Source organism: Triturus cristatus, chromosome 6 (genome assembly GCF_964204655.1).
Source record: "Triturus cristatus chromosome 6, aTriCri1.1, whole genome shotgun sequence".
Classification (NCBI taxonomy): domain Eukaryota; kingdom Metazoa; phylum Chordata; class Amphibia; order Caudata; family Salamandridae; genus Triturus; species Triturus cristatus.
In genome coordinates, this window is record NC_140589.1 from 531,230,193 (window position 1) to 532,383,625 (window position 1,153,433).

Here is a 1,153,433-nt window from a genome sequence, read left to right on the forward strand (position 1 = left end):
GTTCCCTCACGTAATACATACTTCATGTGTGGAAATAAGGCTTACACTTCTCTACCTGGTAATTGGAGAGGCACTTGTTATATCGCTTGGTTGTTGCCCCCTACATATATAGCAGATGCCAAGCATCATTTACAGAAAAGAGGGGTGGCGTCTGGCCAGGATACGTCAGGACAAGAAGTCGGGGATGTCTTGAAAGGACTCCTTCCATTCTGGGGCTCAATAGCCAACAGTAGAGACATAAGACAACTAATTCGAGTTGTAGAAGCCACTGTCAATGAAACAGCTGGAGCTTTGAGTAACATCACTGCAGAACTCGCTGCTGACCGCCTTGTCACGCTTCAGAACAGGACGGTATTAGATATCATCCTTGCTGACCGTGGGGGCGTATGCAGATTGTTCGGATCTAGCTGTTGCATTTTTATTCCAAACAACGCCCCTACAGTATACCAAGCCATCTCTAAGCTACATAAGATCGCTGAGTCCGTTCACCAGGATGAAGGGAATTGGTCTCTGATGGGATGGTTTGGGGGACTACTGTCTACATGGGGATGGAAGACTCTTACCTTTGTCGGAGCGACTTTGGCTATTCTCTTCTCATGTTGCCTTTGCCTACAATGTGGTCCAGCTACATGCGGGCTCTGCGCCACCCTGTGTGTTCCAAATCCGGTGGCACAGAAAGCAGCGGAAACAAAGGTAATGCTGCAACAACAGCTTGTAGATTTCATGGCTATTGAAGTCGATTCAGATTAACAACAGCCTCTGGCTTCTTTGCCTGAGTAATGTCAAAAGGAGGGTCTGAGGAAATTCAAATACGGCCCCATCTTTGATTATAACACCATTACGCTGTTGCCCTCACTCAGGCCCCTTCAACCTTCATAGCGTTTCTTTCACGTTCTATACTGTTGCACATATTACACGACCTTTCCTGTTTCCCTGAGCTAAGTCCATTCTGAGACCCGGCTCGAAGCAACTAATCCCCCAGATAACCATCTATTGACCCTTGGTGACCGTTCTCGGCCTCTCCAGTTGTTTTCCGAATCACCATTTTCAACACGCAAACACGTCCTGTCGAAAATTAATTTAACCAAGGAATGGCTATGCCACCTGACCTATAGGGTCGGGTAGAGAACACGACCTTAGGGAAGGAATTTCTATTACCCATTATCCTGTATCTTGTACAAAGAATGTTTTCCTGTGGATGATTTGTATTTTTATTGCACATTGTGGGGGTTGTTGCTTTAGGGGATTCAAGCACTACAAAAGGCTGTGAGCCACGGATTGAAGTGGCAGTCTCCTGAGAACCCACCACGGATGTACTTCTAGGACAACTGTACCTAGCTGCAGCTAATAAATTGAAGTTCCTATGCCAGACAGAGTGTTCCGTGTCTCTGAAATTTGGAAGGCGAACTCAGAAGATTTCAGGCGTACCCTGCGCCGCCAGGCTTAATGAGCCCGGTTCTTCAGAGAGGATATATATCGGAAGAGGTGTGGCGCCACGGCCAGGTCGACTGACACTGGAATCTGGGGATCACGGTTCGATCCCCAGTGCCGGCGGCAGATTAGCCCAGCACTATGAGACTCTGGGCAATAGCTTGCTTAATCTTCCTCACGGCCCCCAGCGCCTAGAGACCCGTACGGGTGATTGTTCGCGCTTTACAAATGTGGATATTATTACTATTATTATACTCTCTCAATAGTTCTTTTAGCTTAAATAACTAACACTGTGCTCAGTTAATATGTACTGCATTCCAGGCTCTGTCATGTGGAATGCTAATGGTTGCCTGGATACACTGTCACTGGGTTCTAGGTTTTGAATTGGTCAGAGAGAGCAGTTGGGACCCAGCTGTTTGCCATCGATTTTGCTGTCTCTGCTGTGTAGCTGTTCTACAATAAACTCAAGACAATATTCTGGCTGCCTGCTTAGAGTTTATTACTACAAGGATAATTCACACGCTGAGGCGGTGTTGCAAGTGCTGATCCCGCTGACAGGAATACGCAGGACACATCTTTATGATGTGACACACGCAGCCGCCTCTATCCTCTGCCATACAATACTGCGTAGCCGTCTCTCTCCTCAGCCGGTTAGGTCAAGCGCAGCCGCTTCTAACTCCTCCTGACGAAGAAGACGCTGGCACACAAGGAAAAACATGTAGCCACCTCCCTCTTCAGCTGCTCTTGTCAAGCACAGCCGCATCTCCCCTAAGACGAAGTAGACGACGCTGGAACCGAAAACTGCACGCACAGCTGCGAGTACAGACTCCCGAAAGCATACAGTAGTGCTGAGAGAAAATAAATGGAAGAAAATCAGCTTAACCGCTATTGCAAGTAGCATACCAGTAGATTGTCACATCGAAATACACAGGGCAGCAGTTTCAGTACAGCAGAGGGTAGACTATGATGGACAGGCAGAAGTTAACAGGGGTGGGAATCCTAGCTGCCCCCTGCGCAATCGTCGCCAACTGAAATGAATAATAACCAAGATGATTTACGAGGTTCAAACATGGGTTTCTTTCATCAGAAAGATTCCCATCAGCCATATCCAACTTGTCTCCGCCTCACTGTCGAACATTCTAAGGCACACTCCCTGGGGTTCTAAGGAAGAACCAAAGTCCCAAACCAGCAAGGAGGGCAGAGTATACCATTGGACATGACATAGAAGAAAAACACTTAGGTGTATATGTTACATACATTAAACTGTAATTCTGTGTATATTCCTTTAAGTATGAATCCTAGGTCGCTTGCTACTGCTGGTGACATGTTATGTGTTGTACCTTAATTCCCTTAAGTGCATTTCCCTCTTAGCTGCTCAGCCAGAATGAATGTGATGGATGCGTGGAATGTTGGAATGCCTGATGAGAGAGAGAGTGGAATGTTGGTGTGCCTGCTTGCGTGGGGAGAGTGACAGTTGGAGAGAGTGGGCTGAGCAGCAAATCACATTCATTCTGGCTGAGCAGCTAAGAGGGAAATGCACTTAAGGGAATTAAGGTACAACATATCCCCTTCCCTTGGCAACAATAAATAACAACAATTGCGACATTGCAGCAAAAATAAGAATAAGTATGCATGTAACATCGCACACAATAAATAAGAAGAATAAATATGGAAATGCAGTGAGATAGAAGTAACGGATGAGTAAATAGCAAAAAGCAACAAGAATGAAAGAAGAGTGGTAGTAAGCAAGAATTCAAGTTCAAAGGATACAAATAGCACTTCCCCTTCCCTTGGGAAAAACAATAGAACAGGTTGGAACCTTGCATGTAAAACATTCAAGTGTGATTAAAGTAAAGAGAAAAACAGAATGTAAGGAGATAATAACAGAGATTAGAGAAGGCAGAACAAGTAAAGTGGGTAAAAAGGTGCAAAGCAGTAGCGTAACTGACAGCTGGGGAAAAGGAAACCAAAAGGTCTGACCCCCAACTACATTTCTACACACAGCACAATGGAGAAAATAGTGCAGAACTGGAAGAGTGAAGAACCCCGGGAGATGTTTTGCACACCTCATATACTAATATATTAAATAAGAACCCCGGGAGATGTAAATACCTATACACTCATCCTCTTTTGTTCACCTCATGTACTAATATACTAAAGCCCCACTGAGTATAATGATCACAAGAGTGGGTACGTGCCCATTGCTTATTACAAGAAAAGATGGGTACACCGCCCATTGCGCATTTTAAATAAAGATGGGTACACTGCCCATTGCGCGTTTTAACTAAATTAAAGATGGGTACACTGCCCATTGCGTGTTTCAACTAAACTACAGATGAGTACACCGCCTGTTACATATTACTTAATAAAATGTGGGTACACTGCCCACTGCGCATTTTAACTAAAGATGGGTACACCGCCCACTGCGCAAGTAACCACTGATGGATAACAATCTAAAGGGTAATGCAAGCGTAACACTGCTGCTAGGCACCAAAGACTGTGTAGGGTGAAATCAGTGTGAAGGGTGTGCGCACTACCCCCACTGAAGAATGAAACTAGTGTAAGGAGACCAGCTCCTAACAACAAATACCCTACAAAAAAAATGCCAGATACCCTGAAAGTATCCAAGTCAGGAAACAAATAAGGCGAAGCGTAACTCTCGATGAAGTGTCAACAGAAATCATAATGTAAATATTATGAAGGATGAACATCTCCCAACTGTGAGATGTCACTAACATTGTAATATAACTAATAAAGCATGCATAACACATAAGAAAAGCATGAAAACATATGAAGTAACCACAGTGCAAAACACGTCATGAAACACTGTCCATTGAAACACAATAAACTAAAACAAATAAAGTTGTCATTCAAAAGAAAGCATGAAAACATATGAAGTAACCACAGTGCAAAACACATGTCATGAAACACTGTCCATTGAAACACAATAAACTAAAACAAATAAAGTTGTCACCGTAGTTCCACTTTTAAGGATACTTCACTGCAATGATACCAAATCAATCATTCAGACTGGAAACATTCGGCATTGTGTGCTTCAATTGTTGGCTCTCTGCTTTCTCATTGAAAAATAATTAGGTCAGTTCAGAAGATTTTTTTTCTTTTTACCAAAGCGACTGTTCATTAATCCGCACTACTCGATTTCCGCCGAACATCTGAGCTTACAGGCATTAGGAGAATTAACAGGATACGATGTCCTGGTGCTTTCCCAGGAAGAAAAAAAAACGTTATTGTCCTCCAAACGTGGTTGGCAGAAGGAGCACCGCTGAATGAACCGCAGGAGACAGCGTGGCTAAGGTAAACAGCACTGGTGGAAACGCAATATGGCGGCACGCTGCATGACGCAGTGCCGGATGGCTCACTGTACGTCCGTTCACACAAGCGTCAAGGAGCAGCTCTGACAGGCATGGAAGCAGAGACGCTTTACGAGGAAATGCAGGTGAGCTCGAGCGCGCTGAGGAAGCCACGCGCAACATTTTCAAACGGCAACACGCATTACTAACGGCTCACCCCCTCAACAAGGCTCAAAGTTTAGAAACTAACACGGACAAAAACTCACCTAAGACATAGGTAGAGCGCCATACTTGCCCATGCCTCAAGACACGTAACACTTGTCCAGTAGCTGTAAATCTGGTTGAAGACAAAAGCTGTTAAGACAGTTGAATTACACAACTAGTAGACGGAGCCCATCGTGTCAGTCAAGGAGCGCGTGTGGCGATTTGTACCATCTGGTAACCAACCAATAAACCTACATGAAATATACCTCAAGGCTACGTCTGGAATTTACTACCATTTATCTTTTCTTCATTATGCTTTCAATGAGGTTCTACATTCTATGTAGAGCTTCACTTGGAGAGATAGGCAGTTAAGAGAGTATTCAACTGGAATTGGGAGCAGGAGAGGATGTATTGAATATGCTGCCAATAAAGGACTTAACAATATCTCATTCATCTTGGATTATATTAACTTTTAATAGTATGTACAACAAAGGTGGGTGATTATAATAGTTTACTCAAAAGTAACGGCTGGAAGGAGGATGAAGGGCGCTCAGGCTATTTAACAGTAATCTTCATTATCTTTAGTCCTACTCGTTCTTGTAATAGTCTTACAACCTGCTCACCCACCCAATATACTGTCCTTCATGGGCTTAGAACTTAGAACTTCCATTACAGTCAAAGACATCTTAAAATGGCAACAGCTAATATTTTTTGATATTGTATTAAACTAGCTGGAGTGTTTGCATATATATAATTATAATTTCTGTTATCTAAACATTCCCAAATTCAACCGGTGTGTTGACATTTTTTGTTCATTTGGACAAGAAAACGTATTCCATATTTCTGTCCGTCGTGCTTTAATAGAACAACCATCGAGGTATCTGTGACAGCAGTTCACCCTCATACAGTACGTGCAAACATTTTAGAAGAGGAAAGTGGAAGATGTTATCAAAATAATCGGGCCAATTTTTTTTGCAAGCGGGAGACAGCCTAAACAAGAATTTTTACGCGTCTGGGGAGCACTACAGACTTCGTGCCTGTGAGAACACTTCTGACAACATTCTATTTACCTGCGAGTGCGAGGCAGTCTGCCATAACAAGTAAGGCCTCTCCTGCAGGGGCGGGGTGTCAGCAAGCACCTCCCCGCACTAACGCACCAGGTCTAGGTTGTTCTGTGGCCACGGCGTTCATAGGCCGGATCTCGTCACTGGCTGCTGCCGGAGGAGGCGGGTCTCGGCGCTGGGTCTGGTGGGCCGGCCATGGAGTAAGGAAGATGGCCGGCGGCAGCAGAGGCCAGAGCCGGTTTTTGGATGGTAAGGACCGTTCTCTGACTGCACCCGTAACGGAACAGCTCTGTGTGCCTTTTGAAGCACTGGGTTGCTGAAACACATCCCCGGGCGTCGCTTGGAACCTGAGGAAGCTATGGTCTCCCTCACTGCAGCCACCGATCACAGCTCGCAATGGCGGCCTGGACTCTGCTGAGCCCCAGCTGCTGAGGGTGGTGAAGGGAGCAGTGTCCCTTTTGCGGAATAGACTAAAGAGGTGGCCCTGCGGTTGTTTCGCGGGTAGTGGTGCTCTGTTCCTGCCGTTGGAGTGGGTATGGGGATGCTGTGTTACCCCTGCCCAAGAGTATTTAATGTGCCCAAAGCTGTTTTGTTGATCGGTTGGGTGATGTACCTTTGCAGCTGGATAAGTGGTGTTTTGTGCCGTTTTTGCTTGTGAGGAGGTGGGGGTTATGCTGTCTGTTACTGGACAGTGAAGGAAAGCTTTGCTCCTTCAAAGGGGTTCTGGTGCGGTGAGGGAAGTCCGTCACCCTGCACCTGGTGCTGGGAATCAGCTTCTTTACTGTTAATCGGGTAGGATAATCGGGAAGAATTCCCAGTTTTTTTCTTGCACCTGGAAGTGAGAGCCTGGCTGTAACCCACTTACTCCTTTTATAGGGCTTAACCCCCGAAGGAGCCTGATCACTACTGTTCCACCTAGTTCTCTCCCTTGCACGATTGTTGTTAGTGGCTCGTTTGAGCACCTATTGGTGTATTATGCTGATTTCTCTTTAATTGCACCCTAAATAATTAAGTTACAGATATGTATTTTACACTCATTAATGTGTATTCTAATGGCCATTTGGAGAGCCTCCACTGCTTCCGCGAGCAATTAAAATCGATTCCATCGATCTCATCTTCTCCCAATAATAAAATTTCGTTATATATGTTTGTAAGCAAGGTAAGATTCAAAAGATGGTATAAAACGTGTTTGTGCTACTTTCGTGCTACAGTTTAATCGTTAACCCAAATTCCACAGATTTATACGGTCTATGGAAGTGTCAACAAAGTCTAAAATAGTGTTTTGATCACAAAGATCTGTGCAAATTTGTTCTGTAGCAAATGTACATAGTGTACATGTTATGTAGAATTAAAACCAACCACTGTATAGTAAGCATGTGGGAACATTATAAAACAACTGGTGGGATGGAATGGAGTGACACAGAGTAGTACAGTTGTGAGTGTAAGTAACTGAAGCATCAATAGAGGCTGCAGATATGCAAACAATCCTTAGCACACGTACTCGTATCACATAGTAAAAATTATTTCGTGTTTTCACAGTACAATTCAATCCAATTTGCAGAAGAAATAATTTAGTCTTCTCTTCTAGATGGTTCTTTATTCATTAGTTGTCTTCTCTGTGGTACATAACAGCCAGCCAACACGTGATTCGTCGCAACAAGGGAATGTAGTCCCGCGACTTTTTCAAGGCTGTGTTTACAAAAGAAATTAAAGATCTATAGTGTATATAACTTGAAAACATGTTTTGCTTAATGATAATGTCATAGCAACACGGTAGTGAGAATCCAGAACCAACGTAAAACGGGTGAAAATTGTAGTCAATTAAAATAACGTGTATGTACATTGACCATATCACCATGAGTCGTGAATTCATATGATATCCAAAATTATTTCTATGATTCTAATAACGATGGAGAGAGCTACTTATAACGTGCTTGGGTGGGGAAACACGCCGAAAATTAAGCGTATCCTATTTGTGAACGGCATACCCACGTGAAGATTGTCGTGGTGTGATAATGCGGGTGTGATTCGCTATCACACCACGACAATCTTCACGTGGGTATGCCGTTCACAAATAGGATCCGCTTAATTTTCGGCGTGTTTCCCCACCCAAGCACGTTATAAGTAGCTGTCTCCATCGTTATTAGAATCATAGAAATAATTTTGGATATCATATGAATTCACGACTCATGGTGATATGGTCAATGTACATACACGTTGTTATTTTAATTGACTACAGTTTTCACCCGTTTTACGTTGGTTCTGGATTCTCACTACCGTGTTGCTATGACATTATCATTAAGCAAAACATGTTTTCAAGTTATATACAATATAGATCTTTAATTTCTTTTGTAAACACAGCCTTGAAAAAGTCGCGGGACTACATTCCCTTGTTGCGACGAAACACGTGTTGGCTGGCTGTTATGTACCACAGAGAAGACAACTAATGAATAAAGAACCATCTAGAAGAGAAGACTAAATTATTTCTTCTGCAAATTGGATTGAATTGTACTGTGAAAACACGAAATAATTTTTACTATGTGATACGAGTACGTGTGCTAAGGATTGTTTGCATAACTGTATTGAGCAGAGGCTCTTAATTCTGGGAAGTCAGGCGGTACTTCCCACCTTATAGCACCGTCAATCTATTTAGTCAGAAACCTGATAACATATGTGAAGTTTCCTTGTGGCGCCTTTACCTAAACCCAAAACCCCAGTGACAGCATTTCAGAGGCTGCAGATAGGTTGAAAATATAAATAGGAAAACACATTGTACATCCAGGAATAATACTAAAGTACTCATAAAATGAAAAAAGTGTGCCTTACTAAACAACGAGGAAGAGCACCTGTTCTTGGTCCATGCTCCAGGGAGGAGCTAGCACATGAAAGAAAGGGAAACCTACAGGAGCTAAGCAATCGAAAAATTGCAAATTAAATTGACAACAAACTAACTAATGGTATGCTATGGGTGGATTGTAAGCCAACTAATTTGTAAACAATATGTCTTACAGCACCGTATGTACTCTGTTAAGGCTAAATCTGAAAAGGACAGTCTCCAAAGTAGCTGGGACAAGGGGACCAGGAGATTTGATCTGCATTGCTTCCTATCTAAGCAGTATATAACTCATTATTGTTAAGCACTTCTCTGCATTCTTGCACAAGAATCTTGATTATAGCTTATTATTGTGATTTACTTATTGCAGGTGTCTGTGTGGTGTGTCGAAGCTCCAGTGTTTGTACCTAATACATTGTGTGTGGTTCTTCTTGGTTGTGGGCCGTGATTCCTAGGATTTGTTCTAGGAGCCCCTGGATGGCTATGCACTCCTAGTAGGCTTTGCTTGTGCTCTAAGAACTGTTAGCTTGTGTCTGGGTGGGTCAGAGATTAGTCTGAAGATTGTACTGACCTGTGGCAGTACCTTTATTTTTTGCCAGTTCGTACATTACTGGCCCTTTTGGATAAGGAAGGTAAAGATTTCCTCTTCTTTTGGCAGATTGATTAGGTGCATGCATCCACTTGATCTGCTATCCCGATGTCTGCTATCCCGATGTCTGCTATCTGTGAGCAGGATCATCAAAGCAGCTGTTTAAACAAAATAAAAGATACTGACTTTATCAGGTTGGAAAATGGATTAGAAACAGTCACAGCCTAAGAGCTTTCTAGCAGATGAGTTTTTTTTATAGACTAATGACTGCTATTACTGAGCAATGGTAATCTAGACTGAAAGCATCTAGATTGTTCCTGGCTATTGAGTTTAGGGTTTCACAATGCATTCAACAACAGCATGTAGTTTGTTTTATTTTTTTTAAATGGACTGTCATGATTGAAATGTCTATGGCAGAGGCAATGTTTGGTACCTGTGTTGCAGCTTCAACATTGGAAGCCTGTGTTAGAGTTGTTTCCCACACATGCACATCTCTTAAAGAGGCATTCTTTGTGCAGAGATAAGTACAGGTCCAAGAGAACAGCAGCTTTAATCTGAGGCAAAACACAAGCAAACATCCCTTGAATCACCCTTAAATACTGACCTGTAATGAAGATTAGGAGACCCACCTTGGGAAAAGGGTTTGGGCTTATAGAGTTGCAACAAATGAATCCACCGGTGTTTCGCAATTTGTTATGATGAGAGGGCGGAACCCAAGGTCTAAATTTAACCCTGGATGGCTCTTTCATTCTCGTGTTGAGAGTTGGTATGTTGAAGATGTGAGAGGGAACGCAAGGAACTGCAAAGAAAAAGGTTAAATATATTATGACTCCAAAAGTGGTACTAAGAAGTGAAGATTATAGTTGGGGATTAGTTCAGAAACCTGGTTTTGTTAAAAAGAGTCAAAGTAAATTTTGATTCTGAGGAAGTCATTGAAATGTTAGATAATTCTGGGAGACTCAACAGTGCTAAGGTATGAAACCTCAAAAGAATAGCTTTTGGCAATTCTGATGCTTGGAAGGAGATGTGTAGTGAAAATCCTACAAATGTTAACGATCCATTGATTGATGTCCTGGAACATTTTAGAGACCATGTTCACTATCACAAGAGCATTTCAGATTCCATGGGACTGAATGAAAATCAATGTAATGCCAACAAAACAATCACTGGGGAAGGGGTGGTATCTTCGCATGTGGTGTCTTATGATGTTTCAGATGAAGAAATTGTTGCGCAGGACAATCTGGAGGAAAAATGTGTATAGATGCATGTTACTTGTGTTGGGGAAGCTTGCGCTGCTTCTTTACTTACTCTCCCTGTGCTGTGTGGTACTGAAGCTTGACAAATTCCTTTTTACTGTACAAGGACTAAAGCGATTTATGTAGAAATAACTTTGAAGTTCTACAGTGACCGCACTTAAAGAGGAATAGGAAGATGTACAGACTCCTTCATAAAAGTGCATGGAAAAAGGGGACCAGTTTAGGGCCAGTAACAAGAGGAGACAAACATCTTCTTTAAAAACTTTTTATTTTTATTTATTAAACGTTACATACTGAAGTTTTTGAGGAAAGTAGTGACTAGTTCTAATAATAAGAAAGGAGTGAATGTATTTGCTTGCAGTGTAATGTGTATACCACTAAACAAAGAAAATCACAGTGAAGAACACACAGAGAACTTGGAATGCAGTATGTCTAAATATTGTATTTCTGTAGAAAGAACCTAGCCAAAAGGCAGCTCAGTGTTATTTAAGTTCACAGCGTATATTTGCCTGTCCTACCACAGACATGAACAGGCTCAATACTAGAAAATGCTCGCCTTCATCAAAGTTGACATTATCATACATACTAAAGAACTGCTGCAACTTCTAACTAATGTACCATACAGAAACATCTGCACAGAAACATTTGAAGACACATTGCAGTGATCTCTATGGTGACCCATATGCATGACTTGTTGCTTGCTGTCCTGCCACACAAGGAGTTTTGTACAACTCTAAATTAAATAGTAAATGATGTGGTACAATTTGAAGCACAACACTTAACACAATTAGAGACTTGATCAAACTGCAGCAATCGGATGTGGCCTGCTAAAGCTGACATATATACGAGAATGATAATTGTAGATGTATGAATTTTTTTTTTGTAAATCTTTTTATTAAAACCAATTCGACAACATGGCCTAGTATCACTGAATCATACAATAGGCGGCAGCAAGACAGAAGTTCATAAGCATACGGATGTATGAATTTGAAAGCTGTCTTCATGTGACACTGAGATATATCTGAAGTAATGGTATAGTGGAGTGATACTCTCCTGCACACTTTTTTGGTTCACGCACATGTTCTGCTGTTGAAGCACATATATAATCTGGAATGAAGTGTATAGCCCAAACCGGAAAAATAGCTGCTTCTTGGCCGTGCCCCAACCCTAGAGTGATTCTCACTGTTGTCTGGCTACTGGCAACCCTGAAGATGAGGGTAGCATTCTCAGAATTGTATTTCATTCTCTATCGTTGTCAAATTTACAAGCATGGTATCAGCCATCTTGGAATAGTACAACAGCCAATTGGAATGATAAAACTATTATGAAGTATAGAAATGCTTTTCATAGTGGACTGCCCGCAGAAGCAGTGCCCTTTTGGCATTGATGAACTGCTAGCCATAAATCGGCAAGCAAGCTTCCCTGTGGCAGTGTTTAATTGATCTGCAGAGTTTTTCAAATCTAAGAGTTAGTAGATAAAAAAAATAAATTAAAGAAAGGATTTCAGAACGAATTTTTTTTTCTACCAGCTCAGGTACTGAAGTCTACTACTTTTTAGGCAAAAAAGCAACTGTGTGGTAACGCAAAATGCTGGCAGTCGCAGTGCAAGTGGGCTTCTGACTGAAGTGGTCTGACCCTATTGCTCGATGTCATATGACAAGCCGCTTAACTGAGTGACAGGTAAACAATTGTCATATTTATGTGTGATTTCTGTATTACATTATTCAAACTAGACAGATGAACAAGGTGTCTTTGGCCAGACCTAAAAACAGCAATTGCTACTTGAATATTTGTCATGCAGCAACATGGAAACCGGGGCACATGTTTTCAAACATAGGATTCGAAAAGTAACAAATAAATATAAAACTATCTATCACAAAGGGAATGAGAAGAAACCAAATACTTTTTTTTGTTTGCAACTGCCAAAATGTTGTTTCAACCTAAACAAGGGTTCACTAAGTGTTCGCTTGCAGAGCTTGCAGGTTTGGTGAAAATACTACATCATACTGGACTCCCTTTTAGTCCAGATAGTGTGTTGATTAAAGGCAGTTACAACTGCTAAACTGAGTTTGCAGTTTGTTTTGACGTACACCTGTGGATTAAGATATGTGGGAAGCACAAAGCTCCAGGTGCACGTCAGAATCTTACAGCACCTCAGAGCCATCGTTAATAACAATTGCACGTATCCGATGGCTCGTCATTTTAAATAAATTCATAATAATAATCTCAGTTGTTTAAAATATTTTGTTGTGGCAGCTGTTCCCCAAACCCCGGCGAGGAGGTGATAGGGAAAGGTCATTGAGGAAGTTGGAATCTAAAATATTAGAATTAGATAGTAAGATGCCCAATGGCCTCAATAATACGGAGGACCTTTATCATTTTCTATAAGCTGACCGTAGGGGACATTAGACAAATGTAAGACCAAATGAAATTAAATGAATTTCTATTTGCTTTTTATATACTTTTATGAACTGCATTAGTATGTACAGTCCACAATGGGTTATTTTTGTCTAGTTTTATCCTTTATTTTTAATGATTCTAGATATGGGTTTAAAACTATGATATTTTTGGTGTTTTTTAGATATGTATATGATAATGTGTTTTTGGAAGTTGGTTGCACTTGCACTTTACATTTTTGGGAAATTTTGATATTAGAATGGCACTTTAATATGCACCTGGCACTTTTATTGCAAGATTTTCTTGTTGGTATTAGGCACTATAGTTTATCCTCCATGCATTTAAGCAGATATTTGTTGAAGAAAATAATGTGAGAAGTATCGGGATAAGTAGAACTCGGAATTATAAGATGTTTCTTCTGCACAGTTAATAAGCTTAGAATATATTATATAATATTTGTAAATAATAATATATATGTTTAGAGATGCAATATATATGTATTTTAGCTATTTATAAATATTTATGTTAAGCGTGAAATATTTAACTGTGTTGTGCCTTACCCTAACAAACATAAGTTGAAATTACATTTTTTAACTTCTAATTTATTTAAGTTTTTTTCTTTACTTGAGTTTATTGGGAGGTTCAATTTAAATGAATTACAATGCATTTATGCAGTTATATTATACCTCTTTTGCCTGAGAATTCACGGCAGATCTATGGTGCAGACACAACATGTGTGAAAAACAAGACTGTTTTGTTGCAAGAGAAAAGAGAGGCCAGTTTTTCTTCGTCTATTTATCACGTGGTAATAGCAAAAAAAGCACTAACATATTTAAAAAATGGCGAACGAAATTCAAACTGACCTGTGAGAAAGGGCACTTTGTGTCGGAAACGCGTCAGGCTTGACGGTTTTCAATAAAGTATATCTGCCTCATATTACCGGGTTCGAGTCTCTATTTGCCGGACTGGAAATGCGGAGAACGTCGTTGAAATATTTTTTATATATGAGCATCAGTATATCTCACACTGATGGATTAAAGGCTAAGTACTTTTAGCTAAAAAATCTATTGAAATGTATGAACATAATCGGATGATTTTAGATATGATATACTGGTGTCTACATAACGTATTTTTATTTGACAAAACACTGTTTCAACAATTAAGGGGCATCGCCATGGGGTCGTTTCCCCCCCAGCTATGCATGCTTGTATGTTGGTTGGTGGCAGGAACATGTCCTCATGGAAACCCACAAGGAAGAATGGTCTGGGCATATTGTTAAGTGGTGGAGATACATCGATGATGTGTTTGTTATCTGGAGGGGGAGTATCACACAGGCTGAACAATTTGTTGACAACATTAACAATAATAACCTTAACCTTCATTTTACAGCTATCATTAATGCTACTACTATCAATTTTCTTGATGTCACGATATATGGGGAGCAAGGGAAGGTAGAGACATGCCTTTTTAGAAAACCCACTGTTGGCAATTCTGTGCTGCATGCCTCCAGCCTTCATCCTCAGCATACGATCACCAGTATCCTGTATGGGGAATTTTTAAGAATACGTAGAGCCTGCAGCACAGAAAAATACGTCCGGCTTCATCAAGCTGAAGCAAAACAAAGATTCATTGAAAGAGGTTACAAAAGTAAACAACTTGAGAATGCCCTCAAAAAAGCTAACAGCAAGGATAGAGTTAAATTGCTCAGCCCTAACATAGAAGGGGACATCACACAAACTGTTTCTAATGCTCTCACAACATCGACCACTGAAAAGAGTTGTATTAGACTAGTTACTACGTACAGTAGACAGGTCACCAAGATAAAGGCCATCATTAACCAACGTTGGCCCATTATTCTCACCGATGGAACCCTTAAACATGTACTTCCTGCTAAACCTACGTTTGCGTTCTGCAAGGCTTTCTCTATGAGAAATGATTTGGTTAGAACTAGCCCGGAAACTGACAAAACCAGCAGTTGGCTTAATCCCAGAAAAGGCTTTTTAAAGTGTAAAACATGCAGGACATGTACATTTGGGGTTAACACCACCACTTTTGCTCAGGACAAACTCAACCTAACAGATCATTACACTTGCAGAACAGATCATGCTGTGTATGTGCTTAAGTGCAAGTGTGAGTTGCTCTATTTAGGGAGCACTAAGCTGCAGGTATATGTCTGCATCCTGCAGCATTTACGTGCTATTGTCAACTCGGATCCTACATATCTGTAAGCCCGAAATTTTTTAACCTGTCCATAATAATGACCTGAATTGCATAGAATATTTCGCCATCGATGCAGTCCTTATTCCCAGTAGAGTGGGTAATCATGAGAAAGCCTTGAGGCAGTTAGAATCTAAATACTTCATGTTACTTGACACCAAGGCCCCAATGGGGTTTAACACAGGTGAGGAATTATACAATTTGTTAAAATCCCCAATCTTTTATAATCCCCTTTGTTTGAGTTTTTTCAATCTACCCACAGTATAAGAATACTTAATGGACCCCTGAATATTTATACAGCTATAGTTTAGAACACAGCAAGCAGATTATAGGCTTGTTTTTAATATGGATATTTTGGACCTTTTTACACATTTTTATATCTTCTTTTTTGCACTAAGTTCTAGTTTTATGACGTATCCATACATTACATTTACATTATTTTTTTTTTGATTTTCCAAACAAGAAGATAATGCGATACAATACAAAAAACAAAATAGAGCGGTGGCATGCAATCGACCATGTACATAGTTGGAACATGAGGCATATACAATTGTCTAAATCATTTATGTGGTATAATCAGTGATGGCTTATAGATTCGACGAGACCCCGCCCAACCTCCATAGTTGCTCAATTAGGTACATCTCAACTTAACAATCAGGCAATACAGAAACCCCATCTGGAACATGTCATTACGTGCGGGTAGCATTTCCCCTTGACCCCGACTAGACCACACATTTCTACATTTTATTCTACAGACCCAATCGGCAATGCAGTATCCCCGGCATTTTCGTCAGAATCGGAGTCCCGAGAGTGTGCCCGAACCCAGACAATAAATGGCTCCCATATTTCCTTAGGCCTGGAGGTAGGTGGCATGATCCCCCAGTACGTCGCTAACTGAGTCTGTCCATAAGTGACTTCCCATATCCAGTCTTTAACTGTGGGTTTCCTCCTTTTACCCCAAGCTATCTGTCTCCATGCAAACAACAGAAGCAATGCGTGCAACTTACGCTTTTTGATGTGCGTGTTTTTGACATATCCTAATAGCCCCAACAGAGGGGAGGGAGGCCCCTCCCCCCCCCCCCCCCCCCCCCCCCCCAAAACCCAGGATCTGATTTATGGAGTCAAAGATCTGGGACCAATACTCATTAATGACCGGACATTCCCCCGCCATGTGGAGGAATGAGGCAGCAGCTCTCCCACAGCGCCAGCAACTATCAGTTTCTCTCAACCCCATCCTATGCAGGCCAATTGGTGTTCTATAATAGCGATGTAAAAATTTAAAGTCGATGAGTCTAAGTGTCTAAGTTTGTAATTCGGTGAGATTTCAGTCATTTGAGCACAACAATATGACCACTCGTCGTCTGTCAGCGGGAGGGGTAATTCGGCATCCCATTTAAATCGTGCACTAGAGGTTGCCCCCGGAGCATCAGTCTGCATGCATGTGTAAAGTCTGGTAATCAACTTGCGCGGCGACGGTGTAGTCAATACATTTTCCAGGGCATTGAGAGTTGGGTGGCTGGGATGGGAAATCTGAATGCAGCTTCCGGCAGGCCGCCCTCAGTTTGATACAGAAACACCTCTCCGAACGATACCCTCTCTCCCTCTGCCACTCTCGGATATTCCCTGAACTTCCCTTTAGGGTACAAGTCTGCAAAAGTATGGAGTTTCAGCGCCTGTGCCACTTTGCTACTTATCTCGTCTCGGACGTTAGGTAAAAGAGGATTTTGTGCAATAGGAATCGAGGGGGCATACAATAATTGCATCCCCGCTCTTCTCCGTAAACCCTCCCAGGCCCATCTGAGCGTTTCAGTAGTATCAATTCCATCCGTGGGTCGTTTGTAACTTTGATATATTGCCACCCGTAGCGGAACAGGCGCCACCGCATCTCTCTCTCCACTGCTACATGTGGTTGAAACGGCGTCTGATGAACCCAATATTGTAAAAATTGCGCCTGTGCACAATAAGCATACAATTTCATGTCCGGGGCCCCCAGCCCGCCCTGTTTAGTTGGCAACGACAATAGTTCCCACAAAATCCTGGCCTGGCCACCTGACCATACCAGCGAGGTCAACAGCGATCTCAAAGTCTTAAAAAAGGACTGCGTGAGTATGAGTGGCAAGTTCACAAACAAGTATAGAAATTTAGGTAGAATTATAATTTTGGCAAACGTGATTTTACCAGCCAACGACAATGGGAGCCTGCCCCACAAAGCTACCTTTTCTTCCCACCAGGTAACCGCCCTCCCATAATTTAAGTTCCAGAGTTCTTGTACATCTCGGCTTATCCAAACCCCCAAATATTTCACTGCATCACTTTCTCACTTTAGCGGGTATTCCGAGGTTACTGCCCTGGTTTTATCTGGTGAGAAGAAATATCACCGACTTTTTCCAATTTATAGCTATGCCTGACAAGCCACCAAATTTGATCAATTCCCTCAAGACTGCATCTAGGTTGTGCTCCGGGTTCAAGACATACAGAGTGACGTCATCCGCGTACAGTGATATTAAAAGACTGTGAGCACTAAATCCTATCCCCTTGTCAGTGTGATGTTGTCTGATGCGAGCGACCAAGGGTTCCATCGCTATAGCGAACAGCAATGGGGACAGCGGGCACCCCTGACGTGTACCTCGCGTTATCTGAAAAGGGTCTGAAATAAGATTATTTACTTGCACCCGGGCTGTTGGCTTGATGTACAAAAGTTTGATCCATCTGAGAGAGAGCAGGGCAAATCCCGTTCTTTCCAGGATTCGGAATAAGTAAGGCCATTCGAGCGAGTTGAAGGCCTTAGTGGCATCCAAGAATACCACCGCGGCTTGCACGTCAGGATGGAGATAATGTAGAACTGAAAAGACCGTACGGAGGTTATGGGAGGTAGATCTGCCGGGTATAAAACCCGATTGGTCCGGCAAGGCAATCATGGGAAGCAGCGGCTGTAGCCTATTAGCAATTAGCTTAGCCAGAATTTTCACATCTACATTTATTACGGACAGAGGCCTATACTAGTCCAGTTCGTTTCCAGGTTTCCTCGGCTTCAGTAATGTAATAATAATAATAGATTCCCGCATGGATGGAGGCAAAATACTTGTGTCATGAGCCTCCCCAAATACCACCAACAGCCTAGGCGCCAGCTCCTCAATGTACGTTTTATAAAAGGCAGTCGTCGGACCATCCGACCCAGGGGCCTTGTCCAAGGGCAGACTGATGACAACCCCCTTTACGTCTTCGAGTGTAATGGGCAGGTGCACGTATTCTCCATTTCTATCGTTAAACCAGGCCAGCGTCACTGAATCCAAAAATTCCTGCATACCTTCAGGGCAGTCCGTCTGTGTGGCTGTATATAACTGCGCATAAAATGAAGAGAACTCATCCAGAATAGCCGGGGAGCCCCTAATTGTGGCACCCCATTCGTTAATGATTTCGGGAACAAAGGTCGTGGAGCGTGGGACTCTAAGCATACCTGCAAGTGTGCGCCCCGTTCTATCCCCTTCCCCATATCTGTGCGCTTCCGCATATTTCCCTAAAAACTTTACTTCCCTTTGTGCTTCCCCTTCGTATTGCAATAATAGGTCCTTCAAATCCGCTAGTAGGGTATAATCGCCCCCGTTGCACATGCGAGTCTCCAGGTCTTTTATCTGAGATTCAACGTTAACCAAATTGGTTCTAATGGCCTTCAGGACTCCAGCTTGCCTAGAAATGCATTGCCCCCTGATGACCACCTTAAATGCCTCCCACAGCGAGGCCTCCGAATCCACAGACCCAGTATTTAACGTAAAGTACTCAGTTATGTCAGTGCAAATTTCTTCCCTAAATGCCTCGTCTAGGAGCGCCTGTGAGGGAAGCCTCCAGGTGAACTGCCCACGCATGGTGTTGGGTAAAAAAAGCATCAGCAAACACGGGGAATGGTCTGATATGGTTCTCGACATATGTTTCACCCCTGTCACCGAGCTGGCCATATCCCGGGACATCAGGCAATAGTCCAGGCGAGACCAGGAACGGCGGTGGTCTGAGAAACACGTGCCTTCCTTGGTCAGTGGATTCCGAAGTTGCCAGATGTCCACCATATCCCCATCATCCAGCAAGCCATTGAGGACCTTACTTGCCGCAGGGTGGTGCGCCCTTGTTGTACCCTGCCTATCTAAGTCATCATGATGAATTGCGTTGAAATCCCCACCCCAAAGTGTTGTTAAATCCAGTGGCCTTCACCCTTGCCCATACATCCTGAAAAAATCCAGGTGAGTCTACATTGGGGCCATATAGCGCCACCAGCGTCAGCAAATTGCCACCTAGGGATCCCAATAAAACAATGTATCGTCCGTCAGGGTCTGTGTAAACCTCCCGTTCCCTCCAGTCAAGTCCCCGTCTTACCAGCACTGCTACCCCCTTGGAGTAGTTAGAATATATGTAAGTGTATGATGTACCCCATCTTGTGTGTCTGAGTCTCGTGGATGTTGAGGAGCGGAGATGAGTCTCCTGCAGCATGCACAGATCTATATTATGTCTCTCGATATGCATGGACCATGCGAGATTTCCTATTATCATTGAGCCCGCGTATGTTCCAAGTCAAACAATTTACTGTAGTCTCGTGTGTATCATAGCAGTTGCGTGGGCCTCATCACCATTACCCACCAGAGATTGAAAGGCTCCTTGTTCCACGCATCATTCCAACCACAGCATGTCCACACACCACCCACCCAAATTGAAACTAACCACATTCCCCAACCCCCCCACCCACATCAACCCCCCAACATGGTTGAAGCATAGCCCCCCATTCTATACCACAAAGAAAATCAGGGAAATTTCCCATGGGGACGTGTGAGTACCGAACAACATCTCCTACCGAAGTAGGGTGGCCAAGAAACTGCAAGGGACAGAATTTGCAATGTGTCTAAATAGGAACAGCCCCGCGGCCCAAGCGATCCCCTCTCATCACAACCCCACTTGTAGTTACAATCAAACTCCTCCCTCTCCTGGCCAACCCGGCACACAAGGAACAATTACAATAATAAAAGAACATAAGAGTATAAGCAAACAGTCGGTACATTTGACATACTTCTGTCAACAAGAGCCATATATCGCATAGGCAAATCAGAGGACCCGTCAGACCAGAGTCTTATAACCCACACCCCAGCCTAAACAATAATAAAAACCCCTAGCGCGGGCCCAGGCAAGAAGAGACCAGTACGCTGGAACACAAGGCACACATATCAGTCATTGTCACTTAGCTGGTTTCCAGTAACATCGCCAGGTCTAGGGCTAGATTTCTTTGGCTTGCCTCCCACATGTTTAGCAAATTTCAGGGCGGATTTAGCGTCCGTGAAGAAATGAGCGGATCCATCATAGGACACTTTTAGTTTGGCCGGGTAGAGCAGGGAGTAAGGAATTTGTGACTGCAAGAGGAGCCTCTTCGCTGGCAAAAATTCCCGTCTAGCAGCCTGAACCGCCGGAGTGAAATCTGGATAAAAGCAACTTGATTTCCTTGGTGTGTGATATTCCCCATGCTGCGAGCTTGATGTAGCACCGCGTCGCGGTCCTGATAGTTCAATAGTCTGGCCAAAATAGGACGCGGCGGGGCCCCCACCGGCGGCCGAGCTCCCAAAGTGTGGTGTGCTCTTTCTACAGCGAACACAGGCGCCAAGTGCGCAGCGTACAGGTCCCGCAAAAGGTCAGTCACGTACACCTCCATCTTCATGATTGCCGTCGTCTCCGGAATCCCCGTGATGCGTAGGTTGCTCCGACGCGATCTGGCCTCCAAATCCTCATTCTTCGCACGGATCACGCCCAAGAGTCTATCCATTTGCGACAACTGTCTTTGGTCTCAACCTGGAACTCATGGAAGTCTGACTGTTTATTTTCAAGAACGTCCAGTCTGTGTTCATGCACACCAACCTGGGTCCTCACGGATTCCATCTGGGTAGTCACGGTATCTAGTTTCGCGTCAATAGTGCGCAAGCTGGAGCTCATTTCCAACATGAGGGTGCGCATGTCCTCACCGTGGTCATCTTGTTGCGTCTTCGCTGATCCTCCAGACGCCCCCTCTGCATCCGGTTCCATTTGTCTGGTCAGGCGTCGCTGCTCAAAACTAAGCTTGGGCTGCTTGGCATCATGTTTGCCCATGATGGCGTGACAGGTAGGTCGCTCCCAAGATACAATGTATGCCAGGCACCCTGAATTTCGCAATGTGGGCCCAAGCAGTGTTGTTTCCTATATGCGTCAGCTCACGGTCGCACCACACGTGATGCAGGAGTGTGTCCAGTTTTCCCCTGGTACCATCTGCCAACAACGCCCACAAAGTCAAATATCAGCCACCAGGCCCCTGCGTTTACCGGCCTGAAGTAGCTCCCACAGGTAAGGTGATCAGGCGTCCCGAGGCTGCCAGGACATTGTCCGTGTCTTATCAGCTGTCTGGACAGATTTGGAGAGATTTAGCACAGTTCCCGGGTGTTGGAGAGGGTCGACCAAAAACTGGGGGGAGGTGCTCTTTATGTCCACAAAGCAGGGATAGTTAGCAGTTGGTTCAAGAAAGCAATTTAGTTCATATGCAGGCTACTGGATTGACAATAGTGCATCATGTGTATGTATACGCTGCCCCTTCCGCAACCTGCTTCTGAAAAGTGCTGCCAGTCTGTGTGCTCACATGTCTTAAAGGGAGATTCTTTACATTCTTTTATTAAGTGCCCCTGTGTTCACCATGAAGACTGGTCCCTCAGCTGCCAAGTCGTGTGCCTTAGCTGAAGAGCCGCCACCCACCTCACCAGGCCCCTCGCTGCCTCGCTGATGCTGGGGCCGGGCAGCACGTGATGTCCTCAATATGTGCCTATCCCCGGGGTCGCCAGCAGGCACCAGCACCCTCGTCGTCCTCTCCCCCCCCCCCCCCCCCAACGAAGGAGCTCCTTACCGCGTGCCTACATGCAGCCGGCCTCGTCTTCCAGGGACGTCCTTGCCACACAGCTCGGGGGGGCCAATCCCGACGTCCGCCACCTCACCGCATCCCTCCTCGGTCGCGACAGGCCTCCAGACTTATCCGACCGCTGCTCCGCCCAGGGAAACTGAAATCTTCCACAGGCCTGAGGCGAGACCACGGTCTCGAGTATCAGGGGTGGCCGCGACCCGGTACCACAGCAAGCTCCGCCTCGTACCGCGCTCAGTTCTACTGGGCTCCGGAGAAGTCACAGAGACTGCAGGATTGGCAAGAAAGAACACCGCATGTGGCCACAGGTGTTCCTACGTTTATTTAGCCATCTGGAGCAGAAATTCAACCCTGATGATGATCGGATTTATTCCGGATAAAATCTCGGCCGGCGGAGCACTCTCAGGGAGCAGCCATCCCGCAGTCCAGTAAGCCCCCCACCCCTGCCCAGAAGAAACCAAATACTTAATTTTCAGGCTCTGACATATCCTCCAAAGGTACTATAATAAAAAGTATAGGTAAGAGGAAAGATATTTCGCAAACCCTCTCAGTCAAATAAGCAAAATACCAACATTCCAAAAAGTGTTGTGTAGTATCTTCATGTTATGTTTATAATGTTAGTGGTATGCTGTTCCTTCTAAATGATACAGGTAAATGTGTATGTAGAGAGTAATAATGTGCTCACTTAAGGCAGGAGAACATGTCCTCCTTTCGGAAAAAGACCCTCACACACCCAGTCAGCTAGGTGTCTTGCTTCATCATTGGGTCTGCTCCTCGTCGGGTCAGTGCTGCAATACCCGATCGACACCCATGATGGGGCCTTTTAGTGGAGATCTTTTTTCCTGGCCGTTGGGTGCAATGCGTGTGAGGGCCCTAGTAAGTGTAGATGTGAAAATTGTGTGGCTAAAACAGGAATTAGAGCTTTACTCAAAAATATTTAATGAACGTGGCCACTATCCTGATTAAGAACAATAATGTGCGCGAACCTATACTAAAGTTACGGGGTATTGCGCTTTGAAATCAGGCCAACATGTTTCTTGATAGCAATTATTGTATGAATAAATCTGAAGAAAAACTAAAGAAACAGGCGTACACAATAGAATTTAGAATAAGCTTCATCAATTCAATAAAACGTAAGCTGGTGGTCTGTCCTCTGTGTGACAACACAAAGGATAGCACCAGCTTCTTTTTGAATGAATCGTTGGAGCGTTCTCCATAAATTCATCCCATCACTGTCCAGTGGTTGTTCTTCAGGTTATCTCCGATTTATAGCACCAGCTTCTTTTCGATTGAATCGCTGGAGCTTTTTCTATAATTTCATCACATTAGTGTCCTCTGGTGGTTCTTAAGGTTACCTCCGATTAATTCATACATTACATTACATTTCATACATTGCACTGTAAAATTAGAAGGTTATAATTTACTGCCTAATTCCATGTGGGGTCTTTTTTATATTTCCATTTAATTGTCTCCGTCCTGAGGATGGTCTTGTGTACTACAGAGAATGGAGACCGAAATATCTATGCCAAGTCCACTCCTTCCCATAGATTCATTGGTTCTTCACCTGCAAATCATTCAGTCTTCGTGGTGGTCAGACATTGATTTAAATGAGTGGACTCTACATACATTGACATATTGGTTTACGATATTGATGTTCAATTGGATTTAGATTGCCATGGGTGTTGTGTGATTGGATTGTTTCTGTTGTGCACCCCTTCATTGTATGTGTGGTTAAAAAAAACCAACATATATATAGTTTTTATTAATAAAACATACAGCATGGATACACGATTTGTGAGGAACAATATTTAGCATTTCAAAATTACAAATGTTACGGAGTGAAGCAGCCTTGACTCCAACTGTAGTCACATTTTGTTTGATTATTATGAAATCACCATCAATGAGGATAGGTATCTTAGTTTGGAGGCCGGTCAGGAAGGGTCTGAAAAAGAAGGGGGGGGGGGAGGTTCGACTTCTGCCGGCCCCTGTGTCCCGCCATGTTGTCTCTGTTGTGTCCTCCCCAGCACCCACTTCCAGCCCATAATAGTTCATCCAGGGAGACAAGGTCTTTTTGAACTTTTGAGGGCAGCCTCTTGTCTTGTAGGTCACTCTTTCTGCCACCATATACATATCCATGCTGGCTTTCCACTCTGTGAGAGTGGGGAAGTTCGGGGCTCCCCAATGACGGGCTATGTGTAGTCTTTAAAGTGGCTACATTCCGAGAGTATGTGTATGTATGTGCCCTGGGGAGCTTTACAGCGCAAGCAGTTGGGTGTGTCTGCTCTTCCCATGTTGTTGTGAAGACTTGCTTTATCATAGTAAACCCTGTGGAGGTTTTTAAATTGTATTAGTCCGTCTCCAATTTATGGCCACCTCCCTTGGGTGCATCAGGGCCGCCTCCCAGTTAATATTCTGCAGTGGCCCTGTAGTATCCTCCCATTTGGTTCTCAGTGGTCCCAGTTTATCTGGGATGATGTTCAGTAATGTTTTTTATGTTCAGGAGATTGCTTTATTGGAGATCTCCTCTTGTAGGAGCCTGCCCTCGAGGGGGGCAAATTCTGGGATGTTTACCACCTGTAATCCCTCTGCCCTCCATGCGTGTTTCAGTCTGATGTATGCATAGGGCTGATTGTTATGTAGTTGGTATGTAGTCTGTAATGTAGCGAAGGAGGCAAGGGTGTCTCCTTCTAGGAGATCTCCCAGTTTGGAAATTCCAATCATGTCCCATTGTCTGAAACCCTGGAGTTTACTCATTTCCTGTAGCCTAGTCCTTTCCCACAGGGGAGTCTCCCTTGAAATTTTTGCATCCCACTTCATTTGTCTTTCCGCCATCTTCCAGGCTTCTCTGGGTGGCTGGCAGCATTTAGCGGACTCCCTTACCTCCGTATAGGTAGTGTAGGTAGGTGTGATTTCTAAATTGAAGCCGTTCCAATGCATATGTGGGGTGGTCTCCTGCAACGTTTCCCCATTCATTATGGACTATTAGGTGCGACGCCCTGTAGTAAGCTGGTATGTCTGGTAGTGCGAGGCTGCCGTTGTATTGAGTACGCTGTAGTGTTTGCAATGCTTGGATGCGCCCTGTCCTATAGGAGTGTGCGCAATTCACTATTTAGTGTTGTAAAGATTTTCTCGGGTATCTTACTATACGTATTTTATAATATATACAGCAGCTTTGGAAGCGTGACCATTTTATACATGGCCGTTCTAACCATTATTGTCAGTTGAAGTCGTCTCCATCTTCATACATCTTCCTGAAATTTCTTTAGGACCCTTTTAATGTTCTGCGCTAGGCTCGCTACCTTGTTGATGGTGATGTAAAGGCTTAGATAGCGGAATCCTCCTTGAACCACCTGTAAACACCCCGTGATGTCTTGACTCTCATTGGGTCCCCCCACCGGGTATAAACTAGACCCATCCCAGTTAATGCAGTATCCAGCGTGACGACCATGTTCTCTGACTATAGCTAAGATCGTTGGGAGTGTCCTGGCTGGGTCAGTGACCTATAGCAGGATGTTGTGCGCATAAAGCAAAATCTGTTCATCTCCCAAGACCTCTCTGTCATCTTGAAAGCCACTTATATCTGGTTGGGACCTAATCACACAGGCCAATGTTTCTAGCACCAGTGCGAACAGTAATGGGGACATGGGACATCCCTGTCTAGTGCCCCTCTGCACCAGCCAGTTTGCCAAAGTCGCCCTATCAACTCGAACTCTGGCCTCTGGGTTTGTGTACAGCAATGTTACCCAGGCTGTAAAGACCGTCCTGAATCCGAATTTCGATAATGTATGTTTCAGGAATGGCCAGTGGATGTATCGAATGCCTTCTCGGCATCTAGGGAGAGGAGCACATGAGGGGTGTCTCTTCTTCACCGTGTCTATCCAGTTTGCAAGCCTGCGTAGATTAAAGCGTGTGGCTCTTTTAGGCATGCAGTCAGATTGGTCCTAGTGTATACGAGATGTGATGACCGTCAGAAGGCGCGTGGAAAGAATGGTGGTCATGATCTTTGTTTCTATATTAAGCAGCGAAATTGGTCTGTAAGAGTCACATTGTGTTGGGGGTTTCCCAGTTTTGTGGATCGCTACCATCATGGCTGTACACAGGTCAGGCGGAAGGGTCCCCTCTTCTTGCGCTTCCAGAAACATATTTAAAAGGTGGAGGCCCAGTAGACTTGCATTCTGTTTACAGAATTCTGCTGGTAGTCTATTGGGGGACCATGATTTTTCCTGTTTTCTGCTTGCCAGTGGCATCAATCACTTCTTCCAGGGTCAACTCCTTCTCTAACAAGTCCCTGTCTTCCCGGGAAAGTATGGGCGTGTCTATTGCTTCTAAATACTTGTGAATTTGGGTGCTATCTGCCCATTTCTGTATAGTTTTGTATAGTATTGGGCAAAAGAATCTGCTATGTCCTGGTGGGTTTTGAGTGTATCTTGTCCTGATCGTTTGACGGCTACCCACCTTGTCTCTCTCTCTTTTTGGCTTAGCCAGGCCAAGAACTTTCCCGCTTTATCTCCCTCCTCATATAGTTTGTGTTGGGTGGCCTGGATTTGGGCTTTCACTTCTTGATTAACCAGGTCCCTATATTCCCCCGTGTTATCTCTTTCTAGTACAGTGGGTGCTGGTCGGCCTCTGGGCCTGTGTCCCTCTCAAGCTCCAATAGCCTACGCTCCATGGTTTGAACCTCTCAGGTCTCTTCTCTCTCTATATTTGCCACAATATTTTGTGCATGGCTCATATCACCGTCTTTGGAAGCTTCCCACCGCATGATTGCCAATGCCACTGATCCCTTATTCTCATTAAAGTACAGTTCTGTGGCAGACCTGATTTCGTTTGTAATCTCTGTCCCTTAGGGCCCATGTACCGAGTCTCCATCCCTGTCGTCCATTGCCCGCTCTACCTCTTACTGTCAGACAAAGTGGTCAGATATGCCCCTTGCCAAATACTCCACTCTATCTACTGCCTCCACTTCTCCTGCCGGGGCGAAGAGGTAGTCCAATATAGAGAACACCCGATGGGCCCATGAGAAGTAGGAGTATGTTCGGTCAGTCGGATGGTGTCTACGCCATAGGTCAGTTAGGCCAAGCATCTCCTGGAATTGGGTTAAGTGGGTATGGCTGCGTATCTCTAGATTGACAAGTGTGTGATCCATAAGTGGATTTACAACATCGTTAGAGTCCCCACCTATAATATGTGTGGAGGATCTCGATTCTAAGAGTATCCCGCTACTTTGTCCAATGTGTGTTGTTGCAACCTTTGGGGTGCGTATATGCTCATCAGCATAAAGTCTTCATGTCCCTTTAACCGCCGCAAATGTACCATTAGGATCTATCCATGTTTTGTTAACCTGGAAGGGGGGTGTCTTCCTGATTAATATGGCCACTCCTCTTGATCCTGTGGAATATCCTGCATGTGTGGTATAGGGGCCCCTTCCCAGGAATGAGCAATGCGTGCCCATCCGGTGTGTCTCCTGTAAGAAGTCAATATCTGGTTTGAGTCGTTTGAGGTATCTAGTTACCAATCCCCTTTGATTTTGTTGCCCAACCCGTTGATGTTACACGTCATTACTGTGTAGTTCCCTTCGCCCATTGTTAATGTGTATTTTTTCTATGACTCCTCTGGTGTGATCTAGTACAGTAATGGCCACTTCTGTCCCTTCTTTCGGTATCTTTTCGATCTCTTCCAGAAATCATCTTCATTTGGCCCCAATTTATCCCTTGATAACTCTCAACGTGTAACATGAACCCCCCCACCCTACTCTCTTCCATTACCCCCAAATCGTCAACATCATAACTGCGGCACAGGTAAAGTATGAACAATGAACAATAAATCATTCTATTCTTCCACTATCGGCTCCACAGCCTCTTGGGCAGAGTATTATATTATCTAGTGGGTCTTTATAAGTGGCTTACTGTCTCTTGGTGGCTGTCTCACCCTTGTATCTCAGCGTTCGTCACCACCTTTGTCTTGTTGCTGCTGTTGGACTTTTTGGGCTGCAGAGTCTGGGCCTGAGTCTTCTATTTGGTGAATGTCCTTGAGAAGCGGGTGGTCGCTATGTACATCCGCCGCGTATTCTCTTTGACGGTTCGGAGGCTGCTCTCTCTGTTTGACTGTAGTGTTCTCCTAGTGTTTCTTCTTGAGGTTTCTTTGTCCGATTCAGAGTTTTGCATCTTTTCGCTTGAGATTTGTTTGGCACAATATGGAGTGTGGGTCTCTCATGTAAAGCTGTCCGGTGCCGCCAACTTTTCCCTTTGGGTCTACTGGAGCTCCAACTTCCCGGTTTATCTGTTTGAGGTGTCCTGCTCTTGCCCATATGGCGTCTCATTGGGGGGGGGGGGGGGCGTTCCTTGATCTAGGCCCACGCCTCTTCTGGGCTTTGGAAGAATTGTGTGGTGCCCTCGAAGATTACCTTAAGTTTTGCTGGAAAGAGGAGCATTTACTGGATCGCAAGTGCTCTCAGTTTTGACTTTACTTTAAACTTCGTCGCTGTTTTTGTACTTCTCGGGAATAATCAGGGAAGACCATTATTCGTGTATTTGCATGTTGGATTTCTCCTCTTTGTCTCCGCTCTCGAAGTATTAAATCACGGCCTTGAAAGTTTAGAATGCGGGCAATCGGGAGTCTCATGGGGGGGGTGACACCCGGCGGCTCGTTCTAGTATAAATCAAGGTGAGAACTGTGCGTTTGGGAGGGTATCCTTAAGCCATATCAGCAAGAACCGTCCTGGGTCTGGCCCCTCTACCCCCTCCGGAAATCAAATGAAGCTGAGGTTATTCAGACAGGGCCTATTTTCTGCGTCATCCATCCTCCATGTCACTTCTTTCATTGCTGCTGACACCCCTGTGACTTCCTTTCGCATCGTGTCAGACGCATTGTCCACTTCAGCAATGCGAGTTTCTGCCAGTCGCCCTCTCCGAGACCTTACGCAGGTCCTGGCGCAGCAGGGACACCTCTGAGCGCACATCCGCCATCTTTCCCTCCAGGGCCTCTCTAGAGGCCCGATTCGCTTGTAGTATGGCTGCATTGTCCGGCCCGGGTGTGTCATCTGCCTCTGCTCCTGTAGTTGAAGGTATCGCTTTCGTGTAGCGATCCATCTTCCCCTGCTTTGTTGGTTTGGGGTCTTTGGCTTTCGCAATCACTGTAGCTATTGGCCAGGTCTCTGTTCAGACTCAGTGTTTTTTTATGAGTTGTTTCGCCTCCGAGTGAGGGTACTTCTGCCCTGTCACACTGTTAAGTTGCCTTGTGTACTCTGGCTTGCGTGTTTCTCTCACTTCTCGATGGGGATTATTTTTCTGTTGTCCCTTAGCCGTGGCCTGATGCCAGCCCTCTCTGTGTGTTACAGGTTCAGGGTAGGAGGAGGGGGGGACCTGCTGGAAGCCTATTAAACGCTACCATTCCTTGGGGGCTTAATTTGTGACCACTTGTCCTTGTCACCTGACTATCCCCCTTGTTAGCTTTCTCCTACCTCCTCTTCACAGTGTTCAGCGACCGGGGCCTTCGCCGTCAGAGACTCAGCCACAGCCAGCGGCCTCCCGTCGTCCAACCTCGGCGGTACTGAGGCACATCTCTGTTGTGGGTGCTCAGGCAGTGCCTCTCTTTGCTGGTCGCTTTGTTGGTGACTCACCGTGGCTCCCGGGCGACTGTCTCAGTCTAATACATTTTCCGTTCTTGGGGCCCCGCCTCTCCACCGGCCTCTATAGATCTAGGGAACTGGCTGATTAGGATCCCTGCTCTGAATTTTGGCGGTCCGCCATCCAGGCAGGCGGGCACGCTCCTCTTTTCCCGGACTTTCTAATGGGTGTTATTTTACCCCAGGCCACTGGTCGCATTAGCGGTGACTCACTGTGGTTCCCGGGACTGCTGTCGTCTAGCGCACCTCCAACTCTCGGGTCTTCGAGTCACCGCTGGCCACCATGGACCTTTGGCCCTTGCTTGCTCAGAGTCTTTGCTCTGTTTCTAGTGTCCACCGTCCTCTTTTCCCAGTCCCTCTAAGAAATTGTGTTTCGTGTCTGTCTCTTCAAGTTCCCTCTTTCGCTGGAAGGGCACTCGCACAGTCTCGCCGTCTCCCTCTAGGTTTGTTGGGGTTTCTGTCTTAGTCTCATTTCTTTCTGCTTGTCCCTTTCCTGCGCAGGCCACTCCTTGTCGATCCCGTTGCGGGACGGTCGCCACTGGGTGCACCGCACACGTATCAGTCGTGGAGAGTACCTCTGGCTCTGCTTCTCACATGCCGACATCTAAATTCTGGAGGGCTGACTGTATCTGTATATCAGAGCTCTTTTCTCCTCAGTCTCATCAGCCGGGTTCAGTGTTCGTGTCCCGCCTCTATCTTGGGCCGCTAAGGTTGTTCTCGGCCCAGCAGTTTTTGGGGGCTTTCTTATGGTGAAACTTTCTTCTCAGCCCTTCTGATGCAGCCGTTATATGGTAGGGTACATATAGCCCCCTCTCTGGGTCGGTTGCTGGTTTCACGAATGCAGGATTATTGTCACGGATTGGTTTGGGGCTGACGGAGTTGTCGAACGATGCAGCTACTAGGCCATGTTGCTAGCCACGCCCCCCTTGATTGTATATATTGAATACAAAGTACCTCTCTCATTTGAATATTGTGAACACCTGTTTCTTCAGTTTTTCTTTAGATTTACTCCTAGAATAATTGGATGTATGTTTAAATGTTTTGTTCAATCATGTTGCCTTTTGGACAGGTAATTCATTTGAGATTTTAGAAAATATATTTAGAAATGATTCCCTTGTTGGCCATTTATCGTTATACTTTTTGAAGAGTGTGGTCATCATCTTTCCAACCTTCACCCTCAGTTTAACATGCAGAAATTCCACTTCAACTGCACTTGTGAATGTGAGGTTTAAGTTGTTCTTATTAATCTTCCCCGGAAAGGCTTCAGCTTCATTCATCCATCCTTCCTTGCCATATAAAAAAATGGTTGTGAAGATGCTCTTTTTGGAAAGAGATCAAAAGTCTGATAAATTTGACAAACTCAGTATATTTATAACCATTTAACACAAAGAGCACCCAGCAGTCGGAACAATACTCAGCAAACATTGGCATCAAATTAGAGGTGACCCTGTAATAGCGATGAAAATATTTAGAAAACCCCAGATAACATGTAGAAGAGCCTTATCTCTAGGGGACTGCTTAGTTAGAAGCAATATCAAGGACGAAAAAGAAATCTGGTTGAAGCCAAGGGATGGCTTCACTAAGTGCAAAAAAATATAAGGCATGCTAACGAGTGTAACCATCATACACACCCCTTTTAAGAAATTCATTACTATTGGAGGAAACTTCACGTTCAAAAGGGAATAGGTAGTATATATATATATATGTTAAAATGCCCATGTTTTAAAATCAGTATAGTGCCATCTTGCCTTCCTATAAGAGAATATTACAAAAATTGAGGGGTGTTAGAATCTGTGACAGCAGTTACCCCGTAGCAAGACATATTTTCAAAAGGCGCGTAAGGAGATAAGGGGGATGCCAATCTGATGAGATTCAGTGTAAAGATAACTTCCCACTAGAGGAGGAAAAGGAGAAAGGGAACTTTGTAGGCCAGGCAACATACATCTTGGAATCGGACTCAAGGGAACCGCGATAATGTACGTTCCTGTATAAATGCTGCTACTGCTCTATCCTTGATGAGGGCAGAGGATGTTGGTAGTTATCACAAATGTTTTTTTTTTAGTGCAGATTCTTTTGTATATTTTGTTTTAGATTTCTTTCTGTCTGTGTTTCAAAATTTGGTACAGATATGCCCACTAGGGCAAGCCACAAGAAGATCAAGTTGTCATCTGAGCCCTCCCAATCGCTCAATACATCTTGCTCACTCGCGTAAGTTGAATAGTTCAGGAAGCCCACTAGGATAGTATGATCATGAAAAGACGTATGTGCTTATTTAATTGCTATTGCCCTATATTTTTTATCAAATTATAATACACGTGTATTTGGACCCTTGCCAAAAATGATGGATTGAGCTAAGTGATTTGACGAAAGGATGCAGCAAGCAATATATTGTATGGCCAATACTTTTAAGATGGCTGCGTGGTAAGAATACCATGTGAAACAAATAATGAAAATCTTAATGGAGCAATTGAATTGGGTCCTAAATAAATGATTATGTAGGCAATAATATTATTAGATTGTTACCTTTTTGCTTTGAGCAGAAATGTATTGATGTACCGGGCAGTATGTTGTTGATGTTTAATTCATCACTTTACCTATATTTCACAGCAAAAATGGTTTCTAACACTGTGACCAAGGCTAGTTAAAGCCAAAACGTGTTGATGTTGTATTTTGATACACATAATACATTTAAAAAAAATAGTCAAACTCTTTCTGGAGTTTCTTACTTAGTTGAATGAGAGGGTTTGCAAAATTAAAGGCATTTGAGGCAATCGCGCCAATCACCTAGCACCACTGGCAACCCCAACTGTGTTTGGATGAAGCGAAAAGATATCCGAACCATCAGAGAAAATTTCCGTATGTGCCTTGCCTTAGCCTTGAAGACAACCACAGTCTGATGCGTTGTAAGTCAAGGACCTGATCACTTAGTACCTCCACCAGATTGAAAGAGGCTCTCATCAAAGATCTTTCCATTTATTATTTACTAGGTTGTGCCACCTAAAGGCTAGCATAGCTGGGTTGTCTAAACATCCCAAGTCCTTTTAGCTCTTCTCCTCGAGATAAGAGTAGCAAGCAGTCCTTTTCAAGATACTACTAAATTAATTTGGAATTTTTATATAGCTTTCTACTCTGGGTCATCAGTAGAATGGAAGGTGGAACTTTGTCAGATGTTGTTAATCACAACCCCTTCTTATGTACAGTTCAGTTGTAGGAGCATTTGAAGAGATCAGTTTTTTGTTGTATGGTGGCTCACATGGCAGTTATGTATGCATGAATCCTAAACATTACCCTGCAGACAGGTGCAGTCACTCAGTGAACCTGCCTACCCAGTTATCTCTTTTCCCCGATGAAATGGAAGCCAATTGCTGCCTGCAGAGTGAAAGAAGGACTAGCCGCTTCAAACAGCTCTATCCTTGGCGAGGGAAGAGGATGCTGAATATTAACAAAAAATAATTTTTTTATGCAGATCCTTTTGGTATTCTTTACAATTTCTTCTTCCTGTGTTTCAAAATGTGGTTGAGATGTCCACCTGGTACAGGTATGCCCACCTTTTAACTAAGGCACTGCTGCAGGGCAGGCATAACTTAGCGTCTTTGCTTGATGCAGCACATTCATTGTAATGGGATGCAATGATTTGGTCGCTGCCTGGCGCACCCAATTAAAGGTATCCAGCAGCGTTGACCTGGCTCCCTATCTGTGATAGGAGCCCAGGTGTATAAAGAGACATGTCCAATGAAGAAGTACAATGAGACCTAAGAACACCAAGGTATTGCTGAATTGGTAAGTAGTGGAGAAATGAGAGAGAGGAACCTTAGTGAAAGCCTTTGCAATCTGCAGTGTTGCCAAGTATTTTCACTTTCTGGGGCTTCGTTGGCTGGCACTTCTGCATTTGGCCCAGAAGTGTTTCCTGGTGTTGCAAATTGCTGTGGATTATGTACTTGGGACTCTTGCTGGATCTGGCATGTAGACTCCATGTTTATGTGGCATGCCGGATGATGCGCCATACTCACCTGCCGTTCTTTCTTTTTCACAAATGCAAGTATATTCTATTGCTCCATTACTACATGCCAGGACCGTCTTCCTTGGAAAGGTCTGAGTGCAAGCTGACAGCTTGTGGTGCACGGACCTGACCCACATTTAGACCAGAAGGAACCCCAGGCAAATGATAAATGCAATGCTTTGATATAATATTCTCAGATTTTCAAATGATTAGGGAGATGAGATGCCCGTTAGCCTAAGGACTTACATTTTGTATGTTAGGAAATGGAATGTTTTGGTGCCATGTGGCTGTGGCTTTCTAATTTGAAAGCAACAGAAAGGTCAGATGCTATTACAAACCCTTTGTTCGCTCAAGAGTTAATATCGATGGCAGATTAATGTGTATCAAAATGCTACTGTGTCCAATCAGTTTCCTTGTTGGAAACTATTTTTTTTTTTTTAATTCCGCGTTAACCAAGTCTACATCCACTTGATTTCAGAGACAGTTACACATCTGGGTAATAGGGTATCCATGCAGATAATTTATATGTTTCCTGTATACTATTGTGCATTGCCAATTTGAATATGAGAGGCTGGAACTTATTTTCTTGTTTTCTTCCCATCAGCAGCATAGGAGCTCATATTGTGATGCACAGGGTGATTATGTTTGAAATATGGTTGTGGAACACAGGAAGGATGTCCGTGCTGCCTTGTTTCAAATTTCTTAAAATAATTTTTCCTTTTTCTGCTGTTGTCTACAAAAAATACAGCTTTTTCGAAATGTATGCATATTTTAACAGAGTCCTAATAGGTGTTGCACAAATGAGTTATTTTCCTTTCTCTTTGTACTTGTGTAAACTATGCAACTGCAGCAGTTGAATTTATGTGATGGCTAGGCTATGAAAGCTTTTATTTTTATTTATACTGTTAGAGTGGTGACTCAATCACCCCTAGCTGCCTTGCCATTCGAAAATCATCCAGGTCCATACCGGCCAAGCACTATAATTTCCCCATTTACAGTTAAAATGAATCTCGTCCTGCAGCACCTTGTTACAGGGTTACTACCTAGGTTCCAGACTACTGCTTACCGTCGTGAATACAGTTCCTCGCGGTGTAGCACAACGCGAGGGTAGGGGGGGAAGTCGCGCTGTCCTGATGCTCTCCTGCCCTTGGAAACCACGTACAAATACGGATCCTGCGGGGATTACCATCCGCGTTGAACTCCAGGAAGGATTGTCAAGCCCTGATCCCTGGGAAGGGAGGGGCTTTATCGTGGCAAATCAGGCGGCGAAGCCGTATTCGGCTTCCGGTTCGGCCGCCATAGGTATGCTGGGAAGTGTAGTGCCTTGTGGTTACGTACTCCCCGGCGTCCCCTTACGCGCCAAGCATTCCGCAATTCACACTGTTTCTTGGGGGCACATAGGAGGCATTGCTTGTTACACGCCACACCCTGGCATTGATGCGCGCTAATCGTGACAATTTCATAAACATTCAATATACCACAACATTGGTACACTTTTAAATAATGCATAGAACAAAGTGACCAATGGATGCCTAAAATGCATAGAGCTAATGTATCAGATAAATAGTAAAGTGCAAAGTGCGGAATCCTAACGGGGTGAGAACGAAATAACCTGTATTATACAAATAAGTCAAGTGCATAGAGCTATTAAAGATAAAAGAACAGGGTATGTAACAGGCTACATTTAATAATCAAGGTTTTCATATTGCAGAGCGTCCAAGAATGCATAGGCTTTTCTTCCCCTTATTGCCAATAGTATAAACAGGATAACCGCATTAATAACTTTTTCATTGCCCAAGCTACATATAAAGTTAAAAGCATATTTGTAATGAAAAAGCATATTAGATAAGAACTGAGGTTTTAAAATTGATTTTCGCATGTCTTTATAAAAATTACAAAAGAGAATAAAATGCATCGTGGATTGAGGGGTTTTACCATCACATGGGCAATTCGGCAGTTTATGGCATCACTTTACCCTTTTGCGGAAGGCTGTTAAGTAGTGGAGCGTGCCTAATCTAGGTCGTGTTAGATAGAATCTGTGTTGTAAATTTCTAACCTGTATTAAGTACATTTGTGGACCCCTTACAGGTATAATTTCAAAGTAAGAAATAACACTATGCATTTGGCTAACTTCAACCTCCCTTTCGCATTCCGCAGAATTCATATATCTTTAGTCTCTTTTACTAAAATCCTGGATAGCTACAGGGTTCTTTCTATCAGTATCTGTCTTACAAAATTTCAAAAGGGTATATATATGCTCCAACCAAGGGAGTTTCTTGCTGTAGTCAAGAGCTAAACAGTCAATAATTAAATCCTTGGTGAATTTGGTCTCTTCTTTGCACCATATTCCTTGCCAGAAAGTGAAAGCTTTCCTATTTATTAGGTCGCTAAGAAAAGGTACTGATAATTCTCTATGTACTATGTAAATTGCGGTAGAGCTAGGCACTGCTAACAAGCTTTTCAGGAATTTATTTTCTTGTATTTGAAGGGAGGCGATGTTAGCTCTCCCCCCATAGTGCGGCCCCATAGCAAACTCCTGTAACACACTTACTTTGATATTAAGCTAAGATTTCCCGCATAGGTTTATTACCTATTTTTGTAGCAAATCTAAAAATCCCCTCCGTAATGCTTAAAATTTTCAAGTTACACAATTCTATGAGGGAGTTCCAGGTACTATTCCTATTGAATAACAAACCTAGATAAGAAGAAGTTGCTACTCTGTTTATAACTACCCCTCCCACGTGATTTTGTCTGTTCTTAGATCTAATACTCCCACAAGTCATAGCAAAGGTTTTTTTTTTTAATGTACCTGTAGGTCTTTTTCAGACCATTTGCTGTCCTTGAAATCAGTACAGCGTCGTCTGCATGCAAGAGTACAGGGGTCAGACGCATCCCGACTTTTGGTGCGTCTGCAATTTGATTTTGTAAAAAGGCATCCATGTTATTAATATATAGCAAAAATAAAAGAGGAGCCAGTACGCATCCTTGTCGGATACCTCGTGTTACTTTAAAATCCGGGGTTCATTCCCCAGATGGGCCAAATCGAACTCTGGAGGTTAAAAGGGTATACATCTGGGATAAATATACAATTATGTCATCGGGGGCCCCTAGCGCCCTCAAGGTCTGCCATAATTTGGCATGGTTAACAAGATCGAAGGTGCTAGTGAGATCGACAAAACAGAGATGTAAGAGCCCTTCCTTTGCTAAAGTATATTTGCCTATCAATAACTCCAGGTTCACACATTGTTCCACTGTCCCAATACCCCTTCTGAATCCGTACTGGGCCTCAGTTAAGATGTTATTTTCGTTGGCCCATTTTTCTAATCTCCCCAACATTATTCTTCCCAATAGTTTGGAAGTAGAATCCAGAAGGGATATAGGGTGGTAGCAATTGGCCTTTCCTCTTATCGCCTTTTTTAAAAAAATTGGTACAATAACACTTTCTACCCAGGATGCAGGCAATACTTCCCCTAATGTATCAGTAAAAACTTTTAATAAAATTGGGGTCCATTCATTTGAGTGACTTGTTAAGGAAAGTTTGCTTCAATTGAAATTACACTCTTAATAAGGAACATGGACGTAAAAACACACACAAGGACTGTGAAAAATTAGAGTAATTGTTTTGATACATAGGCTCATTTTATGAAAAAATTATGAATTTATTTTCTGTGTTTTAGTTATTAATTGTTCATGAAAGGAAGCGGTTTTGACATACATCGGTCGAACACATGATTGAGATGACAAAATAAGGAAGTAATGTCATATATTTTGGATATTTTCCCTTTCGGTATAATGCTGGCATGTTAATTCAATTTGATCTTTCGCCTTAAAAGTACTGCACACAAATATCCAAGTGTTAGACATGGATTAACAGACCTGTGAAGCAGGATTTGACACTGTGCTGTCAGAAGGAGGCCCACCGGGTCCACCCAGCATTTTGGGTTGAGCTCCGAGAAGTCCTCTCTGCCCATTCAGGTCAGCCTATTGTTTGGGAGGCATTTCACACCTAATCAAGGCTGAGCACTGGTTGAGAACTTGTAGAGGCGTATGCTAATTAGCCTTAAGGCCGTTCAGGCAGGTAAAGGGTAATTTAAAAAAAGTTACTTTTGCAGAATATTTATTTTGAATTTTTAAAAACTATTAAATATAGTGGTTTAATGATTTTTGTAGCTGGCCCCTTCCTGAGATCAGTATTTGTATTTTAATCTGTACTTTGGTTTCCTACATAGGCCACTTAGGCCTGTAACTCTGAAAATAACTTTCAGGGCCTTTTCACTGCAGGGACGTGGTAACATAAATTTTCTACATGCCCCACTTTTAAATACCATGCACCCCACCTTGTGAGCTACAAGACTTACATAGGATGACTTGCTAATATTGAATCAAGGTTTGTACCTGTCAAAGGTTTATTTTAACGGGTTGTACTGTTGATTTAAACTACAGCAGTAAGGCTACAGTGGTAGGCCTTAAGCCATTGTTTCCTTGTGACCCTAGTGGATGGCATTTACAGGCGACATTTACTTCCAGGCCGTGGGTGCACTTTTTACACTGTATACTTGTGACTTGCATGCAAGTTAAATATACTTATTGGGAGTAGGCCAATTCAACCATAATTAAAGAGGGATCACAGGCACCTTAGTATTGTTTAGCAAGGGTAAAGAGCACAGAATTCTAAAGCCAGCAAACAAAAGTAGGGTCCAGCAAAGGCACACATTCTGGGTGACCATGCAGAAAAGGCAGATTTCCTACAGTCCGTGACTGGCATTTATAAGTTACATTTACAGCACTAGACAGAGTTATGTCAAATATAACACTTCGCAGTCAGCTTCCTGTGTTCCCTGGAGCTTTGCCTGCGATACTGGCTAAACATTTCTGCCAAGCATGCCACTCTGACAAATATTAGATAGCTTCTCTCGACTGCAAGTAACGCCCGCACCTCTCAATTTTTTATCTAACATTTCTTTCATCATGATGCCCATTGTCTACCAAATGTGTGTTGCAGGCCATAGTCCTATTCTTTGTGCCCTTGCCTGTTTCCTATGATTAAAGTGGGTCACTCATTCAGATCCTTTTTTTTTTTTTTTTTTTGAAACCGTTTATTACAAAACTCAAAAAATATACAAAGATGGGCCTACAACCTTCCGGCCGGCCGCTAGCAGACAAAAGGAGCATATGATACACATTGTAGAGCGTGTATTGCGGCTGAGGAAGATGCACAGGAGTTAGCAGCGTTTATAGCCACACCATCCGGACCCCACTGTACGGTTTCATTTTAAACTGAAAGAACAACCAGAAAAACAAACCCACAAGGCAATCCACAATCAGAAATAGCAGCATGTGCTCCCCTGAGAGGGGGACCCTACCAGTCCATAGGAGTATCCAGAAGGGGAAGAGATCAGGACTAGTGCTGGGTAAACTCAATGCCCGGAACAAGGAAGATGGGTCGGCTAAGGGGATGGGGCCGGCGACTGATCGGGCAATAACGGCGGAGCACAGATTCCCCCGCGGTAGGCATTCCAGGGGCCCCATACTTTCACCCATGTCCCAGGCTTACCTCTCGCCACATACACCACCTTTTCCCGAAACATGCACCAATCCATATGTTCCTTCCAGGCCGAGACAGTCGGGGACCTCTGGGATCCCCACAGTTGAGCAATATCACGCTTAGCCACCATATATCCCAGAGTCACCCACCACGTCTGTGGCGCCGAGTAGTCGGTAGGTTCCCACACATTCAACAGGCATCTCCTCGCTTCGGGTAGCAGCACCACATGCGTAACCACACGCAGGACCTCATGCACACCACGCCAGAATCGCTCCACCTCCGGGCATTAACACAATATATGCAAAAAGGTCCCCAAAGCGCCACACCCACGCTTACACAACCCGTCCACAGCATAGCCCATACGCAGGAGCCTTGGCCCCGTCACGTAGACTCTGTGGAGTATCTTGAGCTGGACGAAGCGAAGGCGGGCCGGTATGGCCACCTCTTTCGGGGAGGCCACCGCAGAGGCCCAGTCCTCGTCGTCCAGCTCCAGTCCATCGGCAACCCAAGCCTCACGAAGGGCCGTCAGCAATCCCGAGCGGTCATTGATCAGTTTTTTGTAGATCAGTGAGATCGTGCTGTCCGGAACGTGTCCATCCAGCACTCTATCCTCCAGGGGGGAATGCTCCGGGATGGATGCAACGTCTGGGAAGACGGAGCCCAGTGCATGACGGATCTGCAAATACCGAAAGTACTCCCGGTCATGCAACTGGAATTCCGTCTGCAGCATCTCGAACGTTTTAAATCCTCCCCTCGTCCAGAGATCCCCCACTTTGCTGATGCCTATCATGTCCCACTTCTCGAAGCCCTTCGAGGTCCACAGGGAGCCCAACTGCTCGGACGCGTATAGTGGTGATGCCCGGGTCAGACGGTCCTTCCACCCCATCGCCACATTAGCCGCGTGCCACACTCGCACCATGACACGCGTGGGGCTGGTCAGCCGAGCGTCGGGCGCGCGGGAGTAGAGCGCTCGATTATAGTCCCCACCCGGGAGTAGTATCTTATCAATTTCGAATGCCGGGTTTAAGGCGGGCCCGTACAGGCCGTGATTAATCGCAGCCAGCTGGGAGGCCCAATAGTACCGTTTGATATCCGGGAGGGCAATCCCTCCGTCATACCATGGGAGCATCAGCTTCGCCAGGGCGATACGCGGCCTCCCGTCCCAGAACAGGCGGCGCTGCAAACTCTCCACCTCACGGAAGTAGCGCGCTGGAACGAGGTCCATAGTATTCTGCAAAGCGTACAGGAAACGCGGCAGAGACATCATCTTAAACAATGCCGCCCGGCCGAGCGGCGAAAGCGGCAAGCGCCGCCAGCGCGCGACATCTTCCTTCAGGCGCTGGAGGGGGGGGAAGCAAGTTCCGATCATACCGGGCCTCCGGGTCCAGAGTAATGAAGACACCCAGGTACCGAAATCCCTGCGGGGCGACCTGGATCGGACAGCCCCGCGGGAGAATAGGAGCCTCCCCAGAGAGAACATACACGCACGATTTAGCCCAGTTGATGACAAGGCCGGAGTTACGACCAAATGAATGCAAAACATCAACCAGTACTATCAGTGATTTACGTGGGGAAGCTAGGTACAAGAGGATGTCATCAGCGTATAGGGATACGCGGTCCTCATACTCGGGGGTCCAACGGAGACCACGGATGGAAGGTTCCCACCGCAGCCACTCCGCCAGGGGCTCCAAGGCAAGCGCAAAAAAGGAGCGGCGATAAGGGGCAGCCCTGCCGCGTGCCCCGGCCAAGCTCGAACGGGGCCGATACTCTACCGTTCACCACCACCTGCGCCAATGGGCCCGAGTACAGCAATTTGACCCAACTGATGAACCCTGCGCCAAAGCCAAACTTCGCAAGCATCGCCCAGATGTATGGCCATTCAAGCGTGTCAAACGCCATGGTGGCGTCCAAGGACGCCAAAATGGCCGGCTCCCGTATGTACTGAACACGTGCGAGCACCCCATGCAAACGCCGCAAGTTAAGGGCCGTGTTACGATGGGGAATAAAGCCGGACTGGTCCTGGTGAACCAGGTCGCCCACCACGCCGACCAGCCGATTGGCCAGGACCATAGCGAGAATTTTAGGCTCCGCGTTCAGTAGCGAAATGGGCCGATAGGATGTAACCCGGTCCCGAGGTCTCCCCTCCTTGTGGATAACCACGATTGTAGCCAGACGCTGGTCCAGCGGGAGGGAGCCCACCGAGTGAGCCTCCAGGAACATCGATCGGAGATGTGGTGCCAGCGTATCCGGTCGCAACTTGTACAACTCGATGGGGAGACCATTAGGACCCATGGCCTTGCCGAAAGCGACCGAACGTATGGCAAGGGCGATTTCGTCGGAGGTTGGAGCGGCGTCCAACGACACTCTGTCCTCCTCCGAAAGGGAAGGCAGCGCGATATCCCTGAGCAGGGCACGGGAATCCTCTTCAGAGCGGGAAGACACCGGGGAATACACCCCACGGAAATAATCCGCGAAGCAGGAGACAATTTCTTCCGGCTCAGTAACACACACACCGTCCGTTTTCTCAATCAGCGGGACTACACGACTCGCTCTCTCCTTTTTGTCCAACCACGCAATCAATTTACCAGCCTTATCACCCACATCATACAATCTCCCCTGTTGCTCTCTACTGAGGCCCCTGGCCGCCTCCGTGACGAGGGCCCTATAGGCCGCTTGCTTGAGTTGGAGAACATGTAATACGGCATCCGTCACCCCACATTCTAGATTACCCTCCAACTCGGCTATCTCAGCTTCCACCCGGGTCACCTCCTCCCGCTCGCGCCTCCGGGTGTGGGAAATAAGGGACAGGGCCTCTCCTCGTAGTACTGTCTTGAATGCCTCCCACAGTGAGACAGCCGAAGGCACGGACCCCACATTCTCGTCAAAATAGCGCTGGAGGGATTTAATCAATTCAGCGCGAATGGTGGGGTCACGCAGGTACCAGGGATTGATCGGGACCACCCTACCCTCACCCCTCGGAAAAAGATCCAGGTGTAACAGAAGCGGGGAATGGTCCGAGATACCCCGTGCCAAATGGCGCACCTCTCCCACCCTCCCAACATGGGCCGCCGGGACCAGGACATAATCTAGTCGTGAGAGACTACCATGGGCCCCCGAATGGAAGGTATACTGTAGCTGCGTGGGATGTTTTAAACGCCAGCAATCCACCAATCCCAAAGTGTCCAATAGGCCGGATAGCCACGCTTGGGCCCGGGGGAGGTCCCTAGGGGGGTGACGATCCACAGTCCCGGAAACCACCGCATTGAAATCCCCCCCCACCACCAGAATCCCCCCCCCGGAAGGCCAAGGAGGAGGCGCCCCAGGTCCGCAAAGGTAGTCGACTGCAGCCCCGGCGGGACGTATACTGACACAAAAACGACCACTTTGCCCTCCATCCTTCCCACTAAGACCGTGTAACGTCCCCTGTCGTCATGGAGCACCTCATCAATCTCCAACGGGAGCGAGTTCTTAACCATGATGCCCACACCCCTTGAGCCAGACGTGAAGCCCGAATGGGCCACTAGGCGATAGCCACGCCGATTCATGGCGCAGAAGGAGTTGCCAATGAGGTGTGTCTCCTGCAGAAAAACTACATCGGGCGAGAGTCGCATCAAGAACTGCAGGACCACACCACGTTTAATCCTGTCCCCCAGTCCATTCACGTTCCAGGACAACAGAGTTAGTTCCCTACCCCCCATCATAGACAGAAGCCACCATTTGTCCCCCCGAGAGCACTATAGAGCTAACACAATGATACTTTTGCCTTGTGGTAAGAACGAACAACACCCCCCCCCCATCCCTGCCCACCCGCCCCAACAAAACTCCCCCCTCCCTGCACCCCTGCATGAGCCCGAACAGCCCCCCAACGTGCAGTGTGCCTGTCGCCCCATATATATAGTAAAAACTAGCTTAACCCCCCAGAGGAGGAAGGAGAACCCCCAGTAGACCCCACACAACCTCCATAGGAGGGGAAATTATACAGGCAGACGCTTAATCGAGAGTGGCATCATTTTTGTCCAGAGTGAAGCTCAATATTACCCCCTCAGTCCCGATCCAGTGTGCCGTCTCCCCCCGCCGCCCCCCCCCCCGCCCCCTCGATCACGATCCCCAGACAGAGTGTCCAGCCAGTCTCCGGCAGCTTCGGAACGATCAAAAAAGTGCGTGCGACCCTCTACCTCCACTCGCAGCTTGGCTGGGAAGAGCATAGCGTATTTGAGGTTCAGGTCCCGAAGACGGCGCTTGACGCCTAGGAAGCTCAGTCTCTGCTTCTGGACCGCTGGGGTGAAATCAGGGTAAAAGTTCACCTCCATATTGTCAAGCTTAACCGGCCCATGCAGTCTGGAGGCTTGCAGGATAGCGTCTCTGTCCCGAAATTTGAAAATCCGGGCAATGAGAGGTCGCGGAGGGGCTCCGACCTTCGGCCTTCCCCCGGGAACCCTGTGGGCCCGCTCCACCGCGAAGAATTTACTCAGCCCCTGTGGCTGGAGATGGGTAGCGATCAGGTCCTCCACAAATAGGTCCGCCGCCGCTTCCTCCCGTCCCTCGGGCACCCCGATGATGCGGATGTTGTACCTCCGGGCCCGACTCTCGGAGTCCTCCAGGCGCCGATCCATAAGCGCGCTCGCCTGACTAAGCCGGCGCACCTCTGTCTGTAGTGCCGCCACCTCAGTAGTAAGGCCCGATGCGGTGTGGGCCAAAGAATCAACTCGGTCGTTGGTCTTGGAAAGATCGGCCCTCACCAGGCCAACATCCACGAGGACCGAGTCGATCTTCTGTGCCAGTGTGTCGAACCGCTGGCCCACCGAGGCCTTCATCTCGGCAATGGCGCCCATGACATCCCGCAGGGTCAGATCCGTGGGCAGGTCCGGGGCATCAGGAGGGTCTTCAGGGGATTTGTGCGGTCCGCCGGGAGATCCCTTCTGGAGGGTATAGCGGTCCATACTGTTGGCCTGATGGGTGGTGCCACGCCGGGTTGACTTGGTCTTTGCCCGGTCTCCATCTTGTTTCGTGGCCATGGCCACCAGTCCCCCGGTCGCACCAGCCACGTCGTGAAGGGCAGGCAATCAGGGCCACAAGCTCCGGGGGGGGGCACCCCCGATCGGCGGGGTGGGTTACAGCCGGCGGGCAGGCCGAGTCTCCCAGCGAGACCACACCAACACAAAGAGCCCCGCGACCCAACCCTGCAGAGACGGCAAGGGGGTGCGAAAGCGAAAGCGCGGGATACGCGACTCGCCAGGCCCGGCCCGCCGCTGTTGTTCACTTTGTCACTGGGTTACCCCTCAGCGCAAATCCGGGGTCTGGCGAGGAGAAGGCCGCAGACTTCAATCGGTGCTCACTCCGGTGTCCGAGGTCCGATTTGACAACGGGAAACGGGTGCCACCTCAGCTCAGGCTCACCAACACAGTCCCCACATCCGAGACAGGATAAATTAAGGATAGTCGTAGGAGGTTGCGGAGGTCCTCGGGAGCATCGCACCTACGCGGCCATCTTGGTTGCGCGCTAGGCTCCTCCCCCACTCATTCAGATCCTTAATCCATTTTTAGGTCTCGCTGAGCCCAGCGCATGCGCTGGCTCGGAGAGACATTTTGCATGTGTGTTAAGTGCTGCTGGCTGGCCTAGCGTTTGCGTGCACGCGCGCAGCCGCCATGCGCTAGGCCAGCCAGCAGCACTGCGTCATCGCGATCACTTTCGCTTTCACAGCGATTGTGATCCCGATGTCATTCGTGGCCAATGCTTGTTTTTATTATCTCTGCCGATTTATCTCCAGAGAAAGCAGTCCTGAAAGCGCAGTAAGTAATTATATGCTGGTGTCAAATCCAATTTGAATCCTGCCTGCACAGAACAAACCCTGCCTTAATTTGAATCCCACCTGCTATTCCAGCACCTCGGTCCTGCCAGGTATTCGAGGCCCGTCCATATGGACAGCGCTTATTCGGAACAGAAACATTCTGTTTAGCGTGCGCCTGGTTTACTCCGAGGCTTTCCAGAGTTTCTTTCGTGGCGCGCTGCACTACATCTGACGAAGGAAAGATAAGACGAGCAGAGCCGAGCCGCCCCCGCTGCAGGCCCGCGACCTCCTTTAAACAAACCCTGGTGCTGCCACTCCTGTGGAACATGCCACTCCTGTGGAACGTGCCCCCCCCCTGCCACTTCTGTGGAACATGCCACTTCTGTGTGCAGCCATGCTGGTAGGCATTTGTGTACATCCGATGCGCTCTCCCTGATGCATTTTACATAAGCAGGTTGGCCAGTTGGGATGTCCTCAATATTTGAAGGGAGAAATCTTAGATGTGGCCCATTTCAAACCTACAACTTTCAGATTGATTCTTACAACTGTTGCGTCGACCATATTTAATATCCACATTAAGTAAAAAACTGTTGCCGTATAGAATCTAAAATGCAGACCTTCTCAGTCGTAGTAGTAGTAGAAAGCTTTATTCGATTTTTCAAGAAAATGACAAAAGTATACACAACAAAAAAACCAGCATTGGCATGCCAATAGGTCTCGCTTTTTGGACCTTATATGTATTTAGTTATGCAGCAGAATACCCTTGGTGCAACAATATCAACTGTTGCATGGCTAAACACTTATAAGTTCCCAAATGCGAGACTTATTGGCTATGCCAATGCTTGTTCTATTTTCAAGTCCCTCTGCCTTAGCCAGTCAGTAACTGTTCGCCTCTTAACTAGAAAAGTCCACAATACTGCTAATCTTCTTGCCATTTTTAGGAGGAAACGTCCTTCACAACAAAGTTTGAAAAATGACTGACCTGAAAAATGAATCCTAAACAACGATCAATCATTTAACCACGACTTCTTTTAACTACGACTTACACGAACAACGACTTTCCTAAACCACGAAAAAAATTCTTGTGACTGGCCAAAAGATGGCACTATTTTAATTACAATGAAAAGCCTGGGTCCCAAGACTGCTAAGGACCTCATTTCCTATAAGTTAAAAGATTTACTAAAGAAATCACAACTTTTAAAAACAATCATGGGCAAATTTTAATGTGAAACACTTTGGGAAGGATTTCTGCCTTTTCATTTTAAGCTTCTGGGTACTTTATTGGAAAAAGAAACGTGTACGAAGAGTTATTATTTACATCAAAATCAAAGGACTACATGATAAAATAAAATGCATTTAAGCCTGTTCTTTATTCACTAAACTTAAATGAAATGATCGGGCTCAGACTGAGGAATTGTTTTATATGATTGGGAAGCCTTTAGCCTTTTTAAAATCTTTGTTTAAGTATAATGGTTTAGAACTTACAGGCACATTGTGAAAGTACTACTGGCCCGGACGTGCACTCCCCACCATCCTCATCAACATATAATCCCTAGGTCGAGCATTAGTACCAAATTCTAGTCAGGTTATTGCAGTGTATTCTGGGACTCATAGTCTTGTTTCTAACACTCTAAACTGAGGGTGAGGAGTCCCAGCATCCAAAGCTAAACCCTTGGCTGGGTGAAGTGCTCATGCTCGGATCTGGGCCCGGGTTCGATTCCCAGTCAGGGAAGGGGACTTTTTTCAACTAGATACTTCTATTTTTATTGGGTATCTAAAAACATTTATTGAAGTTTTATATTGCAAGTCTTTTATTACATACATTTTAGCTTTACTCAACTTGCTACCTGGTAGTAACGTGACCTTTCAGGGACGCAGACAAAGCACTGAGAGAAAAGTGAATGCTGGTTCTCAAAGCTTATTCTTCACAACGGAAGCATTACCACTTGGCGGAAGCATTGGGAAATCCAGGAGGCCTGTTTCTATTCATTTGTGGGCTATGCTTAGAGAAACACCACACTGATGGGCACTTTATTGTAAATCAGGCAAACATGGAGATGTGCAGCCAGAGCAAGACAAACAGTCCTCCTTGAACACACACATCAGCAGCCTTCAGAGCACACGCCCCAAAACACAGTACCAGTGCGAGGATGCCTATGCTTCTGTCAGTCTTTGTTTATTAACTAAAACAGGTAGTATAAAAAACACATCAACCTAACACTCGCAAGCTAGTCTTTCCTACACTTTGGAAAACATCGACCGGCACAGAAAACACACTCATTTCAGGCACACCCCTAACAAAGCAATTTACTGAACCTTAAATAGACTCAAATCTCTGGAGACTTTCCATCCGTGGAAAACGTGCAGATTTTAAAGAACATAGTGGTGGAAACGGGTAATGAGCAAATTGAATATTTTTCGTGGTTTAGGTACTCGTTGTTAAAAATGTAGTGGTTTAGCATTGCTCGTGGTTTAGCCTTCAAGGTTAAGGAATTTGTTGTTTAGGCAGTAGTTGTTTAATCCTATATCCATTTTTAGGTTGAGTCCAGGCAGTGCTTGCACTTTGCATGGCATGTAATATAGACTTTGTGGGCTTTCAGCCAACCCAATTGTTTTTTATTTGTTACTTTGAGTGTCTTTAAAAAAAATGCTTGTTTGCTAGTGGCTAAGCTTCCCTCTTTGTCCCTCCTTTTGTTTTGTTTCCTCCCACGGAGCACGGTGAATTACTGGTATGTTTACACTTTGGTACTTATGTGTTTGTGCACTATTTTTTCTTTGTTTTCTGCTCGTGTTTGTTGAAGCTTCCCTTTTTTGGGTTCCTCATTGTCTTAGTTTTCTTGGTTTCCTTCGACTCGGCGGTGCAGTGATCGGAGACGGGAGAGCTCACAGGTGTGACTGAGGTGCCTGAGGCGCAGGCCGCGACTTCTGGAGCGGCTGAGAGGCGGGGCACAGTACTCGAGGGCCGCGGCTTTCTGCAGAGTGAGTGGGCCGTCGCGTGCTGTGAAACGCCTGGTGACTGATCCCTGCAGTGAGGAGACGTCGGGGCACTGGCACGATTGACAGCGCTGACAGCCGGTGAGGGGAGGCGTGCAGCGGGGGAGCCGGGCTGATCAGGGAAGAATCTTGAACGCCGGCTGAATGAAAAGGGCATACGCGCGCTGATCGGAAGAGCGCAGTGCTGTATGCCACGCATCTCGCGGGGCGCTGCGTCCCGCGTGTGTGAGCGGCAACAGGGCCCCAGCATATGCCTTGGTCCAGTATCTTGGCGCCCGCTGTTGATTACCCGCAGATAGTCGGCGATGCCAGTGAGGAAAACTCGCAGACACAGGTGACTGCTTCTGAATCTGTGGCAGGACTCGGAGCGGAGTAAGGATTCTGCTGGGTGCAGGAGCTCTCCTGTTGTCTCGGAGCCCCAGGCTGTGCGCCAAAGCAGGTGAACGGAGAACACGGTGCAAAACGGGATTTATCTAAGTAAAGGGTGCCATAATCGCCAGATCCGCTAATATTAGGGGAGCCTGCAGTGAAAATAGACATAACGGGTGAAAGCGAGTACTGGGTAGAGCACTCCGTGGGCCTGCTGGTGGAAGCTGCTCCATGGCTGTTAGATGATGTAGTGCATCTTGCGGAACACGGACTAAGGGGCGGCAGCGTTATGAGGCACTAAACTGTGGATTAAGGGATTCTTGTGTCCGCCGCTGCTCTCCCCCCTCCCCCCTACAGACAGTTGCAGTTCATGGATGTGTTATGAATGTGGGCCTGTGTTTCTCGACTGTGGAACGGCGGACAACAGCTACACGCAGTATTGTGAAGGAGAGGAGGAGGTGGTATTGCACGTCGCCTGCTTCCTTATCGGGGTGAGCATAGTGCCCACATTAGAGGTGATAGACGTCGTGGGTGGCAGAGCCAAGATGGGGAAGACGGATGCTCGCCAGTCCCGATTGATCTTCGAAGGCAGGAAGTCCGCGAAACAGCACTCGCCAGAACAGGATGTGGCGACGGAAGCATTACAGTCGGATCCTCAGCTGACATCGGGGGTGGACCTAAATTAAATTCTGCTGGAAATGCGGCAAGGATTTGCGACCATCGCGGACAAAATGGACACAATGTGTACTCGCATGGATGGGATAGCCCATAAGTTAGAGGGACACGAAACACGTCTCAAGGAAGCGGAGCACCGCATTTCAGATGTAGAGGACACTGCCGCTCAGGTACAAAAAACGGCGGCGCAACTAGATAAACTGCTCAAAGTAATAGCGGCTAAGAACGAGGACATTGAAGCGCGCAGTAGGCGGAATAACATACGCGTGTTAGGTATACCAGAGAGTACAAATACGGGTAAGATGGAAGAATATATTGAGAGATTGCTGGTGGCGGTGGTGGGGTCCGAACTCCTATCTCCCCATTTTATAGTAGAAAGAGCTCATCGGTCCCTTGGTCCGCGGCCGTCCCCTGGTAGCACACCCAGGCCCATAATTGCTCACATGTTGAACTATAGGGACAGGGATACTGCATTGCGGGTGGCCAGAGAGAAACAACAGCTGACCTATGATGGAGTATCATTCACCATGTACCCAGACTTCACGTTGCATGTGCAGGAAGAACGCTGCAAGTTTATGGCTGTGAAGCATAAGCTAACGCAAGCCCAGATTGACTACGCCTTATTATACCCGGCTCGTCTGCGCATTACGCATCAGGGAACCCAAACTTTTTTCACAAAGCCTCAACAGGTCGAAGAGTTTCTGAAGCGACTCCAAAAACCAAGACGGAATACAGAGACGCAGGGGGACTCCCCCTGATCTCCTTCCACGGCAATAAATTAACTGACGCCGTTGCTTGCAGACCATCACTGCCACGACACACCTTATGGTAGATGGACATAGTTAAGAGCGATGGTCACTGCAGAACGATCACGTAATCAAAGAGAGAATGCGGGAGAGAGGATATTTGAGTGAAGACGCGCACTCCGCAGTGAATACCACACTACTTTGTAGCCGGACACCCTCGAACTCTTTCCAGGGACAGGCAGGGCGCCTTCTTATTCGGACTGAGAAGAGGTTTTCTTGAGTCACCCAGATGTCTCCTCCAATTGGGAGGTCCCCCTTGTTGTTTTTCTTAATGTTTTTGTTTCTTCTAAACTGCTTCTTAAGTTCTCAGTGGGAAGCCACAGGTTTTGATGTTATGATACAGAAGCAGAGGGGTGTAGGGAAGGGGGTGGGTTAATTATGGCTGGCATGTTTGGACTGTTTCAGTGGGAGGGGGTGGGCTGGGAGGGGGAACTCAACATTCGCAGTGAGGTAGTAGTGCGATTGCATGATGGTAAAATTATCTCTTTATATGCTGGATTGCCAATGTACACGTATACTCAATGTGTTGGTCAAATGATAACGCATGGCCACAATGGCACGGGAGGATAGAACCAAACTGAAAGTGTTGTCGTGGAATGTTAGGAGCCGAGGGAACCCAAGGAAGCGGAGACAAGTCCTAGCCTATCTAGATCGGCAACAAATACAGATAGCCTTACTGCAAGGAACACATATAAATCTGAAAGTGGCAAACACCTTCGCCAGTAAATGGGCAATCTGTCGATTATTTTCATCATACTCCTCATATGGTCGTGGCACTGCCATTTTGTTTAAAAAGCAAACTCCTTTTGAAATGGCGGGGTGGTGGTGGATCCGTAGGGCCGGTTTGTCATCTCATGGGGGAAGCAAGGCGGGGAGTCGGTTACGATTGCAAATTGTTATGGACCAAACACGGACAGTCCTGAATTCTTCACTATTCTCTGGGGCTAAATATTGAATGTTGGCTCCACACATCATTTGGGGCGGAGATTTCAATGTGGCTTTGAACCCGCTCTGGGACAGATCGAATGTGGCTGCACATCATTACACTAATGCACAGGAGGCTCTGAGCGGGATCATTGAAGAGGGCGAGTTGATAAACAGTTGGAGGTATACGCATCCGCAGGGACAGGAAGGCACACACTATACATCCCTTAGAGGGACATGGGCGAGGATAGATTATTGTCTGCTGTCTAAAGGATTGGTGCCTTCCATAAGTAGTGTATCACATTTAGCTCGGATGTTTTCAGACCATTGTCTGGTTAAGCTGTCGCTCACTCCTCTGGGGTATGATAGACCTAGGCCGAGCTGGAAATTGCAGCCCACAGCGTTGTTGCATATGGTCTTTCAGACAGAATTGGGCGAGGAGATAAGGATTTCTTTGTCATGAATAAAGGGAAGGTGGATTGCGTCGCAGTGATATGGGAAGCTTTCAAAGTGACGATCAGGGGATTTTGCATGTCCAAAAGTTTTGGGGTGTTGAAAGACTAAAGACTTACTTTACTTTACAGAATACAGATGACTGGCAGAGAAATGTAGAGAGACCCTTTAATGGCACTCTTAGGATACATGGCACAGATACCTAGCGCTCATAGAACATTTCTTGCTATATCACTGTTGCTAGCCAAACGGAGAGTGGCATGTAGGTGGGGAAGGGGCCAAGCCCCGAAATTCAAAGACTGGTTGACAGACCTAACATATTGCCAAGAACAGACCACTATCTATGCCGAGACGGTGCCAATTACCTCCAGGCCCAATGATATATGGAAACCGCTTCAGGGGTACTTACTGTTACAAAACTCCGCAGACGAAACTCCTTCCCCGAATACAACTGCATAAACACTGTCAGGGGGTGTTTCATTGGGTATTTCTTTATTGACTATTTCAGTTCACTAAGACTGTCGGTGTTGGAAGCTACACACGTATTGAACATTGTTGCCAGAGGATAGGCTCACCTGCCCCTGGGTCTTGCATGATTGGTAAAGCCCTCCTTGTCCACGCATAATGCTACAGTTCTATGTGTTATATATGCATTTTGATTGTACTGAATGGTTAAAAGACTGGCTCTATAGCATCTGTTACAAATGTGGTACTTGGCTGTAGAGAACTTTTGTGATTGTACTGTGACTCACTGCTCATTGTATTGCTATACATCGTCATGTAATGTGTTAAAACTACAAATAAATACAAAAAAAAAAAAGATGTACCTCCCATCCCCCAAAGCCGGTTAGCATCGATAACTGGGGTAGGAGACCGTTATGCCACAGGGGGGTCTCTTTCGTCAGTCGGCCCAACCATCCCACCTGGCTCAGCGACTGCTTCCATACCACAAATACCGTCCTCGTTGCTGGCGGTAGAGCTCCGAGTGCCGGGTCAGAGTACAAAATCTGATGCACAGTCGTATCACCCATTAGCCAGTGTTCGACTGCGTATGCTCGGTCTCGACCATCCCCATACCACCAGTCATTGATAACACGGAGGTGGGGCACCACTTGATATGCCTGGACATCCGGAGTCGCTATACCCCCAAAATATGAGGATTGAAAGCAGGTTCTCAGGGCCACCTTGGCGAAACCCCACCCCAAAGGATTGGACCCAGGATTGCTTTTATTTCTCGGAACCAGGTGGGCGGTATTGGGAAGGGGTGATTTTGGAGTTGGTACAAAAGGCGGGGTAAAGAAGCCATCTTGAGAATTGCTGATGTGCCAAATAGGGATAATGGTAGATGTGACCTGGAGCGCACCTGCTCCTTAATTTGCACCCATAATGGGGCCTGATTTTTGTCCCAAGAAGCGGGCTGGGAAGCCGACCGGAACACCCCCAGCTATCTGAACCCATCCGGAACCACTGTCACTTCGCTGGACCATGTACCCAGATAACACCCGCTCCTATTGGCCACAGGAATGACTTACGAGCGTTCATGTATAGACTGGAAGTCCCATCAAAAATCTGCATTATCCGGAGCAGCCTTGGACCTGTCCAGTTGCGGTATGTAAGAAAAAACAATAAATCATCCACATATGCGGTCCGAGACTTCCCAGGACCATTCGAAGCCACAGACTTGTGCATCCATCCTGACCCAGGCTGCTAGCGGCTCCATAGCGAACTCGAACCCCGCCCAATAGGAAAGGTCTATGAGGCAGAGTCAGCCACTTTAATCGAGGCGGTGATGTCCGTATATAGAAGTTGGATATATGAAAGTAGGCGAGGGCCAAAATGTAGTTGATTCAAGAGCGCAAAAAGGTAAGACCAGCTAAACGATTCAAAGGCCTTGTCGATGTCTACGAGGAAAAGTGCTGCAGCCCATCAAGATGGTCCACTGCCGCAATGGTGGCGTGCGCGCGGCGTATATTATCTCGTGGCACGGCCAGGCATGAAGTCTGCCTGATCGGGGTGAACCAGGTATGCGATATGTGGTAAAAATACAGTTAGCAATGACCTTGACCAGTAGTTTAGCCTCCATGTTTAGTAGGGATATTGGGCGATATGACGTATAATGTTCGGGAGGTCTACACGATTTTAGAAGTACAACTACCTTGCTATGCCTCCAATCTTTTGGGAAGTGGACTCGATATTGCGGTTGGAACGTCGGATGAATTAATATCACCGCGCCGGATGCTTGGAGATCCTTAGACTCTTTGGCGAACAACTTTAAACATAAAGAAAATGTGAGCATGAACACACTGCAAACTACATACATGTTGCATTCGGCTACTTGATTCACCGGCTGGTGAATGAGATTGAAGTCTGATCTATAGAGATTGAGCTTGGTGTTCTACGTCCTGAGGAGAACCCAATAATTAACCTCCGTGGGTTCGAAACGCTTCGACTGATCTCATTCTTGACCAAATAGGTGAGCACTAGGATTGGATGACCACTTGTTGCTTACTAGAGATTTGGTGTATATAATATTTGAAATATTAAATGAGCACAGTAGGTCCACCATTTGGCCTCTGGATTATAAGAAAAATAGTTTCATTAAAAAAATAATGATCAGAGGCACTGTACTTGTATAAAAGTGAGGTCTATAAACCTGATGGAACCATAGCTACAAATGTACTGTATTTGTCTAACTGTATAGTGATACGCACTGTATATTTGTCACATTTGTTTGTTAAATGTAGTAGTGTCTTCAGTTTATGTTTATCATTGTATTTGTATATATTGTAATTTAAAAAAAGGAGTTTTTCTTTAAAACAAAAGTATAAAATACTTGAAATAAAAATAAAAAACAATTCTTCAGCCCAGACTGTTTAGATCTTCTTGACTCTGGCACAAATGTGATGTTTGAATGAGTATTAGTACTGGCATTTGTTGTGTTTGCTCTCCAAACTTGTGGGAGGCACCCCATATCTATGGTAGCGTTGATCACGGCGAGGTAGTGGGCCCCAAGTTGAAATTGATACATTTTATAAAACTCACACAGAAAACTGTTCGGACCTGGTGCCTTACTTGGACGCAGATCAGATAGAGCACTCTCAAGCTCTTCTATTGTTAATAGGGCGTCCAGCTCTTTCTTCACTGTATCGGACAGGGCTCGCAGGAGCAAGTCTTCTAAGAATTGATGGACCATGGCCTCCGGCAAGATATCCCTGGGGTATAAAGATCTGCAAAGTAATCCGCAAAGCTCACCGCAATTTGTGCTGGATCCGAAAGTATCTCCCCATCAGGGCCTTGGATGCCCTGAATGGTATGTGGGCATAGTGTCTGCTGACAGACGGTGCACCAAGGCGCCAGATTTATCTCCCCATTGATATATCCTGCTGCGGGTGGACAGCCATGTCGCTCTAGCGTCGTCCATCAATTCTCCGGCATACAGTTGTTGCGTAAGCAGTAATTGCTGGCATGCCAATTTCCCGTTCTCTCTCCTACTCTCACTCCCTAGGTCTATGAGTTGGACCTCCGTCTTGGTCAACTTCTCCCCAACGCTTTGTGCGTTGTGCTGTGCAGAGTGCAATATCCATGACCCTAAGGGTTGGTTTCATGGCCTCCCACAATATTTCTCAGGACTTAACAGTCACATAATTATGTGAAAATAATCTGCGATGGCTGTATACGGGCGCTCAGGGCCCAGCCGCATCTCTAGCACTACGGGGGAATGGTCAGAGACCCCATGGCAGAATTTCTGCTGTCGCAATTCTATGGAGGTGGTTTGAGTGTACGAACATATAGCCTAGGCGGGAGGAAGGACTCGTGAACGCTGGAGTAAAATGTAAATTCCTGATCTGTGGGATGGAGTCTCCTCCAGGCGTCTATCTCGAAGGTGATGTGAGGAGCCCAAAGGTGATGTGAAGCCAGAAACATCGCCAAATCTCCCTCAACAGTGGCGTGAAGGACGCGGAGCCATTAGAGGCTACACTGGCGACTTGCTGTGGGGGTAAGGGCTCTCTCTGAGCCTCCTTGGTGAGCCGTTAATTCCGCCGCGGAGCTGCACAAAATGGCGGCCCCTATGTCCTGAGGGCTGAAAAGACGCAGATCCTTAAGCGCCCCCTCGGTTTCGACCGTAGCAGATCTGATGTACTGACACCCCCTTCAAGGCTTCTGAATACCAGATTTACTCACCCGCTTGAACGATCGTCTGGAGTCCTGGCGTGCCTTCGCCTTTCTTTGCCTCCTCTCCTTGCTGCTCTCCTCCGCTATCGAGCACTCGAGGTGTTCAGGGCCTGCTGCCGGAGCATCGACCTGCGCCGGCACATGGAACGAGGACTCAGAGGGTTCTCCTATGCGTTGGGACTGCTTGCCAGAGTTGAAGACAGCCGTGGCTGCAGGCACGACTACACCGTTACTCATGACGGTTCGGACCCCCCCAGTCCTCTGGTGAGACATTAGACCGGGAGTGTGTGAGGGGGCTGAACGGACTTGCCTTGGAACACGCTGCGGGGCTCGAGGTCGTCGCTGAGCGTGTTCCGGGCCCACGTGGAGAGGGGTGTTGAGAGGCGTCCCATGGGCCACCATTTACTCGAGGCTGATGGGTGCCTGACCCTAACATGGCCCCCAGTGGTGACTTTCTTTTTCCCCGAGCAGAACTTTTCCTTACATAACTTTACCAGGACTGTGCCTGACCTCAAGATGGCATCTGGAATTAATTCGGACCATGTTTTCTCACCCCCCCACACTAATCTGACAATCTGAGTACTCCTGATCACTATCCTGACAGCGTGGTCCGAGCATTATGCCCGCCGCCCGGTGGAGCTGCTATGTTCAGCTTTTGAGGAGATCTGCCTTGGTTCATCCCCTGACAGTCACCTACCCAACCGGACTTTGCACAGTTTCTCCCCGTCTCGCCCATCCCCCCCATCGTATTTCTGTAACTTTTTCCTTGTCTTCCATCACTCTATCCATCTCTCTATCCATCTCTCTATCTGATGACCGATGGAGCTATATGGGAGACTGGCTGTGGATTCTCTCCTAGGCCGTCACCTACCCATTCGGTCTTTGGGCAGACTTTCCCTTCGTCTCTCATACTGTCTTCCCCCCTCTTCCTCTCCCTTCTCACTCCCCCTCTCCCCCTTTCCGCTCTATTTGTCTCTCCTTCTCGCTCTTTAATGTGTCACATGTATTTGATGTAACATGTAATTGTTATCATTGTTGTAACATTTTTTTAACCTTATGTAAAGCGCTCGGATACCTATGGGTGTAGCCGGCGCCATATAAAACTCATTAAATAAAATAAATATCCATTCTATCCCTTGGACCAGATATTTTAACCGTGACTCCCGGGTTCCCATCCGTCTCCTAGCAGTACGCCATCTGTCTCGGTGTGGGCACAGTACGTCATCCAGTCACCCTCAACCACCGTCGAGCTAGTGGGAATCTCCGTCCAGACTGTCAGCAAGTGTTCCACAACGTTCCAGGGTAGAGTTTCGCCCCATATAGTGTGCCTGACACTAATATATCTAGCCTGTGGATCCGACCATGCCCTGTCATGCATGTATGGGATTTTCCGGTGAATTAAAATCGCTACACCTCTGGAGCCCCTAGTGATCTCGCAGTGAAAGATCTGAACAAATCCAGAGCGGTAGAGGTATGGTCCCTTGGTGCCCAACAGGTGGGTTTCTTGTAATAGCAGAACGTCAGCTTTGGAATGGTTAGCCTTCCGGAGTATGGCTCCCCGTTTGATCTTGTTGAGGATGCCTCGGACATTTGAACTAAGTATACGTAGCCCCCTCCCCGGGGTCTCAGTCATGACTGATGGCATGTTTTGCGGTGGATTGTGTGTGGGGTGGGTCATGTATGGTATGATTAGAGGGGGACCGGCGTATGTGATAGAGAGATATGGCACTGAGAACAACAAACAAGTGCCCAAATACCCCCCCACCTTCCCCCAACCCAATACCTCATAACGGTTGAAGTATCTGTCGCGGCTTGGTGAGAGTCCCACCTCCAACGGGGGCAGAATCTACTCCATGCCAATGGATCCCCAGTAAACATCCCTTGTACATGAGAATGTCTTTTCAATCAAATGATGCTGTCGGCTAAAAGGTATCCCATATGTTCTTTGCCGCTTGTGCTAGTACTATTGCAGTTCATGACCCCTCAAGAAGTGGTTATGAAGTGGTCTGCTCCTGCTGGCACCCGCCGACCGCATGCAGGACTTGCTGTGTGTCTCGGATCTGCTTTTCGACTGCGACCGATGGCTTTGTTTGTCTGTGATCTTGGGGAGTTTGTGACTTATGCCCCCAGAATCAGCCTGTCCTTGGCGAGGTGTGAGGTTTTAGGTTCATAACCTCATCTGTCCAATTGAATACCTCCTCCGGAGTTTCAAATAAGAGTGTCTGCGATTGTAAGGACACCCTTTGACGGGCCGGGAACAATGGGGAGTACAGGATCATGAGATTTCGCAGGCGGGCTTTGGCTTCAACAAAGGACTGTCGACGTTGCTGGAATATCATTATTCAGTGACAGGCATAGAAAAGCGTATCGTTCAGTCTGGCTTGTTGCAGGATGATGTCTCTATCCTTGGAGTTTAGAAATCTGGCAATAACCGGCCTTGGTTAGACTCCGGGCGGAGGCTTTTGTAGGAGAGCCTGATGTGTTTGCTCAATTATGAAACATGGAGAGATAGTTAGGTGGGACTCAGTCCATAAGCCATTAAGTGAGGACTTTTTCCAAGCTGTTCCCTTTAACGCTCTCCGGAAACCCCACAAAACAGATTATTTCTGCAGGCTCACCCCTCAGCATCCTCCACCCGTGTTGACCGGCCTTTTGTAAGTGATTCCAGGGTGGAGACCTTCTTTTGAAGGGTATTCACCATATCTTCTACTGTCTGAATCTGCATTTTTGTTTGGTGATTCGTTCAACAACATAGCGGAGATCCTGCGTAAGGAGCACAACATCCAAGTCTACTGCCCCAATTTTGGCCTCAAGCATGTCTCTGGATTGCATGATTGCGGCCAGTAAGGTTGCATTGTCCAGCATGGCTGATGTCTGATCTCCTGGGTCTGATGCCTGGGCCCCTAAACCTGTATATCTGTCCATTGTGCTTCGTTGGCTTCGGCGCTGGGTAGTTTATCCTTCGTCATTGTGCGACGGGAGGGGGCCCACCAAGGGAGCCCTCACCGTGTGCTGCAGTGCTAAAGCCGCTGTGCCACCGGTAGGTCTTCTCAAGACCTGGTCAGCAAAGAGCTGGGAGATGGTATCTGGGGGTGGGAAAGCTTCACCTGCAAGCCACAACTGGTCCTAGCCCGGCCGCCTCCAAAAATGGGCGCCCCTCTCCCTAGTGGGTATCACAGACAGCCTCACATTCAATCCCACTTGTGGTATGCTGGTGATTTTGATGGTCTTGGACCCCGGTCCAACTCAATCTGCGCCACCGGTCTGGCAACCCCAGGCCTCTCGCCTTTGTGTAAGTGGACAGTGCTCTGGCAAGAACACCCCCTGGCGCCCAAGTTTGTGGTGTCGCTGCCTTGTCAGTTGTGATGTTTCCTGCCCCCACCGACCTCAGCCGCAGCCCAATGCCCGCTCAACCAGCTGTCACTACTCCGGGGGCATCTCGGATTTAATATGGTGGGTCACTGTTGCTCCACCACTGCCCGGCCGTATACGGCAGTGTGCACTATGGTCTGATCCGGCCGCTGAGGCCCAAGATGGTCGTGGACGGCGTCATCTGTCGTTGCTATCCACAGTGTTAGAAATGGGGGTCTCTAATTGGCAGAAGTAGGTACCTTTGTCCAAATAGGTGCCTTTGCTCCTAGGGGGATACACTTCGAAAATAACCGCTGCTCACTCCCTTGATAGTTTTGCACGAGCAGACAGGCTTATCTCAGAGGCAGTGTGTAAAGCGTTTGTGAGCACACACAGTAATACAGTGAAAACGCTACAAATGGACACAGCACCAGTTTAGAAAAATAGTAAATCTTTATCTAAACCAACTAGACCAAATACGTTAAAAATCCAACATATAATACTCTCGAAAAATAGTACTTGTGCAAAATAACCTTTAAATTGCAGGAAAATCAATAAAACACAGTTCCTCCGACTTGGTAGCTTTTCCTAGGGCTACCGCGATACTGAGTACGACAGAGTAACAATTCCAGCCGACTGCGTCGATACAGGCCAGCTAAAGCGTCGACAGACTCGGTCAAAGTATGATTCTTGTTGCGACCAACATGTCCGTGCGAGTGAGTCGGGGCAAATGTCGCAGTCGCGTTGTGAAACGGAGCTTTGCGGCAGACGATGTCCTCACGGATCAGTGCAGGCAGCGGCTCGTTGACGCAGTCAGTGAGACCAGGGCTTGCGGTGAAGGGTGAGACGGTGCTCGCTGCGTTGCAGCATGTAGCGAAGCGTTTCGGAGTGCGGTTCCCACAGGACGCGGTGCAAGCAGCGGCTCATTGACGGAGTCGGTGAGACCAGGGTTGTGTTGCGAAGTGAGGCGTTTCTCTTAGCGGTTCTTTAAGGACCCTTGAATCCTGCAACGGACTTGTTGATGGAGTCGTAAAACTTTTTCTTCTGTGGAGACTATTGGAGACGGTGCCCACAGACACGGCGAGGTCTTTGCTGTTCCTGAGACCTCTAGAACGGGGGGCAAGCTCAGCTCAAGCTCTTGGAGATCTTTTCTTCAAGCAGGGGGACAAAGCAAGCAGCCAAGTCATTTCTCCTGTCCTTGACAGCAAGTAGCCACTGCAGGCCAACCCCAGCCAACAAACCGCACAGGGGCAGTGTTCCTCCTCAGTTTCTTCTCTTTGGCAAAGGTTCCTCTTCATTTCTTACAAGGGATCTAAAAGTCTGGGGTCTGGGCCCCTATTTTTATACCCATAAATCCTTTTTTCTTTGAGGGAGAGAGTCTGTACCCAGCCAAAAACAGTTCTGTGGGGCACTTTGAAAGTGCCCAACAACCTCCATGGTCAGTGTGAGCCCTGGCTCCAGACACACCACAGGGGGGCGGAGCTATCATTGTGGAAGGCAGGCACAGTCCTATTCAGGTGCAGGTGCTACTCCTCCGACCACTCCAAATGCAGACCAGGTCTATTCAGCCCAGCCCTGACTCTTCAGGCTCTCTGGCGCCACTGCTCCACCCCAGCCCCTGACACTCCAAAGCCAGACATGCAATACACAAACCTTTCAGAGGCATACTGGATGGCTAAGCAAGAAAGTACCTGTTTTCTAAAAGTGGTATTTTCCAAAGTTGACAGGGTATGCTCAGACGTGAGTCCCTTGCTCACTTTGCCACTGGATTCAAGCTAGCCTGGCTGAAGACGGCTGAAATGCCAGAAACCGGTCCTAGGAAGCTTGTTTCCGGTCCAGGGAAGGTATGGCTTGGCAATTCGGGCTGGACTGTTCCCATGAGGCACAGGGTCAGACTGATTTGCATATGGCCATGTCTGAACTGGGGTGGCAGAGTGGGCTAAGGAACGGTGATGGATCAAACCCAGATCTGTTGACTGGGTGTGAGTATTTGATTGGTTCTGATGCTCCGTCCATCACCACCCCCTTTTGTACCGCTTTGTTCGCCATAAGTTGGCAGGGTATGCTCAGACGTGAGTCCCTTGCTCACTTTGCCACTGGATTCAAGCAAGCCTGGCTGAAGACGGCTGAAATGCCAGAAACCGGTCCTAGGAAGCTTGTTTCCGGTCCAGGGAAGGCATGGCTTGGCAATTCGGGCTGGACTGTTCCCATGAGGCACAGGGTCAGACTGATTTGCATATGGCCATGTCTGAACTGGGGTGGCAGAGTGGGCTAAAGAACGGTGATGGATCAAACCCAGATCTGTTGACTGGGTGTGAGTATTTGATTGGTTCTGATGCTCCGTCCATCACCACCCCCTTTTGTACCGCTTTTTATGAAAGACAGCACGCAATTGGCCAAAGGCGGGAGCATAGCTCCGCCCATGGCCTATTGGTGTCTATTACGCGCACCAAAGTCCATGTGATTTAAATTATCGTGCCCAGACACTGGCGCGATAATTGAAACCACCTGTTTTGCTGTGGCGCGCGCACAGCTCGTTCCATTAGTCAGTCCTTGGATTGCCTCCATCAGTTCTTCTCTTGGATTGGGAATTCTAGTTTCATTCTGTTCTACTGTTCGGTAACACGAACACCTCCAGGAATTTTCTAGCCTTCGTAGTTGTTTATAAGTCTCTTTGTAGTGCACTTGGCACTCCTCATTTATCCCATTATGTGTGATCATCTGTTCTCCCCTTCACATGGAGAATGCATTTCTCAGGTCTTTCCTTTTTAAGCATCCGCACCAAAAGGCGGCTCATTTTATCCTCCTCCTTGTGGAAGTGCTTTTTGTAGGAGGTGTGTGAGAACATATTGAGCACAGACCCCGTGTTCTCCAATTGGTGTCTACTATTTAGGTGGTCTCAGGATCTGTTATTACTTCCTTTACTAGTTTTTGTAAGGTATTCTCCTTTTCTATCCATGCTATGCGATTTAGCCTTGCATCATCCCCACAGTAACACTTTGAAATATAACTGCCCTGCTTCCTGTTAATTCAAGTTAGGCCAAAATGGTGCCTGCCCAGGTGAACCACATTTTTTAACCCATCCTGATCTTCCATTCTAGTCCATATATAGTCCAGCCTACTGTGTGTGCCATGGATCGATGCATTCAAAAGAAACAATTGATGGACGGAATGCTGAACAATGCAAACGTTCAACCCCAGTCATAAGGATCTGGGTTTAATGGGCATCCACCGGTTCCAGGATGCTTGTTTCTGGTCTAGGGGAGAATCTGACTTGGCAGTTCTGGCTAGGCTCTTCCCATGAGGCACGGGGTCAAGACTGATTTGCAAATGGCTGGGTCTATACTGGGTTGGCATAGTAGCATAAGAACGATAGATTTAACCCAGATCTCTTGACTGGGGTGAATGTTTGATATGCTCTGCATTCCGCCCATCATATGTGTCTCTTTTGCATGTATAGATGAATAGCAAGAGAATATCTTGGGCATAGGCTTCTGGACTCTATAAATGAATCGGCCACATTTTATTCATGCCCTTTTAAGTCAGTCTGCCATGTCCAGATTGGTGCCATTTTTTTAGTGGGTGTTTGTCCATCTGACCATTGATGGCACAGTTTAGGGCTCCTGTAGGAGAGTAGGGTCTGCTATCCTATGGTCACCCCAAATGTTTGCTTTTTGCTTCACTGGTTTTTGACATATTGAGGCTGTGGGCCTGCCAATCAGACCCCCAGCCTGCTGTTCTCTCTACTAACTTAAAACTATGCACCCTAGGTGCATAACCAATTGGAAGTGGATCACCCTGTCAGCCCCTGTACCAGTGTACACTAGGTACCCAGGGCATTGGTGTACCCAAGGCCTGCCAGGGGCTGAAGCATGTATTATGCCACCCCAGGCTTGGCCTAACAAATCTGACACAACTGGCTGATCACTCAGCTGGGGTAAGTTGGTGTAACCACCTCTTACTTAGGTGTAGTATACCTATACCTAACCTTAAATGGGACACCTGGTAACCTATAAGTCACTCCTATGGCAGGCCTTAACAATCCTGAAGGCAGAGGGCTTGGTTCCATGTGAGATGGTGCTCTGGCATGAGCTGAGCCTGTCTGCAGTGGTCGGAACAACTTCCTTCTACTGTTTCCAGATATTGTCATACCATATACTCTTAAGTGCATTATGAACCTCGTGGTTAAATGCTATCTTTGGTTTGGCTTTATCAAAACATGTCGAGTAAGGTGTCATACGAATTGGAATACTAACCCCTCGCCAATTCTGGCGACGGGGTTAGCATTCCACCCTTCTAGAGGGACACGACATGTACAGTACCTGAAACCCGGGTAAAATCAGACATAGCCTCAGCTCCACAAAATGGATGCTGCCACCACAGACACAAGTCTGCCCTCCTGCTTCTGGGAGTCCTTCCAGCTTGGGAGGTGTGGACAAAGGGTTTCCTGCCAGGGGAGGTGCGTGCACCACCCCAGACAGGATTTTGTGTATTGGTCAGGTAGGGCTTGAAAGAAACCAGACAAGCCTGAGGCTCACAAGGAGCCTCGGTGCATATGCCAGTTCAATCCGGTCCTGGGGCACACCAGTCCCGGGCCTGGGGCGAGCTGGACAAAGGATTGGGGGTGTAACCACCCCCCTTCCTGGTCCCACCCTTAGGGAGGGACCTAGCAGGTAGTCCGGCCCCTAGAATCCGCTTAAAGGTAGGAGCTGTGTCCTAAGACTTCAGACATCCTGGAATCAACTTGAAACTAAGAAGAAGACGGGAACTTCGACGCTCTGCCGCACAGGTGACTGAAGCCAATCTCCCCTGTGGTCAGGGAGTGACCACCTTGCTAACGCAAGCACCATCCAGCGAATCAATGTCTGCTTTGCCGCCGCCTCCCGCCGGAGCCCGAGCCCAGAGACTGACAAGACCTGGACCTCCAGACCTCTCACCGCCCGATCCACAGTCCCTGAGAAGAGGAGACCCGTGGAGGCACCGAGACACGTGGAGCCAGCCATCTTGAAAAGACCACGACAAGCTGCAAGCGCAACAACCGAGGCTCCCTCCAAGTTGTGCTTTGGGATCTGAGAAGCCCAACACCCGAGCAGCATCTGCACCAAAGGTGAGCCCTCCAGCATCTCCACGATCTGCGTGGGGCCCTTCTGCATTTTGCCACTCGACGCGCCTAACCGGTTGCTGGCCCGCTGGCTAGTGGCCATCTTGGCGACGAACTTCAAGAAATACACTGCTGGTCTGGTTGCTCCAGACTGGCCCTTGCTCCCCTCCAAAGGAGCAGTCCCTCTGACCTTGCTGGTCAGAGCCATCAGCTTATTTCGTTTTCCACAACAATTGCTTTTGCCAAGGCTTGTTTGCTTCGACCAAGTCGCCGACACCGCCGACAGCGAGAGCCTGCGTGGGACAGCTCGTGAACCGACTCCTGGACGTCATCGACCTTCAGGGACCACGTGGCTGCAGAGACAAGCTACACCTTTCTTCCTGTTTGCACCCGACATCGCCTGGTACCCACCTGGTGCCACGCTGGTCACTGGCTAGTGACTGTGAACACTGTCCCCTCTGCTTACAGGTCTTCAACATCTCCGATCCACTCTTGGATCCACCGCATCTCTCCCGGACCGACCGCCTGCAGCATCTTTGTCTACAGGCTCCATTGAACAGATAGAAGAAACCCGACGCACTTCGACGCCTATGCACCCGCTTCCTGTGGGTGAGGTAAAGCTGGCACTCCAGTGCCCAAGTGTAGAGTATCATCTCTAGTGTCTGTGTTTCCAATCTTGAGTTCATAGTCCATCCGGAAGATTCCTTTTGCAGTAACTTTGTACTTTTTACGCACCCATTGAAAACCTATGGGAGCTCGCGTGTGACTATTTGCTCTGCACACACAACCCGTGGACCTCCTGGTCACTAACTGAAGTTAGCTCCTTGTAGGCCCAGCGATTCTAGAGGCCCTAGGCCTTTTCCCTTTCCTGTTCGTGGTACTTATACCACTATTTTAGTATATGGTTTGAGCGGCCACCAGGGCCTATCCATATAAAGTGCAACTTCTGTGTATTCTACTGTAATCTTGTTTGACGATTTGTGCTCCTGTGCTCATAAAGAGACTAGGGGTTACTTTGAGAAATAAATACATATATATTTTGAATATATATCTGTGTGGTGTCCTTTCATTGGTATAAAAGGGGGTTACATTTGGTAAAACAGCCTGCTTAACACGCTTCACGAGTTTAGCCTCAAAGACTGCTTAGCCTACGCTACCACTAGGCCAGCTAGTCCGAAAAGGTTGACTTACAACCACACCATAAGGGTTGCTTGGCATGGTACAAGGTGGTCACTTTAACTAGTGAACATCATATACCAGGCCAACTTCTCACAGCTCCCTCCAACCCTGTCGATACTCTCAGATACGGGGTCACTACCCAAAAGAATTATTTAACATCTGTATTTGGTGCATGTATCCTTACAAATCGTACTTCCTCTCTGTCCAGCAACTCGTAGACCCCTACATACCTGCCAGCCTGATCTGCTGTCCACTTGCACATCTTGAATGGTACTCCAGCTGCCACCATGCCATAACTCCTCTTGCATAATTCCAATAAGCAGCCTTGTACAGCTGTCTGCACCATTTCCTTCACACTTTATTTACTTCTGGTGTCAAGTGTGTCTCTTGCAGCATTGCCTCAGCAGTGTCATGCCTCTTTAAGCAGTGCATTCTGGATCAAGGGCCACTGGAATTATGTGATTGTGTGGCTATTTCCGCATAATTAGAGATTTGCCACATAATCCATCATTTGCCGCACAATCCGCTGATTTTAGCAATAAAAATGTCTCCAGCTCAAATGGTTCACAAGTTACAAAACACACAGCAACACGTTGCAACTCAGTAGGGCCTTTTGCAAAGGTTGACAGGTCAAATGTGTGTTGCTTATTGCTATATTAGGGTGTTAAACCAGTACTAATGAGGTACAAAAAATGGTCAAATGGTGTTTACAAGTGTAAAAATTGAAAAATAATAGTAATACTGTCAGAAAATCTGCTGCATTACACCGCATACTTAGCCTTTTCTTGCTGTATACTTTCCTCAACCCTGCCACATAATCTGGCCCTTCCCTGCCATATAGTCCCAGTGGCCTTGTCTACCTACACCTCTTGGCGTCTTATTTTCCAGGTTAATATTTTCATTGCTCCTCCCATCTTAATGTCTTCAGCCGGTCAACCTCCTCACCCAGTTTCTGGCCACCCGTATATTCTGAATTGACAAGGTTTCATCCCTCCAACCTTCAAAGTTATCTTCCATGTGTGTCCACTGCCCCTGTAGCCACAGACTAGTCGATTATTGAAGTGCTCAAACTTTACTTTCTACTACGCTATGGCAGATATCAAAACCTATCATTCACAACATTTCAAACAGGAGAGCTACCCACAGACTTCTATTGCACCGACACTGATGGCACCTAGGTTTTCGCCTGGTCCCAGGTCTCATCTTTAGCAACCCAACCTGTAAAATCCTGTTATCTGACTTGAGAAAACTAGATTAAAACAAATGTTCACAAATTCTCTCCCTTCTTTTGAGTAATGCAAACAGTCCCTACTGTCGACTTTTTCATCCCCTTCATGCTACAAACTCTTATGACCTCCATTTAAGAGTCACAGGGGGGGTTGCTTCGAGCCCACAACTGCAAACCAACTAGGAAAGGTCACTCTAGGCTGTGAAACAGACCACCCAGCTGCCTATAGAGTGGCAGTGTTTCATATCCCTATGTCCACAATCCTCCATATGCTTTACTTCCCCTATCCCTCTGGTGTCGTCTCTAGTTACTTCTCAATTAGTGGTGTCGTCATCTGTTTCCCGCATGTCTGCAGTACTAGGCTCATCGTTGAGCACAGAGGCAATCATCCATATTCAATTTCTTTGTATCACTGTCCGGCACCTGTTTCTGGCACTGCTCTGTGCCCTTGATGCCATTGCACTTCTTGTAAAAATGCTTAGCCATAAGTCCTCCCAGTGTCTCAGCAGGAAACAGATTTGCACCTTCTAGCGGGAGCCTTATCCTACATCTCGAGCCACTCCCACGCTCTTTGAGGGGTTATGAACAAAAATGACTTGCAACCCTGAATGAGACTGAAGTTTGCTGCATACATTAGTCTGTACTTCATATCCATTGCCTTAATGTTCTGCTTTAATTCTAAGGACCAATTCTGTAAATTGACATATTCCTGAATTATACGAGGGAAGTGCACAATGTTGTGATTTTTATAGCGAAGCATTCCTTCCTTCTGGTGGGTTGCGGAATATTATCACTATCCCAACAATTGAACACTCTGATAATCCTCACCCGAGCAAGTGTTGTGGGGGGTGGTCTCAGTGCCCAGTGCATCCTTTCTCTATTAAAAAAAACCTTTAGGTTTTAGATAATTCAATATCCAGTTCTCCAGAAATAGTTTGGCAGGCTGTCCCTCAGTTTGTTTGGGAAAGTCAAGGATATGGAGGTTATTTCATTTGGCACACCTCTCTGCTTCTTCAGCCCTTCATTCCAGCACATGTGTAGGGTTGAGCAGTGCGGCTACTGTCGTTTTCAGTGTGTTCACCTATTGTTGCAGCATCTCCATGCTTTCCTCAGCCGTTTTTACCCTGTCCACCATTTTTCTTATAGTCATCAGATTGACCTTAATGATCATGAAGGCCGTTTTAGAGTCTAGCACAGTTCTGGAGCTCTGATTCTCCACCCTGATGTCCTTTATGTTCATTTTGCAGCTGCAGTGCCCTGGCGCTTTTTTATCAATGTTGTGATTTGCCTTATCTCCTTATAGTGCCTCTGCATATTGAAGAGTTTTGTTAGACTGCATAGTTGTGCTAGTTTTGTCTTTCCAAATAAAGGTATAATGTGTAGGTAGTCCTCTGCATTTTTCACATTAGGTATGTTCTATTTTTCACAATAGGTATGTTCTATCCAAGTGTGCCTTGTGTGCTGCAGTCTCTTCATGGGTTTCACCAGTCTTTCACCTACTCCACGAAGTTCAACAGCATTTAGGATTTCAGCTTAGTTGTCATCCCCCCTGTCGCCCTCTCGGACCCCATAAACTCATACCACACCAATTTCACATTTAAGGAACAATGGAGGCCGCAGATTCTTATGCAGTTTTCTAGCTTGCAAGCAATCCTTCAACCACCCTTTCTGACCAGTCTGCCCAGGTCACCTATCACCTAGGGTACAACCATTCACTCACATTCTGGGCATGCGTCTGCTTCCAGCCCCAAGTGTATGACCCACCACTTTCGGCGTAACCGTACCTTTCCCTTCGGGCAAGCATCTGCTTCCAGCCCAGCCGAATCCCCAGTAGAAAGGGATACCCTTGCCATGCGCCTGTCGTTAAATACTCTCCACCCCTAAGGCCAAATTCCTATTGGTAAATTTAGGACGAGGCTGAACACAGTCCCACTCCACTGCCCAGTAACGTCCCTGACGTTCTTTGTCCCTTTCAATACCCCTGCACAGATTCTGCTCCGTGGGGGTGGCTTCAATTAAGGTGCATGGTCCAGTCATAACTCCCACCCCTTCTGGAAGGGGAGGCCGAACCAAGGGGCATTATCTATTTTGTTAGGATCAATTGACACTTTTCTCCTTTTTGGGGTGCAGGTCTTACCCAGCTATTCTTTGTCACCGCACATGGATGGAGTTTTCCCTCTAAAGGGGTCCACACTCATTACATACAAATTGGCCCAATCACCAACACATACATTGAGTTGGCCCACCTTTCTACTATGCTATCAGTGCTCATCACTTTGCGCGTTCTTGGTGTATCAGCATTACTAATGCCTGCTTCAGTCAGCGCATACCAAAAGGCACCCCTTTCCATGCTTTATCGTGTTGTTTTACAAAGGTACTATGACTTTTTCTTGCAGTTAGTATTTGCTCAGGGTATCTTAGGCCTGCCAGGATTTGCCCTTTCGAATTGGCGAGCAGCCGATTAACTTCCTAAGTACCCTCTCACCTCACCAGGCCATAGCTTGTTTCTACCTGGTGGCGTGTCACTTGTGCCACAATTCCTGCAGCCCGCACTTCTGTTCTCTAGCTCCACTGCACACCAGATTTAGTCTGTTTTGTACAAGGGTTCAGGTTTCTCCTTCAGCAGCGATCACCACTCTCTGTCCTAGGAAACCACAGTGGCGTCTACGTTTCTTCATCAGGCTCTCTTACCACTGCTCTGTGTCTGGTCCTTTATGCGCTCCACTGCTATCACTGAATCCCCCCTACCACTCCCTAACACCCCCACATTACTGGCCCTTATACTCTTTCAGTGGGGAAAGGTCAGCCCTAGCAAAGAGCTGACACCTTGGAGTCATCTTGCCTTTCTACACTACCATTGGCTGCAGCATGGCCTTCCCTTCTTGTGGCTCTTCCTGCGCCCAGTGGGAGTCCATGCCCTTTTTCCCTTAACAGACAGAATTAGATATTTCTCACTGCCAGTGCTCCCACCTTTGGTTCCTCAGTGTGTCTGGAATCGGTATTGCTTGCTATCTTCAGAGGTTTGTAGGCTTGCTAGAAGGACCCTCTGGAGCATCTCTTAAGATGCGACTAGTCCACCTTTCCAGCTCATAAGCAAACAGCTATTTCCAACCCCCCAAAAACACCTCCAAAGTTATTTTAAGCTGTGAATGTCTTTCCTGTGATGATGTGCTATAAGAAACCATTTAAGAAGTGCTTTCAAAATATTGATATTAAAACTCCTGTTGTGGTCCTACAGGTAAGTTAGTGCTTAAACAAGTTAAGTCTGGCATTCCCCTGTAATAACCTGGACAAAACTACTGAACCTTCAAATTTTTCATTGTTACTATATTTTTAGCGTGTTCTTTTGATCAGAAGATTTACGTAAATCTATTTTCATTCCAGCTTTGACTAAAACTCAGGCCAAGAAAGATGGCGGTTTTACAAATAATTGGAGCTTTGCACAGTCAGAAGACAGTGAAGGGGATGCAGAGAGAGAGTAAGGGTGATTTTATTACTATAGCAAACAGCATGGTGTATATTGTTTATTGTATTTAAAGCTGATCCTGTGCAGTGTAGACTGACACACTTTAGTGTGTGTTTCTTTTAAAGAGAAAGTTATTTAGTTGACTGGAAGCATGTCAAATGGTAATACTCCATTACTGTTGTTGGTGAACACTTCAGTTAATTCTGTTTATTTTGGGGAAAACCCATAACATGATGGCATTTGCTGCATACCTTGTAAACACTAACTATTGAGAAGATAAGTATGTCTATTCTTACCAGTTAGTCTATACAATGTTACGACAGATTGTGGTGTTTTAATCAACACATTTTGTGCGAGATGTCACTGTTTTTATGGTAAGTATGTCAGTTTATTGATGGGCCCTATACTATGTGTCTCCTGCTGCTTAGGAACTCCTAATTCTACCACACCTTTCCACTCTATCCTGCTAATTTCCACATACTGTAAAAAATCTTTGTTTTTGATGGAGGTCTAGCCTTAATATGGGCTGATCATGCTTCCAGGAAGCCTCCACTTTTTTAGGAAAACTCAGCCGTTCGCCCTTTACAGGTTTCTCCAAAGCCTGCCCTGGAGGGCCGGATAAATGACAGATATTGAAGATAACTACATTTATCTAAATATGGATATGCTAAAAATCTGGCATGGATCCGGCCCTCCAGGACCGACTTTGAAAAACCCTACTCTATTATTTTATCAGACCACACAAAGACCCCAGTGACTGTTCTTTATTTATTGATATTTTTATTTTTAGAGCTATCCTAGGTGTGCTCATTAAGAAGAGTACATACGTTTTGCTTTCTGTCGGTGGTTAGAAGGTGGCTCTGTTTCCTTCTCAGCAGGCCTTGATGGACCGCTGTATCTTAATCTGCTGCTATTCAACCTGAAGAGAAACAAACTGCTAATAATGGTTAATTACTTCTTCCACGCTGAATCAGAAGGGGAACAGATAAATTAACCATTCCTTATTTCTTGGTTCCCTGAACATGCTTGATGGGATTGTGGATTCCCAATCCTGTGTACCCAGATTTCTACCCTTCTATGTATTTATTTGTCTGAAAATGTATTTGTTCAGACAGAAAAATTGAGTACTAAACTACTTATTTAGGTTTGTTCTGTTCAAATTCACCAATGTTTCATCCTCTTAAATGGTGTGTGAAATCAGTCTGTGGTTTCAAGAGTAGTGAGTAATATTATTTAAATCATTCCCTCTGCATAGTCCATGAGTACATTGGTGCGATTTAAATGTGGTTAAAACCATATTTGGTTTTGTTCTTACAGGCTAATATAAAAGAAAGGAGCTTATTCAAGCAAAAGAGTGAGGTAGAGATTGTAAATGAATGCTTCCTTAGTTGAGCAAAGAGGGCATGGTAGGGGTGCAAAAAAGGGTAAAGTACAAGGAAGGACAAATAATTTCAATAAAAGTAAATGGAAGGTCTATGGAAACTCAGTTACCTCTAGAGAAGTACTTTTCCAATGTCGTTGCTAGGAAATGCTTTAAGTAGTTTTGCTTTGGAGGCCAGTCTATCTTCTCATGAAGTGGTCCTTACAGTAAATCGAGATCTAAAACCTGGAATGCTTCCAGTGTCCATGAGTCACTCATGATATGGCAGGGTTAGTGTGCTTTTTGATAGGTGCTTCACTGTGCTTCCTGATTTGTGTCAATGGCCATCTAAGGAACTTTTCCCTTTTCCTCTTGGTCAGGACTCCAGACTTAATGTCTCCGCTTCCAAAGATTATATAGCCCATTATGATTCAACCCATGACATTAATTAGTTAATCAATTGGATATGGTAATCTGTTATGTTATGTAGATTTGTATAGCCCCACTTATCACCCGTGAGGATATCCAGGCGCTGGAGCAGGAGCAGAGGCTCAACAGTGCTTCTAGATGAACAGCCAGGTCTTTCGTTTCTTGTGGAAGTTGAGGAGTAGCGTGGCAGTTCTGATGAGTAGAGGGAGATCCTTCCAGTTTTTGGTGACGATGAAGCAGAAAGCGCATCCTCCGTCTTGCTTCTGTGGATGCGGGGGATCTGTGTAAGGGAGAGTGAGGTGGGGCGTAGTTGTCTGGAGGGTTGATAGTTGGAGTCGGTCATTGAGGTACGCCGGTCTTGTGTTGTGAAGGGCTTTTTAGGCATCAGTGAGCTGCTTGAATTTGCTAAGCTTCAGGATGGGTAGGCAGCGTAGTTCATTGAGGTAGAGAGTGATGTGCGCTATTCTGGGGATGTCTAGGATGAGTCTGGCAGCGGTATTTTGGATGGTCTGGAGTCTTTACATGAATTGGTTGGAGATGCCGACATAGAGTGCGTTGCCATAGTAAAGTCGGCTGATGATGAGGGCCTGGGTTACCATGTTTCTTGGAGCGTTGGGAATGATTTCAAAATCTTGAGAAACATTCTAAGGATGTAGCAGCAGTATGCGATCACAGCATTGACCTGTTTGTCCACTGAGAGTTTGTCATCAAGGATGATGCTGAGGTTTTTGGCATGGTCTGTGGGTGTAGGACCTAGGTTGGGTGGCCACCAAGATGAGCCCCAGGGGGAGCTCTTACATCCGAAGATAATGATCTCCATTTTGTCTGAGTTTGAGGCAGTTTTTTTGCATCCAGTTGGCCTTGTTTGGACTAGTAGGTGGTGAAATGGGTCCTTGTGGTAGTGTTCGAGTCGGTGAGAATGACTTGAGTGTTATCGAGGGGAACCCGTGGGTTCTAATGATGAGGGCGAAAGGTGTATTGTACACGTTTAACAGTGTTGAACTGAGGTAGGGGCCCTGGGGACTCAGTAGATGAGTATCTTATGTTCGGATCTGATAGTGGAGCGTCTAACTTGTTGTGTCATGTTGGAGAGGAAGGAGGCTATCCACCCAGGATGTGCTCTTGGGTACGTGAGTCCTGGAATCTGGTGGCGAGGGTTCAATGGGAGACTGTGTTGAACGCTGCTGAGAGGTCGAGTAGGATGAGTCTGGCCTTTTCTCCTCTGTCCATGATTGACCACATGTTGTCTGCTGCTGCCAGGAGGGCTGTTTCCGTGCTCTGGTTGTTCTCGAACCCTGACTGGGTGGAGTCAAGTAGTTTGTGCTGTTCGATGTGGGCAGATAGTTGCTTGTTGATCTCTATCTCCAGGACTTTGGCTAAGAAGAGCAGGAGTGGGCTAGACCTGTGGGTGCTGAAGTCAATCAGGTTGGCCCGGGGTTTCTTCAGGAAAGCTGTGATCTGTGCATGTTTCCAACTGTTTGGAAGGATACTGCGGAGGATGGTGGAATGCATCATGATGATGGTGGTGAGGTTGGCGCTGTACGGTGTTCTTACCAGGTTGAGCATGTTTTAAGTGAGTTGGGGGTGCACCAGGGGAATGAAGTCCAGAGATCAAGTAAATGTCAATAAAGTTCTTTATTTTCAGTTTGTACAAAGTGCACTCAGTGTATCAAGACACAGCCAGTCTTGATACACTTGGTGCATTTTGTACAAATTGAAAATAAAGAACTTTATTGACATTTACTTGATCTCTGGACTTCATTCCCCTGGTGCATCCCCAACTCACTTAAACAAGCTTGGATTTGGAAACAGGGGCGTCATGCAGCGGTTGGCGCAGGGTTGTTTTGCACAGGAAACTAATACATTGATACTGGTGTGAGGTGCACTACCTGGGGTCTGCCATTGTGAGTCTTTGACCAGGTTGAGCATGTGGTGACAGCAGGTATCTATGGGGGACCCTGAGTGGATGGCCTGCATTATTCTGGCAGTGTCTTCTGTGGTGAAGGGGCTCCTGTTCATTAGGCAGGGTGGGTGCCACTGGAGGTGGTGGAGGGGGGGGGTTCTTGATGATATCATTTGTTGGGGTTAGGGTGCGAAGTTGGTGTAGATCTTGAGCATTTTGTTATGGAAAAAGTCAGAAAGGTCATCTCAGATTAACGAGGGTTCCTAAGATTGGCATGGCGTGGTTGAGATGTAGTTGGAACTGCAGGTGTTTCATGAGAATGGTTGGTTTGCCCGTTGGGGTAGTGCAGGGGCAGCAGTTATGTCTGCATCTCATATCACCTATTTAGATCTTTCCTACAAGACTGCTTGTTGTCGAAAGCTCTGTTGTGGACCACAGAAAAAAAAGTACAATGGGTTTTACCCCCCTCCTCCGCAACATTGTTGGACTTTTTTGTCTGTCCTATTTGCTTGCTGCTTATTTGATGACTCCTTCTTTTTTAGGTTTCGCCTGACCCAGCGCATGCGCTGGTCTGGCGAGACTTATTGAAAGGGCTCCAAAAAGTGCTACCAGGCCGGCATAGAGCTACAGTGCATTTGCGCGGGCGCGCGCGCTGTGCTTTACCGCGATTACTTTCACTTTCGCGGCCTCACGGCCGCTTTGATGTTTCATCGTGATCGCGATCACTTTAACTTTCCATAGCCAATAGGTCTCGCTTTTGGGACCTTATAAGTATTTAGTTATGCCACTGTTGCATAGCTAAACACTTATAAAGTCCCAAAGGCGAGACCTATTGGCTATGCCAATGCTTGTTTGTATTTGTCCCGCTGATGAAGCATAGCTTCTTTGCTATCCTTTTGATTGAATGACTTGTATCCTTCCACTGCTTAAATTCAGAAAACTACTTTTCCTTTCGATCTCAGTGCTCTATGCAAGTGCATTTGGGTAAACAGCCATTAATTAGTACACGACTTTTACTCCGCATACCATTACAGCCTTTAGTACACATGTTATTACATCGCATGCACTGTTATAACGCAAGTGTTGTAATGCGATCCACATCGTTGTGAGGAAACTGAGGCTCTTCTGTTTCCTCACAACGATGTGCACCGAGCACCGCCCCTCTGACGACACAGGGAAGGAGTAGAGAGGAGCCACGAGAGGAGAGAGGTAAGAGGGGCCGTGTAGTTTTAAAGGGTTTAGGGTAGGGGGTGGGTCATGCAGGGGGTAGTCTTTTAGGATTAAGGGTAGTGTTGTTGTGTTTGAGGAGTAGTGTTTTTGGGTTTAGGGTAATGTCGTGGGTCGTGCAGAGTAGTGTTTGTGTGTAGGGAGCGGACTGGGGAAGGGGAAGGGTCGTGCACGGGGTAGTGTTTTAGTGTTTAGTGTAGTGGTGTTTGAGTAGTGTAGGGTAGTGATTTAGGGGATTATGGTAATGTCGGGGGGGTTCATGCAGGGTAGTGTTAGCATGTAGGGACAGGTCTGGGGGAAGGGGTAGTGTCGTGGTGGGGGTAGTGTTTGAGGGATTAGGGTAGTGTTGAGGTTGTGTAGGGTAGTGTATTTTGATGTAGAATTTTGCATAGTGTAGGGGTGCTTTTTAATAAAAAAATGCGTGGGAAAAGAATGCGGAGTAAAGGGATCCATTATAATGACATTTTAAAAGCATTTCCAGGAACTTGCTATCTAATGGTATGAGTAGAAAAAAATTGCGTTGTAATGGTACTTGCAAACTAATAACTTTGTGGTAAAAGTATGCATTGTTTTTCATTGTGGTTTATCGACATATATTTGTACATTAGTGTTCAATCGCTCTCATCTGATTGGTTTCCTCTCACATTTCTGTATTGCTCCACCCCCCCACCTTTTTTATTGCTCTATCCATTCATCTGATTTTAAATGCCCATCTCCAAGTTTCTCATTGCTCTTGTACCACTGCACATTTCCCACGCCTCTTCCTTTTCTGCCTCCGAAACTGCTGCCATTTGGCGGCTTTCATTTTTTAACCTGCTTGCACTACCGTTGCTCTCCCACCCCTTTGCATTTGTTTTTTTCTTTCTGTTGACTTTTTTCTCACATTTTAGGTGGGTCTGGCAGTGGCAATGTGCTGCCAGGCCATTCCATTTTTGAAAAGTATTTTTAATACACATTTAACATACTTGTCATATTTTTGTAATTTTGCCATTCCAAGGGAATTCTGAAAGCATTGTAAATAGTCTCAAATTATTAAATATTTCAAGCATCGTGCACATTTTTATAATGGAACCTCTGTCCGTATTTTAAGCTGAGCTCACAGATCACACTGCATGTCCTTAGATCATGTGCCCTATTAGGAAAAGCTTTGCATTAATAAATCGTATCTAAAAGTTTGATAAACTTATACCTATTAAAACAAGCCCTGCCTTAGTAGCAAACCCTCATGTTTCTCAGATGTATACTTCAGTACTGTATTTTGGAAGCCAAAGGGTTTGTGCTGCAGATGACTGGACCTTTGGACAATCTAATGAAAACTTGTTGCCCTGGTCCCCAATCAATATGCCCTGTGTGTAGAGTGATAGGAATTCCACACTCTTGCATCATGAGTTGCATCATGGTTGTGATACTGTAATATATTAAGAGGACAGTCCATAAATGGCAAATATTTTTTTCATATCCGACGAGGACTCCCAACCTTATTTCTAAAATTCCCAAAGCAGAGTAACTACATCTTATCTATATATGTAAGTGCTATTTCTATGGTGCAAACCTAGCTGAAATTTTACAATTCAAGGTCAAAGGAAAGGAAACTGATACAGTCCATGGGTGAATGGAGGGGTAGCTGTGTTCAGACAGTGGAACGAGACTGTTACTACGTCATAATGTAGTGTTCTTTATAGAGGTTTTTCTTCGACTTGTCCCTAAATTATAACAAGGTCGGGCAGTTGTTAAACCTGACAGCCTCAGCGTGGACTTCTGCCCAACATTTTGCCTGCCTCCTCCACTTTTCTGACCTCATTTTTGCTGGTATTAGGACTCTGTTCACTTAACCACTGGTAACCAGTGCTAAAGCGCTGTGCTCACTCCCTTAAACATAGTAATATCGGTTCATCGCAAATTGACATGTTTAATTTACTTATAAGTCTCTAGTAAAGTGGTACTCTCCCTGTACCCAGGGCCTGTAAATGAAATGCTATTAGTGGTCTTGCTGCAGTGATTGTGTGCCCCCCCGCCCCAACTTAAGTTGCCCTTTAGCCATGTCTCAGGCCTGCCATTGCACAGCCTGTGTGTGCAGTCTTCACTGCCATGTCGACCTGGCAAAATAAACCCAGAGGGCTGGGTGCAATGTATTTAAAAGGCAGGACGTGTACTAAGTTTTACTTATCCTGTTATTGAAAACTCTCAGACATTTTTCACTACAGCAAGTCCTATTTCTTCCATAGGATAACACTGGGTTTACCTTATTACATTGTATACGTGTAATCTCAAATTGGGAGGAGATACAACCCCCATGTCTGGAGTCTCAGGAATCCTAATTTAAAATTCCTAATTTATGGTGAAGTTGGATTTTAAATTGCAGTTCAGGAAATGCTACTTTTAGAAAGCTGGCATTTTCTTACTTTAGCCATTTGGTGCCTGCTGCCTGTCTCTGATCAATCTGAGGTGGGTGACAGTTGGGGTTTTGGTATCTGCCCTAGACAGCCACACACAATGGGAGCGTAAGTGTGACTAATTTGGCAGGATGGAAGGGAGGAGCTGGACCCAGCCTCTCTTACATCTCAATAAGCTGTGTCTTGTCCACACACACAGGGCCGCATACCCCCCTGTAGCGAGTCAGGGCAGGAAGAGCAGGACCTCTGTGCACTTCAAAGGCCTGTCTCTGAAGTCTCCCCCACTTCAAAGGCCCAACTGGGTATATGTACTGGACCTCTGATTCCATCAGTTCAGTACACCTCTGGATCTGTGAAGACTCTGCCATGAAGGACTGTTGTGCTGCTGAAAGGGCTGTCACAATGCTGGATTTCTGTTTTGTTTAACTCTTGCCTTGTTGTGCTGCCCTACTGCTCGGGTGAGGAGGACTGGACCTGCATTACTTGGACCCAGAGTGACTCCAGGGGCTAGCTGGTTGGCCTCCTGATCTGAAGTCTCAGGGACATACAAGACTATCATCCAACCTGCTTCTGCACCTGGACTCTGCCTTCTGTGAGTCTACCTTGCCAAGTGGTGCCACCCTGCTCTTGGACCCTTGGAAGTGAGCCTAAGGTACTTTGCGAGCAGAACTTATCCATTCTCTACTGAGCGACAGAACACTAACCAGAATCGGCACATCTTCTCGGCTGAGCAGTGCGTTGGTTCTGCTAAAAAATGCATCACCGCTGTTGCATGGATTGGACCCATCACAAAAAACACTCATCACTGCTGCATCTTCGGTTCGACTCCTTGCCTTCGGAATCGCAACTCAAAAACACCAAAGAGCCAGTACTGATATTCAATTCTAACATTGACAGCGCATTGAATTGAAACAATGCAACCAACGACCTCTTTTTACGTATGAATTATTCAAAATGTATTCAGAACATCACATGTATGAAACAAAATTTAAACAAAATCTGTTTAAAACTTCAGCCACCTCATTCCCCACTCACACAATGAACAATTTTGAAGCATCTTTCACCCACAACCTCGTCTTTCATACACAAATCTCTCGAACACTCTCAAAAAAACTGACGCCCCTCAATTCAACTTCACACACATTCCAGCATCCCAAACCCCTACCCACAATTCAATATTATATAATCAAAGAGCATCTATTCATAAAACAAAAGCCAACCAAGAAACAATTGACAATTTAGACAAATCAACACAATTCTTTTTAATGTCTTGAATATTAGATTGGCCATAGAAGGTCGACGCGTTTCAAACCCCTCCAAATATGGGGTTCTCCTCAGGACCAGAAAGCTGGAAGAAATACACAGAAGACTTAGTCTTACTAACTATCCACACTTTCTCACAATGCCCCATTTTTACCTCAGCCAAAGGAGTCTGCTTACCTAAATCCATGCTGCAAGATCAGCCGATCTCTGCGTAAAAATCTTCAAAAAGACTTGCCAAGCAACCCTGCAGAAAAAATCATCAGGTTTTAACCTCTAATGTCCAAAACATTAGTACTGTGTCTGTCAACATCTCTATCCTGTCCAAAAATAGAAAAAGTCTTACTTTTTGTGGTGGCCGATCGACGACCGACCGCCGTTGTGTCATGGGTCTGTGGTGAGTCCTAAATTGCACTGGGGGGCAAACCAATTAGAAGCCATTAGTCTCACTTCTTCATATCAGGTTAACCCAAATAAAGGCCCAAAGGTTATGATTAAATACCTTCTCTATTTTTCTGCCCACAAGCAACTGGTAATTAGATGTCGAGGTTCGTATGCTCCTTCGTTCACAATTTCTGAAAGGAAAAGGTAATGTGTCTGTTTCAATGCTATTAACAATGAAAAAGTGCGCATTTTTCAATGTCACCAACAAATCTGAAGTGGAGCGTGCTTATTAATCCTAGATGGCGGGAGGGCGACTACCTGTATACCACTCGGGACGCGCTTAGCCACTTGTTCAGCGGCAACCAAGGTACAAAGTTAATGCTTTACAGAAGCCTTAGCGCATTCGTTCAAAAGAAAGGAGAGAGGCAGAGCGCTTCGCTAAATCCCCGCTCGACCTAACGAGGGTCCATACCTAAATGACAAATCTTTTCTTCCTCAGTATGCATCTCTCAGTGGGCCGCTGGGGAACGTAGCGGTGTTCGCTAACCAACGCGGAAGTGTTTGAACTGATGACGCGATCACGTGTCGTCTCTTTGCATTCTGGGACTTATGGTGTGGACTGGAATGGCCAAGAGTTATTTCCATTTTTTGCCACGGGGGATTACAATATGCCAAAGCGTGTATATCCGCGCTTGTCTATTTCATAAAAAGGTGGTATTCCTGAGTGATAACCAAAATAACTTGAAAAGATACCTGGGTATATTCAAAAAACGGACCGGAATTTTAGCCAGAACATGAAATCTACAAGCTAGAGATTGAAACTGGACTTGTAGATGATTTTGATTGATTGATTTGTCTAATTTGTCAATTTTTTCTTGGTTGGGTTTTGTTTTATGAATAGATGCTTTTTGATTATATAATATTGAATTGTAGGTAGGGATTTGGGATGCTGGAATGTGTGTGAAGTTGAATTGAGGGGTGTCAGTATTTTTGAGAGTGTTCGAGAGATTGGTGTATGAAAGACAAGAGGTTGTGGGTGAAGGATGCTTCAAAATTGTTCGTTGTGTGAGTAGGGAATGAGGTGGCTGGTGAAGTTTTAAAACAGTGATTTTGTTTAAATTTTGTTTCAAACGTGATGTTCTGAATAAATTTTGATTAATTCATACGTAAAAAGAGGTTGTTGTTTGCACTGTTTTATGTAATAATGTTAGAATTGTGTATCAGTAGTGGCTCTTTGGTGTTTTTAATTTGAATAGGGCTCACCCTTACTGATTTGGAGCTTAATCCCCCTTTGTTTCTTGGTTTGTGTAGCGGGTGCATACCCGCGAGGTTGTTCTGACAGTTAAAGCTGTCAAGAAAAAGTGCTATAAGTGCAGATTGAGCGGGATTAAATACTGCGCTGGTGCTCTGAGTGGTGGTATTTGTTGGAGTGTAGTTTGATAGGTGCTTGTTGTTTTTATTTTCATTTTTTTGTGACGATGACAGAACGTGATACGTAGCTTACAGTAAGGATCATATTCAAAAACTAATTAATGCGCCCTCACTTTTTGCCTCGGCCCCTTTAAGTGCCTCAGCAAAAATCCAAAATTAGTCTGAAAAACTTCTTAGGTTAAAGAACAAGCATTTACAATGCAATGGGTCTCACACTGACATTATTTTGTGCTATTCATATTGTGTAAATGACATTGTATTTTTGTTTTTCTTTTGTAAAACATAAATAAAAGGCATTTGCTATTGACATTGCAAATGACAATGCCTTTTATTTGTGTTTTCTTTTTTAAAACCTAAATAAAAGGCATTGGTATTAACAATGGCAATAGCTTAAAGTAAACATTTAGCTATTGGCATTATAAATTACAATGCCTTTTATTTATGTTTTCCAAAAGAAAAACAAAAAGAAATGTCATTTACAATGTCAATAGATCAAAATAATGTTGGTGCGAGACCTATTGCATTGTAAATGCTTGTTCTAAAGTGCCTCGAATAGATTGTTGTTTTAACATCTCTTCTACCTGTGTTAGCTAGATCTACAAACCACTGATATTGAAGGCCAGCTTTCAATCATAATGACATGTTTTAACTTGGCACTTTATACACATCTGGTGTTTCAAAGCACTGCACATAACAAGTTCAAGTTTCAAAGCTTTATTCAACAGCGTGTCATAAAAGCAGGTAGACATCCTAACAATACTATAAATACTATATTAAAATACAATTTATAAATTTAAAAATACATTAAATCATGTTTGCTGGCGAATAATTTTGAAAAATAAACATCATCAGTAATTTAAATCAATTTAAAAAGATAAAGTCATAATTATTTAAAATTGATCATACGTCATTTGGTGTCAAGAGTTCACTGGCCAGCTTCTAAAGATTTTAGGGTGCGAAAGCGTATTATCCAGGCCCACCCTAAGAATTTAGCAACAGCAATAGCCAAACAGGGAGAGCAATCGGTTTCAAGTATTCTTAGGGCCTCCTTATACCTACGTGTTCCCAAATTTGAACATACTGGTTTTAACCACCTATGACGTGGAGCGATGTACAACGGACACACAAACAGCAAATGACCTATGTCCTCAATCAAATCTAAGCAACAGGGGCATTTATTATCTCGGGTAGATTACGATCTATGGGTAAACGCTTTTACAGGAAGGGACCCAATTCTGAACTGAAAGTACAACTTTCTGTCAGTGGGCCTTTCTATAATATCCCAAAATGCCTCGCAAGATGGTATAGATTTGATGTCAAAAAAGCGACCCGTTAGGTTAGCATTTTGACCAGAGCTAAAGGCAGATGTCACGGTCATATCCCAGTACAATTTTTTAAGGATTGACTTAGATGGGAAACTTGAACCATCTGAGTCATTCCATAAATGTATAGGTTGCTGTATGGGTGGAAAGTTCTGGACTTGCGACGCTGCAGTTGTTAGGGCCCAATTTTATATGTGGCACAGTCCTTGTAAATGGCTACACCCAAGAGCCATTGAAAAGTTTAGGTTAAGAAAACGATGGAGGGTAGTGCCTTCTTAATTGGTCCACGTCAGTGGATAATCAATATCAGAGACATTGCTCGAATGAAGATCATTTGTGTTGTTTTTATTTATCTTTTTATCAAAGGAGCGCAAACATTTCAAATTGTGAAGAGAAAAACAAAAGCCGACACGTGTTTCGCCCTAGTGGCCCATTGGCCGTGGGCTTTTTCAAGGCGGTGAATATTAATCAACACAGTCTTCCTGTGAGAGTAGAAAAGACGTCTCTGCGGTCCTCGGGAAAGTCGACTAGTGAAAGGAGCTGTGACAGCTCCTTTCACTAGTCGACTTTCCCGAGGACCGCAGAGACGTCTTTTCTACTCTCACAGGAAGACTGTGTTGATTAATATTCACCGCCTTGAAAAAGCCCACGGCCAATGGGCCACTAGGGCGAAACACGTGTCGGCTTTTGTTTTTCTCTTCACAATTTGAAATTTTTGCGCTCCTTTGATAAAAAGATAAATAAAAACAACACAAATGATCTTCATTCGAGCAATGTCTCTGATATTGATTATCCACTGACGTGGACCAATTAAGAAGGCACTACCCTCCATCGTTTTCTTAATCATTCCATAAATGCCCTAGTTCCAATTTTATTAGCAGATCTCTGATTTCCTTAAGCCATGAAATGGAATGAAAACGATCAGCCCTAATAATGTCCTTCAAGGGGATGGCATAATGGACTAGTTCAGGAGTTACCATAATCTGTCGCCAATAAAGGAGTGGGCGTAATCGTTCCAAATCCTCAACTTTTTTCCTGCCTAGGTCATATGTAAACGGAATCATTGGGGTACTTTGGGGAACTCCTGTTAGGCAGCGTAAAAACGTATTTTCTGCCAATCTTAATTGGTTCAAATTAGCAAAGCCCCATAATTCCGAACCATACAAGGAAGCACTAACGACTTTCATATTATAAATTTCTAGGGCAGGAGTAATGGGCTTGGTCAGAGAAGATTTATATTTGGAAACAATTGCACCTGCTAGCTGATGGAATTTTAGAGCAGCCATATCAATGTGGTTTGTCCATTTCATATTGTTCTGAAGGGATATTCCTAAGTATGTAAATGCCTCAACCTGTTCCAACGGAATGCCATTAAAATTAAACACCTTTAAAGTTTTTCCGCTGGTTTAGGCACATAAACTTAGTTTTGGAGGTATTTATCTCAAGACCACGTTCTTGACAAAAGTCACCGAATATATTTAATGCCTTCTGTAGCCCGCTTGGTGTCCGTGAGACTATCAGCGTGTCGTCCGCGAACATGAGGACTGGCACAGGAGACCCTGCCAATACAGGGGCATCTGTGGGGGAGCATCTAAGATGATCAACTATGCCATTGATGTACAAGGAGAATAACGTAGGTGCCAGGACACATCCCTGCTGAACACCACTTTCAACAGGAAATGGGTCAGTCACCTCCCCCTGGGTTCCCCACCTGATACGTGCATAATTGTTCTCATGCAAGCGGACAAGTAGCGTTAACAGTTCTGGGGCCATCCCTGCGTCATGGAGAACCCTCCAAAGTTTAGAGCGGGGCACTAGGTCAAAAGCTGATTTCAAGTCTATAAAGACCGCATAAAGGGTCCCATTAGTCAGCTTCACATTCCTCCAGTAGAGTGCTAGAAAATAAAAAACCTGGTCAACAGAGCTGGTACAGGGTCTAAACCCAGCTTGATACGGGGATAAAATGTTATTTTCTTTTACCTAAGATTGTAATTTATTTTGCACTAATCGGCCTATTATTTTTTGAGCTGAGTCTATAAGACTAATAGGTCTATAGTTACTTGGTAGTGATTTATCACCTTTTTTAAAGACCGGGATTATTTCCGCGCCTTTCCATGAAGGGGGAATGGGTGCACCCATAGCAACAGAATTAGCTAGCCATTGGAAATATTGACACCAGGATAATCTATCAGTTAAAAATACGTCCGCAGGTATCCCATCCATTCCTGGGGCTCTGCCCCCAGTTACACAATCTAGAGCTAGGTTAACATCTTTAATCGAAAACACCTGTGTTTGAAAATAAATAGTTGGGGGAGTGAATGCCCTCCTTCAGATAAGATAGAAGCATATTGCGGTCTGAAGAAGTCAACCCACTGATTTTTTGCAACATTGTTTTGGGGTGATGGAGCAATCCCACCTCTGTCCCACTTAACTATAGCCCAAAATTGTTTTTGGTCTTTGGCTAGGCAGGAGAGTTTCAAATCTTGCCAATGCTCCTCGTCCCACTCTTTCTTAGCCACTAACTGTGCTTGCCTATATAGCTTCCTAGCGGATCTCACGCCTTCAATATTTCTTGATCTGAGGGCTACACTCAAATTCTGTCGAGCTACTTTACAAGCATTGTTAAACCATCCCACCTCCGGAGGATTTCTCTTATTATCTTTTCCAGTCTTACAGGGCTTTGAAAAAAACCCTTGAAGTTTTGCGAAAAAGATGGTATGAGCCTCAAGCATAATTGAGGGGAAATTTTTGTTGGCCGATTGGATGTTTAAATTGGCCACTTCGTTAATGACCACTTTTTTAAGGTCCTCTACTGTCTCTGGCTTCTCTATGAATCTATCCCATTTAACATGTCGCATATTATTTGATACGACAATATCCAGAGTAGTTTTCTCCCCTCCAATTTTAAGTTCTCTAAGCCCATTAGGAGCTTTTTTTTTTTTTTTTTTTTTTTTTTTTTGGGAAAAAGTTTTTATTGAACAATAATTCGGTTACAAGTATGGGCCTACAACCACCCGGGCCGGCCGCTAGGTACATAAGGAAATATACACATATCAAAGCTGCAATCCGTTCCCAGGGCACTGCCCCGCAGTGGCTCAAGATAGTCCTCGAAGAACAGCAAGCGTCAGTCCAACAATAACAGAAACAAAAAAAAAAAACAATAAAAACAAAAGGCGAGTTACGAGGGATACCAGTGCGGTTCAGGCTCCCCCCGGGAGACTCCAGTCAGAACATTTGAGCAATCCGCTAAAGAGAGGAGTACCGGGAGGCCGGGGACGGAGGGGGGGGGGGAAGGGGGTCAAGGGAGATGAACGTCCATATGTGGTTGTTACAAAAAGCGCCAGGAGCCGTCAAGGGTCAGGGGGACATGGCGATATCAGTGTCTACCAGGGGGGGCGTACAGATGCCTCCGCGATACGCATTCCATTGACCACAAATTCTACCCCATGCCCCCGGCTTGCCACGGGCCACATACACTGTCTTCTCCCGAAACATACACCAGTCCATATTCTCCTTCCATACTGACACGGTGGGCGGCCGTTGAGCGCCCCAATGTTGCGCTATATCCCTCTTGGCAATCATGTTCCCTAGGGCCGCCCACCGAGTCTGAGCCGCGTTGTAGTCATTGGGCTCCCACACATTCAGGACACAGCGACGCACCTCCGGCAGCAGCACAACCCCGGTGACCTGTCCCATAACCGTGTGGACCCGGCGCCAGTAGTCCGCCACCTCGCGACACTCCCAAAGGATATGAAGAAAGGTGGCGCTGAGCCCGCAGCCTCGTTTACAGAGTCCGTCGTCGGAGAATCCCATCGCGACCAAGCGCGGACCCGTAACATACACCCGGTGGAGAATCTTGAGCTGTACCAACCGGAGACGAGCCGGAATGGCAACCTCCTTGGGGGACGACAGTGCAGACTGCCAGTCTTCGTCGTCCAATTCAACCCCATCCCCAGTCCAAGCCTCCCGAAGGCGCACCAGGAGATCCGCCCGGTGATTAATCAATTTTTTATAAATTAAAGAAATAGTACTATCAGGGACATGTCCGTCAAGTACGCGGTCCTCGAGGGGCAAGGAAACAGGGATCTTGGTCCCCTCCCCGAAGACCGAGAGCAGGGCGTGTCGAACCTGGGCGTAGCGGAAGAACTCCCTGTCGGTCAGCTCGTATTCGGCCTGGAGCACCGCGAAAGTCTTGACCGCGCCCTTGTGCCACAGGTCTCCCACTTTGCTGATACCAATCGTGTCCCACTGGTCAAACCCCTTGGTGGTCCACAAGCTGCCCAGGCGGTCGGAGGCAAACAAGGGAGTAGCACATGTCATTCGCTCACTCCAGCCCGTGGCCGCAGTGGCAGCCCTCCAGGTCCGCACAGCAATCTTAGTAGGACCCGCAAGGGTCCGGTCAGCCAGGCGGGAATAAAGTGCCCTGTTGTAGTTCCCGCCGGGAAGCAGGAACTTGTCCATCTCATACGCCGGATTCAAGCCGGGCGCATACGTGGCGTGGTTAATGGCAGATAGCTGCGAGGCCCAATAGTACCTGCGAATGTCAGGAAGCGCGATGCCCCCGTCATACCAGGGGAGAGTGAGCTTGGCAAGAGCAATACGCGCCCGGCCGTTCCACACCAGTCTCCTCTGCAGGCTCTCCACCTCCCGAAAGTAGGCCACTGGGATAACGTCAAAGGAGTTCTGGAGTGCATAGAGGAACCTGGGAAGGGACATCATTTTAAACAGCGCGGCCCGACCCAGCGGGGACAGGGGCAGCCTGCACCACCGGGCCGTGTCCTCCCGCAGCCGCCGAAGTGGACGCAGAAGATTCTGCTCGTAGCGAGCCACCGGGTCCAGCGAAACGTATATCCCCAGGTACTTAAAGCCGCTCAGAGATATTTGAATCGGGAGCCGAGGCGGCAGGAGAGGAGGACCACCAGCGATGGGATAAACGCAGGATTTAGACCAATTGATCGTGAGACCCGAATTGTTCCCAAAGGAGGTCAGAACGTCAAAGAGGACGTTGAGTGACTGCCGCGGTGAGGTGAGGTACAGGAGAATGTCGTCCGCATACAGCGAGACCCGATCTTCAAAGCCCGGGCCCCACCGGATCCCTCTAAGCGAGGGCTCCCAACGGAGCCAGGCAGCGAGTGGCTCCAGGGCGAGAGCAAAAAGCAACGGGGACAACGGGCACCCCTGCCTCGTGCCCCTGCCAAGGGCAAAGGGCCGAGAGACCCGCCCATTCACCACCACTTGAGCCATGGGTCCCGTGTAAAGGAGCCTCACCCAGCCAATAAATCCCTCTCCAAAGCCGAATTTATCCAAGACGGCCCAGAGGAATGGCCACTCAATAGTGTCAAATGCCATCGTGGCATCCAAAGAAACCAGCACGGCCGGTTCGGAGAGAAACTCCGCCCTGGCGAGGACCCCGTGCAGACGCCGCAAGTTAAGAGCGGTGTTGCGGTGCGGGATAAAGCCGCATTGGTCCGGATGAATAAGGTCGCACACTACACTCAACAATCGATTGGCCAGGACTTTCGCCAGGATTTTAGGCTCCGCATTGAGCAGTGAAATAGGCCGGTAAGAGGTACAGCGGTCACGAGGCTTGCCCTCCTTGGGAATAACGACTATAGTGGCCAAGCGCTGGTCGGCAGGAAGGGAACCCGCCGCAAGAGAGTCGCGGAACATGCGGCCGAGGAAGGGCGCAAGCTTATCAGGACGCAATTTGTATAGTTCAATGGGCAGACCGTTAGGACCCATAGCCTTGCCCGAGCGAAGGGAACGAATCGCGGTCGCTATTTCATCCGACGATAAGGGGGCGTCCAACCGCTCCCGGTCCTCAACGGACAGGCCGGGCAGAGCAATATCTCTCAGTAGGAGGCGAGAGTCATCCTCGTCCCTGTCAGTCACCGGGGAGTACACCGCCCGGAGGTGATCAGCGAAGCATTCCACAATCTCATCCGGCTCAGTCACACACACACCATCCGTAGCACGCAACTCGGGGACCACACGATTCACTCTCTCTTTTTTGTCCAGCCACGCAATCAACTTACCCGCCTTGTCCCCCGCGTCATACAATCGGCCCTGCCGCTCCCTATACATCGTTTTGGCCGCGTCAGTGACCAGGGACCTATATTCGAACTGTTTCAGGCTAAGGGCATGTAGTCCGTCCGGAGTAACATTCGCCTCCAGGGCCGACTCCAGCCCCGAGATGTCAGTCTCCAGCTTTACCACCGCCTCGCTCCTAACCTTCTTGGCCACCACTATCTGGGCGAGGGCGTGTCCGCGTAGCACAGTTTTAAAGGCTTCCCAAAGGGACAACGCAGACGACACCGACCCCTCGTTTTCACTGAAGTATTGGTCCATGGCCTTAACCAGGCTGTCACGAGTCACAGGGTCCCGCAGGTACCAGGGGTTAATGGGAGCTATCCGACCTGCGGACCGCGACCCGGTGTCAAAGAGAAGCCACAGCGGAGAATGGTCGGAGATACCACGCGCCAGGTGTCTGACCTCTAGAATCCGACCAGTCTGCGCCGCGGGCATAAGAAAGTAGTCTAACCTGGAGAGACTCCCATGCGCCCCCGAATGAAAGGTGAACTGACACTGGGTCGGATGCAATAGTCTCCAACTATCCACCAAGCCGAAGGTCTCCAACATCCCACCCAGCCATGACTGGGCAGCGGGGAGGGTCCTAGGTGGGTGACGATCCAGTTCACCCGAAACCACAGAATTAAAGTCCCCGCCCATGAGCAGGAGGCCGTCCGGAAGGTCAAGCAGCATTCGACCCAAGTCAGTGAAGGTGGAGTTCTGGAGGCCCGGGGGGACGTAGACTGAAACCAGGGTAAGGGGCTGCCCCTCCCACCTCCCAGTCAAACACACATAGCGCCCCCTGTCATCAGAGACTATCCTCGTGATCTCCACCGGAAGGGAGGTTCGCAGGAGAATGCCCACCCCCCTGGAGCCAGTTGTGAAACCAGAATGGGCTACGAGGCGGTATCCCCCCCTGTTCATCGCATGGCAGACATTGCCGACCAAATGCGTCTCCTGGAGAAACACCACATCAGGAGTCAAACGACGCAAATATTGCAGTACAACACCCCGCTTAATACGGTCCCCCAACCCATTGACGTTCCATGACATAATCCTCAACCCGTCTCCCCCCATCCCATCCAATAGCTCAAGAGGCCCCCAGCCCGCAGCACCGCTCCCAAATATGGATAAAAATCAATACCTCGCCCTGTAAACAAAAAACACACAACTAAACAACCCCTCTTCCCCCCCAACCCCACCCCAAGTCCAACGCCCCCCACCCTGCACCCCTGCGGGCCAAAGACCCCCCCAACTTGCAGTGTGCCTGTCGCCCCATTAACCGCATTCTACAAAAAGACCCCGGAGGAGGAAAGGGACCCGTACCCGCCCGCACCCCTCACGGGTCCTGGTAAAGCACAGTATGCAAAAGAAGTAAGACCCAACTGTACAGTGCCAAGCCGCAAAAAGTAAGGACCAAAGGTCAGTCTAAGGGGACCCGTCACCTGCGGTGCCCCCAGAGGGCCCGGGCCGGCCACCCCCGTCCGGCAGCGAGTCCAGCCAGTTACTTGCGGCCACAGGAGAGTCAAAAAAGGCTGTCCGCTCTCCATGCTCCACTCGAAGTTTCGCCGGGTAGATCATTGAGTACTTCAGGCCTAGCTCGCGGAGACGGCGCTTCACCCCTTGGAATCCCATCCGCTGTTTCTGGACCAGTTGCGTGAAGTCCGGATAAAAGTTGATGGTCGAGTTCTCGTAGCGGACCGGGCCACGGGTCCGTGAAGCCTGCAGAATAGCATCGCGGTCCCTGTAGTGGAACAGTTTAGCCACGATAGGCCTCGGGGGGGCCCCCGGCCGCGGCCGGCCGCCCGGAACTCGATGGGCCCGCTCCACAGCGAAGAATTTGCTTAGGCCAACCGGGGACAGCTGTTGCAGGATAAGTTCCTCGACCACGAGGTCCACCGGGCGGCTGTCGGAGGACTCCGGTACCCCAATGATGCGGATATTGTTGCGTCGGGCCCGTCCCTCGAAGTCCTCAAGCCGCCGGGCCATATGGTCGTTGACCACTCTAATGTCCCCAAGCGCGGCCCGCAGATCCGACACCTCCGCACCCAGGGTGGAGGTCCGTGCATCAAGGGCCTGGACCTTCTCGTTGGTTTTAGAGAGGTCGGCCCGAATCAAGGTGACGTCGATCGCGACAGTGTCGATCTTACGGGCCAGGGCCTCATATTGCGTCGCGATAGTTTCCCTGATGCCCTCGATGGCGCCCATAATGTCCTGCAGGGAAGGTTCCGCAGCGACGGTCGTGCCTCCCCCTGCAGCATCCGGGGAGAGGCCAGCAGCGCCAGGGGACCTCCTGCCCTGGGTATAGCGGTCCATGTTGTTGCTCTGGACCGCTCCCCCGCGCAGTGAAGCCTTGGTCTTGCGCCCCTCCGGACCCCCTTTGCCCGCCATGTGAGCGCAGTCACTCAATGGGACCTCCGATCAAGGGGTGCGCGGGTGCCAGCGAAAGGACCACAAACCGTCGGTGTAGGGGCCGGAGGCGTCAGACCCGCCAGTAGCAGATGAAAGCAAACCTCGGGCAGAGGCCCAGGAGGCACCTCGCCACCTTGAGCACGCACGCCAGCTGATCTCCTGAAGGCCAAAACCGAAACCGAAAGTGCTGAATCGGTAACTGGCACCGCGCTGAGGCCGCTGTTGTTCAATTGCAGCCCGGCCCCACGGGTCACCTTCACCCCGGCCACCTCCGTCGGGTGGGTCCCAAAAGTTCCGGCGACGATAACTCAGGAGTCCCAGGTCCGATTAGAGTTTTGAAAAGAGATATATGATCAGCTGGTCTTCATTTCCCAGATTCCATACACCAAATCAGGATAGTCTCAGGATATATTCCGAGGAGCAGAAAGGGTCCGGGGAGCCCTGTGCTCACGCGACCATCTTGGATGCGCGCTAAGCTCCTCCTCCCCATTAGGAGCTTTTAATTCCATACACAGGGGATTGTGATCGCTTTCCTCCCGTGGAATTATAATCATATCGTTCAGTCTATACCAAACTCTAATATCCACCAGGAAGTAATCTATGCGACTAAGGGACCTACCATTGTCGAATGTACTTGCACCCTGGCGATCTGACTGAGTGCGCCCATTGGCTGCTCTGAGCCCTCTCTCTAAGCAAAGTGCTTTAAGTTGAATGGCTACTGCTGACCATCTCTTAACTGCGGGAAGGTCCAGCTGAGGAACACCCCACCTACTATCCTCCTCAACAGCAAGAAACTGGTCCTCAGGGCCAAGGGGCTCAAATGTTGTATTGAAATCTCCTCCTACAATCATAAGCATCTTAGATGGAAGTGCTGAAAGATGATAATCGAGGGCAGAAATCACGTCAGATAGGGATCCTCCAACCATCCCTCTGGCATAAATGTTAAAGATTGCCATTCCCTGGCCATTAGGCCAAGTAATGTTTAGTGACAGAATATCATTCAATGGAAGGCACTGTTGATTAATTTTACAACATAATGATTGGCGGATCCAAATTATTAAGCCACCTGAAGGACGGCCTTTGGGTTTTTTAGTGGCAGGTATATAAAAATTGAGGAATCCCATACGAAAAACTGGAACCAATGACCATGATTCCTGAAAAAGGATTATGTCAAACTGGTCAACAAAGCTGCACCATTCAGTAGAATGTAGCTTGTTGCCAATTCCTGCAAGATTCCAAGATAGAAAAGTCAGCCGTGACTCGGCTTCAGGGAAACAGAAGGGCTCTTTTGTTGTTTGTGGGCCTTGGATCTCACCTGCTATCCTAATCACGTGTTCAACGTTAATGCCTAAAGTACCTGGTGGTTCGTGTGCTAATACCTTGGATTCTAAGCTTTCACATTCTGAAAGGCTGGAGGATGTTAACGTGTGCAATTCAATTACCTCTTCCTGGATTTCTGTGGAGTTACATACTACCCTCTTTTCTTGGCAGCTGGCAGGAGCTATAGGGGCGGTCAACCCATCAGACAATATTACGTTCTTATTCATTGATCTAGGTTTCCCATCAAGTCAATCACAATCATTTAAATCTGACAAGACCCCATACCTGTTTTTTAAGCTAATGTTCCACTTACTAATTGAGTCACTCCTACCCCCTCTGCTAGGGGCCGGAATCCACCCTGACCTCAGTAACGCTCGGTTAGCTTTCCAGCTTTTCATGCAATAAAAATATTTTAGGGTTAGTGGAATAATAGCACCATACCTTTGTTGAGGGGGGAGTATATTGCTCAGGACATTAGGGAGGAGGTCTGGGTTTGAAAAGTTAAGAACTACACAGTCTCCCTCAAATATTTTGGTGTTATGCCCAAGCCATGATACTCTTCTTGCCATAATGATTTCCCCTGCTAGTTGTTGCTCGCCCCAGGGGGACATCCTCATATTATTTGTCATCCAATGCAAAGATTTGCGGATCAAAGAGGATGTAGATTCTACTTTGCCAGGCGACAAGGTAGGTACATTAGCAAGAACCAATGTAAGGGGGTTGGCCTCAACAATACATTGAAATTGGTCACTCTCTGGGTGCGAGGCAATATGGCTGAATAAGGGACCTGCTTTAGGTGCCTTCTGAAGATTCTTGTCAGTAATAGGATGCAAAGGTGGGGGATGCACTACCTCTTTTTCTGCAGCCTTTTCTCCACCCCTGGAAGGCACCGCATTCAATGTAGATTTACTTTGTACCGTGGACTATTCCCTAGCCGCTTCTCCCACTGGCTTATTTATCAGAGCACTCAATCTTGCAACCTCTGCCATAAGCTGATCGATTTTAGTTACCAAGGGTATAATAATACTCTCTATTTTGGTATCTATCATACTAACGATTTTTGTGGATATCTCATTCTCAGGGTCTTTACTGTCATGTAACCCTAATGCCTCTGCCTTATTCGAGCTTTTAGTTTCAACTGGTAGTTTTTTCCTTCCTAAGCGAGACCCATTATTTTTAGTCTGGGGTTTCCTACATGCTCTTAATGCCCTGATTCTAGGAGGAGGGGCAGGGGACTGGAGATCTGCTGCATCAATATCCAAGACTAGATCTAAATCAGGATTAGATAGCGGGTTAGTGGCTGGTGGCACACTCTGTTCAAGAATATCACAGTCTGAGACCTCTAAATCAGTTGGAGTACTGCTATTAACCTGTGAAGGAGAGACCAACAATGATTCTGACAGAGGAATTGTCAATGGGAGATTAAGGGAACAATTTAGCCCTAATGACGCCCTCCTGTCGTTGTTAATTTTACTGACAATCTGCACCAAATAGTTGTTCATAGTGTTCGACATCGAGGGTTTTTTTTGTTTAGACATGCTACCACGGTGTTTATGGCAATACCTACAATAAGTCAATTATCAATGGTGCAATCCGTAGTTATGCTCAAGACACAACAGTACCTGAACAGGCTGAGACTCAGTAGTGGAAGCACAATGTAACAGATGACAATAGTGTGGCCCGTCCCGTCCTCGGTCGCCCTTTGCCCGGCCCGCCCTTTGCCCGGGCTTAGCCCCGGCGCTAGCCCGCGCGCGTCCCGCGTCGCGGGGGACGTCCTCGGATTTAAACGCCTCCTGGCGCGCTGGTGACGAAGGCGGGCTTCCGCTGCTAGGGAGCTTGGGGGCTATGGTCCTCGCTGGGCCCCGCGACTGAAAGCGAATGGCTGCGGCGGCGGCGGTGGAAAGGGAACGAGGTGAGTCCCCCGTTACTTGCTCCGCTAAAATCACACAATGCTGATTTCAAACAATGATGCTGTAGTTTGGCCCGGGATACTGCAGGAAAAACCCCTTGCACCTCTCACCTTCGCGTCTCCTCGGCTGTCCTCGGCTGTCCTCTGCCGCCCTCGGCTGCCCTCTGCTGCCAACAGTCCAGTTTCTGGTTTCTCCGGCGGTACAGTCCGGTACAGTCCGATTCAGTGGCAGGGACCAGCGGGATCAACAGCGGGTCAGGTCAGGCCGGGTGAACAGCAGCTCTCCGTGAGCAGCTGTGAGCGGGTCCGAGCGGTTCCGAGCAGGTAGGAAAAGCCGGCCGGAGCTTTTCCGATGAAATTTGGCGAAGGCGGCTGCGGTTGTGGGTGAAATGACCGCAGGCAGCAGGAAAGGCAGGTAAGGCAGGAAAGACAAACAGCAAGCCGCAAGCGAGCTGGGCAGCAGCACCAGTAGCGTGACTCCACATAACATTTTTACTACTGCCCTGCTTAACTGCAGTCAGTTTACCAACTGGCCTCAGAGGGATGAAAGCATGAGGTAATCGTGCTGGAATCTAAACTTGTGACCTTCAGAACAACATATTTGTCAGGCACGATCCTTTAGCTTAGTCAGCTGTTACTGTTCACAACATAACTTAGCAACTATTGATTGCTATAAAAATTTAAAAACGTGTGAGGGCCTAATTTTCATTTAGGAGCCCGTCACCGGCACCGTTGAATGCTGGAGTTGATGAATACCATGGCTCCACCACACTATGCTTCTTCACTCTGACAAGTTCTTTTTCTTTGCTTTCTTGTTTGGTCACTGTTTACCTCTCTTTCGCTTCCTCCTTTGCTCTCTCTTCCTCTTTCTCTTTCAGGCCTTTGGCCAAAATGTGATAATGAAAAATAAACCTGGTTCCTTCAATAAAGGCAACGGGACTCACCACGTGCATCCGCAGGCCTAAATATGACATTATAAAGATTTAAAATAAAATCTTGTCTTTTCTCAGCAGAGAGTTTATTTTACTAGAGTGATGCTCACTAAAGAAATGCTTCATTCTGTTGCCCTGCCGGTCTTGGATCAGCACATACTGGGGCACTTGCATGCCATGTAGAACTGCTCAAATCCCAGAAACCAAAAATGTTTATATTTCCATCTGCATGGGCGCCTTTCTCTGGCCCGAAATGGTTGGAAGACCTGGCTATCGCTTGTGTTTTCATGAACCGCCTTGAGGATGCGGCAATAATGAACTGACTTACAGTCCCAGGTGAATGGTGTTCATGCAATCGATGGATAAAACACACATTCCAAGTGATAACACACACTGCCATCGGCCATGCATCAAATAACAAAGCAGCAGTGGTTAGTTTAGCAAGAAATCACATAGTTTTTTTTCTTCTCGATACATATAGGAAGAAGACCGATTGCTAAGACTTGTGTCTTTTGCAACCACGCAATGGCCTCTCAGTGAGGAACCTTTAGTTTCCACATCTTGGAGATTAATCTTTAGTGCCAGCTCGCAGTATTCTCAAATATTACAGATTCACGCGGCCGACTGACTGCCACGTGCCTTGTCGGTGCCATTAAACTAATACTGAGGGGAACGCCGAGGCTGTTAATTTATGACACCAACTGGACTCGCTGCACTGCGCCTGTGGCTTCGTGCCCCGTATGTCAAACTGGGGGTAGCTGCGCATTCCACGGAAAGGCGAGCCTCTCCCTGCATCCGCACAAATCACAAACTGCTCTGCAGCCCGGCTCCCCTCATTACAGTAAGACGCCACTGCGCGCCATATGTTTTCAATTCTCCCCCCGTGTCTGGGCACGATAATTGAAACCACATTGCCTTTGGTGCGCGTAATAGACACCAATAGGCCTGGGGCGGAGCAATGCGCCCGCCTTTGGCCTATTGCGTGCTCTCTTTGGAAAAAACACGCACGCAAAGGCCAATAGCGGGGCACAAAAGGAAAAGCACACGCACAAGCGTGTGCCATTCCTGGCTCCGTTTTGGAACCCCGGACAAAAGGACTCTTGCTGCGCGAGCAGGTCTGCGCACTGCATCGGTAGGCCCGAGACCTGAAAAACAGATCAGGAGGATGGATCAGTTCACAACCTCCGAGAGGGGGGGCGGGCTCGACCGAGGTGGCGGCCTAGGCTCCCAACACGAATCTTGCAGCCATTTTGCAGGCCATCAACGCATCCTGCTCCTCCCTGGAGGGTATGGTTGGGGAGGTCAAGGTCGATGTTGCCCTTCTCCGGCAGGACCTGCGTAATGCCACCGCCCGCATCACCGTAACAGAGTCAAGAATCTCGACAGCCGAGGACGACATCCGTCAGTTACAGGACCAAGTGCGAGAACTGACCACCCATTCTAAGGAACTGCAACGCCGGGCTGAAGATGCAGAAAACCAGGCCCGGCGTAGTAACCTCCGCCTGGTGGGATTTCCGGAGGGAGCTGAATCGGGCCGTGCGGATGACTTCCTGGAACGCTGGTAGGATGCTGGCAGACAGCCTGTCGACTTGATTTGTAGTGGAGAGAGCCCATCGTTCGCTGGCTCCTTAGCCTCCGGGAGCGCCCCCATCCTTTCATCTTAAAGATCCTTAATTTCAGAGACAGGGACGTGATTCTACGTGAGGCCAGGCGCAAAGGGACTCTCACATACCAAAATCACACTATAATTATCTTCCCGGACTACACCCGTGAATGTTCAGGAGCTAAGGCGATCCTACATGGAGGTGAAGCAGAAGATGCGGGTTATGGGCCTCCAGTACCAGCTTCAGTTCCCGGCCCGCCTCCGCGTCATTTTTCAGCACAAAACACTATTTTTTGACACACCACGAGCAGCCTGGACCTGGCTGACGGAGGAGCGTCCTCTTCACCGATCTGGACGGGGATCGCCGGCGGCTGGGCATCGGGAGCAGGAAGTGTCCCGGCCATCAAGAACCCGTCGACTGCGACGCATACAGCCCCAAGGGCGTGCAGAAGGAGAGGCGGTAGTCACACGCTTCATGAGCCGGCCGCGCTGGGCATCTGGGGACTCCTCTGCCTCTTCGGCTGCACCTACAGGTCCCGCTGCTACTGGAAGACACGCTGGGTCCCCCCCGCGGGTGGGCTCTGTGGCCCAGCCGGACACACAAATGGACCTAATGGATCTTTCCCGCAGTCCTGTCATTTGATCTCCCTCATACTGCATGTGGATTTGTGGTGGAAGGAGGGGATTTGCTTTACCAGGCTTACGATACGAGGGATTAGGCTTCAGTGTTCCACTATAATCGCAGCTCTCGGCCAGGGCAGGAGAATTTGTCCTATTTCGCTCTACTGAGGGGTCCACTATGTGCTCAAGCCCGAGCGTTGTAGCTTGGTTGTTGTTACATACTGTTAGGGCGACAGATGCTCCTGTTTTCGAAGCATAGGGTGGGGGTTGGGGTTGGTTTGGGGTTGTTTCTTCATCCTAGGGGGGATTTTGTTGGTGGGGGATGAATTCCTCGCTGTTGTTTTATGGCATCTCGACACTGTTGACCTGGTCTCCTGCCCGCTCTCCCGATATCTCTCCCTCCGGGGAGGCCATGCGCCTGCGTCCCCCTCAGTTTTGGTGTGGGTGCCGGACCCAACGGGTGGCCCCTTTCTGCGCGCCCCCGGCCCCCATTGTGATTGACTCCGGGGCCATCCGCTCCTCACAAGGGATTTGCTCCTTACAGTGGCGCCCGTTCACATCTCATGCAAGGGTGGCGTCGTATTCTGCTCCCTGCTCCAGGTTCGCGCCCCTTAGCTTGTGGAGTTCCCTACGGACTGAGGGATACATTCCCCCAACTCCGGAAGTCGAGAACTCTTGTTAGGCCTACCCCCGACTATAATTATGGCTGACACACCTGTTCCTAGGGCCGTCATGCGCGTACTGTCCTGGAATGTAAATGGTCTTTGGGATTGTTTCAAATGCATGGCAGTCCTCAAATATGCACAGCGTTTGGGGATCGACGTGCTTCTCCTTCAGGAGACCCACCTCCTCGGTAATAATTGTCCCTTTCTCGCCCGCTACGGATATGATAGAGTGTGGCACTCAGGCTTTGCGAGGGGCTCCCGGGGAGTGGCTATCCTGATCAGACGGTCCTTTCCCTTTGTATTAGCCCAGGTGCACTTAGACCCCCAGGGTATGGCTGTTGCAGTTTGTGGCACTCTTGAGGGGCGACCACTCACCTTGCTGTCCCTATACGCGGCACCATCCCTGCTGCAGGCAGTCCTTTCCTACACCGCAGAGTTGTTGCCGGCGCTTCTGGCGGGCTCGGTCGTTCTAGGGGGGGAATTCAATGCAGTCTACATGCCCCGTATGGACTCGATGGGCCCGATCTCCCTCGCCAGAGCCGCCCGCGCGAAGCAGTTGTCGAGTTGAGCTGAGGCCCAGGGCCTGTGCGACGTCTGGAGGGTTTGGCACCCACCTACTCGTCAGTATACGCACACCTCGGCGGCGCATCATTCACACGCCCGGATTGACTTAATTTTTGTCCCATCTATGGAGTGTGCGGGTGTTCAGGACGCCCGCATTCCTCCAAGGGGCCTTTCAGACCACTCACCTCTGCTTATCGCTCTCGGCCCGCCTCCTTTCTCCGCCTGCCCGATGTGGCGCCTGAATGCCTGGTTCCTTCAGGACAAAGATTTTCGGAAAACAGTGGGAGACGAGATTACCAATTATTATCTTCATAATGTTGGCTCTGTCTCTTCCTCGGCCATCCTTTGGGAGGCCGGCAAGGCGACTATTAGGGGGCACGTACAACAGCAACGCCGGGCACAGCTCAGCGACTCACGGCCTGCGAAGCACAAGCCTTGGAACTTAAACGGGACCAGGTGGCGTTGGGTGACGCCACGCGGGCGCGGCGGCTGGCCTTTCTGAGGGAAGAGATACTAATGCAATCTATGGAGGCGGCTAAGACTCTTTGGCGCTCCTCGGTGGCCCGGGTGTATGGATGGGGGGACAAGAACGGTACACTCCTCCACCGGCTGGCTACTTACCCTCGGGCAAACCGGATTATTCCTGCCATTGTGGACTCCACTGGCGTGACTCACACAGTCTCCGTGGCTGTGGCACAGACCTTTGCAGATTATTAGTCCCAACTATACTGGGCTCGGGCATCTCTCTCGCGGAGATCATGGGGACGAGCGGGGCTGATCTTGGGCGGCTGGGGCGGGAGGTTGGTAAGACTTTAGATCTGCCCATCACGCTGCAGGACTTCCCACAGGAATATTATGCCCACTACCGTGAAACCATTGCCGCGAGGCTTCTAGATTTCTATGCCGAAGTGGTGGAGAAGGGATCGTTCCCGCTGGAAACGGACACGGCCACGATAGTAGTCCTTCCCAAGACACAACCCCCATCACAGTCTTGCTCGGATTACCGGCCTATTTCTCTCATTAATACTGAACTTAAGATATACGCTACCATCCTGGCGCAACGGCTTCGCCTGCATCTTATCTCACTGGTCCACCCGGACCAGTTTGGATTTATGGCGGCTCGAGGGACTAGGCACTGCTTACGGCGCCTACATCTGGTTTTGGCCCACCGGGAGCGTTTATCTCCATATCTGGCCCTTCTACTGGTCGACTTTGAAAAGGCCTTCGACTCGGTGGGGTGGGTCTACCTCGGAGAGGTCTTGGAGCGTATGGGTTTCGGCCCCCAGTTTCGTGCCTTGTTCCGGGTCCTGTACGCAGCTCCGCAAGCCCGAGCGTTGGTGAACGGAGCTCTCTCTCACACGTTTTCCATAGGGCGGGGAACGTGGCAGGGCTGTGCCCGCTCCCGCCCCTCCTCTTCGCCCTGGCAATGGAGCCTCTGGCCGTTCTGGTTCGGTCGAACCCTGTTCTCGGGGGGTGGGATTGGCCTGGTATGGTCTCTGATAAGATTGCCCTATACGCGGACGACGTCCTTCTCTATCTCAGACCTGGCGGTTTCGGGCCCTCGGGTTCGCCAGATTCTTCGCCGTTTCGGTCAGGCGTCCGGTCTCCACCTAAACCCCCATAAATCTGTCCTGGTCCTGTTGCACCCATCTAGGGAATATTTCGATTGGCAGTCTGATACTCCCCTCCGGAGACTCTCCTTTAAATATTTGGGGATCTGGATCACCCTTCTTCCGGAGCTCTGCTGGGCCCTCAACGTAGCTCCCGTGGTTAATAAGACCAGATCGGACATGGTGAAGTGGCAATCGCTCCCACTGAACCCACTGGGGAGGATCGCACTCTATAAGATGATGATTCTCCCAAAGTTCCTGTACATGCTACAGAACACGCCTTGCTCCTTCTCCCGCTCCTGGTTCCGGGAGATGGACAAGTTTGTGACCAAGTTTCTCTGGGGGGCGGGAGGCCCCGTCTGGCCCTGGACCGTTGTTGGATTCCCTCATGTGACGGAGGCTTGAGCATGACCAACCTTTATCTGTAATATCTTGCAACTCGGCTTCTGGTGGTTCATGATTGGTTCTCGGGCGGGTGGGACGATCCGGCCTATAGGTTAGAGGTACAAATTGTGGGGTTCTCCTCTATTCAAAACATGCTCTACGGGGCGGTGATCCCTCTGTCGCTCTCGGATGTTACGCGGGCCCCCTTTTTGGCATGGCGTGCCGCTCTACGGCATACCTGCTGGTCAAGGACACTGACCCTAGTTACACCACTTTGGCATGGTACTTGGCTGCGGCAGGTGGCGGAATTAGAGGGGTTTCGTGCATGGGACCTTCTTGGGATCTCTCGTTTGGGTGACTTGTGGCGGGGTAGCCGCATGTGTTCCTTTCAGGAGCTTCAGGGTCGATTTGCGTTGCACCCTTCGCAATTCTATAAATACCTCCAGCTGCGCCATGCGGTCCAGACTCGCGTCCCTCTGGATTCACGGATTCCCGACCACAGCCCGCCTGAGGCTCAGGTGATGCTGGGGTAGGGAGGAATTTCCCGTATTTATTGTTCCCTGGTTAATAACACCCCGGTGAACTGGGATGGACTGAGGCAGCGCTGGGAGACGTGGGTGGGTCCATTGGATGAAGCTGACTAGAGGGACGCCCTTATGGCCCCCAGGACGATTACCACATCGGCTAGACTGCGGCTCATCCAGCTTTATTACCTGCACGCTGCCTACCTGACCCCGGCGCGCCTCTATCATGCAGGCCTTTCCCCGGATGCTTCATGCGCCCTCTGTGGGGTAGACCCAGAGGACTTCTTCCATATGGTCTGGAATTGTCCGCGCTTGGGGAGCTACTGGGGTGAGATTGAACTTGAATTAACAGAGGTCCTGGGGTGGGAGGTCCCCCATGACCCCAAAATGGCTTTGCTGGGGATAACAGGTGGTTTGGATGGCTCCCGCAATGAAAAATATTTCCTAACTACTGCTCTGGTAGTGGCTAAAAGGGATATCGCATCCGCCTGGAAACCGACTGATCCACCCAAATGTGCTAAATGGAGAAGGGGCGTGGACTGGTGTGCCGCACAAGAACAGACGTTGTCTGCTGCACGGGGATGTCCCAAAAAGTTCTGTGGGGGAAATGGTTAGGGGGCTTATTCTAGGGAGGGGGGTACGGGTAAGGGGAGCGGGAGGCCAAGGGAGGGGATGGGGGGGTCTTGCTATTGACTGTCCTTGATTCCATGATTTGTCACTTTGATGCCAGTTCAATCGGATTGTTGTATGTGTTCTTTGAGTTTGTTTTTCACAAGAAAATAAAAATTCGAGTATCAAAAAAAACAAAACGGATCAGGACTGATCTTCATGGCCATTTTCTGGTTGAAAATTTAAAAGCAGGGACTATCCCCGGTGTTTTACAATTACGTAACGTCCCTGTGATTTTCACAGATGATCCCCTCTTTAAAAAAAGTTTATAGTTACATAGAAACAAAATGCAGTAGAGACCTGATGGTCCTTACAGTTGAAACTGCCCAGAGGATTTTGAAACAACAATTAGAGGAGGTAGCTTCATTAGGATCCGAAATTAAAGGAAATCAAACAATAACGGATTCCAAAGCTCTATTGGAGAAAGTAGAAAACGATATTTTGGAATTCAAAGACTATACTATAAATCAAAAAGGGACCAAATTCGAAAAGGATAAAAAGAACTTTTCCTTGGAAAACGTTTATCTCTATTTACAATCAGATTTTTATTCAAGAGCTGAAGCACGCAGGTTCCTTCCAGAATACCAAGGAAGATCAAAAAATAATTTCATTTCATTTTCAGAAACATTCTCATCCTCGAGTTGGAGTGAGACAGAGGAACCACGAAGGGCGCTCTAATTTAAATAGATGTGGCAATTTCCAACAACAACAACCTTCTTTTTTTAGGAAGAGGACAACAGAAGCCAAGAGGCAGGACAATATTCAATGATCAACCATGGGAGATGTCGACTAGGCGACAATTACAAAAACTAGAAGTTTCCCCCATTCAGAAAGAATCTTGGCTAAAGCTGAGCAAAGCATTCTAGAAAAAGGATTATCAAGGAATATTGACTTTGTTAAAATGAAATCAGAGGTCATTGAATTTAACCTTTTTTTTTTTATTGAAAACCCATTTCTGAATTGCATGGAGGCAACAGGACTAAAGAAAAAATCTACCTTTTGTCCACCATCTACAAAAGTCCCTAAGGAAGTAGTCACTTTTGAAAGAACTGTCCTTTTTGTTATTGTCGAGATGGAGAAAAATAAATAATTTGTAAAACAGAATATATCAAAGTCACAAAAAGAAGCCCTCCTCAATCTCAAAAACGATCCGAATATAATAAGCAGGCAGACAAAGGGGGTTCCATTGTGGTATGGGGCACCCCTAATTACACAGTTGAAGTAATGAGTCAGCTCAGTGATCAAAGTTGTTACAGAAAAGTAGGGAAAGTTCCCACTTGGGAGCTACAAGGGGAACTTTTTAGCATCTTAAAGGCTGGCCATGAACAAGGCTTTTTGGGCAAGAAGGAATATGAAATTCTACAGAATAAACATCCTAGGATCCCTGTGTTCTATGTACTACCTAAAGTGCATAAAAATGAAACCCATCCGCCAGGAAGGCCAATAGTCTCGGGATGCGAGTCCTTATTAGAACCCATATCGAAATTTGTAGATCATGTCTTAAAACCTTTTATGAAGAAGTTCCATCTTTTCTTCAAGATACGACGGATTTCATTAACAAACTTGACTCCATGAGATTCGATGAGAAAGTAAACTACCTAGTAACATTGGACGTGGTGGCATTATACACCCACATACCCCAGGACGAAGGGATAGCAGTCCTAACTTCCTTTTTGGACAATAGAACAAAACCAGTTCGAGTACCCACAGAATTCATAGTGGAACTGGCTAGTTTAGATTTAAAGAAAAATTATTTTTATTTCAATGGATTTTTTTTACTTCCAAATTAAGGGAGTAGCTATGGGGTGTCCCTTCGCCCCAGAGCTGGCGGTGCTCTACATGTCACAATACGAGGATAAATTCATTTACAACAACCCCTTTGTGCAGTACATTGGTAGTTTGGTCCGCTTCTTAGATTACATTTTTATAGTGTGGACGGGAGATAAGAACAACTGCTCTCATTCCACGACTGGTTGAATAACAGGACAGCTGACATTAAATTCTCTATTAATCATTCCCAACAAATAATGGCATTTCTTGATGTAGAAGTGTATGCGGCAGACTGTGGGCTGGTAAATACCCTATTGAAAAAACCAACAGACAGGAATAAGGCATTGCATTTTAGCAGCAATCATCCAAGAAGCCTCAAAGAAAGTTTGCCTTTTGGTCAGTTTTTACAAATAAGGCGTAATTGCTCTTTTAAAGACGAATATACTTTGCATGCTAACAATTTATTGGGTAGACTCATGGATAGAGGTTACCCTAAGAAACTGCTTTAAAAAGCGATGAAAAGAGCTTGGTGAACTCCACGAGAGGCACTACTAGAGCGAAGACCCAAATACCATTAGAAAGAATAGTGTGTATCAACGTTTAGCCCTAACTCGAACTGGCTGAAAAAGGTCATTTATCAAAATTGGCACTTAAAAAACTTGGACCAATCTCTGGCCTCAGCTCCTTTGTTTGCTTTTAAAAAAGATAGAAGCCTTTCAAATCAAGTTGTGAGAGGGGAATTACCGAAACCTAAAAGGAGCACACTACGGGACTTTGTTGGCTTGCCTCCAGTTTCTGGACACCATAAGTGTGGGACATGTGCTTGTTGTGAATCCACTATAGAAGGACAACATTTCTCCCATCACTCATTCCATTGTAAACATGACACATTTTCAAATTGCAAAACCAAAATTGTGGTCTATGGGATATTTTGCCCCTTCAAGGAACTTTACATAGGCAAAACAAACCAGGAAGTCCGCTACAGAATTTCACAACACAAATCAAGGATCCGAAAAAACATCCAAACAGCACCACTGGTGAACCATTGGAGGTTAAATGCACATAATGAGAAGGATCTTAAATGGACAGTGATTTCGAAGTTAGAACATGAATATGGAGGAGGAAATTTGGACTTAAAATTAACACAAAGAGAAGCCATACTGATTGTGAAATTCAATACAGCAGTGGATTGTGAAATTCAATACAGCAGTGGATGGTCTGAACGAACTTTCAGAAATCTATAAATTATGAGGTAATTGCCTACTACAGTATATGAGCTGTTTCGGTTGTACAGTAGCCCGTGCCTGTTCATTCATTTTTTCAAAATCATCTACAAGTCCAACTTCAATCTCAAGCTTGTAGATTTCATGTTCTGGTTAAAATTTTGGTCTTTTTTTAATATACCCAGGTATCTTTTCAAGTTACTTTGGCTATCACTCAAGAATACCCCCTTCTTATTAAATAGACAAGTGCGGTATACAGGCGTTTGGCATATTGTAATCCCCTGTGGCAAAAAATGGAAATAACTCTTGGCCATTCCAGTCCACACCAGAAGTCCCAGAATGCAAAGAGACGACGCGTGATTGCGTCATCAGTTCAAACACTTCCGCGTTGGTTAGCGAACACCGCTACGTTCCCTAGCGGCCTGCTGAGATATGCATACTGAGGAAGAAAAGATTTGTTGTTAAGGTATGGACCCTCGTTAGGTCGAGTGGAGATTTAGCAAAGCGCTCTGCCTCTCTCCTTTCTTTTGAACGAACGTGCTAAGGCTTCTGTAAAGCATTAACTTTGTACCTTGATTGCCGCTGAACGAGTGGCTAAGCGCGTCCTGAGTGGTATACGGGTAGTCGCCCTTCCCGCCATATAGGATTAATAAGCACGCTTCTCAGATTTGTTGAAGACATTGACAATTGCGCACTTTTCCATTGCTAATAGCATTGAAACGGACACATTACCTTTTCCTTTCAGAAATTGTGAACAAAGGAGCATACGAAACTTGACATCGAATTACCAGTTGCTTGTGGGCAGAAAAATAGAGAAGGTATTTAATCACAACCTTTGGGCCTTAATTTGGGTTAACCTGATGTGAAAAAAGTGAGACTAATGGCTTCTAATTGGTTTGCCCCCCAGTGCAACTTAGGATTCACCACAGACCCATGACACAACGGCTGTCGGTCGTCGACCGGCCAGCACAAAAAGTAGGAATTCTTCTATTTTTGGACAGGATAGAGATGTTGACAGACACAGTACTAATGTTTTGGACAGTAGATGTTAAAACCTGGTCATTTTTAAGCAGAGATTGGCTGATCTCGCAGCATGGATTTAGGTAAGCAGATTCCTTTGGCTTGGTTAACAAGCATTTTCAATGCAATAGGCCTCGCATTATTAAAGTTTGAGCTGTTGGCATTGCTAATAATAATGCAACACCAATAACATTCAGTAATGTGAGACCTATTGCATTGCAATTTTTTTTTTATATATATCACGAACTTGAGTGAAAGGTGTGTATTTATGTTGCATTGAGTACAGTGTAATTATGTGTTGTGTTATTTTGTGGCACAGAGTGGTATTGTGTGGAGTGTATTTATCTTGCATTAAGTAGAGAGTAAATATGTGAAGTGCAATTATGTAGCACTGAGTGTCATGTGGAGTGTGTTTATGTTGTATTGAATACAGTGTAATTATGTGATGTGTAATCACACAACCACACGTTACAACACTGTCGAAGATTACACTAATCTCTGATAATGAAGAACCCCCTGCAAAAGGGTTATGTGAGGGCATCAAATGTGTCTAGGTATAACCGTGCATTTGGTTGTCACTAGCGAAACGACTTTCGCCACAGGTGATTGTCAACACACCGGAGAGAACTTCAATTGTGAAGTTTGTGGGGGAACAAGAGAGGTTTCATAAATTCTTCATATAAATGATAGGAGAATATACATATAGCAGAGGACTCTTGAGAAAATAACAATTTGAAGAAAAGAAGAACTACATTTAAGTGGCTTCACAAATTCACCAAACACTGTCATGTGTGGAGACGGTTTGCACAACTGCAGCAAGAGATGCACAGCTTCAAGCACTGTGAGTCGGCATGTGTTCCAACAAGGTGCTATCAGACCCTGCCCCGTCCGAAACGACCCACGCCCACTACTCACCCTCGCCCCCCAGCTGCATGCTGCTGTGAGTTCCAGTCATGCTGCTCCTTCCTGTCTGAATCTGCTGCTGCGGCTCTGTCTCCCGTTGTGATCCCAAAAAAGGAAGAGGAAACCGCTCGCCTGGCTGCCTTTTCCTCTCCTTCCAGGTGCACTTCCCCATTAGATGAGGCTGCAATGGGGAGAGCGCATGCCACTGAGGGCTAGGCTGTGCTGGCGGGTTGCGTTTCGGTGCACGACAGTACAGCAGCAGCTTGTGCGTCCGGCTCCCAGTCCAGGTTTCTTGCGCACAGCTCCCACCGCTGCTCACAGACCCATCAGCAGCACACGGAATAACTTAAAAAAAATACATATTGGCAACAAATTCTACTTTCAAAAACCTGACCGGGGGGGGGGGGGCGGGGTAATTTGCTGTGTTCCCTGCCAAACGGCACAGTAGGCGTACCTCCAGAAAACACTTCACAAACATCAAATGGCTTCCCGCCTAAACAAGCTTCACAGAACACTGATACGTAAGCACGGTCAACAACCGCAGCAAGGAACGCACGAAAGATGAGGATTCTCCACAAATAAATACAATTGGTACTAGCTGTGCGGAAAACGACCTTCATATATATTTAAACTAAACACTGTTTTCCGAAACATATGCCACAATGTACAGAGCATATTTACGAGTGCCGCGATTATACCGAAACTAAAGACAAACAAATGGCGCGCTCCTCACGCCTATGCCTGGGCACGATCATAGCTCCACCCACGGCCTGTTGCTGTCTACTACGCACTTGGTGCGCGTAATAGACACCAGTAGGCCATGGGAGGAGCTATGCGCACGCCTTAGGCCAATTGCGTGCAGTCTTTTGGAAGAAGACGCCCGCAAAGGGCAATGGGAGACCTGAAAAGGAATCGCACAAGCGTGTGCAATTCCAAAGTAGATTTCTGAAACCCACACAAAAGGGCTCTCGCCTGCGCGAGCACTGCTGCGCAGTGCAACGCAGGTCGTGAGACCTAAAAATGGGGCATTGTGAAAAAGTGTGGATAGTTAGTAAGTATAAGTCTTTTGTGTGTTTCTTCCAGCTTTCTGGTCCTTTGGAGAACCCCATATTTGGAGGGCTTCGAAATGCGTCGACCTTTTGTGTGGCCAATCTAATTTTCAAGTCATTAAAAAGAATTGTGTTGATTTGTCTAATTTGTCAATTGTTTCTTGATTGGCTTTTGTTTTATGAATAGATGCTTTTTGATTATATAATATTTAATTGTAGGTAGGGGTTTGGGATGCTGGAATGTGTGTGAAGTTGAATTGAGGGGTGTCTGAGTTTTATTTTTTAGAGTGTTCGAGAGATTGGTGTATGAAAGACAAAAGGTTGTGGGGGAAGGATGCTTCAAAATTGTTCATTGTGTGAGTGGGGCATGAGGTGGCTGAATAAGTTTTAAACAGATTGATTTTGTTTAAATTTTGTTTCATACATGCGATGTTCTGAATACATTTTGATTAATTCATACGTAAAAAGAGGTCTTTGGTTGCATTGTTTCGATTCAATGCGCGGTCAATAATGTTAGAATTGTGTATCAGTACTGGCTGATGGTGATTTTGATTTGAATAGGGCTCATCCTTACTGATTTAGAGCCTAAACCCCCTTTTGTTTCTTGGTTCCGAATCGCAACAGCACACCGCTTTTCTTGGCGCAAGGTCCTCGCATCCCTCGTCGACAGCAGCCCTGATGATGATGATGCCGAACCCCTGCATCCCAGCTTCACTGCTCATCGGAATCGACGCATTGCCTCAACTGCGCTTTCCATCCTTGACCCTGGCCTTCGCATTGCAAACCCCAGCGACTGGATCCTCAACGTCAGCGCATCAGAACCTCGCACTGCAGCCTCAACGTTCCTCGGAATTGCCTCTGCTGTGCAACACATTTTCGAAGCGCATCCACACAACGATCCTCAGCCAGGATTTAGGGTACTTTGTTAAGCGGGCCAAACTAGTCCCTGTAGCCAGCCAGCGATCCTATCCCGGTCGGCTTGAATTAGTGACTTTGTTCCAGTCTGACGTGACCAGATATCGCTAATAGCTGTTTGTGCTTTTTGGCACTATTTTCCAACATAAACTTTAAAAATCATTATCTCAAGTTTGACTCATTTTATTTTTGTCGTTTTGGTCTTCTTGTATTCATTAAAATCTAAGCTATTTTTCTAAACTGGTGTGGAATCATTTTGTGTGGTGGTTCCACTGTTTTACTGTTTTGAAGTATTACACAAATACTTCACACAGTAATAATTTAAGCCTTACTGCTCTGTGCCAAGCTACCAGAGGATGAGAACAGGTTAATTTGGCTTTTGACTGCCTCATAGCCTGACTATGAATGTGGTTGGTGCTTGACCAATGTTTATACCCCAGTGCATTAGTAATAATGTTATTGTCTGTATTGTGGACCCAGAATACATTTGTGATAAATGGAATGTTGTATTGCACTAAATGCAATCTTGTCTTACAGTTCAAAGGTTCTTTTAAGTTATAGTTGATTGCAGGAGATCAGAGTTGAAATTAAGTATATGTGTAGGTGATCTTTATGCACAAGTACATCCTGTTGTGAACCTTGTTCTCCAGTATCTTTCAAAGCATGTAATCCAAGACTGCATTTACTGTGCCACACACATGGTGCACTTTGCAACCGTTTCTAATAAGGTTCTAGTCTTTTTCTCTAAGGTTGCTAGAAACATATACATATTGGATTCAGTGCAGGTTATGCCCACAATTAGATGATGTATAAACCATTAGACAATTTACCTCAATCTAATTTTGCTATGAACAGATGAGATTTCTAATCCCATATTTTTCTAACCTAGTCAAAGCTAAAGGAGGGGGAGTAATTTAATTGATAATACACCATGGATCAATTTCCACACGACAGGTGCATAAACATATCATTCAGATTGCGCAAGTGTGCTTTTTTTTTTAGCTTTAGGTACTTACAGAAGCACTTGCTTTAGTATCTACCACATTTTCTGTACAAATCAAAGAAGCATACACACTTGTGAATTATCTTAAATTAGTGATGCTCAAATACGCCATCTGGTGAATAGGATTTTTATAACATGACGACACGAATCCTTCCTCAATTTAAACCCCCTCCTTACAGTAGCATACTTTTGCACAGGATTCCCATAAATAATACATATTATTTTTGTAATTGCAGACATAATTAAGACTTGTATTGCCCAGCCTTCTGGGTTATAATTGAAGTATTATAAGGAACACTATAAAAATATACACAATGGGTAAAATCAAAGCATCCCGCAAACAGTGGCTGACAATTGAAGAAGACTTTGAAATATTCTTTTCCAGGTTAAGACAGACAGCAAATTTTGTAACTGAAAGGATTTTATCAGTGTAGACACATGATCTATATTAATGCTGTCTACTAAAATACATGTTGGCCAAACAAGAATTGAGGAATTTTTGCCAGCAAAAGATGAGGTGCATCATCATATTCCGAGACTTCCTAGAAAATTCATACCTGATGAAAATTGGTTTAGTGTTGTCGTTGACCCCTCCACCCCACTTTTCTGTGTATGGTCATGTCATCCCCAGTGCTTAGTTTAGGAAACACCAGTTTTAGCTGTATACTTAACAGATATTGCAGAGCACTTCCATTAACTTCAAGACATTTTTGCTCAAGAGGAACAGCGGTTCATCTGCATTCATAAACCCCTTTAATACCAGGACTATCAACCAGTATTCTGTAAAAGGTTCAATAAATATAGTTAACAGAAGTTGAGGGACTTGATATACTTTTTTGGGGGGGAGGGGGGCTCCCTTCCCTCTCTATTCCACATGAAGTTGCCGAAAAAACCTAAAGCGCAAGACTTGCTTAAGTTATTAAATTAATGACCTGAATTAACAGATTCAGGACTCCTAGTACCCCATGACAAATGTCCTAGTCACCAGCTCAAAAAACCTCTCCATCCAATGTAATTAACTTCCAAGGAGGCTTCAGATACATCACCATAATCAAGGGCTTCCATCAGATAAATATTAGTAGCTGTAATCTTCCTGGGATGAATTGTCTGATTGCAGGACCAATTGGAGGTTGACCTCAAGGTGCCGATTCTTAACGTTTTTATAAGCATTTTAGGAAAATGCATTAGGATGCTATATTATATACAGTGTCTTTTAATTTTTCTCCAATGTAAAAAACAAAAAAACAAATATACCACAGTGTCTTCAAGCAAACAGCGGAGGCGTGAATTCCATCAAGATTTTATTAACAGTTTTATTCAACCAATAAGCACATTCCCAAAAATGTTATTTATTTTTTAAGGCAAACAATCCACCTCGGTCTTTTTTGCCAAGAAGTGAAATGATTGTACCCTGTTTATATTTTCTTTCTACAAAGTTGTCCTTTGCAATCTTCGATTCAGATGGAGTGAAGCTGCTTTTTTTTATTTATTTTTTTAAGACATAAATAGCTGGATTATCAATTCAATTCAAATGATCTTTATTCGGATATATTTAAAAACATCCATAAAAGTACATACAAGTTGCTTCATACATTCCAAGTGAGTACAAAATCAGTGTGCAAATAATGCAGAGACACTTCTGAATCTAACAGGCCATATCCATTTTGTTCACATCAAAAAGTTCAATAAAATGCATCCGTTAAAATATATAAAAATCATCCCAATGAACAATAAAAACGGGTCTTATTAGTCAGCACATCTGAGGATACACCCAATGTACAAAAATACAATGTACAAGTAATAAATTGTCAGGCCAGATTCATTATAACATATGAACACCCATTGTGCAAAAGTGCAATGTTTAGAGTGTGCAGGATAATAGACATGCTTCAGGTCGTATTCATTGAGGCACGGGAACGGACAGCGATTTGGAGAAAGTGACTAACTCTGTAAATTACATCGTCAGTACTTAGCATCCGTAAGACTCTAAGAGCCTCGTTAAAATCCGTCCGGGCATTGGCTCTAAAATAGGGAATCAGAAAGTGTTTGGTATATTTTACATAAAAGCCGCTAAACAGTGTGAAATGCAGCAAGCTCTGCTTTCCACCCTGGTTACATGGACAAGGTAAGTTTCCCAAATTGTGGATGTAACCTAAGGGGAAACAGAGTAAATTAACCACACTCCCATCCCTAAATCTAAACAGCAAACTCCTGTTCCATCTGCCCAGTTTCTTGCGCAGATAGCCTTGGGGCATGTTAGGTGGCCTAGTACAGGGTTCTTGTATGGGTATATACCCAAGAATTACTGGCTTTGTAAATTCAATATTTTCTCTGTTCACACGATACAGATCAAATGAGGCCCTTTTCACTGTAATCTTATGTGATGAATCTATTGTTTCGGGTGCTAAAAAAAGGTGCCCCATTTCTACGCTTACTAGGCTCATCTGTACCGCTTTAAGCCAAGGAATATAATTTGCCCGCTCACTTTATAGGCAATCTGAAATTATGTCGCGAGTCAGTGAAGCAGCTGGATTACGCCAGATTTTTAACCAAAACAAAGCGGGTCTTGATTTTATAAAATCCTCTATATAGGGGAGATTCAGTTCTCTATGGCACACGTATGACGGTGCCGAGATTACCCCCCCCAGGACCTTCCTACAGAATTTATTTTCTTCTATCTGAATATTGGTGCAACTCGAATATCCCCACACCATAAGTTCCTGTAGGGACGCACTGGGTTTTATAAATTTGTAGAAGTGATGAAATGACCTCGGTGTGCTTTGGTTGGCGTAAAGTAATTATAGAATTAATGGCTTTGCCCAGTTTGTTCCTCCCTCTGGCAACATGAGGTTGCCAGTATCCAAAATCGGAAAACAGCAGGCCTAAATAGGGGAAAGTGCAAGTGCTGTTTAAAACATTGTTCCCAGACATAATATGGCGAATTTTATGTTTCTTACGCCCACAAGACATTATATAAGATTTTTTAAAATTTGTGCATAGGTCAAGGTCAGCCATATAGGAAACAAAGCCTGAAATTAAAGTGCGGAGTGCATTAGGTGTACGACCTATAAGTAAAGTACCGCATCGTCGGCATAGAGAAGTACGGGGAGGGGGTTGCCATTGACGAGCGGGACATCGGTAGCTAATTTACCCAACGATGAGCTTAATTCATTTATGTATAGGATAAAAAGCAGGGGAGCCAGGACACAACCCTGTCTTACACCCCTGCCAATTAAAATCTCGCCCGAAACCTCACCATCGTTATTAATACGAACACAGGCTTTTAAATCACTGTGTAGATGGGCCAGGAATTGGACCAGGGGTTCATCCAGACCATATCTCAGCAAAGCTCTCCATAGGCGTGATCGGTTGACAAAATCGAATGCAGAGCTTAAATCCATAAAACCTAAGTAAAGTGGGGATTTTTTTGCTACGATATATTTATCTAAAACTAAGTTTAGGTTTAAGCACTGCTCAACCGTCCCTACATTATTTCTAAAACCTAACTGACATGGGTGTAAAATTTTGTTTTCTGCGGCCCAAGTATTGATCTTATTAAAAATGACCCTTCCCAAAATCTTCAATGTGTTATCAATTAGTGATATTGGGCGATAACTGCCAGGGTCAAGTCTATTGCCTTTTTTAAAAATAGGTACGATGGTGCTATTAGACCAGGAATCGGGCAATGAGGTAGTAGATAAATTATTAAAAACATTGCACAGTAGTGGGGACCATAGGTCAGGCTCTGATTTTATTAAATCAATGGATACTCCATGAGGCCCTGGCGCTTTGTTTCCTGCGCTTTGGAGAATTGCATCCTCCACTTCTGTTATAGAAATGTTCGGAAACTTAAATGGTTGGCAGTTTTCAATAGGAAGAGTCGATGCCGTATAAATATTTGTAAAGTGCTTCACCCATACATCCCCTGATATGCTGCAGTTTATGGGAGTGATGTTGGAGCCAAGTGATTTCAGGTTCTTGACCTCGCTCCAGAACCCAGCAACATCCTTCGTCGCTGCAGTACGTACAAGTGATTCCCAGTGAGTTTTTAGAAGCTCTTCGGATCGTATTCTTAAGGTGCATTTATAACTAGACCTCAGGGACCTCACCGGGGCTTGATCGGGTGGATCAGCTTTTAGGGCAGCTCTCAAATCTCTATTTGCTCTAGAGCAGGAATTATCAAACCATCTAGGGTTAGTATTACTATTAATTAGGGCTGGCTTAGATATCTCCTTTTTTATGGTCTTACACAGCTCCGTGAATGCTTCGACGATCGCATGGTCAGGGCACTCGGAAGATAAGCAGGTAAATACTATCTGGGATGGGATTTTATAACTCGAGCTAACACCCCCTTGTTATCGATCCCCTTCCAGATCACCTTGAGTTTGTCCGTCGAGGCGACTAAATTTTTTGCCCCTATTTCTGTCCGCTTCACCTTTTTGTAAGTAAGTTTGAGAGTGGATAAAATCGGGTGATGGTCGCTGTGTACAGACCTAGCTACTGTGGCCTCTAATAAAAGATCCGCAAGCGCAGAGGTCATGAATACATAATCAATTGTAGATGCACTCCCATGCCCGACATAAGTAGCCACAGGACAATTATTTTCCATAGTGTTTGCCTTTTCCATAACGTTGGTTAAGTCCCTTGTGGCCAAATGGTTGGATAATTCTTTGCCTCTTTTACAGGGAGGAGTTTGACGGTGAATGTGTGCATTGAAATCTCCTGCTACACATATCCCATCAAGTTTACCGCACTTTTGTCCTTCTATAATATCATCAATAAAATTAAACAGCCTTATAAAATTCATATTGGGATGTGTTTTAAAATCATTATTATAAAAATGTATTAAACATATTCTAACACCACTAATATAGAGCAGTGCCTGGAAGTTCCTATCGTATGTCTCCAACGGTTCAATTTTAACATCTGCACCTATTTTAACCCATATGGATAGTACCCCACTGGGTCTGCCCAAAACAGGAATTGGTACGATTTGGCTAAAACAACTGTATCCATCAAAGAGTAAAGGAGTGGTGCACCAAGTTTCTAGAAACATCAAAATGTCAATTTTGGAGACCCAATCCACCCAGTCCCCATTTGTTACTTTAGCATTTAGACCTGCTATATTCCAACTCAGGATTGTCAAATTATTAATGGATGTTACCGGGGTGCAAACATAACTATTGCCCTTTGGCACCTTGACGACATTATCAATCACTATGGTTGGGTCCAGAAATGGGTCCCCTGCTAGGCCAGATGTATTAAAGTAATTCCTGCTCACTGGATCTGGGGAGATGGTTGATGGTCAGTCCAAAGTACCCAGGTCGGACAGTGCACTGTACCTATTATGTAAGGGGAAAGGTGGTAAAATAGGGCTGGGTAATCTATGATGGGGTCTATAGAAGTAACCCAATGGCAGAGAAGTTATGTCAGTAGGGGGGGAAAAACACATGTTAGTGCTACCAAGGATAAATTTGACTGTGGAGGGGTTTCTAAAATTGATGACAATGCAATCCCCTTCTATGTTCTTGGGTAATAACCCAACCCAGCTCACCCGTCGAGTGGTCAAAATTTCTCTCATAATGTTAGGGCCTACCCCTTTGTGTTTGGATAGCCAGTCTATACACTTGTTGTTTAACTGCATCCATGACTCGCTCTGTCCCTCCCTTAACTGAGGTACGCCTGCCAAAATTATTACATAAGGGCAGGCGTCTGGGGGCAGATGGAGGACAGGCCCTGAGTGCATTTTTGGCCTTGTAGTAGTTGTTTGGCCCTTGTCTGATCCGATGTTAATAGGTTCCTTCCTCCCTGTGGCTGGCAGGGTGGGAGCATCCCTTAACATATTGCTGGCCGAACTGATGGGGCATGTTGGTTCTGTAACTGCTGTCAGGGTGTGCTGGATTATCATTTTTTGCCAAGTATTTTAATTAACTTTTTCTTATGAAAAACACATTGCATGGTATCACATGTACATTTGTGCTGTTTCGTGTGTTACTGATTTGCGGATACACAGTCGCATCTCAGGGTTGAGCATTATCTAATGCATAGTATGGTCGCTGCCATGAGCGGTATCACCCAACTGTGCATGTCCTTTAACATAATGATACATATCCTTCCCTTGGGTTGCCAGCGTGTGAATTACTGGTTATAATGTTTAATTATTAACTGGGGATTCTAACTGGGGTAGTGTTCATAAATTCTGAGGTGTATGTGTCAGACAAGGTAACAAGGCTTTCGTGTGTTCCACGTACGCTTACGTGTAAAGTCGACAGGTTGGGATCAATAGCTGGATTATCAAGTACTCTTTTCTACTAACTTCTTTTTTTCCCAAGCCACCATATCCCATTATGGCAATGGTCTTGCAAAACGTTTGCATATTTTTTAACGTCAAGTCTTCTTAAACCAAAGAAATTAATTTGTATATGAGAAACTGTTTTCTTGCATACTTTCTTGGGATGGTTTTTCTTCTGACCAATGCGGAATGTTTTTCTCCAAAATGTATAACTAATGGTACATTAAGTCGCTTTTGTCATCAGTCCACTTTTGTTTAGGCCTTACGGTATCTGTTTATGGCCAGTGTTTGCCTAGTGATTTTGTTTGAAATTAGTCATTTTCCTTGTCCTAGGACATTTTCATTTATTACAGGGGTCCCAATTGTTTGCACTATTTCTCCAAAATGTAACCTTGGACATCCGCATCTTAGTGGAAGTAGTGTTTGCTTTTGCAGGCATGTGATTCTCCCTTGATTATTTTCTTTGCCTTGCTAAGTGTATTTGGTAGTCCCTTGCTCTTCATTTTGCATTTCATGCTGTGGAATGTGTTTTTAGTGTTTCCCTTTTTTTTTATTTTTCAAAAACCATTTTATTTGTATTTTCAGCCATATACAGCTCGTGGGGCCTGATACATGTATATACATATTGATGCATATGAATATGGCATTTTCTACGTTAGTATGACTCGGGAACAAAACAGTAACCACCAAAACAACTAAGTGTGCAATGTCTATCATTCTCCCCTGAAGCCACCGTCCTGCACTCCGATGTCTTCTGACACATGTAGATCATATAGCAGTGTAGTAGGCCAGTATCCTTATCTGGGTTCATCTCCTGGGTTTGATGCCACGGAGGCCAGGGGCTCCAGCAGAATACCACCGTATTCGACCCACTGCTTCCATATCTTGGGATGTTTTTGTAGTCACCCTAAGGCTATGAATATTGGTAGTTTCAGACCAATGCAAAAGTCCATGCCTTGTTTCCAAATGCCTAGCAGAGGAGGGGACGCATTCTTCCCCAGCCAGGCTACATCTCGTTCTTTCAGGTTAAGGCTCAAAAACAAGTGTTTGTACCTGTTGCCCCCATTTTCGTCGACATGTAGAATAATCAATTTTGGTGACATTCCAGGCCAAAACCTATGATAGGCATGCCTTAACCCCCTACCAGAAACTTGTGAGCGCACCACAGAACCATATCTTGTGAAGGAAGGTACCCTCATTGTTGCCACATCGCAGGCATGTGGGGAAGGCCACTAGGCCAGCCCTCCAGAGCGTATGTCGTATAAAGTATGCACAATGTAGATATTTGAATTGAATGAGACCTAAACATGTGGAGATGGCCGTGCCTCACGGGGATTCTCGGGCCTCGGTCCAATTGTCGTCCTCTATTGGTCCTATGTCTCTCTGCCAGGTCGCACGGAGATCATCTAGTGTGGTAGGGCTGTTGGTAATTAGAGTCTGATATATCTTAGTAATTTTGTGATCTCCCAATTCTCTCATGAGTAATTTACCTTCCAGTAGATTGAACTCCGGAAGCACCTCCAAGTTCTTAATAATGGGCACCAGGGCATGGCGGAATTGTATATATTTGTAAAATTGGTTGGGTGGCATAGTGAATTCGCTTTAAAGCTCCTGTAAGGATTTAAGAGTGCCCGTGCATGACCACCCCCAATGATATGCTATTGTCCAAGCTTCGGAACCCAGGCAAGGTGGCCATCTGAGGGAGGAGACTGTTATGCTACTGATGGTTTTCTCGTGTTAAGTGACCACACGATTGTCCGCGAGCTCAGCGATTGTCTCCAGACCGGAACACCACTCCTTTCGCATGCATCAAGGCTCAAGACTTCACCTGGCTATATATATCTGGATAGAGGTGTCGCCCATTGCCCGCTGTTACACTGGATATGCAGGATTGTCGCTGTTGCTGTACCACCATTCTTTAAGCACCTGCAGATGAGATTCTGCATAATAGAATTGAATGTCCGCTGCTGCAACGCCACCACAATAAGTGGACTGAAAGCAAGGTCGTAGGGCAATTCGGAGCCCCCATAGGAATTGGCCCGGAAGTGCATTGATTTGCCAAAACTGGGCGGCAGGAATCTGATATGGGTGGTTCTGCAATTGGTATAGGAGACGGGAAAGGGATACCATCTTGAAGATGGCAGATCGGCTGTATAATTTGAGGGGCATGTGGGACCAAGATTTCACCTCTGCCTTAACGTTTTCCATCAATGGAGCAAGGCTATGTTCCCACACAGTGGATTGAGTGGCTGAAAAGAAGACGCCAAGGTATATTACTGCCTTTTTACATTTATATCCATATTTACTGAGGAAATGATTCTTGTAGCTACGTTGATGCTCTTATTGTTTGTTTTGACTGCTGTAGTTACCCTCATCACAGCTCTTGCAGCCCTTTCAGTTTGCAGGACACTATTTGGGGCATCATTTAATGTACTGATGTTGGCTACATATCTCTCCAGCATACTTTGTGTTTGGGATGCAGTTAAATTTTCCTCCTGAATGTTCGAGCTTTCTACCATCTGCAACACTACAAGATGGTTGGCAAACACACCCTCCTGTGTACTAAAGGGTCATATTCCACCTCATTGATGTTGCCCTAAACTGAGTTACACTTTGCAGCGATTCCCGAATCCACAGTTTTTCTGGAACTTCCATCAGTGAGCACATTTTCTTATTTTCAAAACAATGGATAATCAGGGTAGGATAAAGATACTGCTGAGAAAAGCTATCGGTGGAGCACCAAATTCTCCAACGTGTGCCTTCCTCAGACACCTTAATGAAGTGCTCCACAGCTATAATGGTACTTCATCATTTTAAAAGCATTACATTGGGTGACAAAAATACCCTTAAATATTCCACTAACATCTCATTGGCTTTGTCAAAGTCATCTGTTAGGACACCTGTGCCTTACCAGTAGTCATGTAACCAATTTGTTCAAGTGCATCTATAATTACAATAGGCAATCTAGCAATCAAATCCCAACTCTGTGACCAACTCTACATTTGAGAAAAGCACTTTGATTGATCAAGTATTCTATATAGTAGAGTTATCCAGTTGCAGCTATAAAATGTGCCTTTCAACGTTTGCCCCATTTTTTTTAACCGTACCTACATTTTTAACCCAAGAGAAGGAGCATCTAGTAGTTGAATACAAAATATAAAAGGACTAATGAGGTTGATGAGAAAATGTTTCTCTTTATTGAATCTAAGGAATGTCTAATTCTTTCATTTTCCACGGGGTGCACAAAACTACACACATCACCTTAGTGATGTCTGATATATCATTAATATCATGATTCCAGCAGAGTGCAGGTTGCCTACCTCGTGAAAGTCTTCAGACTCAACAAGGAACCAAATGGGAGCTATTAGAAAAGGGTACAGACGGAGGCACTCGCATTCTTCCAAACTAATGTAGGTAGGCTTTCATCTGTAGTAAGACCTTGTGTTCACAATACAATAATGAGCTTCAGTTAGGCTGACTTAATTTGCATTCATGCCTGCCACTCATTAAATGTTGGCTTGTTTGCAGATCCATACAAATCTTAGAATTTTAAAATCACTGCTATGACACTTCCGTAAGTGTAAAGCCTTTGGCTTGCTGCCATCTCCTCTTCTGAGAGCATTAACATTCTTAAATATTCTACTGTGCAATCAATGAATTGTGCTTCCTACATGTTAGAGTATATGGATTAAGGAATTGCTTTTGCAAGTCAAAATTACACAAATTCTGCCATCGGGACCCACAAACACTTATTTTTTTCAAAGGTAAGTTACATATGTCAGAGCAGTCATGCATTTAGAGGCCTGTTTTCTATTAATGTACTGCTCTGGTTGCATGATTGAAAGAAAGATTACCGGTAATCGTATACTTGATATCAACTCATTAAAAAAAATCTAGATTTTAATTCCAATAATATTTCTAAATGGAATCACATAATAGTACATGCCAGCGTTTATGTTCCTTAATATACCACTATGATTGGAGTATTGTGTAATGAGGCATGTATAAGTTCTGTCATTCTTCCCCATTGCAACATCTGATTCGGATTTCCTTGAGGTAATGTCTCTGGTCGGCTTTCTTTGTACCTGATATTGCTTAGAAAGAGAGTAGCCCTAATTTCAAAATCTGTCATCATATCATCTGCCGCTCCCATGTAATCTTGACTAGTGGCACCAGTTTCTAGTAGTGTGATAACATTGTGATGAAATTCACTCTAAGAGGAAGCAATTATAATGTCCTGGATAGCCACTTTGGGCAAGTATATGGAGTTGGTGGATGTCTTTTTCCTGCAAAAGGACAGTCATATTGACTCAAAACCAGACACTCCACTGTATTCAATAAAATAGTACATGTAAAGTATAATCCCAATGGGCTGTGGTTAATTTTGTTGATGTATTGAAACATCCTTTCCTATGTTGAGCTCTGGACAATAGCAAGATTGTCAGTGTAACAGAGCCAGATCTATTCTTATTAATTTTAATTTTCCATTTCTGAGCCTCCAGCATAGAGTTTTATTTGATGTCCTGAGATTAGATTGGCATAAAACGAGTTCCATGTCTAGCTCATTGCTGTGCCACGTGAGTGCAATTAATTCTCCTGCTTTAAAAGGAGATGGTTTTGTTCAAGGACAATTTGGCTTTGCCAGTGAGGCATCCTTTATGGTAGTGAGCAGGTGCTTTTCCCATCATCTGATCCAGTCACCAGTATTTATTTTTTTTACTTAGCATGTCAATGGTGTAACATAATCCATTAAATGTTTGTCACAATATTTAGACATGTCTCATTCACACAAACCATACTACCTGCTATTGGCCTTCCAGGAGGAGCTATTGGTGATTTGTGGATTTTGGGGCGAAAGTAAATGGTAGGAAACCATTAGAAATGGCTCCTTCCTATCGATATTACCAGTTGTGAGGAAGGATTCAGTCAAGGTCTCTTCATTTAACTTAATATAGCATTTAGTATGCCTCAAAGATATGGCTCCCTAGACATTATCAAAACATTACCACCTTTGTCAGAAGGCATAATATTAATAAAGATATCCATACAAAGAAATTGACTGCTTTAAACACCGGATGTGTAAGACAAGTATGGTTATGTCTCGTAATCCTATCAGTAAATACATTGGAACATTCCTCTCACACTAATGTTTATAAATGTAGAAGTGAATGAATCTTCAATCTGAGAACGAAAGGTACATTTTGATTTGACACCACTGCCAGTTCAAACAGGTGAAATGCCTGTTGAGTACATTATCTCATTTAATTGCATATCTAATTTCATCTCTCCAGGTCATCTAAATTAGCTAAAGGTTCTAAATCATTGAGGAGCAGATTACTGCTAAACGGGGTAATAGTTCTACTTTCATGGGAGTGTGGCTTCAAGTCAAAATAGTCTGCGAGTGAATTTAGATTGTATGTGAAGAAGAAAATAAAGTATCTCAAGCTAATACATTGGTTCCAGATTTTTCAGCCTGTCATTCTTGGGATTCTTTAACTGGATCTGGTTCTTGTCGATGTATGCCCTTTTCTCCTTTCTTTTCCTTCACCCCTCTGCTACCTGATTTCCTTTTGGTTTAACTCAACCGGATTATCATTTTGCCTAAAAAACAAACCAAATAAAACCTGTTTTTTAGTGTTGACAGTATAAACCGACTCCAGTGCTTCTCCTCGATTAATCACTCTTCTTACTACTATACTGTAGGCCTAGAGGAGTTGCCACATACTCAGATCGCTTCCTTTATTTCCCAGGTCTTACCTTGCTCACAGTTAGCAACATCACTCCTGTGCCCAATTTTTCTTTGTACCTATACGGTCACCACCATAGATGAGATTGAGCACGTCTTTGGGAGGGGAATCTCGTTTTTGTCCTCCCCATCTTATGGATCTTCTGCTCACTGCATTGATCAAGAAGATTAAGTTTTCCTTTGCTAACTCTGGGAATGATTTTATACAACTCAGATCGCTCAGAGTGACTTTCTTTCAGAGCAGACCACCTGAAACTGCGACTTGTTTCTACCACTTGCTGCTGTATCAGAATCTGTTCCAGATCTGTACTTTACCCTATTTTTCAATATAAATTATGGCAACATAGGCTTTTGCATTAGTTTTGCTCTCCAGAGAGATGCACAATTCATCCTCACTGGCCATTAACAGTGCATTTTTTCACAGACTTGCGGTGTCTTTGGAAGTGCATCCAAAAATATGTAAAATACATTGTTTCTTTTATTTTAGTGAGGCAAATTTGCTGAGTATAGAAGAAAGCAGTGGGTCCGACAGCCCACGTGATGAACCAAAGGTAAGTACAAAATGTGACTATTGCTATGTTTAACTCAATATGTTGTAATAATGTTTAGTTTCTTAATGTATTATTATTGAAATGTATTCACACAAATTGACACAAACATTGGTTGCAGTACAAATCTTAAAGCAAATGGTGTTATTCCACTGCACTTACTCTTCATGCAAACTGTGTGCCCTTGTTGTTTTTCTTTGTGAGTTTTTTTTTTTTTTTTTTTAAAACCTTTATTTGCAAAAGTCTGGACACAGCTATTCAGCCGACAACCCGGAGGTTCGGCAGCTTCGATAAAGAGGAGCAGAGACGCGTCCGCAATACAGTGAAGGAGGAGTGCAAAGATTCCATTTTTAAATAAACACAAAACACACAACAACCCCCAGCAAGGCAAGAACACTGAATGCCCATGGTGATAGCCCCCCCGGGGAGGCAGGACCCCAATCATCTACCATTTACAGTACTGTGAAAAGAGGAAGAAGGGGGACAGCAGAGGCCAAAGGAGTCCATAACCATACTGAGCTGGAAAGGAGGTTAGGAGGAAAGCTGTTCCTCGGGGGGATCCAAATCAGGGGCAAGACAAATTCCCCCCCTGTATTGATTCCACCGCCCCCAGATGGCGTGCCACTTCCGAGGGCGGCCTCTAGCGCAATATACCGTCTTCTCCCTTAGCATACTCCAGTCCATATTTTCTTTCCACGCAGTCAATGTGGGGGGCCCCACGGATCCCCACAATCGCGCTATATCTCTCTTAGTGACCATGTTACCCAGAGTCACCCATTGGGTCTGCGCCGCATTATGATCAGTGGGCCCCCAGACATTCAGGAGACAACACCGCGCTTCCGGCTGCATAGCAATGCCCGTCACCTCCCCCATCACTGCATGGACTCTCCTCCAGAATTCCGTGATGACACCACATTCCCAAATGATATGCAGGAAAGTACCCACCATACCACATCCCCTCCTGCATAGGCCGTCCTCCGAGAATCCCATGTGAACCAGCCTTGGCCCCGTCACATAAACTCTATGCAGTATTTTAAGCTGCACCAGCCTCAGACGCGCCGGGATCGCAACCTCCTTAGGAGAGGAAACAGCAGACTGCCAATCCTCGTCATCCAGCTCGAGGCCATCCCTAGCCCACTGGTCCCTCAACCCCAGAAGCATATCCGCCCGGACGTTGATCAGTTTCTTATAGATGAGCGAGATCGTGCTCTCGGGCATATGGCCATCAAGGACCCGGTCCTCCAAAGGAGAGGACTCAGGCACCCTCTCACCCTCTATGAGGACTGATCGGAGGGCGTGACGCACCTGAATATAGCGGAAAAACTCAGATGGCCCCAGCTCATACTCCTTCTGCAACTCTTCAAAGGACTTCACCCTCCCCTTAATCAGGACATCACCGACCCTGGAAATGCCGATCAAGTCCCATTTGTCAAAGCCTTTTGTGTGCCAAAGCCTACCCAGTCTCTCAGACTCAAACAGCGGGGTAGTGAGGGTGAGCCTATCCTTCCAGCCCAGCGAGTCAGTTGCCATCTTCCACACAGGCACCGCCACACCAGTGGGCCCCGTGAGGGACGAATCCAGGGACCACGAATACAACGCCCTGTAATAGTTACCACCACGCAGCAACCACCGGTCCATGGCATACCCAGGGCTGAGGGCAGGGCCATAAAACCCATGATTAATCGCACTCAGTTGGGTGGCCCAATAGTACCGTCGGATGTCTGGAAGCGCAATACCCCCGTCGTACCATGGAAGCGTCAACTTTGCAATAGCTATTCGCGGCCGCCCGTCCCACAGCAACGTTCGTTGGAGGCCTTCGACCTCCCGAAAGTAGTTGGCCGGTACCCAATCCAAAGTATTCTGCAGTGCGTAGAGGAACCGGGGAAGAGACATCATTTTGAACAGGGCCGCGCGCCCAACCAGGGAGAGCGGCAGCCTCCGCCAGCCCTCCACATCCCGCCTCAGGCGGGCCAGGGGGGGGAGCAGGTTCCTCTCATATCGCACGGCAGAGTCCATGGAGATAAAGATCCCCAGATACACGAAGCCCTGCTGAGCAACCTGGATGGAACAAGTTTGAGGGATCGGTGGAACCTCGCCACTAAGAACATATAAATACGATTTACTCCAGTTGATAACGAGACCCGAGTTCCTACCGAAAGATGTGAGTACGTCACAGACCACTATGAGTGATTTCTTGGGTGAGGCAAGATACAACAGGATGTCATCAGCATAGAGCGATATACGGTCCTCATGTTCAGGCGACCATCTAAGTCCCCGTATATCCGGGTGCCAGCGTATCCACGCAGCCAGCGGCTCAAGGGCGAGGGCAAACAACAATGGCGACAGGGGACAACCTTGCCGAGTACCCCTCCCAAGCTGAAACGGAGTCGACGCCCGGCCATTTACCACCACACTCGCGAGAGGGCCCTCATACAGCAACCTCACCCAGCTCACAAAACCGTGGCCAAAGCCGAACTTGATCAACACGGCCCACAAATATGCCCATTCCACCATGTCAAAGGCCATCGTGGCATCGAGAGACGCCACAATAGCTGGTTCACGCAGCGTGCCCGCCCTGGCGATTACACCATGAAGGCGCCGAAGATTTAACGCTGTGTTACGGTGCGGGATGAATCCGGATTGATCCGGGTGGACCAAGTCACCGAGTACCCTAATCAACCGGGCCGCCAGGATTTTAGCCAGAATTTTCGGCTCTGCGTTAAGGAGTGAGATAGGCCTATATGAGGCGCACTTATCCCGGGGTTTGCCCTCTTTGTGTATAACCACAATCGTCGCCAGTCGCTGATCCAACGGGAGGGCCCCACTCCCCCGCGCCTCCACGAACATGGCGCGCAGGTGAGGGGCAACCCTATCCGGAAACAGCTTGTACAGGTCGACCGGCAAGCCGTTCGGGCCCGAGGCCTTGCCCGAGTTCAACGCGCGGATAGCCCCCGCCACCTCATCGACCGTTATGTCACCATCTAGTTCGTCCCTATCTATATCAGAGAGACAGGGCAATGCGATATCACGCAGGAGGTCACACGAGTCCTCGGGCGGCCTGTCCGACACTGAGGCATAAACCATACGGAAATAGTCCGAGAAACAATGCACAATCCTCTCAGGTTCCACAATCACCTCTCCCCCCTCTCCTGTCAACTCCGGCACTACTCTATTGACCCGTTCTTTTTTTGTCCAGCCAAGCCAGGAGTTTCCCGGCCTTGTCCCCAACATCATACAGACGGCCCTGCTGTTCCCTACCGAGGGTCTTGGCGGCATTCGTCACCAGGTCCTTATACTCGGATTGCTTCAAGCACAGCTCATGCAGTGAGGCCTCTGTAACCTCCTCCTCCAGCGCTCCCTCCAAAGCCGCGATCTCCTCCTCAACCTGCAAAACCTCGCCATCTCTCCGCCGCTTGGCCGCCACTACAAGGGAGAGGGCTTCCCCTCGCAGCACGGTCTTAAATGCTTCCCACAGCGACACTGCCGAGGCCACGGATCCCTGATTGTCCTTGAAAAAATTATCTACTGTCTTTACCAGCGCGCTGCACATCTTGGGGTCTCGGAAATACCAAGGGTTGATCGGGGCCACCCTTCCCCCTCCCTCTCGACCCAGATCCAGCCTGACCCACACCGGCGAATGGTCAGATATACCACGCGCCATGTGCCTGGCCTCAGACACCAATGAGGCATGCGCAGCCAGTGTGAGTAGGTAGTCAATCCTGGAAAGGCTACCATGCGCCCCGGAGTGGAAAGTGTATTGACTCTGTGTGGGGTGCCGGAGCCTCCAGCAGTCTATCAGGCCAAGCGTATCTAGAAAGTCTGGAAGCCACTTCTGAGCCCCCCCAGTGTCTCTGGGCGGGTATCTATCCAGCAGTCCGGAGCCAACAGCGTTGAAATCACCTCCCACTACAAGCATACCCCCCGGGAGATCCAGCAGGGCCCCACCCAGATCTGTGAACGTGGAGGCCTGCAGGGCCGGCGGGACATAAACCGAAACTAAAACCAAAGTTCTTCCTTCCCACCGCCCCGCCACCGCCACAGACCTCCCCCTATCATCAACAATGGTGGAGTCCACCTCAAATGGTAGTGAGGCTCTGACTAGGATGCCCACACCCCTGGACCCAGAGGAGAATCCCGAATGAGCTATGTATTTATAACCCTTCCTATTCAGGGCAGAGCACGTATTACCTATAAGATGCGTCTCCTGCAGCAGGGCAACATCCGGCAATGACCGTTTCAAGAATTGCAAAACAATCCCACGCTTAATGCGATCCCCCAAACCATTAACATTCCAGCTTATAACACTTAAACCCCTACCCCCCATCCCCAAACGTAAAGAGGCCCACCCCACCCCCGAAGAGCCACCATGGAACAGTCCTGGAAATAGTCACTATGCCTTGCAGAAACAACCCCCCCAACAACAAACCCAAAATCCCGGAAACCCCCCCCACCCTGCACCCCTGCTGCAGCTTACAAAGCCCCCCCCAACTTGCAGTGTGCCTGTCGCCCTACCAAACCCAAAATCTACAAAAAGTACCCTAAGGGAGGAAAGAGCTCCCCTCGTCCTCCCACCACCTCCGTAGTTACTGCAAGTCATTATCTAAAGTCAGTCCGAGTCAGTCCGGTTCCGAAGACATCAACCTTGTTCATCCCGGCCACTGTCCCCGTCTACAGCAGTGTCCTCTTCCGTGCGTCGTCGAGGCAGAGCGTCCAGCCATTCATCCGCCATGGCAGGCGACTCAAAGAAGAATGTTCGGTCTTCAAACACCACTCGTAGTCTGGCAGGGAAGAGCATGGCGTATTTCAGTTCCCTCTCCCAAAGCCTCCTCTTCACCCCCAGGAAGCCCTGCCGCTGCCTCTGCACCTGCTGGGTGAAGTCAGGATAGAAATTCACCGACGCGTTCTGGAAGGGGACCGGGCCCGTTACCCTCGAGGCCTGCAGGATAGCGTCCCGGTCTCGAAAATGAAAGAGCCGGGCGACGATCGGCCTCGGTGTGGCTCCCACCTTGGGCCGCCCACCCGGCACTCTATGGGCCCGCTCAACTGCGAAGAACTTCCCTAGCCCCTTAGGCTGCAGATGATTGAGCACCAAGTCCTCCACGAGCAGGTCCACTGAAGTCTCGTCCGAGGACTCCGGGACCCCGATAACGCGCACGTTGTTGCGCCTGGCCCGGCTCTCGAAGTCCTCTAGCCGACGGGCGGCGAGATCACTCTCGGTCCGCAACTTACGGACCTCGGTCTGCAGGTCCGAGACATCATCGGCGAGGCCCGTGGTCTTGATGTCCAGGGATTTGACCCGTTCATTTGTTTTGCCCAAATCCGCGCGGATCAGATTAACATCCACCAAGATGGTATCCACTTTGTGCGCCAGGGCATCAAACTGTCTCCCAATCGAAGTCTGCAGCCTGTCGAGTGCACCCATGACATCCTGCAGTGAGAGCTCCGGGGCCAAGGGTGAGGCAGTCGTCTGTGTGTCCGGGGACTGGCTCGGTGCACCCGGTGACCCCTTGTGCTGGGCATAGCGGTCCATGTTATTGGCTTGAGTGTAGGCTCCCCGCCTGGTGGCCTTGGGCTTCGGCCGTTCCACCTCCGCTTTGCCCGACATGGTGGGCTCAAGCAAGTCGGTTCAAACAGGACTGCCCTCTCTCAGCGAGAGAGATCAGGAGTGCTCCGTCTTACGATGGGTTGCCAGTGTGGCATGCAGAGCGTCCAAATGATAATAAAGCAGACGCGAGCACTCCCTGGGCTGGGCAGACAAAGGGCGAGAAAGTGAAAGTGAAAGGAGAGGGACCTCCGTCCGGCAGTTCACACCTCGCCTGGCCGCTGTTGTTCAATTAGAGGTCGGGCATCCTGCCAACTCGAGCCCCTGGCATCCCTCGGAGATGGGCCTCAATCTTCCGCCAAGCATAACTCCGGTTCCCGGTGGGCGATTCGACCTCGGGTGGCATCGATCGCCTCCCTGACAAGTCAGCTACACGATGCCATGCATACAAACAGGATTATATACAGGATAGACGACGGAGGGCACGAGGGTCTCGGGAGCTCAAAGCTCACGCGGCCATCTTGGTCAAGCGCTAGGCTCCTCCCCTTGTGAGTTTTTTTTAATTTATTTTTTAAGTTCCCAGTTGATCTATATGTTGGGCGTTGGTGGCTTAACAGCTAAATTCATTATGAACAAATATAACAAAGTCAACATTTTAAGCTCACAAACTCTGTTCTCATCTTAGACCTCATTTTACTTTTTTCATAAGGTTTTGAGATCAATGTTTGCTTCTGTCTTGCACTCCATCTAAGAGCATGTGGACTGGGTCGTCCGGTTATTATCAGCTTGCAAGGGATGGAGACATTCGGAAGGAACCAAGCTGTACCTTACAAATGAGCCCTAAAAAGGACGAAACCAGCCTTGGGTTGCTTCTCTTCGGGTTGGGGAGGAGCTAGCTTGGCAGTTCGGTCTGGACTATTCCTATTGGAACAGGGTCCAGGATGATTTGGTTCCAGACTGAGGTGGGATGGTGTGCAAAATAGGGATCAACTGATGTGCTCCCCGAGTAATTACCAGTGGCTGAGATGAACTAGACCATTTCTTCTATCACTTTTTGAAACACTCAAGTAGAATTTCTGATGGGAACCGCCTTTGCATGCTTCCGTCTAGCACTCCATCCAAGAGCATGGTATTATTATTATTTTTTTTTACTTTGACTTTTTCGTCCAGTAAGAAGAAAAATCTGAAACAAATAAACAGCGTGCATACCTTATAAACATTGCCATTATTGTTTATTATTTCCCATGCTATCCACACGCCTCTTGTGAGCATGCATAAAGCAATTCAATTCCAACACATTACAGTTCTGGGTTATATGTCCCACCTCACTGCGTGGCATTATTTGGACGATATGTGATATCTGAGTGTGCAAATCAGAACCCGTATTCCACTGCAATATTTCTATATGATCTGGTGTTTCACAACTCAATAATAAAGAAATGGATATAGAGATGTTCTCTTATTTAGAGGACCAGTCCGACCATTCTCGCCCTCTGTCTCTTACACCCAACAGGTAGTTATGCAACAGATCCCAAATGTCTCTGGGTTTAGATCGGTGAGGTAACAGTTTAGCATATTTGGTCAGTTAGTCCTTTCAATAAATGAAGTCTGTCACCCATTTCTTAAATTTGGCAACAATCTCCTGTCCCCACCTGTAGGCATTTTTAGGTCTCGCCTGAGCCAGCGCAAGCGTTCACATGAGCGTGCACGTGCGCTGCCTCCATCTGCCTCCCTTCCAGTGCGATCACTGCTGCGCGCGCACCACTCGCGTGCTTACCACAGAGCGTGTCCCCGCTTTGATCGCGATCACTTTCGCTTTCATTGTGATTACTTTTGCGGCCGTTACTTTCACAGCCGCGCTGCCAATGCTTGTTTTCTTTGCAAGTTAGGAAAGGCCTCACAGCAAGAAGAGAATAAACCTCATGACTACTAAAACATTTGCTCAAATCTCATCAAATGTTGTCATTTCATGGTCTGAATTCAGATGGGCACTTGCACTGAGTTGTGTTGTAGAGGTACTGTCACATCCTGCCGTTCATTTGTGAAAGGGGAGAAGGAAGCAGAGTTTGCCAGCACGCAGACACACTCAAACTTTTTTTTTTTTTTTAAAGAGGCACTCTTTTCTATTTGCAAACTAGCCCATGCCCTTTAAAGTGAGTGGTGTGATTAGACTGTAACATCACTTCTGGTAACGTCACGCCACATGAGGGCATTGCATACTGCCTTTGTTCATTATTACTTCCACTATGTAGTTTAGGACTTGTGCCGTGTGGGCATAAAGTCATTCTAAAGTCCGGTGGAGCATAGAATTTCTTTGCCCTGCTGCCAGTAGCCAGATCCCATGTGCAGCTTCAGGTACTGTGAGTTCCCTGCAGCCAGACCTAAAAGAATAAAATCCAGTAATTACCTGACAAGAGAGACAAAAGAAAGCAGACCTTTTTCTAATAGTCCTGCTGCTTGACAGTGGTTGTTGATCAGTGTAGGTATGGATGTATTAACACACAGTACCCAGTATGAAGCCTGGTTTTGTGTGCAATGCCAGGGCTGAGTAGCCATATCAAATACATTCCAGGAAATACACTGCTGCCCCTTTATTAGTTCTCAGTTATCTGTTCTAGCAGTGTTCTGTACGAGGGGATGTAGCTCTGGGTTCGATCCCCAGCATCCTCACTCTGTTTTGAGTGCTCGCAGTAAACCTTTTTTGACCCCGCAAGTTCATGATGAGAATTACTTGTCTGTCGTCTCCATCTAACCATGCACGTGCGCACACGCGATATGACCCATAAAATGCAAAAACTGCCCTCAAACTTGTTTTGCACTCAGTCATTTACACCCAGAGGTGCAGCTGATCGCCAAGACTAAAGACATTAGTTACACCTGGAGCTGTAGAGGTGAAGCTGATGGGCAAGGCTCAGGTAGGCTCAGAGTAGCCTGGTCAGTAAGATTGGAAGAGGGAGGGGTGGCTGACCTTCAGATTTTCCGACAATGAGGCTGGCATATAATGTTTAACAAGCATTGGCATTGCCAATAGGTCTCACCTTTGGGACCTTATAAGTGTTTAGCCATGCAACAGTTGATGCTGTTGTACCAATGATATTGTGCTGCATAACTAAATACTTATAAGGTTCCAAAGGCGAGACCTATTGGCTATGCCACTGCTTGTTAAGTTTGCCAGAAGGCAGCCCAGTGCTTCTTTCCTGAAGCCTGCTTCAACCTTCCCCGTGTGTCCCAAGAGGGCCATAAGTGGAGCGAGTGGCAGTTCCAGACCTATCATGGCAGCAGGAGCCGTGGAACTGTCTCTCCAGTATGTTTGTATAGGGTCACATGTCCAAGCGAGATGAAGGGAATCTGCTCCTGCCATTCCGCACCGAGAGCCAGTGACGGCTCGCCGAGGGAGTGCGGTGGGGCGGGGTAGGGGCAGGGTAGGGGGTAGTAAACTCTGGCATACCGTGGAATGGAGTTAAGTAAATAAATAAAACGATTTACATTGCGTGCGCTGCATCGCCGAGGGCAATGCAGCGCGCGCAATGTAATTTTTAAAATTTATTTATTTACTCAACTCCGTTCTGCCGTACGCTGGAGTTAACTACTGACCCCCCACCCTGGCCCTTCACCCCGCAGCACTTCCTCGGCGAGCCGCCACTGCCGAGAGCAGTTATCATTGGGGCAAAGATGATAGCGGTGAAGTCTGATTGGAGTATAATACATTCTGATGAGGAATTTATAATTAATTATGCAAAGTTTACTGCTAGATGCAGTCAGTCCTGTCTGGATACATCAAAATTGCCATCGGTCATCTGGGAGAAAAGCTCCTATATTTTTATCACCGGGTGCTACCTGTCCTGACATGCAAGATGCCTCCAGCTGAGCCATATGATACAAGAGGGAAACATTAATGATACCCGATATGAACACTGGGGAACAGGGGCCATATAGCCTTGCTCGATTGCCAGATGTGGTAGCAAAGGAGTGGGGTTGTACCAGTGGATAACATAGTGCGCTTGGGTGCACAGGTAGCACAATTCCATTTCTGGCGCTTCAGAGAATGGCAGTGTGAGGGTGTCCCACTAGATACGCAATTGTTTACCAGCCCAAGCTAGTTGCATCATCTGCTTTTTAAGTGATTTGAAGAAGTGTTGTCCCTGCAGTAGAGGGATATTGAGGAATAAATATAATTTTGTTTGCCAGCATTACCATTTTCATAAGCGCAAGGCGTCCCTCCAATGACCAAGGCAGAAAAATCCAGCGCGTGCTACTATCAGTGATGTTGGATAGTGCAGTACCCTAATTTACTTTAATAATCTCCTCTCAACACTACTACCCCTATATGTGTGTTCAGAGTTGCACCATTTCAAGGGAAAGTCTGGGATGAATGGTTATGTGGGTGGTGCAAGGGGGGAGTAGATTGGATATTTTCCGATTCATTTAGATACCAGATAGCCCTTTAAACCGGATGATTTCGCGGAGCACCCCATTCTGTAGATCTTTCAAATAGAGGGCGATGTCATCTGCATATAGTGCGACTAATATATGTCTAGAGAGGTAGGGGATTGCATGTTCTTGGTGGGGTTGGCAGAGTTTTGCAGCCAGGGGCTCCATTGCCAAGGAAAAAAGTAACAGTGATAGTGGGCAACCCTGCTGGGCTCGTCTAGTGATGTTGAATGGAGCTGAGAGTGAACCATTAATCCTAACCCTTGCATTAGTGAGTTTAGGAGAGGTATTCATGTAAAAAAAGATTGCGGGATTCCCATCTGATGGTGGACGGTAATTAAAAATCCCATTCCAGAGAATCAAAGGCTTTGGTGGCCTCAAGGAAAGCTCCCACAGTAGCTAGGTCGGGATTGATACTGTGTAACAGAGCAAATGTATGTAAATTGTGAGACTTGGCTTGATCAGGTTCAAAGTACGATTGGACTGGTCTAACTAGGAACCTCATGAGGAGGGCAAGTCGGGTGGCAAGTATTTTTGTAAAACATTCAACATCGCAATTGATAAGAGACAATGTACTGTAAGAATCACACCTAGTAGAGCAATAATCATAGCTTCTCTCATGGATGGGGGGAGTAGGCCATTCGTCTTAACTTGTTTTTTGTAAATCTTTTTTTATTAAACAGCCTCGACATAAAGGTACAAATTCACAGTCAATTGAGGGTTACAGTGAAATCAGGTTACATACAATACAACAACATAATTACATTGAAAGTCTCGGGGATGAGGGATCATCATCAGCCTCAAGGGGAGGGGTACATATCTCGCCCCGGTATGTATTCCAGGGGGCCCAAACCTTGGACCATTTGAGGGGGCAACCCCGGGCCAAATAGACTGTTTTCTCTCTTAGCATACACCAGTCAAGATCTCGCTCCCAAGCTATGACCATAGGCAGGTGCGGGGCTCCCCAGAGCTGGGCAATATTTCTCTTGGCGATCATGCAGCCATGTGTGACCCATTTCGTAGTATAAGTGGTGAGAGCGGTAGGTTCCCAGATGTTAAGGAGGCACCTGGGCGCTTCCGGTCTGATTTCCACCCCCAACACTTCTCTCATGACCGTGTGGATGTTGCGCCAGTATTCCTGGATTTGCTCACAGTGCCATAGTATGTGTATGAATGTGCCCAATTGTGTGCATCCCCTCCTACAAGAGCCATCTGTCAGTCCACCCATATGCACCAGTTGGGGACCAGTTACGTAAATTCTATGAAGGATCTTTAGCTGCACCAGTCGCGCTGGGATAGCAACCGTTTTAGGAGAGGAGACCGCTTCCTGCCAGGTTTCATCATCTAATTCTATCCTGTCCTCAGTCCATTTGTCTCGCAGTTTCAATAGGGGGTTGTCGATATTGTTAATGAGTTTGCGATATGTTAGGGAAATAGCCCTGTCAGGCTGGTGGCCATAGATTAATCTGTCCTCTAGTGGGGAGTTGTCTGGTGGAGTCAAGTCATCGGGAATTGCTGTTTGCAGCGAGTGTCTGATTTGGAGGTATCGATAATATTCTGAGTCTGCCAGGGCATACTGAGTTTGTAGAGTGTCTAAGGGTTTTACACCCCCAGCACACTAATGGTCTTTGACATGGGAAATGCCTATTAAAGCCCCTTGAGTTTCTCATATAGCCAAGTTTCTGTGAGTCCCACAGAGGTGTGGCAAGAGTCAGCTTGTTTTGCCAGCCTAGTGATTTAGTAGCAGTGCCAAATTTTAACTGTGTGGTCAGTGGGGCAGGTGAGTGGGTATTTGGTTGGTGTTGAATATAGCGCCATCAAAAAGGTCCCGGTGGGTAAAACCCAGCGATCCATAAGGAACCCCGGGTTATCAGGGCGGCCACATGTACAATGGTTGATAGCTGTTAGATGAGCAGCCCAATAATATTTTTTAATATCGGGCAAGCCGATTCCTCCATCATACCAGCTAAGTGCCAGCTTTTTTATAGCAATACGTGGTCTCCCTCCCCATAGGAGGTCTCTCAAGAGCACTTCTTTAAAATGAGTTTGGGATAAGGTCGGCCGAATTCTGCGGTGCGTACAGAAAACGGGGCAGGGACATCATTTTAAATAATGCAATTTTGCCCAATAGTGAGAGCAGGAGTGACTTCCAGTGTTTTATGTCGCTTTTGAGCCGCTGTAATGGGGGGAGCAGATTGTGGGCGTATCGGACTGAGGGGTCTAGAGAGATAAATATGCCTAAGTATTTGAAGCCTTCTGAGACTACTGGAATCGGGCATTTTCGGGGTAGAGGGGGAGATGTCCCCCATAGGACATACAGAAGTGATTTTTGCCAATTGACGCGAAACCCAGAATACCTGCCAAATATATCCAATATGTCAAAAGCTGCTATTCGGGATCTCTTCGGGGATGTAAGATAAAGGAGAATATCGTCCACGTATAGGGATTTCTGGTCCTCCTAGTCCGCCGACCAAAGCATGCCGCGGATCATTACATCTTTTCGGATCCACGCTGCAAGTGGTTCAAGGGCCAAAGCCAACAGTAAGGGAGAAAGGGGGTACCCCTGACGGGTCCCTCGGCTGAGTATAAAGGGCTCTGACTTCCTGTTGTTCACAACTATCTGAGCCATCGGCGCGCTGTACAACAGTCGTACCCAGCGGCAGAAATTCGGCCCAAATCCTAGTTTGACAAGTACTGCAAAAAGATAAGGCCACTCCATTGTACCGAAAGCCATAGTGGCATCTAGGGAAACTATAATGGCATCCTCACGTATCGTCGGTACTCTGCCCAGGACTCCGTGCAGTCTTCGCAGGTTGAGAGCAGTGTTTCTTTTGGGCATGAACCCCGACTGATCTGGATGGACTAGATCACCTATCACCTTTATCAGCCTAGTGGCTAGTACTTTAGCTAGAATTTTGGGTTCCGCTTTCAGCAGCGATATAGGTCGATAGGAGGTGCACTCCATTTTGGGTCTCCCTTCCTTGTGGATTGTGACTATAGTGGCAATCCTCTGGTCATATGGCATTGAGCCCTGCTTAAGGCTGTCCTCGAACATAGATTTGAGATCGGGGGCCAAGTTATCTGGCCGAAGTTTGTAAAGCTCAATTGGAATGCCTGTGGGGCCCAGAGCTTTCCCGGAGCGTAACGTTCTTATAGCTGTTCTCATCAGCAGTTAGTGCACTGTCCATAAATGTATGGTCTGAGTCTGATAGCTTCGGGAGAGAGATGTCTTCAATAAGATCAGTAAAGTCTGATTCAGGGTATGGTGCCACCGAGCTATATACAGTTTGGAAGTGAGCTGCAAAGTGGTTAGTTTTAACTTGGGGGTCCGTCACTGGGAACCCATCAGTTCCCTTAATTTCTGGCACGAGCCTGCTGGCCTGCTCCCTCTTGTCTAACCACGCGAGCAATTTGCCAGCCTTATCACCCCAGTCATATATCCGTCCCAGCTAATCCTGTCACAGTAGTTTGGCACGGTCGGTGTCTGACGCCCGGTATTTATCCTGGCGCAGACGGAGGGAGTGAAGGGCTTCAGGTGTGGCGTCAGGGTTAACATCCTGTTCTAGTCGGTAAAGCTCCTGTTCTATGTCGGAGATTTCTTTCATCCTATTTTTTTTGGAACCTGCCACCAAGGAAAGGGCCTGCCCTCTGACCAGCGTTTTGATAGCTTCCCACAATATTTGAGGGGGCTAAACTGTGTGTTAGTTCTCCAAAAAATAGTCATCAATGGTTTTGATTAGGCCTTTCCGTATTTTGTGGTTCTTTTGGTACCAGGGTTTTTTTGGGGCAACCCGTCCCACCTGTGTATGGTCTAGAACTATATGACCCCACAGAGGGGAATGATCGGAAATACCTCTGGCCAGGTGGCGGATTTCATGAATATCAGTGATTTGTGAAGCCGGGACAAGTATGTAATCAAGGCGGGATAGGCTGTTATGCGCCCCTGAATGGAAGGTGTGCTGTATCTTATCTGGATTGTATGTCCTCCAGCCATCTGTTGGCCCCATCGCTTCTAAGAAATTGGAGAATGCATGCGCGACTTGGGGGGTTGTGCGAGGGGGGTACCTATCTAGAGCACCTGACACTATTGAATTAAAGTCACCTCCGAGCACCAGGTGTCCGTCAGGCAACTTCAAGAGTTCAGCACTTAAGTCAGTGAATGTTATGCCCTTCATCCCCGGAGGAGCGTATATTGACATAAAGGTGATTAGCCTGCCCTCCCAAGAGCCTGTGATTCCAACAGATTTGCCCCGGTCATCTACATGTGTGGAGGTGAGTGAGAAAGGAAATGACTTTTTTTGCATGATGCCTACTCCCCTAGAGCTAGAAGTGAAGCCCGCGTGGGTCACCATGGAGTATCCCCATCTGTGCATTGCTTTGCATGTGTTACCAATGAGGTGTGTTATTTGGAATAACACAATGTCCGGTGATAGTCTCCCAATATACTGCAACACAACACTTCTCTTGATCTTGTCCCCCAGTTCGTTAACATTCCAACTTAAAATTTTGACTTCCTTGTTACACTGTACTCCCATTGATAGTTAGGCAGGTCCCCACTAGCGGGGTTACGTTTATATATCATACCGTCGAGATAATACAAAGAAACAACAAACAAAATATAAAACGGTCCCTCCCAACACCCCCCCCCCCCACCATGCTCCCCTGCACTCTGGGCTCAGAACTGCCCATGTTACTTAAATGCGGAGTGCCTGTCGCCCAACTATTCTACTGAAAGAAAAAAAAACACTGGGGAGGCCTCAGAGCCCTGTTGGCCCCCCCCCCCCTCCTACAGTCACAGGTTATCGATGCAGAACATGCCAGATATTCAGGTCATCAAGTATGAAAGTTCCCAAGACGTCGGTATAGAGTTCAACATCAGCATGGCCGAGTGTTGGTGGCTCGAGTTGCATCAACGGTGAAAGCAAAATGATCGAAGTCAGCAAAGGCCCCTCCATGTGAGTTCGTTGCGCAAGTCAATTGTCAGTGGATTTCTTTTCCGGTGAAGTTCTAAGGCTGTCCAGCCAGTCAGATGTCACCTCCGGGAGGTCAAAGAAGCGAGTTTTTCCATCAAGTTCAACTCGTAAGTGTGCTGGGAAGTCATGGCGTGCTTGAGACCTTTGTCCCTCAACCTGCGCTTAACATTAAGGAAGGATCGTCTCCGCATCTGCACTGCTCGGGTGAAGTCGGGGAAGAAAGTGATTTCCGAGTTGTCTAGGTGGATCGGAGAAGCGACCCTCGCCGCCTTAGTCTTTACTTCTTGAAATACAGATTTTAGGATAGAGAGCAATGTGCCGGTGTATGATTTGTAAAAATCTGCAGGCAGACCATGAGGCTCAGAGGCCTTGCCGGACTCCATCTACAAGATCTCCTTACTAATCTCATCTCCTTAAATATTTGCTGCAAGGAAGTTTCTGTGAATGTTACTTAGCTAGGCCAGCGTCACGTCATCCAGATAAGCATCAGCATCTGCGTGTTTCAGACTGCTTGTCATGTACAGGGAGCCATAAAATCGGGAGAATGTATGTAGGATTCTGTGGTGATGTCATGTAATTAAAGAGTTGCAAGAACTCTCATATGTCATTTAGAGTGTACGGGACCACATGGTTCCAGGTGTTCCAAGATTGACAGTTTCGACCTGTGCCTTGGCTGTAACGGGGGCGGCTCTCTGTATCACCGATTAAACTACATTTCAAGTGTACCTGTTTCATCCCACTTCATTTCATTTGGCGACAGACGATGGGATACGACTTCACAGCGAGCTCACTACAGATCAAATTTGATGCGAGTGTTTTCAAGTCACCTAAGCATCGCATCAATTGACTTTCTTGTATTCATCGCTTCCATTGAACAAGAGGTATTTCTGAAGTACTATTGCCGAAGCCAACTGTGAGTAATTTTTTTTTTAACTTCAAGGCACACGCACACATCGTAAACGTATACAGAGAGCCGCCGTGCCCTTTCATCACTTAAAAAAAGCTGATCACTTCGAGTTCTGGGCTTTATTCATTCACTGTATACGCTGGTACTGCGAGGATTAACATCATATCACGGGAGCGTTTTCCGGACATAATTGGGTCATACACGCGCGTTTTACCTCGTAGTCAAACGAAGCGTTTACCGGACATAATTGAATTATATGCACGCGCCACTCCGCGCGCTTTACCTCGAGCTTCAGTGAAGCGGAAAAGCGTCTCTTCGTGTCTCGCTCGCTCCTGGAATTATTGATGTGCGTTCATTGCAGTTTTCCTTTTCCTCTATGACGTGACGCGCTATCTGTACGCATCATCACGTGGTTGCCCTGGGAAACGCAGCGTTCGTGTCAAAAGGAGTCTTCAAAGCTTTATCAATTGAATAAATGAATCTACGCTGACACACTCAGCTTTCGTGTGTCAAATTCAAATATTACTGCATCGCTGACACACTCAGCACATACATTCAAATCTAATCCTGCTGTCAATTTTGTTTCATCGCTGACACACTCAGCATTTGCGTGTCAATCTTATCTTTAAATTCAATTTTAACGCTGACACGCTCAGCTTTGAACATATTTCCAATTTTTGTCATATAACTTCACTGGCACGCACAGCATTTTGTGGATTTATAAACAGATAACATTGGAAACCATAATTTGATTATAACTCAATACTACCATCTGGTGGCCAAATTGATTATTGCATTATTGTTCGTTTTTAACAGAGGCATTCTTTATTGGAATTTTAAGGTCCACTCATTTTCATTATTGTTCTTTATTCTCTTTTATTCACGTATTTTTCTCTTGTTAATTTTTTTTTTTTTTTTTTTTTTAGTTTTTCTCTATTCTTAACATTAACATGCAGAGTGTTACACCTCCTGCACCGTTCTTACAAGAACCTGGGGAGCCTCAATTGGAATGGAAACTGTGGATTAGATCTTTTAAGGCATATCTAGGTGCAATCGATGGCCAACGGTACAGACCGGAAAGAAAAAAAAAACCTTATGTACTATCATCTAGGAGTTGAAGGTCAAAATGTTTTTGACCATTTGCCTCCTCTCGATCCACCTGAAGGTGAAGATCCAGACGAATTCGAATCGGCAGTAATGGGAATAGATAAATACTTTACTAAAACAAAAAACATAGTAGTACATCGATACAACTTTTTCACTAGAACACAGAAACCCAACGAAAGTATTAACACTTTTATTACTGCATTAAAAGTTCTTGCCGCTAAGTGTGAGTTTGACAATTTTACTTCTCAACTTGTTAGAGATCAACTTGTGGCACGCTGTTTCTGTAAAAAAGTACAACAAAAGTTACTTACTTGCAAAAATCCTACACTTGATGAGGCGGTAGACATTGCCAAGAGCATTGAAAGGTCAATGGAGGATGCAAAGCAACTTGAATCTGCCTTATCAAACTCCACTATTTCTGGTGCTGTTAGTGTCAAACCTTCTCCTTCTCAAAATATTCCTGCAAGATTTTCCACGTTTAGAGGTGGAAGAAATTTTACACCAAACAGAGGTGGGAAAACATTTTTATCCAATAGACAATTTAATCACGGAATAAGTTGTTACAGATGTGGATCATCTACACATGTTTCCTCTTTTAAAAATTGTCCTGCTATTCACCAGCAATGTAGCAAATGTGGTAAATGGGACCATTTTGGAAATTTTTGTATGGGAGGTTAAAGAGGAAATGTAAGATGTGTACTTAATGATTCTGGGGAGCAGTTTGATGAAGATGTCACCCATCAGGAATATGTTGTGGTAGTTAAGAACTGTCAAGAGAAGTGTACCACACAACACATTCCTGATCCGGAAATTGAGGTCATCATTGATAATAGTCCTATTCAACTTCTTGTCGACACAGGTGCTCGTATTACTATTGTATCTCAAGACAAATATGTAAAATTTTGGTCAAACAAATGTTTGCTACCTCCCGATATACTCACGGTAGCCTTTGAAGGTAGCAGGATTGATTTATTGGGCTATTTTTGGGGTATGATCAATGTTTTTGATGCAACTATTAATGGCAAGGTTTATATAGCCAAACGTGGTATCAATGTCCTTGGTCTCATTCATCAAGCAGAATTTGGTCTTACCATCAAACCTGGCTCACCAAACCCTGTATTCATCGATCATCACTCCACAAATAATAATTCTAATTTTATTAAAAACATCAACTACATCTAACATCCAATCATCCAATTTTTGGGAACATAAGTACACTAAACTTTTCGAAGATCGTTTAGGTAAAATTACTGAATTTCAGCATTTTATCAAATTCAAAGATGGTTCTATACCAGTTAAGCACAGACTTCGGAATGTACCTTTGAGTATTAGAAGTGATCTTTCTAAACATTTGCAATCCCTTTGTGACCAAGGTATAATAGAAAAGGTGGAGTCCACGCTTTGGCTTTCACCCATTGTTTTAGCAAAAAAAAGATCTGGGGACTTGAGGATGTGTGTTGACCTAAGGAGCCTTAACGAGGCCATCTGGGTCCCCTCCCGCGTATAGAAGACCTCATAGCGAAAGTAGGCTCCTCTTCTTGGTTTACCAAACTTGATCTTAAGGCTGCATACCATCAGGTTGAATTACATCCTCAGTCACGTCATCTCACAGCCTTTGTCACTCCGGATGGTGTTTTTCAGTTTTGTCGTCTTCCCTTTGGTCTTGCTTCAGCTGCGGCAATATTCCAAAGACTAATGACGGAAATGTTAAAAAATAACTCATGTAGTCGTTTTTCAGGATGACATTCTAATTTTCACTCAAACTGAAGAAGAGCATGATTCTGTAATTGATCAAGTGTTCACTATTCTAATAAACAGAGGTGTTACTTTACAGAAAAATAAATGTATTTTAAAAAAAAGAGAAATTGAGTATTTAGGCCACGTTATCTCTGAGCATGGTATAAAACCGAGACCAGGTCTCATTGAAAGCATAGTAAGTGCTCCTCCTCCTCAGAACACGGAACAATTGTTATCCTTCTTGGGACTCTGTGAGTTTTATTCAAAATTTATGAAAGATTTTGCCAAAACTACAGAGTGTTTTAGAGGACTGCTTAAGAAAGGTGCGAATTATGTATGGTCTGAGGAGTGTGAGAAAGGATTCAAAACAATTAAAGATCACATAATTCAAGCTCCTGCCCTGCAAGCATTTGTTGAAGGAAAGCAAACTATTATCACTGTTGATGCTTCTGACTACGGTCTAGGGGCTGTGCTGTCACAATGTGCCAGTGGGAAGGAGTACACGATTGGCTTTGCATCCAGGACTCTTCGTCCTGTAGAAAGAAAATATTCTGTAATAGAAAAAGAACTTTTAGCCTGTGTCTGGAGCATTGAAAAGTTCAAACCGTATGTATGGGGTAGATCTTTTATCCTTAAAACTGACCATCGTCCCCTTGTAGATATTCTCTCTGGGAAAAATGTTAAGCATACTACTGCACGCATAGCACGTTTATCCACAAAACCTTTAGAATATACTTTCAGCGTAGAATACATTCCTGGAGGGAAAAATTGTAGAGCAGACTGCTTGTCAAGACTTCCCATACATGATACAGATGATCAGGACTGGGAAGTTGAAGTTGAGGAGTGTTTTGTAGCACTCATTGGTCAAGAGAATTTGTCCTTTGCAGAAGAGGATTGGATCAATCAAATTGAGAAAGATCCTATTCTCAAAGAGGTTGTGTCTCTAATAAAAAAAGGTTGGCCTAAAGAAAAATGTTTATCACCAGAACTTCAGATGTTCTGGAAGGTCAATGACTAACTATCTTTAGAAAGTGGAAAGATATTAAGAAGTGATAAGCTTTTGCCTCCTTCTCACTATCGCGAAAAGATCATTTTGGCCGCACATTCTGGTCATCTTGGGTCAACCATCAGAAAAAGAAAAGTTAGAAATTATTTCTGGTGGCCAAGAATGGATATTCAGATTGATGATACAGTCAAGCATTGTTCACGTTGCAACACCAGCGACAAAGTTTTAGTGCTTGAAGGCTCTGTTGAATCTTCAGTTCCTCCTCCTAGTAGGACTTGGCAGAAACTTGGTATGGACTTTCTTGGACCTTTCCATGTTCTTCCTTCTTGTTCAAAATATTTTTTGGTTTTAGTTGACCATCTTTCTAGATGGGTTGAAGTCGAACCCATTTCTGTACCTGATTCTAAAAGCGCCATAAATTGTTTGAATAACATTTTTCTGAGAGAAGGGTATCCAGAAGAGATTCTCACTGATAACGGGGTTCAATTCGTGTCACATGAAATGACTTCATTTCTACTTTCTTGTGGCATAAAGCACACCAGGACTCCATTGTACCATCCACAAAGTAATGGTAAAACTGAGAGATTTAACAGAGTTGTGGTGGAATGTGTGCAAGCAGCATTTAGATCAACATTTTGTGTTTTACAAGCTGTTAAAGATCTTGTTTGGTCGTACCGCACTTCACCTCATGTTGCAACCAATTTTTCTCCTTTCGAGCTTATGAGAGGTAGAAAAGCGTCATCAGAATTATATCCATTCTGGATGGTAAAATAGTTTCATTCTGGTTGTGACATGAGGTGCATGTGGGAATCTGCAAGGGAAACTTCTAGTGGTGTTTGCTCAAAGTCTCATAAATTTACCAACATGAAAGAAACCAACAGACTCAGAATTGGAGATTGGGTCAGAGTTAAAAATCCTGTTACAGTGAGAAAAGGTTTTTCTAAGTTTCTTGAGTCACAACAAATTGTGGAGATGCGGAAGAATGCTGTAAAATTGTCAAATGGTAACTGGTGGAGCACTTCACGTGTCGCCAAGGATCCCTCCAGTTCTTTTAATACTATTAAGCCAAACCTAAATGTTTCAGAGGGGGATGGTGTTGGGAAAAGCTCCAGGATTACTGTTAAACCTCGCAAATTACGAGATTATGTTTAATTCTGTTTAATTGTCTTTTAGCGTTAAAAAAAGGGAAAACCACAAGATAATGTCTAGTTTTCATTACTAGTGTTTCAGCTACTACTGGTGTTTCAGCTACTTTCTTGTTTTCTGGTATTTCTTTTTCTTTTCTAATTTTCTCACTTTTCATTTCCTGTTGTACCTAGTGTTATTTTATTGAAAAGGGGGAAATGTGGTGATGTCATGTAATTAAAGAGTTGCAAGAACTCTCATATGTCATTTAGAGTGTACGGGACCACATGGTTCCAGGTGTTCCAAGATTGACAGTTTCGACCTGTGCCTTGGCTGTAACGGGGGCGGCTCTCTGTATCACCTATTAAACTACATTTCAAGTGTACCTGTTTCATCCCACTTCATTTCATATTCCTGATGTGTTTCTATACAATGTCCCTTCCTCGTGACGCACAACAAGGACAACATTGACTTAGTGTTGACTTAGTGTTGCTTCTGGGCTGGGCCAAGTAGCCGATTGGGACCCTCGTGGATTGCTGAGCATCAAATTGTAGTTTGTCCATGGTGTTGTGGTAATATAGAGCACCTATGGTGAGGGCCTTGAGGTGTCTTCCAGGAGCAATGTACTTGTGTGCAGTGAGATTGTGAGGGGCAGAGAGTACCCACGTGTCGCCCCAAGGGCAGCAGTTATGATGTGCAGAGTAACCCAAGTATCAGCAAGGGTTTGTGGTAGAAGGTAGTGGTAGTGGCAGTGGTAGGAGAGCTTGGCACCTCCCTGTGAGAAAGAGCCAGCAGGAGTAGTGTAGAAATTACCCCAGGCGCCTCAGCAACCCAGTCCCAACTCACTCCAGCAATCCTGATGGCGGTTGGGGACTTGAGCAGATTCGGGTCTCTGCCGTGGTAACCAGGCCTCCAGCTGTGCCAAGATTGCGCACCAGTTAGTAGAGAGTAGTTCAGTCGTGGGACAGTTACAGATTTGCAACCAGATTGGTACTGGGCGGGCCAGTGCCATGCACTTCTCAAAATTCAGATAGTTGTAGACCTCGACTTCACAAGCAGGAGTTTTCAATATTGTCATCAGTGAGGAGCAGCTGCCACAATTAGCCCACACACGTTGAAGGATCAGTGTTGACTCATCCTAGCCCCCGAGGGAAGCTAAGTCAAAAACTACGTAGATTGCAGTGGCAATGTAAAGCTCAGCCAACGGTTGTTCTTGCCAGGTGCGTGGGAGGGGTTCAACGTATGCCAGCGACTGGCGTGTTTTTACCTCATTACCGCTTGCGATGTGGCGATCCGGGGCTCCAAGACAGCCCACTGACACCTGTCAGAGAAAATTAGCGCGCGGGTTCCCTCAGCGACTGAAGCAGCCCATGAAACCCAGCGAGCGGAGTGCGCTGTCCCAGAAGCCCATAGTCTTTGCCGGAGTCCAACACCGCATCCAGTCGATAGCAGGCCTCTCTGGCCTAAGGCCCCACCAGCCAGCGACCCACCTCCCCTGGAATTGCAATGAGGCTGGAGTATCTCCCAGTTGCTCCTTACTCCAGCACTCGCCACAATCAAGCAGCAGCACCAAGGGTGCTCGTTGTTCAGGCAGCCACTCACTGTTCTGGGACTAAAGTACGTTTCTTTAGTTTTTTCTGCACGGTTTCTCTTTGAAATTGCACAGGCAGGTAAACGCAAAAGTTTACATTGTGGGCTGCTTGGAATTTACTTGCGATGGGGCTAGTTAAGGCCAGATTGCGACTATGGACTTCAGGAGCCTCTGGTTAATGCGGTCATCTTGTGCGTGCCGGTTCTCTGGCGCCCCATCCTGGAGCATCTTAAAGGGTTAATCTGATATTCTCAGCTTGCAATTGATAAAGACATTATGAAGTTTCATTACACTTTGAGACCTCTGTACGGTGCAATCAAAAGATAGCTCATTTTTCTTATCGGTAAAATGCACTGTAGTGTTTAGTCTGTCTTAACAAACCTGTTAAATGAATCTATATTGAGGTGGGTACCTTATTATGTGTTATTTTAGACGCCATTTTTCTAGACTTGGGCTTTTGTGGTACACACATTTTGGGTGTTTATTCTTCGTTTGGTTCCATTGAACTCATTAAACTAACACGTCAGGGCTGTTGCCATGTTAATACCCAATTACAGGAGTTTTGTCCACCCATGAAAATATATGAAATCATTGTGTGCTCTAGATTTGCTTCTCCTAGTGTGCGTGATTTAGGATTTTAGATTATGCAGCATTGACCGTGACCTTTTACAAACTCCTCAGTTCACTTTAGTGGACTCTTAAACATCTCCTATCTCACCTAAAATCCCAGATAAAAGTCAAAAGTAACCAGTCCAAACATGAAACAGGTAACGCTTATGAACCGGATACCCCTACTCCATTTTAATGTACACAGTTGCTTAATTTTCCAGATTTTGTCTGCATGAGTTTCCGAGCAGCAAGGAAAATTGACACTTGTTTTGTTGTAAATGTGTGCAGATGGAGAGACGTCAATAAATCACGATCTGCATCTTGTGTTTCAGATGTATTTTTTTAGAAAGTCCTCTTAACAGGTTGTTAGACTTACTACCTTTCTTGTCAATGCTAGCTTTAAGCTCTAGTTCCAAATATACTCTGTTTTTGCTAGCTGTTTCTGCGGAGGAGAAGGATTAAGAGAAATTATAGCAATATTTATGCTTATTTTTATAAAAGTTCATTCTATACTGTTGCTTATCGTTTCACCTTAGTTTAGAAAGTGGGAACATACGTTATCCGTTACATGTAAAGAGCTGCTGATACCAAAGTGGCAGTTAGTTGCAAAGAGCTTCGCTTCCGTGATTCTGTTTAATGTTCACATGTTTCAGCTTTCCTTGCAAACGGTTGTTCTCTGGATGTTCCCCTGATGAGAGCTGGTCATATGATCTATCCAAGCTCCTTCACCTGCCGGACATGCCAACTCATTAGCAGTCGACCAAAAGGATGGGCAATATGCTGCAGAGCAAAAGTGACCTCTAGCGAATCTTAGCAGCTCAGCAGGAGTAAAGCGTGAGTGGGCAGGGAAACAGGTAGCTCAATAGAGCACAGGTGTGCACATTTGCAAACCTGTAGCAGCCACCTCAGGCAGGGCAACGTAAATGATTTTGTTAAGGTGACTACTACAATATGAATATCACTACTGGGTGATAAAGGGAAAAGATATCAAGCACCTTTTTCCAAGTAACCATGTTGTCTCCCAACCTGGAGGGCACTCACCAGGGCTGTCATTTTTGTAGCTCAGTATTTGTTCGATGTGGCCTCACAATTCCAACAGAGGCTATTGAGGAATAGCTTAATACCATTGCGTTACGGCTCCAGTCAGTCACTCACACAGCTTTATTCGATCCTTGTAAACAGACCATAAAAGCACAAAGGTACATATAACATTTCTAAATCAATAAATATACATATATACATTGGTTAAAATGAGTACTAAACAAGTTTGCTGTGATCCAAATAAGACCTTTAAAATCATTTATGTAAAAAGAACAATTCATAATTAAAATTACAGAATACTACTAAAATGTGTGGCCACCTTTTTGCTCTTCCTGAAACAGGCCCATAAATATAAAGCGAGACCGAAACATACAAATGGGTCCAATAAGGCTTTAAGAAAATGCCTTGCGACCCCACATTGCCTAAATTTATGGTACCTCAGAATTGGGAGTATACATACATTCCTTTCCTCTGAATAATTTTTACAAAATAATAGGATATGCAGATCTGACTGCACGGCTCCAGTCACCACACCGTGGCAGCACTCTTACTTAGCTTCTCAGCGACATTTGATCCAAACCACCTCCCCATGTTGTCAGTCACACTAAAAGACCATGGAATACACTGAATAGTATCGGAATGGCTATCTTCTTTCTCTACTGAGAACCAGGTGCTCAAATCTTTTTAGGAGGGCACAACCACTTCCCCCGACTCCACCTACTTCCTCCACTGGCCTCATCCTCTGTCAACTGACACTGCTAAAAGCCAGAAGTAATACCACTGCACAGATACAGTGGGTCCCAGCGCCTTAAGGCGCATGTAGTGCTTCAACGCCAGTCTGCCTGATGAACAGTAAGTAACAGTTCACAACACTCTAAACACACTTTTACCCAGTGGGACCCTGCATCACAAGGGAGACCTTTTATCCAAATTAACACTTATCACATGGAAGGAACCATTAATCACACAAGACATTTTTAATACACTGTACTCGGCTGTTTAACACACAATCACGACACAGGATCATCTTAACCCAGTGACTTACTTTACCACACTGACATTTGCCACATGTCAGCCTCTTTGCCACACGTACGGAACTGAATCCTTCCACTGGGATCTTTACCACACTGGTATTTGTCAGCTTGTCCCACATGACCTTTACCAGAAGAATTAATCACACAGTCATTGGCTCTGTGGGACTTTGATCATACACACCATGTAACATTCATTTTTTTTTTTTTTAAAACCTAATTTTATTGTTTTTCGCAACATAGGTCAATGCCGCGACTACACATTCCCAATATATTTTATCGGTTATATTCCAGAACAGACAGAAAACCAAACTTCCCAACATTACCTCCCCCTCCACTCCCGGTCCAATCAAATATTGCATGTACCATAGAAAGATACAGTGTCTGGTCAGTCCTGGCCTTGTGTGGCCTATACACTGGTACGTAGGATACAGAAACGTTTGTGAAACAGTGTCGTTCGGTATGTGCTCCGCAAAGCACACAATTTACTGCGTGCCTGCAGGGGTGTCATATTGCTCCACCTCTACTGCCCTAAGAGCCTCTAACATAATATCCCACTCCAGCGCTAAAGGAACTCTACGTAATCCCCTCAGTTCCTCCCTGCACAAAGCGGCGCTCTCCGCACCACCCCATCTAAGCAGTTCAGTATGCCATGCGTGTCCCGTGGGTGGCCTGCGTGACTTTCAGCGCATTGTTATGGCGCGTATTGCTAATATAAGCGCTAGATCCACAAACCGATGTTGTACTTTGTGTTTCGACACTTTCGGATGTAAACCTAATATACATTCTTCTACTGTAGGTTGCAGTTCCCGCTGTGCAGTCTCAAGGATTATGTACCGAACTGTATCCCAAAACCCGGTATTTTAGGGCAAGCCCACAACATATGTCCCAACATAGCAGTCCCGCTCCTTCAAGGGACATCTCGGGCAATGGTGGTGTGACTGTGGAAACATTTTATCCAATTTATGGGGGGTAAGATATGCCCTGTGAAGGACCATGTTGTAAATTTAAATTTTGCATTTCGCGATATCTTTTTGGTGCGTTCAACCATGACCTCTGATTCCTTGTCTGTCGGGTCTCGCCCGGCATCCCCTGCCTATGCCGCCTGCAATTAGTCTAGGCTAACCTCCGTGTGGGAGGGAATCCCTGCATACAGACACTTAACAAGGTGTCTACCACTTCCCATATAATAAAGCAACTTAACCAGTTAATGTGGAGGGGGTTCCTGCCTTTGCGGGGCCCACTGTAGTTTCACATATTGAAATAGTGCAGCATGTAGCAAATATAAGTGCGCTGGTGCTCCCTTTTCATGTACAAAGGTATCGTGGTCTAAGAGTGTCCCATCTCCAAACAAGTCAGCCACAGTGCTGATCCCCACATACAGCCATGGTGTTATCCTACGTTTAGTCACTTGGCCGTCCAGCAGAGGAATTCCCAGCAATGGGATGTTACCAGCGTAAGCAATGTGGGTGCCAGTGTAGTGTAGCGCAGCTTTCCAGCTACTAAGCGCGATGTGCAGTAGAGTGGGGAAGACGCCTTGGGGGGCCTACTATTTGGAAGCAACAGGACATGCAGTGTGCTGCAGTCTGTCATGGTTCGTAAACCCTATCTCTTGCAGGGTACGCCCGGCAGTCCAATAAGACAGCCACTGCAGTTGGCACGCGTAATAATATGCTCTCAAGTCGGGTACGCCCAGGCCCCCCCCCCTTTCCGTGCGCAGTTGTAGCTTCTTAAGACTGATGCGACGCCTCCCCGATCCCCACACGAGATCTCTGGGCAGGGAATTCAACACCGTGAACGTAGTATGTGGTACCAAAAGGGGTAGATTAGTAAAATAATAGAGCAAATGGGGGAGTACCACCATTTTCACCAGGGCCGCTCTCCTCACAGCCGACAATGGTAGTGTAGTCAAGAAAGCCACACTGGAGCGCAGGGCCCTTATTGCCTTATTCAAGTTACCATCTAGCATATCGGCATGGGTCCGATATATCTGGATACCCAAATATTTGAAGGTGTGTTGTGCGACCTGCAGACTGACATCCCCGAACTCTGTAAAATAAAAAAAACGTGCAACTTCGCCGCATTAATGGCAAGACCTGAGATTGCTTCAAACCGCCGAAACACCTCATTTAGAGGGTCTAGGGGTAGGCGGAGGTCCCGAAGATAAAGAATAATATCGTCCGCATACGCAGAAAAAAGATGGGTCGCACCCCTTAATGGAATGCCCATATTGCTCAGGTCCTTACGCATCTTAATTGCCTGGGGCTCTAGGGCCAATATGAATATAAGAGGCGACAGTGGGCATCCCTGTCGAGTCCCTCGGTATATTGGGTATTCAGCCGAGATATTGCCACCAGTACGAGCACACACAGTAGGAGCAGAATATAAAAGACGCAGCCAGGCTATATAATCCACTGGGATCCCAAATTGCTCCTGTGCACGGAACATGTAGTCCCAGTGAATAGAATCAAACGCCTGACGCAGGTCCAAGGAAATACAGCCTGCATGTTCATAGTGGCTCGGGACTTCCGACACGAGGTAGTGGAGCCTCCTAATATTCAGGGACGTGCTGCGGGCAGGAAGGACACCAGTCTGGTCCGTGTGGATCAGCGTAGTCCGTGAGGAAAGCAACCTATTGGCCAAAACCTTGCTTAAAATCTTATACTCTGTCATCAATAAGGATAACGGACGATAACTGGCCATATCTGCAGGGTCCCTGCCTGCCTTCGGGAGTGAAACCACCAACGCTTGTGCCGCCGTGAGGGGTAAAGATCCTTTCTCTAATTCCTTGTTGTATAATATTTCCAATTGAGGCACCAGTGCGTCCGCATATGTAGCATAAAATTCCACTGGCAGGCCATCCAGACCTGGTGTTTTGTTTCGTGGGAGTCCTCTCATAGCTGCCCTAATCTCAGACTGTGTAATAGGTCCCACCATGGCTCTCTGGGCCTCCGCTGGTAACTGTGGGCACGTGAGGGAGGAGGAAAAAAACCTCCATTTGAACTGCCTCCCTCCTATCCGGTTTGCTATACAATGAGGCATAATATTGACGGAATGCATCGTTAATTTCCCCCTGGGTAGTGACACTGTCCCCACTCACAGTAACAACCTCATTTATAACGATCGAGGGGGGAGTGTCCCTAATAAGTCTAACAAGCAATGTCCCAGATTTATCCGTATCAGTGTGACTGGGCTGCGAGTACCTATTATAGTCTATCACTCTGAGGTCTTCTAGCAGTTCCGCATGTCTGATTCTAGCATCCTGTAGCGCTGCGCCCTTGGCAGTGTTGGTTAAGGCCTCCTGCTCCAACCTACTCATTTTATTCTCTACATCTGTAAGCGATTTATGGAGTTCCTGTCGGGCACCAACTGCCGCATTAATCGCCTGCCCTCTTATCACTGCCTTAAAGGCATCCCATTCAATTAATCTATTTTTTGCGGTGTTACTATTTTCAACAAAGTAGTGTTCAATTATGTCTGACAGGGTTACCTTGAACTCCGAGTCCTCTAACATCTGCGCTAGGTGAGTACTGGGGTAGGTATTCTCCCCCAGCTAAGAATAATTTCCAGTGGATTATGGTCTGAAAAGGTCTTTGCCAGAAATGTCGCCTGGGACACCTGCATTGCTATCCGGTTAGAACAATATATTCTGTCTATTCGCGTGTGCAACACGTGTACAGGGGAATAGAATGAGTACTCCCTATGCGTGGGATGACGCATCCTCCAAACATCACACAACTCCCATCACACCACCCATCTACCCAACGCTACCACCTGCTTGAGCACTCCTGCCCCACGTACAGGAAGGTGGGCCCTGTCCAATGCAACATCCATCACTGTATTACAGTCCCCTCCTATAATCCATGGGTGTTGCTCCCAGCTCAACAATGCATTATTCAATATACCCCAGTATTTATCTTGTTCAGTGTTAGGTGCGTATATGTTGTCAAAAACCACGTGCTGCCCATCCAACATCCCCCTTTCAAAGATGTATCTACCTTGTTTGTCTATCCGCTGCTCTAGGGCCAGAAACGGCACTCCATGTTTAACCCAAATAGTGACCCACCCCCCGCCCCCCACAAAGCTAAAATATGTGGTGGAGAAGATCTGACCTCTCCACTTCTTACGTAGCTTCATCCCCTCACTAGCCGCTATATGGAATTCTTGCAAACACACTATCTGCGCCCTATGGTGCTGGAGCTGTGCATGTATCCTATGGCGTTTCTGCACAGAGCCTAAACCCCGAACGTTCCACGTTATTACAGTGTACCTATCAAGTGTAAGCATTGCAGTGCGATCAGTGCCCACTCACCTGCAGGCAGTATCCCTAGGCCAACCAACCAAACCAGACCAATCTCTGCAGTCGGACCGTGCAGCCCCCAAAACTCCCCAATACTCGGTCCGGTCGAGAAACTGTACCGGACCACACAACATAACTGAACATAAAAGAACCTTATAGATACGAAAAGCGCTTTCGCCGTGTGGGGGACAGTGCTAGCACTTTGCATGTCATGTAGTCTCTATTGAAATAATACCTGTAAGCTCCATCGGTACCTTGGGCTATGGAAACGCCATACCATCGCACTTGAACTAGAACCATAACTAACAGAATCATTATACATTACATCAGTACCATCCATATAGCGTTCAAATCCATCAGCTGTCTGCGGCGTCACAGTAGGGAACAGGGCCACACGCCCTTCTGAGTCCGTTTCCTGCAGGTCTTCTTCAGATGAGGACTTATCCCGAGCCCAGTAGGATGCGTAAAAGTAGCAGTCGCAAGGATCGCCTGTGACGTTTGTTGCTGCGTCTGTTGCGAAGTGAGGAACTTCCGAATAGTAGTCCTGCATGAGCGCCTGCTTCCGCAGCCAGCAGGCCTCCCAGTACCATTGTGGTCCTTGGCCACATCCTGAGATCCGGAGGAAGTAGGTTTGGTCAGTTCCATCACCTCCAACCATTCGTCCACATCACCCGGACTTTTAAAAACAAGTACGCCTTTTGGTCATGAAGGACTTTCAGCCTGGCCGGGAAAAGCAGCGCATATTTCAAATTCAAGTCACGTAGACGTCGCTTAACAGCCATGAAAGACGAGCGCTGCCGTTGCACCAGAACTGTGTAGTCCGGATATAGCGAGATCTTCGCATTTTCAATGTTAATCTGGGGAAGCTCACGGGCCTTTTGCAGGATTGTCTCTGTCGCGAAAATTGAGTAATTTCACGATTAGGGGACGCGGCGGGGCCCCCGGCCTCGATCGTCCTGTGGGGATTCTGTGCGCTTGTTCGATACAATACTGAGTGGAGAGCCCCTCTTTCGTGACGTGATCTTTGAACCACTGCTCCATGAAGCGTGTGGCATTGCTTCCCTCGATCCTCTCCGGGAGACCAATGATGCGTATGTTATGTCGTGCTCTCCCCTCCACACGATCCATCAGGGTGGCTACCTGTTCCTGTAGCTGCTTAATGTGCGCCTCGCTCTTCGTCTGGCGCGGCGTTAAGTTCTCCAATGCCGTGGCATTGTCCTTTACCCTGTCCACCAGCTTCGTATGTTCTGCCCGGTGCAGGGTAAGGCCTGTCATCAGTGTCCCAATCTGGAGCTCGATGGCTCTTCTAGACTCCCGCACTTCAAGTAAAATGAGGTCCAGCTTGTCCTCCGGTTCAGACACGGCGGTAGGTGTGACACAGCTGAGCGGCGGTGTGCCATCTGGATGCACTGCGGTGTCCGGTATGGACTCAGAGCCGCCCCCTTGCTCCTGCTGTTTGGCCCTATTACGCCCCATCACGGGGGGAAGGCAGGCAGCACACTACAACAAACAGTTTCAACTGACCATTCGATGCCTCGCTAGTGTGGCAGCTGTCAGAGGGTCCAGCCGCCACCCGATAATGAACTCACAGGCACACAATGTCATAGGTCCGCGGTCCCTATGCGCCCCAGCTCTCCAGTACCCAACGTCCCTGCAACTCCAGCCCGGGCCCACAGCCGTATCCAGTGCAAGGGAGCACACAGGACCGCATCAATTCGACTCACAGCTCAGCACGGTTACCCCCGATGCCCTGATTACTGCGGGTACTTGTCCGTATGTGCCGCTGTGCTGCAATGTCTCACTGGGCGAGTCAGAGGAGGCCTGAAGCAGCACTACGTCCTCCGCCGCAGATCCCACCTCATGGCGTACCACACCTCAAGGACTCTTCAGTGGTGCTGCTGATATTTCGCGTGCCGCAGAGGTATTTCCCTGCTCCACACAACAGGTGAGGACCGTCCTCCGCCCCCTCCGCTAGTAGCTTCGGTGGGCCGCCAGCTCCGTCCTCGAGGTAGACCGCAGTGCATCCCCGGGCTTCAGTGACTGCAGCGCCCCTGTCCCGCAGCTTCCGCCGACCTCCGAACGCGTTTCCAGCTGATCTCTGCAGTTCTCCGCCGGTCCCACCTGCCGGATCTCGCCGAGTGACATCCGATCTCCGGTTCAGGCAGGGTCTCATGCCGCCATACACCGCAGTGCTCCGGGCCTTCCCACAGTGCCCACGCTTCCGCACCAGATCTCGGCACCCCGACCGAGCGCAGGCCAATCTGTCTCCTCCACCGGCAGTTCTTCAGCGGGAGTGCGGTTCCGAGCAGCAGCCCAGCCTTAGGCAAGCCTCTCCCACATTTGCAGACCCCAAAGTCCCATGTGCCATTGGATTAAAGCAGCCCAGGTCCGGAGCTCGTCTAAAAGACAAGCGCCATGCTCTGCCTGTAGCCACGCCCCCACCACACACCATGTAACATTCATAAAGCTTCTTTTAGATTGAAACAAGACCTCACATATTCGAAACAGGAAATGGTTACAGAGATTATTTACAATACTTTTAGTCAGCTGCTGTATTACAATATTGAAAACGCGCGTCACTATCCCTGAATATTTGAAGAAAGCACATTTATAATTTGGAGAGTATGCCTGTGCACTATCAGTGACTTGGCCAAGGAGGGCATGAAAGAGCTGAAACTGGATCATAAATTCAAACCTGTTTTGAACAGTATCCCACAAAATACATTTAGCCTGGGGATCGCAAAATCCTTATAATATCCCTGATCTGTCCTTCATGAAACTCAAGCCTTCTCCCATCATTTGTTTAAGTATTAAGGGTGACTGTCAAGTTCAATGTTGCTGGGAGGCTCGGTGTTTTGTCTGACATGTTCAATCACTCCTGGCTTTGTACACAACATCACTTTGTATCACGTGGCTTGTAGTTTTGTGCATCATACAAAAAATACTGTGGGTCTAGAGTTCTGTGTAACAAAAACTGATATAATGGATAGATTGAAGCAGAAGACCATCTGGGACTTACCCAAAAAGTTAAGTTCCCATCACCCACCAGAGGTGGCTTATCATCATCTGGGAACTGTGGACTTGACCATAGAAACCAACCACATAGGTGATTGTGGTGGTTGTGTGGTAGTCCCAGTCGTGGGTGCCAAAGATGGGGTGATGGTTTGCAGTGCACAGTTCCCAGATGATGATAAGCCACCTCTGGTGGGTGATGGGAACTTAACTTTTTGGGTAAGTCCCAGATGGTCTTCTGCTTCAATCTATCCATTATATCAGTTTTTGTTACACAGAACTCTAGACCCACAGTATTTTTTGTATGATGTCTGTTGATTGGGGATTTATACTGTAGCTGGTCTTTAAACTTATCCCTCGGACCCCCCTCCCACACCCTCCCTTCATGTGTAGGGTCTTTTTGTATTGAGTTGTAGTTTTGTGCAACACAGATGGGCTTAAAAAACAACATAAAAAGGCATGCGGATTGCAAAGCTAGTACTGGCTGAAGCTGCAACCTGTTACCTACCCCCAAGTCTTCATAACACCTGCCACAAACCTTAAACAAAGAGGATATGCTGACTTTTGTTATTTAGGTAACCTGGAGCTCATGAAACAGCAGCTCCTTGCAACCATGGAACTGCGCAAAAATAGACATGTCTGTTAAACTGATTACATTTACAACTCATATTCTTAGGAATATAACATACGCACGGAGTTTTGTCACATTTTAACGTTACAAATGAAAACAGTTTTGACATTAAAATGCACTAGTTATGAAAAACAAATAATATGTACTGCCTTTTTGTGAGACAGTGCCATCTTTCTTGCATGGTGTGCACCCACTTTTTGCTGAATTGCTGAATGTACTTTGACTGAGTGTGCCCTGGACTCCTGCCAATCAGGTGCCCAGGGCCTATGTTCCTTCCCTAAAACCTAAAACTCAAATTGGCAAACCATGGCCACATGTCAGCCACTGGTAAATGGTACCGTAGGTACCCAGGGCCTTGTGACCAGGGAAGGCCTCTAAGGGCTGCAGCACTATTTGTGCCACCCTTAGAGGCCCTGTACCCTAACACAAACACACTGCCCTTGCAGGCTGAGTGTAGACGAAACAAAGAGTCGACATGGCACACATCCATGTTTGCCATGCCCACAACCTACACTGCCCTGGCATACATCAGCCACCCCTCTAGCTGGGTGCCCTATGCCAGTGGTGTGGGCACAGGAGCATGAGCCCTGTGCCCCTACAGTACCCAGGTCCATTCCTGGACACTGCAAGTGCAGTGCTGCCATTTAAGAGTATATGGTGCTGGGAGCTCGTCAAACACAAACTCCACAAGCACCATAATGACAACCCTGAAGACTGAGAAGTTTGGTATCAAACTTCTGAGCATATTAAACCCGCACTGATGCCAGTGTGGGATTTAATGTACAAAACACTACAGAGGGCATCTTAGAGATGCCCCCTGAAGCCTAACCTACAATCCACGTCTTGTCTGAGAGGCTGCCTAGGCTGCCACACAGCAGACATGTTGCTGGACCCTTGGGTGGAGAGCCCCCCGTTCTCCTGGGCCTGCAACCATGCACATCCTGGGCGAGGTGCTAGGTCTCCTCCCCCGGGATGGGCAGGGGGAAGCTTCAAAGGCATGCTGCCTTTGTGAGCTTCTCCAGGCCACTTGCTGTACTCAGCAACTGGCCCCCGCCGGTTCTGACCCCCACTCTGGCAGGAAAACTGGCCGGAAACCCCAAATAAGGACAGGGGGTGTGCCAGCCCTGCCAACCCCACCCCTCAGTTGGGGGAGGTGAGGTGAAGCACATATCCGGGCTCTCGCCATCTTGAAGATGGGGAGCCCTACCCAATCTGGACTAGGCCACTGCCCCCCTCCCACAGGAGAGTGGCAGGATAGGGGGTGTACCCACCCCAGGACAGGGACCCAGTGGTCCCTGCCCTTTACCTACCTGCAAGGCCCCTAAATTTAGTATTTAGGGGCACCCTGATCCTTCCTTCCTCAGATTCAAGATTCTAAATTAGCAAAGAAGAACAAGAAGAAAGAAGACCCACCATGCAGCTGCTAAGAAGAGGAAGACACCAACTGCTTTGGCTCCAGCCCTACCGGCCTGTCGACCCTCAAACCTGCACCTGCTAAATCCCGGCACCTCCTGCGGCCAGCAACCTCACAAACCCCGGAGGACCTGGCTACCTTGTCACTCTGAGCACCTGGGACTCCCACGAGCAGTGGCTCTGCTCAAAGCAAGTTTCTAACCCCTGGCATCAGCCCGGAACCGCGAACCCTGCACACTCTGCACCCGCCAAGCCTGGCCTGTGCCGGAGTGGACAAAGACCCCGAGGACGCCCCCCTGGCGACTGTGAGCCCGAATCCGGAACCCAAGGACCCACCTCGACGCTCCTGACGACGCCTGCAGCCTCAAACAGGGACCCTCCAACCGCGATCAACAGAGGGTAAGATTTCCCGACACCAAAAGGTACCCCTGCACCCGGGAACCTGCGACCCCTTGTGCCCGACTCGTGGGTACCTACCTATCCTCCAACTACCCAACTTACCTCTCGAAGTGGTGGTGGCACCTGAAGGATCTTCGTCCCCGAGCTTGCAGCCTTTGTTCGTCCTTGAGCTTTTCCATTGAAATCCATTGAGCGCCCGAAGGCTCAAAAGCACCCTGCACCCAGCCGCCCGAGTGGCCCTGGCAGTGCAACTCCTACTTACTTCCCCATTTGCCCTGAGCAAGTGACCAGGAGCCCAGCTCCCACAGCCGCGTGGCCTGCTAGTCAGCAGCCACCAACCAAGGCCCCCCTGCTTCCCATAGGAGAACATTGGGCCTAACTCACTCTGCACCTAGCTGCCCCTGTGCCGCTGAGGGTGTAACAACTGTACTCACCTAACCCTGGGAGACCCCTGAGTCTGTGCCCAGATCCTTAACTCAGCCAGTCGAGTACTTACCCAAAGGCCGATAACTCACTTTTCTTCCATAGGGTAACATTGACTGGCTTCTTCTGAGATTTCTTTTAAGTGTGGAATTTCTAAACTTTAAAATATTCACCTAAAATCAACTGAGTGACGAAAACAGAAATACTCACCTGCTATTAGAAGAGATCCCAGTGCTGGATCTTGGTGCCCAGCACTGACCCTGAAAAGTACTTACAACCGTACTTACCTCTAACTCAATTTTCGCCCAAAGAAGAAATTTCACAGAAAAACAGTCAATGGTTTCCTATGGGAGAAAATTCACGTTACGGGTAAAGTGTGTTCTTGTTACTTTTGTAATCCAGTGCTGGGCTCCTAGGCTCAGTACTGGGACATCTATCTAAAACAGGTAAATAATTACGTTTTAACAGTTGGTACGATATTTAAAGAATATGTGTAGTTTGCAAAAATCGACACTTACAAAAAATTTCACAGAAAAAAAAATGGTTTCCTAAGTTTCGATTATTGCAAACTACAAATACTCTTTAAAAATTGTACCAACTGTGAAAACGCAATTACTTACCTGTTTTAGATAGATGCCCTAGTACTGAGCTTAGGAGCCCAGCATTGGATTCCAAAAGTAACGAGAACATACGTTACCCGTAACTTGCATTTTCTCCCATAGGAAACCATTGACTGTTTTTCTATGAAATTTGTTCTAAGCGTCGATTTTGCAAACGTATAAATATTCCTTAAATATTGCCTGTGTAAGTTAAAACACAGTTTCTCATCTGCTTACAGGTGGTACACTAGTGCTGGATCTAGGATCCAACACTGACCTAGAAAAAGTAATCATAACCCTACTTACATGCTAAGTGAATTTCCTTCCATAGGATAACATTGATAATTTGATTAGCAAAAGTTTCAAAGTGTCAACTTTTAAAATAGCAAAATATTGCTTAAAAATCACAACTGTAACTAAAACGAATTTACGCACTTGTTTCCAAGAATTGTCCCATGACTGAATCTAGGATCCAGTCCTGGAGTTAGAACAGTAATCTTGAAAGTAATAAGGGCAACTAACTTTAAATTCCCATTGAGCTCAATGTATTATTTTGTTTGAAATTGTGTTGCCTAATGCAACAAAACTGTAACTATTATCTGCAAAAGTCAATTGCCTATTGCAAAGTATTTAACTAAAGCATCTCATTCTGAGAAAGTATATTTTGATACCTATTGTTTTTTTTTTTTTTTGAAACAGTTTATTACAAATCTCAAGAATATACAAGTATGGGCCCACAACCTTCCGGCCGGCCGCTAGGAATGGCAGAAACATATGGCATACGTTCATAGAACACTTGGCGTTACAAAGGAGCATAAGCAGGAGTCATCAACATCATGGGCCACAGCCATAATACGTCACAGTACGGTTTCATTTTATACAAACAACAAGAAAACAACACCCACAAGGCTACCCTACAGTAGAAAGTAGCAGCACGTGCTCCCCAATGGGGAACCCCAACTATCAGAGGAGTCCAAGGAGGGGAAGGGAAACAGAGCGAGGACTGGGGGAACCCTGTGCCCGGGGCTAGGGGAAGGGGTCAGCTAAGGGGACGGGGCTGGTGAGGCAGCAGGCAGCAATGGTGGCGCGCAAATACTCCCACGGTAGGCGTTCCAGGGGCCCCACACTTTCACCCATGTCCCAGGCTTAACCCTCGCCACATACACCACCTTTTCTCGAAACATGCACCAGTCCATGTGCTCTTTCCAGGCCGACACCGTCGGGGGGTTCTGGGATCCCCACAGTTGCGCAATGTCACGCTTAGCAATCATATATCCCAGAGTCACCCACCACGTTTGCGGAGCCGAGTAGTCAGTTGGTTCCCACACATTCAACAGGCATCTCCTCGCTTCCGGCAGCAGCGCAACACTCGTAACCACTCGCAGGACCTCGTGCACACCGCGCCAGAATCGCTCCACCTTCGGGCATTCCCATAAGATATGCAGAAAGGTCGCCACGGCACCACAATCACGCTTACACAATCCATCCACAGTATAGCCCATGCGCTGAAGCCTTGGCCCCGTCATGTAGACCCGGTGGAGTATCTTGAGCTGGACGAAGCGAAGGCGAGCCGGTATAGCCACCTCCTTCGGAGAGGCCACCGCGGAGATCCAGTCCTCATCGTCCAATTCCAGACAGTCGGCAACCCAAGCCTCGCGAAGGCCAATCAGCAAGCCCGATCGATCATTAATCAGTTTTTTATAAATAAGGGAGATCGTACTGTCTGGGACGTGGCCATCTAGCACTCTATCCTCCAGGGGGGAAGACTCCGGGATGGAGGCGACATCTGGGAAGACGGAGCCCAGTGCATGACGGATCTGCAGGTATCGAAAGTATTCACTGCCCTGCAACTGAAACTCCGTCTGCAGCATCTCGAATGTTTTAAATCCTCCCCTCGACCAGAGATCCCCCACTTTACTGATGCCTATCATGTCCCATTTCGCGAAGCCCTTCGAGGTCCAGAGAGAGCCCAACTTCTCAGACGCATACAGCGGTGACGCCCGGGTCAAACGGTCCTTCCACCCTATAGCTGCATTAGCCGCATGCCATACTCTGACCATGACACGCGTAGGTCCCGTCAAGCGAGCGTCGGGCGCGCCAGAGTAGAGCGCTCGATTGTAGTCGCCACCGGGCAGTAGCATCTTGTCCATCTCAAACGCCGGGTTCAAGGCGGGCCCATAGAGGCCATGGTTAATTGCAGCTAGCTGGGAGGCCCAGTAATACCGTTTAATGTCCGGGAGGGCAATCCCCCCGTCATACCATGGGAGCGTCAACTTCGCCAGGGCAATGCGCGGCCTCCCGTCCCAGAACAGGCGGCGCTGTAAACTCTCCACCTCACTGAAGTAGCGCGCCGGGACTGGGTCCATAGTGTTCTGTAGAGCGTATAAGAAACGTGGCAACGACATCATCTTAAACAACGCCGCCCGGCCGAGCGGCGAAAGCGGCAGACGCCGCCAGCGCACGACGTCCTCCTTCAAGCGCTGGAGAGGGGGAAGCAAGTTCCGCTCGTAGCGAGCCTCTGGGTCCAGAGTAATGTAGACACCCAGGTATCGAAACCCCTGAGAGGCAATCTGAATCGGACAACCCCGCGGAAGGACAGGAGCCTCCCCAGAGAGCACATACACGCATGATTTAGCCCAGTTGATGACAAGGCCTGAGTTCCGGCCGAATGAACGTAAAACATCAACCAGGACTATGAGTGACTTACGTGGGGAGGCTAGGTACAAAAGGATGTCGTCAGCGTATAGGGACACACGGTCCTCATATTCGGGGGTCCAACGGAGTCCACGGATGGAGGGGTGCCACCGCAGCCACTCCGCCAGGGGCTCCAAGGCCAGCGCAAACAGGAGCGGCGACAAGGGGCAGCCCTGTCGCGTGCCCCGGCCCAGCTCGAATGGGGCCGAAACTCTTCCATTCACCACCACCTGCGCCAATGGGCCCGAGTACAACAATTTGACCCAACTGATGAAGCCCGGGCCGAATCCAAACTTCGCCAGCATCGCCCAAATGTATGGCCACTCAAGCGTGTCAAACGCCATAGTGGCGTCTAAGGACGCCAAAATGGCCGGCTCCCGCACGAACGGGACACGTGCGAGCACCCCGTGCAAGCGCCGCAGATTAAGGGCTGTATTGCGATGGGGGATAAAGCCGGGACTGGTCTTGGTGAACCAGGTCGCCCACCACGCCGACCAGCCGATTGGCCAGACCCTGGCGAGAATTTTGGGCTCCGCATTCAAAAGCGAGATAGGCCGATAGGATGTGACCCGGTCCCGAGGCCTCCCCTCCTTGTGGATCACCACGATAGTAGCCAGACGCTGGTCCGGCGGGAGGGAGCCCAGCGAGTGGGCCGCCAGGAACATCGCGCGGAGGTGGGGCGCCAGTACATCTGGTCGCAACTTATATAACTCGATAGGGATGCCATTTGGGCCCATGGCCTTGCCAGAGGCAACCGAACGTATGGCGAGGGCAATTTCGTCGGATGTAGGAGCGGCATCCAGCGACACCCTGTCCTCCTCCGAGAGGGAGGGCAGCGCGATATCCCTAAGCAGGGAATGGGAGTCCTCCTCCGAGCAAGGAGAGACCGGAGAATACACCTCGCGGAAATAATCCGCGAAACGGGAGACAATTTCTTCTGGCTCGGTGACACTCACACCATCCGTCCTCTCAATCAGCGGGACCACACGATTCACTCTCTCCTTTTTATCCAACCACGCTATCAGTTTGCCCGCCTTATCACCCACATCATACAGTCGCCCCTGCTGCTCCCTACTGAGGCCCCTGGCCGCCTCCGTAACGAGAGCCCTGTAGGCCGCCTGCTTAAGTTGTAGGACATGCAGTGCAGCATCCGTCACTCCGCCCTCTAAATCACCCTCCAATTCAGCAATTTCGGCCTCCACCCGGGTAACCTCCTCCCGCTCGCGCCTCCGGGCATGGGAAATGAGGGACAGGGCCTCTCCTCTGAGAACTGTCTTGAAGGCTTCCCACAAGGAGATAGCCGAAAGGACGGACCCCACATTCTCCTCAAAGTATCGCTGCAGGGATTTAATCACAGCAGCGCGAATGGTGGGGTCGCGCAGGTACCAGGCATTGATGGGAACTACCCTGCCCTCACCCCTCGGAAGGACATCAAAATGGAACAGGAGCGGGGAATGATCTGAGATACCCCGCGCCAGATGGCGCACCTCCCCCACACTCCCAGCATAGGCCGCCGGGACAAGGACATGATCAAGCCGTGAGAGGCTACCATGTGCCCCCGAGTGGAAAGTGTACTGCTGCTGCGTGGGATGTTTTAAGCGCCAGCAGTCCACCAATCCCAGTGTATCCAAGAGGCCAGATAGCCACGCCTGGGCCCGGGGGAGGTCCCTAGGGGGGTGACGATCCAGAGTCCCAGAAACCACCGCATTGAAGTCCCCCCCCCAACCATTAGGAGCCCCCCCGGAAGGCCCAGGAGGAGGCGCCCCAAGTCTGCAAAAGTGGTCGCCTGTAACCCCGGTGGGACGTATACCGATACAAAAACCACTACTTTGCCGTCCATTCTCCCCACTAGAACAGCATAGCGTCCCCTATCATCATGGCGCACCTCATCAATTTCCAACGGGAGCGAGTTCTTCACCATAATGCCCACACCCCGTGAGCCCGATGTGAAGCCCGAGTGGGCCACCAAACGATAGCCACGCCGATTCATGGCACAAAAAGAGTTTACAATAAGGTGTGTCTCCTGCAGGAAGACTACATCGGGTGAGATTCGTTTCAAATACTGCAGGACCACACCTCATTTGATCCTATCCCCCAGTCCATTAACGTTCCAAGACAACAAAGTCAACTCCCTACCCCCCATCACACACAGGAGCCATCAATCGTCCCCCGGAGAGCACCTTAAAAACAATACAGAAAAGGGTTTGCCTTGTGGTAAAAACGAACAACAACACCCCACCCCAACTCCCCCCCCCCCCCCAACAGAACTCCCCCCTCCCTGCATGAGCCCAAACAGCCCCCCCAAAGTGCAGTGTGCCTGTCGCCCCATAGATGGTGAAACTAACTAAACCCCCAGAGGAGGAGGGAGAACCCCCAAGAGACCCCACACGACCTCCACAGGAGGAGACTTACTCGAACAGGCGAACAGTCAAAAGTGACATCAATTTTGTCCAGAGCGAGGCATAATATTAGTCCCTCAGTCCTGATCCGGCGGGCCCTCTCCCCCCACCGCTCCCCCACCCCCCCGATCCCGATCCCCAGGCATGGTATCTAACCAGTCCCCGGCTGCTTCGCGACGATCAAAGAAGTGCGTACGGCCATCCAACTCCACCCGCAGCTTAGCCGGGAAAAGCATAGCGTACTTGAGATTTAGGTCCCGTAGACGACGTTTGACTCCGAGAAAGCTTAGTCTCTGCTTTTGGACCGCTGGGGTGAAGTCAGGATAAAAATTTATGTCCATATTGTCGAGTTTGATCGGCCCCTGTAGTCTGGAGGATTGCAGGATAGCGTCCCTGTCCCGAAAGTTGAAAATCCGGGCAATGAGAGGCCTCGGGGGGGCTCCGGCCTTGGGCCTTCCCCCGGGAACCCTGTGGGCCCGCTCCACCGCGAAGAATTTACTCAGTCCCCGGGGCTGGAGGTGGGTGAGAATCAAGTCCTCCACGAATAGATCCGCCGCCGCCTCCTCCCGTCCCTCAGGCACCCCGAGAATACGGACATTGTTCCTCCGGGCCCGACCCTCAGAATCCTCCAGGCGACGATCCATCAGCGCGCTCGCCTGGCCAAGCCGGCGCACCTCCTTTTGGAGGGCTGCCACATCCGTCGTGAGGCCCGATGTGGTGTGGGCCAACGAATCGACCCGGTCATTAGTCTTGGATAAATCAGCCTTTACCAGGCCAACATCCACAAGGACCGAGTCAATTTTCTGCGCCAGTGTATCAAAACGCTGGTCCACCGAGGCCTTCATCTCAGCGATGGCGCCCATCACGTCTCGCAGGGTCAGGGCCGCGGGCAGAGCAGGAGCATCAGTCGGGCCCTCAGGGGACCTACGCGGCACCTCGGGAGATCCCTTCTGGAGGGTATAGCGGTCCATGCTGTTAGACTGGTGGACTGCGCCACGTCGGGTCGATTTCACCTTTGCCCGATCTCCATCTTGCTTTGTGGACATGGTTCCAGTCCCACGGCTGTGCCAGGCACGTCGTAAAGGGCGGGCAAGCCGGTTCACGGGATCCGGGGGGGGGTCACCACTGGGCCACGGGGCAAGTCACAGCCGGCGGGCCGGCAGGGCACCCCAACGGGGCCACACTACCTCACAGTGCCCCGCGACCCAACCTCGCCGAGACAGCAAGGAGGGTGCAAAAGTGAAAGTGCGGGGTACGCGAGCCGCCGCGCCCAGCCCGCCGCTGTTGTTGACTTTGCCTCCGGATCACCCCACAACTCCAATCCGGGGTCCGGCGTGGAGAAGGCCGGAAATCTCAATCGGTGCTACCGCCGGAGTCCGAGGTCCAATTTGGAAGCGGAAAGCGGGTGCCACCTCAGCTCGGGCTCACCAACACAGTCCCCTCATCTAGGACAGGATATTGTCAGGATATATGTAGGAGGTCGCGGAGGTCCTCGGGAGCCTCGCACCTACGCGGCCATCTTGGTTGCGCGCTAGGCTCCTCCTTGATACCTATTGTTGGTTCTAAAATAAAATAACCACATTTTTTTTATACAAACCATTGGCCTAGAGTTCAGTTCTTGAGTGTGTGAGACCATTTACTGACTGAGTGTGTACAACAAATGCTTTACACTGTCCTCTGATACTGCCTTACTGCTCGACCAAGCTACCACTTTAGAGAGTAAGGTTATATCTAACTTTAGCCTCTGCCAAACCCCTGGGGACTGTGGACTCTGTACACACTGTACCTATTTGGGAACAGTATATACAGAGCCACTTTCTCACACGTTTAAAAAATCAGTGGTAGATTGTGGCTACATAGAGATTATATACAGGAAAGAATTATGGCATTCGGAGCCTTCTTAAAAAGTATGTGAACGGTAAAAATGTTCATAATGGGTGTATGTTGTTGGAAGAAGTGATATTCTCGTTTCACCTTAAATTTTGTGATATCTTCATATTCAGTGATGCCTGGGTTGATGGAAATAACTAACTGTGGAGTGAATGTGGCCTAAGGGGCAGCGCTGCCGTCTTTTGTGCTGGGGAACCAGGTCTTGGCGTGGGCTCAACCTGAGCAATTCACTTAATCCCCCCCCCCCCCCCCCCCTTACCTAATAAGGAATGAACGTGTCCTTGCGTAAACGTAATCTTCGGGTCGTCGAGTTTGTTCTACATAAATCTGCAACAAAAAAAAACTATATTCTCCTACCCTTTCAGCTGTACTGATGACGGCTGCAGCAGAACAAGAAACAAAATGTTGATTATGATTGTTTTTTGAACAGTTGGCAGTATTGGAGCAGACAGAGGACGTTGTGCCTCACTTTAGAAAGACGTGGGTGAATTTGAGGATTAAATGGGCGAAAATGAAGACAGCTCCACGTTCTGCAGAAACATCTTTCTATGGCCCATGACGTCATCGAGCGATCCTCTCCCGTCCTCTGCAGCAGGCATGGACGATCTTGCCCACTAGATGTCCTGGGCTGTTACAAAGCAGAGCAACCTCTAACAAGAAAAAATCTCCGGCGAGGCGGCTGATCTCACCACGTGTGGCAGCGCAGGCGCTAGCAAATTTGTCCTATCCTACGTACGATGCACATGCCGTTTACATTGACTGCGCATGACACAGTCTAGTCTCACACCCTCAATTGTGCCTGGACCTGGGTTGGCCACTCTCTAGACATCCAGGCAGACATGCAGCCGCACCAGAACAGGTAGGTACATTTATTTTCATTTTTATTGTGCACCGGCACAAATTGAGCACTGCTGAGAACCTCCAGATTATAACCCTCCCACGTTAAAGCTTGACTATTTAAAATAGAAGCCGACGCCGCTCACAGCGCAGTTATTGCAACCCTGCCATTCACTGCTTATTAACGCCCTGTCCTGGATATTGTAAGTACTTTCAACCTTTCCTGCTACAGCACGGATGACAGCACCAAAATTATCTTGAAGCTTCAAAATTCTGCAGACTGCAACTGAACACTCAGCCCTAGCCTACTAGAAATAGAGGAATCGATGACCTTGGCCTCCTGAAACTCATTAAGTCTACCACATTAATCCTAATGTATTGAAGATTGGTATGTTACCCAGCACTTTTCTATTAGGCTTGAGGAACTTAGATTATCTCCAATATTGATATGCAACACTCACTATCATCTCACGTAAATCAGATAGTTAACCTTTCTTTCCACACACTTGAGGCACATTTGTACTCGAGTGTTGTTCCCTCAACAGGACTGAACTACTATCACAATTAAACCGTTCCACCTGCCTTTCATGCACGATACAGTAGAAGGTGACAACCTCTACTAAATTTCATTTGCGAACATGGTCCACATTCTGCCAACCATAACATCTGTGTCCAAGGGCATCTACTTCTAGAGTCTCTGCTTCGCACATCGGGCAATTGGTGTAGGCATATAATCCTACAACTTGAACATAACCTGCTTAAGAGGAACCTCAATTCAAAGGTAGCACCATTACTTAATAGTTAAGTGCAAAAGACTTTGCATGGACAGTGCAACTTATTCATTATAGAGTATCAAGCATTGGAGCAGCCTTCCAAATTCAATACAATTCTTATAACCCACCTCCATTTCCGAAGAGCATGCCACTGCTGACAATTGTGGAAAGGTTCTAAGAAAGGATCAGACTTGTGAAGCATCAATATGTTTAGAATGAAAAGTATGTACAAGAAAGTTTTAATGCCAGTGAACAGACCTGTTGAAGGTAAATATTGATAAAGCACAACTCTATCAGACGCTGACCCCGTCACAGTTAGTCTGGTAGAGGTGATGAACAGTGGAGAACTAAGGCAACTTGTAGAGGGCCCAATGCATGCGGCAGGGCACACATTAGATGGGAGCTTTTCCAACAACCCTCAAATGATTTGCACAGAGGTGCTGCCACTTGCCTGGACGGATCATGCCACCATTCTATTTGATTTAACACCTCCTGAACCCCACCCACACCAAAGAAGCACCTAAAAAGAAGATAGAAACAATTGCCTGGAAGAAAATCAAAAGCTCTGAGTTAGGTGATTTTCTCAGGACAACGGCCCGCCATCTTCCCGCCGAAGTAGAAGATGCCACGACCTCCTACACAGAATAGATAGACATAGTATGCAAAAAATTAGCTCTGGTCAAACTATGGGCTCCCAAGCGTTCTCAGCCCCCTGGTATTCTGAAGAATTGAGGAAGCAAAAAATTGCCTGTAAGCGCTTAGAGCGTAATTGGAGGAGAGGCTATAATGATGCAGAGAAATAGTCCTAAAAACAGAGCATTACCTGTAACAAAAAACTATTGTTTAATACCAAAAGGGCCTTCTTCACAGAGCAAATTATACAGGCACAATCTTCAACTAAAGAACTCGTTAAAACAGTAACCAAACTGATCACCCCCTCTACCCCTAAAACTCAGTCGTCCAGAACTTTGCGAGGAAATAGCTCCTTCTTTCTAAAGAAGGTAGAAGCCATTTTTCCTATATCAGACTCTCCCAAACAGTACAGACTGGTGAGCCAGTCATGTTGGCGAGTAGCACAACCGAATCCCGACCAATCCTAGATAAATTTTCACCACTGACGAAGCAGGACACTATTAATCTCTTGGCTTTCTTCAGATCGGGATCCCCAAATGACTCCTGCCCAGTTTCCATGGTCAAACAAGTTCCTGAGCTCATAGGGGCCCCTCTATTCATCGCCATGTTTGAATCTGGGAAGTTCCCCAAGAGATGGAAAATTGCGTCCACCCTTCTGCCTCTTATAAACATAATCTTGACCATGAGGATCCCAATAATTACCAGCCAATCTCTTGTCTTCCCCTGCCGGCAAAAATAGATGAAAAAACCATGAATACTCAACTCTGCACGTTCCTCCAAGCAAACAACATACTAGATCGCACTCAATACGAATTCAGGGCAGAGCATAGTACAGAGTCAGCCCTGATAAATACCACTGAGGAAGTAAGGGAAGCTCTGGACCAAGGAGGCAACGCAGCACTAATCATGCTGGACCTCTCCATGGCCTTCGATATGGTCCACCATGATGTTCTGATGAGCCGTTTATCAGAATGCGGGGTACAAGGCAATGCCTGGAACCTCCTAAAATCCTTCGTTACTGGAAGAATTCAAACTGTGAACCTAGACAAAGCCCCCTCAAAACCTTTCTCCCTACCGTGTGGAGTACCACAAGGCTCTTCCCTTAGTCCCACACTTCTTAATTTGTGTGTGGCACCTTTGGCTGCTTTGATCAGATCCTTTGGATTCCAGCTGACATCATATGCAGATGACAAGCAAATAGTGATGTCACTACAACCTGGACAAGAGACTGAGAAAAGGAAAAAGTTCCACGATTGCATGAAAGCAGTTAGGTTGTGGATGGCCATGAACTGTTTGAAGCTAAATTCAAGCAAAACGGAGGTCTCATTTTTGGCAATAATGCCAACATTTGGACGCTAATCTGGTAGCCAGAAAAACTAGGGACTCTCCTGGAGCCAACTAGGAAAGCGAAACACCTGGAAGTCATAGTTGACCATGAACTTACCTTTTGGGGACCAGGTAAATACGGTTGTTTCTGCCAGCTTCTTATCTTCTTAGATTGATAAGGAAATTGTCATTCTTAACGGCAGACAGCCAGAAGGTAGTGATAACATCGCTAAACCCATCGCGTGTGGACTACTGTAACGGTCTATAGCCAAACATCCAAAAGAAACACCGAAACAGGCTTCAACTTGTGCAAAATGCAGCAGCCAGACTACTGACCGGGACACTAAAGTTTGTCTCGGTCAAAAAAGGAATACTACAGCTACAGTGGCTCCCAGTTAAACAACGGATTCAAGTCAAATCCCTATTCACGGTCCTCAAGGCTCTCCAAGGAGTAGTCCCGGAGCACCTGAAATGGCATTTCAAATGGTACATCCCCAGACGAGCCCTCCGCTCCGCCGGACCAAAAGGGGTGGTCATACCCCCATTTAAAAAAATCAACTGTGGGGGAGAGAAGTTTCATTACATGTGCCGCCAGGGCCTGGGGTGAGCTTCCTTTCCACTTCAGAAATACCACTGAGCTCTTGGCATCTATGAAGGGACTGAAAACCTGGCTGTTAACTTCATAGGTCATCACACACCTCGCCGACCGAAAGGCAGCAGTCAGCGCCAGGACACCCTCGGGTAACCGTTGTACCTAAGAAATTAAATTAACATAACATCAGTATTACAGTACAATAAACGTGTGCAGCAGCACATTCTGCACGGCAAATGTGGAGCACCCCTCTGGTGCCACAATACAGCAGCGCCTCTCACAAGCGCCCCTGAATCCATGCAAACTTAACCGGCCTTGCTTGCAACAAATGATAGTAGAAATGAACAGAGCTTCATAAGCACACCTGTACAAGACGCATACTACACCAAGCGAGACTCCAGAATAGTAAAAGAATGCCCACTTCAGATCTTGGGGCTGGCCTAGAGTGAGTGAAATGTGTAATCCCAGTTGTTTCAAGGAACTTCCCCAGGAAATATTTGCCTAAAGAAAGTTTCCTTCTTCCTGTCTCTTTTCATTTCTACTTATCTTTTATTCCTTACAATCTAATTTACCTCCTGCATTCTTTTTCCGTTCCTTTTTAGGTCTCAACTAAAACTGCATAAACACTTTATGTTGTGAGACATATTGTTACTTACAGTGGACGTAGAACTCGCCTATTTTATACCATTGGTGGGCTTTGTCTCTCATTTGCTTGCTTCTAATTTCTCCCTTACCATGGACTTTCCTTCCTCTTCTGGTGTTTGTCCCTTCCATAGAGCATGGACCAAATACTTATGTCCTTACATAAATCCCTTTTCAGGTGCTACTTCTTTCTTTTCGCTTAAGCTTTTTGCGAGAGTGCATGTTTTTTCAAACTGTCTCCTTGAGTACTTAATGTTCCTCTTTCTTGCCTGTGTTTGTCTCTTTTGCTCTTACTTCATCAGTTGCTATTCTTGCTTCCTCAACCTTCTGTTGCCGTTCTTGCTTCCATACCCCCTACATAGTCCATGTGCTTACCCATCCCTCCCATTTTTTGTTGTCCATATACATCCCTTTCTGCCCTCCATGGTCTGTGCTTCACCGCTCGCCCTCCATGTCCATGTACTTCTTCGTTCTTTGTCCGTGTGTTTCACCATTGTTATCTTCTGTCCTTCTCTTCCATCGCTAAATCTTTCGCTCTCCCTGCATCTATCGCCATTACCCCAAACCACTACACCATTTTCTTTTATTAAGTGCATTTGCGCTCAATCTAATTACTTTTCCGTCTCGCATTGGTAAATAAAAAGGAAAAATACTCATAATTCTGTAGGTGCAAGCATTTGTATTGTCATGCACCTACAAAATGAGGCGTTGGCTGCGTCATAGCGATGTTTTTTTAAAACATTATTTTCATCTGCACTTCTGTACTTCATTGCTAAAAATCATTGCCAATATATGTCATAGATGCGACCTACTGGCTTCGACAGTGCTTGCCATTTCCTGCTTTGCATTTTTTCAGCCCTTCTTTCTCCGCACTCTCTGTGCCCATCACTTAAATTGACTTTGCACTTTTCATATTCTTCTTGCTCTGTGCAACCATGTTTGGTTCCTTTGCTGCGCCTTGGCCTCACCTTACAACTGTCGCAAGTCATCTTCTATTGTTATCTATTAGCTTCAGGTACTGTCTTGTGACCTCAGTCACAATTCAGATTTAGGAAGAAACATAAAATCCAAGTTCATTTTACACCACCCCCCTTCTCAAAATATTAAAGCGGGTGCTTCACTATGCCCTTGTTCCACACTAACACTATACCATAATTCCAAGCTCAGTAAAGATCGGAGTTGACCGTAATAGGAGTGTGGTCTGACAAAATGTGTCTAAGTATTGATCAGACTGCTAATTTTCAAATTGTCCTAGAAGAGCTGATCTGTAATAGTTTAATAATGTAGCTAGTTTTAATTCGATAAAGACGAAAACAAATTAAGTTTTTATGCTTGTAATTGTTTTTTGTTGTACCCAGATTATTTCTAGTACCATAGTCTATCTTGTTTTGCCTGCATTTTTAAGTGTGAGTTGCAAAGCTGCAGACATCTAAATTGTTTTTGTTTCCCACAGTCTAAACCGCTTCGGCCAGGAACTATTCGTGTTGACTCAATGAAAACCTATGAGAAGCGGGCCAAACTTGCAAACCTTCGAAATTTGAAAGGGAATCCTATTGGACTGAACATGTTGGGTGCTAGCAAAAAGCTTGGGTAATTTCATAAATGCACCAAATGAGCTTCTTCAACTGCAGCTGTGCGAGAAATGTAAATTCGAGTGTGACTGGCAGTCTATAAATATTTGTACTATAGGTTTCTGTATTTCAGGTATTCAGCTGCTGCTCTCCTTTGTGTCGGCAGATATTTACTGAGGCATCCTTTGGCATTTAACCATGAAAACCTGCTTGTAATGCCCTGAATTCAATCTATGGTTCTTTAGGTCAAATTTGAACTACTTTAATTTCACAGAAGGATTGATTCCTCCTTGTAATAGCATTAAAACATGTATGTTAACCATCTGTCAGAGCGTTTTTTGAAGGAGCTAGGGGTTTTAACCAGAGTAGTCCAAGAAAATTCATCCAGGTTGTGTCAACAGCAGTGTAGCTAACTTGACATAAGGTATTTGATTTTGATTATTTTAGAATGTTTACAGTAAGCAGCGATCAGACTTACCATTTGCCTCACCTTTGAATTCACCAGTCCTCTCAGTTTCCTGTTCACAGAACGGGTTTATAAAATGGTTTCTCTCTACTAAACATCTTACACTTTACTGCTAAACAGTCTATTCTTTTTTTTGCTGGGGGATATTTGCAACGGATTACTAATTTATGTGGGTGTGCTAAAAAAAATCATAAGCATTTGCACCAGAAATGCTAAGCAAAGTTGCATAGAAAGGTATGAGACCTTTTCAGTCTGGGTGGGCACAAAAAAAGGTGTGAGGTACTTGTTTAAATGTGATAGAAAATTAAGTAGTAGTCTTTACACTTTGGTCAAGTAATTTTTGGAAACTAATGGATATATGCAAGGAGGGTACCTTCTGAAAGTTCAACCGTTACTGTGATCATCCATTTGGAGAGTGTGTGTTTTTAGGGTAGCGTTGAAAGCTCGTTAGAAATTGTTTTCTAGCGCAAATGGATCGGAGACTAAAGAATAGGAATGAACACGTGTTGCAGAGAGAGTGCAAGATACTTGTGGTTGTAAAGTGGGATGGGCAATTTGTCACTGTGAATAGAGAGATTGCAGGGGTAGAGTCTGTTGTAAGTTCTTGTGTGGGTTATGTTGTTTATAGTATCTGTTTGGGCGAAAAGGCATGCAGCCTGCAGTCTGAAATGGGAGGCTGGTGTTTGTCTTGTGAGGTGAGAAGGCAGTTGTAGAAAGATGGCTTTTTATATAGTGTACCAAAATGAGATACACTATATAGAAAGTCCAGATGACCCTTAATGGCTTACAGGGCTTACATTAATAATGTCTAATCCTCTTTTTTTGTGGTAGTATGGACAAACAGTTTAGGCTTATCAAAGGGTAGTGTTAGGCATCTGTTGAACACAGGAGTATTAATATGATTACTCCCACTTAAAAGAATGATGCTATGCCAAAGACACCTTGTGACTAAACCATGGATAAAGGTTGCCATCAGAAGTGGCACTGTAAAGCCTGAAATATATCGAATAATGTTCAACAATGAATGGTGCTCTGCAGAGTGCCCCTTGAAAAGAAAAAAAGCGCAAAAGTGTTTTTGTAATAAAGCGAGTGTGGAGAAGCAACCTGGAGTGGGGCGCGGAAAACATCAGGTGTGCTGAGGCGTATCAAAGGGATGCTCATCTTGCGCTTATGTGCCCTTACGTTGTCTCGCACATAACAATCACTAGTACAACCTGAACACTGCAAGCTAAATACAACTTCTGAATACTCCCCAAAAGTCATGTGAAGGCCGGAATGTGACAGCAGCGTTTCGGGTGGTGCAATACGCAGGACTAAAGGACAGAAGATCTGTGCTGCATGCTTGAAAGTGCACAGACTTCCATACTGCTGTGGCATTCTGCTGGTCATTTCTACTCGCCACAGAAGTCTGTTTTCTTCCCAGCCCGCCCCCCATTTAATAGCAGGAGACCACCATCTCAATGACTGTCCCTTAGCAGCATGTCATGGCAAAACAGAAAGCAATCTGGCGTTTGTAGCAGTGTGTATTACGGAATGGGATGTTTAAAGCAGACTCTCTATGTGAGCTATGTCCTGTGTGATAAGAGACTTACTCAGCTGAGAGACACCAGGCGGAGGGGAGCAGCAGCTGGTGCTGGCTCCTGGTAAACTTTATTGTAGGCACAGGTTGGACTAGCCTGTTGGAACAGCAAGAGCTGCCCGTGCCCTGGATGATGTGGCTGCAAACACTGTGCAGATAGAATCCATTCACAGTCATTGGATATGGGGGAGCGGAGGGGGTGCTGGAAGAATGGGCTGCTGAAGCAATACAGCCGGGTGGGGAGGGGGCATGAGAGGCAAAAAGCAAACAAGAGAGGGGAACACAGGCAGGGACCTACACGAGAGAGACAGCTGGTTCTCTTCCAGGGGATCCTCATCAAAGTCATAAGCACTGAATATTCCCGCCCATGTGCGGGGACCCCGAAAATAATAAAATTATATATGAAGACCATATATATACAGCTCTGTATATGTATACACATATATTATTTTTTCCAAGCAAATGCAGCCCCCATAGAAGGCTAAACAATGTAGATACAATTATCCAATAATGCACCATAGGTATAAAAATACACCTAAATCTTTTTTTTTTTTTTTTTTTAATGAGGTGTAACACTCATAATAAAGGAAAAAAGAACACTGTGCAAAACACAGATCCATCAAACATTGTTAGCCTGCAGGCTGCATTGCAATACAATACCATAGAGACTGAAAAGCCTTGTAAAGGTAAAAACTGGCACCGTGCCTTTAAGGCAGCCCTGACTCCAATATCCCATCATGCCTCAGGGGTGACAGTTGGGTCAGTTGTTCTTTCCGGCTCCTTCTGTCAGGACCCTGGAACTCAGCTCTCTTCTTCTTTGACTTTTCAGTCAAGAATTGTTACTTTTCTAATAATTTTTTGGGCTTCCTCTGGTTAAACTCTGTCAGGGAAGCGTATATCTGTGTTTTCTGACTAAATTTAACAACTTTTTCTGTCAGAAAAATGCCTTCTTTATTCATGCCGTGTCCATCCTGTGGCAAAAAGAAGGCCTCTTCAGACACACACGAGGTGTGTATCGTCTGCCTACCAGATTCTCACTCTCCAGCATCCTGCCATCACTGCAAGGACCTTTCAAAGAGGACTTTGAAAGAGCGAGAGAGAATTGGACTTTATGGCCTTTCGGAGCGGTCGACGTCAAAGCAGCTGGTCTCCGTCTGTTCTTCATCGGCGTCGGGCTCGGCGTCGAAGACTCCAGCGGCGGGATCGTCGCAGAGAGGTGAGGAGTCCAGGGGGAGTCATGCTTCCAAACAAAAGTCCACGTCGACGCTCGAGCTGGCGGCGAAGCGCATTTGTTCGTCGTCGGCTACTTCGACGTCCAGAAAACATCCTTCAACGTTGAAGGAGGCTCATCGCCGATCAACGTCGAGAAAACACCGTTCGACGTCAAGACATCGCTCAACGTCAAAATCGACACCAAGAGAGAAGTCGACGTCGCAGGAAGAGCACAAGTGTTCGATGTCAAAATCAACATTGACGCCGAGGCAAAGATCGGTGTCAAAAGATCCTGCAAGATCTTCGACGTCGAGAACTGATTCGCCGTCAAGAGAAAGACGATCCTCTTCGAAGGTGCTGTCGACGCCGAGGCAAAGATCATCGCCGCATCATTAGACTTCGAGGCGGGTGCCTCCGTTGGAGTCGACGTCGAGGCGGGTGCCTCCGTTGGAGTCGACGTCGAGGCGGGTGCCTCCGTTGGAGTCGACGTCGAGGCGGGTGCCTCCGTTGGAGTCGACGTCGAGGCGGGTGCCTCCGTCGGAGTCGACGTCGAGGCGGGTGCCTCTGTCGGAGTCGACGTCGAGGCGGGTGCCTCTGTCGGAGTCGACGTCGAGGCGGGTGCCTCTGTCGGAGTCGACGTCGAGGCGGGTGCCTCTGTCGGAGTCGACGTCGAGGCAGGAGCCTCCGTCGTCTAAGTTCTCCAGATCTTCGGAGAAGATGGTGACGTCGAGGCGAGATTCCCCGTTGGGTTCTAGACCTCCGTCCAGGACAAGTCCTCCGTCGACGACAAGGCAGGACGTATCGCCGGTGATCCATTCGGCGTACAAGTCCAGGTCTCCGGTGATAGGCCTATCACCGTCGAGCCGGTCCCCCGAGGTGGGATACCAGGAGACGTCACACATTCGTCTGACGTTTAAGAAAGTATCAAGACACAAATCTCCTCATAGGGTGATATATACCACATCGGAGCACGATTCATCGCGTCCCATCTCCATTTCACCTTCAGCCTCTCAAGATTCAAGATCAAGATCCGGATCACCGGAACTGTTGGGTGTCTCTCCAGTTCCTCCGGTGGAGCATACATCTCAAGCCGAGGGCCATGCTCTACCTCAGAGCCCCGTCAGGGAAATGCCTCAGAACTCTTCCATGATTCAGGCAGTTAAGGAGTCCTTAACAAGACTAAGGACTCTGGATCAAACATTACGACCAGCAAGATCCCATTCTCGAGTAAGAGAATTGCGAGGGTGCTCACGGTCGCCCAGAAGGCGATCCAGGTCTACCTCTCAGAGGAGAGAATCAATCAGATCGGGGAGAAGGCGACGGAGGTCCCCTTCATCTTCCTTGTCAAGCCGTTCGTCCAGAAGGGATTACTCACCCACACTCACAGATACTCATTATCTAGAGTGTCGCCAGTGGACGATATCACCACTTTTCAAGATGTGCTATGCAGAGGGGCGACTAAGTTGAACATTCCCTTGCCTGTTCAAGAAACCACCTCTTCTGTCATCTTCGAGACCCTTCATGAGAGAGCGGTGTCTCGTCCATTGTTGCCTTTGGTCCCTGGGTTGCTTAAACCAGTAATGGACATCTTCCTAATGCCAGCATCTATCAAATCCGCGCCAGCGCGGATTCTTCAAAAATACCGTCCAGCCCCCGAGGATCCTCTGTTTCTCAAGGCGGACCCTCCACCGGACTCGGTGATTACAGCTGCTGCCAGAAAAACGCATTCAGTGGTGTCCTCATCCACAGTGCCGCCGGATAAGGACAGTAAATCGCAAGACTCTTGGGGCAGAAGAGTATGTGGCTCGGCAGCCTCGAGTCTGAAAGTGGCTAGTGCCTCAGCGCTTCTGGGGCGCTACGACAGATCACTATGGGATTCCCTGCAGCGATTTATTGAAAAAGTGCCTTCCGAAGACAGAAAGGACTTCGAAGAGATCCTGCACGAAGGCAGTCTAGTTTCAAACCAAGTGATCAGCGCAGAAGCGGATGGAGCAACGTTGGCAGCGCACTCATATGCTCACGGGATTTCCGCCAGAAGGTCCTCTTGGCTTAGGCTGACAGCTTTGAAACCGGAAGCGCAGGCAAGAATTCTGAATCTGCCTTTCTCGGGTAGTTCGCTTTTCGGTTCTCATGCGGACGACGAGATGGCTCAAATGAAGTCAGAACTCGACACCATGAAAGCCGTGGGCCTAGAGAAACGGAAAGAATTCCGTCGCCGTAGGGGAACCGACAGGCGTAGCTACCAGCAGAGGGTTCAAACCCCTCACTGGCAGAAAAACCAAGCTCAACAAGGGCAAAAGAAACCGCAATTTCAGTCCCGTAGATCATCCAGGGGACGTGGAAATAACCGCCAGGCCGGCGGTGGAAGCAAGGCTCAAGGAAAGCAATGAGAGCCTGCTTCCTCCAATGCCGTCCACCGCTCCGGTGGGAGGAAGTATTGCACACCATCTCCCAGAGTGGCAATCCATCACAAAGGACAAATGGGTTCTGAATATACTGCGACATGGATACTCGCTTCGTTTCCGGAGTCGTCCTCCCTCGATCCACCCTGTACAATCATCTCAACACCTCAAGATGTTAAGAGAAGAAGTAGCGACCCTGCTGCTCAAATCAGCAATAGAAAAAGTCCCCAGGGCGCAGAGAGGAAGAGGAGTTTACTCCAGATATTTTCTGATCCAAAAAAGAAATGCAAAAGCAGAGTTCAGACCCATCTTGGACTTACGGACACTAAACAAGCATATCAAAACGCAAGAGATTCGCATGCTTGCGCTTCACCAGATATATCCACATCTCCGGCAAGGCGATTGGATGTGCTCGCTGGATCTGCAAGACGTGTATTTTCATGTTCCATCGTACAGACTCATCGGAAATTCCTAAGGTTCGTGGTGGGGACCTCTCACTATCAATTCAAGGTCCTACCATTTGGCCTGAAATCGTCCCCTCGAGTATTTACAAAAGGCATGGCAGTAGTAGCAGCTGCACTGAGGCGCGCAGGAGTCTTCGTCTATCCCTATCTAGACGATTGGCTGATAAAAGGACCATCGCCTCAGAGTGTGCACTCACAGCTGGAACGCTGCCTGAACCTGTGTCACAGATTGGGGAGTGAACTTCAAGAAATACAACTTCACACCAACCCAAAGGATACACTACCTCGGTGCAACTATAGACTCCGCAGTAGGAAAAGTGTTTTCTTCGGAGGAGAGACGGGCATCCCTGATCCACAAAGGAAGGGAGATTATGACCAACAAGCTCTCTACAGCGCGACAGATTTCGTCTCTGCTGGGGGCCATGGCATCCTGCATATTCCTGGTGCCCAATGCCAGGTTGAGGATGCGTCCTCTCCAACAAGATCTGGAGGACAAATGGGACTAGAGGAATTCACTGTGGGAGGAACCAGTCTGTCTTTCCTCAGCGGCCAGGCAATCAATCAAGTGGTGGTTGAAGCCAGTCAATCTACAGGTGGGGCTTCCGTTTCATCAAGAACCCCCATCTGACGTTCATCACTGACGCATCCCTGCAGGGTTGGGGTGCGCATATGGGATCCCTACAGACTCCAGGACGGTGGTCAAGCAGCGAAAGGTTGTACCACATCAACATGCTAGAACTCAGGGCAGTCCACCTAGCCCTCAAAGCATTCCTGCCCGCTATCAGGACGAGTCCCATTCTAGTACAAACTGACAATACCACCACAATGTACTACCTGAACAAACAGGGGGGTACTCGATCCAGGACGCTCTCGCTGGAGGCTCAGTCCCTGTGGCACTGAAGCCTAGCAAGGAACATTTCAATAAAGTCGGTGCACCTGCCAGGAGAGCTCAATGTAAAAGCGGACTTGCTCAGTCGTCATTTTCAAGATCCAGACGACTGAGTACTCAACGACGAGGTATTAGAGGGCATCTACAAGGAGTGGGGACGTCCGCAAATAGATCTCTTCGCGGACGAACACAACGCGAAATGCCGAGGCTTCGCCTCAAGATACCATCGACCAGGATCCATAGGGAATGCCCTTTTGATCGATTGGTCAATGACATTTGTGTACGCCTTTCCGCCGCTCCCGCTGATCCCCCAAGGTGGTGACCAAGCTGCAACACTCGTCTGCCAAGATGATCCTCATAGCACCGGACTGGCCGAGGCAGTGGTGGTACACGGATCTCCTCCACATGTCAATCCGACCTCACAAGCGCCTGCCGTGCAGACCGGACTTGTTAACCAAAATGCAGGGGACGATTTACCATTTCAGACTTCCCTCGCTGAGCTTAACAGCATGGCTCCTGAAGTCCTCCAGTATGGCCATTTAAACCTTCCTCAGGAGTGTATGACCATACTGAAGGAGGCTAGGAGGCCTTCTACAAGACGCTCTTATTTCTGTAAGTGGAAAAGGTTTTATGTATTGTAGGCAACATCAGTATAACCCTACAAAATGTCAGGAGGAAGTGATTTTGCCTCATCTCCTTCACTTAGCCAGACTGGGGTTGAAATTTTCATCCATTAAAGTTCACCTAGCGGCCATTACAGCATATAGGCGCTCCCCTTCGCAGCAGTCATTCTTCAAGCTGCAGGTGGTTAAGGATTTTTTGCAGGGGCTCAAAAAGGTTTACTCCCCAGTAAGGCCTCCCTCGCCTTCTTGGGAGCTGAACCTGGTTCTATCAAAACTTATGAGTTCACCTTTTGAGCCCATACATAAAGCTACTTTGCAGCACCTTACGTGGAAAACAGCTTTTTTTAATAGCTATCACTTCAGCACGTAGGGTGAGCGAAATACAGGCCCTCTGTTCTAAAGAGCCCTACACTATTTTTCATCTGAATAGGGTAGTGATGAGAACTCATCCATCTTTTTTACCAAAGGTGGTGTCAGATTTTCATGTTAATCAGACTATCTCCTTACCAACCTTTTTTCCCAACCCCTCATCGCCAGCTGAGAGGGCATTGCACTCTTTAGATGTCAAGCGCGTTCTAAAGTTCTACCTAGATAGGACTAAGGCTGTCAGGAAGGCTGACCACTTATTTGTTAACTATGGTGCTGTCCGCACAGGTTTTTGCTGCATCTAAGCGTTCCATTGCTAGGTGGATTGTGTCAGCCATTAAATTGGCTTATCAGCTGGCGCAGAAGCCACTGGCCGCTCGACCTAAAGCGCACTCCGCAAGATGGAAGGCGGCTACTGCTGCTTTTCTCAATAATGTCCCACTCTCCGAGATCTGCAAGGCAGCCACTTGGAGATCTGTCCACACATTTACGAGGCATTATTGTCTGGATTCGGACACCAGAGCAGACACTCAAGTAGGACAAGCCTCCTTGAGGAATCTGTTCAGTAACTGAATTTGTCAATGGTTTATTACTCCATGTATAGTGCAGTTCTCAGTTGCCTGCAGGTGGAAGGTGGGCTTGCTATTCTATTCAGTGCTTATGACTATTGATGAGGATCCCCTGGAAGAGAAGGATAAGTTACTTACCTGTAATCCTAGTTCTCTTCCAGGGGTATCCTCATCAAAGTCATAAGCAACCCACCCGCCTCCCCAGGCAATTATGAGGTTTGTATTATTTAACATGGAGGAAATATATCTTTGTATGTAGGATTACAGTCCCGCAAAGAACAACTGACCCAACTGTCACCCCTGAGGCATGATGGGATATTGGAGTCAGGGCTGCCTTAAAGGCACGGTGCCAGTTTTTACCTTTACAAGGCTTTTCAGTCTCTATGGTATTGTATTGCAATGCAGCCTGCAGGCTAACCATGTTTGATGGATCTGTGTTTTGCACAGTGTTCTTTTTTCCTTTATTATGAGTGTTACCTCATTTAAAAAAAAAAAAAAAAGAGATTTAGGTGTATTTTTATACCTATGGTGCATTATTGGATAATTGTATGTACATTGTTTAGCCTTCTATGGGGGCTGCATTTGCTTGGAAAAAATAATATATGTGTATACATATACAGAGCTGTATATATATGGTCTTCATATATAATTTTATTATTTCCGGGGTCCCCGCACATGGGCGGGAATATTCAGTGCTTATGACTTTGATGAGGATACCCCTGGAAGAGAACTAGGATTACAGGTAAGTAATGTATCCGTGTGGAGGGTTTAATAAATAAGTTGAGTAAATAGAGAGATTGGACGGAGGGGAGATTTTGAGGGAAAAAACAGGGATGGGAGGGAGGGAGGGGAGAAGAAGCCGAGTGGATGGGAATAAGCTAAATAAGTGGGTAAAAAGTATGACGCAGCCAGCGTTGACCGGATCATAGCTCCGAAATAGTATCTGGATGCGGGCACGAGCAGCAGAGAAGCCAGCGGATAATAAATCTGCACTTTTTCTGTGTGCCACAGCAAGTAAAGGAAGTGACGCATGGCAAACGCTTCCCAATGAGAAGGCAGCAAAGAAGAGCGACAGTGATGTTAACTAATGGTAAGCTATGGGCGGTTTCCAAGCCTATTATTCAACTCAAGTGATGGGGACAGGAAGATAGGAGAAAAATAATTGTGTTAAATTGTATTGTGTCTGTATAGGTGATGGAATTAGAGAAAATATTTCCTAGAGTAGTAGTGTACAGTCAGTAGAGAATAGGTCTTTGAGATAATCCCTCAAAGAGGGGTTTAATGGTGAGCAAGAGTTGTTCCAGGAAAGAGAAAGGAAATGGTCGGAGTGGTATGAGGAGAACCAGCTTCATATTGTGTAAGCCGCAATTAAGACGAGATGTGAATAGTGTTGATAGTAAGCAGTGGTAAATGGCGGCCTTACTGTGAGCATAATGAGAATAGGTGATAAATTGCTGTGACACATGGAGGTAATAGGTAAGTGGGAAATGGCCATATCAGTAGATTGGAGGGCTCAAAAATCATTTTAAAGTTCCTTGTTTGTTGTTGACTAATGGAAAAATAGTTGAACAGTAGGGGGTTTGAACATGACCAACAGTATATGGGAGACAGGTAGGCATTGGGTAGCGATTTCTTTAACAGATGAGGAATAGCAGCAGTTTTAGCAGAAAGGGAGATGGAAGGGGACAGGGAGAAAAGAGTGAACAGGAAGGTCAGACTGAGAATGTAAGAAGTGATATTCCGTTTGGGAGTCAACTGAATCTAATGTTAAATCAAATGAGCTGATAGTTCTACTTTAAAGGGATTCATTCTGTTTTTGGCGAAACAATAGTACCTGGAGAGTTTCTGAAGTCGCATGCTGTGCATTATTTTGCCATTTAGTGATTGGGTCTCAATTTTAGGCGGGTGTTGTCAAGTCGACCATATGGTGGCAAGTCCCTCCTTAAATGACATCAGACATATGCCCCAGAAGCTGCTCGACATGGTTGCTATCTTCAGGTTCTTTTTTTGCCGTTTAGTCTTGGAACACATTCGAGAGCTCTGGAGCAAGAGAAGGGAAGGAGAATCTTTTGTTGAAGGATCCAAGAAAACATAGTTTGCTGATATTTTCTTTTTGTTAACAAAAACCCGATCGATATCAAAGGAGAAGCATGAAAAAAGTGCAGAAAACTGAAGATTTGAGGGGTTTATGAATGCCAAAATCCGCCAAGTGGGTCCAAAAATAAACATGGCGACATGGAGCACACCCCTTTTAGATTTTGCCCCAAATGCCACTGCAAATTCATGCAGGACAGCCACAGCATGAGCAACCTTTGTCTCCTGAAGGATCACAAGTTGGAGAGGTGCACTATGCACACTCGGTTCCACCGCAGATCCGGATCAGAGAAGCTGAGGTGGGCACATCGCTTTATGCACTAATCCCAGCTCAAACGGCGTTCATCCAATGAACTGTTTGTCCAACGACCCAGAAGAAACTGAACTGGCACAAGGGGAAGGCTCCTACACCGAAGGAAATTGTTAACACTGAGACAGAGAAAACACTGCAAAGGTCACTGGCCAAGATGCACACCAAGAAACACCAGGTAACCCACCAAGGGTACACTGAGACGGAGCTGAAGTTTTTGCACTCAAAGCCTGCAAAACAGCCTTATTGCCAAAAGCGTCAGCAATAGAAGGGAGACAACAATTGAAAGAGCCAAATGTCGACAACAAAAGGCACCATCGGAGGAAAGCCCTCGGGACCAGCCTCAGCCGCAAAAGGGGGTCAAGAGTGTGGGAGGGAGTAGGACCCTCCAAGGAAGAAGGGGTTTCAACACTCAAGAGAAATCCTGCAAAGCTCGACGCAACGTCAAACAAAAGGCCTTTTCCATTGAAAGGAAGAAATGGGGCTGTGAGGCTAAACTGGAGGCCCTGAAAAGGAGGAAGAGGGAGTTCCCCAACTCAGTGAAAACACACTGAAATTCTCGAACACCATTGAGTAAAAAGGCCAGTGAACAGGACCCTAATAAACTGGAGCCCCAGGAAGAAGTAGTCGAGTATGAAGAAGAGACTGAGATAAAGGGAGGCCAAATGGATCAGGGATCTCTCTAGGGTGGAGAAACTGTGGAAGAATTGCACGATCTGCTCAGAAACTCACCACAACCCATTCTTCATCCCCTAACATCATTACAGTATAGAATGCCTTAATAAAGAGGGTAGTGGACACTACCGGGGTTTAGCTGTAGAAGGAATAGACATAATCATGTTTTATTCTAAAAACGTTTCTACCTTCCCAGAAGAAGAACTGTTTTTCCTAGATCAGGCATGGGAAGGCCTTCGGAGAACTAGCTTCAGCAAGGCAGTAATACCAAGGGTAGGGATTAGAGGCACTCTTCCCCAAGACCCAGCTTACATCAAGGGCAGTGAGGTTGCGTTCCCCCTGATAGTCACAAAAGCATGGAAGACAGCTAACTCATCAACTGTCTCTGGGCCCCCTCCTGACAAGGGCAGCAAGCGAGTGGAAAATAGAGAGATCAGCGGCGACATAGTGGTGCATTGCAAACACTGCTAATCAGTTTTCCCATCTTCATTGGGTTGAAGACACCTGGCAGTATTTGCAAGACGAATGCAAAATGAGGGCGAAGACACTAATTCAGAAAGTTAAAAATATGGCCAAAACCTGCTTAAGGTCTTTACTCGAATCAGCGGACACTGCGAGCAGACATCAGTGTGGGGCTATAACTATGAGAAAACATGAACAGCTAAGACTTTGTGGGTTTAAGTAGGAGATGCAAGCCTCAGTAACAAATACGGCTTTCCCCAAAGAGAACCTGTCTGGCAATACAGTTGATGATTGCAGCACATGAAAAATGACGAGACAAAGTCAATGGGGGCTTTGCAGTTCAAAGCACTCTTTGGAGGCAGCTACACCTTTTGAGGAGAAGGGTCACACCAGTCAACATCACAGGCCTCCTTCATGCCACCAAGTTGGGCACCATCACAGTGGCATTCTGGATACCCAGCGAGACTCACCTTTTGGGGAGAGCCAGAGGAAGAGGAACCACTTGAGGGTCAGAACCTCTACTAAGGAATGGAGAAAAATCACATCTAACAAATGGATATTGAAGTTAATCCAATACTGCATAAAACTGGTAAACACCCAACAATCAAACCACGAGCAAAGATGTAGCCAAGAAGAACAGCTGCGTCAACGACAAGAGGTCAACAACTTTTTAATTAAAAGAAAAAAGCATTAGAACCGTTACCGTAAAAAAAGGAATACAATGAGTCTATGCGGTTTAGATCCTCGTACTAAAACTGGTCTAGACACTTCGACCCGTTCTAGATGTAAAGGCAAGTTTTTCAAGACCAAGATTCACAATGATAACACTGCAGGAGGTCATTCCATGCTTGGAAAAAGGGGGTTATATGTTGACAATGGACCTCAACAGCACCTACCTGTACATACAAATGAACAGTGGACACAGGAGTTCCTGTAATTCATTGTGGATAAAGTGCGGTAGCAGTTCAGGTCCTTCCTTTTGGGATAAAGTCAGTCCTAAGGGATTTCACAGTGGCAAACTGTCTGGTAGTGGCAGTCCTCTAGAGAAAGGAAGCACATTTTTACCCATATTGAGAAGATTGGCTTATAAAGGTGAAATTGTTCAAACAATCCCAGGAACCTGTGATAAGGACAGTTTACAAACTGGGCTTCTACCTGAATTTGGAGAAACCCTCCTCAATTCCTGCGAGAAGACTTTCCTAGAAGCGGGACTGAATTCCTTGGAAGCCAAGGACTTCCCTGTAACAGAAAGTCCAGGCACAGACAGAGCAAGCTCGCCTCTACCAGAAGGGTCAACGTTTAACAGTGAGAACAGTGGGCAAAATGATAGGTATGACAGCATCTTGCCTAACCCTAATAACTCATGTTGTGCTTCACATGTGCTTCACATGTGGCTACTTCAGCAATAGTCAAAAGCAACCAGAATGGGGGAGGATCCAGATATTGTCACAGACTGAGTATACTAGGCGATACAATGGTGGGCTACAAACATTATTACTGTGAGCAGACTGTTCAAGCTACCACCTCCTTCTGAAACCATCACAACAGATGTATTCCCCACATGGTGTGGGCCCACATAGGGATGTGAAATTTCAGGGGGCTATGGAGCCAAGAGGTGGTGGTGAACTTATACATGTTTTATAATTAAAAACTGTCCTCTTAGCTCTAAAGGCCTTCCAAACACATCCTGTGGGGGAAGAACAATCCAGATCCAGACAGACACTATGACCACCATGTTCTACCTCAGCAAACGCTGGGTGACAAAACCTCAAACTAGTACAGTACTTTTGGAAGTGGGTTGTTCAAAGAAAGATAAAGTTTTGCAGCGTGAATCTTTCTGGATTCACTATGCTGTGCATTATTCCGCGATCTTGTGGTTGGGTCCGGATTCGTAGTCTTTTCTTTGTTTTTTTCTTTTTTTTTTTTTTGTAGCCCAGGTGGGCGTCGACGTCCACCATTTGGTGCACCTCCCGTGACGTCGTCGTGCTTCCTGCGGAAGTCCCACCTTTGGGGCGCCATCTTCAGATTCTTTTTTCCGCCGTTGGGTCTGGATCGTCATCGGGAAGCTCCAGAAATTCACTCGGAGGAAGAAGGAAGAAAAGCGAGTTTCATCGATAGAATCAAGAGAAGACATCAGGAATAGAACAGATTTCATCAGGAGCGCGAAGAAAGAGGACCAGCGAACCTTTTTCTTCGACAGCCTTGGAGAATGCACGCTCAGAGACCCTGAGCGAAATGGACAAGACGCCATTCAAGTTCTGCCCAAACTGCCACCACAAGTTCGCGCAGAAAGACCAGCATCCGGTCTGCAACCTCTGCCTACCGGTGGATCACCAGAGTATCGACTGCAACGCCTGCTCAGCCTTCGCGCCGAAGACACTCAGGGTGAGAGAGAGGCAGAGAAGAGCCAACGCCAACAAGGATGGCAAAGGGAAACCCCCGACACTCTACGAGCTGGGCCTCGACACGGACGACGAGGACAACGTCGCCGAGACAGCCGAAAACTTCACGGTCGTAGAGACCGACAAGAAAAAAGAAGACGAGGTAAGAGAATCGTCGAGCGCAAATCAAAAAACACCTCGAAAACACGAGGGTGACTCGAGAAAAACTGAGTCAGGGTCCACGAAGGGAGCCCCGGCGCCGAAAACTTCGACGTCCAAAGGGGGAACTTCGGACAAAAGGCCCAGCGGATCCTTACAAAAGGACTCCCTGGTGCAGAAAGACGCCGAAAGGCAAGGGTCGTCGAAATCATCCCATGAAACTGGCCGATCGACGCAGAAAGAACGTTCGACGTCGACGCAAGTTTCATCGAAAAGACCCGCGGTCGACGCCGAAAGCATCTCCGAAATGGAGAAAAAGAAGAGGCGGCTCGAGGCCGAAATGGAGAACATCCTTCAAAGGAAGAAGGAGTTCGACGCCAGGATGAAGGAATTCAAGATTCCAACGGTTTCATCGGCGGACGTCGTCGAGGTCGAAGACGAGTTCGACGCCGAAGGGCTGACAAGGGATCTCGAGGAAGAAGAGGAGCCCTATTATGAGGAAGAAGCCGAGGAAGAAGACCAACAGTCGTTCTACGAATCGGCGGCATCTACCAGCAACGACGTCGAATGGCACGATCTCGACACCGAAAACCCGGAGGAGGCCGTGGACACGTACCCCTCGAGGCCTTCGCCACCCGACGACATCGGGGTGTACAATATGGTGGTGAAGAGCGCAGCAATGGCCTTCGGCGTCAAACTCGACGAGGAGAGGCCGAAAGCCGATTTTCTCGTCGAAACACTGCTTCCCATCCAGACTAGGAGTCAGTTCCTCCCCATGCTACAAAGCGTGATGAACCAGGGGAGAGAAGCCTTCAAGGAGCCTGCCACCTGCCGGTCGATCACGCCCAGGACAGAGAAGAAATATAAGCACTCCTCCCTGGACCCACCTTACATCAAGGGTAGCGTCACCGCAGACTCCATCATAGCCTCCACGGCCAGGAGAAGGGCCAACGTTCCAGCAACTTCGGGCCCACCTCCGGATCAAGAGAGCAGGAGGATCGACCTCACAGGCAGAAAGGTCGAGAGGAACGCCGCAATGCACTGGCGCATGGCGAATTCGAATGCACTCCTCAATAGACACCAATACCAACACTGGGATGAGATGGGGGAGCTAGTAAAGCACCTCCCCGAAGAATACCGCCAGAGAGCCTCTCACCTGGTGGATGAAGGCAAGAACATCGCCAACTCCTGTATAAAGACGGCGTTGGATGGGGCAGAGACTTCAGCAAGACTCATGGCCATAGGGGTCACAGAGAGGAGGCATGCATGGCTAAGAATCTCGGGATTCAAACCGGAAGTGCAGAACAACATCCTTGGCACCCCCTTCAACGGAGAGACACTGTTCGGAGCAACGGTGGACGAAAAGCTCACCCAGCTCAAGAAGGAAAACGAGACAGCGAGGTCCATGGGGGCCCTACAGCTGAGGGGAATGAGACGAGGAAATCCCTCGAGGAGACCCTACGGTAGGGGTGGAAGCCAACAGGGGACGTCGCACCAGGCGTTCCAACAAGGTCAGCAGGGCGAAGGTCACGGACAAAGTCAGCAGAAGCAAAGCTGGCAATATCAACCTCGGGGCCAGTCCTTTCGCGGGAGAGGGAACGGACGTGGCCAAAGGAGGAGAGGGGGCGATCAGCCCTCCTCGAAGTGACTCAGCACGCAAGAAGACGCCTACCCTCGTAAGGTCCCCAAGGGTGAGGCGCAAAAAAGTGTCATCAGGGGGAAGAGAAGATTCAGGAGCCTACGAGCATACGTCACCAGTAGGCGGAAGGCTGAGGTTCTACCTTCAGGAGTGGCGGCGTATAACCACAGACAAGTGGATACGGAACATCGTGCAGTACGGATACTGCGTAGACTTGGAGAAAAGACCTCCAAACAGGAAGCCGAAGGGAAGACAGAGATCGGCCCAAGAACTGGCAATACTCAGAGAAGAAACGCGGAAACTCCTACGAAAGGGAGCCATAGAGACAGTGCCGTTCAGGGAACGCAACAAAGGGGTCTACTCAAACTACTTCGTGGTTCCGAAGGTAGACGGAGACCTCAGACCCATACTGGACCTCCGTTACCTAAACAAGTTCATCAGAACGCAAAGGTTCAAAATGACTTCACTGCAGGAGGTACTGCCACAGATAAGAGAAGGGGACTTCATGGTCACCGTGGACCTCAAGGATGCCTACCTTCACATCCCAATAAACAGAAGGCACAAGGGCCTTCTAAGATTCAACATCGAACAGGAACACTACCAGTTCACAACCCTGGCCTTCGGATTAAAATCAGCGCCAAGGGTCTTTACAAAATGCCTGTCGGCGGTAGCGGCACACCTACGAAAGCAGGGAATACACGTATACCCCTACTTGGACGACTGGCTGGTCAAGGCAAACTCACGCGAGAAGTGCGAGAGGCACGCAAAACGCGTAACAGACACCCTCACAAATCTGGGATTTTCCATCCACTGGGGAAAATCATCGCTGGAACCGGAACAGGTAAAGATTTTCCTGGGGGCAAAGATCAACTCCCTCAACAGTACAGTAGTGCCCAGCGACAGGAGGACAGATGCTCTACTGAAGGAGACGCAGCTCTACCAGAAGGGGCGAGCTCTGACAGTGAGGGCGGTGAGCAAGATGATGGGGATGATGGCGTCCTGTATCCAGCTGGTGCCGAATGTACGCCTGCACATGAGACCATTCCAGGAATGGCTGCAACAGCAATGGTCACAAGCAAACGGAAGTTGGGAGGATCTAGTGGTTGTTACGCACGCAGTGCAGGAGGAGATAACTTGGTGGAACAGAGACAACATAACAACGGGGAGAAGCCTGACACCACCAAGCCCAACAATGACCATTACCACGGACGCATCGCAGAAGGGATGGGGAGCGCACATGGACAACCTCAGAGTGAGGGGTCTATGGGCTCCAGCAGACGCGGTCCGCCACATCAACTACCTCGAGTTGAAAACGATACTGTTAGCCCTGAAGGCATTCCAGAGACACCTGTTCGGCCAGAGGGTGTTGGTACAGACAGACAACACCACGGCGATGTTCTACATCAACAAACAAGGGGGGACACAGTCGTTTCCCCTCTCATCCCTAGCTCAGGAGATTTGGAGATGGGCCATACCTCTCAAGATAGATCTACTGGCAATTCACCTACCAGGGAAGGACAATGTGGAGGCAGACTGGCTGAGCAGACAGACCTCAGCATCGCACGAGTGGGAGCTCAATGGCCAGGAAACGGAGAAAATCTTCCAGAGATGGGGGACTCCCACAATAGACCTATTTGCAACACGCCACAATGCAAAATGCCAAAGCTTCGCGTCCAGGCAACCAGGTCAGCAATCCAAGGGAAATGCCCTATGGATAAGCTGGTGGAGGACATTTGCCTACGCCTTTCCACCGATACCCCTGTTGCACAGAGTGCTCGACAAGTGCAGAACCAGCAACATGACTCTGATCCTGGTGGCTCCACAGTGGGCGAGGCAGACATGGTTCTCACAGATTCAAGAAATGGCGCAAGGCAATCCGTACAGGTTAGAGAGGAGAAAAGACCTGCTCTCAATGCAAAACGGGGAGGTCCTGCACCCAGAGCCAGAGACACTCAACCTAGCAGCATGGCTCCTGAAGACCTAGAGTTCGCACACCTAAGGTTACCTCAGAGCACTATGCAAGTGCTACGGGAGGCAAGGAAACCTACTACAAGAAAGTGCTACAGCGCAAAGTGGAAGAGATTCACGGTGTGGTGCAGGAAAAAGGGCCTGCAAAACAGAATGACAAGAGACTCAACGGTGCTGAGGTACCTCACACACCTTCTAAAGAGTAACCTCTGCTCGAGCTCCCTAAGGGTACACCTAGCAGCGATCGTTGCCTACACCAGAGGTGAGAAGGGTGGAAGTTTCTTCACCTCGCAGGTGGTGAAGAGATTCATGGAGGGAGCCAAAAGAATGGCACCCCCGAAAAGGTTGCCGCCACCGGCATGGAATTTAAACGTGGTTCTGACGGAGCTCATGAAGGCGCCGTTTGAACCCATTCACAAGGCCACTCTACAAATGTTGACGATGAAAACTGCCTTTCTAGTGGCCATAACCTCACTACGCAGGGTGAGCGAGCTCCAAGCACTAACGCTACAGGAGCCCTACATTCAAATTCACAAAGACAGGGTAGTCCTGAGGACGGACCCACACTTCATGCCCAAGGTAGTGTCGGCGTTCCACATGAATCAGAGTATCCAGATACCGAGTTTCTTCCAAAACCCGACTACAAACGCAGAAAAGGCCCTGCACACCCTCGATGCCAGAAGAGCGGTGATGCACTACATTGAAAGAACCAAGGAACTCAGGAAGTCGAAGCAGCTGTTTGTGTCCTTTGCTACTAGCTTCATGGGTAGACCAGTGACCAAGGGCACCATCGCTAGGTGGATTGCCCTCACTATTCAATTCTGTCACAAACAGGCTGGACAGGAGCTAACGGAGGGGCCCCAAGCTCACTCCACAAGGAAGAAGGGGGCCACAGTTGCCTTCCTGGCAAACACGCCCATCCAAGACATTTGTCTCGCAGCAACTTGGGCATCTGTGCACACGTTCACAAAGCACTACTGCGTGGACATTCAAATGAATAAGGAAGCACAGGTCGGACAGAAGGTGCTACAACACATTTTCAACGACCAGCGATCATCTTCCACCCAGCCACCACAAAAATAGGAAAACCGCTACAAAGTCTATGCACAGCATAGTGAATCCAGAAAGATTCACGCTGCAAAACGAAAAGTTTCTTACCTGTCGGTGTAGTTTTGCAGCTTGAAGATCTTTCTGGATTCACTAGCGAACCCACCCACCTCCGCCAGGAAGATGAGGCTGGAGGAAGAGGGGGTGAAATGGATAGGATCAAAGAAGTGGAAACGTACAGAAATATGGACAAAAGGATTAATCAATCGCCGAGGGTTAAAAAAAAAAAAAAAAAAACAGGGAAAAAAGAACCCGAAGATGGCGCCCCAAAGGTGGGACTTCCGCAGGAAGCACGACGACGTCACGGGAGGTGCACCAAATGGTGGACGTCGACGCCCACCTGGGCTACAAAAAAAAAAAAAAAAAACAAAGAAAAGACTACGAATCCGGACCCAACCACAAGATAGCGGAATAATGCACAGCATAGTGAATCCAGAAAGATCTTCAAGCTGCAAAACTACACCGACAGGTAAGAAACTTTTCGCTACTTACTATACACCTACCAGCACTGCAGAACACAGACAGATCGGCTAAGCATACAAACGCCTTACACGAGGGAAAGCTATAGCAAGAGTTGGTGGAGAGAATAAGGGACATTTGCCAGCACTTTCCCCCAATCCAGTTGCTACCACTGATGCTACAGAAAAACTAACAGACACATATGACTCTAATCATTATAGCACCTTAGTGGGCCATGCAGATCTGGTGAAGATTGCACAAGACAGGGTTATGAAACAGCACATCAACACTTTTTGAGAATATAAGAGTGTCAGGTATACCATCCACTATTCGATACCCTGAGCCTAGCAGCATGGCTCTTACGGTTCTAGAGTTTGTTCCCCTGAGTCCACCGTTTATACCTGTGGAGGTCCTTAAACAATGCAATGACCGACTACGAAGAAGTGATACACTGTGATTAGGAGCAGATTCATATGCTGGTGCTACAGGAAAGGGCTTAGTAAAAGCTGGACACGAAACACTACAGCTACTCACATACCTACTAGATAACAAACCTTTCCTACCCTACACTGAAGATTTATTTGTCGTCCTAGTGCAATATAAAAATGGATTAATAGGTAGAGGTTTCTTCAGTATACCAGTTATCGAGTTTCCTGGAGGTAGAAAAGTGAATTGCACCCAGAAATCAGCTCCAGGAGCTCTGTGAAACCTCAACCTGGTGCTGACAGAGCTTATGAAGTGGCTTTTGAGCTCATGCATAAAGTGGGACTCAAATACCTGACACTTAAAACAGCCCGCTTAATTTTTATCAAGTCTCTACTGAGAGTTAGTGGACTGCAGGTTCTTGTGAGAAAGGAGCCTTATCTACAAATACACAAGGACAGAGTCGTAATTAGAACAAACCCACAAATTATGCCAAACTTGGTATCACCACTATTTAACCAAGCCGTACACTTAACTGAGTTTTTCCAGCAGGTTAAACCACAAGCTGAGACACAGATTGTTAGAAGGGCAGTTATGCATTACACAAAACAAAACCAATCAGGGGGAGGGATGGGCAATTTGTCATGTTCTTATTTTGAGTAAGCAAGGGCCCCCATTTACTAAAGGAACTCTTGCTAGATGGATGGTCAAGAAAATCCCGACATGCTACAGAAGAGAAGGAGTGACATTGGGAGAAAAGCCACAAGCCACATCACACTCTACAAGGAAAAAGGGAGCTACACTCACCTACATTACTAACATGTCTTTAAATGACATTTGCAGGTGGCCACTTGGTCTTCTCTGCACACCTATTCAACGCATCCAAACTAACAAGGAAGCACAGGTGAGGCAGAGGGTGCTAAATCACCTGTTTACATATACACACATTGGCCAATAAAGCCTATAAAAGGAAAATAATATTGCTACAAAATGAGTACAAAGCCTATGAATCCAGTAAAGATTAATGCTGTAAAACAAAATGGTTACCTGAGAAGTACTTTTCCAGCTTGAAGTTTTTGGGATACACATTGGCCCTTCCCATTTCCTCTGAATAAGTTGTATTAGCAAAAAAGAGAGATAGAAGTAAAGGGTATGAGAGGTGGAAGCCATACATATGAGCAAGTTGCCCAATAAGAGAAAAAAATCTGAAGATAGGGACCACAGCAGTGGCTTTCAGGGTGTACATGTGACGTAATTTAAGGAATGACTGGGTACCAGACGCCCACAACAAAAAGAAACCCGCATTGGCAAAGCCAATAGGTCTTAGCAATTCAAGAGCTATTGGCATTGTCAATGTCTTAGCCATGTGTTGTGGTGTGGATGTATGTGGTGTAGATTGAAATTATGTGGGTTGGATTGGAATTGTTTGTTTTGGAGTTGTGTGGTGGAGAATTGTGTGATGTAGAGTTGTGTAGTGGAATTATGTGGCATGGTGTGCAGTGGAACTATGTGGATAGAAATCATATGGTATCAAGTGTACTGAAATTATATGGAGTGGAATTGTGTTTTATGGAGTGTAATTATGTGGAGTGGTATTGTGTGTCGTCCAGTCGCATGTAGTGGAATGGAATTATGTGTTGTGAATGTATATATGTGGTGTGTAGTGGAATTGTGTTGTGTAGTTGAATTATGTGGTTTGGTGTGGAATGATGTGGTGTGGAGTGGAATTTTGTGGAGTTGAATTGTGTGGCGTGGAACTGTGACCTTGAGTGAAATTATGTTGAGTGGAATTATGTAGCATGGTGGGGTGTGTATTTATGTGGATTCTCTTGTGGCATAGAGCCTGGGAATTTAATTTCCCCATTAAATTGCATTGGGGTGGATGTAGATTTAGGAGGATGAAAGTTAAAATATTCATTTTGACTGAACGAAAACCATCTGTTATCCCACACAAAAGTGTTTAAGTATGGTCACATCCGCATTTACGAGCCACCGAGAGTCGACTTGATAGTCTTCATTTCTCCACGCAGCACACATACTACACACGTGAAGGACAGGTGACAGAGCAGGGTTATTACAGTGCAAAATACAGCACTAGTAAAATCATGTGAAACTGCCTGTTTCGTGAGCCAGTGTGCTATCTGTCATGTGTGTGGTCAAAGCTTTAATCCGTGAAGGGTGGTCTTGGTAGAGGGCGTTCAGAACTGATTCCCCACTTCATAATGCGGCTCTGCTTGAGTCTGTGGGTGCAGACCACCCTGCTATGGGGCGCAGGGTGAATTCAGGCTCCCTTGCTTACAATATGTTTTGTAATTGGGCAGGCGAAATTTATGTTAAGAAGCAATACAGAACTCTGCTTTGAGGCTTTCTTTCAAGACACCCTTCCGATCATTTCAAGCTCGTTGTTTCCTTGTGATGGTTTGTACTGCACATATTTAATTGCATTTTTGCACAGCATAACTTTAACAACCAAAAAAAGTAGTCCACATGCTGTATATAGGAGAACTGAGGAGCAGCGTGTACATACAAAGAAACAAAGCAAAGAAAGATCAGATTAAAATAAGCAGAACATATCACCGATGCCCATCTTCCTATCTTGAATAGAGCTTAGGCTATGAGTTACAGCCCAATCAATTCTGGGAGTTGTAGTCCTTCCTGGATCACTTCAGTGTATCCAATGAAACCAACACGCCAAGATCAGTGGTTTCTAAATGTAAATCTCTGGACGAGAGGATGGCTTTAGAGACATAGAAGCTCCAGACTGTCATTTGGGAGACTTATATAGGGTTGGAGTACGTCTGGAATTGAAAGGTGTAGATTAGATGCAGAAGAGGGGACAGTTTCAGAACTAAAAGGAGAAGATGCATGCTGGTACAATTCTGAGGCCAAGAAAGTGAGGAAGACCAAGAGGAAGCAGAGCTGGGGGTTTAGAGCATTACGCGGGACAGAAAAACGAAAGAGATCAGTAGAGGTATTAAAGGTAAAAGGGACAGAAGATAAGACTAAGCCGGACAAGCAACCGGGGTGAAAATGGGATGTAAGTAAAGTTCAGGAAAGCGAGAAGGTAGGGGAGAGACAGGAGAACATCAAGAGAGACCGGGAGACGGGAACAAAAGGAAATGAATAACTGATATCTCTGAGGTCCAGGCAGAGCTTAACATGCAGGAATGAGAGACGATGCAGTGCATTTACTGGGATAAATTCAAAAGCCCTTCTGAAAACCAGGTTTTACCTCGGTGGAAACATCCTCAAGCTCCCCTACAGAGCTTTGTCCTGCTCTTGATATTTATTATGTGACATGGTTGCGAGTATTTTAAAACCTGTGTGAAGAAGCGGCGAAAGTAACAAAGCCGCATGCCGGGGCTGAGCAAGTCCAGGGGCGTCGTACAGAAATATAAAAAAGTAGGCCCTTGACAAATGTGATGAAATGGCCACTGGGCAGGAATGAGAGACGATCCTGTACTTAGTGGGATAAATTAAAAAGCACTTTTGAAAAACGTGTTTCACCTTGGTGAAAACCTCCTCAAGCTCCGCTACATAGCTTTCTCCTGCTTGTGATATTTGACATTGTTGCAAGCCTTCTAAAACATGTGAGAAGAGCTGGCGAAAAAAACAAAGCCGTGTGCTGGGGCTGAGTAAGCCCTGGGGCCTCGTACAGAGATTTTAAAAAGTATTCCTGAAACAAATGTTATAAAGTGGCCGCTGCGTATCTTTCCAGTACTTTTTCCTTGCTCTTGGGGAGGGGAAAAGTCACAGAGGCATGACGCATTCCTGCCGCAATGGGGAGAAGGAATAACAGAGCCACGTGGGAGCCAGCAAATGGCAAGCCTGTGGGCTAAATGAACCCCACAACAGTAGGTACAGCATGTCTCTCTCAAGACAGCGCATGCACGCCGTCAAAAAGCTGAGACCTAAAACACAATTCCGGTCCCAAACAGTAGATGGTGGAATAATAAATAATGCACAGCATGTAAATAATGAAAATTCTTCAAGCTGCAAGATTATTCCCATAGCGAAGTAACCATTTTGGATTGTAAGTGGTCGTTTGCCTCCTTGTATTATGAGGTTAGTGAAAACAATTAGAGATAGGATTGCAGGATGAACGTGACATGATCTGCGAGAGGGGTAACCAATGTGGCAGTGTCTCAAAGGTCAGTTTAGTCTTCTATGATGACTAAAGAAGATCGTGAAAATATTCAGTTGGTTGGCGTTGTATGCTAAGGCAGAGAAGCGTCGCCCCACTGCTATTTCAGCAGTGCATAAAAGAACATTTTATTTGAAAGGTTTTATATAGCGCTAGCTAGACCCGGAGGTATCAGAGCGCTTTACATGATTATCAGACCATAGTTGCAGGTTACATCGTTACAAAGGTTACATAGTTATTAGAGCATAGCTACATAGTTACATGTTAAGTCGAGACAAACAATAAGGACATATGCGTAAGGGAAAAAGCAGGCAAGAGGAGAGATTCAGGGGAGAGGGGGGGTGGGAGCAGGGTAAGTAGACAGCGAATGAAGGAGGGAAAAGAGGAGGGGGAGGGTGAGAGACAGCATGAACGAAGAGGGGGAGGGTGACTGGGGCAGGACGTTATTATATTATTTTTCTGTGTGCCACTCTGAGTCGGGGCTGGGCTCTGTGACGCCAGAGCACAGTGAGGAGTGCACATAAGGGCCGACCTAATCGTCATGCGCACTTAGCATGTTCTTCATGGGACAGTGTTGCACAGCCTTGTGGAGAACATATCTAGCCTCCCAGGCACTTCCCGAGCAGCCAAACAGACCGCTCAGACCAATCAGGACACTGAGCAGCTCACTCTCATGATTGACTGGGAGAGTCCGGTAGCCTGGATGCTTCCAGTGCTTGCAGCAGATCTGACAGCAAAACACACAAGATGATGGACGGAATGTTGCACATTGGCAAAACATTCACCCCCAGTCACAGATCTGGGTTTAATCCATCGTTATTTTGCTCACCACACCACCCCAGTTCAGACATGGCCATATGCAAATCAGTCTTGACCCTGTGCCTCATGGGAACAGTCCAGCCCGAACTGCCAAGCCTTGTCTTCCCTGGACCGGAATCAAGCATCCTAGGACCGGTTTCAGGGTTTCACCCCTCTTCAGCCAGGATAGCTTGGCTCCAGTGGCGTAGTGAGCACGGGACCCACGTCTGGGCATACCCTTCCCACATAGGGCGAACAGCAAAACACACAAGATGATGGACGGAATGTTGCACATTGGCAAAACATTCACCCAAGTCACAGATCTGGGTTTAATCCATCGTTGTTTTGCTCACCATTCCACCCCAGTTCAGACATGGCCATATGCAAATCAGTCTTGACCCTGTGCCTCATGGGAACAGTCCAGCCCGAACTGCCAAGCCTAGTCTTCCCTGGACCGGAATCAAGCATCCTAGGACCGGTTTCGGGGTTTCACCCCGATTCAGCCAGGATAGCTTAACTCCAGTGGCGTAGTGAGCACGGGACCCACGTCTGGGCATACCCTTCCCACATAGGGCGAACAGCAAAACACACAAGATGATGGACGGAATGTTGCACATTGGCAAAACATTCACCCCCAGTCACAGATCTGATTCAGAGGCATGCGGCAGACTGGCGTTAAAGGTACGTTTTTTTCTTCTTAATCCAGAACCCCCACTCCCCCCGCCCAACCATGCCTGTTCCGAGGCAGCCGCCCCTGTATGACTATGTAGGGTTGAGTGGGATTTGTTTTTTTTGTTTTGTTCAGGCTAGTGTTGGTATGGGTAGATATGCAGTGTGCAAGGTTTGTATTCCTGTTCTCTCCATAGCAAAGTTGGTTTCCCATCATATTTGTACTTCAATGGAAAAGTGATGTTTTTATGCTGCTTCCATGTTTTGAATGAGCCTTACATTCCTTAAGTCTTTTTTGTAGTACTGCTAGTGCCACTGATATCCTGGATCTCTACAGCAAAAAAGTTTATTATACAGAGCCATGAGCTGATATATGTAACACGTTTTAGTTAACTGGGCTTTTGTTGCAGTAGTCCCCCTCCCCCCACGCCCCCCCACTTATTGCCTTTAACTGTTATGTGCTGGGTTCCTGCTAACCTGGTACCTAGTGCCGGGGGTCTTTCCTCCAAAATAAGGTAACTGATACCCAATTGGCCAGACCTTTAGCATACCTGTAAGCCCTTAGTAAGTGGTACCTAGGGCATAGGTACTAAAGAGGCCGCCTAGGAGCTGCAGCATATCTTGTGCCACTCTAAGGGACCCAGCACCAACACTCTGGCAGACTGCCTCTGCAGGCTGTGTGACAAGGTGCTCTAAAAAATAAACGCAACTTTGCACATATCCTACATGTAATATTTGTAAGTCACCCCTACAAAGGTGGCACAAATAGCTAGTCAAAAGGTTTGTTTACACTCAAGTTAGTACCTCCCCTAGGGTGTGCTACCTGAAGTGAACATGACTAGGAAATGTCCATCTTGGTTTTTGGTGTATTTAGGTCTTCTGGATTAGGGTTATATAGAGAGGTTGTAGTCGCCCTTAAGGTAGGTAGGCAGGCCATTGGCTACTACCGGACACTCCCTGTAATGCCCCTAAATACAGTATTTAGGTGTCACCCCGATTCCAGAACATCAGATTTGACTGACGCAAAGAAGTGGACAAAAGAAGAATGCTGACCCGAGGACAGAGGAGCAATGACTGACTTTGCGCCAACCTGCCAGCTGCTCTCGATCATTGTGGAGAAACCAACTCGTCCTGCCGCTTTACAGACTCCAGGAAACCAGGAGGACTGCCAGTGCAACGCATATCGCCAGAGAACTCCCCCGGAGTGGAGGACCTAATCCCCTGCCGTCGCAGGGCCCAAAGAAGCAGGGTCTGATACATCTTCATGCCGCTTACTGGGACTACAGATGTTGAAGCTGCCCAGGAAGAGGTTGCCATGCTCCCACAGGTCAGATCCGTCCTTCCTTCAAGTGTGGAGATGCCAGGAGTGACCGGAGCCGCAAAGTTGGCGTACCTAATCCTTGCAGCAACCATGGCTTATTGTGTCCTGTCCGGACACCGACACCTAGGAAGACCGACCTGTACGTCGAGGGACTACAGTGACAACGAGACTTGCATTGAGAGTGGCACAGCTGGCACGTTTGCCCGCCCCTCTTCTTCAAAACCATACTTAGAGAGAGCCTCGGCCTACCGCCACCTGACACCTCAAAGTGCCAAACAACTACCAGTGTTTCCTACTGCACAGATCAGACACCTAAACGCACCACTGCACCCGAGCCCCACAGCCAAAGGAGAAGCGGACCAACAGTGTCCTACGTGCCCGAGCATCTCAAGGACCAAACTCCCCTGTGAGTTTACCCGGACTGGTCTTCCAGCTCCAGCTTGAAGCCTTTTTCTGATCGAGCTGTTCACCATTGAAGTGAACGGGGCACTCATCGCCGAAACACACCTCTGCATCAGTATTCCCCAGAGCCTCCCAAAGTGACCTTTTGGTGTGACCCCATACTCCACTTAAGTCCAGCAGAAGGATCCTGTAAGTTGCTGACAAGTGCACGAAGGCCCTATAGTTCCCCCCCCCCCCCCCCCGCACACCCCGCCCATAGGATAACATTACCGTTCCAGAAATTGTGTGGACTTTTTGAAACCTGAAACAATTTCTTAAATAAAAAGTACTTACCCAATTCCGATAATCTTGGTGTCTAAATTCATATAAAAATCTGTGGTATTTTTATAAATTGGTGTTGGATTTCTTTGAGTGTGTCTCCCTTACTGACTTTGTGTGCGTAATAAGTGCTCAGCACTACCCTCTGGTGGGCCTAGCTGCTCACCCACACTACCACAATAGAGCATTTGGGTTGTCATTTTTGCCTCTGTCAGCCAATTGGGGTTTGTGTGGACTCTTTACACAATGCACCTCATTTTGGCCCACTATATGAAGAGCCAGTCTCCTACCCAAGTTAAACCATGTGTAATGGAAGTGTGCATGATCCTGCAAGTTTTAAGCTTTCAGTTGAATGAGACCGGATTAGCTGTCATACACAATATACATGTTATTGTTCTCTGTAAAAAAAAAAACATAGTGAGATCATTATATACACCTATAGCTTTATTATCCTTTATTGGGAAATGGCGTTTTATACATTTTTATTGGTTTTATTGCTAATGATGTCTATCAACTTATCGTTTTTCTTTATATTCACAGTGACAATACCCAAAATATGTCTGTATCACAAGGAACAATACTTCACGGTAGACGTTTTCACCATGCAAATTCGCAGATGTCAGCAGTGAAAACTGCAGCACAAAGGTAACAGAAACTCACTTTGAAACCTTTTGTTTTCTGGTTTGCTACAGTTAATAAATTCTACCTCAGCATTTCATAAGTTGAAGAAAGACTGGCCTTATTTTCCAGCTCAAAATAGTCTACAACAGGGCCAGTATCTCTCAGAGCTACCCTGCACCCTTAGATGCAGTACACTTATGGTTACTGTCTGGGTTGGTAGGAATTCCCTTCCTTTCAAACCAAATGTTTCAGGACTTAATGAACATATATATTTGTTTACCCTGAATGTGGACAAAAAATGGCTTCTCGTGGTGAGATTGTTAAAGTAAATTTTTTAACACTTATTACTGTGATCAAAAATCATGCATTCCCTTCTATGGGAAAACTTGTCAAAGTTGTTACCATTTCTGGGCAAAAGGTGCAAACCCTTTCTCTATTGTCTGGTTTCGCTAACTTATGGGTCAGTGTTGTTGATGGGACTTGGGTAAATAATGCCCTTCTTCATCATTTTCTGTGCTTTTCTCCTGATCCCCTGAGAGTGTTCCAGAGTTTTCTCGCCTTTTTGTTCAGCCATCAGCCTATAGTCTCATTAGTCTCAAAACGTGGCTTTCATCTCTTTTTTCCCCCCACAATGTGTAAGTGACCTCTCAAATTGAGCACAAGGATTGAGGTCTGACACCTTGCCTAATGGTGCCTTGGTGGTGAGATGACCTTTCAGTGTCGAGCTTAAGTAGAGGTACTTAATGTTAAGGGAGGGCACATATTTGATCTTGATTTATCTGTCAAGACACTGATACAATTTGGTTATTACTGGCTTCGCATGCAAAATCTGTGGTAGAGAATTTACATTCCTTATTGACAGATTTATGAATGGTGTGCATTTGTATTGTAATTATAATTTACCATTCAGGCATTTCTGTTGGTTTGAAAGGGATTTGTTTCTTGTTGTCCCATGTTGGGCTCATCTGCAGAAGTTAGTTGACAGCCACAAAACTGGCAAATATTTGCGGGTACTCCTGGAATAAATGTGCTTTTGTGTGGGAAAGGGAGTAAAAATCCTCAGAAAATTGATGGAGCTGCATGTTGAAGTATTTTTTCACATGCATGTTTTCCCCTGGGAGCAAAAAACATTGCAAAAGTACTTTAATGTGATATTTTTGCTTCTGGAAATTTCAGCGTACAAAACTGTATGTACACATTTCTTTGTGTGTTAATAACAGCATATTGGTGCTTCTCAGGAGATATGCTATCATTACATCACATACAGTACATCACAAATAAATTCATCAGTTTTTGCATGGCGGAGGAATACCTCGAGGGTCCCATTTTGTACTTTTATACTATTTGGTTAATGTGTGTGCATGTATATAAACATATATTTACGTTTATATATAGTTTTTGTAATGTTATGTCTCTTAAATTGAATAGAGATAGGAAGGAGTCTTTAGTGTTAATTGGTAGTTAAGTGTTTCTATAGTTTAGAGATGCATTTTGAGGTTTCGTGGTTGGCAAGTGTTAAGGGGTAGCACAAGGTTGTCCCTACCATGCCTCCTTATGCTTTTTTTTGGGAAACATTTTTAGGACACTGGGACAGAGTCCGTGACTGCTGTAATAGCTGTCACAACATTTTCTTCAGCGGTTGTTGCTGGCCAATAAGATATTATGTGTATTTATATAGTGCCCAAGTCACCTGGGAGGGTATACTGACGCTGAAGCAGGAGCTTTAGTAATGATGTATGCAAAGGCATGACTGCTGGATCTGGTTCTGCGTATGTGGGAGAGGGGATGTGCAAGGAGGAGTTTGGGTGAGCGGAAGTGTCTGGTAGTTTTGTTGAAGTTTATACCGTTGTTGAGGTACCTGGGGCCAGTGTTGAATGATGCTTAGTATGTGTGCGTGAGAAGTTGAGTGCTCGTTTGTGTATTGGGTGCCAGTGGAGCTCCTCGAGGTCCAGGGTAATGGGCTTGTGGGATGGGAGATTGAAAGTGAGGGCGAGGGTGAGCCTGGCCGCTGAGTGTTGTATGGTCTGGAGTCTTCTGGTCATTTGAGAGTGGATTCCAGCATAGCGTGTTACTGTAGTCCAGCTTGCTGGTGATGAGGGCTTGGTTGATCGTTCTGCAAATGCTGGTGGGGAGCTATTTGAATATCTTTTTGAGCATCTTCAGTTTGTGGTAGCAAAGGACTGAGACTATTCACTTAAACGTTCATGGTAAGCCTGTTGTCGATTTACTCTCCAGAGATCGCATGGTACTGTAGTAGGTCCCGTGATTCACCATTGGCCGACGAGGAAAAAAAAAATGTTTCCTCAACCAATGAGTTTGAGTTTGAGTTTAAGGAATTTGTAGAGCGCTCATACACCAGGCGGTTTCTTGGCGCTATGTAATTACTACTGCTCAAGGGGCATAACAGCTGAGGGAACAGGGTGGTTAGGATACGAAGGCTTCAGTAAAGAGAAATGTTTTGAGGTCTTTGCGGAATAAGGAATATTGGGAGCAAGACCTCAGTTGGAGTGGGAGAGAGTTCCAAAAGGCGGGGGCCGTGGTAGAGAATTTGGAACCTCCCCATTTTTTCCGTTTGAAGCGAGGTACCACCAGTAGTTGCTGGGTTGTAGAGCGCAGTTCTCTAGGGGGGATATAGTCTTGAATGGCTGTGTTAATGAAAGCCGGGGCAGTGCCAGACCGGGCTTTAAAGATGGTACAGCCAAGCTTGAAAAGAACGCGTTGCCGAACAGGGAGCCAATGGAGGGATCTGAGAAGGGGGGTAATATGTTGTGACCTGGGTGAGTTAAAAACCAGTCGAGCCGCCTGGTTTTGAACTAGTTGTAGGCGTCTCACGAGGTACGCAGTCATGCCATGATAGATGGCATTGCCGTAGTCCAAGCGAGACGTCACCATGGCCAGAAGTATTAGTATAAGGGCAGATGGAGAGAAGAAACGTGAAACTTTCCGGATAGTTCTGAGGGAGAGGAAGGCTGAAGAGACGACGGCACTGACTTGAGAATGGAGAGAGAGTTGATTATTGATTTTGAATCCAAGAGTTTTGACAGAGGGGACCGGCGTGGGTGGGGGACCTAGAGAAGAGGGCCAGAAAGAGGAGGACCATGGACTGGAGCAACCACCCGTCAACACCAATTCCGTTTTGTCGGGATTGAGCTTCAGGTGGTTGAAGTTCATCCAGTCCTGGATGAAAGTCATGATGAACTGAAAGTTAGCAGTTGACGAGAGTTAATGAGAGTTAAGTATTTTTTAAATTTGTGATATTGCAGGAGTCCTGTGGTACATTACGGTCCAGATATTGTTGCTGGGATTCTGCTCATGCACAGAACTGTGCGCAGGAAACCATAACCTCAGTGAATTGTGGTGTACCAAAAAACTCACCTCAGTACCCAGAACCCCTATCCGACTAGTATCAGTGTCTCATTCGTTCTCCGTACTACAGCGAAGCTACCAATGATTAGACAACCCAGAACAAGCGACTTAAGTTACTCTCGTGAATGGTGTGAATCAAGAACACTCTTTCGTCTTTATTCTCATACAAGTCCACAACATGAGTAATCAGAGACACGGAAAGTTTAAAATGTTTATTTTTACCTACGTTCTCTAAGATGCAGTATTTTGGCTAACATAAGCATACAAATGATTAGAAATAAAACCATCAGCATTGTTACAATTCCATAAAACACAAAGGGAGAAATCCTATTATAATGATAGTGGAAACGGGTCTTATGGTGCCTTGTGTTCCACCCTCCCCTGATAGAAGCTAGTTTTATAATAATAGAAGGTCTGTAGGTTTGAATGGGAAATCCCTTAACTCCAAGATCAGCTTAGGTAAATCATATCACAGGATCAGCAGTGATCTGTGTGTCTGGAAAGGTTTTCTCCAAGTGCTAGTATAATGGATGCAATGCTATATTAAAGGCATCAGAGTTTGTAATTGCAGCTGTCTGCTTGTTGTGTCTAGAGCGTGGGCCGATCAACCTGAATTCAACAGCATACATTGTTATTTGACCTTGAAGGCTTCTGCACACAGTGTTCAGACTAAGGTCACGGTGTAAGTCTAGGGATGTGAAAAACAGACCGTTGTGAAGAAAAAGCAAGCAAGCCGTTTTACTTATTATAACAGCCACGTGTAGTGTCGTGTGCAAAAGCGGCAAGATGGCGTTTAACTTCTAAAACGCTTATGCTAACATAGCAATGTGTGCAGGCAGAACCCTGTCTTCACTACACTATCCCCTTGATCAGACCACGAGCAAAATAGGTAAGCAGTGTAGGAACGCAGAGTTCAAGTTCGAGTGAGACAGAACCAAGTTCATATTTTGCCAAACCGGATAATTGGTAGTGAAAAGTTAGAAATTGTGAGGTGGGGAAAAAAAAAAAAAAAGATCAAGCAGGGGCGGTGTACAGCCCAGTCTGTAGCAAAAATAAAAAGTAAAAAATTTGAGTTAATACGTGTTGAAGATGGACGGTTGTCAATTTAATCCATCAATGTATAGGCACTGTATGTTGCAACAGCCTCCAAGAGGAAGTAATTGTAATTGTCAGTAAAGGATTCAGCCATCCAGTCTGATAAAGTAAATGAACATACATGTTCTTCGATAGCTGGAGCCTCTAGCACCATCAGAGGCAAACTTGCGTGTTCTTCAAGATAACTTCGCGCCAGGAAGTCATGGGCCGCTGCACACGTATCCCAATTTCCTGGGATTCCATGCGCAGCCGCAAAGGCCATAATCCTGATACCAGAACAGTCCAACTCATGAGCCGGGCCTAAATCCAGGGCCCATTCAGATGAACAATCTAGGCAATGGAAAACGGGTTGCACGCAAGTAAAGTACGAGAACCGAAAGGACAATCCATAGGCTTCACTCAAAGTGGCCGGAGGTAGTGTTCCATAGTATTCAAGCATACGGTTGCGAAGTTGGAGCAGCCGGGGGAAGGCTGTCAAGTGATAAAAATCGTGCAGCCATTGCCATTGCGGAGCAAGCAAACCAACAATAGCACACCAGCAGCCAAGGCGAGGATTAATGGAAGCCCGCCGAAGACGCTGGAAAAAATAGAATGAAAAAATGCCGGTATCACACCAAATATTGTTTGGAACGCGGTCACAAGGCCAGAGCCCACAACTTTGAAAAAATGCGCCAAGCTAGTTGTTGACGAGACATTTGATATAGTGTGAATCAGAGCACCGAAATGAAGTGGGAGATCAGGATTCAAAAGCGCATGCACCTCTGTACGGGTGTTGGTTACGTGAAGGACAAATATTTCACGAGATGAAGTTGGGGCGACTTCTTTTAGGGACACTAGAGCCCTTATTCTGCTCATCTAGTTGAACTCTCCTTTCAAGGTTGGTTTGGAAGGCCAGATAGATGTATCGAGTCTCCCATGCGGGGGTGGGAAAAGCACATTCTTACAACAGACTACACGTGTGAGTCAGTTACAATGTATGGAATCCCTGCTAGCATCCCGCAATACGCCTCATTATTTAAAAGCAAATTACTACCTTTCGCTAGTAATGTGAAAGTTGGTGTAATAGCTGGCACAGGATTTCCCTTTAAAATATAAGCTAAATTTGGTGCGTGAAAGTTGCACGCGCCATGCAATTGTATATTCTCGCAAACTGAGTGATCAGGCGTGGGAGTGCACTCCTCGCCTTTTAAATAAACCTCTTTACCCTCTCTCAGGCACCTGTATGTGAATGGTAGTGACCAAACTTCATGGAGAAAAGCGCTACCTAATGGTTCATATCTGCCTAAGGCATAGTGTTTCATACATGAACTGAACTTAAACAATGGAAAAGGTAGTGTGATTAACCCATGAATAAGCCACACAGCTGAGTTTGATTCGGCCACAGAAAATGGTAAAGGTTTCAACTTCTCAATATGCAATAGCGAATATGAAGCATCCTTCATGGACATGAACTGTTTATCAGTCAGAAATAACGGCAAAAGTAAAGATGATGTATTCAAGTAGTCCCAGGGAACTTTCCCAGCCTTCAATGTTTGTCCATGCAAACTGCATTATAGAACACAATTGATTTTGACCATGGTATAAGACAGACATGTCATCTTGTGCAATATCCACAACAGATGAAACAATATTATCTAGTGTGTAAATCCTGGAAGAAAGAGTATTAATGCTATTATCAATGACAGCAAGCACTTTTTCCAAATTAGCTTGATCAATAGCCCTTAATCTAGAAGTAGCTTCAATTTGAGATAATTTCCAAACTTTGTTGTAAATAGCATATACCCAGCTCTTGGACCTGCTTCCCACAGGGCCTTTAACAAAATCATTCAAATCAACATTTTTTATTTAATTTTTTTTAATGTTATTTTTTATTGTCATTTACAGGGACAATATACCAAAAAAGCTGGTTACATTGGCTAATGTCTATTACAGTATTACTTCCATTGCAGGTCACATACACAGGTAATGCAGTATCAAGAGTTGTCGTATTTTACATTTTAGATGTATCAAAACGTCTGGATCACCGATCTCTGCCATTGATATGCCTCCTTACTAGACCCAATGGGTTAGTTGCTCAAGTCTGGATCCGAGTCTGCTGCCGGAGGAGCACAGATGTTACCCTGAAATGAATTCCACTTACCCCATACCCGTTTCCACTTTTTGGGACACCCTCTTTGTATAAAAACTGCTTTTTCGGCCACCATTGCGCTATCCATATCTTGACACCATCGTCTCTGCTGGGGGGCTGCTGGCACGCCCCAGTGTTGTGCGATATTGCGTTTTGCCAACGTGATCCCCAGGGTTTCCCTGTCTTGTGCTGCGTGATTAGGTCAGTTGGTTCCCATATATTGAGGAGGCACCTTTTTGGTTCCGGGGGAACCTGAAAACCACATACCCGAGTAATTGTGTCCATAATCTCCTCCCAGTAGTGTGTTATGTGTGGACATTCCCAGAACGTGTGTTAGAATGTGCCCCTTGTCCCACTGCAGACAGAGAGGTGTTTCAGCTCGGCCGATTTTGTAGGGCATGGTTCTAATGTAGTATGTCCTGTGTAAGATTTTCAGTTGCACCAACCGTAGTCGGGACGGGATCGCCACCTCCCTCGGGGACGCCAATGCTTCTTGCCAGTCTTGGTCATCTATGTCTCCAAGGTCCGCCCGCCATTTGTCTCGTAAGGCTAGTGTGGGATCTTTCTGATTATTAATAAGTTTACGAAGGGAAATGGCCCTCTTGGTGAGATGGTCTGTAAGGAGACGGTCCTCGAGTGGGGATGATTCGGGGAGAACCGTGCCTCTAGGTATGGCCCTTGTAAGTGCATGTTTGATTAGTGTGTAGCGAAATAGTTCTGTGTCAGCCATTTGATATGTCGTTTGCAGTTGAGCAAAAGCCACTACTTCTCCCTTTTTCCAAAGGTCCCCGATTCTTGAGATACCAATCGGGTCCCACTGCGCAAACCCCCTACCGTTGCGGAGCGTACCAAGTTTGGGTGTATTCCACAATGGTGTGAGTTGTGTAAGGACTCCCTCCCATCCGAGCGCCCGCTGCGCTATGAACCATGTGCGTATTGTATGCGCGGTGGGACCCATCCATGCATCTTTTTTGTTCTTGTGGTAAAGCGCCCTCAGAGGTCCTTCGGTCCCAAGAGCATGCCGGTCGAGCCGGAGAGCCGGTTCCTCCTGAGGGCCATGGAGCCATTGGTTCACTATAAGTTGTGAGGCCCAGTAGTACAGCCGTATGCTAGGCAAGGCTATTCCCACCCCAGAGGAGCAGTCACACCTCAGCCTCGATTGCCTTAAAGTGAGAGTCTGGGGCCAGGGTGGGTGTATTTTGCAGAGCGTACAGGAATCGCGGGAGAGCCATGATTTTCTCTGGAGGGGGGGCTTAAGATTTCTCTCGTAAAATTGTCCGGAGGTGCTCAGGGGGGGGGGGGGGGAGGGGGAGAGAGTATGGTTTCCCATGCATGCACCTGTGCACCTTTTCTCCTCCTTCCCTCCGTTTGTTTGGGGGGTATGTGGGGACTCCCACAGTTGGGAATGTCACCAGGGTGCCGGGTGTTCTTGCGCCCCCTCAGTGCAGTCAGGCAGTGCGTGGTTCGTTAATGTTCCAGGGAGCACGCTGGCTCCCACCACCAGATCAAGGGGTCTGCAGCAGGGACGCCCAATGTCATTGCACTCTTCCTCCAGTCACCAGGACCAATCGCCACGTTAATGGGGGGGTGGGCCCCGGGGGCTGCTGATACCCCTCACCGCTTTGCCCCCCTACCTGGTGTCTCCTCCGGGGGGGACCTCGAGCCTGTGGTGTCCCCGCTGCGACATGAAGCGGACCGCCGAGGCTCCGAGGCTCTTCTCTTCAGGGAGCCGTTTATGTCCGCTTGTCAGAGAGTGCGAAGCGCAACCGGTCCCTTCCCGGCACCCCAGGCCGCCGCAATGCTGGTGTGTGTCACGGGGGTTCCCTCGGCTCCCAGATGTGCTGCAGTGCTCAGCCTCCCAGGTGCTGCCTCCTTAGTGTCTTGGCCCCCCAGCGCCTCTCACTGCCGCACCGTCGTGTCACCAGGCCGGGCTGGGCCGCGGGTCTCTCAATCACGCGAGACCCAGGCTCCGCGTACGACTGCAGGCCGCTCCTTGTCTCTCGCCCGCAGAACGATGTTTCATCGTCGGCTCCGCCTCAAACTTGAACAGGACGCTCCTGCAGTGGTCCGATGCCCATAACGGTCCTGGGGGGTAGTATTGAAGCAGGATAAGTGCCCGGATTAATTAGGGATGGTTTCGCGCTGGCCGGAGCTCGGCTAGGTTGCGGCCATTATGCTCGGCTGCAAGCCAGTTTTGACATAATTTGCCTACGGAATAGGTAGTAACAGAATTGGAGTTTTCAAAACGGGTATCTACCCTAACTTGTGTATAGCCTGGGGCCAGACCCAGAAAACAATGTTGGCATGAATCTGAACTTTTTTGCCATAATAACCATCCTTGAGGATCCAGGTTGGAAATATTAAAGGAGGTATTAGAAATTAGGGACTGCAAGTCTTCAAGGGACATATCTGTGTGATTATCCCAGGTGGATAAGCACCTAGATCAGGAACGGTAGGGGCAGTGATTTTTTTCTTTTTTTAATTTTTTTTTTTTTTAGAAGAAGCCAATCCAGAGCAAGTAGTTTGAAAAATAGTGGAATTAAAAACAACATATGGTTCGGGATAAGGGACACACAATGTAAAGCCTCGGTGCCCTGCACTTGCCAGGCTTTAGAACCCAAAACAGATTTAAGATCAGTGGTATCCTTCCACAGCTCATAGCCTCCTATAGCTAATTCATCCATAAAGGACTTTGAATACAGTAATTTAGTGTGTGTAAGTCTAACTTTGGAAGTGGAGTTAGCAGACACCTTGAAATAAAATGCTTCAGGATTGGATTCACTAAAATCTGTAAAATATGTACATTTCTTCCATAGAGTTTTCGAACTACCTTCAATGGGAGCTGGACTATGTTCCCATTGTGTATAATTAACAACATTTCTAAATGTATTTGCTTTATGCAGGAAATGATTGCCATAGTGCTGGTAACAAAACAACTGTCTGTAATTCATGGAGTCTAAGTACAAATTTTCAGCATCAAAAGCAGCATAATATTTCAAATCTGTAAAAAAAACTCCAACATCCTGGACATCCCAATCATCAGAACGTATGTTTTGTTTCACAACATCCCCCATAGAAACACAAAGTATATTGGGGACATTAATCACCTCTGTAGGGCCATGAAATTGAAATTTTACAGCATCCCATACAATCCCATCTAACACAGGCCAGGCAGTAATATGAACGAAAGTCTGGTCCCTCTTCATGATGTGTGATGAGGAGTGGGGTGCCAAAGTTCCATCAATTAATCTAATTGCAGATCTTTCGGTAAGATAATTTCCATTCACTAGACGAAAAAAGACAACCACAAATCCAATCAACATGAACAGAAAAATAGATATGAGCACCAGCCAAATGTAAGTCCAAGGGGGAATTAAAAAATGTCTTTTAAACCAAACAGCAAAAATAGAAATATTTGATGTTGTTGAGTTAGTGTCAAATGAAAAACGTGACTGGTCAACTGCACTTGATTGCACTCCAGGCAACTACACATCTGTGGAATAGGTATACTCAGTGTCTTCATGGGGACCACCAGCCGGTGGAGTCAATAAAGGATTAGTAACTGTATGCCTCTCAATGACAATGTCAAGCCTGTTCGTATTTGCCGGTGCCAAAACAGAATTTAATTAGTATTGCTGGACAAGAGACCGCTGGAGTCATACTAAGAAGAATCGGCCACTCGTTGTAGTTTGACATTGTCAATGGAGATGTACCTGTTATCCTTGCGACCAGGAAATGGAGGTAAAATGACTGTTCTTGTACCCTGCACGCCAAGAACTGGAACAGGTGCACGATGAGAGGGGCCGAACTCCTCCAGGTCACTGACTCGAGGTAGCCAGCCAACTACCGGAATCTGAAGTGCCGCATCAGTTGTGGAGGGCAAGTGTTCCTTTGCAAGACTGTCTCGAGCCTCTTGTAGATTTTGTAACAGCAGAATAATCATCTACGTCAAAGGGTGCGGCCGACGGCGCCATGTCTAGACCAGCAAGGTCCGGGACAAACATTTTTATGCCAAAGAGCATTTCGTATGGGGTCCGCCCACCCAGAGACCTTCTAGGGAGATTATGAAGTGCACGCTGAACGCTATACAAATGGGCCAACCAGTTTCTGCCAGTACCTAAAACCCTAGTGTGATAAAGTGCCATCTTTCTTGCATGGTATGCCCCCACTTTTTGCTGAATTGCTGATGTACTTTGACTGAGTGTGCCCTGGGCTCCTGCCAATCAGGGTCCAGGGCCTATGTTCCTTCCCTAAAACTGTTCTGAAACTTAAACCCAATTGGCATCTCTGGCCACATGTCAGTCCCTGGTAAATGGTACACTAGGTACCCTGGGCTTTGTGACCCGGGAAGGCCCCTAAGGACTGCAGCACTTATAGTGGCACCCTTAGAGGACAGACAGGCACACACACACACCCCTCCCCCCTTTTTTTTTGCAGGCTAAGTGTCTGGGTGCAGAACAAAACAGAGAGTCAACATGGCACACATCCCTGCGTTCCAAGCCCAGAACACAACACACACTGCCCTGGCATACATCAGCCCCCCCCCCTCTAGCTGGGTGCCCTATGCCAGTGGTGTGGGTACAGGTGCATGAGCTCTGTGCCCCTACAGTACCCAGGTCCATTCCTGGGCACTGTAAGTGCAGTGTTGCCATCTAAGAGTATATGGTGCTGGGAGATCGTCAACATGAACTCCACAGCACCATGATGGCAACACTGAGAAGTTTGGTATCAAACTTCTCAGCACATTAAACCCGCATTGATGCCAGTGTCGGATTTAATGTACAATGCACGACAGAGGGCATCTTAGAGATGCCCCCTGAACCTAACCTACAATCCACGTCTTGTCTGAGGGGCTGCCTAGGCTGCCACACAGCAAACATGTTGCTGGACCCTGGGTAGAGAGCGATCCGCTCTCCTGGGCCTGCAACAATGCACATCCTGGGCGAGGTGCTAGGTCTCCTCCCCAGCATGCCGCCTTTGTGAACTTCTCCAGGCCACTTGCTGTACTCAGCAACTGGCACCTACCGGTTCTGAACCCCACTCTGGCGGGAAGACAGGCCGGAAACCCAAGGAAGCAAACTGGCCTCTGCCAACCCCACCCCTCAGGTGGGGGAGGTGAGGTGAAGCACATCTCCGGGCTCTCTCCATCTTGAAGATGGGAAGCCCTGCCCAATGCGGACTAGGCCACTGCCCCCCTCCCACAGGAGAGTGGCAGGATAGGGGGTGTACCCACCCCAGGCCAGGGACCCAGTGGTCCCTGCCCTTTACCTGTAACACCCCTAAATGTAGTATTTAGGGGCACCCTGAACCTTCCTTCCTCAGATCCAGATTCCGAAACAGCAAAGATCAAGAAACAAGAATACCTGCCTTGCAGCTGCTAACAAGAGGAAGACCCCAACTGCTTTGACCCCAGCCTTACTGGCCTGTCGACCCTCGAAACTGCTCCTGCTAAACCCCGGCATCTCCAGTGGCTAGCAACCTCACAAACCCCGGAGGACCTGGCTACCTTGTGACTCTAAGCAACTGGGACTCCCCGAGCAGTGGTACTGCTCAAAGCAAGTATCTGACCCCTGGCATCAGCCAGGTACCACGAACCTTGCACACTCTGCACCCGCCAAGCCCGGCCTGTGCTGGAGTGGACAAAGACCCCGAGGACGTCCCCCCGGCGACTGTGACCCCGAATCCAGCACCCAAGGACCCACCTCGACGCTCCTGACGACGCCTGCAGCCTCAGAACCAGGGACCCCTCCAACCGCGACCAGCAGAGGGTAAGATTTCCCCGACACCAAAATGCACCCCTGCACCCGGCTCCCTGCGGCCCCCTGTGCCCAACTTCTGTGTGCCTACCTATCCTCCAACTACCCAACTTACCTCTCGAAGTGGTGGTCACACCTGAAGAATCTTCGTCCCCGAGCTTGCAGCCTTTGATCGTTTTTGAGCTTCTCCATTGCAATCCATTGTGCACCAGACTGCTCAAATGCACCCTGCACCCAGCCGCCCGGGTGCCCCTGGCAGTGCAATCTCTACTCTAATCTACCCATTTGCCCTGAGCAAGTGGCCAGGAGCGCAGTTCCCACAGCCAGCAGCCACCAACCAAGGGCCCCCTGCCCCCATAGGATAAAATTGGGCCTAACTCATTCTGCACCCGGCTGCCCCTTTGCCGCTGAGGGTGTAACAACTGTACTTACCGGACCCTGGGAGACCCCTGAGTCTATGCCCAGAACCTTAACTCTGTCAGTCGAGTACTTACCAAAAGCCGATAACTCTCTTTTCTTCCATAGGGTAACATTGACTGGTTTCACTTGGAAATTCTTCTAAGTGTGGAGTTTCTAAACTTTAAAATATTCACCTAAAATCAACCGAGCAACGAAAATACTCACCTGCTATCAGGAGATATCCCAGTGCTGACCCTGAAAAGTAATTACAACCATACTTACCGCTAATCCAATTTTCTTCCATAGGAAACCCTTGACTTTTTTTTCTGTGAAATTTCTTTCAAGTGTCGATTTTTGCAAACTACAAATATTCTTTCAAAATCGCCTGTATAACCAAAACACATTCTTTCAACTGTTTACAGGTGATGCACCAGTGCTGGATCCAGGATCCAACACAGAGTTAGAAAAAGTAACAATAACCCCACTTACCTGCTAAGTGAATTTCCACCCATAGGATAACATTGGTGATTCTATGAGAAAAAGTTTCAAAAAAGTTTCTAAGTGTCAACTTTTAAAATACTAAAATACTGCTTAAAAATCACTACTGTAACCAAAACGCTTTTACTCAATTGTTTACAGGAAATGTCCCAGGACTGAATCCAGGATCCAGTCCTGTGGTTAGAAAAGTAATCCTTAAAGTAACTAATTGCATTTAACTTGAAATTCCCATTGTGCTCAATGTATTATTGTGTTGCCTATTGCAACCACTGTAACTATTATATTCAAAAGTCTATTGCCTATTGAAAAGTATTTATCCAAAGCATCTCAATCTGAGAAAGTATATTTAGATACCTACTGTTGGTTCTAAAATAAAACTACATATTTGTATACCAAAACCATTGGCCTAGAGTTAAGTTCTTGAGTGTGTGAGACCATTTGCTGACTGAATGTGTACAACAAATGCTTTACTCTGTCCTCGGATACTGCCTTACTGCTCGACCAAGCTACCACTTTAGAGAGTAAGGTTATATCTAACTTTAGCCTCTGCCAAACCTCTGGGGACTGTGGGCTCTGTACACACTGTACCTATTTGGGAACAGTATATACAGAGCCACTTTCTTACACCTAGCTGTCAAGAATTGCTTTAAGTCACTGTTCATTCGTTCCACAACAGAATTGCCCTCAGGCCGGTATGGAGACGAAAATTTGACTTGGATCCCCAAAGACCTCATGGCATCCTTGTACGCCTTAGAGGCGAACACCGGACCCTGGTCCGAATTGAGGATACCACATGCAAAAATTCTCACAAAGACACGCAAATCCCTGATGACAGTTCGAGCATCAGCACTCCTTTGTGGCCAAACCCGTAGAAAACGTGTGCAGGAATCCACTGCAACTAAGATGAACTCAGAGGAGAAAGGACTGCAGTGATCTAAATAAACACCTCCAAGTGGTTTATTAGATATGTACAACTGTGTTTGAGGTGGACGCGCAGCAGTCGAAGGTTTAATCTGCTGGCAAATGTCACAAGTAAGGACATAATCACGAGTCTGTTTATACAACCCGCACCACCAGTAACGTTGTTGCAAGATAGTGGCAATCGCTGAGACACCTGCATGAGTCAAGGTCATGCCTTCGTGAGCGGCTGTTATCAAAGAAAGCCTGTGGTCCGCGTTGGGAATCAACCTTTCACCAATGTTGTTAATTCTCACATAGGGAACTTTATCAGGACTTAAATGATGAGAATATTTAGAAGGGAAACCTCTAGGGTAATTATCTCCCTTCTCTGTCGCAGCAATAGGCGCCAAGATGTCATCATCAATCTTACTTTTGGATCTTGTAACTACTGCTACTAGATATGTCGCCACTGCAGTTTTTGCTGCTTTATCAGCTTAACTGTTAACAACAGCGTGTACTCCTACGCGCTGGTGACCAAGAGTATGAATTACATTCACGAAAGGCAGACTTTCTTTTAAGTTCTGCGACTCGGACCCAAAGCGTTTTATGTTTGATGGTGCTACCTTTGGAAGCTCGATAGTCCAAAAGAATAAATTGTCGTTGAAACACTGAACACAGTAGTAAGAGTCACTTGCAATAAGAGTAGTCACACTGGGATCAGCAGACTCTAGTGGAAGCACCAGAGCACGTAGCTCTGCCAACTGGGCGGTACAGTCTCCTAATGTCTGCGTATGCACGACGTCTGCCTTGAATTCTCCATTCACAATGGTACCAGCCACTATTGCGCAGGCTGCTGAATAAGCATGCTTGGAGTCCGTCGCAGGTTGCGCTGAACCGTCATTGTAAATGATACAATGGTAATCCTCAAGCGGGCGCATTGACAGAGGAGCTGGATGAACAAATTCATACTGCAAGTACTCCCGAGTTTGCAATGAGGAATCAAAGATAAATGTGACTTCGGGAGACATCAAGGAAGTGGCCTATTGTATTCAACGAGGATGCGAAGCTTTAGAATTAGGTACACTGGCCTTTGTCTCTGCCTCAAGGGCAGGGTATGGTGTGACAACCAACATGCGTTTCCCTTGCGATAGCGCTCTTTCTTTGAGAATCGCCATTTGTACAGCAGTCAAACCGTTTTGACTGTGGAAAAGTGCATTTCAGTCGAAGTGTGTAAGTGTGACGTGTAAGCAATAGGGACTGTGTCTCCCTCATTAAATGTTATGTACGTGAAACCCACTGCGCCAGGCACAATTCCTATTACGAAGTTTGTGTGGTTATCACGTGTCAATAGATATTTAGATGCAAGAAGATCAGCCTGCAAAGACTGCAGTATAGCTGAATTTTCTGGCAGCCAGCAAGATTTGGAAAAAGTAGGTTGTACCAAGGTATATAGCGGCTTGATACTCTGGGCATAATTGGGAATGTAAGTACGCCAGAAATTCAAAAAACCCAGCACAGATTGTAGTTTTTTCAGAGTTGTCAGAGCGCGCAAACATGCGCATTTCTCCAGGAAGTGAGGTGCTAAACCTCGTCCTTCGTTGTTGAGTTCATAGCCCAAAAACAACACTGTATACTGTGCAATGTGTGATTTTGCAAAGTTAAATTTGTAACCGATCTCCGCAAACATGACAATGATGCGGTCAACGCGACACAAATGCGGCCATAATACGTCTGTGAGATAAATATCATCAACATACGAGTACGCATCAGGGTCAATGCTCTGTAACCGAGAGACAACACGTGCGGCAAAGACACCTGGACTGTTTTTGTAGCCCATGGCTAATCTTTTAAACTGTTTTTGTTTGCCGCCAGAAGTAAAGGCTGTCCATTGACTGCTAATAGAGGACAGGTTATGACTATAAAAGCCATTTGAGATGTCAAGTGTGGTCTTAAACCTTTTTCTCACAAGACTATCAACAAGGGCAGAACTGTGGGTATTCTATACCGCGCACGTCCAACAATGAGACTTCAAATGCCGATAATCCAAAACTAGGCGGTACGACCTATCAGGTTTAGTTAGAGTGAAAAGAGGATTATTCATGGGTGACACAAATGTTTCAATTACGCCTTGATATTCCAATTCTTCAAGGATTTCTGTGACGGGAGCTCTAGCTTCTCGGCTCATGGGATATTGGGGTTGTGGCTGTGGCATAGACTGTAACGGAATCTCATGGCTTGGCGAAAGTTTATCCCACCCAACCTGAGTACGGTACAATGCCGGTGCAAGCACCTGTGCCCATTCCTCTGCAAAGTTCTGATCTTGCTCCTTCGGCACAGTGTGTGCGAAAGATGGGAGAATTACCTCCTCCCCTCTTGGAGCTGCCAAAACGAAAGGTGGGGGCCAGTCTGCCACTGCTAACAAAATGTCATATGTAGAGGTCAGATTTTCCCCAAAAATCCCTTTTATTGTACGCTGTATGTCACCTTCAATTAAAAGGAATATGTCATATAGTCTGTCAGGGGGAGCCACTCTAGTGTCAGCAGTTTCTACAGTAATAAACGTGTCAGTTGCTGTCGCCTTTAGATATGGTCGCAGTGCTTGCCGCACTATTGTAACCTCTGCTGTGCTGTCTAGCAGCGTTAGTGCCCATGTCAGGTTCCGAAGCTGTGCTTTTACTATCTGTGGCATACCGCGCTGTTAGTGCAGCAACTTTCCTTTTCTGAAACAGAGGTCTTTGACGTGGAAAGTCATCCTGCTTGCCTTTACCATTAGCCGGGCGGGGCTGCTCACTTCCTTGAGGGGCACCCAACCTCTACCGCGTTCACCTCCACCGGCTTGCGAGACCGATGTTTTCTGTGAAGAACAAGGAGAACGTTGATCAGGAGCCTGAAATCTATCAGGAGACATAATTCGCATGCGATTACTCAACTCATATGTGCGGTCAGTAGTCACTGGTATTGGTGACGCAGGACGTGACCCCTGTTTCTGTTGCTGCTTCCCCTGTTTTTTAGTTTTCCAATTTTGTTTAGGAAAAACAGGACGGACGTCCTTTGTAGACTTAACCTAATTTGGATGTTACGACGGCTCTCCTTCCAAAGCATCAGGTTAAAACCGATGACTTGGAAGCAGGGGCCGCAGTGAGGAAGGCTGGGAGCAGCAGACCTGGCCCGTTAGCTATGATTCGCGAAAGTGCCGTTCCTCTCAGTCTTGGCTGCCATGTCTAAACACACTGGGGTAACAGCTGACCCACTCAATTACTGCCCTTCCAGCCGGGCTTGGGAAGTCGGTATCAGGAGTAGTCCGGTATGTCTATAGTGTGTTTAATGTTGGAGTTTACATGTCTTGTATTACACTTTTAGCACATTGCATGCAGAAAGTATTAGAATGATGAGATCTCCTTTTCTGCTGTTTGTATTCAGGTACATGTAGTTTTGTGTTTATCACTTGAGAGTGCATTCGTTCGCACGTTAAAGCCACCACTAATGACTTTGTCAAAGTTTATTTTTCAGTGTTGAACCGTTCTCTCTGTCCTCTTGAAGTCACTATAGTTAGAACACTGTAACTAACCCATACCAATGGATTCGCTTTTGGCACTTGTGTGCATTTTAATGTTAGTATTTCAGTACCTGCGATGATGGTCAAAAGTTGCAAACCACTGAAGTCTAGAGTTGATCACAATTGTGCAAGCTTCCCCATGTTATTCTCTTTTGTGTTCCACTTATATTTTTATTACATCATCCCTTAAGAGTAGAAAGGTTTTTCGTAATCAGTGTTCGTAAACAAATAATCTCCAAATAAGCAGTTCCCCAAAAACACACAAGCATTTGCAATGCAATCGATCTTGCCTTTGGGACCTTATATGTATTTAGCTATGCAGCACAATAGCCTGGATGCTGAAACATCTACTGCTCTTTAACATAGAGGGAAAGTAAGCACCAAACTGCGTTACCCGCCAGTTATGGGAAGACATGGAGAGAAATATTGCCTTTAAGCGGGAAATGGTATAGTCCAAAGGGCTGTTTTTAATATAAAATCAGGGCGTTCGTGGTCATATCACTGAAAATACAAGATTTGAAAAAATATTATTGTCTACGGGTGCTCGTGGAAGACAATTTCTATGGACTGGAATCTAGAGAATGCTAAATTGATTCTGGTATTTTACTAACCTCTACTTGTCGTTTTCTATCAAGACAGTTAAATAGAGGCAGTTGAACAGAAAAAAAAGTCCATCAGCGGAAGCAGACCAGTCCTAGGGCACATCTCCAGAGCCCACAAAAGTACATACACACATAAGTATACAAGAGTATATATTAAGTACATACAAGAGGTCTAGAATGCTCGACCCAAAAAGACATCTAGGCACAGCTATCAAGCAATAAACATATATTAATACCTCTCTCTCTTAATTAAAGCCACACAATATGTTTATATAAATTCATCTTAATTACAACAGATTTACATAATTAACACATTAAATCAAATTTAATTCACAATTTGACCGAAACCGCTATATACAAAAAACAGTTACAAACAGCTAACCAAGCAGACCACTCTTTCATAATCATAGTCCAGTCAAAGAAGGCTTTATTCGATTGATTAAATGAGCAATCATAAAAGCACACAAATAGAAATACATTAGACTTTTCATACATTAAAATTCATATCAAGTATTATATAAACTCCTATTCAAAAAAGTTAAAACAGTAATAAACTTACAGAAGCCCTCATCTTATTAAAAAAAAATCAGGTAAGCATGTGTTGTCTTTGGCTCAAAACTTTTTTCAGAAAAATTGCTATCCTAAAAGCACTATTCTCATTTTCTAGGTATTGTAGAACCAGGAAAGCAGGACGGCATTGGCGGATCCCATACTGTTTTAAAATGGGCACTAGAAACATGCTCCTTACAACAGAGTAAAATTTGCAAAAAAGAGTAACATGAATCGTAGATTGAGGGGAGGTATTATCACAAGGGCAAGGCTGGAGGTTTTGAGACCATTCGTTCATAGTGGGAAAAGTAACTAGTCGATGAAAGACCCCCAACCTAAATAGAGTTAATAAAAACCTGTCGTATAACCCAGGAACAAAGGTTAAATAGGGTTGAATATTAAAAGTAATTAAAACCATCTGATTATGCAGGACTGTGGGTTTTAAGATCTCAGAGGACATTCTAAGGGTATCTAGCAACAGAATACCACCTTTTCTTAATTCCTTCCCTGATATTGCCCCTAGAGTAATAGGATAGATAAGATACTCTAAATGGCCAAGATCTTTAAAAAAACTATAAACATCTGTTAGATTTGGGGGCCTCTAGTTGGCACAGGTAGGTACTTGTGACAAATAGGGACCCTTGCCTCTAGTCAGGGTAAGGGGGGGTACATTCCTAAAATAACCCCTGCTCACCCCCTTGGTAGCTTGGCAGCAGCAGACAGGCTTATCTCAGAGGCAGTGTGTAAAGCATTTGTGACTAAATACAGTAAGCCACTGACAATACTACAAGTAGACACCACACAGGTTTTATATAAAAAAATAAGTATACTTTATATAGATTTACCACAAGACCATAAACGACAAAAATGCACAATACTATTACTTTAAGATGGTAGTTTTTAGCTTAGTTCAGTTCAGTTCTTAAGATGCGACACTTTGCGTCAATGTACCTTACGATGCGTTGCGCTTCCACGACATGCAATGTCGCCGCGATGGAAATGCGGCAAAGTTCTGGTGCAAAAATATAAAGACCGTAAGATCTTCCAGATGCGGCAAGCTTCTCCAGGGATGCGAGAAGTTCTTGGCTCGATGCGTGGACTGCAGCGGTGACACCCTTGTTCAGAATTGCGACGGCAACAGCTTCAGCTGCGACACTCTTCTCCCATTTTGCGTGAAGCTTCCGCACAATGCGACAACTACAGCGGCGACATCCTTATTCAGAAATGTGATGGCAGCAGCTCCAGCGGCGCGCTTCTCTTGGGATGCGAGGCGCTTTCCTTGATGCGGTGCAATGCGACCGTTCCAGCGGCGACACCCTTGTTCAGAAGTGCGACGGCAGCAACAGCGACACGCTTCTTCTTCGTTGCGAGACGCTTCTCTCGATGCGGTGCAGTGCGACAACTCCAGCGGCGACACCCTTGTTCAGAAGTGCGACGGCAGCAGCAGCGACGGCGACACTCTTTGGCTTCGTTGAGTCGCGCTTCCAGCTCCTTGCGACACGCAGTCCCTCAGAAGGCCCAAAACAGCAGCAAGCACTTCTAAAGAACTCTGGAGAGCTGGGGGTTGAAGTATGTTGTCCCCGAGACTTCAGCAGGAGGCAAGCTCTGTTCCAAACCCTTGGAGATCCTTACAAGTTGAAATAAGCACACAGTCTCTTCTCCTTCCTTTGGCAGTCAGGCAAACTACTGCAGGCCAATCCCCCAACCAGCACTTCAGCTTAGAGATAGTCTCTGCTCAGTTTCTTCAGGTTCCGCTCCTCAGTAAAGGTTTCTTCTTGTTCCAAAAGTGATCTAATTTCTTGGGATCAGGGTGCCAATATTTATTCTCCAAAATCCTTTGTCCTCTGAGGACAGAGGGGCCTTTGCCCAGTCCAAACCAGTTCTGGAGCACTTTGTTGACATGATTCCTTCTCTCCTTTAACAGTGTAGGGCAAAGACATCAGACACACCACAGGGGGTGGACCCAGCACTGTGGGGGGCAGGCACTGTCTTATTCAGGTCCCAGGTGCAACTCCTCCCTCCCATCTAGATGCAGATCTCTCTATTCACCACTGGGTGGACTCACCCTGTCTCCTGGAATCCCCCAGCCCCTGTCACTCAAACTCCAGACAAGGAATACACAACCTAGCAGAGGCAGGTTTGAATGGTTAGACAAGAAAATACCTACTTTCTAAAAGTGGTATATTCAAACACCGAATGTTAAAACCACCTTCACTAAAAGGTGTATTTTATCATTCGGAGTTCAAGCATACTAAACTCGAATTTCTACCATGTTCTCTGAGTCAGTTAAGATTATAAACATGTAATAACCAAACTGCCCATTCTAGCCTATAGAGAACAGGTAGCCTTGCAATAGTGAAAAACGAAAATGGCTGTAATTCACTATTAGGACATGCCACACACATCAGGGCATGTCCTACCTTATCCTTACAATGCACCCTGCCCTTGGGCCTACCATAGGGGTGTCTGATATGAAGAAAAGGGAAGGTTTAGGGACTGGAAAGTGGGTGCACTTGCCCAGTCAGCATGACAGTACCAGACGGCACGCAGGCTCTGCAATGGCAGACCTTAGACACCCTTTTACAGGCTGCTTCTGTGGGTGGCACAACCAGTGCTGCAAGCCCACCAGCAGCATTTGGATTTACAAGCCCTGGGCACACAGAGTGCACTATATTAGGGTCTGACAAGTAAACCAAATCAGTCAATCATGGAATCACTAATCAATACATTCATTTTAAAATAGGGAGAGCATATGCACTTTAGCACTGATCCGCAGTGGTAAAGTGCCCAGTCATAAAACAGCCAACAACAGGTCAGAAAAAACATCGGAGGAAGGCAAACAGTTCAGGGATGACCCTGCAAAAAGGGCCAAGTCCAACAATATCTTAGCCATGGTATCCTCATTTAACCCTCCAGGTTTAATATGTCTAAGAGGATATCTCTATTCAGTTTGGCCTCCCTTTTAGTCAAGAGGCTGTGCCATAATAGGACAGGCTCAAGCCTGATAAGATCAGAGATAAATGAAAGTCCTAACTCTGCATGACAGGTGCAAGCTTAGGTACCATTCGGGACAGATACAATATATTTTAAGAAGGAACTCTATGAATTGGGAGCAGGTTAACAAACTCCGCTCCCATAAACTGCCGCTGAAACACACTTTGCCTTATAAATTTTAATGAGCTCCTCGGGGAGGGTGGAGGGGTCTTTTGCCCAGTTTTCTGGCAAAGACAGTTAGGGCAGATGTAGTGCGTAGATGTACCAGTTTTTTTGCCGCTACTGCTTACGCCCAGGTGTCATTATGGGCAAAAAGGATGCCCAAGTATGAGAATTTCTTAGTGGCCCCAATCTTTTGTCCTGCAACAAACATATCCTTGTTTCTTGATACCATTACCACAGCGCATAATAAATGTTTTGGATTAGTTTACCCTTAGACCTAGATCTTTCATAAATAGGGAAAAACTATCCAGAACGCGCTGGGGGCCTATTTGTGTGCGAGACATCAGCACCGCATCGTCTGTATACAAGAGGGCTGGTATTGAGCGACCGGCTGCTTGGGGGATGTCTTGATTATCTTTAAGGAGAGCCTCCCCCAATCCATTTATATGCAAATTAAAAAGGAACAGGGCCAGGACACAACCCTGCCTGACTCCGCTCTTAATCGGAAAGGCAGCCGAGCGCTCGACCTTCAGACCATAGTGCACACGTGCCTTGGCATCACTATAAAAACGTTTAAGAAAATAATAATATTAGCATCAACCCCCATAACTACTAATATTGACCATAGTTTAGTGTGGACCACACAGTCAAAAGCGGCTGTGAGGTCCACGAATGCTAAAAATAGGTTTCCTTTCTTAGCCCTTGTGTACTTCCCCACCAAAAGAGAAAGATTCAAGCCCTGCTCTACAGTCCCCACACCGGCCCGAAAGCCATATTGAAGGTACGACAGAACAGGGTTATCAGCCCAATCCTGAAGACGTTCCAATATAACTCTGCCTGCTACCTTCGTTATGGAATCCAACAGGGAAATTGGTCTGTAGCACCCCGGATCTTGTCTGTCCCCCTTTTTGAAAATGGGATCAATAGTAGATTCTACCTATGTGGTTAAAGTCAGTGCTACAGCTGGCGTTGAGCACCTGTACCAATAGGGGGCCCGACAGGGAAATGTTTGATTTAAACATATCTACGGGGACCCCATCTGGTCCAGGAGCCTTGCCACCCTGACTCGCATGGAGGGCCTGCTCCACTTCCTCTAGGGTAAACATTAATTATTTGTGATGAAGAGAGATTTGTACCATGAACCTCCTGGACGTTATTATCCATCATATCAGAATTTCCCTTGCCATTATATACCTCAGCAAAGTGCTTAATCCACTGTTCCTCGGTTATAGCTATCTCGATCGTCGGACCAGCCTCTCTGGATAAGAATGGTACTCAGATTGCCTTCCAGAACGCTGCACTGTCTTTAGGTACTACGGCTTAAAATAATGTCTCCTTCAATGTAGTTTTCCTGTCCCTTAATGCTTGTTTGTATGCCCTCTAGCTGACCTTATATCCAGCATATTTCCGGGGTTTTATGCAGCTCTTTTTTTAGCTGAGAATATGCTTGAGTACACCTTGAATCAAACCACCCATTCTGGGATCCATTGCTCTTTTTATGTCTGATGAGAGACTCTTATTACGTTGATAATTACAAGAAATGAAGCTAAGATGTTATCAGGGGCAACTTTTTCACTCAGGCATGTCTCTATGTCTAGTTTACATTTACTCACCACTTGTTGGATCAGCGCTACTTCATCTGCCGTAGCCCAACGGAGGGAGTACCCACTAATACTCCCAATGGCTATATTTTCTAGCAATTGATCATTAATATTATTAGATCTAAAGATTTTACTAGAGGGTAATGTAATAGCCAGACAAAGGGGAAAGTGAGTTCTCTGAGACATAGGAGTGCAAGCTATGTGCATGATTACTTGATATTAAAACATAATCGATAGTGGAACAAAGTCCCCTGCCATTAAATGTCCAAGGCAAAGGGGCAGGTATTGGGCATAATTCATTTACAAAGCCTAAATCAAAACTGAAAACAGTCATTTAGCTGATTGCCCAAAACAGTATGCTTAAAATGAGATCAGCATGCTCCTTCTTCCTTTACTGCTCCACATAAATTATCCCCAGCATTCTCACATAGCGTACAGTTAAAATCCTCAGCGAGTATTAACATTCTTTCGTCTTACTTTTTACCCAATAATTTCAACGATTGTGTCATGTTTTTTATGACAGTTCCTACTTGTCCTGGAGGAATATTATTATAAAAGTTAACCAAAGCTATGGAACATGTTGAGTCTAAATCCAATCTGATTAGTTGATGATATTCATCATTGGCAAGCATCGTTATTTTCTTCATGTTCATGCTACTCGATATATACATGCACAATCCACCCTTAGCCCTACCACTCAGACACTCGACTGCCGGGATATGGTATGTCCTATACCCATTCAGGTGAATCACTTCCTTGGTCCATGTCTCCTGGAAGCACAGAACCTCCAATCGTAAAATGAATTCCCACCACAATTGGATATTTAGCTTAAAACAAATCCCAGCAATATTCCACGAAACAATGTTACAAATAGTAGATTTGACATCAACGGAGCAATTATGAGGGTGGATTGCCGTACCCAGTAAACCCTCATTGGAATGTCCAAGTAGAGATAGGGTATTTAATGCACCCTGGGGATTGTTCTGTGTCTCATTCTTTGAAGCCATAACCCCTCATACTTCGGCGCCCTTGGGTTTATCAGAGACCTTGTTTAAATGTCTAGATGGAAAAAAAGTAATTTGAATTACCCTGGAAATGAGCCCGAGACTGTCTTTGGGTCCATAGGCCCACAAACCTCATCCATATCACTGTCAACAGAACATTTAACAGGGACATCATAGTTACCCGTTTAGGTCAGTCCAGAATTACCCCCATTAACGTGCCTAGAAGTTACACAGTTATGATAGGCAGAAATCCCAAGATCAAGTCAATCAATGTCTTCCAGGGAGTACAGGGCATCAAAACGATTATATACTGGAATGGAGTGTCTAAACTGCCTAGTTACCATATGACTGTCGCCTTTAAATGTGAACCCATGGCGTTTTGGAATGTTTAATGATCGATAAAAATATCCCAGTGGTAGTATGTTTGTCGTTGAGATTGACAAGCCCCTTATTACCCCTCTCTAAAATTGTGTGCATCAAGATGATTGACCTGAACGTTATTACAATGCAATCCTCACACAGTGACCTATCAGAAGGACTGACCCACCCGATCCTTCGCACCATTTTAAAGTCTGAAAAAAGGGGATTTTTTAAAACCAGTCCTCATAGTTAAATAATGAAGGGACTTGTTCCTTAAAGTTGACCAATGTTTAAAGGCACTCCTGAGGTAAAGGAGGAACATTTGCCAAAACTACCGTATACGGGGTTGCTTCTGTGGGGTAAATGTAAGTTTAACGGTGGCTATGGGGCTTATCTTGCTGTTCCTGGAAGTTTATACCTCTCTCTGCTGTTTCTTTATTTCCATCATGCTTCCCGGCAATATGTGCCCCTCTTTCTATACCAATAGAATTATTAGGGACTACTGTAATAAGACCATCCTTAGGGGGATATAGCCCAGTGCGAACGGGGGCATTAGCTGTGTTAGGTATGTTAGTATTAATATTGTTACTCCTGTGTTGCGTTTGTCTAGTAACGGTGGAGCTAGAGGATGGTCCGGCTCCAATGTCTGCCTCCCTACTAGGCAGAGGATATTCCCTTAGATTAATGCTATCTGCCGGTATAGCTAAATGTTTACTGCTAACCAGCTCCTCCACCTTAGCTAGCCTAGCTTCTACGTTGGTTATTTTTAACATGATGGGTTCCAGGAGGGCTGTCCTTATTATCTCAAGTCTACCCCAAATGTTCCCATCTTGCATACTATCGGCAGGCTTATCTGTCTTGTTCTGTTTTACAAAATCGAGTGGTCCCTCACTGTGTTCGCCCGTGCCTGTGGCGATTTTCGCCTTCTTCCCAATAGTTCTCTGAACAGGTTTACTCCTTTTTTTTTTTGGCGGGGTTCTGCTGTATGTTCTAACCTGCGTTTAACCTTTTGCCCTCTAGCGGTGACTCTAGGCCTAACAGGGGATGAGGAAGAGACTATATCTAGCGCTTGGTTTGGCACAGCTCGAGCCAGTGTGCTGATCGATGAAAGGGATGGCTCATTAGGGATGGCTCATTATTAAACACCGCACATGATTCTTAATTGCGGGCGTCAGGGAAAGTCTACTCTGAGGAGGTGGAGGCTCTAGAGACAGCCTTCGTTCGGTTAGCTGTATTTCATGTATAAGGACTGACTCTGCTCTCTGCAAAAAGGCATCCAAGGTCCCTACAGAAGTCTGACCTTTATTTTTCAGTTTACACATGTTCGACAATAATTATGGTTTTGCACAGCAATACCAAAAACTGTATGTTAAGGGTCCCAGAATCTAGGTCTTAGGAGGGTTGACCAGCCCAGCCTCTTACTGTCTCTGACGGGCTCAGACGGCCCCACCCTTGGTCCGTACTTCGTCCCTCGGGTGGAGAGGCAACGCTTATGCGCGATGGACACGCCTCCCCCTCACTCGCTGCAGCTGTTTGGGCTAAGTTGCACCCTGGGAGTTGCAGTCCTCTCCCAGGGTGGTGGCGTCGTCCGTGGAGCGAAAAGCGCGCTGTCCCTGGGACCCTCGTCCCACCAGGGAAACTCTGGCAGCAGTTGGCAGCTCCAGCAAGAGAAGACGAAATTCGGCGGCCAAACAAGCAGGCTCCCCTAGTCTAAATTGATTACATGAACTTTGTCGAGGGAATTCTAATGAATGTGAAGCATTCTTTTAATCGCAGTGTCTTTTATGTTTTAAAGTATAGATCATTGGACTCCTCTTTTAAAGCCATATCATTCATCTTGCATCACTGATGAGGCAATCATCCACTGCCTGCCTTAGGACTTCTGTGTATAGCCTGCTTTCCACGTGCCTGCCCTTCTCTGTACTGTACATCAGTAAACTAAATAAACCTCTCCTTACAAATCATGCACTCTTTCTGAGTAACTATTCCTCCAATATCTAACGTTTTCTAGCCTGGTTCCTCACCACAAGCTCACAAATCACAAGTTCTTTTCTATGTAATCTCTCCTTGCAAGCTCACAAAAGGTAACCTCCTCTACCTTATGTACTAAACCTATTTCTCCACTTGCGTGAACTCAATGTAATAATCATATCTGCCTCATAGTAACAATGTGTGACTAGAAATTGGAGTAAATGATTCAGTCCCCCTAAGGCACAAGACTAACCCAAGAGCCTACCAAGTAATAGAATAATTCAAAACCACTGGGTTAAAACACAAATTTTGTATTACGGAGTAGTCTGCTACCCGCCATCATTTCAGCACCTTGTCATGGATAGTAAGTGCTATATGATTGCTGTTAAGAAACAATAGTGTGTGCATTTAGAAACCTGTCCTTTGCCATTTCTGAGGCTCCTGGAGAGAGAACCATCCAGGCCTACTATCTGGCTTAGATGACATGAACACACTGTTCGAGGCATATGAGCTGCAGATCACACACTAAAGATAAGATCGCCATCTGGTGTTGGGCTCGGATGATTGCAGGTTGTTGTTGTCTTCGGAAGAAGTCTTTGGTCACGAGATTGGTGACTCCTCCCCTGGACAACAGTGCGCATGGGCATCCACTCCATCCTCAGATTGTTTTTTTCCGCCATTGGGTTCAGATGAACTTTTTTCCGCTCCAGCAGAAAACTTATAGCAATCACTACAACTCTCATAATTTCAAAACTCGACGTCGAAAACCTTATCGGACCGACTCCGGACGCGGCTGATGGAAAGGACACCTTTTAAAAAATGCCCCCAATGTGAAGCAAAGTTCCCTCATAGCGATCACCACGAGGTCTGTAATTTGTGCCTTTCACCAGACCACAACGAATCCAGCTGTCCAGCCTGCGCCGCATTCCGTTTGAAGAAAACCATCCGGGACCGAAGAGCTCGACGCCATATCATGGCCAAGCCGGTTCCGGAACCAGAAGACATCTTTGCACAGGATGTCCCTGATGATGACTCCGAAGATCTCCAGATCGTGTCCGAGGCCGACGATTCAGATCCGGGGCAGCCTGTGAGTACCAGCCCCCCCCTACCCCAACACCACCCAAAAAGACATTGGTCAAGACTCTGCCAGCTGGGCCCAGTCGCGATCCAAAAACATCTTCTGAAGCCCCGCCCTCGGGCCCGGCTCCGAAGAAAAGTAAGCCTGCAGGTGGCTCGGGCTCGAGCAAACCTCATGTCATTGTGCCTATAATCCCTTCGGCACCGAAGCAGGCTTCGAGACCGAAATCTCCATCGGGCCCGAAACGTCACTCGGCACAGACATCTCCACCGGCACCGAAACGTTCTTCGGTGCCGAGGTCTCCACCGGCACCGAAAGGCTCGTCGGCACCGAAAGGCTCGTCGGCACCGAAAGGCTCGTCGGCACCGAAAGGCTCGTCGGCACCGAAAGGCTCGTCGGCACCGAAAGGCTCGTCGGCACCGAAAGGCTCGTCGGCACCGAAAGGCTCGTCGGCACCGAAAGGCTCGTCGGCACCGAAAGGCTCGTCGGCACCGAAAGGCTCGTCGGCACCCAAAGGCTCGTCGGCACCGAAAGGCTCGTCGGCACCCAAAGGCTCGTCGGCACCGAAAGGTTCTTCGGCACCGAAAAATCCACCGGAACCGAAAAGTTCTTTGGCACCCAAAACATCTTTGGTGCCAAAACAAGTCCATAAAGAACCAAAAAAGTCGGCGCCAAAGCCGCCTTCGGACAGTGAGGAACTCTTTCGGCCTGATCCTAAGCAAAAACGGATTTACATAAATCCGAAAACTGGACATGTCACAGCAGTGCCCTACAAGAAAAGGAAGCTGGACTCAACACCTCCTCCAGCACCTCCAAAGAAGGACTGTGCCACTTCACCCATACGTCCTTCCTCTCCTACATTACCTCCTATTCCATCCCCCCAACCCCCACCGCCTTCACCTCTACCATCTCCTTCTCACACACCACCTCCACAGGATAATGATGATTTTGGAGGAGTGGGAGACCCAGATTTCTTTACTTATCCCACTGATCCTACTGATCCCTTTACACTCCCGGACACAGCACCAGTAGATGACTGGACTTACCCTATGCCTGATGTGCCTGACCCCGCTCCATACCCCTCAAAACCCTCCCCTCCTGATGACCATTTAGGGTTCGGTCAGCTTATTAACAGAGCAGCATCGTTTCATGGTGTCACCATGCACACCAACACTCCTGAGAAGGATTTTCTACTCGACACTTTTGAGCAGTCCCAGAAAACAGTCCACATTCTACCCATGATTAAGGGAGTGATAAAGCATGCCACTGAGGTTTTTAAAGACCCTGTCAGGGCCAGGGTTCTCAACCCCAGAATAGAAAAAAAATACAGACCGGCGCCACAAGATCCTGCGTACATCAAGGCGCAACTCCTCCTAGACTCACTAGTCGTCTCAAATGCCAGAAAACGGGCCAACTCCCAAAAATCCGGAGACACGCCACCCCCAGACAAAGAGTCTAAACTCCTGGAGGCTTCTGGCAAAAGGGTTGCCGCTCAAGCGGCTAACCACTGGCGTATCGCAAATACACAAGCCCTATTGGCTCATTATGATAGAGCCCATTATGATCAACTAGAGGATCTCTTGCAACACCTGCCTGAACCTTTCAAAACACAGGCCACTGACCTCATCCAAGAGGGCAAGCTAATATCCAATGCCTCCATTAAATGTGCATTAGACGCAGCGGACACCGCCTCTAGGGCAGTCAACACAAGCGTATTGCTTAGACGCCACGCATGGCTGTGCATATCCGGCTTCAAGCCGGAAGTACAAACCTCCATTCTTGCTCAACCCTTTAATCAGGAGCAACTATTCGGCCCTGCAGTAGACACTGCCCTAGAAAAAATGAAGAAAGATAATGAGACTGCCAAATCTATGGGAGCATTGCAGTCTACTCAACCCAGAGGCTCCTTTCGTCGCTCCTTTTATAGAGGAGCTTCCAAAAATGTGGGAACAGACAACTCTTCCACCTTCAAAGCATCAGGTCAAACATCCCCTAACAGAGGATATTTTAGAGGAGGTTATCGGGGAAACAATAATAAAGGCCGAGGACGGGGCAACAACAACACCCGCACCTCTACAGCCACCAAACAGTGACTTGCCACCACTCCCCCCAGACCATTCCACTCCGGTCGGGGGCAGACTTCAACAGTTCCTACCTGTCTGGAATACCATCACTACAGACAGGTGGGTAAGACAAATTATCCAATCTGGCTACTGCCTCGAACTCATAAACCCGCCCCCAAACATACCACCCAGGCACCGTTCCATGACGTCTCACCACCTCACACTCCTCAAACGAGAAATACAGTTTTGCTTCAAAAAAACGCAATACAACCTGTTCCACTACAACATCAGGGCACAGGAGTATATTCCCTATACTTCCTCATTCCCAAAAAGGACAAAACCTTAAGACCCATACTGGACCTCAGACTACTAAACCAGTACATACAATCGAATCATTTCCACATGATCACTCTCCAACAGGTCCTTCCATTACTTCAAAAAGGAGACTTCCTTGCCACATTAGACCTCAAGGACGCATTTTTTCACATCCCTATGCATCCCGCTCACCGGAAGTACGATTCGTGGTAGACGGTCAGCACTATCAGTTTACAGTTCTCCCATTCGGAGTAACAACTGCACCCAGGGTGTTCACCAAATGCTTGGCAGTTGTGGCAGCATATCTCAGAGACAAGAAATCCATGTCTTCCCCTATCTGGACGATTGGCTCATAAAAGCCAATACTCTAGACAAATGCGTTCACCACACCCACCGCACTATTCAAACCCTACACAACTTTGGATTTACCATCAACTATCCCAAATCTCGAGGAGGAGCCTAGCGCGCAACCAAGATGGCCGCGTAGGTGCGAGGCTCCCGAGGACCTCCGCGACCTCCTGAATTAATCCTGGCGACATCCTGTCCTTGTTGAGGGGACTGTGTCGGTGAACCCGAGCTGAGGCGCCACCCGTTTTTTGGGCTCGAATCGGACCCCGAACACCGGTGGGAGCATCGATTGAAGGTTGCGGCCTTCTCCTCGCCGGCCCCCCGGATTGGAGTAGTGGGGCGATCCGGGGACGAAGTGAATAACAGCGGCGAGCGGGGCTGGGCGACTCGCGTACCCCGCACTTTCACTTTCGCTTTTGCGCCCTCCTTGCCTCAGGCGGGGTCGGGCTGCGGAGCGGGGTGCGGTGGTGTTGCCTTGTCCAGGTGCCCGGCTGACCCGCCGGCGGTGGGTTGACCCGCGGCCCGGTGGTCGCCCCCGCCCCCCCCCCTGACACCCGTGATTTGGTGTGGCGGCCCGTTTGGAGATCTTGGCACGACGGTGGAAGGGCCAGCATGTCCACCAAACAAGATGGCGACCGGGCGAAGATGAAGACAACCCGCCGTGGCACGGCGCACCAGGCCAATAGTATGGATCGCTATACGCTCCAGAAGGGTTCTCCGGAGACATCGCGGTCATCCCTGGTGGGCCCGACGGAGGCGCCTGCCCAACCGGTGGATCTGACCCTCCGGGACGTCATGGGCGCCATCGCAGAGATGAAGGCCTCAGTGGACCAGCGTTTCGATACCTTGGCGCAAAAAATTGACTCGGTCCTGGTGGATGTGGGCCTTGTGAGGGCAGACTTGTCAAAAACGAACGACCGAGTTGACTCCCTGGCCCACACCACAACGAGCCTCACTACGGACGTGGTGGCCCTCCAGAAGGAGGTGCGCCGGCTTGGCCAGGCGAGCGCCCTGATGGACCGGCGACTGGAGGATTCCGAGGGTCGGGCCCGGAGGAACAATGTTCGCATTATTGGTGTGCCGGAGGGCCGAGAGGCGGAGGCGGCAGATCTCTTCGTGGAAGAACTGATCCTGACCCATCTCCAGCCCCGGGGGCTGAGTAAGCTTTTTGCGGTGGAGCGTGCCCACCGGGTCCCTGGGGGCCGCCCTAAGACCGGTGCCCCGCCGCGGCCTATTAATGCCCGGATTTTTAATTTCCGGGACAGAGACGCCATCCTCCAGACCTCCAGGCAACAGGGACCGGTCAGGCTGGACAACATGGATGTACACTTCTACCCAGACTTTACTCCGGCGGTCCAGAAGCAGCGACAGAGCTTTCTTGGTATTAAACGTCGCCTAAGGGACCTAAACCTCAAGTACTCAATGCTCTTTCCGGCTAAGCTGAGGGTGGAGGTGGATGGCCGTACGCACTTCTTCGACCGGCCCGAGGTGGCTGGGGACTGGTTAGATACTTTGCCTGGAGATCGGGGTGGGGGGGGCGCGGCTGGCGGGGAGGGCCCGCCGGATCAGAATTGAGGGGTGACTGTATAGGCCTTGCTCTGGATATTGTTCCTTCACCATATATTGCTTTCGTATGTTCCCCTCCCATGGAGGTCGGGTGGGGTCTGCTGGGGGCTTCCCTCCTCCTCGGGGGGACTAGTTAGTACTTAGCTATGGGGCGACAGGCACACTGCACTTTGGGGGGGCTGTCTGGGCTCATGCAGGGGTGCAGGGAGGGGGGAGTTCTGTTGGGACCGGGGGGTGGGGGGGGTGTGTTGTTTGTTAGCACCGCAAGGCAAACCCGCAACTGTTTTGTTGTTTTTAAGATGCTCGGTGGGGGGCGACCGATTGTTTTGACTTATGATGGGGGGTAGGGATTTGATTGTGTTGTCATGGAATGTTAACGGCCTGGGGGATAGGATTAAGCGTGGTGTGGTCCTGCAGTATTTAAAACGTATTTCTCCAGATGTTGTCTTCCTGCAGGAGACACACCTTATAGGTAACACCTTTCATGCAATGAATCGGCGGGGATATCGTTTGGCGGCCCACTCCGGCTTCACTTCGGGCTCGCGGGGGGTGGGTATTATGGTCAAGAACTCGCTCCCGTTGGAGATTGACGAGGTGCGCCATGATGAGAGGGGACGTTACACTGTTCTGGTGGGACGAATGGAGGGTAGAGTGTTTATCTTTATATCAGTGTACGTCCCGCCTGGGTTACAAGCCACTACATTTGCGGACCTGGGGCGCCTCCTTCTGGACCTTCCGGGTGGCCTGTTGGTGGTTGGAGGGGACTTTAACGCGGTTGCCTCTGGGTCCATGGATCGCCATCCCCCTAGGGACCTCCCCCGGGCACAGGCGTGGCTGCCCGGCCTTTTAGACACGCTGGGCCTGGTGGATTGCTGGCGCTTAAAGCATCCCGTATTGCAACAGTACACCTTCCACTCGGGGGCCCATGGTAGCCTCTCGCGGCTTGATTACATCCTTGTCCCGGCGGCCCAGGCAGGGAGGGTGGGGGAGGTGCGCCATTTGGCACGGGGTATCTCAGACCACTCCCCATTGTTGTTGCATTTCGATGTCTTCCCGAGGGGGGATGGCAGAGTGGCCCCGATCAATGCATGGTATTTGCGCGACCCCACCATTCGTGCCGACTTGATCAAATCCTTACAGCGCTATTTCGATGAGAATGTGGGGTCGGTCCCGTCTGCCATCTCCCTGTGGGAGGCTTTCAAGGTGGTTCTTAGAGGGGAGGCCCTCTCCTTTATTTCCAATGCCCGGCGGCGCGAGCGGGAGGAGGTGACCCGGGTTGAGGCCGAGATTGCAGAACTGGAGGGTGACCTGGGGAGCGGGGTAACAGACGCCAAGTTGCATGTTTTGCACTTAAAGCAGGCGGCCTATCGGGCCCTCGTCACGGAGGCGGCCAGGGGCCTCAGTAGAGAGCAGCAGGGGCGATTGTATGATGTGGGTGACAAGGCTGGCAAATTGATTGCGTGGTTGGACAAGAGGGAAAGAGCGAGCCGCGTGGTGCCTTTGATTGAGAGCGTGGATGGTGTGTGCGTCACTGAGCCGGAAGCCATTGTCTCCTGCTTCGCGGATTATTTCCGCGAAGTCTACTCCCCGGTTTCTCCCTGCTCGGAGGAAGATTCCCATGCCTTGCTTCGGGACATCGCACTGCCCTCCCTTACGGTGGAGGACAGGGATTCGCTGGATGCCCCGCCCACCTCGGACGAAATTGCCTCGGCTATTCGCTCGGTTGCATCCGGCAAGGCCATGGGCCCCAATGGTATTCCCATTGAGCTGTACAAGCTACGCCCGGATGTGTTGGCGCCCCACCTGCGCGCGATGTTCCTTGCGGCCCACTCGCAGGGCTCCCTCCCGCCGGACCAGCGTCTGGCTACAATTGTGGTGATCCATAAGGAGGGGAAGCCCCGTGAGCGGGTCACATCCTATAGGCCGATTTCGCTTCTGAACGCGGAGCCCAAAATCCTCGCCAAGGTGTTGGCCAACCGGTTGGTTGGCGTGGTGGGCGATTTGGTCCACCAAGACCAATCGGGCTTTATACCACACCGCAACACGGCGCTTAATCTGCGGCGCTTACACGGGGTGCTCGCGCGTGTCCCATTTGTGCGGGAGCCGGCCATCTTGGCGTCCTTGGACGCCACCATGGCGTTTGATACGCTCGAATGGCCATATATTTGGGCGATGCTGGCGAAGTTTGGGTTCGGCCCGGGTTTCGTCAGCTGGGTCAAATTGCTATATTCGGGCCCGTTGGCGCAGGTGGTGGTGAATGGGCGAGTATCTGCCCCATTCGCGCTGGGGCGGGGCACGCGACAGGGTTGTCCCCTGTCGCCTCTCCTGTTCGCCCTGGCCATGGAGCCCCTGGCGGAGTGGTTGCGGTGGCACCCTTCTATCCGTGGTCTCCGCTGGACCCCCGAGCATGAGGACCGCGTGTCCCTCTATGCTGACGATATCCTTTTGTATCTCGCCTCCCCGCGCAAGTCACTGATCGTCCTGGTTGATGTTTTGCGCTCCTTCGGTCGCAACTCAGGCCTGGTCATCAACTGGGCGAAATCCTGTGTCTATGTGCTTTCCGGGGAGGCCCCGGTCTTGCCACGGGACTGTCCGATCCAGATTGCCTCCCAGGGTTTCCGGTACCTGGGTATATATATCACTCTTGACCCGGAGGCCCGCTATGAGCGGAACTTGCTGCCCCCCCTCCAGCGTCTGAGGGAGGACGTGGTGCGCTGGCGGCGTCTGCCGCTCTCGCCGCTCGGCCGAGCGGCCTTATTTAAAATGATGTCCCTGCCGCGCTTCCTCTACGCCCTCCAGAATACCATGGACCTGGTCCCGGCACGCTACTTTCGCGAGGTGGAGGGCCTCCAGCGGCGCCTGTTCTGGGACGGGAGGCCGCGTATTGCTCTGGCTAAATTGACGCTCCCGTGGTACGATGGAGGGGTCGCCCTCCCGGACATCAAACGGTATTACTGGGCCTCCCAACTAGCTGCAATTAATCATGGCCTTTACGGGCCCGCCTTGAACCCGGCATTTGAGATGGACAGGACGCTTCTGCCCGGTGGCGATTATAATCGAGCGCTCTACTCCGGCGCGCCCGACTCCCGTTTGACGGGACCGACGCGTGTCATGGTGCGTGTCTGGCACGCGGCTAATGCAGCTATGGGGTGGAAGGACCGTTTGACCCGAGCGTCTCCGCTGTATGCATCTGAGAGGTTGGGCTCCCTGTGGACATCGAAGGGCTTCGAGAAGTGGGACACGATCGGAATCAGCACGGTGGGAGATCTCTGGACGAGGGGGGGATTCAAAACTTTTGAGACGCTGCAGGCGGAGTTTCAGCTGCAGGGCAGTGAGTACTTTCGGTACCTACAGGTCCGCCATGCGCTGGGCTCCGTCTTCCCGGATGTTGCATCCATTCCGGAGTCTTCCCCCCTGGAGGACAGAGTGCTAGATGGCCATGTCCCGGACAGCACGATCTCCCTCATATACAAAAAATTGATTAACGATAGATCGTGTCTGCTGACTAGTCTCCGCGAGGCTTGGGTTGCCGACGGGCTGGAGCTGGACGACGAGGATTGGATCTCCGCGGTGGCCTCTCCGAAAGAGGTGGCCATCCCGGCTCGCCTTCGTTTCGTCCAGCTCAAGATCCTTCACCGGGTCTACGTGACGGGGCCAAGGCTTTTACGTATGGGTTTTGCCGGTGATGGAATGTGTAAGCGTGGCTGTGGTGCGTTGGCGACTTTCATGCATATACTGTGGGAGTGCCCGAAGGTGGAGCGATTCTGGCGTGGTGTGCATGAGGTTCTACGAATGGTTACGCGTGTCGCGCTGCTGCCTGAAGCGAGGAGATGCTTGCTGAATGTCTGGGAACCAAATGATTACTCGGTCCCGCAGACGCGGTGGGTGACTCTGGGATACATGATAGCCAAGCGTGATATTGCCCAATTGTGGGGATCCCAGAGGCCCCCTGCGGTGTCGGCCTGGAAAGAGCATATGGATTGGTGTATGTTTCGTGAAAAGGTGGTGTATGTGGCGAGGGGTAAGCCTGGGGCGTGGATGAAACTCTGGGGCCCCTGGAACGCCTACCGCGGGGGTATTTGTGAGCCGCCGCTGCTACCGGCGGCCTCGCCGGCTCCGTCTCCCTAGATGGCGCCCCTCCCTTGGCCGCGGGCGCGCGGTCCCCCAGTCCCTGATCTACTCCCGTCCCCCTCTTCAGAATTTTGCTACTGGTTTGGATCCCCCACTTATGGAGCACGTGTTGTCACTTTGGATCGAGGGTTGCTTTGCGGTTGTGGTTTGTTTACGTTGTTTTGCTTTAAGAAAATGGAACCGTACTGTGGGCATGGAGCTGTGAGGCCTGCACCATTGATCACTCCTGTCTTCCTACTGTGCACCGCTGAGAAAGTTTTTTGCTGTATGTATGTAATATGCTTTTGATGCTCTAGCGGCCGGCCGTGTGGTTGTAGGCCCATACCTGTAACTTCTATAAACTGCAATAAACGGTTTCAAAAAAAAAAAAAAAACTATCCCAAATCTCAACTACAACCCTCCCAAGTACAACAATACCTGGGAGCCACCATAGACACAGCCAAAGTCGTAGCTTATCCCAGCATAGCCAGGATAGCCAACATACAAAGTCTCATCAAAACATTTCAAACACAACACTCTCTCCCCGCAAGAGTGTTCATGCAACTCTTACGCATGATGGCGTCATGCATCTCCATAGTACCCTACGCACGCCTTCAAATGCGTCCCTTACAGGAATGTCTAGCACAACAGTGAAATCAGGCCCACGGACAACTTACCGATCTGGTGTTGGTGGACAGCCGCTCACTGAAATGGTGGAACACCATCAACCTGTCCAAAGGGCGGCCGTTCTTGGAGCCCCTTCCCCAAGTTGTGCTGACCACCGACGCATCTCTCACGGGGTGGGGAGCCCACCTCCTTCAACACATCACTCAGGGACGGTGGACCACTCAACAAAAACAGTTCCACATCAATCACCTAGAACTTCTAGCGGTGTTCCTAGCACTGAAATCCTTCCAAGTGCATCTACAAAACAAAACTGTCCTCATCCGCACGGACAACATGACCACAATGTATTACATACAGAAACAAGGAGGGACACATTCTCTACAACTGTCCCAACTGGCGCAACAATTTGGAGATGGGCAATTCCCCGAAACATCTACCTGCTAGCAGAACACCTCCCAGGGGTTCAGAACCAGGTGGCCGACCTCTTAAGTCGCCACACACAGCAGATACACGAATGGGAACTACACCCCAAAGTCTTACTCCCATTTTTCCAAAAGTGGGGACAACCAGACATAGACCTGTTCGCCACACAAGAAAACGCAAAATGCCCGACCTTCGCCGCCAGGTTCCCACACCCACGGTCAAAGGGCAATGCAATATGGATGAACTGGTCAGGCAGATTTGCGCACGCTTTTCCGCCTCTCCCTCTCATTCCATTTGTGGTACGCAAACTGAAACAACAGTCGCTGACACTCATCCTAGTGGCTCCCACTTGGGCACGTCAACCCTGGTTCACCACACTTTTGGAACTATCGCTAGTTCCACATCAAAAACTGCATCTCTCCCCGGATCTCTTAACCCAGAACCATGGAGAAATCAGACACCCAGATCCTCAAACACTGAACTTGGCAATCTGGCTCCTGAAGTCTTAGAGTTCGGGTACCTCAACCTTCCTCCAGACTGTATGAATATCATTAAAGAAGCCAGGAGACCTACTACTAGGGCATGCTATGCTGCAAAATGGAAACGATTTGCCATTTACTGCGCTAACAATGACATACAACCACTGGATGCTTCCATCCAAAACATCATTTGCTATTTATTGCACTTGCAAAGATGCAATTTAGCGTATTCCTCTATACGTCTACATCTAGCGGCATTAGCAGCCTATTTGCAAAATAGACAACACCTGTCCCTCTTTAAGGTACCAGCCATTAAAGCATTTATGGAGGGTCTTAAAAGAATTATTCCTCCAAGGTTACCACCTTCCCCGATGTGGAACCTTAATATTGTTCTAACAAGGCTCATGTGTCCACCATTTGAACCAATGCACAAATGCGAACTGCAGTTCCTAACATGGAAAGTGGCTTTCCTCATCGCAATCACATCCCTGCGAAGAGTAAGTGAAATACAAGCCTTCACTCTCGAAGAACCCTTCCTACAACTAACTCGGAACAAAGTAGTTCTTAGGACTAATCCAAAATTCCTCCCTAAAGTCATTTCCCCTTTCCATCTAAACCAGTCAGTGGAAATGCCAGTCTTCTTCCCTAATCCAGACTCAGTAGCCGAGAGGGCACTTCATACCTTAGATGTTAAAAGAGCCTTGCTGGATTACATCGACAGAACCAAACCTTTTCGGAAAACCAAGCAACTGTTTGTTGCTTTCGCTCCACCACACAAAGGCAACCCTATTTCCAAATCGGGTATCGCCAGATGGATAGTCAAATGTATCCAAATATGTTACCAAAAAGCTAAACGTACTCTTACCGTTCCCCCTAGAGCGCACTCCACGCGTAAAATAGGGGCCTCTATGGCATTCTTAGGGAACATCCCCTTAGAAGACATTTGCAAAGCAGCCACATGGTCTACTACACACACCTTCACTAAGCATTACTGTGTTGATGTGCAATCCAAACAACAAGCTTCAGTAGGCCAAGCTGTCCTAAATACTCTATTCCAAACTGCTGCAACTGATACAGGTGACCACCGCTAGGGTAGACACTGCTATATAGTCTATCCTTAGTGTGTGATCTGCAGCTCATACGCCTCGAACGGAATATGCTACTTACCAGTATGCATCTGTTCTTGGCATGTAGAGCTGCAGAGCCACACACGCCCACCTGCCTCCCCGGGACCTGTATCTGTTCCAGCATTGTCTTAATTAGACACTAAACATGGACATCCTTTCTCTTAACTTCTTACACACTCCATTTCCCATCATGGCGAAAAACAATCTGAGGATGGAGTCGATGCCCATGCGCACTGTTGTCCAGGGGAGGAGTCACCAATCTCGTGACCAAAGACTTCTTCCGAAGACGACAACAACCTGCAATCATCCGAGCCCAACACCAGATGGCGATCTTATCCTTAGTGTGTGGCTCTGCAGCTCTACATGCCAAGAACAGATGCATACTGGTAAGTAGCATACTCCTTTTTGTGTGTTGTCTACGTAAATAGAATTCCTGCTATGCGGAGAGCTCATGTTGCCACACACCATGCCTGTAACTGTTGGTTTCATGAACAGTTAGAATTATCTACGTACTGTAAATTAGACTCAGCCATTTATAATTAGCCTCTGAATTGCAGAAGTTGACTGCCTAAATAACAGCAGAGCCTTCCTTTACTTCATTGCCTCCTTCAAGGGTTAAGTGTTTTCCATTGCAAAGGTGAGTTTTCTTTTTAGGATTTCAATATTCATCCTGTCGTTTGTTAGGAAATTTTTCATGTATAGGAAGTTATGTTTTTCATGCAATTGCTGTTTTTTTGTACTTGAGTAGTTTGCCATTACCCATGCAGAACCACTGTATTGTCATTAATTTATTAGTGGGCAGCATGACCAAATAAGTCCTGTGCTTAGCCCAGGAAGAAAGTGGATTAACAAAAAGTGCCTGTCTGGCCCTCTATCTTCCTTACCTCTTCGTACTACTAAAACAAAATCCATGAGCACTGAGTACTTCATACAGTGGTACCAGAGTCACGATCAAAAAATAAATGACTTATGATCCCTGTTAGTACAAAGACCCTAGTTTTTTCAATGAATAATTAACACAAGTGCAAAAAAACTTCACTCAGCAGTCCGTGTCCGATGGGATTGGTCCGGCAAGCCTCCTCGCCATCAAATTGCATTGAAATTGTTCATCCGATAAAGTCTAAGATGTCCTGTGTATGTCCCTAGTTTTAAAGTGGCTTAGAAAACCACATCTTCATTATAAAGGCAGGTGAGGAGCGTATAAGTGTAACCAACTCGCTTTCAGCCTCTGCGATTCAGTGACGAGCCCACTCCACAGTCTAACCCATTGGCACCAGCAACTAGCAGCAGGGCAGAAGACCAGTGTCATTAAAACTGAGGGGTGTAGTGGGTTACCATACTTATGGTTGAGCAGGTGTGTTTACATACATACATTGTTGAGCAGCTGCACCATTGTTGTTTAATTAGCTCCATTATACTAACAAATATAAATAAACAACAATGGCGCTTTTTTAAAACACAAGTTAACAAAAATCGCACTTTAAATAAAAACAAATGGAAAGGTATGCTCAGCTGCAGTCTTTGTCTTTATAATTTTATTAAGGGCACTTTACAGTGTTTAAAATTGTGATGGTGCAAATGTTAAAACTTGATGGGTAAAGAGGTTAAAAGATGAAGGTTTGCAAAGCTGATTATCCCTGTGAGGCGTGGCAGTAGAATTGCTGGCTGTGAAGAAATAGAACCCTAAATCCGCATTAAATTAATTGCCAAAAGTTGGCAGTGAGCCTTAATGCCTTCTTTCAGCGTATCTGACGCTCCGGTGTAGTCCACTGCTCTGCTGGTACTTTCCAGAAACTCTAAACTGATTGAAAACACAAATGGGGAAAAGCGGTCACTGGCGAGGTCCACACGGCGAGAAATGTGCTGAAAAGTATTGACTAATGGACCCTATGAGAGAAGACAGACAATGACCGGTTCGCTGAAGCCAAGAAAAGCAGCAGATTCCCAGAAAGCAAAATACAGTTAATCAGATGCTGCTGAAACATTTTTTGTGGAGTTTCCCTGTGTTTTACTTTACATATGGCATTTTAACTACTTTTTCTCAAGAGATGCGATGGAGAGTTTCTTGCCATTGGCAGCTTAGATAACTTTCTATATAATTTAGATTAATGCGTGTTTTTCCATTGATGATTGACCCATATTTTGTGCAGTGGTATCACAGCCTTGCGGAAACATCCCTTGTGTGCTATAAAGTTTTTTTACTGAGCCTGTGACTGATGACTTTGTACGTTCTGAGTAGTGATAGCTGCCTTCCACTTTGTGTGCCCCTCTGAATTCCAAAATGGTTCGTGAAGACAAGCTGCGCGTGTGTCCCAGCTGCAGCAGAAGAGCACTCAGGTTACAAACGTGGGCGAGACTCGCACAGCGTTTCCCTTTCGGGAGCGAGCAGGGGCACCATCTGTTTTCAAGATACTTACTAACAGATGGCGCCGATGCTCGCTTCCGCAAGGGAAATGCCAAACGTGCACGGGTTGCAATAGAATGCAATGCAAAACGTGCACGCTTTTAGGCAAAGTGCTGATCAATTGCTAAAGGTCCCCTCCTAAGCAGCGCATGCACGCTGCGTAGGCGAGACCTAACATCTAACAAACCTTAGACTTTGCTACCCCAATAGCTCAAAGTTTCACTAATGCGAGACCTATTACATTGCAAATGCTTGTTTTTGTAGCTGAGAGCATAGCTTGTTATGGGAATCAAAATGGGAAATATTTTATGACCTTTTCACGAAGGAGCCAAAGTGAGCGATTCTTTTATTTTAATTTAATTTAATTTTTCTTCTGGTAAGTTTTGTGCAAACTCGCTGAACTGCACCAAAAATATTAAAGAAACAAAAAAATGGCTTTCCCATGGAAAGTCAAACCTAACTGTCGATACACTCCCACTATCCCCGCCAGTGTAACATATACATATATATCTGTATTTATATTTGTGTGTGTTTTTGTGTGTATATATATTTATATACACACACACACACACACGTATATATGTGTGTATCTATATATGGAATGTATATTATATGTGTGTGTATATTCATACATATACAAACACACACCGGGTAGAAATAATACTTCTCTAAGCTGTCAAGTAAAAGTATCATAAGGTAGAACATTGCGATGTAAGGTTAATCATGGTATGATTACAGTGATGTAACCGACCGCGATTTAACTGATTTTCCTAAGGAGTACTTGCCGTTTTTTGAGAATTCCATGGAAGTTCAAATATTTACTCAGAATGTTGTCAGCTTAAATTTCAACTTTTTAACAGGGCTGAGAGAAATAATTGGGACGATTGGTGGATAGGCTGTTAACATAAAATGTTTCTGCCTAAATTAAGTGTCAGTCTCATTATTGCTTTTCAAGGAGTACCATACGTTTTGAAATTATGGAAAATGAAAAATGATTATTGTTATTGTTCTAGTTTAAAATAAATGTAATGGAATATGGACTACCTGGCTGTGAAAGCAGTTGTTATATGTGAAGGATTGCAAACTCTTATTTCAAGAGGGAGCATATTTGCTGTGAAACGGAATGGACAGAGACAGAGGTTGCCTGAATTGTATTTCATAAATGTGCTTAAGGCGGTGGTGGATTCAGTCTGATCTGATTAAATTACCCCAGTTGTTTACAAAGATGATTTGGTATTATCGATCTTGACATATGTAAAACGTAATATTGAGTAAGAGCAATGAAGTCAAGAGATGGGTTTTTTAACTTGAGATGGAATGGTCTACCTTTGAGGAAACTTTATAAATGAGAATCTCCTTTACTTTAAAGTTGTTTACTTATTCTTTTTGGTTCATCATCGGACATAGCTTTAGAACCATTCAATACTATTAAGAACGAGATTTCATTTTAATGTTTACTAATAGGGTAGCCTGTAAAAGACAGACATTTACAAGTGTATAAAAAGCGTATTATCCTTATTTTTTCTGCAACAATAAAAAGGTTAATCGAGTTTGTCTTCTGTGTGCTGCCTGTGCAGAACATGATTTTGAAGGTTGGCGAATACATAAACATAGTGGCATGTGTAGGTGAAGATATACATGGCTGTTCACACTCCTGCCATCTAGTGTTGGGCTCGGATGTGTGCGAGTCGTTTTTCTAAGACGTTTTTAGAGTTGCGAGGTATAGTGAGACTTCCTATTAATGGATATGCGCATGGGCATAGACTCCATTTTTGGAGTGCGTTTTTTCAACTGTCTGGATGAGACGTGCTTCAGCGAGCTCCAGTTCTTCGCATCATGGCATTGTCTTTGACCTCATTCGGACCCCCTCCACTCGTTTGTATTGTTTATTTGTTGCATTTTCTCTCTTGTTTGGAATCGTCGTTTTATGTCTGGTTCGACTTATGAGACTTCTTCAATGCCCCGCTTGGGTCATTGCCCCTCTGGGGCCATTTCCATGAAAGTTTGCTCCACGAGAACGTCCTATGAGTGATGGAAAGAACTCCATTTCGAAATTGCCCAGAGTGTTGCCATGGAAGGACCTACACGAGGTGTGCAAAATCATGACAACACCTCCTGAAAAGCTTGCCTCTCCTTTCACAGCAAGAAAACAGTCTGTATCGTTGAGATTGACATCTCATGTTCATATTCATGAAACCCAGACAAAGCGACGACACAACAGATTCCTTCATCGAACAAGACATCGAAGGTGGCCCTCCAGCCAAGAAAATCTGCTGAGAAGGCTGAAGTCAACCACTGTGAGGGCTCCGGCCCTGAAGCGTAGGTCGATGAACCACGGCCTCCTTTGGGACAAGGATCGGGAACAGCTGCTGTGAGTACAACCTTCCCCGGCATCAAACAAATGCCGAACGCCTTTCTTGAGGGAGTCCAGCGTCCAGCCCTGAAGCCAGACACTAGGCAACCGGCTCACCACTGCCTCAAGGCTATGGTCTGCATCAACAGCTCTCTTTGGACCCGACACTGAGTCAACCACTGGCACTGAATTAAGTACTGAAGCCACGCCACTCAGCGCTGACGTTAAAAACCTTGTCTGATCCGAAGCCCACAACACCGATGTGGATAACTGCTTCAGACTAACGTTCCTCATTGCCTGAAGCACACAAAGCTTGCTCGGAGTCAAAACACTCGGCACATCAGGCCCCATCTTCCATCGGCTGCGAAGACCAGGAGCAGCCCATGCTTCTGCGACTGCAGGAGGAACTAGATGTTTGAAAAAAGCAAATCCATATTCACCCACAGATGAGTTGAATCCTGACTCAGCCCCTGCGAAAGCCGAAGGAATCCTCCTCCTATGCGCAAGATAATTTTAGAGTATCCATAGACATCCCACAAAAAGTCTGTACCAAAGATTTGGAAGAGACACAACAATGCAACCAGTCCATCTGTGTTGCCTCGACCTCCCACACATCCTCCTCTTCCAGTACCAAGCTTCCAATCTCTTCCTCTCCCACCTTTACCACCTCTTGACCATCTGTCTCTCTCGCCATAGGGGTCACCAGTCCTTTGAGCCCCATCCACAAGATGACCCTTGCGATGATTATGATATCCAACTCCCATGGGACACTGATACCGAACTGTGCCCTGCCGGTCCATCACCACCTTATGACACCACCTCCTACCACAAGGTGCTCCGTAGGTGGAAATTTAGCAATAGGTCTAGCGTTTTAAAAACGCCAACAAAAATAAAAAGTATTGTTATTTACAATGTCAATAGCTGAAACTCTCGTAAATGCGAGACCTATTTTATTGCAAATGCTTGTTGCCCTCACCATCAGGGTGATAAACAAATCTCAACTCTGCAGCAGTGCCACACTTCACTGGCTCTGATGTCATTTCAAAGAGACTCGTTATAGTACTTTCACAGTCTCATCCTTTCAGAACGGTAGCATTTTCAATAATATGAGGAACTAAGCCACAGTTGTTGCTTATTCATCTTATGCAACTAACAACCACTGACAAAGCCAAAAGTGCTGGCTTGTTGTGGGTGTAATTTTACATGTTCTTTTATGTCTAGATGAAATGACAGTAGCAGCAAAATATCAGTGGGGGCATACTATGGCAAACACAGATTTTTAGCTTATGTATTTTAAAGCCACGCCCTTAATTACATAGGCTGCACCCCATTGAGGGTTTTTCTTCCCACTCGACGTCCTGGGTGAGACAGCATAAACAGCGCAGGAATTAAAGCACATTCATAAGGAGCAGCAAAGTACGCACAAGTGCCCCACACATGCATGCACAAACACACACGTGAGCCAACCGAGAACACACACGAACATGAACGCACTGGGAGTGCATGCACCACAGAAACCATCAGGCAGAGCTCGGTCATGGTATGCTGGTGGTTGCTCGGTGGACTCCTGGACTGTAGGACAGAGCTGCCGGCCTTTGAGCACTTAGAACAGGCTGGCCTCTCGGAAGGGTCCTTCAGATACCTGCTAAATTATTCTCTGCGTTTTTACTCTGTTCAACTCGACGCCAAGGAAACGAGTACTGGTTGCATTGACTGAATAGCTGACTGCATTTGTAAAGCGTGCAGTACTCCACTGGGCCTCTTGGCGCTAGCATTTCAAAACCAGTCTATGGTGTTTGGCATGGTAGGACTTGTGACACCTGTGTCAATCAGGGCAAACGGAATGTGAGCGATTTACAAGTGCTGTTAGTCAAAGGTACTTATTTTCTTGGCTTGATGCTAAGGTGCCTTGATGAGTGACCACCCCAGCCCCAATGGCGATGTATAGGCATTTGTAAGTAAGGCCAGTAGGGACATTTCTTCATGGACCAGTGAGGCTCTTTTACACCACCCTCACACTGCTTTAAGTTTAGAGAATACGTATTACTTGGTTCGCCGGGCGTCTGCATGGTGTCAGGTTTCACCAAGGTGTCTTGGGTTCGTAAAAGCGTTTATAAAGCAAAGGCACTCTGAAGATACAGAAGGGACGTCAAGGTAACTACTGGTCAATGAAGGGATAACAAATGCGCCTGTGGAGTAACCAAGGTACCCTCAGATCACAGATGAAAATCCAAAGTGCACGTGGCACTAAGAAGAGGCAGCAAGACACCTTCAAGGCCCAAGAGAAGCGCCAATGTGCCCTGCTGATAAATATGCCTTCGGAAGGCAATCGCAACATAAGGCATCATGATGTTACCACGATGCCTCGGCAGAATAGATACCCTAAGGTGCCTCAGGGACAAGGAAACTCATTAAAGAGCACTCAGCGTGCCTCACGGGATCTGAGGAGATCCCAGCACACAGTAGGGGTTCCAATGAGTTCCCACAATGCAACAGGAACCCTCGGGGCGCAGCGGGGTGCCCGAGGTCGCTCAGGATGCAGTAACCATGACAAAACGCCCTAAGGGTGTACCCGAAAGCCGCTGACTCCGCAGGTGCGGTACGGTTTAGCCACATGGGACGGGTGTAAGTCTGGCACTCTTCTCACCTGGAACGTGCATGGCGGGCCCTGGTTGCCCCGGGCTCCCGGCTGCAGCCTTCTCGCTCCCCAGCAGCTGATGTCTGCGCACAGAGGGCCTCTCCGCCAGCGAGGAGGCAGCTCATGCGACGGAATGCAGCAAAGCCGGCACCGGGAGCCATGCCAGCCCAGGCCGCTAGCCAACCAGGGGCTGTCAGGAAGGGTGGGTGTCTCAATAACCGGGCCCAGGACGGCACATCCACTGAGGGAGAGGGCCTGAGAACTGCAGATGGCCGGGGGCCTCGCTTATCAAGAGATCATTGGCGAGCTGTGCGAAGGAAGGAGAGCGGTGTGGGTAGAGGGTGCTTCACCGCCTGGGGTCTGAGGACGAGGTAAGAGAGCCCACCCGAGGCACATTTTAAACAATCTGTCGGCATTGTGACAAAAATATAGTGCGTCCCGACTAATGAAGACTGTGTAATGCCGTAAGTGAAAGATCCAGTCTGGATGGGCCGTCCGAGAAGGAGACAGGGCGGTAACAAAGTAGCCTCATTTTGAATCGGAATCCAGGTTTATCATAAACGATGACGCCAGCCAGTAGGAATGATGGGCTGGACTTCAAGTCCACTTCTGAAATCTACTCGATTACAAGAAGCCTCGCAGAGCGAGCAGCACATGCGTGCAGCAACACAGGTCTGCGAGACATAAAAAGGACATCAACACCGCCAAAGCCATGGGAGCTTTGCAAACACCATCTGCCCGGGCGTTGTTCGCAGGTCCCAATACCGCTGATGCTCCAAAACTACCTCTCCTGAGGCCTCCACCTCCTGTAGAGGCAACAATCTTGGTGGATTTCTCCCCGTGGCTACTTCAGAGGGGTATGTAGGGGTGATAACTGCAAAGTTAGAGGTATTTATAGATGGCACTGCCAAGGTTCTTGCCCCCACCAAACAGTGTCTCCCTTACCTTTCCCCAACCAAGGGGGGCGACTTCAGTATTTTCATGTTTTCTCTCTAGCCACAAAGATTTGCTTTGGGGGGGGGGGGGGGGGGAAGAAAAATCGGTCTCTAAAGTTTGGCGTTTTTAGTAATAAATAGCAGCTTAATATTACATTGATTATTTACTAGGTTAGCTCCTTTTCAAACATAGCTGTGTCTCATCAACGGCTACTCTGGGTGTACCTTGTATTACTCTTGCACCCTCAGCCTGCCCTTGTACCTAAATCAATTTATATTCTTGAGAGAAGGCTCCTCTCAAGAGGATTATGACTTCAGTTCGAGGGTTACTCTGAAGGATCAATAGTTAACATTTTTATAATACGCTCTTCCTTCTCCTGTAATGTATTTTTGTGATCTGTTGTTGTACACTTGTACCCGAAAGTAAAATTAAATGGGGAAACAACTGGTTATTAGTCTGTCTCCTTGCTTCCATTGATCTATGGAGGCAAAAACTCAGCAGACTCAAGAGATCAATAGATATGATGCAAGTCCTAGGAGAGATTGTCACTGCCCTGAGTCAGCTGCAACAACAGCAAAGTGACGAATGCATGCTTAAATTAATCTCAGCTCCTGGCAATCATTTGAGCCACATCCCTGTCCATTATTTGTTACCACTGTGCCACTCTGGATAGATCATGGACATATGCAAATCATTCTTGATCCTGCTCGGGTAAAGGAGTAACCCTACATAAGTCCTTTACATCTGTCCAGCCTTGCACCATTCTTTGTGGGATTAAAGTTGAATGTAGGAGCAATACACTGATCTCTGGGGTGATGGGGTGGAAGGAGGAGCAGTGGGCGATTAAGGGGAGCCTCGCATTAAGGAAGTTGACATGGATACCCATTGTGTCTGATGCAAGATGGAGACATCACTGACTGGAAGCATTTACATGTGGAATTTCTCTTTCTGAAAGAAATGTATGTGCCCATCTCAGATGACCAGAAACAATTTGCCAAATAAGTTGCCCTGTTTTGTTGTAAACGATATTTTGCCATACCTCCGCGTACTAAATTTTGCATTGTAATAAGCATCTGTAATGCTAACTCCACTCGACTATAAAAAAATAAAAAAATTCTATGGTCAGTGCATAATGTGCCATTTCTCTTCAATCACCTAATGTACATACTTTTTATGCTGCAGTAGTGTGGTTCTCTACTGACTGATTAGAAACCTACCTGTAGTTGGATTTTCATATACTTTCTGTATTCAACCATTATAGCGGATCTTTATGTAAAATTCATATATCTATTAAACAGCATGGTTTGTTTTTACAGTTTATTAAAGGATCCAGTTTAGCTTTTAGATCTATAATTTAATTGCATTCATACATCGTCTTTAATGTGCTGGAGTTATGAATATGGCCTTCTGAATATTCTTTTAATGTCTCAAGCGTGTATTGGATGAGTGCACTTTGAAGTACTTCTGAATGATCATTTACCTATGTAATTGTTTGCATCTTTTACTTAAATAACGTTGCCAACATCAATTAGTGTTGCTTCCTCCGACACCTGACAACCATTTTCAAGACCTGAATATGCTAGATAAAATTCACCTTATAGTCACTTTTCACCTCAGCCCTTGACAACTAATTGTGAATAGGAATGGCAGGAGATTACTTCTTATGCTGTCTTTCTCTTTCATATTTTAAGCAGTCTGGATCGTAAGGAAAGGTAAGATTGACACACATGAATTTAGAGTTAAAGTGAATTTTGTGGGGAAACTTTGTGCTTTGAAGAGTTTTGCTACTTTTACTCTCAGTTCTGATGACCAAAAATACTTTGTGCATGACCAGATGATATAGGTGGGGCTATAATAGATGGTTTCTCCTGAGGAGTCCAAAGCATATGTTTGGTGGCGGGATCATGACTGAAAGCTTTGTAAACAAGATTGTTAAGCCTTGTAATAAGTATTGTTATATGAAGAGAATCTGATGTATGAGCCACCAAATCTGAAGCTTGTGGGGTTAATGTAATAACCTAGAGGGCAAGTCTATGGTGCAGCCCTATACTACTAATAAGTGTTTTCACCCCCCACTCAATGTTGTGAGCCTTGTGTAGAGTAATACATATATTCAGTGAATGCAGATTTCAGGCATTAACCTATGTGCACGTTGTTCAGCACAACTGTGCAGTTTATTTTGATTGCGCGCTTGGTTCCAGTTTCGGACTGTGTTCCCTTTCAACAGTGGGGGGGGGGGGGCTAGTTTGGCAGTTTAGCTTTGGGGATATTGACATTGTGCATTGTCCCCTTCTATGCCATAAGAGCATTCTACGATGGCCTTCAATGAGCTGGGGCACACTCGTGTTTAATTTTCCTGTGATTGTGAAGCATGAAAATGAGTTCGCAAGAGAAGGATGATATTTCAATAAGAAATTGAAAAGACCGGAACAAAATAGCAAAACACAAAACATTGCATTGATGTTAAGCAGTTGTACAGCATGGGGCTTTGAGGAGGCATAGCAGACGGGGAAAAACGTACCCCATTAACACGGCCCGGATCTTGCAATGCGGCTGCCAAAACATCTAGGGAAGAGAAATGGGCAGATGGTGAAAAAGAGGGAGAAGACTGAGACCTCAGGAAAAAGAGTGGAAAGAGACTAGGGCAGGAAAGCAGAGAAAGGAAGAGGGTGGGGGCAGAATGGGTGAAGGAAAGTAATGACAGAGGCCCTGCAGCAGGAAGGGGGCAGAGGAGCTCATGGAAAAAGAGGAGAGAATTCTGAGAGATGGCGCATGGTCAAAGGCAGAAATGGAGGAGCAAGGGGGAAGGCGCCACCAAGAAGATGAGGAACCAAGACACGCAACCGGAGTAGTGAGTACTACAGAAGAGGAGATCTTGTGTGGAACCTAGCTGCTGGAGGACTCAGACACTGACTGTCCCTTGGCAAGGAAGATGCTGCAAGTACAGAGGGAGAGGAGGTTTTGATTGGACTAGTGGATACCACTAGCAGTCACCAAGACGCCCCGCCCACCACAACTCAGGAGAGTTGTGGCTCAACAAATGGGTGAACGCAAACCTGGTGGGAGAAAGGGAGTTTGAGCAGTCTATATATTCCCGCCCCTTTTCTTAATTTAGGCTTTGTGGTGTTCTTGGTATTTCCTATGTCTCTCCCCATTCCTATATATAGGCCTCCTACATAGTAGGATTGATTTTTGGCCTGAACCTGTAGAGCAAGGGAACGATAAACAGATTGAAATCAATTATACCAACCCTTTTTTAGTAGAATGGTAAGCGGGGTGAGAAGCAAAGCACGAAATGGGACAAGAAAGGGCACAATATTGCCAAAGAAAGAATGAAATTATTCTAGTATAAAGAAAAGGACGGTAATCTTGAGTTTTGATAACCTTATGGTTAAAATCACCACATCTGTCTACAACAAAGGGTGGAAGAGGTGATAAGGAAGTGGAGTCCCATAAGGCCAGCGTTACAATGAATTTATTTTTTGAAGAAATAGCGATACGTACATAGTAACCTACAGATATACTCATCTGGGTGTTCTATTTTTCTCCCGAAGTGTGCTGGTAGCATCAACCCTGCTCTGATGAATATTCATTATAGAAAACATGTCTGCAATCAGTCTTGCTGATTCAGTCTATGCTGCATCTATTTGACTAAAAACTTTTAAAAGTGTAGTATGCAGATTGGATTAGGACCTTGCGCTTCTACATGTATCTGAATGCTTTGACTACTTCTCATGATTGTGTTTACTCCGCTATAATTGAATACAAAAATAGACGCAGTTCTTCATATTCCACCTTGAGTGAGACTTTTTAGGTTACTGCTGCAGCCGTTTAGCTTTCTGTTTGCGAGGCCTATTGTTTGCAGTATACATAGAGTTGGCTTTGAGTTGGCCCCTTGCTTAGTATTGGGTATTTTTGTTGTCTGTCTCACCCTGCCTGCTTCGATGAATTTCTCCCCATTCATTCCTTTGTCCCACCCAAGAGCATTTCAGTCTGTCAGCATTCTGATTGGTTGATTTGCATCCTTACACTGCTAACCTCGCTTACATTCAGGGAATCGTGTTTTTAGTTCTGGACTAGAGACCGCTTTAGTTGTTTCTTCAGCCTTATGCTTTCAAAACAATTCACAATACAAGTGCATACATGCATATGGTCTTACAACCGCTTAAAATCAGCCCTCTTCGTCTATTGTCTGTTTGAAGGTTATTCATGTTTTGGTTCTACTCACTATACTACACATCATGCAGCCCTAGGTTGGCCCACATCTGCTATTGGCTCTCTTCATGGTGAATGAGACAGTGTCACTCTTCTACATGTGCACATCTACCTAGGAGTAGACTTTTTCAGTTCAGGGCTAATACACCAGTCTCCACTTTCATTTCTACTTTTACTTGTTAATGTTTGCAGCAGGGTTTTTGTCCCCTGAGAGGGACTCCTTTTGGCAGAGGCACCGCTGGAAAGGAGAGACTCACCCCTCTCCAGTGATGTCCCTCCCATGTCTGGGAACTCCTGCTGGTGAAGAAAACAGAAAATTTGTTGGAGCCCATGTCGTCTGGTGGTTTAATGATGTTCGCATGCAGTACAGTGGATCGATCGATGTTGATTGGGGCGTGGAGGCAGAAAGGTGTAGGTGCTAACGCAAAATAGGTGAATCATCTTGTGCAGGAATCGGAGGTTCTTCCACAGGCCCTCAGAGTATGAGAAATTCACATGCTTTTCATTACAGTGATAATGTGGAGGATGTGAACATCTCATCCTTGGCAGTTAAAGGGTTAAGAACTGAGATCTATTGGCTGTGCGATTTTTGTTTGTGTCGAGGTTTGCGATAATTACTTTTAGAAGTATTTACAAGATTTTAGCTGTAGCCAGAAAGGCAACAAAGCACTTCATCTAGAATGGAACTACACATGGTACTGTAGTCTGTCTCATATAAGCAGAATCCTCTGGGCAGCATTTCAAGGTGATAGCTTTAGTCTATGGCCTCTTGACAAATTATAGTACAGTTTTTTGCCCCATTCACCTTTTGTGCTCCTGCAGACTCTGAAAGTCAGTGTTTCCAATTTTGTGAGCCCAAGCTCTTTACTGCACATTTCATTGTGAATCAAAATACTGATAATGGTTTTCTGTCTTAACAAATGAGATGTGTGCTGGAATCTCACCACCCCAGGATCCTCTTTCCTATCCGTAAACATGCTTTTAAATCTGAGACACTTACTGTATTATATTAAATGTCTGCATCCCTTTGAACAATATTTAGGGAACAAAGGCAAGCATATGAATAGTGGGCAAGTGTTGAGAGAATAACTACCCTTTTATTGGTCTATCCTGGATTTGGAAGATTGATTTTCCTTAATCATGCCTCTTCTGATTGTTTTCTGAGACATTTTTTTCACATTAGTTTGAGAAGTGGAAAGATATTGGTCATACATTTCCGAGCGGTCAACAAAAACTGACATAGCACACAATGTCTAAGTTCTTGCTGTTTTTAGAGGATAAGAATCTGATCTGTTCTGCCCTGTAATCTTTGACAACCACCTATTGATGGGGTAAACGAGTTCACCACTTCATTAGAATTGTAATTGTCAACCTGGTGATATTTGGAGACTTGGGACAGGAACTGTTTGTCTCAGTGTGGGTGGCTGTTAGCTTTGTTAACATTCTGTGGCTTGCCATTTTTATAATTTTTAATCCCATTTTCACATAGTACCTTGTTAACTGGAGGACTGACTGCACCACGATTACAGGGACTGCAAACTGTAAAGAGCTCACCCTTGTTTTTTTTCACAGCAACATTTAGAAAGATAAACGTTTTAGCCAGCATTGTAATTTCACCTGAAGTTTGGGAGTCGCAGTACAGGAATCTTTGTATCTCAGTCCTCCGGTGTTATCATTAAATAACCCCCTCCACTGGTCGTATGGACCTGTGTTCATCGACAAGGAGAATGTGAAAGGAGCAAACATTTACATCAAACCTTCCTAAACAATAAAAATGCATTTAGGGCTTTATAATAGTAAATAAAGAAATGTTTGTGTGCGTTAAAGGGTTCCATTATCAATCCAATAAGATTTGTTTATTTTATTCAGTAAATATGAATTTTCGAGGCATGTGAGTTGTAGATCACATGCTTTGCATACTCCTGCCATCTAGTGTGTCTGGATGTTTGCAAGTTGTTTTTCTTTGAAGAAGTCTTTCCAGTCATGAGGTAGTTGACTCCTCCTTTCGGTGATAGTGCGCATGAGGATCGACTCCAGTGCACATGGGCATCGACTCCATTGTTAGATTGTTTTTTCCCGCCATTGGGTTCGGACGTGAATTGCTGCGCTCTGGATCGACACAGTTTTTTGGGTTCCTCTCGGTGCGCAATCCACTTACCCTCGTCAGTATTGTTTTCGATCTTGTATTTCCATTCTCCGTGTACCGTATTTACTACAAAATCCCTGTTTCGATCGGGTAACTCGTGGAAGGAAGTTGGGCCTACTTGTCAGTCCTCCTCGCAGTCGATGGAATAGTCTCCATTCAAACTCTGTCCTCTGAGCCAGGTGAAGTTCCCGTGCACCGACTCACACAACATGTGTAACTTGTGCCTATCACCAGGGCACAACGAACAGGACTGCAAAGCGTGTAAGTCTTTCCATTCGAAGAAGACGCTTTGCGACCGCTGGGCTCGATGTCGCGACTTGCAGAGCCAACACACTGGTTCCATTCCAGACCTCTTTGGAGAAGATTCTGAACAAGAGACCGTTGATGCCATGGGAGCTGAGGAAGACCAGGAGCCTACCTTCGTCTCCGGGTCTGGCTCCGATGTGGACGAAGAGATCCCGCAAGGGCAGTGCACCGTGAGTACCAATCCTCCCTTGCCCCAAAGTCCAACTCTGCCCAAGAAAAAGGCTCCGGTACCACAACTGCCTTCGGGCCTCGGTCAGCACCAAGAACATGTTTCAGATGCCCCGCCTTTCGGCTCAGCACCGAAACACACCCTAAAGCCTTCCGGCTCCGAATTGAGTCGTCCACGTTCTGGTACCGAGCCAAAACCTTCGGGGTCGAAGTCGAAATACGGCTCAGCCCCACCTCCTTCAACGCAAAAACATCTTCGGATCTGAACTCCTCAGCATCCAAAACACCGTCCCCGAAACCTTCGGTGCTGGAACAGATGCGCTGATTCCATCAAAGGAGCACCGTTTTGCCCTCAATCGGACCTGAAACAGAAGGAACTGTACATTCATCCAAAAAATGACATATTACGACCAAATTGCCACTCAAACGCAAATGAACATGAAGAAGCTTACCACATTGCTTTAAAGAGGAAGGATGTGGGTACTAACCCTTCTTCTCCTTTTCCTCCTCCATCACCTCCTTCCCCTGAGTCACAACCATTGCTAATTTCACCTGCTGACTTACCACCACCATACACACCTGATGATCAGGATGATGGGGATGGGGACAATGATCCAACACCTACATACCCCTGGAGAGATTACAACACTTATTCTCCCACATGTAACAATCCTGATCTTTACCCTACTAAGCCTTCTCCTCCAGACGACAATGTAGGCTATAAAGAATTATTAAGCAGAGCTGCTAATTACCAAGGGATCGAATTACATAAGGAATCCTTAGAAGATTTCGTTTTCAAAACACTTAGCAGTTCCCAAAGATCCACTTGCACACACTCTATGCTCAAGGGAATGCTAAGACGTGGATACAATTTTTAATGATCCTGTTCGGGCATGTATCCTCACCCCTAGGGTAGACAAAAATTATAAATCTGCTCCATCAGATCCAGCTTACATCAGGAGACAGTTACCCTTAGATTCTTTGGTAGTTTCTAATGCATATAAAAGAACCAATTCACAAACGTCAGGAGATACTCCACCTCCAGACAAAGAGTCTAAGTTGATAGACACCTCTGGGAAAAGAGTAGCTTCCCAAGCTGCAATTGTTTGGCACATTTCCAATATCCAAGCACTGTTTACCAGGTACGAAAGGGCGCATTGGGATGAAATGGAGCAATTGCTCCAATTTCTGCCTGATGAGCACAAGTCCAAAGCTCAAGACCTAGTGCGGGAGGGACAGCTCATCTTGAACAATGCCATCAGGTGCGCTTTAGATGCCGCTGACACTGCGGCTATAGCCGTCAACACCAGCGTTCTCTTAAGAAGGCATGCCTGGTTACGAATTTAAGGTTTTAAACCAGAGGTACAAGCTTCTATTCCTAATGCGCCATTTGACAAGCAACACCTCTTTGGACCTGTAGTAGATATGTCCTTAGAAAAGATGAAAAAGGACACAGAGGTTGCAAAATCTATGGGAATCCTTCAGTCACCTTCCGGCCGTGGTTCCTTTCGACGCTCCTTCTATCGTGGTGGGTCCAAGAATACCTCCTCAGACACTGCCTCTACAACCTACAAAGGCAACAATCAGCCCTCTGCTTCCAAGGGTTTTTTCCAGAGGTGATTATAGAGTCAACAATGGCAAGGGTAGAGGTAGAGGTTCCAACACAATCGCCTCAACCTCTAATACCAAACAGTGACTTGCCTACACTCCCCCTCCCTGACCATCTAACACCTGTCCGGGGTGGGGGGGACTTACACCTCCTCAACCAAGAGGTTTAGTCTCTCCTTTTAAAAGGAGCTATAGAACCCGTACCTCTACAATACCACGGATCGGGTGTATACTCCCTCTACTTTCTCATACCCAAAAAGGACAGTTCTCTCAGACCTATCTTGGACCTCAGAGAATTGAATCATTACATACAATCAGGCCATTTTCACATGGTAACTCTTCAACAAGTTCCCCCACTCCTACAACAGGGCGACTTTCTATCTACTCTAGACTTAAAGAACGCGTACTTCCACATTCCAAACACCCCGCTCATCACAAATTTAATAGATTTGTGGTAGCGGGGCATCATTACCAGTTCAAAGTACTCCCTTCCGGAGTCACTAATGCTCCCAGTCTTTACAAAGTGTCTAGCAGTAGTCCTGTATTCCCCCTACTTGGACGACCGGCTCATCAAAGCCAGTATGTATCCAAAGTGTCTCTAACACACTCATAGAGCACTGCAGTTACTGCACCAACTGGACTTCACAGTCAGTGTGTTGAAATCGCATCTTCAACCTTCCAACACTCAAACCTATCTAGGAGCCACTTTAGATGTGCAAAGAGCTCTAGCCTTCCCCAATTCAGCTTTGCAATATTCAGGCTCTAGTTCTCCAGTTTCAGCCCACTCACTCACTACCAACTTGAGTGTGTATGCTGCTGCTTGGAATGATGGCCTCTTGCATCATGATTGTTGCCCATGCCAGGCTTCACACGAGTCCCTTTCAGGAATGCTTAGCAAGTCAGTGGAACCAATCCCAGGGTCTTTTAACCGAGCTAGTGTTGGCAAACTGCTGCACTCATCACTCTCTGCATTGGTGGAACCCACAAAATTTATCAAAAGGACGGCCCTTCATACACCCAGTTCCACAGACCATGCTAACAGCGGACGCTTCCCTCACTGGTTGGGGGGGCTCATCTCCAACATCACACAGTGCAAGATCTGTGGAGTCAACAGCAAAAAAACTCTCCACATAATTCATCTAGAGCTGCTAGCAGTGTTTATAGCGCTTTAAGCATTTCAGACTCACCTGGTCGGCAAAGCTGTTCTTGTTTGTACCGACAACATGACAGCGATGTATTATATACAAAAACAGAGGGGGGCACACTCTCTCCAACTGTCACATCTGGCTTAAGACATTTGGAAGTGGGCCATTCACCACAAAATCTACCTCCTAGTAGAACACCTCCCAGGAATAAAGAACCAGATTGCCAATCTTCTCCGCAGACAAAGGCAGAAAATCCACGAATGGGAACTTCACCCTCAAGTTCTCCTCCCATACTTTCAAAGTTAGGGATTCCCTCAAATAGATCATATTGCCACACACCAAAACGCAAAATGCCCTAACTTCTCCTCCAGGTATCCTCCCCCTCTCTCCAAAGTCAATGCACTATGGGTGAACTGGTCAGGGATATTTGCCCATGCTTTTTCACCTCTCCCCCTCATTCCATTAGTGGTTTGGAAACTCAGGCAAACATCCTTCACACTGATCCTAGTAGCTCCCATGTGGGCCCGCCAACCTTGGTTCACAACCCTGTTGGAGCTGTCAATAGTTCCACATCAAAAACTGCGCCTCACATCCTGTCTCCTCACAAAGCCATGGAGAAATCAGACACCCAGATCCCAAACAACTCAACCTCGCGATGTGGCTCCTGAAATCATAGTTTTGTTATCTAAATCTCCCAACAGACTGTATGAACATCATCATAGAGGCCAGGAGGCCTACTACAAGAGCCTGTTAAGCAACTAAATAGTAACGTTTTGTTATCTATTGCAATGCTATCAACATCAATCCTCTTGAAGCTTCAATACAAAATATCATTTACCTGTTACACTTGCAGCGGTCAGATTTAGCTTACACTTCTATCCGCCTACATCTCGCTGCAATAGCTGCGTATCTACAAAATAGGCAACATTTCTCTCTTTAGAGTCGGGGAACAAAGATAATGGAAAGGCGTAGTACAGGAACAGCTAGGCCTCTCTGCAAACCGACGGACAGCGATGCATCTCCCCTCTTTCTCTCCTGTCAGCCTAAGCGTAAACCTCACCCCTAAAGGCACCCCAATTATACCCTAAAAGTGACATATCCATCCCACATTTGTTGCAAACTTTCACAGAACTCGCAAGTGGATTTCCAGGCTTGGGAGGTGGAGTTGTCACACCACTGTGACTTCACCTAGGATTCAGCTATTTTATTATTCTACATTTTTTCCCAAGGGTTTAGTTCTTGGCTCGTTCTCACGATTTCTAGACATGTTACATTTAGACAGTCTTTTATTCATAAGTTTAATATCATTTGCAGAACGTGTCTCTGGTCCGACGACTTGGACATCATTTGGCAGTCGATCATCACACTGTCCTTCAACTCATACAATTTTCTTGGGTGCACAGCGTGTCTGTCTTGCCTCTGACAGAGCGGATTCACTCTTCAGCTCACCCCTCCCACTTTAGCCTACTTAATGAAGATGACGCCTTTTCCAGTACACTAAAGCAAATGACATATGAACATCTATTTATATTGTGATAATGAAACCTTCACTGTTTAACTCCCACCATGCACTATTCCCCATAAATGTTATCTATCTTAAGCCTTGTGCAAAAGAGGCATTATTTATTATTTCAAAAGCAGGATGCAACATACAAATTACTGATGCACATGCGGCCTAGTCATGCAACATTTCTTGTTTCTTTCAAACCACAATATTATTATAGTTTTAACTCTTTTATATATATTATTTATGTGTTAGTTCATGTATGTGCAAAGCAATTTCCCCTGTGTTTATGTTGGGTGTACGTTAATTTTTCTATAACTACTTACTGTTAGTAAGTATTATGGGGGTATTCATTTGAGCAGGTTTCTTTTTGTGAAACCCTGCTCCATCGATTCCCCCCTCTGATGGCTTTTAGAAGCCATCATAAAGATACCTACCATACCAATTGCCATCTTCAATTATTTAAAACTCCGTATTCTTCTCACTTTTTATGGCACCCTCATCTAAATCTTTGATCAAGTCATAGTACTCTCCTTTCATTTCCTCTAATTCTATATCTTCTCTTTTTCTCTTTCTTGCTCTTCATTGGTTCTTTAATTCGGTTATTTCTTTTCTTTCACTTTTACACTTGCAACACTTATGTTGTTGTTATCACTAAGACTACTATAGCTACTGAAATGATTGGCATTATTATTTTTCCTAATAAACTACTTTCAAAGGTAGAAAACCATTTACCTATAGAGGAGAAACTCTTACCAAGTCTCTCCCAAACACCGTCAACCTCCAGTTGGGTCAAATCTTCATGTAATTTTGTAATATTCTGTATATATCCCTCAATTCCTTTACTCTTATCAGGGATATATGTGCAGCAATGTTGGACTTTCAACATATCACAGACTCCTCCCTCTTTTGCCAATAGGATATCAAGGGCAAGTCGATTTTGCAAAACCAGGGCTCGAAAAATCAGAAAAATGGTACTAGTCATGCAGGTCTAGTCCCTTGGAAAATCCCCTCGACCTCACTGCAACCTACTTGACCACCGTCTCTGAAAACGGAGCAAAAGTGACAAGATAACAAGATTTAAATGCATCTTTATTGCTCATTCCCTTTGTGAGCAATAAAAATGCCTTTAAATCTTGTTATCTTGTCACTTTTGCTCCGTTTTTAAAGACAGAGGACAAAAGTTAGTTTGTCTTCCTACTCGCCAGAAAGGGCGAGTAGGACCTAAAAATAGCTCGTCCTCCTCAATTCTCCCGCGCAAATGCGAGCGGGCGAGTGGATTTGTCGAGCCCTGAAAACCATTGATCTGATTGCAACCATTTCCGTGTCAATCAAGAACCCACCAGCAATATCTGTTGATAAACGATCAACCACTGTGGCCAATTTTCGAATTTTGTGTGAATTCAGAACGACTCCAACTGAGGGTATCCGTGCACCAATAATATCACCCACTATTTCTGTAAAACTTGCTCTTTTGTTACATATTGGTCCTTGCTTTACTTCGTTCAGTTTGTGGTTGCTTTGGTCCATGTGGTAGACCTTCGGGAAGACAATAGCAAAATAACAACGACCATACCAATGTGCAGGTAACCTACAATAGGCTTTCTTACCACACACATAATAGACCCCTGGAAAAACAGGATCAGTTCCACCCTTCAATCCCCAACCGCCAGTAATTTAGAAAGTATGCTCACATTCACTAGAACCAATGAAATAATTGTTATAGTTAGTTTTTAGGGCTCACCTAACGTTGCAGTGCGCATGCGCTGCTCGCTCGGCGAGATATATTGTGGATAAGGACATTTCAGAAGGGGGCTTTAAGCCCCACCCCTCATTTTTAATTGGCTGGCGTCACCCGGTAGGTTTTTTGTTGTTGCCGCCCTTCCCCTTTTTGTCCGGCCCATCCGGACTGGCTCGTCTGCTTTACGGCTGTCGCAAAGCAATTTCTTATCTTTGTCGGGCCCATCTGGTTATAATTAGCAGTCTCAGGTTACTGGTTTTCATTCCAAGTCTGCGCGCACAGGGGCCATCTGTTTTTTCGCATCCATCTGTGTAATGCTTGTTTTGGGTAGGCAGCGTGGCAACTTGTTTTTAAATGGAAGTGTTTAATTGCTACATTTATTTTCACTTCGAAGAGCCACAGTATGCCACAAGAGCCTTTTTTTAGGTTCGATAATGGATAAATGCCGGGATAGTTACTTGACATCCCGACCAGTCTGCACCACGCTAGGGGCTGCCCTAGATGTCCTGTCCAGCTGGGCTGGTGCCAGTCACGTGCCCCTGCCGGTCCTCGCAGTGTTTGTACCTGTACCGTGGGCACAGCTGGAGCTACTGGTCTTTATACAGGCTCAGGACATTGCACGGTGGGCTTAGTGCCCGCTACGGTGGTGCGTGCGTAGCCTGGAGCCTTGGCACATGACGGTGCCCACCCAGCCTGTCCAGCAGAGGTAGCCACTGTGCCACACTTGCAGCTACGCTCGGCGAGCATCGTACTCTCAAGCGGACCACTCCCTTCTCCATAAGCTGTTCACGCTGCTAACGGAGGCTCAGCCATTAAAAATGCAACATAGTTTCTAAATGATGATAAACAGAGGCAATGTGCTACGGAGATAATAAAATGGTATAATTTGTACAGTGTCCATTTGTGAAACACATTGGTCAGAGAATGAAGGAATAGAATGTGAAGGCTTTTTTTTGTAATGGTAGGATTAAAAGAATTGCTTTGAAAGGCTAGCTAGTTTATAATTGTAAGAAACCCCTTTTTAAAAAATCTTTTTTGAGAGATCCCCAGGGGAAGATGATTCCCAGTCCTAAGTGCTTTGCAGAATTGAGAGAGCAGATTCGTGAGAAGGCAGATTTCCCTAGCCATGATCACAGTAGACAATGGCTAATCTGTGCTTAAGTGAAGGCCCGGTAATGAGACCGCTCTGGCTGGGAATTGTCTTTCAAACTTGGGAGATACCTTCCCAGTGGCCAGGGCGGCGGGGTCAGCATGAGAGGGCAGCGCCCAGGACACAGTGCATGCCTCTTACAGTACCCCCAGCTCCACGGACAAGTGGGGGTGGCCTGCAAAACGGCCAAAGCGCTCCCTAGAGCATAGTGTGCTGGGATTTGTTACAGAGGTCAAAAAGCTGTGGATGTTTTTTACTTTGTTCCCTTCAGCTTCGCATGACTATTTTTTGCTATCAATGAAATTGGTATTTCAAATTTGACAATTAATATGCCAAAGATGTTTCTTGTTTAGAAGTCTATACTAGTGGAAGTTGGCACAAAGCACACCTATATGAACTTGTGTTTGGCAAATCTACAACAATTTATTTTGCATAATGTGTTTTATATGTGTAGTAAAGATTCTTCCACTAATTTCTTCTTGTGGCGCAATGAGCTATCAATTCACTGTTCGTTGGGTTTCGAGGATAACATACACATGAAATACCTGCTAAAGAGAGAAATGTAAATGTGTGTACTAAATGCAAGGTCTCTCTGCCCCACAACCCAGTTTTTTTTTTTTTTTTACACTTTAATAATCGCTGCGCCGTCTTCACGGACACCGTGCTATGCAATGCAATAGGGATTGCTTTGGTATTGTAAATAACAATGCCCGTTAATTTTTTTAAAGGCATTGCCATTTACAATGTCAATAGCTCAAAATAAGGTCATTGCGAGACCTATTGCATTGCAAATGCTTGTTGTTATAAGAAACCACATTTTCCCCTTCTGTGACCAGCCCAGTGACATTGCAGCGTATATATCTCGCCTTTCTCATAATTTACTTCTCTAGAAGCCCATGGTGGTACCTGTAACTTCTGATCAGCAGCTTTCTTTTGAAAACTCTCCCTTCTACCTTCTATCATTTATATGAGAATCTTTTCTTCAACCCGCAAACTACGTCAGGCTGTTTTTATAAGCATATTCTATATCTAAAGTTTTAGTAATATGGAAACATTCTCCCATATATCGTGCATTCTTACTACTTAAAACTTTATTTAGTTCTTTAATAACAGGAATTTCTGAAAATACTAAATCTATATTGGAAAAGTGGTACTCGTGCTTCCCCGTCACATAAAACAGGCTTTTTAGTATACTGCAAGACACACCATATGTTAAAGGAAGGTGGTGATAGGTCACCCCCTCTGAGACAAAGGTAATTGCATGCACACATAACAATCACTCACATTCATTGTGTTAATGTACTCATAAAGTAATTTAGTAAAGACATTTAACAATAAATCAGTAATTGATTTATCATGATGGGGGACGCTTCCATCAAATGGCACTACATTAGTATTTGGTGTTTCATTAGTGACATCACTCATTCTTTCACCTGTTACATCATTAGTATTGTTTCCTGTATCAGTTACCAATAGAATAGGTACAAGGACAGTTAATAATAACCACATGAGAATTAATGAAAAGACACTACATAAGCAAGCTTTAATACACTTACGTTTTAGACTAGGTTTTAGAAATTGTCACTTCTGCTTTAGCCATCTTGTTTTCTAAAAAAATTTAAATCTATCTAAACTTATGAATTCTAATTTATTCAAAAATCCTAAAAATAGTAGTGTAATACTATTCTGCAAGGCTTTCTTCTTTACCCCTTTCTTTTCTTCTTTTTCTTCATTTTGCTCTGGGTCTTCAATTTGTTTTCTTTTTGTTGACAAGGTTGCACCTTAGTTTGTCACCGTTATATTAAGGGGGTCTTAGTTTGCTTTCATCAACTTGTTCAGTGTCAAAATTATCTTTTTCTTCACTTGGATCTGAGTTTTCAATTTTTTCCAAAATGACATAGGTACATTCAGGTGCTCTGTAGTTCTTGCTTGGAATTCTTACTCTTCTTGTTTTTCGTACTAATTATTTTCCTGACTCTTCTAGTTCTGTCTGACTTGAGACCTCATTACTTTGTTCTGGTCTTTTTCTTAACCTTCTCTTCACAAGAGTGTATTTCAGTCTTTTAACTCCACTTGGCCAATTATCACCCTTTCTTGGTTTCTTTGCTCTGACCTCTTTCTGACTTTCTACATCTGGTTCACCGGTTATTTGCCCTTACTTCTGACTGTTCGTCTTCTTGATTTTCAGCTTCTTCGGGTTCTTCTGATTCAACAATAACTTCTCTTTCAACTGTGAACTCACTTCCTTCTGGTTCAAAAACAGTCTCACTTGTTTCTGGTTCAGCTGGGAATTCACTTTCTTCTGGATCAACAATGAACTCACTCTTTTCTGACTCAACAGCAGTCTCTTGCCGCCGTATAGTAAGTCCTTTATAACCGAGGTGAGGGGTGTGGACGGCACACTCCGTACGACGCCCGCCGAGATCCGGGACGAATTCCTGGCTTACTTCACTGACTTGTATACGACCAAGTTGGGCGACTCTTCGGCCTCTCGTGAGGCCTACTTATCAGAAATCGCTCTCGTGTTCCTGGATAGGGGTATGCAGGAGTTCATGGCGGAGCCCATAACGGCGGCAGAGGTATGGGGGGCGATTAAGGTGCTTCGTGGCTCTTCCGCCCCGGGCCTCGACGGCTTCTCCGGGGATTTTTACAAGGCCTTCGCTGATCTGCTGGCGCCCAAGCTTATAGAGGTGTACGCGGAGGCCTTGGAGCGAGGGTCCCTCCCGTCTACCCTTGGTGAGGCGGTCATAGTGCTGCTCCCGAAGCCGAACAAGGACCCGGCGCTGTGTGGGTCGAATAGGCCCCTCTCCCTCTTAAACGTCGACTATAAGATCTTGGCCAAAATCGTGGCCAACAGACTTTCCCAATTGATGGAATTCATTATATCGCCCGTGCAATCGGGCTTTGTCCCCCGTCGCTCGACGCCCTTGAATCTGCGGACGCTATTTACGGTTCTGCACAGAATTAATCCGGCCACACCTGCTGCGGCGAAACTCCTCGATACTGAAAAAGCTTTTGACTCCTTAGAGTGGCCTTTTTTTCTTTCCGTCATGGAACGCATGGGTATGCCGGCAAACTTCCTCGCCACCACTCGGCTCCTCTATAGTCGCCACACGGCCCGTTTGCGTATCAATGGTACGTTATCCTGCCCACTCTCTCTAACGCGTGGTACGCGACGGGGCTGTCCGCTTTCGCCGCTCCTGTTCATTCTGGCCATGGACCCCTTAATTCGGCATTTCCAGGAGCGGCACCTCCACAGGGGTCTCCAGTTCCGGACGTGCCCCTTGTTGGCCTCCCTCTATGCTGACGACACTATACTGTATGTCAGAGAACCGCGGGACAATCTTGCCCCCCTGATTCGTGAGATCCTTCCCTTCGGTGGCCACTCGGGACTGGGCATAAACGGGCATAAGTCCATCCTCTTCCCGCTGACTAGCGGCACCTCCCCCTGGCAGTGTGAGTTCCCGTTGGAGTGGTGCTCTGAGTCGGTGCGTTACTTGGGCATACAGATACATCTGAGCACGGATGAAATTGTCCGCCTTAATTATGGCCGCGCGATTGCGAAACTGGAGGCGCAGGTGGATGGGTGGCTGCGGCTCCCGCTCTCCACGTCAGCCAGGATAGCCATTATAAAAATGGTCGTCCTCCCCAAATTCCTATATCTTTTTAATAATATCCCTGTTCCTTCTTTACCACTCTACGGTCCCACCTGATTAGACTGGTCTGGGGCGGGAAACACCCTCGGATCAGCTGGAAGACTCTCACGCTCCCCCATGATAGGGGCGGCTTCGGAGTACCGGATCTGTATTTATACTACCTGGTCGCTCAGTGTGCACATGCCTAAGCCTGGTACCATCCGGACGCTCGGATCCCGTTTCTTCGCCCGGAGGCGGACTTTGTTCTCCCTGGCTGCTTGCCTGCGGTATTGCCCAGGGGGGTCCCCAGGAGCCCAGTGGATATTCAAACGCTATCCACCACCAGCTGGGCCTGGAATAGACTTTCTCGCTACTTAGCTCAACCTCTCCTATATTCTTCTTCCCTCCCGCTTCCCAACCCAGGGTTGCTGCCGGGAACGGGCGAGACGCTGGTGCAGCGAACTTTAATTAAGTTTAATCTTACCAAGTTTGGGGATTTATACCCGGGAGGGCACATATTCTCGGTGTCAGAGGAGACGCGCTTCAGTGAGGCCACATTCATGGACCGGTTCGTTCTTCGCCGGCTCTACTGCGCGGCTAAGGCGGAAATTAAGGGGTTCCCCCTAGAGCCGGCTTCCTTTGAACCCCTCACTATCCTCATAGATAAAGATACAGGGGCCCATATTGTCTCTAAACTGTACAAGACATGCGCAGCTTTGGCGCCCTGTGCACTGACCGGGCGCGGGAGGAGTGGGAGATTGACTTGGGCAGGACTATTACGGACGAACAGTGGACAGCTTGCTGCAAGGTCACTAACACGATATCATTGAATAGTCGTCATAAACTCCTCCATTACAAATTTCTTCGCCGCTGGTATATGACCCCCGATAGGCTCCATTCCATCGACCCCGCGCGGCCACACCCATGCTGGAAATGCTCTGCACCGCACGCTGATTTTGCACACATGTCCTGGACGTGTCCGAGACTGCAATCCTTCTGGACGCAGGTATACAAGATCCTGGAAGAGATGTTGGGGCTTTCACTGGTCCCCGCTCCTGAGGTCGCATTGTTGGGTTATACAGTAAATTTTCCTAAGAAGGTTCGCAGGTTTGCCTCTCTGGGTTTACTGCTCGCCAAGCGGGAAATTGCCAGGCGCTGGGGGGGTAGGACGGCTCCCATGGCCAAGACGTGGCTTACTTCCATGGCTTTCTGCAGCACGAATAGCGAGATCTACTCCAGTCTCCTCCCCACAGCTGCGCGACCGAAGGACATCTGGGGCCCGTATAAAACATATGTCGCAGGCCTGCCTAGCTCACTCCCACCACACTCAAGTTCCGGGATAGTTCCCACAGGAGTGGGGTAGACTTTGTTACGCCAGAGTCCCGTTGGTGGGGGGGCCATGAGATGGAGGTGACGTGGTGGTCCTCCGTGCTATGGGTCTTGCGATGTTGATTAGACAAATACTGACTGCTGCTGGAATGTGGGCGGATGATGGGGATGGCTTTGAGCCTCTGGGTGTGCGCCCTTGGTCCGAGATTCTCCTGTTTGTGGTCGGATGGATGGGGATGATGGGTTGGTAAATGTAGACCTGATGTCTGATGCCTTGCTTCTCTGGTATTTATCATCTAGAAGATTAAAGTGCCGTGATGTATCTTTCCATTGGATATCTGTTGAGCACGCAGCCGCTCACTTTGTATCGCCTTCTTTTTTACATTTAAATAAAGCTTTTAAAAAAAAAAAAAAAACAGCAGTCTCTTGAATCCTAGAATCTGGTGCCCACTCTACTCGTGCTCGGCTGTTCACCATCTGTTGGTTCATCAGAATCTGTCACTCTAGATTCATCCGCTTCACACACTTCAGCCACTGGTCTTTGTTTTTGATTTACCAGTTGTTGCTCCTTTGGTCTTACAAGTGGATTTAGGGTTCGTCTGGTATGGCTTGCGTGAATCGAATTTGGCAAACCAGCACACTTCCCTGCCACCAGTATGATTTGATAAGGTCTGTGCCACCTGGGTTCTAAACAAGATTTTCTTAAGTGCTTCTTGATGAGGACCTATTCACCAGGGCTCAGATCTTGAGCTTGATTCCGATGTATTGTCGTGGCATCTTCTCCAACCTACTGAGACACAGAACGTACCAATTCAGCCAATCCTCTGCAATAGTCAAGTACCAGATCATCAGATATACTCATCAGTTTGTTTGCGGATACATATGCTTGCCTCATTGCTCTTCCAATGAGAATTTCATGGGGACTCAATCCAGTCTTTTTGTCAGGAATACTTCTTAGACTCGTCAGCACAAGGGGTAAAGCGTCAGGCCATTTCAGTGATGTGGCTGCACAAGCTTTACCTAACCTGGATTTTATAGTGCCATTGATTTGCTCAACCACTCCAGATGCTACGGGTCGATAGGCACAATGCAGCTTCTGTTCAATTTTAAATGCTGCACAAATCAGTCGAATTATTTCATTGTTGGAATGGGTTCCTCTATATGTCTCTAAAGTGACTGGAATTCCAAATCTAGGAATCAGTTCTCTCAAAAGCAGTTTAGCTGCAGTAAGGCTATTGTTCCTTCTTGTGGGATAGGCTTCCACCCAGCGAGAGAAGAAGCAGACAATGACTAACTCATACTTACCCATTACATGGGGAAGTTTGGTGAAGTCCAGTTGGAGTCTGTTAAATGGACCTCCTGCTCCTCCAATTCGTCCCCAACTAACAACTTTCTTTCTGCCTGGATTTTGCTGATGACCGATAACATACTTCTGGCACAGGCTCTCTGCAATGACCCTGATCTTTGGGCTATACCATGACTGCTTAAAGAAAGTCTGATCATTGCATCTCTTCCAATGTGTGCAACTCCATGGTAAACCCTGGCCATGTGGTAAAGTAAAGAGTCTGGCAAAACTGGTCTTTCATCAAAATAAACCCACAATTTGTCCTCTATCTTTCTACAGCCTGAATTTCTCCAAATTTCCTTTTCCTCATCACTGGCCTCTTCTTGCATCTGCCTAACTTCATCCCAAGTTTCAAATGTGGTTGTGAACATAAGATGGTATTCAGTATTTCCCCTTTCAATTGACCTGTTTAAAGCCATTAACTTTCATGCATAGTAAGGTGCTATTTGGTCAGTGTATCTGTTTCCCTTTTTCACATAATCATCTGATTTATGTGTGGCACATTTGACCACTGCATTTCTTTTCGGCAATTGCAAGGCATCCAATAGTTCTTTTACGGTTTTACTGTTTCTAATAGGGAACCTGAAGAAGTCCGAAATCCCCTTTGCATCCATAGCTAGCCAAAATCATGGACGATTCCAAATACGTATTGGCTGTCTGTGAATATGGTTACTTTCAGGCTTTTGGTAATTTTGCACGCTCTTATCAGAGCTATTAACTCAGCAATTTGGGTGGAGGTTACTCCTTTTAGACAGGATGCTTCAAGAACCCTTTCTATGGTGCAAACAGCATAGGTATTGCATAATTCACGTCTTTCATTTCTCAAACATGATCCATCAACAAACCTCTCACAATCTGGTTCTTCCAACGGACTATCTTCTATGTCTGGCCTAGGTTTGGTGCATAATTCTGTCACATCATGATCTGCTTCCTCTCCCACTTCCTCACAACGAGAATTAGGCAATAGAGTTGCTGGATTCACAGTAGTGCACCTTACCACAGTCAGATTTTCAGCACCCAGAATCACTCTCTCGTTCTTAGTCAGCAGAAGTTAGGTACTGTGTCCTGGTACGAGTCAAAAGAATCTCAACAGAATGTGGCACATACACTTTGACTGACTACCCCATCAAAATCTGTTCACTTTGTTCTAGACTCATGCAAGTGGCGGCTACTACTTTCAAACAGCCTGGTAATGCAGCAGCCACTGAATCCAAAGTAGCAGAAAAATATGTTACTGGACGTCCTGCCATTCCATGATTCCGAGTTAAGACTGAAAGTGCACATCAATCTCTCTCACAGCAATACAATGCACGTTCTTTTGTATAATCTTGCATTCCCAATGCAGGTGCTCGACAAAGACTGCTTCTCAATTTAATAAAAACATCCATACTTTCATCATCCAGAACAATGAGATCTTTCACATCTTTTCTTGTCAACCTCTATAGAGGTTTTGCAATCAGTGAAAAACCCCAGATCCATTGTCGACCGTATCCAACCATTCCCAAAAACATTTGTACTTCTTTCTGAGTTTTGGGTGGACTCATCTGTTTGATCACATTGATTCTTTCTGGGGTTACTTTTCTAACTGCCTTTTCTATTTTGTGTCCAAGGTACTGTACTTCATGCTTACAAAAGTGGTTCAATAAGGCAACTGTGTCTGTCACACATGCCTCTCGAGTCTTTGATGCCACCAATAATAGGTCATCTATGTATTGAACCAAAACCGAATTACCTGGCATGACTAAAGTCTCCAAACATTTTTATAAGATTTGAGTAAAGATTGAGGGACTCTCAGTATACCCTTGAGGGACTCTGCACCATGCCAAAACACGATCTCCGAACTGAAAAGCAAATGACTACTGGCTTTACGGATGCAAAGGTATCGAAAAGAATGCTTGGCACAAATCAATTACTGTGTACCATTCATCATCTGAGGGAATTTGAAAAAGGATCACGGCTGGATTTGGTACTACTGGACAACATGGGACTATCATTTTATTAATTTTACGCAAATCCTGCAGCATCCTATATTTTACATTAGGCTTTTTAATTCCAATAATAGTTGAATTACAAGGGCTGCTCGGACTTTCTTCCAGAATTCCCTGTTCAATCATTTGGTCGATCGCAGGAGCAACTCCTGCAACAGCTTCTTGACTCATTTTGTACTGAGGTGTGTTTGGATATAAAGCAGCCTCTTTAACAGTTACCTGACTCGCATCTATATTTGTCATTAGGCCAATTTCTTTTCCTGTAAAATCGCACACATCCGATCTTACAGCACCTTTTAACTCTTCTGGCAGATTATCTTCTGTGAGAAGTGTAAACAACTCATCCACTTCTGTCCTTTGCTGGGCTTGCATCATTTTAAATTCGACATCCTCATCAGGTGTCTGAAATGCAATACCATCCGGTGTACAATAGATGGTGCAGTTCATCTTGTATAACAAATCCCTACCTAAGAGTGCCACAAACCGATGCATGTCTCTGAAATTTCCAATATGAACTTCTTTTGGATTTGTGACTGGCGTTCTAATATGTTTATTCGAGACTCCTACAACTTTGATAGTTTGTCGCGAGAGGTGTAGGTTCGTAATTTCTGCAGCTCTCACAGCAGAACAGGTAGCACCAGTATCCACTAGGGATGTAATATCATTACCTTCCACTTTTCCGTCAACAAATGGACCTGACTGATCTACCGCTAAGGATGCGCCAAGTATGTACTCTTTCTTCCCCCTCAGGCACCGTCATTGAGATGAGTCTGAATCATTCCCATTGCACTGCACTCAATACTGGGGAATCACACCTTGAATCTTACCAATCTGGTCACCTCCGTGTTATCCAGTGTTCACACTGTACCTCTTCACTTGAGAATTCACATTATTTGGCATGGGAGCTTGTGGCACCTGTAACTGTGAGGTAACTATGTGCTACAGTTGATTTACACCCACCTCATTCTGCATCTGTGGAATTAAATGTTGATTTGCCCCGTTACTCTTTTTAGAACATCTACACTTGTTCTTCCAATGTCCATGCTTTCCACACACATGAAATTTCTTTATAGCTTCTTCTCTGCTCATTTTACCTCAACCTCCACTGGATACCTGACCATTCGGATTCTGACCATTCATCTGAAAACCTGTTTGATTATTACTGTTTTCTTGTTGCTCTGCTACCTTCACTTGCACCGACACCATTTTCTCTTTCAACTTTCTATGCTTAGTATCAAGTTCGTCACTACAATTTTTTGTATACCTTAAAATTTCGTCCACTGTTTTGCTTTGTCATCAGGTGAAATGCTGCTGTATCATATTACTAATCTCTGGTCTCAATCCAAATACAAAACGATACACAAAATGTCCCATATCTTTATCTCCAGTATTCTCAAACCCACTGTACTGCTTGAAAACTGACAACCTTTCGTAATAGGCATGCACTGATTCTTTTGGTTCTTTGGTCGTCATATCAATTTTAACCCAATCTGTTTCTTTCAGAGAAATTTTCCCTTTCAAATGTGTGATTACCTGATTGTACTTTTTCATTACCTCCTCTGATGGTGCACCTGTTTTAGGGTCTCTAGGATATTCATCTTTTGGCCTATCAACAGTGATCTTACACTCTGTCCATAAATCTGCTGGAACAACAATCTCAAACAAACCATCTAAACCCTTTAGCAACAGTTTTGAAACCTTCACAAAGCTCTCTACCTGTTTTGTACCATTCAACTGGTTTTCCTCTCAACCTAGGGAAATCCTTTGTAAATGACAATATATCCTGTCTGGTCCAAGGTACGTTAACATATCCACCACCTGGAACTTCTCTCATTGGACACATCCTTTCAACCTGCTCTGTTTTTCATGCTCCTTTACTAGCTGCTTCTTCCTTCTTTATATATATTCAAAATATTCTTTTAATTCTTTTATTTGCAGTCTTTTTCCAGATGCATTCAAGCTTTCTAGATCCTTGTCAGTGAAAGCCAATCAATATGATTTTTGCAATACTTTCAACTTCTCGGTCTACTCCAGACTCACTAGCAGCTTCTGATATTTTTTCATGAAGATATTTTGCTCTCTAAGTACTACTTTTACACAAATACAACAACTCTTTATCTCGGTAAGTCCCTAATCTGTCTGGACTTATTGTCCCAATAATCATTTCTTCCAAATCCACTTTTAACTGACTCCTATTTATATACTCTAAGGTTTGGGCTTAGTAATTTCTTTTATCCAATTATTTAATTCTTCCGGTGACGTACCTGCTGAACTTCCAGCTACTGGAGTGACATTCAGCTCTATCTTTCTTGGATCTATTTGTATGCTTCTCCTAGGGGTCTCAGTTATCAACTCACAAATCGGAAGATCTAACAAAGTATTCGCGTTTGCTTGTCCATCCTCATTTGTTCTGCTCTTGATACTTCCTAGAACAGCCAATGCATGCACTTTGGAAACATTATTTCTCTCTCCATATCTCGCAACTACGGGATCAATTGTTACCGGTACCGTCAATGCTTCTGCATTCAGGCTCAACTGATTCATGTTCTGGACCTGTTCCAACCTTGCCTTATTCAACAGATTTGCTTCATTTTCCCTCACTACATTTGCTACATCTGAGACTTGTGGAGTTAATGGAGTTCCCATTTGTGGTGCACAAAGTCACCACCCCTAGATTCTCTTCATAAGGCAGAGGCCTTTTGTTCATAATGACTTCTAACAATTCGTCGTCTTTAGTCATTCAATTCACCCCCTACACTTGGAGTCTCTATATTTTTCTTTTTCTCCTTGTGTTTGCCTCCAGTCTGCTCATCAACGGTTAAAACTGGGTACAATCCCTTCGTTACCACAGCTCTCCTCCATCTCTGCAATCATTCTTTCCTACTCTCAAATGCATATCTAAACATCATACTCCTGTAACCTCTGTTACCAGTTCTGTACTTTTCTTTCTTAAATGCCTCAACTTCCCATTCTTCCAAGGCTTCGTACTGCGTCAATCTAAGATTCGGTTCTAAAGAAGTCATTTGATTTCTCAAATTCTGCATTATTCTTACATTAAATGTACCATGTTGCGGGAAAGCTATAACACCATCATCCTTTGTAAACTCCATCCAATTCTCTAACCACATACATGTATGATATCCTCGTTCCAACATCCTAAAAGAAGCAGGCGTCTTTCGAGGTGCAGTCGGAATTCCCTCTCTAGTCACAATTGTTTTATCCTTTTTAAAGAAATTCTTTATTTTCTGCATCAACTTCATTTTCTGACTCCTTCCGCTAATGGGTCTTATCATAAATAAACAAACAACCTTTCTGTAATTTTACTTATTCTGCTGGTCAAATTTTGTCCCATACTAGCGCGACTCACACCAACCATCCAATCACGGCTCTCTACGTGTCTGTTATCTCAACCAATACCAGCACAGCTCACACCAACCAACCAATCAAAGCTCAATACACGCCTGCTGTCTGACCAATGCCAGCGCTTCTTTTCCTGACGTCAGTATTACGTCTTCTACTGACCCTCCCTTCACAAAATATTACGGCAATATTTTTCTACATTTTCTTAAATCAAAATTCAGTTTAATAACCACACAAAACAATGCTACCTTGTCTGCTCCACTAAATAAAGAGATAGTCTTCACCTTTTCAAAGAGATTTTCTTACACGGCAAGCAATAATAACTACAAGGATTATCTCACTTCTCTAACAAGCTCCGGGAGCACCTGTTACTCCTCTAGGGATAAGGCCAAAATTTCACAAGAAGACTTTTTGGTGTGAAAACAGGTCTTGTTACTCTCCTCGGGATAAGGCTAGAGTTTCGGAAGTGGACCCTTCGTTATTCAAACACTCTACTTACATTCGAAAATTCCCTAATATAACACCTACAGCCCTCCTTAGCTTTTAGGTATAATTACAACAGACAAAGTACTTCTGCAGTGTGATTTCTTTACCACACTCCTCTTCTGCCTACTTCAGGCTAAATTTAATTCCCGGGATGCCTCGGGTATCTCCGTACCTGAACTTCTAGACAACATAGAACATGACACTAACTTTTCGTGTTAAGAACATATCAATCATCAATAATCATTACCAAACTAATCAAAAATTAAACCATCCTCTGCTACCAAGAAACTGATCCAGCTCAACACCAATAATTGATCAGGGATCAATACTCAATTCATCATACTACAATGGTCCATACACATTCACCCAGAATCCCTGATGCGCTGGGGTCAATTTATATTGTACGTTCAATTCTTTTCTTTTATAGGTTCAAATGAGACATAATAACTAACTTTATATCAACTTTCCTTCCATTTGGTTGATGGACCAATTAGTTGAATAGTTGATGGCAATGATCATACTAACTAACCAACAATTCAGTCAGCTAAATAATCACAGACTCAATGTAAAATTAATAATGATTTTATCTTAATAAAGTTTGAAAATGCTCAATGCATACCATCACAAATGCAAACAATGAATTCACAAAGGGAGAGAAAACATTTGCAACATTAAATTAATAGAAACTCATCCCAAAATAATGACTTTTATGCAGTGAAGGAGTAGATAGATTAAGAGACAAAGTTTCAGTGAAATTCAAATGTGAAACAAAATACACCTAACGGAGGGGATAGATGAAGGGACAATAGTTTAATCTAAATAATACATATCAATATATAATTGATGAAGTGGATAGGTGAAGAGACAAAAGTTTCAGAGACCAAATATATCTACAAGTAAATTTTGAGAACGAGTTAGACTAAATAGAAACCTAACGGTCTGTGGAAAACCACCCCCTCGGCGTAGGAGATGGTGGTGGTTCCCCAAAAATAGAATCAGGGAAAAAAGATAAAGGACGGGACAGGTCAGTAACAGCTAGGCCTCTCTGAAAACCAACTGACAGCGACACATCTCCCCTCTTTCTCTCCTGCCAGCCTAAGCGTACACCACACCCCTAAAGGTACACCAATTATACCCTAAAATTGACATGTCCATCCCACATTTGTTGCAAACTTTCACAGAACTCGCAAGTGGATTGGTGGGCTTGCGACAGTGGCGGAACACAGGTCCCCGCGGCCCTAGAGGTCCGGGGGGGGGCCCCAAGCTCTGAGGGGCCCCCTCAGCAAAGTACTCTGGTCGGAGCTCTCCTCATCGTGTTCGGAGGAGGCCCCCTCAAGTTTCGTTACGCCAGTGGCTTGGGAGGTGGCATTGTCACACCACTGTGACTTCACCTAGGATTCAGCTATTTTATTATTCTACATTCTTTACCAGGGTTTGGTTCTTAACTCGTTCTCACGATTTCTAGACATGTTACATTTAGACAGTCTCTTATTCATAAGTATAACATCACCCGCAGAACGTGTCTCCGTTCCCATGACCTGGACATCATTTGGCAGTCGATCATCATACTGTCCTTCAACTCGTACAGTTTTCTGCGGTGCACAGTGCGTCTGTCTTGCTTCCGACAGAGCGGATTCACTCTTCAGCTCACCCCTCCCGCTTTAGCCAACTTAATGAAGATGGGTCCTTTTCCAGCACACTAAAGCAAATGAAATATGAACATTTATTAATTATGTGATAATAAAACCTTCACTGTTTACCATACACCTTGCACTATTTCCCATTAATGTCACCTAACATAAGCCTTGTGCAAAAGCGGCATTATTTATTATTTCAAAAGCAGGATGCAGCATGCAAATTACTGATGCACATGCGGCCTAGTCACACAACATTTCTCGTTTCTTTCAAACCACAATACTATTACAGTTTTAACTCTTATATATTATTTACGTGTTAGTTCATGCATGCGCAAAGCAATTTCCCCTGTGTTTATGTTGGGTGTACGTTAGTTTTTCTATAGCTACTTACTGGGAGTATGTATTATGGGGCTATTCATTCGAGCAGGTTTCTTTTTGTGAAACCCTGCTCCATCAGTAGTTAGGCTAACTTTTAATTCCGCACATATTTGTTTTGTATGCTTATAATTCCTAAAAGTGGTTACCTACTAAACTAAATTGCATTTACAATATGGATGTTTTTGCAAAGACTATTTTACTTCCTATTTGAATGTTTCCATTTGTAAAAATAAGGGAATTCACTCCGACCCCCCTCCAATGGCTATAATAACCATCACAAGTTAATCACAAATGAATCTCTGTATAGGTTTGCAGCATGATTCGTTTCTGAATTCACATGCTGTGCATTATTCTGCCACTCTAGTAGTTGGGTCCGAAATAGTTTCAAAACCTTTTTGTTTTGTCCTGCTAATATTTTTAGGTCTCGCCTAGGCAGCACGCATACGCTACTCTAGGAGGGCCTTTAGCCATCGGTCTTCACTTTTCAATCACTGAACTCGTACTTGTGGCGGCATCCACCTTGCGGGAGTGAGGACCGGCGTGCCACAAGCACGAGTGCAGTGCTTGAAAAGTGAAGACTGCGCACGCACGCCTCACTCCCGAAAACAGCTGCTGCTTGTTAATTAGTGCTGTGCGCGGCGCGCACCACTTGCGTGTTTCTTTTCTTTTTTTTGGTGTGTGCCAGGTGCGGCATGTGACCAGCGCTTGTTCTTTCTGTGTTAGCCTATTCCCTCGATTACCTCTTGCCACTGTTTTTTCAGCCATTCTTACCTTTGTTTACGTCCATACATTTTCATGTGCATGCAACTTTCTTTCTCCTTGTGTTTGCTGCCTCGAAGCATATTACAGCTCCATGTCTGCAGCCACTTCATATTCCTTCCATTGCTCCAAGCATTGCCCAGGGAGTGAATGCACAATGCGAACTGAAGCAGAACAATGTTGCCTGAGCTTCGAGGCATTGAGGCAGAGTCGGTGGGTTTTAAATGTCTTGCCCTAGATTACAGGGAGTGTCAGTGATGTACAAAATGAGAGCGGGTGGCTTATCGCGCTTCCTGCTCCTAGGCCTACAGTATAGCTTGAACCAGTACCTCTCAGCCCCTCCGTGCTAATGACATGTGGTCACATGAGAAGCTGGCTGCCCTGCTCCGATAGAGATGGTCTTTGTTGTGACGCTGCTTTGAAAGCGGCCTGCCCTGTGTCATTGTTTACCAGATGCCTCCAGACAATTTAGAAGACATGTATCACCTGGTGAAAATTCAGAAATTAAACATTTTCACAGGGACCCCAGAACGCGGCGAGGTAAGAGTGACACTGTAGCAGCCGAAACACCTTTCTTTCAGTTGTGGCTTTTCAAGCAGTAACTGGAGAAGGGGCAGGCTCTGCTAGCCGGAAGGCACGAGCTAGTGCGAGGCAGCCGCCAAGGCTGTGTGGTTCATAGGAACCTGCAGCGGCCGCTCGTGCCTTACAGTGTTTACTGCTGAGGAGGCTGCAGGCGATGAAGAGGGTGAAGTAAATGTGCATGTCCTTTGCTGGGGGTAGTTGTTGTTCTTAACCAAAGCACAATAACTAATACATTAAGAACTAAAGGGCAGGGTTGCATTGTTATTGATGTATTACTTTTCAAGGCAAGTGACTTGTTGCAAGAAAAGCAGATCTAGGTAGAAGGTTTGGTCAATATTCTCCAAAATGGAGCCGTTCCAAGCTCAAGGCATGAGTCCTCTAGCTGGGGCAGAATTTAACACTCCCAAAATATTTCACTGGCGACCAATATTCAAGTAGTCACCAGATACTAACATTTGCTAACCACACTGAGGTACCACAGAGAAGGATTCAGAGGAATTTTCCACTAATGCCCTCATATGTGGGACAGTAGCACTGGGCACTGCACTACTGATACTGTGTGGTATTCTCGCGCCACTACAGCTTTTGCATCAGGGATGACAAATAACATGCAGGAATCAGCACCTTCAGCAGATTTAAAAGAAGCCTTCTATCCTGGAGCTTTCAGAAACCCTTGGAATAAACCCCACAGGTATTACCAGGACAATCATGATGAGGGCATTGTATGGGTTTTGGCATGGGACTATCTACATATCTGTCTTTGTGGTATTCATGTAGCGGAAACCTAGCCGGTGAGCAGACATGCGCTGGACAGCGTCTGATATGCAGCACATATCTGATAGTTTCCTAATAAGGAATACGTCTCTTTACAGTCATCATCCTTATTTCCCTCTCTTTCTCACAGGTGCGCAATGCTCATTGGACTGAAAGGGCTTCAGCCCCCCCGTCGTGTGTGGCAGCCCGGGCTGAGACAGCTTCCTGGGCACACACACAGCCGCACCGGAGGACTTCACAGGTCTTTAAAAGACCATTCGCTTGTTAACAAGGCTTTGTTGTTTTCTACCCCTTCTTAGAGCCCCTGCAGCTCCACTCTGCCTATTGCTTGAAGAATCAGCCCCCCGAAGTTTTTCTCACTCTCCCCCCCCCCCTACCCCCCCTCCCCCCCCCCCCACTGAAATTTGGCTCTAGTTGCACCTCTGAGTCTTATCACATCATAATTTCCTCTCATACCTATAATGCTGTTCAGATGTACTGTTTTTAATGCCATCAACAGCCCAACTACCCCTACAATTCGAGGCACCAATTGTGTCATCTCTACCATCAGCTATCAGCAGTAGCATCACTGAAAACTGTCAGTGCTCCTTGAAGATCCATGAGAGAACGGTCAGTAGTCGAAATGTCATTGACAGTATAGTGCGAGGAAGAACTGTGACCGTTCCAAGGTGGAACAGACAACCTTTCCTCAAGTCTGTGTGAAGATCTGTCAAATCTAAATTAAAAAGCAAAGACTCAAAGGCACACCCCTCCTAACAATCAAATCCTTCGTCCAGCATCTCATTGCTGCCCGGTCTTTCCATTCATCTTGTTGTTTAGGCCAACAAAGCTGTGCGGTGGAACACACATCAGTAGCTTTCGCTATTGCAAAGTTCGATCACGCATGCTGAAGGGGGTACTGACGTCCAATGAAGTGGTACCCCTCTGTTATTCATAGAACAAGCAGACATCAGCATGATGGTGATTTTGTTTTGCATTGTGGAAAACACCTTCATAAACTTTCAATTACGGGGATAGTTGAAGCAGCTTCCTTTGAGGAGATCATGTCTTCTGCTAAGAATTTAGCAAAGACCTTGGAGGGAGCAGACAGCATGGGGCGAAATTAGTAATTTGTGAACTCATTCATTTTCCCGATTTTCCTCTAGGTGGTGGAAAGATCCCAGTTTGTATGATTTTTGGAAGAGAAGTGGATGCATCAACGCTTACCATCAAGAGGCTGTTTTCAGATCCAAGTCACTCTGTAAATATGTCCTCTTTTTTTTCCTGTAATCGGTCTTGCAGAGACACCAATTGACCCTTGGCCCTTAGTCTAATTAATTTAGTAGAACTACCAAGAACAAGCATTGGCATAGCCAATATGTCTCGCCTTTGCGACCTTATAAGTGTTTAGTTATCCAGCCCAATATCCCTGGTGCAACAAAATCAACGGTTGCATGGCTAAACACTTATAAGGTCCCAAAGGCGAGACCTATTGGCTATGCCAATGCTTGTTGGGTTAGCTGTTGGTGGGCATAGACGTACCTCGACTTGGTGCACCTTGTGGTCTTGGCCTGCTTCCTCCGAAGCTCCTACCTTTGGTAGTCCTCTTCAAATTCTTTTTTTCCACGTTGGTCTGGATCTATGCAGGAGAATCTCCAACGTCTGGAGGAAGAAAGTGACTGAAAATTCAGATTAGCAGCATGGAAATCTACACCGGAGAGGAGCCATCGAGGGAAGATACATAGGGAAGTTCTGGGAGCAGAATAGGGTATTTTCATCGAACATTGAAAATGCATGTGTAGGGGGCCCCCTGTACTCTGTGATGGAGAAAACACCATGTCAGATTTGCAAGAACTGGCCCTATAAATTTGTAAAGAAGGGCCAACACCAAGTCTGCAACCTGTGCCTGCCAGTGGACCATCGCTGAGAGGATTGTAACAACTGTGCAGTATTTGCATCAAGCACCCAGAGGGTGAGACAGTGGCAGAGAATAGCCCACCACACCATGCAGGGCCAACATACAACACCATCGATTCAAGATTTGGGCCGGTCTAGAGACGAGGAGGAGAACTTCGCTGAAGGTCCAGAAGGGAATGCCTAGGCAGAGGCCCAGATTGTAGAATCCGATAAAAGGACCGAGAAGACTTTAACAGAGGTAAGGGACACAGTGTCCTTAAAGCTGGTGGGCGAGACCTGTAAATTGGAGACTTAAGACCTTGAAGACTGTGTCTGCGTCGAATCACTCTGCTACCACAAGCAAGTCGAAAGAGAGACACCGTCGGATCCTTCGAAAGGGACACCTAGGGGTACCGATCAGACCGATCTAAGACGTCCATGGACGGTCGAGGACTGGATGATCCGGTGTTGAGAGGAGAGGTCTAAGTCAAAACAAAACGACTCGGCAAGCACGTTGTTTGGTAAGGATTTGTCAGCGGAACGAACCCACGAACAGTTTAACAGCCAACCCCAAGATGTGGAGATCGAAAGGAAGAGGAGATGACTCGAGGCCAAAATGGCTAATATTCTACAAAGAAAAAAAGATTTCAATGAAGGTTTGAATAAATATCTTCTACCAAGTAAGTCCTCGATGTCAAAAGAACAGACGGACGAAGACCCCTAGAGGAAATAGAGCCTCCTCGAACCCCTGAGCCTCAAGAGGAGGAAGCCTTCGAGGAAGAAGGGGCTGAACAAGCGCAGCAGTAGTCTTGAGGCTTTAGAGTACCAGGAATTTGAATGGAAAGACCTAGAAACCGACTCACCAAAGGAAGGGGAAGACACGTACCCTTCAAGATCTTCACCACCAGATGACATTGATATCTATAAGTCATAAAGTAGGCAACTGATAAATATGTTGTACAACTAGAAGAGGAAAAGTCACAATCAGGTTTTCTTTTGGAAACGCTTCTACCAACACAATCAAGGAGTCAATTCTTGCCAATGTTCCCAAGTATTTGAAAGCTGTCTTCAAGGAACCCGCCACATGTAAGGCTGTGGCATCTAGGACTGAGAAGAAATACAAGCATTCGTCCAAAGACCCTTACTACAGTAAGAGATCCATCCTGGCAGACTCCATGATAACGTCTACAACCAGGAAGAAAGCAAACGTCCCAAGCACCTCAGGAACTCCTCCAGATAAGGAAAGCAAGAGGATGGACCTCATGGGATGGAAAGTGGAGAAGTAGTGTGGCGATCCAGCAGTGAATAGCTAACTCCAGTGCTCTGCTAAATTGCCATGCCTACCAACATTGGGAGGAGATAGGCGAGTTAATGAAACGCCTGCCGGAGCAATATCAAAAGAGGTCATCTCACTTGCTGGAAGATGGTAAAAACATTGCCAATACCTGCCTAAAATCTGCATAAGATGCGGCCGAAATATCAGGAAGACAAATGATGATCAGGATCACAGAGAAGTGCCACATCTGGCTAAGAATCTCAGGGTTCAAGCCAGAAGTAAAAGCCATTTTACTGAATGCACCCTTAAGTGGAGAACAGCTGTTTGACATTGCACTGGATGACACGCTGAACCAATTGAAAAAAGATGAAACCGCAAAATCAATGGGAGCTCTGCAGTTCAGTCAACATGCGAAGAGGATCAATTCCATCAAAAAGACCAATAGGAAGAGGATCATCCCAGTCAGCGACATTTAATCATATCAAGAGTCATTTCAGGAAGGTAACCACAGCAGCAAACGCACAAAAGGGCAAGCAGTCATTTTGTGGACGTCAACGTGTAAGAAAACGACCACAAAGGGAGGGGGTCGGGCAGCTAACAAGTGACTTCCCACAATTTACAATAAGCATTTGGAAAACCCCAGACGCGATAACAAGGGTGCAAACAGAAGGACTCCTAGACTAAACACCAATAGGAAGCAGATTACAATATTTTTTAAAAGAATGGAAGGAAATCACCACAGACAAGTGGCTGTTAAAACTAAAACAATTTGGATATTGCATAGAATTAATAAAGGTACCTCCAAGCAAGACCCCATATAAGAGTACATTCAAGAGATGAGACAGCCATCCTACTCAAGGAAGTGGAGGAGTTGTAGACAAAAGGGGCTATAGAGTTAGTGTGCAGGCAGGAAAGCAACAAGGGAAACTACTCAACATACTTTTAAATTCCAAAGATAGATGTGTCTCTCAGACCAATCCTAGAACTCAGATTTCTAAACCAGTTCAGAAGAACTCAAAAGTTTGAATTAACCACACTGCAGGGGGTAAAACCGCAAATGCAAATAGGGAATTTTATGGCCACAATAAATTTCGGGGACCCCTATCTACACATACCCATGAATTGAAGCCGCTAAAGATTCCTCAGATGCATTGTGAACAAGGAACACTACCAGTTCAAGGTATTGGTTTTTGGGATAAAATCAGCACCAAGAGTATTCACAAAATGCTTAGTGATGGTAGCAGCACACTTACGGAGACATCAAATGCATGTCTATCCCTACCTAGACGACTGGCTGGTAAGAGCAAATTTATACCCGAAATAAAACAGCATATGCAACAAGTGATAGCAACTCTGTTCCAACTAGGATTCTCCATTCACATGAAAAAATCCTCTCCAGAACCGGAACAGGAAAAGATCTTCCTAGGTGCAAGATTAAATACCATAATGGGAAAGCTTTCCCAAGCGAGAAGAGAGTAACAACGCTTCTGAAAGAGATGTAACTTTACCAGAAGGTGCAAACTGACAGTGAAGACAGTGGGGAAGCTGATAGGAATGATGGCATCTTGCATCCCATTAATACCACACACAAGGCTTCACATGAGACCACTTCAGGAATGGTTACAAAATCAATGGTCCCAGTCAACAGGGAATTGGGAAGATCTAGTGGCTGTCACGCAGAAAATAGAGGAAGAAATAGCATGGTGGAACAGAGTACATATACTACATGTAAGGAAATTTCCACATTCAACTCCTACAGTGACAATTACAACGGACACCTCATAGAAGCGCTGGGGGCACATACGAGCAACTTCACGGTCAGGGGTGGTCTGGAAGGACCAGGATACAGTACAACACACTAACTTCCTAGAACTAAAGACCGTTTTCCTAGCCTTAAAAGTTTTTCAGAAAGAGCGCTGGGGGAAATCCATACTGATCCAGACAGACAACACAACCACCATGTTTTATATAAACAAGGTGGGACACAGTCAATACCACTGTCAAAACTAGCACAAGAAATATGTATCTGGGCCATCCAAAAGAAGATTCGCACATGGTAGCGATCCACCTGCCGGGGAAAGACAATACAGAAACAGACAGTCTAAGCAGGCAAGCTTCATGATCTCACGAGTGGAAACTGAACCAAGAAGTACTCTCAAAGATCTTGCACAAATGGGGAACTCCAGAACTAGATCTCTTCACTACTCCCCCAGAACGCAAAATGCCAAACTATGCCTCTAGACAACACTGCTAACAATCGCACAGGAACAATCACACTGTCGATAAACTGATAAGGGAAATTTGCATACGCTTTTCCCCTAATACCACTACTCCACAGGGAGATCAGCAAATGCAAGAACAGCAGCATGACACATACACTGATTGCTCCACAGTTGGCAAGACAGATGTGGTTCTCAGAGCTCATAGACCTGGTACAGGGGAGGTTTTACAGACTACCAGTCAGACAAGACCTGTTGTCAATGCAAGGAGGAAAGTTTTACCATCCAGAACCAGAGTCCTTGAGTCTCACAGCATGGCTCCTGAAGATTTGAGTTAAACTTAAAGGTACCGGAACAAATTAGTCTTGAAGGAGGAATTAACACCAACAAGTAGGAAATCTTATTCAGCAAAAAAAAAAAAAGATAACTCTTTGGTGCAGAAAAGATCGATTCCTGAAAAGAATCTATATAGAAAAAAACTGTTTTATGTTACTTAACACCCCTGTTAGAATGTAAGCTGACCTATTCTTCTCTGACGCTGCATTTGGCATCAGTAATTGCATACACTAGAGGCCACATGAGAAGACGTTTTTCCACGTCACCAGTCATCAAACGGTTTTTGGAAGGAGCAAAGAGTGCACCACCAAAGAAGGTGCTTGCTCCAGCAGGGATTCTTAATATAGATATATATATATACACACAATTAATGAAGGCACCCTTCGAACCATTACATAAAACCTCTGTACAAATGCTGATACTAAAAACTGCGTTTCTAATGCTGTTGTGTTGTTCCTTGGAATCCAGAGGACCTGTGCGTTTTGGTTGACCTAAACTGATGGCTTGGTGTCCCTACCGCTTCCGAACACCCCCACAGGATATGCCAGCTGTTTGACCAGCCAGCTCTACAGTGCCACTAACTCCCCCACCCCCGCTGTGAGGGAGGAGCTCAGTGATGTTTTATTAGAGAGGGTGGGTGTACTAAAACCCCATGAGTGCTTGGTGTGTTGAGAAAAGGTGCAGTGCTGTGTTCTAAGTGATTAAACCTGGCTACAGGGTCAGCTATGATGCTACTTTTTTTCAACTGCCCGGTGTCAGGATTAAAACCAAAGTGTCGCTCGTAACGCAGGTGCCAGGATTCAAGGCTTCTGCGCTCTTACAAGACCAACATGTTTCAGCCTAATAGACCTTGATTAGTGTCATGGCTGTCTTCAGGGTCAGTCAATATAGCTATTGCAATAAATAAGTGAAAAAGTGTGTGCAAAACCACAAGTAAAAAGTGATAAATGAGACAATACTGAACCAGGACAGATTTCACTGTTCAGTATGTTCAACGTATACAATTCTAGGTTACGGAGTTCACCACATCTGTCGCAGCTATCTAGCCATATGGTACAAGCTCCACATCCGCCGATAGTGTGGATCTCCGCAAGTCCGTGGCGCTGTGGACCTGCGGAGATCTGCACTATCTGGTGTGTGAGGGGAACTGTCCTTGAAAAAAGGAAATCCCCTGTTACACATTTAGGCACATCAAGTCACTGGTTAGACCTCCCTAATGACACGGACCGGAGCTTCTTTTGTGATATGTAAGGAGTATTATTTGCCAAGTTGAAGTTGCAGTAAAGTGCACACACAGGCTCAGCAGAGGCAGGCCTCAGTCAGGTTTAAAGGGCTACTTGAATGGATGACTGAATTAGTGCTGCAGGTTTACTCTTAGCATTTAATTTACAGGCCTTGGGAATGGGTAGTGCACTCTGCTAGGAACTTATAGATCAATTAAATATACCTATTGTGGATAAGTCAATGAAACCATTTTTAGGTGAGAAGCACATCCACTTTACCACTATCTAGAAGTGGCTAACTGCTCAGATTCCTAAGGCGAACTGGGTGTCTGTGTGCCTGGGGGTGCAAGTGACTGTATGCATATCTAAATGGGCATATAAGTGGCTGTATGGATTAGTAACTGGCTGTGTTAGTATTTGGCTGTGTAACTCTGCATGGAAGTGACTCTATAGTAGTGGATACACAAGTACTATGTGAGTGTGTGACTGGATGTGTAAGTGACTGTCATTGTCTGACAGGATGTGAGTGGCTGTATGGTTTCCTAAATATGTATGTTTGTGGCTGTATAGGTGGGTTACTGGCTATATAACTGGGTGTATGAGTATGTAAGCGCGTGTGTGACTAGAACTTCGAAGTCACGTCTTAACTTTTAAGCACATAGCACCCTGCCCTATGTCCTACATTAGGGGTGGCTTATATGTAGTAGCAGTAGTTTAAGGCTTGGTAAGGGGTTTCAAATGCGAAGTCGGCCTGGCAGTAAAACTACTCATACGGGCACTGCAGTAGCATGCCCAAGACCTGTTTAAAGGGCTACTTGTCTTGATGGATGACTAGGAGTGTCAGTATTTAAGTACATATCTGAGTGACTCTATCAGATCCTCTGAGGTTGTGTCTCTGGATGTGTAAGTAACTATGTTGATATATTGCTGCCTCTCTTAGTAACTTTGTGGGTCTATAAATGTGTATGTAAGTGGCTCTATGGATTGCTTACTGGCTGTGTTAGTGAATTTTGGGGTGTTCAACTGTGTGTGCCACTAGCTCTGTTACTACTGGGTATATAAATGCTGTGTTGGTCTGTGGATGTATGTGCAAATGAATTTGTTGCTCTCTCACTGGGCGTGAGTGGCTGTATTATTTGGTAAATAGGTATGTGAGTAGCTGTATGGGTGGGTGACTGGAGGTATATGTGTTGCTGATTGTCTTGAGTGCTGGGTACATGTATGCCTGTACAGGTGTGTGAGTGGCTGTGCCAGTGCCTGTATGAGTGTGTAAATAATTAGGTAAGTATATGTATAGGTGAGTAAATGGGTGTGAATTGTATTATGAGTGTGTGACAGAGTGTGGCAGTCACTATCTGGCTATATGAGTGCTGAGTACATAAGTGCTTTTATGAGACTTTACCTGTTGTATAAGTACCTGCCTGACTATGTGAGTGGGTGAAAATTGCATACTATTAAATTACTTACTATACAGACCCCGCAGGATATTACCAATTTTTAACAAGCATTTGCAATGCAACAGGTCTCGCATTACCCTAGTTTGAGCTATTGGCATTGTAAATGTCAATGCTTTTTATTTATGGTTTTGTTTTTGAAACAAATAAATCAGTCATTTACAATACCAATAGCTTGTGTTCTAGCTTTAAAGTCTGTTGCAATGAAATCCGTTATGCAATACAATTGCCACAATGGGTCTAGGCTCTCAGAGCCAGGCCCCCTGGCATGTGGACCTACCTCACCGACCAAATGGTGTGCCTTATGCAGCTCAACTCATTTCCACTCTCTTGTTTCTCTTCACATGGTTGGCGAAATTTGATAGCTGGAAAAGCTTCTTAGTCTAAAAAGAAAGCTAGTTGGTTCACTGAAAACATTAACTATAAATAAACAGTTTCGCTAGATGTGAGAAAGTGCCATCTTTCTTGCATGGTATGCCCCCACTTTTTGCTGAATTGCTGAATGTACTTTGACTGAGTGTGCCCTGGACTGCTGCCAATCAGGTGCCCAGGGCCTATGTTCCATCCCTAAAACCTAAAACCCAAATTGGCAAACCCTGGCCACATGTCAGCCCCTGGTAAATGGTACCCTAGGTACCCAGGGCCTTGTGACCAGGGAAGGCCTCTAAGGGCTGCAGCACTTATTGTGCCACCCTTAGAGGCCCTGTACCCTAACACAAACACACTGCCCTTGCAGGCTGAGTGTCTGGCTACAAGACCAAACAAAGAGTCGACATGGCACACATCCCTGTGTGCCATGCTCACAACCTACAGTGCCCTGGCATACATCATCCACCCCTCTAGCTGGGTGCCCTATGCCAGTGGTGTGGGCACAGGAGCATGAGCCCTGTGCCCCTACAGTACCCAGGTTCATTCCTGGGTACTGTAAGTGCAGTGCTGCCATTTAAGAGTATATGGTGCTGAGAGCTTGTCAAACACGAACTCCACAGCACCATAATGGCAACACTGAAGACTGAGAAGTTTGGTATCAAACTTCTCAGCACATCAAACCCGCACTGATGCCAGTGTGGGATTTGATGTACAAAGCACTACTGAGGGCATCTTAGAGATGCCCCCTGAAACCTAACCTACAATCCACGTCTTGTCTGAGAGGCTGCCACACAGCAGACATGTTGCTGGACCCCTGGGTGCAGAGCCGACGCTCTCCTGGGCCTGCAACAATGCACATCCTGGGCGAGGTGCTAGGTCACCTCCCCCAGGATGGGCAGGGGGAAGCTTCAAAGGCATGCTGCCTTTGTGAGCTTCTCCAGGCCACTTGCTGTACTCAGCAACTGGCCCCCACCGGTTCTGACCCCCACTCTGGCAGGAAGACTGGCCGGAAACCCCAAGTAAGGACAGGGGATGTGCCAGCCTCTGCCAACCCGACCCCCTCAGGTGGGGGAGGTGAGGTGAAGCACATCTCCGGGCTCTCGCCATCTTGAAGATGGAAAGCCCTGCCCAATCGGGACTAGGCTACTGCCCCCCTCCCACAGTAGAGTGGCAAGATAGGGGCCCATTGGTCCCTGCCCTTTACCTACCTGTAACGCCCCTAAATCTAGTATTTAGGGGCACCTTGAACCTTCCTTCCTTAGATTCCAGATTCCGAAAAAGCAAAGAAGAACAAGAAGAAAGTAGACCTGCTGTGCAGCTGCTAAAAAGAGGAAAACACCAACTGCTTTGGCCCCAGCCCTACCGGCCTGTCGACCCTCGAACCTGCTCCTGCTAAATCCCAGCACCTCCTGTGGCCAGCAACGTCACAAACCCTGGAGGACCTGGCTACCTTGTGACTCTGAGCATCTGGGACTCCCATGAGCTGTGGCTCTGCTCAAAGCAAGTATCTAACCCCTGGCATCAGATCGGAACCGCAAACCCTGCACACTCTGCACCTTCCAAGCCTGGCCTGTGCTGGAGTGGACAAAGACCCCGAGGACGTCCCCCCGGCGACTGTGACCCTGAATCCGGCACCCGAGGACCCACCTCGACGCTCCTGACTACGCCTGCAGCCTCAGAACCAGGGCCCCCCCCAACCGCGATCAACAGAGGGTAAGATTTCCCGACATCAAAAGGCACCCCTGCACCCGGCGCCCTGTGGCCCCCTTTGCCCGACTCCTGGGTACCTACCTATTCTCCAACTACCCAGCTTACCTCTCGAAGTGGTGGTGGCACCTGAAGAATCTTTGTCCCCGAACTTGCAGCCTTTGTTCGTCCTTGAGCTTTCCCATTGAAATCCATTGAGCGCCCGAAGGCTGAAAAGCACCCTGCACCCAGCCGCCCGAGTGGCCCTGGCAGTGCAACTTCTACTCCTACTTACTTCCCCATTTGCCCTGAGCAAGTGACCAGGAGCCCAGCTCCCACAGCCGCGTGGCCTGCTAGTCGGCAGCCACCAACCAAGCCCCCCCTGCCTCCCATAGGATAACATTGGGCCTAACTCACTCTGCCTCCGGCCGCCCCAGTGCCGCTGAGGGTGTAACAACTGTACCAACCTGACCCTGGGAGACCCCTGAGTCTGTGCCCAGAACCTTAACTCTGCTAGTCGAGTACTTACCCAAAAGCCGATAACTCCCTTTTCTTTCATAGGGTAATATTGACTGGTTTCTTCGGAAATTTCTTCTAAGTGTGGAGTTTCTAAAACTTATAGTATTCACCTAAAATCAACCGAGTAACGAAAACGGAAATACTCACCTGCTATTAGGAGAAATCCCAGTGCTGGATCTTGGTGCCCAGCACTGACCCTGAAATGTACTCACAACCGTACTTGCGACTAACCCAATTTTCTTTCATAGGAAATCATTGACAGTTTTTCTGTGAAATTTCTTCGGAGTGTCGATTTTTGCAAACTACAAATATTCTTTAAAAATCGTACCAACTGTGAAAGCGTAATTACTTACCTGTTTTAGTTAAAGGCCCCAGTACTGACCCTACGAGCCCAGCCCAGGATTACAAAAGTAACGAGAACATACTTTACCCGTAACTTGAATTTTCTTCCATAGGGAACCATGGACTGTTTTCCTATGAAATTTCTTCTAAGTGTCGATTTTGCAAACTTATAAATATTCCTTAAAAATCGCCTATATAACTTAAACACAGTTTCTCAACTGCTTACAGGTGGTACACTAGTGCTGGATCCAGGATCCAACACTGACCTAGAAAAAGTAACCATAACCCCACTTACCTGCTAAGTGAATTTCCTTCCTTAGGATAACATTGGTAATTTGATCAGAAAAAGTTTCTAAGTGTCAACTTTTAAAATAGCAAAATATTGTTTAAAAAGCACAACAGTAACTTAACCGAATTTACTCACTTGTTTCCAAGAACTGTCCCAGGACTGAATCTAGGATCCAGCCCTGGAGTTAGAAAAGTAAGCCTGAAAGTAATCAATTGCACATAACTTAAAATTCCCATTGAGCTCGATGTATTATTGTGTTTGAAATGGTGTGGCCTATTGCAACAACCTGTAACTATTACCTACAAAAGTCAATTGCATATTGCAAAAGTATTTAACTAATGCATCTCATTCTGAGAAAGTATATTTTGTGACCTATTGTTGGTTCTAAAATAAAACAACCATATATTTTGTATATAAACCATCGGCCTAGAGTTCAGTTCTTGAGTATGAGAGACCATTTGCTGACTGAGTGTGCACAACAAATGCTTTACACTGTCCTGTGATAGTGCGTTACTGCTCGACCTAGCTACCACTTTAGAGAGTAAGCTTATATCTAACTTTAACCTCTGCCAAACCTCTGGGGGCTGTGGACTCTGTACACACTGTACCTATTTGGGAACAGTATATACAGAGCCACTTTCTCACACTAGATATTTTATTAGCTGGGGTAGAGGAGAGTGAACCTTCTGTTCCTTTGTATGGACAGCTGTTGTATCATTTGTGAAGATCCGTGAACTCCCAGATGGGAACGAAGAAGGCTTTGTGTTAGAATGATTGTTCCATATGAATAAACATTTATATTGTACCCGCAAAACCACGCTGGGCTGTTGAAAACGTGCTAGTGGTCTTGCCTAAGTTCAGGTGCACAGGCTTGAATCTTTCTTCCTGAGAGAAATGAATATTTTAGAAACTGGGCGCACATTTGGGGTGGAGGTGAGAGTAGAGAGCATTAAGGAGAGGCATTGATGCAGAGTAGCTTGGTACAGTGATGCAGTATTGCAGCAGGAAATACAAGGGAGATGTCCTGGCTTGTGGTATTAATTCACCATAACATGCTTTGCATATGGGCAACGTGGTAATGCTGCCAGTTTACGTCTCCGGGCTACAAAACGGGCCGCTATTGCATATTTGTCATATTTTTCATGCTACAAATCACTCTGTTGTACATAGTAAAATTTGTGCTAGGGAAAATCGGCAGGTCATTGCGTTCCAGACTCATGTTTATGGTTTGTGTGCTGTAGTGAAGATCGTTATCTATATATGTACAATGCTAAGTTAGCACAACTGCGTTAGATGTTAGAAAGTCATCTTGCCGCTTTTGCTGCTTTTGCACACGACACTGTAGTCACATGTTATTAATTGAGAAATGCTTACTCGACTTTGCTTCACATGAGAACTGTCTGTTGTTCACATCCCAAACAGTGAGCAGCGACCTTGGTCTATACACCGTGTAAAGAAACAGTCTGGGTCGCTAGACGGTGCATGTTGTTGAGTTCAGGTTGATCGGCCCACTATTTAGCCATAACACACACGCAGCTGCGAATACCTGAAAGTCGGGTGCTTTTAATATTGCAGTTGCATGTTTTTACACACATTCGGAAGAAGAGCTTTCCCAGGAGCAGAGCCTAGCTGATCCTGTGATGTGATCGCCCTGAGCTGATCTTTACGGTATGGGGTTCCCCATTCAAGCCTAGAGACCTTCTACTAGTCTAATAATAATACTATTAGTTTGCTAGCGAAAGGAAGGTGGCTTAGGTCCACTGTCATATTAGTATGATTACTCCTTTCATTTTCAATGGTATTGTAACTATGCTGATGGTTTTGATTTTAATCATTTGTCTGCTTATGTTAGCCAAACTGCTGCATCTTAGGACACGAGGTTTATAAAATAAACTCTTTAAACTTTTACCGTGTCTCTGTTTATTCTGTTGTGGACTGATATGAGAATAATTACGAACAGGTATTTCTGATACCCACCATTCCTGAGATATACACTAAGTCGCTTGTTCTGGGTTGTCTATACATTGGGACCGCCGAGATAATACTCGGATAACGAATGGGACACTGATGCTGGCCGGATAAGGCGTTCTGGTTTCTGAGGTGAGCTTTTGGTACACCACAATTCACTGAGTTCCTGGTTTCCTGCGCATAGTTCTGTGCATAAGCAGAATCCCTGCAACAGTGCAAACTCCTGTGGTTATCATTTCGATCAAAATGATGGACAAAGTCCGGTGCATCTTGTCATCAGTATAAAGCGGGTTCCAAACAGAGTACCAAAACCGCACACCATCAAAAGCACACAGCAAAAATTCATACCGCAAAAACTCATGCCACCAAAAGTGCAACCAACGAAAAGCACACAGCAAAAACGAATACCAACAAAAACGCAACCACCAAAACCGCTAGCACACACCACCTAAAGCACACAGCAAAAACACATGCCACCAAAAGCGCTAGCACACACCACCAAAAGCGCACACCACCAAAAGCACACAGCAAAAACGCACTCCAGCAAAAAAGTGAGCGCGGTGTCCCTAGCGGGCGTGCACATTGGCTGTCCAGAAGCAAGCTGAAAAACACGCCTTGCGCATGCCCAAGCGCTGTCTGGGCCCAAGCTGAAAAACACGCCATGCGCGTGCCTATGTGCTGTCCGGGCCCAAGCTGATGCATATGCCGTGTGCGTGCACATCGGCTGTCCGGGCGCTCACATGTTTTGTCTCCCTTCGCGCACCAAACTGATAACAATAGTCTCACCAAGGCGAAGCTGCGCATGCGCTGCGTTCGCTAGGCGAGACCTAAAAAGGAGACATGTGGGGAGGAAAAGTGTAACTGAGCAATAACCCTACTGCATTCAGCAACAATATCATGGGACAAATAATTCTGGAAAGATTGGAGGCATGGGCACAGGATAATCAGATAACTGATACCCAGTATCTGCACCACCAAACAGTGTGTCAATCTCAGTCTTATAATAGGTAAACACACTGATGCAAGACAGGGACACATACAACTCTGCTTTGCAGATTAGATCCGTGCCTTTGACTTGGTATAAATCACGAAAAGTTATGGAAGTGTATGGCTGAACTAGGTGCCTCGGTTGACATTACATTACATCACATCTATCCCAGCTCTATGCCTGATTAACAGTATGGATAAGGTTTGGGGGTGTGTGGAGAATATACCCCAGGTTTTAAAGTTACTAGAAGCATCAGGCAAGGCTGGGTCCTTGCCCCCTTCCTATTTTCAATATACATTAACTGAGTAGACAAAATGTTACAGCAGCTAGAAGCCGACACCCCTATGTTTGGCTTACGACCAACCCCAGTGCTCCTATATGCTGACAGTGCGTCTCTGATTTCCAGAACGGCAAAAGGTTTATAACTACTGATCGAAAAGCTTGCAGCATATATTGAGCAAAAGGACTTGGAATTTAATTTTACAAAAACCTTTATTATGGTTTGTGGGAAGGGAAAACCCCCAAAAAAGTGGAAGAAGTGAAGAACTTTTAAGTTAAAAACCGCCAGGTCTATTGAGGCTTTGTTTAGATTCTCCAGCAAGATTGGTAATAAACCAATAAGGGAAATTACTCTGCTTTACAGGAGTAAATGTATCCTTTCTGCTACATATGAAGATGCAGTGTGAGGCACACACAACCTGGACCGGAATCTTACAAACTCAGGAAAACCAGTTCCTATGTAGGCTCCTGGCTGTGCCCTGCAGCGTCTTTTGTTACAGAGACTTGGATATGCCTTATCTTTAAGATAGAATTATTATATGCTCACTTGGTATAATATTTGGAGCAAACCAGGGTCTAAATTCTCCAGAGATGATGTACATGACTTTCCCCTGCTTAAACACAACAATAAGATCCTGTGGTTGACAAACCTGGATGGGTTAGTAAAAGACCTACATGATGGTGTCTCTGTAACCAGCCCTGCTAATATTTTACGTTGTAGTAAGATTGAAATGTATGTTCATCAGTAATAGAATGGCTGTTAGAGAAACCAGAGAACTTCATAAACATTCTGTAGCGAGATACATGCCAGGATCTGTCATCCAAGGAGCGCAGGGGTGCTTGATGATAGTTACGAATACCCAACAGAGATTTTATTTAACAAGGATGCTGTTGGGTACCTTGTAGCATTCCCAAAAGGAGATGCAAGATCAAACAATTTACCCCGATGCCCATTTGATGGGAAGGCCATACAGTCAACTATTTATCTCTTGTTGTTTTGTGTATTGTATAGAGACACCAGAAAGCGTTTGCTACCCCTCATTCTTATAGAAGTTCATGTTTTATCAAGGTGGATTTAACTTTTTGTGTAACGTAGAGAACAAAGCGATTTGTTATACTGTTTATACGTTTGTGTGCAATTAAGAAAATAAATAATCTAATCTATTGGATAATTAAAGGCATGAAGATGACTAACTGAATGTCTTGATCTGTACTTGGAGTCTGGATATGACTTTTTATGGCAATATAGCCTTTTAATTTTAATTGCTTTTATGAATTCAAAGTACTTTTAGCACTAATGTTGCTCACGTTACTGCATAGTACAAGATTCGCACAAAGCGTTCCTTGCACAAGTACTATTGTACTGAACATCTTGTCATGGCCACACATTGACCTTTTAAATCTCTAAAGTGCTTTTGCATAATTATTGTTTTGTATTTTTAAATTGTAATAGTTTGTATACTGGTGGTTTTAAATGGGTCTGCAATTACATGTAAATGAAGACGGCTTGGAAGCGCAAAAGGCGCCTTTCTAGGTTGTCTTCGTTTACATGCAGCAGTTAAAGCCCATAAAAACGGGCCAGGACATAGAGCAGGGTCTGTTAGTGTGAATTCGAATTCCTAGACATGGCTAAAAATGTTGCATTTTATTATTTTTGGTACACCTTCAGGTAACTGCATATAAAAACATGCACACGCCTCAAATGAAAAGTAAATGCAAGTTAACTTAATCAAGGGGAAACATGCTATTTTACCTTATGAAACCTCAGTTGGCTAATGTGATCACTGCCCATGGCTTTGTGTGTGAGCAGACCGAGAGTCACAGAATAACATCCTGATTGGTATAATGAGTAATAGTGATTTGTTTATAGCGCTACAAGGTCCCAGTCTGTGACAGAAAGCACTATGAATGACATTATTTTAAAATGTTATTACGCTGTATAAAACAGGCTGCTGCAAAATACTGTTTAAGGAAAAACTAGTGCTTTTAAATAAAACATATTTCAGTGATAAGCATTCAAACTATATCTAATGTAAATATATTTGTGTGCCCATTACAGAATGTGTACTATTGTATTACCTCTCAAAAAGAATAAGTATTTGTCACCATGTAGTATATTGACTCCTTTAATAAAAAGTTACACTGACTCTAAAGCAGCCTTTATATTTGGTGATTAACCACTGCACACATTTCCATTTCTTTCAGGTAGCAGGCACCTTGGTGAGAAGACATGCTTTTTCTTTAGTTCTCTACTATCTGTTTCACAGCACAGGACCCCCCTCCCATCCTCTGTGCGTGGGTACTGGCAACCAGTTATGACAGTCTTACTATTAAAAAGAACACAGGCTGCATTTTCCTTACTAGCATTAGGGCTCAAGTCACAATTGTTGCTCACGGAACAGGGCCTAAGCAACAGGGAAGGCTTTTTTTGTTGCTGTTATTTACACAAAGTGGCAGAAAGCCTGTTTGGGCATCTGACCTAGATGTAATGGCCCTGTTGAGTCAGCAGAGTGGAAAGCCTGAATATGTAGCTATTATTGGTGCAGCAGTTGCATTAGAGAGCCAGGGCATACTTGCTGTGCCAGTGCTTCCTTGGAGCAATGACCTAAGGGAGAGGAAAAAGTAGTGCAGAGGAGACACCTTGATTTGGACATCAGAGAAATGAGAGGGATGCAGAGAGAGGGGAGGGAGAGGAATGTTGTGACATTGGATCCTATGTTGTTAACAAACGTCAATGCCTATCATTAGTGAATCAGGTGCACTGACATTTTTGCCCAGGGGTCCACTGCATCACAAGTTTAAATGTCTTACAATAAAAAGGGTGCATTGGACTCATTTTCCTTGCTAGCATTAGGACAGATGGTGCCCTTAGCGCAAAAAAGGTGGGCAGCATGCAGTACCTCATTTTCTTTCAGAAAGAGGCTGGACTTGTTTGTTTCGAGAGTGAAATGATGGTCAGATATTGTAGGGAAGGAGTGAAAGAAAAGGAGAAAGACTTCTTCTCAGGGCTACAGCCATCATTTAAAAAATCTTTTAATTAACTTTTGCATCATTACATTTGAAACGGTAAAATGGAGGACATTGCATCTAATTCAGTTTTTCATATATTACAGTTTTAAGGATGTGATCTTATACAATCAGCAGTTCTTATTGTTCAAACCACTCAGTCAACTATCGATGACTGTAATAAAACTTTGAGATCTTTTACTTTGACTCACCCCAACCACCACCCCTAACCATACCTTGTGCTGTAGGTTTCAGGTGCCTCTAAAAGTTTTCCATGGCCCCCACACCTTTCCCCACTTCTGGGGCCTCCCCGGGTTTTGTATATCACTTGTTCTGCATTTTGACACCATTCTGACAACCATTGACATATCTCAGGAGGGTCCATGCTTCCCCATACTCTGGCTATGTTTGCCCTCCTAGGGCAGGGGTCACCCATATTTAATGATACTTCGGCCGGGGGGCGTCTTCAGATACATTTAATCGTATTTCTTTTGGTTACATTTGGATGATGCCCTCAATAACTTGAGTTATGTCAGTAATCCCCTTCCAGAAGGCTTGGATGATTGGGCGGTCCCCTAGTATGTTGTAGAAGGTGGCCTCTTGTCCGCAACCCCGGAGACACAATGGTATGGATGTTTTCCCTATTTTGAAGAGAAGGATACGGGAATAATAGGAGCGGTGAAGGATTCGTAACTGATCAGCTTAAACCTAGTCCTAATGGCTATTTCTCTCGGTCACTGTATCGCTTTGTCCATTCTTTATCGTTGATAGTCCCTACAGGCTACAGCCATCATTAGCGCGGCAGATGAAGTGTATTGAGGCCCACAGCACCCCAATTGTGGGCAGTAGTGTTTTGGGTCAATTCTGTTCTTGTTTGATGCTGTTGCATTTTTATAAATCTCACATTTAGTGTGGATTAAGAGCTACAGAAAAGCTATCCTGAAATGACATGACACCCGTCCTTTTTGATTATCCCTCCCCAAATCCTTGCCATATCGTTTTGGAGGGGGGCCCAACTTCAAAACTTGGCAGAGTAAGCCCATATGTTGGTCCCTTACTCACTTTGCCACTGGATTCAAGCTAGCTTTGCTGATGAGGGGTGTTAACCCGAAACAGTTCCCAGGGTGCTTGTTTCCAGTCCAGGGAAGACCTGGCTTGGCAGTTCGGGCTGGACTGTTCCCATGAGGAACAGGGCCAAGACTGATTTGCATTTGGCTGGGTCTGAACTGGGGTGGCGAAGTGAGCTAAAGAACAATGAGGGATTCAACCCATATCTGTGACTGGGGTTGAGTGTCTGAAATGTTACAGCGCCCGACCATTATCTCCTTGTGTTTTTATTATATACATGACCATGTTATTTCTCACAAATTGATATTGCTCATTGATTTTTCATTGTTCTTTATGAAATGCACATTATCACATACAAAGTGGTATAACAATCAAGTTGACTCAAGAAACACTGATACTCAGTTACTTAGGATCATAAGGGCATAATTATATCTAAAAACGCTCACTTTGAAATCTAGCAAAGCCATCCATATATCCGGACACTATGGTTGAAGCATCACTGTTGCACTGTTTGTGATCCTATGATGGTCTGCAAAATATCCAAATCATCTAAATACACCCAGCTGTAACAAATATAAAAGATGATCTAATATTTGAAGTCTGTTTTACTATTCAGAGAAGAGATTTCTCTCATAAATGGGCAAAGTACTTGCATCTAAACATTCTTTGTAATTTCACGCGTAGCACCATCAAAAGAGTGTACCTCCAATTATCATTCAAAAATATATATTCAATCATCTCTGTAGGATCTGAAAAGCCAAAAGAACCATCTTATTGAAGGCATTAAAAGGGTTATTTCACCCAGAGTTCCACCTGCCCTTTCCTGGAGCCTAAATATAATACTTAAAAGATCTGGGTGTCCCCCATTCGAGCCATTGCATTCTTGTCCTTTACAGTTCCTCTTTTGGAAAGTAACTTTTGCAGCGTGAATCTTTCTGGTTTAACTATGCTGTGCATTATTCCGCGGTCTGGTGGTTGGGTCCGGAATCTTAGTCTTTCTTTCTTTTTTTTTTTTTTTGTAGCCCAGGTGGGCGTCGACGTCCCACCATTTGGTGTACTTCTCGTGACGTCGGCATGCTTCCTGCGGAAGTCCCACCTTGGGGCGCCATCTTCAGATTTTTTTTTCCGCCATTGGGTCTGGATCGTCATCGAGAAGCTCCAGAGTTTTTTAACGAAGAAAGAAGAGCACGAGTTTCATCGGAGGAAAATTAAAGGAGACTACAGGCAGGAAGAACATCGAGCCGGGACGACGAAGAAGGAAGAGAACCTCGAGATCTTCGACGTCCAACGGAGAATGCGCACTCAGGGACACTGAGCGCAGGAATTGACAACACCTTTTAAATTCTGCCGTAACTGCCACCACAAGTACGCGCAGAAGGACCAACATCCGGTCTGCAACCTTTGCCTGCCAGTCGACCACGAGAGCAAAGACTGCAACGCCTGCTCCGCCTTCACACCGAAGACACTCAGGGTGAGAGAGAGGCAGAGGAGAGCCAACTACAACATGGAAGGCATGGGTAAGGCCCCGTCTCTGCACGACCTGGGCCTCTCCACCGACGACTAAGACAAAGTCGCTGAGGGACATGATGACTTCACGGTCGCTGAGACCGATAAGAAGACGTCTGACAAGGTAGGAGAGACGTCGAGCACAAACACCCAGAAAAACAGAGACTGACTCTCGAATACCAGAGTCTAAGTCCTCGAAAGGAACACCGGCGCCGAAAAATTCGACGACCGCGAATGGATCCAAGGACGAAAGGACCACGGATCCTTCGAGAGGGACTCCCAGGTGCCAAAGGCTGCCGAAAAACAAAGTTCGTCGAAACAGGCCCACGAGGTTGGGCGTTCGACGACAAAGGACAAGGTCGCGTCGACGCAAGCTCTGTTAAATGCCAGCGCTCGACGCCGAACATGCCTCTGAAATGGAGAAGAAAAAGAGAAGGCTCGAGGCGGAGATGGAGAGAATCCTTCAAAGGAAGAAGGAGTTCGACGAGAAGATGATGAAATTTACAATCCGAACGAAACCACCGGCGGTTATCGTCGAGGTCGAAGACCAAGACGAGTTCGACGCCGAAGAGCAGTCGAAAACTCGAGAAGAAGAGGAGGAGGAACAGCAATCGAACTACGGCTCGGTGCCGTCGACGACGCAAGACCTGGAATGGCAGGACCTCGACGCCAAAAATTCAGAAGGGCCCGTGGAGACTTATCCTTGGAGGCCTTCGCCGCCAGATGATATTGGGGCTTACAACATGGTCGTAAAGAGCGCGGCTGCAGCTTTTGGCGTGAAACTAGAGGAGGAAAAACCGAAAGCTGACTTTTTACTCGAGACACTGCTCCCCATCCAAACTAGGAGCCAGTTCCTCCCCATGCTTCAGAGTGTCATGAACCAGGGGAAGGAGGCGTTCAAGGACCCTGCAACATGCAGATCCATCACACCCAGAACAGAGAAAACATATAAACATTCCTCTCAGGAACCTCCATACATCAAGGGATCTGTCACAGCAGACTCCATTATCGCATCTACAGCCAGAAAGAGGGCCAATGTTCCGGCAACCTCTGGACCACCTCCTGACAAGGAGAGCAGAAGGGTGGAACTCGCTGGCAGGAAAATAGAGAGAAACGCAGCAATGCACTGGCGCATGGTGAACTCCAATGCACTACTGAACAGGCACCAGTACCAACATTGGGACGAAATGGGGGACCTAATCAAGCATCTCCCTGAGCAATACCAACAAAGAGCTTCGCATCTAGTGGAAGAGGGGAAGAATATAGCAAATTCATGCCTTAAAACAGCGTTGGACGGGGCAGAGACATCAAGCAGACTGATGGCAATAGGAATCACTGAAAGGAGAAAGGCCTGGGCCAGAATTTCAGGATTCAAGCAAGAGGTACACAACAACATCCTGAACACCCCTTTCAACGGAGAAACGCTGTTCGGGGCACCTGTCAATGAGAAACTCACCCAACTCAAAAAAGAGAATGAGACTGCGAGGTCCATGAGGGCCCTGCAATTCAGAGGGATGAGAAGAGGTACCCCGACACGGAGACCTTACGGAAGGGGAGGAAACCAGTCAGGAACGTCACATCAAACATTCCAGCAAGGCCAGCAAGGCGAGGGTCACGGGCAACAGGGCAGCAGAAACAGAACTGCCAGTACCAGACTCTGGGCCAGTCCTTTCGCAGTAGGGGAAACAGACGATGCCAAAGAAGAGGGGGAGACCAACCCGCCTCAAAGTGACTTCGCACGGAGGAGAGTGCTCACCCACAGCATCCCTCCCAAGGGTAGAGCACAAAGGAACCAACAAAAGAGGGTTACACGAACCAAACGCCTACGAGCACCGGTGGGCGGCAAACTCAGATTTTTCCTCCAAGAATGGAGAAAAATAACAGACAAATGGATACTCAACATCATACAGTACGGATACTGCATAGAGTTGGAAAGGAGACCTCCAAACAAAAAACCAAAGAGAAGGGAACACTCAGGACAAGAGCTAGCGCAACTCGTAGAGGAAGCACTACAGCTACTCCAAAAGGAGGCCATAGAACCAGTACCATTCAAAGAAAGGAACAAGGGAGTGTACTCAAGCTACTTCCTGGAACCAAAGGTGGACGAAACACTAAGACCCATCCTGGATCTACGATTCCTAAACAAGTATGTAAGGACGCAAAAATTCAAAATGACATCCCTACAAGAATTACTCCCACAAATGAGAGACGGAGACTTCATGTCCACCGTGGATCTCAAAGATGCCTACCTGCACATCCCAATGAACAGGCAGCACAAAAATCTGTTAAGGTTCACCATCAACAAGGATCACTACCAATTCACAACCTTGGCATTCGGTCTAAAGTCCGCACCAAGGGTTTTCACCAAATGCCTTGCAGCAGTAGCAGCGTACCTGCAGAGGGAAGGGATTCACGTGTATCCTTACCTCGACGACTGGCTAATAAAGGCAAGTTCACGCGAAAAATGCGAGGAACACGCAGAGCGTGTCACAAGAACACTAACAAAGCTGGGGTTCTCAATACACTGGGGGAAATCATCAATGGAACCAGAACAAGTGAAGATCTTCCTGGGGGCGCAGATCAACACCATAAAGAGAACGGTGATGCCGAGCGAGAAAAGGACACTAGCCCTGCTGAAGGAGACACGCCTCTACCAGAAGGGGCGAGCTCTGACAGTGAGAACAGCGAGCAAGATCATGGGGATGATGGCGTCATGCATTCACCTAGTTCCCAAAGTGCGCCTACACATGAGACCATTCCAGGAATGGCTGCAACAGCAATGGTCACAAGCAAGCAGAAGTTGGGAGGATCTAGTGGTTGTAACGCACGCAGTGCAAGAAGAGATAGCATGTTGGAACAGGGAGAACATAACAATAGGGAAGCCCTTAACCCCACCAAGCCCAACAGTGACCATCACCACAGACGCATCCCCGATAGGATGGGGAGCACATATGAACAAGCTCAGAGTGAGGGGTCTGTGGACTCCAGCAGATGCGGTCAGACACATCAACTATCTGAAATTAAAGACCGCACTACTAGCACTGAAGGCCTTCCAGAAAAAACTGTACAACCAAAGGGTGTTGATACAAACGGACAATACTACAACTATGTACTACATAAACGAGCAGGGAGGGACACAATCGTTCCCCCTGTCCAACCTGGCACAGGAAATTTGGAGATGGGCCATCACGCTCAAAATAGACCTGCTGGCCATACACCTACCGGGGAAGGACAATGTGGAAGCAAACTGGCTCAGCAGGCAGACTTCAGCATCCCACGAGTGGGAACTCAATGGGCAGGAAACGCAAAAACTATTCAAGAGGTGGGGCACACCGACAATAGACCTGTTTGCAACAAACCTGAATGCAAAATGCCAAAACTTCGCATCCAGACAACCAGGAAAACTATCCCAGGGGAATGCCCTATGGATAAGTTGGTCAAGAACATTTGCCTACGCTTTTCCACCGATACCACTGATACACAGGGTACTCAACAAGTGCAGGACGAGCAACATGACGCTGATCCTAGTGGCACCACTGTGGGCAAGACAGACATGGTACTCGCAAATAGTGGAAATGGCACAGGGGCCACCACACAAGTTCACAAAAAGAAAAGACTTACTCTCCATGCAGAACGGAGATGTTCTACACCCAGAGCCAGAGAGCCTCTGCCTAGCCGCATGGCTCCTGAAGACAGAGTTCGCACACCTTAAGCTACCTCAAAGCACTATGCAAGTTCTCCGGGAGGCAAGGAGACCGACCACACGGAAATGCTATGGGGAAAAGTGGAATAGGTTCACACTGTGGTGCAGAAAAAATAAACTGCAAAATAAGTTGACAAGGGAGTCAACGGTGCTTAGATACCTCACGCATCTACTAAAAGCCAAACTATGTTCGTCTTCGCTAAGAGTCCACCTAGCGGCGATTGTGGCCTACACACGAGGTGAGATGGGAGAAAGTTTCTTTACGTCGCGAGTAGTAAAGAGATTCCTGGAGGGGGCAAAAAGGATAGCGCCACCAAAGAGGATTCCGCTGCCGGCATGGAACCTCAACATAGTCCTGACGGAACTTATGAAGGCGCCCTTTGAGCCCATCCACAAGGCCTCACTACAAATGCTGACAATGAAAACAGTCTTTCTGGTAGCAATAACCTCGCTGCGCAGAGTGAGCGAACTGCAAGCGTTAACGCTGCAAGAGCCCTACATCCAAATACACAAGGATCGAGTCGTAATGTGGACTGACCCACACTTCATGCCTAAGGTCGTGTCAGCTTTCCATATGAACCAAACTATACAAATACCTAGTTTCTTTCAAAACCCAGTCACAAGCGCAGAGAGGGCACTTCACACTCTAGACGCTAGAAGAGCGGTGATGCACTACATCGAGAGAACAAAGGAGCACAGGAAAAGCAAGCAGTTTTTTGTGTCCTTCGCAACCAGCTTCCTGGGTAGACCAGTAACGAAAAGCACCATCGCGCGATGGATCGCACTAACAATACTATTCTGCCACAAACAGGCAGGGCAAGAGCTAACGGAGGGGGCACGGGCCCACTCCATAAGAAAGAAGGGAGCAACGATTGCCTTTCTTGCAAACGCACCCATTCAAGACATATGCCTGGTGGCAACATGGGCTTCAGTGCATACGTTCACTAAGCACTACTGCGTGGATATACAAATGAACAAGGAAGCGCAAGTAGGGCAAAAGGTGCTTCAACATATATTCAACGACCAACGCTCATCTTCCACCCAGCCTCCACAAAGATGACAAACCACTACAAAGTCTATGCACAGCATAGTGAATCCAGAAAGATTTTCGCTGCAAAACGAATAGTTTCTTACCTCTCGGTGTAGTTTTGCAGCTTGAAGATCTTTCTGGATTCACTAGCGAACCCACCCACCTCCGCCAGAAAGATGAGGCAGGAGAGGAAGGTGGAAGGACAGAGACTAAAAGAACAAAAGAATACTGAGTGGATACATTGAAAAAGGAAAATACTAAAGAACGCCTAGGGTTAAAAAAAAAAAAAAAAAGAAAAGGGAAAAAAGAACCCGAAGATGGAGCCCCAAGGTGGGACTTCCGCAGGAAGCATGCCGACGTCATGAGAAGTACACCAAATGGTGGGATGTCGACGCCCACCTGGGCTACAAAACAAACAAAAAAAAAGTCAAAAGAAAGACTACGATTCTGGACCCAACCACCAGACCGCGAAATAATGCACAGCATAGTGAATCTAGAAAGATCTTCAAGCTGCAAAACTACACCGACAGGTAAACTATTAGTTTCCTCATAGCTATTATTTTGCTAAGATGTGTAAGTGAGCTACAGGCGCTCATCTTACTTGAACCGTTCATCCAAGTAAATGCATATACAGTTGTCCGTGGAAGTGGCTGTAAATATCTTACCAAAAAAGTCTATCCTTTGCACCTCAACCAATTGATCTACCAGCGTTTACCCTTGTCCAAACTCAATAGCCAAAAGGGCCTTTCATTCGCTTGATGTCACATGGACTATAATTGCTACATTGAAAGAACTGAATCTTTTTGTAAAATGTAACTATTTGTCGCTGTTGCTAAACCTAAAAAAAGACACCCAATATTAAAAAGGAAGGTGGCATACCTATATGGATTGTTAAATGTATCCAAACATTCTACCTTAAAGCCATAATGACCCTCCCCAATCTTCCTAGGCCACGCTGTAAGAAGAATGGGGCAACCATGGCTTTTTTTTTTTTTTTTAGGGAATATTCCCATAGTTGACATCTGTAAAGCAGCTGCATGGTTAACCCCCACACACCTTTACGAAGCATTACTGTGTATGTTCTCTCCCCTCAACAGGCTAGAGTTGGCATACAGTACTAAGAACTTTGTTTCAGACACCTGCATCATTTACTGACTAGCCATTGCTATGGGGTGCGGTGGGGGGGTACAACTTTAAAAAGTCTATGCAGGGCAAGTTCATTTACAGACAATTGTGCTACAAAGGGAAGATGTTATTTACCTTGTATCTCTTTGTAGCTTGTGGTGCTGTAGATTCACATGCACCTGCCTTCATCTCCTGAATTAGTGTTTTATTGCACATATCTAACATTAACACTAATTTCTCTTATATATCATTTGCATCATTACCATATTCTCACTGATCACTACGCCATACTTATGCTTTCCTGCTGTGTGAAAACAATCTAACAATGGAGTTGGTGCCCAGGTGCTTTACCAACTAAGGGAGAAGTCGCAAACTATCTTGTCACTCAATAAGATTTTCTTCAAACAAAAACAACTTGCACCGTCTGAGCCAGACACTAGGTTCCAGGAGTTATCAAAGCTTATGAATCTACACACTACAAGCTACAAACAGATGCTTTCAGGGTAAGTAACATTTTGTATGATATTAGCTTTAGCATTTGTATAGACAGTTAACTAAGGGCAGGAGAATGTGTGAGAAAATGGGGTTCTGTTGCAGTACCCCTCCACTTTTTTGACTGTCCAGGTTCCCAGTACCAGTGTTCTTTCCCTAAAACTGTTCAACAATTGGCCCTTCAGCCCCCTGCAAGTCCCTAGTAAATTGTACCTGGGTACCTAGGGCATGGGGACTGAAGGGGGTCCCCTAGGCACAGCAGACTGCCACTGCAGCATGCATGTCCTGGGGCAGACAAAACAACAAAGTCGACATGAGACACTGCTTGTGTGCCGTGCCAATTAGCACTGTCTCCGGTATAGGTAAGTCAACCCCCTCTAGCAGACCTCACAGCCCTAAAACAGGGTGCATTATACCCCAGGTATTGGCATATCCGCATGAACCGATATGCCCCTACAATATTTAAGTCCATTCTTAGTTATTATAAGTGCCAGGGAAGCCATAGAGAGTACATAGGCTGGAAACTCGACATCTCGAGTTCCACAGCACCATGACGGCTTCTTTGAAACCAGCAGTGTTTGGTACCAAACTACTCCTCTCAATACACCCACACTGATGCCAGTGTGGGATTTATTAAACCATAAGCCCTGAGGACACATCACTGGTGCCCCCTGAATTCCTACCATCCCTGGTGTGCCCACAGACTGGCTGTAGGCAGCCTGCCACCACCAGACATATTTTTGAAACCCTGGACCGAGAGCCTCTGCTCTCTGGAACCAGAAACAATGTGCATCCTGTGCGGATGTACCATACCTTCTCTCCCTGAATGAGCACAGTGCTCAGGAGGGAAGCTTCAAAGGACTACCGCCTTTAAAATGTGACCCACAGCATCTGCTTCTAGAGGCAAGTGGCAGCCAACTGTTTATAACCCCACTTTAGGCAGGAAAACAGTCAGGAAAACCTAGAAGAATTTGAGGTGTGCCCACCTTTGCCATCTCCACGCCTAAGGTGGGGGGGGGGAGGGGGTGAGGTGAAGCATATCTTTCAGTCACCGCCATCTTGAAGATGGGGAGATCCCTCCAGTCAGGGCTAGGACTATGCCCCCTCCCACAGGAGGGTAGCATACTTGAGGGTGTAGTCACCCCAGGTAAGGTGCCCATTGGCTCTACCTGCTAGTCCCCTAAAACACCCCTAAATGTAGTATTTAGGTGGCTCATCCAGACCTGTAAACTAGTTCCTGCCGCCCTTAGAAGGAGGACGAAGAAGACACTATGTGGCGAAACCTGAAGACGCCTAGTGAATTGACCCCAGCCCAACCGGCCTGTCTCCAGCTTCCAGGACCCTGCAAAAGAAGGACGACGGACCTGCACTTTGATGAAGACCAGAACTCCAGAAGAAGCTGCCTACACAACGATTCTGTTGCCTCTGGGAAGCGCAAGTCCTGCCCACTCTGCACCAGATGCCTCTGACTTGTGTCCGGGTTGCCCACTGATCCAGAACAGGTTCCCCGGCGATCCTAACCTAAAGTTTGGTGTTGGCTGATCCCTCATGGACTCCAGGACGACGCCTACAGCCTGAATCCAGAGGCTCCTCCCGACTGCGACCGGCTCCGATAAGAAGAATCCGACCTCTAAGGACACCCTGCACCTGAAGCTCTTGGGCCTTGGTGAGCTGAACTGACACTGCCCCTACAACCCCCAACACCTCTAGGTACCTGTTCTGTCATTGGGCTCCCTCCTGCGTCCTTCGGTGTGACGCCTGCAGCTTATTTGTCCAAACCAACTTCTCTATTGAAACGCAATGGGTGCCCGTCACTGTAATTGCACCCTGCACCAGGTCGCCCCTGTGCCGCTGGTGGTGTATGTTTGGTGCTGCTTTGTGGCCCCCCTGTGCTTAGCTACTGCAACCGATCTACTTACCTGCAAGCAGTGTGGGTTCAAGCACCCCCAGTCTCCATTGAAACGCGTTGGGCCATGCTACAAAATGGCCTCTGCAACCGGCCACCCCTGCACCGCTGGTGATGCAGACTTTGCGCTTATCTGAACTTTGCACTCTGCTGATCTTAAACCCTGAAGACTAAAACTGTAAGTTAGATATTTACTTGTGAAACCGCATTGTTGTTTTCCTCCATAGGATAACTTTGAACTGTTTGAAAATTGTCAAATTTTGAAAGACTACATTTTTCCAGAATAACTTACTTACCTTTTTGTGAAGATCTTGGTCTTAAAATAAAACTTGAACAAAGCTTATTTTTCTAAAACTGGTTTGGATCTTCTTTTTGTCATGTCAGTTATTGGTCAATAAATGTCTTACACTCCTCTGTGTTCGGTCTAAAGCTGCTCATCCACACTACCACTAATAGAGTACTTTGGGTTTACATTGAGCCCTGTACACTTGTGGGGAATATCTGGACTTTGTGCACGGTATAAACACCTTGTGGCATTCCATATACAGAGCCAGCTTCCTACAGGAGGCAACATTGTTTTTGTGGTATTACAAAATAACACTATTTATCTCTTGGAAAAATTACTCTAAATTTCTTTTACAGAAAAGAATACCCTCCACATCTTCAAAAGATAGAAGCTGATCAAGTTAGATTGCCTCGGACACATAGCATAGGTGAGTTGTATTGTTCATAACTTTATATTGTGAAATTAGTGCTCTCCTTAGAGGCCTGTAACATGTACCCAACTAGCATAATGTTGCATTTGTATGATGTTCCAGTACCCTCAATGTTGTGCTCAAACAAATTGGTTATTTTGTCTAGTGAGGCAGGATATAAATTCGTTTTTAGAAGCTTCATGTGAGGGGGTGGAGACAACTTATGTTTCAGCATGCTTAATAGACCAACTTAAGTTTTCCTGAAGATTGCATGATGGTTTGCCGATGGCATGTGGATATCTTTAGGTCACATATTCTGATATCAAAAGTCAAGTTAACCTTTGGAGGTTGGTTAATAGATTACTATTAAAGTTTTTAATTCAACCTGTTATTTACAGTACTTAGAAGCAGCACAAACGTGGCATTAGGTGCTAAAAAAACGAACAAGTTATGATAGATTACTGGATGAGAAGAAAAGAACCACTATTTCATGACTAAAGTTATTTATGGTGCAGAGAAAAGTGAGACATCCACTGACTTGCATCCTATTGCTTGACTCCCCCCACTGCTTGCTTACTTGTAGTTTTTGATGTTTGCCTCTTAGTTGGCCAAGCTCTTAAAAGGCATTTCCTGATGCTTCTGGTTACATTACTTCACCCGTCATACTCTGGAACAACCAGGCTGTTGTGTTATGCACCTCGAAATGCTTCTAGTATGGCTTTAATCATTACCTCTCTCCTCAGTCTAGAGATAGTTTTGCCTTGCCACAGCCAAGTGTCAGCCCATTCTTTGGCTCTTTTTCTCCACTCGCTAAACCAGTACTTGTTCTTTGTTCACCACCATGTCTTCAGTGCTACTGTCCTCTTATTGGCTTTCTAAAGACTGTGCTGAGAACACTCAACCTCCTAATTTCTGCACATCAGCGGACAAAAAAATTCAAGCACTCCATTGTAGGTAATTTCTATTTGACTGATTGCTTAGTGGCTATACCAAAATTGCATTGTCCACAAAACATATTCTCTTATGCTTAACTTTTCTCATCACTGACCCGAACTACCCAACTTCCCCATCAAAATCTAACCTGACCTTTTCTGTATGAGATACAGTATCGTCACCTGGCAGTGTAAATCCTGTCCTGTATTTTTTTGCCTCAAAACATATCAGCTTCACTGCTTCTCGTATGCGCCCCTTTCGAGACCTACTCTGGTCTCCTTCGGGACTCACCGTCACAGTTTGCATGCAGCTCAGCAACAATGAACCCCAATCAGTTAGTTCATTGTGTTGCTTTGACCCTTGAAGGGCCAACCAAGACCTCCATGCAGGTACATCCATGCTGAAATGTCATGGTTCCTTACCTCCCTATCTGCATACTCCACAGTTGCAGATGAATCCTGGTTAATGGGGCAGCTACTTCGGCAACATTACGGATTTGGAAGTTGACCTTCTCCTGACAGAGGTTTGGCTCACTAAGGCATCTCATTACACCATGAACATTCTTATCCTGCAATGGTATGCCATCCTGGGCTAGACTTTGATTACTAAAATGGTAGAATGGTGACTACTATTCATAAGCACTGAAAAGGTTTATGATTAATACCCCACTATCTATTCCCTACTTTAGCTCACACCTAATGAAAATGGTTTTGTATGCTAGCCTAGTGCTGAATGTATGTAGCAAAACAGTGGCAGAAGGCACAGTAATAATGGTAAGAATGAACATAAATGTATACATAAGAAAACAACTATGCATTCTATTCACTTTTGTGTATTCCCTCCATATCCTGTCCCTATTTGCTAGCAGCTTGAAATCTACCACGGGAGAGATGAGATTAAAAAAAGCCACGTACTGAAACTTGGCATAAGTTGACGGATTCATTGAATCGTACTAGCCTCTGTCCGGTGAAAAGGTCAAATATCTTTGGCAATGTTGCACCATGAAAACAATCTCATCGACAGTGGACAAAACCTTATTGCCTTTTGAAGCAGTTCTCAGAGGGCTGCTTAAGAATGTGCTCTCGTGGTCATGGCCGTCATGACACACAAGAACGTTAGAATGAGAATGCTTGATAACTTACCTTGCTATCCTATTAACATTTGTCTCATACAGTAAGTGTTGAAATTCCAAGCACCTCTGAGGTGTACGTAAGCTGCATTTACATAGAACAAAGCCACACTGTACTAAGTCTGTGCTAATAATAAACATAACATGCATGACATTATACTAATGCAAAGTTTTATATGATATTCTACATCTAAGGTTTGGGCATAGGTCAAAGGTCACAAAGACCTGACTCTAGAAAGTAATTTAGAACATAGGAAATAACATTGTGTGCATGGTGTTCTACAATACATAATGACCTACCTACTCTAGTGCTCTCATAGCTTCTTCTGCAGGGGCATGAACCTGCACTAAGGTGACGTGTTTTGCCTAGTTCCTCGTTTACAACCTTTTTATCTGCACTGTTGTCAAACCTTCACAAAACAAGGGAGAATTCTTGAACTAATCGTTTTCAAGTCTTGGACCATGTTGTAATTAATTATTTTGACCATATACAAATTTCTTTATTAACATATACCTCTCGCGCACTCTTGGGCTATCAAAAAAGTAACTAATCTGGGTAAGTGATGCCCAGATTATCAACCAATATTTATTTTTTTTGTAAACAATTTGTTTTCAATTATGCAACCGTTATGTCTTGTTAATCATATAACATAAAATAGCACTACCATCATAATAGACAGCAAGAGTACCTAATGACTAGAGAACCGATCATGAATGTGTTCACGTCACATGCATTCTAATTTTATGAAGCAGAAATCTTGTGGTGGTGGTGACTAGAAGAATCAAAATTCTTCTAAGGCCCAAGTGAAGGGAGGGGAGAAAGGTAAAGACAAAGTTTTCACATGGTCCCCAAAAGTCTTCCTCGGGGCGTGGGTCCCAAACCTCTTCCAACAAAAAACCTTTGTGTTACCTCTGTAAGGAAAAAGGCTGTAGAGCTAGAGATGGCAATTGCTCTAAATCTGGTGCCAAGGTTACTGCTACTACTGCTCCTAAAGCGCCTAGTGCCCCTAGCACTAGCACAACTAGTTGTAGTGTCCTTAAGGGATTAGTAGGTTTAGCCTTGGTTCCTGAAGTAGGTTCTAGCCTAGTCAGAACACCCACTCGGGCGTTTCTGGTCTATGGCAGTGGCATGGAACTTGCCACTTTACTTGTAAATCCCACTAACTTGGGCAGTGTGAGAAAGTGCCTCTTTTGCATGGTTAGCCCCCCACCCGCCAACCACCACTCTCTCACATTTTGCCTCTTTTTAATGTGCTTTCAAATGCAGTGCACAGGGTCCCTGCTAACCAGTGCAAGTGCTCCTTCCCTAAAACAAATTCCCAATTGGTACTTCTACCGGCCGTAAGTCCCTAGTAAATGGTACCTTGGGCACCGAGGGCTTTAGAGCTGAAGAGGGTTCTTGGGGCCTTCCTCACTGGGACCATGCCACTGTCCTTGCAGCCTGCATGCTCCTGTGAGGGAAAAAATGACTAAGTCGATATGACACCCAGGCCAGCTTGCCCTGCTTGCCAGCATAGGTATGTGAGGGTGTACTATACTACAGGTGAGGGCATATCTGCATTGGTCCGGAAGTACGATATTGGGCATTAACGGTTGTAGTCGCCTAGCGAGCAGTTTGGCCAGTATTTTAGTGTCTGTGTTTTTTAATGACAGGAGCCTGTAAGATTCACATTTCTCAGGGTCTTTATCGGGTTTCTCGTAAAGTGGGGGGTAGAATCTGGTTACTATAGGCGTCTCCATACATTTCTACGAGGTGAGGTGCTAGTAAGTCAATATATGCTTTATTGAATTCGCTAGTGTAGCCATCGGGGCCTGGGGCTTTACCGTTTGGAAGAGTCTTGACCCCTTCCGTGACTTCCTGTCTCTTCACTGGCTGTGAGGTATTCTCTTTGATCGTCTGACAGCCAAGCTAGCGCCACATCCTCGAAGTATGAGCAAATTTCTGGCTGGGTAGCTGTATCTCACGATGCATAGAGATCACCATATGTGCCCATAAAGGCTTGTAGTATGCCCTCAGTGTCATAATGTAGGGTATCAGTATTGTTTTTTATTTTAAGAACGGAGTGCGCCTTATGACCGGTGCATATTTTTTGCGCCAACACTCGTCCTGGTCTGCCTCCCTCGCCATATTTGCGTGCAATGTGTCATTTATAGAGATATTTAAGTTTGTCTTCTGCAAATTCCTAATATTCCGTCATTATGTGTCGAATGTCGCTCATTAGGGCCGTGTTTTGTGTGTGCTCATATTCTTGTTCTAGATCATGTAATTTAGACTCGCGTTGGGTAAGTTGGGCTCGGATATCTTCGAGGATGCCAGCATTTGTGCTTATACAAACTTCCCGTATGGTGGCCTTGAACGCTTCCCAGAGCATACTCGGGTCATCCATGGAGTGCTGGTTGATTTGTAAATATGCGATAATGGCTTGTCTAATGGTGTCATTGTATGTGGAGTCGAGTAATGCTTGGGCGTTAAATCGCCATATATATGGCGGGGTGTTTAATGAGGGAGCACAACCGTTAGTAATACCTGTTTGTGGTCAGAGTGTGTCTTGGGCAAGTGTTGTATGTGGCGTGTCCAGGATGCGACACCCTCCGTCCCTAGCCAGTAGTCCATGCGTGACCAGCTGTTGTGTATTGTGGAATTGTGTGGCCTCCATTTGATGTGGGTGTCGCAACCTCCAGATGTCTACCATTTTTGACTCAGCCATGTTATCCAGCATCACTCACACAGCTCGCCTTTTGTGGTTCTGTAGTTAAACCCGATCTAAGTTCTCGTTTAGCAATAGGTTCAGGTCACCACCCCAGAGCCATTCTGTCTGGCAGTTCGCTCAGTTTCCGCCATAGTGTTATAAAAAAATCCGGATCATCCACGTTTGGACCATAAGTATTAATTAGTCCTAAGCGATGACTCCTGATATGATTCTGCCCATTTTCTCCCCAGAGTACACTGAGTTGCCCTAGCTAGGTGGGATTCTTGCGGTAGTGCTATGTCGACGTGAAGTCTGTCGAGATAAGCAAAAATCGGGCGTATCTTTTTCGGGTTGTTGAGGCCTTGAACATGCCAGGATAAGAGTTTAATGTGTGGTGGTTGTAATCTTTCTATGGCTAGTGGTGGGGTATAGACTCATAACATGGTGCCGTCTGCTTGTCATGTAAAGACCATGTGTGGTAAGTGTCAGTTGTTTGGTTGTACATGGATGACTATTGTAACCTTGAGCGAATGTGGTGTACTGCATATGGAATCGCCTGTACAAACAAACAGCCCATCCCATCCCACCCTCCTCCCACTTCGGCACCCCAACCATGCCAAAGACATGCCCAATTTAACAACATCAACAGTGTAATAACCGTTATGGGGAGCTCTCTCTCAGGGGGGCTGCCGGGTGCACGCATCAACATCCACTCACGTGGATGTGGTTGGGTAGTTTCTAAGCAACTTAGGTCCATTATCTCAAGCAAGTTGATGTGCGCAGCCAATTGGTTACAGCATGTGCCCTGTTTTTGACGGTCAACTTGGCCAGTGGCTGTACAAATGTGTATGCATTGCCCTCATGTAATTGCCTTGCGGCTTTGGAGGAGAAACTGGCAGCACGCCAACAAAGAAGCTTACCAGAACACAGTCAGGCTCTACAAAGAGGCCATCAGACTCGCCAAAGCTTCACATTACGACAAGCGGATACAAGAATCATCCAACTCAGCCAGGGAATTCTTCCTAATTGTAAAGGAGCTGCTCAAAGTACCCAACACTCCCTCCTCCATCACCCCTAGAGTCGACCGAAGTAATGAACTAGCTACTTCAACGACAAAATCACCCGTATCCTGGCCTCCCTCCCACCCCCGGCCCCCCTAGTCATATGGATAGCCGCTTATCCCTCGACCAGGCCGAAAGCAATCTACGCCCCACACTGCCGACATTCCGGCCAGTAACTTGCTTAGAGGTAGAACGAACCTTGACGAAAATGAAAAGCGGATCACCTCTGGACCCAGCACCTATCAGGTTCCTCAAAACCGTAGCCTCAGTCATCGTGCCCACGGTCACGGAACTTATCAACAGCTCGCTTGCCCAGGGATCTGTCCCGGACAGCTGGAAGAGTGCTGTGGTAAAGGCACGTCAAAAAAAACCCCAGCTCGACCCAGCAGACATGTCAAATTACCGACCTATATCACTCCTCCCTGGTATCAGCAAGGTAGCAGAGAAATTGGTCAACGGACAATTATCTCAGTTCTTTGAGACCAACAACGTACTTAGGCAATCCCAGACTGGATTCCGCCCGGGTCATGGCACAGACACCGCCCTTCTTGCCGTCATCGAGGAGGCAAGGCGCATACTGGATTCAGGAGGGTCAGTGGCAGTGATCCTCCTGGATCTGAGCGCAGCCTTCGACACAGTCAACCACCGTGTCCTTTTACATCGACTGGCGGATGCAGGACTCACCGGGACGGCACTCAGTTGGATTGAATCCTTCCTCACAGGACGCACGTTCCAAGTGTGGGACGACAATCACCACTCGTCCACCCTTCCACTTACAAGCGGTGTCCCTCAGGGCTCTTCCTTGAGCCCGACGCTTTTTAATGCATATATGGCCCCCCTTGAGGACGTAGTGACACCATTTGACATAAAAATGGTAAGCTATGCTGACGACACTCAGCTGGTCGTCTCCTTATCCCAACTGATCGACCACCCAGAAAACCTGACCAATTGTCTCATAGAAATCCACAATTGGATGAATAACTCATCATTAAAACTTAATGGGTCAAAGACGGAGGTGATGCTCCTGGGGAAACAATGGACGACCATCCCTCCAGCACTCTGGCCCGACGTGTTCGGGGAAATTCCCCCCCCGAAGCGTGAAATTAAGACACTTGGTGTGTGGCTCGAACCAGAGCTTTCTATGAAGACACAAGCAGCTAAAACTTCGGGCACCTGCTTCGGGCTCATGCGCACGACCCGCAAGATTCTCCCCTTACTGCCACCTACTTCCAGGAAACTGCTTATCCAGGGACTGGTATTGTCTCGCCTAGACTACAGCAATTTGGTCTACCTGGGAGCCCCTGAGGCCACCCTGACGAAACTCCAGCGGACACAGAACGCTGCAGCACGCCTGCTCACCAACCTCCCCTCCAGAATGTCCGCCAAGCCGGCCCTCAAAGCTCTGCACTGGCTCTCTGTGCGCCAAAGGGTGCAATTCAAAGCCATGTGCACGACGCATAAGCTGATCAACGGATCTGGCCCGGCGATCCTTAGCAACATGATCACCCCCTACACAGCACCCAGATCCCTACGATCCCAGAATGAGAACCTGGCCAACACTCCTAGATTTAAAAGGACTCGCACAGGAGGACGACGATTCTCCGTTCAAGCAGCTGCTGGATGGAACGCTCTTCCTCGCTCCCTCAGACTTGAACCCAACTACCTGGTATGCCGCAAAAAATTAAAGACACACCTATTCCCGAAATAGAGTCCCTCAATAAGTGTCTCTCCTCTCTCCCTCCCCCTCAACAGGATCACAATTCTTATAGCGCGGGGATGCCCTTGGGTCACCAGGCGCTTTAGAAATCGTTATTAAATTAAATTAAATGTGTTCATGAGGCATTGGTATGTACTTTGATACAGAAGTCAAGTGATTCAAACAAGCTTTATTCGGTGGAAAATGTAACACCATAAAAGCATTCTATCAGAAATAAAAATTACAATTTAAAAAGAATAAAATGTACAATTGAATTAAAAAAAAGGACATCATACTCCATCAATACAACAAGATACAATACATATTTACCTGGTATATAGTGCAAATAGGCAAAAGGACATATGTCATTTATATACAAAAAATACTATTGTATATCCTTGTATAGGGCATAGTGCAAAATAATCAAGGTAGCCTGTATCATATAGATACAAAAAGTGCATTGTGCTACATAAAGTGCATTATGCTATCGTATGTCCCAATAGCTGATAAATAAAATTACTGTGTAACTCATCTAGCTTCTCTTATGAGAGTGCTTCCATCTTGAACATTATATCGCCGGATAGATGAAGATTCATAAAAATAGAACAATAAAACAAAAACAACGTAATAATGCCAGGTGAGCAGCCTAACTTTATTGCTCCAGAAGACTTTCCTTTAGTATTTTAATCCGCTTATTCCATGCACATCCTAAAAACGTTGCCACCCCGCAGATCAAAGATGGAGTACCATCTGTTCTTAGGATTCGGAGGGCAACAGAATGTTTAGTTGTGCCAAGGTTTCTACAGATGGGTTTTAGCCATCTGGCCCTTGCCAATTTAGAAGCAGAGCAAGCAAAAAGAAAATGAGCTGTGCTTTCCTCCGGGGCAGGGCAGCATGGGCATGATTGTGCTGTAAATTTTGGAGAATTCCATTTGACTGTGAATGAGTTAAGGGGTAGTGACCCTAACCTGAGTTGGATATAAAGGGTTCTATCTCTGGGGATTTGAATGAAGTCCATATATGGTTCAAAACAGCTGTACTGTTTATACGAGAAGAACTCCTCGGTCAGTTTTCCCATATAAGGATTTCTTAACTCCCGGTCACCTACCCAGTTCCAGTAGAGTAGTTTAAGTTCCTCTTTTGCTGGGGGAATCTGACTTGCCCATGCCCCGGACAACCCAAGATCAGTTAGTAATTTCTTGAGATTAGCAAGCCATTTAACTTTGTTGCCTAGGTCAAGTGCAAGGACCTCTGAGAGTGCTGCAGCATAACCAGAGAGCTCCTGCGTCCGTCGTAGGCGTGCCCAGAAAAACAGAGGACGGGACCTGGCAATGTCACTAAAAGGGCGCCTGCCCAGAAAACATAAAATTGGTCTCAAGGGGCACTAATAGGAAGCGAGACTAGATCTCTAAGAAATTTATGTTCCGACTTGGAGATGTCAGCCGTGTTATCAAACCCCAGAGCTCAGCTCCATATAGGGCCGAGCTCACTGCTTTACTCTCATAGACCGCGAGAGCAGAAGCGACCGGTTTACTTGATGATAAGCTTTGTGCTTTCCTGATAGCTCCTGCTACTCGCTTGTGGTTTAGTAACATTTTATCCAGATGGGATCTCCCATTCATCTTGTCAGAGAGTCTAACCCCCAAATAATCAAAAGTTTTGACTCTCTCTAGCTGGGTTCCATCGAGGGTGAGGGTAGATCTAAACTGTTTGAGGGTTAAAGGCCATGGACTTGGTTTTTGTAGTGTTGATCACAAGACCACGATTTGTGGAGAAAAGATGGAATCTATCTAACAACTTCTGTAGACCAGCTGGAGTTTTGGAAATAAGAAGTGTGTCGTCGGCAAAGAGGAGGGTGGCGATTTTGTCTCCAACCAGACTGGGTGCGTCGGCAGGCTCTTCTCCCAAGAAATTAACCACCCCATTCACATACAGTGAAAATAGGGTGGGAGCCAAGACGCACCCCTGTCGGACCCCCCTACTAACCGTGATCCTGTCAGTGACTTGGCCCTGGGAGCCCCATCTTACTCGAGCATAATTATCCTTGTGTAGACTAATCAGCAGATTTAAGATTTGTACTGGAATACCCATTTCTGCTAGGACTGACCACAGTTTCCCCCTAGGAACCAAATCGAACGCGGTCTTGAGATCGATAAAGGCAAGGTAGAGACTGCCCTTACCGATCACAACCACCTTCCAATACAGCAGGAGCAGTCTGAAAATTTGATCAATAGTCCCAGTTTTCCTTCTAAACCCCGCTGGGAAATAATGCTACCATCATCAATCCAGTCCTGAATCCTATGTAGGAGTACCCTGCCAACCACCTTCTGGATGACATCAATCAGGCTTATAGGCCTGTAGTTGGCAGGGTCCTCCTTGTCCCCTTTTTTAGGTCTCGCCTTGGTATCGCGTAAGCGATGCAAAGCGAGACTATTGTAAAAGGGCATTTCAAAGTGCTCCCAAAAGTGGATTGCATTGCTAGCATGTGCACAATCACGCGCTTGGTGCCGCCATGCACTCCGCTTTTTGGGAGCACTTCAAAGGGTTCGCTCCCCCGCCTGCAATGCGCTCCCCCGCCAAGCGCGCGCGCGCGCCACGCTCCGCCGGGCTTGCCTTGTTCTTTCAGAGACCATTCACTGTGACTCCCCCGCGAAGCTATTTTATGGATCAGCAATTTCACTCAGAGGTCAGAGGCTGCATGGGTCTCAAAGATTAGAATATGGGACGACAAGGATGGCGCATCATTGACAGCCGTTGCATTATCTAGATTGTGATTATCCATTTGTACATCTCTGCGCTCACGTTTTACTTTAGCATGTGGTGCAGCATTTTATCTTAAGCCTTCACTGGAGCCGTTTCCTTCGGCCCGGGTAGCTCAGCACAGTTTAACAAAATATTGCCCAGTGCCGGGTTTCGTGATTGGGTGCCACATGAGCTGCAGAGCATGGATGTGGCTGTTCGTGTGTCAGAGCAGCTGTCTGCCCGGGGCTGAAAAGCCACGTACATCAGGACACCATTACAGAAAATGCAGTTGGCATCGAGACAAGTGAGCGTTCAGGGTGAAAATACACGCACGTTTAAATGCTTGCAAAAGGCTTTGGGAATAACATTGATTGAAATCAAAGACATTTATGAATTATTCATATCATCACCTCCAATCTCTAGGGCCTTATTGTCTCGATGTGAGCCCCTATTTTATACACACCATCCTTTTGCCTTGCACCTGTGATTTCATGGTGTGACCAAAACAGTGCTTTGAAGCATGTACTAGCCAATACTCGGGCCGTTTTCAGCAACACAAGTTAAAGGAGGAAGGGGAGGGGTGTATGCAAGGCGGAAAGCGGCACCACCTAAAGAGGTTCTGCTATCCGTAGCCTGCATTGCAGTTGCCTTTTGTAAGGCAGCCGTTTCTATGAGTAAAGTGTTCAGGAAGTGTCTCCATCGCATGGCCTTCACCCCCTCGCAGCCGCCGCTGTCTCCCCCCGAAATACACCAGCCTTGTGTTCACTTCCATAAGCTAACGTTACATTTTAGGTGGTCACTGAGAGCTATAAGTGAGACAGTCTTCAAACATCTCTCCTCGGAACAAGTGGTATAAGTGCTGCATTTATTTTGATTTCATTATAGTGGGTAGTTTTTCCCCATAGCCTCCCCACTTTATCATCCCTCGACAGGTGCCAGTGCAGTCTCTTAAATTGATGCCTCTTCTCCCCATGTCTCCCCATCATTATTACTGTTCCTTCTGGAATAATATGCTGTTCCCCGCATGGCGCTTCGGAACCATAACACACATGTTGTTGCACTTTCTATTATTTGATCTCCTCTGTGCATTTGTTTTTCAGTATCGGTTTGCATTTCGGTGCCTGGAGACCGTGTTAATTAATTGGCATTCCCTCTGTTGTTTAGCATATTGAGAGCAGGGCAATACGTTGACGTTCTACATATAAGAAATATATCTGCATGTCCAAAATCGCTTGGGTACCGTCTGTGGAAGTACGCTTGATAGCAGAGACATTCATTACTGTTAGGTCAGGCCTACATAACTAGTTAGGTTTTGGTTGCCTCATGTAAACAAATCTTATGAATAAAATATATATGTACATAGGAGGTGCTTTGGGTCCACCCTATTTATTTATTGGTGTGTTCAGCAGTCAGCCACACTTTTGCTTCCACCCACCACAGCATTCAACAGGGGACGATGGGATCACTCACTTTAGCCGTTGTATCTCCCTGATCGCACATGCAAATCTTTCTAAAAAGTAAATGGAAATGCACTTATTGCATGGCGGGCACGCGCACAATCACGTACATCGTGCCGCCATGCAATCCGTTTGGCATCCTTCTTCAAAGGGTCCGCTCCCCCGCCTGGAATGCGCTCCCTCGCCAAGCACCACGCTCCGCCGGGCTTGTTCTGTGAAGCTGTGTTTTGCACTTCGCAAACCTTCCATTTCAAATTCTTTCTTAACTGCATTCACCCTATGTGAATCTTTTAAGCTTTCCAATTATGAGCCCTTCTCTTAGAAACCCACCCTCTCTAAAGCGCCCACCAGAGTGCCTGCACCCTCCATGACAATAAGTTTTACTATGCTCCCAATTCCTTCCAGAGTCTGCCAGTGTAAGATATTGCCTGTTTTTAATCATTTTAATAGTGCACGCTAGCCATAAGTTTACTTGAATTTCCCTGGGCGTCTTTCTATCGGCGAGTATCAATCCTAAAATAGTTTTTTCTAAAAATAGCAACAAAAAAAAAGATTGTTAGTATAACCGTATTATTTGGTTATGAATACTAAGGGGAAGGTAACGTCCTAGTATCAAATCTGAATCCAAAAATACGTCGAAACGTCCATTCAAACAGTACTGTTTCCTGTGTGGGACTATTCACTTCCGCTAGCACCACGTACTTTATATAATAAAAAACGATCTTTTATTATTCATATAAAAGCAACAACTGAACAGACCAATCAACGTGTTCCCTTCCTTAAATGGAAATATTTCAGAGCAACTTCATTTTCCATTACTTACATCAATGAGAATAATTTAGCTGGCGTCAATGAATATGTCTATTACACTTCAATTCTAAATTCGAAATTATTTGCTTTTCACATATGCACCAATCTCATTCAAGACCAGTGCAGGGGGATCCACAGCTGTTATTGAGCCGGATTGGACCCCGCCCGCCCCCCACCCCTCAATGAAATATACTGAAATATCCTTTCGGATCAGAAACCTGCAGAGAGTGAGCGGGCGTTCATATTTTCACTTCCAGCTGGGAGCAAAACAAAGGCCTCATTTGAATGACCATCAGCTGTCACTGATTCTGGCTGGGAATTACCTGGAGCCCAATACATGTTGTTGACTATTTGATATACCATTCCACCTTCCAGGAAGTGATTCTATTGCATAAGGGCTATTTTAGATATGAAATCAGCATGCGGTTTGATACATCAAATTCTGTACCTACTACAGACATTCTACCTAGAAAAACAATAATTTTTACTGCTTTCTTCCCAGCACTGGCAAAGTCAGTAGCGTAGGCTTTAATGTGATAAACAGCATTTGTGCATGCAGTGCACGTAAGCGTCACACTCTATTATGGTGTATTTTTTTGTGTGCGTTGTCTCTATGACCTACTTCGTAATCACATTTCTTTTGTTTTTGTGTGCATTTTGTGTCATAGTGGCATACTTAGGTCTCGCATTACTGAAAATTAGAGCTATTGGTGTTGCATTATTATTTGCAACCCCAAAAGCTCAAACTTTAACTAATGCGAGACCTATTGCATTGCAAATGCTTGTTATAAATGGGGACTACTTCGGCTCCTTTCCAGGAGTCCGGGACTGGTGCTCCCTTAAGAATTAGGTTAATCAGAAGGAGAATATACTTGGCCCATTTGACAGGTTCGAGTCGGAGTAGGTCTCCCGAGATCCCATCCGGTCCTGCAGCTTTGGCAGGAACGATACAGTTGATTGCGTCTACAATTTCTATAACATTGAAGGGTGTAGCTTCATTGTCAGAATGTAAATAATGGACCTGTTCCACAAGCTGCTGGTTATCCGGGGGATCCTGTCGTGAGTATAATTTGGAAAAATGTCATACCATTCTGGATTAGTAATGTGATTGGGAATTGGGACAGTATCTCTGGAATCAACAGCTTTAATCAAATTCCAAAAGACTGTAGATTCCCTTGGATTGCAAGCAGCTTTAAGAGCCTGCCAATAAGATTCCTCCCAGTCACGTTTAGTGTTTTTGATGGCAGCATTATACTCTTTCCTGGCTTCTTTAATTTTAAGAGGAATTTTTCTTTTGAGGGCAAGAGATAGGGCCTTTCTCTTTGTTCTACAATTCTTTGTAAACCAGGAATTGACCCCCTTTTTATTTTTGTTCTTGTGGTTAGCGGCTTGCCTAATCTGAAAGTGGGAGCTCATATGGATGATGGTTGCTTCATAGATTGAAGTTGCCTTAGATGTTACAAGAGGATCTATATCAACTGCCTCCAACTCCTTAGTTCCCAGCAACAGGAGTTCAAGAATGGACTGAATTTTAAAGTCTTGCCCTGCAACCTTCGCCCACTTCAAGAACCTGCCAGAATGAGAAGGAACGACATCCTTAGTAGATAATATGGGATCAGTACTGGGGACTTGCTCAAGCAGTGGCCAGAAATTCTTCAGAAAACAAGACAAAAAATTATGGTCGCTGTCCACTGTAGAGCCAACTGTCATATCAGTGGATGCTGTCCAAAGACGAATATCTAATAAAATATAGTCAATGCGTGAGGTAAACCCTACTCTATTGAATGTATGGGCTCCTAAACTATCAGATGGGGCTCCACCATTCAGTGCCCTCAGACCAAATTCAGAGGTTATTGCATTGATCTGGATAGCCACCTGGGTCCACTTCTTAATAGGTACTAAATCTAGAGAGGGTATTCCCCATTGTTGATCTTCATCTGCTGGCCCTAGAAAATCATCCAAACCCAGGGGTTCGTAGGTACAGTTGAAATCTCCTGCTATCATAACTTTCGAAAGTGGATGGCAGCTGCTTAGTTTTTCCTCAAGAAGGGAGAGAATGGGCGAGGTCTTACCACCAGTCGTCCCTCTTACATAGGTATTAAAGAGTTCGAGGGATTCTTCACCCTTTGACCCTTTTATAGTGAGCCACAAGATGTCTTGGGATGGAACTGCATGTTGTTTTACTGTCCACCCCAGATCGATACTGATCCACACAATCGGGCCGCCAGAAGGGCGCCCCTTGCCTGTATGCGAAGCTGGGGTAAAAAAAGTAGTGTACCCTGATTTGTGGAGGGGTGTCAGACTCCAAGTTTCCTGAAAGATACATAAGTGATGGTCTTCGACCAAACTACTCCAATGGGGCAGTGGTATCTTATTCCTGAGTCCCGCAACATTCCAAGAAAGAATTTTTAATGGAGTGTTGCACGACTCCGGTACCTTAGCCACCACATCTGCAACTATATAATTCATGGTGGTCTTCAGGTTAGTTGGGGGGTGGTCATACCCTGAAGCTTCCAATCCTGCCTGGTCTACAATGGGAATGATGACAGAAGTAGCACACAAGAATGATACATCTGCTGAAGTCGGATCCCAGGGTAAGCTCCTAGAAGCATTAGGGTGATTAGAAGCAAGCCCTCCACAGCCCCTAGAGCCCAAATCAGCGATGGATGCTGTGGTACAATTTCCAAGAGTAGCCGTAAACGGCATATCATACGAGAAAACATGGGGGTGGCCAGCCGAAATGTACCCTGATAGGGGTATTTATTCTGGCTCGAGTCCTGAACGAGATTGTGTGGAAGTCAATCGATTTGGCTCAATGGTGAGGGTAAACCATTCTCTAGGTGTTCCTGGTGGCAAACTGCGCTACTCTCTGCTGTAAATGGGCAACGTCTGATCTGTATTGAAGATGAGTCAGGAGGATATGTACGATACTCCAGGGCAACCAGGTTATCTGCCAGATCCGCGCTCGACAAAGTTAGTTCAATGTTGTCAAACGCCCAATCTGCAGATGGACTTCTGCTTGCTCTTAGTATGTCCTCCCGTATTATGGAGCGACAGCCTCTAGTGTGCCGTAGCCAGTGAATAGACTTGTTCACTAGAGATTCTCTGCTCTCAAACCGACATGTAGAGTTTAATTTGGGCGCATTTACCATAAAGCCAGTGTCATACAGAAGTCATATCTAGGTTCTCCTGCATGAATAAGTGTGGCTCCAGTTTCGGTCTTCCCATAGGTGGTGTATTGTTATAAGTCTATGCCGGGGCCTGGAGGTTATATGCTGTGTGCGCGTCAAGTGGACGCAGTCTATTGGCCGTTAATACAATGTAAAGATAGATATACTCAAAGGTACAGTGAAGTTGCGCCAAGTCGTCTTTATATTTTACCACATGCATGGGTTGCCCCAATCGAAGAAGTAGTTTAAGTCCCAGGGATCTCAAGCCGCCTTGCAAGCAGGTGTCTGCCTCCTGGGGCGACTGCCATCCCAGGGTTTATGGATGCAGCATCTGGTGTTCTGCTATGCTGTACGCAGCTGCCAAAGTGAGTGACCTCATGATGGTACCCTAAGATCATGGTGCAGGTTCTGTAAGTTGTTTGTCTTGTAAGTTGATTGCAGCGACAATGGTGAGTCCACTACATATATCCCTACCGTGTTGTCTTGATTCGTAGATGTCTCAATCTGAGTCGGGGTTAATATCTCTGCGGCTCTGTGACTTCCTTATGGTGATTATCTTCTTTATGAAGTCTTGTGCTGCTTTCGGCGTCTATAGTATAGTCACTCATCCGTCACAAGTGACCCGCAGCCTAGCAGGGTATAGCATCGCATATTCGATACCCAGTTCTAGCAATTTCTTCTATACAGGTTGGAAATCTTTACGTGCCGCTTGGACTGTCATCGTGAAGTCTGGGTAGAAAGACACGTTATTACCTTGACAGGTAACCTGCTGCTTCTCCCGAGCCAATCGCAGAATCGTGTCTCGGTCCCTGTAGTTAAGGACTTGAGCGATGATGGGCCTTGGTGGGGCGCCTGGTGGAGGCGGGGCGCCAAGGATCGATGGGCTCTTTCAACGATCAGTACAGAGGAGAAGCTGTCACTTCCAAAGGTAGTACGTAGCATGTCTCCCACGTATGTTTCCTGCCTTCCAGCATTGGTACTTTCAGGAATTCCTGTAATGCGGACATTATTGTGGCGTGATCTCGCCTCCAATTCCTCCGCCTTGTTTTTAATGACCTCCAGGATCTTCTCCATCTCTGCGCATTTGCGTGTTGTTGTACTGGACTTCTGCTGCGTTAAGGCACTCTCCCTGTTTATCCAGTTTGGCAGATATATAATCTACTCTTTGGGTGAGCGTGTCCAATTTACCGTTTATAGCCTGGAGGCTTTGCTGTATGGCTTGTAAGGCAGTTTCCATGTTCTTGTTCGCCGTCGGTTCTGCATCTGTCAGAGTGTGCCATTGGGATTTTAGGATTCCACTTGGTGTCAAAGGAGAGCTTTGGTTGTTGTCTATCTGGCTTCCCAGGGCAGTAGTAAGTGTAGGAGAGGTGCAAATGTTGCCATCAGGAATTTGCCTGCTCCTTCACTGTTCTAGTGGTTATCTGGCTGATGAGCGAGTAGTGTGGCACAGGAGACTCTGCGCAGTAGTATGTCAGATCAGAGGCGTGCGCTGTGCGCTGTTCCCTCAGTATATATATGCTTTGGTGGTAGCTCGCTGAGTTATGGTTATGTCCCAGATGTCAGGGTGTGGCCAGCATTACCAATGTATGGTGGAAGCGCAGTGCATATGGCCCGATGAGCCCCGCAATGCACTGTGAGGGTGGCGGCCCTATAGGTTTGACGCTCTATCACAGTTGCCCCATGCCACCGGCCAAGTTTTAGTCGTTTGGGATGAATCGACCCCTGATCGATTGCAGATCCCAAATGAGGTTCTCCCGCGATGATGGCAGGCTTGCCGGCACTCACCACAGCAGGCGCAGTCACTGGGTCTCACAGTGCCGCTCAATTAATGGCGATTTCAGCGTGAGGCGGATGGGGCTCCCAACCGGCACCTTTCTCGTGCCTGGATATGTGGGTGCGCCTCCGCTGGGAGCGTGCGTAGGTACCAAGGCAGAGACTTGCAGCTGTGGGAGGGTTCACCGTGAACGGCGATCGACCATAGCCGGCATAGAATATAGTTAATATGGCACCATGCGGGGCTCACCGGCTTCCAGTGCGTACCTGGCACAGTGTTGCGCCGCCGTGGGGTATAACGCGCCTTGCTCAGGAATTGGTTCGCTACACTTGCCTGATGGTTGATGCACCACAGCTGGCATGATTTACTGGAACGTCCCCTCCTGGGTAATTACCGCCAGTTTTCAATTTGTAAGCGCTGATGTAGAAGGGAGGCCGCATCACCGACATGGCGCATCAGTGTCACAGTTTCGATCGCGCTCCGCCATTTTAGTAGTCTCGGCGCGCCGTATCATCTTTATAGCATGATGGAGTGTTGTATGACATGCAGCTCACCCATGTTTCAATAGTATTCTGCAGCGGAGTCCTGCTGTCCGTTGCCAGTCCGTCATATGCTGCAGAGAGGGTAGACCAGAGGCGCGATGGGTATTACTCGTCCGCCCGATACAGGACATTCCCAGCCGCCATCTTAGAGCCGGTGAGCAGCGGCATTACGATTCTACCCTCGGGAGCAGTTTTCTCCACAGACTTGTAGGATTTCTCAAATTGAGCCCCAGCAGCGTGTTATACAGATATTCCAACGCCAGAGGCTATGTTAATTTTCCATTTAGCGTCGCTCAGAGTAGTAGTTTGGTGCCGGAAAATGCCCCCGACCGGCGGAGCAGCCTCAAGGTGCAGCCATATCGCAGCGCACCCTCTAGTGCCCCCCCATGTCCGGGGTTCCTTAGTACCAAATACTAGGGACTTACACAGGGTAAACCAGTAGCCAATTGTGGATGTACAGTAGTACTTACCATGTCAAGTTAGGGGAGAAAAGCACTTGATAAACAGGATTCTAGTCAGATTAGGTCAAAAACACACTGACCCCAAGAAAAAATTGGGGGTAACAATGAAAGCAGATCCTACTTTCCTAAACATCTCTATAAATCTGCTGGTCACTGCGTTGCATTTTGTTCGGGAGGAAATGTCTCTAGAGACATATCAGTGGTGTAAAGGGTCTTACGCGATCTGTAGTACCAGATATAATTTGTGCGATTGCATTCCAGTAATAGGTAAGCTGTGGGCAATCCCAGACAAGGAATTCTGCATTCTACATGCTACACTTGGGACATTTAACATATGCATTAGGAAACATGCAGTTAAATCTATCAGGGAATAGGTAGTGTAAATAATAGAACTGTATTAATTTAAATCTAGAATTTCTAGATACCTTAGGGGTGTGTTTCAGAATCGTCGACCAATTGCTACCTGTGATCTGTACTGTCAACTGGCCCTTTTGTCACAAATTCTTAAAGTTCCCATTACATGATGCTAGGAGTGAGTAGCATAAGAGCTTGAGCACTCTAGTTCCGTCGCCCAGCACATAAATGCACTGTAAGCACCTATGTTCCGGTGACTCAGTTGTTCCCATCCTCCACTGCTTCTGAATGGCCACCAAGAGGGCTACATGGATCACAAACTGGCTATTTGGGATATTGTAATTTCCAGTAATCTGTTGAAAGTCCCTACAAGTGCCACATGCATATAATTTTCGCATTGTTGCGAGACCCTGAGCATCCCAGTCTTGCAATCCCCTCCAGACCCCCAGTGTGGCAGAATAGCTAAGGAGGTAATAGGTAGCTTGCTAATATATGGTATCTTTATACTCTGTAAGCCCCTGTCACAGACCTATCGGCAGGTCTTGATCAATATGTCTGCGTTTTTGACAAGGGTTTCCCTTAACAATTTAAGTAACAACTGTATTACTAGAGTCTGTGGTAGGATGTGTATGGACTTCCATGTTCTGCACCATCCCAACAAGTAGCCTGCCATCTGACCGTCCATTGGAGCTGTGTTGTCAAATAATATAAGTTTAGCAAGTGCTATTTTACATCATTTTGTGCCCCATAACAGATTAATTAACATGCAGTATAACTCCCTAAACACCACTTTGGTCATACGAGAGGACTGCCCATCAAGGAATGCAATTTGGTCCTCGTTTAAGGCATATATATTTAATACTATATCATTCCCTTCTCATTTGCCACTCGATAATATATACCTCCCTTCAGGGTCTATTTCCTTCAGTATGGTTTGCAGGAGTACCCTGGGTTGACCCCAGTTCAGAATGCTGAGGACGTATGCAGAGTAGATTGTGTAATAGAGGAGGCCATGCAAACTTCTCTGCAATGCCTCTCTCTGCCTTCATGAGATGGGTCTCCTGAAGGAATGCAGTCTGTCTCTGACACTGCTTAATGGATACATACATATAACGTTTAAATGGGAAATCTGATAGACATCTAGCCGCAGATTCCTTAACTTAGAATTAATCCCAGGCGTCAGACTGGATCTGGAATTCTTTTTTTTGCAGCATCTCTGCGCGCCGAGGGACGGCGCCACATGACCCCGCTCTGACGTCGTCCACGGACGTGACGGACGTGACGTCAGCGAAGTCATATAAGTCCCTCCCTGCACGCTGATGTCAGTTTTCATTCTTTTCCGCGTGCAACGCGGATCCGGAGTAAGCGGTTCCTCTGGCCTGTTTTCAGACCCCTTTTGACGCTTTGCGTCTGGAACAGTGTGCAATGCCTTCGGGCTTTAAAACATGTGCCTCCTGTTTGCGGCAAATGTCCGCGACGGACCCACACCTTATCTGCATGTGGTGTCTGGGTGAACACCACGACTCGACGGATTGCGACGCCTGCCAACAACTCAAGCCGAAGTACCGGCGAGAGCGCCAGATGAAACTACTAATGGTGGCTTATGCTGCGGCCCTGCAGTCCTCTCTTGGGTCCCCTCCTCTCCCTGGGGCGGCCTTGGACCCTCCGCTGCGTGCAGGGTCTAAGGTGGGTTCGCTGGCAGGTGTGCCCCCGGTGCTGACTGAGCCCCTTGCCTCTAGGGATGATGGAGGTTTGGCGTCGTCAGGACGTGGCCCGGCTGGGTCCCCCTCTTCGGCCCGTAACACCCGTAACACCGCATAGTCCAGTGGGGCTCCCTGTGGCGTCGCAGGTGGTTGATGGTACTAGCAGCTTGTCTCCGAGTCCCCCTCGGCTCTCCGGACAGGCGGCTGTCTCTTCGGAGGCAGAGCATGTGAATGCAGAAAATTCTTAAAACTGCAAAACTCCTCCTACTGGTAAGCAACCATTTCGTTTTCAATGTTTATATGATAGCATTTTATAATGACTACCTGGAATCAATTAAAAATTATGTATAAAAAAACAGATGTTCTGCTCCTCACCTGCCACCCATACAGATTTCATTTGTTCGGTAGGGATATCTCCTTCTGGAACTCCTCATGGTGGCTGGAAGCAGCCGGGTCATTCCCACTGCCAGTAAAAAAGGTAAAAATACCTCGGTGTCATGATAGACGACCATCTATCACTATCTGACCAGGCCAAAAGCATCACCTCATTGTGCTTCTTTTTGCTGAAGACTCTACGAAATGTTTAATCTTTCATTCCTAATGAATCTTAGGAAAGCAGTTATTGTTGCTCTGGTGCTATCAAAAATCTACTATTATAACACTCTCTACTTAAGAGCAAACAAGAGAACCATACGCAAGTTGCAAGCACTACAAAATGCAGCGGCACGACTGATGCTTAAGATTCCTAAATTCAGTACTATAACCTTAAGCATTCGAGACCTGCACTGACTCAGTCCAGGCAAGGATCCAATTTAAATCAATGTGCATTGTGCATAAGACATTGAACGGGCTGAGTCTGCCCTTCTTAGTAAGCATATTAGATGCCACACCCCACAACTAAACCTCAGGTCAACATCGGCCTCCTTACTCATGGTTCCCAGGGTAAGGACTGTAAAATGGGGTGGCAGAAGCTTTTTCCACTTGGCTCCCAAATTATGGAACACACTGCCCATCAGCCTTAAAAATTAGGGGTGGGCGGAATTTGCGAAATTCACTTTCGCAAATTATCGTGAAAATGTCACAAACCTCCGCAAACACGCAGAAATATCGCGAAGATGCGGAAGTTTTTTTCCCGCCCGTTCGCGGTATTTTCTGCGTGGTCGCAGCTCGCCAACTTACCCATGCGGTTGCTTGCGGGCGCGGCCATCTTGTTTTCACTTGTCTCGCGGTGCATGATCGCGAGAAGAAAGACGTGATCGCGCGACGCATGACGTTACTGCGGGCGCGAACTGTCGCGAGACAGCGCAAATGGCTACCAACAATCCAACATCTCGTGGAGAACGCGACCGGATCGGGAAAACTTGTCGGCGAACGCGAGGATTCAGGTAAGCACGCGAGAATGTATTTTACAGCGCGAGCAAGAAACAATTTATCGCTAAGCTGCGGAATGCGGAAATTTTGAAATTTTGAAATTTTCGCACTTTCCGCGGAGCACGAAAATGCCAAATTATCGCTATTTCCGCGAACGGAATTTTGGCCCAGGCCTATTAAAAATCAAACCTACAGACAATCATTCAGGAAATCGTTAAAAACATGGCTATTCGCGCCGAAACCATAATCATTTATCTTTCCCCTCTTGTATAGATCAATGACTGCTAGCGCTAAGAAGCCTCTGCATACACCTGCTTTATAAAACCTTTCATTTCATTCATCGAAATTGGCCAGCAGTCTCCTGTCCCACTGAGGTTAGTGGGCTAACTGGTTTTTCTACAGTTGCACATTAAGAGCTTAACCAAAAACAGCCTGCAGTAGCTAGTTTCTCGCCTTCCGATCATACATCCATGAGGAAGTTTTGAAACTCTGTCTATAAATGCTTGTGATATCTCACAGGGACTTTGGCAATACCTTTTTGACCAGCTTCATCTGGTTCATTTCCCTCATCAAAACCAACTTACATGCAGTAGCTTGCTTTCTGACGGGCTCCTGCAAGTTTGATCACTTCACACTGGTCTTAAAAGGCAACAAACTCCTCTAAATGGAAGCCTATCTCACTTATGTAATGCTTCTCCCTTTCTGACCATGTAGTAGTCTGCCAAAACATACTTTCTCAGAAGCTTGCGATCTTATTCTGCCAGTACTTGCTAAAATGGCAGGTAAACATCTGACAATCCGTTATAAATAGCACCTCCTGAAACTTTTGATTGGAAGTTACAAATTAGTAAGAAGTAGCCTATACAGCCTTCTTTTTGGGTAATGTATCTAGAATCTGTAACAATCTGCAACCGGAACTCAGACTCAGAACTTTGTGCTGCTCTTTTCTGTTTGGGATCCCACTGCAAATATATCAAGGCTTTCTTTTCATCTGCTACTCTGTACATATGTTGCACATCTTAATCTAAATGCTACCTTAGCCCACATACATGCCTGTCCTGATCTTATAAACTTTGCCATATATAATGTTGTGAAATTGGGTCCTACTACTTTTGTCTTTTAATTATTAACCTAGGTTGATGCCGTGGCGTCCTAGACTGAAATATTTCATTGTTACACTTGCATGATCTGGTTTCCACTTGTGTTCTATTCCCCTTCTCATTTTGTTCTTTGCTTCTTGTGTTGATGTCTATTTGACAATCTCTGACTTGTATCTAACTTTGCAAATCTCCTATTTTGTGCCTTTCTGATTCTGTAATGTAGGTTTAATGTCTGTGGACTATATTGGCTAATGTAAGGACTTTTTTTTTTTATCCCTTCATTGGCATGCTACGGTTTGAAGCATGCATATTTTCTGTGGTAAAATCTGCTATGGAGCGTAGTCACAAATTACACTTTGTAGTACAGTTAGTACTACTACAGTTGTACTACTCACATACTGCAAAATTGCTTTTCACAATCCTACATGCAGACTCCTCTGCCTCATATCTTTCTATGCAGTGATCAACACACACATTCACATATTATAGCAATGTGGTAGAGAAGAGAGTGGCTGGAAAATGGGGCATATCGATTTCCAATTAGTAGTGGTTAAGGGAAGGAAGTCTTGGGTTAAGAAAGGGTTTAGGGAGGGACAACCACCCACCCATACACAAAAGAGTAACTCCATTGCTAGTCATAGACTGCACTTCTATTGTTAAAAAAGCCAAAAAAGTCCCAAAACAATCATAAACGTACTGCAGCTCAGACCTGGAGTAACTCCAGCACAACACATGGGCAATCACTACAACTGCAACACCCTTCTATAGAAAGTAATGTAGGAAGGGGCTTAAAATAAGCAGTACTAAAGACACTGTGTGTCCGCTCAAGGAGCCGCTTCCGCTGGAGTCATTCTCCTTCGATGTCCTGAGGTAAGTCTAGGTGTAGGCGGTCGCAGTTACAGTGCCACGTGCCTTCATCGCCTACCGCCGATCACTGCTCTTCTGTTGACGTGTCAGGGAATGAGTCTACCTGGGCATGGGGTTACGGGGACTTTGACCCAAAAAAGAAAATATTATGCATCTCTTCATTCTATTTGTGGGTAATCACTTTCCTCTGGAGCTCCCTAGTGCCCCACGGATGTGCATGGGGCCATGCCTGTGTTCCTGCTGGCGGGTTCTCCCTCTGCTTCAGGTCAGCTTACGGTTTCTAAAACCATAGCGACACTGGCGCACAGGCCGTAGAGGCTACCAGCCTCGATGCCTGCTTCTGGTCCGCTGACTCCAATGTCATTGTCAGGCTCTTGTCTGCCGGTTCCGATAGTAGTGCCGTTGACGACGCTCGTTCCGATGTCGAGGCGTCACGCGGCTTCGATGGCCTCTCTTTTCCTCTGCTCTCTGGAGCCCTTTCTCCGGTTTACCATTCTGTGGAGCATAGTTGTGGAGGTAATAAAGAAGATGTGGGGTGTCCCCATCCCATTTTGGACTATGTGTGTCTTTTGCACATATGGTGGTCTGGCCTTCTATAATGTGTATGTTGCGTTCTAGCTACACCCTTCTTGATGATTTGGTTCACCCTTCTTTTGGGTGTACTTTCTTTTTCCTTCCTTTTCCTCAATGAGCTTCTCTGTTGCAACATTTCCGGAGGATGCCTTATATCTTTCAGGGTTCTCAGTATGAGAACTGTTTCTTGTACTATTCTTGTGTTTCTAGTGATCTTCAGCATTCATTGTTCTGTTTTTTCTCCATCATTCTATGTTTGGAGGTCCCTTTTTTCTAAATCTGTTTCTCTGGGTAGTTTTCTCAAGGATCGGTGGGTGCTCTTTATTCGTTGTGTATGTTTGCTGCAGTTGAGCAAACTGTGTTGCTCATTTCATTTGGGTTTTGAGCCTCGAATCTATGGACTATTGCCCTTGGTTTCTTTGCATCTCCCGATCTTAGGTTGCATCCCTCTTTTAGGGTTTGCCTATTTTACTGGTTCAATACCATGTTTCTCACAGTCTTTATAGCTTTCTACTCCCTACGGGCTTTCCATAGTTCTTCAGGGAGATCAGTCCTTTTGGTGAGAATCCTTGCTTCACCTATGTCTTTTTGGATAGTCTGGTCCCTTTTATCTTTCGGACCGGCTTTTCCTATTCGGAATCTTTTGTGCGGTCAGCTCGCAGTCCTTTCTCCAAGGATGATATTGTTTAACGTTCATCTGGTAGCGACCGGATCTAGCCACAGATTCCTTCATTGACCCATCCTTCCTCCCTGCTCTGCAAACTGAGGGCCCTGTTGTCTTCAGGATCCCCTCTTACTATAGTAATACAGTTCTTTCAACCTTTACTTGTCAGTACAAGATTTATTTTTGGCTCACTGTTTCCAAAGAGTGGCTTTGCGAAAATAGTGACAGAAGAAACTGACATCGCTTCGGGGGTGGGCTTATATGGACTCCGTAGATTTCATAGAACTTTTTAGGTTGAAATTTGCTAAGCAGCCACTTTTACTATGTCTTGAGTAGGATTTATGCATTTATTATTTTGTGTCAAATGCGCAGTTGGATTCGAGCAATGGTGAGAAATATTTGTACCTTTTTACTAATTCAAACTGGAGGGAAATGGTATATAGGAGTAAGTATGTTTTTCGGTCAAGCCTGGGCAGCTCATGCGGTGCTCTGCAAGGCTTACTGTATTCAGATAGGGACTTGAAGTTCCGCCCACTATCTGCCCATATTGTTCATTGGCCTGTGTCATTGTCCACTGTAAACTGTGGCTGTTCATTGGTCAATAGGCTTAGTACTCCCTCCTTAGTATCACCTTGTTCCATTTTGTAACCTCCCATGGCGACACCCCCTGTTACGTATGTTATTTGGTAGGCTTTAATTACAGCCTCCAAGCACTATTGTCTCAAATAGCTTTCTTCTGCCTGATGCAGGCAGGACATGCTGTCTCCTAACTCTTTTTCATTATTTTTATAGCAAGGGCATCGAACGCATTTGCAATGCAATAGGTCTCGCATTTGCGAGAGGTTAAGCTATTGGCATTGTAAATGACTTTTTTTTATTTATCCGTTTTAAAAACAACACACAAATAAAAGGCATTGTCATTTACAATGCCAGTAGCTCAAAATTTCGTAAATGCGAGACCTATTGCATTGCAAATGCTTTTTCAGCTAGTGTCTCTTACTTTTACAGCCTGTCGGGCTAGGGGTGGGTAGGTGGTGTGTGTGTGTCTTGTGTGTAGAGGAAAAAAGAACTTTTTTAATGGGGTCGGAGCAGGTCAATGATTGCTGCATATAAATACAGGCTTCTAAATTTATTTTAACCACTAATGATAAGATTGCTGTTCCCTTCCAGTACTTTGGAAAGACCTTCCAAGAGTATGGATGAAATAAAGTATAAAGCTAGAAGTTCAGTGCGCATTTCACATTCTTTTTATGTCTCGCCTGAGTCAGCGCGCATGCGCTGCAAGGCTTCTAGTAAGGACTTCCATCTGGCACATCTTTTCCTTGTGTTGTTTTTTTTTTATGGCCACACATTTGATTTGCCCATTTGTGTAAGGCTTCCACAAAAGAAAGCACGCAAATGGCCAAAGGCTCAGGTATGTCCCACCTTCTCTTTAAATGTTCCCTCCCATAGCCTATGGTTCTCGGGAACGAGCAGGGGCACACAGGCTGCCAGCTGCTCGCTCCCGAGCTCCCTAGGACTGCACTCCTCTCCTCCCACTCCATCAGACCATGCGGCGTCAAATTACACTTCTGCCACGGCTGCTGCTCGCTCCCGGTCTTGTTTCTAAAGTTACGGTACACACAGCTGCTGTTTTTGCGGCGTTGCTTAGATAAAAATAAACTTCAGCAGCAAGAATAATACAATAAACGTGCATTCACAAGAAGTATTTCACAGCCCAGTTGTATATTCCTTACCGGCATAATTTTGTTTCAATTATCTCACTGTGACTGCAGCAGCACTAGACTGCCTGTGCCCCCCCCCCCCCCGAAGTGCCTTTAAGATATGTCTGAGAGTTTGTTTTGAGCTGCTAATTTGCAGCCTGCGCTTTGCCGTGTTTGATCTTTCTTCATGGTCACCACACTCTCTTGGTTACTGTGGGCTAGACCGTCGCCATGAGTGCTTCTTACCCCTCCACTACTGCCCCCCCCCCCACACCCTGCCCCAACTCCAGCCGACTTCCAGAGCGCCTTAAGGCTTCTTTTCAAAGAGCCCTGACAACTCCATTGTGCACCCGTGACTGCAGGGAGCCGAGCGCTCCCAGCTTCAGAACACCTGCTCCAGGCTGCAAGGACCGGACCTCGTCCCGCCCAGGTGGCTCAGTAGGTGGCGCGCCTGCTGCGCGGATCTGTGTTTACCATGGAGCCTTGGGGAAGGGGCTGGGAGGGCGTTGGGCACAGCATACCCAGCAGTCACCTTTCCAATTGCCACTTCGCTTGAACTCGTATTGTTACATTATTTAATAAAAACCCTGTTATCTAAGCACTAAGTGCCAATTCGATTTGAGGCGTTTCCAGCATGTATGAAGATTATTTCAAACACTAGGATTTAATTTCAGAAAAGGAGCGCAGGCCTGTGAAATCTCCTCATTTCCAGGCATCATTTCCCTCATAAACTTTCCTTTCTTACTGGGTGTTACAGCTAAAAACAGAGGCTGTGAACAGAATAAAAAGTTGTTTTTTATGGTACACATACCTAAATGTCATAGATCTAATTTTATTATTAAAAGTGCTTGCTGTACTATCTTGTGCATATTTTCATATTTGCAAACACGCACACATACAGTCTGAGTCCATAAATTGCGCAATAGTAATATCTATCATTCACAGCACTTGGAAAAAGAAGAGGCACACAAAGTGCTATATAAAACAAGTTAAGTGGTTGTTGTTTGTATTATTAGATATCATTGCCAGCACAGTACACTTGAGAGGTACAGGTAACGTGAGCTGTACCATATTCTAGGTAATGTACCCTTGACAGTCCAGAGACTCGGCGCGCCCTGGCCCGAAGCTGCCCCTGGCCGTTCTTCCAAAACGGACTCTAAGAAGTGCCCCTGAGCGGAGATCAACCGGGCTCTGACACTCCCTGGCTCCCCTCACACTACATTGACTAACAGCCTTCGTCCAGCACAGCCACTGGGCCAGAGCTCCCTCCAGCCTACTCAGGGGTGGCAGGCACGGTCCCCCGTCAGACTAGGAGGAAGGCTGCACAGCACAGTCACAAATAAAATTTGCCTTTTTAGGTCGAGCCGAGCGCAGCGCGAATGCGCTGCACTATAGGACGCTTCTTCATTCAGGTTAGGCAAAGATTCGACAGGAAGCGACAATTGCCTAAATATAGCACAGGAGATTTACTTTCGCACGGCCTTGGCATCGGCAGGAAGTAGCAAACATAAGACAACACAGGGCTCTGTGCCGCCACAGACTGCCCCTTGTGTGCACATAATTACAAGCCACATAATTACACTCTACTCAATGCAACAAATACACGCCACATAATACCACTCAGTGCCACATAATTATACACCACATAATTAGACTCTACTCAATGCAACATGAATACACTCAACATAATACCACTCCGTGCCACATAATTATACACCACATAATTACACTCTACTCAATGCAACATGAATACACTCCACATAACTCAGTGCCACATAATTATATGCTACAAAATTACACTGCAATCAATGCAACATACACTCCAAATACCACTCAATGCCACATAATTACAGTCTACTGAATGCAACATACACTCCACGTACCACTCAGTGTCACATGAATACACACCACGTATTTACACTCTACTCAATGCAACATAAATGCACTCCAAATAATACCACTCAGTACCAAGTAATTAGACCTCACATAATTACACTCTATTCAATGCAACGTAAATACACTCCACATACTACTCAGTACCACATAATTACACATCACATAATTACACTATTCAATGCAACATAAATACACTCCACATAATACCACTCAGTACCACATGATTACACACCACATAATTACACTCTACTCAATGCAACATGAATACACTCCACCTACCACTTAGTACCACATAATTACACTCTACTCAATGCAACGTAAATACACTCCACATAATACCACTCAGTGCCACATAATAACACGCCACATATTTACACTACTCAATGCAACATAAATACACTCCACATAATACCACTCAGTGCCACATAATTATATGCTCCATCTTTACACTGCACTCAATGCAACGTAAATTCCACATAATACCACTCAGTACTGCATAATCGCATGTCACAATTACACTATTCAATGCAACATAAATACACTCCACATAATACCACTCAGTGCCACATAATTACACACCACGTAATTACACTACTCTATGCAACATAAATACGCTCCACCTAATACCACTCAGTACCACATAATTACGTGTCACATAATTACTCTCTATTCAATGCAACATAAATACACTCCACATAATACCACTGTGCCACATAATTACAGGCCACATAATTACACTACTCAATGCAACATAAATACACTCCACAAAATACCACTTAGTGCGAAATAGTTACAGCCACTTAATTACTCTACTCAGTGCTACATAAATACACTCCACATACCACTCAGTACCCCATAATAACACGCCACATAATTACTCGCCGCAGCATAAATACTCCACCTACCACTTAGTACCACATAATTACACTCTACTCAATGCAACGTAAATACACTCCACATAATACCACTCAGTGCCACATAATTATATGCTACATATTTACACTGCACTCAATGCAACGTAAATTCCACAAAATACCACTCAGTACTGCATAATCGCATGTCACAATTACACTATTCAATGCAACATAAATACACTCCACATAATACCACTCAGTGCCACATAATTACTCACCACATAATTACACTACTCAATGCAACATAAATACACTCCACATAATACCACTCAGTGCCACATAATTACACGCCACATAAATGCACTCTACTCAATGCAACAAGTTGGCAGCAGTGCAAGTACAAAACCAGCATTGGCATAGCCAATAGGTCTCGCCTTTGGGACCGTATAAGTGTTTAGCCATGCAACAGTTGATGTGGTTGCACCAAGGATATTATGCTGCATAACTAAATACTTATAAGGTCCCAAAGGCGAGACCTATTGGCTATGCCAATGATTTTCACTGCTCACAGCCCCTGAACTGGTGAGTAGAGACCTTGCTTCTGTTATATTCGTACAGCTCCTCCAGTGGTGAACAAAGAGACTGTCCTTTTGTTGGATGCTCACAGCCCTTGCACTAGGGAGTAGAGAGACCTTGCATTTGTTGGATACTAACAGCCCGTGCAGTTGTGAACAGGGAGAACATGCTTTTGTTGGAGGCTCGTAAGTATAGAGACCTTGCTTCTGTTATATTCGTACAGCTCCTCCAGTACTGAACAGAGACCTTAGTTTTGTTGGATGCTCACAGTCCTTGCACTAGTGAGTAGAGACTTTGCGTCCTGTTATATTCATACTGCACCCCAGCAGTGAGCAGAGACCATGCTTTTGTTGGACCCTCACCACCCTTGCACTATCGAGTAGAGAGCTCTTGCGGTTGTTACCTGTGCACAACCCCTTCAGTGTGTTTGTTGGATACTAGCATCCCCTGCAATAGTAAGCAGAGAGACCTTGCACCTGTTATATTCGCACAACTCCCCCACGAGTGAACAAAGAGACTGTGCTTTCGTTGGATGCTCACAGTCCTTGCACTAGTGAGTAGAGAAACTTTGCTTCTGTTATATTTGTAGAGCTCCTCCAGTAATTAGCAGAGAGACCATGCTTTTGTTGGATGCTGACAGTCCTTGCTCTAGTGAGTAGAGTGACCGTACGTTTGTTAAATGCTCACAGTTCCTGCACTATTGATTAGGGAAGCTGTGAATTTGTTACAGTTCCTGCTCTTTTAAATTGAGATACATGTGTGTATAATAGATAGGCCATTTACATAGCGCGTATATATATATATCACATAACACACATACGTCTCTACATTCGCGTGTATCCACGCTCGTCTCTGTGTATTTTATTGTCGAAGACTAGAAATGAGGTGACAGAACTGATGCAGGGTCAGTTAACAAGATGGAGCATGAAACTGAAGAGGGAAGGCGGCCTTGTGGATGGCGGGATAGACAAGTGGTCAGGGGAAGGAATGAAGGGGCGAGTGTGGGAGAAACAGTACGGGAGGAAGGGTAGAGATCAGACCACAAGAAAAAGCAAAAGGCAGAGGAGAGAAAGTGAACGAGGTTGAGAAGGAAAGGAGGGAGGGGCAGCAATTGGACAAAAGGAAAAAAGCTTCCTTCAGATTCTAAAGGAAAAAGAAAGTAAATGATAAATAGAGGCAAAATAATTAAAGACAATGACACTGATGGGAAAACAGGTTGAAAGAAGGAAGAAAAATAATTGGGTGAGAAATTAAGAAAAAAGACAAACGAAAGACGGAGCGATGAAATCGTGCACGAATGTTAAAAATAGAAAGCGTGAGCAGAAGCTTAAGGAGATGGTATCTTCTGGCTGGACTCTAGCAGTCATTCATTTTCATTTCTAAACCTTTACCAAGAAAGAAAGGGGCATAGCCGTGCTCTGAGATAGGGAGAAGAGACCAAGAAAAAAAAAACAGGCCCGGGAGAGGTGCTCAGTTTCAAGCACTGCACTTGTGGCGCGCCTCTGCTCGAGACCTAAAAACAAAGACATTTTTTATGTTAAAATCTTTTTTTTATCAGGTTGTTCAGTTGTATATTATTATAAAAGTGACAAAAATGCTTAACACTTTTTATTATAACTTTTCAACATGATGCACAGCAGCCACAATGCTCTCATAGCCAAAAGTTCTGGCTAAACACATAAGGTCCCAAAGGCGAGACCTATTGGCTATGCCAATGCTTGTTTAACATGTTTTATGCATGTTCGTTTGTAGATTTGAATTTCATTACTGTGCTGAATGCGTTCGACTCCATGCAGTATCTCCCTGTTAAGTTGATTGTGCCCTTTTCACAGAAAATGTATTGGACAGCAAAGAGGAACCTGATATTGAATCAGGATTTGAAATTAGGAGGAAAGTCCAGCAAAAAAATCGCAGCGATCGTTACTCAACTGATATGCTTCATTCTCCTGCTATGAAAACATGCCCAAACCGTTTGGGTATGGGTCAGAAAAAACATGTAAGTTTTCATGGTTTTGGTCTTTTTCATTTTCTTTATTTCATAGTAATATATTTGCTACTCATTTTAACTGTGTGCCACTGTTGGTTCTTAAGGTAATTTTGGAGCCTGCCATTTTATAATTTAATGGAAAGCTGTCCTCCCTTCTATTTACTTGAAAGATTACGATTGGTAAATATATGCTTGTCTGAGTAATGTGGATGTGTGTGTATATGTGCATGTATTATACGCTTATGACGCTGGTGCCATCAAACTGGTTGCGTAGCCTGTAAATCTGCCATTCAAAAGATTTTTTTTTTAAAGTCACTCCTCCGTGCTAGTTTTGGTATTCATTCAGGATACCAAAGACTGTGCGTTTCAGCAATTGCAAGTCCAATTCCCTCTTTGAAATAAATAGTGTGTGAAAATAAGTAAATCCTAACAATGGAAAAAATACTCAATAGCAACACTGACAAAAATAATGAAATTGGGTGTGCGTACTCAAAGGGAATCATCAGAATAAATAACTACAATAATGTGATTTCCTTATTTCAATGAAGGAATATTTTCAGGAACCCAATAATTGTATTGGAACCATTACAGTGTAAAGACTTAAGGCAACACAAATAATATAATCCCACAACAGTGGCACCTAAATTACTAAGAGGAAGGAGAAAGAACCAACAGATACTGTTTTTATCAAAGAAGTACAACATTTATTTTTATTAATGATGTAAAAAGTAATAATATAGCCCATTCATACTATCCAATTCTATGTCAGGAACGGAGGCGAGGATTTTGCCTCTTTTCTTTAATGCTGCAGCCAGATAAGTGCCTTGTTTTCTCCTTTCCTCATAATTGGTAGATAGGAATGTTTTTTCATGCTTAATGTGTAAAATTGTGCTGTTGTTGACTTTTCCTGAACGCGCTTCGCTTATGCGCTGAACATTGGTTATCCAGTCAGCTTTTGCTGTATTGTGCAGTTCCGTTTAAGTGCGTTCGTTTTCAAAGCTTTGATGATTACATTTTCGGTCAGCAAATGACGCTTTTCTCTCGTGTGCGTTAGCGAGGGAACCGCTACTCGGTTTTCACTCGCCCGGCCCTGGGAGCGTCAGAATGCCTAACGGCCATGGATTGTGCTGCTCAGGCTCGCGGTGCTCCTCCTGCCACTAGAGGGCGCCTGGTGCGCGGCTCATCGACTAAACGTCTCTCGGTATTCCGGTCATTCCTCGCGTGTTTTCTCAGCCGGAGACGTTTCGCCGAGGAGCCTTGCCTGCCGGTCTACACCATTAGGCAGTGTCTTTCTCTGCGGTTTTTTCAAATCGCTTGGGGGGGTCTGTAATATTTAGGCCTGCATACACGCTCCTGCAGGGAGTCAGTATTGGGACTCACATACTACTAGGCAGGTTGCCCTTCGACTTACCATTGCACCAGGGCTGTTGGTCCCGGGGGTTTATTCCCTTCCTACAAGCGAGCACTGCCTGCACTTGATTTAGGCTGACACCCAGCCCTCCCTTGATAGAGGTTACCCTCTTCTGGCCCCACTCACCTGCTTGACGCTCCTTTGCTGTCCACAAATTGAGACGTACGACGAGGAAGCTTATCAGCAGGACGATCAGTGGGAGGAGGACCCCCTCACTGCCCTTCAGTGGGATGAGGACTTTTACGATGCTGTGGACGATTCTATCCACAAGGCGGTAGAGCAGGCCATGGGGCCCTTGGAGGATCGCCTGTCCCGCAGAATAGAACAGGCTTGTGCGACATTAGCCAAGGTGCAGACCCTTCCTCCTTCCTCGCCCTGTACCGGTGGTACCCCCGCTGACACTCAGCCCCCACCCCCTAAACGCCCTAGGTATGCTGGGGTGGACATGGATGCTTTTGCCCGCCTTAAGCAGGCGTTCTTAGCGAGCAATCCCACAGGGATGCAGCAGACGATGAGGCAGGCCCGTCCCGTCCCTGGCATCCGTCCCGTCCAGACCCGACCCCCGAGGCACAAAATCTTTGCGCTGATATGCTAGACCCCGACGATATCCTACACCCCCGTTCCTCGGACTGGGCCCCCTCGGGGAAAGTTGCCCAGTACGTCGCCAGCAGAATCCGCCGGCCGTTAGAGGCCACAGCCAGAAGCTGTCTCAGGGCGGAATGCCCCCGGCCTTCGCTGGAGGGGAAGGTGGCTGCTACCCCAGAGAAAGATCCCCGCATGGCGGCGTTCCTGCAAAAGTTTGTCAAGGACCCCAAGCGGGGTATTGACAGGTCCCGGCGTGCTTGTCAGGACAAGCTTCTTGACGTCCTTGGGCCCGCCACAAAGATTCTCGATATGGCTGAGGAGGCCAAACTATCAGGCTCTCTGATTTCTCCCGATGCCCTCTCTGCTTGGGCCCAGCATGTGGTGGTCTTCGTAGGGAACGCCAACTGCGCGCTCTCTACGGAGAGACGCCGGAGGACCCCAAACTCGGTGAACTGGCTGATTCCGAGGCGGGCTCCGTAGCCCAGGGAGGTCTTTTTGGAGAGCCCTTTATCAAAGAACTGGGCAAATTTGTTAATACCTTTACCTCTTTAGACAGGGCCCAGACTTCCATCAGGAAAGTTTTCTGCCCCTGTGTGTTCCGGGGGGCTGGACGAGGCAGGGGCCGCTCGTCCAGCCGTCATAATCAGGGCAGAGAGCAAGGCTCCGGTAATGGCAACTACCAAGATCAAGCCAGATTCGGGAACTTCTATCCGACCAGAGTTCGCCGAGGGAAAACAGTGGCGAACGGGGCAGTGGAGCCTCCAACTCGTCCGGTGAGTGTTCTCCATTCTAAAAGTGGGGGGCCGTCTGGCGCATTTTTTCCAGGCCTGGACTTCTGTCACGGGGGACGCATGGGTGCTTCAAATGATCCGACGGTTTCACACAGAATTCCACGCACGTGGAGCCTAGTATGAATGGTCTATGTTATTACTTTTTACATCATTAATAAAAATACATTTTGTACTTCTTTGATAAAAACCGTATCTGTTGGTTCTTTCTCCTTCGTCTTAGTTATTTAAGTGACATTGTTGTGTGATTATATTATTTGTGTTGCCTTAAGTCTTTACATTGATTTATTGATCCCTGCCTTTAGGAACTCTTATCCCAGTACCAAGGGGCCTCTTTCTGTACATTATATTGGTACCATTACAGTACACAAGTGTACCAACTTCACTAATTATTGATATAAAGCGAAGCAGAAGTATACTAGTTGCATAATTCACTCATCTTGGTTAATTACATACAGATCATATCAAACAAATCTCTGAAATTATAAAGCAATATATGCAATTTCATTCATGATCCAGAGGATTCCAGATTGCATCCAACAGTCCTTCAATTTTTTTTTACTATCAATCCTATATATCTGGGTAAACTCTTGGAAAAATGTATACACATCCAACTTGGCAACCACGTCGACCAATTCAACTTGCTAAACCAATACCAATCCGGTGATCGTGCGGGGCACAGTATTGAGTAGGCTATGAACCACATAGTGGATGATGCACTAAGAATCCTAGACCAAAATGAAGCCTGTCTTTTAATCCTGCTTGTTCCATCTTTAGCATTCAACACCATCAAACATGACAATCTTCTGGACCTCCTGAAATATAGAATGGGCCTATCAGGATCTGTACTAAATTGGTTCACCTCTTTCCACCAAAATAGATCCCAAAGATTCAAAGTCAATCAATCTATATCTAAGTCCATCCCAGTCACTTTAGGAGTTCCGCAGGGCTCCTCCCTCTCACCCACTCTTTTTAACCTATTCATGGAACCTCTTACCAAAATTCTCAGCCAGTCCAACATCCACTATGACAAGTATGCAGACAATACACAACTGTACCTAAAGGTCTCTTCTCTGTTGGACATCAGATCTCTCAATTTAACTCCACAAAAAACACAGATTTGGCTTTCTGAAAACTCCTTGAAACTAAACACCCTCAAGACCGAATTCCTTCTAATCGCTCCCCCGCCAACCAACCAACCACCATAGAGGAATGGCTTAAACAACTTACAGCACTCAACTGCCAGCCTCAAGTTATTGACTCAGCGAGATCAAAAGGAATAACAGTTGACAGGAATCTAAACATGCAGAAACATATCAGTGCTGCAACAAAAGGAGCAAACATACAGATGAACATTATGAGCAAATTGAAACCCTTCCTTCCCGCTAATGACTTCAAATTAGCAGTACAAGCTATAGTAATCCCAGACTAGATTATAGGAGTGCAACTCTATGCGGTCTTCCAAGATCTACAATGACCCCCCTAAGAGCCTCCCTCAATTCAGTGGCCATGCTCATCATGGGTACTAAAAGAAACTGCCACATTTCCCCTGACCTTAAAGCTCTGAACTGGCTACCATTCGAAGCAAGAATTCAACTGAAAATCGTTTGCATGACTCACAAAGCCCTTCACCACAATATCCCGAGATATTTTGCCCAGAAACTGGAGCTTCATGTGGTGCCAGATCCTCCAGAAGTTCCAGCACTCTTCTTCTGAAACCACAATGATTTTCCACTAAGAAAATATACAACCGGGCCTCCTCTGGAATCGCCCCAAGGATCTGGAATGCACTGCCACCAGAAACTAGACTGAACCCCTCTACTGCCTCTTTCAAGAAAGAAGTAAAGTCTCTACTCATGAGTAAACTTACATGAACAAAGAATTTAACCCACATAACGGATGTTGTCCTACTTTGTTTTAGATGACTTGGTATTTTTTTACTTTGTGCATACGCCTCTATAACTATAGCAGAACATAATTATGGCATACATTGTACGTTTGTTTCCCCCTGTAAAGCGCTCGGATACCCGCAAGGGTCATCTTCGCACTATATAAAACCTTCAACAACAAAAAAAAATCCATCTATATAATCAAACTCTTGAATGGAGTTTGCTTCATAGTCAATAGCACTATTGAGCATGAATATTTAATAAGGTTACCATCTTATAGTGAACAGCAACATCCTTTAATTCATCCATATATGTATCCTTTTCGACTCCAAATGATAAATGATGTCCAGAATTCAAAAAAGGGTCACGAACATCAGACTGTCGTCATAAGGGTATATAATTAGAGTTCATGCGCGGATTCTTATAAGCCTAATTGTTCATCTCCATAATATGGTATTTTTTTGTACCTTTGTTAGAACGGGCCGTGAGGAAGTTTCAGAGAGAACCTCATCCATACCGGGGTCCCACATCCTTTCCCCTGCTTTGATGGTGATGGGGCCTCTGGGAGCAGCACTCGACTGATTTCCCCAAGGGGACCTTGTCTGGGTGTTTTTTTTTTTAAATCAGACCGCATGGCTGCCCATGCCCTCAGGTCATCTTCCAAATTTTTCATCTTACAGACATGTTTCGTACCTTCTCAGCAGTTGCTCACCCGGAAACATCCCTAAGCCAGTCCGAGTGCCTCGGGGCATCCAATCCCAGCTATTTTATAGCTATGTGGTGTTTTGCCAACAGTAAGCTATGTAAAATTCACTTTCTGTGGAGTTTATGATTAGGAGAGGGGATCCTACTTCGTGAGATGTATATTCAAACCAGTCGCTCTAATAATGTCCCCCAGTACCGTTTGTCAGCAGGGTGTCAGTGCTGTACTGGACCACACCATGTGACTAAAGTCCGTCTCCAATCCCACACACCCTGGGCAACTATCATTATGGGTATTGTATATTGTGTGTAGCGTTTTGGAAGAAAGGTAAGTTTGGTGCACATAATTATATTGTAATAAATAAAATCTGACATTGGAACTAACCATCCTCACTCCCTCATGCGCCCGTATTATACATTCTTTTGTGGTCTTGGGGTCCTCTAGTACACCCTCCCATTTGGTCTGGACTCTGAGCATCGCAGTCCATATGTCAACTTGGTGGGCCATGTATATATTAGAAATCAGTCTGCGTTACCTTGCCATGTTCAGCAGAGTCCTCAGGGGGGTTGAAAGGCTGTGGTGCGTCTGAAATAGTAAGCCAAGGGTCTCGGGCAGTTGCCGAGATGTTTTCGTATTGCAGGATATAGGTCCTCTAGTGTGTTACAGCATCCGTCTCTCCATTTCTGCTTTCACGTAGTGTAGGAAGCTGGCAAAGTAAGGTATAGTGTGCACAATGTCCAGTGGATCGCCAGAGGTATAGCATAGGCTAAAGTAGATAATACCTTACTCTCTTTTGTGGTAGTGTGGTTGAGCAACCAGGCTTATCAGAGGGTTGTGTTAAGCATTTGTTGTACACACGCAGGGAAGAAATGATGTCACACACTGACTGAATCCAGATCAATTGTTTTTATACAAAGTTGTTACTTGATTTTATTTCTAGAGCCAAGATTTACTCAGTAGCAGGTAAGTGATATTTTTAATACAAAATTTTGCAAGAAACAGTGTGTACTGGTTTTGTAGAAGCATACAAGTTACTTTTCAGTATGAAAAATGGGTTGTAAGCTCTTTAGAATACTTGATTACGTTAGAATACTGTCTAGTTACTTTGTAGTTACTTTTCAAGTTTGGGGAGAAAGAAACTACTGACCCAGTCTAAACATCACAGTACATCAGAAAGCTGGTTAACTCTTTTGAAGACTAAGTTACTTTGTTGCAGTACAAGACAGGTTCAAAAATTAGAACCTATTTAAGAGAACAACCAACCATACATTCCTCTCGAGAAAAATAAAGTTTTAGGTTTGCAGGTAAGTAAGCGGTTTTCATAACTGAGTTTTGGTGGGAGCAGAACCAAGGTTCAAGGCATATGAGCTGTAGATCATATGCTATGCAAAGATCTCCATCTAGTGTTGGGTCCGGATGTTTGCCCTTTGTTTTTGTTGTAAGAAGTCTTTCCAGTCACGAGGTAGATGACTCCTCCTTTCGGTGATAGTGCGCACGGGCATCGACTCCATCCTTAGATTGTATTTTTCCGCCCATGGGTTGTGTATTGCTGCACCCCGGTTCAACACAGTTTCTCGGACCCCTTCGACATGCAGTCCACTACCCTCGACTGTATTGTTATCGATAGCAGTTCCCTATTTGTCGCGTATCGTCTCAACTCGAAAAAACTAAGATCGGAAAACTCGTGGCAGGCCATCAGGACTATCCGCGCAAACCACACTAGCAGTCGATGGAACGGACTCCCTTCAAGTTATGTCCCAGGTGTCATGCTAAATTTCCATGCACCGACTTGCAAGAAGTGTGCAACCTCTGCTTGTCCCCGGACCACGACGAGAAAGACTGCGACGCGTGTCGATCGTTTCGATTGAAGGAGGCACTTTGTGACCGTCGGGCTCGATGTCACGAGATGCAACAACAAAGCGGCTCCGCACCAGACATCTTCGGCGCAGATTCCGACACAAAACATCAAGCTCAAGGAGCTGGAGAGGAAGAACGTATCTCCCTGTTCGAAGTAGACTCGACATGGAAGAAGAGGAGCAGGTTACTCCGGGTCAATGTACCGTGAGTAAAGATACTGAGCAGACCACATCAACCCACGAGTGGGAACTAAATCAAACAGAAGTGCAAAACATTTTCAGCAAATGGGGGACACCACAAATAGACCCATTTACAACACCCCACAATGCAAAATGCCAAAACTTTGCATCCAGGCGACCTTGCAGTCAGTCCCTAGGGAATGTGCTATGGATAGACTGTTCGGGGATATTTGCTTACGCTTTTCCTCCAATACCGTTACTGAACAAGGTGATCAGCGAATACAGGATCAGCAAAATGACAATGATTCTCATCGCACCACAGTGGGCCAGACAAACTTGGTTCTCAGAAATAATGGAGATGTCTCCAGGACAATGCACAAACTTCCAAAAAAGAAGGATTTGCGAATAATGCAAAACGGGAAAGTACTTGAACCAGAGAGCTTAGGCCTAGCAGCATGGCTGCTGAGGACTAAGAATTCGCACATCTCAAATTACCAGAAAGCACAATAGCTAGAAAACCAACAACAAGAAAATGTTATGTAACTAAATGGAAAAGATATACACAATGGTGCTTTAAACATCTTTCAAAGAAAATTGCAAAAGAAAGAACTGTGCTAAAGTACTTGACACATTTACTACAAAGTAAATTTTGCTATACATCACTAAAAGTACACTTAGCAGCAATTGTAGCCTATACAAGAGGCGAAACCACGAAAAGTTTCTTCACTTCACATGTAGTCAAAAGGTTCCTAGAAGGGGCAAAAAGAATTGCACCTTCAAAAATGGTGCCAGCACCAACATGGAACCTGAACATTGTTCTAGCACAGATGATGAAAGCACTGTTCGAACCACTACACAAAGCAACACCACAAATGCTTTTTAGTGGCAATAACATCCCTACGTAGATTGGCGAACTGCAGGCACTAACACTACAGGAACCTTACTTCCAAATATATAGTAACAGGGTTGTCTGAGGACAGATCCTCAATTCATACTAAAGGTGGTATCAAAATTCCACATAAATCAGAGTATACAAATGTCAAGTTTCTTTCAAAATCCAAAGACCAAAGCAGAAAAAGCTTTGCACACACAAGCAAGCCTGGCTGAAGACGGCTGAAATGCCAGAAACCGGTCAAGCCGGGAGGTAACTTTTAAAATTGTTGTTCTATTTGATCTGCATCATTATTTTAACCGTATTTTAACCGCATTTTGCCATAATTCCCACCCGTCTCACCTGTGTGTGTCTCGTTGCCGTTGTCACTGCCACCGCCCGAACCCGTCGCATCTTAGCGGGCAGAGGACCCGGTAGCCAGCAGCGGGGCCGCCATATTGGGTGGAGGTGTTGTTCAGCGCTCCAGGCACCGCGAGCCAGGGGAGATAAATCACAGATGACAGCGCAAGCGCGCAGCATACCTTGTACTCCTGAGGCGGAAGCCGGGAGGTAACTTTTAAAATTGTTGCTCTATTTGATCTGCATCATTATTTTAACCGTATTTTAACTGCATTTTGCCATAATTCCCACCCGTCTCACCTGTGTGTGTCTCGTTGCCGTTGTCACTGCCACCGTCCGGACCCGTCGCATCTTAGCGGGCGGAGGACCCGGTAGCCAGCAGCGGGGCCGCCATATTGGGTGGGGGTGTTGTTCAGCGCTCCAGGCACTGCGAGCCAGGGGAGATAAATCATGGATGACAGCGCAAGCGCGCAGCGGGCGCGCCGGCAGCGCGCCAAAGGCAAGCCCGTCTGCGCCCGTCCGCGGCCGTACGGGACCAGGGCCCGGGCTCTCTGCCCATATCTACTCGTATACCTCCAACGATTTACATGCTCTCCATCATAACTGGCCCGCTACCCCTCGTCTACAACGAAAGCTCTCCTCCTGCGGGATTCTATCCCCCTGTCACACTCTGCCAGTACTCCCCCGTCCATTGCATAGAGAATGCCTTCCTGTCCCTTCGACAGTCACTCCCAATCCCTCCCACCCCTCCAAACGGGCACTGAAGTTCTATTATCTTAATACGCGGACTTTACCTAAACATCAATTAGAAATCTTTTACCTTCTTGATTCTGAAAAACCCGATGTACTTCTCCTTTCTGAAACCTGGCTTACGGATGACTCTCTACCGGACATCCTAGCCGCTATCCCCACGGGGTATTACATACTACAGACCAATAGATCTTCTGGGCAACCTGGAGGTGGTGTGGCTGCAATCATCCATCACCAGGTACAGTTTACCGCCTTAACTGTTACCAGCATTCCCTCTGTCGAGAGTCTTGTCATTAAACTCGAGTCCCTCTCATCTGTGCTCTGTTCTACCGGCCTCCCCTTTCCATGCCCTCTTTTCCTCAGTTAGTGGGGGATTTAATTTCCCAACTAATTATAAACAATTACTATTTAATGATGATCGGTGATTTCAATTATTGGCCCTCCGACCCCAAAGAAACACCCAATTCCTGAGAATTTACAGATCTCCTCTCGGGTCTCAACTGTACCCAGCATGTCTGCACTGCCACTCACACCAAAGGGCATCTCCTGGACCAGCTTTGGACAGCCAATCTGTCCATCTCTTCCTTATCCATTTCTCCATGTTCTTGGTCCGATCACTATTCTATTCAATTCTCTCTGAACCTGCCCCGGCCAGCAAAACCCTTAATACTGGATAAACTCTTAACCAGGAACTAGAACCGGGCCAACAAAGACGAGTTCTGCTCCTTACTCTCTACGTCTTTACCCATAGAAGCTGACTGTCTCAATGCTCGAGCAACTGCGATCAACAACTGGCTATGTTCAGCCAGTAATATTGTTGCCCCCTGTAAACTCTCCATTAGCAGGCGGCCTCATGACGCCCAGCGGTGGTTCACAGAGGACCTCAGAAAAAAAAACTTCTCCTCAGACAAGCAGAACGATGTTGGAGACGAAATTATTCTACAGACACAAAAGACATCTTCACTAGGCTCCTAACTGAATATAAAAAATCCATTGTCGTGGCTAAATCCTCATATTTAACTTCAAAAATTACGAGTTCGACCACCAAAACCAAAGACATCTTCTCGATCGTAAATGAATTATCTCTGCCTGATAGAGTAACTGTCAAACCCGTACCCACCCAAACACATTTGTGACGCCCTTAACAATTTCTTCATCCAGAACATTTCCACTATCAAAAAGAGCATTCCTCCGGTCCCCATCACTTCAGGTTTGGGGACCTCGCCTAAGAACACACAAGTATTAGACCAACTACCTTTGATTTCCAAAGAAGAATTTTTCACACTTTTAAAAAAGGTCAGCTCCGGTTCTCCCTTATATCCCTGCCCTCCCCTCATTCTCCAAGAAGCTTTTTTCTCTTGCCCCGATCCCCCGCTCGCACTTCTTAATAATTCATTAAAAACAGGCGTGGTTCCAGTTTCCTTCAAAGTGGCAGAGGTCATTCCTATTTTGAAGAAACCCCACGCTGACCCCACCAACCTCACTAATTATCGCCCTATTTCCCTCCTTCCTTACCTGAGCAAGATGTTGGAAGCCCATGTTATGCAATGCCTTGGCTCCTTTATCGAACTCTCGTCCTTCCTTGACCCCCAACAGGCGGGTTTTAGGCCTGCACACTCTACTGAGTTGGTCATACTGGCTGTTATGAATGAGCTCCGAAAGGGAGCCGATAACAATCTCTCCCAAGCCCTCGTCCTTCTGGACCTCTCCGCCGCCTTTGACACGGTCGATCATAAACTTTTTAATCGACTGTGTCAGGGACGCTGGCGTTCATGGCACGGCCTTAAAATGGATCTCCTCTTTTTTGGAGAGCCGTTCGCCTTGATACCTTTTCTGCCAAAAGGACCACTCTAACTTGTGGTGTACCTCTGGGGTCTTCTCTTTCCCCTCTCCTGTTCAACCTTTACATGGTTCCCTTAATTCATTCCCTCCGCAATTTTGAGGTAGCATGCTTCAATTATGCGGATGACCTCCAACTTGTGTTTAACATGAATTCTTCCCCCACCTCTGTTTCTAGCTTTCAGGCCACTCTATGCTTCATCAGGGATTGGATAAACGCGAGCCAACTCAAGCTCAATCCAGATAAGACTGAGCTGGTTTTGAGCGGTACTTCCAATCCGTGGAACAATAATTTCTGGCCCCCCACATTAGGCAACCCCCCTTTACCTACCAAGTCGGTTAAAAGCCTTGGAGTAGTAATCAGTAATGACTTGTCCATGAAGCCTCAGATCGGTGCAGTTACATCTTCATGCTTTTTCCATCTTCGCAGAATTCGCAAGATCTCTTACCATCGAGGCCCTCACGGTGGTTCTCATGGTCTTAGTCATTTCTCGGTTAGATTATGCCAACTCTCTCTACGTTGGTATTCCTGTCTATCAACTCCATCGCCTTCAACTGGTCCAAAATCAGGCTGCACGGCTTATTTTCCACCAACCACGTAATCAACACGTTTGCCCTCTGTTGCAACGCCTCCATTGGCTTCCTGTAGCCAAGCGCAGTCTGTTCAAACTGGGCTGTACTATTTTCAAAGCCCTAGCTGGTCTGGGACCGGCTTTCATCTCTTCCTTAATCTCTCGCTACATTCCGACTCGTGCTCTTCGCTCGTCTCATGCTAACTTTCTCACCACCCCTCGCTTTAACCGGAAAAAACATGGCGGACTTAGCTTTTTCTTTTTGGCACCTCAAATGTGGAATTCCCTCCCTCTGGAACTTAGACTTGAAACATCTTTTGCACACTTCAGATCCCTCCTGAAAACTCTTTTATTCACGCAAGCTTACCTATAACCTCCTGATCTAGTACATCATTGCTGTAGCGCCAAGAAACCGCTGGGTGTACGTGCGCTTTATAAATAAATTTAACATAACATAACACACTTGACGCAAGAAGAGCGGTCATGTACTCCATTGAAAGAACTAAGGAATACAGGAAAACAAAACAGTTATTTGTATCTTTTGCAAACAGTTTTCTGGGAAGACCAGTAACCAAAAATACTATTGCAAGATGTATAGCACAAGCCATACAATTATGCCCCAGGCAAGCTGGACAACCCTTACAAGGTGCTCCGCGGGCACACAACAAGAAAGAAAGGAGCAACTATTGCATTTCTAGCTAACACTCCAATTCAAGACATCTGCATGGCTGCAACATGGTCTTCAGTACATACATTCACAAAGCATTACTGTGTGAACATTCAAATGAACAAATAAGCACTAGTAGGACAAAAGGTCTTGCAACATCTATTCACAAACCAAAGTTCATCTTCCACCCAGCACCACAAGACTAGCAAACTGCTACAAAGTCTATGCACAGCATATGAATCCAGAAAAGATTCATGCTGCAAAACTAAGTTTTTTTACCTGTCGGTGTAGTTTTGCAGCTTGAAGAATTTTCTGGATTCACTTGTGAACCCACCCTCCTCTCCCAAGAAAGTTGATAATAGGAGGCAAGAGAAAAAGAAAAAAGTCTGAAGATGGCGACCAAAGGTGGGAGCTTCCGGAGGAAGCCCGTTGACGTCACAGAGGGACACCAAATGGTGGTACGTCGAAGCCCACCACCAACAACAACAAAAAAAATACGGAAAATACTACAATTCCGGACCCAACCACTAGATAGCGGAATAATGCACAGCATGTGAATCCAGAAAATTCTTCAAGCTGCAAAACTACACCGACAGGTAAGAAACAATTCGTTTTCAATGCAGGTTGAACAATACAAGCAAGCTGAATAAAAATGTCTTTGTTACAGGTTTGTAAATCTTTTCATGACAGTGGAAATTACTATTAGATTACTTTTGATTACTTTTCACATTACTTTATGGATTACTTTTTCTACTCAGTGTGATATGCCTAGATATCACACTCTTACATTTCCTAGAGAAAAGGTAATAAAGCAGTATTTAGTGATTTGCAGTTTTTCAAGTTCTCATACAAAACCAACTCCACACAACAATTTTCAAGGAAAAACAGTCAATGTATTCCTAAGGAGAAAATGTGGTTATTGGTTAACAGGTAAGTACTTGGTTGTGGGAGTTGTTGTTCTCTGGTTAGAACCAGGGTCAAGAATGCACTCCTGAAAAACTCTCAGCAGCACTAGGACGGCCGGGTGCAGAGTGCTGAGGCCCAATGTTAGCTAGTGGGCTTCCGGCTGGTGGCTGCTCATGAACAGGCCACAAGGTTGTGGGAGCAAAGCTCCTGGTGTTAGGCTCAGGGCAAAGGGGGATCCGAGTTAGCACCCGAAGTACACCCGCAGCGGTAGCTGGGTGCAGGGTGCTGGTTTGGCGTCGAGTGCCTCGTTGTTTTCAATGGGGATTCTCCAGTTGCATAAAGACTGCAGGCTCGGAGACGAAGATCACCTGGAGGTGACCACCGATTGGAGAAGTAAGTTGGGATGCCTGGCGATGCTGTGACACTGTCGGTTGGGCCACCCAAGGTCGTGGGACTTAAGATGCAGGGGTGTCGTTAGGCGTCGGGTTTTCTTACCAGCTCCGGTCGCGGATGTGGGGGTCCTCCAGAAAGGAACTGCAGGCGTCGTGTGCAGGGTCGAGGCAGGTCAGAGATCGCCAGATCTCAGGCCAGGAACGCCGGGGAGACCGCCTCGTGGTTTTGGGCCACTCGAAAACCGTATGCGTCCAGTGCAGACTCACGGTTTTGGCTGGGGCCAGACTCAGATGGTGAGCAAATCCGGTGCTCATGGGAGACAAAGTCTTTGGGTTGGAAGGCATGGCAGGTTCTCCAGGTTCTCGAGGTTTCTGGATGCAGGACACACCCGGATTTTGCTTAAGCAGGTACGAGGTGGGGACAGGCCGGTAGGGCTGGGGCCAAGTCAGTGGGCATCCTCCTTCTTAGTTTCAGCACGGGTCCTTCGGTCCTTCTTCTTTTCGATTATTATCTGAGGGGGTCAAGGTTCAGGGTTGCCCCTAAACACTAGATTTAGGGGCATTACAGGTAGGTAAAGGTTGGAACCAATTGGTCCCTTCGTTGGGATGGGTGCACCTCTGCTGTGGGAGGGGGGCGTATGCCTCAATCTGGTTGGCTGGGTCCCTCCGACTGGAAAACGGTGGGGACTGAGAGTCGTGCTTCTCCTCGCCTCCCCCACCTGAGGGGTGGGGTTGGCAAAGGTGGGCACACCTCCCTTCCTCACTTGCTTTTCCTGCTGATTCTCCCTCCCAAGTGGGGGTTAGAATCGGTGGGGGCCAGTTGCTGGAAGCAGCAAAGGCCCTGGGTAACTCACAACGACGGCATGCCTTCGAAGCTTCCCCTTCGTGAACCCTGCCCATCCTGGGGGAGGAGGCTTTTCACCTCGTCCCAGGATTTACATTGTTTCAGACCCTCTAGAGCAGCAGGCTCTCGACCCAGGGGTCCAGAAACATGTCTGGTGGTGGCAGCTGGCGAGCAGCCACTCAGCCAGGACACTAGACGTAGGTTGTTTTTCAGGGGGCATCTCTAAGATGCACTCTGAGTGCATTTTTCATTAAATCCCACACTGACATAGGAGTGGGTTTAATGTGCTGAGAAGTCTGATAACAAATTTCCCAGTTTTCAGTAATGCCATTATGTTGTGGAGTTCGTAATGACAAACTCCCAGCACCATATACTCTTATGGCATTACTGCACTTACAATGTCTAAGAATTGGCTTGGACACTGTAGGGGTACAGGGCTCATGCACCTTTACCCTCACCACTGGTATAGTGCACCTAGCTAGAGGGGTGGCTGACTTATGCCAAGGCAGTGGGTTGTAGGCATGGCACACAGGGATGTGTGCCATTTCGACTCTTCACTTTGTTCTGCACCAAAACACGCAGCCTGCAAAGGCAGTGTGTGTAAATGTACAGGGCCTCTAAGGCTGGCACTATAAGTGTTGCGTTGTTGCAGTCCTTAGAGGCCTTACTTGGCCACAGTGCCCTGGTACCTGTGGTACTATTTACAAGGGACTGACCTGTGGCCCTAAAGTGCCAATTGGGTTTTGTTTTTAATGCAGTTTAGGGAAAGAACACAGGCCCTGGATACCTGTTTGGCAGGAACCCAGGACACACTTAATCACAGTACATCAGCAGTTTAGCAAACGTGGGGGCAACCATGCAAAATAGGGCACTTTCTTACAAGGGCCCATTAAAGTAGGAAGGTAGGCATGTCAGCAAGTTATTATTCACAGGGGTGGGTCAGCGCCTATGGGGCCTCCACCCAGGAGGTCTAGCTTGAGGGCAGCAGGCCCCGGAGAGGCTAGACATCCAGCCATCATGGTCTATATGACCTGGCCAGAGCGACCCGCAACCAGGCAGAAGTGCAAAGCAAAGCCTGGTCAGGCCAAATGTGATCGAGTGTTCATTTACTCAGAGGCCGTGGGGGATCAAGCCGGTGATTGAAACCTGTCCATGGTGTGGAGGTTTTTGATAATGTCCTTCCTTGCTTGAGAGGTTGGCTGTACTTTGGTGTGAGCTCTGGGTTTGGGGAGGGGATCATAGACCAAACCGGTCGAATAGATTCTCTGGAGGCAACCTGGGTAGGGGATAGGCTGGTGTCTGGACAATGATGGGAGCTGTGAAAGTTGTTTCGCATCTCGTAGGGAGCGGAGGACCCGATGTTTGCCCTCCCAAGTGAAGATCAGTGCAAAGGGGTGGCCCCATTGGTACTTGATATTGAGGTCACAGAGTTTATCAGTGACCAGCTTAATGTCTTTGAGCCAGCATAGTGTTAATGGGGCAATGTCCTGACAAATCTGGATGGGATACCCATTGTAGACCAAGTACGTGGTGTATCGCACCTTCTGCAGGATAGCTTCCTTTTCAACAAAGAAGTGGACTCGCACAAGTATATCAGGGATGATCCTCCAGCGCTGCCATCTTGCGCCATACATTTACATAGTCAGCAGAGTGCTCGAGATTGGCAACTCGACCCCCGATTTCTGCGACATTTGTTGGGGCTCTTGAAGGCAGGCTTTGAACTCAGTTTTGAGGCATCCAATTTCCGTTTTAATTTCTTGTAGAAAGACATGCATCTAGGCATGCCTTACATGGGCTGGAGCAGGGTTGCCGGTGGCCATTGGCCCTGCGGGTTCTGAGATGGCTGGTTGAGGAGGGCTAGATTTGAGCCACAGAGAGGCTACTGGATTGTCTTTGGCCGTAGTGGTCAAGGTATTTCTATTGGCGTTGGTACTTGGCATGTCCAGGGGAATATCGCCAGTTACTCAGAGCAGGAGCTTGATTCCACTTATGCGGGCTGGTGTATAGATGGTGGACTAGTAGGGTGGGGCGGTGCCACAGGGTTGGTCAGGCCATTCGAACCCAGATGCGGAGCAGCGTCCGAGCAGTAGGGGCCGTTTAATGCTCAGTGGTTCTGGGGGACAGCCGGTGATGTCCCTGTCCAGTGTTGTCAGTCATAGGAATCTTCTCTTAGAGCAGGGGGGCTTCACAGGGCCGGGTCCCAACCCCTCTCAGGCCTCTGCGACGTCTCCAGGAGCCTCCACTGAGGCTGGACCTGCCCCGCCGGTTACGCAATCAAGCAAGAAGCGGCGGTCCCTGGTGAAGCTCAGCGCAGGCTTGGAGGTTCTAGCACGCAATCATTCAGTCACGCCTGGAGCAGGGGCCAGGGCTTCCGGTTCCAAGCAGTCCCAGACAAGCGATCCTCGCAGCGAGTGTTCAGGCTCCCAGAGGGCCCTGAAGAGCGCGCAAGATGGTGGTTCGGGTACCTGCGAAGGAGACAGCAGAGGGCCCAGACCGCCGCCCCAGGACAGAGTCTCCAGCGCCAGCCCCTGGAGTCCAGGGGACAGGAGGGAGCACTGCCGCAGGCCCCAAGGACCCTGAGAAAACGAGTGAGGGACTGCCTCTTAGTGTCTTGATCAGTGGCCCACAAGATGGCAGTTACGTCTGCAGCTGCGGCGGCCTTACCCGGGCTACCGGATCTCCTCGTACCACTCTCTCAGCCTCACCGTAGGTGCCCACCCTGCTGAGCCATCGGGGCTAAGTCACGGTCCACGGGTCATGTGGCGGCGCTGGATGGTCGGTGATTTAGCTGGGGCTGACTGCGGGAGAGTGTAGGCTGGGAGGCATACAACCTACTCCATCCGCAGCTTGGCCACACCCCCACTCTTAGAACTCTCTTGACATAGAAGCAGACAATGCGATCCTATGGAAGGAAATAACATTATCAGATTATAGGCAAGTACTTGATTTTAAGAGTTGGGTTTCGGGTGTTAGAACAAGGGTTCCCCCAGGGATGCACTTAAATAGCACCCTCAGCAGCGCTAGGGTGGCCGGGTGCAGAGTGCTGCTGAGGCCCAACGTTATTCAATAGGGGGTAAGGGGCCTCCGGTTGGTGGCTGCTCACGAGCAGGCAACAAAATTGAGGGAGCATAGCTCCTGGAATTAAGCTCAGGGCAAAGGGGGGTTCAAGTTAGCACACAAAGTGCATTCACAGGCACAGGGGCTGCTAGTTGCAGGGTGCTGTGTTGGCGTCAGGTGCCCTGTTTTCGATGGTGATTCTCTTGTTTCAACAAACACTGCAGGCTCGGGGATGAAGATCTTCTGGAGGCGACCACTGGTTGGACAGGTATGTTGGGATGCCGGGACATCGTTGGTTAGGCCACCCAAGGCCGTGGGGCGTCAGTTTCAGGGGTGTCTTTTGGCATCCAGTTTTTCTTACCGGCTCCTGTCGCTGTCGGGGGGGGGGGGAGGGGGATCCTCCAGAAAGGGGCTGCAAGAGGTGTCGGGAGACTTGAGCTAGGCCAGGGATCACCAGATTCCAGGGCAGGATCACCGGAGAGACCTCCTTGTGGTGTTGGGACACTTGAACTCTGGCCGTGGGCATCGGATTTGGCCGGAGGCAGAGTCTGTTGAAGAGCAAATCCAGTGTTCACAGGAGACAGTCTTTTCAGTGAAGGCAGGGCAGGTCCTACCGGGTTCTGGGGGGCTGCTGGCTGCAAGTACACGCCGGGATTCCACTGGAGCAGGTCGAGGTCGGGTCAGGCCGATAGGGTTGAGGCCAAGTCAGTTGGTGTCCCCCTCTTCTTCTTTCAGCACGGCTCTTCTTCTGCTTCTCTCTTCTTGTCTGAGGAGCCAAGGTTTGGGGTTGCCCCTAAATACTAGATTTAGGGGTGTTTCAGGTAGGTACAGGTTGGGGACCAAAGGGTCCCTTCCTTGGGGTGGGTACACACCCTAATATGTCATCCTCCAGTAGGAGGGGGGCACAAATGCACTCTGGTTGGCTGGGTGCCTCCACCTTCAAGATGGCGGGGACTGAGTGTTGTGCTTCACCTCGCCTCCCCCCACCTGAGGGGTGGGGTTGGCAAAGGTGGGCACCCCTCCACTCCTATCTTGGTTTTCCTGCCAATTCTCCCACCCAAAGTGGGGGTCAAAACCGGTCGTGCCAGTTGCTGGGAGCAGCAAATGGCTGAGTCAGCTCACAAAGGCGGCAAGCCTTTGAAGCTTCCCCTTCGTGGACCCTGCCCATCCTGAGGGAGGAGGCTGGGCACCTCTGCCCAGGATGAGCTTTGTTTCCTGACCCCAAGAGCGGAAAGCTCTCGACCCAGGGGTCCAGAAACATGTCTGGCGGTGGTAGCTGGCGAGCAGCCAGTCAGCCAGGACACTAGAGTTAGGTCGTTTTTCAGGGGGCATCTCTAAGATGCCCTCTGAGTACATTTTTCATTAAACCCCACACTGCCATCAGTGTGAGTTTAATGTGCTGAGAAGTTTGATACCAAGCTTCCCAGATTTCAGTAAAGCCATTATGGTGCTGTGGAGTTTGTAATGATAAACTTCCAGACCATAAACTCTTATGGCTTTACTGCACTTACAGTTCTAAGAATAGACTTAGACACTGTAGGGGTACAGGGCTCATGCACCCGTACCCTCACCAGTGGCATAGAGCACCCAGCTAGAGGGGTAGCTAACCTATGCCATATGCAGTGGGTTGTAGGCATGGCCCACAGGGATGTATGCCATGTCGACTCATCACTTTTCACTGCAACCAAAACACACAGCCTGCAATGGCAGTTTGTGTGTGTGTGTGTTAAGGTACAGGACCTCCAAGGGTGGCACAATAAGTGCTGCAGCCCTTAGAGGCCTTCTCTGATCACAGGGCCCTTGGTACCTAGGGTACCTTTTACAAGGGACTTGAATGTGGCCAGAGAGGTGCCAATTTGGGGGTACACTGTGCTGTTTTAGGTAAAGAACATAGACCCTGGCTACCTGGTTGACAGGAACCCAGGGCACACTTAGTCAAAGAGCATCAACATCAGGCAAAAAGTGTGGGGGGCAACCATGCAAAAAGGGGCACTTTCTTGCATTCAGATACTGCCTAGTCATCAGAACCACCAAGAGTAACATTATGTGACATAGTGTCTTTAGATGTTTACTTTTGATTTTAGTTTTTACGTAGTTCGCGAGGTCCTATCCTTAAAGAATACATTTGCAGAAATTGCTCTGCAAATTTGCAACTTTGCAAAGCACCATTTATGACTGCCAGTTGTTCTTCATATTTCTTATTATAATCTTACGGATTTCTGTAGCTTTGAGAATGACTCTGAAGTCTGTCAACTTCACATTTAGCATGAATCTATATCCCATCACAACTGAACGAAAAGCTGGCAGGCCCCAGTTGGTCTACTGCATTGCCCTCTGTGGATTATCAAAAGAAACAAATTGAATAACTCTTGGTTCAGACCAAGGAATGCAAGTTAGTATTTAGCCTCTAAATGGAACAAGTTAATGCCCTTAGAGCTAACTGGAACACAAATCTGATTTGGATTGAAGTCCGAAGTGTCACCTAAAATTATTACTATGATGCACCAAACTCACTTTGTGCCGCTTAAAAAACCCCAAAAAAAGCCACCAGCAAATTTTAAAACTCACATTGAGCAGGTCGGTTCTTTTAAACCAATCATCCAGAAAACATTTGGCCCATACTTTTTTTTTTTTTAGCGAGAAATGTTGATATTTGTAGGTAGAAAGGCAGTTACAATCAGTATTTTCAGCCCCGTAGTCCCACTTTCATTAATGCAGCATGCGATCTGGAAGTACGTATGATGAAAGATTGGACAGGTTCCCAACAATTGGAGGAACACATAATGAGTTGATGGTAGTTCCAGTACAATCATATTGTGAAAGGGGGCGTAGGTGGCAGGGGTCCATATGTGAACCTGAAAACCAATACTCAAGCACAAAATATAACTTTTTGCAGCGTGAATCTTTTCTGGATTCAAATGCTGTGCATTATTCCGCCATTTAGTGGTTGGGTCTGGAATTGTTGTATTTGTCTTGTTTTCTTTTTTTTCTTTGTGGGCATCGACATACCACCATTTGGTGTCCTCCGTGACGTCGACATACTTCCTTTGGAAGCTCCCACCTTTGGTCGCCATCTTCAGATTATTTTTTCCGCCATTGGGTCTGGATCGATACGGAAGGAGCTCCTGAAATTTGGAGAGAAGAATCTACGAAAATTAAAGAATAATCTTAGAGTACATACAGTACGATAATTCGACGTACCGGACTTTGAATTAAGGTGCCAGAGAGCGCCTCAAGGTGAAAACAACAACCTCGCCGGTGACTGGACAATGCGCATACAGGGGGCTCACTGTGCACGGTGATGGAAAAGACACCATTCAAGTTTTGCCAAAATTGTCACCACAAGTATGCCCAGAAGGACCAACATCCTGTCTGCAACCTTTGCTTACCATTGGATCACCGAAGTGAAAATTGCACTGCATGTTCTGCTTTCACCCCCAAAACTTTGAGGGTAGGGGAGAGACAGAGAAAAGCCAACTACAACATGCAGGGGCAGGGCACAGTACCATCGCTACAAGACCTGGGCCTCTCCAGTGAGGAAGAGGACAATGTTGCCCAAGGTCCAGAGGGCGACGCTAACATGGACATCCAAGTCGTAGATTTTGAAAGAAGACTTCAAGAGACATAAGAGAACCGTTGACCTCGAAAAAACTAGACTAGTCCCCGAAAGGCGGACTCAAAGGCCTTGAAGGGAGCCTCCGCGTTGAAGCACTCAACGTCGGCAACTGCGTCCAGAGACAAACACTCCATAGGATCCTTAGACAAGGACTCTGTAACGGCAAAGACCCTCGAAAATCCAAGATGTCGAAACGATCAAGGAAAGGAAGCTTGACGTTGAAACAAGAGAGGTCAAAACATGCCTCGACAGTGGTGAAGGCGCTGTCGACCGCGGAGAGAAAGGCAGAAAGTCTCGACGATGAAACACATGCGTCAGAGTTTGAGAAGAGGCTAGAAGCTGAAATGGCGAGTATTCTGCAAAGAAAGAAAGAGCTCGATGAAAGCTTGAAGCAATTCAAGATATCGCCGTAAACTCCAACAGAAATAGAAAAGAGCGTTGAGGAGTTAGAATCTCCAATGACATCCGAAACGCTCGAGGAGCAAGAAGAAGAATTCTTTTTCAAGGAAGAAGAAGAGGAGGAACAGACTTACTTGGGCTCAGAAACTTCCGAGGTTCAAGAGCTACAATGGCAATACCTCGACACCGACTTCCAGAAGAAGCTGTCGATACATTTTCTTCTAGGCTTTCACCACCAGCCGACATTGGTATATACAACCAAGTCATGAAGAAGGCAGCAGATACCTATGAAGTACAACTAGAGCAAGAAAAACCACAATCATGTTTTCTGCTTGAGACTTTAATGCCTTCACAATCAAGGAACTAGTTCCTTCCTATGCTGCTGGATCGGGGAAAAGAGGCATTAAGGAGCCTGCCACATGCAGGGCAGTCACACCTAGAGGAGAAAAAAAATACCAACACTCCTCCATGGACCCTATTTAGATCAAGGGTTCAGTGGCAGCTGACTCCATCATAACAGCCACGGCCAGGAAAAGGGCTAATGTACCAACCACTACTGGTCTACCACCAGACAAAGAAAGCAAGAGGTTGGACCTTATGGGGAGAAAGGTCGAGAGAAGTGCGGAAAATCAATGGCGCATGTCAAATTCTAATGCATTGCTGAACAGACATGCATACCAACACTGAGAGGAGGTAGGGGAGCTACTAAAGAACCTACCGGAACAATTCCAAAAGAGAGCAAGCCACTTGGTAGAGGAAGGGAAGAATATAGCGAATACATGCTTAAAATCTGCCCTAGATCCCGCAGAAACATCAAGTAGACAGACGATGATCAGCATCACCGAAAGAAGATATGCATGAGACCGGATCAAACTAGAGGTGCAGAACAATATACTGAACGCACTGTTCAATGGGGAACAGCAGTGTGGAAGTGCAGTGGACAACACGCTGAACCAAAAAAAACTAGACAGCAAGATCTAGGAGCGCTCTGCAATTCAGAGGTGGTATGCGTAGAGGCACCCCCTCAAGGAGACCAGTGGGCAGGGGTAACCATCCCCCTACAACCTTGCATCGGTCATATCAGCAAGGATACCAAGGGATAAACCAAGGGCAACAACAACAAATTTGGCAATACCAGCAAGGAAGACAGTCCTTTCAAGGACGCCCCCATGGAAGAGGCCTTCCGCAGAGAGGGGGAGCGCCCACAACAACAAAGTGAGTGCATTCCAAACAATACACACACTCAAACATCACAGAGTGTGCCTGAAATAGGACAACGACATCAAACAAACAGTTCCTCCAACATGCTACACCAGTAGGAGGAAGATTAAAGTACTTCCTCCACAAATGGAGAGAGATCACTTCAGACAAATGAATCTTAAATATAATACAGTACGGTCACTGTATAGAACTGATCAAACCACCTCCAAACAAAAGCCTAAAAAGGAAGGTACATTAAAAAAAAACAAGTAACTCAGCTACTCCAAGAGTTACAAGAACTACAAGCGAAAGAAGCTATGGAACACGTACCATACAAGGAAAGAAACGAGGGAATTTACTCCACATAGTTCCTAATTCCAAAAATAGACTGAAGACTGTGTCCTATATTAGATCTCAGATTTCTCAACAAATTCATAAAGACTCAAAAGGTTCAAGATGACAACTCTGCATGAGGTGATTCCTCAATTGCAAAAAGGAGACTACATGGCAACCATAGACTTAATGGATGCCTATTTACACATCCCCATGAACAACAAACACAAAAGGTTATTAAGATTTGTTGTCAACGAGACACATTACCAATTCAAAGTGCTAGCATTCGGTCTGAAGTCGGCACCAAGAGTGTTCACAAAGTGCCTAGCAGCAGTTGCCGTTCACCTAAGAAGGCAAGGAATCCATGTATACTCGTACCTAGACGACTGGTTAGTAAGAGCAAGCTCGTACAGAGACTGCAAACAATATAAACAGCAAGTAATAGCGACACTAGTTCAGCTCGGGTTTTCCATTCACTGGGCTAAATCTTCCCCAGAGCCAGAACAAGGAAATCTGTTCTTAGGAGCAAAGATAGATGCAATATTGGGGCAGGTATTCCCAATCGAAAAAAGAATAACACCCTACTGAAGGAAAAAACGCTATACCAGAAGGGCAAGCTCTGACCTTGAAGACCGTGGGAAAGCTAATAGGAATGATGGCTTCATGCATTCACTTGATTCCAAACATTCGCCTACACATGAGACCATTCCAGGAATGGCTTCTAGCACAATGGTCACAAGCAACAGGTAGTTGGGAAGTTCTAGTGGTTGTCACACAAACAATACAGCAGGAAATAGCATTTTGGAACAAAACCTACATATCACAAGGGAGACTCTTCACACAGCCTACTCCGACAGTGACCATAACGACAGATGCTTCACAGATAGAATGGGGAGCGCGCATGAACAACCTCATAGTAAGGGGATTGTGGACACAGCTGGCTACTCTGCAGAACATCGATATCCTGGAGGTAAAAACAGTGTTCCTAGCCTTCAAAGCCTTTCAGAAACAGCTCTACGGAAGGACAGCTGTAATACAAACGGACAACACATCCACCATGTTTTATATAAATAAGCAAGTAGGAACGCAATCATTGACACTGTCGACTCGGCACATGTGGATGTGGGCAATCCCAAGGAACATAAACTTAATAGAAATACACCTGCCAAGAAAGGACAATGTAGAAGCAGACAGGCTGGGCAGACAAGCATCCTCATCCCACGAGTGGGAATTGAATCAAACAGAACTCATCAAGATCTTTCACAAATGGGGATCTCCAAAAGTTGACCTATTTGCAACACCCCTCAATGCAAAATGCCAATGCTCCGCATCCAGGCAACCTTGCAATCAGTCCCTTGGGAATGCGCTATGAATAGACTGGTCAGGAATACTTGCTTACACTTCCCCCCCCCCCATACCACTACTCCACAGGGTGATCAACAAATGCATAATCAGCCACATGACAATGATTCTCATTGCCCCACAATGGGAAAGACTGGCATGGTTCTCGGAGATAATGGAGATATCTCAAGGATCTATTCCAAACTGCCAAAAAGACCAGGCTTACTAACAATTCAAAAAGGAAAGGAAAAGTACTTCACCCAGAATCCGAGAGCCTGAGCCTTGCAGTATGGCTACTGAAGACATAGAATTTGCACACCTAAAACTACCAGATATTTCAATGACAGTCCTACGAGAAGCAAGAAAGCCGACCACGAGGAACTGTTACCCGGCTAAATGGAAGGGATACTCTCTATGGTGCCTCAAAGAACGTTTTTCCACAAAAAATCCCAAAAGAAAAGACAGTTCAGAAGTACTTAAGTCATTTACTACATAGTAAACTAACCTACACATCATTGAAGATTCACTTAGCAACAATTGTAGCCTATACAAGAGGACACACTGGGAAGAGCTTCTCCCCCCCCCCCCCCCCCCCCCTTCCACGTGGTCAAAAGGCTCCTAAAAGGGGCAAAAAGAATCGCACCACCAAAAATAGTGCCCACACCCACAGGTAACCTAAATATAGTTCTCGCTCAGCTGATGAAAGCTCCATTTGGGCCACTACACAAGACAACAACACAGATGCTCACACTGAAGACAGCTTTCGTAGTAGCAATAACATCACTCACAGTTAGTGAGTTACAGGCACTAACACTACAGGAACCCTAATTCCAAATACATATTGACAGAATCATCATAAGAACAGATCCACACTTCATGCCAAAGGTGGTATCACGATTCCACATAAACCAATCCATACAAATGCCAAGTTTCTTCCAAAACCCGAAGACACTAGCGGAAAGGGCAGTATACACTCTTGACGCTAGAAGAGCAGTCCTGTATTACACTGAAAAAACAAAGAATTACTGGAAGACAAAGCAACTCTTTGCATCGTTTAACCGTTTTCTAGGAAGGCCAGTAACCAAGAACACAATTGCAAGATGGATTGCACAAGCCATACAATTGTGCCACAAACAAGCAGGACAAACATTACAAAGAGCTCCACGAGCTCACTCAGCAAGAAAGAAAGGGGCAACAAACGCCTTTATAGCCAATACTCCAATTCAAGACATTTGCATGGCAGCAACATTGTCTTCTGTGCACACGTTCACAAAACACTACGGTGTGGTCATTCAAATGAATAAAGAAGCACAAATAGGACAAAGGGTCTTGCAACATTTATTCACAAACCAATGCTCATCTTCCACCCAGCCACCACAAGACTTAACAAACCGCTACAAAATCTATGCACAGCATGTGAATCCAGAAAAGATTCCCACTGCAAAACGTATAGTTTCTTACCTGTCTGTGTATTTTGCAGCTTGAATAATTTTCTGGATTCACTAGCGAACCCACCCTCCCCCACCAAGAAAGAGGAGCAAATGGGAAGGAGGACAAAGAAAAGAAACCCGAAGACGGCGACTAAAGGTGGGAGCTTCCGGAGGAAGCACTTCGACGTCACAGGAGGACACCAAATGTTAGTATGTTGACGCCCACAGAAAAGAAAAGACCACCAATTCATCAATTCGGGACCACATCACTAGATGGCGGAATATTGCACAGCATGTGAATCCAGAAAATTCTTCAAGCTGCAAAACTACAAGAAATTATATGGTATCTTAAAACAAAGCCACCTGCTGGATAGGGGTATTAGTTAAAGAAGCGTAGTTGGGGAAATAGTGGTGGTGACCATGTGGTTTGGGGTCGGGTATACAGGTGTGTGTTGTGACTTGGGGGAGTACGTTTGGTTTGAGTCCTCCTCCTCGTTCCTTGGGGTTGTCTGGAGTCTTCCAGCGCTATCCATCTGGAGAGGGTTGTGTGAAATGGAATCCCACGCTTGTGTAAACTCCGACGTTTGAATGCCTCGCCTCACCTCCACCTGTATGGCAGTCCCCTCACATTACACCATATTCTAGTGAGTTTGTTAAACCTTTTGTTGGTTGCAGAGCAGCTCCTCAAGTACCTCTTTTGTTCTTTTACGATTTGTGTTGTAAATATTGAATAATACAGTTATTACCATGCTTTTGATTAACAGTTGAGCAAACAATACTGCAACTTGCAAGGCCGAAACTAATGCTCAGCTCTTCTGAAACTCAAAAACTGTGCATATATTTAATTGTATTTATAGCCCTTTCCTTTTCCTTTGTAGACTTCCGAGCAATCTCCACGTTCAACGCTTTGTCCAAATTGTGGAAAGGAGAATGACAGTCAAAGCAAATGTCAATGTTCTGCTGATTTACAAAGACACTCCAGGCACGCTATGTCACTGAGTGAGTTAGCTGGACCACTGCCACGGCCGGCCATTCATCAACATTCACCAATGCACAAGTCAATTAGTATAGGATTAAACACAAAAAACTTTTATGGTGCTGATTTTACAACAAATGTTTCTCCTGACATCTGGTTAAATCGTGAACTTGGCCGAAACTTGTTGCCAACAAATGGAAAAGTTGGACTTGCTGATGTAGCACATAAAACTGCAAGAACTATAAAACTGAGGGGAGTAAGACCTGAAATGAGTGATCCAAGTAAGTTTTGTTTACAGTTATTGGCATTTAATGTTTTGTTTTAACTTCTTTCTCAACACTCTAGTTTTGCTGTTACTATGAAATGCAAATAAGACTTGATTCTATCAACCAATTTACTACTGCTCTATTTCGTGACCTCCTAACAACAAAGCTATGTTGGCCTTGTCTGGATTCAGACTTGTAACATGCAAGCCAACAAAACTTAATTCCTCATCTGATCCACTTGATCTTTTTTTTTCTTTTTTGGAAAGACATGCGTTTTATAGCCTTTTAACATAGAGTAATGGACATTAGTCACTGCAGTGCACTTCTGAATCCACATGAGGTGACAGAGCTTTCCACAGGAGGTGCTGGCAACTGCACTACTACACAGAAGGTACTCCGTAATAGACTTGGAAGAATTTTCATGCCACTTGGTATGAGTGGGCATTAAAAATTAGGTACAGAGCAATGCACACATGATTTGCAGCTGCAGAGAGTGCATGATTTTCTAAGTGCCGCGAGCTAAGCACTGCAAATAGACTCCACTGGACAAAACACACGTATGAATTACACCATAGAGATCTTAACACTACCCGTCATTCAGGTCTGCACTCCTCAAAGGGGTGGTACACACTACATCAAGCCTGTGCTTCACACATGGGGTGTTTGACACTTAAAATGAGGAACTCAGAACGACACACACAACGCTCAGTACTGAACATGGCCTATTTGGCACTGCCTAGGGAATGCTCTGCAAACTGATACTCAGCAGTACATTGACGGTGCTTGGAAGAAACACATATGTGGTACCTGGCAGTGCAAACTGGCAAAGTTGTATTACACAATGAGCACCTGTCACACCACAAGCTGTGTTATGTACTGCACATGGATTACTCTCCTCTCCATATGTGGTACTTCCCCACTGCAGATGGTTTAAACAAGCTCAATGAGACGAAGATAGAGTGGCTGAGAGCCGTTGCGAATGCTCCGTCTTAGCAGGTGTTAACTCTTTGGAAATGCTTTGACTATCGAAGCAATGAGGCAAATTTAACTGGATATGTCTCCTTTCATATAATTAAAAACAGATGAAAAATAAATTGGAAACATACCATTTGCAGCGTGAATTATTTTCTGGATTCACATGCTGTGCATTATTCATCCATCTAGTGTTTGGGTCTGTGTAGGTAGCTGGCTCTGTATATATTATCATCACTAGGTGGTAATACCCTGCACAGAGTCCTGGGGTTCCCTGAATGTGTACAAGGCTCAATGCTAAACCAAAAGTGCTCTTTTAGTGGTAATGTGGGCAAGCACCTTAGGCCTAACACCGAGGAGTGTAAGACACTTATTGCACACACATGACTAATAAAAGAGACACGACTCAAGAAAGAGATCCAGACCAATTTAAAAAATATTTTAAAACCCAGGTCTTCGTAAAAAGATAAGTAAGTTTTTAATTAAAAATACTTTTTACTTTCAAAAATTGACACTTAAAAATGTTTTCACACTGCCCAGTGTTATCCTATGGGGAAAACAATATTGCGGTTAAACAGGTGAGTATGGAACTTACAATTTCTGTCTTCTGAGCCAAAAGTCAGTAAGGGCCAGGGGTCAGGTAGGTATCCAAACTGCACCATCAGCGGCACAAGAACAGCCGGGTGCAGAGGTCGAAATCGGAGTTTGACCCAATGCTGTCTAATGGAGACAGGGGGTGCAGGGAGCCACACTGCTTGCAGGTAAGTAAATCAGTTGCAGGGGCCAAGCTTTAGGGGTTAGCACTAGCACAGGAGGAGCCACAAAGCAACACCAAACATACACCACTAGCGGCACAGGGGCGGCTGGGTTCAGGGTGCAAATTCGACATTGGGCATCCAATGCTTTTTCATGAGGATTTTCCTGACGGCAAAAAGGCTGCACTAGTGAGGTGGAGGCAGAACTACTTCGCAGTGTCCATTAAGATCGATCCCTGCTGATATACTGAAGGCAGAGTGCTGTTCCAGCCTGAGGTTGTTTCCCTGTGTTAGTTGCTAAAAATGCCAAGGTCATTCAGTCTGGGTTTGAGACTGAAATATCTCAATCCACCATAACCAGACTCCCCCACCCCAGTTGTAGTTGCTCTATTTACACCATTTCCCCCTTGCAAAAATCTTAAATCATTAAGGAAGGTCCAGTTTCTGAGCAACAATTGGTGGTACTTGAGCAGTTCATAAAAATCTTTTGGACCCTATATCTCAAAATAAGTGTTGTTTCATCCTAGTTTTGCATGTCCGAGACCACTAAGTCCAATGAAAAGCTAGGCTTTCAAAAGTGATTCATAAATAAGATCAAAGGAGCAAAACAGATCCTTTCGGACCCCAGAGGTTAGCATTTCGTAACAGAACTCTTATACATTTAATATATTTGGCTTTAAATGCGAAAGAGGCCACAGGAAAGATGTACTCCTTGCAGCATTGAGGATTCTTGGCCTTTATGTTGCAATTTTTAATCTCTATAATAGGCAGTAGCTCCGGATTAGGCCTTCGGACTGAGGCCTCCGAGGTTAAGCACATAAAGCAGTTGATAACTTTGTATGCATTGTTCATACCTAAGTGATTTACGTGCTTGTGAGAAGTTGCCCAGTATATGCTGTCCACTAATTGAAATGGGCACCTTGCACCAGTCCAAACAACCCTTATGGTGATTTAAGAGGTCAAAGATAGCCTTAGAAAGCTATCCAAGTGGTAGCTGTGGAGAGCAGCCTTCAGGCTTAGTCTTGAAGGAATGGTAAGCAGCTTGTTTTACCAGAATGCAACCTTATAGTATTGGTTAAATGAAAGGAGAACCACACAGTAGTTATAAAAATATGTAGGTATTAATAGAACACTCTCTAATAGGACACAGTATCTTCTACACGAAGATACTCACAAAGCACAGAATACTGTAGCACAGAAACAATAGTAAATAGCACTAATACACAGTGGGCTCCAGGGGGAGACCAGACCATATACTAAAATAGTGGTAAGAACCACGACTCCAGTCAAGACAGTCTAGATGTTGTAGAATTGCTGGGACTCCAAAGAACCACCCTAGGTGAGTAAGTAGGGACCCCACGGAGGACGGGTGCAGCGTGGAACATGACAGCGTGCTCCGTACAATTCTATGGGAAAGCCGCGCTTGAATTTTTACAATTTAAGGACCCTTTCCAATGGACTTAAAAGAAACCCAGTGGAAGTTAGGAGGTTGGAGAGCCACCCCACCCGTGGATACCGTAGTACCAGAGTTACCTATCGCAGGGAAGCCGGGTGCATAGTTCTGAAGTGGAGTCAGAAACCACCGTCGATCTCAATGGAGGACTTCGAAGAAGAGCTACTGCTGGAAGGGAGAAAAGTGTCATTTGGAACCCAAAGGCGGATTCTTGTTGAAGGATACCTGAAAGCAGAGGGGACAGTGTCTGTGTCACTGAGGAATGACCAGGGGCTCGGTAGACGAATGCCCACAAATGTCGGGTGCTTCATGTGCATTGAGGGGGTTCTTGACTCTGCAGCCACGGGGATCAGGAGACGTCGAGGACGACCAGGAGCTGGATACGAGCTGTCCCACGAAGGATGTAGAGTGCTGAGGGGTCGGTGTCTGGCGGGAGCGCCAACAAGCCTTGGCAACGGCAACCCACGCAGAAGGTCAAAGAAGGTTACGGTTCAGACCACCAAGGTCCAGCAGACTCACCAAAGCAAGGGGAGTCAGGGCAGGCCTGGAGCAATCAGGGGAGCCTAGAAAGCGAAGAGGACCTTCAAGTGGACTCAAAGGCCGGAGGCACAAGAGTTGCGGAAGGACCTCGAGCGATTTCACAAAACAGCAGCCAACGGAGCACTCAGTGTGAGGAGGCTGGAGTTCTTGGTAGGAAATGGTGCCAGAGATTGGGGCTACTCTGAGCCCAATGCACTTGTTTGGGAAACGCCAACAAGCATATGCTACTGAAAATGAACGCTGTGCACAGGGGTACGGGTATTGCAGCCCCCACGAGGGATTCTGTCCTCAAACTTGGTGAGAGGGCAGCTTGGACCTCAAGGGACGTAGAAACCCACCTCCTGTGTTGCTGGAGCCTTCAGAATCCATAGGAGCTCAGAATCAGCAGCCCGGTCAGTCGTGATGTGGTGCCTGCATATGCAGGGCAGTGACTCCTTCACTGCAAGGGAGATATCTTTGTTTGTCCTTGATGCTCCTCCGGTCCTGCACGGAGCCTGCATGGTGCACGGGCACAGACGATGCTTTGGACGGAGTGAGATACGAGGTCGGGCCCAAACGAAGTCCAGAGTATCCAGATGGTTGAAGGTCATTGGTGTCTTGATCAAAATCTTGTCCACATCAAATCTAGGGTCCTACAGCCTGGGACGCCCTTTTTTACCCACGGGAGAGGGTTGTAAAGATTCAGGGAACACTCCCAGTGGAGGGTCTGGACAGTGGGGAGGTTACTCCAATGTCCTTTGTCCAGTTTCGTGTCAGAGCAGGAGCCAATGGTTCCCAGGACTGGTTTTAACTGGACAATGCAAAGGGACACAAAATGTGCCCCTCATGCAGACATTCGGTCACTGGCAAGCGCACCCACCCAGCCCTAATACACTAAATTCTGTCTGGGAGGTGGTCACACCTCCCTGTGACAGGATGCCTATTGTTCTGCCTTCCCCTGCTCAGGCTTGGCTCAGCAGCAGGAGGGCAGGAATGTGTCTCTGGTCGGAGCAACCATTTCTTGCTGCCTGGGACCAGAAGGCTGGTACCGGGAACACCAAGGACCCAACGAAGCTCGCTTCTGAGGGGTGGAATCGTACCTCCCACAGTGTGGGTTAGGATTCCACAATGTTTGACACAAAACACGATAGGGTTACTTTCTGCCGTTTTAGAGTTGGTCATCACGTGGTTGCATTTTGCCACTCTATATGTCGTAAATGGCTGTTTCACTAACAACCCGGTAGAATGGACTCCGTAGGCTACAGGGGTGTCCTGCTCATACAGTGGCACCCTCTCACTTAGAACGAAGCACCCTGCCTTCAAGATTGTTAAGACCTGCTATTTGGGTGACTTATAGATTTTAAGTGTAGTGACCCTTCGATATAGGAAACCTATATCTTAAGTAAGTAATGCATGCACCAGCTTACACAGGCTGCAATGGCAGGCCTGTAGTTCCATTTTGTATGGCCTCTCATGGGTGGCATAATACATGCTTCAGCCCATGGGAGGCATCCATGGTACCTATGCCCTGGGTACATGGGTACCATATACTAGGGACTGACCAGGGTACCCCAGTATCCAATCTAGAGTGTACCAAAGTACATAACATTACAGTTTAGGGAGAAAGCAGATAGACTGGGGTCCTGATTAGCAGGATCCCAGTCAGACTGGTCAAAAACAGTATCACATTTTAGCAAAAAGTGGGGGTAACCATAAGAAGCAGATCCTACTTCCCTATAATGCTGCTTGCATTTATTGAATTCATCCTCTGGTTTGCAAGATCTAACTCTGCCAATATTGACTCCCATATATTGACTCCCATATATTCAGCTGTAGATAGAGAGTGCAACTCCAGTTGGATAGTACTTGCAAAATTATGGTGAAGCTTGTCGAGGTTTCTATGGGAGAGCAGCTATGTAGAACTGTTTAGAACTGTTTAAAATAAAATTGCATTCAAGATATTCTTTACAGGTTTTTCAAGCTGCAGCACGGGTTTGTATAACAATCTGCATCACAAAATTTATCCTAATTTTTCATTCTTTTGAGGGGTGGCCATATTAGAGTTCTTTAAAAGTAATCCTTAGTTTCTGTTGCCTTAAGTGTCCAATATTTTCATTTTAGTTGTGTTGTCAAGTGATGATGAGGATGAGAAGGAGGAGGATGAAGAGGACTCCATCGCTTGCAGTACTAGTAGAGTGGAAAACACATCTCCCCGCCCTGCTGATTCGGCATGCAGTTCCCCAGCTCCGTCTTCTGGAAAAGTGGAAGCAGCATTCAAAGAAAACAGCAAAGTTGAAGAAAGGCTAAGCAGTAATATTGCAAGAGATGCAGAATGCACAGTCCCGCTACCAAGGAAGGCACGGATGAAAGATCAAGTATGAGCTCTCACTGTAGAGGTCTCCTGTGATTTTGATTACTTGAAGCAGGTGCAGAAGAATGCCAGAAAATATCTTTATTGACCCCTCTATTAGACTTATGAGTTATGTTGCTTTGAGGGTGTATTTTTTATTGGTTCAAGCACAGCTATTTTGTTTTGCCCTGAGGCAGATATGCCGTTAGGTTGAGAAAATCACACTCTGCTAATGCTTCTATTTTCTCATCTGAAAGTATATGTAGTATTTTGCATTGTTAAGTTGAATAACTGTCTAGTTGCAATTCCTATGTTAACGTCACCTGAAAATAGCTCTTAATTTTATTTTTAGGTTATTTGATTTTATTAGCACCACTGTTGTAATGTGTGATTTAAAGTGTTATAGTTGTTGCTTTGCAGTGGAGAAGGCATGACAATATGAAAAGTAAAGGAGGACAGAGAACGGATAGTTTTCTATCTTAACCTGAATACACTTTCCAGTTTTTATCCCATGTATCTTGTCAGAGTGAAGATCATGTAGCCAGCATCTTTACGATTGGTGATTAAGAAGAAAGCCATGTTTACATCATGCAATCTTCTGTGGATTGACAGACTGCTTCGCCCACTTGTGATCCTTTTTTTAGTTCACCCACATTTTTTTTTAGAACAAAGAAAGAGAATGTCTTCTTCACATCATAGAAACATTACAACCCCAGAACCAACCTAGCTTACCTCTCCCCCCCCCCCCCCCCCCCACCCCATTACTTGAGGCTCCTTATCTAAAGGCTTTTGGTCTGCTCAACACAAAGGGTACTTGTAAATTTAAATATATTTTTTAGGTGTTTTATAAAGTGCTACTAACCCTTCACCAATGCCCTTCTAGTGCTTTGGGTACATGCAAATATTAGCAGGATAGTACTCTGGAAAACATACTGATGCACAGGTATATAGCCTCTGTGAGAAAGTGGCTCTGTATATACTGTTCCAAAATAGGTACAGTGTGTACAGAGTCCACAGTCCCCAGAGGTTAAAGTTGGATATAACCTTACTCTCTAAAGTGGTTGCTTGGTCGAGCAGTAAGGCAGTATCAAAGGACAGTGTAAAGCATTTGTTGTACACACTCAGTCAGCAAATGGTCTCACACACTCAAGAACTGAACTCTAGGCCAATGGTTTATATAAAAATATATGGTTGTTTTATTTTAGAACCAACAATAGGTATTAAAATATACTTTCTCAGAATGAGATGCTTTAGTTAAATACTTTAGCAATATGCAATTGACTTTTGTAGGTAATAGTTACAGGTTGTTGCAATATGCAACACAATTTCAAACACAATAATACATTGTGCTCAATTGGAGTTTTAAGTTATTTGCAATAGATTACTTTCAGGATTACTTTTCTAACTCCAGGACTGGATCCTAGATTCAGCCCTGGGATAGTTCTTGTAAACAAGTGAGTAAATTAGTCTTAGTTACTGTTGTGATTTTTAGGCAATATTTTGCTATTTTAAAGTTGACACTTAAAAGAAATTTCATAGAAAAACAGTCAATGATACCCTATGGGAGAGAATTCAAGTTACGGGTAAAGTATGTTCTTGTTACTTTTGTAATCCAGGGCTGGGCTCCTAGGCTCAGTACTGGGACCTCTATCTAAAACAGGTAAGTAATTACATTTTCACCGTTGGTACGATTTTTAAAGAATATTTGTAGTTTGCAAAAATCGACACTTAGAAGAAATTTCACAGAAAAACAGTCAATGATTTCCTATGGAAGAAAATTGGGTTATCGGCTTTTGGGTAAGTACTCGACTGGCAGAGTTAAGGTTCTGGGCACAGACTCGGGGGTCTCCCAGGGTCAGGTTGGTACAGCGGTTACACCCTCAGCGGCAAGGGTGCGGCCGGGTGCAGAGTGAGTTAGGCCCAATGTTATCCTATGGGAAGCAGGGGAGCCTTGGTTGGTGGCTGCTTACTAGCAGGCCACGCAGCTGTGGGAGCTGGGCTCCTGGTCACTTGCTCAGGGCAAATGGGGAAGTAGGTAGGAGTAGAAGTTTCACTGCCAGGGCCACTCGGGCGGCTGGGTGCAGGGTGCTTTTGAGCCTTTGGGCGCTCAATGGATTTCAATGGGAAAGCTCCAGGGCGAACAAAGGCTGCAAGCTCAGGGACGAAGATTCTTCAGGTGCCACCACCACTTCGAGAGGTAAGTTGGGTAGTTGGAGGATAGGTAGGTACCCAGGAGTCGGGCATAGGGGGCCGCAGGGCGCCGGGTGCAGGGGTGCCTTTTGATGTCGGGGAAATCTTTCCCTCTGTTGATCGCGGTTGGGGGGGGTCCCTGGTTCTGAGGCTGCAGGCGTCGTCAGGAGTGTCGAGGTGAGTCCTTGGGTTCCGGATTCGGGGTCACAGTCGCCGGGGGGACGTCCTTGGTTTCTTTGTCCATCCCGGCACAGGCCAGGCTTGGCGGGTGCAGTGTGTGCAGTGTTCGCGGTTCCGGGCTGATGCCAGGAGTTAGAAACTTGCTATGAGCAGAGCCACTGCTCATGGGAGTCCCATATGCTCAAAGTCACAAGGTAGCCAGGTCCTCCGGGGTTTGTGAGGTTGCTGGCCACAAGAGGTGCCGGGATTTAACAGGAGCAGGTTTGAGGGTCGACAGGTTGGTAGGGCTGGGGCCAAAGCAGTTGGTGTCTTCCTCTTCTTAGCATCTGCACAGCAGGTCTTCTTTCTTCTTGCTCTTCTTTGCTTTTTCGGATTCTGGAATCCGAGGGAGGAAGGTTCAGGGTGCCCCTAAATACTACAGTTAGGGGTGTTACAGGTAGGTAAAGGGCAGGGAGCAATGGGTCCCTGCCCTGGGGTGGGTACACCCCCTATCTTGCCACTCTCCTGTGGGAGGGGGGCAGTAGCCTAGTCCTGATGAGCCTGGAGATGTGCTTCACCTAGCCTCCCCCACCTGAGGGGTGGGGTTGGCACAGGCTGGCACATCCCCTGTCCTTACTTGGGGTTTCCAGCCAGTCTTCCCGCCAGAGTGGGAGTCAGAACCGGTGGGGGCCAGTTTGCTGGGTAAAGCAAGTGGCCCGGAGAAGCTCACAGAGGTGGCATGCCTTTGAAGCTTCCCTCTGCCCATCCTGTGGGAGGAGACCTAGCACCTCGCCCAGGATGTGCATTGTGCAGGCCCAGGAGAGCGGGGACTCTCTACCCAGGGGCCCAGCAACATGTCTGCTGTGTGGCAGCTTAGGCAGCCTCCCAGACAAGACGTGGATTGTAGGTTAGGTTTCAGGGGACATCTCTAAGATGCCCTCTGTAGTGCTTTGTACATTAAACCCCACACTGGCATCCGTGCGGGTTTAATGTGCTGAGAAGTTTGATACCAAACTTCTCAGTCTTCAGTGTTGCCATTATGGTGCTGTGGAGTTCGTGTTTGATGAGCTCTCAGCACCATATACTCTTAAATGGCAGCACTGCACTTCCAGTGCCCAGGAATGGACCTGGGTACTGTAGGGGCACAGGGCTCATGCTCCTGTGCCCACACCACTGGCATAGGGCACCCAGCTAGAGGGGTGGCTGATGTATGCCAGGGCAGTGTAGGTTGTGGCATGACACACAGGGATGTGTGTCATGTTGTCTTTTTGTTTTGTCTTGTACCCAGACACTCAGCCTGCAAAGGCAGGGTGTTTGTATTAGGGTACAGGGCCTCTAAGGGTGGCACAATAAGTGCTGCAGCACGTAGAGACCTTCCCTGGTCACAAGACCCTGGGTTCCTAGGGTACCATTTACCAGGGGCTGACGTGGCCAGGGTTTGCCAATTTGGGGTTTTAGGTTTTAGGGAAGGAACATAGGCCCTGGGCACCTGATTGGCAGGAGTCCAGGGCACACTCAGTCAAAGTACATTCAGCAATTCAGCAAAAGTGGGGGCATACCATGCAAGAAAGATGGCACTTTCTCACAGCCTCTCACTTAGGAATGAGGTGTTCTGAGGACATCCAGCATCGAATGTCCTGATACAATAACATTTGTAAAGAAGAGCATCATGAGAGCCAAGGGAAAGAGAGCATGGTGGTCTTTGCCATCTGAATAGCCAGGACTTGGAAGACCAAGTTAAGAGCAGTGTCTTGAAATTGTTAGAGTATTCAACTGCCTATGAGAATAAATCCTTTTTTAAGGATTTAGAACTGGACTACGTCTCCAGTGTTTTGGTGGGCAAGTCCACAGGTAGAAAGTCTGTACATGAAATATCAACAACCAAATCTCTTGTATTTAGACAGTTTGGTATTCAGACATCTATTATCAGATCTGAGTTTTGTGATTGGTAGATAAGAGATGAAGGCTCTTTAGGGGAGCTCTGTAATCAATCATTGAGTGCCTTCTGTACTGGGTGGAGATTTGAGATTGATGTTCTTCGTCTACTAAGAGCCACTCTAGAGATTTTAGGGTCTGTTTACTATGTTAATGTAATTTCAGACCATGCAGGCAGCATTTTCTTTAGTTTGAAGAGAGATACATGAGAGTTACTGTGTATATGCTGCTGTGATATAAATGGATCTTGACCACAGTGATGATTAGGGCTTGTTTTTTAAAGCAGTGGAACAAAGGCAGAACCTCTTTTGGCAGACATAAATGATTACATTCATTATAGAGACTTCATTTATTTGGGGAATACATTATAGTGCTTCCAATTTGAGACCTCTTCGTGGATTGAGGGATACCCATTATCCTCATGCCAATGAAAAAGCAAGTGTTGGAACTGGGCTCTGTATATACTATACCAAAATGAGGTATAGTGTGAACAGAGTCCAGTGGAACCCCAAAGGTAGGCAGAGGTAAAAGTATATAGCACCTTACTCTCTATTTGTGGTAGTGTGGGCGAGCAGTAAGGCTTTATCAGAGGGTAGTGTTAAGCATTTGTTGTACACACTTAATCAGCAAATGCTGTCACACACTCAAAGACTGAACTCAGACAAATTTGATTTGTATAAAAATATTTTGTGATTTTATTTCTAGAACCTAGCCAAACCTGGTGCAGGTAAGTGAAATACTTTGCAAAATCTTATGCACTGTTTTACAATTGAATAAAGGTTCAAATGCAGTTGATTTGAATTACAGGTAAGTTACTGTTTTGAAATTACTTTTCATTTACTTTGTAAATTACTTTACACGTTACATTTTGGATTGTTTTTCAGATTACTTTTGCTAATCATGTGATATGCCTAGATTACACACTGCAACATCTCATAGACAAAAGGTGAGTAAATAACAATTTCTAGGAAAAAGCAGTCAATGCAATCCTATATAGAAAATAGAGTTATCGGTTTACAGGTAAGTTAGTTGTTTGTGGGAGTTGGGATTCTGTGGTTAGAACCAATTTTCCCACAGAGTCAAGGATGCACTCTCAAAAAACTCTCTACGGCATCTGGGCGGCCTGAGGCAAAGTTCTGAGGCCCCATGTTATCCAATAGGGGATGGGGGCCTCCGGTTGGTGGCTGCTCACGGGCGGGCCTAAAGGTTGTGAGAGCAAAGCTCCTGGGGTTTAGCTCAGGGCAAAAGGGGATCCGATTTAGCACCCAGAGTACACCCGCAGGGTGCTGGTTTGGTGTAGAGTGCCCTGTTGATTTCATTTGGGATTCTCTGGTTTCAACAAAGACAGCAGGCTTGGGGACGGTGATCTCCTGGAGGTGACTACCGGTTGGAGAGGTAAGTTGTGATCCGTGGGAGAATGCTGAGACACCGTCAGTTGGGCCACCCAAGGCCGTGGGACTTTGGGTGCAGGGGTGATTTTAGGCGTCGAGGTTTTCTTACCAGCTGCTGTTACGATCAGGGAATCATCCAGAAAGAGGCTGCAGGCTTCCCTTGGAGATTCGAGGCAGGTCAGAGATCACCAGATCTAAGATCAGGATCGCTGTGGAGACCTCCTCATGGTGTTGGGCCACTGGAACTCTGGCTGTGGGCATCTGGTGCCGAGTGGTGCAGACTCGCGGATTTGGCCAGCGTCTGTGGGTGACCAAATCCGGTGCTCACGGGAGACAAAGTATTTTTGCAGCGTGAATCTTTCTGGATTCACTATGCTGTGCATTATTCCGCGATCTTGTGGTTGGGTCCGGATTCGTAGTCTTTTCTTTTTTTTTTTTTTTTTTTTTCCGTAGCCCAGGTGGGCGTCGACGTCCACCATTTGGTGCACCTCCCGTGACGTCGTCGTGCTTCCTGCGGAAGTCCCACCTTTGGGGCGCCATCTTCAGATTCTTTTTTCCGCCGTTGGGTCTGGATCGTCATCGGGAAGCTCCAGAATTACACTCGAAGGAAGAAGGAAGAAAAGCGAGTTTCGTCGATAGAATCACTAGAAGATATCAGGAAAGGAAGAGATTTCATCAGGAGCGCGAAGAAAAGAGGACCAGCGCCCCTTTTCTTCGACGGCCTTGGAGAATGCACGCTCAGAGACCCTGAGCGCAATGGACAAGACGCCATTCAAGTTCTGCCCAAACTGCCACCACAAGTTCGCGCAGAAAGACCAGCATCCGGTCTGCAACCTCTGCCTACCGGTCGATCACCAGAGTATCGACTGCAACGCCTGCTCAGCCTTCGCGCCGAAGACACTCAGGGTGAGAGCGCAGCAGAGAAGAGCCAACGCCAACATGGATGGCAAGGGGAAGCCCCCGACGCTCTACGATCTGGGCCTCTCCACGGACGACGAGGACAACGTCGCCGAGACAGCCGAAAACTTCACGGTCGTAGAGACCGACAAGAAAAAAGAAGACGAGGTAAGAGAATCGTCGAGCGCAAAACAGAAAGTACCTCGACAACACGAGGGTGACTCGAGAAAAACTGAGTCAAAGTCCACGAAGGGAGCCCCGGCGCCGAAAACTTCGACGTCCAAAGGGGGATCCACGGACAAGAGGCCGAGCGGATCCTTAGAAAAGGACTCCCTGGTGCCGAAAGGCAAGGGTCGTCGAAAACATCCCATGAAACGGGCCGATCGACGCAGAAAGAACGTTCGACGTCGACGCAAGTTTCATCGAAAAGACCCGCGGTCGACGCCGAAAGCATCTCCGAGATGGAGAAAAAGAAGAGGCGGCTCGAGGCCGAAATGGAGAACATCCTTCAAAGGAAGAAGGAGTTCGACGCCAGGATGAAGGAATTCAAGATTCCAACGGTTTCATCGCCGGACGTCGGTGAGGTCGAAGACGAGTTCGACGCCGAAGGGCTGACAAGGGATCTCGAAGAGGAAGAAGAGCCCTATTATGAGGGAGAAGCCGAGGAAGAAGACCAACGGTCGTTCTACGAATCGGCGGCATCTACCAGCAACGACGTCGAATGGCACGATCTCGACACCGAAAACCCGGAGGAGCCCGTGGACACGTACCCTTCGAGGCCTTCGCCACCCGACGACATCGGGGTCTACAATATGGTGGTCAGGAGCGCAGCAATGGCCTTCGGCGTCAAACTCGACGAGGAGAAACCGAAAGCCGATTTTCTCGTTGAGACACTGCTCCCCATCCAGACAAGGAGCCAGTTCCTCCCCATGCTACAAAGCGTGATGAGTCAGGGGAGAGAAGCCTTCAAGGAACCTGCGACCTGCCGGTCGATCACGCCCAGGACAGAGAAGAAATATAAGCACTCCTCCCTGGACCCCCCTTACATCAAGGGTAGCGTGACCGCGGACTCCATCATAGCCTCCACGGCCAGGAGAAGGGCCAACGTACCAGCAACTTCGGGCCCACCTCCGGATAAGGAGAGCAGGAGGATTGACCTCACAGGAAGAAAGGTCGAGAGGAACGCCGCAATGCACTGGCGCATGGCGAATTCAAATGCACTCCTCAATAGACACCAATACCAGCACTGGGATGAGATGGGGGAGCTAGTAAAGCACCTCCCCGAAGAATACCGCCAGAGAGCCTCTCACCTGATAGACGAAGGCAAGAACATCGCCAACTCCTGTATAAAGACGGCGTTGGATGGGGCAGAGACTTCAGCAAGACTCATGGCCATAGGGGTCACAGAGAGGAGGCATGCATGGCTAAGAATCTCGGGATTCAAACCGGAAGTGCAGAACAACATCCTTGGCACCCCCTTCAACGGAGAGACACTGTTCGGAGGAACAGTGGACGAGAAGCTCACCCAGCTGAAAAAAGAAAACGAGACGGCGAGGTCCATGGGGGCCCTACAGCTGAGGGGAATGAGGCGAGGAAATCCCTCGAGGAGACCCTACGGTAGGGGAGGAAGCCAGCAGGGGACGTCGCACCAGGCGTTCCAACAAAGTCAGCAGGGTGAAGGTCACGGACAAGGTCAGCAGAAGCAAAACTGGCAATATCAACCTCGGGGCCAGTCCTTTCGCGGGAGAGGGAACGGACGCGGCCAAAGGAGGAGAGGGGGCGAACAGCCCTCGTCGAAGTGACTCAGCACGCAAGAGGACGCCTACCCTCGTCAGGACCCCAAGGGTGAGGCGCAAAAAAGTGTCATCAGGGGGAAGAGAAGATTCAAGAGCCTACGAGCATACGACACCAGTAAGCGGAAGACTGAGGTTCTACCTTCAGGAGTGGCGGCGTATAACCACAGACAAGTGGATACGGAACATTGTGCAGTACGGATACTGCGTAGATTTGGAGAAAAGACCTCCAAACAGGAAACCAAAGGGAAGACTGAGATCGGCCCAAGAACTGGCAATACTCAGAGAAGAAACGCGGAAACTCCTACAAAAGGGAGCCATAGAGACAGTGCCGTTCAGAGAACGCAACAAAGGGGTCTACTCAAACTACTTCGTGGTCCCGAAGGTAGACGGAGACCTCAGACCCATACTAGACCTCCGTTACCTAAACAAGTTCATCAGAACGCAAAGGTTCAAAATGACTTCACTGCAGGAGGTTCTGCCACAGATAAGAGAAGGGGACTTCATGGTCACCGTGGACCTCAAGGATGCCTACCTTCACATCCCAATAAACAGAAGGCACAAGGGCCTTCTAAGATTCAACATCGAACAGGAACACTACCAGTTCACAACCCTGGCCTTCGGATTAAAATCAGCACCAAGGGTCTTTACAAAATGCCTGTCGGCGGTAGCGGCACACCTACGAAGGCAGGGAATACATGTCTACCCCTACTTGGACGACTGGCTGGTCAAGGCAAACTCACGCGAAAAGTGCGAGAGGCACGCAAAACGCGTAACAGACACCCTCACGAATCTGGGATTCTCGATCCACTGGGGAAAATCATCGATGGAACCGGAACAGGTGAAGATTTTCCTGGGGGCAAAGATCAACTCCCGCAACAGTACAGTAGTGCCCAGCGACAGGAGGACAGAGGCTCTACTGAAGGATGCGAAGCTCTACCAGAAGGGGCGAGCTCTGACAGTGAGGGCTGTGAGCAAGATGATGGGGATGATGGCGTCCTGTATCCAGCTGGTGCCGAATGTACGCCTGCACATGAGACCATTCCAGGAATGGCTACAACAGCAATGGTCACAAGCAAACGGAAGTTGGGAGGATCTAGTGGTTGTTACGCACGCAGTGCAGGAGGAGATAACTTGGTGGAACAGAGACAACATAACAATAGGGAGAAGCCTGACACCACCAATCCCAACAGTGACCATTACCACGGACGCATCGCAGAAGGGATGGGGAGCGCACATGGACAACCTCAGAGTGAGGGGTCTATGGGCCCCAGCAGATGCGGTCCGCCATATCAACTACCTCGAGTTGAAAACAATCCTGCTAGCCCTGAAGGCATTCCAGAGACACCTGTTCAACAAGAGGGTGTTGGTCCAAACAGACAACACCACGGCGATGTTCTACATCAACAAACAAGGGGGGACACAGTCGTTCCCACTCTCATCCCTAGCTCAGGAGATTTGGAGATGGGCCATACCTCTCAGGATAGATCTACTGGCAATTCACCTACCGGGGAAGGACAATGTGGAGGCAGACTGGCTAAGCAGGCAGACCTCAGCATCACACGAGTGGGAGCTCAATGGCCAGGAAACGGAGAAACTCTTCCGGAGATGGGGGACTCCCACAATAGACCTATTTGCAACACGCCACAATGCAAAATGCCAAAGCTTCGCGTCCAGGCAACCAGATCAGCAATCCAAGGGAAATGCCCTATGGATAAGCTGGTCGAGGACATTTGCCTACGCCTTTCCACCGATACCCCTGTTGCACAGAGTGCTCGACAAGTGCAGAACCAGCAACATGACTCTGATCCTGGTGGCTCCGCAGTGGGCGAGGCAGACATGGTTCTCACAAATTCAAGAAATGGCACAAGGCAACCCATACAGGTTCGAGAGGAGGAAGGACCTGCTCTCAATGCAAAACGGAGAGGTCCTGCACCCAGAGCCAGAGACCCTCAACCTGGCGGCATGGCTCCTGAAGACCTAGAGTTCGCACACCTAAGATTGCCGCCGAGCACGATGCGAGTGCTACGGGAGGCGAGGAAACCAACTACACGAAAATGCTACAGCGCAAAATGGAAGAGGTTCACTGTGTGGTGCCGGAAAAAGGGCCTGCAAAACAGAATGACAAGAGACTCAACAGTACTGAGGTACCTCACACACCTTCTAAAGAGTAACCTCTGCTCGAGCTCACTAAGGGTACACCTAGCGGCAATCGTGGCCTACACCAGAGGTGAAAAAGGTGGAAGTTTCTTCAGCTTGCAGGTGGTGAGGAGATTCATGGAAGGAGCCAAATGGATGGCCCCCCGAAAAGGTTGCCGCCGCCGGCATGGAATCTGAATGTGGTCCTGACGGAGCTCATGAAGGCACCGTTTGAACCCATTCACAAGGCCACACTGCAGATGTTGACTATGAAAACGGCCTTTTTGGTGGCCATAACCTCACTACGCAGGGTGAGCGAGCTTCAAGCACTAACGCTGCAGGAACCCTATATTCAGATTCACAAGGATAGAATAGTCCTGAGAACGGACCCACACTTCATGCCCAAGGTAGTGTCGGCGTTCCACATGAATCAGAGTATCCAGATACCAAGTTTCTTCCAAAACCCGACTACAAACGCAGAAAAGGCACTGCACACCCTCGATGCCAGAAGAGCGGTGATGCACTACATTGAGAGAACCAAGGAACTCAGGAAGTCGAAACAGCTGTTTGTGTCCTTTGCTACTAGCTTCATGGGTAGGCCAGTGACTAAGGGCACCATCGCAAGGTGGATTGCCCTCACTATTCAATTCTGCCACAAACAGGCTGGACAGGAGCTAGCGGAGGGGCCGCAGGCTCACTCCACAAGGAAGAAAGGGGCCACCGTGGCCTTCCTGGCGAACACGCCCATCCAGGACATGTGCCTCGCGGCAACTTGGGCATCGGTGCACACGTTCACGAAACACTACTGCGTGGACATTCAGATGAACAAGGAAGCACAGGTTGGACAGAAGGTGCTTCAGCACATTTTCAACGACCAACGCTCATCTACCACCCAGCCGCCACAGAATTAGGAAAACCGCTACAAAGTCTATGCACAGCATAGTGAATCCAGAAAGATTCACGCTGCAAAACGAATAGTTTCTTACCTGTCGGTGTAGTTTTGCAGCTTGAAGATCTTTCTGGATTCACTAGCGAACCCACCCACCTCCGCCAGGAAGATGAGGCTGGAGGAAGAGGGGGTAAAATGGAAAAGATCAAAGAAATGAAAACATACAGAAAAATGGACAAGAAGGATTAATCAATCGCCTAGGGTTAAAAAAAAAAAAATAAAAAAAAGGAAAGGAAAAAAGAACCCGAAGATGGCGCCCCAAAGGTGGGACTTCCGCAGGAAGCACGACGACGTCACGGGAGGTGCACCAAATGGTGGACGTCGACGCCCACCTGGGCTACGGAAAAAAAAAAAAAAAAAAGGAAAGGAAAAAAGAACCCGAAGATGGCGCCCCAAAGGTGGGACTTCCGCAGGAAGCACGACGACGTCACGGGAGGTGCACCAAATGGTGGACGTCGACGCCCACCTGGGCTACGGAAAAAAAAAAAAAAGAAAAAGAAAAGACTACGAATCCGGACCCAACCACAAGATCGCGGAATAATGCACAGCATAGTGAATCCAGAAAGATCTTCAAGCTGCAAAACTACACCGACAGGTAAGAAACTATTCGTTCTTGTGAAAGGCATGGCAGGTCCTCGCGGTTCATGAGGTTGCTGGCTGCAGGACACACTGCAATTTTGCTGGAGCAGGTTCGAGGTGGGCACAGGCCGGTAGGGCTGGGGCCACCCAGTGGGCTTCGTCTTCCTCTTAGCTTCAGCACAGCTCTAAGGTCCTTTTTCTTCTTGGTCGGTTCTTGTCTGAGGAGGCAAGGTTCAGGGGTTCCCCTAAATACGAGATTTAGGGATGTTACAGGTAAGTAAAGGTTGGGACCAATGGGTCTCTTCCTTGGGCTGGGTACACCTCCTATTATGCCACCCTCCAGTGGGAAGGGGGCATATGCCTCACTCTGGGTGACTGGGTATCCCCTCTGTGAGAAGTTGGCCTGATGTATGATGTCACTAGTTCTAGTGTACACCCTATATCAGTCCAAACAACCCTTATGGTGATTGGTTGTAAAGTCAACCTTATAGACCAGCTATCCTAGTGGTAGCATGGACAAGAGCAGTCTTAGGCTAAACTCTGAATGGCATGTGAAGCCAGCTGTGATACCATATATAATCCCTTGAATACCAAATGAAAGAACACCACAACAGATATATATATAAAATAAAGGGTATTTATTCTAGTCAAACCCTCAGCACTCTTTATGAGATTCGAGGTAAGTACAGCACAGTCTTATTCAAGCATACGTTTAGTCACACAGGTAAGTAATACATTTAGGCCCTAGGGGCCACGCAAACCATATACTAAAGAAGTGGTATAAGGACCACTGTCACGGAAATAGAATAGGCCTAGGCCTGGGGAATCGCTGGGGCTACACTACACTACCAACAGTTAGGAGGTGGGAGGCCCACGGGATTCAGGTGCAGAGTGGAAACACTCACGCGTAATGCGTATAGTCGATAGAAATAGTACAGTTCTGAAATAAACAGTTTTAGGACACTTCTGAAGCAACTAGGAAGTCGAGACTCGGAAACTAGACCCTAGGATAGTCACTACCCTTGTGAGCACCGAAGTACCCAAGTTACCTAGCCCACAGGCTGCGGGTGCATAGGTGTGAACTTGCGTCGGGTTTCGTCGTGGACTTCTATGGATGCCTGAAGGAAAGTTGCTGACAGGCAGTCAGTGCAGAGTGTCCGGTGGATCCCAAGGCCGGGATCAAGAAGGAAGGGTACCTGCAAGCAGAAGGGACAGAGTCAAGGTCACTAGCCAGTGACCACGTGGAACCAGGAAGGAACCAGGCGATGTCGTGAAGATTGCAGGTGAAGGGTGAAGCTTGTCGCTGCAGCCACGGGTACCAGGAGACGTCGAGGACGACCAGGGCCAGGAGGCGAGCTGTCCCACGAAGGCTCTTGCTGTCGGCGGCGTCGAAGTCGAACTAGGACTCACCAAGCCTTGGCAAGCGGAACCCACGAAGAACGGAGGACTTGCTTCTGGTGCAGACCAGGAAGGTCTGGGGTGCTTCTCTTTTGCAAAGAAGCGGGAGCCAGTCTGGAAGAGCCAAACCAGCAGTGAAGATTTCAAGGTGTGTCGTCACAAAGGCCGCTAGCCAACGGGCAAGCAACCGGACAGACGCGGCAAGCAGGAAAATGCAGAAGGGCCCCACGCAGGACTCGTGGAGTGTGGGGGGCTGATCTTCGGTGCAGATGGTGCTTGGGGTTGGGGCTTCTCAACCCCCGGTGCACAACTTCGAGGGTACCTCAGAAGCTGCGCTGGAAGATACTCGCCACTTTTCCCAGGTAGCCGGTCCCACGTCTCTCGTCGCCTCCACGGATCTCAGCTCGGCTGTGGATGTGGATCAGGGTCGGAGAAGTCTGGAAGTCGAGGCTCTGGTCGGGCTCTGCAGTCGGTCCCTCGTAGAACTTCAGCAAAGCAAAGGGTAGTCTCTTGATGGTGCCTGTTTGCACAGGGTAGCCACTCCTTGGCCACAAGGGAGATTCTTCAGTCTTCTTCTTTCGTCGAATGTCGAAGGTCCAGTGTTTCTGTTCAAGTTGCAGGTTCAGGATAATCTAATTTAGCAGGGCCCAACTAGCTACTAATATACTGGGCTAGTGGGCTGGGCTACCTGCAAGGTCCCTCCTATGGCTACACCCTCTTTCCTTTGTCCAGTTTCGCGCCAGAGCTGGGGCTGGAGTGCCCCACCACCGGTTTGAACTGGACTATGCATGGAGCACCTTGTGTGCCCCAGGCATGTCTCATTCCTTTCAGCCCTCCCTGCCCCAATACACTAAAGTCTGTCTGGGGAGGTGCTAGCACCTCCCCAAGCAGGAAACCTATTGTCCAAGCCTCCCTGGCCGGGATCACTCCCAGCAGCAGGAGGTCAGACTCGTGTCTGTGGCAGCAGCATCCATTTTGTGATGCTGTGGCTTTGGTTAGAGTTAAACAGCAAAGTAGGATTTTAACATGTCTCTCCCTCTAGAAGGGAGGAATAATATCCTCATCACCAGAAATGGTATGGGGATATTATTCCAAAGTGTTAGACACCTTACACGACATGTTTCGATAAAGCCAAACCATAGTTACCATAACCGTCTAAGATTATAAGGCACTTTAAGAGTATATGGTAGGCTATATCATAGAACAGCTATAAGGACATGGTTCCGAAAGCTGCAGACAGGCTCAGCTCATGCTAGAGCACCATCTCACATGTTACCAAGCACTCTGCCTCCAGGATTGTTAAGGCCTGCCATAGGAGTGGCTGATAGGTACACATGTGTCTATTTTAAGGGTAGATATAGGTATACTATATCTAAGCAAGGGGTGATTACACGACCCTGCCCCAGCTGAGGTATTAGCCAGTTGTGTCTTATTGGAAGGCCAGACCAGGGGTGGCATAATACATGCTGCAGCCCCTGGGAGGCCTAGGGTACACCTATGCCCTGGGTACCTAGGGTACACTGTACAGGGTCCAATAAGGTGATCCTTACCAATTGTGTATGTACCTAGGGTACATGGAGTCAATTTTAAAGAGAGAGCAGACAGCCTGAGACCCTGAATGGCAGGATCTCAGGCCAACTAAGTCGAAAAACCAGGTAGACACTAGGCAAAAAGTTGGGGGTAACCATAGTCCGATATCCACCTTCCTACACCCTCCCCCATCTGCAAGATGGTGTGAACTGAGAGTTGTGCTTCACCTCGCCTCCCCCACTTGAGGGGTGGGGTTGAAAGGTGGGCACACAATCCTTCCTCACTATGTTTTCCTGCTGATTCTCCCACCCAAAGTGGAGGTCAGAACCGGTGGGGTCCAGTTGCTGGAAGCAGCAAAGGCCTGGGGAAGCTCACAAAGGCAGCAAGCCTTTAAAGCATCCCCTTAGTGGACCCTTCCCATCCTGGGGGAGGAGTTTTTGCACCTCGTCCCAGGATGTGCATTGTTTCAGACCTCCGAGAGCAGCAGGCTCTCGACCCCGGGGTCCTGAAACATGTCTGGTGGTGGCAGCTGGTGAACAGCCTGGACACTAGGGCTAGATAGTTTTTCAGGTGGCATCTCTTAGTGCATTTTTCATTAAATCCCACACTGGCATCAGTCTGTGTACTTGTTATTTTTCACACAGGGATGTGTGCCATGTCGACTCTTCACTTTGCTCTGCACCAAAACACGCAGCCTGCAATGGCAGTTGGTGTATGTAAAGGTACAGGGCCTCTAAGGGGGGCACAATAAGTGCTGCAGCCCTTAGAGGCCTTCCCTGGTCACAGTGCCCTTGGTACCTGTGGTACCATTTACAAAGGACTGACATGTGGCCAAAGAGTGCCAATTGGGTTTTGTCTCAATGCAGTTTAGGGAAAGAACATACCCCCTGGGTACCTGGTTGGTAGGAGAACCCAGGGCACACTCAATCAAAGTACATCAGCAGTTTGGTAAAAAGTGGGGCAACCATGCAAAAAGAGGGCACTTTCTCACGGGGGAGCCTAAGGCAGCACCAAAACCACACCACCAGCGGCCAGGTGCAGGGTGCTCACACAGCAATGGGCGGCCAATATTATCCTATAGAAATCGTCAGGCTGCAGGCTTAGACCAGGTGGTGCATTTGAGGGAACAGCCAGGGGAAGGAGTTGAGATACCAAACGACAATGTGGCACCGTTGGTTCTGGTCACCAGGACGCAGGTCCAGATGATGAAGGGGTGTATTAGGACGTCGGGCATCTTCTTACCAGGAAGGTCGCGGTTGAGGGGGTTGGCGAGAAGAGGCTGCAGGTGTCGACACTGGACCTTGGAGGTCAGGACCGCAGGGGAACCACTTCAGGACTGGTGGACTCTCTGGACATGGGTCGTGGATGGAGGGTGCAGAGATGAGTCATGGAGCAGGGGTTCTTGGTTCCACAGGAGCTTGATCTTCTTTTGTGTACAGGGCCGCTGTCCTCAGAAGTCTTGAGTGTATGCTGAAGCGGGGGATCAGTGCTCGCTGAGGTTGCAGATCCGTTTTGGAGCAGTCCTATTCTATGCAGGGCGATTCAGAGCTGCGGGTAGGGCTGGGGCCAAGTTAGTTGGGCCTGGAATCTTCACTGCTGCAACATCTTCTGGTTTGTCTTCCTAGGTCGTTGATTCTGAGTTTAGGACTGCCCCCTAAATACTGTAGTTAGGTGTTTCTTTAGGGGTCTCGAGGTAGTAATCAATGGGATACTGTCCTTAGGGCATCAACACCCTAAGTGCGCTCATCTCACGTGGTGGAGTGGGCACAATCCTAACCCTGATTGGAGGGTGAGTGCCATCTGCAAGATTGTGGGCCCTGAAGAGTGGGCTTCACCGCACCTCCCCCAACTAAGGGGTGGGGTTGTCAGAGGTGGGCACACCTTCTGGGCTGTCTGATTTTTCCCCACCTGTTTTCCAGCCGAAAAGGGGGTGACCTGCGACCCCTCAACCGCTACATTCTCTCAGAGCATTTCCACATGCTCACCCTACAACAAGTCCTCCCGCTGCTCAAACAGGGAGACTTCCTGGCCACGCTAGACCTCAAAGATGCGTATTTCCACATACCCATTCACCCCTCACACAGAAAATATCTCAGGTTCACCATTCAAGGGCAGCACTACTAATTCAAGGTTCTTCCCTTTGGCGTGACAACAGCACCCAGAGTTTTCACAAAGTGCCTAGCTACTGTGGCTGCACATCTACGGAGGCAACACATTCACGTCTACCCTTACCTGGACGACTGGCTTGTTCAGGCAAAGTCAGCCCAGCAATGTGCCAGCCCCATGTCCCGCACCATTCACCTTCTTCACAGTCTGGGGTTCTCACTAAATTACCCGAAATCACATCTCCAACCCGCACACGTACAACAGTACCTAGGTGCGACCATAGACACTCTGGCAGCCACAGCTCAGCCAAATTTAGTGAGAATCAACAGCATGCAAATGCTGATTTCCAAGTTCAAACCCCAACACTCCCTTCCCGCGCGAGTGTTCATGCAGCTGATAGGCATGATGGCCTCCTGCATTTTCATAGTCCCACACGCGAGACTACATATGCGCCCGCTTCAGGAGTGCTTAGCACGTCAATGGAATCAGGCTCAAGGGCAACTAAAAGACCTAGTGTTGGTGAGCGGTCGGGCATACAACTCTCTGCATTGGTGGAATCCACAAAACCTTTGCAAGGGCCGACCGTTCCAAGAGCCTGTTCCACAAATAATACTGACAGCGGACGCGTCTCTCCAGGGATGGGGTGCTCATGTACTCAATTACACAGTGCAGGGACTATGGACAATACAGCAAAAGAAGATGCACATCAACCTTCTAGAACTGATGGCAATCTTCCTGGCAATGAAAGCATTCAAAGTACACTTGTGCAACAAAGTCGTGTTGATCCGGACGGACAACATGACTGCCATGTACTATATACAGAAGCAGGGAGGAACACACTCTCCACAGTTGCCTCATCTGGCTCAGAGCATGTGGAAGTGGGCCATTCAGAGGAACATATTCCTCATGGCGGAACACCTCCCCGGCAAGGATAACCAGATGGCGGATCTGCTCAGCAGACACAGCCACCAGATGCACGAGTGGGAGCTACATCCGTCAGTACTCCAACCGTACTTCCAACAGTGGGGTCATCCAGAGATAGACCTATTCGCCACAAGCGAAAACGCAAAATGCCAAAGCTTTGCCGCCAGGTTCCCACATCCGCAGTCGCAGGGCAATGCGATATGGATGAACTGGTCCGGCAGATTTGCGTACGCTTTTCCCCCAGCACCATTGATACCGCTGGTGGCACGCAAACTCAGACAACACTCACTGACACTCGTCCTGGTTGCTCCAACATGGGCACGCCAACCATGGTACACCACCTTTCTCGAACTTTCTGTGGTGCCGCATCAAAGGCTGCGGATCAAACCCGCGCATTTGACGCAGAACCATGGAGAGATTCAGCACCCAGATCCGCAACAGCGGAACCTGGCAATCTGGCTCCTGAAGTCCTAGAGTTTGGCTACCTAAACCTGCCACCTGACTGTATGGACATCATTAAGGAAGCTAGAAGACCCACTACCAGAGCTTGCTATGCAGCCAAATGGAAAAGGTTCGTCATTTATTGCAATAATAATGACATTAACCCGCTAGACGCATCCATCCAAAACATAATTTGTTACCTCTTACACCTATACCGATGCAATCTGGCATACACCTCAATACGTGTCCATTTGACCGCAATATCAGCCTATCTCCAGAATAGGCAGCACCTCTCTTTATTCAGAGTGCCTGCCATCAAAGCATTCTTGGAAGGACTCAAAAGAGTAATTCCTCCAAGCCACCCACCAGCTCCAATGTGGAACCTCAACTTGGTCCTCACACGCCTGATGGGTCCACCCTTTGAACCTCTACACTCATGCGAGATTCAATTCCTCACCGGGAAAGTAGCTTTCCTAGTAGCAATCACTTCTTTGAGGAGAGTTAGTGAACTCCAGGCACTAACCGTTCAAGAGCCATTCATACAGGTTCACGCCAACAGGGTCGTACTACGTACCAACCCCAAATTCATGCCCAAGGTGATATCGCAGTTCCACATGAATCAAACCATTGAACTGCCTGTTTTCTTTCAAAACCCACAAACTGTCGCAGAAAGAGCACTCCATACACTGGATGTAAAGAGAGCCCTCATGTATTATATAGACAGGACTAAAGTCTTTAGGAAAACAAAACAACTTTTCGTTGCCTTTGCCCCACACCACAAAGGTAACACCATCTCCAAAGCAGGTATAGCCAGATGGATCGTTAAATGTATTCAAATTTGCTATCAAAAAGCTAAACGCACATTAACGATTCCCCCACGAGCCCACTCAACACTTAAGTTAGGGGCCTCCATGGCTTTCCTGGGAAACATTCCTTTGCATGATATATGTAGAGCAGCCACCTGGTCCACTACACATACATTTACCAAACACTATTGTGTAGATGTGCAATCAAAACAGCAGGCAGCTGTAGGACAGGCTGTTCTCAAAACTCTTTTTCAGACCGCTGCAGCTGGCACTGGTAGCCGCCGCTAATGGGAGGTACTGCTATGTATTATATGCACAGATATGAATTCAGCAGCCCACATGCCTCGAACTGAATATGCTACTTACCAGTATGCATCTGTTCTTGGCATGTAGGGCTGCTGACATTCATATCGCCCACCCTCCTCCCCGGCGCCTGTAGCAGCTGCAGCTCTCAGAATTACTGTATAGCATGGTCATCACTTTCTGTATCTACTCCATCACTGCCACAATGGCGAAAAACAATCTGAGGATGGAGAGGATGCCCATGCGCACTGTGGTCCAGGGGAGGAGTCACCTATCTCAGGATACTTCGAAGACTCTTCCAGGACAACAACGTGCAAACATCCGGACCCAACACTAGGCGGCGATCTATGCACAGATATGAATGTCAGCAGCCCTACATGCCAAGAACAGATGCATACTGGTAAGTAGCATATTCAATACTTTCTCAGAATGAGATGCTTTAGTTAAATACTTTAGCAATATGCAATTGACTTTTGTAGGTAATAGTTACAGGTTGTTGCAATAGGCAACACAATTTAAAACACAATAATACATTGAGATCAATGGAAGTTTTAAGTTATTTGCAATAGCTTACTTTCAGGATTACTTTTCTAACTCCATGACTGGATCCTAGATTCAGTCCTGGGACAGTTCTTGGAAACAAGTGAGTAAAGTCGACTTAGTTACTGTTGTGATTTTTAGGCAAATTTTGCTATTTTAAAAGTTGACACTTAGAAGACATTTCATAGAAAAACAGTCAATGATTCCCTATGGGAGAAAATTCAAGTTACAGGTATGGTATGGTATGTTCTTGTTACTTTTGTAATCCAGTACTGGGCTCCTAGGCTCAGTACTGGGACCTCTATCTAAAACAGGTAAGCAATTAAGTTTTCACAGTTGGTACGATTTTTAAAGAACATTTGTAGTTTGCAAAAATCGACAGGAGAAATTTCACAGAAACAGTCAATGATTTCCTATGGAAGAAAATTGGGTTAATGGTAAGTACGGTTGTGAGTACTTTTCAGGGTCAGTGCTGGGCACCAAGATCCAGCACTGGGATCTCTCCTAATAGCAGGTGATTTTTTTCGTTTTCGTTACTAGGTTGACTTTAGGTGAATATTTTAAGTTTTAGAAACTCCACACTTAGGAGTAATTTCAGAAGAAACCAGTCAATGTTACCCTATGGAGGGAAATTGGGTTATCGGCTTTTGGGTAAGTACTCGACTGGCAGAGATAAGGTTCTGGGCACAGACTCAGGGGTCTCCCAGGGTCAGGTAAGTATAGTTGTTACACCCTCAGCGGCACAGGGGCAGCCGGGTGCAGAGTGAGTTAGGCCCAATGTTATCCTATGGGAGGCAGGGAGGCCTTGGTTGGTGGCTGCTGACTAGCAGGCCACGAGGCTGTGGGAGCTGGGCTCCTGGTCACTTGCTCAGTGCAAAAGGGGAAGTAGATAGGAGTAGAGATTACACTGCCAGGGCCACTCTGGCGGCTGGGTGCAGGGTGCTTTTGAGCCTTCGGGCGCTCAATGGATTTCAGTGGGAAAGCTCCTGGATCAACAAAGGCTGCAAGCTCGGGGACGAAGATTCTTCAGGTGCCACCACCACTTCGTGAGGTAAGTTGGGTTGTTGGAGGATAGGTAGGTATCCAGGAGTTGGGCACAGGGAGCCGCAGGGTCCCGGGTGCAGGGGTGCCTTTTAGTGTCGAGAAATCTTACCCTCTGTTGATCATGGTTGGGGTGGGTACCTGGTTCTGAGGCTGCAGGTGGCGTCAGGAACATTGAGGTGAGTCCTTGGGGGCCGGATTCGGGATCACAGTCGCTGGGGGGGACTTCCTCAGGGTCTTTGTTCACTGGTGCAGAGTGTGCAGGGTTCGCAGTTACGGGCTGATGCCAGGGGTTAGGAACTGGTTTTGAGAAGAGCCACTGCTCATGGGAGTCCCGGGTGCTCAGAGTCACAAGGTAGCCAGGTCCTCCGGGGTTTGTGAGGTTGCTGGCCACAAGAGGTGCCGGGATTTAGCAGGAGCAGGTTCGAGGGTCAACAGGCCGGTAGGGCTGGGGCCAAAGCAGTTGGTGTCTTCCTCTTCTTAGCAGTTGCATGGCAGGTCTTCTTTCTTCTTGCTCATCTTTTCTTTTTCAGAATCTAGAATCTAAGGAAGGAAGGTTCAGGGTGCCCCTAAATACTAGATTTAGGGGTGTTACAGGTAGGTAAGGGGCAGGGACCAATGGTTCCCTGCCCTGGGGTGGGTACACCCCCTATCCTGCCACTCTCCTGTAGGAGGGGGGCAGTAGCCTAGTCCTGATTGGGCAGGGCCTCCCATCTTCAAGATGGCGAGCGCCCGGAGATGTGCTTCACCTCGCCTCCCCCACCTGAGGGGTGGGGTTGGCAGGCTGGCACATCCCCTGTCCTTATTTGGGGTTTCCGGCCAGTCTTCCCGCCAGAGTGGGGGTTAGAACCGGTGGGGGCCAGTTTGCTGGGTACAGCAAGTGGCCTGGGGAAGCTCACAGAGGCGGCATGCCTTTGAAGCTTTCCCCTGTCCATCCTGGGGGAGGAGACATAGCACCTCGCCCAGGATGTGCATTGTTGCAGGCCAAGAAGAGCGGGGGCTCTCCTACCCAGGGGTCCAGCAACATGTCTGATGTGTGGCAGCCTCCCAGACCAGAAGTGGATCGTAGGTTAGGTTTCAGGAGGCATCTCTAATATTCCCTCTGTAGTGCTTTTTACATTAAATCTCACACTGGCATCAGTGTGGGTTTATTGTGCTGAGAAGTTTGATACCAAACTTCTCAGTCTTCAGTATTGCCATTATGGTGCTGTGGAGTTCGTGTTTGACGAGCTCTCAGCACCATGTACTCTTAAATGGCAGCACTGCACTTACAGTGCCCAGGAATAGACCTGGGTACTGTAGGGGCACAGGGCTCATGCTCCTGTGCCCACACCACTGGCATAGGGCACCCAGCTTGAGGGGTGGCTGATGTATGCCAGGGCAGTGTAGGTTGTGGGCATGGCAAACAGGGATGTGTGCCATGTCGACTCTTTGTTTCGTCTACACTCAGCCTGCAAGGGCAGTGTGTTTGTGTTAGGGTACAGGGCCACTAAGGGTGGCACAATAAGTGCTGCAGCCCTTAGAGGCCTTCCCTGGTCACAAGACCCTGGGTACCTAGGGTACCATTTACCAGGGACTGACATGTGGCCAGGGTTTGCCAGTTTGGGTTTGAGGTTTTTAGGGAAGGAACATAGGCCCTGGGCACCTGATTGGCAGGAGTCCAGGGCACACTCAGTCAAAGTACATTCAGCAATTCAGCAAAAAGTGGTGGCATACCATGCAAGAAAGATGGCACTTTATCACACACATTTACTACATGGTCATTGATACATACCTTCACAAAACACTACTGTGTGAACATTCAGTTCAACAGGAAAGCAGAAGTGGGACAAAGAGTACTGAAACATTTCTTTGCAAATATTCTGAATAACCCAACCAATCCACATGAATCAAAACTGCTCTGTAATGAATGCACATCATGTGAAGCCTGAAAAGATTCATGCTGCAAAACAAAATGGTTACTGTTAGGAGACGTTTTGCAGTCTGAAGAAATTTCTGAATTCACATGTGACCCACCCACCTCCACTAGTAGAGGTGGATTTACAAACTAAACTCAAGACGATACTGTCAACCAGAGGATGAAAAAAGAATCTAAAGATGAAAGCTGTGTCGAGGGATTTCCGGTTTATATGCCCGACATCATGCTAGGAGTGGTTTAAATTCAAATAGTCGACACCCACGAAAAAAGAGAAAAAGCCTTTAGGGAGACTTTTCCGGATCTATCCACTAGATGAGAGAATAATGCACCGTGTATGAATCCCAAAAATTCTTCAAGCTGTAAATCTTCTCTACTCATTGAGGAGCTGCAACTCCTGCCAGAGCTACTCACACAGCAGAGTTAGAGCCGATATCTCACTCCCTGGCGTTTTAATGTTGCGATTTGACATCCAAGTTCCTGAAATTTGGGTACATACAATTTCTTGCGGAAGGTGTGGAAATACTTGGAGGCTAGAAAATCTGCCACTAATTATTATGCTGCAAAATAGAAATGTTTCATTCATTGTAGTTAAGTTACAAATGCAGTTTTAAATGTCAGTTTCCAAACTATATTGTGTTACTTATTAAGTTTACAAAATTCAGGCCTTGCGTACACATCAGTATGCATGCGCCTAGTGACCATAGTTGCATAGTTGCAAAGCAGATAATATCAGTCTTTGGTTAAGATCCACTAGTCTTAATCTTCATGGATTAAACTCCCTTCATCTGAAAGACTTCTAGCTGCAAATTACTTATCTTAGAATTTTCCTCAGGCGTCCGACAGAATCCAGGATATTTTGTTGAGCAGTACCCCTGTGCAATGGTAGGTGGCAGAGTAAGGCTTCGCATGGCATTGTCCGTGCCGGAAGAGAAGTGTGCAGTGCCTATATAGGCGACATCTTAGCGCCTGACGTTAGTTCTTTTCTTTCCATGCCAGTCACCGCAGATCAGGGAAAAGCAACCCCCAATCTTTTTTTTTGACTGACCCTTTTTAAAAAACTTTTTGTCGAGATTGTTTCGAGACTTTGCCTCTTGGTGTGTTAAGATGTCTACCAGGAACACCGGTTTCAAACCAGGGCGCCTGTCACAGACTAATGTCAGTGATTGACCCACATTTGGTGTGCCTCCGGTGTTAGAAGTCTGACCATGACGTCAAGGCCTGCATCGACTGCCGCACTATACATGAAGTTCAAGAGGCTCATTTCGCTCGGGTTCTGTCTTCTGTGGACCCGGGTAACGGGATGGTTGCATTGGACTTGCAGGACGGATGCTTCTACATTCCCGTCTTGCTTGCCCACAGAAGCTACCTGTGGTTCACGGCTGGCCAAGAGCATTTTCAGTTAGCTCTGCTCCCATTTAGTATTACCAGTGCCCCTCGGATGTTCACCAAGGTAATGGCTGTGGTTGCAGCACACCTGACGATCGTCTGTTGTAGGCAAGCTTTTCCCCAGCAGTCTTCTCGCACCTCCAGACTACTGCAACCTCCTGCACTTGTTGAGGTTTACTATCAATGTCGCAAAGTCCCAGCTGACTCCCTCTCAGATGCTCCCTTCATTGGATCTGTTTACGGACACAGTGCAGTGTCCTCACAAACAGCGAGTCCGCATATTCAGGCAATGATATCAATGTTTCAGCCTCTATCCTGGGTTTTAGTGAGATTGACTCTGAGGGTGCTGGACCTAATGACCTCCTGCAGCCTCCTGGCATATGCCGACTCTGCAGTGAGACCTGAAGTTCTAGTGGGTGCAGCATCTGGAGAATCTCCCCGACATAGTCCTGATCTCTGAGGTAACTGCAGATGTGCAGTGGTGTCTAACGAAAACGTGATAGGATCAGTGGCAGACCCTTCCCCCCCCTCCCTAAAACAGAGCTGACTATAGTGACAGATCCGTCACTCCTGAACTGGGGCTGCCACGTGGGAGAGGTGGCGATCAGAGGCCTCTGGTCTCCAGCGGAATCCAGGCTCCACATTAATCTTCCGGAGCCAACATTGAAGACCTTCCTTCCTTCACTAAGGGGATGACTGGTGCAGGTGTTAACAGACAACACCACTGCCTTGTGCTACTGCAGCATATAATGTGCAGTGGGGTTATTGTCCCTTTGTCAAAAGGCGTTGCACCACTGGACGTGGCTGGAACACCAGGGCATGTCTTTAGAGGTTCAACACCTGGCAGGCTCTGAACGCCAGAGTGGGCAGACTCAGCCGTCGATGCCTAGTGGATCACGAATGGCGCCTCCATCCGGAGATGGAGCCAGCCCTTTTCAAGAGAGGGGAGAGCCTTGGTTCGTTGGGTAAAGTTTGTAGCATGTTGTATAGTGAACAGCATTGATCTTTTAGCTTCAACTCTTTCACAAGTTCTCTTGTTTCTTCTTTTCTTGGCCCAGACGGGCTGTGCTTTGGGCACCATCAAAATTACCTCTCTGCCTTTTTGCCAGACCAAACATCCCTGTTCAAATTCCCTATCGTAATAGGTTTAGGAAAATGCTTCAACCAATGTTTCCATTGATGGCCTTTGTTATGCCAAATGGGACCTAAACCTGGTTCTGACATTCCTAATGTGCGCTCCCTTTGAGCCTCTAAACACTTGGCGGCTCACTCTGCACCATCAAGGCAGTATTCCTTGTGGCAATAACATCCGAGAGGTGGGTCAGTGAGTTGCAGGCACGGTCTGCTAACCCTCCATATGTCTTGTTCTATTCAGCCAAGCTACTCCATTGAACTAAAGCATCATTCTTACCAGAGGTGGTATTCCAGTCCATCACTCTGGGTACCCTTTACGCTCCACATCCTAGTAAAGAGGAGGAGAGACTCCACCGCCTGGGCCTAAAAAGAGCTATGTCTTTCTACCTTGATCGTATCAAACAGTTCTGAGTTGATGATGAACTCTTTCTAGGATATGTCTTTGCCAAGGAAAAGAAGACAGTACAGAAACGTACCCTCTCACGATGGATAGTACTCTGCATTAAAATTTGCTACGCACTGTGCAAGAAGCCGCTCCCGGAGGGCATGTGTGCTCATTCCACCAGAGCCAAAATTGCTACCACTGTGCTAGCTTGTGGAGTCCCTCTCATGGACATCTGTCAGGCAGCAACGTGGGCAACTTTGCACACGTCAAAAACACTACTGCCTCGACAGTCAGGTCAGTTGTAATAGGCACTTTGCCCATTCGGTCTTGTAAGATTTTCTAGTATAATTAATTTTGCAGCCCCACCTTCTGGGAGGTATTGCTTAGGCATCTGTTCCAAGTTAAAGAATTGTAAGCTAGTGGTCTCTATCAGATCACGTTACTTACCTTTGGTAATGCCTTATTTGGTAGTGACTCTATCTAGCCGCAGAATCCTTACCGACCCTCCCAGCTCTGGTAATGGATGATAGGTTTATCCTTCTTTAATGACCCTAGACATCCACACCAGTGGTCATTGTTATTCCTGGTGCTGGTCTTCTGGTGTGGAAAGTAGTGAAAAGAAACTGACGTTCACATTCTGGGGTGGCGTCCATATAGTCACTGGACACTTAATTTTCGGCGACACCGACGCCACGCATAGCCAAACAATGCCACCTACTGGCATGAAGCAGTACTGCTCAACAAAAGTTTCCAGATCCAGTCTGATGCCTGTGGAAAATTCTAAGGGAAACATTCAGCGGCTAGATAGTCTCTACTAGTTAAGACGATACCGAAGGTAAGTAACTTCTGGCAATCCCTCATTGGGGTCAATACATTGTCCTTACTTGACTTATGGGCCCTACTTTTTAGCCCCTACATTTGTGCCTGCTGCAGTTTTTCATGGAAGATGATTTTCCTAGTCAGTCATGTGTACACAGAGTCCATGATCTACAAGCTTTGTCCGTTGAAGAGCTTTTTATTCAGGTTCTCTAGGACATAGTTGCACTTGGGATGCACCTTTGCTTCTTACCGAAAGTGTTGTCACCTTTTCATGCTAAGAAGTCCATTGAACTATCTTCCTTCTTCCTGCACCCACAATCCCTTGCAGGAAGACTGTACATACTTTAGATGGTGGAAGAAACATTCTGATGAATACTTAAGCCTGCAGATTCCTCACCTTTTGAAAATCCCAGGTGTCAGACTAGATCCTTAAAATTTTGACATTGCTCTCCTGCTCCAGTAAGTGGCATTCGCTCTATTATCTCAGCACTGAAAACAATGTATTGGTGATGTCACTTTATCCTTATAGCACCCACCTCGGCGCCGTGACCTAATTTGCTTGGGAGAAACCCACACCTATAGAAATCCAGCTTATCAAGAGATGCTAAAAACAATACCTTTGGACTGCCCTTTCTGTCCACTAACTCGTTGCTAGAAATTTTAGTAGTACAGAATTCTTCATGTTCAAAACAAAACCCTGGGTCCTTTCCAACACCTTATCTGCCAACGTGGCTTTTTACTTCTTATGTGCTCATTAGGCAGATCTACATTTACACTGGCCCAAATGGCGGTACTAACTTTATCCAACCACCTCAGGAACACCTTTGCAGAGGAGGTTTGGAATGGACAGTACTCGGTGAGACCACAAATATTTTATAGCTAGGGTAAAGAGTTAATCACTGGCCCTAAGATGACATGCTTGGTTTTGGTCATCTGCCTTTCCTGAGGATATTCACAGCATGTTCATTGATATTACCTTTGATGGAGCAATGATCTTTGAAGAGAATGCAGACTCCGCTTTGGAGCATTTTAAGACTGGCAGGGTAACAACCTGATCTTTGGGCTTACAATCCTCAGGGAAGGATTACCATAAGTTTGGGAAGTTTCTAGAGTTCTCCATAGGATTCCCCTTCTGCTAATGTTAATCCTAACAGCATTCTCTACAGCAGAACTAACTGGCCAGATACTACATGAACAGAGGCACGGGGGGAGGTCATCAAGCCCAACAGCCCTCCCTGTCCTTTTCCTCAGCTGCACCATATGGAAAGGTGCTTTAGCTTTCCCTTGAAGGAGCAAGAGCTGTTGGAAGACTGGCATCCTTTCTACAGGTCTGAAAGGCCATAACTTCAGACTTGTGGGGACTTCAGATTGTAGAAAAGGGTGCATACCCTACCCCCACAAGAGTCCTGCCCACATCATGCCCTAACAGTGTTTTCAGTTAGAGGGCCATCTGTGAAAACTCTGCAGGAGGTGGAAGCCCTGCTATCCAAAGGAGCGATAGCGTTGGTGCCAGAGCAGGAAATTGGGAAGAGGTGGTATACCCAGTACTTCGTGGTTTTCAAGGACGACTGCAGTCTTCCTCGGTTATTTTTACCGTGAGAAGTTTGAGATGCTTTCCCTCACACAGGTGGTACGCTGTTTGCTTCGGGAGTAACGCTGAGTCTTTTTATTCAATAATTTTAACCTGTGATTGCTGTGTAGGTTTTTTTGCATTTTTAAGCTTTTTAAACACTAAAATCACTGAAACGCCTCCGTTTGAGGGGCAGTTTACCTGGGGAGATCTGTGTGCCTTTGTTCCTTCCTCCTCGCCCCGGTCCGACGCGGTAACTAGTACCGTTGCGCGGAGGGCGGAGAAGGTCAGGGCAAAGCACTTCCGGGGACAAGCAGGCAGTGGGGAGGCATTTAAGCGCATGCTACGGCGGCCGCGCAGCGGACATCAGGGCAGTGGCAGTACCCTGAGCCGCTTGGTGGCACGCTGTTTGCTTCGGGAGTAATGCGGAGTCTTTTTATTCAATAATTTTAACCTGTGATTGCTGTGTATGTTTTTAAGCATTTTTAAGCTTTTTAAACACTAAAATCACTGAAACGCCTCAGTTTGAGAGGCAGTTTACCTGGGGAGATCTGTGTGCCTTTGTTCCTCCCTCCTTCCTTCTCGCCCCGGTCCGACGCGGTAACTAGTACCGTTGCGCGGAGGGCGGAGAAGGTCAGGGCATGCTCAGGCGACTGCACAGCGGGCGCGCCGAAGGCAAGCCCGTCTGCCCCCGTCCGCGGCCGTCCGGGGCCCGTCCCCCTGGAGGTTTTTGTAGGGCATTATGTTATAATACGCAGGCCCTTCTTGCTCTTCGCTCCAAAACTGCCGACACCTGCACTCACTCTATGCATGCTGATGGCCTCATTAGAGCCTGTAACCACTGTACTTTTAGTTTTAAATCCACGTTTGAGGGAAAGGTTGGCTCACCTACTCTGACCTGCGGTCTGCTGAACTGCCGCTCTCTCAGAAAACACGGACTAGAGATCTTCGACCTCCTGATTGACAATCAGGTGGATATTATGTTTCTTACTGAAACCTGTTTGGATGAGGACTCCGCTCTGGAGCTCCTCGAAGCACTGCCAGTTGGGTATACTATCAGCCGCATTGATAGGGACCCTGGTAGGGGTGGTGGCGTGGCGATGATTTTTAAGCACGACATCCAGTGCCAACTTGAGTCTATCACCATCACTGACTGTGAGGCCGGCCTGTTCACTATTACTATTGATAGTAAGTGTATTGTGAAAGGCCTCCTGGTTTATAGGCCTCCGGGGTATCCATCCCGATTTGCATTAAACCTGGTTGACTATCTTACCCAATATGAAGCAAATGGATAGTTGGGGAAAGCCACAGCTGCACTACCCTCCTATACACAAAGTATCACTAATTCAAACAGTTCAGGTTGCCCACCTCAAAGGTCCACTATCCAAGCACCATATACGTTTTACCACAAAAAAATCATTTGACAGAGAGGCAACACTACAAAGAGTAATAATAATGATGGTACATAGCGTTTTTCAAAATACACGTATACAAATAGAAAAAATAGGTTCTTTAAATGTTGCAGGTTGAACAAGCAGCAGAGAAACAGCCAATGCGTTTCGCCCAACAGCGGGCTTCCTCAGGGCTGTAAAGAGCAACAAACATATATCAAAGAATGATCTTTCTAAAATTGCATTTAATATAAACAACCAAGGTTTAGAAATGACCACATTGCAAAGAAACAATTCATCATTTGTGATTGATAGGTAATCAGTGTCACCTTCTACCAGATGTAGTGGCAGAAAGTAAACTTGATAAAAATGTGAATAAAAAGATATAAGTAAAATGAAAAAGAATTAGAAAAGGGGCAAGGAAAACGAAACGGGAGGAAGGAGAATAAACGTGCAGGAGAAGAGAGACAATGCACCATCAGAAATAAAAAAGAAATCCATATATCCAATTAAGTAGTTGAAGAGGAAACTTTGGAACACCAGACGCATAAGCTCAGAGATGAGCAACAGAAGGGACACATAGACCAAAAAACCAAAAAAATCAAAGTGCTATACCACTAAAGAATACAACAAGTAAAGCCTATGAATTATCAAAGGGCTCACCACAACTAGGTGTTGGATACCGTGATTGATTTAACAAAAAATCCTAATGTGTGTTAATATATCCAAAATGGACAAATATCCACATGAAAATCTCACCAAGGATCAGAACGTGGTTCAATCCAGTCCATAACCTAACGATAGTCACAATGTCGATTTTGGATCACTATATCAAAACAAAAACATAATAATATATGTAACAAGGCATTGGACGATTTTTAAGCACAACATCCAGTGCCAACTTGAGTCTATCACCATCACTGACTGTGAGGCCGGCCTGTTCACTATTACTATTGATAGTAAGTGTATTGTGAAAGGCCTCCTGGTTTATAGGCCTCCGGGGTATCCATCCCGATTTGCATTAAACCTGGTTGACTATCTTACCCAATATGAAGCAAATGGATAGTTGGGGAAAGCCACAGCTGCACTACCCTCCTATACACAAAGTATCACTAATTCAAACAGTTCAGGTTGCCCACCTCAAAGGTCCACTATCCAAGCACCATATACGTTTTACCACAAAAAAATCATTTGACAGAGAGGCAACACTACAAAGAGTAATAATAATGATAATACATAGCGTTTTTTAAAATACACGTATACAAATAGAAAAAATAGGTTCTTTAAATGTTGCAGGTTGAACAAGCAGCAGAGAAACAGCCAATGCGTTTCGCCCAACAGCGGGCTTCCTCAGGGCTGTAAAGAGCAACAAACATATATCAAAGAATGATCTTTCTAAAATTGCATTTAATATAAACAACCAAGGTTTAGAAATGACCACATTGCAAAGAAACAATTCATCATTTGTGATTGATAGGTAATCAGTGTCACCTTCTACCAGATGTAGTGGCAGAAAGTAAACTTGATAAAAATGTGAATAAAAAGATATAAGTAAAATGAAAAAGAATTAGAAAAGGGGCAAGGAAAACGAAACGGGAGGAAGGAGAATAAACGTGCAGGAGAAGAGAGACAATGCACCATCAGAAATAAAAAAGAAATCCATATATCCAATTAAGTAGTTGAAGAGGAAACTTTGGAACACCAGACGCATAAGCTCAGAGATGAGCAACAGAAGGGACACATAGACCAAAAAACCAAAAAAATCAAAGTGCTATACCACTAAAGAATACAACAAGTAAAGCCTATGAATTATCAAAGGGCTCACCACAACTAGGTGTTGGATACCGTGATTGATTTAACAAAAAATCCTAATGTGTGTTAATATATCCAAAATGGACAAATATCCACATGAAAATCTCACCAAGGATCAGAACGTGGTTAAATCCAGTCCATAACCTAACGATAGTCACAATGTCGATTTTGGATCACTATATCAAAACAAAAACATAATAATATATGTAACAAGGCATTGGACGATTTTTAAGCACAACATCCAGTGCCAACTTGAGTCTATCACCATCACTGACTGTGAGGACGGCTTGTTCACTATTACGATTGATATCCGTGGGCGCGCCGGAGGTGCGCCAGAGGTAAGCCCGTTTGCGCCCGTTCGCGTCCCGGCAGCTCCTGGCTCCAGAGACCCAATGACGACACACTTAGTGTATTCTCGGGAGGAACTGTGTGCTCTGAACCACCATTCGGCCTCACATAAAGATACTGCCGTATGGCCATTGTCTTCGCCCCCCATTTCCTGTGGCCTTCTTACTGTCCGCTCCCTTGTAAAGCACTACGACGAAATCTCTTTGTTGATTGAGTCAGTCAAACTGGATATTTTATTCCTGACAGAGACCTGGACTACATTAGATAGTGGAGCAGAGTTGGCCTGGGCATGTCCCCCAGGATATTTCATCAGACATATCCCTCGAACTACGGGTAGAGGTGGCGGAGTGGGGTTTATCTGTAAAGACACACTTGCCCTCTCACAGTTTTCAGTCAAACAGGTGGTGGGCTTTGAACTCCTGGGATTTTCCTTATCGGCTCAGGGTGGCACAGTTTTTTCTGGTCTTTTGTGTTACAGACCTCCCTCCGGTATAGCCTCTTCTTTTCAGCAATTTATTGACCTTGTGTACAACTTATCCAATTCACATTCCAACTTCATAGTGCTGGGTGATTTTAATTTACGACCATTAGGCCCACAAGATCTAGCCTACAGGGAAATCTGCCAAGCATGCAACAACATACAGCTGGAGCAGCTTGAGCAATGCCCCACACATGTGAAGGGGAACATTCTGGACCTGGTCTTTGCTGATAAAAAATTGGTTGCCATTAATGAAGTCCTGGATCAATGCTGGACTGACCATGCTCTGATCCTTATGTCTATTTCTGTGGCTGGAGCGCAGCGTAGTGACCGTTCGGCTGGGTATAAATTTAGTAGACAGTGGTCTCGTCTACTAAGGGGGTCAAGTTTACCTTCTCTGCTGCCCACAACCTTTGAGGTGCAGGAAACGGTGGATAAAAGCTATACTACCCTGTGTCAACAGATTGTGACTTCATTAGATGTACGGATCCCTTTAAAAAGGGTGAAGAACAAGCCGCGGAGTACCAATGCCTGGTTCACCAGTGATCTCAGCCAACAGAAACTCCGCTGCAAACAGGCGGAGCGTGCTTGGAGGAGAGGGTACGCAGACTCAGACCGTGCACTATACAGACAGGCCCTGCGGGAATATAAAGACCATCTAAAGTTGGCTAAGGCGAAGTTTTTGGAAGATGCTCTGACTAAAGCCACCAATAAATCGCAGACCCTTTTTAAGCTGGTTGATAATTTGGCAAATCCGGCCTCTGCAGCCCCAGTTATTACACCATCTCAGGAGCTGTGTGATTCTTTGGCTTCTGCATTTGAGGAAAAAATCAGACTCATCTTGAGTGGGCTTTCGACTCCGAGCCACGTGGCCCTGATGGAGCCCTCCCCACGGAAACCTCCTCACCCTTCGGGTGTTGAGGAGGTTAAGGGTGAACAACAATTATTATCCTGTTTTCCCACCCCTTCCTTGGAGGAATTCTGCATAGTGGCTAATGGTGTGTCGTCGGGTTCCCCATTGGACCCTTTGCCACATAGGATATGGAAGGCCTTTCAGACTGAGTTGCTACCTCCGTTGTATACCATCTGCTGTCAGTCTTTGACCTCAGCCATGGTGCCTGATAGCTGGAAGCTTGCAATTGTGACACCGTTGCTAAAAAAGGCCTCTCTGGACCCGCTTTGTCCTGCCAGCTACAGGCCCATATCGCTGCTTCCATTCCCTATAAAAATACTAGAGAAGTTGGTTACAAGAACTTTATCAAACTTCCTGGAATCCAACGTTTGTTTGGACGCTGTCCAGTTTGGTTTCAGGCCGGCACATGGGACCGAGACCGCCCTGATCACCGTGCTTGACGATCTGCGAACGCGCGTCGACATGGGTAAGGCAGCTTTTCTGGTGCTGCTGGACATGTCGGCGGCGTTCGACACGGTGGATCACGCTGTCCTGTTGGATCGCCTCAGGGGGGCAGGCGTGGGTGGTCTGGCGCTGGGCTGGCTTGAGTCCTACCTGGATAATAGGCAGCAAGCAGTGGCATTACCACCTTTTCGGTCAGATACACGTCAGGTGAAGCAGGGTGTACCACAGGGGTCTGCGATTAGCCCGATCCTCTTTAACCTATACCTCTGGCCCCTAATCAGTTTGATAAAATCTTTTGGTATCTCGGTTATCAACTATGCCGATGATACACAACTGATTTTTTCCTTTGAGGGAAAGGAGGCGGTTTCGAGGGACACTTTCCATCAGTGTATGTCGGCAACAGCAGAATGGCTCCGACTCAACTCACTCCAATTCAATGGGGCAAAGACTGAAGTGCTTCATTGCTCATTGGATCAGCCCTCCCGTACGTTACCAGAAGGATTCTGGCCAGCTTCTATCTTAGGTACGGTGACAGCGGCGGAGTCGGCCCGCAACCTGGGGATTGTGTTTGAGCCGGGGCTACAACTAAATGCTTCGGTGAATAAGACCATAGCTACGTGCATGGGCCTGCTTCGAGCCCTACGTAAAATCTTGCCGTTGCTCCCCCCTCAGGCTCGAATAGAGGTGGTGCGCAGTACTATACTCAGTAGGTTAGACTACTGTAACGCACTACTTCTGGGGGCACCGAAGTCTTTAGTAGGTAGGCTGCAGAGGGTTCAAAATATGGCGGCCAAACTGGCTTTAGACCGACCTCGCTCTGCATCATCTTCAGAAGCTCTGTCCGACCTCCATTGGCTGCCTGTTCAGCAGCGTATTCTCTTTAAAGCTGCCTGTGTTGTGTTCAGAGCGCTGCACGGACTGGGACCGCTGCCACTTCAACACCTCTTCTCGTGGTACCAGGCTGCTAGACCTTTAAGATCCTCCTCGGCTTTTTTAACCATAGTCCCTAAATTCGTTAGAGTGAGGATGGGTGGTCGTGCCTTTGGTTTTACAGCAGCTAAGCTGTGGAATACTCTCCCTCTGTTGCTCAGGAGTAAGCAGGAATTCTCTTCCTTTAAAAGGGAGCTAAAGACCTATCTCTTTCCAAAGTAATGTAGTGTATTAGACCTGATGACTCACCTATGGTCCAGCGCCAGGATACCCTTGGGGTGACAGCTGCGCTCAATAAGAATTTAATACATACATACATAGTAAGTGTATTGTGAAAGGCCTCCTGGTTTATAGGCCTCCGGGGTATCCATCCCGATTTGCATTAAACCTGGTTGACTATCTTACCCAACCTGCACTGCGCTATAGTAAGTTCCTTGTGCTAGGGGATCTTAATCTACACCTGGAAGATGCTGGCTGTACAATGGCACAAGCTTTGCGCCAGGAACTAGCAACCCTTCAACTACATCTTAGGGTTACGGGCCATACCCACCAGAAGGGCCATTTGCTTGACCCAATCTTTACCAACTGGAAGGAGGTTGTGGTTGGTACCCCCCAGCCTTTGATCTGGACGGACCACCATTTAGTCCCTTTCATGTTGCGGATCCCCATGTCGAAGGTGCAGGACCTCTCGAATGAGGGGATAGCCTACCGGAAATGGGCTGGCTTTTCCCCGGACAAGTTCAAGAGTGCCCTCCTGATGGGGGGGTCCGCCAGGGGGTGAGGACGCTGACGGTGCCGGTCTTGAATTGGATGGGAGGGTAGGAGAAGCTCTCAACAAGACTGCCCCCTGGTCGTGGAAAACTCTAACCAGAACCAAAAAATCTGCCCCATGTTCAATAATACGCTGAGAATGGCTAAGGCAGACTGTAAACGTGTCGAAAGACAATGGAGGAAAGACTTTTCTGTGCAAGGGAAGAACGAGTATAAAGCATCGCTAAAAGCCTATATCAGGCTTATTAGGAAAACCAAGGCTGAACACTATCTTGAAAGAATCGGGTCTGCGGAAAACTCGGCTAGAGAATTATTTAGGGTCTATAAAGAGATCTCTTCTCTGGACTCTATATCAGCGCCTGCTGAAGGTTCAGCTGAACGCTGTAACCAAATAGCGGAATTCTTCTCTGAGAAGGTGCTGACGATCTACTCCTCTTTCCCTGATGTGGTCCTTACTGACCATGACGTGTGGCGCAGGTCACGCCATGTTACTTTAGCTGAGGAGGAGAGGCTTGAGAACTTTTTAATTCCCCCTCCTGAAATTTTGATTAATATCTGTTGGAGCGTAAAGTCAGGGTCTCCCAAAGATCAGGCCTCCCCGAGAAGACTTGAAGGGTGCTTAGAAACTCTGGACCCCTTCATCAGGCATCTCTTGGAGATCTCATTTAAGACCTGCACAGTCCCTAGCTGCTGGAAGGAGGCAGTTGTTCTCCCCCCTCCCAAAAAACCGCACCTAGGCCTTGAACGCCTAGATAACCTACGGCCCATATCTCTTCTTCCTTACTTTGCCAAGATCGCAGAGAAAGTGGTCAACCAGCAGCTTACGGCTCATATTGGGAAATATTATCTTTTACACCCCACCCAATCGGGCTTCCGTGCAGGTCATTCGACGGAGTCGGCCCTTCTTTTGGCCACTGAGACCATCCGACAATTCGTGGACGCGGGTCAAACTGCGGCCCTGATTCTGCTTGATCACAGTGCGGCCTTTGACACGGTGGCCCACCAGATTTTGGTTGACCGTCTGAAGAAGGGAGGTGTGTCTGGGAGGGCTTTAGGCTGGCTCACCTCTTATTTGGATAATCGTAGCTTCCAGGTGAGGCAGGGTAAGTTCTACTCGAAGGTGATGGCACTGCAGCAGGGGGTCCCCGAGGGCTCAATTTTGAGCCCCACCCTTTTTAATCTATATGTGGCTTCCTTGGCTGAGATTGCTGAAGGCTTTGGGATTGGAGTGGTATCCTACGCCGATGACGCCCAGTTGGTTGTGTCCCTGACTCAGGATCAACAATCGGCGGCTCCCAACTTGGTGGCGTGCCTCCAAGAACTTGCAGCCTGGATGGACACAAATTGTTTAAAACTTAACGGCAATAAGACTGAGGTACTGGTGGTGGGAAAAGCTCCTTCTATCTGGTCGTCCGCGTGGTGGTCGCAGAACTTGGGCTCTACTCCTGTTCCCTGTGCCCAGGCAAAAAACCTTGGGGTCTGGATGGATACCCATCTCTCATTTGATTATCATACCAGACGGGTTGCGGGCACAAGTTTCGGAGTTCTTAAGGGACTTAGGAAGACTCTGGACACATTGCCCGCTGCTGGCAGGAAAACCCTGGTTCATGCACTCGTGACCTCCCGTCTTGATTATGGGAATGTCCTCTACTTGGGTGCCACAGAAAGGTGTATACAAAGACTCCAATGCGTGCAGAACGCAGCGGCCCGATTAGTTCTGAAGCGTCCGAGGAGAGCCCCCTCTAAACCGGCTCTCACCTCCTTGCACTGGCTCCCAATCCGGGAACGTGCTCGTTTTAAGGCACTTTGTGTGTGCCACCGTATTATGCATGGGACCTCTCCTGCCTATTTGCGGAACCTCCTCACCCCTTACACTCCCACCCGCCGCCTCAGGTCTGAGGGGTTGGGTTTGGTTTGTATCCCCATGGTGAAGAGAGCCAGGATGGGGGGGCCGCTCCTTTCGATTTTTGGCGGCCCAACTCTGGAACAAACTTCCAGTATGCCTTCGAGTGGAACCCGTAAAAGGCATTTTTAGGAAGAAATTGAAGACTCTCCTGTTCCCTCCTGAATAGACCTCAGTACCTCCTCGCTGCCTCATCGCAGCGCGGGGACACACTGTTCTAAGTGTAACCATGCGCTTTATAAGTTTATTTATATATATACTGGATGCGAAAGACTGGATGTTGTCCCTCAATTTGCAGATGCGTATTTCTTTATAGCGATACCGCAGTCTCAAAAAAGGTACTTGTGTTAGATGGTAGACTAAACTTTCTACTAGTTAGGGGTCCTATTGTTTGTATTAACATCAGGTCGTCATGAGGAAGATGGCAATAGTTGCAGCCCATCTCAGAATGACCCTGTACTGTTGAAGTAGACCATGTTGCAGCACCTGCAGGTAACAGTATTCCTGCTGTTCAACTTGCTTTTCTCCTACAATGTGTACAAGTATCACCTAAAGCCCTCTCTGTGCCTCCTGGTCAATAGGGTAGTGCTAGGTATGATGTATAATTCTTGCCAATTCATAGAATTTTTGCCAGAAAATAAAGGGAAGGAGGCAAGAGCTATCTAGCAGGAAGATGAGAAAATGTTTGCAGAAGTCAAATACCCACAATGGACATAGTCCCAACCGGTTTTAGATAGTTTGCAGGAGCAGCAGTCATAAGGTGCCAGAGCTGGGTAAAAGCAACTTCCTTTGGACCAGAAGTTCAGTCAAGAAAATAGACATGGCATATGATGAAGAGGTTCTGTTTGGAAAACACATTGATAGCGCCTTCCAATCAAAATCAGATACAGAGATGCAGAGATCCTTAAGGGTATTACAACTGTGTTTCCAGCCCTTTTGTGGAGCCAGAAGAAAAATGCAATACTTGTATAAGGTGCCAAACCATGCCTTAAGTCTCTACTGGCAGCAACAATTCAGAGGTCCACCAGAAGCTGCTCATTGGAGAGGAACTGCCGGGTAAGACCAACAGCCGCAAAACGCAGTCAGCATTCATTCACAAGACAGTGACAGCCAGTCATGAGTCAGCTGCAACACACACACCTACCCACACCTACCCACCCACACACACACATACCCCCAACATCCCCCTACCCCCACCAGATTTCACCATACCAGGACAGCTGGCTTGTAAAATGACCCTTTGGTTTGAAACTCAACAAAGACGTTTTTTTATCTCCAACTGTCAAGAAAGGAAACCTTTCTGGGAGTAATCTTAAATAAAAAAAATATAATGCAAAGCCTTTTCCACAAAAGACATGGTTCAAAGACTGATTAATCTAGCATCTTTCCGCTCAAAGAAAGTCCACGCAAGTTTGAACATACACGTCTCTTTTGGGGATGATGTCTTCTTGCATCTTGCTTATAACGAACTATCCTCTTCGCATGAGACCATAAGAAGAGGAGGTAGACATGCAGTGGGTTCAAATGCAAGGAATTTTTGACTGTCATTAGAATCACTCTGGGATTTTAATTGGCCATAACCTGGTGGATGAGGAAAGGCAGCATATTCTCATACTTAGTCGGTTTGCTAATAACCTCAGTATGTGGTTACCACAGATGCATCCCTGGAATAAGGAGCACATTTACAAGATCTAGAAGTAAACGGCAAATGGACGCGTCGTTTTATGCCCCCAAGCTTTTCTACTGAAAATTAAGAAATCTGTAGTACTGGTTTATACAGCCAGTATGTTCTATCTGCACACAGAGGGAGGAACAAAATTGCAACTATCATCTATGGAAGCCCAGAAGTTCTGAAAATTGTTTTTCTTTTTTTTTTTTTAAGAAAATCACTCTGAGTAGAGCAAGTTCTTGGTACAAACAATCAGTTGGCAGACACTTGCAGCAGAACATCGAGTGCCATGAGTGGAATCTGAATCAACATTACCGGTCAACAATTTTCCATAGATGGGGAAAATCCAAACCTGGAACTTATTGCAACATCCCTAAACAGAATGTGTTACTTTTACTCCAGCAGTTACCCTCACAAAAGGCCATTAATACCCAGGCGATTCAACAAGATGAAAAGAGAGCTGTTTAATTATCCAATGGTTTCAGCATAGCCAAAACAGTTCTGGTACATTGAGCTACTTATCCTATCAGAACGTCATGTTCCTTTCAGGCCAGTGCCATGAATGCTCACAATGAACAAGGGTCAAGTTGTGCATCCAACACCGTAGTTTCTCAATTTATCATCCTGACTCCTGAGTACAATGAATGCCATCTCTTAAATATTTCTCAAGAATGCAGGGTTGTTTTAGCGAACACCAGAGCAGAATCTATGAATATAACTTAAAAGAAAAACTGGCCTTGCTTCTGCATATTGCACTCTCATAATGTCATCCATCCTTTCTAGGCTTCTCCTGAAAGGATTGTACTGTGCCTGCTTCATCTGGCAAGCTCCAGCCTTTATCACAAGTCAGTCAAGCTCCACACAGCAACAAATTCATGATTTTGGCGATCTTCAAACCAAAAGTCAAATAGATTATACAAGGAGTTCTAAGGGGGCTTTTTAGAACTGTTCTTGTATTATGAAACCCCTGATCGCTCGCTTGGCAATATGGTTCTAGCTCAATTAATGAGATTTCCTTTCGAATCCAACAAGGCTGTTCTGAAGCCTTCACTTCTTACAGGAGATTGAGCAAAATTCAAGCTTTTACTGTTAAACAGCCATACTGAACATTCAAAGATCCCCATTTTATTAATAAATTCCCATCTGACTTTCATCTCTATGAATCTTTTATTCTCAAAACATCCTTCTGAAATCCAACCAATACGGTAAAAAGAGCTTTTTATACCCTAGTTGTCAAAAGATGCTTAAAATTCTACATTGCGTGATCTAAATGGTTCTAAAATCTGACTAACATCTGCTCCTCCATAGAAAGGTCATTCTCTGTCAAGAAGTAGTATGCCCATTGGGTCTCATTGTCTATAGTTTTCTGCCATGAAAAGGTTGGTTGTGCAATGGCTGGATATGTTTCAGCTCATTCCACTAGCAGTGTTGCAACTTCAACTGCCTTATTTGCCGAACGTTCTCTCCCCGACATATTCAGGGCAGCTAAATGAAAGTACAGGCATACATTCACTAAGCACTACTGGCTGGAACCCATGGCAAAGGATAATGCAGCAGTGTGCCAAGCAGTTGTTCGCCATCTGTTCCAGTGCGGAGAGCTATAATTCATATAATCACAGTTTCTTAGATCTTTGTTGTACTCTTCCCACCACCGTATAGCAGCATATTCTGTCAAGTATGTTATTGCTTGCTATTCAGATTCAAGCATTTGAATGTATGAAAGATTAAATCCTAGAGAAAAACAATGTACCTGTGCGTTGTGGTTCCCCAGTATTGATGTCTTTCATAGATTCACATGCAACCTTCCCTCCTCCCCATCAAAGGAACTCCCCTCATGGGATGCTTCAGTATTACCTTTACGCTTGTGTAGAGAAATCTGAGGTACTGTAGCCCTTAAGGGAAAGAGTGATTCAAGAGCCTCTTCTTGATTGGCTCAAGTTGTGTTCTTTGCAAAATGATGTGAATAGGTTATCAATGCCACATATTAATCTTTGATGTTCAAAGTTTTGCTTTACACTGCTTAGTATAGTTACTGTGGTATTTCCACATCGACGACAGGGAAGATTCAAGCATGTGAACGATACCAATACTGGGAACCACAGTGTACAGGTAAGTAACTTGTTTTATTCTGGATATAATTACAATGTTTTGAGAAGATGCTCTGATCCCAGTTCCGACGGTTCTACACCTGCACGGCCTGCTGAGTTAATGCATCCTCCTGGTCCACGCGCACATGCTGGTACATGAAGGCTCTGCAGTGTGTTCTCCAAAGGCAGTAGTTCCAGCACTGGGGAGACTGGGTGGACACCACTATGACCTTCTAGAATGCTATGGTGGCCTTGGCATGAGGGTAGGCAGAGGAGAACCTGATTCACAGATATCCGTCTGTTCCCCTCCAGCAGTGCCCACTGCTCTGACGGATGTGCCTTTGATTTCCATAAGAACAGGTACTTCACATCAGCTTGCAAGAACTGATGGCAATTCTGCTGGTGTCTGAAACCTTTCTCCCTTGCGTTCGCAGACAGTCTTTCCTTATCTTGTCAGACAGTACTTCCTAAATGTATTATTTTAACAAACAGGAAACAAATAGCAATCTGATAGCCAGAGCTGACTGTCTCAGTTGCCATTATCTGGACTATCACTAGCCCAACATTAGGGAGTAGGAGAATATGCAGCATGTGAATGTACGATACTAAAACCAATAAAATACCCTCAAATGCATTTTTGTTTCAAACTGTTTGTTGTCTGTAAATATTGCAACATTCTGAATTCCAGATTTGAATTGAATGTTTGATGTGATGTTGTGATGGAGACAAAAAATATTTTTTCTACGTAGATCACTTAATTGCAGCTGACTACACACTTCTTCCATGAGCTTCTTTAATGTGCGTATTATTTCTTACAGTATGGCAATGCTGTAGCAAGTATCCCTGTAAAGCGACGTAAAGTTACACCACAAGTACCTTCACCCAAATCGGTTTGTGATAGCGTCATTCTAAACTGTCAATCATTGCGAATAGGAACCTTTGAAAGTATGGAGTTGGATCCTGTAGTTGTAAGTACTTAGTTTTTATAAGTATACATGTTACGATTACCTCACAATGGGTGCTTTACAAGGTCTATAAATAAGCTGTCGTCACTCACCTGCTTTGTTGTATGTTTTATTACGGATGGACTAATAGGATTGGGTGGCAATGCAGATGGAAGGTTAGTTGATTTGATGGGTTTGACAGTGACAGCATTCAAGGTTTCCTGAATGCCATCTACTTCCCCGAAAATCGTTAGATGGTTGTCATCAGCATTAAAGCAGATATATTTGAAAAACATAAGCCCATAATGAACTAGGAAGAAACACATTCTCATAATCAGTTATTGATGTCAGTCAGGTGCCCAATTAGTATAATTAGTCCACACAGATAGTAGACTTGGCTACTCCTCCACCAGCAGGGATGTCTTAATGCATGATTTAGAATGTTATATTTTGCCAGTATATTAAGTACTATTGACTTGGTAAAGGGTGTCAAAACTGAAAGAACCAGAGTAAGTAAAAAAATGTTTGTTTTTAGAAAAGATTGCTTAATGGATTGGGGAAAATTATAAGATATTTGAAACCTGTATTATTTAACCTGGCTATTTTATTTATGTGCAATGGGTGCATAGGGTCTTGTCAATTGAATGCACCAACAACTTAATTCTAATCTTGGATAAAAGCTGAACATCTGAAATGTGTGAGTACTGGAGAGCTGTACATATAAGGGAAAAGAACATGTACAGACACAAGAGGTACATTGTAACAAGGAAACGGGCAGAGAATATGAATTAAGTGACAAGCAGTGATGGGGTGTGTCTGTGTGAAACCACCCTTGCACCAATACCATATATTCTTTTTCTAGGCATGGTGATCAGTGGTGTGAAAAGGGTTTGGCTAATCTGTCGTACATAATATTTCATCAGTGCATCTTAATCAAGAAAATGCATGCATGAACTTGCTGCTACATTCTTTCCTTGTTTATATATAACAGTACACACAAAGTCATCTCCCTTTTAGCTATCTCACACCTGCAAAATGTGTGCACCAGAGAATGAAAATTCTACGTTTGAGGCATATGAGCTGCAGATCACACACTGAGCATAGATCGCCATCTGGTGTTGGGCCCGGATGTTTGCACTTGTTTTTGTCTTGAAAAAGTCTTTGGAAGTCACGCAATAGGTGACTCCTCCTTTGGATCATAGTGCGCATGGGCATCAGCTCCATCCCCAGATTGTTTTTTTCCGCCATCGGGCTCAGATTTGTTTATCGCGCTCCAGTTCAGTGTCGTTACGATCCAACTTTCGACGCGCAATCCTTCACCCTTTCTCCGGTATTGTTTTGATCGTTATCCCTAGTCATTGCGCATCTCTTCAAGTTCGAAGTCCTCGATTCCGGTCGTCGACGAAGGCCTTAAGGCCTACCTAGGCCATTAGATCTGGCTCATGGAAAGGACTCCTTTTAAGAAGTGTCCTCAATGTGGGTCGAAATTCCCACACATGAATCTTCATGAGGTGTGTAACTGCTGCCTTTCACTGGAGCATGAGGCTGGAGACAGTCCAGCTAGAAGAACAATGTCTCGCTCGTCGACATTCGTTCCCGATGACATCTTCCAGGAGGGCGTCGATGTACCAGAACAGGAGCGGGTCGAAGAAGGCCCTGTCAGTGCCTCCGAAGCTGATGACTCTGACGACGAAGACATCACTCCTGGGCAGCAGGTCGTAAGTAGTGACGTCGACCCCCTCCCCCCACCACCGAAAAAGGCTTCGGTAACAACTTCACCTTAGGGCCCAGGTGTGCACCGAGACAATACTGCTCATGCCCTGCCTTCGAGCCCGGCAAAGAAGTGGACAACTAAGCCTTCAGGCCACTGGGGATCGAGTCAGCCTGGCATCGGTGCCGAACCCAAACCCCGGCACCCCAAAAGAAACCTTCTTCCACCTCCGTGCCGACAACTGCCTCCACATCGATGCACTTGGCTCCGAAACCAACAGGCACCGACCCCTCGACTCCGAAAAAGTCGCCGGAACCGAGTAAAAAGACACTACCGAAAAGTTCACATTCTCAGCAGAGTCTAAAAAAATCTCACGATTCAAAGCAAAAAGAGCACAAATCCACCCCAGATTCGGTGCCACACAAGCACTCGAACCGAAAAAGTCGGCGCCAAAACACCAGCCTCCACAAGAAGAGCTTTTTAAACCGGATCCCTCCCAAAAAACTCTTCTAAAAGACCCAAAAACAGGTCAACTGACACTCAGTTCCAAGAAGAGACCAATGGACATGCCTCTACCTGCTCCATCTCCACCGAAGAAGAGACATTGCAACATCTCCTCTCAGACTCCCTTCTCCACCTCCTCCCCCACCACACCACTCTCCTACACCATCTCCTCTACCAGTGGACGATGATGACACCTCTAATGTAACAGGGGAGGGTGCAGATGATGAACCACTAGGGGATCCTAGTCCGCCTTATACCCCAGACCCCTGGGACGATTACAATACACCAGGTGTCCCTAATGTACCACTAGACGACATCTACCCCTCTAGACCTTCCCCTCCAGAGGATACCATAGGTGTCACCCAGCTCATTCACAGGGCTGCACAATACCACAGGGTTGCTTTACATACAGACCCTGTGGAAGAGGATTTCTTAAGGGGTACTTTTGATACATCATAAAAGTCCACCTGCGTTCTCCCTATGTTAAAAGGGTAATGAAACCTGCACCCGAGGTGTTCAAAGATTCTGTTAGGGCTATGGTTAGTAACCCCAGGATAGAGAAAAAGTACAAATCTGCCCCAGCAGACCCCGTATACATTATGGGCCAAATACCATTGGATTCCTTAGGTGTTCTCAAATGCCAGAAAGAGATGTAACTCACAAACGTCAGGGGACGCTCCACCTCCCGACAAGGAGTCAAAACTCTTGGACGCCTCTGGTAAAAGCACAGCGTCACAAGCAGCTAATATATGGCGCATTGCCAACACTCAAACTTTGTTAGCCAGATACGATAGGGCACACTACGACGAGCTAGAGACCCTATTGCAGCACCTTCCTGACAAATACAAAACCAAAGCCAACGACCTCATACAAGAGGGTAAGCTCATCACAAACACCTCCGTTCGTTGCGCTCTAGAAGTGGCAGACACCGCCTTACTAGCCATCAACACAAGTGTCCTTCTGCGTAGACATGCATGGCTACGCATTTCAGGTTTTAAACCTGAAGCACAAACTTAAATCCTTAACCAGCCATTTGATCAGGAACATCTATTTGGGCCTTCCGTGGATTCATCTCTAGAAAAGATGAAAAAAGACACCGACACGGCTAAATCAATGGGAGCCTTGCAGTCGCAAGCTCCCAGACGTTCCTTTCGTTGCTCCTCTTACAAGGGCACCTACAGAGGCTACACCTCTGACAACCCCTCCACGTCCTATAAGACTCCCACCCAGACCACATTCACCAGAGGTTATCAAAGAGGAGGCTACAGAGGCAATAATAACAAAGGTAGAAGCAAGACCAACAATACTCGCTCTGCCTCCACCCCTACCCAATGACTTCCCTCCGCTCCCCCCAGACCATTCCACTCGGGGAAAGATTGCTACATTTCCTACCTGTCTGGAACAACATTACCACACACAGGTGGGTGAGAAAAATCGTTCAATCAGTATATTGTCTAGAACTCACCTCTACCCCCAAACATACCACCCAGACAGCGCCCAATTTCACCACAACATTTATCGCTGCTAAAGCAGGAGGTAATCTCCCTCCTACAAAAAGGTGCAAGAGGACCAGTCCCCCTGCTCAAACAAAACACAGGAGTTTACTCCCTATACTTCCTCATCCCAAAGAAGGACGGCTCTCTGCGACCTATCTTAGACCCCTAAACCTGTACATACAATCAGACCATATTCACATGGTCACGCTTCAACAGGTCCTTCCTCTTCTCTCACAAGGCGATTTCTTTGTCACTCTAGATCTCAAGGACGCCTACTTTCATATTCCCATTCACACCTCTCACAGGAAATATTTCAGGTTTGTAGTGGACGGTCAGCACTACCAATTCACCACAGCACCCAGAGTATTCCCCAAGTGTCTAACGGTTGTTCGGCTCACCTAAGACAGCACATCCACGTCTTCCCATACTTAGATGACTGGCTCATAAAAGCTCTAGTCATACAAACAGTGTGTACATCACTCTCGCGCCACAATCCAAATGCTTCATGACTTAAGGTTTATAGTACACCACGCAAAATGTCACCTACAACCATTCCACATACAACAGTACCTCGGTGCCACAATCAACACCTCAAATGCACTTGCATATCACAGCACAGCCAGGATAGCAAGCATAAAAAGCCTGATAGCAAAATTTCATCCGCAACACTCTTACAGTTCGCGTGTTTATGCAGTTGATAGGGATGATGGCCTCTTGCATACTTATAGTACCTCATGCAAGACTCCAGATGCGTCCCCTGCAGGAATGTTTGGCACGTCAGTGGAACCAGGCTCGGGGTCAGCTGAAAGATCTGGTGTTGGTGGACGGTCGCACGCATCGCTCTCTGCAATGGTGGAACACCAAAAACCTTTCAAAAGGGCAACCGTTCATCGAGCCGGTTCCACGGATTGTGCTAACGGCGGAGGCATCGCTCTCCATCTGGGGAGCTCATCTATTGCATCATACCATGCAGGGCTGGCGGACATCTGAACAAAAGTTACTCCACATCAATCACCTGGAGTTACTAGCCATATTCCTAGGCCTAAAGCATTCCAGAAACAAATATCAGGCAAGGCTGTCCTAGTCCGCACGGACAACATGACAGCCATGTACTACATACAGAAACAAGGCGGGACACACCCCCTACAGCTCTCTCAACCGGCGCAAAGCATATGGAGATGGGCTATTCCTCAGAACATTTTTCTTGTAGCCCAACATGTTCCGGGAGTCCAGAACAACATAGCTGATCTATTAAGTCATCAGACGCAACAGATTCACGAGTGGGAACTTTATCCGCAAGTTCTTCAACCATTTTTCCTGATGTGGGGGCAACCAGAGATAGATCTCTTCGCCACACACAAACGCCAAATGCCCAAGCTTCGCCGCCAGATATCCACACCCATTTTCCAAAGGCAATGCGATATGGATGAATTGGTCAGGCAGATTTGCGTACGCTTTTCCGCCTCTCCCACTCATTCCACTGCTGGTGCGCAAACTGCAGCAACACTCATTGATTCTCATCCTAGTTGCTCCAACATGGGCCAGACAACCGTGGTACACCACATTACTGGAACTATCCGTAGTCCCGCACCAAAAACTACACCTCTCCCCACGCCTCTTAACCTAGAACCGTGGAGAGATCAGACACCCGGACCCAGCACAGCTCAACCTAGCGATCTGGCTCCTGAGGTTTTAGTTTGGCTACCTGAACCTTCCCCCTGACTGTATGAATGTTATCAGAGAAGCTAGACGCCCCTCCACTAGAGCCTTCTATGCAGCCAAATGGAAACAATTTGTGATATATTGTCACAACAACATCATGAATCCTTTAGATGTGTCTATTCAACACATCATAGGTTATCTACTGCATCTCCAAAGTTGTAACTTAGCGTACAAATCTATTAGGTTACATCTCGCTGCCATAGCAGCCTACCTACAAAATAGACAACACTTGTCGCTCTTCAGGGTACCTGCCATCAAGGCGCTTATGGAAGGCCTCAAAAGAATAATTCCTCCCAGGGTGCCCCCTCACCTGTGTGGAATTTAAACATAATTCTCATAAGACTAATGGGCCCTCCCTTTGAACCTCTACACAAATGCGACATACAATTTCTAACATAGAAAGTTGCTTTCCTAGTGGCTATTATGTAGTACATGTTCTGGGTTTTCTCCTTGTTGAGATTGCTCTGGGCTTGTGGAATGTTCTTATCACTATGTTCTATGTTGCTTCATGGTTCTGTGTTCTCTCCGTTGGCAGTTGCGTTTGGCTTCTGCTGTGGAGAGTCCGCTCTTGTGTTCCTGTGTAACTTAATAAAGCAACCTTAAGAAGAAACCCGTTGTGGACCTGCTTCTATTTACAACAATTTTGGCGACGATTTCTTTCATCAACCCACGCTTGGCACTACTGCCTTTTGGTCTTCATTACAAGAGCGGAACATCTCCACACCTCTACCCTCCAATATCGATCCTGCTGGGCTGTCTCTTGTCTTGGTGAAAACTAACAGATGAGCTTTCCTAACAGATGAACTTTCCTGCGCGATCAGCTCTCTGCCTTCGTTAGTCTTCCCACGGATCGTGTTTCGCGTCAAGCGCGAGGGAGAGTCAAACCCGTAAGAAACGATTCGCTTTGCAGAAGCTTCGGACTGAGTCCAACTTGCGTGGAAACACTAGCGACTCACCTTTGGGCCTCGTTCTGGTTGCTGTGTCCATCGGCGTGTCAGTGACAGTTGGTGCTGCAGGAGCTCCGCTACTCCCGAAGGTTTCCCTCTTCTGATGACATCACGGAACCTTCGACGCTGCGTGGCTCACGGCAAGAATCCTCTGACTCACAGTAGAGCTTTCAGGTTTTGCTCAGCTGTCATCAAGCGTCTAGTTACGCTCCCACGTCTCTACGTCATCGACGTGGCGGCCATCTTTGTTTAGTTCTGTTTCCATGACAATACCTCTTCTGTCAGTCTCCGAGCTACGGAACTCGGTTTTCTTGCGGATTTGGACAGCGTTTCGTTTCGAGAAGTGACACACGTGTCGTGTGTCTCATCCCACTGTCTACTCACCTGGTGTACCGAGGATTTACTATAATTCAGGTACTGTCTTGCTGCCTTGCAGTGTTTTCCTCTCTCATTACAGACTTCAGTTCGCCTAGCCTAGGGCTTAGTGTGGTCAGCCATGACAAATGAGAATCCATCTATTGTTCTTCCTCCTAGTTTCTTGGCCCTTCCAGGACAACCTAGCATCTCTTGGGATGATTGGTTTCCCATGTTCGATAACTATTTAGATGCTTTAGATGCGCAGGAATATTCTGCAAAACGCAAAAAAGCACTCTTACTGGGTTCTTTGGGCAAAGAAGGTCAACGCATTTTTCGCTATTTACCTCAAGCACTACAAGCTAATGGGCAACCTGTTCCTGACGAGTATAAAGAGGCTATTCGTAGGCTCGAGGTAAGATATGCGAAGGAGGAGAACTTAGTCATGAATAGATACAGATTCTACACAAAGAGTCAGAGATCAGGAGAATCAATCGATGACTTTGTTGCCAGGTTGAGAGAGATGTCAGTGAAATGCAAGTTTGGTGGGATGACGGATGAACTTATCAGGGATCAACTTATTGTACAGTGCAATAACAAGAAGATCCAAGAACGGCTGTGGGCGGCGAAAAATCCTAACCTACAGACTGCCATAGAATTAGCCAAAATTGTGGAGGAGTCTCAAGGGTGTATGAAGGAACTTGAAAAGAAGAGTTCTGGTGATGTCAATGAAATTTCTTGTCAAGAATGCTCAGAACAAACTTACTCTTCTGGAGAGCAGGTTGACATAGCTGCGGTGAAAAACAAGAAGTTTGTCAAAAAAGTTCCTTCCGTCAAAAATCCCACTACTCAGAAGTCGCCTGTAACGCGTATGTGTAATAGGTGTGGCAGCACTGTTCATCCTTCAGATTCCAAGTTTTGTTTTGCAGCTAAACAAGAATGTTTGAAGTGTGGTCGGGTGGGTCATTATGCGAGAGTTTGTCGTAGCAAACCTCGTTCTTCTGTAGCTTCTGTGGATAATGGGGTATTATTCGATGAAGAAGGCCACAAAATTTTAGTCGTTGATGGTGACTCATCTGTGGTGCTGAGTGACAAGCGCAAAGTCCGGCCTAAGGCACTTTTCACCATAGATGGCAAAGAAATTCACTTAATTGTGGATACAGGTTCAAGGTACACCATTATTCCACATGATCTTTTCCTCCTCAATTGGGGTACTAGGCATCTTTTACCTAAAGACATTTCCCCGGGTGGATATCAGGGCGAGACCATTGATATTTTGGGGTACTTCAATGCATTCATTATTTTCTCTTTCAGGAACATACATGGGAAAGTTTATGTCTCTAGGTCTGGCCCGGCAATTCTGGGTTGGGTTCACCAGTATGACTTGGCAATTATCGTCAATCCCCGTGCTTCACCACAGGTGATGATAATTGAAGATAACGAGTTGGAGAAAATTTTGGGGGATGCTAGTGCTGTATTTAGGGAAAGCTTAGGTCAACTCAGAGGGTATTCTCATCGAATTGTTCTGAGGGAGCATTCCATCCCAGTGCAGCACAAGGTCAGGCGTGTCCCGATCGTTGTTAGACAAGAGGTTAAGAACATGATCGATGAGATGTTAGCTTCTGGAGTGATTGAACCAGTGGAAGCCTCACCCTGGGTTTCTCCCATAGTCGTCACAAAGAAATCGGACGGCAAGCTCCGTTTTTGTGTTGATTTGAGATCTTTGAATGATTGTGTGGTTGCGGACACCTTTCCCCTTCCCAACATTTCTGAATTGGTCACTACTCTACATGGCGCTAAGGTGTTTTCAAAGTTGGACCTCAGAAGCGCTTACCACCAGATTAACTTACATAAGGACTCTAAGCATTTAACTGCCTTCATTACACCTTTTGGCACGTTTCAATTTACTCGCTTGCCTTTTGGGCTCAATTCAGCTGCTAGTGTGTTTCAAAGGATGGTCTCTGACCTCCTTGAGGGAGTTGGAAATACTGTCTACTTTCAAGACGACATTTTGATCTATGGGCAATCAGTGGAGCAACATAATGTCACTCTCAAGATAGTGTTAGACAGGCTTTTGGTGGCTGGCTTGACTTTGCGCAAAGATAAGTGCAAATTTTTGTCTGAGCGTGTAGACTACTTAGGGTACACCATTAGTGCAAGTGGGGTGAGTCCGAAGGAGGATCTGTGTAGAGCGATTCGCTCTGCTCCACAACCTCAGGATAAAGATCAGTTGCGGTCCTTCATGGGGCTTATCGAATATTATGCTAAGTTTGTTAAGAATTTTTCTGACAAGACTGCATGTTTGAGGTCACTGCTGAAGAGAGGTGTGGGCTTTGTGTGGTCTTCTGAGGTACAAAAGTCTTTTGAAGCTATCAAAGGTGAGATTTGTGAGGCAAAGGTTCTTACCCCGTTTGACATTACGAAGAGTTCCGTGGTGACGGTGGATGCCAGTGCCACCGGTCTGGGGGCTATGCTTTCGCAGATCTCTGGTCAGGATGAACGTACTGTTGCTTTTGCGTCTCGAACTTTAACCGATGCTGAGAGGAATTACTCGGTTATCGAAAGAGAGGCTCTGGCAGCTTCATGGGCAGTCGAACATTTTCGAACTTACCTGTGGGGTTTAAAGTTCGTGCTCAAAACCGACCATAAGCCTCTCATTAAGATTCTCTCTCCGGGTGGGACGGGTAAAGGCTCGGCTAGATTGGCTAGGCTTGCTTCCAAGCTTCAGGAATTCCAATACACTGTCCAATATATTCAGGGATGGAGGAACACTCAGGCTGATTGCCTTTCAAGGTTGTCGCTAGATTGGAAGACTGTAGGAGCTCCGCCCTCATCTGAAGATGATATTGCGGTTGCTTCTGTTGAAGATGCTGTGTTTGTCGGGGAAGGTGTTTTTCAAGCTGTTGATTGGGAGCGTGAGATGTCGGCTGATGTTACGTTGCAAGAGGTCATTAAGCTTATCAAGCTTGGTTCTAGGAGGGAGAGTACTGTTTCAGTTTCGGTACGTCCTTTTCTAAAAGTTTTGGAGGATCTTTCTCTTATCTCGGATAATTTAATTGTCAAAGGTGAAAGGTTTGTACCTCCCGGTGGTTTGAGAAGGAAGTTGTTGGCTCTGGCCCATGAGGGCCATTTGGGCCAGACTCTCACACAACGTCGGTTGAGAGATAATTTTTGGTGGCCGGGTATGGACGCACAGGTGGTGGATTGGGTGGTAAATTGTTCTACTTGTAAGGAGGGCGAAAAGAGACTTAAGGTTGGTCCCAGCTCCTCTCAGACTCACATACAGAATCCTGGTTCACCGTGGCACAGTATTTGTTTGGACTTTATTGGTCCAATGGGTGAACTTCATGAGAAGGACAGGTATGCTATTGTGGTGGTTGATGTGTACTCTAAATGGTTGGTGGTGGAATTCTCTAACAACATTACTACTGAAAGGACTATTGTTTTTTTGAGTGGTTTGTTTAGAGATGAGGGTCTGCCGTCGGTGCTCATCACGGACAATGGTACCCAACTCACCTCTGTGGAAATGCAGTCTTTCCTTAAGGGTTGTGGTATTGCTCACCATCGTACCTCCCTGTACAACCCTCAGGGCAATGGGATGTGTGAAAGGGCTAACAGAGTGGTGAAGGGCATTATTCAGATGGCTTCTTCTGAGGGTCTCATTGTTAGGAAGATGGTTGATGAGATGTTGTGGGCCTATCGCACTACATCCTTGGTAGAGGGGCATCAGTCACCTTTCCAACTGATGAGAGGGCGCACGCCTGGTTCTAAACTTGTTCCTGCTTGGATGAAGCGGGTTGTGTCTTTGCAAAAGAACCCCACTTCTGTTGTTTCTTCGCCCACTCGGCGTCCTTTTCGGGTGGGTGATTTAGTTAAGGTCAAGAGTGGTAGAATTGCAAGAGGGTTGTCTAAATTCAAGGGACCTTTTACTGTGAAGAAGGTCTTGGATCATTGTGTCATCTTGAACAATGGGGAGTGCTGGAACTTTAGACGTGTGGCTCTTTATGAAAGGGGTGTGTCTCTGGCCAGTGGGTGTGAACCTTCTTCGGCGGAGGATAACAGTGGTTATCTTTTGGCGCCCTTGCCACATGAATCTAGCTCGGTGCCTCTTGCTTCCCATGTGGTTGGTGGGTGGGGGGATTCTAGTTCTTCTGGTGTTCACTCTGTTCCAAATTCTCTTCCTCTTCCTTTGCCTTTGCCACAGAGTCGGGTTCAAAGGTTTAGAAGGGCTCCTGTATATTTGCAAGATTTTGTGTGTTAAAGTGTTTTTTTTCTTTTCTTTTATTAGAAAGAAAGAAGATGTGTAGTACATGTTCTGGGTTTTCTCCTTGTTGAGATTGCTCTGGGCTTGTGGAATGTTCTTATCACTATGTTCTATGTTGCTTCATGGTTCTGTGTTCTCTCCGTTGGCAGTTGCGTTTGGCTTCTGCTGTGGAGAGTCCGCTCTTGTGTTCCTGTGTAACTTAATAAAGCAACCTTAAGAAGAAACCCGTTGTGGACCTGCTTCTATTTACAACATATTACTTCCCTTAAAAGAGTCAGTGAGCTACAGGCACTAACTATTCTAGAACCTTTTTTACAACTCCATCATAACAAAGTGGTTCTCAGAACCAATCCAAAATTCCTCTCTAAGGTTATTTCTCCCTTCCACCTCAATCAGTCTGTAGAGTTGCCAGTATTCTTCTCGCAACCACAAACAGTTGCAGAAAGAGCTCTTCACACTCTAGATGTGAAAAGAGCATTGCTTTATTACATTGAAAGGACTAAACCTTTTCGCAAGACAAAACAACTTTTCGCGTACTTCTCACCACCACATAAAGGAAACCCCATATCAAAATCTGGGATAGCCAGGTGGATTGTCAAATGCATACAGTTTTGCTATCACAAAGCAAAACGTACATTATCTGTTCCTCCTAAAGCCTACTCAAACTGAAAGATAGGGGCTTCAATGGCCTTTTTACGGAACATTCCCTTCGATGACATCTGCAAAGCGGCTACATGGTCTACACTGCGCACATTCACAAAGCACCATTTTGTAGATGTGCAAACAAAACAAGCTAGTGTGGGCCAGGCTGTACTCAAAACACTATTTCAAACTACTGCGACAGATACTGGTGGTCGCCGCTAGGGACAGGTACTGCTATACAATCTATGCTCAGTGTGTGATCTGCAGCTCATATGCCTCGAACGCAAAATGCTACTTACCAGTATGCATCTGTTCTTGGCATGTAGAGCTGCAGATTCACACACGCCCACCCGGCTACCTCTATCTGTTCCAGTGCTATCTTATTTAGATACAGCATACATGGGCATCTTTTCTGTTTCTTACAAAACTCCATCATTTCCCTGCTGGCGAAAAAACAATCTGGGGATGGAGCCGACGCCCATGCGCACTATGATCCAAAGGAGGAGTCACCTATCTTGTGACTTCCAAAAACTTTTCCAAGACAAAAACAAGTGCAAACATCCAGGCCCAACACCAGATGGCGATCTATGCTCAGTGTGTGGATCTGCAGCTCTACGTGCCAAGAACAAATGCATACTGGTAAGTAGCATTTTCCTTTTCAGTCTCATTAGTATGAGTTAAGAAAAAACATGGCAATCCAAAAACACATTTATTAGCTATTAAAAACAAACCAGCTTGTTAGCCTTTCACTTAAACCACTCACACATTGTATGTGAATGCAAGGAATGCCTTCTTGTTTACAGTCATGCCTGCATTGTTGGCAATTCGTGATCAAGTACTGGTAAAGGCAATCAGTCTAGTTTTGGCTGCTGATGTTTGACTTTGCTAATGTTTTTTTGTAAAACTGTGTAAAAGAACAACTTTTTGAGTAAAAGTGCACATTGTGTTTGGGCAGAATGCCTTCACTCTCAGAGAGAAGCCAGTGGCTGAAGTGGGCTTATGCTGTGCTGTATGCTTGAAACATTTGTCAGTATTGTAATGAACCAATTGATTAACCACAACATGCTTGTCTTTTCATATTGAGTGAATGGGTATAATTGAAATTATTGTTCTGAAACTAGACTAAGTTGAGTCCAGTTTACAAAATGTTTTTTGGTGATTCACACTGTACGATTATGATATTATTGAGTAGTTGAAAAGGTTCAATGGCGCTTTAAGATTTCAGCACCTGTAAGGAAGATTTGAATACAAATATTGCTTTGTATTGCTCTTATTGATGCATAAACTTTCTAAATTGTAAGAGCAGATGATATCAATTCAGAAACTGAATAAATCTTCAGCATTCAGATGTCACCATCTATTATACTGAGTGAAACTTTAATTGTTTTAGGTGCCCGTTTCTCTTATCCTTCTGACTGCTTCCCTCAAGGAATTGACAGATTTTTTTTTAAATTAATGCAATCCTCTAAAATAACACAATTCTAACCTACTGGCTTGTGCAATGCTAGCACTAGCTTCCAGTTCTTTAAATGATTCAATATTTTCTTTTGTTACAGCCAGTGACTGTTTCTGAGACCATAATTGATCTAATTTGTCAGTCCTAAAGGTACTGGCATGAACCTTATCATACCTAGGATCCATTGTATTTGCATGTGGTCGTACAGCTCCATCAAAAAGCTCGGAGGACATTCATTTCTGTCTGAGCTCGCAATGCATGTTGCTTTAGACTCTTCTGTTACTTTGCAAAAATGCTATTCATTTCTTCTCTATTTTCCATACTCCCCCTTCCACTTGGGAAAGTGTGAACGTTTCTCTAACTATAGGAATAAGAAATTCTCAAATATTTGCAAAGTCAAAGTACGTTGTTTGTCGAATAATGTCATTCTCTACCTCACACTATTAACAAAAAAAAATGTATTAGATACCACAAGCATCAAGATCTCAACAACATAGGAGAATAAATAATTTTGGATGAAGAAAGAAATAAGAGTTGGGCTTCTGTTATTTTGGTTATAGAAAGAAGTGTCAGAGTCAAACTGATATACTTATGGTAGTTTCAAATTAGGGAATTTTGCAACACATTCGGGTTCACTCTCCCATGTCGTCCTGGCGCAGAGATCCCACAGATTGTGCGGAGATACTATTCTAATGTCATTTGAAATATATGAAAACAATCTGTATATCAACTGCAAAAGTACAGTCTTCATAAGTGTCAGCATTGTACTTCGAAGCACACAATTGTGAATCCGTAAGTTCTTTATGCGGTTCTTATCCCAGTCACTAGCAAAAGGAGCTTGTGATAAGATGTCATCTAGGTACAGATGAAAGGTGACGCTTATACAGTCTGCGGGTCCTAGAATCTGAAAAACGTATATCTTCCCAATGGACACCATCTTACAGTGGGATGGCTATTATTTTGTCTGAAGGCTTATTCGACAAACTGCTAGTGACTTAGCAAATTCTCCTGCTTACCTAACTTAGTTGTTACTGAGTTTGTTTCTCTAGTCTCTAGAATATAGTCACCGTTTGAATTTGAAACACCTACGCGTTCAGCCAAATTGTGAATGAAATCACTGTCAAAGCAGTTCAGACACAAGTTCAGGAAATGGCTTCATATTGCATGCCTGAACTCCATCATTTTTGCTAACTTCGATATGAGTTCTCCATGACTGTCATTACAAGCCTACAATTTTTTTAATCAACGATTCATTGAACAACAAATGTCCCTCAACCTGACAGTTAAGAATTTAATTCTGTTGGATTTATGATGATTTCATTTAATAAGCTTTTAGTTAAATTTCAAACAGGTGGCAGTAATGGTGCAGATGTTTTTTTAATTATTACAGTGCTTACTGCTTGCTAATCTGTGTTGGTGCCTGTTTGCTCTTCACTTTGATAGTGTTTCAGCAGCAACACGCTTGTTGACATTCTTGCCGATTGCACAGTTCATAATTTTAATCACTGTTCTAGTTACAGCAGATGGTGTTGATGGACTTTAGCTTCCTTTGTAACCTATCTTTTCTTCGGTTGAACTGCATAAGAGACCAGTGAATGATTGATCATGAAAATTCACCCCTCCTAGGATTTATCGCACATATGTTTTCATGCCAAACAACCTCTCATAAGGTGTGCATGAAAAAGTTTTCTTAGCATTGTATTCAAAGCTGTCTGAGATCTACGTTGGTTGTTTAGCCATGGCGAACCATTACACCAAACCATCTCATTCAAGGCTTGTTGAAGCAAACTGTTGTCTCTCTACTACCCTCTTTGAACTGGGCCTAAAGTGATAGGAGGTTGTTTGTTATTACACTAGTGAAATTTTGTTGACGGTGGTCTAATGTACTGTTAGATGTTACTAGGTTGTTGATTGAATAGGAGTACTCTAATGAGCTGAGAGCTACCCAACTATACTATGTTCCTGCTCTACGTTGGCTGTGTGCGTACCGTATTTCCTGTTGGATGTAGGACCTGCCTCTCTAAATAATCTGCCCACCAATCTCTACTGGGCAAAGGATCATCCTTCGAGAGAAAAGCACAGGACAGGCAATGCAAATCTGTTTGTGTAGCCCTGCTGAAGTCTGATAGACATCAGAAAACAATGTGATGAAAGCACAGCCTTGCCCAGGACTGTTCGCTGTTTTTCTGTATGCAAACCCACCTATCCTGTGCCGTACTTTCTATGGTTAGTTTTTTTTCCGCTTTGTTTTTATCAGATTTTAAATGCAGGCTATTGCAGAAAATTGCTGTTTAGCCAACTCTAAATAAGTGGTTAAAGAGCCACAACAAGCATCTACCTTATCCCTTTTATTTCCCCCGATCCACCTGGTAGCACTCTTGGTGGGAAAATTATATTTGGAAATAAAATAAGAATAAACCATCACAGTTAGATGTTGCTTTGTTCCATTCTAGGGTTCCAGCTCTGCAACTGGGACTGCATACCAAATTTGTAGTCCTCTGAGAGAAGCATAGTTTTCTATATTCCTTGATTCACATCAACATTTGCTGATCCAATGTTCTATTTCTGAAATAGACCACAGTCGATGGTGCCATTAAGTTAAGGAGGATGGTTGCCTCCTTTCCATTCAAAAACACCAGAACAACTTTTGCAGCTCCTTTTGCCTCAGACTCTGAGAGTTGTGGCCACTGGGTGCTTAAGTATGCCTTCAACTGGTTGTGCCCCTTTTCCAGTGAAAATTAGTCTCATATGGATCTACCAACCACAGCATGATCCATCACTGCCCAGATTTTATAGGTTCGCGTGTGGGACTAACCAACTACCAAGTGTTGCTGCATGATCTAAATGAAAGTTCCACAAAGCTAAGCCTCTTTCTTCCTATATTGCTTTAGCAGCTGCATCGAGATCCTAGGGCGACAATGACGCAAGAAAATGTTTGTGACCAACCTTTGCAATTACTAAAATAAAATACTGGGAGAGTCTGAAAAGATACAAGAGCCACAGCGGCACATTCATTTTCACAGTATTTGTTTCCCAACTAGAAGACAACCAGTTGGGACTTCTTAGCTAATTCTCTCCTGACATTATCTAGCAAGGAGGAAATTAGCTTCAAACGAAACAAACTTGCAGTGTAATTTTGATACTGAGATAGGCAACGTGTTGTCGTCCTTTGAAAGGTGTATTTCTCTTTGAGATACTGTGCTGCCTTAGGTAAAAGACACAGATTAAGAGCCTCTGACTTGGCCATGTTAATTTTACATCCCTCTACCACCTCAAAAGTCTTGTAGACAACAAGTAACTTCTGGTAGGGAAGCAGCAGGGTTACGTAAAATCAAGAGTACTTAACCGATGCGATTATAGTCATCTGGGCCTAAAGGTTTTCCTCTAATAGCTAGGGATCGGTGGGTGTGACAGACCAGAGTGTCTTTGCTTAGGAAATATAATAATGGTAACCGTGGACACCCCTGTTGTGTATTACTGTGGAAGTGAAAAGATTATGGTAAAGCTTCCTTTAGTATGATTATGGCAGTAGTAGAGTGATGAAGCGCTGATAGAGTGCTATCTCCGTCTTTATGTATAGGGGGGCACATTCAGTCCATCCCAAGACGATAGACCTGAAATACCAATGCACCAGATTAAAGGCATTTCTGACATCTAAATGACCAAAATAGGTCTGACATCTACTTTCTTTGTGTTTTCACAACAAAGTGGATTGTGCATCTTATATTGTCAAGTGATTGCCTGTTCTTAATTAAACTGCATTGATCTACATGAATTGTATTTGGTAGAATCGTCAAAGCCAGGACCTTAGTGGATAGTTTAATGTCTGATCAAAATGGCAATGGGTTGGTATGATCAGCAGAGTTGTATATCTCTAAGTTTCAGTGGTAACTAAATGTGTGACTTCGGTCATCCAAGGGGTTACTGTTTTGACCCTGTTGAAATGGTTGAAAAGTTGTTAATTACGGAACTGGTGACACATGACCCACCTTTCAAAAGTTGTGAAGTGTCCGTGTTTCCCATCGCTCCTAAGTCTGTGTAACTGATACACAGAAACTGTAGGAGCCAATGCTATCTGAATAAGTCCACCACCATCTGAGAGTTTAAGAAACTCTTACCATCTTCACTCGGCACAGTCCAATCCATGTAGGAATTTGTGTTACTGGTTGTTGTGAAATCCCAACCTACAACACGATTATGGATAATACTTGAAGTGTTCTCTCCATAATTATCATCGGTGTATGTAATTGTGGTTGGGTGGTTCATGTATGAGATGAGTGTGTTAGTGTGTTGTTGCGTATGAGGTTAGATTGGTTTTGTGTGGTTGGCTATTGGAGGCATACTATGTTTCAACTCGTATGTATTGTTTTCAGTGTATTTCATTGTGATAGGACAAATATCTGATGTATTACAATGTGGAAGAACTGTATATTTGTATCAAATAATTATTTGTGGTTTCACAAATGTTTTTAAACTGTGTATATTGAGAAAAACTCATTAAAAAAATATGAACAAGTAAAAAAATTTAATAAAATGAGAAATATCTATGTCTATGTTCATGACTCCATAATTTTAGTAGTGGTTAACCAATAGAGCTCTAGTGAGCCTACAGAAAAGAAATAAAGGTCGCGTGGGAGTTTTTCTTTAGTTTTTACATATATCACCATACCAACTTTAGAGTTGCTATCTTCGACCATGGGAGGCATCATAGGCCTTCAGTCATATCTAGGCCTCTTAGGTGACAGCATTTACCACATATCTCCCACGTTCTCAGACCTGCTCCATCTCCCATAAACACTCAGCACCTATCCTATCCAGTGGACATCATCTCAGCCATCCCTCTCTTGTGCTCTCTAGTAAACTGTTTACCTTCCTGCTGGTTTCTGCCTTTGCCATGTCTCCAGCAGAAGTTTCTAAGCAAGTGGGGCAGTCGGGGTTGTACGAGCTCAAATCCCAGTTTCATTACTACTCAAATTGGTTGCCTTCTTGGCCCTCTCATCACTCTAGCTCTCTCTTAGCAAAGAGCACCCTCATGTTAACCCCTTCGCAGCGGCAGGAATTCCGCCGCAGCGCTGGGGGGGGGTTTGGGGGCAGCGCGGTGGCGCTGTGCTCGTGACGGAACCGCTCCGTCACGAGCCACGGTTGAGCTGTGCTCATGACCGAGTGGTTCCGTCACGTCTCCGTCCACTGCGCTAATCGCCCGCACAGGCGGGGAATTAGTGCCGCGTGGGCAGAGCGGCCGCCAACGGCCGTAGCATGACGGAACCACTCCGTCATGAGCACAGCGCAACCGTGGCTCATGACGGAGTGGTTCCGTCATGAGCGGGGAAGGGGTTAATAAACATTTTTGTGTAAGTACCCGAGTCCTCTAAGAGTCAGAATAAGGAAGTCTTTCAAATTAGGGTACCTTCCCCCCCCCAAAGACCAACGTGCATCAAGCCATACACCCCAGTGTTTAAAATGTGCCCTTTTCCATGGAGGCGTTGTTGGCAGTGGGGGAAATTAATATTGCTTCATTATGTCCAGCAATAGTGAATAATTTAATAGGCTGTGGGAACCATTGCCTCGTCTCTAGTTGTCTTGAATTTTTTGAAAGGCTTGAACTGTGTATATCTATCTATCTATATATTTATTTATATGTTCGAGGCATATGAGCTGCAGATTACACACTTTTGCATAGGTCGCCATCTGGTGTTGGGCCCGAATGTTTGCAGTTTGTTTTTCCTTTTGGAAAGTCTTTGGAAGTCACGAGGTCGGTGACTCCTCCTTTGGATCGTATTGCGCATGGGCTTCGGCTCCATCCTCAGATAGTTTTTTCCCGCCATCGGGCTCGGATGTAATCTTCGCGCTCCGGTTCTGAACATTTCCAGTTTGACGATCGAAGCGGAATCCTCACCTCACATCGTGGTATTGTTTCGATCGCGAGCTCCTCAATCAACGCACCTTCTCATCGACAAATCTTCGGTTCCAGTCGTCGACGGCGGCCTTTGGGCCTACCCAAGCTCCGGTCCCGGCTGATGGAAAGAACTCCATTCAAGAAGTGCCCTCTATGTGGGTCCAAATTCCCCCACACCGATCTTCATGAGGTGTGCAACCTCTGCCTCTCCCCTGAACACGAGGCTCGAGACTGTCCGGCCTGTAAGTCTTTCAGATCTAAAAAGACTATTCGGGACCGAAGAGCCAGACGAAACATGGCACACTCCTCGACCTCCGTTCCAGTCGATATCTTCGGAGACGACATCGAAGATCCGGGACAGCAGCGCACCGAAGAGGACCTCGTCAGTGCTTCCGAGGCCGACGACTCAGATGTGGAGGACATCACTCCGGCGCAGAGGGTCGTGAGTAATATACCCGCGCCAACACCCAAAAATGCTTCGGTCACGCATTCGCCTCCAGGCCTAGGTAAGACCAGAGACACTGCTTCACACACCCCACCTTCGGGCCCGGTGAAGAAGCCAAATAAGCCTTCCGGCGGCTCGGGCTCGAGCCAGCCTGCCAGCGGTGCCGAGAAACACACTTCGGCACCGAAAAAGAAACCGGCCTCTACCTCGACACCGAGCTCCGAACCGAAGTCCTCGGGGTCGAAACCCAGCGCTTCCGTACCGACGCCATCTTAGGTACCGACCAAACCCCATAAGGCCCTCGGCACCTACACTTCCAAGCCGAAGCCCACCTCGGCGCCGACCAAGAAATCTGAGGTTCCCAAGCCCAGTGCTAAGCAAACAGGCACGGACAAGCCTAAAAAGTCATCGGCCCGAAGACTTCGGCGCCGACGGATCAAACACTGTCACAGGAACTATTTACACCGGATCTCTTACAAAAAACTGTCACCAGGGATCCAAAAACTGGACATTTGGCACTCTCTTCCAAAAAGAGACATTTGGACAAACCGGCTCCGCCTCCACCTCCAAAGAGGAAGGACTCTGCTACTTCCCCTTTCAGAATACCTCCACCACCTCCTCCACCCTCTCCACCTCCGCCCCCTCCGCCTTCTCCACCCCCACCTCATCACTCTCCGACCCCGTCTCCAGACGATGATGATCAGGGGGACCCATATCATGATACAGGGGATGTGCCCCAAGACCCCACCCCTACAGGATCCCCAGACCGATGGGACGACTACAATAACCCAGATATTCCCGACGTCCCACAAGATGACCTTTACCCTTCCAGGCCATCTCCACCGGAAGACTCATTAGGTTTCCACCACCTACTTCTAAGGGCAGCACACTATCATGGGGTAGAGTTACACACTGACCTAGTGGAGCAGGATTTCCTCCTCGACACATTTGATACCACACATAGGTCTACCTCCATACTACCTATGCTCAAGGGGGTGGTAAAACATCCGCCAGAGGTTTTTAAGGACCCAGTCAGGGCCAGGGTCATTAACCCACGCATAGAGAAAAAGTACAAAGCTGCCCCCACAGATCCTGCCTATATCAAAGGGCTCCCTAGTGGTTTCCACTGCACGAAAAAGGTCAAATTCCCAGACGTCAGGCGAAGCACCACCACCTGACAAAGAGTCAAAGCTACTGGACGCGTCAGGAAAGCGCACTGCGTCACAGGCAGCCAATATATGGCGTATCGCCAACACCCAAGCACTATTGGCCAGATACGATAGGGCATATTATGATGAATTAGAAACCATAATGCACCACCTCCCTGAAAGATACAAAACTAGGGCCAATTAATTAATTCAACAGGGTAAGACAATAACTAACACCTCTATACGCTGTGCCTTAGATGCAGCAGACACAGCCTCCAGGGCCATTAATACTAGCGTCCTCCTCCGTCGCCATGCTTGGCTAAGAATATCAGGTTTTAAACCGGAGGTACAAGCCTCCATCCTGAATCATCCCTTTAACCAAGAACACCTATTCGGCCCAAAGGTAGATGAGGCCCTCGAAAAAATGAAGGACACCGATACGGCGAAGTCCATGGGAGCCCTGCAGTCACACCCTCCTAGGCGCTCTTTTCGCCGTTCTTCCTTTCGGAGTACATCTAGAGGCTACTCCTCAGATAGCGCGTCCACTTCCTACAAATCCCCCACTCAGTCCACCTTCACAAGGGGTTATCAAAGAGGCAGCTATAGGGGAAATAATAAAGGCAGAGGCAAAACAAATACCGCCCGCTCTGCCACACCGCCTACCCAATGACTTCCCCCCCCGCTCCCTCCAGACCATCCCACTCCGGTCAGGGGCAGATTCAAAATTTCTTTCATGTCTGGGAGACCATCACCTCAGACAAGTGGGTGACCCAAATTATTCGATCAGGATACTGCCTGGAATTAACATCTACCCCCCCCCCCAAACATTCCACCCAGGCAACGCCCAATGTCACAAGAACATTCCACATTACTAAAACAGGAGGTAATCTCCCTCCTACAAAAACATGCAATAGAACAAGTTCCCGTCAATAAGCAAGATTTAGGGGTCTACTCCCTATATTTTCTAATACCAAAAAGGGACGAGACTCTACGACCTATTCTAGATCTCCGGCCCCTAAACACATACATACATTCAGACCATTTTCACATGGTAACGCTTCAGCAGGTGCTTCCGCTCCTCACCCAGAACGACTTCCTCACCACACTGACTTGAAAGACGCATACTTCCTCATTCCAGTACACCATGCTCACAGAAAGTACCTCAGATTTGTAGTGGACGGGCAACACTACCAGTTCAAGATGCTCCCATTCGGAGTCACAACAGCACCACGGGTATTCACCAAGTGCCTAGCGGTAGTGGCGGCACACCTCAGAAGACAGCACATTCACGTCTTCCCATACTTGGATGACTGGCTGATAAAAGCCACGTCCTACAACCAATGTGTACACCACATCGCCACTACAATCCAACTACTTCACCAACTAGGCTTCACGGTGAACCACCAAAAGTCCCAACTAACACCATCCCACATAAAACAATACCTCGGTGCCACCATAGACACCTCAAAAGCAATAGCCTACCCCAATCCGGCCAGGATTGCAAGCATTCAGGCTTTGCTACAGATTCATACCTCCACACTCCCTTCCTGCAAGAGTGTTTATGCAACTGATAGGGATGATGGCCTCTTGCATTTTCATAGTGCCCCACGCAAGACTCCAGATGCGTCCACTCCAAGAGTGCTTAGCGCGCCAATGAAACCAGGCCCAGGGGCAACTGACAGATCTGGTGTTGGTAGACGGTCGCACCCATCGCTCTCTGCAGTGGTGGAACACCACAAACCTTTCCAAAGGTCGACCGTTTTTGGACGCGGTTCCACAAATAATGCTAACAGACGCATCGCTCTCCGGCTGGGGAGCTCATCTATTACACCTCACAGTGCAGGGCACATGGACGCTGCAGCAAAAGTTACTCCATATCAACCATCTGGAGTTACTAGCAATCTCTCTAGCCCTAAAATCTTTTCAGGCACAGATTTCAGGCAAGGCAGTCCTCATTCGCACAGACAACATGACGGCCATGTATTACATTCAAAAATAAGGCGGCACACACTCTCCACACTCTCCACAACTCTCTCAACTAGCACAAAGCATATGGAGATGGGCAATTCCACACAAAATCTTTCTCCTAGCCCAACATGTCCCAGGAGTCCAAAACACCATGGCAGATCTGCTCAGCAGACAGACGCAACAGATCCACGAGTGGGAACTTCACCCGCAGGTTCTTCACCCGTTCTTTCAAACATGGGGACATCCACAAATAGACCTATTCGCCACCCACGAAAACAAAAAATGCCCAAGCTTCGCCACCAGATACCCACACCCACTGTCCAAAGGAAATGCGATATGGATGAACTGGTCAGGCAAATTTGCGTACGCTTTTCCACCTCTCCCACTAATTCCATTAGTGGTGCGAAAGCTACAACAGCATTCCCTTACGCTGATCCTAGTAGCTCCAACATGGGCCAGACAACCGTGGTACACCACGCTGCTGGAACTCTCTGTAGTACCACACCAAAAGCTACACCTCTCACCATGCCTCCTAACCCAGAACCATGGAGAGATCAGGCACCCGGACCCAGCTCAGCTCAACCTTGCGATCTGGCTCCTGAAATCCTAGAATTTGGATACCTAAACCTTCCCCCTGACTGTATGAACGTCATCAGAGAAGCTAGACGCCCTACCACTAGAGCCTGCTACGCTGCCAAGTGGAAAAGATTTGTTGTTTATTGCCATAACACAATCAATCCTCTAGACGTGTCTATACAACACATCATATGCTACTTACTCCCCCTACAAAGGTGTAATCTAGCATATACCTCCATTCGGCTACACCGCGCAGCAATTGCACCTTAGCTACAAAACAGGCAGCACCTATCACTTTTCAGAGTACCTGCCATTAAAGCCTTCATGGAAGGCCTAAAAAGAATAATTCCCCTCAGAGTATCACCCTCACCTGTGTGAAACTTCAATATCGTTCCCACAAGGCTAATGGGGCCGCCCTTCGAACCTTTGCATAAATGCGAACTGCAATTTCTCACATGGAAAACAGCTTTCCTTGTAGCCATCACTTCCCTTAGAAGGGTCAGTGAGATGCAAGCACTTACCATACAAGAACCTTTTCTTCAAATGCACCAGAACAAGGTTGTTCTCCGTACCAACCCAAAATTCCTACCTAAAGTCATTTCCCCTTTTCACCTAAACCAATCTGTAGGATTACCGGTATTTTTCTCGCAACCTCAGACTGTTGCAGAAAGGGCTCTACACACGCCAGATGTCAAACAAGCTTTACTTTACTATATCCAAAGAACACAACCTTTCAGAAAGACCAAACAACTGTTTGTCTCTTTCTCTCCACCACACAAGGGCAACCCCATCTCAAAATCAGGGATAGCTAGGTGGATTGTAAAATGCATCCAGATTTGCTACCACAAAGCAAAACGAACGCTATCCGTTCCCCCTAAAGCCCATTCTACATGAAAGATAGGGGCTTCTATGGCTTTTCTAGGGAACATCCCATTAGATGATATCTGCAAAGCAGCTACATGGTCAACACCGCACACTTTCACTAAACACTACTGTGTAGATGTGCAAACCATGCAACAAGCTAGTGTGGGCCAGGCTGTACTAAAAACACTATTTCAAACCACTGCAACAGATACCGGTGGTCGCCGCTAAGGTTGGGAACTGCTATATAGTCTATGCAAAAGTGTGTAATCTGCAGCTCATATGCCTCGAACGGAATATGCTACTTACCAGTATGCATCTGTTCTTGGCATGTAGAGCTGCAGATCTACACACGCCCACCCGCCTCCCCGGCTACCTGTATCTGTTCCAGTCTATCTTATTTAGATACAACACACATGGGTTTCTTCACTGTTGTTACTACGCTCCATCTTTCCCTGCTGGCGAAAAACAATCTGAGGATGGAGCCGGAGCCCATGCGCAATACGATCCAAAGGAGGAGTCACCGACCTCGTGACTTCCAAAGACTTTCCAAAAGGAAAAACAAACTGCAAACATCCGGGCCCAACACCAGATGGAGATCGATGCAAAAGTGTGTAGATCTACAGCTCTACATGCCAAGACCAGATGCATACTGGTAAGTAGCATATTCCTTTTTTAAATAGTAGAGAAACCAGTATGCCTGAAAATATGTGCATGTTACATTTATATGGATGATCATTTGGTATGTTTGACTAAAAGTGTTTTACTTCATGAAAAACCAATGCCTAAATTGACTAATTGATTGTCTTCCACAGTTCAGCTTAGACAACATCAAGATCCGTGTAGCAGGTACGTGTGATATTTTAAATATATATTTATCCCCTTTTTTGGAAATTGTTTAGCATTGTAAACATAAGATTACTTCCTTATATGATTGAATTTAATGTAAGTAAAAGTATATGTATTTTTTTTTTAAAGTTTTCAGTTACGAGCTTTGACATCTGATGTGCTTCTAATGATGAGCTTCAATGTTTGCTTTCGAACTTAGCACCATCTTCCGGTTGTTTTCTTCTACTATTGAATCTGTTATGGAGCCACAATGCGGTTAAACATAATATATGAGGGAAACGTTTCAATATCAATGCTGTTCTGGAAACAGTAAGTTTGTTGCATGTATAGCTGTAGATACACATGCTGTGCATACTCCTGCCATCCAGTGTTGGACTTGCACGTTGCAAGTTCTTTCTTTGAAAGAAGTTTTTAGAGTCACACGGTCTCGGTGACTCCTTCTCTAGTTGTAGATGCGCATGGTCACTGATACCATTGTTGAATTGTTTTTCTCTGCCATCGGACGTGATCCAGTGACGACCTACTATCGATGATTTTGTCGATTCCCATTATGGTCTCGAGTTCGCAAACATCCACCCCTTCATGAGTTAAATCTTCAATGCATTACTGTCTGCTGGTTCTTTGGTTCAAACTGTCGGTTTCGTTCGTCTGCGAGCATGCGGGTCTCGGGCCATAGCATGCTACGACATCCGTTTGGAGGATGATGAACTCTTTGAGGTGAGGAAATGGATACCTTTTAATGGATGCCCCCAGTGCCATTCTAAATATCCCTAGACAGATCTTCATGCAGTATGCAACTTTATTCTCATTGCGACTGTTAAGCATTACGAAGTAAAAGGATTCTCTATCAGCACCAACATAGTCGGTGGGCTCACACCAGGGTGGCATAGCCCACTTTGGAGACACCCAACATCTTCGGAGAAGTCGACCCCCCCTGCGCGTTTAAGAACCGGAGAAGGACGTTGATGAGTCACTTGAGCGCCTTTCCTGAAAGACTAACCCCGAATACATTCAGTCTGATGCTTTGGATTTCGGGGTGATCCTCTAGAAGGAAGATGATGATGCTCCCGAGGCTGCTGCATCCACCTCGGTGGGCACTGCGCAACCCATCAGAACAGCATGTGTGTAATGTTGGCACCCTTCTGTTGATCACCTCTCATAAGTAGCTGCATGTCGGAGAGAAAGACGGAGAGAGAGGAGCAGAAAGAGTGAGAGAAAGAGTAAGATACAAGGAAGATAGAAAGAGAGAAACAGTGTGAGAGAGAGGAGGAGAGAGAGATTGAGAGAGGGAGAGAAAGAGAGAGGGAGGAAGAGAGAAAGAAAGAGAATGAGAGATAGTAAGAGACAGAAAGAGAAAGTGTGAGGGAGAGAAAGGAAGGGATGGAGAGGGAGTGTTGACCCTAGAGAAAATCTTTTCAGCTCACCTTTGTGCCACCAGTGTCTCCAACCACGTGCCGGGAGATAGTGCAGCCCTCAAGTTTAGTGATCTGAAAGATAATATAGAATTAGTAATTGCAGAGTACATACAACTGGACACTCGTAATTCTCTGTTTCGCTAATGCGCAATGAGGCAGGTGTACCCCATCCACTCCCACTGCTTGGAGGTGTCGGTGTGCTCTTGTGCGCCCAGACTGCCTCACACTATCCACTCCCACCGCCCAGAGGTGACTGCCCGCTGCTGCGGAAAGAAGTCTCTCTGCTCACATTCCGCCACTGGCATGTGTAAGAGGGTCCACCTCGTGCCGAAGCAACTTTGTCATGCTTTCAGGATGTTCAAAATCAAAGGGAATGGATCACTTGTAACTGAAAAAAGAGGGGTTACTAAAACGTTCTCTCCGTCAGTACCTTAAAAAGGTATTCGGAGAACCCTCAATCACGTATCATTGGTGGTATGGCGGTTTATCTTGATTCTCCGCCTTATTTGTACGTGTTCGCATTTTCATTGGGTCTCTTTTGTATAATGCTTCCTCCACCTGGAGGGAACCACTGATTTTTCAGTAGTGATCAGGAATGCTCATGCAAAAGTGGTATTGTGACGTTAAAATTGTCTTTCTCACGCTGCCCCAAATTCAGTATTTTATTCTGTCCGGTGTGTGAGGAGACTCTTAAAAAAAGTGAAAAAAGTCGTGCAATAGGTCAATTTATGTAACCAATGCACTTGTTGGTGTCCGAATCAAAAAGAGGTCGACATGTTTCTGCCCTTCTAGTGCCCCAGAAGGGGGTCGTTGGGCGTTCTTCAGGACCTAGTGGTTGTGAGAACCGGTTGTGCCCAGTTCTGAAGGGAAGTTTACAGAGTAACTTCGTAAACACGAGGTCTTAAAGTACCTCAAGGTTAATGTTACCTAAGAATAGAAAAACATACAATATAAAAAGAGACAAACAATGATGCGAGTACTGTTTCTAAGTACTGGTTCAAGCAGACTTGTGAAAAATGGCAAATCTTTCACACTGTGAAGCGAACTGTTAAAAATGGCAGAACAGTACAGAATTAGTAATGGCAGAGCAGGGTTGGATTAGGATTCAAAATTGGCCCGGGCACGCTATAAAATAAAAAGTGGCCCACATTTGCATATTGCCTTTCCTCAAAACACTGCTTCGGCGAAATTTTATTTAAGAAAAGGGGGGGTGGTGGAAATACAAAAAAATGCACAGATTTGTTTACACTGGTGACTTAAAAACACGTGAGGCCACTTCTGCTCAGGCCCACTGCCCTGCTAGGTATGCATACATTAATGGGTGGCCTTGCGAGAGAAATAAGTGACACCTCTGCCTGTTGCTAAACATGAGGTAATGACACCCATCTGCCTCCAGAAAGGCCATCCAGACACCCACTGGGCTGCTGGCTGTATCCAAACAGCGACACCGCCCAAATCTTCCCCCCAGACTGCTCCAAAAAGCAGCTCACCGTTAGAACTCTGCACTGGCTCCTCGGGCATTGCACCAGTGCCCTTGTTACCAATCTGACGCTGTGACAGAGTATATACGAGTGCGTACGCCTAAATCACTCTCCCGTCTTTCTGCATTCAGGCTGCTGTATCCCATCCACTCCCGCCGCCCAGATGTATCTGCCTGACGCTGCACACCAAGGCCTCGCTGCTCACCTTTTCGCGGTCACGGCACCCTCCACATCATGCAGCTCCGTTCTGCAAGCTAATAGGTCTCACATTTGGTACTGAGTCTTGATATCGCCATGGCAGAGGACATACTAGTGCACCTATCATAATCGCAGGTTGTACACCCACTCAGTGCTTGCGCTGCTACCAACTCAGTGAGAAGGGAGGCCACGCATGTGGAGGTAGGCCCTTGATGTTGGGCTCAGGTCTACACTGCGGTGCAGCAGAGCACACAAAACTTCAAGTGTCCGGACCACCGGGACAGGCCATCACCGCGGCGGTGTGACTGTGCCGGCCGCAGTGCATGCGTTGCAAGCAACTCTAAAATGGCGCAGAGCACGTGCGCCCGGTCTTTTTAATTAGTAGGGTCACGTGTCCTGTGACGCCTGTGCTGGATGGGTGTGGTGTGGGTGTATACCAGCCTTGAGGGAATGGCTGTGGCAGGTGTCCGTGTTGGAGTGCTATCATCACCCGGGTTGCAAAAGCCAAAGTGTCACTCTGTGAGCCAAGTTCAACAATATGGCCAACATGGAAGATACGTGGAATTGCTGACCCTATATTAATCCACACAAGAAAGATGGTGGACATGAGACATCTGTGTGGATATTACTGTTTATTGCACATTCAGTGGAGTGTTGCAGCTGTAGCAATACAGGGCCATGGAAAGTTGAAGTTTCAATTTTTGGCACATGGAGGGCAGCCAATTAGAGACAAGCTTGTTGTCGGAGTTAGGCTGCGCCAACATATCTAATACAATCACTGCGACGATCCTCAAGCACTTATAAATTCACTGTACACTCGGCTTGCAGTACTCTGATGCAGTCTCTATGTGTTACTTGTACAGTGACCGAGGCAAAGTTACATAACTAAAGTTTTCCCCCACTGTCAAAGGTAAAATGGTTGCATACGCTGTCCAGAGCACTATGTAATGTGGTAGGGACTAAGGGCAGCATGTTGCATACATAATGAACACACGGACACAGATAGATAGTGGAAGTGGGTACGGGCACGTGCACTCGACTCCTTTTTATTACCAGGGTCATATGTCCAGTAACATCTGTGGTGGATGCGTGTGGGGTGATTGTAAGCCAACCCTCCGGGAATGGTTGGTGCTGGCAACAAGTACAACAGTAATCGTTGGATCAGACACAGATTCAATCATAAAGGGTCAATGATTTGTGCTGCACTAAGGTACAGGTACCAGATATGAAATCATACAGAAAAGTATCTATCGTAAAGGGTTCATGACTTGTGATACACTGAGGTAGGACAGCAGATGTGAAATTGTACACAAGATATTGTATCGGAAAGGGTGCATGAGTTGTGCTGCACTGAGATAGGGGCATCAGAAACATTTAGCGTCTGCGCAGCCAGTGATGATGCGTGGTGGGGGCGAGCCACCGAATCGCAACTCGATGTGAATTGTGAGCCCTGCTATCGCTAGTGTACATCGAAGGCAGTAATCAGCACAGACATAGAGGAATGTTTTAGTCACTTCCTCTTGACAAAGTTCGATGACATAGAGTACAATTCTCTCTAATAAATAAATCATGTTTCAATTTAAATTGTGAGCTCTGCTGACCGCAGTGTAGGTGTATGGAACAAAAGATGAAACATTTATGGAATACACTGAGGAAATCTTGGTTGTTCTGAGTACAGTTGTAAAGTACGGTATTCTGAAGCTAGAATCTGAACTGGAGTTAATCATATCGTCTACCTTTTTCAGTAGGGAAGAGCTGTGGAAAAAGAGCTTCCAAACTTGTTTCCCACACACTCATGGGAGTTCGTATTGCTTTTTTCTTCTGGAACAATTCAATAGTATGTCCTATCAGTTCTTTTGGATGTATAGTATAGTGTTCATAAATTTCTTCTTTTCTTGAATTATCCACTTGAAATATGTTTCATCTTCTAAAGTAGTTTCTTCTCCTTCTACATTTACAATTTTATAGTAAATATTGTTTTGCACCAGATATAATGTAGCCTTTTGGACTGTAGTGACATGTACTAACTCTTGCCATATTTTCCGACTCTTTGTGGTACACCATTAACAAGAATGACTACAGGTTCTGTATCGTCTTTCTACGCTAACAGTTTCAACATTTGTCTTAAAATCTAAAGGTAAATACACAACTATTCCATTTAAACCTCTTTATAGATCTGTTGAAGGCAGCTTACCTGTTTTAGGCTGCATACGAATTATAGCCTGAAAAGGATGCACAGATTGTATAAGGATGGCCTTATATGTATTTAAATCTGTAAGTTTAGGAGGTATAGCAACTAATTCTAAGTCATTATGGACAGCTCTAGCTGGCATTTTGTTTTGTTCGAACTTATCGTAACAATATTTACAAATATATTGTACAGTACGTAACTTAAAACGAGCTTCCACAAACAGATGAGCAGGAAATTCTTTCTATTTATCATTGTTATCCTTTTCACTTTTTAAAAACACATCTACAATCCTAGTTTGAATTTTATAGTGAGTACATCGAGAACAAATACAAACATAGTTGGGATTTTCAGCAGAAACTAGTTTAAAGGTTATTTCCTTTTCAAACTTCACATCAGTATTATCTTCCATCTCTTCTTCAACACGTACATTTATCAAACTGTTATTTTCTGTACACTTCTCTTGACTAGCAAAGAAACGTAACTCTATATCATCACAAACTTGTTTTATATCATTTATATTAAAACTCGATTTCGGGCCGCCGCAAGACCTAGACGTATCCAGATAATTCCTCTTGACTTTGAATATAAACTTGCAGATGTCGATCGACCAGAACATTCATAGCATCCAATTTCTCGATGTGAAAGAATCTTCAAGCTGAAGCTGTGCAAGTTTTTGCTAAGTGTCTTCCCCTGTGAAATTCCTTCCCACATTTCTTTCAATTCTGTCTTCTCAGATTTGGTAATCTATGACGTGACATCGCAAGAAACAGCAATTGAGTTATCTGCAACATATTGTATGTCCATATTTGCATTCCACATCTTCAAAATCACCGGAGTGTAATCATTAATGTACTTCGATTCTTCTGTTCTTTTATATTATAAGTATTTTTGGGTGATTTTCGAGTGATAGTATGCCTCACTGCTGACATAAAACTGTTCACTCTTCCTTGGCGATGACTTATGGTGCACGGAGTTAGTAGTACCTTTGGCACTCAGCGTGTACGTACCCTGCGATGATGCGTGGTCCGGGAGGGCTGCACTCGGACCAATGTCTTTTGTCTATTGAATTCTGCCTCAATAAGGCCACATGGCGATGACTTATGGTGCAATCACTAGAAGAACTCCACAAAGTGTGGAGGGGGGAACAGGAGGCACGGGGTGCTAGGAGCTAGCGGCCTCCATAACTACTATTGACCACAAGAAGCTGCTCCTAGTGTGATGTGACCTTACTACAGTTGTGAGTTAAGTGTGGACATCTCACAAAAAGTGACAGACTGGCCTCACACACCACCTGGTTGACATCTCACAAAAAGTGACGGACTGGCCTCACACACCACCTGGATGACATCTCACAAAAAGTGACGGACTGGCCTCACACACCACCTGGACTTATGGTGCACTGAGTTAGTAGTACCTTTGGCACGGAGCGTGTACGTACCCTGCGATGATGCGTGGTCCGGAGGTGCCGCACTCGGACCAATGTCTTTTGAATTCTGCCTTAATAAGGCCATGTGTCGATAACTTGTGGTGCACTGAGTTAGTGGCACCTGAAGCACTCAGCGTGGTCCGAGAGGGCCGCACTGGGAGCAATGTATCTTGCGTACTGGACTGCGTCATCTGCAATCGCTACTCCATCTGAATTGTGATGCCTGCTGTCCGCAGTGTAGATCGAAGGCAGTAGTCTGTACAGACATAAGTCTGCGGTGCTGTGCTGGTTTTTTCAGTGAATTTCAAAGGTTTCTTAAATGATAATTTGTAACTATAATGTCCCTGAAACCTATGTTTTTTTCGGTGAAAATATATATATATATATATTCAAAGTGTATGTGACAGTATTCTGATTCAATGCCATTGGAGCTTTGGCCTTTTTTACTGACAGTTTGTGACAAGTACAAGAAATCTGCTTGTATGAACACAGTTGCTCTCTTCCCCTCACATTTTTCAATGTATTGCTACTTGGCGAGATTGAGTCCGGTCTGGGGTGGGGGTTTGGAATGTGTTGGTAGATTGTATCAATGAAGGTTACCATGTAAGGTGTGCTGATGTTGTAGACCATGAATATCCCATTTGAACAGCCTTTTGTTGACGGATGGCTGCAGGTGCTCTAGTAATAGCCTATTTCTTCTGTTGTAACATCAGCTATACTTAGCTACTGGACCTTGGCTGAAATAGCTTTTTAATTAAGCTGTGCGGGTCTTTTTATGTATTATTTCTCATTTATTTGTAGAAACCTAACCCTTTCTTTCCTTTTAGAGAATGTGACTGATTTCCAAGAGATTAATTTGAAGACGTCCGAACTTAGCAACTGCCACTGGTGTAATTCTCGACAGCTAGCACTTGTTTACTTGCAGACAGTACCAGCAGCCTGCCAAAGCCTGAGGTCCCAACTGAAAATGAGCAGAGAGAAGGACAATGTCTGGTACGACTGTAAAGGCACAAGTAAGTACATAAAACAATTGTTTTAACTGCTACCCAGCTGGCCATGGAACTATGTCAGACACTGGTTAAAATAATTATCCATAGAACCTTCAGCGATGTGTACTAGATAGGTATGCAATATCCTAGTTTTGTAGTGTGGATCTCTACTAGATTCACATGCTGTACATTATTCGATCATCTAGTTGTTGGGTCCACAAGGCCCCAGACTCTGAGCACATCCAATACAAAGAATCCGACTTGAAGATGAGTTAACAAACATCAAAACATTTGTCAGTAGATCCAGGAGTGAAAGACAAAGAGCTCTTCAGGTTTAAGACAGAAGATGCCAGAGCAGACAAATCTTCTCACTCAGCCTCCTAAAGTGGATCGATATTGAAGGAAGGCTAAATCAAGACCATCTCAAAAAGGGGAAGATGGTACCTCCTTTTTCCAAAATGAAGATGATGTCCAGTTGAAGGACAAAGCTGTTGAAATCAGAAAGAAAAAGCAACATCTCAAAGCTGAAATGGCAGTCTTGGTGCAAAATAAATATCCACAAAGATAGACAACAAAGGCACAGTAGAGGCATATTGAGAATAGGTGTAAGATTTAACACCTGTAAGTAGTGAACCGAACTTCAGGAGGACATTTTTTGAAGAACGGACCTGCCTTCAATAAGCCAACCTGACATAGAGACCAGTCATGGACCAGATGCCTCCTTAAATGCACTGACCTCTAAAGTGGAAAAGTATCCCCTCAAAACCCCTTTACATTAGATTAAATGTGCTGGCGAATTCAATTCCAATGACTACTGCCCGTGATAGAGCAGTCTATCTACACCTGGATTACGATCAGATAGACTTCAAGAGGCTGGAGATGGTGCAGAGGTGGATGTAGTGGGTAGCTGCAGCACAGTAGAGGATAGCAAATTTAGAAGCTCTACTCAGTCGATATGCCTATGAGCAGTTGGAGAAGCTGGAAAAACTTGTGCAATATTTGCCTGAAGAATTAAGCAAGAGCAATAAATCAGTCATTTCATTTTCATTTCAAGATACATTATTCGACTTTATATTTCAAAGCTATAAAAGCAAAATATTAAAGAAATAATATATAGTTCATGCACAAATTATTAACTCAACAAATAATCATTCAAATATACATGTGAACAATATTAGTTAAACATGATCACTTCACAATTACAGATCACAGGAGCGTCCAAAATACATGTGTACAATATTGATTAAAGCATAATAATTTTACGTTTATCAGCACCAGCAAATTCATGCTCCTCCCTATTCGTTTTCTGATTTGTAGCACATGCCAAAGATATGATGCAATATTGGCACAAACTACGGATGATTGCAACTGTTGTAAAATTAAATTGTTTATCTTGTATTGCTTTAAAAGTGGTTTATTGAAAGACATTCTAGGAACAGTGTAAATGCCACCAAAGTAAATAAGTACAACATGACTTGAATGATTGTCACAAGGACATTTATCTAAAGTTCTTGCCCAATCACTGCTGCGTTAGAAGGTGGCCATACGATTAATCCTGTTAAGTCTTAATAGAGTCAGAATGTATGTTTGCTGGCTACTTGTAATTGCTCCAAAATCGAGCTGTTGACCAATCATAGGTTATAGTTCGGAGTATGCAACATGTGGCACTTTTTTGCTAATAGCTAAATTTCTCTCCTTCAAAATATTGAAGATGCAGATGTTTAAGTTCAGTCCCCGCCCACTTGTTACAAGGACTCTCGGTCATCAAAATTAATATGGTCTTTCACTTTTATTACATAAATTCTTAAGGTTCTTAATTCACTGGATTTCACTTCCCCAACTGTAGCAAGCTGGCTTTGTATGTAGTGTACCAAAAGGATGTACACTATGTAGAATGTCAAGACTACCCTTAATGGCTTACAGTAATCGAGTAAGTACTTTAGCCATTACAAGATTTTACAGTAAAAGCAGCAAATAACAACTGTCCGATTTGAGGCATGAGCTTTGAATGTGGTAATGTTACCTATGGGAGAAACATTCACTGCATAGACACACTTACAAGACTGTTGCTCTGGACGTTATCAGATTTTGCAGTAAACACAGAAAATGACAGCTGTCAGATTTAAGGCATGCAGCCTTGAACGCGGTAACGTTACCTTTGGGAGAAAAATTCACTGCATGGACACTTACAGGTCTGTAGTTCTGGACTTAAGGCAAGTAAGGGCCAAGGTCCAAGAAAGCACCAAGAGTTCAAGCTTACCTGCCCTGGGGTGTCTGGCTGCCGAGGTGCTGTACGTGGTAGTATCCTCGAACTCTACCCATTCAAGTCAAAGGGGAAAAGTACTTGTAAGAAAGAAGCTGCAAGGTGGGACTGGAGGACCAGTCCAGTAGAACCTCGGGGGCTCGGCTCTTGAGTGTCTCAGGGCCACAGAAACACTATTGAGGGAGTCTGGGCAGGAGAGCTTGGATGCAGAGGTGTTTTGTCCAGCGGGTCGGTGAGTTAGAGGCTCTCGCGGTTCTCTATGTTCCTGCAGAAGAGTGAAAAACACAGCAGGGCCATTCTTGGTGTGGAGATGCCTCTCTTGACATCCTTTAACATGCACGTACGTTTTGATGGTGGTGTTCTGACTGAACACAAACAAGCCTTGTGCTTTCAACTGGCTCCAGTACCTGGGGTATTGGTGCAGGGCGGCTCCTTGGGGTCCTGACATCTCCAAACTTGGCAATGGGATGGATCTGACGTCCTGGAGCATAAAGACCTCTTGCTCAGGTGCTACTCCCTCTGTGGGACCGGGGATCAACAGAAAAGTGAACCAGGCAGCTGCAGTCAGTGCTTGCTGGTGCAAAGGAGTGGCTCTTCCACTCCAAGGGAGATGTTGACGGATTGAGGAAGTGCTGAGCAGACCTCCAAGGGTTTGGGGAAGCTGTTCCACTTCTGGATGAGTTGGTGTCTGTGATTGTCGGGAGAGCAGCAGTCAGGCAGGGTTTTGCTCCAAAGTTGATGCTGCTCCACCATGCAGACAAATCTGAGTTCCAGGTGTCAGGGCCCCACCTAAATACTACATTTAGGTGCATAAAGAGGACTGAGGGGTATTAGCCAAATGGGCTACTTACCTTTGGGTTCACTATAGCCCCTGTATGACCATTTCCTGTGGGGAGTGGGTATAACTCTGTCCCCAGTTCCCAATTCCTCCAAAAACAAAACGGTGGAACCCTTCTTTTGTGGAGCACATCATGTAGCCACCTTATGGGTGTGATTATCCTGGAGGTGCAACACGCTTGCTTGCATACCTAATTTCATGAACACCTTTCTCAGGAGCAGGCATTGTTTCTCACCTCAGAGAGCTTGGGCTTTCACCTGCAGGGGGTCAGAAACAGGTCTGTGTTGGCAGGCTGCACGAGACCGGACTTTCAGCACACTAGATACTGGTAGGTTTTTCATGGAGCACCAATAAGATACGCTCTGGGTGCATGTCATAATAAATCTACGTACTGACAGTATAGATTTATTAAGACAAGGTGTTTGATACCAAATACTTTGGGTTTTAGTAAAGCCATCGTGTATCTGGGGGACTTGTAATGACCAGTGTCCAGTTAGATATACTTACAATGGCTTTCATGTTAACTTGTACCATCTAGTAATTGAACTAGACAGCACAAGGGCATAGCTGCTTGTGCAGATATGCCCTCACATGTAATATAATGCACCCTGCCTCAGGGCTACAAGGCCTACTGTAGGGTTGACGTGCATATATTACCTGCAGTGACTTTGGTATGGAACCCAGTGAGTGTGCCATGTTGTGTTTTCACTTGTGGTTTGCACAATGATAGCCTGCATCCAATTTGTATGGTAGCCCTTTAGGGTGGCACAATACATGCTGCCGCCCTTAGGGAACCTCTTTGGTACCCATGCCCTAGGTACCAGTGTTACCACTTACTAGGGACTTACAGGGGTGCCAGTTTGTGCATTTGTGTTACATTTAGACCTTTTTAGCTTGTTTTTAGGGAAAGAGCACTGGCACTGATGCCGACCAAGAAATAGTCTGCATCCTCCCCCCCCCCCCCCCCCCCCCCTTATCAAACTATTCATTTGTTCCTCTTGTTTAGTCCATACGTTGTGCTATAGGAGAAGTGGCTGTACCCTAATCAGGCCTTCTATATAAGGCAACTCTAATTCATTATCTCATATGGCTGTCATACAGCTCGAGGGACTGATGAGTCTCTTCATACAGGTGTTTTCAGACAGTGTAAGCTTTGCCATGCTAGTATATCCTCATAACCCAGCTCTATACCTACCTGCTTAGATACACTTGGCACAATAAATTGTGCAAAGTTCCTTCTTGGGCTTTAATTCCAGCTTGTCTGCATATGGACCTGCTTCTTTCCAGGTGCCACAGATTTAGAAAATTCTCCCAGGTTTGAGAATTTGTGTTTGTTTTCAAATCGAGGCCTTGTATACTAGAGCCTCGGCATCAGGGGGCAGTTGACCCAAAGGTCATTACAAATGATTTGGTAAGGTTAACTTAAAGATCCAAATCTCATATGAAGGGTGCACAATTGTCTGGCTGGAGCTTGAAATGTTGTGGAATGCGGGCCAATAGGACTGCATCATCCGCATAGAGGAGCACTGGGATGGTTTGATGACCTACTTAAGGTATGTACCTGCACCTCGGGTGATAGCAACTCTGGTCACTATGATCTCCTTTCTTTTAGATAGGTACTATTAAAGTTTGAGACAATTGCTTAATTTGAGATGGTGGTTGCCGGTGAGGGCCACTGGCACTCATTATCATGGACCAACACTTATTTTTCTGCATCAGTCATTTACCAAGAGCAAGAGAAGAAAAAACAAAGTGGAAAGATAAAAGAAGAGAAAGCCGAAAAACTGTTGAGAGGATGCAGGAACCTACAATAATGAGATAAAGGGACAGGTAGTGTCTGGTAGTGGATTAAAGAGGCATGAGGTGAATCCAGGAATATGTAGCCTTGGTATTTAGTGCACCAAAAGTTAGTTACACAGGCCGTAGGCTTCTGAGCAGAGCTTTGGGCACTTGCACTCATTCTTGCACAGTTTAAGCACTGATTGAGACCAGGTATTCAGTTTTCCTGTTCTGCAAATTGCCTACAGAATATTTTCCAGTATTTGCAACCAAAAATCATTATTGTCCTTGAGATATGAAGGCACTTCATAGGGTCCTTGAGCTTTTGTTTTGGGCATATATTGATTGCTCTGATATCCTCTTGCCAGGTTGCCATGAACATTAAACAATCTCTGCAAGAAGAGGGGGATTATATGATTCCCACCCCTTAGGTTTGGCCTTCTTGTCCCTATTTCCAATTGCATATATACTGCTGAAACGGGCAATCCATTGGTAGGCTGGTATAGCTACTCCAAATGAGTAGGCCTCCCTTATCTCGGAACATTAGGCAATTTATCACTTGACAGAAGGCCTGATTATCCTTAGCCTTACTAGCTGCCTCAAGGGCTACCCAAGCCTCTTCCTCTATAGTTTTCTTCCTCTGGCTGAGAGCACATTTCTACGCCACCCTGCACTCAACGATCTCCATCTGTAATCAATTATCTTTCTTCAGTGCGGCTTTAAGTTCCGAATGAGCTGTTCTACATTTATGTTCAAACCATCCTCTCTCCTTTGTGTCCCTTCCACTAGAGGACCTAGTAAGTTCTCCTTTTCGATCATTCAAGATTGAGACAAAAGCCTATTCTATTTCCATATCGGCACCATCCTCATCTAGGCAGATATTAACCTGTGCTTTATTTTGTTTGTTAATTTTGCTAGAACGTTTTCGTGGTTGACCCTGTCTAAACTAGTCTAACTAAAAATGACATCCAGATTATTAGCCTCACAGTAGCATGGACAAACATGGTATCCAAACCTATTGGTGATGGCTGATAACAGACTAGTAAATATATAAGCATTCCCAGCAATCCTTAGGGAAAGTGTGTGCAACCCTCAACCAGCCAGTATAACCGCACTGTAGAAAGCTGGCTCTGTATATACTATACTAAAGTAGTGTAAAGTGTGCACAGAGTCCAGTGGCTCCCCAGAGGTATAACAGAGGCTAAAATAGATAATATCGTACTCTCTTTTTATGGTAGTGTGGTTGAGGAGTCTGGCATATCAGGAGACTAGTGTTGAGCATTTGTTGTACACACTACGGCAAGAAATGTCACACTCTCAGAAGACTGAATCCAGACCAATTGTTTGTATAAACCAAGGTTAACTTGGTAGCAGGAAAGTTAAACTCTTCGTACAATGTTACTTTCAACAATACAGTAAATACTGGATTTGTAGGAACATTCAGATTACTTTTCCATTATAGAAAACAATTTGTAAACTGTTCAAAACTGCTTGTAATTAATTTTAGATTACTCTGAATACTTCTTGATTGATTTTCTAGTTTGGCCTGTAACAAGCTCCTAACACAGTTTAAGCAACACAGAACATTTGTAAGCAGGTTAACTATTGTGAAGGCAATAGGTTACTTTTTGTGCAGTACAAAGCAGTTCAACTCTTTTTTTGGAGCGAACCCACTATTCAGTCCTATGGAGAAAAACTAAGTGTTGTGTATAGAGGTAAGTAGATGGTTGGGGGGTGGGAGGGTAGAACCAAGGTTCCCCATGGTTGAGGTTGGCACTCAAAGGTCACCACCAGCGGCACTAGGGCGCCGGGTGCCAGTGTTAGCCAATGGGGAAAGGAGGCAACTTGGTTGAGGCTTGCTCACGGGTTAATGTCTTTTCCTATTTATGTAACCTTTCATATGTACTTTGGTGTGTTGGATGATAGAAGTAGGAGTTTGGTGTGAACGATTGTGGATACAAAATGTGAGAAGCTAGGTTTCTGTTGCAGTAACCCCCCCACTTTTTGCCAGAGTACTGATGCACTTTTGACTTGATGTGCCCTAGGTCCCTGACAATCAGGTTCCCCCAAAACCGTACCCAAACCCAATTGGCATCTCTGGCCACAGGTCAGCCCCTGGTAAATGGTACTACAGGTACCCAGGGCACAGTGACCAGGGAAGACCTCTAAGGGCTGCAGCACTTATTGTGCCACCCTTAGAGGCCCTGTACCTTTACACACACACACTGCCATGCAGGCTGCATGTTTTGGTGCAAAACAAAGTGAAGAGTTGAAATGGCACCCATCCCTGTGTGCCATGCCTACAACCCACTGCCCTGGCATAGATCAGTCACCCCTCTAGCTGGGTGCCCTATATCGGTGGTGAGGGTACAGGTGCATGAGCCCTAGACCCCTACAGTGTCTAAGTCCATTCTTAGACGTAAGTGCAGTGCTGCTATTAAGAGGATTTGAGCTGGGAGTTTATTACGAACTCCACAGCACCATAATGGCTACGCTGAAAACTGAGAAGTTTGGTATCAAACTTCTCAGCACATTAATCCCACACGCACATTAAACCCACACTGATGCCAGTGTGGGATTTAATGAAAAATGCACACAGTGGGCATCTTAGAGATGCCCCTGGAAAACAACCAGCCTCTTGTGGGTTCTCTGACTGGTACACACTAACCTGCCACAACGAGACATGTTTCTAGACCCCTAGTGTGGGAGCCTTTGCTCCCTGAGCCCAGAAACAGATCCTTTCCTGGGCGGTGGTGTTCATCCCACCCCCCCAGGGCAGGAAGAGCCATCTGTGGCAGGGGAGCTTCAAAGGCCTGGCAGCCTTTTGTAATGTGACCCCCAGCCTCTCCTGCTGTCAGGAGCAGGCCACCTCCTGTCTCCCCTCCTTTTTGGCGGGAAGACAGGCGGGAAAAATTAGCCAGCCCAGAAGGTGTGCCCACCTCTGCCAACCCCACCCCTCAGGTGGGGGAGGAGAGGTGAAGCCCACTCTTCAGTGCCCGCCATCTTGCACATGGCAGGCACTCCCTAATCAGGAGAGTGTAGTCACCCTAAGGTCAGTAGACCATTGACTACTGACTTTGAGACCCCTAAAGCGCCCCCTAAATACAGTATTTATGGGGCAGCCCTGAACCAAGAATTCGTATTCCCGCATCCTAAGAAGAAAAAGGACGAAAGAAGACGCCCAGCAGAGGAGACTGCAGAGAACAACTGACTTGGCCCCAGCCCTACTGGCCCGTCTGCAGTTTCCAGAGATCCTGTGCCAAAAATAGTCTTGTTCTGCAGCCAGCAACCTCCAGAACCCCTGGGAGGACAGACTGCCTTCAACAAAGACCGGATCTCCAGTGAACTGCAGCTCTGTTCAGAAGAAACACCAAAGAAAGACTGCTGAGGAAAAAGAAACCCGATGCCCGGAACCACCACTGCACCCGTCGCCTACGGCATGAGTTAGAGTGGCCCACCGGTCCCCCAGCGCTCCAGAGCCTGAGTCCATCGTGGGTTGACTCCTCCAGGACTCTCCGACGTCGCTTGCAGCCTCTGCACAGAGACCCCTGGACCCCCCTCCCCCCCCCCCCCCCCCCCCCCTCCCCTCCCAACCGCGAGTGGCCCGGTAAGGTGAAATCTGACCTCAAAAGACTCCCCTGCATCTATCCGCCCTGGAGAAGAGAACCCAAGGTGCACCTACGTCCCCGAGCCCTCCAACTTACCTGCCCAGCTGTTGGTTCCTCCCGGAAATCTTCCTGGACCGATCCTGCTGCTTTAAACCTAAACCGAAAATCCCCATTGAAAACAACAGGCACCTGGTGCCAAAACAGCACCCTGCACCCAGCCGCCGCTGCGGGTGCACTTTGTGTGCTAAAACGGATCCCCCTTTGCCCTGAGCCTAACACCAGGAGATTTGCTCCCACAACCCAGTGGCCTGCTCGTAAGCAGCCACCAACCGGAGGACCGCTATCCCCCATTTAATAACATTGGGCCTCAGCACCCGGCCGCCCTAGTGCTGCTGAGGGTGTAACAAGAGTGCATCCTTGACGCTGCGGGAACCCTTGTTCTAACTCCAGAAGCTCAACCCCAAAGACAGATTACTTACCTGGTAACCGTTAACTTTATTTCTCTCTGTAGGAACCGATTGAATGTTTTTCTCTGAAAAACTTTCGAAGTGTGGCGTTGATATGTAGGGAAACCTGAAAAACAACAACTGTGCAAAACTGATTTTACTTACCTTTTCTCTAGGTAATGTCTCAGTGTGATATCTAGGCATATCACACTGAGTAGAAAAAGTAATCTAAAAAGTAATCTGTACAGTAATTTCAATACCTTGATTTACCTGTATTTCGAACAACTGCATTTGAACTTGCATTCACTTGTATACACTGCATATTATATTGGAAAACTGTTTTTTTAAAAAAAATTTTTTTTAAAGAATCTTTATTTACCATTTTCATTATACATTTCACATCAGAATGCCTGCTCCAGTGCAATGACATACAAAAATATTCACGTACAGAAAAGCATAGTTTACAATCAATATATAACAGTTATCCCCACAGTATTTAGATTTGAATGGATTGCGTAGTCGAACATGCGCATAACATAAATCTCCTTGGCCCTCAATTTGCAGCTGCGTAGCATACAACGTACCAGCTCATAGAGCATGTGGTTTCCAATGTACAGGGTGATGGAGCATTAGTACAAATAAGTCACTCAGATCCGGCTGATCAACCTATTCCAGTCTGGACTAACCCGCCCTCTAATTGGGAAGCGTGTTGCGAGTGTGTCATCGTGTTATAGTGCTTAAGGGGGCGCCAGATGTCGCGTGGGTGAGAAGTTTTGGGGAAGGTGGAAGCATAAAAATCATGGTTGAGGTTGCAGTATGAAAGGCTTGTGCGCCAATCACTGTGTCGTGGTGCAGCCTTGCGCCCCCATTTTAATGCTAATTCCCTTTTGGCAAGTAAAAGAGACAGCGCTGTATATTTCCGGACTGACTTCGGAATATTTTTAACATATCCCATCCAAGCCACTCCAGGGGTTGAGACCAGGTTTAGCCCTATCATTTTCCCTAGTGTGTGGTGTATGGCGGTCCAATAACTACTGATTGTGCTGCATGTCCAAGTGAAGTGTGCAAAGTCTGCGTGTGGGGATTTGCATTTGAGGCAGCAGTTTTCGTCTATCCGCGTCAATTTTGTGCACTCTCTTGGGTGTGATGTATATTCTCCTAAGGAACTTGAAATGGAGAAGCTTACGGCGACTGTTCAGGGAAATTGACTTAATCTGTTGACAACAGGCTTCCCACTGGTCATCTGTAATAGGATGGCCTAAATCCGCCTCCCAGGCAGCGCGGACTGCGGAATTGTTGAGTGGGACCGCTGCTGTGCATGACCTGTACAATTTGGAGATCAGATGAGTTCCCGTTTCGTTTTCTATTACTGTGGATAGTGTCATGAACGGGCTGGGGTTGACGGGGAACCTAGGGATCTTGGCGCGTAAAGTAGAACGGATGCGGGTGAGTGTGAATTTATCCATGAATGACGCGTCAGGGAATGCATCCGTGTCTGATGCCGATAAGGCCTGAACGTTGACGTAAAAGTCCCCCACGGTGGATATGTCAAACCGGGTCAAGGTGCGCTGAACCACTCTCTCCCCGGTAATGGGTTACCAGCGTTGATTAGGAGTGGTAAGCTTAGAGAGTACAGAGTCGGGGATCCCATCAGCCAAACCAATTTGAGCCAGGCCCAGCTGGTTGTGGAGACTGTCTGAATATCCGGGAGTCACGAGGGAAACCCAGGGGTAATACTGTGTTTAGTGCGTCTGGCAGGAGTAAGTCAGCCTCAGGTCCCACATATGGGATCCTAACATCGTGGTGAAACCAAGCATGTGCATAACTGCACTGATCTACCAAGTAATACAATTGCAGATTGGGCACCCCCATGCCACCCCTGTGGTGAGGGAGTGTCATGACCTCCCATCTAACTCTGGGACGTTTGCCCCCCCTACATGAGCCGGATGAGATGTGTGTTTATGGAGTGGAAGAAGTGATTCGGGAGCGGGATTGGTATATTGTTGAATAAATAGAGGAATTTGGGAAGTACAATCATTTTAATCAGAGCGATACATCTGGCGAGCGAGAGTGAGAGTTTGAGCCATCGATCCACCTGCTTCTCCAGCGAGTGTATCGCCCTTCCGTAGTTAGATAGAATGATCTCAGCAGTGTCTAAGTGTATGTTAATTCCCAAATACTTAACCTACTTGGTGCCCCACATCAGAGGGAACTCAGCTTCACATCTGTCCGTACCCCGAGTGAGGAGAAATATCACAGATTTGTGCCAATTTATGCCGAGACCCGAGAAGCCACCAAATCTAATAATCTCCCAAACGAACAGATCTAAGTTGTGTTGAGGGTCCAGAACATATAAAATAATATCATCCGCATATAGGGACACCAATAATGGTTCTGTATTAAATTGGATTCCCCTGTGTAGGTGGCGTTCCTGAAAGTTACCTTGTAATACTTTTTTTTTTTTTTAAAGCTTTATTTAGTTTTGAAAAACAAAACACTACAAAGACATTGGCTGTGTGCTCAATAAATAACCATTGAAGAGATACACTACGACACTCTCGCCCCATATATAAGTATCGGCTCATAAGCAAGACATCAGATCGTAAACCCCCAGCCACCAACCCAACGCTCCCATCCGCCCGAACTCAAAAATGATACTCACGCCAAGGACCCATCATTCAGTCAGCATGGGCACCCCTATTAACGACCCACACCCCCCAGCTAGGCCACGCTCGTAGGGAACCGCAGCTCAGGACTGACAATAAGTAGGACCATAACAGCATATCCATGTCACAATCACCCCATAAGCATAACTCTGGTGCCATACCGACTACCCCACTCCCGTAGGCACTATACCGGAACTGGAGTGCGGTGGGGAAGCGTTCTGCAGGGTAGCGATATACGTCTTATACGGGCCCCAGATATCCTTGGGTCGCGCAACTGTGGGGAGGAGGCTGGAGTAGATCTCGCTATTTGTGCTGCAGAAAGCCATGGAAGTGAGCCACATCCCAGCTGTGGGGGCCGTCCTATCTCCCCAGCGCTTTGCAACCTCCCGTTTGGCGAGTAGTAGGCCTAGAGAGGCAAGTCTCCGAACCGTCTTAGGGAAATTCACCGTGTAGCCCAACAATGCAACCTCAGGTGTGGGGACCAACTTAAGCCCCAACATAGCGCCCAGGATCTCGTGTACCTGGTCCAGTATGATTGCAGTCTGGGGCATGTCCATGACATGTGTGCAAAATCAGCGTGTGGTGCAGAGCATTTCCAGCATGTGTGGGGCCGCAAGGGATCGATGGCATGGAGTCTATCAGGGGTCATGTAACAGCGGCGAAGGAATTTGTAATGGAGGAGCTTGTGTCGACTATTGAGTGATATAGTGTTAGCGACTTTGCAACAAGCGGTCCATTGTTCGTCCGTAATAGGCCTACCCATGTCGTAGTCCGTCCCCCAAGCCGCACGCAATCGGTCATCCGCACATGGAACCAGAGCTGCGCCTGACTTATAAAGTTTAGAAACCATATGCGCTCCTGAATCTTTATCAATGAGGAGGGTGAGGGGTTCAAAGGACTCCGGTTCGAGTGGGAATCCCGCCATTTCCAACCGCGCCGCGCAATAAAGCCGGCGTAGGAGAAACTTGTCCATGAAAGTGGCCTCGCTGAATTGCGCCTCCTCCGACAACGAGAATGTGTCCTCCAGGGTATAAATCTCCGATCTTAGTAAGGTTAAACTTAGTTAAAGTGCGCTGCACAAGCAGCTCCCCCGTGCCTGGCAATAATCCTGGGTTAGGAAGTGGGAGAGAAGAGGAATACAGGAGAGGCCGGGCTAAATAGCGAGAAAGGCGACTCCTGGCCCAGCTGGTGGTGGACACTGTTTGGATATCCACTGGGCTCCGGGGAACCCCCTTAGGTAACACCGCCGATAAGCGACCCGGGAGAACGAAATCCGCCTCCGGTCGAAGAAACGGGATCCGTGCGTCAGGATGGTACCAGGCGTAGGCTTGCGCACACTGAGCGACCAGGTAGTATAAATACATATCCGGCATGCCGAAGCCGCCTCTGTCATGGGGGAGCGTAAGAGTCCTCCAGCGGATCTGGGGGTGCTTCCCGCCCCAAACCAGCCTAATCAAGTGGGACCGTAGGGTGGAGAAAAATGCCCGAGTGAGAGGAACAGGGATATTATTAAAAAGATACAAAAATTTGGGGAGTATGATCATTTTTATGATGGCAATTCTGGCCGACATGGAGAGCGGGAGCCGCAGCCACCCCTCCACCTGTGTCTCCAGCCCGGCAATCGCGCGGCCATAATTGAGGCGGATGATTTCGTCCGTGCTCAGATGTATCTGTATGCCCAGGTAACGTACCGAGTCGGAGCACCACTCCAACGGGAATTCACACTGCCATGGGGAGGTGCCGCTAGTTAACGGGAAAATGATGGACTTGTGCCAGTTGATGCCCAATCCCGAGTGGGCACCGAAGCGAAGGATCTCCCATATCAGGGGAGCAAGGTTGACCTGTGGCTCCCTGACATACAGTATAGTGTCGTCCGAGGGAAGCTAATAAGGGACCCGTCCGAAACTGGAGACCCCTGTGGAGATGCCGCTCCTGGAAATGCCGGATTAAGGGGTCCATTGCCAGAATGAACAGTAGCGGTGAAAGCGGACAGCCCTGTCGGGTACCTTGCGTTAAAGAGAAAGGGCGGGACAGCGTACCATTGATACGCAGGCGGGCCGTGGCGCGGTTATACAAAAGCCGCGTGGTGGCGAGGAAGTTCTCCGGCATGCCCATGCGTTGCATGACAGAAAGAAAGAAGGGCCATTCTAGGGAGTCAAAGGCCTTCTCTGTGTCTAGGAGGATCGCCGCGGCAGGCGTGGCCGGATTAATTCTGTGTAGAACCGTGAACAGTGTCCGCAGATTCAAAGACGTAGAGCGACCCGGTACGAAGCCCGATTGTGCGGGTGATATAATGAATTCCATCAATTGGGAAAGTCTGTTGGCCACTATTTTGGCCAGGATCTTGTAATCGAAGTTCAAGAGGGAGAGAGGCCTATATGACCCACACAACGTCTGTCCTTGTTTGGTTTTGGGAGCAGAACTATTACCGCTTCGCTAAGGGTCGACGGAAGGGATCCACGCTCCAGTGCCTCCGCATATACTGCGATAAGCTGCGGTGCCAGTAGATCAGCGAAGGCCTTGTAAAAATCCCCGGAGAAGTCATCGAGGCCTGGGGCGGAGGACCCACGAAGCACCTTGATCGCCCCTCGAATCTCAGCCACCGTTATGGGCTCCGCCATGAACTCCTGCATACCCCTATCCAGGAATACGACCGCGATTTCGGACAAGTAGGCGTCACGAGAGGCCGAGGATTCACTTAACTTGGTCGTGTATAAATCGGAGAAAAAGGCCAGGAATTCGTCCCTGATCTCGGCGGGCGTCCTGCGGAGCGAACCGTCTGCGCCCTTCACCTCGACTATCAAGGACTTACTATACGGCGGCCGCAGAGCCTGCGCCAGAGTGCGTCCCGGCCTATCCCCTTCCCCGTATCTACGCGCCTTCTGGTACTTCCCCAGGTACAGAATCTCTCTGTCCGCTCCGTCCCGAAAATCGGTCAGGAGGCTGAGCTTCCTAGCGGACACGTCACTAGTGGGCGCAAGCTGCGCCTCAGCGTCAAGCGTATCGAGCTGTGTCTCCAATTGCTTAATCGTCGCACGCAGTGCCTTTAGGACCCCAGCATGTTTAGCTATACAAATCCCCCTGATATATGCCTTAAACCCCTCCCAAAGCACGGCCCACGAGTCCACTGACCCGGTGTTAATCGTGAAATAGTCCTCGACCGCTTCAGAAATCTCGTGGACAAATAGGTCGTCCAGGAGCGCCCTCCCAGGAAATCGCCACTGCCGCTCAAAACCCTCGGACCGCGGAACATCCAAGCACAGTGACACCGGGGAGCGATCTGAGTAGGTTCTGGGGAAGGTCTGCAGCTCACGGAACCAGGGGGACAGGCCCGGTGACAGGAGCCAGTAGTCAATCCTGGTCCAAGTGTTATGTTGCCCCGAGAAGTGTGTGAAGTCAGTGTTGTGTGGGTTGCGCCTGCGCCAGATGTCAGTCAGAGAGAATTGGTGGCATAGGTCAAGTAGTGCGCGCCGCACCCTAAGCTTAGAGTGAGCGGCCCCCGAAGTATTGTCCAGACGCACATCCATCAACAAGTTAAAGTCGCCGCCAAGTATGAGGCCGGCCGGTTCAAGAGTCGCAAGCTGGGAAGCAAGCGCATGAAAAAATTCCGGGGAATCAGTGTTAGGAGCATACACACATACCAGAATGATCGCATGACCCATCAACACCCCCCGCACTATGCAGTAGCGTCCCTCCCTATCCCCCATGAACGCCCGGCAGTGAAACGGGACTCTCTTGTGAATCAGCACCGCGGTGCCTCTGGCGTAATTGCTGAAATTGTAGAAGTATCTATGAGCGCCCCACGAGGCCGCAAAGCGTGAGTCAACAGAGGCGTGCAAATGCGTCTCTTGGATAAAAGCAATGTCAACCCTGTGCCGATTTAAATAATGTAGTATCTGTTTACATTTACGCTGATTGTTCAGACCCCTGACGTTCCAAGACATTAGTGATAGGCCAAGGGGGGACTCATTCAAGCCTATTGGAGCCATCGGCGCCATGTAACTAGCAATGGGGGCCCGAAAGCATCCGTGCCTCTGTGTATCCGCACAATTAACACACTACCAGCCATGTCAATAAAATCAAAGTAACCAACCCATTCCCCCCTCCCTCCCTCCACCCAGCCATACCACGCAAACATGAGGCAAACCCCAACCTGTGGAAAAAAAACATAGCTCTAAGGAACAATACCAAGTATAAGCAAGTAGAAAAAAACAGAGCATCGGAACCAAGAGTGTTCCCAGCGGTATCAACCAGAGGGGGATGACAACGACCCGCCACCCACCCAGCACTGTTAAACAGTTCTACAACTAAGTGTTCCAAAGTCCCCTGTAGCAAACATTCCGAAAAAGACAACTCTAGGATCCGGGCACCGACTCAGCCGACCCCTGAGCCAGAAAACAGGTCCTGGCTAATCGCCGATCCACTACGCGGAGGAGAGCGTCCATCCTCATCTCCCCCCGGAGGGCCCCTGCGTGGCTTGTATGTTCGGCAGAACTCCTGCACCTCAGTAGGATTGTCAGAGTCGAGAACGGCCCTCAATCTCAACCCGCAACCGGGCCGGGTAGAGCATGCCATATTTGAGGCCCAGGTTGCGGAGTGCCGCCTTCGCCCTCACGTATTTACGTCTGGCCTCCTGGACCATGGCGATAAAATCTGGGTAGAATGAGAGTCTCGAGCCCTGCCAAGTGATCTCACCCTTCTCTCTAGCCAGCCGCAGGGCCGTGTCGCGGTCTCGGAAGTTCATAATGCGGGCAATCAGCGGGCGAGGTGGGAGCCCCGGATTGGGTCGCGGCCCCAGGGAGCGGTGCGCCCTCTCGACCACAAAGCCCGGTGTAAAGGATTCTCTCCCAAAAATGTCCGACAACAGCTGTTCCACAAAAACGTCCAGCCTGCCAGTAGCCGTGAACTCCGGAACCCCAGTGATTCACACGTTGTTGCGCCGACTGCGCGATTCCAAGTCCTCGTTCTTGATGGCCACCTCCTTCAAAATGCGTTCCATTCTATCCATGCGTTTGGTTTCGTGCCCTGCGCTATCCTCTATGGCCGATATCCGGGCCTCAGCCTCCACCAACCGCTTGTCATGGGCCTGGATCTTGGCCCCCATCGTTTCTAGCGTTCTGTCCAGGGCATCAAAGCGACCATCGAGGGCCCCGAACCCAGCACGCATCTCCTGCAGCCAGTCCGGGGCCGGGGCACAGGCCGCCGGGTCACCGGACGGGCCCCCGGAGGGGGCCGGCATTTCTGGGCGACGTTCCGCCGGTTGTTCAGGTAGCTTTTCGAAGGGCAGCGTTTTCTGCTTTGGGTCCTTACGACCCATGCCTCCACACGGCTGGATCGCAACCAGCTTGTCGCAGTTCTAAGGTGGCTCCAAGCCGGTGAAGAGACAGCACAGGAGGACTGTTCAATCAGCAACTGATCGGGCCAATGTTACGGGCGATGTAGTGGCCCCCGTGGAATCCAGCTGGTCCCGGCCCCGTTGTATAGCAGTCCCGGGCACCGCCACGAGATGTGCAGCAGCAGGGCGAGGCCTCCACCCCCAGAACCAGGGAGCGCCCTCGCGGGAGCACAGGACCCGAACCAAGCAGCGGGGCAGTCCGGTGGGGCAGTAGCCGACGTGGCCAGAAGGCGCAGGGAGGGGGAGAGGGAGAGCCGGCCGCACCCGCCGCAGAACACAGGAGCCACCAAGCGAGGGCCCAAGGAAAGGGGCAGAGGCAGCCCGGGCGCTCGGCCTGGCGCGGAGTCCCTCCAACCCACCCCCGCCGCCAACTAGCCGACCCGCCAACCCCCCCAGGCCCCCCGGCCGTGTTAGCCCGGGGCCCCCGGGAGGAGACCACGAGAAAGGCCGCGACCGCAGCACAGAGCAAAGCCCCAGCGCCCGGCCAGGCCCAGGCCAGCAGCGGCGCGGGTAGCAGAGCAGACCCCCACCGGTCCGCACCCTGGCGCTTAATACCCCCACCCCAGCTCCCCCCCGGGTACCTGTTACTCAGCCGGCCGCCGCCTCCGCACTCCCGTCCTCGGCCGCCGAGTCAGGCCGCCATCTTGGGCCTCAGGTCCGGGAGCCCTCGTCGTCCGCCGGTCGTCCCGGGTGAAGTCGGGCCAGATTTTTATCCAGGAGCGCCCCGGGGCCGCAGGAGGGTCAGCGTCGGGGCCGGGCACCCAGCGCCCGCATCAGGATGTCGGGAATAGCAGTGTAAGTGCTGAGCCGGCGGCGGAGCTTCAACGCTGCGCGGCCATCTTAGCTCGTGCCCCTTGGAAAACCTTTATTTCACTTACATGTGCCAGGCTTGGCTTGGTTCTAGAAATAAAATAACTTAATAATATTTTTATACAAACAAAATTGGGCTGAGTTCAGTCTTTGAGTGTGTGACATAATTTGCTGATTGTGTGTACAGCAAATGCTTAACACTACCCTCTGATAAAGCTTTACTGCTCGCCCACACAACCACAAGTAGAGAGTAAGGTGCAATAAACTTTTACCTCTGCCTACCTTTGTGGTTCCACTGTACTCTGTGCACACTACACCTAATTGTGGTATAGTGTATACAGAGCCAGCTTCCTACAGTCCAAAGAAACTTGTAGATTACATCTCTTTGGCATCTATTACTCCTCATCTATCTCATTTTCAAAACAGGAGTGGGTTACGTACAATACTCCATGTGTTGAAGTTTCTATCTGTACCCGTCATAAAATAAACCAGACCTCATCAAACCTCTCTAGTATACTTGTGCTCTTATTCCCAATCAGGGTGATCCATTAGCCTCATGTCACCCTCCCATGTAGAACAGAGATGACCTAGGTCAATTGGAGCATTATTCAAAATTGTATTGTATATTAGGGATATTAGTTCAAAATCTGCACTTTTGGTGGTGTCGTCTGGAATTAGTCATACAATTTTAATAGAGCATGTTAAAAACGTAGATATACTTCTGGAATAACTTTCAAATTGTCCTGATGAATTCGAAGGCCACATATTGTCCTATACTTGCTCGGAAGCCTACTGTGATTAAAAAGAACTCTGTGTGCCCCCTTACTCTATCCAGTTATTCTAATTATTCAATGTTTGCGTCATTAATTGATTGCTCTTTCATTGTTCGGTTTTGCAACGTTTATGAAAAAATGTCCTGTCCTGATGAGAGCACTTAATTTAGACTTTTCCCTAAGTAGTTGCTTCCAAAGTGAGAAAGAAATTACGGAAATTGAATTCCATGGCAAACTGAAAGAACTCTAACCTTTCACCAGTGGCATGGTTATTTTTGAAAGCTTAGGCAGGAGTATTTGTGTAACAGAGTATCCAATTCTCGTTTTTCGCATTTAGTGCTAAGATAAGACCAGATGTGGATCATACACATTCACCTTGCACATTTACACCGAGTTGCTATTTTACCTATTTTCGCCAACCCTTTCTCTTGTTATTATTATGTAGAGTTGAAAATCTCATAATGTATCATTTCATTTTCCATGTCTATTTGAACGAAAGTGTGAAAGCCATAATATTAAACATATGCGTGTGTAATATTTTCTATGATTTTGAAGTGGTGCGTATTATAGCATCTAATTCTTGTGGTTCCAACTGATTAATTTTCTTCTGTCTCCTTTTTATCTTAGATCCAGAAGAACAATATATTGTTTTAAAATTCAGAGATGCTCTTGATAATCATGCAAGTGTAATATTTGAAAACATTATGTCTGACATTGGCAACCGGAACAAGATTCCTGATTTTGCAACTGAACTAAGTTTTGAAGAAGCGAATGAAAGGTTTAGTAGCATTGCAAAAAGCAACGGAAAACTCTTGAAGCAAAGCTTGATTCAGAATAACAAAATACAAAACGTAATTACTTTTTTCTGTTACATGTGTTTTGAGTGCTGTTATTTCGCCCTGGGATTCTTGCACCGAGTGTAATTATAGCAGGATTCTGAAGTCTTGGGAAGACTTACAGCGCTATCATGCATTGCTGTATTTCGTTGCCACTTCAGATATATTTGGCCTCTGCATATTCAGTTTGATAGCTATTTTCACAGAAAGCCACAAATTTATATTTTCATGTGTAGACAGACAGGTAGGAACGCTTTTATTACCTGCTTAACGGACAGAGAATCAAAAAGTATATAAAATGGATGGGTGGTTATGGCGTAACTAAGACTAAGGTAGGGATGTTACTTTATTTTGAGAGGGAAGAGAACTGCTGTTTGGAATGTGGGGAGGTCTAAGAACAGTAATTTATTGAATATTTTTTTTTGTGTGAACAGAATCACAGTACATATGGTGGTACATGCTCATATGCATTTTTTTCATGCTGGGCTCCCTCTCCTTTGTTCCTCTCCAACTGCAATAAGGGGATATTTTCAGCCACCTGCTGGCCTTGATGAAAGACCTTACCTTGCCTAAGGATTGTCTTGTATGGTTATTTATATAGCACTTGATGTACCCCCTGCATGGCCTAAATAGCTTTCAGATTAATGAGTAAGTAGTTCTTTAGGTTACCATTTATATCACTTTTTGCTTCGCCTTTTATTGGCACTCTTTAATTCCATCGTGTGAAGGACTGCAATTAGACCTAAATGAAAAAAGTTGAATCCAGGTATTTTACAGACTTTCTGTGGGCTTCGTGGCATTCGGTAATGGGTGTTGGACAGTAGAGTAAGGATAGGGATATCTGGAAGTTTGATCTCATGGTTTAGTGATCACTGAACAAGGCAGTTGTTGATAGTGCTTATATACCCTGCAAGGTTAAACCGTTGTGTGGAGTACTGAGCAATCATCCACTATTTTAGTGCTTGCAGTGCCACTGTTGGCATAAACCTTTATGAAGCTGAGGTATAGCCAATACTTTTTTAAGCCATGCAAGGGTTGGCACTACCCAGAAGTTGTGCTGTGCTTCAGGACCTTAATGAATATAATTTCCTCACTTCATTCAACCTATAGGAGGCTTAGAACAACATAGTTTTTATTGCCTTTCTGAATTCGAAATAGGTGCTGTTCGCTTTTATTGTCTTGGTTAAGGGGTTACCTATTCTGTACATTTATAGTGAGAACAATCTCTCACCTATCCTGATTTTTCAGAAAGGCAGGATGGTTATTAGCAATGTTATTCTTTATCTAAGCTTTCTTCTATGGCTGCAGACTTTGAGTATTGGTTGTAGAAAAAATAGAAGAACTTCATGGAATGCCATAAGGGGGAGGCAGAGTGCTTTGAACTGGTAACCATAATGTCCTGTTGTGTGGTTACGTTTGGTCAAGCTTAGAACTTAAGTTGAAGCAGCATTTTATATTTATTTGGCTGTTTTTTAAGCCTTGTGTGTAGGCCACTCTCATAATCTAGTTTTGACATTACTGATGCTGTTGATGAGCTGGCTCTGTTAATAATTATGTACTCTCACCCGCTGTGCGAAAAACAGTCTAACATGGAGTCTGTGCCATAGCACAGTACACTAAAAAGAGGACTCCCACTGCATCTCATTACTCAAGACTTATTTGAACAAAAACAACTTGCACCAGTCCATCACAAGATGGCAAGAGTATGCTAAGCAAGTGAGTCTACAGCACTACACAGTATGTACAGATGATTACATGTGAAGTTGCATTTTCCCCTTTGAATCTGTGGGCAAAATTAGGTGGGTAAAAAAACCATACAAGGGCCATAACAATAACATTCTTAAACCCCATTCACCTCTAAAATTACGAAAGCAAGGCAGTCCCTTCTCCCAAGACCACCTAGGTGCCTCTTTGCCAGCAAACAGGTGGTCCCACAACAAACATAAGCCTGACAGTGCCTCCTCTACCAATACCACATTATCAATGTGATACATTTAGTTAAAGGTTTCTCTGTCAGTGTGTCATGATTCACATGATTGATGTGGAAATCGAAACTGTTTCGTAATGAGAATTTTGCCAACGAGACAATGGTGCGCTTTGGTGTAAAAATAGTTTTTTCAACCCAATTTCCTTTCATTAGCCTGACAACGCTAGAATTTATCTCATGAATTTCTTCTGGAGATGATGACTCTTGCCTCTGAGAGTCATGTTTTTGTTTCATCAATGTCTTTTATTTCGGTCTCTTTGATACTCACCTTGGCTATCTTTGATGCCATCCATGAAATTGTTTCTAATCCTGTAGAGCGAAAACTGCATTCATTATAGACACACTTGCTTACTTTAGTTGTAAAGGTATTGGTTTGTCATTTTGCCTGCACCGTATTTCCAGGGACGTTTAGGTACCACTCTTGCAGGAATGTTGAAACACACTCCATTCACCAGATTACATGGTTTAAGTCCCACCTCGGTGTGCATTAGAAACTATCAAATGATCCCATGGGGAAAATCAGCATGGTACACGTGAGTCCTCTGAATCCCTTCAATGAAAAGTTCAGTTTCATTGACGATCTCTCTTCCTAAATCCTCAAATGAGAACAGCATCACGGATTCCTCTGTTTTAAGAAGGAACGTTGTTAACAGTCATCTCTCAGTTAGGGATGTTGGACTTTATGGTTTAAATCTTTTATTGATTTTGAACAAGAAAAATAACAAGACCCCCAGCTCCAGGAGACAATGCTATATAGACAACAAGTGTCGCAAATAATGGGATTACCGAGGTAATATAAGCGGAGCTGGTCCATAGGAATACACAATAAAGGGGAAGGGGCAAATCAAAACAAGCAACTAGAACCCAAAAATTACCACTCCCCACCCTTCCCCTCGTCAACCAAAAAAAAGGGGAAAAAGAATAATCGGGAAGTCAACGTGGTCGTTTACGACGTTGGGAAGGATCAATTTATGGGAGCAGCGTGTCCGACAGGTATCGGGGGCATGTCAATTCTCAGAACTCGGATACTAGTAGAGCCAAGAAGGGCCGCCAAATCTCCGGGATTTCAGACCCTCTGCCGGCCAATGTGAGGGTTAGTTTCTCCATACCCAACACCATCCAGAGTCGCTGCAGCCACCCGGATAGCGTTGGAAGCTGGGCGGTACACCAATGTATCGGGATGTTCTGCGTGGCTGCGCCTAATGCGATAACAATCATTCAGCCCCTCCGGGATTTTAACGGATATGTTATGGGATTGGATAAGCCCACGAGGATGTAAGCGGGAAATATCGGGAGCTGCGTCTCAAAGTGGGCGTCTTATTTCATCGATCACTTGGGACCAGTATGGTTGAAGATGGTCACAGCCCCATAGGATATGTATCAGGATGCCTACTTCCCCACAACCCCTCCAACAAAGGGCGCTCTGTCATGGGTCGAAGTGGTGTAAACGGTCTGGTGTGTAGTACCAATATGTGGCTATCTGAATGCCGGGCCCTATAATACATGCCTTCCCATTCCTTGTGGCTAAGCGCCCTACCTGGGTCTCGTTCCCAGTGGGCTCGGCCGGTGTTGTATGTATGCGTAAAGGATGTTAATAGCATTTTATATAGATAAGAAATGATTTTTTTAGCGGACGTGCGGGTGGTGAGCGATTTCTCGTATGGACTCAGGAAACGCTGAGCTCCAGGTTTGATATGTGAATGAAGTGCCCAGTGTTGGAGCTGCAGATAGGGCAGACGCTCCGACTCAGGAAGGCCATAGTGTGACCTGTGTTGTGGGAATGGGATGATCCCATCCAAGTCAAAGAGGTGACCTAGAGATCGACATGAGGAAGAGCGCCAAACAGAAAAGGCCTTAGTGTCCATGCCAGGTTTAAATTCTGGGTTATCGAACAGTGGCGTGAGAGGGGAGGGATAGGTAGTTAGATTGTGGGTAGCATTGGTGCGATCCCACTACTCCATCATCGTACCTGTGGTATACGATGCATTTAAATTGGGTGTTCTATGTGATTTGCGATGAAAGGGGATGCCCTGTAAAGGCATGGCTGCCACTGCCTGGTCCTGGAACAACCAATATTTCTCCGATTCCAGGCGGTGCCATTCCACCAGATACGAAGTTGTGAACCATAAAAATAAAGCTGAAGGTCAGGAACCCCTACACCTCCCCTCTCCTGCGGAAGAATGGCGATTGCGTGTTTGAACCGGGGTTTGCGGCCTTGCCATATGAAGTGTGTGAGGTCCGATTGGGTCTGTTGAAACCAGCCCGGGGGAGGGCGAAGAGGGAGGGTCTTGAAAAGATATTAGATCTGTGGGAGGATGGTCATCTTGATGGCCGCTTTTCTACCATTCCAGGATAAGGTGTGATGCTTCCACTGATTTAATTCCTTACGTTTAAGTGCCCACAGTATGGAGTAGTTGGTGTCGGCCGTAGCCTGTATGGAAGAAGCTAGTTGTATTCCCAGATATGGGATCGAGGAAGTGGACCATTGTATGGGATGTTCTTCTTGTAAATGAGCCAAAGTGTGCGGGGAGAGGGAGATGTTAAGTGCTATGGACTTATCCACGTTAATTTTAAATCCCGAGGCATGTGCAAAGCAGTGCATTTCAATGAAGAGGGCTCGCATCGCTGGGATCGAGTTGGAGAGGGAGAGCAAGATGTCATCTGCATATAGGCTTATAGTGTGTACATCCCCTCCAAACTTGACCCCAGAGATAAGGGGGTGGCGCCTGAGCCGTAATGCCCGGGACTCCATATAGAGTATGAATAATGGGGGTGAGAGAGGACACCCCTGTCTGGTGCTTCTTTCTATGGGGAAGCGAGAGGACGTATGACCATTGACTCAAATAGTCGCCTTGGGCGAGCGGTAGCAATTGAGGATTCGAGTGCGTAGCATCTCACTGAAGCCGACATGCATCAAGACCTGCTCCAAGTAGGGCCAGTGCACCCTATCGAAGGCCTTCTCCGCGTCAATGGCCAGGAACATGTATTCTCCCCGAGTACAAGATCTTTTTCGAGGAGGTGCAAGACCCGTTTGGTATTATCACTCGTATGTCTCTTCAGGATGAAGCCTGCCTGATCTGGCTCAACTAGTTGGGACATGTTGGGTGCAAGGCGGGTCGCTAAAATGCTAGTATAAAGTTTAATATCGATGTTTAGGAGGGAGAGCGGCCTGTATGCCCCACAGGACATCTTATCCTTCCTGGGTTTCGGGATAACCACTATTGATGCTTCAACCATCTCCCCCAGGGATAGCCCCGTCCTGCGCAAAGGTGTTAAACAAGTCCCTTAAGAGGTAGGCCAACTGGCTGCAGAATGTTTTATAGAAGGCCGACGAATAGCCATCTGGCCCGGGCGACTTACCCAGCTTGAGGCGAGAGATTGCTGCTATGACTTCTTCAGTCCCAATGTCCCTATCTAAATAGTCGGCTTGTGCTTGAGTGAGGGAAAGTGTGTGGATTCCAGGTAATCGGCACAATGGTGGGCATCTAGCAGGTCGCTCGAATAGAGCGTCGCATAGAAGTCTCGAAAGACTTCCGCAATGGCAGCATCTTCGTTGACGAGGTCACCCCTAGAAGAGCGGATGCCATGGACACCCTGTCGTTGCCTAGCTTCCCGTAGTTTGTGAGCTAAGAGGCGACCGCAGCGGTCGCCGCCCGTGTAATACGAGTGGCGGAGGCTGAGGGCCGCATATTCGACCCTGTCTTGGTCTAATGCTGCAAGTTGCTTCCGCTCCGTGCTCAATTGCCACCAGGAACGGGAAGCGCCGGTCCGCTGATGCATTTGCTCCAATTCTGTGACTCGCTGAGAAAGTTCGGCCCGTTTGTGACTACGTTCAAGGTTGTTTGCTGTAGAGATAGCTATGAATTCCCCCCCGTATGACTGCCTTTAATACTGCCCACTGTGTCGCTAGAGAGGTGTTGGAATTAGCGTTGAGGGTCAGATAATTTATGATAGTTTTCTGGATTTGTTAGATTACGGAAGCTCGATGGAGTAGCGTGACGCGGAGGCGCCAGTGTCTGAGAGGGTGCTGTGTTGATGGGAGCTGAAAGGTGGCAATGACCGGGGAGTGGTCTGAAAGAGAGGCTAGCAGAATCTCGGTATCAGTCGCAAGCGCATGAAGGGAGGAGGAGCTGAGGAGATAGTCTAATCTGGCGTATGTTTTATGCGCGCTTGAGTAAAAGGTATAGGCCCGGCTGTGAGGGTGGAAGTGGTGCCAACGATCTACCATCCCCAGGTCTTGGAGGCGGGCCTGCCCTGCAGGTGAAAGAGCGCCAGCCTGGCCCACCCTCTGGCATGAGCTGTCCAGGATGTTGTCGAAGACAAGGTTTAAGTCGCCCCCCCAGTAATGTGCGTCTTTCGGTAGTAGCCGTTGCCTCAGTAATCGCGTCATGAAAGAACTTGTCCTGCCCCTCATTGGGTGCGTATATAGACCCTGCTATAAAGGACACCCCTCCCACCAGGAACTGGTATGTGAGCAAACGGGCCCCTAATCTCGGCCTCCTTTTGCAGGACCCTACCCTGAAAGGATCTGGAGGCCAATAGGGCAACCTCGGCTGAATTAGTGAAATTAGAGGAGACCGTCTGTGTGGGGAAAGCACGGGATTTCAACCTGTGGTGATCCTTGGGGAGGGGATGAGTCTCCTGTAGGAGGCATATATCAGCTTTGGAGTGCTCCAAATAGTGAAGGACGGCCCTACGTTTGATCGGATTGTTCAAACCCCGCACATTCAGGGCAAGAATTTTGAGAGAGTTGTGCGGCATCTAGGTTGGGAGAGAGGTAAAAGCCATAGCATAGGATATATGTTGTGTCGGGTGATAAGGCGCAGAGGGGGGAGAACCATGATCCAATGGTGAGCGACTTCTAAGATGCGGTGAGGAGGGGTGGACGAGGAGACCTAAACCTAAAAAAAAAAACATCAAACGAAAACCCAAAACAAAGACAATAACAGTAAAACCAAAGAGAGTCCAGGAAAATAGTCCGTCATCCCGAGATGACCAGCCTGTCAACATAGTGGGGTCCATAGTGTGGCCAAGAGGGAAGTTTCAGCCCCACCCGCCCCCCGCCCAAGGTCCAATGGAGGACATGCAGAGAAAACAATGACCCCTGCCCATTTAATTAACGTCAGTCTTCCATAGCCAGAGTATCCGCAGCAGAGGCGAGGGCCGCCTGTTGACCCTTGGCTATTTCCATCTTGTTTGGCTTCCGTACACGCCGCCGCCGGTTCCACTTCTGCCACCCCAAGGGGGAGATCTCAGGCCCCGAGCTGACACTGCGCTGGTCGTCGTCCTCACTTGGCACAGTGAGCCGGCAAGAGTCCGTGAGCGATCGGAGCTGATGAAGTTTGCCATTGTGACGAAAGAGGAGTCGGAAGGGATGCCCCGAGGAGTATGGGATTCCCTGCTGTCGAAGGTGTTCGGTCACGGGTCGGAATTGCCGGCGGCGCTGAAGCGCGATGAGAGCCAGGTCTTGGAACAGCACTGAAGAGTGTCCCTGGAAAGAGATGGGGTGAAGAGCAGTAGGCGCCCGAGGAGGGCTGACTGTGTGCCCGGTCCAGGACGATTTCCACTTCGTGGGAGGCGCCCAGTATATGGTGGAATAGACCATTGGTGAATGCAAACAAGTCTCTAGTGTCTTCCGTTGTCTTCACCCCCCGGATCTGGATGTTATGCCTGCGGGACCTATTTTCTAAATCCTCCAGGTGGGTTTGCATGTCGACGTGCTGATCTTGTAATCGGATGACCTCCTGCTGGAGCATAGTGGACTCGGCCACTGCGGTGTCATTCTTCTCCTCAAGGGCGGCCACCCGATCTCCCAACGTTATCCGCATCTCAGCAGATCTCCTTGATTTCAGCCGTGAAAGATTGTAAGTCCTCCCTGAGAGTCAGGAACAGCGACTCCAGGAATGCCTTTGTGATAGGCTCCGCACCTGTGCTTGCAGGCTGCTGTGAGGCTGCGGCCTCGGGGGCTGTGGACGCCATATTGGGGATGGATTGCGGTACAAAAGGGGGTGGTGATGGACGGAGCATCAGAACCAATCAAACACTCACACCCAGTCAACAGATCTGGGTTTGATCCATCACCGTTCTTTAGCCCACTCTGCGACCCCAGTTCAGACATGGCCATATGCAAATCAGTCTGACCCTGTGCCTCATGGGAACAGTCCAGCCCGAACTGCCAAGCCATGCCTTCCCTGGACCGGAAACAAGCTTCCTAGGACCGGTTTCTGACATTTCAGCCAGGCTTGCTTGAATCCAGTGGCAAAGTGAGCAAGGGACTCACGTCTGAGCATACCCTGCCAACTTATGGCGAACAAGGCGGTACAAAAGGGGTTGGTGATGGACGGAGCATCAGAACCAATCAAACACTCACACCCAGTCAACAGATCTGGGTTTGATCCATCACTGTTCTTTAGCCCACTCCGCCACCCCAGTTCAGACATGGCCATATGCAAATCAGTCTGACCCTGTGCCTCATGGGAACAGTCCAGCCCGAACTGCCAAGCCATGCCTTCCCTGGACCAGAAACAAGCTTCCTAGGACTGGTTTCTGAAACCCAGTTTAAGGCCAAAAGGCCTTTAGTTCTCGTCGGTACTGTTCCCGTTCGGTATCGAATAGTTTCTTAGTGCTTTAGCACCTTCTTCCAGCTTTTCGCATCCGCTGGGTCCGAACATCGAACTTCGATCGACGATGGAATCGAGGACTCCGTTCAAAAGGTGTCCTTTGTGCCACGCGAAATACCCACACATCGACATCCACCCGGTATGCAACAAATGTCTCTCACCGGATCACGATGAGTCGAAATGTATGGCCTGTGCCCGATTCCGCTCAAAGAAGACTCTCCGGAATCGACGGGCAGCGAGATTGGAGGCGCAGCAATCGGCGCCTGCCCCGGCCAACATCTTTAGCACCGAAGACGAGGACGCCGAGAGCGTGGAAAACGTAGACTCCAGCCCCGCTTCCGAACGCGATTCCCGATCGGAAGACGACGATGAGGTGATCTTTCAGAGAGAAGTCGTCGTCGACGAGGTAGGAGACTACGATGAGGCCTTTGGGGCCGAGGAAGATGGCTCCAGCGAGGAGCTAGGCCAACCCGTCGATACGGAGGCCGACAAAATACGTTGTCATGAGGCTCAGGTCGAGGGATCGCCTTCGGGCCTTACCAGAGATCAATTTCACGGTTCTTCGGCCCCGCCTTCAGGCCCGGCCTCGAACATTTCGCAAGAGCCATTATTGTCGAAGACGACTGGGTTCCCTTCAGCGAAACCGAAAGCATCCATCGCACCAGTGCCATCGAAACCGAAAGTGAAACTGGTTGTGATGGGCTCGAAGGCCTCGAAGCCCTCCACTCCTTCGACGCTGGCACAGGTCATCGGCTCCGACCGCGCAAAAAGGGATTTCGGTGCCGAGCTCACCGCAGCGGATACGGTTGCCGAACCAAAGAGGAAGGTCCTCGGACCCCACAAGGCGCCTCGGCCTCTGGCACCGAAGACGTTGCCTCAACCACCAAAGTCAAGGTGGCCACCCCGTCTACGTCGACGTCTAAGACGGCGCTTGCCAAGTCATCGACTCCAACGAGCGTCGATACCTCCCTTCGGATCGATGACCCCTTGACTGCAAAGAAGTCGGGGGCCGCTTCGACGCCTACCTCCAAGGTGCAGACCGGTTCCAAAGAGCCATCTGCGTTCACCGTGCAACAGGTCTCGGCATCGTTGCAACGCATCAGAGAACGGGCAGCCCTCCACTCTACGTCGGGTCCCGACACGCACAAGGCTTCCAAAGCACCCTCGGCGCCGACCAACATCACGTTTGGGTTGCCGCCGCCCACGGCGCCGAAACTGTTCGAGATTCGGACACGTGTCTGCCAGACACAGTCCCCAGCCACTGGACAAACAGATCTCGAGCCTTCACAGCCTTCACAGCCACAATTTATCGACGCCAACACTGGTAGGTTGATGCTCCGCAAGAGGAAAATCACGCCAGAGAGGGGATTGGACTCCTATAAAATGCCTCTCAAACACAAGTTGCCGGCAGGGTCAGAGCCAGTGCTTCATGAACACTTTCAATCCTTACATCAGGATCCACCATCCTTTTCTCCGACGCCTTCAGAGGCAGACGCAGTAGAGGACTATGTAGAGGATGATACCACCTACCCTGGGGATATCGATCCTGATGATCACCTGCAAGACCCAGATCAGGCATGGGATGACCCCACAGACCAGGGTACCGCACCAGATACCCATGATACGCAGCTTTATAACATAAAGACATCTCCCACAGAGGACACTGCTGCCTTTAATGCCCTCATAGAACGGGCTGCTGCCAATCATGGAGTGGAACTCCATTCTGACACTGTCGAAGAAGACTTCTTGGTGGACACTTTCGCCTCTTCCGAAAGAACTGTCAAGACTCTGCCCATGTTAAAAGGGGTTCTCAAACCTGCCAAAGACATTTTTAAGGAAACAACCAGGGCACGGGTGCTAAACCCCAGGATTGAAAAAAAGTACAAGCCTGTACCTGGAGACCCTATGTACATTAGGGGTCAGTTACCTTTGGACTCCATGGTGGTTGCTAATGCTCGCAAAAGAGCCCACTCCCCCAGACAAGGAGTCCAAAGTGCTGGAAACATCAGGCAAACGGATTGCAGCGCAAGCAGCGAACATCTGGCGCATTGCAAACACACAGGCACTCCTGGCCCGTTATGATAGGTCCCACTACGACACACTCGAATCCCTACTCCAACATTTGCCAGATGAATATAAAGAGGCAGCGGAGATCCTCATTAGAGAGGGACAACTCCTTACCAACGCATCCATCAAGTGCGCACTGGATGCAGCCGACACAGCAGCGAGGGCAATCAACACAAGCGTCATGTTAAGACGGCATGCATGGTTGAGAATCTCAGGCTTCAAGCCAGAGATTCAGAACAATATCCTGAATCAACCGGTCAACCCAGAATATTTATTTGGCCCTGAAGTTGACACTACCCTCGAGAAAATTAAAAAAGACACTGACACTGCGAAATCAATGGGGGCTCTGCAGACGCAGCAGTTTCGTAGTGGCTTCTTTCGTCGCCCTGGGAATAGAGGAGCAGCTAGAGGTCAGGGGTCACAGCAGCAGTACACTAAAGGGGGCACACAAAGTACCTACGATAAAACCAACAGAGGTGGATATCGTGGCTCCAGCACCAAGGGCAGAGGACGTGGTTACGGCAACACCAGTTCCTCACCCAAAAACAAACCGTGACGCCCTCTCCCTGCCCCCCGAACGCATAAAACCGGTCGGGGGGAGACTCCCAACAGTTCCTGTCAGCGTGGAAGACCATCACCACAGACAGGTGGGTCAGGGACATTATCCAACACGGTTACTGTCTCGAATTAACGTCCACTCCACCCAACATACCGCCAAAGCACCTTCCTATGTCCGTAGAGCACTTGTCATTATTGCAGCAGGAAGTGCTAAGTATGCTACAAAAAGGTGCAATAGAGGTCGTGCCCGTCAACCAGCAGGGGACAGGGGTGTACTCTCTGTACTTCTTAATCCCAAAAAAGGACGGGTCGCTCAGACCTATACTAGACCTGAGACCCCTCAACCAATACATTCTCTCAGAGCATTTCCATTTGCTCACCCTACAGCAGGTTCTCCCGCTACTCAGTCAGGGAGACTTCCTAGCCACACTGGACCTATACACCCTTCACACAGGAAATATCTCAGGTTCACTATTCAAGACCATCACTATCAGTTCAAAGTTCTCCCCTTCGGAGTAACAACAGCACCCCGGGTCTTTACCAAGTGCCTAGCAACAGTGGCGGCACATCTACGGAGACAACACATTCACGTCTTCCCTTACCTGGACAACTGGCTTGTTCAGACAAAGTCGGCACAGCAATGTGCCAGCCACATGTCCCTCACCATTCACCTTCTTCACAGTCTGGGATTCTCACTAAATTACCCAAAATCACATCTCCAAGCCGCACACGTACGACAGTACCTGGGCGCGACCATAAACACTCTGGCAGCCACAGCTCAGCCAAATTTAGTGAGGATCAACAGCATACAACTGCTGATCACAAAGTTCAAACCTCAACACTCCCTTCCTGCGCGAGTGTTCATGCAGTTGATAGGCATGATGGCCTCCTGCATTTTCATAGTCCCGCACGCAAGACTACATATGCGCCCGCTTCAGGAGTGCTTGGCACGTCAATGGAATCAGGCTCACGGCCAATTAAAAGACCTAGTGTTGGTGAGCGGTCGGGCATACAACTCTCTGCATTGGTGGAATCCACAAAACCTTTGCAAGGGCCGACCGTTCCAAGAGCCTGTTCCACAAATAATACTGACAGCGGACGCCTCTCTCCAGGGTTGGGGAGCTCATGTACTCACTTACACAGTGCAGGGACTATGGACAACGCAACAAAAGAAGATGCAAATTAACGTTCTGGAACTGATGGCAATCTTCCTAGCCATGAAGGCATTCAAAGTACACTAGTGCAACAAAGTCGTGTTGATCCGGACGGACAACATGACTGCCATGTACTACAATCAAAAGCAGGGAGGAACACACTCTCCACAGTTGTCTCATCTGGCTCAGAGCATGTGGAAGTGGGCCATTCAGAGGAACATATTCCTCATGGCGGAACACCTCCCCGGCAAGGACAACCAGATGGCGGATCTGCTCAGCAGACACAGCCACCAGATGCACGAGTGAGAGCTACATCCGTCAGTTCTCCAACCGTACTTCCAACAGTGGGGTCATCCAGAGATAGACCTATTCGCCACAAACGAAAACGCAAAATGCCAAAGCTTTGCCGCCAGGTTCCCACATTCACAGTCACAGGGCAATGCGATATGGATGAACTGGTCCGGCAGATTTGCGTACGCTTTTCCCCCAGCGCCATTAATACCTCTAGTGGCCCGCAAACTGCGACAACACTCACTGACACTCATCCTAGTTGCTCCCACATGGGCGCGCCAACCATGGTACACCACCTTTCTAGAACTTTCCGTGGTGCCGCATCAAAGGCTGCGGATCAAACCCGCACTTTTAACGCAGAACCATGGCGATATTCAGCACCCAGATCCGCAACAGCTGAACCTGGCAATCTGGCTCCTGAAGTCCTAGAGTTTGGCTACCTAAACCTGCCACCTGACTGTATGGATATCATCAAGGAGGCCAGGAGACCCACTACCAGAGCTTGCTATGCGGCTAAATGGAAAAGGTTTGTCATTTACTGCAACAACAATGACATTAACCCGCTGGACGCATCCATTCAAAACATCATCTGTTATCTCTTACACTTATACCGATGCAATCTGGCATACAACTCAATACGTATCCATTTAACCGCGATAGCAGCCTATCTCCAAAACAGGCAGCACCTCTCTTTATTCAGAGTGCCTGCCATCAAAGCCTTCTTGGAGGGACTCAAACGAGTAATTCCCCCAAGACACCCACCGGCACCGGTGTGGAAGCTCAATTTAGTCCTCACCAGATTAATGGGTCCACCCTTTGAACCTCTCCATTCATGTAAGATTCAATTCCTCACCTGGAAAGTAGCTTTCTTAGTGGCAATCACTTCATTACGAAGAGTTAGTGAGCTCCAGGCACTAACCATTCAAGAGCCATTCATACAGGTTCACGCAAACAGGGTTGTACTACATACCAACCCCAAATTCATGCCCAAAGTGATATCGCAGTTCCACATGAATCAAACTATCGAACTGCCTGTTTTCTTTCCAAATCCACAAAATGTCGCAGAGAGAATGCTCCATACACTAGATGTAAAGAGGGCCCTCATGTACTATATAGACAGACCTAAGGACTTTAGGAAAACAAAACAACTTTTCGTTGCCTTTTCTCCACAACACAAGGGCAACGCCATTTCCAAAGCAGGGATAGCCAGATGGATCGTTAAATGTATTCAAATTTGCTATCAAAAAGCTAAACGCACATTAACGATTCCCCCACGAGCCCACTCAACACGAAAGTTAGGGGCGTCCATGGCTTTCCTAGCAAACATTCCATTACAGGAAATATGTAGAGCAGCCACATGGTCCACTATACATACATTTACCAAACACTACTGTGTAGATGTACACTCAAAACAGCAAGCAGCTGTAGGACAGGCTGTTCTCAAAACTCTTTTTCAGACTGCTGCAGCTGGCACGGGTAGCCGCCGCTAATGGAGGAACTGCTATGTATTCTATGCACAGATATGAATTCAGCAGCCCACATGCCTCGAACTGAATATGCTACTTACCAGTATGCATCTGTTCTTGGCATGTAGGGCTGCTGACATTCATATCGCCCACCCTCCTCCCCGGCGCCTGTAGCGGCTGCAGCACTCAGTATTACTATATAGCATGGTCATCACTTACTGCATCTACTCCATCACTGCCACAATGGCTAAAAACAATCTAAGGATGGAGAGGATGCCCATGCGCACTGTGGTCCAGGGGAGGAGTCACCGATCTCGTGATACTTCGAAGACTCTTCCAGGACAACAATGTGCAATCATCCGGACCCAACACTAGGCGGCGATCTATGCACAGATATGAATGTCAGCAGCCCTACATGCCAAGAACAGATGCATACTGGTAAGTAGCATATTCATTCTGCATTCTGTCCATCAATAGTTCTTTTTGGGGATGGATTGCGGGCGGCCAAAAATGTGTCTTTCAGGGGCTTCACCACCTTCGCCTTGGTTGGGGACATGCTCATCGGGCAACCCCCCCCCCCCCCTCCCCCCCCCCAGCTATGAAGGGAGGACCGCAACCGGGAAGGGCGGTGCAAATGCAATTCGTAGTGGGCGCCACGCGAGCTGCTGGTTCTGCTGTGCCTTGTGCGATGGATGGGCACTACCGCAAAGCCCCTAGAACACTGCGCCCCCAGGCCAGGATAGTCCAAGGAGGCCTCAACTCTCACAGCACCTCCTCAGCAGGAAGAGCGTGACGCAGAATCCAGCGTGGCCTCCCGTCCAGCGCAGCTGCAGAAAGCATGACCTTACCGGACCTCGGTGGGTGGAGGGATCCTCTGGTGGCAGGGCCCAACACCACGTGTAATGCGAGGCGCCGGTATCGACGGGGCCCAATCGGCAAAGTGAGCTGCGGGGGTGTTGTGTTGTATACTTAACTTGTTCACAGTAGCTATCTGCTTCTCACCGCGCGCCCCTCCCCTCCTGCGCGTGGCAGCCACCAGCTGGAATATTGACAGCTGGATGTTCTCTTGTTGACAGTTTAGACGGTTGGTTGTACTTCCAACAGATGATTATGCACTGAGCCTCCGGGTTGAGTGTGTCGTCCATTTGGCAATAAGCTACTTACAAGCTTAACCTTCAGTATTCATCTACATTTTGGCGACGAGTCATGGTTGCACGACGCACAGATGAACCCACGAGAGGAAGAAATTGAATAAGTAATATATGAAGGAAGATTTGAAAGGACTTTTATCATATGAAATTGAGGAGCAATAAGCAAGAAAAAGTAAGAAGAAGTCCATTGGAAGAAAGAAAAGGAAAATAAAGTAAGTGCGGCGGATAATGTGTGAACATTAGTGGCACTTAGAAGATGAGTGATTAATAAGAAGAAAATGGAGGTGATGAATAGTGAAGCAGCGTTCAAAATACGAAAAGAATAAGGAATTCCTTACACGCGTGACGAAGGTGAAAATGGAATTGTAAGGAAGGAGAGTAAGAGCGCCGTGTGTACAGAAGAACGCGCAACATAAATAAGCTTTAAAGGAAGACTACGCTCTTGGCTAATAAGGAAGAAGAACTAAGCCTTAAGAATCTCAAAACATTCATCGCAGCTGTCAAGTCATCGCAGGTGAACTTTAACGAAATTATTCAAGCAAAATAACTAGTTAGTAAGCACAATACGTCGAAAGGAATTCACCTCAGAACTTAGGCGCTGCAGTTAGAACGTCGTGACGTAGAAGGTGGAAGAGGAATTACCGGAAGTAGTGTCTGTGGTCTAGTTTTTCCTTCACGCAACCACGTACAGTAAGTGTGCGTGCCACCATCTTTGAGGAAGTTGAAAGAATAGAAGAAGTAGATTGGAAATTCAACGAAAGAATCTGACGGAGGCATACGGGACTTTGATTGTTCTAGCGCTAAGGTGCAGATATTAAAGAAATGAGTTATGATCGACAAGGAGTACGATCGCATGGGCGGAAGTGAGCAGGTGAGAGTGAATTAAGTAATTGACTGATAAATTGGTAACAGTAAGTGAAATAAGAGAACAGACTGTGACGTCTTATCGCATTCGCATCTAAAAAGGAAAAATATATAATTGTATTGATACATACAGTAAGGCAAGGACTGAGCATGGTAACAGCAATATTTATAATTTACAGCCACCAGAAGCATTTTTGAAGGGTACTGGCGTACCAACTGTGAAATGGGAAAATTGGAAGGAATATTTCAGTAATTATATATCTACATTTGATAAAGAGGATGAACAACTTAAACAGGAGGAAAAGAAAAAAATATTGTTACGTTGTTTAGATGCAGGTGGTCTAACAGTGTATAACAACATTACCAAGAAAATAAGAGTTGGAGGAGAGAGGAATGTGTATGATGAGGCAATGGAGGACTTAGATGGATATTATACACCTACAGTATGTGTAGCGGTGCACAGGTATAAGTTCTACAGAAGGAAACAAGAAAAGAAGAAAATATAGATGACTACGTATCTGCTTTAAAGAACTTGGCACTCTTATGCAAGTTTGAAAACATGCATGATGACTTAATTAGGGATCAGATAGTGATGTGTGCCGCAAATTCTAACATAGAGGACGCCTTATGGGCTAAAGGTGAAAAACCTCTACAACAGATTATTGATATCGTAAAGAAAGCAGAATTGACTGGTCGCTGTGCGAAGGAAGTCATCAATGAGGGAAAAGGTAAAAATGAGGAAACTAGTGTGGTGGCAAAAATAAGTGGGGACAGGAAAAGTACTAAAAATAGAGTGAAGGACACACCCAGATTCAAAGGGAATGCTAGTTCGTACGAGCAGTTGTAGTGTTACAGGTGTGGTAGCAGTAAGCATTTGGCGAATGACTGGAAATGCCCAGCGAGAAACAACAAATGTACCCAGTGTGGGATCATTGGTCATTTTCAGAAAGCCTGCAAAAGGAAAATGAAAGAAAATGTAAAATTTGTAGAGGATGAGGACGAGGAAGAATTTGAGCTAGACTCTTCGGATGATTCGGAGTACAACTTATGTGTACTAAATGTAACTGAGGCAACAGCTAAAGAGGATGAAGAGAAGAGCAAGAAAAAGAAACCCATGTGCTTGGTGAAAATTGGAGGTGTGAATATAGATATAGAGGCTGATTCTGGTTCACCATGCACAATAGTCAACCGTGATGTTTGGAAGGAGAAATTTAGAGATAAGGTGGGGAGACAATTAGAAAAACCTGACATCTCACTCAAAACATTCACGGGTGAACCGATTGAACTTATGGGTTTCAAAGAACTTACATTTAAGGAAAGAAAAACCAGCAGCAAGTTGTATGTTGCGGTCACTGGCCCTTCGGTGCTTGGTTGGAAGGACCAGGGAAAACTTGGAATTACTCTCAACCCAAACAGTGTTGAACCGGTCCTGGTTACACAACATGAGGTGCTACCGGGCTGTGAGTTGGTTAACAAGTTTCCAAAAGTTTTTAATTGGAAAATAGGTAAACTCAAGGGATTCCAACACGTAATAAAACTAAAAGAAGATGCAGTGCCCTGTCTGCATAAGGTGAGACAAATACCATTGTCATTAAAGGATGAGGTGAGATCAGAAATAAATAAACTACTTGAAGCAGAAATAATAGAAAGCACAGAATCAGCGGAATGGGTTGCACCTCTGGTGGTCGAAGAAGGGCCAACGGAAAGTTGAGGTTGTGCATAGATTTGCGCGACCTAAATAAGAATATTCTTATCGACCAATTTCCCTTACCAAGAATAAACGAGACTTGGCTGCTGCTTACCACCAGGTAGCACTGCACCCCGAAAGCAGACACCTTACCACTTTTGTTTCACCTTTTGGGTGTTTCAGGTTTAAAAGGGTACCTTCCGGGCTTGCATCTGCAGCGGCACTATTCCAAAGACTAATGCATGAGATATTCAAGGGGGTAAAAAAATTACTCATCTTTCAGGATGACATCCTCATTATGGGAAAAGACCAAACTGATCATGACAACCGGTTGGTACAAGTACTTAAGATCTTAGAGAAAAGTGGTTTGACAGCGGAGTACAAAAAGTGCAGTTTCAGCAATAATTCCGTCACCTACCTGGGTCATGAAATCACTCAAGATGGTATAAAACCAAAAAAAGAATTAATTAAGGCTATCAAGGATGCCCCAGTACCACAAAGCAAGGAAGTAGTCAGAGCGTTTTTGGGACTGGTGGAATATTATTCAAAGTTTGTAAGGAACTTTTCCATGAAAACTTACTGCATTAGGACCCTTCTTAAGAATAAGAATAAATTCGAATGGTCGCAAGACTGTGAAGACAGTTTTAAAAGCTTGAAAAAAGAGATTTGTGACGCTCCGCCCCTTAAAGGATTTGACAACAATCTTACATGTGTGGTTACCACGGATGCCAGTGATAAGGGTATTGGTGCAGTCCTTACGCAAGTGGAGTACGATGGTAAGGAAGTCAAGATTGCTTTTGCCTCCCGTTCTTTAACCCCAACGGAGGAGAAGTACGCAGTTATCGAGCGTGAGGCATTAGCATGCGTGTGGGGTCTGGAACATTTCAGGCAGTACATTTGGGGAAAAAGAATTTTCCTACGTTGTGACCACAAGCCGCTGACAAAAGTTCTCACTGTGAAAGGTTTATATAATGCATCACCTAGGTTGGCAAGATTGTCTATAAAACTGCTGGACTACAACTACGAAGTTCAATATCTACCTGGTACAAAGAATGTAGTTGCAGATTTCCTGAGCAGGTTGCCTTTGAAGAATGTGGGAAAAGTAGTAAAGGAAGAAGAACTATGTGTGGCAAGCATCAATGAAGATTTCCCGGGCATTACAACGGAGGTATGGAACAAAGAGAACAAAAGAGATGGGACCTTAAACGAGGTTAGGAAACTTATCGTGAAAGGATGGCCCAAAAAGGTATTACTGAGAGATGAGTTGCGGCTTTTCTGGGAATTGAGGAATGAACTTTCCGTGGAAAACGATCTGGTTTTAAGACAAGGGAAGGTTATACCTCTGACCACCTTAAGAGAGAGTCTCATTGAACTTTGCCATGAGGGACATTTAGGCATAAACAAAACCAAACAAAGAATTAAAAATTGGTATTGGTGGCCTGGGTGCGACATACAAATAGAGAGAGCGGTGAGAAACTGTATGCAATGTGAAAATTCAGACAAATCACAGACGACCCTTAGACCTCCTCTCCAACCACTGAAGTGTCCTGACATGGCATGGGAGAGGGTGGGAATTGACATACTCTGCCCTGTAAGATGGCAAGAGGAACATGTGCACTTAATGGTCTTAGTTGATCGCTTTTCAAAATGGCCGGAAATTAAGATTTGTAGGAAGGTCGATGCCTCTGACATTATAACATTTATGGACGGAATTTTCACTAGAGAGGGCATACCATGAACTATTGTCAGTGATAATGGAAGTCAGTTCACTTCTGAGATCTTCAAAAAGTTTGTAGACAGGAATGGCATTAAACACAAAACTACTTCGGTTTACCACCCTGCTGGCAATGGTGCCGTAGAGAGTTTTAATAGGGTCATAAAAGGCATCATCCAGTTGGCCAACAACAATGGAAAGTGTTGGAGGAAAGAACTGAACAAAATGGTTTGGGGGTACAGGATTACTCCTGGAGAGAAAACCTTGGTAAGTCCTTTTGAAGAGGCAGGACTCGCGTATCTAAGGATAATATCGGATGGCTCAAAAGTGCAAGGAAATCTGAGTGGTCAGTAGAAGTAGTCAGAAAGAGAATTCAGGAGGCAAAAGACCTGAGCAAAAAAAAATTTGACAGCAAGTATAAATGCAAGGTTATCAGACTAAGAGAAGGTGACGAGGTGAGAGTAAAAAGGAGTGGAAATGTAGTGAAAGGACAAAATAGATTTACTAATCTGCTAAAGGTGGAAAAAGTGTTCTGCAACTCTGCACTCCTCAGCGATGGAAGAGTATGGCATGCATCTGCATTGTCTGGCTGTAATAGGACGGATGGTGTTCAAAAAGACATAACTGGACAGGAACAAAAGGACGCGGAAGAGGAAAGGGTTGAGCTAGACAAGCAGGATTGGATACAACAAGTATCATCTGATTCTGACGGTGATTATGAAGGCTTGTTCCCACAAACTATTAGACAAAACAATGGAGAAGGTGAAGGTGGTGAGAATATTGAAACCATTGAAGGGATAAGAGAACCTAGCACAAGCGCCTCGGAGGCATCTCCTGGCAATGCTAGTGATAATGTGACTGTGGAAGACCAAGAGGTTTTGGAGCCTAGTGGTGAAAACAGTTATCCTGATACGGGTGCTACAAGTAGTTCTTTGGATTCAAGTGACAGACAGGGACAGAGTCATGAACTGGTGCCGGAGAATAACACTTTGGATGAAGTGACCATCACCAGTAAATGCGGTCGCAGTGTGGTTAAACCCTGCAAATATAAAGACTATGTTTGTGAATAGTTAACTGGGCATGGCATCGGTCTTGTTTCTTTTTTTTCCTTCATCCTTTAGGTCCAACTATTTTTATGGGAAGGAGAGGTCTTGTGTTGTGTACTTAACCTGTTCACTTTAGCTATCTGCTTCTCACCGCGCGCCCCTCCCCTCCTGCGCGCGGCAGCCACCAGCTGGAATGTTGACAGCTGGACGTTCTCTTGTTGAACGTTTAGACGGTTGGTTGTACTTCCAACAGATCATTATGCACTGAGCCTCCGGGTTGAGTGTCGTCCATTTGGCAATAAACTACTTACAAGCTTAACCTTGAGTATTCATCTTTACAGGGGGCAAGGTTGCAATCGGCCTCTGACCCCCGAGTCGAAGGCAATGTGCAAAGTGATGCCGGCTCTCTCCGGGATCCCCAGGAGCCTGCCGGTCCCGTCACCCCGGACCTCAGCTGACTAGACGGGCGAGCCCCAAAATTGAGGCCGGGGATCCCCGCGGCCTAGTGCAGCACCGGACTTCCTGAATGTAGCGACCAGATGCACCGCAGGATACCAGAGCGCCTCATGTCGGCCCCCGGGAGCCGTCTGATGAGGGCGGGAGGTGGTAGACTGCCTCCGCCGATTCCGTTCTACTCCGCGGGCAGATCAAGGGCAGGGCTGGGGATAGATCCGCAGCTCCGACTCTGGCGCTCCCCGGAGCAGGCCAAGGACGGGGATCGCAGGTAGCCAGGTGGAGAGCTGGGCATCCCGCGGGTCATCCGGGTGCCTGTAGTGCGGCTGGGCTCGAAGCAGCTGGCCTCGGTGTTCCGAGCACCGGACCACCGCATTGTCGAAGCCGCCTCCAGGCGGTGGCGAAGAGAAGGCTAGGCCGGTTCCCTCGCGGTCCCCGCGGGCAACCGCTCACGTCGTCGGCAACGGGGTCCCAGGGCAACCGTGGGCAGCGTCTCGCCAGGAGGGCACTCCGGAGGCACCCCTGGCCAGTTTCGTGCCCCACGGAAAGTTGTGTGTGCTAATTCGCGGACGGCGGGCAGGAGCTCCCGAAAATGCGTCCTAACACGCCGCCATCTTCGGATGTTGGATTTTACAACAATATTATGGAAAAGACCATTGTTTTCTACATGTTCTCAAATATTAGTACTCTTAGTCTTGGTTGTTGCACTCTCTTTAAAGATGTTACCTTCACCTTATTTGTGTTGGTCCCGGTCCCTTGTGAAGATTGAGTTAGTGGTCTACTGTCAGAGGTCTGTATTGAACACTTTCTTGAAGAGTATGATCTTTAGCACTTATTTTAAATCCCAGGTTGTTGGTCTGGACATTGGGGATGTGAGTGCCTTTATTGGTCCTGAGCTGTGATCTGGTGATTTTTAACATCATCCTTAGTAGTAAGCCCACTATAAATATTTTATGCTCCTTAAATCCATATGTGCAGAACTGTTTGCCTTTGCTATTTTTAATGGTGGTTTTGATGATAATGCTAAGAGTGTTAGGTAAAACAGCTGTCTGTTAACTTTCTCTCGCAACTGCACGGGTCTCCGTTACAGGAGACAATTCTCATTGTTTAACTGTTCTTTGGTCAAGATTAACTAGAGCCATAGTTTTAATTGTAACCTTATTTCTGACTGCATATTGTTCAGATACTCATTACCAGCTGTGCAGACTTGATATGTGAATTAAATACATTTTTAGGTTGTATCCGAACCAAGAAAGCAGCGGAGCAATGCTTCTCCACTACAGTTTTTTGAGGACGACGAAGAAAGTGGAGAATCGCACAGTGTCTTCATAGGACCAATTGTAAAGTATGTCATATCTTTTTCTTGTTATGCTTTAGCCTTTTGTGATTTTGTTTTTTCTCCAATCATATGTTTTGTTTTTGCAGATTGATTGTTTATCCACCTCCCCCAGCAAAAGGTGGTATTTCAGTAACCAATGAAGACCTCCATTGCCTAAATGAAGGGGAATTCCTAAATGATGTTATTATTGATTTTTATTTAAAGTAAGTGTTTTTTTTCATAATAGTGCACAGCGTCAATTTGTGTGTTATTGCATTGGTTTTCCATTCAGAAGTTTAGCAATCACCTTACATAAATAGATTTTTCATTTTTATTCCAGCCAACATATAATTTTTTAATACTCTGAAGAGTTTTCTGAATAGGCAATGTTGTATGACTTGAATCTGGGGTAAAGGAAGGTTGTTTTGTATCATGGTGTGCACATTTTACATATGTGAAAATCATGTTTACTTTTGATAACCGGTTTTTTGGCGCTCGAGTTTTGTGAGTTTTGAAATGTCTTTCAGTTGAAGGAAGCCGATAAAATCAATCATTCATATTAAATATCTGCCTCAGAAGTTTGGAAAACAGCAAGTTGCGAGTCCCAACAGGCACATATTTGTCTGCCCTCTTAAGTCTAGTAAAATTACACTTCTGTGTACTGCCTGCCATGCAGCGGAGCCAATGTATTGCCTACTCTCCCCTGATATAGAACTGCATGCCATATTGAGATTTACATGGCAGGAATCCTCACCGTCTTCAAAGCTGGTTTCTCTGAATGTAGTTAAGTTTGGTGAGCAAATGCCCTTCTGGATGTTTTTTTTTTCTCCGGAGTGGGGTGTGTTGCTGAAAAACAAAGCAAATGGCACTGATGTGCTAGGAATTTTATCCCAGCATGTGGCAGTCATTGTCTACATTTTAGACCATCAAGCTTTTCCTTGGCACTCCAAACAGGAAAAACATACATCGGAAGGACTCCCTAAATCGGATTGCCTAACATATGTATATTGACATGCATTCTGTATGGGCAATCCTGGCTTGTCACAGTGGTCTGAGTAATTAAGTTTATTACACTAGTTACACCTATTAAGGAGTGCTTGATAAAAGTAATTATCAGCTATCATTGTACATCTCTCTATACCTTATTTGTTTGGGGCCTCACAATGGGTGAGAACACTGAAAGTACGCCACCACCTAGGATTGTGTTATGAGTAATTCTCAGCAACTATTTTATATCCCAATGTACTGTGCAAGGAAAGGGTGTCTGATTCAAGTTTGGATACTACCTCAGCTGGACGATGCAAGTGGTATGTGTTCACAGTAATTTTCAGCAAATACTTTATATCTCTATATACATCCTGCGGTTGCACAAACACATGGGATGTGTGTTCTGAATACACCTCATCTGGGTAAACCTCAGTATTGGTTTTGTTCTAAGTAACTGTCACCTACCACTGTGTAACTCTGTATTCCACATCAGGGGTAGCTCATTGAATGTCAGTAAATCTTCGTTCGTATTCTGTTCACTGTCTACGTACAGCTCTGTAGACTATACATGAGTGTTGATTGTGAGTTTAGGTAATCTTGATGAACATTCCCAAGGCTGCTGTTTTAAGTACTTAGCAATCACTGTAAATTTATGAAATATAAATTCTATATTTAAGTGGAACTCAGAAGATGGGTTGTAAGTAATTCTTAGGTTTTTTTTATATCTGTATAAGTGATTGGATTCATCTCACATTTGCACTGAATTTCCTAGTGCATGTTCCATAATTAGCCCAGTTTTTGTTTTATACATTTGAGAGAGCTCAGAGCATTCCAAATTACAAAGAGGACCCTGGCACTGATAGAACAAACTTGTCTATTCCATAAGCGTCAATCTCTGACCATGAGGAAAGTATAAAAAGAGGGCATGATGGCATCCTGCATAACCCTAATTCTCCATGCTAGTCTACACACGAGACAAACCCAAAAGTACCTGCAAGGGGGCAATGGTACAAGCTACTGCGACTTGGGTGGATGCAGTAGTTGTCACAGAGTAGGGTGCAGAAACAAATGTAATTGTGTACCCTCTGGGTGCATGTATTAAGAACCCATCACTGGTATCCGTGTGGATTTATTAGAACAAGGTGTTTCTTACCAAAACACCATAGGTTTCAGTGAAGTCATTATGTAGAAACTCGTTTTGACCAGTGCCCGGAACATACCTTAAGATGGCTTCCCTGTTCACTTGTACTGTCAGTAGTTGAACTGGCCAGCACAGGGGCATATCTGCTAATGCAGATATGTCCTCACATGTAATGTAATGCACCTAGCCTTAGGGTTGTAAGGCCTGCTGTAGGGCTGACTTACAAGTATTACATGCAGTGTTGGGGGACATGGCACACAGTGTGTGCGCGCCATGTCATGTTTTCATATTTTTAGAGCACCTTGTCATGCAGCCTGCTGTGGCAGTTCGCATGAGTTTGGTGCTAGGTCCCTTTGAGTGGCACAATATGTGCTGCCTATCTTAGGAACCCTATTTAGTACCTAAACCCTACGTACCAGAGGTACCACTTCCTAGGGACCTAGAGATGCTAAAGTCCTGGTCAATTGGGGATCAGTTGACCAGAGAACTTGTTTTGGGGAAGAACATTGGCACTGGAGCCCTGGTTAGCAGGAACGCTACAGATACCAGGCACAAAGTGGGGGGGGGGGGGACTACTGCGACAAAAACCCAGTCTCCTACACAAAGCAAAACTGCCTTTCAATGTTTGTCTTGGTGTGGGAAGAACTTTTTGAAAATATAGAATATTTCACACAGAATTTCATGTTTGAGATGGACGTTGAAATATTTTTTAAGCCAACCTTTTGGAAACATTTGCCCATGATCTGAAGGTTTATCCCTGCTGCAAAATGGAGAGTCAGTCTGCCTTGGGATAATGTGGATTTAATGTAATTATTTTTGCATTAATGCTTTGTAACTGATATCGTTTTCCAAGTTTGTCAACATCAGACATTGACACGAGGTGTATTTTGTGTTTTATAATTATTTCTTTCTATACTAAGGATTGTATAATGCACAGGGTGCACTAGCCTGGTCTGCGGTGCATCTTCGACTGGGTACATCTCACACACACTGGAACTGTGCGTCCTGTTATGACGAATGTGCTGTTCTGAGCGCTCCTTCTTGCACTCTAAACAGCACATTAGTGAATGGCGGACTGGTTGTTTTGAGGCCCTAGTTCACCTGTCACTGCAGGCTGCCTTATAAAAATGCCCTCTTCAAACTGGTGTAGCGAGTGACTGCACCCCCTTGCTGAGAGATTCCTGGGTCATCCTGGGAAGGACACTACCCGAGTGTCTGGGTGGTCAACCATTGTGCCCCTGGTGTCCCCAAATCTTGATCTAAGTTTAGTTTGATGGGGAGATCATTTGATGTCCTATTTTACCTTTGGTAGCAGACTTGATCCGTTTGTGATTGGAGCTGATTATATCTCACAGAAATGGTGTGCATTTACTCTCTTTGCATACTCTGTAGATGTAATATACGCATGCTTTTCAAAGCACCTAGATTTCATTTTGTATTTTGATTTGAATAGGTATTTGGTACTTGAAAAGTTAAGAAAAGATGCTGACAGAATCCATATGTTCAGTTCATTTTTCTATAAGCGCCTTAATCAGAGGGAGAGGAGAAATTACCAGGAAACCGCCAACCTATCGTAAGTATAATTTTGTCATATGACCTATGCTCCTATTACTTAAAAAGAAAATATACGTTTATGTCAATACCGTATGGTCAGTGTAATATTTTAATATCTCTTTAAATAACAAATGATACATGGATGCCTTTTTTCTCTCGTTGTGTAAATAAGCACTAAGATTTTTCAAGTCTCATTGTTCAACATTTTAAGTTTGTTGGGATTCTACAGCAGAAATCATTTTTATTATGAATATAACTTTAAAGGTTTTCTATTGAGCCTGTAAAAATAGGTATGTGTAGTGTTGTACTGTCTGCATGGAAAGGGGGTAATATAGTGACTGGGTACAGTTTAAAGCGGCTTCCACCAAGGGTGCATATTAGCCCCCCTACGTTTCATTCTATATATAAATGGTCTCTGTTCATACCTGACCCCTCATCTTATTGACACCTCCAGAATAGCTGACTTCCAGGTACCTGCTTTGCTGTATGCAGACGATTTGTTCCTACTGGCTCGTACTCCAAAGCTTTACGCACACTAGTGGACTGTTTCATCTCTTTCTTGAGTAACTCTGACCTAACCTCGAACTAAAGCAAATTGCAAATCATGGCTTGCAGACCTAGTAAACAAAAAAGAAACCTAAATAGACTTATCAAAGGCCAGTCATTGATTAGCGTCCGAGAATTCAGTTACCTGGGAATAATTTTTAACTCTTTAGGCATGTGGCACTCCTAGGTGACTTCCTGCCGCTTGAAACTTAGATCGGCGGGAGCAGTTTTTAATCTTTCTAACCCTTCACTGAAAGGCAGCCTTTCAACATTGTTAAAAGACAATTTTTACAGGGAATTTTACAACCTGGTCCACCTGAATCTAGCCATCCCTTCCTTTCTGTGAGGTCCTTACTGACACCTTAAGGAGCACCTCGTCATTGTCCTGTTCTTGCCTAGCTGTGAATAGGCAGGTGGCCAGACGTCATAGACTGATGCCTGGCTACCAGATTTTCACATTAAACATCTCCAACTCGTCGCCAAAAACATGTAGTAACGTAGTCCATGCAGGTAAGATGTTGATTAAGTAGGTTTTATTGAAGTAGATCATAATGTAGAGTAGATCAAATACATCAGCCCCACCAGGAGCAGCCTGCTAGCTGCTCAGCCCATCCACAAACTGTCCACACTCACACCAGTCATCCAAGCATTCCACTCATGACCCTCACACCAACATTCCACACGGAACACTTACACTGGCTGAGCAGCTCATAACAAGGTAACAGAGAACATTATAACAGAACATGAAGATACTACACTGATATACACATGCCTGTGAGATCTTGATGGCAGTCCTGGAAGACCTTTTGGCCTCACTGGCTCCCACCATTCAGGATGGATATGCCTTTCGATGGCTCACACCTGTTTGGCTAAAAATTCAGTGCTGTCTTGAAATGTTTCAAAGACAATATAGCCATGGCAGGCTACCTAGTTCTTTTGATCCCTGCCAGCCAGTTTGCTCACCAGTTCAGGAAATTCCAAGGCTTCTCTAAGGGGCAGGTTTATAAGTAAAGTTGGTCTCTATAACCCCAGTCCTTTCAAGGCCGGGCGTACCAACCTGGCAGGAAGTCTCTAATCTTTAAAGGGCCTCAGTCCTCACAGTCCCCATCCCCTGAGGCAACAGCCACCTAGGTGCGCTTTAGTTTGCCTTTAGTGGTGCACAACGAAACGTTGGGGTGCAGGATCCAGCATATTCTCCCAGACTGTCTGATAGATGGGTCCTTCAAATTGCTACTCCCACTATTTTGTTGTGCGGAAGAAGGATGAAGCCCATTTGGCCCATCTTAGACCTTCAAGCGTTGAATGGCAGGTTCAAAATACCCATGTGATGAGATTTATGACTTGACACATGTTTCCTCCTAAACCATTTGTAATGCCATTGTAGCACCTTAATTTGACCTTAATAATTCTCATGTTCATGCCCTTAGAGCCTATGCATAGCGCTTCGCTGCATCTGTAGACTTGGAAGGCAATCTCCTCATTTGGATTACTTTAGCTTGTTGTGTGAGTGAGCATCCGGCACTGTTGGTGTATCTACCATACAACATCTTTTTTTCCAGACTAACTGGTGTTGGGAGCCTGTGTGGCCTTCTTGCTAAAGTTGTTACTATCTACTTTAGGCAGCCTTCGGCCTATATTCTTTGCTCTGTCTCACCAGTCTAAATTGGAAGAGAGGCTTCATCAGCTGGATCGCAAAAGGGCTTTTATCTTTTATATTGATTATACCTGAGAAGATTGAGGATGATCAGCTTATCTGAAAGAGACTAATAGTTATAGATTCCTTACCTTAGAGTTGCCTCCAGGTGTCAGACTGGATCTAGACAATTTTTCTCAGCAGTACCCCTGCCTGTCGGTAGGTGGCTTCGGTCGACTCTGTTCGTCGCTGTATCTACTTAGATGCCACCCCTGTGCACTGACGTCAGTTCTTTCTTTTTCCACGCCAGCCAACGCTGATCTGGAGAGAGCGTGTCCCTTAGTCAACTTTTTTTTACTTTTGTCGACATCTTTTCAAGTCTTTTGACTCCTGGTGTGCAAGGGATGTCCAGTCCTCTGACCGGCTTCAAGCCTTGTGACTCCTGTCAAATTGATGTCCGTCACGGATCCGCACCTCGTGCCATGAACCCTAAGTCTTTGCAGGAGTGGGCCCAAAAGTTTCTGGAGGCCTGACAGTTGGCTCCATGCTGCTCAAGGCTCCAGTCGAGAGGGAGGTCGCAAGACCGGCCGCGTAGCCATCACCACTCCTCATCCAAGTCTTCTTCATCGGTAAGTCGAAGCACAAAACGAGTCGAAGGAGCATTGTTGCTCTTCACCTTCTCCAAGTCCGTTGGCCGACTTCGTACCCGAAGCAACGTCTCTCTCCGGCACCTGCTCCTGGGACGGCTATGCGCCTCCCTCCCTTTCCGTGAGCCAGAGCGTCCCCTGCCCAGCTTCGAGCTTTCTACAAAGTGCTTAATGGCATCTTTGGGCAGCCCGACTCCGATGGTGCGCCTTGGGGTCCAGCGGACTCGGTTGGGGGTTTTGGGGCCTTAGAGTCCGGCATCATCGGCTCTGCCACTGGAGGGCACCCGATGATCCAGGCCTGGATCCGGATCTGTGCTGGACGACCTCAAGGTACCTTCCCCGGCACCGATCCCAGTGATGACGACGGCTGTGCCCCCGGCCGGCATCAACCCCCCATAGCCTCACCCCTGACTTACACACGGAGCTGGACCGGCGTCGGTTGACGCCGGCCGGTACTTTTCTACCACTGCTCTTTCCTGGGGTTCCTTTCTGCTCTGAGTGGCTCCCAGAGGAAGCTGAGGAGGACTGGGAGGGGTCTGTTGATCCTCTGGCAGACCAGCTGGAAGAGCCGGACTGGAGAGAGGAGTTGGGTGAAGCCAGTGATCTGGATACGTCCCCAGACCTTGGTATGATTTCTCCCTCTACCGTGGCTACGGAGGAGGGATTCTCCCAAGGCTGTGGTGTTACATAGGGCAGCCGAGGCCCTGGTCTCAAGCGGAAGGTCACTGAGTTCTAGTGTTGATCGGGAACAGCATTTTTTTTTTTTAAACATTTTTTATTGTTTTCATAGCATCAACTCAATACAAGCCCCGCTACCCCCCCCCCCCCCCCCCCCCTCCCCCCCCTTCAAAAGGGATACTTTACATACATCGTTGCCATCCAATATCCAGGAGAATAATCATCCATCACATGCGGCCCCCCCCCCTCCCTCCCCACCCCATGTCAGTGTGCCCCCCTCCGCCTTCCCCTCTCCTGATGTGCCCCTCCCCTACAATATATCCTGCACGGGCGCTCAACCTCCTCTAGGGAACCAAGGCTTTCCCTCATGCCTAGTGATCGGGAACAGCACTTATCAGTCTCTGCAGTGGTGGATCACCAGCAACCTGTTGCAGGGGCAGCCCTTTTTAGACCCCATTCCACAGATCACTGTCACAATGGTTGCTTCCCTTACGGGGTGGGGTGGTGCACAGGGCGTATTTACAGGACCTCACTGTATGAGTTCTGTGAGCACCTTATCACCAGGGTCGGCACATAAATTACCTAGAACTATTGGCCGTTCAGTTGCAATGCTAAAAGGGCCGGCCGGCAACGTCTCAAACCAACGCTCTTTAAAACTGGGGCAATCCATCTCTTTCTTAGAACATCGTAGAATTTACAGAAGAACATAATGTGGATGGTGGATTGCAGTGAGATGCTGTCACAGGGACATTTGCACAAATCTCTAGACCAATCATTCATCACTGGAAAACTTAGGAGCCTGAATAAAATATTAAATCTAAAACGGGTCAAGAGGAGACGATCAAAGTCATAGACAGTTAAAGATAGATATAACTGGATAGTAGGTGACGGCAGGGTTAAGTAGTGGGCTTGGACAGTAGGTCTTCTCATCTCAGTAGCTGTTCTATTTTCATCCAAGTAGTCCATACAACAGGCCTTGAGGTCTTTACTGGATATAATGCACATTGAGCTGGGGTCTGTGTAGAATTCGGGATGACCTATGTCTGACATGAACCTTTTCACGTACTCCAGCCACCTAATGGATTTGACGTCATCAGACTTCAATGCGTCATTCAGTAAGTAACGGTTAAAACCAGTTTCCTCTGACAGCCAAATTCTATGCCACAAAAGAACAGGTTGAATCTTAATAATATCTTCCAGATATGGGATACCCAGTTCCATGTGGACTATATGCGTTGAGGTGCTTTGGGGCACTGCTAGAAGGAACTTCAAAAACATGTTTTCCGCAATCTGCATGATCTTTGTATCTGCGTAACCCCATACACCCGCTCCATATGTGGCAATAGACACGCATTTGGCCTTATAGATATGTAGGAGTTCTGCCGGTGGGCGGTTACCTAGTTTACGACTGAAATTTGAGAGGGCCGCTTATGCCCTAGCAAACAACAGACGCCTACTCTTGATCGCCTCAGTCCAGCTTCCTGACCTATCGAATAAGATTCCTAAATAGGAAAATGTTTTTGTGCTCTATTGGGCTGACGTTAATATATACGGTTTTGACCCTCTTATTTGTCCCTGCCCCACAGTTCAATGTGTACGTTTTCGAACAGTTTATTGGCAGTCCCAAGTTGGTCATAAAACTATTAAAAGAGTTAACTACCCCTTGAAGTGCCAGTGGTGTGCGAGCCATTAAAACTGCATCATCTGCATACAGAAGTGCAGGTATAAATCGTTTGCCCGCTTTGGGTAGGTCCCGGCATTCTTTAATTAAGATAGATTCCAAGCCATTTATATATAAAGTGAAAAGAAATGGGGCAAGGACACAGCCCTGCCGCACCCCTTTCCCAATTCCAAAGTGGCTTGTGCATTCTCCACCCCTCCCATATCTCACCTTAGCCCTTGCTCCAGAATAAAGTTCCCTTAAAAATGCAATAATTAATAAATCTACGCCCAGCCCTTCTAAAATCACCCACAGCTTATCATGTATAACAGTCAAATGCTGCCGTCAGATCCACAAAAGTCATAAAAAGTCTGCCCTTTTTTGCCTTTATATACTTCTCCATTAAAATGTGCAGGTTTAATCCCTGTTCAACTGTACCCAAACCCTCACGGAACCCATATTGGAGGTCGCTAATAATATCTTGTTCATCAGCCCAGGTCTGTAGTCTATTCAGTAAAACCCGGCCGATGATCTTAGCAGTGGAGTCCAGCAGCGATATGGGACGGTAGCAAGCTGGGTTCGATCTGTCTCCCTTTTTGGAAATTGGTACGATCACAGATTCGTACCAAGTTGGTAAAGCCACTATTATTACATGCGTTAGAGACCTGAGTTAAGAGTGGTCCCCATAATGCTACATTTGACTTAAAAAGGTCCGCGGGAATACCATCGGGACCTGGGGCTTTACCGGCAGGACTAGAATTTATTGCTACGATAATCTCATTTAGGGTCAAATTCATTCTAAAGTCATGTACTGTGTCTGCTGTATTGGATGTGCGATCTTGTTCCTCTAAAATCGGGTTTTTATATAAATTAGAATAATGTTTTACCCATTCAGGTTCCGAGATGGCAATCTCCATTACTGCCGTTTCCTCGTTTACCATAAACGGTGAATTCACCACTTTCCAGAAAGCAGAAAAATCACGGCTATCTGCAGCATCGCGTAGCGCCCGCCAAGTATTTTGTTTTAAGGTAGACTTAGTATCTTTAAGGACAGTTTTATAGTTACGTCTTGCCTCCCTAATTTGTTCAATGTTTTTGACGGGGGCGTGAATACAGTTTTTAAGATTAATGTATGCTTTTGTGCATTCGGCATTAAACCAGCCTTGTTTTCTTGTCGAGGTCCTGGTGTTTTTAACAAAGAGTGACTCTTTTATATATTTTGAAATTGCCAGGAAGTTGTCCCTAATCTCATTGCTGGGTGTAGTTTCGTCTAGACATGTCAAGAGCATGGTTTTACAGTTGAGAGCAATTTTTAAAATGAGTTCATTAGTATCTACATTAGCCCATTTGAGTGCAAAGTCATTTTGCCTAATCCCAGCAATATGTTCAACATTGTCAGCGGCTATTATTCTAGCATTTGTGCTCTGTTTAAGTATGGTGACGTCAACACTAAGGGGGAAGTTATCACTTAGGGCTATCTCGTGTCATAAAATTGTTGATACAGGGGGAGTGTCTGCACGAAGACAAAATGAAGTCTATTGTAGATGTTAGACCTCGCGCATGAAAAGTAGGTGTAAAAGGAATCATGGGGGTACATAAACTATTCACAAAACCTAAATCAAAAGTAAACATAATATCATTTAGAGCATCCCCATATAATGTGTGCGGGAAATGAACAAAACTTTCCCCATTTCCGTACGTTAGTCCACATACGTCTTCACCAGTATATTTACAGAAAGGGGAATTAAAATCCCCACCCCGGATCACGAACACCCCCTTCTTTAGTTGGGTAATTCATGTGTGTATGGAACAGCTCAGTGATCTCAAAGTGTCTTTAATCAGAGCAGGTAACATGTTATTGTAAAAGTTTACAATTACCAGGCAGAGAGTTCTATCCACATGGAGGATCACTATATGATAATGGGGGTCAATGGTTATGAATTCAATTTTCCCAACAATGAGGTAATTTGAAACATATGTACACAGCCCCCCCATGGCTCTACCAGATGTTGTTGCAATGGCTGGCGTGTGGAATGTTTTGTAACCACTGATGTGTAGGGGGTCTTTCACCCAAGTTTATTGTAAATTAATTATATTGAAATTGTTAATAAACTCAATCCACAAAGTGTTATCTTCCTTTGATTTTAGCCCCGCAATATTCCAGAATAGTATTTGGCTCCTATCCTCTTGGCCTCTTCCAATATCATTTATCCCGACTATTTCGACATGGGGCTGGGGATGACAGCTGTTTTGTATTGGGCTAGGAGTTACCTCCAGTGTGCTGGTGCCCGCCATGCCTCGCTCTGGTCCAATGCTTACTAGATAGTTGGATGCGGATGGCTCATCTAATGTATTAATGAGTAGCAGGTCAGATTGTCTCATACTAGACGCCCGGTCCATGCTATTAGGTGTAACTATACAGGACGATTCCCCCAATTGTTGTCAATCGACCAAGTTAAGGTTAGACAGGGTTTCAAATCGGTTATGGACAGGGACATTGAACTGAGTTGTAAGACCCGGGGTTAATGATTCCCTAGAGTGGGCAAATTTGTTGAGACTAGCTGGGTGGTAAAAAAAAACCTAATGCTACCAGATTAATACCCTGGGTAATGGTAGTACAAGGCCCAGCTCTGTTCAGTATTTCGCGGACCAGTTTTGGAGATTTAAATGATAGGATCACACAGTCACCACTCATGAGCTTCTGACCTTTGCCAATCCACGGTGCCCTTCTGACCATCTTAAAATCATCATAAAGCCTTTCAGTGAGTCCAGTCCTAGAGCCTAACCAGTGTAGTGATTTATTTCTTAGGCTCTCCCATGATTCCGGGCTCCCCTTTGGTAGACTCGGTACATTTGTTAACACAACTACGTAAGGGGTGGCTGCAGGGGGTAGGTCCGGATTGTTGTTGCATTGGTCACCTACGTGACCCTGCCCAATACTAACAGGGTTAAAACTGGGGCCAGAGGGGTATGGGCAGGCCCAGGGGATGAATATTTAGATGAGCCTCTTGGTTGGAGATAGGGTTATTCTCTGGTCTACATGGTAAGCCTCTAATCTCTTCATTGTTACTGGCAGGTGTTATACCAGGAGGTTGACAGTTCTCTCTGTTATCACTTGGTACTTTCTTACACTTGTGGATGTCCAATAAGTCCTCAGAAAGTTGCTGTGTTTTGCTAAAACTGGTAAGTACTAGGTCTTCTAGCTTCCCAATTCTGTTTGTTAAGTTATCTAATGTTGCTCTGATATAGATATCCAGGGAGTCCAATTTAACGTTCATCTTAGTTACTTCCTTTTCGATGTGAATATTTGGGGTGCCTATTTGTTTACCCCTATCCCCTGATTTCTGCGAGACTAGCGGTAAACCCTTTTTGTAAGTCTTTTTTCGTGTTTTTAATTGGGGTATCGCCGGCGATACACCTGGGTTCCCCGTAGGTTTAGGGATAGGGGTTGGATTTCTGGCACGCTTAGGGGGTGGTTGTCCTTCCTGCTCATATTCGCTTCCTGTAATATGGCCTGATATGTCCACACTGCACCCATTTATGTTAGCTGTCGTAGTTTCAGTTGGAATAACAGGGCACCCCTGTATAATATTAACAGGTGTTGGGTTTGTAACTGATTCTAAATTAGCCGTGCTCAGCGACTCCTCAACAGTTAAGATCTGCTGCTCAATTACTCCTACTGCCCCTGTTAGGTAAGTGAGTAGTGTCTGACGTGAGCGCGTCTGTGTATTGGTCTGCCCCTGTTAGGTAAGTGAGTAGTGTCTGACATGAGCGCGTCTGTGTATTGGTCTGCCTATTAACGTTGTGAGGAACAGTTTGTGCCTTTCTCTTTCCCATAGTTAGGACAGTATGACCTCTAAAAGAACGGTGGCCTTATTCCGTAGGTAGTAGGTGCAGTTCACAATCAAAACGTAGGGTAACAAAGAACAAAGTCACAGAACTATGTCACCTAAAGGCCCCCCTTTCACAGTACCTTACAGGCTCAAAAGCTGTGGCCCAGTCCAATCTACTTCAGTCTATGACGGGCTAAGACGGGCCCGTCTTGGCCCGGTCTTCGCCCAGGCACGCCCGCGCGCGTCCCGTGATGCGGGACCGCCTCCGTGTCTTTATCGTCTCTCCAGGGACCGTCCAAAAGTGCTTGGTGCCTCGATTGCTGGGCAGGGGCTTTGGGAAAAGTGCAAGGTGCCGGTTTCGTTGCAGCGGTCTCCCGCTATGCGGGACCGCCTCCGTGTCTTTATCGTCCCTCCAGGGACCATCCAAAAGTGCTTGGTGCCTCGATTACTGGGCAGGGGCTTTGGGAAAAGTGCAAGGTGCCGGTTTCTTTGCAGCGGTCTCCATCTGAATCAGTTTACTTAAGTTCAAAGAGGAGAACTGACAATCATGTCAGTCAGCATGACGTCGGACCACCCACCCGGGGGTTGGCGGTCCGACGTCATGTTGACTAACATGATTGTCAGACAGACCAGGCAGGGGCAAGAGGCAGCAGCACAAATGCGCATGATTGGGGAAGGTGAGCAAATTTTCGCTCCGTGCCCAGTCATGCGCACTTGTGTCTGCTCTGGCTGGTGCATGCTTTGGAGACCGAGGGTTGAGCAAAGGCTGTCCTCACCGTCAAGAATGTTATCGTGATCAATATACATGAATGTTACGGAAATAGTTTCTTTCCGTGCAACCAAATTGTTTTTTTTTTTTTTTAAATCTGGTTGCGAACAGATTTCTGCAACAGGCATGGAGCTAATGAATGGGCAGCGCATTTGCTCCATAAATCTGTTAGCAACTAGATTGAAATAAAAACAAAGTGTTCGCACGGAGAGAAACTATTTCCGTAACATTCAAGTAAAATGCTTCGAGTTTGAGTAGTTCAGTTTACCTCTAACTTTTTACTCTTGGCCTAGGGAATGCAGGGTGACGCATTTTATTTATACAGTTACAATTATTCAATGTTTTAATTTTATTTCCTGTATAAACATGGTACAATTATAATATTTTTCGGAAGGAACAGGTTACTTGTTGACTAATTAGATTGTGCATGTGATGGTTTTGGTTAAAGAATCAATAGATGATGAAGAGGAAAACAAACAGCCATACCGAACATTATTGGTCCATTTTATGTTATATATTTAGGAGATAGTTATCAGACCTCACCTATCTGACGTGAAAATGAGTTTTGTGAGCTGGTGCCAATAAATAGTAACAATTGTCTGACTTCTTATGACTCACCATTGTTCTGGAAACTTTGCATTGAGTTTTTAGCTTGCATGTGCTGTTCCAAGCAAAGACCAACCATCAGTAGATATAATTTGCGCATGTAGATCAACAAACAAAGAAATATGTGAGGTACTCAGGCTTGTTATCTCAAAGTCTGATATGAAGTTCTGTGCTTATACTGAATAAGTAGCTGCCTGCGTCATTATACGAAATCTCTTTATTGTTGCCATAACCGCACTTACACAATAGCTTTATTAGCCTTCTTGGTATCTCAAATATCCTCGACAATGCACAATTTGCACACTATTTTCACCCCCCAAAATTGGGGGGGTACTACCTTGACGGTCGGGCTTGCTCACTGTGCGAGCACACCAACAGCCACTCATCCCAAACCTTTACGCCCCACTAATTTCAAATGTCACCAGCCGCCCCAGTCGATCATTAACGCCCATCTAATCTTTCTCGTGTGGACGGAACTGCAGATATGTTGATGCATGTCACAAGCGTGCATTTCTGAAGATTGCCACGATTCTTACTTTGATAGCAGCAGCAAGAACAGCTGTCTTATTTATATTCCATTTATAGTTTATGTGGCACCTCATAATCCCTATGGTGTCAGGGCGCTTTACGTGTTGGCCTCTTGATAAAGCGAGGACAGATTTACATGTAAGAAACAATGTTTAAAGGAAACCTTTTTAAAGGTATAGAAAAGCATATGAATTTCTTATTAAGGCAATGTTACTATTTCGAGGAGAAAAACAGTATTTACATGAGGGCATTGGACCACAGGTTCATAGCATAACAAATTATAGCATAGCATAACAAAACATAGCATAACAAAGCATAGCATACCAAAACACAGCAAAACATAGCATAACAAAACAAAAGATAGCATAACAAAACAAAGCATAGCATACCAAAACACAGCATAGCATAGCAAAACACAACAAGGCATAGCTGAACAAACCACAACAAAACATAGCGTAACAAAACATAACATAGCATAGCAAAACAAAATATAGCATAGCATAACAAAAGATAGCATAGCATAACAAAACACACCAAAACATAGCGTAACAAAACATAACATAGCATAGCAAAACTAAATATAGCATAACAAAAGATAGCATAACAAAACACACCAAAACAGCATAACAAAGCATAGCATAACAAAACACAACGAAACATAGCATAGCATACCACATAGCATAGCATAACACAACAAAACAGCAAAACAAAACATAGCATAGCAAAACACAACAAAACATAGCATAAAACACAACAAAACATAGCATAAAACACAACAAAACATTGCATGAAACACAACAAAACCTAGCATAAAAACACAACATAGCATAAAAACACAACAAAACAGGGCATAGCATAGCATAACAAAACCTAGCATAGCACAACAAAACACAACATAGAATAGCATAACAAAGCATAGCGTAACAAAACCCAACTAAACAGCATAGCATAACAAAACTAAGCAAAGCATAACAAAACAAAGCATAGCATAACAAAATACAACAAAACATAGCATTGCATAACAAAACATAGCATTGCATAACAAAACATAGCATAGCATACCAAAACACAGCATAGCATAACAAAACGCAAAACATAGCAAAACAAAACATAGCATAGCATAACAAAGCATAACAAAACATAGCATAACAAAGCATAGCATGACAAAGCATAGCAAAATTTAGCATAGCATTACAAAACACAGCATAGCATAGAATAACAAAACATAGCGTAACAAAGCATAACAAAATACCATAGCAAAACGTAGCATAGCATAACAAAACAAAGCATAGCAATTCACAAAAAATATAACATAGCATAACAAAACAACATAGTATAACAAAACCTAGCATAAAACACAACAAAATATAGCATAGCATAACAAAGCATAGCATAACAAAACACAACAAAACAGCATAACAAAACATAGCACAACCAAGCAAAACATACCATAGCATACCAAAACACAGCGAAGCATAACATAGCATAGCATAACAAAGCATAGCATTACACAGCACAACAAAACCTAGCATAACAAAACACAACATAGCATAGCATAGCAAAACACAGCATAGCACAACAAAACACAACAAAGCATAGCATAACAAAACACAACATAACAGCATAGCATAACAAAATGCAACACATAAAACACAACAAAACATAGCATAGCATAACAAAAAGCATAGCATAGCAAAACAGCATGGCATAACAAAACATAGCATAGCATAACAAAAAAAAGACACAACAAAGCATAGGATAACAAAACATAGCACAGCAAAACAAAACACAGCACAGAAAAACAAAACACAGCACAGCAAAACACAGCACAGCATAACAAAACACAACAAAACATAGCATAGCAGAACAAAACACAAAGCAGAACAAAACATAGCATGGCATAGCATGGCATACCAAAACATAGCATGGCATAACAAAAGAAAACATAGCATAACAAAGCAAAGAATAGCATGACACAACAAAACAGCATAGCATAACAAAACGTAGCATAGCATAACAAAGCATAGCTTAACAAAACATAGCATAACAAAGCATAGCAAAACACAACAAAACATGGCATAGCATAACAAAACACTATACAACATAGCATAACAAAACAGTGGATAGCATAGCAAAACATAGCATAGCATAAAACACAAAGCATAGCATAACAAAACATAGCATAGCATAACAAACCATAGCAAAACAAAACATAGCACAACAAAGCATGGAATAGCATAACAAAACATAGCAAAACATAGCATAGCAAAATGCAACAAAACATTTCATAGCATAACAAAACACAACAAAACATAGTACAGCATAACAAAGCATAGCATAACACAACAAAAAATAGCATAACACAACACAATAAAACATAACCTAACTAAACATTGCATAACAAATCGAAGCATAGCATAACAAAACACAACTAAACATACAAAATACAACAAAGCATAGCATAACAAAGCATAGCATAAAACAAAACATAGCATAGCATAACAAAACACAACAAAGCATAGCATAACAAAACCTAGCATAGCAAAACACAACAAAACAGCATAGCATAACACAACACAATATAGCAAAACAAAACAGCAGAACATAGCATAGCATAGCAAAACAAACCATAGCATAACAAAGCATAGAATAGCATAGTAAAACACAACAAAATTAGCATAGCATAGCAAAACACAAAGCATAGCATAGCAAAACACTACATAACATAGCATAGCATAACAAAACAAAGCATAGCATAAAACACAACAGCATAGCATCACAAAACATAGCATGGCATAAAGCATAGAATAGCATAACAAAAAACAACAAAGCATAGCATGACAAAGCATAGCATACCAAAACATAGCATAACAAAACATAGAAAGCATAGCATAACAAAACAAAGCATAGCAAAACAAAGCATAGCAAAACAAAGCATAGCATAGCAAAGCACTACAAAACATAGCATAAAACACAACAAAACACAGCAAAGCATAGCATAAAACATAGCATTGCATAGCATAACATAAGAAAACATAGCATTAAGTTTCATAAACTCATAATAGCGGGCTAGCTAGCTTTAACGGTTAAAGGGCAGTGACTAAGCAACTCTGTCAACCCAGAAGCAGTCACTCAGTCACCTTTGCTCTTGTATTGCAGTGGCTTTTTTTGTTAAACAGTGTCTGTATTTATACTGTTAGCACTTTTTGTGCAAATTTCAGGGCTCACAAAACTTTGATGCATCGAAATTCACAACTGAGGCTGTTAAGTTTGCGTTATATAAAACCCCAAGGGTAAATAAAAAACATTGGCATTTACAGTGTGAATAGCTCCAACAAATACAAGACCTATTGCAAAGTACAAAACATTGCTATTTACAATGCCAATAGCTCCAGCTCCAACAAATGCGAGACCTATTGCATTTCCAATGCTTGTTTAGCCTTCTAAGGAAGGTTGGCTCCAGCTCCCCTACTGATTGCTGTCCCCCGCACATATTACGGGAAGCTTTTATCACCTGCCGGAATACTCCTCTTTCGCTCCTGAATAACTTCGTCAAACAGGGCATTGTCCCAAATGTTTTTAAAGATGCAAAAATTGTCCCAATCTTAAAGAGACCAGGGTCAGACGGCCTAACTAACTATCGCCCTATCTCTCTACGACCCTATTTAGCTAAAGATCTGGAAGCTTATGTGGCTAGTTTCCGCAGCTCTTTTATTGAACGTTCCCACTATCTTGACCCTCGCCACGCAGGCTTCCGACCGGTGTTCTCCACAGAGACGGTCATCCTCGTGGTCATGGACGAACTTAGAAGGGGAGGTGATAAGGGCATCACCCAGGCCCTGGTACTTCTTGATCTCTAGGCGGCTTTCGACACGGTTGACCATGATCCAAGGCCTGGCTCTTACGTGGCTCATCTTTTCTCAGTAACTGCTTTGAAGTGGTTCGCCTTGCTAATATCTCCTCCGCCAAAATGAAATTGACCTGCGGAGTACCCCAGGGTTCTTCTCTTTCACCGCTTCTTTTTAATCTGTATCTACTGCCCCTGAACCGCTGTCTGAGAAAAGAACGTTGGCACCTTCAACTATGTGGACGACCTCCAATTGATATTTGATATTGATCAATCGGCATCTTCTGTCCTTAATTTTCAATCCACCATGCAATTTATACGTGAATGGATGAACAGTAATCATCTAAAATTGAACCCCGATAAAACGGAGCTAATCCTAACTGGTGGGTCAGCTAACCCCTTGTACTCCAACTTCTGGCCACCCCAATTAGGAAACCCCCCCCACTCCCAAAATGCTCAATCAAAAGTCTGGGTATTATCAGCAGTGACCTGTCTGTGAAATCCCAGATTGGGACAATGGTCTACTCCTGTTCCTTCCAGTTGCGAAGGATCAGGAAGATCAGTAGAATTCTGACTACAGAAGCCCTGACCCAAGTCATCCTGGCTTGGTAATCTTACTCTTTGATTATGCTAACTCACTTTATGCAGGTATTTCGGCATGTCAACTAAAACATCTGTAGCTGGTGCAAAACCAAGCGGCCAGATTATTCTACCACCAGCCCAAATGGCATCATGTTACGCCATTAATGGAAAGTCTACAGTGGCTCCCAGTAGCAAACGATGTGCATTTAAGCTGGGGTGTATCACCTTTAAAGCTCTCTATGGCAACAGTCCAGCATTCATATCCTCTCTGATTCAGCGCTATGTCCCTCCCCACTAGGACCTCAGGTCCTCTCATCTGAATGTTTGGTTTATTCCATCCTTTAACCGTAAGAAGCATGGGGGACTAAGACTTGCTTTCTTGGCCCCTGAATTCTGGAACTCTCTCCTTGTGGAGATTAGATCATTGACCTCCTACGCACAGTTTAGGAAACAGTTAAAGACCTGGCTGTTCCGCCAGGCATTTGACTAAACCTCTCACTGCTTGCAGCATTGCCTGGACTCCAGTGCCATGAAACAGTTTGGTGTACGTGCACTTTACAAGCTAATTTTACATAAAAACATAACATAACAGAGTACTTTGTGTTTTGCCGATGACTTTGCAGACCTCAGCAGGATACAGCAACAAGTCCATGAGTGGGAACTCTATCAGCAAGTCCTCCTCTCTTTCTTCCATCAGTGGATATTTCCCAACATAAACCTTTTCATCACAGCAAAAAACGCAAAATACACAAGCTTCGCTCCCGTTTACCCACAGTCCATGGGCAACACACTATAGAGGTCCTAGAGTTTGGGTATATAAATCTTCATCCAGAATACATGAACATTCTTAAGGAAGCATGCAGGCCCACTACCCACGGTTGCTATGCTGCAAAGTGGAAACAATTTGTCCACTACTGTTTATCACACATATTGACCCTTTGGCAGCAACTGTCCAGGACATTGTCTGTTACCGCTTACACTTGCAGACCGCTGGCCTAGCTTACACTTCCATTCAGCTCAACTTAGCTGCAGTGGCTGTCTACCTTCAAAACGTAGAACACACATCCTTATTCAGGATCCCTGTTATCAAAGCTTTTAGGGAAGGTCTTGAGTAGTTCCTCTACAATTTCCCCACCCCCACATCCCCCCAGCCCGATATGAAATCTACTCATTGTTCTCACTAGATTCATGGACCCTCCTTTTGAGCCCCTCCATTCTTGCTCCCTTCAATTACTCTACTGAAAGGTACCCTTCCTTGTCGCTATGAACTCTTAGGCGTGTGGGTGGGCTCCAAGCGTTAACATTGGAAGAACCTTTCCATATCTGGTTGTCCTCCATACGTACCCTAAGTTAATGCATAAGGTGGTTCCCTCTTCCACCTTAACCAATCTTTAGCCATTCTTTAGCTCACTTTGCCACCCCGGTTCCGCTTGAGACCAGGGCCTCGGCTGCCCTACGTTGCACCACAGCCTAGGAGGATCCCTCCTTCATAGCCACGGTAAGGGGAGAAATCATACCAAGGTCTAGGGATGTATCTAGACCACTGGCTTCACCCAACTCCTCTCTCTAGTCCGGCTCTTCCAGCTGGTCTGCCAGAGGGTCAACAGACCCCTCCCAGTCCTCCTCCGCTTTCTTTGGGAGCCACTCGGTGCGGAAAGGAACCCCAGGAAAGAACAGTGGTACAAAAGTACCGGCTGGCGTCGGTTGACACCAGTCCGGCTCCGTGTCCAAGTCAGGGGTGAGGCTGGGGTTGACGCCGGTCGGGAGCACAGCCGGCGTCGTCAATGGGATTGGTGCCGGGGAAGGTACCTCGAGGCCTGACTACATGCCAAGAATCGCAATTTTATGCCCTGCACCTAGCTCAGCAATACCCAGACGTAATCACAGATACTTTGTGTGTAGTTGCGTAGATCCCACTCTAAGAAGAATGCTCAGAACCCGAGAATGAATAACAACATTAATGACCTGTACTATAGACCTCTTCCTCAAAAACACCTCGAGTTTGGAGCAGCAGGCCAAACTAGAATTACATCCTACATGAAGATACATTCATTCACCAGCACCTCACTGACTGACTGTTCTGCTTGGGTTTTCGGATCAGATAGAACCTGCTCAACAGAGCCTCTCTAACCCAAACCAGAACGTTACCCCCTCCCTAGGGCCTATTCACACCTAAATAACCACATATATGTACCACCTAAGGACAGGGAATTCCTACTATATATATATACCAAGACCTACGAGTCACAGCCTCGCGGTCCCAAACGGACCCAGGACTTCCTGCCCAGACAGCAGCCACAGCCTCGCGGTCCCAAACGGACCCAGGACTTCCTGCCCAGACGGCAGTCACAGCCTCGCGGTCCCAAACGGACCCAGGACTTCCTGCCCAGATGGCAGCCACAGCCTCGCGGTCCCAAACGGACCCAGGACTTCCTGCCCAGACGGCAGCCACAGCCTCGCGGTCCCAAACGGACCCAGGACTTCCTGCCCAGACGGCAGCCACAGCCTCGCGGTCCCAAACGGACCCAGGACTTCCTGCCCAGACGGCAGCCTTAGCACGAGTTCATCCTATAATTACCACGACATACAACACGGGACTATATATCAGATCACACAACGACAGCTAGTTGAGCACAACTTGTTCCCCAGTTCGAGGTGCTCCTTTCTCCCTTATTCAGTTACCACCTACCTGATCAGGATTAACATCTGTTCATGTCAGGTCACAGCTGACTAGAAGAATAGGTTACCCTCTTACACAAGAACACGTAGCACATATTGCTTTAATACTTTATTCAGTTATTACATGCACACTCACGGAACATAATACATATCACATAACCTGCAAAGAAAAGTGAAAGATTAAGTTGTATACTCTAATAGTAAGGGGTTGACATCACCTTGGTCGTATGTAGCCTGCACTCAATGGTCATCTAGGTTCCCTTCTCGTCTGCGCCTCGGCTTCGCCTGGAAGTCACACAATCACGGGTTTACTCCCGTCTCCCTCTCCGAGTCACTGGGACCTCTTCCTTATCGGCTACTCTCTTCTCTTTGGAATATCTATTTCTCGGTTTTTCTCCACCTTCAAGTTTGTCATCTGTCTTCCCTGGAATACGTAGTAGCTTTACTGCTAACGGCCAGGTGCCGCCTATGGTCTAAAAGCAAGTGCCAGTATCTGCCTCAAACTTTCACTAATATAGATGTGCATTTCCTCCTGGAAAATTCCAGCCCGTAACCTGCCGCCCACCAAATTCTTGTACCTCCCCGTGCCAAAGACATGTTCCCAGCCGGCCGGCCTGATGTAGTGTCTTCGGCATGAAGAAAAATACAATCCTTCGATAAGGGCCGGCCTGAACCGGTTCTCTCCAAGCGAATAACACCTCCTAACTAAAACACTGCCTATGACCTAGAAACATCCCAAGCTGCCAGAGCAGGAGGAAAGATGGAGTCTCTCCCGTTTAAGGCCTACCAGGCCTGAATTCAGCACGGCTCCATGAAATACCCTCACTACAGAACAGATTACCTCTAATGCTAACGAATCTATCCCCTAGGATATGTATGCAAACCCTGATCTATGGGGAAGAACACAGGATCATGTCGAAGTGCCTAATAAATAGGCTCTATACACTACTCTAACCCTTAGACTTGAATGGAAAGAGACTGAAGTCACCTAAATCACCCTTCAACACAATAAGACCGGAAAAATCGAGCAGTACATTTCACCCTTGACTTCAGTCTATTATACATTCATTAAATGGAGCTAACATCTGTGGAAGATTAATATGAAACAAAGCTAACTGATCTATGTCTAGTACCAAGTGTGCAGAATTGAAGTAGTGAAGGAATACACTGAATAAAGCAACAGATAGAAATCAAAACAGCAACAGCAATCAAAATACCACCTAATGTTTGGCGTAGCATGTGTATATCGGGTAACCAATTAAAGAGCCAGTCAAACCAGCCCTGGTCAATGTGTTTTCTAACTTCTTCTGTTAAGTCACGCAACTTGTCGATGTGAGCACGAATGGATTGTGTATGGTCAGACAAGTTAAAACAACAGAGACCTTCGAAGTCCGAGCAATCATGTCCATGTTTAAGCAAAAGATAATCAATGGCTGCTCTATTTTGCAAAATGGCCCTACGTTCACCCTGGGCGTCTAATAGCATGTCAGACAAAATTGTAGAAGTATGATTAATAGATTTCACCATCCAGCAGGCCATTTTCCCAATAGATTTGGCATTATAAACCGCCAAAGCAGGAACACCAATAATTGAAACAGCTAAGCTAAGGTATTCAGACTTGGAATATAAATGCAAAGATGGGTCACAATCCTCCTGTAACATTACAGTATCTCGAAGCACACGAGAGTTGGCATTCGGATGTGATGCGAACATCAATAAACTGAGTCTCGTAATGGCACAAGGGCCTCCGGAAATGTTTGCAGGGACAAATGGCCAGGAAGTATTACCACAGGAGAAAAGCCATCCGGCAGGTAGTAACATCGTGCGATAGTGACTGGGGGTAACTACCAAACTATTACAAGTCATATTGTTCTGAACTGAAACACATGTGGTCGGTGTCCTTTGAAAGCACAAAGTCCGTTCGTGAGCTGTAAACGAAGTGGCGCCTTTTAGTTTTAGGCGCAGACATTCAGAGATCGCACTAGGATTACACGTAAGAAAGAAGCACAAATCACCTTGTGTGATATTATAAGTAAGTATTTGGGACTGGATGGGGGTTTGCTCGTTCGGCAATTCAATACATAGGGGGCAATATACATGGGTAGCAAAATCACCCAGGAGAATATTGGGACGGGCCTTCGAGACATTAAAAATATGAATTAAAGTTTCCAATGAGGCGGGGACAGCAACCAGACAGGTCGCCAGAATGTCATGTACAGATCTCATCGGTGTCAAACAGAAGTGAGGGGCGTCAGTCACCCTCTTAGCTAGTGCGGTCCAGAAGTTCGATGATGAATCCCATGCAGTGAAGGAACGCAACATTCGGGTTCCCAGTTCATCCCGGGTTGATAGGATCCCTCCTTTCTCGTCGTACCAGTCCGAAAACAGTCCGGTTCCGACACATCCTGCAGCAACAATCCAAAGAATGATCTGAAAAAGAACCAAATACAGGCATTAATCATTCTCGTAAATAACATTTATCAGCCGGGACCGCTTCCCAGCTATCTTTCCCTGGTCTCATAACCAAAATGGTATTGGCCTGACCGGTGGCAATGACCTCTGCTTGTTCAGGGGGATTCTTAGGCGACTGCACCCAAACTCTGGCCCCAGGATTATCCGTGGAGCCAAAACCTTTCTGGCCACGTACAGTTAGCAACGTTGGAGCAGTGCCTTTCATTAATACACCACTGAAAACAGGCATTATGAGTAATTGAGCCACTCGGTCAGTGCGATGTATCAGTAAGTCAACCTCACTGCTATTCAGCAGGAGCACCTTAATCTCTCCCTGATAATCACTGTCGATAATTCCTCCAAGCACCTGAATGCCTTTTACAGCCAGCCCCGATCTAGGGGCGATCAATCCGAAATTTCCAGGTGGTATCTGAACACCAACACCTGTCTCTATGATGACTCGATCTCTACTTTTTATAACAATGTCATCCATAGCATGCAAGTCTAAACCTGCCGACCCTGGGGTCGCTCTACATGGAGCCAAAGCTCCGGGAGTAATTTCCCAATACATCACAGTTTCTCTGATTTCATTAGGCATAGCCTCAACATTCGGGGGAAACAAACGCATAAGTGGAGATTCAGCATTTAAAAAAGGACGATTATTCAAAATCAATAGTGCTTGGGGCAAAAAGTCTCGCCAATTTTTATACTTGTCATCTGTTAACTTACGCAGCTGGTCCTTTAGCAGGCCATTCAATCTCTCCACCAGGCCCGAGGCCTGTGGGTAGTAGGGTATATGGAATATCCATTGAATATTATTTTCCGCACAGAATTCCTGATCCAATCTTCCACGAAAATGGGACGCATTATCAGATTGAATTTGGAATGGCACACCATAGTACATCATAATCAATTCTAATGTTTTAATGGTATTCAATTGGGTAGCTTGCTTACAGGGAAGGGCTACCAGCAGGCCACTGTATGTATCAACAATAGTGCAAACATATTGACAATTCCTACTCATGGGAAGTGGACCAATGTAGTCAATCTGCCAAATTTGAGCGGGCAGTTTCCCGCGATGTAAATGACCTTTAACAATTTGGGGCACCTTACGCTGTCTGATATGCTGACAAACGGGGCAGTGTAAAATAACATTTTTAATTAGATCTAGGGGAATATAAATTCCTCGATCAGCAGCCCACCTGCTAGTGGCCTTCTCTCCGAAATGTCCTGCCTTCTGGTGTGCCCATTTCGCCAATCCCGCAATATCAGAATCTTGCCTGTCCACCACTGCCTCAGCAATTTTAGACTTCTCATCTGCAATGTTATGAAAAAATTTGTCAAGAGAATCTATCGGGGTGTGAGCATCCACATGGAAGATTGTAACAGTACTCTGTGGGAGCATCTCCCAAATCTCTTGCCATAACTCTTTTCCCCATAATTCTTTGGAGTGTAACTTCCAATTATGGGAATGCCAAGTTGGCAACCAAACAGCCAGTCCATTGGCAGTAGACCAAGAATCGGTGAAAATATGACATGTACCAGGTAACTCTTGTTTCAAAACTTGGTAAACAGCGTAAAGCTCGGCGAATTGGCTGCTTTTACCCTCGCCAGTTGTGCTCAACAATTTGTGTGTAATCGGATTATAGGACACCGCCTTCCAGTGCCGTGTCATCCCTATAAACCTCGCTGAACCATCAGTGAACCAAACATGGTTTCTTTCCGCTGCGGACAAATCATCAAAAGGCTTACCCCACTTGACAGGAGACTCCTGTGCTAAAGGTACGGAACATTCACTCTCAGTCTCAGTCGACGGCGCTCGCGCCACCTGCTCATGTAAAGAAGCAACTCCTTTCGGGCCCACACGTGCCCTGTCTTGTATGTACCATTTCCATTTAATCACACTCGCCTCTTGAGCGTGTCCAATTCGGTGAGTTTTCGGCGAACTCAGAACCCACTGCATGATAGGAATTTCCGGACGCAGAACTATATCATGTTCCAAAGTCAATTGCTCGGTATCCACCAGAGCCCAATAACAAGCAAGTAACTGTTTCTCAAAGGGTGTGTAACGCTCACCAGCATCAGGTAACTTTTTGGTCCAAAAACCTAACGGTACTTTACTCCTGCCTTGTTTCTGCCACAAACTCCAATTTGCATAAAGGCCCTGTACAGACACATTCAAATCCACGTCACCATCACGTACAGGCCATAAATCCAGAGCATGTTGAATTGCCTCTTTTGCCAGACTAAACGCATCTTGCTGTGGTTTATCCCATTCAAATGCATTCTTTTTACGCGTGACCCGGTACAAGGGGGCCAATATTTGACTCAAATGAGGAATATGCTGGCGCCAAAAGCCAAACAGACCAATGAAGCTCTGGGCTTCTTTCCTATTTCTAGGAACTGCAAAATCAAGAATCTTCTGTTTAACCTGAGGGATCACTTCACGGTGCCCTTCATGCCAATTAATACCCAAAAATTTTACAGCCTGGGACGGACCTTGCAATTTATCTGGGTTGATTTCCCAACCTTTCTCACGCAGGCACTCAATGACTCTGTCTAATTGGGTCTGAACTTCCTCTTGTGTTTCGCCTTGGATCAAAACATCATCAATATAATGACATATCTGAATCTGGGGATGAACCGGTACCTCAGCCAAATGCTCTGCCACCAGCCGGTGACATATCGTAGGACTATGCACATATCCCTGGGGAAGACTTCTAAACGTCATCTGACGCCCGTTCCACGTAAAACTGAATTGTTCCTGACACTCTGGGGCAATCGGAATCGAAAAAAAAGCATTAGCAATATCAATGGACGCATACCATGTACCTGGATGCTTTTGGATTCTCTCAATTAGTGTAATAACATCCGGTACTGCAAAAGTCAAAGAGGGTGTGTGTCTGTTCAATTCTCGATAATCAACGGTCATGCGCCAAGAGTTATCACTCTTACGCACCGGCCAAACAGGATTGTTCCAAGCAGAAGTAACTGGAGTTATGACTCCTGCATCCACCAACTCCTGAATAGTGGTACTAATCTCCTCATGACCACCTGGAATACGATACTGCTTCTGACAAACCACTTTTGTCGCCTGGGGAACTTGTATGGGGGGCATTCTTAAACGACCAACCCGTATAGGTCTGGACGATATATAATGCGTTGTTCCAAATTGGTAACATCCGTCATCTAGGTGCAAAGTCATTCCTTTCAAAATATCAATCCCAATTATGAATTCTAGGAGTGGCACTACTAGTACAGAATACTCTTTTCTAGGAATTCTACCTATTCTCATTTCAAGCAAAGTTTGAACTGCAGGGGTTTCTTTTCCACCTAATCCGGTAATAGTAAAAGGCTGACCTGTAAACTTCTTCTATATTCCTTGAATAAGAGTGGCCTCCGCTCCTGTATCTACCAATGCTCGGGCCCTTTGGATATTACGATGTCTCCAATAAATGTCAATATCTACATAGGGTCTATTATCTCTGTGAGCCCATCTGTGTACCGGAGCTTGACCTATTTCCTAATCATTCTTACTGCATTCTGTGTACCAGGATAAATCAGGATAAAGACTCTCACGCTTCTTAGGTATCGGTACCTCCTGTTCATATCCATTCCCAGTACGGAACGGATTCGTATCTTCTGCATTGTACTGCGGGTTATGATCGACCAAACTGTGACGATCCTCTCTCCTCCTCAACTCAGGGGATTGATCCCTATCATCTCTACGTCTGCTGTAAACATAGTCAGTTCTCCCCCTTTCTCTTTCCCCCTCTCTCTCCCTATCTCTCTCTCGACGGGGGGACACATCACGTACAGAACGTCGATCATCTCGACGAACAGAGCGCCCACGGCGGTCGTCATCACCGCTACCGTCAGAACCACCACGATCACACTCAGTGGTCCGAACACGCCGGGCACCCTCCTTTCGATCCAAGCCACGTTTGCGAAACAACTCCCACAAACGAGCGGTAGTCTCACCATCAATGTCCTCCCTCCGCACACCATCAGCCAGAAGACCAGAAAAAATATCACGTCTAGTAAGTTTATTTTCACCAGGAGTACGAGTGTCAGGCCGGGACTGACGTTCAGGTTTAAACCACTCACCCAACTCACCGAGTTGGCGCACCGATTCCAAAACCGTAGATAACACGTTACCAGTCTGATTAATCAATAAAGTCATCATGACCTGCTTATAGGCAACAGGGGAAGATCGAATGATACGGTTCCGCACCGAAGATGTCAACAAACCATCAAGCAATCTGTCAGCAGTACCCAGAAAAATTGCCGTTTTCATCACCTCCTCTTTGAGACGTTGAGCAGCATCACGCAAAGTATACCACGGCTTGTCATTCACAGGCCAGTCAGATTCAGTAGGATATTTTTGATTACAACCCTCAGTCGCCAATTGGAGTAAAGAAATCTGACCACCACCATTATAGTTACGAAAATGATCCTGCACAGTAGAATCCAAACTCAAGGAACAGAACTTTAAACAATCGCCATTATCCAACATAATACCAGCAGCGCCCAGTTCATAAAGGCGCACCATCCATGTGAGCAAGGACTCACCAGCTCGCTGCCGAAATCGCTGCAAAATATCACTAATTTCCTGCTGAGTAAAGTCTTCTAAACAGTCCAAAGAAATACCCTGCGGAGCATTGGGAGACTGCTGCAACTTCCGACGGAAAACTGGATGCGCAGAAACCACGGGACGAGCATCACAAGCAGCCCGATCAGTACTCGTAGAGGGACAATCAGTGTAAGAGGCATTGATCCCACTCGAAGAACGAGCGTAATCACGGGGTGCACCATCAAAGGTGCGAGAAGCAGACCTACAATCATGGCGGGAGCGAGAAGACTCGCGCTTGGCAGACTCCTCACCCGAGGAACAAGAATCAGTCGAGTTCCAGATATTACCATCCCATTCATCAGGATTCCAATCCAGCCCGGCTGTCGCCACGACCAGACGCACCTTTCGCGTCGAAACCCGACCGCGCCTGTTCTTGTATTTATAACGAGCAATTCGCACAGCCGCCCGTTCGGCAATAGTTTGGTAAGTCTCAAGTTTATCAGCAAGCAACTTATTTTGACACCGCAACAAAGTATGAGAATTCTGAATCTCAACAAAGTGCGCTTCCACATCTTTAAGAGATATCTGTAACTTCAACAATCTCTCATGCAGAATCCTGTATGCAGACAAAAGAATCCAACCTCTGCGCCCCAAAATGGGAATCTCCTCACCCTTCGATACGGGTGCCTTCTGCAAACAAGCAATCACATTAGCCGGCTCTGCCAGCTCCAAAGAAGAATTCCAATTCTCACTCAAACCAGTAGAATCAGCCCACTCACGGGCCAAGGCTTCATAAGGCGTTGAATCCCATCCGGGAATATCAACGGGCAACCTAAAAGTAGATTTAGACCTTCTAGAAAACATCGTGAAAAAGGAAAAAGAAGAAAAAGAAGAAGAAAGAAAGAGAAAGAGAAAAAAAAAAAAACTACACACACAATTATACAAAAATAAAAACGCAAACAAAACCACGCACGCGCCGAAAGCAAACACAGTACAACACAACGCACACAGGTTTCGTAAACGGTTCGTGACGCCAAATGTTCTGCTTGGGTTTTCGGATCAGATAGAACCTGCTCAACAGAGCCTCTCTAACCCAAACCAGAACGTTACCCCCTCCCTAGGGCCTATTCACACCTAAATAACCACATATATGTACCACCTAAGGACAGGGAATTCCTACTATATATATATACCAAGACCTACGAGTCACAGCCTCGCGGTCCCAAACGGACCCAGGACTTCCTGCCCAGACAGCAGCCACCACCTCGCGGACCCAAACGGACCCAGGACTTCCTGCCCAGATGGCAGTCACAGCCTCGCGGTCCCAAACGGACCCAGGACTTCCTGCCCAGACGGCAGCCACAGCCTCGCGGTCCCAAACGGACCCAGGACTTCCTGCCCAGACGGCAGCCACAGCCTCGCGGTCCCAAACGGACCCAGGACTTCCTGCCCAGACGGCAGCCACAGCCTCGCGGTCCCAAACGGACCCAGGACTTCCTGCCCAGACGGCAGCCTTAGCACGAGTTCATCCTATAATTACCACGACATACAACACGGGACTATATATCAGATCACACAACGACAGCTAGTTGAGCACAACTTGTTCCCCAGTTCGAGGTGCTCCTTTCTCCCTTATTCAGTTACCACCTACCTGATCAGGATTAACATCTGTTCATGTCAGGTCACAGCTGACTAGAAGAATAGGTTACCCTCTTACACAAGAACACGTAGCACATATTGCTTTAATACTTTATTCAGTTATTACATGCACACTCACGGAACATAATACATATCACATAACCTGCAAAGAAAAGTGAAAGATTAAGTTGTATACTCTAATAGTAAGGGGTTGACATCACCTTGGTCGTATGTAGCCTGCACTCAATGGTCATCTAGGTTCCCTTCTCGTCTGCGCCTCGGCTTCGCCTGGAAGTCACACAATCACGGGTTTACTCCCGTCTCCCTCTCCGAGTCACTGGGACCTCTTCCTTATCGGCTACTCTCTTCTCTTTGGAATATCTATTTCTCGGTTTTTCTCCACCTTCAAGTTTGTCATCTGTCTTCCCTGGAATACGTAGTAGCTTTACTGCTAACGGCCAGGTGCCGCCTATGGTCTAAAAGCAAGTGCCAGTATCTGCCTCAAACTTTCACTAATATAGATGTGCATTTCCTCCTGGAAAATTCCAGCCCGTAACCTGCCGCCCACCAAATTCTTGTACCTCCCCGTGCCAAGGACACGTTCCCGGCCGGCCGGCCTGATGTAGTGTCTTCGGCGTGAAGAAAAATACAATCCTTCGATAAGGGCCGGCCTGAACCGGTTCTCTCCAAGCGAATAACACCTCCTAACTAAAACACTGCCTATGACCTAGAAACATCCCAAGCTGCCAGAGCAGGAGGAAAGATGGAGTCTCTCCCGTTTAAGGCCTACCAGGCCTGAATTCAGCACGGCTCCATGAAATACCCTCACTACAGAACAGATTACCTCTAATGCTAACGAATCTATCCCCTAGGATATGTATGCAAACCCTGATCTATGGGGAAGAACACAGGATCATGTCGAAGTGCCTAATAAATAGGCTCTATACACTACTCTAACCCTTAGACTTGAATGGAAAGAGACTGAAGTCACCTAAATCACCCTTCAACACAATAAGACCGGAAAAATCGAGCAGTACACTGACTAATCAAAATTAGCCACATTAATACTCATTTGGCATATAAATACGCACTTGATCTCTATTTGATCTCTATTAATGAAATATTGAAAACTGGTGCTAAATGGGCCTCAAGGAGACCCTTGATTTGCAGGTGATTAAAAACCTCAGCATATCAGAGGTAACCATTGAGAAGTGGCATAGTGCATGTGTATATTGAGAAGAAATTGTATGCACTGTTATAATAGTTTTGACCTGGACATTTGTAAATATTTGGTCACCCAGAAGAGGTACATGGTCTGTGCCATATCATCATACTATTTACATAGATACATTTAAATACAGTGACTCTAAATTAAATTAATTTGTATAGGGTTTTTAGCCTGCATATCTAGCTGCTTTCCAGCCTCCAGGCCCATGATGGACACCTTTTTTAGAATGTGTGGATATATGATGCTCAGCACATTCACAAACGTCCTTTCTTGTTGCAGTTACCTACCATACCCTAAATCATGACTGCAACTTCTTAGACAAAACCCTCAATTTGATAGTACACCTGCAAAATGTGGCCCTACTGTCGGATGGAAGGATTTCTGCTCATGGTAGCATTAAAGAGGGTGCTGAGCTATTACACAAACATAGGTTAGACAATCTGGTCTCCCACTTAATTGCGGCTTTCGGGCCAGCCCAGAAGGGGTAGGCGCTTGCCAATGCTGCCATTGCCAGATGGTTCTTAGGCTATTTCAAGTTTGATAAACAGAACGTGCGCAGCCATAGATATTCATCTCATGTTTACCAAACATCTCAGAATTTTGAGGCCCGTCTAAACACCCACAAAATTGTACTAATACTCACACAAAAATTGCAACTCCCTCACAGTTCTGATCAGCTATTCTCTTTCTTCAAGGCCCATCCTTATTGCTTTAAATAAAACGTCCCCATCACCTTTTTTATTAATTCTTCTGACCACACAAGAGTGAGAAACTACAATGCTTTCTCATTTAGGGAACAAGTAATGGTAATCCTTGTGGCAACACTGTGCAGAAGAATACATCATTCATGACCTGTGCTAATCTAGCTTCTTATTGAAATAAAGTATCTTCTTTATCAGACCTGATAAACTGGCACAAGTGGACTCCAGTTTCCTCATTCTCCTCAAACTCAAATAGTACTTTCCAGTAATTATGGCTTATTGCTTGCATGTTATTTTAAGCTAACCCCAACCTAGTCAAGCTAGGCCCTTTCAACTATCTACAAGTCCATCTTAGTGCCATGCCACACTCTTTTGACTTTCAACTCTCACCCATGGTCTTTAATGTACTCAAGCTCCCGAAGATGATCCTCTTGAATGACTTAGCTCTGTCCTTTCACTGCTACACATACATCAACAACATCGTCCCTAAAACCAAGAGCATAAGTCCCCATTGAAATATATCTGAACAGCAGTGGCCTAAAACTACATGGGACTACATTCAAGGTCTCCAATAGTCTAACACCCAATCCAATCATCCAGTCACAGTGTTCTCCACTTTCTAGCTCTCATGTTTCTCTTTTCCAAAGAGCACCCATCTCCCCCACAGTTCAAGGGCTGCTCATTGAAGAATAAAGTTCCAAGATGCAGAGTTTTGCACTCACATTAATAACTTGGAACGTTCTCCTATACTTCTGCAGCGCATGCTTCAATATGCCTCCACCAGAAGGTTATGTTTGACCAGTGCCAAACTACTAGATAGATTTAAGTGCATGTGTGCCAGTAGTTAAGACAACTATTGCATCTCGCAGGTATCCACGCTATGGAAACTTTTCTGTCAACATTAAACCTAGTGCCTTCCTAGCATTCTTCTGCAAAGTCCTACACACTCGCTACTTTTCAGGCATTCTCCCTCCTGGCACTGCTTTCCTACATAGCCATCTTCTTTGTTGAGACAGACACTTTTACCACTTAGTTTTTGTAGAATCCTGTGTGGTATTTGAGAAACAAAAGAATAAGCAATACATTTCTACAAGAGAAAATATGATCGCATAAAGCAGACACTGCAGTATAAGTGTAAAGCACACACAGCCATCCTTGAGGTGGCAGAGATCAATGTGGATGCGTATGTTTATTAACTGGCACCTCACTACAGGTGACCTTCGATTTCTGGTTTGACTAGCTTGTGGATTCATTTGGCAAAAGATCAAACAGCCAAAAAAAAGGGCATGTCCATAAGCGTACAGGGCCTTGGGCTCTGCAACATACTCTTTTTAGGCAATTCTTGAAAAGCCAGTCCATTAAAACAGATTCTCCTTATCTGTGAATGAAGATGCAGTGAATGTGTAACACCAGACCAGGGCACCAACCACTAACTGGCATAACTGTTCTTGAATGTGTTCCAAGCCAAACAGCCTGCCAACCCACTTACTAAGATCAATCTTCCTCTCTATCTGCACCCTCTTGATAACCCCTCATAGGAGCCAGGTTTAACCTTTCAAATTGTTCACAACACTTTGTCCTATCCATGTTATTTTCCAACTCTGTCTTTTAAGGCGCCGAAATCCAGTCTTTTAACTTATTTTCATCTCATTGCCTCTCTGGACTGTGTTACTCTATGGATTTGGGATTAATAACTGGATTGGATTATATTGAATGTATGACACATCAAATAAGGCAAAAGGTTTGTACAACAAAAAGCCCTTGAAAGAAACATTGGATAAAATTATAACTAGATTCATTTGATAAAAGGTACTATGTCCTCAAGATTGAAATATGCATTGTTGTAACTTATTGGCTACTGGCCTGTAAATTTGTCTTGTGTAGATGGCTTACTAAATGCCCTCATGCATTTCCTCTGCTGTTATGTTAAAGTCCTAGGATGAAGCAGTTGCACTGAATAATCATTTGAGTGACCTAAAGTGAATTATTTCCTAAGTATCTTTTAATATTCAATTTTCAGACTACAGCAAAGACGACATGGAAGGGTGAAAACATGGACGCGGCATGTTGATATTTTTCAGAAAGATTTTCTTTTTGTTCCTCTGAATGAAGCGTATGTATAATCTCCATTCATTACTGTTTGTCTCTTATTAGTATTATTTGGCTTAGTAAATGACAAATATTTGATATTTTTGCTTACTGCTGTAAGATTATTGTTTTAAGTAGCGTTTGTGAACTAGACACCTTTTTTAATATCTTTATTTAAAGAATGAAATGGATTTGTAAGAGCACACAAATGCCCGAAGACATTAATGACTAGTTAGTTCAGGTGAGAGAAAACATGGCAAGATCTTGTTTCTGGGCATCTGCACCACCTAAGTTTATAACATTAAGACCCAGGTTTTCAGGTCTTTTCCAAAGGTGGTAATATGACATAAAAGGGAGATCGATAGCTTGGCCGTGGCCACTGAGAATGTTCTACATCCCCATCTTGCTTCACGAAATTTGGGGACCACTGTTAAATTTTGATTTGCCGAGCGAAGTTCTCTAGTAGGTACATACCACTGGAACATAGTTCAGATTTCTCCAGGCCCTGATCTATGTAGGGCCTTGTGAGCAATACATAAAGCTTTGAATATGATACGCCTTTTAACTGGTTACCAGTAAAGCTTGTTTAGTCCTGCTGAGTCTGAATGATTTTTGGGAATGTCTGATATAAGTATGGCGTACATTGATCATTACCAAAGGTTATAATAGATAACCTCTTTTTTGTAATACATTTGCTTAAAAAGCTCGATCCCATCATATTTTAGCTATGAGTGGCGAGGGTTTGGAGCAGTTTGGTTACCTGGCCTGTCCGCTTTCTCAGTGACAAGCAATAGCAAATATTGTATGATCTCTTTCAAAAGTGAATATCAGCAATCCACCTGAGACTATTCAACATCTGACAACCCCAATTAAAGATATTTTTTTATTAAGACTGCATAAGTAAAGATGGGAGATATTCCAAGTAAATGGCAGATATTTTATAATCTAGTTTTGCATAATTAGTTGTGGCACTAGAATGGTGGTAAGATCCATAAGTGGGTCCTTTGCTTGGTTTAACTATGTGTGAGGAGCTTCTCTTGTTTATTAAAAATTGATTAAACAGCAAATCGAGTAATACTTTGTAGGAAGCTGTCTCTTTATATAGTGGACAAAAACGAGGTACACTGTGTATAGAGTGCTTCTGTAAACCCTAGTTTGTTAATAGAGGCACAAATTACATGTCAAATGCTCTCTTTTATGGTAGTGTGAGCAGGCAGGTAAACTTATCGGAGGGTAATGCTAAGCATTTGTTGTACTCACAGAGGCAATAAATGAGACACGCACTCAAGAATAAAACAGACAAATTTAGAAAAATAAATCAGATTTGTATATAAATTTTGAGACCGAGAACTTCGATAGCAAGTAAGTACTTTTTTAAATATTGAATTTTTCAGGTAAGTAAAACAGTTACTAAAATGCGCCTTTACGCACAATGCTTGCCTTTGGAAGAAAAGACTTTGATAGCATACAGGTATTTACGGTCAGCTTCTGGGGTTCTCCTCATGGTCTTAAGGTCAGATGTTAAATTAACGCAAACTCTCGGTCAAGGAAGCCCTCAACGATCAAGCATTATGAATATCCGCTGTCACCATTCGGCTCAGCATTAAACTACTCGTTGCTCAGACTGCATTCTACCTGAGAATTTTTTTGATGTTGGAGACATTGACAAAGAAGCTTTCAACTTTAACACATTCTACAGTAGAGAAATATCATCAAAGAAAAGCTTGCAGCTATCGCCAAACAATGTGGGCACGCCATCACCTGCACAACTTTCATCTTTTACAGTTCCTGCAAAGGATTTGTTTCAGACTCTACTGAAGCCATTATGAGCAAAAGCCTCCTTTTCCAGCTGCCAGGTAGCATATGCTACAACCTGTTTATTTCAGCAGTTGCAGTGACCATGGCATCTCTGCAGCCTAGAGCAACCCCACAAGAATGATTTCCTTTATCACTAACGCTTCTACAGCTAGCACAAGAGAAATGTCTTGTTCCCACCATGATGAAAGTGAGCCACTGTAGGAAGCTGAGCTTCTGTTGCAGTAACCACTCCCCCCCCCCCCCCCCCCCCCCCCACCCCCCCCCACCCACACACTTTTTGCCAGACTACTGATGCGCTTTGACTTGATGTGCCCTGGGGCCCTACCAATCAGGTTATTTCACACAACTGTAGCTTGTATCCCCAATTAGCACCTCTCTGGCTACATGGAAGTCCCTTTTAAAAGGTACCATGGGTACCAAGGGCAATGCACTCAGAGGGCATCTTAGAGAGGCTCCCTGAAAAACGACCAGTCTCTGGTGGGTTCCCTAACTGGTACACACCAGCCTACCACCACAAGACATGTTTCTGGACCCCTGGGGTGGGAGCCTTCGCTTCCTGAGACCAAAATCAAAGCCTTTCCTGGGCAGAGGTGGTCACACCTCCCCGAGGCCAGGAAGAGGTATATTTGACAGTGTAGCTTCAAATGCCTTGCCTCTTTGTAACGCGAACCCCAGCCTCTCCTGCTATCAGGAGCAGGCCCCCTTCCTTTTCGGTGGGAAGACAGGTGGGAAAAATTAGCACAGCCCAAGGTGTGCCCACCTCTGCCAACCCCACCCCTCAGGTGGGGGAGGCAAGGTGAAGCCCACTCTTCAGTGCCCACCATCTTGCAGATGGCAGGCACTTTCCAATCAGGATTAACGATTGTGCCCACTCCACCAAGTGGGTTGAGCACATCAAGGGTGTAGTCACCCTAAAGCCAGTAGCTCATTGGTTATGACCTCGAGACCCCTAAAATGCCCCCTGAACCAAGAAGACAGATTCCTGCAACCTACGAAGGAGGACGAAAGAAGACGCCCAGCAGAGAAGACAGCAGAGAATAACTAATCAGTCCCCATCCCTACCCGCCTGTCTGCAGTTTCCAGAGATCCTGCGCCAAAAGTCGTCTTGTCCTGCAGCCAGCGACCTCCAGAAACCCTGGGAGGACTGACTGCCTCAACAAAGACCGGATCTCCTGTGAACAGTATCTCTGTTCAAAAGAAACTCCCAAGACAGACTCTGAGCCTGCTGGGGAGAACAAAACACGACGCTTGGAACCACCACTGCTCCCGACGCCTACGGGTCGAGTCAGAGTGGCCAACCGGTCCCAGCGAAGTCTCCCAGAGCTCCAGAGTCCCAAGCCCACCGTGGGTTGACCCCTCCAGGACTCCCCGACGTCACCTCAAGACTCTGAGAACCCCCCCCTCCACCACGAGTGGCCAGGTAAGGTGATATCTGACCTCAAAAGACACCCCTGCATCCAGCCGCCCTGGAGAAGAGAACCCAAGGTGCACCAACGTCCCCGAGCCATCCAACTTACCTGCCCAGCTGTTGGTTCCTCCCATAAGTCTTCCTGGACCGACCCTGCAGCCAAAATCCATACCCGGCAACTCCTATTGAAAACAGCAAGGCACCTGAGCCAGTAAACAACCCTGCACCCGTGTACCGCTGTGGGTGCACATTGTGTGCTAAATTGGAAACCCCTTTTTCCCTGAGCCTAACATCAGGACCTTTGCTCCCACAACCTTGTGACCTGCTTGTGAGCAGTTTCCAACCTGAGGCCCCCTATCCCCCATTGGATAAAATTGGGCCTCAGGACACTACACCCAGCCGCCCTAGTGCCGCTGAGGGTGCTTTGAGAGTGCATCCTTGACCCTGGGGGAACCCTGGTTAAAACCCGCAGAAACCCAACTCCCACAACAAAATACTTACCTGTAAACCAATAACTTCATTTCTTTCCATTGCATTGACTGCTTTTGTTTGAAAAATCTTCTAAGTGTGGAGTTGGTTTGTATGACAACTCTAAGAAACTGCATTTGTGTAAAAATTGAACTTCTTACCTTTTGTCTAGGAAATGTCTGTGTAATAGCTAGGCATATCACACTGATTAGCAAAAGTAACAAAGTAATCCAAGAAGTATCATGCACAGTAATCTATAAAGTAACTGAAAGGTAATTTTGAACTGTTGACTTACATGTAAATCAACCAACTGCATTTGAATCTGCATTCTAATTGTATAAAACTGCATTATACCTGTAAAAGTATTATTTCACTTACCTGCACCAGGCCTCGCTTGGTTCCAGAAATAAATTAGCTAAATAATATTTTTATACAAACAAATTGGTCTGAGTTCAGCCTTCAAGTGTGTGACGTCATTTCTTGCCTGAGTGTGTACAATAAATGCTTAACACCACCCTCTAATAAAGCCTTACTGCTCGCCTACACTACCACAAAGAGAGAGTCAAGTATTATCTACTTTTACCACTGCCTACCTTTGGGGTTCCACTGGACTCTGTGCACACCATACCTCATGTTGGTATAGAATATATAGAGCCAGCTTCCTACAGTCACCCCTTGACTGGCAAAAAAAGTACAAACTTTTGGAACAGTAGCCAGATTTCTTACATCTTGAGCCAAAATTGGATTCAGTTATTCGTTCTGTGGTTCAAAGAGACATCTGCTAGTCCTATTCGGGTACACAAGGGTGGATCCCTAAGGATTGATGATATGCATCCATCGCAGCCCTTAATGTTATCGCTACAGCACTTTTCGGGAAGAATTACCAATCCCTGTGAGTATTGCAGAAGTTTGCGGATGATCTCCCCAAGGAACGGAAACATGATTTTTATCATGTGCTAGGTTTTCTGCTGTCCAGCCAGGTGAGAAGACCAGATTTAAATTTGGTGGAATCTGCAATATCTGGTTTCTGCCTTGAGACAATCATCATGGCACCACCGCCCAGCACTGAAATCTAATTATTATAAAGCAGTGTCATTCCATGCAGTGGACTTATAGTATTGTATAAAGCTGTTCAGAAGCAAAAATCAGGATAAATTCCACCTTTATTGCCAAGGACTGATGGTCCAATTTTTTTGCTGTTCCAACAGCAGTAGAGGTGATGTATCATCAGAGGCAAGACTTTAGAACCAAGTCAGTCGGCCAATCTCTGAACAACCGTCGTTCAACATGAGACAATGACTCTCCTGTCTCCTCCTATTTGGTACTTCACTCAATTGGGTGAGGTACTGGCATATGTTTTTATGTTATGTTCTTTTCCTGGGATTCAGTCTGCACACCATAGACATGGCCAAACAACAATGTCCCTTTTTAGGTCTCGCCTGACATTGGCAGCGCACATGCGCTGCTCTCACCACACGCTGCTCTCTCCATGCAAGGGCCTTTTGGAATCAATACGGATTACAAAACGTGCACGCGGACGGACAGAAGATGTGCATGCGCGGCGTGGAATTACACGTGACATCAGATAGGTGCCGCTGCAGATTTACTGCCAAAACGTGCACGCGGACAAACAGAAGATGTGCACGCGCTGCGTTTCTGCACAACGCACGCATGGCGCGCTTTCGCTTGTTCTTTATCCCACTCCTTCTGTTACAGCCTCCTTCTCGATGTATCCCTCGTTTCCACTGTTTTAGTCTTCTACCATTTCCGTGTTTACCTCTTATTTACTCAGCTTTTCCTGCACCCCATACACATAACTGTACTCTTCTGTATACAGTTACATCTTGCACGCTCCAAATATAGCAGCCTTTTATTAAACAAATGCAGCCCAGTGGATTTTCCTTGTTTTCTCTTGCTGTGGTGAGCGCTGCCTGTGCTCAGACTCCGTGCCTAGAAGCCCCCGATGTTAGTGGCTGGGAGAGGATGGGTCATTACAGAGCTGCTGACTTTGGAACTAGGCAATCAGACTCGAGTCCCAGCATCGGCTCAGCACCCTGTGATTTCAGGCAAATTGCTTCACCTTCGCTCGTTCACGATATGAATGCGTCCCTGTGTTATGTAACTGGTACTCGTGTAAAGCGCTCCCTCTGGTCGGTTTCGCGTTAAATAAAACTGCTATGATGAGAACTAAACGAGATCTGAACCCAGCCTGTCCCAGACCTTCAAGGCTGAGAGGGAACCCACCAATCAGAAGGCAGAACAGCAGCGCGTCATCACTCACCAGGTGGATCCTGGCTTCTGTCCTTTTGTGTTCCCGTCTGATCCTTTTCACTGTGCTTAGAAGCCCCTGTTACCTGTCCTGGCTGCAGACCACAACGAGGTGTCTGCACAGGGGTGTCACCCCCCAATCCCAGTTGTTTTTTTGTTTTAAAACACCCTTTATGTGTACTGTATCAGCTTGTCACACCTCCGTGGCATAAGAACCTGCCTGTGAGAAATATCTTATTGTTTTAGATCGCACCAGGCCTTCACAAGATTGTGAATAAACAGGACGTTTTCCTTTTGATAACGATAAAGACGACCGGCCCATGCCTCTCTTGTGTCTGAATAGCATGTTTTGACTCACTCAAACATCTTGCTGTGTGCTCAGTTCACAAAACAATCATAGTGCTATGCATAACTACATTTTGGGGTATTTTGGAAAACACTTGCTGTTTGTAGCTTAACATCTGAAAGAAACACGTTAGTTAGATTACTCACCTTAGAATATCCCCAGGCGTCAGGCTGGATCCGGAAAGATTTTTGTAGCAATACCCCTTGCGCGTCGCTAGGCGTCGTCTGCGGCTCCGCGTCCGTCGTTGGCGTCGTGCGCCGGAATGATGTCGTCTGAGTACTTAGACGCCGCCCTCGCGCGCTGATGTCAGTTGTTATTTTTTCCGCGCCAGTAAGCGCCGATCCGGGAAGAGCTTACCCCTAGTCTTTTTTTGACTAACTTTTTGACCTCTTTTGGTTACTCGACTCGACATCTGGTGCCGGTAGGATGCCTGGATTCGAGCATTGTGACGCCTGTCACCGACTGATGTCGGTAACGGATCACCATCGCCGGTGCCTGTACTGCCTGGGGGCCGACCATGATGCGGAGTCGTGCCCCGACTGTCAGGCCTTGACGTCGAAGGCTAGGCGGGAGCGGTCCCGTAAGCTACTCGAGCTTCGACACTCGGCTCCGCGTCGCTCTCGGTCCCGGTCCAGGAGGAGGTCCAAGGACCGTTCGCGAAGCCGCAGCCATCGACATTGCTTGTTGGGATCTTCGGGTAAGTCCCGTCACTCCAAACATTCTAAGAAGTCCAAGCGGCGTCCTCGCTCTTCGGACTCCGGTCGCGCGAACCGGCCGAGGGTCCGGGTGGTTCCACCCCCGCGGCCCTGTCGGAGCCGCAGCAGCCGCGCTCGTCCCCATACCCTCCGGTCTCTGGGACTGACGCGACTCCGGCGGAGGCCAGTGCTTTCCTCTCGGCCATGAGGAATCTGGCTCCGCCGTCGACGCCTACCGGCGCGCCTTCGGGCCCCGCAGGGTTGACTGGGCGACCTCGCGTGCCGGCGGCTCCGGCCCCGACGCCGCAGGTCCCCTAGGGATCCAGGCCTGGATCTCTGGCGGCGCCGGTCGACCTCACGACGCCTCCTCCGCCGGCGCCGACACCGGTTCCGTCCCCGCATGGCGTCGAGCCTCAGTTTAGCCCTATTCTGGACCCGGCGTCGGTACGGCGCCGTCCGACGCCGATACCGGCGCCGATGGGTGACCGCTTCATCCACCGTCCGGCTCCGATCATTCCTCCTGTCTACCAGGAATCGGATGATGAGGGCGACTGGGAGGGGTCTCAGGACCCTCAGGCCGAACAGGCCCAATTGTCTCAGGACTGGGCAGAGGAATTGGGGGACGCCAGCGTTTTGGATACCTCTCCAGACGCTGGATTCATCTCTCCTCCGACTGTGGCCTCGGAGGAAGGTGCAGCCTTTTCTGTGGTGCTGCGCAAGGCGGCCGAAGCCCTGGGGCTCGAGTTGCCTGCTGTGGCTGTGAGGACTAACGTCCTCACTGAGGTCCTTCAACCGACAGCAAGCTCCACTGAGCCTCTGCTGCAGTTTAATGAGGCCCTCATTGACGTTCTCCAGGGCACTTGGTCCAAGCCCTCCACAGTCCCTCCTGTGGACAGGAACGTTGCCCGGCGCCACCGCCCTGCTCCGGGCGACCCCACATTCCTCTCCCACCACCCCACCCCGCGAGCCTGGTTATCCAGGCCTCAACCTCCCAATCCTCCTTCCCGTCCGCTCCTCCGGATAGGGAATCCAAGAGGTTGGAGCAGTTTGGCAAGAAACTGTTCTCGTCCCTGAGTTTGGGACTGCGGTCTTTAAATACCGCTTGCCTTTTTAGACCGTTACTCCCACTCGCTGTGGGATGCGGAGGAGGACGTGCTGCCCTTGTGCCCGGAGGAGGCCCGGGGGCGACTCACCCAAGCTCTTGCTAACGGGCGAGATGCAGCGTGGCACTCCATTAGATGTGGACTAGACACCACGGACTCGCTGGGTCGGGCAATTTCCACCACGGTGGCGCTTTGGCGTCACGCCTGGCTGAGGTCCACGTTGTTTTCAGGGGATGTCCAAAGCTCCCTCATGGACATGCCCTTTGATGGCACTCGCCTTTTTGGCGAGAAGGCGGACAGTGCGCTGGCCCGGTTCAAGGACTCCCGGTCCACGGCCAAGTCCTTGGGTCTTTCGGCCCTGCGGCCGCAAACTTCCGCCTTTCGTCCCTTTCGTGGCCAAGGAAGGGGCGCCTCCTCACGCATGCCCAGCCACCGGCCGCAGAACCAACCTGCACGCGGTCGCGGTTTCCGCCGAGGCGGTTCTGGAGGACAATGTGCCGGTAAGTACACATCCACCCCGGCAGCATCTGCCTCATGCCCTCCTAGTCCGAACTTTCAGGTCCATTCAACGCCAGTGGGGAGCAGAGTTCGCCATCACCTGCTCCACTGGCGCTCCATCACTTCGGACAGGTGGGTGCTGCAAATCGTCCGAAGGGGCTACTCCCTCCCCTTCGAGACGACCCCTCCAGCCATGCCACCGCAGAACCACCGTATGTCGGGGGATCATTTGCATCTTCTCCGGGAGGAGGTTTCGGCCCTCTTGGCCAAAGAGGCCGTCGAGCGCGTTCCTGGTCCAGAAGTAGGTCGTGGTTGCTATTCCCACTACTTTCTGGTTCCCAAGAAGGGCAAAGGGGGCCTACGCCTGATCTTGGATCTCAGAAGCGTGAACGCTTTACTCCGGAAGGAACGGTTCAAGATGCTCACTTTGGCTCAGGTTCTTGCTGCCCTAGACCCTGGAGACTGGATGGTAGCGTTGGACTTGCAGGACGCTTATTTCCACATCCCCGTCCTGCTGGCCCACCGGCGTTACCTGCGGTTCACGGTGGGTCAGGAGCACTTTCAGTTCACCGTGCTCCCCTTCGCCCTCACCAGTGCCCCTCGGGTGTTCACGAAAGTGATGGCGGTGGTCGCAGCTCATCTGCGCAGATCAGGGGTCCCAGTCTTCCCCTATCTCGACGACTGGCTGCTGAAGGCGGGCTCGCCCCAGCAAGTCGTCTCCCACCTCCAGACTACGGCAGACCTCCTGCATTCGCTGGGTCTCTCCATCAATGTGCCGAAGTCGCACCTGAGTCCCTCCCAAAAGCTCCTTTTCATTGGGGCGGTTCTCGATTTGGCGCAGTTCCGGGTCTATCCGCCCGAACAGCGGGTCCTGGACATTCGAGCCCTGAGTCCCATCTTCCGGCCTCTGTCCTGGATTTCGGTCAGGTTGGTGCTACGGCTTCTGGGGCTGAGGGCCTCCTGCATCCTGTTAGTACCTCATGCCAGATGGCGGATGCGGGCTCTGCAGTGGGACCTGAAGTTTCAGTGGGCCCAGCATCGAGGCAACCTGTCTGACCACGTCTTGATCTCGGAGGGCACTGCGAAACAGCTGCAGTGGAGGCTCACGAATCGCGATTGGGTCAGCGGCAGATCCCTCTCCCTTCCCCAACCGGAGCATGTGGTAGTGACGGATGCGCCCCTCCTGGGATGGGGGGGCCCTATGGGAGAGGCGGAGATCAGAGGACTCTGGTCTCCGGCGGAGACCCGGCTCCATATCAATCTTTTGGAGCTGAGGGCGATCCGACTTGCACTGAAAGCCTTCCTTCCCTCTGTCCGGGGAAGTGTCGTGCAGGTGTTCACAGACAACACCACCGCCATGTGGTATTGCAACAAACAGGGCGGGGTGGGGTCGTGGACCCTTTGTCAGGAGGCCCTGCGCCTCTGGACATGGCTGGAACACCAGGGCATCACCCTAGTGGTTCAACATCTGGCGGGCTCTCTGAACGCCAGAGCGGACGAACTCATCCGCCGGTGCATGATGGATCACGAATGGCGTCTGAACTTTGACGTGGCGCAAGGTCTCTTTCTGCAGTGGGGAGAGCCTTGGTTAGATCTATTCGCCACCGAAGAGAACGCGCAATGTCAGCAGTTCTGCGCGTTGGAGTTTCCAAGGCGGCACTCGCTCGGAGACGCTTTTCGAAGATCAGGCGCGACCGGGCCCAAGTCATCTTGGTGGCTCCGGATTGGGCACGAAGGTACTGGTATCCCGAACTACTCAATATGTCCATCGATCCCCCGATACGACTGCCTCTTCAGGAGGATCTTCTGTCGCAGCAGCAGGGGACGGTCCTCCACCCGAACCTGTCCAGCCTCCACCTGCATGCGTGGAGATTGAGCGGCGGCAGTTGATGCCATTTGACTTGCCTCCTGAAGTCTGTGATGTCATTCTGGCAGCCAGGCGTCCCTCCACAAAGACTGTATACGCCTGCCGGTGGAACAAATTTGTGGCATGGTGCACAGCAAAAGCTGTGGATCCCATTTCTGCCCCTCTTTCTGAGGTTCTCCTCTTTCTTCGGCCCAGCAGGGCTCTGCTCTGGGCACCTTGAAAGGTTATCTTGCTGCTATCTCTGCCTTCCTTCGGCTTCCTGATCAGCCTTCTCTTTTCAAGTCCCCTGTTGTTTCAAGCTTTCTCAAGGGCATTACTCATATGTACCCTCCTGTTCCTTTCGTAATGCCTCAGTGGGACTTGAACCTTGTTCTCACTTTTCTGATGTGCGCTCCCTTTGAGCCCTTTCATAACTGTCCCATCCGTCTTTTGATTTGAAAACTGCTTTCTTGGTAGCAATCACCTCCGCTAGGCGGGTGGGTGAGCTCCAGGCTTTGTCATCCAAGCCTCCCTTCCTTTCAGTTCATCCGGACAAAGTTGCCCTCCGGACACGTCCTTTTTTCCTGCCTAAAGTCGTGGCTCCCTTTCACATCGGGCAATCTGTCACGCTGCCCACCTTCTTTCCGCCTCCGCATCCTTCAAAAGATGAAGAGAGGCTCCACCGTCAGGACCCAAAACGTGCGCTATCCTTTTATTTGGACCACACAAGACAGTTCCGGGTGGACGACCAACTTTTTGTTGGATACGTAGGGGCTCAGAAGGGTAAAGCTGTACACAAGCGGACCATCTCTCGGTGGGTCGTGTTGTGTATTAAGACCTGCTATTCTTTGGCGAAAAAGGTTCCTCCTGTTGGGCTACGGGCCCATTCTACTCGGGCCACAGTGGCCACGACTGCACTGGGACGGGGAGTCCCCTTGCAAGACATCTGTCAGGCGGCGACGTGGGCTTCGCTGCACACGTTTGCGAGACATTACTGCCTGGACAGCCAAGTCTGGAGGGATGGCCACTTTGGCCGTTCTGTTCTCCAGGACTTTCTGGTGTGATCTTGGTTCGCAGACCCACCACCGGGTCTGGTATTGCTGGGGTATCTATTCTAAGGTGAGGAATCTAAGTAACGTGTTTCTTTCAGATGAACAAGTTACTTACCTTCGGTAACGATGTATCTGTAAGAAACATTAGTTAGTTAGATTCCTCACCGACCCACCCAGCCTCCACGTTCTGCGAACCGACATCTAGGGTTAAGGTTCTCCCTTTCAGGGCCCTAGATTTTTTGGCACCAGTGTCGGTCTCTTGCATGGCTCAGCGTCCCTGGCGCGGAAAGCTATGTACAAGAACTGACAGCGCGCGAGGGCGGCGTTTAAGCACTCCGACGTCATTCCGGCGCACGACGCCAACGACGGACGCGGAGCCGCACACGACGCCTAGCGACGCGCAAGGGGTATTGCTACAAAAATCTTTCCGGATCCAGCCTGACGCCTGGGGATATTCTAAGGTGAGGAATCTAACTAACTAATGTTTCTTACAGATATATCGTTACCGAAGGTAAGTGACTTGTTCATCTTCGTGGTAAATCGGTTTCAAAGTTTTCATTTAGCTGAAAGGCGTATTTCTTTTTTATGTGTAATACTTCCCAGACCTACGTACATGTCAATTCAATCCCCATTCATCGCATCATCTTATTTTGTGCTGGCTATATGATCTGCTCACATCTTCAGCTTTAGCATACCAAATAATCCCATATTAAGAAGTATATAACAAGCATTTGAAATGCAATAGGTCTCGCATTTACGCAAGTTTGAGCTATTGGCATTGTAAATGACAATGCCTTTTATTTATTCTTCAAAAACCAAAACATAAATAAAAGGCATTGTCATTTACAATGCCGATAGCTCAAACTCGCGTAAATGCGAGACCTGTAGCATTGCAAATGCTTTATTTTCTCTGTTCAGGCACTAGCACCTAGACAGAAAACGAAAATGCATCTGTTTATGAGCACACATGTTTTGTCATATAGATGAGCACAGAGATCCAAAAGACACACATGTAGCAAGAATTCAGAGACAAGAGCACTGCTTCATAGGGCGTCCATATGTGTATGCTAAGGTATGGGGTCCGCTACTAAGGCCAGACATCTTTGATATATAATCTGTTAGCTTCAGTTGAAGGGGAAGGGGGTTTTAGGCTACTCTCTTTTAATATGACAGGGCTTTTCGTGGTATACGGTTTATTGACCATGCTAGCAGTATGTTCGAGGCATATGAGCTGTAGATCGCATACTTCTGCATAGATCGCCATCTGGTGTTGGACTCGGATGTTTGCACTTTGTTATTGTAGAAGTCTTTGTAGTCACGAGATAGGGGACTCCTCCTTTGGTTAGTAGTGCGCATGGGCATCGACTCCATCTCCAGATTGTTTTTTCCCGCCATCGGGTTCGGATATAATTTGCTGCGTTCCGGGTAGACGCCGTTTCGATTCTCCTTCGATGCGCAGCGGCTCTCACCACTCGACGGTATTGTTTCGATCGTGATCTCTCAACGCGTATCCAGTTCCAAAAACATTTTGGGTCCGGTCGTCGAAATGGGCCATTGGGCTGTTCTGCGCCATCAACCAGCATATGGAAAGGACTCCATCAAAAAAATGCAAGTGTGGGGCTAAATTCCCACACACAGATCTCCATGAGGTCCGCAACCTTTGTCTCTCTCCTGAACACAAGAGTCGACACTGTCAGGCCTGTGACTCTTTCAGGTCCAAGAAAACTATACGTGATCGCCGGCTTGACGACACGAAATGTCCAAATCATCCGTTTCGGCGCCGGACAACATCTTCGAGGCAGGCCCTGACGATCCGGAACCAGAGACAGGGGATGAACAAGCCAGCATCTCCGGAGCCAACAAATGGGACTCAGAAGACCAGTCGATCACACAGAGGTCAAGGGAGTGTGAATGCTGACATCGACGCCCCAGTCCCAAAAAACCAAAAGGCTCCGGTAACACCTTCACCTTCCGGTCTGGGTCGACACGTGACACTATTTCAGAAGCCCTGCTTCCAGGCCTTGCTCCGAAGCCCACAAAGCCTTCAGGCAGCTCGGGATCGAGCCAGCCACATCACGTTCCAAAAAAGCATCTTCGGCACCGAAACATAAACCCAGGGTACCGTCGACACCAGAATCTTCAGCACCGAAAGCGAAACCCAAGGTACCAGACTCTTCGGCACCGAAGCAAATTCAACCCAAGCATTCGGATTGGAAAAAACAGCCTAAATCTTCGGAGTTGAAAACTCCACCTAAGCAGAAGGACACAAAAACCCCTCCTAATGCTAAAGAAGACAGGCCAAAGCACCACTTGGAGCCCAAGTCCTCGGCTCCGAAAAAAGACAAGACCGAAGGAACTTTTCCATCCATATCCACCGGATCCTAAGCAAAAGACACTCCATATTGACCCTATTACCGGCCAGGTCACCTCTATACCACCTAAAAAGAGGAAATTGGACACCTCAAACACCTGAGATACCCTCCAAGAAAAAAGACTCATCCACCTCACTGATGAGACCTTTTTTCTCCACCTCCACAGCTTCCAACCATTATACTCTCTCCAACACACACTTCAGTGGCTCCTCTTTCTACCACAAGATGATTATGAGGATTAAGGGGGTTGGGATGAAGACATAGACCCACCACATGATACACATACTGATGATGAGACCCACAGTATCCCACCTCATGACTCTTGGGACGATTATAATGTCTCAGATGTACCTGAGCCAGATTTATATCCCTCCAGATGACAATGTAGGGTTTGCACAACTAATAATTGAGCGGCACAATACCATGGGGTCCAAATCCATTCAGACCCTCTGGAAGAGGATTTTTTATTGGAGACATTCTCGCAGTCTCAAAAAACAACAAATACTCTCCCTATGCTCAAAGGGATGATTAAACATGCCCCTGAGGTTTTTAAAGATCCTGTCAGGGCTAGGGTGCTCAATCCCAGAATTGAGAAAATATACAAAACCAGCTCCAAGCGATCCAGCTTATATTAAAGGTCAACTCCCTCTGGCAAATGCCCTTAAACGGGCAAATTCCCAAACCACAGGTGATGCCCCTCCGCCAGACAAAGAATCTAAACTACTGGACGCATCAGGTTAAAGAGTTGCGTCTCAGGCTGCAAATGTCCGGCATATTGCCAGCTCACAAGCTTAGCTAGCAAGGTATGACAGGGCTCACTATGATGAGCTTAAAAAGCTCAGGCAGCATCTTCCAGATGAATACAAGACTAAGGCAAATGATCTCATACAAGAGGGGAAGTTAATCACAAACACCTCTATAAAATGTGCCCTGGATGCAGCAGATACAGCACTATTAATACAAGTGTGTTACTACGTAGACATGCGTGGCTGCGCATATCTGGTTTTAAACAAGAGGTGCAGTCTACCATCCTCAATCAACCCTTAGATCAGGAACACTTGTTTGGACCCACTGTGGACACATCTTTAGAAAAGACGAAAAAGGACACAGAAACAGCTAAATCTATGGGGGCTCTACAAGCAACTAGTAGAGGTTCTTTTCATCGCTCATCATATAAGGGTGCCTCCAAGACCACTGGCACAGAAACCACCTCTTCCACTTATAAAAGCCTTACCCAAACTTCCCCTAACAGGGGTTACTTTAGAGGGACTAACAGAGGCAATAACAGAGGGAGAGCGTGGTTCTAATACCCACAACTCCCCCATCACAAAACAGTGACTTCCCGCCACTCCCCCCAGACCACTCCACTCCGGTCGGGGAAAGATTATCACAGTTCCTACCTGTATGGAATTCCATCACTACAGACAGGTGGGTAAGACAAATTATCCAGTATGGTTATTGCCTGGAACTCACTTCTACTCTCTCCCCCCCCCTCACACATACCTCCCAAACAACGTCCAATGTCCACAGAACATCTCGCGCTTCTCAAGCAGGAGGTTCTCTCTCTCTTGCAAAAGCATGCAATAGAACTGGTTCCCCTTCATCACCAGGGCACAGGGATTTACTCCCTTTATTTCCTCATTCCAAAAAAGGATCGCACTCTCAGGCCAATATTAGACCTCAGACCGTTAAACCTGTACATACAATCTGGCCATTTCCACATGGTCACGCTACAACAGGTCCTCCCGCTGCTTCAACAAGGCGATTTCCTTGCCACACTAGATCTCAAGGATGCCTACTTCCACATTCCTATTCACCCTGCTCACAGTAAATACCTACGCTTCATAGTGGACAGGCAACATTACCAGTTCAAAGTCCTCCCTTTCGGAGTCACAACAGCACCCAGAGTCTTTACAAAATGCCTCGTGGTGGTAGCAGCCCACTTAAGAAGACAACACATCCATGTGTTTCCTTATCTAGATGACTGGCTCATAAAAGCCAAGTCACGCAACGATTGTGTACAAAACACACACAACACAATCCAACTGCTACACAACTTAGGATTTACAATAAACCTCTCCAAGTCACATCTCCAACCGTCTCACAACCAACAGTATCTAGGTGCAACAATAGATACTTCCAAAGCCCTTGCATACCCCAACCCAACCAGGATAGCCAGTATGCAAGCCCTCATAACAAAATTTCAACCACAAAACTCACTACCAGCTCGAGTGTTCATGCAGCTAATAGGGATGATGGCCTCTTGCATCTTAATCGTCCCTTACGCAAGACTCCAGATGCGTCCATTACAGGAATGTCTAGCACAGCAGTGGAACCAAGCTCAGGGTCAACTCACAGATCTGGTGTTGGTACACAGCCGCACATATCGCTCTCTGCAATGGTGGAGCACACAAAATCTTTCCAAAAGGCAGCCGTTCTTAGACCCGGTTCCACAAATAGTGCTAACAGTGGACGCATCGCTCACTGGCTGGGGAGCTCATCTCTTAAACCACACCATCCAGGGTATGTGGACCCCTCAACAAAAACTCCTCCACATCAATCACCTGAAGTTACTAGTCAGTTTTCTCTCCCTTAATTCATTTCTGAAATATCTCCTAGGCAAATCTGTCCTCGTCCGAACGGACAACATCACAGCAATGTACTATATACAAAAACAAAGGGGGGGGGGGGGGGGGAGGACACACACTCTGCAGCTATCACGCCTAGCACAAAGCATTTGGAGATGGGCCATTCCTCAAAAGATATAACTCTTATCAGAGCATCTACCTGGGATACACAATCAAATTGCGGATCTGCTCAGTCGTCAACAGCAGATTTACGAATGGGAACTTCATCCGCAAGTTCTTCATCCGTTACTTTTTTTAATGTGGGGCCACCCAGACATAAATCTGTTTGCCACATATTTAAACGCAAAATGCCCAAACTTCACCTCCAGGTATCCACACCCATTGTCCAAAGGCAATGCGATATGGATGAACTGGTCAGGCAGATTTGCGTATGCTTTTCCGCCTCTCCTGCTCATTCTGTTAATGGTGCGCAAGCTCAAACAACAGTCTCTCACAATGATACTGGTTGCTCCAACATGGGCCCGACAACCATGGTTCACAATACTGTTGGAACTCTCAGTAATCCCACACCAAAAGTTGCGCCTTTCCCCAAAGCTTCTCACACAGAACCATGGAGAGATAAGACATCCAGAACCAGCTCAACTGAACCTAGCGATCTGGCTCCTGAAGTCTTAGAGTTTGGCTACCTCAATCTCCCACCAGACTTCATGAACGTCATTAGAGAAGCTAGACGTCCTACCACTAGAGCATGCTATGCAGCTAAATGGAAAAGATTTGTTGTTTACTGCAATAACACAATCAATCCACTAGATGCTTCAACTCAGAACATTTTCTGTTATTTCCTGCATCTACAAAGATGCAATCTAGCATATACATCCATACGATTACATCTTGCTGCTATAACAGTTTTCTTACAGAACAGACAACACTTGTCGCTGTTTAGGGTACCTCCCATCAAAGCTTTCATGGAAGGCCTTAAAAGGATAATACCTCCCAGAATTCCACCCTCCAGTGTGGAATTTAAACATTGTCCTTACAAGGCTCATGGGTCCCCCATTTGAACCTTTACATAAATGTGAGTTACAGTTCCTCACATGGAAAGTAGCTTTCCTTGTGGCCATCACGTCCATCAGAAGAGTGGGTGAACTCCAGGCATTAACCATACAAGACCCATTTTTGCAAATGCATCACAACAAAGTGGTTCTTAGGACAAGCCCTAAATTCTTACCTAAAGTAATTTCAGCCTTTCACCTTAACCAGTCTGTTGAGCTCCCAGTCTTTTTTCCTCAACCAGACTCAGTAGCAGAACGAGCTTCTTAAACGCTTGACGTCAAAAGAGCTATTCTTTACTACCTTGAAAGGACAAAAGAAAACTAAACAACTTTTCGTAGCTTTTCTCTCCACCACATAAGGGCAATCCTATATCAAAACATGGAATTGCCAGGTGGATCGTCAAATGCATTCAAATATGCTACCAAGAAAGCAAAGCGTACATTATCCATTCCCCCTAGAGCGCATTCCACACGCAACCTAGGGGCATCCATGGCCTTCTTAGGAAACATCCTCATGGATGACATATGCAAAGCCGCAACAGTGTCTACACTGCACACTTTCCCAAAACACTACTGTGTAGATGTGCAGGCAAAACAGGCTAGTGTGGGCCAGGCTGTACTAAGAACACTTTTCCAATCTACTGCAACACATACAGGTAGCCACGGCTAACGTGGTAACTGCTGTATAGTCTATGCAAAAGTATGCGATCTACAGCTCGTATGACTGAACGGAAAATTCTACTTACCAGTATGCATCTGTTCTTGGCATGTAGAGCTGTAGATCCGCATACGGTCACCCGCCTCCCCGGACACCTATGTGTTGCAGTACTATCTTACTTAGATACATTACACATGGACATCTTTTCTATTTCTAACTAACTCCATCATCACCCTTTATGGCGAAAACTATCTGGAGATGGAGTCGATGCTCATGGGCACTACTAACCAAAGGAGGAGTCGCCTATCTCGTGACTACAAAGACTTCTATAATAACAAAGTGCAAACATCCAAGCCCAACACCAGATGGCGATCTATGCAAAAGTATGCGGATCGACCGCTCTACATGCCAAGAACAGATGCATACTGGTAAGTAGCATTTTCCTTTTAGTATACATGTGTTTTCTAATTGTAGCACGTATACTGCATTTCAGATCACAATAGTTTAAATATTCTAAACTTACTTTGTGTGTCTTGTTTATCTTATTGTGGTAAAGTACGAGTGACAGAGTGAAAGGGTGTGTCCTGTTATCGTGCTCCCTGAGAGGGTCGAGAGGGTTATGTTCTGGGATGCAAATGCACGTGTCTCTCTGGTAAGATTGGGAGAGCAAGTGAGGCACTCTAAATAGTTGGACTGAGGCTCGAAGATACATCAGTGGTAGGCTGACTCAGTCTCTACATGCCAAGGTTCTATGATCCCAAGCATAATTCTGTTCCTGAGCAGAATACCTGCAGCATGACGCAGCCAATGTTTGGTCAGGTACTTACTTGCGGAAACCCTGAATAGAGCTTGTGCTTGTCCACAATATCCTTGCACCTTTTTTCAGAGACGTCGATAATGCTATGGATTTATCCTCCACAGCTATTAGGCAGTACCTAGTTCTGTTGGTTTTTCAAGCTTGAATATTAAAAGGGTTCTACCCTGTTTGTGCTACACTTTGAATCCCTTTTTGGTTAAGCTATGGCTCAACTCGTAGCTATTAATGTTAATTGCTGTCTGGCAGTAACTCAGCATTTAATGCAACCCTGAGTTTCTAACACAGGAGCTGCTGTGATTTTTGTAGTAGAAGCAGACGTATCGTTGCGCGTTTTGAGGTTTTTTATTCTTGGGCCACATTCATGGCTATTGATACCTTCTATGAATGCTGTGTTCCTCCATTTCCTGCTGCATATTGTCTATATGCACTTAATGAAATTCCACTTACCATCTGGGAACACCAGACTAGGTTAAATGGTTCCCTTCCTCATATCCTTGGGACTGTTTCTTTGGGTCCTTTAAGTATTGATGGTGCCATATGGCCGGCATTAGTGGGTTTTGCAGCGTGAATCTTTCTGGTTTCACTATGCTGTGCATTATTCCGCGATCTGGTGGTTGGGTCCGGATTCGTAGTCTTTCTTTTTTTTGTAGCCCAGGTGGGCGTCGACGTCCCACCATTTGGTGCACCTCTCGTGACGTTGTCGTGCTTCCTGCGGAAGTCCCACCTTTGGGGCGCCATCTTCAGATTTTTTTTTTTCCGCCGTTGGGTCCGGATCGTCATCGAGAAGCTCCAGAGTTTTAGACGAAGGAAGAAGGAAAATACGCGAGTTTCATCGAAGGAGAACCTTTAGAAGACTATAGAGAGAAAGGTATTACAGCCGGGACAACGAAGAAGGAGGGGATCCTTGAAATTCTTCGACGCACAGAGGAAAATGCGCACTCAGAGGCTCTCAGCGCAATGGACAAGACACCATTTAAGTTCTGCCACTACAATTTCGCGCAGAAGGACCAACATCCGGTGTGCAACCTTTGCCTGCCGTTCGACCACGAGAGCAAGGACTGCAACGCCTGTTCCGCCTTCGCGTCGAAGACTCTCCGGGTGAGAGAACGTCAGAGGAGAGCCAACTTCCGCATGGAAGGCAAGGGTAAGGCCCCGTCGCTGTACGATCTGGGCATATCCACCGACGATGAAGACAAGATCGCCGAGGGACCTGATGTCTTCACGGTCGCAGAGACTGATAAGAAAACGCCTGACGAGGTAAGAGACACGTCGAGTACAAAACCACCGAAAGGGCCCCGAAAATCAGATGGTGACTCTCGAAAAAATGAGTCAAAGTCCTCGAAGGAAACACCGGCGCCGAAGATTAAGACGTCCGACCAGTGGTTCAAAGGACAAAAGGCCGAGCGGATCCTTCGAGAAGGACTCCCAGGTGCCGAAGACCGCCGAGAGGCAGAGTTCGTCGAAACAGACCCACGAGGTGGGACGTTCGGCGACGAAAGACAAGGCTGCGTCGACGCAAGCTCCGTCGAAGAGACCTGCGGTCGGCGCCGAGCACATCTCAAGCATGGAGAAGAAAAAGAGAAGGCTCGAGGCGGAGATGGAGAGCATCCTTCAGAGGAAGAAGGAGTTCGACGAACGAATGAAACAATTCAAAATCCCAACGGTTGTGTAAGAATAGGCTGAGAGCAGCGCACCATCCGCCGCGGTGCTAATCGACTGATTAGCCACCAGTGACCCTTCAGTGACTATTTCTTCGAAGTCCTTTTGGTCCTCCTTTGGGAGCTTGGACTTGAACCGCTCCATAGAGTCCCAGAGAGCCCTATCGTATCTGCCCAACAGCGCCGCCGCGCTGGAGATCTTGAGGAAAGCCGCTGCGGACGAGCAGGCCCTGCGCTCCCAGGAGTCCTGGGTTCTGCTCTCCTTATCCAGAGGAACGGAAGAGGACGCCGATACAGCCTGACCCTTTCTTGCAGCCGCCACTATTACTGAGTCCGCAGGAGGGTCCATTTTTGCAAAGACAGGGTCAGGGGTAGCTGGCTTATATTTTTTGAGGATACGAGCCGGAACCGCTTTCACGGTCGCTGGGGTGAGGAAGGTGTCCATGACGGGTTCCATGATCCCTGGGACCAAAGGCAGCAGTGGACGAGAGGCAGACTTCTGGTGAAGTGTTTTGAAAATCACTGACGTGGTGACTTGGGGGACTGACATCTCAATCCCCAACTTCTGTGCCCCCCTCTGCAGCACCTCATGGTAGCTGTTTGTCGTCTATGTGCGAGACCCTGGACACTGGGCTGCCCGATAGCGTGGGTGAATAGTCCCTTATTGAGGACCTGGTGGACAAGTAAGATGACGTTGATGGTGACCTCCGATCCCGGCGATGATCACGAGCCCGTGATCCGGCTGAACGCCCCTCCCGCCTGGGGGAGCGCGATCTGCGTCGCCGGCTCTCAGGCGACTTCTCACGTGCTGGTCTGGGAGGACTTGCTCTGTCCACTGCCTCCACCAACCGTTGCAGCGGAGAGTCATGCATTTGACTGACATATTCCCGCAGTCTCCTTGTAGCCCCTGAGTCCTGCCAATGATGTGCTGGCAGCAGCCATCTGGGCGACAGTCGTACCGCAGAAATGTCCCCTTGAGACTGAGGGGGGAAGACCTGCGGAGTTGGCTGGCAGACTCTCGTGGAATTGCCGGTCGCGGAGATGCCCCTGAGCGTGAGGAGGAATGGCGCGAAGCCGACTCCGTCACCAGGACCACTGACCTGTCCGAGGCCTGCCTCGACGTCGAGCGTGGTCTGGACGCCGATCCGTGGCTTCGCCTTCTGTCTCGCCGGGACTCTCCTCTTCTCGACGTCGAACGACGCCTCGATGTGGACCGGCGGCCATGTTCAGTCGGCGAAGAATGCCGCCTCGACGTCGAACGGCGGTGTGAAGCCGACGACGGAGGCCCTCTCTCCCTCGATGCCGAACGCCGTCTTGATGCCGGCGGAGATGCTGCCACTCTCGACGTGGATGGTACCCTCGACGCCGAACGTCGTCTGGATGACGCCGGCGGAGGACTCTTCCCTCTCGACGTCGATTGCTGATGGAGTCGTGACGACGGAGGGGATCGTGCCCTCGACGACGGAGGGGTGACACTCCTCGAAGCCGATCGTCGCCTTGTTGACGACGGCGGATCGTTGTCGAGATGACGATGGCGGAGGTTCCCTGCTCCTCGACGCCGTTCGCCGTCGGGTTGACGACGACGGAGGTTCTCTGCTCCTCGACGCCGATCGTCGCCTGGTTGACGACGGCGGAGGTTCCCTGCTCCTCGACGCCGATCGTCGCCGGGTTGACGACGGCGGAGGGGTGATGTCTCTCGACGCCGATCGTCGCCTGGTTGACGACGGCGGAGAGTCTCTGGTTCTCGACGCCGATCGCCGCCGAGTTGACGATGGCGGTCTAGACTTAGACGTCGACGACGTACCTGCTCTCCACGGCGAGCCCGCTGTCGAAAGTCTCTTCATGGAAACATGACCTACCGGAAGATCTTTTCTCAGCGCCGGTCCCGACGCTGAGGTGGAAGGACGAGAGGACTTGCTTCTAGATGTATCTCTAGGCCTCTTGGAGCCCTTCCTCACCGGAGATCGTCCTCTGGATGGTTGTGCCAGGCCATAAATGCGAATTCGCTCTCTGTCCTTCAAAGTTCTCTTGGACAGGCTCTGGCAGTGAGGACATGTCTTGGAATCATGATCCTCCGGTAGACACAGGATACAGACCCTATGAGAGTCAGTCCTGGCCTCCTTCTTGCCACAAGCAGGGCAAGGATCGAAAAGAGATGGCATTTTAAGGTAGAAAAAATGCCCAAAACTGCCTAAAATAGACCGCCTCCTACTTCTTTAGATGTAAAACGTCGAAGTAAGGGAAAAAAACAGTTGAAAAAAAGACAATATTTTCTGACAAACTCAGAAAAAAGTGGAGCTCTGTTGCCAGGATCCTTCCAGAAGGAGCCGGTAAGAACAACTGACCTAACTGCCACCCCTGAGGCATGATGGGAAGTTGGGGGTCAGGTGTGCCTTAAAGGCACGGTGTCAGTTTTTTGCTATGCAGCTATTAGTTAGCTTTTCAGTCTTTTTAGACTGGGTATTTGCAATGCAGCCTGGGAGCTTCCTATGCTTTCAGTGATTTATAAGAATTCCTGCTGTTTTCTGAGCATTAAAACAGTTTCTAAACAAGTTATAATGTTGTTTCTCGTGTTTATAATGCTATTTATTTATGTATATTGGAAATTCCTTACAGCATGTTCAGCTCTAGTGTTTATTGGCTGCAGTTGCTTGTGTATACATATAGGTATATATGTATGGATATATATATGTGGGGCACATATAATATACTGTTTCCGGGATCCCGCGCATGGGCGGGATTATTCTAATGCTTATGACTTTGATGAGGATACCCCTGGAAGAGAACTAGGATTACAGGTAAGTAACTAATCCTTCTCGAAACACTGGGGGAAGTCATCGATAGAACCAGAACAGGTGAAGATCTTCCTGGGAGCGAAGATCAACACCATAGACGGCACGGTGATGCCCAGCGACAGAAGAACAATAGCTCTGCTGAATGAGACGCGTCTCTACCAGAAGGGGCGAGTTCTGACAGTGAGAACAGTGAGCAAGATCATGGGGATGATGGCGTCATGCATCCACCTAGTCCCCAATGTACGGCTTCACATGAGACCATTCCAAGAATGGCTGCAACAGCAATGGTCACAAGCAAGCGGGAGTTGGGAGGATCTAGTGGTGGTTATGCACGCGGTGCAGGAGGAGATAACATGGTGGAACAGGGAGAACTTAACTACAGGAAAGACCTTGAAACCACCAAACCCAACTGTGTGACCATTACCACGGACGCATCACAAATAGGATGGGGAGCACACATGAACAAACTCAGGGTAAGGGGTCTGTGGACTCCGGCAGATGTGGTCAGACACATCAATTACCTGGAATTGAAGACTGTCCTGCTAGCCCTGAAGGCCTTCCAGAAGCAGATATACAACCAGAAAGTGTTGATACAGACGGTCAATACGACTACCATGTTCTATATCAACAAGCAGGGAGGGACACAATCGTTCCCCATTTCCTCTCTGGCACAGGAGATTTGGAAATGGGCCATCCCACTCAAGATAGACCTGCTGGCCATACACCTACCGGGGAAGGACAATGTGGAGGCAGACTGGCTCAGCAGACAGACATCGGCATCCCACGAGTGGGAGCTCAATGGACAGGAAACGCAGAGGCTGTTCCAGAGGTGGGGAACACCGACAATAGACCTGTTTGCAACACGCCTGAATGCAAAATGCCAAAACTTAGCATCCAGACAACCAGAACAGCAATGGCAAGGGAATGCCCTATGGATAAGTTGGTCAAGGACATTTGCCTACGCTTTTACACCGATACCGCTGTTACACAGGGTGCTCGACAAGTGCAGAACCAGCAACATGACACTGATCCTAGTAGCACCGCAGTGGGCAAGGCAGACCTGGTTCTCTCCAATAGTGGAAATGGCACAAGGCACTCCTCACAAATTCACAAGAAGAAAGGACCTGCTCTCCATGCAGAACGGAGAGGTCCTGCACCCACAACCAGAGAGCCTCAGCCTGGCGGCATGGCTCCTGAAGACTTAGTTTGCGCACCTGAACCTACCTCCAAGCACTGTGCGAGTGCTGCGGGAGGCAAGGAGACCTACAACACGAAAATGCTATGGGGAGAAATGGAAAAGGTTCACAATATGGTGCAGCAGAAATAAACTACAGAATAAAATGACAACAGAGTCAACGGTGCTTAGATATCTCACACACCTACTAAGAAGTAATCTATGCACATACTCCCCAAGGGTACACCTGGCGGCAATCGTAGCGTACACACGAGGGGGGAGAGGAGGAAGTCTCTTTGTTACAGGTAGTAAAGAGGTTCCTGGAGGGGGCGAAAAGAATTGCGCCACCAAAGAGGATGCCGCCGCCGGCATGGAACCTCAACGTGGTCCTAACTGAGCTTATGAAGGCGCCGTTTTAGCCCATCCACAAGGCCACGCTGCAAATGCTGACAATGAAAACAGCCTTCCTGGTAGCGATAACCTCGCTGCGCAGAGTGAGCGAGCTGCAAGCAGCGACACTGCAAGAGCCCTACATACAGATACACAAAGATAGGGTGGTTTTAGGAACGGACCCACACTTCATGCCTAAGGTGGTGTCGGCATTCCATATGAACCAGACAATTCAGATACCGAGTTTCTTTCAAAACCCCACGACAAGCGCAGAAAGAGCACTGCACACTCTGGACGCTAGAAGGGCAGTGATGCACTGCATTGAGAGGACCAAAGAGCACAGGAAGACCAAGCAGCTCTTTGTCTCCTTTGCAACTAGTTTCCTGGGTAGACCCGTGACAAAGGCCACCATTGCACGATGGATTGCACTAACAATACAATTCTGCCACAAACAAGCAGGGCAGGAACTATCGGAGGGGCCACGAGCCCACTCCACAAGGAAGAAGGGGGCAACGAGCCCACTCCACAAGGAAGAAGGGGGTAACTATTGCCTTTCTGGCAAATACGCCCATTCAAGACATATGCCTGGCGGCAACATGGGCTTCAGTGCACACGTTCACTAAGCACTATTGCGTGGACATTCAGGTGAACAAGGAAGCACAAGTAGGACTGAAGGTGCTTCAACACATATTCAACAGCCAACACTCATCTACCACCCAGCCGCCACAGAGATAACAAACCGCTACAAAGTCTATGCACAGCATAGTGAATCCAGAAAGATTCACGCTGCAAAACGAATAGTTTCTTACCTGTCGGTGTAGTTTTGCAGCTTGAAGATCTTTCTGGATTCACTAGCGAACCCACCCACCTCCGCCAGGAAGATGAGGATGGAGATAGAGGTGGAAGGACTAAGAAGATCAGAATAATTGGAATAGTAAAGAGAATTGGAAAAGGAAAATTAAGACAACGCCTAGGGTTTAAAAAAAAAAAAAAAGGGGAAAAAAGAACCCGAAGATGGTGCCCCAAAGGTGGGACTTCCGCAGGAAGAACGACGACGTCACGAGAGGTGCACCAAATGGTGGGACGTCGACGCCCACCTGGGCTACAAAAAAAACACAAAAAAAAGAGACTACGAATCCGGACCCAACCACCAGATCGCGGAATAATGCACAGCATAGTGAATCCAGAAAGATCTTCAAGCTGCAAAACTACACTGACAGGTAAGAAACTATTCGTTACACCCCACATCCAGACTTAGGTAATATACATCTAAGCAGACATGCGCTTTGTATAATATTCTTGTTAACTTATATAGACGTTTGACCAAATTTATTGCACATGCCTTGCTGACTGAACCAGCTAGGGTTGCACTGCAGGGACAACCACAGGTTCTTGCTGCTCATGTAATTAGTCCTGTAATTGTTAACTCCGTTATTGACAAAAGACCAACGAATCATGAAGAAATATCCATTTGGATAGCTCAAAAAATAGATCATCATGAAACTGTTTCCACTCACGTGACCTCAAGACAAGCACAGAATTCTGACTATGTGCTTACCCAATGGCCTGGTTTCATCTGTAGCTGACTGCAACACCTGGGGAACTATTGATATCATGGTTTACACTCTTTGTCTTGGCACTCCCTCAATGGCCGTTCTACCACACGTCCTCAAGCAGATACAGAATGAGCATGGGGCAGGTGCTGCCCTCGATTTGGGGATGAAACTTGTTGGAAATTTTCCAGTCGTCTCCGAAATAATTCTTTCTAATATCAAGGGTGAAGCAGCTTCTATATGCCAGCAACTTGCCGCAGTATCTGACCACAAATGCGAGTTGCCGGTCATTATTGCTAATGTATGCACCTCTTTAGGACGTAATAGTTTGAGAACCAGACCTGCAGTACTACCGCTTGGCAAGCCTAGTTCTGACAAGGACACCAAGCCAGCCCGTGACTTCTCTAAGAAGCAATGGGATACATCTAAAACACAAAAAACTAGACAGTGTGGAGGTACTTCTCGTCCGGAGTCGTCTGAGAGATGTTAAGATTTTCGTGATCGCACTAAAATCAAGACTTCTGATAGATATCAGGTTCCTGATGCGTGTTCTCCTTGTTCCTACCAGGAATCATCTGACCAACAGTACAACAGAGGAGAACGATCATATCACAAACAAGGAGAGTACGTGCAACAAAAAAGGGAGGCACGATGCTTGTCTGATGGGAAGATAAGGGAGGAGGATAGACCGCCTCCATATAAAGCCCCTTTCAAGAAAAAGAAAGTTGCAGCATTAAGTACAAGATATGACAAAGACGGTGAGAACCCTCCTCCTGAACAGGAGGTGAGCGGTGACTCTCCTCGACAGCGCGGCAGAGGTCACCATAGTATGCCGGTATCTCCACCAATTTTCCGTAACAAAAGCCACTGACACCTTTATTACAGTTGAAACCGCAGACACCCTCATTGCCCCTACAATCAGATTGTCATTTAGATATTTAAATTGAAGGTGATGTTAAACGCACCATTAAAGCAATATTTTGGGACATCTTGATTACTTCTTATGATATTCTTCTGGCGAAGGTCAATTGCCCACCACCTTTTGTCCTTAAATGTCCCCAGGGTGGGGATATCGTTCTCCCTTCTTATTTGCACCTAGTCCTGGATGAGGTCAAACATGCTTATACATTTGAATGGGCCTTAGCTTTGTCCCCTGTTATTTACCATAATCATACAGGTTGGGCTAAGGATTCCCTGTTACCAAGTTATTCCTATACAGTCTACACCTCAGGTACAGCCACAGTTTACTATTAAATGGGATGCTAAAGCACCTATCGAAGAGATTCTTTCCCAACTAGAGTACGAGGGAGTAATTGAACCCAGAGTCTCTCAAATGAACAATCCTCTGTTCTGAACCCTAATTAACTCCTATTGCATTGTCTTAGATGAAAGACATTTGAATTGTCCTACTCCCACATTATCAGTGCAGAATACTCATAGCACGACACGATTAATATCATACGTAAAAAATATAAGAAAACCTTAGACATATCCAATTTTTTTCCAGTCACAATTTGGCTCCAGAAATCCGCGAGTAGTCAGCATTTAGTGCCCTCGGTTTTCAGAGGTGTTACGCCCAACTTCCTATGGGCTTGAAGAACTTCCCGGGAGTCTTTCCAGCACACATTGTCGATTCTTCATGAGATCGACCCTGATGTGCTTTCCTACACTGATGATATCTATCTCACTGACGATTAATGAAACCCCCACTAAGCAAGAATGGATCTCATAATTTTACGATTTGCTCAACAGTGTCCTTTTCTTAGAGTATGAACTTACCAATGAAGGAAAAATCTTGTCCCTCATTTTCTGGAAAAGTGTGCTCAATTGAAGCCTCCAAGCACACTTAAACTGCAGTCTCTGCTGGGATTTTTTAATTTCGGCAGAACATACATACCTGATTGTGCACAACGTATTAAACCGCTTTATGCTTAAATATGACCTGATTTTTCCCCCTTTTCCTGGACGTCGAAGCACACTACAGCCCTCAGATCGTTACAATCTGATTTGCTTGAAACACACAATACCACTAACTTGGTCATCCGTGTTTTGCCGGATGGTATTGGATTTACATATGTAACCTTTAACGAAGATGAAACAGTACCCATAGCATGTAAGTCACACCTTTCTTCTTCTGCAGAAATGCTTTTTGCTTCCACTGAAAAAATTCTGACTGCTGTAGAGATGGCCATCCTTAAAGAATGACCACTTGTGCAAGGTAAATGTATAATTGTTGTTTCACCTGCGCCTGCCTTGAAGACCGCCACAAAAGCTAGCATCCCTAACGCAAAAGCCCTTTATTCCTGATGGATACAATGGGCTACATTTTTAGCAGATGTGAATGTACACTTTGTATTTGACCCTTCTTTGCAAACCCAAGAATTTTTGCAATATGAACACGTTTATCCGTGGACGACTTCTGTCCTGCCACTTGATCAATATAAAAACATCATTTACACTGATGGTCTCTCAACTTGTGTAGGAAGCTGGCTCTGTATATTCTATACCAAAAAGAGCTATAGTGTCCAGAGTCCAGTGAGTTCCCTAAGGTATAGCAGAGAATAAAGTAGATAATACCTGTAGGAAGCTGGCTCTATATATACTATATCAAAATTTGGTATAGTATGCACAGTCCAGTGGAATTTCAAAGCTAGGCAGAGGTAAAAGTAGATAGCACCTAACTCTATTTGTGGTAGTGTGGGCGAGCAGGAAGGCTTTATCAGAGGGTAGTGTTAAGCATTTGTTGTACACACTCAATTAGCAAATGATGTCGCACACTCAAAGACAGAACTCAGACCAATTATTTTTGTATACAAATATTAAGTTACTTTCTTTCTAGAACCAAGCAAAGCCTGGCACAGGTAAGTAAAAATATATGCTTTGCAAAATCTTATGAAATGTTTTACTAGTGAGTGCAGGTTCAAATGCAATTGATTGAAATACAGGTAAGTTATAGTTACTTTTCAGATTACTTTTTAAGTTACTTTTTCTACTGTGTGTGATATGCCTAGATATCACACTGGGGCATTTCCTAGAGAAAAGGTAAGTAAAATCAGTTTTGTACAGTTATAGTTTTTCAGGTTTTCATACAAATCCACTCCACACTTTTCAAGGGAAAACAGTCAATGTATTCCTATGGAGAGAAATTAAGTTATCGGTTAACAGGTAAGTACTCGGTCTTTGGGGTTGAGTTTCTGGGGTTAGAACAAAGGTTCCCACAGGGTCAAGGATGCATTCTCAAAGCACCCTCATCAGCACTGGGGCAGCCAGGTGCAGAGTGTTGAGGCCCAATGTTTTCCAATGGGGGATACGGGGCCTCCGTTTGGCAGCTGCTCACGAGCAGGCCACAGGTTGTGGGAGCAAAGCTCCTAGGGTTTAGCTCAGGGCAAAGGGAGATCCGTTTTAGCACCCAAAGTACACGCGCAGCGGCGGCTGGATGCAGGGTGTTTGTTTGGTGTCGGCTGCCCTGTTGATTTCAATGGGGATTCTCCGGTTTCAACAAAGACTGCAGGCGTGGGGACGAAGATCTTCCGACGGTGACCACCAGCTGGAGAGGTAAGTTGGGATGCCTGGGGATGCTGGGACACCATCGGTTGGGCCACCCAAGGCCGTGGGACTTCGGGTGCAGGGATGTCTTTAGGTGTCGGGTTTACTTACCAGCTGCGGTCGCAGTAGGGGGGTGGGGGGGGGGGGGATTCTCCAGAAAGAGGCTGTAGGCATCGCTGGGAGATTCGAGGCAGGTCAGAGATCACCAGATCTTAGGTCAGGGTCGCCGGGGATACCTCCTCGTGGTGTGCCACTCAAACTTGGGCCGTGGGCGTCAGGTGCAGACTCGCGGATTTGGCGTGAGCCAGAGTCTGTGGGTGAGTCTTTTCTGTGAAAGGCATGGCAGGTCCTCAGGGTTCTTGAGGTTTCTGGCTACAGGACACACCTGGATATCGCTTTTGCAGTTTCGAGATGGGGACAGTCTAGTAGGGCTGGGGCCAAGTCAGTGGGCGTCCTTCTCTTAGCATTGGCACGGCTTCTTCAGTCCTTCTTCTTTTCGTCTTAGTTGTTTCTAGTCTAAGAAGGCATGGTTCAGGGGTGCCCCTAAATACAAGATTTAGTGGAGTTACAGGTAAGTTAAGGTTGGGACCTATGGGTCCTTTCCTCGGGGTAGGTACACGCCCTATTATGCCACCCTCCAGTGGCAGTGGGGCATATGCCTCACTCTGGTTGGCTGGGTCCCCTCATCTGCAAGATGGCCGGGACTGAGAGTTGTGCTTCACCTCGCCTCCCCCACCTGAGCTGGGGTTGGCAAAGGTGGGAACACCTCCCTTCCTCACTTGTTTTTCCTGCAGACTCTCCTGCCCAAAGTGGTCAGAACCGGTGGGGGCCATTTGCTGGAAGCAGCAAAAGGCCTGGGGAAGCTCACAAAGGCAGCAAGCCTTTGAAGCTTCCCCTTTGTGGACCCTGCCCATCCTGGGGGAGGAGGCTTGGCTCCTCGTCCCAGGATGTGCATTGGATCAGACCCACAAGAGCAGCAGTCTAGAGTTAGGTTGTTTTTCAGGGGGCATCTCTAAGATGCCCCTTGAGTACATTTTTCAGTAAATCCCACACTGGCATCAATGTGGGATTAATGTGCTGAGAAGTTTGGTACCAAACTTCCCTGTTTTCAGTAAAGGCATTATGATGCTGTGGAGTTCGTAATGACAAACTCCCAGCACCATATTCTCTTAATGGCATTACTGCACTTACAATGTTTAAGAATTAGCTTAGACACTGTAGGGGTACAGTTCTCATGCCCATGTACCCTCGCCACTGGTATAGTGGACCCAGCTAGAGGGGTGGCTGACCTATGCCAGGGCAGTGGGTTGTATCCATGGTACACAGTGCCATGTTGACTCTTCACTTTGTTCTGCACCAGAACACGCAGCCTGCAAAATCAGTGTATGTGTGTAAAGGTACAGGGCCTCTAAGGGTGGCACAATAAGTGCTGCAGCCCTTAGAGGCCTTCCCTGGCACAGTGCCCGTGGTACCTGTGGTACCATTTATAAGGGACTGACCTGTGGCCAAAGAGTGCCAATTGGGTTTTGTTTTTAAGGCAGTTTAGGTAAAGAACATAGGCCCTGGGTACCTATTTGACAGGAACCTAGGGCACCCTCAAAGTACATCAGCAGTTTAGCAAAATGTGGGGGTAACCATGCAAAAAGAGGACACTTTCTTACAGGGAGCATTTGCTCCCTGGTCCCAGAAACAAAGCCTTTCCTGGGCGGATGTGTTCACACCTCCCCCAGGTCAGGACGAGCCATCGGTGGCAGGGGAGCTACAAGACCTTGCCGCCTTTGCAAAGCGATCCCCAGCCACCCCTGCTATCAGGAGCAGGCCCACTTCCTTTCTCACCTCCCTTTTCGGTGGGAAGACAGGTGGAAAAAAGTGGGCCAGCCCAGAAGGTGTGCCCGCCTCTGCCAACCCCACCCCTCAGGTGGGGGAGATGAGGTAAGGCCCACTCTTCAGTGCCCACCAACATGCAGATGGCAGGCACCCTCCAATCAGGGATAGGGATGGTGCCCACACCCCCACATGGGGTGAGCACCCTAAGGACGGTAGCCGATTGGCTACTACCTGGAGACCCCTAAATGTAGTATTTAGGGAGCAGTCGTGAATCCAGACTTCAAATTCGAATCAACAAGGAGGACCGGAGAGCCATGCTGCAGAAGAAGAGGATGACTACAACGGCTTTGGCCCCAGCCCTACCAGCTAGCCTCCTGCTTCTGAACCCCTGCAAGCTGAAACCTGTGTGTCATGCAGCCAGCAGCCTCCAAATACCCTGAGGACCTGCACTGCCTTCCCAAAGGATTCTGATCTCCTGTGGACACCATATTTGTCCATCAGCAACCCAAATCAGGGCTCCAGATCCAGCTGGAACCGCAAGTCTTCACCACTCTGCACTCGATGCCCAAGACCTGAGTCAGAGTGGCCCAACACCACAGCGAGATCCCCACCCCGTCGATCCTGACCTGGGATCCAGCGTTGGACGGTATCCTCTTTGACACCTGCAGCCTCATCCTGAAGGGTCCCCCCGACCGCGACCAGAACCGGTGAGCAGAATCTGACACGAAAAGGCACCCCATCTCCCAGAGTCTGTGAGGTGCCTGACCGACAGTCTCTAGCAACTCTTCAATTTCATTCTCCAGTCGTTGGTTCCCTTCTTCCAGTCTTCTTGCTCCAGCCTGCAGTCTTTTTGCTCGGCCGGCAACCTCCATAGGAAAGCATTGGGCTCCTGACTCCTCCTAAGCACCCTGAAACCGACCTCACCTGCGCCGCTTTATCCTTACCTTAATCCCATGAGCTTGCCTCAAGACCGAGTGGCCTGCCCGTGAGCGGCACCCAACTGAGGTGCCCCCTATCTCCCTTGGCTAACATTAGCATCCTGCACTCCGAACCCTGCCGCCCTAGTGCGGCTGGTGGTGCACCTTGAGTGTTAACCTGAACTTGGGAAACCTTGATTCTACCCTCCAAAATTCAGTTAGCAAAACTACTGAAGACTGAAATAATTGATGAGCCCTCACTGTTAACCAGGACGACTAAACAAGACGGCTGGAGAGGCTTTTTTTAAAATCTTGATTCGAATGACTTACGGATTCCACTTCAGTTAGAGGTGTTCAACATATGTTTTTACCTGCAATATACATTTATTAATGGTGGGTTGCATCACATTCAATCCTTTACCATATATTTAAAGAAAAGATGATCACTTTACTGGATTGTAATATTTTTGAAATTCAGATGAAGGAAATATCTTTGTTGTCTTGACGAAGGTGGTCACATATTGCACTATCCACTGAAAAGCATCGGCGCTCATATGGTGCTAAGTTTGAGGAACAGATGAGCACCTTAGAAAAGATGTTGTTTTTTATCATGTGTTTCTTTATGGATTCCTACGAACTCGCCAAATTAATGACAGATGTAATAGTCTTGTATGTCTTTTCTCTTGAATTTTCTTTTGTTGATTCAATATACTTGTTATGCATTTTTAAACAGAATTAGCACCCAGTATTTTTATATCATAGAATTGTAATCTATGTAAATTTGAATTGATATCTGACTCAATTATTAATCTTATTAAAAACTGATTGAGGTATATATATTTAATGATTCATGGAATATCTGACTGATTCAGGATTGGTGTTAAGTATTTGAGTTGCGTGGATGTCTCTATGTAGAGCTGATGTATGATAAGCGATTTCAAAGGGAATTATTTGTGAGTGGATTGTCCTTTTTTCTACACTAACATAACATATGTATTCGTAAAGCACACGTATCACCCAAAGGTGTCAAGGCGCTGAATAACAGATGTTTGTTACCCAACTCAATGGTACTCATTTTATCGACCTCAGAAGTATGAAAGGCTGAGTGGACCCACTGGGATTTGAACCTGTGACTATGAGGTCAAACACTGGCCCCGACAGTTGGACGCATTAGTCCACTAACCCACCAGACCTAGTATATACCTGGCCTCGCGCTGGCAGAGGAGACTTTGTCAGCTTTGCCTTGAGAGGAGCAAATGTCTCCAATAGTATAGTGCTGGAAGGTAGAGGTGGACCACATGCTGAAACAGCACGTATTTGAAGAACTGGCATTGCTGAAGCACGACAATGTATCTCAATCCGTTAGGGCCAAAGATTTAACCCAGTGACTGTTCCCCAGCATTTACCAACCCTGATAACTTTTCAGGGCAGCAACCTGAGGTAGCAAGCTCCTCACCCACAGTGGAGTCTCTTCCATAAGTTCCCCTCCCAACTGTGCATCTCTGGAAGGCCCTCCATATCTTCATAGCTGGGGCATACAACATAGTGGTTTCCCATCATATGAAAAGTGGAGGGGATAAGTGTCGCCCCTTACCCATCTCTCAATGCGGTATGCTGGATCATCTGCAGGTCTGTTTAAGCAATCATTGATAACCAGCAGATGTTTCACCCAGTAAGATGAAGTTATGTCTGTCATGGCTAGTCCAAAGTCTTAGGCCGATTTGCAGCACTTTGCCAAGGCTGCATGATGGGAACCCCTTCCCCAAATGAAGGCCATACGAGTTTTGAATAAGCCAGAAATCATAGTGCCTGGTATCTAGTGGGAGTAGTTTTGCAATGGGTAGACACATTTGGGAAGGATGATCATCTTAATGAGAGCTGCTCAGCCCATCACTGATATGGGGAGTGTGGCCAATCCCTATGTAGTCCTCCGCACTGTAGCCAGCAAAGGCATAATGTTAGCTCTGGCAGCCTCTGTTGTATCAGCTATATGCATCCAAAAGTAGCGGAACCCCTACTGTGATAACAGCGAATCCCACCCAGTTTATTCATAGACTTGTATCTCTTGACTGTTCAATCAGGAAAAGCAGTGTTCAATGCCAGTTAAGGGGGAAGACCAGTGTGGAAGTCGGTCAACCAGGATTTCCATCATCACCTGGCCGGATCTCTCCAGCAGGCCCACATACAAAATAAGGTTATCTGCAAATTTTGAAGAGACCTTATCGATAATCGTACTGGAACAATGAATACCCCTGATGCTATTGTCCAATCTTATTAAAAAATGCCAAGGTTCCTCTGCTACCGTGAACAACAGGAGTGACAGTGGACACCCCTGTCTCGTACCTCCCGGTAATGCAAAGCGGTATGATGGAGCTTCTCGCCCGCCTTCTGCACCGTTTATAAAAGCTTGAGATAAGAGAGAAGTACATGATCCCAGGTGTCTCAGCAATTTAGATAGATGATGCCAGGATATGCTATCAAAGGCTTTTTCCCATTCTATTTGAATTATACATAAAGGTTCCTGTAATTAAGGAACCAGCGCAAGAGCAAATATTATATCTTGTAAGGCAGCAGGGAATTAAGCCGCTTCGGTCTTTGTGTACCCACTCTAATATAAGAGTGAGTAGGCGCTTCACCACGATCCTGGCAAGTATTTTGACTTCACTGTTAAGGTAAATCAGCCTACAAGATGGGATATCGGAAGGCAAGAAGCACTAATTAAACTCCCTTATAATAAGGGAGGATTAGATTTACCGGATATGAAACTTTATTATCTTTCTGCTTTTGTAGACCGTCTACGGAGCCTTCTGCATCCTGAATTGGTGGAACACTGGCATTGGCTGATCCTTGGTGCAGATAGCAAACTATTTCTTTATCGTATTCATGACCCTAATTATTTTAAGCGTGTTAAGTTTTAAGACAATACGAGATCTGGCATATATATGGAAGAATTTTGAATCTAGACTTTCTCTTCCCGTAATACATAGTAGACTCCCTTTATGGGGTAACCCAATGTTTCCCGGTATTTATCACGATAGGATCGCTCTTCAGTGGGCTAAATATGGGATACAATCACTGGGCCAATTATTTGACTGCAATGGCCTAAAGTCGTTTGAGAATCTTTCTTTAATATGTAAGATTCCTAAAACCTTTTTTTTTTTAAGTATTTACAAATTAAAGACCATTTGGTTAGGAGTCTGGGAATAAGATTGATTAAGGAGGCTGCTATGTGGGAACTTATATATGGCCAGAACTTAAAGGCTAGTATCAGCAGAGCATATCAGATCCTCTGTGAAAACAGAGGGGATGGATGTGACAAATAAGCTTTTAAATGGAGCGAGAAACTGGGTGAGACTATAACAAGAGACAAGCTAACGCAAGCTTTTGATTATATCTCTCGCTCAGTTCATTCTACTAATCTTCAGCTTCAGCAATTTCGGACTTTATGCTGTCTTTATTATACACCGGAAAAGATTGCTCAATGGGCTTCAACTGGAGACTTAAATTCTATATCCCAGCAAAGATCGCGCCAGAATTGCCCTAAATGCGGCCAATATGCAGCGAATATTATTCATATGTTTGTGCTATGCCCCATGCTGAAGGAGTTTTGGGATAACATTTGATCGATAATGTCAGAAAGATTTATTACTGATATAAGTTTGTCAACAACTGAACGGATCCTAGGGTATAAGGAAGCATGTGCACAAAAGTATTCTTCCTTACTGTCTATAGTGATTGTTACTGCGCGCTTAGTAATTGCTAGGGCATGGATCTCGACTAAACCTCCTACAGAGATGGAATGGTGGTCTGTTCTTCAAGAAATTGGAGAGAGAGAGAAAGCTTTGGGTTTAAGTATATTTCTGATATACATTTGTAGGAAGCTGACTCTGTATATACTATACCAAAGTGAGGTATAATGTGCACAGAGTCCAGTGGAGCCCCAAAGGTAGGCAGAGGTAAAGTTCGATAGTACCTCACTCTCTATTTGTGGCAGTGTGGTCTAGCAATAAGGCAGTATCAGAGGACAATGTTAAGCATTTGTACACACTCAGTCAGCAAATGAATTCACACACTCAAAGACTGAACAGACCAATTTTGTTTTATAAAAATATTATTTTAGTTATTTTATTTTCTGGAACCAAGCAAGCCTGGCACAGGTAAGCAATAAGAACTTTACAGTAGTAATGCAATTGAAATACAGTTTGAACAATAATTGTATATGCACTTTGGTTTGATTTACAGGATGGATGCAGAGAAATGCAATACTTATTAAATGCAGTACATAGACTTGAATAGGCTTTGTAGTAAAATAGCAGGTAAGTAACATTTGAGATTACTAGGCTTACACAGAGTAGTATACCTAGATACTACTCTGGGACATTCCTAATAACGTAAGTAAAGTCGTTTTTGTTAGATTATGGAATTATAAAGAATTTCTTTAGTTTCTCCAACTCCACACTTAAAACTTTTAACAGGAAAAAGTCAATGTTAACCTATGGAGGAAAATAGTGTTATCGGTTTTGAGGTAAGTATTTTGTAGTGGGAGTTGAGGTTCAGGGGTTAGACTCAGGGGTCCCCCAGGGTCAAGGATGCACTCTTGTTACACCCTCAGCGGCACAAGGGCGTCCGGGGCCCAATGTTATCCAATGGGGGATGGGGGCCCTCCGGTTGGTGGCAGCTGACTAGCATGCCACTTGGTTGTGGGAGCAAAGCTCCAGGACTTAAGCTCAGGGCAAATGGGGAAACAAATTAGCACCAAAAGTGCACCCTCAGCAACACTAGAGTAGCCGGGTGCAGGGTGCTGTTTCGACTTTGGGCGTCCTGTTGTTTTCAGTGGAGAACCTCCGGTTTGCAGACACTGCAGGCGTGGGGACGAAGGTCTTCTGGATGCGACCACCACTTAGAGAGGTAAGTTGGCAAGTTAGGGGTTGGTTAAGCACCGTCAGTTTGGGCACACAAGGCCATGGGGTGTCAGGTGCAGGGGTGCCTTTTGGGGTCAGATCTTCTTACCAGCTCCTGATCGTGGTTAGGGGGGCCTTCTGAATTTAGACTGCAGGTGTCGGCTTGAGGCAGGTCAGGGGTCACTGGATTTCAGGTCAGGGTCACGGTGTTTGCCCACTCGAGCTCAGGCCGTGGACACAGGAGCAGGTTTGAGGGGGGAGACAGGCCGGTAGGGCTGGGGCCAAGTCAGGGTGCGTCTTCCTCTTGTTAGCTGCTGCACGGCTGTTAGGTTCTTCTCATTCTTTTTGTAGTTTCTTCTTGTCTGAGGAAGCAAGGTTCAGGGGTGCCCCTAAATACTAGATTTAGGGGCGTTACAGGTAGGTGAAAGGCGAGGACCAATGGGTCGCTTCCCTGGGGTGGGGACACCCCCTATTATCAAGAGCCTGTCCCTGGTTGGCTGAGTTCCCCCATCTTCAAGATGGCATGGACTGAGAGTTGTGCTTCACCTCGACTCTCCCACCCGAGGGGTGGAGTTGGCAGAGGTGGGAACACCTCTCTTCCTCACTTGTTTTTCCCGCCGGTTCTCCCGCCCCAAGTGGTGGTCAGAACCAGTGGGAACCAGATGCTGACTACAGCAAGTAGCCTGGGGAAGCTCACAAAGGCAGCAAGCCTTTGCAGCTTCCCCTTTGTGAACCCTGCCCATCCTGGGGGAGGAGGCTTGGCACCTTGTCCCAGGATGTGCATTGTTTCAGGCCCCAGAGAGCAGCAGGCTCTCGGCCCAGGGGTCCAGAAATATGTCTGGTGGTGGCCGCTGGTCTATGGTGTGGACGAAATAGGAACGTATCCTTAACCGGTTGATAAAACTGGACTGCCTCACTCTTGACTTAGACATCCATATTCTCTAGCTGAGGTACATTAAAAATCTTTGCATGAAACTGGATAGATCCAACTTATTTAATGAACCTGAGTCCTTGAACAGTATTAGTAAGGGTGAGTTAAAACATGGGGTCTACAGCTATATGAAGACAAAGGACACCATAAAGAGTGTCAAGAAATTAGTGCCTCAATGTGCGTTGAATGGGTTACTGAAGGTTTTCAACCCTATTTGGAGCACATTTTAAATCCTCAACATGGGTTTGTTCTCACTGGTCCACTGTTTGCTGACCTTCCCGACACAGCATGACTGGTCAAAAAAGTTGGCTAGCTGCCCTTGTGATGGCACCTTCAAACAACGCACATTGCATTTTGTGTTTTGCAGGATTTGTTACTCCCAGATCAACTTTCAGTGAGCCTCTTTTTGTTTAAACATACATTTAGGCGGTGTAGTCTTTTTGCAACAGTTATAGACCGTTGACATTTTTTGTGTTCCACTTTACACTTATATTTGGCGTGCAAAACGCTGGGAGATCTTAAACATTTTTTTAATGAGCTACTTGATGTCCTCATGGTTAGCTGGTGAGTGGTGGGTTTGCCAGGGTAGCGATAATATCTTTGCGACTCATTTTATAGCTTATATCGGTCTTAAGATTGATTCTTTTTAGAATTTTGCATATGTGTTTTAGGAGATATTTCATGCTTAATGAATTAATTGTATAATTAGGCATCTTACCTTTAAGGTTTTATACCTATGCCCAAATAAAGTTCAGAATGAATTGACATGAGAAACTGTGTGGTAGTAACACAAAATTTAAATAAAATAACATATTCGAATGAGATAGTTATGTTGGGCTTGCAACAAAAATCTATGCAAATATGTTTCCAGTTGCACAACGTGTTCAAGTAAATGATACCTTTGAAGTGAGAAGACAAAGCCTTAAATGTATTTATTTTCTTTGCAGCGCCCATTGGTTTCTTGCTGTAATATGCTTTCCTGGATTAAATGAGCCACAATATGAACCAAATCCTCACTACCAAGGGGCTCCTGATAACCAGGATCAAGGCTGCACTGCAGAAGAAGACTCTGACATTGTATCGCAGAATGATTCAGAATTTCCTTTAAAAACCCCTCTTAGCAAACCACCTTCGAAGAAAACTCCCAATAAAAAGCAAAGTACTGTTTCACATGATGGGAGCACGTGTGCTGAGAACAGTGATACTATGAGCACCGGACGAGGTCCTTGTCGTGGAAAACGGGGTTTGAAGAATGGGGATGAAGTGAATTTGGGTGTCCAAACTGCTGAGAAAAGGCAGACTCCAAATAAGTCTGATTTTAGGACTAAAGTTGAAACTGACATTCAAAGTGGAACTACAACTCCTGTGAAAACCAATGGTATGTATATATGGCCCTCTGGGGTTTCCAGTTTATGGCACTCTGTAGCACAGAACACTTAGTCAGGAAGATCTGTCATCAGTCACTGATATCCTCTTGGTATATGTGAATTCTCACACAGGCTATTGATTTCCTTGAATTTAGTAAATCACATGTCTGGCACTACATTAAGAATGACTGTAAATCTGGAAAAGTTGATGGTATTTCATTCTTTATAACTTTTAGATACTACACCAGGACTGAAAGTTAGTAGGACAGGTAACCTAAAACAATAGCAATATGGCCCGTAAACGTAGCAATAATTAAAAGTCTTGCAGAAATATGGAATTGGCGAAGCGGCACCAGTGTTGGGAGCAGAGTTATATTTTGTTGATGCTTCTTTTTCACATGTAGTTGAACATTTCATATGCCCTGTATACCTTGCATTAGTGATTTGAGCAGTTCAATTTTGTTTTCTAAATACAATGGCACAAATAATTCAATCTTGCCTCGGACAGAGTATTGTACAGTTTTAAAAACCTCTAAAATACAGGTTCACCTGCATCGCTTCACCTGCTCTCACTCAGTCATTTGGTTTCCCCTATATGTCATTGTCTACCAGACACCAATATGGATTGTCGCAACCATAATTAATTCAGAATTTATTCTGTAGTAAAACAAAGCCTTTCTACCAGCAACATTCATCAAAGTGAACAGTGCAGTAAAGATTCAGAATCTGAAACGTTATGTATGTGAATTTGACTTTTTCAAACAATGTTGCTGTTTTGGTAGGCTTGTGCAGTATCTAACTTTGATTAACTGTGGCCTTGGGCTGTGAGCTACAGACATGTCTGTGCACACAGTTTTTTTTGTTTATTATTAAAGATAAACATAGCGCAACATACCAGATTGCTTTGGAATATTTGATTACAGAAATTTGATCATTTTCAGTAATACCTTTGCCGAGATCAAAAGCCATACTTTTCGTCTCTTTGAAAGTCTATCATCCTTGTGTTTAGTGTCATTGCAGTGTAACTCTGTTCCAAAGGCCATCAGCTTATGTTGGAAACAAATGCCTCTAAAATACAGTAGCTTGATTTTAAGCTACATTTTTTTCTTTCCTTCACTGCTTTCACATAGCACAGTAATTTGGTCAGAAGATTGTCTGAGGTCCTTGTACACTTAGTGGATCATAAGCCAAATTTTGTTTGGTCATGTGCATACCTGTTATAGTTTTATTTGTTACTTATTACATTTAAAACTAGAGTTTACACTTAAAAGCCACAAAAGCATTTTTCATTAATGATTTTGAGGTCCATAATTGTATGCAAGCCTTGTGCCTAAATTTGTACTTTGATGGTCACTGTGTGATTAAAGAGTGCATTAGCAGAAATGTCTTCTGCAGAGAATCAAGATTTAAATGACATTGCCTGCCCAAGGAGTTGATGTGTGCCCCAAAGTTAATTTCACATCCTTAGCTCCAGAAATTCTTCTCCAGTAGGTGGCAGTCTGAAAGAATCTAGTGAGGTTAGGTAACACTTGAGTGGATGTGGTGAGAGAACCTTTTAAGCAATATTCTTTGAGGTTGTCTTCAGTTTTTTTTGCCATCTACCAAATAGAAATGATGTAGCCCAGATAAGCTCTACTTGTTATTCATATCTTGCAACTGAACAGATCCGCCTAGTGCTCTGTTTCAAGTTAATTCAGTATCTCAAGGAAGATGTTAAGGGCTGGGTGCTAGATACTCTTTTAGGGCTGGTTGCTGGCTTGCCTGAGCTATGGGTGACTCCTGGGATAAAATGCGTAGTTAGGAGATGATATTGAATTAAAAGGTTTCCTTTTCCGATCCCATTGCCATAGTCAAGGGAAAAATCATGTCGGTGAGCCATCTACTGTCTGGACTTGTTCGGGAAATACTTTTTCCAGCACAGGTATAGACAATTTCTAGGCCCAAGCTTGGTCCATAGACAGTCCGTATTCTCCACAGTGTGAGGGCTGAAACTTTCCTCAAATGAAAACTTAAGAGGAATAACTTGGAATCAGATTCTGTGGTAGTGATTCACTTGTTGTGTGGGATCTTGCTAATACCCATTAATTCCTCTCTCAGAGAAAACTGTCTGTGTCATTTTCTAAACACCCGGCCGGTCTAACGGCACAATATTGATCTAAGTGATCAGAGGCTTCACAATGCATGCACAAGTCTGCCCTTCTTCAGTTCTCCTTTTCCAACTAATACTAATGGCCCTCTAGTTGTAATAGTATGCATTGATGTTCAGTATAACACTCCAGACTGTTTAGGTAGGCTGATACAAGAGCTTTGACTGACTATGGACAACTTACTTTTCGTCTCTTTCCATCTTTCCAATAACGTATGCTCAATAAGGATGGCCTGACTCAATCAGTTGCTCAAAGGTATTTGGTCTATGGGACCGAAGAAGCTTGTTTTTAAAGGAGTCACTGAAGCCAGAGCAGCACCCGTTACGGAGTCAGCAAAATACCACACCTTGGGTTGATCATTAGAAAACTGGTCATGGCAAAAAGCGAAGTGAATTGTTAGACCTTTTATAAATTCCTATAATTTGTTTAGATCCCCAGAAAATGTAGAAGCAGTAGCAATGACGGAAGGCAAATCTTCAGTTCTGATATTTATGGTTTGCTTCAATAATGCATTCTCAGTTTACAGTTGGGCAAGTTATTTAGCTTACCATATCCACATTGTGCCCATAGTAGTCTTGTTCTGAACAACACAATGGCATTGCGAACTTGCAGTGACTGGACGAAGGAAACTCTTGGGGCTCATCTCTGGCTTGGCCGAGGTATGGGTGACTCCTTCCGGTAGCCATGGTCCCTTCACTTAATAGAATGATGTGTGAATAGTTGGCGAGTGCTGGAAACAAAAAACACATTTCTTGGAGGAAAAAGCCTGATGGCAAAAAGTAGAACCTCCAACATGAGGGGTCCAAGGAATGTGGAGAGAGGGATCAGAAAAAGCAACAGGGAGAAAGCTAGAAGAGTTCCTAACAGCATGGAACTGTTGACAAACTCAGATTGTATTGCAAAGCAGTTTCTGTCATGACATGGCCCCTTTTATATGATCCAGACAGGAACAAGATGTTGCTCCATTCCATGTTGAAATGGTCTACTCCATAGGAAACCTTGAGTTAATCCATCTTGGATTGGGACAGGAAGTGACCTTTTCTAACATCAGTATGTGATCCCTATGAAAGGATTCCAGAAACTTCCTGCTCCCTTTTGCTAAAAGGAGCTGATAAATTTGCAGCCTTTTTTCAGAGACTGAGTCATCATAGCTGTCTGACCAGAGGTGAGTAGCGGACATGGCTACCTGCCATTACACATGGAGCCTGACATCTCTCTGCCTCATTAGGAAGAGTAGGATTGCAGGTCAGTGGGGTTGTTACACTGGTAGTTATGGTGCACCAGAAGAGGCCTAACTCCCTAAATTTGGCCTCTTAGCATATTTTTAGATGGATCTGACTTTTTCATAGGAATTGCACACACTCTCAAATCATGGGCTCTTGATTTGCCAGACTGTCTTCTCAAGAAAGATCCAATACAAAAGTTTCAGAGCAGGGCACCCGCCTCAGAACCCTGCCAGTCAAGATCAAAGCACCCAAGGATATATCAGACTTGTACAGCCAATTTCCATGAGACTATTGATAGGCCTTTAGCCAAGTCCAATTTTTTTGCACATTTTGCTGGTTTGAGTCTGGTTCCTAGTTACATTCCAAAGGTGACAATGAGTCCGACATCCGGTGCTAGTGCAAATAGCATCTCACAAAATACCTGTGTAGTGGTGGTTCACTTAAAGTTCACCACAAGGAAGTGATGGTCTTCAAAATAAGTTGGTACCCAAGCTAATACAATAATTTGCTTTTGGAGTACTTGTATAATGTAAAAAATCTGTATGATTCCAGCACAGACTGAAGATAGGCCTCAGGATCCTACTTTGAGCAGAATTCCGATTTTCCCATGGGGACCATTGATTCCCAATGGTGTAAGATTACTTTAGTTCCTATCAGGTTAAGATATTCAAGCATGTGTAGCCCTATTTTGTCATGAGGATATGCTGGTTACAATCTGCTTGGGCCTGAAGAGTGAGGTCCTTGTTTATGGCATAATATACGAAACCTAACGCACAGAACTATATTTACCTAGAATGGTGTGAGGACCTAGACATCAGAGTTTCAAGCATTCAGGACAGGGAAGGTGACCTCTTCTGGTGTAACGCCAGCGTTAGACTCTTCTCTGGTGCTACTTTCTCTGGTGCTACTTTCTCTGGCTCGGACTCATCCGGACCCCTTCCTGGATGTGCCTCCTCTGTTGTTCTGTGAATTTTCCCTAGTGTTGGATTCTTCAGTCAGGTTGCAGCAAAATCGGGCAGCATCTCAGCATAGCATCGGCATCTTGTGGGTTAAGTGTGTCTATCTATCTAGAACTTACCTCTGTTATACCAATTCAAATGTATGATCCACCCCCAAATGTTTCAATTCCATGTTCACCCGCAATTTGATTGGGCCAAGCAGTGGGGTGAGGACATCACACCATACTAAGTGCAATAATTTTCTTTAGTTCTATTGTCTAGCTCCCCGCACCTTAATTTTAATACCCACAGGCTTTATTCCCACAAGCATTTCATATGCAGATCGATAAATTCGTACTACAAGTTTAATCTTCTTCCTCTCGTAGGGTCAAGCGTTATTTTTGCCATGTCCTTGCTGGGCTTAGGGTTTGGCAGCCAGTCAATGATCGCATTGGTCTCAGGACAAGCAGATGTTGCACATGCGTAGTTGCCACAAGGAAACAGACGCGGTCACCCTCAAAGGCCCAAATATGAACTATTAATAAAGTCAGAGAAGAACATGTTAGAATACAAAATTAAATTAATTCACTGTAATCCAATTACTTCTACTCTAACCCCATTTACTTAATATTTATTTTGCATTAATAGCTTAGTAAAACTTGCATAGGTTAGTTTCAGCACAGCATGTGCGTTAGTTCGAAGGTTTTCGGGCAGCCATGTTAAAAGCTATTGCGCAGCTGCAAAGATTTCCCGCCAAGCGACAGAAGACGTCATACCACATAGATGTCGTAAACGCATGCGCAGAAGATTTCCCGCGTTTTTGGTGGCCATTTTAGGACACTTGGGTTACTTACTAAAGCACATAGAAAAGCTTCCCCTAGATACAATATGTAAAATGTGGTGCAAAATTAGTGTTCACAGACAGGTTGGTTACAATATTATAAGTTATTCGAGAGGATTGCATACAAGCAAGTTTCTTTTTATACAAAACCTTGCTCCATCAATCCCCTCTCTGATGACATTTTATGACATCACTAGTTTCTATTAAATCAGATGCCAACTTTATCATCCTATCATTTCGATTTCTTCAAATCTTTTATTCCCTCCTTTATCCTTCTTAAATTGTGATCCTTTCATTCTTTTGTAGATATTTCCCTTCAATTCTTCCAGTCGTATTTCTTCTCATTTTCTTTTCCTACCCTTCTCATTTACTTCGTACCTCTTTCTTTTCCCACTGCATTTGCGGCAACACATTATCATCAAAACTAATAGTTATGCCCATGATTAGCAATAATATTTGACCTAAGATACTCTTACCTATATTAGAAAACCAACTACTAATAGTGGAAAAACTATTGGTTCTGTTCATCCATACACTGTCAACCTCCAGTGGTTTCAGTTCCTCTTCCAAATGTGTAATATTTTTAATATATCTTCCAATCTCTACACTTTTGTCTGGTATATACGTGCAACAATGTTGCGCTTTCAATATTTTACAGACTCCGCCCTCTTTTGCTAATAAGATATTAAGGGCAAGTCAATTTTGCAAAACCATAGATCTAACAGCAACTAATTCTGTATTGATCAGTAAAAATCCTCCAGCAGTGTCAGTAGATAACCAATCAACTACTGTTGACAATTGAAAGATTTTTCGAGAATTCAGCAGAACCCCCACTGAAGGTATCAATGCACCAAATATATCACCTACTATTTCAGAAAAAAACTAGCTCTTTTATATCTTGTTAGTCCATTACTGTCATTATTGCTTCCAGTGATTCTCTTAACATGATAGACTTTAGGGAATACTATTCCGAAATAGCAACTCCCATACCATCGATCAGGCAACCTAAAATAAGCTTTGTTTCCACAAATATAATAAATTCCAGGAAATACTGGATCAGTTCCTCCTTTTAGTCCCCAACCCCCAATTACTAAGAAGTTACATTCACTGGAACCAATAAATACATAATTCTATTCTGTTTTAAGCCTGTGGAGACAGATTTTCCCTTTCTTTTCAAAATCCAGACATAGCAGCATGAGTCTTGCCGGTTACTAAAAGGTCCTCCCGTTCAGTCCATTTAGGTATCTGAGGTTTCGGTTCAGAGGCCCTTATTTGTAAATCCTGTCTTCTTTGTTATACTAAGTTAAAAAATATATTTTCTTCTTCATGCAATTTACACTTTGTTACGTTTATGTGCATCAGCTATATCTATTGTCTTCATTGTTAGGAAATATTCACCCATGAATTGTGAGTCTGTAGTACTAAGGACAGGGTTCATGCTCTTTCGCATAGGGACTTCTGAAAATATTACATCTACATTTGAATAATAATATTGCAATTTTCCAGTTCTATAAAATAAAGTAGCTAATACACTACATGAAATACCATATGTCAAGGGTAAACAATAAGTTAACCCTTCAGCTACTGAGCTTGGCAATTTCATGCAAACATAACAATCACTAACTTCCATAGTTTCTACATAATGTACTAAAAGATTTGCAAACACATTTAAATCAGTTTCGTTTTTATCTATAGTGTGGTGTAAATCTAGCTCATCTGGTGTTTCTAAGTCTACGCTATCTCCTTTAATGTTTGCAACTTCTGTATGTGTGTTAGTACTATTCTGTTTGTCAGTAACCATCAGAGAGGGAATAGCTATTGCTAATATCACTCATATTATGAGGACTAATATTAAACTACATAAACAGATCCTACAACACTTCTTTATACAGCTTTGTTTTGGTTTTCCAGTAACTTTATCATCAGACATTTTGGACAAGAAGATTGTCTCTTCTTTAATTCAGAACCTGATATAACACCTTAAGCGTCTTCTCTCTTTCAACTCTGTCTCACTTCTTCCTCAATTCTTGCAACATTCAGTTCATCACTTTCTTCATTTAAGTCGAGATTTTCAAAGTCTTCAAGAATAACATATGTCCACTCAGGACCCTTGAACTTGTTATTCAATGTCTTCAACCCTTGACTCCTTTGCTTTGGTGTTACTTTGGAAGTTCCAGATTGACCAGTAACTTCATTTACTTGATAAGGTTCTTCACTAATTGTTTTAAGATGATAGCTGATAATTCTCGGCCAGTTATCACCTTTTTGACTTTTCTTAAATTTCACTGCACTGCTAGGTTGTTCAAGATTCCTTTTATTTTCTTTAGATTTTGGCACAACTTGATCAGTTTCGTCTTCAGATTTCCTCTCTATCTGACCTTGTCCAGGGCTTATTGTTCTGGCCTGTTCTGCCTGGATGGGTTCATCTACCTCAATCTGACCCTGTTAAAGATTGGCGATGTCTGGTTTTTCTTCTGTATCCTGAACTTGCGTTTCTATGCCTATCTGGTCCTGTTCAGGTCTTTTTACCTCTTTACCTTCTTCTGCCTGAACATTTTCTCTAAAACCTAGCTGTCCCTCCTCAGACTCAGCAATGGAGCTTTGGTTTTCTTCTGTCTGAGTATATTGTTCTTTCCTTAACTGTTTCTGCTCAGGCTCCCTAACAATCGTTTCCCTACTTTCCTGAGCGAGTTCTTCTTTACCTGTCTGGTCCTCACTCTTTTCCTGTCTAACTGTGTTGGACTCTTTGTTCTTATAAGTACTTTAGGTATGTCCAACACTGAGATCCAGTCGTCCTGATAAGTGCTCAGTTGTTCTTGGGCAGCTACCTCAGGATCTTCTATAGGAAGTTATTCAGCTGCACAACCTTCAGCTCTATCAATTTCTTGTTTCAATTGAAACTCTTCTTCAGGAGATGGTACCCTTTTGGTATGACTTGCATGGATCCAATTAGGCAATCCTGCACACTATACAGCTGTTGAAGTAGTCAATATAACTTGATGCGGTTTGTCCCACCTTGGTGCTAGGCACGATTCTCAAGTGTGATTCTTCACAACTACCCAGTCACCAGGATTCAGATCATGCGATTGGCTCAGCTGTCTGTTGAAAGCGTCTTCCCCAACCTGATGAGAGATAGAACGCACTCTGTCAGCCAACTCTTTGCAATTCTCCAAAACCAAGTCATCAGTTCTATTCAACAGCTTGTGTCCTGGTACACATGCTTGTCTCATGGCTCTTCCCATGAGTATTTCATGGGAACTCAAGCCAGGATTTTTGTCTGGAATACTTATGAGTCCCAGCCAGTACCAGAGGTAAAGCATCAGGCCATTCCAGTGGGGTGGATGCACACACCTTTCCGAGTCTTGACTTGATTGTGCCATTTAATTGTTCTACGACCCCAGAAGCCTCTGGATGGTAAGCACAGTGCAATTTTTGTTCGACTTTGAATGCTTCACAAATTAATCGAATTATTTTATTTTAAAATGAGACCCTCTATCTGATTCAATCGTTAGTGGAAAACCAATTCTAGGGATGAGTTCTCTTAATAAAAGTTTGGCCACTGTCAAGCTGTCATTTCTTCAGCTCTGGTATGCTTCCACCCACTTTGGAAATAAACTATGACAAGTACATATTTCAGCCCTCGACAAGCAGGCACTTGAATGAAATCTAATTGAAGTCATTACAAAAGGACCCTCTGCCTTTCCAATCTTTCCCATACAGACCACAGTTTTTCTGCCAGGATTCATTTGTTGACATATTAAACATCTTTGACAAAGGCTCTCTACTACATTCCTGAACTTCGTGTTAAACCAGTCTTGTCTGAAAAGTCGAACCATTGTATCTCTGCCCACATGTGTCTCCGTGGTACATTTTAGCCATTGGTGCAAGCATACTGTCTCGCATAACGTCTGCCATTATAACAAACCCACACACCATCTTCTGCCCTTCTCTGACATCCTATTTTCACCCACTCTTCCTTTTCTTTCATGTCTACTGCATCCTGCAGATCTTTCACTTCCTCACAGGTTCCCACTCCTGCAAGTAGCATAGGTTGGCAGCTGATTCCACAAGTTTCAATTTACTTGTTTAGGGCAATTTTATGCCTCGCACAGTGTTGGGCAACCTGGTCAGCATATTGGTTACCGGCTGTCACATAGTCATCTCCTGATTGGTGAGCAGCACACTTAACCACGGCCACCTCTTTTGGTAATTGAATTGCCTCAATTCTTTCATGAAAATCTATTTTTAATAGGAGTTCCTGAAGAAGTCAGGAAATCCCTTTGCATCCACAATTGGCAAAAATCATGCACAACCCCATAACCATATTGATTGTCAGTGAATATGGTTACTCTCCAATTTTTCCCAATTTTGCATGCTTTCATTAAAGCGAATAATTTAGCTACTTGTGCAGATCTGACCTCTGGTAAATAGGATGCTTCAACTACTCCAGTTAATGTACATACAGCGTAAGCAGCACTCAATTCTCCCTCCTCGTGTCGCATGCACGAGCCATCTACAAATAGCTCATGATCAGCGTTTTTCAAGGGTTCTTGTATGTCAGGACGTGGTTTGGTGCTAAGTTCTGTCACGTCAAGACATTCATGCTCAACCTCCTCTTTCACTTCTTCTTCGTAAGGATCAGGTAGTAAAGTGGCTGGATTGAGAACAGTACACCTCACTATAGTCATGTTTTCAGCCCCTAGTATTATTCTTTAATATTTTGTCAGCCTACTGGGAGTAAGGTACTGCGTTCGGGTTCTGGTCAGTAAAATCACCACTGCATGAGGGACGTACACCTGGGCAGGGTGTCCCATCACAATTGACTCACTCTGTTCTATGCTTACACAAGTTGCCACTACAGCTTTCAGGAAACCTGGTAATGCACAGGCCACAGGATCTAGGGTAGCAGAAAAGTATGCTACTGGCCTTCTCTTCAATCCATGTCTCTGTGTTAGAACGGAAAGTGCACAATTATCCCCGCTTATAGCAGAATAATGCAAATTCTTTTGAGTAGTCTGGTATTCCTAAAGCAGGTGCTTCACACAATCTCGCAACTTTCTAAAAGATCCCATGCTTTCATTATCCCATTCTATAGGATCTTTCGCTCTCTTCCTGGTCATCTGTATCAGGGGTTTAGCTAGTAAAGCAAATCCTACAATCCATTGCCTACAATAACCCACAACTCCAAGGAACATTCTTATTCTGTTTGTGGCATCTGCATTTGGCTTATTATTCTGATTCTTTCAGAGGTCACTCTTCTAATTCCTCTTTCTATTTGATGTCCTAAGTATTTGACTGAGTTCTTGCAAAATCGTAGTTTCTGAGGGGACACCTTATGTCCACCCTTTGCCAAATGATTTAGTAATGCAATTGAATGAGTAACACAATCATCTTGTGTGTTTGACGCCACCAATAGGTCGTCAATATACTGCACCAGGACTGATTCTCTGGGCAATACAAAAGATTTTAGACTTCTTTTGAGAATCTGATTAAAGATTGAAGGCCTTTCAGTGTACCCTTGTGGCACACGATTCCAGACGTAAACATGCTCGTTAAATTTGAACGAAAATAAAAACTTGCTATCTGAATGCAATGGAATAGAAAAGAATGCATGGCATAGATCGATTACTGTGAACCAACCTGCTTTCCACAGTATCTGATAAAGAATCACAGCAGGGTTTGGCAACATGGTACAACAATTTTATTAATTTTCCTAAGATCTTGAACCACCTTCTAATTTCCGTTTCGTAATACCAATTATAGGTGAGTTACAAGGACTACTCATTATTTCTTTCAGAATGCCTTGTTCCACTAATCGCTCAATCTCTGCTGCAACACCTGCCTTTACTTCTGGACTCATTTTGTATTGTCGGGTATTCGGATAAACAGCACCTTCTTTCACTGTTACGTTTATGGGATTTACATTTGCCATTAATCCTATTGCTTTCCCTGTAAAATCCCATATCTTTGCTTTTACAGTCAGTTTGACTTCAGCAGGCAATTCATTTTGTGTCATCATCAAATATAATTCATTGACTTCTGTTCCCTGTTAGGCTAACATGAACTTGTAAACTCCATCTTCATCTGGAGTTTGTATTGCAACACCATCCGGTGTGCAAAATATAGTGCAAATCATTTTGCACAGTAAGTCCCTTCCAAGCAAATTTACAGTGCTTGAATAACACACCACAAACTTATGCATTTCTTTAACATTTCCAATTCGCACCTCCATTGGTTCTGTGATCGAGGTTCTAATCCGTTTGTTTGAAACACCTACAACTTGGATGTCTTCACCTGAGAGGGGCAGGTTCGGAATGTCTGCTGTTCTCACAGTAAACCTGATGGCACCAGTATCCAACAAGAAAGTGGTATCATTTCCTTCCACTTTACCTTCTACGTACGGACCTGACTGATCTACCGGTAGGGATGCGCCAAGTACGCACTCCCCTTCCTCCCCCCCTCCCTCAGGCACCGTCATTCCTCATCATAATCAATTAGTGGGTCCTGCAAAAGAAACTGTGATGTTACAAAAAATTTCTTACCACTTCCTTCTGGAAATCCGGCTTCCACACTGTACTTTACTTGACTCACAAAATTTGATTTAGGGGCGGATGGCAATTGACTCTATAGATCTATACCCTGTTGCTGATGACTCATTAACACCTCATTCTGCGTCTGTGGATTTAAATTTTGATCCGGGCCATTATTAACTTGTATGACTTTACACTTGTTTTTCCAATGTACCAACTTCCAGCACCCATGACAGGGAAATCTTTTCTTTGCCTCTTCCCGATTCAACCTTCCCCGTGGTTTTCCCCCATTATTGTCACCTTGACCGTGTGCTCTTCCTTGATTTTCTGTTTATTTAATTGGAGCTCTTGCTGTTCAGCTAATTTTAGTGAGCTCCCATTACTTTTTCTTCTAAAGCTTTTCGTTTGTTATCAATTTCATCCCCACAATATTTTTCATATTTTAAAATGTGAGAGGTTGGCCTGATGTATGATGTCACTAGTTCTAGTGTACACCTTATATCAGTCCAAATACCCTTATGGTGATTGGTTGTAAAGTCAACCTTATAGACCAGCTATCCTAGTGGTAGCATGGACAAGAGCAGTCTTAGGCTAAACTCTGAATGGCATGTGAAGCCAGCTGTGATACCATATATAATCCCTTGAATACCAAATGAAAGGACACCACAACAGATATATATATAAAATAAAGTGTATTTATTCTAGTCAAACCCTCAGCACTCTGAGATTAGAGGTAAGTACAACACAGTCTTATTTAAGCATACATTAAGTCACACAGGTAAGTAATACAGTTAGGCCCTAGGGGCCACGCAAACCATATACTAAGTAAGTGGTATAAGGACCACTGTCACGGAAATAGAATAGGCCTAGGCCTAGGGAATCGCTGGGGCTACACTACACTAGCGTTAGTTAGGAAGTGGGAGGCCCACGGGATTCGTGTGCAGAGTGGAAACACTCACGCGTAATGCGTAAAAGTCAATAGCAATAGTACAGTTTAGAAAACGGTAGATTTAGGACACTTCCGGAGTAGCTAGGAAGTTGAGACTTGAAAACTAGACACTAGGATAGTCACTATCCTGAGGAGCACCGGAGTACCCAAGTTACCTAGCCCACAGGCTGCGGGTGCATAGGGGTGAAGATGCGTCGGTTTTCGTCGTCGACTCCTATGGATGCCTGAAGAAAGATGCTGACAGGCAGTCAGTGAAGAGTGTCCGGTGGATCCCAAGGCTGGGATCAAGAAGAGAGGAAACCTGCAAGCAGAAGGGACAGAGTCAAGGTCACTAGCCAGTGACCACGTGGAACCAGGCGATGTCGTGAAGATTGCAGGTGAAGGTGAAGCTTGTCGCTGCAGCCAGGAGGACCAGGAAGCGTCGAGGACGACCAGGACCAGGAGGCGAGCTGTCCCACGAAGGCTCTTGCTGTCGGCGGCGTCGAAGTTGGACTAGGACTCACCAAGCCTTGGCAAGCGGAACCCACGAAGAACGGAGGACTTGCTTCTGGTGCAGACCAGGAAGGTCTGGGGTGCTTCTTCTTTGCAGAGAAGCGGGAGCCAGTCTGGAGGAGCCAAACCAGCGCAGAAGATTTCAGGGTGCGTCGTCACAAAGGCCACTAGCCAGCGGGCAAGCAACCGGACAGACGCGGCAAGCAGGAAAATGCAGAAGGGCCCCACGCAGGACTCGTGGAGTGTGGGGGGCTGATCTTCGGTGCAGATGGTGCTTGGGGTTGGGGCTTCTCAATCCCCGGTGCACAACTTCGAGGGTGCCTCAGAAGCTGCGCTTTAAGTTACTAGCCACTTTTCCCAGGTAGCCGGTCCCACGTCGCTCGTCGCCTCCACGGATCTCAGCTTTGCTGTGGATGTGGATCAGGGTCGGAGAAGTCTGGAAGTCAAGGCTCTGGTCGGGCTCTGCAGTCGGTTCCTCGTAGAACGTGGGCAAAGCAAAGGGTAGTCTCTTGATGGTGCCTGTTTGCACAGGGTAGCCACTCCTTGGCTACAAGGGAGATTCTTCAGTCTTCTTCTTTCGTCGAATGTCGAAGGTCCAGAGTTTCTGTTCAAGTTAGCAGGTTCAGGATAATCTAAAGTCTTGAGGCCCAACTCCCACTCTTATACTAATCTGGGGGGCTGGGATACCTGCTAGGTCACGCCTTATGGGTGGGACCTGGGAGGGGGTGGTTACACCCACTTCCCTTTGTCCAGTTTCGCGCCAGAGCTGGGGCTGGAGTGCCCCAGCGCCGGTTTGAACTGGACTATGCAAGGAACACCTTGTGTGCCCCAGGCATGTCTCATTCCTTTCAGCCCACCCTGCCCCAATACACTAAAGGCTGTCTGGGGAGGTGCTAGCACCTCCCCAAGCAGGAAACCTATTGTCCAGGCCTCCCTGGCTGGGATCACTCCCAGCTGCAGGAGGTCAGACTTGTGTCGTGGCAGCAGCATCCATTTTGTGATGCTGAGGCTTTGGTCAGAGGCTAACAGTGAAGTATGATTTTAACATGTCTTTCCCTCTAGAAGGGGGGAATAATATCCTCATGTCCAGAAATGGCATGGGGTTATTATTCCACAGTGTTAGACACCTTACACGACATGTTTCGATAAAGCCAAACCATAGTTACCATAACCGTATAAGATTATAAGGCACTTTAAGAGTATATGGTAGGCTATATCATAGAACAGCTATAAGGACTTGGTTCCGAAAGCTGCAGACAGGCTCAGCTCATGCTAGAGCACCATCTCACATGTTACCAAGCACTCTGCCTCCAGGATTGTTAAGGCCTGCCATAGGAGTGACTGATAGGTACACATGTGTCTATATGTAAGTTAGGTATAGGAATATTACACCTAAGCAAGGGGTGATTACACGACCTTGCCCCAGCTGAGTGATCAGCCAGTTGTGTCAGAATGGAAGGCCAGGCCAGGGGTGGCATAATACATGCTGCAGCCCCTGGTAGGCCTAGGGTACACCTATGCCCTGGGTACCTAGGGTACACTGTACAGGGGCCAATAAGGTGATCCTATCCAAATGGGTTATGCACCTAAAGTACATAGTATTAATTTAGAGAGAGAACAGCAGGGCTGTGGGTCTGATTAGCAGGCCCACAGCCACATCTAAGTCGAAAACCAGTAAAGCAAAAGCAAAAAGTGGGGGTGAACATAGAAAGCAGACCCTACTCTCCTACATAAAATGTCATCAATTGGCTTTGATTGCCAACACAGCATGTGCTGTTTAATCATTTGAGATATATCCAATCTCAGCCCAGTTACAAATCGATACACAAAATGAGTCATGTCCTTGTTTTCTAAACTTTGAAACCCACTATACTGTTTGAACACCTGTAAAAGACGTTCGTAGTAGGCATGTACAGACTCATTCTTTTCTTGGGTTGTTGTATCTATTTTCACCCAATCCGTTTCCTTCGGGGGAATTTTACTCTTAAGAAAGGTGACTACTTGATGATATTTTTTCATTACATCTTCTGACGGGGTTCCTGTTTTTGAATCACTTGGATATTCCTCACTAGGCCAATCCACAAATCTGCAGGTACTACTATATCAACCAGACCATCCAAATCTTTTAATAAAACCTTTGAAACTTTCACAAACCTCTCAACTTGTCTGTACCACTCCACTGGTTTCTCTCTCAATTTTGGGAAATCATTTGTAAATGACACAATATCCTGTCTAGTCCATGGCACATGTAGGTACTCCCCTCCGGGTGCTTCTCTCATCGGATACAACCTCTCAGCCTTTTCTGTTCCTCTCATGGCATACTCGAATGTCGTTCGATTTACCTTTGCTTCTTCCTTTTTCTTTGCCCATCTAACGTTCCATCTTTCAAGATCTCCCCACTTTTGCAACAGAAATAACAACTCTCTGATCTGTAACTTTCTTCTAGACACATTCATGTTTTCCAAATCCTTATCAGAAAATTCTGCTCTATATGGCTTCTGCAACACTTTTGATTTCCTTATGTCAATTCCCATTTCCGATGCCAAATTAGTCAGTTTTTCATGGAATACCTTTGTGTTTCGTGTAATGCTTCTACAAATAAACAGTAATTCTTCCTCACTGTATGTGTTTAATCTGTCTAGACCCACATTTCCAGCAACCATTTCTTCCAATTCTACTCTCAATTTGAAAATGTCTAATATTTTTGACTGTGTCTTTGGCTTCTCTATTTCTTGAGACCATCTCTATATCCTCTGGGGTTACTATTGTGGCACTTCTAGTTCCTGATGATGTTTCTAGTCTAACCTCCTTTGAACAACTTGGCAAATTTCTCTTCGGGGTTTCCATCATCGGCTCTCTTTTCTTTTCTAGGTTCTATGCTTGGACTAGGCATTACAGGAATTTTTGAAAAGTTGGACTTTTCACCATATAATGGAACTACCGGACCTATTGTCACTGGTATGGTCAATGCTTCAGGATGTGCGTTTATCTGAGCTATTCTCTGAATCAATTCATCTCTATTTTTATTTATTGCTTCCTTTTCGTGAAGTACCCTGTCTGTGGTGTCATGTACTATCTGGGGAACCAAATGTGTTCCTATCATCGGGGCACTAGGAGTCATTGTATTGACTCCATCATTATACGGTGGAGGACTTTTCATCAATATATCTTCTAGGTATTCTTCTTCTGTTTCTCCACTACCTAACATGGTTAAGTGTTTGGTTTTCTCTGTGCATTTACCTCCTGTCTGCTCTTCTGATAACACAGGATATAAACCTTCTGCCACCATGGCCTGTCTCCATAGTCTCATCTGACTATCTCTAGTCTCTCGGGGAAATTTCAGGTAATGTTTGCTTAAGGTCCTGTTACTTCGGCGTCTATCACATTCAAAGGCTTCCATTTCCCATTCTTCTAAAGCCTCAAATTGAGTCAATCTAGGTCTGGGTTCTAATTCATTCATCCTTGTTCTTAAATTGTACAATATTCTTCCATTAAAGCTCTGTACTCAGGAAGTGCTAATATTCCATCATCTTTTGTGTATCCTACCCAATTTTCTAACCATACACAGGTATGATGGACTCTTTCCACCATTATGTATGATGCAGGCGTATTTGGAGGAAGAATAAGAATCCCTTCTCTACTCTTAATGGGTTTGTCTTTTTTAAAATAATTTTTAACCTTTTGCATAAATTAATTTTTTTTCTTTTCGTGCTTGTTAAGGTACTGCTTGTAAGCAAACCCTATAAATCTTATATCTGGTCGGGTCCCTGTGAAAGTTGGATCGTACATGCAAACTCCACTATCTAATATTATTCTTGAGATTTCTATTTGGTCAACCAATCAGACGCTTGCTTTAATTGTAAAATTCTCCAATACCAGTGCGTTTTCTATTCTAAGGACCAATCAACTTCTACTCTGTTTGTTTATTCAGCCAATACTTGCGCTGCTTTTTCTGTGACGTCAGTATCACTCCTTACTACTGACCCCTCCTTTACAATTTCGCATCAACTACACGCCCGCTGTTTCAACCAATCCCAGCGCGTCTCTCAGTGACGTCAGTGCAGCACCCTCAACTGACCCCTTCTTTACAAGGTAATGCGAAAATGTATTTTCTCACAAAATGTCATACAATTACATTAATTAACAACATTTAAACATTTGCTATTGTGTCTGACCCACTAATTCAAAGAATAGTAAGATTTCTTTCACTTACGAGTAAAACCCTTCCGCTTACTCTTCACACACTACGAGTAAACCTTTTCCGCTTACTCTTCACACATGCATCAGAGAACCTGCTACTCCTTCAGTATTACCCTTTCTAGGTGATATAATACCAAAATTTCACCAGAGAACTCCTCGCTACCACTTACTCTCACTATCATACAAGAAATTATTCCCTAACGTAGTGCTTTAGTCCTGCATAACTTTCAGCACCTTTCTCGATCCAGACCAATAACCTCACTGCAGTGTGGCTTCCATTTACCACCCGCTATTCATTATTCCTGGGAATTTCCAGACAACATAAAACAATACATAACGGGTTTTGGTTAAAACATATATCAATAATTAAAATTTTCAAATACAATCCTTGCCTAACTAACTATAATAACCATGCCTTTGCTACCAAGAAAAACTGATGCAGCGAAGTTCATTCATACACACAAAACTCATTTGGGCCCATATACATTCATACACTCAATGAGCTGGCAAATATCCACTGGTCATCAATTTTGTTTTACCCTAGGAAACCTTTACACCAGTATTCTTACCATTCCTGTCTCCCGACTAAATGCATGTTCGAAAAATTTAGTAGTAGATTAGAATAGGGAGGGAACAATATAATACATTTATCTTTATTTAAAGTACCACAGACTCAGAAGGAGTTTTAAAAGTTTATCTGAATTAATAATTTTGTGAGTCAAATCAGAATGCACATGGACACATCAGGATTCTCCATCACGAATAGTAGTTCAATTAGTTTATAATTCAATTCACATTAATTAATTTTATTTGATGACAGTACCTGAGGAGAGAAAGAACAGAGCGCAAATACGAAGCACAACCCACAGAACTATATTTACCTAGAATGGTGTGAGGACCTAGACATCAGAGTATCAAGGACTCAGGACAGGGAAGGTGACCTCTTCTGGTGTAACGCCAGCGTTACACCCCTCTCTGGTGCTACTCTCTACGGCTCGGGCTCGTCCGGACCCCTTCCTAGATGTGCCTCCTAGGTCGTTCCGCCAATTTTCCCTAGTGTTGGATTCTTCAGTCAGGTTGCAGCAAAATCGGGCAGCATCTCAGCATAGCATCGGCATCTTGTGGGTCAAGTGTGTCTATCTATCTAGAACTTACCTCTGTTATACCAATTTAAATGTATGATCCACCCCCAAATGTTTCAATTCCATGTTCACCCGCAAGTTGATTGGGCCAAGCAGTGGGGTGAGGACATCACACCAATCTAAGTGCAATAATTTTCTTTAGTCCTATTGTCTAGCCCCCTGCCCCTTAATTTTAATACCCACAAGCTTTATTCCCACAAGCATTTCATATGCAGATCGATAAATTTGTACTACAATGTTTCATCTTCTTCCTCTCGTAGGGTCAAGAGTTGCACATGCGTAGTTGCCACAAGGAAACAGACGCGGTCACCCTCCAAGGCCCAAATATGAACCATTAATAAAGTCAGAGAAGAACATGTTAGAATACAAAATTAAATGAATTCACTGTAATCCAATTACTTCTACTCTAACCCCATTTACTTAATATTTATTTTGCATTAATAGCTTAGTAAAACTTGCATAGGTTAGTTTCAGCAAGGCATGTGCGTTAGTGCGAAGGTTTTCGGGCAGCCATGTTAAAAGCTTTTGCACAGCTGCAAAGATTTCCCCCCAAGTGACAAAAGACCTCATACCACGTAGATGTGGTAGACGCATGCGCAGAAGAGTTCCCGCGTTTTTGGCGGCCATTTTAGGACACTTGAGGTACTTATTAGTAAAGCACATAAAAAAGCTTACCCTATATACAATATGTAAAATGTGGTGCAAAATGAGTATTCACAGACAGGCTGTTACAAGATTATAAATTATTCAAGATGATTTCATACGTGCAAGTTTCTTTTTATACGAAACCTTGCTCCGTCAAGGTGCAAACCTTCCTGGCATAATGAGGTCGTGCAGAGTAAGAAAACAGGTACCCGCTATAGCCAGTAAAAGGAAAATAAACTGCCAAGATACAACTAACACCAGTTTAAAAAAGGCTCGCAATGATAAAGATTCCCTGGCTTCCAACCTGCGTGAACCAGCTGCACGGCATAATGGAGCTTCACCTTTTAGTTGGGCGGGTTTTACGTTGGGAAACTTCCAACCTAAAATGTACACAAATCGTTCCTTTTTAAAGCCGCTGGCTCGGTTCTCTACTCCAGTAATGGCTGGGTAGAAGGGCTGCCACCATCGCTCCAACCCGAGGTCATCAACTTCCCTAAGAAGGGGGCCTCGGGCACTGCGGCGCCAACAGGCTTCAAATCCCCTTCCCTTAAAGGAAACATTGAGATAATCGGAACTGCAGTAATTCTAGGAAGCGATGACACTCCACTGATTAATGATAAATGGTAGAACAGTGAAGATGACGGGGGCACAGAGGGCAAGGTGGGTTTGTAGAGAAATAATGGCCTAACCAAGGGAGAGCCGACTGATGTTACTGAGGCAAGTGCTGTCACTGAGGCAAGTGTCCCAGAGCACCAAGGGCCCTTCATGTATCATCAGTGGCCCTGCAGGAATGACTGGCTAACATCTTTAAAAGCAGCAAATGTCAAAAACCATCAGTAGAGAGCAACCAACCCAATTAAGTTACCAAACAAATGAGAGGGTAATTTCCCACTATCATACCAAGGCCTACCTAGCTTGCTGCAATACACCGTAACACCGAAGCGGCCTCCCTTACCAGTAGTAACAATAACAAGCAGCATAAGGCTGACCACTAGGGACCCAATTGCGACCTCTCTAGTAATAACAACTGTCAAAATACGGGCGATTCCCATGACCCTAATTGAGATATTTCCCACCTTGCAACACGGGAATGGGAGGAACTCGTAGCCTTGTATGCACAAAGCTCACATTTGGAAGACAGGAGGCCAGCTTTTAATAGCAATGTCAAACTGGAAAGGCAACAACAGACAAATATGGGCCTCACGTTTGACGATTATGCCACTCTGTCAATGCCCTATAGTATCAATCGGGGGCAAAATGGATATTCAACTATCGCTTTCAACTCTGTGGCACTCCAGGTCTGCAGTATCAATGGCGCACTTGCCGACTTAAACAGCCTTATCAAGAGGGCTCAATCTGAGGCTCAGCTGACGCAAATAGGCTGCTCCTTTGCTCCAGATGTGGAGAAATTATGCACCTTACCTTCAATGCTGGGAGATGGGTTTAAAGCAGTCAACCAAATATGTAAAGGATGTACACTCAGGTGTTCCACATCACCTTTCGGGGACTGAGGATTTAAGCACTGACCCAATCCCAGGGGTGTCTCATGGTGCTCGACAAGACATAGAACCTGACCTAGTTCTGGCGAAGAATCTACTGGCCACGGGGAGAGCAAACAAGACCTCTAACATCACACAGCCTGCTTTCCCCTCAGAGGAGGTAGAAGCAGCAAGTGAGTCAGCTCGAAGCTCTTGAGAAAACCACTCCAACAAGTGAGCAGGGAACCAGCATCCATCCTTGTTGCAAACAAAGAAGGAAAGACAGAAAATGGAAGAGCCACATTGCAACGTACTTCCGAGCAGGCTCTACTTTACAAACAACTCTAAAAGCCACACAGGAGAACCCCACAGGAAAGGCACCCTGCTCACGAAACAACTCTTCTCAGGCCCCAATGGTCCGACAGGAAGTGGCAATCAAAGAGAACAAAGGAGCTAACGGAAAGTCCTCACCCCAGGTCGAGGTGATGGTCTCACCCATGGCGATGAGGCCCAGGCATCTGTTCACTTGCCCTCCCAGACTGCCCCATCGTGCTCTGGGACTAGCTTGTTACCAATGCTAGGCGGGGGACCATCTCTTTAGGAGAAAGAGCTTTATCACCTGAATAAGGGACACCATTGGCCCCCTCAGCCGCAGGAGCTGGTCAACAGAGGGACTAAATTCATTCCTAACCTAATAGCAAAGGAGGAAACCAATCTAGCGAATTTATCATAGAACTTAGTAAATCTGCTGCAGGTAGTAGATACACTGCCAGACTCAACCTGCCCAGGATCAGTAAATAAATAAACAGTTTCACAACAACAATCGCCAAGAAAAAACGCCCAACTCCCCTGACATCTAGGCTGAAATAAGAGACTCTCCTGACATCTAGGCTGAAATAAACAGTAAATTCTTAAATAGGGAGAATATACTGCGCCTATTAATAGTCTGAAGGATTTAAGATCGGCTGATCTGATCTCTGTTGAGTTCATACATTTGGCAGGCCATTAAGCAACAAAGCGCCAAAAGTCACATGGCCCGGATTATCCCCTACCTTTTTTATTTAACTCAGCCAAAGATAGGGCCACTAAGCCCTAAAGCCCCACACATTCAGTACTGAAATTCACCAGGAGTGTATCCCCACCGGACAGGGATAAACCAAGTTCCAACTGGCCGCAAATATCTAGATGCATCACCTCAAGAATGGACCTGGCGAGTGTGCACAATAAATGGCGACAGTAGAAGTTACTGGCAAATCTCGCAAACAAAGGATTGTCTGCAAGCCAGGCAACAACCTCTTCGCTTATGCTCCTGGAATATTGGTGGCCTCAGCAACAACTGATTGTAGGAAGCTGGCTATGTATATACTATACCAAAGTGAGGTATAATGTGCACAATCCAATGGAACCCCAAAGGTAGGCAAAGGGAAAAGTAGATTGCACCTTACTCTCGATTTGTGGTAGTGTGGGCAAGCAGTAAGGCTTTATCAGAGGGTAGTGTTAAGCATTTGTTGTACACACTCAATCAGTAAATGATTGCCACACACTCAAAGACGGTACTCAGACCAATTTTGTTTGTATAAAAATATTCTTTTAGTTATTTTATTTCCTAGAACCAAGCAAGCCTGGCACAGGTAAGTGATTTATACTTTCCAGTAATAATACAGTTTGAATTGCAATTGTATATACACTCTGGTTTGATTATAGTAGAGTTACTGGCAATGCGATGCTTTGAAATATTGTACATATACTTTGTATTGGCTTTTCAATAGGATGTCAAGTAAATTGCTTTACAGATTACTTTTCTTACACAGTGTAGTATACCTGGATACTGCACTGGGACATTTCCTGTAAACAGGTACGTAAAAGCGTTTTGGTTATTTGGTTACAGTTTTAGAGACTTTTATAGATTTTAAAACTCCACACTTAAATTCTTTTTCATCGAAAAACAGTCAATGTTATCCTATAGGAGAAAATAGTGTTATCAGTTCAGAGGTAAGTACTTTGTTTTGGGAGTTGGTTTTCTGGGATTAGACTCGGGTCTCCAGGGTCAAGGATGCACTCTTGTTACACCCGCAGCGACACCAGGGCGGCCGGGTGCAGAGTGCTGAGGCCCAATGTTATCCAATGGGGGATATGGGGCCTCTGGTTGGTGGCAGCTTACAAGCAGACCACAAGGGTGTGGGAGCAAAGATCCTGGACTTAAGCTCAGGGCAAATGGGGGTTCAAGATAGCACCAAAGGTACACCCTCAGCGGCACTAGGGCAGCCGGGTGCAGGGTGCTGGTTTGTCGTTGGGTTCCCCTTTACTTTCAATGGGGATTCTCTGGTTTGCAAACACACTGCAGGCTCAGGGATGAAGGTCTTCTGGGTACGACCACCACTTGGAGAGGTAAGTTTGGATGCTAGGGGTTGGCTAGACAGTCAGTTGGGCCACCCAAGGCCGTGGGGCGTCGGGTGCAGGGGTGTCTTTTAGGGTTGGATCTTCTTTTCAGCTCATGGTCGTGGTTGAGGGGACCTTCCAGATTGAGGCTGAAGGCGTCAGCTTGAGGCAGGTCACGGATCACGGGATCTCGGGTCAGGATCGCCAGGGAGAGCTCCTCGTGGTGTTGGACCGTGGGCGTCGGGAGCAGAGTGGTGCAGACTCGTGGATTTCACTGAAGCTGGAGTCTGTTGGTGAACAAATCCGATGTTCACATGAGACAGTATTTTCTTTGGAAGGCAGGGCAGGTCCTGAGGTTCTTGATGTTGCTGGCTGCAGGACACACCAGAGTTTTGCTTCTGCAGGTTTGATGTGGGGACAGGCCGGTAAGGCTGAGGCCAAGTCAGTGGACATCCTCCTCTTCTTAGCTATTGCCTGGCTGTTGGCTCCTTGTTCTTCTTTTCTTTGTGTAGTTTGTCTGAGTTCTTGGTTCAGGGCTGCCCACTAACTGCTGAATTTAGGGGGCGTTTTAGGGGTATCCAGTTCAGTAGCCAATGGGCTAATGACCTTAGGGTGACTACACCCTTGGTGTGCCCACCCCACGTGGGAGAGTGAGCACAATCCCTAATTCTGATTGGGGAGTGCCTGCGATCTGCAAGATGGGCACTGAAGAGTGGGCTTCACCTCGCCTCCCCCACCTTAGGGGTGAGGTTGGCAGAGGTGGGCACACCTTCTGGGCTGGCAAATGTTTCCTGCCGAAGAGGAGGGGAGACAGGAAGGGGGCCTTCTCCTGATAACAGGAGAGGCTGGGGGTTGCATTACAAAGATTGCAAGGCCTTTGAAGATCCCCTGCCACTAATGGCTCTTCCTGGCCTGGGGCGGTGTGAACACCTCCGCCCAGGAAATGCTTTGTTACTGGCTCAGGGAACAAAGGCTGCCTTCCCAGGGATCCAGAAACATGTTTCGTGGTGGCAGGCTGGTGTGCACCAGTCAGGGAACCCACCAGAGGCTACTCGTTTTTCAAGTGGCATTGCTAAGATGCCCTCTGAGTGCATTTTTCCTTAAATCCCACACTGGCATCAGCATGGGTTTAATGTGCTGAGAATTTAAATACCAAACGTCCAAGTTTTCAGTAAAGCCATTATGATGCTGTGGAGTTTGTAATGACAACCTCTAAGCACCATATACTCTTAAAGTCTTTACTGCACTTACAATGTCTAAGAATTTGCTTAGACACTGTATGGGTACAGGGCTCACCCACCTGTACCCTCACCACTGGTATAGTGCACCCAGCTTGAGGGTTGGCTCACCTATGCCAGGGCAGTGGGTTGTAGGCATGGCACGCAGGGATGTGTGCCAGGTCGACTCTTCACTTTGTTCTGCACCAAAACACGCAGCCTGCAGTGTGTGTGTGTGTGTAAAGGTACAGAGCCTCCAAGGGTGGCACAATAAGTCCTGCAGCCATTAGAGACCTTCCATGGCCACAGTGCCCTTGGTATCCATGGTACCTTTTATAAGGGACTGACATTTAGCCATAGAGGTGCCAATTGGGGGTACAAGGTACAGTTTTTGGCAAAGAACACAAGCCCTGGGACCTGATTCGCGGGGAACCAGGGCACATCAAGTTAATGTGCATCAGTAGTCTGGTAAAAGGTGGGGGGTTACTGCAACAGAAACAGATCTTCCTACTCAGATGCTAAGTTTTTACTTAACTTACAAACTTTTGACATAATTTGTCTACAGGAAACTTGGGCTGGCAAACCAAAACTGCTAAGAGGCTCCTGAGGGAGCTTGAGCATCTCCGCTTCTGAGCTTTAAATGGACGGTTTTCTGAAGATTGCCCGCCAGCCACAATGTTTCACACAGAGGCCAATTTGAAGTTAGATTACACGTTTGTCACACTCCCTCTTTCACAAATCTCTGCATATCACCTAGGAGACAAAGATCTAAGTGACCACCTCCCACAAGAATTACTTACGCACAAAGCGAACATAATATATTTTCGTCAACCACTGGATGCAATCTGCTCTGTTTACACCGTGTATAACCAAAGAATCTAATATAATCCCTTGGCCTTAGACAACCTGTTGATATTGACCTCTGTTTTGCTGCAACAGCAATGGGAAAGTAGTACTAGCTCTCTAGCTGGATGGGAAGCCTTCATAAAGACACTAGGGGATACTTATGCTACTCTGGTAAAGCCTGGGAATATGACTCATGAAAGGTCTCGGCACAGGCGGAACACTGCCACACAGCAGGAGCTTAACCCTTTCGATGCGCATGACGGAGCGGGTCCGTCATGCGCATCGGTTGCGCTGTGCGGATGACGGAACCGCTGCGTCATGGCCCTGCCCGCGCACGAACCCTTCAGCACAGCGCGGTAATCCGTGCCTCGCTGAAGGGGTTAAGAGTTCAAGAAAACAAATAATATACTAAGAAAGCTCCGGCGGCTAACCTCAGACAGCAACTTGCAGCAAGTTTTGAGACAACTCAAAGTATGCCTAAAAAAGCTAAATTGGGCCATAAAAGGCAAGAAAAAGAATTCCTCTGGGACAGGCTGCTTTGTGACATAAAACGTAATGACCGCACACGATTTTGGCATGCAATAAACATGCTCCAATGCCCCACCCACTGTGGGGTCAGCTCTCCTCTAACTGAGGAGGCCTGGGCCAAATTATTGTTTGAGCACTTTAATCACTCAGTAGAGGCAGAAACCCCACCAAGATCCTCAGTGGAATCTCGGCCACGCACCATAAAATGCACTGAACATAATGTTAAAGCAAGAGCAAGCCACCAAGCACTAACCGACCAGCAGCTGCCCATGGACCTCCAAATAACGGATTGCAATTTCAGGAAAGTGAATCATGAGGCTGATATATAAAAAAACGAGAGTGGGCCCCGGGCCCAAATGATAAGGGCCCAAATGATATTCTACCATCCCTGTTAAAAGAGGAACCGCTCTACTGGGTTGAGAGCTCGGTGCTGGTGTTTGAAAAAATTCTATCAGAGGGAAAAACCCCAGCCTCTTGGAAGGTGTCTGTTATCTCACCCATTTACAAACATGGCGATAAGTCCAATGTGAAAAATTACAGACTGGTAGCCATTATTGACAATGAGGTCAAATACTCTGGTGGGGCCATTTTACCAGAGCCAACATTTTGTGCTACAATCAACTCAATTATCCCTCTAAACCAGACTGGATTCTGCAAGCTTGTGAGCATCACTACCAGCCTTCTGGTTCTCTCCTTAGTAGTTGATGCCACAGAGGTGGCCAAGCTACCCCTTTACTTCTGTTTTATCGACTACCAGTCTGCTTTCAACCATGTAGATTGCGGCAAACTGTGGCGCTACCTGAAAAACTGGAACATTCCTCTTGCCCTTCTGAAACAGCTAGTCCTGCTGCACACAGGCACGTGGGTACAAGTTAAGCTGGGGGTAGGAACACACCTCTTTAGACTTATCTTAACCACCAAAGGTCCTAAGCAGGGGTGTGTCCTAGCCCGCACCTTATTCAGTCTATTTATGTCGGATCATAAACCAAGGCTGAGCTGCTGCAATTCTCACACCCCAAAGCTGGGAGGGTTGGTACTTTGAAATCTCCTTTATGCTGACGACTTGTTATTAATAAGTTGGGCTCCAGCACTTGCTTGATGTTACTCAAACTTGCTTGGCTGGGAACAGCTTGAAGATCAAGCAAAACAAAAAGGGCCACACGCTTATATCTGGCTAACCAACCCTTGGGAACAGTGGCAGAATATAAGTACCTACCTGGGAGAGATAATAGACAGCAATGGATCATTTATCCCCCAGAAAGAAGCTCTGATGAAGAGAGGCAGTGCTCTAGCCCTCGCACTAAAACATTTGAAGAACACAGCGGTTAGTTCATATTCACACCACTACTACGGGTGATCCAGGCGAAGCTCTTATCAACAATAGCTTAAGGGAGTGAAACGGTGCGAGGCAGACTCATCTACCCTGAGTAATGGTAGGTGTATATAGAATGATCTTCAGCCACCCCAAATACACCTTTCCAGCGAAGATTCAGCTTGAGTTCGGCCTACAGAAGCAGACATTTGCCAGGAGGGGCACGCACATTAACCGCTGGCTCAAGAGCAAGAGTGCACAACCAAACATCTTGAATGCCCACCTCTGGATAGAACTGACAACCAGAGAACTCCCCTGCAAAGGCCTACCTCAGTGGGTCAATAAAACAACTGGGCCTATAGGGCATGTGGGAAACATCTGCAAACCATGCCATCTTTAAAAACCTGGTAAATAAAACTATCAAACAGATCTCATTAATGGAGGACTAGGTAACACTGGGACGCAAAGCCCATGGCTGCTTTTCACTGCACAGCTATGTCACACCATCAGAACCCTGCCTCCACAAAGGGTTAACCAAAGCAGTCAGAGAAGTACCTACGCTATTGTCATGGCGTACTGCCCTCGTTATTCTATACCGCCCTGGAAACGCCACACAGCCCGTACCATCAGTCATTTGTGTGGAACAGGGAGAGAAGATATGCCGCATTTACTTTGCATCTGCAAACAATTAATGGGTGAGCGAAGAGTAATGCTTAGCCCCCTTCTCAACCAACGAGGAATTTGATCATGCAGACAGGTGGTCATGGCTTGTTTCTACCTGGAAGCCTTGAAGCTAAATTGCCGCCTTGTGAGGTGTCTAAACAAGATAGAAAGGAAATTGGCAGCTAAAACTATGGACTAGCAGGAGCATCAAGGCATTCCCGCACAAAGGAAACAGTAGATTACAGCTGCCTACGAAGCTAAGCTGTCATTTTGTTTCCGACTCCAGGAGCTATGGAAATGCCTAGCTGCATCGAACCCCTTGAACGTCCTTAAACATCACAAAGCTCAGCAACTACCAGGCAATTGACAAATACTGGGAATCGCTAGTTCCTCATATATTTTTGTGCTTTCTTTCAAGGAATTTACCTCTAATATAGGGACCAGCTGGTACTGGGGACCTGACTCACTTTGCACTTTATATTTTTATGCTTGAAAACTGCTTCCCATCTGAATACTTTGAATATTCACTCATGTGTATTGCCATACCCCAGCTAACGATCTGATTCTGCTTGGGTGCTGGCAACTATCTTAAACTTTAATTATGTATCAGAAAGCATTTTATTTATTTGTACAATTTGTGATACTTACCATGTTGCCTCAGACATTCGCCCCATAAGTCCTTCTGCGTGGTCACCATCTTCAGATTATTTTTTCTGCCATTGGGACTGGAAGCACAGCCAAGGGGTCTGAAGCTTTTGGAGAATCACAGCTAAAGTTTGTTGAGGGATCTGTGACAAAAGACTGAAAAATCTGAAAGGAACCATGAATTGGAGAACTGACATTAAGGACAATAGTGAACACTGAAGAAAAACTAAACTCATTAGGTTTTTTCAATGCAAAGACATCAACCATGTATGTCAGATAATGAATATCACGGATGGAGCATGCCCCCTTTAGTTTTGGCCCAAAGTGCCCACCACAAGGTCTACGAAAAGGACAGACACATGGTTTGCAACCTTTGTCTGACAAAAGAGCATATCATGTTCACTGATGGTCTCATCAGGAAATGCAAACTACTAGGCCGTACACAAGGGTTCGCCTTTCTGACTTTTTGAGAACTTAGTCAAAAGTGTCAATGCTGCAGCACCGTTAGTAATTAGAAAAGACAGTGGTTCACTTAGGCCAATGGGTTTTTAGAGAACACCAAGGGTCCTGCGTGGTTTTGAGGACCCTATTATGCACGTTTCTTCTCTTATTTGTGAGCACTAGATTATGACTAAAAATGAAAAAAAATATGCAATAAGTAAATTATATCTGATAGAGACTACTAGCCACAGATTCCTTAATGTAGAATTATCCCCAGGTGTGAGACTGGATCTGGAAAATTTTGTGCCACAGCATCTCTGCGCGCCGGGAGCGTCACCCCATGACTCTACCCTAACGTCGTCCGCGGACATGACGTCAGCAAGATCACATAAGTCGCGCCCCGGTGCGCTGACGTCAGTTTCCTTCTCTTCCACGTACAACACGGATCCGGAGTGTGTTCCCCAGGCCTGTTGTCAGGCCTCTTTTAATGTCTTTGCGTTGGGGAACAGTGTGCAATGCCTTCGGGTTTCAAGAAGAGTGCTTCTTGTTCTCGTCAGATGTTGGCGATGGACCCTCACTCTATTTGTATGTGGTGTTTAAGCGAGCACCATGATTCGACGGACTGCGAAGCTTCTCCGCATCTCAAGACGAAGTCCCGGCGGGAGCGCCGGATGAAATTGCTTTCGGCCCGTGTGTCCAGATAGGTCTCGTCACAGCGCCCATCCCCGGAAGGGTCCAGAAGTCGCCAATTGCCTGGTCGGAAGTCGAGCCGGCGCCGTTCATTGGCCGCTTCAGGGCCGACCCCGCCCCTTTCGCCTCAGACACGTGGTGGAGGTCGACCCCTGGTGGACGCTTCGGCGCCTATCGAGGGCACACTGGTGCCCATAGCAGACTCCCCGGCACCGTCCCGACGTCGGATCGTCGACTCTTCTCCGGATGTCTCTTCCTCTCCGGAGGATTGTCATCTCCTTGCCTCCTCTTCAGCGGAGACAGGACACCGCATCGTGGCCTTTTCCCCAGCGGCTTCCAGGGTGGGTTCTACGCCATCTCCGCGACCCCCGGAATCGCTATCCCGCTCCTTGCAGTTGGTTGCCCCGCCGGCTTCTCCACCTTCTCCGTAGACCCCTCAGGCCCCTCACTCGTCCATGGGCCTTCCATCCTACAGGAGCTGGCCGTTCCTTCCTCCAGCAGGGCAAGGGGATGGGCGGCTTAGTTTGCAGCCTTCGCCCACGGAAGAGTTGCTCTCATCCCACGACGCCCTTCGGAGGAGAGTGCGGCCTTTGTCTGGGCCATCACCATGCAGATGGGCAACCTGGTCGCTCCACTCCCGACGGACCACTTGTTGGGGGTTCTCCACCAGGGCTCTGGTGGAGGGAAGCCGCTTCTTCCATTTGAAGCTTCGCTCCACAACTCTCTTCTGGGGTAGTCCTGCTCCAGGGGATCCGGTGCCTCAGCCGCTCCTCCACTGTCCTGCTCCGCATGGCCCGGTCTGCCTTCTTTCCCACCCCTCTGCCCAGGGCCCTGTCCTGCAGACTGCTTTTTCTTCCTTGCCTTCGTTGTTGGTCCCTCCGTCAGGGGATGCCTGGTGGTTGGACTCCGGGGGGTGTAACATTTTAGCTTCCACAAGTGCTGCTCTGCGCGTGCTCAACACGCTTTGTGTGTTGGCCAGGCCTACCTCCGACCTATGGAATTCCGTGGAGTCCCTTTTGTCTCACACTTCTTACGAAGGTGCCCGTGCTGATCTGCGGCACCATGTGCTGGATGATCGTGAGTTAGCTGCATTCATTCTCTGTTTGGCCTTGGATGTCTCTGATTCTCTCGCCCGTGCTATGGCAAGTTCTGTGGCCCTCCGCCACCATGCCTGGTTGCGGGATAGCGTCTTTCTGGAGAATATTCGGGAGCGTCTTGTTGATCTGCCCTTTGATGGGGTTCTTTTGTTTAACACCCACGCGGACCCAGCTATTCAGCGCCTTCTTGTGGGGCTCCGTCCTCCTCCCCCTCCATAAGCTTCGGCTTGTCGGTCCTCAGGTGTCTTATGGGGGGTGTTTCTCTCACCTTTCTCGTTGGACCTAGTGTTTCGGTTGGCTCGTCTTTGTGCTGTGTGTTGCTTGGAATGCCTTCGGGGTCCTTACGTTGGTCCCTCTGTACTTTGGCTGCTGGTACAGCCCTTCGACTTTTGTGTGATTTTTGGCTGTTAGAGAACCCGTATAGGTCCTCAGGTTGGGCCATCTGTGTATTTTTGACTGATTGGTAAGCCGCCTGTTGTGATACCTAGAGGTCTTTTCTGTTCTTGGCCTCTGCTGCGGGTTTCCCTAAGAGGTGTTTCCCGGGTTTGTTTTGGGACGTGTCATACCCTAGGTGGTGTACTTGTAGGCTATTGTATAGCTCTATCCTCCGCTGGGCGGGTGTGGATACCCTCTCGGGTTCCTCGTGTTTCCTGGCGGCACTGTATGCCACTTGGTGCGGTCTATTTTTCTCTTCCGCCTTGGCGCAGCTTGTGCTTCTCCGGGTTCTGTCCCGCTCAGTATCAGATGGTGCTTCTACCCTTCTTCTGCAGGCATTGCCTGTTGTACGTTTTGCCTTTGTTCCTGTAGGATGTCTGCTTCTGTGCGTTGTGCCTTCCCTCTTCATCTGCTGGGCAGACAGCCCGACTTTTGTCATGCCGTCTACGGCGTCGTGTCTTGGTGTTTCCACCTTTTTTCCGCGGTTTCGGCCTGGTCCTCTGACTTGTGTTCCAGGGGAGCTAGGTTTTGTGTCCTAGTGTTCTCCTGTGTCCTGGTTCTTCTCCTCTTTATCTTCTCGCCGGTCCCACTTCTCTTCGTGGGCCGGTTTGCGCCTTGGGGCGGTCCTTCTCTGGAGCTTGCTCTGGGGTTCCCTTGCCTCTGTCTTCATCTGGCACCAGGCTGTTCTGGGCACACTACTTCATAGTATTTACCAGCAGCCTGCTTCGCATGCCTGGTCGTTATGGTCCAGCCTCCGTGGGCCCCGGTGCGTACTCGTGTGCTCCTGTCCCTTGCTTTTCAGGAACCTTGCCCTACTGTGTCTTCTTTCTCCTGTATGCGCTTATTGGCTGTGGAGCCGTTCCTGCCTTGTCCCCTGCCTTGGGGCTGATGCCTGTTCGACTGTCCCCTTCGCTGTGTGTGTTCTCCTGGGGCGGGCTCTGCCTCCGTTCCACCTCTTCTCCTTGGATTTTGCGGGTGGTTCTTTTCTTCCTCTGGTACTCTCTTGGTGTCGTTTGTCCCTCCGGACGCCCTTTGCCCCCCGGGTAGGCTTGTGGTATCCTGGCCTTCCCTTCTCCTTGTCTTGCTTGCTTCTGCTTGGTTGGGGCTGGGCTGTCCTTCCTGTCTCCAAGACACGTCCCCTGTTGGGGCTCTGTGTTCTTCCAACCTGGTGCGGTTTTCTCGCAGACCCTCCACCCCTCTGGGTATGGCTAGGGTATCTATTCTACGTTAAGGAATCTGCAGCTAGTAGTCTCTATCAGATGTACAAGTTACTTACCTTCAGTAATGATGTATCTGGTAGAGACGATTCTAGTCACAGATTCCTTCACGACTCACCCTTCCTCCCCGTTCTGCGAGGACCTTTCAGCAGGTCTTGGGTACTCGCTCCCCTCCGGGTGGCTGTGTCTTCTGCAGATGCTCTTTCACTTCCTCCTGGCAGGATGCTTAGTTATGTTTTTTGTTCCACTCTTTCCCTTCTGGTGAATGGATGGTAGGTTCATGTGTACTTCTGCCACCCTACACCCTGGTTTTCCAGTGGGGGGCCTCCTTATAATCTTCTCCTTTTTCTTTGCTTGGGATTTCTGATTCCTCTGCAGTCCTCTGGGTTGGGGTCTCTTGGCTGTGCTTCGGCCTTTAGTTCTTAACAGGGGATACGACACTCCTTGCTGGTGTTGTCTTGGGATACATTTTCGTTCCTCCTCTGTTCTGGACTTGTTGCCCTTCACTGTTATAGCTTGGGGTTGCAGGCTTCTGTCGTCTGCCTGACATTTTTCACATGGTTTTTCTGTCTCCAGGGGGGATATCGCCTTCGCTGTGTGGGGTTGCTCTGTTCTTTCCTTTCCATGACTTCCGTAATGCAGTGCTTAGCACTGTCCGTAATGGTGCTGTTCCTCACCATTCGCTTCTTCCCTTTCTGTTTCACTAACTTTTTTGCACACTGTTCCCATACTCACTTTTGTTTGTGATGGCTCCGCGTTGTGGCGCGGAAAAGCTCTCCGAAGAAAATTGACGCCAGTGCACCGGGGTGGGACTTATGTGACCTCGCTGACGTCACATCCACGGACGACATCAGAGCGGAGTCACGGTGTGACGCCCCAGGCGCGCAGAGATGCTGTGGCAGAAAATTTTCCGGATCCAGTCTCAAGCCTGGGGATAATTCTACGTTAAGGAATCTTGGGCTAGAATCGTCTCTACCAGATACATAGTTACCGAAGGTAAGTAACTTGTACCTCAATGCAACATTAAGCAGTGTCCTGCTTTTATGCTTGCCTCTATTGTATTATGCATAATTGGGTCATCGCAATCATGCAGGAACCTTGATGTTCTCTAAAATCACTCTTGAGACCTATTGGCCTAAGTGAACTACTGTCTTTTCTGATTATTTACTACCCCAGGTTCTCGAAAATCGAGGGGTTCCCTTGTTTAACAATGTATACCATGTGCAGTTGCTGAATTGCAAGGGTTATCACTTGTATGGTGATTTTTCTTTTCTAAAAACAAACTTTGTCTTCTGTGAGCTTTGTATTTTATGTATTATACCATGTCCAACATTGATACTCCGACTTACACTGAAGGATATGTTGCTAAGATTATCAGTGGTCCAACCCTGTATCACACACCCACTCCATTTGATACTGCTACTAATGTCACATCTGACAAACTGGCTACTCTTGAGACACTCAAAAAGAAACGCATCCATACAGAATTACATGCATGCATGCTCACGGAATACTTAAGGAGAGCAAAAGAAGGGGAGTGATTCAAATTCTGGATGAGAGAGGCTGGAATCACATACAAAACTAATCTAACAAAGAATACCTCTCCCACCACAAATCAAACATTATTTGCAATGCCTTCAGAAGTCATATTTATCAACTCTGGGCTTGTTTTTTTCTTCTTCGTAACTCTTTCTTATATTCATTGAGGTTTTTTCTATTCAGTATTTACAACCTGCACCTCATTAGCATTTTTCGCAAGCAGTGTAGACACATATAACATTATTTACAAATCACAAATGTAACACATCTCATTATTCTAGAGACGTAATCAGGGCATGACACAACATATACTCTTGAATGTGTTGTTACAAAAACACATAGTTGCAAAAATAAAAGAGAAAAAGAATCCTTTGTCCTACAGGTTTTTATGCATTCTCGGGACCTATTCTATCTCGATCCTCGATGCTGAGTGACTTTTATGGGTCACACGGGGGTCAGAGTACTGTTCAAAAGACGCTACGCCTGCACTTATTTACTCCAGTCCAGACATTTGCACTTTTATGTGCAATCCTTTTCGAATGTGGTTATTCTTGGCCTCGCAGAAAACAAAAGCCGACGCGTTGCAACCTTCAAAGAAGGACCAGGAATCGTTTTGAGATAAGGTATTCATTAGGGCATCTTTTCTTTTTTTTTTTTATTAAATCTTTTTATTAAACACACTTCGGTTCCAATAAACAATACAGAGGCAGCAGTCAGGTTATACATTGTAAAAATGCACAGGGGGAAAAGTGGCATATCAGTGCATCACATCGTAGGGGAACGCTACGGGGTGAGGAGGTAGTCTTGTTGAGCACAGCGGTGCGGTACACAGATCTCCCCATGGTATGTATTCCAGGGACTCCATATCCGGGACTACTTTTTGGGGCATCCCTTGGCCAAATACACTGTTTTCTCTCAACATACACCAATCAAGGTCTTTTTTCCAGGCTTCGAGTGTGGGTGGATGAGTTGCGCCCCACAATTGCGCAATATTTCTTCTAGCAAGCATGAACCCCAGTGTAGCCCACTGTGTCTGATGAGTGTTCAGGTCCGTGGGTTCCCAAATATTCAGGCGGGACCTACACACCTCTGGACGGAGATGGACATGCAGCACTGCGTTAATTATGTCATGGACTCTGCTCCAGTAGGAACTGATGTTTGCACTCCCAGATGATATGCATGAATGTCCCCTCATGGCCGAAGCGCCGTTTGCATTCACCATTATCGGACCTCCCCATGTGCACCAGACGGGTCCCGGTAAAAGAGATTCTGTGGAGGATCTTATGCTGTATTAACCTAAGGTGCGCTGGAATGGCATCTACTCTTGGGGAGGACACTGCCTCTTGCCAGTCCTCGTAATCTATTTCAACCCCATCTCGTCTCCATTTCTCTCGCAATGATTGGAGGGGATCCACCATGTTATTGATTAGCTTCTTGTATATTAAAGAGATAGTTTTGTCGAGTAGGTGGCCATCTAAAACTCTGTCCTCTAGGGGTGAAGCTTCGAGAAGAGGGGTTCCTTTGGGAAGATGGGACTGGAGTGAGTGTAAGATCTGTGCATATCGGAAGTATTCCGTTCCTTCCAGCTCGTATTCTGTTTGTTGTGTGAGGAAGGATTTAACCCCTCCCTCTCCCCAGATGTTTTTAATATGCGAAATGCCAATAATGTCCCATCTATCGAATCCTTTAGATTTCCATAGGTTGCCCAGTGTATCAGAATTCCAAAGCGGGGTAGCCAAATTTAGTTTCTGTCCCCATCCTAGAGAATTAGTGGTGTCATGCCAAATGCACACAGCGTGGTTGGTGGGTCCGTCAAGGTATTCCTTTTCGGTCGTGAATATAGTGCCCTATTATAGTTGCCTCCGGGAAGGATTCACCTATGCATGGCATAGCCTGGGTCATCAAGACGACCGTACGTGCCATGATTGATGGCCGCTAGATGCGTAGCCCAGTAGTATTTTTTAATGTCTGGGAGGCTAATGCCACCGTCTTACCAATTTATTGTCAGCTTATTTAGGGCAATACGAGGTTTGCCGTCCCACAACAAGTCTCTCTGGAGACCTTCAACTTCTTTAAAATAATGTGTCGGTACGGGGTCTAGAGTGTTCTGTAGTGCATATAGGAACCTAGTCAGGAACATCATCTTAAACAGGGCAGCTCTGCCCAAGAGTGAGAGAGGAAGCGATTTCCAACGAGCAATGTCTTTTTTAAGCTGACACAAGGGCGGAAGAAAGTTTTGAACATAACGGCTTGTGGGATCAAGGGAGATAAAAATTCCCAAATATTTAAAACCAGTAGTGTTAATCTGTATTGGGCAATCTCTTGGAGGGACAGGTGGGTCTCTCTGAAGAGCGAACAACAGGGACTTACCCCAGTTGACTGTAAAACCAGAGAATCTACCGAATACAGCTAGGATATCCAATACAACTATGAGGGATTTTTGGGGGGAGGCCAAATAGAGCAATATGTCGTCCGCATAAAATGAGACGCGGTCTTCTAAATCTGGGGACCACCAAAGTCCTCGTATCACAGGATCCCACCGGATCCAGGCTGCCAGTGGTTCCAAAGCTAGGGCGCAGAGAAGTGGTGAAAGTGGGCAACCCTGACGGGTACTCGAACTAAGTAAAAATGTAGCCGATAATTTATTTCTGACTACCACTTGGGCCAAAGTCTCCTGATACAAGAGTCGTACCCATTGGATATATTGTGGGCCAAAACCCATCTTGGCCAAGACCGCCCAGAGGTAGGGCCACTCAATAGTGTCGAACGCCATGGTTGCGTCCAAAGACACAATCACAGCTGGCTCTTGAATAGTGTGTGCTCTGTCAAAAACCCCATGGACTCTGCGCAGGTTCAAAGCCGTATTTCTGTGAGGCATAAAGCCGGATTGGTCGGGGTGTACTAAGTTACTAATTATTTTGACTAGGCGGTTGGCTAGAAGGTTGGCCAGGTATTAAGGCTCGACGTTTAGAAGAGAAATCGGCCTGTATGAAGCGCAGTCAGTCTTGGGTTTTCCTTCTTAATGTATGGTGACTATGGTAGCTATCCTCTGTTCACTGGGCAGTTGTCTGATTTGTCTAGATTTCTCAAACATGGCTTTTAGGTATGGTGCAAGTTTATCTGGTCGCAATTTGTATAGCTCGATGGGGATACCATTAGGGCCGAGGGCTTTCCCAGAATGTAAGGAGCAGATCGCTTGAGCTATCTCTTCCGTCGTCAAGTCACTGTCCATAAAATCGCGGTCTTCTAGGGAGAGGCTGGGGAGTTTAATGTTTCGCAACAGGTCCTGAGAGTCCTCTTCGGTGTGCCTGGTGACTGTCTTGTAGACAGTCTGGAAGTGACTGGTAAATCTGTCAACTATTTCTTGTGGGTCAGAGAGAGTGACGTCTCCATCAATCCTGAATTCTGGGACCAGTCTGCTGGCCCATTCCTTCCTGTCCAGCCATGCTATGAGTTTTCCTGCTTTGTCTCCCAGGTCATAGATCCTACCCTGTTGCTCCCTGCCCAGTGACTTGGCCCTGTCTGTAACTAGAGCTTTGTAGTGATGTTGTTTCAGGCTCAGTAAATGAAGCCTCTCTGGCGTCACTCCAGATTCCAGGTCCCTCTCCAATCTATTGATTTCAGCTTCGATGTCTAGGACCTCTTTTTGTTTATCTTTCTTTTTACTAGAGATCAGCGACAAAGCCTGACCCCGAATTGCAGTCTTGAATGCTTCCCATAGTGACTGGGAAGAGGACACGTACCCCACGTTATCGGAAAAGTAATCGTCTTTGGCTTTGATAAGGGATTTACGGATTGTCGGATCACGTAGGTACCAAGGGTTAATTGATGCTATTCTTCCCACTTTGACCTGATTTAGGACTATATGGACCCATACCGGCGAGTGGTCTGAGATGTCTTAGCTAGGTGCCTAATTTCGTGGATGTATGTGTCTTGTTCCGCGGGCATCAAGCAATAGTCCAAGCGGGAGAGGCTATGTGTGCCCCAGAGTGAAAGGTGTATTGTATCTGATCTGGATGATATGTTCTCCACCCATCCACCAGTCCCATGGTTTCAAGGAAGTCAGGCAGCCATTGAGAAGAGGGTCCCACCTGCCTTGGAGGGTGATGGTCCAGGGTGCACGAAACTACTGCATTAAAGTCTCCTCCAAGGACTAAGAGGCCATCCGGAAGAGTGAGCATGACCGAGCCCAGGTCCGCAAAGGTGGTACCCTGCAGGCCTGGAGGGACATAGACAGGCACGTAGGTAGTGGAGCGGCCCTTATGGCAAGGGGAAATTAGTTTTTCACCATGATGCCTACACCCTGGGAACCGGAGGTAAATTCTGCATGTGCGACCATCTTGTACCCCCCTCTGTTCAGTGCCTTACATAAGTTTCCGATCAAGTGTGTCTCCTGGAGCATGACAATATTCGGGGCCTGCCGCTTGATATGTTGGAGAACTACAGTGCGTTTGATAACATTCCAACTCAATATTTTAACATCCTTGTCCCCCCATTGCACCCACTATACACTTTGTGAGAGTCAGAAACCTCTGTGGTGAAATCAAACTCTGGTACCGATGCTAAGAACATAACAATAAACCAACACATCCCCCTCCCAACAACCCCCCTCCCTCCTACCCTGCACTACCCATATAAAACTGCTGAGTGCCTGTCGCCCTATAGGAGAACTAAACGCAGAAACGATAAGGACGGGCATCCCGTGTCCCTGTCCCCCTCCCAAAAAAGGATAAAAAATTATAAAGTCTCCACGGTGAGGCACACATCACAGTTCTATGCGCCCGCCAACAGGACGGAAAAGCCCCCCCTAAGGTTCGGCCGCCATGCAGCCCGGTACCTGCCCCAGTCCGCTTACAAAGGTGGTCTCGGTTGAGGAGTTATCGTGTCCACTTCGGTCTCATCAGTCATGGGCCGGGGAGGCAGCAGCACCTTCAGCATTGCGCTCACGTGACGCCTCTTTCTTCTGGTATTCAAACCAGTCAGCCGCCTCCTCCGGCTGGTCGAAGAACCAGGTCCTCCCCTTCACCTCCACTCGGAGACGTGCCGGGAAAAGCATCGAATATTTCAGTCCCTTTTCTCTGAGCCGCTGCTTCACCGTGATGAATGACCGCTTCTGCACTCGTTGTTTGAAGTCTGGGAAGATGTCTGCGTTCTCGTAGCGGTGGGTGGCCCCCATTCTGGCTTTTAAGGTTTACATCCCTGTCCCGGAAATTCAGTACTCTGGCTAGAATCGGGCGCGGGGGGGGGCCCTGGCTTGGGGCATTCTCCGGGATCCTATGTGCCCTCTCAATGACAAAGAATTTGCTGATGCCTTTCGGCTGTATATGTTGTAAAATGAGGTCCTCCACAAAAACATCTGGGGCCTGTCCCTCGGCCTTTTCCGGCACACCCAAAATGTGCAGGTTGTTGCCGCGCATGCGCCCCTCATAGTCATCCAACTTGAGCTCATTGGCCTTGCGAAATAATTGCATTTCTTGGATCTCATCCTGAAGCTGGGCGACGTCACCCACGAGGCTAGCAGTGGTGAGTTCCACCTGTTTAACCTTCTCATTAGGTTTGGTGAGGTCGGCTCGGATCAGGTTAACCTCTATAGCGATGGTGTCTATTTTATGTTCCAGGGAATTCTGACCGCTGGTGATCGCCTTCATGACGCCTTTCAGTGACAACTCTTTGTCTTCTTTTCACTGCTCGTTGGGGGTGCCCCCCTGCCCCAGATTGGCGGCCCTGGAGCATGTCCTTGGGGATGGTGTAACGATCAAGTCTATTTGCTTGCAACGACTTCGACCCCTTCGCACCTGCTGATTTGGTCTTCTCCATTTAAGTCTCGCAATTGCGTGCTTCTGCTCCCAGTGCCAACTGTATATCGAAGTGCTGTGAGGGCGACACCCAGGCCTCCTCTGTCTGTTACCAGGTGCCACTCATACCTCAAGTGCTCAATCAGCTGCACTGTGGGTGGCTAAGTGATGGGATCAATTGTCCCCAGACACTGCTGCATCACACCTATCTCCGCCTTCTGCACCAGCAGTACTTTCAGCTGGATGGCTGGCAATTTCCCTTGCCTGGATCGCTCCCAGTCCCAAAGGAAGGAGAGGGGGTCACAGCGCCATTCGCGGCCTTCGCCGCGACTCACAAATGGGTGGGAGGAGAGGCTAAGCTGTTCGGGCGGCTCCTGGGTTACGAGCCCCCCCCACTCACAGCTCACTCACTACGGCCCAAGGAAATGGAGGAACGGCCAGCTCCTCATCAGCCATGTAGCGCTCCCCAGATATGTCAGGCAGTTTCACAAGGACTGGAAGACAGGGGGTTGGTGGGGGGGAAAATGGCGAAGTCCCATCCACAGCCACGTTGCGCCCCCCCCCCCGCCGCCTCACCCCTCTCTCAGCGTGCTCAAAAGTGAATGGGGCTGTGAGAAATTGCCATCTTTCTTGCATGGTATGCCCCCACTTTTTGCTGAATTGCTGATGTACTTTGGCTAAGTGTGCCCTGGGCTCCTGCCAATCAGGTGCCCAGCTCCTGTGTTCCTTCCCTAAAACTGCATGACGCCTAAACCCAATTGACATCTCTGGCCACATGTCAGCCCCTGGTAAATGGTATCCTAGGTACCCAGGGCCCTGTGACCAGAGAAGGCCCTAAGGGCTGCAGCACTTATTGTGCCACTCTTAGAGGCCCTGTACCCTGATACACACACACTGCCTTTGCAGGCTGAGTGTCTTGGTGCAGAACAAAACAGAGAGTCGACATGGCGCACATCCCTGTGTGCAATGCCCACAAACACACTGCCCTGGCATACCCCAGTCACCCCGCTAGCCGGGTGCACTATGCCAGTGGTGTGGGTACAGGTGCATGAACCCTGTACCCCTACAGTACCCAGGTGCATTCCTGGGCATTGTAAGTGCAGTGCTGCCATTAAGAGTATATGGTGCTGGGAGGTCGTCATAACGAACTCCACAGCACCATGATGGCTACTCTGAAGACAGACTGAGAAGTTTGGTATCAAACTTCTCAGCACATTAGACCCACACTGATGCCAGTGTGGGATTTAATGTAAGATGCACGACAGAGGGCAACTTAGAGTTGCTCCCTGAACCTAACCCACAATCCACGTCCTGTCTGAGAGGCTACCTAGGCTGTCACCCAGCATACAAGTTGCTGGACCCCTGGGTAGAGAGCCATCTGCTCTCCTGGGCCTGCAACAATGCACATTCTGGGTGTACTCAGCAGCTGGCCTCCACCGGTTCTGACTCCCACTCTGGCGGGAAGACTGGCGGGAAAGCCCAAGTGAGGCAAGGGGGTGTGCCAGCCTCTGCCAACCCCACCCTTCAGGTGGGGAAGGCGAGGTGAAGCACCACTCCAGGCTCTCGCCATCTTGAGGATGGGAAGCCCTGCCCAATCAGGATTAGGCTCCTGCCCCCCTCCCACTGGAGAGTGGCAGGATAGGGGGTGTACCCACCCCAGGGAAGGGACCCATTGGTCCCTAACCTCTACCTACATGTAACGCCCCTAAATTTAGTATTTAGGGGCACACTGAACCTTCCTTCCTCAGATCCTGAATACGAAACAAGAAACGAAAAACAAGAAGAAAGAAGACCTGCTAACAAGAGGAAGACACCAACTGACTTGGCCCCAGCCCTACAAGCCTGTCGGCATTCGAACCTGCTCCTGCTAAAAACCGGCGTCTCCAGTGGTCAGCAACCTCAAAAACCCTGGGGGACCCGACTGTCTTGCTCATCTACAATGACTGGGACTCCCACAAGCAGTGGTTCTGCTCAAAGCAAGTAACAAACCCCTGGTGCCAACCAGGAAGCGCGACTCCTGCACACTCTTCACCCGCCAAGCCGGCCTGTGCCTGAGTGGACAAAGACCCCGAGGACGTACCCCCGGCGACTGTGACCAAGAATCCAGCACCCAAGGACCCACCTCAACGCTCCTGACGACGCCTGCGTTACAACCAACAAATGATGGACGGAATGCTGACAATGCAGACATTCTCCCCCAGTCAAGAGATCTGGGTTAAATCCATCGTTCTTTTGCCCACTACGCTACCCCAGTTTAGACATGGCCATATGCAAATCAGTCTTGACCCTGTGCCTCATGGGAACAGTCCAGCCCGAACTGCCAAGCCATGTCTTCCCTGGCCTGGAATCAAGCATCCTAGGACCGGTTTCTGGCTATCAGCCGTCATCAGCCAGGATAGCTTGACTCCAGTGGCGTAGTGAGCACGGGTCCCACGTCTGGGAATACCCATCCCACTTAGGGCGAAAAGCGTTACAACCAACAAATGATACCCCTGGTGCCCCAAGAGATCTGGGTTAAATCCATCGTTCTTTTGCCCACTACGCTACCCACTAAACTGGGGTGGTGTCCAGGGAAGACATGGCTTGGCAGTTCGGGCTGGACTGTTCCCATGAGGCACAGGGTCAAGACTGATTTGCATATGGCCATGTCTAAACTGGGGTGGTGTAGTGGGCAAAAGAACAATAGATTTAACCCAGATCTCTTGACTGGGGGAGAATGTCTGCATTGTCAGCATTCCGTCCATCAATTGTTTGTTGTAACGCTTTTCGCCCTAAGTGGGATGGGTATTCCCAGACGTGGGACCCGTGCTCACTACGCCACTGGAGTCAAGCTATCCTGGCTGATGACGGCTGATAGCCAGAAACCGGTCCTAGGATGCTTGATTCCGGTCCAGGGAAGACATGGCTTGGCAGTTCGGGCTGGACTGTTCCCATGAGGCACAGGGTCAAGACTGATTTGCATATGGCCATGTCTAAACTGGGGTGGTGTAGTGGGCAAAAGAACGATGGATTTAACCCAGATCTCTTGACTGGGGGAGAATGTCTGCATTGTCAGCATTCCGTCCATCAATTGTTTGTTGTAACGCCTGACGACGCCTGCAGCCTCAGAACCAGGGGCCCCTCCAACCGTGACCAGCAGAGGGTAAGATTTCCAGACGCGAAAAGACACCCGGCACCCTGCGGCCCCCTGTGCCCAGCTCCTGGGTGCCTACCTAACCTACAGCTTACCAACTTACCTCTCGAAGTGGTGGTCGCACCTGAAGAATCTTTGTCCCTGAGCTTGCAGCCTTTGTTCGTCTTATAGCTTCTACATTGAAATCCATTGAGCGCCCGATGGCTCAAAAACACCCTACACCCGGCCGCCCGAGTGTCCCTGGGAGTGCAACATCTATCCTAATCTACTTCCCCACTTAACCTGAGTAAGTGACCAGGAGCCCAGCTCCCACAGCCGCATGGCCTGCCTGCTAGCAGCCACCAACCAAAGGCCCCCTGCCCGCCATAGGCTAACATTGGACTTAACTCTCCCTGCACCCGGCTGCCCCTGTGCCGCTGAGAGTGTAACAACTGTACCTACCTCACCCTGGGAGACCCCAGAGTCTATGCCCAGAACCTTAACTCTGCCAGTCGAGTACTTAGAAGCCGATAACTCACTTTTCTTCCCTAGGGTAACATTGACTGGTTTCACTTGGAAATTCTTAGTGTCAAGTTTAGAAAATTTAAAATAGTCACAAAAAATCAGCCGATCAACGAAAACAAAATTACTCACCTGTTATCAGGCGAGATCCCAGTGATGGATCTTGGTGCCCAGCACTGACCCTGAAAAGCAATTACAACCGTACTTACCGATAACTTGATTTTCCTCCATAGGATAACATTGCCTGGTTTTTGCCAGAAATTCTTCTAAGAGTTGATTTTTGAAATTTACAAATATTCCTTAAAAATCGCCTGTGTAACAAAAACGATTTCTTTCAACTGTTTACAGGAAATGCACTAGGGTTGAATCCAGGATCCAACCCTGAGTAAGAAAATCACACGGAAAGTAACTGAAATTGCATTTACTTAAAAATTCCCATTGAGCTTTATTTTATAATTATGTTTGAATTGTGTTGCCTATTGCAACAACTGTAACTATTGCATTTAAAAGTATATATTGCTTATTGAAAGTATACCACTACAGCATTTCATTCTGAGAAAGTATTTTGATACCTACTTGTGGTTCTAAAATAAAACTATATATTTTTATATACAAAACAATTAGCCTAAAGTTCAGATCTTGTGTGTGTAAGACCATTTGCTGACTGTGTACAACAAATGCTTTACACTGTCCTCTGATACCGCCTTACTGCTCGACCAAGCTACCACTTTAGAGAGTAAGGTTATATCTAACTTTAGCCTCTGCCAAACCTCTGGGGACTGTGGACTCTGTGCACACTGAACCTTACTTTGGTGTAGTATATACAGAGCCACTTTCTTACAGGGGCCGCCTCCGGTCTCGTGTGCCATCCGCCGCTTTCCCTGCCGTATCGCCAGCAGCCGTTGGCGCCGCCACTGCTCGTGGCTTGTTTCACGGTCCGGGTGACATCTATGACACCGCACCCGGGTCAGCAGCTTCTCTGCGGGCTTCACCAGGCCTCCGCCGCACACACAACAGCCCACTAGTGTGTGCGGGCCGTGTCTGCAGGTCTCTGGTGCGGCGCGCAGCGGAATCGAGTCCCCTGCTCACAGGAGAAGACTAGGCCCTCCGCTTCTGGGACCCAGCCGTGCGAATTCTGGCAGCGGGAGTCTGTGGGAGACATTCCGCTTGCCTTTCGACTTGTTCCCTCACCTCAGCGGATCGGATAATCCGGCCGGATAGACGGGAGAGGAAAAAGGTGTTACGGAGCTAGTGGCTCAGGCAGCCATTTCTCTCCGGGTCTTAGCCATGCCCCCATCAGGGCATCTTTAATTTTGTGTAGGACACTACATCTTTGCCACAGTTGTCGTTCTGAGCCTGAAAGGTCACAGAATGGGCAATAATGTCGAAGAAAAAGCAGAGCAATTGGGAGCCTGGTAGTAGGTTGGCGCAAACGCGAGGACTAAGATAGCGACTCTAACCTATGAGGCGAGAGGAACCCGAAAGTACACAAGCACCAGGCAGTCGACATTATTGCCCATTCTGTGACCTTTCAGGCTCAGAACGCCAACAACTGTGGGAAAGCTGTTGTGTCCTACACAGAATTAAAGATGCCCTGATGAATACCTTCACTCAAAACAATTCCTGGTCCTTCTTTGAAGGTTTAAACGTTTCGGCTTTTGTTTTCTGCGAGGCCGAGAGTAACACATAAAAGTGCAATTCTCTGGACTGGAGTAAAACCAGGGCAGGTGTAGAGTCTTTTGAACAGTACTCTGACCCCCGTAGGACCCATAAAAGTCACACTGCATCGAAGATCGAGATAGAATAGGTCCCGAGAGTGCATAAAAAACTGTAGGACAAAGGATTCTTTTTCTCTTTTATGTTTGCAACTATGTGTTTTGTGTAACACCACATTCAACAGTATATGCTGTCATGCACTGATTACGTCTCTAAAATAATAAGATGTGTTACAGTTGTGATTTGTAAATATTTTTATATGTGTCTACACTGCTTGCAAAAAATGCTAATGAGGTTCATGTTGTAAATACTGAATAGAAAAACTCAATGAATATAAGAAAGAGTTACGAAGAAGTAAAAAACAAGCCCAGAGTTAATAAATTTGACTTCTGAAGGCATTGCGAATAATGTTTGATTTGTGGTGGGAGAGGTATTCTTGTAAGATTAGTCTTGGAATACTTCAGAGCAGATATAATCCCAGTTGCCTTGCAAGTTTGTAATGTCCCTGCTATCTTCATTCAAGATTCAAACATGGATTTGCCCATATTGGCACAACATGTTCAAGCCACTGGATGGTTTAAGGGATAGAGACTGCCTTGGAACACAGCAAAAAAGTGCTGGAAGAGATCCAAGAACTTGAAAAAGCAATCTTAGAATTGGGCACATTGGTGGATGCCAAAACAATTTCAGAAAAACCTGAAGAAACAATGAGATTTCCAAAAGTTTGAGCATCACAAGAAATCAGCATAAGTGTCCTGAGACATAAAGAATTATAATAAGGAAAGGAATTACCGTTATTTACTAGACAACTATTTTACTGCCACACTCCAGGGTCCCAAAAACAACAACACTGGTGCATTGGGTATATTTAAACATCAACAACCAGTTATCTTTTCAGACTCCTCAGCGGAATCCGAGAACTCTGACCCAGGTGAAGGATCCGGCACATCACCACACGTTCAATTTTTTTTAGGGAGAGTCCAACAGACATACGGAGGGAAAGGCAGGGTGGGGGCAAGAACAGGTACTAATTCCCACCAGGGGAGCGGCAAACCAGGCACAAATTTTACTAATGGGAGCCCCAATACTAGACCTTCTAACCTTGAATCATATGCCTCCTATGTATTAAATGCCCATTTTTAACCTGTTAAAGCATAGGCTGTCCTCAATTGAAATCTCTCTTGAGCAGAGGTCTTTCCTTAGTCATCACTGAGAAACCTGACTGATTTTCATTACAAACTGAAATTCTTCATAAAAATCAAACTCAAATTTTTTTTCTGAATAAAGAGGATACCCCCAATACAGATGCAACAGGACTTTGTCCAAAATCCAGGACAGGATTCAGGACAGGACTGATTACCTCTTCTAGATACGACGCTTGCTCCGCACCCCTCTCTGACGCCATTTCCTCCTCGATTCTTCCGCGATGTTCTCTAATTAATTGGCTCAAAAGTTCTTAGTCTGGATTTGGATCTTCTTCAGTATTTTCTCATTTCGGACAGCATCTCAGTCTCTCAGCATTCTCAGCACTCGACTTTCAGGAATTTGCAGCTGCGTGCGTGTTATGGCTAAACTAGTGGGCTGATCAACCTGAACTCAACAACATGCACCGTCTAGCGACCCAGACTGTTTCTTTTACACTGTGTACAGACCAAGGTCGCTGCTCACTGTTTGGGATGTTAACAACAGACAGTTCTCATGTGAAGCAAAGTCGAGTAAGCATTTCTAAATTTAATAACCTGTGACTACAGTGTCGTGTGCAAAAGCAGCAAAAGCGGCAAGATGGCTTTCTAACATTTAACGTGGTTATGCTAACTTAGCATTGTACACAGGTAGATAATGATCTTCACCACACCCCCTCTTGATCGGACCACTAACCAGTAGGGGCGCACTTGCAAGAACGCAGAGTTCAAGTTTGATAGAACGGAACCAAGGGCATAACCTATAAGTCCATATAAGGGAAGTGAAAAAGTTTGAAGAGAAGAAAAACAAAAACAAAGAAAAAAGTTAAAACGGAGTAAAAAAATCAATTAGAATTGGATAAAAAAAAAAAATCGACGGACGTGAGACGAAATGAAAGTAAATAGTCAATCCATCAATGTATAGGCACAATAAGTTGCAACAGCTTCCAAGAGGAAATCATTGGAACGTTCCGCAAAATTATCTGCCATCCAGTTCAGGACGGGGAAGGAACATACATGCTCCTCAACCACCGGAGGCTCCAGCACCAGGCGAGGACAACTGGCATGTTCTTTAAGATAACTTCTTGCTAAGAAGTCAATCGCAGCCGTTCCGATGTCCCAATTCCCAAGAACTCCATGCGCTGCTGCACAGGCCATAATCCCGACACCAGAACAGTCCCAACTCATGAGCCACTAAGGGGCTCATTAGCCGATCATAATCCGGGTCAGGAGACACCGAGTTTGACAGACCCAAATCCAGAGCCCATTGGAACGGACAATCTAGGCAATGAAAGACTGGCTGCACACAAGTAAAGTAGGCACACCGGAAGGACAATCCATAGGCTACGCTCAGTCGCCAGCGTTAAAGTGCCATAGAATTCAAGCATCCGGTTACGAAGATAGAGCAGCCGGGACATGTTGTCGTGTGACGCAAGTTGTGCATCCATAGCGCAGGGCGCCGATCAACAACAGTATTCCAGCTATGAGGGCGAGAAGTAAAGGGAGACCTCCAAAGACACTGGAAAAAATAGAATGAAAAAAGGCCGGGATCACTCCAAAAATAGTTTGAAAAGAGGTCACGAGGCCGGAGCCCACAATTTTAAAAAAATGAGCAATGCCACTTGTGGATGAGGCATTAAAGATAGTCTGTATCAGAGTCCCAAAATGAAGCGGCAGATCAGTATTTAAAAGCGCTTGCACCTCAGTGCGCGTGTTTGCTATGTGAAGGACAAATGTGTCCCGGGACGAAGTCAACGCGACTTCTTTTTGAGGCAATAGAGCCCTTATTCTGCTCATCTTGTTGAACTCTGCTTTCAAGGTTGGAATGGAAGGCCAGATGGATACATCGAGCCGGCCATGTGGGGGTGGGAACAGGACGTTATTACAGCAAACTACTCTCTGTGATACAGTCACTATGTAGGGAATTCCCACTAACATCCCGCAGCAAGCTTCATTATTTAACAGCAAATAACTACCGTTAGCAAGCAGCGTAAAAGATGGAGTAATAACTGGCACAGGAATCCCTTTCAGGACTCAAGCTAAATTAGGGGCGTGCACATTACATGCACCATGCAATTGAATGTGCCTACACACAACAGAGTGATCCGGAGTGGAAGTGCACTCTTCACCTTTCAAGTAAACCTCCTTGCCGTCCCTCACATATCTGTATGTGAAAGGGAGCGACCAAACTTCATGCAGGAAGGCAGTACCCAATTGTTCGTATCTGCCTAGAGCATAATGTTTCATGCACGAACTAAACTTAAACAGGGGAAACGGTAATGTGATCAACCCATGTACAAGCCACACAGCAGAATTCAATTCGGCAACAGAGAAAGGCAAAGGTTCTAACTTTTCAATGTGCAGCAATGAATATGTAGCATCTTTCATGAACATGAATTGCTGTTTTGCAGTTAAATTAAAAGGAAGGAATAAAGATGAAGTATTCATGTAATCCCAAGGGACTTTCCCTGCCTTTAAAGTTTGCAACGTCCACGCAAACTGCATAATGGAACGCAGCTGATTTTGACCATGATACAATACGGACAAATCATCCTGCACAATGTCTACCACAGATGATACAATATTATCTAAGGTGTAGATTCTAGAAGAGAGGGTGTTAATACTATTATCTATTACAGCCAACACTTTTTCCATATTGGCTTGATCAATAGCACCTAATCTGGATGCAGCCTCAATTTGTGATAACTTCCATACTTCGTTATAAACAGCATACACCCATCGTTTGGGCCTGCCAAATGCAGGACCCTTAACAAAATCATTCAAATCTATTTTGTCATTTAATCGTGCTAAATGAAGTTTAACAGACGCTAAAGTGGAATGTTGCAGCCAAGACTGGCATAACTTCCCTACCGAGTAGGCAGTTACAGTGTGAGAAGATGCAAAACGGGGGTCCACACGAACCCGTGTATACCCCTGCTTTAAACCCAAGAAACGATGTTGACAGGAGTCTGAACTCGTTTGCCACACCAACCACCCTTCCGGATTCAATTCAGAAATATTGAAGGACGTGTTGGAAGCCAGTGTCTGCAACATAGCAAGTGATAGATCCGTATGATTACCCCAATTGGGATAAGGACCCAGATCCGGAACGGAGGGTGAATTAAATTTTTTAGACGTAGCCAATCCAAAACAGGTTGTCTGAAAAATCGAGGAATTTAAAAACCACATATGATTCGGGATAAGACAGGCACGATGCAAAGCTTCTGTTCCCTGTACTTGCCATGGTTTGGAGCCCCAAACCGATTTAAGATCGACTGTAGCTTTCCACAGATCATACCAGCCAATTGCCAACTCGTCTATAAAGGACTTGGAATACAACAATTTGGTGTGTGTCAGTCTAACTTTAGAAGCAGATTCAGGCGCAACCTTAAAATAAAAGGAGGCCGGATTAGACACACTAAAATCAGAAAAATAAGTGAATTTCTCCACTAACGTGGCAGAGCTGCCCATCCTAGGGGCGGGGCAGTGTTCCCATTGTGTATAATTTACAAAATTTCTAAACGTATTTGCTTTGTGTAGGAAATGCGTGCCATAATGTTGATAACAAAATTGCTCATCATAATTAGCAGTATCTAAATACAAATCCTCAGCATCAAATGCAGCATATTTCAAATCAGAAAACAGCGCTTCTATGGCTTGAACATTCCAATCATCTGAGTGAATGTTCTGCTTAACGACATCACCCATAGAAACACGAAATACATTTGGCACATTAATCACTTCAGTCGGGCCATGAATTTGAAATTTAACGGCATCCCAAGCGATCCCATCACGTACAGACCAGGCAGTAATGTTCACAAAAGTCTGGTCCCTCTTCATTATGTGGGATGAAGAGTGGGGGGCCAAAGTTCCATTAATTAGTCGAATCGTAGACCTTTCATTCAGGTAGTGTCCATTGATAAGTCTAAAAAAACACTACCACAAAGCCAATGAAAATAAACAAAAAAACACACATGAGCACCAGTCAAATGTAAGTCCAAGGGGGTATTCAAAAATGTCTTTTGAACCAAGCCACAAAAATTGAAACCTTGGACGGGGCCATGGAAGTCATTTAACGAGAATCAAGAGTCTTGTGAGAGGGCAACTGTGGTGGATTGTAAAACAGGCAAGGTAACATCCGCAGGATAAGCATACTCAACTTCTTTAAGCACACCACTAGGTGTTTGTGGCAACAAGGGACCAGTAACGGCATGCATCTCGACGGCAACATCAGGCACTGCACCAGAAGCTCGGGCCACAACAGAATTTCTCAGCATCGAAGGGCAGGAAACCGCCGGAGTCATACTAAGAAGAATCGGCCACTCGCTGTAGTTTGACATTGTCAATCGAAATGTACCTGTTATCCTTTCGACCAGAAAGTGGAGGTAAAATGACTGTTCTAGTACCCTGCACTCCAAGCACTGGAACCGGTGCACGATAAGAGGGGCTGAACTCCTTCTTGTTCTCCACCTTCTCACGGACCAGATCACCAACACAAGGTAGCCAGCCGACTACCGGAATCTGAAGTTCAGCATCAGATGAGGAAGGTACGTGCTCCTTCGCTAGACTGTTTCTGGCTTCTTGAAGATTCTACAATACAGCACAGTGTTCATCTACGTCAAAGGGTGCGGCTGACGCCGCCATGTCTAGACCATCAAGGTCTGGAACAAACATTCGAACACCAAAGAGCATCATGTATGGGGTCCGCCCACCCAGAGACCTTCTAGGGAGATTAAGTGCACGTTGCACGTCATACAAGTGGGCAAGCCAGTTCCGGCCAGTACCCAAAACTCTGGCTGTCAAAGATTGCTTTAAGTCGCGGTTCATTCGCTCCACTACACTATTACCCTCAGGCCGGTATGGAGACGAAAATTTGACTTGGACCCCCAAATTTCTCATGGCCTCTTTGTACGCCTTAGAGGCGAACGCCGGGCCCTGATCAGAATGAAAGGTACCACATGCAAAACTCCCAACAAAGACACGCAAATCTTTTATGACAGTGCGAGAATCAGCACTCCTTTGTGGCCACACCCACAGAAAAAGTGTGCACGAATCAATGCAACCAAGATGTATTTGTACGCAGTATCAGAGGTAAAAGGACCGCAGTGATCTAAATAAACACAACCCAATGGTTTATTAGAAATGTACAACTGAGTTTGTGGTGGGCGCGCCGCAGTCGAAGGTTTAATCTGCTGGCAAATGTCACAATTAAGAACATGAGCTCTGGCTTGTTTATACAAACCGCACCACCAGTAACGTTGTTGTAACAGATACAGTAGCTGCAACGCCGGCATGCGCGGACGCTATGCCCTCGTGAGCCGCTAATATCAAAGAAGGTCTGCAGTCCGCGTTGGGAATCAATCTGTCACCAACGTCATTAATCCTCACTAATGGGACTTTATCAGGACTTAATCGATAATGGTAACGAGCAGGGAAACCTCTCGCTGGCTTCGTTCCCTGCTCTGTAGCAGCAATAGCTGCCAAGATGTCATCATCGATCTTACTTTTGGATCTTGTAACTGCTGCTACTAAATATGTCGCCACTGCTGTTTTTGCTGCCTCGTCAGCTAGGCTGTTGCCGACAGCATGGACACCAACTCGTTGGTGACCAAGAGTGTGAATTACATTCACGAGAGGCAGACTTTCTTTAAGATCTGCCACTTGAACCCAAAGCAGTTTATGCTTAATCGTGCTACCTTTCGAATCATGGTAGTCGTTCTGAGACCAAAAATGTAGATTGTCGTTGTAAGATTGAACACAATAAAAAGAGTCACTCACTATAAGGGTAGTGACTCTGGGATCAGCAAACTCTAGCGCTAGCACCAGAGCACGAAGCTCCGCCAACTGTGCGGTACAATCACCCAATGACTGTGTATGCACGACATCGGACTGGAAGTCACCATTTACGAAAGTACCGACTACAATTGCGCAAGCCGCTGAATAGGCGTGCTTTGATCCAGTTGCGGGTTGCGCAGAACTGTCAGTGTATATGACACAATGGTAATCCTCGAGTGGTCGCAAGGACAGAGGAGCCGGATGAACAAATTCATACTGCAAAAACTCCTGAGTCTGAAGTGCCGCGTCAAAGATAAAAGTGACGTCCGGCGAGGTCAAGGAAGTGGCCCATTGTATCCACCTTGGATGCAAAGCTTTAGAACTCAGGACACTTGCTTTCGTCACCGCCTCAAGGGCAGGATAGGGTGTTATCACAAACATGCGTTTTCTTTGTGACAGCGCTCGTTCTTTCAGAATCTCCATCTGCACTGCTGTCAGAACTTTCTCGACAGCGGAAAAGCGCAGTTCAGCCGAAGTGTACAAGTGAGATTTGTAAGCAATGGGGACGGTGTCGCCCTCATTGAACGTTAAGTATGTGAAACCAACTGCGCCGGGCACTATTCCTATGACCAGGTTAGTGTGGTTATCACGTGTCAGTAAGTACTCACTAGCAAGAAGATCAGCTTGCAACAACTGCAATATAGCTGAATGCTCTGGCAGCCAACAAGATTTAGAAAAAGTAGGTTGTACCAAGGCGTAAAGCGGCTTGATACGCTGGGCATAATCCGGGATGTAAGTTCGACCGAAATTCAAAAAACCCAGCAGGGATTGTAATTTCTTCAGTGAAGTAGGAGCACGGAGGCATGCGCACTTCTCTAGAAAGTGCTGCGCCAATCCTCGACCTTCATTGTTGAGTTCGTCCCCCAAGAACAACACTGTATATTCCGCAATGTGTGACTTCGCAAAGTTAAATTTGTAACCGAAGTCTGCAAACAAAACAATAATGCGATCAACACGACGGAGATGCGGGTCCAACTCGTCATCTGTGAGATAAATGTCATCTACATACGAGTAAGCATCCGGGTCTATACCCTCCAAGAGGGAGACCACGCGAGCGGCAAAGACTCCCGGGCTGTTCTTATAGCCCATTGGCAATCTTTTGAATTGTTTTTGTTTGCCACCGGAGGTGAACGCCGTCCACTCACTACTAAGAGAGGACAGGTTATGGCTTTAAAAGCCATTGGAAATGTCAAGTGTGGTTTTAAACCTCTTTCTCACGAGACTATCGACGAGAGCCGAACTGTGGGTGTTCTGTACTGCACGGTCCGGCAATGAGAGTTTAAATGCCGGTAATCCAAAATTAGGCGGTACGACCCGTCAGGCTTCGTCACAGTGAACAAAGGGTAACCCTCCGGCTCCTGGACCTCATGGCCTCCTGCATCCTGTTAGTGCAACATGCCAGATGGCATATGCGGGCACAGCATCAGGGCAACCTGTCAGAACTTGTCCAGATCTCGGAGGGCACTGCACGACAATTGCAGTGGTGGCTCACGAATCGCGATTGGGTGTGGCAGATCCCTCTCCCTTCCCCAACCGTAGCACACAGTGGTGACGGATGCGTCCCCCCTGGGATGGGGCGGCCACTTGAGAGAGGCAGAGATCAGAGGCCTCTGGTCTCCGGCAGAGTCCCGACTCCATATCAATCCTTTGGAGCTTTGGGCGATCCGACTTGCACTGAAGGCATTCCTTCCATCTGTCTGGGGAAGTGTGGTGCAGGTGTTCACGGACAATAACACCGCCATGTGGTATTGCAACAAATAGGGCGTGGTGGGGGACCCTATGTCAGGAGGCTCTACACCTCTGGACATGGCTAGAACATCAAGGCATTACCTTGGTGGTTCAACATTTGGCAGGTTCTCTAAACGCCAGGGCGGATGAACTCAGCCGCCGGGGCTTGATGGATCACGAATGGCATCTGAACTCTGACGTTGCGCAAGGTCTTTTTTCTGCAGTGGGGAGAACCTTGGATAGATCTATTTGCCACAGAAGAGAACGCGCAATGTTATCAGTACTGTGCGTTGGAATTTCCAAGGCAGCACTCGCTCGGCGATGCTTTTCGTCGCGAGAGGAGCTGCGGTCTGTTGTACACCTTTCCACCTATACCACTTCTGCCCAGAGTGCTGAAGAAGATGCGGCGCGACCGGGCCCAAGTCATCCTTGTGGCTCCGGATTGGGCACTGGTTCTGGTATCCCGAGCTACTCAGCATGGTGATCGATCCGACTGCCTCTTCGGGAGGATCTACTGTCGCAGCAGCAGGGGACAGTTCTCCACCCAGACCTCTCCAGCCTCCACCTCCATGCGTGGAGATTGAGGGGCGACAGTTGACAGCTTTCGACCTTCTTCCCGAAGTCTGTGATGTCATTCTGGCACCCAGGCGTCCCTCCACTAAAATGGTATATGCCTGCAGGTGGAACAAATTTGTGGCATGGTGCAGAGCAAAGGCTGTGGATCCCCTTTCTGCCCCTCTTTCCGAGGTCCTTCTGTTCCTTCTCTTTGGCCCAGCAGGGCTCTGCTCTTGACACTATCAAAGGTTATCTTTCGGCCATCTCTGCCTTTCTACGGCTTCCAGATCAGCTTTCTCTTTTTAAGTCCCCGGTTGTTAATCGCTTCCTCAAAGGCATTACACACACGTTTCTTCCTGTGCCTTTCATAATGCCTCAATGGGACTTAAATTGTGTCTTGACTTATCTGATGTGCGCTCCCTTTGAGCCCCTTCATAACTGTCCCTTACGTCTTCTCACTTTAAAGACTGCTTTCCTGGTAGTTATCACCTCTGCCAGAAGAGTAAGTGAGCTCCAGGCTCTTTCTTCTAAATCTCCTTTTCTTTCTGTTCATCCGGACAAGGTGGTTTTTAGGGCTCGTCCTTTTGTCTTGCCAGAGGTTGTCACACCCTTCCACATCGGGCAGACCATCACTTTGCCCACCTTCTTTCTGCCTCCGCATCCTTCAAAAGAGGAAGAGAGGCTCCACCGTCTAGGCCCAAAACGTGCCCCCTCGTTCTATCTAAAGCGCACACAACAGTTCCGGGTGGATGACCAACTTTTTGTTGGCTATGTTGGCGCCAAAAAAGGTTGGGCCGTGCACAAACGAACCATCCCTCGGTGGGTCGTTTTGTGCATCAAAGCATGTTACTCGGCTGCGTGCCCATTCTACCAGGGCAACGGCAGCCACTACTGCCTTGGAACGCGGCGTTCCCTTGCAGGACATTTGTCAGGCAGCTACGTTGGCCTCGCTGCACACGTTTACCAAGCATTTCTGCCTTGACAGTCAAGTCCAGAGAGACTGCTTCTTTGGCCGTTCTGTTCTCCGTGACTTTCTGGTGTAATCCTGTTCGCAGACCCACCACTGTTGTTGGTATTGTTGGGGTATCTATTCTAAGGTAAGGAATCTATCACGTGTCTCTTTCAGATGCACAAGTTACTACTTGTGTAACGATATATCTGTAAGAGACATTCGTTAGTGATAGATTCCTTACCGCCTCACTCATCCTCCCCGTTCTGCGAACTGATTTCTAGGGTTAAGGTCATCCCTTTCAAGGTCCTAGTTTCATGGCACCAGTGGTCTGTTTCTTGCATGGCTCTTCGTTCCTGGCACGGAAAGTCGTGTACAGAACTGACGTCAGCGTGCATGGGTGGCGCCTAAGTAGTCTCCGTGACGTCATCTCGGCGCATACGATGCCGGCGACAGACACGGAGCCGCACGACACCACCTTCCGACCCGCAGGGGTACTGCTGATGAAAAACTTTCCAGGATCCAGTTTGACGCCTGGGGATATTCTAAGGTAAGGAATCTATCACTCTTACAGATATATTGTTACACAAGTGGTAACTTGTGCTTCTTACTTGTTTGAAGACTTCTCCTCCATAAGCTGTTCCAGCGCTCTGTGTGGTAGGCTGTATAACAAGATTTTCATTTAACTAGTAAGTAGGGAGAGCTGAATGACCTCCTACTAAGGTAAAAACTACATTCATGGTAGTCTTAGTCCTTGCTACCCCACCTTTATAATATCCACTCAACCATTCCCTTGTAACATAAACTGTGTAAAAATATTGCACCTTAGTAAATCGTATAAAAACTGATTAGGGATGGCTGGTGGCAAAGAGATTGTGATGGGTTTTGTGTGATGAGGGATTCTTGTACATGCTGAGCTCAACAAGGAATGTTAAGTAGCAGCATTCTTTTAAAGAAGCTTTCTATTTTTGCATGATGCCAGTACCTGACTTATTATGGTAGGGAGCAAAGACTAAGAATAGTAACCATGAAGATATTTCTTTCAACTTACAGTAACAATGTTTCCTGTCCATCTTTTCTGCTTGACTAGTGTTAGAGGATAGCCAGGTATGAGAAAGAACATGACTGCAAAGTTCTAGCTTTCTGCCCCTAAAGTTGGAAAAAGGGGCAGAACCTACATTGAACAACAAATTAACAGGATAAATCTAGATAATGGTATTGTCTAAGATTCCATGCTTAGACGTGTGTTGGGGAAACCACCCCTTCTGTTCAGCTGTATTTGTGACTTGGGGTGTGTATCTCCAACAGTTTATCTCTGGGTATTCTTGCTGCACACCCAAATGCTCAGTCAACTGATCTAGTTAAATATTCTTTCTAGAAAAAAGTATTGAGTTTGGCCAGTTTATTATAATTTGTTCATTTTCTTTGTACATTTACCAGGTGAACACACTTTGCAGCCATTTTGGAAATGAGTAATGTTGCTTTTAGGACATTTCAATATAAGATCTTCAAGTAAAAGTATGAACTTCAGAATAAAATTTACTCTTTTTCATTGCTTGAAGCTGTGTTGAGGTGGCAGAAATGTTATTCAAAAACCCATAACGTTTATATTTTGTACTTTTTTTTATAGATGCCTTGGATTCTATCAGGCAAAGCTATAGTGATGAAACCCTAGACAGTAATAAAGCATGCGAGGAGGAGCTTATTGATTTTTCTGAAGATCAAGATAATTTGGTAAGAATGTTTGTAATTTTAATTGCTCTTGAATGTATCCTACCTCTATCACATCAACAATGTAGGCTGGTGGAATTTCTGGGCAATTGAAAGATTGTTCACCGAAGACTAGTTTAATGCAGTATGATTAGAAAGATGATGTGCTTGGACTCTCAACCTCTGAAATAAAACTCTCTTCACTTTACATCTCTTTATACCTTTGTGCAATCTTCGGGCAATACCAATGTGCCTTTCTCATGCATCCTTGTGTCCAGCAGGCATCTCACCTTTTTGTACTTTTCTGCAGCCTTCTAAGGTTTGAAGTCTTTACATAAGTCTTTCTTTCCTAAAGGTCCATACAAATCCTAGCTTATTTTGAGGGTTGGAGTCCACGGCTGTTTCCAAGAGAAATTGTTTTTCTTGTGACACTTTCTTCAGCAAGATACCATGCTGTGAACTTTTATTTTGGGTCTAATAGCATCTGCATGTTCTTGTTCACGTTCAATTTACTGCCCTTAATTTTGTTTAGTACATCTTTTTTAAACTCAAGCAAAACTTAATGGGCAATATCTTTGCATGCCAGCATGAGCTACTCGATACTATGTGAAGTACTATCATTTAGTAGAAGAATTTACCAGGCCACGCACATTTGATGGCTTCATGATAGTCAATGGTTTTGGTATCAAATAGACCCTACAGAACATTACCCTTAGTAAGGGCATCTGTGCCCAGTGGTCAACCATGTGTCAGCTGTGTAGTTTCCATGGTCTTCATCCTGAATGATAGAAAGATCTCTGGTCATTTTCGTATTTTAATAGTGGATTTATGTAATTGTTTTGTAACACACTGGCTTTTAAAGGAGGGCCACTTCATGTTGCTGGTAGAGATGAGAATGTAATAGTTAAAAAAGAGTTCCACCATTATGTGGATAAAGCAGTTTGCAATAACTGAAAGGAGCGGCACATACAGGAAGAACCTTCCGATGTACAGCTCGAATTATGCGTCATGGGGCAATGCCCCTTCCTGGCATGGGCTAGGGGACAAAACCACTGAGTTAATCAAGTTGATTGCAAAGGCCTATTTAGCTAAATTTATTTTGAAGCATTTATTGAAAACTGCCAGGTTTCATGATCTCTTCAGTTTTGGACACCGAGCATTCCAGAGCTGATCCTCCACCACATGGTACGGACTCCCCTCTCTGGGTCGCCTTTGTTGCATGTGCCCTGCAAAAGGCAGTTTACAATACTGGATCGCAGGTTGCTCCACTCTAGTTAGCTTGATTCGTTGAGGAAGATATATCTGCAGGAATATCTTTCTCAGTAGCATGAAATGAAGGCTAATTATATTTTATTACTACTGAGTGTGATGGTCAAACGAGATATCTGCGTAAACCACAGTCCAGATATTTTTAACGGATTTGGCCTTCGGACAGGGTAGGTAGTAGACTCCAAACAAATGCTAATCTCCCACTTTAAGGATTTTTCATTTTTGACTTGTTTAAACATGCTTCATTCTATCTCATCTAGTAGTGGATATTTATAAGGCAGGTGGTGATGTTTTTGCACTGATTTCGGAGTTCTAATTTATTCTGCTTTTTACTCTAATTCCTCACAGTGCATCTCCAGATAGCAGGCCTTATCTGGATTTTTTTCCCAACAACTTGGACATTCCAATGATGAAATCACATGTAAGATCCACAGAGACGTCACCTATTCCTGTGACTTTCATTTTTTAATTCGGATTTTGTTTGCGATTTAAGATAGGGTTCCTCCTGAATCTTCTCCTTTTGATGCGAGGTGTAAATCCAGATGGCAAAAGTCAGTATCAAGCCAACAGTGGATCATGGCAGCTGTTTATTTGACTTGTGTGAGATTTTGCACCATACAGTTATTCTCTAAAATAAGGACCGATTTTTATGGCTTCCACTAGAAGGGATCAGCTTTAAGCTTACCTTCCTCCTTTTCGAGGTTAGGGGGGCGGTGGTTGTCACCGCTGGTAGAAATACTGTATAATGAGTACCATAACCTTAAACATAAGATCATCTTTCCATTACCACAGCTTAGGTGGGAGAAACAGTGAATATGACGTAGATGACCCTACATAATTCTTCTTCAGTACCAATTTCAGTTATCTAAAAGCTAGAACTAAAAGAGGGGATACCTGAGCAATATTTGATCCACTTCAGACTTCCAGAAAAGCTATTATGATCTTTGACTAGTACTGCAAACTGTGAACTTTTGATGCTCCCTCATTGAACGCTAGCTACTGTTTCTGTGGTGCTAGTGCATGAGATTCCCTCTTTTGAGGTACAAGCTTCAAACCCAGTCAGAGTCCTACTTAACAAAGTTGCCACCTACTGTTCTTGCTCCATTGCCATCAGACTTCATACATATAAGGCAATGAGGGACATCTTCACTAAAATTCAGACATACTCTGGATTTAGTTGTGGCAACTTGTCTCCACGGTAGACACCGGTAATGCCAGCATTGTCATATTGTAGTTTGGCCATTGTATTCTTCTCTAACAGACAACTTTCACTACTAAGAGGAGATAGTGTGCATATTTTTCTGAGAATCCAGAACCAGTAAAGAAAAAATCTCAGTGGTGTGTAGATAAAGACTATTGACCAAGAAGTGGATAACTTCTATCACATGAAAGCAGCAAAATGGTTGAAGCTGTACCCCAAAGCAAGCTAGTTAACTGGATGTATATTTTGCCCTGCTTATAATTGCCAATGCAATCAGGGTCTATGTAGAAAACATAAACCAACTCTGAATAGCCCAACATTCCTCAGCTACATATAGGTTCCTGTGGACTGATTTCATTTTCTTTCTTTCAACACCCTTTGGCATGGATTCAAACCTCTGCTCCAACTTTCTGATGACTCCAATCATTGTCACAGTGTACAGGGAAGAAGCCTTCACTGAAAACGACAGAATTCAAGTGGTGCTGCAACTGCAGGAAACAAATATCAATCGCTTATCCACACAACAGGTACCTATTTCATCATGACTCCAGATCATCCACTAAGCATGCTGTAATGCGCCCAAAGACAATCAAGGAGCAAATGATGAAACTTATCGTTGCAGAGCATAGTAAGAGGTTGTAGTTGAAACCGAGGTTATGCCCGAAGTCGGTGCCTTTCTGTGTAGTGGTCCTGAGATCAGTCAAATGTGAATGTCAGTTCCCACTCTGTCTTTCAGGATTTTGATGTCAAAAGTGTGGCATAGGTGCAAGAAAGTCAAGTCGCAGTCATTCCTATCCGGCAACTTGGAGTCTGGCAAGAAATCACAAGGGCGTCACTCAAAGCATCCAGTGTCTTCTGACTCTGAGCCCGTCCTGGCACACCCTGAATTTCCAGTGCCATTTTCTGTCCCACAACAAATAGCGACCTTCAAGGTAGTCATTATCCAAAATTTCCAGAAGCTAATGTTTTGCGGCATGAATCCTTTTCTGGATTTACATGCTGTGCATTAATCCGCCATCTAGTGGTTGGGTCTGGAATGTCTGGTTTTTTTCCTCTGGGGGAGGTGTCGACTGCCATTTGGTGCTAGGTCCATCCCTTGTGTGACGTTAGGCTGCGCCCCGGAAGTTCCTGCACGTGGTAGCCATCTTCAGATTCTTTTTTCCGCCATTGGATCTGGAAGCAAAGGAAGACACTCCGAAGTTTTAGATGGAATCCCCAAAGAATCAAGGAACTAGAGTAAGAAAACCATTGGTCATCGACTGAGAAAATACCGAAGATGAAAAAAGACCTCCTGACACCTTCCCCTGTCGGGGGAACCCGATGGAGCAACAAAGCAGATGGATCAAAAGAGGGCGAGGTAGGAGCCATGGAAAATACCCCTTTCAAATGTTTCCCAAAGTGCCACCACAAGTTTGCACTACGCGATCCACACGACGTTTGTAACCTCTGCCTGCTGAGGGATCACAAGGATAAAGACTGCAAGGCCTGCACAATGTTCGTGTCTAAGACACTCAAGGTACGCCGAAAACAGAGGGAGGGCCATTAAACAGTAATGCTCCAAAGCCAGAAACGACCATCCCTGAGGGGCTTGTGCCGCTCAAGTGATGAGGACAACCAAGGAATGGCCGTAGAATCGACACCTGGGGGAGCCGGGTTTGAACAGATGTTGTGATCCTCGAAGGGGGCGCCGTGATAAGGCGTACCGCGCAGAAGGCGATGAAGGACGAAGAGAAAAAGACTGACCAGGTAAACACTCAACGGTCGGAAACCAAGGGCCCTGAAAAGAAGGCTCAAAAGGCAGCCTAGGCATCGACGAAAACTATGACAGAGGGTCATCCATGACCAAAAGAAACCCACGGATCCCAACCCAGGGATATCGACGAGAAAAGATCGGTGAAGGCAAGCGCCGAACGAGAGGCCGCGAGGGGAAAGATCACACCCTCGGAAGCAGAATCCACCACACCCAAGAAGAGTATCTCCCCGTCCTCAGATGCCAAAAGGGCCCTCGAGGTGGAGGAGAAGAAAAGACGCCTGGAAGCAGAAATGGCAGGCACACCTTCTACAAAAAAAGGAGTTTGCCGAATCGCGGAACGAATTCGGAATTCCTGCGAAACACGCCTCTGCCACTGAAAACACCGAAGAGGAGGAAGATACCCTCAAAGCTCGTCAACCCCCGAACCTCACGAAGAGGATGTCAAAAAGGAGCTCAACGCTCCAGAAGAGGAGGAAGCCTCTGGGACTTTCGAGAAAGAATGGAACAACCTGGACACAGAAAGCCCAGAAGAAGAGGTCTGTAGCTATCCCTCAAAGACTTTGCCACCATACAACATAGCCTTCTACAATAGCCTCATCAAGGTAGCAGCTTATACCTTCGGGATCCCCTTGGAGCAGGAGAAAGGAGACTCCTACTTCCTTCTAGAGACTTTGGCACCATCCACTAAGGGGACACGATACCTCCCAATGCTACCAAGCATCCTGGACCAGGGGAAGGAGGCTTTCAAGGAGCCTGACTCAGCAAAGGGGATAACGCCTAAGGTGAAGAAAAAATATAAGCCTTCCACAAAGGACCCTAATTACATTCAGGGAAACACCGTTCCAGTCTCCATCATTGTCACCACGGCAACACTCACTCCTCCACTGGCCCACCTCCAGAGAGAGAAAGCAAACAAATGGACATGGTGGGGAGAAAGATGGAAAAAGAAGCAGCAACATAATAGCCTAATGCCCTCCTAAACAGGTATGGCCACCAACAGTGGGATGACATCATAGAACTGATGAATAAGCTCCCAGAAGCGGATAAAAAGAGAGCAAAATCATCATACATGAGGGCAAAAACATAGCACCTGCCTGAAAGCAGCCCTAGACGCAGATGATTCAGCCATCTGCCGTCTCATTTGCTGGAAGCCAACATCCTCGACCCCTCGCAAAATGGGTTTCGAGCGCATCACAGCACTGAGACCGCTCTCCTTGCGGTAGTGGAACAAATTAGAAAGCTGCTCGATAGAGACCAAACGGTAGCGCTGATTCTGTTAGACCTCAGCGCTGCCTTTGATACCGTCTCTCATTCCATCCTTCTTCAGCGGCTTTCTGAGGCGGGGGTTGGCCTGACTGCACTTGACTGGTTCAGGTCGTTTCTCACTGACCGATCCTTTCAGGTGTCTACCCCGCCTTTTGTTTCCACCTCCCATTCCATACTGCAGGGTGTCCCTCAGGGGTCGGCCCTCAGCCCGACTTTGTTTAATCTGTACGTCCAACCCCTGGCTGAGGTTGCCCAGAGATACGGCCTGACCATGGTGTCGTACGCCGACGACACCCAGTTAGTGGTGGCGCTGAATGGTGAGTCCGATTTGGACGCTTCTGCCTTTCAGGTCGCTCTGCGAGGGATCATGGAATGGATGTCGGACAACAAGCTGCAGCTAAATGCCTCTAAAACCGAGGTCTTAATCTTTGGAAGAAACACTGACCTCTGGGGCAACCAGTGGTGGCCTCCGGAGCTTGGCCCTGCCCCAACGCCCGTTGAGGAAGTCAGGAATCTTGGGGTCTGGTTTGACAATAAGTTGTCCTACATTCCCCACACCAAAAGACTGGCCGGGATTTGCTTTGGCACCCTACAGTGTCTTAGACCTATTTTTAAGTTTTTTGACCCCACAACCAGGCAAATTATAGTTCAGGCTATGGTCCTAAGTAGACTGGACTATGCTAGTTCACTTCTATTGGGACTGAACAAAGCCGATCTTCTCCGCCTTCAGCGTATCCAAAACGCGGCGGCCAGGATGTTGGTCGGATTGCCTCGCTTCTGTTCCGCCCGTCAAACCATCCATAATTTGCATTGGCTCCCGGTGGAACAGAGAATTAAATTCAAGGCACTCTGCATTACCTTTAAAATCTTAAAGCTGTCTACTCCCCCTATCCTTGCCCAGACTATATCCCCTTATCTCCCTAACAGAGCGCTTCGCTCTGCAGGATTAAATCTGGCAGTTGTTCCCCGCTTTAAAAGAGCCAGAATGGGTGGACGCTCTTTTTCGGTGCTGGCTGCCTTGCTCTGGAACGCCCTCCCCCTTTCGCTGCGCTCTACCACCAGTCTTCTTCCTTTTAGGAAATCTCTGAAAACTTTTCTGTTTGCCACGACCTAGTTCTTGTTAGTTTACTATGATTGGCACTTCTTTCTGTTATGTTACCGTCTCCTCAGCGCCAGGACGCCACTTTGCTGCGGCAGCTGTGCGCTATACAAAAAACTATAACATAACATAACATAACCAGACAAATGTGCACAGGCTCAACGTTAAGGCACGCCTGGCTCCGAATATCAGGTTTCAAGCAAGAGGTCAAAACTTCAATAATTAACAGAACCTTCACAGAAGACACCCTGTTTGGAAGTGAGGTAGATGAAACCCTCCAACAAATAAAGGATAATGAGACAGCCAGGGCTATGGGAGCCTTACAGCAAAGGGGCGCCTTCAAGAGAGGAGGTTCTAACCTCAGTAGACCCACTGCAAGGGGAGTTTTCTTAACAGGCCAACAACAGCAGCAGCAGTCACAGGACGGCGGACAGCAATCAAACCAGTCGTCCGGATACCAAGCACGGCAACAGGAACCAAAGCAGCCCTTTCGAGGCAGGGGAAGAGCCATGGGACAACCCTCGAGCGGGGAGGAGCAAACTCCAAGTGACTTGTCCACAACAAAAGATCCCCACATAACACCAATGGGAGGCAGAATAGTACACCACCTACTTCAATGGAAAGACCATACCACAGACAGTTGGATTTTAAATGTGGTCTCCCACAGCTATTGTATAGAGCTAACAAACAAACCCCCACCAAAAAAAGAAGAGGTTCCAAGAAACAGAAGTCTTATAATTAAGACAGGAAATAAAGGAACTCCTACAAAAACAAGCAATAGAAACAAGCAATAGAGATCGTACCAAGGAGTGAACCCTACAAAGGAAACTATTCGCCTTACTTTTTGGTACCAAAGCAAGATCTCTCACTAAGACCAATCTTAGACCTCAGATTCATAAACAAATTCATTTGTATGCAGCATTTCAAAATGTCAGCACTACAGGAGGTAATCCCACAACTACAAAAAGGGGGTTTCATGGCAACAACATATCTAAAGGATGCATATCTGCACATCCCCATGAACCAAGCTCACAAGAAATACCTCAGGTTCTTCCACAAGAACACTCACTACTAATTCAAGGTCTTGTCCTTTGAGATAAAATCAGCACCAAGAATCTTAACGTATATAGCAGCAGTGGCTTCACCCCTAAGAAGGAGAGGAATCCTCATCTGTCCCTACCTAGACGGCTGACTGGTGAAGGCAAATTCAAAGCAACAATGTTACACGCATGTTCACCAGGTGATCACGACACTGCAGATATTGGGGTTTCCCCATAAACCACAAAGTCAGCAACACAGCCAGAACAAGAAAACACCTTCCTAGGAGCAAGATTAAGCTCCAAGGTTGCACTGGCATACCCGACCCAAAGAAGAATACAAGCTATCAGACAAACTCGTTTCTACCGGAAGGGTCAATCTTGTGACAGTGAGGACGGTCATGAAACTCAGGGGCATGATAGCATCATGCATTCCCCTCATCACTCATGCACGCCTCCACATGCGCCCTCAGCAGAAGTTGCTATGCAGCAGTTGGTCACAAACCACAGGGAGTTGGGAAGAGCTAGTGGTTTTACAGAAAAGGTTCAGATGAAGATACAATGTTGGGCATCCAAGAACATAACACTAGGCAGACCTTTCAAAACACCAACTCCCTCAGTGACCGTCACAACAGATGCGTCCCACAAGGGTTGGGGAGCACATTCAGAAAACCTGACGGTACAGGGTCAGTGGAACAATACAGACTCTATAAAGCAAATCAGCTTCTTAGATATGAAGACAGTGTTCCTAGTACTAGAGTCATTCAAAGCCCACATAGGTGGGGAGACCTTATTGGTCCTGACAGACAATACCACAACTATGTTTTACCTCAACAAACCAGTATTAACTAAATCATTCACCCTGAGCAAACTAGCTCAGGAAATATAGAAATGGACAAACCCAAGGAAAATCAGCCTACAGACAATTCACCTGCCAGGAAAGGACAATACCGAAGTAGATCAACTCAGCAGACAAAACAGCAGCCAGCATGAATGGGAGATAAAACAAAGGAGCCTGTAGCAGTTCTTCGACCTCTGGGGTACTCCAGAAATGGACCTAGTCGCAACAATGGAGAACAAAAAATACCAATCCTTCGCCTTCTAGGTTTCAAAACCACCTATCAAAAGGGAATGCCCTGTCACTAAACTGGTCAGGGACATTTGCATACACTTTTCCTCCAATTCCTCTACTACAAAGGATTCTGGGGAAAACCAGACAACCAGGAACAAACCTAATAGTTATAACTCCTCAATGGACAAGAGAAACCTGGTACTCAAGCCTACTCGAACTGTCCAGGGGACAGATGATCAAGTTCTAGGCAGACAAGGACCTCCTCACAGTGTAAAGGGGTCAGATCATTCACCCCGAACCAGCTACGCTCTGCCTAGTAGCCTGGTGCCTGAATACATAGAGTTCGGACATTTTTACTTACTGCAGACAACAATAGAGATACTAAAGGAGGGAATAAAACGGACCACAAGACAATGCTACACAGCTAAGTGTAAACGGTACACCATATGGTGTACAGAAAACAATACCATAAATTCCATTTCCACACGGGATCCAAAACTCGTATATCTTACTCACTTGCTTGACAGTAACATAAACTACTCAAGCCTCAAGGTGCACCTGCCAGCAATAGTAGCCTACACCAGGGGAGATTCATATAAAAGTTTCTCTGTAGCACCAGTCATCAAAAGATTCTTGGAGTGGTCCAAGAGAGTTGCACACCCAAGAAAGGCTCCAGCCCCAATGTGGAGTTTAAAGACCGTCCTAACACTACTGACAGAACCAATCGAGCCCATGCATAAAGCAGAACTCAAATACATCACTATAAGGACTGCCTTCTTAATAGCCATACCATCTTTACGTAGAGTAAGGGAACTACAAGCATTAAAGATTGAGGAACCATACATGCAAATCCACAAGGACAAGGTTATCCTAAGCACAGACCCTCAATTCCTACCCAAGGTAGTAAGCAAATTGCACATGAACCAAAGCATACAGCTAGCGGTCTTCTTCCAAATCACGCAAACACGGCTAGAAAGAAGCCTTCATACCTTGGACGTAAGAAGGGCTTTACTATACTATCTACAGTAGACGAAACAATTTTGTAAAGGCAATCAATTGTTTGTTTCTCACTCAAAGTCCAACAAGGGAGTACCCGTGACAAAGGGGACACTTGCACGTTGGATTGTAGAGGCAATTCAAGTATGGTATGCCTCAGCAGGAAAAACTCTAAACACACGGATAAAAGCTCCCTGATCAAGTAAAAAAGGGGCAGCACTGGCCTTCATGGCCAATGTGCCAATAGACACCATTTGTGCTGCGGCAACATGAGCATCCCCACCCACATTCACCAAACATTACTGAGTGGATGTACAGATGACTAAGGAAGCACAACTGGGACAAAAGGTACTTTAACACCTGTTCGCAAGGTCTTCTTCATCTTAGCACAACTACCCCTCGGCGGGGGAAACCGCTACATAATTTAATGCACAGCATTGGAATCCAGGAAAGGATTAATGCTGCAAAACAAAATGGTTACCTACCAGTAGGAGTAGTTTTGCAGCTTGAAGAGATCTGTGGATTCACATATGACCCACCTACCTCCCCTGAGAGGAGGAATACTAACAGGTCAGGAAAGAGCTCACTGAAACCAAATATCTAACATCTAAAGAAAACTGGATTTAAGAGATACCCTACAGAAAAAATTGGAAAAAAGAATCCAAAGATGGCTACCACTCACAGGAACGTCCGGAGTGCTGTCTGGCGTGATGGAACTAGGGATGGAACTAGCACCAAATGGTGGCAGACGATACCCCCAGAGAAAAACAAACAGACAATTCTGGACCCAACCACTAAATGGCGGAATAATGCACAGCATGTGAATCCAGAAAACTCTGCAAGCTGCAAAATTACTCCTACTGGTAAGGAACCATTTCATTTCCTTCTGGAATGTTTTCGTGCCCCAGAGGAACGCCGGCGCCCTCACTTTATATTTCTGCTGGTGAGATGTTCACCGATTTCCTCGTGGGGCCTAATTTCTAGACCCATACTGAAGGTGGTCCCCACTTCCACTCTATCCTCAAGGTCCATTCTAGTTCCTTCCATACCTGTGACAATGTCACCTCCTCTGGTGCTGGTAACTAATCTAATCGTGATACCGGTTTCTGACCCCGAACTGATGTTTGTCTGCACCAAGCCTATTTCTTACTATGAAATAGCTAAGGCACAACCAGTGGTTTTACATATACAACAGACATGCTCTCGGGATGAAAGTTCAGACCCTGGAGGGTGCTTAGTGTAAATATTATGTGCAGTACACTTTGATAAATCTCTAGTACCAAATGAATTTGTATATCAAGCATAAACTACTTTGTAAACTCATCTGTCATAATCAATTTGTGTACTTGTGACATTTCATTTATACAAAAAAATATGAGGAAGGACTGATATTTGGATATATTCAGTCACCAAATTATCAAAGAGTAACGAGGATAACGATGTCCTTGAGGTAGTCTTTCAGAAAGTTAATGCTCACTGTTTGAGTGGATTTGAAGTAGAGAGGCTCATTATTCGGTGGAATAGATTGATTTTTCCCAAAGGCAGTGCCCACATAATGCAAGTCGCTAATGCTACCTGTGTTCCTTTGGTGAGTTGGACTCCTAGCAATGTTGATGTGTTCCAGCTCGTAAATTGCTAAAAAGGCCTTGTCAGGACAATCTCAGGGACCTGTGTTGTGAACCAGATAGACAATATCAGTAAATGTATGGAAGCATCGAAATCCGGTAAACAAAGCATTGGCTGAAAATGTCCTGATCCAGTCTGGCGCCTGAGAATATTATAAATATGAATCTATGATTAGGTAGAATATCCACCAGAAAGAGTGTTAACAAAAATAAGCAACTGGCTCTTATGCATTGAGATAGAAACTCAGTTGGACAACGATCAGTCTTCATCCTTATTCTCTGCCCAGCTGCAGCAAAATGACTAAGTACTTGATTGGATAGCTGTAAATGTCTTAGTCACTTCATGATTGGTTTTGCGTTTCTTTCAAGGGCAGAGAGAAATTCAGGCAAGTTGGGGCTACACACAATTGAATGTATGTACTCTTATTCTTCAAGAGGCTTGCACCTGTCCCTCAGTCTCCCACCCCTATCCTGCCACACAAACATCCATATAAAAGACCTGAATGCACTTTTGCAAAAATGAAGTCAGAAAGAGTAATTACTAAAGTTCATTTCTATTACTAAGAAGAGGAGTTATGCCTAGTCTGCGTAACCTGAACAAACGTTTGAGGAGTAAGAAATTCAAAATGGTTAAGCTGCTGTTTACCCTTCAAACTATGCCCAATCTGGATTGGTGGTATCCTGTGATCTACAAGATGGTTAGGGACACATTTATCAGTGGTCTTTAAAGGCCTCATGAACAAAGTTCATCTAAACATTCCTTTCAGTTTTAGTTTCCAATCCAAACAGACAATGTTGCAGTAATTTAGCAAACCGTACTCTCAGGCTGGATTTCTGGGTGATAGATCAGAAAATTGGCATATGAGTAGCTGTAGTAAACAGTACAGCATAACACAAATAGCCACTAATGAGTTGATACCCATCAAATGCTTGTGGAGCGGATATTCAGGACATCTGGGGGGTTCCAAAAGTAGACAACTTAGCCACCTGTGTTAAAATTGATCTTTCGTGTCCCTTGGAATTGTGGACAACATACCTGAGGGACACTGTTCGACTGTATTTTCCCATTTTTGCATGCAGAAGGGGCCTATAGAAGCTGGAAGGGCTCATTTGATTAGCGATTCAGTACCAATTGTGTCTGTCTTTCAAAGGGAGACAGTAATGGGAATCTGTCAGACTGCAACTTTCTCTTCTCTTCACATGGTTTCGAACAATTCTTTTGTAAATTTTGGGATGACAGTTCTGCAGATTTCCTTAATGTGAGGAATTTGCACACCATCCATTCTCAAATTCCCTCCATGTATATAGTTTCTGTTGAAATCTTTGCGCGGATTCCTCATCTTCAAAGATGTATCCATGAGCAGAATGCGTTAATTACCTCTCATTGCTACTTTTTCTGATGGATATTTCTTATTGCAGATTTCTCTGCTTGATTCCTCAAAATTCTGTCGGGCCTGGCAGACCATTTCACTAATTTCTTTACAGTGTGCAAGCAGTGAAAGGACTGTCACAAACGGATGTGTGTTGTAGACCTGCCTTGCATGAGAATTCTCTCTAGTGCCTGTGCTCCAAGCAAGATTAGCTGTATGTCGACAAGTGCACGAAGATGAACTCAAATGCCATATGAGACCGCAAAGCTAAACTACTTCAAGAGTCACCATTGTATCCCAAAGAAAGCCTGGTCTCAGTCAAAGTCAAGAGCGTGGATGCCCTCTCGCTTCTGAGGCTATTCTCAAGCTCTTCTGTCTACAATGTCAAGATCCTCAGGTAAGTCAAACAAGCATTTACAATGCAACGGTCTCGGCATTGTTAAAGTTAGAGCTATTGGCATTGCTCATGACAATGCCGTTTCTTTAAATGTTTTAAAAACAAAAAACATAAGCAAAAATAATGTCATGAGCAATGCCAATAGCTCTAACTTTACCAATGCCGAGACCATTGCATTGTAAATGCTTGTTAAGAGAAGAAATGGGTTAGATGAGTCTTGATGGACAGCAAGTATCAGACCTACAGGCCTGGAATTTCGGTGAGACCAGGAGGGAAGCAGGGGACGGGTCCAGCCCTCCCCGAAATCAGCAGGAGATGCAGCCCAGTTCAATGCCGGGATCCAACGCGGCAGTAGGCTCAGGGACCAGGGCCAGCATGTAGTCCTTCCCAGTTATTTATGTTAAGTAGCTGAGCCAGTCCTTCTCGGATCTGCACCACGAAGGGTGGGTCGGACGGTGTCCTTCCTTGACCTCCTCAGAGGGTGGGTCCTGTACTTCACCGGACTCTGAGGGGCAGCCGGATGTCCCGCGTGGGGCACTCTGAGGTTACAGAGATTGCCACAAAAGCCGGCCTTGGGCACCACTTGCGAGAAGCCCAAAGTTCTGGACACAGCCGTGCGTGTGTGCTTGGCTGGAGCCGAGGCTGCAGTGTGAGGTGAAGTGACTGGAAGCTCTCTCTCCTTTATAACAGCGCTGTGCTTGAGGAGGGCGGGGAAGGAGGGGCCCTGGGACGGCTCCATCACTGGCCGCAGCACACCAGGGCGATTTTTTTTTCCTTGATAGTTGGAAAAACACCAATAAAATATGAATCCAAGAGTTCGTGCAGAGAAGGGAGAGGCGGAGCTGAGCTGCTGATGTCCCGGAGACCCGAGGGAGAGATGAAGGCCGGGCGTGCAGAGACAGCCACGCAGCACAGAGAAGACAAGACAGAGACGGGATAAAGGCATGTAGTAAGGAGTGCGTAGACAAGAGACAGCCGCACTGCAGAGAGAACAGAGTAAAGAGGCAGTAATAACACAGAGACCTAGTGACAGTGAGAGAGTCATAGAGCGCAAAGGGCAGAGACATGCGACAATTACACAGGAGGAAGAACGGAAACAATAGACAGCGAAGAGATACGAGAAGGTCACACAGCAAGTAAAGCAGACATCTATAGCGCAGGTAACAAAGGCAAGTCACCAACAGGACAGCAGCATGGACAAGTGGGAGGCAGCATGGTCTACGTGCCCAAACACGGAGCCACAACCGTGCACACACCAAGCCCCCCCCCAAAAAAAATCACATAGGAAAGGAGCAAATCAAATGACTGTAGGAGAAGATAAATAATTGAGCTATACGCAGAAATTCCGGCACTCAAAAGGTAATCAAAAGCCACCCTAAAACTTAAACCAAGGGGTTCATTATTTTTAAAAGGACATATCGCTGATTCAGACTGCAGCAAAATAGGCCACGAATTTGCCAATCAACTGCATCTAAACAATTAGGCTTACTTTAAACAGTTTAGGGATCATGTCCATACTTCCCACAGCACGCATGATGGTACTAGGAGAGGATGGGGTTCGTCGGCTAGACTGCCGACTTTGGTGCTGGAAACCAGGGTTCGAGCCTTGGGATCGCGTCCACGTCGTGTACAAATCACTTAATCCCCCCGTGCCTGAATGTGTAACGTAACCGGTGCTCATATAAAGCGCCCCAATACCTTCAGGTCGAGTTCGCGCTATATAAAATATACAAAAAAAAAACAAAAACCTAGAGTTCACCTCAAGACAGCGCGGGGATACCCTTGCGGATGACAGTAAGTCGGTGATGTCAGTGCTGTATTTATACGCATACTGAGGTAAATGGGACCACTGCAACCGTTCGAAGATGGCACTCGCTGCTCTGCTTCTCCACGAACGCCGGTAAAAGGACCCATTTCAAGAGGGACGTTTCTATTACGAACGGACGCAATACTGCTCTGGCATCGACCCGCCCCCTTCAGCTAATAGATATGTCTGTTTGGTGTATGACCGGCTTTCCGGATGCATGGCGATCTATTATTCGCCAAAATTCTCAGGGTTCAATGTGACGTTTCTTCCAATTGGTGGAATCGGCTTGTGAAATGAAAACAGACTGTTTTGGTTGGTGACGCCACGCCCGAGTCGACTACAGCTAGTATCTGCTGCAGGGAACCGTTCATGGCAAATTGCCCACGGTGGCTTCACAGAAACCTGAAGTGAGCAGGTCAAGACCGTAAGTGTGGTTAACGATGGGCACCTGGGGTGCTAAAAGTGGCCGGTGAGGACGTAAAAAAGTTGGATTGGGGACCTTTTATGGTGCAAGTGCCTTTAGAGAATGACCACTCAGCAGTTTGTACACGAATCAGTCAGCGCAGGACGAGAATATCGGGTCCCCTGATGGAACAGGCTGCAGGGAGCTAGAACAGAAACACTGGTCTCGAGCACACCACTGCCTTTCTCCGAGGCGAAGGAGAAATGCCTCGGAGAAAGGCAGCGGCATTTTCGGATTCGGGGGTGTGTTTGTCTTTTCTCTCCTCCAGCCATTGGCTGGAGGAGATAATTAGACTTCTTGCAAAAAACACGCCCCCCGATCCGAAAAGGACGGGGCCTAATCGGAATGACGGACCTCTTCTCCAATGGCTGGCCAGCATTCAAGAGGCCAGCCAATGGAGAACAGGGGAGAAGAGGGGCGGGTTCAAGCCCCTCTTCTCCAAGTCATTAAATCTCGGATCGAGACTGCGCAAGCGCAGTCTTCGAGCCGAGACCTAAAAAGCACAAGATGTCGAAGCACGGTTCCCCTTCGCGCTACGCCCACGGATACCTGCGGGCTTAACTCAGTCTTCCTCCTCAAAACCAGCTCCGGTCTTTATTCTGATGCACTCCCAGTTCCCGCGTCATCAGCAATGCTGCAACAACTTTGCAAACTCATTGAGGCCATGGATAGAGTATTTGGAACCCAACTGTATCTTTCTGGGGAGCAGAGGGTGCGCCACCACAACTGCAGCTGGGTTTGCGACCTCATTCTGATTCTGAGGCATTGCTTCACCAATGCGAAACTCCTAACCCTGTTGATGACCAATCTATGACAACGAGTACAACGTCTTAACCTGCAGGACTCCAGTGTGCTTGATACAGTCACTGACACTAGTCTCCATTCGCCCACACTGGCTATGGCTAGAGAGGAGTCTGCTTCCTTTGCCACAGTTATGAGAGCAGCAAAGGCCCTAGGCATCACTCTACCACCTGCTGAGGTTAGGACCAGCATCCTGACAGCGGCCCTTTACCTAGGAGAACCATCTCTGTAGCGTAAAGAAGCTCTAACAGACACACCGCTGGGCACCTGGGCAAATCCAGTGAATAGGCAGATTAGAAAGTGGCATAGGGTTGCTCCAAATGACCCTGCCTTCATTCTCCAGCACCCTACTCCAGAGAGCTTTGTGGTGCAGGCCTCCACAAGTAGAGTAAACCCCAATTAATTCCCTAACACACTGCCTCACCGCATGAAGGCATTTGTGAAATAGACGTTATTCTTGGCTAGCTCTGCTCTTAGATCAATAAATACCACATGCCTTTGCGGCAAGCTATTTGCATGCATTGTTGAACATAGTGGTGGACATCTTGCCAATGGTCTCACATGATATTAGGCCAAAATTCCATCTTATCAAGGAAGAGCAAAATGCAGTGAAGTACTCCATCCAGTCGGGCCACGACACTACTGACTGCTCGGGTAGAGCATTCGGGAATAGTGTGGCGATTCTCTTCACAGGTTTTACAAGCAACCTCAAACAATTCCTCATAGACATGCCTTTTGAGATCACAGATCTTTTTGGAGTGCTTTGGAGACAGTAAAGCTGCAACGCTCTGTCTTGAGACTTTGGAAGGGGGTTCCAATAGTGGCAACGTCTAACTTTGCCTCTACAGTAAGAGGCTTCCTCAGCCTTTCGCGGCAGAGGAAGGGGATTTGGCCATCAGCGCACACGCCCCCAGGGGCATCAATCTACCCAAACCTTCTGCATCCACCCCCATCACGCCTCATTGCAGATGCTTCAAAAATGTGTTTATTTCATGACTGCCCAATGTGAGATCTCAACATCTTTTACTTACCCGAGTGGATGACCATCACATCCGTCCTGTGGGTGCTCCAAAGTCAAGAATGATTAGTCCCTAGCCTTTGACAACCCCCTGATATGACTCCTACACCATAACACCTCCCGGAGGACCACTTGTCCATACTCTGAAGGGTTCAAGCTGTTTTGCTAAAAAAAAACATAGACAGTGTAGCAGTGTCGGAAAGCCGGACTGGTTGCTATTCCTGTTTATTTTTGGTGCCAAATAAGGAGAGATGCATTGGCTGTATCTTTGGTCTACACCTTCTCAACTTCTCAAAGAAGGACAAGTTTGAAATACACACTCTGGCCCAAGTTTTGTCTGCCTTGGATCCAGGAACCAGGATGATGTTGTTGGATCTGCAGGTTCCCTACTGCGTTGTCCCTGTCCTGCAGTCACACAGGCGCTGCCTACAGTTTCAGGTAGGCTACAAGCATTTTCAGTTGGGTTACAAGCATTTTCAGTTCTAAGTGCTCTCCTTCAGCCTTACCAGTGCACTTCCAGTGTTCACGAAAGTAATGGGTGCTGCTGTTCCACAGAAGTTAGGAATACCAGTCTTCCCATTCTTCAATGGCTGGCTTTAGAAGGCTTGCTCGCCTCAAACAGTCTGAAATTCCTCCAGGGACAGCCAAAATATTGACTTTGTTGGGTTTTTTCATCAACTTGCCGAAGTCGCACCTGATTCTTTCACAGCTGCCCCTTCATTGGAGGTATCCTGAACACAGTGCTTCTAAACTGCACCACCTCCATGCATGGAAATTGATTGGTGATTGCTGATGATGTTGGATCTTCCTCTTGAAGTAGTAGGGATCATCTTGGCAGCTAAACATCCCTCCACTATAGCAGTTAATGCAATATGTTGGATGACTTTTGTCAGTTGTTTCTCCTGTAATTTTAGACCTCTACTGGCACAGGTGTCTGACATGTTATTTTATCTCTCACTGTCCCAGCAAGGCCTTGCTGTGACAACAGTTAAACAGTTAAACGCATTTATCAAAGTCTGCCTTTCTTCATTTGCCTAATCAACCTTCTTTATTCAAATCACCTGATCAGATATGTTTTTTGAAAGAGTTGACTCACCTGTTTCTGCCAACACCATTTGTGATGCTTCAGTGGGATCTTAATTTAGATCTCACATTCTTTGTGCACCTATTTCAACCAATATGCAGCTGCTGTCTCCGCCTACTTATGCTGAAGATGACATTCCTCATAGGGATCATGTCAGCTCATCACATGAATGAATTACAAGCACTGTCTGTTTCATCCGGGGTGGGACGCACCCACACGATACCACCTAACGACGCACGAGGAAATTGTTAAGAAAATTCTCCTAATCTAATCTGGTGCCTGGTGGTATTCACAAGGTAAGGAATCTGCATTAAGTTTCCACCAGAAAGAGCATTATCAAAGGTAAGTAATTATTTTATCTTGATTCCGATTACTTTACCAGTTCTATTTTTGGGTGACACTATTTTTGGCAGATTGTGTCAAAGTTTGGCTCAATGTTTTACATCTCGAACGCTGTAGAGCTGGGAACATCAATTAGAATTGGTCTTTCCAGTTCAAGTAGGGACTAAATATATCCTATCTGGGAATGTTTAGTATGATCCACATCTGCCTGTGCTGGCCCACTTGATTGGCAGAGCCGCAGAAGGGCACGCTTTCAAGGGCACGCCCATTTCTCATTGTTGCATCTACTCTTTTACAGGAGTGATGGGACGTTTGTGGGCTTATTCTTGGCATTAGGAACTTGGGCGGTGCAAAAGCAGGAGAGGCAAGTGCCTACCTTCATCTCTGCATGCTGACACTAAGTCAGCATCCTAAATGGTATTTTCTCCTCTCACTCACCACATTTTGTTAAAAGCCTGTGTTCTGGCAGATTTCTTCTATCCACCCACCTTTACTTCGTAAACTTCTTTTGGAAACTCTGGTTTTGCAACATGAATCCTTTTCCTGATTCACATGCTGTTCATCTATTCCGCCATCTAGTGGTTGCTTCTGGAAACGTGTTTGTCCGTCTTTTTGTTTTTTGGGTGATCGATGTCCACCTTCATTTGGTGGTAATTTCATCCCTTGTGTGACATCAGATTGTGCCCATCCTGTGCATGGTCTCCCATATTCAATTTCTTTTTTTCGCCAGTGGCTCTTAAAGCAACACTGAATAGCTCAGGAGAATCCCAGGGAATAACTGAGAAAAGGACAGGAAACCACTGAAAAAGAGCGAAGGCCACACGAAGAGCTTACATACAGAGAAGGGGAGCCTTCTCACCCCCGACAGTCCACCCCGCCAGTAATTACCACGCTGCCAAAGAATGAAGAGGAGAGAGGCAGCAGAGGGTCATAGAAAATACCCCTTTTATGTTCTGCCCCAACTGCCACCACAAGTTCGCACAGAGGGATCCACATGAGGTCTGCAATCTGAGCCTGCTAAAACACCACAAGGACGAAGGTTGTGAAGCCTGCTCCGAGTTTGTGCCAAAACCCTCTAGGTATAATGCTGACAGAGACTAGCTCACTAAGCCATGACTAGTACCCACAAGACTCCGGAATCCTTGAAAGACTTCGGCCTATACAACAAAGACAAAGAGAATGTCGAAGAGGCAGAGCCTGTGCAAGGAAGGGAGTTGGACTTTGAGGACTCCACAGTTGATGCAGAAAGGAGGGAAGCGTCAAGGCAGCGAAAGATGCAGAGCGAACACAGCAGAAGGTAACAACAAAGCTGCTGATGGGCACGAACACAAAGTCCTTGGACTTAAAGTCCTCAAAAGCAGCCTCAATGTTGAAACATCCGACAACTGAAGGACAGCATAAACATAAGGAGCTGCATGGGTCCTGACAAAAGGGCACCAATGGGGGGCTTACCTTAGGCGAAACAAGTGCTCAAGAGAGAGCGACGGAGAAGTGCAAAGATTCGGGGGCAGGAGAGCGGTTGATGATGAAAAGAAAGGCTCCGCCCACAGTTGACATCTAACAAAAAGTGCTCTAGGTCGGGCAAAAAAACCAGAAGCTCAAAGCCGAAATGGTGGCCCTTCTCCAGAGGAAGGAGTTTGACGAATCCCTGAGCAAGTTTCACATCCCAGGAAGACCGTCCGGAGCCTCAGAGGTGGAGAACGAGCAGCCAGGGTTGGAGGCAGTAGTGACCTCAGAGTCACACGAAGAACAAGAGTAGTTCTACAAACTCTAGGATGAAGAAAAGGCGACCTTCGAGGAACACAGCCAGTTAGATGATACATGGCACAACCTCAATGCCAAGTCTCCAGAGGACGGTGTAGACTACCCCCTGAGGACTTCACCCCCGGATGACCTGTCCATGTAAGCCAGCTTCATTAAAAGGGCAGTGGACCCATATTGGTTACAAATCGAGGAAGAAAAGGAGGAATCATGGTTCCTATTGGAATCCCTGATGCCTTCCAGAAAGCAAACCTCTACCTGCCCATTCTCCTCAGCATCCTCGACCAGGGGAAAGAGGCTTTTAGAGAGCCAGCCACAGCAAAAATCCCCAATGTGAAGAAGAAATACAAACATCCACAATACCCCCAAAAAATCAAGAGGAACGTCCCTGCAGATTCCATCATCATGAAAACTGCAAGGAAGAGAAACAATATCTCCACATCTACGGGGCTGCCACCAGAGAAGGAGAGCAAACGACGGCCTGGTGGGCAGACAAACGGACAGAGAGGCAGCCACATAGTGGGGGATAGCCAAAACCAACACGTTTCTTAATAGTTCTGGGCACCAACAGTGGAATGTGATTGAAGACCTGATTCAACATCTTCCAGACGAGTTCTGCAAAAGAGTCTGAGCCATAGTCCAGAAGGGTAAAATCGTCACCTCCAGGAGTGGAGGTCAAATCACCTGATACAACTGGCTCTTAAATCTAATAAAATAAGGATACTGCATGGATCTCACAAAAACACTGCCAAACATACTTCCAAAAGTAAAACCCTTCGAGGTATGGAAACTCACAAAACTGCGAGAAGTCAAAGAGCTCATCCTAAAACGTGCCATAGAGAATGTTCCCCCAACAGAGGCAGGCAGTGGCTTCTGCTAACTGTACTTCCTAGTACTAAAAATGACCTAACTCCAAGGCCAATCCTAGGCATCAGATTTCTAAACCAGTTCATACGGATTCAACACTTCAAAATAACGATGCCCCAAGAGGTAAAACTACTCCTAAGGATAGAAGGATTACCTGTCCACATTGGATCTGTAGGACACCTAACTGCACATGCCAATAAACCAGAGACACAATAAGTATCTCAGATTCACCCTGTACATGGTACACTACAGATTCGGAGTACTACCATTTGGAATAAAATCAGCACCAAGGATGTTTACAAAATGTCTAGTGGCAGTAGCAGCGCACATGAGAAGACAAGGCATCCATGTCTACCCATAGGTAGACAACAGGTAGTGAAAGCAAGATCGAAACAGAAATGCCACCAAGACATACAAACAGTAATTGCAATGCCTCAGTTCCGCAATAAACCATGAGAAATCCTCACCACATCGAGAACAGGTGAAAGTGTTTTCCTGCGAGTGACCCTAGATTAAAGAACAGCACTGGAATACCCATTCGCAAAGAGAGCAAACTCGCCCTTACAGTGGGGTTGGTCTCTGACATTGAAAACTGTCATGAAATTGATGGCATCATGTATCCCGCCTTCCACCACATCTGAGACTGCACAACGGATGGCCACAGGGAGCTGGGAGGATCTAGTGGTTGTCACAGCAAGGAAATAGAATGGTGGAACCCTACAAATGTGGGGATCTGGGAACCCTTCAAATCACTAGCTCCTGCGCTGACCAGAACTGACACACCCCACAGAGTTGTGGAGTGTACACAGACAACCTGAGGGTCAGAGGACCCTGGATCCCCACAGATGCAGTGAAACACATAAACTACCTGGAACTAAAGACAGTTTTTCTTGTCTTGAAAGTGTTTCAAGTGCATGTAAGTGGACTGACAGTACTAATTCGGACAGACAGCAACTATGTTCTACCTCAACACACAGGGAACAAAGTCCTTCCCCCTGTCGAGACCAGCACAGGAAATATAGAGATGGGCGATCCAAAGAAACATCACACTGTTAGCAATCCGCCTTCCGGGGAAGCAGAACATGGAAGCAGACAGATTGAGCAGACAAGACCGCACCTCCCACGAATGGGAGTTAAAACAGGAGGTGCTGGAGAAGATCTTCACAAGCTGGGAAACACCAGACATAGACCTATTCTGAAGTCCAGAAAATGCAAAATGCCAAGACTTTGCATCTAGATTCCCACACATCCAATCCAAAGGGAATGCCCTGTTGATAGACTTGTCTAGGTGATTTGCATACGCCTTTTGCCGATTTCTCCTGATCCCAAGAATACTGGACATAGCCGGACAACTTTTGACATGCCTCATTCTCATAGCCACGCAGTGGGCCACACAAGCATGGTATTCAGACCTGCGGGAGATATTGAGAGGGCAGATAATTCCACTCAAGGCAACACAGGACTTGCTAACCATGCAGAGCGGAAAAGGGTGTCACCCGGAACAAGCCGCACTCAAACTAGCAGCATGGCTCGTGAATACCTAGAATTCAGACACCCACAGCTACCACCCTGGGCAATGGAAATCCTGAGGGAGACTAAAAAGCCTAACACGAGGAAGTGCTATACGCAGAAGTGGGGCAGGTATAACCACTGGTGCAAGGACAAGAAGAAGATGGAAGCTAGGACAGACCACAAGACAGTACTAACCTACCTCACCCCTCTGCTGGACACAGCCTGACCTACGCATCTGTGATTTTCAGACGTGGCGTTGTTACGTTACGTCTGAACAAATAACGCAGATATTGGATGGATGCTGAGGGCATTAATGCGGTCACGATGTGTTTGGTGGCTTCTGAATAATAAAATCAAGCATCACTGAAGGTTCACCTGACCGCAATAGTAGCCTACACCGTAGGTACAACAGGGAGCATCCTCTTTGCCCTCTCATTGGTGAAAAGATTTGTGGAAGGATCAACACAGAGTAGCACCAATGTGGAACCGTAACACTGTGCTAACACAATTTATGACAGAGCCTTTTGAACCAATTCACAAGGTGAATTTAAAGTCTTTAACTCTAAAGACAAGCTTCCGAAAGGCGATCACGTTCCTATGCAGAGCAAGCGAACTACAAGCACTGACTATACAAGAACCATACCTGCAAATCTGCAAGGTTATGGTTGTCCTACGAACAATTCCTACCAAAGGTTGCATCTCCGTTCCACTTGCCAAGGCAAGCAAGGGAACACCAGTGACCAAGATAACTATTGCATGATGGATAGTGGAGACTATACAAACCTGCTACACTAGGGCCCAGAAGGACCTTAACCATACGCCCCAGAGAGTATCTCACCCAAAAAAAAAGGCCTCCGCACCAGCGGTCCTTGCAAATGTACCCATTCATGAGATCTGCATCGCCGCATCTAGGTCACCTTCACTTGGACACCTTCACAAACCACTATAGCATGGACATCAAGATGATCAAGGAAGCACAGGTTGGACAGAGATCCGCACCACCTGTTTTGGCCAACACACCCACATTTCAGCTTGGACGTTTTGGTCATCAGTGGCCTGGGATCAATTAACCTTAGGCAGGAAACACCTGCGTGCCAGAGGCATATTCAGGAGGAAATAGTAACTACCAGCTGCAAAGGTTTATTCGATCAATCAATCATTTAATTTGTAAAGCGCACTACTTACCCGTAAGGGTTTCTAAGGGGGGGGGGGGTGCTGCTGCTACTGGTCGAAAAGACAGGTCTTGAGTTGTCTCCGAAGGTCAGCAGGTGCTCGGTTTGTCTTGGGTGGAGCGGGAGGGTGTTCCAGGTCTTCGCGGCGCGGTGGGAGTTGGACCTGCCTCCGGAAGTGGTTCTACGGATGTGCGGGACCGTGGCCAGGGCTTGGTCAGCAGAGCGGAGTTTCCTGTTGGGTACGTAGAAGGAGAGTCGACTGTTGAGATAGGCTGGTCCGGTCTTGTGGAGTGCCTTGTGTGCGTGGATCAGGAGCTTGAAGGAGATTCTCCTGTCGACGGGGAGCCAGTTCAGGTTCCTCAGGTGGGGGGTGATGTGGTCACGGCATGGGACGTCTAGGATCAGGCGTGCAGAGGCGTTCTGGATTCTTTGCAGTCTGTTGATGAGCTTGGACGAGGCTCCGGTGTAGAGGGCGTTTCCGTAGTCAAGTCTGCTGCTGACTAGGGCCTGGGTGACTGTTTTCCTTGTGATTGTCGGGTTCCATCTGTAGATCTTGCGGAGCATGCGGAGGGTGTTGAAGCAGGTGGCGGAGACTGCGGTGACTTGTTTGGTCATGGTGAGTTTCGAGTCAAGGATGACTCCCAGGTTGCGTGTGTGGTTGGTGGGGGCCGGGGGGGTCCCCAGTGATGCGGGCCACCATGATTCGTCCCATGCTGAGGGGTTGGACCCGAGGATGAGGATCTCTGTCAGCTTAAGTCTGCTTTCTTTCATCCAGTCAGCGACTGCCTTCATTCCCTGGTGGAGGTTGGAATTGGCGGTGAGAGGGTCCTTGGTGAGGGAGAGGATCAGCTGAGTGTCGTCAGCGTAGGAGATTATGTTGAGGTCGTGCTTTCGGGCGATGTGTGCTAGTGGTGCCATGTAGACGTTGCACAGCGTCGGGCTGAGGGAAGATCCTTGTGGGACGCCGCAGATCTCGGAGGCCTTGGACTGGAATGGGGGGAGGCAGACGCTGAGTTCTGCCTGAGAGGAAGGAGGTGGTCCAGTCCAGGGCCTTCTCCCGGATCCCTGTGTCTTGGAGTTGCGTGCGTAGTGTGCGGTGGCAGACTGTGTCGAAGGCGGCGGAGAGATCCAGGAGGATGATGTCGTCTGTGGCGGCGATGATGGCAGTCTCGGTGCTGTGGTTGCTGCAGAATCCTGATTGGGAGGGGTCCAGGATGATGATGATGTCTTCGAGGTGACGGGTGAGCTGGGTGTTAACTATCTTCTCGATGACCTTTGCTGGGAACGGAAGCAGGGAGATGGGTCGGAAGTTCTTGAGGTCGCTCGGATCCGCCTTGGGTTTCTTCAGTAGGGCATTGATCTCTGCGTGCTTCCAGTTCTCAGGGAAGGAAGCGGTCTTAAAGGAGAGGTTGATGATTTTGTGCAGGTGGGGTGCGATGGAATTGCTGGCTTTGTTGAAGATGTGGTGTTGGAGAGGGTCGGACGGGGATCCGGAGTGGATTGTGCCCATGGTCTTGATTGTGTCCTCGATGCTCACGCTGGCCCAGGTTGTCAGGGTGTCATGGGCGGTGGGTCCGGTGCGGCAAGGTCTGCAGGGGTCGTCCGGGGTTTGAAACTGTCATGGATGTCGGTGATTTTCCGGTGAAAGAAGGTGGTGAGGGAGTCGCATAGGGCTTGCGATGGCTGGATGTCTTTGGCGCTGGAGCTGGGGTTGGAGAGTTCCTTCACGATGGTGAAGAGTTCCTTGCTGTTGTGTGCGTTGTTGTCAAGGCGGTCTGTGAAGGAGGTCCTTTTGGCGCTCCTGATGAGGTGGTGGTGGTTGCGGATGGCGTCTTTGTGTGCGGCGCGGCTGTCTGGCGTCTTGTTGTTGTGCCATAGGTTCTCCAATTTCCGGCAGGTGCGCTTTGAGTCAAGGAGTTCCGGGGTGAACCAGCTGACTCTTTTGCTGGTGTCTCTGTTGGTGGGTTGTTTCAGCGGGGCTACGGTGCTGGCGCAGTCATTCATCCAGCGTTCGAGGGTGAGTGCACCATCATCGGAGTTGGTGGGGTTGGTCGGAGGGTTGAGTGCGAGGCTTGTCTGTAGTTGTTCTTCAGTGACTTTGCCCCAGCAGCGGCGGGGGTCTGTAGGGTGCGGTGGTGTGTGAGGGGTTTTCGGAAGGAGAAGTGTATGCAGTGGTGGTCTGTCCAGGTGAGTTCGGAGGCGTGGCTGAAGGTGACGTGGGGGCTTGAGGAGAAGATGGCATCAAGCGTGTGACCGGCAATGTGGGTCGGCGTCGTGATGAGCTGTTTCAGTCTGAGGTTGGCGCTGTTGTCGGTCATAGTGGAGGTGGTGTTGTTGTTGTTCTTCTCCAGATGATAGTTCAGGTCTCCGAGGAGGATGTAGTCGGTGGAGGTCCGCGCGTGCGTGCTGATGAGGTCGGCGATGGAGTTGCAGAATTGAGGCCGTGGTACTGGCGGTCTGTAGACTAGGGTGCCTCTTAGGGTGGTCTTAGGGTCCGTGTGGATCTGGAAGTGCATGTGTTAGGCTGTGCTGAGGGTGTCGTTGGTGTTTGTTGAGACCCTGATGGTGTTTTTGTGGACGATGGCGATTCCTCCTCTGGCCATGTTGGTGCGGTCTCTGCGGGTGATCTTGTACCCGTCGGGGATGGCTATGGCGATGTGTGGCGAGGAGACTTCGTTCATCCAGGTCTCGGTCAGGAAGGCGACGTCCGGTGATGCGGTGTTGAGTAGGTCCCAGAGTTCGACGGCGCGTTGGTGTGCGCGGAGTGGGTGTTGATCAGGATGCATCTAAGCTGGTTGGGTTCTGTCGTGGCAGGTGTCTCGGCGCTTTCGAGGCAGGTGAAGCTGCAGTTCAGGCAGGTGAAGGGACCGTGGGTGCGCTTCGGGGCAGCCTTGTAGCAGGTGTGGGTCCTTCGTGGGTTGAGAGTGACAAGGGTGTAGCGGCGGCGGTCTTCGTGGCTGCTGCGGGGGGAAGGGGTTCTGGCGCTGAGCGCAGTCCAGGCACGGACGGGCACAGCCTGGCTTGCCTTAGGCGCGCCTTCGGCGTGGCCGCCATATATGGGGAGGGAGGAGCAGCTGGGAGGTGTGTTAGCAGGGGCAGCGAATGGGCGCGGGGCCGCAGGGGAAGCAGCGGCGGAGCGGGGCGATCTCGGGAAGGAGACGGGCAGGGGCAGGGATCAGGAGGGCATGGAAGGCAGCAACGGGCACAGAATAAAAGGGGGCAACAGCAGAGGAAAACCGGGCACAGAATCAAAGGGGGCAACAGCAGAGGAAAATGGGGCACAGAATCAAGGGGGCAGCAGCAGAGTAAAACGGGGCACAGAATCAAAGGGGGCAACAGCAGAGGAAGACGGGGCACAGAATCAAAGGGGGCAACAGCAGAGAAAAACGGGGCACAGAATCAAGCAATGGGGAACAGAGCGGCGAGCGGGGGCAGAGAGGAGGAGCGGACAGGCAGAGAAGGCACAGTGGAGCGGATACAAACCAAGGCCACCACTGGCCACCAGGGATGAGGCGCAGGTGGAAGCCTGCGGGTGGTGGAGGGCCTCGACTTCGGCGGCGATCAGGACTCTTCAGCGGGGGTGCAGGCGGAGCTGCAGCGGGTGGGAGGGAGGGGGAGGGGCGACCTACCAGTAAGGTCAAGGGTCGCTTATTAGTCGAAGTGAAGCTGTAGACGAGATAGAACAAAGGTCCTATATATGTTGTTGCGAGTCCTGAAGTTGTGATTATTTAAATAACATTTATACATTTACAAATACATTGTCATTTCAACCCAAGCAATGGAACAGAAACCGTTAATAAAGCGTGTGATAAGCAATGTAAGGCTCACTTGTTCATATGTCTTGAACACAAACGAAAGAGGGAGAATAAGAAAACATTGGACATATATCCATTGGGGATGTGAGAGCAAGCAAACAGACAAATAGAAAAATCCCATATGTAAGAAGGGAACCATATTGTGATATATCATATATTTGTAACAAACAATTTGTATAAAAACTGTGTAATGCTCAATTATTGCAGTCCATTACGGGGACGCAAACACAGACAAACCACGTGAGTGGATTCAAGATGTGGCACATTGTCCAGTGACACTTGAAAGTGAACAATTTAGATTGCCATGTAACTGGTATTTACCATTAGACAATAGCAAAACACATAAGAATGAAAATTGGTTACCTATAATAATGCATATGTTGTTCATAAGTCCATAACTGGGGAAGAAAACATGAATCATGTGTGAAGTCTAAGGTTACGTATGCCAGTGGTGACACTTAGGTACTGCACATCCTGTAGCTTCCCGAATATGACCTTGATGTACAATGACATAAGTGCATACGTGTTTAGCCATCATCTCTATACCTGTAATCAGTATCTCCCATACTTTTTTTTTTGATAATCAAGTTTGACATTTAGGTGAAAACGGACATTCACAGTGACAACAAAATCAAGCACAGTACCTCGAGGATCATAAACAGTAAAGGTGATGACATAGACCCGATCGTCGGGCTCTAGACTAAGCCCCTGTGCAAATTTATCGAAATATATATGAACCCATACAATAATTAAGACCGTAAGTTGAGCCATTTACGCCAGATCTTTTCAAACAGTTCAGGGCAACCCCGAGCCTCAAAGAGGGGTTCCTCCTGGGTCGCACACCAATACACCCCCCGTCGCCATTTCCGCACAGTAGGGATTGGCCTGAGACCAGGCGGCCGCAATGTCCCGTTTTGCCACCGCCACTGCGGTCCCAAGGAAACACTTGTTGGCCCGAGAGCCATCCAGGCCATCAAACACACCCAGGTGTAGACGTAGTGGGTCATGAGGGACTACCCAACCCAAGGTCTGTGTAAGCTCTAGTTCCACCCCTGCCCAGAATGTTGCAAGGGCAGGGCATTGCCAGACCACATGATAAAAATCAGCTGGGGCATGGTCGCACCGTGTACAGGACGGGGAGGGGCGCAATTAAGCTCTATACAGAGCACAGTGGTAAGATACGCCGTTTGTAAAACGTAGGGTTGGATTAGGCGTTATTTTGAGGAGGTCGTTAAGGTTTTGGGAGCCATGAGAGCATCCCGCCAGTCTGCATCCTCCAGGGGGCCAAGCCAACCTTTCCAGCGGGCGCGCAGTGAATCCAGGGTCACGGGGCCATTGTTCACAAGGGAGGGTAGATCTGTGAAACCCTCCCCACCCAAATTCCACATCATAACCTGGGCCTCAAGAGCACTGAATTCGGGAAGGGAGATGGGCGATGGAATGTGGACAGTGAGGGCATCACGAAGCGGCAGATACTTGTAAAACTGGGAGGTGTGAAGGGAGTAGCGTTGCTGCAAATCAGAGAAGGCCCTGATATGATCTCCAACCCAGACATCCCCAAGAAGCGAGATCCCAATGTGGTCCCATTGACGAAAGTCCCGGAGAGTCGAAGTCTTGCGCAGGCAGATACCATGCCACAAGGGTGTGTGTTGGGTGAGCTTCCCATCCCATCTCGTATGGCGCAAGGCAGTGCGCCAAGCCAGTAAGACTGCCCTAGTGATGGGGGGAGGACTTGTGGTATGGGGGTCCCGTACCAGTAGGCCTGTAGCTGTGGGGAGTCCAGAGTCTGGAGCTCAACCTGGTACGCCGGGTCGGACCGGCTGCCGGCGAACCAGTCATGAACATCAATAAGTCTGGTGGCCAAATAAAGGTGAAGATAATTCACACCCATGCCACAGTCATACAGAGGTATCCAACAGTGAGCCAGGGCCATACGTGGCCTCCCACCCTTCCACAAAAACCGGGTGAGCAGACCATCAATCTCGCGGAACCAGCTCCCCGTGAGATGAAAGGGTATGTTCTGAAGAATATATAGAAAGTGGGGGAGAACCATCATTTTAAAGAGTGCACTTCAGCCAAGGGGTTTGAGAGGGAGGGGCTGCCAGCATTTGAGGTTTGCCTTGGCTCTGGTAACCAAGGGTATATAGTTGAGGGCCCACTCAAGCTCCGGGAGCAAGGTCACCCAAACTCCTAAGTATTTGAATGATTGCCTGTGGAAGGGGATAGTTGTCTGCAAGTCGAAGCAGGCTCGCGACGGGTGAAGGGGAACCAGAGTAGATTTCGCCGGGTTGAGCCGCAGGCCGGAGACCTGCTCAAAGGCGTGAAGGACTTCCATGCAGCGTGGATCAGAGTTCTCGGGGTCCGCCAGGAAGAGGAGGACGTCGTCCGCATACAGGGCGATTTTGTCTACATGATAGGGGTCCCAAGCCCAACCATAGACGCGAGGATCATAGCGTACGAGGGAAGCCAGGGGCTCCATCGCCAGCGCAAATAAGAGCGGTGAGAGGGGACAGCCCTGGCGGGTGCCCCGCTGACAGGAAAACGCCTCCGAGAGCGTGCCATTGGTCAGGACCCGTGCTTTAGGGTTGGAATACAGGACACAAATAAAACGCCTGAATGGGAGGCCAAATCCCATTGCATCCAGCACATCCTCCAGGTAACTCCAGTCAACCGTATCAAAGGCCTTTTCAAAATCGATAAAAAGTAGGGCCAAGTACGGGTGAGCTGGTGGCGGTGCGTGAGTGCGAGGTGGAGGCGGCGTATGCAGTGCCGGGTACCTCGGGCAGGCATAAATCCACATTGGTCTAGGTGAACCAATTTGTGTAGGAGGGGGCGGAGGCGTTGGGCTAAGGCAGTGGCAAAGATTCTCGCCTCGGTATTGATGAGGGAAATGGGGCGGTAATCCGCGCAGGAGAGGGAGGGTGGCTGAGTCTTAGGAATAACCACGATCGTGGCCACATCAGTCTCCTGAAGGAAGGACCCCTTTTCCATCACGTGTCGGAAAAGATCGACTAAGTGAGGAACCAGCAACTCGCGGTAGGCCCCATAATATTCCTGGGGGTAGCCGTCAGGCCCCGGCGTCTTGCCGAAATGCAAGAGGGAACTGGCTCCATGTATCTCCTCCGGGGTAAGGAGGAGGTCTAGATCCTCCGAGACAGTCCGGGCAAGGCGGGGTAATTGAATCGCGGCCCCCTCCAACAGGTCAGCTAGGGATGCCTCGGGAAGTCAGACCGCGTAAAGCTGGGCATAATAACCCGCGAAGGCTTGGGCGATGTCATGCAAGGTAAAATGATGAGTGCCGGCCGCGTCGTGGACCTTAGGGATTATACTGTTGGCTGTGGGATACCAAATTATGGAGTAGTTTCCCGTTCTTGTCTCCCCAGCCATATACACGTGCCACTGAGGAACGCCATAACATTTTAGCTGAGTCCAGTGAGATCTGACAGATCTCTTCTCAGAGCAACATGAGCTGTCGCGCAGAGCGAGCACCCTCTGCAGCGGCCTGAGTTGATTCCAACTGTGCGGCCTGAGCCTCGAGTTGTATCAGGCGGGCGATCTGGGACGCTCGCTTTGCGTGGACCAAGCCTCTAGCCACACCCCGCATGGTAGCCTTGCCAGCCTCCCACAGTGTACCCCCGGAGGGAACCGATCCCTTTTTGACCAATAAATAATACTTCAATTCCTGCCCAAGGGCCTCAACGAACTCCACATCTTGTAAGAACCATGCATTCATTTGCCAAATTGTGTGCACTCCATCGGGGGCATGCCCCAGACGGAGGGAGACAGGGGAGTGATCGGAGATACCTCGGGGGAGAATAGTAACCCCAGATGCCAACTGGCAATCGGTGGCCGGCAGTAGGACCAAATCAATACGGGAATGAGTATGGTGAGCCGCGGAGGTGTGTGTATTGCTCTCGGCGGGGGTTCCAAACCCTCCAAGCATCGCAGAAACCCAGGGCAGAGGACCAATAAGAGAGGCGCTTAGCAGAGGCAAGGCGGGACGCGGCGCGAACAACTGTCGTGTCAAGAGAAGTCTGCCTAACCGTGTTAGTCGCCCCCAATGACCGTCAGACATTGAGGAAGAGTAGAAATTAACAGTGAGAGGCGCTGAAGGGCAGAGGGCAGTGTGGCGGGAGGGATGTATGCACAGAGGAGATTGAGAAGTTGACCGAGTCTACCGGTTAAGGCCACGTATAGTCCCTGTGTGTCAGTCTCTACATGTACCAGAGTGAAGGGGAGACCTCTGCGGATCAGTATGGCCGCTCGCCGGGAGCCCTGTGCGAAACCAGAGTGCCAGACCCTATCAAACCCCTAGGGGGCGAGAAAGGTGCAGTGAGTCGCCATGAGGTGTGTTTCTTGTAGGAAGAGAATATCGGGCACTTGGCGTTGGGCACTCCGCAGGACTGCGGTTCATTTTATAGGGTCTAATAAGCCATTGACATTTCATGACAAAATGTGGAGGGGTCTACTAAGAGGCAGCATCATAGGACTGGGTGGAGAATGGGTGAACAAGTGCGAAGGGTCCCGGTTCCCAGGAAAGGTGACATCTCGGAGTCCAGGTGTAAGGCTCGTGTATTATGGTAGGTCTCTTGCCATCGGTAGTTCCGTATGTGTGCAATGAGCTGTCATGGAAAACAAAAAACAATGACCCGAACGAGGCTCAGAACAATAAGCAATCCGAAGGCAACGGCCCTCCCACCTCCCCATCCCCCCAACACCCCCCACCCTATACTTCTGAAAATGAAGCATCTGTCGCCCTGAAAAGGAAAAGTTAACAGAAAACAATTACAACAATAATGAAATCTCCCATACTTCTAACATCTGCTGGCGCTTGAAGGATGAAGTCTTTTGGATTTTCGTTGAAACAAAACACAGTTTGCTGCAAAAAGTTGAGTGGTTACCTGTTCTGGTGACATGTTCTTGCCAACATTCCACAATGGGAACAGGTAATATTCTGCTTAGAGGGCTATTCTCATATACTGATTCTGCCTAATACCCTGAGCTAACCAGAAATGTAGAGTAGCCTATCCTCAAGATAATACTTTAGGAGTTGGCATGTTTAACACTGGAATATGTCCCAAGGTTATCTTAAAGCATTATTTGTTCAGATTGCACAAGTAGTCGTTGTGTAAATGATGCCTTGTCTGAAGTGCTCATGGTCCTGTGACAGCCTTCCCTCTTAAAATGCTTTATATTGAATTATCTTTATTACATATTTAAGCAGCCACATCCTCTTGATAGGCACCAATGTTCATTTTGCAGAGCACAAAAGATTCCTGATACTAGTCATTGCTGCAGACTCCAGTGTGAAGCAGAAGGATCTATAAACGGGAAACCCCAAAAGTGATTCCATAGTACCATTGCTGCTAATTGCAATTAAAGGGGCAATGAGCATGCAGCCATAAGCTTTATTTATACATCTCCCATGTTTCAATTGCTAGTATTCAGTATCATTCTCTTACCCCCCTATGGTCAATCACGGGCATTCTTCAATAGAGAACCTGTGCTCTTAAAAATCTACACACACTGTCAAGAAAAGCTCCCCACTCAATACCTTGCAACAAAGTTAGATTCTCCTTTTGATATTTGTAGCAAAGAAAATGAATTTGGGGCATTCATATTCTTTGCTCTTGCTTTCATGTTGTCTTTCGGCGGTTCACCTTTCCCATTTTCAAATATGCAACCAAGGTTGTCTTCACAGGTCATTGAGCCTCTGCCCTCATGGTCTCCTAAGATTCCTTGGTTACTTATGGCACCAGTCAGTGGTGACTTCTGCAATGCCTTTTCCTCAGGTCGTAGGCCATTCAATGGTTAGTGACAATGCGCTGTGAGTTAGCGTGATATACCACTCATTTCATAGGATGCACTAATAATGCATTCCAGTTAGATACCCAATTGCCTCTTGTGGGGCTCTTAAATCTCTGAGGGTAGCAAGGGTAAGCAATTGAGGGTTAGTGAGTGAGGTGTTAAGGGATAGAAGATCAGATGCATCTAATAAATTGTCACCACCAAAGTCCATTCAGTGTTTTAGATTAGCAAAGAGAAACAACTTGTATCAAGTGATAGCTAAACAGAACATTTAAAGATGTGATGAGCAAAGAAAACAAGAAGTTGCTACCGCAGTTTGTGGACTAGAAATAACTCTAAACTTGTAGTGCCTAAGAACTGGATTTCTCTTAATATTGACCCTATAACCAGTGTTATATGGAAATTAATCTACATCAACTTAGTAATGTTTGGAAGCGATTAGGTCACTAGGGATATTTATGTGCTTTGGTTTTTTTATGTGCTGTAATGGTTTGGGGTTTAAGGGTTTGCAAGAGACTCTGATGCTGGGAATCTGGTTTACACTCTGTTCATGGACCAACACTAGGTACCTCCCCGGATAGCGCAGTTGACTGAAATCTCAGCGGCTGATTTTCCAGCACCCAAGGCAAAATAGAAGGTGCCACCACCCAAAGTCATGTAACCCAAAAACCCACTATAACAACTTTGATCCTTTACTAGTGAGGACAACTGCTGCATCAATAATCTGATCATTTAGACAGCAGGTGTCCCTGTGTATGGCCACTGACTCACTAGTCCACTGTTACCAGTGACAGAGTGGATTCTTCAGTTGTGTTTTCCTCATTTTCCGGAGGTCGGGGCGTTAGCTTCCAGTAGCCACGCTACACTGACACTGCAGAATTTAACTGTCAAAAACAGGTGTCTGCATAGAAGAGACACTTCAGAAGGAGGGCCAAGCCGTTGATTTATAGAAAACCTCCGAGTCTTGAGTCTTGTAGCTGATGATCTTTCGTCAAGGAAAATATACTCAACAGGAAAGAAACCAGTTGACTAAATCAACCTCAGTTACAGTGAAACAATCCAGGCTGAATTCCGGAAGAAGGGGAACTAGGAGCAATGAACCCTCTAAAAAAATCACCAACTTTGTTGCGATGGAGAGGCCATCAAAATTCTTGCTTTTTATAGGGGAAGAACAGAAGACCTGCAATAGAAAGTAGGCACTATCTTTGATTTAGTCTTTTAATAACAACACATAATAGAGTTTATGGCAATAGCTCAAATGTGAAAGCCTGAACTGAACTGCACAGAGCATCTCACCATTCCTATGTGAGGCTGGTACTGCTCCCCGACAAATGCAAACCCCGAGAGAAAGTGCAAACGTGACTAACATAGTCTAAAACGATGCAAGAACTGAATGAGGCTCATTAAGAAAAACGAGAAGAGTCCCAGAAGCCACACGTGCAGAAATTGGAACGTCATTCTTCAACTGCTGAAGACTACGGAGTGCCTAGCACTTGTTCACAGAGTACAGGTAAGCTCAACATTTGTGGTCATAGACTGCGTGATGGCACAACAGCAGCTTGCTAGAGCCTCACAGCCAGTTTAGGACTAAGATAGTTGTTTTTCTGTGGGGCAGATATAATGGCGGGCCTGTATCCTCTTTAAAATGCCCCAGTTACATCCACAATGGTCTCTTTTGCTTTCTCGCCCTAAGTGCGCCAGGTATGCCAAGACGTGGGTCCTGGGCTCACTGTGCCACTGGACTCAAGCTATCCTGGCTAAAGAGGGGTGAAACTCCGAAACCGGTTCTAGGATGCTTGTTTCCGGTCCAGGTAGGACCTGGCTTGGCAGTTCGGGCTGGACTGTAACCATGAGGCACAGGGTTGAGACTGATTTGCATATGGCCAGGTCTAAACTGGGGTGGCCTGGTGAGCAAAAGAATGATGGATTTAACCCTGATCTCTTGACTGGGGGTGAATGTTTTGATGTGTTCTGCATTCAGTCCATCATTTGTCTCTTTTGTTTCCAGTTACTTCCACTGCAGTCAATAGTGACCCCATTGCCCACTAGGAGTTAGTTGATAAGGACTACACCACATCTCAAAATATCAGTACATGTATAGGCTAGAAAGATGGTTCCAATAGTTCTGGGCGAAAGCCCCACAGAATCTAGCCCCACAGTGGTGAGGTCAAAGTCAATTGCCTTCTAGTACATCTGAGGGGTAGTGGGGAGAATACAGGCATACCTCTTGTACATGACAATACTGGAACAGTGGAGACGCACCAGATCTTGAAAACATAAGCAATCCTAGGTCTCCTGGCCAGCTGGGCATTTTGGATCACTTTTCTCATATGCAACCTCAGTCGATTAAGATCTCTTCTATGTAGATCTTCTAGCCAGCTGCGCCTTGTTTATCTCTTCATGTAAATTTTCCCCTGCCAATGTACAGTTCTTCTTGGACAAAGTTATCCACTCTGCAGTTCAGAGCACTAAGACTTTACGGGTTTCCCAGACTAATGCCCAGTCTGAAGGGTTAGTAGCAACCTGGTTGAGGAATCTCACCCGGCCCTGTTCTTTTCCTGTTATAGCCTGTCCTTTAGCCAAACAAACTACTACGAAACTAGTGCTATTTAAGTGGACCAGTACTTAAGTTTATCTTCCACACAATATGCTATTTATAGTAGTAAAAACTGCATAAATGGTCATTGACATTTTGGGTAAAAAATCAAAGTAAAGAGGATGGAACTGATACATGCGGAATGATACCCCTTTTGGTGGTCAAGAGGAGAATGGCAAATCCATAGTGTTTGCTATGTTCAGAAGTTTGACCGCTCTTTCAGTCCTTTGCAGATGTCATGGCCTGAGCAAAGAATGCTCCATCCACCCATTCAGGAAAGTACAGTGAAGTCTTGGGTCATTTCTAATAAGATTGTTTTTTCAAAACATCTTGCATTTCTCCTGTTTAGTTTTCAAACCTATTTCTCTGTTAACTTCTTGACAGCTTTTCAACTAATTCCAACTCAGTAGACATTATTGACAGTCTTTTTGTAACTGAGGGTACAATCTGTCTTGATCCCATGAAGAGTGAGAGCCTTCAGATATGTGATGCTCATTAACTTGTTCCTATTCTCCTAAACATGCACTGTTTTCCTCCCCTGTTTACTCCTTCCCCCTATCCTTGAAGGAGGAAGCGTAAATGTATTAATGGATTTCAATTTTTATACTTGAGTTCTGCTCATTTCAACAGCTGAATTCATCCAGCACTAACGTACTTAGTTCATTAATTGGAGATGACGGCATGCACCATTCATGTTGTGTGACAGTCCCAACAGAATTTTGAACAGTGAGAATGTTACGTTTATTCAGGTAATCTGACAATTTATGCCATGCTTGTTGTTGGACATTTCATTACCCTGTTCTTGTTCTGATAATCTTAGCGTTTGAGCATGGATACTATTTGGAATTGTATTTTCAAAACTGCACTTTTTTCCATATTTGTACTTAAACCCTGTTTGGTAAGCCTTTTCATAAATGTGTTGTTTAGAGTGGAGTTTGTCATTATAAAGTAGAACATTATTTTTGTAGGATGAAAGTAGTGATGAAGGAGGTATGGCAGATGAAGCTTTTACTTCGGAATCGGGGAAATGGCATCTGAAAGCCGTGAATTGTAAACAGTAAGTTCTCATTAAAAACATATCAAAGGTGAGAGTGTTGTAGATTTCTTAGTTGCAGACAAGAATGCTTTCAATGTACTACCCTCCACCTGTAGACTAGTCTGGATAAGTTTACTTAGCCACCCTGAATCCAATACAAAGGCACTGACCAGTGCTGAAAGTGCGGTACCAGTCTCACATTAGTTTCTTACTTCTGGCCCACATATACCATTATTGACATCTTCGCTACCATTTGATCACAATTGTTTACATTGAACGAACTTGCCCTTATAAACACTGTAGTAACTGAACGAAGCCCATGTCCCTTTTACAATGGGAAGACTGCATTTTCATACATACATGAGATGTTCCAGAGAGGGCTGTATCCCTCCACCAGAGGGGCAGAGTACCAACCTACATATCGCCTCACCTGACGTTGTTTGGACCCTGCTCAGTGTCTTCTTTACCACTTAGAGCGATAGTAACAAGACATTTTGTTCAAAGCTCTTGGAATAAGTCCTTCATCAGGCACAGTTTTACAGCCCAATCGTAAGAAGCTGCATTGTTGGAGATGAGTGCCATGTGCTAATGCAGAATTTGAAGGAAGTGCCATTACCTGTTCTGCAAATACTCCAGGTAACTGTTCCTGCCTTGTTTTCCACTCCTTTCCATCTGGAGAATTTCAATAGTCTGTGCTCGCCTTTTTTTAAAATTAAAACCTACTTTGTGAGCTGCTGCAGCTTGAGTTGATTGTGTCAATGTATTTGACTGCAATGTTGCTCATCAAACTTGATCGGATTCATTTTCTGTACCCCTGCTTAGAAAGCGTTGCTCTTACCCCTCTTCTGTGGTGACAGTCTGTGGCTGCAGTAAATGCAGGCAGTACTAGGAATGTTGAATGCACCAAAGCCAGTGAGGTTTCCTGCTCCCATGTCCTCTTTCCTAATTGTTGGTACTCCTCCATTAAAACAATTGATGAGAAATGATACATTGAAAAGGTTTTCTTACATTTTTTTATTTTAATTTGGGAGATTTGCCCCATGGCTGCTGGAAATATTAGAGAGGAAGAAATTGTATAGGATTTGCCTGTAAATGTTCGCCTCAGGGTTCTGGTTAGGGCTGTGTTTGAACCTGTATCTTAATACCACTTGGCAGAACTGTCATGGTTTTCGTGGTATGTGCTAGAGGTCCTGGGTAGTTCTTGCCCTGTTATGAAGAAACATGCAAATAGAAAAACTGATATTAGGGAGGAAGAAAAAAAGAACCTGCCACTTTTCAGTGATAGTTAAAAGGAAATTATTATGGCCTATTTTGGATCAACAGAAAAAGCCCTCCTCTATACCTCAGTAACAGAGTAGCACAAAGCATAGACTTACTCAAAGTGAACCCTGCTTTAGGACTGAGAATTGGAGCCTGAGCGTTATGTGTCTTGCTGCGCCTTTACCTATTTTCCAATTTCCTCATACACTTGGGCAATGCATTTATTGTTGGTTAGGAAATCGGTAGAGATAAATCAAAATGCATTCTCCTTGAAGTTTTAGCCTATTTATTATTGTAGGATGCTGGCTTTTTATATACTATACCAAAGTAAGGTGCAGTGTGCTCAGAGTCCAGGGGATCCCCAAGGGTAGGTAGAGGTAAAAGTAGATAATACTTTACTGTGTATTTGTGGTAGTGTGGGTGGGGCAGTAAGGCTTTATCAAAGGGTAGTGTTAAGCATTTATTGTACACACTCAGACAAAAAATGTCACACACTCAAAGACTGAACTTAGACCAATTTGTTTGTATAAAAAATATGTTTGAGGCATATGAGCTACAGATTACACACTGTGCATAGATCGTCATCTGGTGTTGGGCCCGGATGTTTGCACTTGTTTTTGTCTTGGAAAGTCTCTGGAAGTCACGAGGCATGTGACTCCTCCTTTGGATCATAGTTCCCATGGGGATCGGCTCCATCCTCCGATTGTTTTTTTTCCGCCATCAGGCTCGGATGTGTTCTCGCGTTCCAGTTCGGAACCGTTAACGGTTTTCTCTTTCGATGCGCAATCCTTCCCTTCTCAACTGTATTGTTTCGATCGCGTTTTCCAACCACACCGACCCTTAAACTTCGAAGTCTTCGATTCCGGTCGTCGACAAAGATTTTCGGGCCTACCCAGGCCTCCTCTCCGGCTCATGGAAAGGACGCCATTTAAAAAGTGTCCTTGATGTGGGTCGAAGTTTCCCCACACCGACCTACATGAGGTATGCAATCTCTGCCTCTCACCAGAGCACGAGGTCAGAGACTGTCCAGCTTGTGCCTCCTTCCGCTCCAAAAATAACATCCGGGACCGACTAGCTCAAAGAACAATGGCGCGCTCGTCATCTTCAATCCCAGATGACATCTTTCAAGCGGGCGTCGAAGCAGATGATTCCGACGTCTAAGACATGACTCCAGCTCAAAGGGCCGTGAGTACAGATGTTGACCCGACCCCAACCCACACCCCCCCTCGACACTCTCAAAAAAGGCTTCGGTACCACCTCCACCTTCGGGCCCAGGTGCACGCCGAAACACTCCTTCCTATGCCCCGCCTTCGGGCCCGGATAAGAAGCCTATTAAGCCTTTAGGCGACTCGGGCTCGAGTCCGCTTACCCTCGGTACCGACAAGCCAACTCCGGCACCGAAGAAAAAGGCGTCCTCGACCTCATCCATGCCCACCGCTGCTCCCACATCGAAGCACTCAGCGGCCAAGCTTAGCACCAGTTCCTCGGCACCGACCACACCCTCGGAGCCGACTAAAAACACCCACCGAAAGGCCGCGATTCTTCCAAACCAAAGACCTCGGAACCGAAAAAACAGCAACCAGTTCCAAGTGATAAAGACACTTCAAAACTACACGGTTCCAAGCCTCGAACTGCTACAGAGTCGACGCCCAAAAAACTTACGGCACTGAAGCCCTCGACTCCGAAGGATCTGTCTTCCACAGACGAACTGTTTCGTCCAGATCCTACCCAAAAGACTTTAATTAAGGATCCTAAAACTGGTCATTTAATGCCCAGCATCAAGAAAAGACCACTGGAAATGCCTGCGCCCGCACCGCCACCAAAGAAGAGAGACTTTGCTACCTCTCCATTAAGGATTCCTTCTCCTCCTCCTCCTCCTCCTCCTCCTCCTTACCACTCTCCCACACCATCACCAACCCCAATAGATGATGATGATGATAACACCTCAGAGGATGCAGGGGGAGGTGCGGACGATCAACCCCTTGGGGACCCTACCCCTATTGGCTCCCCTGACCCATGGGATGATTACAGTGTCCCAAATGTCCCTTACACCCTACCGGATGACATTTATCACTCCAAGCCCCCCCCCCCCCCCCTCCCCCCTCAGAGGACAATATCGGATTCAACCAGCTCCTCCACGTTCCAATACCACGAGGTGGCCCTGCATACGGACCCAGTAGAGGAGGATTTTCTTATGGACACCTTTTATACCACTCAAAAGGTCCACCTCAACACTGCCCCTGCTTAAAGGGGTCATTAAGCATGCATCAGAGATCTTTAAAGACCCCGTCAGAGCTTGGGTCATCAACCCACATATAGAGAAGAAATATAAAGCTGGCCCTACTGACCCAGTATACATTAAGGGCCCCGCACCACTAGATTCCCTAGTTGTCTCTAATGCCAGAAAGAGAGCAAATTCCCAAACGTCAGGTGATGCACCACCACCAGACAAGGAATCCAAACTCCTAGACGCCTCTGGCAAACGCACAGCGTCACAGGCTGCAAATATTTGGCGCATTGCTAATACACAAGCACTCCTAGCCAGGTATGACAGGGCATATTATGACGAGCTTGAGTCCATAATGCAGCACCTCCCTGACAAATATAAAAGCAGGGCCAATGAACTCATCCAGGAGGGTAAAACCATCACTAACACCTCCATCTAATGTGCCCTGGATGTAGCTGATACCGCCTATAAACTTGTGTCTTTTTGCACAAGCATGCCTGGTTGCGTGTATCAGGTTTTAAACCCGAAGTACAGAGTTCTATACTCAATCAACCTTTTGCTGAGCAACACTTATTTGGTCCTAATGTAGACGTATCCCTTGAGAAAATGAAGAAGGAAACAGACACCACCAAATCTATGGGAGCCTTGCAATCGCAAGCTCCCAGACGGTCCTTTTGTCGCTCATCATTCAGGAGCACCCATCGAGGCTACTCCTCTGATAGCCCCTCCACCTCTTACAAAGCTCCCGCACAATCCACCTTTACCAGAGGTTACCAAAGGGATGGTTACAGGGGGAATAACAGCAAAGGTAGAGGCAAAAACAACAACTCCCGCTCTGCCTCCACACCTACCCCATGACTTCCCTCCACTCCCCCCCCCCCCGACCATTCCACTCCAGTCGGGCTAAGACTCAACCAATTTCTCCCTACCTGGATCAGGCTACTGTCTCGAACTAACATTTACCCCCCCCCCCAACCATACCACCCAAACACCGTCCAATGTCACAAGAACATTTGTTACTGTTAAAGCAGGAGGTAATCTCCCTCCTACAAAAACAGTGCAATAGAACCAGTTCCCCTGCACCAACAAAACAAGGGAGTTTACTCCCTCTATTTTCTCATACCAAAGAGGGGCGGATCTCTAAGACCTATTTTAGACCTCAGACCCCTAAACCTATACATACACTCAGACCACTTCCACATGGTCCCACTCCAGCAGTTCCTCCCTCTGCTTTCCTAAGGCGACTTCCTTGCTACTCTAGACCTCAAGGTTGCCTATTTCCACATTCCCATTCACAGCGCTCACAGAAAATACCTCAGATTCGTAGTGGACGGTCAGCACTATCAATTCAAAACAATCCCATATGGAGTCACCACGGCACCAAGAGTGTTTACCAAGTGCCTAGCAGTGGTGGCAGCACACCTAAGAAGACAACAGATACATGTCTTCCCATATCTAGACGACTGGCTTATAAAAGCCTGTCTTCCCATATCTATACGACTGGCTTATAAAAGCCAACTCATACAATCAGTGTGTACAACACACTCACACCACCATCCAACAACTTCACGACTTGGGGTTCACAATAAATCACGCCAAGTCCCAGCTTCAACCGTCCCACACCCAACAATACCTCGGTGCCACAATAGACACCTTAAGAGAGCTCGCCTACCCCAGTCCCGCCCGTATAGCGAGCATGCAAGCTCTTTTCACCAGATTCCAACCGCGACTCTCTTCCAGCTCGAGTGTTCATGCAACTCATAGGGATGATGGCCTCTTGCATATTCATAGTGTCTCATGCAAGACTCCAGATGCGTCCTCTCCTAGAGTGCTTAGCATGCCAATGGAACCAGGCTCAAGGTCAGCTAACAGATCTGGTGTTGGTAGACGGTCGTACCCATCGCTCTCTGCAGTCGTGGAACACCAAAAACCTTTCCAAAGGGCGACCGTTCCTCGAGCCAGTTCCTCAAAAAGTCATGACAGTGGACGCATCGCTCTCCGGCTGGGGAGCTCACCTACTACATCACACCATGCAGGGCAGGCGGACACCTCAACAAAAGTTACTCCACATCAACCACCTGGAGTTAAAAGCATTTCAAAAACAAATATCAGGCAAAACTGTCTTAGTCCGCACCGACAACATGACAGCCATCTATTATATCCAAAAACAAGGCGGTACACACTCTGCAGCTCTCTCAGCTCGCACAGAGCATATGGAGGTGGGCTATACCTCAGAACATTTTTCTCCTAGCCCAACATGTCCCAGGAGTCCAAAACACAATAGCCGATCTCTTGAGCCGTCAAACACAACAAATCCACGAGTGGGAACTTCATCCACAAGTTCTTCAACCGTTTTTTTCAGATGTGGAGGCAACCACAGATAGACCTATTCGCCACCCAACAAAACGCCAAATGCCCAAACTTTGCCGCCAGGTATCCTCACCCATTGTCCAAAGGCAATGCGTTATGGATGAATTGGTCAGGCAGATTTGCGTACGCTTTTCCGCCTCTCCCACTCATTCCCCTGATGGTGTGCAAACTACAGCAACACTCCTTAACGCTCATCCTAGTTGCTCCAACTTGGGCCAGACAGCCATGGTACACCACACTGCTGGAACTCTCAGTAGTTCTGCACCAAAATCGACACCTCTCTCCACGGCTCTTAACCCAGAACCATGGAGAGAGCCAACACCCGGACCCAGCTCAGCTCAACCTAGCGATCTGGCTCCTGAAGTCCTAGAATTCGGTTAACTTAACCTTCCTCCTGACTGTATGAGCGTCATCAAAGAAGCTAGACGGCCTACCACTAGAGCATGCTATGCAGCCAAGTGGAAAAGATTTGTCATATACTGTCATAACAACAACAACACTAATCCCCTAGATGTGTCGATCCTACACATCATAGGCTACTTACTACACCTCCAAAGATGCAACCTAGCCTATACGTCTATCAGACTGCATCTTGCTGCCATTGCAGCATATCTACAAAATAGACCGCATCTCTCACTTTTCAGAGTACCTGCCATAGAGGCCTTTATGGAAGGACTCAAGAGAATAATTCCCCCCAGAGTTCCACCTTCCCCTGTGTGGAATTTAAACATCGTTCTCACAAGATTAATGGGGCCTCCATTTGAACCGCTACATAAATGTGAGCTACAATTCTTAACATGGAAAACTGCTTTCCTCGTAGCCATTACTTCTCTATGAAGAGTTAGTGAACTACAAGCACTAACCATTCAAGAACCCTTTCTGCAGATGCATCTTAATAAAGTTGTTCTCCGCACTAATCCAAAATTCCTCCCTAAAGTCATTTCTCCCTTACACTTCAATCAATCTGTAGAGCTGCCTGTATTCTTCTCGCAGCCACAAACAGTCGCAGAAAGAGCTCTTCACACATTAGATGTCAAAAGAGCACTACTATACTGCATAGAGAGAGCAAAACCTTTTCGTAAGACCAAACAACTATTTGTGTCTTTCTCACCACCACACAAAGGCAACCCCATATCAAAATCTAGGATAGCTAGGTGGATTGTCAAATGCATAGAGATTTGTTACCACAAGGCAACACGTACATTATCTGTTCCTCCTAAAGCCCACTCTACACGAAAGATAGGGGCTTCAATGGCATTTTTAGGGAACATTCCTTTAGATGATAACTGCAGAGCAACTACATGGTCTACACCGCACACATTCACAAAACACTACTGTGTTGATGTGCAAACTAAACAACAGGCTAGTGTGGGCCAGGCTGTACTCAAAACACTATTTCAAACTACTGAAACAGATACTGGTGGTCGCCATTACGACGGGATACCGCTTTACAATCTATGCACAGTGTGTAATATGCAGCTCATATGCCTCGAACGGAATATGCTACTTACCAGTATGCATCTGTTCTTGGCATGTAGAGCTGCAGATCTACACGCGCCCACCCGCCTCCCCGGCTACCTTTATCTGTTCCAGTATTATCTTATTTAGATACACCACACATGGGCTTCTTTCCTGTTTCTTACTAAGCTCCATCATTTCCCTGCTGGCGAAAAACAATCTGAGGATGGAGCCGATCCCCATGCACACTATGATCCAAAGGAGGAGTCACATACCTCGTTACTTCCAAAGACTTTCCAAGTCAAAAACAAGTGCTAACATCCGGGCCCAACACCAGATGGTGATCTATGCACAGTGTAGATCTGCAGCTCTACATGCCAAGAACAGATGCATACTGGTAAGTAGCATATTCCTTCTTTACCTGTAGTTTCTTGCCCATTTACTTTTCCAACTGAACATCCAGCAAGATTTCTGCCACGCCCTTTGATAACTTGGCAGGCTCTTCAGGGCTCGAAAAATCCACTCGCCCGCTCGCATTTGCAAGTCAGATTTAATAAGGAAGAGCTATTTTAAGGTCCTACTCGCCCTTTCTGGCGAGTAGGAAGACAAACTGACATTTGACCTCCGCCTCTGAAAGCAGAGCACATGTGACGGGGCGGCCATTGCTCTTGTATCTAATTCTCGTATTAAAGTGGGCTGTAATCCTTTGTCTGCTCTTTCATGCGAAGCTTTTACCTTTTGCGTCCAATTAATGGACAATGTGTCCTTTAATGGCATGCTGATTTATCGCTCTCCGGGTCACCGTACGAGTTTTATCTCGGAACTAAACAGCCTACTAGAAACCAACATCCTACTTAGTAATTTCACCATTCTAGGTGATATTAATTTTTATTTGTACAAACCCTCTGATGCGGACACTGCTTCTCTGCTTCACAACTTTAAGCATTTGGCCTTTCCCAGAGTGTGTTGGGGCCTACTCATGAAGCTGGCCACATGCTCGACGATATTTTATCCAATTGTCCTACCTTAGGCAATGTCTCCTCACTGCCCTTTCTTTGGTCTGATCATATGGCAATTTTCTAATAAGTTATCTATTTACGCTCCCGACAGGTTGTCTCCAGCCGCCTGAGATGGATCCCTTCTCGCAAGTGGCACAACATTCGGGCTGGTGATTTGACTTCTCTGTTACTCAGCCCTTCGCCTAAGAGCTGATGATCTGGATCTTGATCTTGAAGTAGCACATTACATGCATTGGCTAGATGCTGCGGTGCATGTCCTAACCTAGTTAAAAAATTACTATTAAAAAAGACAAAAGCAATCTGCACCCTGGTTCAGCGACCGACTTGGAGCTAAGAAGCATGTTTGTCGTAGACGAGAGACAATTTGGAGACTCGAGTACTCTGAGGCAGAGAAGTCTATTTACACAAAAGCTATAGTGGAATATAAAAAATTAATTATTCAGGAAAAGTCCCTTTTCTGTACCACTAGGTATTTGACGAAGGTGCTATTTGCGACTGTTAAAAAGCTGAGACTTTGGCTACTGCGTTCAGGGACAAAGTGGAGGTTTTTTTAAAACTTATTTGCTTTCTCTTCCCTGTCTCTGCCATCTGATGCTGTGGCTCTTTCCTGTCATCCGCCAAACAGCTCTTTTAGCGCCTTCATACCACCCTCTACAGAGAATTTTGCTTACCTGCTTAAGTCGACTAAGTCCGGGTCTCCTTACGACCCCTGCCCGCCTAAAATCGCAGCACTGATGGCAGAAACCATTGCTCCCAAGCTTACTTTGATTTTCCAATTTGTGCGTCGTGCTGCTCCTCCAAAATGCCTGCTTTCGACCCCACAGATCTGAATAATTACCGTCCAATCTCATGCCTTCCACTGCCTGCTAAGTTGATCGAAAAGATCATGAATGAGCAATTGGTCAAATATGTACAACCTGCTGTGTTCCACCCAGTTCGGTTTCAGGGCTTGGCACAGCACTGAATCCGCCCTTATAAAGGCCACTGAGGAAATCAGGAGCTCACTCGACAATGGTGGCAGGGCGCTGCTGATCCTTCTCGACATGTCTGCAGCCTTTGATACAGTAAACCACGGGCTGCTGATGGATAGGTTAAGCAGGATAGCAGTGTTGTCTGAGGCTTGGAAGCTGCTGGACTTCTTTCTTAAAGGACGGGTTCAGTCAGTACAGTTGAAATACTTCTCCTCCCGGGATTTCTTGCTGCCTTGCAGCGTTCCTCAGGGGTCATCCATCAGTCCCACACTTTTTAAATATTTATGTGACGCAGCTATCGGACATTATCTGACATTATCAGATCCTTCGGTTTTACTCGTACATCTTATGCTGACGACACGCAGATTGTCGTCTCACTAGAGAGCGGAGTGGTCGCAGATGGTCCTACTTTCGCAACTGTTTGCAGGCTATCGGTTTGTGGATGGCCAAGAGCTGTCTGAAATTGAAATCCGGAAAGACGGAGGAGCTAATTTTTGGGCAGCTTCCCTCTTTCTGGTGTCCGGAATGGGGGCATGCAGAGTTTAGTTCCCTCCCTGCGCTTGTCAGGAAAGTAAAAAACCTGGGCGTAATCATTAATGATTCGCTCTCATTGATGGATTAGACCAAAACTGTCACATCTGCTGCTTTCTACACCTTGAGATTAATAAAAAGGATTCTTCCATTTTCCCCCAGCTACCTGCAGAAAACAGTAGTCACATCATTAGTCATGTCAAGAATTGGCTACGCGAACGGCTTGTACCTAAAGGCTCACCAGCAGGTGCTAAATAAATTACAAACCCACTGTGGCCAAATCTATTAATAAGATTCACTGGCTTCCAGTCAGACAGAGTGCTCTTTAAGGCCCTCTGTTTTGTGTATAAGGCTTTGCGCTATCAAGGCCCTTAGTTCATCAACAGTTTCCGGTGGTAACTGCCTTTCAGTACACGGAGATCCACTTCGGCCAAGCTAATACCAGTTCCAGATTTAGGCACGCTTCTTGGGGTGGCAGGAGCTTCATGGCGGGAGCCTCCAAAGCTTGGAACAAACTTCCTCTTACATCAATGCAAAATCTACTGTCCTTTAGGAAGGCTCTGAAAACATGGCTCTTTAGGTTCTGCTGACTCTTTTTAAGAGTTGCACTTTTATTGCAGTCAATTCAGCTAGTGCCAAAATGCCCATTGGGCAGTCGATCACTTTGCAAACTTTCTAACATAACGTTTGTTGATAGCTTTTTCACAGTTCTTTTATTAAGAGCTTGAGATAATGCCATAAGCCCATCCTCATGTGGTTTATTGGTGAATAATGACGTAACATCATGTGTAGCCAGAAGAGTAAGTCCTCATAAGTTTGCCTTAGTTTTCCCTATATTTTGTAATTTAGCTTTCGAAAATGTTCAGGTTAAGAGATGTCGTTTGGGCCACTTTAGAGCACGGGTTATATTGCCCCATCTAACGTGCCTTCCTCGATGCCTATGTTATAACGCACAGTGCTATGCCATACATATTACAATCTGGGATCCATATCTTTGTCACAGTGCATATGCAACGTTACACTCCCCAGCACATATTTTATATTACAACTTTAGAGACTAGTTAGGTTACACAACACTGCCCTGTGCATATTACACTCCAAGGCGCATATCGCATAGCACGCGCTAGTGCCTGTGCTATCTTGCGCTCTCCAATGAATCTGTAATTGCGCACAATGTATTGCATATTCTATTTCACGCCGGTTCATCTTATATCACACTTTTTGGTGCATAGTTTATACCATACACTATATCTAGTTTTCATTTTCAATCGTGCTCTCAGGACTATGTTCTATATAACACTGTGTTCACCTACCCCTTTCACGGGCATTACATTTTGCGATAGGGGGTGGAGAGTCAGGGGGTGTTTCTGCCAAGTGAGCCCGGAGTCAGTCACAAACGTCCTCTTCTTCCTGAATAAAAGTGAGATTATGCTGCATACTTGTTCATATTTTAAGTAGTTCGCACAGACACACGTTTTAAAAACAAAGTTCCTAATACCCGCCTTCTCTGAACAGTTAGCTTGCTGCCCCATCCCCCTCCTCCCTATCCTCTGTTGTGTGAATCCATGGACTAGCCTCCTCCCTCCTGCCATGCATGGTCTGATGTGCTGCCACTGCCCTCAATTTAGTATGATGTACCAGTCCACTCCTCCTGCCCTCCATTGCCCAATTCTATGCCCCATCATTGACCTCCTGCTTAAACTCTGTGCTTAGCTTGCTGCCCCTATTCTCCTTCCCCCTGCCCTCCGATGTCTTTGTGCATGCCCCTGCTCCATCCTTTTTGCCCACCATGTCCCATGGAGCTGCCACTCCTTCCTACTCTGAGTGTTCTGTTGAGCTGCCACTCCCCTCCCACCTGCCTAGCATTGTCAGATGACTGTAACCTGTCCCTGCCACCTCCACCCTGCCTGTCCACATGCCATGCCCCTATCCTCTTCCTCCTGTCCTACATGGTCCATTGTACTGCCACACCCTTCTGCCCTCCCTGGTCTGTTGTGCTGCAACTGCTCCTCCTGCCTGCCCCGTGCGGTCTGTTGTGAGGCCCCTTCCCCTGAACTTTCTTGTCTGTGCACAGGTCCTGACCCTCCCTTCTATCCTCCATCGTCCTTTGTGCATGCCCCTGCACCCTCCTTCTTGCCCATCATAGCCATTGTGCTGCCACTAACCCTCCCACCTGCCATGCATGGTCTTCTGTGCTGCCATGGCCCCTCCCACCTTCCCTGTGTGCTCAGTTAGCTGCCCCTGACCCCCTCCCACCTTCCCTCCATGGTCTGTGTGTATGCCATCACAGTCTCACTGTTGCTCTTCATGGCGTGTCTTGCTTCTAGTGCCCATCCTGCCTGACCGCCATGGCTATCTTGCTGCTCCTGCCCATCCTGCCTGACCTCCATGGCTATCTTGCTGCTCCTGCCCTGCCCCCTTGCCCCCAGCCCTCAGTTTACATGTGCAGACCCCTACTCCCTCCCTCCTGGCTTGTCTGTTCCATTGTAATGCCCCTGATCCGTCCCTCCTGCCCTTTATGGTCTGTTATGCTGCAGCTTTCTCTCCTGTCTGTCCATTATGGTCAGCTAGCTACCATTGCCTCTTGCCCCTCTGTTCTCTGTTGTCCATGTGCATGGTCCTGTCCCCTCCCTCTTGCTTTCTATGGATTGTTGTGCTGCACTCCCGTCCCGCATGCCCTGTGTGGTGTATTGTGCTGCTGCAAACCCTGATGCCTGCCCTGCAGGGTCAGTTTGGTGCACCTCTCCATGTCCCTCCTGTCCTCTGTTATCCAAGTCCATGTCCCTACCCCATTTCCAGACTGAGGCTGCAGCTGGGAGCTTTGAGCGAGAGAAGAGCATCCTACTGTGAGAGCAGTGACCCGCTGTCTGCAGTGACCTGGAAACACTGTAGTGTGAACACTGGACAAGGAAGTCTGTAGTTAGCAGCCTGCAGTGACCAGAACCATCTGCGTCGAGAGAAGGGAACCGACCCGACTGGAGAGAAAGAGACGACTGTCGACATGACCACCACACAGAGCCCCCGCTCTCACAGAATGCTTCTCTGAACATCGAAAGTGTTTTAAGTGAGGAAGCCCACGGAAGATAAGAAGTATATCTCTCACACTCTCTGGGGAACTGTGTACGCTAACTATCTAGAGAGAACCCCTCCTTACCGCCGCACAGACTATAAAGAACAGTTTTTAAAAAGATATTGGTCCTGAAGAAGGAGACGGGAAATTCGCATACAGTCTCCGAAACGTGCGTAGACCGACCAGCAACCACATAGCTGGGAAACCCATAGTAGAAACTTTGTGTTAATGCCTTAACCAAAATCTTTTCTGTTTCTCTCGAATCTTATCAATTCCTGAACTATAACTCAAACAGGATCCTACACCAGATGTGGTTTTTTAGTTTTATATAATTTTAAAAAAGGAAATCTTTTGTGGTATGATTGACAGTATGCAAGGGTGGAATGACAGGTGAGAATGATAGTGTGATGGTATGTTCTTGTGGGGTTTTTCTCTTAATGTCTTTTCATTTGTCTCTCTAAATTCAATTATTTGAACCAAAAAGATTTTTGTCTCTGTGTTTTTTCTTCTCTTATAAATTGTTGTCACCCAATTTAATGGAAACATATTTGTATGGCAATGTTTATTTTGTATATAAACTATGTGTTAAATGAAATTCTATGAATGATGTGTTATAAAAATAAAAATCAATAAATAAGATTCAAGAGCAAGTCATCCTTGAAATGTTTTGTGGCTCTGGGGATTATCAAATGCATGAATAATCATCATTAACAATTAAAATAGGTTAGACAAGAGGTTGTTTTCTTTACATGTACCTTTTCCCCTCCTCTTGAACCTAAAAGAAACCAGGGGAACCCTTTCTTTCACATACACCTACCCCATTTCCTTCCATGTTCCAATGCACCATACTTGCGAACATTTTGAACTTGGTAAGAGGGAGATTTTGAAAAAAAACTGGGGTATTGATTTTCCCCTTTGAGTTACATTGAAAAAGAGGAGATTGTAGACAGGAGACAGATCAAATAAAGCCCATTTGAGCTTAAAAACATTGGACGTTTCCTGGCTGAATCGGGTCTGTTGTCATGTATGGTTGTACTACCATTGCCTCTTCCTTCTGCCCACAATGGTCTATTACATTGCCACAGCCTCTCTTGCAAGTCCTGTATTGTTGGTTTGTTGCCCATGCCCCCCTTTCCACTGCCCTCCATAGTCTGTTGTGCTGCCACGGCCCTTCCTGCCTGCTCAGTGTGGTTAAATTGTTACCTTTGCACCCTCCTACCTGCCATCAATTTTCAGAGTCCGTGCCCCTGGCCTCTGCCTCTCAACAGTATCCTAATGAACAACTAGATTGCTAACATTCTATATTTATTACAAAAGTGTGGAACGCCTGACGTCATCTTGATGTAATCAAAACTGTAATACCTAGAGCATTTCCTTTAGAAATTACATATATGAGAGGGTCTTATTGGCATCAAAATTATGGTTAGTGCTCTAAAAGACTAAAATAAGGACATATTTTCTGAGTTTTCAAATAGCGACAAAGCACTTTTAAATTATTTGTTATCTTTATGTTTTTTTATCCAGTTGACCACTTGATTAAATGTTGCACTTAGGGGAGAGTATGTGGTGTTACTTCCAGAACTGCAGACTTTGCAACTGGGGAACCAGGTTGGGGTTTCTGCTTCAGCTCGACATTCTGTGATTCTGGTCAAATCACTTAGTCTCCCCATGTCTACAACCAAAATGAATTTGTTCTTGTGTGAAATAACCAATGCTCATGTAAAGCACTCCAATACCTGACAAGTCTGCACTATATAACACTGCAAAAACACAAAATAATAAGTGTTTTGCACACTTCTGTCATTGGGCTATATCTGGGTGATTTTGGGCTACATTTGGGCTCTTTTGTCTCCGGTGGCCATCTTGGGAGATTTATTTGTTATGAAGTTTCCTAATTTCCTCATGTACTGCAGTCTCCTCAGTAGGAAATGCTTTCAGTTTTTTACTTTGATTCCATCATGAAGGTTTTCAGATATGTCACACATTTGCCATAAATTCTGAATGTTAGCACTCTAGTTGCTCATTAGATCACAGTAGTAAAACTACTGTTCACCATGGAAGTCTGCTCCTGGTATTAAAAGTGCATGTTTCAATCTGCATGTCAGAATTTTTTAATGAAATAGAAGAGGATTTGAGAAGTCACTCAAAATGTGCCCTCATTTTCTTTCTTCAGCATTAATCATAATTTCTATGGCAAAATGAACCCCCTCATTGTGTTCCTTTTTAAATTAAATGTTTTAAGTGTTACTAGTTTATTCCAATCAAGATGGCTTCAGGTGTGCCATACATTTGTCATAATGAAGACAGTAAGCGCTCTAGTTGTTTTTAAGAACACTCTGGGACATTGTCATTGGGCTATACTTGGGCTACATCTGGGTGATATTTGGGCTACATTTAGGCTCTTTTGTCTCTGGTGGCCATCTTGGGAGACTTATTTGTTATGAAGTTTCCTAATTTCCTCATGTACTGCAGTCTCCTCAGTAGGAAATACTTTCAGTTTTTTACTTTGATTCCATCAAGAAGGCATTCAGATGTGTCACACATTTGCAATAAATTCAGAATGTTAGCACTATTTTTGCTCATTAGATCACTGTAGTAAAGCTACTGCTCACCAGGGAAAACTGCTGCTGGTATTGAAAGTGCATGTTTCAGTCTGCATGTCAGAATTTTTTAATGAAATAGAAGAGGATTTGAGAAGTTATTCAAAATGTGCCCTAATTTTTCTTTCTGCAGCACTAATCATACTTTTTATGGAAAAATGAACCCCCTCATTTTGTTCCTTTTTAAATTAAATGTTTTAAGAGTTACCACTTTAATCCAAGCAAGATGGCTTGAGGTGTGCCATACGTTTATCATAAGTAGGACTGTTAGCGCTCTAGTTGTTCTTTGGAACACTCTGGGAAGCTGCAGTAGAACACACAGGAATCAACTGACAGTCTCTGCCCTTGTTGGATGTACATGTTTTACTGAGAATGTCAGACTTCATTCTCACATGACTGAGAAAGATAATGTGAATTTACAGAAAATAAGCTCTCAGTTTAGCTTATAGATCACCTTCCAAACCTCTGTGGGAAAAGCATGAGAAAATATTTTTCTCTCAATCATGACAACCCAGCAGAAGGCTTTTTCACATGGTGAAATCACCTTAGAACATACCACAATTCTTAAAATGAGTATGGTACCATCAACAAATGATTTATAATGTAACTAAAGTCTTAAAACCTTCTATTAACTGCAATGCTTTTTAATGAGGTGCTATCATGTATATTGGTCCCAAGATGGCTGCCAACACTTCTTGGATGAAGTGCTGACAGCCAATCAGATCTCAGGAGGAGATGTGTGGTTAGGCTCCGCCCACATATATATATGATTTTACTTTTGATTTTCTCAGGAACTACTGAACAGATTGACACCAGACCTGCAAAAGGCACTTCCCTGACCTGAGGACTACCTCTCTGCCAAATTTCAAGTAATTCTGTTCAGCCGTTCGGGCTGTACCTTGGACTAAAGGTCCCTATGGAAAATTGCATGGGGAAAATGCGTTTTGGGACCCCCCTTTTTTCTCAGCCCCCGCTTGACGAATCCCCCCGAGACTTTCAGGGTAGGAGCGGAGCGGAGCGCCCCACCTTTTTGAAAATTTCGCGAGGATTCGTCAACCGGCGCCAAAGTTATTCCAAATAGAATGTTGCGGATTTCCTATGGAAACACGGTCCTAACTATAACTATCTACTGGCGACCGCCAGTAGATAATATATTTGTGTGTGTATATATATATATATATATATATGTTCGAGGCATGTGGGCTGCTGAATTCATATCTGTGCATAGATCGCCGCCTAGTGTTGGGTCCGGATGTTTGCATGTTGTTGTCCTGGAAGAGTCTTCGAAGTATCCTGGGATAGGTGACTCCTCCCCTGGACTACAGTGCGCATGGGCATCCTGTCCATCCTCAGATTGTTTTTTTCCGCCATTGGGTTCGGATGTGCTTATCTTGACTCAAGTTAGGAAAAACTTTTTCCAGGCCAAAAGGCCTTTAGTTCGCGTCGGTACTGTTCCCGATCGGTATCGATAGTATCTTTGTTAGTTTACTAACTTCCAGAACCAACTTTTTCGCATCTTACCCGACCATCGACCCGACATCGACGATGGAATCGAGGACACCATTCAAGCGGTGTCCTGTATGCAATGCGAAATATCCCCATGTCGACGTCCACCCGGTGTGCAACAAATGCCTTTCACCGGATCACAACGAGTCTACATGTATGGCCTGTGCCCGATTCCGATCCAAGAAGACTCTCCGGAATCGACGAGCAGCGAGACTCGAAGCGCAGCAAGCGGCACCGGCCCCGACCAACATCTTCAGCGCCGAGGACGAAGATGTCGAAGACGTGTAGAACCTACCCTCCAGCCCTGCTTCCGAACACGACTCCGGATCGGAGGACGTCGAAGAACGACTCTTTCACAGAGATGAAGCCGACACCGAGGTAGGAGACTACGATGAGGCCTTAGGGGCCGAAGAGAGTAGCTCCGGTGACGAGCAAGGCCTACCCGTACAGACTGAGGATATCCCAGTGCGCCAGTCTATGGCTCCGGTCGAGGGATCGCCTTCGGGCCTTACCCAAGACCTATCCCGCAGTTCTTCGGCCCCGCCCTCTGGCCCGGCCTCGGACATTCAGCGGCAGCCATTACTACCCAAAACGGCTGGTTTCCCTTCTTCGAAACCGAAACCGAAAGCTGTATTGGTTCACCAGAAACCGAAACCAAAAGTGACGCTGGTCGGATCGAGGCCCACCACACCTTAGACGCCAGCAAAACCCGTCGGCACCGACCGCACCAAACGAGACTTCGGTGCCGAGCTTGCAGCAGCCGACGTCTGCGCCGACACATGGAAAAAAAACCTTCGGTGCCACCAAACCTACTCGGCTCCAGGCACCGAAACAATCGGCTCCGACCCCAAAGGTCAAACTGCCTGCTGCGTCTCACACCGCTTCGACAGCACCACCAAAGGCACACTCATCGACGGCCACTACCGCTCCTCGACTCGATGACCCACTGGCGCCGAAGAAGTCCACGCCCGCCTCTACAGAACCGGTCGGCGCAAAAGAATCGATGGCGCTCCAGGTGCGGCCAGTTGCTGCGCAACGCATCAAACACAAAGCAGTCCTCCAGGACACGTCAGGCTCCGAGCCGATAAAAGCTCCAACAGCCTCTTCGGCACCAGCCAACATCACTTTTGGCCTGCCGCCATCCACGGCCCCAAAACTGTTCCAAATCAGAACACGGGTCACCCACACCACGATCACGCCTGCCGAACGCTCTCCTGCAGAGACGTCACCATCACACATCATCGACGCCGACACCGGCAGGATGATGCTCCACAAGAGGAGAATAACTTCCGAACCAGCTTTGGACTCCTACCGGATCCCGCTTAAGAAAAAGCTGCCAGTGGCTTCGGAACCAGTTCTTTACGAACCTCTCCATTCCTCTTACCAAGATCCACAGTCCTTCTCTCCCACACACTCCGAAACAGACGTTTTGGAGGACTACATAGGTGACCACGTCCCCTACCCCGGAGAGATGGACCCTGAAGGCCAACAGGACCCTGACCAAGCTTGGGATGACCCTGACCAAGCTTGGGATGACCCTGTAGACTCGGGTGCACCTATGATACACAGGACCCGCAACTCTATGGAGCAAAAATGTCTCCCACAGAGGACACTGCTGCATTCAACGCCCTCATTGAACGTGCTGCGGCCAATCATGGTGTGCAACTCCACTCTGACACCGTCGAGGACGACTTTCTCATGGATACTTTCGCATCCTCAGAAAGGAATATAAAAACTCTACCCATGTTGAAGGGTGTCCTCAAACCAGCAAAGGACATCTTCAAGGAACCCACCAGGGCAAGAGTAATAAACCCCAGGATCGACAAGAAATACAGGTCGGCGCCTGGGGTCCCTACCTACATTAGAGGCCAGTTACCTCTGGATTCCATAGTAGTTGCGAATGCTCGCAAACGGGCACACTCGCAAACAACAGGTGATGCTCCTCCCCCGGACAAAGAGTCCAAGGTGCTAGAGACCTCCGGCAAACGGGTTGCGGCCCAGGCAGCTAATATATGGCGCATTTCCAATACTCAGGCGCCCCTCGCTCGCTACGATCGAGCACACTACGACACATTAGAAACATTACTCCAACATCTCCCTGACCAATTCAAAGAGGGAGCAGAGATCCTCATCAGGGAGGGACAACTCCTCACAAACGCATCCATTAAGTGTGCACTGGATGCCGCGGATACAGCTGCCAGAGCCATAAACACTAGCGTCATGTTGCGACGACACGCCTGGTTACGAATCTCCGGATTCAAACCTGAGGTACAAAATAACATCCTCAACCAGTCTGTCAACCCCGACTACTTATTCGGGCCAGAGGTTGACACCACCCTAGAGAAAATAAAAAAGGACACAGACACTGCAAAGTCCATGGGGGCTCTCCAAACGCAGTCCTTTCGGAGCGGCTCCTTTCGTCGCCCCGGAAATAGAGGAGCAGGTAGAGGACAGGGGTCACAGCAAACCTACAACAAGGGAAACACACAAAGTTCCTACGATAAAAACACCCGGGGTGGTTATCGTGGCTCAAGCACAAAGGGCAGAGGACGCGGATACGGCAACACCAGGTCCTCCCCCAAGAACAAACAGTGACGCCCTCTCCCTTCCTCCCGACCACATAACACCTGTCGGGGGAAGGCTACAAAGGTTCCTGTCCACGTGGAACTCCATCACCACGGACAGGTGGGTCAAAGATATTGTCAAACACGGTTACTGCCTAGAATTAACCTCGACTCCACCCACAATACCTCCAAAACACCGTCCTATGTCCTCAGAGAACTTAACGCTCTTACAGCAGGAAGTGCTAAGTATGCTACTAAAAGGCGCAATAGAGGTCGTACCCGTCCACGAGCAGGGTACGGGGGTGTACTCCCTGTACTTTTTAATACCGAAAAAAGACGGGTCACTCAGACCTATACTAGACCTCAGACCCCTGAACCGCTACATTCTCTCCGAGCATTTTCACATGCTCACTTTACAGCAAGTCCTCCCGCTGCTCAAGCAGGGAGACTTCCTGGCCACACTGGACCTCAAAGATGCGTATTTCCACATACCCATTCACCCCTCACACAAAAAATACCTCCGGTTCACTGTTCAGGGGCAGCACTACCAATTCAAAGTCCTTCCCTTCGGCGTGACAACAGCACCCAGAGTTTTCACAAAGTGCCTAGCTACTGTGGCTGCACATCTACGGAGGCAGCACATACACGTCTACCCTTACCTGGACGACTGGCTTGTTCAAGCAAAGTCAGCCCAGCAATGTGCCAGCCACATGTCTCGCACCATTCACCTCCTTCACAGTCTGGGGTTCTCACTAAATTACCCAAAATCCCATCTCCAACCCGCACACGTACAACAGTACCTAGGTGCGACTATAGACACTCTGGCGGCCACCGCTCAGCCAAATTTAGTGAGAATCAACAGCATGCAAATGCTGATTTCCAAGTTCAAACCACAACACTCCCTTCCCGCGCGAGTGTTCATGCAGTTGATAGGCATGATGGCCTCCTGCATTTTCATAGTCCCACACGCAAGACTACATATGCGCCCGCTTCAGGAGTGCTTAGCACGTCAGTGGAATCAGGCTCAAGGACAGTTGAAAGACCTAGTGTTGGTGAGCGGTCGGGCATACAACTCTCTGCATTGGTGGAATCCACAAAACCTTTGCAAGGGCCGACCGTTCCAATAGCCTGTTCCACAAATAATACTGACAGCGGACGCGTCTCTCCAGGGATGGGGAGCTCATGTACTCAACTACACAGTGCAGGGACTATGGACAACACAACAAAAGAAGATGCACATCAACCTTCTGGAACTGATGGCAATCTTCCTGGCTATGAAAGCATTCAAAGTACACTTGTGCAACAAAGTCGTGTTGATCCGAACGGACAACATGACCGCCATGTACTACATACAGAAGCAGGGAGGAACACACTCTCCACAGTTGTCTCATCTGGCTCAGAGCATGTGGAAGTGGGTCATTCAGAGGAACATGTTCCTCATGGCGGAACACCTCCCCGGCAAGGACAACCAGATGGCGGATCTGCTCAGCAGACACAGCCACCAGATGCACGAGTGGGAGCTACATCCGTCAGTACTCCAACCGTACTTCCAACAGTGGGGTCATCCAGAGATAGACCTATTCGCCACAAGCGAAAACGCAAAATGCCAAAGCTTTGCCGCCAGGTTCCCACATCCACAATCGCAGGGCAATGCGATATGGATGAACTGGTCCGGCAGATTTGTGTACGCTTTTCCCCCAGCGCCGTTGATACCGCTGGTGGCTCGCAAACTCAGACAACACTCCCTGACACTCGTCCTGGTTGCTCCAACGTGGGCACGCCAGCCATGGTACACCACTTTTCTCGAACTTTCCGTGGTGCCGCATCAAAGGCTGCGGATCAAACCCGCGCATTTGACGCAGAACCATGGAGAGATTCAGCACCCAGATCCGCAACAGCTGAACCTGGCGATCTGGCTCCTGAAGTCCTAGAGTTTGGCTACCTAAACCTGCCACCTGACTGTATAGACATCATTAAGGAAGCTAGAAGACCCACTACCAGAGCTTGCTATGCAGCCAAATGGAAAAGGTTCGTCATTTATTGCAATAATAATGACATTAACCCGCTAGACGCATCCATCCAAAACATAATTTGTTACCTCTTACACCTATACCGATGCAATCTGGCGTACATCCACATACGTGTCCATTTGACCGCAATATCAGCCTATCTCCAGAACAGGCAGCACCTCTCTTTATTCAAAGTGCCTGCCATCAAAGCATTCTTGGAAGGACTCAAAAGAGTAATTCCTCCAAGCCACCCACCGGCTCCAATGTGGAACCTCAACTTGGTCCTCACACGCCTGATGGGTCCCCCCTTTGAACCTCTACACTCATGCGAGATTCAATTCCTTACCTGGAAAGTAGCTTTCCTAGTAGCGATCACTTCTTTAAGAAGAGTTAGTGAACTCCAAGCACTAACCGTTCAAGAGCCATTTATACAGGTTCACGCCAACAGGGTCGTACTACGTACCAACCCCAAATTCATGCCCAAGGTGATATCGCAGTTCCACATGAATCAAACTATTGAACTGCCTGTTTTCTTTCAAAACCCACAAACTGTCGCAGAAAGAGCACTCCATACACTAGATGTGAAGAGAGCCCTCATGTACTATATCGACAGGACTAAGATCTTTAGGAAAACAAAACAACTTTTCGTTGCCTTTGCCCCACACCACAAAGGTAACGCTATCTCCAAAGCAGGTATAGGCAGATGGATCGTTAAATGTATTCAAATTTGCTATCAAAAGGCTAAACGCACATTAACGATTCCCCCACGAGCCCACTCAACACGTAAGTTAGGGGCCTCCATGGCTTTCCTAGGAAACATCCCTTTGCATGATATATGTAGAGCAGCCACCTGGTCCACTACACACACATTTACCAAACACTATTGTGTAGATGTGCAATCAAAACAGCAGGCAGCTGTAGGACAGGCTGTTCTCAAAACTCTTTTTCAGACCGCTGCAGCTGGCACTGGTAGCCGCCGCTAATAGGAGGTACTGCTATGTATTCTATGCACAGATATGAATTCAGCAGCCCACATGCCTCGAACTGAATATGCTACTTACCAGTATGCATCTGTTCTTGGCATGTAGGGCTGCTGACATTCATATCGCCCTCCCTCCTCCCCGGCGCCTGTAACAGCTGCAGCTCTCAGAATTACTGTAAGCATGGTCATCACTTTCTGTATCTACTCCATCACTGCCACAATGGCGAAAAACAATCTAAGGATGGAGAGGATGCCCATGCGCACTGTAGTCCAGGGGAGGAGTCACCTATCCCAGGATACTTCGAAGACTCTTCCAGGACAACAACGTGCAAACATCCGGACCCAACACTAGGCGGCGATCTATGCACAGATATGAATGTCAGCAGCCCTACATGCCAAGAACAGATGCATACTGGTAAGTAGCATATTCAATATCAACCAATCCCCCAGAACAGCTCCAAAGGATGACGACGCCTTGTCCTGGCTCAGACTAGTTTATTGTGTAGTCAGCCGGTTGTACGCGTTTCGCCTGACCTGCAGGCTTGATCACCAACAATCAGTACAAACTTAGATTCGTCATTTACATATTTTTTCTTCCGTGCTCGTGACTCGTCACGTGATGTGACTACAGATGTAGTGTGTTAGAAAACAGACTCGTAGTTTAACGGGGGAAGTAACCATTATGTTTTAACCTTGTTGGCATTCAATCGTGAATGTGAATCATGATATGTTCAGCAAAATTAAATTCAAATCAATAGCCTGGCAAATATATTAACTTGTCCCAAAATCATCCGTACAATTGTATGCGAGTGCGTAATTCATTCAAACATGTGATAATTATATCACTCATTGATTGACTCGAATTAAATTCGGGCATATAAATAAATTCTCCCACAATGTAGCATTACATGCAAGTGCATGACATTCCCTCTTACATCGTTCACTGAATCGGGACTGTGCAGTTTAAATACACTGCCGTTGTATTACTCTCTAAACCCAAGTGGGTTTTTCTTAACCTGGCATAAATATCTATCTAGCAGCCCGCTTACTCTAGCAGGCAGTTTCCACAATCAAACCCAAGTGGGCAAAAATTACATTTTCAAAGCAAATGTCACAATTCTCCCTTCACTACTTCTCACAAGTGAAATAAACAGTGCACAAACTTAACCATATTACAAAAACATCTCATACTTAAAAATAATAAGGGGGGGGGATAGCTGCTATGCTCTTGTTTATCTGTACATTACTCAGGTGCTTACAAATGTGTTATTAGATCTTCCTCCATGTTAAGCCCTGAGGGGGTCCGTGTGGTGAGTGCAAGAATATAACATGACTCAAGTTTTCTCAACTTTCTCTCTCGGTTACCCCCTTTAACTTTTGGCGGTATGCTGTCAACGACAAAATACGAAAGGCCTGTCTCTTTCTTCCCGTGATGGGATTCAAAATGGCGTGCTACGGGGTAGGACTTATTCCCATTTCTAATGGCCCTCAGGTGTTGCAACACTCTCTTATGAACTGGATGGATAGTACTGCCCACGTACTGCAAGCCACAAGGGCATTGCAGCACGTATACAGCATAGTCCGTCTTGCATGAGTAGCTTCCTAGAATCTTTTTGGATCTTTTAGAGAGTCCTAGGGTATAGGAGGTGGTATTTTTGCCATGGCTACAGCCTTTACATTTGTTACATTTCGTAAAGCCTATTCTTCTTGTTAACCAAGCACTGCCTGTTGGACCTTGTTTTTTAGATGTTATCATATTAGATACCAGCATCTGCTTGAAAGATCTAGCCTTTCTGAAAGTCAGTGCTGGTTTTTTCTGTACAAGTTTACCCAATAAGGGATCATTCCGAATTAGATGCCAGTGTTTGGAGAGAATACTCCTAATTTGTCTGTCGCTTTGGTTGTAGGATGTGATCATCCGAATCTGATTGCTTTGGATTGTTTGTCGATTGGTTTTACTTCGACTTTCATTAAAAAGAATGTCTTCTCTGGTTCTCTTTCTGGCTCTTATTATTGCATGGTCAATGACTTCATTTGCATACCCTCTGGCCTTAAAGCGGTTATGCATCTGTGAAAGCTCCTGTTCGATTACTCCCTCTTCACTACAATTCCGAATTGTTCTTAAACTTTCCCCGTAGGGGATGCTTCTGATCAGACTGTAGGGGTGAAAGCTCTTTGCATGTAGCAAAGTATTGCTTGAAGTGGGTTTCCTAAACAGTTTGGTATGTACTTTCTCATCTTTGATGTAAATTGTGAGATCAAGGAAATTAACTGCAGTTTTACTGATTGTACTTGTAAAACTTAAGTTTAGATCATTGATTTGCAGTTTGTCAATAAAGTTTTGTGCTGTGAGTTCCGACCCTTTCCAAATAACGAAAAGGTCGTCGATGTATCGACTCCAAAGCAGCACGTTTTCATCCCATTCTCTTTGATGGACGACTCTGACCACCTGCTCCTCCCACCAGCCCATATGCAAATTTGCATAGCTGGGGGTGAAGCAGGTGCCCATCGCCGTACCGCAGAGCTGGTGGTACAGTTGATCGTTGAAGAGAAAAAAGTTGTTTTTCAAGCAGGTCGAGATCATAGAGAGTAGCATTTGAGTATGTGACTATAATTTAATTGGGCGACTGCCCAAAAAGTGTTTCATAGCTTTAAGGCCATCCTCATGCCTAATGCTGGTATATAGCGTGGCCACATCTATTGTGACCAGCAGAAGATCATCTTCCCATGGGAGATCATAGATTTTTTTCAGGAAATCTCCCGTGTCTTGAATAAAGGCTGGGAGAGTTCGCACAAGGGGGCATAAGAAAGAATCAATAAATTTAGAAGTATTTTCAAAAGCCCCCCCTATGGCAGAGATAATAGGCCGGCCTGGGGGGTTTTGTATACTCTTATGTACTTTTGGGATCAGATAGAATACCGGTACAACAGGTTTGACAATTTTCAAAAAGGCTAATTCTTCTTTAGTTATCAAGCATTGACTATACCAACCATAAAGTTGGTCGTTAAACGTTTTAAAACTCGAATGCATCAAATTGTCATTGATCTTAGCATAGTTCTTAGAATTATTCAGTTGTTTGTATGCCTCCGTAAGGTAACTATTTCTGTCCCACAGTACGAGATTTCCTCCTTTATCGGCATTCCGAATTATGCACCTGTCATCCGTTGCAAGTTTATTAATCAGCGCAGTGTATTCTTGGTGGTGCTTGGTCAGCGTTTTATGTTTAACACTTGTACATTTTTCTAGATTTTTTAGGTCATTCACCACTAATTCATTGTAAACGTCCACCGAGTCTCTCGTAGTTAGTGGAATAAATCTGGAAGGTGGTTTAAACTTGATCGGGTCACTGCCCCCGATATCAACTTCCTGCTGTCTAGCTATTTCAGTCACGAGCACGGAAGAAAAAAATATGTAAATGACGAATCTAAGTTTGTACTGATTGTTGGTGATCAAGCCTGCAGGTCAGGCGAAACGCGTACAACCGGCTGACTACACAATAAACTAGTCTGAGCCAGGACAAGGCGTCGTCATCCTTTGGAGCTGTTCTGGGGGATTGGTTGATGTAATGCGGACTTTGCTGGAGTAGTCCGCGGCAGACGACGCACCCTCTGATTTGGAGTGCGGCGGCAGTAACTCGAGCGTGGAGGAGAAAAATATATATATATATATATATTCACTTAAAAAACCATAGGTTTCACACATGTTATAGTTAGCTGGACATTTCCCTCGTAAAAAACCAATGAAATTCCCCCGTTATAGTTAGTAAAGGGAACTATAACTCACGCGACCGCAATGCACTGCTGATGACGTCAGATATTACATCACTGTATTTATTCACTTATTTACCCATTTTTCTTTCCTTTAACCTTTAGCTATACATATTTAATAAATATTTATTTTACAGAAAGACACATATGTCATCAGTGATGTAATATCTGACGTCATTAGCAGTGGATTGCGGTCGCGTGAGTTATAGTTCCCTTTACTAACTATAACGGGGGAATTTCATTGTTTTTTTACGAGGGAAATGTCCAGCTAACTATAACATGTGTGAAACCTATGTTTTTTTTAAGTGAATTTGCAAGGTTTTGTAAATGCTAATTCCTAACTATAACGTGTGAAACCTATGGTTTTTTCAGTGAATTTGTAAGTTTTTTTTAAACGCTAAGTTATGTATTTATTATTTATTTTTCTTAAGGTTTTTCACCGTGCGCGCACGGTGCACTTCGCGCACCGTGCGCGCTCTGTGGGCCCACGGTGCGCTTCGCGCACCGTGCGCTCAAGTTACGCCGTTCGCGTAATTTTCCCGTTTCTACCGTGCGCGCACGGTAAGCGCACTCAGCGATTTTTCGTAAAAATATTAAAAACATTTATGGCCCTTGGGGGTCCTTTGGGGACCCCCTGACAATGGCTAGGGGGTCAGGAACTGTCCACCCTGCCCCCTTTTCATGTTCTCAACCTTTATTTTTCACCTCCCTCGAACTGCGAGAAACAAAATGGCGGCCGACACTTCCTGGTTTCGACCGATTCGAATGTTTACTAAGATCTAACAACCAATCAGAATTGCGCTCGCGCACGGCCGGGTGCGCTTACCGTACGCGCACGGTGCGCGCCTATAGATATATATGCTTTTAAATGCTATTTTCTCAGAAAATACTGAACAGATTTACACCAGACCTGCAAAAGGCACATCCCTGACCTGAGGACTACCTCTCTGCCAAATTTCAAGGTTTTCTGTTCTTCCGTTCGGGCTGTAGCGCGGACTAACGTTCCTATGGGAAAATGCATGGGGAAAACGCGTTTTGGGACCCCCCCTTTTTCTCAGCCCCCGCTTGACGAATTCACCCGAGACTTTCAGGGAAGGAGCGGAGCGCCCCACCTATTTTGAAAATTTCGCGAGGATTCGTCAATCGACGCAAAAGTTATTCCAAATAGAATGTTGCGGATTTCCTATGGAAACACGGTCCTAATGGTTCTGGGGAATTTTTTCTTAGCAGTACCCCTGCGTTGACGGTAGGTGGTGTCGGTCGACTCCACACCCATCGTAGTCGCTGGGATGACGTTGCGGTGCCTACTTAGATGCCACCCCTGCGTGCTGACATCAGTTCTTCCTTTTTCCGCCCCAGCCAAGTGCAGATCTAGAGAGAGCTACCCCTTTAATCACTTTTTGACAAAACTTTTTTCGCCATTTTGTCGACTTCTTTTCGAGGCTATCGACTCCTAGTGTACGAGTGATGTCCTATCGTCAGACCAGCTTCAAGCCTTGCGAGGCCTGTTGTGTGCCTTTGGTGTCTGGAGTGCGACCACGACCAAAAGTTGTGCCCCGTCTGTTGGGCCATGAATCCAAAGTCTTTGCGGGAGCGGTCCCAAAAGCTCTTGGAGGCTCTGCGTCGCTCCCGGTCTCGTTCGCGAGGGAGGTCTCGAGACCGCTTGCGGAGCCCACACACCTCATCCCATTCAAAGTCTTCGAAGTCCTCGGGTAAGTCGAAGCAAAAGAAGGAGAAGAAGCACCGGCCCTCTTTGCCTTCTCCCCGTTGGTCAGCTAACTAAACGCGGGACGACTCCGCGCCTCCCCCTATTTCAGGAAGCCAGGCGTCCCCTGCCCATCTTTGTACATTTACGAAGCCCTCCATCCTATCTTTTGGCAGCCCGACTCCTCCGGTGCACCTTCGGGCCCTGCAGTGCCAGTTGGGGTCCTGGGCCTTTGATGCTGGCCGCCTTGGCGCAAGAGGGCCCAGGTGGATCCAGGACTGGATCTGGATCGAGCCTGGTCGATCTTACCCAACCTTCCCCAGTGCCAATCCTGGCGTTGGCCGTGCCCCTGGCCGACGCCATCCCCACCCTCATCCTCGAGATAGACCCAGAGTCAGGCTAAAGTCGTGGGTACTTTTGTTCCCTTGTTCATCCGTGATGTTCCCTATCGCTAATAAGGTGGTGATGAGGATTGGGAGGGGTCGCTGGACCCTCTGACAGACCAGCTTGAAGAACCAGACTGGAGAGAGGACCTGTGGTGTGGACACTTCTCCAGACCTTGGCATACTTTCTCCCCCTACCGTGGCTACGGAGGAGGCAGCGTCCTATGCTGTGGTGATGCGAAAGGCAGCCGAGGCCTTGGCCTGGAGCGCCCTTCAGTGGCTTACAGGACTAATCTCTTGACAGAGGTGCTTAAGCCTGTGGCAACCTCCTCTGGGTTACAGCTGCCCTTCAACTAAGCCCTCACTGACGTCCTTCTGGGCACCTGGTCCAAGCCCAGCACAGGGGCTCCTGTGGAAAGGATGATTACAAGCTGCCTCCGCCCGGCTCAGGGCGACTCAGTTTTCCTCACCCAACACTTTTGTCCTGAGAGCTTGGTGGTCCAAACCTCTTCTTCCAAGGACACATTCCCTTCTGCTCCCCCTGACAAGCTGGACCATCTTGGGAAGCACATGTTTTCTCCATACCATGTGCCTTTTGGGCCGATACTCCCATACTATCTCAGATACGGTCACGCTGGTGCTGCCTCAGTGCCCGGAGGAGGCCCGTGCCGTTCTCTCCCAAGCAGTGGCAGATGGGATAGAAGCAGCTAAATTCACGATTCGATGTGGACTGGATACCACTACTAGGCAGAACGATTGCCACGTCAGTAGCCTCTAGGCGCTACAGCTGGTTGAGGACACCTGGCTTGAAAGGGGATGTCTAGTCAGCTTTGCTTGACGACAAAGCAAACTCTGCGCTTGCGCGCTTTAAGGTTTCTCGGGCTATGGCCAGATCCTTGGGCCTCGCTTCTTATCCACCCCAGTCTGCTTTTTGCCCCTTTTGTGGCATCGGAAGGGGCACCCCACCACGTCCGGCCCAGTCTAGCCACCGGTGCACGCATGCTGCCCAGCCTCTGCGCAGGCGTGGGACCCAGCGACCTTGCAAGTCTGAGAAGAAGTGGGCGGGCCAGTGCACCACCCCCCCTTGCAGCAGCCTCCAAACCCTACTAGTCTGACCCTTCAGGGCAATCAATCACGTTGAACAGGTGGGTTTTGCAAATAGTCAGAGGGGGCTACTCCCTCCCCTTCGAGACTGCCCCTCCCTTCATGCCACCGTCTTTCGATCAAATGTCGAAGGATCATTTGGCGCTTCTCCGCCAGGAAGTCTCACCTCTCTTGGCCAAGGAAGCTATCGAAAGGGTCCCTGCGCCAGAAGTAGGTCGTGGCTGCTATTCCCGCTACTTTCTGGTGCCCAAGAAGGACAAAGGCCTGTGTCCTATTTTAGACCTCAGTCCCTCAACCGCTTCCTCCGGAAGGAGCCATTCGAAATTCTCACGTTGACTCAGGTTCTGTCTGCCCTCAACCCTGGAGACTGGATGGTGGTGTTGGACTTGCAGGACGCCTATTTCCATATTCCCGTCCTGCTACATACGGTTCATGGTAGGCCACAAGCATTTTCAGTTCACTGTGCCACCCTTCGGCCTTTCCAGTGCCCCTAGGGTGTTCACGAAAGTTATGGCGGTGGTCGCAGCCTATCTGCGCAGATCAGGGGCTCCAGTCGTCCCCTATCTCGGCGACTGGCTGTTGAAGGCGGGCTCGCCCCAGGCTGTCCTCTTCCGCCTCAAGACTACGGCGGACCTCCTGCACTCGCTGGGCTTAACTGTAAACATGCTGAAATCACACCTGCCTCCCTCTCAGACGCTCCCTTTCATCAGAGCTGTTCTGGACACAGTGCAGTTTCGGGCCTATCCTCCCGAGCAGCGAGTCCGGGATATTCGGGCTATGATACCGATGTCTCAGCCTCTATCCCGGATTTCAATGAGAATGACCCTGAGGCTGATGGGCCTCATGACTGCCTGCATCCTGCTGGTGGTTCATGCCAGGTGGCATATGCGGGCTCTGCAGTGGGACATGAAGTTCCAGTGGGCACAGCATCTGTGCAATCTTTCCGACTAAGTCCAGATTTTGGAGGGGACTGCACAACAACTGCAGTGGTGGTTAACTGACCCAAGATTGGATCAGAGGCAGATCCTTCCCCAACCAAAACTCACAGTGGTGACCGGATACATCACTCCTGGGATGGGGCGGACATCCGGGAGTTGTTGAGATCAGAGGAGTCTTGTCTCTGGCAGAGTCCAGGCTCCATATAAACCTGTTGAAGCACCGGTCGATCTGCCTGGCACTGAAGGCATTTCTTCCCTCCCTCAAGAGGAAATTAGTGTAAGTGTTCACAGACAACATCACTGCCATGTGGTACTGCAACAAAAAGGGCAGGGTGGGGTCGTGGACCCTATGTCAAGAGGCTCTTTGCCTTTGGACATCGCTGGAAAATCAGGGCATGACCCTGGTGGTTCAACACCTGGCAGGTTCTCTGAACGCCAGGGCAGACAAACTCAGCTGTCAGTGCCTGGTAGATCATGGATGGTGTCTTCACTCGGAGGTGGTGCAAGGTCTCTTTCAGCGGTGGGGAGATCCTTGGTCCCTGGACGAGCACCGCATTGAAACGGACAACTGCACTTTTTGGCGGTTGTGGCGCATCGTACCATTTGGCTAAGAAGCCGGGACAGATGTGGTGAACTCCGTACAGCCAGAATGGGTATACGTTGAACATACTGAACAGCGAAAATCTCTGGTTCAGTATTGTACTGTTTATCTTTCACGTGTTTTTCTATGGTTGTTTATGCATCACTCACTTATTTATTGCAGTAGCTACATTACCGACCCTAAAGAAAGCCATGACACGATTCTAGGTCTGATAGGTCGGAAACATGTTGGTCTTGTAATAACACAGTGGCCTTGAATCTTGGCACCTGTGTTACAAGCTATATTTTGTTTTTAATCCTGACACCGGGCAGCTGAATAAAAGTTGCATCATAGCTGACCCCGTAGCCAGTTTTATCCACCAATATCATAGCACTGCACTTCTTTCATCACACCAAGCTCACATGGGTTTTTAGTACACCCTTCGTCCTCATTAAAACATCCCTGAGCTCCTCCCTCGTAGCGAGGGGGTTGTAGCCCGCTTGAAGACTAGGTCTCTCACGTGAGGAGGTACCCCTATGATGAAGCATGAGGGGGGAACTGTCCTTAAAAGGGAAATCCCCCAGTATGCACTAAGACACATCTATTCACAGCATAGACCTCCTCATCACTACAGACCCGGGGATTCTTTTGTGATGTGAGAGCCTTGGTTAGATCTGTTCGCACCGATGAGAGCGCGCAATGTCAGCAGTTTTGCGAATTGGAGTTTCCAAGGCAGCACTTGCTCAGCAACGCTTTTCGGCGTGAGTGGAACTGCGGCCTCCTGTATGCCTTTCTGCCTCCACCACTTCTGCCCCAAATGCTGAAGATCAAGCGCGACCGGGCCCAAGTCATTCTTGTGGCTCCAGGCTGGGCACGAAGAGTCGGGTACCCAAATCTCCTGACCATCGATCCCCTGATCAGACTGCCCCTTCGGCAGGATCTTCTGTCTCGGCAGCAGGGGACGGTCCTCCACAAAAGCCTGTCCAGCCTCCACCTCCTTGCGTGGAGATTGAGTGGCGACGGTTGACAGCTTTTGACCTTTCGCTCGGTCTGTAACGTCATCTTGGCAGCCAGGCTTCCCTCCACTAAAACGGTATACGCCTGTTGATGGAATACGTTTGTGGCATAGTGCACAGCAAAGACAGTGAATCCCCTCTCTGCTCCTCTTTTTGAGGGTCTCTTGTTCATCCTTTCTTTTGCCCAGCAGGACTCTGCTCTGGGCACTCTAAAAGGCTATCTTGCAGCTATTTCTGATTTCCTTTGACTACGAGACGAATCTTCTTTATTCCAGTCCCCGATTGTCAACAGATTCTTAAAGGGCATTATTCATCTTTTACCTGCATCTCCTTTCATAATGCCCCAGTGGGCATTGAATCTCGTTTTGACTTACCTTATGTGCGCTCACTTCGAGCCTCTTCACAACTGTCCTCTCTGGCTCCTCACCCTGAAAACTGCTTTTCTTGTTGCCAACACCTCTGCTCGCAGAGTGAGTTTCAGGCTTTATCCTCTTAGCCCCTTTTCTTCTCTGTGCATCCGGACAGTGGTGCTTAGGATGAAGCGCTCGTTCCTTCCTAAGGTGGTTACCCTATTTCACATAGGACAAACTATCTTTTTGCCCACCTTTTTCCCCACTTCCGCAACCCTTCCAAGGAGGAGGAGAGGCTCCACTGTCTTGACCCAAAATGTGCGCTGTCTTTCTACCTTGACCGCACAAAAGATTTCCGGGTCAACTATTCTTTGGCTTTGTGGGTACCAAGAAAGGTCGGGCTGTCCAAAAATGTACCATCTCCAGATGGGCTGTCCTTTGTATTAAAATCTGTTCCTCTTGAGTGAAAAAGAAACCTCCAGTGAGACTGCGTGCTTATTCCACTAGGGCTAATGCAGCAACTACTGCACTGTCACATGTAGTCCCACTTATAGGCATCTGGTAGGAGGCAACGTGGGCATCTATGCACACATTCACCAGACATTACTGCCTGGACAGCCAAGTCCGGAGGGATGGCTATTTTGCCTGTTCTGTCCTCCAGGATTTCTAGTGTGAACTTGGTTCGCAGACCCTCCTCTGGGGCTGGTATTGCTGGGGTATCTATTCTAAGGTAAGGAATATATAACTGTCTCTTTCAGATGAACAAGTTACTTACCTTCAGTAACCATGTATCTGTGTGAGACATGAGTTAGGTATAGATTCCTTACCGCCCCACCCATTCTCCCCACACTGCAAAATGATTTGTAGGGATAGGGATACCATTACAGGGCCCTAGTTGTGGCGCACTAGTTGTCAGTGTCTTTCATGGCTCTGTGCTTCTGGCTTGGAAAGTCGTGTCGGAGCTGACGTCAGCGCTCAGGTGCAGTTTCTAAGTAGGCACCGCAACTACGGATGTGAAGTCGAGCGACACCACCTACCGACGCGCAGTGGTACTGCTAAAAAAAGATTCTCCGGATCCAGTCTGCCACCTGGGGGTAATTCTAAGGTAAGGAATCTATAACTAACTTATGTCTCTTAAGATACATTGTTACCGAAGGTAAGTAACTTGTTCGTCTTGGCTAACGTCAGGCCTAAAAATAGCAAAATGCGGATGATTTGTAGCTCCTAGACTGAGGGTAAAAATTGTAGAAATCAACACGTAAGCATCACTCAAGCAACAGTCTTTGTTGTTTCAACAAAAAGTCATATAGTACATTTGGTTAAACTAATGAAGACAATGGCTTGCAGTTTTATTTTAACAAAGAGGCCATGAATGGAATGTGCTTACAGAGAACTCTGTATTTTTATGACGTGTTATCATTGAAATGAGGGAATGATTAAATGGGAATGAAGATTGGAGCATTCCAAAACACTTTAGCCCAGCATGATGGATTAAGTAAATATGTTTTATAAAACGACATCTGCTTTTTTATTTTGCCCAGATACAAATTTTGTACATTAATTCTTCATAAATTAATCTTTAGAACAGTTGTTCATAACTGCAAATGGGACATATAGTAAACCTATGTGTATATGTAATTTGTATTTTCACTTTGAATTCAGTTGTTAATAACATTTGTGTGTTTTATGCTTGTAGGCCATGTATTCTTCTTATGGACTCGCTAAGGGGACCTTCTCGATCAAATGTGGTCAGAACGCTACGAGAGTAAGTTCTTCAGTTATTTCAGCATTAGTGTTTGAGTGTGGATTCCTTTGTATACTATTTATCCAAGAGTTGAATGCAGTTTAAAAGCAGTATGGACATCTGTATCCAAGCAGAGTGGTAGATTCCTGTGTCATTTATTTAAACAGATTTTCGTGGCACTGAATATGCTTTGAACAGGTTTTAATGCTAGACCTTAGCATAATGTGATAATCAAGACACTGCAAACATGTACCGCTTAAGGTAGATACTTTCTAACATAAAAATCTATATTTAAAATTAATGTTCTCAAATACTTCAATTTTAATCAAGTTAGGAAATATAAAATATCTCATTTAAAAAGGTATCACTCTTTATTCTTTTATTATTCATTTCTACTCCCCTTTGTTTTTTAGGTTAATGCTGTCTTGTTGCAAAGACATATTTTAGACTTGCTGAAACCTTCCCTTGGAATGCATTCCGTTTATTGCTTACAATTGACTTTGTGTTTTGTAACTCATATTTGCATGGGATGGAAGAGTGGTGCCTTAACCTTTCTGTCTTGTTGGGCGAGTATTCCATTGTCCATTGCTTTTGATTGCATTTCACATAGTACATTTTGGAACATAATGGAAGATCTTGGTATGGACAGGTCCTTTATCCCATCATTGAGATTTATCAGGACTCAAGTTCCTCAGTGACGTTTGGTCTGTGAGGGGAGTGCTCAGAGCCTTTTTGGGTTCATAGGAAGAGTACGGCAAGGTTGCGTTCTTGCGCCTTTCCTCTTCACATAATACATCAACCACCTGGAGAGGCAATTGACCCAAGCATGCAGGGACTTGCCCCAGATTGGGCAGCATCCTATTCCAGCTGTGTTGAATGCAGACAACCCTATCCTAATGGGGCGTACCCCCTCTGGTGCTTCAGCGCCTTTTAGACTGCTTTTCAGCCTTCATGGAAGGGTTGAACCTTAAGGTTATTATTAGCAAAACCTTGGTTATGTTTTGCAGCCCTAAAAATGCTGTTAAACTTAAATTCCTTTAGCATTCTAAACCCATTCAAACCACAAACAATTTGAGCTATCTGTATCTGGTTTTTAATAATTCCAGGTCCTGGCAGCAACAGTTGGAAACCAGAAACAGTGAGTTTGCGCAGAGCATTAACGCCCTCATTCGAATTGCTGTTAACTTGGGAATGAGCCCAGTTCATCACATGTTCACGATCCACCTGTTGAAACTCCTTAGCATTGTTACCTAAGGGACCAGGGTTTGGGGCTTCAACAAAGTATCTGAATACAGATAACTGAAAACAGGTTTGCCCAGTGCTTGCTTTCCCTTCCCCAAAGTACTTCCACTTTTATTTGTCTTAGTGAGTTGGGGTAAAACCCCTTGGACGACAAAATATGATCCCGCCCTCTTATGTAGTGACGGCGGGTTTGGACCAGTGAGGCTTTGCCATTAAACAGAGCGATCATTAAGGATTGTCTGCTTCTGGACCGGTGCCTCGATATTCCTTGTTTGGGGGAAGTCAAGGACTCCGCTCTGGCCTTGTCTAGACCAGAGTTGTTTGAAAATCCCTCATCCCTCTTCTCCCTCAGCAAAAGTCATTGCGGGACTTGTGTCACACGGAGTACAGGGCAGTAAGTTGGGGCAAAGTTGGAAAAATGCCCTCTGTTCTATCTTATTCTTCGCTGACCACCTCGGAGGGGCTGCTGCCATAATTGCTACTCGATGCCGAGCAACCACAATATTTTCTTTTGTCAAGGTTCAGACTAACCCTATTCTGTCAGTCTGGTGGTTTTCTCTCATTGTAACAATTGGGGGCGTCATCTTGACCCCTGTCCTGTGATTCTGTCTCACTACAAAAGCACTTTACGCTTTGTTTTTCGGTGGATTTTACCAACATCCTGCTTTCTGTTTTGCTGATATTACAATTCCTGTGAGAAGAGTTTCTGCATTGGGGTGGGACGAGGGCACTGGGTCCTATCTTGATTTTGCACATTGTAATACTATTAATTTTCTACAGACTTGCGCTAGATACGAGTTGACTGTTTTTATTGACTTTTATTTATTGTATCTCACCATCGGAACTTTATTTAAAGTCCCCTCGTTGCCCTTTCTGCCCCTCAAAACATCACAGGGCTGAGGTCCACTGTCTCACTTCCACATTTGAGATGCGAGAACCACAATTTGGGCTTCAGGGATGTAGTCTTGAAATTATTTCTGCTACCGTGGGTCATAACTTTGATCAAGATTGGAACCTACTTCTTGTGGAGTTAGCACCTGCAGTGTTTTAGTCTATTGGCATCCCTCCTAAGTTACCTTAGGTCTCTCGGAGGTGATAATTTGGTAGGTAGGAGCACATAGTGGACACTTGGTTGAGGTTTTTGCTCCCCATCCTCGCCTTTCTAATCTAAGTCAATCATGTAATGTTGCTCCAGGGATACTACAAATTTTGTTGGGTAATGTCAAGGCTTGATAGTACTTTATAAGAATTACTTTTATTATGTATTCTCAAAGACACTTTGGGATATTATTCCTAACCTAATGTTTTTACTCGGTATACTTTTATGGTCTATTTATTTAGATCAAATTAAGTTTATTCTGATTCTGTTTGTTTTAAGCTGTCCAGCATGTCTTTGTTCCTCCTGTGAGGCATAGCCTGTTTACCACCTCTCTGATTAACTCCTTGTATTCTTCCACAAGTTCACCACAAGAGTATATGTTTTTAGTTGTCTCTCTGGTATGCTAGTTCAGGAAGTAGTAAACATGCTGTATTTCTTTGAAAAGTTTTCCTGCCTCTTATGATTCTACTTATCTTTGCCACTAGCAGTTCATCAATCTCACTTGCCTGTGAGGAACAATGTTATGCCTTATGAGGTTGTTTATTTTGGTTAGTGCTCTTCACTAATAGCACAGCTTAAACAAGCCTCTTCCTCAATTTTACCCCTATGCCAGGTGTGCTGGAAGTATGAAAGTGGCTGAAGCACCCCCAAAATAACTATGCTGTAGTTCCGAAGCGAATGAGCCATGAACTTTTAAGTTTTGTTTTAACTTGTCTCGTTTGTTGTGCTTTTAAAGACATAGGTCAAATGTCAGCTCTGTCTTCTGAGGGAGGTTGGTGTTTACTTTTCTTTCTCTTACTGCAAAATGAGGATTTATGTGGCAATCTTCCTGGGTACTGGGGTAATGGAAAGAAAGTCTGTAACAACATTAAAGGCCAGCAAATGGCACTCAGCCACTCTCTGACACACGCTCACTCTGCCACACTCTGTCACTCTCACTCTCTCTCACTGTCACTCTCTCTCACTGTCACTCTCTCTCTCACTGCCACTCTCTCACACACTGCCACTCTCTCACACACTGCCACGCTCTCACACTCTGCCACTCTCTCACACTCTGCCACTCTCTCACACTCTGCCACTCTCTCACACTCTGCCACTCTCTCACACTCTGCCACTCTCTCACACTCTGCCACTCTCTCACACTCTGCCACTCTCTCACACTCTGCCACTCTCTCACACTCTGCCACTCTCTCACACTCTGCCACTCTCTCACACTCTGCCACTCTCTCACACTCTGCCACTCTCTCACACTCTGCCACTCTCTCACACTCTGCCACTCTCTCACACTCTTCCACTCTCTCACACTCTTCCACTCTGCCACTCTCTCACACTCTGCCACTCTCTCACACTCTGCCACTCTCTCACACTCTGCCACTCTCTCACACTCTGCCACTCTCTCACACTCTGCCACTCTCCCACACTCTGCCACTCTCCCACACTCTGCCACTCTCCCACACTCTGCCACTCTCTCACACTCTGCCACTCTCTCACACTCTGCCACTCTCTCACACTCTGCCACTCTCTCACACTCTGCCACTCTCTCACACTCTGCCACTCTCTCACACTCTTTGCCACTCTGTGCCACACTATTTGCCACTCTGTGCCACACTATTTGCCACTCTGTGCCACACTATTTGCCACTCTGTGCCACACTATTTGCCACTCTGTGCCACACTATTTGCCACTCTGTGCCACACTATTTGCCACTCTGTGCCACACTATGTGCCACTCTGTGCCGCACTATGTGCCACTCTGTGCCGCACTATGTGCCACTCTGTGCCGCACTATGTGCCACTCTGTGCCGCACTATGTGCCACTCTGTGCCGCACTATGTGCCACTCTGTGCCGCACTATGTGCCACTCTGTGCCGCACTATGTGCCACTCTGTGCCACACTATTTGCCACTCTTTGCCAGACTCTGCCACTCTGTGCCACACTATTTGCCACTCTTTGCCAGACTCTGCTACTCTTTGCCAGACTTTGCTACTCTTTGCCAGACTCTCTGACACACTGCCACTCTGACACACTGCCACTCTGACACACTGCCACTCTGACACACTGCCACTCTGACACACTGCCTCTCTGACACACTGCCACTCTGACACACTGACACTCTGTCACACTGACACTCTGTCACACTGACACACTACACAACACACGCTGCCACTCCATGTCACAACACTACGACACTCCACGCCACTCTGTCACAACACTCTATGACACTGTCACAACACTATGCAAATTCCATGCCACTCTACCACACGCCACTCTGCCACACTCCACGACGCTTTAAGAACCATTTGCCAATGCTTGTTCTCTCATGCAGCTGGAATACCTTTTTTTAAATGTGTCTTCAGTGCCTCCTGTGATCAAGTCACTTACACAATTAATGCCCTCCTACCCCCTCCCCCTCATTTGAGTGAGCTCGAGCAATTTAAGTGAGTTACCTGTCAACCATAGTACTCCCACTCAGAGAGAAATTACATCACACTTTCAAACTTTTATATTATGCTGTTTAAAATGATGCAAGGAATGGTTAGCTACTTGTGGTGAGCTGGCTCCATTCCAATGTGGCCACCATGTAGCCAGTTTCCCTTCTCTCTCTCTCTTAAAGGGAAATGCAAGCAACCTTCCACATGTTAATTTCATTAGATTAGAAATCTGTAAAAAGAGGAGTAAGAAACTGGGATAGCTGTGCTGCTCAGAGTTGCTGCTCAGTGAACAGACTGTACGTCAAAATGGCTGCTATTTCTAACATCCAATACCTGGTTAGTACTTTGTCTTCTCTATCTGATAGAGACTTCTAACTGCAGATTCCTTACTTCAGAATTATCCCCAGAAATCAGACTGTATCCGGTAAAGAATCTGTTGCTAGATAGTCACTAAGAGATAAAGCTAAAATTTTGTATCTTGTTGTAGTTCAAAAGAACCATCAATATTTTAAAGCAAATCCATGCCATTCAAAATAAAGCACAAAAATATAAGGAGTCTTTATTTAGAAAATATTTGTAGCATAGCAGCTTTATCCAATAGGCAGCTGTGAGAGATATGACCTGTGAGGAAATACTGCTTTCATGCTCAAGTTGCCTCATTGATTTAGGATGTCGCAGTTGGCACATAATGAAGTTACTTTTGCCTCATAGCCTTTTTCCAGAGGAGGTTCATGTGCAAAAAATGTTATCCTCTTCCACATCCTATTGGTGACTTTGCAAGGATATTTCAGTTACTTTTCTGAGTTACTAAGGAGAAAACCCTAATGCTAATTTGCTGCCAAACCCAGAATAAAAGCCAGATAAGGCAATTAGTAGTCGTCGTATTGACTGCTGTCGATCCATAGAGTGGATCTTCAAGTTGGCATGAACATGGAAGGCTCTCTCGGGAGAAATGCTAGAGGATGTTTGTTTTTTTTATACTTTTTTCTTGAGTAACTTGTCAGCAGATGTGTTATAGAGCATTTCTTCACTGGCCTTTTTTGTGAAAGTAGTCAAACCTGAAATAGGAGCTTTGTGTTTTTTCATGCATGGTTATTGACTCATGAATTCTAAAATGTTTGTTTATTGCATTCTGTTACTCAGATCTTTTGTCAAACTTTCTGTTTAGTTTTTTTTTTCTTTTTAGTATGAGCTTTTGGGCAGCAGCAGACTTATTGCTAACGATCTACATAGTGCTCTTTGGGTCTGCCCCTTTCAACCACTGGCTTTCTTGGACTAGCTTCTTTGAGCCATTGACTTGAGACTGTCAGCCACATCTTAGCTCAGGCCATTGGAGTGTATCTCTCACCTAATGTTATTGGTTGTTGAAATCTTTCTCATTCCAATACAGTGTTTACATTTAACTTCATGAGGGACTACTTCACAGATTTAACCTTTAAATCCACTCTTGCTGGCTCCATTCTGGTATGGCTCGCTTGAATGTTTTAATGCTGTGGGTGTAAGCACGTTATATCCAGGCATATTGGCTTTGCCAATTCTCGTCATTTTTTTGTTAGAATTGTTTTTGTCTGCTTTATCTGAGTCGTCACATGGCTGGACTTTTTTTCAAAGAAGGTTAAGCATGGCAATCTAAACATCACATCCAGCAAATGTTAGACTGTTGCTCATATATTGCAGAGTGCTGCTAGTTTGAGAACGGGACACTGAGAATCAAAGAAGGATTCTTAATTCTCATGTCCTTGGAATTTGATTACATATATTTTTTTGTCATCTGTGTCATCCTGCCACCAAGAAAGCAGAGTAAGTATGAGGGACAGTTCACAGAGCGTACCTGACGCCGGCAAAGGTTTTACAATATTTCGGGGGAGCGCACTCTCAGTGTCCGCGGTGCGGGGCGGACGGAGCAGACTTTCGACACATGTTTTGGGCCTGTAGGCAGTTGGGGGACTACTGGGAAGCGGTGTTGGAGTGCCTGAACCAGGTTACGGATCGCTCCATTGGTCCGGAGATGGGCACCTGCTTGCTGCTTTGGTTCCCCCACACCCGTCGCACGAAGGTCACGAGCAAATTCTATGATTTAGGGCTGATATTGGCCAAGAGGGAATTGACGCTGCACTGGAAATCCCGGGGGGGACCCAGTTTCCTGCGCTGGAGATCGGCCCTGGAGCGCTGGGCGGGGGCTGAGGGCACGCTCCGGGTGCAACTGGCCCTCCGGCGAAATGACGAAAAAGCGCTAGCGACAGCCCGGGCGTGGGAAGCGTTGGTGGTAGATCTCCAGGGGCTGACGTCCGAGCCGGGGGAGGAAGGGAGTGGGCCTGATGAGGAAGTGGTAGTGGGGAGTGGGGAATAGTGGAGGCGACTGGCGGGCCCTGACCGACTGCACTCTGGATAGGGTTGGGGGGGAAGGAATTGTGGCTGTAGGGAGAGGTGGGGCTCCTGTATTGCATTGACTGAGGGGAGGGGAAGCATCGAGCGTGGGACCGGGGTAGCAGACGGGGGTACACTGACAGAGGGTGGGGGGCGGGGGGGGAAGGGGCCGGGTGGGACAGCTGAGTGGAAATGCGGGTATATGTGGGGTATTTCCTGACTGGGCGGGGATTGAGAGCTGGTTGTTGTATTGCTGTGTATGAAAACAATAAAAAATGTTTCAACAAAAAAAAAATGAGGGACAGTTTTAATTGTAGCAAAGCTGGAAAAAAGGACCTTTTTTTTTTGCATCGTGAAGTTTCCTATAGATTCATTTGTTTTGCACAATTCCGCCTTCTAGTGGTTGGTTTCAGAAGTGTTTGTAGTAAAAGTTTGATTGCGAGTGGGCATCGTCTTTGGCAGAGACCTTGTATGACATGACCTACAATGATCCTATGCTTGCTCACCATTTTAGATTCATTTTTTACACTATTTGTTACGTAGGTGAATTGATAGAGCCTCCGAAGAATTAATTGTAGACTGTTGAAAAGACCTCATGAAAATTTAAAAGCAGTCAAGAGAGTGACTGAGATTAATGCTGGATGTTGGAAAGGTTTTTGGTGGGTTTGATATAGCATCAGAATAGTATCAAGTCAACCTGAGATCCATGAGGTTCTTCTGTGCCATTTCAGATTAAATTTTTCTCAAACTGCCATAGGAAGTGTTCCCTAAATGACCAGCATCCGGTAAGCATGTTCTGCCTCCCAAGAGACCGTAAGTCACAGGATTGTTTTTCATGCTAGCCAGAGGCTTGATTTCATTGAGAACTCTAGCGCACATTAAGGGAACTGCCCTATAAGGTATGCCTCCGAGTTAGAAAAACAGAAAAGGAGGGGGCTTGGTTAATAAAGGAGATGGGTTTCTCAGATGATGTTGAGGCAGAGGAGTCTCAGCTGGAACACTGAGACTCAAACCTCGAAGTTTCACTAAAGGTTGGAGAACACCGTTAAAGCACAAGTCATTGAGCAAACTCAGAGGCACACAAAAGTAAGCCCTCAAAACTGAAAACCCTGAAGTTGGAGGAGCTTGAAAGACTTGGCATCCTACCGGGTAGGAAAAGAGCCGCAGTAAGGACTTACTCAAATACGTCTCTTCAACTTCTGAGGAATATGGGGTGCAGAGGGGGAAGGAATTGCAGCCACCCTCAAAAGAAAAGTCGCATGAGGCTAGGGAAGTCTCTGACATCATTGACATCCAGAGAAACAAAAGGGTACTGGTGGATGAGGTACAAAGCCTGATATGGAAAAATTTTTTTTTTTAATGATTCCATATCTGTATGTAGGGACCCTAAGACTTTGGGAATTAAAAAGACAATGCAGGCAATAGAAATACCACAACATGAGAGAAAACAGCAGGAACTGAAACAGAAGGCAGAGCGGAAAAGAGGAATTTCCTTTTTTCCCAACCAAATTCGGGGTAAGTAGACTTCCACTTAAAAGACAAGGTATATAACCCTCAAGGCAGCCCCTCCTGGTGATATTTCAGCTGACCACTGGGTGGTTAAAAGGGCAGCAGATGGCTTTAGAGTGGAAATGGAGGTTGAGAAAGAGGATATCTTTGATTCTTTCTGAAACACTAAACTCAGTCTATTAGAAGATCCAGTTTCTTCCCATGCTACCAAGCATAAATGAGGGAGAGGTCTTCTCAAAGCCAGCAACATCCAAACCTGTGACTCCTCACAAAGAGAATAAAAATAGGGTTTCTTGAAGGCGTGGCTTGCCAACACCCATGATGGCCGCCTTGATGTAGAGCTCCGGCCGTCGCTGAAGCTAAAATCCCCTATATCCGACACTAGTATCCGTTTGCCTGCCCTAACATGAGCGATTGAGACCACCTTGCCAATCGGTCTTACCTGCCACTCGAGCGACGAGGATTGGTGGTCGGGACCCGGAGTTCTTGGTCCCGGCATCCTGAGCCGCCGTGGAGACGGAGCATCGGCCATGATGTCGCATGGCTCTCCGCGGCGGGCTGTGAGCTAGGACACGGTGTGGTCTCTGGAGTTGCGTCGGCAGTGTTCTGCGGCCCACGCGGCTTTGCTGCTTGTGAGACCCCGCGGTTCCTGCATCGCTGGTGGCCGAGCTGCATCAGTGCCCACGACTGCCGGAGGGAGTTGTGGTGCCCATTGAGGAACACAGTCCTTGGGGTCTGAATATCGGACAGCCATACGACGGACAGCCCATGTGGAGGTGAGCGTGAGGGCCTGACGTGGGTTCCCCCCTCCCCCCGTGGTGCTCCCCCATTTGGACCCTGCGGATTACAACATTGATTGGAGCTGCCGTCATTTTGTGCCTCTCCCTCCTGAGTGGGATGGGTTGGGCCGCTCGGGTCCCCCGTTCCCACCGACTTGGTGCGCCAGCTCAACTGTGATCTGCGGGGGCAACTGTATATAAATACTGCGGGAGTCGTGCTACTCCTTGAGATTCACACTAAGTCGGGGTTTTCCTGCCTGCTCACTTTCCAACCTCCCCCCCCCCCCCCAGTCTTCTACGACCCATTTTGAGTGCTGGCACGTTCTACATTCACTAGGGGTGACCGTCACTGGGCGAATCGACGTTCTGTGTGGCCGTGGAGGTGGTGAATTCGGTTGACCATTAGTGCTTCTTGTCATTGTCATATCCCCTGCACCACACGGGTTTGATCTCCATTATAAGCCCGGGTACTGTAGGAATGGCCACTGCTAAGGGCTCCAAGCAGCCTCCTGCTGCACGACTCGCCAAATTTGTGCACACGAGGTCAGATGGCGCTGAGGGGCATAAGGGTTCACCAGATGCGAAGCACCACTCGGAAGATGACTCCATGACTTTGGTCGATGTAATGGCAGCGATTCAGGGGTTCGCACGGCACTTGAAGGGAAGATTGACACAGTGACTACCGAGATCACCCGGATCCGCGCTGACCTGAGAAAACATGAGGGGTAGGGTCAAGACTAATGAGGGTTCCATCTCCACCCTTCAACAATCTACCAAAGTGATGGAAACCACAATTAAGTGCCTTAAAGCGCAAACATCGGATCTTGCGGCTAAGCTGGAGGACTATGAAGGGAGGGCACACCGCAACAATGTTCGAATTTTGGGGGTTCCAGAGAAGGCGGAGGGGCAGACGGCGGATCTTTGTGGAGGACCTCATTCAAAAGCATTTGCAGCCCCAATCCCTATCGCAATTCTTCTCCGTGGAACGCGCACACAGGATCCCAGGGGGGTTCCCCAAACCCGGGGCCCCGCCTAGCCCTCTCCTGGCTCGAATCTTCAACTTCCTTGATAGGGAGCCACAATTTAAAGTACGCTATGCTGTTCCCTGCGAAACTTAGGGTGCAGAACGCCGGGAAGACATGGTTCTTTCAAACCCCGGAGGACGTCTGGGACTGGTTGGAGGCTTGGAGATCAGTTGAGGCGCGGAAGCGTTCCTCCCAGTCTAGAGACCCTCACTCTGGAGACGTGTGACGCTTTGGGGGCCCTACTTGTGTGAACAATACCTTTAGTAGTGTAAAATGTATGCACTGTTGGGTTGTGCTACTTGGGGTTAAGGAAAACTCTTGCTCAGTCTCGAGTTGGTGCGAGTTATGGTGGACTTGTCAGTTTACAGGAGTCTCTGGATGGCCTGGTTGTACAGTCTCTTCCTTAGGGTGTTTGGTCGGGCGTGGGGGAGGGTGGGCGGGGGGGAGGGGCGGCTTGGTATTGCTTAATGATGTTGGGCAATTGTGATGAGAAGCTTGCTATACTGTTTGATATTGGGCAAGTCTATGGTTTTGAAAAATGGGAAACAAATGGTATTTAATGGGTGGGCTCTTGGGTTGTCTGTGCTGAGTAACGTTTCCCTCTATTTAGTCTGTTGGTGTTTGGGTATACAGGTGCTCTGCAAGTTTGGGGGTGTGCAGTTTTATGTCCATGTTGCAGGTAGGCAGGGTGGGGGGGGTCTTGTTGAGTAGTTTTCGAGGTTTTCTTTGTGTGTTTTTATTTTATTTTTTGTGTAGTACATTTCAGGTGGTCGATTTAAAGAGTCTAAAATGTATCGTCTGTAGTAGGAGCACATGATTATTTCAAATCTAATCGCATATCATTTCTGGGATGGTCTTCACTGGGGCGAATCTCCGCTATGCTAGAAGTATTCCTCCTCTGTGTTGGGGGCAGTGGGGCCCCATCCCTAGCTATTCTGAATGAGTGTGGATGATAGTGCAGGTCCACCGCTGGGCCGTCTCAAACTTCTCTCTTGGAACGTCAATGGTCTTGGAGGTTGAATAAAGAGGTGTGTAGTGTTGCGGCATCTTAAACATCAGATACCCGACCTGATACTTCTTCAAGAAACTCACATTCAGGGTCCCTCTTATTGTGCGCTCAACAGGTGGGGGTATAAACTCATAGCCACGCAGGATATACCTGTGGTTCTAAGGGGGTTGGCATTCTGGTACGCAATTCTCTTCCTTTTCAGGTTCAGAAAGTTATACGTGACCCTTCGGGTCGGTTTGTTTCGCTCTTAGGGAGATGGGAGGGTAGATCTTAAATGTCACATCCTTGTATATCCCTCCTAAGCTTCACACCGCCACCTTGCAAGACTTGAGTACACACCTGTTGAATTTGCCCGAGGGGGACATGCTACTGGGAGGTGACTGTAACGCAGCCTCAGATGGAATGTTGGACCGTCTACCCCCTAGGCCGGACGAACTATCGGGTAAATTGTTGGCTGATTTTTTTAGGGCTCTTGGTATCATAGACATTTGGAGAGTCTGCAATCCAGCTGAGAAACAATATACCTTTCATTCTGGTGTGCATGGCAGTCAGTCGCCCATTGATTACCTCTTTTGTAAGGCTACTCAGCTTCCGATGTGCGATAAATTATCCCTTCTTCCCAGGGGGATCTCTGACCATTCGCCTATTGTGGCTTATTATGGTGGAGTGCCCCCCGCCGGCTGATGAGATATGGCTCTTCAATCCTGGTATCTTAGAGTTCCAGAAATACGCTCCAAACTGACTGAGGCCACCCAACGTTATTTCGAAGAAAATGTGGGCTCAGTTCAGTCTGATGTGATATTATGGGAAGAATACAAGACTGTGATACGGGGGTGCAGGGTGGCGACTGTGACAGGACATAAGAAGGAAAAGCAACAACAACTCGAGACTATAGAAAGTGAGATAACCCTTGAAAAAGACTTGGTGTCTGAGAGATCATCAGAGAACTCACATAAACTGGCAGTTAAGCAGAAAGAATACAGACATGTCGCAGACGTCTCAGCTAGGACTCATTATAGGGCCACTCAACACATGATCTATGACATTGGTGATAAGGCTAGTAAGCTGTTGGCCTGGCTTGCTAGAAGGGATCTGGTGAATAGATGGGTCGCTGAAATTGTGGACGATACGACCGTCATCACGCTAGAGTAGGTATCGCGGACACCTTTGCCACTTACTTTGCCAGGGTTTACTCCCCCATGTCCTCCAATACTCAGGAAGAGGCGGCAGAGCTGCTCGCTACATTGCCACTGCCGTATCTTGACTCCCACGACGTCGCGGAACTAGATAAGTCAATGGCGAAATCTCGAAGGCCATCTCCTCCCTACAGTCCAGGAAGGCCATGGGTCCTAGTGGACTCCCGATTGAACTGTACAAGACCGTGACTTCCCTTATTACCTCATCTGCTGAGAATGTATGAGGCAAGTGTCCAAGAGGGCGCTCTCCCAGCCATGCAACGCTTGGCAAATTTAGTAGTCATTCATAAGCAAGGGAAGCCTCCAGACCAATGCTTTTCCTACCGGCCCATTTCCCTCCTTGACCCTGAGGTCAAAATCTTGGCTAAGGTACTGGCTCTACGTCTCTCACCCCTCCTTCATAAATTGATTCATCCTGATCAGTCCGGCTTTATGCCGACCAAGAACACAGCACTTAATCTGCTTCACTTATTCGGGGTTTTGGGACAGGCTTCCTCTATCCAAGAGGACTCGGTCAATATGTCCTTGGACACTAAAATGGCATTTGACATGATCGAATGGCCCTTTCTTTTTGCAACGCTGGAACAATATGGTTTTGGCGGCCGATTTTTGTCATGGGTACGTCTCCTCTACTAGAAACCCTTGCGAGAATTGCGGTGAAGGAAGTAAGTCGGTCGTTTTTTTGTTGGGGTGCGGCACAAGACAAGGGTGCCCATTGTCCCCTTTGTTGTTTGCCTTAGGGTTTGAACCTCTTGCTATATGGCTCAGGGGAGACCCCCTGATTTGGGGATTAAACTGGTCACCGGACTGGATGGACTAAGTGTCCCTCTACGCGGATGACATTTTGCTTTATCTTGCCATGCCCCGATCCTCGATCCATGAAGTGCTCCATATATTCACCCTATTTCAAAGGTACTCCGGTTATACTATCAACTGGGATAAATCTTTGACACCCTCTGCTCCTTCTGTCGAACTGTGGCGCTAAGACAGTCACTGATGGCTTCCAATACCTAGGCATCTACATAACGACAGACGCGGCGGTCTTTTATCAGCGCAATTTGCTGCCCCCCCTCTTCATCGTCTTAAGGCAGATGTACAACATTGGAGGGCCCTCCCTCTTACGCTCTTGGGAAGATCGGCCTTGTATAAAATGATGACACTCCCTCGCTTTCTCTATGCGTTGCAGAATACACCACACTTAGTCCCACCTCAGTATTTCACTTCTATCGAGTCTGAAGTTCTCAGCCTCTTGTAGAATGGCGCCACACCTCGAATCGCCTACGCCAAGCTTATTAGGAGCTGGTACGATGGCAGCATAGCTTTGCCGTCCATCAGATCATATTATTGGGCCTCACAATTTATTGTCCTTAACCATTGGATGCATCGACCAATTGATGATCCGGCCTATCGAATGGATAGACACAATATGCTACCTGCCACTTACTTAAGGGACTTGTATGGTGGACCAAAACAGGAGCCCAAGTTCACTCCGACCTCCACAACAGTCTCCATCCGGCACCTTGCGAACTCAGCGATGGGCTGGAAGGACAGAATTACGCAGGCGACTCCGCTGTTTGACTCTTGTCGCTGGGTGCGCTGAGGCGGCAACCTGCGTTTGGTAACTGGTATCTGATTGGCCTGTCTAGGGTGGGCGACCTGTGGGTTAAGGGCGAAATGGTGCCCTTCAGCGACTTGCAGCAACAATACCAACTACATGAGGGGGAAACGTTCCGCTATCTTCAAGTTCGCAGCGTACTGACCAAGGTATTTTCTAGAAGCGAAGAGTTACCGCGGTCTTCCCCTTTGGAGGATAGGTTATTGGACGACTATCTCCCCAACAAAGCCATATCTCTCACATATCGTAAACTCCTCAATAACTCACCTGATCCCCTTGATAAAGTCTGGGCGAAATGGTGCTCTGACGTGGGTGAGATCTCTGACGAGGAATGGAGGGGGACCCTTGGGTCGCCCCGTGAGGTTGCGATTCGATCCCGGTTTAAATTGATTCAACTTAAATTATTGCATAGGGCCTATTACACCAGCTCCGTCTTGGTTAAAATGGGTCATTTAGACTCTCTGCTGTGTTTCCGTGGCTGTGGCCAAGTAGGTACTTATTTGCATCAATGATGGGACTGTCCGACTCTTCAACAATATTGGAGGGAGGTCATTTTGGTTTTGTCTCAGACTTCCTGTAAAGAAGTGGAGGCTACCCGAGGCGGTGTCTCTTGAACGTCTGGGATGCCACTGATCTGTCTAGGCGGAACGATTGTTGTTCACTTTGGGATGCATGGTGGCTAAGCGGAACATCGCTAGAACTTGGAAGGGAGTGGTTGATCTGAAGTGTGCTGATTAGGAGTCCGATATGGACTGGTGCATGCAAGCGGAGAGAGTGGTGAACGAGAGTAGAGGTTGCCCCAGTAAATGGATGAGAATTTGGGCCCCCTGGAATAAGAACAGAGGTTGGCTGTGCGCCCCCTTTAATGTCGACTCCCCGTTTTTCGGTTGATAACGAATTATTTTAAGCGTGCCTCCTTGAAATTACTTATGTATATGACTCCTCCACTGAGGCTCTATTCTGGTATGTTTTAGGTGATGTCCCCATTTGTTCTATTAGACCACTTTATAATTTAATGTCTTATTGGGCAGATTGCTGATGATCTGTTTTGTATTTCTTTTGAATTGTGTGGTTTCATTTGATGTGTTTGTTTTGAAAAAAAATAATCTTTTTTATTAACAAACAATAGGGTTTCTTTTCAAGACCCAAAGTAGATTCGGCGACATGTTGAGTCACATTCACTGATAGCACAGCAGGGAAATGAACCATGTCACCAGATCCATTGAGCCATCATCAGATGGAGAATAAGAGATTGGAGACGAGTAGGAAGAGCAGCTGCCACCCAGTGGTGTATAGCCACCTACAACACTCTACCTAATAAACATGAACACTAGCCTTGTCACACCTCCCGGAGGAGTACCTAAGGAGTGCCAAATGTATTGTGGAAGGAGAGAACATTGCCAACTCCGGCCTTGGTTGAAGATGCAGGAAGCAGACTACTAACTACTGTGTTGTATGTGTGGCTGTGCATCTCAGGGTTCAAATTCGAGATCCAGGTAAATTTTGTTGATATGTCCCTCATGGGAAATTACCTTTTAGGCCCAGGAGTATACCATACGTTCGATTCAAGGAAAAGGGCAAATGAGGCTGCCAAAGCCATTGTGGGTGTACAAGTCCCAGACTTTATTTTAAAAGCGAAATCTCTTATGGCAGGCGAGGCCAATCTATGGTCAACAGGCCCAAAAACAAAGCTGTAGCTACTCAGTTCTCGAAGTCCACCCAGTGAGAGCAACAACAAAAGTCTCAAACATTTTTCGAGTCTGGGAAAACCAAGGAGTGGCAATTCAAGGGGGGCTGTCTTGGGTTCATCAAAGTGGCTGGCTCACACTCACCGTCCATGGACACAAAACAACTGTAGCAGGGAGGAATAGAGGAATGCGCAGTGTGAATCTTTTTTGGATTCAAATGCTGTGTATTATTCCTCCATCTAGTAGTTGGACCCAGATTTTCTTTTATCTAGTCCCCTTTTTTCATTTCGTTTTTCCCTTTGTGGGCTTTGTCTACCACCATGGGGTGTCATGTCCATCCACCTGTGATGTCAGAGGTACTGACCTGAAGCCCCGAAATATTGTCGCCAACTTTAGATTTATTTTTCTCCCATTGGGTGAGGAAGCAAAGCTGAAGTGCCATGGCCATCACAGCAGAATCGAATTAAGGCCACAAATAAGCAGCTGTAAAACAAATAGCATAAGCATCATCATCAAGGCACATTGAGAGCAAAAGCACAGAAGACCACAGAGAAAACTGTCTTACATTGCAAGAGACTCAACCACGTAGTCGTTGAATGTAAAACTGGGGGGTTGGAACTGCTGGGAGAAATTAACCCCCCTTCTGGTTCTGCCCCAAGTGCCACCACAAGTTCGTCCAAAAGGGCGAACAGTCTGTTCGCTCTGCCTGCTGAAAGATCACCACACCAAAGGCTACATGGGGTGCACTGAGTTTCAAACAAAGATGCTTGGTGTCAGAGAAAAACGGAGGTGGGTGCATTATGCCGTGATGCAGGCACAGCAGAACCAGCCTTCCTTCGGAGAACTCTGTTGAGTGATAACGAAGCATACCCCAAAGAAACTGAAGTAGTGCAAGGAGAAGGGTCCAATGTTGAAACAGCCATTGCCAACCTCAAAAATTAGAACCACCGAAGATTTAGAGGAAAGAGTAGCACAAACATCACACACGGTAGCACCACAAAAGAACAGGGATGCCAAGGTAAAGTCTCCGGAGTCAAAAGTCCTGAAACCACCATCAACGCCAAGACCCTTAGTTAGCAAAGGGAGGTCTAAGCAAAATGAGCCCCAAGGTTGTTGACACAGGAACGCTGCTGGGGACAAGCCCTTGGACACTGATTCGGGGCTGAAAATAAATCAAGTGATCAACAAGTAGTCAAACAGGAAGAAACTGCTAACCCTCAACTCTTAGCAAAAGATGCTCATGGTCAAAAGAAAAAAACACTCACACAAAGCCAAGATGGCTCTTCTCCTCCAAAGCAAGAAGGTTTATGAACAACAAAGCCTGTGGAAGGCAAAGGGCCAGAACAGAAGCAAGTTATCATTAAACCACCAACTACACCAGAGCCTCAAGAAGAACTAGAACGTTTTGATGAAAAGGAGGAGTACAGTCCTCAAGAGAGAAGGGGACTAGCAGCATCTGCATACAGATTTACAGATTTGTCGAAGGAGGGTGTTGATTCCTCCCGAAACAGCATAGTTGAGTTCAACATGCTCATACTGAGAGTAGCAGACACCTACGGAGCACTTCTTGAAACAGGCAGAATCATGTTTTCTTTTCAAGACTCTCATGCCCTCATAGAAAATGGACAATATCTCCCAATGTTCCCAAGTGTTCTAAACCAAGGAAGTGACCTTTTAGAGAACCAGCCTCCTTCATGGCAGTGACTGCAAGAGTGAAGAAAAAGAGCTTCCTCCCAAGACCCCACACATATCATGGACAATACAGTGGCAGATTCCATCATCATTGCCACAGTCAAGAACAGAGCTCACACAAGGTCAGCTGGCGGACTGCCTGAAATGAGAGCAAGAGGGTGGAGATAAAGGGGCAAAAGGTAGAACAAGCAGCTGCTAGACACTGAAGGATAGCAAACTCAAATGCACATCTAAATTGATGAGGTCATCGGGACTTGGAGGAGATTGAGTAGCTAAGCATCACCTCCCTGGCCAGTACGAAAAGTGGGCCCAAGCCATCATTCTGTCTGTAGGGGAAAATCATAGCCAGTACCTGGTAGAACTATACATTGATTTGCAGTTAACCCGTTTGAAGGCCTTGGGATGATCAACTGTAAGGATATTTAAAGGTACATAGAAAGTAGTTGTCAGGCCTATCAATTTTGATTGTGTATGTCAGACCATAATGATGCCTACTCTCTGTAAACCGGTTCTGTCCTTGAGGAACTAAACACTCCATAACTCTATTCAGCCTCTCCATCCAATACCTTGTATATCTCTGCTAACAACCCATCTGAACCAGCTTCCTTATTGCTTTTTAGTGTCCCAAACAAGGCTAATCTGTTCCTTGGAAATTTAACAAGTAAGTAAAGCGTGCTGTTCTAGCCAGGATTCTACATTAATGTAATCTGTTATATTAGTCAACTGGAATTATTTATGAGGAATGAACTGTACTTCAGCTGTAGCAGAGACCTACACTCAAGATTCGCGATCCTTCTACCTCCTATTTAAAATTAGTATTCTCTCTCCTGGTCTCTGAGACCGACAGGGCTCTGCATGACTTACTGTAGTCAAAATTCTGTAAAATGTTTCCCATTCAAATCAGCATCTGGGCTTTACCATCACCTGTTCAAGTTGTTGGCCTATCTGTAAGAAACTGGCTCTATATATACTACACCAAAATGAGGTATAGTGGGTAGGCGTAGGCAGAGGTTAAAGTTAGATAGAACCTTACTCTCTAATAGTGGTAGCTTGGTCGAGCAGTAAGGCAGTATCAGAGGACAGTGTTAAGCATTTGATGTACACACTCAGTCAGCAAATGAATTCACACACTCGAGAACTGAACTCTAGGCCAATTGTGTTTGTATAAAAATATACTGTTTCTTTTTAGAACCAAGCAAGCCTGGTACAGGTAAGCATTAAATACTTTTCAGTAATAAGTTACTGGATATAGAACTGTTTGAAAATGCAATAGAAATTGTACATTGATTTACAGGGGAGTAGTAGTATGCAACACTTAGCAAATACAGTACATTGAAATGGGACATTTCCTGGAAACAGGTAAGTAATGACGTTTTGGTTATTTGCATGATTTTTAAAGAATATTTTCAGATTTCAAAACTCCACACTTAAAAACTTTTTGGAGCTGTACATTGAAATGAATAGGCTTTCACAGTAAATTGCAGGTAAGTTACTTTTCACGTTGCTTTTCTAACTCGGTGCTAGATACCTGGATTCAGCACTAGGAAATTTCTTGCAAACAGGTGAGTTAACACGTTTTGGTTAGTTGTGCGATTTTTAAAGAATATTTTTAGGTTTCAAAACTCCACAATTTGAAACTTTTTAGTGAAAAAGTGTCAATGTTATCCTATGGGAGGAAAACAGGTTAACGGTTCACAGGTAAGTAAACGGCTGTGGGAGTTAAGTTTCTGGGGTTAGACTCAAGGGCCCCCCAGGGTCAGTGATGCACTGTTGTTGCACCCTCAGCGGCACTAGGGTGGCCGGGTGCAGAGTGTTGAGGCCCAATGTTATCCAATGGGGGATAGGGGCCTCCAGTTGGTGGCTGCTGGCAAGCAGGCCACGAGATTGTGGGAGCAAAGCTCCTAGGGTTTAGCTCAGGACACGTACGGGGACCAAAGGTGCACCCTCAGCGGCACTAGGGCGGCCGGGTGCAAGGTGCTGTTTTGAGGTCGGGTCCCCTGATTTCCGGTACAAAGAAACACTGCAGGCTCAGGGACAAGGATCTTCTGGGTGCGACCACCCCTTTGAGGGGTAAGTTGGGATGTCGTGGGTTGGTTAGGCACCGTTGGTTTGAGCACACAAGGCCGTGGGGTGTCGGGTGCAGGGGTGCTTTGGGACGTCGGATTTTCTTACCTGCTCCGGTCTCGGTTGGGGTGGTCCTCTGGATTGAGGCTGCAGGCGTCTGGAAGCTTGAGGCAGGTCAGGGGTCGCCGGATCTCGGGTCAGGATCGCCGGGGTGACCGCCTCGTGATGTTTTTCCACTCGAGCTTGGGCCATGTTCAGCGGGTGCAGAGTGGGCTGGATTCGCGGTCTCCGGCTGGCAACAGAAGCTGCAGTTTAAACACGTCCGGTGTTCACGGGAGAAACAGCCTGGGAAGTGAAGGCAGGCAGGGCTGTGAGGTTGCTGGGTGCTGGACACTCCAGGATTTTGCAGGAGCAGATTCGAGGGGAGACAGGGCTGGGGCCAAGTCAGTGGGTGTCATCCTCTTGTTAGCTCTGAAGGGCTCTTCGTCCTTCTTTTCTTCTTGTAGGTAGGCTGGATCTGCCTTCTTGGTTCACGGCTGCCCCCTAAATACTGTATTTAGGGGGCGTTTTAGGGATCTTGAGATCAGTAGCCAATGGGCTACTGACCTTAGGGTGAGTAGACCCTTGGTGTGCTCACCCCACGTGGGGGTAGGAGCACAATCCCTACTCCTGATTGGGTAGTGCTTGCCATCTGCAAGATGGCGAGCACTGGAGAGTGGGCTTCACCTCGCCTCACCCACCTGAGGGGTGGAGTTGGCAGAGGTGGGCACACCTCCTGGGCTGGCTAGTTTTTCCCACCCGTCTTCCCGCCGAAAGGGAGGGGAGATAGGAAGGGGGCCTGCTCCAGATAGCAGGAGAGGCTGGTGTCGCATTACAAAGGCTGCCAGGCCTTTGAAGCTCCCCTGCCACAGATGGCTCCTCCTGGCCTGGGGGAGGTGTGAAATCGTTTGCCCAGGAAAGGCTTTGTTTCTGGGCTCAGGGAGTGTAAGCTCCCACCTTAGGGTTCCAGAAACATGTCTTGTGGTGGCAGGCTGGTGTGTACCAGTCAGGGAACCCACCAGAGGCTGGTCGTTTTTCAGGAGGCATCTCTGAGATGCCCTATGTGTGCATTTTTCATTAAATCCCACACTGGCATCAGTGTGGGTTTAATGGGCTGAGAAGTTTGATACCAAACATCTCAGTTTTCAGTGTAGCCATTATGGTGCTGTGGAGTTCGTAATGACAAGCTCCCAGCACCATATACTCTTAATGGCAGCACTGCACTTACAATGCCTAAGAATGGACTTAGACACTGTAGGGGTACAGGGCTCATGCACCTGTACCCTCACCACTGCATAGGGCACCCAGCTAGAGGGGTGACTGATCTATGCCAGGGCAGTGGGTTGTAGGCATGGCACACAGGAAGGTGTGCCATGTCGACTCTTTACTTTGTTCTGCACCAAAACACGCAGCCTGCAAAGGCAGTGTGTGTGTAATGGTACAGGGCCTCTAAGGGTGGCACAGTAAGTGCGGCAGCCCTTAGAGGTCTTCCCTGGCACAGTGCCCTGGGTACCTGAGGTACCATTTACCAGGGGCTGACCTGTGGCCAGAGATGCCAATTGGGTTAGTTTTGGGGAATGAACACAGACCCTGGGAACCTGATTGGCAAGGACCCGGGGCACACCAAGAAAAAGTGCATCAGTAGTCTGGCAAAAAGTGGGGGGGGTTACTGCAACAGAAACCCACTTTCCTACACCATCTGATGAAAATGGAGACTTAGTCTAGGTGACAGTGTATTCTCCCACTCCTTTATTTTATTTTCCAGCTTTGTATACTGTTATTTAACTGTTTGCGCCTTACCTATTGAAAGCTGAATTAGACACATTCTCAAGAATCCCTTTGAGGTGTCCCTGATGACTCCAATCGACGCAGTCCCTTTTTAAATTGCAAAACACATCCTTTGTTTCAGTCACAATAATGAGATCAAGCAAAAACATTTTCTCTCAAGTCCACTGCTGGAATTCTGGCTCATGGGGCAATAGTAACTATTTAACCTCAATGTGATTAGATGTGTGTGCCAGAAGATGCTCAATCTCATGAACGAAAATGCTTACATGTTGATCCACTGAATAATAGCCTGTTATTGATAAATGACCATATTCCCTAGCTTTAAATGTATTGCCCTGTTTTTGGCTCTCTAAATTGCACATAACCCAAAATCTTCTATCAGTTTAAGTAAGATTTAGATGCGCTATTAAAGGGTCAAATTGATGATCAACGTAGTGCCTTGAGAACACTCAGACTAGGCAGAATAAGGCAGCTAGCTAACACACATTTATTGTGAGATCTGACAACCACCCAACTTTTCCATGATGTGTGTCCTTAAGCTTTGTTCAAGTTGCAGCATGGTCATTTGTGATATTATCTGTCCTCTGATGGTTTCCCCACTGACTATGGATGCACAAAATACACCTGTCAAGGACACTGCTTTCCTCAAAGCGTCAGTTGGTTTGGTGCTGCAGGAGGCAGACAGTGGAGCAGGGATGGCTTCCCAGGAGACTAAGGTGCGTCGCATGGCATCTCCTCTGCGGTCTGATAAGCTACCTTGTGTCATCTCCACTATGCCGATGTTGAGGGTGTGGTAGGCAGCGGCAGCACTGGTGCAGGCTACATGCCGAAGCTTGTAGGCTGAGTTCTGGTTCAAGCATTACTGTCGTGTCCATACTGTGCTAATTGGGCAATCTTCTGCTCTTTAACAACCCAGAGATAGGGATCGAAACAGTATTGACTGCAGGAAATATTAATACAGTCAATAGGACGGAATCCAGAAGACCTTTGGTGGCTGTAAAGGCCCAGACAGACTGGACTTCTTCATTGACCAGGGTGTCAGGGAGGCCAACTAAAAAAAAAATGATACAATTAGGAAGGAGGTTGAGAGCACTGCATACTTTACAGATATATTGAAAGGGGATTGTCTGCAACAAGGAGCAGTAATGTGTAGGACACCAGCCAGTGTTAGCTCAATGCATGTGTGAAAAATAAATATTGGCGCAATGCAGGAAAATGATGTTATGAAGAGGGCGAACATTGCCCACCCTTTCCCACAGCCAAATTTTTCGGAAATTACTGACTGGCTTAATACGAGATGATGTACAAAATGAAAAGCAGTGAAGGTTCTGTACACAAAGGCAAGCATTTTAAGGACACGAGTCAAAAGTCACGGAGGAAAAAACTTTAGGATCATCCAGGAAGGGGACTAACATAAGCTCCCTATTAATAGTACACTAACTGGGCAGAATGTTTTTTTGTTAAGGATTACCAATGGGATCGGAATGGACAGGGCTTCTGCTGCTTCTCAATTAACCACTGAAATAGGCTTTGGGCTAGTCCATCTCATCATTCTAGACCAACCTCCTGCACTTTAACCCCAATGAAAAAGTCTAATAGTACAGTTTCTGTACCAGTACTTTTCATGGATCCTTTGTTAATATGTTCTGATCCCACTCCTGAGAATACTCAATCCCAGGTCCAGTGCTATGCCCACGTTATTATCAGTCACAAAAGATTTTGGATTTGTGTTGTGCAGTTGTAGCTATGGTCCAGGTCTCCACTAAGTATGATGATCTGCCAGAAATCATGTAAGATAGACTACACGTGAAATCATCCGACTAACTAAAGATGGCACAATCAGTGACTTTGTGAAGGAACAGCTCAAAACCAGGTATAAAGACATTGGGGATACGTTTAGGTCCTAAAAAAACACCACGGAGAGAACAACTGGTATGCAGTGATCTGGATAAAACCCATGATGATTTACCTTGAAGAACCAAGATGTTCGAGGCATGTGGGCTGCTGAATTCATATCTGTGCATAGATCGCCGCCTAGTGTTGGGTCCGGATGATTGCACATTGTTGTCCTGGAAGAGTCTTCGAAGTATCACGAGATAGGTGGCTCCTCCCCTGGACTACAGTGCGCATGGGCATCCTCTCCATCCTTAGATTGTTTTTTTCCGCAATTGGGTTCGGATGTGCTTATCTTAGCTCAAGTTAGGAAACATTAGTTTAAGGCCAAAAGGCCTTTAGATCTCGTCGGTACTGTTCCCGTTCGGTATCGACCAGTTTCTTTAGTGTTTTAGCACCTTCTTCACGCTTTTCGGATCCGCTTTGGTTCGAACATCGAACTTCGATCGACGATGGAATCGAGGACTCCCTTCAAGAGATGTCCTTTATGCCACGCGAAATACCCACACATCGACGTCCATCCGGTATGCAACAAATGTCTCTCACCGGATCACGATGAGTCGAAATGTATGGCCTGCGCCCGGTTCCGCTCGAAGAAGACTCTCCGGAATCGATGGGCAGCGAGATTGGAGGCACAGCAATCGGCGCCTGCCCCGGCCAACATCTCTAGCACCGAGGACGAAGACGCCGAGAGCGTAGAAGACGTAGACTCCAGCCACGCTTCTGAACACGACTCCCGATCGGAAGACGACGATGAGGTGATCTTTGAGGGCGAAGACGTCGTCGAAGAGGTAGAAGACTACAATGAGGCCCTTGGGGCCGAGGAAGATAGCTCCAGCGAAGAGCTAGGCCAACCCGTCGATACGGAGGCCGAAAAAATAAGTCGTCATAAGGCTCAGGTCCAGGGATCGCCTACGGGCCTTACCCAAGATCGATCTCATGGTTCTTTGGCCCCGCCCTCGATCATTTCACAGGAGCCATTATTATCGAAGACGACTGGATTCCCTTCAGCGAAACCGTCCATCGCACCGGTTCCATCGAAAACGAAAGTGAAAATGGTTGCGATCGGCTCGAAGGCCTCGAAGCCCTCCACTCCTTCGACGCCGGCAAAGGTCATCGGCTCCGACCGCGCCAAAAGAGATTTCGGTGCCGAGCTCACCGCAGCGGATTCGGGCGCCGAGCCGAAGAAGAAGGCCCTCGGTCCCCACACGGCACCTCGGCCTCCGGCACCGAAGATTACGGCCCAAACCGCCAAAGTCAAAGTGGCCAACCCGTCTGCGTCGACGGCGGCGCCTGCCAAGTCATCGACTCCGACGAGCGTCGATACCTCCCTTCGGATCGACGACCCAAACACTGCAAAGAAGTCGGATGCCGCTTCGACGCCTACCTCCAAGGTGCCGATCGGTTCCAAGGCGCCATCTGCGTTCACCGTGCAACAGGTCTCAGCATCGTTGCAACGCATCTGAGACCGGGCAACCCTCCACTCTACGTCGGGTCCCGACACGCACAAGGCCGCAAAATCACACTCGGCGCCGGCGAACATCACTTTCGGTTGCCGCCACCCACGGCGCCGAAACTGTTCGAGATTCGGACACGTGTCCGCCAAACACAGTCCCCATCCACTGGACAAACGGATATCGAGCCTTCACAGGCACAATTTATCGACGCCGACACTGGTAGGTTGATGCTCCGCAAGCGGAAAATCACGCCAGAGAGGGGATTGGACTCCTACAAAATTCCTCTCAAACACAAATTGCCGGCAGGATCAGAACCAGTGCTTCATGAACACTTTCAACCCTTCCATCAGGATCCACTGTCCTTTTCTCCTACGCATTCAGAGGCAGACGCAGGAGAGGACTATGTAGGGGATGATACCAACTACCCTGGGGATATCGATCCTGATGATCACTTGTGTAGGAGAGTAGGGTCTGCTTTCTATGTTCACCCCCAGTTTTTGCTTTTGCTTTACTGGTTTTCGACTTAGATGTGGCTGTGGGCCTGCTAACCAGACCCACAGCCCTGCTGTTCTCTCTCTAAATTGATACTATGTACTTTAGGTGCATAACCCATTGGAATAGGATCACCTTATTGGCCCCTGTATAGTGTACCCTAGGTACCCAGGGTATAGGTGTACCCTAGGCCTACCAGGGGCTGCAGCATGTATTATGCCACCCCTGGCCTGGCCTTCCATTATGACACAACTGGCTGATCACTCAGCTGGGGCAAGGTTGTGTAATCACCCCTAGCTTAGGTGTAGTATTCCTATACCTAACTTACATATAGACATGTGTACCTATCAGCCACTCCTATGGCAGGCCTTAACCATCCTGGAGGCAGAGTGCTTGGTAACATGTGAGATGGTGCTCTAGCATGAGCTGAGCCTATCTGCAGCTTTCGGAACCATGTCCTTATAGCTGTTCTATGATATAGCCTACCATATACTCTTAAAGTGCCTTATAATCTTAAACGGTTATGGTAACTATGGTTTGGCTTTATCAAAACATGTCGTGTAAGGTGTCTAACACTGTGGAATAATACCCCCATCCCATTTCTGGGGATGAGGGTATTATCCCTCCCTTCTAGAGGGAGAAGACCTGTTGTAACCTACTTACCCGGTTAAAGTTAACCAGAGCCCCAGCATCACAAAATGGATGCTGCTGCCACAGACACGAGTCTGACCTCCTGCTGCTGGGAGTGATCCCGGCAAGGGAGGCTTGGACAATAGGTTTCCTGCCTGGGAGGTGCGAGCACCACCCCAGACAGGCCTTAGTGTATTGGGGCAGGGAGGGATGAATAGAATGAGACATGCCTGGGGCACACAAGGTGTCCCGTGCATAGTCCAGTTCAAACCGGTGCTGGGGCACTCCAGCCCCAGTCCTGGCGTGAAACGGGACAAAGGGAAGGGGGTGTAACCACCCCCCTCCCAGGTCCCACCCATAAGGCGTGACCTAGCATGTATCCCAACCCCCCAGATTAGTATAAGAGTGGGAGTTGGGCCTCAAGACTTTAGATTATCCTGAACCTGCAACTTGAACAGAAACTCTGGACCTTCGACATTCGACGAAAGAAGAAGACTGAAGAATCTCCCTTGTGGCCAAGGAGTGGCTACCCTGTGCAAACAGGCACCATCAAGAGACTACCCTTTGCTTTACTAAAGTTCTACGAGGGACCGACTGCAGAGCCCGACCAGAGCCTTGACTTCCAGACTTCTCCGACCCTGATCCACATCCACAGCCGAGCTGAGATCCGTGGAGGCGACGAGAGACGTGGGACCGGCTACCTGGGAAAAGTGGCTAGTATCTTCAAGCGCAGCTTCTGAGGCACCCTCGAAGTTGTGCACCGGGGATAAATCTTCAGCGCTGGTTTGGCTCCTCCAGACTGGCTCCCGCTTCTCTGCAAAGAAGAAGCACCCCAGACCTTCCTGGTCTGCACCAGAAGCAAGTCCTCCGTTCTTCGTGGGTTCCGCTTGCCAAGGCTTGGTGAGTCCTAGTCCAACTTCGACGCCGCCGACAGCAAGAGCCTTCATGGGACAGCTCGCCTCCTGGTCCTGGTCGTCCTTGACGTTTCCTGGTCCTCGTGGCTGCAGCAACAAGCTTCACCTTCACCTGCAATCTTCACGACATCGCCTGGTTCCTTCCTGGTTCCACGTGGTCACTGGCTAGTGACCTTGACTCTGTCCCTTCTGCTTGCAGGTCTCCTCTCTTCTTGATCCCAGCCTTGGGATCCACCGGACACTCTTCACTGACTGCCTGTCAGCAACTTTCCTTCAGGCATCCATAGAAGTCCACGACGAAACCCGACGCAAGTTCACACCTATGCACCCGCAGCCTGTGGGCTAGGTAACTTGGGTACATCGGTGCTCACAAGGGTATTGACTATCCTAGGGTCTAGTTTCCGAGTCTCGACTTTCTAGCTATACCAGAAGTGTCCTAAAACTGTTTATTTCTAACTGCTAGTAATTCTATCGACTTTTTTTTGTGTTGACATTTTTTATTGAATTTTATAAGACAAATACATTAGAGCATATGCAATAGTATATAAAAGAGAATAATTACATGTTAGAAGGAATCATGGAATAAGAAATTGATAAATAAATACGATATAAATATGCGTTTAAATAGATGAATACAAATTAATGCAACAAAGATATCAAAACCCAGAATAATATGTAATAAGAGTGAGCAATAGGAAAAAAGAGAGAAGAAAAACATAGTAGAATAAAGAGTGCTGGAAATATAAAGAAATAGAACAAAAGGAAAGATAATTAGATAAAAGCAGAAGAATACCACAACGGAGGAAGCAACGGATTGTGAGGGAACAGAGAGAAGAGAAAAAACAAAGGACAGAAAAGTGAAAGTTGATTAGTGTGTTTGAGTAGAAGTGGAGGCCGGAGAATCAGCAGCATTTGATTTAAGAAATGGAGACCATATTCGAAGAAAGGTGTCGTTTTGATCTTGAAGATTATAGATTGTACGTTCATGGGAAGCAGTTTGCATCATTGCCACCAACCAGTCCTCCTGTGATGGAGGCATAGTTGATTTCCAATGACGCAGTATACATATTTTGGCAGTAGCAATTGAAGTATGAAAAAGACGGAGTTGTGGCTTCGTGAGCTTTGGGGAATGACGTAAGTCATGTAGGAGAATGGTAGTAGATGTAAGTGGCAATTTTAGGGGCATAGTGGATTTCAAGGTAGCACCGATAAAAGTCCAATAGGGTTGAATACTAGGACATTCACAAATGATATGAGTAATATCACAACCTGAATTGAAGCATCTCCAGCAGTTAGAATGAGAGAGAAGACCAGCTTGATGTAATTTGACAGGAGACCAGTGCCAATCATGCAGAATTTTAAAAAGACAAAATTTAAGCCTTGATTCACGAGCTCCCTTATTCAAATTCTCTAGGATCAAATCCCACTCAGCATCGGAAAAGGAAATGGAGAGACGAGATTGCCATTTACGCTGGAGATCATGTGAAAGAGATTTAGAAAAAAGATGAGATGAAAAAATTTTGTATATACCAGAAGTAACACCCTTAAATTTCCCCCAAATGTGCAAATAGGATAATATAGGGGAATCCTGCAGGAGCCATGGTGATGTTCCCATATGGGTCTTTAAGCATTGTTGGAGTTGAAGATATTTGGAAGAATGATGAAGGGGAAGATCAAATTCTACCCTAAGCTGAGAGAATGGCTTAAAATCCCCATCATGTAGGAGTTGATCCGGATAGAGAATACCTGCAGCTCGCCATTCAGGCCAGGATAACATACGGCCATTAATACGGATCCCCGAATTATTCCACAAGGGAGCTTTAGCATGTATTCTGGAGTTTGAGCCTAATAATCTATGACTTCTCTGCCAGGATTTATGCATGGCAGATAGTATCGGGTTTTTTGGGTCAGAACGACTAGAGCCAGTACCATACAGGGGAGAAAGGTTTGATTCCGAGGATAGAAGATGTCTTTCTATTGGAACCCATTGTGGTAAATCTTTGATGCCAGGTAAAAAATATGAGATTTGGGAGATATGTAACGCCAAAGAGTAGTGTTCAATAGAAGGAAGACCGATTCCACCAGATAATTGGTGAGCCTTCAACTTAGTGATAGCAAGTCGCGGTTTCATAGTACCCCAGATGAAAGTTTTAATCTGGGCATCTATTGATCGAAGTAAGGATAAAGGGATCTGCAAAGGAAGCATACCTAGAATGTATATAAATCTCGGAAGGGTAACCATTTTAACCGCCTGAGTTCTGCCCCAAAGAGAAAGGCCCAAAGCCTTCCATTTGTCAAAATCCCGTTGCATTTGGGATATAAGAGGAGATAAATTGTCTGCAACCATATCTTGCAATCCTTTATTAACAAGGACACCCAAGTATTTAAGGCGTGAAGGCTGCCAATGAAAAGGAAATCCAAAAATGGCTGCTTTGGTGGTACCGTTAGAGATGGGCAAAGCCTCACTCTTGTCCCAATTAATCTTATAACCTGAAAAAGAGGAGAAATCATTAATAATGTGAAGAAGAGAAGGAATCGACCGGGGAAGACGAGTAAGGGTGAGTAGGATATCATCAGCATATAAGTATATTTTAGAATGTCCAATTGGAAGGGGGACACCAGAGACCTCATCCGATTGACGAATGGTGGCGGCCAAGGGCTCCATAGCCAGAAGGAACAAAAGAGGGGATAGTGGACAACCTTGACGTGTCCCTCTCTTAATGGTAAAGGTGTCTGATAGAAACCCACCACAATTTACCTGAGCAGAAGGATGGTCATATAATAAGCGTTCCTTATCAATAAATTTCGTGCCTAAACCAAATCTATCCATGACTTTGAAAAGATAATTCCATTCAATGCGGTCGAACGCCTTTTCTGCGTCAAGTGAAAGGGCTAACGCATCATCCTTAAGATGTTGAGCCGACCATAATGCATGGGCCAGAGAACGCAGATGGTTCCGAGAGGATCGACCCGGTACAAAGCCTACTTGAGAATGGTGTATCAAGGAAGGCAAGACCTTACGCAAACGCGAAGCAAGAATGCTGGCCAGGATTTTAATATCAGTGTTCAATAAAGAGATGGGGCGATAGCTACTGCAGAGCTGGGGGTCCTTACCTGGCTTTGGAAGCACAACAATAATAGCCTTGTTAGAAAGAGGTCCTAGTGAAGATGAACTATCCGCCTCCTGGAATGCGGCATGCAGGGTATCAATAATATTGTGACCTGCCCAGCGATAGAACTCAGGGGGAAATCCATCTTCACCAGGGGCCTTGTGATAGGGCAGGGCAGTAATCGCACTAGAGACCTCATCTCTGGTTATTTCACCCTCAAGGATGGCTCTGCCCTCCGCCAAAAGAGAAGGAAGATGTACTTTTGCAAGAAATGCTGTCATTTTATCCGAGTCCATTCTACTATCGGCGGTGTAAAGAGATTCATAAAAAGAGGCGAACTCATTAACGATGTCTTGAGGTTTCGTGCACAGGTGACCTTGCGTAGATCTAATGGCCGGAATGGCCATGGACGCCTCCCTCTGACGCAGCTGCGCGGCTAATAACCTTCCCGCCTTTTCCCCTTGCTCGTAATGCCGGCCTTTCATTTTCTGTAAAGCGTATTCTGCTTTGGATGTAAAAAGGCTATTTAAGGCCATTCGAGCTTGCTCTAATAATTTACGGTTTTGTAGAGACGGAGATGAGGTGTATAAGCGAGAATAAGTTTGTATATCAGATTCGAGCTCACTTTGTCTCCTTGCATTTTGCTTATTAGCAATTGCTGCATCACGCATTAATTGCCCCCTCAAAGTAGCCTTCGCCGCGGCCCAAAGAGTCCTGCTGGAGGTGACAGACCCCTGATTAGTAGAAAGATAATTTTGAAGGTGTAATTGTAGTTGGGCCTTACCAGCAGGAGTCCTGTGGCGTTGGATGCTCATTCGCCATGGTTTACGTCCAGGCCGAGAGAGACCCAGATCAAGGGAAAGGAGAACCGGAGAGTGATCAGACAAAGCCGCTTCCAGGATGCAGGAGTCTGTAACGAATTGAACTGTGTTATGAGAAATAAGGAAGTAATCAAGACGAGAAAATGTACCATGGGCCGAAGAAAAGAAAGTATATTCCTTATCTGTTGGATGGCTAAAACGCCAATGGTCAACCAGTCCAATATCTGATATGATGTCCCCCAACAAGGCTCTGTCTGACGCATTGCCCCTATCTAATGGGCCAGTTTTGTCTAGAATGGTATCTTGCGTCACATTCCAGTCTCCGCCAATCAAATATTGTGATGCATTAATTTCAAGCAGCAAACGGGAAAGTTGAAGAAAGAATGTTTTTTTGGTACCCGTAGGGGCATAGACAGACCCTACACAAATGTGAGACTCTCCAATTTTAAGTTTGGCAAATACATAACGGCCATTTACATCTGACCATGTTTTAGAGACAGTGACCGGGAGGGATTTGCGAAGAAGGATTGCTACTCCACATTTGCGGAGAGGGCCTGTGTCTGAGGAATCGTCTTGTTGAACACTACTATGGATAACCTTGCCCACCCAGTCTCTGCAAAGTTTATCCGACTCCAGAGCATCCAAATGGGTCTCCTGAAGCAAGGCCACATCTACATGTTTGGTCTGGAGATAGGAGAGTACTTTCTTCCGCTTTATGTAATGGGTGAGGCCATGTACATTCCAGGTAATCGCATTCAGAGAATGTGCCTGTGTCATAGTAGAGTAGAGCAAAAGTCAGGAGGAAGAAAATAATATAAAGCACAAAGCAACGTGGTGAACCAGACAAAAAGAAAAGGAAGAGAAATGACAAAAGAAAGAGGAAACAGAAAGAATATAAGTGGAAGTAGTACTTCTAATCTAGATGAAATGCATAAAGAAAACAATAAAAAGATAAAGACGAAAGGAGGTAAAATTTAGAAAATAGTACAGTAATAAAGAAGCTATAGAATAATAGCGAGTAAAGAACAAGAAACCGTAAAACTGTTACCCGCGGGTCTGGGCGCACTAGAGCGCCGCCGCGGGAAAAGACCCCACAGAAAGAGAGAAGCAATTAAGAAGGCATTAATAATATAGAAGGGAAGCCCAAAAGAGCAATATAAAAGAACAGAAGAAGGTAGAGAAAGCCAAATAGGGGTTGAGAAGCAACACTATATAAGAGGAGAAATCTTACAGTAATTAAATGTGAGGTAACCTAAGCGTATAAAACATATCATACACATATATCAAAAAAAACCTATACCAATATGCATACGAGCAAATAAGGTGATACAACTATAATCAAACAATTAGGCGCCAATGCACCCGAGTAACTGCAAAACCAGTTGAGAATATGCATTAAAATTGTAACATGAAAAGTGAGAAATACAGGGAGAAAAAAGAATAGCATTATAAGGCAGAGATATAGCAGAAGGCAAAGTGAAAAGGAAAAGAGGTAAGATAAGAAGGTAGTGAGAAAAGAGGTGAAAAAGAAAAGGCAATCAGATATCATAACAGCGAAAGATGCCAAAAATATAATAATGATTTAACAATATAAACAAGGCCCGCAAGGACCGAAAGTCTACGATAAGCTGCCAATAGGTCAAGAGGTGATTTTTCCCCACATGAGGAAGTATTATTGATACAACTATAATCAAACAATTAGGCGCCAATGCACCCGAGTAACTGCAAAACCAGTTAAGAATATGCAATAAATTGTAACATGAAAAGTGAGAAATACAGGGAGAAAAAAGAATAGCATTATAAGGCAGAGATATAGCAGAAGGCAAAGTGAAAAGGAAAGAGGTAAGATAAGAAGCTAGTGAGAAAAGAGGTGAAAAAGAAAAGGCAATCAGATATCATAACAGCGAAAAATGCCAACAAAATAATAATGATTTTAACAATATAAACAAGGCCCGCAAGGACCGAAAGTCTACGATAAGCTGCCAATAGGTCAAGAGGTGATTTTTCCCCACATGAGGAAGTATTATTCAGTCCGCATCCGAAGGGGTTTTAAGAGGAGAGCGGGACTTGTCCCTTTGTGAGTCTTGTAGGAATGTGGCTGCTGAGACCGACTGTATTGCTGACTTCCTATCTTCTTGTGAGCGATGAAGTCGTTCGAGGTCCCTGCCCCGAGATCTAGGGCTACTAGGAGGGCGCCTATTACGTTCTGACGTTGAAGTAGAAGATTTAAGGAGTGATTGGGACGGAATTGGCTGTGAGGATGCAGCGAGAACCTCCATATCTTGGGGTTGAAGGCAGTCCAAAAATTGCTGAAGACGTTCTGGATCAAAAAAGTCCTTGGAGACTCCATCTTTGGTGACACGAAAACGTGCAGGTTCAAACAGGCCATATTTGATATCTAATTGACGTAACTGAGGTCGCATGGAGAGAAAGGCCTTCCGCCGTTCATTGGTTTCCTTTGAGAAATCAGCTGCCATATGAATGCGATGGCCTTCAAAAGAGAAGGAACCTCGAAGTCGAGCAGCAGACAGTAGTTGTCTTGTTTGGTCATGTCGGAGAAAACAAGCAATGATCGGCCGAGGACGCGCGGCAGGACCATCACGAAGAGGACCAAATCTATGGGCCCGTTGAATCTCCAGAGGTGGGGTAAAAGAAATACCAGTCATCTGAGGAAGTATGCGACACAGAAATGCACTGGAACTCTGCCCTTCAATACGCTCTGGAAAACCAAAGAAACGAACATTATCCCTCCTGCTTCTGTCTTCCAAATCAATAAGTTTGCTGCGGAAGAACAGGAGGTCTCGATCTTTATTGGGCAGGGAGTCCAAGTGGTTCTCCACCACCTGAACTCTGGAGTCAAGAGAGTCAATCCTCGCATTAAAGCTGGTGAATTCTGCTTTAATTGATTTGGTCTCCTCAGCTAATGATGTAATTGTGAGTTTCATGTCATCTAGTCGGCGACTGACCTCAGATATTTCGTGTAAAATACGCTGCAGAGTTACCGCCGATTTCTGTCCCCCATTAGAGGTCGAAGCCGAGGATAAAGCGGGAGGAGAGGAGGCAGTGCCTTTCGTTGGCATGTTAATGGTCTGCTTAAGAGCTTCAGCAAAGAGAAGTGATTTAGAAGACTTATTTCCTTGCCTAGGGGCAGGCATTTGAGGAAAATATTTGACAGAAACTTTGAAAATGCGTGAGGGCGTCTTACTGGTAGACAGTTCTTGTATATAAACATAAAATTACAACAATTCCAGACACTAAAAGGTAAGAGTACATCACATGAAGGAGAAAACCCCCTGCTTAGTTATCCCCAAAACCACAAGCAAAGGTTGAAAGCATTGATGAAAAAAGTGTAGCTGTCGGCATGCTCAATGACGCACAAATAGAGTGAAACAGCATATAAACCACAATTGAATTTGCAGAATGAACAGGGAAGTCATGAGCTACATCAAAGCAAAGAGTACACAACCTGACTGAAAAGGTTGACAAAAGCACTATGATAACATTAAGTTAAGACGTGCTATTATATACGTCACCCATGTTGCATTAAAAGAGTCATTTCCAGACGTCCCCATTCGAAGGGACGAAACTATGAGGCCAGTCATAAGAGGATGGAAATTTTTTTTCGAAAAGTTCAGTTGTGGGTGACAGTCGTGGCTTGTTCTTGCAAGAAAAACATTAATTTGCAGAGTGTGGCGCAAAATGACTGACTGAGGTAAATGACAAGGCGCCACAATAAAGTTATGAAAGGAGTTAATCCTACCAGCAGCAGTCCAGCAGCACGACAAGAACCATGGCTCCTGTGAGGTAATATTGCTGAGGAGAATAAAACAGGCAAACTGAAGGAGGCGCGGCTACATGAGGAGGCAGGTATTCAGCAGTAAGAGTAAGGGCGGGACTTCATGAGGAAGACGCCTGATAGCAGCAGCGAAGGCGCGGCCTCATGAGGAGGCGGGCGCTCGACATCCACAGGAGCCCGGCCTCATAAGGAAGCGGGTGCTCCTCAACAGCAACAAAGGCGCGGCCTCTTGAGGGGGCAGGCGTACTCCATGAGTAGCAGAGGCGCGGCTTCTGGGGGGGAGGATGAGGCAGCCGAAGGAAGCACGTCAGGCGGGCTGCGTCATGTGAGCAGCGCCGCACAATCTCGTCAAGATGAGCAACACCAAGAAGACTGCGCTGTCACATCCCTGGAACACGCTCAAGTCGTGCCCCCCACCTTCCAGCAAGCACAGGGCACGTGAAGAGGTCTCCAAAGCAGGTAAGGAGAAAGATATTTCTGTTAAGAGCCCATCCCGCGGCGGAGCTCACTCGTCAGGCGGCCATCTTCCTGCGTGGCCAGACCACGCCCCCCATTCTATCGACTTTTACGCATTACGCGTGAGTGTTTCCACTCTGCACCTGAATCCCGTGGGCCTCCCACTTCCTAACTGTTGCTAGTGTAGTGTAGCCCCAGCGATTCCCTAGGCCTAGGCCTATCCTACTTCCGTGACAGTGGTCCTTATACCACTTACTTAGTATATGGTTTGCGTGGCCCCTAGGGCCTAACTGTATTACTTACCTGTGTGACTTAATGTATGCATAAATAAGACTGTGTTGTACTTACCTCTAATCTCATAAAGAGTGCTGAGGGTTGACTAGAATAAATACACTTTATTTTGTATATATATATATATATGTTGTGGTGTCCTTTCATTTGGTATTCAAGGGATTATATATGGTATCACAGCTGGCTTCACATGCCATTCAGAGTTTAGCCTAAGACTGCTCTTGTCCATGCTACCACTAGGATAGCTGGTCTATAAGGTTGACTTTACAACCAATCACCATAAGGGTATTTGGACTGATATAAGGTGTACACTAGAACTAGTGACATCATACATCAGGCCAACTTCTCACAACTTGCAAGACCCAGATCAGGCATGGGATGACCCCACCGACCAGGGTAACGCACCAGATACTCCTGACATGCAGCTTTACAATATAAAGTCCTCTCCCACAGAGGACACTGCTGCCTTTAATGCCCTCATAGAACGGGCTGCTGCCAATCATGGAGTGGAACTCCATTCTGACACTGTAGAAGAAGACTTCTTAGTGGACACTTTCGCCTCCTCTGAAAAAACTGTCAAAACTCTGCCAATGTTAAAAGGCGTTCTAAAACCTGCAAAAGACATTTTTAAAGAAACAACCAGGGCACGGGTGCTGAACCCCAGAATCGAAAAGAAATACAAGCCTGCACCCGGAGACCCTATGACATTAGGGGTCAGTTACCTTTAGACTCCATGGTTGTTGCTAATGCTCGCAAAAGAGCCCACTCACAAACAACGGGTGATGGTCCTCCCGCAGACAAAGAGTCCAAACTGCTGGAGACATCAGGCAAACGGATTGCAGCGCAAGCGGCAAACATCTGGCGCATTGCCAACACACAGGCACTCCTGGCCCGTTATGATAGGTCCCACTACGACACACTAGAATCACTGCTACAACATTTGCCAGATGAATATAAAGAGGCAGCGGAGCTCCTTATCAGAGAGGGACAACTCCTTACCAATGCATCCATCAAATGCGCACTGGATGCAGCCGACACTGCGGCGAGGGCAATCAACACAAGGGTCATGTTGAGGAGGCACGCATGGTTGAGAAACTCAGGCTTCAAGCCTGAGATTCAGAACAATATCTTAAATCAACCGGTCAACCCAGACTATTTATTTGGCCCTGAAGTTGACACTACCCTCGAAAAAATTAAGAAAGACACGGACACTGCAAAATCAATGGGGGCTCTGCAGACGCAGCAGTTTCGTAGTGGCTCCTTTCGTCGCCCCGGGAATAGAGGAGCAGCTAGAGGTCAGGGGTCACAGCAGCAGTACAATAAAGGGGGCACACAAAGTAACTATGATAAAACCACCAGAGGTGGATATCGTGGATCCAGCACCAAAAGCAGAGGACGTGGGTACGGCAACACCAGGTCCTCCCCCAAAAACAAACAGTGACACCCTCCCCCTGCCCCCCGACCACGTAACACCTGTCGGGGGGAGACTCCAACAGTTCCTGTCAGTCTGGAAAACCATCACCACAGACAGGTGGGTCAGGGACATTATCCAGCACGGTTACTGTCTCGAATTAACGTCCACTCCACCCAACATACCGCCAAAGCACCGTCCTATGTCCGTAGAGCACTTGGCATTATTGCAGCAGGAAGTGCTAAGTATGCTGCAAAAAGGTGCAATTAGAGGTCGTGCCCGTCAACCAACAGGGGACAGGGGTGTACTCTCTGTACTTCTTAATCCCAAAAAAGGACGGTTCGCTCAGACCTATACTAGACCTGAGACCCCTCAACCATTACATTCTCTCAGAGCATTTCCATATGCTCACCCTACAGCAGGTTCTACCGCTACTCAGTCAAGGAGACTTCCTAGCCACACTGGACTTGAAAGATGCGTATTTCCACATACCCATACACCCATCACACAGGAAATATCTCAGGTTCACTATTCAGGGGCATCACTATCAGTTCAAAGTTCTCCCCTTCGGAGTAACAACAGCACCCAGGGTCTTTACCAAGTGCCTAGCAACAGTGGCTGCACATCTATGGAGACAACACATTCACGTCTTCCCTTACCTGGACGACTGGCTTGTTCTGGCAAAGTCAGCCCAGCAATGTGCCAGCCACATGTCCCTCACCATTCACCTTCTTCACAGTCTGGGATTCTCACTAAATTACCCAAAATCACATCTTCAACCCGCACACGTACGACAGTACCTGGGCGCGACCATAAACACTCTGGCAGCCACAGCTCAGCCAAATTTAGTGAGGATCAACAGCATGCAACTTCTGATCACAAAGTTCAAACCTCAACACTCCCTTCCTACGCGAGTGTTTATGCAGTTGATAGGCATGATGGCCTCCTGCATTTTCATAGTCCCGCACGCGAGACTACATATGCGCCCGCTTCAGGAGTGCTTAGCACGTCAATGGAATCAGGCTCACGGACAATTAAAAGACCTAGTGTTGGTGAGCGGTCGGGCATACAACTCTCTGCATTGGTGGAATCCACAAAACCTTTGCAAGGGCCGACCGTTCCAAGAGCCTGTTCCGCAAATAATACTGACAGCGGACGCCTCTCTCCAGGGATGGGAAGCTCATGTACTCAATTACACAGTGCAGGGACTATGGACGACACAGCAAAAGAAGATGCACATCAACATTCTGGAACTGATGGCAATCTTCCTAGCCATGAAGGCATTCGAAGTACACTTGTGCAACAAAGTCGTGTTGATCCGGACGGACAACATGACTGCCATGTACTACATACAGAAGCAGGGAGGAACACACTCTCCACAGTTGTCTCATCTGGCTCAGAGCATGTGGAAGTGGGCCATTCAGAGGAACATATTCCTCATGGCGGAACACCTCCTGGGCAAGGACAACCAGATGGCGGATCTGCTCAGCAGACACAGCCACCAGATGCACGAGTGGGAGCTACATCCATCAGTACTCCAACCGTACTCCCAACAGTGGGGTCATCCAGAGATAGACCTATTCACCACAAACGAAAACGCAAAATGCCAAAGCTTTGCCGCCAGGTTCCCACATCCGCAGTCACAGGGCAATGCGATATGGATGAACTGGTCCGGCAGATTTGCGTACGCTTTTCCCCCAGCGCCATTAATACCGCTAGTGGCACGCAAACTGCGAGAACACTCACTGACACTCATCCTAGTTGCTCCCACATGGGCACGCCAACCATGGTACACCACCTTTCTAGAACTTTCCGTGGTGCCGCATCAAAGGCTGCGGATCAAACCCGCACTTTTAACGCAGAACCATGGCGAAATTCAGCACCCAGATCCGCAACAGCTGAACCTGACAATCTGGCTCCTGAAGTCTTCGAGTTTGGCTACCTAAACCTACCACCTGAATGTATGGATATCATCAAGGAAGCCAGAAGACCCACTACCAGAGCTTGCTATGCGGCTAAATGGAAGAGGTTTGTCATTTACTGCAACAACAATGACATTAACCCGCTGGACGCATCCATTCAAAACATCATCTGTTACCTCTTACACTTATACCGATGCAATCTGGCATACAACTCCATACGTATACATTTAACCGCGATAGCAGCCTATCTTCAAAACAGGCAGCACCTCTCTTTATTCAGAGTGCCTGCCATCAAAGCCTTCCTAGAGGGACTCAAACGAGTAATTCCCCCAAGACACCCACCGGCACCAGTGTGGAACCTCAATGTGGTCCTCACCAGATTAATGGGTCCACCTTTTGAACCTCTCCATTCATGTGAGATTCAATTCCTCACCTGGAAAGTAGCTTTCTTAGTGGCAATCACTTCGTTAAGAAGAGTTAGTGAACTCCAGGCACTAACCATTCAAGAGCCATTCATACAGGTTCACGCAAACAGAGTTGTACTACGTACCAACCCCAAATTCATGCCTAAAGTGATATCGCAGTTCCACATGAATCAGACTATTGAACTGCCTGTTTTCTTTCCAAGTCCACAAAATGTCACAGAGAGAATGCTCCATACACTAGATGTAAAGAGGGCCCTCATGTACTATATAGACAGAACAAAGGATTTTAGGAAAACAAAACAACTTTTCGTTGCCTTTTCTCCACAACACAAGGGCAACGCCATTTCCAAAGCAGGGATAGCCAGATGGATCGTTAAATGTATTCAAATTTGCTATTAAAAAGCTAAACGCACATTAACGATTCCCCCACAAGCCCACTCAACACGAAAGTTAGGGGCGTCCATGGCTTTCCTAGGAAACATTCCTTTACAGGAAATATGTAGAGCAGCCACATGGTCCACTATACATACATTTACCAAACACTACTGTGTAGATGTACACTCAAAACAGCAGGCAGCTGTAGGACAGGCTGTTCTCAAAACTCTTTTTCAGACTGCTGCAGCTGGCACGGGCAGCCGCCGCTAATGGAGGGACTGCTATATAATCTATGCACAGATATGAATTCAGCAGCCCACATGCCACGAACTGAATATGCTACTTACCAGTATGCATCTGTTCTTGGCATGTAGTGCTGCTGACATTCATATCGCCCACCCTCCTCTCCGGCGCCTGTAGCGGCTGCAGCACTCAGAATTACTGTATGGCATGGTCATCACTTACTGTATCTACTCCATCACTGCCACAATGGCGAAAAACAATCTAAGGATGAAGAGGATGCCCATGCGCACTGTAGTCCAGGGGAGGAGCCACCTATCTCGTGATACTTCGAAGACTCTTCCAGGACAACAATGTGCCATCATCCGGACCCAACACTAGGCGGCGATCTATGCACAGATATGAATGTCAGCAGCCCTACATGCCAAGAACAGATGCATACTGGTAAGTAGCATATTCAATTAGAAGATTTACTGGTTACAGCTCAAAAACAATTGCAAGAATTCAGAAATTCAGTAGTTCTATTTAAATGATAGAAACATGCTTTCAAACCTAGTGGCAATAGAAAATGAGGCCAATGGGAATAATATGCGTGTACTGACTTTTTCTGAAGGGGCGAAGAGAAACAATATAAAATGTTCTGTGATGAATGTGATAAAGCTACTCATAGAGAGTATTCTGAATAACTGTGACATGATCAATTTGGATCAAGAAATCCTAAGGTACGTTACAACCCTTTTATAGTAAACCCAAAAAGTAAGAAAACGTTGATAATTATTGTGAACTTGAACTGCGCAATAAAAAAAACATTCTGTGACGTTGAAAGTCAAGACACTGCAACCCGAAGACATGTCTTTTTAAATTCAATTGGATGTTTGTAGAGCCACCAGTGAGAGACTTTCAGGCCTGGACGATTGTGTGTTTCAAGGCTTTCCTGGTATTACATATATGTTGCATACAAACCAGGCCTGTTTGCAAACATGATGGGCACCACTTTACAGTATGTGTGCCTAGGGCCTAGAGAACCAATAAATGTTGATGCTAGCAGTGTGCGCAACATTTCCATATTATTTCAGATGCAGATTAACATCAATTATGCTTACAAAAATATCAAACATAGCAGAAAGAATGTTCCCATTCTCCAGTCCGGAGGAATATGTGTAGCAATAGCACAGCAAAACTATACAGCCTCTCACAGAAGAAGCTTGGAAGAAAACGGGAAGCAGAATTGGTTCAGCTACTCCCTTCCAAGCTCATCTTTAACAGACGCGTTGTTCATATTTTGGAGTGGAGCATATAAGAGGTTGGATAGAAGCTCCCCTCTCCGTAGAGAATAGGAGATGGGTATAAAGAGACCCAGGAATTTGGGAAGGGAAGCCATGGATACGAGTTGCTAGAGAGCACACTCCAAAGAGCCATTATCCACCTGCAGACCTGACAACTCTCTTTAGTATGCAGGAAAAGTTATATGATTTTGCTTAAAATATGGAGATTGTTAATAGCTGAGCCAAAACATAACCATGATCTTGACAGTATACACACATATACGTTTATTCAGTTTATAAGAATTTTCCTTTGAAAAAGGGGCTCAGATTGGGTATTAACGGGTTATCCTTCAGATAAGGTTATATATATATATCTCTGGAATATTGGTCATGCCGTGCTCCCAGGATACGGTACTGCTGTACTGAAATTCAACAACTACTTCTGCCTTGGGAGCTCTATCTGTGGTTGGCCATTACTTTACCCCTGTAGCGAAACCATCTGGCTGCAACATCTGAGAAAGTGTTGCAGCTGCCATTACGAGACTTGGGGACTCATTCCCAGAGTTCTAGGAAACAAAAATATGAAGGTTCTCAGGAGGTGGGGGAAGGCACATTTTAGACCCACAGGGCCATGTGGTGGGATGAGTGTGGACCATAGTACCCCCCCCCCCCCACCCCGCCCTCCCCCCAGTAATAAATAAATAAACAAGACAGTTTTTTCGCCTGTACAGCAGCCCTGCAGTGAGACCCATCGAGTCCCATGAGGTACAGCAGAAGTATCCCAGTTCTCACAATGATTTAAAAAAAAAAAAAAGCCATGCCAAAGGCTGTGTGCATCAGGGTTTGACCTTGGGGTTGGGGGTAGCTAGGCACAGGTCACCGGAAGGGGTTTGGCATACGATCAACTGAGAATATGATTTAAAAAACACAGAAATTCACAACAACTAAAAAGCAAAGGTTAAACGAACTTCATGGTACAGTTTTGAAATGTTTCTGCTACTGACTTTTAAAAACACTGAAAAACGGCAGTAATGGTTTAGTGAACTAACTATAACTTGCTTCCCAGTCATGCATGGCTTATGACCTTATATATTACATCACTCCTTACATGTTAAATGGCATCATTGATGACCTCATACAATCATTGGGTTTTGTGGACTTCAAGTACTTCAACATGCTACACCAGTGCCCAATTTTGTGTTGCCATTTAAGTGATTATGACAGTGGCGGCTCCTCCGCTAAGGTGGACAAGTGTCGCGTGACTGCTTCAGCTGCAAGCTGACTACAAAAAATAAAATGATAATAACATTATTATCATTTTGTTTTTTCTATACAGCTTGCAGCTGCAGCCAGGCGGGCGGGGATGGGCTTCCTGCGTCACAGTGGTGGCAGCACCTAGAGTGCGCATGACGCTTTGGCCTCCCGTCTTGAGCCGGCCTAAGCGTCATTTGCACTGTGCATGTTCTCCATGCAGGCTGCATTACAGCCTGCTTGGAGAACATGCACAGCCTGCCAGCCCCTGTCTGAGCGCTGAACCCAACCTAAAAAGCAAAATGCTCCCATAGACTTTAATGGGGTCACAGAATTTTAAAGCTTAAATTCCTTCCACAAATCAGTTGAATCATCTCAAAGTGGGTCACCTTTACATTCTAGATTATTCAGTAATCCTCAATGCTTAGACATCTTAAGCAGTTAAGTAAATACAAATCCACACCTCATAAACGTTCTCCTTAAATAGAATTTCTCTATAGCACCATCTATATATCTATTTCTGAGTACAAGCCCAGACATCAACTGGTGGATAATCTATTGTGAACAGATGTTTTGTGGTCAGCCTAAAACATGTTTTTTAAGTTGGATGTCTGATTGTGCCAGAAACGTTATTGGTTGGTAAACCATTCACCCTGTAACTTTCTCCATGCTCCACCACAATTTGCCTCCAGTCTTATGCAATTCCTGCCTATGCACCCACAAGGGACCAGAGTTTTGTCTTCTATATATGACTATAGCTTCTTTACTTCCAACTTTATTTTTTTAAAGTTTATGCACCAATGCAAATAGCCTTGTTATTAATGATGTGATCAATAATGTAACTTGAGAAATCATCAGTGGTTTCATTTACTGTGTCATGAGTGATGTAATACTCTCTGATGTGACCCCTGTGCCCCCACAGCCGGTCGCTCCCCCTCACTGCTCTGCCTACCTGTCGCTGCCTGGCACCTGCCCACCCTGTTACCACCGCCTGACGCCACTCACCTGGTTCACGCCGCTGCCGCCTCCTGCCTCCTGCTTCCTGCCTGTCGCTTCCTGCCGCTGCTGCCCCTCCTCGCCCGCTGACCTCCGACGCTGCCCCGGTGACTTCCGCTCCGTTTTTTCCCGCCGTTTTCGCCACCGCTGACCCGCTCTCCTCCTTCCTGCTCCCGCCTGCAGTCCCCGCCTCCCCCCACTGCCCATTGGACAACCCGCTCCCGCCTCCCAGCTGACCCTCCCTCCCGGCTCCTTATTTAAAGGGACAGTAGCGGGCTGGTCAGTGTGACCCCTGTGCCCCCACAGCCGGTCGCTCCCCCTCACTGCTCTGCCTACCTGTCGCTGCCTGGCACCTGCCCACCCTGTTACCACCGCCTGACGCCACTCACCTGGTTCACGCCGCTGCCGCCTCCTGCCTCCTGCTTCCTGCCTGTCGCTTCCTGCCGCTGCTGCCCCTCCTCGCCCGCTGACCTCCGACGCTGCCCCGGTGACTTCCGCTCCGTTTTTTCCCGCCGTTTTCGCCACCGCTGACCCGCTCTCCTCCTTCCTGCTCCCGCCTGCAGTCCCCGCCTCCCCCCACTGCCCATTGGACAACCCGCTCCCGCCTCCCAGCTGACCCTCCCTCCCGGCTCCTTATTTATGACGCCCCCTGAGCGACCGCGCAGCGGACGCGCGCAGCGGGAGCGCCGACTGAGCGCCGAAGGTGCGCCAAAGGTAAGCCCGTCTGCGCCAGGCCCGCGCCAGGCCCGCGCCCAGCGCCAGACCCCCTGGCCCCCGCGCCCGCCAGCCTCCCCGCAGGACCTACGACTTCACTACGCTCATCGCACTCAAAACCGCCCGAGCCCCCGGGTGCTACCGAGCGTCCCCGCGACACACCCATGGACCCTTCGCCTGCCGATCCTGCAACTTCTCCTGCCTCCAAACAAGCACCACGCCCACCAAGACGGACAACAGCAACCACCTCAAGTGCATCCTGATCAACACACGCTCCGTCCACAGACACGCCGTGGAACTCTGGAACCTCCTCGACACCGCATCTCCAGATGTCGCCTTCCTCACGGAAACCTGGACGAACACCTCCTCAGCCCCCGACATCGCCATAGCCATCCCGGACGGCTACAAGATCATCAGGAGGGATCGCGTCAACCAAACCGGAGGAGGGATCGCCATCGTACACAAAGACACCATTCGCATCTCGACTGACTCCACCGACGCATTCAACACCGCCGAATACCTGCACTTCCAGATCCACACCGACCCCAAGACTACCCTCAGAGGCACCCTCATCTACAGACCCCCGGGACCACGCGCACAGTTCTGCGAAGACATCACGGACTTCATCAGCCCTCACGCCCTCCCCTCCGCCGACTACATCCTCCTCGGGGACCTCAACTTCCACCTGGAGAACAACAACGACCGCAACACGACCACCCTGCTGGACAACCTCGCCAACCTCGGACTCCAGCAACTGGTCAACACCCCCACCCACCACGCCGGCCACACGCTCGACCCCCTCTTCTCAACCAGCAAGCACGTCACCTTCAGCCACTGCACCGGACTCCACTGGACTGACCACAGCTGCGTCCACTTCAGCTTCAAGAAGAACACGGTCCAGCACCACCCGAAGCAGGTTCCCCACAGAAACTGGAGCAAGATCACCGTCGACCAGCTCACCACCTCCCTCAGCCAGAACCCACCGGTCAGGACAACGGACCCTAACACAGCAGCCCTCGACCTCACGCAATGGCTGACCTCCTGTGCCAACGACCTCGCCCCACTGAAGAACCCACTCACCAGGCCCAGAAGCAAGAAGGCCCCCTGGTTCACCGACGAACTCAAGGACTCCAAAAAGGCCTGCCGCACCCTCGAGAAGGCCTGGCGCCTCGACAAGACCACCGACAACATGACCGCCCTCAAACTCGCCACCCGCAGACATCATCAGCTCATCCGCACCACCAAGAAGAAATCTTTGAAGGAACGACTGGACAAGAACGCCCATGACAGCAAGGAGCTCTTCAACATCGTCAAGGAGTTCTCCAACCCCAGCGCCGGCAACAACGACATCACTCCCTCGCAGGACCTCTGCGACTCCCTCGCCTCGTTCTTCCACCGCAAGATCGCCGACATCCACAACAGTTTCGGCGCTTAACCCCCGCACCCATCGACCGAACCTACACACCCCGCCGCTATCCTCCAGACATGGACCAAAGTGGCCACCGAAGACACGACACGCATGATGAACACCATCCACTCCGGATCTCCGACCGACCCATGCCCCCACCATGTCTTCAACAAGGCCGCCTCTACCATCGCACCTCACCTCCGAGACATCCTCAACGCCTCCTTCGACACAGCCACCTTCCCGGAGAGCTGGAAGCACGCCGAGCTCAGCGCACTACTGAAAAAACCAACAGCGGACCCGACCGACCTCAAGAACTTCCGCCCAATCTCGCTCCTTCCATTCCCTGCCAAAGTCATCGAGAAGGTAGTCAACAAGCAGCTGGCCGCCTTCCTCGAGACGAACGGATCCCTCGACCCATCGCAATCCGGATTCAGAGCCAACCACAGTACCGAGACCGCCCTCATCGCAGCCACCGACGACATCCGAGCCCTGCTCGACAAAGGTGAAACAGCGGCACTCATCCTCCTTGACCTCTCCGCAGCATTTGACACTGTCTGCCACCGCACCCTAGTCCAACGCCTCAATGACACCGGCATCCAGGGGACTGCTCTGGAATGGATCATCTCATTCCTCTCCGGCAGAACACAGAGAGTACGCCTCCCTCCGTTCCGCTCTGAGGCCACCGAAGTCATCTGCGGCGTCCCGCAAGGATCGTCGCTCAGCCCCACTCTCTTCAACATCTACATGAAACCCCTCGCTGCCATCGCACGCCAACACAACCTCAACATCATTTCCTACGCCGATGACACCCAGCTGATTCTCTCCCTCACCAGAGACCCCGACACCGCCAAAGCCGACCTACACGAAGGGATGAAAGATGTCGCCGAATGGATGAACATCAGCCGCCTGAAGTTGAACACGGACAAGACAGAAGTCCTCATCCTGGGACCGTCGCCCTCCGCATGGGACGACTCCTGGTGGCTCCCGGCCCTGGGCACCGCACCCAAGCCAACGGACCACGCACGCAACCTGGGCGTCATCCTGGACTCCTCCCTATCGATGACCAGACAAGTCAACGCTGTCTCCTCATCTTGCTTCCACAACCTCCGCATGCTCCGCAAGATCTTCAGATGGATCCCGACCGAGACCAGGAAGACTGTCACCCAGGCCCTCGTCACCAGCAGACTAGACTACGGAAACACCCTCTACGCCGGCACAACAGCCAAGCTTCTGAAAAGACTTCAGCGTATCCAGAACGCCTCCGCCCGTCTCATCCTGGACGCCCCCCGACGCAGCCACATCTCGAGCCACCTGAGAGACCTGCACTGGCTCCCTGTCAACAAGAGGATCACGTTCAGACTCCTCACCCACGCACACAAATCCCTCCACGACCTGGGCCCAAGGTACCTCAACGACCGCCTGACTTTCTACACGCCCACCCGACAGCTACGATCCGCAAACCTCGCCCTCGCCGTCGTCCCTCGCATCCAGAGAGCCACCGCCGGAGGAAGATCCTTCTCCTACCTAGCGGCCAAGACATGGAACTCCCTGCCCGTCCACCTGCGGCTGACCCAGGACCACTTCGCCTTCAGGAAACAGCTCAAGACCTGGCTGTTCGAGCAGTAGCAGACCCCCTCCCCCAAGCGCCTTGAGACCCTTCCGGGTGAGTAGTGCGCGCTATAAATTCCATGATTGATTGAATACATGAGTTTATAAACAGTGTATGACAGGAGCGCAAGTTTTATAGTTAGTTCAGTCAACTATGATTGGCAAATTTGAGTGGCTTGTCATTGTTGGGTGTGAGTATATTGGGTAGGGATTAGAATATTGTAATAAGGGAACTAGGCATGTGTGATGTAAAACCCTTTGAGTTTTCCTAATGTTCAATGTGTTTTCTGCCATGAATTCTGAGATTTCCCCATCATTTCCATCATTCTGATGCTTGTACGTTCAGAAAATACATAATAAGTAACCTCTTATTGTAAAATAACAGCTATGGGTTTACTTTTTGCACTGGATCACCACTGTGTAATTATAGCTGGGACCGGATTTCTATAGGAAATTGATGTTTTGTTTTGCTAATAGCTTTTACGTCTTTGACTAATCTTCACTAAACTTTGCAAATGAACTTAATCCGCCTCCACCCCATCCTGGAAAGTTTTGGGGTGATCTATCAAGTAGGGGCTCAAAAAAAGTTGTGGAGATAAGGTTGGGGCGAGAAGGGGTAAAAGAATGGTATTTTCCATAGGCAAATTGAACAGCGATACACCCAAAATTGTTTAACAGAATCTGTGAGAAAGCCTGATCTTGATCCAGAAAGTGTTCTTTTTGTGATTTGGAGTAAACCCCTGCTGTAGTTTTTGAGAAATTAAGATTCGAAATGTTCGAGGCATGTGTGGATGTAGATACAAATGCTTTGCATGTCTGCCATCTAGTGTTAGGCTTGGATAATTACAAGTTGTTTTTGTTCGATGAAGTTATTCGAGTCATGAACTTGTGCGAATCCTCCTGTCTCCACTTTTCATTGGCAAGGAGAGCTTGATTCAATGTTATGGTGTCATAAGGAAGTAGGCTGGGAATATTGAATCCAAAATTTTGGCTTGTCACAAATATGAGACCATAATATCTAGGAACAAAATATCGAAAGGTAAGTTTGTATTAATTTTCTATACCCTACGCCACATATACTTACCTTGGTGTTAAATACTTATTTAGAGTATGTAGATGTGGTGTTAAGAATAGTTAATCCTTTACTCCCTTTGCCTACTTATCTGTTTAATGTTTTTTCCCTTGATATTGTGGTCATACTATTGTGCCCCATTGATATTTCAAATTCGATATTCCCTCCTGCAGTCTGGCATACATCCCTCAAAAATAACTGAGGCTGTCTGGCAGCTGCTAGTAAGAGCTTTGCTCGGATATGGAATCTGCTATTCTCCTAAAGAAACAGTGCATGTTTTTAGCTGTACTTTGTATTTGGACTACGTTTTTTCCTCTAAGCAAATGTGCTGTTTTGATCATGGGGGTTAATTGAACTGCACCATGGCGAGAGGGTGTTGCAAATATGTGTACGTGTAAAATTGTGAACTCTGGAAAAAATATCCTCCGTGTGAAATGAAAATGCCTAATCTCACTTTTTAAATGTGTTTTCTATTCCATGGATTTTAAGTGTTCTGGGATCTCCAGATGCAGTCAAGAATATTCTATGTTCCTGATTTCAGCGAAGATACCTACGATGTAGAATTAGCGTTAAATTGAAGTAAAATATAATTCTTTACTCTGTGTCAAATTGACAGTTGCTTTCCGAATTTTCAAATGGTGAACACCTTTATTAAGCTTGTAATATTCGGGCATTCTAAACGTTTTAACACATAGGTCCTTCTGTACTTCCAAGGTGGATTCTAATGAAGAATGAACTCTAGATTGCTTTAAACTTAATGTATGTGTAGCGTTTTGCAATTTGGGCAACCATATATTGTCTTTTAACTTCATCTTCAACTGTGACGTAGACAATGATGTAAAAATATAGTTATTAATCTTATACCTGTTGATTACAGATATTTAGAAGTAGAATGGGAAGTCAGGAAAGGGAGTAAAAGGAGTTTTTCGAAAGACGTCATGAAAGGATCAAATCCAAGAGTGCCTCAGCAGAACAACTTCAGTGACTGTGGTGTGTATATACTGCAGTACGTAGAAAGTTTTTTTGAGGTAAGTTAACATCATCTGTTATGGTGAACCTGAACACTAAATAACTGTTTTATTCTGCAACACAGTATTCAAGTGATATATAATTAAATTAAACAGATGGCTAGAAGATACCTGCAACCATAATTGTTTCTTTAAACTAATTAACTCTAAACGTACTTATATAAACCTATTTCCCAACAAAACTAAACTGGTATAAATGCAATAGGTTACACTGAAGTTCTCTGGAGGAGATGACTAACGTTGAGAATTGTGATTTGCCATTTTTTTCTTTTACTGTCTAAGATATCATCTGATCTTCTCCAGTATCACGCAGATTATCTTGAGTGCACAATCTATGTAATTAAAGTGAATGCTTTGTAACCAGCCTTGGCCCAACCCTCAGTGATGGCATTTAGGCAGTCACTTGGGACACGTCTCTACATGATTTGAATTTGGCAGGAGATCACCTCTCTTTTTGCTCTGAGTGTTTGACCCAAACACAGTTGTTTGAAGAGTATATTTGAGTGGGTGTGGTTGGTCATGGGAGAGTTGGTTGGTATTATTTCTTTGCAGTTGGGGTTCCCCTTTAAAGAAACTGTAAATGTTAACAAAAAATGGACGTTAACCTCTCTCAGCAGCTTGCATATGCTTTTCTACCAGTCATCTGTTGTCGCAGCCACAGGCCAGTCCTTCCTGGGTTTATAACTCGCTTTTTTCAGACAACCAGCAACTCTCCAGTAAAAACTCCTGGGGTCAGCGAACTCAGGTGCAACTCCGTTTGTCTAGTTTTGGTCTTCGGTGCTGCATGGTTGTGGTGGTAGCAACTTGAAGACTTTGGGCTACCGCCTTTCCCCAACAGGCTACTTTAGCAGTTGAATCGCTGTGTTGCGCACAGGAGGCCAGTCAGCTGGCCTTTGCAGTTCTTTTGGCTTGACTGGGCTCTGGATACAGCTTCTCCTTGAGCAGGACACGGCAGGCACATCCCCTCTCTTTGCTACCCAGCAGATGCAGTCTTCATCAGTGCAGCCTCTCATTGCTGGTCCCTTGGTGTGCAGCAAGGCAGTCCTTCTTCTGTCCTCCTTCCAAGTCGGTCGAGATCTGAGGTCTGGGTGCTCCCTTTATACTTAAAAAGTGCCCTCAGTGCAGATTTTGGTTGTAACCAATGGGCTACCAGGCTCACTCCCACCTGGTGACCACATCCTGTGGGGTGTGGCATCTGGCTATGCCAGGAAGCACCATTCTGCCCATTCCCATGAGGGCGAGATCCCTCTCTGTGTTCAGACCTCACTAGCCCACCCCGTTTTGCAGATACCTCAGGGATACCCTCCCCTGGGAAAACCAGTTTGGCAACTGGCTTCTCCTCTCTGCTTCCTGTAGCAGCCTATCTACCTCAACAGTGGGGCAGCCCTCCTTCCTGGTATTACACATCTGCCCTTCAAAGGCGGCTTCACTTTGAAGCCTACCTTTTGGGGTTAACACCTGTAAAGCTTCCTACAGGAGGGAGGCTACACAATCCTGGCCTGAAATCTGTTTGTCTCCTTCCTGAGTCTCATCAGCACGGCTGTCCAGGAGGTCAGAAAGCTGTCTAGTGGAGCATGCTCAATGTGTGCCTGGGAAGGCACAGGAGTTTTAAAGGCAACAATGTGCCAGCTTTTTTAAAGCTGCTCACTGCAGCGCAACATGTTACATTAATTTCCACTTGGGATACAAGTCAGGCTTAATGTAATGAGTTGTTTGAGAACTTGGAGTGCCACTTTGGCTGCACCTTTCAGGAGTTAGCACAGCTGAGGGGTCAGATTGTAACCCTGTACTCGCTGATTGGGTGACCAAGTCTTTTCATAGTAAAAACAGTAGTTTTGTGTGTTTTACCGTCAGTGCGTGCAAAGTACTGGTCCTGAGTACCCTTCGAACGAACTTGCCCTGGGTACCAGGGTATACATTTTTAACGAGTTCACAGGTAAGTTAGCCATTTCCAATTGGGTACAGCCAATTCGTCATGCACTTTAGGGTCAGGCACTGGCACTGAGGTCTGGTTAGCAATCCTCAATGCACTTTCCAAGTCAAAAAACTGGCAGCATCGGTCAAAAAACTTGGGGGTGACCATTCAAAAAGAGGGATTTATCCTCCCAGACAAAAGGTGATGAGCGACTAACCTTTTTTCTGGTGATGCTCATCATCTAAGTGGAAGATCCTGGAATGGCCATCTGCATTGGCATGGTCTGTCCTATGTCTGCCTTCTACTGTAAAGTTCATCTCTTGTGGACCATCTTAACAACTTGGTGTTTTTTCCTCTCATCTGCATCAGCCATTTGAGGGGTCTGTGGTCAGTTTGAACTTTGTAGTGAATCCCAAACAGGGAGGGCCTTGGCTTTTTCAGGGACCAAACCACAGAAAAGGCTTCACTCCCAATGGCACTCCAACGCCGCTCCCTAGGAAGGAGTTGCTTGCTGATGAAGGCAGCTGGCTGATCCTGACCCAGATCATTCACCTGTGACAACACTGCACATATCCCATATTCAGAGGCATCTGTCTGCACAATAAACTCTTAATTGAAGTGAAGGGCCTTCAAGATAGGTCCTGAGCGCAGTGCTTCCTTAAGATTGTCAAAGGCCTTTTGACACTGCTCAGTCTAGATAACTTTTCTGAGATGCTTTTTGGAGGTCAAGAAAATTAACGTTGCAATAATGGTACCATAACTCTTCACAAATCTTCTATAGTACCAAGTCAGGCCTAAGAAGGCTCTGACCTGGGTCTAGGTCTTAGGAAGCTCCCAAGCCAGTATGGTCTGGATCTTGGACTGGAGAGGTGGTCCACGGTCTCCACAAACTTGTTGGTCCAGGTACATAAGAGCCCTGCCCTATTTAGCACTTACGTACCTTGACAGTCAGGCCTGCCTGCTGCAATGCCTGAAGCACTTCTTTGAGATTGATCAGGTGATCTTCTCAGGTGGCACTAAATACAGCTATATCACTTTGAATTGAAAGTTGCCTTCAGGTGTGGAGAAAGCATAACACTTCTTGGCTCCTCGAGTGAGGGCAATCTGCCAATAACCTGATGTCAGGTCTAAGGTGCTCAGATACTTAACTGCCTCCAACTTGTCAATGAGCTCATCAGCTCCTAGAATGGGGTGGGCATCAGTCTTCGTTACTTACTTTAAAGGCCTCTGTAGTCCACACAGAACCTCTTCTCTGGTCCCCTCCCTTTGGGGTTAGGTTTGAGCACCTGTACCACTTGGCAGACCCATGGACTAAAGGAGGGCTAAATCATTCCCAGCTCCAGCATCTTGTCAATCTGAGCCTTGGTGCTGGCCTTGGCCTGGTCAGACAGTCTGTAAATGTTACTTTTGACAGGCAAGTTGTCACTGGTGTCCACATCTTGGGTACACCATGTTGTCAAACCTGGGGTCTTAGAAAACAGTCCAGCAAACTGCTTCAGCAAGTGTTATCAGTCCATTTGGTGCTGTGAAGGGGAGAGATCTACTCCCTCCGCTGTTGTCCTGGCTGGAAACCATTATGGAGGACTTTTGGTCATATCAGTGCTTGACAAGCTCCTGGCTGGCCACCAAATTTTTGTTTTCCCCTTTCGTGTACTCAGCCATTCTGGAGCGAAGGCCAAGCACATAGTCCACTATGTCCTGCTTAAGTTATTTGAGGGGCCTTTCCCATCCTTTCTTAATCAATATGAGTGGACCTGCTACAGGGCATCCAAAGAGCAGCTCAAAGGGACTAAAGCCAACTCCTTTTTGGTGGACCTCCCTGGATGCAAAGAGTAGGCATTGTGAGGAGAATGTCCCATCTCCTCTGGAATTTTTCAGGCAAACCCATGATCATGCCTTTTATAGTTTTGTTGAATCTCTCAACTAAACATCTACCCTGGGGCTGATATTGGGTGCTGAACTTGTAAGTCCTGCCATGTTTTTCCCACATTGCCTTCTGATATGCAGACATGAAATTTGTGCCCCTATCTTAAATAATCTCCTTGGGGAACCCAACCATGGTAAATTCCAAGGAGGGGTGTAGCCACTGCAGTGGCAGTCCCAAGGGAAATGGCATCAGGATATATGGTAGTATGGTCCACTACCATTAGGATGAACCTTTTCCCTGGAACTGTGGGTGGGTCTAGGTGACCATAAAGATCTATCCCTACTCTCTGAGAGTGTCCCAACCACAGGTAGTGCTATAAGGGGAACCTTTGGTTTGCCTCCTGCCTTGCCAGGTCACACAGGAGCGACAAAACTCCTTGCCTTTCTCATACAGCTGGTCCAGTAGAAGTGGTTGGCCAGCCTTTCCCAGGTCTTGGTCTCCCCCAGGTGCCCAGCCAAGGGGATATCATGGGCCAGGTTAACGAGAAACTTGCTGTACTGTTGAGGAACTACCAGTCTCCTGGATGCCACTAGTGCCCAGCCAAGGGGATATCATGGGCCAGGTTAAGGAGAAACTTGCTGTACTGTTGAGGAACTACCAGTCTCCTGGATGCCACTAGTTTGGGGTCCCTTGGCTCACTACACAGGAACCCTCCTTCCAGTATATCTTATCAGAACCACTGGTGTCCCCTTGTGACTTTTTGACAGCTATCTGTCGCAGGTTCTCTAGAGTCGGACAGGTCCTTTGTCCATTGCTCAGGTCCTCCTAAAGAGACCCTGTGCTGCTTGGAGTTCTGCCAGATCTGGCAAGTTTCCATGAGTCAGTTCTAAGGGCATCAGGCCATCCCCATGAGAGCTGGGCTCCGTCTGGGCCTCTGGGCCTTTTGACCTTTGTAGCCTGGGCTTTAGAGACCTGAGCCATAGTTTATTATTTTTTTTGTTGCTTTTATTGCCACAAAAAGAAAGAAGCAAAAATAGGAAATATAACAGCATTTCCAAATAAAGATACATCAGTAATCGTGTGCAGAGCGCAAAGGAACCTTTATAAAAAAGAAAGAAGGAAAAAAATGAAAAAAGAGAGGGAGAAAAAAAAAGGGAGACTGAGAAGAGAGAAGAGATATGAAGAGAAAGATGAGGATTCATACATCCATAATCCCAGTGATGGCAGGACCAAACCCTGCGCAGTTTTAACAGGGATCGGGGGCCTCTAGCTTTAGCCAATGCAATTTCAATTTCAAAAATCTCCCTCATCAGAGACCAAAATTCATTTATACTGGGAGGTGTGGCAAGTATCCAGGAGCGAGCTATACACAGACGAGCACAAGAAGCGATAATGGAGGCTAAGGGTTTCGTAAGGCACCCAGTGGCAGAAAAGAGCCCCAACAGCAACTCTTTCCCTGTGACCGGGCTATTGTAGCCAACCCAAGTTGTCAAAGCCAAAACAATGTTAGACCAAAAGTCCTTCAACCGAGGGCAAGTAAAAAACATGTGGTGTAAATCGGCAGCATATTCCTGGCATTTAGGGCAGTTGGTCTTAGCACTTGTTAAGTTGTTAGCCCATTTGGAAATTCGCTCGGGAGGTAATAGAGCATAAAGATAATTTTATGCTGTTGTAATTTTAGATTGACAGATGTTACAGCTGAATCAATAGTTTGAAGAGACTTGTATTTCCTCCCTAGAAATATCAGAGCCAAAAATCAGAATACGTTTTGCAGCGATTTGTGCGCCATCATCGCCCACCACCTCGATAAGTTATGATATATTTTGCCGATAGCTCCTCGCCCTCTGGTACCAATAAATACAGACAAGAATTCACATGGGCTAGACAGCTCAGATAGTCCCCGACCTCGAGTAAGTTAATCCCTGACTTGCAAGTATTTAAAAGAAATGGGATTGTGGGAGATCAAATTCTACTTTTAACGATAAAAGTTCGAAAACCCTGATCGTATTATAGCTGACCCATCCGTGTTATGCCCTTAGATTGCTATTCTTTCCTGATAGGATCGTGAAATATGTTAAGGAACAGAGGATTCCCCCATAACACTGTATATTGGTGCAAGTCGGCTATTGCATAGGGTTTACAAATTTCACACCATATTTTGGCGCTTGAAATAGTTAGGATCAGATGTTTGATAGAGTAAAACCCAGTATTTGGCCCACACGCCAACTGATATAAAAACCAATTGGGATTTGTATCAGTTCCTCTAAGTAGACTCTGTATCCGTCCAATAAATGCTGCCCAAAAGTATCATTTAAAATCAGGGGGGGTTAAATCCGCTCTGTATACATGAGTTTTAAGTGTCGAATAGCTCTTCTAGCCCGTCCATATCTCCAAATAAAGCTACCCAAAGCACTGTCTAGGCGTTTGAAAAAAGAGGATGGTACAATTAGTGGAATAGTACGGAAAAGATATAAAAACTTTGGTAAAATATTCATTTTCACCAAATTACACTGTCCGTAGATACTGAGAGGCAGACGGTGCCAACTCCGTAGCTTCTCCGTCACTTTCTTCAGTAATGGATCATAGTTTTTTTTTTAACAACAAATTTTATTGAGTTTATAACACCCAGTGGGCGAACCCCAGTAATCGGTATATAGACATATGACGAAATGTAGATACAAAAGATACCGAAGAGGACCGCACCAGAGGATCTGCGAAACATTCGATCCAATATCCCACCCCTCCCCCCAACCGTGCACCACACTTCCCACATGGAACAATAAATACATACACGATCACAAAACTATGTCCACTGCCACAGCCAATGAGCACATTAGATTGGTGAGTCATTGATGATTAGCCTTTCAATAAGGTCTGGATTCGCTGACTGAAAGGATGGATAAGTCAATACCCCAGTTTGGTCCAATTCTTCCCATGTTTCTGCGGGCAACCCCATGCCTGAAACACCGCCACTTCAGCTGACATACATTTATCTAGGGCTGTTTTCCAAGCCGCCACCCCGGGGAGAGAGGAAGACTTCCAATGCTGCGCAATGTGGCGCTTGCCTAAGGTGAGACCGAGGAATAGAAGGTGCCTCTTGTATCTGTTTCCCCCGATGTCTTCCGTGCCATGAAGAAGTATTAGTCGAGGATCCTTCGGGAGGTCCCAGCATAACACCCGCCCCAGACAGGACAGCACCCCCGACCAAAAGTGTTGTAGTGCAGTGCAGCTCCAGACCGTGTGAAGAAAGGACCCGTTGTCAGAATAACAACGGAGTCAGGTAGGGGACTGAATAGCTCCCATCTTCCAAAGGTGAAGGCAGGTGTAATGTACTCTGTGAAGATACTTAAACTGAATCAACCTGTACCTAGAGGAGACGGCGGCATACCTGGGACTGGCAAGGGCCTCAGTCCAGTCATCGTCAGTGAGGGCCGGTAAATCCGCCTCCCACGCTGCCCTAGTCCAGTGTATGTGTGTCTTGGAGTGTTTTGTCAGGGTCTGATATAGTTGGATTTTGTGTCCTCCCAGATCCCCCCCATCAACAGTCTGCCCTCTAGTGGTTGGAATTCGGGTAAGGACGTAAGGTTCTTTATCAGGGGGACAGGGCATGGCGGAGCAGAAGATACTTGTGGAACTGGGACTTGTGTAGGTCAAACTCCTCCTGCAGCCTCTGAAAGGATTTAAGCGTGGGCCCGCACATCACCTAATGTAGATATTCTGATAGTATCCCATCTATGGAACCCGGGTAGAGTGGAGACGGGCCGGAGGTGCGTGCCCCGCCAAAGGGGAGTCGTGCCTGTCAGCATACCCCACGGACCGGGATACACGTTTCCAGATCTGGATTACCGTACGGCAGGCCGGGGGAAGAGCCTCCAAGGACGAGTTACTGTATAAGAGATCCAATAGTATTCTGCCAGGAAGAGCCGCTCCACCGCATAGGCCGGATCAGTCAGAGGGTTGTACCACCATTCATTAATGACTAAGAGCTGAGACGCCCAATAATACGCCTGTATGTCTGCTGCTGCAATGCCACCGCATAAGGTGGATTGGATCCAGGTCGCTAGAGCCACCTGGATCGCCCCCCCCCCCCCGAGGAATCTATTTAAGAGTGCATTGATTTGAAGAAACCACGACGGAGGAATAGGATACGGGAAGTTCTGCAGCTAATAAAGCAAGCGCGGCAGGGACACCATTTTGAATATAGCGGACCGGCCATATAAGGATAAGGGAAGGTGGGACCATACCGTCGTCTCCTCATGTACCGCCGGGGGCTATGTTGCGCGACCACGCCATGGTGGGCCATCTAGTGATATGGACACCGAGGTATATGAACCCCTTGTTCGCAATGACCAGCTGCGAGGCCCAGGTTTGACTCCCCTGTTAGCCGCATATGGGGAAAGGATCGACTTGGACGGGTTGGCATGTAGTCCTGTTGTTTCCCCGAACACCCGCAAGATCTGAAGCACCCTCGGTCCGGTGACCCCAGGGTCGGAAAAGAAGAATAACGCGTCGTCAGCATAGAGTGCTATCCTGTCTGAGCACTGAGGCGACCAGACCAGTCCCCGATAAACCGCATCCAAGTGTACCTACGCAGCCAGTGGCTCTATCGCTAAGCGGAGAGAGGGGGCAACCCTGTCTGGTCCCCCTGCGGATGGGGAAGGAGGGAGAACGGTAGCCGGCCACACGAATCGAGGCTGTAAGATCTGTGTACAGCAATTTAACATATGCGCAAAACCGGGGCCCCAGGTTGACAGCTTCCAAACGTTTAAAAAGATAGGTCCAACACAGGTAGTCGAATGCCTTGTCGATGTCAGCTAGCAGGACAGCTGCAGGGCGTCCCAGACGGTGGGCCTCTGCAACAGCATTGTGCGTGCGCTGTATGTTATGCCTGGTGGAGCTTTGCAGCATAAAGCCAGACTGGTCTGGGTGAACGAGGTCTAGAATGCAGGTGCGGAGGCGATCAGCTAACACCTTCCCCAGTAATTTCAGCTCAAAGTTTAATTGGGATATGGGGTGGTATGAGCCCGGGGCCTCCGGAGGGCGACCCGGTTTGAGAAAAACAATTTCGGCATGGCGCCAGTCCGGGGGCAAGATCTCCTACTCCAACGCCTGGTGCAACGCGCCAAGAAGGTGGGGACCAACGGTCCCCATATGGGGGCGCATAAAATCGCAGGGGAACCCGTTTGGGCCCGGTGCACGGCCCGGGTGTGTATTGGTGAAGGCCGCCTCCAGCTCCTCCAAAGAGATGGGCTTGTCGAGAACATCTCGCTGCTCATCAGAGAGGCGCTTTGGAGGGATATCTAAGAGAAAAGCATCTATAAGCGGTTCAGCAAATCCCTCACAATCACTGTATAGGGCAGCATAGAAATCTGCAAAGGCCTGCACCACTGCCCCCGGGGAGGCGCACATGTCGCCGACAGGGGACCTCAATAAAGGGACTTGCGTCGGGGAGGCCCTTGCTTGACATAGTCTGTGGAGCATTGGACTAGATTTATCGGCCCATTGATATATCCTGTGCTGAGTTGCCAGCCAGGCATCTTTGGCATTGTCCGTGAGCAGCTCGTGCAGCTGCTGTTGGACATGGAGCAGGTTGCGGCGGGCACCGGCGCGTGAGCCCTCCACTAACGAGGCCTGGAGAGCAACCTGTCTATCTTCTAGGTCTTGAATCCGCTTTTCCTCAGTGCGATAGCTGATATCAGCCCCCCCCCCCCGAATCGTAGGTTTAAAGGCTTCCCACAATATTATCTGGGATTGAGTGGACCCAGTGTAGAAAGCGAAATAATCTGCCGTGGCTCGATGGAGCATCTCCTGATATCCGGAATCTCTAAGGAACCAAGGAGACATGCGCCAACGATATGAGGGACGACTGGTCTGCATGCGGAGTTTGAGCTGAATGGGTGAGTGATCGGACAAGCCACGTGGAAGGATAGAGGTATGTGACACCCGGTGCAGGTAGCTACATGGGAGGAACATGTAATCTAGACATGAGAGGGTGGGGTGTACGGATGATGCATATGTAAATCTAGCTTGGGATGAAAGGCCCGCCATGTGTCCGCCCAACCCAATGTATGCGCCAAGATGTTAAGTTTAGACCTAGGAGGAGGGTTGGTCGAAGGTCATGCCCGCCACCTATCCGGGGGAGCCATTACGTCATTCCAGTCCCCACCGAGGATAGTCAAGCCATCGGGCATCAGTCTGTCAATGAACATCTGACCGAGAGGAGGTGGGGCATATATGCTCCCAATTGAAATCTGTTCCCCAGCCAGGGTGCCTGAAACGGCCGAAAAAGCGGCCACCTGGGTCAGACCAATGCTGAGTAACTTGAAATGGGACTCGGCGGTGAATAAGTATGGCTGTACCACGTGCCCCCCTAGAGAAGCCGGAGTGGTACACCATGGCATATCCATAGCGAGAAATTCACAGGGCCTTGTTGCCTAGCATGTGAGTAACGTTTTGCCAGGTGCAGTTCAGCTCCTCTTTTAATCTTATTCAACAAGCCCTGTCTATTCCAGGACACGATATTGAGATCTCCTAGAGGTGTGCCATTAGCTGTGTGTGTCATGAACCATCGGTGGGGTGTAGAGCAGAGGACAATGTGGACATATGATCGTGGTGCGTGCATCATAAAGAACAATTGTGAAACAAATAGCAACTTCCCCCCCCCCCAGCCCCTCCCACCTCCCCCCAAACCCCTATACATCCTAAAACATGGAGTACCTGCCGCGGAGGAATCTCGTTCTGGCCCCCAAACGTGAAGACCCTGGCGGACCTTCCAAGGGATCCCCCCGCCCCCCAACATTACCCATGAGAACTCAAAACAGGGAAGGCGTGCAAGACCCGCTCCCTCCAGGGAAAGAGCAGCAGTCCCTAGCTCATGGTGGCAGGATATTCTGGCATGTAGCAGCAGCCAACAGGCTCCGTAGTCGAATGAGACAGGGAAGAGTCAATACACCAAAGCATGTCCCATCCTCGGGCAGCCTCAGTCTGCAGAGTCTTTCTTATTCTGGGAGTGCCAGTTGGAACGGGATCGAAGTCGTCGATGAGTAGCGTCTCCACCCTGCCGGCCATTCCGATGCGAGCCTTGAGAAGAGTCAGAGTCTAAAGGGAACGTAGAATGTGGCTTCAGGTGTCCACGCGAATACCTCCTCCGGGGTATCAAAGAAGTACGTTTTTGAATTGTAGATGACCTTCAGACGGGCCGGGAACATGAGCGCATAGGATAGGTTCAGATCGCGCAGCTGCCGCTTGGCTGCAACAAAGGATTGACGCTGCTGCTGGACAGTCCGGCTGTAGTCCGGGAAGGCCATGATGGGATGGGACTCAAAGACCATTTTTTCCTTGTGTCCTGGCAAAGCGAAGAATGGCATCACAGTCAGCGTGATTAAGAAGGCGAGCAATAACCGGTCGTGAGCGCTCCCCCGGCGGCGGCGGCTTGTTCAGGGCGCGATGGGCCCTCTCAATCATGAAGCAGGAAGAGATGTCTGCGGGTAGCAGCGCCTTGAGCCAGTCTGAGAGGAAGCCACCCATCGAGGATCCCTCGCAATCCTCCGGAAAACCCACCAGGCGGATGTTGTTGCGGCGGGCCCGTCCTTCCGCATCTTCGGCCCTAGCCACCAGTTCTCTCGATACCATGGCCAGCTTGTCAACCTTCTTCTGGAGGGCGCAGACAGTATCCTCCACCGTGGAGACCCTCGTCTCAGCCTCGGTGATTCGATCGACTGCCTTCCGCAGGTCCTGGCGGAGGAACGACACTTTGGACCCCACCGCACCGATCTGGGCCTCAAGGGCGGTTCGTGACTAATTGATGGCCTCCAGGAGTATCACCGTGTCTGATGAGACGCCCTACGCGGCACCTTTACCCGCTGGGTTGGCTGTGGTGTATTGGTCGATGGTGGGTTGTTTGGGTGCCGCCGCACCGGGGTTGCCCTTGCCCATGATGGTGTGGGGGGTCTGCTCCAGAACAGTCAGTGCCACAGCCAGAGGTAGAGATAATGGGGGGAGCGGTAGGGTACACCACCCACCTCCGGGTGGGGCAGAGCGCCATGACCGTGTCCCCAGCCCTGACGCCCAGTCCCAGGCAGTGCGGACAGGTATCCCCTCAAAGAGCCCCCGGGGCCTCCAATATACTGGGACAGTCAGGACAATCCGTGTGGCCGCCCGGGCAGCCGTCAGTCTGGGGGGAGGATGCTGACTGGCACCGGCCGACTCCCCCGACCGGCGGAGCCCTACGTCCTCCTCAGGGGGTCAGGCGCGTAGGGTAGCAGTAGATGGGCGCAATGAGTCTAGCCTGACAGGTCCCCCACCCAGCTCACCGCAATGAAGTGGTGCACAGGAGTCCTCAGGCAGAGCGGCAGTCTGGAGGCCCGCAGGGCCCCACCGGCAAATTCCAGGCCCAGGGTAGGCCTCACCAGGCCCAAAGCCTCTCCAGCAGGGGACCGGAGACACACACAGCCGGCGGAGGTGCGCCGCGATGGTAGGGCGTCCCCGCCGCCTCTCAGGACCGGGACTCGATCCGCAGCTACAAGGGGGTCGCCGGGCAGGATGGTGTCAGCCCCAGCCGCGTCGCCTGTGAAGCGTGGCCGCCGCAGCTCGGCCTCAGCCGCCCGGTGATGCGTGCGTGGTCTCTGCTGGTCCGGCGAGTTGCGGGTGTGGCCGCCGAATCAGGCTCCTTGCCGCCTCTAAAGCACCTCAGCACGATCGCCGTGTGCCCGCGTGCAATCCGCTCACCCAAGCCGAGTGTCTAGGACCAGGATTGTGGCGGATGATGTCCCTGGAAGGAGCGAACTGCGGAACTCTACGGAGACGCGTCCGCCATGTTCGGCTCCCAGGCCACGCCCCCCACAGATCATAGTTTAGTGGGATAATTGCGTTGACTTGGCTACTAAGACATACCCCCAGATAGGTAGCTGTATTTGTAACTCCAAGGCTTGCTAGCGGGGGGGTCTAATTGGAAATTTAAAATAGTCTGTGTTTTATACAGATTTAGGTTATAGCCGGAGATGGCGCCAAATCGTGCTTCATACATAATTGCGGCCATAGCTTTAACAGGATCAACTGGAAAAAATCGCAATATTATCCGCATATGCGGTTAGCTTTAGATTTGTCCCATTAAGAATAACTGGATCGATATTGCCATTGATCAATAAATGCTGGATAAAAGGCTCAATATAAAGAGCGATTAATAAAGCGTATAAAGGACAAAGGACAACCCTGCCGGGTCCCCCTTTGAACTGAAAAAGAGGGAGAGGAGAGCCCATTGAGTTTGATTGTGGCTGTTGGGTAGCTATATAGTTTCTGTACCGCCGAGGTAAACCTTCGACCGAGGCCCATAGAAGGCATATATATCCATAATGTTGCCCATGTGACCCGGTCGAAGACCTTCTCGGCGTCTAACATCAACATCCCCATCTGCTGACCTATCTGACCGGAAACATCGAATGCAGCAATAGCCGTGTTGATATGAGCAGCGATGTCTCTTTGCGGAACAAAGCCATGCTGATGCTCTGAGACTATTAAGTGAATTACCGGAGCAAGACGAGCTGCGAGAATTTGAGAATAAAGCTTAGCGTCTGCGTTGATCAGCGCTATTGGTCGGAATGAGCTCATATCGTCAATGGGCTTCCCCTTTTTTGGAAAGACAACGATATTAGATGTATTCCGAGAGGGACCTCTTCTCCTTGAAAAATAGATTTGCATACCTTGAGAAAGATGGGACCAGTATATCTTTAAAGATTTAAAAACATTCTAGTGTAATCTTATCCTCGCCGACTGCCTTACCAGCCGGCAGGGCCTTTATAGCTTCCTCAATTTCCCGTGCCTCAATATCTGCATCCAGTGGCTCAGATACCATCGGACACAAAGTTGACAACTGCACATATTCCCAGATGACCTGCTCTGCCGGAGTGCCTGAGCAACTATATAGGTTAGCACAGGGGTCTCCAACGAGTAGCTCGGGAGTACCTTCAATGTATCGCTCTGAGGTGAAATCAAGCCCAGTATCAATTTCAGAGTAGGTGCCTATTAAAGAAGGCAGCACTGATCATCTCAAGACCCTAAGAGTGACAACCAGCCAAACTTATCACAGTAACTCATACTAACACTCAAACACACACTTTGCCAGCTTATAGGACCTGCTACATGACAGTCTGTATCCAATCTCAATATAATTAAGCCACAAGGAGATCGACCATGTTGCAGTCCCTCCTTTATCAGTCACGACGTGTGTGTGAACAGTGCATCATCAAACAAGTATGGCAGCAGTAGCCTAAGCTGTAATCGGTGCTGACCCACCAAAGTGCGAGACTGCAGGAGTCAGAGAGTGAAAATGTGTCAGTTAGATGCATGATCAGCTCAATACCGGAGGAGAACAGGGTATGATCCAGACCAGAGAAAATTAAGAGACCCATCAACATTTATGTGTTTGCCCATAATAAACACTATTGCTTCCTGAAACTATGCCTGGTGCCAAGAACCGCCAAATATATATGCTTGCGGCTAGCCCATCATAAGAGTGTTATATGTGGCACAATTGTGTCCATTCCTGACATAATAGTGCCAATGGCATAATTATGGTCATCCTTGACTATTTTAGTATTTTTGGTCTAGTTGTGGTATGCTGGCAGCCATCATAGACCTACTCTGAGCATGACTGGCCTATATGTGCCTATTCCTGGCATATTAATGGTCATGACTGATATGTGATCTTATCCCTGATCCTTCTGGTTTCAAGCCTTGGCACAACTGTGTCCCTAGTATAATGGTGGGCATTACTGGCATAATCCAGGCATCCGTGGTGCTATGGTGAGCATCCATTGTGATATAATGGGGTAACCCACAATTGTCCACGGACCTGGGTAACAAACGGTCCTAGATTTCTTTAAAGCTACAATTCAGTCAGGAAAAACATTCATTAGTCAAAGGGCATCCGGTACACATAGAATTAGCATTGTATCATTAATGTACCACCATTTTCTTTACAATGCAAACAAGTCTATCCTCAAAAGACACAAAGGCACAAAATATCGCTCCAATAGTGACTGTTTATTATTTAGTTACTTTTATAACAGATCACCATATTCAATGCTCCAAATAGAGAAAGAGGTTGCTCCAAGGGGAGTGTGAATAAGGAAAGTGCTCGTGAAGTAGGACAGATATAAAGGAGGGGAATCCAAAAGGCAAATTAAAAAACCAATCAATTACACATTCTGGTATCCTTAGTAAAACTGGTCGTGGTTCATAGTGGCATCCGTTTTACAGATAGGTCAGTCCCTTATGGATTTACAAATATTCATTTCATGATTTTCTGATGGTGCACAGAGAGCATTCATCGGTGAAAAGACAGGCTGGGATGATATCAGGTACAGGCCCACTGGGGGAGAGTGTCGACGTTTCAACCCTGGTGCAATTTGGGTAATTTATATCCTCTGCAGGCGGGTCTTCCTCAAGGGCGGTATCCTGACTGTACCTCACCCTAGGTTGCCTCCCCTCCCCCGTCCTGAGGAAGACCCGCCTGCAGAGGAGATAAATTACCCTCATTGCACCAGGGTCGAAACGTCGACACTCTCCTCCAGTGGGCCTGTACCTGATATCATCCCAGCCCTGCCTTTTCACAGATGAATGTTCTTGGTGCGTCATCAGAAAATCATGAAATGGAAAGAAAATGGTGGTACATTAATGATACAATGCTAATTCTATGTGTACCGGATGCCTTTTAACTAATGAATGTTTTTCATAACTGAATTGTAGCTTTAAAGAAGTCTAGGACCATTGTTTCATATACCAATGGTGAGCATCCATGGCATATGACTGTAATACCTGGGAATTCAAAGTAGTCTGTCCATATGAGGCATTTGTACATGGGAGTACATGATTATAATGACAAGCTGATGTTTTGAGACCGTGCATTTCTCAAAAACTTAAAGGCAATTTTAGTTTTCTAAAATGGGGTTTCTTCTGGAAAATTGAGTTTGTTTGCCCACAGTGGAAAGTAGTATTAGATAGAAAAATGTGCATTTTCCGAAACTGGTGAATGATAATTCAAGCTGAGTTGGGGAGACGTACTGCTGTGCTAATGTCCTTTGTGCCACTGGGCGTGTCAAGATTTTAATGTTACTTCATAAGTCAAGGGGAGGCATTTAATATTGAAGACCTTTTTCCCAGCATTTCTGCTGGTAGCCGCACTTGGTATACTTGGGTGGTAACTACTGAAAACCTTGCTTTGGGTGGTCATAGTGTAGTCACTATTTTACAGGTATAACATTTGCTAGTAGCTTGGGAAGACTTTCCTTGAGCAGAAGTAGCTCTCACTACAGAAAAGGTTGGAGACCCCTGGGTTAGCATAAAACAACCCAAATTGTTTAACTACATGGGCAGGCCTAGTATATATCAAACCATCCATCCCTTTGATCGTTTTAACGTGGGTTTTAGCATTTTGATCAGCTATTTGATTAGCTAGTAGCCGACCGACTCTTTCGCTGTACTCGTACTGTTTAGTCCGGAGCTTGTGATAGTTATTAGCAGCTTTATCTGTTAGCAGTCTTTTGAGCTTAGCCCACGATTCGAGAACCTTCTGATATAGCGGGTATTCAGTGACGTTCTTGGTAACAATAGCCGTAGCGTGCTGACGCTCCAAGTCTAAGCACCCTTTTTGCTCCTGGTCCCACTGCTGGGAGCCCAACCTATTTTGCCTAATGATAAATTAAAGTGTGACTCCTCTGACATAGGCCTTTAGACAGTCCCAGACAGTTGCGATTGATGCCGAACCCAAGTTAGAGTTGATGTACTCCCCAAGTGCCTTACGCATCACCTCTATGTATTCCAAGTTACTAAAAAGATGTCTGGGAAAAGTGAAATCCCTGGTTGGCGCTTGTATGTTTGACTGTAACTGTGCGATTAGCATAACAGGGTTATGTTCGGAGGTGATTTTAGGGCATACTACCACAAAAGCGTTTGATTTTTCGCTAAATACTACATTTTGGAGCCATAGTTTCAGGCACCAGGATCCCTTGACACTCTCTCAGGGTCTTCTGTGCTGTAGTTGTGACACACGCCCATTCAGATTGACTGCATGCGTCTTCCTCTATACTTCTGCCCAAGCAAAAGTTTCTAAGTCATTGCCCAGCAAACACTCCACTGGCATAGTAGGTGCCACTACTATCTTTTTTGGGCCAATGACTTTGTGACATTGTCAGCATTGACAATCTTGTGCATCTCCTCAAGTAGGATCTGGTCTGGGGAAACCACTTTAGCTATAACCAAAGTTATACTGGCGCCTGTATCAGAGCCTTCTCCCCATTGATTTTTCGCCACTGTTTATACTTCACCATGCTAGTATGCCAGTGGACCAATGGCTCAATGTTATCTCCATCCAGAGACAATAAGGTAGCCTCTGTGTACCCTTTGGGATCTCTAGGGGCAACTTCCCATTCAATCCCTACACTCGCCAACCGTTTGCACTGGTCTCCGATGGGTGCCTTTTTTTGGTGCACATTACATCCTCTCTTTTGTGCCCTGGCTGGTTACAGTCAAAGCACACCCCCTACCTTTGGGGAGTCAAACTTCTTTACCTGATGCCTTTCCCTTTGAATGGGTAGCGGCTCAGGACTCCTCTCCCCCCCCCCCCCCCCCCCCACCCCTCCCCCAACTGGCTACTTTTAGGGACTCTTTGGCTTTGTTTGTTTTTATCCTTTCACCTTTCTTTTCCTTGAGATGGGGCCAAACCACTTTTATTCTGGTCACCACCCTAGTTCTTACCCACTCATTAGCTGTTTTGCCCAGTTTCCTGGGGCTAGACAGCTTAGAGTCCACTAGATGCTGGTGCAACTTCTCTGAATGACAGTTTGTTAAAATATGCTCCATAACCAACAGACTCTAGAGCCCTACAAATGTATCCACTTTGTTGCTTTTAATCCACAGTCTAGTGCCTTAACTGAGGTGTCAATGAAGTTTACCTATGTTTTTCTATTACCTTTCTAAAAGGAACTAAGCTTCAACATATACTCTTCTAGAGTTAACCCAAAAATCTCAACAAGGCCTGCTTTCATATGGGTGTAGGATTCAACTACCTCCTACTCTAACGTGAGTAGCCTATCTATACCAACCCATGGTACTAACTCCCACAGAAGTGTTTCCCAAGTATTGTGTCCCTAGCCTCCTCATCTTGAGAGCTCTCATATATGAGACCAGCCACTTGTCAGTGTCATCCCTTGTAACATAACTAGGGACAGCGCCTTAGGGGATCCTCACCATCAGCACCTCTAGTTATGCTGCCACCATCTGATCTGGGCTTCAAGCCAAGCCTGACACTTCTTACCTCTAGGGCCAACCTTCTCTCAGTCTGAGCTATGGTATTCTCCTCAAAGTCCAGAGCTGCCATACTCTTCTGAATGTACATCTGGCTATGTTCGGAGCCAGCTTGACTGTTGGCCCTGGGGACCATCCTGGACCCTCCAAGAAGGGGTAGATTTCTTCCAGCTCCTCTCCACAGGCTGTGATTATCCTGCCTCTCCTCACTACCTTGCGGTAATTACTTCCTCAGGCATAGAAGTACCCTGTGAGCTTCGCCCCAGGCTCTCGGGGCCTTAATCAAAGCAGGTTCCTTGGCTTGATGTTTTTTCTCTCTTCTCAAAAGGGCCTCACATCATCCTTTCTGTATGAGGGCAGTGTTGCCAAGTCAAGCTCCATGTCTTTTCGACCGAAAAGTGGCTCCTGGGCTTTGTTCAGAAACTTATGGATTTTTCTCCTCTATTTGAACTTGTAAAAAACGTTGCCAGACGTTTTCAGACGCTCCTCCACTCCTTGGGAAAGTTTATGCACTCTTTGGAAACAGTATTCTAGAGTTCAAGAATGGCCACAAAAAATACTTTTTGAGAACAAGAACTTCTTTTCTAGGTGTCTACCTATGTAGATTCTGGGAGATCTTGACTTTAACAACTGTATAGTTCTGCTAAACACAAGTTCTGGATCCCACCGCTAGGCACCAATGTGAGGGAATGGGATGTATCATATGGTGTGGTTGTGCGACCTCACTATGTAACATACTTACCAACCCTTTTGGGTCCAGGAGGTTTTGTCTGAACCCTATGCTCAACCCTGGGTAGCTGTGGCACTGAGCAGCAAGGCTTACACAGAAGAACAACTGTTAAGCATTTGAACAGCACCAAAACAATTGAAGAACAAATTAACATGACTCAAGAAATTAGACACCAATTTTTAAAAATAGACGGTATATTTATAAGAATTAAGACAATAGAATGAAAATGATCCACTGGAGGGTTCCGGAGATATAGATTTTACAAGCAATAATAAATCACAGCAATTTCACTCACCGTGAACAATCCTTGGCAAAGTCAACGAACTGGACACTTAGAAAAGTTTGAAAAGAAATCTTAGGCTCATGCGGTCGATTAGAACTACTTAGGGTGACCAACTCCAGCAGGGAGCTAGTCAGGGGAACCAGTTAGGTCCTCAACAACAGTTACCTTCGTGTAGAAGCAGTCCTCCAGCTGCCACAGTTCAACAAAGTGGAAGTCCTCCTTCCTGGTAGAACGTCCTCAGTTCCAGAGGTTTCTGAGTTCGTGTCAGAGGTCCAGTACTTATACCAAGTTGGGCCTTTGAAGTGGGGGAGACTTCAAAGAGATGCCTTTAAAGTGCCCAGGTTCCTTTCTTTCCTGCCCTGGCTTCAGACTCAATACAGGGACCCTGCAACCCTTGTGTGGCGACAGGACACAGCCCTTTCAGGTGTATCAGCCCCTCCCCCACATCCTGTCACAGATGGCCCATCAGGCACACCTAAGCTCCCTTTGTGGCTATCCAGAGGGAGATTTGGCCGTCCCAGGCAGTGATCCTTAAAAAGGCACTGCAGTAGGAACGGCAAAAACTTTTTCTGCATGGCATGGACTGTGAAGTCCATGCCGTGCAGGGACAGGGGATGCAGGCATACAGAGGGGCACAACATGTGCCCTCCTGCATGCATCCCCTGGCCAGGCATTCAACAGGGAGCCCTGTAGGGCACCTTTGTTTCCTCACCACCACATTTTCATGGCCAGCTCACTGCTATGAAAACTGGCGGTGAGGAACCTCAAAAACTCCTTATATGCTCAGCGGTGCCGCAGCAGCACCTGCAGCATATTAGGGCCTCACACCGCTGCGCCACCACCGCGGAATCCATGATCCCCAGCAGAACTGTGGTGGTGTGACTGCCGCACTCGTAATGCTGCGGTCAGGCTGCCTCTGCGGCAGTTCCCCCCCCCACGCCACCACAAGTTTGGCGGTCCGATGGACCGCCAAACTCATAATCAGGCCCTAAGTCCGAAGGTAGGAATCTTCACCGGGTGAAGGTGCAATAAGTAGCTGCTTTGCCGAGATTTTGCCCATTGGCTTGCCGACCATGTAGAGGCCTCTAAGGCCACAGCCTGCTTCCTTGCCCAGCTGGGGATTTTTGATTTCCATTTCAGAGGTGAAGTAAAAAGTTGACACTTCCGACCCTGTTAAATCTGGTTTGTGTGTGTGACCTTTGTTCCATCGCGAACTGGCTTAATTTGCTCCTAAGTACCGGTCAAGCACAACCAAATGACCTCACTGGTGTTTAACTCTTTTTGGCCTTGTTTTCACATTGAAACTTTTTTTAAATTCTTAACTGTGGGCCCCATTATTGCCTTTTTGTCATTTTGTTGTCTTTTTTTTCTTTTTTAGTTTACTCTTTTGTACCTAAATTTATTTGGGACTTTTCTTGTGTTATGTTTTCACTTTATTTACTGACTTAGTACTCCAAAAATAATAAACTCATTGCTTCTGAATGAAGCCTTTCTCCTCTGTTCCATAGCTACCATAGGGTTAAGCTTCGGTTAATTTAGCACCTTCTTGGTTCACCCTTACAAGTACTCGGGTTATTATTTGAGGTGGGTACTCACTTCACTTAACTAATGCTCCTAATTTCTTACAAGTAATATGACATCTGTATGCTCGTCGATCCATAAGTAAATAAAAAAGACCATTTCAACTGTGATTGATCCACAAATTTTACGTATGATGTTTCAACGTTGTGTTGCTTATGGATGTCGCTATTGCTATGCTGGGTACGTTGCTTGACTTTAAACTTACACTGCTGCTGAAAGTGGGGAAACCCTCCCCATCAGTCTCCGCTTTACCCCTTAGATGCTATTATCAAAATAACTTAACACCTGCATCTTAAACTATTGTCCCCAGCCCAGCGACTGAAATTGACAGAGTAAGTGCATGACCCAAATTAGAAAGATCCTGTAACATGTCAAATAATGCTATATACCCTTCACGGTCTTGGGCCATGAGTTGCACGGGGATGGTGGTAGATTGACTGCATTTGTTGCCAGAATGCTCAGTTGTTGTGGGCTTATCACACTGAACAAATGCAGCCCGTCTCGGTCATGAACCACAGATACTAAAGTTAAGGTCATCGCGGAGCATGTGACTGGGTCATTCAGACTTTTGCAATATATTGACAGTTTGCACTGCGTTCACCGGCGGTATGCGCCACTTGTTAAATAATGATTTTAAGTATGTGAAGAGCCATGAGAACTCTAAAACGAAACTGCTGTCTGTTATGAAGAGGCCAAAGGGCATGTTGTTATTGGTTGATTGTCGTAGAACAAGAAGAATACATTGTAGAAACGTTGACATTAAACGCTCGCTAACCCCCTGTGTGCATACTTTTCAGAACCCCATTCAGAGTTTTGATCTGCCGATGAATTTGACAGACTGGTTCCCGGAGCAAAGAATGAAAACTAAGCGAGAAGAGATCCGAAACCTAATTATTCAGCTTCAAACGCTTCAAAACAAAGACAAGAAGGGACAGAGGGACCTCAGCAGCACATCACAGCCGCAGGCCCCGCAGGAAGCTGGTGAGCTGATTGGTCCCGGCAGCGCCCTGTGAGCTATGCGCAACCGTGTGCTCTGCTCCAAGATGAACTTGTAATATACTTCACACAAGTCTCAATGAACTGAAGACGTGTATGTCGCGAGCGGAATGTCTGTCGGGGCCTACTGCGGAAGGAACATTCAGAACAATGTCTGCACCATTTCTAAGGGTGACCGTGTGGGTAACTGGAACCGTTTCTGGAGAGGCTGAGCCTCTCTGGTCACCCGGCCGTGACACCTGTACTCCAAGACAGAAGTATTCTCTGCTGAAAAATGAACTTTGGGATGCCCGTGTTTGTACAAATGTGTGTCATAAAATGAAGCTATTCCCAAATAGATGATATGTATTAAGGAAACAAGTCTGTACATATGTTAATGAGGCCAATATTTTCAGCATTTGTAATTATTTTTTTCACTTGTTAGGAAGCTTTTGTTATGTATTTCTGTTAATAGGACAAATAGTACATTCTGATCTTTAAGCAAATAAAAATATTTATAGGATCCCTTTTCTAACGTGCGTTCTTTAGTTAAGTGGATGTGAGTGAGCCATGATTTTTTAAGGTTACTGGGCGCTAGTGTCTCAGTTCAAGCACGCTTTTCTACTTTTCGAGTTGCGTATTGGGGTTGTGTGTACTAAACGATCTTGTTAGCAAGAATGCCAATTCTCATCAGTTAAGTCCGTTACCCGACATTTCGTTTTTTATTTTATTAAAACATAGGCTGTTTCGGATTTGTACTGTATTTCATAGGATAAATTGCAGTTTCGTGCATATGCCCCACATAAATACTCATTGACGCCTGCCGTATTCTGTATTGTAAATGAAATGTACTGTAATGTACAGCAAACTGGAAGACCAATTTTTCATTCAGGCTTGCATTTCATAGTGAAGTGATGCTACATGTATACGATGCTGTTTTCTAAAAGAGTTCTTTAAAAAGACTCCCATCAGTGGTGTAAGCTAATAAATAGTGTTCAGATTATATGTGGACACATTGTGAGAAAATATGAACTTTTGCATTAAACCTTTCTTTTGTTTAAAAGTCAACATTTTCCTAATGCTCAATACATTCCAGATTAATAGTACAATTTTAACCGCACTACAAAAGCCATATTGAGGGAAAGGTGCTGGGCTGAGTAATCGGCTGGGGCCATCTTGCTGGTACAAACAGAAAACGAGAAGTGCCACATTTAATAAGATTTCCCTTTAAAATATCAGCTCTTTGAAGCTCCTCTCCAATGTATTAGAGATCACTGCTTATATGGACTCTACCGTTTCTCTATTCTTTCCTACATATAGGACTTCATTTTGCCTTAAAAGGTCCAGAGACCCTTTTATTATGGCAGTAGGAAGTCTGAACTCAATCGAACAACCTTATACCCAGTTCCTCAATCACTTTTATCCTCCTGAAGGAATATAGGCCTTCATAGTTATTATTTGCAATATCAAGGCACCAGTGCCACCTCACTAAGAAAAGAATGTTTGATGCACAAAGTACTTATCATGACAAGTGCTGACACAGCTCCCCGAGCCTATCCAAAATGCTGCTGTGCTGGAAGAAACTCTATTTATAGCCTTTTCAGAAATCTGCAGTTTTAATGTGTAACTCTTCTAGTTATTTTTAGATAGAAATGTATGAAAGGAGGGCCGGGGTGTACGCATTTTGCATACCACACTCCTATTAATGTCAACCATGCAGCGGAGTTTGGAAAAACCGAAAACGCGCCTAGTCTTTTATTGATATTTGAAATCCTTCTTTTATTAGTTAGCCTCTGTTTAGTTTCTAATAAGCCTCTGTTTAGTTTCTAATATTTCTTTACATTCTATTTTCTGCTGTTCTCTTTGTTTAGTGTGTATATGACTTTTGGGTCTTGTGTGTTTTATGAATGGAATTGAAAAAAAGCGCTTTTTTATGATCTCTTTTAGTACCAAGTTCTCAAATCCATCTGTTGCCCCATTCAGTTTCAAACTCGAATTGGGATTGCTGGTCGCTAAGAAGGTGGCCTGAGTCGCTGAATAGCACAGTCATTCTTGGGGCCAATGTGGAAAACCGTTTGCTCGGCAGTTAGACCCTTTGTTGGTTAAGGGCCAAAGAACAGGGGATCCTTCCATGCTTCAATAATCTTAGCACTTCCATAGACTTTGTCACAGAGGTCTTTTGGTAGGTGATAACTTGCAGGCCCAGACAGTCTGGTCCATGTGGACTTGCATATCTACAGTCCAACAAACTTTATTGTGTTGACTTTCCATTAGTCTTGTCTAAGACCAGGCTTGTCTGCATCGCAGTGAAAAGAGCATTTCCATCCATTTACTGATCCCATATCCATAGGCTTTGTACACTAAGTGTTAGACTCCATCTTTTCAGCACATAATTAATGAGATTCAGGATTTAACCATGTGTTTGCATATACTCCATGAAATGCCATGGTTATAAAATTAATTCTTTAAAAACTGGGTAACGCTTCTCGTGCTGGAGCCTCTCCAGTAGTTCCAGACACCCCTCACTCAAGCTCTGGCAGCACATCCTAAGGCATCCCCTTTACGTTTACCTCTGGGTATTGCTTGGTTTCCGGGGATTCTGACCCCATTCATACACCTCCCTTTCTTGGGATAGCACTCCTGATGAATGGATATGGTTGAAGCGGGCAAGGTGAATAACCAGGTTTACATCTCTTTGGAAGATGAACCCATTGTCAGACTAGACTTGATGAAATCTGAGCCTTCCCCAGGTTGGTGTTGTTGCTCATGTCCTTTGAGCAGGGAAGTATTGGAGGCTTTCAATGTCTGTCCAAGAGAATATTTTAGAATTGCAATGCTATTTTTCAGGAACCTTTGGTATTCCTCAATTCAGCCAAAATCATATTAGTGAGCCCACTGATAAAAGGTTTTTGTTGTCTTTTTAAACCCACTCTTCCACCCATTTTTGCATGATAACAATGGAAAGCAGACAAGTATCTTCATATTTTTACCAAGCTCTAAACAAGGTGACTGGCTGATTCTGTCGGGAAGACAGCATATCGAATTTCAGCAGTCTCCAATTGACTAGAAGGACTACATGCCACGATTTGACTTTAAGATGTAGAAATTGAACATCTGTATGGATCCTCTTAAGAGCCATTTGAAAAACAGTTCTCCTATACCTAGCAACTTATTAGAAAGGTGTTCTTTAAAACTTCTATGAGGAACTGCAAACCTCGTGCAGTCTCGGCACCAAGTCACTTTCTACAATTACAACCAAGCCAGTGATTAAATATCTCCCACTCTCAACATAATTTTACCTCATCGACAGGCGAGTTATTTCCAGTTTTAGGGTGTTGCAAACTGCTTTGCTAGATCGTATAAATCAGCCAGCACTAAAAAGAAATAGTACACTCTGATCCTCTTCCTTAGACCATTAAATACACATGCGAAGAGCCTGACACGTCCCCAAATAAATGTAAGATAATTTGTGTACACAAGTTAGGGAGAAAGATTTTCCCCGAATAATTAGAGGAAGACCATAAATGATGTGGCATGGTTTCAGGCTTCGTCTTCTTCACTTTCATCAGCTTCCGGTTTCAGCTATCATAAGTCTACGACCTGGATGCCATACAGCTTATACTGGCTTGGGAATGGAGTCCGTGTTTTACCCCCTCATTTATTTTGCTATATAAAAGAGGAAGCTGCCTGTGTGCCGTTATGGACCTCCAAATGTTCAGAAGCTTACTATCAGGAGATAATGCACTGTGCCTGTAGTCCAAGGCTGTTGACCTCAAGGCATGTTGTGTGAGAATCTCTTATACTATCAAGTGGGCAGTAAAGTTTGTGTGAAGTCAGTAGGGGAGCATGTGGCAAAAAAAGTTATAAATTAAATTCGGTGTCCATTGACTCGCACATGTCTGAGATAGGGCAGTTCTGGCCTTCATCTTGAGTCCTGTAACTGATTTCATGGCAACTAAAACGTACGTTTTAAATTAATTAATTTGGTTCTCCACTGATGTCTAGTCAACCACATCCTGTCATTGACTTTAATATTGCTCTATTTGTTTTGGGTATTGAACATTTTGAGACAGTTAAATTGGTAAATGAAGTTCTGTAGTAGGGGATCTCTGTGTATAGTCATAATCTAGTGAATAGTCCCCGCCCATGTGTGTGGACCCCGGAGCAATAAAAATAATCTCTTAAATTGTCAAGCCATGCAGACCTGCATCTACACTTACGAGAGAATTTCATAGACCGATAATGCAGCCTAAATCCACAGGCTACACTGTCCAGTACTTCAACTAGAAAAATTCCACCACCAACAGCACTGCCTGCCCAGCTTTTTCCACAGAGAAAAAACCTGCCTCTTCCAGCAAAAGCCTCTGGAATGATAGAGAGGAAGGAATGGACAGACAAGCCCCATAGGCTGCTATTATGTGGCTCAGAACAGGATACTGTGCCTTTAAGAAAACTTTCCAGGACTTTTCCAGTATCCCAGAATGCAAAGCAGGTCCCTTTTACTTTCAGTTCTTTTTTCCGGCTCCTGCTAGCAGGACCCTGGAGCATTGAGCTCTCCCTTTTCAGGGGTTTATTGGTGATTTTTGTCACATTTTCAAGTGTTTTAGTGTTGGGAACTTCATTCTGGTGTTGTCAACATGCCTGGCTTGTTTGACAAGTGCCCAGAGTGCGATAGGAAGAAGGCTAAGTCAGACCCACACAGGGTGTGTATCGGCTGCCTTCCCCAGTCCCATGTGCCGGAAGAGTGTGAGATCTGCCACTCGTTTTCAGCCAGGACCCTGAGAGAAAGAATGAAGATCAGGCTCCAAGTCCTGGAGGACAGAAGGCTGAAGGCACAAGGTGGGTCAGGGGGGGCTGACTCTACCCATGCTGAGGCCTCTGGGGGGCTCCCCAGGGGCAGGAAGACCGGCAAACGCCCCCATTCCCCACCGGCGTCGATGACGTCGACTAAGGCGTCGAGAGGGATGACTACGGTCTGTTCACCTTCTCCCCAGGGCTCTGGGGAGAAGCGACGTCGACGTTCAACGTCGAGGGAGCTGACCAGGCCGCCGTCGACGGCATCGTCTGCGTCGACGCCGTCAACTTTGGCGTCGAGTCGTCGACGTCGAGATCAGGCCCGGCGTCGGCGCTCACCGTCGAGGAGAGGTCGCCGTCGGCGAAGAGGAGACGGTCGCCGTCGAGGCGTTCGCCGTCGAGGCGTTCGCCGTCGAGGCGTTCGCCGTCAAGGAGGCGATCGACGTCAAGGAGGCGATCGACGTCAAGGAGGCGATCGACGTCAAGGAGGCGATCGACGTCAAGGAGGCGATCGACGTCAAGGAGGCGATCGACGTCACGGAGGCGATCGACGTCACGGAGGCGATGGACGTCACGGAGGCGATGGACGTCACGGAGGCGATGGACGTCGAAGAGGCGATGGACGTCGAAGAGGGATTCATCGACGTCGAGGAGGCGCAGGGGGCGCCCGGACACCAGGAGTCCCTCGACGGAGTCCCCGGGGTACTCAGTGGTGTATACGCCGCCTCCTCCTCCTCCTCCACCTCCGCCTCCTCCTGCGATTCCGCCTCGCAGGCCTTCGGGCCCACCAGCGGTTCCGACACGATTGGTCTCGTTGCCCAGGTATCCGACGCCGCCGCAGGGAACGCCTCGGCCGCGGCGCCAGGGTAAACCACCGTCGCTGGGCCCGGCGAGGCCGGTGGACAGACCGAAGCCAAGGAGATCGCGCTCCCGCTCCGGATGGAGAGGGAGATCGCGGAGCCATGGGCGTTCGTCGTCAACATCGAGGCGACGCCACAGGAGGCGCAGATCCAGATCAAGCACTCGATCATCTGCCAGGGACTTCTCACCGACGCTGTCGGACTCGCCCGGGACGAGGGTGTCGCCGGTTGACGATCTGGTCTCCTACCAGGAGGTACTACTGAGGGGTGCAGCCAAGTTGGGAATCACGGTGACGGTACCGACACCTACGACGTCCGTGATATTCGAGACGCTGCACAAGAAGCACCTGTCTCGCCCCCTGCTGCCTCTCGTGCCGGGACTGGTGGAGCCCGCTATGGAGTTGTTCCTCACTCCGGCAGTGACGAAATCCACCCCCTCCCGGCTCATGAAAAAGTATCGGGCCCCGGACTCGGACCCGACCTTTTTGAGGATGGACCCTAAGCCGGATTCAGTCATTGTGACGGCGGCGAGGAAGCAGCATGCTACCACCCCTTCATCGACAGTTCCGCCCGACAAGGAGAGCCGATGGCTAGATACGGCGGGCAGGAAGGTCTGTGGGACGGCGGCTACCACCATGAAGGCGGCAAGTGCCGGGGCTCTGTTGGGGCGTTACGACCGTGCCCTGTGGGAGTCTCTCCAGCAGTACGCGGAGCTGCTGCCTCGCGACAAGAGGGAAGACTTCTTGGAGACTTTGCGTGAGGGGATGCTGGTCTCAAACCAGGTTATCAGTGTGGCAGCGGATGTGTCTCTGCTGGCGGCGCATGGGTACTGTCATGGCGTCCACCAACGACGTCACGCGTGGCTTCGCCTTACCTCGCTCAAGCCGGAGGCTCAACATAGAGTGGCCAATCTGCCCTTCTCGGGGGAAACCCTGTTCGGCCAGCATGCGGACGACGAAATGGCCTGCATGAAGACGGAGGCAGAGACCCTGACGGCTGTCGGGTTGAAGAAGCCAGAAAAGAAGAAGCGCCCGTTCCAGAGACGGTTCGGGTCTGCGGGCAGAGGGCGTGGGCAGACCTCGGGACAGCAGCAACACAAGCAGCAGCAGTTCCTTAAACCCTTCCAGAAACGCCAGAAGGGTAGAGGGGGCCAGCAGTCCGCTACTGCGACCAAGGGCCCGGCCAGGTCTCGGCCCTGAATGTCTACTTCCTCTGCAACCGTTACCCACTCCAGTGGGGGAAAGCATTCAATTTTTTCCGGCAGAGTGGAGAAAAATTACTCAGGACAAGTGGTTGCTGAATATTGTTTGCAATGGATACAGTCTTCGGTTCATCAGGCCGCCTCCAGCGATTCCGCCGGTAAGCTCGCGGTATCAACTGCGAGAGCTCCAGGCTGAGGCAGACATCCTGTTACGGAAAAAGGCGGTGGAAGACGTACCTCTGTCTCAAAGGGGAAGAGGTCTGTACTCTCGTTTCTTCCTGGTTCGCAAGAAGGACAAGAACGAGTTCAGGCCCATTCTGGATTTGCGGCAAGCAAACAAATGGATTCGCAGAGAGAAGTTTTGCATGCTGTCGTTGCATCAGATTTACCCTCAGCTGCAACGGGGAGACTGGCTCTGTGCCATAGACCTGCAGGACGCGTACTTCCATGTGCCCATTGCACGGAAACACAGGAAGTTCCTGCGATTCCAAGTCGGCGCCAATCATTATCAATACACAGTACTGCCATTCGGGCTAAAGTCTGCCCCCAGGACCTTCTCGAAGTGCATGGCAGTGGTAGCGGCGCACCTGCGAAGGAACAAGGTGTTTATCTACCCGTACCTGGACGACTGGTTGATCAAGGCCTCATCTTTTTCGGAAGTGCAGGCGCACTTCCGGAGGACGTGCGCTCTCTTGAACAAGCTGGGGTTACACGTCAACATGTCCAAATCTGTCCCGACTCCGGTCCAGTGCATACAGTACTTGGGGGCCTCCATCGATACACGGTCAGCAAGCATGTCTCCTTCGGAGGAGAGACGGTAATCGCTCCTTCGGAAGGCTCAGGACCTCATGGCCGCTCCATCGGCGACAGTGAGGAAGGTGTCTTCGCTGCAGGGGTCGATGGCCTCCTGTATCTTCCTCACTCCGCACGCACGGCTGCACATGAGACCACTGCAGGAGTGCTTGGAGGATCAGTGGGATCAGAGAACAGGTTCTTGGGACGACAAAATTCGGCTGTCTCTACATGCTCTTCAGTCTCTGAGATGGTGGTGTTCGGCGGAGAATCTCCTCAGGGGGGTTCCCTTCCACAAGGACATTCCCGAGACGAGTATTGTGACAGATGCGTCTCTCCAAGGCTGGGGAGCGCACTCCGGAGAATTACAGATACAAGGAAAGTGGTCCCCGGTGGAGTCGACATATCACATCAATTTCCTGGAACTCAGAGCAGTTTACTTGGCATTGAAGGCCTTCCATCCGTCCTTCCAGAACAACTCGTTGCTGATACAGACGGACAATACAACCACGACGTATTACCTCAACAAGCAAGGGGGGGTCGAGATCGCGCACTCTGTCACAGGAGGCGCAGGCGATCTGGCGCTGGCTTCTGGCCCGGGGACTGAGGATCACGGCCACGCATCTGCCGGGGGTGCAGAATGTTCAGGCGGACGCACTGAGCAGGCTGCTTCAGGATCATAAACGACGAGGTACTAGGAGAAGTCTTCGCAAGGTGGGGAACTCCAGACGTAGAGCTGTTCGCCACCGCCGAAAACAGCAAATGCCGAGACTTCGCATCCAGGTACTACCAGAAGGGGAAGCTGGGGAATGCGCTATGGATCGACTGGTCGAACAGCTTTCTGTACGCTTTTCCACCCATTCCCCTGATTACGGCGGTGCTCATCAAACTGTCCAAGGCCGGGGCGCGGATGATCCTGATTGCTCTGGAATGGCCCAGGCAATGGTGGTTCACGGACCTGCTTCACCGGTCTCTCCTTCCTCACATGCGGCTGCCGTGCAGGCCGGACCTTCTCACGAAGTTCGGGGGGCGGATGGTGCATCCCAACCCCTCGTCTTTGAGTTTGGCGGCATGGCTCCTGAGATAGTGCAATATGGCCATTTGAATCTACCAGAAGATTGTATGGACATACTGAAGGAGGCTAAACGCCCTTTCACTAGGGCTTCCTATGCTTACAAGTGGAAGAGATACTGCATCTGGTGCAAATCCAAGAACTTTTACCCGACGACCTGTAAGGAAGATGTCATCCTTCCATATCTTTTACTTTTGGCGCAGTCTGGCCTTAATTTCCACTCCATTAAGGTTCACCTCGCTGCTTTGACTGCTTACAGGAAATGCCCTTCACAGACTTCCTTCTTTCAGATCCCTGTGGTCAAGGATTTTTTGGAAGGTTTGAAGAAGGTGTTCCCTCCTGTCAGACTTCCCTCGCCTTCATGGGAATTGAATGTGGTGCTGTCCAGATTGGTGAAGGAGCCTTTTGAGCCTATTCACAAGGCTTCGTTGCAGCACCTGTCCTGGAAGGCGGTGTTCCTAGTGGCCATTACATCGGCCCGCAGGGTGAGTGAACTTCAGGCGTTGTGTTGTCGAGAACCTTATACTGTATTTCATGCTGCTAAGGTTGTTATGCGTACTCACCCTAAATTTCTTCCTAAGGTTATCTCTGATTTTCATGTCAACCAGACCATAACTTTACCTATGTTTTTTCAGAATCCTTCTTCTCCAGCGGAAAGGTCTCTACATTCCCTGGACGTTAGGAGGGTGTTGAAGTTTTATCTTGATAAGACCAAAGATATTCGTAGGTCAGACCAATTGTTTATCAATTATGGATCAGCCAGGACCGGTCTTGCTACCTCCAAACAGTCCATCTCTCGGTGGATTGTGTCTTGTATACAGTTGTGTTACCAAAAGGCTAATAAGACCTTAGGGGGTAAACCTAAGGCTCATTCCACCAGGGGCAAAGCTGCCACGACTGCTTTGCTGCGTAATGTTCCGATTGCAGAAATCTGCAAGGCGGCCACTTGGAAGTCGGTCCATACCTTTGCTGTGCATTACTGTCTGGACACGGATGCCAGGGCAGATGCTCAGGTTGGGCAGGCTTCGCTGCGAAATTTGTTCGCACAGTAGTGGTATTATTTTGTACTCTACTCCACCGCCGTTTTGGTGTGGGGATGGGCTTGCCATTCTATTCACTAGATTATGACTATACACAGAGATCCCCTACTACAGAAGGAGTAGTTTCTTTTCTGTAACTCCAGTTCTGTAGTAGGGGTATCTCTTTGTCATAAGCGCCCGCCGTCCTCCCCGGTGGAGAGATGAATGTTAATATAAGGAATGCTACAGGTCTGGCGTGCTACGCCTTCAAAAAGAACTGAAAGTAAAAGGGACCTGCTGTGCATTCTGGAAAAGTCCTGGAAAGTTTTCTTAACCCCTTCAGTGCCCATGACGAGATGGTCTCGTCATGGGCCGCGGTTGCGCTGTGCCCATGACGAGACCATCTCGTCATGAACTCCGCCCGCTAATAAAAAGCCCGGCAAAGGGCGGGGCACAGAAGGGGTTAAAGGCACAGTATCCTGTTCTGAGCCACATAATGGCAGCCTATGGGGCTTGTCTGTCCATTCCTTCCTCTCTATCATTCCAGAGGCTTTTGCTGGAAGAGGCAGGTTTTTTCTCTGTGGAAAAAGCTGGGCAGGCAGTGCTGTTGGTGGTTGTTGGTGGAATTTTTCTAGTTGAAGTACTGGACAGTGTAGCCTGTGGATTTAGGCTGCATTATCTGTCTTTGAAATTCTCTCTTAAGTGTAGATGCAGGTCTGCATGGCTTGACAACTTAAGAGATTATTTTTATTGCTCCGGGGTCCACGCACATGGGCGGGACTATTCACTAGATTATGACTATAACAGAGATACCCCTACTACAGAACTGGAGTTACAGAAAAGAAACTACTCCTTAGCATTATTGGTGCCTGTGTCCCTTTCAATCAGTTTCTCAACTTGTATTCATTATTTAAATGATCTGTATGCCTAGTTTTATATGTACAAGCGTTTGGGCCATTCCAAAAGTTCTACTGGGTTTTCACTCGAAATGGGTAATTTATTTGCTAAAGTGTTGTCTTGGATCTGAGGGCACCCAGTCCATCTACTGATCTCTCAGTGATATATCACTTACTGCAGTCCTGCTCCTTGGGGGAAGAAAGCATCTAAGGTTTCTGTTGACCTCTTTACAATAACTATCATTTGTAGTGGACTATTGCTTTTGGAGGGGGCTTCCTCCTCTTAACGCATTGTTGCTTGCAGGAAATCAAAGCTATTGATATGACGTACAAAGCTCTCGTGTAAAAATGCTGCACGCTTTTTACAGACTGTGCTTTGAGAGCAGCTCTTGACTTAAGGCTCCGCACTGTCATGCTGTGCTGCTGAACATCTTGGTCGGTACCCTACAGGGTCCTTACAACTGGTTTCTACCATATCATTTTAGTCCATGGAAATCTTGTGTACATGAAAATAAAGGAAGGAAGCGTGGCTTAGGATGTAAGATTAGTCACTTTAGCACATACCGTAGTTCATTTGTTCAGTCCCATCTACTTAAAACGACTTGTGTTTTCCTCCTTCTTGGTAGGTAGTGAGAAAAGCAACGGATTAAAAGGCAAGAGTCTGTGGAATGTATTACAGGCCACTCTTGCTGTCATGTTTAGGCTAGACCGTCTCCGGTGTACATTGACTCTCGCATGTCTGAGATAGGGCAATTCTGGCCTTCATCTTGAGTCCTGTAGCTGATTTCATGGCAACTAAAACGTACGTTTTAAATTAATTTGGTTCTCCACTGATGTCTAGTCAACCACATCCTGCCATTGACTTTAATATTGCTCTATTTGTTTTGGGTATTGATCATTTTGAGACAGTTAAATTGGTAAATGAAGTTAGCATTCTTTAATGGTTATGCTAGACCGTCTCCAGTCCCTCCTTTTGAAATAGGATGTTCTAGGCATATGAGAAAAAGGAGCCTTGTGAATCAGAAAAATCGCTTCCAATACCCTGTTGTATGTGCTGCCCTAGAGCGCAGCTTTGGGAGCATCTCTGAGATGCAGGTGAGCAAGTCATTGCATCTTTACAGCGCTTCAACCACCTTCACGTTTAATTCATTGCAAGTCATTACGAATATGCTTTCTGAAGTCTGATGATACAGCGCCCGTCTCTAGAGCATCTCTAATCCATCTCTAGAGCAAATCTTAATACATTTGTCCAATAGTCTTTTTCTCCGAGTTTTACTCATCCCTTTTTATGAGAAACATTTTTTTTCCTATTAAACTTAAATTGTGATTTTTAGAGAGGAATATTGATGAATGATATTTATGAACACCTACCACTCACGTCGTGGCTGCTGTCACAACTTTGAAAAGTCACGTATATCATGTTGTTGGAGTAGCGCCTACTCGCTTCTCCAAGTATAAATGTATTCGATTTAGTTTAGTTCTGTTTTGATGACTCATTTCCCTTGTACTTAGTAACGCCTCAGTGCCTGTCATTTTTGTGACGGTGACGAAACGCTTCCACTTCTAGACCCCTCCGATTCAAGACGGAGCTTTGACTGCGCTCAGTGTCAAAACCGAACAAGGATTTCCTGGTTCTTCCAAGTTCTAAGGCGAACTAGTCTAGCATCTGCCCTCTCTTCCACTCTAATCTCTATTCGGAACCTTGTGGAATCGGAAAGAAACACCGGCTAGATTCACTCACTACCAGTATGTTGTTTCAGGTCTTCATATGTTTGCCTTTAGTGTATTTTCGTTTCTTCAGTGTGATTTTTATTTCTTCACCCGACTCTGTTGTTTAAACCCTTTTTAATCCCCTCCGCCACCCCACCAAGGAAGGCGTCTTTTTTTTTTTCACTTTACAATTCAAGCCTTCTGTAGCACTTTAGAACTTTAGCTTCTGTGAAAATGTCTTACCATGATCCAAAATATAAATACATGAAAATATGTGGTACGTATTATGCATTTTTCTTAATTTATTTCTAAACTTTTTTTAATTGAGGAGTCGAACGGACTGTGCTTTGTTCACATCTTACTTCCTCTAGTTCCCGTCTGGTGTTTTCCTCTTTGTCGTATGAGGGAGTGGCCCCACCGGCTGAGACACGTGTGCCCCGCAAGCCTGCTGTCACTGGGTTTGTTTTCACCTTATTACTTATGATGTCTGCTCTGTTGCCTAGCTGAAAACACCCAGAGAGACCTATGGCATTGCTACAGGACCGTGAAAGGAGGCCCCACTTAAGACCGAATTCCCTTAACCAGGCAGCCCCAGCAGCAAAGACACGTTGTGTCCCCATGGACTTCAAATGTGTCCGTGGTATACATTCTGAATGCTGTTGTGCAGGTGGTGAATATGCGCCTCAAAAACAGAACGGAGTCGAATCTTTAGGCCACCCTTCTTTAAATAAGTTTGAATGTTTGTGTCTGAACCAAGAAGTGCAACCCTATAAGACGGTTCCCGGCGTGTCTGCATAACTAAGGCCTCGGTCTTGCAGAGCCTCGTTAAATATTTACCGGTGTCGGCTCTGAGATCAGACAAGTAGAACAGCTGTTGTTACACGGATCTTGTGTTCATGAGCCTTTTCTGCCTTTGCAAAGCATCCTGCAGTTACCCCGTAGAGGCTTTTGACTTGTTTCGTTTCCTTTTATTGGGAGAAGACGATGTATGAATAGTGCTGTTTTGGTGCCCTGCTTATGTTTACCATAGGCCCTGTAGTACTGTAACTCCAGCTTACTACAGATCAACAAGAGAATGTAAATATTCTATTTTTAAAATAAAATGAACGGTTGAAAGCACAACGACTTTGTGTGTTTTTTCTTCGAGTTAAAGTCTTGTACTAGTTAAATTTCACACATGTAGGCTGCAAAATGCGCACATCTTTCACTTATGTGCCTTTATAGTCAATCCTCATTGTTCCCAAGATAGTCGCTAATTCCGTTTTCGGTGGGGCACAGCAAGCAACTAACTTACACAGTGTGGAATCTATTTTCTCAAATAGCTCACTGTATTTTGGGGGCATTTTATCACAAGGGCCAGTGTGAAGTGAAATTCGAGATCTTACTTTATTTTACTATTGTTTAGAAGCCACAGAACGTGCGAGCACCTTTAGAGGGCATGTTCGTCCTGCGTTTTACCATAATGGCGATTGCAAGTGTTTGTAATAGGGCCTGGTGTCCGTAGACACATGAAGTCATAAGATTCTGTGCTCCTGGTGTGTGCGCCGGCCTCACATGTGGCATGCCTCCGCGTGCAGAGAAAGCTATCGAATGGCTTTCTAATTAGATGTGCCTGTTGTATTGGCTTTCACGGGGGGATAGAATAACAGTTGATAATTCTCTTAAAAAAGTTTTAGATTACTCTGCATAAAAAATGTATGCTTCCCTCCGCCTCGTTTGCTGCATCGCTGCTATCACTGAAGAGATAGTTAAGAATTCGCCTGCTGCTGCTCTCTGCCCCCTTGTCACTTGGATTGGAGGGTGCCCACACCACTACGGGTTACATGAAGTCGCCTCCTTTAAAAACAAACCCAAGGTTGAGTTTATTCAAGTGATGCATTTTGAGAAATCGACACTATCTGCGTTCCTCGGGGAAATATATTTTTCAAAATAAATGTGAGATTTATCATACTGAACAATGAACTCACATTTTTAATAGAAATCTTAGGTAGTATTGGTCCATTTTTGCTGCCACATAAAAATGCGCACCTGTAGTTCTTTGCAAGCAGTGTTCATAATGTGCTTATTGTTTAGTTGTTGTAGATGGAGGGGCGATTGACCCTACTATTGTAAACCACGTTCTCCCTTTAGGTGTGGTGTTAGCCAAGACCTTTTGCTTTTTATGGATATATTATGTTATCCAGCCCTCTTCATCTGCTGCTCTGTTATTGTCAGTAACATTTTTCTTAAGCTCACTACATTATACAGCAGAGGCACTTAGGAATGGTATTTTTCCCTTTAAAAATAAACCTATCCTCACGCAAAGTAGTTTTACCTCAGTGCCATGGGCTACTATGTGAACATGTGCTGTTGAGACCAAATACAATTTGGGCACTGTATTATTTCGTGTTTTTTTTTTAGTTTGGCGAGTGCCCAGCATCTTTGCCAACAACATTTTACCAGATCAGAGATCAAGCAAAACAAGTACTGGCAAAGCCAATATTCAGGTGGCAGACACCAGATATACTGACTTTACGGGTGCTTGCTAGTAGTATGCAGTGTATCTTTTTCGTTTGGCATGATTTATGGAATACCTGATTTTCTTCATTTTAAAAGTTTTGTTCAAAATTTAGTAATACACGTACAACAGGTCTACATTCGATTTTGCATTGATATGAATTAAAATGCAAAAATAAAATCTGAAAGAAACACGTAGTGATAGATTCCTTACCTTAGAATTACCCCCAGGCGTCAGACTGGATCCGGAAAGTTTTCGTCATCAGTACCCCTGCGCGTCGGTAGGCGTCGTCATGCGGCTCCGCGTGTGTCGATGACGTAGCTGGAGCAACTTAGACGCGCGCTGACGTCGGTTCTTTTTTTTTTTTTCACCAGTAAGCGCAGATCCGGGAAGAGCTAGTACCCCCAGTCATTTTTTGACTGAATTTTTGAGGCCTTTTGTCTAATTTTTTTTTCGAGTCGATCGACTCCTGGTGTCGTAGGGATGCCCGGGTTTAAGAACTGTGGGGACTGTCACCGAATGATGTCGGTGACGGACCCACATCGTGTGTGTCTCTACCGCCATGGGCGCAACCATGACTCGAAGTCGTGCCCCGACTGCCGGGCCATGGCTCCGAAGACTTTGCGGGAGCGGTCCCGAAAGTTGCTGGAAGTCCAGCAGTCGGCTCCGCGCAGCTCAAGGTCCCGGTCCCGTGGGAGGTCGAGGGACCGGTCGCGGAGCCGTCACCATCATTCTTCTGGATCTAAGTCTTCCCACTCGGGGTCAGGTAAGTCAAAGCATTCCAAAAAGAAGTCGAAGAAGCATCGTCGGTCCTCGACTTCCCCTCGCGCAACGTGGCTGAAGGTGCGGGTGGTGTCACCCCGCGGAGCCTGTGACGTCGCCGCCGGCCTACCCGCCCTTCCCGGGCCCATCGGCGACGCCTGCCCAGGTGCAAGAGTTTCTCCTGCCATGGCCCGACTCTTTGGGCAGTCTGGCCCCGCCGGTGCGCCAACGGCCCCGCGGGCCCGACTGGGGGTCCTTTCCTTCCATCACCGGTGTCTCCAGCGCCGCAGGACCCCCTGGGATCCGGGATCGGACCCCGGTCGACGCCGGTTGACCTTATAACGCCTCCACTGACGTCGGCACCACCTCCGACGTCGCCCGCTCCTCGGGATGACATCGTCCCCAGTTTCAGTCCTGAACCAGACACGGTGCCTGATTGGCGCCGATTCCGACACCGATGGGGCAATTTTTTCCCTATGTTCAACCTTTGTATTTTCAGCCTTTTTCACAGACTTCGGAGGAAGGGGAGTACTAGGAGGAGTCTGAGGACCCTCTCGCTCAAGACTGTGCTTATGACCCAGACTGTGCAGACGATTTGGGGAGGCCAGTGGTCATGACACCTCACCTGACCTTGGCATGCTGTCTCCTCCTACCGTGGCCATGGAGGAGGGAGCCAGTTACGCAGTGGTGTTGCGTAGGGCAGCCAAGGGCCTCCACCTCGTACTCCCTACAGTGGCTGTCAGGTCTAACCTCCTGACAGAAGTGCTCCAGCCAGCGGCGACCTCTTCGGAGTCCTTGCTGCCCTTTAATGAAGCACTGTCTGATGTTCTTTTGGGCACCTGGTCCAAGCCCAACACAGGGGCTCCTGTAGACTGGAACGTGGCCCGACGCCATCGCCCGGCTCCGGGCGACCCCCTCTTCCTCTCCCAACTCCCACTCCTGAGAGCTTGGTTGTCCAAGCCTCTGCTTCCCAGAGCGCGTTCCCTTCCGCGCCTCCGGATAGGGAATCCAAGAAGCTGGAGCAGCTTGGCAAGAAGCTGTTTTCATCTGCCAGCTTAGGGCTGCGGTTGGTGAACACCGCATGCCTCTTGGGCCGTTATTCCCACTCTGTGTGGGACACAGTTGCGCAGGTGCTACCTAGCTGTCCGGAGGAGGCCCAGACAATACTCGCCCAAGCTATTGCTGCTGGGAGAGACGCAGCTAAGTTCACCATCCGTTGTGGGCTTGACACCGCCAACTCGCTGGGCAGGGCGATTAGGCGCCACGCCTGGCTGAGAACTGGCTTCTCGGCGGATGTTTAGAACACTCTGATGGACATGCCCTTTGATGGCATTCGCCTTTTTGGCAATAAGGCATAGTGCATTGGAGCGCTTTAAGGACTCAGACTACGGCCAAGTCCTTGGGCCTGTCGGCCACTCTGCCTCCTCCGCCTTCTGCCTTTCGCTCCTTTCGTGGCCACGGAAGGAGTGCCCCACTACGTTCGCAGAACCACAGGCCGGCGTAGCGACAACAGTGCTGATGTGGGAACAGTCAAGGCGGCTCAAGGGGCCAGCGGGTGGGTCAGTCCACCTCCACCCCCGCAGCATGCACTGCAAAGCCTTCCTAGTCCGGTATTTCAGGGCCATCAAACGCCAGTGGGTGGCAGAATTCGCCATCACCTCCCCCACTGGCGCAACATCACTTTCGACAAGCGGATGCTGCAAATTGTCCGAAGGGGCTACACCCTCCCCTTCGAGACTACCCCTCCAGCCATGCCACCTCAGTACCACAGCATGTTGGGGGACCATCTTGCGCTTCTTCAGCAGAAAGTCACGGCCCTTTTGGCCAAGGGAGCCATCGAGCGCGTTCCTGGGCCAGAAGTAGGTTGTGGTTGTTATTCCCACTACTTTCTGGTCCCCAAGAAGGACAAGGGCCTGCGTCCTATCTTGGACCTCAGGAACGTCAACCGCTTCCTCCGGAAGGAGAAGTTCAAGATGTTGACACTAGCTCAGGTCTTGTCTGCTCTCGACCCTGGAGGCTGGATGGTAGCGTTGGACTTGCAGGACGCATATCTCCTCATCCCCGTCCTGCCGGCCCACCTGCGTTACCTGCGGTTCACGGTAGGCCACGAGCACTTTGTTTACCGTGCTCCCCTTCGGCCTTACCAGCACCCCACGGGTGTTCACAAAGTAATGGCGGCGGTCGCAGCTCACCTGCGCAGATCAGGTGTTCCAGTCTTCCCCTAACTCAACAACTGGCTGTTGAAGGCAGGCTCTCCTCAAGCAGTTGTCTCCCACCTCCAGACCACGGCCGACCTCCTGCATTTGCTGGGGTTTTCCATCCACGTGTCGAAGTCACACCTGATCCCCTCTCAAAAGCTCCTCTTCATCGGAGCGGTGGTTCTGGACTCTGCGCGGTTTCGGTTTTATCCTCCCAAGCAGCAAGTCTGGGATATTCAGGCTATGATTCCGATCTTTCAGCCTCTATCCCAGGTTTCGATCAGGATGACCCTCCGGCTACTGGGCCTGATGGCCTCCTGCATTCTGCTAGTGGATCATGCCAGATGGCATATGGGGGCTCTGCAGTGGGGACCTGAAGTTCCAGTGGGCACAGCATCCGGGCAACCTGTCCGACCACGTCCAGATCTCGGAGGGCACTGCACGACAATTGCAGTGGTGGCTCACGAATCGGGATTGGGTCAATGGCAGATCCCTCTCCCTTCCCCAACCAGAACACACAGTAGTGACATACGCTTCCCTTCTGGGATGGTGCGGCCACATGGGAGAGGTGGATATCAGAGGACTCTGGTCTCTGGCGGAGTCCCGGCTCCATATCAACCTTCTGGAGCTTCGGGCGATCCGACTTGCACTGAAAGCATTCCTTCCCTCTGTCGTGCGGAGAGTAGTGCAGGTGTTCACAGACAACACCACTGCCATGTGGTACTACAACAAACAAGGCGGGGAGGGGTCGTGGACCCTAGGAGGCTCTGCACCTCTGGACATGGTTGAAACATCAGGACGTGTCCCTGGTGGTTCAAAACCTGGTAGGTTCTCTGAACGCCAGGGCCGACAAACTCAGCCGCTGGTGCATGATGGATAACGAATGGCGTCTGAACTCGGACGTGGTCATGGTCTCTTTCAGCAGTGTGGTGTGCCTTGGTTAAATCTATTCACCACCGAAGAGAACGCGCAATGTCATCAGTTCTGCGTGCTGGAATTTCCAAGATGGCACTCGCTAGGCAACGCTTTTCGTCGCGAGTGGAGTTGCGGTCTACTATACGCCTTTACGACTTCTACCCAGAGTGCTGAAGATGATCAAGCATGACCGGGCCCAAGTCATTCTTGTGGCTCCGGACTGGGCTCAAAGAGTATGGTATCCCGAGCTACTCAGCATGGTGATCAATCCCCCGCTCCGACTGCCTCTTCGGGAGGATCTTCTGTCGCAGCTGTAGGGGATGGTTCTCCACCCGAACCTGTCCAGCCTCCACCTCCTTGCGTGGAGATTGAGCGTCGGCAGTTGACATCTTTTGACCTGCCTCCTGAAGTTTGTGATGTTATCTTGGCAGCGAGGTGTCACTCCACTAAAACGGTATACGCCTGCAGGTGGAATAAATTTGTGGCTTGGTGCACAGCAAAGGCTGTGGATCCCCTTTCTGCCCCTCTTTCAGAGGTCCTCCTATTTCTCCTTTCTTTGGCCCAGTAGGGATCTGCTTTGGGCACTGTCAAGGGCTATCTCTCGGCCATTTCAGCCTTTTTACGGTTTCCAGATCAGCCTTCCCTTTTCAAGTCCCCTGTTGTAATTAGATTCTTCAAAGGAATTACTCATCTTTTCCCTCCTGTTCCTTTCATAATGCCTCAGTGGGACTTGAACCTGGTTCTGCCCTATATGGTGTGTGCTCCCTTGAGCCACTTCACAACTGTCCTCTTCGTCTTCTCACTCTAAAGACTGCTTTCCTGGTTGCCATCACCTCTGCCAAAAGAGTGAGTGAGCTTCAGGCTTTCTTCTAAACCTCCTTTTCTCTCTGTCCATCCGGACAAAGTTATTCTAAGGGCTCATCCATCTTTTCTGCCAAAGGTTGTCACTGCCTTTCACATCGGGCAGACCATCACTTTGCCCACCTTCTTTCCGCATCCTTCAAAAGAGGAAGAGAGGCTCCACTGTTTGGACCCAAAACGTGTGCTCTCATTCTACCTCAGCCGCACACAACAGTTCCGGGTGGATGACCAACTCTTTGTTGGCTACGTGGGTGCCAAGAAAGGTCGGGCCGTGCACAAGCGGACCATCTCTCCATGGGTTGTTCTGTGCATTAAGGATTGTTATTCTTTGGCTAAAAAGGAGCCTCTCATTCTACCAGGGCGACGGCAGCCACTACTGCTTTGGGACGGGGAGTTCTCTTGCATGACATCTGTCAGGCAGCTAAGTGGGCCTCGCTGCACACGTTTACCAAGCATTGCTGCCTGGACAGCCAAGTCCGGAGAGACGGCTTCTTTGGCCATTGTGTTCTCCAGGACTTTCTGGTGTGATCTTGGTTCGCAGACCCAGCACTGGGGTTGGTATTGCTGGGCCATCTATTATAAGGTAAGGAATCTATCACTACGTGTTTCTTTCAGATGCACAAGTTACTTACCTTCGGTAACGATACATCTGTAAAACATTAGTAGTGATAGATGCCTTACCGCCCGACCATTCGCCCCGTTCTGTGAACTGATCCTAGGGTTAAGGTCATCCCTTTCAGGGCCCTAGTTTCATGGCATCAGTGGTCAGTTTCTTGCATGGCTCTGCGTTCCTGGCGCAAAAGTCGGGTACAGAAGTGATGTCAGGGCGCGTGGGCGCGTCTAAGTAGCTCCAGCGACGCAATCCCGGCGCCAACGACGCACGCGGAGCTGCATGACGACGCCTACCGACGCGCAGGGGTACTGCTGACGAAAACGTTCCAGATCCAGTCTGGCGCCTGGGGGTAATTGTAAGGTAAGGAATCTATCACTACTAATGTTTCTTACAGATATATCGTTACCGAAGGGAAGTAACTTGTGCATTTATTTAAATCAGTAAAGATATTTCATCAGAATTATTTTCATTTTCCTTCCTTCTCTACAATTGAACAACAGAACTTTTGCAGAAAACAGGGGAGGACTACACCAGCCACTTGTCCCTCTGTAGAGTCGGCGGGACCTTCGTTGTCAACCAAATCTAGGCATTTTGCTGGAGCTGGATGGGAGGGAGCGGGGCGGAAAAACACAGACATCGGCAATGTTTCCCGTGATACCCCAGCAACGTGCCTTCAACAGGGTCCATGCTGAGAGGCGCTGCAAATCTTTCACACAGCATTGTGTAAATGCAGACTGGAAGCCCAAGGCGGGGGGAGGCTTCCTTGTACCCAGTGGGAAACACTTGCGTCTCTCTCCCCCCATGTGGATGACAGCCCTGGAGGCCACAAAGCACTCAACACGCACTGGTTCCCAAGCAAAGAGCATTCTGTCCCAGCTCCTGAGTAGGACACCCTACTTCAGGACTCACAGATGGCAGAGTCCCACGGCAGAGGTGTTCCAGTGCAATCTTTTATGGCCCTGAGATTGCAGGAAAACAGGGTGCAAGGTAACAAGCCCTTGGAAAACACTTGGGACACAAAGAGAGCAGCAGGTAGGCTGGCCAGCACAAAAGTCCATTTGCAGTGTGGCAGTCCCTCCAGCAGCCCAGCAGGACAGCACAACAAAGCAAGTAGTCCAAATTGTGGTTCTTCTTGGCAGCACAGCAGTCCTCTGGCAATGTGCAGATTTTATAGCCAGCTACGTCTGGTAACAAGTCGCACAAAGTGCTAAAAATATGGGGTCAGAGCCAGTGTACTTATTCTCAAAAATGTCTTCGATGAAGGGGTGTCTTCAAAGGGATCCTTAGAAGTGTGCAGATGTATCACATGTCACATCCAAACCTTTCTGTATGGTGGCTGTTTAGAAAGTATGTAAAAAGTGTAGCTGTCACTCAGCTCAGATGTGTATTGGAGTCATGCTGCCAAGCACAGAGAAATGCCCACTTTCTAAAAGTGGCATTTAAAGGGGCATTTATAAATAGAAATGTAAAATCCAACTACACCAGTTAGTAGAATTTATCACCACTGTTCTGAACACATCAAACATGGCCACGCCAATCCTTTCTGATACAGAATTACCACTTAAAAGTATGTAAGGGAATTCCCAATGCTAGCCTATGAAACGTGTAGGCCGCCTCGCATCAGTTAAAACGTAATAGGCTGTTTGTCACTACCAGGACATGCCACACATAAAGGCACATGTCGTACCTTTTACTTACACCGCACTCTGCCCATAGGGCTACCCAAGGCCTATCTTAGGGGTGACCAATGTGTAGTTAAAGGGAGTTTAAGGCTTGGCAAGTAGTTTTAAATGCCTAGTCAAAGTGGCATTAAACTGCTTACAGGCCCTGCAGTGGCAGGCCTGAGACAGGCTTGAAAAGCTATTTATGGGGGTGGCACAAACAGTGCTGTAGGCCCACTAGTAGCGTTTAATTTATAGGTCCTGGGTATATAGGATACCACTGTACAAGGGACTTATAAGTAAATCAAATATGCCAAACATGTGTAAAGCAATCATACCTTGTTTAGAGGAGAGAGCACATGCCCTTTAGCAATGAATAGCAGTGGTAAAGTGCCAAGAGTGCTAAAGCCAACAAAGAGAAGGTCAGAAAAACGGGAAGAGGAAGACCATATGTTTGGGGATAAACCTGCAGAAAGGACCAGGTCCAACAATGGTGTTTAACATAAAGCACAGTATCTAGGTTCAGTGCAACATCCTGATCCATAGCTTTCACATCGACAAACTAATTAACTTCCCTAACTGTATATTATTTGCTTGCCAAGTCAGCTACACTTCAGATTGGGTTAAATGACACACAATGTCATTACATTTTCAAAACTCCAGTGGCCTGCATATGATGTTTGCTGATTATTCTTAGACTGCATGAACAACAGGTGTCCGGTCCATATCTCCATTCATTATATTGCATAAAGCTCTCGTTTTGGCCACCTGTGTAATTACTGTAACCAATACATTCATTGCATCATTATCATATATTAAATCTTTCAGCCACTTTTGGGTTGATAGGCCCAGCCTCAAGTCATTGCCACATACAGCTTCACTAAAATCAGGTAAAGTACTATGTATTTCTGAATCTCTTTAGGGACATCCCTCACATATCCTGGAAAACTATCGATGGGGCCCGCCAGATGTAATATGTCCCTAAAGATAGTTGTCCTTAATGCAGCATGTCCAGGCTAGGTGTAAAAGCCCTGCTTCAAGGGGCTAATATAGTCTGCAGTTAATGTCTTCCTCCATTTCGCTCTCTACCAGGCTCTTAGCAGTATAGTAGGCGCTATGTAGAAATTTATAATGTATTAATTTGTGCCTATCTAACCATATTTCTTCGGTTTGAGCACACTAGGTCCACTGCTCATCCAGTAGTAATATTTTTAAATCCAGCTCCCTTGTATTGCTTGCTGCCAAACTGTCCTGTGTATCTCCTCTTGTATGGAGCAGGAAAGCCATGAGATTACTCGGCTGGGGTCCGCGCTGATTATTATTTGTGTTAATGAGTAAAGCTGCACAGGCTCATAAGGGAACTGTTCGACGTGCTCATAATCTGTAAAATAGGAAAAAATCTAGGGGAGTGTAGTGAGTACTGTTCCTAATTGCCTGGAGTGATATTCATGGGGAAGATATTTCCTAACTGTAATATACCTCGTTTCTGCAACTGTATAGCAGTTTTCAGAACCAGGATTGGTGACAGCAGAGGGTTTTCCAGAAGATACAAATCAGGGCATCAAAGCATATCCATTTCTGCTTTTATTCAGTCTCTGCTACGCCCATCCTGCACATACTACTTTATCTATAGGAGTGAATGACTTGTATGGTATGCACCATGATGCTGGTAAAGAAATGGGAGAAACATTGTCTATTACAAAATGAGTGATAAAAGGCGGTGGATGGAACCAGAAGTGTGCAAAGTGGACCTAAGCTCATAGCACAGTTCAAATAAGAGGCTGTATACCAGCCCAACCTCCTAGTTTATTGTAACGTGTGTGTGTGGTCCACTTGATCCTAGCATGCATCCTCACTCAGGCGAGTCTGTTCATGAGTGACCTAAGATTAACAAAGAACTGAACTAATAAAGCAGTTTGAATAAGTTAGGCTTTTTCATCAGTGCAGTATGGCCCACCCTGGGTATGGTGAGATGTATCCATCGATTCACGCTGTTGTAGCAATTCTGCTTGGGATCATGGAACCTTAGTAGGCAGGGACTGAGTCATCCTACGACCTGAGTACCCATGAGCCCGGGACCGTAAAGACATTGTGTCTCACTTGTGCTCCTACTCACTCACAGAGGAACAAGTGATTAGACATCCCAGAACATAACATTCCCGACCCTCTCATGAATAGTAGTTGCAGGACACACCCTTTTGCTCTCACACTCGCACTAGTCCACAATAAGATCTGACGGAGACATGAGAAAAGTTTAAAATGTTTATTTTTAACTATCATGCTCTAGTATGCAGTATACGTGCCACAATAAGTAAGAATATGCCTAACACAAAAACGGTCAGCATAGTAAGTAGTCCATAAGTCATAAAAGGAGCAGTGATATAAGACAGGGTAGCCTAACCCCCTACCCTTCTACAGAAGTAAAGCGATTATATCGGAAGGTCTCTGGGTAGTGGCAGCAGACCCCGTACCTTAGAATGCACAGATGAATGTTTTACATCTCCAGTGCTGTCATGATCTCTTCCCTGGAAAGATCCCTCTCCAAGTGTGTTGTTACCTATTCTGTGCATAGCTATATAACAAAGTACATGTTCCCAAACAACAGCTGCATTTGTATGTTTTGTCTAGGTGCTGAGGCCTGACCAGAACAATAACAAGGGGAAATGTTGTTTGACTTGGTCTACAGTGTGCAGGCTAAATCCCAGGAAATGACAGAATGTGAACACAACAGCAGGTTCTATGTCAAAGTACAGTGTGGTACAAAGCAAAATACGTTTGTATAGTAACGTGCGCAAAGCAGAGGGCACTCTGCAACGTGCTCATGCTAACATAGGGGAAACGACAATAGGCCTAAACAGAACATATGACAACCTGTGCCTCTGTCTTTCCTTAAGTCACTTCATAATTGTGTCTAAGATCACTGTCAATCTCTTGATTAAACTCTATCCCTAGGTACCTAACCAACGACTCACAACATTGAAGCTGGAAATCAAGGTTGCGTCACTTTGGCAATAGAAACACCAATGATTTGCCTCAGTTTATTGTTAGGCCTGGTAAATGGCCAAATCGAATACATTTTGTAATGATGGATGATAGAATGACCAGGGCTACTCTGAGGGAAAGCAGTATGTTGCCTGCATAAGTAACACAAGGAGATGGCATGGTGCAGATTATGCAATACTGATCCTGACACAACCCATATGTTGTGCGTGCAATAGCTTGATGTAGATCCAGGGATCTATCGCCAACTCTTTGTCTTCAGAGTTCCAAATAGTAAGTGCCACTTAAGCGAATCATAAGATTTAATAGGATTAATGATGGCAAAGCGTTAAGTTGTTGGTGCATCAGGGAGAGTATAATTTGCAAACTATGAGTAATGGGTTTAACCAAAATTATTCCAGTTTGATCTGAGATGAGTATTCCAGATTTTAATGGGAGTAAACTTTAGGATAAGGTATTAGCTCGTTTTTTATTATCTTTATTTATTATAGAAAGAAGTCAATAGGACTCACAGAGCTTAGGTGTTCTGTCAGTTTAAACATTTTAGCCAGAAGGGCTTCCCACAAGAATGGCTGGAATAAACCTTTCTCAGTCTCTTCCTCATTTGTCGAGAGAACATGAAGAGGTGAAATGTTTATGTAATTTTTATAAAATTCTACATCAAACACAAAAGAGGTGATGGGAGGAATGCTTTCAATTTGTTCAACCAGTCGCAATTGTTCTGGGTGGTGGCCCAACCCATCATTCTTTTGCCCACCATGCCACCTCTGTTTGGACCCTGTCAGATGTAAATCAGGTTTGACCTTGCTTCAATAGGAATAGTCGAGCCCTAACTGGCAGCCATGTCCTCATTGAATCAGGACACAAGCAACCTTAGACTTGTTTTGCCCTGTCTGGTGCACATCAGTCGGGTGTAGCTTCGCTCCATAGACATATTGAGCTTGGGACCCACATCTGGGCATACCTTGCCACTTAGGGCAGTACATCAAACACGCAAAAGGTGATGGGAGACGTTAGAAATTGAGCTACTGGTTGAATGGGATGTGAGCCCTGGTCAAGCAGCAACCATAGTCTTAGTCAAGGTAAGGGGCACAAGCAAACACCAAATTAATCTGTGCTCATGCACTGGTAGCTTGGCACAGGGCAGTCAGGCTTAAAATAGAATCAACACTTCAAACAATAAAACAAGGAAAACGCCACACAAAAAGATCCCACACCAATTTAGGAAAATAGAGCGGAATTTAGTAAATAAAACAAGACCAAAATGTGTAAAATGAAGTCAGTAGAACCAGAGTTATGAATTTTATAAGAATAGAACTGTAAAATAGCACCTAAAAGCAGAAAGCGTCAACCGCGGCTAGCTGGTCGCGCTGGACCAAGTCAAAAATTCAGGCCAACCGCGATGGAGCTGTCCCAGATTAGTCTCGCTGAAGGTTTACCTTGTCAAGTTTTGTGCCAAGAGTCCCATTCGCATTGGAGAGGGTCCAAGGAGAGCATTGGGGGCGGCAGTCTGCATGGTCGAAGAGCATGCCGGGTGACGTGGAAAAGCTGGCTGGATCTTTTGATGCTGCTGCGGGAAGAGACGTGGTCGCGAAGAGCCCAAAAGCTTGACTTAAAGAGCCTATGAGTCACACCAATGGTCCAGCACCTGAGAGCATCAGTTGGGGGGGTCAGGCATTTGTTGAAAATGGTTCCAGTAGCTGTTGGGAAACCTTTTATGTCCCTGAGAATCAGATCAGGAAGCCAGCAGACTAGGCTGTTGAGTCACTCTGGGGTACTGGGTTCAAGATTAAGTTGCAGGTCTGGTTCTTCCCTATGTAATAGGGCAGCAAGGGGCAGCATAGCATGGCAGCAGTTCCTTAAGAGCCGCAATCAGCTGAGTGGCAGTCCTTGTAGCAGCACTGCAGTCCTTTCTGACAGAGTATCCACAGATCCAAAAGAGTACTCGAGTTGGGGTCGGAGGTCCTTCTTTTATGCACAGTTGTGACTTTGAAGTGCACAGATGCCCTGCTTTCCCTGGCTCCAGACTAACTACAGGATGCATGCAGCCCTTTGTGTGGAGGGAGGGCACCGTCTATTCAGGTGTAAGTGGGGCTTTGCCTAGTTCCTCCCACCCATCCTGCCAGTGATGGCCCATTCAATAACACCAAGGCTCCCATTGTGTGTGACTGTCTAGGTGTAATACACAAAGCCCAACTGCCAACTACACCCAACCATGTGACCCAGAGAGAGGCTACGGTCACCAAATGGCACAGGCAAGAAAATGCCAACTTTCTAAAAGTGGCATTTTCAGAATTGTAGTTTCAAATCCAACTTCACCATCAGTTGGGATTTTCGATTGTGATTCCAGAGACACCAAACATGAACTGGGTTCCTCTTCCCATTTGGAAATTACACACTAATAACATTTAATAAGGTAAATCCAGTGTTATTTTGTGGGAGAGACAGGCCGTTCAGTAGTGAAAAATGAATTTGAGTTTTTCACTACCAGGACATGTAAAACTTAACCGTACATGTCTTCATTTTTAAATACAGTGCACCCTGTCCTCTGGGCTGTCCAGAGTGACTTAAATGTATTAAAAAGGAAGGTTTGGGCCTGGCAAAAAGTGTATTTTTCCAGGTCGTAATGACTGCACACACAGGCTCTGTAATGGCAGACCGGAGACATGTTTAAAGTCCTACTTAAGTGGATTGCGCAACTAGTGCTGTAGGCCCACTAATCGCATTTAATTCACAGGCCTTGGCACATGTGCCACTTTACTAGAGACTTACAAGTAAATTAACTAAATATACAATTTGGGTATAAGGCAATGTTACCATATTTTGAGGAGAGAACACAAGCGCTTTAGGACTGGTGTGCAGTGGTTATGTGCTCTGAGTCATAAGGCCAGCAGAAACGAAGTCAGCACAAACAGGAGGTCTGAAGGCAAAATGTTAGGGGCAACAGAAGGAATGTTTGCAATTTGTCTAACCACTGGCACTCGCACGGGGTAGTATTCGAACCTATCGCCCTTTTGCCTACCATGCAACATGAGTTTGGACCCAGCATATGCAAATCAACCTTGATCCTGCTCCAATATAACCAGCTGGAACTGCTAGTCCAGTTCGTCCCTGAGCTGGAACACAAGCCATTCAAGGACGGCTTTGGATACATTGATGTTACACCCCACGTGGCCAAGGATATACTCCAACTTGGGTTCCTTGCTCACTCTGCCTCTGAAACCAGGCTACTCCAAACTGATGAGCCGCAATCAGACTGAAACTGGCCTAGGGTTGCTTGTTTTATGGTTCAGAGAGGACCTGGCTTGGGAGTTTGGGCCAGGCTGTACTGGGTCTGTTGGAGTCTGTGCTTTGCACAAGAAATCAGGTGTCTGTCCTGTGCAGAAGATGAACACCCTTTCCTTAATCTTTGGAAAAATAAGGGACTTTTCATAGCTAAAACTCCATTGTAAGTATGTACATTTTGTTTAGGAGTTCCTAGAGCTGCTAGGTGAGGGTGGACCAGTGTGGAATGAACCACAGAGAGTACCTGGCTATATCCTGAAATATTCTTACTTTCGATGCACTTTGAGTGGTTGGAACTGTCAGAATGTCTTTCAATTTATTGAGGTCTGCCTTGAGAACATCTTCAGAGAATATGTATATGAAATCCAGTTTGAATTTCATGAACTCACATGTATCTTGGTGAAGTGTTAGCCCACTCTCTTCAGTCTGTTTTACGGTCACCGGTAGGTTGTCCTGGTCATGGCACTTCGAGGTAGCATAAATACGAATATCATCACAAATGTTCTGTACAACTGACAGTTGTACAAGGTTCTTGTGTATGGCATGTTTGGAACACTTCTATCATCTTTCATCGTGTTGGCTGTAGTACCTTTGTATGCGAGTCTATGAGGTTGAATTATGAATTATGAGTCTTTATGGAGTTTCATATGGGGGTAGCCTGCATTGAAGTTAATGTTTTGAAGACCCCTTGGCATCACTGAGTACTAAGACGGTGTAATCTATAGTTGTTGTGGCATACAACTGTATGAACTGCCTTGGGGGCCTCATATCCAGGCACCTGGTCCAGCTGTTAGTATTTCTTCATAACTACAATCAGGAAGACCAATGGCATAGGGATTTGAATTGCAGCTCTTCTTTCATTTGCCCTTTGTGTGAAATGTGTTTCTTCAGTGTCATTGAGCTATGGGTTGCACTAGGAAGGAAGTGAGTTATTCTGATCAGTATCATTCTTAATGCTGATGACATCATTGCTCCATTGAAACTTTTTAGGTCGAGCCTAACGCAGCGCGCATGCGTTGCCCTATGAGAGGCTTTATGTAATCACTCTAAACTTTTGTGTGCGGGTCTAACTCCGCCCACGCATTTGTTTGGCTGTTGGCTGTGTCAATTTAAAATGGGAGGCTGCAAATGGCTAAAGGCAGGCACATGCTCCATCTCTTTTACAAAGGCTCACTCCCACAGCGTTTTGTTTGTGCGAGTGAGCAGCGGCGGGCATGGTGGCAGCTGCATTCCTTAAATTTGTTGCAGCGCGCGCGCACCACTCGCGGGATTGTTTTTAATGGCAGATATCACCACTAGGTGGGGTCATTACATCAGAGCTCTTCCTGTCACGCATCCAGTCTCATAGGCTGACAGCCCCAGCAAGGCCCGCAGGCAGGTTACCATATACATGTCAGCGCGCTCTCCTCTTGCCCGAGTACTGAATTCCAGGCTGCACACCAACCCAGAAGGCTTCGACTTGTTTCTCTGTAAAATCAGGAAATTAGTTGTGTGGAAACACTAACATTACCGCAATAATTGTTCAGACTACGCCAGCACCGAGATGTTTGTAAATGTATAAGGGAGATGAAACAAACAGAATTATCGAGATGTGCAGTCCTGTTTTAAAGAACAGACAAGGTAACACATTTTTAAACCTACAGTATTTTCCTTGTACTCCCTTGAAGCAGTAGCTTCCGATTTTGTGTTTTGAATCTGGGCGGGAAGCTTTTGCTAGTTGTCATTGCCTCGGGAAAACAAAGGACAGATTACTACTGTTTAAAAATGCTAAAGGTGCTCTGTGCGGTAAAAGCCCTTCTAAGCCGAAGGTGTCCACTCCAGACCTGCAGGCTTGCAGTGAGTCATGGGGAGATAAAAGCGATCACAACAAGCCCATTCTTTTAAATAATTCAGGGAGCCTTAACAGATGATGGGCTCGGATGTAGCTCTGACCGCTCCCTCCCCACCATCAGAGCTTCCTCCTTGTGCTCTCTGTGCCAATACATTTATACTCCATGGGTAGAGAACTATGTGGCCAGACCTGATCGACAAAATGTATGGCCATGCCTCGACACCCATACCCTCACCGTTCGAACCCTATAGATAACCCGGGTACTGGCTGCCTGGATGGCATCACCACAAACAGATGCAGCCTGGTAGTGAACACCAAGAGAGGCATGAACTTGAACAACTTGAAGAGACAGGCGCCACACTGCGCCTCTTTTGAGTTTGAAGTGGCATCCACTGCACATCTGCATGTACAAAGAAATAGCTCAGGAAACAATGCGGGCAGCATGGTTGCATGAAGATGCGCAGCATCACAGCTTGATACAAGTATTTGAAAATGCATGAAGAGCGCTGAGAAACCCTACCATTAACTTAAACTTAATGCTGGCCCGGATATTTTTTAATGTCAGTTCACCCCCATTTGGTGATTATCGCGGAATTGTCCTGTTAATCTTCAGCTTTGAAACGTGCCGCCATGCAATCGGATCAGATGAAATGAGGTAGCTGCCTGGTTCATGCTGTGCCTTAGAATGTCACATGAGGAGCCATTTAATGTTTGAGGGTCTCGCATGTTAAAGGAGGTCCTGCACAGCATCGTGATACCTGCTCATCGTCCTGTGTATGCCTACCCCCAATGCCCCGCCACAGGCCTGCTTCTATGCTGTGTGAAGGCGGCACAGCGTGAAACTTTGGCCACTGACTCATTGCGGTACGCCCTCCAGTCCTGTGCTTATTTGTAAGGTGCCGCACAGTACCTTAGTTAATTATTTTTCATTATGTCAAGCTATGGCTGACTGCTCTAAAACTTGAAATCCCGGCTAGACACTGTAACAGATTATATGCCTGCCCGTCATCCTTTAAATTCATGTCATTTCACACGGCACTAAGCTCTCTCGGTATTGGTATGTTAACATATTTACGAAAGCTCCTGACATCATAAAGCTAAAACAAGCATTGGCACAGCCATTAGGTCTCGCTTTTGGGACCTTATAAGTATTTATTTATGCAGCACAATATCCTTGGTGCAACAACATCAACTGTTGCATGGCTAAACACTTATAAGGTCCCAAAGGCGAGACCTATTGGCTATGCCAATGCTAGTTTCTTGTTGCTGCAAGCCTTCCCAACCCCGGTCTCAGATGTGCTACTTTGCTACAGGAAAATACTGAGCAGTGCAGAATAAGCTAGGCGAGCAGTCAAATCACCAATTCTATTAATGGAAATTAAATCAAATAGGAAAAACTATTTAAAAAACGCCATCTTCATGGCTAAAACCAGTTATATCTAAGACCAAATTTCATCCATCCAATAACTTCACCAACACTGTATTTAAATACATCACCCAGTCACCCTTTCCTCTAAGAAAATCTGTGGCAATCGACTCCACACCTAGTTGCATAGAGTTGAAACTGACTCGAAACAAAATATTTAAAAAACGCTGAATATGAACGTTTTCTACCTTCCAATACATCTGCCACTTGGTCCTCATTACAACACAGGATATCCGTTCCCCCTGCTCGAGAGACCCCGTGAAGGACTACCTCTGAGGAACCCACAGACCAAGTCAGTCCTAAGGGGCGCCCAGGGTCGTCCACTGTTAAAGAGGCAGGTGCTGAACCACCAAGAAGGCGCAACGGCTCCCCACTCAGAAAACTTCGAAAACATCTGGATCTTTAGGACAATCAATGCTTTGAACTATCCACAATGACAGGGCAACTTGATAAGGACAGATCCGAATTTAGACACCACGCCACTAAAGCTGTGCTCATGGAACATAAACGGGCAAAATAATAAGGCTGCAGACGCTGAATTCCTTCGATACGTAAAATCATTTGACATCATCCTACTACAGGAAACATGGTCAGAAAACCCGGTGCAAATAGAGGGTTACACATGTTTTTACACTTCAGCCACAAGGAAAAGTAAATATGGCCGGCCAGCGGGCGGCTTAGCCTCTTACATCAAAATTACAAAAATTCACAGTGCCCTGGAATTAACTCATCAACCCCCAGTTATAAACGCAGTAAAGATCAAATTAAACCTTAAATGGAAAAAAGAAGAGGTATTGGTGATCAACACCTACATAAATCCAAAAAAGAAAAAACAGGAGTCAAAATTCCTATTGGACTACCTGCACCAACTGATGTCCACGCAAACCACCTCTAAATTTATTCTGTCGGGGGACTTCAATCAACATATTCTAGGCTCATCCACAAACAATGACATTCAAGCTCAGTCCTTCTACTGGAATATTCCAACCCAATCCACCAATGGCCAGGGAAAAATCTCCAAAATGGGGAAGAAGCTTCTAGAAGAGATGGAGCACTTAGAGCTGAGAGTCTTAAATGGAAGATTTGCAGACGATTCACCATCTGCCGCTTCATTCCACTCAAGCAACATGTCCTCCACAATTGACTACACTCTAGTATCTCTCCCATTTTTCCATCATATATATTAAACTTCAGCCTAGGAGATAAAGGAGACAGTGACCACCGACCTCAGGAAGTCTCCATTCTGGCCTCTCCAGATTTAACCCTCCCCAATCCTATAGGATCCCAAGCTTGCCACACAATAAATCTTAAAAGAATCAAATCCTCAGTGGCAAATACAAAGGAGGTACTCTCAGTAGCAAAATCTCAACTAAACAGTCTGAACTACCCCATGGGCAATCCCATAGCCCTATGGGGGATCTTCACGGATGTGTTTTCAAACCTTTACGCTACCACAGTTCGGCACCACCCGTCTCACCGCTCAATGACTACAGGGAAGATATCCAGTGCTCAGAAATCGGCCCTGAAACATCAAAAAAATGCCATAAACAGACTACTAAGGCTGATAAGGACACATCAGGGGGGCACGAGCACTCTCCAACAGCTCCGCAGACGAAAGGCTGACCTTAAACTCAAATGGGAGATCAGAAGATGCCAAGAAGATGACTTTTGGGCTAAACTTCACTGTGACATTAAAGCAAACAACAGTGCGCGCTTCTGGTCCACCCTGAATAATTTTTTAAACCCCAAACATGGACTGATGTAACTGATGACTCCTGGGAACTCTTTTTAGCCACCCATTTTAATCAGCAGGCTGTAGGAACAACGAAGCGCCAGGATGCTCAGGCGACCAACCCACAGCAAACAATAACACTACATGAAGAGGCAGCACCTGAAATCAGCACTGTTGCACTCAGGGAACTAATTTCCAAAGGGAGGAAAGATGGAGCGCCAGGGCCAAATGGAATACCACCAGCTCTCTTTAAACATGATCCGGAGTACTGGTCGGAAATTCTGACCCCACTCATCTCGGCCAGCCTGTCAGGGGGTCTCCCAGCATTATGGAAGGGCTCAGTCATCTCACCAATATATAAAGCAGGCGACAGAGCTCTTCCAAAAAATTATCGCCTGATTGCTCTACTGGACATTGAGGCAAAGTACTTCGCAGGGCTACTATTGATTCAGCTGCATGAATGGGCTACCAAGAACGACTTAATTCCGCCCAGCCAAACAGGATTTTGTAGAGATGCTGGAACAACCACAAATCTTTTAGCTTTATCACTACTCATTGATAAAGCAAACCAGACCAAACAAAGCCTCCACTTCTGTTTTGTAGATTTCAAAGCAGCCTTCGATAATGTCAATCGAGCAAATCTGTGGAGGAAACTAGCTCTGTGGGGGATGCCTGCACCACTCTTAAATCTTCTGATAGAACTGCATTCCAACACATGGGTCCAAGTGAAGCTCGGAAACGGTACCCACCTCTCAAGGCGCATAACAACAACAAAAGGCCTTAAGCAGGGGTGCGTTCTAGCACCAACTCTCTTCAACTTATACACAGCTGATTTGCCACCAGCTCTAGAGGCCTGCAACGCACACGCCCCTCGTTTGGGGTGTCGAACCCTGCCCAGCATATCCTACGCAGACGACGTGATTTTGATCAGTCACACTAAAGTAGGTCTGCAACGTCTTATTAACGTACTACACGGATATGCTGAGGACAATCTGCTTGAAGTCAAAACTGAAAAAACCAAAACACTGCCAATATCCAAGAAACAAAAATCCTTCTCCTGGTCCTTTGGGACAAGGGCAATTGAGAACTGCTCTGAATACAAATATCTTGCCTTCATCGTCGACAGGGGCGGCCAGTTTTCAAGACATCTTGAGGCCACCAAAAGGAAAGGTATGCTGATCGCAACAACTCTCAGACAACTTAAAACCAAACTGTCTGGGCCAACTTTTCTGCCACTACTGCGTGTTGCCCAAGCAAAAATCGATTCATCAATTACCTACGGTAGTGAAGCCTTAAGAGGCATAGATGCAAAACTGCTGGACACAACTATCTCAAAAGCTTACAGAGTCCTCTTAAACCTACCATCATACACCTCACAGGCTCAAATCCGGCTAGAATTTGGTTTAACCAAGCAATTACTCGCTAGGCGAGGATCATACATAAAATGCTGGTACAAAATAAAGAACTCGCCTGAAAACACACTGAATCACCAGCTCTGGGAAAACCTGCGTGGCAGTTCCACCGCACTTGCAAAAAACTACCTAGAGGAGTCACTAGCAAAGACAGGTCTAGAAGATCTATGGGAAACTTCCCTTTCGAACACACAATTTAAACGTGTTGTAAATAAGAACATAAAGCGACTCTCCTTTATAGAGGACAAAGCCACCTTTGCCCACAGACGCCACGCATGGATGATACTGAGCTCTTACAAATCGCCCGGGTTACAGGCATACTTCGGGCTGGGTTATTGCAGGAAAACAAGACTGTGGGCCCATATGTAGGCTGTGTGGCTCAGGGAAAGAAGATATGGAACACCTGATATGCTCCTGCAAAAAGCTAAAAGAGGAAAGAGTAGCTCTCCTGAAAACCACCTTGTTAGACCTGTCAGCCCTTTGGGTGGTCCCTCCTCATTATTATTTATTTTGTCCCACTTTTGCCTCAAACCCTGTTATACTTTTTCCTTTTTGGGAACCACCAGACTTTTTAGTGTTGATGCAGGGTCAGGGAGCCATTTTCCCTACCCCTGGAACTTCTGTCTGAGGGCCTGAGACACAAAATGGTGGCCACCCATTGTCACCTGTGACATCATCAGAACCCACTGGAGATTTCTAGAACCTTCCGTAACATTCTGGAACCCTGTGACAGTGAGAGGCAGTTTAGAATGTTGGGAGGCCATCTCAGTGTGGCAGTTGGCATCTGACTAGAGAGGAGAGAGGACCAGTTCAGAAGGAGGTCGGAGTAAGGCAGCAGGGGTGGAAACCAGTGCTTGGAGTGGGGTCCAGAAACCCACCCTTGATGCTAGTCCCTACTGACCAAGCCCAGCCTAGAGCCCTGTGTGGGACCAAGACCAGAAAAACCATCTTAAGGACCTAAATATTGTGAAGAGGCCTTAAAGAAGAAGACCAGCAAGCTCCTGACCTGTTTAGCGGTGTCCTCCTGGAGTCCTGACGTCGAGAAGCCTGGAGACCTGAGGCCTGAGGTGGAGAAGCGGCGCTGACAGAAAGCAGACGTCGTACCCGGAGCCGTCAGAGGTCGAGAGAGGGCGCCGACGGAGGTCGTGGAGAGGCACCGGAGGTCGAGTAAGGAGTCACCTGAGATCGAGGTGAAGCGCGCCGGAGGTCGGGAGTGGAGATCGCACTCCGGAGTCGCCGGAGATCGAGGTGAAGCGCGCCGGAGGTCGGTAGTGGAGATCGCACTCCGGAGACGCCGGAATCTGAGGTGAAGCGCGCCGGAGGTCGGGAGTGGAGGTCGGACTCCGGAGACACCCGGAAGCGGGGAGACCGTGACCCTGTGACGCCGGAAGGCGACATCGAGCCGGAGCAGCCCAGTGACATCGAGCCGAGGCCGCCCAGCGACATCGATCCGGAACAGCCCAGCGACATCGATCCAGAGCCGCCCAGCGACACCGAACCGAGGCCGCCCAGCGACATCGAACCGGAGCCGCCCAGCGACGTCGACCCGGCGCCGAGCAGAGACGATCATCGTGAAAAGGGCAGTAAGTGGTAGAAAGGGCATCTGAGGCCCTGTGGAGCCCTAAAAGACCATTCTAGGGGCTAGAGGGGTGTTAGAACCAGCCTGGGAGTGCCAGGGGTGAGCTGAGACTGGTGCAGTGACCTCTGTGAGGGGTTGTGTATTTTGGGAGAACCAGATCCTTAGGTTACCCTTATTCTACCTCAGTTCAGGCCCAGCCTTTACCAATCTAGGTGGGACACCCCCCATGTCATCCAAATGACCACAAGCTGTATTTGGGCAAAGTAAAACCAAACTACCTCAGGAAAGTGATGTGAACTGTAATTGTCATTAATTGTGTTATTTAAGTTATTGAAGGTGCTTTATTTATTGACTGTATTTATTGTCTGACTGTATTTATTCCTGCATTGTATTTATTGTCTGACAGTATTTATTAGCCATTTGTATTTATTGCACCCCTATTTATTCCTTGCTTATTTATGACCTGATCCTATTTATTGAAACCCCACTGTGGTATTATTTATTTGACCTGCTATTTTCCAGAAAAGTCTTATGGTACTGTATTTATTTTATGAACCCTGCAACTAAGAGAAAATAAGATAAAGACAAACTACTTTCTTTCATAATTTTTACGGTGTAGTGTCGTTTTTGGAACGGATGAACGCATGGTTATTGTGAGGGTGTGACGTACGCTTAACACGGTGCCTGACCCCCGACCGCTCGAGCCAAGCTACCATTGTGCTGGGAACCTGGTGACTGCTAACCCGGTTGCCCGGTTTCCAACATAAAATTGGTGTTCAGTGGTGGGATTGAGCTGTGCTTGCGTCCACTCGACAATAACTGTGGGTAGTCCATAGGCCTACACCGGGAGTTTTCTCCAAGCGGACTTCCTAATTTTGAGTTTTGTTTTTTCCAAATTTACTTCTGGTGGTGGGAGGAGGTATTACAAAAGGTACCCCCCTGCATAGCTTCTGTAAGCAACTGTCTTCTATCCTGAGTGGGCAAAATGGAGTTTGTGTTGGAGGATGTGGAAACCTACACTGTGGCCCAACTCAGAGAGTTTTGTCAGCGAGAGGGGGTGTTTTGTCCCCAAGGTGCAAAGAAGGGTGAGCTCCAGACCAGCTTGAGGGCTTGGGGGGAGGCACGACGAGAAAGTAAGGTTGAGAAGGGGGACAGGGATGGAGAGACTGTCAGCGAGGGGGCTGGTTTGTACCAACCTGAGGTGGGGAACCTATTAGCGGGGCCCAGAACACTTTCAAGGAAGGGCAGCAGTGTCTCTAGTGGCGGCTTATCTGAAGCAGTATTAATTGACCGGAGGGAGAAAAGACAGCTCACATGGGATTTGGCGAAGCTGGAGAAAGAAAAAGAGGAACAGAGGATGGCTCACGAGTTGAGGCTCAGGGAGATAGATCTCCAGATCCTACGGGTCGGGGCACACACTGTTCCTAATGGTGGCAGCGAAGAAAGAGAAATCACCAGGGAATCCAAACCCTATTTGCCAAAAGACATAGTAGCTAGTTATAGTGCGGGTGATGATATCGCCAAGTGGCTAGCGGCCTATGAGATCTCATTAAGAGTCCATGGGGTTCCAGAGAAGTATTGGGGAGGGGGATTGTATAAATACATGCCTCCAGCTGGTAGGGATACATTATTGGCCCTGGAGCAGGATGAGCAGACCCATTACCCCACCATGAAAGTGGCGCTCGTGAGGAAGTTTGGACTAACACCCGAGAAGTATAGACAGAAGTTCCGGGGTAGCCACAAACTGGGCACACAGAATTGGGTGGATTTCCTGGACTATGCAAAAAAGGCATTAGAGGGTTGGATACAAGGCAGTGAGGTGAGGGACTACGAGGGGTTGTTTGATTTGATGTTGAAGGAACACCTGCTCGAAAAATGTTTCCCTGAACTGCGTCAACACCTGGTGGATAGCAAGCTGACCAATCCCCGGAAGCTTGCTGAGGAGGCGGACATTTGGGCTAGTACCTGGGTGTCCACAAGGGGGACTGGAGGGGACTCTCAAAAGACCGGACAGGGCGCCCCCCAGAAGAAAGAGGGAGGGGAAAAGAAAACGGAGTTCTCTAAAGGCCCCCAAAATAGTTTCCAAGGGAAGGGAACGGGATTCACCCCTAGGGCTAACCCACCCAGAAACCCTAATCCTGGCCAGAGTCAGCAGCCAAGGGTTGTCCATTTCTACGAGTGCGGTGGTGTCGGACACTATAAGGGAGATGTGAAGTGCCCGAAAAGACCACCCCCTCCCATCGGAGGAAAGGCCCCCGGAGTAGCTAGTGTAGTGCTCGGGGAGGAGATGCCCTTAGATAAGGGAAGGGAGTGGGTGGGTGTCACTTTAGTGTCCCTGGGAGAACGGGAGATGGTTCCTAAGATCCAGGTGCCCGCAAATACCACAAAGTATGGGCAGTGGGTCACCATCAACGGCCAAAGAGGCGAGGCTCTGAGAGACACAGGAGCCAGTATGACTATGGTACGTAGTCAACTGGTGTCTCCAGAGCAGGTGATTCCCAATGTACTCCACCCTGCCGCCATGGCTGACGGCAGAATGGGTCACTATCCGGTGGCCGAGGTTCCATTTGAATGGGAAGGGGTTGCAGGTTTACTTCGAGTTGCCGTAAGCCCTGCCGTGCCAGTCGATTGTCTGCTGGGGAATGACATGGAGCATAATGCTTGGAAGGAGGTGGAATACTGGACTCATGCTGAGATGCTGGGTACACCTGACTGGGCCTGTGTCAGCACAAGGTCTGCGACTACCCGGAGGGGGAGTTCGTTTAGGCGGGAGCCTGGAACAAAGGCACCGCCGGCTGCCAATCAAGGGAAGAACCGAGGACAGGAGGAGCCTGCCTCGGCATCCGCGCCCCGTGTGACGGATAGGCCACCGGAGGTGGTGGACCAGGAGTCCGCGGAGGGGGATGTTACCAAACTGGAGAACCTACCCATCCCGGCCGAGTGGCACGTGGAGGGAGGGCCGACCAGGGAGGAATTCTGCAAGGGCCAGAAGGAGTGTCCTACCCTTGAGGGACTGAGGCGACAGGCCGAAGCCCAGGCAGCAGGGAACGTTGAGGGGAACTACAATATTTACTGGGAGGATGGCCTCCTCTACAGTGAACCCAAGGCACCCATGCACGGATCGTCACGGGCCTTGGTTGTCCCTCAACGTTACCGAGCCTTCCTTCTGAAGTTGGCTCATGAGATCCCCTTGGCAGGACACCTGGGGCAAGACAAGACCTTTGCCCGGCTTGTCCCACACTTTTATTGGCCTCAAATGAAAGTGTCGTCCGACACCTACTGCCGGACGTGTGTGTCTTGTCAAGCCAGTGGGAAAACAGGGGTGAAGCTGAAAGCTCCCCTGGAACCACTTCCTGTCGTTAGCACCCCCTTTGAAAGGGTGGGCATCGACATTGTGGGTCCATTAGATCCGCCTACTACAGCTGGTCACAGGTTTATCCTGGTTCTGGTGGATCATGCCACACGGTACCCAGAGGCTATACCTCTGAGGACCATTACGGCACCTGTGGTGGCTAGGGCCCTGATGGGAGTCTTTACCCGAGTGGGTTTTCCCAAGGAAGTTGTGTCCGACAGGGGGACCAACTTCATGTCAGCATACATGCGGGCGATGTGGAAGGAGTGTGGAGTGACCTACCGGTTCACCACTCCTTATCACCCCCAGACCAATGGTCTGGTGGAGAGGTTCAATAAGACCTTGAAAGGCATGATCAGAAGTCTGCCTGAAAGCCTGCGGAGGAAATGGGACGTCCTCCTACCCTGTCTATTGTTTTCCTACAGGGAAGTGCCACAGAAGGGAGTGGGCTTCAGCCCCTTCGAGCTTTTGTATGGGCACCCTGTGCGTGGACCTCTCAGCCTGGTGAGAGACGGATGGGAAAGAACTCCCAGAAAGCTCCCCCAGGACGTGGTGAGCTACATGCTGGCCTTCCGGAGCCAAATGGCTAAGTTGTGGAAGCAAGCTTCTGACAACTTGGAAGCCAGCCAAGCAGTAATGAAGGCGTGGTATGACCACAATGCTCACCCGGTGGAGTTGGAGCCTGGCCAGAAGGTGTGGGTGATCGAACCAGGAGAGCTTAGCGCCCTCCAGGATCGCTGGTCAGGACCATTTGAGGTGTTGGAGAAGAAGGGTAAGGCTACCTACTTGGTGGATCTGAAGACCCCTCGCCAGCCCCTACGGGTGCTGCATGCCAACCGCCTCAAACCCCACCATGAGAGGCCCGAAGTCATATTGCTGATGGTGACTGACGGAGCAGAGGACGTGGAAAGCGAGCCTCTTCCCGACTTAATTGCGTCTCAAGAGAAGGATGGGTTGGTGGAGGGAGTGATTCTCTCCCCGTCCCTAACTCCTGAACAGCAGGAGGACTGCCGCCAGGTCCTGGGGCAGTACTCTTCGTTGTTCTCCCTTGTTCCGGGTAGGACTCACCTGTGCGTCCATGACGTGGACACAGGAGACAGCCCACCTGTGAAGTCAAAGATCTACCGGATGACAGACAAGGTGAAGGCCAGCATTCACAGTGAAGTCACTAAGATGCTGGAGCTAGGAGTGATTGAACCTTCCAGCAGCCCCTGGTCCAGTCCGGTGGTACTAGTACCAAAAGCTGCACCACCGGGGGCCCAACCGGAACTGAGGTTCTGTGTGGACTACCGGGTACTGAACTCAGTAACCAAGACTGATGCTCATCCGATCCCGAGGGCGGATGAACTGATTGACCGGCTGGGAGCTGCCCAATATTTGAGTACCTTTGACCTTACTTCCGGGTACTGGCAGATCTCTCTGACTGATGGAGCTAAGGAAAGGTCAGCCTTCTCCACGACCAAGGGCCACTACCAGTTCTGCGTGATGCCCTTTGGGCTCAAGAACGCACCTGCCACGTTTCAGCGTCTGGTGAACCAGATCCTCACTGGAATGGAGAGTTTCTCTGCTGCTTATCTGGACGACATTGCCGTCTTCAGTAACAGCTAGGAGGATCACTTGCGTCACCTGCAAACTGTTCTCCAGGCCCTGAAACACGCTGGTTTAACGATCAAGGCCAGTAAATGCCAGATTGGGCAGGGGTCGGTAGTGTACCTTGGACACTTGGTGGGTAGGGGAGCGGTGCAACCCCTCCAGGCAAAAATCGAGGCAATCATGGCCTGGGAACCCCCCAAGACTCAGACTGAGGTCCGAGCTTTTCTGGGCCTCACAGGATATTACCGCCACTTCGCGAAGGGGTATGGGACCATTGTGGCCCCCCTCACGGAGCTTACGTCCAAGAAGCAACCTCGACGGGTAGTCTGGACGGAGGCTTGTCAGCAGGCCTTTGTGAAACTGAAGCAAGCCATGTGCGAGGCCCCTGTCTTAAGGGCCCCAGATTTTTCCAAGGAGTTCATTGTCCAGACGGATGCATCGGAACATGGCATTGGGGCAGTGTTATCGCAACTCAATGAAGAGGGTCTGGATCAACCCGTGGTCTTCCTATCCCGGAGACTACTTCCCAGGGAACAGAAGTGGAGTGCAATAGAGCGTGAAGCCTTTGCAGTGGTATGGGCTCTGAAGAAGTTGCGGCCATACCTGTTTGGCTCGCACTTCCTAGTTCAGACCGACCACAGACCCCTTCGTTGGCTGATGCAGATGAAGGGGGAGAATCCCAAGTTGCTAAGGTGGTCTATCTCCCTACAGGGAATGGACTTTCAGGTGGAACATCGGCCTGGAGTGGACCACGCCAATGCAGACGGTCTCTCAAGGTATTTCCGCCTTAGTGATGAGAACTCCCAAGGGGTTGGGTAGCTCTCCCCACTTTCAGCTGGGGGGGACGCGTGTTAGACCTGTCAGCCCTTTGGGTGGTCCCTCCTCATCATTATTTATTTTGTCCCACTTTTGCCTCAAACCCTGTTATACTTTTTCCTTTTTGGGAACCACCAGACTTTTTAGTGTTGATGCAGGGTCAGGGAGCCATTTTCCCTACCCCTGGAACTTCTGTCTGAGGGCCTGAGACACAAAATGGTGGCCACCCATTGTCACCTGTGACATCATCAGAACCCACTGGAGATTTCTAGAACCTTCCGTAACATTCTGGAACCCTGTGACAGTGAGAGGCAGTTTAGAATGTTGGGAGGCCATCTCAGTGTGGCAGTTGGCATCTGACTAGAGAGGGGAGAGGACCAGTTCAGAAGGAGGTCGGAGTAAGGCAGCAGGGGTGGAAACCAGTGCTTGGAGAGGGGTCCAGAAACCCACCCTTGATGCTAGTCCCTACTGACCAAGCCCAGCCTAGAGCCCTGTGTGGGACCAAGACCAGAAAAACCATCTTAAGGACCTAAATATTGTGAAGAGGCCTTAAAGAAGAAGACCAGCAAGCTCCTGACCTGTTTAGCGGTGTCCTCCTGGAGTCCTGACGTCGAGAAGCCTGGAGACCTGAGGCCTGCGGTGGAGAAGCAGCGCTGACAGAAAGCAAACGTTGTACCCGGAGCTGTCAGAGGTCGAGAGAGGGCGCCGACGGAGGTCGTGGAGAGGCACCGGAGGTCGAGTAAGGAGTCACCTGAGATCGAGGTGAAGCGCGCCGGAGGTCGGGAGTGGAGATCGCACTCCGGAGTCGCCGGAGATCGAGGTGAAGCGCGCCGGAGGTCGGGAGTGGAGATCGCACTCCGGAGACGCCGGAATCTGAGGTGAAGCGCGCCTGAGGTCGGGAGTGGAGGTCGCACTCCGGAGACACCCGGAAGCAGGGAGACCGTGACCCTGTGACGCCGGAAGGCGACATCGAGCCGGAGCAGCCCAGCGACATCGAGCCGAGGCCGCCCAGCGACATCGATCCGGAACAGCCCAGCGACATCGATCCTGAGCCGCCCAGCGACACCGAACCGAGGCCGCCCAGCGACATCGAACCGGAGCCGCCCAGCGACGTCGACCCGGCGCCGAGCGGAGCCGATCATCGTGAAAAGGGCAGTAAGTGGTAGAAAGGGCATCTGAGGCCCTGTGGAGCCCTAAAAGACCATTCTAGGGGCTAGAGGGGTGTTAGAACCAGCCTGGGAGTGCCAGGGGTGAACTGAGACTGGTGCAGTGACCTCTGTGAGGGGTTGTGTATTTTGGGAGAACCAGATCCTTAGGTTACCCTTATTCTACCTCAGTTCAGGCCCAGCCTTTACCAATCTAGGTGGGACACCCCCCATGTCATCCAAATGACCACAAGCTGTATTTGGGCAAAGTAAAACCAAACTACCTCAGGAAAGTGATGTGAACTGTAATTGTCATTAATTGTGTTATTTAAGTTATTGAAGGTGCTTTATTCATTGACTGTATTTATTGTCTGACTGTATTTATTCCTGCATTGTATTTATTGTCTGACAGTATTTATTAGCCATTTGTATTTATTGCACCCCTATTTATTCCTTGCTTATTTATGACCTGATCCTATTTATTGAAACCCCACTGTGGTATTATTTATTTGACCTGCTATTTTCAAGAAAAGTCTTATGGTACTGTATTTATTTTATGAACCCTGCAACTAAGAGAAAATAAGATAAAGACAAACTACTTTCTTTCATAATTTTTACGGTGTAGTGTCGATTTTGGAACGGATGAACGCATGGTTATTGTGAGGGTGTGACGTACGCTTAACACGGTGCCTGATCCCCGACCGCTCGAGCCAAGCTACCATTGTGCTGGGAACCTGGTGACTGCTAACCCGGTTGCCCGGTTTCCAACACACCTTCAACGAACTTAACATACGTACCCGGAGACAAGCAGTCATTGCATGCTTTGACCCAAGACTTTTACATCTAAATGGTCCTGAAACTAGTTAAGTCCAAACAACCTAAAACAGATGACGGTGTACAGAAAAACAAGGAATCATGAACATTTCTTAAACTTTTATTTTTTAACCTATTTTCTTTTAAGACTGTTCTCAAATTCAAAAATTGATGAAATGTATACTTACTGTGAACTTGTAATGGTTTTAATTAATCAGAAACAATAAAAAAAAATTACTTATTTTTTTTTTTTTGGTCCTCATTCTCCATCCTATCCTTTGAGGACTGCCATCAAATATTGGAAACCCACATAATACTGTCAGTTCATCGTCTTGATCCACATTATCAAACCCAACTTCCTCCTTTTTGAAGAAACCTGGTTCTTCATGATACATTCTTCCCTCTCACAGTCTCTTTTGCAGGTCTCTTCCATCTGACCAATTTGCTCCATCCAAGACAAACTAATATAGACACTTCAGTCTCTCTAAATAAAGGCCTATCACAAACCTACCCAGGCTTAACAAAGCTACAGAACTTTGTGTCCCCATTCATTCACTAATTTCCACAATCTCCTCACCAATCTGGCTTCAGAACTGGACGCAGCACTGAGACAGCTACGAAAAAGGTGTTTGATGATGTTTACTACATCAACAAGAGCGACTCCTACTGTAGTGAAGGCAGCGATTTAGATGCATACATTGTTATGTTAGCATAAGCGCATTAGATGTTAGAAAACCATCTTGCCACTTTTGCTGCTTTTGCACACGACACTGCAGAGACATGTTATTGTTTGAAAAACTGCTTGCTTGCCTTTTCTTCACATGAGAACTGTCTGTTGTTCACATCCCTAGACGTGCACTGTGACCTTGGTCTGAACATTGTGTGCAAAACACTCTGAGCCACTAGACAATGTATGTTTTTGAGTTCAGGTTGATCGGCCCACTCTAGCCACAATATGCACACATCTGCAAATACCTGAATGCCGAGAGCCTTTAATATTACAGTTTGCATGCGTTAGAAACACATTCTGGAGAAGAACATTTCCAGGCGCAGAGCAAAGCTGATCCTGTGATGGGATTCACCTACGCTGATCTTTACGGTTTGGGGTTCCCTATTCAAGCCTAGAGACCTTCTATTAATATAATAATACTAACCTACTAGCTAAGGGAAGGTGGCTGTAATCCCCTGTCATTTGTAATATGATTTCTCCCTTCATTTTCTATGGTATTGTAACAATGCTGATGGTTTTAATTATAATCATTTGTCTGCTTATGTTAGCCAAGTACTGCATCTTAGGACTCGTAGTTTATAAAATAAACCTTTTAAACTTTACCGTGTCTCTGATTACTCTTGTTGTGGACTGATATGAGAATAATAGCGAACAGGTATTTCTGATTCCCACCATTCCTGAGAGTACTCTAAGTCGCTTGTTCTGGGTTGTCTATACATTGGGACCTCCGAGAGAATACGGATAACGAATGGGACACTGATGCTGGTCAGATAGGGGTTCTGGGTACTGAGGTGAGTTTTTGGTACACCACAATTCACTGAGGTCCTGGTTTCCTGCGCATAGTTGTGTACATGAACAAAATCCCTGCAACATGGCGCACCTAACGTTTGGTCTTTTGATTTGAAACGCCTTAGTAGTGCTTATATTAGTCCACAACGCCCTCACTCTTGTTTCCGGATAACGGGAGTGACGGATTTCACCTACCTGTTAGTCACCTAATAGGTTCACACAAGCTTGATAATTAAAAAGATGTTTTATATTTCTGAACCCTGGTGCTACTGTAAAATCCATTGTTGTTCTTCTCTGTGTCCTTATGGCGGTCGATATTGCAGCACATAGGCGGACGCCTCTACGGCATCATTTGACGCAGTATGGGGTTCCGGACGATGGGATGGCCGTTATATTTGTGGTGAGTGCCGATGCGTCGCACCCCTATGAGTTGTTTTACTCTTGGGTGACGCTGCCGGCTGGGAATGCGGATGATAAAAAGTTTCACTCGTATACTCACGCGGGTCCCAGCAAATTATACACCATATAGGACGCAAGAAATTCCCCTTTCAGCCTGGCAGCATAGCATTTGGTTTAATGGTGCCCTTCCCCATGCGGTTGCACCGGCTAGAATGGACCCTTTGTCGATTCCAGGGGCCACATGGACGGCGCTGGCCGGATTTACGCCTCACCCCGCTATCTGACTGTTGCGGTGGATGAATTGCGTACACTCCATACAGCCCTTATTGCAGTATATAGGGCTTTAGTGCAATACGTTAAACGCAACGTGCAGGTGGGGGCACCTGCTGTTGCGGGACTACCGGCTGGTCATCCTGCGGTTGTTATTAGCCCCGTCATAGTTAATTCGGTGATGGGCAAGCGCCCCCAGAATAAGGACGATTTGCCTTATTGGCTTGCTGAGAAATTTGATCAACTGGAAGCAGTATTTCCGCACTCTACTCCTGTTGAGAAACACAGGATCCTCACCATTAGTTTGCCGAAAGATTTAATCCCAGAAGTGTCAGATTGTGACAACTGGGGTAAGGTTTTTGCCACGGTCTACTCAAAGTGCTTTGGCACTCAGTCTATGGCTGTGCTTCCCTCCATCATTAAACGTGTTCAAGATAACCACGGTCCGGAGGCGGCTGTTGAGTTGGGAATGCGGTTTGTCGGGGTGTTCGACGTAGTTGCCTCTCTCTTCCTTGGTAAGCTCAAGGGAGATGCGGTACAGTTCCAAGTGGCTAATGGCTTAGCCCGTGTCGATGAGCTCGATAAGCCCAAAGAGTTGCTTAAAATTATTGCGGAAGCATATAGAACTATTGGCCGTAGTAGTTTAGGGGTCAAACCAACTATAGTCATTCCTGACTTAATACAACACACTAAGGTAAGTTCGTCTGTTAAAGACGATCGTCCAACTTTTCCAAAGCACAATTGGCGAACAAAGAAACAGGGAAAGCAGCAACAGAAACAGGGGTCTCGTCCTGTGTCTCCCGCACAGCCGACTAGTGAGCGCACATACGATTTGTGCGATCGCACTAGGATTAGGTCACCTGATAGATTTCAGGTCACTGAACAACGCTCTCCTAGTTCTTCACAGAAAACATCGGCCTCACAGTCCGGCGGCGGAGAACGTGGCAAGGGTCGGGGTGCCCAACAAGGACGTGAGCAACCCCGTCAGACTGACGGTAAAGGCAAGCAAGACGAGTTTGCACGTCAACGTCCCCCGTTTCAGAAGAAGAAGGTTGCTGCGCGGACAGCGAGGTATGCCACAGATAGTGCGGACGCAGCTTCGGAACCTGACATGGGCACTAACGCTGCTCGACAGCGCAGCGGAGGTTACAGTAGTGCGGCGAGCACTGCGTCCATTTCTGGAGGCGACAGCAACTGACACGTTCATTACTGTAGAAACTGCTGACACTAGAGTGGCTCCCCCTGACAGACTATATGACATAGTCCTCTTAATTGAGGGTGACATACAACGTACAATAGAAGAGATTTTTTGGGATAATCTGACCTCTTCCTATGACATTCTCTTGGCAGAGGCGGACTGGCCCCCGGCTTTCATTTTAGATGCTCCTAGAGGGGAGGAGGTATTCCTCCCGTCCTTTGCGCACACAGTGTCAAGGGAGCACGCTGAAAGGTTTGCCGAAGAGTGGGCTCAGGTGCTTGCACCATCTTTGTATCGTACTCAGGTGCGCTGGGATAAATTGTCTCCCAGCCATGAGATTCCCTTGCGGTCTATGCCTCAACCACAACCCCAATATCCCATGCGTCGCGAAGCTAGATCTCACGTCGCGGGCATCCTTGAGCAATTGGAATATCAGGGAGTTATTGAAACGTGTGTCACCAATGAATAATCCTTTATTCACTGTAACGAAGCCTGATGGGTCGTACCTCCTAGTTTTGGATTACTGGCATTTAAACTCTCATTGCCGGACGTGCGTGGAACAGAATACCCACAGTTCTGCCCTCGTTGATAGACTTGTGCGTAAAAGGTTTAAAACCACACTTGACATATCCAATGGCTTTTACAGCCATAACCTGTCCTCTATTAGTAGTCAGTGGACAGTGTTTACTTCTGGCGGCAAGCAAAAACACTTTAAAAGATTGGTCATGGGCTATAAAAACAGCCCTGGCGTCTTTGCCGCACGGGTAGTCTCTCTGTTAGAGAGCATTGACCCAGATGAGTACTCGTATGTTGATGCTATCTATCTCACGGACGACGAGTTGTGGCCGCATCTGTGTCGCGTTGATCGCATTATTGTTATGTTTGCAGACTTCGGTTAAAAATTCAATTTTGCGAAGTCTCACATTGCAGAGTATACAGTGTTGTTTTTGGGCTACGAGCTTAACAATGAGGGTAGAGGATTAGCTCCTCACTTTCTGGAGAAGTGCGCATGTCTGCGTGCTCCTACAACATTGAAAAAATTACAATCTTTGCTGGACTTTCTGAATTTCGGTCGTATGTACATTCCCGACTATGCCCAGCGTATCAAGCCGCTTTATGCCTTGGTACAACCAACTTTTTCCTGGCTGCCAGAGCATTCAGCTATTTTGCAATCTTTGCAGGCTGATCTTCTTGCATCAAAATACTTACTGACACGTTATAACCACACTAACCTGGTGATAAGAATAGTACCAGGCGCAGTGGGTTTCACGTACTTAACGTTCAATGAGGGCGACACAGTCCCCATTGCCTACAAATCACACTTGTACACTTCGGCTGAACTGCGCTTTTCCTCAGTCGAGAATGTTTTGACTGCAGTGCAGATGGCGATTCTTAAAGAACGAGCGCTGTCGCAAGGAAAACGCATGTTGGTGGTCACACTGTATCCTGCCCTAGAGGCAGTGACGAAAGCCGGTGTACCCAATTCAAAAGCTTTGCATCCACGTTGGATACAATGGGCAACTTCTCTGACATCGCCAGATGTCACTTATATCTTTGATGCCTCATTACAGACGCAGGAGTACTTGCAATATGAATTCGTTCATCCGGCTCCACTGTCTTTGCGCCCGCTCGAAGATTACCATGGTGTCATTTATACGGACGGTTCGGCGCAACCGGCGACGGGATCGAAGCACGCCTATTCAGCAGCTTGCACAATTGTTGCAGGTACTTTCGAGAATGGAAATTCAAGTCTGATGTCGTGCATAGGCAGTCATTGGATGATTGTACCGCACAATTGGCGGAGCTCCGTGCTCTGGTGCTTGCACTGCAGTTTGCTGATCCTCGGGTTACTACTCTTATAGTGAGTGACTCGTTTTACTGTGTTCAGTCTTTTAACAACAATCTATTCTTTTGGTCTCAAAATGAATATCGTGATTCCAAAGGTAGCACAATTAAGCATAAAATGCTTTGGGTTCGAGTGGCAGAACTTAAAGAACATCTGCCTCTCGTGAATGTAATTCACCCACTTGGTCATCAACGAGTTGGTGTCCACGCTGTCGGCAACAGCTTGGCTGACGAGGCAGCAAAAACAGCAGTGGCGACATATCTAGTAGTAGCAGTTACAAGATCCAAAAGTAAGATCGATGATGACATTTTGACAGCTATCGCTGCAACAGAGAAGGGAAGTAATTACCCGAGAGGTTTCCCTTCTCGTTACCATTATCATCTAAGTCCTGATAATGTCCCATTAGTGAGAATTAACGACGTTGGTGACAGATTGATTCCCAACGCGGACTATAGACCATCCTTGATAACAGCGGCTCACGAGGGTATGGCCTCTGTCCATGCCGGCGTTGCAGCAACTGTTACCCTGTTACAACAACATTACTGGTGGCGCGGGTTATATAAACAGGCTCGCACTTATGTTCTTGATTGTGACATTTGCCAGCAGATTAAACCTTCATCTGCTGCGCGCCCACCACAAACTCAGTTGTACATATCTAATAAACCACTTGGTTGTGTTTATATAGATCACTGCGGTCCTTTCTCCTCTGATACTGCGTACAAGTATATCTTAGTTGCAGTGGATTCGTGCACACGTTTTCTTTGGGTATGGCCACAAAGGAGTGCTGATGCTCGCACTGTCATCAGGGATTTGCGTGTCTTTGTGGGAAGTTTTGCGTGTGGTACCTTTCATTCTGATCAGGGCCCTGCGTTCGCCTCGAAGGTGTACAAAGAAGCCCTGAAAAATTTGGGGGTCCAAGTCAAATTTTCGTCTCCCTACCGACCTGAGGGTAATAGTGTGGTGGAGCGCGCACTTAATAATCTCCCTAGAAGGTCTCTGGGTGGGCGGACCCCATACATGATGCTCTTTGGCATAAAAATGTTGTCCCGGACCTTGATGGTCTAGACATGGCGGCGTCTGCCGCACCCTTTGACGTAGATGATCACTGTGCTGTGTTACAGAGTCTACAAGAGACCAGAGATAGTCTCGCGAAGGAACACATACCCTCCACATCTGATACTGCACTTCAGATTCCGGCAGTCGGCTGGCTACCTTGAGTTGGTGACCTGGTCCGTGAGAAGGTGGAGAACAAGAAGGAGTTCGGCCCCTCTTATCGTTCCCCCGGTTTCAGTGCTTGGCGTGCAGGGTACAAGAACAGTAATTTTACCTCCACTTCCTGGTCGCAAGGATAACAAGTACATCTCCATTGACAATGTCAAACTACAGCGAGTGGCCGATTCTTCTTAGTATGATTCCAGCGGTCTCTTGCCCTGCGATGCTGAGAAATTCTGTTTTGGCTCCAGCTTCTACCACCATGCCTGATGTTGCCATTGGGATGCATACAGTTACTGATCCTTTGTTTCTACCACCGGCTGGTGGTCTACCTGAAGATACTGAGTATGCTTATCCTGCAGATGTAACATTACCTGTTTTACAATCAACCGCAGTTACCCAGTCACGTTTCTCCTTTGATACTAAATCTATGACTTCCAGGGCCCCATCAAAAGTTTCTATTTTTGCTGTTTGGTTTAAAAGACATTTTTTGATTCCCCCTTGGACTTACATTTGGCTAATGCTCATATGTGTTTTTTTATTTATGTCCATCGGATTTGTGGTGGTATTTTTTCGTCTTGTGAACGGACACTACCTAAAAGAAAGATCTACAATTAGACTAATTGATGAAACTTTGGCCCCCCACTCCTCATCACACATCATGAAGAGAGACCAGTCTTTTATGAATATTACTGCCTGGCCTGTGTTAGATGGGATTGCGTGGGATGCTGTTAAATTTCATATTCATGGACCCACTGAGGTTATTAATGTTCCGAATGTATTTCGTGTTTCTATGGGTGATGTGGTTAAACAAAACATCCGCTCTGATGATTGGGACGTTCAGGCCATAAAAGCACTGTTTTCTGATTTGAAATATTATGCCGCTTTTGATACTGAAGATTTGTATTTAGACACTGCTAATTACGGAAAGTTGTTTTGCTATCAACATTATGGCAATCATTTCCTACATAAAGCCAATACGTTTCATAATTTTGTAAATTATACACAATGGAAAAATTGTCCAACGCCAATGTTAGGCAGCTCAAGCACATTGGTGAACAAATTTGCCTATTTTACTGATTTCAGTGTTTCACAACTTGCCGCCTTTTATTTTAAAATGGCAGCGGAGTCTGCCTCGAAGGTTAGGCTGACACACACTAAATTATTATATTCCAAATCCTTTATGGATGATTTAGCGGTCAGGGGTTATGATCTGTGGAAAGATACTATTGATCTTAAATCTGTTTGGGGTTCTAAATCATGGCAGGTATAAGGAACAGAAGCTTTGCATCGTGCCTGCCTCATCCCGAACCACATATTGTTTTTGAATTAGACTATTTTCAGACCACCTGTTTTGGATTGGCTACTTCTAAAAAGCTGAATTCCCCCTCTATTCCAGATCTGGGTGCTTATCCACATTGGGATAATCATACAGCTCTGTCCCTTGATGCGTTGCAGTCATACATTACTAACACATGATTCAATATTTCCAAATTAAATTCGGAAGGATGGTTGACTTGGCAGACAAGCTCAGATTCCTGTCAACATCGTTTTTTGGGTCTGCAGCCTGGGTACACGCAGGTTCGCGTAGATCCTCGCTTTGAATCTTCTCATTCTGTTACTACCTACTCAGTTGGGAAGTTATGCCAGTCTTGGCTGCAACACTCCACCTTGGCATCTGTTAAAGTTCATTTATCTAAATTACATGACAAAATAGATTTGAATGATTTTGTTAAAGGTCCTGTGGGTGGCAGGTCCATAGATGGGTGTATGCTATTTATAGCGAAGTTTGGAAGTTGTCACAAATTGAAGCTGCTTCCAGATTGAGAGCTATTGATCAAGCTGATATGGAAAAGGTGCTAGCGGTTATAGATAACAGCATTAACACCCTTTCTTCCAGAATCTACACATTAGATAATATTGTTTCATCTGTTGTTGATATCGTGTAGGATGATGTCTGTTTTGTATCATGGTCAGAATCAATTGCGTTCTATAATGCAGTTTGCATGGACATTGCAAACGTTAAAAGCTGGGAAAGTCCCCTTGGACTACATGAATACTTCATCATTATTCCTTCCTTTTAATCTAACTGCGAAACAACAATTCATGTCCATGAAAGATGCAACATACTCATTACTGCCTATTGAAAAGTTAGAACCTTTGCCTTTCTCAGTGGCCGAATCGAACTCAGCTGTGTGGCTTATCCACGGGTTAATCACATTGCCATTTCCTTTATTTAAATTCAGTATGTGCATGAAACATTATGCCCTAGGCAGATATGAACCATTGGGTACTGCTTTCCTGCATGAAGTATGGTCACTCCCATTTACATACAGGTGCATGAGAGAAGGTAAAGAAGTTTATTTGAAGGGTGAGGAATGCTCTTCCACACCTGACCATTCTGTAGTCTGTAGGCACATCCAATTGCATGGCGCGTGCAATGTGCATGCACCTAATTTAGCATGCGTCCTGAAAGGGATTCCAGTGCCAGCTATTACACCATCTTTCACGTTGTTAGCTAATGGTAGTTATTTGCTTTTAAATAATGAGTCTTGCTGTGGGATGCTAGTGGGAATTCCTTACATTGTGACTGGATCACAGAGAGTAGTCTACTGTAAAAATGTCCTTTTCCCACCCCCGCAAGGGTGGCTGGATGTATCCATCTGGCCTTCCATTCCAACCTTGAAAGCAGAGTTCACCAAGAAGAGCAGAATAAGGTCTCTATTGTCTCAAAAAGAAGTCGCTCTGACTTCGTCCCGTGAAACATTTGTCCTTCACGTAGCCAACACCCGTACCGAGGTGCAGGCGCTTTTAAATACTGATCTCCCACTTCATTTTGGTGCCCTGATTCAAACTATATTTAATGCCTCGTCAACGACTGGCTTGGCACATTTTTTCAAAGTTGTGGGCTCCGGCCCGTGACCTCCTTCCAAACTATTTTTGGTGTGATACCTGCCTTTTTTCATTCTATTTTTTCCAGCGTCTTTGGAGGGCTCCCGTTGATTCTCGCCCTCACGGCTGGCGTGCTGCTGTTGGTCTGCGTACTGCGCAATGTCTGCACACTTTGTGTCACGCGACAGCCTGTCCCGGCTGCTCCATCTTCGTAACCGGATGCTTGAATATTATGGAACTTTACCACTGGCTACCCTGAGCATAGCCTATGGATTATCCTTCCGGTTTGCCTACTTTACATGCGTACAACCTGTTTTTCATTGCCTAGATTGTCCTTTCGAATGGTTTCTGGATTTGTGCTTGACAAACTCGGTGTCTCCTGCCCCGGATTATGATCGACTGATGAGTCCATTAGTGGCTCATGAGTTGGACTTTTCTGGTGTTAGGATTATGGCCTGTGGAGCGGTATATGGAGTCCTAGGGAATTGGGACATCGGAACGGCAGCGTATGACTTCTTGGCATGAAGTTATTTCGAAGAACACGCCAGTTGTCCTCTGAACGTGCTAGAGGCTCCAATGGTCGAAGAACATGTATGTTCGTTTACCTTATTAGACTGGATGGCGGACACTTTTGCAACTCGTTCCAATGACTTCCTTTTGGAAGCTGTTGCTACGTATTGTGCTTACACATTGATTGATTAACTTGATTATCGTCCAGCTTCCCTTGCACAAACCACACATTTATTTTGTGTGTTCCAACATCTGGGCTCGTTGAGCCTTTGCATGATGTATTGACTTACCATTTTCTTTTTTCCCTTCATTTTGGTTTTTTTACGTTTTTTTTCGAACTTTCACTCCTCTTTTTTGGATTTCCAATACATGCACTTGGTTCCGCTCTATTGAACTTGAACTCTGCGTTCCTTTTTGTATCCCTATTTGTTCGTGGTCCGATCAAGGGGGGGTGTAGTGAAGGCAGCGATTTAGATGCATACATTGCTATGTTAGCATAAGCGTGTTAGATGTTAGAAAACCATCTTGCCACTTTTGCTGCTTTTGCACACGACACTGCAGAGACATGTTATTATTTGAAAAACTGCTTGCTTGCCTTTTCTTCACATGAGAACTGTCTGTTGTTCACATCCCTAGACGTGCACTGCGACCTTGGTCTGAACATTGTGTGCAAAACACTCTGAGCTGCCAGACAATGTATGTTTTTGAGTTCAGGTTGATCGGCCCACTCTCTAGCCATAATATGCACACAGCTGCAAATACCTGAATGCCGAGAGCCTTTAATATTACAGTTTGCATGCGTTAGAAACACATTCTGGAGAAGAACATTTCCAGGCGCAGAGCAAAGCTGATTCTGTGATGTGATTCACCTACGCTGATCTTTACGGTATGGGGTTCCCCATTCAAGCCTAGAGACCTTCTATTAATATAATAATACTAGCCTACTAGCTAAGGGAAGGTGGCTGTAATCCACTGTCATTTGTAATATGATTTCTCCCTTCATTTTCTATGGTATTGTAACAATGCTGAAGGTTTTAATTATAATCATTTGTCTGCTTATGTTAGCCAAAGTATTGCATCTTAGGACACCTAGTTTATAAAATAAACCTTTTAAACTTTACCGTGTCTCTGATTACTCTTGTTGTGGACTGATATGAGAATAATAGGGAACATGTATTTCTGATTCCCACCGTTCCTGAGAGTACTCTAAGTCGCTCGTTCTGGGTTGTCTATACATTGGGACCTCCGAGAGAATACGGATAACGAATGGGACACTGATGCTGGTCGGATAGGGGTTCTGGGTACTGAGGTGAGTTTTTGGTACACCACAATTCACTGAGGTCCTGGTTTCCTGTGCATAGTTCTGTGCATGAGCAGAATCCCTGCAACACTACCTGTCGGTTTTACTGGAACAGTTAGCAGTGTTTGAAACTCTGGATTGTTCCAGTTTGCTAAACACTTGATAAAAATAGGTGACCAGGTGGTCCTTTGTAAATTATGGTGTATTTGAAGACCTAGTCCTAGCCCCACTATTATTTAATCTGTATCTAGAGCCCCTATCTGATTACTAAAAGAGTCCAACATATTTATACATCAGTTTGTTGATGATCCTTAGCTATGCAGGAAGACATCATGCCTGAAGGATATCATCCTCATGAAAAGACCCGGCTCTTAAAAATACGCCACTGGATGTTAATCAACTTGCAACTCCTAAACACTCAGACAGAATTCTTGCTCATCAATGTCATAAATAAAAAAACTGGACCTAACCCTACTAAACAAGCTCTCTCAACAACTCTTCTATTATCGCAAATAAGCAATATCCCAGGGCTTCCTGGACAGCTGTTGGACGTTAATTCTGTGCATGAACAAACTAGCCCAATCAGCTAATTATTTCCTGTACGCCTTGATGAGAATAAAGGGTCTTCTGGCTTCCAACCAACCAAGAATTGCGGTCACGAAGCGCATCTCCCGCCTCCAATTCCCTAATGCCGTTCTTGTGGCTTTGCAAATGGCTTCTGTTTGCCAAATTATGCCTGATGGTCCCTCTCCTATTGCCTCTTACTATGTTTTGCATACTATCATTTTTCTCTTCTCCTTGTTATTTGTAAAGTGCACATATGCCTGTTTTGAAAAGCAGCACTTTTGAGGAGCGTAAATAAACAAATCAATAAATATGCAAGTTGATGGTTTTTACTTTCAGGTGTCGCAGGTGTTGTTGCATGGTGCAAAGCTGATCAGTTATTAGTCCTTTGCAGTAGCCTAGATGAGCAGCAATCTGATTCTGGTTGTTATGACAAAGAATTTGGGAGTGACACTCATTTCTGTGCATGTATGCTGCTATTGAAAGTAGTTCTCAGTAGGAAAGGTTACTTGTCTCTGCATGCATAGATATTGTTCTCATCCACGCTAAGCTAACTGCGGTTGAGCTCTTTTTGCCATCACTGCTAAATTGCATTGATATTGACCTAAGCACATCTGTCAGAGCTGAAATTTCTAGATGTATATTTGTGACTGTACACTTTTTATTTACGTTTTCCTACTATTATGGCCTATTTTGACTAGTGAGATGAAATTACCTGGTCACACTCTTCATCTTGACCGTCTTTCTCCAGGCCTTTAGCGTTTTCGGCCACATGCCACTTGACCAACACTCTTTAGGGCTGGTAAACAGATTTCTTTGAAATACATATTTTTTAACAAATGGTTTACTCTGCCGAACACAGGGCATTTCTGCCTATTTGCTTGACAGCTGCTTTGATGTGGGACCATTCTTCCTCACTACTCACAGCTATGTCTTTCTCTTCATCTCTCTGGTAGGGAAATCCCCATGGTCCCGTAGACTCTTTTATTTCCATGCTAGTGAAAGCTGCCTCCATGTGGCCCTCCAAACGTTTAGGCATGGTCCCTGCTCAAACATTTTTTGGAACATTATCCTAAGTCCCCAAAGTATTCATTCTCTCAACTTCAATGCCTGCATTATCTGGACCTGGGTTTCTTGTTTATGGTCTTGGGATCTACACATGCTGATCAGCTCTGCCAATATGGCATGAAATGCATGTGTAGTCTTTCCTTGGTGTTGTGGCTGTGATGTCCTCATCATCATTATGAATAGCACTTAGTTTGTTTTTGTTTGTGAAGCAAAGTAAAGGGTTTTTCGTTGCAGGTTCATAATCATAATGACATTCCTGTTATGAAAGCTCACAGAAGATTTTGTGGAGACCTTACAGACATAATTTAAGAGGAGTAAACGTGTGGCTCTCCTCAGTTTCCTCTATTGCAGTGAGGTAGTTTGCGCTCTCTATAGATTCCAGTAGAGTGCATTTTCAACTGGTAGAGCCTGCAAGGTAGTTGAAAGGACAGTGTGGCTTGCGATTACTTCCTGATAGACAATAAGGGGCAGATGTACGACCGTTTTTTGGTGTCGCAAATGGGAATTAGGCCCGTTTGCGACCACAAAATTGGTCAACCCCATGTACAAACCATATTTTGCGAGTTGCTAACCTATTAGCGACTCGCAAAATATGGTTTGCCACTCGCTATTAGGAAGGGGTGTGCCAAGGGCATTTCTTTCTTTATAGCAATGTAAGATTGTTTTAGGACCGCATGTGTGGTCGCAAAACACTTGCAGTTTACCAGTTAAAAAAACAGTCGCAGACATGATGGTCTGCTGACCCCAGCAGGCCACGATCCCTGTGAGTGCTAGCAATTCCCAATGGGGTCGCATATTGCGACTGCCTCATGAATATTAATGAGGCATGCAATTTGCGACACCATTGGGAATCGTAACCAGTGTCTGAGACACTGTTGTACATTCACTTATGCGATTTGCAAATTGCGAGTCGCAAAAGTGAATGTTTTTACATCTGGCCCTAAGCTCTCAATCAACTAGAGAGGGGACGAAGGAGAGAAAAAAGGACATCGGGAATCTCACCCTCCTTACTATAGTACAAAAAAGCAAAGCAATTCCCATAAACCTGCTGGTCCTGTGTGTGCGTTTAGGGTAAAGTAGAAATAATTTAAAAAGGAAACCAAAAAACGATTGCACGTGTCTAACACAGCCTTCACATCATCACAGATCGTTTATTGACACACTTGTGGCCATATCAGGATTGCTGCTTTTGGTTGGTTGTGCTATTCCTTCCACCCTTGGGTATCCCTCCTTTTCTGTCAGTTTGGGTCCCCACGTTAATTACTTCAAGTCCGAATTCTGGGAAAAAAGGTTGTGCCTGGAATCGGGGGTTTTCTTTCCACATACCTGACGGAGGTAGGAGGTATGTTCCGACAGGTGTGCGTCCCCTTCTGTAATACCAATATCACTGCCGCAAGTAAAGCACCAGCGATATCTTAAAGGGAGCGTTTCCTCATTTGCATGGGACGTGCCCCATGCAAATAAGGGAATCCCTTTGCCTCTGCGCTGGTGCCGTATTACTGATGTGGGCTCGAAGGCAAAGAAGCTTTCAGGGGGTGCCCTGTGAGTGCACCCCCTGAGGACAGCCCTCTACAGGGGGTAAAGTTGGTCCTATGGACCTCCTCAGACATCCCCTTGCAGGCGGGTGCAGTCAATGTCTGCACCCGTCTTCAAGGGGATCTCTAGTCCCCTTTAAAAGTGCAGGCGGGTTTCCGTCTGCACAGTGAAACACAGAGCATGCTGCTCCGTGTTTCACATGAATGCACTGCCCCCAGGGCAGCACGAGTTTGCGGCTGCTCTGGGGGCAGCAAATTCCCCATAATACTGCGCATTTTCCTTCATTGCAGCGGGCGCACCTTTTTAAGGATAATGCGACGCATGTGTAATGTGACCCCAGATTTCCCAACCACTATACTGGTTAAAATACACTATTGTAAAAATAAGGAAGGAGTGGGGGGCTTAAGCAGTAGGAATGGAGAGAAGTGCGGATTGTGAGGGGTACTTATAACTCTATATTTTGTAAAATATATTTTTTTTAAGAACTTTAAAACAGACAAGAGGATGTGTGTCTGCATGTGCATGTAAAAATCCCAAGTGAAATCCAACAAACACCTCACCATACCCGACTTAAAGCACTTGAGCCCAACTATTTACTTCGGAATACATTTATTAGGCGGGTGTAACCCCTCAAACACCCCTCCTGAAGCTACGCCCCTGGGCCTATGCTCGGGTATAGGAAGTTGACGCAACGCACGTGGTTGCTCATTCTCTTTTCCTCATTCTCAATGCTGGGGGCCAAAATTATCAGCCTTTCCTGTCGACATCTAAAGAATACAACTTGGAACTAAGCTGGAGGCATCATCTCCAATTCAACATGGAGGCAGAGGACAGACATGTTATTCAAACCAAAATGGCTATTTCCACCTAGAGCCGGAGGGTAGTAGCCCAAACAAAGATGCCAAACCTATTTCCTGCATTCTCTGCTGGGACCACCTTTAGTATTTAAAGAGTTCATGTTTAGGGAACAGTGCGTCACAATGCTTCCAGTTCCTTTTTGCTGGTTGATTCATCGCTCATTACTCCTATTTTTTCCCTTCAAGTTGTGCTCTAGCTCCTAGGTAATATTATTACCTTTGGTTCCTCTGCTGCCCAGTGGTGTTTAGTGCTCTTTATTCTTTCATTATCTTCTGGCATGCCATCACTGAAGGTTTTTGTTTTATGACACTGACTTTTTCCTCCATCAGTACTGAGTTCTTTTCAGGAACACTTGCAGGGTCAATTGCCGTTGTTCAATCACCAATCGTACAGTGGCAAATGAAAGTAATTGCCCATCCATTGCATCGGGTCAAGACCTTCCCATATAAAGGAGTGACCATCAAGACTGGCTTTTGACACGGTCGTCTTTCTTGCAGATGATCTACACTACTTTGTGTATTCGCCAACCCTGTTTTACCTCTATGTTAACAGTGTCATATCTCATCTTGACAATGTTGGGGACAATGACGCTCCCTTTTTGGCGGGCAGGAGGGTACCGGCCATCATGTTTGCGGACGATACCCTCCTGCTCTCAAAATCCCCGATGGGGATTCAACGGATTCTAGATGGATTTGGTCTTTTCTGTAGACAATATGGTCTAGAGATCAATACAGAGAAGACCAAGTTCATGATATTTAACCCCTCACCCAAAACCAGACCTAACCCATCACTGAGTTCAGTAAGACTGGAGAGGGTAAAAACTTTCCAGTACTTGGGGGTAACCCTACATGAGAACCTATCTTGAGAACCTCAAATAGCAAGATGTCGGCTTAAATTGTCCCAATTGTCTGGGGCAATTCTGAAGGTTGTAAACACTTCTACTTTTAAACCTATCAGTCCGTCAGTAGAAGTGTACAAAACCCAAGCTAAAGCGGCCGCATCTTATGGTGGTGAGCTATGGGGGTATAAAGCAGGGGCAGAACTTGTCACTGTAGAAAGTAATTTCCTCAGACGTCTCCTGGCCCTTCCTCGTGGCATACCCCTGTTCCCCTTAAGATTGGATATGGGTCTTCCCTCTATAGGAGAGGATTTGGAACTAATGCCATTAAGATTTTGGCACAGGCTCTGGTCCGCTGGCGAGCTTGTACACTATAGGCAAGAGCTCATCCATGTAATGAACTTGAACCAGCGTGATAGAATCCCGTGGTTGTCCTTTATAAAGAAAGAACTGTATCGGTTGAGACTCCCTGAGCTATGGGAGCTTCCTGAACAAGGCTGCCAAAGGATCCCTCGAAAAAGACTTGTGGAGATATACAAGGAGAAAAGTCTAGCTTCTCTGGTCTCTGCATCCAACAATGGTATTCTAACTGATCGATTCCTGGATTCCAAAAATTCCTATCATTTTGAAGGTTTTATGGACATTATTTTCCCCATTTTAGCAAGAAAATTGTTCATTCAATGGAGGTTAGGCACTTTGCCTATTAAAACTTTTACCTACAAATGGACAAAGAGGGATGATAAAATCTGTCCAGGGTGTAGTAATCATGATGAGGAGGAAATCCATGTACTGTTCTTCTGCCCAGCTTACAACAGACCAAGGAAATATTGGTTAGCGCCACTATGCAGAAACCTGGGCATAAGGAGCCACTTGTACTCGTACAGAATATTGAAAACAAGTACCCTCCCCCATATAGTTTTTGCAGTTGCCAAATTCATAATGGCCGTGTGGCAGATAAGGAGAAAATTACTAAAAGACTGAATATTGATGATATGAACTGTTATTCCCTCCCGTGTTTAGAACCCCCATGCAAATGAATTTTTACGATTTTTATGGAATGGTCTTAATACAAGTGGATGTTTTTATGTTGAATTACATTATTTTATTGTATCTTTTATGGCTTAATAGGCCGAAATAAAGAAAGAAAGAAAGAACTTTGTGTATTCTATCCTCGTGGCTGGGAAACTTGTGTGGGCTACCATTGCATTGTGTGCTTCACAGATGAGACAGGGTATCATGTTTTCTAACTTCAGTGCCACTCTGGGAATGCTCTAAATATTTTGCCACACACTTAGACTCACCTGTTTTTTTTGTGTAAGCATAACTTTGGAGACACAATTCCATAACCTTTAAATGCTGGTGCTTCAAACCTATTTGTAAAAATAAAAGCCATTAAGCTCCCCAAGTCTATAATTGTGGATATGGCTTTCCTCTTTTATACTTGTTCCCCTGATGCAAGTGCCCTCATGGCCAAGCTATGGTACTTCCTTTCATATAGGTCTTCTCCCTTGTGATATTCTCGATCACTACCTTAGGTCCCCCCTTGAAGACTGGCAGGTGCTGAGCACTCAGTCAAAAGTTTGTAGGCTGTCTTTCTCCTCCCCCCTCAGAGTGGTCTTCTTGTAGTCCCCAGCTGTTATGCTTCTGTTGTTTTTTGATGTTGTCTCTCTGCCATGGTGTGCATGCACAGCCTTAAATTCCTGGAATCATGCTGGGTGTAGGCGCTTTACAGGAATGCTTACGGCTTAATTTCTAAACACAGTCAGAATATATGTGGCAATCTCTGGAGCCTGGGAGATGTAGAACTTCAATCAATGCTCCGTGTAACTCCAGCCCAGATTGAAGTCAGTAACTCCAAACTGCAGGAACTCATTGTTGGCACAGATGCCAAGTGACTCCAAGAGTTTGGGTTTTATTAGGAATCTAAAAAGTACTATCAAAAGAATATACCGTTGGCCCTGCAAAGACTACAAACCCACCATGTTGGATGTCCCAAAACCGGCTGCATGTAATCCAATATTTTCACTGTAACACCATCTAAGAAATTAGATTATTGATTGAAATGGGGATGAGAACCCACTACAAATAGCAATCACAATCTTTGTCATGGTAAACCACAAATGTCAATAATTACACCTGTGCGTAAAAGTCTGGTAGCATGGCGCAAAGCAGTCAGGCTTAACTTAGAGGCAGTATGTAAATTATTTATGTAGCACTCCAACAGAAAGTGAAAAACAACTCAAGAAGAATCGCAAATCAATTTAGAAAAATAGTATATATTTTAATCAATAAAATGACAACAAAACTAGAATCACCATGGCACTGGAGTCAGGCTAGCCTGGCCGATGAGAGGTAATACCCCGAAACCGGTCCCAGGATGCTTATTTCTGATCCAGAGATGACTTGGCCTGGCAGCTCGGGCTGGACTGTTCCCATGGGGAGCAGGGTCTAAACTGGAATGGCATGGTGTGCAAAAAACAATGGATTTAGGCCCAGATATCTGTACTGGTGGTGAATAGTTGACATTGTTTCAGCATTCTGTCCATCAATTGTTCTTTTTGAATTTGTCACCATAAGTAAAAAGGGTGTGCTCGAACGTGGGTCCCTTGCTCACCATGCCACTGGAGTCAAGCTAGCCTGGCTGATGAGGGGTGATACCCTGAAACCAATCCCAAGGTGCTTGTTTCTGGTCCATGGAAGACCATTTAGGCCCAGATCTCTGTACTGGGGGTGAATGTTTTACATTGTTTCAGCATTCAGTCCATCAAGTGTTCTTTTTGCATTTGTAAAGACATTGAAACACAGCAAATCAGTTGCCATTAGATTACATACAAATAATAATCAAAATAATATGTTTAGTGATAGTAGCACTTTTTCTACAAGAGTTGAGGTTACTATCGATCCGGAATTTAAAAACAGAAAGTCTAAAAAAATAGGGAATACACTCAAAAAACATGTTTTCAAAAATCAAATAAAATTCCAAATGTCACGTAATACTGATATTAAGGTGGAGAATTAGTACTTCCAGTTCCTCAAATGACTAAGGGGCATATTTATCATATTATCACACAGCACAGCAAGTCACCGTGCTGCGTGATAGGGAAAGGGCAGGAATGTGCCATATTTAACAATATAACGCACATTCCTGTCATTTCCTAGAGCTGGTGCACCATGTGCTCCCTAGTACCAATGCAGGCACCCCTGCACCATGGTGCCAGGGACCTGCATTGTTCGGATTGTTTTGTGCAGGGAAGGGAAACGTCCTGCACAAAAACAATTCTGTTTAGCATTTTCCTCTTTCTATATGTGCTGCAGAATGCAGCACTTATAGAAAGAGGAAGTAAAGAGGAGAAATAAAGATATTTCTCCTCGTTATGCCTCACCAGGGGAAGAATAGCCTCTTCGACTCATTCCCAGTTGTACCACTGATGATTTATCTGGGAATGTGCCAAAATCTATTGCTGGACGCGTGGGTACACCTATGTTCCACCCATGAAATGCCTCCCTGTTGCTGAGTAACGCAACGCAGTGATTTGCACTGCAATGCTTCACTGGGGATTTATCAAGCCACTCAGGGCTACATAAGGTGGCCATTACGTGGCTTGATAAATCATACTTTAGGGTTGCGTCACTTTTGCGCTCCGTTGTGTGGTACAAAAGCGATGCAACCCTTTGTTAAATATGCCCCTAAATATATCACAGGGTTCTACAAAACACCTATTTCAATAAATGTATTTGCGCATTCATGTTATGTTTATTGTTATGTTAATTACATTTAATATAGCTCATGGCTCATCCCGAAGTGCATCTCGGCGCTGCCTACAGACAGAGCAAGAGTGAATTCAGTTAAAGTAAACATTTTAAGGAATTTCCTGAGTTTGTAATAGTCAGTACAGAGACGGACCTGGAGAGTGAAGCTGTTCCAGTAAACCAGAGTCAAGTACGAATAGGCTCTACCACAACATCTAGTCAAATGGATACGTGGTACGCTCAGCAATGCTTTATCCATAGACTTTAGATTTCTGGAAGGTAAATAGCATTTAAGTTTTTGCCAAAGATATCTGGGGTCTTTACACTTTAAAGCATTGAAGATGAGGCAACAGATTTTAAAGGTGCTTCTCTGCCTTACCGGTAGCCAGTGTAAGGCTTTCAGAAATGGGGCTGAAGCGGCACCCGACGGAAGCTTGAAAACAAGCTTGGCCGGAGTATTTTGCACTACTTGTAATTTTGCCATGAGCACCTCATTAGCTGCGAAGAGTAAGGCGTTACCATAGTCTAGTCTGCTAACTACTAAAGTCTGGACTAGTGTGCTTCTCAGAGAGATAGGCAGGTAAGGAAAGGCTCTTTGTAATAGATGCATGGTGTGGAAGCAGCTACCAGTGGTAGCCAAGATCTGTCCTTTCATAGACAGTGCTTGGTCTATTTTTACACCCAGATTTTTCACAGTCTGTCTGGGAATCGGAACCCTGCCTAATTGAGAGGGCCACCAATTATCAGACCAGAGAATATGTGTCTTACCAAACAGCATATTCTCGGTCTTACTGACGTTCAGCTGTACACAATTTTCATCCATCTTGAAATGGCTAACTTTCCCTTAGCAAAACGATCTTTTGTTTTAGCCAGCTCTTTATCAAAAGTAAATATCAGCTGGGTGCCATCTGTGTATAATATTATTTCAAAGCCAAATGGCTCTACAATGTTAGCAAAGGCGACTATATAGATGTTAAACAGCATGGGACTCAAACAAGAGCCCAGGGGTTCACCTTGTCAATCTGCATACTGCAGGATCTAAAAGGACCAAGCGTAATGGTTTTTTTTAGAGGTCGAAAGTCAGTCTTCCTTCCTACTCGCCAGAAAGAGCGAGTAGGACCTAAAAATTGCTGACCCTAATTAAATCGGGTTCGCAAATGCGAGGGGGCGAGTGGATTTTTCGAGCCCTGCATTTAAAAGCTGCCCCATGAATTCCCTAGCTCTTGAAGTCTCTGTAGCAGCCTAGAATGAGATATCGTATTAAAAGCTGTGGACAAGTCCAGCAGCACTAACATAGATACAACCCCTGCATTAAGTGACAGTATTCGAGAATCCGTGACTGCCAATAGTCTCGGCTCTGGACTACAACTGAGTCTAAACCCTGACTGTGATGGGTCTAGAATTTGATTCTTTCTCCTCAAGATAGACTGCCAGTTGTTTATAATTAGTCTTTCTAAAAGTTTTCCCAAAAGCTGTAATAATGATATTGGACGATAATTGGATAGGTTATTGGGATCCATGTTAGCTGTTTATAAAATAGGTAGTACTTGTGCAGATTTCCACTCTAAGGGAATAGTACCTGATTCCACCATTACATTAAACAGTCTTTGTATAGCAAGCGCATTCTGGTTGGAGAGTAGAGCCGTAATCCTAGGAGGGCAAGGATTTAAAAAGAATCCAGATTTTGCAATTTCTAAAGCCCTCTGAACATCCTCCAGAGCGAAAGGTTCAAACTTTCCGAACATGGGATTACTGGCTGGCAGAACGTAAATAGGCCTTTTTAGTGTCCATGCATTCTTCTTATATGGGATAGTAAAATTCAAGTATATCTGCTGTATTTCTTCCTCAAAGAATTCTTAAAGAGAATCACATATTTCTTGTGACACAAGAGTTGAATGATTGCAAGGCTGAGGATTGATAACATCGTTTGGGATTTTAAATAGCATTTAGGAATTTCTTTGTTTCGTAAAATACCTCTTCCGAATGGACTTAAAGTTTTGCTGATATCTAGAGAAGGATGCTTTATAGGTGTCTGTGTCCCCTAAATATTTACTTCTACGCCGTTTTCTTTCTAGCTTTTTGCAAGCAGATTTTTCTAGCGTTAGCTCAGTGGTATACCCGGGGGGCAGATGGACGCTGTTTGACATTCATACTGTTGTATAGTGTCATAATCTGTGCTGAGTATTGAAGTTGGTTTATAGGGGTATCTTTGTACATCTGCTACATGCCTTTCAATGCACCAAGCTATCTTGCTGTCCCAGCCTTCAGCATTCGAGCATGAATGTTAACCTTGGATCACTACAGCGAGCACATTAACTAAGTGAGCTACTTTCTCATCAAAGACTGCTACACAGCTTTACCAGCATAAGCCCAGGAGGGCTGGATGTGGACCACATTTTTATGGTAACAACTGACTGTGTAAAATAGTTTCATTTGTATCTATTGTGTGTAGATTCATAGATGGCTAATCTTACAATTTGGCACAGATCTGGCTCTCCTGGACCAATGTTAGACACCCAAATGGTTTCTAGTGGGGAGAAGGGCGTGGGATTCTTAAACACTGTCATGGTAGTCCCATCCTCCTCAAGCAACCACTGTAGAAGCTGTGCAAAATGTGGAGGGACCTGCAAGTGAATGGTGACTGTTGTAGTTGTCTCCTCCTCTTGCCATTTTACTGCTCCTACAGCTATCTCAAATTGGCCCATATCAGATGTGAATAGTTTACACAGATATGATTTTATTTTTCATTCTGCTACTCGTAGATTTACACATGCAAGTAAATTGAATATAAATCGGGACTAGCTTGACAGTCACACCTGAAATGGGACAACATGGCATAGCTGCTGCTCTGTACTCTCTGGGAAGAACATGTAGGCAAGGGGAGCTGAGCAACCTATGCTGGGCTATTTTATTCTCTTTCACCACCAAGCGTGCAAATGAGAAATGTTCTGTTCGCTGTGTGTCTTTAGTTGTTTGCCTACTTTCTGGAAAGAGAGAGTTGAGTGAGAGAGAAAATTAAGAGACAGAAGAAAGATGAAAATAATACAAAAATAGAAAAAGTGAGAGAGGAAAGGCAGAGCGGGGCAAAAGAGAGTTTAAAAATATTTTACATATTGCCAACATGTCACTTTTCATCCACATTAGAGCGCTAAGAAATGATCTGATATTGCAGAATATGAAAACAAAACCATAATTCAGAATTTACAAATAGCAGTATTAGTGATATTGAGGTAGGAGGTGAGCGGCAGTGGCGGCTGCTCGGCTAAGGTGTAGGAGCGTCGCCCCACTGATTTTAAGCAGTGCGACTAAAGGAAGAATAAAATTATACTAACTGAATGTTATTATTTTATTTGTTCCAGCTGCTTTCCGAGTGGGCAGGCAGGGCTGCTCATTGTGAGCAATGCAGCATTGCTCACAATGCTGCATTGCAGCGTTGTGATTGGTCAGGGAGCCTGGGTGTGCTTCCTGGTGCCTGTTCCGACGTGGAGGAGAGATGGAGCAGAGACACGGGACACACCGATAATTTAAGTGTTTTTTATTTTTATTTTGTTTAATTACCCTTCCTCTTCACCCGTCCCCGGTCCCTGCTGGCCCCCATAGTGCTAAGGTATGTGCCTTATGGAGTATTCTAGTTAACTTTGCACCAGAAGCAAAATAGCCCTCTGCTCTGCACATTTCCCCACCTGTTGCCGCACTGAGAATCCTATTTTGTCTCCGTATTGACCAATTTGTCAATAGGCTTATCTATCAGTTGTACAGCAGGTGTAGTTTCACCATGGTCCAAAGGCGTTTCCTGGCCACTGCACCTAATTTATGACTGTTTTTTTTACCACATATACTACAGAGTGAGCGGTTACTTACCTATAATATTCATTACTCCAAGCGGTAGACCTCTCAGTCACAGTCAACGCATAACCAGGACTGTGACGGGGAGGTTTGACCGGTTACTTACAGGTAATATTTATTACTGCGAGTCTTAGACCTCCCTGTCACAGTCCTGGTTGTGCGTTAATGTCTGTGACTGGGAGGTCTGACGAGTGCCTAGTTTGCTTGCTTGCGCTAGAGGCAATGGTATTCGTGCTACAACACTGCTTTCGGAAGGGAGTCTCTGAGCCCTTGGTGCAGCTCCTTGGGATACCTTTTGTACCCAGAGCAAAATGATTAATATTCGATCTCTGGGATAAAGTTGCCCTGCCAAGACACCCGCCCATTTTTGTAAGACTTGGTCTCTTGCGTGCACGTCGAAACATAGCCTGCCTGTGGGTGCAAGTGCTGCCCTGGAATTAGAGAACTAGATAAAAGATCCAGACTGGTGAATGGTTGTGGATAAACACATCTGTGAAATGAGGGGATGCCCTAAGAAATGGGAGAACATGTGGCTACCATGGAAAGACTACAGAGGGGTGCAGTGAAATTGGTAATACTGGGAAATAAACCCAGGGCTGATATTGTTGTCGAATGTATACTCCTGCTAGCTAGAGGAAATGTACTGGGAATTTACATGCATCTACTCAATATATTGATTTGGAAATTCGACTGTACCTGTATAATGTTTGAATATTTTCTGAAAACCAGTATAAAAAGATGTACAACAAACACAAGCAGTGCTGGCTTTATACTACCACCTCTGTAATATGTATCTTTTTTGTAAAATATATTTCCCGCTAAACAAAAAATACGATTTTTGCCAGCCCAAACATGGCTGGTGAAATTCGATAATAAAGTATTTAATGAGGATACCATTGGCTGAGGATTACAGACTATTAACTTTACCTCCTTACTGTAAAGGTAAAGGGTGTTCATTGAGATTAAACTCTTCTGTTCTTCTACGTATCTGAAGCCATGAAAGTTGCTTGCCACTCACAAACTACAGTTCTTCAGCATTGACGTCTTTAAATAGAACACCATGCGACCTTCCAGCAACCAAGTGTGCCAATTCTACTAGCCTGCCAAACCTTTTCATAAGAATCTTAGCCAGCTACATTAAAAAGACACTGACAGGTGGCCCTAATGAGTTTCTTTTAGTGCACCAAAGAGATCTGACAAGGTGGTGTACAAAATCGTTACTTAAAAAGATGGCATGGATTGGTCTCTGAAATCTTCCTTCCTCTCGCCTTTGGGTTTCGTGAAAGGTCCAGAGATGATAAAGGTTTTGTTTTCATTATTTCCCCCAATGTAATACAAAAGGTCATGGAAAGCTGAAGCTAAGGGGCTTCAAGCGCTTTTTCCAACTCACACAACACAAACGAAGTGACTGTGTGAAGATATCTAGGCCAGCCACACATGGCTATACAGAAATATGATTAAAAGTTTACATCCGAAATAAACTTCACCAAACATGAGTCAGATTCTCTAAAATTTTTCTTTTACTCTTGTAGATTTACACCGCTGTATGATTTTTCTGAAGTCCTAAAAAATAATCATAGAATTCTATAATCGTAAGTGGTTAACTGTATGCTAATGTACGTGGTATGCATTTACCAAATTTTCAATGGCACCCCACTATGCAACACCCATTCTCCAACCATGGGTGCAGATTTAATTTCACTTAAATAGCACCATACTGGTGTAATTTAAGGGTTTGCATAGAATGTGAATTTACACAGTTGAAGTTAGACACGAAAATAGCTTTGTAAATTAGACCCTATACTTGTAAGTGAAGGTAAAGTTTCACTGCAACCAAGTCCTTAGCAAAAAGGTGACCTTATTATCTTACAGCCACACAAAAAATCTTTGCTGTGCTAGAAGTTACTGAGGTTTACACAGTATATTCAGAAAAAGACCGAGAGGTTGAATTCTAGCTAATTAAAAGGGAAACATTTGGACAAGCAAAATAATTGTGTCTAATTTATGTGAGGCTTGAGTTACGTTTGCACCACACAACGTGGTGCATGCGTTATGCAAACCTATAATTCAGATTTTTTGAGCCATGCAAAGCCACTGTGGTTTTATAAAAATCTGGAGTAATGTAACTCAGTGCAAATCGCTTCCATTGCTTTCCTTTGCCCTGGGTAGGAATTCTAAGGGCTTTGCTTGATTGTTCCCATGCAACTCCCATGGATTTTAGCTCATTGCCAAATTTACAAGAATTTGCAAAGTTGGGGATGTGCCAAAAATGTACACCTCCCGCGGGGGGTGGGGGGGGGGGGGGGAGCGTTTGGGGCTTAACGAGGAGAGATATCTGTTTCTCCACGTTTTTTCCTCTCTCTATGTCTGTAGCACACATAAAAAGAGGAATGTGCCTCCTGGGATTGGTTTTGTGCAGGAAGGTGCACCTTCCTGCACAAAAACAATCCTGCATGCAACACAGGCGCACTTGCTGCATAAAAAGGGCGCAAGGGAAAGGACAGGAAAGCGCCGTAATGCCTTTAATATAGTGCATTTCTGCCATTTCCCTGTCACGCAACGCAGCAAGGTGACTTGCTGTACTGCACTGTGTGACTTCCCCATAAATGAGGCTTTAAGTCGCTTTCTTAGAGCGCTTCAAAAATCTTCTGTCTGTTTATTCAAATACATTTTATTTGTTTTTATTTATTTTTAGCATCACCGTTATTTTGCTGCGCCCTATTTTTAGTACATCACAATACTTATCCGTATGAAATAATGTTGAGTTCAATCAGTTATACTAATGTATACAGGGCATTGTTTTGTAAGCTCTAATCAGAAATGTTGCTTGATCCCTTAGCATATTGCAGCATAGAATGGCAGTACACAATTGTGTTTGTTGCAGCATTATTTTGGCGTTTATTTGACCCATATCTGGTTACCCTGTTCCCTCGCCCAAAAACACTGGGACCCGCCTAATGAGTTAACATCTCTAACATAGCAGTTCCCATTTAGAAATATAGCAGGGAGAACAAAAGTGGCATTATATAGATTCAGAACCAATCTGTAACAAAGAGGTCAGTGAGAACGCGGTGATATTTGAGGCATCAGCGCGACACCTAACCTCCTCATTTTCACCTGTGTTATATGTCATAATCTGCTGTTCCTCTGTTTATCTCGTGCTTGCATGCACGAGATCATTGGTGTGTTATTTTATAAACCCTTTGGTTCATGGCACGATCACAGTGTTCTAGAATAGAACATGTGATCGGTCCTATGAACCAAGAGGCGACAGTTGTTGGAGTGCTGCTGGAGCTGGAAGCTGTGTAACCAGCGGTGCTTCCTTTTCTTACCTATGGATTAAATCTCATTTGAATTCCACTCACGACTATTGGATTTACTCAACAAAACTGGCGACGAGGATGGGATGAAGATCTTGTCAATTGTCCTATCAGCAATGCCGAATTTGTAAATGTTTCCAATGATGAGGAATGTGATGCAGATTCTAGAAAACGACAGCGGAAAAAACCAGGGTGGATGGCTGACTTTGTTTCATTTATCAGAAACAGATTTGTGTATTAAATGTTTTTAATTTTTGTTTATTTTACTTTAGGGGTGAAGATGTGTTATATGTCATAATCTGCTGTTCCTCTGTTTATCTCGTGCTTGCATGCACGAGATCATTTGTGTGTTATTTTATAAACCCTTTGGTTCATGGCACGATCACAGTGTTCTAGAATAGAACATGTGATCGGTCCCATGAACCAAGAGGCGACAGTTGTTGGAGTGCTGCTGGAGCTGGAAGCTGTGTAACCAGCGGTGCTTCCTTTTCTTACCTATGGATTAAATCTCGTTTGAATTCCACTCACGACTATTGGATTTACTCAACAACCTGCTTTTGCCCTTTAAATAAGCTTGCACGCTTGATTCATGAATTAGTTGACTGCCTAGACCTTTCACTGGCAGGCTGCACGTCAGCTATACACAACCCATCTTATAAGTGCAAATGCAAATCTTTGACCCAGGCCAATTCTCCCTTTTCTTCCTCCATTGGGAAATTCTTTAGAACTGTTTCACCACAACTATTTAGTAAGGTGCATTAATGGGCCTCCTTAGCCTGGTGTATTGTTTTCCTTTTAGGCCCTCGGGCGATTTGGGGAGGTGCCTGGCTCCCTTCACAGGCGCCATATTGTGGAAGCTAGTCTTTCATTTTAATGCTTTTATGGTTTTACTATTTCCCACAGTTTATTTTCTTACCTTTGATTTACCAGTACAGTAGTGTTCGCAGGGGAGCCTGCGAGCATTGCAGGGGTTGCTGGACCAGAGTTTCAGGCCCCTTTTTCTTAGCTCCTTCGTTGTACCTCGCACTCCAGCGCCATCTTGGGCCACGCCCCCTGCCCTGGAGGGCTATTTAATGCCTACTATCTCGCGTCTTCGCAGCTCCTCCTGAGAACGGACGTTAAAAGCCTGGTGTATTGTTTTCCTTGTAGGCCCTCGGGCCGTTTTGGGAGGTGCCTGGCTCCCTTCACAGGCGCCATATTGTGGAAGCTAGTCTTCCATTTTAATGCAATTTGTCTAACCACTACCAATCATTAAGAGGACCAAACTTACTTGCCCCGCTTGTGGCTTCTCGCTGGAGGCCCCGCTTTTGGTACAGCGTGATTTCTCTCACCTTTCTGGTAGCTATGTCTCTAGTCTCAGGAATAGTGGTCTCGATAAGATTCAGGCTGCCCTTAAAAAAATGCACGTTCACTCCCTAAACACAAGTATGAAATAGCTGAGCTATTAGATTGCCACCATATTGACCTTTTATTTATAACTGAGACGTGGGCTGATCCTTCAGCAGGACCAGAGTTTTGCATAGCCATGTCTGCTGGTTTCTCGGTATTTAGACAGGACAGACCCAAGAAAAGACCCTTTCAGTTAAAGGAGAGATGATCCCCTCAACGGCCTGCGAAGCACTTAGTTTCAATATTTTGCTTTCAGAGCACCAATCTTTTAAAGGGATGCTGCTCTATCGCCCCCCCCGGCCTTGGGAGAGATTTTCTTTCTGCAGTGGGAAATGTTTTAGAAATCTTCGCATGTGAGTCGAGTTTTACCATAATAGGGGATTTTAACTTCTATCTAGAGGCCAGTGATGACAAGGACTCAGAATGCCTTATCACTAAGCTAGAATCATTAGGCCTCTTGCAGAAAGTTGGCTCTGCCACCCACTCTGCCGGTCATACCGTAGATGGCCTCTTTACTAATAATGAGCACATCATTGTTAAGGAGGTCCTTCCATTAGTCTCGTCCGATCATCATGTTGTTTTATTTGATGTTTGTCTTCTGAAACTTAATTCCTGTGAAGGAAGTGGCCTGATTAGGGTCACCCGGGTCACTCACAACCACCTCTCCGCCTTCCCAATAAATGAAGAGTCGGTCAGACAGTAGAGAATACAAACCAATTAGTTTATTACTAATACGCTGCAGCGGAGCCCAGTCTAACCAGTCTCCTGAGATGACTGCCGAGGGACTGCCACCCGTCCCACAAAATATACATTTCCAACACCTCTAAAGTCCCGTCCAAACTGGAATATTCCAGTTCAGCCCATGGTGAACAAAGAAGGCAAACAAGGATGAGCCATGGGACAGGGCTGGGTACATGCTATCTCGACCCCAAGGCCGCTCGGCCAGTGCCTACCATTCTAAGATGTGGGAACGGGTTTATCTAACAGCAAAGGTATGCAACAATAGATCGTACATTCATTAGTGCAGCAAAGCTTCAACCTTGAGAAGCACAAGCTGGAGGCTCAGAGGCAAACATTATAAGACAGGGGCTCGATCTCACTTACAAAACAAGATGGCACCAAGAAAGATGGCGCCATGAATACTAACGTAACACAGAATAGAGTATAAGTATTGTAAAGGGAACACTTCAAGTCTGTGCATTACAGGAATAACACCAGCACACTAGGCCGGTGCCTCCTAAACACTTTAGCTTGGAATAGCATATATCACAGACTTCTTAACCCTTTGCGTGCGTTCGTCGGCCAACGGCCGTCGCGAGCACTACCTCCGTAGTGCTGCGCACGTCCGTTGGCTGACGCGGTCCCACCCACATCGCTAAACGTCCACACTACGGCAGAATTTCCGCCGTGGTTAACAAGTTAAACAAAGCTTTTCGGACACCCAGCCAGTTCTCTCTCTTGACCCTGAGCAGGCAGCCATGAGCTATACCGACTGGCTTCAAGACTCTTTTTCCTAACTGGTCCTGTATAAAACAGCTTCCAAAAATAGAACAACTCCTTCAGCCCTGTGGGACTCTGAGGCCTTGAGGCACGAGAAACAACACTGCAGAAAGCAAGAGCGATGTTGGCGCCAGGACTACGATAGTCAGGAGAAATCTCTTTACAAGTTAGCTCTGGCCAAATATAAATGTCTCCTAATAAAGGAGGAGAATAGCTACTTTACAAGGGAAATAGAATCTGCTCAAGACTCCACCAAACTATTGTTTCAGGTGGTGTCCAAGCTTGCGGCTTCTTCCAGTAGCCATGCCAATCTAGAGACCCAAACGTTCTGTAACTCTTTAGCTCTTAGCTTTCAGGCTAAAGTAGATTACATCTATTCTAACTTTAATGCCTCCTTTAATACCACGAGTCAGCTAGACCCCCATACTGAGCAACCAGAAAGTATTTCTTTCAGAGAGTTCACACAAGTTTCCTCTGAACAGGTAACGGACTTGGTGAGGACTGTTAAATCAGGCTCACCCCTGGACCAGTGTCCGCCTACTGCTCTGAAGCAGTTTCTGGAGCTCATAGGGTCCTTCCTGGCCAAGATTTTTAATTCTATATTTGCATCAGGTATTTATCCCTCACAATGGAAAAAGGCATCCATCTTGCCGTTATTAAAAAACCTAACCTCAACCCAGAAGACACTAATAACTATTGGCCCATTGCGCGTCCTCCGTTGCCTGCCAAACCCGCGGAAAAGATTATGGATAATCAACTGGCCCAATATATCTATGACTATAACCTGCTGGACGAAACTCAATTCGGCTTTAGGAAGAGTCATAGTACGGAAACTACGCTCATCAAAGCCACCGAGGAGATAAGGTTCACACTAGACAAAGGATCTGCAGCTGCACTTGTCCTACTGGACCTATCTGTGGCCTTTGATATGGTTGATCATGGGCATTAGGTGCAAGGCCAAATCATTGCTAGCATCCTTTTTTGACCAACCGAGGCCAAACAGTCAAGCTGGGTGATTTTGACTCTCCCCACACCTTTTCACTTCCCGGGGGAGTCCCACGGGCTCTTCCATCAGCCCCACACTTTTTAACATTTATGTGACCTATTTGGCTTGAGTGATTAAATCTTCCGGTTTAGCACTTACATCATATGCAGACAATACCCAAATTGTTCTCTCCATTCATAAGAAAGGAGATAGCGACATGGTTAACTTCCACAACGGCTTGCCGGTTATCAGCCCTTGGATGTCTAGACATTGCCTCAAACTAAACTCCTCCAAGACTGAGGTATTGGTTTTTGGTAACCCCTCTCCTGTCTGGTCCTCCCGCTGGTGGCCAGATAATCTTGGTCAGCTTCCGGTCCCAGTCACCAAGGCCAAAAATCTTGGTGTCATCCTTGACGACAAACTGTAGTACATATACCTTGTTAATTCTGTAGTCTTTTCTTGTTTTTACATCCTTAGAATGGCAAAGAAATTGTCTCCTATTGTTACCTCCGAAGCCAGGAAAACGATTATATCCACTTTAGTACTGGCTAAAGTAGACTATTGCAAGAGTCTACTGATCAACGCTCAGCAAACAGTTTTAAACAAGTTACAGCTGATTCAAAATGCTGCTGCCAGGTTGCTGCCTGGCACACCAAAATTTTATTCTGTCTCTGATCAGACAACTACATTGGCCACGTGGAATAAAATTCAAGGCGCTGTGCATTGCTTACAAAGCTACCCACAATACAGGGCCAGAGTTTCTGAAGAATTCACTAAAGATTTACAACCCCAGCAGACCTCTGCGCTTTGCTGGCACAAATCTGTTGGTAGTTCTCAGAACATTTAAAACTAACTGGGGTGACAGAAGCTTTGTGGTTGCTACAGCTAAGCTTTGGAATTCCCTTCCCCTTCATTACAGAGCCCATCCTACTCTACTAACGATCCGGAAAAAAATGAAAACCTGGCTTTTCAACAATTAGGTCTCCACCAGCAGCCCTCTGTTTTGACTTAGGAGAAGTTTAGCGCTGAGACACCTGTCTGGCAGTTGTGCCCTTTACAAAAAAAAAAGAAATGATGCTTTTGTTTTTACTTGAAACGGGTTGTGCACACTGAAGTAACTTGTTTAAATGAATGTGTATGTTTGTAGGAAACTGGGTTTCTGATTGAGGGGAGGAAGCCCTTTTGCAAGCAAAAAACACAATCCTTGTCAGGGTGAACCACAAAAGTCACCAGATTTATCTGATTGACCCGTGCTTTACCCTCTGGTAGCTTGGCACAAAAACAGCCAGGCTTAGCTAAGAGGCGATGTGTAAAGTATTTATGCAGCACTCAAACAGTAATAAAGTGAAAACATAATGCAAGAAAAATCCCACTCCAATTTAGAAAAATAGAGGAATATTTAATAAATAAGTTGACACCCAAACAACAAAAATCCAATCAGTAGAACCAGAGTTATGAATTGTTAAAGTTTTAGTTAAAACTAGCTCCTAAAAGATCAAAGCGCCAATCACGGGCATCTAGTCATGCAAGACGGGGCAAAGTCAAACGTTATGGCCAACCGGGGTGGAGTGTGTTCTGACACATGGAGAGGACTTGGCCCAGTCTCAACTTATTTTCGGACATAGAAAAAATGTGAAGAAAAAGTTGCTGATAAGTTAAAGTTCCCAGGGAAAGGCAGCTGGTGGTGTCCGAGGAGGAGGCATCATCCATGGGGAGCTGCTGGATGAAGTCACAGTGAAGATTTTTATGTTCGGACTTTGTCGCAGTTTTTGAAAGTCAAAAATCTCCAGTGGGACGAAGCTGCAGGCTGTAGCTGATGAAGACTCCATCAGCACGGGAACCCCTTCTGAGAGGAGCCGCTGAACATGATTTGCTGCTGCAGAGAAGAAAGTAGCCGGGACTACCACAAATTCAGACTGATCAGCAATGCGCCTTGTGCTAACTGGCAAGCTGGTATGTCTCAGTCTCCTGTCAGTTCTCAGGCCCCTTTTTGGGAGAATCCTTTTTATGTCCCAAGTTTCAGCTTTTGTCTGTTTGGGCAAGGTTAGCACCACTTGTGAGGGTCAAGGGAGGCCTCAAGCTGCAGGGCAGTGCTGTGAGGGTACAAGACAGTCCTTATGGAGTCCACCTCAAGCCCAAGAATGCACTGAAGAGTTGGTCTGAGGGTCCAATATTTATACCTGGTGCCAGCCTTTGGGAGAAACGTCTAGGCCTTCCTACTCCTGGCAGTGGAAAATTCCTTCCTCCCACTGCAGAGGCTCCAACGGGTTTAGGATGACAAACGGCTGGTTTCAAGTTCTTTATGGGTGTTCTGGAGGCAGCCCTTTGAAATCTAAGTGGAGCAGGAACAGCTCTGCCCTCTCATCCTGGCAGTATGAGTCACAGAGGCGGCTGGTGATATTGAAAAGTAGTGAGCGTAAAAGTTGTGGTGGAGAGCAGTGCGGTGAGCAAGCGCAGTGTGGGAGCCCGAATGGCATAAGGGGGGTTCTGGAGGTTTCTCCTCCTGGGAACATTTTGTAAAACAAGTGGGCAAATGGTGCATTTTTAAGCACATTTGAGAAAGCAAGAAACGTAATGAAGCAATTGTGAAAGTGTAGTTTTTACATCAATAAAGAGATGTCATATGCAAATATAGGTATCTGCTTTTGCAGTTTAACCACAGAACTTCTTAACAGGCTTCGAGATAACATTGCTGAGTACCTCACAGATTTATCGATACACCTTTAGAAATTAAATGTACTTCTGAACTACAATCTATTGTGATTTGTTGGATTTGACACAGTGAGACAGCAAGGAATAAACATGAAAAAGGTAGTAGGGCACCCTACAAGGCACTGTACGTCTTATTCAGAGAAAGGGAAGTGGGGCCTCCTGGACTGGGATTTCCTTTCAGCCCAAGGCAGTGGTGCCATCCCACCATGGAATATGTGTTTGTTTGTGTCCAGACAAATGGCTTGCATTTTATTGCTCCTTGCATTTGAAAGCCCCTGCTTTCATCAAACCACTTTATGAAGGCTGCAAGCTATTTATCAGGCCATAAACAGACATATCATGCATGCTTTTATTGAGATTACGGGGGCTGGGAGGGATGTACTGGAGTGGAGAGGGAGGGCTCATGGAATAAACACTGAGTTAGTATTTTGTGTACTTGGAGGTGGTAGAAAATATATAAGGAAACATTGACGGTTAATCTGCGTTATTTTTACAAGTCCAATAATTTGGGAATATTGCTCCTAATACCAGTGTCACAACGTAAGAATCCCACATTTCCCATACTTCCTGATGACAACGGCGCGTTCATGAATACATTTTAGAATTTATAATCCATACATTCAAAAACTATTTTGAGTTTCCTCTCTGGGTAAAGCAAATGTGTGTGCTTTCAGTTCATAAATGTCATTCTTTCAATTACCTTTGTAATGGAGTACAAAATGCCCAGAGACCTAATGCTGAATGTAGGACGGTCGATTCGAACAGAGAGTGAAAGTTAAAATGTTTTAAAGCTATTAAACGTGCTACAGTAATTTATTGGAGCACATTTAATTGCTTTAAAACATTATAATAATAATAAGATCTACTGAACAATGCAGATATAGTGAAATAGAAAAAGCATTGGACAGCAAAAGAAAAAAACATGAGAGGAGCAAGAGAAATCAGAGGAAGGGAGAGTTTGAGAGCGAGATCACTGGAGCTGCTAATTTAACAGTTGCCATTAATCAACACAGTCATCAACAACGCACAATGTTTTTTATGAATTTAATGCACAATGCCCTCTGGGGCTATTCTTTATTTTAAACGAAGGGCTCGCCCCCCAACCTGGCCCCTTCCTCTATGTGGCTCTCACCCAGGCAATGCTTCCACCTGCGGCCCTCACATCACCTCCAGATGAGGCGTCAATGCCGGGAAGCGTGACTCTGAGTGCGAAAAAGCACAGCACTCATGACGTGGTGGTGCCGTGGCGCCAGGCAGAATCTTGGAGGGTATCCCCTCTCGAGTTTCCCATATAACCAGCCACTACCTACAGTTCAAAAAGGCCTTTGGTGCGGCACTGGCAGCCACCGGCCTATTACAAACATAACCAGGGTGTACCTCGATTTCGCCAGGCCGGTCTCCCAGCCCTAAGTCTGCCGGCTGGTCACTGTCTGGGGTTCAAAAAGGCCTTAGGCACTTGTGTGCCCAAAGCATTTTTGAACCCCAGGCAATAGTCTACTGGCCCGAGATCGAGGGACACTGTGGATCCGTTTGTAACAGACTGCCAGCCAGTACCGCTGCACCTGACACACTCCGCTAAGCACGCTTTTCAGTGTAATGCAAATGGTGTTTTTTGGGGGAACGGGAGTGATGATGGAGAGCTCTGGCCATAGTGGGTAGACTACTAATTAGGTGCCATCCTGGCTGGCAATCTAGCAGTCGCGGCCAGCATTATGGGCGGGGGGGGTGGCAATGGGGTCGTCAGGTGGGGGAGGCGGAGGGGTTTAATAACATCAAAATATTAAATAAAACTTACTGAGCTTCTGGATGGGTCCGACGACTTCCGACTAACGCCGTCCGGTCCTGCGCCAATTCCTGCAGCTCCTCATTAACTGGAAAGGCCGCCATGCTTCTCGTCAACTGGAAAGGCCGCCTCCCTCCCTAATCCCAATGCTGGTGAGGCGCTGGGGAGAGCGCCCCACCGGTCCCAGGATGCTTGTTTCCGGTCCAGGGAAGACACGGCTTGGCAGTTCGGGCTGGACTGTTCCCATGAGGCACAGGGTCAGACTGATTTGCATATGGCCATGTCTAAACTGGGGTGGTGGAGTGAGCTAAAGAATGATGATGGATTAAATCCATATCAGTTGACTGGGGGTGAGTGTTTGATTTGCTCTAACGCTCCGTCCATCATCCCCTTTGGTATCGCTTTGTTCGCCCTAAGTTGGCAGTGTATGCCCAGACGTGGGTCCCTTGCTCACTTTGCAACTGGATTCAAGATAGCCTGGCTGACGAGGGTTATAAACCCGAAACCGGTCCCAGGATGCTTGTTTCCGGTCCAGGGAAGACATGGCTTGGCAGTTCGGGCTGGACTGTTCCCATGAGGCACAGGGTCCGACTGATTTGCATATGGCCATGTCTGAACTGGGGTGGTGGAGTGAGCTAAAGAATGATGATGGATTAAACCCAGATCAGTTGACTGGGGGTGAGTGTTTGATTTGCTCTAACGCTCCGTCCATCATCCCCTTTGGTATCGCTTTGTTCGCCCTAAGTTGGCAGGGTATGCCCAGACGTGGGTCCCTTGCTCACTTTGCCACTGGATTCAAGATAGCCTGGCTGACGAGGGTTATGAACCCGAAACCGGTCCCAGGATGCTTGTTTCCGGTCCAGGGAAGACATGGCTTGGCAGTTCGGGCTGGACTGTTCCCATGAGGCACAGGGTCAGACTGATTTGCATATGGCCATGTCTGAACTGGGGTGGTGGAGTGAGATAAAGAAGGATGATGGATTAAACCCAGATCAGTTGACTGGGGGTGAGTGTTTGATTTGCTCTAACGCTCTGTCCATCATTCCCTTTGGTATCGCTTTGTTCGCCCTAAGTTGGCAGGGTATGCCCAGACGTGGGTCCCTTGCTTACTTTGCCACTGGATTCAAGATAGCCTGGCTGACGAGGGTTATGAACCCGAAACCGGTCCCAGGATGCTTGTTTCCGGTCCAGGGAAGACATGGTTTGGCAGTTCGGGCTGGACTGTTCCCATGAGGCACAGGGTCAGACTGATTTGCATATGGCCATGTCTGAACTGGGGTGGTGGAGTGAGCTAAAGAATGATGATGGATTAAACCCAGATCAGTTGACTGGGGGTGAGTGTTTGATTTGCTCTAACGCTCCGTCCATCATCCCCTTTGGTATCGTGGAGAGCGCCCCAGCCGCACCATTTTCTCCCGCATAGAGAAAAAGGGAGAGTGGGCGGTCGTGCTCGAGGGCAGGGGGGGAGTGGCTTACCCACTGTTGTGGGTACTGACTGTTTGGTCGGCGCCAGGGGCGTCCAAACAGACAGTACCCACAACAGTGGGTAAGCCACTCCCCCCCCTGCCCACGAGCACGACTGCCCACAATCCCGCACCCAACCAGGTACTTCTGCTTTCTCGCAGTGCGAGAAGCAGAAACATAAAATGGTAGTTTTACCATTTTATGTTTCTGCTTCTCGCACTGCGAGAAAGCAGTGAGGCAACGCCCAAACGCCCCTCTGGAGGAGCCGCCACTGATTAGTCATTCTGCCAACAAGTAGTTACCCTTTGTCTCACTGTCTGAGAGGAATACACAAAGGCCAACTTCCACTCTAATCGAAGTCATGTGACACAGGCACCAAACGGTTGGTCTAAAAAATTGCATTTTCACAATTGTGACTTAAAATCTGACTTTATCATTATAGAGGATTTTGAATTACAATTCAAAGTTTATTGACAGATCGAAAACGAGTTTCATCGTCAAGTGCATTAAAAACCAACATTGTAAATCACAACACGTGTTCATCATAAAAAGTACAGATAAAAGTGATCATAAAGTACATCAAAGAATAAGAACTCAGTATCCATGTAAAGTAAAAAACAATAAAATCAGTTACACGAATAATTAAAAACAGGAAATTGCAAAGAAAAATTATTTAAAAGGAGAAATTTACATTTTGTTTTGTGCAATTTCAGTAGTGATTTTAGCCCAATCACCCATGCAGTGAAGAGAAATTTCGAGACGGCTGTTACAACCATATTGGAGGAATCCCTCTTACAGATCCTCATGGCACTGACCTCATTGGTGATTGATAAATTCCTGCACAGGGTAACAAGCCATCGACGCCTAGGGGTTCCATATTTGGGCAGAAAAAGAGTAGATGTTCCTCAGTTTCATTTGTGGAGGGAAAGAAGCCGCAGCTTTTTGAAGCTCCAGTTGAGGAGTCTCATCGTGTAGAGAAATCAGTGATTGGAAAAATACCATATCTAAATTGGAGGAACAGAGTGCGGGCTCGTGATGGACAGGTGTCATCAAGGAATGGCTCAGGGTTAGCCATCGATTTGTGCATTAGAAAGCTCCTTATGAGGCTTCCTCTTAGGTGTAACTCTCCAAGTATCTGTGTTTAACCATTGGGGTAGCATTAGGTGGAATGGAGGTGGGGCTGTCCCAGAACTCCTTTAGGACCAATTTGGTTCATGTCTTTTTTATATACCCCAACCATTTGATCTTCAGAGCAGATGAATGAAGATTTAAAATGTCAGTAAATCCTTCTCTGTAGCACTGGAGTTCCCTAATAGTCCATATGCAGACCCAATACAGTAGCAGGCTTATAGCCGCAAACTTGGCAGCAGAGTAAGTACCCAAGTCCAGTTTCAGAGGCAGTAAAGGTGTTCCCTTTCCTGATCCTGTGATCGCGCTACAGAAATTATTTTCCTAAACTCTCAACCTGGACAGTTGAGAGTGGCCCAACATTTCTGCCCCATAGTATGTTATGTTAATTTGGATTTGTTGAGCGCTTAATACCGGAAGGTCTCTAAGCGCTGCAAGAAAAGTAGCGATGGGTCCAGGCAGTACAGTGACGGTTACGCCCAGGCTTCTGTGAATAGGATGGTTTTTAGTTGTTTTCTGAAGGGAAGAAGGCGGTTTTCCGCGCGGAGTTAGCTTGGCAGCCCGTTCCAGAGAGTGGGAAGGAGGGAGGAGAAAGCTCTCCCTCCTTTGGTGACGTAGTTGAAGCGTGGGCAATGTAGGAGGCTCCCTGTGGAGGACCTAAGTGAGCGCCCTGGCACGTATTTTGCAAGTCTTTATTTGATGTATGTAGGGGCTTGGCCGTAAATAGCTTTATGAACGATACAAAGGCCTTTAAATTTAGCCCTTTGTTTTACGGGCAGCCAGTGGAGGCGTTGCAGGAGGGGCGAGGCTTGCGTGTGCCTAGGTTGTTTGAAGATGAGCCTGGCGGCGTCATTCATAGCTATCTGGAGTTTTCTCACTAAGGAGTCCGGTAGTCCAATGTACAGTGAATTGGCGTAGTCAAGGCGGGCCAGGATCATGGCAGACACAACAGTTCTCATGGTGGAGAATGAGAGGATACGGGAGTGTCTCCTTAGTAGCCAGAGAAGGCCCACACAGGTGCCAAATACCGTGGAGACTTGATTGGCCAGTGTAAGTTTGTCGTCCACTTTGATTCCCAGGCTTTTAACCACTGGGACCGGGACTGGGGCGTCGCCCAACTCCTGAGGCCAGTAGAGGGAGTTCCAGGGGTTGTGGTCATCCGTCATGGCTAGGACTTCAGTTTTGTCAGGGTTACTTTTAAGTGAGTTGGCCGTCATCCAGTTGACCGTGAAGCGTAGGATCTCTTTTGCCCGGGATTGTGCTTGAGGGGAGTTATCAATATGAAGGATGATCTGTGTGTCGTCTGCGTAATTGAAGATTTGGCACTCCATAGCCGTGAGGGCCTTGATTAGAGGACTGAGGTAAATGTTAAAAAGGAGGGGTGAGAGTGCAGACCCTTGTGGGACTCCGCAGGGAATAGAGCCCTTCTCTGAGACCCAGTCGCCCATCTGAATTCTTTGGGCGCGGTTTGTCAGAAATGAGGTGATCCATTGTAAGACAGATCCCTCAATTCCTATTGTTCGTAGTCTTTCCAGGAGTAAGGCATGGTTGACTGTGTCGAACGCTGCCGACAGGTCGAGGAGGACCAGCTCACAGGGTTTTTTGTTATCAGCAGTCAGTCTGATATCGTCCAGCACTGATAGCATCACCAATTCAGTGCTATGGTGAGCTCGGAAACCGGCTTGCCTGTCCCCCAGGAGGTGATGATCCTCTAGGTACCTGGAGAGATTTTGCAGGACATGCTGTTCTAATATTTTTGCGAGAAAGGGGAGTTGGGAGATAGGACGGTAATTTTTCATATTGGAAATATCCGCGCCGGGTTTTTTGAGAAGGGGAATAATTCTGGCTTCCTTGAAGTAGCATGAGACCTCCCCAGTCACTAGGGAGGAGTTTAAGTGTGCGAGGATGTTCTGCTCGATTTCTGGGAGGGCTAGGTTGAAAATTCTGGGAGGGCAGGGGTCGGCTGGAGAGCCTGATTTTATCTTCTTGGCCAGGCGGCGGAGGGTTTCCATGTCGAGGGGTTGGAAGGAAGAGAGGATTTCAGCTCTAGTTCCCTGAGAGGCTTGCTCTACATTTGACGGTAGTTTAAATGGGGAGTTGTCAATCTCAGTCAGTATGTCCTGGATTTTATTGGAGAAATATGAGAGGAAATTATTGCATTGTTCTTGGCTGGATGGAGTTGACAGTGATTGTTTTTGACTAAGTTCCTTCAAGATTTTAAACGTTTCTTTTTGTTTGTTGGCTGCTAACAATATCCTGTTTTCATAAACGTCCGCCTTCCTGCACAGCAGCGCTTTTTTATAGGAGGCTAATTTTACTTTATAATCTGCCAGGGCCTGAGGTTCATAGTTTTTTCGCCACTGTCGTTCATAATGGCGGAGTACGCGTTTAGAGGCCCTGAGTTCTTCCGTAAACCACGGGGCACCTTTGCCTTTATTGCTAATTTTTATTTTCAGGGGCAATTATGTTGACGGCCGCGCGAAGTCGGTCGGCAATGGCTTGGCCCACTCTTCAGTGTCAGCTGACTCCGGCTTCTTGAGTGGGCAAGCACGGAGGGAGCTTAGAAGTGGCGGGCCTTCTATTTTTGACCAAATACGCACGCGTTTTCAGTCCGCAGGGGGTGGAGCTATGTGTTTGGTGAGAGGAAGTATCAAATTGATACAGAAGTGGTCTGACCAGGCGCAAGGGGTGACCTCTTTAAGTGTTATGAGGGGGGTGGTGGACCAGATCAGGTCTAGGATATGTCCTTGCACGTGAGTGGGAGTTGTTATTAGTTGGGAGAGCCCCAAGTTGGTGAATGTCTCTTCTAGTTGGCGGGCCAGAGCCTCCTTGGGTTGTTGATCCCAGTGGAAGTTGAAGTCTCCCATCACCAGGAGATGTTGGAAACGTGAACGGAGATTGGATATGCATTCTTTTAGGAGATCTATAAAGTTTGGGGAGCATTTGGGAGGGCGATATAGCATGGTGATTGTGATACTTGATGAGTGGTGGCAGACCTTGATAGTCAGAGTGTCTGCCCCTTCTAGGGATTCACCAGACACTTTTTCTATGTTCAGGTGCTTTTTGAATAAGAACGCTACCCCACCTCCTCTTTTACCAGCAGGTCGATTGTGCCAGACAGCGTCATAGCCATCGGCCACAGCAGCCAGTATAGTGGGGCCGGGCTCTTCGTCCAGCCAAGTTTCAGACAGGGCTAGAATGTCTGGGGCCTCATCTTGTAGGAGCGTGAAGAGCTCAATGGCGGGCTTCTGAAATGAGCGCGTATTCAGGACCATTAATTTCAATGAGTCAGTTGTGTAAGGGAGAGCACGACCCTGGATGAGGGCTGAGTTGGAATGAACAGTCTTATCCTTCTGAGGCATAAGGAGACCTTCTCTCATGAGTGCAGTTGTAGTCTCGATTTTTAAGGGGCAGCGGCTCAGATTGAGTGATCTAAGTTCGGAACTAGTATAAGCCAAAAGTTGGCCAGGGGTGTTGGCCCCTAGGCCCGGCAGGGCGCGGACAGGCGCAGACGGGCGCAGACGGGCTTGCCTTAGGCGCGCCAGCGGCGTGCGTCGCTGTGCGTCCGCTCCAGCGTGCTTTTTATGTGCCCCCGTGACCCCTGGCTCCTCCCCGCCAATCGGCCCTGCTGTGCAGCAGCTGACACCCTCACAGTCGCTAGACCACGTGAGAGCGTGCGGGGGAGGAGATCAGGACCGGTCAGGTGAGGAGGATGAGACTCTGAGTAGCACGGCAAGAAATCACACTCAAATAATTGTAAAAGTGGAATAAAATGCTTGAAACAGTGCTAAAATTATGTTACAGAAATCAAGTGATCAGAGCCAGAGCTTACAATGTTCAGCGTGCACTGCCTGGGCTAGCGCGTCTTCTTTTGCCAGCGCATCCGCTCCAGCGTGCTTTTTATGTGCCCCCGTGACCCCTGGTTCCTCCCCGCCAATCAGCCCCGCTGTGAAGCTGCTGACACCCTCACGGTCGCTAGACCACGTGAGAGCGTGCAGGGGAGGAGATCAGGACCGGTCAGGTGAGGAGGATGAGACTCTGAGTAGCACGGCAAGAAATCACACTCAAATAATTGTAAAAGTGGAATAAAATGCTTAAAACAGTGCTAAAATTATGTTACAGAAATCAAGTGATCAGAGCCAGAGCTTACAATGTTCAGCGTGCACTGCCTGGACTATCGCGTCTTCTTTTGACAGCGCGTCCGCTCCAGCGTGCTTTTTATGTGCCCCCGTGACCCCTGGCTCCTCCCCGCCAATCAGCCCTGCCGCTCCTCGTGCCTGCATTTTGTAAATATCTATCAACGGAACAACAGGGAACCACTGGTCCTTTTTTGCCATCTTAGTGATGAATCACTGACATAATATCGACAGCCACATTATCGACCTACATTTATATCGACACAAATATGTCGATAACAATAATATCGATGTTATATACTTAATTTAAAAAATACACAGTTATTGACACCACACTATTGACATGTAACAATATTGAAAACACAAATTGGAGACAAATATATCGCTATTCACATTATCGAAGCTTCTCTCTAAACATAGAACATGTCCAAAATATCAACTACAAAAATATAGACATCAATATTATCGCTTTTTAGAAAATATCGACAACTCAATAATACAAAAAACATACAAATTTAAACACCATAAATAAAGTTAAATGCCTAAACATACATAGCAATTAAAATTAAACCAAAAACATAACTTTTAGAATTATTACAACATAAATAAATAATAACATAATAAACACACTGATACTAACAATTTAAAATATATATTTGCAGCATATTAAAACATTTTTGTATACCTCATATATACTATAATACAAACAAAATTAGTTCAACGTCTGCTTCAAAAAAAAAAAAGACATGACTCTTAATTAGCGTTTTCCATATAAGGAAAACAATTAAACCAAGAAACACAATAAAAAGTAACCAATACAAATACAGAAAATTAAAAGAAACCAATGAGATTAAACTAACAATTAAAAATGCACTATATAAGCAAAGAAAAATTAATCTAATTTTACACCTTAAACCAAAAGTATTAAGGAAGGCGAAACTCTGCCGGATTTCGACCGGAAGCAAGGACTTCATCAAATCCAAACCTATTGCACTCCTCAAAAAGTAAGTAAATTTCCATTTCTAAAACAACAGTTAAATTAAAATGTAAGATATTATACATTTCTAACTAAAATGACTAAATTATATATTTTTTCTATTTATATTTCCACTACAGATAATTCTCCAAACAACGAGCAAAAACAATTAACATCCCTAAACCATCTAACTAACAAAGTAAGTATACTTTGGAAAGCCATTCTAAAATCGAAAAAAAATGCAACTGAACCCCAAATCCGTCCTAAACCCTAATCCCACCCCATGTACAAATGTAAAACATCAAATAAAATATGCTTTAATTTTCCTCCACAGAAACAAACGACCAGACGACATTTAAAATAGAAAAAAGAACATCTCTATTTAAAAACATGTGAAAGCACACTTTGTAAGTATATATATATATATAAATGTATATTTTTCTGCAATGTAAACATGTATATTATTCTTTTTCATCATTGTCATATACATTTTTTATAGAATATTTCAAATCACAATGACTGAAGGCACCCAATTTATAACATCCCAGAAAGGGACATTTTTGTTACATGGGATACGTCTACAACTAAGAAAAGCAAACTGGCTGTAAAGTCAATTGGAAATGTTCAAAATATTATTCAAATAAATGTTATGGTCGTGCTACTACCAGGGAAACAACTGTTTTATATACTGGAGAACATAACCATCCTCCTAATGTCTCGGAAATTGAAGTTAGAGCAACCCTTGATAACATAAAAGAATTAAGGAAAGCTTAAAGAAATTCTGGTCTAAAGTACCCAAAGAAGCAACCGGTCAATTACCATCCATTGCTTCAATGAAAAGAACCATAGCTAGGACTAAAAAAGACAAGCACACAACAACAAGCAACATCAACAAACACTAACATCAACAAGCACACCTACTCCGAAGAGTTTTGAAGATGTAATAATTCTCCCAGAGCTAGCTATAACACACAATGAGGAACCATTTATTTTCTACGATAATAAAAACAAAGAAAACAGAATTATTATGTTTGCTTCAGCAAACAATTTGACTAAACTTCAACAATCCGAAACATGGATGATGGATGGGACCTTTAAAGTATGTCCCAATCCATTCTACCAACTATACAGTATCCATGGCCTACTTCAAAAACAGTAACATCCCCTTTATTTATGCCTTGCTACCAAATAAACAGAATGCAACATATACTATCTAAAATTAAGCAAGAGACAAACAATTATTGTCCTCAAAAAATAATAATAGACTATGAGCAGGCTATGATAAATTCTATCCTAAAATTATATCCTCACACATCAATACAAGAATGTTTCTACCATTTTAATCAATGTCTATGGAAAAATATACAAAAATCTACACTTAGGGGCCGATTCCAATCTCGCCCGGAAGGGCTCCGAACGCGATCCGGCCAGAAAATGTACGAGCCGTATGCGTGTTTTCCGACCGACTCGTACAGCTGTACGAGCGAGCAAGTACGATGTGAGAAATGCGAAATCGCTGACCGAATCGTTTCCGGGTCCGAACCGGTCACTATGTCTCGTCCGTAAGCAAACCGTGCCATGCAATGGAGGTGATTTCCGACTGAGCCAGTACGATGCACAATTCGGACAGCCGGATCGAGTCGGTGCCTCCGACACGTAAACGTTCCGGGAAGTGGACTTCGAGGGTCCACGCCGGACCCCCTTTCACCAGTAGCCATACGAGTCATTCACGGGGGGGACTCAAGGGTCCCCCCTACACATGCATGTATGGTGTGGGTGGCACACACGCGTCCCCACTACAGGGGGCGCCCCTGTGCGCAATGTACCTTTTTTATCAATGAGAGCCTATGTACACGTCGTACAACAGGCTCCCATTCACTTCAATGGGACTCCGAGCGACCCATGTCCGTCAGCGCTTGTTCGCATCGTACTCGGGCGCTCGGAGCCCCGGAGCACGAGTCGGTCGGAAAGCCCTCCGGATATGAGTCGGGCGGAGCCTTCTCCCAGCGAGATCGGAATCGGCCCCTTAGTGAAGAGTATGCAACAAATATCACCTTTGCATACGAAGTAAAAAAGCTAATTGCCCTGGTCTACGTGCCAGTAACTGATGTGGCTGAGCATTATAACCTTTTACTTGAAAGTCCCTATTACCAAACTTATGAACAGCAATGAAATCCCCTCCTAGACTATTTTGAGGATTCCTGAGTGGGAAGATTGCATAGATCAGGCCATAGGAGGCAACCCAAATTCCAAATTCCTTGGTGGAATGTGTACCTTACCACACTCAACCAAGAAGCCAAAACAAACAACGCTGTTGAAGGATGGCATAATGCCTTCCAATCTTCTACAGGACGAGGCACTCCTACCCTACATAAACTATTAGTCGCCATACAAAAAGAACAAAGCTACCAAGAACTCAGAATGCAACAATCTGTCACCCAACTAAAACCTAAACTTTCAAAACAAACAAATCAAATGTATCAGTACCTTCAACAGCAAGTTAAACTGTACCCTTCCACAAGAGGCCTAGAATACTTAAGAATGATAGCCAAAAGCCCACTCTAAAATGTGCAAACTATGTAAATATATTATTCTCAACAATAAAATTGTTAGAATACAAACAGTACTTTTTTTTATTCTCAGAATTATATAATTTGTCTAATATATTGTTTATAAAAAAATAATTATATATATAGACAAATTAATTAAATATGTAAGCAAATAAACAGCAACTGGAATTAAATTAAAATCATTTCCCTCCCACAATGAAAAAGTTTAAAAACACTTACCATTCCCGTAGTTGTAAACGAAAAATGCCACATCTTCTGGATTAATCCAGGTAGTACATAATCCAAAAATATTAAAAAGTAACCCAAAACAAAATGTTAAAATACAACTGTAACAAAAAGTAATCCTCCATTTGTAAATCGACAATACGGTAACCATACAAAACCCGAAAAATAGTTTAAAATAAAAAACGCTCCGTGAAACCCGAAAAATTAAGAGTTAAATAATTATTAGTTACTAAAACGAATACACACTTCCTTAATTTAAAAAAACGCAATGTTCTGTCAATGGCAACTTCTTTTTCCAAAAACCTAGAAAACAAAATTCAAACATTCACGCCCACACAAATAGACACAAAATACCATTATTACATACATTATACACACAATAGTAACAGAAACACTGCTTTACTGTAAAGATTCTAACTAGGCCGCAAATACGGAACATTACATTAAGCACCGATACATAAGTATGTTACTAAAAACACCATAACTTCTTAAAACTAACTCAACACACACTAACTACAACCTAACTACCTTCAAAATATATTAAAAATAGATTTTAAATGAAGAAAATTACTCGTACCTTCTTCGGAAGCTTCTTCCCTTCGAAATGACCCAAAACAACAGCGAGCGGTTACTAAATATAAGCCCCAAACAAATATGGTGACTTTAAGCTTATAAAATAAGGGTCCGATTCCGATCCTGTAAAAAGGCCCTACGAATCGTCGTATGGAGCGTTTTCTCCGTACGACACGCACCCGGTTAACTGTCCCTACAACCTAGGAAGTACGATTCGTACAGAAAGCCTATTTCCGTACGAATCGTACAAAAGAGTGTACGTGGAAAAAATACCAACGATTCTGATCCGAGACAGCTTGTACGCGACGTCCGGACGTATTCAGGCAGCGGTTTCCGGCCCAGCAAGTACGATTCGTCCCTACGTCACTCGGTACAGCTCTTTTTTTACGGGAGTCAAACACAGCCGGAAAATCAGAGTTCGACGCGAACCGCTACGCAACGGAGCCCCGGTACACGACGTACACGCCATGAACCCCATCGTACGTGTCATCCCGGTCCTCTTGGCCTACGACCTGGTGCACCGCACCCGACGCACATGCCGCTGAAGGTGAGAACAACACCCAGGGGCCAGGGTGGGGGTGAGGGGCAGGAAACATACCTCCTACACAAACCCAAACTTATAATATGTAGGCCATACATTACCACCAGGCTCTGGTCACTTGGGGGGGCTTGTCCAGCAACCCCTGCGTACCGCAACAACGGAAGTGGACGTGTACGGTGCGTACCACACGTACCCCTATGGCACCATTACAACAGTGGTACGGTGTGTACCACACGTACCCCTACGGCACCATGACAACTCAGGTACGGACCGTACCCAAGCATGAATGCGTGGGTACGGTGCGTACCACACATACCCCTACAGCACCCTGACAACTCAGGTACAGACCGTACCCACCCATGAATGCGTGGGTACGGTGCGTACCACACGTACCCCTACGGCACCATGACAACTCAGGTACGGACCGTACCCACGCATGAATGCGTGGGTACGGTGCATACCAGACGTACCCCTACGGCACCATGGCAACTCAGGTACAGACCGTACCCACGCATGAATGCGTGGGTACGGTGCTTACCACACATACCCCTACGGCACCATGACAACAGTGGTACGGACCGTACGCACGCATGAATGTGTGGGTACAGTGCGTACCACACGTACCCCTACGGCACCATGACAACTCAGGTACGGACCGTACCCACGCATGAATGCGTGGGTACGGTGCGTACCACACGTACCCCTACGGCAGCATGACAACTCAGGTACGGACCATACCCACGCATGAATACGTGGGTACGGTGCATACCACATGTACCCCTACGGCATCAGTACATTTGGGATACGAGGCGTACACACGCCATGAATGTGGGCTTAGAGGACTGGGCCAGCATGTTAACATCATATTGGTGTGTGTGTAGGTCCAGGCCAGCAGTGTACAGCTCCAAGCGGGTGGGTGCATATGACTCCCAGCAGTGTCCAGACATATGAGGGGTGGGTGCATATCACTACCAGCAGTGGACAGGCATATGGGGGTGGGTGCATATCACTACCAGCAGTGGACAGACATATGAGGGGTGGGTGCATATGACTCCCAGCAGTGTCCAGACATATGAGGGGTGGGTGCATATGACTCCCAGCAGTGTCCAGACATATGAGGGGTGGGTGCATATCACTACCAGCACTGTCCAGACATATGGGGGTGGGTGCATATCACTACCAGCAGTGTCCAGACATATGAGGGGTGGGTGCATATGACTCCCAGCAGTGGACAGACATATGAGGGTGGGTGCAGAGGACTCCCAGCAGTGGACAGACATATGGGGGTGGCTGCATATCACTAACAGCAGTGTCCAGACATATGAGGGGTGGGTGCATATGACTCCCAGCAGTGGACAGACATATGAGGGGTGGGTGCATATCACTACCAGCAGTGGCCAGACATATGGGGGTGGGTGCAGAGGACTCCCAGCAGTGGACAGACATGTGAGGCGTGGGTGCATATGACTCCCAGCAGTGGACAGACATATGAGGGGTGGGTGCATATCACTACCAGCAGTGGACAGACATACGGGGGTGGGTGCATATCACTACCAGCAGTGGACAGACATATGGGGGTGGGTGCATATCACTACCAGCAGTGGACAGACATATGGGGGTGGGTGCATATCACTACCAGCAGTGTCCAGACATATGGGGGTGGGTGCATATCACTACCAGCAGTGGACAGACATATGAGGGGTGGGTGCATATGACTCCCAGCAGTGGACAGACATATGGGGGTAGGTGCATATCACTACCAGCAGTGGACAGACATATGAGGGGTGGGTGTATATCACTACCAGCAGTGGACAGACATATGAGGGGTGGGTGCATATGACTCCCAGCAGTGGACAGACATATGGGGGTGGGTGCATATGACTCCCAGCAGTGGACAGACATATGGGGGTGGGTGCAGAGGACTCCCAGCAGGGGACAGACATATGGGGGTGGGTGCATATCACTAACAGCAGTGTGCAGACATATGAGGGGTGGGTGCATATGATTCCCAGCAGTGGACAGATATATGAGGGGTGGGTGCATATCACTACCAGCAGTGGACAGACATATGGGGGTGGGTGCAGATGACTCCCATCAGTGGACAGACATATGAGGGGTGGGTGCATATGACTCCCAGCAGTGGACAGACATATGAGGGGTGGGTGCATATCACTACCAGCAGTGTCCAGACATATGGGGGTGGGTGCATATCACTACCAGCAGTGTCCAGACATATGGGGGTGGGTGCATATCACTACCAGCAGTGGACAGACATATGAGGGGTGGGTGCATATGACTCCCAGCAGAGTCCAGACATATGGGGGTGGGTGCATATCATTACCAGCAGTGGACATACATATGAGAGGTGGGTGCATATGACTCCCAGCAGTGGACAGACATAAGGGGGTGGGTGCATATCACTACCAGCAGTGGACAGACATATGGGGGTGGGTGCATATCACTACCAGCAGTGTCCAGACATATGGGGATGGGTGCATATCACTACCAGCAGTGGACAGACATATGGGGGTGGGTGCATATCACTACCAGCAGTGTCCAGACATATGGGGGGTGCATATCACTACCAGCAGTGGACAGACATATGAGGGGTGGGTGTATATCACTACCAGCAGTGAACAGACATATGAGGGGTGGGTGCATATGACTCCCAGCAGTGGACAGACATATGGGGGTGGGTGCATATGACTCCCAGCAGTGGACAGACATATGGGGGTGGGTGCAGAGGACTCCCAGCAGGGGACAGACATATGAGGGTGGGTGCATATCACTAACAGCAGTGTGCAGACATATGAGGGGTGGGTGCATATGATTCCCAGCAGTGGACAGATATATGAAGGGTGGGTGCATATCACTACCAGCAGTGGACAGACATATGGGGGTGGGTGCAGATGACTCCCAGCAGTGGACAGACATATGAGGGGTGGGTGCATATCACTACCAGCAGTGTCCAGACATATGGGGGTGGGTGCATATCACTACCAGCAGTGTCCAGACATATGAGGGGTGGGTGCATATGACTCCCAGCAGTGGACAGACATATGGGGGTGGGTGCAGAGGACTCCCAGCAGTGGACAGACATATGGGGGTGGCTGCATATCACTAACAGCAGTGTCCAGACATATGAGTGGTGGGTGCATATGACTCCCAGCAGTGGACAGACATATGAGGGGTGGGTGCATATCACTACTAGCAGTGGCCAGACATATGGGGGTGGGTGCAGAGGACTCCCAGCAGTGGACAGACATGTGAGGCGTGGGTGCATATGACTCCCAGCAGTGGACAGACATATGAGGGGTGGGTGCATATCACTACCAGCAGTGGACAGACATACGGGGGTGGGTGCATATCACTACCAGCAGTGGACAGACATATGGGGGTGGGTGCATATCACTACCAGCAGTGGACAGACATATGGGGGTGGGTGCATATCACTACCAGCAGTGTCCAGACATATGGGGGTGGGTGCATATCACTACCAGCAGTGGACAGACATATGAGGGGTGGGTGCATATGACTCCCAGCAGTGGACAGACATATGGGGGTAGGTGCATATCACTACCAGCAGTGGACAGACATATGAGGGGTGGGTGTATATCACTACCAGCAGTGGACAGACATATGAGGGGTGGGTGCATATGACTCCCAGCAGTGGACAGACATATGGGGGTGGGTGCATATGACTCCCAGCAGTGGACAGACATATGGGGGTGGGTGCAGAGGACTCCCAGCAGGGGACAGACATATGGGGGTGGGTGCATATCACTAACAGCAGTGTGCAGACATATGAGGGGTGGGTGCATATGATTCCCAGCAGTGGACAGATATATGAGGGGTGGGTGCATATCACTACCAGCAGTGGACAGACATATGGGGGTGGGTGCAGATGACTCCCATCAGTGGACAGACATATGAGGGGTGGGTGCATATGACTCCCAGCAGTGGACAGACATATGAGGGGTGGGTGCATATCACTACCAGCAGTGTCCAGACATATGGGGGTGGGTGCATATCACTACCAGCAGTGTCCAGACATATGGGGGTGGGTGCATATCACTACCAGCAGTGGACAGACATATGAGGGGTAGGTGCATATGACTCCCAGCAGTGTCCAGACATATGGGGGTGGGTGCATATCATTACCAGCAGTGGACATACATATGAGAGGTGGGTGCATATGACTCCCAGTAGTGGACAGACATATGGGGGTGGGTGCATATCACTACCAGCAGTGGACAGACATATGGGGGTGGGTGCATATCACTACCAGCAGTGTCCAGACATATGGGGATGGGTGCATATCACTACCAGCAGTGGACAGACATATGGGGGTGGGTGCATATCACTACCAGCAGTGTCCAGACATATGGGGGTGGGTGCATATCACTACCAGCAGTGGACAGACATATGAGGGGTGGGTGTATATCACTACCAGCAGTGAACAGACATATGAGGGGTGGGTGCATATGACTCCCAGCAGTGGACAGACATATGGGGGTGGGTGCATATGACTCCCAGCAGTGGACAGACATATGGGGGTGGGTGCAGAGGACTCCCAGCAGGGGACAGACATATGAGGGTGGGTGCATATCACTAACAGCAGTGTGCAGACATATGAGGGGAGGGTGCATATGATTCCCAGCAGTGGACAGATATATGAAGGGTGGGTGCATATCACTACCAGCAGTGGACAGACAAATGGGGGTGGGTGCAGATGACTCCCAGCAGTGGACAGACATATGAGGGGTGGGTGCATATGACTCCCAGCAGTGGACAGACATATGAGGGGTGGGTGCATATCACTACCAGCAGTGTCCAGACATATGGGGGTGGGTGCATATCACTACCAGCAGTGGACAGACATATGGGGGTGGGTGCATATCACTACCAGCAGTGGACAGACATATGGGGGTGGGTGCATATCACTACCAGCAGTGTCCAGACATATGTGGGTGGGTGCATATCACTACCAGCAGTAGACAGACATATGATGGGTGGGTGCATATGACTCCCAGCAGTGGACAGACATATGGGGGTGGGTACATATCACTACCAGCAGTGGACAGACATATGGGGGTGGGTGCATATCACTACCAGCAGTGTCCAGACATATGGGGGTGGGTGCATATCACTACCAGCAGTGGACAGACATATGAGGGGTGGGTGCATATGACTCCCAGCAGTGTCCAGACATATGGGGGTGGGTGCATACCATTACCAGCAGTGGACATACATATGAGGGGTGGGTGCATATGACTCCCAGCAGTGGACAGACATATGGGGGTGGGTGCATATCACTACCAGCAGTGTACAGACATATGGGGGTGGGTGCATATCACTACCAGCAGTGTCCAGACATATGGGGGTAGGTGCATATCACTACCAGCAGTGGACAGACATATGAGGGGTGGGTGCAGAGGACTCCCAGCACTGTCCCACTCCCAATAGGATGGATGTCTTTCACACACTGCATGACACATCACATGTGGGTGTGAGGACATATAACACATGCATACCCACCCATGGTGGATGCAGCACAATACACACCCTGATTTCATGCCAACAGACTGTATAGTCATGTAACTGCATACAAAACTAAGAAAGCCAAAGGGAACACACACTGTCACGCACATCCCAGGACTGATAGGAATGTCCAGGTGCTGGTCCAGCCACTAAAATGTTGTCTCTCATGGAAGGAATAGGGTTCAATGCCACTAGATACAATGCCCACAGTTGTGAGTCAGGTGCCCAAATACCCTGCATAACACGTACCATTTGTGTGTTAGGCCGTGATTACACACATGCATAGTGCTGAAAAGGGACAATTTGTCCCTGATGCCATTCCTACATACCCAAAACACAAGTACAGTGACTAGCAAGGATGGCACAGACGATTCAGCAGGAGACATCGGTGAGCAGGCATGGCCATTGTTGAAGGGATCTGTCACCAACAAAGGAAATGTGGACACAGGTCAGCACAACAATTGTGCAACTGTTTGCAGGGACGATGTCAGGTGCCACAGAGGAAGGAACACTCCTTGGGACAATGTCTCCAAAGGAAATGAACCCCATAGATGTTTTCCTTGAAGTATTGATCTCAACAGGAGGTGTATCACCATCTCGTGAAAAGAACACTCATGTGCTTGGATGAAATATGTCGCACAAGGCAGTGCACACAAAAGTACATTTACCCTGTCATTGAAGAAGCTGGCACCTTTTCTAAGAAGCCACAGTTAGAAATAAATGGTGTTGCAGAAAGTACATATACATGTGCCCACGGAGGTCTTGATGTCTTGACACTCGTTAGTTCGTATCACCAACAACAAAGGAGTCTCACAAAATCCAGACCACTGTGGGAACATGTATATGGAGAATATGCAACACCAATTAATTCTAACAGTGGCTTCTTTGAAAAGGTGCCAGTGTGTTCAATGAAAGTGGAAATGCCGTTTGGTGTGCACTTCCTTGGGAGACATCTTTCATGCAGGCACATCATTGTTCTCAACACAAATCATCAAATTACCACATTTAAAACATGAATAACTGTTGACAAGTGCTGTGAGTGCCAAGGTACAATTTATTTAGAGTAACAACTTGAATTATGTCATTTGTCACATGGCTATCCGTCACCTGATTACACAGTTGGCTACACATATGACCTACTGCCTGTCATCTGGAGTGGCACACATGTCCACACCCAGGACAATGCATAAGCTAATGGGCCTGCAATTGGTTTGAAAAAAAGCCAAGCTGTACTGTGGGGACACCCTCATGGCAAGCCAAAATGTACACACAGATGTCAGCACACAAAGTCAAAACTGCGTTGCATCTGAACCACACACAGGTGCAAAAAATATATGTGCATGATACATGTTTGTAAAAAACTGACACAGGCTGCAAAGCACGCACATTAAGCACTGGCCACCATCACAGGGGCACTGCACGTTGATTTTCTGTACATCCAATTCTCACACACAAGTCAGACCTGGCAATGAAAAATCAGGGTTGCACATGTATGCCCCTCCCGCACCCCCCCCATACCTGAGTCAATGTGACTGATACAGATCAAGAAGTGACACCTCTTATTCAGGGTTACAATAACTTTGCTTGAAAACTTGCTTTATTGACACAACATCACCTCGTGGGGCTGGCAACACATATTTGTGACAAACAACCATCAACAGATTGTTGTAAATAGCCACACAGGCACTGCCCAGTGTGAGTATGCACAAGCAAAATGGTGTATCCGTGTCCAGTAGACACATGTAGCACACATTTGAAAAATACAAACTAGGCCAGGTAACAATGCCACTGAGGCAGACCTATGCTGAACCCACAGTGAATGTGCACAGTGTTGGATGACACACATGATTAGGAGGCCAGCGTGTCTCAGGGGACTGTAGTGGGCACACTGCTCCGTGGTCCTGGAATGAGTTGACTGTACCATGTTCAACCGTCATGGCACTATGCATATCTCCCACTCATGCACATCATGTCTGAGGCCACAACATTGGTCATGCATGCTGCAAGGGGGTTCAGTTGAAAGCTCACATTCCTATGTTGAGAATCATCATCAGTGACAACAAATATGGACCCCCAACATAGTGAACAGGTCATGGCACAGGCAAGGTACCAACACGAGTCACAGACCACCCTCCAACATGATGCAGAAAGCTATGTGCACTTAGATTTACTGGCACCCTAGATGACCATCTGCAAATGTGATTACACACAGACCAGGGGACACATGTCAAGGAGGGAAAGGGATGAAAAAGAGCCCCAGGTGACATTGGGGAACAGAAAATGCACTGCACATATCAACTCTGGGAGTGTATTCATGCGAAAGAGCACTTTCAAAAGCAGGAGACACATAACACGACCAAAAGCCATGTACCTACCCCCTCCTTGCTGCAGTCACTCCTGTAACTGCCTATCGAGGTCAGGGAAGACCACCGCCAGGACACGTCTCATGTGGGGGGGTCAGGCGTCGGCGGCCGCCGTGGGGGCGAGGACTGTCGAGCCCCAGCTGGACCCGGGTGATCTGCCGGGTCCAGCATCGGATGTCCTGCCACCTCTTGCGCACCTGGGGCAACTGCCGACTAAGGTCCCCCGCAGATCTCACGGCCCTGACGACGTTGTTCCAGATCACCCCCTTCTCGTAGGCAGTTACCTGTCAGGATGACAAAGTGACACTACATCAATACACCTGCTCCATGTCCCAGAGACACACATTAGAACATCTTTGAAATGTTTTACAGGGCATAGGATGCTGACATGAATTGCCTCATTCACAACAAGAAATAGCCCTGTGTGCAAGCGCCAATGTACTACATGGCATTGAAAGTCAACAGGTGGCATGAGGGGTGCAACACACTCACTGATCATGCCACACACTGTGCAGCACATGCAATAGCAGGCTGATGGCCAGCACGTGCCAAGCAGTCACATGTCCCACTCCACTGACGCACCCTCAGCAGACTAGACAGACACACCCAGGCACAGATCACTCGCCTGTCATTGACAACAGCGGATACAACCCTCACTCTGCACATGTGCCATTTGCCAGTGGGGAGTCACAGGTGTCGTGCTAGCTCTGCAAGTCAGACACAAAGCATGGCTTACTTGTCACATCAGATGGGTAGATCTGTTGCCTCCACCATGCAGCTGTGGTGCAACACTTCACATAGACACTCACCCACATGACAAGGAACATTCACACACATCAATGTCCATGAGGCCGTACACATCATTTGGACACTCTCACCACAGGTCCACTCAACTCATACACATGTGTGGTTACAGTCACCTGTCATACCGGGGGGACCACTGAAACACCTCAGGATAACAGGAAAAAAAGCCACCAAGGATTTGCCGGGCTGAATGTGTCATGCACTATGCAGTGAAAGTCACTGTAAGCACTATGCAAGTGAGGAGTGCACACAGGAACTACATCATGCTCTGCATGAGAGCCATAAGCATGACCCCCCCCCCCCCCGGACACACTCTAAACAACATTGCATGTGTGTCCCACCTGGACACTGTATTGACCGTCACACGACAGGTGCATTGGCAAAGGTAGTGGAGTCAGCACTCACCTGCTCCCCTGGTCTCCCATACAGGCTGGTGTACTGTGGGAGGAGGACGTCCAGCAAGGTCTCATTCTCCTCCAGGGTGAATGGCTGGGCCCTCTCCACAGCACGTGACATGGCCAGAGGAAGCAGAGACAGCAGCAGTGTTGTCGACTCTTGAGTTGTGCAGGCAAGTGCCCTCGCATGGGTTCTGGCTGCCTTATCTCTGTCTTGCTGAGGGGCATCATTTTGAGGAGTACATAGTGATTGGTCTGAATCATTCGCATCGTACGTTTACTCCAATCCCTTTAAACATACACCAGTGACAGCATTTGCATCGTTCAAAATTTGAGCATCATGTCAAGTCAACAACCACTTTGCAACATTGTATTTTGTGGCCAACTGACTTTTCCAGGACACCTGATGGACAAATTTCAACTGAAAACTCGGTATCCATGACAACCAGCATGCATTTATGGCCTAACACTTGACCCTTATGTGTCCCCTATGTAATTTTGAAATCCACACACAGGTACTGTGCGTTTCACACGTACCCCTACGGCACCTGTTGTACAGTGCGTTTGACACGTACGTGTACGCACTAGTAGTACACGTACGTGTACTACTAGTGCGTACCCATAAGGGGATCACACTAGTGTACAGGTACGTGTACTACTAGTGCGTACAGGTACGTGTACTACTATTGCGATCCCCTTACAGGTACGCACTAGTAGTACACGTACGTGTACTACTAGTGCGATCCCCTTACGGGTACGCACTAGTAGTACACGAACGTGTACTACTAGTGCGTACAGGTACGTGTACTACTATTGCGATCCCCTAACAGGTACGCACTAGTAGTACACGTACTTGTACTACTAATGTGATCCCCTTACGGGTACACACTAGTAGTACACGTATGTGTACTACTAGTGCGTACAGGTACGTGTACTACTATTGCGATCCCCTTACGGGTACGCACTAGTAGTACACGTACGTGTACTACTAGTGCAATCCCCTTACGGGTACGCACTAGTATTACGGGTACGCACTAGTAGTACACATATGTGTACTACTAGTGCGATCCCTTTACGGGTACCCGTAAGGGGATCGCACTAGTAGTACACGTACGTGTACTACTAGTGCGATCCCTTTACGGGTACGCACTAGTAGTACACATACGTGTACTACTAGTGTTTACGGGTATGTGGTGCGATCCCTTTACGGGTACGCACTAGTAGTACATGTACGTGTGCTACTAGTGCGATCCTCTTACGGGTATGCACTAGTAGTACAAGTACGTGTACTACTAGTGCGTTGAGGTACGGTGTGTACAGGTACGTTTACTACTATTGCGATCCCCTTACGGGTACGCACTAGTAGTACACATATGTGTACTACTAGTGCGATCGAACTAGTAGTACACGTACGTGTACTACTAGTGCATACCCATAAAGTGCATACCCATAAGGGGATCGCACTAGTAGTACACGTACATGTACTACTAGTGCGTACCCGTAAGGGGATCCCAATAGTAGTACACATACGTGTACTACTAGTGCGTACCCGTAAGGGGATCGCAATAGTAGTACACGTACGTGTACGCACTAGTAGTACACGTATGTGTACTACTATTGCGATCTCCTTACGGGTACGCACTAGTAGTACACATACGTGTACTACTAGTGCGTACACGTACGGGTACGCATTTTACATGCTTACAATTGTAATGTAGGCGTACACATGCCAGGAATGGAGGGCTACCAGTCGCACAAGGATGTCCATCAAGTACTTATCATTGCATACTTTCATGTGCAGGCCCTAGGTGTGTTAGCCAGTGATATTGCCCAGGTCATCTCATCTAGTTGCACAATTGATGTGTGATGACCTGTGGACACATGTCATGTGTGATGGGGCACTATGTGGCACACATCACCTTGCCACTTGCCACATGTGTGTCTGTAGTCCAACTGTGTCATGCACAGCAGCAGTGGGATGGCACAGTCATCAACACCCACACCTGTCTTCCGATGCCAGGGACAGGGACACTCTATCAACTGACCTGTCACGATCAGCGTGCCCCTTTGGGACTATGTCAGGTGTGTGTCATGTGTTCCCATGAGCTTGATGTCAGTGTCCCGTCAACTGCATCTGCTGTTGGTGCATCCAACAGGGGTCTGTGTGGAGATGGGCATGGAACACATCTACGCACACCATGCCACATGTGGATTCACACGGATATAGGGTCTGTGTGCATCGGACATCATATTTTCCCAGTCATACATGTGTGCGTTGTCTCAATGACTGTGTCTTTGTGTTGTCACGTGCACCCCTGCATCGCACTGTGTTTGATATGTACATTTGACATTCCATGTGACCTGTGCGTGTGCCTTTCAGTCAGCTATCTGGATGAGATGACATCCTTCCAATGCAGCTATGTGGTTGTGTGTCACTCCGGTGATATCTGTGGCTCTTCACTCAGACTGGCCCCCAAATCATTTCAGGGCATGTCATGTTGACTTGACAATCAACAGGTGTATCTGGCTTTTTGTAGGAGTGCCAGCAAGCTGGCATATGTGTCCTGTATGTATTGCACACACCCGACTCCATAGCTACCTGATGTGTATTAGCAGTGTAGCATGTGCTATGTTCATTGACATTGATATTGACAGACTCTCAATCTTCATTCTTACAAACAATATTTTGCAGGGCACCGCCTGTCCCAAGACCAATGCCAGACTTGGGTGCTATGAGGGAACATGCCTGCATCCGACGTTACAGATTCACTCAACAGTTGATTGAGGACTTGACCGACAGGCTGGCACCACACCTCCAACCGCGATACAGGTATCCTACTGCGCTGACCCCAAAGATGAAGGTGATGGCAGCCCTACATTTTTTTGCCACAGGTACATTTCAATTCACCATAGCTGATGTTGGTGGCATGTCACAGACAATGTTCAGCCGTGTCCTGCGTGATGTTTTAGCAGCCATGTTGGAGCGCCTTGATGAATTCATCACATTTCCTACTCCTGAGGAGTTGACAGATGTCAAGGGTGATTTCTATGCCCCGGGAGGGATGGCCCATGTCATTGGGTCCATTGATGGTACACATGTGGCTTTGGTACCACCACAGGCACAGGAACAAGCCTATCGCAATAGAAAACATTACCACTCGATAAATGCCCTTGTGGTGTGTCTTGCTAACATGCTGATTTCCCATGTCTGTGCACGTTTTCCAGGATCAGCACACGATGCCTACATCATGAGGCGTAGCAGGGTGCCACAAATAATGCTGCGGCTGCACAACGAACGAACATGTCTTGTTGGTGGGTATACTCTGTTTGTCCTGTGTGTTGCGGTATCTTTGGCTCTTACAGCATCTCCTGACCCACTTTTTTACATGATGTTTCCATGTAGGGGACTCTGGATATCCCAACATGCCATGGCTAATGACACCTCTCCCCAACCCAAAAACAGCTGCAGATCACAGGTACAACAATGCACACGGGCAGACCAGGCAAGTGATTGAGAGGACGTTTGGCCTCCTGAAGAGCCGATTCCGGTGCCTGGACAACACCGGCGGGTCCCTCCCTTATGCCCCGGAGAAGGTCCGCCGAATCTTCCTCGTGTGCTGCATGCTGCACAACATGGCAGTTGAGAATGCAGTGCCACTCATCCTGGATCCGGATGAGCAGGAACATCCACCCGTGGAGGATCAAGGGCTTGCTCACGAGGCTAGTGATGAGGAGGAGGAGGCGGATGATATCCGGAGTCAGCTCATAAGCAACTTCTTCTCATAATGGTGAGTTACTGGGTATGAGTGTGCAAGCTTGTAGCATTGAGTGGCATGTGTTGCAATGTGTGTGTCCAGCTGACTGAATGCAAAGTGACTTGGATGTGTGTTCTGATGTGTCACTCGAGTGATGATGGCATGCCACACAGTTTTGCGGAGAGACTTTCTTTGCAATTTACATGTGTCAAACATAGTTCATGTTTGGTAAATGTCCATGTGTGCGGTGAGAATTGTTTTAGGTGACTTCTTGTGTGTCTGTCATTCCCAGGTATTTTGCGCCTGTTGTCTGCTCGTGTCATCGTTGTCCTCCTGCTGTTCCTCATGAGGATTGCAACGTGTGCTGAATCAGCGTTCTATGCACGGACATATGAAAAGGTCAGTCTTGGTAAGGTTTGCAGCAAGGATTTTTTGTGGTGGTACGGGTTTGGAATGTGTGGAGACTGCTTCTGTGTATGTTGTGGTACCATGCATACATGTCTTCTCACCATGGAGCATATAACATGTAGCATCACTCCCATGACATGATAGTCACCCTTTTTGACAGTCATCTGTAGTGGAGTGTGGCGTCTGATGAAGGCATCAATGTGTGTAAACCTTGCCTCTGAAACATTGCAGATTCTACGGGTGGACATAGTGGGGGACATCACAACAACAGGCTCCATGGGGAATTGCAGCCACTCCGTGTGCAGCAGGATGTGTTTGGCTCATCCCCTTAACTTGTGTGCCAGTTCATTGGGATATACATCATCCGTGTTGTGAAGGGGGTGTCCAGTGTATGTCCCACATGTTCTGTCAACTGACCTGTGAGCCTGTTAATATGGATGCATATCCCTTTGTGTGTTTATGTGGAATAAAGGTGTTCAGCACAATCCAAAGTGCCTCATCTTTGTCACTGTAGCTCTCTTGACAGTTTGCATGCGTCATCTATGGCATAATTGTCAAAGATTGAGCATCTGTGTGTATGTGTACTTTGGCAACATGCATGCAGTGCTTTATGGCTAATGAGCTCTATTGTGCATGAAGTACCTGGTTGGGTATGTATTTGTGCAGGTTGCTCCCCACAATGGGATGTGAACGCCTGCTGATGGTGTGTCTCCTTTGCACATCTCTGCATTTTGTTGCCTGATTCAGTGGCTGTAATTTATGGTGATTGTTCATACATTTTCTCGTAGTGACCCATGAGTAACCGGACACTCCTTCCTTTACATACACCTGTTGCACTGTGCCTTTCAGATCTTGTCTTTGTGTGCTACTTTTTGCCTAATTTCTAACCCCTTCTGCCTGCTGCTGCCTCACCTGCGGCACCGCCCCACCGAGTGCCCTGATTCTGCAACCCCCACGCCTCAAAAATGCTCTGCCCTTCCCCCTCCACCCATTCGAAATGCAGGCAGCAGCTTTTCTGTGCCACTGTAGCCCCAGCGCCGTGCCAAAGGCAGGAACGTCTGCGCCTGCAGCATGCACAGTGCACGACCCTCTAGTCTTTGCATGACCCACGTCACACAACAGGCTCATGCTGCAGCCACTCTCCAAGCAATGTCATTGTGACAATCATCCTCCTGCTATCAGGCAACCCCTAAGCACACACACGACACCTTCGCATGCTGAGTGTGCTACTCCAACTGCCTACACAGCACTGCCCAGCCTACAAGACCCTGTCAGAACAACCAGGTAATGTGCCTCCTACTCCACACCCGCTCCGTCCACCAGCACGCCATTGGACTCTGTTACCTCCTCAACACAAAAGCCCCACACATCACCTTCATGACAGTAACCTGGACAAAACATCCTCAGCCCATGACGTCTTCATTGCCATCTCAGACGGATACAAGATCATCCGCAGGGACGGCAACACCAATCCCGGGGAATGAATTGCTATTTATTCACAAGTACACCCTCAGAGTCACAAATCTGGGTTTGCAGCAACTCCCTGGCAACCCTCAGAGTAACACTCCTCTACAGATCTGCAGGCCTACATCCACTATTCCGCTAAGCCATCAACACGTACATCTGCACGCATGCCCTCACCTCCACGGGCTATATGTGGCTGGGGGCCAGTAACTTCTTGCTGGAGGGGAACCACACCACCATCCATCAATGGTCCATCAACATTTGAATCCACGTCTCCGACAAGCAACACACTGCCCCACACCCCGCTACCGATCCCCCAAAGATTCTTGATGTAAGTCACCACAGACAAGCTGTGTGGGACACTCAAAACAACACCCCCTCCACACCCTGCAACCTCACGCACTAGATCAGCAACTGATCCAACAATCTTGCCACATTGACGGACTTTCCTGTAAAGCACAACAACAGTTAAGGCACCTGGGACAAGGCAGACCTACTGGACTCCTACAGACTTAGCCGGACTCTAGTGCAAACCTTGCAACAAAAAGAGCCATCATTTGCCTTACAGCCCTGGGAAGCACCACACACAGCCATCACCATATCATCAGCAAGGACAAGTGGAGATCCTTCAGATAGTGCCGAGACACCCAAACACACGACATCAAGGAGGAGCTCATCAGCATTGTGAGTGAACTGACAGCAGATCTCCATCCAAGACACCCCACCCTTGCAAGGCAGATCACATCCCTTGCAACTTTGTACCACTGCAAGCTCATGGGCATACACGACAGCCTTGGCACCCAGAGGCAGACAGCACTATTATCCGCAGGACAAACCCCCATCAGGTTATGGACTCCCATCAGCAGCAATGACACAACCTGGCTCATGTGCAACATACACTCTGGCTCTCCATCAGGCCCCTTCCCTCACAACATCTAAACCACATCATTCCACATCCTTGAAGCCCACGTCCAGCGCGTCCTGAATGTCTCCTTTGAGTTTGCCACATTCCATGGGTGCAGGAGGCATGCAGAGACCCAGGCCCTTCTTAAACAACGGACGGCAGTACCGCAGGATCTCCTGGTACATCACCCTGCTTCCCTACCCAGCAAATGTCATCAGGAAGACACTCAACAAGCAAATGACAATTTTCCTCCATGCAACCATCTCCATGCAACCGGCACCAGACCATCTTCCACAGTAATCACACCACTGCAACCGTCAGCATTGCCACCACCAACGACAACTTTGCCATGCTCAACAATGGTGAGGCCACCACCCTTGCCCTCTCAATGGCATTCTACACCATGTGCTACCACACTGTCAGCTCACACATCTCCAACACCGGTATCCAGAGGAGGGCCCAGGGTTAAATCAGAAAGTCGCTCACCAGCAAGGCCCAGGAAGTCTGCCTCCACCCTGCAACATGTAGTACACTGGGGTCATCTGGCCCATGCCACAGGGCTCTTCTCTCAGCGTGACGATCTTCAATGTCTCCATGACCCCCCTCTCCACCATCACATGCGCACACGACCTCATCATCATCTCATATGCCATTGACACTCAGCTGCTCCTCAAACTCACCAAAGACCCAGCCATTGCCAGATCCAAACTTCAAGAAGGCATGAGATCCGTTGAGGAATGGCTGAACATCAGCCCCCTGAGGCTGGACTTGGACAGGATAGAGGTCATCATCTGAGGATTGTCCCCTTACAGCTGGGTCAACTCCTTGTGTCCCACTGGTCTGTGCACCGCACCAGCACCCACGCACGCAAGCTGGTGTTCATCATGGACCCATCGCTCACAATTACCATGCAACTCACCACCATCTGTACCTCATGCTGCAACACCCTCCACATGCTGCAAATGACCCACAGATGGATCCACTCCAAGGCAAGACAGACCGTCCCCCAGGTCCACGACACCAGCCGGCTCAACTACAGCACCGGCCTCTACGGAGAACAACAGCAAAACTGCAGGAGAAGTTGTCCACATCCAGGGTGCTCCGCACACCTCATCTGCAACATAGGTACAATGGCTCACTGTGTGCTGCAGGATCACCTTCAGACTCCTCAACCACACTCAGGAGGCAGTCCACAACCCCAGACCCAACACCGACCTTGGATGTCTGTCATCCAACTCCATGCAGCCCACCTTGCCCTGGCCACCATTCATCACATAACATAAAAACTGCATGCAGGAGATAGTTCTCCCACCTCACCAAACAGACCTGTGACTCCCTCCCCGGGCACATCAACATGACTCATGACCTCTACACCTTCATGATACTCCTCCAAATTGGTCTGTCTGAGCAGTATTGCAAGCACCCCCTCAGCAGCTTGAGGCCATCACGGGTGAGTATTGGGCTCCATGTCTGTATTTTGTGAAACATTGTGACCCATTTGTGTCCTCGACCGGACTCAGATCCAAGTGTATGGATGGCTGGAGTTTGTTCCACACTCAGGCATACTTTGACATATCCCCACACGTATGTTGTGGACTCATGCTAAATGACTGCAACATAAAATTTCATGTCTTAATTTTTTATTTATAGCTCTGGGGCGTGATTTGTGCACAGAAAAAGGTGCTATGCAGGGACCATAGAATCCAAAGTTCACAGGGGGAGATGGGATCCTTGGCATTTGAAGTCATCAGAGTCCAGACCACAGTGTTTGGCATCATTGGTCAGACTGTGACCAGCAAGTCCATGTGGCAGATGATGTCAGTCAATGAGGTGATGCTGTCGCACATGAAGGCCAGGTGCCAGGCCAGGTGACCTGGGAGATGTGGATGGGCCGCTGCCTCTCATGGTCTTTTCCGTGGACGACCCACCTTCCTCACGGGACCCTCTGATGCAGGCCTTGACGATGCTTGGGACGCTCCGTCGGACGAATCCTCCTCCTCCTCCCTCCCTGTGGCTGATGGTGGTCTGCGCCTGGTGGCACAGGGAGGGTTGCCCATGTTGTCGGCGATCCGACGGAGTGAATGGCTTATGTCCCTTTGCACCGCCAGGAGCTCAGCCAGTCTTGCCTCCATCCGTCCTTGGAGTTCTTGTTGACTGGCGTGTTGCTCAGCCTGCTGGTTTTTGATCTCTGTGAGGGTCACCACTACCTCGCTGAACTCCCTGGTGTCACGCCGGTATGCCTCCATGATGTTGTGGATGTGTGACATACCGGTCCCTTCAGCTGGCTGGTCAGGTTCTCGCCTCCGCCGTCCTCCAATCCCACCACCCCTGCCCACACGAGCCTGACCTGCCGTTGTGGGCACATCGGGTCTACGGGACCCCTGATTGATGGCAGTGGCGGTGTTGTCTGCCTCCTCCTGGGTGCCCGCCGCACCTTGTCCTTCCTGGTCAACTGGCTCAGTTGTTCACTGCGGGCAGGGCTCCTTGGTGTCTCCTGGGATGTGGCAGGAATGGGGGTGGTGGTTGGCACAGATGTTCCTGAACCAGGTTCTGCAGGGGCTTGGACACCAGAGGGTCCAGGTCGGTCGGGGTCATCCACGGAGTGTTGAGAGGCGTCGCTGCCGGTGGGATCAGGTTCCTCCCGAGCCTGTGACTGTGATTCTTCCCCCCATTGTTGGGGGGATATTCATCACGTTGCCCTGTGTGTGAGAGACAGACAATGTTAATGCTGTTTCATGCAACATGCATGTTTCATACACATTCAAGTTGGCACTGTTCCTCCAGGTAGTTGTATGTGCCTAGCCTTCTCCTCAATGTTCACTTGTGGTTGGGTATGTTGCGGGGGACAGATTGATATGTTCTCCTGAGTCTTTGACATGTCGATTTGTGGCTTGGATGCTTCTTCGGCTATGTATTGGTCTTGTTGTGTTGCATGTCCATTGTGACAGTGGGTAAATCCATTGCCTGTCCTGGTGGTGTCTGCTTGTGTAAGGGGTGTGTGTGACAGGGCCTGCTGGTGGGTGTAGTGTGATTTGGCCCTGGGGCTCCCAGGTGATGTAGCTGTCCCCCCATGGAGCATGCTGCCATGACAGTGAGTGTGAGTTCCTGTCCTAGATATCTGACCTTGTTGTCTTGGTGTTTGTGTTTGCACTGGTCACAGGAGGGCCTTGTGCTGCCTACACCAGGGCCAAGTGTGAGCTATCTTGTCAGTACTTTCCCAATCCCTGTGCATTGCGCATGGGGCATGGGTATGTAGCTGGGCCATATGGGAGGAGGGCAATTGTGTCTGATTTATGATTCAAACATGCGTTTTGTGCCACCCACCCTCCCAGCATACCGGATATCCATTCTTGGGTTGGTGCTTCATGTAGCATGGGACATAGCATGGCCTTGCTTTCTCAATGGGGCATACACATGTTATTGGCATTAGCGTAGTTTTTGACTGTGGTTCTGGCCGGTGATGGCTTGGGGGTAGTTGCGTGCATTTGGTGTAGTTGGGGTGTGGATGCCATTACCCCATGTTACGTAAGTTGTTTGTGTACTCACCAGGCTCTGCAACTCCTTGGAGTCCATGTACTCCCACCGGCGGAAGCATGGCCATCACCTTCTCCTTCCAGGGATGGTAATGTACTGGTCTGCGGGGGCACCACCTCCAGTGATGTTGCTCTGGGCATAGTCATCATTCATTTTGCGCTTGACCGCCCTCCGCAGATCGTACCACCTGGCTTGGCATTCATTCCTGTTCCTTCTGATGGGTGCAACAGCATTCACCCTATCGACAATCCTCTGCCACAGGCGTGATTTTTCAGCTATGCTGGTCTGTCTGACCAATGTTCCAAACAGCTGTGGCTCGACTCTGATGACTTCATTGACAAGGATCTCCAGCTCCTCCCTTGTGAACTTTGGATTCTTGTCTGTGCGCATGGTGTAGGGTGAGGGTGTGGATGGTTGTGGGTGTGTGGGTCTGAATGTGACGGTGTGGGTGTGAATGTGTAGAGGGGGTATGTGTGAAGGTGGTTGTGTGAAGGTGTATATGTTAAGGTGGATGGGTGCAGTTGTTGGTGTGTGCTCTGTAGCTGCAGTGAGTCTGTTGCAAAGGCTCATGGTTTGTGTGTGTGGGCCCTTTTTATTGGTCAATTTGTGGGTGTGGCTCAGTTTGAATTTTTGGAGGGTGTGTTATAAGGGGTGGTTGTAAGTTTGCCCCTCTGTTTGCCTGTTTGGATGTGTCCAGGTCAGTCCTTTCCATTTTTTGTGCAGTGTAGATGTGTTTTGTGGTGTTGTGCGTGTCCAATAGACCCTCCTTGTGCTGTTTTACAGTGTCCGTGGTTCAGTACGGTACAGGGGTACGAGTCGTACAGACACAGTCCCCCATGCGTTGTGTATGTACGGTGCGTACACCGCCATTGCTATGTACGCTGCGTACACCGCCATTGCTATGTACGGTGCGAACACCCCCATTGCTATGTAGGGTGCGTACACCGTCATCGCTTATGTACGGTGCGTACATCACCATCGCTATGTACGGTGCGTACACCGCCATCACTTATGTACGGTGCGAACACCCCCATCGCTATGTACGGTGCGTACACCCCCATTGCTATGTACGGTGCGTACACCGCCATCGCTTATGTACGGTGCGTACACCCCCATTGCTATTTACGGTGCGTACACCGCCATTGCTATGTACGGTGCGTACACCGCCATTGCTATGTATGGTGCGTACACCGCCATCGCTTATGTACGGTGCGAACACCCCCATCGCTATGTATGGTGCGTACACCCCCATTGCTATGTACGGTGCGTACACCGCCATCGCTTATGTACGGTGCGAACACCCCCATCGCTATGTACGGTGCGTACACCCCCATTGCTATGTACGGTGCGAACACCACCATCGCTTATGTACGGTGCATACACCCTCATTGCTATGTACGGTGCGTACACCACCATCACTTATGTACGGTGCATACACCGCCATTGCTATGTACGGTGTGTACACCGCCATCGCTTATGTACGGTGCGAACACCCCCATCGCTATGTACGGTGCATACACCCCCATTGCTATGTACGGTGCGTACAACCGCATTGCTATGTACGGTGCGTACATCGCCATCGCTTATGTACGGTGCGTACACCGACATTGCTACTGTACGGTGCGTACACAGACATTGCACATGTGCAAGTCATTCCCCGTGTACGGGACGGACGTTATCCGTACAAATCGTAAATCTGAAAGCCGGTCCGGATCGTACTAGTACGGTCGGACTGCATTTTTACGATTCGTACGGAAAAGTGTCCGGGTACGTCTCGTACAACTTTTCCCGATCTGATTCGTATGGATAGGGCTGATCCGTATGTACTTTTTCCTGTACGAATCGTACTTCACGGGTCGGACGTGACTTGTACGATTCGTACGGAAAAAAATACGGATACGAGTCGTAGGGGAAAAAAAAATACAGGATCGGAATTGGCCCCTAAATGTGAATAATTTTTTAAAACATTATGAGGTGTTATAAAAATTACTGTTATATTTTAATAAAATTCTACAAAATGTATCTTATTTATTTAAAGGGATATGTTTTTATAGTTTGTAAAATGATAAAAATAAATATTATGAATCAAATAATATTTAATATTATAGTTAAAAAAATTTATATATTTCATTGAACAGTTATTTAATCATTGTGATATTTTTTCGTCAAAAAATATCTACTTTGTGAATAAAATAAAAAACTTTCAAAAAATGTACTAATTATTAATATTAATATTTGTAATATTAATATTAATAATTAAAATATATAATGTTTGTATTGAAAAATAAAACTATGGGGTCTATTATGATGGTGGGCGGATCGCCACCGCCCATATGGCGGTGGCGATCTGACCGCCATTATTCTCCAACCGCCTCCCATTTCCCCCCAACATATTAGGATGGCAGGGGACCCCGGCTGATGGAAAGACCGTCCGCCGGTTTTCCGCCAGTCTCACAGGAGACCGGCGGAAAAGGGGTCTAACATGGTGGCGGTGTCTGCAAGACAGCGCCATCCATATTTGCATGCAGGCGGAGATGTGCCTTTCCATGGCGGAAAGGCATGCGGTCTTTGCCTATGGGAGCCCGTAGCGGGCCCCCAGGTAGTTGGGGGGGTGGGGGGGTGCATGCATTGGCATGGACAAAGTGGCAGGCACGCGCAGTGCCTGTCACCTTGTGCATGCCAATGCACGGCGTGCATTCCCAGCATTGTGGCGGGCGGTGCTGTGAGCACCGCCCGCCAGAATGCTGGGAATAGGGGATGCCTCCGCCACGGTGGCATCCTAATTGCCGGTGCGGGACCGCCGCACCACTGGCGGCCGGTCCCAGCACCGCTAGGGTTTCGTCCACCCGCCATCCTAACAGGCCCCTATGTTTCTATTTCTCAAATATATTGTACAAATATTTCCAATATCATGTTAATATATACTTACCAATATGTGTAACAATTGTAAAAAAAAATTAAATATCAAACAATGATTAGCAATTGTTAAAAATATATATTAATATCTGAAATGTACACCCAAAAATGTGAAATTACATCATCTTATATTTGTAACATATACACAAATGTGAAAAGAAATATATTTATATGTTAAAAAATACTTGTTTATTTCTGACATGTTAAAATATACATATTAACAAAATGTATTTATTTTCTGTAATAAAAATACTTTCCTGTATATATATATTGCTTTCGTTTTTTACATTTGTAATAAAAATAAAAGTTTGCTTTTACATTGCATATTATTTTTGAAAGTAATAAACATTAATAAAAAAATGAAAAAGTCTTATTCTGTGTCTACCTTTTCATGACTATTACATTTAATGTCTGTTATTTAATATATTTTATTAAATTATTTTTTATAAAATAAAAATGTTTTAATAAAAAATGTATAACATTTATTTTGTTTTTTAAACTATATTCAATTTGTTTATGCTACTTGCAACTGTAATAATATTATTTTCCAATATTTTAAATAGCACTTACCTAAATTATTCTCCACTTAACATAAATGCACAGTACATAATCAACAGTAAACTTAATTATTTTACTATTCCCACTCCAGTGACTATTTATTTTGGGTAGGTGCTGGACACTAAACTTAATTAATTTACTATTCCCACTCCATTCATTATTTAATTGGGGTAGGTGCTGGACACTACACTTAATTAATTTACTATTCCCACTCCAGTCTGTATTACATTGGGATAGGTGCTGGACACTAAACTTAATTTTATTATTATTCACACTCCTGTCAGTATTTAATTAGGGTAGGTACTGTACACTTAACTTAAATAATTTACTATTCCCACTCCAGTCAGAATTTAATTGGGGTAGGTGCTGGACACTAAACTTAATTAATTTACTATTCCCACTCCAGTCACTATTTAATAGGGGTAGGTGCTGGACACTAAACTTAATTAATTTACTATTCCAACTCCAGTCAGTATTTAGGGGCCCATTTGCATGGTGGGGCAGATCGCCACTGCCCAACCGGCGGTGGCAATCCGCCCGGCAAAACACCCCGCTGGACGGCCTTTTATCCCCTGCCACATTAGCATGGCGGGGGCTACTGCGGCAGACGGAATGACCGTCTGCCGCTTTTCTGCCGGTAGGCAATCGTCACGATTGCCTACCGGGCGGAAAAGGCCTGCAATATGGTGGCGGTGCCTTGCAGGCACCACCATCCATATTATGATGTTGGCGGTTTCATGCCTTTCCATGGTGGAGACTCTGCCATGGAAAGGCATGTGGTGTTTACTTTGGGGGCCTGATGCGGGCCCAAGGGGGGTGGGGATGCACTTGGGGGTACCCATGGTACCCCCCTACTTTGGCATACACAAGGTGGAAGGCACCGCGCTGAGCCTGTCACATTGTGCATGCCAATGCACAACATGTATTTACTACATTGTGGTGGGTGCTGCTCAAACCACTGCCCGCCACATTGTTGTATATGCAGGATGCGACCACCACTGTGGCGGTCGCATCCTAATTGGCGGTGCAGGACCGCCACACCACTGGCGGCCGGTCCCAGCTCCGCTTTGGTGGCGGGCGGACTCTAGTCCGCCCACCATCCTAATGGACCCCTTAATTAGGGTAGGTGCTGGACACTAAACTTAATTAATTTACTATTCCCACTCCAATGAGTATTTAATTAGGGTAGGTGCTGGACACTAAACTTAATTAATTTACTATTGCCACTCCATTGAGTATTTGATTAGGGTAGGTGCTGGACACTAAACTTAATTATTTTCCTATTCCCACTCCAGTCACTATTTAATTGGGGTAGGTGCTGGACACTAAACTTAATTAATTTACTATTCCCACTCCAATGAGTATTTAATTAAGGTAGGTGCTGGACACTTAACTTAATTAATTTACTATTCCCACTTCAGTCAGTATTAAATTGGGGTAGGTGCTGGACACTGAAATTAATTAATTTACTATTCCCACTCCAGTCAATATTTAATTATGGTAGGTGCTGGACACTAAACGTAATTAATATACTATTCCCACTCCAGTCAATATTTAATTATGGTAGGTGCTGGACACTAAACGTAATCAATTTACTATTCCCACTCACTCCAGTCAGTATTTAATTAGGGTAGGTGCTGGATACTAAACTTACATAATTACTATTCCCACTCTGTTTAATTGGGGTAGGTGCTGGACACTCAACTTAACTAATTTACTATTCTCACTCCAGTCAGTATTTAATTGGGGTAGGTGCTGGACACTAAACTTAGTTAATTTACTATTCCCATTCCAGTCAATATTAAATTGGGGTAGATGCGGGAAACTAAACTTTATTAATTTACCATTCTCACTACAAATTACTAATTTTTAAATATATTTGTTAAATATATAATTAATTACTAAAAAAACATTTCTAAAAACTACCTAACACTCTCTCCTATAAGCTCAACAACAAGCTCAAAATAACAAATTTACATTTTCTTAATTTAATATTGTAAATATTTATTATACTTATTACATTTTATGTAAATGATTTTAAATATTTTAAACCACTCCACAACCTTATCCCCTGTAAACACTCAGGTGCCGATTCCGATTGGGTAAAAAAAAATTGCGTACAACTCGTATCCGTATTTTTTCACGTACGAATCGTACAAGTACCGTACAAACGGCCAAGTACGATTCGGACGTGAAAAATACCTACGGATAGCGCCGTGAAATTTCTACGAGAGGGAGTCGGAATTTTTTACGTCCGAATGGCCTCGTGAAAAGTGTATGAGAGGGAGCCGGACATTTTTATGTGCAAATCGGAAAACAAAAGTCCGAGCGCGCAAGTACGATTCGTACCGCCCGTCCGAATACACAACCGCATGTAAAAGGCCCCGTACGGAGCCAACGCTGTAGCACACATGTACACGGGTAAACTTGTGCCCGTGTACGAGCCGAACAGACCCCCCAACCCCCAATATCTCAGCACCGTACACCCCCCTGTCCGCACTGTACCCCAGGCCCGCACCTGTACGCGACGAACCCCCCCAGTACGCGCCGCACCCCCGCATGTACACACCATCCCCCCATGTATGCGGGTACTCCAGGCCCGCAACTGTATGCACCGTACCCCCAGTACGTGCCGTACCCCCGCATGTACATGCCGTACCTCCCCCCATGTCCGTGGCTACTCCAGGCCCGTACCTGTACGCGCCGTACCCCCGCATGTACGTGCCGTACCCCCCCATGTACGCGGGTACACCAGGCCCGCACCTGTACGCGCTGTACCCCCACCGCCCTAGGCCTGCACCTGTACGCGCCGTACCCCCACCACCCTAGGCCCGCACATGTACGTGCCGTACCCCCACCGCCCTAGGCCCGCACCTGTATGCGCCATACCCCCGCATGTACGTGCCGTACCCCTCCTTGTACGTGCCGTACCCCCCCTTGTACGCGGGTACCCAAGGGCCGCACCTGTACGTGCCGTACCCCCACCGCCCCAGGCCCGCACCTGTACGCGCCGTACCCCCACCGCCCTAGGCCCGCACCTGTACGCGCCGTACCCCCACCGCCCTAGGCCCGCACCTATACGCGCCGTACCCCTGCATGTACGCGCCGTACCCCCCATGTACACGGGTACCCCAGGGCCGCACCTGTACACGCCATACCCCCACCACCCCAGGCCCGCACCTGTACGCGCCGTACCCCCACCGCCCTAGGCCCGCACCTGTATGTGCCGTACCCTCACATGTACGTGCCGTACCCCCACCGCATTTATGCGCAGCACCCCAACCCCGTACCCCAGCACCCTCACCCAGCATCGCGTATGTACGGACCGTACCTACGCGAAAAATAATCTTGTCTCCCATTTTCCTAAAGATATGCCTAGGACCCTTTCTCTGGCCTCCTTAATCTATGTACCACATACCTGAAACTATGTCAGAGGTTTTCATTCCTGATAATACTTAGGGGTCTATTATAATGGCGGGCGGATCGCCACCGCCCTTATGGCAGTGGCGATCCGCCCACCATTATCCACCGCACGCATGCAATTACCCCCTGCCTGATTATGTTGGCGGGGGTACCTCGGCAGACGAGAAGACCGTCTGCCGCTTTTCCACCAGGTCGATGAGTCGACCGGGCAGAAAAGGTTTGAATATGGTGGCGGTGTCTGTTAGACACCACCATCCATATTACTATGCATGCGGGGATCAGTCTTTCCGTGGGGGCATTGCTGCCACGGAAAGGCATGCGGATTTCACAGTTGGGGGCCTGTTGCGGGCCCCCAGGATGTTGGGGGGCACATGAGGGGGACCTATGGTACCCCCCTGTATTTGCATGCACAAAGTGGCAGCCACTGCACGGTGCCTGCCACGTTGTGCATGCAAATGCACAATGTGCAGCCACAGCATTGTGGCGGTGATGTGGATGGGGGATGCCCCCGCCACCGTGGTCCGCCCGCCATCCTAATAGGCCCCTTAGTATTTAAGGACCACCACTTGACCTCTTAGGTGGAGAGGTCCTTCACCCAGATTACCCCGCAAGATGCTGTCTCAAACGATCTTGACTATTGCCGGCACTCAGAGTAGATGATGCATCTTGCCCGACACTGAAAAGAGCCAAGCACCCGAGAGAGGCTGCTACCTCAGGGCATGTTTGTCTTTTGCAGGGAATGTTTCCTCCATGGCTCTTCCGATAACGACAGCTGTCAACAAGGTATGCAGTACGCCACTTCTCCCTAAGAAACTCTAGACCCCAAGTTACTGTAATACATGCTCTTCTAGGGTAGTGCATTAAAAGCAGTGGCAGCTCCTCCATTGGGGCGTGGGGGCATCGCCCACTGCTTTCTCGCAGTGCAAGAAGCAGAAACATAAAATGGTAAAACTACCATTTTATGTTTCTGCTTCTCGCACTGCGAGAAAGCAGAAGTGCCTGGTTGCGGGAGGGAGGGTGGGCGGTCCTGCTTGTGGGCAGGGGGAGTGGCATGCCCACTGTAGTGGGTCCTGACTGCTTTGGTCGGCCCTGGGGCTGACCAAAGCAGTCATGCGCATTCTCCCGTTTCGCTATGTAGGCTGCTGCATGCAGCCTACATAGAGAAAAGGACCTCCGCTTAGGTGCCCGGCTGATGTGCTGTGCGCCTGCACCGCACCAATTACAACACTGCCATTGCAGCGTTATGATTGGTGGAGGGAAGGGAGGCTGCCTGTGGGTGGCTTAATGGCTTTCCTGAGGATAGCTGCAGGAAATGCGGGACAGCGGGAGCCAGGAGTTGAGGCGGCGGGGGACGGTGAGTGCTGTTATTTTATTTTAAATTGTTGTGGTGAGCTTCGGTGGGAGAGCTTTAGGACAGAGGGGTCTGACCCCAAACCATTCCCCCGCTCCCCATATCTTTCTGCCCCAAGGTATCGGGTTGCTTAGGAGTGGAGTAAGCGGGTGGAATCATGTGCAGGCCGCTGACTCTTTCCACCCCTGATCACTGGCACTGAGTAGCTGCACCCGTGGCTGTGGGTTAGGGTGACGGCTGGTTTGTTGATACTTAATGGGATTGGGCTGCTCTGAAATCAGGCATCCTTTGATAACCGTTTATAGCCCCATGCATTTTCGTGGAATTACCAGTGGGACCAGGTTTCATATCGGTCTTTGTGATGCGCACACTGTGATCTTAAGGTCTGACTGGAAGTTCTTCCCCCTAAGACCTCATCTGGGGTTTTGTGTAAATACTTACCAGCTGATATTCTGGACTCAGGTGGTGTCATGGCTCACTTAACGTGCACCAAGACCACAAGCAGCCTCAACCATCCATGAAGATTTTTAATTAAACTCCTCCCGCCTCCCCCCACCCCGCGACAACCCCATTTCCACAACCCCCTCCCCCGCCATGCCGGCCACAATTGAGGTCCGTGGAGCTTTTCTGGCTGGCCTTTGTCGACCACATTTCCATCCCACTCCACCCGCCCGTCATGCCGGCCGTGACTGGTATACTCACAAGCCTGGTGTTTTACTGAGTCCGGTCTTTAAGTGAATCTGACCGGCGCATATACTTTGGGATTCGGTGGTGGTGCGGTTCCGACATTCATCCAGTGAGAGGCCTGATTAAGGTAATTTTAGTTTAAGTTATCGCTCAGTGGCACAAGCAAGTTTGTCTTTGTCAAGGGAACAGGCGAGATTTTCGTACAGTTTTGCAGCTCTTCCCAAATGTTTATTGTAGCACTGGAATTGTTTGCAGTGAACGAGCAGTAGATGGAAAAAGGCACATTTTGAAACTACAGTCATGTCTATGGAGAGTATTTTTTGGAATCCAGCCATTACATTATTGGCTATTTGGAACAAATCTGTATTTGGCCATTTCAGTCAGAGCGGGCATTATAGCGCTATAATCCCCCTCTGCTGGTCAGAAGTCAGGCAAATGTGCTGTGATTAGTAAATACCTGCTTTTGTTCTGTACAACTGGTATTGGGACATAATAGCTACTTTACTTGCTCCTATTTATCATTTTGTTTTTTAAACACTTCCTTGATTTATAACAGCCATTGCTGTATTTTTAGTACTCTTTTAGGATTATTCAAAATGAATAACGTGCATGCAGGGGGATTTGTGAACCAATGATGAAGGCTCTCATTATCTACCTGCACCTCATGTAAGAGAGTTGTTTTCAATTGGAGCTCTTCAAACTGCAAACTTCTTGTGAATTCATAAAAAATAACAAAATGTATGTATGGCAAGACAATTTGAAGCCTCTACCATTTTGATATAGTAGGCTAAGTAGATGGGTTGATGGGAGAAGGTGTGTAGATGAATTGAGGCAACCTGGATTGGTGTGTGGAAAGATGGATGGATGGACAGATACATGGCTGGATGAGAGATCACCTGGAGATGGCTGGATGCTCTGGTGATGTACCAGTGGTGAATGGCTACATAGATGAATGGGTGGGCGGAGGAGTTACAGGAGAGTGTGTCCAGAAGGATGAGTGGATGTATACATGAACGAATGGATGAATGCTCCATATGATGGACAAATGAACGGATGATTTTCTAGTGAATGGATACCTGTATGGATTGGGGGTGGATGAGTGAATGGCAGAGTTTCTAGAAGGATGGATGGATGGATGTGTGTATGCATTAACAGAAGAATGCAGTGGATGATGGAAACATAGATGAATTAGTGGTGGGATGATTGGGTGTGTTATGCATGGGCTGAATGCCCTTATGTTGGCCTGACTCGCTACGTGAAATTCATCCCCAACTTTTTCGCCTTACCATTTTGAAATGTCACCAGCCGCCACTGATTAAAAGTATGTTTTAGGGTGTTGTGCTTTTAGATTACCTTTTAACCACGTTAGAAATGCTATTTTCATAGTTTACAACATGTCTTGTTGCTGTTTTATAATGTCCTGTGTGACTATTTTAGATGTACTAAGAAACAGGTTCCCCCTCCTGTAATAAATACTATTAATTAAATGTGTCTGTTCTTCTTAGTTCTGTGTGTGATACTGTGAAGACTGAAGTAGGTTTAGTATTCCCATGGTGGCCCAATATCCCTTTTTATGGATTGTTAGTAACCCAAAAGCAATGATTTCACTTCAATTATGTACTGGGTGAGGTGCTGCAGGGCTGTAATAACCGGTCTTTCAAATTGAGTGCTGGTGCACTGACCTAAGTTCTCCTGTGTCACCTGTGGGTGGGAAAGCACACCTTGTAGAATTATGTCAGTCGTATTTTATGCAACAAGCTCAAGTTATTTAGTAACTTTGAGGGTTCACCTTGACAAGAGTTGTGATTATTCTTGTGGATGAGCAGTCGTTGACCCCCCAAAAATCCACTTTCTACAGGCATGCTGCATGAGCATCACATACAAAAACAAGCTCTGACCTCCACAAGGTATTTGCTCAATCAGTGGTACTACATTTCCCACCTACCCAGGAGGGAGTCACCTGATGGTCTCCTGACCACCCCCTTCAGACTAATAACGAGCACAGGTTTAAATAGACCTCTGCCACCCAGGACCCGTGTACTAGTTGTCCGGAGTGAGACATGCATAGGTAACTACATGTGGTGTGCCTTTTGACGATCTAAGTGTGGATGGTTGTGTGTGTGTGTGTGTTTTTGAGTTAAGCAGGGCGCAACCAGATACCTTCCTGGTAACGAGGGAAGTCATTTTTTAGCTAGAACGCGTAGCCCTAAGAGCGTGCGGTTTCGGTGGCTCTAGAAAAGTGAGGAGCAGTCACCAAGATATGTCACAGACAAGCAAACTGGTCTGTACTACTAAAAGGGTGCACAGATTTACCTGAAGGATACCACCACTAAACAGTTATGTTACAGTGAATCGTAAGGGGTGTGCAAACGTTTACCTGAAGAGCCATTTATTCCCCCGGTACTGAGAAAAATAAATTAACCCTTCATTACGAGAAAACTCATGATGAACATCGATTTAAAAGATACCAAGATTAGGGTTTTGCGGGGGTTCTGGGACCATAATGTGAACCCTACTGCAAATATGACCTACCAGATGTTACTATGAAATGTATGAGTCATACAGTGTATTTGCGATAATATACACAACTGCAACACCTAGCAGACATTTTCCCCCTACCTGAGGAGGCTTCAGAAATAGTAGTTATCACCATTGAACTTTGTATGACCTAGCATGACGGTTAAAGTCTAAGACACGAAACCATTTCCACTTATTCAGGACTCGCTCACCCCGCGATTACTTTGACCTATGAGGGGGTCACTGATGTCCAACAAAGAACTCCTCAAGGCATTGATTTCTGTTTTTTTTTAGAAAAGACAACTAACAATATAAAACAGGCAAGCACCATCTATTTGGGACTGCTTGAAAATGGTATTAAATTTTAAAGAGGGTGGTTGATGTTGTTTTGTTTCCCCATCCTGCCTTTATTCACAAACTTGAGAATTTCTATACTACTTATACCTTTACCTTATACATAAAGACTGTGACTACAAAGGAAACCACCCCTTCGAGACAAGTTAGCCGGTATCCCCTAAAGTCTAGGGTTAGGAATAATAATACATTTCATTCTTAAATAATGTTTTTTCTCAAATCGTGTAAAGAACATAATGGGACTAAATATACTAGAATTGTTGCATGTGCACTCATGATGGTTGCCATGCAACGTCACCGTTACAATGTTATTTTACTGTAGAGCATATAGACTTAGACACGCTGGGTGAACAAAACTGTTTCTTTATAAAATTCTGTTTGCAATGAAGTAATTGCTTATTATCATCCTATTTTTTAATCTAGGAGTTAATTGAACACTAGAACCAGAACCAGGTAATAATCACCGGGGTTAAAAGGTAGTTTACACTTGCACTACTCATAGATAAAAACATTTTTCCTCTAGTTAGAGACTGTTAGCAGTCATATTCATTCTAGATAGGGATCCTCTATCCCTGAAGAATGCCCCAGATCGTGTTGTCTACAAACGGGCAGAAACATGTTGGCAGTGGAACAGGTTTGAGCCATGTTTCTCATTATTCCCGTTCACATTTGTTTTTAGATATACCTGGTGTACCCCTGCCGGAATAAAATTAATAACCCGGCAACACCAAGGTATTTTAATAAGACCTTGTTCCTGTCTTTATCCAGTTAGTCTTATCCAAGAACTCCCTCCTAAACTTTAAGGCTTTAAGGAGGCCGAGCCTGCCTTGGTGGTATTTACCTAGCAGGGTGGGGAGAGGATACCGATGATGAAGCATGACACTATTATGTGTGTGAGGTTTCCTCTTCCATAAAGGATGACTTTCTTTGCAAAACACAGCTTAAGCGCAAGTAAGGAAAATAAGGTATTTTAGTTTTCATTCTGTTTCCTACAGTAGGTAGGCAGCTGGTTAGAGAGATCTATGATGTTATCACAACTGTCGCTGATGCCACTGTACTCACTTTTGAGGTAGGACTAAAATGTACCCCTATTGGAAAAGGTTGCAACATTATAAGACAGATTCAAAACATAAGAATCAAACATTAAAATAATAATTGGGAGTAACCTTTTATAAGTCAAGCACCTGACAAACCTAGAGTAGAAAGGCCACATATCTATCTGTACTGACAGATGTAAACAATATTACAACATATATCTCCTCTACCAGGGATTTGTTAAAATATTGAGGGCCTCATTTACTTTTTTTTTGCCGTAGGGCAGCGCAGCAGGCCTTGCTGCTGCACCGCCCTACAGCAAAAGAAAAGGGTAAGAATGCGCCGTATCTTTTAGATACAGCGCATTCCTGTTCTTTTTCTCTGCACCGGCGCACAATTGGCTGCCAATGCACCAATGCAGGCACCCTTGCACCATGGTGCAAGCATGCCTGTGTCGAGATGATTATTTTGTGCAGGTAGGAAGACCTTCCTGCACAAAAACTATCACAAGAGGCTTTTTCCTCTTTTTATGTGTGCTGCATTCTAGAAAGAGAAAAAACAAGGAGAAATGAAGATATTCCTCCTGGTTGTGCCTCCCTTACACCTCCCCTGGGGAGGCGTAAGTTTTTGGCGCTGCCTCAAACTTAAGATTTCTCGTAAATCTGGGACAGTGTCAAAAAGTAATGGATATTGCTTGGAACGCCCCAGCAACTCTCATGGAACGCCCCTTTCACGCAGTTTTCTGCGTGAAAGGGGCACATATTTATAAGGCCTGAAAAGCCACGTAACTTGACTTCACGTGGCCTTATAAATATGCCAGTGGCACATTGCAACACTGGAACATCAAAAATGTGACTTTCCAGCAGCGGAATAGTGCCGCGGCCTCATAAATGAGGCCCTGAACGTGTCATCTAGAACTACTCAAAGGGCTAAAAGAACGTTCCCCACGTTGGGTGCCATAGATATGCTTTCTGGATAATTATTCCAGGATACAGCCTTGGAATAGGCTTTGTAGGCCCTCTGGCAGTAAGAACTTTGTCGATGTGGCAAACTGAGACACAAAGCCAGTTGGACTGTAGCCACCCCATAAACCATTGAGCACTCCGTGAATGGGATGCATTTCCAGTGATGATCAGTCTTATGAGATATCACAGCGGCAGTTTGTGGAATACAAAACCTGTTTCATAAAGGAAAGATGCACTGAAGAACACTTGGAAACCAGGGATATATGTTAAAGATTTATCTTAAATTCAAAATCCTATCCTGATGCACACAATATGAAGAGTAACTATTATGACTGTAAATATTATAGTAGCTGCAAAATTTGCCAAGAGAAATTACAAGATTCCTTTACATTGAAATCTCTAATGGCGCTGCCCTCCCTTGAGCTAACTAAACTACGCCTAGTACCAAAGGAAAGACTCAATCTGAGTTTCAAAAATGTTTCATACCCACAAACGTCTGCTTAATAATTAAGCCAATGCTCAGTGAAATAGCAATGTCTGCTATTCTCATCTCCATTGAAAGGAAGGCCTAAAAGCCCACAGAGTGAAGTCTAAATGTGCCCTCAGCCGCCGTCAGCAAAGGAAGGTGATACAAGTCTGTATGACTTCTGTACCAAGTCTCTGTCATGAAGTCCACTCAATCTTATCACACACTGTTCTTAGTTTATATAACATATCTATTCATTGTTGAATCTTTACAGAATAAAGAAGTAGCAGAAAAAGGCCTTGGCATCCTTTCACTTACTTATATTATGTGAAACCCTGCTTGTTGTTTAAAAACGGTAAACAAGAAGCACGCACGCGCACGGTAAACAAGAAGCAAACTAATCAGCTTCCATGAAACCTTGTCTTTCAAAACAGTCACTAGAACAAGAGACTTGATTCATCCGAATTAACATGAATATATTCAAGCAGTCTTGGTTTTTACGTGGCATTGAATAATGGCATGAATAAATGTGCATTTTATACTTTTACATTTATATCTCATAATCAACAGATATAACTCAAAGAAGGGAAATATCTTAAAGTAAAAAACATGCTAATCATAACACTAGGAGTTTTGAGTGAGACAACTGACATGCATCATTCCCTCAGTTCAAGATTATTAACTGGGGTACAATCCCAAGGTCCTTTAGACCACCATCAGGCCTTTGGATGATGGCCTTGAGCATTAACCCCTTCGCCGCGGCACGAATTCCGCCGCGGCGCTGGGGGGGTTCGGGGTCAGCTCGGCGCCGCCATGCTCATGACGGAACCACGCTATCATGAGTCACGGGTGAGCTGTGCTCATGACGGAGTGGTTCCGTCACGACTCTGCCCACTTGCATTTTTCGCCTGCACAGGCGGGGAATCAGTGCCGCGTAGGCGGAGCGGCCGCCAACGGCCGCAGCATGACGGAACCACTCCGTCATGAGCACACGGCGCCCGTGGCTCATGACGGAGTGGTTCCGTCATGAGCAGGCAAGGGGTTAAGCTCTTGGTGACTAGTCTACTAGCATACCTAATTTATTTTAAATGTCTCTCCCAGAGTTGGTTCTTTTCCTTTCGCCACAGTACTCCCACAGACGTGGATGCATTTGTTTCTGTTGATGGTGTAGAATCCTCTTTTCTGGGGACAGGCCCCACTTTGGGAGGGTCAGAAATGTCTGCATCCTCCCTAAGAGCCTTTCAGAGTTCCTCTTTGGATCTGCAGTGATTGGCGCTGTGGCTACTTCTGACAGACACCTTTGGGCTGACACTGAAAGATCCACACCGAACAGAGGTTTTTCTCATGCCAGTATGAGAAGCTCGTGGGTCTGGTGGCATCCAAGTGAAGTTGGCCTCCACTAATCCCAACTGTTTCAGTTAATTCCCTAAGGCATAGTCCATGGGACAATCCCCTCATTCACTATGACCTTTCTACCGGATCCTAGATTGAAAGAGCCATACCTTCTTCCTCCATACTCTTATATAAAGTGTCTAGTGCTAATCAAGGACTAAATTGAGACCATAAGAAGGACTAAATCTTAGAAAATCAAGAATATAATATACATAGAACTGCTGCAAATAAAAAAATTAAAGACGAGGAGAACTTCAATTTTTTAGAAAGCTACCCTACAAAAGAGCGTAAAGTGGAGCGACATACACTTGGTTAATAATTGTTTAACTTTACTTGGAAAGAGGCTTATAATTCATATCAAATAACTCACAACAGCTTTGAAATAAAAAATAACTCGATGTAGCGTTTAGGCCTAAAATTCTGGTCAACATATTTTCTATTGGACAATTACTTAGAATGACCTTCGTCTTAGATTTTTTGACTTTACACTCGCCTAAAATTTGAAACTCTGAAAAAATTTCAAATACTTTCACCTGCGCTGCCTTCTCTGTGGTGAACATTAGCATAATATCATCAGTGTATAACTTAATTTTACCATCTGGGGAATGGGTAACTGGATAGCTCTATCATTCCAAATAGCTAGGACTAAGGGTTCAATAAAAAAAAGAAAAGAACCGATGAAAGAAGGCACTTAGGGGCTGATTACGATGCTGGATGGACTTCAGTACGTCCTCCATCGTATCGGGGAGTGGGACTGCCCGCCTACAAGGCAGCGGTCCGACAGGGGTAATTACAATGCGACCACCACCACGCCGGTCGCAATACCTATATTTTACAATGCGGCAGGTGCTACTGCCTGCAGCACCCGCCGCAATGTAAAAACGGGACATGTAACATATCCCTGCACTATGTGGCAGCCACCATGCGGTGCCTGCCACATGATGCAGGGATATGTAGGGGGTGCCATAGGTGATCCCCAGTACCCATATCTGGGGTGCAGGGGGAAGGGGGCCCGCTACTGGCCCCCAAAGTCCCTTTCCACCTGCCAGGTTACCTGCCATGAAAAGGCAGGTGGAAAGGGACATCATAATTCCTACGGCGGTGCCTGGCAGGCACTGCCACCGTTGTAGGGATATGATTCCCCTTCAACGGTCTGACGGGTTCCTTGAGCCCATCGGAACCGTGGCGGTCGGTCTTCCCGACTGCCAAAGACACTACCGCCATTGTAATATGGAGGGCGTAAAACCTGCTTACGATGGTGGTGAAACCGCCACCGACAGGTTGTCGGTGACGGCTTCATCACCATCGTAATCAGGCTCATAGTTCTTAGAATAATAGTATTCCCGAAGGACCAATTTTGCTTCCTTGCCTTCCTATTCTCTTCCAACCCATTCATCAAAAATCTCTTGTATTTGTGATTTATCCGATTCTCCAATTGGACTTTTTCCTCTTTCAGAGCTTTAAATCGGGCTTTATCTCTTGAAATCAAAAAGGCTCACAATCAAGCCTCCATTACATCCCAGAACATGCTGGCAGTGACTGAACCTTTATTTCTTTTAAGGAAACGCTCAATCTCAAATTTGCAAACCCCTATCCAGCTCTCATGTTTTAAAAACACATCTTTGATGTTTGGACACACGTTACTTATTATCTCAAGATCTAATGCACAATGGTCAGAAAACCCATTGAGAAGCATATTTTGCCTTTTCATGCTGCATAATTTACTCAGCACTGCTGCATAATTTGATGTTCTCTTGCTACATAATTCCAGATGCTCTGGATATAGCAGTGATGGGAAGAATGCTTGTAATTTGTCTAAACACTGGAAATAGCGGGGGTAGCATCTCAAACAATCCTTTTATTGCCTACAATACTGCTTCAGATTACACCTAGCTATATGCAAAACAGTATTGGTCCTGCTCCAATAGGAACAGTACAACCCAAACTGCCAAGTGAGGACCTCTTGAAACCGGAACGAAAGCAACCAAAAACCAGTTTCAGCCTGATTGGGTCTCTTCAGTTGGATGTGTACCTTGGTTCCAGTGGCACAATGAGCAAGGGACCTATTCTTAGCATACCCATGGCTACTTGGGATACTACATCAAACACACAAAAGGGTATGGGAGGAATGTTTGCAATTCGTCTAACCACTTCCAATCGCTCATGTAGAATTCCAACCCATTGTACATTTGCCAACAATGCCACCTCAGATTAGACCCAGTCATATGCACATCAGGCTCGGATCTCCTCTAATAGGAACAGTCCAGCTTGAACTGCTAGGCCAGGTCCTCTCTGATCAAAAACACAATCAAACTAAGACAAGCTTTAGCCTGATTGGTACTCTTCCGTCGGGTGTAGTTTGGTTCCAGTGACACAGTGAGCAAGGGACTCACGTATGAGCTTACTTTAGATTTAGGATATGGTTTTGGGCCTCAAATATTGTTTGACACAAAGTAATAATTCTTAAGAAAAGTTGCTGTCCAATCTGAACTGTATGCTTAAAAATGTAAAATTATTTCTTTAGAACATATTAATGAAGAACAGTTTATGGGAAAATAAACACACAAACCAGGAGGTCCTGTGGGGCCAAGATATGACCTCAGCTAATCACCTCTATTCTGCGGCGCTGTGGCTTTGAATAATTATGGGATCAGAATGTTACAGATGTATGCCGTGTGCTTTGAACCATCTGGCTTTTGTCATAATTTCTCAGCAGCCATGGGCACAAGGAGGGGAACTCAGGCTAACTCTGTGAGTTTGAGTTCAGTGGCCGTATTATGGAAAGTGGGCAAACAGGGATAGTGCGCCCTATTCCAATGAATGTGCTGCACCCAGGGCAGCGGTGAACCGGCACTACCCAGTGGTAACTCATTCAGTGAAATACAGAGTGGCTGCTCCAAAGCCGTTCTGTGTTTAACAGTGCAGGCAGCAACCTGCCTGCAATTGTACTTTGGGCAATAGATTACCTTGCACATGGGTCCAGAAAGTGACACCACCTGCTTGCAGGAGGGTATTCCTTGGGGGGATCCATGGGACTTCCTATCTCTCTTCCAGAGAGCCACCTTCAGGAGGCGCACGGACAGGGCACCGCCTTTTTGTGACGCAGTATGAGTGTGTCTCCTATGGGTCTGTTTGCGTCTGCACCTGTGTCTATGGTACAGCAGGGGCACAGAGGCAAAGAGATTCAATTTCATGGGGCAAGGCCTCCATGCAAAAGATGGAACTTCCGCTCACTATAGCGCTGGTGCTACCTATATGCCAGCACTATCAGTATTACAGAAGGGGCCGTAAAGGCTTTTGAAGCAGTGTCAATAATGCCCTTGTGCCCTGCAGGTGCACAAAGCAGGAGCACACACCCTTTGTGCCTCAAGGCACAATGTATAATCGGGCCCTAGGTGGTTGAAAGTTGACCAGAAATTTTACAAAGCCTTGAAACTCACCACCAAAAGTGGTTGTCACACAATATGGTTCCATATAACCTGATAGAATAACTTGAGAACCTTGCATCATCCAGTGAGGCAAAGAAAGTGAAAAGTGACAAACCAGCGCAATAGCAGCCAATTAAATAAATGAATAATTGCATAATGAGTTGGAACACAGCTCTAGGATCGAATTAAGATTCTACTGGATCACCATGGCAGGGTTGTATGTCTTCCAGGGAGACACTCAGGGGCTTATTTTTTAGAGAAGTGGCGGAGCGTGGCGTTAGCCTCCTTGGCTTAACCCAATGCCCCGCCACTTCTGAAACATAGGGCTGCACCGTATTTACAAGAATATGGTGCAACCCTGCATTTCCCCCTGCGCTGGCGCTAATTTAGCTGCCTAGCGCCAATGCAGGCACCCTTGCACCATAGTGCAAGTATGTCTGCATTGCAGGGAAATAATTGTCTATGTTCAGGAAGGTCTCCCTTCCTGCACATAAACAATCTTTAAATTGTGTTTTGTAACTTCTGTGTGTGCTTCTCAATGCAGCACACATATAAGTTGCAAAAAATATATTTTTTTAAATGATTGTTTATGTGCAGGAAAGGACATCTTCCTACACATAAACCAGGGGTCTCCAATGAGTAGCTCGGGAGCTACTGGTAGCTCGCCCGTACCTTCAAAGTAGCTCTCTGAGGTGAAGTCAAGCCCAGTATCAATTTCAGAGTAGGTGCCTATTAAAGAAGGCAGCACTGATCATCTCAAGACCCTAAGAGTGACAGCCAGCCAAACTTATCACAGTAACTCATACTAACACTCAAACACACACTGTGCCAGCTTATAGGACCTGCTGCATGACAGTCTGTATCCAATCTCAATATAATTAAGCCACAAGGAGATTGACCATGTTGCAGTCCCTCCTTTATCAGTCACAACATGTGTGTGAACAGTGCACCATCAAAAAAGTATGGCAGCAGTAGCCTAAGCTGTAATCAGTGCTGACCCACCAAAGTGCGGGACTGCAGGAGTCAGAGAGTGAAAATGTGTTATAATTATGGTCATCCTTGACTATTTTAGTATTTTTGGTCTGCAGGCTGGTCTTCCTCAAGGGCTGTATCCTGATTGTACCTCACCCTAGGTTGCCTCCCCTCCCCCGTCCTGAGGAAGACCCGCCTGCAGAGGATATAAATTACCCTCATTGCACCAGGGTCGAAACGTGGACACTCTCCCCCAGTGGTTCTGTACCTGATATCATCCCAGCCCTGCCTTTTCACAGATGAATGTTCTCGGTGCGTCATCAGAAAATCATGAATTGGAAAGAAAATGGTGGTACATTAATGATACAATGCTAATTCTATGTGTAACGGATGCCCTTTGACTAATTAATGTTTTTCATAACTGAATTGTAGCTTTAAAGAAGTCTAGGACCATTGTTTCCTATACCAATGGTGAGCATCCAGGGCATATGACTGTAATACCTGGGAATTCAAAGTAGTTTGTCCATATGAGGCATTTGTACATGGGAGTACATGATGATAATGACAAGCTGATGTTTTGAGACTGTGCATTTCTCAAAAACTTAAAGGCAATTTTAGTTTTCAAAAATGGGGTTTCTTCTGGAAAATTGAGTTTGTTTGCCCACAGTGGAAAGTAGTATTAGATAGAAAAATGTGCCTTTTCAGAAACTGGTGAATGATAATTCAAGCTGAGCTGGGGAGACGTACTGCTGTGCTTATGTCCTTTGTGCCGTTGGGCATGTCAAGATTTGAATGTTACTTCATAAGTCAAGGAGAGGCATTTAATATTGAAGACCTTTTTCCCAGCATTTCTGCTGGTAGGCGCACTTGGTATACTTGGGTGGTAACTACTGAAAATCTTGCTTTGAGTGGTCATAGTGTAGTCACTATTTTACAGGTATAACATTTGCTAGTAGCTTGGGAAGACTTTCCTTGAGCAGAAGTAGCTCCCCTCCACAGTTTGTTCTATAGAGTGTAGTAGCCCACCTACCTCTGCTGAATGAATCTGCAGATATAGCTTTGTTTTCATTACCTGAAATCGGGCCTCTGTGCAAAGGTAAGTTATGCACCAAAGGGTTTGTTAAAGTCGATTTTAAGTGAGAATGGTCATCACCTTAGTATCACTTGACTATTCATTTTTAGTCTTGTATCTAAAAACGTGTTTTTTGGTTGTAAGCCACTTTTGCAAGGACTTCCTGCATGTTTTACGTATGTGAAAGGAAAGGCAGGATAGAAATAATGCACTTATCAGGTTTCCTTCCTGTTCTGTTTAATGGCGTCTGGGATTGCAATTATATAATCATTTGAATACTTCAGGACTAAAACATAAACCAGTGTGCTATGCCTATCCTTAAAAAAGTATGTTTTTTCTATATATGACTCAGTATAATTTGGTAAGTAACTTTAAGCACCACCGGAAACAGCAGCCATCAAGTGTCTGGTAGGTTTTGCACTCCAGAGTTCTCTGCTTGCTTGAACAAGTTAAGCTCATTGAATTGCAAGCTTTCTGTATACGTTTCGTATCATACATCGTTCTGCTCCAATTAACTTCTTTCAGGAAGTTAAAGAAAACACTCGTGGGATTTCACTTCACGTTTTTTTTCAAATTGAACCTAAAACCAGATGAGAAGAAGGGCAAAGTTTCACTTACCACGAATAAAAACCGAAATAGTTCACATGCATAGGGATAAAATATACATCAGAAGTACAAATCTTATCAGCTAAACTGCTGTGGCCTATGTATAAGTACTTTGTGGATATAGTTTTAAAAGAAGCCTTTGTTTTTTGCCTACAAAGAAGAGCTACATACTTACTTTACAGCTGGCACATTTCAGCAGTTCTTTGAAGGGCTGTCACGTCAAGCCTGCCAGCATCTGTTTGATTGAAACTCAGTTTTACAGCTGTGTTGTTCTGCTTTAACAAACACTTGTCAGTACTGTCAGGCACTGCGGTATCGAATGGGCCTTCACGTTTAAAAACATTTTCAAGCACTGTATGAAAGTAATGGCTTGAAAATTTCAGACCTGCTCACATTCCTTCAGTAACTTCCAATATTCTTCTGCCTCTTAGTACAATCCATCCCAAGTTTTCTAAGCACATCAGTGCACCCCCTGAGGACAGCCCTCGGGGTAGCGGTAAGAGGGTTCCATGGAACCCCCCAGACATCCCCTTGAAGGCGGGTGTAGTCACCTACCCATCTGTCTGCAGGGGGATCTCTGTCTTCACTAAAGGTGCAGGCGGGTGCTGCCTACGAAGTGAAACACAGAAAGGATGATTAAAGCAGCCACTCCATATTTCACTGAATGCGCTGCCTCAGAGCAGCAACGACTTCATGGAGCATTCATTGCAATCAGGCGCACTGTTCAGATTTGCGCCTGTGCACCCGTTTAAAGGTGCGTCATGACGCAAACATGAACAGTGCACCCGAAACATAATATAGCCTCTGGTGATCTTTACTTAAATGATTCAGAAACATGGACAGTTTATTTTATATATATATATATATATATATATATATATATCTGTATATTACCTACTGGCGGTCGCCAGTAGGTAGTTATAGTTAGGACCACGTTTCCATAGGAAATCCGCAACATTCTATTTTGAATAACTTTGGCGCCGGTCGACGAATCCTCGCGAATTTTTCAAAATAGGTGGGGCGCTACGCTCCGCTCCTTCCCTGAAAGTCTCGGGGGGATTCATCAAGCGGGGGCTGAGATAAAAGGGGGGTCCCAAAACGCGTTTTTCCCATGCATTTTTCCATAGGACCTTTAGACAGGGCTACAGCCCGAACGGCTGAACAGAATTACTAGAAATTTGGCAGAGAGGTAGTCCTCAGGTCAAGGAAGTGCCTTTTGTAGGTTTGGTGTAAATCTGTTCAGTAGATTCTGAAAAAATAGCCTTTAAATCAATATATATATCTGAGCCAGCTTACGGTGCGCTTACGGTATGCTTACCGTACGCGTACGGTGGCGTGCGCGAGCACGATTCTGATTGGCTCTTAGATCTTAGTAAACATTCGAATCGGCCGAAACCAGGAAGCGGCGGCCGCCATTTCGTGTGTTTCACTCAGAAAAAAAAGAGTGATAACAAGAAAAGGGGGCAAGGAGGAGAGTTACAGACCCCCTAACATTTGTAAGGGGGTCAAAGAAGGACAGAAAAGTACACAGAAAACATTTATTGATTTTAAAAAAAATCGCGGGGTACGCGTACGGTAAGCGTACGGTAAAAAAAAAAGAAATGAAATGCAGATTTAAGTGTTTAGATATTAGGGGGCTCTAAAAAGAGCCGTTGTGTTTATGAAGTGATTTTTAAGTGGTACCTACAAGTAAGTACCGATGCAGAGTCTAAGGTTCAAGAGGAAGACTCTGTTCCCTTCATCATTGAAGTGCACACCATCTCCTCTATAAATGTCTTGCATGTCGTAACGCAAGTTGTTGTGGTAAATGGAACCCATACCATAGTCACGGAGGAAAGCAGAAACAGATTTGTTGACGTGCTTTCTTGCTTTGTCAATCTGTGGACAGAAATGATTGGACCAGTTCCATTTTTGCCTTTGGCATATGTTAGAAAACACAAAGGCAGTTTTAGGGAAAAGTGAAAACAGTTGTGCAAAGGTGTCCTTCATAAGCATTTCCAGACCTACCCCAGTCAAAGTGCCTAGGTCATTGCCACCGCAGTGCACTATTATGAGGTCAGGGTGTTGGTTTTGCATGAAGGATTTCACCAATGGCACCAATTGGTGCCACTTTAACCCTCTCTGACCAATCCATTTAATGTCTACATTTGGCAAAGCAAGGTCTCTCACCATACCTGTTTTCTCTGCAAACTTTTCACTCCAGAAGACATAGCTGTGTCCTACAATCCACACTGTGAACATCTTCAAAGGAGATCTGGATGCACTCAGGAGGTGTATTTCAGTAGAATGGTAAAAAGAAATGAAAGACAGTTTGGAAATGAAGGCATACATATTTTTTTTTAAAAAAAAGAACTGATTGGCTGTTTCATACCATTCTACACTAAAAACTAGGCTGTATGTGTAAATTTATAGAAGCATGTTTTGTATTGGTACAGAAAAATGTGTTACCAAAGAACAGTACTATGGATTTGCTGTTAGGTTAGAAAAGTCAAGCACTCTTGCTCTGTGGAATTGAAACATTGTTTGGCGAACTTCTGACCTAACTCCACACAGCAGTGTTCCATGAGCTGTTGCTATGGTAGCAGGCAGAAGTCAAGTTGGGGGAAGGGTACTAGGCAGAAGTCAAGTTGGGGGAAGGGTACTTTTGGAAAAGGGTTGGTTTTCAACCAATAGAAATGTGTGATTACATTTGAAAAAAAGGGGGAAGCACTGAGATTTGAAATTAACATGTATATATGTGGAAAAAGAGAGGGAAAGTTTGCCATTATCTGGTTCTGCTGAGAGGAGAGAGGTGTAAAGAACAGAGATCCTGGCTCTGATAATCTGCTGTTTGAGTGCCACATTTCTTTCACAACTAACTAATTTTAAAGGTGAGTTTAGAGTTTGAGAGGGGATGTATATGGTAAATTAAGAAATGAATAATAGAAATGCAATTCTGTTTGTTTAAGTTGTGTTTATTATTTTCTGTTTTGGGAGAAATTTAAATGTGAGGAACATGTAAAATAATATGGACTATGTTTTCACAATAAATTAAGGTGTACTGGTATAAAAAAAGAATAGTTTAAGGGTTTGAGGTTGGACTCAGTAATGCAAATACATTCAGCATCACTAAGGCTGGTTGCCCTTGCTGGAGTGTAGGCAGTCACCCAGGTTACAAATGGTGCTGGTCTGAAAAAGCAGTTTGGACATGTGCTTTTTAAAAAATCTGAAAAGTGGATTCATAATGTGTCAGTCTGTAAAAGTGATTATCACTTGCCAAAAAAAGAGCAGTAAGTGTGCTTTCAAATTGGCAAAGAAATTTCGTTTTGTGACTAATGTGAAAACATGACTCTGTGTGCAAAGAGGAATTATAGACAGAGATTTTTTGCGTATTGCTCTGGTGATTTCACAGTTGCATTAGATGGAAAGGGGGAGCCATTTTTTGGTGCAGAAGCAGACTCTTAGCACACACCCAGCTGCTTACCATGTGGAATCATGCACAGTATTCACAAGCGAGTGGGGTTTGAGGTTTCAGTCAGTAATGCAAATACATTCAGCATCACTAAGGCTGGTTGCCCTTGCTGGAGTGTAGGCAGTCACCCAGGTTACAAATGGTGCTGGTCTGAAAAAGCAGTTTGGACATGTGATTTTTAAAAAATCTGAAAAGTGGATTCATAATGTGTCAGTCTGTAAAAGTGTTTATCACTTGCCAAAAAAAAGAGTAGTAAGTGTGCTTTCAAATTGGCAAAGAAATTTCGTTTAAGGGTCTAATGTGAAAACATGACTCTGTGTGCAAATAGGAATTACAGGCAGAGATTTATTGCGTATTGCTCTGGTGATTTCACAGTTGCATTAGATGGAAAGGGGGAGCCATTTTTTGGTGCAGAAGCAGACTCTTAGCACACACCCAGCTGCTTACCATGTGGAATCATGCACAGTATTCACAAGCGAGTGGGGTTTGAGGTTTCAGTCAGTAATGCAAATACATTCAGCATCACTAAGGCTGGTTGCCCTTGCTGGAGTGTAGGCAGTCACCCAGGTTACAAATGGTGCTGGTCTGAAAAAGCAGTTTGGACATGTGCTTTTTTAAGAATCTGAAAAGTGGATTCATAATGTGTCAGTCTGTAAAAGTGATTATCACTTGCCAAAAAAAAGAGTAGTAAGTGTGCTTTCAAATTGGCAAAGAAATTTCGTTTTGCTTTTTAAAAAATCTGAAAAGTGGATTCATAATGTGTCAGTCTGTAAAAGTGATTATCACTTGCCAAAAAAAAAGAGTAGTAAGTGTGCTTTCAAATTGGCAAAGAAATTTCGTTTAAGGGCCTAATGTGAAAACATGACTCTGTGTGCAAATAGGAATTACAGGCAAAGATTTATTGCGTATTGCTCTGGTGATTTCACAGTTGCATTAGATGGAAAGGGGGAGCCATTTTTTGGTGCAGAAGCAGACTCTTAGCACACACCCAGCTGCTTACCATGTGGAATCATGCACAGTATTCACAAGCGAGTGGGGTTTGAGGTTTCAGTCAGTAATGCAAATACATTCAGCATCACTAAGGCTGGTTGCCCTTGCTGGAGTGTAGGCAGTCATCCAGGTTACAAATGGTGCTGGTCTGAAAAAGCAGTTTGGACATGTGCTTTTTTAAGAATCTGAAAAGTGGATTCATAATGTGTCAGTCTGTAAAAGTGTTTATCACTTGCCAAAAAAAAGAGCAGTAAGTGTGCTTTCAAATTGGCAAAGAAATTTCGTTTTGTGACTAATGTGAAAACATGACTCTGTGTGCAAAGAGGAATTACAGGCAGAGATTTATTGCGTATTGCTCTGGGGATTTCACAGTTGCATTAGATGGAAAGGGGGAGCCATTTTTTGGTGCAGAAGCAGACTCTTAGCACACACCCAGCTGCTTACCATGTGGAATCATGCACAGTATTCACAAGCGAGTGGGGTTTGAGGTTTCAGTCAGTAATGCAAATACATTCAGCATCACTAAGGCTGGTTGCCCTTGCTGGAGTGTAGGCAGTCACCCAGGTTACAAATGGTGCTGGTCTGAAAAAGCAGTTTGGACATGTGCTTTTTAAAAAATCTGAAAAGTGGATTCATAATGTGTCAGTCTGTAAAAGTGATTATCACTTGCCAAAAAAAAGAGTAGTAAGTGTGCTTTCAAATTGGCAAAGAAATTTCGTTTTGTGACTAATGTGAAAACATGACTCTGGGTGCAAATAGGAATTACAGGCAGAGATTTATTGCGTATTGCTCTGGTGATTTCACAGTTGCATTAGATGGAAAGGGGGAGCCATTTTTTGGTGCAGAAGCAGACTCTTAGCACACACCCAGCTGCTTACCATGTGGAATCATGCACAGTATTCACAAGCGAGTGGGGTTTGAGGTTTCAGTCAGTAATGCAAATACATTCAGCATCACTAAGGCTGGTTGCCCTTGCTGGAGTGTAGGCAGTCACCCAGGTTACAAATGGTGCTGGTCTGAAAAAGCAGTTTGGAGATGTGCTTTTTAAAAAATCTGAAAAGTGGATTCATAATGTGTCAGTCTGTAAAAGTGATTATCACTTGCCAAAAAAAAGAGTAGTAAGTGTGCTTTCAAATTGGCAAAGAAATTTCGTTTTGTGACTAATGTGAAAACATGACTCTGTGTGCAAAGAGAAATTACAGGCAGCGATTTATTGCGTATTGCTCTGGTGATTTCACAGTTGCATTAGAAGGAAAGGGGGAGCCATTTTTTGGTGCAGAAGCAGACTCTTAGCACACACCCAGCTGCTTACCATGTGGAATCATGCACAGTATTCACAAGCGAGTGGGGTTTGAGGTTTCAGTCAGTAATGCAAATACATTCAGCATCACTAAGGCTGGTTGCCCTTGCTGGAGTGTAGGCAGTCACCCAGGTTACAAATGGTGCTGGTCTGAAAAAGCAATTTGGACATGTGCTTTTTAAAAAATCTGAAAAGTGGATTCATAATGTGTCAGTCTGTAAAAGTGATTATCACTTGCCAAAAAAAAGAGTAGTAAGTGTGCTTTCAAATTGGCAAAGAAATTTCGTTTTGTGACTAATGTGAAAACATGACTCTGTGTGCAAAGAGAAATTACAGGCAGAGATTTATTGCGTATTGCTCTGGTGATTTCACAGTTGCATTAGAAGGAATGGGGAACCATTTTTTGGTGCAGAAGCAGACTCTTAGCACACACCCAGCTGCTTACCATGTGGAATTATGCACAGTATTCACAAGCGAGTGGGGTTTGAGGTTTCAGTCAGTAATGCAAATACATTCAGCATCACTAAGGCTGGTTGCCCTTGCTGGAGTGTAGGCAGTCACCCAGGTTACAAATGGTGCTGGTCTGAAAAAGCAGTTTGGACATGTGCTTTTTAAAAAATCTGAAAAGTGGATTCATAATGTGTCAGTCTGTAAAAGTGATTATCACTTGTCAAAAAAAAGAGTAGTAAGTGTGCTTTCAAATTGGCAAAGAAATTTCGTTTTGTGACTAATGTGAAAACAAATGTAGTAATATATTTAAATAAAATAAAGGAATTTTTTTTTAGTTTTTTTCAGGTATTGCTGAAGAGCAGTGAACAAAATTTAAGATGCCTACAAAATCCAGAGTAAAAAAAGACCACAAAAAAAACCTATATTTGAAAACAACTGGAGGACCTAAGTTAGTTGAAGATGCTCATGTTGGGAAAAAGAAAAAATCTTCTGGTAAGCAGACAAAAAATTTTCTAAAGAACATATTCAAAAAAAGGAAAAATGTACAAAATGTCTGTACTGGAAAGAATGATTTCAATCGAAAAGGACAGGAAAAAATTGAGAATTTAGTTAATGCAAATATACCTTCTGCAACTAAAAAGATTAACTTAAACAGAAAAACAGCGTTTAAAGAGATACGTAGAAAAATGTTTCAGAGAAGAGTTATGTCCAATTTGATAAAGGATGTGAAGAAATATAAGCAAAAGGCTAAGTTTTATAAGAGGAAAAAAAGAAATTGAAGCCATTGCAGCAAAGGCATTAGAATTAAAAAGAAAACTATTCATTTTAATTTTGAATAGGATGCGTACATTAGACAAAATGGTTAATGTACTGAAATCACATAGCAAAAGGAAAAGAGTAGTGAACAGAACAAACTTTTCTAAAGTGTTTTTAGGAAAATGGATGCATAGTTCAAGTAGTGAACCTTTTTTTAATGAAGAGAGTTATTTTCAAAGTAATAGTTTGCTGCATGCAGTTGACACCAGAGGTCGTGCTTATGAAGTGAAAAATGGTTGCATAATGGAGAAGGAGATAATGGTTCCAAGAGATGAGGTACAAGTGATGGCGGATGAGGCTATGGGGAGACGTCCTAAAGCCCCAGTGTACACTTGGAATTGTAGTAGTATTTGCACTGTGCGTCAGGAATCTATTGATAAATTTCGTGAGTTTCTAAGAGAATATAGCAAAAAAAGTGTAAAACAGAAGATTAAGGTGCTTCAAAGTCTGGATCCATGCAGAGTGAGAGAGAATACTGGTTTGCAGGGTCATTCTCTGGCTTGTCTATCTAGAAAAGTGTGTAATAGTGTTTTCCATCATTTTAGGATGCTGGCTGTTCATCATACTGAAATGAGAAAGTTTGTGAGACGGTTGTATTTTGCTAAAAGTCCAGCAATAAAGTTAGATGAATTGAATAGGGCTCTGTTCCGTGGAACGGTATCAGATGTAGAGAAGGTTGTTGATGAAATTCAGTTTTGTTACTTTGGTCCTGAACAAAACAGTGCAGAGAAGGACACAGTAAATGAGGAAGAAGTGGAAGAGAATGTAGAACCCTCTGTAAGTAAGACATTTAATGATCACAGAACAAAATTTGCAATCATCTCTAATGAAAGACCAAATATTACTTGTATTTGTTGCCGCAGAACTCATTATAGAAAACAAACTAGGAATGTTGATCTCTACAGAAAGAGTGAAAATGAAGATAATTATAAGTGGAAGGATTTTGCCACATATATATTTCTTGAAAATTGTTTTGAATTGGGTGAAGATCAGCGTATTTGTAAATACTGTTACAACAAGTTAGAGGAAAATAGAATGCCGACCAGAGCTGTACATAATAATTTAGAATTGGATGCTATTCCTGCTGAACTTTCTGAATTAAATACATATGAGTCTATACTCATTCAATGTGTTCATCCGTTCCAGACCATAGTACGTATGGAGCCCAAAACTGGTAAATTACCTCCTTCAGATTTACTGAGAGGTTTAAAAGGTAGAGTGGTGTATTTGCCCTTGGATTTGAAAAAAAATATGGAAACTATTGATGCGGATACTTTGGAAACTGAACCATTAATTATTCTGGTTAATGGTGTACCTACAAAGAATAAGAAGATTTGGCAGGAGCTGGTAGATGTACGGAAAGTACAAAGAGCAAATTTGTATTTGAAAAGGAATAACAAATGGTATGAATCAATTTATATAGAAGAAGAAGAAGAAGAAGATTTACAAGAAGACACAGAAACACCAACTGGACAAATTGAAAAAGTGGACAAGTCAAAGGAAGAAGAAATTTATGAACATTTTAGCATACATCCTCTTCATTCAAAAGAAGTTATGGGAGACAATATTGATCTATTTCAGATGAAGAAAGCAAAAGGAACTCCCGTGAGTGTATGGGAGGAGAGCTTGGAAGCTCGATGTTTTCCCCAGCTGTTTCCTAAAGGAAAAGGAGGACGATACGATGAATGTCCGGAACAGATTCCAGCTTCTGAGTATCGGACTACAAGACTATATGCCGAAGATCCCAGATTTCGACAAAGTATTCCTTATTTGTTCCATCTTTTATTTGAAAGCGACTTGTCTGCATTGTCTTATGCAGTAAATCACATTTTAAAAAGTGGAGTACATTTGCAAAATGTGTCTGCTAAGGATTTTATGGAGAAAGTGCAGCACCGAGATGATCATTTGGAAACACAACTGATCAATCTGATGGCTTGTCAGCGTGGGACAAATGAATATTGGTACCGACGCCATGGTGAATTAAAATGCATGTTACGGAATTTAGGAACACCAACATGGTTCGTTACCCTAAGCTGTGCCGAGTACGCTTGGGATGATTTACTGGATTTTCTACGAGAGGCAAATTCAAACATTAAAAACATCGAATACAAGACAGCAGGAGAACTGTGCTCATTGGATCCGGTTAATGTTTGCAGATATTTCAATCATAGATTTGAGGCTATGATGTCCTTCATCTGCAATAAAAAAAATCCACCTCTAGGAGAAGTAGTGGATTTCTTTTGGAGAAAAGAGTACCAGGCAAGAGGTGCTCCTCATATTCATATGCTGTTGTGGATCAAGGATGCCCCAAAGTTTGGAACAGATACTGATGAAGCAGTGTTATCTTACATTGAAGAATATGCAACATGTGCTATACCAAAAAGCACAGAAGAGAAAAAGTTAAAGGAGCAAGTTTTACGTTTCCAAAGTCATCGGTGTGGAAAATACTGTCGACGGAAATACAAGAGCAAAGATAAATACTACACTAAATGTCGATTTGGATTTCCTAGACCTGTTCTTTCAAATGGAAGAGTTAACAGTTTTATGTCATCTGTGAGACATACTATCACAAGAAAATCACCTAAGAATACCTACAACCTTAAAAGAAAAGAAGAATCAAAAAATATAAATGACTACAACCCAGTGATTTTATCCATGTGGAACGCTAACATGGATATACAGTATGTAGCTGACAATTCCATTGCTGTTGCTCGATATGTAACGTCTTACATTACGAAATCAGAAAAAACAGAATTGAAGGAAATGTGGGAAGAGATTTCTCACGAGAAAACTGTCAGTAAGAAGCTGTACAGTTTCAGTTTGAAGATGTTATCTCATCGAGAAATTGGATCCTACGAATGTTCAGATAGGTTATCTTCTGCAAGTCTCTACTCGAAATCAAGAAGAATAATTTGGGCAAGTTTAGGCCTTGCAGCAATGAGAAATCGGGTACTGAAATCTGTTGGAGAAATTGAATATTTGGCCGAGAATGACCCAGAAAGTACAGATATTTTGAAATCAAACATGTTGGACACATATTATCCCAAGAGAAGTCATCATCTGGAGAACATGTGTCTCTATGAAGTGCTGCAGAACTACATTTATTCACGGAAAGCCACAGAAGACATCAACAATGGAAAATATAAAGTCATTGGTGAGGAAGGATGTTTGGTGAAGCAAACAAAAGGAAGTTTGATAAATCACAGGAAGCTGAGTTGCGACACTACTGACAAAAAGGAATTTTACTACTTGGCTCTTTTACAGCTGTTTAAACCATGGCGTACAGAGGATGAACTACTGGGAGAATTTCAAAGCTATGAAGATTCTTTTAATGCTTGCAAAGACAGCATACAATGCAGTACATTCTCAACTTATCTGCAAATGTTAAATGAAGAAATTGAACAGGAAACTACAATTGCAGCAGAAATAGCTAGAGACAGTTCTCAGGACAGCCAAAGTTCAGGAACACTCAGTCAAGATCCCCTAGGACAACCAATCGTTGAAAATGAAGCATCAATAGCCATGAATGAAGTGGAAACGGCTATGAATCAAGCTCAAGAAGAATTTATAGACTTACAAAATTTGGAAAGACAACTGAACGAAGAGCAGCAACAAATTTATGAAGAGATCAGAAACAAAATTGATCACGGATTTCTACATGAAAAAAAAGAGTGCTCATGCACATCATTTCATCCAATCAGGATGTATGTAAGCGGACAAGCTGGAACTGGAAAAAGTTTCCTAATAAAAGTCATCAGAAGCTACCTACAGCAAAAAACGGATTCTACTTTGTCTTGTGTGGTTACTGCTCCAACTGGGTTAGCAGCATATAACATAAAAGGAATCACTTTACATCGTTTGCTAATGTTACCAGTGGAGCATGAGAACAAAATACAATACAACAAGCTAACTGGAGAAGCATGCTTGGAAGTTTCAAGAGTATTGAAGAAGATGCAAGTTCTCATTATTGATGAGGTGAGCATGGTATCAAACTTAATGCTTGCCTTTGTGCATTTAAGAATGCAGCAAATTCTGAAGACAGACTATGACGTGTTATTTGGAGGAAAACACGTCATAGTTTTTGGAGATCTTTTGCAACTTACTCCAGTTAAAGGACAACCAGTGTTTAATACTGTGACACATGAAGACACGAAGAAGTCATTGGGAAGCATCGGTAATACAAATATTTGGTCCTTCTTTGAGTACAAGGAACTTACTACTAATATGAGGCAAGCAAACGATGAAGAATATGGAAGTATTCTGAAAGATATCAGAATTGGACTACTCACTGAAGCTGGCAAAAAAGCATTACAGAGTCGGCTGCTACATAATTTATTTCCAAAGGAAGAAATAGTTGCAGAGAAGATATACAAGAACATTGCAGAAAACAAAAGTGTCATCTGCTTAATGCCAACTCTACGTGAATGCTCAATATTCAATGAGGAGCTTTTGAAATTGGAAAAGGAAGATATCAGGAAATTGGAAGCAGTGGACAAAATTGAGGATGGAAGAATTACTGTCACATTAACAGGCACACTGAAAAATAAATTGGATTCACTAGAGAAGAACATTTCCAAAACAGCTGGATTAGAAAAAAATCTATATGTTTGCATGAACTGTAGAGTATTTTTAAGGAGAAATTTGGATGTTGAAAAAGGTTTAGTTAATGGAGCTATGGGAAGAGTTGTGGGTTTTATTAATTATCAGAAAAAAGATGGAATTGAATGTTTAAAAATAAAATTTGATCAGATAGAAGAAGTTAAAGACATTTGTCGTTGTTCAGTTCGTTTCATGCTTGTGAAAGACTTATATGTACGTAGGAAGCAGTTTCTGTTTTCGCTAGCATATGCTGTAACTATTCACAAGTCTCAAGGATTGACTGTAGATTGTGCATTTGTGAACATTGGTTCAACTGTGTTCAAAGAAAGTATGGCATATGTTGCTTTGTCACGAGTGAAAACATTATCAGGTTTATTCATGATAGACTTTGATGATTCAAAAGTTAGTGCTGATACAAATTGTGTAAAGGAGTATAATAGATTAAGAAGAAGCTATGCTCCTCATTTAGGTCAGTATCCTGTGTTGGAGAAACGTGTAGTTTCTCGTAAAAGGAGAAATGAGAATATCTGTAATGAAGATGTAGAGAGGAGGAAAAAAAAGAGGAGTGATGTAATTGCAAGCAAAAAGAATAAGGAAAATGAAGAACAGGTTGTAGGATGTCATTTTGAAAATAGCTCTGGTGTCAACTGCTACGCTAATGTAGTGCTGAATGTTGCATTTTATCTGGAAAGTTTGCAAGAGCAGATAATAGTAAATCAGGGAAAAAGATTCTGTTCTGTGCTGAGTCTCCTTTTTGAAAAGCTGAGTAATGATAAAACTCAAATAGAAAGTGCTACTGAAATTAGAAAACTTTTAGATGTATGTTCAGGACGAACACAGTTTTCTCAAAATGTACAGCAAGACGCACAGGAATTCTTGATGTATTTTCTTCAGGTACTGGAAGAAGAAGGGGTTCCCATTGAAAATTTATTTGGTCTCTCTTATAAATGGGAACATAGTTGTGAAAACTGTTATAATATATGTGGCTCTAATGTTGATAATGAAAGGTTTATTTATTTAACATTGCCAGAGAGTAAAACAGTCACTTTTGCTAAATTAGTTAAAGATGCTAATCATAGCATGCAATACGGTGAGTGTAAATCTGACATGTTTTCAACGTTAATTTTAAAGGAATACGGACAGTATGTAATTTTAATGATGCAACGATGTAGAGCTGATGGTTCAAAATTGGATACTTTAATAAAGAAGTTTACAGGACAGCAATTATCAATTTCAGGAAAAACTTTTGTAACAGTTGCAATAATTTTCCATGATGGACCTACTGTAACTTCTGGTCATTACACAGTTTATCTTAAATGTGAAAAAGGCTGGACACTGTGTAATGATTCCCAATTGATTTTTAAGCAACGTTTGCCTTTTGATTTAGCAAATTCCTATCTAATCTTCCTGAAACCTAAATTTTAGAGAGATTTGGCAACATCTGGACAAAACAATTTTACCATTTTATTGGATTACCATTTGGAATTTACAAATAAAAAGATTTAACAAATTATCATTTGGCCTAATGGAAAGGTAACCAATTGTAATGTGGAATTTTTCCATTTTTTAAGGAAACTTTGGAAAACCAAAAATTTAGAAAAAATCGGTAACATCTGCACAATTTAAATTTTGGAATGTTATTGGATTGCCATTGGAAATTTTTTCAAAAAAGATTTTTAAAATTACTATTTGGCCATGCAGAAAGGTAAACAATTCTATTGTGGACTTATTTAATTATTAATAAATCTTTCGGAAACCAAAATGTTACAGAGAATCGGTGAGATCTGTACAATTTAAACTTTAGATTTTTATTGGATTACCATTGGAAATTGAACCAAAAAAGAATTTTAAAATTACTATTTGGCCTAAAGGAAATGGAACCCGATGTATTGTGGAGTTATTTGAGATATATTATTGTGATTATACTTCTGAAACAAAAATATCAGACGGTATTTTAAAGAAATAAGTATTGATATTAGATGATATTTTTTAAGAATATTATGCATTTCTATAAAGTTATGTTTATGCAAAAAGAGATTGTGGGCTTTTTTAAAACAATCTTTGAGATTGTTAATTTTTTTTTTGCCTGCTGTTAAATGATGAATGCAATTGCTTTCACAATTTATAGGGAAATGCAATATATTCTGAAAACAGCAAAAAAAAGGCAAAAATATTTTTTGAAAAATATGTAAATATGTGTACTGTATTATAAAATGTTTTATTAAATATTAATACTTTTTTCTTTTTTTTCAGATTGAGATAGAAAATTTTCGAAAACTAGAACCATTTTTAAAGCAATTAAAAAAAAAATTTAAATGAATAAATATTTTTTTGAGTGGGTATGGTAAGTCAATAATATCATGGTCCCTTTTTTCCACTTCTCTACAATCACATTTTCAGTTTTTAATTGTAGTCTCTCAAGGGCCTTGTAATGTGATAATTTATTTTTAGTGTTTTTAAAAAAAAAAAAAAACATTTACCGTACGCGTACGGTAAAAAAAAAATTTAAAAAAGTTTTTAAAAACATATATAAAAAATAGATGAAAGGTAAGGTTGGCTCTTAAAAGAGCCGTTGTGTTCATGCAGGGACAGAGGAAAGAAAGATTGGGAATATTAGATGGTACGACAAGTGTGCTGATCTATTTTATTGTTCACTAGGGAAATACTGGTCTCCCTATAACTAATTAGATCATGACAAGTGGCGCACCGTACTTCAACCCTCGCAAACCGAGGGTTAATTTCCAGAGGACCAGAAAAAGGAGATGCTCCCCCCACAGATGAAGGGCTCACCTGACCTGCAGAAGAAGGACTCGGCACTGCAGATGATGGTCCAGGCTGAGCTGCTGTGGATGTGCTTGGTTGATTTACTGAAGGGTTACCTTCAGTAAGTCGAGCATGTGTCCTTCTGTGTACATCCTTAAGGTGTCTCATCATGGTGTGATTCCCAAAGGAATACTTCCTGTCAGGATTCCCTCTTGAAAGTACACGCTTACACAGCTTACAAGTCACTAAGGGTGCATTTACCTTTTGCTGGCCTTCTGGAAAAGAAAAATACTCCCATACGTAAGAGGTCTTTTGTTTCCTCGCTCTCTGCCTCAAGGTAGTGCTGCTAGCCTCACTCTCAGAAGAGCTCTGCTGTTCTGCCATCGTATCACAAAGACAACCCAGCTCCTTCTCCTAAGGGATCACAAGCAGAAATGAGGGGAATGGGTGTGGTGTAGGAGAGTTCTAGAACTGAAAGTAGTTTCAACCAATCAAAAGTTGTGTTTCATGATCACATGACCTACCGTACGCTTACGGTACGCTTACGGTGCGCTTACGGCAAAAGTACGCATGCGCGTAAAAAAGACACGTGCACGCGCGCATGCGCAAAACAGGCACGCCCCTTCACTTCCGCGTAACGTGCGCGTGCAGCGTACGCGTTACGCGCTATGCGCGCGTGACGTGCGTCTACGCAAATTGCGTAAATGAACGCAAACAGCGTAGAAATCTAACGTAATTACAGCAAGACGTGCGCTTACCGTACGCGCACGGTAAAAAAAAAAAAAAAAAAAAATGTATTGCTAATAAATTTTACCTGTTTATTTTAAAAAAAATGTAAAATAAAAACATATTGTAGAATTTTTAAAATGTAACCATAGTCTTTAAAAAAGGATAGAAAATTAAAATAAAAATATGTAAAAAAAAAAGAAGAAAAAAAAAAATTAGCATTTAAAAAACCTTGCAAATTCACTGAAAAAACCATGGGTTTCACACACGTTATAGTTAGGAATTAGCATTTAAAAAACCTTTGAAATTCACTGAAAAAACCATGGGTTTCACACACGTTATAGTTAGGAATTAGCATTTAAAAAACCTTAGAAATACAATAAAAAAACCAAAGGTTTCACACATGTTATAGTTAGCTGGACATTTCACTCGTAAAAAACCATTGAAATTCCCCCGTTATAGTTAGTTCAGCTAACTATAACTCGCGCGCCCGCAATGCACTACTGATGACGTCACATATTACATCACTCATGACATGGTCAGTGACATCACTCATGACATCACTGATGACATCTCAAATGACATCACTGATGACATCATCCTTGTGATAGAGTGGTAGACCTCCTCTCACCCTAATATAACCTTTGATACACACATTTAAAAATAGAGACTGAAATTTTCAAAAAAATGGACATACCAATAACAGTTACAACAACCTATTCAGTAATTCTAAGATCCACATACACATCCACTCATCCACCAACAATCCTATACAGTCACTCATACATGTACTCACACATCATATGTACTCATACACCTAAACATCCTGTAACACAATGCCACTCATTCATAGAGTTACTCACACATAGTCACTCATGCTAATAAAGAATCAAACATCCATTTACCTGCATATACAGTTATACACACACCACCACACTTACTTTTACAGAAACTTACACATACTTAGTCTTTTAAATAATCACTTATAGAAACACATACTTATTCATACAGGCACTCTTCCAATCTCTCACTCGCACATATACTTACTTATATACACCAATAGTCATATATACTAGTTTAAAACATATGTAGTTACTCATAAAGACACTATTGAGACAGTCATTCACTCACTAACACACCCATACACACACTCATCCACCCATACGGTCCTACACACATGCTGTCTTCAACACATACAAACAGTGAGTCACTCATTCATGCACCTATGCACTACATAATAACCCCCACCGAACCATGAAGACACTCAGACACTCATACTTATACTCAAAAAACCAACTAATAACCTATATAGACACTCATGTAGCTACTCACCAACCCATGCAGCCACTTATATACAAAGTGAGAGACTGATACAGGTATTTACACATTTAAACATTACTCACTTAGCCATGTATTCATAAAGATACACTTAATCAGTCAGTTACACAATCAATTTTTCAAAAACAAATCATCAATTTAGACACTTATATACTCATTTATTCTTCCATCGACCTTGAGATATACATATATTAAACATATTTAATTTTCAGAAAAACACACATTCACTGGATGATGTCATCAGTGATGTCATTTGAGATGTCATCAGTGATGTCATGAGTGATGTCACTGACCATGTCATGAGTGATGTAATATGTGACGTCATCAGTAGTGCATTGCGGGCGCGCGAGTTATAGTTAGCTGAACTAACTATAACGGGGGAATTTCAATGGTTTTTTACGAGTGAAATGTCCAGCTAACTATAACATGTGTGAAACCTTTGGTTTTTTCATTGAATATATATATATATATATATATATATATATATATATATATATATATATATATATATATATAAATATATATATATATTCACTGAAAAAACCAAAGGTTTCACACACGTTATAGTTAGGAATTAGCATTTAAAAAACCTTGCAAATTCACTGAAAAAACCATAGGTTTCACACACGTTATAGTTAGCTGGACATTTCTCTCATACAAAACCAATGAAATTCCCCCGTTATAGTTAGTTCAGCTAACTATAACTCGCGCGCCCGCAGTGCACTGCTGATGACGTCACATATTACATCGCTCATGACATGGTCAGTGACATCACTCATGACATCACTGATGACATCTCAAATGACATCACTCATGACATCACTGATGACATCATCCAGTGAATGTCTGTTTTTCTGAAAATTAAATTTGTTTTATATATGTATATCTCAAGGTCGATGGAAGAATAAATGGGTATATAAGTGTCTAAATGGATGATTTGTTTTTGAAAAATTGATTGTGTAACTGACTGATTAAGTGTATCATAGTGAATACATGGCTTAGTGAGTAATGTTTAAATATGTAAATATCTGTATCAGTCTCTCACTTTTTGTATAAGTGGCTGCATGGGTTGGTGAGTAGCTACATGGGTGTCTATATAGGTTATTGGTTTTTTGAGTATCAGTCTGAGTGTCTGCATGGTTCGGTGGGGGGTATTACGCAGTGCATAGGTGCATGAATGAGTGACTCACTGTTTGTATGTGTTGAAGACAGCATGTGTGCAGGACTGTATGGGTGGATGAATGTGTGTATGGGTGTGTTAGTGAGTGAATGACTGTCTCAATAGTGTCTTTATGAGTAACTACATATGTTTTAAACTAGTTTATGTGACTATTGGTGTATATAAGTGAGTATATGTGAGAGTGAGAGATTGAAAGAGTTCCTGTGTGAATAAGTATGTGTTTCTATAAGTGATTGTTTAAAAGACTAAGTATGTATAAGTTTCCCTAGAAGTAAGTGTGGTGGTGTGTGTATAACTGTATATGCAAGTAAATGTATGTTTGATTCTTTATTAGCATGAGTGACTATGTGTGTGAGTAACTCTATGGATGAGTGGCATTGTGTAACAGGATGTATAGGTGTATGAGTACATATGATGAGTGAGTACATGTATGAGTGACTGTATAGGACTGTTGGTGAATGAGTGGATGTGTATGTGGATCTTAGAATTACTGAAGAGGTTGTTGTAACTGGTATTGGTATGTGCATTGTTTTGAAAATTTTAGTCTCTATTTTTGAATGTGTGCATCAAAGGTTATATTAGGGTGAGAGGAGGTCTGCCACTCTATCACAAGGATGATGTCATCAGTGATGTAATCAGTGATGTCATTTGAGATGTCATCAGTGATGTCATGAGTGATGTCACTGACCATGTCATGAGTGATGTAATATGTGACGTCATCAGCAGTGCATTGCGGGCGCGCGAGATATAGTTAGCTGAACTAACTATAACGGGGGAATTTCAATGGTTTTGTACAAGTGAAAAGTCCAGCTAACTATAACACCCCTGAAATCTATGGTTTTTTCAGTGAATTTCTGAGGTTTTTTAAATGCTAATTCCTAACTATAACGTGCCTGAAACCTATGGTTTTTTCTGTGAATTTCAAAGGTTTTTTAAATGCTAATTTCTAACTATGCCTACAGAGAGAGGTCATGTGAAGAAAGAAGAAAAAATGCACAGAAAGAAAAAAACAGAAGTGCAGAAAGAAGCAACAGAAGTCCTCAAAGACGAAGAAAAGTGCAGGAAGAAGGATAACGTGCAGAAAGAACAAAAAGAAGAGCAGAAAGAATCCTTGTTGCAAAATCATCCTGTACCCTCAACTTTTTCAGACGGATACTGGTGGTAACTGAGTCTGACTAACCAGTCCTAGAGCCAGTGCTATGTTAAAAGACACTTAGAATACAGTGAAAACACCTACATACACTAGGGAACATTATGCGTTGGGGTCCCCCTTGTGATTAGCATGACCTCCTCTGTAAGCCCCTAGTATATAATAGGGCAGGGGGATTAAAACTACCTCTTAAAACAGGCCACAGGGCGTTTTTGCACACGTTAACTCAGGCCCCGTCCCCTCCCCTCACCACTGTGTAAACACGCCCTGTGTCCGTTTTTAGTTGGGAGATTAAGTTCATTTGAATCCTGAGGGTCCCTAGGGTCGAACTAGCCCACTAGGTACCTCCAGTAAGTGCCACAGAGCTGCATTGCAGAGAGGTGTAAAAAGTGGCACGGCCTGGACCACCTCTCTGCAATGCAGCTCAGTGGCGCTTACTGGAAGCACTTGGTGGGCTAGTTAGCCCCCAGGGGCCCTCAGTATTGAAGGGAAATTATATCCCCAATTTAAAACGTGCCATAGTGCGTGTTTGCACACGTCACCTCAGGCCCCGTCCCCTCCCTTCACCACTGTGTAAACTCGCCCTGTGGCTGTTCTAAGTTGAGAGATTAAGTCCCCTTGAATCCTAAGGGTCCCTAGGGTCAAACTAGACCACTAGGTACCTCCAGTAAGCGCCACAGAGCTGCGTTGCAGAGAGGTGCAAAAAGGGGCTTGGCCTCAGAACACCTGTTTGCAGCGCAGCTCCCTGGCACATACTGGAGATGCCTGTTGGGCTAGTTGGCCCTCAGGGACCCTCAGTATTGAAGAGGAATTAATTCCCCAACTTACAACTCGCCAGGGGGTGCGTTTGCAGAGTCCTGCTAGGAGGGGGCGTGACCTCCGGCACGATGCCAGTCTTTTATTTATTTTAATTTTTTAAGAAGGGGGGCTGTGTGGTTCCCCTTCTTATTCTAATTTATTGGCCCTGATGACCCCATCCCCCAGGGCCTGTCTCCTAATTATATTTTTTTGACCCCAATCCCCAGGGCCGGCCACTGTTTTTTATTATTTTAAAAAAATATATATTTATAGACACACCTAGGACATGCTGGACAAACCGTACGTACCTATCACCATGACGATTTGCGTGATATTCATTAAAAGGCGACTATGCATACAATGAATCCACGTGGAATGTATTTACACCACTAGTGAAGCTCTGACATGTCTGATGCCCTACCGTGCCTAATCCCGGTAGACACCCTTGTCGTTTATTTATACAAACATGGGTAGTTATCGATGGGCACATTTAATACACATGCACACCAAGCCATTCAAAGTGGATTCGACAAAAATTCGACCAAAACTATGCAAGAAACCCCCCTCACGGTTAATAAAACACACATCCACTGCCGGATGTGTAATACTTTTTATTTTACTCTCTGGAAAGGGGACGAACATCACTTGAGAGTCACAGCGCGCTCCTGGCAGAGCCCAATGCTGTGTTACACCCACCATTGCCTGCCGAGTGCCACACACCTCTGTGTTGTATTCCACCAGCTAGTGCATATGCTATGACACTCTCTAGCCCATGTGCACTGTAACACCACCCCGTGAATATGTCATGCCGCACTTGTCTTCGCACGGGTTATATTGCCCCATCTAACGTGCCTTCCTCAATGCCTATGTTATAACGCACAGTGCTATGCCATACATATTACAATCTGGGATCCAAATCTTTGTCACAGTGCATATGCAACGTTACACTCCCCAGCACATATTTTATATTACAACTTTAGAGACTAGTTAGGTTACACAACACTGCCCTGTGCATATTAAACTCCAAGGCGCATATCGCATAGCACGCGCTAGTGCCTGTGCTATCTCGCGCTCGCCAATGAATCTGTCATTGCGCACAATGTATTGCATATTATATTTCACGCCCGGTTCATCTTATATCACACTTTTTGGTGCATAGTTTATACCATACACTATATCTAGTTTTCATTTTTAATCGTGCTCTCAGGACTATGTTCTATATAACACTGTGTTCACCTACCCTTTTCACGGGCATTACATTTTGCGATAGGGGGTGGAAGGTCAGGGGGTGTTTCTGCGAAATGAGCCCGGAGTCACAGTCACAAACGTCCTCTTCTTCCTAAATAAAAGTGAGATTATGCTGCATACTTGTTCATATTTTAAGTAGTTCGCACAGACACACGTTTTAAAAACAATAAAGTTCCTAATACCCGCCTTCTCTGAACAGTTAGCTTGCTGCCCCATCCCCCTCCTCCCTATCCTTTGTTGTGTGAATCCATGGACTAGCCTCCTCCCTCCTGCCATGCATGGTCTGATGTGCTGCCACTGCCCTCAATTTAGTATGATGTACCAGTCCACCCCTCCTGCCCTCCATTGCCCAATTCTATGCCCCATCATTGACCTCCTGCTTAAACTCTGTGCTTAGCTTGCTGCCCCTATTCTCCTTCCCCCTGCCCTCTGATGTCTTTGTGCATGCCCCTGCTCCATCCTTTTTGCCCACCATGTTCCATGGACCTGCCACTCCTATCTACTCTGAGTGTTCTGTTGAGCTGCCACTCCCCTCCCACCTGCCTAGCATTGTCAGATGACTGTAACCTGCCCCTGCCACCTCCACCCTGCCAGTCCACATGCCATGCCCCTATCCTCTTCCTCCTGTCCTACATGGTCCATTGTACTGCCACACCCTTCTGCCCTCCCTGGTCTGTTGTGCTGCAACTGCTCCTCCTGCCTGCCCCGTGCGGTCTGTTGTGAGGCCCCTTCCCCTGAACTTTCTTTTCTGTGCACAGGTCCTGACCCTCCCTTCTATCCTCCATCGTCCTTTGTGCATGGCCCTGCACCCTCCTTCTTGCCCATCATAGCCATTGTGCTGCCACTAACCCTCCCACTTGCCATGCATGGTCTTCTGTGCTGCCATGGCCCCTCCCACCTTCCCTGTGTGGTCAGTTAGCTGCCCCTGACCCCCTCCCACCTTCCCTCCATGGTCTGTGTGTATGCCATCACAGTCTCACTGTTGCTCTTCACGGTGTGTCTTGCTTCTAGTGCCCATCCTGCCTGACCTCCATGGCTATCTTGCTGCTCCTGCCCTACCCCCTTGCCCCCAGCCCTCTGTTTACATGTGCAGACCCCTTCTCCCTCCCTCCTGGCTTGTCTGTTCCATTGTAATGCCCCTGATCCGTCCCTCCTGCCCTTTATGGTCTGTTATGCTGCAGCTTTCTCTCCTGTCTGTCCATTATGGTCAGCTAGCTACCATTGCCTCTTGCCCCTCTGTTCTCTGTTGTCCATGTGCATGGTCCTGTCCCCTCCCTCTTGCTTTCTATGGATTGTTGTGCTGCACTCCCGTCCCGCATGCCCTGTGTGGTGTATTGTGCTGCTGCAAACCCTGATGCCTGCCCTGCAGGGTCAGTTTGGTGCACCTCTCCATGTCCCTCCTGTCCTCTGTTATCCAAGTCCATGTCCCTACCCCATGCCCTTCCATGATCCAATGTACCATACTTGCGAACATTTTGAACTTGGTAAGAGGGAGATTTTGAAAAAAAACTGGGGTATTGATTTTCCCCTTTGAGTTACATTGAAAAAGGAGATTGTAGACAGGAGACAGATCAAATAAAGCCCATTTGAGCTTAAAAACATTGGACGTTTCCTGGCTGAATCGGGTCTGTTGGCATGTATGGTTGTACTACCATTGCCTCTTCCTTCTGCCCACAATGGTCTATTACATTGCCACAGCCTCTCTTGCAAGTCCTGTATTGTTGGTTTGTTGCCCCTGCCCCCCTTACCACTGCCCTCCATAGTCTGTTGTGCTGCCACGGCCCTTCCTGCCTGCTCAGTGTGGTTAAATTGTTGCCTTTGCACCCTCCTACCTGCCTTCAATTTTCAGAGTCCGTGCCCCTGGCCTCAGCCTCTCAACAGAATCCTAATGAACAACTAGATTGGTAACATTCTATATTTTTTACAAAAGTGTGGAACGCCTGACGTCATCTTGATGTAATCAAAACTGTAATACCTAGAGCATTTCCTTTAGAAATTACATATATGAGAGGGTCTTGTTGGCATCAAAATTATGGTTAGTGCTCTAAAAGACTAAAATAAGGACATATTTTCTGAGTTTTCAAATAGCGACAAAGCACTTTTAAATTATTTGTTATCTTTATGGTTTTTTTTCCAGTTGACCACTTGATTAAATGTTGCACTTAGGGGAGAGGATGTGGTGTTACTTCCAGAACTGCAGACTTTGCAACTGGGGAACCAGGTTGGAGTTTCTGCTTCAGCTCGACATTCTGTGATTCTGGTCAAATCACTTAGTCTCCCCATGTCTACAACCAAAATGAATTTGTTCTTGTGTGATGTAACCAATGCTCATGTAAAGCAGTCCAATACCTGACAAGTCTGCACTATATAACACTGCAAAAACACAAAATAATAAGTGTTTTGCACACTTCTGTCATTGGGCTATATTTGGGCTACATCTGGGTGATTTTGGGCTACATTTGGGCTCTTTTGTCTCCGGTGGCCATCTTGGGAGATTTATTTGTTATGAAGTTTCCTAATTTCCTCATGTACTGCAGTCTCCTCAGTAGGAAATGCTTTCAGTTTTTTACTTTGATTCCATCATGAAGGTATTCAGATATGTCACACATTTGCCATAAATTCTGAAAGTTAGCACTCTAGTTGCTCATTAGATCACTGTAGTAAAACTACTGTTCACCATGGAAGTCTGCTCCTGGTATTAAAAGTGCATGTTTCAGTCTGCATGTCAGAATTTTTTAATTAAATAGAAGAGGATTTGAGAAGTCACTCAAAATGTGCCCTCATTTTCTTTCTTCAGCATTAATCATAATTTCTATGGCAAAATGAACCCCCTCATTGTGTTCCTTTTTAAATTAAATGTTTTAAGTGTTACCAGTTTATTCCAATCAAGATGGCTAGAGGTGTGCCATACGTTTGTCATAATGAAGGCAGTAAGCGCTCTAGTTGTTTTTAAGAACACTCTGGGACATTCTGTCATTGGGCTATACTTGGGCTACATCTGGGTGATATTTGGGCTACATTTGGGCTCTTTTGTCTCTGGTGGCCATCTTGGGAGACTTATTTGTTATGAAGTTTCCTAATTTCCTCATTTACTGCAGTCTCCTCAGTAGGAAATACTTTCAGTTTTTTACTTCGATTCCATCAAGAAGGCATTCAGATGTCACACATTTGCCATAAATTCAGAATGTTAGCACTCTTTTTGCTCATTAAATCACTGTAGTAAAGCTACTGCTCACCAGGGAAAACTACTGCTGGTATTGAAAGTGCATGTTTCAGTCTGCATGTCAGAATTTTTTAATGAAATAGAAGAGAATTTGAGAAGTCACTCAAAATGTGCCCTAATTTTTCTTTCTGCAGCACTAATCATACTTTTTATGGAAAAATGAACCCCCTCATTTTGTTCCTTTTTAAATTAAATGTTTTAAGAGTTACCACTTTAATCCAAGCAAGATGGCTTCAGGTGTGCCATACGTTTATCATAAGTAGGACTGTTAGCGCTCTAGTTGTTCTTTGGAACACTCTGGGAAGCTGCAGTAGAACACAAAGGAATCAACTGACAGTCTCTGCCCTTGTTGGATGTACATGTTTTACTGAGAATGTCAGACTTCATTCTCACATGACTGAGAAAGATAATGTGAATTTACAGAAAATAAGCTCTCAGTTTAGCTTATAGATCACCTTCCAAACCTCTGTGGGAAAAGCATGGGAAAATATTTTTCTCTCAATCATGATATCCCAGCAGAAGGCTTTTTCACATGGTGAAATCACCTTAGAACATACCACATTTCCTAAAATGAGTATGGTACCATCAACAAATGATTTATAATGTAACTAAAGTCTTAAAACCTTCTATTAACTGCAATGCTTTTTAATGAGGTGCTATCATGTATATTGGTCCCAAGATGGCTGACAACACTTCTTGGATGAAGTGCTGACAGCCAATCAGATCTCAGGATGAGATGTGTGGTTAGGCTCCGCCCACATATATATATGAGTTTAGATTTGATTTTCTCAGGAACTACTGAACAGATTGACACCAGACCTGCAAAAGGCACTTCCATGACCTGAGGACTACCTGTCTGCCAAATTTCAAGTAATTCTGTTCAGCCGTTCGGGCTGTACCTTGGACTAAAGGTCCCTATGGAAAATTGCATGGGGAAAACGCGTTTTGGGACCCCCCTTTTTTCTCAGCCCCCGCTTGATGAATCCCCCCGAGACTTTCAGGGTAGGAGCGGAGCGGAGCGCCCCACCTATTTTGAAAATTTCGCGAGGATTCGTCAACTGGCGCCAAAGTTATTCCAAATAGAATGTTGCGGATTTCCTATGGAAACACGGTCCTAACTATATCTATCTACTGGCGACCGCCAGTAGATAATATATATATATCGCTTCAATACTCTTTCACCACATTTCCTTCCTTTCGGATACTGGATGCCAGATACAAAGAGCACGGACCACAAAAATCCTTTTGAAATACCGCTCAGTTTATTTCATGGTTACACAAACAGAAACGGCAGCCATATATATATATATATATAATCTACTGGCGGTCGCAAATAGATAGTTATAGTTAGGACCTATTTTCCACAGGAAATTCGCAACATTCTTTTCCCAATAACTTTGGCGCCGGTTGACGAATCTTCGCGAAATTTTCAAAATGCGTGGGGCGCTCTGGTCCGCTCCTATCTTGAAAGTTTCGGGGTGATTTGGCAAGCGGGGACCGAGAAAAAAGGGGGGTCCCAAAACGTGTTTTCCCCATGCAATTTCCCATAGGAAACTTTAGACATGGCTACAGCCCGAACTGCTGAACGGAATTACACCAAATTTGGCAAAAAGGTAGTTCTTGGCTCCCGCCCTGCCATAGCAAACTTCTTTGGTATTTGAAAGAGAGAGCAGGAAACCTGCTCTCTCTTCCAAATACCAAAGACGATTGCTTTCCCACACAGGGAGCTGCATCTTACCAGCTCCCCATGTGGAAAAGCAATGCCAGCTCCCGCAGGACGCGGGGAGCCGGCGGGACCGTGGGGGGATTGGGGACCCCCCCACGGTCACCAATGGAGAGGGCCAGCCCCGGGGGATGGGGTCCCCGGGGCCATAAGTGGCCCGGGAGGGGAGCCCCCCTCCCCAATTATAAAAAAATAATTAAGTAAAAAAAAAAGGAAAGGCCGACCGCCATAAATGGCCGATGGAGGGGGGCTACGCAGCCCCCCTCAAAAAAGTAATTTAAAAAATGGTCAGGCCCCGGGGTATGGGGTCCCCGGGGCCAATTATGGCATCGGGAGGGGGGTCACGCGGCCCCCTTCCACATTTTTATAAAAAAAATAAATAAAAAAGGGGTCAGGCCCTGGGGGATGGGGTACCCAGAGCCAAAAAATTTGGAAAAGAAGGGGGCCTCACAGCCCCCCTTCTTAAAAAAAAAATATTTTAAAAAGACCAACATCGCGCAAGAGGCCCCGCCCCTGCAGCACTCTGCAAACGCGCCTCCTGGCACGTTTGCAGATGGGGATCTAGTTCCCCTTGAATACTGGGGGTCCCTGGGGGCCAACTAGCCCACCAGGAACCTCCAGTATGCGCCAGGGAGCTGCGTTGCAGAGAGGTGTTCTGAGGTCACGCTCCTTTCTACACCTCTCTGCAACGCAGCTCTGTGGCGCTTAATGGAGGACCATGGTGGGCTAGTTGCACCCCAGGGACCCTCAGGATTCAAGGGGAGTTAATCCCCTAACTTAAAACGTGCCATGGGGTGGGTTTGCACAGTGGTGAAGGGAGGGGGCGGGGCCTGAGGTGACTTATGTGCAAACATGCCCTGTGGCGCGTTTTAAGTTGAGTAATTAATTCCTCTTCAATCCTGAGTGTCCCTGGGGGCCAACTAGTCCACCATGTACCTCCAGTAAGTGCCACGGAACTGCGTTGCAGAGTCTTGTAAAAAGGGGCGAGGCCTCTGAACACCTCTCTGCAAAGCAGCTCTCTGGTGCATACTGGAGGTACCTGGTGGGCTAGTTGGCCCCCAGGGACAATCAGTATTGAAAGATTCCCGTTCAATCCTGAGGGACCCTGGGGGCCAACTAGCCCACCAGGTGCTTGCAGTAAGCGCCACTGCGCTGCGTTGCAGAGAGATGGACTAGGCCGTGCCCCTTTTTACACCTCTCTGCAATGCAGCTCTGTGGCGCTTACTGGAGGTACCTAGTGGGCTAGTTGGACCCTAGGGACCCTCAGGATTCAAGGGGACTTAATCTCCCAACTTAAAACGGCCACAGAGCGTGTTTGCACAGTGGTGAAGGGAGGAGAAGGGACCTGAGGTGACGTGTGCAAACACGCCCTGTGGTGCATTTTTTAAGAGGTAGTTTTAATCCCCCTGCCCTATTATATACTAGGGGCTTACAGAGGAGGTCATGCTACTCACAGGGGGACCCCAACGCATAGTGTTCCCTAGTGTATGTAGGTGTTTTCACTGTATTCTAAGTGTCTTTTAAAATAGCACTGGCTTTAGGACTGGTTAGTCAGACTCAGTTACCACCAGTATCCGTCTGAAAAAGTTGAGGGTACAGGATGATTTTGCAACAAGGCTTCTTTCTGCTCTTCTCTTTGTTCTTTCTGCACGTTTTTCTTCTTCCTGCACTTTTCTTCGTCTTTGAGGACTTCTGTTGCTTCTTTCTGCATTTCTTTTTTTTCTTTCTGTGCGTTTTTTCTTCTTTCTTCACATGTCCTATCTCTGTAGGCATAGTTAGAAATTAGCATTTTAAAAACCTTTGAAATTCACTGAAAAAACAATAGGTTTCAGGCACTGTATAGTTAGGAATTAGCATTTCAAAAAACCTTAGAAATTCACTGAAAAAAACATAGGTTTCAGGGGCGTTATAGTTAGCTGGACATTTCACTCGTACAAAACCATTGAAATTCCCCCGTTATAGTTAGTTCAGCTAACTATAACTTGCGCGCCTGCAATGCACTGCTGATGATGTCACATATTAAATCACTCATGATATCAGTCAGTCAGTCAATTTAACTTTATTTAGTTTGTTACAACCATAAAAGTGTACATTACATCTGTTTCATCTATTAAAATACATATATAAAATATATCACATATTCATCATAGCTAAAATAATCCATATCCTATAAAATATTCTAAAATTAATAAAACCAGGTGATTCCTGCGTTTGTACCTTTACATCCAGTATTTCCGATAGATCAATTGCAGGACTGATGTCTTTTCGATGTGCCATCTCATAACAACGTTTAAGTATCCATACAAAGGTTACTCTAAGCCCTTAAGAATCGTTTTGACCTTACACATAAATTTCCCCATGGCGCAAGCTATGTCTAAATTCCTCATTTCCATTAAAAGTTCAACAGCTTGCGTCCTACTCATTATTCTGTATTTTATGAAAATTGGGCGTAGAATCTCATTTCGTAAATCTAAAAATTTCATACAATCCAGTAAAATGTGTAGAATATCACAGGGGGTCCCCAAAGTGCAAGTGCATTTCCCCCTAAGATCTATCATGAGATTTTTCACCCTATTATTCATATAACAGGGGTTTATCCCCATTCGCACTCTTAGCACCTCTCGTCGTAAATAGTGACTTGGTAACCTATCTATATAAGGGTAATGTTTATCCTTTTCCCAAGCCAAAATCATATGTGATACTGAAATTTTTCGTGAGAGATACTCCCGGTCATGTATACATGACGTATCAAAACCCAATGACCTGAGTTCTTTCTTATCTATTCTAGGGTGACCTAACTGCGGATCCAGCAATAAACCTAATATTCCATACGCTTCCTTTATTACAGATTTTGCCTCTTTTGCCCAGGACAGCTCACTCGTGGCAATTTCTGCTTTACACCACTAGGACACTTTATGAGACTCCTCTGCCCCTAAGCGCTGCCAGAAGCGTATTAGTGCCATACAGGCTGTTATGGCCCATGAGGTGATTCCCAACTCAAGCCTTGCTGCTTGTACCATTGATGATTTTGGCAGCGAGAACAAACTTTTTAAGATATTTCCCTCTTCTTTATCCCAGCTGGATTTTCCGCTTAAATATAGTACTTCTATCCCGTATGATATGGTCAGTGACATCACTCATGACATCACTGATGACATTGACATCACTGATGACATCACTGATGACATCATCCAGTGAATGTGTGTTTTTCTGAAAATTAAATATAGCTGAACTAACTATAACGGGGGAATTTCAATGGTTTTGTACGAGGGAAATGTCCAGCTAACTATAACGCCCCTGAAACCTATCATTTTTTCAGTGAATATATATATATATATATATATATATATATATATATATATATATATATATATATATATAGATAGATAGATAGATAGATAGATAGATAGATAGATATATGTATATATATAATTCACTAAAAAAACAAAGGTTAAAGTAATGTTATAGTTAGGTGAAATGTTCAGTAACAAAGTAACGTTTTAAACTCTTAAAAAACCCAGAAATTCACCAGTTATTATCTCAAGTAACTATAACACATGCTGTAATGTAATTGTAACTCACGCCCCTGCCATGACAAGTTTTCTCATCAATAATTTCACTGCATATGTTGCACTAATATCAAATATGTGGGGTAATTAGCAGTGCATGGTGAGAGTGTGAGTTATAGTTATGTTCGAGCACGAGTTATGGTTACTTGAGATACCTATAACTTTAACTGGTGAAGTTCTTTCTTTTTTTTCTTTTTTCTTTTTTTTTATTTGCCAACAGAGAAAAATACAGTGATGAAATCGCTTCAACACCTACCATCCCCCACCCAACCCCCACCCCCAAAAAACCAAACATTATACAAAGATTTAGGCACTGGATATCAGAAAAAAACAGCTACCGCTATTTTCAAATCCAAATTCTAGAAATTAGGTAAATCAGAAATGGAAGTAAGGAATTTCATCCCCATCAAAAAAAAAAAAGCTAGAAAAACAGGGAGAGCATACCTTTCAAAAAACCCTGCTGCTATACCTGGTTCAGCCACATAGTTAAAGGATCCCATATAATTAGACCCTTTCTTTTTCCCCGAATGCCTTTCTTTGCGTAGATGGCCTTCTCAAAATGACATGTCGTGACCGATCGGGCCAGCCAGTAGGAGAACAGTGGGGGATCTAGATCTATCCATGCAGAGGCAATACAGATAGGTAAGACTGTCATGGCTACAAAACTAAATGCTCCACCCCTTTTCCTATTAACCTTGTCTTGAATCCCCAACAAAATAGTCGGTGGGGTTAATTCAATGTCTGTAGAAAGAACTTTTGCAAGGAAATCCTGTATTTTGACGAGGAGAGGAATAAGCTTTGGGCATGTAGCAAACATGTGCATCGAATCAGCCCCGTACTCCGAACATCGAGGACACAGCGTCCCTTTGCCAGTTCTCCATTTTGCAACCCAGCTAGGTGTAATGTACAAAAAAAAGCAGTTTTAAAAAATTGCGCCTGTAATTTAGTTGAGAGCAAATCCTCTTGGGCGGATCTCAAGGCGCAAAAAAAGATATTATGGGGGATCTCCAGTTTTGAATGCCACTTGCCGGCTATTTTAAGAAGATCATCAGGCATTTGGCTGTTCAATGCGGAATAAATTGTTCCTATCCGGGGTAGTACAGGGGCTTTTAGTTTGTCAAAGAGATCTATCTGCGCAAATCCTGTCGCACCCACAGCCTTTCGGGCCAAGAAATCTCTTATAGCAATATATTTAAAGGTATCTTGGTCCCGTAAATTGTATTGGGTTTTTAGGTCAATAAATGACTTGATTCCATCAATGGTAATTAGATCTCCTAATGTTTTGATTCCCGCATTGTACCAATCCTGAATATAACACCTTCGAAAAATATCCGGCAAGTTGGGATTCAAATTAATGGGAGAATAATAGTTCAAACGGCCTAGTCCATACATCTTATGAATGTTAGAAAAAACTTTAAATACACTCCCAAAGGTCTTAAATCTGACCCGTTTGTAATAACCAAGGGTCACTTATCGCCAAAGGCATCCACAAACCTCCTCCCCAAGCAACAATAGGAAGGGAGATGGGAGCCCTGTGTTTGGAATAGAGGAATGTTCATTTAGCAATTCCAGGCTGTACTGTAAGACCGAAGCCCAATAGTATAATCTTTTATTAGGGATTGCCCATCCACCCCTCTCCCTGGGTAGAGAAAATGTCTTGAAAGCTCGTCTAGGCTAGGAGTATGCCCAAATAAATTGCGAGAAAAGTTGTTCAAATCTTATTAACATGGTCCTGTTGAACTCTAAGGGGATGGTCATAAAAAAGTAAAGTAACTTCGGAAAATAAGTCATCTTAATGACGTTGCAACGTCCCGCTGTAGTCAGATGCAAATTATTGATCTGATTGAGCGCCCTCTTAGTACCAGCTGCAAGTGGAATTAGATTTTCAGCCACGATCATATCGGTGTTCGCAGCCACAGTCACCCCCAAGTATTTAGATTTTGGAACCACCCGACTATCTACCCAGTTGATTTTATTATTTAAAATAATCTGGGTTTTATTTTTGTTGAGAGCATACCCCGAAATTTTACCAAACTCCTGAGCCTCCTGTTCCAATGCTAGAATAGCACTTTCGGGATCCGGAGTTGTTATAGCCAAATCATTGGCATAAGCCATTATTTTAGTGTCCAAACCAAATCTACCCACTGGCCGAAGTGCGTGATTGTTTTCTATTTTTTTAATCAACGGATCTATATAAAGGGCGAAGAGCAATGGGGAGCAAGGACACCCTTGCCGGGTACCCCGTGAAATCTGGAACTGTTCAGTTAATTTTCCATTTATTAATACACTAGCTGAAGGTTTAGTGTAGAGAGATTGGATTGCTTGAATTAGCTTTGGCCCGAAGCACATCTCCTTTATGATGTCCCATAAAAACTGCCAGGAGACCCGATCGAATGCTTTCTCAGCATCTAATAAAATTAAGGACATTGGGTCTCCTAGTTGTCATCGAACAAGATTATGCCCTTCGTATGTGTTCAGTAGTATCCTTTTTAGGGATAAACCTGTGCTGCCAAGTTGACACCAGGGATTCAATCCTCAAGGAGAGTCTTATTGCCAAGATTTTTGAAAAAATCTTTGAATCACAGTTTATAAGAGTGATTGGTCTATACAAGCCCATTTCGAGCGGAGACTTGTCCTTTTTTGGGAAGATTATAATTTTAGCAATGGACCAGGAGGCGGGAGGGAGATCCCCATCAAATATGGAAGCTACCAATAAAGTAAAGATGTCCTTTATTTGGAGAGCAAAGATCTTATAAAACTCGACCGGGATACCATCAACTCCAGCAGCCTTTCCATCTGGTAGACCAGCTAACGCCGTGGTTATATCCTACCAAATTGGAGGTTCCTCAAGTTGGTATCGAACTTCCGTGCTGAGTTGGGATAGAGACATTTTTTCCAGATATTCAGCAATTTCAGTCTTTCTCTGATCTACTGAGCTACTGCCCTCCTCTGTGTAAAGGTTCTTATAGAACTCTCTAAAGGCACCTTGGATTTTAATTGGGTCATTAGTGGCTTCACCAGTTGGGAGTTGGATCAAAAGTATTTCGTTAGTTGAAGCTTGCTGTCTAGTTCTAAGAGCCAGTTGATGGCCAATGAGGTTACTAATTCCATAATTTCTCTCCCGTGCCGAAGCCCACTTAGTCGCTACCTTCTCAGCATAGGCTGATCCGATTTCAGCCTTGGAGACTGTCACTTCAAGTTGAGCAGTTTCTGTCTCCGCCCCTGTTTGGACTGCGAGAATCAATTTCTCTTCAGCCTTTTAAAGTTTTTCTTGAAGACCTAGGATCCGTGTCTTTTCTTTTTTGTTTTTCCTAATAGAAAACCTTAAGGTCTCCCCATGTATATCCGCCTTTAGTGCATCCCACACCATCCTAATTGAAGCTAGCCCTATATTCAATTCCAGAAACTCGCGAATCCATGTCTGCATGTGCATTCGATATCCAGCATCATATAGTAGAGCTCTTTCAAAGCTCCATGCGGGGGTTCCTCTACATTTTCAGAGTCCTCGGATGTTCAGTATAAGCGGGTTATGATCTGACATGAAAAGTGGGGCGATATCTATGGAGCAGTCTCGGAGTAAAGAAGATGAGACCAGAAAGTAATCTAACCTAGCTAAGGAGCAATGCAGGGCAGAAAAGTAGGTGTATCCCGGCAGTGTAGATTTTAAATTAGCCCACACATCACTTAACCCATGGGTGTGCATTAAGTTTAAAACTGCTTGATATACTTGGAGCTTCCTGCCAACATATTTCCATTGATCGCTAGCTTTCCAATTGCAGGGTAGATTAATGTTGAGGTCACCACAAACAATGAGGGGCCATAGGGCAAGTTCCCCTGAAATCCAATTAAAGATCTCTGGGTCATCCGTGTTGCCCCCATAAATGGGGCACAAAGTAAAGGAGGAATTAGGAGATAAACAACATTCAGCTATTACCGACCTTCCTAAGGAATCAGCCTTCACACGGACACATTTTAATGAATGTCTATTTTCTACCAGGACCCCAACACCTTTCCTTTTAGCGCCTTGTGTGGTCCCCCCAATGGGGCGTGGCCTGGCGCCGATGGAGAGAGCAGCACTGCTCGGGAGCTCCCCTCGGCCGGCCGCCATCCGCAGCCATCCTGAAGCCCTACACGGGGCCTGAAGCCCCAAAACGCATCCCCACAATGGCCAAAACCGATGGGATGCACGGGAGGTGAAACAAAACTCCCCCGCGGCCGGGATCTGGCAGAAGAAAAGCACGGAGAACGCACCCGGGCGGAAATCCAAAATGGCGGCGCCCGGTGAACGCTGATAAGTCCAGACAGGGCGCAGTACATCAGCGCGAACACCATCGGGTGGCGGACAGCTGAGCCCCTCCTTCGGCCTCACATCAGCCACAGTGCCCCGTCAGGAGGGGCATTGGGAGCGCTACCATGAAGAGAGAGCGCACGCCGCCTACGGCGCTCAGAGGCGGATAAAATGGCGGCGCCCAGGAGCGGAGACACCTGAAAGGTCGTTATATAGCGGCCGGGGTCCTGTGGTGCATCTTCCCTGCCCTGGAGGGAGAACCTGCATAAGGCCCGACAGCCCAGGAGGTCAGGCTGAGGGGAGAAAGCTGCTGAGCAGCAGAAGCCGTGAACGCGCCCAGAGACACGGCCAAAGAGAGGGGGCCCAGCAGGTGCAGAGGCACTTGCAGGGAGTGCAGAGAGGCAGCGCAGAAGAGGACCGATGGGCTCTCCCACCGACCCCACACTGAGCACAAGGTATTGTTTGGTAGGGGCCCTCTGGGCATTGATGGAGGGAGAGCGAAAGCATTGCCTGCAGCGGCCAGATTCAGACAAAATGGTGGCGCCCTACGGTGGAGGAGCTTGAGAAGCACCTGCAGCATGGTCTGGGATCTGCAGTGCTTCCATTGGGTCCCCCGAACGCATGCCGCCACGGGGTCTTGGGACCTTTACCGAGGAGCTAGCGGAAGACAGTGGTAAGGCCCGCTGAACCTGAAGACTGGGAAGGTGCCAGAGGACCTCCATGGGAACCTGCGGAGCATAACTACTGCGGCGCGGCCTGATTCACGGCTGCTTGGTGTGAGAAAGTGCCATCTTTCTTGCATGGTATGCCCCCACTTTTTGCTGAATGTACTTTGACTGAGTGTTCCCTGGACTCCTGCCAATCAGGTGCCCAGGGCCTATATTCCTTCCCTAAAACCTAAAATCCCAAATTGGCAAACCCTGGCCACATGTCAGCCCCTGGTAAATGGTACCCTAGGTACCCAGGGCCTTGTGACCAGGGAAGGCCACTAAGGGCTGCAGCACTTATTGTGCCACCCTTGGAGGCCCTGTACCCTAACACAACCACACTGCCCTTGCAGGCTGAGTGTCTGGGTACAAGGCAAAACCAAGAGTCGACATGGCACACATCCCTGTGTGCCATGGCCACAACCTACACTGCCCTGGCATACATCAGCCACCCCTCTAGCTGGGTGCCCTATGCCAGTGGTGTGGGCACAGGAGCATGATCCCTGTGCCCCTACAGTACCCAGGTCCATTCCTGGGCACAGTAAGTGCAGTGCTGCCATTTAAGAGTATATGGTGCTGAGAGCTTGTCAAACACGTACTCCACAGCACCATTATGGCAACACTGAAGACTGAGAAGTTTGGTATCAAACTTCTCAGCACATTTAACCCATACTGATGCCAATGTGGGATTTAATGTACCAAGCACTACAGAGGGCATCTTAGAGATGTCCCCTGAAACCTAACCTACAATCCACGTCTGGTCTGGGAGGCTGCCTAGGCTACCACACAGCAGACGTGTTGCTGGACCCCTGGGTGGAGAGCCCCCACTCTCCTGGCCTGCAACAATGCAAATCCTGGGCGAGGTGCTAGGTCTCCCTCCCCAGGATGGGCAGGGAGAAGCTTCAAAGGCATGCCGCCTTTGTGAGCTTCTCCAGGCCACTTGCTGTACCCAGAAAACTGACCCCCACTCTGGCGGGAATACTGGCCGGAAACCCCAAGTAAGGACAGGGGATGTGCCAGCCTACCAACCCCACCCCTCAGGTGGGGGAGACGAGGTGAAGCACATCTCCGGGCGCTCGCCATCTTGAAGATGGGAAGCCCTGCCCAATCAGGATTAGGCTACTGCCCCCCTCCCACAGGAGAGTGGCAGGATAGGGGGTGTACCCACCCCAGGGCAGGGACCCATTGGTCCCTGCCCTTTACCTACCTGTAACACCCCTAAATCTAGTATTTAGGGCACCCTGAACCTTCCTTTTTCAGATTCCAGATTCCGAAAAAGCAAAGAAGAGCAAGAAGAAAGAAGACCTGTCGTGCAGCTGCTAAGAAGAGGAAGACACCAACTGCTTTGGCCCCAGCCCTACCGGCCTGTCGACCCTCGAACCTGCTCCTGCTAAATCCCGGCACCTCTTGTGGCCAGCAACCTCACAAATCCCAGCGGACCTGGCTACCTTGTGACTCTGTGCATCTGGGACTCCCATGAGCAGTGGCTCTGCTCAAAGCAAGTTTCTAACCCCTGGCACCAGCCCGGAACTGTGAACCCTGCACACTTTGCACCCGCCAAGCCTGGCCTGTGCCGGAGTGAACAAAGACCCAGAGGACGTCCCCCCGGCGACTCTGACCCTGAATCCGGCACCCAAGGACTCACCTCGACGCTCCTGACGACGCCTGCAGCCTCAGAACCAGGGACCCCCCCAACCGCGATCAACAGAGGGTAAGATTTCCCGACACCAAAAGGCACCCCTGCACCCGGCGCCCTGCGGCCCCCTGTGCCCGACTCCTGGGTACCTACCTAACCTCCAACTACCCAACTTAACTCTTGAAGTGGTGGTGGCACCTGAAGAATCTTCGTCCCCGAGCTTGCAGCCTTTGTTCATCCTGGAGCTTTCCCATTGAAATCCATTGAGCGCCCGAAGGCTCAAAAGCATCCTGCACCCAGCCGCCCGAGTGGCCATGGCAGTTTAACCTCTACTCCTACTTACTTCCCCATTTGCCCTGAGCAAGTGACCAGGAGCCCAGTTCCCACAGCCGCGTGGCCTGCTAGTCAGCAGCCACCAACCAAGGCCCCCCCTGCCTCCCATAGGATAACATTGGGCCTAACTCACTCTGCACCCGGCTGCCCCAGTGCCGCTGAGGGTGTAACAACTGTACCAACCTGACCTTGGGAGACCCCTGAGTCTGTGCCCAGAACCTTAAATCTGCCAGTCGAGTACTTACCCAAGAGCCGATAAACCAATTTTCTTCCATAGGATAACATTGACTGGTTTCTTCTGAAATTTCTTCTGTGTGGAGTTTCTAAAACTTAAAATATTAACCTAAAATCACCAGAGTAACGAAAACGGAAATACTCACCTGCTGTTAGGAGGGATCCCAGTGCTGGATCTTGGTGCCCAGCACTGACCCTGAAAAGTGCTCACAACCATACTTACCAATAACCCAATTTTCTTCCATAGGAAATCATTAACTCTTTTTCTGTGAAATTTCTTCTGTGTCGATTTTTGCAAACTACAAATTTTCTTTAAAAATCATACAAACTCTGAAAACGTAATTCCTTACCCATTTAGATAGAGGCCCCAGTACTGAGCCTAGGAGCCCAACCCTGGATTACAAAAGTAACAAGAACATACTTTACCTGTAACTTGAATTTTCTCCCATAGGGAATCATTGACTGTTTTTCTATGAAATTCCTTCTGTCAACTTTTAAAATAGCAAAATATTGCCTAAAAATCACAACAGTAACTAAAACGAATTTACTCACTTGTTTCCAAGACCTGTCCCAGGACTGAATCTAGGATCCAGTCCTGGAATTAGAAAAGTAATCCTGAAAGTAATCTATTGCAAATAACTTAAAATTCACCTTGAGCTCAATGTATTATTGTGTTTGAAATTGTGTTGCTTATTGCAACAACCTGTAACTATTACCTACAAAAGTCAATTGCATATTACAAAAGTATTTAACTAAAGCCTTTCATTCTGAGAAAGTATATTTTGATACCTATTGTTGGTTCTAAAAATAAAACAACCATATATTTTTTATACAAACCATTGGCCTAGAATTCAGTTCTTGAGTGTGTGAGACCATTTGCTGACTGAGTGTGTACAACAAATGCTTTACACTGTCCTCTGATACTGCTACCACTTTAGAGAGTAAGGTTATATCTAACTTTAACCTCTGCCAAACCTCTGGGGACTGTGGACTCTGTACACACTGCACCTATTTGGGAACAGTATATACAGAGCCACTCTCTCACACTTGGGCGAACAGTGGAAGCAGCGCCCCTGTAGGAGGGGAGATAAGGGAACGGGGGAACCCCACAACCTACACAGGCCAAACGACGCCAGCAAGCTGAGTGAGGGGGCTCAGAGAACCCCGGAACCTTGGTCTGAACCCTGAGAAGCGTTGGGCTGATCGAACTAAGAGCGCACCCGGGGAGACCTGAGTACAGCCCTAAACAGAGGAAAGGGCGGAGGAGCAGAGAGGTCGAAGAACACTGAGTGCTGTATCATCTAAAGGCGGTGTGCCCACCCTTCGGCAGAGATGCCTGGAGGCCTCCCGGGACTTAGACGGGGGACACGCAGTATCCATACCGTGCTTCGCGAGAGGAGCGAACGACATCCCATGAGCACACGCAGTGTCCGAACTACTGTGGGGTGGGAAGACACCATGGGAAGCCCCCAAAAGGAACCCGTGGCGAGCAAACCCCTAGAGGAGACTGAGGAATGTGGGACGGGAGCGGAGCACTCTGCAGACCCTACGCTGCAGGACATATTGCGAGCCATCACCATCTCCAGCGATCGCCTCCAGAAGAAAATTGACTCTCTCAGCCTGGACATGGGGCTGCTCTGGGAGGACCTTAAAAAATTAGCGGACCGGGTCACAAAAAATTAGCGAACATTGGCTGACGCTATCCCGATGGTCGCAGACATGCAGCGCCGAATGACAATTCTGAAAATCGATCCCGCAGAAGCAACCTGAGAATAGTGGGCCTGCCGGAGAAAATTGAAGGCCGCAACATGGCGGATTACCTCGCTAAATGGCTCAGGGAGAAAATGACACCGACCGGCCTGTCGAACTTCTTTGCCCTGGAGAGGGCGCACTGAGTCCCGGCCAAGCTGCCCATACCAGGAGCGCTGCCGCGGGTGGCAATAGCAAAACTTCTTCATTACAAGGACAGGGATCACATTCTAACTCAGGCGCGGCTCAAAGGCGACATCCAAGTGCACAACTCTGTAGTACGCATCTTCCCAGACTTCTCCCGCGAAGTACAATGCCGGAGGGGATCATACAGGGACGTGAAACAGAGACTACGCCAACTGAACTACAAATATGTGACACAGTACCCGGCAACGCTGCGGGTCACCACGATGGAAGGCACAAAATTCTTCAGGACCCCACAGGAGGTGTCTGACTGGATAGATCGACAAGGAGAAGCAGTACAAGCGCAGAATCATCAGGGGGATGGAGACGAGGACTTCATTCATGAAACCGAAGGAACGGGAAGGAAACCATGGTGCCCTAACAAGATGAGGCACAGCTAGAGCGGCAGAGCGCAATGCAGGTGGTGGCCCGGATCAGCGGTGGAACAGAGAATCTGGGTCCTCCTGAGAGCGGCACTGAGCTGACAGAAACGGGATTGGAGAGCGGAACAAGCCACTCCGAGGCGCAGAGCCTGACATTGCCAATTGTTACTCCGCAAACGACAGACAACATCATCTAACGGCGGTAGGCGGGAGATGGCGATGAATACAACCAGATGGCCAGAAGACACCTCTGTCTCATCATTAAGGTACGGGGTAGTAGGGGAAGCGCAGCGGAGGGACGGCACATGGAAGACTCAGTAAGGGATGGCGGCCGCAGAGACTGGGAGAGTGCCGAAGAGGGGCCCCCCTGGAGATTGACTGAACGAACTGCAAGCAGTCACTTGTAGACTTTTTGCACTGGTTTGGATGGGAGGGGTTTTCCTACTTATCCTGGGGAGAGGGAGTTTGGGAATATGTTTACTGTCAACAAAGGGGGGAAACCTTGAGTTGCACTATATGAGGAATTATGTGACAAAGAGAGTGGAGGGTACGAGGAGGGTATCGCTCGACCTGGGCAGAGGTCGATTCACTGACCCCAGAGGCAATGGCTGATAAGCAACACTATAAATGTATGACGTGGAATATTAGGGAAATGCACACCATGTCAATGCACCACAAAGTACTCTCTTATATCAGGAGAAGGGGAGTCCAGATAGCCCTACTGCAGGAAACGCACCTAACACAGAATGAAGGACAAGCCCTACACAAAAGATGGAGGGGGCAGCTCTATTACACCACCTACTCGGCATATGCGAGAGGGGTGTCAATATGGATACAAGCGGGGGTACCGTTTCAGTTGCTAAGCTCAGTGGTATACCCGGAGGGGCGATACGTGGCAGTTAAAGGTAGACTAGAGGGCCGGGAGACTAACTTAATTAGCATCTATGCCCCTAACGTGGACCAATCTACCTTCTTTGCGACACTGAACCACAGACCAGCACAGAGGTCTTCAAACTTTTGTAGGTTGAGCCCCCCCAACTGAATTTTTTGAAATGTCGGGCCCCCCCACCACCTGACAGAAATTTCTGGAATCTTGTACACTACATAATTGACTGCCACCCGCATATTCCGGGCCATATCCGGCAAATAATGTTCAACGCAATAGGAGTTTAGTGAACTATAAGTTTGTGAGTGGGTGTGGTTATTGACAGAGGCTTATTACAAAGCTCAAAACAAAATGTTCCAAGATAAAATGTGTGCAAATTGTTTTTACTAGGATGCTTTGGTTTACACATGACAGATTGATAAAAACACCACCAACATTAATGTGACGGGTGCGCCTGTTTTTCACCACAGAGTCAATCTGTGGATGGATTTTTGCTACTGCCATCCTCAGGTTGTGCTCCACATCCAGTCTTGAATGGTACTTTGTCTTTAATACCGCCAGTGCTGAGAACCCAATCACACATAAATACGACGAGCTGAAAGGCAAGAGAGTTTTGATAGCAGTTTCTCTCAAAGCTGAATATTCTACAGACATTTTCAGCCAAAACTCTCCCAGTGAGACTTTGCTGAAATGCATCTGCAGAGTGCGGTCACTTTGGAGATCAGTGAGTTCCTCCTGCATACGAATCGGGAGATGGCTTGCCACCTCTGCGAGAAATGGTTGAAAGACCCAGTCATTGAAGTGATCGTTGTCCTCAGGAAAATACTTTTGCAAACTGTCCCTGAGAGATGTCAGGTGATTTTTTATTATCTCAGCAACACTTGGAAGTTCACACTCAGTCTCTGCAAGTGCATCTACAAAACATGGACACTGCTCAAACAGGCCATCTTCAACTAGTCTTCTCCATAAATCAAGCTTCTTCTTGAATGCAGTTATTCTTTTATTCATGGTAAAAGAAGTCATATCAGCTCCTTGCAGCGACAGATTCAGGGAATTTAATTTCTCAAAAATGTCAGCAAGGTATTCTAGAAGCACAAGCCAGCGGGGATTGCATAGTTGTTCTGCTTTGCAGGGGTCCAAACACAGAAGAAACTGCCGTACTTCATTCCTTAATTCGAAGATGCGAGACAGCACTTTCCCCCTGGACAACCACCGCACTTCTGTATGAAACAGCAAGCCATCATTCTCAGCTCCCATTTCTGCACATAAAATTGCAAATAGACGAGCTCTTGTGGGATGGGTCTTTATAAAATTTACTATTTTATAGCAGAATTCAGCACATCCTCTAGTTTGCAGTCCATGTTTCGAACAGCAAGGGCTTACCGGTGTATCATACAGTGAGTCCACAGAATATGTAGAGCCACTTTCAATACGTTAGCTTTTAGGCCAGCCCTAGCACCACACATTGAAGGAGCACCATCTGTGCAGATTCCAATACAGTTTTCCCATGTTAAGCCATGGATATTCAGGAAGTCATTGATAATGGCAAACAAATCGGATCCTGTTGCCCGCCCCTTGATTGGCTTGCAAAATAAAAAATCTTCTAATACTAGTGTTTCATGACAGTAACGAATATAAGCAATTAAATGGGCATCCTTTGACACATCAGTTTCTTCATCCAGCTGCAAAGCAAACAAACTTGATTTCAGCCGGGCTATGAGCTGTCCCTGGATATCTTCTGACATGTCAGAGATGCGACGGCAAACTGTTGTATCTGAAATGGGTATAATTTTGAACTTCTCTGCTGCTTTTTCACCAAGCATTGTCCTAGCTACGTCGAGCAATGCTGGGAGAATCACCTTTTCTCCATCTACAAAGGGCCTTTTGTTTTTGGCAATGTGGTATGCTACTTGGTATGAGGCTTTTAATGCATTTGCAGGAGTATTTGCCACATGTTTCACCGCTTCTTTCTGCTGAGTTATCTCTTGCAGCTTCCTGGCAAAAAAAACTCTGCTTTTTCCTGCTAGAGACACATGTTTCGTTTCAAAGTGACATCTTAATTTGGTTGGCTTCAAGCTGTCGTTAGCTAAGATCATGCCACAAACCACACACTGTGGTCTACTTTCTCCACTAACAGCAATGCAGGTGAAACCAATATCCAAATAGGAGAAATCATATTTCCTTGTTTTTGCAGCTTTTCTCTCTCCTTCTGTTTCTGTTTCAGCCTTTCGCTTGAGCACTCTACCATCTTTTGGGAGCAGAAAACGATCCATATCAAATGCCTGCTTAACCTAAGATACCAAATGTGAAGCTGCATGTTAATGAATAGTACATGGCTGCAATTTTACAGCTGCACGAGGTACAGGAGGTTTTTAACTTTGTAGATTCAAAAACAAAAATCTTAAAAAATAATCTTCTTATGGTTTAAATAAAATAAATTTGGATAAAAGAATCATTCTGTGGTAGGTGGATAAAAAGTAATTCCAGCTCATCCAGGTTTTAAGTAGGTGCTCCCAATATTGATCCAGTATGTATATGCTGTATACCACCGATGAGGCTCTGCAAGTTACTTGTTCAAAGGTTAGTGAGGGCAAACTTCAGCACTGCCCCTTCACCCATCATTCAAAAACAAATGCAAACCTTCTTATTCACTTCCTCAGATGTTTCTTCTGCTTGAATAGGAGTCCTCGGCCTAGCGATCAAGTAGCTTTTTCCCTTGCAATGAAGAGAAATTGTTTAAGACATATTACTCGCATGTTCTCAGTATGTTCGCATGAGACACCATGAAAGCTCGTGAGATCAGAATCATAGAGATGGGCAAGGGAGTGAATGGCATGCCTAGAAGTTACTTGCTGCCTTATCTTAAGGGCAAATAAAATATGCCGTGATCTGCAAGTTATTAGTTGAAGTCCTGATGGCTGGTAAGATATCCATGATCTGCAAGTTAAAAATTTGATTTCTGGCAAGGCCACATTAGCAGTTCCTTCTTGCACTTTTGCACAGAATCACAACTGGCACATGTGACTAATGTAATGTGCACTCTGCAGAGAACCACAGGATTGGATGAGCATGCATTTAGAACAACTTTAGGACCCAGTGACAGGCACTGTGAGAAACTTGCTCTGCCTTTGATTCTCAACTTTGGAGGTCATAATTGTGGTTTTTGGACTGTTTAAGTATGGACGCATAATTTGCATGGAGCCCTGGCCTTTGATCATACACCTTTGCAATATTACAGACGGATGGCCAGGGAAAAAAAGCACTGGGAAAAATAACTTATTCTACTGCATCAAAAAGGGTTAATACAACATGTGCAGCTGAATGGCATCTGGAACAGAACAAGGAGGGCTCCTGGGATACTCCGTACTGCCACTCTGTACCTTTTTTTAAATTTGTATTAAAAATATAAATATCTCTTATGCCAAAGCTAAGGCTCCATTGGTTAAGACACCACCTTGATATATTGGGAAAAATTGAAGGGCGAAAATGAGGAGTGTGTTGTCTGAATGTAGGGTGCATTCCCAGACACTTGATGTCAGCATGTCATTTCCGGCGGCGTAGGATTTCACACATAAGTTAAACCAGCGCTATTATGGCATTAACCAGGGATCAAGGGTAGAGGAAATAAATAACAAATCCTGCAACAAACTACCAGTTTTATGATTAGGGTTGCCTGCTCATTATTTTGATGTCCCAGCCGGTACAAAAATAAGCAGTCACCTAAAGCGGTATTTTCAGCACTTATCTGTGCATACTTCGAACAGCAAATATAAATAGAAAGCACTTTAAATTGTGTTCTAGGGCAGCCTGAAAGATCCATGACTGAAAGGGAACAAAGACAGAAAATTAATACATACTTCTTTATTTATAACCCATATTTAGTGCCAAGACAAGCAATTTGCAGGGTGTTCATACAACACATGGCTGGCATTTTTATTTTGGCAACTTGAAGCCCTTCTAGTCCTGTGCGTGTGGCTGCCTGCCTGTATAATTCTAAAAAAACGACGTATTTTCCAGCTTGGCTGCTGTGTTCTTCTAAATGCAGCCCAAGTGCAACATTCAACACAATTGCCTGGGAGACCTATGTAAACGTTGAACTCCAGTACAGGAATATTTTAGAGAAAGTTAAACATTTCCCAAATATTTACAAACAGGTTTGAAATAGTGTAATTTAGCTTCTCTGTGCAGACCCAGGGCCTGCTGCCTTAAAGGTACCTCTGAATACATGCCCCTGGGATGGTGGTGCACCCCCCCTTGATTGATGAACTCTGAATTAAGTGTACCCTAACACCTCATTCCACATTTTGCCCCCAAATCTTTCGGTATTTCCATGTGTATGACTCTTAAAGTCAATTGGTCTCCTGAGAAGTGCAGAGCTGCCAAGGTTTCAGATTGCTATGTGTGACATTTCCATAATGTCAGTGTCTTATGAGTGACATTTCAACGACTATGACACTTTCTCGCAAGCAAAATCAAGCCCCACAGATTGAAGAACACTGCCCTATTGTATTGTATTTGCATTTATAAAGTGCTTACTACCCCTGATGAGGTGAAGAAGTCAGTCAGAGGCATTTATAACGCGCACTACTCACCCGGAGGGTCTCAAGGCGCTTGGGGGGGGGGGGTCCACTACTGCTCGAACAGCCAGGTCTTGAGCTTCTTCCTGAAGGAGAGGTGGTATTGGGTCAGGCGTAGGTCGGGAGGGAGGGAGTTCCAGGTCTTGGCGGCCAGGTGGGAGAAGGACCTTCCTCCTGTTGTCACTCTTCGGATGCGGGGGACAGCGGCGAGGGCGTGACTGGTCGATCGGAGATGGCGTTTGGGAGCGTAGAAGTTGAGGCGGCTGTTGAGGTAACTCGGGCCTTGGTTGTGTAGGGCTTTGTGTGCGTGGGTGAGGAGCCAGAAGGTAATTCTCTTGTTGACCGGGAGCCAGTGCAGGTCTCTCAGGTGTCTGGAGATGTGGCTGTGTCTGGGGATGTCGAGGATGAGTCTCGCTGAGGCGTTCTGGATCCGCTGGAGTCTCTTCTGGAGCTTGGCGGTGGTTCCGGCGTAGAGGGCGTTGCCGTAGTCCAGACGGCTGGTGACGAGGGCCTGGGTGACCGTCTTCCTGGTCTCGGTGGGGATCCACCGGAAGATCTTACGTAGCATGCGCAGGATGTTGAAACAAGACGAGGAGACGGCGTTGACTTGTCTGGTCATGGAGAGGGAGGAGTCCAGGATGAAGCCCAGGTTGCGTGCGTGGTCTGTCGGTTTGGGTGCGGTGCCCAGGGCGGGGGGCCACCAGGAGTCGTCTCAGGTGGAGGGCGAGGAGCCCAGGATGAGGACTTCCGTCTTGTCTGAGTTCAGTTTCAAGCGGCTGGTCTTCATCCATTCGGCTACGTCTTTCATCCCTTGGTGTAGGTTGGCTCTGGCGGTGGCGGGGTCGTTGGTGAGGGAGAGGATCAGCTGTGTGTCGTCGGCGTAGGAGATGATGTTGAGGTTGTGTTGGCGTGCGATGGCCGCAAGGGGGCTCATGTAGACATTGAAGAGGGTGGGGCTGAGCGAGGAGCCTTGGGGAACGCCGCAGATGACTTCTGTTGCTGCAGATCTGAACGGGGGTAGGCAAACTCTCTGTGTCCTTCCAACGAGGAAGGAGATGATCCAATCCAGTGCCTTCTCCTGGATTCCGACGTTGTTGAGGCGCTGCACTAGGGTGCGGTGGCAGACAGTGTCGAATGCCGCGGAGAGGTCTAGGAGGATGAGGGCCGCTGTTTCTCCGTTGTCCAGCAGGGCTCGGATGTCATCGGTGGCAGCAATGAGGGCGGTTTCGGTGCTGTGGTTGGCCCGGAAGCCAGACTGTGAGGGGTCGAGGGATCCGTTCGTCTCGAGGAAGGCGGCCAGCTGCTTGTTGACTGTCTTCTCGATGACTTTGGCTGGAAACGGGAGGAGCGAGATGGGGCGGTAGTTCTTGAGTTCGGTGGGGTCCGCTGTTGGTTTCTTTAGTAGAGCGCTGAGATCGGCGTGCTTCCAGCTCTCCGGGAAGGTGGCGGTGTCGAAGGAGGTGTTGATGATGTCCCGCAGGTGGGGTGCGATGACAGCGTCGGCCTTGTTGAAGACGTGGTGAGGGCAGGGGTCGGTTGGGGATCCGGAGTGAATGGAGTTCATAGTGCGGATGGTGTCTTCGGTGTTGATCGGTGTCCAGGCGCTGAGGGTGGTGGTGGGGGGCGTTGTTGCGGTCGTGGGGGGTGTTGTTTGTGTGCTGAAGCTGTTGTGTATGTCAGCGATCTTGTTGTGCAAGTACGAGGCGAGTGAGTTGCAGAGGTCTTGCGATGGGGTGATGTCGTTGTTTCCGGTGTTGGGGTTGGAGAGCTCTTTCACGATGTTGAAGAGTTCCTTGCTGTTGTGTGCGTTGTTGTCCAGGCGGTCCTTGAATGCTGTTTCCTTGGTAGCATGGATCAGTTGATGGTGCTTTCGGGTGGCGAGCTTGAGGGTAGTCATGTTGTCCGGTGTTGGGTCTATTCTCCAGGCTTTCTCGAGGGCTCGGCAGTTTTCTTGGAGCATTTGAGTTCGTCGGTGAACCAAGGGGCCTTCTTGCTGCTGGGTCTGCTGGGCGGGGTCCTCAGAGGGGCGAGTTCGTCCGCGCAGTTGCTGATCCACTTCGTGAGGTTGTCGGCAGCCTGGCTGGGGTTCGCTGAGCTGGCGGGAGGGTGCTGGCTCAGGGATGCGGTGAGTTGGTCGGCTGTGATCTTGTTCCAGCTTCTTTGTGCAACCTGTGGCTGGTGGTGGTGGATCGTGGTCCTTCTGAAGCTGAAGTGGATGCAGCTGTGGTCCGTCCAGTGGAGTCCGGTGGCGTGGCTGAAGACGATGTCCTTGCTGGATGAGAAGACGGTGTCGAGTGTGTGTCCGGCGAGGTGGGTGGGGGTGGTCACCAGCTGCTTGAGTCCGAGGTTGGCGAGGTTGTCAAGCAGGGTGGTGGTGTTGCGGTCGTTGTCGTTCTCCAGGTGGAAGTTGAGGTCCCCGAGGAGGATGTAGTCAGCGGAGGGGAGGGCGTGCGGGCTGATGAAGTCGGCGATGTCTTCGCTGAATGGTGTGCGGGGTCCCGGGGGTCGGTAGATCAGGGTGCCTCTGAGGGTGGTCTTGGGGTCGGTGTGGATCTGGAAGTGCAGGTGTTCGGCGGTTGTCAGGGTGTCGTCGGTGTTGGTCGTGATGCGGATGGTGTTCCTGTGGATGCCGCGGTCCCTCCGGGTGATCTTGTAGCCCTCTGGGATGGCGATGGCGATGTCGGGCGCTGAGGAGGCGTTCATCCATGTTTCCGTGAGGAAGGCGACGTCAGGAGCTGTGGTGTCGAGGAGGTTCCAGAGTTGGACGGCGTGTCTGTGGACGGAGCGGGTGTTGAGCAGGATGCACTTCAGGTGGTTGCTGCTGGTGTTCGGCTTGGTGAGTGTTGGTGCAGTGCAGGTCCGGATGCAGGTGAACTTGCAGGAGTGGCAGCTGAAGGGTCCGTGGGTGCGTCTCGGGGTGGCTCGGTAGCATCCTGGGATTCGGCCGGTGTTGAGTGCGTTGAGGGTGGCGGCGTCGTAAGTCCGGCGGGTGGGCTGGGGTCTGCGGGGGCCAGGGGTCCTGGTGCGGTGCGCGGTCCAGGCACGGACGGGCGCAGACGGGCTTACCTTTGGCGCACCTTCGGCGCTCAATCGGTGCTCCCGCTGCGCGCGTCCGCTGCGCGGTCGCTCAGGGGGCGTCATAAGAAGGGAGCCGGGAGGGAGGGTCCGCTGGGAGGCGGGGAGCGTGGGGGCCAATCGGCAGGCGGGGGGGCTGGGTCACGGCAGGGAACGGCGGGAAAACCTATGCGGGCTTGGTGGGCGGCCCTGCGGCGGCTGGGGCGCCGGGGATCCGAGGTCGGGCAGGCAGCAGGTAAGGAGGCAGGCAGAGCAGGCGGGCAGCGTGGGGGCGACCAGGCCGTGGAGGGCGCAGTGGTCGCTCCTGATCCGAGGTCTGGGTCCCCTTAAGAAGGGAGCCGGGAGGGAGGGTCCGCTGGGAGGCGGGGAGCGCGGGGGCCAATCGGCAGGCGGGGGGGCGGGGTCGCGGCAGGGAACGGCGGGAAAACCTATGCGGGCTTGGTGGGCGGCCCTGCGGCGGCTGGGGCGCCGGGGATCCGAGGTCGGGCAGGCAGCAGGTAAGGAGGCAGGCAGAGCAGGCGGGCAGCGTGTGGGCGACCAGGCCGTGGAGGGCGCAGTGGTCGCAGTGGAAGAAGTGCTTTTTCGGCGAGTAACACGTTACTCCGGAACCCATAAAGATTAGTGTTGAGTTAGTATAGAGAAATATGAAAGTCATTTGAGTGGTGGATGTGTTATTCAGTTATTTGGATTGAGAAGGATAGCGGAGGGATAGAAGAGGGAAAAAAGGTTAGCATTTATATAGCGCTTGTTACCCCTAATGGGGCGTTGAAGCACTTTCTTGGCGAGTAGCATGCTAGATGTAACCATTCCGAGCTGTGGCCCAGATGGGGCACATACAGATACAGTGAGCAAAAGAGTGCTGTGGCTTCCGTGAGCTAGAGGAAAGCGCCTCTGACAGGCATAGTCCCAGCACTGACCAGTACAATATATATTTTATCACCACCGGTATTTTAAACATCGTTCGTTGTCTGTCAAAGTAAAAAATAATACATTGATATACATATCATGAGCTCAGGTAAAAGAGAGAGGCTCGAGGCACGTTCGGCAATATAAAAAACGTATCAATTAAAAACTCTTACAAATCTTACACGCACCAAAAACCCGGGGCGAAGGAGCAGGACAATTCAACGTAAAAATATCAGAAATTTCGTGACATTGGAGACGGATGGCTCTGCCCTGAGAGTGAGTAAGTTTGGGCAAGAGACTCGTCAGCAGCAATGACAGCAACAAAGACGAAACCATTCTGAGGAATTGCATCCTTCTGGAAAAACGCCTCATTGCCCAAGTCCTCAAACTTTTAATTGACCAACTCTAGGCATCATGTGAGCGAGGGTTGTCAGGACGTGATCCCGCTGTCTACCAGCCTTTCTGGGATTTACACATTTGTTTTGTGCCAGCCCATAACGAGGAAAGCATGGAAATGTCAATGATTTCCAGGCTCCTATGATCAGTCTAAGCTCCGTCCCAATCATTACCCGACATATAATAATAATTCGAAGATGTTTTTCATACAGTGCTAAATACCACACTTCTGCCATGTCTAAGCGCTGTAAATAACATATTTCACAGTTAACCTATTTTTCAAACTCGTAAGGATGGAACTCTTAGTCTGCCTTGCGGGGCTCAGGGCGGGGGAAGTGTTAAGGAACATAGTGAACTGGGCGCATCAATAGTAGCCACCGAGGTGATTTATATAAAACTGAAAAAATTCAGGCCAGCACTGAAAACCAACAGCACAGAACGGTTCCAGCATGGGTGAATGATCACCACGTTGCAGGATGGCCCTGTAGCACCCAGGAAATAAGTGCCACCACCCACCCCTCCTCTCCGCGTCCACATGCACCTGCCCTGCGGAAGGAAAGTCTTGAGGCACTCACATCTAGAGGCTTGATTGCTTACCGTCAGTGCAGCAATGCGCAGATAAAGCGCTGTGCGCGAGGATGCTTTTAGGCGGCCAATGTGTTCAAAACCTCCGTTACGGCCGAATATCAGCCAAACATTCCCCCCCCTTCGAGAAAGCCCACTTACCAGATTTCTGCAGTCCTTCACAGCAAAACGACGGGAAAACATAGCAAAGCCTTCACAGGAAACCAGGGAGAAAAGGCAGCAAACGTGAAATGCAGGAGCTTTATGCCCGCAAATTTCGTGGCACTTCCTGGAATCTCAGCTGCTGCCCCCCTCATTAGTGGCACGTCACTGGTGACGTTCCTGCGTGCTGATTGGAGAAAGCGGGAGCAGAAACCAATCAAAAATTCTCATTCGAAATGGGTGATAACTTGCGAGGTGGGACGTGGAAAAACAAGACAACAAAGGTAAGATTTTCGGGTGGAGTGCGCGCCCCCCCTGGGATGGTGGCATGCCCCCCCTGGGTGGCACGCCCCACAGATTGAAGAACACTGGACTAGCACAATACCTAGCGGGCACGGTCATCAATAGCGTAGATGATGTATTACTAGACAGGTCCCACCCTCCATTGCAAAACTCCCAAGCAGCGCGCGCTTCCCAAGCATTCACCACATGGAGACAGAGTTGGGGGCAGATCTATGGCACACCCTGAATCCGCAAGGGAGGGACTACTCCTATTTCTCGGCAGTCCACGAAGTGCATGTACGCCTAGACACCCTCCTTAGCTCAGTAGATGTCCAACCCCTCGTCACAGGTGCAGAATACGTCACGCGCACCATCTCGGATCACAATCCACTGATACTGTCCCTGAAATGGGCACACCCGCCAGCAGTGATCCCCACATGGCGGCTACGCCCTGAAATTCTGGAAGACCAGGTCTTCAGAGAGGAGATCAGAGACGAAACAAAGCATTACTTTCAAACTAATGGGGGTACAGCTGGGTCGCGGAACGTAGAGTGGGATGCGTTCAAGGTGGTCTTGAGAGGCCAGAGTATAACACGGGCCACGGGGGTGAGGCGCGTCAACATGCGTGAGGTAGAGGAGGCAGAGTCGGCGCTTAGAGAGATAGAACGCAGAAGGCCGGGGCACCCGGAATTGCATATGGCACTCTTAGACGCTAAAGAGGAAGTGGCGAAGCAAACGGAGAGGCTTAGAAGCTTCGACTACAAGAAGTATCTGGAGCGCACGCATGCCAAAAGGGACAGATCAGGTTCGCTTTTGGCATGGCTGACGAATCCGACAGCCAGGGGCACTCCCCTAGTGGAAATAGAGGACGAAGGGGGGACAAGACACTTTACGCCAGACAAGATTAATGATGTTTTTGCGCGCTACTACACTAACCTTTACACAAAGACGTGCATATGCGAACCAGCAGAAATAAGGGACTATCATGCTGAATTGCCGCTGACTGTTTTGAACCCTGAGGTGGCGGAATTACTAGGGACTGACATTATGCAGCGGGAGATAAGGGTAGCTATTAAAGGGCTGGCACGAAACAAGACCCCGGGCACAGATGGCCTTCCGGCCGAATTTTATGCAACATACTCAAATGAGCTGACTCCCCAGCTGGTTGCGATGTACCGGGAGGCCCGAGAGCTGGGAGAGCTGTCCAAAAGTGCCAGAGAGGCCCTTATTATCCTCATACCTAAGCCTGGGAAGGAGCCTCTTGACTACACAGCCTATAGGCCATTGTCCATGCTGAACATGGATTATAAAATCCTCAGTAAAGTCCTAGCGACGCGCCTCCTGCCGCACATGCCCCTACTGGTGATTTATCCCAGGGCGGAACACAGCCATAAACATCCGGCGGCTCCTGGCAGTAATGGACTCAGATGGGTATGACAAGCAGGCGGCGGCAGTGTTCACAGTAGACATTGAAAAAGCATTCAACAGCCTGGAGTAGCAATATCTATATGAGATCCTAATCAGGATGGGGCTGGGGGAGGGATTCCTGACGTGGGTGCGACTCCTCTATACGTCCCCTACGGCCCGAGTGCGCACGGGAAGGACTATCTCAACCAGACTGAGGGTGGAGAGAGGCACGAGGCAGGGATGCTCCCTCTCCCCGCTCCTGTTTGCCCTGGCCATGGAACCACTGGCCAGCAGAGCCAGGAGCAGCCGGGACTACCGGGGCTTGGAGACGGCGAAGGGGCACCAGTATATCGCACTATATGCGGACAACCTTCTGGTGTTCTTACGCAACACGGCTGAAGAGCTACCGGGCGGGCGCAACATGTTGGCTCGATTTGGCACTATGTCTGGTCTCCGGGTCAACTGGCAAAAATCCAGCCTATATCTAATGACACCGGATACCCCCCCACCGCTCACGCTAGAACAACTGCGCTGGGATCCCAATTGCTTACAGTACTTGGGAGTTAAAATATATCACGGCACGGCAGACCTGTTGGATGGTAATGTAGGAAGAGCTATGAGGGCGGCAAAAACAGCAATGGACGTCTGGGGAATGCTTCCGCTATCTGTGGCTGGAAGGGTGGCAGTCTTGAAAATGGTGACACTTCCGCGCTTACTATACTATTTCGTAACACTGCCGGTATGGATCCCGCGAACAATGTTCAAGGAGCTAGACTCAAAGATAACTTCATTTATCTGGGGTACAAGCAGGTGGAGGGTGGCATTGACAATGTTGAAACACCCCATGGCAGAAGGAGGACTGGCAGTACCGGATCTCGAGACTTATGACCGAGCGGCACAACTATACTGGCTAATACAGTGGCTAGTGGCAGATCGAGCCCGGACAGGGAGCAGTGCCTTACTGCGCCTGACACAGCCACGCTGGCGAGAATCCTCCTCCGGGTGCGTCGCACCTCAGCTGTGGACACAGCAGAGACTAGGGTGATAGTACGCTGCTGGACCAGGTACCTGAGGAAAGTGGGCGCAGGAGCTTCCTACTCTCCTGATATACCACTCACGATATTGCGCTACCTCCCGCAGGGGGAACACTGGGCAGGACTGGAGGACTGGGTAGAGGCAGGGCTGCAAGAGATGGGTGACTTACACCATGACTCTGCGCTCCTTCCCTTTGAAGACTTGCCGGCAGCGTATGATTTGCCTCGGGGTCACTTCCTGAAGCATAGAGCTTTAACGCGCAGGATTAGGACGCACTGGAAGACTGGGGACGTTGAGCCAAGAGCATTGGCGGGATGCAGGTATGTTGCGTTATCAGTAGGACGGATCAAAACGGTGTCCTGCCTCTATAAAGCAATTCAGCGAGACACGCAGCAACCACTAGAGCGCTTGCGAACTCAGTGGGAAGAGGACCTCAGTAAACAAATACCGGAGGAAGACTGGGACAAAATCCTAGAACGCACCCCGAAGGCGTCTCGGAAAGTGCGCTTCAAATTAATTAACTACTATGTGCTGCATAGAGCATATTTAACGCTGGTTCGCATCAGGAGGTATTTTGGCGTAGAAGCGGCAGCCTGACCCAGGTGTGGAGAAAGAGAAGCGCACATACTCCACATGTTTTGGAGCTGCCCCGTATTGCAAACATTCTGGGGGGAACTCAGACAGATCATAAGCGACCTGATTGACAAAGAACTCCCATTGACTCCAGAACATTTCTTCTTAGGATGGTTCCCTCATACAGCCAGAAACAGGGTAACAGGAAAGTTTCAGGATCTTGCCTATATTTTAGATAAGCGGGAAATAGCCCAAAACTGGAAAGCGCCAGGTGGGCCGAGAATCACTACCTGTTGGAAAGAGCCCGAAAGATTGGCGGGAACAGAAGGGAGACTGCTACTCCGAGAGGCCAGCAAGGGAATAGGCAAGATGGAGAAAGCCAGGGCCTGGGAAGCTCTTGTTGGGGAACTAGTAGCAGCTGATACAGATATTGGCAGTGGGGGGAGCACCCCGAGAGTGGCAACACCAAACCCAGGCAACGGACAAGGGGCGCAACCAACCCCACCCACTTGAGAGACACAGCGAGGCAGCAATCGCCTATGCAGACTCTAGAACTTGATAACATCTCCGCACACACCTTCCAAATTTTCACTTATTAGCATGCAACTCGAGGGGGGATAGTTTTGTTAAGAAAGGGTATTTGAAGACGGCACATTACAGACTGAGCCATGATATGAGCAATTGTATGCACTGTTACTGTATAAATGCCAATAAAATATGTTGTGTGATCCCCCCAATCACTCTGTATCCTAATGTGTTCAGTAGATGTTATTGTGATCCCTCAATGTGCATCTCCTGGAGGCTGACTACATCAGCCCCCAGTGAGCGCCAACCCAGAGCGACTGTCTGTCTCTTCAGGGCGTCATTCAGCCCACAGATGTTGGCTTAGACGATTCTAAGTGTACTAGAATTATTCATTTACAGATTTTTTCTTTTTTTTTTTCTTCCCCCTTTACAACAGGACCAATTTAAACAATATTCAAACAGAATTTCCAACATAATCAATAATATAAATTCAATTTCATTAAACCTAAAAAATAAACATAAGAATTCCCTCATCCTAATAACCACATTTTGAGTCCTTATTTCCACTTTTTTTTCTCCCTATTTTCCATTTTTCATTTTCCAGCTTATTCAAACCGTTTAGTGTTAGGTGTAAGTTTGCTGTAACAAACAATAGTACAGTAGTGACAAGTGCCCTTAGTCCCTCCGACTCAGTGCAATGTTCCACCGACCCCACCCCTCGCAAACCCCACCCCACCTATCTTAGAGCAATCAGGAAGACCCTGAGTGATGGTAGTCAGAATGGGTCCCAGCCACTGAGTCTCGCTGTTAAAACACATATATAAATATTGCGGCTATGTCTGTTCTAAAAAGAAGGAAGAAAAAACATTTTAGAGCGCTATACAGCATTACAGGGAGCAACACCAAAGCTAACCTTCAAGCTTCCCCTCCAATGGCGGAGAAAAAGTAAAAACAAATACCTTAGGAAGCTGGTCAATACTATCTAAAAATATTTTCATAAGCAAAGGGGGAAGGTGGACTGCATCTTGTCCCTCTAGCTCTTTTTAGCTTTAACTTCCCCAAAATATTCCCCGGCTTTGATTTCAGACAAAAAGATTCGGGAGGCCCCATTTGAGATGACTTTCAGTCTGGCAGAGTTCATTAAATACACTTGAGCTCCCAACTGCTGGAAGGGGGAAATTAGTTGGCGCAACCGCCACCTCCATTCCACTGTGGAGTTGCAAAAATCAGGTTTTGCAAAAAACAGTACTCCGTTGGTGCCCATCTGGGAGTTCGGACGAGCTTGGTCATAGACCAGCTGCCTTAGAAGAAAGTTCCCGAAAAACACCAGGAACGCCCTTGGTTTTCCTCCGGAGAAGCTGCTACCGCCCCACCTCTGTTTTAGGTTAAACGGAAAGCGGTGTGCCCACTGTACTTCACGTCCCAGTTCCAAGCCGTTTGTTCAGGAAAAGACTCCTGTAGAAGTTTCACTATATAGCGTCTTGGATCGTCACCCTCTACTCCTTCTGGAATACCAAGCAAACGCAGGTTATTCCTTCGTTGTCGGTTTTCTTGCTCTTCCATCTTAGCGATTAAGTCTGTCAGACATGCGGCATTAGAAGAGCTTTGCTCTTTAACAGTAGAGATTTCAGTTTCCAAACTCTCCGTACGACCTTCCACCATGGTGACGCGATCACTTACATCAATGCAGATTTTATTTAATTTTCTCATGCCCCCTTGTAGCTTTTTAGCAGCCCCTTTGGCCAAACGGTTTTCTGAACGGACCTCCTCCTGAAATTCCTTTATTGAGGCCAAGATAGAAGCTAGAGAATGCTCAGTTGTAGCCGAGGTATCTGATGCGTCTGGTACAGATTTTGAGTTCTCCCAAAAGCAGTCTGAGTGGCATCTTCATCAAGAGGGTAGGACATCTGTGAATCAGAGTAATCCCACTTTAGCTGGCTGTGCCTTTTGGTTTTGCTTCTTATTTTCTTTCGGCGCTGAACAGTCCTAGTGTATTTAGGGGATTCAATGCTATTGTCTTCGCTATAGACAGAGCTATCCTCCTCTGTGGTAAACCCAGAGCCATCTGACACCGAATAAATATTTTCGCCAGGTGGTTCCGGGGTCCAAGGGGCTAGAGGGCCAGTGTTAGCTTCCAAATTGCGAATATAAATATCAGTGCCGGCCGAGGATGGTTTGAGCACACCCTCTTAAGAAGCACCTGCTAAAGGAGCCAGATCTGGTATGAGACCGGCCAAATCAGAGGAAGTTAGATCTGCTGAGCCCCTTGGGCCCCCATTACTTTCTATGATGGATTTGTAAATGGTGTCCTCGCTATCCATTTTGCCACTGGGGTTCGCCATTTCCGTGGTTTGGGCTGTGTAGAAGTCTCCCCCGAGCTATCTATCCACTGCTGGAGATTAAGATCACTTTGTCCTACCAGCTCCAAATTTTTAGAATCGCCCCCGGAGGGGGGGTGTAGGATCACGCATGGTGTCAGTGTTAATAGATGGTGCCTTGACTCCGGAGAAGAACTTTGCTACAGAAGGCTGTTGAGTATTTTCTTTCAAAGTCCCCCCCTCTCCCCGCTGAGACCTATAACTATAACTGGTGAAGTTCTGTGGTTTTTAGAGTTTAAAACATTACATTGTTATTGAACATTTAACCTAACTATAACGCTACTTTAATCTTTGTTTTTTTCAGTGAATTTCTAGTTTTTTTTAACGTAAGGTAATTTTTGAATTAGCATATGTAAATCCAATCCCCTGCCGCGCACAGCCTTTCCCCGTGTGTAGTGGGATGTTGGTCCATAAGGAGTGGCCTGCGGCCAGCCCTCGTGTCCAACCCCACACTGCGCAGAGCCTTTGGTCGTGCACAGCAAGGGGTTGCTCACAGGGCATGGTCTGTGGCCACCTCCACATGCAGCTAAACCAACATGGCGCACGGCCTTTGCCCATCCATAGTGGGGGATTGGCCACAATGCCTGGTCCCCCCAAGGCAACCAACCCCACTTTTTGGAAAGTTTTGTGGAGATTCGTCAAACAGCGCCAAAGTTATTAGCAACACAAAAATGCCTTTCCTATGGAAACACGATCCTAACTATAACTACCTAGTGGCGACAGCAACTGGGTGATATATATTTATTACCTACTGGCAGTCGCTAGTGGATAAGTTGTAGTTGGGACTTAGTTTTCATTGGTTATAACTTTGGTGCCATTTGATGAATTTTCACGGAATGTTCCCAAAAAAGTGCCCTCCTGTGTCTAGTTGTGCATAGAAAGTTTCGGGGTGATCCGTCCAGTGGGGATTGAGAAAAAGGGGGAACCAAAAAAAGTTTGATTTTAATGTTAATTCCCATAGAGGTTTTAGACAGAACTACAGCCCGAACCACTGAACAGAATTACACCAAATTGGGCAGAAAGCTAGATCTTGGTCGAGAAAGATCTCTATTTGTGATTTGGTGCAAATCTATTCAGTAGTTTTTGAAATATTAAAGGGAAAATACATTTTTATATCTAGGTACGCGGATCCTTCATGTATCCATCGCGCGCAGCGCTCTGCAAATACATGCGCCAACAGCAATGCTGTTATTGGCCGGTAGAAAGCTGCGGTCACCATTTTACATATCCCGGAACAGTCTCGGGGGATGCAAATTCACATAAAATGTGATAGAAGTGGTTAGGGTAGAGGCACCTTGACCCCATTGGTGTAATATGGGGGTCTGTGTGAGACCTATGATTGGCAAGAAATTACCCCCAATCTTTTTTTCCAAGTGTGTGGATTCACGGATCCGCCACAATGCTCAGAATGACCCCCCATGTAAAATCGCAGTAGATCTGTGATTTCAACAGTATATATTTTTTAAAACCCACTCATACACTTACCCACTCACACACACTCATGCACTTACTTACAGACCCACACAAACATTCATAGATCCACTCAGACACTCACACATCCACTCACAGACCGATTAACATACTCACCCACTTACAGACCTGCACAGATGTAACCACACACACACTCACAGACCTACTCACATGCTCACTCACAGACCCACTCACAGACCCACTCACAGACCCACTCAGACACTGACATACCTATTCACAGACCCACTCAGATGCTCACACACCGTTATAGACCCACTCACATATCAATTACAGACCCACACACTCACAAAAAAACTCACAGACCCACTCAGACACTCACACACTCACCCACAGACCCTCTCACCCACCCAGTCACAGACCCTCTCACACACTGACTCACAGACCCATTCACACACACCCACCCACTCACTCACCTATGCACACACCCACACACCCACTCAAACACCCACTTAGAGACCAACAAAACCCCTCTCCAAGCATTATACCAGAAGGCCGTGCAAGCGACCATGCCCACTGGGGGCAGGTATAAGGACCACAAAGTAATTCAGGTGTGCCAAAACTACCTGGGACACTCCAGTTATGCCTATGACAAAGGGCGAGTAGCCCGAAACACGTCAGCTTATGGCTTGTAACAACGCTGTTGGGATTCCTGACACTACGCTCCAGCCTCTAAACAAAAAGGAACGTACCATCCACTTGTGCAGGCTCTTCTTCTGAGGGCAACCTCTTCGTGTGGATTTGTACGGCTGGCCCAGCCGTGGGGGAGCCCCGCTGCGTGTGAGTGGACCCCTGGTGACGCCAACCGGCGGTCACCACTCAGGACAAATGGAGGCTGTTTGGAGGATATAAGACGGCAGTGATAGTATGCTCAGGACTGTCCAATAACCCACGGAGGTATTTTAATGAACTTTATCAATGGAGTACCAGACAACTCATGAGTAGAGTAACACTGGTAGCACCACATATACCAGAAGGCCCCAGATTTACTCTTATTAAGAGAAACTTGGCTAACCGATGACTCTGCCCCAGACATCCTAGCAGCCGTCCCTGATGGCTACTATATCCTTCAGGCTAACCGCCCTTTGGGGAGAGCCGGAGGCGGGGTTGCGGCCATTAGCCGCAAGGAACATCAGTTTTCTAGCCTAGAGGCCACTGGTCTGTGTCTAACGGATTTTTTGATTTTAAAACTTGATTCCTCACCGTCACCTTTATCTGTGCTCTTTTTTACTGACCCCCTGATAATATGCCCAACTTTCCACAAGCACTGGGAGAGATGATTTCTCATCTTGTCATTAACCATGCCAGAATTCTCATAATTGGAGACTTCAATTATTGGCCCTCCGATAACCGGGAGAGTCCTAGTACAAGAGAATTCACCGATCTACTCACAGGGATGAATTGTACTCCTCATGTGAAGACAGCCACCCATATAAAAGGGCATATCTTGGATCAAGTTTGGACCTCAAATTTGGAGATCTCTACCCTTTCAACATCCCCGTGCGCATGGTCCGATCACTATTTGATCCAATTTACTCTCCGATGTATCCCCTCTCCTAAACCCCAACAAATCGAGAACCAACTATCTAGGAACTGGAGACGAGCAGACCTGGACCAGTTCCAGTCATATCTAAAGAGCTCGGCTCCCTCTGGCCTAGAAGATCTCCAGACCCAGGCAACGAGTATAGAACTCTGGCTGAAGTCAGCTAGTGATCAAGTCGCCCCCCTAAAAAAAATTAAGTCTGTGAAACACTACGACGCTCAGCGTTGGTTCTCGGAAGATCTCAAATTAAAGAAACTGGAACTCAGACAAGCTGAACTTCAATGGCGCTGCCATTATCTCTCTGAAAAAAAAGTTCGTTATTTAGCCCTGATGAAAGAATACATAAATTTGATCACTCTTACCAAGACTAATTACTTCTCGCAAAAAATAATAATGTCCTCCAACAAATCCAAAGAGATTTTTTCTATAGTGGACCAACTCTCTAAACCCGATAGAGTCACGCCTAAACCTGTCCCCTCTCAACTTCTATGTGACTCTTTAAATTCATTTTTCATTGAGAAGATAGCCACTATTAAGGCTAGTATCCCTCTCGGGGCTAGTGTCTCTCATGATGCCAATAGCAAGCGGAGCCTACATCATCTTGAGGAGACCTTCTTGACATTACTAAATAGGGTTACCTCAGGCTCTCCCCTGGATTGCTGCCCCCCTCATATTCTTCGGGAAGCATTCACTATATGCCCTGACCCGCCCAGATAATTTTTGAACAACTCGTTGGAACAAGGTACGGTCCCAGCCTCCTTTAAAAGAGCCGCAATTATTCCTATCTTGAAATAAACGGGCGCTGATCCTGTAGTTCTCAGCAACTATCGGCCCATCTCCCTGCTACCCTATTTAGGTAAGGTCCTAGAAACCTATGTAGCCAACTGCTTGAGCTCCTTTGTGGAACAGTCTCAGATCCTGGACCCCCACCAGGCCGGATTCAGACCTGCCCATTCAACCGAGTCAGTCATCCTCTCCGTTATGGATGTGCTCAGGGAAGGGGCGGACTCTGGCACTTCTCAAGCCCTGATTCTTTTGGACTTGTCAGCAGCATTTGACACGGTCGATCATGACGTCCTGATCGACCGTGTCGCCAATGCTGGAATTCGGGGCATGGCCTTGGGGTGGCTTTCCTCCTTTCTGAGAAATCGGTCTCAAGCGGTGCGCCTCGCCGGTTTTTCCTCTAAAAAAAGGGACATCACCTGTGGGGTTTCCCAGGGTTCCTCTCTTTCCCCACTTCTCTTCAACCTCTATCTTCTTCCCTTAATCCACTCACTGAGGAATAAAAATGTTGAAATTTTTAATTATGCAGATGATCTCCAATTGGTGTTTAATATTAATACCTCGACCTCATCTGAAGCCAACGTCCAAGACACAATCATTTTCATTAGTGACTGGATGAACAATAATCAGCTGAAGCTGAAACCCGATAAAACTGAGCTGATCCTGACAGGAGGTACTGCAAACCCTTGGCATTCTAATTTTTGGCCCCCTAAACTTGGTAATCCTCCTATGCCTACTGCCTCCGCCAAGAGCCTGGGGATCATTATTAGTAATGATCTCTCGATGAAGGCTCAGATCGGCTCGGTGGTTTCAGCTGGCTTCTTCCAGTTGCGTAGACTGAAGAAGATTAGTAAATTCTTGAGTAGGGAGGCTCTGATCCTGGCCACCCTCGCCCTCGTGATCTCCCGATTGGATTATGCCAACTTATTATATGTGGGCATTCCAGCTTATCAACTCAAGCGACTCCAACTGGTTCAGAACCAGGCAGCTAGGCTGATCTTCTCACAGCCTAAATGGCATCATGTTAGTCCTCTTATGAAAAGCCTACATTGGCTCCCAGTGAGCTTGCGCGGCCTCTTTAAGATGGGTTGTACCATTTTCAAAGCTCTACAAGGCATTGGCCCGATTTTTATCTCGGCACGTTTGCATCGCTATATCCCCTCCCGTAATCTTAGATCCTCCCATCTTAATTTGTTGAAAGTCCCCATCTCCAAGCGAAAGAAGCACGGTGGACTAAGATTCTCCGTTCTTGCTCCTCAATTCTGGAACTCCCTGCCGGTTGAGATTAGGTCTTTGACCCCTTGGCCCAATTCAGAAAACAGCTTAAGACCTGGTTGTTTACACAGGCCTATACCGATTGAAGCAATCCTTCTGCTCACTGCTGTGACCTTTTCCCCGAGCGCCAAGAAACCGTTGGTGTATGTGCGCTTAACAAATATTTTTAACATAACATAACAAGGCCGTGCAAGTGACCACGCCCACTGGGGGCAGGTATAAGGACCATAAAGTAATTCAGGTGCGCCAAAACTGCCTGGGACACTCCAGTTATGCATATGACAAAGGACGAGCAGCCCGAAATGCGTTGGCGTATGGTTTGTAACAACGCTGTTGGAATTCCTGACACTACGCTCCAGCCTCTATACAAAAAGGAACGTACGATCCACTTGTGCAGGCTCTGCTTCTGAGGGCAACCTGTTCGTGTGGATATATATATATATATATATATATCACCTCTTGGCGGTCGCCAGTAGGTAGTTATAGTTAGGCCCTAGTTTCCATAGGAAACTCGTTTTTTGTTTTCCCAATAACTTTGGAGCCTGTTGACGAATCTTCGCGAAATTTTCAAAACTTATGGCCTGTTCAGGTCAGCTCCTATCCTGAAAGTTTCGGGGTGATTCGCCAAGCGGGGGCGAGAAAAAAGGGGGGTCCCAAAACGTGTTTTCTCCATGTTAATTCCCATAGGAAAATTTAGACACGTCTACAGCCCGAACCGCTGAACGTAATTACATCATATTTGGTAAAAAGGTAGTGCTTGGTTCAGAAAGCGCCCTTTTTAAAAAAATGGTGTAAATCTGTTCAGTAGTTGCTGAGAAAATCAAAAAATAAAAGTTTCGATATCTATGGCCACGGTGGATCCACGCACCCTCCCGATCACGAGCTGCATTCTAATTGGCTGCCAACACTTCAAACCAGGAAGTGTTGGCAGCCATCTTGTGCCTCGGTAGAACCGAGGCACAAGAAAACAGTAAAACAAACGCGCAAAACAAGAAAAGGGGGCAGGGTAGAAACACCCTGACCCCCTAGGCCTGCTTAGGGGGGTCCCACAAGGACCCCCAGGGCCAAAAAAAGCATTTTTTGTAATAAAAAAAAATCGTGAATTGCACGGAGGATCCACGGATCCGGACGTGTAAATAAAAAAAACAACGCGCGGGCTTCCCAGGGTGGGCAAAGTCCCGGGGGCATGTCAAAAATTATTTGCGGGGACTAGGGGGACCCCCGAAGCCCCGGGGACCGCCACCCCCGGGGCTCTCTATAAATACTTGCAGGAGAAAACACAGCCCCCCGCAGCCCCGGGAACTGCCACCCCCGGGGCTTCTTTTTTTAATGTATGGGGGCCTCAAAGGCCCCCCCAAGTCCCGGGAACTGCCACCCCATGGGGCTTTCATTTGATATTTGCAGGGGGCTCATGGCCCCCCACAGCCCCGGGGACCACCACCCCCCGGGGGTTTGCTTTTTTAAACTGTCCCCCCAAGCCCCGGGGAGCACCACCCCCGGGGCTTTTATTAATTATTTAGCGGGGGCACACGTCCCCCCAGCTGCCCCAGGGACCGCCACCCCCTGGGGCTTTTTTAAACTAAAATAATAGACCTGTGTGAGGGGCTTGAGCCCCCCCACACGCCCCAGTGACCGCCACCTCCCCGGGGCACTAATATTTAAATGCGGGGGTCCATAATGGATCCCCAGCCCCGGGGATTACCACCTCCCCGGGGCTGTGCAATTGTAGGGAGGGGGGCCACGTGGCCCCCCTCCTGGAGCCCTTCATGGCCCTGGGGACCGCCACCCCCCAGGGCCGGCTCCTGCAGTGTCCCGGGGTGCCCACCCCAGGACACTGCTGTTTGCTGTTTGCTTCCGCCCTGTCATTGCAAACTCTGCTTTGCTTCATTGACGCGAGAGCAGGGAAACCTGCTCTCGCTTCAATGAAGCAAAGCAGAATTGCTTTTCCATAAGGGGAGCTGCATGTCAGCAGCTTCCCTTGTGGAAAAGCAATGCTGGCTCCCCCAGGACACAGGGAGCCGGCGGGACCGTGGGGGCATTGGGGACCCCCCTACGGTCCCCAATGAGAGGCCAGGCCCCGGGTGATGGGGTCCCCGGGGCCATGAGTGGACCGGGAGGGGGGCCATGTGGCCCCCTTCCCCCATAATAAAAAAATAAAAATAAAAACACGCAAAGTCCGGCCCCGGGGGCCATAAATGGCCTGAGGAGGGGGGCCATGCAGCCCCCCTCCAATTATTTTTTTAAAACAAAAAACACTGGCCATGACCCGGGGGATGGGGTCCCCGGGGCCGAAAATGGCCTTGGGGGGGGGGGGGGGGGCCACGCGGCCCCCCTTCCGTTTTAAAAAAAAATTACAAAAAAGGGAACAGGCCTTGGGGGATGGGGTCCCCAGGGCCCAAACATAGGAAAGGAAGAGGGGCCACACAGCCCCCCTTCTAAAAGAATACATTTAAAAAAGACCGGCATCGCGCCAGAGACCCAGTCCCCTCCCTGCAGCACTCTGCAAACGTGCCCCCTTGCGTGTTATAAGATGGGGAACTGATTCCCCTTGAATACTGGGGGTCCCTGGGGGCCAACTAGCCCACCAGGAATCTCCAGTATGCGCCAGGGAGCTGCGTTACAGAGAGGTGTTCATAGCCCACGCCCCTTTTTATACCTCTCTGCAACGCAGCTCTGTGGCGCTTACTGGAGGTACCTAGTGGGCTAGTTGGACCCCAGGGACCCTCAGGATTCAAGGGGACTTTATCCCCCAACTTAAAACGTGCCACCGGGCGCGTTTGCACAGTGGTTGAAGGGAGGGGGCGGGGCCTGAGGTGACATGTGTGCAAACACGCCCTGTGTCGCGTTTTAAGTTGGGGAATTAATTCCTCTTCAATCCTGAGGGTCCCTGGGGTCCAACTAGCCCACCACGTACCTACAGTAAGCGGCACAGAGCTGCGTTGCAGAGTGGCGTAAATAGGGGCGTGGCCTGGGCCACCTCTCTGCAACGCAGCGCAGTGCGCTTACTGGAGGTACCTGGTGGGCTAGTTGGACCCCAGGGACCCTCAGGATTGAAGAGGAATTAATTCCCCAACTTAAAATGCGACACACGGACAGGTGCATTCAGTGTCCTGGACTTGCTTCTGTGCGTGACCTCGAAAGGCGTGGCCTGCGCGCCTTGAGTGGTACTTTACCTGAGAATTTTTTTGGCATCCTACGCAGTAACCCTACACACATACCTACTCCCTGCTGACGAGAGGCAACTACCTCGAAACACGTGTCCAGGGATGGCTAACGCGACACTTATTTTCATTTTAAACTTTTGGCATAGGCGTACCCGCCAACGCTACTTCATGGACCACAATTCTTTGGGGTAACACGCTGGTGGGACTAGCAGAGTGCGGCCAATCGGATTTTTGTTTACATTCAGGCTCCCTTGAGCCGGTGGGGCTGACGAGCCCATGGCTACGCACCTGCTCGCCTTGAGTGGTACTTTACCTGAGAATATTTTTTGGCAGCTTACGCAGTAACCCTACACACATACCTACTCCCTGCTGACGAGAGGCAACTACCTCGAAACACGTGTCCAGGGATGGCTAACGCGACACTTATTTTCATTTTAAACTTTTGGCATAGGCGTACCCGCCGACGCTACTTCATGGACCACAATTCTTTGGGGTAACACGCTGGTAGGACCAGCAGAGTGCGGCCAATCGGATTTTTATCTCTCTGGGAGATTCAAACAAGCATTGGCATAGCCAATAGGTCTCGCCTTTCGGACCTTATATGTGTTTAGCTAGAGCAATTGCACATAAATAAAGAAATGAAAATGCTGCGTGACAGATATTACAAGTACAAACACAATATAAGTTTGAAACGCAGCATGTGCCATCTCTGGCAGAGTCTATGACGGGTCCTCAGCGCCCTAATTACATGGTGGTGTCTAACATTAGGCTGATGCTGACCCCCTCCCCCCATCCCATTCCCTCGCACAGTCTCCTAGTACCCGTGGTGACGCTGCTCCCATAACAATGTGGGTTCTTCTTTGGATGCCGAGGGCGCGCGCAGCAGTGTGGTCTATGTTTATACCTTTTATTAATCTGTCTGAATTTCGGAATATTTTATACTCGAAGTGTCTCCTTTGTACTACGAAATTAATGAAACCACTCAAAATGGAGAAAAAAAACATTTATAGCGCTAAGAAGCGCTGACTCCACCAATATTCTGCCGTTAGTAGCAGTAGCTCTCATGCCTACGGCTGCAGCCCGCCGGCCCCTGTCACACTGATTGGACTACCACGCGCCTCTTAACAGCAAACGGCGAACAATACAATCCAGCGCCTTGAGCACTTTCTATGAGCTAACGCGCCCTCTTAGCAGCAAACGGCGAACCACGCAATCCAGCGCCTTGAACACCTTCTACGAGCCAATTCTTATCGATCGCACAATAATAACTATTTATCACGTACAAAATACAACAGAGGTATACAAATGGCTAAGGCTAAAATATAACCAACAGTAATAACGACGATAAAAATAATAACAATGCTGTATTTATTTTATTTTCGATGCTGTTTAAAAATAAATTTTAAAAAAGTTGTTTCTAGCAGCTTGGTTGATTTTGTCGATACGCTTAGCCTGAATGTACATTTTTGAGGCATGAGGTGTGGTACGAAAACACTTACTATTTCTTTCACAAAATGATTTTTTTATATCTATGCTTTGGCTAATTGCAGTTTGGTGTGAGTGAACAGGGCATCAAGGTTTGAAGTGTGTGCTTGTCGTGCTCGTGCTGTGTGTGTTTTTGCAATGGTAACAGTCTGATGTTCTGGACATGACGCTGGCTAAAAGCCCTCTCTACATTTGGTAACCGTGTTTGGCTTTTTTCTGTTTGTGTTTTTAAATTTAACTCAGAAATAATGGCAGCGTTGCTGACATTTGCGACTATTTAGCAAACGCACACATGACATACAGCCATAGCACAACAGAAGCAAGTGGTGAGAGGTGTGAAGTAGTGCAATACTGCATTACGTGGCAGTGTTTGTGAAGAACTGCAAAACTGCAGGCTTTCATCAACACATGGTCAGTGACTGGCTACCGCCCTCCCCCTATGTCCACACCACCCCCGGACACAGCACCCTAGACGTGGTATCTTTGGAAGGCGGGAGGTCGAGAGACCCCCCGGCCGTATTTATTAAGTACAAAACAATAAATTTTAAATTTGCATGATAAACAATTATACAAAAATTCAGCAGGACATTAGATACATTATTGTCAACAGGTGTGAGTGACTATCCTTAACAAAGACTCTAATACAGATTGTTTCCTAACCGAGTCTAACATCCTCCTCTGTATTTTTGTATACTAACATTTCTGGGCCATATGGCAAGGTCGCTAACCGGTGTCAGGTCCTACTAGCTGCGCCTCCCCTACAGGTGTGCGCATGCGCAGCCGGGCCCGGTAATTACCCGGTCCACGCCGTGAACTCCATTTACCCACTGAAGGAGGGCCCTTACTCTGCGCCATCCGGTGACGTCATGAGTATGCGCGCGCGGGGTGGCTACCAGCCTAAGGAAAGCGTGACTCCCCAACCCGCGCCCCTTTTAAGCACCAGTTACCTTGCCCCTGAAGTTCTAGGAGGAGCCAATGGCCCCTCCCCCTGGGCGGGCACCTCCGTAGGATGATGCCCGCCCCCTCAGACCTTCAAATAGTTGCTCACCGGTCATGACCTTACCGCCACAGGCCAGTATTGTTAACCGACGATCTGGCCTCCCCCCCAATCCTACAACTCAGAAAGGTCATGCCCCTGCCTCAATTCCCTGACCACACCTACGAAGTTTCTCAACACTATGTCATCACCCACCCTAGTCGAGTGAACCACGACTTCTATAAAGCACAATTCGCCCTGACACCCCCTGTGACCAGACTATGCTGCAGCCCTGTTACCCCTGTGCTAACCGGCCTCGAAGATTACCTCCGCCCGCAAGACCCTTCTGCCTAGTGGTAACAAGCCATTCCTCTACTAACTATAGGAACTATTGCGGCGAAGGACTGTATCTCTTCAGAATATCAGTCCTAAAGAAAACCCCGAAACTGACTGAGGCCAAGGACCTATACTTGAAAAACCACCCTGTTCTCAGCTCTGTCTGTCTAGTCTGCAGGTGTAAAAACGCTAGCCAGCCTCCTCCCTACTGGAATCGCTGCACTCCATGCCGAAGTGTACCTTGGCATAGTCATGTCGCATTCCCAATCCCATGCGAAGTATTCCCCCCGTTCTACCCAGCGGGTAGGGTACGCAACCCCCCACCCAGTGTAAGGCAACCCAAAAAATCCCAGCGCTGACTGAATCTGACAAAATCGACATACCGTCAAGGAGCCACAAAATGGTCTTGATTGACGCATCGTGATGTACCACGTTGCAACCCAAACCCCTAGTATTATTAGCACCCTGCTCTAAACCTACACAGGTGACCAGCCACTCACATAACCCGGTACTCATTCCCAATGCAATTGTACAATTTGTGATACAACCCAGAATAGTGCCCCCAGGGTCCCAGATAATTCCCATGAGCATCCCCCAGGGCCCCATGTACTGCTGAAACCGAACCAATATGCTCTAAGCTAGGTTCTGTGTTGGCTGCTGCCCCTACTCCGGAGCCTCCCAACCGACCCAGTGACTAATGTAATTACAAGGTGCGTTGAGGAAAAATTCCACACCCGGGCACTCCCATTAGCAGGACAATAATGCTACGGTGCTGGATTCATCATAGGGAGTGAACCTACCATTTAGGACCCCTAAACCGTGAACTATCTGCATCCAAGCCCAATGTTCTGGGATAGGCCCCGTGCCTGCCTATCCCCCTACACGGAGCATCCAAACTCTACTCCATGTCCGCATCGATAGGCGCCTGCGTGCATGCGCCGTAATGGCAGTTAACCGTTCCATGACACAGGAGTTGTGTCACCTCTGCCCCTGATACTTGTGTTTTTACCATTGGTAAAGGTATATACTTACAAAGCGGCGCCCTGCCGTCAGAACTCGTGTGGCAAAATTAAATGGTGACAACCATACCCTCTCACTAGAGAGTATCAGCAGATCTGCAGGTATATACCTGGCAGGCAGACGTACTGCCGACTTACCACTAATGGTAACCACAAACGCATGACAGCTATACAGTCCGTTATGAAGCACCATCCAGGCTGGCACCACTTGTCCACTGGGTTGATCACCCATCCGACTTGACGGTGCCGCTTGACCCCTCACATTCCGGATCCACCGGTCCCCTTGATTGTCCACTTCTGCGGCCATAGCGGCACGTAGCGCTTCCAGGCACCAGGCGTTGATCCAGGTAAACAAACGGAAATCAAAGACAAATGATTAGTGCCTTACACCGAGAGGTGCCCAACAACGATGTTTGACTGCCTTGCTATTCCGCGAGACTGTACTCTCCCCCTTTTTCCCCTACTCCCCACAGGCTTTAAACGTGCCAAAAATACGTGACCCACACTTACATTACACTGTGTGAGTGGCTGGGCAATGGTGCATAAATACAACATGACACACCCCAGGCATATAATGACGCCGTGTAACGTACTGGGGGGGCGACGGTATCCTGTGCTGCCATACGACGTACAATAAGAAGTACACCAGCCCCATAAATGCAGAGATCCCGTGTGATACCATACATCATTGTGCACAAAATGTGCTCCCTGGATACTAGTGTACAGACCCTGAGCAGACATCGGACCCCAGTCCCTACATGTATAATTGGACTGGCGCAAAGGCGCCGTGTGACTGAACGCCCTCCTGCAGCTACTTCCCCTGCACATAGCGCCTAGGGCTTCCTTACCCCACCTTCCTACGCACCCCCCCACTGCACATATGGATACCCTTGCCGATTTGACGACAAGGCCTATACCTGTTCAAGTTCACCTAAATGACCCTGACCCCCAGCCAGTGCCTAATGGGCCCCACCCCATAATCATTTTAAAGACAAGACATTAGGTAACACGCTGAGCCTCGCTTGCCAACTAAAAAATTATAACACACTGTGCAACCCCGTGACCTACCATAAAGGTACTTCATATGTAACGGAGCGAAGGCTTGCTCCAACCTGGCAAATTACCAACTGTTTTGAGCAGATCCTACAATGATATGTCTGACACACCGTGTTAACAAAAAAGGTGGGCCACCCCGGCGGGTGGCAATGCTGGTGGTACGGGCCCATCATGTGTACTTGGCTTACATGCCATGGCCCCCACCTCTTGTATTCTTAACAATATTCCTCAATAGACCTGGTACCTCCCCCCTAGGACGCCGTCCTAGGCAATATTGACCCGCTTTGCAGGAACAAAACACCGACTCCTATTCTACGTTTCCTATTCCTGCCCACTTTATTTCCCTTATCTATAGCTAATCCCCTTAACGCTGCTTATTACAATGTTACCTAATGGACTTGACCTGCAGGCCAAGGCATTGGCTCCCGTCATCTAAAGAATCTCCAAATTGCCTGGATTAGCCCCCAAAAGCAAATGCTGACTGATTACTGACTAGCATATATCACCCATATGTGATCCCTAGTGACCCGAAGCCTGGTGATGTTGTAAACCAACAAACGGCGGTCAACAGCAGCCGCCTTCCTCAACTGTGCTCACCTGTAGGTGAGACCTACACACTCCAGGAACCTTCGCCACGGGCAGCGCCCGCAATTGTTAGTCGGACTCAGAAAACGTCCCCTATAGAAATCGGACATCAAATGTAAAGGCCCTTAGCCGCACAACACCTGCCCTACCACAGGGACTACACCTGGGAGTGCCCTGTATAGCACTGGCCGCATCCCTTGTGTTAACATCGGACTCACCCAAAGGAGAGTGCCAGCATGAGCAATATTCGAGGAGCATCGCCCACGCTTTAAATGAAGACCGCCTATGCTAGCGCCTGTTGCCTAACATAGCACAACATGGTACACTCTGCAACAGTTGATGTACAAAAGGCGGGTTGTTAGCACGACAGCACTTCAACATCCGACTAACAGAATTGTGCTCCGCAAGGGAACATAACCCCTGACCGTTTCTCCAGCCTATGCGAACTTGTGTAAGGCATGGAAGGATAGGATTCAAGTTCAAAATGTGTTAAAGCGCACAATTGCCACGCAGGTATTGGGAAGCTTTACCTGAGCACCCGTTACATTACACAAGGACTCATTCACGAACCCTCGTAATGCAAGAGCCCCCGTTACGCGTGGGGAGATTTGTCCATACGCACAAGTTATGTACGCGACCCCGAGGCGCGATCCCTGATTTGAAAACCCCCAAACTCGGCAACTCTAGCCCTCACACCACCTCCTCTTCCCTTTCCGGGCGCAATTCATATATACGGGGCTTTTGTCGCCTAGTGCATGCTCTGTTGCCATTGCAGGGCATAGCCTATTATTGTTGCCACCTTGCCATGCAGTTTAAATGGTGGCCCACACACGGCGAGCTGCGCTACGCCAAGGTGAAGTTCGAAAAACCCTCGGCACATTTTCTGTATGTGATATTGTCCCCATGACCCACTTATGCCTCGTAACCCCGACACCAACACGGATGGCAAACATGAAGTACCAAATTTACCATCAGGAAATTAAATACCAGCCTTACATTGCTGCTCCAGGACATGCGAAGAGAACTACCTGAACCAGAATCAATGGGACAGTGACTTTACCACTGAACAACCCACGCTCCAGCTGCCTACCGCGTTGGCCTCAAAATTCTCTCTAATACACTAGCGCGCACCGTTAAATCACTGTGTTCTAACCCTTTCTAGGAGTCCCTGAAATGCAAGGACTATAGGAATGTCAGATGTATTGCTCCAGTCCAGTATATGCACAAAATAAATACCAAGCGTGAACATCTTGCGCACTAGAAAGCTGACTTCACAATAAAATCAAAATGCTTAACACTGTAAAATGTCGTCATAGAATGGATGCGCAGCGCCTCTTAATCTGTTGTCTCCACACGTTACATGCATTCAGCGCATAAGGATCTGTGAACCTTTTGACACTTCCACGGTTGCAAAAGTGAAGATGGAGCCACTAGTGGCTCATGCCATGACTCTGCTGCAAGGCATCCCACAGCAGCTCCCTGTGACCCATGGAAACAAACACCTGAAAGGAAAGTCTCAGCGCGTCACAAAGACGACAGTGTGTATGCGTGCGAAACACCCGGCGCACATGTCTGTTTTCAAATCACAGTAGGAATAGTTTAACCGACAACGTTGCTAAATGGCCAAAGCCACAGAACAACCATAAACTAAAATGCCTAATCTCTCTACTCGGGCAACTCACCAAACATGGCCAAAACACACGATTGGACAAGACGTGGCAAGCCAACGTTGAAACGATTAATTAATACCGAAAACACCGTAATCCCTCCATGTAGGCCAACAAAACGATGAGCCAAGTCCCAATACCCAATATAAATTAGGGAAAAAACTATTCTATTCAGCCTTGCGCAGCCAAGTCAAATGAGCAAACTGCTCTGTCTGCTTCACCTACGAAAACCTCTCCACTGCGCCGTCAAACAAACCCCCTCTGCTTAGCTTCCAAAACGCAGGTCAAAGTTTTGCCAACTTATGACACTCTGACTCTGCGCGACCCAAGCATAGGGTCAAATCAAACACCAAGCGAAATAACAGGGTCCCTCCTCAAGGTGAGAGAAGTGCAGGGCATACAAACTCACCCTTAAGCCTGTACAATTGCCCAAACTATTTATAAAATGTTGCATATTTATATAGCGCAAACTCGCCCCGAGGTATTGGAGCACAGGATTTACAATACACATTCAGGCACGGGTGGTGCAGTGATTTGCTCGAAAAATTACAGGACGTGGGACGCCTGCCGCTCGTTAATATCGAAAGGGCGAGGGCAAGCCTCGCTTCGCTGGTTCCCCTTTGCACCCTAACTACACAGGCTCGGTGAGAAGAGGGGGGGGGGGCGGGAAAAAAGGGGGGGGGTGTGCAGGGCTGAACGCTCACCAGTATGTAACGGAGACATAGATATTGGGCGCTTTACACACCGATCCCCACACACACAGCTCATCCTGCCACAGCAACCTACTCTCCTTAAGCCGGCCTGCGCTTACACGTTTCCAGCTGCCCCGCAGTAGACTCCTACGCTGCTCCCGCACTGGTCACCGCCGACCCGCTCCACTCTGCCGATTAGCCCCCAACCAAGGCAACGAAGTCCTCGGTCTTCCGGCTCAAGTTTCCAGCCGCAGTAGACTCCTCCGCTGAAACCGCATGTCGCCTCCTCGTGTAACCTGCAGCGGGAAAATAAAGGAAAGAAAATTTACCGCCCTGCGCGCCAGGGCACGTCCGATCTGGGGGAGCGTCCAGGGAACAAGGGGGTCACCTGGGCGCTCCCCGACGCTTTAACCCCCCAGAGGCCCGCCCCCCCCTCCCCTCTGACCCGGATGTCGATTAACGTCATCCGGGTCACGTAGGCAGCCAATCGGTGGTAGGGCGCGCCCCCAGTGAACACGCCCCACCACCGAGAAGTCCGGGGGAGGTCGCCGCACTGCCATGCAGGCGGAGGGGCCAAGGGCCCCCCCTTTCCATTCTCCGCACAGACGCTCTTTAACCCACATTAGCATTTTATTCACATTTTAAAAAAGTTGACAAGGGAGAGCGAGGGTGAGACAGGCAGCAGATTAAACACAGTTTGCCTTCACGCAAATCTATGCAAATCCCTACTATCGAATTGAACATACTATACTCTCTGCTAATCTTACACAATCAAACACCAGGACCAGACATAATGGACTGACAGGCTTCCCACTTCCGTAAGAAAATGCATTAGGATAGTAAATGTGCTGGAGTGCCATGGAAACCATGACTTGTTACAAAAATGGGAACAACAGAACACACTACCACATTGGGTGTTCGGTGAAGGTTCTCTATTTTTGCATTATGTGGATGAAAAGTACTAGACTGTGCAGCAACTAAGAATTCAACATAGTCTTGCTTGGTGGACGGTAAAAGCAGATATACTTGAAATGCTCTTTATGCTTCTTGTATAAAATTGTACACTTGGCAGGTGAAATCTGTCCTTCAATGATACTGGGATTTACAGAGTCTGCCTACACCCTGTATGTGTGATATGACAACTGAATGTTACTTCCCCTCAGAAAAAGCGCAGAGACCACTGCATGCCTGAGGCACTGGGCATTTATAATACATCTCGAGGTCTTTCCGAGCATGTACATCTCGTCAAATAAACACTCCCTGACGGAATGCGACACCCCTCTAACAAGACGTCAAACCCTGCGTGGAATTACAATGAAAGCAATTTAACCTTTAGGGCTGTCGTGCCCCAGGAGGCTGGGTGCCCGGTGACGCTGCTGCCTTCAACGCTTCGTCGTGCCCTCTCGACGCGCACTGTTAAGTGGCATCAGTGGCCCGACACAGACGGGAAAACCAGGCTGAGCGGGAACAGTGGCGAGGACGGAGGAGGAAGAGAGGCAAGCAGGGTTTATGATGCGCACGGGAAAGTGAAGAAGTGAAAGTGATTGCGCTCCAGATGGCGCCTCGAGCGGAGGAAAGATGCATGGCGGCTGCGTGCGTGCACGCTCACGTGCACGCAAGCACTAGGCCAGTCAGCAGCACTTTGAAATCTCACATAGAAAATGTCTCTCCGAGCAGCGCATGCGCGCTGACTCAGCGAGACCTAAAAACTACTTTAAGCAATAGTGAGAGGAAAGGAGAGGGATTTTGTAAGGCTTCTCCTTCTGTGGGTTTCCGGCTGCATAGCTTGAGGGTGACTCACTGCAGCATGATGGCGATTAGTATATGTGCTCTTTAGGACTCAAAAAAGTTAACTCGTTCGTTTTTCTCGGTTGAAGGCATTGGGGAGGGCTCAACAAATGTGTGTGTTGGAGTCCAAATTCCTTATGTTGCCTAAAATTGCTACTTGAAGTCATTGTTTATAAATGGTGTGAACGTACATAGGGCTGCAAAGTCTTTTTTTTTTTTTAAAGAAAGAAAACAGTACTATTGTAACATAAAGTGACAGAAATTATGAGAGCTGCTGCTTGCCCTTCAGGTCAGGGAAGTAAGAATTGTTACTGGGTGTACTTGGGTGACTGGGGTGCCTTAAAGCATGCTCCATTGGAATAGTATGCTCTGTGCCAATACTAAATAATAGAAGACGGTTGCAACATGGCGAAGTGTTACGCGCTGTAAATAGGATGACCACTTCCTTCCAGATCATAATGGATACTCTTTCCAGTCTTGGAATTTCATGTGCTGACCTAATGCATTCTGGGTACTGTAGTCTTCTTTTGCTTCCTTTAAAATAATCAAGCTAGCATACCTGAAAGACAATAATTTGTAGGCAAAAGTTTAAGGTTCCGGACCTTGAACTTAATGACCTGCAGGAAAGTGATCATGCTGGCTGCGAAAGTTCTGATGGAGCGGGATGTTTTGATATTGAACTCTTTGAAAAACAAATTGATGCAGATAAGTGATAAATGAAGGACACGCGTGTTACAAACTCAACAGAGGCAAGTAGTGCACTGGAGATAGTATGGAGGAAGCTCAGGAAGATTTGTTAAGAGATAAAAAAAATTATTTGGTGATTCCAGCAATTTGCGAGTGATATGAAAATTGTGCAGATGAAATGAAAGTAATACGCATGGAAGAAGTGGAGTTGATGATTGCTTTGGAGAGAAAGCACATAATTGTGAATTTGTGTGAAAAGTACTAGGTCTGATGTTTGCCACACCAAAGGGAGCACACAGTACTGCCAGTTTGCTTTTCTCGCTTTTATTTTTTATCAAAAAGCCATCTTTTCTTAAAATGACAAGCTGGTTGTTGAAGCCGAAACTTTTTATCAAAAGGATGATGCATGAGAATGCACAGTGGCGGAGGGAAGAGGGGGCAGACCTGTAGTTCAGTGACCCGACCTCGAAGCTCAGCCTCCATGAAGCTAGATCCCAGTTGCCTGGCTGAGGTTTTGGTAGGAGATTCCTCCATAAATAAGGCTCTAACTATGGGAAATCCATTCGCATTCACCTCCGGCTTGAAAAAGGATTTTCTGAGAGTCTGCTGAGAGTTGAACATTAATTGTTTTGACATTGCTTACGAGCTGCAGATCTGGCACTACTTGGGCAGAAAAGATAAGTGTCATTCCAGCAGATTACAGTATGGCGACCAGTCTCAGTCAAGCGGCTTCTTTTCTTGTGCTATTCTAGCCTATGAACAGGTGCCTGTGATTACATCCAACATCTGAATTCTGTCTAAGCTTCACTGTATGTGAACCCTCTTGAAACCATCCCTGGCTAAATGTAAAGGTCGCCTAACAGATCAACCACACGACTTCCCCATATCCCCTATTGTGGGATCTGCAACCAACACTCTTCGTCATTGTGATCTTGGAGGCTTGATGCACAGGTCTAGGAAGATCATTTTTCCAGCACATCTTTGTTGCATCTGTATCACTAGTCCACGTGAGTTGCAAAACAGGTTTAGTGCCTCCATTGAACAGTTTCTCTTAGAAACTCGACCAGAGTCGTACAGGATCCTTTATTTGATGAAGGAGGAATAGGCGAGTAAAGAAAGTTGATAGGTTGGATGGCAAACAATCACTTGGAAGTAAGATTTTATAGAAGAGGTTAAATAGAAATGAAATGTGGCGACATGAAAAGTGAGATGTGTTAAAAATTTAAAAGTAGGAAGATATGTAGTGTTTTGGAGCAGGATTTCAAAGGTTAGAATACCAAAAAATGAAAATTACTGACAAGGCTGTCATTCATGGAGGAAATATGTGGGATAACACTGGGAAAAATTGAAGTGCCTGGCCGCAGTAGAAGATCGAACATAATATGTGCACTGATGCAGAATAGTTCAGCTGTGAAGAGGCAAACAGGCGCCTCGGGCGGAGGAAAGATACATGGCGGCTGCGAATGGTGGCTGCACGCGTGCACTCTCACGTGCAGGCAAGCGCTAGTCCAGCCAGCAGCACTCTGAAATCTCACATAGAAAATGTCTCTCCGAGCAGCGCATGCGCGCTGACTCAGCGAGACCTTAAAACAAACGTGATTGTGCAAGCCGCTCAGCTCAATCTGATGCTGCCTGGGCTTGTTGCCTCGATGGTTTTCCAAATCTATAGCTGGCTCTTCTAAGGACATACCTGTGGTGACCAGTACAGGCCACGCGTGAGGAGCGCTGGACACTACGACCCGAGGTGAGACCAGTGGTGGGTAAACCAGAAAGACCCCGAGCGGTCTTCCGTATCTTTATTTATACCCCCGAGGCGAGCCCGCCTCGAGGGGTGGGGGAATGCATGTATGGTGTATACAGTGTATAGTAGAGGCCGAGTGGCTCTCTACATCCCTCCAACATTTTAGACAGTGTCAACAATTAAAGTTCTCCCTCAAGGCGAGGGGCACATAAAGTCTCTGAGCCTTTGGCTTGGAGCCGGGTTACCTCGCAACCGGGAGCCTTCTCCTCTGCTGGCACCGCCCCCGTCCTCCCGGTTCCGTGAAACGGACTCTTCTCTTTGAGCTCGGGTTTCTTGGCGGCTGCCTGCTGTTGGTTCAGGTTTGCCTGGCGGTCCACCTTCCCTCCGCCGCTGTGATACCCTCTCCGGGCCGGCCGACCAGTCTGGGGACTCGTCGCACTCCATTCCTGCTTCCTCTCTGTCTCGTTCCTCTGCTAGCTGCCCGTCAAACTTCTTGAAGTACGATGCATTCCTCGTTACTCTCACGTCTCCTCTTTTAGCCGTGATCATAGTTCCTTTCGTTGATAACACAGTCCACACTTCTGGTTCGAAAGGCGTACGGAACTCCCAGCCAGGGTGCCGATCTTTTATCACCACTTTGTCCCCCGCCGTTAGGTGACATTCTCGGGCCCTCCGGTATTCACTGGCCTTGTTGTTAGTCTGTACCCTTCGAGCTTGCACCGCTCCATCGACGTGTGCCGGTGGACTCCATGACGGATCGGTCGGTATACCGTCTCGCGGGGCTTCTTTGAACAGGAGATGGACTGGGGCACACTTTGTTGTGCAGTGAGGCGTGTGTCGATAGGCGTCGAGGAATTTGGTCAACGCTATCTCCCCATCTTGCCCTTGTTCGACTGCTATGCGCAGGGCTCTGTTCAGAGTGCGCATCAGCCGCTCGACGTCTCCCCATTTACCTGCGGCCACAGAGGGGTGATCCGCCAGTGTTTGATCGCTCGCTTCGCCATGTACTCTCTGAACTCTTGACCGTGGAAGGGTGGCCTGTAGGAGAGTGGGGTCTGCTATCCTATGGTCACCCCAAATTTTTGCTTTTTGCTTCACTGGTTTTTGACATATTGAGGCTGTGGGCCTGCTAATCAGACCCCCAGCCTGCTGTTCTCTCTAACTAAATTGACACTATGCACCCTAGGTGCATAACCAATTGGAAGTGGATCACCCTGTGAGCCCCTGTACCAGTGTACACTAGGTACCCAGGGCATTGGTGTATCTAAGGCCTGCCAGGGGCTGAAGCATGTATTATGCCACCCCAGGCTTGGCCTAACAAATTTGACAACAACTGGCTGATCACTCAGCTGGGGTAAGTTGGTGTAACCACCTCTTACTTAGGTGTAGTATACCTACACCTAACCTTAAATGGGACACATGTTAACCTATAAGTCACTCCTATGGCAGGCCTTAACAATCCTGAAGGCAGAGTGCTTGGTTCCATGTGAGATGGTGCTCTGGCATGAGCTGAGCCTGTCTGCAGTGGTCGGAACCACTTCCTTCTACTGTTTCCAGATATCGTCATACCATATACTCTTAAGTGCATTATGAACCTCGTGGTTAAATGCTATCTTTGGTTTGGCTTTATCAAAACATGTCGAGTAAGGTGTCATACGAATTGGAATACTAACCCCTCGCCAATTCTGGCGACGGGGTTAGCATTCCACCCTTCTAGAGGGACACGACATGTACAGTACCTGAAACCCGGGTAAAATCAGACATAGCCTCAGCTCCACAAAATGGATGCTGCCACCACAGAAACAAGTCTGCCCTTCCGCTGCTGGGAGTCCTTCCAGCTTGGGAGGTGTGGACAAAGGGTTTCCTGCCAGGGGAGGTGCGTGCACCACCCCAGACAGGATTTTGTGTATTGGTCAGGTAGGGCTTGAAAGAAACCAGACATGCCTGAGGCTCACAAGGAGCCTCGGTGCATATGCCAGTTCAAGCCGGTCCTGGGGCACACCAGCCCCGGACCTGGGGCGAGCTGGACAAAGGATTGGGGGTGTAACCACCCCCCTTCCTGGTCCCACCCTTAGGGAGGGACCTAGCAGGTAGTCCGGCCCCTAGAATCCGCTTAAAGGTAGGAGCTGTGTCCTAAGACTTCAGACATCCTTGAATCAACTTAATCACAAGAAGAAGACGGGAACTTCGATGCTCTGCTGCACAGAGGACTGAAGGAAATCTCCCCTATGGTCAGGGAGTGACCATCTTGCGAACGCAAGCACCAACCAGCTATTGAACGTCTGCTTTGCCGCCGCCTCCAGCCGGAGCCCGAGCCCAGAGCCCAACAAGACCTGGACCTCCAGACCTCTCACCGCCCGATCCACAGTCCCTGCAAAGAAGGAACCCGTGGAGGCACCGAGACACGTGGAGCCAGCCATCTTGAAAGACCGACGACAAGCTGCAAGCGCAGCGACAGAGGCTCCCTCCAAGTTGTGCTTTGGGTCCTGAGAAGCCCAACCATCGAGCAGCATCTGCACCAAAGGTGAACCCTCCAGCATCTCCACGATCTGCGTGGGGCCCCTCTGCACTTTGCATCTCGACGCGCCTGCCCGGTCCCTGGCCCGTTGGCTAGTGGCCATTTTGGCGACGAAACCTAAAATCAACGATGCTGGTCTGGTTGCTCCAGACTGGCCCTAGCTGCTCTCCAAAAGAGCAGCCCCTCTGACCTTGCTGGTCAGAACAATCAGCTTTCTTGAACTTCCACGACTCCTGTCTTTGCCAAGGCTTGTTTGCTTCTTTCGAGTCGCCGACACCGCCGACAGCGAGAGCCTGCGTGGGACAGCTCGTGACTCGACTCCTGGATGTCGTCGACCTTCAGGGACCACGTGGCTGCGGAGACAAGCTACACCTCTTTGCCTGTTTGCACCCGACATCGCCTGGTATCTACCTGGTGCCACGCCGGTCACTGGCTAGTGACTGTGAACACTGTCCCCTCTGCTTTCAGGTCTTCTACAACTCGATCCACCCTTGGATCCAACGCAGCTCTTCTGGACCGACCGCCTGCAGCATCTTTGTCATCAGGCTCCATTGAATCGATAGAAGAAACCCGACGCACTTCGAGACCTATGCACCCGCTTCCTGTGGGTGAGGTAAAGCTGGCACTCCGGTGCCCAAGTGTAGAGAATCATCTCTAGTGTCTGTGTTTCGAATCTTGAGATCGTAGTCCATTCAGAAGACCCTTTCTGCAATAACTTTTTAACTTTTACGCACCCATTGAAAACCTATGGGAGCACGCGTGTGACTTTCCTCACTGGACACGCGACCCGTGGACCTCCTGGTCACTAACTGAAGTTAGCTCCTTGTAGGCCCAGCGATTCTAGAGGCCCTAGGCCTTTTCCCTTTCCTGTTCGTGGTACTTATACCACTATTTTAGTATATGGTTTGAGTGGCCACCAGGCCCATCCATATAAAGTGCAACTTCTGTGTATTATAACGTTGTCTTGTTTAACGATTTGTGCTCCTGTGCTCATAAAGAGTCTAGGGGATACTTTGAGAAATAAATACATATATATTTTGAATATATATCTGTGTGGTGTCCTTTCATCGGTATAAAGGGGGGTACATTTGGTAAAACAGCCTGCTTAACACGCTTTAACGAGTTTAGCCTCAAAGACTGCTTAGCCTACGCTACCACTAGGGCAGCTAGTCCGAAAAGGTTGACTTACAACCACACCATAAGGGTTGCTTGGCATGGTACAAGGTGGTCACTTTAACTAGTGAACATCATATACCAGGCCAACTTCTCACATTGGTGAGCAGCGGTTGGATTTGAGCTTGCTGTGTTTTACCATTGTAATCTCTTGGTTACCAATTGAAAGATCACATAGGTACCTGTAGGTACATATAAAACAAGATAGATATACTTAAATTCTACTGAACTTAGTTGTTGTAGAGCAAAGGGAGTAGCACGCCCTGACTACAACTACTAGATAGGTTTAGTAGTTAAACCCAAGTGTAGGTAGATTGCAACACATCCACCCACACTTAAGAGCAATGGAGGGGGCAGAGGGGTCCAAGGTACCCATCTCTGTCGAGAGTGACCCCCAGAGGGCACCAACTCTCTTTGCTACCCTAAATCAGAATGAGCTCAGGCAGTTGGCAAATATCAGGGGCCTTAAACAGCCCAAGAACCCTACTTCTGCTGAACTCAGGGAGCTTTTACAAGCTGATGAAGATCAGAAAGCTCTCAAGAAAGCCTCCCAGTTAGGCCCCTTAGGGACTGGAACAGGAGGCCCCCCTTCTGAAGATGCTACTGAGGTACCCCTTTCCAATAGTCACCCCTTAGATGAGATTCATACTACAGAGGATGAAAGTGAGAAGGGTACTGATACAGAAGGTAGTGAGGATGAAGGGAGAACTAGCCCAGTGCCAAGTGTTATACGTGGCCCAGCTAACCTAAGGCTATTGGGGACTGACAATGGGATCATCCCATTGGATCTTCCCAGTGGACTTAACAAAGGGCTTGGGAGGCAAAGGAATCACTCAGGTGAATCTAATGCTTCTCATGCCTCTAGAGGCTCTCAAGGTCACTCCAGGAGAAGGATGACCACCCCTCAGAGGAGGGAATATGAGGCCAGAATGCAGGAAGCTCAGCTGAGAATCAGGAAACAGGAGCTAGAAGTAGCTCTGATGGAAGAGAAACTGAGTAAGGCTAGGCAACCTAAGGAGAGTGGGTCTATACCCACTGGTGGCAGCATTGTCCCTAAGGACAAAGATAGGGTCTTTGATAATAGGAACCTGTCCAAGGTTGTGCCCCCCTACAAAAGTGGGGATGACATCCACAAATGGATGACTGCTCTTGAGAGAGCCTGCAAAGTGCAGCAGGTTCCTGAAGACCAGTGGGCAGCAATCTTATGGCTCTCCTTTGAAGGAAGAGGCAGAGATAGACTCCTCACTGTTAGAGAGGAGGATGTCAGAAATTACAGAGTCCTGAAGAGTGTCCTAGTTGATGGGTTAGGCTTAACCACTGAACAGTACAGGTTAATGTTCAGAGACACCCAGAAGACACAGACTCAGGACTGGTCTGAATACATTGAATGTGCCACTAAGGCTTTGGAGGGTTGGTTGCTGGGAAGTAAGGTATCTGATTATACAGGATTGTACAATTTGATGATGAGAGAACAGATTTTAAATAACTATCAGAACCAGCAACTGCATCAACACTTGGTTGACTCAGATCTGACCTCTCCCCAAGAATTGGGAAAGAAGGCAGACAAATGGGTCAGAACCAGGGTTAAGCAAAAGAACCAGAACCAGGGCCAAGGGGGTGATCAGAAGAAAACAGACCAAAAGGGTGGAGATCAGAAATCTAAAGACCAGAAGTCTTCAACAGGGCCCCAAACTAGTACTAACGAGGGTGGGTCCCAGCCTAAAGGGAAGAAGAAAGAAGGTCCAAAGAAACCCTGGTGCACATTTTGCAAGAATACAACTCACTGGAGTAGTGATTGTAAGAAGGGTGGAGCCCCCAACACTGTTGCCCCTAAGGCACCTGCTCCCAGTACTACTGTTAGCAGTGTTGGTCCCCAAACAAAGGGTGTAGTGGGAATCACTATGGGAACTGAAGGAGATTCTGACTTAGACAGAACCCTGACACAGGCAGTCTTGATCTGTGATGGGGACATGGATTTGTCCCTTACTGTGAGCCCCAGTAACCTGGGCAAGTACAGACAGACTACTTTAATTAATGAAAAAGTGGCTCAAGCCTACAGGGACACATGTGCCAGTGTCACTATGGTGACACCAGGCTTTGTGGACCCTGGACAGTACATACCAGGTGAGAATTACCTGGTGACCAATGCCAGCAATGCCACTACTTCACACAGTGTGGCAGTTGTTAACTTCTCATGGGGAGGGGTAACTGGCCTCAAAAGGGTTGTGGTTAGTGCAGACCTTCCAGTAGAATGTTTGTTGGGCAATGACCTAGAGAGTTCTCTAGGGTCAGAAGTGGAGTACAGGACACATGCAGAGATGTTAGGTATATCACCACATGTCCTTGCTGTGACCAGGTCACAGGCCAAAAAGTTCCTTACTGAACCACAGGTCTTGGATCCTGGAACAATGGACCAAGCACCTACCAAGAAGAAGAACAGGAGGGTAAAGGCTGTGCCTTCCCCTTGCCTCAAAGTAATGATCAGCCTTCCCAGGAAGATGATCTAGAGGACCCTGAAGGAACTGTCCCTGAAGAGCTTGAACCTGATCAGGTTGAGTTTCTGGGGACAGGGGGAGCTTCCAGGGCTGACTTGGGGCAGGCTCAGTTATCCTGTCCCTCTCTTGAACCCCTCAGACAGCTGGCTGCTGCTGAGGCTGCTGGGAATGCTCAAGGTACCCATAAAGTGTATTGGGATGATGGGCTCCTTTATTCAGAGGCTAGAGACCCAAAACCTGGTGCAACCAGGAGGTTGGTTATACCTCTGCAATTTAGGGGCTTCCTTCTTACCTTGGCCCATGATATTCCTTTAGCAGGACACTTAGGCCAGAACAAGACTTGGGACAGACTTGTCCCTCACTTTCACTGGCCTCACATGAATGAAGATACCAAGGAGTTTTGTTGCTCCTGTGTGACCTGCCAAGCCAGTGGCAAATCAGGTGGCACAACAAAGGCCCCCCTAATACCACTACCTGTGGTGGGGGTCCCCTTTGAAAGAGTGGGAATAGATATAGTGGGTCCCATGGATCCTCCCACTGCATCTGGGCACAGATTTATACTGGTGGTAGTGGATCATGCCACCAGGTATCCAGAGGCAATTCCCTTTAGGACCACTACAGCACCTGTTGTGGCCAGGGCCTTGCTGGGAGTATTCTCCAGAGTGGGGTTTCCTAAGGAGGTGGTTTCTGACAGAGGTACCAACTTCATGTCAGGATACTTGACAGCTATGTGGAAGGAATGTGGTGTCAACTACAAATTCACCACTCCTTATCACCCACAATGCAATGGGCTTGTTGAGAGATTCAACAAGACCCTAAAGGGTATGATCAAAGGATTACCTGAAAAGCTCAGGCGAAGATGGGACATCCTTCTACCCTGCCTTCTGTTTGCTTACAGAGAGGTCCCACAAAAAGGAGTTGGCTACAGCCCCTTTGAATTGTTGTTTGGGCACCCTGTGAGAGGCCCACTGTGTTTAGTGAAGGAAGGATGGGAGTTACCTCTCAAAAAGCCTAAACAAGACATAGTGGACTATGTACTTGGTCTCCGCTCCAGGATGGCTGAGTATATGGAGAAGGCATCCAAAAACCTTGAGGCAAGCCAGGCCTTACAGAAAGCTTGGCATGACCAAAAGGCTGTCTTGGTTGAGTTTCATCCAGGACAGAAGGTATGGGTGTTGGAGCCAGTGGCCCCAGCAGCACTCCAAGACAAATGGTCTGGACCCCATACAATCCTGGAAAAGAAGGGAGAGGTTACCTACTTGGTAGACCTAGGAACTCCCAGGAGTCCCCACAGGGTACTCCATGTTAACAGGTTAAAAGCATATGTTGACAGGGCAGACATGGGCTTGCTCATGGCTACAGACGAGGGACAGGAGGAAGAGAGTGACCCTCTCCCAGACCTGTTGTCTCAGAACCCTGAGGATGGTTCAGTTGAAGGAGTGACCCTTGGAGGCAACCTCACTGATCATCAGCAGATGGAATGTAGACAGGTTCTACAATCATTTCAACACATGTTTTCCTTGATACCTAGCCAAACTGACTGGTGTACCCATGTGGTGGACACTGGTGACAGTCTGCCTGTGAAGAACAAGCTTTACAGACAACCTGACCACGTCAGGGACTGTATAAAGGCTGAGGTACACAAAATGCTGGAATTAGGTGTCATTGAACCCTCAGAGAGCCCCTGGGCTAGCCCAGTGGTTCTGGTCCCCAAACCTCACACCAAAGATGGCAAGAGAGAGATGAGGTTCTGTGTGGATTACAGGGGACTCAATGCTGTCACCAGGACAGATGCACACCCTATTCCAAGGGCAGATGAGCTCATAGACAAACTAGCTTCTGCTAAGTTTTTGAGCACATTTGACTTGACAGCTGGCTATTGGCAAATCAGATTAGCTGAGGAGTCTAAGGCCAAAACAGCATTCTCAACCCCAGGTGGGCATTATCAATTTTTGGTGATGCCCTTTGGTCTGAAGAATGCACCTGCCACCTTCCAAAGATTGGTGAACCAAGTCCTTACTGGGTTGGATGACTTTTGTGCAGCATATCTTGATGACATTGCTGTCTTTAGCTCCACCTGGGAGGATCACCTGATCCACCTGAAGAAGGTACTTGAGGCCCTGCAAAAGGCAGGCCTCACTATCAAGGCTACTAAGTGCCAGATAGGGCAGAGTAAGGTTGTGCACTTGGGCCACCTTGTAGGTGGAGGCAAAGTTCAACCACTGGAGAGTAAGATACAATCCATCAAGGACTGGTCCCCTCCAACCACCCAGACTCAAGTTCGAGCTTTCTTGGGCTTGACTGGGTACTACAGGAAGTTTGTTAAGAACTATGGGTCCATTGTGACTCCTCTTAATGATCTGACATCCAAGAAGATGCCCAAAAAGGTTCAGTGGACAGTAAGCTGTCAAAAGGCATTTGATAACCTGAAGAAGGCCATGTGCTCTGCACCTATCCTGAAAAATCCTGACTACTCCAAAGAGTTTATTGTCCAAACAGATGCTTCTGAGTTGGGTGTGGGAGCTGTGCTGTCACAACTTAATGTAGGTGGTCAAGACCAACCCATTGCTTTTATTAGCAGAAGGTTGACCCCCAGAGAGAAGAATTGGTCAGCTATTGAGAGGGAGGCCTTTGCTGTGGTGTGGGCCCTGAAGAAGCTGAGGCCATACTTGTTTGGCACTCACTTCAAGATTCAGACCGACCATAAGCCCCTCTTGTGGCTAAATCAGATGAAGGGTGAAAACCCCAAACTGCTTAGGTGGTCCATTTCCCTACAGGGTATGGACTTTACAGTGGAGCACCGGCCAGGTACAGACCATGGGAATGCAGATGGTCTCTCCAGGTACTTCCACTTAGGACATGAAGACGAGACTGGTCAAGGCTAGTTTAATGTCCCTGCGTTTGGGGGGGGTTGTGTAGGAGAGTAGGGTCTGCTATCCTATGGTCACCCCAAATTTTTGCTTTTTGCTTCACTGGTTTTTGACATATTGAGGCTGTGGGCCTGCTAATCAGACCCCCAGCCTGCTGTTCTCTCTAACTAAATTGACACTATGCACCCTAGGTGCATAACCAATTGGAAGTGGATCACCCTGTGAGCCCCTGTACCAGTGTACACTAGGTACCCAGGGCATTGGTGTATCTAAGGCCTGCCAGGGGCTGAAGCATGTATTATGCCACCCCAGGCTTGGCCTAACAAATTTGACAACAACTGGCTGATCACTCAGCTGGGGTAAGTTGGTGTAACCACCTCTTACTTAGGTGTAGTATACCTACACCTAACCTTAAATGGGACACATGTTAACCTATAAGTCACTCCTACGGCAGGCCTTAACAATCCTGAAGGCAGAGTGCTTGGTTCCATGTGAGATGGTGCTCTGGCATGAGCTGAGCCTGTCTGCAGTGGTCGGAACCACTTCCTTCTACTGTTTCCAGATATCGTCATACCATATACTCTTAAGTGCATTATGAACCTCGCGGTTAAATGCTATCTTTGGTTTGGCTTTATCAAAACATGTCGAGTAAGGTGTCATACGAATTGGAATACTAACCCCTCGCCAATTCTGGCGACGGGGTTAGCATTCCACCCTTCTAGAGGGACATGACATGTACAGTACCTGAAACCCGGGTAAAATCAGACATAGCCTCAGCTCCACAAAATGGATGCTGCCACCACAGACACAAGTCTGCCCTCCTGCTGCTGGGAGTCCTTCCAGCTTGGGAGGTGTGGACAAAGGGTTTCCTGCCAGGGGAGGTGCGTGCACCACCCCAGACAGGATTTTGTGTATTGGTCAGGTAGGGCTTGAAAGAAACCAGACATGCCTGAGGCTCACAAGGAGCCTCGGTGCATATGCCAGTTCAAGCCGGTCCTGGGGCACACCAGCCCCGGACCTGGGGCGAGCTGGACAAAGGATTGGGGGTGTAACCACCCCCCTTCCTGGTCCCACCCTTAGGGAGGGACCTAGCAGGTAGTCCGGCCCCTAGAATCCGCTTAAAGGTAGGAGCTGTGTCCTAAGACTTCAGACATCCTGGAATCAACTTATTCACAAGAAGAAGACGGGAACTTCGACGGTCTGCTGCACAGAGGACTGAAGGAAATCTCCCCTATGGTCAGGGAGTGACCATCTTGCGAACGCAAGCACCAACCAGCTATTGAACGTCTGCTTTGCCGCCGCCTCCAGCCGGAGCCCGAGCCCAGAGCCCGACAAGACCTGGACCTCCAGACCTCTCACCGCCCGATCCACAGTACCTGCAAAGAAGGAACCCGTGGAGGCACCGAGACACGTGGAGCCAGCCATCTTGAAAGACCGACGACAAGCTGCAAGCGCAGCGACAGAGGCTCCCTCCAAGTTGTGCTTTGGGTCCTGAGAAGCCCAACCATCGAGCAGCATCTGCACCAAAGGTGAACCCTCCAGCATCTCCACGATCTGCGTGGGGCCCCTCTGCACTTTGCATCTTGACGCGCCTGCCCGGTCCCTGGCCCGTTGGCTAGTGGCCATTTTGGCATTGAAACCTAAAATCAACGATGCTGGTCTGGTTGCTCCAGACTGGCCCTAGCTGCTCTCCAAAAGAGCAGCCCCTCTGACCTTGCTGGTCAGAACAATCAGCTTTCTTGAACTTCCACGACTCCTGTCTTTGCCAAGGCTTGTTTGCTTCTTTCGAGTCGCCGACACCGCCGACAGCGAGAGCCTGCGTGGGACAGCTCGTGACTTGACTCCTGGATGTCGTCGACCTTCAGGGACCACGTGGCTGCGGAGACAAGCTACACCTCTTTGCCTGTTTGCACCCGACATCGCCTGGTACCTACCTGGTGCCACGCCGGTCACTGGCTAGTGACTGTGAACACTATCCCCTCTGCTTTCAGGTCTTCTACAACTCCGATCCAACCTTGGATCCAACGCAGCTCTTCTGGACCGACCGCCTGCAACATCTTTGTCATCAGGCTCCATTGAATCGATAGAAGAAACCCAACGCACTTCGAGACCTATGCACCCGCTTCCTGTGGGTGAGGTAAAGCTGGCACTCCAGTGCCTAAGTGTAGAGAATCATCTCTAGTGTCTGTGTTTCGAATCTTGAGATCGTAGTCCATTCAGAAGACCCTTTCTGCAATAACTTTTTAACTTTTACGCACCCATTGAAAACCTATGGGAGCACGCGTGTGACTTTCCTCACTGCACACGCGACCCGTGGACCTCCTGGTCACTAACTGAAGTTAGCTCCTTGTAGGCCCAGCGATTCTAGAGGCCCTAGGCCTTTTCCCTTTCCTGTTCGTGGTACTTATACCACTATTTTAGTATATGGTTTGAGTGGCCACCAGGGCCCATCCATATAAAGTGCAACTTCTGTGTATTATAACGTTGTCTTGTTTAACGATTTGTGCTCCTGTGCTCATAAAGAGTCTAGGGGATACTTTGAGAAATAAATACATATATATTTTGAATATATATCTGTGTGGTGTCCTTTCATTGGTATAAAGGGGGGTTACATTTGGTAAAACAGCCTGCTTAACACGCTTTAACGAGTTTAGCCTCAAAGACTGCTTAGCCTACGCTACCACTAGGGCAGCTAGTCCGAAAAGGTTGACTTACAACCACACCATAAGGGTTGCTTGGCATGGTACAAGGTGGTCACTTTAACTAGTGAACATCATATACCAGGCCAACTTCTCACATGGCCCATTGTCCGAACGGACTACCTTCGGGTTCCCCAGCATGGCGAAAGTCTTATCCAAAGCCCTCCGTATGTGTTGGAATAACGTGGACTCCACCACCTCCACCACCGGGAATTTTGTGTAGGCGTCCACAAATACTAGCATCTGTCTTCCATCCGGAAAACTGCCGAAGTCCACACTCACATTGGACCACGGGTGATAGCATGGTTCCTCGGTGATGACCGGCGCGGAGGGTGGGTCACCTCCTGTGATCGTGCATGCTCGGCACCGCAGTACCAGCTCCTCTACTTTTGCATCCATGGCTGGAAACCAGACCTTTGTTTCTGAGGCGTGCCTTGGTCTTCGCCATGCCCTGATGGCCTTCATGTGCCAGGTGCAGACGCCGCCTTTGCAGCTCTCTTGGGACGACCAGGAGATGGCCTCTCAGGACTGCGCCACATTCTCCTATGCTCAGCTCGTGACGAACTTGCCACATCTGTTGCTGTGCGTGTTTTTCTTCTTCTGTGAGCGCCTGGGTACCTTCCAGGAACCTCTTCCAGTCGTGAGATGCCAGGGCTCTCTTGACCTTTGTCAGGGTCTCGTCGTGGTCCGTGGCTTGACCAACTTCCTCCAGGGTCATTGCATCTGGGCAGGCATCCCGGCCTATCATCCGCACGTAGGCATCGGAGTATCTGATGTCCGTGGGGACGCACGCCGGGGGAAGGTCTTCTGGGTGCCGGGATAGGTAATCCGCCGGGTTGTGTGCCCCCGGGCGAAACAGTACAGTGAACCGGTACTGCTGTACTGCCCACCGTTCGATGCGGGGGGTGCTAGCCGTGTGGTGCCTCCAAACAGTGGGACTAAAGGCTTGTGGTCTGTGACTACCTTGAAGTCCTGTCCAAACAAATATAAATTAAAGTGTTGACATGCCCACTTTATTGCTAAAGCTTCTCTTTCAATTTGCGCATACCTCGTCTCCGTATCAGATAACGCGCGGCTGGCATATGCCACTGGTTTCCATGAGCCTCCCTCGTGTTCCTGCAGCAACACTGCCCCGAGGCCCACCGGGCTTGCGTCTACGATTAGTTCGGTCGCCCTCCCGGGGCGGAAGTACGCCATGACGGTCTTATCTTGCAAGGCCGCCTTGATCTTTGCAAACGCTGCATTGGCTTCCACCGACCATATCCAGGGCTGGTCACTTCGCGTGAGGATGCGGAGGGGTTCAGACAGGGCGGCTAGGTTTGGGATGAACCTCCCACAGTATGTTGCCATCCCGAGGAAACTCCTCACCTCGGTCGGTGACTTAGGGATGCTTGCCGACCGCAGGGCAAGTGCCTTCTTTGGGTCCACCTTGAGGCCTTCCCGCGTGAACGTGTAACCGAAGAAGTCAATCGATTCTTGATAGAACACGCACTTTTCCTTATGTAGTGTTAGGCCATGGTCACTGAGCCGTTGGAGCGTTGCTCTCAGCTGAGCGTGATGATCTTCTAGCGTGCACGAATATACCAGGATATCATCGCTTAAATTGATTTCTCCTGTCAGGCCTGACAGTGTTTCTTTAATGGCGTTCTGAAATACCTCTGCCGCCGAAGATACTCCAAAGCTGAGCCGCTTATACCTTCTGAGGCCCACGTGTGTAGCGAAGGTTGTAATGTATCTGCTGTTCGGTTCTAGCTCCAGCTGGTGGTACCCCGCGTTAAGGTCTTATTTAGAAAACCTTTTAGCGCCGTTTAAGTCCGCTACAATGTCATCCATGGTTGGTGTTACATGGCGCTCTCTCTTGACAGCGGCATTGGGTAGCCTCATATCGACGCACAGTCGAATCGCCCCTGGTTGTTTTGGTTTCGGGGCGACCACAAGCGGGGATAACCAGGGCGTGGGCCCAGTGACCTTCTCGATGATGTCCAGCGCTTCGAGCTTTGCCAATTCTGCCTCGACCTGAGGCCTTAAGTTGTACGGTACCCTTCGGTGCCGCAGGGCTACCAGTTTGACTGTAGGATCTATGTGGAGCCGGAATTGTTTTCCTTTCAGCTTCCCTAGCCCTCTGAACAGTTCGGGGAACTCCTTCATCATGTCCTCGGCGTGTGCTTCATGCACTTTGTTCGTGAAGAACACGAGTCCCAAGTCCTCGGCTGTATGGCAGCTTAGGAGTGTGCCCTTCCTTCCTTCTGTTACATGAAATCTGGCCGCGGTGGTAAAAGAGCCGCTGGTGCCCGTTGTCTCGAAAGTACCCCTCACGGGAAGGGGGTCGACTCCTCCATAGGCGTATATCCTCACCTTGGTTGGCAGCAGAGGGGGTCGGTGTCCAAGTGCCTCGAACTGTTGGGAGTCCATGACGTTCACCGTTGCCCCGGTGTCAATGAGTGCTTGGAGATCAGCGCCCAACATCTGGACTGAGCACATGGGCGGCGGCCTCCGCCGGCTCCCGGAGTGACCTACGAAGGAGACATAGTACACCTCATCGTCTTCTTCTTCCAGGTCAAGGTTCGGGTGATGCATTGCCCCCTTCTCCGCGTCACCTGGATCGGCGATCGACAGTTGCCGGACTCGTTGCGAGAACCCTCTCGGTCGTCGTGGGGCAAACCGTTGTTGGCCCCTGCGGCACACCTTGGCGTAGTGGTTTAATTTCCCTCAGCGAGAACATTCTCGTCCTTTTGCTCTGCACGTGGCCGTGGGAGGGTGGTCTTCTCCGCAATTTCCGCAGGGTCCTCCAGGTGGCGGTCTGGCCCTGGCTGGTGTGGGCGTCGGTCACCTGCGAATCACGTCGACGCGTTCCTCTTTGATCTGAGGGGACCGTGTGGTACTCTGTGCTGGGGTCGGTCTGTGGAGAGCAGCGGCCATCTCTTCCGCCCTGACATCCGAGAGCTCATGCGACCTGGCCAGCACCAGGATCAGATCTAACGTGATGCCGGGTTGACGCAGTATCAGCTTCCTGAGTAATATGGATTTGCACCCCAGTATGATCTGGCTTCGTATCTCCTCCCTCTGGTCAGCAAATCCGCACATGCCCGCTAGCTTCCGCAGGCGCGCATGAAACATGTCAATGGATTCGTCCTCTAGCTGAAGGGAGCGTCGGAATTAGAATTTTTCAAAGTCCGGATTGAGTTGCGGGTCGAAATGCTGATTGAGCGCCGCCACTGCTGCGTCATAATTATCCGCGTTACCTGTGTTCGGAAGAGTCTCGAATAGATCATATATTTCTGGTCCCCCATAGAAGATTAGAAGGGAGCGCTTCACTGTGCCGTCCGTTTCACGGGTCCCCGTGAAATAGTTGTTTACTTGGCCGACCCACGCTCTCCATCGGGGGGCTGCAGTGGCTGGATCCGCCATCTCGCTGAAAGGCGGAAGTGGGTTAGCTGTGGCATGGTGGTGGTGGGGCGTGTCGGTCGCCCTTCCCCCTCCTCCTTGGGCTGCCTGCTGGGGCGGTGGGGTGTTGTTGCCTGCTACTGGTGGGGTGCTCATGCTTTTAGGCAGGGCGTGCTGGCGCGTGCAAAAATGGGTACTCACTCCGCTCTAAAGAGTTCCGAAGCCCTTCTACGCCATCCGTTCCTGGCAGTGGCAGGGAGGGGACACCCCTACACCCAACCGGCGAAGTCCAGCAGCCAGAGAGAGTTCACAGCATCCAACTTGGGAACTTGCATTTGCCAATGCTTGATGGATGTTGTGTTCTGAGCACTTGCCAATGCTTGTTGACAGGAAGGGGGCTGCACTCGATCCCATCGGCCGTCTCAGCTGCCTGCTGAGTCGGCGCTCCCCATGCGCTGGAACACGCGGCTTCCCCTCTGCAAATCTCGGGCGGGGCGCCCTAGCAGCCACGTGGTGAGGCAGGTTCCTGCAGGCGGGGATCCCAGGGCTCAGCGGAGTCAGCCAATGACGCGGACACAGCGCCTGGGCTCGCCGCGGGAATCGGCAGATGCACGCCCAGTGTTTGGAGCACGTCTCCGGCAGGGAGACACTCGGGCGGGCGCGGAGGGGCAGGACAGCTGGGCGCTGCTATCGGGAACCGCAGCCAGGCCGGGGATGACTGCCGGCGGCGGTGGAGCATCTCGGGTGGGCTCCGTTGATGCCGCGGCACAGCTGCAACTCGCTGGTGGCACGCAGCGGGACTTCCGGCCTCGTCACCAGAGTGGTGACCAGTACAGGCCACGCGTGAGGAGCGCTGGACACTACGACCCGAGGTGAGACCAGAGGTGGGTAAACCGGAAAGACCCCGAGCGGTCTTCCGTATCTTTATTTATACCCCCGAGGCGAGCCCGCCTCGAGGGGTGGGGGAATGCATGTATGGTGTATACAGTGTATAGTAGAGGCCGAGTGGCTCTCTACAATACCGGTACTGCAGAAACAGCCTCTGACTGTGGCAGGCCCGTATTGATTATTGCAATCAAGCTCTAGAATAGTACAACTGGAATGTATTCATTTTATGCCTTTTGCCGGATACAGTAGTTGTGAAACAAGCTACGTTTACATTAGGGAACCTTAAAACGCTGACTAAAGCGCTGCTAATATGCCCCAGTGTTTTCCTACTGAGAAATATATCGAGGTTTCATTGGCAATAAAACTTTTTTGAACACTGTTGGGTCAGACCTCTCACTGCAGTCTGATAAGGCCTCTTTTATAGTAAACCCAGTCATGTTGTTAATATATTCCATTTAATTGTCGAGTCTGTACCTTCAGAGGAGATCCATCTTGCCTCCTTGAAATTGATTGTGCTGCATGTTGGTTCGGGATGACTCATTCCAAGATGGTTCATTCAAACTTCCTTGCCTCATGGTGTAAGGATTCCACTCTTACCTACCTTTTCACGGCGTGGGGGGTGCTGCGTCGTTTTTTTTCCTCTTTAGGTCTCGCCTGATCAGCGCATGCGCTGGTCTGGCGAGACTTATTGAGAGGGCTCCAAAAAGTGCTACCAGGCCAGCCTAGAGCTACAGTGCATGTGCGCGGGCGCGCGCGCTGCTTTTACCGTGATTACTTTCATTTTCACGGCCGCTTTGATGTTTGATCGCATCGTGATCACTTTCACTTTCGCTGCCGCACGGCCGCTTGGCATAGCCAATAGGTCTCGCTTTTGCGACCTTATAAGTGTTTAGTTATGCAACTGTTGCATGGCTAAACACTTATAAGGTCCCAAAGGCGAGACCTATTGGCTATGCCAATGCTTGTTTTTTTATGCTGTGCATGGCTCCCCGCGATGGTCAAACACACCACTACGAAGTAGCAAGGACACAACAGCGTCCTTGCTGGCTGCCATATTAGATTTTCACATGTACGAGTTTCCAAATACCTTTTTTTTGTTTTTGTTAAATGCATCAATTTCTTCAAGTTTCTGCTATTAGATTAGATTCATTTTTAGGAAGGATACAAGTATAATTTGTTATTAATATTACCAGTATTTTTCATGTTTTTTGCCATGTCCTGTTGTTCTTCACTGTATAAGAAAGGTCATTTGTAAGTCCAGCTGTGTCTCAATCATTCCTGATTCGTTCCGGCTCACTGGACTTCGTGGACTCAGCATTCTCTGCAGTCCCTATTGTTATTCTCTCCGTCTCCTGAACCATAGCCTGGCTCGCAGGAATGTTTTTTCTGGTCTCCAGTTTTTCCTCCTTCTTGCTGGATTATTTTTGGAAGCATCTCTTGACACATGGTGATTACCAACAAAATGGTTGTCAGTCTGCGACTTCTGACAGCGCAATTGTGTTCTTGTACACATGCCCTAATTTTCCTGTCACCAATCCTGTATAGTAAAGGCTGCTTTGGATTCTATGTATTGCAAAGGTGGTGTTACAATTACTAAGTACCTTCTGTTTCCATGTGTGTCCATTTGTGAGTTGGATTTGTTTGTGGCTCTGGTAAGACTACACACATTTCAGCTACTAACCAGCACAGGTCCCTTTGTTGGTTGAAGGATCCCAAGTTGTCTTCCTCTTGTTATGAATTTTGGGTGTAGTTCCTACAAATCTATATAGGATCTGCGTGTTTAGACAACATAAACTAAGGGATTGGTGTCCAGACTGACTCCAGACACCCCCAAAGGATATGTTAGTCTGTAGACCAGCTAGCTCACAGTGGCACTATAAGCCCCCTAACTTTACCGGGGAGCGAATAGTTTCTGGCAACTATCGAACATGACAACCCTGACCCCTCAGGGATCGTAGAAACAGTACAGTACTATTTGCTCAGTCACTCGTGCTCACTTTGTCTCAGAGAGATACACGGAATAAACAGTGGGGATGTTTTCAGTAAGTATTTATTGAACCGGCATCATTCTAGTATAAAATACGTGTGCTGCAACAACTATTAGACAGAAACAGATATACATGGTTATGAGCACCAACAGAGTAAATAAAAGGTAGAATTCTACCATGGTGCTAAAGCAATGAATGTATGCAGGCATATTGATACATGGCAGTAACCATGAGTACTCCTACAATGCAAAACCCTAACTAGATGTACCTAAGTGTACCTATCATGTATGTTGGTGTGTAGCCAAGAATCCCCTAGGAAAGAGCCAACCCCATTACCTGATGGAAGAAAACGAAGGACCCTGTCTTGGTCTTGAGTTGGACACCCTGCAAGGGATGTCCGACCACTGCGTACTGGAGTGTCTGCTGGCAGGGACTTCAGTGTCTCGTGTCAGCATGGAAGCTATTTCTCCTCTGGTTTGCCCGGCAAAGATGTGGTACTTATATGTCCAAAAGGTACCCTCAGAGGTTCTACCTAGATGTGACATGGTACTGTGGGCATGTCGGCCAAGGATGATGATAGCAGTGACCCTTATACAGAGATATTATGCGTAAGATGGTAATCCTGCGATAATACTGAGAATCCTCATGCATAATAAACAAGGCTAGTTTTCGGAGAAAACCATACAACATTTATTCGGCACCTAACTAGATAAAAGGTCAGCACCAGAACCAATATGTAGACAAATGTAGGTAAAAGGTCATGCAACTACCTAGGCCTTTACTGGGGTACATTGGGTTCATAACACCTACTCCTCATCCGACTGGACGACAGAACTAACAAATGCTTAAACATGCCTGGTTAAAAAGCATAAAAACATAGCTAAAATATTAGTATAAAAACATCTAAAAACATGGGTTGTGTAAACACGAAGCAAAAGTTAAAAAGCTCTATGAGTCCTCCAAATAGTCAATATAATGCTAGACCAACTGAGCACGCCGAAAGACATTGTGCTCAGTGACAGCAAAAGAGGAAAACTAAAACAAAAATGATGTTTTCGAGTTCCAATTTAGGTTGTTTTCGAAACAAAGGCAGAATTGTTCCCAGAATACTCAGAGCCAAATGTTTATGTGTCCTGTGTGGTAGACGCAACATCACTGCTGCTTGCCTTCGCAGACGACGGCCCCTGTAATACGTCTTGGATCAGGTAAATGGAGCAAAGGTGATCTTCTCCAGTTCCGTCAGCCGCTGCTGAGGAAGCACTTGATACCTGTAAGGCTGGTACAGAGCAAGTATCCATTCTGACAGGAGCTGAAACATCCCGTGCTTTCTCTAAAAATGCAGACATCAGCATTGGAATACGCTGAGGACACTGCACTACGTAGGCCTTTAACAGGTCCAGCAGTACATCCAGGCGTAACTGATGGGAGTTTTAGACAGATGTCCAACACGCATTCGTATCCGCAGAATAGCCAGCGGAGTACAGGCAAGAGAGAGTCAATCCAGACTGATCTGAATAATAGGAACCAATGCTCGCTTAGCTCCCGAAGCTGAGGTGTGCCCAGATGGAGTTCCATGCGTTCATGGCAACGTCACACCAAGTGTGCTTTTTCCATCTCTTTGGAGGCTGCGACGTCCATTGCGTAGCTGGAAAACTAAAACCAGGATACCCACTACAAGTAGTAGGATCAACGGAAGCCCTCCAAAAACACTTCCCAATACGGAGTGTATCAATGATGGAATAACTCCGAAGATCGTCGGAAAGATGCTTAATAGCCCAGAACCTATGCTCCTAAATAGGTGCACTATCCCACTTGTATCAGACATGTTAAAGATACGGTGTACCATTTCCCTGAAATGGAGCAAGAAGTTAGTTCGGACTAGGGCCTGTATCTCAGCTGAAGACCTTGCAACCTGGAGATCAAAAGTCTCTCGTGCTGAGGTTAAGGCCTCCTCCTTCTGTAAAAGTATGGTTTTCAGTCTGCTCAGAGAATCAAACTGTATAAGGGAAACATTCAACGAAGGCCATAGCGGCGCCTCCCTGACTGTGTGGGTCAGTGAAAACAATATTTGCATACTACATGTAACCCTGGAACTTACTGTGGTCATTCAACATCAGATAACTCCCATTCTAGAGCAGTTTGAACACCGGATGAATCACAGCAGCTGGGGATCCTTTCAAGTGGCACCATGGGTTTTCAACTGAAGCATTACAAGCTCCGTGAAGCATAATAGCCTGACAAATTAGAGACCCACTTTACAAATTCTCACAGTCTGAACCTCTGAGAAAGACTTAGGTGTCCCAATTCCTGCATCTAAATCTATGCTGTAATTTTCAAGATTCATGTATGTATTCCCTACCCAACGCTTCATACCTGCCTACTTGATGATACTATAGCCAATATTGAAATTGGAATGTTGTGACTGACAACGTAATATGGCCATGGATTAACCATTCTGTGTAGGATAACTCAGCCACGGTGAAAGGTAATTGGTCCAATTTTATAATGTGCAGCATTGTATACTTTGCATCTCTTCATGTTGTCTGTCTTTCTGTTAGATTGTAAGCAGAAAACAGAGACGTACTGTTGATATTCCGCCAGGGTACGTGACCAGACCGCAATGATTGTAGCATCCAGCTCAGTAATAGAATGGACCGCAATTGCAATTGCGCATGCTGTAAAATATACAAATCCGGTTCTATTATATTGATAGCAAAAGACCCAGTGAATTAATCCTGGAAGTCAGTGTGGTCATAACGTTGTCGACCACAGCCAAAGCCTTTCCGAGGTTAACCCTGTCAATCTCACGCAATCCCTCAGCAGTTTCCTGTTGAGAGATTTTCCATACTTCACTGTAAATAGCATATAAGAAGCGCTTATGATGTGGTTTCTGGGGACCTAACAAAAAATCCTTAAGATCCATGTCATCTGAGAGTAAGGACATGTGTTGCTTCACCTGGGACAGTGATAAGGTTTTTAGCCACTCTAGGCATAATTTCCCAACACTGTAAAATGTCACCACCCCTGAGTGTTCTCGTTGTACATAACGTTGGTCAGGCCTATGGATACTAAACCCTTTGGTGGTACATTTGAATCTTAACTGACACCTATTTGTGTCGATAGGCCACACCAACCACCCTTTCCAATTGGGGTCTGACGAATTGTACGATCCATCATGTAGAATGTCATCTACTGTATCCTCACTGTGCCACGTATAATTCTGCCAACCCTCAAAGTGTGTAAGTCAGGGAATCCGAGGTGTGTTCAAATCCTTTATCTTTGCCAACCCTAGACAGGAAGTCTGTTGCACAATGCCGTTTAGGAAGATAATTTTCTATGGTATGAGGCAAGCTCTAAATAATGCATCAGTTCCCTGAACTTGGCAATCTTTAGTCCGCTGGACAGATTTTGTGTCTATGGTGTCCCTTCAAAAGTCAAAACCTTGTAAAGACAGCTGGAAAATAAAGGAAGCAGAGTATATCTGTTTCGTGTTAGTGAGCATATTTTTCTTTGCAGGTGTAGGTGCAACCTTATAATAATATGAGGTCGGGTTTGAAGTGTTCAACCCAGAAAAATAAGCAAACATTTGTGCAAACGTTTGTGAACTACCTTTCAGTGGTGTTGTGCAATGTTTCCGTTCATGGTAATTGAAAACATTACGTGGGATACTTTCTTTATGCGGGAAATGATGACCATAATGTTGGTATCAATACATGGTGTAAAAATTAGATGTATCATCATGCAATTCATTACTAGAGAATGCTGCAGATTGTTCGATATCAGACAGCACACTATTTACGGTTTCAAAGTCCCAATCATCGGAGAATGTATTGAAGGTGATGATATCATTCAAATACATTTTAAATACATGTGGTATTTTCAAAAGTTCGACGGGGTGTGGCTTGGCGGACGCGCCTTAGGGAGGCTCCCATAGCCCGTTCAAAATCCTTCATTAATCCTGCTCCATCTACCTGTCCTGCACGCACAAAAGACTAGGCGGTGCCCTGGGATACCCCACTGCTGCCTTTTGAGGGCTCCTGAGGTTTCAAGACATACAGCCAGTGGCCGTGGTGTGGCTGTGATTTGTGCAGCTTAGTCGTAGCAGGGAGGACACGCCGCTGGGAGAGACGGCTGCTGGCAGATCCAAACACTCACCCGATGGAAGACTGTGTGGGTGCCCGTGCCCCGAGAGGTGAGGCTGTTCGTGGTGGCGTCTGGGGGAGAGGGGCCAGCAGCCCCATACATACCTTGCCGGAGACTCGGCAGCCGGTTTGGGTCACAGTGTAGGAGTTGGTGTGGGCCTCTTCAGCCATCCTGGGCCCTGCTGTGAGGTGGGCGGCGGTCCCGGCCTCTGGGCAGTTGAGACACATGCGGCCCCTGGGATAGTGCAGGGGTCGGTACTACACTCTGCACCCCACCAGGTGAGGTGAGGTAATTGCTGATGTATGGTGCCACTGGGCCGCGGCCTCCAGCGGCGCCCTTGCGTCGGTTTCGGGCTGCGGCGTTACTGGAGTTGAGCTGCCCTGGGGCCTGCATTGCGGTGAGTGGCAGAGGTGTTTTTCCCCTGGAGGCCGCATATTGGCAAGGAGACCTGTAGATCCGGAAGCCCTGTGCCGTGCGGCCCCTTGAGGCCTCGGCAGCCATGTCAGACAGCGGTGGCCCCTGCCTTGAGCATTTCATGATCTAATGGCTTCAGGTGGAGCCCCAGTGCAACATTTGGAGCCCACGTGGATCGCGGCGATACCTGGCTGGCCTCTGATCGAGGGCCGGGGGCAGATGTGGGACACCTTCTTCCTCCCCTCCTGGCTTCTTCTTGGTGGTACCACAGCTGGGTGAGGGGGGGTGTGATACCACGGCTCAGTGCTTTGTCTGACATTGGAGATTCCTCATGGGGGATGGAGCTTAGACCCATGCGCCTTCCCAAAGATACCCAGATATAACCTGCGGCCATTTTGCACAATCTGCTTGCTGGGACAGTGTGTGCCTGGGGCTGGATGTTAGTGCCCGCTAGGGGGGTTGGAGGGTGTCCGTCTCACAGAAACGATCGGACTAGGTTTGATGCAGCTTGTGGGTGCGGTACCCTCCCATTGCTGCCCTCCCCTGCCACCCTGCTGAACTGACCAAGTCGGAGGTATTGACCTGCAGTGATTGTGAGGTGCTGGAGTGTATTTGGATCCACATCCAGAAGACCTTCTCTTCCACATACATATAGAATGGCTAAGGATAAACAACCTACCACGTCCTCTAAGCAAAGCATGATGAATAAATATACTGGTGCAGCAGCCCAGATGCCGATTCAGGGATACCAGGCGGTGGCCATACCGGATAATGCTGCGCTGCTCACAGCGATCACACATTCCCGGGAAATGCTCGAAGCCAAGATGGGGGCTGTCGGCTCCGACGTCATGTTGCTCCGGCAGGATCTTAGAAATGCAGGGCAGCGCATTGCTGAGTCAGAATCCTGGATCTCAATGGTGGAGGACACAGTGAACACCCTCCAGAAAAAAGTATCCACCTTGAAGACACTCCCGAAGGGCCTAGCAACGCATGTAGAAGATGCAGAGGGGCATGCCCGTGGAACAATCTCCGTTTCGTGGGATTTCCTGAGGGTTGCGAGGGGGCAGTGGTGAGGACTTCCTCGTCAAATGGCTTACTGAATGGCTCCCGCCTAACGCAGTCTCCCCATGCTTTATATTTTAAGCTTCCTGTTTTCTGTTTTAAAAGTGGATAAATACAAAAAAAAATGCTTTTTTTACGTGACTCTCAGTACTATCTTTCATGAAATGTAGCCCAACAGCTGGGCAGATGGAGCATGAGAAATTAAAAAGCAGGATAACATTTCTTTAAATAATGGCATATGTCAACATACATTTGTGGTATATTGCTGATATTTAGTGGATGTATTGTTATGTAATATTTGGCAGCTTAAATAGCAGAGATCAAAGGATGAGTATGTGTCTATCAGTTAAATAAATGTGGAAATGTACAGTTTTACAACTTCATTTATACACAAAACAAAAATGAATATGGATAAATACAGATAAAGGGGCCAAAAAATAAATATGGATAAATACAGACGGAAATGTTAAAAAACATAAATACCATAAAACCGGGCGCATTGGGCGTTGTTGCAGAAACCACCGCATGATGTCCGCCCTAGGCCAATAATAGCTAGGCTTCTTAATTATAAAGACAGAGACGTTATCCTGCGGCAAGCCAGGCTAAAAGCAACCCTCAAGTCCGATTCTTAACATATTATTTTTTACCCAGACCATACTAAGCTGGTACAGCAGCGCCTACAATCCTGTGTTGCGGCCAAGGCCTCTCTCCGTGGACTTAAGATCCAGTACTCCCTGCTGTTCCCAGCCCATCTGAGGGTGTCCTACCAATCACGGACACACTTTTTTGAGACGCCGGAGGTAGTATTTCACTGGACGGTTGAAGTTGTTAAGTCTAAGCCCCATACCCCACCCAGATTTGATTCAGACTCCTCATCCGGAGGGCCCAGACGTGGATCCCCCAGGGTCACCGATAAGCAGTGCGCCGCCGATCGCGCTCCAAGAAAAGATCCAAAACCCACAGTAAAACCCATAGGTGCTTCGCAGATGATCAGCCGGAGCCTGCACCATCCTAATCGCTACTCCGCCGAGATCTACGTAGACATTTAACAACTCAGATGACAAGAACACTTGGTCTACTATTGTACATATGTTTCCTTGCTGTTAGACACTTTCATGTGCAGGGGATTCCTACTGGGGATCCATTGGCTGAATGCTGCTTCTACCCCCTGTTGGGGGTGGGAGGCATACCATGCCAAGATATATACTTCCATATGTTCCCAACAAGACGTGGTCTGACCCGCAGGGTAGATTAATTGTAATCTCTGGTGCTCTATATGGTGAGCCCCTTATTCTCGGCAGTATGTACGCCCCCCCAGCCTGGAACCTCGTACAGCGCTTGACAACGCTCTGGACCGAGATCCCACCTTGCCTGAAAACAGCAGGAGGAGACTGGAATGATGTATTATGCCCAGTGGGAGATAGATGGCGCAGCGTGGGGCAATTAACAGCTACGCGAGAGTCAAAACTATTATCCTTGACTCAGGGGATGGGATGGGTTGACTCCTGGAGGACGCTACACCCTACAGCACATGAATACACATACTTTGCTGGAGTACATGAGTCCTTCGCCCACATAGACTACATATTCATATCTGCACCCCATACTCACAGATTATTGTCTGCTGAAATCCTGTCCCGGGGCCTGTCTGACCATTCGCCTGTGTCGGTACAACTGTGCCTGGACCCTAAGTGCTCCCCGTTTCACTGGTGGCTCTCGCCATAGCTGCCGCAGGACAAGCAGTATAGGCTACATATACATACGTCTATCACTGACTTCTTTTCCCATAATATGGACACGGTCGAATCCCCCGCAATCCTGTGGGAAGCTATGAAGCCTACACTCAGGGGGGTATATATTGCCTTTTGCGCTGCGCGGCATCTACAACACCGTGAGAAGTTATTACAGACTGAAGCCCGTCTGATTGACTTAGAGCGCAGAAGCAGAGAAGCGCGGCACGCCAACAGTTGCTTAACACACAGCAAACACATGCCAGTGAATTGTTAGATGAAGCTAGACTCTATTGGCTTGCTACCCGCAGCCAGATCTACCAATGGGGTGACAAGTCCAGCGCCCTACTCCATCGCCTCTGTCAACAGACACCGTCCATAGACCGTCCCAGGTATACGTTGCCCAGACAGGAAGATACTCACAGACCCATCGCAAATTGCAGCAAGCTTTGCCAAATACTTCACAGACCTCTATACCCCCCGGAAGACCCTGCCCTCAAATACTATCCATAGGTTTCTTGCGGACCTGCCCCCACAGACTCTATCTGACTCGGTCCGCGAGGCCCTTCATGCTCCACTGTCAGTTGAGGAGATGCAAAAGGCCTTAATGGAATGCGCTCGGGCAAGTTACCTGGCCCAAATGGCTTCCCCTGTGAGTTTTACAAAAAGTACCAATCTTAATTGATGGCGCCATATCTGGCGGTCCTTAATGCCTCCGTGGACAGAGGATGCCTCCCACCGGACTGCAGGCATTGGAGATGGTCGTTTTCTTAAAGCCGGGCCGACTGCCTGATCTCCACTCCTCATACCGCCCGATTTCTCTCCTCAATGTCGAAGCCAAACTCCTGGCAAAGGCAATTGCCAGTCATTTAGTTCCACATATTATGGACTTGATCCACCCGAACCAGGCCGGCTTTATGCCCAGTCGTGCCACATGGCATAATATTCGCCATGCGCATAATGCCAATGCGGCCGTGGACCGACTTGATGGACTGGCTGCACTCCTCCTTGCAGATATCCACAAGTCTATTAATTCGGTTAGTAGGACTCATCTCTACTCATTGCTCAGCCACCTGAATATTGACCCTCGCCTCCTTGATTTAATACATCTCCTATATACCGACATCACTCCTTCAGTCCGGGTGGCCGATTCCATTTCGGGAAGCTTTAATACCAGCAGGGGAACTCGCCAGGGATGCCCCTTGTCCCCTTACCTCTTTGCGCTAGCCATGGAGCCGCTGGCGGCTTGGGTGAGGATGGATGCTCTGGTATATGACTTTGAGTGGTCACGAGAGGCCTCGGACCGCATAGCGCTCTATGCGGATGATGTGCTATTCTTTCTCACACAGCCCAATAGAACTGGCCCACGCCTGCTCAGAATCATGCACATTTTTGGCGAAACCTCCAGCCTTTTCATGAATATGGGTAAATCCTTTCTGTGGCCCTTGCATGGGGGCGGCCAACCTGGCAGATGGCCACGTGAGGTGACGGTGGTCCCAAACGGATTCAAATAACTGGGTAGGCAGTTGAACGTTGGCTGATGGATGCCATGCCACTGCATATGACCCTATATTCCGGCCCGACACTTAGAGGACTTCCACCTGCAACCAGGACAGTTTTTCTGACCTGAAAGCGGGTGTTGCGCAGCATGGGATGGTGGGATAAATTGACAAAGGAAACCCCTTTATGGCATAATGGACTGCTGCCACAGCTGTCACTGCTGTCCGGGTTCCGGGGCTCAGAGATCATCGGATGGACATGCTGGGGGCAGTTCTACATGGTCAGAATTGAAAGTCCTTTTAGGAACTTCAGATAGAATATGCCATGCCCCGTTCGCAATTCTATAGGTACCTCCAATTCCGACATGCCTTCTCCCCCTATTTAGCACATCAAGCAGATATACCTGACTTCAACCCTGTTGAAGCTAAAGTCTTTATGGGGGAACTGGGGGACCATAAGATTACTAAGATCTATCGGACACTTGTGGCCAATAGCCCCACTACACTGAATAAAACTCGGGACGTGTGGCAGCTGGACCTGGGCCCCATGGATGAGGATGACTGGGTGGAGGCGATGGAGTCGCCGTGCAGCGCGGCTATTGCGGCACGCCTGAGACTTATTCAATTGAAATACCTCCATTAGGTCTACTTCACTAGATATAGGCTTTGGCGTGCCGGACTGATCGCCTCCACCCACTGCCTGCATTGTGGGGCTGCTGAGGGCACCTTCTTGCATACGGTATGGCAGTGCATGACTCTGCTGAGATTTTGGCAGGGGTGACCACATGCCTCTCAGAGGTCCTGGGAAGGGATATTCCACTTTTGCCACGTTTAGCTATGCTCCATATCACGGAGGGATTGGTTGGCAACAGATACAAGCGACACCTGTTGTTTCTTGGCCTCACATTAGCTGAGCGTGATATTGCGCAGGCGGAGAAGGGTGTGACCCTGCCATCTGTTGCAGCATGAAAGAGGGGCCTAGATTTTTCTATGGGTCTGGAAATAACCGTTTTCAAGGAGAGGGGTGTCCCCAGAAACATCCTAAAATATGGAACAGGTGGGCAGATTATAGAGGGCTTTGCTTGGAACCTATTCGAGGGGCTGCCATGATGACTGGTTTGTGCGATAGCCTGGATTTTGACCATGTCTGCCTTCAAATTAGATGGCTCGAAACTGTGTATCTCAGATCTTTTTATTATCTTTTTAATTTTAATATGGCACTACTGTGTGTTCTTAAAAGTTTTATTCAGACACTCCAACTCTCTAAATGGAGTTATTGCAATATTGAAAATGTTGACATCAGTATTATCGTCAATCACTGTACATTACTGGTGTTCCTGGTTGTACCAGGACTGTATCAGCTGTCAGCAATAACATTTTGTTGTGAAAAAAAAAGGTCAGTGGGACCACATACATCATATGAACCCCTATTCCAAACTATTCCTTCGGGAACGGGAACTGTTGTAATATTTACAAAGGACTCTTTGTTCACAATGAGCTGATGTATGTGATTTCTGGACCAAATTCACATGCGGTACTCCAGAGCGTTCTGGGAGATAGTGTCCATTTAGGAGCAGGAAAACAACAGTCACTACACCTATCCAAATGACTATGAAAAGTAGACCGATTGCAATCTAGAGCTGTAGCCAGGGAGAAACAAAGTATGGGGCATATTAACAAGGGCTTTATCTCCGCTTTTTTGGCTTTAAAAGCCAAAGAAGCAGAGATAAAAATATCGCCCTATCAACAACAGGGTGCTAACATGCAAAATCGCATGTTTGCACCCTTTTTCACTACGCTTCCCTTTGCATCTCTAATGAGATGCAAAGTGGGCGTTCCAGAGCAAAATAATCTCCTATTATCAAGCTTCATGCTAACCCTGTTAGAGACAAACAAAGCAGCTTTTTTACGTCTGCTAATTTTCAGACTTAGCCATGTAATCCAATGGGAGGTGGATTACATGGCTAAGTCCACCATGGGCTATCAACAAGTGTATCCCTATCCTTGTCGTTTTCTCGCTGCATTACCAGCGATAACCTCCCAAAACGCCGCTATCGCTGGATTTTTTATCGCCTAGGCGGTTAGCGTTGTTAATAACGCGATAATCAGGCGATATTATCCAGCGATAGCGGGCGTTAAAAAAATTAACGCTAAGCGCCCTTAGCGTTAATTTTCCCTGTTCCTTGTTATATGCCCCTATGTCTTTTTCAGCCAAAGGTAGAGATCATGTATTTTTTTCCTTGTGGGAAACAGAAGATGGTGATGACTCAGGTTCACTCGGATCCAGAGAAAAAGTATAAAAACCGATGAAGTAACCAGACGCTGTTCGATCTATCTTTGGTAGCTCATCAGGTTTTGTAGAACTGGCAGATGGCTCATTTCAAGACGTATTTACATAGATGTCGGTATTAGGCTGAATTGAGATCTGTTTTTCATTTGTATTTTGTAGCTATTCAATTTCAACAGGTACGAGTTCCATGCCATTGTTGGTAACTCCATTACTTCGTACAGTAGTCTCATCAAATGTTATTAATCTTTTTGTATGAACTTCCTGGATCATAGCGAAAGGAGATCGGCGGCTACCCAGGAGCCCACGTGGCCTGTTATTAAGTATCGGCCACATAGTGTGGTTCGATAAGATCAATGGAGACAAATCTCTTTTCTTTTTTCCGGCAAGTGGCGGTAGAAGTGCTGTTCTTGTTCCTTCGACAGTCAAGATGGCACAAATTATTTTTTGTCCACAATCTTCTCTCTGACCAGGTGCCTGATCTTTGGGACCCAAGCAGGACTTGCCGGAACAGCTTTCACTTCCTCATTCCTCAGTTGCGGTGCATTTTACTTCAACGTTGCGTTGTATGCCCGGAATTCATTGAGTTCCGGTAAAACAGCCAAACGATCATTGATATCAACTGCTTTTTCATCCGCCACTGTGCTGCCACAATTTAGGTCGGGTACCCACATTCTCATCCCAACAAGACCTCATATAGAGAACGGCCTGCTTGCGAGCTTCTTGGCATGTTATTAAGTGCCCTCTGGACCCCATACAGGTGATTGACCCAACTGCCACGTAAGCCTAATACCCTTGCTGTTAAGGATTGCTTTAAGTCCTGGTTTTTCCTCTCTACAATCGAATTTCATTCGGGATGATACGGAGAGGAGTACCTCAATGCAACACCCAACCTTCCCATAGCCTCTTTGTAAGCCCTAGAGCTGAACACAGGGCCACTGTCAGAATGTAATCTGCGAGTTGCATATGTGCCTATGAAGACTCGCAAATCCTTTACAACAGTACAAGTATCAGCCAAACGCTGGGGCTAAACCCACAGAAATCTATAGCATGAATCCACTGCCACCAAGATTTACTTGTAAGCCCCATCAGTTTGTAAGGGGCCACAGTGGTCCAAATAGGCACATGTGAGTGGTCTGTCTGATATCAGTAGTGGTGTTTGTGGCAGACGTGCTACAGTGGAACCGTTCATCTGCTGACAGATGTCGCACTTAAAGACAAAGCCCTTGGTCTGGTTGGTAAGACCTGGCCACCAATAACCGTGTTTCAGTAATAAAACTGTTCAGTAATACTTGCGTGTGCTGAACCCAAACCCTCATGTGCAGCTAGTATTAAACCTAATCTGCGATCCATATTCATATTTGGTATTACTGTATCCCCCACTCCTGGAATTTGAGCATACAGAATGTTTTGGGCATCTAAATTGTAGGAGTACTTGAGTGGAAAACCTTTAGGCAAGGCTGAGCTGCTATTACGCGTAGCGTTGACAGCTACCATTATATGTGCGTCTATCCTCGTTCTAGAATGAGTGATTGCAGCAATGGCAGCAGTTCTCACTGTCGCTTTGGCAGCCTCATTATCCAATGAATTCTCTTCAACGTGCACTCCAACATGTTGATGAATCAGCATATGAATCATGTGAGCCCGCAGCATGCCCTTTTTCAGCTCTGCCACTTGTTCCCAAAGCAACTTGTGCTTTATTGTGCATCCTTTTGAATCTCTAAACCCATTCTGGCCCCAGTAATGAAGATATTCATAGTAAAACTGTACACAATAAAATTAATTGCAAAAATTAGTGTGGTGAATTCTCGATCCGTATTTTTTAGTGCAAGCGTCAGGGCTTGTAGTTCTACCAGCTGTGCCCTGCAATCTTCTAGAGACTGCATCTGCTTATTGCTAGGACGGAACTTACCATCCTGCATATGTCCCTTTACAATCGCACATGTAGCGCTGTATTGCTGTTTACTTCCTACGACTGGCTGGGCAGATCCGTCAGTGTAAATTATGTATTCATACTGATCTAGAGGCATTATTTCATTCAGGAGAGGCTATTTTTGTTCATACTGCAGGAATGCTTGTGTTTTTAATGTAGAAACAAATTTGTAGTCTACATCTGTTGCGGTGAGAGAATTAGCCTATTGTATTCATCGCAGATGCAGTGCTTTCTCGTTTGGAATGCTTGCATTTGTAACAGCCTCTAAGGTTGGTACTAGAGTCACGACAATTATTAGTTTCCCATGAGCTAGTGCTTTTTCTCTCTCTACATCTGTTGCGGTGAGAGAATTAGCCTATTGTATTCATCGCGGATGCAGTGCTTTCTCGTTTGGAATGCTTGCATTTGTAACAGCCTCTAAGGTTGGTACTAGAGTCACGACAATTATTAGTTTCCCATGAGCTAGTGCTTTTTCTCTCACTACAGTAGTCTGTACTGCTGTCAGTATTTTTTCAGTTGATGCAAAACGCATTTCAGTGTTTGTGTACAAATGAGATTCGTATGCAATGGATACAGTTTCGCCTTCATTGAAGGTGAGGTAAGTGTACCCGGATTGACCTGCACTTACATGGATCAAATTTGTGGTGTTCAAACGTGTGTGTAAATGTTTGGAAGCTACCATGTCAGCTTGTACAGAATGGAGAATTTCTGTGTGTTCCCGTGTCAAATGTCGAACTGAAAAATCAGATCTTATTAAGTCGTAGAAAGGTTTAACTTTTTCTGCGTAATCCAACATGTATGTTCTGCCAAAATTTAAGAATCCTAAAATGGATTGTAGATTTTTCAGAGACTTTGGAGACTGGAGTAGCGCACATTTTTCTAAATAATTAGCTGTTAGGCTTTTCCCTTCACTTGATAGCTCATATCCTAAAAAGAAGACATTGAGGTGGACAATGTTTGATTTTTGAAAGTTAAATTTAGAGCCCTCCGAGGCAAACCCCAAAATGATGTTGTTCACCATGGTCAAATGATCTAATAGTTCATCGTCCATCAGATAAATATCATCTAAATAAGACAATGCCTCCTCATCAAAATTTTGAAGTAACTCTTATACTCTTGCTGAGAACAACCCAGGGCTATTCTTATACCTTTGGGGCAATCTACAGGATTGACGTGGAGAGCCGAGGGCCGAAAACGCTGTCAAATATCTGCTTTCTGGTGCTATATTTTGGCAAAATAATCCATTTGAGATATCTAGTTTTGTTTTGGATTTTTTACGCACAATGTTATTCATTCATGCGGCACTGTGTGAATTCTGTACTGCAAATGTTTCTGTGTAAGTGTTCAAATGCCTGTAGTCTAAAACTAGACAGTATGAATTGTTGGGTTTCATTACGGGAAACAAAGGATTAGTCATGGAAGAGGTGCAATTCTGTATTACACCTTGGTATTCAAATTGATCTAAGATCTCCCTGACCTGTTTTTTCACATCATGTTTTATTGGGTACTGTCTCTATGTAGTTGGAGTTGTTTTAACTGGGATTTCATGGTGAGGTGACTCAGCATCCCATCTACATGATTGCAGTATAAAGCAGGACCTAGTGCTACGACCTACTCCTGCACGTATGAATGTTTTAGTGATTCTGGAATGAGGTCAGAGAAAGCCGGTAAAATTGAGGTGTCTACTTTTGGGAAGTCCATAATGGACTCAGGTGGCCAATCTTCTTCAGCCAAAAGGATATCGTATCTAAATGTCAGGTTCTCCCAAAAGAGACCCTTCACTTTCCTTGGTATGTCCCCCTACATATGGAGTGTTATGTCATGTAACTGATGTGGGACGCATACCCTTGGATCAGGTGTTTACACCGTGATATGTTCATTCAACGCTGCTGTCACCAGAAATACCATCAGGTTCTGGCCAGCTATTGTTACTTCTGCTGTGCTGTGCTGTGCTGTCTAGCATCGTTAGAACCCATACCCCGTTCAGAAGTTGAGTCCTCAGTAGCCTGGACATTTCTTATTTTTAGGCCAGCTGCCTTCTTCTTTTTAAATTGAGGTTTGGATTTTGGTTTATCCTCTTCTTTGACAATGTAGTCTGAAGTGCGATGTGTGTCTCTTGGCTTGACTCGCTCTTCTGATCTGTGTTCTGATCGTCCTTCCCTCTCGGAGTTTTTTGATGAACCCTGAAAGAAACGAGAGGAACATGTATCAGTATCCTGATACCTGTTAAGTTTTTAATATTGTCACGATATCTCAAGTTATATTTCCTGTCAGAGGGCTCCTGTTGAGGAGACCCTCCCCTTGACTGTGATTGATTTTGCATATTTTTTGATTGTTTATTATCCCTTTGTTGTTTAGAAGAATCTGGTGCTTGCTTGAAGATATCCTTTTCATGATTACCCATTAATTGTGGTTTAACAGATCTAGCTCCCAAATTATCTCTACCCAGTGAAGCATAGGTCTCTTCGATAATTTTTGGAAATTGCCGCTCATGTTGTGCAGGAGTGTATTCCCTCAGGCATTGGCGTATAACCACCCCTGCTGTCTCCCCTTTTATGTTTGCTAACTTAATTGTATTGCCTATTAATTTCATCCCTACGTCCAGGGCAGGTTCTGCCCCATACTCATTCTGTACTTGTCTTAATACTTCTGGTATCACTGCTATTGAAGAGGTACCATGAGTCCTGGTATAGATGACAGTGAAGACTGTACCCCAAGTGGTACAGTCCTCTATCTGGGGGGCTATCCCCATTGGCAAGCAAATTGCAAGTATTCTGTGTTTTCTTGTAGGCCTCTGTGTGGAAACACTGCCTCAAGCTGTGTTATTTTCTGTGCTATCCAGAAAGGCATTTGCTCACGTTTAGTGAGCATTCGTCCCATCATCGCATTCAGCGTTTGTGGGGTGATTTTTGTTGCAGTCTCTTGTAGTTGACCTGCTGGAGTAACACTTGTAGGTTGAAGTGTAAGTGTTCTCATAACAAACTGTGTCAGATTTCTATAAAGTTTTATTATATCTTTGTGAAGTGTATGTAAGTCTGCTACTGGCAATGTGTCAATTTCTGGATGCAGTATGTAAGCAGCTAGAAACGGACAAGTTGCTCCGTCTCTGCTGAGGCAGCCGAGTCTCACTTTTTCAGTGGTGTGTGGGAGGGCGCCTTTAAACCAGTTTATATGTTCCTGGTATATCAACAACACTTCTATGTCCTCATATGGATTGTATTCATCTGGTATTTCATCCACAATATAAGAATGAAATGTATGTGTACATGCATCTGCAGGTGGGAACTTGACCCAAGAATAGAACACCTCTGTCCTGTATGCCTCCTGTACCTCAACCACGAAGGTAACAGTCCCACCTAATGCAGGCGCAGCCTCATTTTGAACAGACATTTTTCAAGGAAGTTTTTAGTATGGGAAAGAGATAAGGTTTTGCACAATATGGGGACTATAATCCTTCAAGCTTGAATGTTATGTTATGTTATGTTACAGGAATTTATAGAGCGCACGTATACCCGGGGGTGTCATGGCGCTAGACATAACAGTGATACAAGACTACTTAGCCCCTAATGCTGAAAGAGCCAATTTTTCAGTTGTTTCCTGAAAATCGTCAGGGATCTAGCATTTCTGAGGGAAAAAGGAAGAGTGTTCCACAATTTAGACGCTCCGTGAAAGAAACTGCGTCCACCCCAGTGAGCTTTGAAAATTCTTGGAACAGGAAGTAATCGAGCTCCAGTGGACCGCAGCTGTCTGGTGGGACAATACCAAGAAAAATGATCCTGCAAAAAAGACGGACCAATACCATGCAAAGCCTTAAAAACAATACATAAGGCTTTGAAATCAATACGCTGGGGTATAGGAAGCCAGTGGAGAAAGCGGATTTCATTGGAGACAGAACGATATTTAGGAATATCCAGTATGAGACGAGCTGCTGAGTTCTGGATCATCTGTAGTTTGTGCAGATGTTGCTTCTGGGCGTTAAGAAAAAGACCATTGCAGTAGTCAAGCCTAGATGAAATAAGGCAAGAGACTACTGTTCTCTTGGTGTGATTGGGCATGTAAGGAAAGATTTTCCTAATTTTTTTAATAAGAAAATGCGATGCCGACACCACCGCATTTATGTGGTGATGGAAAGTGAGTTTGGCATCCATAAGCACACCCAGGTTCTTTGCCTTAACTACCGGGATGGGCGGGGAGCCCAACTCGACGGGCCACCACAGATCATTCCAGGGGGGCTGAATACTGCCGAAAATTAGGACTTCTGTTTTACTGGAGTTAAGCCTCAGGCAGTGTGCTGTCATCCACTTATTAATTGCGCTCATGCAATTCCTGAACTGCGGAGCCGGAGACTGTTCGGATTTGGAGGCTGCCACCATAATCTGAGTGTCATCGGCATAGGTGGTCAGACTAAAACCAAAATCCCGAATAAGGGGTGCTAGTTCAGAGATATATATGTTGAATAGTGTGGGGCTTAAAGAACTCCCTTGTGGGACACCGCAAGGAAGGGTGTAGGGATCTGAATTAAAACCATCCATGGATACGGTGGATGTTCGATCGGCGAGAAAGGAGGCTATAAGTACTCGTGCTGAATCTCCTAATCCTAGCTTCTCCAAACATCTCTGCAGAAGGCGATGATCCACCGTATCAAATGCCGCAGAGAGGTCGAGGAGCACCAGAGCTGCTGCACCTCCACCATCCATAACTGCCCTGATCTCCTCGGAGGCTTTAATCAGTGCCAACTCTGTACTATGATCCTTGCGGAAGCCAAATTGGGTGTGATCCAATAGGCCATTGGCATTGATAAATAGGGACAATTGGTTATTCATTATTTTGTCCACTATCTTTGCTGGCAGCGGCAGTCTGGCAATGGGCCGATAGTTGGTGGGGTTAGTCACATCAAGAGTGTTTTTTTTTAGTAAGGGTAGAATGGAAGTCTGCTTCCAGCTAGTCGGGAAAACACCAGAGGAGAACATCAGGTTATAAATATCGGTGAGTGGAGAACTCACCGAATGTACCAGTTCTTGATAGACCCTTGGGGGGCAGGGGTCTAAAGGTGAACCCGACTTAGCTTGAAGGACAAAGTCTCTCACTGTGTCTATCGAGATTGCAGAGAACACAAAAGGTGGGTGCTCGTTAGTGCTTGTGCTGTTTGAGCATAAAATTGGGCTGGGATCAGAAACTTCCCTGAAAGCATTAAAAATATCTAAAACCTTAGATTTAAAAACCCCGGCCACCTCGTTGCAGAATTCCTGATTGACCCTCCTGCCTGAGTTAATGGGTGTCGAGAGCTTATTGATCACTGCAAACAGTTCTTTAGAGGAATTGACAGCAGACTCGATCTGAGAGGTAAAATAACTTTTTTTTCAGATATGAGGAGTTTTTTATAGTTGGAAAGTGCAGTCTTATATGCTAATTTCTGTGGCTCATCACAGTTTGTCCGCCACCGTCTTTCTAAGTGACGACAGTGCTGTTTTTCCAGACGAAGACAGTCGGAGAACCAGGGGGCGGAAGGTGTGGACCTATTAGCTGAGAGCGTTCTTTGAGGGACTGAAGCATTCACTGCCTCCTGTATCCAATTAGTGTAGCTGTCCACAGCCGGGTCTACCTGGTCCTGTATGGAGGGATAGGAGGATTCTAGCAGAGCATTAAAGGACGGTAGGTCTGCTTTGTTCCATGCTAGCCCAACAGAGGCAGAGTGTTTACTGACAACCTCCTTGGGTTCACTGGGCCTGGGAAGCGAGAATTTAATTAGGGAGTGGTCTAACCAAATTAAAGGAAGCGTATCCTCGATCCTAAGACCCTGCACTGAGGAGAATATACCTACAGCCAATATATAGGATCTACCTATTAAGCTGTGGCAGATTCTTTTCCCTCGCTACTCCAGACGTCTCTGGGTAAATGTGAGTAGAGGTCTCTGAGAAAGCACAACTGAACTACTCAGATTTGACCGTCAAATAAGAACCAAACCAACGTTGGCGGCGCCATGTCATGTAGTTCCTACAGATCTATATAGGATCTGTGAATTTAGACAACATAAACTAAGGGATTGGTGTCCAGACTGAATCCAGACACCCCCAAAGGATATGTTAGTCTGTAGACCAGTTAGCTCACACTGCCACTATAAGCCCCACACCCTTACCAAGGAGCGAATAGTTTCTGGCAACTATCAAACATGACAACCCTGACCCCTCAGGGATCACAGAAACAGTACAGTACTTTTCGCTCAGTCACTTGTGCTCACTTTGTCTCAGAGAGATACACAGAATAAATGGTGGGGACGTTTTCAATAAGTAGTTATTGAACCCGCGTCATTCTAGTATAAAATAAGTGTGCTGAAACAACCATTAGACAGAAACAGATATACATGGTTAGAGTAAATAAAAGGTTGAATTCTTTCTTGGTGCTAAAGCAATGAATGTATGCAGGCATATAGATACATGGAAGTAATCATGAGTACTCATACAATGCAAAACCCAAACTAGATGTACCTAAGTGTACCAAGCATGTCTCTAGGTGTGTTGCCAAGAATCCTCCTAGGAAAGAGCCAACCCAATTACCTGATGGGATAGAATGAAGGACCCCATCTTGGTCTTGAGTTGGACACCCAGCAAGGGATGTCAGACCACTGCATGCTGAAGAGTCTGTGGGCAGGGACTTCAGCGTCTCTTGTCAGCATGTCAGAATGAAAGCTATTTCTCCTCTAGTTTGCCCAGCGAAGATGCGGTACTTATATACCCAAAAGGTACCCTGGATGTACAATGGTACTGTGGGCATGTTTACCAAGGATGACAATAGCGGTGACCCTTATACAGACTTATTGTGCGGAAGATGGTAATCCTGCTGTGATACTAAGAATCCTCATGCATAATAAATTAGGCTAGTTTTGGGAGAAAACCACACAACATTTATTCGCCAACTAACTAGGTAAAAGGTCAGCACCAGAACAGTTATGTAGAGCAAAGTAGGACAAATGTAGGTAAAAGGTCGTGCAACTACCTATGCCTATATTGGGGTACATTGGGGTTCATAACATAGTTTTTCCTCCTTCTTGTAGAAATATTTTAGGACATCTATTGACACATGTCGATTACCAACAAAATGGTTGTCAGTCTGCGACTTCTGATAGCGTACTTGTGTTCTTGTATGCATGCCCTAATCTTACTGTCGACTATCCTGAATAGTAAAGGTTGCTTTGGATTTCAATCTACGTATTGTAAAGGTGCTGTTGCAATTAGTAAGCACCTTCTGTTTCCATTTGTGTCCATTTATGAGTTTGATTTGTTTGTGGATCTGTTAAGACTACACGCATTGCAGCTGCCAACCAGCACAGGTCCCTGTTTTGGTTGAAGGATCCCAAGTTGTCCTCCTCTTGTTATGAGTTTTGGGTGTGTGTATTATTTGGTCCTTAAGATTGGCTGCTCATTTAAAAGCAATACGTAGTGGTGGAATCTTATTTAGTTCCCAGATTAAGAATGTCCCAGTGCTTTCTAATCAAGTTACTTATCTGGGTGGAAAGCTGACAGTAAGTTGTGACCACAATCCTCAATGCTTTTTTGTATGAATGCCTAATTGTTTTTCTGGAGTATGGTCTGTGAGACCGACGGTACTCCAGTCTCCTGCTTGAATCAAGTAAGAGGATGTGTCAGCACAGTTGCGGTGGAATCAGAAGGATTTGCTTACCGGCAAATTGGTTGGTAATTCAGATGTCGGTTCCTTAAGTGGTTCATAATTGTCTTTAATATTCAAAAGTTGCAGGGCTTCCTGGCAAAATCTTCGGTATTGATGGTTACTATTGTTCCTCCCTTGTTTGATGGTATATCATTAAGCAAGATATGATGATTTTCTCTTTCTCTTGCTCTTATTCTGTAATCCTTTGGTAGCAAGGTTTTCTGCTCTAGCCAGATTATGAAACATATTACGTTGTTGATTTTCAATTTCCAAAATTGAGCTTAAAGTAAGCAATTCAAAGTGGTCACCTGGGGCCATATGTAGGTAAATTACATTTACCGATTCTTAAATACCGAATTTTACCGATTCGGTATTTATGAATCGGTAAATGTAATGTAGGTAAAATAATACCGAATCGGTAAGTGTCGGTATTTTAGAATCGGTATTTACCGATTCGGTAATGGCAACTGGCTTCCCATTCATTCCTATGGGCCTGGAGGCCCATAGGAATGAATAGGAAGCCAGTTGCCATTACCGAATCGGTAAATACCGAATCGGTAATGGGGGAGGCATCATCATGGGTGGCAGGGTGTCACATTGACACCCTGTTGCACCCCTGATTCGTCCATGTGTGCACATGTGGCGCACATACATGCCCTAAGGGCATGTATGTCTGCCACATTGCACACTTCAAAGTGCACAAAAATGCTTTTTTACACCTATTCGTCATTTACCACCAACTTTTAGTTGGTGGTAAATAACGAATCCCCACACCCACGACACACTCCCCCTACATCTCATTTCAGGATCCGGTATTTACCGAATCGGTAAAATTACCGATTCGGTAATTTTACCGATTCGGTAAATTACCGAATCCTGAAATTATCCCCCTACATAGCAAAAGCCTAAATACCGGTCGGTAACGGGATATTTACCGAAAATCGGCCGTTACCGACCGGTATTAGGCTTCCTACATATGGCCCCTGGTGTTTTAAAGGTCACGCTGGAGTTGTGCATGAAATAACCTTATGGAACTTGGCAGTAAAGAGAGAAGGTGGTTCCTTTGGTTAACCCATAAAAAATGTGTGTAGTTTTATATTCCTCATTGTTTCCTGGAATTATATATGAAATTTAAATGGGTCACAAGAAAGTGTTGGTACAAGGCAAGCTGTTTGTTGAAGACCCTCATTTCCGTAAGCTGATAATTCAATAGGTTGAGTATAATTTATGAAGTGCCTCTTGGGTCAGCCATTGGCTCCCGGTGATTTTGAGCTAATTTGAACGCCATTGCTGGTTATCCTCATCCTTTCTCTCTTTGTTTTCCATCTCCTCTTCTTCCACCTTAGTTCTTCTTTTAAAAAGATCATAGTAATACTTCCAGGTCCAGTTCAGGTTGTTTTGCCCTGACAAATTAGATGGTTGTGTTAAATTTGCAATTCCGGTTCCATATTTGTGGTTCCTCAGATAAATGATATTTGTCTGTAGTGTAGGGGATGGTCCATTCATAGGTAAAGCTATAAAAATTTGAATTATAATAGTTTTGTTCGCAATGCACTACTTATACTTAGAGATATCACTCTGAATGCCTGCCACTTGTTTATTGATATTAGTTAGAGTGGTATCATTCTTGATGTCTTCTTCTTGTCCAAGTATTCCCTTATGGAGTTCCACATCCAAGCATCTGGCTGTTTTGATAATCAGGATTACTGCATAATAGACACAAATTAGGGTTTGTTCAATGTAACAAGATGGCGCCTGATTTAGTAACAGAAATGTACTAGCAGTACATCAGTTTCCATGAATTTCATTTTGACCACAAGCTATAAACTAATGTGTAATAGCGCTCCTTTGTCATGATAAAGGTTTCAAGATACAACCGAAATGCTTTGACTAGCGCACACCCAGAATACATGTTTGGGATTCACGTTGGAGTGCCGTGCTTGTTTTCTCTTCTCTGAAAAACAAGATTACTTAAATGTCTATATATATATATATATATATATATATTACCTACAGCAGGCGCAAATAGGTAGTTATAGTTAGGACCATGTTTTCATAGGAAAAGCATTTTTTTGACTTGTTTATATCTTTAGTGCCGCTTGAGGAATTGTCATGAAATTTCCCAAAAAAAGTGTGCTGGAGATTCTTGATTCACATGAAAAGTTTCGAGGTGTTCCGTTAAGTGGGGGCAGACAAAAATGGGGTGCTAAAAAAGTGCATTTCCCATGTTAATTCCCATTGGAGCTTTAGACACGACTACAGCCCGAACCGCTGGACGGAATTACACGGAATTAGGCAGAAAGATAGATTTTGGTTCGCAAATCACACTTTCAGTTATTTGGTGTAAATCTGTTCAGTAGTTGTTGAAAAATTTAAGGAAATTCTAATTTGTGTATCTGCTGCTAATTCGCGAATAATAACAAGCTTGTGCAGAGATCTGCAGAGCTCTGATTGGCTGCCAACACTTCAACCAGGAAGTGTTGGAAGCTATCTTGATACTCAGCTTCATCGGAGTCCATAAAAAAAAACGTGAAAGAAAAGAAAATGGGGCAGTATAGGAATATCCTGACTCCTTAGCTCCGGTCTTGTGGTCCCAGAGGGACACTGGCAGGGCAAAAAAATATATTTTTTTAATGTTGCGGTGTATTCACGAAGTTTCTGAATTCGATGCAAAAAAAAAAAAACAAGTGTGGGCTCCCATGCTTGTTTTAAATTGGGTCAGATCCTGGGGAATGCCCTCTTTAGTAAATTTAAGGAGTGGGTTGCAAGTAGGGGCATACATGGCCCCTCTCCGTTGTCCACCACCTCCCTGGGGCTTATATTAATATAAAAAGGGGGCTGCATAGACCCCACCAGCCCCAGGGACCACCACTTCTCTGGGCTGCAAATGAAATGAATAGAGCGGGCCGTGTGGACCCCCCTAAGCCCCAGAGACCACCACCTCCCTGAGGTACTTAGTAAATGTAATGCAGGGGTACGGAGGGTCAGGTGGACACCCCCAGGATTCACCACTTCCCTGGGCAATAATTAAAATGACTGGGGGGCGCGTGGACCCTCCCAGCCCTAAGGCCACCACCTCCCCGGGCCTTTAGTTAAATGTAATGCGGGGGGCCGTGCAGACTCCCCCAGCCCCAGGGACCTTCACCACCCCATGGCGAACTGGCTCATTTGCATTCACAAAGAGCTCAAAACTTCAGGATTTCTCTTCTCTTCACAGGAGGAGTACAACCAATGCTAGCCAAGTGTCCAGGACCTGGGTAGTCATTTCTTTGGGATTAGGTACTCACTCCAGCAGAGGCAAGCATGGCTCATGTAGGTCCAGTTGCAGGTCCACACATGTCCAGTGCAGGAGGTCAGCTGGGCAGTTGCAGGCCTCTGGAGCTTGTTGTGCCCCTGCAGCTCAGAACAAGAGGTCAGCCACCTGACCCTTAGAGTCACTCTGCCTGAGATGAAGGGAACAGGTCCAGTCTTTCTTCTCAGGGAGCAAGGCAGGGAAGTCCTCAGGCAGCAGGGCAGACCTTCTTCTGTAGTATCCACATGTCCAGGAGTGTACTGAAGAGTGAGTCTGAGGGTCCTCTTTTTACACCTGCTGCCAGCTTTGGAGTGGAAGAAACTTCTGGAGTCCCCCCCCCCCCCAGATGGTTATTGAATTTCCTTAATTCCTGCCCTGTCCCTGGATGTCTGGAATGAGAAAAGGCTATTTTGAAATCCCTTGACTGGGGGTGAATGTTTTGATTTGTTCTGCATTCCGTCCATCAATTGTGTGTCTTTTGCGTTCTCGCCCTAAGTGCACCAGGTATGCTCAGACGTGAGTCCTGGGCTCACTGTGCAACTGGAATCAAGCTATCCTGGCTGAAGAGGGGTGAAACCCCGAAACCGGTCCTAGGATGCTTGTTTCCGGTCCAGGGAGGACCTGGCTTGGCAGTTCGGGCTGGACTGTTCCCATGAGGCACAGGGTCAAGACTGATTTGCATATAGCCAGATCTAAACTGGGGTGGCATGGTGAGCAAAAGAATGATGGATTTAACCCAGATCTCTTGACTGGGGGTGAATTTTTTTATTTGTTCTGCATTCCGTCCATCAATTGTGTGTCTTTTGCGTTCTAAGCCATATTGGGGCATATTCTCAAGGAGCTAACGCCGAGTTATCGACACTTTAGCGCAGCCAAAGTTGCGATAAAATTACCGCCCCATTAACAAGCTGGTGCACACAGCTGATATGACCAGTTTTCCGGCGATAGCATACTCAAAAAACATCGCCACGGATGACCCCGGCAACTATCGCTAATGAGATGCCAAGTGGGCGTTCCCGAGCAAAAAGGCGCGACAACACCACTCCGCAACATTCACAACGACCAGCCTGAACTGCAATAAGAACACAAAACAGGCGATAAGGTCCATTAGCAGCAGGAAACTAACACCTGCTCTGACCTGGTGCAAAGTTGGAAGACAACCTGCAGCAGCCAAGGGAGCACAACCCATAGCCAAATATGAAGAACAACAGATGCCCCACAGCAATTGAACATGCAGCCTGGAGCCCCAATAAGGATACAACACCCACCGCCACCCCCCCAAACCCACTTCACTTCTGAAAAAGAGAATGCACATCAACTCCACGAAACCATGACCCAAACAAATCGCCTGAAGTCGCACAACCACAACACCTAACATACAGGTGTGGCCACAACAATGGAAACACACATTCACATCATATAACCAAAAAAAAACATTTATTACAGATGACACAATAAAAACCTATCATGAAGTGGCAGGGTAGGTCTTCTCCAGGAATTTCGTAAGTCACAGCCTGCAAGACAGAAAGACAGATAAGAAGGTGTGACATGCGCCCATCAAAGGACAGAGAGGGAGAGCGACAGAGATTGAGAGAGGGGGAGAGGGAGAGAGAGGGAGAGAGGGAGGGAGAAAGAAAGAGAGAGGGAGAGATGAAGAGAGAGCGAGAGAGAAAGAGAGAGGGAGAGGAGGGAGAGAGAGAGAGAGAGAGAAAGAGAGAGGGAGAGAGAGGGAGAGAGGGAGGGAGAGTGCGGACACCGCGGACCCAGGCCCCACTGCTCACCTGCAGCCACCGGTGTGTCTCCAACCACGTGCCGGTACACACTGCAGTCCCCCAGGTCACTCATCTGAAACAGTTGCCAGAGACATGAATGGCAGAGTCCATACAGTAGCACATGCCATCATCGCTTGCCCATCCCTGCGCACACAGGCCGCTGCACCCCAGCTCCTCCCACCGCCCAGCGGAGACTGCCCGCCCCTGCGCGACCAGGGCTCACTGCTCACCTTCTGCCACTGGCGTGTCTCCAAAAGGGCCCACCACGTGCCAGGGGGAGCTCCAAGCCTGGGTCCCGCTACCATGGCACCTTCCACATCATGCAGCCAGAGCCGGACTGGACGTAGCGGGCACCAGGCAATCCCCGGTTCGCCGCACGGGTGGGGGCCGGTTTTGGGCCCCTGGGGGCCGTTTTTGTTACAGGGCTGCAAAATCGTCCCTGTAACAAAATCGGCCGAAAACCGGCCCTGGAAAAGGGCTCGACGGCACCCCCAACCACGGGGGGGGGATTCCGAGCTCTTTTCCAGGGCCGGTTTTGGTTCCCAGTCCGGCCCTGCATGCAGCCACGCACCGAGGGCCACCAGGTCACACACCTGATTCTGGGTCTGGTTCTCGCAATGGCAGAGAACATATCAGTGCACCCGGCCTCATCGCAGGCTACACACCCATTCAGCCCAATAGGTGCCACTAACTCTGTGAACCGCGAGGCAGCGCCACGTGGCGGTAGGCCCACACTGCCCGCTGGCTTAGGCCTACACTGCGGTCCGGCAGGTCTCACACCAATGCCACCATTCCGGACCACCCGGATGGCGCATCATTGCAGGCTGCACACCTGCTCAGCACTGAAGTTGCCCCTATCTCAGTGCACCGAAAGACACCGTCCCGTGGCGGTGTGCCTGTGCCTGCCGCATTGCATCCGGTGCTATCAAGTCTGTGCACCGCTAGCCATGGACCCTTTATGATTGAGTCCCGTGGTGCGGACGCCATCATGTCACCACCGGCACTGGGAAATGTGCTGTGGCAGGGCCCTAGGCCCTCATGCATAACGGATACCTACATAGAGACACCCATTTGGAGAGTGGAAATGGCGTCCAGCACGTGCACCAGGCCCTTTTTATTGGCAGGGTCACATGTCCTGTGACGCCGGTGCCGAATGGGTGTGGGTGTGAACTAGCCATGAGGGAGTGGCTGTGGCATGTGGACAACTAGTCCTGTGAGCACCAGATCCCTACAGGGAAGACCTGAGACATGTAGCATTGTCATCCTCCCCTGTGAGCGTGAGCGGAGTGGGCTGGCCTGGCGTATGCCAGTCCAGGGTAAGGGTGTGAACAATGACCCCTGGGCTGTTGGCGCGCTTCTGTTCTGGCCTGGCAAGGAAGTAACAAATGCGTGTTTCCCCGTTCAAGTGTCGGTGCCACTGTGTCAGCCACTGTTTCCGCACGCTTACGCTCCCTGTCCTCCATGAGCCTCCGCATGAGTCCCAACTCCCGGGCGAGCTCGCTGGAGCCACTATGACTGGCCAGTCATTCTTGCCTCTGAGTCAGGACCCCGGTGATGTCAGCCATGGTTTGTTGGAGAGCATGTAGCGTACTGTCGGTGTCTGTTATGGACTGTGAGTGGTCCCTGATGGGATTTAGACACCCACGTATGGGGTCTAGTTTGGCTGCCATGTGGTCGAACCCCACCTGCACCTGTTCGGCCAGCTTCTCTTGGCACCCCAACACACAGAGTTGGAAGGCCATGTGTTCATCGCGGGGGTCCTGGGAGCCAGCCGTTGTGGTGGGTGCTGCCTGCTGTTTGTACTGTGCAGGGGGTAGGTTCTCCTCGTAGCAGTTGGGCTGCCCTGCTCCCGGAAGTGGGCTGCGCAGGCTGTCCACGGGCTGTTGGAATGCGTCGGAGTCGAAGGACTGGTTGTCCTCTTCGTCATCAGAGAAGATAGGTTGGGACTGCTCTGCAGGAGGAGTTGAATTTCCCTCTGCAATGTGAAGTGGAGATGCAGTTTAATATTGTGTTCACATGTATGTTGATGCATTGTACATGTTTACATGCAGACTGAATGACAGTGTACATTGTTACTGTTTGTGAAGAGATGCCTATGTGATGTGGGACAGTGGACATTTCGACAACTTCACAGATTTGTGTTTGTACTTTTACATTGTCAGCTCACATTTCCCTGCAATGCCATATGTGATTGGCCAGTTACTGCACACAAGCGGGACCAGTTGTGTCCCCTGTTCTGTTGTGGACGTGTTGCGGATTGTGCCACCTCGTTGACAATGTTGATGTGCTCTGCATGTGATGTGTGTGCCGCTTTTTGGGGAGTTGCCCCTGCAGCTCTGATTTGGCTGCCCCTGATCCCTTACATGCGGTGTGCCTTTGACTTCTGTGCTTCTACAGGGCTGGGATGTTGCATTCTTGGGTGCATTGTTATCTTGGTGGGAGTTTGGGGTCTGGGGCATGGTTTGTCTGAAGATGTGATATGCTTACTTGTGCATGTGTGTCATTGTGCCCATCTACCCCCTTCCCCCCACTCACCCTGTTGCTGTTGTGTCCAGTCCTGTTGAGCAGTGTCTGGTTCCCCAACTCCTGCCACCGTCTCCCCACTGATGACTGTGGACACCATTTCCTCCATCTCGTCCAGCTCCTCCTGTGGCGCTGGACTGCCACCTCCAGTCTGCATTGCTCCCTTCTGGTTGTTTGCGAGCTTCTGCTTGGTTTTGCACTTGACATCATTCCAGACACCCCCTGGAGTGGCAGTATCTGGAAAGTTTCTTCTGAAAAAGGCCTATTTAAGTATTCCTATGCCTTGTACAGTTTACCCAACTGATTGCCTTTATCATGGCGGAGGCTGTTAATGAGGATAAACCCTCTATGGAGAATGCACATGCTTGGATTGGAAATACTGGTGATGTAGGTTTTCCAGACACTTTGAACTCATTATTTGTCTTCCTGCCTCTGTCCTTTGCAGAGGCCTCCTCTAATGATCCATTCTCAAAGTGTCCTATCCTTGACCTTGAAGGTGAACCCATACTCAAACCTGTAGAAATAGGACATCCAAACTCCTGTAATTGGGTCTCCTCGCCACTGTTAGGAACCACTAAGCGTATCTTATGTGTTCCACACAACCAATAGAAACCATGTAAATTCCTGTACATAAACGCCGTGACAACATATGCTTGACGCCCAATGAATCTCAAAGGATCCTTGAACCGTCAACAGGGTTAATTTCTCTAAAAGGCTATGCATGTAAAAAGCCCATCAGTGAAAGAAAGTTTTCTTTGAAATGTTCAGGTGAGTGCCAACTATTGAGTGCATTACTGTTAGTGTTTTGAAGTAACTGTCACTTTTTAAAAACTTGTATTTTTTGGACAATTAATCTCATATTCTCTATCATTGTGCATATTTGGTGTAATGCAATATCAAGCCAGAAAGACAGCAAGTTGAGAGGTGACAATCACACTAACCCAGGTGAAATCCCTAACAGAATCTACACAGACCCATCCAGAGGTCATGAACCGGATATATATGTCTCTTCTCCAACTCCCTTTCCCCTAGAGGGTCAGCTGCCAACACTTGTGTCAGTGAGCAAGTGTTGAGGGTCGATCTATGTGGGATAGGGTGGACAATCTTTGCTCCTGCAGAACCTGGACATTCAGGTGAGTGGCCCTGGACACCCACAAGACACAAAGGGGCCGATTCCAATCCTGGAAAAAGGCTGTACGAATCGTCGTACGGAGCGTTTTCTCCGTACGACTCGTACCCGGTAAACTGTCCCTACAACCTAGGAAGTACGATTCGTACAGAAAGCCTATTTCCGTACGAATCGTACAAAAGACCGTACGGGAAAAAAAAACTACGATTCTGATCCGGAACAGCCTGTACACGACGTCCGGACGTATTCAGGCAGCGGGTTCCGGTCCAGCAAGTACGATTCGTCCCTACGTCGCTATTTTTTTTATGGGAGTCAAACACAGCCGGAAAAGCAGAGACCGACGCGAACCGCTACGCAACGGAGTCCCGGTATGCAACGTACACGCCATGAACCCCATTGTGCGTGTCATCCCGGTCCTCTTGGCCTACGACCTGGTGCACCGCAACTGACGCACACGCCGCAGAAGGTGAGAACAACATCCAGGGGCCAGTGTGGGGGTGGAAACAAACCCCATACTCAAAGCCAAACCTATAATATGGAGGCCATACATTACCACCAGGGTCTGGTCACTTGGGGGGGCGTGGCCAGCAACCCCTGCGTACCGCAACAACAGAAGTGGACATGTACGGTGCGTTGCACACGTACCCCTACGGCACCATTAGAACAGTGATACGGACCGTACACACACAATGAATGCGTGGGTACGGTGCGTACCACACGTACCCCTACGGCACAGTAGAACAGTGATTATTTTTTTATTTTTTTTATTTTGTTTATTAAGGTTTACAATACCACACAGCATATTGGCGTCAGAATCATTATATTCTAAAACCATTTGACAACAGAAATGCAAAAAGACAAAAAATGTATTGCGAACAAAAAGGGCACAGTAGCGATCAGAAACCACAATAATACGTGATGCAGTCACGTATCAGTGGTGCAATATCAGTACATTTGGCACAGGCGATGGCACAACAGCACAGATCGGCCGCCAGCACTACTCATTGTCAGCAAGAGTCTGGCTTAACAAATAGTCTCTGAGAGGGGTCCAAATGTCCTTTGGCCTAGATGTGCTCGGCAGTTCCTCTGCATATAAGTCTAATTGTTCCCGGCAATAGATCATGTCTTTTATCCAGTCGGCAATCTTAGGGCCAAACCTGCAACAGTAGAACAGTGTTACGGACCGTACACACGCAATGAATGCGTGGGTACGGTGCGTACCACACGTACCCCTACGGCACAGTAGAACAGTGATGCGGACCGTACACATGCAATGAATGGGTGGGTACGGTGCGTGTCACACGTACCCCATTACGGCACCAGTACATTTGGGATACGAGGCGTACACACGACAGGAATGTGGGCTTAGAGAACTGGCCCAGCATGTTACCTTCATATTGGGGTGTGTGTAGGTCCAGGCCAGAAGTGTACTGCTCCATGGTGCATGGGTGGGTGCAGAGGACTCCCAGCAGTGTCCAGACATATGAGGGTGGATGCAGAGGACTCCCAGCAGTGTCTAGACATATGAGGGGTGGGTGCATATGACTCCCAGCAGTGGCCTGCAATATGAGGGGTGGGTGCATATGACTCCCAGCAGTGGCCTGCAATATGAGGGTTGGGTGCATATGACTCCCAGCAGTGGCCTGCAATATGAGGGGTGGATGCAGAGGACTCCCAGCAGTGTCCAGACTTATGAGGGGTGGGTGCATATGACTCCCAGCAGTGGCCTGCAATATGAGGGGTGGGTGCATATGACTCCCAGCAGTGGCCTGCAATATGAGGGGTGGGTGCATATGACTCCCTGCAGTGGCCTGCAATATGAGGGGTGGGTGCATATGACTACCAGCAGTGGCCTGCAATATGAGGGGTGGGTGCAGAGGACTCCCAGCAGTGTCCAGACATATGAGGGGTGGGTGCATATGACTACCAGCAGTGGCCTGCAATATGAGGGGTGGGTACAGAGGACTCCCAGCAGTGTCCAGACATATGAGGGGTGGGTGCATATGACTCCCAGCAGTGTCCAGACATATGAGGGGTGGGTGCATATGACTACCAGCAGTGGCCTGCAATATGAGGGGTGGGTGCCAATGACTCCCAGCAGTGTCCAGACATATGAGGGGTGGGTGCATATGACTCCCAGCAGTGGCCTGCAATATGAGGGGTGGGTGCAGAGGACTCCCAGCAGTGTCCAGACATATGAGGGGTGGGTGCATATGACTCCCAGCAGTGGCCTGCAATATGAGGGGTGGGTGCATATGACTCCCAGCAGTGGCCTGCAATATGAGGGGTGGGTGCAGAGGACTCCCAGCAGTGTCCAGACATATGAGGGGTGGGTGCATATGACTCCCAGCAGTGTCCAGACATATGAGGGGTGGGTGCAGAGGACTCCCAGCAGTGTCCAGACATATGAGGGGTGGGTGCATATGACTACCAGCTTTGGCCTGCAATATGAGGGGTGGGTGCATATGACTCCCAGCAGTGTCCAGACATATGAGGGGTGGGTGCATATGACTCCCAGCAGTGGCCTGCAATATGAGGGATGGGTGCAGAGGACTCCCAGCAGTGTCCAGACATATGAGGGGTGGGTGCATATGACTCCCAGCAGTGGCCTGCAATATGAGGGGTGGGTGAATATGACTCCCAGCAGTGGCCTGCAATATGAGGGGTGGGTGCAGAGAACTCCCAGCAGTGTCCAGACATATGAGGGGTGGGTGCATATGACTACCAGCAGTGGCCTGCAATATGAGGGGTGGGTGCATATGACTCCCAACAGTGTCCAGACATATGAGGGGTGGGTGCATATGACTCCCAGCAGTGGCCTGCAATATGAGGGGTGGGTGCAGAGGACTCCCAGCAGTGTCCAGACATATGAGGGGTGGGTGCATATGACTCCCAGCAGTGGCCTGCAATATGAGGGGTGGGTGCATATGGCTCCCAGCAGTGTCCAGACATATGAGGGGTGGGTGCATATGACTCCCAGCAGTGGCCTGCAATATGAGGGGTGAGTGCAGAGGACTCCCAGCAGTGTCCAGACATATGAGGGGTGGGTGCATATGACTCCCAGCAGTGGCCTGCAATATGAGGGGTGGGTGCATATGACTCCCAGTGGTGGCCTGCAATATGAGGGGTGGGTGCAGAGAACTCCCAGCAGTGTCCAGACATATGAGGGGTGGGTGCATATGACTACCAGCAGTGGCCTGCAATATGAGGGGTGGGTGCAGAGGACTCCCAGCAGTGTCCAGACATATGAGGGGTGGGTGCATATGACTCCCAGCAGTGTCCATACATATGAGGGGTGGGTGCAGAGGACTCCCAGCAGTGTCCAGACATATGAGGGGTGGGTGCCTATGACTACCAGCAGTGGCCTGCAATATGAGGGGTGGGTGCAGAGGACTCCCAGCAGTGTCCAGACATATGAGGGGTGGGTGCATATGACTCCCAGCAGTGGCCTGCAATATGAGGGGTGGGTGCAGAGGACTCCCAGCAGTGTCCAGACATATGAGGGGTGGGTGCATATGACTCCCAGCAGTGGCCTGCAATATGAAGGGTGGGTGAATATGACTCCCAGCAGTGGCCTGCAATATGAGGGGTGGGTGCAGAGAACTCCCAGCAGTGTCCAGACATATGAGGGGTGGGTGCATATGACTACCAGCAGTGGCCTGCAATATGAGGGGTGGGTGCATATGACTCCCAGCAGTGTCCAGACATATGAGGTTGTGGGTGCATATGACTCCCAGCAGTGGCCTGCAATATGAGGGGTGGGTGCAGAGGACTCCCAGCAGTGTCCAGACATATGAGGGGTGGGTGCATATGACTCCCAGCAGTGGCCTGCAATATGAGGGGTGGGTGCATATGACTCCCAGCGGTGGTCTGCAATATGAGGGGTGGGTGCAGAGAACTCCCAGCAGTGTCCAGACATATGAGGGGTGGGTGCATATGACTACCAGCAGTGGCCTGCAATATGAGGGGTGGGTGCAGAGGACTCCCAGCAGTGTCCAGACATATGAGGGGTGGGTGCATATGACTCCCAGCAGTGTCCAGACATATGAGGGGTGGGTGCAGAGGACTCCCAGCAGTGTCCAGACATATGAGGGGTGGGTGCATATGACTACCAGCAGTGGCCTGCAATATGAGGGGTGGGTGCATATGACTCCCAGCAGTGTCCAGACATATGAGGGGTGGGTGCATATGACTCCCAGCAGTGGCCTGCAATATGAGGGGTGGGTGCAGAGGACTCTCAGCAGTGTCCAGACATATGAGGGGTGGGTGCATATGACTCCCAGCAGTGGCCTGCAATATGAGGGGTGGGTGCATATGACTCCCAGCAGTGGCCTGCAATATGAGGGGTGGGTGCATATGACTCCCAGCAGTGGCCTGCAATATGAGGGGTGGGTGCAGAGAACTCCCAGCAGTGTCCAGACATATGAGGGGTGGGTGCATATGACTACCAGCAGTGGCCTGCAATATGAGGGGTGGGTGCATATGACTCCCAGCAGTGGCCTGCAATATGAGGGGTGGGTGCATATGACTCCCAGCAGTGGACAGAGATGTGAGGGGTGGGTGCAGAGGACTCCCAGCAGTGGACAGAGATATGGGGGGGTGTACATCATTATCAGATGACCACACCTTCATGGTGGTATGGACGCATCCCTAACTTTGGACTATGATTTTAGTGCTATTACAACACATCACTGACAGCAGTGTCCCACTCCCAGGAGGATGGATGTCTTTCACACACTGCATGACACACCACATGTGGGTGTGAGGACATATAACACATGCATACCCACCCATGGCGGATGCAGCACAATACACACCCTGATATCATGCCAACAGACTGTATAGTCATGTAACTGCATACAAAACTAAGATAGCCAAAGGGAACACACACTGTCACGCACATCCCAGGAGTGATAGGAATGTTCAGGTGCTGGTCCAGCCACCAAGATGTTGTCTCTCATGGAAGCAATAGGGTTATATTCCACTAGATAAAATGCCCACAATTGTCAGTCAGGTGCCCAAATACCCTGCATTACAAGTACCATTTGTGTAGTAGGCCGTGATTACACAGATGCATAGTGCTGAAAAGGGCCAATTTGTCCCTGAAGGCATTCCTACACACCCAAAACACAAGTACAGTGACTAGCAAGGATGGCACAGACGATTCAGCAGGAGACATCAGTGAGCAGGCATGGCCATTGTTGAAGGTATCCCTCACAAACAAAGGAAATGTTGACACAGGTCAGCATAACAATTGTGCAACTGTTTGCAGGGAAGATGTCAGGTGCCACAGAGGAAGGAACACTCCTTGGGACAATGTCTCCAAACAAAAAGAACACACACTACCAATGATTCTTTGCAGAGACATTGTGATGGCACACAGATACCATGGTCCACCTCATGACCATGATACAAAAACATTTCTCAGAACCCTAACACATTACCAGAACACCAACTCCAGGAGCCTCATCACCAACATCAAGTACCTGAAATGCAATAGTGTTGAAAGTAAAAGAAAAGGCTTTATTCAGCACCAAAAAAAAATTAATTCAAAAGAGACTATGTACAAAGGCCAATGGCCAGTCCATTTCTCAAGTCCAAGGGTGGACGAAGGGGACCGCGTCCACCCCTACCTTGCCTGCACAAAGGAACCTCAAGGTTTGTCGACCGGGGAAGGGGCATCATCAGTGGCAGTACCAGGCACCGCAGGGACAGGAGGAGGAAGGGTAGGTGTTGCGGGTGCAGGGGGGATGTCTCCACCACAGGGGGTGGGGCAGCGCCGAAGGTGGAGGTGAGCTCGGCGCTGCACACCGCTGCCAGTGCCTCCATCCGAACCCCTGCACCTGAGGATTCCCCAGGGTCAACAGAGGGTGTGGTGGGTGAGGGATGGGGTGCAGCGCTCTTGGGGGAGGGGGTGGACATGGTGGGGGACTCAACTCCTGTGCCCAGGGACTTCCTCGCCCGCTTGTGGGGTGGTGACTCAGTGGGGGTGAGGTCCATCCCACACATATAGATCTCCTTGGGTGAGAGTTTGGCAGGGGAGCTAAGGGGAGTGGTTTTGGAGGAACAGGGTTGTGAGGACTGCGGACTGCGACTGTGGCTGCGTGTATGTTGTCTGCCCCCAGACCCTGTGGGTGTGCCTACATCCCCCTGAGTGTGCGTGCCAGGAGGTGTGTGCTGTGCCTTACTTGGGGGTGTGCTGGATGTGTCTGGTGGGGAGCGTGCCCGTGACTGTCTGGGTGTGCGTTGGGCAGGCATGGGAGAGGGGAGTGTGGATGGGTCCGGGGTAGAGGGGGGGACAGAGCGCTGCAGGAGAGAAATTGCTGCCATCAGGGAAGAATCCATGGACCGCAGAAACCTGCGTTGGTCAGTCATCGTTGCTGACATGCCCTCCATGAATGACACCATCTGTGTGAGCAGTTTAGTGTGTCCATGGAGGACATTCAGCACCGATGCCTGCCCAACCTGCAACTGCCGCAGTATGTCCACAGACTCTTCACTGAGGGCAGCAGGGGTGACAGGGGCAGGGGGTGCGGTGCCTGGGCCGAAGGAGACATCGTGGGCCTCTGCATGTAAAGAAGGGACGGGAGCAACTGGGAGGGCGGAGATGGTAATGGAGGAGGCGGGGACAGATGTGGGGATGCTGCCAGTTGGTGTTGCAGCCTCCGCTTCCTCAAGGATGTCAGCCTCGGACCCGTCGGCGTCGTAGCTGCTCTCGCCTCCAGACAGGTCCTCCGACTGACTCTCCTCGCCCTCCGTGCCACTGGGTCCTTCTGAATCCACAGCACTGGTGGAACTGTCGCTGGGTCCCTCCTCCAGGTCCATGCAGGTGTCTCCCTCAGTTGCGGATGATGATGCTGTGGGCAAGGAGAACAAACATAAATGCATCAGTCACCTGTATACATCTGACACATGAGCACAAGAACAATTGGTCACAGTGCATATCAGGCAAGTCACCATGAGTAACAGCCAGATAACTCAGCACTTATGTAAGCCCTGTACTGCCCAGTTGGTAGACCCACTATGCCACTTGGACACCAGGAAAAAAAAGAACACAAAAGGCCACAACTTGAATGAGGAATACACTGAGAAGCTAGTGTCTGTGAACCGGTGAGCACAGCAATACAATGAAGTCATGCCACCTCTTGTTTACCCTGAAAGAAACAGTAGTGGTGCACCCAACGTAAACTGACCCACCTCAATACTCAAGGTGTCACCACACTCTGAGACCTGTAAGTACTTTGGAACACAAAACAAAAAAATGTTGCTAACTTGGGACTCACAATACTTTACACAATCTACATGTTTTGAATGTACCAATTCGCCATTTCGTGAAAAGAACACTCATATGCCTGCATGAAATATGTCGCACAAGGCACACAAAAGTACATTTACACTGGCACCTTTTCTAAGAAGCCACCGTTAGAAATAAATGGTGTTGGAGAAAGTACATATACATGGGCCCACGGAGGTCTTGATGTCTTGAAACTCGTCAGTTTGTATCACCAACAACAAAGGAGTCTCACAATATCAAGAGCACTGTGGGAACATGTATATGGAGAATCTGCAACACCATTTAATTCTAACAGTGGTTTCTTAGAAAATGTGCCAGTGTGTTCCATGAAAGTGGAAATGTCGTTTGGTGTGCACTTCCTTGGGAGACTTTTTTCATGCAGGCACATCAGTGTTCTTAACACAAATCATCAAATTTCCACATTTAAAACATGAAGAACTGTTGACAAGTGCTGTGAGTGCCAAGGTACAATTTTTTTAGAGTAACAACTTGAATTATGTCAGTTGTCACATGGCCATCCGTCACCTGATTACACAGTTGGCTACACATATGACCTACTGCCTGTCATCTTGAGTGGCACACATGTCCACACCCAGGACAATGCATAAGCTAATGGGCCTGCAATTGGGTTGAAAAAAAGCCTAGCTGTACTGTGGGGACACCCTCATGGCAAGCCAGAATGTACACACAGATGTCAGCACACAAAGTCCAAACTGCGTTGCATCTGAACCACACACAGGTGCAAAAAATGTATGAACAGGAATCATGTTTTTTAAAAACTGACACAGGCTGCAAAGCACGAACATTAAGCACTGGCCAGCATCACAGGGGCACTGCACGGTGATTCCTGGTACAGCCAAGTCTCACACACAAGTCAGACCTGGCAATGAACCAGGGTTGCACATGTATGCCTCTCCCGCACACCCCACCCCATACCTGAGTCAATGTGATTGATACAGATCAAGAAGTGATACCTCTTATTCAGGGTTACAATAACTGTGCTGGAAAAATAGCTTCATTTACGCAACATCACCTCGTGGGGCTGGCAACACATATTTGTGACAAACAACCATCAACAGATTGTTGTGAATAGCCACACAAGGCACTGCCTAGTGTGAGTATGCACAAGCAAAATGGTGTATCCCTGTCCAGTGGACACATGTAGCACATATTTGCAAAATACTAACTAGGCCAGGGAACAATGCCACAGAGGCAGACCTATGCTGAATCCACAGAGAATGTGCACAATGTTGGATGAAACACATTTTTTTTTTTGAAATCTTTATTCGCTGATTAAAAAACACCATAAAAGCACATATATATACATGGATAAAAAGTCATTAAACATTAATCAAAGATCCTTATACAAAGTTAGTGCAAATAGAGATACCGACATACAGGATCATAAAAAAGCAAAATCCAAAGTCTTTCATTCCTCTCCCCTAGTCATCTTTAATCGGACCGCAACCTTAATAAAATTCATAATACAGCACAATGTTAGTGGATCAGAGGCTTTTTGCAAAAAGACTAATGCGTCCCTGGCACGTTCCTGTTGGGCTTTTTTTAAAATATTTACAAGAAATCTGCGCCTGGGCATAGAGAAATAGGGACAGAGCAAAACAAAATGAAGGGAATCCTGCGGAGACCTGTTGTCGCAGCCGCAGGGTCCCTTCTGCTCAATTGACGTGGTGAAACCTGCTGGTGAGGCCAATATAAAAGGAAGTAAATTCAGTCTAAAACGGCACATAAGAAATCTATCCTGTGCATTATGCACAAGATACAGATAAGGCTCCATACCCTCCACACTCTTTACCAGATTATGAGCCCTCACAGTCTTTTTAACACCTTCAGCCTCAGCTCTACATTGGGTTTTCCGCTCTAGGAAAATTTCCCCTACTTGTTTCTTGTGCTGGGCTGAAATTGATGTGGGGTTCGTGAAGAGGTTTCCAAAGCCTAAATCTTCAAGGGTGTTTCTTACATATTTAAGCCAGGGGATGCGCATACAATGGGTCCTATCTAAGCAGTCCAATAAAATTTCTCTGCTTAGATGCGCATCTGGATTAACCCATATTTTTAGCCAGGCCACAATTGGCCTAAGTTTTAACAGGTCATCCAAGTATGGTCTCCCTAGCTCCCTATGAGCTATGATTCCAGCGGTACTTGGTGGTGCCCTCAGGATAGATTTCAGATATTTGTTTTCTTCCTGTTGAATTCTAGTGGTGTTCACAAAGCCCCATACTTCTGCCCCATAGATTACTTTGGAGCATGATACGGAGCCATACAAGTTCATCACCTGTTCCGGGCTCCATCTACCTAGCCTCCTGCCATATCCAGCTATAGCCCCATTAGAGGCAATCATTTTGCTACAACGTTCCACCACTAAAGAGTTAAACTGCAAAGCACCATAAAAGGTTACTCCAAGATAAGAGAACGTTTTGACCTCCTCTAAAGTATGGGTGCCTATTGTATAAGTAAATTTAGAGGAAGGTTTTTTGCCGGCCAGGAGTACATATGATTTGCCCAGGTTGACAGATAGATCCAGTGTACTCATGAACCTAACAAACCCGTCTATCAGGATTTGTAAGCTTCGAGGTGTGCGTGCAAGCAGAACCGCGTCATCTGCGTAAAGCAGAACAGGAATATGCCGCGCCCCGACCCTTGGGGAATCTGCCTTTAACCCCAAGAGAAACTGCTCCAGGTTATTAATATAAAGGGAGAACAAAAAAGGGGCAAGAATGCAACCTTGTCTGACTCCACTCTTACAGGGAAAAGAGTCAGACAATCCTCCCTCCCTATTAAATCGAACCTTGGCCGTGGTGTCGCTGTGTAATTCCCTTAATATGGTAATTAAACCACTCTCAATCCCCATGCTTAACATCATATCCCACAGCTTTCCTCTATTGACGTGATCGAATGCTGCTGCCAGATCCATGAATCCCATATAAATGGGTTCATCACTGGCCAGAGTATATTTGGCAGTCAGCATGTAAAGGTTCAGGCATTGGTCACTGGTGGACCTCCCTGTCCTAAACCCGTATTGAGTGTCCGAGAAGATGTTATTCTCTTCGGACCACTCGGACAGTCTGTTGAGGATTGCCCTACCCAAAAGTTTAGCCGATACGTCAATCAGGGAAATGGGCCTGTAGCACTTGGGGTCATCCCTATTGCCCTTTTTGAAGATTGGCACGATGATCGCTTTAGACCAGGATGGTGGCAGGCCGCAAATGGTCGCAGTATTTATGACCCTGGTCATCAGCGGGGCCCATAGTTCTATATTACTAAGAAACAGGTCAGGGGAATTCCATCCGGCCCCGGGGCTTTATTTTTAGTCAGACCCTCCATCCCTGCAGTAATCTCCTTAAGAGTGAATACTACCGAGGGAACCTGACTTGTGGTTACGGGTGACTCTACATGGATACCGGGCTCATGGTTATATAGACCCCTAAAGTGTGTGACCCACTGCTCCGGGAGGATGTTAACCCCTATCTCTGGGGAATCATTTTCTTGAAAGGTCGGTTTATTAATGATTCTCCAAAATCCCGCTAGATCCCTTCTTTCGCCTGCCTCTCTTAAGTCTGCCCAAGCTTCTGCCTGCAGGGCAAGTTTCCTCCTTTTGGTCTCTTTTTTATATTTTTCTCTGCACCCCTTGATTTTTTGAGGGTCCCTTGGTTTTAGCTTAAGGGAGCATTTCAACTCCCTCAGTGCCTTAGAGCAGTCTTTATCAAACCACCGGGGATTTACCAGATTACATGTGGGCGCACTGGTCCTAAGTAGGCCATCGACCAGGTTAGCAATCTGGTCAAATGCTTCCAGTACCCTTGGTCCCTGGACTTCTAGGTCTAGACAGTCGTTAATGGCTAGTCGGCCCTTGTCGCCCAAAGTTTTATAAAACTTTACCCCATCTATTTTGGACCATTTCAGTCTCCTACCTTGATCTGTGACCCTCTCCTCAATTGAGCGGTGGACTCTAGTTCCAGCACCCACCCTATACGAGAGCATCAAAACAAGGGGATTGTGGTCACTAAAACTGCTCCAATCTATCCCTTCACTGATTATTTTGTTTATCAGGGATCTCGAGGCCAAAATATAATCTATAATAGATGAGCAACCCCTGCCTTTGAAAGTTGGTGGGAGTGAACCATCCGACTGTGGGTCTATCATATTAATGGTATGCTCTAGGTCGTACTTAAGGTGAAGCAACCTAAGAGCCAACCCAGTAGGCGTATGAGAAAAATGCGGACCCTTCTCCATTGGACATTGTGACCAGTCTGTGTTTACCTTGACCAGTGCCGGACAGAGGTGGCAATTAAAGTCTCCCACTAAAAGCAGCCCGTGCGGCGGCCCCTTATTTTGGAATGTTGTTTCTTGTCCCAGCCTATGGTCTAGTTCAGCTAGTAGTGGGATATGGTTGTTTACTATCTCAGTGTTATAGATGTTAAGAACAGAAAATCTTAACCCCTTTCCGAGGAACCGAACTACCTGAATCCCATGTGAGTTCCAATCTGGGGAGGACCAGGAGCCTGGGAGGTCTAAATCTACGTAGATGGACAAACCGCCCATTGCTCTCCCTGATCTGGATTTTCGGGCGGGGACAAAAAAACACTTGTACCCCTGTAGATGGTAATTATTCACCAAGGCCCATGTCTCCTGTATACATATAACTTGAAATTTTCTAATAAAATCAACCCATTCCTTGTTATTAAATTTGCCCGCTATGCCTGCTACATTCCAGGAGATGAATCTCACTCCCTCTCCCCTCCGTCTTGAACCCCCCTGGGGCCTTGATGGTATCTCCTGTAATGACCCTTGCGCAGCCAGCCCATGTCCCCCTCCTATACCTTCTATGGCTGTAGCGTTAGGTTCAGCAAACATGGAAATCCCCACACCACTCGGTAGAGTTTGCTGAGCCTGAGAGTTTTGCTCCTCCACCACCTCTACCAAAACGCCCTTATCCATGTGACCCTGGGGGACATTATCTGTTTGTCAATCCACCCCCTCTAGACCGTTCAGGCAAGTAAACCGGTTATAGGTGTGCAAGGGTGGTTCTGGTCGGCCAAATAATGGCCTACGGTTGAAGGCCCAGTGTCTCCCCCTCCTGCCAACCCTCTCCCAGTTGTCATGAATTTGGGGCGGCTGCAATGGGACTGGAATAATGGGGAAAAAGAAAGATACACGAAGGGTTTGGATAGTGGATTCTCTGGATCTATTCTTCCCTTGGCATATGTAGGACACCGTTCCTGTGTCCCTAAAACTCACCAATATGCAGTCCCCTATAATAGATTTGTATGTTCTCCCCACCCATGGCACCCTTCTTACCATTATGATTTCGTTATTAAGGTGTGTCGGGAGGGGTCTATTTATGTTTAACCACTTAATTACCCTACTTTTCAGGGCACAAAAATCCTCAGTTTCACCTTCTTCGAGTGAGGGGACACCCGCCATGACTACAGTGAGATCATTAGTCTCTGGGGGTAGGTTAGGTCTGCGTGGTCTCAAGGGAAGCTTCATTAGGGGAGTCGGTGTGGTACTATCTACCGGCTGTGCCGGATGAACAGGGCCTGAAGGAGGAGTAGGCATGTTAGAGTTAAGGGGCTTAGTTGATGCAGGCTTGGGCCTTAGGGGTTTTTGCGGGGCCGCCGCATTTGCGGCTTGTAGAGGGACTAAGTTTGCTGCACTATTTACAGGCTGTCTAGGGGCTATTGTGGCGGGGGTAGATTCTAGATGCCTTCCCTGATGACCAGCCGGGATTTTCAGACTACCTAGTGTGGCCTCCAGAATAGTTAGTCTGATCTCAATCTTTTTTATACTCTCGCTAATCGGTAGTAATAGAGACCTTAGCAAGAATTCCAGGTTTCCAAGCGGGACAACAGAGAGGGGGACATTAGCGGTACTAGTTCCTATGTCTTTTATCATGGCGGGAGCTAGATCCTCCCGGGCAATAGGTTTGGGGTGTGAGTCAGCCGGTAATTTCGCTGCTAATACGGGGGGTTTTGAAGACTTCCCAAAGTCAGAGTGAGAGATCTTGGATTTACTCCTTCCCTGGGCTCCCTTCGATTTCCTCCTACGTTTATTAGGAGGGGGCCCCGGTGCTCCTTGTGTAGTAACTGGCTTGGGTTTAGCTTTCCTAGCCTTAGAGGCTGGGGGGGGTTGGGAGACTAAATCAATGGTCACCCTTGTAGGGCTTGGACTGGTAGCTGGGACTATACTCATGGCTGCAACTGGTGGAGTGTTTATACAATCCCACAGCAGGAGTGGGACATCATCTATTAGGGACAACTCCTCCCTGGGCGTAGTGGGTTGTTCTCCAAGGGGGGTGTTTTTCAAGTTATCTATTGAGCGTCTCCGTTCTGCCCTTAACCGGGACAGGTTGCACTCTTTGTCCCCCTCCCCCACCGCCCGGGAGAAATAATTCTCTAGGGTCCTATTTTTAACTCCTCCCGGCTTCAATGGGGTACTCTCCCTTGCCGGGGACGGCATAATGTGAGTGATGGATTATAATCGGCAAGGGGCTGTGACAGAAAATAGGACCAGGGGTCGAATGGACGATCCAAGAGAGTAGGCCCAGCCCGGCCTACTCCGGCCTCTGACGGCCACAGACGGTCCCGTCCTTGTCCCGGGCTTCTCCCGGGACGCTCCCGCATGCGCTCCCGCGCAGCGGGAATAACAGATTGAAAAAATAGAGACTCTCGTTAGTGGGGGCGGGGCAGGCAGGGAGAGCGGCCCAGATGATTGTAATTAGGGCTGGCGGGGACTCCTGGGAGATGTAGTCCCGGTCCCGCAGCTCGCAGCCCTGCCCACGCGCACTCACACCCACTGCAGGCTCCGCTTTGGCAAGGAAACAACTCCAGGGGTCCAAAGGTCCAGGACAGCACACCCCTCGAAGCACACCCCTCGAAGCGGGACCCGCGAAGCGGGTTCCGCGAGGCGCTGCAAGGAAAGCAGCAGTCAGGGCAGCAGTTCTCCACACACACCAACAGGTCAGCCAGGCGTCCCAAAGTATAACGGAGTCCCAAAGGTTTTAAATTCGTTGGTGGGGGCGGGGCAGGCAGGGAGAGCGGCCCAGATGATTGTAATTAGGGCTGGCGGGGACTCCTGGGAGATGTAGTCCCGGTCCCGTAGCTCGCAGCCCTGCCCACGCGCACTCACACCCACTGCAGGCTCCGCTTTGGCAAGGAAACAACTCCAGGGGTCCAAAGGTCCAGGACAGCACACCCCTCGAAGCGGGACCCGCGAAGCGGGTTCCGCGAGACGCTGCAAGGAAAGCAGCAGTCAGGGCAGCAGTTCTCCACACACACCAACAGGTCAGCCAGGCGTCCCAAAGTATAACGGAGTCCCAAAGGTTTTAAATTAGTTGGTGGTGGCGGGGCAGGCAGGGAGAGCGGCCCAGATGATTGTAATTAGGGCTGGCGGGGACTCCTGGGAGATGTAGTCCCGGTCCCGCAGCTCGCAGCCCTGCCCACGCGCACTCACACCCACTGCAGGCTCCGCTTTGGCATGGAAACAACTCCAGGGGTCCAAAGGTCCAGGACAGCACACCCCTCGAAGCGGGACCCGCGAAGCGGGTTCCGCGAGGCACTGCAAGGAAAGCAGCAGTCAGGGCAGCAGTTCTCCACACACACCAACAGATCAGCCAGGCGTCCCAAAGTATAACGGAGTCCCAAAGGTTTTAAATTCGTTGGTGGGGGCGGGGCAAGCAGGGAGAGCGGCCCAGATGATTGTAATTAGGGCTGGCGGGGACTCCTGGGAGATGTAGTCCCGGTCCCGCAGCTCGCAGCCCTGCCCACGCGCACTCACACCCACTGCAGGCTCCGCTTTGGCAAGGAAACAACTCCAGGGGTCTAAAGGTCCAGGACAGCACACCCCTCGAAGCGGGACCCGCGAAGCAGGTTCCGTGAGGCGCTGCAAGGAAAGCAGCAGTCAGGGCAGCAGTTCTCCACACACACCAACAGGTCAGCCAGGCGTCCCCCACACATGATTAGGAGGCCAGGGTGTCTCAGGGGACTGTAGTGGGCACACTGCTCCGTGGTCCTGGAATGAGCTGACTGTACCATGTTCAACCGTCATGGCACTGTGCATATCTCCCACTCATGCACATCATGTCTGAGGCCACAACATTGGTCATGCATGCTGCAAGGGTGTTCAGTTGAAACCTCACACTCCTATGTTGAGAATCATCCTCAGTGACAACAAATATGGACCCCCAACATAGTGAACAGGTCATGGCACAGGCAAGGTACCAACACAAGTCACAGACCACACTCCCACATGATGCAGAAAGCAATGTGCACTTAGATTTAGTGGCACCCTAGATGACCATGTGCAAATGTGATTACACACAGACCAGAGGGCACATGTCAAGGAGGGGAAGGGATGAAAAAGAGCACCAGGTGACATTGGGGAACAGAAAATGCACTGCACATATAAACTCTGGGAGTGTATCCAGGCTACAGAGCACTTCCAAAAGCTGACGACACATAACACGACAAACAGCCATGTACCTACCCCCTCCTTGCTGCAGTCTTTCCTGTAACTGCCTATCGAGCTCAGGGAATACCACCGCCAGGACACGTCTCATGTGGGGGGGTCAGGCGTCGGCGGCCGTCGTGGGGGCGAGGACTGTCGAGCCCCAGCTGGACCCGGGCGATCCGCCGGGTCCAGCACCGGATGTCCTGCCACCTCTTGCGGACCTGTGGCAGCTGCCGACTACGCTCCCCCTCAGATCTCACGGCCCTGACGATGTTTTTCCAGATCATCCCCTTCTCGTAGGCAGTTACTTGTCAGGATGACAAAGTGACACAACATCAATACACCTGCTCCATGTCCCAGAGACACACATTTGAACATCATTGAAATGTTGAACAGGGCATAGGATGCAGACAGGAATTACATCATACACAATAAGAAATTGGCCTGTGTGCAAGCCCCAATGCACTACATGGCATTGAAAGTCAACAGGTTGGCATGAAGGGTGCGACACACTCACTGATCATGCCACACACTGTGCAGCACATGCAACAGCAGGCTGAAGGCCAGCACGTGCCAAGCAGTCACATGTCCCACTCCACTGACGTACCATCAGCATACTAGACAGACACACCCAAGCACAGATCACTCGCCTGTCATTGACAACAGCGGATACAACCCTCACTCTGCACATGTGCCACTTGCCAGTGGGGTGTCACAGGTGTCATGCTAGCTCTGCAAGTCAGACACACAGCACTGCTTACTTGTCACATCAGATGGGTAGATCTGTTGCCCCCTCCTTGCAGCTGTGGTGCAACACTTCACATAGACACTCACCCACATGACAAGGAACATTCACACACATCAATGTCCATGAGGTCGTACACATCATTTGGACACTCTCACCACAGGTCCACTCAACTCATACACATCTGTGGGTACAGTCACCTGTCACACCGGGAGGACCACTGAATCACCTCAGGACAATAGGAAAAAAAGCCACCAAGGATTTGCCAGGCTGAAAGTGTCATGCACTATGCAGTGAAAGTCACAGTAAGCACAATGCAAGTGAGGAGTGCACACAGGAGCTACATCATGCTCTGCATGAGAGACATCAGCATGTCCCCCCCCCGGGACCCACTCTAAACAAAATTGCATGTCTGTCCCACCTGGACACAATATTGACAGTCACACAACAGGTGCATAGGCAAAGGTAGTGGACTCAGCACTCACCTGCTCCCCTGGTCTCCCATACAGCTTGGTGTAGTGTGGGAGGAGGCAGTCCAGCAAGTCCTCATTCTCCTCCTGGGTGAATGGCTGGGCCCTCTCCACAGTACGTGACATGGTCCAGAGGAAGCAGAGACAACAGCAGTGTGGTCGATTGGAAAGTTGTGCAGGCAAGTGCCCTCTCATGGGTTCTGGCTGCCTTATATCTGTCTTGCTGAGGGGCATTCATTTAGAGGAGTACATAGTGATTGGTCAGACTCATTCGCATCCTACGTTTACTCCAATCCCTTTAAACATACACCAATAACTTTAAACATACACCAATGACAGCATTCGCATCGTTCAAATTTTGAGCATCATGTCAAGTCAACAACCACTTTGCAACATTGTATTTTGTGGACAACTGACTGATCCAGGACACATGATCGACACTTTTCAACTGAAAACTCTGTCTCCATGACAACCAGCATGCATTTAGGGCCTAATACTTATCCCTTATGTGTCCCCTATGTAATTTTTGAAATCCACACACAGGTACGGTGCGTTTCACACATACCCCTATGGCACAAGTACAATGGTGAAACGAAGCGTACACACGCGATGATAGCGGGTGTACGGTGCGTTTCACACGTACCCCTACGGCACAAGTACAATGGTGAAACGAAGTGTACACACGCGATGATAGCAGGTGTACGGTGCGTTTCACACGTACGGGTACGCACTAGTAGTACAGTGCATTTGACACGTACAGGTATGCACTAGTTCACACGTACGGGTACGCACTAGTAGTACAGTGCGTCTGACACGTACGGGTATGCACTAGTTCACACTTACGGGGACGCACTAGTAGTACAGTGCGTTTGACACGTACGGGTACGCACTAGTTCACACATACGGGTACGCACTAGTAGTACAGTGTGTTTGACACGTACTGCTACGCACTAGTTCACATGTACGGGTACTCACTAGTAGTACAGTGCGTCTGACACGTACGGGTACGCACTAGTTCACACGTACGGGTACGCACTAGTAGTACAGTGCATCTGACACGTACGGGTACGCACTAGTTCACACGTACAGGTACGCATTTCACACGCTTACAATGGTAATACAGGCGCACACAGGCCAGGAATGGAGGGCTACAAGTCGCACAAGGATGTCCATCAAGTACTTGTCATTGCATACTGTCATGTGCAGGCCCTAGGTGTGGCAGCCAGTGATATTGCACAGGTCATCTCATCTAGTTGCACAATTGATGTGTGATGACCTGTGGACACATGTCATGTGTGATGGGGCACTACGTGGCACACATCACCTTGACACTTGCCACATGTGTGTCTGTAGTCCAACTGTGTCATGCACAGCAGCAGTGGGATGGCACAGTCATCAACACCTGCACCTGTCTCCTGATGCCAGGGACAGGGACACTCTATCAACTGACATGTCACGATCAGGGTGCCCCTTTGTGACTATGCCAGGTGTGTGTCATGTGTTCCCATGAGCTTGATGTCAGTGTTCTGTCAACTGCATCTGCTGTTGGTGCATCCAACATGGGTCTGTGTGGAGATGGGCATGGAACACATCTACGCACACCATGCCACATGTGGATTCCCACCGCTGTAGGGTCTGTGTGCATCGGACATCATATTTTCCCAGTCATACATGTCTGTGTTGTCTCAATGGCTGTGTCTTTCTCTTGTCACGTGTACCCCTTCATCGCAACGTGTTTGATATGTACATTTGACATTCCATGTGACCTGTGCGTGTGCCTTGCAGTCAGCTGTGTGGATGAGATGACATCCTTCCAATGCAGCTATGTGGTTGTGTGTCACTCCGGTGATATCTGTGGCTCTTCACTCAGACTGGCCACCAACTCATTTCAGGGCATGTCATGTAGACTTGACAATCAACAGGTGTATCTGGCTTTTTGTAGGAGTGCCAGCAAGCTGGCATATGTGTCCTGTATGTATTGCACACACCCGACTCCATAGTTACCTGATGTGTATTAGCAGTGTAGCATGTGCTATGTTCTTTGACATTGATATTGGCAGACTCTCAATCTTCATTCTTACAAACAATGTCTTGCAGGGCACAGCCTGTCCCAAGAACAATGCCAGACTTGGGTGCCATGAGGGAACGTGCCTGCATCCGGCGTTAAAGATTCACTCGCAAGTTGATTGAGGACTTGACAGACAAGCTGGCACCACACCTGCAACCACGACACAGGTATCCTACTGCACTGACCCCCAAGATGAAGGTGATGGCAGCCCTACATTTTTTGCCACAGGTATGTTTCAATTCACCATAGCTGATCTTGGTGGCATGTCACAGACAATGTTCAGCCGTGTCCTGCGTGATGTTTTAGCAGCCATTTTGGAGCACCTTGATGAATTCATCACATTTCCTACTCCTGAGGAGTTGACAGATGTCAAGGGTGATTTCTATACCCTGGGAGGGATGCCCCATGTAATTGGGTCCATTGATGGTACACATGTGGCTTTGGTACCACCACAGGCACAGGAACAAGCCCATCGCAATAGAAAACATTACCACTCGATAAATGCCCTTGTGGTGTGTCTTGCTAACATGCTGATTTGCCATGTCTGTGCACGTTTTCCAGGATCAGCACACGATGCCTACATCATGAGGTGTAGCAGGGTGCCACAAATGATGCTGCGGCTGCACAACGAACGAGCATGTCTTGTTGGTGGGTATACTCTGTTTGTCCTGTGTGTTGCGGTATCTTTGGCTCTTACGGCATCTCCTGACCCACTTTTTTACATGATGTTTCCATGTAAGGGACTCTGGCTATCCCACATGCCATGGCTGCTGACACCTCTCAGTGCAATAATAACTTCCTAGGCAATTGTGTCAACATATATGGTAAAATCTATAATGTGTCCAAAAAGTGTAGCCAAAACAATGTTTAAAAATTCCACAGTGATTTTTATTATTGGAATAATTCTCATGAAGTGAGAAAATGTATTTTAAATAAAAAGCAATTCAACAACAAAGTTATACACAATGTAAACATTCAATAAAATAGTATATTTCAAATTACAATAATAAGACAAAGTAAAACAAAATAGTGGCCAAATGGTTATCTTCTACGCGCGTTTCGGCGAAAAGTACGCCTTCGTCAGGAAAAGCCACCGTTCCTGTGAATTAAAGAGCAAGTACTTAAGATAGTATTTACATGTATGATTGTTGTTTTTATACATTTTTTTGCATTACAGATTCAGCTACATAGTTGAGTGGACACATTACATGAATAAAAACTGATTTAAAAGCATAAAATAACTTTACATACAATGAAATTGAGTTAGAATTGTGCATATCGGTGATGTACTATTATTTGATGGACATCAATACAACATCTATATTAGGCCGATAACTAAGAAAGAGAGAAATAGAGTGAAAAAGTAAGAACGGTGGATAATGGGGGTCTGAGTGTAAAAGAAAAAGACCAAGATATTTAAGTGATTGAAACCATAAAGATATCCAGGGTAGAAACAATAGAGAGTTAACTATAAACAATGACATCAGGAATAATTAAAAGTGAATCATAAATGGGGCTTACTTAGGGTCGCAGCTTGATGGGCAAATGAGAGATCAAGTGGTAAACGAAAGTAAGGATAACCTGTAATGAGTAGAGTACAAAGTATGAGGAGAGTTATAGTGACAGAAAAGATAAGCAAAAGTCTAGGACATTTTAATAAGGTACCTGACAGTAGGTGTGATCTAACTGATATGGGGATATCGCGATAAGTTTGTAAAAAATGATGAAACAGATGAACGAGGATGGTCAAAGTGCCTGCAGGGATGGTAAAGTACATTTATATGAATCCCAATGACGATGCCTAGAAATTAGTGCATTATTGTTCTGTTATAAAAGGGGCAAATAAGTACCTGGTCTGTGATGTGGTTGGATAAAAGGTATCACAGCTGAATATTTATAGTCGTATAGAGTCGATAATTGTATATAGAATACATTATTGTATATAGAAAACGATTTTTTTCTTGTCTGGCTGATGATTCTGAAATTGGAAACCCAGGATTAGTTGTTATGATGTTGGAAAAATATTTATACATGCCAGTTGTCAGTATGGACCATCATTTAATGTTTACCTGTGTGTTTAATTATGGGACATGTGAGGATAGAAGAGGTACCGTGTAGATGACGGATGTCTTATTGGTTGGATAAATGTCCTGAAATGAAGGGAGAGGAGGAAAATATAAATGATCGCAGGCAAAGTACATGGGGTAAATGTAGGAATAGTCTAATGTATACAGCCTGGGTAGGCTCGATTGAGTTATTTAGTTAGAGTCTGCATTAGTTGTTTATTTAGAACAAGGAATGGACTCACGAGCAAAATGCATAGAGTAAGTGTAGGAATAGTCTAATGTACACAATATGGGTAGACTCGATTGAGTTATTTAGTTAGAGTCTGCATTAGCTGTTTATTTAAAACAGGAGATGGTAGCGTGGCAGCTAGCAATAAAGACGTACTTCAAGTTGAAAATGTGCACAGAAAACTATGGGTGGATTCGTGTCATGGTGACAGTCTAATTTACGTAAAGGATTTAGTTTTATTTTTATCTGAGGAATTACGGGGCTCACAGGTTTCGTTTTTAAGTATTATGAAGTCTTTACCTGATCGACGCTGATATAACGTAGCGGTTATGTCTCCGTGACTGCAGATTCAGCTGTGAGCCGGATGGATAAACAGTAATGACGGGCTAATGGCATGTTTAAATAGTTAAGTTGCATTAATCGGATTGGATGTGACTAGCTTTACGTGCTGCAACAGCAGCGTATGGGTGAAGTTGATGCTTTATTTACTTTGAATACGTAAAAAAAATAACACGGGGGTTTTCGTGGAGTAATTCCCGCATAGATACTGTTTCTCAACCTAAATCGAAATCAGGACCTGTGTCTATATGAATACAAAAGAATAAATGCTTAATGTAAAATGTTTCGCTCGTGTCAATTATTATAAGCGAGTATAATCATGTGAAGCTGTATACAATATAGGCAGTTATTGATGAAAATGAAGATTATATGGAGATGGTAAAGTCTGTATATAGCTGTAGCTGGCACGAGTGATGCATTAAACAGAGAGGAAGTGGAAATATGGATGAAACTACATGGTGGATTTATATGAAGTAAAAAATAAAAATAATATACTATATAGATCATATTAAAGAATAAAAGCTTGATGGGTGGGGAAAAAAGGGGGAGGGAAAAAGGGAAGGGGAAAGGGAGGAACAGGGGAAGTGACGGTCGAGTTTTCAGTGCAGTGAAATAATTCTGTTCTAGGGGAATGATTAGATGATTGCGTTCTCCCATGGTAATTCATTGTTCAAACCATTACGAAAAGTGTCTAAGGAAAAAATCCAATATACTTCTCATTTTTTTCGGACTGAGGTACCACCTTGATGCTCAGGTGTGTTGATTTTTTCTAAGATGCGCCAGCTAAGCTCATTTGGGTGATGTTGTGCCTGAACAAAATGTTTTACTAGCGGCGCTAGAAGTTTCTTAGTTTTAATAGCAGAACGATGTTCTGATATTCTTGTATGTATGGCTCTCGATGTTTCGCCGACATACCCCAGTTGACAAGGGCAAAGGATTAAGTAAATGACATTTTGTGTCTTACAGTTCCATAAATTAGTGGCTTGAATTTTGAATCCATTGTGGATCAAAGTTTCTCCAGATATGATAGAGTTACACGATTTGCAATTGGTACATCGTATAGTTCCTTTAATGGATGTTTCACCATTGATAGATTTTTGAATAAATGGTGGTTGTGAGTTCGGACTAGTGAATTTTGAATGGACCAGAATGTCTTTGAGGTTTTTATTTCTACGATAGGCGTAGAGTGGTTTTTCCAGTTTTTTGTGATTTGTAGCAACACAGTTGAGGATATGCCAATTGGTATTAATTTTTGCTGACACCTCTCCGCAACCCAAGAACAGCTGCAGATCACCGGTACAACAATGCACACGGGCAGACCAGGCGAGTGATTGAGAGGACGTTTGGACTCCTGAAGAGCCGATTCCGGTGCCTGGACAAGACAGGCGGGTCCCTCCCTTATGCCCCGGAGAAGGTCTGCCGAATCTTCCTCCTGTGCTGCATGCTGCACAACATGGCAGTTGAGAAGGCAGTGCCACTCATCCTGGATCCAGATGAGCAGGAACATCTACCCGTGGAGGATCAAGGGCTTGCTCACGAGGCTAGTGATGAGGAGGAGGAGGAGGAGGTGGATGATATCCGGAGTCAGCTCATATGCAACTTCTTCTCATAATGGTGAGTCACTGGGTATGAGTGTGCAAGCTTGTAGCATTGAGTGGCATGTGTTGCAATGTGTGTGTCCAGCTGACTGAATGCAAAGTGACTTTGATGTGTGTTCTGATGTGTCACTCGAGTGATGATGTTATGCCACACAGTTTTGCGGAGAGACTTTCTTTGAAATGTACGTGTCCAACATTGTTCATGTTTTGTAAATGTCCATGTGTGCGGCGAGAATTGTTTTAGGTGACTTCTTGTGTGTCTGTCATTCCCAGGTTTTTGCGCATGTTGTCTGCTCGTGTCATCGTTGTCCTCCTGCCATTTCTCATGAGGATTGCAACGTGTGCTGAATCAGCGTTACATGCATGGACATGTGGAATTGTCAGTTTGGGTAAGGTTTGCAGCAAGGCTTTTTGGTGGTGGTACGGGTTGGGAATGTATGGGCCTGCTTCTGTGCATGTTGTGGTACCATGCATACATGTCTTTTCACCATGGAGCATATAACATGCAGCATCACTCCCATGACATGATAGTCACCCTTCTTGACAGTCATCTGTAGTGGAGTGTGGCGTCTGATGAAGGCATCAATGTCTGTAAACCTTGCCTCTGAAACATTGCGGATGCTACGAGTGGACATAGTATGGGACATCACAACAACAGGCTCTATGGGGAATTGCAGCCTCTCCGTGTGCAGCAGGATGTGTTTGTCTCATCCCCTTAACTTGTGTGCCAGTTCATTGGGATTGACATCATCCGTGTCGTGAAGGGGGGTCCAGCGTATGTCCCACATATTCTATCAACTGACCTGTGAGTCTGTTCACATGGATGCATTTCCCTTTGTGTGTGTATGTGGAATAAAGGTGTTCAGCACAATCCAAAGTGCCTCATCTCTGTCACTGCAGCTCTCTTGCCAGTTTGCATGCGTCATCTATGGCATACTTGTCAAATATTGAGCATGTGTGCATGTGTACTTCGGAAACATGCATGCAGTTCTTCATGGCTAATAATATCTATTGTGCATGAAGTCCCTGGTTGTGTATGTATTTGTGCAGGTTGCTCCCCACAACGGGACGTGAACACATGCTGATGGTGTGTCTCCTGTGCGCAGCTCCGCATTTTGTTGCCTGACCCTGTGACCGTCATTTTTGGTGATTGGTCATACATTTTCTCGTAGTGACCCATGAGTTACCTGACACTCCTTCCTTTACATACACCTATTGCACTGTGCCTTTCTGACCTCCTTGTCTTTGTGTGCTACTTTTTGCCTAGTTTCTCACCCCTTCTGCCTGCTGCTGCTTCACCTGCGGCACCGCCCCGCCGAGTGCCCTGATTCTGCAACCCACACGCCTCCAAAATGCTCCTCCCTTCCCCCTCCACCCATTCTTAATGCAGCCAGCAGCTTGTCTGTGCCACTGTTGCGCCAACGCCATGCCAAAGGCAGGACCGTCTGCACCTGCAACGTGCACAGTGCACGAGCCTCTGGTCTTTGCATGACCCACGTCACACAACAGGCTCATGCTGCAGCCAACCTCCAAGAAATGTCCCCCAGACAATCATCCGCCTGCTATCAGGCAACCCCTAAGCGCACACACGACACCTTTGCATGCTGAGTGTGCAACTCCAACTGCCTACACAGTGCTGCCCAGCCTACCTGACCCTGTCAGAACAACCAGGTCATGTGCCTCCTACTCCACACCCGCTCCGTCCACCAGCATGCCATTGGACTCTGTTACCTCCTCAACACAACAGCCCCACACATCACCTTCATGACAGTAACCTGGACATAAGCATCCTCAGCACACGACTTCTTCATTGCCATCTCAGATGAATACAAGATCACCCGCAGGGACGGCACCAACAATCCCAGAGGATGAATTGCAATTTATTCACAAGTACACCCTCAGAGTCACAAATCCGGGTTTGCAGCAACTCCCTGGCAACCCTCAGAGTAACACTCATCTACAGATATCCAGGCCTACATCCACAATTACGCTAAGCCATCAACACGTACATCTGCACGCACGCCCTCACCTCCACAGGCTAAATGTGGCTGGGGGCCAGTAACTTCTGGCTGGAGGAGAACCACACCACCATCCATCATTGGTCCATCAACATTTTAATCGACGTCTCCGACAAGCAACACACTGCCCCACACCCCGCTAACGATCCCCCAAAGATGCTTGATGTAAGTCACCACAGACAAGCTGTGTGGGACACTCAAAACAACACCAACGCAACACCCTGAAACCTCACGCACTGGATCAGCAACTGATCCAACAATCTTGCCACATTGACGGACTTTCCTGTGAAGCACAACAACAGTTAAGGCACCTGGGACAAGGCAGACCCACTGGACTCCTACAGACCTATCCGGACTCTTGTGCAAACCTTGCAACACAAAGAGCCATCATTTACCTTACAGGCCTGGAAAAGACCACACACAGACATCACCATATCATCAGCAAGGACAAGTGGAGATCCTTCAGATAGTGCCGAGACACCAAAACACACGACATCAAGGAGCTCATCAGCATTGTGAGTGAACTGACAGCAGATCTCCATCCAAGGCACCCCACCCTTGCAAGGCAGATCACATCCCATGCAACTTTGTGCTAGCTCATGGCCATACATAACAGCCTTGGCACACAGAGGCAGACAGCACTATTATCTGCAGGACAAACCTCCCTCAGGTTCTGGACTCCCGTCAGCAGCAAGTACACCACCTGGCTCATGTGCACCATCCACTCTGGCTCTCCATCAGGCCCCTTCCCACACAACATCTCACATCATTCCCCATCCTTGAAGCCCACGTCCAGCGCGTCATGAATGTCTCCTTTGAGTTAGCCACATTCCATGGGTGCTGGAGGCATGCAGAGACCCAGGCCCTTCTTAAACAACGTACGGCAGTACCGCAGGATCTCCTGGTACATCACCCTACTTCCCAACCCAGCAAATGTCATCCGGAAGACACTCAACAAGCAACTGACAAATTTCCTCCACGCAACCAGCTCCAGGCAACCAGAACCAGACCATATTCCACAGTAATCACACCACTGCAACCGTCATCATTGCCACCACCAACGACAACTTTGCCCTGCTCAACAATGGTGAGCCCACCCCCCTTGACCTCTCAACGGCATTGTACACCATGTGCTACCACACTGTCAATTAACACATCTCCAACACTGGTATCCAGAGGAGGGCCCAGGATTAAATCAGAAAGTAGCTCACCAGCAAGGCCTAGGGAGTCGGCCTCCACCCTGCAGCATGTAGTACATGTAGTACACTGGGGTCATGTGGCACATGCCCCAGGGCTCTTCTCTCAGCGTGACGATCTTCAATGTCTCCATGACCACCCTCTCCACCATCACATGCGCACACGACCTCATCATCATCTCGTATGCCATTGACACCCAGCTGCTCCTCAAACTCACCAAAGAGCCAGCCATTGCCAGATCCAAACTTCAAGAAGGCATGAGATCCGTTGATGAATGGCTGAACATCAGCCACCTGAGGCTGGACTTGGACAGGACTGAGGTCATCATCTGAGGATTGTCCCCTTACGTCAACTCCTTGTGTCCCACTGGTCTGTGCCGCACGAAAAAACAAAACAAGAATCAATGAACACAAATCTAACATCCGTACATGCAATATCAAATCCAACATCGCCACTCATTTCCTTGAAAACCATCACAATATCAGCCAATTGAAATTTTTCATTTTGGAAACCGCGACAAGAAAAGAAGGCAGAGACATCAACAAACATTTACTACAACGCGAAAACTTCTGGATCAAAAAAATGGACTCTTTGAAACCACACGGTCTCAATGACCGTATGGAATATCAATGTTACTTATAAACACAACCAAAACATTTGGACTTTGAATCAATAGTGATTTGCAATCTTTTAGCTTGCATTATCCATGGACACATTTATCTCCATTAATTTTCATTCTTTTTTATACTTATCTTCATTTTTATTTTTAACTTCTTCATTTTATTTTTATTTTTATTTATTTTTATTTTTTATTTATTTTTATTTATTTTTATTTTTATTTTTATTAACATTCACACCTACATTCTAACATCATGCTGATAACCTATATAGATGTATGCCTCATCTTGTTTAACTCCTGTTTTCTGTTGTACCCTTGTAATCTGTTGTGTCAATATGATCATCATATAACTGCAAAAAATGTTCTTTAACCCGCCCTTATTTCATAGGTTATTGCAAATTGTCCCTTGTAAACATTACTTGCGTTGAAACCCAATATGGCCACCAAAGAACTAGCTACCATACCAGGGTAGCGTTTCATTTTATCACGAGCGCTCACCAACGCCGTGTTATTATGATCATCATGTGACTCTTAATACACCCCCTGCCCTATTAACAACAGCCATACAAACTAACATCACACGCGTTGTAATCAAACATGGCCACCAAAAAAACCCGTTACCACACCAAAGCAGCGTTTCACTAATTTTATACGCAAGCGTACTAACACATTAGTCCGTTATTTATTATCAGCGTTAACAAACGCCGTTAACCACATCGATACACGGAGAAGTAGACACCCGCCAACATGAATCTTAAAGTAAGTGATTTGTTTGTTCGCAGCTTTTACCTAGTCACTAATATAGCAGCTCAAGATTTGAGAGCATTTTTTGAGACTCCATAACATATATACAATTCTTTACAGATCATGAACAACGTGTTTCCTACTCTATAAACACGGCGTATGTAAGTTGGCGCTTTTATAATCATATCGACCGTAACAATTACTAACACCACCTCAAGGATATTTATACGGGTATCCATGTTCACTTTACCACACGGAAATCCATGTTCACTCTACCACACGCACTGAGCAAAAACTAAGGACACCGTTTTATTCACTCTAAAGATCGGATTTATAACACCATAACGTCGAGAATCCCCACCCCTTCCCCCAAATATAGACGATTAACAACCTGCTCAACTACAGCGCCGGCCTCTACGTAGAACAACAGCAAAACTGTAGGAGAACTTGTCCACATCCAGGGTGCATCCGCACACCTCATCTGCAACATCCCCAGCACCAGCCACATCACCGTCCACCTGAGATAGCTAGAATGGCTCACTGTCTGCTGCAGGATCAGTTTCAGACTCCTCAACCACACTCAGGAGGCAGTCCACAACCCCAGACCCAAAACAAACCTTGGACGTCTGTCATCCAACACCTCGTTGGCCCAACTCCATGCAGCCCACCTTGCCCTGGCCACCATTCATCACATCCACATAAAAACTGCATGCAGGAGATAGTTCTCCCACCTCGCCAAACAGACCTGGGACTCCCTCCCCGGGCACATCAACATGACACATGACCTCTACACCTTCATGATACTCTTCCAAATTGGTCTGTCTGAGCAGTATTGCAAGCCCCCCCTCAGAAGCTTGAGGCCATCACGGGTGAGTATTGGGCTCCATGTCTGTATTTGGTGATACATTGAGACACATGTGTGTCCTCGACTGGACTCAGATCCAAGTGTATGGATGGCTGGAGTTAGTTCCACACTCAGGCATACTTTGACATATCCCCACACGTATGTTGTGGACTCATGCTAAATGACTGCAACATAAAATTTCACGTATTAATTATTTAATTATAGCTCTGTGGCGTGATTTGTGCACTGAAAAAGGTGCAATTCAGGGACCATAGAATCCAAAGTTCACAGGGGAGATGGGATCCTTGCCATTTGAAGTCATCAGAGTCCAGACCACAGTGTTTGGCATCATTAGTCAGACTGTGACCAACAGGTCCATGTGGCAGATGATGTCAGTCAATGAGGTGATGCTGTCGCACATGAAGGCCAGGTGCCATGCCAGGTGACCTGGGAGATGTGGATGTGCCGCTGCCTCTCACGGTCTTTTCCGTGGACGACCCACCTTCCCCGGGGGACCCTCAGATGCAGGCCTTGACGATGCTTGGGACGCTCCATCGGACGAATCCCCCTCCTCTTCCCTCCCTGTGGCTGGTGGTGGTCTTCGCCTGGTGGCACAGGGAGGGTTGCCCATGTTGTCGGCGATCCGACGGAGTGAACGGCTTATGTCCGTTTGCACCGCCAGGAGCTCAGCCAGTCTTGCCTCCATCCGTCCTTGGTGTTCTTGTTGACTGGCATGTTGCTCGGCCTGCTGGTTCTTGATCTCTGTGAGGGTCACCACTACCTGGCTGAACTCCCTGGTGTCACGCCGGTATGCCTCCATGATGTTGTGTATGTGTGACATACCGGTCCCTTCAGCTGGCTGGTCAGGTTCTCGCCTCCGCCTGCCTCCACTCCCACCACCCCTGCCCACACGAGCCTGGCCTGCCGTTGTGGGCACATCGGGTCTACAGGACCCCTGAGGGATGGCAGTGGCAGTGTTGTCTGCCTCCTCCTGGGTGCCCGGCGCTCCTTGTCCCTCGTGGTCAGACTGGCTCAGTTGTTCACTGCGGGCAGGGCTCCTCGGTGTCTCCTGGGATGTGGCAGGAATGGGGATGGCGGTTGGCACAGATGGTCCTGAACCAGGTTCTGCAGGGGCTTGGACACCAGAGGGTCCAGGTCGGTCGGGGTCATCCGCGGAGTGTTGAGAGGCGTCGCTGCCGGTGGGATCAGGTTCCTCCCGGGCCAGGGACTGTGAATCTTCACACCCATTGTTGGGGGTAGATTCATCACGTTGCCCTGTGTGTGAGAGACAGACAATGTTAATGCTGTTTCATGCAACATGCATGTATCATACACATTCAAGTTGGCACTGTTCCTCCAGGTAGCCGTATGTGCCTAGCATTCTCCTCAATGTTCACTTGTGGATGGGTATGTTGCGGGGGACAGATTGATATGTTCTCCTGAATCTTTGACATGTAGATTTCTGGCTTGGATGCTTCTTCGGCTATGTATTGGTGTTGTTGTGTTATATGTCCATTGTGACAGTGGGTAAATCCATTGCCTGTCCCGGGGGTGTCTGCTTGTGTAAGGGGTGTGTGTGACAGGGCCTGCTGGTGGGTGTAGTGTGATTTGGCAGTGGGGCTCCCAGGTGATGTAGCTGTCCCCCCATGGAGCATGCTGCCATGACAGTGAGTGTGAGTTCCTGTCCTAGATATCTGACCTTGTTGTCTTGTTGTTTGTGTTTGCACTGGTCACAAGAGGGCCTTGTGCTGCCTACACCCGGGCCGAGTGTGAGCTATCTTGTCAGAACTTTCCCAATCCCTGTGCATTGCGCATGGTGCATGGGTATGTACCTGGGCCATATGGGATGAGGGCAATTGTGTCTGATTTGGAGTTCAACAATGTGTTTTGTGCCACCCACCCTCCCAGCATACCGGACATCCATTCTTGGGTTGCTGCTTTGTGTAGCATGGGACATAGCATGGCCTTGCTTTCTCAATGGAGCATACACATGTTAATGAAATTAGCGTTATTTTTGACTGTGGTTCTGGCCGGTGAGGGCTTGGGGGTAGTTGCGTGCATTTGGTGTAGTTGGGGTGTGGATGCCATTACCCCCATGTTACCTAAGTTGTTTGTGTACTCACCAGGCTCTGGAACTCCTTGCAGACCATGTACTCCCGCCGGCGGAAGCAGGGCCATCACCTTCTCCTCCCAGGGATGGAAATGTACTGGTCTGCGGGGTGCACCACCTCCAGTGATGTTGCTCTGGGCGTAGTCATCATTCATTTTGCGCTTGACCGCCCTCCGCAGATCGTACCACCTGGCTTGGCATTCATTCCTGGTCCTTCTGATGGGTGCAACAGCATTCACCCTATCAACGATCCTCTGCCACAGGCGTGATTTTTAGCTATGCTGGTCTGTCTGACCAATGTTCCAAACAGCTGTGGCTCGACTCTGATGACTTCATTGACAAGGATCTCCAGCTCCTCCCTTGTGAACTTTGGATTCTTGTCTGTGGGCATGGTGTGGGGTGAGGGTGTGGATGGTTGTGGGCGTGTGGGTCTGAATGTGACGGTGTGGGTCTGAATGTGAAGAGGGGGTATGTGTGAAGGAGGTTGTGTGAAGGTGTATACGTTAAGGTGGATGGGTGCAGTTGTTGGTGTGTGCTCTCTAGCTGCAGTGAGTCTGTTGCAAAGGCTCATGGTTTGTGTGTGTGAGCTCTTTTTATTGGTCCATTTGTGGGTGGGCCTCAGTTTGAATTTTTGGTGGGTGTGTTATAAGGGGTGGTTGTGAGTTTGCCCCTCTGTTTGCCTGTTTGGATGTGTCCAGGTCAGTCATTTCCATTTTTTGTGCACTGTAGACGTGTTTTGTGGTGTTGTGCGAGTTGAATAGACCCTCCTTGTGCTGTTTTACAGTGTCCGTGGTTCAGTACGGTACAGGGGTACGAGTCGTACAGGCACACACCCCCATGTGTTATGTATGTATGGTGCGTACATGGACATTGCTATGTACGGTGCGTACACCTCCATTGCATATGTACGGTGCGTACACCGCCATTGCTATGTACGGTGCGTACACCGCCATTGCGTATGTACGGTGCGTACACCGCCATTGCATATGTAGGGTGCGTACACCGCCATTGCTATGTACGGTGCGTACACCGCCATTGCTATGTACGGTGCGTACACCGCCATTGCGTATGTACGGTGCATACACCGCCATTGCATATGTACGGTGCGTACACCGCCATTACTATGTACGGTGCGTACACCGCCATTGCTATGTACGGTGCGTACACCACCATTGCATATGTACGGTGCGTACACCGACATTGCTATGTACGGTGCGTACTACAACATTGGTGCGTACAACAACATTGCGTATGTACAGTGCGTACACCGCCATTGCGTATGTACGGTGTGTAATACAACATTGGTGCGTACAACAACATTGCGTATGTACGGTGCATACACCGACATTGCATATGTACAAGTCATTCCCCGTGTACGGGACGTTTTCCGTATGAATTGTAAATCGGAAAGCTGGTCCGGATCGTACTTGTACGCTCGGACTGTATTTTTACGATTTGTACGGAAAAGTGTCCGGGTCCATCTCGTACAACTTTTCCCGCTACGATTCGTACGGATCGTGCCGATCCGTATGTACTTTTTCCCGTACGAATCATACTTCACGTGTCGGACGTGACTTGTACGATTCGTACGGAAAAAAATACGGAATACGAGTCGTACGGAAAAAAAAAATACAGGATCGGAATCGACCCCAAAATGTACCAATTGTTAACCTCTCTGAAAAAATCTGCCTTCAATACTCACCTCTCAGAATGTCTTCATCCCTCCAGCAAGATCCCGATGACCGACCATTCATATGCTGGATAGAAAAGGTTGCGAGCTTGCCAGATATAGTTGATGCAGACTCCTGCAGAGGCTGGGCCCAACTTGCTGTGGTATCTCTTGATGATGTTCCCTCCACCATCCTCACCAAGTGGCGCAGAAGCATCCTGCTACGCATTGGTATGAGTCATTGCGGAACCCTTCTCTGTGCTGATTTCTGAGGAGCTAGTGCTTTTTCATTTGGGGCCACATGTATTAAGTCTCTCACAAAATAAGTCTCCACTTTTACATATTTGGATAAGACTCATGCAAAAAACATATTTTCCTTCTGGGTGGCAATCAGTTGGGACACTTGCCTGCCCTTGGGAGGTAAAGTTCCTTCTTGCTCATGGTTGCAGGAACATCTTCTTTGGCTCCAGGATCCTACCATCTTTCTGTCTGCACAGAGATCTTTCAACCACCTAAGGCTTAAAATACTTGCACTTCCTCCACCCACCTAAGGTAACCCTTCCAGCTTCTGCTGCCAAATTAAGTCTTCCAGTGTTCCCTCCTCCTGAGGGCTGTTTAATCACCTGAGACTCCTTAGTTCTTTAGAGAGTTGTTTGCTGCCAAATACACTTGTGGGGTCTACTCACAAATCCAGGCAGCCTTGTCCCTAGAAGAGTGAGCCATTGTGGTTAAGAAGGTCTCAAACATGTTCAACAAAGGTGAGAATACTGTCCGATCAGGGGATAAAGGCACAGGGAGAGTATGATCTGCCCACGGTCAAACAGTTTGGAGAGTTGAAGACTTGAGATTGTATTGCAGTACTGCTGGTTCCAAATGCTATTACCTTACTATCATATTACTCTTCATTAATAAACCATGCAACAGCATTGTCTACCCAACATCCCCTGAGGTAACATCCAGCCCATTTATTTTGTTTTACCACAAATTTACTAAGAGCTTATATGATGAGTCAACATACTCCTCTTCTTGAACAAGAATGGGAGTAGAGGATTAAGCTCAAAAAGTGACTGCTCAAGGGCACACAAGTTGGACAAATGGGGAGGCCAGGGTTCAAAATAATGCCTCTTTGTTTCACAGTTTCAAACTAGCCTTGTGATTTTTAACCTGAGTTCCGGGGACCCCTGGTGGTCCATGAAACCTACTCATGGGATCCACGACTGCTTAGAAAATTAATATATTAATAAGGTGCAAAATTGAAAATGTAAATTTTTTACATGTTCTGTAGATGAGCAGGAATTTGGAATTGAAGGCTGAAAATTAATTTGGGATTCAGATTGATTGTGGGGTAGTGCAAGTGCATCAAAAGAATGTAGTATGAACAATGGTTTGCCTTGAGTGAATTTTGGAAAGCTTCAAAATTCCTATTAAAACTAAAATTATGATTTTTAATACATTTGTTTGTGACGTAAATAAAATGTTTCATTATTTGTGTATTGTTTTGTGGTTCAAATCATCAAAATTACATTTGTAACCCATTCAAATACATTTGTAACACATTTAAATACATCCCAGTTTTCAGTAATGATGCAGTGAGGGCCTTCAGATTTAAATAATTATTCAGTGTGGGTAACCAGATTTCAGCAATGATTAAGTGGGGGTCCACAGAAGTCAAAAGGTTAAGAACCACTGAACTCATCAATTAGGCCACAGGATGAAGGGGCACTTATTCTGATGGAAAGGCCAAGTAAGTACCCTTCCCATATAAATGTCACCGTATTATGGGCCATGCCCACACTTTAGTCTGGTGTTTATTTCCATCATAATTAGGAAAAATAGAAAAGCCAGGATTAGATGTTATGTCTAGTGGTGGTGTCTGCTTACTCATGTAAATTGCCCACTTAGTTGCAGGCCCTATCAAGGTATTTTATAGTACTTGCTGCTTCTATAGTTCATATTTCTAATCCCACCTCTCCCAATCTTTTCATTTAATGAAACAAAATAGAAAGGAGATTGTGAGACCCTCAATCTTATTCACAAGTAGTACTACTCATACATTACAAAACTTGCAAACCATACAGAAGAAGGTCTCTGCCTCTGCCTCTCCTGTCTAACTGCAAAAACTCGTGCATATTTATTAATAAATGGGAGGAAGTTAGTAAGGAATAAGGAAGGGTTAAGGGAGAAGTATGCACCCACCCACAAAAGCGAGAGTCTATTCCTATTCACAAACTGCACTTGCACGTCTATCATTATTACAGCAAAAATAACTGAAAATGTTCATAAATGTATCCAGCTCAGACCTGGAGTAAGTCTAGCACCACACATGGCCAGCCACTGGTAAAGCAACACCCATTCATGGAGAAGAATTGAGCTAAGGACATAAAACAGAACACTGTAAGAAATAATGCTGAAATTTCATTCTACCCTTTAACAATATATATACACTTAATTTAATGTAAAAAAAATTACCTATAAATAAAAAATAAATATTATTTTCTTTTAAATTATTTTAAATCAGCTTTAAAAACTATATTTATTTCAAATTAATGTTATACATACCTTTAACATGTTTGATGCATACTAAATAAATATAAACACTTCACTTTCTGTCTTTTTGAATACATCTTGAAACCATCATTTTAATTTAATGTATTTGAATGTATTACATATGTAATTTAAAATCAATTTAATTATGCTGTAGCATTATTTATATTCTATTCTACAAATAGATTAAATTACTTTACAATATTATTTATTATTTAGAATAAAAATAGTTGTACTTTCTAAAAAAGTTTAATATACTTTTTTCACTCAATCTTTTTTATTGAATTTCAACAACAAAAGGTACATACATCTGTCAAATAGTAGGGCACATAAAGACAACCAGCAGCATGGCAAAGAAAATAGGGCAAAGCATCATTTATAAGCGTCCACATCATCACAGTACTACGGAATATCAATGTAAGTGCATTATAAAGTATGCAACAGCACAAAGTAAATAAAGTGAGTCCCAAATATCACGCTACAAGGCTGGGTATTCAGTCAAAATATCGAGTTGGAAATGTCGACTTACACCAATATCGAGTTTTAAATATCATGACACAGAAATATTAACAGCAAGAATATTGTGGTCAAGAATATCGACTTTAACGTAAGAAATGTTGATTTTAAAAATATAGAAGTCATTAATATCGTTTGCAACAAAATAGCTGTTTAAAATATCGATTTTTTAAATTAGTGTTTTGCATTTTAGTATATATTTTAAATTAGTGGCGTAGCTAGACCATTGGCCGCCCAGTGCGGCACCGGCTTTTGCCACCTGTGGCTGCCTGTAAGAGCAGGGGGGTGCTGACAGCTTACCGTGACGGCCGGGGGAGGGTGCTTGCGTGATACCCGTGTGGCTACAGCCCCGTAACAGCTGCTGGTACAAGCTAGGGGGTAGGGGGAGATCGCTGCCCCCAAAACTGGTGTCCGTCCCCCCTTGCTACGGCACTGTTTTAAATGAATGTGATGTATTTGTTTTGCATAAGTATTGTTTATGTTTTTTTAATGTGTGTTACATTTTCAGTAGTTATTAATTTTTTTAATTTAAATTTTGTGTTTTTTTAGTTCCGCAGCGGTTTGTGGGTTTATAGGGGACTAGGGTGGGAAGTAATCTACTGATAATAAATTAATTCATATTTTTTATTTATTAATATTTATTTAATTCAGATTTTATAATATTAATTGTGTTTTAAATTTTTTGGGGTACATTTTAAGTGTAGGTTGTGGGGTTTATAGGGGTAAAGGGTGGAAAGTGATTTATTTGTAATTAATTAATTATTTGTTAATTAATATATATTAATTAATGGACAATTAATTATGGTAATTGTGTAAGTAATTTTAGGTGTGGGTTGTGGGTTTTATAGGGGTAAAGGGTGGGAAGTAATTTATTTTTAATTAATTAATAATTAGTTGATAATTACTATTCATTAATTAATAAATTGACAATTAAATATGGACATTTTGTAATTAATTTTGGTTGTGGGTTGTGGAGAATTTCGAGGTACAGGGCTTTAATTAATACATAATTAGTTGGATATTAATATCAATTAGTTAATTGATAATTGATTAGGGTAATGGTTTAATTATTTTTTGTATTTGGCTTTTGGGTTTATAGGGGTCAAGGGTGGGGAGTAAATTAATTTTACTTACTCCTTTAATTAGTTGCTAAATACTATTAGTAATTTAATTGAAAAAAATGTTTTCATTGTGTAATTTATTTTTTACAGTTTCATTATAGGTGTGGGTTGTGGGGATTATAGGTGTATAGGGTGGAAAGTTAATTAAATGTTATGTTTTTTAATTTATTTTTAATTAATAATATTTGTTTAATTGACAATAAATTATGTTAATTATGCAAAAACATTTCTTTTAATTTTCAATGTGGATTATGAGTTGTGTGGTGTTATAGGATAGGAAGTAAATAGACTACATTTATGTAATAATTAATGTTTTTGGTAATACATAATTTCCTAATAAAAATATTTATTTGTTTCAAATATTTATTTTATTTTATTTTATATATTTGTAGGTATTTGTGATATATTTAACATTATAATATTTTTTTTTACATATTAATATTTTTACTTTAAAGAAAAAAATATTCTGTTGATGATATTTTGTTTGTTTTTAATTTTGAACTGACTGGAGTGGGATTGGTAAATTTTACCCCTCCGCAATCCAACACTTTCTCTATTGATGCACCAACGGGAGTGAGAATAGTAAATTTTATCCCTCCACTATGCAACACTTTCCATACTGTTGCACTCACTGGAGTGGGAATAGTAAATTTTATCCCTTTGCTATCCAATACTTTCCCTACTGTTGCACTCCCTGGAGTGGGAATAGTAATTTTTACCCTACTGCTATCCAACACTTTCCCTACTGTTGCACTCATTGGAGTGGGAATAGTAATTCTTACCCCTCCGCTATCCAACACTTTCCCTACTATGCTACTAACTGGAGTGGGAATAGTAAATTGTATCCCTCTGCTATCCAACACTTTCCCTACTGTTGCACTCACTGGAGTGGGAATAGTCATTTTTACCCATCCGCTATCCAACACTTTCCCTACTGTTGCACTCACTGGAGTGGGAATAGTAATTTTCACTCCTCCGGTATCCAACACTTTCCCTACTGTTCCACTGACTGGAGTGGGAATAGTAATATTCACCCCTCCACTATCCAACACTTTCCCTAATGTTACACTCACTAGAGTGAGAATAGTATTTTTTACCCCTCTGCTATCCAACACTTTCCCTAATGTTGCACTTATTGGCGTGGGAATAGCAATTTCTACCCCTTTGCTATCCAACACTTTCCCTACTGTTGCACTGACTGGAGTGGGAAATGTGGGCTCCTGGGGGTGGCAATCGCAGATTGTCCACCCCCGGACAGCTTCGGCAATTGGTATGCCCCGGACAGGTGGCGAGCATTCCAATTGGCTAACGCCAGCAGCGCGAGCGCGAGGAGCACGAAATAACCGTCGCGCTGTGGCTCCTGAGGGTGTGAGGTAGGGGGTTGTGTTTCTGGCCCACCCACCCACCCTTGTAATGAAAATATTTTGTTATTTATATATTTGTATTTTGGTGGTTGTCGCTTGGACAGGTGGCGGAGTTGGAGGGGAGCAAGACAGGCATGAAGGGTTTGGGGCATTAGGAATAGCTTGGGACAGAGGGATGCAAGGGAGCGAGGTTGGAGGCAAGGGGTAGGCAGGAGAGGTAGATAGGGGTTTGGGGAGGAGGATTAGGCCGAACAACGTTGAGGAAATTGGTTGTCGGGAAAATTATTAGGGGCGGGGGGTGATAGTCGGAATATTGTATTAGCCTGAGTTGTATCCAATGATGTATTGTTTTGCCCACCTGTCCAATAAAGCGGCCTTTTATCCCATTATTTGGCATGGGGTCATTCCTTATTGCCCGATTTAAGTTTAAAGATTTTTAAATAGTTTAAAGTTTTAATTTATAATAGAATATTTTTTTAATAGATTTTATGTTATTGGTATATATATATATATTTAGTTGTTACATTTTAATATAATTTGAAATTTATAAAATACATTCAAATTATTAGTTTATTAATTGTTTGAAAATAAATATGTATATATTTATATATATATATTAATTATTATATATGTGTGACTTTTTAAAATTAAGTTCATTTGTTATAGTTGTTAAAATGTATATTAAATCTAATTTATTTATTTAATTTTATTCTTTAATATATATATATATATATATATATACATATGTATATGTATAAAAAACGATATTTTGTACAACTATATTCATAACATCGATATTTTTTTCCGATATGTTTGTACTTACCATTATAAGTTTAGGATGTAGATATTTTTGACGTCGATATTTTGGTCACAATATTTTTGTATGGGGGTATTTTGAGTGTCGATATTTTGTCAGTGTACCACAAGGCTGAGATCCAATAAAGAATATGAGCCTAATATTCACACATAATTTTTTCTATCATGTGACTAGGGCATGCAAGGGTAACAATGCCCAGAGAAAGCCACAGTGTCACTCCAGGCCGATGCTGTCACCAACTAATGGAAGCTACCAAAAAAGAAAGGAGAATCAATAACCACAATCCCCTCAAGAGAAAGGGACGGTATATTCAACGGGGGAAAACAAGAAGGAAGGCGGGAGTGATCTGTAAAAGTTGAATTGGTGAAAGGTAAGTAGTGCCATAGGGAGTGGGGGAGGGGCAGTACTAAAGATTGAAGGTCCAGGGGGAGACGACCAGGTGGGTGGGGATGTGCCAGTGATGGTCACGGACGGATCGGCTTGCAGAAAGCATTGTGTGGGAGGGAAGCCACCGCCACTGATCAAAGAGGTAGATCAAACAGGCTACCACAGCTGGGTAAACTTTTTGTCAGTAAGAGAATGTTTATGTGATAAGTGTTCAATCGCTAGCGTATGCCAAATTCTAGTCAACAAGAGAAAATAGGAGGGGAAGTGGGAGTCTTCCAGGCCAAAGCTAAGAGGGTGTTTGGCCACTCCTGTCATGTGACAAATTAGGTACCAATGCACATGAGTCATGCTTTCAAGAGTGGTAGGAAGGAAGCCTAATATGATCGTGCAATAGTCTGCCGGAATCAGAAACCCAGAGTGTTTTTAATGTGCCCCAAGACTTCTTTCCCAAAAAGAGTAATTTGGGAGCACATCCACCAAATATGTTCAAAGTTGTCTCCCAGAGCCCCACATCTCCAAAAAGCTGCAGAGGCCTGGGGATCATGGCATGCAGGCGGGCTGGGTGTAATACTATTGGTACATCTGTTTATAAGCCGATTCTTGGTGTAAAATACTCATGTGCTTCTTAGGGATTTTTTGCCAGCGAAGTTCCCACTGCTTCTGCATAATGGTTATTCCAGTATCCGTTTCCCATTTCGTCTGATATGTGTGGCGTGAGAGGAGGCAAGATTGCTGGAGGACACTATAAGTCTTTGAAATCAAACCCCTTGAGCCCTTGAATTGGCACAGTAGTTTCTCAAAGGGTGTGAGTGCTCACATCGCCCCTTCAAGATTAGGAGGATGAAGTGCCCAGTGAAGCTGAAAATATTGATGCCAGAGTTTATCAGGTAGGCAGAAATTATATTTGCATTGGTCAAATGATTTAATCTGCTGTCCCTGGAAAAGCTCCTGAAGTAAACAGCACTCGCCCTTCTCCCAGGTGGGGAAGGAACCCAGATGTAGCCCCGGGGTAAAATCCGGGTTGTGCAGGAGCAATGTATTCGGGGAGGGAAATTCGGTCAAACCATACTCCACTGCCATCTTATTCCAGATCTCCAGCACTGTCCTAATAGGAGTCCCAAGGTAAACGCTTTGTGGGCAGTGGCACCTAGGCAGCTATGCCAGGTCCCAGAGCAGCCTACAGGCCACAGCATGGTACATATGGAACCAATGCTTCTCGCGCTCGCTAACAACCCACTCAGAAATAAACGTCAAGTGGGCTGGCAATCGTAATAGAGAAGATTGGGACACGCCAGATCCCCTGTTTCCTAAGCAACATGAGAATGATGTTAGAGAAGCGGGGTTGCTGTCACGACGATGCTCCTCAGGACTTGCACGATGCCAGAAGGGGTCCACGTCCAGGCACCTCCAATCTTTGCTTGTGATTATCACACAGAGCCTTAGAGTGGCCAGGTGAGGGAAAGGGTGTTGGGAAGGGAACTGCTGTGAAGGAGACCTGTAAAAACAACAGGAAATACCTTTAAACCTTGTTTTAGTTAATCTATTAATTTTCCCTTGACTATGAATTGTATCGTTATAATCACCTGTTCCTTCCCTATTGTTGTGCCAGGAACGAGTTTTAGTTTAGCTATAAATAGAATATAAAGAATATAAAGAATCTTTTAATATATGCAACACTTGTAAAACAATAGTTCTATTAATAGTTTTTAATAACAGAACTATAAATAATACCCACCAAGTTCCTTCTTTTATGACTTCTTTATAATCTATCTCCTTGGACTCCTTTTTAGGATACTGGAATTAACATGCGGGACCTGCCACGCAACTTTGTACAAGAGTTTCTTTGTAAGGCGTAAGAAAGTGTCTCATGTCTCTAGTTCAAACAACTGAAATGTGCAAACAAACTCCTCGAAGTTTTTAATATCAAATCAGGCTGATAGCAGAGTGAGTCACAAAGTCATTCAGGAAGTGACACTGTCAAATTATAACAAGGCTTTCACACGAAGTTTCCTGTTCGAGTTAAGGGATGTCCTTACCCTGATTCAAACGATTCAGTTTCCTACTGCTACTCTGTTGTGACCGCGCTGCACTGGATCAGCTGTCCCTGGAGTCTCCGTCTCTGAAACCGGAAGAAATGTCCTTGCGGTGAGAGAAATCCCGTTCCGGCAAGGTTGAGGAATAACGAGCGCGTGTTTTCGGGCGTGGTCCCCTTTTATAGGAGAGACCGGCCCAGATGGATGGCACACTGTTTGGAATATTCTCATGACGTAACAAGGGAGGTGTAGCCATAAGGTGATCGATAAAGTTTGGAACCAGTCCTTTATAGAAAACTAAGAAAAATCATCAACACTTGCACCAAAACATAGCAACATAGCAAGCAACCATGGGGCATATAGGATGTACCAATGTTTAGTTCCCAGATAAATCGAATATCGCAGTCAGCTATAAACACAATAGTGACTCCAGTCTATACTTTAATTACTGCAAAGTATCTAAGGAGCCAACTCGCATTAGAAGTCAATGATACTTATTGAAGAGGGCAGAGCAACAATGTAACCACCAACAATGATCCAATGGATAATGAACCCTGCCACAGAGTCTACATGAACACCCATGCGTGAAGTGGCGAGTGTCGGTGGTGTTAATGTGGCGAATGCTGGTGGTGCCCCTAGAGCCGCAGCCCGTGACCATGACAGTTGCTTCCCATTCCATATGAAGGTACGGAGGTTGATTTTCAATTGGCGAATATCGTCTGCCGGAATGGAGGTTGGGAGGGCCTGGAGAAAGTAGAGTAGACGGGGCAAGATATTTATATTAACCACATTCACCCACTTGAGCAAGGAGATATGTAGAGGTTTCCACCGACGCAAATCCCCTAAGATGGCCCTACGATAAGAGGGCCACTCAGCTCAGATGTATGTCTGTAAGGAGCCTCTAACTGTAAGCCCTAGATATTGAATAGAATGTTTGGCCCACTGGAGAGGAGCTAGTGCACGTAAAGCTGGAAGATGCTGTGGCTGGATAGTAAGGTTAAGTGCCTGTGATTTTTACATATTAATCTTGTAGCCTGATGCTAATTCAAAGTCCTGTAACTTCTGTACAACTGCAGGGACTGTGGTGATTGGTGCAGGCAGAGTCAACAAGAGATCATCCTTGTAAAGCAAAACATTATGTTCCTAGATGCTTTAAGAATGGCATCCGTTTCTCGAAAAAAGTGGACTCTTGTGAGAATGTCCAGGGCATCGTCTCTCTTGCCAGACATGGCCGTCTTGTGAAGAACGCGGTTCAGAAGCAGCAATTGAGCCCCAGTGTCACCCCGAATCATCTGGAGGAGCTCAGTGGTGAAAGTCATGTTATCATCACCCTCTGCGCCTCTTGGGACACCCTGCATTCGGAGGTTGTTCCTGCGACTGCGGTTCTCCAAATCTTCCTGTTTGGCTTGGAGTTCAATGTGTTGCTCTTCCAGGATATTGATAAGGCATATAAGCATCTCCTGATCCTCCATGCTGGAGTCCATTGTGTGCTCGAGGTCATCTATGTGTGTCCCCACTTCTGTGATATCTGCAGAGATTTTGCATACAACTTTTGAAATATGCTTTTAAAAAATCCAATTTCTTCCTTAATGTCGTTTAGGAATTGGGCCATATAGTCCTGGGTAATCGGCTGCACAGGTGCGGCCTCAAGTGCTTGTGTGAAGGGTTTCCCTTTAGTGGCCATACCTTAAGATCATTTGCACCATAAAGAAACCACAGACCATTATTTGGAGTATTTGCCCCTTAGCATATTACCGTTGGGAGGATTTTTGAAGGGACATGAAAGAAAAGGTCACAGGATTCCACCTTGGACACTTGTAATGGGGCTTTGGGGTCCATGGATAGCTGTTGAGGAGGACAGCCCCAGAGGTGAGGCCGGCTGGGAGGTGCAATGTCCAGAGGTCTCACTCAGAGCTGTGGGCAGATCACCATGCAGGGAAAGGGGACAGCCGGGGGAGTGCTTCACTGGTACCCTGTGATGCCTACTTTCTGTCCAGAAACAAGTCTGCATTTGCCTGTGGCACAGAGTACATAGAAGCCACCAGTGAGGTCGAATCCAGTAGGGAAAAGCCTTTCCCACCACTGCCAAAACAGTTGATATAGGGGGCCAGGGCATGATGTCCCCACAGTGCAGTCAAACTCCACAGGCAGTGCTAAAGTTGGTGTGGGTCAAAGTTCATACCCCTTCCGGAGAGTCGCCAAAGGAAAATCAGGGCAAAAGTATGATGGGCTCTCTGTGTGCAGTGAGCCCCTAAGTGTCTTCCGGCTACCCCCAGGGCCATGCATGATTCAGGCCATCTCAGGAGGGGTATTGCGCAGCAAAGAGGCCCTATGCAGTATGTAGCAAGTGGGCAAGGCATTCACTCTCCTGTCGTTGAAGGGGAGAACCTCAGAAGTGAGCAGCTTGCTCCCACCCAGTCAGGACAAGAGCAAAGGCTGATACCAGAGATCCCCTTGGTTCAGACCAGGAGGCCCCAACTAGGCGACAGGTCGGCACCGCATTGATCCACTCTGGTGCGCGTCCTGCCACAGGTCCCAACTGCCTCCGTTAAGCACCTCAGACCGGGAGACCATTAAGTCAAGCGTCTGCTCTGAAGGGGCACAGGCAGCATCCTCACTGCCCACACTGCACTCCGCCCACGCCGGCAGCAAGCAGCCTCCTGAATCCATGGCTGCTAGACATTAGTGATGGCTCGTCCAGGGGCTCAGTGCAGCAGTAGGCCCTGCCGGCATTACCAGGCCAACCAATATGGTGGGCTAGGCAGCAGCAGGCCTGTCGGCGAGCACTGAAAGAGAATCCACCTCAAATACAGTAGCTCCTCACATTCAATGCTTCAATCAGCCCCGATAGTCCGCAGTCTCTGAGGAGCTATAAGCGGGCCTATCCAGACACCGCAGTAAGCCTCATATGCTCAGAAGATGCCTGTCCGCAGCCTGAAGATCAAAATGGTGGGCACTCTCAGATCATGAGAACCAAGCAGGGCATCTCTTCTGACGGGAAGGTGCTTTGCCGGGCTACAATCGCCAGCTCCACAGACTCCAGGGATCTCTGCAGAAATGCGGAAAGTTAATCTGTGTTGGGCCGGATCTACTAGACAAGCAAAAACAGCTTTAAGGCCGAGCTGCGTCCTACTCCATGTCCCGTCAAGCCACCCCCCCCCCTTAATATATGTTTTAACATTTTCCTGAACATTACCAGATATCTGCCCAAGTGGCAGAGATCTCCGCCTATGTGCAAAAGTTACAAGTACAAACTTTACACTTCTAAACTAGGCTCCAACCCCTGGTTGCAGAGGTCATGTAAGTCTACACTTTGCGGCCCGAGTACGATCTCGCTAGGTAAGCCCTCCATACGACTCAGGTCCAGAGGGCTTTCCCAGCGAATTGCACCCTGCAAGTCCGAGCGACTGATTCCGATGCACCCGTATGGTGATGGACTTGTTTACTCGGACTCCCATTGAACTCTATGGGAGCCTGTATACCGAAAGCGCCCACAGGCTCCTATAGCAAAAAAGGTAGGTGGGGAAAAGCGTACACCCTGTGGTGGGCACCCCATGGTGCCCGCCACAACGTGCATGCATGGAAAGAGGGGACCCATGGGTACCCCCACTGGACTGATTCGGAGGGCCCCGGGTGAAGGGGGGCCTGCTACAGCCCCCAAAATCCAATTCCCACAGCCATTTTGTCTCACTGAGACCGAGTCGAGACGGCTGTCCGAATCGTACATCATACTCGCTTATTCGGAAGCCGGCTCCATTGCACGGCACGATTCGGCTGCGAACAAGTCATACTGACAGGATCGGGTTCGGAAACGATTCGGTCGATGTGCACGAGATCTTCACATCGTACTTGGTCGTTCGGAACAGGGGAAGATTTGGTCGGAATCACAGGCTCCGAATCGGATTTGCTAGTTCCGGAACCCGTCTGGAGGCCTTCCCAGCAAGATCGTAATTGTCCCCTTTGTCGTAAATTTACACTGATAAAAGGCCAATAGCCAAAATCAATACATTTGCTTCAAAGTGCAAGAGTAAACTTACCTATTTTAATAGTCACCGCTTTTCTTTTGGTCTTAGGGCAGTATACTGGGCTGTATCCAAGGTGGATATTGTTGTTTACCATTAGTGTTTCAGGTCATATGACTATTCAATTTCATTTGAATAACAGAATTGTTCATTTTGTAAATTGTCTCTCCAAAGGTGCCAATAGTGAGCAGAAATGAATTACTCCAGGAAGCGGTAAATGGGCTAGATAGAAGTCAAATACAGTATGACAGAGTAATCAGACTTGATTAACTCAGTATTTAGCAAATTTATATATTTTAAAAGTGCCTGATTAAATCACAGGATTATAAAAATTAAGTATATTAAACTCCAAAAATGAGCTCTACGATTCATAATCCGTCCTGGTCCCTAACAAATGCCTTCTAATGTCTTCTCTATACACACAAATAGTTTCATGCAAAGTGTTTACACCTGCACAAAGTTTCCTGAGAACTGGTAATGTTCAGTGCTCAGGTTAGCAACACATAAGTGTGTGTTTCTTTCAACATCCGCTGTGGAATGATGCAGTACCAATTCATTCATGGGCACTAAAGATTATTTTGAGAACGCAGTCCATTAAAAGAAGCAGTTGGAAGACAATGATTGTTTAGAGTTATAACATATATTTTCAAAAACACAAATGAATATGTATTTTCATCCTAAGAATAAGTTGAATTTAGCATCATTGTAGTGTTTTGTTATTTATTCCACACATCAAACATATGCTAGACTGAGACACATATTTGAGATTACAGTAGTGCTTAATTTGAGCTGCCAGTTGCAGGTGGGGCACACTGACACTCATTTTTGGGGACCAGTAGATATGTTTTTCAGATCGAATTTTGGTCCAGAGCAAGAGAAAGAAAAACACAAAATGGGGATAGAGGGAGGAAAAGAAAAATGGAAAAACATGACTGGGGGAAAAATATGGGATGAAAAAGAACTTGCAAGATTGAGCTAAAGAGGCAGGAAGTGTCTTGTGGTGTATTGCACAGGCATGTTGTGCAATCAAGACTACACAGCCTTGAGATTCAGCAGGCTGACATTCAATAAGGCTGGGTGTGAGCTTCTGAGCGACACTTTGGGCACCGCACTTCTTCCTTTACAAACGAAGGGCTGGATTCAGTGTAACTTGTCTTCAAGAAACAACGATTAGACGGGGAGGGTAGAAAATGACCACAGAGTCAAATTAGAGCTAAACTACCAAGTGGCTTGTCTGAACTGAAGAACATCATCACAGTGGATAAGGCACACGAGGGCAACTTTCTGATAGTAACTGTTGATCTGGACAATGTAGAATGTATCCTCACTGCAGTGTGCATACCAGACACTCGTCCTGCGCGTTTATTATACGATTTACACGGAGAGCACGTTATGAATGAGGGAATATTTGCAGCTGATAGAAATATAAATGCTTCTATGATCAGAGAATTTGATTTGCCTTAAGTTGCCTGCAAACTTCTCACTTAGGTGATGCTTACCCTAGAATGAAGGGATATTCCTTTTGACCCAAATCACACCTCTTGTGTAGAGCTTTGACGTAGTATCCAAAAGACACGTCAGCTCCTCTCTGGTAGCAGCTGTGGACACTATCCAACTCATAGCTCATGCGCTGTTAGCCTGGCGCTGTGTCAGCAACTCTGCCAAAGCAATTTAATTGGAAGCTGAGCGCCTGGCTGCTTGAAAACAAATATTTTGAAAAACAAAGGTTCGCTGTCACGGAATTTTTCCTGCACGCAAATAATATTTCCGTTCCCTTTTCAATCTGACTTGAAACACTTTTCTTAGGGATTCTTCCATTGCATTTTATCTCGACTGAATATCAATAGATGGGACGAATAAGATGATTTGGAGGCTTAAACAAAGAACCTGGCACAAATATCTTGCCGAGAATCGGGGTAAAGTTAACATCAAACATCGCCAGAAAAAATAAAATTCACAAATATGGGTCACCAAACCCCCCAAAAAATGAGGGACAGATTTACTTGCCAGAATGTTTATTTTGGGCTTGCTGTTGTCTGAAAGTAAAGCACAGCAGCGCTTTCTGCTTCTTTTGCATTACTTTGCAACAAGAGAGCTTTCCATGGGTGGTGCAGAGTCCGTCGCATGCAACCACCGATGGTTGTTGATGCTAAGCCCTATCTACTAACAATAGTACACAGCACTTTGCACCAAAAACGAATGCCTCTATGAAGCTGGCGTTGAAAAAGAAGAAATGCTTTTATTTCTCCTAACTTTTCCCACTTTGTATGTGCGCTGTACTGCACAGCACACATCCAAAGAGGAAAACGTTTTAAAGTTAGTCTAGGCATAGTATTTTGTACTGGAAGGGTATTGTTCTTGTGTTAAACCCATGTTAGACATTGCACAGACAGCAAAGGTATGTGTGTGTTTCTAGAGGCAGCCTAATGCCACACCAGAGCTAGTAAAAGAGCAGGGAGTGTCATATCTTAATAGATAACCACTTTCCTGCTCTGTTCCTCTCACACAATGCAGCAAAGCATCCTTGGTTGTCTATTTAGTGTCGGTCAGAACCCTCCCCACTCCCCCTCCCCCCTTCCGGTGAAAAATATCCCCGTAACCCGCAGTTGCCCATTTATAATTCTCTATATAAATCTGACTCTGGACCACCTTCTTCTATCGTAACATCCTGAGTAAGAGCATTGTCCTCTTTAGTAGGCACAATGCACAGACTATTTTTGGTTGCTATATGGAGACCTCCACTTCAGCAGCTCATGGGACCAATTCAGTATCATTTGGAGTGCTGAGGCCCTGGCAGACTCCTGGTTTTCTGAGACAATTTGAATATACTCTGATAATATTCTACGTGTGTGCAGTGACATGGGAAATGTTTCAAATGCCTGCAAGTTATGATCATAGGCACCTATATGGAAACCTCCCATTGGATACAGAGAGTCCTCACACCATGAAGCTAAAAACACAAGTGAAACTACTACACAAAAGAGCAGAGGGAGCCTGATCTGTAAAATGTAGGTAACAATTCACAAAAATGTTGGAACTTTATTTCTATCATCTGAAACTTATGAAATAAAATATTTTCTTTGGAATTTTCAAACAATTTCTAAGGTTCTAGGATACATAAGTATCTAAATATGTGTAAAAGTTTAAATATATGCATGCCTAAATATAATGCACAAATGCTTTTCTGCTCTTTTTGTTCTCCTCAAAGACAATATAGTTTACCGGGAGAGAACCGTTTTGGTACACCCCCACCAATTGTGGATGTTACCCTCCCCCCATTCTCACACTGGATTGAGACCTAACAGGAGTAAATCTCTGGCATTTCAAGGGTGACTTCTGCCTAAAGTTTGTGAATGCCCACTAACTTGCAGGTTTGCTAGTGCTCACCTCCTTAGGCAGGCATCCTCACCACAGAGTGCCCTGGACTTATAAGCAGATTTTCTATAATGTAAATTTGTTCTACACTGTTGTAATTTTAACTACCAGTAAATCCATTTACGTGTATGAATTCTATTTTTGTGAGCTCATAAATTGATTCTTGTACACCGAATTCAGCATTGGAGCACAAATAACTTCTGTGAACCGATCTCTAGGCTAGTAAAGGTAAGAATGGTGGATGCAGAGGTATCTGAAACCGTAAGTAAACATAATTTAACAAGCATTGGCAAAGCCAATAGGATGTGTCTATGCAAGAGCTATCGGCTTTGCCAATGTGTTTTAGCCATGTTGTGCACCAGCGTTGCTGCTGTTCAGCATGGCTAATAGTTAGTGGCATAGAGGAGAGTGGTATGGAGTGTCGAAGAGTGTAATGGCGAATAGCGGAGTAGATTGTTGCAGAGAGGAGTGGCAGCGAATGTCTTGTATTGGAGCGGCATAGCGTGGAGTCGCATTGAGTGAAATACACTGGAGTGGCACAGGGTAGAGTGGACTGGTGTAGAGTGCACTGGCATAGAGTGTTGCAGAGTACAGTGGCATAGAGTGCAGTGGCATTAGTGGTTTACAGTGCAGCATTGTAGAACACAGTGGTGCAGATTAGAGTGGTGCATAGTAGAGTGCCTTTGCCTTGAAACGTCCATAGCTGATGATTTGCACCCTAAAACCAGTGCATCTTTGCCATAAATGTGCATGTGTTCTTTGTCCTCATGCCTTCTTGCACACTGTTGTTTTTTGACCATGTGGCACTGACTGGCTTGCCAGCCATTTTGTGCATCTACCTAGTGTGCCTTTGCATAGGCTTTCATGTATTCTTTGTTCCCCAAGGCTCCTTGCTTGTAGCTGTGGCTTGACCATGCTGCACTGCAGCCATTTTGTGCATCCAGCCAGTGTGTCTTTGTGATAGGTTTGCATGGATAGATGTGATATCAGTTTAATAATATGCTTGAGGATCATTGTAGTGTGTGTATTAAGAATATGACTTAGATGAACAGTGCTTATATACTACATGCATTTTTTGCCTTTTTTTTACTCTACACCTCTGTGCCCCATGATAGGTTTCTTCTCATCCTCCCACACAAACATAGGTCATTATTGTTAGTTTTTAAAAATTAAATTTAATGTTTTTAATTTGTTTTATTAATTTTTTTATTTCATTTTTTGTATTTATAAAATTGTTTACATCTTTTTTATTTTCATTTTTAAAACTTTTTTTTAATTTTTTTTGCCTTGGTCAATCTATCCATCCATCCATCTATCCATCTATCCATCCATCTATCTATCCATCCATTCATTCATCCATCCATCCATCCACCATAGGCTCACAACTGCGCAACAGCATTTATTTCTTTAAGTATAATTCTATTTCCTCCTGTCACCCTGGCTGCGGTGCACTGCAGACACATCGGCATCATCCATTTTTTTAATGGTTATTCCATTTCCCTCACACTGTCTGCCATAAGTGCACAAACTTACCTGCATTTTGTAAAATATTATTACTCCATTTACCCATGCAGTTCCCTGAGTGCCACAGGTGCCTCCTTTAAAATATATGGACATGAAGGAAAGAGCTTGATCTGTATATTGTGTGTTATCCTGATGGGGAATTACAAGTTATGGTTTGGTAGTGTGGTTTGACTTTAAAGGGGTTATTACCTAAGTAATCAATCACACTAATAGTGCCTTTGTCTGTACTAATTAAAACTGTAACAATACCACTTTTCTCTGAATGTTTTTCTTGCATGTTTGCTTTTAGGTGCACAAGAGACAAAAATACATCACCTGCAGTACTGCCAAACAGAAGGCCTGTACAGTGAAGTCACACATCAGTCCTCCAATCTCTTCCGCTTATTCAGCTTAGTGCCATTGGCAATTGAGAACTTTAAGATGGCCCAAAGAAAGTTGCTGCCAAGAAAGTGGTCAGTGAGAAGAAGCAGCTTTCCACCAGTGGTGTGTCGGCTGAAGCCTTTTTTGGATGACTCATTGTCAATGAAATTGCTCTCCCTCCCTCGCAGCTCCACCATTAAGTGAGGCTTTACCCCGAGCCCATGCACTCTTGAGTGTTGGTGTTCGAGGCCCTCCTCCACCCGCAGGTTTTACCTGCACCAAATCCCTGGTGGTCCAGTGGACCTCTGTCTCCTTTCTCTCGCTCTGCTTTTTCTCTCCGTTTTCACTTGTTTTTCCCTCATTTCAATCTCCCCCTTTCACTCTCTTTCTGTGTCTTTCCTCCATTTCCCCTTGTTTTTCCCTCATTTCAATCCCCCGTTTCACTCTCCTTCTGTGTCTTTCCCCCATTTCCACTCATTTTTCCCTCATTTCAATCCCCGCCTTTCACTCTCCTTCTGTGTCTTTCCTCCATTTCCATTCGTTTTTCCCTTATTTCAATCTCCCCCTTTCACTCTCCTTCTGTGTCTTTCCTCCACTTTTCTTGCACTTTTTCTGCCCTATTCCACTCTTTCCTCTTGTTTGAACCCTTTTCCACCTGTTTTTTTCCACGCTGATGCTGCCCCTAGGCCCCTCCCCCCTGCACGACAGGCCCATTCCAGTTCCCCTCCCTGCTCTCAGCTGTCCAGCCCTCCCTGACCCCTACTTAATGGCAGCTGCAGCTGCAGCACGGCCGCCAAAAGCAAGCCCGTCTGCGCCCATCCGCGACCTGACCGCGATCAGCGCCAGGAACCCTGGACCTCCGCACCACCAACGCTATGACCCAGCGGCACTCCACGCACTCAACCCAGGCCGCAACAACAACTGCAAGCTAGCTTCACCGGCTGACACCCACTTCCTCTTCAGCTGTCACCTCTGCCGGCACACCTACAGCACCGCCAAGAACACGGACCCAGCACAACCCGCCCACAAGAACACAACAGAACCAAAGACCCTGTAATGCATCCTCCTCAATGTCCGATCCCTCCACAAACACGCCACGAAATCTGGGACCTCCTCGACAGCACCACCCCGGATGTAGCGTTCTTCACCAAAACCTGGACCAACACCACCTCGGGACCGGACATCGCCATTGCCATTCCCCAAGGATACAAGATCTTCACAAAGGCCAGCCCCACCCGCCCAGGAGGAGGAATTGCCATTGTCCACAAATCCACCCTCCTCCTCAGCACACTCCCAGACGAGCCCACAGACCTGATGGAACACCTTCACTTCAAGATACTGGCCAGCCCTACCACCACCCTCTGAGGAACCCTCATCTACCGACCCCCTGGACCCTGCGGACCTTTCGCCAACTCCATCACGACATCATCTCCCCTCATGCCATCGCATCCACCAACTACACCCTGCTGGGAGACCTCAACTTCCACCTTGACAACCAACCGGACCCCAACACCACATCCCTCCTGGATAACCTCCACAACTTGGACTCCACCAGATCGTGACTGAACCCACGCACTCATCAGGACACACCCTCGACCCCCTCTTCACAACAGGAATCTCCATCCCCTTCATCCACACCACCAAACTCCCATGGACTGACCATGGATGCGTCCACTTCACTTTCAGAACACCCACCATCCACAGACACCAGCACCTGCTCCCATGAAGAAACTGGACCAGAATCACCGACGGCCAGCTCACCTCCTCACTCAGCAACTCCACCCAACCATCATGGAAAACGATGACCTCCAACACCGAAGCCCGAACTCTGCACAGATGGATCTCCGACAGCACCAACACCATACCCCCCTCAAGAAATACAACAACACCCACGCCAAGAAAGCTATATGGTTTTCCACCGAACTTCGAGAACGCAGACGCACTTGCCACTGTGTAAAGGCCTGCAGGAACACCAAATCCACAGAAGCCCACAACAACTTCAGAGCAGCCACCAATGCCCACCACCAACTCATCAGAAAAACAAGGAAAAAAGCGATTGAAGGCAGAATCTCCACACACACGCACAACAGCAAAGAACTCTTTACCATCATCAAGGAGTTTGCCCAACCCACCAGCGAGTCTACTGACATCCCTCCCTCACAAGACCTCTGCGACAAACTCAGCACCTTTTCCACCACAAAATCAAGAGCATCTACGACACCTTCGATGAACACAACCAATCCTCACTAACCACCCTCGACACCCTGAAGCCAGTGATTGACAACTGGACAGCCCTGACCACCGAAGACACACTGAAGACAATGAAGTCAATCCACTCCGGGGCCCCCATGGAGCCTTGCCCCCACCACATCTTCAACAGAGCCGCTGACACCATTGCACCCATGCTCCACCACATCATTAACTGCTCCCTGTTGACTGCCTCGTTCCCCGACGACTGGAAACACACTGAGGTCAACCCCCTCCTGAAGAAACCCTTGGCGGACCCCACTGACCTCAAAAACTACAGACCCATCTCCCTGCTCCCGTTCCCAGCGAAAGTCATTGAGAAATCCATCAACAGCCAACTCGCCACATTTATCGAAGAGCACAACATCCTCGACTCCTCCCAATCCGGCTTCAGAATAAACCACAGTACAAAAACCACACTCCTTGCTGCAACAGACGACATCCGCACACTACTGGACAAAGGAGAAACAGTAGACCTCATCCTCCTCGACCTCTCAGCGGTGTTCGACACAGTCTCTCACCGCACCCTAATACGCAGACTCCACGATGCAGAGATCCAGGACAAGGCCCTCGACTGGATCAGCTCCTTCCTCTCCGGCAGAACTCAGTGGGTCAGACTCCCCCCTTTCCTCTCAGACCCTACACCAACTACCTGCGGAGTCCCCCAGGGCTCCTCCCTCAGCCCTACACTCGTCAACATCTTCATGGCTCCGCTCGCCTCCATTATCAGAGCCTAAGGACTCAACATTGTGTCATACGCAGATGACACCCAACTCATTCTCTCCCTATCCAATGAACCCAACACAGCCAGACACAACTTTCGAGAAGGCATGGAAGCCGTTGCTAAATAGATGAAAAAACGCTGCCTACAACTAAACACCAACAAAAAAGAAGTATTCATCATGGGCCCATACCCCGACGCCTGGAACAACACCTGGTGGTCCCCCACCCTCAGAAGCCCGCCCACCCCCACGGACCACGCACGCAACCTGGGAATCATCCTGGACTCCGAGCTCAAAATGGACCGCCAGATCAACTCCGTCTCGTCCTCCTGCTTCCATACCCTCCGCCTCCTACGTAAAACCTTTAAATGGATCCCCCTCGAACACAGAAAGACATTCACTCACGCCCTGGTCACCAGCAGACTCGACTACGGCAATGTACTCTACGCCGAAATAAACAAAAACCTCACCCGCAAGCTACAGAACATCCAGAACGCCGCCGCAAGACTGGTCCTCAACCTGCCAAGGCACTGCCACACCTCCCAGCATCTGCGCACACTCCACTGGCTCCCCATCAAGGCTAGAGTTACCTTCAAGGTGCTCACCCACGCACACAAGGCCCTCCATGACACCGGACCAGCATACCTCATCAGCCGACTCAAATTCCATGCAGCCCAATGGACCCTACGATTAGCCCAGCTTTCCTACGCCATTGTCCCCCGCACCAGAAAGACCAGATCGGGAGGCCGCTCCTTCTCCTTCCTCACGGCCAGAGCCTGGAACGTCCTTCCACTCCACCTCAGACAGACAACAGCGCTCCCCATCTTCACAAGAAACCTCAAATCCTGGCTCTTCGACAGACCTCCTCCTTGATGGACTGGAACCTGCACCGCCCCACCCCCAGCGCCTTAAGACCCTTACGGGTGAGCAGTCGCGCTCAACAAACGCCTGATTGATTGATTGATGCTGTGAGCCTGCCTCACTGGCCTCCTGGGAGCACGCTGAAAGGAGCACTCCTGCTTCAATAGCACCACCCCAATCTAAGCCCAAGACCATGTCTGTCAGTGAGGCAGCCACTGCAATCATCGTGATGTTGACAAGAAGTGACGTTGAATGTGATCTGTCCCTTTCGCAAAGTAGTACCCAATCGTTTCAGGAAACAGAGCAAAGTGGACAGCAGCCACAGCCAGCGCCAGCAATAGCACATCTTCCTGATGTTGTAGCATAACTGAAGGTCGAGCTTCTTGCTGATCAAGAACCTCTTCTTTTAGAATCAATGGCTCCCAGATCTCCAGCAGGAAAAGAAAGGGTACTACTCCACCATCTTCTTCTTTAGCTGATCAACTTCTGGGTGAACCACCTGAGTTTGAGGACGGACTCTACTTCCCAGACTGAGTAAGCCAGTGCCACCATAGAACATTTGGATTATTTCTTGTTGAACTTTTCTTTGCCAAAAAATGCAGCTAATGGAAGATTATTTTTCTGTCAGATTTAGGCTGCCCCCCCCCCATTTTTAGTCACATATATGGCGGATTGGAGTTGGACCAGTGTGCAATGAAGAAGCCTCCACAATTCCTTCATGACATTGGAGACAATTCTTGCCTCCCTTGCATGCCTTTCCTTCCTTGCATCACTTAGTAGGGGTTTCCCTGAAGATCATTGATTTACACGAGTACCCATACCAAATTCCAATGTGTTCCCTGTGTCAAAGATACAATTGTCTACCTAGTACCTAACCTACCCATGCTTGCATTGAAAGAGGTAACTTATAACTGTTGCAACAATGAGTGAGTGATTGTGAGTGATTATTGATGATTCATGTGGTGGTAGACAGTGAGGGAGGGTGTGCAACTATAATTTGGAAACTTGCTTGAGATGATTTGCAATGTTTGGGGCCTGAATCATGGATGATCATTTTTTCCTGAGGGTGATTGACGTTTACAAACTTACTTAGCGGAAATTTACCTGTACGGTCCACTCCTATCCTTCTTTTGTTCATCACCTAGAAGGGCTGCCTCTGAAGATCATTTAATTTACAAGGCTGATAAAGTCCAATTTGTTGCTTGCATCAAAGAAGAGATACTATTTTTTACCTACCACAGAGGTTGGACTGGAACAGGTAACCATTGAGGGAAGGTGTTCAACTGTAATTTGGGAACTTGCTTTAGATGATTTGCAATGTTTGGAGCCCGAATGATGGGTGATCAATTTTCCTGAAGGTGACTGTCCCTTTCATACTTAGAATGATTTACGTGCAGGGCCCACTCCTTTTTTTCGGGTTCTTTAGAGGTCAGACCAGTCACTTTAGCTAACGAACAAAAACCTATACAAAATACTGCAATTCTGTTTCTCTACTTGTACTTCAACAGCAATGCACTACACGTCTTTCGTGCTCGGGTCATGACAGCTTCTACTTGACAATCTGCAGGCCTTCTCATCTCCTGCATGAATGAAAGGCGATAGCGGAGCTCAACACTGCGGCTTACTTACCGGACCAGTCCAGACAGGCACTCAAGAGTGATGGACATTCCTGATGAGAATGCAGATGCACTACCTAATATTCCAATACAGCTACATTTTCTTTTAACAATAATATTTTTAGATCTGGGTCACTCCTCCATAATTTGATTTTTTCAAACCTAGAAGACAGAACATTTAGATATCTGATAACATGGTTCTCTGGGGCAGAAGGACTGTTTGCAATGCATTTAACTGTACTATGTCACACTGATTCCTTCCTTTCGTCCACAACAGATTGATGATGATGAATTGCTGCTCATCGCCCAGATGAATATTGTCCTTGTGTAGTGTTTGTCTTTATCACAACTTTCCCCAAATTCCTTTCGCATCCATTCATCAAACCCCTAACCCTCTTCCCACAGGCTATGTGATTTATTGAGCTGTAACTCAATTTACACCATAAATGGATCACACACTTAGTAGGGAGGATCTTGTGAAAGCGACACCAACTCACTGCAAGATCTTCTATTACCTAAGCAATAGCCTACACTGGCCCCATTTACCCACCCACACATGAAAGTGATCCATATTTTAGATATATGACAACATCAGTCATCAGTATCATCATTTAGGCCTTGTATTGCGTTCAAGATTCACCTTGTTCTCTCCAGATTTTGAGTCCACTTTTCATGACTTGAGGATTTTATAACTTTAGCTTTAATTAAATATTAGCTCCACATTGCTAAGAAGAAGTTACTCTAGATATTTTTATTTTATCACTATCAATTATTCTTTGTTGTGTAATGCAGTATTCTGATCTCCACTCTGTGAAACTATGATATAATTTATAACCCACTAACTCAGTGTTTTTTTTCATTTATGTGCCTGTGATGGATAATCCTTCCAATTAACCCTTTAGTTGGAGCTCACCTGGGAGGGAGTGGGACCTCGCTTGTGGAGTTGGGATATCTTCCCAGTTATTGCTTCATCGATATTCATGTAAGAGAATTATGGAGGGAATTGAACTAGTTAAGGTAGTAAGTAAGCTACTAACTGCTACTGCAGATAAGTAATCATTTATCTAGGTTGTTGTAGGCAATATGGGTCATGGCAGCATCCCCCAATGGTCAAGATAGTTACAGAGGTATAAAACTAACTATAGCTAGCTGATATACACTTTAAATGCAGATTAGAAAAAACAGGCTGTGTAAAAAGGCTGCAGTGCTAAGTAAAACTAAAACACAAATAAACTACTTCAGGAATAAATTGTGAAGAAAAAAATATTTCCCCTTTATTTTTACAAAGAAAGGCCACCCTCTTTACCCACGACAGGCACACCCCTCTCCCCAAACAAATTGACCCATCCCCATTCCACAACCAATGTCCAAATGTTCACCAAATGAAAAACCTGGTCCCAACTCCCTTCCCACCCTTGTCACCCCCCAACAAGTCCCTCCCTCCAAAACAAAAAATGAAAAAAGGGCTAAAAGAGGGCATTGTCCATTTGGGTCTGGAGCTGGTCCAGGCATCAATTTATCCTGTTCATCCAGCTCTCCAAACGCCTCTCCATGCATTCCAGTTGAAGCAGGATCGGCCGCAGCAATGTCCTATCAGAGCGCACCCCTGCATTTCCCCTAGAGCTGGTGCTAAAAAAGCTGCCTAGCTTCAGCGCAGGCACCCTTGCACCATATTGCAAGGCTGCTTGCACTGCAGGGGTGATTGTTTATGTGCGGGAAGGTGTCCCTTCCTGCACATAAACAATCTTGAAAGGCGATTTGCTATTTCTATGTATGCTGCAGAATGCAGCACACTAGAAAGAACAAAATACGCGGAGAAATAAATAATTTCTCCTCATATCACCATCCTAAGACCAGGTTTTCCCTAGCCTAAGTTTTGGGGCAGTAACAAAAAGCAATGGGAGTTGCGGCGGAACGCCCACTGCAACACCAATTGCACGCCCCTTTCACGCTAAGTGAAGCGTGAAAAGGGGCCTTATTTGCAAGGCGGCGTGAAGCCATGTTAAGTGGCTTAACGCTGCCTTGTAAGTAAGGAGAAGGGGATATCGCCACTAAAAGTGACGTTCTAGTGGTGATATCCCCTCGTAAATGTACCCCCTTGTGTGTTCGGTTTGCAATGCAATGAAAACTTTGTAAATGCTGCATTAACAGAAGCAGATGTACATTGCACAGCCCACAGTCACAGAATTGGACCAAAGTGCACTTCGGTCCTGGATGGGGAGATACCATGGGCTGGGAGGGAGGTTATGAATGGTGATGAGTGGGATACATATGTGCCTCGCTTAACAGATACAGTAAGCCAAGGGGCTTGGCTTGCATGTGCAAGATGGCGGGTGGATTTTAACATCGCTCTGCAACACACCCAAACTATCCGTAATTTACACCACCAGTGTGTCACCATTGAATAGACAGGAGCACATCTGCTGAAACCCAGTTATTGATGCCCTGGGTGGGGTTGCTGGACCTGTGCTGAAGCCCCGCGCTGGATGTGGAGCGAGACTGGCGCACAGGTGCGGCCCGCAACGTTCACTCAACGGAGCCCAAAGCTAGAAGAGGCTTGATCGTTGCTGCTGCGGACTGGAGCGGAGCACTGCACCTCTACATGCCTGAACTGCAGTAGGGGGAAATTCTGCGCTAGGCCCTGTGCATGATGAGCAGGGTAGCACTGGAGTGAAGGGGCTGGGCTGCACAGGAAGAATTGTAGGCTGCAGCGACGGGCTCCGATGAGACGCCGCGAACCGTGAGCTGGCGACTGGGGGCCGGTCCTGGAGCTCATTGGAATGCTACTTCAGATGTTGTGCATCGGCAGCGGAGTGGTGGTGTGGGCCAGGAAAAGGCCCACTGATGGTACGTCTGGCCCCTAGCTCGAGATACATGGTTCCGCTGTGCCCAAGCACCGATACCGAGGCTGGGCCTAGAGTTTCTCGGCCTACTCTGGGCCTGCTGTGATTCGGGACGTACTGGACACTGTTATCAGGAGGTAATGGGTGAGGACTGAAAACTTATACCACAGTCTGACATGACACCAGTGCTATACCTGGTAGGCATTGTGGGCTGCAATCATCTGAGAGACTGTGCTCCTCCTCTCCACTGGAAATGTATCGTGGAATGGCCCAGTTCTCTCTGGCCCCCTCTCGCGGTTCCATATTTATGACTGACTGCACCTGGGGAAGAGGTGTAAATGGTAAAGCACCCTAGTACACACTCTACTAATGGACACTTGAGTGGCTGAACTCCCTTACAGCAGTCTACCGGACTGAGCCCTGAGTGAATTTATTGAGCGCCTTACAGTATGTCTAGGTGCAATGCCTGCAGACCTGGCATGGTACCTGTGAAGCTTTGGCCTGCCTGTAATCCATTGAGCCAACAATGTCACAAATATGGGAAAAAGCAGCAACAATTATATGTGATGCCAGCAATGTTCGGCCATTAAGCTGCAACATCGTGAGGGCTCCCCCTTCTTGTGTGTTCAGACTCTTGGGCACTATAGGTGTGAAACTGGTGGCGGATGCCATATGAACACATACCACCTACTTACTGTCTGAGAGCAGGGGTCCGTACGTTGCAAGTCACTACTGCACCACAAAGGCACAGCAGCAGAATTATACATGGCTGATATCTGCCAGAAGTAGCTATATTGTCCCATAAGAAGCTGAAATGGGGCGTTCCAGAGGAGCTGGCTCCAGGACCTCCTAACGGTCTTCTTCTGTGATGGAGGCAGACCAGCAAGACTCCCAAAACTCACCAGAACCCAGCACTGGAGAACAGATTCCACGCGATACTTCAAGCCATTGAGCGCTCTAGAGTCTCCCTGGAATCTAAAATTGATTGTGTGACAGCAGACCTCACACTCCTCCATGCAGATCACAGGAAACTCTCTGACCGCGTCACCAATGTAGAGCAAACAATAGCTGAGGTACAGGCAGCCACAGACAGTATGGAAAAACAGGTGAGGGAATATGAAATGCGACTTTACCATTTGGAAAAAAGGGTGGAAGACGCGTAAGGATACCCGAGACACAACAACACCCTCATAATAGGCCTGTCGGAGGGAGTGGAGGGCCAAGATGCAGTGGGAACTGATACCTACAATGTTACTGTCTTCCTACTTCTCATTTGAACGAGCGCAGCTCATCCCTCTTTGGCGGCCTGCTCCAGGCTCAAATCCTCATCCATTCCTATTCAAAGTGCTACACTATTGTGAAAGGGACTCTATCCTAAGGGAAATTCGGAAGATGCAGGAGGTCCGAGTAGAAAAATACCAAAGTGATGTTTTTTCCTTCCAGGTTACAAAGTAGGGGTGTAACGTCAGCGGAGCTCCTTCCTAGCAGTAAAACAGCAACTTAGGCAGCTTGACATCCAATACTCTCTGATTTTCCCTGCTTGGTTGCATACCGTGGCAGATGGTGTCACTCGATTTTTTTGAAACATTACAGGACACATGGGACTGGTTGGAGTCATCAGGGAGATTCTTGGAGCCCCAGACCAGCCAACAGTAGAGGGGGTGAGGAGCGCTGTGAAAACTGCAGAGCGGCGTAGATGATGAATTAGAACCCAAGCATCCAAACTGATTGATGTACTGAACCTGAAACAAATAATCAAAGAACGACAACAAGCAGTTAGGGAGGCGAAACAGATTTCGGATCTAACCAAAGGCTCTGACAGAGAAATGATGTCAGCTTGGTCGTCTGATGATGAGGGCTCCTCAGCAGTATGCCCCTCTGACACTAACTCCCTAACTCTGCCAGTTCTTACCCGCAGATGTCGGAAGGGATTATCTGATGTATATACCATATCCTTTAATGAGCCAGCTAATCATTGCAATGGTTTTGTATGCATCTTAATGAATCATTAGATGTTGTGGGATGGGGAGAGCGAGGGAATGGCACAGTTATTTGAAAAGGTGGAAAGGGGAAAGAGAGCACTGATCCACCTAGATACAGGGATGGCCTGGGCATTCATTTATTTAGTATTTGATTGGGAGTTCACTGATGGAATTTTATTTTTCCTGTTACTGGGTGGATAAGCTTAATCTGATTGTGTAGGAAAGTCACATTCCCTCACACCCACACTTTTTAAGGGGTTATTCTGATCAAATATAATACAGCTATAGGTTTGGCCTGTTCCTCACGACAGTAGGGTACGCGCTTTTGGTATTACAAGTTTGCCACATTGGTGTTCTGTTTTAAGAAAAGTTTTCTCTGGCGCTGCTGCACTCGATTGCTGCTGATCCCAGTCAATATCTTCCAATATGACCACATACTAGCATGTTCTCCCTCCCAATTCATATACTCGAACGCATTTAAAGTATGGCACCCAATGCATTATACCATGGAATGTGTGAGGGCTACAAACACCCTCTCGTAGCTACGCAGTTTACTCATATCTGAAATGACATAATGTACAGATGGCTTTTCTGCAGAAGATTCACCTAACGCATTTGGAGATAAATAAACTGCAGTGCAGGTGGAGGGGACACATTTTCACCACAAATTTGCCCAAGGGGTACTAGTTTGGGTCCGTTCTGGTACCCCCTTCTCATACAGGAGGTGGAGAAAGATGTAGAGGGGGAGATATGTCTTTCTAAAAGGTAGGCTGGGTGGGAGATTTCTACTACTGAGTAACATATATGCACCTAACACAGAGCAAGGACCTTTCTGGAGTACATTGTTCACAGTGCTCGCCAAATGGTATGATCTACCCTGGGTGATGGGGGGAACTTTAACAATGTGTTAGACACAACCCTGGATCATTCATTCCCACCATTGAGAGGCACAAGGACATGTACTGGGGCCTCACTACTGAAGAGCTGGGCCTGCGGATGGTGGCTGGTAGATATCTGGAGACACCATATCCCTACCACGCAAGTATACTCCTTCTATTCCTCACCACTTACTCTACATGTTCACATCAACAGGATTTTGTGTACATCTAACCTGCTGTCATATGTGCTACAGGCAGAGTACCTGAGTAGTATACACTTGGATCATAATCCTCAGTATATATCGTTAGCATGGGATGTGCAGCCCTCCCCGATTCCAATGTGGCGCCTACAACCTACCATATTGGAAGTACTGCCCTTTCGTGAATCCCTTCATTCTGCTGTGGAGTACTATTTTGCACATAATGAAGGTATGGCGTCTTCCATCCTATTGGAATGGGATGTGTTCAAGGTAACACTAAGAGGCAGCTTCCTGGGGTTGGGATGTGGAATGCGAGTCAGGTGGAGCGTGAGCTCCAGGCATTGGAGCGTGAATTACTAACATTAGAAACACACATGTCCTCTGATCCCCCCTGCTCCTGGGAGCTGTTAACAGCGAGAACAACACACACAACCCTAATTGAAAGTCTGAGGTGCCTTAAATATGCAGCACATTCAGCCAGGACACATGCTCATGCACATCGCTCTGGCACTCTGCTCGTGTGGCTAATAAGACAAGAGCAGCCGAGAAGACCCGTCATGGCACTACACTCTCCCACTGGGGTGATGAGGCATACCTAACATGAAATACACAAAGAGCTGGTTCTCCACTTAACTTCGCTATACCAATCATCCGCTGAGGCCTCTGACTCAGACCAAAATAGTTTCCTGGATGGTCTCTTATTCCCTACACGTATCCCTGACCAACATATGGACCTGAATGCACCCATAACCCTGGTGGAAATTCAGAGAGCGATTCAATCTTTAGCCTCAGGGAAGGTGCCGGTCCCAGGCGGTTTCCCCTCTGAGATATACAAGGCCTATTCGGAACTATTAGCACCAACATTACAGAAGGTCTATGACAAAGCAATACACTTGTCACACTTGCTGAGCTCTATGTGCGAAGCCACATTAGTCACACTGCTGAAGCCAGACAGGGACCCCACGCAGCTTAGCTCATACCACCAACTAGCGTTATTAAATGCGGATTACAAGGTATTGACTAGCATACTCGTGTGTAGGCTGGCACCACTAGTGCCCTACCGAATCCATGAGAATCAGAATGGGTTCCTCCCGGATCACTCTACCACCCTCAACTTGCACCGGCTGTTTTGAGTCATGCGATACGCCCCTCAGGTTATGCCTTGCTCCAGATGTATGATTCTTGACCTAGAGAAGGCTTTTGATACGGTGGAGTGGCCTTTTATTTCCAGTGTCTTGCCCCGTTATGGGCTAGGACCCTACTTCATTGCATTGGTAAAGCTACTGTACAATAATCTGGTTTTGAGGGGTAGGACTGGAAGCATAGTATCACAGTCTATATCGGTGAAAAGGGGCACTAGGCAGGGATGCCCCTACTCCTCTCTTCTCACTGGCCATCGAGCCTCTGGCCTTGGCCTTACGAGCATTGGAAACCCAGAGGGGAGTTCATTTGGGAGGTAATGTACATGCAATGTCTTTATATGCAGATGACTTGCTATTATATATAAAAGATGTAAGGGAAGTCCCAGATGTCATACCCAACACACTTGCTCTTTGTGCCCGTCTCTCAGGACTGTGGGTTAACTGGGGAAAATCAGGTATTTTTCCATTTGATCCCAACATGCCTGATCCATTGCTTAATATAAACGGAATCCTGGTCACCTGGCAGCCGACCATGTTTCGCAATCTGGGCGTCAGGGTGTACCATAATGATCGGGACCTCCTTGATGGAAACCTCATACAGGCCTTCACTACTCTGTAGTCGCAGATGACTTTCTGGAAAACGCTTGCTCTTTCAGTAGCGGGTAGGGTGTCATTCATTAAGATGGTGGTGCTTCTCCGTCTCCTTTATTACTTCGTTAACCTGCAGCCATCTTTCTTCCGACCCATTGAGCGAATGCTCCGTGATCTAATATGGAACAAATCACGATTTAGGAGGCGTTCACAAAGTTATATTTACCATCAGTACCTAACCTTGAGCAATGTTATTTAGCTACTCAGCTACAGTGGATGGCCTGTGAGGTGGTGGGCCAACACCTGTCGGATACAGGGGGTGACTACGCCCGCAAGCGGTTTGCGGTATCCTCTCTTCGTTTCATCCCGTCAGTAGGAAGTCTGGCCCTCTCCCCCTCTTGTTGCAAGTGGCTTACCATTACTTTCAAAGATCATTGTTCCTTACCAGGAACGTTAGACCATATGCCCCAATGATTCCACTACTTGGGACACCCAGAGGTGACGGGACAACTTCACTGACTGATCTCACTGCTTGGCATGCAGTGGGTTTACATTCGTTAGGCGACCTCTAATTAGATGGAGCACTCACACTGTACAATGATCTCACACAAGAGGAAGGATTGCCTCCAGGACATTTTCTCATGCATGCTTTGTGGATCAGTCTGTTACACCAAAGATGGGGAGACATAATGCAAGAATTGCAGACAAACTTGGTACTTCAGTATATTCATGTTATGGGAGAGGGTAAACAAGAAATTCGCTGGTTTGCGGATGCATTCTGCCTGCACACAGCACAGGACCTGACCCTGTTACGCACAAAATATGAATTTGACCTAGGTCGCCCATGCACGGACACAGAATGGAACGCAATTCTGGCGAGCCCTGCATATGTCCCTCGTATTTTCAAGTTCAGATTAATCCAGCGCTACATAATACACAGAGCATACCTTACCCCGGGAGAAACGTAACCGCTATTTTCATAGACATGACATGAAATGTCCTTGATGTTCTTGCCTTGATGCTGGTCTCCTACATATGTTATGGTCATGGCCTACATTACAACAGTATTGTGAGGGGGTGACACAGTACCGATCCAACTGCACAGTAAGACAATTATCAAACACATGGGAGGTATGCATACTAGGGTTGTTCACGAGAAATAAAAAACACAGAGCCATGAGTCGCTTACTAGATCTGGGCCTTTTGGTGGCCAAATGGCTAATACCGAGGAGCTGGAAATCTAACGATCCATCAGCCTTGCAGGCCTGGTCTCACTCTGTCTTCAACTGGGCAAAGCAGAGGGCGTATCCCTTCGCAGGGAGGATATTTTGGGGCTTCGAAAATATCCTTTCGCGAATAGCTCGAATGCAAATCTCATGGCTCTCCAAGTGGCTTTGCACCCTGACCCAGCAGCAGATAATTCATAGAATAAGATACTAGCACTTAACTGGGGGAGAGGTTGTGCACTCACCCCTATTGGGTGAATATAGTGATATAATCCAGGAAGAGTTCTTTGAATTGGAGTTTGTAATATTTGGAACTGCTGGTCTAATAGATGGATTCACCACTTGTCTTGGGAAGGGCGCTCTGAGTAGTGTTTGCCAGAAGTCAGTTTGCTTTATAGGTTAAACATTCATTGTTCTCTTGAGACTTGAATGATGTCAGCAATACGTATATTCTGATTCACTAAAAAAAACATAGGTTTCAGGGGCGTTATAGTTAGCTGGACATTTCCCTCGTACAAAACCCTAGAAATTCCCCTGTTATAGTTAGTTCAGCTAACTATAACTCGCGCCCCCGCAATGCACTGCTGATGACGTCACATATTACATCACTCATGACATGGTCAGTGACATCACTGATGACATCTCAAATGACATCACTGATGATATCACTGATAACATCATCCAGTGAATGTGTGTTTTTCTGAAAAGTTTAAATATGTTTTATATATTTATAGTGAAAGGCCTATGGAAGAATGAGTGGGTGTATAAGTGTGTGAATGGGTGATTTTCTAGGTGCGTAACTGACTCTATAAGTGAGTCATTAAATGTATCTTACTGCAGACTAGTGACTAAACTGTATGAATGTCTGTATGTGTCTGTGTGTTGGTGTATAAGTGGCTGCATGATTTTGTGAATAGCTATATGAGTGTCTATATGGGCTATTGATTGGTTGTCTGAGTATCTGTATGGGTGCCTGAGTGTTTGTTTGGGTAGGGTGCATGTGTGATGGACTGTATGGTTGGGTGACTGTGTGTAAGGGTGTGTTAGTGATTGAATGTATATCTCAGTTGTACATGTGTCAGTATCTACATATGTGAAACACAGTGTATATGTGTGTAAGAGTATATAACTATTTATATGTGAGAGTGTGTGATTTTGGGAGTGGCAGTATGGATGAGTGTGTGCTTGTATCACTAATTGTATAAGAGCGTCAGAATTTGTTAGTATTTTTATGAGTAAGTGAACTTGAGTGTATTTAACTGTATAGGTGAGTAAATTTGACTGTTTTCATTATTTGCATGACTGACTAGGTGTGTCAGTACCTCAATGGATGATTGGCAGTGTGTGAGTTTCTATATAGGTGTTTAAATGCATATGATTGTCCTTGTCTGAGTGACTGTAAGTATGAGTGACTGTACAGGTGAGTGAGTGGAGGTGTATGTAGACCTAAGAGTCAATGAGTGGGTATGTAGTTATTGGTATTGGAGTATCTATGGTTTTCAAAATGGCCGTCTGAAATTTTGAGTCGGTGTATCAAAGGTTATATTAGGGTGTGAGAAGATGCACTAATTTATCACATGGATGACGTCATCAGTGATGTCATTTGAGATGTCATGAGTGATGTCATGAGTGATGTCACTGACCATGTCATGAGTGATGTAATATGTGACGTCATCAGCAGTGCATTGCGGGGCCACGAGTTATAGTTAGCTGAAATAACTATAACAGTGGAATTTCTAGGGTTTTGTACGAGGGAAATGTCCAGCTAACTATAACGCCCCTAAAACCGATGTTTTTTTAGTGAATTTCTAAGGTTTTTTAAATGCCAATTCCTAACTATAATGCCCCTGAAAGCTTTGGTTTTTTCAGTGAATTTCAAAGGTTTTTTTAAATGCCAATTCCTAACTATAACGTCCCTGAAACCTATGTTTTTTTTAGTGAATTTCTAAGGTTTTTTAAATGCCAATTCCTAACTATAACACCCCTGAAACCTTTGTTTTTTTCAGTGAATTTCAAAGGTTTTTTAAATGCTAATTCCTATCTATAACTTATCTCTAAAGATATCATGTTTAATGATTTTCATTGGATTTCTATATTTTTCAAATTCAGTGTGTCAATTTCATTAATATTTTTTTTTAAATTCTTTTTTATCACCATTTTTTAAATTTATTTTTTTAATTAATTCTTTTAAAAAATAAAAAATAATATTTGTTTTTATTGGGTTTTTCAAACATATTTTTTTAAAATATTTGTTTAATTATATGTTCAAAACTTTATTTTATATATATTTTTTGCAATGTTTTTGGATCTGCACACCCTATGCGCACCGTTCTCAATCCCAACGCGTTAGCATCCGCGCATGGTATGCGTTGGGTACGTGTTTAGTGCGCGATTGCAATGCGACCGGTACGTGACTCCCAGCCTATACGCGACACGTTCGATGTACGTAACGCGACGTTTACGCGCTTCCGCGATGCGTCATCTGCATCTATGACGCGGTAGGTGCGCGGATCCCGCAAAATATTTAACATTTAAAAAAACATATATATATGTATTTCATGTGAATATTAATTGAAGACAAACTTTAAACTAGTCTTAAAACTAATACATTTTTACATCTAATCCTATAATTTTTTTTAATTCAATTGCGCGGATGCGCGCTAGGTGCGTGCTGCCTATGCGCAGGGTGCGCGGATCCCATGGGACCTGCAAAAAAAGAGATTTGATTGGTTCATTACACTTCCTCTTCTAACTATTGAAAGACCCCACCCAATTCAATCATTCTCCTTTGACCTTCTTTGGAGGAGCATCTCTTTGCAGAGAAGAAGATTTTTTTAGACTAAGTTTACACTTAGCTCTAACTTTTTTCAACTAAAAATGGCTTCAGGGCTGCAGGCATCACCTGCATCTCCTCATACATCTGAGGATGAATTTTTGGAGGAGGCACCACGCAAAGAACGTTTTTCTTCAGTGTTGTGGAAATTTTTTACTTTTCCCGAGGGGCAGAATAAGACCAATGCCACCTTGGTCACATGCAAGATTTGCAAAAGAGTGCTGTCGCGAGGGGAACCTAACAAGAAATACTCGTGCGGCACGGCTAGTATGATGAAGCACCTAAGGACCCTTCATCCAAACAATCTTGCACAAGAAGAATGCCAACGGATGAGAGACACTCCTGCTCCTGTGCCTTGCACCTCATCGCAGCCGAGCACTTCAAGAGTGCATCCATCAGACCAAAATTTGGATATCCGTCCTCAATTTTAAAAGTGCTCTGCACTAAGTGCAATGCGACTATGTGCTACGGTGAGCAGTCGGTCGATCTGATCTGCCGGTGGCAAGAAAGTCACATTTGCTAATTTTTTTTTTTTTTCCTGAAGTTCATTGTTTGGTTCCTCCTGTTTTTTTGTTTTTTTTTGTGCTCAAAAACCAAATAAAATTCAAAATTGTTCAGAAAACCCCCCCAAAGATATAAAAGAAGAAAGAAGAAAAAAAAAAGTTCTTGTAAGAACTAACTTTCCTGGTTTGAAAAAAGAGCTAAATTTCTTTGTTAGTGTGTGAAAGTTTAGATGAATGTATGTGTAGTACGTAATTGACTGAATGAATGCATTAGTAGCGTATGGTGAATGTATAAGTGCAGAACTATGAGGAAGTGCTGCAGCATCACACAGTAACCTCTTTAACTACAATGTGCTGTAGTACTTCCGAAGCACAGGGATGCAACATATGTACATTAATATGTTGCAAATCTATGCTTCTCTCTGCACGGCTACTTAAACTGCAGCCATGGGGTGACAAAGGCACCCTTGCACCATAGTGCAAGGATATCTGTGTCATGTGCTGTTTGTTTTTGTGCAGGAAGACACACCTTCCTGCACAAAAACAATCAGTAAAGGCATTTTTCTCCTTCAATGTATGCTGAGCATTGTAGCATGCATTGAAGATATAAAATGTGGAGAAATGAAAACAATTCTCCTTTTTGTGCTTTCCTACACCAATTTTAGAATGGTGCAGCATTCACACACATATCGAGATTTATGATTTCTGACAAATCTAGACATGTGTCTTGTTCTATAAGTATTCAGTGCAATCATGCACAATAACACTTATAGAACACCCTTTCAACGCAAACTGGTGTGCATAATGAGGTTGTATTTACATGGAGTATAAAAAGTGCACAGAGTGTCTTTTCCTCTCTTTTTAAATATGAAAGAGTGTCGTGCGCAATAACTATGTTACAAAAAGTGACATATTTCCAGTTTTAAAATTCCTTGCGAATGATAGAAGTTAAGCACAGAGTTTTGTCTGCAAAGATGTTCAAAGAAGAATGATTGAAATGATTGCGGTCCTTAAATAGCTACAATGGGAAATATTATGAACCCCTCAAATCTCTTTTTTTGCAGGTCACATGATATCTGATTATGGTCAGATTTTGAAACTACATAGGTATAAACAGAATGTTTTTACAAACGTGTTTCAACTTTGTAGCTTCTTGCAGACCTCCTCATTCTGCATATTGAGACTTAGTTAAACTTACCTTCACAGTAATAGCAATAAAACATGGTATACATTTTTTTCAGATTTCATTGCAATCTAAATTCATAGAAATTGCTTATTTTTAAATTTGGATCTGTGAAAGAAAAGAAAAAAAATATATAACATGTAATAATACATTTTTTACAACACAGCATAATTTCCACAAAGTAATTTGTTTGCCTTTTTTGCTGTTCTCAGAATATATTGAATTTCACTAGAAATAGTGATTTCAATCGTACTCATCACTTAACAGCAGGCAAAAAAAAACTATCAGAAAGATTGTTAAAAAACCCCCAACATGCTATTCTCAGTAAAATACCACAAGATACAAATCACAGATATATAACATGCTTACGGCTAAAAAAAAATTATAAGTTTAACTTATAAAAACTGTAAATATTGCCGCATTAAAATATTCTCCGAATCAATGACCACCAAAAAGTCCATAATTCAAAAATATATCTTTCCTTGAGGCCAAATTGTATTTTTGCACTCCTTCTTTATGTAAATTGTCCAATGGTAGTCCTATTAAATTATAATAATAAATTCCTCAGAGAGTAAATTATCTTCCTAAAACTTTGACTTTAAAAATATTAGGTAGGAATTTTGTAATTCCCTAGGCAAACGTTGTTTAAAAACCAACTGGGAATCATTACAAAGTGTCCACCCTTTCTCACATTTTAGATAGGCTGTGTAATGTCCAGAGGTGGTGGAAGGACCATCATGGAAAATTATTGCAATTGCTACAAAAGTCCTTCCTGATATTGATAGTTGTGCTGCTACAAATTGCTTTATTAAAGTATCCAATTTTCTTCCATCAGCTGTACAACGTTGCATCATTAAAATTATGTATTTTCCATATTTTGATAAGAATAATGTGTATAACATTTCTGATTTACATTGGCTACACTCCATGTTTTGATTTGCACCTTTTACCTAATTTATTGAAAGACTGATTTACAGTCTGGTAATGTTAAATACAGAAATCTCTCAGTGTCAACATTGGTGCTACATGTATACATGCAATTTTCACAATGATGTTCCCATTTGTAAGAAAGTCCAAAAATATTTTCTATTTCTACATCTTCATTTTCAAAAATGGTAAGCATATACATTAAAAATTCCTAGGCATCTTGTTGGATATTTTGTGTAAATTGTGTAGAACCAGAACACACATCCAAAAGACTACGAACATCTGAAACAGATTGTATTTTACTTCTAACTGTTGTCAATTTTTCATAAACAGAATGCAACAGAGAACAATTTTTTTTTTCCTGATTCTGTATAATTTGTTCTTGCAAACCTTCCAGATAAAAAACAACATTGACCACTACATTAGCATAGCAGTTGACACCAGAACTGCAATCACAACATTATCTTGTTCTTTTCCCTTCTTCACACCTTCAGAACAGATATTCTCTAACCTTCTTTTTCGACCAACCACACGCTTTTCAAATACAGGATATTGATCTAAATTTGGTGCATACGCCCTTCTTAACCTATTATACTCTTTTACACAGTTTGCATCTGCAGTAAACTTTGTCTCATCAAAATCAATCAAAAACAAACCAGATAATGTTCTGACTCGCGACAAAGCAACATATGCCATACCCTCTTTAAATACAGTAGATCCAATGTTCACCAATGCACTGTCTACACTTAATCCTTGAGATTTATGAATAGTCACTGCATATGCCAGAGAAAATGGAAATTGTTTCCTACGGACATATAAATCTTTAACAAGCAAAAAACGAACTGAACAACGACCAATTTCTTTAACTTCATCAATCTGATCAAATTTAATTTTTAAAAATTCAATTCCTTCTTTTTTCTGATAATTCACAAAATCCACCACTTTACCCATTGCACCATTAACTAAACCTTTCTCTACATCCAAATTACGCCTTAAAATTACCCGACAGTTTACACACGTATATAGTGTCTTTTCTAAACCAGCAGTTTTAGATTTTGTTTTTCTAAACAATCCAGTTTTGATCTCAACTTTTCCGTCAAAATAATAGTGATTCCTTCATGCAGTATTTTATCGATGGCTTCCATTTTTACAATTTCTTCATTTTCCAGTTTCAATAATTCTTCGTTGAATATGGAACACTCACGCAGTGTTGGCATTAAGCAAATCACTGATTTATTTTTAGCAATTTCCACGTACACTTTTGCAGGAACTGCATTTTCATTTGGAAAAACATTGCAAAGTAATCGACTCTCCAAAGCTTGTTTTCCTTGTTTTGAAAGAATTTCAATTCTTATATCTGTAAGAATACTTCCATATTCAGCATCATTTGCCTGTCGCATATTTGTTGTCAGTTCTTTGTATTCAAAATGAGCCCAAATGTTCACATTACTAACACTGCCAAGAGACATTCTAGTATCTTCATGGGCTAGTGTTTTAAATACCGGTTGTCCTTTTACCGGAGTCAGTTGCAGTAGATCTCCAAAAACGATGACGTGTTTTCCTCCAAATAACACGTCATACTCTGTTTTAAGAATTTGCTGCATTCTTAAATGCACAAAGGCAGGCATCAAGTTTGAGACCATGCTCACCTCATCAATAATGAGAAGTTTCATTTTCTTCAGGACTCTTGAAACTTCACAAAAAGCTTCTACAGATAGCTTGTGGTATTCCAATTTGTTCTCATGCTCTAGTGGCAGCATTAGTAAATAATGTAAAGTAATTCCTTTAATGTTATGTGCTGCCAACCCAGTTGGAGCAGTGACAACACAAGACAAATGCGAATCAGTTGTTTTCTGTAGATAACTTGTAATTACTTTAATTAAGAAACTTTTTCCTGTTCCAGCTTGACCACTTACATACATTCGGATAGGTTGAAATGATGTACATGAGCACCCTCTCTTTTCATGAAGTAATCCATGGTCAATCTGCTCTTTCACTTGCTGATATATTTGTTTCTGTTCAACATTTAGATGTTCTTCCAAGTTTCCTAACTGTATTGCATCTTCTTGAGCTTGATACATTGCTGTTTCCAACTTATTCATTGCAATCGCTGCTTCATTTTCAACAATTGGTTGTCCTAGTGGATCTTGACTCAGTGTAGCAGAACTTTGACTGTCTTAAAAACTGTCTCTAGCAATCTCAGCGGCAATTGTACCTTCTTGATCAATTTCATCATTCAACATTTTGACATAATTTGTGAAAGCACTGCATTGTATGCTATCTTTAGAAGAATTAAATGAATCTTAATAGCTGGGAAAATCTCCAAGTAATTCAAGTTCTGAATGCCATGGTTTGAACATTTGCAAAAGGGCTAAATAGTAAAATTCCCTTTTGTCAGCAGTGTCGCATCTCAGTTTGCTGTGATTAATTAAATTTCCTTTCCTTTGTTTCACCAGACATCCTTCGGAACCAATAACTGCATATTTTCCATTGTTGATGTTCTCTGTAGTATTCCGTTTAAAAGTGTAGTTTTGCAGCACTTCATAGAGACACATGTTCTCAAGATGATGACTTCTATTTGTGTAGTATGTGTCCAACATATTCGTTTTCAAAATATCTGTACTTTCTGGTTCATTTTCTGCTAAATATTCAATTTCTTGAACAGATTTCAGTACCGATTTCGCATTCCTGCAAGACCTAGACTCACCCAAATGATTCTTCTACTTTTGGAATATAGACTTGCAGATGATAACCGATCTGAACATTCATATGCTCCAATTTCACGATGCGATAACCTCTTCAAACTGAAACTGTATAATTTCTTACTTAGAGTCTTCTCATGAGAAATCTCTTCCCAAATTTCTTTCAATTCAGTCTTTTCTGATTTAGTAATATAAGACGTTACATATCGAGCAACAGCAATGGAATTGTCCGCAACATACTGAATATCCATGTTAGCGTTCCACATGGATAAAATAACTGGATTGTAGTCATTTATGTATTTAGATTCTTCGCTTCTTCTTAAGTCGTAGGTGTTTTTCGGAGACTTTCTTGTGATGGTATGTCGAATAGCTGACATAAAACTGTTCACTCTTCCTTTGGATAATACAGGACGTGGAAATCCAAAACGAGATTTGGTATAGAACTTATCCTTTGACTTGTACTTTCGTCGACAGTATTTTCCACACCTGTGGATTTGAAATCGTAAGACTTGTTGTTTTAAGTTTTTCTCTTCTCTGCTATTGGGAAGAGCACATGTAGCATAATCTTCAATGAAAGACAAAACAGTTTCATCTGAATCTGTTCCAAATTTGGGGGCGTCCTTGATCCATAACAACATATGTATGTGAGGAGCACCTCTTGCTTGATACTCCTTTCTCCAAAAGAAATCCACAACTTCTCCAAGAGGAGGATTCTTTTTCTTGCAGATGAAAGACATCATAGCTTCAAATCTGTGATTGAAATATCTGCATACATTGACAGGATCCAAAGAGCACAATTCTCCAGGTGTCTTGTATTCAATATTTTTTGTATTGGAATTTGCCTCTCGAAGAAATTCAAGTAAATCATCCCAAGCATACTCAGCACAGCTTAGTGTAACAAACCATGTAGGAGTTCCCAAGTTCCGTAGCATACATTTCAGTTCTCCATGTCGACGGTACCAATATTCATTAGTCCCACGCTGACATGCCATCAGATTAATCAACTGAGATTCTAAATGATCATCTCTCTGATGCACTTTATCCATAAAATCCTTTGCAGTTACATTTTGAAGATGCATTCCAGTTTTTAAAATGTGATTTACTGCAGATGAAAGTCCAGACAAGTCACTTTCAAACAGAAGATGAAACATACAAGGGATACATTGTCGAAATCTTGGATCTTGTGCATTTAATCTTGTTGTCCAATATTCAGATGCAGAAATCTGCACAGGACGTTCATCATATCGTTATTGTTGTTATTGTTATATTGGATTTATATCGCGCCCAATCACCTGCAGGTCTCTAGGCGCTCGGAAATCGATGGTATCAACAATAAACTTGGCAAAGGAACACAGAGTAAAAGACACTCCCTGGTCTAGATTACACTCAGGATTCTTCTAAACAGCAATGTTTTTAACATCTTTCTAAACCGCAGGAGGTTCCCCTCCCTGCGCAACACCTCAGGCAGCGTGTTCCATAGTTGAGGAACTAACACAGAGAAGGCTCTTCCTCCCTTAGTTACAAGTTGGTAACGGGGACAGACCAATAGCTGAGAATCTGAGGATCTAAGTGTTCTCATTGGGCTGTACACCTCCAAACGATCTGTAATGTAGGCAGGTGCCTGACCGTAAATTGCCTTATGAGCCGTGCATAAGTTCTTAAAATTCCACTCGCTCTTTAATGGGGAGACAATGCAGGCTATGTAGCAGTATCGTCCACCTTTTCCTGTAGGAAACAACTGCGGGAAACAACGACCTTCCAAGCTCTCTTCCCATACACTCACTGGACGTGTTCATTTTTTCTATTTGTCCACTTATTGTTTAAGTATCTTCTGCTACATCTATTTCTTCTTCTCCTACAAACACATTTCTGTAGTACTCATTATTTTTTAACAGATACAATGACGCCTTTTGCACTTTTCTAACATCCACTAACTCTTGCCAAATTTTCTTATTCTTAGTAGGAACACCATTAACTAGAATGACTAGTGGCTCATTTTCTGCATGGTCTACACCAATAGTTTCAATATTTTTCATTAAATCTAACGGTAAATACACAACTCTTCCTTTCAATCCTCTTTGCAACTCTGATGGAGGTAAGTTACTTGTTTTGGGCTCTATACGAACAATAGCCTGAAACGGGTGAACACATTGTATAAGAATAGACTCATACATATTTAAATCTATCAGCTCTGGAGGAATAGCAACCAACACTAGATTATGATGAACAGCTCTAGCAGGCATTTTATTCTCATCTAATTTGTTATAACAATATTTGCAAATACGCTGCTCAGATCCCAAATCAAAACAATCCTCTACCAACAAATATGTTGCAAATTCCATCCACTTATCATTATCTTCTATTTCACTTTTTAAATACAGATTAACACCCCTAGTCTGATTTTTATAGTGACTTCACCGACAACAAATACAAGAAACATTTGGTCTTTCACCTGAAATTACCTTAAACTTTGTGATTTCATCCTGAAATGTTTCTGTAATTACGGGTTGTACATTGTCTTCAACATTTTGTTCTACTAATGTGTCAGTTTCTTCACTCTCTTGCTGAGTACCAAAGTAACAAAACTCAATATCCTCACAGACCTGCTTCACATCTGATACTGACCCACGCAAAAGAGCACTGTTCAACTCACTTAACTTTAGTGCTGGACTTTTTGCATAAGACAAGCCAGAGAATGACCTTGCAAACCAGTATGTTTTCTCACTCTGCAAGGGTCTAGTCCTTGCAACAGCTTAATCTTTTGTTTTACACTTTTTTTAGTATAGGCTCGTAAAAAACAACGTAATGTTTCAATAGATTCCTGTCGTACACTGCGAGTACTACTGCAATCCCAAGTGTACACAGGGTTTTTAGCACGTCTCCCTAAAACTTCATCAGCTATCACTTTTTCTGCATTTCTTTCAACCATTTTCTCTTTCTTAATTGGACAACCGTCTCAAACCTCGTAACCTCTACCACTGGTGTTAACTGCATACAATAATTTTTCGCTCTGTGAATAACTCTCTTCGTTAATAAAAGGCTCTGAACTGGAACTGTGTTTCCATTCTCCCAAAAAAAAATCACAACATTTTTTTTTATTAATAACTCTTTTCCTCCTACTTTTGGCCTTCATTACATGGATTGGTTTATCTAGTGATCAAATTCGGTTTAATACTAAAATAAACAGTTTCCTTTTTATTTCAAAAGCCTTTTCCACAATGTTTTCAATATGCTTCTTCTTTTTATAAAATAAAGCTCTTTTTATAATTCTTCACATCTTTCAGCAAATTATGCACTACTCTCTTGTAAAATATTTTTTTCGTAATTCCTTATACTGATTTTGTCTTCTTTTACCATACTTTGTCTCCTTTGACTGACCATTTGCTTTTTTGCTTTTCCTCTTATTTTGAATATTTTTCTTACTTGAAAAATTCTCAGTAGTTCCAGCATTATGTACATTCTGTTTGGTCCTACAAACATTTTTAATAAATTGGTTTGTAATCTTACCAGAAGAATTTTTCCTTTTAGCCACATTATCTTGTACATTCAATACTTGTGGTTGATGTTTCTTCAAGTAATCCTCCTGTCTCTGTTCTTTTCTTTTTCTTTTTTTTTCTGGCATGATTTCTCTATTTTAACGTTGAAAAACAGTATCTGTAAAAAAGAATCACAAATAAAAGTATAGTAATAACCTTCAAATTTATACTATTCTATTACTGTAGAAACACATTTTATATAAAAACTGATTAAGAAACTATAGCCCTGAAGCACAAGTGTGACAAATGGTTAAAACACTACATGCATAGTGCATACTACTTTGAAGCAGTTCATACCCTAAAGCCTACCTCACTACAAGACTACATGCTAACTGACTGAATGATTACAGTACTATAAGGAAACACACTGGGTGAGTGACAGGGTGTTTGCTAGAAGTGTATGAATACTGACTGGGGAATTGAAGGTGTGAAAGACAAGTGTGTAGGTGGTTAGAGGACTGCATGCATAGTGGATAGGCGTTTGAAGCAGTCCATGTGCTAAGGCCTGGCTCACTGCATGAGTACTTGGGTACTGACTGAATGATTAGAGTACTGCAAGGAGAGTGCCTGGGTGAATTTATAAGTGGTTGGCTTTTGGCGCAGTGAATGGATTAGTACTTGGTACTGAATGGGTCACTAGCGGAGTGCAAAAGGAGTGACAGGGTGTTTGCTGGACTGTATGGATACTGACTAGGGAATTGAAGGTGTGAAAGACAAGTGTGTAGGTAGTTAGAGGACTGCATGCATAGTGGATAGGGGTTTGAAGCAGTCCATGTGCTAAGGCCTGGATCGGTGAATGAGTACTTGGGTACTGACTGAATGATTACAGTACTGCAAGCAGAGTGCATGGGTGAATTTATAAGTGTTTGGGTTTTGGCGCAGTGAATGGATTAGTACATGGTACTGAATGGGTCACTAGAGAAGTGCAAGGGGAGTGACAGGGTGTTTGCCGGAGTGTATATATACTGACTGGGGAATTGAAGGTGTGAAAGACAAGTATGTAGGTGGTTAGAGGACTACATGCATAGTGGATACGCATTTGAAGCAGTCTATGTGCTAAGGCGTGGCTCAGTGCATGAATACCTGGGCACTGACTGAATGATTAGAGTACTGCAAGGAGAGTGCCTTGGTGAATTTATAAGTGTTTGGGTTTTGGCACAGTGAATGGATTAGTACATGGTGCTGAATGGGTCACTAGAGGAGTACAAAAGGAGTGGAGTGACAGGGTGTTTGCTGGAAGTGAATGAATACTTACTGAAGAATTGAAGATGTGAAAAACAACCGTGTAGGTGATTAGAGGACTGCATCCATAGTGAATAGGGATTTGAAGCAGTCTATGTGCTAAGGCCTAGCTCACTGCATGAATACTTGGGTACTGACTGAAAGATTAGAGTACAGCAAGGAGAGTGCCTGGGTGAATTTATAAGTGGTGGTCTTTTGACACAGTGAATGGATTAGTACTTGGTACTGAATGGGTCACTAGAGGAGTGCAAATGGAGTGACAGGATGTTTGCTGGACTATATGGATACTGACTGGGGAATTGAAGGTGTGAAAGACAAGTGTATAGTATGTTAGAAGACTGCATGCATACTGCATAGACATTTGAAGCACTCTATGTGGTAATGTATGGTTCACAACTTGAGTACCTGGAAACTGAATAAATCATCAGACTACTGCTAGGACAGTGCCTCGGTAAAACTTTTAAATTTTCAGTTCTGGTGCAGTGAAGAGAATACTACATGGTACTGCACTTTAGTGTCAAACCCTCACTCATTTTATCAATGCATAACAAAAGACTAGCTACTAATGCTACTAAAACTTGACAACATGACGAGTTTTAAAACAGTTATCTATCAGCAAATACACGATCTACCAAATGCTTATCTCACAGTGGTTCCTAAATGCACACAGACTCACAGTGTGATTCTAGACAACAACCACTATCCCTAGGTGTTTACCAAAACTCATTCACTACTGTGGAAGTGGTAAGGGAACTGCACACAATCTACATATTTCAGGACTGCACTTTTGTGTCAAAGTTTGACTCATTTAATCGACGCATAAGCAAAGACTGGCTTCTAATGCTACTAAAACTTGACAACATGACATGTTTTAAAAGAGTTATCTGTCAGAAAATACATGATGTTACCAAATGCTTCTCTCACAGTGGTTCCCAAATGCACACAGACTCACAGTGTGATTCTAGACAAGCACCACTATCCCTAGCAGTTTACCAAAACTCATTCACTACTGTGGAAGTGGTAAGGGAACTGCACACAATCTACATATTTCAGGACTGCACTTTTGTGTCAAAGTTTGACTCATTTTATCAATGCATAAGCAAACACTGGCTTCTAATGCTACTAAAACTTGCCAACAAGACAGGTTTTAAAAGAGTTATCTGTCAGAAAATACATGATGTTACCAAATGCTTCTCTCACAATGGTTCCCAAAAGCACACACACTCACAGTATAATTCTAGACAAGCACCACTATCCCTAGGAGTTTACCAAAACTCATCCACTACAGTGGAAGAGGTAAGGGGGATGCACACAAACTACATATTTCAGAACTGTACTTTAGAGTCAAACACTGCCTTCTAATGCTACTAAAACTTGACAACAAGACAGGTTTAAAAAACAGTTATCTGTCAGCAAATACACGATGTTACTAAAATGCTTCTCACACAGTGCTTCCCAAATGCCCACAGACTCACTGTGTGATTGTAGACAAACAACACTATCCCTTGCACTATAACAAAACACATTTCTTCGTCTAGAAGGAGTACTACATTTTAGTGTAGAAACATAACTCATTTCACAAATTCATAAACAATGACTGGTTTCTAATTCTACCAAAATATAAAAACAGCACAGTTATCTGTCTGCAACCACATGAAAAACACAAATGCTTATCACAGAATGGTTTCTACATGCACACACACTGTCCATAAGATTGTAGAGAAAAAAAGTACTCCCTACACTTTAGCAGGAGAAATACATTAGTCTGATTAAAATCAAAATAGTCTACATACATCCCCTCACAATTAAATAACTCACCTTTCAAGTTGTTTTGTAGATTAAGAAGTATATCAGTCACACACCAGATATCAGTCACACACCAGATTTTCTTATACAGAATCTCTGCACTGTGCACCTGTCAGCAGAACCAAATAATGGCAAAGTTTCCCTCTCATTTTCCCCACATATACATGTAAACATCAAATCACATTCCTTCCCACATAAATTCAAAAGCAAACACACATTTCTATTGGTTAAACATTTCAACCCTTTCCAAATGACATAAATTTGAACCCTTCCCCCAATCTGCCTTCTGCCTGTTACCACAGAAACAGGTCATGGAACACTGTACTGAGCACACAGGTCACAAGTTCAGCCGACAATGTTGCTAATCAAGACAGCAAGTGTGCTTGACTTTTCAGCATATCAGCTTATCATATATATTGTTCCTTACAATCAGTTTTTGTTAACCAATTAGAATCATACGTTTAAAAAACAGAAATATGCACCCTACCTTTCAGTGTAGAAGGTTGTCAAACAACCAATGATTTCTTGTCTGTTTTCAAAACCTGATCTTAGCCACCATTTTAGAAAAATCTTACTTTCCAAACTGCCATTTCATTTACAGAGACCATCTGAGTGCATCCAGACCTCCTTTCAAGATGCTTAGAGTGTGGATTGTGGGACACAGCTATATTTTCTGGAGCCAAAGGTATGCAGAAAACAAAGGCATTCACAAAGACCTAGATTTGCCAAATGTAGACATTAAATGGATTGGACAGAGAGGGTTAAAGTGGCATCAATTGATGCCATTGGTGAAATCCTTCATGCATATCCAACACCCTGACCTCATAATAGTGCACTGTGGTGGCAATGACCTAGGCACTTTGACTGGAGTAGGTCTGGAAATGCTTATGAAGGACACCTTTGCAGAACTGATTTCACTTTTTCCCAAAACTGCCTTTGTGTATTCTAACATATGCCAAAGGCAGAAATGGAACTGGTCCGATCATTTTTGTCCACAAATTATGAAAGCTAGGAAACATGTGAATCAATCTGTTTCTGCTTTTCTCCGAGACTATAGAATGGGGTCCATTTACAATAACAATCTGCGCTTTCATATGCAAGAGATGTATAGGAGAGATGGAGTACATTTTACTGATGAAGGAAACAGAGTCTTCCTCAACAACTTTAGACTCTGTATAGGTACTTACTTATAAGTACCAAAAACTCTCAATGAACACAACAGCTCTTTTTAGAGCCACTCAAGAACAAAACACTTAAGCTTGATCTTTATCTCCAAAAAATGTCTTTTTTTTTTTCCTTGGATCCACGCACCCAACGCGAGAGAATCCGTGCACGCAATGCGATAGGATGCGCGCACTGTGAGTGCATTTCGCCGTTTAAAAAAAAAAAGGGGGGCCCCAGGGGGTCCTTCTGGGACCCCCTAAGCACCTCTAGAGGGTCAGAGTATTTCCACTCTGCCCCCTTTATATGTTTTACACACTTATTCCCCTTGCTTCTTCAGCCTCGCTTCTACCGAGGCAGAAAATGGCCGCCAACAGTTCCTGGTTTCGAATGTAGACAGATACTCAACAGCCAATTAGCCTTCAGCGTGCGATCGGGAGGGTGCGCGCTCGGTTCGGGGAGGGTGCGCTTACGGTGCGGGTAGGGTGCGCGGATCCTCCCTGGCCATAGATATCACTAACTTTTTTACCCTAATTTTCTCAGGAACTACTGAACAGATTCACACCATTTATGCAAAAGGCACGAGTCTGAACTGAGGACTACCTCTTTGCCAAATTTGGTGTCATTCCGTTCAGCGGTTCGGGCTGTAGCTGCGACAACAGATCCTATGCGAAATTGCATGGGGAAAATGCGTTTTGGGACCCCCCTTTTTTATCGGCCCCCGCTTGACGGATCACCGCAAAACTTTCAGGGTAGGAGCGGAGCGGAGCTGGGCAAACGTTTGGAAAATTTCGCGAGGATTCATCAACCGGCGCCAGACTTATTGGGAATAGAATGTTACGGATTTCCTATGGAAAATAGGTCCTAACTATAACTATCTACTGGCGACCGCCAGTAGATAATATCTTATGATTATTTGTTTTACAACGGGGAATGGGATTCATTTGTTCCATATTTCACATGGCTATATGTTGTAATGTTTTCTTAAATCACCCAAGTGTACACCTGTTTATTATGCATATGGTGTACCTATGTATTTTTTATATAATGCAAAAATCAATAAACACATCAAGCAAACAAAAAGAGATACAGTGAGCCAAGGGAGTAGAACAAAAATGTAATAAATGCCACCCACTTTGAACCATAGCTGTGATAACCATAAAGCAAACAAAGTAGTTGAGCAGCATGCCCCTCTCAAGAAGAGCGGTCTTGCTCATTCATCCAAGCAATCTGATTATTCATTCATCCTTTCATTCTTCTATAGTCACTCATGGCCACCATGATTTAAGTTTTACTTTCTCCCATCCAGTCTTTCACCACAATTTCCAATCCATTATCCATCCATTCAGTATCGACCCTTTCTTTTAACCATCTTTTCACCCATCCATTCCTTTCGTACCCTTTCACCCACCCACTCATCCTTTCACTCATATACCCTTTCACCCATCATTTGTTTTAACTTTCAGTTCTTTCCTATTTCCCTCAATCCGTCATTTTTAGTGTTCATTATGTGAGCTTTTGTTTTGTTGCAGATAGAAGAGGTCATAACTTAATCACCGCTGCAGCTGGTAAAGTGAGGGGTTCACAATCATGAGTCACGATGACACCCTTGTAGTTAGTGAGTATAATAGTAATTGTCAATACGCAAGCAATGTGACTTAATTCCACCCGTCCCAGCCGCCACTTCTCCCACTCCAATTGAATCGCCTCCTTCTGCACTGACACTTGAGAGGGCAGCAAAGGTGGTCGGTGATACACAAAAACATTATACGTTTTTAGGATCCAGATGCTCCTCCCCTAAAAAAATATATCCAAACAATACAATTGCAATGCATCACTACAGTTTGGTTAGCACTGAAGTATCTTCTATCAAAAATATCACTCTGGGCAAAGCCAGATAGTGTAGCCAACCAAAATCCTTTCGTAATAGAGGGGCAAAGCTATAGCTTATGATGAGCATGATGAATCTGACTCATTGAAGCACAATTAAGAAATATTGTTTTGTTTCGTAAATGCAGTAGGACCTCATACTTTCCAGCCATTCTACACTGTCATGGAAACTGCTAGTATACTGTATAGATGAATTACACAGCGCCACATTGGGGGTGGAGGGGCAGGGGAAAAGTCCAAGACCATGGCCACTCTCATTAACCGTTAGAGCTTAAGCAAGAAAAATAAAGCCTTCTCAACAAACATACATGGTGAATATTATTTATAATACTAGCTTTCTTGGGTCTGCAATCTTCACAGTAGACAGTAGAGTACCAAAAATATTTTCTTGGTCTTACAGTAAAACAAGATATATAGGAGAGAGAGAAATATTTCCGGCAAAACAAAAGATAAGTGAACTAGAGTCTAGTATAGATCGGAAAAAGTCAGCTACCAAAAGAAAAAAAAATGAAATAAGGAGAATAAAAGATAATGCAGGGATAACAGGAATGAAACACAAATAGGATAGGGGAGTTGGAAAAAAAGGAGACAGTATAAAAAGATTAGGTGAAATTTAAAAGGAGCATAGTGGGCAGAGGTAAATGAGCTAGTCCATTGTACTTTGCATGCGTGGGTTCACATCCCATCCTCGTCGCCATATGAAAGAAAGACAGCAAGTGAGTGTGTCAGAGCAACTTTATTTCTCACCAGAAATACCAGGCTTTAGGCAGCAACTCCTGTCCTAGAACTCAGCACTAACATTCTAATACCTCAAGATTCTACCCTAAGCCTAGTACAATCATAAAACCCAACATTAGGTAAATAATAATACTAAATAATAGTACTTACTAGACTGAGCGGAGCCCTCAGCTGGGGTGCTGGTGGTTGGCACCCAGCTCTTCCGGGACCCTCCTTTGGACTGCCCCTCTTCTTGCCCTTGTGTGCTGTCTTAAGAAATTAAGAAGCTAAAAACAAATAGATAAGTGGTAGAGTTAAAATCTACTAATTTATTATGACAGGCAAACGCAGCCACATTGTACTTTTCTGAAACAGATCACATATAGTACTAGATTCGAGTCTATTGACTGTCATTGAGTTGGCCATACACATCCTAAGGGGCCGATTCACAGAACTAACTTAAGAAAAATCCTAAACTTACTGCTTTTGGTATTCACAGAAGTTAGGATTTTGTCTTAAGTTTGTCTCAAGACAAACTTAAGACAGACTTAAGACAGTCTTAAGACAGACTTAAGACAGTCTTAAGACAGACTTAAGACAAACTTAAGACAGACTTAAGACAGACTTAAGACAGACTTAAGACAGACTTAATACAAAATCCTAACTTAGTTAGTCTTAAGTCTGTCTTAAGTCTGTCTTAAGTTTGTCTTAAGTCTGTCTTAAGACTGTCTTAAGTCTGTCTTAAGACTGTCTTAAGTTTGTCTTAAGGTTGTCTTAACACAAACTTAAGACAAAATCCTAACTTCTGTGAATACCAAAAGTAGTAAGTTTAGGATTTTGTCTTAAGTTAGTTCTGTGAATCGGGCCCTAAGATCCCTATTCCAAAGTTCTTTAACAAAACCTACATTTGGAACTAATGCATTTCACTGAATGATTGTTGATTCTATTCTCATTTCTCGACCCCCTTGATGGATCAACTCAGTCTCCCTTTTTTGCAATGCATAGATGCATACTACACATCACTGTGAAATAGCTTGGACTGTACGAGCTACATAAAGAAAGTTACAGAGAACACTAACTCACTGATCTCACTATTGTGACAGGAGGACAGAAGAGTCTGTAATGGCTTCTTAGTTAATCAACCAAAGCGAGCACCGATGAGTACTATCAGGTAGCGCTGAGCAACTGCCTAGTCGCAACTTGATCACATAATAATAATATTCTAACATAAACTAAATGTAACTTACCTATGAGTGCTATTCACAAAAAACAATGTTAGTATTCTAGAACACAAACAGAGCAAATAATCAATACTCATGAGCCCTGGAATCTCGACACGAAGCAGGTCCTGCTCCCGGTCAAGGATATCCGCCCAGTGGTGCATCAGCTGCTGAACGGTGCGCTGAACCTGGCTGGTGTGCTTCACAAATGGCACACCCACCCCAAGGGCAGCCAACGCTCTCGAAGGCGGTACCCACAGCCAGGCCAGTCACCTGCTACCAGCATAGAGGGGAGGTAGCGTTGCATGAAAAAGAATCAGTGCTGCCACTGCCACCTCACCGAAGATAGCCCGAGGCAACAGCACAGCCATCTGCAGGGTAGGCGGCTGGTCAAGTTTTAGTGGGGGGCTGGCACTCCCTCTTCCCTGTTCTGAATTGACTGGATGGGGGGGAGAAAACAGGGGAAGGAATGAAGGTGGGAAGGAAGGAAGGAAGGGAGGAAGTGAAATACAAAGAAGTAAAGAAAAAAGAAAAAGTACAAAAAGTCACAAAAAACACATGAAAAAATTTACCAAGACACAAAAACACACACTAATATAATAAATAAAAATTAGGGGTCGGTTAATTAGGAGGGCGGAAGATTGAAAGGATTAACAGGGGATTCAAAAATTGGCCCAGCACCATGAATAGAACAGAGAAAACAAGATGGCTGCGCCCATGCGAATCACGTGGCACCGTTCACACGAGATTTCAAGCGCGAGGACACACTCTGCATTTGATGTGAAAATGCAATGCAAGCGGGGGTGCCTGGAAACTCCGCCCACTCACCGAACTTGCCCTGCAGAGTTTTTTGGCCACTTCGTGGAGTTCTGAGTAGCGTGACTCTGTGAACTCCCCTCAGGCCTACTCTTAAGTTCCAAGCAGAAGCACCTTGGATTTGTCCACATTTTGTTCTAAAACGTTGTCTCTAATGCTGGACATACACTGAATTTCTCCACCACGAAAAGTAGGTTGTCATAGATAGACACAATAATTTGTGTGTCATCTGCATAGGATAAAACTTGAAAATCGAAAGATGGGACTAGTTGTGCAAGAGGGGAAACATACAAATTAGAAAACATTAGACTAAGAGACGAGCCCTGGGGTACCTCACATGGGAGGCTGAATGGAATTGGATTAAATTAGTAGAGTGGAGTATCGCAGAGTGGAGTGGCACAGTGTAGAGTGGCGTAGAGTAGAGTGGAGTAAAGTGGTGCAGAGTGGAGTGGCGTAGAGTTGAGTGAGGGCAGTGGTGCTGAGCAGAGTCGAGTGGCATAGAGTGCAGTGGTGTAGAGTGCAGAGGCACAGAGTGGTGCAGAGTAGAGCAGCATAGAGTGGTGCAAAGTAGAGCGCAGTGTTGTAGAGTGGAGTAGCTTAGAGTGGAGTAGAGGGAAATTGTGCAGTATGAGATGCTGTGTGAGTGGCGTTATTTGAAAGTGAGTGGGTATGTCAGTGTCTGTATGGGTGAGTTAGTGACAGTATTGGTGGTTTTATGGGTGGGTAAGATGGTTTGTAGTGACTATATGGGGGAGTGAGTGGGTGTCTGAATGCCTGTATGATCAAGTGACTCAGTGTCTAAGTGGCTATATGTATGAGTAGCAGTTCGAGTGGGTGCTTGGTGAGTGAGTTGGTGTGTGAGTGGCTGTATTGGAGAGTGTCTGTGTAAATGGCAGTATAGGTGAGTGAGCAGATGTGCGAGTGTTTGTATGGATGTGTGAATGGGTATTTAAGTGGCTGTGTGGGCGTGTGAGTGCTTGTATAGGTGAGTGAGTGTTTTGAGAGGCTGTATGGATGAGTGCATAGTTGTGTGAGTGATTGTAGGTAAATAAGTGGATGTTTGAGTAGCTGTTTGGGTGAATGTGTGGTGATGTGAGTGGCAGTTCTGGTGAGTGACTGGTTGTATGAGTGGCTGTTTGGATGAGTGAATGGTTGTATGAGCGGTTGTGTGAGTGAGTGGGTATGTGATTGCCTCTATGGAGGAGTGAGTGGATGTGAGTACTGGTATGGATCTGTGAATGGGTATGTGAGTGGTTGCGTGGGTGTAAGAGAGGTTGTCTTGGATGTGAGTGGGTGTGTGAGTCGTTCTATGGATGATGTCATCAGTGATTTCATTTGAGATGTCATCAGTGATGTAATTGACCAAGTCAATATTGATGTACTATGTGAGGTCAACATCAGTGCATTGCGGACCTCTAAGTATTAGTTAGCTCGGTAACTATAAATGCTGAATTTCACTGGTTTTGTATGAGTGAAATCTGAGCCTAGCTATAACATCCCCGTAACCTTTGTTTTTTTCAGTTAATTACTAAGGTTTTTCAAAATCAACTTCCTAACTATAACTTCCCTGTAACTTTTCATTTTTAAGTGAATATATATAGATATGTAGCCGTCAATTTGATTTAGAACAGTGTCAACAAGAAGCTACCAATCGGTTCCTTGCCCGTGGTTATAAAGAACACAACCTTAAAAAAGCCCTTGACAAAGCAAATCTTTGTTCTCTGGAATTCTGCCTTTCCACCAAGCAACTTCAGACCACAGACAACAGATGTGAGGCAAGCAATGAGGCCATGCAACCAATCAGACTAATTACCACATTCTGCAAACAACACAAGATTTTGCGAAGCATAATTTACAAACATTGGCCAATTGTTCTGACAGATATGACTCTCAAGTTTTTGCTACCCAATTTACCCAATATCACGTTCAGGAGAGCGCCCTCAATGAGGGATGCTTTGGTTAAATCCAATCCTGAATCCACGGAAAAGACCACTTGGTTGTCACGATCTGGCTTTTTCAAATGTGCATCATGTCGTGCGTGTAAATTCGGAATTAATGTTTCCGAATACCACACAGCATTCAGCAACATTCCGGTACAAATCAAACATCATTTCACATGCCGCACTGATTTTGCGGTTTATGTGCTTGAATGTACGTGTCATCTGAAATATGTGGGCAGTATTAAATTACCAGTTTTCAATCGCATTCTGCAACACCTTCGTGCGATTGTCAACTCGGATCCCACATATCCTGTTGCTCGACATTTTAAAGCCATCCATACAAACAAAATCTGTGACCTAAAATATTATGTCATTGGGGCGGTACCCCTCTCAATTCGTGGGGGTAACAGAGAGAAACAACTTTGTCAGCTAGAATCCTCCTTCATTCTATTACTTGACACCAAAATGCCTAATGGGATGAATACGAGTGAGGATCTGCACAATTGTTTGTAAATATTTGCTTCAAATTGATCTGATTTTCTTCTATGACTTTGCAGTTTGTTGATTAGTCACTGTAACACCTACTTGTTCACTGGCAGTCACAACATAATTTTGAATATTCATTCCTATGTCTTCTGCTCATCCTCTTTTCTTTCTTCCCTTTTTCTATTTTCTTCATTCCTTTTTATGCTCTTCATTAATTTTCATTTTTTCCCCTCCCACCCCCTCCTTTTTTTCTTTGTCTTGGATTTTATCAATTTGCTATTTTGTGAACATGAGTGTGTATTTTCCATTACATCGTATTAATGAATTATTGATCTACTCAGTATATTCATTCTTGGCTGTGACTAATTATTAGCATTATAGCATTAAGGGGCACTTGTCAGATATTCTGTTTGCTATTACATGCTTATTTTTTACAATTTGTATCATTATTGATACTTCAGCCTGGTGTTTATTGGTTCTGATATGATTCCATAATACTTTTAGGATGACACACTCAAATTCTTGAGTATTTTGTTTATGTCCATTACTAATGAGCAACTTGATTGGGTGAAGCTGTTTTTAAATGGAAGGTCCGGCATCAGCGCGTCAGGTGATCAAAATCGCGGAGGCGATCGAAACGCGTCTGAGGCGGACACTTGTCTGGCAGAAATGAAATAAACGTCAGAATCAAATTTGTGAAACCGCTTGGAGTATTCATTTGGACGACAGCATTGTGCATGGATTAGAGGTCCGTACCTGTATCCAACCCCCCTTGTTGTATTTGGGAGGTCAGGACTTTGTTCTTATATATATATATATATATATATATATATATATATATATATATATATATATATATATATATATATATATATATATATATATATATATATATATATATATATATATATATATATATATTTCTTCAAACGTTTCCTCGTCAAGGACACAAGAACGTGGCGCACACTCTCGATGGTATTCAAAAATGTCTTATTTATTCCGTTTTCAAGGCAGACAAACGCGTTTCGGCCATGCTGGCCTTTGTCAATGTCAACGCACATTCTGTTTGCACGGTTTAAATAATCATTATTCAACCTACGTCATTTTAGGTTACAATAGAAAGAGGACTGTCACATTTGTAGAACCCTCCAAAAGGCAGATCTAATTGGCGGCCATTTTGGGCTAGTACAGAAATGTCTATTCCTATACCTAAGTTCCAAAATTCATCCATATATACATATATACAAAACAAACATTATAATTACATATCCAGGTAATTCCTAAATTTATCGGAATACCGTTACTAAATGTTTTGTTACGCCCTGGATGGGCAGAGACATATGCATATAATAATAGATATCATAAATTACTTCATTCATGTTCCATCTCGCCCTGGATGGGCCTTTGTCTTTACTAAATCACACTTTCTATTAGTCCATCTGTAGGTTTAAATATTTTTACAAGTAAAATCAATCAAAATTCTTAACAAAATATAATTCCTTTCAGGAGGGAGAAGTTTTCTTCAAAACGTATGTCTATAAAGTGTATAAACTTTTTCTGAGCAACATACCCTTAATTTAAAAAAAAAAAATATATATATATATATATATATATATATATATATATATATATATATATATATATATATACACAACTCGTTGTCGCACAGATACCCGAGCCTCTTTCAGCGATGGGCCGTGGCGGGGTTGCGAAGCCCTACTATCCACAACAATCGTTTGTTTCCTTCGTCCAAAAACGATGCCACAAGCCACAAATCCTTTAAACAGCGTGTTTTTATTCTTAGGTTTCAGCAATGTCACTCGACGCGTTTTTGAGGAGACCTTCTTTTTCAGGAGTACTCGTGAAAAAGAAAGTCTCCTCAGAAACGCATCAAGTTCCACATGAACCCCAGGAAGTGCAACTAGTTTACAATCCACCTTCTGTGCCCCACATATAAAGCCACTTACTATGTGACTTTGTGGCCCCTTGCTTCTGGGGTGGTGCCTTCTCAACGGCAGGACGTCCGCTTAAGATTCATGCTCGGGGGGTATGTCCAACAATAGAGAAGCACTCAGGCACAGAAAAGCTTTTACCCCAACAGCTTTATTTCGGTAAAAACAGTTGCCTTCACCAGACCATCCAGCATCAGACTGCTGTCCGGATGCATTTTGGGTAGTTCCCTTCTTCAGCGGCATCACAGTCTTTAGAGCACTTGTAGGGCCCCGCCTTCCTATTTAGTCATATCGTACGCCGTTGATTGGCTGCTCTGATTGAGTCGGTACGTTGCTTTATGGGAGGCGAATTCTGTTCTTTCATCTGCCGATAGAAGTGCTCTAACATTTCTTGCTGCAATTAAAGCTCCACATGAGCCCCGGGATGTGCAACTAGTTTACAATCCTCTTTTTGTGCCCCACATATAAAGCCACTTACTCCATGACTTCGTGGCCCCCTGCTCCTGGGGTGGTGACTTCTCAGCGGCAGGACGGCCGCTTAAGATTCGTGCTCGGGGGGAATGTCCAACAATAGAGAAGCACTCGGGCACAGAAGAGCTTTTACCCCAACAGCTTTATTTCGGTAAAAACAGTTGCCTTCAGTACGTAATTAACTGAATGAATGCATTAGTAGCATATGGTGAATGTATAAGTGCAGAAGATGAGGAAGTGCTGCAGCATCACACAGTAACCTCTTTAACTGCAGTGTGCTGTAGTACTTCCGAAGCACAGGGATGCAACATATGTACATAAATATGTTGCAAATCTATGCTTCTGTCTGCACGCCTGCTTAAACTGCAGCCATGTGGTGACACAGGCACCCTTGCACCATAGTGCAAGGATATCTGTGTCATGTGCTGTTTGTTTTTGTGCAGGAAGACACATCTTCCTGCACAAAAACAATCAATAAAGGCATTTTTCTCCTTCAATGTATGCTAAGCATTGTAGCATGCATTGAAGAAATAAAAATGTAGAGAAATGAAAACAATTCTCCTTGTTGTGGTTTCCTACACCAATTTTAGAATGGTGCAGCATTCTCACACATATCGAGATTTATGATTTCTGACAAACCTAGACATGTGTCTTGTTCTATGAGTATTCAGTGCAATCATGCACAACAACACTTATAGAACACCCTTTCAAAACAAAGTGGTCTGCATGATGAGGTTGTATTTACATGGAGTATAAAAAGTGCACAGAGTGCCTTTTCCTCTCTTTGTAAATATGAAAGAGTGTCTTGCGCAATAACTATGATACAAAAAGTGACATATTTCCGTTTTTAAAATTCCTTGCGAATGATAAAAGGTAAGCACAGAGTTTTGTCTGCAAAGATGTTCAAAGAAGAATGATTGAAATAATTGCGGTCCTTCAATAGCTAAAATAGGAAATATTATGAACCCCTCAAATCTCTTTTTTTTGCAGGTCACATGATATCTGATTATGGTCAGATTTCAAAACTACATAGGTATAAACAGAGTGTTTTTAGAAACATGTTTCCACTTTGTAGCTTCTTGCAGACCTCCTCATTCAGCATATTGAGACTTAGTTAAACTTACCTTCACAGTAATAGGATTAAAAAATGGTTTCACATTTTCATTCCAATCTAAAATCTTAAAAATTGCTTATTTAAAATTTGGATCTGTGAAAGAAAAGGAAAAAAAAATTATAACATGTAATAATACATTTTTTACAACACAGCATAATTTCCACAGAGTAATTTGTTTGCCTTTTTCGCTGTTCTCAGAATATATTGAATTTCACTAGAAATAGTGATTTCAATGGTACTCATCACTTAACAGCGGGCAAAAAAAAAACAATCAGAAAGATTGTTAAAAAAAAACAACATACTATTCTCAGTAAAATACCAGAAAATACAAATCATACATATATGAAATGCTGTAAATGTTGCCGCATTAAAATAATCACCAAATAAATGACCACCAAAAAGTCCATAATTCAAAAATATACCTTTCCTTGAGGCCAAATGGTATTTTTGCACTTCTTCTTCATGTAAATTGTCCAATGGTAGTCCTATTAAATTATAATAATAAATTCCTCAGAGAGTGAATTATCTACCTAAAACCTTGGCTTTAAAAATATTAGGTAGGAATTTGGTAAATTTCTAGGCAAACGTTGTTTGAAAACCAACTGGGCATCATTACAAAGTGTCCAGCCTTTGTCACATTTTAGATAGGCAGTGTAATGTCCACATGTGGTGGAAGGACCATCATGGAAAATTATTGCAATTGCTACAAAAGTCCTTCCTGATATTGATAGTTGTGCTGCTACAAATTGTTTTATTAAAGTATCTAATTTTCTTCCGTCAGCTGTACAACGTTGCATCATTAAAATTATGTATTTTCCATATTTTGTTAAGAATAATGTGGATAACATTTCTGATTTACATTGGCTACACTCCATGTTTTGAATTGCACCTTTCACTAATTTATTGAAAGATGCTGATTTACAGTCTGGTAATGTTAAATACAGAAATCTCTCAGTGTCTACATTGGTGCTACATGTATACATGCAATGTTCACAATAATGTTCCCATTTGTAAGAAAGGCCAAAAATATTTTCTATTTCTACACCTTCATTTTCAAAAATGGTAAGCATATACATTAAAAATTCCTGAGCATCTTGTTGGATATTTTGTGTAAATTGTGTAGCACCAGAACACACATCCAAAAGACTATGAACATCTGAAACAGATTGTATTTTACTTCTATCTGTTGTCAATTTTTCATAAACAGAATGCAACAGAGAACAAAATCTTTTTTGCCGATTCTCCATAATTTGTTCTTGCAATCCTTCAAGATAAAAAACAACATTAGCATAGCAGTTGACACCAGAACTATTATCAAACTAATAACCAACAATCTCTCCAACAGTGTCCAATTTCTTTTTACCTGCAATCACAACATTATCTTGTTCTTTTCTTTTCTTGACACCTTCAGAACAGATATTCTCTAACCTTCTTTTTCGACCAACCACACGCTTTTCAAATACAGGATATTGACCTAAATTTGGAGCATACACCCTTCTTAACCTATTATACTCTTTTACACAGTTTGCATCTGCAGTAACCTTTGTCTCATCAAAATCAATCAAAAACAAACCAGATAATGTTCTGACTCGCGACAAAGCAACATATGCCATACCCTCTTTAAATACGGTAGATCCAATGTTCACCAATGCACTGTCTACACTTAATCCTTGAGATTTATGAATAGTCACTGCATATGCCAGAGAAAATGGAAATTGTTTCCTACGGACATATAAATCTTTAACAAGCAAAAAACGAACTGAACAACGACCAATTTCTTTAACTTCATCAATCTGATCAAATTTAATTTTTTTAAATTCAATTCCTTCTTTTTTCTGATAATTCACACAATCCACCACTTTGCCCATTGCACAATTAACTAACCCTTTCTCTACATCCAAATTACGCCCTAAAATTACCCAACAATTTACACACGCATACAGTGTCTTTTCCAATCCAGCAGTTTTAGATATTTTTTTTCTAAATAATCCAGTTTTGATCTCAACTTACCCGCCAAAATAATAGTGATTCCTTCATGCAGTATTTTATCGATGGCTTCAATTTTTACAATTTCTTCATTTTCCAGTTTTAATAATTCTTTGTTGAATATTGAACACTCACGCAGTGTTGGCATTAAGCAAATCACTGACTTATTTTTAGCAATTTCCACGTACACTTTTGCAGGAACTGCATTTTCATTTGGAAAGACATTGCAAAGTAATCGACTCTCCAAAGCTTCTGTCGCTTGTTTTGAAAGAATTCTAATTCTTTTATCATGAAGAATACTTCCATATTCAGCATCATTTGCCTGTCGCATATTTGTTGTCAGTTCTTTGTATTCAAAATTACTCCAAATATTCACATTACCAACACTGCCAAGAGACTTTCTGGTATCTTCATGGGCAAGTGTTTTAAATACCGGTTGTCCTTTTACCGGAGTCAGTTGCAGTAGATCTCCAAAAACTATGATGTGTTTTCCTCCAAATAACACGTCATACTCTGTTTTAAGAATTTGCTGCATTCTTAAATGCACAAAGGCAAGCATCAAGTTTGAAACCATGCTCACCTCATCAATAATGAGAAGTTTCATTTTCTTCAGGACTCTTGAAACTTCACAACAAGCTTCTCCAGATAGCTTGTTGTATTCCAATTTGTTCTCATGCTCTACTGGTAGCATTAGTAAACGATGTAAAGTAATTCCTTTAATGTTATGGGCTGTCAACCCAGTTGGAGCAGTGACAACACAAGACAAATGCGACTCAGTTGTTTTTTGCAAATAACTTGTAATTACTTTAATTAGGAAATGTTTTCCTGTACCAGCTTGACCACTCACATACATTCGGATAGGTTGAAACAATGTAAATGAGCACCCTCTTTTTCATGAACTAATCCATGCTTAATCTGCTCTTTCACTTGCTGATATATTCAACATTTAGTTGCTCTTCCAAGTTTCCGAACTGTATTGCATCTTCTTGTGCTTGATACATTGCTGTTTCCACCTCATTCATTCATTGCGATCGCTGCTTCATTTTCAACAATTGGTTGTCCTAGTGGATCTTGACTCAGTGCAGCAGAACTTTGACTGTCTTGAGAACTGTCTCTAGCAATCTCAGCTGCAATTATAGCTTCTCGATCAATTTCATCATTCAACATTTTGACATAATTTGCAAAAGCACTGCATTGTATGCTATCTTTACAAGCATTAAATGAATCTTGATAGCTGGGAAAATCTCCAAGTAATTCCAGTTCTGAACGCCATGGTTTGAACATTTGCAAAAGGGCTAAATAGTAAAATTCCCTTTTGTCAGCAGTGTCGCAACTCAGTTTTCTGTGATTAATTAAATTTCCTTTCCTTTGTTTCACCAGACATCCTTTGGAACCAATCACTCCATATTTTCCATCGTTGATGTTCTCTGTAGTATTCCGTTTAAAAGTGTAGTTTTGCAGCACTTCATAGAGACACATGTTCTCAAAATGATGACTTCTATTTGGATAGTATGTGTCCAACACATTGGTTTTCAAAATATCTGTACTTTCAGGGTCATTTTCTGCTAAATATTCAATTTCTTGAACAGATCTCAGTACCCGATTTCGCATTCCTGCAAGACCTAGACTTACCCAAATGATTCTTCTACTTTTGGAATATAGACTTGCAGATGATAACCGATCTGAACATACATATGCTCCAATTTCACGATGCATCTTCAAACTGAAACTGTATAATTTCTTACTTAGAGTCTTCTCGTGAGAAATCTCTTCCCACATTTCTTTCAATTCAGTCTTTTCTGATTTAGTAATGTAAGACATTACATATCGAGCAACAGCAATGGAATTGTCCACAACATACTGAATATCCATGTTAGCGTTCCACATGGATAAAATAACTGGATTGTAGTCATTTATGTATTTTGATTCTTCGCTTCTTTTAAAGTTGTAGGTGTTTTTCGAAGACTTTCTTGTGATGGTATGTCGTACAGCTGACATAAAACTGTTCACTCTTCCTTTGGAAAATACAGGACGTGGAAATCCAAAATGACATTTGGTATAGAACTTATCGTTTGACTTGTACTTTCGTCGACAGTATTTTCCACACCTGTGGCTTTGAAATCGTAAGACTTGTTGTTTTAAGTTTTTGTCTTCTCTGCTATTTGGAAGAGCACATGTAGCATAATCTTTAATGAAAGACAAAACAGTTTCATCTGAATCTGTTCCAAATTTGGGGGCGTCCTTGACCCATAACAACATATGTGTGTGAGGAGCACCTCTTGCTTGATACTCCTTTCTCCAAAAGAAATCCACAACTTCTCCAAGAGGAGGATTCTTTTTCTTGCAGATGAAAGACATCATAGCTTCAAATCTATGATTGAAATATCTGCATACATTGACAGGATCCAAAGAGCACAATTCTCCAGGTGTCTTGTAGTCAATAATTTTTATATTGGAATTTGCCTCTCGAAGAAATTCAAGTAAATCATCCCAAGCATACTCAGCACAGCTTAGTGTAATGAACCATGTAGGAGTTCCCAAGTTCCGTAGCATACATTTCAGTTCTCCATGTCGACGGTACCAATATTCATTAGTCCCACGCTGACATGCCATCAGATTAATCAACTGAGATTCTAAATGATCATCTCTCTGATGCACTTTATCCATAAAATCCTTTGCAGTAACATTTTGAAGATGCATTCCAGTTTTTAAAATGTGATTTACTGCATATGAAAGTCCAGGCAAGTCACTTTCAAACAGAAGATGAAACATATAATGGATACATTGTCGAAATCTTGGATCTTCTGCATATAATCTTGTTGTCCGATATTCAGATGCAGGAATCTGCACAGGACGTTCATCATATCGTCCACCTTTTCCTGTTGGAAACAACTGCGGGAAACAACGAGCTTCCAAGATCTCTTCCCATACACTCATGGGACTTCCTGTTGCTTTTTTCATTTGAAACAACTCAATCGTATTCCCCATCACCTCTTTGGAATGAAGTGGATGTACACTGTAATGTTCATAGATCTCTTCACATCTGGACATGTCCACTTTTTCAATGTGTCCATTTAATGTTTCACTATCGTCTGCTAAATCTATTTCTTCTTCTCCAACAAACACATTTCTATAGTACTCATTGTTTTTTAACAGATACAATGATGCCTTTTGCACTTTTCTAACATCCACTAACTCTTGCCAGATTTTCTTATTCTTAGTAGGAACACCATTAACTAGAATGAATAGTGGCTCATTTTCTGCATGATCTACACCAATAGTTTCAATATTTTTCCTTAAATCTAATGGTAAATACACAACTCTTCCTTTCAATCATCTTTGCAACTCTGATGGAGGTAATTCACTTGTTTTGGGCTCCATACGAACAATAGCCTGAAACGGGTGAACACATTGTATAAGAATAGACTCATACATATTTAAATCTATCAGCTCTGGAAGAATAGCAACCAACACTAGATTATTATGAACAGCTCTAGCAGGCATTTTATTCTCATCTAATTTGTTATAACAATATTTGCAAATACGCTGCTCACATCCCAAATCAAAACAATCCTCTACCAAGAAATAAGTTGCAAATTCCATCCACTTATCATTATCTTCTATTTCACTTTTTAAATACAGATTGACACCCCTAGTCTGATTTTTATAGTGACTTCGCCGACAACAAATACAACAAACATTTGGTCTTTCACCTGAAATTACCTTAAACTTTGTGATTTCATCCTCAAATTTTTCTGTAATTACGGGTTCTACATTGTCTTCAACATTTTGATCTACTAATGTGTCAGTTTCTTCACTCTCTTGCTGAGGCCCAAAGTAACAAAACTCAATATCCTCACAGACCTGCTTCACATCTGATACTGACCCACGTAAAAGAGCACTGTTCAACTCACTTAACTTTAGTGCTGGACGTTTTGCATAATACAACCTTCTCACTAACTTCCTCATTTGAGTATGATGTACTGCCAGCATTCTGAAATGGTGAAAAACACTTTCACAAACTTTCCTAGAAAGACAAGCCAGAGAATGACCTTGCAAACCAGTATGTTTTCTCACTCTCCAAGGGTCTAGTCCTTGCAGCAGCTTAATCTTTTGTTTTACACTTTTTTTAGTATAGGCTCGTAAAAAACTACATAATTTTTCAATAGATTCCTGTCGTACACTGCAAACACTACTGCAATCCCAAGTGTACACAGGGGGCCCAATTCACAGAACTAACTTAAGACAAAATCCCAAACTTACTACCATTTTGGTATTCACAGAAGGCACTTACTCATTTTGGTATTCACAGAAGGCACTTACTCATTTCGGTATTCACAGAAGTCAGGAGTCCTAACTTTAGGACTCCTAAATGCCTTCTGTGAATACCGAAAGTCTTAAATTTAGGATTTTTCTCAGTTTAGCAGTAGTAAAGTTAGGAATCCTAACTTTAGGACTTCTAAACTGAGAAAAATCCTAACTTTAAGACTTTCGGTATTCACAGAAGGCATTTAGGAGTCCTAAAGTTAGGACTCCTAACTTCTGTAAATACCGAAATGAGTAAGGGCCTTCTGTGAATACCAAAATGAGTAAGTGCCTTCTGTGAATACCAAAATGGTAGTAAATTTAGGATTTTGTCTTAAGTTAGTTCTGTGAATCGGGCCCTGAGTTTTTAGCACGTCTCCCTAAAACTTCATCAGCTATCACTTCTTCTGCATTTCTTTCAACCATTTTCTCTTTCTCCATTTGACAACCATCACTAACCTCATAACCTCTACCACTGGTGTCAACTGCATACAATAATTTTTCGCTCAGTGAATAACTCTCTTCATTAAAAAAAGGCTCTGAACTAGAACTGTGTTTCCATTCTCCCAAAAAAACATCACACTTTTTTTTTTATTAATAACTCTTTTCCTCCTACTTTTGGCCTTCATTACATATATTGGTTTATCTAGTGATCGAATTCTGTTTAACACTAAAATAAACAGTTTCCTTTTTACTTCAAAAGCCTTTTCCACAATGCTTTCAATATGCTTCTTCTTTTTATAAAATAAAGTTATCTTTTTATATTTCTTCACATCTTTCAGCAAATTATGCACTACTCTCTTGTAAAATATTTTTTTGCGTAATTCCTTATACTGATTTTGTCTTCTTTTACCATACTTTATCTCCTTTGACTGAACATTTGCTTTTTTACTTTTCCTCTTATTTTGAATTTTTTTCTTACTTGAACAATTCTCAGAAGTTGCAGCATTATCTACATTCTGTTTGCTCCTACAAACATTTTTAATAAATTGCTTCGTGATGTTACCAGAAGATTTTTTCCTTTTAGCCACATTATCTTGTTCATTCAATACTTGTGGTTGATATTTCTTCAAATAATCCTCCTGTCTCTGTTCTTTTCTTTTTCTTTTTTTTCTGGCATAATTTCTCTATTTTAACGTTGAAAAACAGTATCTGCAAAAAAGAATCACAAATAAATGTATATTAATAACTTTCAAATTTACACTATTCCATTACTGTACAAACACATATTATATAAAAACTGACTAAGAAACTATAGCCCTGAACCACAAGTGTGACGATGGTTAAAACACTACATGCATAGTGCATACTACTTTGAAGCAGTTCATGCCCTAAAGCCTACCTCACTAAAAGACTACATGCTAACTGACTGAATGATTACAGTACTATAAGGAGAGACACTGGGTGACTAACAGGGTGTTTGCTAGAAGTGTATGAATACTAACTGGGGAATTGAAGGTGTGAAAGACAACTGTGTAGGTGATTAGAGGACTGAATGCATACTGGATAGGCATTTAAAGCAGTCCATGTGCTAAGGCCTGGCTCACTGCATGAGTACTTGGGTACTGACTGAATGATTAGAGTACAGCAAGGAGAGTGCCTGGGTGAATTTATAAGTAGTAGGCTTTTGGCGCAGGGAATGGATTAGTACTTGGTACTGAATGGCTCACTAGAAGAGTGCAAAGGGAGTGACAGGATGTTTGCTGGACTGTATGGATACTGACTAGGGAATTGAAACTGTTAAAGACAAGTGTCTAGGTGGTTAGAAGACTGCATGCACAGTGGATAGGGGTTTGAAGAAGTCCATGTGCTCAGTCCTAGCTCAGTGCATGAATACTTAGGCAGTGACTGAATCATTAGAGTACTGGAAAGAGAGTGTCTTGGTGAATTTATAAGTTTTGGGTTTTGGCACAGTGAATGGATTAGTACATGGTGCTGAATGGATCACTAGGGGACTGCAAAGGCAGAGACAGGGTGTTTCCTGGAAGTGTATGGATACTGACTAGAGAATTGAAAGTGGGAAAAACAACTGTGTAGGTGGTTAGAGGACTACATGCATAGTGAATAGGCGTTTGAAGCAGTCTATGTGATAAGGCCTGGCTCACTGCATGAGTACTTGTGTACTGGCTGCATGATCAGAGTACAGCAAGAAGACTGCCTGGGTGAATTTATAAGTGGTAGGCTTTTGGCACAGGGAATGGATTAGTACTTGGTACTGAATGGGTCACTAGAAGAGGGCAAAGGGAGTGACAGGATGTTTGCTGGACTGTAAGGATACTGACTAGGGAATTGAAACTGTGAAAGACAAGTGTCTAGGTGGTTAGAAGACTGCATGCATAGTGGATAGGGGTTTGAAGAAGTCCATGTCCTAAGGCCTGGCTCAGTGCATGAATACTTAGGCAGTGACTGAGTCATTAGAGTACTGGAAAGAGAGTGTCTTGGTGAATTTATAAGTGTTTGGGTTTTGGCACAGTGAATGGATTAGTACATGGTGCTGAATGGGTCACTAGAGGACTGCAAAGCGAGTGACAGGGTGTTTCCTGGAAGTGTATGGATACTGACTAGGGAATTGAAGGTGTAAAAGACAAGTGTATAGTATGTTAGAACACTACATGCATACTGCATAGACATTTGAAGCAGTCTATTTGGTACTTAGAAACTGACTAAATCATCAGACTACTTCTAGGACAGTGCTTGGGTAAAACTTTTAAATTTTCAGTTCTGCCGCAGTGAAGAGAATAGTACATGGTACTGCACCTTAGTGTCAAACCCTGACTCATTTTATCACTGTATAAGCAAAGACTAGCTTCTAATGCTACTAAAACTTCACAACATGACCGGTTTTAAAGGAGTTATCTGTCAGAAAATACACAATGTTACCCAATCCTTCTCTCACAGTGGTTCCCAAATGCACACAGACTCACTGTGTAATTCTAGACAACAACCACTATCCCTACAAGTTTACCAAAACTAATTTACTACTGTGGAAGTGGTAATGGAACTGCACACAATCTACATATTTCAGGACTGCACTTTTGTGTCAAAGCCTGACTCATTTAATCACAGCATAAGCAAAGACTGCCTTCTAATGCTACTAAAACTTGACAACATGACAGGTTTTAAAACAGTTATCTGCCACCAAATACAAGATGTTACCAAATGCTTCTCTCACAGTGGTTCCAAATGCACACAGACTCACTGTGTGATTCTAGACAACAACCACTATCCCTAGAAGTTTACCAAAACTCATTTACTACTGTGGAAGTGGGAAGAGAACTGCACACAATTGACATATTTCAGGACTGCACTTTTGTGTCAAACCCTAACTCATTTAATCAACGCGTAAGCAAAGACTGGCTTCTAATGCTATTAAAATTTGACAACATGACAGGTTTTAAAACAGTTATGTATCAGAAAATACACGATGTTACCAAATGCTTCTTTCACAATGGTTGGCCAAATGCACACAGACTCACAGTGTGATTCTAGACAAGCACCACTATCCCTAGAAGTTTACCAAAACTCATTCACTACAGTGGAAGTGGTAAGGGAACTGAACACAATCTACATATTTCAGGACTGCACTTTTATTTCAAAGCCTGACTCATTTAATCAAAGCATAAGCAAAGACTGGCTTCTAATGATACTAAAACTTGACAATATGACAGGTTTTAAAATAGTTATCTATCAGCAAATACACAATGTTACGAAACACTTCTCTCACAGTGGTTCCCAAATGCACACAGACTCACAGTGTGATTCTAGACAAACAACACTATCCCTAGGAGTTTACCAAAACTCATTCACTACTATGGAAGTGGTAAGGGAACTGCACACAATGTACATATTTCAGGACTGCACTTTTGTGTCAAACCCTGACTCATTTAATCAAAGCATAAGCAAAGACTGGCTTCTAATGATACTAAAACTTGACAATATGACAGGTTTTAAAACAGTTATCTGTCAGCACATACACGATGTTACCAAATGCTTCTCTCACAGTGGTTCCCAAATGCACACAGACTCACAGTGTGATTCTAGACAACAACCACTATCCCTAGGAGTTTACCAAAACTTATTCACCACTATGGAAGTGGAAAGGGAACTGCACACAATGTACATATTTCAAAAGTACACTTTTGTGTCAAAGCCTGACTCATTTAATCGACGCATAAGCAAAGACTGGCTTCTAATGCTACTAAAACATGACAACATGACAGGTTTTAAAAGAGTTATCTGTCAGCAAATACATGATGTTACCAAATGCTTCTCTCACAGTGGTTCCCAAATGCACACAGACTCACTGTGTGATTCTAGACAAACAACACTACCCCTTGCACTATACCAAAACACATTTCTTCATCTACAAGGAGTACTACATTTTAGTGCAGAAACATAACTCATTTCACAAAGTCATAAACAATGACTGGTTTCTAATTCTACCAAAATATAAAAACTGCACAGTTATCTGTCTACAAACACATGAAAAAAATAAATGCTTATCACAGAATGGTTTCTACATGCACACACACTGTCAATAAGATTGTAGAGAAAAAAAGTACTCCCTACACTTTAGCAGGAGAAATACATTAGTCTGATTAAAATCAAAATAGTCTACATACATCCCCTCACAATTAAATAACTCACCTTTTAAGATGTTTTGTAGGTTAAGAAGTATATCAGTCACACACCAGATATCAGTAACACACCATATTTTCTTATACAGAATCTCTGCACTGTGCACCTGTCAGCAGAACCAAAGAATGGCAAAGTTTCCCTCTCATTTTCCACACATATACATGTAAAACTCAAATCACATTCCTTCCCACATAAATTCAAAACCAGACACACATTTCTATTGGTTAAACATTTCAACCCTTTCCAAATGACATAAACTTCAACCCTTCTCCCACTCTGCCTTCTGCCCGTTACCATAGAAACAGGTCATGGAACACTGTACTGAGCACACAGGTCACAAGTTCAGCACACACAATGTTTCTAATCAAGACAGCAAGTGTGCTTGACTTTTCAACATATCAGCTTATCATATATAATGTACCTTACAATCAGTTTTTGTTAACCAATGAGAATCATGCGTTTAAAAAACAGAAATATACACCCTACCTTTCAGTGTAGAAGTTTGTCAAACAACCAATGATTTCTTGTCTTTTTTTCAAAACTGCATCTTAGCCACCATTTTACAAACATCTTACTTTCCAATCTGCCATTTCATTTACAAAGACCATCTGAGTGCATCCAGACCTCCTTACAAGATGCTTACAGTGTGGATTGTGGGACACAGCTACATTTTCTGGAGCCAAAGGTAAGCTTGATGTTTATCTCCCAAAAATGTCATTTTTTTTCCTGGGATCCGCTCACCCAACACGTTAGGAACCGTGCACCCAACGCGATAGGATGCACGCACCGTGCGCGCATTTCACTGTTTTTAAAAAAAAAAGAGGGCCCCAGGGGGTCCTCCCAGGACCACCTAAGCACCTCTAGAGGGTCAGAGTATTTCCACTCTGCCCCCTTTATATGTTTTACACACTTATTCCCCTTGCTTCTTCAGCCTCGCTTCTACCGAGGCAGAAAATGGCCGCCAACAGTTCCTGTAGAGAGACACTCGACAGCCAATTAGCATTCAGCGCACGATCGGGAGGGGGCGCGCTCGGTTCGGAGAGGGTGTGCTTACGGTGCGGGTAGGGTCCGCGGATCCTCCCCGGCCATAGATATTTATGTACTTTTAACTCTAATTTTTTCAGGAACTACTGAATGGATTCACACCATTTCTGCAAAAGGCACGAGTCTGAACTGAGAACTACCTCTTTGCCAAATTTGGTGTCATTCCGTTCAGCGGTTCGGCTTGTAGCTGCGACAACAGATCCTATGGGAAATTGCATGGGGAAAACGTGTTTTGGGACCCCCCTTTTTTCTTGGCCCCCGCTTGATGAATCACCACGAAACTTTCAGGGTAGGAGCGGAGCGGAGCTGGCCAAAAGTTTGGAAAATTTTGCGAAGATTCGTCAACCGGCGCCAAAGTTATTCCCAATAGAATGTTGCAGATTTCGTATGGAAAATAGGTCCTAACTATGACTATCTACTGGCGACAGCCAGTAGATAATATATATATATATATATATTATCTACTGGTGGTCGCCAGTAGATAGTTATAGTTAGGACCGTGTTTCCATAAGAAATCTCAAAATTCTATTTTGAATAACTTTGGCGCCGGTTGACGAATCATCGTGAAATTTTCAAAACTAATGGGGCGCTCCGTTCAGCTCCTACCCTGAAAGTCTCAGGGTGATTTGTCAAGCAGGGGCCGAGAAAAAAGGAGGGTCCCAAAATGCGTTTTCCCCATGCATGTTTCCATAGGACCTTTAGACGCAGCTACAGCCCGAACGGCTGAACAGAATTACTTGAAATTTGGCAGAGAGGTAGCCATAAGGTCAAGGAAGTGCCTTTTGCGAGCACCGTGCGAGCACCCTAACGTGCGCGAGCGTAATTCTGATTGGTGTTTACATGTTAGTCAACATTCGAATCGTTCGAAATCAAGAAGTGTCGGACGCCATTTTGTTTGTTTTCAGTGCGAGAGTGAAAAAGGAAGGTGGCGAACGTGAAAAGGGGGCAGGGTAGAGAGTTCCTGACCCCCTAGCCTTTTCCAACAAGAGTAATTGAAGGGAAACATGGCGGCCGTGAGTTAGCGGTCGCGGCACTCGATCTGTGATGCTTGGCGCTCGGCAGCACTGAGTTGACAATACGATGCCTATACCCCGACTACGAGCGTGAAGTGATTGGGCTTTCATTCTCCTTACCTTTCGGCCCCCGGGGGGGGGGGTGCTGCCATCGTAGCCTCTGTCTGTCTCCGCTTGTCCGCTTGTCCGCTTCTGACTTCGCCGTTGTTTTGCTCCCTGCACTTCATCAATGTGCGGTTCCTCTTCCGGGCTTGCGCTGCAGGATTCGACTCTCTCTGGCATCCCATTCTGGGTTCGGGCGTCACGGGAGCTTCAGAGAGTGAGGAGCGGACTGCGGAGCTCTGTCCGAGGCTGGACGTGGAGTAGGGCGTTCAACTCGGCTCCTGCGAGAGGTATCACCCTGGAGGGCGACACAGCAAGCTCTCTGAAGGTGGCTGAGCAGCTGCCGACCACTGAAGGAGTGTGTGAGGTGGTAAGTCCACTGGGGGGGACGGTAAATGTTAAGCAAGCCCAGACTGCCTGTACCACCCGAAGTTCCAAGCGCCAGGGCAGACAGGCAGCTGCCCAGGCAGCCGCCCAGGATAAACAAGATTCTAAAAACAGAAGGAAGGGGGCCAAAAGGAGTATAGCTAAACCCCGCAAAAATATCGTCACTGCTATTACTATTACAGCCATTGATGGGAGACCACAGCAGACGACGGGTTCAACGAGCAAATCGTCTGGTCAGACAGACACCCCAGTAGTTCTTCCAGGTGTCGCTTCTCTAACGGAAGCAGTCCCTTCTGTTTCTGCTGTTTCCTTTGAGCCAGCAGCCACCCCAGTGGCAGGTAAAGCTTATACCTTAAAACAGAAACGAAAAAGCCAACTGGGGGGGGGCCTCAAGATCACACCTTCCTTGAGATCTTATTTTAAGGTGTTACCCCAGATTTTGGCGCTCCCCAAAAGCCCAACTTCTTATATTGGCTCAACGCAGGATTCCTTGAAGCTTCCTGTCATGAGCTCCTCGGAGCTATCAAGTAATCTTTCCCAGAATGACCTGGTTTTAGGGGGACCCTCGCAATTCCAACAGGAGGTTAAGTCTCAGTCCGGGGACGCTGTAGCGGTACTATCTGTTACCACAGAATTGCAAGATGACACAATTGTCCCAATTGTCCCACTTCCTGGTGGAGAGCCTTCTCTATTTCCAATAGATGAGCAGGCAGAGTACTCCGTTGGGCAAATGCTGAGAGCATTGTCTCAGGACATCAAATTAGGTTTTCAGACCTCAACTGCCAACCAGTTGGAGATCAGGAGTTTCTGTGAGTCTCTGGAGACAAAAATTGACCTTCTAAATACCAGAACGGCAACGCTAGAAAGTAATGTTACAAATTTAACTTCGAGTCTTCGACAAGCTGAAGATAAAATAGAGCTCTTAAAAGCCAGTGAAGCTAACCAAGCGGAGAGAATGGAGGCCCTGGAAAACAACAGTAGAAGGAATAACCTCCGTCTTCTTAATGTTCCGGAGGAAAGAGAAGGGGGCGATATTAAGCAGTTTATTGTTTCCCTTCTAATAGAAGCTCTGGGTCCAGACTTATTGGAAGAGGAGTTATTGCGAGATATACAAAGGATCCATAGAGACCCATTTCGTAAACCCCCACAAAGACAGAAGCCCAGGAAGATTTTAGTCAACTTTATGACGTATACCCTTAAGGAGAAGATATTAACTTTAGCTCTCAAACAAAAATCACTTTCAGCTAAAGGTTTCTCTTTTCAGATTAGGTCAGATCTTTCAAAAATTACTCTTGAAAGACAGTGGGAGCTAGGTAACAGACTGGAAGATTTCCGCAAGCTGGGTGCTGTGGCCCAGCTGAAGTTTCCCGCTGCCTTGAGAGTAATGTACAATAACAAAATGTACAATCTTAGATCTGTGGAGGCAGCGGACGGGCTTCTTCAACAACTCAGGGGAAAATAATGCAAAAAAAAAAAAGTTATTCCTTCAATTGCTTGGCTCGCGGGATGAGAGAATGGGATAATAAAAGAATAGTATAGGCATGAATTTAATTTAATTTAATTACTGCTGAGTGCTTCGCATTATGCATCGAAGGTGCTGTACTCTGGACTAGGTCCAGATTCTTGGGGCAAGGGTTTCCACGGGTGGGTTTCTAGGGGTGGTAGGGGTGGCAGGGTTGGGACGAGGGCACGGGGGGGTGAAAAGGGTGGGTGTTGCATTGGGAAAAAAGAAAAAAATAGTCCTCATTTTCCCTATTATAGTCCATTTTGTCTGTTATATGGGAGTTAGAAGCATGATAAGTGTGTGTGGGATTTGTAGCCAAGAGGGTTTTTTTTTTTGAGGATGACTCAGAATCATGAATAGCTTAGGCATTCTCTCCTGGAATGTTAATGGCCTGCGCACTAATTCAAGGAGGCATCGGATTTTCCAATATTTACGGGATAGTAGTGCGCGGGTCATTATACTGCAGGAGACGCATTTAACTGAGTCAGAACTATCTACTTTAGTTAAGAGGTTGGGTTGGTTGGATTTTGTAGTTTGTACCACTCAATCTGTTAATACCAGGGGAGTAGCTATACTGGTTAAAAAATCAGCCCAAGCAACACTCCTTTCTAAAGTCGTGGATTCAGGGGGGAGATGGGCCATAGCAGAGTGTCAAGTAAAGGATGTAAGATTAACAATTGCTGGCTACTATGGTCCAAATCAGGACGACCCTCTTTCCTTCAATGGCATGGCATCTGCTTTAATAGCGTTTTCTAGCCCGGTTATTTTGGCAGGTGATTTTAACCTGATCTTGAACCCCCTGTTAGACAAGACCTCCCAGTACAGGCCACTTGCATCTCACAAAACTAGAACATGCCTAACCGACTTTATGAAACAATTGGGTTTCCTAGATATATGGAGGATAAAAGCAGGGACTAAAAGAGAGTACTCTTTTTGTAACTACAAATACGGGCATAAGTCTAGGATTGACTTTATTTTAGTGAGTCAATCAATAAAAAGCTGGGTAGAGGATATTTTCTATCTTCCGTCTCACCTCTCTGACCACTCTGCGATCAGCCTAGTCATCAATAAACCGGCGCCCCCAGTGGAGAGGACATGGTCAATGGACCGCACTCTACTTATGCAGGAAGAGGTATTAGTGGGCCTCCAGTCGGAAACTAAATTATTTTTAGCTAGAAATGTCCTAACTGCTTCAGCCACTATTGTATGGGAAGCTTTTAAGGCCTATTTGAGGGGGCATATAACAAGTATCTCCTCCTATAGGTCAAAAAGGTATAAGGCAGACATCGCGGATATCGAAAGTAAAATCAAAGCAACCCAAGCAGTCATTGATCTGGGCAATCGAGAGAGTATAGAGGGTGCACAAGAGACTCTACGGACCCTGAAGGGGGACCTGGAGTCTGTCCTTAATTCCAGATTATTACAAAGATGGGAAGCTAGCAAGATCGCCCATTTTGAGTATGGGGAGGGCGCCGGGAAACTTCTTGCCTGGAAAATTAGATCAGACCGGGCAAGGAATTATATTAGTTCAGTGTCTAAATCTGGGATATTGTATACCTCTGATGAGGACATCAAAACACAATTCTATTCTTTTTTTTCAGACTTATATAAGGAAGAGGGACACCATGACTCCGCTAAAGTTCTGTCCTTGTTAAACAATATAAACCTTCCTGGGTTAAATCCAGATCAACAAACGAAAATAGATGCACCTATTACATATGATGAGGTATATAGGGCTGTGATGAGCTCAAAGAAAGGGAAAGCAGTTGGGCCGGATGGTTTACCCTCGGAAATATATATATGCTTGGCAAAAGAGATCACCCCTTTCCTAACTACCTTGTTTAATGAAATCTTACAAGAAGGCACTCCTCTTCCTCCCTCGTGGAATAAAGCGACAATATCACTAATATTGAAGCCTGGGAAATCAGCTTCAAATTGCGAATCTTACAGGCCAATCTCAATTTTGAACACCGATTACAAGATCTTTGTTTCCATCATGGCCAATAGATTGGGAGGAGTCGTAGGTGCTCTATTACATCTAGACCAAAAGGGTTTTGTCAAGGGCCGTCACCTGTCTGATTTAACCTATGATTTCATTGGAGCCATTGATATGGCTTCAGCATGGTCCCTTCCTTTGGCGGGAATGACATTGGACGCGGAGAAGGCCTTCGACAGGGTCAATTGGCTGTTCATGTCGGAGGTCTTGGCTAAATTTAAGCTAGGCGATAAATTTAGACGAGTTATCTCTCTTATATACTGCAATCCATCGGCGAATATCATGGTTAACGGCTCCCTCACAAAATCTCTTGCGATAACAAGGGGTACGCGTCAGGGATGCCCTCTTTCCCCTTTATTATTTAATTTATATATTGAACCTTTTGCACAGATGTTGCGAGATGACATTAGGGTGTCTCCATTCAAATGTGGGGAGTGGGAAAGGAAAGTGGCATTATATGCCGATGACATCCTTATTCTGACAGACAACCTGAATATGGCATTCCCAGCTGTTATCGAACTAGCCCAGAAATTTGGATCTGTCTCAGGCTATAAGATAAACACCTCGAAGACGGAAATTATGGCCTGGAATATGTATGTAGACTCTCATCTTCCTTCCTTAAAAACCGATATAAGATATCTAGGTGTCCATATCCTACATGAAATTGATAAGATCCCCTCTCACAATTTATCATTAATTACAAAAGAAATCAGAAAACTATTGAAAAATTGGGCCAACTTACCTCTGTCAATGTTGGGTCGGGTTAATTTGATCAAAATGTCAATTTTACCAAGGTTTACTTTTCTTTTTGATTGTATCCCCTTATTTTTTGAGAGTGCTTCATTAGCAAAAATACAGAGTGAGCTTAACACCTTCATTTGGGCTTCTAGAGGGTCCAGGATCGCTTGGAAGAAAATAAGAAGACGTAGAGAGAAGGGCGGCCTGGCAGCCCCAGACCTGCAAATATATGCTTGGGCCTTCCAATTCACCCATTCACGGATGCTATTAAAGGTTCCAACAAGTAGTGGTATGGGTTTGATGTTCCTGTCCATGCTAAGAGTGAGTGGCTTTTCCGAAGATGGCTTCCTATTTAAATATGGAGATCCCAAGTTTTTTAAAAAAGTTAGATTAAAGGTTTTATGGGGTTTGTTAAAAACTTGGGTTAAAATGCGAGCTGCAATGAAGATGGGGTATTTTTCTAACCTAGCCCCAATCTGGGACTCGCCTGGGACACCTGAGTTCCTAAAGGATAGTTTGTCCTTACCACTGAGGGTAGCCGGTATAGCGAGGTGGGGTGAACTTTTCGTGGAGGGCTCACTGATCCCTTGGGAGGCCCTCCGAGAAAATACTGGCTTTTCTATCTCCAGATTCAAATTTCTCCAGCTTTCTAGCTGGGCCACCACAAATTATGCTATTAGAAGCAATTACACTCTAGGTAGGGTTACACAGTTGGAGACACAGGCTACACAGAAACCTCCATTTAGAAAAGAGGTTGGTTTTTGGTATCGTACTATCCTTGAAGAGATCGATGGTGACTTTAAACTCCCAACTTCATTGTGGAATAGCTGCATTCCACAGGTTGATCTTGAGCTGTTGTGGCTTAATTCGTGTAAGACACTATGGGATATTGTAAAGCCTGCTTGGTTAAGAAGGAATCATATCTTCACGATTCATAGAGCCTATTTTTCACCACAGAGGCTAACTAAATTTGCAAAAGATCTTCCTGTGTGCTGTGCTAGATGCGGTGAAGAAGCGGCGTCTGATGCTCACATGTTCCTGACTTGCCCTCTCCTATCGAGCTTTTGGTACCAAGTGGGTAAGGCTCTGTCTACCTCTTTGGGGATATCTATTACCCTTGACTTTTCTCTGATTTTCTTTGGATTAATACCCAATCTGACTGGTTCACCCAAGCATCTGCTATTTTATGCCATCTTAATAGCAAGAAGAGAGATTTGTATTAAATGGAAAGATCCCAAGCCTCCGGAATTTTTAGACTGGCAGACTTCTCTCTTAAGGATATCCAAGATGGACCTTATAAGACCAGGAAGTAAGAAGAAGCAGGAATTTTGGAAACTTATGAAGTGGTGACGGGGGTTTTTTTTTTTTTTTTCCCCCCTGTCCAATGATTTCATTGCCCTTCCTGCCTTGCTACTGCCTTCCAAGCCTAGCAATTGGGTCCCTAGTGTATGTCGCCGCTGGCTAGTGTTTGAGAAGGAGATTCACCGGTAAGCTTGTCTGTTGATAAAGTTTACAAATCCAGTGCTCTGAGGCGGTGTCACTCTTTTCTTCTCGCTCCAATGCCTGGGTGGCTTCAAATGGGCTGAATATGAGGACAAAAAAAAAAAAAAAAAAAAAAAAAAAAAAAAAAAAAAAAAAATTCTGATTGGTGTTTACATGTTAGTCAACATTCGAATCGTTCGAAATCAAGAAGTGTCGGACGCCATTTTGTTTGTTTTCAGTGCGAGAGTGAAAAAGGAAGGTGGCGAACGTGAAAAGGGGGCAGGGTAGAGAGTTCCTGACCCCCTAGCCTTTTTAAATCGCGGGGGTGCGCACACCGTGCGCGCACGGTGAAAAACCCCAAATTTTAAAAAAATTTTTTTATTTTTTTAAATCGCCGGGTGCGCGCAGAAAACCAAAAAAAAAAAAAAAACATTTTTATACGTAGTTTATTGTAAAACAAATATATATAAAAAAATAATAATACATAAATACATTAGCATTTAAAAAAACGTACAAATTCACTGAAAAAAACATAGGTTTCACACATGTTATAGTTAGGAATTAGCATTTAAAAAACCTTGCAAATTCACTTAAAAAACCATAGGTTTCACACATGTTATAGTTAGGTGGATATTTCACTCGTAAAAAACCAATGAAATTCCCCCGTTATAGTTAGTTCAGATAACTATAACTCGCGCGACCGCCACTCTATCACAAGGAAGAATGTCATCAGTGATGTCATGAGTGATGCCACTGACCATGTCATGAGTGATGTAATATGTGACGTCATGAGCAGTGGATTGCGGGCGCGCGAGTTATAGTTATCTGAACTAACTATAACGGGGGAATTTCATTGGTTTTTTACGAGTGAAATATCCACCTAACTATAACATGTGTGAAACCTATGGTTTTTTAAGTGAATATATATATATTATCTACTGGCGGTCGCCAGTAGATAGTTATAGTTAGGACCGTGTTTCCACAGGAAATCCGCAACATTCTATTTTGAATAACTTTGGCGCCGATTGACGAATCCTCGCGAAATTTTCAAAATAGGTGGGGCGCTCCGCTCCTACCCTGAAAGTCTCGTGGGGATTCGTCAAGCGGGGCTGAGAAAAAGTGGGGGTCCCAAAACGTGTTCTCCCCATGCATTTTTCCATAGGACCTTTAGTCCAAGCTACAGCCCGAACGGCTGAACAGAATTACTTGAAATTGGGCAGAGAGGTAGTCCTCAGGTCAGGGATGTGCCTTTTGCAGGTCTGGTGTAAATCTGGTCAGTATTTCCTGAGAAAATAGCATTTAAATCAATATATATATCTATAGGTGCGCTCCGAGCGCGTACGGTAAGCTTACCGTACGCGCACGCTGCCGTGCGCGAGCTTAATTCTGATTGGTGGTTACATGACTGTAAACATTCGAATCGGTCGAAATCAGGAAGTGTCGGCCGCCATTTTGTGTGTCTCACACTGAGAAACAAAGGTGGAGAATGTGAAAAGGGGGCAACAAAGAGAGTTGCAGACCCCCTAGCGTTTGTCAGGGGGTCCAAGAAGGTCCCAAAAGTATGAAAAATAAATTTAAAATGTTTTTAAAAAAATCGCGGGGTGCGCGTACGGTAAGCTTACCGTACGCGCACGGCAGAAAAAAAACAATAAAAAAAATCGAAGTAAAAATCAAATTTAAGTGTTTAGATATTAGGGGGCTCTAAAAAGAGCCGTTGTGTTTATGAAGTGTTTTTTTTGTGGTACCTACAAGTAAGTACTGATGCAGAGTCTAAAGTTCAAAAGGAAGACTCTGTTGCCTTCATCAGTGAAATGTACACCGTCTCCTCTATAAATGCCTTGCATGTTGTAACGCAAGTTGTTGTGTTATATAGAACCCATACCATAGTCTCTGAGGAAAGCAGAAATAGATTTGTTGACGTGCTTTCTTGCTTTGTCAATCTGTGGACAAAATTGGTTGGACCAGTTCCACTTTTGCCTTTGGCATATATTAGAATATACAAAGGCAGATTGAGGAAAAAGCGACATTAATTGCACAAAGGTGTCCTTAACAAGCATTTCCAGACCTACCCAAGTTAAAGTGCCTAGGTCATTTCCACCACAGTGCACAATAATAAGGTTAGGCTGTTGGAGGTGTAGAAAAGATTTCACCAAAGGCATTAATTGGTGCCACTTTAACCCTCTCTGACCAATCCATTTAATGTCTACATTTGGCAAAGCAAGGTCTCTCACCATACCTCTTTTTTCTGCATACTTTTCACTCCAGAATACATAGCTGTTACCTACAATCCACACTGTGAACATCTTTCAAGGAGATCTGGATGCACTCAGGAGGTGTCTTTCAGTAGAATGGCAATATGAAATGAAAGACAGTTGTAAAATGGAGGCATACATATTTTTTTTTAATAAAAAGAACTCATTGGCTGATTCAAACCATCTAAAAGTTAAAACTAGGCTGTATGTGTACATTTTTAGAAGCATGTTTTGTATTGGTTCAGAAAATTGTGTTCCCACATAAGATTAATTTGGATTTTCTGTTAGGTTTGACAGGTGAAGCACTCTTGCTCTTTGGAATAGAAACATTGTGTGCTGAACTTCTGACCTCTCTGCTCACACCAGTGTTCCATGAGCTGTTGCTATGGTAGCAGGCAGAAGTCAAGTTGGGGGAAGGGTTCATTTGGAAAAGGGTTGAAGTTTTCAACCAATAGAAATGTGTGATTACATTTGAAAAAATGTGGGAAGCACTGAGATGTGTAATTAACATGTATATGTGTGAAAAAAGAGAGGGAAACATTGCCATTTACTGGTTCTGGTGAGAGGAGAGAGGTGTACAGCTCTGAGATTCTGACTCTGATAATCTGCTGTTTGAGTGCCACATTTCTTTCTCAACTAACTAATTTTAAAGGTGAGATATGAGTTTGAGAGGGGATGTATGTGGTGATTTTTGATATAAATATTAGAATTGTGATTCTTCTTTAAAAGTTATGTTTTACATTTTGTGGTTTGGGAGATATTTAACTGTCTTGAACTTGTAAAATATTATGGAGTATGTTTTCACCATAAGTTAAGGTGTACTGGTATCACTGAGGAATACTGTTTTGTGCCTAGAATCAAACCATGAGTCTGTGTGCACACAGGAATTGTTGTCAGAGATTTTAATAGTGTTGGTCCGGTTCTGTAAGAATGGCATTTGTAGGAAAGGGTCAGATTAACACATTTGAAATTGATATAGTAGATGTTGCTTCTAATCATGCAATTGCTGAGCTTGGTCCTACATATACAAAACTCCAATTAACCCTTGCCACACATGTACTTTTACATACATTACTACAATGTTTATGCTGTTATGGATGCATGCATGCATATGTCTCTTGTATCTGAAAATACACAGTCTGCAGAAGCAGACTCTTAGCACACACCCAGCTGTTTATCCTGTAGAATCATGCTTAGTATTCACAAGTGAGTGGTGTTTCAGGTATCAGTGAGTAACGCTAATACATTCAACATCCCTAAGGTTGATTTCCTTGGCTGGAGTGTAGTCAGTCACCCAGGTTTCACATGTTCATGGTCTCAAAGAGCTGTTTGCACATGTGCTCTTTTCTGTTTCTGAAAACTGTAATGAAAATGTGTCAGACTGTTAGAGTACTTATCACTTTTTAAAAAAAACAGTAGTAAATGTGCTTTCAAATTGGCAATAAAATTTCGTTTTTTGCCTAGAATCACACCATGAGTCTGTGTGCACACAGGAATTGTTGTCAGAGATTTATTTCGTGTTACTCTGGTTCTTTTAGAATTGCATTGGTAGGAAAGGGGATGTTTTAATTGTTGTCAGAGTTTTATTTGTGTTGGTCCGGTTCTGTAAGAATGGCATTTGTAGGAAAGGGTCAGCTTTTTTTGTTGTAAATATGATGGTTTCCATTCAGCATAAATCAGTAACACACAAATGGGAGGCAAATGCTAACACATTTGAAATTGATATAGTAGATTTTGCTTCTAATCATGCAATTGCTGAGCTTGGTCCTACATATACAAAACTCCAATTAACCCTTGCCACACATGTACTTTTACATACATTACTACAATGTTTATGCTGTTATGGATGCATTCATGCATATGTCTCTTGCAACTGAAAATACAGAGTCTGCAGAAGCAGACTCTTAGCACACACCCAGCTGTTTATCCTGTAGAATCATGCTTAGTATTCACAAGTGAGTGGTGTTTCAGGTATCAGTGAGTAACGCTAATACATTCAACATCACTAAGGCTGATTTCCTTTGCTGGAGTGTAGTCAGTCACCCAGGTTACACATGTTCATGGTCTCAAAAAGCTGTTTGGACATGTGTTCTTTTCTGTTTCTGAAAACTGTCATGAAAATGTGTCAGACTGTTAGAGTACTTATCACTTGCAAAAAAACAGTAGTAAGCGTGCTTTCAAATTGGCAAGCAAATTTAGTTTTCTGCCTAGAATCACACCCTGAGTCTGTGTGCACACAGGAATTGTTGTCAGAGATGTATTTCGTGTTACTCTAGTTCTTTTAGAATTGCATTGGTAGGAAAGGGGATGTTTTGAATGTTGTCAGAGATTTTATTTCTGTTGGCCTGGTTCTGTAAGAATGGCATTTGTAGGAAAGGGTCAGCTTTTTTTTGTAAATATGATGGTTTCTATTCAGCATAAATCAGTAACACACAAATGGGAGGCAAATGCTAACACATTTGAAATTGATATAGTAGATTTTGCTTCTAATCATGCAATTGCTGAGCTTGGTCCTACATATACAAAACTCCAATTAACCCTTGCCACACATGTACTTTTACATGCATTACTACAATGTTTATGCTGTTATAGATGCATTCATGCATATGTCTCTTGCAACTGAAAATACACAGTCTGCAGAAGCAGACTCTTAGCACACACCCAGCTGTTCATCCTGTAGAATCATGCTTAGTATTCACAAGTGAGTGGTGTTTCAGGTAGCAGTGAGTAACGCTAATACATTCAACATCACTAAGGCTGATTTCCTTTGCTGGAGTGTAGTCAGTCACCAAGGTTACACATGTTCATGGTCTCAAAAAGCTGTTTGCACATGTGCTCTTTTCTGTTTCTGAAAACTGTAATGAAAATGTGTCAGACTGTTAGAGTACTTATCACTTGCAAAAAAAACAGTAGTAAGTGTGCTTTCAAATTGGCAATCAAATTTTGTTTTCTGCCTAGAATCACACCATGAGTCTGTGAGCACACAGGAATTGTTGTCAGAGATGTATTTCGTGTCACTCTGGTTCTTTTAGAATTGCATTCGTAGGAAAGGGGAAGTTTGTTTTCTGGAAATGTGATGGTTAGCATTCAGCCCAAATCAGTATCTCAAATGAAAGGCAAATGCTAACATATTTGAAATCAACATGGTAGATTTTCCTTCCACTCGTGCAATGGGTCATGTAGTTGCTACATGCTAAAAACTCATATTAACCCTTACCACACATGTAGTCTTATATACATGTTTACAGTGTTTATGCAGTTATGTAAGGGTCCATGCAGATCTCTCTTGCACCTGAGAGTAGACAGTCTCCAGAACCACACTCTAAGCAGAGAGCTAGCTGTTTCTCCTGTACAGTCATGCTTACTAATCAGCACTGTGTGGTGTTTTAGGTAGGAGTGAGTAACGCTAATGCATTGAACATCACCAAGGCTCATTACCTTTGCTGGAGTGTAGTCAGTCACCCAGGTTACACATGTTCATGGTCTCAAAAAGCTGTTTGGACATGTGCTCTTTTCTGCCTCTCTAAACTATAAGGAAAATGTGTCAGACTGTTAGAGTAATTATCACTTGCTCTACCACAGTAGTAAGTGTGATTTCAAATTGACAATCAAATTTCGTTTTCTGCCTAGAATCACACCATGAGTCTGTGTGCACACAGGAATTGTTGTCAGAGATTTCATTCGTATTACTCTGGTTCTTTTAGAATTGCATTCGTAGGAAAGGGGAAGCTTGTTTTCATGAAGTGTGTTGGTTAGCATTCAGCCCAAATCAGTATCTCTCAAATGAGAGGCAAATGCTAACATATTTGAAATCAACATGGTAGATTTTCCTTCCACTCGTGCAATGGGTCATCTAGTTCCCACATGTTCAAAACTCAAATTAACCCTTATCACACATGTACTCTTACATATATCTATCTAGTGATGAGGCAGTTATGCAAGCGTCAATGCAGATGTCTCTTGCACCTCACAATAAACAGTCTCCAGAAGTACACTCTTAGCACACAGCCAGCAGCTTCTCATGCACAGTTATGCTTACTAATCAGCACTGTGTGGTGTTTCAGTTTGGAGTGAGTGACACTAATACATTCAACATCACCAAGGCTCATTTCCTTTGCTGGAGTGTAGTCACTTACCCAGGTTACACCGGGTCATAGTCTCAAGTAGCTGTTAGGACATGTTCTTTTTTCTGCTTCTGAAAACTATTAGGAAAATGTGTCAGACTGTTATAGTAATTATCACTTGCAAAACAACAGTAGTAAGTGTGCTTTTGAATTGCAAATCAAATATCGTTTTCTGCCTAGAATCACACCAAGAGTCTGTGTGCACACAGGAATTGTTCTTAGAGATTTAATTTGTGTTGGTTTTATTGTGTTTTTCACTTGTAGGAAAGGGGTAGATAGTTTTATAAGATTTGAAAAGCTCATAAAAAATATAGTAATATATTTAAATTACATAAAGGTATTTTTTTTTTAGTTTCTTTCAGGTATTGCTGCAGAGCAGTGAAGCAAATTTAAGATGCCTATAAAATCAAGAAAGAGAAAAGAACAGAAAAAACATGTATATTTGAAGACAACTGGAGGACCCAAGTTAGTTGAAGATGCTCATGTTGGAAAAAAGAAAAAGTCTTCTGGTAAGCAGACAAAGGAATTCTTTAAAAATAACTTCAAAAAAAGGAAAAATTTAAAAAATGTCCCCACTGGAAAAACTGTTTCAAGTAGAAAACAACAGGACAAAAGTGAGAATTTACTAAATGCTAATGTACAATCAGAAGCAATAAAGATTGACTTAAAAAGAAAAACAGCATTTAAAGAGATCCGTAGAAAAATGTTTCAGAGAAGAGTGATGTCCAATTTGCTAAAGGATGTGAAAAAATATAAGAAAAAAGCAAAATTTTACAAGAGAAAAAAAGATATTGAAGCCATTGTAGCTAAGGCTTTAGAATTAAAAAGAAAACTATTCATTTTAATTTTGAACAGGATGCGTACATTAGAAAAAATGGTCAATGTAATGAAGTCTCAAAGCAAAACGAAAAGAGTATTGAAAAGAAATAACTTTTGTAAAGTGTTTTTAGGAGAATGGATGCATAGTTCAAGTACTGAACCATTGTTTAATGAAGAGAGTTATCTTCAAAGTAATAGTTTGCTGCATGCAGTTGACACCAGTGGCCGAGCTTATGAAGTGAAAGATGGTTGTATAAAGGAAAAGGAGAAATGGTTCCAAGAAATGAGGAAGAAGTGATGGCAGATGAGGTTATGGGGAGACGTCCTAAAGCCCCAGTGTATACTTGGAATTGTAGTAGTATTTGTACTTTGCAACAGGAATCTATTGATAAATTACGTGAGTTTTTAAGAGAATATAGTAAAAAAAAGTGTTAAACAGAAGATTAAGGTGCTTCAAAGACTAGATCCATGCAGAGTGAGAGAGAATACTGGTTTGCAAGGACACTCTCTGGCTTGTCTATCTAGGAAAGTTTGTCAAAGTGTTTTTCACCATTTTAGGATGCTGGCAGTACATCATACTGAAATAAGAAAATTTGTGAGAAAATTGTATTCTGCTAAAAGTCCAGCACTAAAATTAAATGAGTTGAATAGGGCTCTGTTCCGTGGAACTGTATCTGATGTTGAGAAGGTTACTGATGAAATTCAGTTTAGTTACTTTGGTCCGGAACAAGAAAGTGCAGGTAATGACACAGTTATTGAGGAAAATGTGGAAGAGAATGTAGAACCCTCCGTAAGTAAGAAATCTGAAGATCAAATGACAAAATTTGCTATCATCTCTAATGAAATACCAAATATTACTTGTATTTGTTGCCGGAGAAGCCATTATAAAATCCAAACAAGGAATGTTGATCTCTACAAAAAAAGTGAAGAAGAAGATAATTATAGGTGGAAGGATTTTGCAACATATATATTTCTTGAAAATTGTTTTGATTTGGGTGAAGATCAGCGTATTTGTAAATACTGTTATAACAAGTTAGAAGAAAATAAAATGCCAGCTAGAGCTGTACATAATAATTTAGAATTGGTTGATATTCCTGCTGAACTTTCTGATTTAAATACGTATGAGTCTATACTCATTCAATGTGTTCATCCGTTCCAGACTATAGTACGTATGGAGCCCAAAACCGGTAAATTACCTCCTTCAGATTTACAGAGAGGTTTAAAAGGAAGAGTTGTCTATTTGCCGTTGGATTTGAAAAAAAATATGGAAACTATTGATGCAGATACTTTGGAGACTGAACCATTAGTTATTCTGGTTAATGGTGTACCTCCAAAGAATAAGAAAATTTGGCAGGAGCTGGTAGATGTATGGAATGTACAAAGAGCAAATTTATATTTGAAAAGGAATAATAAATGGTATGAATCAATTTATATAGATGAAGATGAAGAAGATTTACTAGGAGACACAGAAACACCAACTGGGCAAATTGAAAAAGTGGACAGGTCAAAAGAAGAAGAAATTTATGAACATTTCAGCATACATCCTCTTCATTCAAAAGAAGTTATGGCAAACACTATTGATCTGTTTCAGATGAAAAAAGCCAAAGGAACTCCCGTGAGTGTATGGGAGGAGAGCTTGGAAGCTCGTTGTTTTCCCCAGCTGTTTCCTACAGGAGAAGGTGGACGATACGATGAACGTCCAGTCCAGATTCCTGCTTCTGAGTATCGGACTACAAGATTATATGCAGAAGATCCCAGATTTCGTCAAAGTATTCCTTATTTGTTCCATCTGTTATTTGAAAGTGACTTGTCTGCACTATCTTATGCAGTAAATCACATTTTAAAAAGTGGAGGACATCTACATAATGTGTCTGCTAAGGATTTTATGAACAAAGTGCAGCAGCGAGATGATCATTTGGAATCACAATTGATCAATCTGATGGCTTGTCAGCGTGGGACAAATGAATATTGGTACCGACGCCATGGAGAATTGAAATGTATGTTACGGAATTTAGGAACTCCTACATGGTTCCTTACCCTAAGCTGTGCTGAGTACGCTTGGGATGATCTTCTGGATTTTCTTCGAGAGGCAAATTCAAACATTAAAAACATCGAATACAAGACAGCAGGAGAACTGTGCTCATTGGATCCGGTTAATGTTTGCAGATATTTCAATCATAGATTTGAGGCTATGATGTCCTTCATCTGCAATAAAAAAATCCACCTCTTGGAGAAGTTGTGGATTTCTTTTGGAGAAAACAGTACCAAGCAAGAGGTGCTCCTCATATTCATATGCTGTTGTGGATCAAGGATGCCCCAAAATTTGGAACAGATGCTCATGAAGCAGTTTTATCTTTCATTGAAGAATATGCAACATGTGCTATACCTAAAAGCACAGAAGAGAAAAAGTTAAAAGAGCAAGTTTTACGTTTCCAAAGTCATCGGTGTGGAAAATACTGTCGACGGAAGTACAAGAGCAAAGATAAATTCTACACAAAATGTCGATTTGTATTTCCCAGACCTGTTCTTTCAAAAGGAAGAGTAAACAGTTTTATGTCAGCTGTGCGACATACTATTACAAGAAAATCTCCCAAAAATACGTACAACCTAAGAAGAAAAGAAGAGTCAAAATATATAAATGACTACAACCCAGTCATTTTATCCATGTGGAATGCTAACATGGATATTCAGTATGTGGCAGACAATTCTATTGCTGTTGCTCGGTATGTCACATCGTACATTACTAAATCTGAGAAAACGGAATTGAAGGAAATGTGGGAAGAGATTTCTCACGAGAAAACTGCCAGTAAGAAGCTATACAGTTTCAGTTTAAAGATGTTATCGCATCGAGAAATTGGATCCTACGAATGCTCAGATAGGTTATCATCTGCAAGTCTGTACTCGAAATCAAGAAGAATAATTTGGGTAAGTTTAGGCCTTGCAGCAATGCGAAATCGGGTACTGAAATCTGTTGGAGAAATTGAATATTTGGCCGAGAACGACCCGGAAAGTACAGATATTTTGAAATCAAACATGTTGGACACGTATTACCCAAAAATAAGTTGTCATCTTGAGAACATGTGTCTCTATGAAGTGCTGCAGAACTACATTTTTTCACGGAAAGCTACAGAAGACATCAAAAATTGAAAATATAAAGTCATTGGTGAGGAAGGATGTTTGGTGAAGCAAACAAAAGGAAGTTTGATTAATCATAGGAAGCTGAGTTGCGACACTACTGACAAAAAGGAATTTTACTACTTGCCACTTTTACAGCTGTTTAAACCATGGCGTACAGAGGACGAACTACTTGGAGAATTTCAAAGCTATGAGGATTCATTTAATGCATGTAAAGATACGATTGAATGCAGTACTTTCATAAATTATGTCCAAATGTTAAATGAAGAAATTGAACAGGAAGCAACAATTGCAGCTGAAGTAGCTAGAGACAGTTCTCAAGACAGCCAAAGTTCTGGAACGCTCTGTCAAGATCCCCTAGGACAACCAATCATAGAAAATGAATCTGCAATAGCCATGAATGAAGTGGAAACGGCTATGAATCAAGCTCAAGAAGATTTAATAGACTTACCAAATTTGGAACAACAACTGAATGAAGAACAACAACAAATTTATGAAATCAGAAAGAAAATTGATCACGGATTACTACATGAAAATAAAGAGTGCACATGCACATCATTTGAACCAATCAGGATGTATGTGAGTGGACAAGCTGGAACTGGAAAACATTTCCTAATTAAAGTCATCAGAAGCTACCTACAGCAAGAAACAAATTCAACTTTGTCTTGTGTTGTTACTGCTCCAACTGGGTTAGCAGCATATAACATAAAAGGAATTACCTTACATCGCTTGCTAATGTTACCAGTGGAGCATGAGAACAAAATAGAATATCACAAGCTTACAGGAGAAGCATGCTTCGAAGTTTCAAGAGTGTTGAAGAAGATGCAAGTTCTCATTGATGAGGTAAGCATGGTATCAAACGTAATGCTTGCCTTTGTGCCAGTCAGTCAGTCAAAGGCTTTATTTCGATAAAAAATTATCATAAAAGCATCACAGTTAAAAAAAGAATAGATTAGCTTACAATTTCCCCTAAAAACATGCTTTTTCAGTAAAAAAGAATACCTCATAAATATTTAAGAAACAGATTAAACATTTCCTTTAAGCCTTTTGCTTCTGATACACTAGGCCCATGATAAAAATTTTGAGAGAGCGCAAGCATAAAAGGGGCGAGAATCTGACATTAAAATACGTAGCGCCTCAGTGTGGAGCCTAGTTCCTAGCAAGCGACACAATTGCTTTAACCATATCCTTCTTGGAAGAGCATACTCCTTGCATTCAAACAGAAAGTGTGCCACAGACTCTTCTCTCAGTGGGCAAAAGGGGCAGAATTCTGTGGTCTGTGCTTGGGTATTCCACCGAGATGTAAAAGCACGAAGTGGGAGAGTCCCGGTTCTAAATTTAAAGTAGAGAGACCTGTCAAAGGGTCTCTCGATAATGTCTAAGTATAATTCCCGGAGTGGCAGGTCCTTGAATTTCAAGAAGTCCTCCGTGAGACTGCCCAAGGCGCAGTTGAAATTCCGTTGGGTCACAATCCAATTCCAATATAGGTTCTTGAGTATTGCTTTTGGAGGGGAAGACCTATTTTCCCAGGCTTCGCTTAGACCCAAATTACATAGGAGGGCTTTCATGTCTCAGCCATTTTATCTTATACCACCCGGGAAGTGACATGACTAGAGAGACCCTTTGCGTATTTTGCTAGCTCCGGGACTCTCCACAACCTAGCCCATAAAAGTAGGGGGCGAAGCTTTGCTAGATCACTGATGTGCCTAGATCCAGCATTAGTGGGATCATTGGAGTGCTTTGGGGAAGTGACATAATCGCTCTGTAAAACTTCCTCTCAGATCTTGTTAGTTCGCTAGTGTTGTGTGAACCCCACAGTTCGGCCCCGTAAAGGGCAGAACTGACTCCCCTAGCAGCATAGATTTCAATAACAGGGGCTATAGGTCTAAATACACAGGAGCGCTGCTCCTTCAGAAGGGCCCCTGTTACCCTCTTGTGGGCTAACAGAATTTTGCATAGATGGGGAGCCCACTGCATGTTATGTGACAAACGAATGCCTAGGTAGTCAAATACATCCACCCTCCCCAAACGTACAGCGTTCAACTTTGGGGGACGCACAGGTTTTTTCGGTGGGTTCAGCACAAGGAACTTGGTTTTGTCTGTATTAATTACCAGGCCCCTTTCTACACAAAAATGCTGGAAGTTGTTGAGTAGTTTTTGGAGGCCCATCGGGGATTTAGACAATAGGAGCGTGTCATCCGCAAAGAGGAGGGTGGGAATACGCTCCCCCGCCAGGGATGGTTCATCTGAAGGATCTTTCAGCAGATGCTCAACCACACCGTTGACATATAAGGAAAAAAGGGTGGGAGCTAGAACGCATCCCTGGCGAACCCCTCTCTCAACTGGGATTCTACTGGTCTTCTCGCCATCTGTACCTCATCTGATCTGAGCAAAGGTGTTTTCATGGAGCCTTACAATTAAAAGCAAAATGTGATGAGGTAACCCGATGTCAGCAAGAACTCTCCAAAGAGTCTCCCTGGGAACGAGGTCAAAGGCAGTCTTTAGATCAATAAACGCAAGATAAAGACTGCCTTTGCCAATGATCACCACCTTCCAACATACTAGCAATAATCTAAAGGCTTGCTCTATTGTACCAGTGCCTGCTCTAAACCCTGCCTGGTAGTCAGAAAGGATATTGTTATCGATGATCCATTGTAATATTCTGACCAATAACACCTTACCGACCACCTTTTGGGTTATATCCAGCAGACTTATAGGTCTATAGTTTGCTGGGTCGTCCCTAGCCCCTTTTTTAAAAATGGGGACAACCTCCGCCCCTTTCCAGGATGAAGGGATCGGAGCACCCCTGCAAATTGCAATAAGCAAACAATGGATAAGTTTAGCCCATTCGGAACATCAGAGCGTAACAGGTCCCCGGGGATACCATCTGGCCCAGCCGCCTTTTGGGGCGCAATGGTACTGATGGCATACTCTATTTCTTTTACAGTAAAATCGGGATCTGTTAAATCAACCTCCCAGTCCTTTTGTAGCAGGATAGGACCAATTGTACCAGTGACGTGCTCTACTCTTCTCATTGTGAGGTCACGGTTTGCTAAAGCCACCTCCCTATCCTGTTCATCCTTGGGGATGTCAGTATTGATGTTATCAGGAGGGCGAGTGTATAATTTTGCAAAATGGTTAACCCACGCTTGACTGGTAATATTACAAGTTACAAGGTCGCTATCTGGTCTTTTTTTGGCTCTAATTGTGTCCCAGAAGCGCCTTGAATCTTTCCCGTGACTTGCCTCTTTTAAGGAGTGCCAAAAATCTTCTTCCCATTCCGTCATTGCGCTTGCCAATGATTGCTTATAATTTTTCCTGGCTCCCTGAATAGCTACCTGAGATTTACTTTTTATAGCCCCAATCAGGAGGGTTTTTGCATGCCTGCAAGTTGATGTATACCATGCGTTTTTACCCCTTGGTTTCCGAGTTACCATGTTCTTGCCCGTACACTCCTTTTTCAAAAATACATTCCCAATTGCCGTAAGTGTTCCTTCAAAAATAGATGAAACCTTTCCGGGAGTCGACAAAACCAAATCAATATTGTCCAGCTTCATCTGTGAGGCTGTAAGGACAGCTTTGATAGTGTTAAGTTTGGTTTCATCGACTGAGACTATATTCCACTTCAAACGCCTCCCGCATGAGGAGACGGAAATATTTTGAGTACGCTTGGAAGAAGCTTTAGTTAGTTTGTTGGTCCAAGGATTTTTAAGGGACAGGGAAAGCGAGTTATGGTCGCTTTTAGCAGTAGGTAAGACAACCATGTCCTGTACCAGACCCCAAAGTATGAAATCTAGCAAAATATAGTCAATTCTTGAAGTGTGGTTGGCTCTGTTAAATGTAACGGCACCCATGGAGTCTGAGCTTGTGCGGCCGTTTGTAGCTCTTAGGCCAAACTCCAACGAAAGAGCATTAAGCTGGATCGCACATTGGGACCATTTTTTAATCGGGGGGATAGTTAGAGCTGGAATCCCCCATCTAGCATCTTCCTCGCCCGGGTCTGAAATATCATCAATCATTAGGGGCTCATAAGTGCAATTAAAATCCCCCGCTACCAGGACTTGGGCGCCAGCTATATTTTCTCTAAGCTCTGTTTCAAGGATTGACACTATCGGAGACATAGACCCATGTTTGGTGCCTCTAACATATACATTGTACAAGTCAATAGTCAATCCTCTACAAGGGCCTTTTAAGGAGATGCCTAGGATGTCAGGGCTATTGATTTGCTTGAGTTTTATATTGCAATTTAGATCAATGTTTACCCAGATGAGAAGGCCACCCGAGGGGCGACCCTTCCCATTTCTGGGGGGTACTGCTGGAACAAAATATGTAGCATATCCAACTCGGTGTAAAGGTTCCAGGCTCCAAGTCTCTTGGAACAAATAGATCTTATGCATCTCCACTAAGGCATTCCACTCTGGTAAACACAATTTCCTGTGGATGCCTGCTAGATTCCAACTTAGGATCTTCAGGGTACCCATAGAATCATAAGGAACACTATTAAGAGGACCCGAGTGTTCAATGGAGAGCAGAGGTGCAACTGGAGGCATAAGGTCAGTAGAGGGCATAGCCTGGGCAGTATTTAGCCCTGATTCGGAAGTAAGGCGGGGGCATGGTGCTATGGTTTGCGGAATTTCTTGATTGATTGTCTGCAAAACTGGAGATATATAGCAAATATCAGAGTTTTTCTTGGTCATAGGGCTAGGGCTAGCAAGAGCTTGTGGCAAGTTGGGACTGTAATATTCAATACCCTCAAAACCATAGCCTGTACGCAATGGTAGTCAATCCACTGCTTCCAAGCAGCTAAACCTGTTAGCAACTGATATGCCTCTCCAGCCTACGGAAGGAGCAAAATCTCTAACTTCATGGACAGACCTATCAACCCAATCATCCCGCTCCCTTCTTCTGTCGCAATTTCTTGTTTGTGGCCAACTACTAACCGGGTTAGCAGTGTATCGATATGTAGGGGGTAAAAGAAAGAGAGCCTTTTCGTTTCTATTCCATCAATCTTATCCCACATGCCCCTACGGCAGATGTAGTCAGCAGTACGGGGGTCGCCAAAATTTACTATGACACAATCCCCCCAAGTCGATTTGGTCTCGTTTCCTTGCCGTGGCACCCTACGCACCATTAGGATCTTGCTACCACAATGGACTGGGAGCAGTCTGTTGGCAGTAAGCCAATGTAGAACCTTATTTTTTAGGGACCATGTTGCTTCCTCTGTGTTTGGGTTTAACTCGGGAACCCCAGTCATAACTGCAACATATGGGTCTGCTTCTGATGGTAAATGAATAGGGTGCCTGCTCTCACCCATATTCTTGTCATTAAGAAGCAGTGGGCCCACTGGTTTAGGTAGTGCAGCTTCCGTGTTATTAAAGGGGACAGGGGATTTAACTGGCTGTGAACCCTTCTTCAGTGCGGCTGTGGGTGACTTTGTACTTATATTCGGCCCATTAGGAGCTACATTTGCCTCTTTCAGCCCCACCGTTGGATTAGTGTGGTTAGTTTTAGGCTGCCCTGGTTTAGCCAACCCAGGACCCGACTGGATCATAAAAGATGCATTCAAAGAGGCTATCTGTTTTTCAATAGTAGAAAGAGATAGTTCTAATGGATGCAAGTAAGTTTTAATGAGTTCACCCAGACTATATAGTAATTGGTTATTTGCCTCACAAACTTTGCAACCCGTGCCCGGACTATCAGACTCACTGCGATTGATTGGGTTCGAAGAAAGGGGTAACATATCCGCTACTACGTTGCTGGAGGTGCTCTGAGGGAGCGCACTCTTGCTTGGCCTATGGATAATGGGAGGTATTTTGATAGGTTTACATTTGGTCGTTGCCTTGGACTTCTTCCGTTTGGGGACAGCACGCTTCGTCTTCCCCCTTGGGTGATCAATATTTGGGGCCTCCTGCCTCGGGCTCGCAACAGGTTGAGGCGTCTTCTCGGGCACCTCACTTAGTTGCGTGTCCGGAAGTGCCAGAGATACCGAAAGATCAACCGTGTTTGGGACGCCGTGTAATTCCATTGGAACTTCAATTAGGGGCCTAATCTCCCTTTGGTTAGTAGGAGTCTTAGCTAAAGCCAAAGGGCCTATGGAGGATCGCCTGGCTAAGGCTAGATCCTGGGACACCCTACGTTCCAAAATAGACATGCCTTGATTTATCGCCTCATTAGCCCTTGTGATAAATTGGTCAATTGGGCCAATTGCATGCACTACCCCTTGTGCAGTTTTACTCTTGCTGCCTCTAGTCATCATACCATTACCAATGCGATGATGACTACCAGAAAATATTAGCAGCTATATCAAATAAACAGCAATAGTGCAATATAGATCATAGAATGACACGGCAGTCCATAAAGTAAATATAAGAGGGGGGGCCCAGTCCAGTCTTACCCGGTCTTTAACGGGCTTAAACGGGCCTGCCCTTTGCCCGGGCTTAGCCCGGCACCGCCCGCGCGCGTCCTGCGACGCGGAGGAAGCTTCATCCTTTTAAGTGCCTCCGGGCCTGAATGCGGCAGGAAGTTGGCCGCTATGCAGCCTGGGAGCTGTAGTCTCCCCCGTCACAACCGCGGTACCAGGAAGCGGCGTCGGGAGAGACCCGCAGCGTCAGGGACCGAGGAGCGGCAGGAGCACCAGGAAAGAAGCCAGCAGGACCGCAGGTAAGAGGAAACTCCGCAAATTTCACCCGCTCCTCCGAGGGAGCTTCAGCCTTTTAAGCGCCTCCGGGCGCGAATGCGGCAGGAAGTTAGCCGCTATGCAGCCTGGGAGCTGTAGTCTCCCCCGTCACAACCGCGGTACCAGGAAGCGGCGTCGGGAGAGACCCGCAGCGTCAGGGACCCATGAGCGGCAGGAGCACCAGGAAAGAAGGCAGCAGGACCGCAGGTAAGAGGAAACTCCGCAAATTTCAGCAGCAGTGTATCATTGTATCACCTGACCGCGTCCGGGGTACCGTAATGAGCACCACAAACCGACTCTGTGAAAACGAGTCTGACTCGAGGAGGCCTTTGTGCATTTAAGAATGCAGCAAATTCTAAAGAGAGACTATGACGTGTTATTTGTTGGAAAACATGTTATAGTTTTTGGGGATCTTCTACAGCTTACTCCAGTTAAAGGACAACCAGTGTTTAATACTGTGACACATGAAGACACGAAGAAGTCATTAGGAAGCATTGGTAATGCGAATATTTGGTCGTTCTTTGAGTACAAAGAACTTACTACCAATATGAGGCAAGCAAACGATGAAGATTATGCTAGTATTCTGAAAGATATCAGAATTGGACTACTCACAGAAGTTGGCAGAAAAGCATTACAGAGTCTGTTGCTACATAATTTATTTCCAAAGGAAGAAATAGTTGCAGAGAAAATATACAAGAACATTGCTGAAAATTATAATGTAATCTGCTTAATGCCAACACTACGTGAATGCTCGATATTCAATGAGGAACTTTTGAAATTGGAAAAGGAAGAGATTAAGAAAATGGAAGCAGTTGACAAAATTCAGCATGAAGGAATTACTATTACATTAACAGGCAAACTAAAAAATAAATTGGATTCTCTAGAGAAGAACATTTCGAAAACAGCTGGATTAGAAAAAAATCTATATCTTTGCATGAACTGTCGAGTATTTTTAAGGAGAAATTTGGATGTTGAAAAAGGTTTAGTGAATGGAGCTATGGGTAAAGTTGTGGGTTTTGTGAAATACCAGAAAAAAGATGGAATTGAATTTTTAAAAATAAAATTTGATCAGATTGAAGAGATTAAAGAGATTAGTAGTTGTTCAGTCCGTTTTTTGCTTGTAAAAGACTTATATGTACGTAGGAAGCAGTTTCCGTTTTCTCTAGCATATGCTGTAACTATTCACAAGTCTCAAGGATTAACTGTAGATAGTGCTTTTGTAAACATTGGTTCTACTGTGTTCAAAGAAGGTATGCCATATGTTGCTTTGTCACGAGTGAAAACATTATCTGGTTTATTCATGATAGACTTTGATGACTCAAAAGTTAGTGCAGATGCAAATTGTGTAAAGGAGTATAATAGATTAAGAAGAACCTATGCTCCTCATTTAGGTCAGTATCCTGTGTTGGAAAACGTGTTGTTTCTCGGAAAAGGAGATTTGAGAATATCTGTAATGAGGATGTAGAGAAGAGAAAACAAAAAGAGAGTCATGTGATTGCAAGCAAAAAGAAAAAGGACAATGTTGAAGAGATTGTTGGTTGTCATTTTGAAAATAGCTCTGGTGTCAACTGCTACGCTAATGTAGTGCTAAATGTTGTATTTTATCTTGAAAGTTTACAAGAGCAGATAATAGTAAATCATGAAAAAAGATTCTGTTCTGTGCTAAGTCTCCTTTATGAGAAGCTGAGTATTGATAAAACTAAAATAGAAAGTGCTACTGAAATTAGAAAACTTTTAGATGTATGTTCAGGACGTACACAGTTTACTCAAAATGTCCAGCAAGATGCACAGGAATTCTTGATGTATGTCCTTATGGTACTGGAAGATGAAGGCATAGATGTTGAGAATATGTTCGGTCTCTCTTATAAATTGGAACATACTTGTGAAAACTGTTTCTACACATGCAGCTCTAATGTTGATTCAGAAAGGTTTATCTATTTAACATTGCCAGAGAGTAAATCAGTGAGTTTTAGTAAATTAGTTAAAGATGCCAATCATAGCATGGAATGCTGTGAATGTAAATCTGACATGTTTTCAACGTTACTTTTAAACAAATACGGACAGTATGTAATTTTAATGGTGCAACGTTGTAGAGCTGATGGTTCAAAATTGGACACTTTAATAAAGAAGTTTATAGGACAGCAATTATCAATTTCAGGAAAAACTTTTGTTACAGTTGCAATAACTTTCCATGATGGACCTACTGTAACTTCTGGTCATTACACAGTTTATCTTAAATGTGAAAAAGGCTGGACACTGTGTAATGATTCTCAATTGGTTTTTAAGCAAAGTTTGCCTTTTGATTTAGCAAATTCCTATTTAATTTTTCTGAAACCAAAATTTTAGATAGAAATTGCAACATCTGTACAAATCATTTTTGCAATTTTATTGGATTACCATTGGAAATTTCATCAAAAAAGAATTTAAAAATTACCATTTGGCCTAAAGGAAAGGTAACAATTTGTATTGTGGACTTCTTTGAACATATTATTTTGGTGATTATGCTTATGCAACAAAAGTTTTCAGACGATATTTATTGGAAATAGTTATTGTTCTTAGATGATATTTTTAAAGAATATGTTACATTTCTATTAAGGTATGTTTTAGTGAGAAGAGATACTGGGCTTTTTTTAAACAATCTTTCAGATTGTTATTTTTTTTTGCCCGCTGTTAAGTGATGAATGCAATTGCTTTCACGATTTACAGTGAAATGCAATATATTCTGAAAACAGCAAAAAAGGGCAAAAAATTGTTTTTTAAATATGAAAATATGTGTACTGTATTCTAAAATGTATTATAATACTTTTTTCTTTTTTTCAGATTGAGAAAGAAAATTTAGGAAAAAATAAACCTTTTTTCTAGCAATTTAAATAAACAATTTATTAATAAATAAGTTATTTTGTTGGTCAGGTAAGTGTGAAATTGCTGTATTTATCATACATTTAGTTTCATGCTCCCTTTTTTTCACTTCTCCTCTCCCTGCTTTTCTCATTTCCGTTGTACTCCCTCAAGGACCTTGTAGGGTGAAAAAAAAATTATTTAAAAAAAAAAAAAAAAGAAAAAAATTAATTAATTTTTTTTTTAAAAAGTTGTGAAGTAAGGTTGGCTCTTAAAAGAGCCATTGTGTTAATACATGGACAGAGGAAAGAAAGAATGGGAATATTAACAAGGACCACAGATGTGCTGGTCTATCTTATTGTTTATTAGGGAAATACTGGTCTCCCCATGAGCAATTAGACCATAACATCTGGTGCACCTCATTTGTACCCTCTGAAATCGAGGGTTCCTTTCCACAGAAGTAGAAGAGGGTGATGCTCCCACCGCAGAGGAAGTGCTCGGCTGAGCTGCCGAAGATGTACTCGGCTGAGCTTCTGCGGATGTGCTCGGGTGACTTACTGAAGGGTTTGCTTCAGTATGTCGAGCAAAAGTCCCGGGATGTACATCCCTAATGTGTCTAAACATAGAGAAATTTCCAAAGGAATACTTCTTCCTTGGATTCCCTCTAGATAACACACGGTCACAAAGTGTGCAGGTGACTAATGGAGCATTTACCTTTTTCTACCCCTCTGGAAATGTGAAATATTCCCAAACAAAAGAATTCTTTTGTTTACTCCTTCTCTGTCTGATGATGCTGCTGCCCTGCTCACTCTCAGAAGAGGACTGCTGCTCTGCCATTGTATCCCAAAGACAATTCAGCTCCTTCTCCTAGGGAATCACAAGCAGTAATGAGGGGAATGGGTGTGGTGTAGGAAGATTCTGGAACTGAAAGTAGTTTAAACCAATCAAAAGTGTTGTTTCTTGATCACATGACCAACCGTACGCGCACGTTAAGCTTACCGAGCGCGTACGGTAAAAGTATGCATGCGCGTACAAAAGACACGCGCACGCACGCATGCGCATTACAGGCGATTGTCATTTGAGATGTCATCAGTGATATCATGAGTGATGTCACTGACCATGTCATGAGTGATGTAATATGTGACGTCATCAGCAGTGGATTGCGGGTGCGCGAGTTATAGTTAGCTGAACTAACTATAACGGGGGAATTTCAATGTTTTTTTACGAGAGAAATGTCCAGCTAACTATAACGTGTGTGAAACCTATGTTTTTTTCAGTGAATTTGCAAGGTTTTTTAAATGCTAATTCCTAACTATAACGTGTGTGCAACCTATGGTTTTTTCAGTGAATATAGATATATATACTTACATTTAAAATGCAACCCATAACCAACCGTTTTTGTATTAACAATTAACATGCATATGCCTTTACCATTTGTGCCTTTACAACAAAATTCATTTTGAAGGCATATGAGTCGTAAAAAAATGCGTGGTAAAGGTTATACGTGGTAATGGTACCTGATTGTAACGGCTGTGTTGTATTGGTTATGCATGGTAACAGCCGTGTTGTAATGGCTGTTTCCCATTGCAGAGTGGCATAAAGTAAAGTGGTGTAGAGTGGAATTGTGCAGAGTAGATTGATGTGTCCTAGACTGGAGTGATGTAGAGTGCAGTGGAGAATAGTCCAGTGGTTTACAGTAAAGTGCCGAAGAGTTCATTGGCATTGAGTAGAGTGGTACAGGGTAGAGTAGAGAGGCAGTGGAAAGGTGCAGGGTGCAGTGGTATGGAGTGGTGTAAAGTGGAGTGGTGCAGAGTAGAGTGCAGTGGTCTGGAGTGGTGCAGAGTAGAGTGGAGTGGCATAGATTGGATCATTTATGGTGTGGTAGCGTACTGCCATTACAGACAACAGATTTTCAATTGAAATGACCAGTACATTTGCACAGACATACTGTTTTACTAATAAAACTATACAGTGCACATTCGAAAATGTGTGGAAATTGCCTTGGTAATGATTTGTGTTTATCATATTAATGTATTTCTTTCCAATACACTTCATAAATAGCAAAAAATGCTCATTTGTGTTTCTAATTTGGATATCTTCTGAAATGCACAAGAAACACCCGCCCAAAGGGATTTCTATGTAACAGCATACAGCTTTTTAAGAACCAAGTCAACCATTTTCTCTGCATGGTACTACAGAATATTTTCCTTTGTCATCAATGACTTTCTGACCAAACCTGCCACAGACGAGTAAACTCTGACAGCAACAGGTAACTTATTGTCCATGTCTTCCAATGGTTAAAACCTTGCCATAAATTTAGAAAGAGTAATCTTCTTCAGATCCTTCTATTCATTCAACATAGATACGTAATCCTAAATTGGGTAGTTCTTAAATTGTCTTAGAACAGTCTCTTAAGAAGAATCAGATACATCCTCCGTGGAAAACCCATATTCTGCCTGATAACTTGTTGCAATAAATCTTTTGTAATGTAGTTTCACTTTTTGTCAACAGGGGGAGGCAAATTATCACTGTACCCTGAAAACATCTTGAACTTGGACACATCAGAGTAAAGAGCCCCTTGGGAAATACAGTCCTTGCCATTCGTTTTTTTTCAAGGCACCAATATTGTCACTGACAATCCTCCTTATCTACTCCTCGTCAAAAACAACTCCCCATATCTGGATCACTTGTGGGGAATGTAATAGAGAATGGGAAGACAGAGAAAAAGGAGACACAGTGGAGACATGTCTCCTGCTGGAATGCTTCCCCATCACTGTCAGCCCAAAAACCCCTTTTAAAGTAATGCCTCCAGAGGCTCCTCTAATGTCAGGATCAAATTTCCAAGAAACAGAAATGGTGCAAACGGCATCACTTACCGTACATAGGCCCAAGGTTGTCAAACTCTCAAAGCACACCCACCAAAATCGAAAGTCCACAACTGCGTAGACAACTTGCAGTGCATACGCTCACTAACCTTCCCCCTGGACACTGAATGACAGAGCTATGCAGCCCAGAAACTTGCCTGAGCAGATACATACTTTATCAGACCATTCCCACACGCTGTCTACCAAGAAGAATGGCCATAAATAACAGTATTAATATGAGTTGGGAAACAATCTCCAACTGTTCCCTGGCTCTGCTGCTCCCTCAGTGTTCCCAGGATTTCCCTACCTATCGCTCCCCTACCGAACCCAGCGGATCACTGACATAATATTGATGCATACATTATCGAAACACAAAAATATTGGAAATTAAAATTAATAAGAAAAATATCAACTTCCTATACTTAACTAGTAAAACCACAAATATCGAGAACACAAATATTGTTGTAAAAAATATAAATTTGTATCTATATCGAAAACAGAAATATTGGAAACCAAAATATTGTTACTTATAAATAAACATATAGGTCAAAAATGTCAATTCACACAATATCAACTGCAGTATCATTGCCTATATAATTAAAACACTTTTTACATAAAACAACATTTTTAGACATAAACCTTAAACCTTTTATGCACATGTTTAAATTAAATATAAATATATTACATCAAAAAACATTTACCATTCATCCCAATAAATTATATACCTAAAATCATAACAATACAATCCAAATAAATATTGTGATTAACAACAAACATTTAAACAACCACTCAAATAATAATAAGGGTCCTATTACGAGGTTGGTTGCTTTATGACCGACATTGTCAGTTTCAATTCTGACCGTCTGATTACAATACAGCCGGTCAGAATTGAAACCAGCCAGTCATTCTTGCTGGCTTCTGACCGGCTCAAGGAGTCCGTTGGGCAGTTGGAACCGGCCTGTAATCCATATGGACGGCAGTTTCCGTCGTCCAGATTACAATGCATAGTTTCCGGCAGGCTTCCCATGCCGGGCTTTCTGACATGGAAAGCCTGTCGAAAAGCGTGTTTGGTGGTCCCTAGCAGGGTCCCCTTTCCCTTGTGGCTTCCAGTTGGGGACAGAGGGAGTACAATCCCTGCACTTTGTGGCAGGTATCTTGAGGTGCCTGCCACGTTGTGTACGAATTAACACAATCTCCCATTTCTCTATGGGAGCTTGTGTTACGGTCGGTTTGTGGCCGTAACATAAGCTTCCATAAAGAAATGGGAGAATGTGACCGCAGTATGTGCGGTCGCATCATAATTAGGTGATCGGTCGATCCTGTTTCTGCAACGGTGTCGGTCGGAGGAAACTCCGACCGACATCTTAATAGGCCCCTAAATATATGTATATATCTATATCTATATCTATCTATCTATCTATCTATCTATCTATCTATCTATCTATCTATCTATCTATCTATCTATCTATCTATCTATCTATCTATCTATCTATCTATCTATCTATCTATCTATCTATCTATATAAATATATTTATATATATATTCACTTAAAAAACCATAGGTTTCACACATGTTATAGTTAGCTGGACATTTCACTCGTAAAAAACCAATGAAATTCCCTTGTTATAGTTAGTTCAGATAACTATAACTCGCGCGCCCGCAATCCACTGCTCATGACGTCACATATTACATCACTCATGACATGGTCAGTGGCATCACTCATGACATCATCCTTGTGATAGAGTGGCGGTAGCGTGAGTTATAGTTATCTGAACTAACTATAACGGGGGAATTTCATTGGTTTTTTACGAGTGAAATGTCCAGCTAACTATAACATGTGTGAAACCTATGGTTTTTTAAGTGAATTTGCAAGGTTTTTTAAATGCTAATTCCTAACTATAACGTGTGTGAAACCTATAGTTTTTTAAGTGAATTTATATGGTTTTTTAAATGCTAAGTTATGTATGTATTATTATATTTTTTATATATTTATTTTACAATAAACTACCTATGTATATAGTTATAGATTATAATATGGAATGGCTCGTTTAAAATGTTTTTTTTTTTTTAAGGTTTTTCACTGTGCGCGCACCGTGCGTGAACGGTGCGCGCATCCTGCGAATTTTTGAAAAAAAATTAATGTTTTTTTCACCCTTCGGGGTCCTTCAGGGACCCCCTGACAAAAGCTAGGGGGTCAGGAACTCTCTACCCTGCCCCCTTTTCCCGTTCTCCACCTTTCTTTTTCACTGTCACACACCAAACACACAAAATGGCGGCCGACACTTCCTGATTTCGACCGATTCGAATGTTGACTGACATGTAACCACCAATCAGAATTGCGCTCACGCACGTTAGGGTGCACGCACCATGCGCGCACGGTGTGCGCTTATAGAATTTATGTACTTTTAAATGCAATTTTCTCAGGAACTACTGAACAGATTGACACCATATATGCAAAAGGCACATGCCTGACCTGAGGACTACCTCTTTGCCAAATTTCAAGTAATTCTGTTCAGCCGTTCGGGCTGTACCTTCGACTAAAGGTCCTATGGGAAAATGCATGGGGAAAATGCGTTTTGGGACCCCCCTTTTTTCTCAGCCCCCGCTTGACGAATCACCCCGAGACTTTCAGGGTAGGAGCTGAGCAGAGCGCCCCATTAGTTTTGAATATTTCGCGAGGATTCGTCAACTGGCGCCAAAGTTATTCAAAATAGAATTTTCAGATTTCCTATGGAAACACGGTCCTAACTATAACTATCTACTGGCGACCGCCAGTAGATAATATATAATTTGATCATTCTGAATATATATATATCCAAATGAAGCTGCTCAGCACTAGAGGCGCCACACACGGTCATGTTTTCACCTTATATTTGGACAGGACAGCGGGACGACTTCATCATCCTCTCATCCTCAGTGCAATGTCCAAATGCGTTTCGGGCTTATGGAGCCCTTTGTCAATGGTGCTCTTCAGAGGGGAACCGCAGCATGATTAAGACGCCATACTCGCGGCGTTCAATATAAGTCCCGCCCTGGTGGGCGTGCATCACCATTGCATGCTGGTCAACGAAGTCTCTGCAGAGTTTGAATTCATAGTGAGTTGCCGTGACGCCCCTCATTACTTCAATCCTCTAGTGGGGTACTTTAGAAGGTAAGTCCGGAGCCCCGCTCATATTGACCTTGCCCACATGGTCATTCCGTTCCTTTGACGCTCGCTGTTCATGGCGTGAAGGAGCTGCTCATCCGCAGCGGGGCTGCCTCGTGGTCAGAGTGGACCACTATATATCCAAATGAAGCTGTTCAGCAATAGAGGCGCCACACACGGTCATGTTTTCACCTTCTATTTGGACAGAACAGCGGGACAACTTCATCATACTCTCAGCTTCAGTGCAATGTTCAAACGATACCAACTTTGGCGTCGTTTGTCAAATCTTCGCAAAATTCTCCAAAATAAAAGTATATCCTGGTCAGCTCCTATCATGTAAGTTTGGGGGTGATTCGTCAAGCGGGGGCTGAGAAAAAAGGGGGGTCCCAAAATGCGTTTTTCGTGTGTTCATTTCCATAGGAAATTTTGAGACAGGCTACAGCCCGAACTGCTGAACGGAATTACGCCAAATTTGGTAGAAAGGTAGCTCTTGGTTCAGAAAGCAACCTTATTTTAAATGGTGTAAATCCATTCAGTAGTTGCTGAGAAATTCAAAAAATAAGAGTCAAAAAATCATTTTCCCATAGAAAACGTTAGGGAAGGCTAAAGCCCAAACTGCTGAACGGAATTACCCCAAATTTGGCAGAAAGGTAATGCTTTGTTCAGAAAGCGACCTTTGGTAAAATGGTGCAAATCCCTTCAGTAGTTGCTGTGAAAATCAAAAAATAAAAATATCAATATCTATGGCCACGGTGGATTCGCGACTCCTCCCGCCCACGCGCTTTATTTTAATTGGGTGCCAACACTCCAAACCAGAATGTGTTGGCAGCCATTTTCTGACTCGGTAACCCAGTCAGAAGAAATGAGGAAAAATTAACGATGGAAATAAAGAAATGGGGGCCCACAGGGGCCCCTGCAGCCCTGGAGACTGCCACCTCCCCCTCCCCAGGGCTATAAATAAA

At 46.2% G+C, this 1,153,433-nt stretch overlaps 2 protein-coding genes and 2 long non-coding RNA genes across 5 annotated transcripts; 1 reads left to right on the forward strand and 3 right to left on the reverse strand.

Annotated features, from left to right (window-relative positions):
- Positions 1-1,910: 1,910 nt before the first annotated feature.
- On the reverse strand, positions 1,911-6,103 carry LOC146817374 (uncharacterized). The gene is made up of 3 exons (XR_014962998.1): positions 6,017-6,103; positions 5,009-5,096; positions 1,911-2,279 (listed from the first exon to the last, which is right to left on the reverse strand). It is a non-coding gene; the product is annotated as an uncharacterized LOC146817374 (long non-coding RNA).
- Positions 6,104-6,109: 6 nt separating this feature from the next.
- Positions 6,110-761,595, forward strand: SENP6 (SUMO specific peptidase 6). Of its 2 annotated transcripts, XM_085610971.1 has the most exons (23): positions 6,110-6,259; positions 69,804-69,897; positions 121,285-121,348; positions 170,462-170,598; positions 199,019-199,123; positions 306,065-306,135; positions 338,076-338,239; positions 365,098-365,476; positions 371,282-371,535; positions 413,408-413,557; positions 438,339-438,372; positions 445,911-446,096; positions 465,278-465,501; positions 487,780-487,889; positions 487,970-488,086; positions 491,444-491,563; positions 522,164-522,256; positions 561,860-562,290; positions 618,900-619,003; positions 656,079-656,167; positions 690,254-690,322; positions 739,270-739,420; positions 760,895-761,595. In XM_085610971.1, exons 1-23 carry the CDS (start codon positions 6,220-6,222, stop codon positions 761,108-761,110), a joined length of 3,402 nt encoding a protein of 1,133 aa, XP_085467097.1. In that variant the 5' UTR covers positions 6,110-6,219; the 3' UTR covers positions 761,111-761,595. The 2 variants fall into 2 exon arrangements, with proteins under 2 accessions (XP_085467097.1, XP_085467098.1); XM_085610972.1 differs by lacking the exons at positions 69,804-69,897; positions 170,462-170,598 and having other exon boundaries at positions 6,188-6,259.
- A 172,232-nt stretch (positions 761,596-933,827) lies between these two features.
- On the reverse strand, positions 933,828-934,721 carry LOC146817376 (zinc finger BED domain-containing protein 5-like). The gene has a single exon (XM_085609626.1). It carries the CDS (start codon positions 934,719-934,721, stop codon positions 933,828-933,830), a length of 894 nt encoding a protein of 297 aa, XP_085465752.1.
- A 101,343-nt stretch (positions 934,722-1,036,064) lies between these two features.
- On the reverse strand, positions 1,036,065-1,037,777 carry LOC146817377 (uncharacterized). The gene is made up of 6 exons (XR_014962540.1): positions 1,037,716-1,037,777; positions 1,037,190-1,037,270; positions 1,036,971-1,037,098; positions 1,036,786-1,036,875; positions 1,036,642-1,036,701; positions 1,036,065-1,036,219 (listed from the first exon to the last, which is right to left on the reverse strand). It is a non-coding gene; the product is annotated as an uncharacterized LOC146817377 (long non-coding RNA).
- Positions 1,037,778-1,153,433: the final 115,656 nt, after the last annotated feature.

Excerpts from the sequence above, each read along its gene's own strand:
- SENP6 (XM_085610971.1), top strand. The coding sequence starts at position 6,220 with ATGGCCGGCGGCAGCAGAGGCCAGAGCCGGTTTTTGGATG. Across the intron at positions 365,477-371,281 it reads ACCTGAAATGAGTGATCCAA|TTGTGTTGTCAAGTGATGAT; the intron begins GTAAGTTTTGTT and ends TTTTCATTTTAG. Across the intron at positions 487,890-487,969 it reads TTCATAGGACCAATTGTAAA|ATTGATTGTTTATCCACCTC; the intron begins GTATGTCATATC and ends TTGTTTTTGCAG.
- LOC146817376 (XM_085609626.1), bottom strand. The coding sequence starts at position 934,721 with ATGGATCGTTTTCTGCTCCCAAAAGATGGTAGAGTGCTCAAGCGAAAG.